We start from the raw sequence: 1153433 nt of genomic DNA, 5'->3' as shown, positions 1-1153433 counted from the left end.
GTGGGTAGCCATTCCCTTCTCCAGGGAATCTTGCTGATCCAGTGACCGAATCTGGGTCTCTCACTTTGCAGGCAGATTCTTCACCATCTGAACCACGAGGGAAGACCCACAATAACCGTATTACCAATTAAAATCGTGATAACTTTTCTCCCTGTCAGATTTATTTCTGTCAAATGATCCAGATAATGGAAAAGATACTCTGTTGATGTAGCAATGTAAGAACTGACACATTCATACACTGCTGGTTGGAGTGCAAAAAACATGTATAACCTCCATGGAAGGGGGTGGGGTTTAGAAATATCTAGCAGCAGTACATCTGCAATTACCCTTTGACACAACAAACCCTCTTCTAAGAATCTTTCACACATATATACTGGCAAAAATAAAAAATGCCATATGCATAAAGATATTAACTATGACACTGTAATAAATAAAACTCAATTTTCTTTTTTGCTTTATTAAAATTTATTTTCTGTAATAAATTATACAGTTTACTCTTGTTTTTGAATAGTGTACACCAAAATTAATTGGAGGAAAATTGCTTTACAATGTTTTATTGGTTTCTGCCATACAACAGCTCAATTTTCTATCAAGAGAGAACTAGAATGTACATCTATGCAATGGAACACTTTGGAGCTATAAAAAGGGGTGAAGAGGATCTTTATAAAATGTTCTAGACTGATCACCAGGATATATTGTTAAGTGAACTAAACAGTGTGTGGGTGTGCACAGTACCAAAGTCAAAACCATAAGACAAGACACCTTAGTTAAGTCTAGCTTCCATCCTTGGCTCTCTCCATCCCATTTCCTCCCTTGACAATAACTAATAACTTCAACAGGTTTTAATTTACTCTTTATTTAAAAGCGATAAGCATATTTGTGTGTGTGTGTGTGTGTGTGTGGTGCTGGTGGAGGTGGTTTAGTCACTCTGTTTGACTCTTGAGACCGCGTGGACTGTAGCCCTCCAGGCCCCTCTCTCCGTGGGATTTCTCAGGCAAGAATACTGAAGTGGGTTGCCATTTCCTTCTCCAGGGGATCTTCCTGACCCAGGGATCAAACCCGAGTCTCTTGCATTGGCAGGTGATTCTTTACCGCTGAGCCATGAGGGCGGCCCAAAACCTAGATACCCAAAACACTATATGCTTCATGATGTGATGTAACAGAAAACTCAGAGTACCTCCTTCAAAGTATTCTTGTCAAATAATTGACCTGAGTCTCATCAAGCCTCTGGAATCAGCTGCCAGTTTGTAAGAGATAAGCAACAGAGCATGTTAGATGATGCCACAAGGATGCAGGCAGCCAAATTCAGAATCTGGGAAACTACAGAAAAAATGTTTCTACAATAAATAAATAGCAAGAAAAAAAGGGGGCAGAGCTTCCCAGGTGGTGCAAGTGTTAAAGAACCTGCCTGCCAATGCAGGAGACGTCAGAGATGCAGGTTCAATCCCTGGGTCAGGAAGATCTCCTGGAGAAGGGCATGGCAACCCACTCCAGTATTCTTGCCTGGAGAATCCCATGGACAGAGGAGCCTGGCAGGTTACAGTCCATAGGGTCACACAGAGTCGAACACGACTAAAGTGACTTAGTATGCACAGAGGGGAAATTAAAAATGCCATAAAATGTAAAATGCCAGTTTGGTGTAGATAGAATTTGTTTAGATCCTGACTTCATTATATCAGCTGGGGGAAAAAAAAAACCCTATTTGTGGACCATCAGAGACATTTGAACACTGGATGTTAGATGATATTAATGCATTACTATTAATGTATGATAATGGTATTGTTCTGTTTTTCAAATAGAGCTTTTATCTCTTAGAGATATATTTGGAAATATTTACAGATGAAGTCATACAGTAATTGGGATTTGCTTTAAAATAATAGATAGCGATTCAGAGGGAATGGGGGAGTGGAAAAGAAAGAAGATTGGTTGTGCACTGATGATGACTGAATCTGGGCCCTGTGTACCTTACAGTTTGTTGTACCATTCTCTCTACTTTATGTAGAATGAAGATGTCCATAATAGAAAGGGGTTTGTTTTTTCTTCTTTTTTTTTTTTCAGCTGCACCTCGAGGATTGCAGGATCCTAATCTCCTGCCCAGGGACTGACCCTTGGCCCTTGCAGTGAAAGCATGGAGTCCTGACCTCTGGACCACCAGGGAATTCCCAGGGTTTTGTTTTCTGTAATTTTTTTTAAGTGAGTTCCAGTAGGATGGGGGCCTTGTATCTTCCTCCTTCTGTATTAGTTTCTCTAACAAAGTACCACAGACTGGGGCTTAAACAACAGAAATGCATTTTCCCACTGTTCTGGAGGCTGGAAGCCCAAGATCAAGGTGCCAGCAGGTTCGGTTCCTTCCAAGGGGCATAAAGGGAGGATCCGTTTAGGCCTCTCCCTGGTTCGTAGAGAGTTGTCTTCTCCCAGCGTCTTCACACCATCTTCCTTTGGTGTCAATGTCTATATCCAAATCTTCCTTTTCTTATAAGCACATCACTCGTGTTGGACTGAGGCCCCCTCTAATGATCTCCTTTAATCACCTCTGTAAAGGAATTTTGACTCTAAACAGGCTCATTCTGAGGCACTGAGAGTTAGAACTGCAGTTTATGAATTGGGTGGGGAGGGCTCAATTAACACTGATTTATCTCCAGTATCCAGTGCCTGGAAAATAGAGGGGCTTTAATAAACATTTTTTCAAAAAATTTTTTTAATTGGAGGATCATTGCTTTGCAATGCTGTGTTGCTTTCTGCCATACAACAGTGTGAATCAGCCATGAGTATACATATGTCCCCTCCCTCTTGAACCTTCCTCCGGTACCCTACCCCACCCCATCTCACAGAGTACCAGGTTGAACTCCCTGTGTCTAATAAGTGTTTTTTTTGTTTTTTTTTTTTAATGAATCAATGACTTTAAAATGGCAGTTGGGCAGCAAGACCCCGGTGCCTGAATTCCCCCCTTTCCCCAAAGTCTTCTTGCTGTAGTTTTAATGATACAGATCCTTTCAATCCAGCCTGGGGGCCTGAGTCTGTTGGGGCACATTTAGCAGGAAAACAATGCAAGCAGCTCAGCATCTGGTTGGGTTTTTGGCCACCACAGTTCTGGCAGGCTCTATCATATGCTCTGATTTGTTGAGAACATGGCTTTAGTAGGAAGCAAGACAGGCAGCTGACAGAACACAGTGTGTGGGGTCTCAAAGCATCAGAGATGACTTGGCAACTACTAAACTAAGACCACAAAGACAGGGAGACAAGACTGTGTACATTGCCCCAGGCAAGGTCCAGCCGGACCTGACAGCTTCCTGCATTCCCCAGACTTGGTGTTTTTCTCCAATCATAATCGCCCACTTAACCTCAAATGAATGAGTACTCAGAACCCATGCCTTCAAAGATGAGGGAGAGACGTGGGCTATTATTAACAGCTGGGAGTTCCGCTGAAGTATTTAAAAGCCAATAAGGTCTCGACTTCAATTCAGCTGTGCACATTAATAGCCAAAATGAAAGGAGAAAATATCTGCAATAAAAATGTACAATAAAATCCTTTCAGTCTCAAATACTTTTATCTACTTAGCTATAGATCCATTTATTCCTTTGAGTTTTGCCTCTGAGGTAAAAGAATAAGAGAAAATTAACCAATTCAAAGTTATTGACTATATGACCTATTTTAAAATTATGTTTAAAGCCTCGACAATTACAGCTATATTAAAGCATTTAGCATAAATGCTGTTTTGCCAGCTGTTTCTTTCCTTTCCTTTTCATTTCTGCCTTGAAAATTTTAAAAAAGCATTTCAATTCTTTAAGATAATTTTTCCCAATTATAAATTCTTTATGTTCACTGAAAAAAATTTTGCAGGCCCAGAACAGCATGAAGAAAATATTTAATCCCACCCTCAGAAAGACCTATAGGCAAACTTTCAGTGTATTTTCTTCCAGCGGTTCGTTTAAACTTTTATTCTCTTAGTCCTATTTTGATTCCAATTTCGCATTATACCAGGTCTTTCTTCCATGCCATTAGAATTTCTTATAAATATCATTTTTAAAAAAATTTTTTTAAATTGGAGGATAATTGCTTACAATGTTGTGTTAGCTTCTGCTGTACAACAACATGAACTTTACTGCTTTATTGAGGTATTTCTTATATTCAACAAGTACGCAAATCAATGTACAGATTGAGGTACTTTGACATGTGTATAGACCCACATAACCATCATCCAGACTTCTATACAAAATATTTCCAACACTTCAGACGGCTCCTTTTTGCCCCCTCCAGTTTCGCCTTTTCTTTTTTTAAAAAAATTGATGTATAGTTGATTTACAGTGTTGTGTTAGTTTCAGGTGTACTGCAGAGAGATTCAGATATATATACATATATATATGTATTCTTCAGATTCAGTTTTGCCTCTTCTTGATCTTGCTATGTAAGTGGAGCCATATCAGAGGTACTCCTTTGTAGCTGACTTCTCTCACTAATTACTAGCTCTATGAGATTTATCCATGTTTCTGACTATTCCAGTAGTTTATTTATTTATTTTTACTGCTGTACAGAATCCCATTGTTTGAAGATATCAACCTTTACTTACTCGTCTTTTTATGGATGGATATCTGTGTTTTTTCCTACTTAGGGTTATTATGAGTAAAGCTGCTATGAACATTCTTGGGCCTGTCTCTTTCTGGACATAAGCACCTGTTTCTCTTGGTTACCCATCCCAGAGTAGAATTTCTACATTCTCTGACAATCGTGTGATTTATCTCTGGCAGATATTGCCTACTATTTGGTAAAGCAATATACCAATTCACCCGCCTACCAACATCATATGAGAGTTCCAGTTTTTTCCATTCTCACCAACACTTGATATGATCAGGCTTTTAAATGTTAGTCATTCTCCTGGGTGGTTTCTCTTTGTGATTTTTACTTGCGTTTCCCTGGTGACTAAGGATTCGAGCACCTTTTCAATTTGGATATCTTTTTTGTGAAGTGCCTATTCAGATATTTTGACTATTTTTCTATTTGTTTGCCTGCTTTTTTCTTATTTATTTGTAGAACTTCTTAATATATTATACAATGGATGCATATGTGCATGCTAAGTAACTTCGGTCGTGTCCAGCTCTTTGCCACCCTATGGACTGTAACCTACCAGACTCCTCATGAGATATTCCAGGCAAGAATACTGGGGTAGGTTGCCATGTCTTCCTCCAAGGGATCTTCACACTCCACAGACTGAACAGGCATCTTCTGTGTGTCCTGCGTTGGTAAATGGGTTCTTTACCACTAGCACCACCTGGGAAACCCTATAAAATGGACCTGAGTCTCCTACTCTACAGTTTCCCTCTCTTCATGGTATTTTTTGATGAATAAGAGTTCTTAATTTTAATGAAGTTCAATATATCCATCTTTTCTGGCTTGAGCTTTTTGTGACTTGGTTAAAAGATCTCTGTCCACAAAAAGATAATGAATATATTCTCATATGACACCATTTTTAATGGCTGCGTATTTCATGAATTCTCCATTTTTCTATTTTTAGATACTTAGTTTTTACCTTATTTTCCACTAATAAGTAAAAGTGTGGATACTTATTGTCTTATGGGAGTCAGCCTCTGCATTAAGTTTTTACATTAATTTTTATAAGAAATATCCAGCAGGTCCCATTTTCATGCCTATTCTGTAGAAGGAGGCGCAGGAGACCCGGGTTCAATCCCTGGATTGGGAAGATCCCATGGAGGAGGGCATGGCAACCCACTCCAGTATTCTTGCCTGGAGAATCCCATGGACAGAGGAGCCTGGCAGGCTACAGTCCACAGGTCAAAAAGAGTCAGACAGGACTGAAGCAACTTAACACACACACAAAGGTTGGAGCATGTTAATACTCCTGGGCACCTGATGAGAAGAACTGACTCACTGGAAAAGACCCTGATGCTGGGAAAGATTGAAGGCAGGAGAAGGGGACAACAGAGGATGAGATGGATGGCATTATTGACTCAACGGACATGAGTTTGAGCAAGCTCTGGAAGTTAGTGATGGACAGGAAAGCCTGGCGTACTGCAGTCCATGGGGTCTCGAAGCGTCAGACAGACTGAGTCACTGAACTGAACTGAATACTCCTGGTAAACAGGGTCTCTCCCACTCTAACCTCACCAGCCGTCCTTGCTGTAGAACACCCTCCTCTAGCATCTTCACAGGGAGAATTTTATATTTTCATATACTGACACTTGTACTTAGGATAATGAATACTCCATTTTTTTTAAAAAAAGGTCTCAATTACTGAAAACTAACTACGGGCCAAGTACTTTATATGCATACTTTATCTCACTTAAAACCCACAATTTTTCTGCAAGGAATGCAGTGGTCTCAGCATTTATAAATGCACAAATAGGATCAGAGAGAGAAATAGGAGTTTGTCCAAAGGCATGTGATTCATTAGAAACACTCAGGGCCCAAAACATCCTCTAATTTCCGTGTGTTTTGGCCCCCACCTGCCAGGTTGGTGGGTGCAGTATGGCTTCTGCTGGCTCCACTCCCAGCCTGTCCCACCCTGCCGCCTTGCTGCGTGCCCCAGGAAGTAGCCTGTGCTGACCCTGGCTCCCTGGGTTCAGCCAACTGGGAGGGGTCAGAATGAGTTTAGAGGGAGGAAGGGAAAGATTGAGTTCTAGGTGTTTTCCCCCAAGTTCCCTCCCTGTGGGTCTTCTCAGCAGGCTGCAGCTCCAGACAGAAAGTCTAAATTCCCATCAAGAGTTCGCTCCTTCAAAGGGAACGCTCCTCCACTGTTGGCGGGAATATAAATAGGTGCAGCCACTATGGAAGACAGTATGCAAGTTCCTTAAAAAACTAAAAATACAGTTACCATATGACCCAATAATTCCACTCCTGGGCATATATCTGGAAAACAACAAAACACTAATTTGAAAAGATATGCACCCCAATGTTCATATCAGCACTGTTCATAGTAGCCAAGACATAGAAGCAACCTAAGTGTCCACTGACAGATGAATGGATAAAGAAGATGTGGTGCATATATTCAATGGAGTATTACTCAGCCATAAAAATAGAATGAAATACATTAAGTCCCCCATATACAAACAGGGTCCATTCCTAAAGTATGTTCATAAGTCCAATTTGTTTGTAAGTCCAGCAAAGTTAGCCTAGATATCCAACTAATACAGTTGGCTCTATACTACTCTTGTTGCGGTTTAGTTGCTAAGTCGTGTCCAGCTCTTTTGAGACTCCACGGACTATATGTAGCCTTCCAGGCTTCTCTGTCCATGGGATTTCCCAGGCAAGAATACTGGAGTGGGTTGCCTTTTCCTTCTCCAGGCGATCTTCTCACCTCAGGGATCGAAGCTGCATCTCCTGCATTGGCAGGTGAATTGTGTACTGTGATAGGTTTACATTACTTTTCATGAAAATAATATACAAAACCCAAACATTTTAGTCATGTCTTTGTGCATAATAATACACAAAAAGCAAACAGAAAATAAAGAAACATTTTTAATATTTAGCACAGTACCTTGAAAAGTACAATAAGTAGTACGGTACAACAGCCGGCATACAGGGGCATCAAGTGAACAGGCAAGAAGAGTTACTGACTGGAGGAGGGAGTGGAGGTGGGAGACGGTAGAGCTGAAGGATTGTCAGCAACAGGAAATGGAATCAAGCCGCATTTTCACTCATGCCTTGCATTGATGCACAGGTTCTGGTTCATTGCTGGATTCAACCCTATCTACCCTCTTGAGAAAATGATCCAGTGATGACTGGGTCATAGCTCTTTTTTTCTCATCATAGGTGACACAGTAGCCCTGGATTGCCTTCTGAATGGCTGCCGCATGCAAACTTCCCTGTACCGTTCTATGTTCGGGTCCCGTGCCTCAAAAACTAACAGTGCCTCCTCGAATGAAGAAAATCCTCCTGCCGTTTCCTGTGTCGTGAGTCTCTTTGGTTCTTCAGTTACTTCTGCTTCCTCTTGTCTCTCTTCCTCCTTTCTCTGGGCCTCTAATCCTTCTTGTCACCTTGCTACACTCTCTCAATTATTTTCATTTTTGTTGCCATTGTTACCTCATGACACTTCTTAGCAGTACCAGATACATCATCAATGCTTTTATGCTCGCTTCTGGACATCCTGGACTTGAAATAAAGAGACTCTGCTATTGGACTCTATACAGTGCTGTATAGTGAGGTTCACAAAAGCGCAATTACTTATAGAGGATGCACTCAGGTAACAATGTACACCAGACATGTGAACTAACTCATGTAATTGGACATGCAAACATATGTTCACCTCTTTGAAAGTTGAAAGATCACAACTTGAAGGTTTGTGTGTAGGGGACTTACTGTAATGCCATTTGCAGTGATATAGGTGGGTCTAGAGATTATTACAATAAGTGAAACAAATCAAAGACATATATCATATGATATCACTTATATGTGGAATCTAAAAAAAGATTTAATTGAACTTACTTACAAAACAGAAATAAACTCACAGACATAGAAAACAAACATGATTACTGAGGGGGGAAAAGTGGGGGAAGGAATAAATTAGGAGACTGGGATTAATATAGACACACTTATCTGTATAAAATAGAGAACCAACAAAGACCAACTGTATAGCACAGGGAACTATACTTAATATTTTATATTAACCTATGAGGGGAAAAGTCTTAAAAAGAGTGTATATATATATATATGAATAACTGAATCACTATACTGTATACTTGAAACTAACACAATATTGTAAATCAACTATACTTAAAAAAAAAAAAAAAAAACAAACCCCAGACACAGAAATAGACTCACAGACATAGAAAACAAATTTATGATTACCAAGGGGGAAGCAGAGGGAGGGGTAAATTGGGAATTTGGGATTAACAGATTCACACTACTATATATAAAATAAACAAGGACCTAATGTATACCAAAGGGACCTATAGTCAACATCTTGTAATAATCTATGATGGAAAGAACCTGAAAAATAATTCTATAACTTAATCACTTTGCTCTACACCTGAAACATTGTATGCTTAGATTTTTTTTTTAAGTTCTCTCCTCCCAGCTATACCACATTCCTTTCATCTCCAGATTCTGATCACAGAGTCCCTTCGGGGGAGTGACTGCACCTGCTGTTTCTAGCTTCAGAGTTCTAGACCATTCTTTGTGATTTAACTGGATTTTCCCCCTGGGACCTTGATTGAAGGATTCACCTTCAATGACAGTAAGATTTACCACATTGAAAAGAATTTGAAAAGGAATAGATGCATATATATTTATAACTGAATCACTTTGCTGTACATCTGAAACTAACAGCACTGTTAATCAACCATGCTCCTAAAGTATTATATCGGTTCTTTATTATTTTGTTTACTGTCTAGAATACAAGCTCCAAGAAGGCAGGATTCTTAACTGTTTATCCCCTGTGCCTTAGAAAGCTTCTAGGATACAGTAGCTGAGAAGAAAATATTTGTTAAATAAATAAATGAACAAACATTAATAATATCAGATTATGAAAAGTTTGTCTAAGTACAAGAATCAAGGAGGAAAGTAACATGAAGGAAAAGAAATACACATAAAATATAAAGCAAAGTAAATTTTTTTCTTCATCAAAAAACAAAATTATGTGAAAAATGGAGGAAATATTTGCAACGTTAAAGGCTGACTATCTGTGATGAAATGACTAGCTTTTGTAAAACACTGAATGAGTGATAGTTGCTCAGTCATGTCTGACTCTTTGCAACCCCATGGACTGTAGCCTGCCAGGCTACTCTGTCGATGGAATTCTCCAGGCAAGATTACTGGAATGAGAAATGTACAAAGATGATGCCCCAAAGAAAAAATATTAATGACCAATAAACATAAAGTGTATAACATCACTATCAGCGACAAAACAAATAACAACAGAAAACACTGTCCCATCAGCTCATGTCTGGCCTTTCCTCAACACATCAATCATTCAAGCTGAACTCTTCTGACAAGTGTTCCTGATCCCATCCACCCCGGGTAAGTGCATGGCTGAGTCTCCTCTCTCCCTGCAGGCGGATGTCTCTACTGGGATGTTGAGTCAAATGGTTATCGTGCAACCTCAGCTCTCCAATGGACTTCAAAAAAGTTGTAAATCTGAAGTTAGCCTATAACCAAAAGTGGGGTCCGGCTGCTTGCCACTCAAAAGCCAATTAAGAGGCCATGTTGGTAGAAAGGAAAGTTTGCTTTATTTTGGATGCCAGCGACTGGGGCTAGGATGGGGAGGGTGGACAGCTGTCCAAAGGCCAACTCCCCTCCACTGACAATTAGTGGGCCAGAGCATTTATAGACAGAGGGAGGGGGCTACATGCAGAAACTGCACATTCATCTCTGACAGTCATCTTGAAATTGGTCATTGACGGTTTGACTGGTGTCATCTTGATTGCTTCAAGTACAGATATCTGCAGTTCCATGATCAGTCTGTTCTCATTTTCTTGAGGCCAATTCTTGGAATTGTGGCAGCTTATGCCATGGCTATAGTCTAGTCATAATGCAGGTAACTTATTCCACCCAGTGAGCATTTCAGTATCTGTAAGACAGCTAACAGGATATGGCTCAGAATATTATCTATTGCTCTTGAGAAGGAACTAAACATCCTTGACTTTGCTTAATGACTACATTTTTATTACGTGGTTTCCTTTGTTTTCCTCTGTTTCTGCATTTTCTCACTTCTCTGATTAAACTTATTCTTTGGTTAAAGTTTTTCCATAGGCAAAAGGTAGGCTGAGGACATGAGGGGCAAGGACCATGGGGTTCTTCTGCATTTCAAGCCTGCCTCCCCTCCTTTTTTGTTTTAAGGATGGGAGTGATGTTGCACCCAGCCCTTTACATCCTGGGTGGAACAAACTGGTTCTTCTGAAAAACTTTTAATTTTGATATACCTTCTAATTTGCAAAAACGTTGCAATTAAGTGACACAGAAAACTATCCTATACTCTAATTCACCCATTTCAAAAAAACATTTTGTCATGTTTGTTTTGTTATTCTCCATCTATTAATATTGGTCTATCTGTTCTGAATCATTTGAGAAGAGGTTATCTGCCTCATACCGCTTTACCTAGTAATATTAATACTTTGGTGTAAAATTCCTAAAAATAATGTTATTTTTCCTATATAACTATGGTACAGTTGTTCAGGAAATTTAACATTGACAAAATATGTTAATCTACAGTACATATCGGAACTCTCCATTGACCTGATAATGTCCTTTACAACAGCCCTTATGGGAGAAGCAAAAAATGGCCTAGGTCTTTTCCCTCTCAATATCTCAAATAAAATCAAAGCTGTAATCTGTGGTGTGTGTGTGTGTATGCGTCTACAGGAAGCAAGGGGAAGGAGGGCGACAAGCCCTGCTTCCTTAGGGCACGAGTGAAAACTCGTTGCCACTGGGAGCAGGGACCCTCCTGTGGGAGGGGAGGATTGTGCGGGGTCCACAACTCACCAGGGGGGGGGGCAGGGAAACTGGGAAGCCCACTCCTCCACCCTAGTTTCAGGGATTTGTTACACACTTAATTGTGAGGCCCAATTAGACCAGCATAGGAAACCTAGAATACACTCTCTCTTTTATACCAACAAATTCTAAATAATAAGTTAGAGCAGACTGGGGCTTCCAGGTGGTTCAGTGGGTAAAAGAATCCATCTGCCAGTGCAGGAGACACAGGAGACACGGGTTCAATCCCTGGGTTGGGAAGATCCCCTGAAGAAGGAAATGGCAACCCACTCCAGTATTCTTGCCTGGAGAACCCCAAGGACAGAGGAACCTGCCGGGCTACAGTCCATGGGGTCGCAAAGAGTCAGACATGACTGAGCATGCACCCATGCACGCTAGAGCAGACTACTGGGAGAGGGACAGGAAAAAAATGAAATGTTTAAACAGACCCTCTTAAATGAGGCAAAACATAAGGGGAAGACCTAAAGTTCAGACTTGAACAGACTTTCCTCTGGTAAACCAACCCATAAACTGAAATGTCCCCTGTTGGAATTTGCAGCTTGTGGTGCAAAATGTAATCGTAGCCCTAGTTCATCTCCAACCCAGTCCAACGCCTATCTACATGGCTTCTCATCACTAAAGCCCTCGCTGAAGGAAAGATACGCCCATTGCCAGGCATAAAAATGATGACCTCAGTCTTTTTGTTCTGTGCAGGATGTCCAGCTTCCAGCAAAAAATTATAAGGCATATTAAAAAGTGTGAAAAAAAAAAACACACTCCCAAGAGACAAAGCAATGATCAGAACCAGACTCAGAAATGACACAGAAGTTGGAACCAATAGGACATTTAAAATAACTCTGATTAATATATGATTAATGGAAAAAGTTGAGAACATGCAAGTTTAAATGAGTAATTTCAGCAGAGAGTTGGAAACTGTAATAAACTGTAAAGAAGAATCAGATAGAAATGCTTGAAAGGAAAAGCAGCAGTAAAAACCAGTAATGGTTTATCAGTAGACTCAACTGCACTGAGGAAATAAGCAGTCCACATGATGATAGGTTACTAGGAATTTCCCAAACTGATATACAAACAGACAAAAAGAGTAGTCAGTAGGGGCTGGGGAGGATCAGAACATTCAAGTACCTGTGGGACATTATCGAACATTCTAGCTTATGCATAATTGGAATTCCAGAATGAAATCAAAGAGACAGAGAATGGGGCAGAAGAAATATATGAAGAAATAATGACTGAGAATTTTCCAAAATTAACAACTAACACTAAATCACAGATTCAAAAAACTAAGCGAACACCAAATTGGATAAATACCCAAACAAAAAGCACACACACATCTCACCACACCACACACACACACACACACACACACACGCACGCACGGCATATCATATTAAAATTACTGAAAACAAAAACAAAGAGAAAATCTTGAAGGCAGTCAGAGAGAAGCATTACAAAGGAAGAAAAATAACAGTTACAGGAGATTTCTGCTCTTTCTTATAAGAAAATAAGAAACAGAGGTGTGATATTGTCAAAGTGCTGAAAGAAAAAGCTTTCAACCCAGAATCCTATATACTCAGCAATAGTATTTTTCAAAAAATAAAAAGAGAAATAAATACTTTCTCAGACAAACCTGAGAAAATTCATTGCTAGCTGATTTAGTCTATAAGAAATATTAAAGAAACTTCTTCAGTCAAAAAAATAGACTGAAACTGGATCTACAGAAACAAATGAGAAGATCTAGAAATGAAGGAAGTAAAATAAAATTATTTTTTCCAAATTTTTAATTGCTTTAAGATACAACTTACTATCTAAAGCAAAATAGTAATTTATTACATGTTTAAAGTATATGTAAAATGTATGACAGTAGCACAAAAAATGGGAAGGAAAAATTGAGAATATATGGTTATAAAGTCATTATATCAATTTTGAAGCACTATATTATTATTCCAAGGTAAATCTTGATTAATTTCATATATATATGTATATAAATGTATACAGTCCACTTTGTGTGTGTGTGTATATATATATATATACATACTTACATGTATATGTGTGTGTATATATATGTATGTATTAGACTATAGGTGGTGGTTATTAGTCACTCAGTCGTGTCTGACTCTGATTCTGTGGATTGTAGCCCACCAGGCTCCTCTGTACATGGATTCTCCAGGCAAGAATACTGGATTGGGTAGCCACTCCCTTCTCCAGGGGATCTTCCTAACCCAGGAATGGAACCCAGGTCTCCCACATTGCAGGCAGATTCTTGACTGTCTGAGCCACCAGGGAAGCCCATTCGTTTCTACAGCGGCTACAAAATGTTTTTAACAAATCTTCTCTATGGAAGAGATAAACTGGAGTCAAAAAAAGTGTTCAAATTACCCCCAGAGAAGGCGGCAGAAAAAGAAGAAAAAGGAAATGATGAACAGTCAGAAAACAGGTCAACTAGCAAAATAGAACTTAACCCAATCACCTTATATCAATAATCACATTGAATATGCTTAGATGGAAAGGTATCAGTTCAGTTCGGTTCAGTTGCTCAGTCATGTCCAACTCTTTGCAACCCCATGGACTGCAGCATGCCAGGCTTCCCTGTCCATCACAAACTCCTGGAGTTTACTCAAACTCATGTCCATTGAGTCAGTGATGCCGTCCAACCATCTCATCCTCTGTCGTCCCCTTCTCCTCCCACCTAAATCTTTCACAGCATCAGGGTCTTTTCCAAGGAGTCAGTTCTTCACATCAGGTGGCCCGAAGTATTGGAGTTTCAGCTTCAGTATCAGTCCTTCCAAAGACTATTCGGGACTGATTTCCTTTAGGATGGACTGGTTGGATCTCCTTGCAGTCCAAGGGACTCTTAAGAGTCTTCTCCAACACCACAGTTCAAAAGCATCAATTCTTCAGTGTTCAGCTTTCTTTATATTCCAGCTCTCACATCCATACATGACCACTGGAAAAACCATAGCTTTGACTAGATGGACGTTTGTTGGCAAAGTAATGTCTGCTTTTTAGTGTGCTGTCTAGATTGGTCATAGCTTTTCTTCCAAGGAGCAAGCATCTTTTAATTTCATGGCTGCAGTGATTTTGGAGCCCCCCAAAATAAAGTCTGTCACTGTTTCCACTGTTTCCCCATCTATTTGCCATGAAGTGATGGGACCAGATGCCGTAATCTCAGTTTTCTGAATGTTAAGTTTTAAGCCAGCTTTTTTACTCTCTTCTTTCACTTTTATCAAGAGGCTCTTTAGTTCTTCTTCACTTTCTGCCATAAGTGTGGTGTCATCTGCATATCTGAGGTTATCATATTTCTCCTGGCAATGTTGATTCCAGCCCAGCATTTCACATGTTGTACTCTTGCCTGGAAAATCCCATGGATGGAGGAGCCTGGTAGGCTGCGGTCCATGGGGTCGCTAAGAGTCGGACATGACTGAGCGACTTCACTTTCACTTTTCACTTTCATGCATTGGAGAAAGAAATGGCAACCCACTCCAGTGTTTTTGCCTGGAGAATCCCAGGGACAGGGGAGCCTGGTGGGCTGCTGTCTATGGGATCACACAGAGTCAGACACGACTGAAGTGATTTAGCAGCAGCAGCACTCTGCTTAGAAGTTAAATGGGGTGACAATATACAGCCTTGACTGTGGAGAGGTATAAAGCTTGTAAACAGTAACCAGAAGGAAGTTGGAGTACCTTTACTAATACCAGATAAAATAGACTTCAGAACAAGAAATAATATTAGGGATAAAAAGAGGTATTACATAATGATAAGAAGGTGACTTATCCAAGCATATGTAAGGATTCTAAATGAATATGGACTGAACCACAAATGTCCAAAGTCCATGAGAGAAACACTGTTAAAGCAGAAACGTGAAGTTGCTCAGTCGTTTCCGACTCTTTGCGACCACATAGACTGCAACCTACCAGGCTCCTCCATCCATGGGATTCTCCAGGCAAGAATACTGGAGTGGGGTTGCCATCTTCTTCTCCAGGGGATCTTCCCGACCCAGGGATCGAACCCAGGTCTCCTGCATTGCAGGCAGATGCTTTGCCCTCTGAGCCACCAGGGAAGCCCTGTTAAAACAGACAGGAAGGGGTCAAGTTCATAAGTGCAGTGGGGACATCAGTTTTCCGTTCTCAGTGATGACAGAGCAAGTGGCCCGAAGATCCATGATGATGAAAAATATCTGAACAACACAACCAACAGCATCATTTTCTCCTAGCTCTCAGCATTATCTTTTTGTAAAATCCACTTCTCTTTTCCTGATTCTTTCTGTGTGACCCCCCCACCAATCTGGAATCGTTTAGATCTTCTTTTCATCTCGCATGCTCTGAGATGTCGCGATAAACTTCCTGAGCTCCTCTTTTCCCTCCTGTTTGTTTTGCCATCTGACTCTCAGATTGAGGGCTCCCTCAAGTATCTGGTGACCTTGAGTGGAAGGCGCTACTGTTGTCTAAGAACTAACCGCAACTTCAGAGACCATGAACTTTATTATGGAGTAGTGGGGCCTTTCTAGGGGTTACTCTCAAAAATTTCTAGAAGTTTCTAGAAGCCTTTCGTTTGGGTCATGCAGACTCTCCAGAAGAGACTCCATCAAGGAAAGAAGAGTTGTGCTGACGAACCCAACCAGGAAATGAACGAAAGGAATGGGGAAAACGGGCAGTCGAGGGATTATTGGAGTCAAAGAACAAGGTGACATGAACGGTGGGGGGTTGAGAATTCCCTTAACCTGAATAAGGTAATAAGAGGTGGGGAAAGTTAGGAGAAAAATTAGGGTAAGAGAGGTATTAAATGTGTGGTCGCCTGTGCTGTGGAGACAGGGCAGAGTGGAGGGTGCGGGTCTCACACTTCAGTGTTCACTGCCTCCTGATTCACCTGTGGCCAGGCCTGCAGGGGACCTCCAGCCACCACTGCGCCCTGCACCCCGACACCCGAGCCCCGGCAGTTCACAGGACCAACCACTGGCTCATGGGGACCAGTGCAAAATGAACATGCATGGTTCAAAATGTAGTCAGAATTTCGTGGGGGAAATGGGGAGATGTTGGTCAAACGGTACAAACTTTCAGTCATAAGATGAGTATGTTGCTGGATCCAAGATACAGCACCGAGACTGCAGTTAACAATACCGAACTGTATTACTTGAGAGTTCCTGTGACAGTAGAGCCTTAACGTTTTCACCATTAGCAACAAGAAAATGGTGATTATGTGAGGGAAAGGATGTGTCAGCTAACCTTCTTATGGTAAGCACTTTGTAATATATAATGTATATATGTTTGTATATATGTTTATCGAGTCATCATATTGCACAGTTTAAACATACACAGCATGTATTAATCGCTGAGTCATGTCTGACTCTTTGCGACCCCATGGACTGTAGCCCACCAGTCTCCTCTGTCCTTGGGATTCTCCAGGCAAGAATACTGGCGTGGATTGCCATCTACTCCTCCAGAGGATCTTCCTGACCCAGGGATCAAACCCATGTCTCCTTCATTGCAGGCAGATTCTTTATCATCTGAGCCATGAGAGAAGCCCCAGCACACAGTGTTGTATCTTAATTATATCTCTATAAAGCTGAAAAGCAAAGTAGCTGTGGTGGGGATAACGAACCAAATCATACAAAGGTTGATGTGGTAATAACATCAAATCTGATCTTTAAACCTTTATATTCAAACTACTGGCAAGAAACACAGTCCCCAAAAGGCCAGGCTTTAAAAAGCATTTAAAACATTCAGGGAAGGAGAAGTCTTTGTGTCTGGACTTAAGGGAGTGAATGAGCATTTTCTTCAAATCCGTTGAGTGAGGGGATTTACTCAACATTCAAAAAAATGAAAAAAAAAAAAAAGAATTTCAACAGAGCACAGCAGACTGTCCACAAGCTGTAGGAACATGAAGCAGGCAAGCCCTTGCGGTACAATTTCTCAAAAAAGTAACCTCCCCTTGCCCATTTGAGGGAAGTGGTGTAGGATGGAGATAATTAAGGGAAGAATCAATCTGGTGGTCCCCCTGGCCTGGAGGCAGCCCGCCACCCCCTCATCCATGGTTTTGAGGTCACCTAAGAGGTGCCTGCTGGGTTTCTGAGAGAGCCCTCCCTCCCCTCAGCAGCCTCTCTCTGACCTTGCTTAAATCAATTCTCCTTCCCCTTTCTGTTAATCTTTTTTAAAAAATGTGTTCAGATTTCTCATCCAATGCTGTCTTTAATATTCTTGTTCCTCATGGGTGGACACATTCCCTACTTGTTTACTATAATTTGGTGGGACTTGAGGGGAAGTAGAGTTCAGTAACTGAGACTGGTCTGCCACATAGGGCCTTGAAAAGAAATCCACAAAGAGGGGATAATAGCAAGCTCAGAAGGGGCTTCTGATAACACGTTGAATCTCTCTGCCAGGCCAGCTCTGAAGCAGGGCTCCTATCCTAGCCCCCAGTCAGCAGTCACGTGACCTGGGCATGTTACTGCTTCTCGTTATGCCTTAGTTTTCTTACCTATGCAACAGGGGTATTGTAATAGTACTGCTGATACTGAAATCTTGGCCTTTCTGCACAGGAGCAGAATTGAGTCTTAGAGACAGAGTTCTGGGTGAAATAGAAAAGAATAGCTCTATTGCTTTGCCAGACAAAGGAAGGCATAGCAGGCTCTTGCCCTCAAAATTGTGTGTCCCCAACCTGAGAGGATTTGATGAGGAGTCTTATAGTAACAGTTCATGGGTGGTGGTTGTTCTTCAGTTGCTCAGTTGTGTCTGACTCTCTGTGACCCCATGGACTGCAGCACGCCAGGTTTCCCTGTCCTTCACCATCTCCTGGAGTTTGCTCAAACTCATATCCATTGAGTTGGTGATATCATCCAACCATCTTGTCTTCTGTCATCCCCTTCTCCTGCCTTCAATCTTTCCCAGCATCAGAGTCTTTTCTAATGAGTGGGCTCTTCGCATCAGGTGGCCAAAGTGTTATAGCTTCAGCCTCAGCATCAGTCCTTCCAATGAATACTCAAGGTTGATGGAGGCTGCTGATAAGAAAAGGATGTAGGCAGGCCCTGCAGTTCTCTAATCTGGTCTCAGATAACCTTGATGATGCTGGATCATGGCATCTGGTTTCATCACTTAATGGCAAATAGATGCAGAAGCAATGGAAACAGTGACAGACTTTATTTTGGGGGGCTCCAAAATCACTGCAGCCATGAAATTAAAAGATGCTTCCTCCTTGGAAGAAAAGCTATGACCAATCTAGACAGCATATTAAAAAGCAGAGACATTACTTTGCCAACAAACGTCCATCTAGTCAAAGCTATGGTTTTTCCAGTAGTCATGTATGGATGTGAGAGCTGGACTGTGAAGAAAGCTGAGCGCCGAAGAATTGATGCTTTTGAACTGTGGTGTTGGAGAAGACTCTTGAGAGTCCCTTGGACTGCAAGGAGATCCAACCAGTCCATCCTAAAGGAGATCAGTCCTGGGTGTTCATTGGAAGGACTAATGCTGAAGCTGAAAGTCCAATACTTTGGCCACCTGATGTGAAGAACTGACTCATTTGAAAAGACCCTGATGCTGGGAAAGATTGAAGGTGGGAGGAGAAGGGGACGACAGAAGATGAGGATTGGGTGGCATCACTGACTCAATGGACATGAGTTTGAATAAACTCTGGAAGTTGGTGATGGACAGGGAAGCCTGGCGTGCTGCAGTCCATGGGGTCACAAAGTTGCTACATGACTGAGCAACTGAACTGAACTCACAGAACCTTGATGAGTTTCTCTAGTTCCTTAAATCTAGCCTCAGGTGCTTTCTTGGCTGCTCCTCCCTTGATTAGAAGTCAAGGAAGTTCATGGAGGCTGGAGTCTGTTCCCTGCAAGCAGAAAATGGGGGACAGAAAGACTTCTGTGCCCTGGAGCCCCACAGGGTGCTGCTTGGTTTTACTACCTCACATGTGTGTGTTACTTGTTCAGTCCAGTCTGACTCTTTGCAATCCCATGGACTGTAGCCCACAAGGCTCCTCTGTCCATGGGATTTCCCAGGCAAGAATACTGGAGTGGCTTGCCATTTCCTACTCCAGGGAATCTTCCAAACCCAGGGATTGAACCCAGGTCTCCCTTATTGCAGGCAGATTCTTTACTGTCTGAGCCACTGGGTTGGAGGACCTCACAGTATTGTTAATATAACAGAATGAATTAGTACCTGAAAGCCCCCCAAAAGTTTATTATTGAGATGAAGAGGGGAAGGTGAGTCCCTCATGGCTGGAGCAGAAGCACCTCTGTAGGGTACTTCCCCCAGAAATGGGAAGAAAATGGGCTTTGAAAAGAGGGGCAAAGGTCTGCTTACAGCTTGGAAACACTTCTCATTTTGCTTTTTGTAGATGCCGATTACTTGGTGTGTGGTCAGGCCACTCAAGGTGGCTGTTCTCTTGGTCTCTGTAAATCGCCTGCCTGACCAATGCCTGCTTCACCTACACTCGACTCACTTGACCGACCTTCCTGCATACTTTCAGCTAGTGACTGTTCTCATCAGAGGGCGGTGAGGGGCAGGACCCTCTGCTGGTTTCTCTGGTGACTAATGACCCCACCTGATGTCAACTCCCCTATAACTGGTTCTCTCCCCTTTCCCCCAGGAGCTGACTGTTGCCATGTCCTGTCTGTCATCCTCCATACATGGTGGGGTGTCTCTGCAAGACCTTGCTCAGACATGTAAGCTCCCCCATCCATTAAACACTGATAACTCCTTTGCTGACTCCAGGCTCTTTTCTTCGGTCTTGAAGCTGGGCAAGCACAGGCCTTGCCGGTCTGCAGGGTGCTGCCCAGCACTTGGTTTACCAGGTTGACCTTGGCCCAGAATGTGGAAGAATAAGCCACATGTCGGACCTGTTTGTGGAACCACCCTCTTCTCTCTCTCCCGCTTCCTTTTGGAGGGTCTAGATCCAACCCCGCCCTCCCAGAAGTCTAGTTAGCGACAAAGCCTGTGGGCAGCTAGGATCCCACTGGTGTAGGGAGCACGTGTGCTGAGCAAGGCTCTTTTGGTTACTAGAGACTGAAACCCAGGTATTCTCAGGTAGCTTAAGAAAGTTTCGGTGGAAGTAAATAATCAATGACGAAGTTGGGTGGGGCAGGCCTCGGAGACAACATCAATGTACTCTCTCTTCGTTCAGATCTCGGCTCTGCCCGTGTGTGACTCATTTTCTCACACTAGCGTGCACACCCGGGGCTGTGGCCCTGAAGCTGTGTGCTTCGGGGTTCCAGCCAGGCAGGTGCTCTACTGTCTTCTCCAAAGTTGTGCTTGTGGCTTTGTGAGGTTATTTAGTGTTCACAGGCCTAGAGGCATGTGCATGCTTGGGAGCTAGGGCTTCATTTTGTAAGATAAAGGCCACATCTGAGAGCGTTCTCATCTCCTCAGAACTTGAGTGACAATAAGCAAAAAGCCAATGACATCAGGAGGGAAAACCAGTGCAGAGCAGAACGCTGTCTGCACAGACCTTTGATCTGAGTCCACCTGGGCTGGTTTTGAAATGAGCTGTGTAACTCACAAGCTTTGGAAAAATGCTGGAGCAGAGGCAATTTTCCCTACTGCACCTGAATAAACAAAGCCTGAGATCACGTCCTTATTTCTCCTTCGTCAAACATCAATCCCCTTTTTAGAAGGGATGCTCATATTTCTAAATTCATATTTTCCATGACCAAAGACCAATTTAATATTATTCTGATGCCACTTGAGAGAAGAGGTAAAATTCCTAGATCATTGGAAGAAATAATATACAGTCCAGAAAGAAAAGAAACTAGAAAATGTAAGATTTTGAGGAAGTGAACGGAAATAAGGCTGGAATCAAAGTATTGTTGACTAGAACAAAAGGCAACAGAGAAGAAAGTGAAGAACCAGGGTAGTGCCCAAGCAACTGAATGAGAAGCTATAAGACCTCCTCAAAAACAAACACAGAATAGATAGGTAGATAATAGATAGACAGATAGATATGAATTAACAGATCCAGGCATGACCAAGGCATCTTCCTAGATGGCACAGAGTTGAGTGAATGTCATCTCAGACCCACTCACAGATGACCACATCGGCTAACCTACAGAAAAACAAGTGGTCCAGCTTAAAAGAGGTCAGAGGGAATTTTCAATATTTGTAAATGATTAGGCAGGACACTGAAGACCTAAGGAATATACATGGTATTATTGTTACTTCTCACAAGCTGTCTATGGGACTTTGGGAGAGAAATTTATTGAGGAAGTGCCAGATGGTATGAGCCCATTTGGCATTCTGGACCTTCACATAAACAGCTGGGATGAGATGTTTCTAACCAGAGGGAAAAGGGAGCCCACAAAGATAGAGAAGAATAGTCTTGCCCAGAGACTAGCTGACCTGCTCAGGAAGATGCTAAAGGAAAGCCTATTAGGTTTTTTGTTCTTTTTTAAGCCTATTAGTTTTTTAAAAAATAAAGAGACACAGTAATAAAGACAATAATGATTCAAAAGTTTACTGGACAGAATAAATCTTAATTTTAAACAATGAAGAGATACAAAAACTTATGCATTTATGAGTAAAGTTTAAACAGTACCTAAAAGGCTTTTATACAAAATATAAATGAGGATGGAGGGAAAGAAAACAAGTATGACATGGAAAGAGGACTAAGCAGGCAAGAGGTTCCCAATGACTCTCATGAGGAAAGTGGTTGAGAAGCAAAATGCTTATGGCCTCAGTTTCCCCAATGTGGAGGAAACGGCCAATAAGGTAAATTCATAATTTTAGTTAACTAAGACTGATATGTTGAAATTCAAAAGTAGAATGTGATGGAAGACCTTACTTTATTAAAAAGAAACATGTATTTACATATCAAGAAAATGTGTAGCAACCTTCATGAAATCAGTGTATTCATCAAGCACGTATTATCTATTAGTAATTAGATATCTATTAGCTATCTAATAGCTAATAGTAGCTATTCTAGATATTGGAATCCAACAGCTGCTCTCAAGAAGCTTATAGTCCATGAGCTCGAATTGCTTTTTGAATTCATCCAGGTATGTGTGCATGTAGCCCGCGAGGCTCCTCTGTCCATGGGATTCTCTAGGCAAGAATACTGGAGTGGGTTGCCATGCTCTCCTCCAGGAGAAGCCCTCATCCAGGTATAAATAATCCCAAATTGTTCTAGTGGGTAAATAACAACGTACCTACAAGAAAGCTATGTTCATTCACTGAACGCTTGAGTTGTAATCAGTCTTTTTGAAAACACACACACAGAAGAGGGAAAGGAGGACACAGAACCAAGGATGATTGCACGGTTAGACAGATGTGTGAGAACGCTATCAGGAAGAACAAAGCCCAAGTGGAGACAGGGCTTGATTTTTTTCCTTCAGTAAACATTATGGAACAACAGCATGCATACCCCAAAGCACAACAATCACAACCATATCACTCATTCATTTTCACAACTGAACACATCCATGTAACCAGCACCCAGATTAAAACATCACCAGAACACAGCCAGCACCTCTAGAAACCTCCTCATGGCTTTTCTAATCATGAAGCACCCCAACCCTCACTCTTGGCTATTTTGAGTGGCTAACTGCTATTTTGACTTCTAACATGATATCTTAGTTTTGCCAAAAATAGTTCACTTTCATAAAACTGCTTTGCTCAGGTATAATCTGAACATATTTAACTGTGAAATTAAACAACACTCAGTCAAGGTACTGAACATTTCTTTCCGTCACTCTTGAAAAGTTCCTTTGTCGCTTGGTAACCCATCCCCCCTACTCCCCGTCGGTAACCTCTGATGTGTTTCTGTCACTATGTTCTTTGCATTTACTAGAATTTTATGCAAATGAGATCCTACAATAAATGGGATCATATATTCTTTTTTTTAACTCGTGTCTTCTTTTACTCAGTGTAATGATTTTCAGATCCATCCATGTTGTTTCATAAGTCCGTGGTTTGTTCTTTTGTTTGCTTGAGTAGCATCTATTGAGTGACTACACCACAATTTGTTTATCCATTCACCAGCTGACAGAAGACATAAGACATTACAGGCTTATGGTTATTACAAATAAAGCTGCACAAAGTTGCTGTGAACATCCATGATCCAGTTTTTGGAGAAACATAAGCTTTCATTCTTCTTAGGCAAATACCTAGGAGTGGAATGGCTGGATCGTACTGTGTGCGTTTCACTCCTTAAGATGCAGGCAAACTGTCTTCCAAAGTGATGTATGAGAAGGCCAGTTGTGTCCCATTCTCACCACTACTTGCTTTATCAGTCTTTTTAAAGCATATATTTATTCATTTAGGCTGCAGTGAATCTTAGCCATAACACGTGGGATCTTCAACCTTCACTGTGGCAGGCAAACTCTTAGTTGCGGCATGTGGGATCTAATTCCTTGATCAGGGATTGAACCCAGGCCCCCTGCATTGGGACTGTGGAGTCTTAGTCACTGGACCACCAGGGAAGTGTCTGTGCTTAGCTGTGCTAAGCATGTCGCTCAGTCGTGTCAGACTCTTTGCGACCCCATGGACTGTATCCCTCCAGGGTCCTGTCCATGGGGATTCTCCAACAAGAATACTGGAGTGGGTTGCCATGCCCTCCTCCAGGAGGGAAGTCCCTACTGTCTGTCTTTTTAAAGTTTAGTTATTCTAGGGGATGTATAGTGGGGTTTCATTGTGGGTTGAGTTTGCATTTTCCTGATGACTAGTGATGTGAACCATCTGCTCATGCCCTTCTTTGCCATTTTAATAAATTCTTTTGTGAATTGTTTGAGTGATTTTTTTTTTAATGCCAAGATCAGTTAAAGGGACTTACACAAATGTTCAGAGGAAGAGAAGAGAGAGTGGACCATAGATGCAGCGTTGCTGGATAATAAGGACAATGCAGACTCTTTAACGTTTATTTTGCTTTAGGCTTCTGTTTCAGGGGAAAATCTGCAGTCTAAAAGGAGGAAAGGCAGGTTGTGTATAGGAAGAAATAGTGGATCCATAAAACAAATTGGAGAGTGAGAGAGAGACCTAGTGGTCCACCAATAATCATCTTCCCCTTCCTTCTTTTGGGCTTCCCCGGTGGCACAGTGGTTAAGAACCCACTGCCAACGCGGAAGACCTGGGTTCGATCCCTGGGTCGGCTAGATCCCCTGGAGAAGGAAATGGCAACCTACTCAGTATTCTTGCCTGGAGAATCCCCATGGACAGAGGAGCCTGGTGGGCAACAGTCCATAGGGTAGCAAAGAGTCAGACACGACTGAGTGGCTAAACACAACCAATGCAGGAGAAACAAGAGACACAGATTTGATCCCTGGGTTAGGAAGATCCCTTGGAGTAGGAAATGGCAACCCACCGCAATATTTTTGCCTGGAAAATTCCATGGACAGAGGAGCCTGGCAGGCTACACTCTATGGGTTTGCAAAGAGTCAGACATTACTGAGCACATACACACATCTTCTTTCTTTAGAATCGCTGAGTATTAGTTAGATATAGAGTGGCCAGCCTCTCTTTTTGCTCAGGTCTGCAGGGATTCCTAGGATGCAGGACTTCCTAGAAAAGACCTTGGTAAACCTAGGGAGGTCCTTGGCCATCAAAAATGAAGATGTCTACTTCCCAGGCTCCTGTTCAGCTAGATGTGGTCATGCAACTAAGTTATGACCAGTGACATAAAGCAAAGATGATGTCTGAACTTACTAAGTATTCACGTTAAAGGAAAGAGCATGCCCTCCCCTCCTTCTTCCCTTTTTGCCTCCCACTGGCTCGAATGAAGATGTGAGAGCAGGAGCAGGCATGCCCATCCTAATCCATGAGATAGAAGCTGCAGGTTAAGAACGCCACAGAAACAGGAGAGAAGGACGAGGAGCCCCTGATTATTATGAAGCTGCCATAACAAACAGAGGTGCCTACTCAGCTTTTATGTAAGACAGAAATAAATTTCGATTTTGCATAAGCTGATATTTCAGACCTCCTTTTAAAGTTTTCTACACATAATACAGTATACAAGAGCTCAACCAGGCAAGCTAAATGATTTAAATGGATATAAATGGAGTTTTTGAAGGACTTCCCTGGTGGTCCAGTGGCTTAAAGTTCATGCTCCCAATGCTGGGGGCCTGGGTTCGATCCCTGGTTGGGGAACGAAGATTGAAGATCCCACGTACTGCAGTTAAGAACCTGTACAACCAAATAAATAATTTTTTTTTTTAATTAAAATCATTTTTTTTTAATCTTCAAAAGAAGGAAGAAGGCCTACACAAACTGCCAACTGGTAAATTTGATGACAGTCTTGGGTAATTTTTCTAGAGTGGATTAATAAAATGATGTTGGTGAGTCACTTAAAAAGGCAACATAGATTGCTAGGCTTGGACATGGTTGCACCAAGAACAAGTCTTGTTAAACTTGTTTTGTTTCACTCTTTCGAGATGTTTATTGTACTGGTAGCTCAGTGAAATATGTGCCTGTAATAAGGCTACTGACAAGAACATACGTGGCATTCATGCAGACTTGTTCTGGATACAACTAGGTGGATTAATAATCAGTTGAACAATCATACCCAAAAGGTATTGAGTAATGTATCAACATCAGTTTGGAAGGAAATTTCAAGAGGTAAGCTTTGATCTAGCTTAATATTTTATCAGTGATTTGGATGACTGGACAGTGAAGTACTCATCCTATTGGCAGATGACAAGAAAAACAGTATATACTAAAGAAGACAGAATCAGAACTAAGAGCTCTTGCTGGCTAGACTGGAAGGATGAAACGAACAAATTGAAGTAATAAATGTGTATTTATATACTCATTTTTTTAAAAAACCAATCCAATAAAAAATGGGGGAGATATGAATTATTATTAAGTGTTTTAGGTGATGGCTCTAAATGAGTCAACAGGGCAAAACTGAGGCAGTCCTGGCTGACTCTGTTAATGGGGTGACAGCATCTGCCAAGGGGGGGATATGGGTCTGTTAGCAATGTTCATAGTGGCAGTTCTCATGCCATGATCTGAAAGATAAATAGAGGCACGGCTTGAAAGAATAGAGGAGACATGAAACTGACCTCAAACATTGGAGGGCTCTCCTGTGGCATCCTAACTGTAGACAGACATGGCCTTGGTCCTTCACTCTGATGTTTACATTTCACGCACATGTATACAACTATCACCCTGCTCCTGACCCTCAAATTGCCAGTCTATTACTGTTGCTTATCCTCACATATTGGTTCATCCTGCTGCTGTCTGCTTTGGGAACGTTGTCTTTCTGACCTGAGACCTTGAAATCAAGGAGACTGGGTAGACACATGAGTGGAGAAACTAAGGGTGAGCAGTGTGAATGGTTATGCCCCAAGAACTTCCCGTTAAAGCAGTGTCTTTTCAGATTGTGAAATGCATCCAGAAGGCAGTTAAAAGCAGTAACTTTTTTTTCTTTTGTGGGGGGATGCTTTGCTGTGTGACCTGTGGGATCTTAGTTCCCCAGCAGAAATTAAACCTGTGCCCTCAGCATGAAAGCATGGAGTCCTAACCACTGGGCTGCCAGCAAATTCCCAAAAGTAACAACTTTTTAATGTGTTCTTTTCTCTGAAGTGTAGAAGTTGCTGTGCTTCTGAGGCTTAATGGGTAATATGGGGCAGTATGATGAACTACATACCTTAAATAACCATCCCAAAGATACAACTAAAACTGCTGAATACAATTTTAAAATACATGTATTTAAAAATGCATTACTGAACTTGCAGAAAAAATGCCTCACAAGCCAAAAATGAAATGAAAGTTAAATCCAGGGAGGGAAGATAGCCCTGATGTTGGCTTTTACCTTGAGACCATCAGCCCAAGTGACCCTGATCTTTCAATAGGTAGTCCTTCAGGATAGGAAAACAGAAGCCAAAATCCAAGGCCTGCCCAAGTGTAGAATCTAAAAGGATATCCTGTGTAATGTTGGGAACCCCCGAGGAACATAGCATTGATAAAATGATAAATTACAAAGAAATCCACCCTAAAAGACAATAAGGAAACATGTTGACTTTGGATTGGGGTAGAGGGAGAAAAGTCTACCTGGTAAGTAGTCAAGTAAGTCCACCTGGTAAAAGTCTGTCTGGGAAGGTGTGTAAGTCTGTCTCAGTCAGCCTCATCTGAGCTTTGTACTGTATTCAACTATCTACAAGGTTCTAAAAAAATCTTAGTCTAAAAAGTTAAAGTAACTTCAGGTACCTAGAGAAGCAAGTCAAATCTTTTGTGAAAACTTGAAGTCAGACCTTAAAGAATTTCCAGATAAAGTTCCAAAGAACAGGAGCTCACTCTCAAGAACTACAGAATATGCAAGAAAACAGGGCAACCCAAGTGAGAGCAGACAGAAGACTCAATCTACAAAAATGTCTATTAAGTGGAAGTATCATATACTAACTATAAAATAAATTTGCTTAATTTGTATATAGAAATAAAAAGGTGAGAGAAATATGACTAGAGAAAAAGAGCAGTAAGAAAAATAACCAAGGATAATTTTAAATGACCAAAAAGAAGTTCTAAAAAATGAAAAATATAATAGTTCCAAGAGCAGGCAAAAGGTCAGTTAAAAAGTAGCTGTTTTATATAACATTATAAGCCAAGTAGATCTAATAGTCATGTGTATAACATTCTATCTAATAACATCAGAATTTAAATTCTTCTCAAGTGCACATGGAACATGCTCCAGAATAGAGCATATTCTAGGGCATAAAACAAGCCTCAATAATAGAAATCAATATTGAAATGATACAAAATATGTTATCTGAACACAGTAGAATGAAATTAGAAGTTAATAACAGAAGAAATTTAGGATACTTATAAATATATTAAAATTAAATAATATATTCCTAAATAACCAATGGGTCAAAGAAGAATTCACAAGAGAAATTAGAAAATACTTTGAGGTGAAAATGAAACACAAACAGAACAGGGCTTAGAGGGAAATTTATACCTGCAAACACCTATATTTAAAAAAAAGAAAGAAAGAAAAATCTCAATCAAGAGCCTAATCTTCTACCTTAAGAAATTAGAAAAAGAAGAGCAAATTAAACCCAAAACAAGCAGAAGGAACAAAATCATAGAAACTAGAGAGAAAATAAATAAAACAAAGAATATAAAACCAAAAGAGAAAAATCGACAAAATGAAAAGGTTTTTTTATTTGAAATATCAAAAAATTGACAAAACATGAGCTAGACTGTCAAACAGAAAAGAGAGAGAAGATTCAAATTACTAAAATTATCTGTGAAAGTGGGGATAGTGTTTCTGATCTTTCAGAAATAAAAAGGATTATAAGGGAATACAATGTTAAATGTTCTATCACTTAAGTCCAAGCATTCAGCAGAACAATAAATCTAGAAAACAATAATAATTTTTAAAAGTCGATAGACTAGATAAAATGAACAAATTACTAAAAAGACACTAGATAAAATGAACAAATTACTAAAAAGACACAAACTATCTTAACTGAGTACAAAAGAAAGAGAAAATCTGAGTAGAACTATAAGAAGTAAAGACATTGAATTATCAGTGAAACAAAAACAAAAAGAAAACAAATAAAACACCAACCAAACAATAACTTGCCAAAACGAAAAATCCAGTCCCACATGACCTCGCTAGTGAATTCTACCATCCTTTAAGAAAGAATTTACACCAATTCTTAATAAACTCTTCCAAAAATTAGAACAGATGGTACACTTCTCAATTCATTCTATGAGGGCAGTGTTACCTTGATACCAAAATTAAGCGAAGACATCACAAGAAAACTACAGACCAAAATCCCTTATGTATTGACTCACATATCCTCAACAAAATACCAGCAAACTGAATTCAACAGCTTATAAAAAGGATTATACACCATGAACAACCGAGATTTTTCATAGGGATGCAAGGTTGGCTTAAGATATGAAAAATAATCAATGTAAAACACTATATTGATAGAATAAAAGACAAAAACCACATAAGCATCTCAACAGAAAATACAAAATTCTTAGAAGGAAACACTGGAGTAAGTCTTTGTGACCTTGGGTTGTATGATTTCTTAGACATGACATGAAAAGCACACACAACAACAGTAAAAGCAGATACATTGGACTTCATCAAAACTTTAAAAAAATGTGCTTCAATGGACACCATCATGAAAGTGAGAAGAAACCTACAGAATGGAAGAAAATGTTTATAAATCAGATATCTGATATGGGACTTATATCTAGAATACGTAAAAATCTCTTACAGCTCAATAATAAAATAATTGCTTTAAAATGGTTTTAAAATTTGGGCAAAGGATTTGACTAGAAATTTCTCAAAAAGAGATACATCAGTAAAAGTATCAGTGAATCTAAACATTGTTAGACTTTCTAGAAGAAATAGAAATATTGTACTATAATCTCTAAACTGTTAGATGGGTAAACATAAGTGACAGGAGAAAAGTAGAATGAATTTTTTAAAAGACAAAAAAAGGACACCAGACACAAAATCAGAAAAATAGGACAAGAAAGTATAAAATGAAAGTAGGACTAGAATCAAATATAATTCTAAATAGAATGAACTCAGTCTTGAATACAAAATTTGCTGCTTACTTTTAAACTCTAGTTATACATCATTTTCAAAAGACATACCTAAAACATGAGACACAGAAAGTTGAAAATTAAAGTGGTCAGCAAAGAGTGGGGCAGGAGAGGACGGATGGTCACATACCAGGCCACGTCCGAGTTCATGGGATGGCTGCCAATTGTGGGTTGTTGGCTTTGCACCGGAAAGAATTCAAGAGTGAGCCACAGTAAAGTGAAAGAAGGTTTATTCAGGGAAGAAACACACTCCATAGACAGAGGGAGGGCGGTCTCGGAAGGCAAGAGGGATAAGGGAGGCCCCTTGGTATGGGGTTGTCAGTTTTTGTAGGGGTGGGTGATTTCACAGGCTAATGAGTGGAAGGAGTGTTCCAGCTACTTTGGGAAAGGGGTGGGGATTTTCGGGAATCAGGCCATCGCCCACTTTTTGACCTTTGTGGTCATGGCCCCTGTGGCGGTGTTGTTTAGCATGTTGATGTGTTACAGTGAGGGTATACTGAGGCTCAAGGGCAAGTGAAAGTCAGTTCATCCACCACCCTGGATCTAGTTGCTTTTAATGGGTTTAATGTCATGTCCTTGGGCTATGTCATTCTTTTAAATGTTTTGTCCCCTTCCTGTCTCAAAAGGACAGGAAAAAAAATATATCCAAAACACAAAAATAGATAGTGTAACTGTTTTAATGTCAGCAAAATTGATGTTAAGGTGAAACTAAAGGACACAGATTTTCTGTCAGTGTAAGCCAGAAATGTCTAAGGGAGCTATAACAAAAGTGGAATGAGTGACTTCTGGAGTCACTGAATTCTCAATACTTTGAGAAATTAAAATCTGAGGTGATGACCTCTTGGTAGATATGTTAGGGAGGACATTATTAATAAAACATCCAGAAAGGTAGGAATTTGATGACCATACAGTTTCTCTGTATGCCAAAATCCTAATATCTTATCTGATTTTTCCCATTGACTTTCAAATTATTTTATTTTCTGATGGCTAGAAGATTTTCTGATTAGTCATGTATCAGAAGGAAGCTCCTTCATTCCTGTCTCATCTCCTTTTTACCTCATCTCTAAAGTAAAAAGTCTCTTGCACATATATGTCTACATAACAGTGTAATTTTTGTGTGTGTTAGGCTCATTGGAAAAGACACTGATACTGGGAAAGAGGACTTCCCTGGTGACTCAGATGGTAAAGAATCCGCCTACAACACAGGAGATCCGCGTTTGATCCCTGAATCAGGAAGATGCCCTGGAGAAGGTAATGGGTCCCCACTCCAGTATTCTTTTCTGGAGAATTCCATGGATAGAGGAGTCTGGCGGGCCACAGTCCATAGGATCACAAAGACTCAATCATGACTGAGTGAAGTGGCTCAGACAGTAAAGGATCCACCTGCAATGTGGGAGACCTGAGTTCAATCCCTGGGTTGAGAAGATCCCATGGAGGAGGGCATGGCAACCCAAACCAGTATTCTTGCCTGGAGAATCCCCATGGACAGAGGAGCCTGGAGGGCTACAGTCCGTGGGGTTGCAAATAGTCGGACATGACTGAGCAACTAAGCATAGCACAGCACAGCACAATCTGTTCCTGCCTCCTCTGCTTTCTTCTGCCTTCTGCTGGGAAAGATGGAAGGCAAAGGGAGAAAGGGGCAGCAGAGGATAAGATGGCTAGATAGTGTCATGGACTCAATGGACATGAATTTGAGCAAATGTCTAGAGATGGTCAAGGACAGAGGAGCCTCGCATGCTGCAGTCCATGGGGTTGCAAAGAATCAGACACGACTTAGCGACCAAGCAACAAGAAGACAAACAGGTACATTGTTCAGGCTTCAACTTCCTCTGCTTCAAGATTTGTCTTCCAGTCATTTGTCTGAAAGGGATGTTGAGAAAACTCCCAAAGGAAAATATTAATGTCTTACCTTGTCTCACTTAGTCAACAACAGTTAGTTGTCTGAGTCACTAACAGATATGCAAAGAAAGATAAACATATCAAAGTCTTCAGAATACGCAACACATTTCGAGGGTGGGGTGGGTGGCAACTGTTTGGCAATAGCATTCAGCTGTTCTTTTGCAATACAGATCTTCAAGTTTTAAACTGCTAGATCAAGATCTATCCTAAAAATCTCAAAAAATTTCTTGGAAGATGTCCGGATCTGGGAGTGGATAGAACCTGTTCTACCTGCTCCACAATCTTCCAGCAGTGGGACCCAGAGAATCCTATTTTTAACAGGCATTTCCAGAGGAGTCTGAATCACACTAAAGATTGAGAAACATGAATTTAAGATATCTCAAGGCTTTAGTATAAAAGAAGTGAGCTCTTTCTCCATGCTTTTAAGTATCTATTTCTTTAACATATTCCTTGATTGTCTTTTTTTTTAAACTGGTGACACAGATTATAAAGACATTTGGAGGTAGTGTTCTCACCTTATTTTGAGGAGAAACCATGTTGGGTCCTTTTTTCCAATCATATTTCATTTATTCTCATCAACTTTAAAAGGAGATCATGTCATTACGCACTGTAATGGCAGGAATCTGGCCTTCATGGTCTAAGTCAGGGGTCCTCCAACTTCTAGGATCTAAAACCTGATTATCTGAGGTGGGGCTGATGTAATAATTATCGAAATAAAATGCACAATAAATGTAATGCATTTGAATCATCCTGAAGCCTTCCCTGCCACCCCGCTTCCTATCTGTGGAAAAATTGTCTTCCACAAAAGCAGTCCCTGGTGCCAACAAGTTGGAGGCCACTGGTCTAAGTGATCTAGGAGTATACCCACAAGAAAAGGAAAGAAACGGTCATGGTTTTGTTTTCTTTGCTGGTATAGATACCTAGGTTAGGGGGTGTGAGTGCTATGATCCTGTAAGAAAGTATAGCAATAGACAAACCAAACCAGCGGGAAGCTCATTGGAAATGTGATCAAGTTGCAGGAGAAGCCAAAAAGAGGGAATAAAAAGAATGCATTTCAACTGTATAGTCATTTACTAAATATTTAAAATATTTAATAATCATTTTTAAATGACAGTAATGGAAGAAGATTAGAAGAAAAGGAAACTTTAGACAGGAAAATAAAAGGTAGCTTTCAGCGAAAGGGGGCAATAGAACAAAGGAATGGCTAACTTTATTTCCTCCTCACAAAGTCACAGAATTTAGTATTTTTACCAGAAGGTGGAAAAATAAATAGCTTTTATTGTACACAGTCTCGTCAAACACAAAATAAATGACTGAATGCAGTTTGGCTTATTTAAGAATCCATTATGTAAGAGTCGTTTAAGATTTATTCCTGACCACAAATGTACTCCTATACATTGAAGCTCTCTGAGAAATAACTGTGTTCCTCTTGTATGTGCCACACATATCTTCAACATTGTTTATCATGTAATAGGATATCAAAAATGCTTGTTGGTTAAATAGTTGACTGCTTTTTGAACAGCACTTATTGTGGACTCACATAATTCTTATGAAATTTGACTGTACTAAATTAAAGAGGAATCTCTGGAAGCTTCTTGAGAGCAAAAACAACTCATTTGCTGAAGGATTCCCTGGTGGCTCAGCTGGTTAAGAATCCACCTGCAATTCAGGAGACCTGGGTTCAATCCCTGGGTTAGGTAGATCCTCTGGAGAAGGGAAAGGCTATCCACTCCAGTATTCTGGTCTGGAGAATTCCATGGACTGCATAGTCCATGGGGTCGCAAAGAGTCGGACATGACTGAGCAACTTTCACTTTACTTTCACATATGGCTTTCAGATTTTTCAGCTTTAAGCTGGAATACAGTAGAACAATGCCTTCAAAATGCTAACAGAAAGCCATTTGGAATGTAGAGTTCTTTATCTAGCCAATTTACCAGTCTGCAAGGCACACTGAAAGAATTCAACGTTTACCTCCCTTTATGGAAAAAAACTCACTTGATTATATATATGCTTTAAGAAAATAAAAATCAAACCTAGCAATCTCAGTTCAGTTCAGTTCAGTCACTCAGTCGTGTCCGACTCTTTTCGACCCCATGCACCGCAGCACGCCAGGCCTCCCTGTCCATCACTAACTCTCGGAGTCCACCCAAACCCATGTCCATTGAGTCTGTGATGCCATCCAACCATCTCATCCTTTGTCTTCCCTGTCTCCTCCTGCCCTCAATCTTCCCAGCATCAGGGTCTTTTACTGGGCATATACCTTGAGAAAGTCATAATTCAAAAAGATACATGTACCCCAGTGTCCATTGCAGCACTATTTACAATAGTCAGGGCATGGAAGCAATGTAAATGTCCATTGACCAATGAATGGATAAGGAAGATGTGGCATGTGTATTTGATGAAATATTACTCAGCCATAAGAAAGAAAGAAATTGGGTCCTTTGTAGTGATGTGGTTGGATCTAGAGTCTGTCATACAGAGTGGAGTAAGTCAGAATGAGAAAAAAAAATCATATATTAATGCATATGTATGGAATCTAGAAAGATAGTAAAGATGAACCTGTTTTCAGGGCAGGAATGGAGATGCAGATGTAGAGAACAGACATGTGGACACAGGGAGGGAAAAGGAGGGCGAGATGAACTGGGAGAGTAGGATTGACATATATATACATATACTGCCATGTGTAAAATAGATAACTAGCGGGAAGCTGCTGTACGCACAGGGAGCTCAGCTCAGCGCTGTGATGACCCAGAGGGCGCGAGGAGGTTCAAGAGGGAAGGGGTATGTGTAGACATGTAGCTGATTCACTTTGTTATATAGCAGAAGGCAGTACAACATTGTAAAGCAATTACATTCCAATTTAAACAAAAAGAAAATCAAAATAAAAAAAGATGAAGATATGGAATCCAAAAAATAATGGCCACAACTCAGAACAGCAATAAAACGAATCCCTAGGCTGTTTGTTGGGCAGCAGGTATAAAGATAATTGTTTCAAAATAAAATAGAAGGCTTTTAACTATTTAACTAGTTATAAGACTTTTCAAACAAACGCATTCAATAAGAAAATGAATTCACTTTAAGAAATAAGTATTATGTTAAAAGTTTCATAAACTTAGTGATAGAGTGAAGGTAATTGTTTCTTCTGTTAACAAGAGAAAAGTAAGGCAAATGGAAGTTTTCTAAAAAAATCTCTATAGCAAAATCACAGCCTATATAAAACAAATGTAACATGATTCTCACTAGCATATGGAGTGTAATGAAAATAAAATTTTCAATCTTGGTTTCTGAAATATTATTTTTGAATCTATACATGTTTAGGAAAAGTGTAAGTGCATTTCCTTCTCCACAGGTCTATCTAGATTTCTTGACTCTACAGAAAATAATATGTACACAATTTTATATTTCAAGCACCTTTTACGGGATTTTAGTTTTTTAAATCAATTTATACACAAAGCATGGAAGATTTACTTATAGTTCCAGAACAGAAGGAAAACGTTATAAACCTCTATAATGTATAAATTATGAGATGTAAAGAGAAGAGGGGATATAAGAGTATAAGGGTGAAAAAAAAAAAAGAGTATAAGGGTGTACATATCCTCATTTTTTTATAATGAAGACTCTTGTGAGACACTTCCCGAAGTTGAGTGATCCAGAAAGCACTTTCTCTTTGTAATTTAAGGTTATAAAGTAAGCTAGTAGAAGAAGTACTTATAACACAACTAACAAAGTATTGAAAAGAGGAGGACAGAGGTGGGGTTAATAGGCCCAAGTCCTAATCTTTGATAAGTGGAAATCAATAAAAACTTGCATGTTTTAGATGTTGTTTCCAAATGTTTGCTTCTTATATGTAGTGGATAATGCATCCACTCTGTCATGCTACCTCACAGGGCATGTATGTTGTTATTCCATCACAAAGTCAACGTCTGACTCTTTATGACCCCATGGACACCAGCACACCAGGCTTCCCTGTCCTTCACTATCTCCCAGAGTTCATTCAGATTCATGTCCACTGAGTCAGTAATGCTAGCTCACCATCTCATCCTCTGTCACCCTCTTCTCCTTTTGCCTTTGAGTTTTGGTGCTGGAGAAGAGTCTTGAGGGTCTCTTGGACTGCAAGGGGATCAAACCAGTCAATCCTAAAGGAAATCAACCCTGAATAATCATTGGAAGGACTGATGTTGAAGGTGAAGCTCCAAAACTTCGGACACCTGATGCGAAGAACTGACTCATTGGAAAAGACCCTGATGCTGGGAAAGATTGAAGGGCATACATAGTTTCTCCTTTACCCCATGAGCTCTGGGTTTGGCCATCTGAATTATTTTGAACAATGCAATGTGGGTGGAAATAATAGTGGTTAGCTCTGAACAGAGGCTTTCAGAAGTAACACGTGTTTCAATTGTTTCTCTTCAGCTATGGCCCTCTGCCATGGGAAAAGCATATCCCAAATAATAACAGACACTCCATTAGCCCAAGGCCCATGACTAACCCAAGCCAAACCAAGTCCAGCATGTTGGGAACCAATGACTTGTGAGATTGCACTAAGTGTTTGTTGTAAATCACTAGTTGAGGATTATTTGTATGACCACAGGATTGATAAACACAATTGTCTAAAGTTGATATATCAAGAATTTGAACTATATTATTTAGAAGTAGGGGAGATTTCCATCAGGAGAGGTGGGGTGGCAATGACAGGAAGGATCAGTTAAAGGCAGTTATCTTTGGGGATGCTGTTGGGTTGAAAGAATTTGAGCCTTTGTTTCATATCTTTCCATCCTATTTGAATTTTTTATCATATGTCTGTACTTTATATATGTATATATTACTTTCATATGTAAAATGTGCAAAGTATAGTGCATACTGTCTAGGAGGTGATATAAACCATAAACACATAAAACATTGTATATACCATATCATGAGTCAGCTAATTTGTGTGGGGGAAAAAATGCTCCAGATGATAGGAATTCAAAAAAAAAGAGAAGATTGACTCTACTGAAGAAATTGTAGAAGGTAAAGAAGATTGCGCTGGAAAAGAATCCTTAGGGATTAAGACAGGTGGAGGAAAGAAGGCCAGGAAAAATAAACAGCATAATAAATCTGGAGAGAGGGAGCAGTGAGCTGGCTGGTGTGACTGCAACAGAGAATACTTATGAGTGAGCTGTGGGCAAGAGGGCTGGGATGGGTGGAAATCAACCACGTTGTGAAGGGCTTGGATGACTTGAGTAATATGTGTGTGGACAGAGCGGTTTTATGAACTTGGTGTTTCAGGAAGACCAACACGGCAGGGCAGTGTAAGACGGATTGTATTCAGAATCCTCAGAGCTAGTAGAAACTATCTCAAGGGTCACTTAGCCAGGTGGTGTGGCATATTGTGAGGGTTTTGCTATTAGTCACAAAGCTTCTCTTACCACATCTTTTGGATCTAAATCTATAAAAGCAGTGCCTCAGTCCTTTACTAAAAATGTGTAAATAATTCTTCAGGTTGACTGGTGCCCTGCAAGACTGGCAAGCTATGACTGGGGGAAAGAAGGGGCCAAGAAAATGCATTTTATAAATTTCTCAAAGCCATTCTTAGCTGGAAAAGACCTGCAGTCTCCTCTTCCACCATGTGCTAGTTACCAAGTTTTTTTTCACTGAGTCTTCCTGAATGTGATCTAACAATACCATGAATTCACATGTGCTAAAACTTGGATTGTTTTACTCCACCTAGCTCTTTTGAACGGTGAATCCATCGTCTCTTCCATTTTTCTTCCTTTCAGATTCATTCCATTTGATTTCAAGTATGATTGCCCACCCAAATCTACTGTCAACTGACTTGCTTCCCTTGCCCTTAATGATTTTTGCTCCTGATAGGCTTTAGCTTCTAACCTGTCTCCTGCTTTCCTTAACCTTAAAAAAAAAAAAAAAAATCATGTTGATGACTTGTCTGATTCTGTTATTTTCAGTGTCTTAGGTTCATTTCTGTCAATGCTTTCTTCACCTTCACTGACCATGTGCCCAAATGGCATATTCTGAGGCTCCTCAGTGCAAGGCCTATTGCACTTGCAGAACCTCCAGCTTCTTCTAACTGGCTGTCTCAGCTTTTCCACTCCTTCATGCTTGCTGACCTCAGACTCCACTGAGTCTATGATCTGGCCGTTCTCAAGATTTCCTCTATTATTTCTCATATGAGATTACAGCCCACGTAAATGTTCAGAGTATGTGTAGAATTCCTAATAAACCAGCAATAAATCTTGTCTTTTCTCTCTGACTCATAAAGGCCTACTGAAATGCAAGAAACTGGGAGTAATTTTTTTTTTTAATAGGAATAATCTGCAATCTGCTCTAGTTTAGGTTTTAAACCTTTATTCTCAACTTCTGGTTCCTATTAGTTTGGTTGGAGTGCATTTCCCACTAAGAACAGGTAAAAGCCCTGGACATTGTATATGAAACAAACAAGAGAAAACTCGGAAAGGCAGAGAGAAAGCAATTGACTAAGGACTTTGGGATCCAAGGAATGACAGGACGGTGAGTTCTCTGAGCTTTTCTGTTGGTTTGTTTTGCCCTGTATGTCTTGGACTGGAGAAGCTGGCAACCCAGGAGCCCGACAGAGCTTTTTTTTTTAAAAAAAAAAAAAACCCTAAGCAATGCCTGCTCTCACTAGCCAGAGGACCAGGAAAGGCGCAATGTATAAAACGTTTACACCAGGAACTACCCTATTCTGACTTCCCTGCTGGCTCAGATGGGAAAGAATCTGCCTGCAATGCAGGAAAGCTGGATTAGATCCCTGGGTTGGGAAGATCTCCTGGAAGAGGGAATGGCTACCCACTCTAGTATTCTGGCTTGGAGAATCCCCATGGACAGAGGAGCCTGACAGGCTACAGTCCATGGGGTCACAGAGAGTTGGACACGACTGAGCAACTTCCACTTCACTTTATTTTAGCCAAAGTCTGCAGCAAAAAAAAAAAAAAGAAAGAAAGAAAGAAAGAAGAGAAAAAGTGACCTCACTCCCGTCTCAGGTAACTAAAGGCTGAACAGAGGGAGTACCACCTTCACCCTAACATTAGAAGGCACCACTCAGGGCCCCTCTACCCACTGCTGGGGTGGTGTTAGAGACCATATGAGGAGCCAACACTTTTACCCCAGACCAACTGACAAGTGACGAGCAAAAACAAACAAAATGACCAAACCTTATGGAAGTGTATTATGCTGTCTAAAACAAAATAATAATTAAAAAAAGGACTTACCTAGTGGTCCAGTGGTTAAGAACCTGCCTTCCAATGCAGGAGACATGGGTTTGATTCCTGGTCAGGGAAATAAGATCCCACGTGTCCCAAGGCAACTAAGTCTGAGTGCCACAACTACTGAGCCCACACACAAGATTCCACATGACATGACTAAGACCAGAAGCAGCCAAATAAATAAATAATAAGAATTTTTTTTTAAAATAGAAGGCTGTGGGCAACATGGAGGGCCCACAGTCCACGCTTAACTGGCAGAGATAAAAAAGAAAAAATCAGTCTCAAACGGCCACATACTGTATAATTCTATTACATAACATCCTTGAATAAAAAAAAATTATAAATGGAAAACAGATTGTGGTTGCCAGGGGTTAGAGGGTGTGGGTGGGGGAGAGATGGGGGTGACTATGAAGGAAAAGTGTGAAGGAGATCTTTGTGGTGATAGAATAGTTCTGTACCTTGATTGTTAGAGAATCTGCACATGTGATAAAATGGCACCGAACCATACACATACATTGTACCAATGCCAATTTTCTGGTTTTGATATTTTGATATTTAAGTATAGTTATGAGTTTATAGCTTTTTAATAAGTTACTGTTATAAGAAGTGACCACTGGGGGGAATGGGTGAAGGGTATGAAGTATGTCTCTGTATGGTTTTTACAACTTCTTATGCATTCATAATTATTTCAAAATAAAAGGTTAAAAAAAGTTATACTCCAATTTTGATACTTATGATAGTCATTAACATTATAATCCAGATTTTTGCAGCTCTCTGCTTTTTGGGGACAATGTTGGGATTTATTGCATTTTCCTGCTTCTTTGAAAGTTACATAGGGCAGGTCATTTGATTTGGCCATTGAAACACATATACAAAAATGACACTGGGAGAAGTGTTAGGAGACCTTGTGCAACTTGCCTTGTGCCCTTCTACTGTCTCTACCAAAGACGAACCATGTGCTGTTCTGGACTCTTCTTCAGCCTGGGCTGATGTCCCCCACCCCCACCGCTACCCGCAAAGGACATGGAGTGCAGGCCGGAAAGGAACTGTGTAAGCTCCCAGCACTTGGGGCTTTTGGATGTAGACATCAATAAACTAACACAACAATTAGTCACCATTACTTGCCCATGCCCCTTACAAATGCTTCAAATGTACTGCTCTTATCACCAGATCCAAAGCAAGGCAACTAACTTCCCCACTGCTTATGATCCCCATTAATCCCCATTAATCCCTGCCTTCACCATGCTGACATATGCTTACTGCCTAACCTTACCCATGATCGCCACCCACTTGGCCACTTCCACTAAGTTTAATGTTTTTGAGGTTCCTCTGTGATGTATGTACCTTCCACGTATGTTCTATGTACCTTTCATTCTGTTTTATTGCTGAATAGCAATCACTGTAAACATATACCACACTTAGTGTATCCATTCACCAGTTGCTGGACATCTAGGCTCTTTCTACCTTTCGGGTATTGCGAACAATGCTCCTATGAAAGTTTATATACAACTTGCTATCTGAACATATTCTCAGGTTTTTTTTTCCACCTAGGAGTGGAATCACTGGGGGCATGTGGTACTCTTAGGTATAATTTTTAAAGAATCTTTTAAATCAACTTCCAAAGTGGCTGCACCATTTCACATACCCATCAGAAATGTAGATCAGGGTTCTAATTTCTCATCTCACCAACACTTGCTATTTTCAGTCTTATTACAGTCATTATAGTGGGTGTGAGGAGCTTTCTCATTGTGGTTCTGATTTGCATTTCCCTAGTGACTAATGATGTTGAACATCTTTTCAGGCTATAGTTGACCATTTAAATATTTTTTTTTGGTAAAATGCCTATTCCATTCTTTTGTCCATTTAAAATTGGATTATTAGTCTTATTGAGTTATAAGAGTTGTTTATATATTCTGAATACAAGTCTTTTAGCAGGTATACAATTTGCAACTCTTTTTTGCCTGAGATGGTTTTTTTTTTCCCCCTTAATACGGTTATTTTTAAAAAAGATACAAACTTCAAAGTGAAGTTTCCTTGTGGTACATTAACAGGCCAATCATGATTCACTTTGTTTCAAAATATTATGTAAGTACTTTTAAAAAGCAACTTTAAACTTTTATTTTAGACTACTTGGAAAATGTAGATAAGCACAAAATAGGATAGTAAAATTCCAGAGACAATCTTCGGTAACATTATTCGCTTCCAGCTTTTGGGTTCTTTCTGTGAACATACCTTTATTTAAAAAATAAAAAGTATAAACATGAGCTTCATCATTCCAACTCTTGGCTGGCAAGCAAGACTTTACAAAAACCTCTGAATGATTCAAGTAGAAAATTTATTATGTCTATGAGTGACAGAGGACCAGCCTGCGTCTTCTCTTAGATTAAGGGACAGCTAGGTACTGGAATTAGTGCCAAGGAAGAGTGGTTCCCAGGGCGGGCACAAGAGGAAGGGCCCCTCTCAGCACCACGCGGGGGACACTGCCCCAGTTACCCGCGTTGCGGGGGGCCGCGGCTGTTCAGTACCCCCCAAGGCCTGGCTGCCTCTTCCGGCTGTGCCGGTTGGGGGCCTCCCCTCTCGCCGCCCACCCTAGGTCCAGAACCTCCTGCATCCCCGGCGCCGGCCTCAGAGCTCAGCACGGCCGGACCGAGGGGCCGCTGACCGTCCTCCCGCTCCAAGTCCTCCGCCGCCGCTCGCGGGTGAGGAGCAGCCCTGGGCTCGATGCGAGGATCTCGTCGGCGCGGTAAGGGCACCGTCCTTTGCTCCCACCCCGCGATCTGCTCGACGTGAAACGGCCCAAGTTGTGCTTCACTTGGGGCGGCGGCGGCGGCCCCTTTGTCCGTGCCCAGGTTCAGGTGGAGACCACCAGCCCGGACGGCACGGCCGAGCCCGTCGCAGCCCCAGCCTCTCGCCCGGGGACCCCTCGCTCCGGGGCTCGGGTTCCGCGCCTCCCCGCGCGTCGGGCCGGCAGGGGGCAGAGGCGCCGAGGAGCCGGAACCTCCAGGGCCCCGAGGGAAGCGCGGCGGCCCCGAGGTGGGCTCGCCGCAGGGGCGGGGGCGGCGCATCCGGGTGAGCGCGCGGCGCCCCCGCCTCCCCCGCGCAGCCGCACCGGCCGCCGCCGCCGCGAGCACGCCGCGCGCGCGGGGAGGACCGCGCCCAAGCGGCCTGCGCGGGTGGCCCTGCGGCCCCGGCCCGCCGCTCTGAGGCGGCCCCGAGCGAGCGGCAGCGGCGGCGGCATGCGGGGCGGCCCGGAGTAGCGCGCCGAGCCCGCGAGGCCCGGCGCGGAGGCGGGGGCGGGCGCGGCGGAGGCGGGGCCCGCGCCGGGCCCGCCCGCCCGCCGGGGGAGCCGCCGGCAGTGGCCGAGAAGGCGGCGCGGCGGACGGCGGCCCGAGAGTAGCGCCCGCGCTGCGGCCCGCGGGACCGCGCCGCGACCGCCGGGGCCGGCCCCGAGGAGCCCCCGCTGCCGCCGCCGCCGCCGCGCGCGGAGCGAGGTGAGTGTCCGCCCGCGCCCGGGCCGTCCCGGAGCCGCGGCCGCTGGCGCGGGGCGGGCGGCGGCGGAGGCGGAGAGGCCCGGCCGCGTCCGCGTCTCCCGTCCCTTTGTGGCCGGCGCGGCCGTGGCCGGGGCGAGGGCGCGCGAGGCGCGGGGTCCGGGTCGGGCACTCGGGGGCTGCTGGACACGCGGCGTCTCTGGTTGGCAGCTGCGGCGAGCAGCGAGTTTCCGTCCTAGTTTGACATTGAGTTGGGACCGTTTTTCTTTAGAAGACGGAAGTTTGTTTTATTGACCAAAAAATACAGCTAAATATGGCTCCTGGTTCGGTCCGGCGGTGTGGTACTTGGAGCCGCGGTGCCAGGCTGACCCTCGCCGGGCCGGCGCGACGGAGGCGGGGAGGACACGCGGGTGGCCGGAGGTGGGGGCTTCCCGGCCCTCTATCCGCGAAGAGGACCCGGCCCTGAATTAGCAAATATCTGTGGATGGGAAGTAGCGGGCTTTAGGTAATGTGGCAGCACTTCCTGGAAGAATGAATGAATGAAATGTCATTTACTCATCCATAATCAATACAATGCCCGTTTAAAGATTTGCCAGGAATTGTGATGATTTGCAATGTCATTGCCTCTCTTACCTGGTCAACCTTGCTACGTGAAGGTCCCCCCTCCTCCGAACTTATGACCTTGGCCTCATTCACAGAGCCACTCAGCTAACCAAGCGGTCTTGGCATTTTCTGGCAAGTGTGGGCAATGGTCAGGGTAGTCTTGGTGATTGTGAAGTATTTCTGGAGGGCAGAGACGATACTTTATGCTTAATATAATGACCTGTAACAATTCTTGTCAAGAACCCTGAGAGGCTGGAGGTGGGGTGGGGGTGTATTTTGTCCTCCTTTCACAAATGAAGAAGTTGAGCCGCTGAGAGATTGTAACTTTCCAGGTCACAAGCTAAAGCAGGAAAGCTGGAATTCACAACATCACATCTGTGTCTAGACCTAGATTGGCTCTTATGGTAGCCACTAACCACATGTGGCTATTTAAATTAATAAAAATTGAAGTTTTGAAAAATCACTAGCCACGTTACAAGTGTTCAGTAGCCACGTGTGACTAGTGGCTACTGTTGAACTTGTCTAAGACCATTTATCCATTCGTGTATTCAGTAAATATTTATTGAGTGCTATCGTGTATAAGGCACAGTTTTAAGTCTTGGGTATACTGTGGTGAATAAGAGGCAAAATGTCCTTGGCTTTATGGAGCTTGCATTTTACTTGATAGTTTGAGGGATGTTTTCCGTGGTACCTTCACTGCTTTGCTAATTCGGTATGGTTTGTGATCCAGCAGCATCTCTGTCATCTAAGAGTTTGGAAGAAATGCCGACTCTCGGGTCACAAACCACGTCAGCTGAATGAGTTTCTGTTAAAGTGATTTAGCAGGTCACAGGTGATCAGGTGATACAGATATCAGATCTCAAGTGATTTAATTTCACACTGAAGGCCTTATTCAGAACACCAGTGATAACTGGGTTTAGCAATTGTCCTGATGGATTGTTTGGTAGGACCCTTAAGCCAACTTTGAAAGGCTTGGGAACACTCATCATTTACATAGATACTTGTTAAATGCCTGGCTTCTGCAGCAGAGAGTCAGCTTTTATGAGAGCAGAGAGGGTGTCTTCCGTTTCTGTGTCTTTTCCAGGCGTATATTCCCAAAGGCTTTACAGTGCCTGGTAAACAGTAGGCACTCAATAAATGCTTGTTGCATATATTAATGAGCCTATTCAGAAGTCAAAACTAGTTAATTCCAAGCAGTTTCAGGCCAAGTAATTTTCAGGGCATCAGGTAAGGGCATAGCACCAGAAGCAAAATGAAGGTGGATCTACATGTAGCTTTTCAGCTCTAAGCCCCTAGCTACCCTGACCTAAGTTTCATTTCCTGATTCACTTGCATGCCCCATCTCTTTCTCTTTTTAATAATATAAAATAGTATTTATAAATCTGAATCTTCATTGTATGTTAATACCATGTATATACGCACATGTGCGTGTGTGTATATATATATATATATATGTGTGTATATATATATGTGTATATATATATATATGTATCTTTTGTTTTTAAACTAAATTCCAGACTGTATTTGGATTTCTCCAGTTTTTCCATTAATGCCCTCTTTCTGTTCCAGGCTCCAGTCCACGGCACCACATTGCATTTAAAGTCATGTCTGCTCAGTCTTTGGTCTGTGGCCGTTTCTCAGTTTTTCTTGTTTTGTGTAACCTTGGTAGCTTGGAGGAGTACGGTCCTGGCTGTCTTCAGTGGACAGCTTTCCATGGACCAGATAGGATCATCAATTCTGGGCAAACCCTCTCATATTCAGGAAAGTAAGGCCATGACAGGAACAGCTCCTACTGGTGTGTTTATGTAATATATGAATCTGTTCTGCTTCTGTAACAACTTGTAACTGTAGTACTCGGTTTTCAGTAGCAGACTCGGGATAGGTTCTTAATTGGTTGAGATTCAAAAGAGTGTTTACAGCATTGCATATGAACCCCTGTTTTTAAATATACTGTTTTTATTTTTATGATGGGTTGAGAACTGGGCTGAGGTGGAGTAAGGAAAAAGGAGGGATGAGCTGAAAGAGGTAGCTGGTCAGAGAGGGACCAAGCTGCATGGAGTAACAGACAATGGAGGAAGGAAGACAGGCAGCTGCGTAGAAGAGGACTGGGAGTGAGCACCTACTGTCTGTTCACTGACTCAGTTCACGTGTACTGGGCAGTTACTGTGTATCAGATCCAGTGCTGCTAGGTACTCAAGATGACGGGTGAGACAGCATTAGATTGTCGTGCAGATAAATACATGATAATTACAGTTTGTGCTGGGTGCTAGAAAGAAAAGGTGAAGGGTGCTGGAGAGACAGGAGGGGGGTGGGTGGAGCTGCCGCTTTTGGTTGGCTCGGTTGGTGAAGAAGTCTTCTTTCAGTAAGTGACATTTGCATCCCTCGCTCTGGCTTTTGGGGGCCTTTCATTGTTACCCCACACTGCTTATTCCATCTTTGTTGTTATTTCACAACGCACACGTGTCCCTTTCTCCATAGGTACTGTGCTTATTTTTAGCTCCGCATCTTTATATGTGATTTCTTCTTCCTAGGGTGTCCCCCTGTCCACTTCCACTTGTGGAAGTGCTGTCTCTTGTTCAAGAATTTGCTCAAATCCCATCTCCTTTATGAAGTCTTTCACTGTTGATCTATGCCTGTGTTTGTCTTGCTGCTTGAGTGTATGGTGCTTGAGGGTAGGCATAGTGTTTTACATATATAACTATGCATCCCCAGTCGACCACAAAGCCAAGGTTGATAAGGGGTTGTTACAAAGGTAGACCTACTCTGAAGTGTTGACATTTGGGTAATGAATGTTAGAGCAGTGAGTGAAGGTCCAGTTTTGGGCTTTTTTAAATTAAACTTGTTTTTATGGGGCATAGTTGCAGATCCACATGCATTTACAAGAAATAATCTGGAAAGATCCCATGTACCCTTTACCCAGTTGCTCCCAGTGGTATCATGTAACGCTGTAGTGCAGTATCAGCCACTAGGACAGTGTCACTGAAGCAGTCAAGATAGAGAACATTTCCACACCGCATGGTTTCTGCATGTGGTTCTTTTATAACCATTCCCTCTTCGCTCCCAGCTCTATCTACTTCTTAAGTCCTGGCAATCACTAATCTGTTCCCCATTTCTATAATTTTGTCATTTCAAAAATGTTTTATACATGGAATCATATAGTAAGTACCTTTTGGAATTCGCCTCTCCCCTTTTCCTCCCAGCATAATTCTCTGGAGACTGAGAGAGGGGCTGTGTATATCAGTAGTTGCTTCTTTTTTATTGCTGAGTACTACTTCATAATGTGGATCTGCTTTTATGGTTCTTATAACCATTTTCCTGTTGAAGGGCCTCTTGTTATTTCCAGTTTGGGCTATTGTAGCAATGTTGGTTGAAAAGACAACATTTTCCTCCATGGAATTGTTTTTTTTTTACTGTAAAAAAAATCAGTTGAGTATATGTGTATGAGTCTGTTTCTAGGTTCTTTATTCTGTTCTATTGATCTGTGTGTTTATCCCTCCTCTAGTATTATAGTCTTGGTTACTATGGGATATAATAAGTCTTAAGTAGGTGTAGAATGATTCCTCCCACTTCAGTCTTCTTTTTCAAAATTGTATTAGCTTTTCATTCCTTTGCCTATCCATATGAGTTGTAGAATAATCTTGTTTATATTTACAAAAAAATCTTATTGGAATTTTGATAGGAATTAGACCTGTATATCATTTGGGGGAAAACTGATGTCTTACCATGTTGTCTCTTCTAATCTATGAATGTGGTATGTCTCTCCATTTATTTAGATCTTTGATTTCTTTAATCAGCATTGTGTAGTTTTGTCTTACAAGTCTATGTTTTGTTAAATTTTGTTGGGTTTTTGTTAGACTTATATATAAGTATTTGTTTTGAGCAACTGCTGTTTAAAATTTTTGGGGATCCATGTGTTCATTGCTAGTATAGAGAAGTATTATTAAAACTTTCTTATGTTGATCTTGTATGCTGCAGCCTTGCCAAACCCATTTATTAGTTTAGGAGTTTTTTGGTAGATTCCTTGAGATTTTCTAAATAGACAACCTTGTCATGTCTACATAGGGACAGTTTTATTTCTTCATTTTCCATCTGTATGCTGTTTATTTCCTCCTCTTATTGATACTGGCTAGAACTTCCAGTACTGTGTTTAAGAAGAATAGTAAGAGAAGACGTCTTTGCCTTGTCCCAGATCTTAGGGAAAAAGCATTCAGTCTTTCACTACGTTTTGGGTCAATCTCAGGCAGTTCGTAGTGACACCATTGGCTGGAAATGACCGAGGGCATTCACCTGGGCCTCCGGTGAGCCCCCACCCAGACTTCTCCCCTTTTGGAGCCAGTGTTGTGTCTGGACTGGCCCTGGTGGTTCTTACCATGATTGTAAGAGATGCCTCAGTGACAGCCATCAGGGAACTTGGAAAAGGAAAGGTTTGTTACTTACAGGACCTGGAGGAGGGTGCCTGGCACGCCTGAGACCTCACAGTGCGATTGTGGGTAGAGAGTGCTGATTGGGCTTCTGCTTTCACTGTGGCTGATGGTGAGGTTCCTGGGGTTGTGGGTTCTCTGTTGGTGAATGTAAAATGTAAGAGCAAGAGTTAGGACACAGGAAGGGAAAAGTAAACTGTCAAATGGTCAGTTACTAATCTACAGAGCTCTCTTGAAAAAACCAAATTTTATGTGTGAGGTGGCCTGGCTCTTTATATTGTATATCTGGCAGTGTGTTTATTCAAGATGGATGTCTTCAGATGCCATCAGAAGCTTAATGCTAGGCATTTATATTGTGTAACCAAAAAAGCTGATTGTTGGGCATTTATGCTACATACTGATTAGTGTTAACTGTAGGGTTTTTGTAGATGCTCTTCATCACGTTGAGGAAGTTCCCTTTTTTTAAAATTTTATTTTTTATTTATTTTATTTATTTATTTTTCATTTGTTTTTATTAGTTGGAGGCTAATTACAATATTGTAGTGGTTTTTGCCATACATTAACATGAATCAGCCATGGATTTACATGTATTCCCCATCCCGATCCCCCCTCCCACCTCCCTCTCCACCCGATCCCTCTGGGTCTTCCCAGTGCACCAGCCCCGAGCACTTGTCTCATGCATCCAACCTGGGCTGGTGATCTGTTTCACCCTTGATAATTCCCTTTTATTCCTGTCTTTCTGAGAGTTTTTATCATGAATGGGTGTTGAATTTCGTTAAGTGCTTTTTGTGCATTGATTTTTATGGTCATGTAATTTTTCTTCTTTAGCCTGTTGATATGATGGATTATTTTGATTGGTTTTTAATTGAGCCAGCCTTGCATTCCTGGGATAAATCCCACTTAGTTTTTTATCTCTTTTATATGTTGTTGAATTCTAGTTACTAATAATTTGTAAAGGACTTTTTGGATTTATGTTCTTGGGGGCTTTTAGCACTATAAATTTTCCTCTAAGCACTGTTTTAGTTGTGTCTCGTGAATTTTGTTATGTTGTGTTTTTTTTGTTTTCTCTCAGTTTAATGAATGTATTTATTTCCCTTGAAACTTCTTTGACCCATGGATTATTTAGAAGTGTGTTGTTTAGCTTCCAGGTGTTTGGAGATCTTACTATTATCTTTCTGGTTTTGGCTTCTACTTTGATCCTTTTGTGGTTGGAGAACAAACTGTATGTTTCAGTTCTTTTAATTTTGTTTTGGTTTGTTTTATGACTCAAAGTATGCTCCATCTTGGTATATGTTCTGTGGACACTTGACTAGAATGTTTTTTCTGCTGTTGGAGTGTTTTATAAGTGTTCATTAGATCCTGTTGGTTAATGGTGTTGAGTTCTTCTGTACCTTCCTGCTTAAGTGTTCTGTCAACTCTTGAGAGAGGGGTACTGAAGTCTCCAACTATATTTTTGGATTTGTCTGTTTCTTTTTTAATTTTTAATGTTGACCATTTTTAAAGTGTGTATTGAATTTGTTGCAATGTTGCTTCTGTTTTATGTTTTGGTCTTTTGGCTCCTAGGGATGTGGGATCTTTGCTCTCTTAACAAGGATTGAACCTGCACCCTCTGCATTGGAAGGTAAAGTCTTAACTGTCGGACTGCCAGGGAAGTCCCTTGTCTGTTTCTCCTTTTCGGTTACATCCGTTTTTAGCTTTACATATTCTGCAGTTCTCTGGTGCACACACATTTAGGGTGGCTGTGTTTTCTTGGTGGCTTTACCCTTTCTGTCACTGCATGATGTCCTTCTCTGTCTCTAGTAATTCTCTTTGCTCCAAATTCTACTTTGATATTAACATAGCCACTACTTTTCTTTTTTCCTTCTTTGATTGCTTTCCTTTTATTGTTTGGATGATATATCCTTTTCCATTCGTTTACTTTCAACCTGCCTAAACTGTTTTGTTTGAATTGTGTCCTGTAGACAGCGTATAGTAGGGTTGTTTTTCTTTAACTGATGTTAGCAATCTTTGTCTTTTTCATTGAGGTATTTAGACCGTTTATATTGAATGTAATTCTTGATGTTAGAACTTAAGTCTGACATTTTAACTTTCTGTTTATTCTCTCCATTTTTTTGATTTTGCTCTGCCCCCAGCTTCCTGTGGATTACTTGAACTTATTGTTTTTTTTTTCCTTTTTAGAATTCCATTTTAATTTGTCTATACTGTTTTTGTGGAGAAGGAAATGGCAACCCATTCCAGTATTCTTGCCTAGGAAATCCCGTAGACAGAGGAGCCTGGTAGGCTACAGTTCATGGAGTCACAAAGAGTCGGACACAGCTGAGCACGTGCACACACACACATACTGTTTTTTTGAGTGTATTTCTTTGTACATTTTTTTAATTAAAAATGTTTTTACTGGTGTATTTTTTCTAAGTATTACATATTTTTCTAAGTATTATATATATGTAGCTAATCATTGTCTACTGGTGTCATCATTGTACCTGTTCAAATGTAGCACGGAACTCATACTTCCCTGTACCTCCCTTTATCCTCCCTCATTTTAATATGATTGTATATATTTCTTCTAAAAACATTTATAAGCACCCTACACACTGTTATAGTTTTTGCTTTTACAAACATAAATGAGTAAACTCAAGGGAAGAAGGGAAGCCTGTTTTTTTATATTTTTGCATATTGTGTTTTTTCCTGATGTCTCAAGATTCCTTCCCTTATTATTTATTTCTTTTTTGAGCACTTCTTTAGCCTTTCTTAAGGGTATGTCTGCTGGTGACAGACTTTCTTAGTTTTTCTTCGTTTGAGGATGACTTGATTTTGCTCTTCATTCCTGAAGGATATTTTCTTTGGGTATAGGACTATGTGTTGTGGTTTTTTTTAATTTTTATTTATTTATTTTTGGCTGTGCTGGGTCTTTGTTGCTGTGTGGGCTTCTCTCTAGTTGCAGAGATCGGGACTACTCTGTAGTTGGGGTGCACGGGCTTCTCATTGTGGTGGCTCCTCTCTGTTGCGGAGCATGGCCTCTAGGGCATGCGGGCTTCAGTGGTTGTGGCACATGGGCTCAGCAGTTTTTCGCTCTAGAGCACAGGCTCAGTAGTTGTGGCACACGGGCTTTAGTTGCTGCACAGCATGTGGGATCTTCCCAGATCAGGATGGAACCTGTGACTCCTGTGTTGGCAGGTGGATTCTTTACCACTGAGCCACCAGGGAAGCCCAGGATTCCGTGTTGGTCTTTTCTTTCAGCACTTAAAAGCTATTGTACCATTTACCTCTGGCTTCTATGGTTTCTTCTTTCCTTTTCTTCTTCTAAATTATAGCCTTTTTTATTCTACTGTTTTCTTGTTTTTGTTTTGTTTGGCTGTACCATGCAGCACGGGATCCTAGCTCCCTGACCAGGGATCGAACCCATGTCCCCTGCACTGGAAGCATGGAGTCTTAACCACTGGACCACCAGGGAAGCTGCATGGCCTCCATGGTTTCTAATGAGAAACCCGCTGTTTGCAGGTTTTTCCTCTGTATTTAAGTTATCATTTATCTCTCACCATCCTCAGGACTTTTTCTTTACTTCTAGTTTTCATTTTAATTGCAGTAAATATTGGTTTGGATTCCTTTGGGTTTATCCTGTTTGCATTCACTCAACTCCCTGAACCTGTAGGTTTATGTCTTTTGCCAAATTCGGTAAGTTTTTGCTATTATTTCTTTTCTTTTTTTAAAAAATATTTATTTGCTTATTTGGCTTTACCAGGTCTTAGTTGCAGCTCTTGGGATCTTAAATCTTGATTGCAGCATGCAGGATCTTTTTTTTTTTTAAGTTGTGGCCTGTGGGATCTAGTTCCCTGACCAGGGATTGAAACCAGGCCCCCTGCATTGGGAGCTCAGAGTTTTAACCACTGGACCACCAGGGAAGTCCAGCCATTATTTGAGTGCTTTTTCAGCCCACTCTCTTCTCTCTCTTCTCAACTCTTAATTACTTAGATGTTAGATCTTTTCTTATGGTCCCACAGGTTCCTAAGGCTGGCACTTCTTCTCTAGTTTCTTTCTACTGTTCAGATTGAGTAATATCTGTTGCTGTATCTTCCAGTTTTGTCCCTTCCATTCTGCTATTGAGTTCATCAGCTTTTTATTTCAGTATTTCTCAGCTCTAAAATTTCCATTTTGTTCTTATTTGTATCTCTTCTTTCTTTGTTGAGGTTATTTATTTGTTTTATTTATTTTAAATTTCAAGCATGCTTGAAATTTCTTATTGAAGCATTTCTGTCATAGCTGCATTATAATCATTCTTAGATAATCCTGCTGTCTCTGTCATTTTAGTGTTGGTGTCTGCTGATGTCTTTTTCATTTAGTTTGAGGTCCTCCTGGCTTTTGGTATTGCGAGTAATTTTTCTTTTCTTTTCTTTTTTTTTTAAATTAAAACCTGGATATTTTCACAATATGGTATGAAATTCTAGATCTTATTTAAGCCTTTGTTTTAGCTGGCTCTTTTTTTTTTTTGATACCTTTCTATCAGGGGTAGGGGTACCATGGGGTGCTGCCTTGTTACTGCTAGGGATAATAGAAGTACAGGCTCCCCACCTGACTCCCCTTGACCTAAGAAGCAGAGTGTTCTGTTATGGCCAGGTGGGGTTAGAGGTCCAGGATTCTCAGGGAACATGGTGTGGAAGGGTGCCTTGTTACCAGCTGACATAGATGAAAGCCTGGGCTCTCTACTTGGCCTTCTCAGCACCACTCCATTGTGGAGGGGTTTGGGGTGCCTCATTACAGCTTGGTGAGTATATGGAAGTCTGAGCTTGTTGTACCTTACCTTTGTTGGCCTGGGTGGGCCACAGTTTTTTCTATGATGTTTGTCTGGAGTAGAGTGATTTTCTTTTTCCCCCTAGAGTTTTCTGTCTTGCCAGGATGTCCCGTTTCTGGTCCTTTGGCTAGAGAGAGCAGGCTTTTGTTGGGTTTGTTTTTTTTTTTTGGTCTGTGCCTGTTAGCATTTCCAGTTGGCCAGCTCCTTCAGCTCCAAGTCCAGGATATATGAGGCAAAGGTAAGACCCAGGGTAGTCACCATTGTGTTGTTCTTCAGGGACTGAGGTTTTGCCTTCTCTCCTCATTTATGAGTTTTATTATGTTTGTTTCTTCCCGGAAGCAAATGTCCCTGACGACCAGTTTTTTTTTTTTTAACATTTTTCCTTTGTTCTGGGCCAGTTCTTTTCTAACATATGTAAAAAATGAATTACAAGAAAAATGAAATAAAAAACGTACACTATATAACTTCCAATTTTGTAGTTTTAGATTCAGTGGATGTAAAATTCTGTAACGTTGCTGTCAGTGTTTCTGAGTCTTTACTCTCAGTCTCTGCACTCACTGCTCGTGGAGTATGTACAAGCAGTTTGCTGTCTAAGGACCACACTGACTTTCATTGCCTAGTGTGTAACTACTTGATTCTTTTTGAAATTAGAAGTCAGTAATCAGTCATTCAGTTCAGGCTCTCCTCTGCCATTTTCCTTGTATTTCTGTAGGGACGTCTTCAATGTGAAACCCTTTTAATCCTTAAGGAGGAGGAATGTTTCAGGGCAGATGTAGCATTAGCAATGAGAGTTCAGAGTGCATCTCTGATTTTATATGTCTTATTTCCCCTTTAACTTTTAGGGTTCTTATAAAATGTCATAAGTTATAGAATAAATTCTTATGCATGTTTATAAGAATCCTTTACAGTCACTATAACTTCCAATGTTACATAGAGAATGTATGATTGTTTTGGGTTCTGTAAAGATGTCTAAGCATAGGTTTCTGGTATGTAGTCTGGTTGACAGCCTTCACTATGGGATAGACACTGAGGGACACTAGATGAAGCCTTCTGGGGAGCCTTGAAGTGAATTGAAAACAGTTCCTTAGGTTTAGATGTCATAGTTTTTGCTGGATTTTTGTGTCCTCGGTAGTTATGACTTCCTTTTTGTTTAAAAAAAAAGTTTTTTTAAAGTATCAGTTATAAAAAGAAGTAGAATTTGCATTTGTTGGTAAAGCCACATGCTAAGTTATTGGATTGGTCTTTGGAAATCGTACATTGCAGTTTATAATTTATTGTTTCTCTTCAGGTTAAAGAGCGAGTGAAAATTTCTAGTAATCTCATTTTTCCGTCTCTTGGGATTAGTGAGTTATCAATAAACATTTTACTAGTATTTACAAGTCCCTGTGCATGGCAGGCGTTGTAGAGGGTTAAGTGAGGTCTGACCGCTTCAGAGAGAACTCCGTATTCTGTTCATAGTCAGGCTGCAGAATTAGTTTAAATTATTATAAACATTTCCATGCAAAGAGAACACATCCTAACGAAATAGGACTGTTGCAGGGAGAGCAGGCATGAGAATTTCAACTTTTACCCAGAATCAGGGGCATAAGAGAACAAAAACAGTTTTGCCACTCAGCATGGAGCAGGGTTGCAAGATGGTCTCTGATGGGAAACTTGGGAGAGGGGTGAGAAAGGGGAGGAACGAAGGCGGTTAATGGTAGACGGGGCGTCTTTGCGCAGAGCTGGAGCCCAACGACAAGCAGCCTCTGGCGCATTTCAGTGCTTGAGCTGTAAGGACGCCCCGGAGAGAAAGGGGCTTGGTAGGAGCTTTAGACTGGAAGTGCTCTGAGCTGGAGGAAGGGGTGCAGTGCTGGCGGCTTACCAGCCAGTGTTGATGAGCTGCTGTTGCGGGCTCTCACCTCACGAGGGGAAGCTTGGGAGTGTCGGGGAACAGCAGGTTGATCGAGATAGACTGGGATGTAGGCTGTTGACAGCTGGAGACGGTGCTCCAAAACACACACAGGACACAATGCTTGGGGCACTGATCAGTGCCAGGCGCTGTTCTAAGTGTTCCATGTATACGAATTCATTTAATCTGTTGTTTTGCCTGTTCCTTAGCTTTCGTTGTAATTCATCTATTAACAGGTCCTGGAGGCTAATGCTTTCACCGGTATCCCATCGTGCAGATGAAGGGCGACGGGACCACAGCCCAGGGGAGCTGGGGAAGCTGGGGTCTGCACTCATCCCTCTTTCCGTGCCTTTACATGGCAGTCTGGCTCCAGGGTTTATGGTCTTAACCACTAAACTCTCAGCAGACCGCCTGGTTAGGATAGTGCAGGCAAGATCGAGAGGCTTCGAATGCCAAGCAGAAGAAGATCACTTATTTGGAAGACAGTAGAGAGCCATTGATTTTGATGGGACTGTTGGCTGACATCCGAATTCAACTTTGATATGTGTGTAATTGGGTGACTTTTATCTTGAGACTCGAGGTAGGACCTGAGGCTAGTGCACCTGTCTAGTTGACCATATGTACGGGAACATATAGGTGAATTTTCAGAGGTGTAATCAGTTTTTCTTGTCAGTGAGTGAAGGAAAGAGAGAAGTTAGTCACTGGAGCTCTAGAAGAATATCATCATTAACAGAAATGCAAAAAGACGGGAAAGTTTGTCTGAGGATAGTTGCTGAGTGTGACTTGGGACACATTCAGCTACAGGTGCCAGAGAGGGACTCCTAAAACCGTCCTGCAGTCATCGTAATTGTGGCGCTTGATCTTGGCAGGAGAGGTCAGTTCTGGAGGTACAGATGAGCGTGAGAAGCATGGAGATGATGAAAACAGGGAGTGGGAGAGAGGGCTGAGAAACGAACCCAAGGGGATGCTTACATTTGGGACTTCAGAGAAGGAAAGGGCCTTTTACATCATCACTGAGCAAATATTTATTGAGTGTCTGCTAAGTGCCAGTTACTGGAAATACGCAGTGAACAAAAAACATGGTCTCTGTGCTTGTTAATCAAAAAGTCTAATGGGGTAGAGAAAAATAAGGATAATTAAGTGAATTATGGGAGTTTTCAAAACTAAATAATGGAGAAATGATGTTCCAGTTGAGATCCAGATGTCAGAAAAGATTTTAGTACAGAGTGGGGGCCAGAGGATTCCAGGTAACAAGAATGGTGTGTGCAGAAGTCAGGCAGCAGAAAAGAACTCACCCTAAGGAACTGAAAGATCAGTGTAGCTGAAGGGCCACTGGTGCAGTGGAAAGAGGTGAGATGCAGAGAGAGAAATCAGTGTGGGGTGATGGGACGAGGGACGTTAATCCCAGTGCTGTGGGAAGGCTTTTAGCAGGAGAGAACTCTGTTTCAGACATTAGGCAGATCACGCCACTGCAGTGGGGAGTGTGGTTTTGAGCAGGAGGCAGGATGGGTGGAAGAGCGGCGTGGAGACCAGTGAGGAGACTTGCAGGAGGCCTGGGCTGCAGTGGTGGCGGTGGGTGTGTGCGAGGCCGAGGACGCGCTAGTGTTTCTCCCAGCAGGCGGCCGGGGCCCTCCCTGGCCTTCCCCTTCATGCTGCTTTTTTCTCTGTCGCGTTATGTATCATGTTGACGTTCAGTTTATCCATCTGTGTTCCCTCTAGACTGTGACTTCCTCCGCAGAGGTAGGGACCTTCCCTTACTGGTCTCTTAAGCACCGGTACTTCACAGCTGAGGAGTGAACGGTAATGCTGAATAAGAAAATTCGCCTGCAAACCTTTGGAGGTGCAGGACTGTGGTTAGGTTTGGATTGAGTTTTTCCCTGAGAGAAACTCTAGGGCTGGCCGGTGGCAGTGTTTTAGGGAGAGTGTGCTCACTGTGGGGTCAGTATGGCACTCAGAGGCGTTTCCAGGTGCCCGGTCACCGGAGGTCGGGAGGCGACACCGAACAAAGTCAGGAGAGCCGTGGGGGCGGCCTTGTGAGAGCGACTGTCCAGCACTCAGGTCCCGGTGCTCTTGGGCGGGAGGACCTGGAGAGCCTCTCTGCGGTTCCAGCAGAGCTGACAGCAGAAATCCTGTTACACCGTGAGAAGTGGTGGCCGCAGGGGGAGCCAGTTCCCCGAGGAAGCGAGAAGGGGAGAGGGGGCGTCGATGGGGGCAGCTGGGTGGGGTGACCTCCAGGGCCGCGGTGGGGGGTGGGTGGCAGAGCCGGTGTGTAAGCAGCGGGGTGGCCTGTGCGAGCAGGGGCCCGCACGGGGCCGGCGGGGCAAGGAAGGAGGCAGCGGCTGCCTCGCGGACCAGGGCGGCCAGCCGGCCAGTCATCAGCTCTAAGGACTTTGCTCTTTGGGTGTGCCCCTCCTTCGGGGCAGAGGGTTCTGTTTTCCCACAGGAGCCAGGAATCCTGATCTTTTTAAGTGAAAAGTCCTGATTTTTCAGTGTTGGCAGTTCATTTTTTTTTTTTTTTAGAATCTTGTTTTATTGGGGAGAGACCAAGCCCTCACCTCTGACAGTTACCTCAGGAGAAGGGGCTGGTGAGTGTGAGAGACAGGAGGAAAGTGTGTGAACAGGGCTTCCGAGGCTGTGGATAGGGAGGAGTCAAGTGTGCCAGAGGAGAGCACGGCCCTTGAGGGTGGGGAGGGCTCTGAGCGGAGCAGAGGGCTGTGAGTCTTGGGAAGAGAGACTGTGGAGTCGGGGCTGGGGCTGCCTGGTGTGGCCAAGGGGGTGTGCACATGTGGGTGTGAGGTGCACACATGGGTGTGATGTGCACACGTGGCCAAGAGTGTATGCACACGTGGCCAGGAGGGTGTGCATATGTGGCCAGGAGGGTATGCACACATGGTCAAGAGAGTGTATACACGTGGCCAAGAGGGGTGTGCACACGTAGCCGGCCGGGCTGGTGAGGTGGGTTTACAGTGGACGTAGTCAGCCTGTTGTCAGGACTTTCTCTGTAATGTTAATATGCTGGAAGTCAAAGCAGAATAAAACAGTGGCGCTGGCCTGGGGTTCGGACTGAAAAGCTGAAAGGTCCAGTGGGTGAGGGGTTTTTGTGTCAGGAGGTGTTATTACCAAGGTTGGATGACTTCTAGGTTGGTAGCTGAGCATGTAGGAAGTGGGATGGGGGAAGAGGAAGTGGCTCAGGGGCAGATGGAGAAGGGCAGATTTGGTGGGGTGAGGAGTGTGTGCGCCAGATGGGCAGAGTGTGGCCGCGTGTGGTCTGTGTCTGGGTTTGGGCTGAAGGATCGTGTAAGGTAGGGGCTTCCCTGGTGTCTCAGGCAGTAAGGAATCTGCCTTCAATGTAGGAGACCGAGGTTCGATCCCTGGGTCGGGAAGATCCCCTGGAGAAGGGAATGGCAACCCACTCCAGTATTCTTGCCTGTGAATTTCATGGACAGTGGAGCCTAGCAGGCTACAGCCCATGGGGTTGCAAAAGAGTTGGACACGACCGAGCACACACACACATCATGTAAGATATCAATAAGTAGGTTGGTGTCAGGCTGTGAGACAGAAGACAGATCACAGGATAGAGGCTGATGAGGAAGACAGTGTTAGAAGGCAACTTGAGTGTTGCAAGCAACAGAAGATGGAGGGGTTGGAAGTGGGTAGTGAATCCAGTGCTGACTCAACCCATTGGGGAAGGTTGGGTGGTGTCTTGAAAATCAGTCTCAAAATAAGGATACTTTGGGGGTGGGGCCTAAATGAAGCAGCAGATTTTGACTAATCCACAGTTCAAGCTTAACAATTACAATACACTATTTTTAATAATATGGCAAATGTCCTATGTAGAATACTCTTATGTATTACAAAAAATGTAATAAAATGACATGTAAGAAGGTTGGGACTGAACCATTTTCTTAGGGCAGACAGGTGGGGCCCACTTGCAATTCACTTTACCCACACCCACAGCAAAGCTTGATTGCCAGCCCTGACCTGTTCTGTTCTCATTTCTTAGCAGCTCCCAGACTTTTGAGAAGTGGCAGTGACTAACCCAGTCAGGCACCTAGAAATCCTTGCCTATATCACTTTCTGCAAGGTCAGGGGCTCAATGAAGGTCTTCAGATTTTCCTTAAACTTCCAGCAGTAGAAGACCTTGTCTGGCTTAGTAACCAGACCATAAGCCTATGGCAACAAGCTGCTGCCTGTTGACTTGGCACCCTCCAAACAAAACTAAACAAAAATGATTATGAATTTAGGGATGCTTTCTTCTCTCCATCTGATGTCCACATGTTCCTGCATAAAGATACTACTGGGAGAGTAAGGAGACTAAAGTTTTTTTTTTTTTTTTTTTTGCATTATTAAGTAATGGGAATTTTTTTTCTTAATAGAAGTTAATGTTTACATAGTAAAATATCCTGACAGTACCAAAAGTTATACAGTGAAAAGTAATTCTTCTGCCCCAGTATTTTTTTTTTCACTTGCAAATGGAAGTCATAGACGTTTCTGGGTCAGACGAAAGTTGCCTTAACTTTCTTTTTGTAAATTAGAATATTACAGAGAGACATAAAGACTAAGCTATAGGGAAAGAAACTCCCAGTTGGATGTGATTTTCAGTAGGCATTTTTTAAAAGTTTAATTTGGGTTGTATTTAGAGAAATGAAAGAAGGTAAGGAGTATATTTTGGAGAGAGAGGGTGCTGTTGAGACCAGGGAAAACAGGAGAGGTTTGGGAGAGAACTTAGGACACAGGATGTTAGATATAGACGTTAAGATAGGTTTTGTCAGAGCAGAAAGCAACACAAAGTCACTTAGGATGGGTTTCTCTGAGCCCTGAGAATTAAAAACTTCTTTTCTCCACAGACTCAAAATGGGAGCTAAAAACAGGAGCCAGATTCAGATTGGGCAGGAAAGTGGAAATAAGAAGACGGATCACAGTAGCCTGGAATCTAGTGATGTAGAGTAGCAGAGTACAAGTAGAATTCCAGGAAAACTTGTTGAGGACTTTACACCTAGAACAACCTAGCTGGATAACTGGCGCTTTTCTCCTCCCTTTGGGTAATCTCTGCCCTCATGCGCCACGGGCTTCCCTGGTGGCTCCGACTACAGGGAATCCACCCGCAGTGCAGGAGACCCGAGCTCGATCCCTGGGTCGGGAAGATCCCCTGGAGAAGGGAATGGCAACCCACTCCAGTACTCTTGCCTGGAGAATCCCATGGACAGAGGAGCCTGGAGGGCTGCAGTCCATGGGGTCACAGAGTCAGACACGACTGAGCGACTAACACTTTCACTCAACTTCACATACTGTTGAGCTATAATAGAGTTTCATTATGAATATGAACCTTTTAAATGCTAAAGTGTGCAGAACTAGGGAAAAAGGTTTCCACCAGAGAAAGAAAGAGGGGGAAGGTCTGCCCCTTTGTATTTTTGTATCGAAATCAGCAGTGAACCTGAGGTAGGCGTATGCTGCTGTAGTCTCAGCAAGATTATATAGGCAGGAAGAGGTAATTCTCCCAAAAGGAAGTTAGGATGGATGCTAAACAGCTAAAAAGAAATGTCTCCTTTTCAATATCAAAAATTTTCATGATTCTTAAAGGGAGCCCTCATAAACAGTTGGTGACAGTGTCAATTGGTGCAGCCACTATGGAAGACAGTTTGGGGGTTCCTCAAAAATTAAGGCTAGAACTACCATATGATCCACCTTCCACTCTTGGGTATTTACCCAAAGAATTAAAACCACTAATTCAAAAAGATATATGCATGCCTACATTCATCGCAGCATTATGTACAATGGCTGAGACATGAAAACAAATTGAGTGCCCATCAGCAGATGGGCAGATAAAGAGTATGTGGTATATAGACAGAATGGACTACTACTCAGCCATGAAGAAGATGGCATCTTGCCATTTGCAGTAACATGGATGGACCTTGAGGGTATTATGCTAAGTGCAATAAGTCAGACTAAATACTGTTTGATTTCACTCATGTGGAATCTAAAAAACAAACAGAAAACCAAAATAAATGAACAAACCAGACAAAACAGACATGTTTATGCAGAGAACAGAGTAGTGGTTACCAGAGGGCAAAATGGATAAAGGAGAGCAACTGTATGGTGACAGATAGAAGCTGAATTTTTGGTGGTGAGCACCCTGTAGGGTATATAGAGGTAGAGATACAATGTTGTACACGTGAAATTTATGTTACAAACCATTGTTACCTCAGAAATGTTTTTGCAGTTCTTCCCATTGTAGTACCTTACTTGTAGGAGACAGATAATAGCTAGAATTTATTTAGTGCTTTGCTCAATACAGTTTATACTGTCTGATATCAGCCCTTCACATGCTGCTTCCTTAATCATCGCAAGAGTCTTGTAATGTGGGTAACCACTTGTGTGAACTTCCCTGATGAAAGGTTCAAGAGCCAGGTATAAACCCAGGTAGTGTGTGCTGCATCGCCTCTGTGCTGTTCAAAAAATTATGAGTTAGTTAATGCTTTTAAATAAAATTGAGTTTTATTAACCTGTGTGTGTGCAGATTTTTAAATGGTGGTACCATGTATCTCTCTCTCTTACACCCAACTTATATAATGTGTTCAGAAAGTTAGTGAGGGAGTTCTTCAACTTCCCAAGGCTTCTCGGCTCTAGATTAGGAATCACTGGCCATGCTTGTGTCGATGTGCAGTTCTCTCCCAGTCATGGCTTCTCGTCTCCCCACTGTGTGACTGTCAGTGGCCCTGAGTAATCTAAGGCAGTCTTGGTAGTCCCACACCCCTTGCTAGCGACTCATTCACAAATAGCCATGTTCCCATTTTAGGCTGAGGAAAGTGTGCAGAGTCTTCTGGGAAAGACTTTTTTCCTTGTACAAGTCACGGGGAAGAGGCCCATCTCTTTCTGTAGGTATTGTCAGATCTGACTATGAGGCTCTGAGCTGCTACAGTGATCTTGTTATCAAACTCGAGGAGGAATCCAGCTCTAGAATGTGGCTGAAAGAATTGCAGAGGAATGGAGCAGGAGTTGTTAGGCTAAGCCAGTCCTGAATTCCACCCTACCCCTGGAATAACAGTTACGTGAGCCAGTAATTTTCCTTACGTTTAAGCAGTTTGAGGTGTCATTTCTGTTCACTTACAGCTAATGGCATCTCGGCAGATGTCATAATGCAGAATTGCAGTGGGAAGAGATAACAAGATTCCTTCTGCTAGATATTCAAAGTAAAACTATTGAGGTACTGTTAAAACAGGCTGGTCTGTTAGCCTGGGAAGGAAGAAATTGCATGAGGTAGAGTCAGAGGACCCGAGTTATAGTTTGTGCTTTGCCCTTAAGTACCTATGTCACGGGCTTCCCTGGTGGCTCAGTGGTAAAGAGTCTGCCTGCAATGCAGGAGATGTGGGTGTGATCCCTGGATTGAGAAGATCCCCTGGAGGAGGGCATGACAACCTACTCCAATATTCTTGCCTGGAGAATGCCATGGACAGAGGAGCCTGGCAGGCTGCAGTCCATGGGGTGGGTCACAAAGAGGCAGACTGAAGCGATTGAGCGTGCATGCACACATGCACGGATATCACAGAACTAAATTTTCCTATCAGCAGTGACAAGAAGGTTGCCCTGAACAAGCTGCCAAGTACTTTTCATCTCAAACATCCTCTATTTTGGGGCCCATGAAAAGTATCTAGTTAAACTTAATTAGGAATTGAGGGTTTTTTTTTTTTAAACAGTGAGCCATCTTAGATTTCTGTCACAGTCTAGGAGCCCCGAGGCACCGTGTTTCTGTGGCTTGTGTGTACATAGCACCGGTAAAGTTTTTAACTGTTTTAAAAACTCTTCCACCCACCCCAACTCTCCAAGGGCTTAAAGCCAGTAGCACTTTTATTTATTTAAAAATTTGTTGGATTTTTTTTTAAGATTCTTCAGATTGTTTGTATCCCCCCCATCATGTCTCTCTCTCTCTCTAACATTTACTGTGGAATATTTCAAATATATGCGCAAGTAGAATAGTATAATGAATTCCCATATATTCATCTTCTCACTTCAGTAATTACCAACATTTTGACAGTCTTAAAGCCGTAGCTTTTTCAGTGCTTATAGTTGGCTCTTCTGGCAGAGATTTTTCTCCCCAGCTAAACTTTGGAGCTAAATTGGGTCTCCCTTGCTTTAAGGTTTCAGTTGTCTGCATTTGTTTGTTTAATACTGTTTCTTTAGCATCAGAAGAAGTTACAGCACTGTGAAAACAAGTCTTTCTGTTAGCAGCTGTGTCCAAACAATTACGACTGTTTAGGCATTTGTATTTGTACACGTCACGGTAGGATGAGTTATGCTGTACTAATGTGCATCCCCCAAATCTCAGTGGCTTATATACTAGTTGGCTGGGGACTCTGCCTTCTCCCCCTCTGGGAGCCAAGCTGGGGGAGCAGTTACTGTCTTGAATGCCGCCAGCACTGTCACAGAAGGAAGAGAGCAGGCAAATTGTGCACTGTCTCTTAAAGCTTCTTTGCGTCATTTTTGTTCACATATCAGGGGCCTGAGCAAGTCATATGGCTAACCTATATTTTAAGGGGATGGAAAATTGCAAACCTACCAGCTGCCTGCCAAGGGAATCAGAAGTATTTAGTGGATAGCACTAAATGATTATCTCAGTATTGAGACAAATAGAAAGTCTCTTCTGCCTTTCAGCTTTGTATGTAACAGCTAACGCTTCAAAACTTGTTTCCTCTCATGGAACAAGTATAGGTCATGATATTAAAATTAACCTCATTGTTTTCTTAGCTCTTGTTTATTTAAAAGCTACTTTCAGACAAGTATTTAGGAAAAGTTCTCAAGAGAGGAAATACCAGTTTTGAGATCAGATCCCTGCCTCTTTCTGGAAGAGACAGGTTTTCCATGTCTCTCAGCTGATACGGTGGGTCAGGGAATGGGCAGGATAATTGCAGCTGCCTCACTTCTCTTCAGAGGAAGACCTTTCCCCATCTTTGCCCCTCATCTTCTAAAAAATAACATTTTGGATTTGAATTCTGACATGGGTAAAATCCTGGTTCAGACCCCTGGAATGTTTCAAGTGGGGCTCAGGATTTTATATCAGATCTCTTTTGTGTATGTCTTTTGCTGTATTCTAACCGTGCCGCATGAGTCCTGTCAGTCATAGTACCGGCCATATTTATATCATCTTATGGTGGAAAGTATGTGATCCCCTCTGGTCACTGCTCCAAGGAGCTCTTGGTTGGTCTTGATTTTATAGCCTTCAGGAATGTGCACCAGACCAAGGCAAGGCAGCCAGGCTTCTATGAGGCCTGGCTTGAAAAGATAAGTGAGACCAGCTAGCTCCTCTCTATTCTGGAGAATTTAACCTCCAAGACTGAGTCTGAGGCTCTGAGCCTGTTACAAAGCCAGGGTAGAGTAGAAAAGAGACTAGATCAATTCTCGCTGCCAAGGGTCTTTGCATTTCTGCTTCTGTCTGTGTACCCAGCTCTCTGGTCACTTCTGTCTTGCATGGCTTGGGAGTCCTGGTTTCCTTGCATATTCTGTAGGATAGAATTAGTTAGGCATATTTGTTCCAAAGACCCAGAACAAGAGTAGCTGGGGCAAGAAAAGCTGTTCTCGCGCATCCAAGTCGGGGCACAGACGGCTCTTGGTGGGCGTGGCAGCTCCGCGGGGCTCTGAGACCTTGGTAGCTCCAGCTCCCTCCTCTGCCTTCCCGGGGTCTCGTCTTCATCCTCGTGGCCGGAGCCGTCACATTCACATTCCACTAAGCAGGATGGAGGAAGAATAGAAGAGGTTGCATGTTGTCGTTGTTCAGCTGCTAAGTTGTGTCCGACCCCATGGACTGCAGCACGCCAGGCTTCCCTGTCCTTCACCATCTCCCGGAGTGTGCGTGATGCTGTCTAACCATCTCATCCTTTGTCGCCCCCTTCTCCTGCCCTCAGCTCTAGTCCTCTTCGGACACCTCAGGAAAGGTGCACAAGACTTCTCATATCAGCTAGAACTTCACTGCAGGGAGACTGGGAAATGTAACCATACTCTAGCCGTCCATGTGCCTTGTAAAAATTGGGGGTTCTGTAACTACAGAGGGCGGCTCAAACAGTGGACCGCTCACGATCTGCTTGGTGTATCTTGAAAGTAAACTCTGTTGCTTAAGCTGTCTTCATGCCTTGATACAAAAGGCATGTAAGTCACCTCTCAGAATGTCCTTTCATTTCATGCCTATTTGTGCCTATTCCACTAATTTAGTTTCAGCTAAACTAAGCAAAGATTCATGTGTCTGTTTACTAAAATGTTCTTTAATCATCATCCCACTTCAAGTACAGTCCTGGGTATTGAGAAAACACAAAAATGAAGTAATACATGACTCCTGCCCTCAAGGAGCTCACAGTTTGGCAGAGAGAGATTAAGTGAATAGTAGCACTGTTGTGTGATAAACGCAGTAATGAAGATCCTTGTTGAAGACAGGAAGTACACTGACTAGGATGGCAGAGAGGACTGCTGGCTGATCATGCCCCTCTTTTCTTCCGTCAAGACACAGGAAGTGAAGGCCGGCGCCCTCGCCCTGAGCGCCAGCCGTGGTCAGGGCACCATTTGTGCAAACGCAGACACTGTTACCTGTAAGAACTTCCCAGTGCTTTCCTGTTAGTCTGCAGAGTAAAAGGTTTCTAAAAGCAAATCCCTGAGTCTATCACAGTGAAGAGCAATATATATGCACAGTTTATAATATACACATATCTGTATGTACAGTGCTTTGTCATATAGCCTTCTCACTACAAACCTCAGTTATCCAGAAATCCAGTTACCTAGTTTTAGCAAAACTAAGATTTCTTTTGGATATTATCTATATGACAGTCTTTGTTACGATGGTGTTTTTGTTTTACTTTAAATCTTCTTGTTTACGTTTAGCCTGCCTCTGTCTGTAGAGGGCTGATCTTTGATCGGAATTAGTGGTACTTTAGGGAGTACACAGAAATCTTAGGTTGAAATGGAATTTTTATACAAAAAAATTCAGATCAGTTAAAGTGCTGTCAGCCTATCAGATGAAGGGGATAACTTGAGATTAATACAGCATTGCTCCTGCAGCCTATTTCATGGGATCTGGAAATGGCAGTTTTTCAGACCTCTTCTCTGAAATGGTGTTTTCCTCTTTGATGATTTTACCTGGAGCCTGTCGTTGCTTTCATTGAACTCTTCTCTGTCTGCTCTGTTAGATTATGTGTTAAGTTTATACGTTGAAAACACTGCTATACATCATAGTTTATTTAGATTAATTATAACTAAATTTTGTTTTAATTCTAATCATAAGTACTGTTGGGACTTTTAAAATTTTTTTCCTCAGAATTACTTTTTAATATGGAAGGTGAAAAAGACAGATATGGTCAGAAGCATTTGGGAGAGAGCAGTGACTAAGAGACAAAGTGAATTAATTTTTTATATTGATTATAATCAGCTGCTTACTCTTTGCTTATATTAATCCCTTAGATTACCTCTTTGAAGGAGTACACTGTAATAATGACATCTCAAATAATACTTAACATTTTTTGTATTTAAAAATGGAATGAGTCCCTACCATTTAAATTATCTTCAATGTACACTTGATTCTTTTTGAAAGAGGTAGAAATTTGTTCTGAAAGTCATTATTCTGAAACTAATAGAGCATAGGTAACTTCAGGTGTTTTTGGTTGTTGTTTGTTGGTTTTTTAATCTTCATTGTGCCTGGAATGGTAGAGGTGTACTTGCATGAAGTCACAGAGTATTAGAATCTAAAGGAATAGCGTGTGTGCCAAGTCCCTTCACTTGTGTCCGGCTCTCTGCAACCTGGTGGACTGTGTAGCCCACCAGGCTCCTCTGTCCATGGGATTCTCCAGGCAGAAATGCTGGAGTGGGTTGCCGTGCCCTCCTCCAGGTGAGCTTCCTGACCCAGAGGTCGAACTTGGGTCTCTTAGTTTTCCTGCATTGACAAGCGGGTCTTTACCACCGGCGCCACCAAGGGATAGCAGTAGTTATATAATGTGAGTGAGTCCAGTGCAAAATGAAAATGCGGGGCCTCTTATTAAAAGCCATGAAGAATTTCAAGACTGTGAAAGAGCGTTTAACCAAATGTGGAGCCCTTCCAAGTGTGGGGCCCCATGTGACTCCACAGGTCACAGGTGTGTGAAGCCTGCCCTGCAAGGAAATATTAGTGTACATTTAGTACCGGCCCCTCCTTTTATAGATGAAAATACATAGCATTTATATGCAATGAGATGCTGATACATTATTACCATATAGCAGGACCAAAACCTCAACCTTTAAAGATTGCCCTTCTGAAGGTTTCTCTAGGCGTATTTAGTCAGTGTAATTTAAAACTGCTACCAGTTATTCGTAGTGGTCATAAAAATAATGACATTGATAGGTGAAATAAATGATTCCAGAGGATTGTATCCTAAATTGTTTCCCAGTTTTCCATCCAGCAAGGTTTCTCTTTTCTTTTTGTCATAGCTTCTGTCCTGCTGCAAATTTTATTAGTTTAGATTTAAATTTCTTTATTCTCCTGGAAATGCCCTGAGAGTTCTAATGAGCCTTGAAAGGCCCCACAGGAAAGGGACTGAAGAGAAGCAGAGGACATTATAACCTACAGTGTAGATAATGAGCCCTTTACAACTGAGAATGTGCCTGTGTCAGTGTGGTGGATATTCCATTGTTGTGGGGCATGTGGAAGAACAGGCAGCATGTGTTTGTTATTTATTTTTATATATTTATTTTATTTATTTGACTGTACCCGGTCTTAGTTGAGGCATACAAACTTTTAGTTGTGGCATGTACGATCTAGTTCCCTGACCAAAGGATTGAATCCCTGTCCCCTGCATTGGGAGCATGAAGTCTTAACCACTGGACTACCAGGGAAGTCTACCAGGGAAGTCCCCAGCATGTGTTAGTTATTGAAAGTCTGCTGTATACATCCCTGTCACTATAGTTTTTTTTTTTTTTTTAAATACTTTTATTAACTAGTAATCAGATGGTTTTGGAGAATCCCTTTAATTATGACTGCTGATGGAAATAAGTGGAAGCAGCTAGCGCTTGAGCATGATGGCTGGTCACATCACTTTAAAACTTAAATGTTGCTCAGATAGCTACTTCAGGGGGCATTTTTTTATTTTTTATTTTTTTATTTTATTTTTTTTAGGGGGCATTTTTATATCTTGTTTCATTAGCTTAGCCAATTTTAAATGAGGTTTTAATAAAACTGACAGACAATATAATGTGAAGTAGACCTGCTTTTCTGGCATTGTAGAACCCATTGGATAGCCAGCTGAAGAGAACTACTAAAAAAGTTCACGAGCAAACAAGCTACAAACTTAGGAGCATGTTGGGGTTAAGGGGTTTGTGATGCAGACAGCTGCCATGTCGTGGGGCCGCCTCTCAGCTCACATAACAGAAATCAGCTCAGTTGATGAGAAACAATAAGACCTAACACCCTTCTAAATTGAATAATTTGGGGGTCATCTTTTACTGTTTTGATTGTGAAGTTGCCCGCTAGAATGCTGAATCCACTTTACTCAACTTTTCGTTTTTGGCTGACTTTTAGTACAGTCTGGTGTCTAACAGGGAGCATTTGCTTAAGCGCTGAGCCAGAAGCCGAGACCCGTGACGAGCATACCAGACATCTCTTGCACATTAGGGTAAAAACAGAATAAGGGAAATGATATGCCTGTTTGAGAGTGTTGCCTTTTACAGAATGGCTCGGAAGTTCATAAAGTGCTTTGCAGGTGAAATTCAGTAATCTGGTGAACATTTTTGGAGTGTGTGTGATGTGTTAGAGTCTGTAAGTGATAGACATAATCCCTGCTGTAGTTAAAGATAAGACTTAAAACTATAGTTAGATTAAAAGTTGGTTCAGTGATGTAGTCACTTTTCTCATAGCTCGGTGAAGCAGACACTGCTCCGCTCCGCGAGTTCAGAAGTGTCTGCCAGGACCCGCAGTCAGAGAGTGGACTTGACGGTCAGACGTACACCTGCGTGATGACGTCAGTAGAGGTGAGGCGCCAGCCGTTCCTCGAGCCCCAGCCGTGTGTCAGCAGGCACCGCCCGGGTCTCAGGAGTACAAACCCGGCCTTCACGGACCTCTGTCCCGAGTGGTGTATGAATCCGGCAGATGGATAGGTAGAGGCCGTTTCAGACAGAGGCTTCAACACCTGTGCAGACGGGGAAGCAGAGAGCATGGCCCTGGCGCCTGGGCGTGGTGGCAGGCAGGGCCCCTGAGGGAGGTGCGGACGGGGGCTGACGCGGGGCGGCTCGTGCCGGGCGCGCCCGGCGCTCCTCCAGGCTCGTCTGTGGCTTCCCGTCTCCTCCTCAGTGGCACTGCCGCGGAAAGCCTTTCCTGGTCACCCGGCAGAGAGGAACTGCCCAGGCCCTTGATAACACAGCACCTGTCCTTTTTATTTATTTTCGGAGCGCTCCTTACTGGCTGACGCTTTTTGTTTATTTTTTATTTATATTCTGTGTCCCGACACTTGGCTCCAGTGAGGGCAGGAGCCGGTCTGTCATGTTTATTGCTGTGTCCCTCGCACCTGGAGTCCAGCATACAGCTGGCATCTGCTGCGTGTTTGTGGAACGAATTTAAGTATGAATGTTTTACTATAAATTTTGGATTTTATTCTGTAGACCAATGGCTCTCAATATTATTGTTCTCTTGACCCCTTTATACCAAAAAATTATTGAAAACTTCAAAGTTTTTGTGTGTGTGTGTGGGTTATGCCTCTTAATATTTATCATATTAAAGATAACTTAGACATTTTTAAAGACATTAATTGGTTTAAAATAGTAAACCCATTACATGTTAATATAAATGTATTAAAAAAATAACTGTCTTTCAAAGCAAAAAATGAGTGAGAAGTGTGAAAGTGTTACATTTGTGCACATCTCATTGTCCAGCTTCTCACAGCCAGATTCTCAGATCTTCTTCCCTATTCAGTCTTTTACAATATCATATGTCCCCTATCCTCTGGACTCCGCTATATACTCGTGGTGGAATGAGAGTGAAAGGCGAATGGTGACTTGATGTTAGTATTCAATTAGTTTTAACCTTGCAGACTTCTTGAAAGGATCTTGAGGACCCCCACCCCAGATGGGGTCTGTGGACTGCTGTCGTTTTAAGATCGGCTGCTGTAGGTGGATGGTTTTGTAACTTTTTAGTAGCAGGAGTGTGTTCTCAAATATCTTCTACCAAGCTTCAATGTATAGATAAAGAGAGCTGTAAGGGTTACTGTATGGGTTATTTGAGTGTACCTCTGTTTCTTTGAAGTGGATCGAGTTGTGTAATATTAACATATCTGTAGGCTGCTTAGTATCCTACTTCACATCAAGAGCAGAGGAAAATGCTCTTAGAATTGTATGTCTAGTAAAAATTAATTGGTGGTATGTGGTGGAAATACTTAATGTTTTTTTTTTTAGTAATAGCTGCCTTGTTTAAGGTTGAAGTCCTCACCTTACTCTAGATCCTTCTTAAAGGATTGTTATTTCTTCTTTCCATTGTTCCTACTACCTTCCAGGATACAGTTCAGTTTGCTTACGTTTTACTGTTTGCTGTCTGTACCTCTCGTCCCACTTAAGGTTTTTGAATGCGTTACTCTTTATTTAGTGGTATATGCCAAGTGTGTAGAACAGTGCATCTGTGTTGGGAGTTAGGTCCCAGGACCCCTGAATTCACTTTCTTTCTCATTCCTTGGCTAAGCTGCTAAATTGGCCAAGGAGTTTAATACTTCCAGAATGGGAACATTGTGTGAGAGAGTGAGCATAGTGTGTTTGCTCTGAACCACTTGGTATCATAGTTAAATTTCAGTGTTTTATTTTATTTTTTCAGTGTTTTATTTAATGGCTGTTAATATAGCATAGCTTACTATGTTTTAGCATGCACTACTAGAATTTTATAAAGGCTGTTTTCCCTAAAATACAACATTATCATTGGTTTGCTTTTATTTAAAAAAAAAAAAAAAGATTAATTGCAACCAGAGACCTTACTTTCTTAGGTTTACTTTTCCAATAATAATAAATTGTACTGATATTTTCAGCAACCTTATAGAAATATGTATGCCGTTAAACATTACCTAACCCAGGTTTTTAAAAAACTAGTTGGTTTCTTTATACATCTAAGAGTAGGTAAAATAAAATTGAATCAAGGCCCAGTATGTAATCAGACAAAGTGAGAAGGTAACATAATCTAATTCTACTTGCCAAATACAGGAGAAATTCTCATGGTTGGGAGAGTGGAGGAGAGGGGCAGCTGTCAAGAAGCCAGCAAGTGCTTGTGAAATTGAAAGTCACTTAGTCGTGTCGGAATCTTTGCGACCCCATGGACTATACAGTGCATGGAATTCTCCAGGCCAGAATCTTGGAGTGGGTAGCCTTTCCCTTCTCCAGGGGATCTTCCCAACCCAGGGATCGAACCCAGCTCCTGCATTGCAGGCAGATTCTTTGCCAGCTGAGCCACAAGGGAAGCCCAAGAATATTGGAATGGGTAGTCTATCCCTTCTCCAGTGGATCTTCCCAACCCAGGAATCGAACCGGGGTCTCCTGTGTTGCAGGCGGATTCTTCACTATCAGAAGCCTAGGCCACTGCTATAAGCAGCATCACCACTAGCTGTCTTTAGTATGCTGCTGTGTTTAAAATGCTATTGTAACTCAGGAGCTTCCCTGTAGTCAGACACAGCTGAGCAACTTTCACTTTGCCTCAGGTAACATTCTCAAGTTAGTCTGTTTTGTTATTATGTGGAACTGTTTCTAGTATTTTTTATCTTGAAGAAAGATTACAGTTTCCTCTAAAGCTTCTCTTTTTACAAGTAAATCCCATCTCTCTGTTTTGTAGGTCCTGTCCTTTGGGAGTTTTCACTGACAAAGTAAAGTGACCATGTTGGAACATTAGTCCATTACCATCATTATTCCCAGTATCATTAAAAAAGAGATCATCCATTGTTTATAATTACAATACAGTGTTTAAATATAAACTCTAGCTTTATTGTCTGCCTTTTAAGAGATGGAAGGGAAGATTGAGGGATACAGAGAAGAGCAATGAAAATAATTACAGGACTGAAAAGTACAGTCTCAGTTTTGTAGTTCAGTGTTTTAAGGTGTGATTTAATTACTGACTCAATATGTGATTCTTATGAAAAGAGAAAAACGTCTTTTTAAAGAGTTATAAGTAGGGCACTTATATTCTATCCATAAAAGACAGAATTAAATATAATTGGGCAAATTGCCTTCTTTATTAGGTTTAACATTCAGAAGAACTGCCTAATTAGTAACAGCAATTGATTCCCTAATTATCTTTAGAAGTATGAAGGATGATTCTCATTTAACCATTCTCTCAGTAAATGTTAAAGTGTCTGTTTTGCTTGGATATCATAAGTTTATTTTTAAGTTTCATTTACTTTAATTTTTTGAATAGGTAGCATAATAACTTGTTAAGTAGCATCTCCAATTATTAATATTAGAGTGTACTGTTAATATTAGAGTGTACCTCTGTTTCTTTGAAGTGGATCGAGTTGTGTAATATTAACATATCTGTAGGCTGCTTAGCATCCTACTTAACATCAGGAGAAGAGGAAAATACTCATTTCTTATAATTGTATGTCTAGTAAAAATTAATTGGTGGTATGTAGTGGAAATACTTAATGTTTTAGTAATAGCTACCTTGTTTAAGGTTGAAGTCCCCACCTTACTCTAGATCCTTCTTAAAGGATTGTTATTTCTTTCAATTGCTCCTACTACCTTCTGGGATACAATTCAGTTTGCTTATGTTTTACTGTTTGCTGTCTGTACATCTCTTCCCACTTACAGTTTTTAAATGCATTAATCTTTATTTAGTGATATATGCCAAGTGTGTAGAACAGTGTTTGGTATGTTTTTGTTAATCAAATGAATCATTTTTCTTTTGGGTTTTAGAAGTAGAGGTACATTTCTTGGCTGGGGGAGGATACTCAGCAACAAACTATTCAAAATGTATAGAGGCTTCCGTTTCTGGCAGTGTGGCAAATTAGACAGTAAAAAAAAAAAAAAAAGTTTCCTCTTAGAAACATTGCAAATACTAGATCAGATATTCAGAGTGCCTTTTAAATGTGTAGATGAACAGACAAGCAAGGAAACTCCTCAGAAGTCAAAAACAAGACATCTTGAATCCAGGGAGGTACGCTAATGGGATTACAGCTGCTGAGCCGGGGTGCTGGTATCTGTAGATCCCTGGAGGCCTGGAGCTTTGGGTTTTCAGGGTGCCCGTGGGGAAACTGTCTAGATAGAGTCTCTGGATCAAGCAAGGTGAGAAGTTAGGTCCAGAGACCCTTGTATAAAGCTGAAATTCTCTAATAGATGTTGGTAGATAAACTAGGAAAAAATTTAAAAACCTGTCGCACAGTGTGTGAGTGGGGACAGTAGATGTGAGATGAGGAGGATTGCCTGTCTGTCTTTCATTGGAAAGGTGAACAGTCCTCCCTGGGAAATGATAACTACACGTCCACTCTTCACCAGGTTTGGGGTTGGAGCTCATGCTACCAGAATGGCACACACACACACAAAAGCCAAGAAATTAGTGAGGAGAGGGGGATAGTTTCTTACTTCACACCACATTTAAAAAAAAAAAAATTCCAGATGGATTAAAAACTTGAGAAAGGCAAAACTTAAGCCTTCAGAGGATGCTTTATGATTTCAGGCTTTCTTAACTAGTTTCCAGAAGCACAGCTGTTGAAGGAAAAGGTTAATAAATTGGGCTGTATTAAAACTAAGATGTTTTGTTTCTTGTTGAAAACAGTGTGTCGGTACTTCCTTAGTGGTCCTGTGGCTAAGCCTCCACAATCCCAATGCAGGGGGCCTGGGTTCAGCCCCTAGTCAGGTAATTGGATCCTACATGCTGCAGCTAAGACCTGGCTCAGCAAATAAATAATAAACTAAAAGAACAGAAAACGGTGTGTAAAGAGAAGTTACAAGTGCACAAATAGAAGTTATTTCTAACACATACAACTGACAAAGACTTTTTTTGTCGCAGTAATATATACGCTCATATGCATATATGTCAGTACACACACATATGTTAATGTGAAAAGATAAATGAGCAATAGAGAGGAAAAGCTTTTCAGAGAAAAAAAATGAATAGCCACTAAATATTTGTCAACAGGGAAATGTAGATTAAAACTACATTGACAAAATTATAAAAGTTGAATAATACCCCGTACACTCCTGTAATGCTCTATGGCCAAGGTCAGCCAACTTTCTATAAAGGGCCAGATAGTATTTTAGGCTTTTCAGGCTGTGCAATCTCTTTTGTAATCGCTCAGCTTTGCTATTGTAGAGCAAAAGCAACCATAAACCATACATAAACAAACAGAATGGGTGTGGCTGTGTTTCCATAAAATTTTATTTATAAAAATAGTAGTTTACCAACCCCTGCTCTGTGGCACCAGAGGTGATGAACTATTAATAAATCAACATGGACAGATCTCACAAGCTGGATTACTAAGATAGCAGAAAAGATACTATCATGTGATTCCATGAATGTACCTTCCAAAGGTGGACATAAAGAATACAGATTTATGGGTTTACCATGTTTACTAGGACTTGACTGATTTTGAGAGAGTCTCTGTTGGCCAAATTATCTACCTTTCTTAGAGCATCAGGATTCTTACCTGTTCGATGATGGGCTTAATGGTTCCTAGCTCTTTGGCTTGTTGGGAGGATTTTGTTGTATCGTGGCCCTGAAAGTGCTTAGCACAAAGTTAAAAGTTCAGTAACTGTGGCTCTGCCTTCATTCTCCTTTTACAACCTAAATTTCCATTAAAAGAAAGGATAACCTTTCTTGCTTTGGGAACTTGAGGTATTTTTTTCATCCAGCCTTGCACTGCATGTGGTTAATGTGGCTGATTTGAAATAGCCTTACCCCGAAGTCCTGAGTAAGGTTTAATTTCTTTTAATTAGCACAGTTTGTGAGACCCTCTGATGTTTTAGTGTCATGTTTAAATCACCAGACTTTGTGTAACTTGCTAAATACATGACAAAAACAGCTTCCAGTGTCACTTAGCCGGCCTCTGTAACATGTAGCATTGTAGGAACTCCTTTCTCAGAGCTCTGTCATCTTTTGCTTTTATGTCCCACTCTCCAGACTCTTCTCTGACCTCTTAGACCTTTCAGTTCTCTAAATGTTGCTCACCCCTGAAACTCATGACATAGCAGCTTCTTCAGCTGAAAAATGATAAAACCCATTCAGACAGTTTTCCCCTCGATCTTTTGTCTGTGGCTTCTGTTCTCTGTAACCTCCTTTCATACCATCAGTATCCTGATCACAGATGTTCATATTAGCTGTCTCCTCCCTAAGGATAATGACGTGGTCTAACTCACCTTTATTTTCCCGTGGTCTGGTTACATGCTTGGCGTATAGTACATAGGTGCTTAGTATATTGAAGTTATGTGAATGAATGTATTCATAACTTGGTTTTGTTCACAAAACACCAGTGTTTTTGATAATTGGCCTGCCAAAGTAGGATTTTAAATCTATTCATAACTCTAAATCAGCTTTTAGCTATCTGAAACAAATTTAAAAGTTGTTTCTTTATATCTCAAAAAATTGTAATGTATTTAAAAGTAGAGGAAATAGTAAAGCGAACCCCTGACACTGGTTTCCATCTTCCAGATTCAGCAAAAGTTAAGATTTGCCACGTGTGCTTCACCTCTCAATTCTTTGTACCACCCTCCTCCCAAGCCCAAGTATCTTTTTTTAAATTAATTTTATTGTAGCATAGTTGATTTAAGATGTTGCATTAGAAACCCAAGTATCTTAAAGCAATAGGAGACATCATGCTGTTTTGCCTCTAACAGTCTTCATAGTGGATCTTTTAAGAGTGAGTATATTTTCACATCTAGCCATAACGCTGTTATTCCTAATAAAATTAACAATAATTTCTTAGTATCATCTGTTACCCAGTCCATAGTCGAATTTCCCCAGTGGTCCCTTAGTGTCCATTTGAGTTGGCTTGTTGATTCATAAGTCAGACAAATCCACACATTACATTTGGTTTTTGTGAAAAAACCCTTCTTAAGAAATAAAGCAATACCTAGTTTTGTTTTTTTTTTATTTATTTATTTTTTTATTTTTTTAATACCTAGTTTTTATTATTTCTCTCTTCCCCCCTTTTTTTTTCTTTATGCTCTCTCAAGATTAGAGTTCTTTATAATAAAACCAAAATCTTTGCAATTTTAGGTAAAGGGTTTATTTCCTTTAAGACTGCTTTGCTGTTCTTTTTTGTTAATCACTGAACATGTACAGGGCAGTACTATCCTCAACAGCACAGCAAAATGCAGACTGAAAGCTGTTAAATTTAACAGTTTCCTGCAGTACCGTTAGGTCTTTTCATTAAGCCTATAAAACTATTTTATCTTCATTAAAAGTTATGCTCTTAGATAATGTTTAAGCGTATCTTAAATATTTTATAGTTATTTTTCTTGAATTTATGATTGTAAGGAGGAAGCTAAATCTAGGCTGTAACATAGTATGTTTGGAAAACTACTTATTGATGAACCTAATTCTTAAGTTCTGACATGGAGAAATAGCATCTGTAGAAAATTTACATTTTGGTTATATTTTTGTCAGTAATAAAGAAAAACGTATAACTGTTCAGTGTGTATAATAAGGAAAGGAGCGATGACTCAAGTGTTTAGAGGTTTTCGCAGAATATAATTTTGAGAATTAAGTGGAACTTAAAAAAATAGTGCAGAAGTAACGTTTTGAGTTCTTGTGAATTAAATAGAGTTATTTCAGGGACTTTTTCAACAGTTTCCTTGTTAACTTTCTATTATATTGTTAAGTGATTAATATCTTAATTGCAATGGTTTTGGGGGTTTCTGAGAGCAAGAGGCAAATCCTGTGTTTACTCCCAAAGAGCTGAAAAAAAAAAATTCCAAGAAAATACACTTGGGGTATTATCTCCTAGTGTGGATCTTAAGTAGCATCAGTGCAGAAGCCATGTGAAACTAGAAGACTAAATTAAGGGAGTGAGGTAGAAAATAGCTTTTCACAGAAACAAAAGGCAAAGGGCCAGAGTTGGATAAAAACAGCAAGAGAAAATTCAGAAACAATATAAGCAACAAAGAGGTTAAGTGGCGGTAGGGAGAAACCAAATTGGGGGGAAAAAATCCCCACAAAACCTGATATACCACATTGCTGTCTGGTTAAGGGGAGAATCTAAAGAGCATGTCTTATAATCTCTGGTGCTTATTGTTGTTTAACCGCCAAGTTGTGTCTGACTGTTTTGAGACCCTATGGACTGTAGCCCACCAGGCTTCTCTGTCCCTGGGATTCTCCAGGCAAGAATACTGGAGTGAGTTGCCATTTTCTTCCCCAGGGGATTTTCCCAACCCAAGAAGAAGCCTGCATTGACAGGTGATTTCTTTACTGCTGAGCCACCAGGGAAACCCTGTAATGTGTGGACCTGGAATATATCTGTGAAGTAGAATTCATGACTAACTGGAATACCATCTTTCTGTAACACAGTAATAGATTAACAAAGGGTTGGTGTTTTGTTTTTGTTTTCCTGTCTTGTTGTAATGGCAACTAAATATTTCAGACCATTATCTTGATCTGATGCCTACCTTCATCCCAGATTTCCATTTTGGTCTGTTGAGCAAATTTAAAACTTTTTCAATCTCAAAAGGTCACTTGAAGTTAACATCCAAGTAATATCAGACTGTTTTAAGTGAAGTAATTCTCAAAAGCCTCTTCATGTTTGCAGTCATAAAAGCCAGATTTCATTTAAGGGTCCTGTTGTCCTTTGATAGTTTTCCCCCCTTCTCTCTTTCCAGATGATTCCATGGTGGAGGAGGAAAAGTGTGGCACTGAACTCTGGGGGGTGCATGGGAGAAGGAAAAATAGGAAAAGGAAATGACAACAGAGATTTCCATTTAGTCTGCAAATGTTTTTGGTTTTTCTCATCCGAAGTCCAGAGCCAAGAGACTGTGGGCTCTTACAGTCTTGTTTGGTATCCAGACTGGCAGGAACAGTGCTGGTGGTAATAGCATAGTGCTGTCTGCATTCTTGGAGTATGGTTGGTTGGCCAGTTTCTAGTGAATTCTTTATCTGCTCTGCTTGGCCACCTCAGCGTATACATGTTGCCTGTGCATTTTGGCTTGATCTGTGGGTCAACATCTGCCTATGGGTGACATTTAAGAATCTCTGTTTTAAAAAAAAAAAAAAAAGAATCTCTGTTTAATATCTGAGAAGTAAAGGACATTTTTTAAATAAAAGATTTTAAACATACGGAAAAGTACAGTAGCAGAAGACAAGGAACAGCCATGAACTCACCTTTTCCCCGTGTCTTATCTTTACATTTTTTGCTATTTGATTCTGTGTCAGTTAATATTAATATTTGGTTTAGCTCCGTTCTTCACGTTTACATTCTGGGCAGTGAAGTCAGTTCCCTCTCAGTACCCATACCCCGCCCAGTGATTTCTGATTAATCCTTGGTGGTGGTTTAGTCACTAAGTCATGTCCGACTCTTGCGATCCCATGGTCTGTAGCCTGCCAGGCTCCTCTGTCCATGGGATTTTCCAGGCGACAATACTGGAGTGAGTTGCCATTTCCTTCTCCAAAATTAATCCTTACTGGCTACCTTAATCTGTGTGGCAGGCCAGGATATGTAAATTGCCAGTCACAGTACAGTAGTTTGAAAAGAGACAAAAGGAAAGCAGATATTCAGGGAACATCTAGCAACTTGCCACAATTTTAGGTCTCTTACCTTTAAAAAAAAGTCCATTGTAGTTGAAGCCCTTCCCTTCTTCCTGAGAATTAACCGTATATGAATGTGTTATATTATTCTCATGCATATTATTTTGTCTTTACATTATATGTTTGTGTCCATGAACAGTGTTTTATTTTAGAATCTTTTAAAACTGTGTATAAGTGGAACATTCTGTGCATATCCTGCAGATTACTTTTTTCCTTCATTCAGCGTTATTTACCAGGTTGATAAACATAGTTCTACTTGAACTGTGTGTAGCATTGTTATAGGGTTCATGTATCCACTTTCCTCTTGATGCATTTTTAGATTACCTTTCTTCCCCATTATAAACAATGCTGCAGTGTTTGTACATGTTTCTCTCTACACCTGTATAAGGGTTTCTTCTGGGTGTGTACCTGGAAGTGGAATTACAGAGTGATAAGATAGTGCTTTTGTCAACTTTACTAGACATTGTCAGATTGCTCTCTGAAATGACTTGTGTCAAATTGCACTTGGAACAATGTTGTATGGTTTGTGCTTTTTGAGTGTTCATTTAAAAATTCTTCTGTAACCAAGGACTTACAGATACTTTGCCTCATTTTTTTTTTAAAGTTTGAGGTAGGAATTTTACTTTTACATGTGGATGAACATTTATAGTCCATCCCTTTCATATATTTGTGGTGCCACCTCTGTCATGTACCATTTGCATACTCAAGGGCATCTGATTCTGGACTTTGTTCTGTTTGATTAATCTTTTAATCTGCCTCTGCCCAGGATCACACCGACTACATTCCTATAGCTTGATTGACATGTAGCAGTCAGAGTTGCATTGCCTTGCTGTTCAAAATTTTTATTGGCCACAAAAAAATCAAAATCTTTTGTGGCTTTGCCCTTCAGTTTGATTTTAGGATCTGCTTTTAAAGTTCTTTGAAAAACTATATTGAGGTTTTTCTTGGAACTGTATTAATTATGTAGATTGATACTGAGATAATTTACTTCTCTAATAAATCTTCCATATGTGAGCATGCTATATCTTCATCTTTTAAAAGGTCTTTCTAAGAAATTTTCTTAGAATTCTTAGATGAATTTTATATGTTTATCTTGAATCCAGCAACCTTGCTAAAAGTTCTCATTAGTTCTAATTGTTTTTATTTTTTTGGATTTTCTGTCATTTCCTTTGTGGTTGCTCTGTTTTTTTCTTTCCAATTCTTAAATCCTTTATTTCTTCTTGTTTTACTGTTCTGAATAGGAATTCCAGTACACTGTTCAGAGGAAAAAGTGATAGAAGGCATTTTTGACCTTTTCTAACTTCATTCAAAGGGAATGCCTCCAACACTTCACCAGTAGATTTAGGGCAGATAACCTTATCAGCTTAACAAAATTCGTTCTTTTTTCTAGTTTCCTACCATTTCTTTGTTTTTGTTTTAAATATCATGCATAGATGCCAGGTTGTATTATTAAGTTTAAAAGGTAAGTCCCTTGCAACCATATAGTTATATTTCCTCCCACCACTATCCTTTGCTTTAATATTGTCTTATACTTCATCTGTATGTTAATAAATTGTACAATATAAAGTTAGAAATTTTTTTTTCATCAACCATCTCTTTTAGGAAATCAAGAGGAAAAATCTAGGCTTTTGTATTTACTGATATTTACCATTGCTGATAGTCTTCATTTCTCTTACAGATCTGAGTTTCCGTCTGGTTTCATTTTCCTTCTGTATTTCGAGAGACGAGGTGTTTTGGCTTTTACTTATCTGAAAATGTCTTTGTTTCATGTAATGAAAATTCATCCATTTTTTCCTCTGTATATGATACTGTCTTTTTTTTTTCTTCCTCTGGTTGGTTTAAGATTTTCTCTGAATCTTTAGTTTTCAGCAGTTTTAATACGATGTGCTCTCGTTGTGATTTTCTTTGTATTTTGCTTAGGGTTAACTGAACTCAGATTCGCAAGTTTCTCTTTTCCACCAGCTGTGGACATTTTCAGTTCTTACTTTTATGTATACTTTTCTGCATATCTTTCTCTGCATAAGTTTCTCAGGTGGAAACTTCATGGTAGGGCTTCCCTGGTGGCACAGTGATAAAGAATCCGCCTGCCAGTGCAGGAGATGCAGGTTTCATTCCTGGGTCAGGAAGATCCCCTGGAGAAGTAAATGGCAACCCACTCCAGTATTCTTGCCTGAAAAATCCCATGGACAGAGGAGCCTGGCAGGCTACAGTTCATGAGGTCGCAGAGTCAGATACGGCTTAGCAACTAAACAGCAGCAGCAGCAAACTTCATGGTAGATGATGGTTCCTGCTGGATGAGAGTTCCTTGCCAGTGTTTGATGTTGTCAGTGTTCTGAGCTTTAGCCATAGGAGTACATCTATAGAGGTATTTTGTTGTTTGAATTGTATTTTACTGGTATATGGAGCATCTCTTCATATGTTTATTTGTCATCTGTACATCTTTGGTAAGGTTGCTTTCACTTTTAACTGCTCTGTAAACTGCTCTGAATCCTTACGTAGCTTTTGTTGAAAAAAATCCAATCTGATAACTTTTAATGAATACAGTTACGCTTTTTATCTTTATTTAAATTACCTATGTGTGGGGATTTATTTCTGCCATTTTGTGCTTTCTCTATTTGTGGGTTTTTTAAATCATTTTAAATTTCCTTCTTGTTTTATTCTAAATTGACTGGTCTTATTATTTCTCTTTTTTTCAGTTTGGTTTTTAATTATACATGCTCTTTTTACTTAATTAGTTGTTATCTTTTAATTTTAAAAATATTAATCGTAAAGGCCTTAAATTAATAAAATATGTCTGCCCTAAACCTAAACACAGCACCCTTAAAATGCTTTCATTTCAGGTACCTTTGTTTCTTCTTACATGCTGTTGCTTTCTGGTATTTTTGTTCTTTTAACCAAATAATTATTAACTTCTTCTGCCATGTGCCAAGTACTATTCCAGGTGCTGTAGTAATAGCATTAAAATAAAGTTTCTGCCCTCGTGAGGCTTACAAGATAATTAATACATATTACATTGTAAATTAGTGTTTGGTGCTAGAATGGAAAGAAAAGCATTAGGACAAAATAAAGAATGACTTAGGAGTGGAGATGTTATTTTGTACATGAGTTTCTGTTGTCCTCAGACATTTTATGAGATTTTTAGAGCTTCAATATGAAAAACTTGATTCCCATGCTGGAGGAACTTGCATTCTAACCAGAAAGTCACAGAAGTTTAGAGAGGTGGGAGCCATCAGCATATGGTGGGTAACGCTTTACCTCTGGTGAATTCCCCAGGGACCTGTGTAGCCTCAGCCTGCAGACATCCAGGGCAGAGGGGGGATAAGCCAGAGAAGACTGCAAAGCTTGTTGAGAAAAGTGGGAGAGCAAGGAATGACCCTGGAACCAAGACAAGCAGAAGTTCGGTTCTATTTACAGTTTGTTCCCCAGATATTAATAATTTAAGAGGCTGAGACATCAGGTAGGATGAATATAAGAAAGGAACTTGTCTTGGTAGTTAGAATACTAGAGTGATTTGATTAAAAAAAAAAAAGTTTCATTGAAGTGAAGCCAGACCACATTGGGTTGAGAATTTGAGAAGTTAGACACAGAAAATGAAGACTTCTTGCACAGAAGGTAGTAAAGGGAACTGTAATATATAATACAGTGAGAGAGTGATAATTTGAAGGGAAGAGGGCAGCATTGTGGAACTCACGGCTTAGATGGATGTTCTGGCAAAAATGTGAAACAAAACTCCCCTTGGAGACTTTGGGGGCTCTATGGCCAGGAGATAAAGTGGGCCTCTGGGCTGGAGGAGGTTTCCTCCTGGATCTGTTACTTGCCAGAAACCCCTCCCCAGAATCTCTAGTTTTTCCATTGCTGATGGTGGTAGTGTATTTCCTTGTATCTGAGTTCGTGGTTAGGAGGAAAGATGTAAATTTTCAGAAACCACAGTGTTCTGTTGTAATGAGTTGACATTTGAATTCAAGAGATAAAATTAAAAACACGGGGCAACATTCCCTGACCATTGCTCTTCAAATGCCTTAGCATGAGAGGACATTATCGTAATGTGCTAACAAGGCTCTTTCTTATATTCTGTCTACTTGAGACATCAAGTAGAATGGGATTTCCCTTTTCTGAACACACAACCGCATCTCCCCATTTTTCTGTTCATTGTCCCTAGAAGTCCCTTGATTTTTCTGCCTCCCTATTTTAACTCATATTGTTTTGTCCACCTGAAATATCCTTTTGCCTTTTCCTAGCTCAGACCAGTTCCCCAGTTGTTCTTCACCATTTTCTCTGCTTGGTGCGCAGTAGCTCCTTGTAACTTGGCACCTGTTGCAGACATAGAAAAGCATGTTGTAAATTGTAAAGTGTCATACAGACTTACTAAGAGTATCTGTCCGTCTGGACTGCAAGCTCATGGAGGGCAGAGCTGAGCCCTTTTCACGTTTATGTACACCAGACTACTCCGTGTTGTGTCTTGTGCATCCTTGTTGTTTATTAAAGTCTGAATGAATTAGGGATATGTGATTCTCTGATAGGCTTAAGGGTTGTTAAGAATGGGCATGTAACACACCAGATTCTATCTTGCAGCTATTACATTTATATTGAAATTCTTCTATGGAATCTCCTTTAAAAGTAGATTCTCTAATTTGGATGCTCCACTGGTTTACATTTCTCTTTTTTCTTCACAGGCTACATAGCTATCTAAATCAATAATTATAGGTTGCATAGTGATGTATTGGCATACTTTTGACTGTAGTATTGCAGAATATCCAGTTAAACAGTCAGAGCTTTATCCCTTTGGTAACAAGAAGTCCAGCCCTATGCAGTTTCAGGATTAGTCTGTTAGTGGCCCCGGGAGACAGTCAGGGTCCCTTTTGCTTTCTGTGTTCTCACCTTGTCACCCTTAGCATGTTGATGGTGACTCCCCTCATGCCCCCAGAATGGCTCCAGCACTTCTTGGCATGTTCTGCACGCAGTATCCAAAGGCAGAATAGTGTCTCCTCCTGCTTCTCTGTGAGGGAGCGTAACTTTTCCTGAATGCGTCCCAACAGATTTCCCCTCAGGTCCTACTGGTCGAGATGTGGTTATTTACACTGGCAACAGGAGTGGAACAGTCACAGTTGGCTGGGACCAGTCAAGAATAGGCAGTCTAGCAGAGAATGATCACTTGAATTCAGTTAGAGGTCTAATGCCATGAAAAGCATGGAGTGGGGGTGGGATATGGAAGAGTGTCTGCCACAGGTACTATCTGTGAGTCCTTGGCCTTCCCACTGGGGAAGTTAATATCCTTGTAGATTTCCAAGAAGAGGAAAGATACTTTTTACAATATTTCCACTGAGCTTGGTGTTGGATCTCAGAAATACTGTATTCATTGACTCACTTATTCACATAGTAAACATTAACTGAACATACATTTTGTGCCAGGTGTGCTCAGCACGGGGGAAGTAGCTGAGTAAGACCTGGTCCTCATCCTCAGGTGGTGGCTGGCACTTAGTTCAGTGGAATAGGGTGGCTGAAGTAAAGTGGGGAGGATAGAGTTATTCTGTAATAAACTGATTTTAGGAAATTTATTTTTCAGCAGGAGATGTGGGACATGTGGATTTGGGATATGAATTCATTTGAAAAGCCACTTTGGGGTAAGTTGATCGCTGGGCGTAAATGACTTCAGGGTTGGACTTCTCGTTACATTGGGATTTGCTCTTAACAGTGGCACAGGTTCAGATTTACCCTGACTGGACTTGATGCCTCATATACATGCCAGAAAGTGAGTGACTTGTACTAAAATCCTAGCATAGTAATTTGAGAAATATAACCATCAAGCATAACCACCTGTGGTACTAATTAATTAGCACATTCACTTCTCATTCGTGAAAGCAATGTGAAGACTAAATGAAGATCAGGTTTAGAAATAGAAAGATAACTTATTATATAGGGTTTAACCTGCTTGTGTTCAACCAGTAATCCTGACGTGTGGACTGGAAAGCACTCATGGAAAGTGCCAGTGTTAGGAAGATGGAGGTTTCAAGTTTGTCTCTGAGCTTCTCTTTGAAGGACTCCAGTTGCATTAGTACAGATGTAAAATATTCCTAATTTTTTTGTTTCATCTAAGAACGAGCCTTCAGAATTACTGTTTAATATTTACTAAGTGTTTACTGTGAGTGTGTTGTGCATTACTGCATTTAATTCAGGGACTGTGACGTGGGTATGTTTTTCTCATTCAAGGAATAAGGAGGCCCAGGTTTATGCAAATAAAGTACAGTTGCTAGGAGCACATTACTGATATTAATATGTTCTGGAATTGAAATGTGAATTTCAGTATTTGGCCTAATACACCGTCACTTCTGTTTTAAAATGCTGATTGTGTTGGCTTTTCCCAAGACCATCCCCAGGTTTAGTGATTGCCTAGGAGGATTCATAGCATTCAGCATATGATCTCTGAATAATAGCTAAGATTTATTACAGCAAAAGGATACAAAGCAGTGTTAGCAAAGGGAAGAAGTGAAATCTGGAGGGAAGCAGTTACTGTCTTCCTAGAGTCCAATCTAGGAATAAGCTTAATTCCTCCAGGTAAGCTTAATTCCTTCAGCAGTGAATTTTAACAACACGTGTTAAGTGTTGTCAACCAGGAAAACTCATTAGACTCAGTGCCAGTGTTTTTATCAGACCTGGTAATGGAGGCACCTTCTGCCTAGCATGTACCAGAATTTCAGGCTCCCAGAAGGAAAAGAGATGTTTTGCATAAATCATATTGTTGTACAGGCAGTTTCAGTACAGTGAGGCCCGCTTATCATTTAAGGTAAGATTTATATCAGTGTAGGAAACTGTCTATCACTCAAGTTCCCAAACACTAGCCAAGGGCTAACATTGCAACCAGACCTTTCTAAAGACAGTAATCTCAGGCCTATGTCTTAGCTTTTATGCTGTACGCTGATTTATTCATTCAGGGATATCGTCCTTATGATCTTGCAGCTTCTGAAAAGGAATGCGAGAAGAGGTATTATGGTGTTGGTTTTGGGGTCCCTGTGACTGCCGGTTAGTTTGATTTGCTGGAAAGACTGCCACAACTCAACATAGTGTTGTACCCACAGCTGCATTTTTATTACAGCCAAAGATACAGTGCAAGAACAGCAGAAAAAAGATACAAACAGGTGAATGTTGGAGAGATCAGGGGTGGACTTCTGAGTCTTCCCTCCGTAAGGATCACAGGAACACGAGTTCCCCTCCAGCTGTGAATGATAGAGACATGTACAAGACGTCTCTGGTCAGAGAAGCACATGAGTGTTATAGCCTAGAGTTCCTGTTGGTAGCCAACTGGTCACATAGGCGTATTCCTGCGATGTGGCCAGCTTTGGCAACTGAGATTTGGGCCCCAGACCAGATACCAGGTGCACGTCATAAATCTTGATGATCTCTTTAAACAATGCTGACAGCCTGGTACATCCTGACTCACCACCTCTAATATCCTTAACAAATAACCGTGAACATTCCAGGAGTTTCTTTCTCAGCATTTGGCCAGGGGTCATTGCCATGGCCCTAGGCATCCCCCTGGGCTTAGCACGGACAGGGTAGAACACACCTGCTGTGTTAACTCTTTCCTCACAGACTTCCACATGAAATAATGTTGCATTTGCTGAATGCAAAATTTAATGTTGATATATTCTGTAGAATATGATACTCCACACTTGAAAAAAATAAATGATAGTAGAAATAGTTGGCAAATTTCACTTAACCTGAAGGGAAGCTTCTAGATTCTTTTCTTTTAGGGATTTATATATAATGGTGACTTTTGGATTTCTCATTTTGTCCACAAACTCTGGTGGCTTAGACAGTAAAGAATCTGCCTGCAATGCAGGAGACCTAGGTTTGAACCCTGGGTTGGGAACATCCCCTAGAGAAGGGAATGGCAACTCACTCTAGTATTCTTGCCTGGAGAATTCCATGGACTGAGGAGCCTGGTGGACTACAGGCAGTGGGGTTGCAAAGAGTCAGACATGACTGAGTGACTAACACTTTCACTTTTCATTTGTACTGTGTACAGGTATATGTTATGTTAAAATATCACAAAATTAACAATATTAATTTTATTAAATTAATTAAAATATTACAAAATTACACATTGACCTTCTCTCTAGGAAAGTCAGCTTCATGAGAGGCTTTTAAACACAGTGGGATTTCTTTTCTTTTTTCGGGGGGGGCGGATTTCTTTTTCTTTTTACTCAGTTTGCAACTTTACAGAAATAGTTTTGCAGAAAGAAAATAACTCATAGCTTAAAAGTTAACTGGTTCCAGGATTTAAAGCCAGTCTTCACCAGTTTATTTATTGCTGTTTGAAAACTGCTTTGTGTTGTGCAAAACAGGAAGACAAAGTAGTTGGGGGAGATTCCATGCTTGAATCTGAGAAGTTCTGAGTTAACAGAATCATACAGCTTCCCTCAATGCAGGGCTTCATAGAACCTTTGGTGCAGTAATATACAGAATGAATCTCTCAGAGCAAATTGAGGAAGTAACATTTCCCTAACTTATTTGATCATGGAATTCCTTTAGTGAGAACTCTGAGGTATGAGTCCTACAAATGGTGTTCTTCAGAACAAAATAGCAGGACGTCGGGAAGCCCTTAAAGGATTTTAGCTAAAGGAGAGAGACAAACAAAACATCTGTAGAAAAAATTTAAAGAAAACCTTGTTGCAGCGAAGTTTAGTATCTTACACTGTCTGATAAAACCTGTTTAGAAACTTCCCTATCTACATGTCTTTTTCCTGCCAGGTTTCCTGAGCTGGTGTTTCTCTTTTGTAATGTGAATGGCATGTCTCTTGCCCTGGTATTTAATAGTGTGATAACAGTTTCCATGGTGTGAATCGTTGCCTTCATGCTCCTAGCATCTACAGTGTCTGACCCGGTATCAAGAACAGAGTTGGCCAAGACTCAGTAAATATCCAGGCAGCATGAAATGATTGGGACTCTAAAATACTGCTTTTTTTTTTTTTTTTTTAAAGGAATAACAATGTAGTAGAGATACTATACATTTATTTTAATAATGTCATTTTGAAGAACATTTTTAGAACTTTTCTTTTGACTTCTTGAATTTAATTCCTCTTCTCATCACCAACTTTTTTTATGACTTCTGTGAATTTTTAATTGGTTTATTTTCTCAGAACAGTAAAATTGTTCCACCATAGACATATAAGCATTTTTAACTACTGGATTTCTTTTGCAATAGATGGAATGTCATTTTAAGTAATTAAATGGTCAGCATAGCTAAGGAAGGCCGGTGGGTCAGAAGTAGCTAAGGCACTCCTCAACTAGTAAGGTGAGAATATTTGCTTTACTGGGTACCAAGAATTGTTGTAAAGCTATAGTTAAGACGCTGTGTGGTGTAGGAATAAGCAGACCAATGGAACAGAATGTAGAACCTCAGAAACATGACTTATGACAAAGTTGACATTGCACACTTGTAGGGCAAGATTAAACTTTCCATAAACAGCACGGAGACAATTGGTTCTCCATATGGAAGAAAATACTATTGAATCTGTACTTACACTGGAAAGGTAAAACTTTAAAACTTGTAGACATTAAAATATTTTTAATGATCTCTAGGTAGAGAAAAACTTTTTAAGACATAGAAAATATGAACTACAAAAGACACCTCTTATTAAGAAGATAAGCTATAAACTGGGAAAAGATACTTGTAGTACATGTAACCGACACGGATTAGAATCCAGACTGTATAAAGATCTTTACAAACTAATAGGAAAAAGGCAAAACAACTTCACCCAATACAATAAACTTCAGTGGGTACATTAGGAAGAGGAAATGGAAATGTCAGAGATGGTGGGGAAACTCAAATTAAATTACACACTTACCAGATTGTCAAAAAATTAAATAGCTTGACATCAATAAGTGTTGCCAAGGACATAACACATCCAGAGGTCTCATTTTGCTTTAGAAATCTGGGAAAGCAAGTTTGCCATATGTTGTCATATTGAAAATATGTGTAGTCTTATGACCTAATATCCCTAGGTATGTACTCTAGATCAGTGTTGTGACAACTCATGAATTAAGAGAGATTTTTAACATCTTTAATTGGTTAAGAAATAATTTCATAATTTATAATTCAAAAATTACATGAGATTAAAATTTAATGTCCATAAATAAGCTTCATTTTATTGGAATACTGTCACATTTACTTGGTTACATATCACGGCTGCTTTTGTGGTACAACCCCAGATTCAGGTGGTTGCCACAGAGATCTTACGTCCCGCAAAGCCTAAAATGTTTACTGTCTGGCCCTTTGCAGAAGTTTGCTGGCCCCTGGCACATGTGTACCAGGAAACATGCTTAAGCCTAGAAATAACCCCATGCCTATTGAGCATGAAAGGGATAAACTATGATTAGCCCCCTAGTGTATGATTACATTACTATAAGCCAGTTGAGTATTACACAGTGGTGAAAAGGAAGTGACTACAACTACATGCAGCCTGAATGGGCTTGAGGAATGTAGTGTTAGAAGAAAAGCAAGCCTCAGATTTTTCCATTTATAAGCAATTCAGTGTCCTTTCAAGTAGCATAGTGTGCCTCATAATGTATAATTGTTCTGACTAGCAGAGAGGAACTTCAGAAGTGGACCAGAGCCTGTGTGACTTTAGGTTTCCTCTGTCTCTGCTCCACTCCCCCCACTTCCACATCCCAGGTGTATGTCAGGAAATCCGTTTAAACTCTCATAAGTGGAAAAGGGGATTATTAGAAGGATTCCTGAGTGGTCACGAAAGCCAAAGAAGAGACAGGGACTCAGTCACTACGGGACCCTCCTCCTCTCATCCTGCATGCCTCTGTTTGGACTCACCCTCTTGGACTACGGGTCGGCTTTCTCTCCACGATGGGCAGTGTAGCTGACTGTAGCACTAGGTTAGCACGGGCTTCCAGCTCTGTGACTCGGGAGGTGAAGGGCTGAGGGCTTGTGGTTGGCCTGGCAGGTCATTTGGCTGTCCTGTGCCCATGGGACTAGGTTTGTTACCAGAAGTCCTTGGGGTAGGGTGGGCAGAGCAAGAGTCAGAATCATGAGCCAGGAAGCCACCTCAGCCTGTGTCTATTTTCTGTCTCTTCTTTAAAGAGTCTTTAAAGTCTTCTTTTAAGACTTCCCTGATGGCTCAGATGGTAAAGTGCCTGCCTACAATGCGGGAGACCTGGGTTCAATCCCTGGGTCGGGAAGATCTCCTGGAGAAGGAAATGGCAACCCACTCTAGTATTCTTGTCTGGAAAATCCCATGGACAGAGGAGCCTGGTGGGCTACAGTCCATGGGGTTGCAAAGAGTCGGACACGACTGAGCAACTTCACCTTCACCTTCAACGTGTAAAACAATATGTGGCATTCTGACACAGCTTTGTGGATATCAGGCCTTTTTTGAAGTGATCATTAAAGCATTTGTTGTCTAAGATATTATACTTGGTGGTTGTGGTGGAAAGAGGTTAAAATGTCTGTTGAGCGTATTAGTTTAATTTTAAAAAAATCTCAGCAGCATTACCACAGAGATCTCTCATGCTACCCCTTTATGGTCATGAACATTTCAGTCTTTTCCTCCTGTAGGGACATTTAAGACATTAAAATATTTGAGTCAAAATAGATGTTACACTTGCTTCAAAACATGATATACCTGGACTTCCCTGGTGGCGTAGTGGGTAAGAATCTGCCTGTCAGTGCAGGGGACACTGGGTTGATCCCTGGTCCAGGAAGATCCCACAAGCCTTGGAGCAGCTCAGCCCGTGCACTGCAGCTAGTGAGCCCACGCCCCTCAGCAAGAGAGGTCCCTGCAGGGAGAAGCCCGGGCGCCGCAGAGTAACCCCGCTCACCCTAGCTGGAGAAAGCCTGCGAAAAGCGACGAAGGCCTAGCGCAGGCAAAAATAAAAATAAATAAATAGTATGAAAAAATTTATTTGGTTCTGTAAAACTATAACCATGTACCCAGAACTCATTCCAAAAGTTCTGAGAATATGTAGGTATAATACAATTACTTAAAAAAGACATGACATACCGCTGATTTATTCTGAATAACTGGGAGGGTACTTAACCCATTGGTAATAGTGTTTAAGGTACTTAAAGAAATAAACAACAGTTATCCTCCTAAAATTTAAATTGTTTCTTTGAAGGGTCCTCACCTCTTCTGTATTTACCTGTTTTTAAGGTTATTGAGGTTCAATTTATTATATACAGTAAAATTCACCCTTTTAAGTGTAGTCGTACCCGTTTGGACAAATGGACACAGTTGTATGACCACCACCACAAGCTGGGAGTAGAGGGTTTCCCATTATCACAAGTTTCTTCACTGTCTTTTGAGGGTAGTCCCCTACTCTTCCAAGCCCCTGGCAACAGCCGATCTGATTTCTGTCTCATAAATGGCATCATATAGTATACAAAATGCAGCCTTTTGTTACTGACCACTTTGACTTAGCATAAGGGTTATGAGATTCATCAGTGCTGTTGCGTGTACATCGAGAGTTCTTTTTGATTGCTGGACTTCTGGGTTGAAGTCTTCACTGTTTAGAGTACCACAATTTGTTTATCCATTCACCAGGTGGTGGACGTGTGGATTGTTTCCAGATTTTGATGGTTATGATTAAGTTGATAGAAAGGTTGTGTACAAGTCTTTGTGTGGACGTATATTATCCTTTCTCTTAAGTAAGATTCTTATGGGAGAAAAACGTTTATTTTCTGGAGAGACTGTACCATTTTGCATTCCACTGGCAGTGTGTTAGTGGTCCAGTTACAGCAGTTCTTGCGAGCATTTGGTAGTTTTCTTTTTTCCTTTAGCTGTTTATATTGGTGCATAGTGGTGTTTCATTGTGTTTTTAATTTGCAGTTCCCTAGTAGGTGGCATTAGCGGCAAAGAATCCATCTGCCAGTGCAGGAGACACAGGAGACATGGGTTTGATCCTTGGTTCAGGAAGATCTCCTGGAGAAGGAAATGGTAACTCGCTCCAGTATTTTTGCCTGGAGAATGCCATGGACAGAGGAGCCTGGTAGGCCACAGTCCCTGGATTGCAGAGTCAGATCTGACTGAGTGCACACACACAATAGCTAACAATGTTGAAAATCTTTTCTTGTACTCATTTATCACCTGAATTGCTGTTCCGCTGAAGTGACAGTTCAAACCTTTCGCCCATTGTTTTGGATTAGGGTTTTTAAACACTGTATTTGGAGAGTTTTTTATGTGGTCTGGGTACAAGTAATTTATCAGATGAATCATTTGTAAATATTTTCTCCCCATATGTGACTTGTTTTTTATTTAACTGTCTTTTGAAGAGCAGGTTTTATTAAGTCCAACTTCCAGTCTTTTTTTTTTTTTTTTTAATGATTTGTGCATTTTATTGTTAGTATCTGAGGAATCTCTTGCCAGTTTCAGAGGTTTTTGCCTCTTTTTTATTCTCCGTTCTCCCTGCACCTCCTGCTTTCTCTGTACTGCTCTCCTTCCAAATACACACACACCCACTGCGTTTCATCTTCAATTTTAGAATCTAATTGTGCTGCCTTGGAAAAATTAAACAGGGATGGGTACAGAGTTATAAAGACTTACATTTAAGTGTTCTGGGCTGTAAGCTTTGAAAGAAATAACAATCAGCAGGCTTCAGAGAACACAGAGCCACATTTGCATCCTGGATATCGCACCAGCAGTTAGACTGCTTGCTTTGCCAGTGACCAAGAGAGGTAGCCTTGCACGTGAAGTGGCTTGAAATACATGGTATATCGGCTTCTCTGGAGAGATCTGCTGTTCCTTGACCCTGTGCATTGTAATCCTTTTGGCCTTGCCCTCACCCCAGTCAGGAGAGTTAGCAGTGGTTGCTCACCACATGTGAGGGACTTGAGGCAGAATCCAACAGGGCACCCCTGTTCTCAGGGTGCAAGTGGGGAGTTTTGGTTTGATGGAAGGAGACCGATAGGCAAGAAATCATAGTCCTCAGAGAGGTGAGCAGAAATCATACTTCACAGTTACAAGTGTCACTTAGTATTTGGGGGGTGCTTTTCAGGTTGCCGGCTAGCCCCTTCGTGAGGTAGGAAAGAACTGTTATCTTTTTCATAGATAAACTCTCTGGTCTGTCCCGGGTTCATGCTGCATAAAGTGCCCTTGTAAGAAGCTCCTGGGCCCCCCTGGTAGCATCCCAGCCCTTCAGAGCATCTGCGCATTGGCTTTCAGTGGGGGGCACCTGTGCCAGGTGTTTCCTCCATCCACCCAAGTGTAGCTGGTTCTTCCGTCTCCCAGGCAGCACTGACACGCGCCTTTGAGCCTTGGTGCCCACGGCTCCATGCGATGACTCCTCATCTGAGGTCCCTGGGACTGCTCCAGTGTGCCCCCAGACGAGTGCCAACGTGCCAGGAGTGTTTCCGGTCTAGCCATCCCAGATTTGGTGACCATTTCTCCAGTCATTTTCTCAAGATGTTGTAATAGATTGGGGTGGGGGTGGGGCACATAGAAACGAAACTTCGGGGAAGTCTATGCAGTTACTGTCAGAGCCAAGTCCAGGCCTCAGATCTCTCGATGCCCTTTTCTTCTATGCTTTCCATGAGTCTGTTTCTGAATAGCTGGTGACTAGCATTTTAGAATGGGATTCAGTGGGACAGAGGGATAAGAATCACTCCAGTTAAACTGCTGTAGTACAGCTACCAGGAGAGCTCATATAAATCCTTGGACCATGGGAACTCAATGGGAGTGTTTGAAATGGACTGGGAATTACTGATTTCTTAAACCCCTGTGGCAGTTAATGGCTTAGCTTTTACTTCAGCATTTAATATAGCAGTTGAATAGAACGCAGTTAAGCCCCATGTGTTTAATGGATATGAAATAGTCGCTCACTGTTTTAATTTGTATTTTCCTAATTGTAGTGAATCAAGCCCATTTTCACTTGTTTATTGGCTCTTCCGGTTTCCTTTCTGCAAAGTGCTTGTTTGTGTCATTTACCCATTTTCCTATTTTATTGTATATATTGATTTGTAGGAGTTATTTGCATGTTTTTGATACTATCAATTTTTATATATTTTACAAGTATTTTTTGAAGTCTGATTTAAAACTTATTCTTCATAGTAAAATTTCATATGAGTATTAAGTTAATCTTTTGATGGTGCTTTAGGTTCTGAATTTTTTAGTTAATCTTTTTTCTTTTTCTGTCTGTAGGTTATGAAAGTGATTTCTGATGAAACTGGATTGGAATAATTTTCATGATCTTTGTATATTTATATATATATATTTTAAAATTTTGCATTTGACTTAAAGTGCCATGAGAAAATTTGCATACTGCAAGGTGGTCCTAGCCACCTCCTTGATTTGGGTACTCTTGGATATGTTCCTGCTGCTTTACTTCAGTGAATGCAACAAATGTGATGAAAAAAAAGAGAGAGGACTTCCTGCTGGGGATGGTGAGTGACATTTTATAATAATGGGCCTGTTTTGATACATATGTTACTTGTTTGTAGTATCTAATTTGGGAACTATAGAATTTTAACATTTCTTTAGATTAATAGTAATCCCAGGCTTTCTATGTATGATGATCATATTTCTATCAGTTCTCTGGTGGGTTCTAATAACAGTATTAAAGTGTCATGTATACAATTGCTAAATTCGAGTGTTCAGTGTTAAAAAGTAGTTAATTTTCTGGAAGTCGTATTACCAAATAATGTAGGGAATCGCATAGCTGGGACTACCAAAACTGCAGAGATTAGTCTAATGTCGAAATGCTGAGTAGAGTGTTAAAATTGCATTATCAGGCATGAGAGAGAATTCTCTGGTCCTCCTATCTCAGTCCTAAGGGAAGAAGTTATTTTAGGTAGATGTGGTCTGGTGAGTTCATTTTGTTAATGCTGTCGATAGCTCCAGTTAGCACTTTTAGGGAGAGCTTATGAAAAGATCAGACTATAAAATCAGTGCTGCATTGAGAACACTGCAGTCTCTGGCGTGGGAAAGAAAGGAGACACCTGAAAAATTCCATTTTAGACTCTGTGTTTAAACCAAAAACCAAATGCCTCCTTTTATTATTTTTAAACAAAATGAAAATGGCTCTGCATTGTGAGTCAGTAATTTAGCTATTCTGGGCCATGCACTGTGTCTGGTTAGTTATAGAATATCTGGCTAAACAATAATTCTGTTTTTAGGAAATATATGTAAATGTTTTATTTGAATATACAGCCATATTTAAGTATCTTACACTTTTATAATGAAGGTACCTGGTCCTTTAAAATTTATAGTCTAAAACTTACTTGCCTACGTACTATAATTTTTATAGATGAGATTATGTAACCAGTTCTGTTTATTTTATGGGAAATTTGCCTAAAATTAGTCTCAGTTGCTAACCCTGAACTTTAGTAATACCTAGGCTAACCCCTAACTTTTTAATTTTTATCTTCCCCATAATTTTTAATAAGATACACTTTTATACAAGGTCAGCCTATCTGTTGACTTTCCTGGTTTCCTTTAAGGCCCTGCTGCTTAGAAAGTTTGTTGTGTGACAGGACCCTGCCTCTTTAACTGGTGTTAGAGCTGTAACTCTGTTGACATTTAAATCGGAGGGCGGGTATTGCTATTCACCATTAAAAAACTAGGATATTTCCAAATGGAACGGATTAACTTTCCCCTCACTCCACCCTAACCAATTGCCATTTATAGTGGGAACTCATGGTGTTCTATCTTAAATGCAAAGGCACAATCATAAGACAGACTGGGACCTCTGTAGTGGGTGAAGACACACTTGGTCTTCACCAATGATTTGTAATGTTCTGAATGTTTTGTAAACTGCTATGTGCTGAGCAGTGAGCTACGTGCCAGTGATACACATTTCAACAGTACAAAATAGTTTCTCCCTTTGGGGAACTCCCAATCCAATAGGAGAGGAAGAATAATAGACAAATAGTGATATGATAGCTTCCCTGACAGCTCATTTGGTAACGAATCCACCTGCAGTGCAGAAGACCCCAGTTCGATTCCTAGGTCGGGAAGAGCCACTGGAGAAGGGATAGGCTGCCCACTCCAGTATTCTTGGTCTTCCCTAGAGGCTCAGCTGGTAAAGAATCCACCTGCAGTGCAGAAGACCCCAGTTCAATCCGTGGGTTGGGAAGATCCCCTGGAGGAGGGAAAGGCTACCCACTCCAGTATTCTGGCCTGGAGAATTCCATGGACTGTATAGTCCATGGGATTGCAAAGAGTCGGACATGACTGAGCAACTTTCAGTGATATGGTAGATAGCACACTAGAGGTGTGTGGGAGGAAGGAACACCGTGAGGCCTCTGAGAAGGTGCTGCAGGGAAGTAACACTCAGGCTAAAGATCAGGGTGCATGGGTGTGTATTAGGTTTGATGGGTGAAGGGAATACATCCCAAGCAAAGGAGAAAAGCATGCATAAGATAAGCACATGAGAGAACAGAGTTGATGGATAGGAAAGCGTGAGGAGAGAGCACAGATGAAGCTGGGAGGTCAGCAAAGACCACATCGCAGAAGGCATTTTATAACATGCCGAGGGTTTTGCACTTCATCCTGCAGGCGAGGCATGCCATCGAAGGATTTTAAAGAAGGGAACAAGTAACCTGATGGGATCCTGACTTTCAGAACAGAGTGGCCACTTGGCTGATGAGAGAGAATGAGACATCTGAGACTGGTTGTGAGACTGCTGGGAAAGTTTGGAGACGTTCTTGGGGCCCACAATAAAATATATCGGAAGTTTGTAGATAGTGGGCTTTACACAGCAGGGAGAGTCACTGAATGTAGGTAATAGGGCAAGTGAATGTAGGTAATAGGGCAAGTGAAATGTCTCCCATGACTCTCAGGTCTCCATCTTTGGGTAAATTGATATGAGGAGGGGCCTCAGAGGCAGAGCAGCTCCAGTGGGAAGGCAGAAGGACGAGTTGTGTTTGGAGCATTTCATGTGGAGGTGCTGGGGGTGGAGGTGCTGGGGGCCGGGGGCTGCGTTCTGCAGCAGCAAGTGGCTGGGGTGGAGCATGGGGGCGGTGCTTTGGGCTCCGGAGAGTGCGGGAGAGACAGGCAGAGTTGGAGAGGATCACGGAGGGTCAGCAAGGGCAGAGAAGGCTTCTGAAAGTCAGAGGCAGCGGAAAAGCCAGAGGAAGTGGGGTCATGGAAATCCAGGAGTGACGGATGTTCGTTCAGGGATTTCACCTGAGATGAAAAAGTGGTTGTGATACGTTTCCTAATGGGATTTCTCGTTACCCTAGAAAGTGCCATTTCAGTACCAGTGGACTTGATATTTACTGGTGTGTACCTTATCCTTTTAGGAAGCTTTGCCACACAGACTACAATAGTTAGAAGAAAGGAATGGAGCAAAAGTTGGTTTTCTGTGTACAGACGTATTTTTTATGTATTCTGAAGAGGTTGAAAATATAAAGGAATGAAGTAATACTTGAAAGAACAAATTCTCAGCAGAGGAGACAGTGGGGTATCAAAACCATAAGAAAAATTTATCCTTGAAGAGGATTCTAAGTTTAGTACGCTTCTGAAAACCACTAGTGACAGGAGCATCAGAGAAAAGGAGTAGCTTTTATGCAAAGTACAGAAGTACAGAGTAAAGGAGATACGGTCTGAGAGTGCAGTGTGGAGCCATGAGAGACAACAGCACCTCCTGACAAAAGGAGAATGAAGGTGGGTGAGGGTTGTCAGCTTAGTGGCCTTGTGAGAGTCGGGTCTCAGTCTGGTGGATGGGACCTCTGTGTTGAGGAAACTTGATATTTACTATGTGGAAATAGCAAGATGGTATTGATGATTGAGAAAGAGGTCAGCAGCGGCAGGATGAGAGAAGGCTGAGCAGTACGATGCCAGGAGGTGAGTTAATAGCTGAAGGGAGAGACTTAATGAGAGGCCTGTGATTCCAGACGGGGCCGTAGAGCATCCATTTTTCAAACTGTGTTTCAAGGGATTGAAGGGAAAGAGTGGGGAAATGACTAAGGGAATGGGGACAATGGCTGCCAAGCAAGAACAGTTTGGAAAATCTGCTCTGACGGGACGTTTCAGTGCAGTGGGCACTAGGAGGTCCCAAATAGTGTAGGAACGCTAAGGTTACTGCTCTCAATATACGGCTACTGAGAAATTGTGGTGCCTGTGAAGAGATCTTTCACTAAAGTAGTTGGGAGAGGGTTGACAGGCAATGGCATCAAGGATATAGACCTTCTTATTGGGATTAGCAGCTACAGTCAGTGACCTGGAAGAATATAAGTCTCTTCTGTTAGAACACATAAGGTCTCCAGGATCTTCATTCTCTGAGGCATTTGAAAAACCAAATTAACAACAAGCAGATATGACACTCTAGAGCAGTTGTCTTAGTATTGTAAGGACCTCCTTTCTGAACTGCTTTGAACAGCTTTACAGCTCCAATTTGGTGAAATTTACCAAATTCTGTTCTTTATACTGTTGTGTGCAATTAAGCAGAATGGATTCATTATCCCCATGATAATGTTCATCAGATTATCCTAGGGTCTTACATGTACTCGCTACTCACCTACATCAGGTACCAGCAGGCCTGTCTGGTGATTACACAGGGTTGATTTTATTCTGTTTTGTTTTATATTCTTGAGCAGTTCTCTCTCATGGTTTTATATTTACTTGTATTTTATACACCAGACTCTCTGAGAATAGGAAAATTCTTCTTTTGCTAGAGAATTAGATAAAATTGCCCTTGGAAAAATAAAATTAGTACAAGTTATGTCTTACAAGTATTTTTGCAACTCCTCTGCCTTGTTGGAATTAACTCATTCAGTTTATGGATTTGGATGTTGCATAGAACATTCAGTATTTTTACAGATACACTTTCAAGTAGGAGTTAATCCTTTGTGCCAGCTCAGTACATGATTTTCAGATTACTAAAATATTGATTATTCCAAGTTTTTACATGCTTATGCTAGAATTACTTCAGTTGTCAAAAATTAGGAAGACTTTGAGAACATATTTTATAGAAGAAACTTTAGATAATTAAAAACTTAAAAATATTGTTAGTAAAAACTTTCAGAAACTATTAACAGACTTTTAGTGTACTTAGAGTTTTATTTGTACACATTACAAGTGAATTGAATATAAAATTGGAATAAGGGTTAAAACAGGTATTGAGGTAGCAGAGAGTTATCAGTGAATTTTGTTATATGCAATAATATTTTGATGTTAAAAAATTAGGTAATTTGCTTTGTTTATATAATACTTATTTTATATAACACTAAGAAAGCAGAAACATTTCAGTTATCATTGTAAGCCAAGTCCCAATTTCAGAGATATTAAAATATGGGAAAAATATTTTGGAGTAAGTGAAATATAGTGCCTAAAAATAGGAAAAATTATAATCGCCTAAGAAAATTGCTTGGGAGAAATGCTTTTAGCTTTTTATCTTCCCAAATGGAAATCATCTAACTTTGAAAAAGTGAAAGTGTTAGTCAGTCAATCATGTCAGACTTTTTGTGACCCCATGAACTGTAGCCCACCAGACTCCTCTGTCCTTGGAATTCTCCAGGTAAGAATACTGGAGTGGGCAGCCATTCCCTTCTCCAGGGGATCTTCCTGACTCAGGGGTCGAATCTGGGTCTCCTGCACTGCAGACAGATTCTTTATGACTGAGCCACCAGGGTTTATTCTACTTCCAAGAGAAAATACAAATTGTAGAAATTTGTAAGATGTGTTAAAGCTAAGGTATGTCATGTGATTTGTATATGTAAATCTCATTTGGCAGCTAATCAGAGTGAACTTGTAGTTTTTTTGATAATTAAATTTTCTAAGAAATGAAACTTCTCTGCTTTGTCATGTAGATGAAGTTTAGCTAAAGTATACAATAAAATGTTAGTATTGTGTTTTCACATAATACTTCAGAACAAGACTTAGTTACCCCCTTGTCAAAGCTGATTTGATTCTTAGAAATGATCTACATATGAAATTTTATGCCAAAGAAAGTATTTTTTCAGTTCAGGAAAATGATAATATCCAAACCCATTTCCATTGCTTTCAAACAAGTTTCACTGATCTCTTTTTTAATTTACATGAAAGACTGATAAGTAGAAAATAAGGAAAGTTAATACTTACTATCTTTTTTGTTAGCTGCTTTTTGCAAGTGTGATAGTCTACGGGGTCGCACGGAGTCAGACACGACTGAAGTGACTTAGCAGCAGCAATAAAAGTATTCATTAACTAGTTGCATTTTATCCTGGCATCTTTGCCAAAGAAAATTAGTTTACTGGTCCCCCTTTAATCCTTTGGGATATTATAATTTCTAAATTCAGGTATTGTGGTGGGTTCTGTAAGCAGTAGTCACAAGACTTTTGATTTATGGTCATTTTAAATGTGGCTCTGAAAACTCACATGTATCAGTAGGTTAAAGTATGTAATGTGGGTATTACACTAGATATTCAGGTTGTTAATAAGTATCAGCTGATCAAATTTGTAAAGTATTGTAGCCAGGAAGATTTTGTATGTTGTACAGTTTTGCCCAATTCTTTAAGACTTCCAGGCTGGAGTTCACTATGATGGGGCAGGATTTTAGTTTTCTGGTTATACAGTCTCTTAGGCTATAAGCAATCAAGTTTATACTTACTAGTCTTACTAGTTCTTACTGTAATTTCTTGAGTGCTCCTTCATACTCCCCCAGTCCTCATGGAAAATTTGAAACATAAACAAAATTAGAGAAAACAGAAAATTGGTCTCCCGTATACCCATCATCTGGAGAAGGGCAAGGCTACCCACTCCAGTATTCTGGCCTGGAGACTTCCATGGACTGTATCACCCATGGGGTCGTAAAGAGTCGGACACGACTGGGCAACTTCCACATACCCAGCATGTCTTCAGCAGCTGTCAATGCAAAGCTAGTCTTGTGGCATAGATACATGGTACCTCTTTCTTCTTGTCCTCCCCACCCTGCTTTGTTGGTTGTTGTTGAAGAAGAAGAAACTGTTTTCTTTTCTCCAGTTTTCCACAGTCAGGATTTGCATTCTGTTAATGTGTTTTTTTTTTTTAAATCATGTCCTCCGTCACCAGTAGTATTTCCTGTGAATTGATAAGTGGGTCCAGGGGCTTGATTACATTCAGAATCTACTCCACCTCACCTTGCCTCAGGCGAAAATATGTTATAGATGGTGTTCTGTATAACTTAATATAATACTCAATTAAAAATTTAAAAACTGAGCAGTGTGAGAATGTTTCCATTTTAACTTTTCTTTAAAGCATCATCTTACACTAAAATAGGGCGCAGGTAACAGAAGGACATTTATAACCAGGGCCACTAGATGTCTCCCACCTACTCTCTATTTGTGCCATGCACAAAAGGTAAGTGTGACTTCCAGAACTCCAGTGCTTTGTACTGACCCCTGAGTGTCCCAATCCCCAAGTCTGTTCATTGCTCTTTATTTTCAGAGACAGGTAAGTAGAAACTGACTGTGAGAGTTTAATAATTTATGGTTTTTTAACTTTTAAAAGTTTATATGAACATTATGTTTCTTTACTTATAGTTTTTATTGTTATTGAAAATTTTTGTCACTGAGAATTTTTTTAAAATTCTTATATTTAAAGAGCTTACTTGGCAAACATTAGATAGGATTTGTTTTTTAAAATTGTATTACAGAGAGTTTATGATTTTTCAAGTTATTTCCTAATATTTTAACTTCCTTCCTGAAATCAGTTTCTAAGCTTCCTAGAATGGGGAACATTCTTATACACCATTTTTTCCTTGATAGTTCTTGAAAACAGATTTTATGTTCTGTTTCTGTTTTATGTTGAAGGCATAGTGAGTGATATTCTGCAGCTCTGGTATGGATAGGTTGCTTTGTACCTGCTCTGGACAGTCGTCCTGTAGGCCAGCTTTGCCGACAAGCGCTGTTCTCAGTCGGGCAAAGCCTGTCCGAAGAGAACTCCTGGTTCTTCTACTACCGTGATGTCGTCAGACATTTCCATCCAGAGACTTTGGGGGGATACCTTAAAAACACACTGCAGGAGAATAAAACTTTCAGCTTAAAAAACAAGTAATGTATAAACAGATAGTTCCATCCCATTCTTACCCTCACCTCATTCTCTATCCGTCCCTTTTAGGTGGGAAGTTTAACACAATTTTTTCAAATTTAATATATTCTAGAACATAAACATAAAAGAACGTTTTTCTTGGAACACTTTTTAATATCTCAAAAGTATATAACTAGGAACAAGATTTGGGATTTGCTGGTCAGAAATATTCTTCTTTTTACTAATACAGCCAGTCCTCCGTATCTGTGGATTATACGGAGGGGTGATTGTGCCACATACCTTTTTATATAAAGGATTTGTACATCTGCAGATTTTGGTATCCACAGGGCGGGGTGACGGGTGTCTTGGAACTAGGCCCTCATGGATACTGAGAAACAACTCTATGTTAAGAGACAACATTACTTCTGATTAGAATTACATTTCTTGATGTTCCACCTTGCATAATGCTTATTATAATGTCTACTATTGTTAATTCTAGGATTCATTGTGATTTATTTTGAATAACACTTGTACTCATGTATTAATTTAACATATAGTTATAAAATGCCTGTTAAACACTGCTAAACTCCACAGAAGGTACATGAATAAACAAAAAACTCCAGCTAATAAAGAAATCATAATCTAGCTAGGTGGGGTGTTATAGGCATGTTTAGCAATCATAATTAGGGAAAGCTGTTGATTAGAGGGACTTTGCTTCTGGCTCAGTGATAGAGAATCTGCCTGCCAATGCAGGAGATGCAGTTTTGATCCCCGGGTCGGGACAATCCCCTGGAGAAGGGAATGGCAACCCACTCCAGTATTCTTGCCTGGGAAATCTCATGGACAGAGGAGCCTGGCAGGCTACAGTCCATGAGGTCAGAAAGAGTCGGACACGACTGAGCGTCTAAACAACAACAACAATTGATTAGAGACATAGAGCCCTGGATGAAATGATGTGGTCAAAAGTAGCAAGCCCTTGAGAGAGATACAGAAAAGCTGCAGGAGAGAAGCTGTCGTAGCTGGGCCTTGGAGGACTAGTGTGGGTTTGGTGTTGCGCAGGTAGAGGTGGGAGGTGCCAAGGGAGGAGGCCAGTGTGAGCAGAGGCACCGACGCAGGTAGGCCTGAGGCACAGAGAGGAGAGCTGGAGGCGCTGCCTGACGGGAGGGTGAGCATCTGGGGGCTGGGAAGCGGAGAGCCCAGCGGGTGGTAGGTTTGGAAACTTAAATTTCCTGTTAAAGAGATTAGACTCCCAGAGACCGTGGGAATAGCACAATGAAGACTGTGCTTTAGAGAAGTTACTGTGGCCACAATATTCGAGATGGGAGTGCCAAGGCCATGCAGTGATTCAAGGGAGTGGTGCATGGTGAGAAGGTCTGGAGTCAGGGCACAGTGTGGAAGCAAGGGACAGGGCAGCCCCTAGGCTGTGTCCCAGATCGGTAGAGGATGGGCTCAGAGGTGGCTCTGGTTGTTGAGGGCATAGTTTAAACATAAAGGTTATTCAATAGAAACATGAATTAATTGCTATAAAATTAATGTTAGTTAAATTTCCTCCTTATTCTTAGTTCTAGAGCCAGTACAAAAGCCTCATGAAGGTCCTGGAGAAATGGGGAAACCAGTCGTCATTCCTAAAGAGGATCAAGAAAAGATGAAAGAGATGTTTAAAATCAATCAGTTCAATTTAATGGCAAGTGAGATGATTGCACTCAACAGATCCCTACCAGATGTTAGGTTAGAAGGGTGAGTACCTGGTGTGGTCCTGATAGTACTGAACATGAATGAAAAGTTGTTCTGAATTCACAGTAAATTGCACTTTAGTGTTGACTATCCTTGAAATGAATGTTACATCGCTGAGTTACTTCTTACCACCACCCCCCACTTAAGAAATAATTAAATGCTGGTAAAATAACATCTTAAGTTCTAGAGATCTTTGGAACCATGTGTTTTAGGCTTTGAAAGATAATTGTTTATCTTGATGGATTTAGTAGGGATTTTAAACCTCATTATTACCAAAGCATTTATATAATCAATTTTATAAAGGATCATTTTAAGTTGTGTGTATCTTAAAACAGTGAAGTATACAGTCATAAGCATACAAATTAGTGAATTGCTACATACATGTTATCCTGTCTAATCATCGTCCAAATCAAATTATAGAACATTTTCCTCTCCTCTAAAAGTTCTCTTATGTTCCTTTCCGATCATACTCCCAACCCCAGGGGCAGCCATTGTTTTGATCTCTAAACATAGATTAGTTTTGTCTTTCTTTGAGCTTTTTATAGATGCATCTATACTGTTTATAGTCTGGTGTCTCTGAGTTCCATATTGTTGTGTATATCAGAAACTTGTTGTTTTCCATTGCAGTGTGGTGGTTGTTATATGAATATACCATAACTTACACACTGATAGATATTTGGGGTGTTTCCACTTTTTCATTATTATGAATAAAGGCTATGGTGATACTTCTGTGAATGTTTTAGGAAGACCTAGGCTCTCATTTCTATTTGGTGTATATATTGGGGAAAGGAATAGGGTATACACTTACGTAGCTTTAGCACATTCTTCTAAGACGGTTGTACCAACTGACACTCCCACCAGCACCTAATGTCCAGCTGTGCCATGTGATACAGGTGTCTGGACTAGAGGACAACAGGCGCTGTTAAGAGCAAGGGAGCTGTCTAGAGAAAGGTGGACAAAGTGAACATTCTAGCTGTGAGACACCCTTAGCCACCTTTCCTTCTATGGTAATGCTTCAGTAATGCCAGCAGCTGAGCTTTATCCCACCAGGCAAGAGATTGGAGGATCTTTTTCAACAGAATTGGACTAGCCCTAGAGAAAAGGAAAACAACTGCAGACACTGACATCAGAGACGCTCCAATTTAATGACGGTAGCCTGATCACTCCAATGAAGAAAACTCATAGTCAGAAAGCCTCACATACTGAGAGCTTACAGTCAGTTTCTTGGCCTTCTATTTTTTTTTTTTTTTTGGCCTTCTATTTTTAATCTTAGATAACCAAGAAATACTAGACATCACAGAAAACTCTCAAACATGGAAAGTGTAGTTCAGAACTTTAAGCAGCTTGGAGGAAGCAAAGACTGACTATTCAGTTAGAATTCCATCACCTCCTAGCTTTGTTCATAGTAATACTTCCTAAGGCCCACTTGACTTCACACTCCAGGATGTCTGGCTGTAGGTGAGTCTCTACACCATTGTGATTATCAGGACCATTAAGTCTTTTTTTGTACCATTCTTCTGTGTATTCTTGCCACCTCTTCTTGATCTTTTCTGCCTCTGTTAGGCCCTATTCCTAACCTTTAAAATTTTGCCCATTTTTGTATGAAGTGTTCTCTTGGTATCTCTGATTTTCTTGAAGAGATGTATAGTCTTTCCCATTTTATTGTTTTCCTTTATTTCTTTGCATTGTTCGCTTAAGAAGGCTGCTTTACTTCTCCTTGCTATTCTTTGGAACTCTGCATTCAGTTGGGTATATCCATTAACTATTTCCTTTGCTTTTCACTTCTCTTCTTTTCTCAGTTGTTGGAAAGGCCTCCTCAGACAGGAGGCTTTCTTGCATTTTGCTTTCTTCTGTTTCTTTTTCCTGGGGGATGATTTTGGTCACCACCTTTTGTATGGTGTTTCAAACCTCCATCCATAGTTCCTCAGGCACTCCTGTGTATCAGGTCTAATCCCTTGCATCTATTTGTCACTTCCACTCTGTAATCATAAGAGATTTGATTTAGGTCATACCTGAATGGCCTAGTGGTTTTCCCTACTTTTCTTCAATTGAAGTTTGAATTTTGCAATAAGGAGCTTATGATCTGAGCTGCAGTCAGCTCCAGGTCTTGTTTTTGCTGACTGTATAGAGCTTCTCCATCATTGGCTGCAAAGATTATAGTCATTCTGATTTCAGCATTGACCATCTGGTGATGTCCATGTGTAGAGTCGTCTCTAGTGTTACCAGGAGAGGGTGTTTGCCATGACCAAGAAGTTCTCTTGGCACAACTCTGTTAGCCTTTGCCCTTCTTCATTTGTACTCCAAACTTCCTTGTTTCTCCAGGTATCTCTTGACTTTCTACTTTTGCATTTCAGTCCCCTATAATGAAAAGGACATCTCTTTTTGCTGTTAGTTCTAGGAGGTCTTGTAGTTGTTCGTAGAACTGTTCAACTTCAGCTTTTTTGGCATTAGTGGTTGAGGTGTAGACTTGGATTACTGTGATGTTGAATGGTTTACCTTGCAGATGAACCAAGATCATTCTCTTGATTTTGAGATTGCACCCAGGTACTGCATTTTGAACTCCTGTTGACTGTGAGGGTTACTCCCATTTCTTCTAAGGGATTGTTGCCCACAGTAGTAGATATAATGGTCATCTGAATTAAATTTTCCATTCCCATCCATTTTAGTTTACTGATTCTTAAATGTCAGTGTTCACTCTTGCCATCTCCTGTTTGTGCACATCCAATTTACCTGATTCATGGACCTAACATTCCGAGTTCCTGTACAGTATTGTTCTTTACAGCATCAGACTTTACTTTCACCACCAGATACATCCACACCTGAGCATTATTTGCACTTTGGCTCAGCCTCTTCACTCTTTCTGGAGCTGTTTCTCTGCTCTTCCCCAGTAGAGTATTGGACACCTACTGACCTGCAGGGATGGTGCCCATCTTCCAGTTTCATATCTTTTTACCTTTTTTTCATCCTGTTGATGGTGTTCTCAAGGCAAGAATGCTGAAGTGGTCTGTCATTCTCTTCTCCAGTGGACCATGTTTTGTCTCCTGCAGAGGCATGAACCCACAGCGGCCTGCCTTCTGGTCAGGAGTGCTGGCGGCAGCAGTCCTGGGAGGCGTGGTGTGCTGACATAAGTCCTCTTGCTGTTAGCGCTATCACAGAGCCTCTGTCTCTGTCACGGAGACTGCAGACTCCAGGACTGGTCCACCTCAGGCCAAACTACTGGGAGGGAGCACAGCCCCATCCATCAGCAGAAAATTGTACTGAAGATTTACTGAGCATGACCCTGCCCACCAGAGCAAGGAGTGTTTTCCCAACAGCGAGTCCCTCCCATCAAGAAGCTTGCACAAGCCTCTTATCCTCATGCATCAGAGAACAGACAGAAAAGCAAGAACTGCAATCCCGTGGCCTCCAGAATGAAAACCACAGTCACAGAAAACTAACCAAAATGATCACATGGATCACAGCCTTGAGTAACTCAATGAAACTGTGAGCCATGTTGTGTAGGGCCACCCAAGACAGTTGGGTCATGGTGGAGAGTTCTGACAAAACATGGTCCACTGGAGAAGGCAATGGAAAACTAGTAATAATTACATAAAAAAGCATCACAAGAAAAAAAAAATTAACTCCAGGGAGTCAATATTGTGAAAATGACTATACTACCAAATGCAGTCTACACATTCAGTGTGATCCCTATCAAATTACCAATGGCATTTTTCACAGAACTGGAACAAAAATTTTGCAGTTCATAATGAAACACAGAAGACCCCAAATAGCCAAAGCAATCTTGAGAAAGAATGTAGCTGGAGAAGTCAACCTTCCTGACTTCAGACTATACCACAAAGCTACAGTCATCAAGACAGTATGGTACTGGCACAAAAATAGAAATATAGACCAATGGAACAAGATAGCCCAGAGATAAACCTACATGCCTATGGGTACCATATTTTTGGAGGCAAGGGGTCAAGGATGTTAGACCAAAGGAGGCAAGACTATTACAGTGGGACAAATATCGCCTCTTCAGTAAGTTGTGCTGGGAAAACTGGGCAGCTACATGTAAAAGAATGAAATAGAGAACTTCCTAACACCATACACAACGATAAACTCAAAATGGATTAGAGACCTAAATGTAAGACCAGAAACTGTAAAACTCTTAGAGGAAAACAGAACACTCTGTGATATAAATCACAGCAGGATCCTCTGTGACCCACCTCATAGAGTAATGGGAATAAAAACAAAAATAAACTAGTGGAATCTAATTAAATTTAAAAGCTTTTGCACAGCAGAGCAAACTATAACAAGGTGAAAAGACAACCTTCAGAATGGGAGAAAATAATAGCAAATGAAACAACTGACAAAGGATTAATTTCCAAAATATACAGGCTGCTCAGACAAGTCAATACCAGAAAAACAACCCAATCAAAAAGTGGGAAAAAGACCTAAATAAACATTTCTCCAAAGAAGACATACAGATGGCTAACAAACACATGAAAACATACTCCAGGGAACATTTTTTAAAAAATTGTTCACAGAATGCAGTCATGGTTTATCATTACATGGAACAGGTTTGAATAAAGTCAGAATAAGGAAACCATTGAATACTGTGCCTATAAAAATTAAACTAAGGGGCTGGAGAGGATCTGTTCATCTAGCAAACTGGTTAAGTGGACATCAATCAAAAGAAGCTTCATTATAAACTTAGATTTTCACAAATTGTACTTTCTGAATAATGTAATAGTTATTGAAGCAAGCTAGGTTTCTCAGGGAAGTCTCAGATTCAGCAATGTTTAAAAGAACCTTAACTATTACTGTTTATAGGAGAGTTGTTTTTGTACTTTAATAATTCCCCTAAATACATCACTGCTATCAATACATTTTATTAAGTGTTTTCTAAAAGTCTTTCGTGTGGTTCTTGAAGATACTTTTATTAATGAGTAATTTTTAATTGTATTATAAGCACTAGTTTTTGCAGAGTGAACAACTTTATGATAGGGAGATCAGTGTTTAAATGATGTGATACTTATGCTTGTACACCAAATTTGCGGCTTAATGAGAACTCTCAGACTTGAAAAACTCTTGCTTTGTGCTGGATTGCTAGTCCAGCTGCTAAAACAGTCTTTCTGGCAACCGTTGGGTCTCTGTGGGACTAGGCTGCTTCCAGGTGGAAGTGGCACAAAATCACTACTACTACTGAAGAGCCTTTTTTTTCCCCTTAAACCTTCTTATTCCATCTGTGTGCTTTTATTCTTTGTTTAAAAACATTCTGAAAAGCTTTTTATTATGGAAATTTTCAAATATATACAAAATAGAGATAATAATGTGAACTCTAATGTATTCATCACCTTGCTTCAATAATTCCTGAAAGTTCTATTGTGTAGCCTCATTTATACCCTCTAAGATGTCCTGCAACAATCTCCATCTCCTGGTATTTACTCTCTGGATGTCTCTTTCTATGTTGTGCCAGGGTTGGTCTGTATGACCGGCAGAACACAGTACAGGTGATGAAGTGTCATCTTCCAGTGTCCTATCTTTCTGCCTTTTCATACTGTTCATGGAATTCTTGTGGCAAGAATATTGGATTGGGTTGCCATTTCCTCCTCCAGTGGACCACATTTTGTTAGAAGTATTCACTATGACCCATCCGTCTTGGGTGGCCCTGCACGGTATGGCTCATAACTTCACTGAGTTATGCAAGCCCCTTTGCCACAAAAAAGCTGTGATCCATGAAGGAGAGGTTATGAAATACACTGTGGTTTCCAGTTTGGTCTTTTATTCTCACTTGGATCATTGACTGGGGTCAGCCAGCTGACATGAGAGGAGTAGTGCTTTGGAAAAGCCCACACGGTTTGTGGATTTGGGGGATCAATCAGGTGAGTGAGATGAGAAGCAGATTCCCCAGTCCCAGACAGAGACATACCATTTGTAAATATTACAGTATTTATCTCTGAAAGATAGGACTCCTAGAATCAGGGAAAAAGAGAAATCATGGTACCATTTTTCATACCTCAAAATATATTAATAGTGAGTGACTCCTTGGTAACCTGAAATACCCAGTTAGTGTTTACATTTCCTAGTTATGTCATATATTTCCCTTTTTAAATAGTGTTTGTATCAGGATTGCAACTGGTAGGTATCTCTCTCAAGTCTTTCTCAGTCTGTAGGTTACCTCTTCTTTTTTACCCTCATGGTTTATTATTTGAAAACCAGGTAAAGTGTCTTATGGGCTTCCCTTGTTGGCTCAGCTTGTAAAGAATCAGCCTGTAATGCAGAAGACCTGGGTTCGATCCCTGGGTTGGGAAGATCCCCTGGAGAAGGGACAGGCTACCCATGCCAGTATTCTGGCTTAGAGAAATTCCACAGACTGTATGGTCCATAGAATCGCAGAGAGTCGGACACGACTGAGTGACTCACTCACTTTCACAGTGTCTTGTGTCCTTCCTGAGCCTGCATTTTGCTAATTGCGTCACTGGTACCATTCATTGTTCCTCTCTTCCCTGTAGATCGATAAGTTAATGGTGTTTTGTACCAATATCCTTGAAGTCGAATGAGTTCTGGCTTATTAGACAGGTCTATTATATGTCCCATTGGGCTTCCCAGGTGGCTCAGTGGTAAAGAATCCTCCTGCCAATGCAGGAGACTTGGGAGATGCCAGTTCAGTCCCTGGGTCGGGAAGATCCCCTGGAGTATGAAGTGGCAACCCACTCCATTGTTACCTGGACAATTCCATGAACAGAGGAGCTTGGAGGGCTGTAGTCCAAAGGGTCTTAAAGAGTCAGAAGCTGCTAAGCATGCAAATGGTATGTCCCATCAGTCTGTGTTCTCTCACTGAAACTGCTATTAGCCAGGCTTTGGACTACTTGCATTGACTCTCTGAGTCCCTTTTATTTTTATCTTTTCTCATCTTTCTGTTTACTTCCAGGGAGAACTCTTAGGCTGTCTTTCAGCTCTTCTTTTGAATTTCTTTTATTTGTTAAATTTTTAATTACTAAGTGCTTGCCATTGTTTTCTGACTTCTTAAAAATATAGACATAAAACCCTGCAATTTACTTTTTTATTCATGGAAATATTTGTGAGATGTTTAGTATAACAATCGCCTTTTCATCTTTTTAGTTTTTAAAGTAATTTTAATTTGGTTTAAAAAATTATCAGTCCCATGTGGCTGCTGGTAAGTGCCTCAGAGAGATTGCTGTAGCCCAGAACAATTGAATCAGGCTTGAATCCAGGGCTTCTGACTTCTTTTTCCCTTCTTTCTCCACCTAATTACTGAAAGTTACTTTTTTTCCCCTCATTTTGTTAACTGTTCCTTCTACTATTAGATAAAATTCTGGAAACAGATCAAAATCTACAGAATTCTGTTTTCTCATTTCAGATAAGGTTCTTTTAGATGATTTTGATGAACTTCTGAAAATTGCTCTGCTTACAATTTTTGAGACCTACAGTTTTGTATTCTTTCAGGTGTTTCCAGTGACTTTGTTATAATTCTGTAAATAGTAGTTCCAAGGCTGATGTATATTTTGTTTCAGTTAAGTAGAATTTTGTAAACAGTATTGTAAACTACTCTTTGTTGTTGTTTTGACTGTGCTGAGTCTTCATTGCAGAGTGGGCTTCTCTGGTTGGGGTGCGTGGGCTCTAGAGCATGCGGGCTTAGTTGCCCCTCGGCATGTGGGATTGGGACTGAACCTGCATCCCCTACTTTGGGAGGCATATTCTTAACCACTGGGCTACCAGTTACCCAAATCTTACTCTTTGTATCTGTATCCTCTTAGAATGTGGTTTTCTACCTGCTTCATGAAATGTAAATTTTTTTGTTTTACAAGTCTAGTGAGTTCCCTGATTTCTTTCTGTTGCCCTAAGACATACATGATATAGTTTTAAAAAAATGTTTTAAAATACTTGAAGTTTTTTTCTTTTGCATTTTCCATTTTTACTCGTGGTCTCCTAATCTTTTTGAATGAAATGGTCTAAAAATTCAGAAAGCTGTAGGAGATAACAAAGCTTTGTACCAACCACTAACTTTATTGAATCTCAATAAGTTGCCATATTCTCTTCATATTTTGTTTTTAGCAGTAAAACTTTACAGCTACATTTGAAACCATTTGTGTATCCCTCCCCAGTTATATTCCATTCTTCCCTAACTATAGGTCTGATTTTTTGCATTTATCACTGCTGCTTGTCTTTCTGTCTACCTACCTACCTAAATAATATATAGTATAGTTTCATAGTTTTAACAAATGCTAGTACAGCATATGTACATATTCTTCTACAACTTTAAAACTGTTTTTGTTTAAGCATTGATTTTGAAATTTGGCCATGTCATTACATGTAATTCTAGGTTATTCATTTTAAGTGCTTTGTAGAAGTCCATTGTGTGAATATGCATCAGTTTACTGATTGTGCTTTTACTTAAGGGTTTATATTTTAAAGTTACAAAGTATCTGTAAATATCCTTTTTAAGCCAACATGTTATTATATCTCTTGTACAGATGTAAAAGTTTTCTCTGGAACAGTGCTTTCCGAATGTAGATTTTGGGACTTCGCTGGTGGTCCAGTGATTAAGACTCAGAGCTTCCAATGTAGGGGGTACAAGTTCAATCCCTGGGTGGGGAGCTGTGATCCCACATACTGTGTGGTACAGCTGAAAAATAAAGCAAATTAAATAAAAAAACCTAAATTGCAGGTCATGACCCTTCAGTTATTAATGGATATGAGATCAATTTAGAAAACCTTAGGCCTTAAGTTTGTTTTTTTTTAAATGATATTTCATACACAATGTGAGTACCTGTTAGCATTTTAATTAGTGAAATAGAAGATAATCAGAGTATGTTTCATGTAATAAGTTTATTTTTCATTAATCATTGTTTCAGAATATATGTTCTGGATTACTGTAAAATATATTTGTTACCATGGATTATGGTCAGTTTCACAGAGATATGAAATAATTGTGCTGAGAGGAATGCACTTTAAATTTCATAGGGTTTTTTAAAAATTGCTCCCACTGTGGTTTCACCAGTTTATGTTTTCCAGCTGCAGTGGATGAGATATTCATGCAGAGTATAGGAGTGGCATGAGTAAGATTAATAGAGGCATGGTCAAGGTGAAGAACTCAAATTCTGATAAAATTCTGATTGTATATTTAAGACAGAGGCTGTCAATGCTGACAGATTGGGTGTGGAGCAAAAGAAAAAAACAGACCTGATGAGCTATCTGAATTATAGTGATAGTTTACATATAGTGATAATTTCTTGCCAAGATGGAAAGAAGAGGAGAGTAGAAATATGGGAATAGAAATCAAGAATTGTTAGCACATATTTATAAAATCCTGGCATTCAGGGGAGAGGTTGCAGCTGGAGTCACTAAAGGAACAAGAGAATTTAAAGACAGTACTGGTTGAGATATCCGGCTATTATCCACCAGGAGTGGATGAGGTGAAAAAGAGGTTAGGGTTCCAGCCGTCAAAGATTGAGAAAAGAAGGAAGATCTAGCAAGAGGCTGAGGAGAGGTGAAATAATGTCTCAAGGAGGAGCTGGCCAACTATGTTAAATCTACTGAGAGGTGAAGTAAGGTGAGACGTCTAAATTGACCAGTGGATTTCAGTGCGTGGAGGTTACTGAACAGAATTGTACCTTTGGAGTAATGGGAATGAAATCATGATTTAAAAGAATGGGGAAACTTTCCATTTTTATATGGCTGGTGGTCTGGACCAACTCTCTAGTTGAGAACATATAGAGAGTTGGGAAAAAATACATAAAAATCATCTGCTTGAAAATGTCTAGAGGTTAGAAGGCAGAGATTAGAAGGTAGTGAAGAATTATAGAGCCAAAATCTGAGAGAAGATAGAAACCCAGAGAAATGAGCTTAGAGTTTGGAGGCTACCTTTACCTAGAGGCATCTACTGTATCTGGAAGATATATTCTGAAAAACTAGAGTGCTTTTGAGAGGAAAGAGAAGATAACAGGAGCAAGAGGGACTTGGGAGGTGCCCATCATGTTCCTATTTCTTCATCTGAGTCATGATTACATGAGCATTTGCTGTGTGATAACTCATTCGCTCTAAATTTATGTTGTTGTTTTTTTTACACTCTGTTATGCTTCACATAAAATCAACATGAGAAAAGAGTGGGAGAAGCTCAGTGGGAGGGGAAGCAGTGGAGACAGCAAGGACAGCAGTCCTTTTGAGGTGTAGCAGTTGGAAAAAGAGAATTGGGGCAGTAAGCTGGGGGGATCATGCAATCAAGGGCATATAGCACAACATGTTTCTATATTGATAGAAATGATCCCATTGAGAGAAGTTTGGGAGAGTTATGGTAAGAGCACTGAACTTTAGATGAGAAGGAATATAATTGGTTTCAGACAGGAACAGGAATAATTCAGACTTTGCCTGTATAACAGGGAAGAGGCTCAATGTTTATGATCACAGAAACCTACAGGATGGTCAGTGTGTTGATGAGGGTATGGAAATCCTCATCTGATGGCATTTTCAGTGAAGTTAGAAACAGAGGTTACGCCTGTGTGTGAGGAGAGTGGGAAAGGTATTGGGACTCTGTGGAGATGAGCAGTTTGAAGGGGTTAACTAGGAACTGTAGTGGGAATACTGGCTATGCCAGGAGCCTACTTAAGGTTTGTGTTTGTAAACTGAAAATGAGACCAGTCACCATGCTCGTATGTTTTCTGTATTAATTCAGCAGCCCCAGTGCAGGTGCAAAATCAGCAGAAATTTGGATTTAGCGAGGATTGGGATAATGCCAAGCTAGTGAAATAGAATAGGGAGAGATACAAAGTGATGATTATAAAAAAAGGGAAAACATGAAGAGGGTAACAGCGAGTGAGAGGATGGAAGGGTCTGGATTGGAGATCCCAATGAAGGACGATAAAGATCTGGGATTATTGGAGTAACTGAGTTGGAATAAGCCTGGATGTTGGGGGAAGGGAGGAGGGCTGGGAGGTGGAAGAGCAATGGTGACCAGAGATTGGGATGCTTAAAATGGAGAGTATCAGTAATGATGTGATCTAAGGGAATAGCATGAAAGTAAGTGGGTGAGATAATGGTGGAGGAGAGCAGAGCATAGCACAGATCTGAGAGGCTAGCTATTGAAAAATCGACTTCGTGGAAACGCGAATGACCAGGAGTATGACGACAAGACTAGTGGCAGAGTTGGTCGGGAACGCGCCAGATGACTGAACAAGGCTGGGCTGGCAGTTTCTGGTAGCAGTGTCTTTAAAGGACCTGAAACTTCTTCAGGAGGAGGGAGAATCATACTCTTGAAACAGCAGTGAGGAACAAGGGAGATATTTACCCCCCACCTCCAGACTCAGTGGTACAGAAGTTGAAAAAGGCCAGCCTTCTTTTGAAAGAACACTCAGGAAACAGTATTCTTGGGGGATATTTTAATTAGTGTAGGATATGGCGGGAATATTCAATGAAGAGACTGTGACTATAAGGAATTTTGCTAATGACAGTAACCATGAATTCCAGAGGACACAGTGGAAAGGCTTACAGATTATGATCTTTAGTTAGCCAGATCACAGTTAGAATTTGGGTAATTCATGATGAACTGGAAAGCTTGGTTTTTTTGTTTTGTTCACAGCATTATCTTAGGTACCTCATGATTTTAAAACATTTTTACTAGATCTGTAATTATATATCTATTCTCATTTTTAATATTGTTTTTCTCTTTTTTCCTTAGGCAGTCTTGTTAGTGGTTTGAAATTTTTAAGTTTTTTAAGAGGAGTAGTTTTTCCTTTTGGCTTATCCGGTTTTAAAAAATTTGTTCTCTATCTTTTCTTCTGTTTTGTGTTTAATCTGTTTTTTCACTTCCTTAATTAAATGCTTAACCTGTTAATTTAAAACATTTTTGTTTTGTAATAAATTCATCAAACACTAAATTTACATCTTTGAATCAAGTCAGTGCATCCTGCTAGTTTTGTGTGTAGTGTGTGCTTGCTAAGTTGCTTCATTTGAGGCCAGCTCTTTCATCCATATTCATTTATAAGTAGTTTGTAGTTTCCATTTGATTTCTGTTTAACCCAGGTTGACTTAGAAGTACATTAAAATTTTTCTGTGTACATTTCCTTTTGCTTTCTGATTTTCTCATTATTTTTTATTATTAATTCCTAGATTAATGATCTGTACATAAAGATGATCTTTTTGAAATGTGATGAAACCTCCTTTGTGATCTAGAAAGTGCAATTTTTTTATGTTGTATTAAAAACTTCCACTGTGATTGTGGATTTGACAGTTTCCCTGGTGGCTCAGATGGTAAAGCGTCTGCCTACAACGCGGGAGACCCAGGTTCGACCCCTGGGTTGGGAAGATCCTCTGGAGAAGGAAATGGCAACCCACTCCAGTACTCTTGCCTGGAAAATCCTATGGACAGAGGAGCGTGGTAGGCTACAGTCCATGGGGTCGCAAAGAGTTGGACACAACTGAGAGACTTCACTTTCTTTTCTTTCTTTCTATATCATTCTATTAGTTTGTTTTTCAAGTTTGTTGCTTTGGATGCATTTAAGACAATTTACTCTGTGTATGTGTGTGTGCTTATGCACATGTATTTTTTAAACTCAGTGTTCACTGTATCTTTATTGACTTTCTTCCTCCTGATTTTGATATTGTCATGTCACTTTTAGTTTAACATTTTCCTGGTGCGTCTTTCTTCTTTTTTTCCTTTTTTATTTATAGCCATCTGTATGATTTTTGTTTTAAGTGTACCTCTACTAAATGGCTGAATTTTGTATTTTTAAATCACTCTAATAATCTTTGATTTTAATAGTTTGATGCATATACATTTATTGTGACTATTGATATATTTAGACTTCTTTAAGGCTGAACCAAATAAAATGGATATTCATTCATTTTTTACTTACAGAAATGACAACTTTATAAAAAGATCAATCTAATAAATCATATTTTGTTTACCATCTTTATTTTTTTCTTTCCTGCAATACTAATTGCTACATTTTCAACTGGTAAAATTTTTAGTATTCATGTTTTTCTGTCTCTTGGTTTGGAAGTTGCACGTTTTATTTTTATTCCTTTAATGGTCAGATCTGGGCCCATTGTAGTCTGTCAAGGTGTAAATTTACCTACGTGCTCAGCGTGTATAGTGTCCCTTTGATCCAAACAATCATGTTATTTTTCACTTTTAGGACATTTCTAGTTGTAATCTCAAATTTTGCTGTGTCACTGTGCCCTCCAGGATATTCTTCTGGAACTGCCCCTGTGCACATACCAGGAACTTCTTAATCTGCACTGTTAGTTTTTCTCACTTTTTGAATTGTATCTAGATGAATTTCTCATGAATGTCTTGATACGGGCAAAGTCTGGGTCTGCTGTTTACTGGCTTTGTGGCTTTGGACAAGTTCCTTGACCTTTCTATACCTCAGATTCCTTATCTGTACGGTCAGGACACTAACAGGGGTTGTTGGAAGACTCTAGTGCTTTGAATACTCACTGGTCTAGGATGCAGAGAAGGCCTCTGTCCAGAGAATGAGCTCTCCATCCCAGTGCAATTCTCAGGAAAAGGCGACTTGAAGTATGCTTTTCCATCTTCACTCTTTTTTACTTTTCACTGTCTGGCTTCTGAAGTGTATTCACAATGCACTGTTAAATGAGAACTGTCAGACTGATAGTTAAGTACCCCTCCATTGAGCTGGACAAAACTGGCCAACAGGTGCTTTTCAGACCAATCCCCCAGAGGCGGAAGAGGAGTAGTGTGGGGCAGTGCCTAGAGATCAGCCTTTTGGCCCCCTTATCTGGATCCAGAAAAGTCTTGCTTGTCTGAGCTGTAGGCTTAACTCCTCGTATAGCTGGAGTGTCAGGTCAGCTTGCAGCAGAACCTTTACCACCTTATAGGATCTCCAAGGACAGATTTTTGAAGGCAACTGTAGCAAAGACGAACATTGTTACAGTGTCAAGAAGAATTCAATAGAATTAACAGTCAAAAAAAACCCATTGTTAATGTGTAATCTTAGGGAAGAACATGAATACAATTTGAAGGCATCTAATTTGGCAATTCCATCCTATATAATTAGTCTCAGATGATTAAGAAATAACAATAATACCACTTATTGAGTGTTTATTATGTAACAGGGGCTATACACATTACCACCCTGGTGGGTAGTATGCCCAGTTTACAGATGGGGTAACTCAGACCAGAAAGAACTTCTTTTAGGGCTCTTTCTTTGTGATTCTAGTGCACACTTCCAGTTTTGGAGTTGCCTTTGAGTGCAGCCTGCCTAATACCAGAGGGAAAAAAAATGGAAAACTCACCACTGGTTGGATGGAACTTCAAATTCCCATCTCCTTTGCCAGTTGACCTTCTACCATCCACATTTCAGTAGTCCCTCAAACAGCTGCTCCATGCATTCTGTCCAGGAGTTACAGTTCCACCCACTGGGAGTAACAGAGTAGAGCGCACTTAATCCATCTTTCCTGGAACCAGAAAATATACCCATTTAAAGTGTATAATGCAGTGATTTAAAGTATTTATTAATAACTGTAGTAAACTTGCAGAGTTATGCTGGTATCACCACTCTTAGAAAGTTTGTTGTTGAGTTGCTCAGTTGTGTCTGACTCTTTGTGACCCCATGGCCTGCTGCACACCTAGGTCCCCTGTCCTTCACTATCTCCCGGATTTTTTCAAACTCATGTCCGTTGAGTCCATGATGCCATCCAACCATCTCATTCTCTGCCACCCCCTTCTCCTCCTGCCTTCAATCTTGCCCAGCACCAGGGTCTTTTCCAATGAGTTGATTCATATCAGGTGGCCACAGTATTGGAACTTCAGCTTCAGCATCAGTCCTTCCAATGAATATTCAGGACTGATTTCCTTTAGGATTGACTAATTTGATCTCCTTGCTGTCCAAGGGACTCTTAAGAATCTTCTCCAGCACCACAGTTTGAAAGCATCAGTTCTTTGGCACTCAGCCTTCTTTATGGTCCAGCTCTCACATCCATACATGACTACTGGAAAAGCCATAGTTTTGACTATACAGACCTTTTTTGGCAAAGTGATGTCTCTGCTTTTTAATATGCTATCTAGGTTTGTCATAGCCTTTCTTCCACGAAGCAAGCTCTTTTAATTTCATGGCTACAGTCACCATCCACAGTGATTTTGGAGCCCAAGAAAATAGTCTGCCACTGTTTCCATTGTTTCCCCATCTATTTGCCATGAAGTGATGGGACCAGATGCCATGATCGTAGTGTTTTGAATGTTGAGTTTTAAGCCAGCTTTTTCACTCTCCTCTTTCACCTTCATCAAGAGGCTCTTTAGTTCCTCTTCATTTTCTATTATTAGGGTGGTGTCATCTGCATATCTGAGGTTATTGATATGTCTCCTGACAATCTTAATTCCAGTTTGAGCTTCCTCTAGCCAGCGTTTCACATGATGTACTCTGCATATAAGTTAAATAAACAGGGTGACAACATACAGCCTTGATGTACTCCTTTCCCAATTTGGAACCAGTCTGTTGTTCCATGTCCAGTTCTAACTGTTGCTTCTTGACCTATGTACAGTTTTCTCAGGAGGCAGGCAAGGTGGTCTGGTAGTCCTGTCTCTTTAAGAATTCTCCACAGTTTGTTGTGATCCACACAAAGGCTTTAGCATAGTCAATGAAGCAGAAGTAGATGTTTTTCTGGAATTCCTGTACTTACTTTTATGATTCAGGAGATGTTGGCAGTTTGATCTCTGCTTCCTCTGGCTTTTCTAAATCCAGCTTGTACATCTGGAAGTTCTAGGTTTACCTGCTGTTGAAACCTATCTTGAAGGATTTTGAGCATTACCTTGCTAGCATGTGAAATGAGCACACAATTGCACTCATTTGGAAAATTTCTGTTCACCCCAAAAAGGTCTCTGGTGTGCGTTTGTAGTCACTCTCCATTCCCACTCTCAGCCCCAGGTTAAAGTTATCACTAATGTGCTCTATTTATGTAGACTTGCCTTATCTGGCCATTTCATATAAACGGAATCACATAATATGAAGTCTTTGTGTCTGGGTTCTTTGACTGAGGATAATGTTTCTGGGGTTCTCCCAATTTGTGGCATGTCTCCTTTGTTCCTTTTTATTGCCCAGTGTTACTCAGCTGTGTGGATGTTACTTCTGTCACCCGCTGATGAACATTTGAATTGTTCCCCTTTTTTGACTATTATGAGTAATGTTACTAAGAACATTTGTATACAGGAGTTTGTGTGTATACATGTTTCTGTTTTTCTTGGGCAAATTCCCAATTGCAGAGTCTTATGATACTCTTTAACTATTTAAGAAATTGGCAAACTATTTTCCAGAGCAGCTGCACCATTTACACTTGCACCAGCAGTGTATGAGGGTTCTAGTTTCTCCACATCCTTACCAATGCTGCTTTTTTACTGTTGTTTTTACTATAGTCATTTTACTGGGTATGAAGTGGTACCTCATTGTGATTTTAATTGGGGTTTCTCTAATGATATTGGGGATCTTTTAATGTACTTATCAGCCATTTTTGTATCTTTAATGAAATGTCTTTTCAAATATGTTGCCCATTGTTAGTTGGATTATTTGATTTCCTGTTGCTGAGTTGCAAGAACTCTTTATATATTCTGGACAAATTATAAATATCAGACATGTGATTTCCAAATATTTTCTTAGTTTGTGGCTTGTGTTTTCCGTTTCTTTAATGGCTTAATGGTACCTTCAGGTACAGAATGTGCTCATTGGCACAGAAAAATTTAATTTTAATGAAATCATATTTATCAGTTGTTTCTTTTACGGATTGTGCTTCTGATGTCACATCACATTTTATGGAACAAGACTGGACTTCTCCCTGCTAAGGTCAGAATCAAGCAAAGGATGCGTGCTCTCCACTTCTTCTCAAAATTGTACTAATCCAAAACTCAGAAGTGCACTGTGGGTACAGGAAGAGAGCCCCAGAAGTAGCCCTCTCTAGTCTGAGATACAAAAAGAGGGTCTCTTAAGGATCGCTTTTTTTAAATCTTCCCTATACTCTCAGCCCCTAGGCAATACTGTCACGGCACACAGCCATGAGAGCACTGGCCAGGGAAGCAACTAAACATCTGAGGAAGGGAAAGCATCTCTTTGATTAGAAGAACTCTGGTCTTCAGAGCATGTGTTGAATTCCCGTTGCTTTTCTTTTTCTGTCTCCCACAGTTTGACCCGAAACACAGATACAGTCTTGGGAAATATGCAGCAGAGAGAGGAAACTAAAGCCTCACTTTCTAGCTATGTTGGAAGACTCAACATAAAAGATGTCAGTTCTCCAGTACAGGGATTCCTTAAAAAACCAGGAATAAAATTACCATATGGCCCAGCAGTCCCACTACTTGGCACATACCTTGAGAAAAGCATAATTCAAAAAGACACATGTACCCCAGTGTTCACTGAAGCACTGTTTACAACAGTCAGGACACGGAAGCAACCTAGATGTCCATTGATAGATGAATGGATGAAAGTTGTGGTACATATGTACAATGGAATATTACTCAGGCATAAAAAGGAATAAATCTGAGTTAGTTCTAGTGAGGTAGATGAACCTGCAGCCTGTTACACAGAGTGAAGTAAGTCAGCATGGACAGTGTCATATATTAATGCATATATATGGAATCTAGAAAAATGGTACTGATGAACTAATTTGCAGGACAGGAATACACAGACACGTAGGACACAGACTCAGAGACTGGTGGACACCGCAGGGGAAGGAGAGAGTGGGAGGAAACTGAGAGAGTGACACTGAAACATATACATTACCATATGTAAAACAGATAGCTAGTGGGAAGTTGATGTATAACATGGAAAGCTCACCCAGTGCTCTGTGACAACCTAGAGAGGTGGGATGGGGTGGGGGATAAGAGAGAGGGGACATATGTATACTTATGGCTGATTCACACTGTTGTATGGCAGAAAGCAACACAACATTGTAAAACAGTCATCCTTCAATTAAAAATAAAAAATTTTTTAAAAAATAGATGCATAGTAGCCCATCAAAAAAAGATGTCAATTCTCCCTCAATAAATGTTCGGTAAAATTCCATTCAGAATCTGAGCAGGGGATTTAAATTTTTATTTGAAAAGGCAAAAGAAATAGAATAACTAAAATAAATTTGAAAATGATGAATAAATTTGGAGGAAATACATTACCCAATTCAAAGACTTTCTATAAAGCTGCAGTAATCCAGTATGATGTTGGCAAAAAGAGATGTATAGATTAGTGGTATAAGATAGAAAGCTCAGAAATAGACCCATATGAAAATGGCTCTTTTTAAATTTTATTTTATTGAAGCATAGTTGATTTACAATGTTGTGTTAGTTTCAGTTGTATAGCAAAGTGATTCAGTTTTATATAAATTATATTTTTCATTACGGTTTATTACTAGACATTGAATATAGTTCCCTGTGGTATACAGTAGGACCTTGTTGTTTGTTTGTTTTATATATAATAGTTTGTATATGCTAATCCCAAACTTCTAATTTACCCCCCTCTCACCCCCTTCGCTCTTTGGTATTTATTTGGCTTATTTTGTGAGTCTGTTTTTATTTTGCAGATATGTTCATCTGTATCATGTTTTAGATTCCACTTATAAGTGATATCATATAGTATTTGTTTTTCTCTTTATGACTTATTTCATTTAGTATGATAATCTCTCAACTTCCCAGGTGGTGCTAGTGGTAGAGACCTGCCTCCTAATGCAGGAGACATAAGAGACACTGGTTCTATCCCTGGGTCAGAAGATTCCCTGGAGGAAGGCATGGCAACCCACTCCAGTATTCTTGCCTGGAGAATCTCATGGACAGAGGAGCTGGGTGGGCTGCAGTCCATAGGGTCACAAAGAGTCAGACATGACTGAAGCAACTTAGCACTCAATGATAATCTCTGGGTCCATCCATGTTGATGCACATGGTATTATTTCACTCTTTTATGGCTGAATAATATTCCATTATATATATTCTTTATCCATTCATCTATTCATAGACACTTAGGTTGCTCCCATATCTTGTGTATGTACTAAGTCACTTCAGTCATGTCCAACTCTTTGCAACCCCATGAACTGTGACCCCCCCAGGCTCCTCTGTCTATGAGATTCTCCAGGCGAGAATACTGGAGTGGGTTGCCATGCCCTCTTCCAGGGAATCTTCCCGACCCAGGGATCCAACCCACATCTCTTGCATCTCCTGCATTGGCAGGAGTGTTCTTTACCATTAGCCCACCTGGGAATCCCTGAGAACCACTGCTCTGTATTTTTCCTTTTAAATAAAGTTGTTAAAAAGACAAAATTCATCTGTAATGCTAGCGGTCCAGAGGAGTGGTCACCTTGGGAACGGGTGCAGTGGGAGCCTCCGTGGAGTTGGTAATGGTCCGTTTCTTCTTCTGGGTGCTGACTCCTTGATGCATTCACTTTGTAGAAACCCATTGAACTGTATACTTACAGTTGTCAACTTGTGTATATATTTCAGTAAAAAGTTAAGACTCCTCTTTTCCCTCTCTTCCAAACCCATACCCTGTTGTTAAGTCTGTGTGTGGTCTTTCTGTTGTGTTTGTTTTTATTTTTTATTTTTGTTTTGTTTGTTTTTAAAGTAGCATAGCCTTCCACTTGCGAGTTTTCATCCCCAAGGATGAAAGGCTCAGTCGGGACACAGTGGAAGAAAACGGCTTCATAACACAGCCTGTGCTCATCCTTAGCTCGATGTCGCCTTCCTCCAAAGGGTTACCTTCCCTCCAGCCCCACAAGGACAGGTGGCCCCTTCAGGGGAGAAGCTTAGCTGGAATGCTGAAAGCCTCTCTGGTTCTCCTTGGGTGCTTTGTGGCTTTTCCAGGTAGAGGGGAGTATATGTGTGTGTGTGTGTGTTTACATGTTTGTGATCACTTATAAAGATTTCCCCATATTTTCTCTGTTTTCTGTTTTGTTTTTAATGAAATCGTGTGGGGTTTTTTTTTTAATAACTTTTATTTATTATTTTATTATTTTGGGGTCTTATTACTTGCTTACTATACACTTATTACTTACTCATTATGCATGGGGTCTTCACTGCTGCATGAGGGCTTTCTCTAGTTGTGATGCGCGAGGCTACTCTTCACCGCAGTAGCCCCTTCACTGCAGTCTGCCCGCAATGCAGACTTTTCACTGTGGTGGCCCCTCTTGTTGCAGAGCACAGGTTCTGGGTGCACAGACTTCAGTAGCTGCAGCACGCAGGCTCAGTAGTTGTGGTCACGGGCCCTAGAGCGTGGGCTCAGTAGTTGTGGCACATGGGCTTAGTTGCTCCGCAGCATGTGGAATCTTCCCAGACCAGGGATGAGACCCATGTCCCTTGCATTGGCAGGCGGCTTCTTACCCACTGTAACACCAGGGAAGTCCTGGGAGAATGTTTGTGAGTTTGTATTTCTCTGAATGATTAAATTCAGTTGTTTGATTTAGGAAATTGTTATCCTTTTTGTCATCTGTTCTTTTGGGTCCTCATACTCACTCTGCTTTCTGATTCTTCCATCCTGCTGTGAATGATTTCCGTTTTAGTCTTCTTTATTTCCAGTGTTCCGTAGCCTGACTTCCTTTCCATACAACTTCAGAATGTAATTCCTTAACCTGTCGTCCTAGTAGTGAATCTGACCTGCAGAGCCGGCCCCTCTGAGTTCTCCACTATCTTCCTGTTGGCTTCCAGGTTGTGCACCCAGCTGGCTCCCCAGCGAGCAGCACTGTTTATACATGGCAGATTTACCTCATCGTCATCTAAGTCTCACTGGAGTTTGTTCTTTTTGTTGTTTCTGTAAGCTAGCTTTCTAGTCACCATGGCTGTACTCTGTTTCCCAATACTCATAAGTAGGATTAGCTTGTGAAACAAGATGACTTATGACTTAAAATGATTCAATTGAGCAATGTTAGAGGTCCTGAAACACATGCCTTGACGTCTGGTTACTTGGTCCTGCTGTCGCCCTCGGGGGGTCTGTTTCTAGTGGCTTCATCTAGCTCACAAGACTGAAAGATGAGACCATGTAGAGCTAGTGTATTGATTCTGTGTGCAGATATTTTGAGTGTGTTTGGTCTTTTCTGATGACTACATTTCTAGACACAGTCTATACTGAACAAGATGTGTGCTGAAATTGCATAGTGGAACAGCAGCATCAAGATTGTGAAACTCACAGTCAGGCCCTGCCACTCCCTCCCTGGGTCTGTCCTTGGCTTCTCATCTGTGAATTGTGGCTCCAAGTACCTCACAAAAATATTAGGAAGCTTCAGTGCCTAGTACCTAGTAGATACTCAGTAAATATTAGTTCACTTCCTTTGTGGAAGGGAATCTTTTGTTTAGATTATTCAACTGTTAGCCTGTAGTGGTTCTGATTTTTTGTCTAATGGGATTCTTGAGACCTGTTCACTTTGGGATTAGTGATATGGCCTTGGTACATTCTCCATTAAAAAGAATCAACAGAAGACATATCAGGAGAGGTGCCTGATTTTAAGAATATGACTAACATCTTTAAAATACTTTCAGTCTAAGCATATATAACTTTAGGTACTGTTTTATTAAATGCAAGATTAACCAAAACCTAAATAAATGAGAAGTTACTGAGAGTTGTACCACTAGAACCAACTGCCTTTATTCCTCTGTCACCCCTCCTAGTCTGGGTTACTTGATTTTGCTGTCTTAACAGTTTTACAAAGGTATTTGCTTTGTTTTCAGGTGTAAAACAAAGGTGTATCCAGATAACCTTCCTACAACCAGTGTGGTGATTGTTTTCCACAATGAGGCTTGGAGCACACTTCTGCGAACTGTCCATAGTGTCATTAATCGCTCACCAAGACACATGCTAGAAGAAATTGTTCTAGTAGATGATGCCAGTGAAAGAGGTAAATTTTACATTTAATGCCAATGATACACTACACCTTTTGTCACTAGTGCTTATAAAACTAGCTGCTATCAATGATAGCTGCTATCAGTTTAACCTAATAATTTTATACAAGCTTCTAATTTATCCTAAAAGTTATTTATGACATTTGGTCTCGTTCACATATGCAAACAATTTACACCCTTGTGAAACTTAAAATATTATGTTAATTAGCATTTAGTTGTGTCACATCTTAATCTTGTTTTAAAAAGAGATAACTGTGTAAAAATTTATGCAAAACAGTGGGGGAGGAAAAAAAAAAACACTTAATTTTGTCAGGATTTTCTCTGTGGGAAGCTCAGCCTGGAGTCGGTGGAGAAAGACTGGCTCTGATTTAGAGCCATGAAGAGAGATTTAGTGCATGGACAGTGGGAAGCATCCCTGCCAGCAGAGCAGAGCCTCAGCTGGGCGAGTCCAAGTTCTCCAGGTTCTTCCGAGGTCTTGCCGTTTTCTCCATTCCCAAGGTCAGGCGTGGTCCATAAAAGGGAGCACAAAAGGGTGATGAAGGGACTTGTGGGAAAGTGGTGTATAGTATGTCTCTGATCTCATGATGAGTCTCTGCAATGGCTGTGGCCCAGACATTCTTCCACGAATCTCAGAATTTTTCACGGGCTTTTTTGTTTTTCACAGCACAGCTGTTTAGGATCATTAGGTCATGTGCTTTCCCCAATATTCCTATATTCACATGAGAAAAATTTGGAGGAAACTACAGAAAATGGCTTTTCCTTCCTTAAGCAGCTTGAAACTTCATGACTCATGTTTTAAACCTTTTTTTGTTGTTATCTTCACCTTTCTTGCTTAATCTTATTGCATATGCTAAGATAGTTTAGTCAAGTATTATACCTTCTCCTTCCTGTGCCCACACTGCTACTAAGTCGCTTCAGTCGTGTCCAACTCTGTGTGACCCCGTGGACCGCAGCCCACCAGGCTCCCCATCCCTGGGATTCTCCAGGCAAGAACACTGGAGTGGGTTGCCATTTCCTTCTCCAATGCATGAAAGTGAAAAGTGAAAGTGAAGTTGCTTAGTTGTGTCCGACTCCCAGCGACCCCATGGACCTTAGCCTACCAGGCTCCCCTGTCCATGGGATTTTCCAGGCAAGAGTACTGGAGTGGGGTGCCATTGCCTTCTCCGTGTGCCCACACTAAACATATACATTTAAGCATGATAAAATTTAATTACTTCCTATCAACTATTGGGACTAATTTGCACATTGATAACAATTTAAATCTTCTTGCTTTGCCAGATTGTAGAGGTAAAAATAAATAAGTTACAGCCTTGCTGTCTCAAGGGCCTTGTAGCTTACTTCCTTAATCTAATCAAGGAGATAGTTTATAGTTTATAATTGCATAAAACATTTAATAATAATATATACTATAATTAATGTCAAAATGGATGAGAGCTGTTATAAATTAAGAATACCACACTTAAATAATTACTATTGACAGTAGACATATAAATTTCACCTGAATAATTGTTAACTAGGAATTAATTAATCCCTCTTATAGAAAATTAACCAAAGTTAATTTAGCAGCGATATATAAAAACATCTCTGTCCTCTGAGTGACTTACTTGTATGTTGAAACTTGTGAAATTAAATGTTCCTCAAGGAGAGATATTTTTCCTCAGATGAAATGATTTGTTTTTACATTTCCCCCTGTTTTCTCTATCATTTTGTTGCAGGCCTGAGAAGGCTGTGTGAAATAGTAAGTTTTTGTGGGATGTAGCCTAATCAGAAAGATCCATGTGTCCACAACATGAAGTGGCAAAGAAAGTCACGTATCCCAGTTATTTTTTCCTCCCTCATGTGGGCCCTTCTGAATCACCGTGGCCTGTGTAAACCTGTAATTGGAAACGTGTGGGCAGGTGTCTGCCTCCCTGCTCCGCTGGGCTCTTAGTCACCAAGCAGGTCTCCAAGTGTCACTGCACAGCCCTCACAAAGAACTTGGTTCTTCTGTATCTTCTTGCCTGGAAAGCCTCAGGGGTTCTGATTGCCACTTCTGATATTTGGGCACCGCTGGGCGTTGTGCTGTTGTGGTCATAGCTGCAGTCTTGCTGCCCAGACTGAGAATGGTCTGACCTTCTTGTTTGGGTGGTAGCTATGGGCCCAGGAACCAGAGCCAGCTCTCTAAGTCTACCCCTTCCTGCTCATGAGGCCCAGCCAAGGCACCATTAATTCTCACCTGGCTGATGAAATAGACTAGTCTCCCCATAAACACTGTCTCCCTGAAGGAAGCTTTTAAACATGCAGACCAGACCACATCACTTGTCTGATGAAAACGTTTCCTCGAAACAAAGACCTACTATATAACGCAGGGAACTATATCAGTATCCTATAATAACCTACAATTGAAATAAATCTGAAAAATAACATGTATATAACTGAATCACATTGCTGTACACCTGAGAACATTGTAAATCAACTATACGTAAAAAAAATCATGCCTCTGAGGCCTACAACTATACTTCAATTAAAAACAAGCTAACAGCTTTCCTCTAAGGCCTGCATGACCTGGTCTTTGCCTGCATCTCCAGTCTCATCTTGTAATTCCCTGCCCACCCTGTCCCCACAGTTCAGCTCAGATGTTTCATCAGAGTCAAGTTACGTTTAGAGAGGCCTTCCTTGACCTCCCAAGACCAGGTCAAGTCCCACTGAACACCTCTCACAACACTGTATACTCCCCAGCACCCCCCAGAGCTTTACCGTTATACACCCCTCCTCCCCAGGCAGGCACTGTAACTCCCATCAGGAAGGACTGTTTGCTCACCATTTTCTCCCCAGTGTCCACAGTGCCTGTTACATAGTAAGCAGTCCAGAATATATTCAGTGAATGAAGGAAAGAGTAATCACAGTCAGTTAATCCTTGTGTTTTCCTCCTCGTCTGCATAGAGTTCCTAACTAGGTTGTGTAGCATGTGTAGTCTGCTCATGGCCTCAGGGTACTGGATTTCACGGTTAACCTGCTGAGACATCAGTAGCTCCATTTATTAAGTATGAAGTAGGTGCTATAATTATCCCTATTTTATTGTTAGAGCAAAATGAGACTTAACCATAAACCTAGGGGTTAACCTCTTAACTACTGTGTACTTCGCATCTGTCATAACTTTACTGTTACAGGGTCTGTAATAAAGATGGAATCTGGATGAATCCCTAGTTCATGTTCAGAGTTATGCAGTTGTCATCTCAAAAGGGTATCTTAAGACTTAGAATTGATACAATGTTCTTAATCTGACATGACTATTGTTTTTCTCATTTTACACAAAAGAAAACAGGTTCTTATTTAAGTAGGGATTAGGAGTCAGGTTTATTAATATTACACTCTAAATTCCTTGCTCTTTCGAATTCTGGCTAAGATATCTCAGTTGTTGCTGGGAGCAGTGAAATTTTCCCTGACCTTTACTCTGCCAGCCTCGCGATGCCTGAGGTAGAGATGCCTTGGGATCTGTTTATAGACTAATAGCTGTAAAGATATCTAATAAATAGGATTCTCCCTTATTTTTAGATGACAACGTATCTTCTAGTCATAATCAATTAACCCCCATGGCTTCATTTTCAAAAACTGAGTTTTGAATAAATAGTTCCTAATCCCCCATCTAGTCCTGAGCACATAATTCTCTGTCAGCTGTTAGGAAGACACCTATTTTGTAGCCATATTGCATGAGAGCCACAAAGATGTCAAATAAAATGCCAAGAAAAGTTGTTGAATAGCAACTTTTTTGAGCTACCAGACCATGCATTTTTTCATTTTAATTACAGACAGGACAGAGTATCATAACTTTCAAAGATACAGGACTCAGAGATTAGATTGCTTTGATTCTGAAGCACTTCAAACTGTCTAATTCTGGAAGGAAGACTTACTGGGAGATGTGTTGTGACACAGTTGCACTTGACTGGTCTAAGGTACTAGAATATAACTCGTACCTCATCACATGAGATTCATCAAACTCTGAACATAAAGCAATTTAAATGTGTATCAAGTCAGGCAATCCACAGTCCTGAAATTTTTCCTTGGTTGTTTCCTTGTAGGATTTCTTGCTGTGGGTAAAAAGATGGGCCTTGAAGTCAGGCAGAGCTGGTTTGACTGTTGGATCTACTCCTTAATAAACTGTATCATCTTGATCAGTTCATTTAATATTCTGAGCCTTAGAATTTCATATCTAAAATAGGTTTAATAACATCTCATAGGGTCATTATGAGGATTAAATGAAATAAAGTCTGTAAAGAGCCTGGCATTATACTAAACAGACTTAAAAGGGTAAAATGTTGCTTTTCATCAGGATTGGCATCACCCTCACCTTTTTACTCAGAATCAAATTATAGCTTTCTGGTTCATAAAATCATGGTTATCAGGTAGGAGTTCTCCCCATATTTTTCAGATAACTCCTTTTAGCTCAGATATTTTAGAAAATGTGTTAGCAGACATGGAAACGATCGGTGTTCTGGTGTAGTGGACATAGAGGCCTTTTTTCTCTTTCACTGTTTTCATAGCCCTGATTATTCCATTGTTGAATCAGTCAGGTCTTACCACTTCCAGTGAGCAAGAACCATTTCACTCCTATTTGTCTTTCCCTTTCCTGTATGTAGGAATCCCTTTGGGTTCCCACATTTAGAATTTACCCCCTTAATATACCCAACCACCCTTATGGAGATCCCATGGGACAGAGGTAGTCATAGGCATCCTGGTAGCTCCATGTCAAGATTTTCCTTCCCTGGAGAGATTGTCTTTGTACTTCTTATATGGGGACAAGTTGGAAAGACACTTGCCCACCATCCATTGCTTCTCTGGCATAACTACCAGAAACTAACCTGATCTGCAACTTCTTCTCTTGGCCTTGAGGAAGTGGATACTTTTCTGCTTTTTCTTTTTTAAATTTATTTATTTGGCTGTACTGGGTTGTAGTCATTACACATGGGATCTTCAGTCTCCCTTACAGCATGCAGGATCCTTAGTTGCAGCTTGTGGGATCTAGTTCCCTGACCAGGGATTGAACCTGGGCCCCCTGCATTGGGAGTGCAAAGTCTCAGCCACTGGACCACCAGGGAAGTCCCCTTGTCTGCTGTTTAAAGTCAGTTATGTACTCTGGAGGCAGGAAATCCTTGACTTAAGGGCACAGCCTTTCTCTGAACTCTCCAGGATAGCTGCTGATTTTCTCTTTAGTTGCTCTTCCCTCTTGAAAGCTCTTTGACTTGGACTAAACTGTCTGTTAAGGTTTCTGTTTGGTCTTGCAGCTACAGCCCAGCATTCTCTTACAGCTTGACCTCATTCCCCACCTTCTGCAAGAAGAACTGCATAGTCAGAGACTATGACAGTCTAAGACAATTCGCTTCTGTCTTTGAAGAAACCACACAGTTTTCTGAACTCTTAACAGCTATTGTGTATTCGTTCCTTCTCTCTATTGAGGTCTGGGTTTAATTCTCTTGAACTACCTTCTTTCTGTTCCTGATCCTTAAGCGTGATTAAAAAAAAATAATAATTGAGCCTGACAGAAAGCTCCTTCAAGAAATGTAGTAACATGCCTTTGACTGAGCCTGAGCCCAGAGACTCTCTCCTAATTCCTCTAACAAAGGAGAGGCAGTTCTGGCACATTCTCTCAGGAAATAAAAAGCCTTCCTGGGTGAACTGGGTTTGTGAGTCAGGGAGCCTCACTCACAGTGCTCAGTAAATACATGTTAAATGAATACTGCAATCCAAAGTTGCTTTCCACCTGGGTAATGCCAGCTCACAGGTTTTTCATGTTATTTTCTTAATTTGTTTTATTCCTTTTCAGACTTTTTAAAAAGACCTCTAGAGAGTTACGTGAAAAAATTAAAAGTACCCGTTCACGTCATTCGAATGGAGCAGCGTTCTGGATTGATCAGAGCTAGGTTAAAAGGCGCTGCTGTGTCTAAAGGCCAAGTGATCACCTTTTTAGATGCTCACTGTGAGTGCACAGTGGGATGGCTGGAACCTCTCTTAGCCAGGATCAAACACGACAGGTAATTTGATGGGATTTATAAATTGTTTTCAGTGCCTTTGTGTTAAACTATGGTAAGTTGCAAAATTCTGTTTCAAAGTAAATATAAAAATATTTTCATCTGAGTTTTCCTTTTAAATACCTATGAAGAGTGCTCGTGCTCAGTTCCTGAGTTGTGTCCAACTCTTGTGACCCCATGGACTAGCCTACCAGGCTCCTGTATGCATGGGATTTTCCAGGCAAGAATACTGGAGTGGGTTCCCATTTCCTTCTCCAAGGGATCTTCCCGGCTCAGGGATCGAACTCTCGTCTCCTGCATTGGCAGGCGGATTGTTTACCACTGAGCCATCTGAGAAGCCCCATGAAGAGTGCTCTAGACTGAATGTGAAGACCACATTCTAAAGCCTGGAAGCACTGTTTGCAGACTGTCTTGTTAGTGAGGCTGGGTTAGGAAACGTGTTGTTAGGATGTTTATTGTCTGCTCTCTTCACTGAACAGGAGCAGAACATATAGACACTTATCTCAGGGGTGGTAGGATAAAAAGCCCTGTACTTGTCCCTGCTCTCTAAGGCTGACACGAGGGTCTGGGCAGGTCATCTCCTCTCTGTCTGCATCTTTACTGAGGCTGTATCTCTCAGCCTGTAGCACAGAGTTAAAGGGAGTGAGGAGATACACGTTGCCCCTGAAATGCTTGATTGTATATGAAAATAAGCACTGTAATCTTGGCTAATACAGGTGGAACATTGGGAGCAGTGCAAGTTCATGGTTGTAGTCTTTCATGATGCAGTTTTCAAAGAATTGCCTACTGCTGGGCTCTGGCTTAGTTCCTAGATATCAGGAAAAAACCTAACTAACTTCATTCTGCAGGACCTAGGTTTGTTGCATTTCTGCTTTGTCATTGCAGTTTGAACCAGAGGCTGGCTGTGTCAGCTTAACATTAAGATTTAGATTTCAGCAGGGTAAACTCTTTTTAGTCAAATTGAGCATGCGTGCATGCTAAGTTGCTTCAGTCATGTCCGATTCTTTGTGACCCTGTGGTCTGTAACCTGCCAGACTCCTCTGTCCATGGGATTCTCCAGGCAAGAATACTGAAGTGGGTTGCTATGCCCTCCTCCAGGGAACCTTCCTGACCCAAGGATTGAACCCAAGTCTCTTATGTCTCCTGCACTGGCAGGCAGGTTCTTTAGTACTAGGGCCGCCTGGGAAGCCCCCAAGTTGAGTTTAGTGGGAGCTTGTCATTGCATCTATTCTGTTTGTAAGCAAATGCTAGACCTACATCTCTCCCCTTTCAAAGATGAACTGCCTGGGCAATGAGAAGATACAGTAGCTTTAGGAAGGAGAACACTGCCTGAAAAAGACATAGGTTTATCTGTAAATTTTTTTCTGTATGTAACAGATGACTGATTCAGGAAGTGTTTTCTTGCGTAAAGACAGTCTGTAACCTTTATGAAGCAGGAGCCTAGACCTTTGGAGAAAGCAGTGTGAAGTGATGACAGAAATATGAAAGGGAAATTGCCTGAAATAACAACCACAACAACTTCCAGTTGGACCGTATGGTAGATGAGGTATCCTGAATAACTTTTCCAACTGAAAAAGCTAAATTCTGGATAAATACAAAACACATTTTTAAGTGCATCACCAGGTTGGCACTAAAGTAAGAAATTTTGCAGCTCTCAGAACGAAATGCATACAAGTAAGTAGTCCAGACACTAAAGCCAGCTTTCACCTACAGGGTTTCCTGCTGAACTTCTTGAAAGACAAACAGATGGGAGGATAGGAGCCAAGGCCAGGGCCCTGCCTACAGTGTGAAGACAAATAGCAAATATCTGCATAAAGCTAGGCTTCTGTTGTTTGTACTTCTGGGTTAGAATGAGAAGTGAATTCTTGCACACTAAAGGCAACCTGGCTGTTTCAACCTTGATATGGGGCGAAGGAGGGAAAACAGATCTCTCTCAAGAATTTGTAAGCAGGATACAGAAAAAGAGGATACCAGTTCAACTTGTTTTATGTGACTAGTATAACCTTGATAAGAAATCAGAAAAGAAGTACATGGAAAATTATTCAAACCCACTGGTGAACCCTAATACGAAAATCTCACACCACCAGCAAGCTGAGTCCAACTGGGATTTATTAATATCATATCAACATATATAAAAAACACAGGGATCCCCAACTTCCTAGTGCCTGATGATCAGAGGTGGATCTGATGTAATAATAATAGAAATAAAGTGCACAATAAATGTAATGCACTTGAATCATCCCAAACTCACACTTCCCCCACTCCATTTTCATGGAAAAATTGTCTTCCATGAAACCAGTCTCTGGTGCCAAAAAAGTGGGGGACCACTGATAATTTATCAGTATATATGTGTATATGTAACATATCATTACTACTTGGTTTAATATTACAAAACCAATTCACAAAGTAGACAATGTTAGCATATTTCTGAAACTGTGATTAAAACCCTGTCATTAAAACTCTATAATCACTTTAGTAGATACAGGAAAAAAATGTTCATTTATGATTAAGATGAGCATTGATTTATGATTTAAAATACTTAGTAAACTATTACAGAATGGAAATTTACAAATTTTAGAAAGGACAGCTAAACACACACATGTTAACTGGCAAACATAACAGAGAAATGTTGAAAGTGTTTTGCACAAGATAAGGATGCCCTGAATTATTCTTATTACTCAGTATTATTAGAAGCCTTAGATTTTGCAATAATACAAGAAATAAATAAATGGTGTAAGAATTGGAAAGGAAAAAAACGAGTGCTATCAATTGCAAATGGTGTGTTTTTTACAAAGAAAAGTAATCTATACACAAAGTAGTAGAGATAATAAGAGTTTAGCAGTGTTGCCAAATATAAAACCACCATAGAAAAGTCAGTTGCTTTCTCCATACCAGCAGGAATAGTTAGAAAATATAATGTAAAAAGAAGAAAAGAAATGATACCATTTATAATAGCAATGGAAATCATAGGCTGTGATTAGGAATATATTTAACAAATGATGCATGAAATTGAAAATGGTTGAAATTCACTGGAAAATAATCTGAGCAGAGAGAAGGATAATGTTACTGGATAGAAAAGTCAATATAAAAATGTCATTTCTCCCCACATTGATCTATAAATTCAATGTGTTTTTAATTGAAATCTCAGCAGAATTTTCTTGGAGGAACTGGCTGATGCTGACATTTATATGGAAATACATATTTTAAAAAAAATAGCTAAAATACCCATGAAAAAGAAGAGTCAAGTACAACTAGGCCTGTCCTACTAGATATCAAGACTTATTTTAAAGCTGTTTAACTGTGGCAGTGATGTATTGATGCAGGGATTAGACTCAGGAAACAGAGCCAGTCCATGTTTATGTGAAAACTTGAATTATGACAGAGCTGGCCCTTGTGATTACAGGAGACAGTGAGATAAGTAGCACTAGGACAGTTGGTCACCCATAAGGAAAATAAGCGAAGTTGGGTACTTGATGCACGAAAACCCAAAATCAGTTTCATGAAGACTAAAGACAAATGTGAAAGGCAAAATATAATTCATTTTGAAGATAATATAGGAGAATATGATTTGGGAGTAAGGAAAGATTTCTTAAATAAGACACCAGTTGGATGGGGAGGATACTCTAAAATGTGGCTCCCAAGGGCTCTGAGAAGGGGCAGTGTTCCTTAGAAAGAGCTATGGTCATGTATGGTTTTTCAGGTGCATAAAAATTGCAGTAACCAAAAGGAAAAAATTTTAGTGTGTATGATCAGACAATTTATATGAAGAAATACAAACTGCAATAAAAAGTACTCATTCTAATAATTAGAAAAGATAAATTTTTTAAACCCAGAGATACTATTTAACATTATTATAATTACACAGTTGTAAGAAAATAGCATCCAAAGTTGATGGCATTATAAGAAAGCTGTATATATATATATATATAAAACATTTTTGGAAAGCAGTAATGAGCAGTGCCACAAAAAATTATTTAATTCACTAGTCTCACTCCTAGAAGTTTACTCTTCAAGCAAAAGTGAAAATATATATATGAACATGATCCCTTAGTTCCTTAACAGCAAAAATCTATAAGAAACACAAATGTCCGAAAGTTTATTTTTTAAGAAAGTTATTAGCTTAAAACTGTTAAATATGTAGTCATTAAAAGTGTTATTTTTTAATACTGTAGAGATATTTGAAGTACTTTTCATGTGGCAAAAAATGTAAAAAGTCTGAATGGAAAATGGGTGGAAGGTTATTTTCAATGGGTTATAAATAAATAGGATAAATGATGCTAGCTCGGTAGGATAGAATGGGGGATTTTTTTCACCATTGTCTTTAACATTATAGAATGCATTTTTATTTTAAAAACACTTAGTATGTACTTGTTACGTAGTTGTTATGACAGACCTCAAAAAGGAAAGTTTTCAAAGATTTTTCATCTGCTTTTATGATTCTAGGAAGACAGTGGTCTGTCCCATCATAGATGTGATCAGTGATGACACTTTTGAGTACATGGCAGGTTCTGACATGACCTACGGCGGGTTCAACTGGAAGCTCAACTTTCGCTGGTATCCCGTTCCCCAAAGAGAAATGGACAGAAGGAAAGGTGATCGGACTCTTCCTGTGAGGTAATTGATTCGTCAAACATTTTCCCCAAAGTGTTACTGGCAGGGGATTGTGAAGCTTCGGGAATCACATTAGAAGGATTTTAAATGTATTTTGAAAAACATGAAGGATTTGTTCACCATATGTGAAGTTAAGAGCCATTTTTCATTTATTTGAAATAATATCATTATTATTTATTTGAAATAATGTCATTATTTCAAAGACGGATTTCTTTTTTAAGTAAAAAAATAAGTTCAAATTTTTCATTTCTATAAATCTAGTGCCTGTGAGAAATGATAGTGACATGCATATGTTCTTTCATTCCTATATGAACAACAGTTTGCAAATCTGTAATTTATGCTTTAATTCAGTCACTAAGGATAATAATATTTAACTTAAACCATCCCTTCAGTAATTTTAAGTGCCAAGATGTGAAAATATTGCCTAAAACTGGGTAATAAAATGTAAGACTTTAAATTCAGACATCTACCATCTGACAAGGTTAGAAAAAACTTGTTTCAAGTATAAAAATAACTAGAATTGACAAAAGTATAAAAGGGATATCCATTGATGCATTTCTGCTTTTTCTTTTGTTCTGTATTTGGTCTTATGTAGATCTTTTTTTTTTTTTCCAGAAAGGGATAAAAAGCTTCATGCTATTGAGGACCTTTAGAGAGAGACCTTGAGCCTTCTGAGCCATCCTAGGATTTATTCTGGTTGCATCAGCTTGTTGCTTCTGTAGTAATTGAGACTTGATTTTTAGCCTTTTTAGCCTTCTCCTCTCCTAGGCTTCCCAGATCTGTCTGCCTTTGAATTGAGTCCAGTTCTGACAGTTGGAGAGAGGTTTCACTAGTTCTGCGCTGTTTGTCCCTAGCCAGTCCAAGTACTCTCCTACTTTCCCAGTAAAGGGACTTTTTCACTCTTTGGCTCACAGTTCAAATCAGCATCTAAACCACGGGTTGCTAAACATTTCATGGATGATAGACTGCTTTGAAAAATCTGATAAAAGCTAGGAGTCTTCCCTAAACTGGGGGGTAGGGCGGTAGGCAGGGATGCCTGTATAAATGCCTGTTTTACATGTATAAACAGACGGGTTTGCATAACAGTTCTAGGAAAATTAGATGCCAAACCTAGGTCAGGAAACCCCTGCACTGAAGGATAATGCTGGGTGTCAGCCTATTTCCTTTGACCCCTAAGATATTAGGCTTTCTCATTCTTTTTTGTCTTCTAAAATCAAAGTTAAGTCCTAACTTCTTGGTGGAAACAACTATTTCTTCTGTAAAAGCAAATGCTACCTCCCTCAGCAGTGCATGGAATGAGAATGTTTCAGGGTTATGTAGGTGACCAGTTCATCCTAAACTATTATCTCCATGTGTCCTCTGTCCCTAGAATTTAATTACGTTCTCCCTAGTTGGAACCCATTTTTCTCCCATACTCACTCTTCAAGTAAACCAGTACTTGGTATTCATTTATTTAACTCCTCCTTTGTTATCATTTCTCTGCTTAATTCAACCTATTCCCACCCACTCTGCATACCTGAGCGATGTTTTGTGGCAGACAATTTACTTGGTCAGGATGATGATCCCCTTAGGAGGAATATATTGATTTTATCCTGTACTTCATCTCCTTCCTTAAAGTTCAGGAAAAGAGCTGCATTGTTAAAAAAAAAAAAAAAAGAAGAGCTGCATTGTTTTCATCCTGTTTAATGGTACATCTTTGCAGTGTTTGCCACCCTTTAAAACCTGGCCTGCTAGAGCTGCTGACGTGAGTCTGGTTGGTTAAAATGGTCAACTGCATTTTTAGTTGCTCGAAACTCTGGAGTGCATGACAGTCAGATGAAGAAGATCACAAGAAATAGCTTCAACTTACGGAGTTTAGGGTGGAAGCTCAGTCAGGACCTGAGGATCAAGAATGGTACTGAAGACAGTAAGAGCCCTTGGGACCAGGCAGGGAAGGGTGTCCAGGCTGGAGCTGTGACAGCGTGACTGGGGTGCAGGTCATATCTGGAAACCAAATAACTCAGCATAAAAACAAAGCCCTTGGGGCCTGTGAAAGTTTCTGAAGAGTGTGAGAATCAACATTTATTCCATAAACAGTTAAAAAGCTACTTTTAAAAACAAAAACTGATAGTAAACTTTAAATTGTTGCAATTAACAGTATAGTATTATGATTGAATTTCAGAACACCTACAATGGCAGGAGGCCTTTTTTCAATAGACAGAGATTACTTTCAGGAAATTGGAACATATGATGCTGGAATGGATATTTGGGGAGGAGAAAACCTAGAAATTTCCTTTAGGGTAAGTTCCCATTGAAAAAAGTAACCTGTATAACCTCAAATATGAATATGCTTTGAATATTTGTGTTCTTTCTAAAGAAAAAATAAAAAGTGAATTTAATATGAGTTTAATCAGACTTCACAGCCTTCAGCCCATAAAAAGTTTGGAGATACTATTAAAGGTTCATTCTAAAGTTTTTTAAGCAAATAATTCAGTTATATTAGTAGTCCACCTGTAAAATTTACACAGGATTCCCCAGTTGTCTTTACTTTCAAAGAAGTAATTCAAACTCTAAAAGTAAATAAAAATAACATGTAGTTCATAAATGCTACTTTGTTCCTTAACTGCCAAAAACATAATTTTACCTTCTTTAATATTCTGTGTTCTTCTGGTTTGAGAATTGTTCTCTCTTATTTAAACCTGGCTACTTTACCAGCTTTCTGTTTTTCAATAAAAAGAAAAAGGCAAAAGAATTCTGAAATTATTCTAAATTAATTTAACCCAGTCAGCCTTAATTCTTATGCATTTCATGTTCACAAAAATCAACTTATTTTTAGAATGATGTGTATTTCTGAAAATAATGAACTTTAGACACATGGCTTATTGGAAACCATAGTGAACTGCACAGAAGTCTAACCCTGCTAGCTCACTGCATTCCTGGTGGATCACCTTGCTCCTTATAAGAGGAGAGGTTTGGACTCCAGAGCATCTTGGAGATCCTATTTGGCTGTATCACTTTATGATCCTGGGAAAACGTCAAAGTAGGCACACTGAGTATTTAACAAAGTCAAGACTTTTCAAAAAGCATTGTAATTGAAAATAGTCTACAGTTAAACAGACTTTTAACTTACAGAAAAATGTATTTTGAAAGGAATAGAAGGATAATTGATTAAGGATGTGAAACCACACTTAATGATCTTCCTTTTACCCCTTTTTTTGTTTTTATGCTCACAAAGACACTAGACTGCTCTCACTGGCCACTGAGTAACTCATGAGTAATCCACAAGTTGAGAGTCCTAGGTTCTGGTTAATGTATAGGTTGTGACACAGGTTTGGAGGACAAACAGATAGGGCTCCGGCTGAACACTCCATGGTCAAAAGTTTTTTGACCATGAACCATATTAATAAATACATTATACATACAACCCATAATGTAAGCATTTCATCAAACAGTATGTCTTGTTACTAAGTGCTGGTTCCAGTTCATCAAATTTGAATTTTATGACCCTTATAAGATTGATGGACTGCAGTTAGAAAAACACTGCTTTGGACCTCACGTCTTTTCTAAATTTAACCTTCAACTTCTGGTTTGATCAGAACCAGAAATTGAGGAGGCACTGACTCTGGGACCATGTAGCAGGAGCTCCACTGCACATACACCCTTGATTCTGTGAAATTCCAGCCATGAAATTCAGTAGATGTGAACAATTTTTTTTTAACTGCCGGTGTTTAAAAGGCGTCTCCTTTGTGGCTGCTTCCAGATTTGGCAGTGTGGAGGAACTTTGGAGATTGTTACTTGCTCACATGTTGGACATGTGTTTCGGAAAGCTACACCCTACACGTTTCCAGGAGGCACGGGGCAGATTATCAATAAAAATAACAGACGACTTGCAGAAGTATGGATGGATGAATTCAAGAATTTCTTCTATATAATTTCTCCAGGTTAGCATTATTTTGCATTAGAAACACAAGACAAACTTTCTTGGTTTGATCCTAATGCATTCTGAGGAGAGGTAAGAAGGGGTGGAAAAGAAGCTTTGAGCAGAGGCAAGACACTTACCTCAGAGGTTGTTGTAAAGAATAAATGAAATTACATATATAGAAAGTGCTTAGCAAAAGCCTGGTACAATATTTACATCACAGGAGACACAAGAGACACAGGTTCGATCCCTGCATCAGGAAGATACCCTGGAGAAGGGAATGGCTTACCCATTCCAGTCTTCTTGCCTGGAGAATCCCATGAATAGAGGAACATGGTGGGCTACAGTCCATAGGGTCACAAAGACTCAGACACAACTGAAGTGACATAGCACGCACAAGGGAACAATAATAATACATGATCCAGTATTGCAGAAATTACTGTTTTAGTCCAGGTACTTTCCATGTTTTTTTTCTTTTTTTTTTTAAACCTAACTGCAACATTTAACATTTACATGAAATGGTCAGGTATTTCAAGGCCAGTGCAAAACCCCGTATCATGCCTCCAGGAGTTTTTCTGTGCTCTTCAGGGTTTTGTGGCAACAGCTGTTCCGTCAGCTATAAATCTGCCTGACATTATGATTCTATCCTCTTCCAGTCACCACGAGACTGTCCGGGGTGGAGGTGGGGTGCACAATTTAGGGAGCTGTGTGAGAAATATCTGACTGGAAACAATTGCTCTGTTTAACATCTGTTTCATATTTGGGCAAAATTGATCTTTGTTTTTGCCTTGGCAAATATTAAAGTTTTGTGATCCCATGTAACTTAACGTTTGTGTGTATTGTTAGTGGCATGTAAACTGTTCTCATGTGAATTTAATTTTCTTTGGAAAACGCATTATTTTCTTGTTTTATACCTTGGGAGGTAGATTTGTGGTATGTCACCAAAATGATATTGCTTTTCCTGTTTGGCTTGTTAGATGCAATATTTAAATAGAAATGTATTGCCTGACAGAACATTAATAATTCAGTGACTTATTTCTTTTACCAGGTGTTACAAAGGTAGATTATGGAGATATATCATCAAGACTTGGTCTAAGGCACAAACTCCAATGCAGACCATTCTCTTGGTACCTAGAGAATATTTATCCTGATTCTCAGATTCCACGTCACTATTTCTCTTTGGGAGAGGTAAAAAAAAAAAAATGTATTCTGTGTGGTTCTCACTGATTTGTAAAAAAAAAAGAATAGAGGTTAAACTTCTAACAAGGGTGTACCTGTATGTTAAAATTACTTAAACTCAAGTATGGGAAAGTCCTTGTTAGTTGATGTAGTCTGCCTCATAACTTGAAGTCTTATTAATTTATCATGTTACATTTTATTAAAATAAGGCTTTACCTCTCACCTTTCACAATTGGACTTTTGTTATATTAGTGTCTTCAACAGACTTATTTTAACAAGCTGGTCCATTTAGTTGAAACCATATATTCCTGAAGGTGATATCCGAGCATTAACTAGACTGAATCAAAGTTTGAGGAACTTCAAAGTAGAATTGTAAAGAACTGACAAGGAAACTTGAAAGACTGTGTATAATCAGTTGTGTTTTTAACACCTGTTTATTTTCCTTTCAGGGCCCAAAATCTCCATTTGGGCTTGTGCGTTAGCATGCCTACTCTAATGATGACTTTAGTCTCTGCTCTTAGAATCCAGCAGCAAATCTTCTTGAAACCTGAAATTATTTATTAATGCTTATAATTAGTCAACACAATTAGCTGTGCTTTTGGAGTTTCGATGCCGATAGTAGAGGATCTGGTTTGAAAGAGGCTTGCCCTTTTACCTTCTGGTGTAATTGCCAGGTGGGCTCAGGGAAGTATTTCCTATGCCCTGTCCTCGCCATGTTCCTAGGATGTCAAGAGCCAGTCTCTCTGCTTCCCAGCCAAAGCTGTGCTGTGTGTAGGAAATCTGAATGGGTCCTTCCCTTAGTTCACGGGTGTGATCAAGTCAGGAGTTCCAGTACTTTCCTAGGGCTGCTGTTAGAACATACCACAAACTGAGTGGCAGAGAACATGAGAATGTATTGTCTCACGGTTCTAAGGACAAGAAATCCGAGATCAGAGTGTGGGCAGGTTTCTGAGGCCTGTGAGGAAGACTCTCTCCCCTGCCTCATTCTAGCTTCTGGTGGTTTGCTGGCAGTCTGTGGTGTTCCAAGGTGTGTAGAAGCATCACCCTGAGTTCTGCCTTCATCTTCACATGGCGTTCTCCTGTGTACACATCTGACTCCAAATCCTCCCTCTTCACTAAGACACCAAATCATACTGGATTAAGGCCTACCCTAATGACCTTATTTTAATTTGACTGCCTCTGTAAAGAACCTGTCTCCAAATGATGTCACATTCTGAGGGTAATGGGGGTTAGGACTCCAACGTGTGAATTTGAGGGGACACAGTTTGGTCTGTAACAGAGACTGAGCTAGGTGGGGCTGGATTGCAGTTGTATAAAGACTTAGTTCACTTCCAGCTCAGGTAGGTTCTTAGGCCTGGTCTTTCAAAGTTTCTGAGTAATCGCACGGAGGGGTCTCTGTCTCCTCAGCCCTGACAGTTTTGCCTTTCTGAGGTTTTGACGTTAGTACTTTAGCCTCTCACCCTTTTCTGTGGGAGGACCAGTTGTTATTTTTTCAAGTCTCTTTCTATCAGGAATTTGTCTCCTAAGCACCAGGAGATGTGGATGGTTTCTGTTTTAATCTATTGAAGTATCATTGATTTACAGTGTTGTGTTAGTTTCTACCATACAGCAGAGTGATTGATACATATATGTATATATACATTATTTTTCGTGTTCTTATCCATTATGGTTTATCACAGGATATTGAATATAGTTCTCTGTGCTCTACAGTTGTTTATCCATTCTATATGTAATAGTTTGCTCTACTGACCCCACAGTCCCAATCCACCCCTCTCCCACACCTTCCCCTCGGCAACCACAAATCTGTTCTGTGTCTGTTTTTGTTGCATAGATAAATTCACTTGTGTCATATTGTAGATCCCACATATAAGTGGTATCATTTGGTGTTTGGCCTGATAATCTCTGCGTCCATCCATGTTACTGCAGATGGCATTACTCCATTCTTTTTTATTCCCCTGTGTATATCTGCCATACCTTCTTTATCTATTCACCTGTGGAAGGACATCTAGGTCACCTCCAGCTCTTAGCTATTGTAAGCAGTGCTGCAGTGAACACTGGGGTGCATGTTTTAAATTACAGTTTTCTCCAGATATGACTAGTAGTGGGATTACAGGATCATACAGCAACTCTGTTTTTAGTTTTTGACGAATCTCCGTACTGTTCTCCATAGTAGCTATACCAGTTTACATTCCCACCACCACCTCTCTAGCACTTGTTATGACTTTTTAATGGTGGTCGTTCTGAGCAGTGTGACGTAGTACCTAGTTGTACTTTTGATTTATATTTCCCTAGTCATTAGTGATATTGAGCATCTTTTCATGTGCCTCTTGGCCATCTGTGTGTCTTTGGAGAACTGTCTGTCTAGGTCTTCTGCACATTTTTTGATTGAGTCGTTAGTTTTTTGATAGTGAGCCACAGGAACTGTTTGTAAATTCTGGAGACTAAATCGTTTGTTGATGGCATCGTGTACAGATATTTTCTCCTATTCTGTGGGTTGTCTTTTGGTTTTGTTTATGGTTTCCTATCTTTAGGTAGGTAGCTGCATTTAAAAAAAAAACAAACCTGTAGTTTGGATGAAAGTTTGGGATGGAGATCTAAAGTTAGGGATTGTCAGTGTATAGGTGGTTTTTAAAATCATAGAACTTGATGAGAGCACCTTGGGGTGAGTGAGTGTAGATGGACAAGAGGGAAAGAATGAGGAATAAGACATTAAGAAACTCCACAATTTAGACATTATAAAGGTGAGAGGGAATCAGCTAAAAAGACTGAGAAGGAGCAGGCTTTGAAATAGGAAGATACCCAGGAGAATGATGTGCCAGTAAGTGAAGGACTTGCATTAAGAAAGAGGACGAGATCAACTGTGTGGAGCACTGCAGAGAAGGAAGACGAGTCCTGAGAACTGGCCACTGGGTCCGTGAGGGAGACACTGTCCGGAAGCGCCTCTCACAGAGTCGGGCGGGTTTCCTTGGAGATGGGGAGGGACGGGATCTCCGATGGCTTCACAGGAGATCAGGAGAAAAAGTGGAGATGAGAAGCGTGGACAGGAAATTGTGCTATAAAGCTGAACAGAGAAGTGAGTGGTAGCCGGAGGGGTCAATGGGGTTAAAGAAGGGCTTTTCTATTTAATTTTACTAAGATGAAACTGTGCTGATGGCAGTGATACAAAGGAGAAAATTTGAAGATGCTAGAAAAGAGCCACTGATGCTGGAGTCACGTGGAGGGGGTTCATGGTGAGCTCTGATGCACAAGTGGGGAGGTGGTTGGGGGAGAAGGCAGTCCTCCACTGCACCAGGAGGGAAGGTAAAGGGGTGGGCCCAAGTCAGGTGAACTGTGGGTTGAGGGCTGGAAGCTGGAACTTTGAGGTGGATGTGAGAGGAAGCTGTCTGGTGACTTGATTCTTCAGCTGAACACAAGATTGTTGGCTGAGAGTGAAGGGGGATTGTTGGTGGTGGCAGTTTGGGGAAAGAGGGGAAGACGTAAAATAGAAAAGGATTAATAGGATACGGTGGAGCAAATAGATCACAGGGGGAGCTGCAGGGCAGTGAGGAGCTGCCTGGTCGCAGCATCTCCAGAGCCAGGGTGAGCATGGACACCTGTGTCTGTCCTTGGTAGTTACCGAGGCTGCTTCAGGGCTGATGTGAGCTCCCTGCCTCTGAACTTTGTTGTGATTTAAGGAAGTCACCTCAAACACACGAGGGGTATGTGGAGCTCCTTGCCTCATTAGTGAGCACCTGCTCCCTTTGCTGTATCCTCATTCCCGTCAAGGAAGGCCCAGTGTGGGTGAGGCCATGGGAAGACTGATAGCAGTTGCTTACCTTTAGAATGGGGCTTCCCAAGTGGCACTGGTGGTAAAGAACCCACCCACCAGTACAGGAGATGTAAGAGACTAGGGTTCGATCCCTGGGCTGGGAAGATCCCCTGGAGGAGGGCATGGCAGCCCACTCCAGTATTCTTGCCTAGAGAATCCCATGGACAGAGGAGCCTGGCAGGCTTCAGTCCATAAGGTGGTAAAGAGTCGGACACGACTGAGGGACTTAGCACAGCACAGCACCTTTAGAATAAAGATTGAGGAGCTTTTTTTTTTCTTTCTTTCTTTGAACCGACCCAGTTTTGGACAACACTTAGGCATTGTTAGGTAGGTCAGAATATAGGCGTATTACAAAGAGCTGCTTGTCTAACCCACAGTAGCTGATTGCCAAGGCAAGCTTGCCCTTTACCTGCCTCTTGCCAGCAGGTTTTGTGTATAAAGAACAGATTTTACCCTCTCTGGCCTGCTTGTTATTGCCTTAGTAACAGCTGGTTTTAAGCACTTATGCCCTTCAAACCAGGCCACGCTGTCCCGGGTGAAGTGCTGCTGTGGGGACTGGGGTTGTTTCCAAGCACCTGCCACAGTGCAGCCAGGGAGCTTGTGCTTGTGATCATAGCTCCTCCTGTGTGAGCCTTCCTTCCCCAGAGACTAGAACTTAGCCCATCAAGGATCACTTGTCATCTTATAAGGGCCCAAGGAAACCTGAAGTCACAGATTTTAGAGCAGAAAGAGAAATCAGAAGGTGTACATTTAGTGTGTCTGGATTCATGAAATCCCGCTCTGTAATTATAACTCTGGTAGGAGCTGAAACTGAATAAATGTGTTTCATTGTGATCTCTAATCATTGTTAATCCAGGAGTTGAACTGTCTAAACAATAGCCACAGAAAGCAAATAAATCCAGTCTTTCACAGTTTAACCAGTCTAAGGACTGACCATTTGCTTTTCCACCCTAAAATTTTCTGAGCATGAACTTTATGTCAAGCACCAGTCTGATGCTTTATGAATATTAACTCATTTTCCCAACACTTTGAGGTAGGTGTTACTATCCCCCACTTTATGGGTACGTCAGTTAAGGCACAGAGAAATTATTTAAGCAACATGGCTCAGGTCACAACCACAAAGTGGAAGAGACAGGGTTTGAAAACAAGCAGTGTGGCTTGAGAGCTTGTGCTCATAACCACTGACACTCATACTCTTTCTCATGTCTAACCAATATTACTCATGAATCTCACGGCAGAGAGTGAAAAAGTCAGTCTAGATTCCTTAGTAGTAGATCCCAAAATACCTTTAATTGCTTACACTGTCCCCCCAATAAGGTGTCAGAATTCTGGAGGAGACTATAGCAGAAACCAAGAAACTGAGGCTCTGATTTCTTGCCTGATTTCATTCACATTCACAATCATCAACTTGTAAGGTAGAAAATAACATTTTAGTGACAGCCGTGTCACTAAGCTAAGGAAGGAAAATCGGTAGCTATTGTGGGCCTACTGGGTGTTGGTTTCTGCTGGGTCTGTTACCTCGCTTACAGGTGAGAAAATGAGATTTTACAGCAACTTCTCCTCCTGATGTCTGATGTCTCTCTAAGGTGCCTGTTAGAAAGGCAAGGGACAGGGGAGGAGAGGTGGATTTTATGGCCAAAAATGTTTGGGAAATGCTGTTCTTTATATCTTATATTCTTCTGTATCTTCAGTCCCCACCCCTACCAGCAGTCTATTAAAAGGCTTTGAGAAGTTGTTCAGTAAAGAAAATCTATTTAAATTTGTTAATCCACTTCAGTCACTCAGTCATGTCTGACTCTCTGCGACCCCATGGACTTCAGCATGCCAGGCTTCCCTATCCATCACCAACTCCCAGAGCTTAAACTCAGGTCCATTGAGTTAGTGATGTTAATCCAGTATTTCCCAAACATACTTGATCACAGAATCCTTTGTTTAATGGCAAGTACTGTTGTGTAAATCATAGTTTTTGGAATCACTCTTAGAATTCTGGCCCGCCAAGGTCACATGGCTAGTAATGAGGCCGAGCCTTGCACGTCCCCCAGCCCTGAGCTCTCATGCCTATCCATCTGCCTCCAGACACCTTGAAAGTGGCCATTGCCCCCTGACTGCGTACCTCAGATACTGTTATGATTTTAAGTGTCAAATTTTGAGTAAACAAGTCTGGTACTTATTTCCATTCCAGTATGAACACTCAAACAAGTATATATCACCACCATTTCTACTTTCCATAGTTCACGGGAAAGCAGGTGATTGGTTACATAGCCTTAAGGCTGTATATAGAATTATAGTGTTGAACATCTAATCCAACATTTCTTTTAAAATGTTTGTCCCTAATTTTTTCTTCTTCCAAAGGCTCCAAAATTAACTCCCACCACACCAGCCTATTAAATGATCTACTGCCTCTTGACATCATAAAGGATAGAACTGTTCCCAAAATTCACCCCTAGTCATCCTGGTTTTTCATGTCCTCAAAAAATCATCTCACACACTCCATAGGTGAGGTGGCCCATATGTATTCCTACAAAGGAGGAGGATATTCCCTGAAAAGTGTCTTCTCTAGCAATCAGCACATGGAAAAACTGCCTGGAGAGCAGCTCAGAGATGCCACTTGTATGTTAAGCCAGACAGAATCCTCTCTGCCCAGAGACCACGCATCACAGCTGCCCTTTTACAGAAGTGCTTTCTCACTGTGCAGTGCTTCTCCCCAGGCTTCCCGTGTGCTCTGGAGCAGAGCCATCAAGCCCCAGCAGAGGACTGACCTCTCAGTCCTTGATCACCCATCTCAGTGGGGCCACTTCTTGCTGGTCAAGGTTCACTGTCACCAAGACAGGTGTTGGGAAGCCGTGGTTTCCAGTCTTTGGAGAACTCTACTTCTCACATCTAGTTAGTAGTTTCCTCGAGGGATGGAGGCTCAGATCTCTTATGCCAGAAAACAATCCAGAATTGTTCTTAGAAATGTATAAAATAGTATAAAATGTTACAGGTAAAACTCATAGAACAATGCCTAGTGCAGAGTAAGTGTACTTTATTTGCTGTAATTGTTAGCAACATCAGTTATGGTAACAGAATCACTAACGTTGATATAGTTACAGAGTAACAGGAAGTCCAGTTACACTTGGGGAGAATTGTACTTTTTAAATTTTGATTCATACTCAGTTTGGTAAAAGGTAAGTGTTTAACCAAAAGATCATTTCATGTGAGAGGGAGAAGTTGACAATAATGTTGGTTCTTCCCTAATCATTTCTGTGACATTTACCACTTGTCTTCAGAAACCTCTACATCTATATTTGAAAGAAAAAAAAAATTGAAGAAAATGTAGGACTGGGGATTGGTAACTTTTTCAACAGTATAAGGAAATAATCAGTTTATATGGATATATGAGATAAAGACTCATCTTGTCAAAATTGGAACTAAATTTTTTGTCACATACGAGAGCCGTGATCATCAAGTATTAATTGACTACCCACTGGGGTGCAGATAGGTGTCTTTCATGCATATTTGTATCTAAATATAAAACCTTTTATAAAATCTACTTATGAGGTAATAGATTTCTGCTTTAAAATAATGGATAAAAAGATGATGTGTATTACGCAGTAAAAGAATTCCTGGAGACTGATGTGATATGTTATACCCAGGAGTCTCCTCAGAGTTAGGAGTGGCAGTGTTATGTTAAAATGTTCAGGTGAAGAAATGTTAGCATTAAGGACTTGAAAAATCCTTTATTTGCTTGAACCGAGTTTGAGGTTTTGATGGAATAGCCAGATGGAGGTGACTGGTGATGAGGCAGCAGTGCAGATTATTACTATTTCTGAGTCCACTCTGTGCTGGACTCCAGAGTAGGTACATGGATGCCCTGTCTCACCCAGCCTCAGCATAGAGCTAACTAGTCACTCTTAGGAGATTGTCCTCAGAGGGTCTGGATTAGGCCCCCTCTTAGGCCAAAGCCCCAGTTCTTATTCTGACCCTCTGGGAATAATAGTTATTCATACTTAGACTATTGTATCTTTATATGAAAAAAAAAAGAATCTGGACTTGTTAGTGCCTTATTAAAATATCAGAATAATATGTAGACAGCACATGTTTATGAAAATAAATGAGTTACTTGTGGTTTTAGCTTTACTGCCATGCTATCTGTCACACACAACTTTCTTTCCATCTACATAGCAAGTAGTTTGTCACACATTTCTCTTCTGGCTTACCTGCTAACGCATGAGAATAGATTTGGGCTTTACGAATGTCTGTTAATTTGCCATATGCTTTTAAACTACAGTGGTTCAGAGGGAAACAAATATCAAGGAACAGTGCTTAAAATATTCTTCCTAATTCTGATGACTGATTCAGCTTTTTACAGTAATTGACAAATATCTAACAGAAGAGTGGTGTTTGCACTGCAGTATGCTTAGGCTTCCCAGTTAAGCCAACTTCTAGATTCTTTGCTTAGAAAATACCCTCCTTAAGTCTCCTAAGAAGTCATCAAAGTAGTTATCAAAAGTACTGCCCTCTTATCATGGAGGCAAACAGTGTCCACAGGGAGTTCAGTTGCTGTAAAATTATTAGGCAAAGTGGAGCTTACTGAGTTAAATACAAATCCCAGAAGAACAGCTTGGGATAAAAGAAATAAGAACTTAAAGGATTTCTCCTTGAAACACAAAAATTATTATACAAATAGTTAAGAGCTTTTTAGACCACAGAATCTTAGGCCATGATGTGTCCCCCCCCCCCCCGCCCCCAACTCATAGACCTTGCCTCAGGAATTAAAGATTTAGTGGGAAGTTTGGATCAGTTTTAATGTGTGTGTAGATCTGTATGTGTCTGTCTAGTGAGCCTCTCTAACTCGTGGTGTTTTCATTATTCATTTTCCCCTAGATACGAAATGTGGAAACAAATCAGTGTCTAGATAACATGGCTAGAAAAGAGAATGAAAAAGTTGGGATTTTTAACTGTCACGGTATGGGAGGTAATCAGGTGAGTATTTTAGTAAAGCTTTAAAGGGATACTTTTTGGATTTGTTTTAATCTTCCCTTTTTGTCTTATGACATCATTCAGGAAGTATTTTCCTACTTCTAAAGAGCAAATAATAAAGACCTTTAGAAGAATGGAGCCTTCAATCTAATGACTGTTTTTAAAATGAAACATTTGTAGACGGCCCTTTGTGAGAACCACATTTACATTGTTGTACATGAGATTTATTTTGCCCTTTTTAGTCAAACAGATGACAGCTCTTGACAATAAACTCAGTGTTTACAGAGAAATTAAGGTCACTTTTTCTTCTCCTTTGCAAAAATAGTGGTGGCTTTTCTGAGTCATTTATTCTCTATTATACTAATAAAAGTTCAAAAAGCATTTATTTTCAATACTTGTTATTTCCCTGCCAGATCCTTGGGCACATAAAACAGTAACTTAATTCGCTGTTAAAGCTTATATGTGCATTTTTGTTTATCAGGTTTTCTCTTACACTGCCAACAAAGAAATTAGAACAGATGACCTTTGCTTGGATGTCTCCAAACTTAATGGCCCAGTCACAATGCTCAAATGCCACCACCTAAAAGGCAACCAGCTTTGGGAGTATGACCCGGTGGTAAGTTGTATTCCAGTTGAAAATAGGAATAAATATAGGAATAAAATTGTGTGTCATAGGGTATACTATATAAACTACTTTATGTCTAAAAGAATGAATTCTTATGGAGCCTGCATACTATAGATCAAATTGTTCTTATACTCCCAAAATTGACAGGAAAAGCAATATAAGTTAACAACAACAAAACACACACACACACGTTATAATCTCTCCAGTAATTAAATTAGGGTTGACTCCAGGCCCTGGGTCCTTGTGTTACTACTCAGCCACTCTTCCCTCTGCATGTCCTCAAGCTTTGCCGTCCAGTGTGGTGGAAGTGGAACAGTAAGTAGCTTATAAAATTACTGATTTAAACATGTACGTTTCATTAGTGAAATTCTCTGGCTCCTGTTTTTCAGTGACTTTATCTTTGCTCTCCTGTGGAGCTGTGCCCCCTCCGCACCACCCGTGTGGTGCTCAGAGAGAGGACTCAGAGCCTCTCCAATAAACCTCCCTTCCTCTCCTCGTGCCCGACTAACCTCCCGGCTGATGCTTGTGCTCTACCATTCTGGAACCGGCACCGGCATCTTCAGGATGTGTTTCTCTGGTTCTTTTTCTTCTGCTTCCAGCACTGGCTTTCTTCTCTTCACATCGGGACAGACTTTTGTTGCTACTTCATTTTCTACATACCATCCTACTCTTCTCTTGTGACGGCGAGTGAATGGCTGACACTCAGGCCTCTGGTTCTTCATCCCTGGCTCCTGCCTTGGCCTGACACTGCAGAAACAGCTCCTGGATGCAAAGCCAGAGCTTTCTCATCTCTTGTCCTTAACTTCTCTATAGCATTTACGACTGCTAAGCAGATACTTTTCTAAATCCTCTTCATGTTGCCTGTAGATGCCCGACTGTTCAGTTTCTTCAAATAGCTTTCTCTCTTCTGCTTGCGTCACTCTGCCGCTTCACCCTACCCCTTAAATGAGATCCAAACCAAGTTTTGACTTTGGCTGCCTTTTCTCCTTATACTATGTCACATACAAATTCTGGTCTACTTTCATGTTTGACCAGCTATCTCTGACCATATCCTGTTCTTTCCTACTTTATATTTAAGGTCATACTGTTCACTCTGCCTGACAGATCCTGCCTGTTCTTGAGGGCCCAGAGTTGACATCACTCCCAGCCAGAAATTAGCTCTGTCTTAATTATAATTGTTTCTGACCCCTGTGATTTTGTGCTTCTCTGTAGTTATTAGGTTGGTGAAAAAGTAATTGCAGTTTCAGACCGTGAATTTTAAATCATTAAAACTAGGCTCAAACACATCTTTTCAATCAAAATAGAAACCATTACAATCAACACATTTTTGCCAATGAGAACTGAGTTTATTGTAGTATAAAAATCCATGCTTCAGGATTCAACAAACTCTTGGAAAGCATTTTCTGCCTCCTGCTGGTTATGGAAGTGTTTTCCCTGCAAAAAGTTGTCCAGATGCTTGAAGAAGTGGTAGTTGGTTGGCGAGAGGTCAGATGAATATGGCGGATGAGGCAAAACTTGGTGGCCAAATTCATTCCACTTTTGAAGCCTTGGTTGTGTGGCGTGTGGCCAGGCGTTGTCATGGGGAACTGGGCCCTTTCTGTTGACCAGCACTGGCTGCAGGTGTTGCAGTTTTCAGTGCATCTCATCATGGGCTGAGCATACTTCTCAGATGTAATGGTTTTGCCAGGATTCAGAAAGCTGTAGTGGATCAGACCGGCAGCAGACCACCAGTCAGTGACCATGACGTTTCTTTGGTGCAGGTTTGGCTTTGGAGTTTCTTCTCGATCTAGCCACTGAGCTGATCATCTCCAGTTGTCATATAAAATACACTTTTCATTGCACTTCCCAATCTGATTGAGAAATGGTTTGTCATTGTTGCATAGAATAAGAAAAAATAACTTTTTCTGATTTGCGGTCAGCTCATGAAGGCACCCCTTATTGAGCTTTTTCACCTTTCCACTTTGCTTCAAATGCCCGACCATAGAATGGTCATCATTTTCTTCAGCAACTTCTCATGTAGTTGTTAACCTTCGATGAGCCTCTCAATTGCTGTTATCAACTTCCGATGGCCGGCCACTGCACTCATCTTCAAGACTGTTGTCTCCTTTGCAAAACTTCTTGAACCATCACTGCGCTGTATGTTCATTAGCAGTTCATGGGCCAGATGCCTTGTTGATGTTGCAAGTTGTCTGTGCTGTTTTACAACCCATTTTGAACTCGTATAAGAAAATTGCCTGAATCTGCTTTTTGTCTAATATCATCTCCCTATTCTAGAATGATATAAAATACACAGCAAGTAATAAGTCATTAGCAAACAAAGCAAGAAATGTGCTTTAAAATGATGTAGAACATAACTTTAAGATTGCATTCTAATAACAGAGTTCAACAATGCAACTGCAGTTAGCTTTGCACGAATCTTAATATTTGTCTCCCAGTCTTTTTCTCCTCTATTAGCAGGATCCTAGAGGATCCTGTAGTATCAAACTACAGTTAATATATATATACACACACACACATACATACATGTATATCTATGTATGAGAAAGTGTGTGTGTGCAGTAGCTCAGTTAATATGACTGTTGGAAATGGACTGAATATTCTGGAGTTTTCCATGGTGCATGCTGTTGCCACTTTGGGTGTAGCTGCTCCAGGTACTGCAGGATATATGGCATCTCTGACTCCAAACAGTAAATATCAGTGGCACCCCACAGTCATTATGAAACCAAAATATTTTTAAAAGCCTCCCAATTGTATATGTTTATTGAAAAGTGACAGTGTATTTAAATAGGTAACAAACCTATTTATAGTAGCATGAACAAATAGTGGGCTTTTTCCTTAAGTCTGGAGGTAAGTGGCTTCTGGTATGGGTTCAGTGACACAGCGCTGTCAGGTAACTGCAGCACTATTCTCGGCCGCTTTCTTGTGGCCCCTAGAAGGCGGCCTCAGTTCACCGTCACTCCCAGTTCAAGGCAAGAAGAAAAGACGACTGGTACGCTGCTCCTTGAATTCCTCTTTATCAGGAAAGCCAAAGCTTTTCCTGGATCCTCGTCTTATGGGCCATAACTTCTCAGAGTGATCCTCCAGCTGCGCGGGAGGCTGGGAAAGCAGGCATTTGCTTTTCCAGTCTTTACGGTAGGATGTAGCTGGGAGACAAGGGTGGGGATGGCTTTTGGCAGACTGTGCATAACCTATATAGTCTACCACAACAGTTTTTTAAAAAGCAAATATTTGATTAGAAATTAAGGTGCTTCAGGTGATTTAGGATACTTTGAAAGAACCAGTTACGAGTGTCAAGTTTTAAAACCCCTGGAGCATCTTGCAAGCACGCTGGGTTTTCCCGGAGGCAGGCTCTACTCTGAGGTCAAGCCTTAGCATTCAGGATGTTTACCAGGGAGCACCCTTTAGATCAACACCTGTGAAAAGGGAGATGGCAGAACTGGGCAGAGGAGGAGTTAGGCTGCAGCGGGGGTCTCACAGTCTGGCTTACTGCACAGGGAGCTCCGGATGGCCGGTCAGCGTTCTGCTGCCTCCAGTCGAAAACAGCACTCTGGAAAAATAAGATATATGTCAGTAATGTATCATCTAAACCTAAAGTTGTGAAATCTTAGATTTCAAAGGAACCCTAGAAATAAAATTCAGGGCCTTGTTTAATACATGTAAATATTGAAGCCCAGAATAGAAATTAATTGCCCAGGGTCACAGAGCAGGTAAACAGTGCTACCAGATCTCAGACAAACCAGGGATTCTTGAACAAGGATTCTGTGCAAAGAATTAATCTTTTATTTAATATCTATTCTTACATCTTTTAAGTCTTGTTTATATTACATATTGCAGAGTTTATGATACTTGGCTCTTTTGCTTTGACTGCTTGTAGCTGTCCTTTCTGGAATGAAAATGTAGATTTTTACCACAGTTACATGAGAGGCAGGGGGCAGCAAATTTTTTATGCAGTGATAACTAGCTATATCCTCCTTTCAGAGGTTACAGTTAGCCCATTGCCTTCATAACCCTTTTTCTGTGCAGATGCTGGTCAGTGCTGGCAGAACTCTGCTGCGTACAGTGACCACAGCCCCCACATGGTCACGAGCCCCAGAACTCTGCCCTGCAGTCAGCAGCCAGGTCTCCTGAAGGGAGGGTAGCCCCCTGAAATTATGGGGATTCTGTCTTAATTTTGAGCAGTTAAATACCCAGCATGGATCGTAACCTCTTTGTTAACGAACTTATTTTAATGACTCTAAATAAGTGAAATAATGCATTTTTTACTTTTATTAATACTAACAATGGGCCTGATGAAGGTGGCCATCCAGAGAAGCTTTGAAGGGCCGGTGGAACGTTTGAGGGGGTTCTTTTTAAAGTGCTCTGTTTTTGTCCTACACACGACCGAAGGCCTTGGCAGCAGTGGTATGCGTGGGGACCTTCGGTGCTTGGGGCTGCCAGACCGTCCACAGCCGCTCAGGACATTATGGAACGTTCCGACAGCGAGTGCCTCTGAGTTGGCCGCACTCTCTGTACACTGTATTAATATTTCCTCATGCCTCGAGAAGTATGTCTCCCCATTTCATCGATAAGGAACCTGGGGCTCAGAGAGGTTTTTGCTTCAGGGCGTGTCGTTGGTTTGTGACAGATCTGGGGTTCACTCCAAAAATGTCTTAACTGCAGAGCCCATCTCCTCAACACATAAACTACACGGCATGTGCATAAAAATAAAACCAGCCACAGCCATGCTGACTCTTGCACGTCCTATTCTGAAGCATTTATAAGGATTAAGTATCTAATCCTTAAGTCGGTGTTGATAGTAAACTGTGACATCTGCGACTGTGCACTGCCCTTTATCAGCTTCTGCTTGGGCCACAATACAGAAGAAGAAATGACTGAAAGCTAAAATAGCTGTGTTGTAGACAGTCACCAGGTTTTGCTTTGTTTGAAGTTCAAATAGGTACAAAAGAGGCCTTGTAAGAAAAACACCAATACAATATATTAATGCATATATATATGGAATTTAGAAAGATGGTAACAATGACAGCCTATATGCAAGACAGCAAGAGAGACACAGATACATAGAACAGACTTTTGGACTCTGTGGGAGAAAGCAAGGGTGGGATGATTTGAGAGAGTAGCACTGAAACATGTCTATTACCATATGTGAAATCGATGACCAGTCCAAGTTCGATGCATGAAACAGGGCACTCAAAGCTGGTGCTCTGGGACCACCCAGAGGGATGGGGTAGGGGGAGGTGGGTTCGGGATGGGGGACACATGTGCACCAAGGCTGATTCATGTCAATGTATGGCAAAAACCACCACAATATTGTAAAGTAATTAGCTTTCCTACATAGTTGCTTTGGAGTTCTTCACCTGACCAGGGCTTGGTATCATATTCATTAGTATGGTCAGTATGTGTCTCTCAATGCCCATCTGTCCTTTTTTATTTTTTTAATTTTCCTAAAAATCAACATGACAGCATCAGGTCTGGAACGCAGACAAGTAGAGAGGAAGATACATAGCAACATCTGTCAGCCACTAATTAAGGACTGTTTTATAAATCTTATGAGTTCAAGTCTTCAGAAAGACCTGAGTTTCCAAGAACTTGAAGTTTGAAATCAGAGTTAATTTGAACAGCCTTCTCATGGGAAAATGAAGCAGTTTTGAAATACCTTTTGGAAAATAGGCTGAGGATCCTAAATTGGGAATCACTAATAAGTTTTTTTTTTTTTTAGGAAATCAAAGCACAAAAAGGGATTTTCTCACAGTATTACAGAGCTTACCACAGAATTGGAACTTAGAATTGAGGTCATCTGATCGCAGCTCTAGCATAACCCACTGTAGTCCGTGCCTCCCCCCAGCGTTGCTGTCTTTACATAGATATATTCCTCCAATGTCTTAAATAATCTGTATTTCATATTGCAAAAACAAAACACTTTTCTACAGAGGAACTTCATAATCACAAAAATACGATGTTGGAGGTGCTTTGGTTTCCGTCTTCCCCTTTCACGTTAAGACTTCCTTTCCTGTCTCTCTCAGAAACTGACCCTGCAGCATGTGAATAGTAACCAGTGCCTGGACAAAGCCACAGACGAGGACAGCCAGGTGCCCAGCATCAGAGACTGCAGTGGGAGCCGGTCCCAGCAGTGGCTTCTTCGAAACGTCACCCTTCCAGAAATATTCTGAGACCAAATTTTCACAAAAGAGGAAAACGTAAGGACTGACTGGGCTACCTCAGCATACATTTCTGCCACATTCTTAAGTAGCAAAAAAAGGAAAAGTGCTTTCCTTCTGCAGGATGTAAGGTTTATCAGCCATTAAAACTTTATAGACTGCCCTCGCTTCCACTAGCTGTGAACCAGCCTTCCTGTCCAAGGACGTGCAACTACGTAGTAGCGAGACTGTGCACACTGATGTTTACAAGATTGAAAGAGTTGTTCATCAAGAGTCATCGTAAAGAATAATCAGACTGAAACAATCTACGAAATGTGCTTTCCAGAGAGCTGCACCTTTTATGGTTTGCTTGCACATCAGTGATTTCCGCTGAATTGTGCTGTCATAATGAAGAGATGTCTAAGATTTTTTCTGATTAGAACTGGTAGCCAGTATATTAAATACTGATATAAAAATAAATGAAAAAGAACTGGAACCAGATTCAGAATTATGAAAACATTTTTACAACAATTTAAAAAGCAAACTATATTAAACAGGGTTTAAAGGAAATTAAAACAGAAATATGAAAAGTACAATTTGTTATAGTATAGTATCAAATTTCTATATAGATTTTATACCTCAGTGGGGAAAAATAACTGATTCCAATGACATTCATTCTATTTTCATCTGTGATAGTCATGGATGTTTTTTTTTTTCCTTGGGGTGCTGAAATTGAGCTGAAAAAAGTGGCTCTTTGAACGTAGTTTTAATTGCTTTCTACAGTTTTTTTTTTTTTTGGTTTGTGGGCTGTTGGAATTGTAATTTTTAATTGCCTTCAAAAAAATGGAGATTTAAAGTGGTGTCTGGTCTCACTGAACAAGTTAGATATCTCAGTTGTTCTTGGGTCAACTGGCTTACAGACTTTCCTCACACACACACACAAATTTCTTATTAGAGTTTCAACTTCCTAACTTGATTCAACTGATTATGCTTACTTAACACCCAAGACTCATACTACTGTACTACAGATTGGTTTTCACAGCAATAAATCTTGTTTTTTGTTTATGATTCCACTCAACAAAAGGCCTGCAGAAGTGATTTATAATTTGGGTATTTGGAGATGATACATTTGATGGTTTTTTGGAAAAATTTTTTCACTCCATATTCAGATGTGCTTCATTGTCAAGTGCATATTTAGATTAGTTTCTTGAATTGTAATGTTGATCTGCTGCTTTTTTTTTTTTTTTTAATAAAATCCGACTGAAAATGTTTAATTGGCATTTTTTAATGAGTTAACCAAAGAAGTGCAGCTATTATACCACATTATTAGGCCTGCATTTCTTCCCTAAAAATTCCACTTAAGGTAAAACGGTTTTCTTGTTCCGATTTTAAATACAAGATAACCTGAGGATCAATTAAAAGTTGAGTATCAATTAAATTAATGTTTTAATCTAATGGAAAGAAAATCTAATTGTAACATTTTTCCTGATATGTGAGGCAATCCATTGGCCAAAATTACGTGTATTTTCCTTCCTGTTTGTAAGATTATATTTAATGATATTCTTTTCTTTATCAGAGACTCTCACTGCAGGCAGTGCTATTTCTTGTGCCTAAGACTGTTTCTGAAAGTTGCATCACTAATGATACTTGCCAAGTTGAGTGTACAAAAGGTCTCTCACACCACATTCAAGTCGACACCAAGCACGCATGGCTGCTGCAGAGTGACGCTGTGGTGCAGAATGCGTGGATTCTGCGCCCGGGAAGTCTGAGACAAAGCAGGTGCTGGGTGGGGTTCTCCCTACTCCATGAGCTGTGTTCATTCTGTCTTTGGTAGGCCTTATGCTTGAATAAACCGGATGTCTAAATTATTTTCATGCTCAGAATTTCAGGATTTTGTACCTAGTGTAGGTTGGTCTTATTTCTTACTGTAAGAAAACTTACCAACAATGTGATTTAAGGTTTTGTTGTGTTTTTTTTAAGAGGGGGATGTGAGTGATTTCATTCATGGGTACTTTTAGAACCTGATAGATAATCCCATTGCCTTTATTTTTCTAATTAAAGAATTCCTAAATACGTTGAAAATATAAAATATTCCTGAATAGTTGTGCCTTACATTGGTTTTATTTGAAGTTAAAAATGTATCCCTGTTGTTTATAGCTATTTGTAGATTAGGCAGTGTGCTACTCACTGTTGTAAATTAAATTGGGAAGAAAGGAATGAATGAAAAAGACGATGAAAAGATTTGATTACTTGACCAGTGAATCATTCATAAATGTGACCGTTAAAGATAATTTGAATCTCACAAATCTGTTCACCCTACTCCAGTCCCAACCCATTTTAATATGTCTTTCTGGTCTAATTGGGATCTTGAAAAATAGTACTTTGTTCACCATTCTGCAAATAAGCAGCAGCATGTAGGCCACGTCCTCATTTCCCTGTGCTACATTCAGTTGAAAAACAAAGGTTCCTCTGTAAAGATTTGGTGCTGTCTCCATTTTTCAAGAACTATACCAAGAAAAAATTTAACTCCAGGATTACATGTTCTTCAAAGGAGAAGGAAATCAGAAAGAAGGTAGTATTCCTGAGGTGGTAACTGTGAAAAAAGGTATACAAAGGGCGAGTCCCTTTTTACTCTGCAAATCGGATGTCTTATGACACTGCTCATGCTGTCCGATTTCTTGAAGTGTGCTTGATAAATCTACCAGAACTAACAGTTTTGCAGGACATGAGGCAACTCAGTTGTACTGTCTATACACTAGCCACAAACAATTGAGAATTAAACTTTAAGTATGCAGTTTATCATCAAAGAAGTCAAATACCTTAAAAGCAATTAACAGATGTACAAGCCTTCTACCCAGAAACTACAATACACTGCTGAGAGAAACTAGACTAGTTTCTACAGAAAACTGTAATCAATATGTTCATAGATTGAAAAACTACATACTGTTAAGATCTCAGTTGGCCACAAATTGATCTATAGAATCAATGAAACTAAAATATGGGGCTTTCTTGTAGAAACTGGCAAATATATATGGAAATGGAATAGACCCAAAAAAGCCAAGAAAATCATGAAGAAGGAAGAAAAAAAGTTGGAAGACTTTATACTACTTGATTGTATAACTTGCTTTAGAGCTACAGAAATTAAGAGAGTGTGATACTAAAGTTAGGAAAATAGATCAGTGGATAGAACCGAGTCTAGAATCCACACACACATAATTACTGACTTTTCAACAAACAAACAATTCAGTAAGTGAGGGGGAGGTGTTTTCATTTAGAGCTGGAATAATGATACCCATAAGATAATGAGAAAACACCAAACACTGATGCTTTCACACAACATACACTTACTCAGAGTGGATCACAGATCTAAATGAATGAGAAGGGTAAAGTAAATCTCCTGGAGGAAAACAGAATATATCCATGACTCTTAGAATAGGCCAATATCTCAGGGCACAAGAGATGTTAACCATAAAAGATAAAAACTGATAAATTTCACCAAAATTATGGTACTTCCCTGGTGGTCCAGTGGTTAGGGCTGTGCTTCCACTGATGGATTTCATCCCTGATCGGGGAAGTAGGATCCTACATGCCACACCGTGTGACCAAAAAAATAAACTTTACCAAAATTAAGCCCCTCTCATCAAGAAGATGCTATTAAAGTGAAAAGGCAAGCTATGGCCAAGGAGAAAATATTTGCAATACATACAAATGACAAAGGATTTGTACACAGGAAAACAACTTTTAAAAGCCATTGCAAAAGCCACACAAGATAAAAATCAGTGACGTGAATACATGCTTCACAGGAGCTGTCCTAATGTACAGTTAGCCCAGGAAAAGAAGCCCAACGTCAGAGAACACAAGACGAAACCAGAAGGAAGCAACGCCGCATGCCTGCTGAGTTGCGAGAACGTGGAGCAACTGTCACCTTGGAAAACAGCTTGCCAGCTCCTCATAAAGGTAAATATATGCTTACTCGCTGACTCCACTTCCACAGATACAACCAAAAGAAACAAAGGCTTGTGCCCATAGTACGATTTGTGCAAGAATATTCTCCTAGTTCCAAACTGGGACCTACCCAAATATCCATCCACACATTAGTGAATAATCAAAATGTATATTTAAGGGCTTTCCTGGTGGCTCAGAGGTTAAAGCAGCAGCAGCCTGCAATGCAGGAGACCCAGGTTTGATCCCTGGGTTGGGGAGATCCCCCGGAGAGGAAAACGGCAACCCTCGCCAGTGTTCTTGCCAGGAGAATTCCATGGGCAGAGGAGCCTGGGGGCTGCGGTCCGTGGGGTCGCAGAGTCGGACACAACTTAACAACTAACATACACTGAGATAGTCTGCAATTTAAAAAAGTAAATTTCTGGTAGATCAGGGATAAGTCTAAAAAATGTTGAACAAAGAACGCTTGACACATTACATTATATCAAGTTCAAGGACAGGCAAAACAAAACTAGGGTGGTAACCTCTGGATGAGCATAGGATGGAAATGAGCATGAGAGAATTTTCTGGAATGATGGAAGTATTCTACAACTTGGTTTACATAATGGTAATATGCATAAATACTCAAAATTTATTGAGCTATATATGTATATGCATTTATTACATGTAAACTAGAAAATATGGAAAATCCCTAAGGTCTGGGGAAAAAATGGGGAGAAAAGGACACATAAACGAGCCACAAATATACTGCTGCATTGAAGGCCTTTCCTCTCCAAGGATGAACTATATTCAGTTCAGTTCAGTCACTCAGTCGTGTCCAACTCTTTGCAACCCCATGAATCGCAGCACGCCAGGCCTCCCTGAACTATATTAGGTTGGTGCAAAAGTAATTGCGGTTTTTGCATTGTTGAAATTTGTCATTTGATATTGGAATACATTCTTAAATAAATGTGGTTGTTATACTTCATTTTAATGCACATTTCCTGGTTTTTTTTTTTTTTTTTTTTGCTAATGACATTACTTGCTGTTTATTTTATATGTATTTTAGACTGTGGAAAGGATGTTAGACAAAAAGCATATTTGAGTTCAAAATGGGCTGTAAAGCAGCAGAGACAACTCACAACATCAACAACACATTTGGCCCTGTATGTAATTCATTAACATTTGCTAATGAATGTACAGTACAGTGGAGGATCAAGAAGTTTCGCAAAGGAGATGATAGCCTTGAAGGTGAGCATAGTGGCCAACCATCAAAAGTTGACGACTGAGAGCAATCATCAAAGCTGATCTTACAACTACATGAGACGTTGCTAAAGAATTCAGGGTTGCCCATTCTGTGGTCATTCAGCATTTGAAGCAAATTTGAAAGGTGAAAAAGTTCAGTAAGTGGGTACCTCATGAGCTGAGTGAAAATAAAGTTGTTTTGAGATATCTTTTATTCTATGCAACAACAATCCATTTCTTAAGCGAATTATGATGTGGACGATAAAAAGTGGATTTTATATGACAGCCAGTGATGGGGCTGAGAAGAAGCTCCAAAGCACTTCCCAAAGCCAAACTTGCACCAAAAAAAGTCATGGTCACTGTTTGGTGGTCTGCTGCCCGTCTGATCCACTATAGCTTTCTGAATCCCAGCGAAACCATTACATCTGAGAAGTACACGCAGCAAATCGAGATGCACTGAAAACTGCATACCTGCAGCTGGCACTGGTCAACAGAAAGGGCCCAATCTCCGTGACAACGCCCAACCACACATCTCACAACTAAGGCTTCAAAAGTTGAACAAATTGGGCTACCAGCTTTTGCCTCATCAGCTATATTCACTTGACCTCTTGCCAACTGACTACCACTTCAAGCATCTTGACAACTTTTTGCAGGGAAAACGCTTCCACAACCAGCAGGATGCAGAAAATGCTTTCCAAGAGTTCGTTGACTCCCGAAGCTCAGATTTTTTTATGGTACAAGAATAAACAAACTTACTTCTCATTGGCAAAAATGTACTGATTGTAATGGTTCCTATTTTGATTAATAAAGGTGTGTTTGAGCCTGGTTACAATGATTCAAAATTTACAGCCCAAAACTGCAATTTTGTTTGCACCAACCTAACAGTTACCAGAGTTTGGGGAGTGGGAGCTTAGGTCTTGAGCCTAAACAAAGCTGGAGAGTTAAAAATCTGCATAAAGCTGAGAAAGTCAGAGGAGTTACATCTACAAGCAAAAGGGTGGGTAAGGAAGTCTGCTGCCTTGTGAAGGAAATCAAAGGGAATTGACTGATTCTGTCCCTTCTTCAAGTGTAAATGGTGAGAAGACAATGCCACCTCTTTACAGAGGCCTGTTTTTACGTAGATCAGCAGTTAATGACAGTCATATTAAGTAGATTTATGGCACTTGCTGGAAATCATTAGAATACAAGTCTTTTTGAAGAAAATCCAATCCCCTACCCTCCCACAAATTATGAAATCATTATCAAAAAGAGGAAATAAGCCTCCAATGTGAATGCTTAAACTTTTTTTTTTGCTGGACCTCCCCTCACAAACACATCAAAATTACAACTACATATAGAGCAACTCCCAGTGAAATCAACCTGGGGACTAACAGAACAGCTCCTTTACAACCAAGGCTGTAAAGAAACACCCCCTCAGAGCCTGGTAAGAAGGAAAGAGAGGCAATCTGGTGGAGACCTGCACCCCTAGTGGGGGACACAGAAGAGGAGGGGGGATCACAGGCTCAGGGATCCTCCCTGGAGAGTGAGGGGTTCCGGTCATATAATAGGCATCCCAGCCCTTAAGTCTGACACCAGGAAGATAAGCCCTTTGAGTTGGTCTGAACACCAGTGGGAGTTACCTGAGGACTACAGGAAAGGGAGATTCCCGTTCTTGAAAGAGCACACACTTGGACTTCTTATCCCTGATCACAGTGTGAAGGCTGCAGATGGAGAACTTCTGGGGTTCTGGTCAGCTTGCAGGGACCATCCCAGCACACCCCCAAGCCCACACTGGGCTCCTGCTGCAGCCCCTCTTCCTCTGGTGTGGCTCTCCACTCAGGCAGAAGCTGCCGTTTGCAGTGAGCATGTGCACACTTGGAGATACCTGGGGTCAGCTCAGACCCCAGCCCTACCCCTGACCAGACTGGAGACAGCCATTGCCGGTGAGCCTTTGGCGCGCACACACAGGCGAGGATGAAGTTAGCTCCAGGACAGAGACAAGCATTGCTGGGGCACGTGTCTTCAGGCACACATGGGAGGGGGCTGAGCCAGCTTAGTGGGTGGCGTCAACCCCTGCTTCCTCTGCCCAGCCTCTCACCAAGGCATGCACACCAGGGCAAGAGTGAAACAATTACAGAAGTGTATCCACAAGTTCTCAGGCATGTCCTAAACTGAGATGAAGACTGCCATCACACCTGGGAGAAACCCATCTCCCTTGGGGCTCCAGCTCCATCCCCTGAGGCCCCAGCCCTGGTCCCAAGAGGGCAGTGACGGCCACTGAGCATCGGAGAAGCCCCAGCTGGCGCCTGGCTCTAGCTCTAGCCCTTCCAAATCCAGTCTCAGCTCCCACCGAACGGGTGGCTGCCAGCACGCCGTGAGCAGAGAGGCAGCTCAGGCTCGACTGAGAACCAGCTCTCTCCCCCAAAGCTACTGGGCACACGCAGACTGCACAGGATGTTCCCATATACACACATCTTCAGGGGACTTCCCTGGTGGCCCAGTGGTTAAGACCTGCGCTCCCAATGCAGGGGGCCGAGGTTTGATCCTGGGTCAAGAACTGGATCCCACGTGCCACAACTAAAAATCCTGCACACCACAACGAAAAATGAAGACCCTTGTGCCACAACTAAGACCTGGTGCAGGCAAATACCCCCCCCCCCAACACACACACACACACATATTTTTAACAAAGAACACACCTTCAAGACCAGGATAGGTAACTGCTTTACCTAATTTCATAGAGACAAGGAAAGTTAAAATAATGATACAGAGGCATGTGTCAAAAAGACACATGCACCCCAGTGTTTATGGCAGCATTATTCACAATAGCCAATTTGTGGAAGCAATCTAAGTATCCATCAACAGATTGATGGATGAAGAAGCTCTGGTGTCTATGCATGAACACACACACCTCGGAATACAACTTGGCCACAAAAGAAATACAATTTTGCCATTTGCAAAAACATGGTTGGACATAGGGCATTACACTTAATGAAAAAGTCAGACAAAAAATGACAAATACTATATGTTATCACTTATAAATGGGCTTCCCAGGTGGCTCAGTGGGTAAAGAATCCACCTGCAATGCAAAAGATGCAGGTTTGATCTCCGAATTGGGAAGATCCCCTAGAAGAGAACATGGCAACCCACTCTAGAATTCTTGCCTAGAGTATCCCATGGACAGAGGAGCCTGGTGGGCTACAGTCCATGGGGTCGCAAAGAGTCAGACACAACTGAATCAAGTAAGCACGCACACACTTATAAATGGAATCTAAAAATGAACAAATCAATGTAATAAAAATAGGCTCACAGATACAGAGAACAAACTAGTGGTTACTGCAGGGGAGAGAAAAGGAGGTAAGGGCAAAAGGGATAAAGAATTAAGATGTACAAAGAACTATTTATAAAAGAAATAAGCTACAAAGATATATTGTACGGCTCAGGGAATACAGTAAAAATTCATAATAACTTTAAATGAAATATAAGCTATAAAAATTCTGGATCACTATGTTGTACACCCAAAACTAAAATAATATGGCAAAATCAACTATATAATTCCATTAAAATGAAATATTAAATGTATCAAATGACATTTTAAATATTTGAAGATGTTTAAGTTTGTAAATGAAACACTCATCATTCAAAAGCCCCTTAAAAAGATTGGTAACGTTTGATCAGTCAGTTCAGTCACTCAGTCATGTTTGACGCTGCAACCCCATGAACTGGAGCATGCCAGGCTTCCCTGTCCATCACCAACTCCCAGAACTGATAGACTTTTGATGGACTTATAAATAGAAAAATAAAAAAAAATAAGCTAAATCTTAAAACTTGAGGAAGAGCTAGATTTTTATAAAATTTATAACTTAAAATATTATTTTTAAAAAATTAGTGGCTTCCAATTGTGTTAATAATAAACTGCATCATCTACAGAAAAGCCTATCACCCTCTTCAACATCATTTTCAGCTTCTTTCCTTTTTGATCACTATGATCCAACCACCCTGTCTTTCAATTTGTCCAACAAACCAAGCTCTTTTTCACATGAAGGCTTTTGCTTTGCTGTGCTTTATTATCCTAAAATATCCTACATCACGCCAGCTATTTTCCATTTATTATTCATATCTTAAGTAAATGCCCCTTCCTTATCAAGCTTTCCAAAACTGACTATGCAATTCCAAATATGCACCCCTTTAATTCACTTAGAATCTTTTCTTTGTCGCTCTTAACAAAATGTTTGATCATTTAATTATCTGGGGATTTACCTTATCTTACCACTAAATGATAACCTGTATCAGTTCAGTTCAGTCGCTCAGTCGTGTCCCACTCTTTGCAACCCCATGGACTGCAGCACGCCAGGCTTCCCTGTCCATCACCAACTCCTGGAGTTTGCTCAAACTCATGTCCATCGAGTCGGTGATGCCATCAATCATCTCATCCTCTGTCGTCCCCTTCTCCTCCCACCTTCAAACTTTCCCAGCATCAGGGTCTTTTCCAATGAGTCAGTTCTTCGCATCAGGTGGCCAAAGTATTGGAGTTCAGCTTCAGCATCAGTCCTTCCAATGAACACCCAGGACTGATCTCCTTTAGGATGGACAGGTTGGATCTCCTTGCAGTCCAAGGGACTCTCAAGAGTCTTCTCCAACACCACAGTTCAGAAGCATCAGTTCTTCGGTGCTCAGCTTTCTTTATAGTCCAACTCTCACATCCATACATGATTACTAGGAAAACCATAGCTTTGACTAGACAGACCTTTGTTGGCAAAGTAATGTCTCTGCTTTTTAATATGCTGTCTAGGTTGGTCATAGCTTTTCTTCCAAAGAGTAAGCGTCTTTTAATTTCATGGCTGCAGTCACCATCTGCAGTGATTTTGGAGCCCAAAAATATAAAGTCCCTCACTGTTTCCATTGTTTCCCCATCTATTTGCCATGAAGTGATGGGACCAGATGCCATGATCTTAGTTTTCTGAATGTTGAGTTTTAAGCCAACTTTTTCACTCTCCTCTTTCAGTTTCATCAAGAGGCTCTTTAGTTTCTCTTCACCTTCTGGGATTGGAATGAAAACTGACCTTTTCCAGTCCTGTCCCCAAACATCATTGATAGCATTTACTGACAAATACAGTGCTTGGAACACAGAGAATAAATATAAACTTGTTGAAGGAGTAAACCAATAATTGCTATAAGGGTGGTGTCATCCGCATATCTGAGGTTATTAATATTTCTCCTGGCAAACTTGATTTCAGCTTGTGCTTCATCCAGCCCAGCATTTCACATTATGTACTCTGCATGTAAGTTAAATAAGCAGGGTGACAATATACAGCCTTGACGTACTCCTTTTCCTATTTGGAACCAATCTGTTGTTCCATGACCAGTTCTAACTGTTGCTTCTTGACCTGCATACAGATTTCTCAGGAGGCAGGTCAGGTGGTCTGGTATTCCCATCTCTTGAAGAATTTTCCAGTTTGTTGTGATACACACAGTCAAAGGCTTTGGCATGGTCAATAAAGCAGAAGTAGATGTTTTTCTAGAACTCTCTTGCTTTTTCAATGATCCAACGGATGTTGGCAATTTGATCTCTGGCTCCTCAACTTTTTCTAAATCCAGCTTGAACATCTGGAAGTTCACAGTTCACGTACTGTTGAAGCCTGGCTTGGAGAATTTTGAGCATTACTTTGTGGCGTGTGAGATGAGTGCAATTGTGCAGTAGTTTGAACATTCTTTGGCATTGCCTTTCTTTGGGATTGGAATGAAAACTGACCTTTTCCAGTCCTGTCCCCAAACATCATTGATAGCATTTACTGACAAATACAGTGCTTGGAACACAGAGAATAAATATATACTTGTTGAAAGAGTAAACCAATAATTGCTATTGTTCTGTAATAAATTTACAATGTGCAGAAAAAATTATTTCCTCTTAGTTCTTCATTATGTGGCACAGTTTAATAAAGAATCTGTTGATTATAAAAATCATATAAGTCATTTAATAAAATGACTTTTTTTTTAAAAGAGGAAAAGTCATGATAATCTATACATGCATTTGATACTTGGAAGGAGGTAAGACAGAGATCAGAGGCTGAGGGAGAAGTTGATTCATGCCTTTCTCCTCACTTCCATTCTTACTGGCAGTCCATGGCTTACAGATGCATCACTCCAATTTCTACCCTCTTCTACACATAGCATCATACTCTGGGTCTCTCCTCTCATAAGGACACAATATATATACTGAACTGAGGGCCCACCCTAACCTAGTTTGACCTCTTAACTAACTACATCTGCAAAGATACTGTTATGGGTTGAGTCATGTCCACCCAAGATATGTTAAACTCTAATCCTCAACACCTCAGAATACAACCTTATTTGGAAACAGTGTCTTTACCAAGGTAATCAAGTTACAATAAGGCTATTAGGGTAGGCCCTAATCCAATATGACTGATGTCCTTCTAGAAATGGGAGACTTGAACAGAGAGAGACACATGGAGGGAAAAGGACGAGAAGACACACAGAACATGCTCTACAAGCCAAGGAGTGCCTCAGGGAAACAGAACCCAGGAGAGACGCAAGAACAGATCACCTCTTACCACCCTCTGAAAGAATCAACTCTGCCAACCCCTTGATTTGGGTTTTTTAGCCTCTAAACTCCAAAACAATAGATTTCTCTCGTTTAAGCCACTCAGTGTGTGGTACGTTAAGAGTTTTTGCTTCTTTGTTTTTGGATGCACCATGAGGTTTGTGGGACCTTAGTTCCCCAACTAGGGATCAAACCAGGGCCCTCGGCATTGACAGACATAACCACTGGACCAGGAATCCACAACATGTGGTAATTTGTTAAGGCAGCTCTAGGAAACCAACACGGACCTTATTTCAAAACTAGGTCCCATTCTGAGGTACTCAGTAGACATTAATTTTGGGAAAACACTATTTAAAATCAGTACATCCACTAAACATTTAAGGAAAGATTAACACCAGTCCTTCACAAACTGTCCATTAAAAGAAGAAGGAGAAACAGCTCAAGTCATTCCATGTGACTAACATTATCCTGATATCAAATCCAGACAAAGACATCACGAGAAAAGGAAAGTGAAAAACCTAAACACCAATATCTACCATGACTGTCAATGAAAATACCAACAAAATACTAGTAAACCAAATTCAGGAGCATATTAAAAGTATTACACACCATGATGAAGTGAGATTTATCCTAGGAACACAAGATTGGTTCAACATATGAAATCCATATAATACACCATATTAAAAAAAAAAAAAGGAAAAAAAATAAAAAGAAAAGAAAAAAGAACAAAAACCACATGGTCAATTTCAATAGATGCAGTAAAGGCATTGGATAAAATCGAACAACCTTTTATGATTAAAAAAAAAAAAAACACTCAACAAACTGGGAATAGAAGGGAACTTCCTCAACATAACAAAGGGCCTCTATGAAAATCCACAGCTAACATGATATTTAACAGTGAAAGACAGGATGACTTCCCCCTAAGATCAGGAAAACAAACAAGGATGTTCGATCTGGCCATGTCTATTCACCATTGTACTGGAGATTCTAGACCAGGCATTTAAGCAAGAAAAAGCACCCAGATTAAAAAAGAAAATTAAAACTATCTTTATTTGCAGATGACATGACCTTGTATACAGAAAACTCTAAGGAGTCCACCAAAAAATATTAGAAATAATGAGTTCAACAAGGTTTCAAGATAAAAGATCAACAGTCAAAAATCAGTTGCATTTCTACACCCTAGCAATGAACCACTCAAAAAGAAAATTAAGAAAACAACTCATTTAAAATGGTATCAAAAAGAAATACTTGAGAATAGATTTAACAGAAAATTACAAGACTTATACACTGAAAACTTTTTAAAGACAAAAACCTAAAAGATGACCTTGCTGCTGATGCTAAGTCGGTTCAGTCGTGTTTGAATCTGTGCAACCCCACAGACAGCAGCCCACCAGGCTCCCCCGTCCCTGGGATTCTTCAGGCAAGAACACTGGAGTGGGTTGCCATTTCCTTCTCCAATGCATGTAAGTGAAAAGTGAAAGTGAAGTCGCTCAGTCGTGTCCGACTCTTAGCGACCCCATGGACTGCAGCCTACCAGGCTCCTCCATCCATGGGATTTTCCAGGCAAGAGTACTGGAGTGGGGTGCCATTGCCTTCTCTGAAAGATGACCTTAAGAAATCACATATTCATGAATCAAAAGACTTAAACTTGTTAAAATGGTGCTATTTCCCAAATTGAGCTACAATTTCAGTAAGTTCTTACCAAAATTCCAGGTTCTTTTTTTTACAGAAAAAAACAAGCTTTTCCTAAAATTCATAAAGAAACTCAGAAGACCCAGAATAACCAAAGTAATCCTGAAAAAAAGGACAAAAGTTGGAATATTAAGCTTCTTGATTTTCAGCCTTTCTGCAAAACTACAGTAATCAAGACAGTGTGAGACTAGCATATGGACAAATAGATCAATGAAACAGAATTGAGACCATTCAGAAAGACTCTTACATATATGGTCAATTGATTTTTCAACAAGAGTGCCAGGAAAATTTAGCAGAAAGAGTAGTTTTTTAAACAAATGGTGGTGGGACAACTGGATATCTACATGCAAATGAAGGAAGTCTGACCAATATATTTAACCATATACAAAAATTAACTCGAATAGATACAAGACCCAATATAACAGCTAAAATTACAATACTCTTAAAAGAAAACATAAGCATAATTTTCATTAATTTGGATTAGGCAATGATCTATTAGGTATGAATTAAAAGCACTATTCCTATAAAAACAAATATAGAAATTGAAATTCATCAAAATAAAAAAGACTTTGTGTTCTCAGGGGCCCCCATCAAGAAAGTAAAAAAACAAACCAGAGAATGGGAAAAATATTGGTCAATCATATATTTGATAAGGGACTTTTATCCAGAATATATGAAAAGCTCTTACAACTCAACAATAAAAAGACAAATAATCACATTAAATAATGGCCAAAGCATTTGTATAGACATTTCTCCAAAAAAGATATAAAAATGGCCAATAAGAATATGAAAAGATGCTCAACATCATTAGCCATCAGGGAAATGCAAATCAAAACTACAACGAAATACCACTTCACACCCACTAGGATGACTATTTTAAAAAGACAATAAGTTCTGCTGAGGATATAGAGAAATCAGAACCTTCATATATTGCTGGCAGAAATGTAAAATGGTGCAGGTACCATGGGAAACATTTGGCAAGTTCCTTAAAAAGTTAAACATAGAATGATCATAAGATGCAGTAATTTTACTCCTAGGTTTATACCCAAGAGAACTGAAAACATGTCTACACAAAAATTTGTTCATAAATGGTCATAGCAGCATTATCCATAACAGCCAAAGAGTGGCAGCAACCCCATGTCCATCAAGGGATAAATGGATGAATAAAATTTATCTCCATACAATGGAATATTATTCACAAAAAAGAATCAACTACTGGAGAGTGACATCAGCAAGACAGTGGACAAGAATCCCACAGGCCCACCTCCCCCCACAAAGACATTGAGTTAACAACAGTATATAGACCAGAGAACCTCTGTGAGAACTCTAGAGACCAACCGAGAAGCTACGGAACCCAGACTACTGTAAAATCAAGAAGAAACTCCAACAAAAGGGATAGGAAAATTCACATTTGATGCACCTGTTCATGCCCCTTCCTTATGTAGCATGGCATAGAGGAAGCTCTTGCTCCTCCTTCAGGATGGAAACAAAAGAGTAGATCGTGTAGCCACTGGGGCTTCCCTGGTGGCTCAGATGGTAAAAAAATTTGCCTGCAGCGCAGGAGACTCAGGTTCAATTCCTGGATTGGGAGGATCCCCTGGAGAAGGGAATGGCTACCCATTCCAGTATTCTTGCCTGGAGAATCCCTTGGACAGAGGAGCCTGGTGGGCTACAGTCCAAGGGGTCACACAGAGTCAGACAGCAGTGAGCGACTAACATTACTACTACTACTGTGTAGCCAATACTCCATCTTGCTTGGGGGCGTCTTGAAGGACTGGTTTCTCTTCTCTGACTCAGAGCATTAACAGGATCAGTACCAAAATCTGGAAGATGCTGAAACTGAAAGCAAGCAACCTATCAGAGCAGCAGTTCTGCATGAAGACACCAAGGGGAGCAAGAGATAAAAACTGAGAGATCAAAAAAAATTAAAAAAAAAACAAAACGGAGAGATCCTAGAAACTACAGCCAGGCTGACTGGTGACGACCTTACCTGTGCAAAGCTAGTGTACAAAGACTGGGAGAGGTGGTTTTTTTCTTCCAAATGCCCAAAACCCAGGGGAAAAAAAAAACTATAAGGTATACAAAGATACGTGAAAATGTGGGCCAGTCAAAGGAACAAAATAAAACTCTAGAAACTAATCCTAAAGAAATGCAGATCTACAAGCTCCCTGACCAAAAAAAAAAAAAAAAGAAATCAAAATAACTGCTATAAAGATACTCCGTGAACTAACAGAAAACACAAACAACTAAATTAGGAAAATGATGAATGAACAAAATGAGAATATTAACAAAAAAGATAGAAACCATTTTTTAAGCAAAAAAATTCTGGAACTGAAAAATACAATAACTGAACTAGAAAATTCAATAGAGGAGTTTGACAGCTGCCTTGACCAAGCAAGCAAGCAAGCATGAAGGCAGTTCGTTTGAAATTATTGAGTCAGAGGAGCAAACAAGAAAAGAAATGAAGAAAACCAAAGAGAGCCTAAGGGACTTGGCGTACATTCTCAGGGGGACCAGGATATACATCAAGGATTCTCAGAAGGATAAGAGAGACAGAAAGGGGCAGAGAGTTTCTTTGAAGAAATAATAGCCAAAAGTTTCCCAAATCTGAGAAGATAGATATTGAAGAAATTCAAAGAACTCCAACTAAAGTAAATCCAAAAAGGACAACATCAAGACACATTACGATCAAACTGTCTAACAGCAGAGACAGAAGATCTTGAAAGCAGTTAGAGGAAAGCAATATATCACATACAAAAGGAGCCTCCATAGGGTTATCAGATTTCTCGGCAGAACATTTGAAGGCCAGAAGGAAGTAGTATGATATATTTCAAGTACCAAAAGAACTCAATCAAGAATACTGAATCTTCAAAATGAAGGCGAAATTAAGACCTTCCCAGATAAATAAAAGCTGAGGAGTTTCATTACCACTAGAACTGATCTATAAGGAATGCTAAAAGAGTCCTTCAAGTTGAAATGAAAAGACAGACAGCGACATGAAACTGTATGAAATTATAAGGCTCTTCAATAAAGCTAAATGCATGAACAAATACAGTAACTTCTAATATTGTAATTTTCACACAAAGAACTTAAATGACAAAAATTTAAATAACCATAAATCTATACTACTAAGTACACAATATTTAAAGATGTAAATTGTGGCATCAGTAATACAAAATGTGTGAGGTAAAGCTATAAAGGAATAGAGGTGAAACTTAAGATGTTATCAGTTTAAAACAGAAAGTCATAATTTTAAGATAGGTTGTTAGAACTGGACATGGAACAACAGGCTGGTTCCAAATAGGAAAAGGAGTACATCAAGGCTGTATATTGTCACCCTGCTTATTTAACTTATATGCAGAGTATATCATGAGAAATGTTGGGCTGGATAAAGCACAAGCTGGAATCAAGATTGCCAGGAGAAATATCAATAACCTCAGATATGCAGATGACACCACCCTTTTGGCAGAAAGTGAAGAACTAAAGAGCCTTTTGATGAAAGTGAAAGAGGAGAGTAAAAAAGTTGGCTTAAAGCTCAACATTTAGAAAACTAAGATCATGGCATCTGGTCCCATCACTTCATGGCAAATAGATGGGGAAACCGTGGAAACAGTGGCTGAGTTTACTTTTCTGGGCTCCAAAATCACTGCAGATAGTGATTGCAGCCATGAAATTAAAAGATGCTTACTCCTTGGAAGGAAAACTATGACCAACCTAGACAGCATATTAAAAAGCAGAGACATTACTTTGCCAACAAAGGTCCATCTAGTCAAAGCTATGGTTTTTCCAGTAGTCATGTATGGATGTGAGAGTTGGACCATAAAGAAGGCTGAGCACCGAAGAATTGATGCTTTTGAACTGCGGTGTTGGAGAAGACTCTTGAGGGTCCCTTGGACAGCAAGGAGATCCAACCAGTCCATCCTAAAGGAGATCAGTCCTGGGTGTTCACTGGAAGGACTGATGTTGAAGCTGAACTCCAATACTTTGGCCACCTGATGCAAAGAGCTGACTCATTTGAAAAGACCCTGATGCTGGGAAAGGTTGAGGGCAGGAAGAGAAGGGGACGATGGAGGATGAGATGAGTGGAGGGCAACACCAACTCAATGGACATGGGTTTGGGTGGACTCCGGGAGTTGGTGATGGATAGGGAGGCCTGGCGTCGGACACGACTGAGCGACTGAACTAAACTGATTCATGTCAATGCTTGGAAGAAACCAACACAATACTGTAAAGCAATTATCCTTCAATTAAAAATAAATAAATTTTAAAAAACTGCTACAAAAGACAAGGAAGGATGTTGAACACTCAAAAAAGGGTGAGTTCACCAAGATTTATCAGATATAAATATTTATGTACCAAACTTCCAAACTCCTAAATAGATGAAGCAAACCTTGATAGAATTGAAGGGAGAAACAGAGAGAAGCGCTCTGCAACTACAGAAAGCCCATGCACAGCAATGAAGACCCAGTGCAGCCAAAAATAAATAAATACATAAAAGAAATGAAAAAGAGGGCATTACAATCACAGGGGGAAAGGATTTTAAGAGACTACTATGAACAATTGTACGCCTAATTGGGTAACCTAGAAGAAAAAAATAAAATCCTAGAAACATGTCACCTGACAAGACTGAATCATGAAGAAACAGAAAATCTTAACAAACCAATAGTGAGTAAAAGGATTGAAGAGGTAATCAAAAGCCTCCCCAAAAGAAAAGCCCAGGACCATCTAGATTCACTGGTGACTTCTACCAAACATTTAAAGAAGTAATACCAGTTCTCCTGAAATGTTTCCCAAAAACTTAGGAGGACGTACACTTCTAAGTTCATTCTATGAGGCTAACATTACTCTGATACCAAAGCCAGATAAAGATACTACAAGAAAGTAAAACTATAGACCAATATCCCAGATAAATATTGATGCAAAAATTCTTAGTAAAATACTAGCAAACATAATTCAATAGAACTTTAAAAGGATTATACACTATGACTAAGTGGGATTTATTCCTGGAATCCTAAAATGACTCAACCTATAAAAATCCAAAGAGAGTAGAAGGAAGAAAATAACGATTGGAGCAGAGATGAACTAGAGAATGGAAAAATAGAAAACATTCAATGAAACAGAACTGGATTTTGTAAAGGGCAATGAAATTAACAAATCCTTAGTGAGATTAATTAAGAAAGAAGAGAAGACTCAAATAACTAATATTAGAAATGAAAGAGAGGGACTTCCCTGGTGATCCAGTGGTTAAGAATCCACCTGCCAATGCACAGGTTCGATCCTTGGTCCAAGAAGATTCTAGATTCCACATCCAGTGGAGCAGCTAAGCCCGTGCACCAAACTACCGAGCCTGTGGATCACAACCACTAAAGCCCACATGCTTCGAGTCCACTCTGCAACAAGAGAAGCCGCCGCAATGAGAGGTCGGTGCACCACAACTAGAATTTACTGCAACATAAGGCCATATACGAAAAGCCCATAGTTGTCATTATGCTTAAGGGTGAAAGACTTGACAGTTTTTCCCGTGAGATCAGGAACAGGCAAAGATATCTGCTCTTACCACTTTTTTTCCCCCCAACATAGTATTGGAAATCTTAGCTAGAGCACTTAGACCTAAAACTCTTAGAAAAAAACAAACAGGAAAAACTGTATAACATTGAACATGGCAATGGTTTCTTGGATATGGCATCAAAAGAACAAACTACAACAACAACAAAGACATAGACGAACAAGGCTACATCAAACTTTAAAATGTTTGTGTGTCAAAGGACAAAATCAACAGAATGAAAGGCCAACTCTGGAATAAGGGGGGTTAATATCCAAAATATATAAAGAACTCCTACAAATCAATCAAAAATAAAATAGCCTAACTAAAACATGGGCACAAATTTTAAGAGATATTTCTCCAAAGAGGATATGCAAACGGCCAACAGGCATATGAAAAGATGCTCAACATCACTAATCATCAGAAAATGCAAATTAAAACCACATTAGATATCACTTCACACCCACTACTATGGGTAATATGAACAAGACAGAAAATAACAAGTGTTGGCAGGGATGTGAAGAAGCTGGAACTTGTGTACTGTTGGTGGGATTGAAAAATTGTGTGACCTTTACCTAAAACAGTATGGAGGTTTCTCAAAACTAAAAATAGAACTACCATGTGATACAGCTGTTTCATTTATGGGTACATATCTAAAAGAAAGCAGAGTCTCAGAAAGACATTTGCACACCCCATGCTTATATAAGCACTATTAGCAATAGCCAAGAGAGAAACAACACAGATGTGAATGGATAAATTAAATGTGAGATAGATAGAGATGTAGACATAATCACACAGTGGATTATTACTCAGCCTCAAAACAGAAGGAAATCCTGACAAGGATGAATCTTGAGTACATTATGCTAAGTGAAATATGCCAGTCACAAAAAGACAAATATTATGTGTTTCCACTTAGAGATATCTAAAGGAGTCAAATTCACTGCAATAGAAAGCAGAATCATGGTTACCAGGGGCTGGAGGAAAGAGAGAAAAGGTTGCTGTTTAATGGGGATTTTCACAGCAATGTGAACATACTTAACACTAAAGTATAGTTAAAATGGTGAAAATGATAAACTTTAAGTGTTTTGTCCCCCCCCACACACAAATGAACGCACCAAATGCTGGGAGTATACAGAACAACAGGAACTCTCATACCCTGAGAGATGAAAATGGTACAGCCACTTGGAAGACAGTCTGGCAGTTTCTTATAAAACTTAACATACTGTTAACACACCATCCAGCAAACATTCTCCATGGTATTTACCCAAAGGATTTAAAAACTTTTGTCCACATAAAACCCCCCACAAGGATGTTTACAATAGCTCTATTCACAATTGTCAAAACTTGGAAGCAACCAAAGGGAATGAATAAACTCTGGTATGTTCAAACAATAGAATGTTACCCTTAAAAAAAAACACATAGTGGAAGCTTAAATGCATATTACTAGGTGAAAAAAAGCCAATCTGAAAAAGCTACCTAATGTAGGATTCCAAATACAATGACATCCTGGAAAATCAAAACTATGGGGACGATAAAAATAGTAGTGGTTGATAGGGAGAGGGTCGGGCAGAGCAGAGTACCCTAAGGGCAGTGAAAATACTATGATATTATAATGATGAATAAATGTCATTATGCATTCGTCCAAGCTCACAGAATATACACCACTAAGACTGAACCCTAAGGTAAACTATGGATTTTGAGTGATTATGGTTTGTCAATGTAGGGTCACCCTTGGTAACAAGTGTATCACTCTGGTGAGTGATGTTGGAGGCTTTGCATGCGTAGGGGAAGGTGGGTATATGGGAAATATCTGTACCCCACCTCAATTCTACTGTGAACCTAAAATACTGCTCTTAAAAGAGATGTCTTTTTAAAAAAGGAATGAAGTACTTCCTAAGGCATGCTACAATATGGATGCACCTTGAAAATATGCAGCATGAGAGAAGCCAGACACAACAGAACACATATTTTATGTGAAGTGTTCAGATTAGGAACCCATAGAGACAGAAAATAAGTTGGCAACACCTTGGGGAAGAGGAAACAAGGAATGACTATGGGTTTCTTTTTGAGATTATAAAAATATTCTGAAATCCGATGGTGGATGTGGCATATACAACACTGTGAAGATACTAAAACCACTGAATTGTTTACTTTAAAAAGTAAATAAGCAAAAAGTCGAAGGGGAAATAAAGACATTTTCAAGTAAATGAAACCTGAGCGCCTCTGCGGCCAAGGGTCCTGCACTATAAGAAATGCTGAAAGAAGTTCTTCATACTGAAAAGGAAACGGCAGCAGGTGGACATTCAGACCTACACCCGGGAGCCAAGAGCAACAGTAATGATGACTACACCCGAGGGCAGCAGGGTGGGGTGGGAACGGCCCTCCGAAGCCGACTCCCGGGTGGTGGGTTGGTTCCTTTGCCATCTTGCTTCTTCACTCTTAGGAACCAGGGACCCCCCGGGTGGCTCTCCCCAGGCAGCGCTCACCATACACTCTGTTATTCAGGTGGTGGAGGGAACCCCAGCAAAGCCCCACCTAAGCAGATGAGCCCAGGGTGCTGGGCTACTGCCCTGCTCCCCTGCAGGCAAGCACCCCAATTCTACCCAAGAGGGACACAGTCAGGAGAGGGAGAGACTGACATCCCTCAAAAGTCACGCCCTTCCTGCCCTCAGACACTGGAGTTGAGCTACTGAAGGTCGCAAGGAAGAAGGGCTGGGTCACACACAGAAACGTCCCTGCAAGCCCGATGGTCTCAGCTCCTGCCTCATGGACCAGAAAGAATCTTCACTTTCTGTCCTCAGCTTTGGGCCTTTGCCAGATTTCAAGACAGCAGGCAATATTGTACTGCATATGCCATCAGAAGAGCGGAGAAGGCGAGGGACACAGTCTCTTCACAACATCTGCATTGCCAACGTGAGAGGGTCAGTTGTGAAAGGAGGCAGTGGTCTTGTGGATAGAGTACAGGCTTTGAGGTCAGAATAACCATAGGTTCGGGCTTCCCAGGTAGCTCAGCTGGAAAAGAATCTGCCTGCGATGCACGAGACCCTGGTTCAATTCCTGGGTGAGGAAGATCCCCTGGAGAAGGGATAGGCTACCCACTCCAGTATTCATGGGCTTCCCTGGTGGCTCAGATGGTAAAAAATCCGCCTGCAATGTGGGAGACCTGGGTTCAATCCCTGGGTTGGCAAGATGCCCTGCAGGAGGACATAGCAACCCACTCCAGTATTCTTGCCTGGAGAATCCCATGGACAGAGGAGCCTGGTGGGCTACAGTGCATGAGGTCACAAAGAGTCGGACACGACTGAGCAACTAAGCCAGCATAGCAATCATAGGTTCAAATTCAAAGTGGGCCACTACAATATTGTAATTAGCCTCCAATTAAAATAAATTAATTTTAAAAAATTCAAAGTGGACCATTTATCAGCTGAGGGACCTTTAGCAAGGCCTTTCATCTCTGTGGGCCTGTCTTGTCATATCTGAACTGCCTGCCTCACTGGGGAATTAAGACACCTTGACAGAGATGGCATTAACAAATGATTTTTCCCTTCTACTATGCTCATTATTTGCTCCTGCTGGGACTGAAGCCTGTGGTGGGGGCAGCTGCACCCAGCCATGTGCCAGACCAGACCAAGGACCCAGTGTACAGGTCAGCTGGAAGAGGATCCAGTCCAGAAGAATGGAAATCTGGTCCTCCTTAACCAATACCTGACTTGATTTGACTCTAGCAAAGAGACATTTAAAACTACAGAAAGTGGGACATTCTTGGTGGTCCAGTGGCTAAGACTCCGCGCTCCCAATGCAGGATCCCTGGGTTTGATCCCTGGCCAGGGAACTAGACCCCACACGCTCCAACTAAGAGTTCGTATGCTGCAACTAAGACCCAGCGCAGCCAAGTCAATATTAATTAAATAAAACTAAAACTGCAAAAAATGAGAAGAAACAAGTCAGTATTTACTCTTTAGCACTTCTACTCGGCCCAGCCCACCTGGCTCTATCCTGCACGCTGAGGGTGTGGCTTCCATAAAAGACTGATCTACAGGCCATAGGCAGCTTTAGGGACAAAGAGCTGGACTTGAAACAGGCAACCAAAAGAGAGACAAGAAAATTCTCAGCCAGTCTCCCTCATGATTGCAGATTCAAAACTCCTAGAGAGAAGATAAACAGAAAGAATTCACCATTATATTAAAAGAAGCATTCATTTCAACTTAGTTGGGATTGTCTCAAAATTTAACCAAGGTTTGAGAGAAAAGCTATGAATGTATTGGACAGTGGATGGCTGATAAAACATTACTAGTAAGCCAAACACTTGTTGCAAAACAAGTGTTTAACATGTTTGGTTTGAAGTACTCTTGTACTTTAACTTAAATGTTTCCAAACCAAAGGCCAAATTTATATTTAACCGATAAAACCCTAGAGACTTTGTTATTTAAATCAAACAAAAGAAGGATGCCTGCTATCACCATTACCACTTAACAGTGTTCCGGAAGTCCTGGCAATACATTAGGACATGAAACAGAAAGGAGGAAGAATGTCATCAAGAACAGCAATTTGTTCTCATGATTTGCAGATGATCGTCATTTGTTAATTCACCAAATATACACTGAGAGTTTCATCTACGTCCCACACCATTCAGGGACTCAATGCAAACTCCCCACCTTCACAGAATTCACAAGAGAAGGGAGGGTGGGAGACAGATGAAAAATCAAGTGAAACAAAATAAAGAATGTGCCTTGAAGAAAACTGAAACAGGTGACCAAGTGACAGGGCAGAAGGAGCCAGCCAACTGCAGGTGGTCAGCTGAGCTCAAAAAGGAGTATTTGACCAAAGCCTGAAAGGTACAGAAGAGCAAGCCAAGGGGCAAGCGGGCAATGGGAGAGGCCCTGGGATAGAAACAAGGTCAGCGGGCTGATTAGCAGGGCAGTGTGGACAGGGGATACTTAGGTGAAGGAAAAAGCCCAAGACAGGCCCCCAAAGCAGGCAATGAGAGGGCTAATTACAGGCAGGCAAGAAGATGACTGCCAAAGATGACCATGTCCTAATCCCTGCAACCTGTGGCTACATTCACTTACTTCGCCAAAGAGAATTAAGTTTGAGGTGGATATAAGGGTGCTCATCAGCTCACCTTGAGATGGGAAAATAATCCTGGATTATCTGGGTGGTCCCACTGCAATCACAAGCCTCCTTCAATGCAAAGGAGGGAGGCAGCAGTCTGTGTTAGAGCGATGTAAGAAAGTCTCAACTGGACATTGCTGGCTTTGAAGATGGAAGGGGGCCATGGGCCAAGAATGCCAGCATCCCCTAGAAGCTAGGAGCAGTGAAAAAAAATTATTCCTGCAAATCTCCAGAAAGGAAAATAGTCCTACCGATACCTTGATTTTAAGCCAGTAAAATCCATTTTTGGACTTCTGGCCTCTAGGAGTATAAGACATCAAATCTGTGCTTTTAAACCACTAGTTTGTGTTGTTATGACATCCATAAGAAACAAACATAATGGTGTATTACACTGTTTTCAAATATTTAATTAGCACTCCATCACTGGAATAAATCCCATTTAGTCATGGTGTAGAATTCTTTTAGAGATTGGTGAATTCTGTTGGCTAATGTCTTGTTAAAAGTTTTTGGAACTTTTACCCATGAGGGATATTGATCTACAGGTTTTCTTTTTGTGTGTGCTATCTGCATAGTTTAAGAGTTCTTTCTATGTTTTTAAGATATTTTTTAAAGTCTTTATTGAATTTGTTACAATATTGCCTATATTGTTTATGTTCTGGTTTTTAAGCTGAGGCATGTGGGATCCCAGCTCCCCAACCAGGGATTGAAACCACACCTCATGGAAGGCAAAGTCTTAACCATAGGACCACCAGGGAAATCCTCTTTCTATATTTTGGATAATAGTCCTTTACTAGATGTGTCTTTTGCAAATATATTCTCCCAGTCTGTGTCTTGTCTTTCCATTTTCTTGATACTATCTTTCACACAGTAGGAGTTTCCAACTTTAATGAAGTCCAACTTATCATTTTTTTCATGGATCATGTCTTTGTTGTTCTATCTAAAAAAGGCACCACAATATCCAAAGTCTATAAACCTATCCAAATGACATAGGTTTTCTCCCATGCTATTTTCTAGGAGGTTTACAGTTTTGCATTTTACATTTAGATCTATGACCCAGGGCTTTCCTGGTGGCTCAGTGGTAAAGAATCTGCTTGCCAATGAAGGAGACACAGGTTCAACCCCTGATCCAGGAGGATCCCACATGCCACAGAGCAACTCAGCCCATGGGCCACAACTATTGAGCTCTATGTTCTAGAACCCGAGAGTCGCAACTACTGAGCCGATGTGCTGTAGTTACCGAAGACCACGCACCCTAGAGCTCAAGCTTCACAACAGAAGAAGCCACAGCAATGAGAAGCCCGTGCAACGCAACTGGAGGGCAACCCCACTCACCACAACTGGAGAAGAGCCCACACAGCAATGAAGACCCAGCATGGCCAAAAATAAACAAGCAAAATTACAAAACAGAACAGATCTATGATCTAAGTTAACTTATGTGACGGGTGTAAGGACTGGGTCCAGGTTCATTTTATTTTGTATGTAGATATCAGTTGTTCTAGCATCAACTATCGGAGAGACTATCTTTGCTCCATTGTGTTGCCTTTGCTACTTTGTCAAAGATTGGTTGATACTTCTGGGGCTCTAATTTTGAATCTATTCTATTCTATTGATCTGTCTGTCTGTCTTTCACCAACATCCCGCTGTCTTATTTACTGTAGCTATACAGTAAGTCTTGAAGTCAGGTGGAATCAGTCCCCTGATACTGTTTTTCTCCTTCAGTTTTGTGCTGGCTGTTCTTAGTCTATTGTCTCTCCATATGAACTTCATAATCAGCTTGTGGATATTCCATAAAATAACTTGCTAGTTTCCCCTGAGGGTAGGTCTTGTTAGGACGATTTCTTGGCATATTTCAAAATGGTTTCTTTCCCCCTTGTGCCAGATGCCCTGAGGTAATTTTTCTCTGATATTTACCGTGGGGATCTGACTGAGCTCCTGAGGGTAAGTTTCACAGTATTGTGGAGGTCCCTCTGTGCCTGGGTGCCCTGGAGTTTTTAACTCTCAGATTTGTCCACCCTGAGCCTCCAGCAATCACAGTTCAGATTTTCCTATCCTATCACCAGTTTCTGCAGTGAATTCTGCTCATGAGTCTACTCCTCTGGTAAGCAGGGGTAAACTGCAACTTCCTGTATGCACCTGACTAGTCAATCTTGGGGCAGTGGTTTGCCCTGTCCTCCTCCTCCTATGGATCCAAGAAGTGTTGATTTTCCAGTCCGTTCAGCTTTTTATACATTGTTAGAATGGATGGTGACTTCCAAGCTCCTTGCATGTGAAACTGGAAACCAGAATTCCATCCTGTAGGTCTTAAACTTCCACTGGTACTTCAGTTCAGTTGAGTCACTCAGTCCTGTCCAACTCTTTGTGACCCCATGGACTGAAGCACGCCAGGCTTCCCTGTCCTTCACTATCTCCTGGAGTTTGCTCAAACTCATGTCCACTGAGTCGATGATGCCCTTCTCAACCATCTCATCCTCTGTCATCCCCTTTTCCTCTTGCCCTAAATCTTTCCCAGCATCAGAGTCTTTTACAGTGAGTCAGTTCTTTACATCAGATGGCCAAAGTACTGGAGCTTCAGCCATCAGTCCTTCCAATGAACACCCAGGACTGATCTCCTTCAGGATGGACTGGTTTGATCTCCTTGCTGTCCAAGGGACTCTCAAGAGTCTTCTCCAACACCACAGTTCAAAAGCATCAATTCTTTGGTGCTCAGCTATGGTCCAACTTTCACATCCATACATGACTACTGGAAAAACCATAGCTTTGACTAGATGGACCTTTGTCAGCAAAGTAATATCTCTGCTTTTCTAGAGTTTTTAATTTCTTATACTTTTTAATGCACTTCTTTGTATAGTATTTTTAAAGCAGTTTGCTCAAGATACTATACTATTTATATTTAAATAACATCAGTCTACTGAGGTCAACATTTTTTCAGTTCAAGTGAAGCATTATGTTTTTTAACACTCATCCTCTTTAATTGTGTCCTGAATGTACACATGAGATTTTTAGATCAGGATTAGATTTCCTATTATTGACCTTACAGAAAATAACAAGCATGTGCTTCTCCCGTATCCACAATGAGAGTCAGGTCAATACGATGAGAGCCAGTTCAAATACGAAGACACACGCACAGTCTACATTATAAGTAAGATACACAGAGGAGTGAATTTTGGCCATTTAACATGCAGAAAGAGCAGCTATCTCTCTCCCTTTCTAAGAGAGTCTCCTCGGAAATGTCTTACTCTAACACTTTGAAGTAAATATCTCAAGGATCCAAATAAGCCCAGTTCTCAACTTTTACAATTTACAAATGTCTGTGTGTCCTGGGTTTCATCCCTTTTGAAATTTCAAAAGCTATTACCTGAAAAAACAATGCTCAAACCTAGATATTTATCCTGAAATGTAACTTTTTTGTTCCTGGGGGGATAAAAGGAGGCTGTTGGATGGAAGCAATTAGCTCTACTATTAAGGAAACAGATGCCTGCAGAGCTAGTTTCTGAGGGATGTGAAAACAAACATTCTCTCTGTTTACTGAATATTAATTTCTGAGTCTCTGGAGTCCAAGACTTTCATAGGAACATTGAGAAATTCATGTGATTTACTTACCAAAAAAAACTTTACCTCCCTTTGATCCCTTTTACTGTTCCCCATTTGCATTTTGATTGTCATAGCTATTTTCTCTAAATATACTGAGAACCACATCAGAAAATGTAATAATTTTTGCTTTAACCACCAAACATAATTTAGAAAACTAAAGAGAAAGAGGAAAATCTACTGTATTTACCCATAGTTTTACTCTTTCTGTTTGCTTTCTTCCTTACTGATGTTCCAAAACACTTATATTCTTTTGGTAACAGCTTTATTGAAATGTAATTCACATAATACAACTTACTCATTGCAAGTATACAATTCACTAGTTTTTAATATATTAACAAAGTTGTGCAACCATCATCACAATTGTAGAATATTTTTATCACTTCAGAAAGAAATTCCAAGTTTTTTAGCCATCACTCCTCGAGTCTTAAGCAACCACTAATCTACTTTTTCTCTCTACAGATTTGCCAATTCTTAAGATATTATATAAATGGAATCTTATACAGTGTTTTCTGATTGACTTCTTTCATTTCGCTTACAGTTTCAAGATTCATCCATGCTGTAACATGTATCAGTACTTCAAGTCCTTTCTATTGCCAAATAATATTTCATTGTGTGGATATACTACATTTGATTTACCCATTCATGAGTTAACAGACATTTGGGTTGTTTCTACTTTTGATTATTATGAATAGTGCAGCTATGAACATTTATGTACAAAATTTTGTGGAACATTTTTCTAGAACTGAAATTGCTGGGTCATACAATAATTCTGTTTATTTTTTTTGAGTGCCTGCCAAACCATTTTTCAAAGCAATTGCACCATTTTACATTGCCACCAGCAATGTATGAGTTTTTCAGTTTCTTGACACCATCAACAATTGCAATTATCTGCCTTTTTTTAATAACAGCCATCCTAGTGAGTGTGAAGTGCTATTTCATGGTGATTTTACTTTGCATTTCTCTGATGACTAATGATATTGACACTCTTTATAGCTGATTATTGGCCCATTGTATATCCTCTTCAGAGAAATGTTTATTCAGATTTTTTGTCCATTTTTAACAGTTTTTTTTTTTTAATGACTAAATTGGAAGAGTTCTTTATATTATAAACACAAGTCCCTTATCAGCTGTATAATTTGAAAATCTTTTCCCATTATATGGGTTATTTTTCACTTTCTTGATAGTATCTTTTGAAGTACAAATGTTTAAAGCTTTGATAAAATCTAATGTATCTATTTTTCTTTGGTCTTTATGCTTTTAGTGTCATGTTTAAGAAACCACTGCTGAGTGATGGGATCAAGATGGCAGAAGAGTAGAAGGTGGAGCTCACCTTCCCCCACAAAAACATTAAAAATACATCTACAAGTGGAACAATTCATACAGAACATCTGCTGAATGCTGGCAGAAGACCTCAGACTTCCAAAAAGGTAAGAAAACATCCAGATAACTGGGTAGGACAAAAGGAAAAAGAAAAAGAAAGGAACCAGGACAGGGCCTGCAGCCCAGGGAGAAAGCAGTGAAGTAGGGAAGGTTCCCACACCCTGGGAAGTCCCCTCTCCAGTGGGGAGATCAACCTGGATGGAAGGGAACATCAGGGCCTAGGAGGGGAGCGTAGCAACTGGTTTATGGAGAGCAACCAGCACACAAGGTTGGCATTTTCCTGGGAAGTTGGCACTGGCCTGCACTCCCCAGACTGAGATGCTCGTCTTTTTGGTGCAGCTAGAAGCTGAAGCTCAGGCTTCAGAGGTCAGAACGAGGGAGAGAACTGGAGACAGCCTGAAGAGGCTGGACGGTTGCAACTGGGGGTGTACTCGGAGGAGGTCTGGGCCTGCCGGAGAGGCAAGGTGCCATTTTGGGGGGCAGTGCATGAGGAGAGGGGTGGGACCACCATAAGAGCTTCTTTCCCCATGAGTGCTCCCAAGCAACAAGACACTGCCTACAGGAGCTCTGGGGGCAGGTGTGAGTTGCCACCGCCCTTGCAGGATCCAGAGGCTGGCCCGGGCCACCCGCACTCCTGCGAGACCCACGAGCAGGCTCCAAGTGCTGCCTCCACTGTCCTGGGAGTGTGTGAGCCACAGCTGCCTATACAAGGCCCGCAAGGAGGCGCCAAGGGCCACGCCTGCTGTCCCGAGGGTATGCAAGGGCCGCCACACCTGCACACCCCAGATGAAGGGAATAACAGCCAGCACACACTGAGGAAAGAGGCAGTAAGTACCCAAACTAAAAGCAGCCCCTTGATTCCAGACGAGACGGTGCAGTAGGAGGACTTGAGCTCACCTCCTCTCAGGAGAACACCAAAATCACAACTAACAACTGAACAAAGACTGGAACCTACCAAAAAAGGTTTTCAAAGGATAAAGAAGAAGCCACAACGAAATGGAAGGAGAGGTGCTTTTGTGACCTAATCAAATCCCATACCCACTGGGTGGGTGACCCACAAACTGGAAAATTATTATATCACAGAGGTTCGCCAAAAGAGTAAGAGTCCTGAGCCCCACACATCAGGCTGCACAGGGGGACTGGCATAGGGAAGAGGAATCTCTAGAACATTTGGCTTTGAAGGCCAGTGGGTTTTGACTGGGGGAAACAGAAACTCCTCTCTTGGGGGTACACACAAGGTTTCATGTATGCTGGGCCCCCACACAAATCCGTAATTCCACAGGATCCTGGGCTGACCTACCTGTGAGTCTTGGAGAGTCTCCTAGGGAGGCAGGGGTCAGCTGTGGCTTACTGGTAGGGGGGAGCCAAGGATACTGGTGGCAGAGGCCGCAGAGAATATTGATTGGTGTGCGATTGCCATTTCGGCATCAAAACCTGGCTCTGGTCAATAGCCTAGCAGCTCCAGTGCTAGAATGCTTCAGACCAAACAACAAGCAAGATAGGAAATACAGCCCCACCCATCATAAACAGGCTTCTTGAGCACCTAGCTATCTCTAAAGGCACTCCTTGACACAGCCCTGCCCACAGGAGGAACAAGACCCAGCTCCAGGGCTGTGTATTATTGTGAGCGAATAAACAGAGAGACGCTAGTAGCCCCCCCCCCAAAAAAAAAAAAGACCCAGCTCCACCCACCAGTGGGCAGGTACCAGTCCTGCCCACCAGAAACCTCACAATCTCCAGTACCAACCTCACCCACCAGGAGGCAGACACCAAGAGCAAGAGAAGCTATGATCCTACAGCCTGTGAAAAGGAGACCACAGAGAAAGGGAAAATGAGACGGCAGAGAAATATGTTCCAGATGAATGAACAAGATAAAAATCCACAAGAACAACTAAGTGAAATGGAGATAGGAAACTTACCTGAAAATGATTTAAAGTAGTAATGGTGAAGATGACCCAAGGTCTCAGGAAAAGAATGGAGGCACAGAGAAGAGACAAGAACTAATAAAGACCTAGAATAACTAACCTTAATAAAGACCTAGAAGAACTAACACACTTACAGAAAAGAACAATAACTGAAATGAAAAATACACTAGAAAGAAGTAAATAACAGGATACATGAGGCAGAAGAACCAATAAGTGAGCTGGAAGACAGAGTGATGGAAATCTCTGCTGTGGAACAAAATAAAGAAAAAAGAATGAGAAGAAATGTCTCAGAGACCTCTGGGACAACATAGAACCCACCAACATTCACATTATAGAGGTTCCAGAAGGAGAAGAGAAACAGCCTGGGAAAATATTTGAAGAGATTATAGCTGGAAACTTCTCTAACATGAGAAGGGAAACACTGACTCAAGTTCAAGAAGCACAGAGTCCCATACAAGATAAACCAAAGGAGTAGAATGAGACACACGTTAATCAAATTGACAAAAATTAAAGACAAAAAAAAAAAATATTAAAAGCAACAAGGAAAAAGGAACAAATAACATACAAGGGAATCCTCGTAGGATTACCAGCTGACTTCTCATCAGAAACTCTGTAGGCCAGAAAGGAGTGGCAAGACATATTTAAAGTGATGAAAGGGAAAAAACCTACAACCAAGAATACTCTACCCAGCACAGCTCTCATTTAGATTTGACAGAGAAGTCAAAAGTCTTAGAAACAAGCAAAAGCCAGGAGAATTCAGTACCACCAAACCAGCTTTACAACAAATGCTAAAGAAACTTCTCTAGGTGGGAAAATAAGGCCACAACTAGAAATAGGAAAACTGTGAATGAAAAAGATCACCAGTAAAGGCAAACATAAAGTAAACGTGGTAGGAAAGCATCCACACACAAATATAATATCAAAACAAGCAATCATGAGAGGAGGAGAGAACAAATACAGATTACTAAAAATGCATTTGAGGGGGCGGTCCTAAGATGGTGGAGGAATAGGACAGGCAGACCACTTTCTCCCCCACAAATTCATGGAAAGAACATTTGAACGCTGAGTAAATTCCACAAAACAACTTCTGAATGCTGGTAGAGGACATCAGGCACCCAGAAAGGCAGCCCATTGTCTTCGAAAGGAGGTAGAAAAAAATATAAAAGATAAAAAGAGAGACAAAAGAGGTAGGGTCGGAGATCCGTCCCAGGAAGTGAGTCTTAAAAAAGAGAGAAGTTTCCAAACACCAGGAAACACTCTCACTGGCACGTCTGTGGTGAGCCTTGGAATCTCAGAGGGCAACATAACCCGGAGGAAAAATAAATAAATAATAAAAACCCACAGATTAGGCGCCTAAGGGCAACTCCCAGCGGAGCAGTGCAGACGCTCGCATCCGCCACTAGCAAGTAGGGGCCAGCCAGGGAGGGCGGGCTGCATTGCTTAGGGTAAGGACCAGGCCTGAATGTCCTGAGGGCAACCTGAGGGAACTAACTTATCCCATGAAAAGCCCTAACCTAAGACACTGCCAGGCCAGCTCACAGAACAAAGGACTGGGCAGAGCTAGCCGGCTGCGGACCGGCCCATCCCCCGCCGGACACAGGCAGGCAGGCCAGGGCAGCCAGAGCCGGGAGGGGGCAATCGCGGCCCCAGAGAGGCACCCGATACCAAACCGCAGGCAGACTTCATTGCTAACCAAGACTTCTTGGGGTTCTGGACGGTGGACATCCGCCGGGAGGGTTGCAGGCAGAGACCAGCTCCCCAGAAGAGACACAGGGCACACCTGAGAAGGCGCGCCTGTTGTACACCCAGAAAAACCAGCGGCGGGGACGGGAGAGGCGATCAGACGCAGCCCCCACCTGGGGGCGACTCCGCAGCCAAGCACCTGGTCACCCGAGCTGTCGGACCTGGGATGGGCGCAAAATGCAGGCCCGAGTCTGCGCCTCTGTGGAGAACCCGAGAACCTGAACGGCTTAGACCTGGGGAGTGCATACAACTCAGGGCCCGCCTCAGACAGCTCCCGGCAGAGCAACCTGGAGCCTGAGCAGTGTAGACCGGGAAAGCACACACACCGTGAGCGGGGCAAACCCAGGGTGGCCGAGACACTGCGAGCGCTCCCCACACACGCCAGTGATGTTTGAGGTGTTCCCCCCTCCCCACAGCGCGGCTGAACAAGTGAGCCTAAAAAAGTGACCGCCACCGCCCCCTTGTGGCAGGGTGGAAATTAGACACTGAAGAGGCCAGCAAACAGAAGCTAGAACAGAGGGAACCGCCTTGGAAGTGACAGGTGCAATAGATTAAAACCCTGTAGCTAGCATCCACTACATAGCAAGGGGCCTAAAGATCTTGAGAAGTATAAGCTGGATCAAGGAATTATCAGAAAATGAACTAACCCCACACTGTCCACAACACCACCAGAGAAAGTCCTAGATATATTTTTACTATTATCATTTTTTTAATTAAAATTTTTTTAATTTTTAAGTCCTCTATTACTCCTTTAATTTTCATTTTTTTTTAATTTTTTTTTAATTTTCATTTTTATAACCTACTATTACTTTGCAAAAAAAAAAAGACCCTATTTTTTAAAGCAAACTTCATATTTTATAATTTTTGTGACTTTTTTTTCTGTAATATTGTATTTTTGAGAATCCAACCTCTACTCTAGATTTTTAATCTTTGCTTTTTGGTATTTGTTATTAATTTCTTACCTTTAAGAACCCAATCTTCAGTACCCATTTTTACTTGGGAGCGAGATTACTGGCTGGATTGTTCTCTCCCCCCTTTGGACTCTCCTTTTACTCCACCAGGTCGCCTCTATCTCCTCCCCCCCCTTCTCTTCTCTACCCAACTCTGTGAATCTCTTTGTGTGTTTTGGGCTGTGGAGAACACCTAGGGAACTTAGGGAACTGATTACTGGCTAGCTTGCTCTCTCCCCTTTTGATTCCCCCCTTTATCCTCCTGGCCACCTCTGTCTCCTTCCTCCCTCTTCTCTGTGTAACTCTGTGAACATCTCTGAGGGATTCAGACTGTGGAGAGCACATAGGGAAGTGATTACTGGCTAGCTTGCTCTCTCCCCTTTTGATTCCCCCTCTTCTCCTCCTGGTCACCTCCATCTCCCTCCTCCCTCTTCTCTTCTCCATGTAACTCTGTGTACATCTCCAGCTGTCCCTCACTGTGGAGAAACTTTTCATCTTCAACCTAGGTGTTTTATCATCAGTGCTGTATAGATGGAGAAGTCTTGAGGCTACTGTAAGAATAAGACTGAAAACCAGAGGCAGGAGGCTTAAGTCCAAATCCTGAGAACACCAGTGAATTCCTGACCCCAGGGAACATTAATCGATTGGAGCTCATCAAACGCCTCCATACCTACAGTGAAACCAATCACCACCCAAGGGCCAACAAGTTCCAGAGCAAGACATACAAGGCAAATTGTCCAGCAACATAGGAACATAGCCCTGAGCTTTAATATACAGGCTGCCCAAAGTCACACCAAACCCATTGACATCTCAAAACTCATTACTGGACACTTCAGTGCACTCCAGAGAGAAGAAATCCAGCTCCACCCACCAGAACACCAACACAAGCTTCCCTAACCAGGAAACCTTGACAAGCCACCCATCCAACCCCACCCACAGTGAGGAACCTCCACAATAAAGAGGAACCACAAACTGCCAGAATACAGAACGGCCACCCCAAACACAGCAATATAAACAAGATGAAAAGGCAGAGAAATAGGAAATTGAAAGAGGAATGGATAAAGAAAATGTGGTATACATACACAATGGACTATTACACAGCCATAAAAAAGAATGAACCAATGTCATTTGCAGCAACATGGATGCACCTAGAGATTATCATCCTAAGAGAAGCTAGAGAAAGACAAATGACGGAAACCACTCATATATGGAGTCTAATTTTAAAAAATGATACAAATGAACTTATTTACAAAACAGAAACAGATTCACAAAAATCAAAACCAAACCTACAGTTACCAGATGGGAAATGTGGAGGAGGGGGGATCAATCAGGCGCTTGGGGCTGACACAGACACACTACTATGTATACACAGATAATCAACAAGGACCTATTGTATAGCACAGCAACTCTGTTCAATATACCACAATCACTTACATGGGGAAAATCCGAAAAAGAATTTGTATGTATATGCATAACTGAATCCCTTTGCCGTACACCTGAAACTAACACAACACTAAACTCCAACAAAATCTTTTTTTTAAAAAAACTAACTAAAAGAAAGAAACCCTTGCCAAATTAAAGGTCACACAGATTTACTCCTACGTTTTCTTCTAAGAGTCTCATAATTGTAGCTCTTTGATTTTTTTGTTAATTTTTGTATAAGATATAAGGTAGGTATTAAGACTCCTCCTTTTATCATTTACTTCTGTTTTAAGAACTTCCTTTAGCCAATCTTTTAGAGTAGTTCTACTGGGAACAGATTCTCTTAGTTTTTTTTTCATCTGAGAATATCTTAATTTACCTTTTATTCCTAATGGATACTTTCAGTGGATATAGAATTTTGGGTTGACAATCCTAGCACTTGAAAAATGTTGTACCACTTCCTCTGGCCTCTGATATTTATTGAGAAATCCATTGTCCTTTGAATTACTTTTCCTTTATGGATATGGGGTCACTTTTCTGTAACTGATAAAGAATTATTTGTCTTTAGCTTGAAGAATTTTTATTATGATATGTTTTGGTTTGTCTTTCTTTGGGCTTATCGTACTGGGGACTTGCTCAGTTTCTTGAATCTGTAGACTATCTTTTTTTTCAAATTTGGGACATTTTCAGCTATAATTTTTTGAAGACCTATTCAACCCTGCACTCTTTCTCATCTTCTGAGGCACCAGTTAAACAAGTGTTTGCTCTGTTTTTATTAATATAATCCACAGGTCCATAAGGGTTTTTTAAATTATTTTTTAATCTGCTTTTCCTCTATTGTTCAGGTTGTATAATTTTTCTATTGTTCTTTTTACTGCTTACATGCTTGTTTACTTTTTAGACAGATGCATAATTTATGATACTGTTTATAACTTAAAATTATATAATTTATATGTATGATATTTATAATTATTATTGTGATTGTTATTTGCCTATAAACCTGATCCCACTTGAGTAATTAATCTCAGTGTTAGATGTGGGCTGCTGTGTCACATCAAATCAGAATCCACCCCCCTCTCACCCTCACATTGTCACTTTTTTCTGCTCAGTCTTAGGACACCAAGTCAAAGCAATTTTGCCACAATCATGTTAACAAGATGACCTCTTGATCTGGTATCTCAAAGCAAGAAGCTAAGTAACGCACAATGCCAACAGACAACGAGTTGACAAGACCTTTGGGTGCTTCCACCCAGACTCTTCAGTACAGAATCTAACTCATGCCACCTCTCAGAGCCACACTGCAGAAAGGAGGAGCCAGGCTTTGTCCCAGAGGAGGTGCAAGGGCAGGATCATGCGATGCTCTGTCAGGGGAAAGAACTTCACACAGGAATACCAGGAGCCTATCACCTTCTAGGATGCCCAGAGACCCAGGGGCCAAAGCCTAGGATACCAGCACCGGCTCCAGGGGCATAAAGCCTATATCTGGAAATCTCAATGTCTGCAGCAACCCAAAATTCTCAAATCAAAAAGTAAGGTATTAAAAAAAAAAAAAAGTAAGGTATGTCAGGTTGGCAGAGGAATTCAGAAGAACTCAACGGGAGCCCACCTGATAAAAAATACCTGGTGTTATCAGCCTTGGCCATCTTCCACCATCCAGTTGCAGCCAATCTCCTTCATCATAGCACAAGCCAGTCCCAAGGGGAAGACGGCCCTCCCTCTCAGAAACCAAGGGCATGCTAATGAGTACACAGGTTACAGCTGGCCCTAAGGCACCTTGGGCTACCCCATCCTGAACGCTCTTATCCAGAAAAAGCTAGGGATTGGTCATTTTAATGCACTTCACACAGTAGGTTTTAGGGGGGAAAAGAAACAAACACGTGCAAACACACACATATAGGCTGGAAAAAAGAATCCCAGGCACTCACCCACATTCTTGGGGCCAGTTGTGGCTGCCAGCAGCTGTGAGATGTCTCGAATTCCTCCCAGGAGATATCACTCCTACTCCTGGAGTCTTTCCTCTGAAGAATAGCCTCAACGTGTTGCTTTCTCGTTGAAAAACCAGCCCAGCAGCCAGCATCCTGCGAGGGGAGAGCGGGTCCCTTCACCCAAGCCCCTCCATCAGGGCATGCTCTGGCGTTTGAACACCACGAAGGTCACACGAGGGCCAAGTGTGGGCCTGGTGAAGGAGGGGTTGCTGGTGGTTGTAAGTGGGGTCCTGAGACCCCAGGCTGGAATGCAGTGAGGTCGGAGGGAGGCTCAGAGAAGGGCAGAGTCCCGCCCAAGGCATCGCTACCTTCGCGGGTCTTTCCGGAGGAAGCCGGATCCGGCAGAATCTCGAGAGATGGAAGTGCCTGCGGGAGGTCCTGGAATGGAAACACCTGGGTGCCCTGCGTGCTGCAGGCCCCTCCTCCTGGACTCCTCCTCACGCCACCTAGCAACCAGACCCCAGTTCTTATCAGCGCTTCATTCCCCCAACTCAGACTCACCGGGCAGGGGTGCCTCGGCCCAGGGCCCTGCCTGGCCCTGGGTGGGTGGCCGACAGCCCCTCTGACTCCAGGCCCACGGCGCTACCCACCCAGGGCGCACTAGGGACTGTCCTCGCCGCCCGCCGTTTGGGGCGCCAAGCCCGGCTCCCCCGGTCAGGGACCTCTTGCCAAGATCTCCGCAGAGATGGGCGCAGAAAGCGGGAAGAACACCATGCCTCCTCCGACCCAGCCCAGGATTCTGCGAGCGCTGCTGCTGGGGGTGTAATGCTGGGAGTGAGGTGGGGGCCCCCGAGGGATATTACAACATTGAAATTAACCTGCAAGTGGATCCAAAATTCTGCCGGGTTGAGGTGGGGGTGAGGGGCAGAGGGAGCTTCTCTCTCCAGCTCCCAAATAACATGAAAAGTTATTTGCATGTCTCTAGACAAGAATCATTTTTGCATTATCAATCATCTACAATTTACAGAGTTAGAAGATAGCACTTTGGCAAGAAAAGAAAAGAAAAAAAGGCCAGAATCAGATAATCCCAAAGTGAAAAATACATTTCCCCTACATCTGAGAACCCCAGCTGAAAGCCCCCAGCAGAATTTGGTTACTCCATAGTGAGGCCCAAGGCTCTGAGTTAACCCTGGAAACCCCAGCCACATCACCCTTCCTGATGAGTGGGAGAGACTCTGGCAGCCCACCCTACCCCCAGCTGCATGCTGCTTGTCAGCCTAACAAGGAATTTGGATTCCAGTGGCGAGGATCCTCAAGACTTTGTAGTAACATCTCTGAATGCCTCCAAACCCACTGGAAATCAGCAACTTATTTTTCCGAAGTCTGTGAAATAATTTGCTTCTAACAGGAATGAATCTGCCAGGGAACACCTGACTTTAATTATGACAGACATTGCAGGTCTTTAGAGCAAATATCTGTCCAAATGACTAGTTGTTGTTCAGTCACTCAGTGTCTGAACTCTTTGTGTCCGAACTCAGTGTCCGACTCTTTGCAACCACATGGACTACAGCATGCCAGGCATCCCTGTCCTTCCCCATCTCCTGGAGCTTGCTCAAACTTCTGTCATTGAGTCAGTGATGCCATCCAAACATCTCATCCTCTGTTATCCCCTTCTCCTCCTGCCTTCACTCTTTCCCAGCATTCTAATGAGTCAGCTCTTCGCAACAGGTGGCCAAAGTATTGGAGTTTCAGCTTCAACATCAGTCCTTCCAATGAACACCCAGGACTGATCTCCTTTAGGATTGGATCTCCTTGAAGTCCAAGAGACTCTCCAGAGTCTTCTCCAACACCACAGTTCAAAAGCATCAATTCTTCGGCGCTCAACTTTCTTTATAGTTCAACTCTCACATCCATACATGACCACTGGAAAAACCGTAGCCTTGACTAGACAGACCTTTGTTGGCAAAGTAATGTCTCTGCTTTTTAATATGCTGTCTAGGTTGGTCATAACTTTCCTTCCAGGGAGTAAGCGTCTTTTAATTTCATGGCTGCAATCACCATCTGCAGTGATTTTGGAGCCCAGAAAAATAAAGTAAGCCACTGTTTCCACTGTTTCCCGATCTATCTGCCATGAAGTGATGGGACCGGATGCCATGATCTTAGTTTTCTGAATGTGAAGCTTTAAGCCAACTTTTTCACTCTCCTCTTTCACTTTCATCAAGAGGCTCTTTAGTTCTTCTTCACTTTCTGCCATAAGGGTGCTGTCATCTGCATATCTGAGGCTATTGATATTTCTCCTGGCAATCTTGATTGCAGCTTGTGCTTTATCCAGCCCAACATTTCTCATGATATACTCTGCATATAAGTTAAATAAGCAGGGTGACAATATACAGCCTTGATGTACTCCTTTTTCTATTTGGAACCAGTCTGTTGTTCCATGTCCAGTTCTAACTGTTGCTTCCTGACCTGCATACAGGTTTCTCAGGAAGCAGGTCAGGTGGTCTGGTATGCCCATCTCTTCCAGAATTTTCCACAGTTTATTGAGATTCACACAGTCAAAGCCTTTGGCATAGTCAGTAAAGCAGAAATAGATGTTTTTCTGGAACTCTCTTGCTTTTTCGATGATCCAGCAGATGTTGGCAATTTGATCTCTGGTTCCTCTGCCTTTTCTGAAACCAGCTTGAACATCTGGAAGTTCACGGTTCACGTATTGCTGAAGCCTGGCTTGGAGAATTTTGAGCATTACTTTACTAGCGTGTGAGATGAGTGCAACTGTGTGGTAGTTTGAGCATTCTTTGGGATTGGAATGAAAACTGACCTTTTCCAGTCCTGTGGCCACTGCTGAGTTTTCCAAATTTGCTGGCATATTGAGTGCAGCACTTTCACAGCATCATCTTTCAAGATTTGAAATAGCTCAACTGGAATTCCATCACCTCCACTAGCTTTGTTCGTAGTGATGCTTCCTAAGGCCCACTTAACTTCACGTTCCAGGATGTCTGGCTCTAGGTGAGTGATCACACCATCATGATTATCTCAGTCGTGAAGATCTTTTTTGTATAGCTCTTCTGTGTATTCTTGCTACCTCTTCATAATATCTTCTGCTTCTTTCAGGTCCTTACCATTTCTGCCCTTTATTGTGCCCATCTTTGCATGAAATGTTCCCCTGGTATCTCTAATTTTCTTGAAGAGATCTCTAGTCTTTGCCATTCTATTGTTTTCCTCTATTTCTTTGCATTGATCACTGAGGAAGGCTTTCTTATCTCTCCTTGCTATTCTTTGGAACTCTGCATTCAAATGGGTATATCTTTCCTTTTCTCCTTTGCTTTTCACTTCCTGTCTTTTCACAGCTATTTGTAAGGCCTCCTCAGACAGCCATTTTGCTTTTTTGCATCTCTTTTCCTTGGGGATGGTCTTGATTCCTGTCTCCTGTACAATGTCATGAACCTCCATCCATAGTTCATCAGGCACTCTGTCTATCAGATCTAGTCCCTTAAATCTATTTCTCACTTCCACTGTATAGTCATAAGGGATTTGATTTAGGTCACACCTGAATGGTCTAGTGGTCTTCTCCACTTTCTTCCATTTTAGTAGGTCCCTATTTAGTTATCTATTTTATATAGAGTAGTGTGTATGTGCCAAATGACTAGAACTGTCTCTAAAATCTCAAGTTGTCAGATTTCTACAGCCCGCCACCTATTTTTAACAATGAGAAGCTAGGAGACAACAGCTTCTGGAGAAGTCAGCCTTTGTGATTTAGCAGGACCTCAGTGAGACAGCCTGGAGAAGGAAATGGCAACCCACTCCAGTACTCTTGCCTGGAAAATTCCATGGACTGAGGAGCCTGGTGGGCTACAGTCCATGGGGTCGCAAAGAGTCAGACACGACTGAGCGACTTCACTTCACTTCACTGAGACAGACGGGGGCTGGGGGCAGACCCCAGGACAGTAGCGAGCGGTCACCTCTCTTCCCAAGTTCCAACACCCACCCCCACACCACCCCCTGTGTCACTGTGTTTCGTCCTCACTCAGCCTGGCTCAGACCCTGTGCTGCACTTCTGAGGAGGGAGGTGCTGAGCCCCCAGGGGCGGCTGGTCCACAGAAACGATGAGCCAGACAGGGCACTGTCCTTCCTGGATCAATACTGCACCTTCCAAAGCAGTGAGAGCTCCTTCAAGGAGAAGATGTGCCCCATAGTTACGACCTAGTCGGTGCCTGGCACACAGTAGGTCCTGGAGAAATGTGTTTAACCATCCCGATGGCATTCACTATACCCTGCTTTTATGGAAATCGGACTCCCCACACCCCTTTTGTCCCTGGGGGAGGAGTTTAGCCTTAGCTTAAAAATGAGCAGCTGATCTAGGCTCCTGGGGAGGCCACGGTAGTTCAGGCTCAGCCCAGCCCTTGCACACACCCCAGGGGACAAGTGCTTAGGGTCCCAGGAGTCAGAGCCTGGCCAGGAGAAGGGTGGCAGGGAAGGACCCAACCCTACAAGGCTAAAATGGAAAAAAGGCCATCAAGGAGTTTCCCAGCCTGGATATCATGGCATCTTAAAAGGTGTTCTGTGGGAAATGGACAGCCCTGTAGGTCTGGGAAACTACAGGTTACACAAACCTAGGTAGGTCTCTTGTGTTTCATGGAGTCTTTCCCACCAGAAGTGACTCCTGCTGAAGATGCAAGATGAAGGTGCCAGATTCTGTGAGCAAAGCGCCCTCTGGGGGAAATGCCTATGGATGTCATAGGGTGGGCTTGTTTAGACCAAATCCCTCAATATTCAAAAAACAAAGATCATGGCATCCGGTCCCACCACTTCATGGCAAATTAGTTCAGTCAGTTCAGTCGCTCAGTCGTGTCCGACACTGTAACCCCACAGACTGCAGCATGCCAGGCCTCGCTGTCCATCACCAACTCCCGGAGTTTTCTCAAACTCACGTCCATTGAGTCAGTGATGCCATCCAACTATCTCATCCTCTGTCGTCCCCTTCTACTCCCGCCTTCAATCTTTCCCAGCATCAGGGTCTCTTCAAAGGAGTCAGTTCTTCACATCAGGAGGCCAAAGTATTGGAGTTTCCGCTTCAGCATCAATCCTTCCAATGAATATTCAAGACTGATTTCCTTTAGGATGAACTGGTTGGATCTCCTTGTTGCCCAAAAGACTCTCAAGAGTTTTCTACAACACCACAGTTCATAAGCATCAACTCTTCGGCACTCAGCTTTCTCTATGGTCCAACTCTCACATCCATACATGACTACTGGAAAAACCAAAGCTTTGACTAGACAGACCTTTGTTGGCAAAGTAATGTCTCGACTTTTTAATACACTGTGTAGGTTGGTCACAACTTTTCTTCCAGGGAGTAGCTTTTAATTTAATGGCTGCAGTCACCACCTGCAGTGATTTTGGAGCCCCCAAAAATAAAGTCTGTCACTGTTCTCACTGTTTCCCCATCTATTTGCCATGAAGTGACGGGACCAGATGCCATGATCAGAGAGACAGAGTGTCTGAAGAACTGTGGACGAAGGTTCGTGACATTGTACAGGAGGCAGGGATCAAGACCATCAATCCCCAAGAAAACAAATGCAAAATGGCAAAATGGTTGTCTCAGGAGGCCTTACAAATAGCTATGAAATGAAGAGAAGCAAAAGGCAAAGGAGAAAAGGAAAGATATAAGCATCTGAATGCAGAGTTCCAAAGAATAGCAAGGAGAGAAAAGAAAGCCTTCCTTAGCAATCAATGCAAAGAAATAGAGGAAAACAACAGAATGGGAAAGACTAGAGATCTCTTCAAGAAAATTAGAGATACCAAGGGAACATTTCATACAAAGATAGGCACAATAAAGGACAGAAATGGTATGAACGTAACAGAAGCAGAAGATATTAAGAAGAGATGGCAAGAATACACAGAACTATACAAAAAAGATCTTCATGACCCAGATAATCACGATGGTGTGATCACTCACCTAGAGCCAGACATCCTGGAATTTGAAGTCAAGTGGGGGCCTTAGGAAGCATCACAGTGAACAAAGCTAGTGGAGGTGATGGAATTCCAGGGGAGCTATTTCAAATCCTAAAAGATGATTCTCTGAAAGTGCTGCAGTCAATATGCCAGCAAATTTGGAAAACTCAGCAGTGGCCGCAGGACTGGAAAAGGTCAGTTTTCATTCCAATCTCAAAGAAAGGCAGTGCCAAAGAATGCTTAAACTACCACACAATTGCACTCATCTCACACGCTAGCAAAGTAGTGCTCAAATTTCTCCAAGCCAGGCTTCAACAGTACGTGAACCATGAACTTCCACATGTTCTATCTGGATTTAGAAAAGGCAGGGGAACCAGAGATCAAATTGTCAATATCTGTTGAATCATCGAAAAAGCAAGAGAATTCCAGAAAAACATCTATTTCTGTTTTATTGACTATGCCAAAGGCTTTGACTGTGTGGATCTCAACAAACTGTGGAAAATTCTGAAAGAGATGGGCATACCAGACCACCTGACCTGCCTCCTGAGAAATCTGTATGCAGGTCAAAAAGCAACAGTTGGAACTGGACATAGAACAGCAGACTGGCTCCAAATAGGAAAAGGAGTACGTCAAGGCTGTATATTGTCACCCTGCTTATTTAACTTACATGCAGAGTACATCTGGATGAAGCACAAGCTGCAATCAAGATTGCCAGGAGAAATATCAATAACCTCAGATATGCAGATGACAGCACCCTTATGGCAGAAAGTGAAGAAGAACTAAAGATGAAAAGATAGAACTAAAAGATGAAAAGAAGAACTAAAGATGAAAGTGAAAGAGGGGAGTGAAAAAGTTGGCTTAAAGCTCCACATTCAGAAAACTAAGATCATGCCATCTGGTCCCATCACTTCATGGCAAACAGATGGGGAAAAAGAGGAAACAGTGTCAGATTTCATTTTCTTGGGCTCCAAAATCACTGTGGATGGTGACTGCAGCCATGAAATTAAAAGACGCTTACTCCTTGGAAGGAAAGTTATGACCAACCTAGACAGCATATTAAAAAGCCGAGACATTACTTTGCCAACAAAGGTCCATCTAGTCAAAGCTATGGTTTTTCCAGTAGTCATGTATGGATGTGAGAGTTGGACCATAAAGAAGGCTGAGCACCAAAGAATTGATGCTTTTGAACTGTGGTGTTGGAGAAGACTCTTGAGGGTCGCTTGGACTGCAAGGAGATCCAACCGGTCAATCCTAAAGGAAGTCAGTCCTGAATATTCATTGGAAGGACAGGTGCTGAAGTTGAAGCTCCAATACTTTGGCCACCTGATGCAAAGAACTGACTGATTGGAAAAGATCTTGATGCTGGGAGAGACTGAGAGCAAGAGAAGAAGGGAGTAACAGAGGATGAGATGGTTGGATGGCCTCACTGACTCAATGGACAGGGGTTTGAGCAAACTCAGGGAGATAGTGAAGGATAGGGAAATCTGGCATGCTGCAGTTCATGGGGTCACTGAGTCGGACACAACCTAATGACTGAACAACAATAAGGACCCTGAGGCTCCAGGGTGGTTGAGAGGCTCATTTAGGGCTCTGCTGAGATGTGAATAGTATTCCCAGGTAGCTCACTGGTAAAGAATCTGCCTAACAATGCAGGAGAAGCAGGTTCAGCCACTGGGTTGGGAAGATCTCCTGGAGGAGGAAATGGCAACCTACTCCAGCATCCTCACCTGGAGAATTTCATGGGGTGGAGAGCTGGGCAGCCTACAGTCCTTTTTGTTTAGTCACTAAGTCATATCTGACTCTTTGTGACCCCATGGACTGGTGCACGCCAGGCTTCCCTGTCCTTCACTGTCTCCCAGAGTTTGCTCAAACTCATGTCCATTGAGTCAGTGATGCCATCCAACCATCTTATCCTCTGCTGCCCCCTTCTCCTCCTGCCCAAATCTTTCCCGGCATCAGGGTCTTTTCTAGTGAGTCAGCTCTTCCCATCAGGTGGCCAAAATATTGGAGCTTCAACTTCAGCATCAGTCCTCCCAGTGAATATTCAGGGTTCATCTCCTTGCAGTCCAAGGGACTCTCAAGAGTCTTCTCCAACACCACAGTTCAAAAGCATCAATTCTTTGGCACTCAGCCTTCTTTATTGTCCAACTCTCACATTCATACATGACTACTGGAAAAACCATAGCCTTAACTAGATGGACCTTTGTCAGCAAAGTGATGTCTGTGGTTTTTAATATGCCATTTAGGTTTGTCATAGTTTTTGTTCCAAGGAGCAAGCGTCATTTAATTTCATGGCGGCAGTCACCATCAGCAGTAATTGTGAATCCCAAGAAAATAAAATCTGCCACTGTTTCCTCTTTTTCCCCATCTATTTGCCATGAAGTGATGGGACCGGATGCCATGATCTTAGTTTTCTGAATGTTGAGTTTTAGGCCAGCTTTTTCACTCTCCTCTTTCACCCTCATCCAGAGGCTCTTCAGTTCCTGTTCACTTCCTGTTGTTAGGGTGGTATCCTCTGCATATCTGAGGTTGTTGACATTTCTCCAGAAATCATGATTCCAGCTTTTGTTTCATCCAGCCTGGTATTTTGCATGATGTTCTCTGCATATAAGTTAAATAAGCAGGGTGACAATATACAGCCTTGATGTACTCCTTTCCCTATTTGGAACCAGTTCGTTTTCCCATGTCCAGTTTTAATCGTTACTTCTTGACTTACATACAAATTTCTCAGGAGGCAGGTCAGGTGGTCTGGTATTCCCATCTCTTTAAGAATTTTCCACGGTTTGTCATGATCCACACAGTCAAAGGCTTTAGCACATTCAATGAAGCAGAAGTAGATGCTTTTCTGGAATTCTCTTGCTTTTTCTATGATCCAGCGGATGTTGATAATTTAATCTCTGGTACCTTTCCCTTTTCTAAATTCAGTTTGTACATCTGAAAGTTCTCAATTCACATACCGTTGAAGCCTCGCTTGTAGGGCTACAGTCCATGGGGTCACAAAGAGTCAGACACGAAGGGTCAGACACAACTGAGCGCCGTTGTCCACAGGAACATCCTCAAATCCAAAAACGAAAAGTGTAGTAGGTAGCTTGTCCAGCAGGTGGCACTGTTATACTAGGAAAAGCCTCTGCATAGTGTGGCTGCCCTTTACAACAGTTTTCTCCACTAGATGGAATTCTGCATTGTTTCTGCTGGACCACCAGGGGTGGTTTAGGGAGGGGAGGATGTAGCCTAGATGTACCTCTAGCACTTCTCTACATGTGGTGACCCCGCGCAGGAGAATCCCCTCCGTCACTCACCCAATGGGAAGGCAGACTAGAACACCTCGGTTCTGACCCTCTGTTCCGTGGCAGGACAACCACAGGACAGTGAATGACCCACAGGACCCCACCCACAAGGCCACTGAAGATTTCATGCCCTCTGCAAACTTCGCCAGGACCCTGTCCTTTGAATTCGGGAGCCTTTTTACTCCAGGAGAACATGGACCCAGGAGTCTCAGCTGCACAGGAGGCAGGGAATACAGTGATGAGAGTCCCTTACCCCAGGACGCCACATTTCCCCTGGCTGGGTGCTCAGGGAACAGACGGGCGGTGGAGCTAGCCCTTCCCACTGGGGGACAGTGGGAGCAGCAGGAAAGGGACAAGGTCAGTTTCCCGTCTCTACTCCTCCAGGGTCTACACCTGAGCTTGCCACTTACTGCTCCCAGCGTCTGGCGCCTGGTGCGTGGGCCCAAGAGTTTCTTTCTTCCTCTGTGCAGGCCACCACCTTCCCACCAGCATCCTCCATCCTTTGTGCTCAACCCAGTGACAAGAAATGGCCCGGGCAAAACAGGGGTCAGGGCTTTGCAGTCTTGGGCGTGCATAGTAAAAGATGCAGGAGAGCAAGGAGCTCAAAGAAAATTGTCTCTCCCCACACTGAAAAAATTATGTGAGGAGATAATGTCAAAAATATATTGGATAACTTAAAATGGGGTACTAAAAATATTTTAAGGGGATTCTCTAGCAGTTCAGTGGTTAAGACTCTGCTTCCATTTGCAAGGGGCAGAGGTTGGCTCCCTGGTCCAGGAACTGAGATCCCACATGCCACCCACACAGCCACAAAAATTTAAGTATCCTAAACAAAGGTAGGCAAGGGGAACCAGAAGAATGAAAAATCGAGGGCACAGATGGAAAACGGAAAGGGGAGGTCTGGATCTATACGTATTAATAATTATGTTAAATGTAAATAAGGTAAACACACCAATTCAAGAAACAGTTTGTCAGAACGGGCTTTTTTAAATTTTTTATTTATTTATTTTTTTTATCTTTTTTTTTTTTTTTTAATTAGTTGGAGGCTAATTACTTCATAACATTTCAGTGGGTTTTGTCATACATTGATATGAATCAGCCATAGATTTACACGTATTCCCCATCCCGATCCCCCCTCCCACCTCCCTCTCCACCCGATTCCTCTGGGTCTTCCCAGTGCACCAGGCCCGAGCACTTGTCTCATGCATCCCACCTGGGCTGGTGATCTGTTTCACCATAGATAGTATACATGCTGTTCTTTTGAAATATCCCACCCTCACATTCTCCCACAGAGTTCAAAAGTCTGTTCTGTATTTCTGTGTCTCTTTTTCTGCTTTGCATATAGGGTTATCGTTACCATCTTTCTAAATTCCATATATATGTGTTAGTATGCTGTAATGTTCTTTATCTTTCTGGCTTACTTCACTCTGTATAAGGGGCTCCAGTTTCATCCATCTCATTAGGACTGATTCAAATGAATTGTTTTTAACGGCTGAGTAATATTCCATGGTGTATATGTACCACAGCTTCCTTATCCATTCATCTTCTGATGGGCATCTAGGTTGCTTCCATGTCCTGACTTTTTTTCTAAATGACCCAAGTACCTGCTATCTACAAGAAACTCTCTTCACATGGGAGCTCAGTCGTGTCTGACTCTGTGGCCCCATGGACTGTAGTCCGCCAGGCTCCTCTGCCCATGGAATTTTTCAGGCAAGAATACTGAAGTGGAGTGCCATTTCCTACTCTGGGGGATCTTTCCGCCTAGGGATCAAACCCATGTCTCTTGTATCTGCTACACTGGCAGGTGGATTCTTTACCACCAGTGCCACCTGGGAAGCCCCTATTATAATACAGGTAGGTTAAAAAGAAAAAGTATAAAAACAAACAAACAAAAAATACCATGGAAACCCCAATGAAGCAAAGAAGGGTAACTATAGTAATATCAAAGTAAACTTCAGAGCAAAGAAATCAGCAGAGCTAAAGAGAGACATTACACATTGTTAGAAGAATCAATCCACCAAGAAGGGAAAACACCTCTAAATGCATAAGCACCTGAGAGTAGAGCTTCCAAGTATATGAAGCAGAAGCTGTCAGAGCAGAAAAGTGCCAGTTCAGTCCAGTTCAGTCCAGTCCAGTCCAGTCCAGTTCAGTCCAGTCCAGTCCAGTCCAGTTCAGTTCAGTCCAGTCCAGTCCAGTCCAGTTCAGTCCAGTCCAGTTCAGTCCAGTCCAGTCCAGTTGCTCAGTCGTGTCTGACTCTGTGACCCCATGAACCGCGGCACGCCAGGCCTCCCTGTCCCTCATCAACTCCCGGAATCCACCCAAACCCATGTCCATCAAGTCAGGGATGCCATCCATCCATCTCATCCTCTGTGGTCGCCTTCTCCTCCTGCCCTCAATCCTTCCCAGCATCAGAATCTTTTCAAATGAGTGGTAGACACATCCACAATTAAACTTGGAAGCTGCAGCACTCTTCTCTGAAAAAAGTGAAAGTGTTAGTCGCTCAGTCCTGTCTGACTCTTTGCGACCCCACGGACTGTAGCCTGTCAGGCTCCTCTGTCCATAGGATTCTCCAGGCAAGAATTCTCTGTCTACTTTTTATGTGTTACATTGAGAAGCACTCTTCTCTGCGTAATATGTTACATAAACAGAGAATTAGCAAGGATAGAACTGAACAAACCATCAATAACTGGAGTTAATTGCTATTGATAGAACACTCCACACAGTCTTTTCAAGCGCACATGGAGCATTTACCAAGACAGACTGTCTTGTGAGTCACAAATCAAACCTCCGCAAATCTAAAAGGATTGAAATCATACAAATTATGCTTTCTGACTATAATGAAATTAAATTAGAAATCAGTAACAGAAAGATAACTAAAAATTTTCCAAACACTGCCAAAGAAACAACACACATAAAAAAGAAATCTCAAAGGAAATGAAATTGAAAATACTTTAATTGAAATTTAAATTAATTAAAATAGAAAATTAAATAATTTAAAATACATTAAAATGAAAGAAAATTAATATATAACATATCAAAATTTGTGGGATGTAGCTAAAGTGGGAGGGGGATTTATTGCCTGAAAGGCTTATATGACAAAATAAGAACTATCTTAAAGTAACCATCTAAGATTCTCCCATAAAAAAATGAGGGAGGGGGTGCAAAGGAGGAAGAGAAAAATAAACCCAAAGTAAGTTGGAGGTGGAAATAATAAGAATCAGTTATTAATGAAACTGAAAATAGATAAGCAGAGAAAAATCAGTGAAACAGAAAGGTGGTTCTTTGAAAGACTAATACAATTGAGGTACCCCTAGTCAGACTGACAAACAGAGAAGACAGAAATTACCAAATCAGGAATGAAAAAGTGAATATAACTCTAAACCTCACAGCTTTTAAAACAATAAAGTTTCTGTGCCAATGAATTTGACAGACTACAGGACATAGGTCAAATCTTCAAAAATCACAAGCTATCCAAACTCACCCACAACATGAAAGATAAGTCAGTCCTATAACAATTTTAAGAACTGAATTTGTAGTTTAAAGCTGTACTTTAAAATCTCCAAGCCCTGTTGTTTTCATTTTCAAATTATTTTCTTTTAATGTAACAGATTTATTGGGATATAATTCACATACCACACAGGTCACCCATTTAAAGTATATAATTCAATAGTTTTTTATATATTTAGAGTTGGGTAACCATCACCACAGGACTCATGCTAAAGCTGAAACTCCAATACTTTGGCCACCTCATGTGAAGAGTTGACTCACTGGAAAAGACCCCGATGCTGGGAGGGATTGGGGGCAGGAGGAGAAGGGGACAACAGAGGGTGAGATGGCTGGATGGCATCACCGACTCGATGGACATGAGTTTGAGTAAACTCTGGGAGTTGGTGATGGACAGGGAGGCCTGGCATACTTTGATTCATGAGGTCGCAAAGAGTCGGACACGACTGAGTGACTGAACTGAACTGAACCATCACCACAATTTTAGAACGCATCAACACATCAAAAAGAAACCCTGAATCCATTAGCAATCACAACAATCACTTCCTATTTCCTCCCAACTCTTCAGCCCTAGGCAACCACCAATGTAATTTCTGTCCTATGGATCTGTCTACAGTGCACATTTCATATGAATGGAGTTATATAGTACATGGTCTTTGTGACTGGTTTCTTTCTCTTATCATATATTCAAGGTTTGTCCATGTTGAAGCATGTGCAAGTTCTTTATTTCTTTTTATGGTCAAACAATCTTCTATTATAAAGATACAACACATTTGATTGATTCATTCATTAGTTGATGGACATGTGGGTTGTTTCCACTTTTTGGCTATTATGAATAACTATAAACACTTGTGTAAAGGTTTTTATGTGGACATACATTTTCATTTCTCTTGGGTATACCCTTAGGAGTGGAATTGCTTGGTCGTATGGTAACTCTAAGCTTACCTTTTTGAGAAACAGTCAGACTTTTCCAGAGTAGCCCTAACATTTAAATTCTCACCAAGAGTGTATGAAAGTGAAAGTCGCTCAGTTGTGTCTGACTCTTTGTGACCCAATGGACTATACAGTCAATGGAACTCTCCAGGCCAGAATACTGGAGTGGGTAGCCTTTTCCTTCTCTAGGGGATCTTCCCAACCCAGGAATCAAACCAGGGTCTCCTTCATTGCAGGCAGATTCTTAACCAACTGAGCTATCAGGGAAGCCCAAGGTTTGGAGCAAAAGAAAGGGTTATTGATCAAAAAGGCACCAACACAGAAGATGGGAGATGTAGGTTTGCCTCGGATCCATCTTACTGACCAACTAGGGTGTTAGGTTTGTAAAGGCAACATTTGGAGTGAGGATTGCAAAGAGTATGACTGTATACTGGCTGACTGGTGATGAGGTAACAGGATGACGTTTCAGGAATCCTATTAATCGTCAGCCTTTCAGGGTCTGGTGTCTAGAGTGTTGTGCTCAGCATGTAGGCACCACCCTCCATCTTAGTTCCTAAAGAATGACACAAAGATCTGTGTCAGATTACGATGTATGCCCTGAGAAGGAACTAAAACTCCATTTTATCACTGAATTATTGTTTCTTGACTGCTTTTCCTTTGTTTCTGAGTTCTTTTACTTTCCTAACTAGTAACTGTTTGAGTCTGTCCTTTGGAATTCAGAGAGGGGCTAGGAGACTAAAGCTTTTTCTACAAACACGAAACGGGGGCACAGCGGGCCTTTGGTGTCCAGGAGGGCCCCGCGGGAGACACAGGTTTCAGGCGCAGTGATGGTCGGTCACCTCCCAGGGGCCCGTGGTCACCATCTGCAGGTGGCTTCCTCTGAGTCAGATGCTGTGCCTGAGTCGCTTTGGGCAGAATCTGATTCAGTTCTTGAGTCCAGGCACCACATCCTCCCACTAAATGGAACACAGAGGTAAGGGTTGGCTCCTTGCAGCAGTGTAATTAGAAGGACGGGGAGGAAACTTCGGGCAGAAGAACCCCCGGAGCCCAGAGCCCTGCCAGGTAGACACTCTACTTGGCTTCTGCACTGCTCAGCCCAGAAGACACAGGGGCAAGTGAGCTGATACTGCTCCCGGAAGAAGCCCCAGATTCCCTGCCCCCCGCACCCAGGGCCTCCTGAGCCCCAGGTAATCACACCAGCTGCTCTGCCATACACCCGCCTTCTTGAGAGAGATTATTTTCTACATTGAAAAAATAACAACACTATGATGAGCAGAGCCTGCTTTGAAAGAAGGGCTGAGAGTGTTTGGAAGATGCATGCCATTAGTCGGTTTTATGGCACATTTGCATTTAAATAGATTCTTTAACTCCTTTTCTGAACTTCACAATAAGATAGCCTTAAAAGTTGCTGACTAACAGGGAGGCGTGTGCTTAATTTTCACTTTAATTTTAGCACCAATACATTGTCTTATCGTAGCCACTCCAGCTCAAATGACACGAATGCAAGTTTTAAATGAGTTTTCCTGTTCTCTTTGGTTAAAAATCCAACAATTCTTGGACCTGTGTTATAGGAAAGATGCTTCTCTAGCAGGCCCGTCTGGTTGGCCCTGCTCTGAGCTCTTCTTAGGAGTTGCCCAGCTGTATCTCCTGCCCTCCGCAGCTTCCCTCGGTGGAAACAAGACCTCCCAGTGGCAGAAAGCTGTGTGCCTTGCAGGAGAGCTCCAGGGAAAAGGGCTCTTAGTGCCAAGAACTTCAGCATCAGCAGTGGTGTATCAGAAATGGTGTGTACCACCTCTCAAGGTCTGATTATTAAATTTTCTGGAAACTTGCAACCTAACCTGGGACTCCTGCAGGCAGATTCTTCATTGTCTGAGCCACCAGGGAAGTCAGTTCTTCCACAGTTATTATTAAAACTTAAATTATGTAAACTTAAAAGTAAACACATTATCCTAAAAATGAAAGTGAAAAATCTCTAAAATTCATTACTGCGTTATTGTTGTATTACCATTGAAACAGAGGGTAGTCATCAGTTAGATGCATCACACCTGAAACCCACCTTCACTCATCAAGCTCTCTCTAGTTAATTTCACAAAACTTTGCACATCCTCCAAGCCTCATGTAACCTCAACAATACAATGTTGGTCTAAGTTGTAATTGCAGAGACTTGGACTCAGCTATGTCCAGTTTGAGCTTGAGCCAGTGAAGACTGGCTAAGACCACTGACCCTTCATCTGGACAGGAGCAAGTGTCAGCTCAATGACTTTTTTAATATATTTGGCTGTGCTGGGTCTTCACTGCTGCACAGGCTTTTCTCTAGTTGCAGCAAGCAGGGGCTATTCTCCAGCTGTGCTGTGAGGACTTCTCATCACAGTGATTTCTCCTGTTGTGGAGAAACCCACGGGCTCTAGGACACATGGGTTTCAGTAGTTGCGGCTCCCAGGCCCTAGAGCACAGCCTCTATTGTGACGCATGGGCTTAGTTGCTCTGCAGCATGTGGGATCTTCTGGATCATGAATAGAACCCATGTCTCCTGCATTGGCAGGCGGATTCTTTACCACTGAGCCACCAGGGAAGCCCCTCAGTGACTTTCTGATGTCAGAGGGCCCCACTTCCACCCCCCGAGTATATGGACTGCACCAATTTCTGAACACGTCCCATGGAGAAGTCTGTAGCTTATTTCACCTGTGCAAAATGACCATTACCTCACCTTTTTCTGGGCTTCCCTTATGGTTCAGCTGGTAAAGAATCCGCCTGCAATGCGGGAGACCTGGGTTCAATCCCTGGGTTGGGAAGATCCCCTGGAGAAGGGAAAGGCTACCCATTCCAGTATTCTGGCCTGGAGAATTCCAAGGGGGTCATAAAGAGTTGGACATGACTGAGCGACTTTCACTTTCACTTCACCTTTTTCTTAGCTCCAGTTAGCTTGCCCCACACTCCCCACATTCAGCTTTATCTCATAAATATCCCAGGCCCCTTACCTGCAGGGAGTCACACTTGAGATCTGTTCTCCAGCCTCCTCACTCGGCTGCCTGGTGAACAAACCTTTTCTCTGCTGTGAACCTCGGTGTCTCAGCATTTGACTTGCTGCACATCCAACCCGCAGATTTCGCCCAGGTAATACCAGCTATGTCCCTGAAGTCATTCACATCCATGATGTTGAAATAAAATGTACATTTTATGGCAAGACAAGAAAAATTTAAACATAACCTTTTGCTCTGTGCATTCAGGCCTCCTCCCTCCCCTCTAGCTTGTGTTGTGTATCTGCATGAACCAGCCCTCCATGGAAGGAGGGGCCTGGCGGGCTTCAGTCTGTGGGGTCACAAAGAGTTGGACATAACTGAGAGACTAACACTTTCACTTTTCACTTTGCTTCTTGATCTTAAGATGTAGATGACTCACTAGTCACCTTGTACTTGCAGCTCTCTGCAAACTGTCAATATATCCCCTGACATACAATTCTTTGTCTCAAAAACCTTATAACTGTGCTTTGACCTCTAATGGGTAGAACACTCCTCGGAGCTTTCTGAAAGACTGTCTTCCGGGTTATAATGTTCAGGTTGGCTTGAATAAAATTTTCCATTTCTTTCTTAGATTGCTTATTGATTGTTTTTTGTTTTTATGGACAGGTGAAAGGACTATATAACGGTGTTTAGTAAGGTTATGCTGGTGCTTGAAATTGGTGGGAGCAAACCCCCACCCCCAACCTTTTTCTTCAAAGAGCTGGTTGCTAACCTGTACCAGCACACCACTGATAACTGCATGACCCAGAGTAAGTATAAGCCTCTTTCCTGTCTTGTTTTTTGGCCTGGGCAGGATGGTGCTGGGAAGACCCCTAGAAGGACAGCTCTCTGCCCTCCTGAGATGGTTGGGACAGTACCCAAGGCCTACACGATGTTTGTATCAATGAGCCCCAGGTAGCAAAGAAAGCAGTGAGCAAGACTGCGAAGAGGTCTGCCCGGCTACCTGCACATGCCCTCCCTCTCTTGGCTCTGAGAAAACCCCCCAAACAGACTTCCCCGGGCCCTCAGGCCCAGCCTGTCCTCTGACCCTGAGGACACCCCAAGGTTCCTGCCTCCCACCTGGATGGCAGGAGTGGCATCTCACTGATTTCTCAGCCTTCAAACCTGCCCCACCTGCCAGACGGTCCCATCATGGGACTCGTGATGCCCCTCCTCTCCTCTAGCAACTATGCTGGCTCCCTACTACCTGCCACAACCCTGGCCAACTCCCCTCTCTGGCTCTCAGGGCCCCAGGCTACTCCCAAAGTCTACCCCCAAACTCATTCTTTAGAATGAGGCTCAGAGAGGGAACAAGGAGCTAACGTCTTTGTGCATGTAAGTTGGTAAGAAAAACAAACAAACAAAGAAACAAACTTCTGCCCATTCCAACATCACCAAGGCAAAGTATCCTTTTATCAAAATGAGAATCATTGAAATTGCTTGGAAGCCAGTTCCGCGAGCTTTCTGCCCCATGGTATATCCTGGGGTTCGAATTTGCTCTCACCTCCTCCTATTCCCTTTCTAAATCCTGCGCCTGGGCAGGGCACGTGAAAGCCAACACTGCTTCTCCTTCCTACTATTTCACTCATGTTCAGTCACCAGGTTGTGTCCAACTCTTTGTGACCCCATGGACTGCAGCCCATCAGGCTCCTCTGTCCATGGGATTTCCCAGGCAAGAACACTGGAGTGGACAGCTATTTTCTTCTCCAGGGAATCTTCTTGACCCAGGGATCAAACCTACTCTCCTGCACTGGATTCTTTACCACTGTGGAACCTGGGAAGCAACTCCTTTCAAACCCAGCTCTCCCACATGGCAGGCAGATTCTTTACCCTTTGAGCCATCAGGGAAGCCCCATTAATACTATATGATACTGTCTAATACTATATGATCTAGCAGTCCCATGCTTGGGCATATATCTGGAGAAAACTGTAATTCAAAAAGATAAAAGCACCCCAATGTTCACTGCATTGATCACCATAACCAAGATGTGGAAGCAACCTAAATGTCCAGCAACAGAAAAATGGATAAAGAAGATGTGGTACATATATACAATGGAATATCACTCAGTCAGAAAAAAGAAGGAAATACTGCCATTTGCAGCAACATGGATGGACCTAGAGATTATCATACTAAATGAAGGAAGTCAAAAGAGAAAGACAAATACCATATGATATCACTTATATGTGGAGTCTAGCAAAAAGAAAAAATATACAAAGGAATTTATTTACAAAACAGAAACAGTCTCACAAATCTTGAAATCAAACTTATAGTTACCAAAGGTGAAATGTGGGAGGAAGTGATAAATTAGGATACTGTGATTAACATATACACATTATTGTATATACAATAGATAACTAATAAAGAGCTACTATGGGCTGGAACAAGATGGCAGAGTAGAAGGATGTGTGCTCATCTTCTTCTTCGGGAACTCCAAAATTACAATTTGCTGCTGAAGAATCATCGACAGGAGAATGTTGGATCCCACCAAAAGAGATACCCCAAATCCAAGGGCAAAGGAGAAGCCCCAGCAAGATGTAAGAAGGGGGAAAATAGCATTAGAATCAAACCCCACAGCAAAACAATGCCCAGTTGTGGGTGTGACTGGTGATGGAAGTAAAGTCCGATGCTGTAAAGAACAATATTGCATAGGAACCTGAAATGTTAGGTCCACGAGTCAAGGTAAATTGGAAGTGGTCAAATAGGAGATGGCAAGAGTGAACATCAACATTTTAGGAATCAGTGAACTAAAATCGACTGGAATGGGTGAATTTAACTCAGATGACCATTATATCTACTACTGTGGGCAAGAATCCCTTAGAAAAAATGGAGTAGCCCTCATAGTCACAAAAGAGTTCAAAATGCAGTACTTGGATGCAATCTCAAAAATGACAGAATGATCTCTGTTCGTTTCCAAGGCAAATCATTCAATATCAGAGCAATCCAAGTCTAAGGCCCATCAAGTAACACTGAAGAAGCTGAAGCTGAATGGCTCTATGAAGACCTACAAGACCTTCTAGAACTAACACCCAAAAAAAGATGTCCTTTTCATTATTGGAGACTAGAATGCAAAAGTAGGAAGTCAAGAGATACCTGGAGTAACAGGCAAATTTGGCCTCGCTGTACAGAATGAAGCAGGACAAAGGCTAACAGAGTTTGGCCAAGAGAACACACTGGTCATAGCAAACACTCTCTTCAACACAAAGAAGACTCCATACATGAACATCACCAGATGGGCAATACTGAAATCAGATTGATTATATTTTTGCAGCCAAAGATGTAGAAGCTCTATGCAGTCAGCAAAAACAGGACTCGGAGGTGACTGTGGCTCAGATCATGAACTTCTTATTGCCAAATTCAGACTTAAGTTGAAGAAAGTACGGAAAACCACTACACCATTCAGTTCAGTTCAGTTCAGTCGCTCAGTTGTGTCCAACTCGTTGTGATCCCATGAATTGCAGCACGCCAGGCCTCCCTGTCCATCACCAACTCCTGGAGTTTACTCAAACTCATGTCCATCGAGTCGGTGATGCCATCCAGCCATCTCATCCTCTGTCGTCCCCTTCTCCTCCTGCCCCCAATCCCTCCCAGCATCAGGGTCTTTTCCAATGAGTCAACTCTTCACATGAGGTAGCCAAAGTATTGGAGTTTCAGCTTCAACATCAGTCCTTCCAATGAACACCCAGGACTGATCTCCTTTAGGATAGACTGGTTGGATCTCCTTGCAGTCCAAGGGATTCTCAAGAGTCTTCTCCAACACCACAGTTCAAAAGCATCCATTTTTCAGTGCTCAGCTTTCTTCACAGTCCAACTCTCACATCCATACATGACCACTGGAAAAACCATAGCCTTGACTAGACAGACCTTTGTTGCTAAAGTAATGTCTCTGCTTTTCAATATGCTATCTAGGTTGGTCATAACTTTCTTTCCAAGGAGTAAGCGTCTTTTAAGAAGAGGTGGCAAGAATACACAGAAGAACTGTACAAAAAAGATCTTCATGACCCAGATAATCACGATGGTGTGATCACTCACCTAGAGCCAGACATCCTGGAATGCAAAGTCAAGTGGGCCTTAGGAAGCATCACTATGAACAAAGTTAGTGGAGGTGATAGAATTCCAGTTGAGCTATTTCAAATCCTGAAAGAGTATGCTGTGAAATTGCTGCACTCAATATGTCAGCAAATATGGAAAACTCAGCAGTGGCCACAGGACTGGAAAAGGTCAGTTTTCATTCCAATCCCAAAGAAAGGCAATCCCAAAGAATGCTCAAACTACCACACAATTGCATTCATCTCACACACTAGTAAAGTAATGCTCAAAATTCTCCAAGCCAGGCTTCAGCAATAGGTGAACCATGAACTTCCAGTTGTTCAAGCTGGTTTTAGAAAAGGTAGAGGAACCAGAGATCAAATTGCCAACATCCGCTGGATCATCGGAAAAGCAAGATAGTTCCAGAAAAACATCTATTTCTGCTTCATTGACTATGCGAAAGCCTTTGACTGTGTGGATCACAATAAAGTGTGGAAAACTCTTCAAGAGATGGGAATACCAGACCACCTGACCTGCCTCTTGAGAAACCTGTATGAAGGTCAGAAAGCAACAGTTAGCACTGGACATGGAACGAGAGACTGGTTCCAAATAGGAAAAGGAGTACGTCAAGGTTATATATTAAGCAGGTGTCACCCTGCTTATTTAACTTATATGCAGAGTACATCATGAGAAACACTGGGCTGGAAGAAGAACGAGCTGGAATCAAGATTGCCAGGAGAAATATCAATAACCTCAGATATGCAGAGGACACTACCCTTATGCCATAAGGTAAAGAGGAACTAAAAAGCCTCTTGATGAAAGTGAAAGAGGAGAGTGAAAAAGTTGGCTTAAAATTCAACACTCAGAAAACTAAGATCATGGCATCTGGTCCCATCACTTCATGGGAAATAGATGGGGAAACAGTGGAAACAGTGGCTGACTTTATTTTTCTGGGCTCCAAAATCACTGTAGATGGTGACTGCAGCCATTAAATTAAAAGACACCATTCAGGTATGACCTAAATCAAATCCCTTACAATTATACAGTGTAAGTGACAAATAGATTTTAGGGATTAGATCTGATAGACGGAGTGCCTGAAGAACTATGGACAGAGGTTCATGACATTGTACAGGAGGCAGTGATCAAGACCATTCCCAAGAAAAAGAAATATAAAAAGGCAAAAATGTTGTCTGAAGAGGCCTTACAAATAGCTGAGAAAAGAAGAGAAGCAAAAGGCAAAGGAGAAAAGGAAAGATACACCCATTTGAATGCAGAGTTCCAAAGAATAGCAAGGAGAGATAAGAAAGCCTTCCTCAGTGATCAATGCAAAGAATTAGAGAAAAACAATAGAGTGGGAAAGACTAGAGATCTCTTCAAGAAAATTAGAGATACCAAGGGAACATTTCATGCAAAGATGGGCTCAATAAAGGACAGAAATGGTATGACCTAACAGAAGCAGAGATATTAAGAAGACTTGGCAAGAATCCACAGAAGAACTATACAAAACAGATCATGACCCAGATAACCATGATAACTCACCTAGAGCCAGACATCCTGGAATGCAAAGTCAAGTGGGCTTTAGGGAAACATCACAATGAACAAAGCTAGTGGAGATGATGGAATTCCTGTTGATTTATTTCAAATCCTAAAAGAAGAGGCTGTGAAAGTGCTGCAGTCAATATGCCAGCAAATTTGGAAAACTCAGCAGTGGCCACAGGACTGGAAAAGGTCAGTTTTCATTCCAATCCCAAAGAGAAGCAATGCCAAAGACTATTCAAACTACTGCACAATTGCACTCATCTCACATGCTAGCAAAGTAATGCTCAAAATTCTCTAAGCCAGTCTTCAACAGTACATGAACTGTGAACTTCCAGATATTCAAGCTGGATTTAGAAAAGGCAGAGAAACCAGAGATCAAATTGCCAACATTCGTAGGACCATCTAAAAAGCAAGAGAATTCCAGGAATATCTAAAGGGATGGGAATACCATCCTGAGGATGGGAATACCATTCCCGAGGAATACCTCGGGAAGCTTACCTGCCTCCCGAGAAATCTGTATGCAGGTCAAGAAGCAACAGTTAGAACTGGACATGGAAAAACAGACTGGTTCCAAATCAGGAAAGGAGTATGTCAAGGTTGTATATTGTCACCCTGTTAACTTACATGCAGAGTACATCGTGCAGAATGCCGGGCTGGATAAAGCACAAGCTGGAATCAAAATTGTCAGGAGAAATATCAATAACCTCAGATATGCAGATGACACCACCCTTATGGCAGAAAGTGAAGAGGAACTAAAATGCCTCTTGATGAAAGTGAAAGAGGAGACTGAAAAAGTTGGCTTAAAACTCAACTTTCAGATAATGAAGATCATAGCATCCAGTCCCATCACTTCACGGCAAATAGATGGGGAAACAATGGAAACAGTGAGAGACTTTCCATTTTGGGGCTCCAAAATCACTGCAGATGGTGACTGCAGCCACGAAATTAAAAGACACTTGCTCATTAGAAGAAAAACTGTGACCAATCTAGACAGCATATGAAAAAGCAGAGACATTACCTTGCCAACAAAGGTCTGTCTAGTCAAGGCTATAGTTTTTCCAGTAGTCACATATGGATGTGAGAGTTGGACTATGAAGAAGGCTGAGCACCAAAGAATTGATGCTTTTGAACTGTGGTATTGGAGAAGATTCTTGAGAGTCCCTTGGACTGCAAGGAGATCCAACCAGTCCACCCTAAAGGAAATCAATCCTGAATATTCATTGGAAAGACTGATGCTGAAGCTGAAACTCCAATACTTTGGACACCTGATGTGAAGAACTGACTCATTGGAAAAGACCCTGATGCTGGGGAAGAGTGAAGACAGGAAGAGAAGGGGACAACAGAGGATGAGATGGTTGGATGGCATGACCAACTCGATGGACATGAGTTTGAGCAAGCTCCAGGAGTTGGTGATGGACAGGGAGGCCTGGCGTGCTGCAGTCCATGGGGTCCCAAAGAGTCAGACATGACTGAGCAACTGAACTAAACTGAACTGATCCGAAGAACTGACTCATTGGAAAAGACTCTGATGCTGTGAGAGATTGAAGGCAGGAGGACAAGGGGATGACAGAGGATGAGATGGTTGGATGGCATCACCAACTCGATGGACATGAGTTTGAGCAAGCTCCAGGAGTTGGTGATGGACAGGGAAGCCTGGTGTGCTGCAGTCCATGGTGTTGCTAAGAATCGGACACGACTGAGCAACGAACTGACTGAAAAAGCTACTATATAGCACAGGGAACTATACTCAGTATTCTGTAATAACCTATATGGGAAAAGAATATGAAAATGAAAAAGAAATACATATATACATATATATGCATAACTGATTAACTTTATTGTCCACCTAAAACTAACACATCATTGTAAATCAACTATGCTGCTGCTGCTGCCAAGTCGCTTCAGTTGTGTCTGACTCTGTGCGACCCCATAGACGGCAGCCCGCCAGGCTCCTCCATCCATGGGATTTTCCAGGCAAGAGTACTGGAGTGGGTTGCCATTGCCTTCTCCGAAATCAACTATACTCCAATTATACTCCAATTTAAAAAACAACAACAACAAAGGGCCGTAAATATACGTGTAACACTATTGTCAAAGATAGTGCAGAGGCAGCAGATTCATAAGCTGCCCCATGTTCCCTGGTGGGACACAAGCCCACGATGCAGGACAACTTCAGAAGCCCTGTGACTCTCCCACCCACACCTCATCCAGGGCATAAAAAGGCCCAAGATCTAGTATGAGGGATCCCCTTCACCTCAAGTATAGAGAGGGGCTCCAGCAGGACACCTAAAGAGCTCTATTCATGTTATCTGTGGTTTGGGGGGCACCATGGATGGATGTGGGGCTTCCCTGGTAGCTCAGCTGGTAAAGAATCTGCCTGAAATGCAGGGGACCCAGTTCAATTCCTGGATCAGGAGGATCCACTGGAAAAGGGATAGGCTACCCACTTCAGTATTCTTAGGTTTCCCTGATGGCTCAAATGGTAAAGAATCCGCCTGCAGTGTGGGAGACGTGGGTTTGGTCCCTGGGTTGGGAAGCTTCCCTGAAAGAGGGAAAGGCTACCCACTCCAGTATTCTTGCCTGGAGAATCCCCATGCACAGAGGAGCCTGGCGGGCTACAGTTCATCGGGCCAAAAAGAGTCAGACACGAATGAGTGACCGAGCATATATATATTAATTAATTAATTTTTGGCTGTGCTGGGTCTTTGCTGTGGGCAATTTTCTGTAGTCACAGTGAGCAAGGGCCCCTCTCTAGTTGTGGTGTGTGTGCTTCTCATTGTGGTGGCTTCTCTTGTTGCAGAAAGGGACTTTAGGGCGCTTGGGCTTAGTTCCCTGCAGCTTGTGGAGTCTTCCCAGACCAGGGATCGAACCCGGGTCCCCTGCATTGGCAGGCGGATTCTTTACCACTGGACCACCAGGGATGTCCTCTGGGTCCTTCTTACGGTTCAGGCCCGTCACGTGTCCTCACTGAGGTACACCTCTCCTGACTAGAGATTTTGCACTCACCAGTCTTCCCTTCTGAAATGCTCTGCCCCAGGTCTCATCCTTCAGGGCTCAGCTTATATTCCTCCTTCTTGGGACCCCCTTCCCTGACTCCTCCTGACCTCCTTCCACTGAGGTTTCTGCCTTCCACCCCCACCCTGTGACCACCACTCTAGCACTCGTTTTCTTCACGGTATTTTGTATTTAGCTTTATATTCATTCCTGTGCTGTGTTGTGCTTAGAGACTCAGTTATGTCCCACTCTTTGCAACCCCATGGACTGTAGCCCGCCCGGCTCCTCGGTCCATGGGGATTCTCGAGGCAAGAATACTGCAGTGGGTAGCCTACCTCTTCTCCAGGGGAACTCCTGATCCAGGAATCAAAGCGGGGTCTTCTGCTTTGCAGGCAGATTCTTTACCAGCTGAACCACCAGGGAAGCCTACATTGATCCAATCAGTAGAACTGAGCGCTGTCCTAGGTGCTGGAGACACAGTCAGGAACAATCCAGGCTCACTCTCTTGCTCAGCTGCTCTCCTACTCCATAAGAGAGAAGAAACTGCATCTATTCAGTGGCCCCCAGGCCCAGCACAGAAAAGGGACACAGTAAGCACTTGTTAGAAGACTTTGTTGTTCCATTAATGGGTCTGTGAAGGAAGTAGGCTTGAACTCATTAAATAGTGTCTTACCTGTAAAGTCTCATAGAAATGAAATACTTGCAAAGCAAATAAACCAATTGGAATACACCAGAAGGTATTTTGGAGCCCAGAGCAAATCTTTTTTGGGAGCAGAGTTCTTTTGTGATGTAAATGATCCATTGCCTCCTCCAAGCTCTGTGTTGTTCTTGAGCTTTCCTCCAGCTTTCTAACCTTCTAAGATTTTAGGTAAAACATGTGTCAGTGAGCATTTTGTGCATTTTTCTGAGGCATTCATATCTTCCACTAGACTCCTGAAGGGCCCATTACTCCAGAAAACTCAGAAGATGTGACTCTGGCTTGTGCTTATTTTTCAGGGCTGTCCTGATGCGCCCTTTCCTGGTGAATCAATTGCCTTGGTAATTGTCTGTCTTTAGAAAACGGATCTTTATTAGCCACAGTTTTCCATCCAGCCATCATTAAAAGAGTCCCCAGTCACATGCACTTGGTGAAGCCCATTATTTCTAAAGCATAAAGGTTCTACACTCTTATTACTAAGATGGAATAATATACATTAAAGAGGCTGAAAGCAACAAGTCTCACAAAAATATGAAAAGCAAGATAAGTTGCTCAAAAGCAGGAGAGCCCTTGGAAATTTCCAGGCAAAGAAAAAAGAATGCTCTCTGTTTCAAGCTGCCTCTGGGTCTCAGAGTGAACTTTAAGATGAAGAATCTCTTCCCCTAAGAACCACATCAAGTTAATGTCAGAGGGAGTTGTTTTAAGTCCCTTAGAGAAAACCCTGAGCTCCAGCTCTTTGCCTCCAGGAGTCTAATTCCACCCCCACCCTCCAGTCTGCCAGCAACTCAGGTGCCACAAGTGGAATTGTTGGCTCGTCCTGGAGCCCACTCCCCACTTGTTACCTGGGTCACCAGAGGGCTCTGTGCATCAAAGGCAGGCCACCCCCCTGCCCTCCAAGGCCAAATCTGACCCAGAGCTGCCACCTGCATTTCCTCCATAAAAGACTCCTTATCTTTCAGAGATACATATGGGAATCTTTATAGAATTCAAAACACTTTGAATTCTGGAATTTGCTTAAAAACAATCATCTGAGGATTGGGGTAAAGATGAACCAGGACTGGCAGATATGGAATTGCCAAAACTGTATGGGAGATATACAGACGTTTATCATTCTATTATTGTTTGATAATATCTATGTAGATATAATTCTATATCTATCATCTATAACGTTTATCTCCATTCACATATGTTTGAAGATTTCCACCCGCCCCCCCCCCAAACAAGACGCCCAGCAAGGTGATTCCTGGCAAATGGAAATGCCTTGTCCATGGATACCAATGGCTCCCTCAAGTGGGTGCAGAGGATTCGGGAGGAGAGACAGCCCTGTACCCCCACACTCGGGCTTCCCTCCTACCTCCCTGCTTGACGATCCTTGTAAGGTTTATGACATTTTCAAAGAGCTTTCTAAAGCTTTCTTCCTGTGTCCATAGGCTTTGAGGAAACTGTTCTGCCATCTTCCTGGCTAGGGGCCTAAGGAGGGTCTGAATAAACTGAGGCATTTTTTTCAAGGTTCAAGAAGGTTATATACTTTAGGAATTTTTATGTTTTCTTTTTGTTTGTTTGTTTCTTCTATATTGTGGAAATCTTCAAACATATGCAAAAGGAGAACTAATAGAATGATAAACGTCTGTATATATCTCCCATACAGTTTTGGCAATTCCATATCTTCCAGTCCTGGTTTATCTTTACCCCAATCCTCAGATGATTGTTTTTAAGCAAATTCCAGAATTCAAAGTGTTTCGCCTATAAATATTCCCATATGTATGTCTGAAAGATAAGGAATCTTTTATGTCGTTATAACCACAACACAATGGCTACATCTAGAAACTTTTGATGATAATTCTCTCATAATATCAAATAAACTGTCAATAGTCATCTTTCCTTGATTGTTTCTGTCAAGGAGGAAGAAAACTTTCCTCTACATGTCTAGATTCTTCTGAATTGGTTGGTCAATTTGTAAGGCACAAAGGTTCTACACTCTATGACTAAGATGGGATAATATCATACATCAAAGAGGCTGAAAGCAACAAGTCTCACAAAAACATGAAAAGCAAGATAAACTAAATTGATGTGAAACAGGAGAAAATAAAAAATTTAATTTTGTACCTATAGGAACCCACATACACAAGAGGGTCAGAGATCCTGTTATCAAACCCAAGTTCATGTGTCTGATGCACAGTGAGGCCAAACGAACCAAAATGTTGGAGTCTGGAGCAGAGAGAGGCTTACTGCAGGGTCAGGCAACGAGAGCAGGCAGTTCATGCTGCAAAGACTCACTCTCGCAGGGCTTTGACCGAAGAGTTTTTATAGCTGAAATCTGGGGGAGGGATGCCGGTGTGGGACTGTCTTCTGATTGGTTGGTGGTGAGGTAACAGGGCGGTGTTTCAGGAATCTCACTCATCAGCGTTTTGGTTCTGACCACTCTGGCATCCACGTGCTTAAGCTCAGTCTGAAGTTACCATCCTCCCCCTGGGTGGGGACCTTCGTTCCTATGGAAGAACTCTGAGATATGTATCCAACGGCTCTGGACCTCCCTTGAGGAGGCGCTCGGACCCTGCTGTGTTGCCACACTACAGTTTCTTGACTGCCTCCCCCTTGTTTCTGCATTCCCTCACTTCCCTATTGGTAACTGACTAAATCTGCCCTTTGGAATTCAAGGAAGGTCTAGGAGGCTGAAACCTTTCTCTGACAAACAAGAAACATGGGACGCAGAAAGGCTTTTGTACCCAGGAGGGCCCCAGAGTGTCCCGCTTCGTTTCAACCACACACACATGAGAGGTTCAGAGACAGGTAAAATGAGGTATGTGCCATCCTGAGCTAAGGAACGGGGCTGCCAGAGACTGGAAGCTCACTCACAGAACAATAAGAGGAGCCTGTGTTTGGTAATTAGATGTTTGCTTGACCATATAGACGGGAACACTTGATAAAATTTCTTGGCTGGTGATGACTCTCTTCTGGGAAAAATCTCCAATTTAAATTCTTCCAGGTGCTTAAGGGAGAGGCAGTAGTTTATTTTGAAGCTGTAGGATCGCGATTGCCTTTAGCTCAAAGGAATCCTCATGCAAAAATGGCATGTTTGGGACAGGTTTGTTCTGAACCCTACATTTCATCATTGGCTTTATGTTTATGGTGTGTTTGTTTAAATCAGAATCCACGTAAGCGCCACACTTCCCTGTTGCTTGATAAAGCGCTGAAGTCTCTTTTAACGTAAAACTTCCCTTCCAACTTTTTTTTTCCACGTAATTTATTTGCTGAAGAATATGCTTCAGGTTTAGACATTCTGTTTTTTGCTTTTTGTCTGTGTTTCCTGTGAGATTTCTGATTTTTCTTTGCTTTGTCTTTTCTGGGAACTAGGTTGGGGGGGGGGTGCATGGTAGTCTTGCTATGATGTCATTAGTCATGTAAGGCCCATTTTAGAGAATCGGCCCTTTCTTTAGCAGGGTCTGGTGCTCCTCCAGCCTCAGTTCCCTGGGGCCCGGTCTCTCCAGGGCACGCAGCCACCCCGGCTGCCTGCAACGGCAGAGACAGATGGGTCTGGTCCTGTTGGTGTTCATCAAAGACCACCAGGAGGACGCTTGTAAGTCAAACAGGGTTGAGTTTAGTGTCTTGTTGAAATGAGACTGACAGGTGGAAAACTGAGGGGGCTCTCTGGAAGAGTGTCAGGAAGAACTTAGATTATGATTTGGACTTGAGATGGGTGATTTGGAAGTGGGCTCAGGGAAGTGCGTTTTGCTCTGGATCACGGGCTGTCTGGACAGAAGGGGTAATCCTGTGATTGTTTCATGAGCCTTACGTGGGCGTCAGGAGGAGGGAAGTGGGACTAGCGCTGTAAACAGTAAAGAAGTTTCAATCACTCTCTGAGCCAGAAGACGAGTCTCTGGAACATTTGCCAGGTCCCGGCTGTTCCTGTTTTTGTTGATGCTCAGGCGTGATTGTTAGATGACCTTGTTAGTCACTTTCTGAGCCACAAGAGGAGTCCTAAAACATTCTTCAGGTCCTGGCTGTTCTTGTTTTTGTTGATGCTCAGGATGGGCTTGTTTTTATCTGCATCTGTCACACCATCCAGCGGCCTTGTCTGCTAGACGTGTCCTAGGAAACTGTCTTTGTTCAACAGGAGAATATCATGGCCTTGTGGTAAGGGCCAGGCCAGCTCCCGGCTGTCAGGGGCCTTTTTGTTCTTCTCTAGTTATAGCTACAACTGTGTTTTCAGCCTCCTGATGCCTCTGCTGTGAGTCTTGCAGGCTCTGGACTGACAAGGCTGGCTTCTCGGTTTGCTCCCTGCCAGCTTGCAGCTTCATGCATTTGCTGGGTCAGTGACCACTCAGAGATTGGATGCTAAATTTTTGTTGCTATGATCTCTTGGCCAATCTCTTTACCTTTTAGGGTTTATGCCTTTTTGTTGTCTCTTTACTGTCTCTAGAGGACCTTGGGGACAGAACAGCAGCGTGTGACTGCACCCCCACAGCGTCTGTAATCGGCAGTCGTGTCAGAATTTTGTCTGGGGCGGGCTTCTGTCTGAGAACTGCTCAGTGAAGTCTTTCTGCACTTAATGAGGGGATGCCTGGTACTTAAGTCCAAAAAACTCCCTCCTTGATAATCTGGGGGAAATGTGTGGGCCACAGGCTGATACTGAGATCAAGAAGGTTCCAATTCCCTCATTTAATGAAAAACTGCATTTTTTCTGCAATTATCCCACTTCATCACCTATTCTGTATCAAGGACTGTGGCACCATGGGGGGACTCATGGATGCCTTTGTTTCCAAAGTGTATTCCCCACAGCTGAGTATCTTTGTTTCTTTAGATCTGCAGCAGTAGAAATGTTTGCTTCTTAGAAACTGTCAAGGTAGTAAATGTACACCATAATAAGAACCTTACATCTCATCTGTGAGAACTGATATTTTTAATTAGCTGGTAGGACAGCTACTTGTCTTCTTTAAGATATAAATTATGAAAGGCCAAGAGGGAAAATGTCTGTTTAATGCAATGACATGCTTATACCATGCATCTCAGCAACTTGGCTTGGCTCTGTGGAGAAATAATGACGATATTACAAAAGAATCATCGCTAGGATATGATCTCAGGGAACCAAGAATGTTCCACCATGGTCATAATCACACATCCCTTTAATACATTAAAGGTGGAGGGAATACCTTTGTTTCTGCTGCTCAAGATGGAAGTTGGAACTGAGGATAGAAAGTCTGATTCCTGTTCTGCAAATCCTCAAACATTTAAAGGGGCTCATGACAGACTTGTCAAGAGGTCAGTGAGGCAGGGACTATGTGAAATGGTCTGTGGTGAAATCCATTTACAACACTCTTTAAAACCTTGCTTTTCTGTATATAATTGTATTTTTAAACAGCTGTATTTGCATGTAGACTGGGATTTGGTATTGGAAGTGAACATAACCTCTGCATAGAATATGAGGTGCTCACTCACTCAGTCGTGTCTGACCCTTTGCGGCTCCGTGGACTATATCCTGCCAGGCTTCTCTGTCCATGGGATTCTCCAGACAAGAATACGGGAGTGGTTGCCACTTCCTACTCCAGGGGATCTTCCCAACCCAGGGACTCAACTCACATCTCTTGTGTCTCCTGCATTGACAGGCAGATTCTTTACCACTACTGGCACCTGGGCAGCCCCATAGAATATGAGGAGGGCATGTTATTAGAAAATGACCAGTGTCATTGACGGCAGGTACGCAAAGAAGGCAGAATGCCAAAGAATTGATACCTTTGAAATCTGGTGTTGGAAAAGACTTCTGAAAGTCTCTTGATCAGCAGGGCGATCAAACCAGTCAATTTTAAGGGAGATCAACCCTGAATATTCACTGGAAGGACTGATGCTGCAGCTCCAGTATTTTGGTCATCTGATGTGAACAGATGACTCATTGGGAACATCCCTGATGCTGGGAAAGATTGAGAGCAGGAGAAGAGGGTGTCAGAGGATGAGGCGGCTGGACAGTATCATCGATGCAATGGGCATGAACTTGGGCAGACTCCGGAAGGTGGTAAAGGCCAGGGAAGCCCGGCGTGTTGCAGTCATGCGACTGCAGAGTCGGACATGACTGAGCGGCTGAACAACAGTTTTGACAACAGCCCCACCTGCCGTGATTTATAGCATGACCCTTGTGTGCCGCATGGTGAACACGTGTCATTTTCACAGCAGCCCCATCTAGGGGGTGAGGAAAGAAGGCTGGAGAGGCTGACAATATTACACAGTCAGGGAACAATGAAGCCTCAGTTCAAACATGGGTCTGACTCAGCTCAGGTCACCTCCTCCAGGAAGCCTTCCCTGACCTCCACACACCCTCCACTATGACACCTGCATTGTACCCTGGGTCCTGCTATGCACCTGCCGCAAAAGCAGACTGGAACTTCCTCATTTATTCCCAGTCCTAGCTCAAAGCAGCTTCTGGATAAATTCATTCGAAACAAGCCTGATGCCAAGCCAGGCATCTTTCCTTTGTGACCAGGCACTGCCACTGCCCAGACCCTGTGCAGCCCTCTGGCTCAGGAGCCTGGGGACCTGGGAGGAGAACTCTGTGAAAGGGGACATCTCTTACATACACAAATAAAGTATGATGTCATTAGCACTGGGGCTGAGTTTTTTTTTTTGCAAAGAACGAGCAAAGGTTGAGAGATGGAAGGCAGACAGGGAGGACCTTCTCTGTGTAGACACCCATTTTGTAACCTAACTCTTGCTGGCAGCTCCCTGCATGGAGGCAAAGGTAGGATGCATCCAGGGAGCCTGTCATGAAAGCCAGAGATCTGGGGAGTTGGAGAAATGAAGGCAGCCCAGGACAGGGGGCCAACAGCCCCAGAGGACTGAGGGGGCAGAAAAAGCCTCATTTTAAACTGAGAACCATATGCATGTCTGAGTTTAAGACACAGGGAGAAAAAGTATTCAAAAGAAGCAGGCTCCTGGGTCTGGCAGGAATACTAGGTAGATTAAGCAGTGGGTAATGATATCAGAAATTGTAGATGAGGCTCTGAACCGGCGCCACCCAGGTTTGGATGCCAGCTATGTCACATTCCAGTGTGACTTGGGCTAGGTATCTATCTGAGCCTCAGTTAAACCCTCTGTAAAATGGGGTGGTGATAGTACACATTTAACTGAGTTGTTTTGAAGATCAAGGTTCATACCCACGAAGAGCTCAGATTTCTCAGCACAGCCACCGTGGGCTGATCACCTGCTCTGTGTTAGCACCGTGCTAAGTCTGTCTCTGCTCAATCACAGGATCCTCTTATTAGCATCATCCCCATTTCACAGATGCAGAAACTAAGGCACAGATTGCCTACTGCCTTCCCCAAGCTCACACAGCTAACAAGCAGCAAAGCAGAGGCTGAATCCAGACAGAGTGGTGCCACAATCCCTCTCCCAGCCACTTGCTGTGCTGTCTCTCAGAAATACTCTTTTGCTAAAGCAATTATCCTTCAATTAAAAAACAAAAAAAAAACACAAAAAACCTCATTATTCTAAACCTTAAAGTCAATCTCATAAAAATCTATGAAATAGGATGATGTAAGTTTAAATAACAGTACATATTTATACTTGGGCTTCCCTGGGGGTTCAATGGTAAAGAATCTGCCAGCCAGGCAGGAGATGTGAGTTTGATCCTTGAGTTGGGAAGATCCTGGAGAAGGGAATGGCTACCCGCTCCAGTGGGGACTTCCCTGGTGGCTCAGCGGTAAAGAACCCACCTGCCAGTGCAGGGGACGTAACAGACTTGGGTTCAATCCCTGGGTCAGGAAGATCCCCTGGAGGAAGAAATGGCAACCCGCTCCAGTATTCTGGCCTGGAGAATCCCTTGGACAGAGGAGCCTGGCAGGCTACAGTTCAAAGGATCACAAAGAATCAGAAGTGATTTAGTGACTAAAACAACAACAACATATTTATATATTATATCCAGCACAGTACCTAAGACAGAGAAGGAAGTTTAAACACTTTTAGTATTAAAAAGGCAACTCTTTCTGTAGGATCAAGCTACCTGTTGTGGGTTGAATTACTTCCCCAAGAAGGATCTGCGGCAAATCTTAACACCTGGGACCTGTTTGTGCTCATTTGGGTGCTCTTTGCTTTCTTCCACATGTGTCTAAATTTGTTAAGAATATTGCACATGGACCAGCATTCAGGTAACTGGGATGAAATGTAGCAAACGAGCAGGTCTTCTGTGATAATACCACATGCAGCCTCAGGTGATGAAAGCAAACCCAGTAAATGAAAATTCCACTTTACACTGAAATGAACCCTTTTCTTTTCAGAAGAGTTGATTAAATTCTGGCTCCATAGTTACCTTTGAAATATTGCTTGCCTCCCCACCCCTCCCCCACGGCCTCTGTCTGCAAGATGGTGGTTAAGGATAGACTTTCTTTGTCATTTCTGTCTGACCAGGAAGTAAGAACCGGTTGGTGATGTGGAAATGGCAGGACCCAGTGGCATGGCCCCTGGAGACAGGGAAGGTTGGGGGTATGGGGCACATGGGGTGTGCCCCCCTAGGCCTGAAGGGACAATTTGAGTCAGCTGGTATAAGCTCAGTAAGAAACTTGTGCTCTGACAAAGAAGTATTAAGCAGTTAAGAGGTAGAAATTTCTACAGCCACGGAAAACCACATCTGAATGTAGGAAGACAGGCTCCAGAACTTACCACTGGATGCGCTTCTGTTAAAGAATGGAAGGATGGCTACCTCTGCTGTATCACAGAGGTTAATTCTAAGCAGGAGCAGGAGGTGGGGAGGATCACAGATGGCGCCTGTTTTAATTTTATTTTGTTCTATGTTCTCTTTGGGCTTTCTGTGTGTTCTGCCACAAACACCTGTGACTTCTGGAATTAGAACAGTTATTTTAAAGAATAAGAGTATTGTGGGAAGGGGAAAGATGGTGTATCTTGCAAGACATCAAGATATGATAGCAGAAAAGTTGCCATAAAGTAATATCACTATTGATGACCAATAAACACATGAAAAGATGTTCAATATTGCTAATAATTAGAGAAATGCAAATCTAAACTACAATGAGGTATCACCTCACACCAGCCAGAATGGCCATTATCAAATATTCTACAAACAGTGAGTGCTGGAAAGGATGTGGAGAAAAGGAAACCCTCATACACTGTTGGTAGGAATGTGAACTGATATACCATTATGGAGAACAGTATGGTGATTCCTTAAAAACTAGGAATAAACCTACCGTATGGGCCAGTAATCCCACTACTGGGCATATACCCTGAGTAAGCCACAAATCTAAAAGACACATGTACCCCAGTGCTCATTGCAGCACTATTTACAATATCCAGAACATGGAAGCAACCTAGATGTGTGTCTAGAGATGAATGGATAAAGAAGATGTGGTACATATACACAATGGAATATTACTCAGCTGTGAAAAAGAACAAATTTGAGTCAGTTCTAGTGAGGTGGTTGAACCCAGAGTCTGTTACACGGAATGAAGTAAGTCAGAAAGGGAAAAACCAAATATCATATACTAACATGTATATTATATGAAATCTAGAAAAACGGTATTGTTGAACGTATTTGCAGGGAAGGAATGGAGATGCAGATATAGAGAATGGACTTGTGGACACAGTGGAGGATGGAGAGAGTGGGACCGATGGAGAAAGTAGCATCGACATATCCACTATCATGTGTGAAATAGCTAGCTGATGAGAAGTTGCTATATACCACAGAGAGCCTAGCCTTGCGGTCTGTGATGACACAGAGGTGGGGATGGGGAGAGGGGAGGGAGGCTCAAGAGGGAGGAATATGTGTATAATTATGGCTGATTTACGTTGTTGTATGCAGAAACAAACTAAACACTGTAAAGCAATTTCCTTCCAATTAAAAAATAAATTTTAAAAATATTTCAAATAAATAAAAAGATCACTATTGGAAGGAAAGCTGCAAGCTGTAAGTTTTTACTGTGAGAAAGTAGTTTGCAACTGATAAATACTGAAACCTTGGAGAATGAGGAATTTGTCAGTATCTCCAGTGTTAGAAATCATAGACAGCACACACCTGGCTCAGAGCCTTGCACTGGCTGTTGCCTCTGTCCCAACACTTTTCCACCAGACTTCTGCCTGGCATCCTTCCTCACTTCTGGCATGACCCTGATGCAGTGTTTCTCAGACCACCCTGTACAGAAAAGCAGCCCCGCACCCCAGCACATGAATATCCCTTCACCAGAATGTCATCCTCCATGACAGCAAGGATAAGGACCTCCCTGGCACCTGAAACAATAGCTATAATAGGCAATCATCATAGTACTCCTTGAATGAATAAAGGAAGTCACTTAGATGTTTCAGGGGTGATACAAATGGCCATGCCAAAGCCTTTGACTGTGGGGATCACAACAAACTGTGGAAAATTCTTAAAGAGATGGGAATACCAGACCACCTTACCTATCTCCTGAGAAATCTGTATGCAGGTTAAGAAGGAACAGTTAGAATTGGACATGCAGACTGGTTCCAAATCAGGAAAGGAGTACGTCAAGGCTATATATTGTCACCCTGCTAATTTAACTTACATGCAGAGTACATCATGCAATACCAGGCTGGATGAAGCACAAGCTGGAATCAAGATTGCCAGGAGAAATATCAATGACCTCAGATATGCAGATGACACCAACCTTATGGAAGAAAGTGAATAAGAACTAAAGAGCCTCTTGATGAAAGTGAAAGAGAAGAGTGAAAAAATTGGCTTAAAACTCAACATTCAGAAAACTAAGATCATGGCATCCAGTCCCGTCACTTCATGGGAAATAGACGGGGAAACAATGGAAACAGTGATAGAGTTCCTTTCTGGGGGTTCCAAAATCACTGCAGATGGTGACTGCAGTCATGAAATTAAAAGATGCTTGCTTCTTTGGAAGAAAAGCTATGACCAACCTAGACAGTATATTAAAAAGCAAAGACATTACTTTGCAAACAAAGGTCCATCTAGTCAAAGCTATGGTTTTTCCAGTAGTCATGTATGGATGTGAGAGTTGGACTATAAAGAAAGCTGAGCGCCAAAGAATTGATCCTTTTGAACTGTGGTATTGGAGAAGACTCTTGAGAGTCCCTTGGACTGCAAGGAGATCCAACCAGTCCATCCTAAAGGAAATCAGTCCTGAATATTCATTGGAAGGACTGATGCTGAAGCTGAAACTCCAACAATTTGGTCACCTGATGTGAAGAATTGACTCATTAAAAAAGACCCTAATGCTGGGAAAGATTGAAGGCAAGAGGAGAAGGGGATGACAGAGGATGAGACGGTTGGATGGGATCACCAACTCGATGGATATGAGTTTGAGCAAGCTCTGCGAGTTGGTGATGGACAGGGAAGTCTGGTGTGCTGCAGTCCATGGAGTCTCAAATAGTTGGACATGACTGAGTGACTGAACTGAACAAGTGTCATTTTCTGGCCTTAGGTCAGGAGACCCAGGTTTCTCTCCTTGGGGGGCTCCTGAGGGTGACATATACATTGACTCACGAAGCAAAGCCATGGCCTTAGCCACAAACTTCAATATATTCAGTTCCTGGTGAGTTTTCCATGAGAAAGGCGTTTAAAGAAATTAGACATGTAAAACATAGACTTTGGCCCTAAAATGCCAACTCCCACTAAAAGGAACCAGGATTCCTTAGAGAAATGGCTGATTTCAGATCTGGGGCCAAAAGTGGATAAGTTGAGCCTGGGCCATCTTATCCTGCTTGAAAACAAATCTCAAAACATCATGACAAACAAAGACCCAAGGGCCAACTTGAAAAGGCTCCTATGGCCCAAATGTGACCGTCTGAATAATGACAATGTTTTAAAAGACATGAAACATATTAAAATCTATGAGTCCATATTAATATTCCAGAAAAACCCTAAAACTAGTTGATCACCTTAGATGATGCACAAACTTGTTATTCTGAAAACCAATAAAGCATGAGAAAGACTTGAGTTTTATCCTGCTTTTCTCTACAGGCTATATTTCAACATAACCAAGAAACAAAATTTATTTCTACAGAAAGCCATTCAAGCTAATAAAGGAAGAAGCAATGAGATAAGTAGAAAATCACCATTTTGCAAATCCCCAGTGAAAAACAGACCTAGGTAGCAATGATTAATGGCTGCTAACCATTCAGTGAAAGTCAATGGAATGTATTTGAATGAATCAGGGTGAAAAACGAAACCTGCAGAGCAATGTGAGTTGATGTCACCAAAAGTGGAGAACCTTGTCTCTTGGGGTGATACAATAGGAAGCACACAGCACCACTAAGAAGTAATTTTGATGGAAAAAAATCCTGAATCTGATCAAGCCCTCAACTCTACTCCTAGGAAAGGAAACGATCAAGGAGAGAGGAACAGGTTAACAGATAGTTCCAGAAAGCAATAAGCCAAATTCAGAAATGTAGAAAATTCTACAGGACAAATGACCCAGTTTCTTCAATAAGCATATAGTTTTAAAAAAGAGAAGGACAGCTGTTAGATTAGAGGAGACTTGGGACAATGCAATCAAATGTGGTATATGGCTCTTAATTGCATCCTGATTTGAAAAAACCAACTACAAATATATGTTTTCAAGATAATCAGGGAAAAGTGAATACAAACCAAGTACTGGATACTATTAATAGTAGGAATTAGTTGGGCTTCCTTGGTGGCTCAGACGGTAAAGAATCTGCCTGCAATGCAGGAGACCTGGGTTTGATCCCTGGGCAGGAAGACCTCCTCAAGAAGGAAATGGCAACCCACACCAGTATTCTTGTCTGGACCATGGACAGAGGCCTTGTGGGTTACAGTCCATGAGGTCGCAAAGGGTCAGACACAACTGAGTGAGTAACACTTTCACTTTTTTCAGGAATTACTTATTTTGTTGAATGTCATATTATGGTTAAAGTTTTTAAGTCATTATGGTTAGAAACATATATTGAAACATTTGCATATAACATAGCCAGCCAAAAAATATAAATGGGAGAGCAATTGGGACAAGAATGCTGAAATGTGGGTCTTTGTGGAAAAAGATGTTGGCCCTTGAAGTTTTATACATGTTTAGCTTCTCATCTACGTGGGAGAGAAGACTGGTTTGCTTCTGTTTAATTTTCAATATATTGTTGACCAATACTTTTGTAAAATACAACAAAAGCAAATTGCCAAAAAAGTTAACTGACACAAAACCAGACATAACAGCATGTAAGTCTAAATTTTTCCTTGGATTCCACATGTATACAATTACATTGAAATAAATACAGTAGGAACAAATATACTATATGGAACATGAAAATAATTTTTTTCAACTCTGGCTGTTTTCCACTGAATGTGTGTATATAAGTGATGAATGTGGAGAACTGCTATTACTTTAATAACTTTTTGTTATTCCATAATCATAACTCATCAGAAAGTTATGAGTGAGAGAGTGATTCCCCATATTAAATGCCTCAGCACACAGTTTGAACAAAAATCATGGACATCAACATTTGACGTTTTTAATGTGACAGTTGAGCCTGCTTCTTGTTTGTTAATTTATCTAACCTCGTTTGGACTGATGGAAACACTACTCACAGATGAAAATGTGCACCGGAAGTTTTCTTTGCTTTGTTGCCATGACACTTCTCTAGAGAAATCAGACTCACAGAGGTGTGAATGGCAGAAGAGTTTGAAGTAATTTCAGCAGACTCAATATATTCATTTCTAACTTGTATCCAAAATGAAGCGAATAATGATGTATTTTCAAGATTCATCTTCAGTTCTCGATCTTGGCCAGCGCTATCAATTTATCCTGTAAAGCTGTACTTCAATTTAAATTATCCGTATCCTTTGATGAAAAAAAATATATTCCAGAACCACAGATTCTTACATGTACATTATCTTTTGGTGGAAAATAAATTTCATAGGCACATGAGTGTACAGTAACAGGCTACCACCTGCATTCCTGATTGTTGTTGAGGCAGGTCATAAAAATTACAGAAATCCTAAATTTGCTTTTGCCTTTTGATTCTTTGTTGTATTCCTTTTTGGGTAAAAGTTTTAAGATCATTAAAAACCTCTAAGGAAAAAATAAATAAAAAATAAAAACCTCTAAGAGATCAGGCAAATCAGCAAATCTGGAGTCTAGTTTACATCATTAAACACTGGCTCAAACTGACTCCTTATCTTACAGAAAAATGATGAATTTGTTCTGCATTATATTCCAAAAGAATTTTCCCCACAACAAACATTGTACCTCAGCATGCAGTAAAAGATTATGTTCCACATCCATACATCACATAAAAGTAGAATGACTTGGACAGCTCAGATGGTAAAGAATCTGCCTGCAATGCAGGAGACCCTGGGTCAGGAAGATCCCTTGTAGAAGGGCATGGCAACCCACTCCACTATTCTTGCCTGGAGAATTCCATGCACAGAGGAGCCTGGTGGGCTAGAGTCCAAGGGATTGCAAAGAGTCAGACGCGACTGAGCGACTAATGCTTTCACTTTAATTTCAGTGTTGACTTACATTATTTTGTTCTTTTTTATGGCTGAGTAGAATTCCGTTATATATATTTACCACATCTTTATCCATTCATCTGTCGATGGACATTTAAGTTGTTTCCATGTTAATGCATCTTGATTTTATGTAATTTACAGATTCTTAATTAATCATTAAATACACTAGTTCACCTGAATTTTTGTTTTGGTAACAAGACTTTATCAATAAAGGAAACAGTGCATTAATTCACAAGCTCCTTAATCCAGGTGACTGCTCTAGAATATTCTTCCATAATTGCAACTGTACTATTAGAACATGCTCTCTTAGACAAAACAAACTTAAAACCACATTTGTTGACAATATATTCTTTCATAATTTTATACAGTTCAGAGCTAGTTGTTTATTGGCAATGAAGTTAAAAAGATCCTTCATATCACCATCATGTTCAAATTGCACACATACTGGAGTTACCACATTAACAAATCTGTACATTATTTACACTACAATGAAAAATTCTTTACTGGCTTTATGTGCTCTATGGGTTGGTTTTCTGTATACGAGGCAGTTCCTCCCTGTCTTAAGCTATGGTCATTGAAACATTGGGGTCAAGTAACATAGGGTTAATAAATCAATCAATTGCTAGCTTCCTAATTAAATTAATAATTTGCTAAATTAAAAATAGACAAGCTTGATTAAAAAATTACAAGTCATAAAAATAAACAAATGATTAAACTTCTCATATTTTTACACTCTTTTAGATTTCAGTTGCCAAATTAAACTGAAAATTGTATGTGTTGCAATGTGGTACATTGGTCACATTGTACACAATTCACCATGTAAGTTTAACAATCCAAACTGTCTATATCCTGCTACTTGAGATGAATTTAATGAGAGGCACTTGGAGGTTGTGGCAAGGTCAAACTGTTATGAAAGTTTCTCAGTGTTTACCCTCAATTTCTGTACCTAATGCCTCATGGATCAGAAACAGACTTTGAACACAAAGGCCCACAGACTATAGTTTGAGTAGCACTACATTATACTTCTCTCTCTATTTTTATGTGTGTATCTGTTTTCTATTACTGTACAACAAACTAATACAAAATTAGTGGCTTAAAACAACACAGATTTACTATCTCAGTTTTTCTGGGTTAGGAGTCTAGGCATATTTAGTTGGGTCCTCTGCTCAGGGTCTCACAAACGACTGTCAAGGTGTCATCTGGGCTGTCTTCCCATCTAGAAGCTGAATTTGGGAAGAATGCACTTCCAAGCCCACTCAGGTTGCTGGCAAATTCAGATCCTTTTGGCTATAGGACTGAGGTTCATGCTCTGATTGGCTGCTGCTCTCCTTAGGCAGTTCACAGGGGGCCTGTTGGCTTTTGTCAAGGCCAGCAGGAGAGAGTCTCTGTTACTTTGCATTTCTTTTAAAGAGCTCATCTGATTAGGTCGTGCCCATTCAGGTAATTCTCTCTTTTCATTAACTAGAAACTTACTTGCTTAAGGCCTTCAGCTACATTTGTAAAATGTATTCATTTTTGCCATATATGAAACCCAATCATGGGCATAACATCCAGGGGTGGAGATCATGAAATTTTCTTAGAATTCTTCCTACAAAGTGTGTTTTTAATTTTCTTAATAATAAATAAAATTATATATAATATAGAGAAAATATATAATGGAATTATATACAGAAAAGAGCCCTAAAGAGTCCACCAAAAAACTGTTAAAATTAATAAACAAGCTCAGTAGAGTTGAAAGATACCAAATCAATATACAAAAATCAGTTGTATTTTTACACAGGAATAATGAACTATCAGAAAAAGACATTAAGAAAGTAATCCCATTTATAATTACATCAAAAAGAATTTTAAAAAGTAAGATTAAATTTAACCAAGGAGATGAAGAATCTGTACACTGAAAACTATCAGACACTGATGAAAGAAACTAAGACATGAATAAATGGAAAAAATATTTTATGCCCATACATTGGACAAATATTAGTTAAAATGTACACACTACCAAAAAGAATCTACAGGTTCAGTGCAAACCCCATCAAAATGTCAATGACATTTTTCACAGAAATAGAACAAACAATCCCTAAGTTTGTAAAAGGCCAGAAAAGACCCCAAATAGTCAAGCATTCTTGAGAAAGAACAAAGAGGCACCACACTTTGTGATATTAAAAAGAAATAAGACCCAAACAGAGTTACTTGTGATAAGACCCTATAAAACCTATAAAAACCTTCCCTTTTATACAACTCCTTGGAGCATCTTTCTATTTACTAGATAGGATGCTGCTCGATTCATGAATCTTTGAAAAAAGTCAATTAGATCTTCAAATTTACCTAGTTGAGTTTTTTAAACATTGATTTCAGACTATATTACAGAGTGATAGTAATGAAAACAGTATGGTATTGGCATAAAAACAGACAAATAGCTCAATGGAGCAGAATAGAAAGCCAAGAAATAAACCCATGTGTGTACAGTCAAGGAATTAAGAACTAAGAATATACAGTGCAGAGAGGATAGTCTCTTTAATAAATGGTATTGAGAAAACCAAAAAGCACATGCAGAAGAATGAAACTAGACCACTATCTTATACCATCTGCAAATCTTAAATTGTTGCTATTTTTCCCAGTAATCTTGATTCCAGCTTGTGATTCATCCAGCCCAGCATTTCACATGATTGTATTCTTCATATAAGTAAAATAAGCAGGGTGACAATATACAGCCTTGTCATATTCCTTTCCCAATTTTGAACCAGTCTGCTGTTCCATGTCCAGTTCTAACTTGCTTCTTGACCTGCATACAGGTTTCTCAGGAGACAGATAAGGTGGTCTGGTATTCCCATCTCTTTAAGAATTTTCCACAGTTTGTAAGTGATTCACACAGTCAAAGGCTTTTGACTGTAATCAATGAAGCAGAATTAGATGTTTTTCTGGAATTCCCTTGCTTTTTCTATGATCTGATAGATGTTGGCAATTTGATCTCCGGTTCTTCTGCCTTTTTTTAAAGCCCAGTACATCTGGAAGTTCTTGGTTCACATACTGCTGAAATCTAGCTTGAAGGATTTTGAGCATAACCTTATTAGCATGTGAAATGAGTGCAACTGTACGGTAGTTTGGACATTCTTCGGCATTGCCCTTCTTTGGGATTGGAATGAACACTGAGCTTTTCCAGTCCTCTTGAGAGGGTAACAGGTAGGAAGGCCAGAGGTCCCTAAGCGGCAGGAGGAAATAAACTGCAAGTGGCAGATGTTTCTTTCCTTCTCTACATAAAATTAAAAGAAGCTTCTTTTAATTCTGTGTTGAGGACACTCGGTCCTGCCTTGAGCTAACCAATGCATTTTTCTTATGGAAATGTTTTTCTTAAGCTATGGTAATGAAACTATGTACTTACTTTGGAATCTTCCTTTCTTCAAAATGGTTCCACCTAAGACTAATGTTTTTTTCTTTTCTCAAACCTTGGGCTGATAATGGCTCAACAAACCAGTATTCATGTCAATTGCTTTATCATAGGGGATGACACACCTCGAGCCATCCTCTCTCAAAAATGTATACTGTGGGAGAGGGGCCTGGTGAAACCCTCAGCCTTGAGGTGTCTCTTATCTGATTAATAGCTTGCAAACAGACATAAAACACCTCACTAAGAACTAGCAAGAGGGCATTCTCTCTGCCTCCTTCTGATGTCTACGTCAGAAGCTTTCTCTATCTCTCTTATACTTAAATAAAATTCTGTTACACAAAAAGCTCCAGTGGTCAAGCCTGGTCTCTGTTCCTGGATCGAAATCCTCGCCTCTGGAGGTCACGAATCCTGGCATAGCACACAGCTTGCAACAGCAACATTTCACTGTGGCCACTGCTGAGTTTCCATATGAGTGACGCACTTTAACAGCATCATCTTTTAGGATATGAAATAGCTCAACTGGAATTCCATCACCTCCACTAGCTTTCTTCATAATAATGCTTCCTAAGGCCCACTTGACTTCACACTCCAGGATGTCTGGCTCTAGGTGAGTGATCACACCATCATGGTTATCCCAGTCACTAAATCTTTTTTGTATAGTTCTTCTGTGTATTCTTGCCACCTCTTCTTAATCTCTTCTGCTTCTGTTAGGTCCATACCATTTCTGTCCTTTATCATGCCCATCTTTGCATGAAATGATCCCTTGATTTCTCCAGTTTTCTTGAAGAGATCTCTAGTCTTTCCCATTCTATTGTTTTCCTCTATTTCAATTTCTTTGCATTGTTCATTGAAGAAGGACTTCTTATCTCTCCTTGCTATTCTTTAGAACTCTGCACTAAGTTGGGTTTATCTTTCCTTTCTTCCTGCCTTTAGATTTCTTTTCTTCCCTCAGCCTTTTGTAAAGCATCCCCAGACAACCACCATACCTTCTTGCATCTCTTTTTCTTTGGGATAGTTTTGGTTACCACCTCCTATACAATGTTATGAACCTCTGTCCATAGTTCTTCAGGCACTCTGTCTATCAAATCTAACCCCTTGAATCTATTCCTTATCTCTACTGTATAATCATAAGGATTTGACTTAGGTCATATCTGAGTGGCCTAATGGTTCTCCCTACTTTCTTCAATTTGAGTCTGAATTTTACAATAAGGAGCTCATGATCTGAGTCGCAGTCAGCTCCAGGTCAGATATGCCAATGATACTACTCTAATGGCAGAAAGTAAAGAAGAATTAAAAGGCATCTTGATGAGAGTGAAAAGTTGGCTAGAAACTCAACATTCAAAAAACTAAGATCATGGCATCCAGTCCATTACTTCATGGCAAATGGATGGGGGAAAAGTGGAAACAGTGACAGATTTTATTTTCTTGGGCTCCAAAATCACTGCAAACAGTGACTGCAGCCATGAAATTAAAAGATGCTTGCTCCTTGGAAGAAGAGCTATGACAAACCTAGACAGCGTATTCAAAAGCAGAGACATCACTTTGCTGAAAAAGGTCCATATAGTCAAATCTGTTTTTCCAGTAACCATGTATGAATGCGACAGCTGGACCATTGAGAGCATCGAAGAATTGATGCTTTCAAATTGTGATGCTGGAGAAGACTCTTGAGAGTCCTTTGGACTATAAGAAGATTAAACCAGCCAATCCTAAAGGAAATCAACCCTGAATGCACTGAAAGGACTGATGCTGAAGCTGAAGCTCCAATACTCTAACTACCTGATGTGAATAGACAACTCATTGGAGAAGACCCTAATGCTGGGAAAGACTGAAGGCCAAAGGAGGAATGAGTGGCAGAGGATGAGAAGGTTAGATAGCATCACCCACTCAACGGACACGAATCTGAGCAAAGTCCAGGAGAAAGTGAAGAATCGAGGAGCCTGGTGCACTGCAACCCTCAGGATCACAAAGAGTCAGACACAACTTAGCAACTGAACAACAATAGATGTTATACCATACACAAAAGCAACTCAAAATTGAATAAGATTTGAACAAAAGACCTGAAACCATAAAACTCCTATATTTTCTTCTAGGGGAGTTAAGCTCTCTGACACTGGTCTTGGCAATGATTTTTTGGATTTAACTCCAAAAGCAAAAATGGACAAATGGGACCACATCAAACTAACCAGCTTCTGCACAGCATAGGAAACTATCAGTAAAATGAAAAAGAAGCCTAGAGAGTAGGAGAAAGTATTTACAAATCAAATATATGATAAAAGTTAATATGCAAAATATAAAGAACTCACACAAACTCAATAGCAAAAAAACACCCAAACCAAACCATTCAATTAAAAATAGGCAGAGGAACTGAATAGACATTTTTTTCTGAAGACACACAAATGGCCAACAGGTACATGAAAAGGTGCTCAACATCATTAATCACCAGAGAAATGCAAATCAAAACCACAAAAAGATATTACCTCACTCCTATTCAAATGGCTATTATAAAAAAGACAAGAGATAACAAATGTTAGTGAAGATGTGGAGAAAAGAGAACAAGAGTTCTCCGTTGGTGGGAATATAAATTGATACAGCCACTATGGAAAACTACCATATGATTTAGTAATCCTACTTGTATGAAAAATGAAAATATCTTAAAAATACGAAAGAGCAGCTCTATAAAAGCAGTAGAACAATAGTGTCACATGACCCTTATTCTCACTCATCACTGTTGGTGTTAGCGAGCCCAGAAACCAGGAGAATGCACAGAGTCTTTGATGTCACTTCTAAGTCTTTTATGGAATGAAATGATTAACACCTGGGGCACGAAGAGGCTGGTGGTGGATTTGCTTCCAGGAGAGCAAGGCTCCTGCAGTCTGTTGGTCAGTGGTTTTGATGCTATTGTATTAGTCACTCAGTTGTATCTGACTCTTTTCAACCCCTTGATCTGTAGCCTGCCAGGCTCTTCTGACCATTGGATTCTCCAGGCAAGAATACTGGAGTGGGTTGCCATTCCCTTCTCCAGAGGATCTTCCTGACATAGGGATCAAACCTGGGTCTCCAGCATTACAGGTGGATTCTTTACCATCTGAGCCACCATGGAAGCCCATGATGCTATTAGGGGGGCTTCCAATTAGAGCCCCAGGGGTCTGTCTTTGTGCTTATCTTGTCAACATTTTTAGCAATAAAATGTTGCAAAAACATTTTATTCCATTTTCTGACAAAACAGAGCTGGGAAGAAGAGATAAAGTGATAGACAACAGAGTGAAGATTTAGAGTTATCTTGGGAGTCAGGAATGTCAAGTTAACACTAAAAAAGATGAATCTGCACAACTCAGTGAAGGTCAGGCTTTACACAGACATCTTCCATGTCACTTGTAAATTATGAGGATGGGAAGACTTGAAAGAATTCCTGTGATAAAAGAGGCCCGATGATCTCAGTCAGTGCCAGACCCAGTGTCAACCAAGAGTCTGACATGGCAGCTAAACAGATGAGTCCAACCTGGGTTTGCAGCAACTCTTTCTGCACAGCCCTCTCTATGGACCACATGTGGGTGTTAACATGTGACAGCCTCTTCACTGGGCTCGCAGTTGCCCAGCCTTCCCTTCCCCTCCTCTCTGGCTGCACAGCCAGCTCCATCATCATAGGTGAGGGGACCACTTCCACATCCCGACACCCTAGCCATCACCAACTCCTCATTGCCTACCAAGTCATGCAGAAAACTTTGGCCTGGAAGGCAAGTGCTCCATGTTTTGGCCAGCTCCTCTTTCCAGCCTCCTTCTCCCCACTCTCTCCTCCATGTTTCAAGTGAACTTGAGATCTTACCATTTTCTGAGGACATTCCAGCTTCTCCCGCCCCCTCGCAGGCTGCCATCTCTCTCCACTGTCTTCCAGCTGCACCTGCTGAAAGTTCCAGCCTTTCCTTCACCTCACCTTACCTCTTCTACTTCAACCCTCAATCTCCCACTCGGGAAACTCCCTGTTTTTGCTCTCCTTTTAAGGATATGTACTCCTATCATGCCTGATGTGTGAGTGTTGGGATTTCTGGGTGGGGCTGTCGTGTGCACCTGATGGAATGAGGCACAGCATCCCAAGAAAATCTGTATTAGGCTTCTCCTCCAAGCTCCTCCTCACCAGGGCTAGGCTGAGAAGTCTCTGCATGAAGAATAATAGCAGAATGAGAATAAAGTGCCAGGATTAAATGTGAACCAATGCTTCTGTTCTACAAAGTAGAACCCCCTAGGAAAACTCAGTAGTAGGCAGATTTGGTTCAAGGTCAAAGTGGGACACTTGCTCTTCCCACATACACAGTGCAGAGAGAAAGGCAGATGGACAGACAGACAGACAGAGATGGAGTGGCTCAAAAGGGCAGAGTCTACTTACCAGAGTGAACACAACGTAGAAATGGTGGATGGTTGGCCTGTCACGAGGCTCCAAGTCTTGCCATGGGGAAGACAGACTGGGCACCACAAATGGGAGGTATCTTTTAAGTCTCAACCACCTGGTCCTCTAGTAAAACAGGTCCCAGTAACTAACCTGGGATCTACCCAACCACAGGCACAACTTTCCCCTTAGAGGGAGACAGGGAGAGCATGGAAAAGAAGCTTGCAGAAAGGTGCAGAATCTTTCTATTCCCAACTGGAAACTACTGGAAGGCTGAGCTATCATCTTACACATTTATGAATGACCTCTCTGTAATAAGCAAAAACCTGACACATGCTACTCAGTAATTTTGTAGAAATGAATTTGTGACTTACATTTTAAAACTGGCTTTGACAAGCTTGAGTCAGCCAAGCGTATGATATACAGAATGGGGAGAAGTAGTCCAAAAAACATATAAGCAAGATTCCAGTCATTTCTAGGGGTGAGAGGGGCTTTTCCTGAATTACAGAAGCAAGACTAAACAAGATCAAATGATTATGGGACTCTACAGGGACCCTATGGCTTAAGCCTCTAGCAACATAAAGAAGATGCTTCCAGCAATCAGACTTCAAATAGAGGAAAGGCTGCCTTGAGAAGCTGCCTGCAATTACAGCAATACAAAGAAGACTCTGGTTCTAAGTCGGGAATTACACTCAGCTTCCCAATTTGAGTCTATGAAACTTACTTCATGTGGGATTTGAGAGGGAGATAAGAGAATGATTTGGCCAAACATTTGAAAAGCAGATTTACATTCTTAAAGTCTCATTACAGAAAAAAAGAAATCCTATTTCTTTTCTCTTTATCCACCCTGCAGAAAATGTGTTTCAAAGACACTTACATCCCCATGTGTTTAATTATGCTATATTATCATTGGGTCTTTGGAGTCGATTATAATCAGTCTCTGGGAATATTGGGGTTTTGCATCATTATGTCGTGAAGTCATTTATATATAGGCTCAAATGAATTAAAATATAAATACTTTTTCTCTAAAAGTTCAAGGTTACCTATGACTTTGAAATTGGTAATTAGCTTTATTTATAGGGACACAGCTGACATTTGACTGAAAAAAAAATGCTGCAATAGGTTTGGCTGTGTACTTCAGTTAAAGAACAGACATTACTTCAGTTTTACTTTTTTCCTAACAAAAGATTTGTTGCAAAATTAACAAATCTAAAGCAGTTCGGGGCACAAATGATAGCCTGTATATGTGTAAATATATGAACTAATAAAAGCTACCATCTGAAGCTCAAGAGAAAGCCAGCATTTGTAATTTTACAATTGGGTGAGCGCTAGTTTAATTAATGTGATGAACTTGTGAATTTAGTCAATTTAATTATAGAGGAAATAACTGCATTTTGTTTATTGCTTACTTGGTGTGATTAAAAATTTACTGGAGAAAAATCATCCATGAAAGTTATTTTAACATTTTTCTGAATGCCTCAGTGACATTTGGTGCAAAACAAAAAACAATGAACCATATCTTGTATGTAATATTCAGTTATGTTTCTTCATCACAAGCCAAGCTAGATTTGGTCAGAATCAGCCTGTTGTAAATCAGCAGCTGCTGTCATAATTCACCAGAACAAAACAAATGGTGGAAAGATTGTTTATTAAATTGAGCCCCTTCTTTATTAGTCATTTGCTACAATTTTATTTTATAGTCTCATTTCATTCTAATGCTTTCTCTGTCATAAAATGCCAATAATTTCTCTTAGTATTTCATATTAATTTGTCAAACCAAGCTCACATAATACCATAAACCTGTCCTGCCAAGATGTGGTGGGGGATGGGGAGGTCAACTCAACATACCAATATCATGGGCCAAGCCATCAAGTTCAATTTCTAAAAGAGGTTATTGTGTACTTTTTAGCACCATCTATGTGACAGGCATCATGCCAGGCTAGTGATTCTGAGTAAACAGCATAGACCAGGCTCCTGGCTTTGGGAACTAACAGTCTGGTGGTGGGGACATTCACATGATGAAGCCATGGTGTAATAAAGCCGAGGAGCCATGGCGAGGAGGAGGAGGAACACCAGGATCACCAGCCTGCCGCCCAAGAAAAGGCACAGCACTGAGCTGTCTTTTCAGACTTCTAGACTTGAGGGTTCTTTACCAGATTTAACTAAACTAAGAGGAACAGAATACATTTAGATCTGCTTTATTTTGAAATGTGAAGTAACATATGTGATGGCTAATTTTATGTGTCAACTGAGCCATGGGATGACCAGATAGTATTAAGTACTATTCTGAATGTGTCGGTGTTTCTGGGTGGGATTACAATTTGAATGAGTAGAAGTAAAGCAGACTGCCCTCCCAGTGTGGGTGGGTCTCATCCAATCCGATTAAGGCCTGGAAGAGAACTCCATCTCTCTCTGAGCTGACACTGGCCTTCTCCTTGGATTTAGATGTGGACTGAAAGTTACACCATCAGCTCTCCTCCTTCAGACTTGGACTGGAACTACTTAGCTTCCATAATCACATAAGCCAATTCCTTACAATAAACCTCTTTACATATATATCCTGCTGGCTCTATTTCCCAGGGAAATTAATACACCATAACACAGTTAACCTATGAATACCCCTTAGTTTCCAGTAGAAATGGTGTAACTCTGCCTCCTTGGAGGGCTTTGCAACTCAAACAAGTTGAACTGATATCCTTTCTTTGACCTAAACTGGGCATACGTGTTAAGTGAAATGTGTCAAATTTTCCCGTTAGGTGAGGACTAATCCATTTCACTCCCAGAGACTCCAAAGCATTCTCCTGTGACTTCCAGCTTCAGAAATGAATACTGTCATCAGAAGAAGACAGAACCAAGGTGGCCTCTAGGACAATGATTCGGAAATGGGATGCTCAGACCACTCAGGGCCCTGTTAAGAGGGTGGATTTGGGGGACCCTTCTGATACCTCTGGGGAACCCTATAGGGGTGACTGAACTCAGGGATCTCCCTGTGGTTGGAGCACAGTTCAGCAAGATCTTAGGACACATCCTGACAGCCATTTTCATCACTACCTTTTACAATTAATTCTAGAAACACATGTTTTCTAAATGCATCATTATTTCATTTTGCATAATATTTTTAAAAGAATTTTCTGCCACTTCCAATCAATCTTAGCTTTTGCAGCCCTGTCAGTTCTCATGGACACCTAACACTTCTTGCTGTCTGCCATGGAATAGTTTCAGGATAGAGATTATTTCCTTTCTTTCTTCTCAGCCCCTACTCAAGGCTTTTTCTGTTTAACTTAAAAACAAAAAACAGAAACTGGTCAAATCTGTATTTTTAGAAAATCTTCTCCTAATTGTATTAGGGCCATAGTTGTTGATTTGGTGACAGAAGAAATTCCTGATTGATTCAATGTGCTATGTCCAGATGTTCTGGCAATAAAATTGTGCCCTTGAAGTGAGAGCCTGGCCCCAGACAGAGTCCTGTGGGAAACCCCTCAATGTGGGAACATACTGCTTCACACTTGGGGGAGGTCCCATGCAATAGAGCCCTTCATGACCCACCGTCCCCCCCTCGTCCCCACTCACTGTCCTTGCCTCCTGGGACAGGTATCCCTGCCTCAGACTGGAGGAGAGAAGGCAGTTTGCAGACTGAGATGTTTAAGCCTTACTATCCAAGTGCCCCAGTAAAATGCATGAATGGGTTGACATGACATTATTACATAAGGTTCACAGCTTAACTTGTCGAGTCTCCTCCTTTTGGCTTCAACCCAAATGCACATCAGCTAATGAATGGATAAATAAAATATGATATACCCATACAGTGAGATATTATTTGGCCAGAAAAAGGAATTGATGAAGCTGAAAACATTACAATAAATGAAAAAAGCCAGTCACAAAATGTACTCAAAGGGCCCTGCAAAATGAAAGCATCAGAGCAACTCTGCAGTGAGGACTCTGGGGAGAGAAACTCTGAAATACAGCTCAGCAATCTGGTTCTGGGCTTCAGCCTTGAAATTTACTAGCTTGATGGCCTTAGTCAAGTTTCAAATTTTTCTAAACTTGAATTTTCTCATCAGTAAAATTAGGATAATAGTGTCGTCATTTGTGAGGACTAACTGAGACTATGTGTTCAGTGCTATGGTAGTTTATTACAGAAATGGGCCCCCAATTACTTCTTCCTGTTTCTCCACCCTTGTGGTATCCTCCCACACTGATTCTTGGATTAGCCATGTGACCTGCTTTGACTGATGGCACATTAGCAAAGATAATTTGAGCAGAGGGGCATATCATGCATTGGGACTTGCCTTTTATACCACACAAATCTACCATGTGAAGATGCCTAAGCTAGCTTGCTAGAGATGTGTGGTTCAGCTGTCAGCCAGCCCAACCACCAGCCATGCGAGTGAAGCCATCTCACACCATCCTATCCCAGTTGCCTGCCAGATGACCACAGCCATACAAGAGACTTCAGATGCAGAAGAATCAGCCAGCTGAACCCAACCCAAATTACTGACCTACATGTCAAAGACCACTAGAAACACACTTGTAGTCAGGCATTTCGAACGCTATAGCAAGAGATAGTGTACACCAGAGGAACTAGGAAGGGGAAGCAGAAGGAGCTTATTATAGGATCTGGGTGTCTGCTAGGTGATTGGGTGTCTGCTGGGTGATTTCATAAAGCACTTAGGGAAGTTGGAGCCAGTTTTTGATCGGGTGCTTTCAGAAAATAGGGCCAGCTTTGTGACTCTTGATAATTTTTTTTTTTTTTTTTGACTCTTGATGATTTTTATCTAGGAGGCAGGAGGATGAAAGTAGGACTACAGTTGTCAGTGGTAACTCATTATCGGCTAGAAGGAGATATTTAATTACTTTTGAGTTGCAGAATGTCCTTGTCTCTGTATAGTTTCAGGCATGATCACAAAATAGTCTTGCTCTATATTATTGCATCATGGTCAAAGAATGGCCTTGTCTGAGTATTGTTTAGATGCTGTGAAAATTATTTATATACATTCAGGCCTACTGCAGCTTCCAGCTGCAAGCTGTTGGGGCCACTCTTTACTTTCCTTATACAGAATCATGGGCAAATAGTTGTCTTAAGCCTCTAAGTTCTGACATGGTTTTAAACCCAGAAATATATAAGTAATAAGGACGGTTCGTAATGCCTAACGTGCATATAACCCCAGATTCCTTCCAGGGTAGAAGACCCTGACTTCATGGGATTCAAGTTGAGGAAGTAAGCAGAATGTGAGGGAGTTAGCCAGGCCCACCTGAGGACAAGGGACAGTGGGGAGCGCAGAGACCCAAGGTGGCCACGTACATGTAGCAGAAAGGGCTGGTTGAACCATCTCCTGTTTGAGCCTGGTGCTGCCTCTTTCATAGGCTGCTTCCCAGTTACAGACCATGATGTTCCATCTTTCCCAGAGTCCACTCCTGGCTGGAGGGGCATCAGGGCAAGGGCAGGTATCCCAGGACTTTTTCTCAGCTAACATCTCTCACAGGCAATGAAAGTCTCTGATGGTCTGTGCACGATCAATCTATTCTGTTCACAGACCTTTCTGTGGGTTCAGCCATCATAAACAATATCGGAACCTACTTTATTTTTGGTAGAAAGATATACCTGCCTTTGCTCTGAGTACAGGAGGTACCGACCCATTTCAGGGACGTGTGACAGGGGAGTCATAATTCTCGGTTATTGTTTCACCTCTTGAATGACCAATAACCCAAGTGAACTCTTCTGCTTTTTGACCAGGTACTTTTAGCTTAATTCACTGCTGGTCAGGCTCTGGCTGTAAATCTCCTGAGGACAGGACATGCTTCTTGCAGTTACATCTTCTCTAGCCAAAACCTTCAGTGAAGTTCAAAGGAGAAAGGAGGACAGTAAATCTTATTTTTCCCTTACAAATTCTCTATAGGTTATTCCCTACTGACAGCTTAAAAATTGACTCAAACTTAACCAACTTCTGGGAAGTAGTCTTTCACTCAGCTACAAGAATGTGTTTTTCCATTCACCCTCAAAGCCAGAGGCAGCCACGTTATCTATGAGAGTCTGTCACAGTTGGTACAGAAATATTCAGATGACTGAAAAGTAGCCATTCTTCCCGACATCAAGGAAAAAAAGAAAGTACCCAGGTGGTGTGAGTGGTAAAGAACCTGCTTGCCCACGCAAGAGACCTAAAAGTCATGGGTTCAACCCCTGGGTCAGGAAGATCCCCTGGAGAAGGAAATGGCAACCCACTCCAGTATTCTTGCCTGGGAAAGCCCAAGGACAGAAGAGCCTGGTGGGCTGCAGTCCATGTGGTTGCAAATGGTCAGACACAACTGAAGTGACATAGCACACACAAATCACCAGTGGGAACACTGGATATCTACGTTGGTTCAGTAGGTTCTTGAAAGAACTTGAGGAGCCCTTTCTTCATTTGAAGCTGTTGTACTGTATTTTATATGAAAATTTCTCATTCAAACCACAGGGGACTTTTGAATTTCAGTGGATACTCCTTTCCTTCCTTCTTACTGTATCAAACCAGTGACGAGCCAAACGTTGGCTAATTGCAGAGCCGGAGCATCAACTCAACCACAAAAACTGAGATCACCCACTCATGGCTGTGCAGTTTGTCAGACAGTGGCAATGTTAAGACAGGAGAAGATTCCATATTCTGAAGCCACTATCACTCAGCAATGATTCCACCCACTTCAACTCATGGTAAAAATCCACTGGCCAAATTCCTGACTCTGTACCCCTCTGGCCATCACTAATAGTTTTGTATCTGAGTGCCATGGTTTATAAAATGTGCTTCCACCCATCTCACAGGATTGCTAGGAACATAAAATGATAAGCACAGGCTCTGTGAAATGTTATAAATTTAATGTTACTCCATGAAGTCTCACCATAATTCTATCACAATAGGATTCATGGCAGCAGCTAAAACACATGCTTCCCACAAATAACAGGAATAGCTTGTGAGTGCCTCAAGGATAAGAATCATTTCACTCATCTGATTATCCACTGTGATCCACATCCCCTGAGGAAACATCTCTAGGACAGGCTTGGAATAGACAGACGGAACACTGAATGAATGGATGGATGGATGGGTGAGTGGGTGGAAGATGAACAGATATGATGGATTATTGAACAGATGCATGCAGGGCCAAGATGATACACAACATGGGCATTTGGGTTGTCAAAACATTAAAATACTTCCACTTTGGTAGGTAAATGTGTCTCCCTGAGCTCTTCAAGTGCTCCCTGTTGTCCTGATTGCCTTGATGCTCCTCCTCCCACAAAGGCCCCAGTCCTTTCCACAACAGCAATTGTAGGGTTATCATCTGGCACAGAATTTCATGCTGATAGGAAATCGAAGTGGTTGATGCCAGAGCCCTCGGTTAATTGTGAAACAGTTCGATCATCCCTCTTGCTTGGATGGATGATCATTTCATTACTGGGCTAGTTTTAAGCTCCAGGACAAGGTTCTTAATAAATCCCATGAATGAGATTTTAATTTGTTGTCAGTATTTCCTAACTCATAAAATTAGAGTCCATCATAACCCGAGGTCCTTTAAGATTTTAAATTTTGTTGTTGAATTCCTTTTCTTCACCACACTCCAAAATTTCTAAATAATGATTTGCTACATGTGGGGTGGGACTTTTCCTCAAGTAGTTATTTATTATATTAACTCACTTTCTTAATAGCTGGGTTTGGGGAATTTCTTATTAATTATTCCCCTCCCCCCAGCTTTGCTGCTGCTGCTGCTGCTAAGTCGCTTCAGTCGTGTCCGACTCTGTGTGACCCCATAGACGGCAGCCCACCAGGCTTCCCCATCCCTGGGATTCTCCAGGCAAGAACACTGAAATGGGTTGCCATTTCCTTCTCCAATGCATGAAAGTGAAAAGTGAAAGTGAAGTCACTCAGTCGCGTCCAACTCTTAGCGACCCCATGGACTGCAGCCTACAAGACCCCTCCATCCATGGGCTATGCCAGGCAAGAGTACTAGAGTGGGTTGCCATTGCCTTCTCCGGCCCCCTAGCTTTATTGAGATATAATTGACATATACCTTTGTATAAGTTTAAGGTATACAGTGTGATGATTTGATACATGCATATATTGCAAATGATTGTCACAATAAAGTTAGTTAGCACCTCCACCATCTCACATGATTACCTTTCATGTGTGCTGTGAGAATATTTAAGATCTATCAGCAACTTTCAAGTATGTAACATAGTATTGTTACTATGGTTACCATGCTAGTACATTAGAGCCCCAAGACTTACTCATCTTCTAACTGGAAGCTTGTATCTTTTGACCATCTCCCATTCTCTCCCACCCCACCTCTGGCAACCACCATTTTTTACTCTCTGTTTCCATGTAAATTACCTTCTTGATAGCATGGATTTGGAGGATTTCTATTCCAAGTAGTTACTTATTATATTAACTCACTTTCTTAATAGCATAGGTTTTGGGGGGAAATGCCTCCTAATTATCATGACCAATGGATCCCTCTGGAATAGTCCTTCATTAAATTCTAGGAGAACTTGTGGCAATTGTACACTGACCTCACCAGGCAGAGCTCACATCATGTTTTGAAAGAAGAGACGTTGGTCTCACACAGACCATGGTCCAGCCTCATTATGCTGGTGCCTTGTTATGTGGCTCTAAGCGCCCCCATGGCCTTCAGCTCCTCCACTGGGGACTGCAGCTTGGAATTCTGGGACAGCTGCCCAGCTGTCTATCACACATGGCTTTGGTGGACTGGAGCCCCCCTCACCCCACTTCACTCAGTTCCCTGCAATAGTCTTTGGGCAGTAATACTCCACACCCTCAACACACACACACACACACACACACACACACACACACACACACACACACACACACACTCTTCCCAGTGATGAGGCATAATCTCCGGAAGCAAGTAATACTCCACACCCTCAACACACACACACACACACACACACACACACACACACACTCTTCCCAGTGATGAGGCATAATCTCCGGAAGCAAAACAGTATAGCAACAGACAGGGGGGATAGTGTTTCCCACAGGTCCCTTCATCACTGTGCTGAGCACCAGCTGAGCCCTTTGGCCCATTCTTCTCTGTCCAGACCATGCCCAGGGCACAAAGGAAGGGGCTCCTTTTCATCCCTTTTCAAACAGCTAAGAGCCCTTATCAAATAGCTGAGAGATTTAGTTTGCAAGTCTGGGGCAGAGCCTTGAAATATAGGTTCTTTCCCTTGGGCCAGAGTGCAGTTCTTAGGAAGGTGACCCCTCTCCCCCTCCCACCTTCCTCAAGAACTCAGAAGCAGAAGGCTCACCCTTCTCAGAGTACTGGTCTCAGGGTTGTAGGGCAGGAAAAGAACTCTCTCAGCCCCATTTTATCTTTGCTTGGTGCATGTCACCTTCTTAAACATGAAGGATGCATCATCTACTATTTGGAAAAGTTTTTCTCAAAGGGAAGTTGATCTCAAAAACATAACATTTAGCATCCAGAATGTGCACTTCACAGCTGGGCCAGGCAATGAAATGGATCAGCCGCGTCTGCATTTTGAAAAGAGAAAAACAGAGTGTCATCCTTCAACAGAGAGTATATGGAAGGATATTTTATAATTAGCTCTACTCCTCTGACACAAAGAATCAAAGAACTGGAATAGCTCAGTTCCCTCCATCCAAGCATCAGGAAAGAAGCCTTGTGGTAATACAGAGAGAGCCACCTTCGACAGTACCTGCCAGATTTTAAGAGGAGACTTTCTTCTTTCAACATAATTCTCCTCTCTCCTACTGCTAGACAACAGGCTGAATTTCCCCTTCAAACATAGCATTTTTTTGTTTGTTTGTTTGTTTGACAAAGTATCACAACTGTAACACGTTAGAAGAAAGAAATAACACAGAGAGGAAAGCCTTCCCTGTTTGCTGAATGCACCAACTACGTGGGTCTCCGGGGTTACAAGGCTGATTTGCATCACACTCCTGCTCTCTTCTCCATCACCCATTCCCTCCCTGCTTCCCTGAGACACTGTGAGACAAAGTCTCCACCCTAGCAGATGGCATTTGCACATTTCCACCCAGGACTCTCCCCTCTGCCCCATCCCCCACCCAGCTCTCGCTGCCAGCGCCTGGTTTGAGGCATTCATGTGTTTCCAGGCAGCTCATGCCCAGTGAACTGAAGCTTTGAGCCATGACCTCACCAGGAAAGACTCGCAGCCTGTCTCCCAGCCAGGATGCTGTCATCTGGGAATAAGAACTATGTTGGCTGCAGATGTTCACCTGACCCTCTTGTGCAAAAGCTGAGGATCTGGGGGAAGGGAGACAGTCCTAACAGTCTGAGTGGTGGGTCTCATTACAGATGCTCAGAGCCTTTCTCATTAATAGATAACTTCTATAATCATAATATGTATAGATTTCAAAAAGAAAGAAATGAGCCTCACTTCCAAGCTGGGCAGAGAGGAACAGAGGAACAAGAGCCTCTTCCTTTGTCTAGGCACTGGTTCCCGAAGCACTTGGTGAGAGTCAGGTCTGCCCACGAAAACAGAAATCCTTCTCGGTCTTTGAAGAGAAGAATTTGATACAGGGAATCAGTTGACGAAGCTACAGGAGTGCAGAGAAATTCAACAGAAAACAGGAGAAAAGCAGAGATTAGCCACAGCAGGAAGCCACAAACATGCCAAGGCCCATGAGACAGTTGCAAGCAGAGGGTGTAAAGAGGGGCTAAAAACCAGGTCTCCTGCAGATGCTGAAACTTCGAGATGGCCCCTTGGGAGCTGGGACCAAAAGGGAGGGGCTGCCGAGCAGAAACTGGAGCTCCCCCCCCCCCAAGGGAAAGTGGCCACTGCTGAGATTTGAGAGCAGAGAGGGAGGGAGGGGGACGAAAGCAATAGGCAATTTCCTCCCCTCCCTCCAGTTTTCTGCCAGGCCTCCCTTGGCAAGCCTACCAGTGGTCACTGGTAAAGAAGCCCATGACATGTAGCTCCCTATGATCAAAATAGGAGCAGAGGAAAAGCTGGGGTGGATTCGAGGCATATTTGGTGCCCAGTCTTTCCTTTTTCACTGACTGAATGACTTGGAAGTTACAGTGTTTATAGTCTTTAGTTACAGACTTGAAAGACCAAGATGAAGACCAAGAGGTTAGATGGTGATCCCACAGTATGAACCAGTGTGCCCTTCTGACACCATCGCACCCTAGGAAGTGAGACAGCAGACAGAGGGGCCCCAGGCTGAGCGGCCGAGCTTGTCTCCCGCAGACACCTCAGGGGAAAGATAAAGGCAGGAGCAAACAGGAGCTGAGCTCTGCTTGAGTGAAAAGATAAGATGAGCACATTTTTCATTCTTGCGGTCAAGGACATCTCCCCAACTAAACATGAGCCAAAAAAAAAAAAAAAAAAAAGAAAGGTTCCTCAAAGGTCAAAAAAGGGAGAAGGCATTGGTTCATAATATGTCCTGCCAACCTCCCAGACACTCTTGTGCTGGAATCCATCTTGGCTAAAAGATGTGTGCCCACACTGGGAGGTCTCTAAGTCAGACCAAGGGTTAGTTGCTCAGTTGTGTCTGCCTCTCTGCAACCCCATGGCTTTCCCTCTGTCCATGGGATTCTCCAGGCAAGAAGATGGAGTGGGTAGCCATTCTCTTCTCCAGGGTATCTTCTCAACCCAGGGATCGAACACAGGTGTCCTGCATTGCAGGCAGATATGGACACTAAGCAAGATGAAGCAAGATGATTGGCTAGAGGGAATCCGGAAAACTGACCCCATATAAACAGTTTAAGCCACCCCCCAAAGCTCGTGACTCTCCCACTTCTGTATCTTTCCACACATACTTTTTTTTTTTTTTTAATAAATGCTTTAGTTGTTTCACTACCTTCTCTTTGCTGAATTCTTTCTTTAAAGAAGACAAGGACCGAGGTCCTGTTTCAAGCCCACTGGCCCTTGTAGTCCAGGAGTTATGATTCCTGGTTTTCACTAGGCAGCCTGGATTTGATACCCAGTCAGGGAACTAAGATCCTGCTTCAAGCAGCCATACCCAGTGGCACCCCCACCAATATTAGGAGGAGGAACAAGAATACGCTCCAAGGTGGGAATGAAAGAAGATCCTACAATGACTCTAGGAGATCCCAGGGTGAAGGCTGAGAGGGTCATAATTAGAGTTTGCTCAGGCTAGACTCCTAAGGATGGATGGGTTCTGGGGCCTATGAGATGGTGTCATGGACAGCAGCAGAAATTTAAACCTTCAAATTCCACTAGAGGATCTGGGCTAGAGGTAGTCCATGTTACAGCCAAGGGAGGGAAATTAGATGGGGGCCTCTAGCTGTGTGAAGGTGATTTTTTTAACCATATCATGGACTTGCATTCGACAATCTATTTGTTATTTGAACCCCTAATGCTTTGCACCATAACGAAATTGTCTTTCCACTTTGTAAGGCTGGTGGCGGTTGTGCTGTTGTGAGCTGAGCTAACCTACTGGTTATGAGTCCAGGTGGACCTGGGCCGGAGTCCAACGCCACAGCCTACAGTCCTGGCTGTGGACCTTATCTGAACATTCAGGTCTCTCCTGGAAGACGGGGCTGCTGACAATGGGGGTGCTGACAAGAGCTGTTGTAAGGACTACGTGAGACGACAACCTTGGCAACAGAACACGTAGCACAGAGCCTGGCTCCCAGAAAGAGCTCAAACAATGGAAGCACTGGTCTGTGGGTAGGAGAACACTCACAGCCTTGCCAGGACCACCCGCCCACAGGCCCCCTGGGTGGGTCAGTGAGGTCACAGCAAAGAACAGGCTCCTTGCACTGCCCTTTCAGCTGGGTGCAGACGGCAAATTGCCTTCCCTGTGGCTCCTTAGTCACAAAAATACAAATCACAGCCTGTCAAGACAATCCCAGAAGCAAATGAGATCAGAAGAATGTATGTTTTCTGGCAAAATTTACTGCTTTCAGATGCCCTTGGAAATCCTGTTATGTCGAAAAAAAGTGAAAGGCCCTCGTAGAGACAGGGAGAATCCAGAAGTAGCTTCTCACTGTCCAGGAGTCTGGGTTGGGCGCCCTGGGGTTTGGGTGGGGTGAAGGAGCATTCAGCACGCCTGTAGTAATGGACAGATCGCTCCAAACATCATGGTGCCCGTCTGTCCTCTGTGGGCAGCAGAGATGCGAGGAAGGCCTCACTGGACTGGAACACAGGGAGGCCAGAGGTGGCTTTACTGCTGGAGTGGGTTTACTACCGGCTACCACGGGGCTCAGAAGGTAAAGGATCTGCTGGGAATTCAGGAGACCCCGGTTCGATCCCTGGGTCAGGAAGATCCCCTGGAAAAGGGCATGACAAACCACTCTAGTATTCTTGCCTGGAGAATTCCATGGACAGAAGAGCCTGGCAGGCTACACTCCATGGGGTCACAGACAGTTGGACACAACGAGTGATTAACACTCACACACACCCCACAAGGCCTGGGGGACCAGCACACAGGAATGGAGGAGACAGGCGATGGGGAAATGGGGCGAGAGAGGCCTGAGCTCCATGGCAAGAGCCAGCGGATGAGTCAGACAAATAACAATACAAGTAACAGGTGTGGGTCAGCCCTTAACTCACCCAAGTGGGTACCCAAGGCAGCCAATAAAATACACAATTTCCTCTAAGCCTCCTCTCAGCATGAATGGCTCCTTGAGGAACCTACTCAGCTTCCAGTAGACTTCTCAGGCATAACTTTAGGACAGGCTTTTATTTCCTTAGAGCAGATTCACACCCCCTCGGTCCTCCCCGCTGTCAAGGGGCAGTCACAATAGCTCTGCGATTCTGTCTATTGTCAAGACAATGGCCGCTCAGAAAAAGAAACTACAGTTCTTGGAGGAAGGAGAAAGAGAGAACAGAGGAAAGAAAGCTCCAGAAACCCCACAGAACTCTGGCCTGGGGGAGCCAGAGCTTCAGCTAACTGGCAGAGGTGGGACCACAAGAGTGTTCTGGAGACAGTAGGTCTGTGTGTCTGCAGGGCTGCACTGGGAGGTATTTCTGTCAGTGAGCCAGCTAATTCACGCTTTATCAGTATTCATTTTGCTGAATTTGGGGGGAAGAATCTGAGCTTCATCTGACTGAATCAACAATCAAACAGTGACCCCCAGGCATTCTCGGTGAGGTGGGACCATGGTGGCTCAGCGGTGGGGGTGGGAGGGGGCGGGAATCTGGGGAACAATCCGTTATGACAGGCCTCACGGGCCAGACTGATTCAGTGAGCGCTGATAAAAATTCTTTGCTTGACCAAACTTTAGTCAGGCTCCTGAACTTTCTCCAAGCCCATCTCTGCACTTCCTTCTAAAATACAGCTTTAGCAAGAGACACCCTCAGTCTCGACATCCGATCAGGTTCCTCATCCCCCTCATTTCCCAGGTGCCATCTGATCACCCTGGCCTGCCTTCAGCAAGAATCCTGTTAGGCTGGTTTAGTCTGGGTCCCCTCTTACCCCTGATATTTCCTCTTAATAATTTTCCAGGCACTGCCTCCCACTCTGCTCTTTGGCTGTAAGTTCCCACTTCTAAGTCAAAGTGTTAGTCACTCAGTCATGTCTGACCCTTTGCAACCCCATGGACTGTAGCCCACCAGCCTCCTCTATCCATGGGATTTCCCAGGCAAGAATACCGGAGTGGATGCCTGGAGAAGGGATTTTCCTGACTCAGGGATTGAAACTGGGTCTCCTGCATTGGAGGCAGATTCTTTACTGCCTGAGCCACTGGGGAAACCCTGAATTCCCACTTGCCTGTGCTGTATTCAGAGTTAAGTCCAGTCTCTTTTCCACTGCAGAATCCCATTCCGGTGGTCCCTATGCCTATCGTCATGCATGTGCGTATCTGCTCAGTCGCTAAGTCATGTCCAGCTCTTTGCAACCCCATGGACTGCAGCCCACCGGACTTCTTTGCCCATGGGATTTCCCAGGCAAGAATACTGGAGGAGGTTGCCATTTCCTTTTCCAGGGGATCTTCCTAACTCAGGGATCAAAGCCATGTGTCCTGCACTGGTAGGCGGATTCTTTACCGCTGATGGAAGCTGTCTATCATCATGGTCCCAAATAACAGTTGCTTCACCATCTTTAACAAATATCATGAAGAATTTTTTTCTTTATCAGGACCACCAGCCTCCCACTCCTACCCCACCTGTAATCACCACCACCCAAACATAAGTATTTCCCTCCCCTCTGGCCACACCTGTGGGTTTGATAGGTGGGCCCCAGCTTGATGCTGCGCTCTCAGATGAAGGCACTTCTCCGTCTCTGCCCCAGCACTTCAGAGTTCTTATAGTGGTGCCACTGCAGTGAACGTGTCTCTGCAAATCAGGGTCTGTCCCTGAAATATCTTCTATACCATACAAACACTAAAGGTGGTAACAGACATACATTAAAATAAAATGTAAACATATGCTTTAACTTATGTGCGAAGTAAAATCGAATGCTTAATATACAAGCTGTCAGGCTTCCCAGGTGGTGCTAGTGGTTTAAAAAAAAAAACACCCTGCCTGCCAGTGTAGGAGACTAAGAGACATAGGTTCGATGCCTGGGTCAGGAAGATCCCCTAGAGGAGGAAATGGCAACCCACTCCAGTATTCCTGCCTGCAGAATCCCGTGGACAGAGGAGCCCGGCCAGCTATAGTCCATAGGGTTGCACAGGGTAGGATACATCTGAAGCCTCTTGGCACTCACAGACGCACACAAGCTGTGGTGAATATTATCCTAGGCAGATTTTTTGCCTAGAACAAACTGGCTGACACTATTCTTTTTTTTTTTTAACTTTAAAGGTAATATATAAAAGCATTTCTTCACTTCTTCCTCATTGCCTTCTTGTCAGTTCAATCTTAAAGCCAACAACTGGGGCCGAGCAAGGTGGGAGGAAGTCATGGTGGCTCAGGGCAGCGTCCGAGAGCCCAGTTGGGGTGGGGAGGATGTCTGGTTGTGAGCACAGCATGGCACGGGTTTTCTGAGCCCAGGTGAGAAGAGGAGGGCGTCAGAGGGAAGTCAGAGGGGGGAGACCAGCTACATACATACATAGATATTAAGGGAAATGGAATTCAGGTCTCTCACTGACAGAAAAGTAAGTTACAAATAAGGGAGAAAAAAATAACATGAATCCTGTGGTGCTGAAATTTATAGTGTCAGCGTGAACTGATTTTGTCATATATATATATGAATAAAGACAGAGAGAAAGATAGATGCAAATGTTTGTATGCACGTACATAAAGGTAGATAAACATATTCCCTAACTCTGGCCACACCTGGAAGCAGTGGCACCCCAAAAGCAATGAGCACACTTAGCTCCCAGATCTCAGCTTTTAAATACCACTCCCTACTGAAGAAACCAGGTCTCTTTAGAGTAATGGCTGATTCCAGAGCTGAGACAGGGAACCTACAAGATGAGTCGGGATATCTGATTGTGCCAGATAGTAGGAAAGTGCTCAAAGAACAATAATACAGTTGTCGTTTAGTCGTGTCTGACTCTCTGCAACCCCATGGACTGTAGCCCACCAGGCTCCTCTGTCCATTGAATTCTCCAGGTAAGAACACTGGAGTGGGCTGCCATTTCCTTCTCCAGGGGAACTTCCCAACCCAGGGATAGAACCCAGGTCTCCTACATTGCAGGCAGAATCTTTACCTCTGAGACATCAAGGCTTCCCTTCAAAGAACAATAAGGATATGTCAAAAGGACTTTGGCTTATAGGCCAAATCTGAGACAATTTAAGCATTAAAATAGATGATAGTTGCTACCAATGCCTATAGTCGAACCAGTTGGTTTTATTACTCATTACAGTGACGGCGAATACACACCATAAGTAACCATGTGTTTGTGCTAAGTCACTTCAGTCGTGTCCGACTCTGTGTGACCCTACGGACTGTAGCCTGCCAGGTTCCTCTGTCCACAGGATTCTCCAGGCAAGAATACTGGAGTGGGTTGCCATTTCCTTCTCCAGGGAATCTTCCCAACCCAGGGATCGAACCCATGTCTCTTATGTCTCCTGCATTGGCAGGCAGGTTCTTTACCACTAGTGCCACCCAGGAAGCCTATAACTAACCATAGGGTTTCTCAATAAGAGGATGTCAGAAGAAATTACTACAGGAGCTAGCTTTTGTTTTGGAGGGCTTGGGAAGTGTCCAAGCACATGGGATTCACTCTGGATCACACACTGTCAGGAAGTGGAGCCGTTTCTATGATTGGTACCTCAACAAATGTTTCCATAGCGAGGGCAGACTAGAGCGGGGATAAGGCTATAATGGTCAAAAAGTAGCAGTCACTTATATGAGCTGGGAGAGAGGGATATTTGGTATTTTCATGGGTTGCATTTTGTTCTTATCTGTGCCTAGATAAAATTTATGAAGTGGCCTTGTTTTGTCCCAATTTGCTATGGTCTCAAACTGGCCTTGCCTGATACTAGTGCTCTGTGATGATTAGTGTCCGACAGAAGAGGATACACAGTCTAGCTGTACGCACCAGGCCAGCTTTACAGTGACACCCGCTGTAACCCTCAGACTAGATCTCAGCACTCAGGAACTCCATTTTCATTCTCAGATATAATGACATAACTTATGGGACAAGATAGGGCTCTATGAATCCATATAGATATTAAGTAACTGATTAATTAACTAAATTAGGATAATGATGAAAATTTTTTTTACAATAATAGACTCTGTTTTAGAGCAGCTTGAGGTTTATAGGAAAACTGAACAGAAAGTTACACAGTTCCCATATATTTCACACACATACACAGAGCTTTCCCTATTCTGAACATCTTGTAATGGTGTGGTACAATTTATAAGGCAATATGACTCATAAACCAGAGTCTATAGCTTAGAGTTCACTCTATGTGTTGTATATTCTATGGACTTTGACAAATATGCAATAAGTGTATCCACCATTACAATATCAAACAGAATAGCCTTACTGCCCTAAAAATCCTGTGTTCCTTCTATTCTTCCCTCTTTTCCTCATTCTGAACCTTGGCAACCACTGGTCTTTTCACTGGCTCCCTAGTTTTGCCTTTTCCAGAATGTCATCTAGTTAGAATCATATAACATATATTCTTCTCAGATTGGCTTCTTTTACTGAGTGATATGAATTTAAGGGGGCTTCCCTGGGTTGGGAAGATTGACTGGAGAAGGAAAACCCACTCCAGTCAAAGTGAAAGTTGCCCAGTCATGTCTGACTCTTTGTGACCCCATGGACTATACAGTCCATGGAATTCTCCAGGCCAGAATACTGAACTGGGTAGCTGTTCCCTTCTCCATGGGATATTCCCAACTGAGAGGTTGAACCCAGGTCTCCCGTATTGCGGGTAGATTCTTTAACAGCTGAGCTACAAGGGAAGCCCAAGAATAGTGGAGTAGGTAGCCTATCCCTTTTCCAGCAGATCTTCCCAACCCAGGAATCAAACCAGGGTCTCCTGCATTGCAGGTGGATTCTTTACCAACTGAGCTATCAGGAAAGCCCACCCACTCCAGTATTCTTGCCTAAAAAACCCATGTGCAAAAGAGTCAGGTGGGCTACAGTCCACAGGGTTGCAAAGAGTAGAGTCAAGTCAGACATGCATTTAAGTTTCCTCTGTGCCTTTTTATGAATTGGTAGCTAATTTATTTCTATTGCTGAATAATATCCCATTGTCAGGATATATCATTTATTTATACTTCACTTCTTAAAGGATATCTTGGTTGCTTCCAATTTTGGGCAATTGTGAATAAAGCTGCTCTAAGTATGGGCAGATTTCTATATGGATATGTTTTCAGCTCATTTGGGTAAATACCAAGGAGTGCAATCACTGGATCATATATATGGTCAGCCTATGTTCAATTTCATAAGAAACTGCCAGACTGTCTTCTAAAGTGGTTGTACCACTTCACATTCCCACTAGCAAAGAATAAGACATGATAATTGCATGTATTGTGATATTCTGGAAGGGATCTTGTAACAGAAAAAGAACATTAGGAAAATACCCAGAGAATCTGACTAAAGTATGGATGCTAATAATGCATCAGTACTGATGCATTTCCAGCTTGTGCTTCTTCCAGCCCAGCGTTTCTCATGATGTACTCTGCACATAAGTTAAATAAGCAGGGTGACAATGTACAGCCTTGACATACTCCTTTTCCTATTTGGAACCAGTCTGTCGTTCCATGTCCAGTTCTAACTGTTGCTTCCTAACCTGCATACAGGTTTCTCAAGAGGCAGGTCAGGTGGTCTGGTATTCCCATCTCTTGAAGAGTTTTCCACACTTTATTGTGATCCACACAGTCAAAGGCTTTGGCAAAGTCAATAAAGCAGAAATAGATGTTTTTCTGGAACTCTCTTGCTTTTTCGATGATCCAGCAGATGTTGGCAATTTGATCTCTGGTTCCTCTGCCTTTTCTAAAACCAGCTTGAACATCTGGAAGTTCATGGTTCACATATTGCTGAAGTCTGGCTTGGAGAATTTTGAGCATTACTTTACTAGCGTGTGACATGAGTGCAATTGTGCGGGAGTTTGAGCATTCTTTGGGATTGCCTTTCTTTAGGATTGGAATGAAAACTGACCTTTTCCAGTCCTGTGGCCACTGCTGAGTTTTCCAAATTTGCTGGCATATTGAGTGCAGCAGTTTCACCGCATCATCTTTCAGGATTTGAAATAGCTCAACTGGAATTCCATCACCTCCACTAGCTTTGTTCGTAGTGATGCTTCCTAAGGCCCATTTGATTTCACATTCTAGGATGTCTGGCTCTATGTGAGTGATCACACCATCATGATTATCTCAGTTGTGAAGATCTTTTTTGTATAGTTCTTCTGTGTATTCTTGCCACCTCTTCTTAATATCTTCTGCTTCTGCTTCTGTTAGGTCCATACCATTTCTGTCATTTATCAGGACAGAAATCAGGTATGCAGATGACACCACCCTTATGGCAGAAAGTGAAGAGGAACTAAAAAGCCTCTTGATAAAAGTGAAAGAGGAGAGTGAAAAAGTTGGCTTAATGCTCAACATTCAGAAAACTAAGATCATGGCATCTGGTCCCATCACTTCATGGGAAATAGACGGGGAAACAGTGGAAACAGTGTCACTCTTTATTTTGGGGGGCTCCAAAATCACTGCAGATGGTGATTGCAGCCATGAAATTAAAAGATGCTCACTCCTTGGAAGGAAAGTTATGACCAACTTAGACAGCATATTAAAAAGGAGAGACATTACTTTGCCAACAAAGGTCTGTATAGTCAAAGCTATGGTTTTTCCAGTGGTCATGTATGGATGTGAGAGTAGGACTGTGAAGAAAGTTGAGCACTGAAGAATTGATGTTTTTGAACTGTGGTGTTGGAGAAGACTCTTGAGAGTCCCTTGGACTTCAAGGAGATCCAACCAGTCCATCCTAAAGGAGATCAGTCCTGGGTGTTCATTGGAAGGACTGATGCTGAAGGTGAAACTCCAATACTTTGGCCACCTCATGCGAAGAGCTGACTCATTGGAAAAGACCCTGATGCTGGGAGGGGTTGGGGGCAGGAGGAGAAGGGGACTACAGAGGATGAGATGGCTGGATGGCATCACCGACTTGATGGACATGAATTTGAGTAAACTCTGGGAGTTGGTGATGGACAGGGAGGCCTGGCGTGCTGTGATTCATGGGGTCGCAAAGAGTCAGACACGACTGAGCAACTGAACTGAACTGACTGATGCATTGGTTGTGACAAATGTATCAGAGTGGTGTAAGATGTTAAAATAGGGAAAACTCAGTACACTGAATTCTTATACTATTTTTGAAAATTTTTTTTGTAAATCTAAAACAGTTCTAAAGTAAAAAGTCTATTTAAATATTTTAAAAGAAATGTCAGAATTATCACCATTTTGCAATACCCCAATGAATGAATACAGGCATTGAGCACCAGTGACTGCCATGATCACAAAAAGAAAGACAACCAGACCTTATGTGTTTTCTGCTGTCGTGCTGAAAGAATTAAACCTGAATCTAGTCCAATTTCTACCTCTGGCTGTCAATTTGTAAGAAATGCAGAAGACAGAGGAACATGTTGCTTTGTACCACAACCAACAGAATTCATTATCACCTATCAACAGTGAAAGAAAACTCCAAAATGAAAAACTAGAAAAGGGAATGTAGCAACACACCAAAAAGAATAATGATAATATTAAAACCCCACCGTCACCAGCTATTTTTAAAGACTAAAAAGAAAGAAGAGGTTTAAAAAAAAAGCGGAGCTAAAATTAATTTAATTTGGAGATGATATAGATGTATCCCTGAAAACACCAATATAATCAACTAAAACTATCAGAAATAAGAGAATTTAGCAAACTAGTTAAAAAACTTAAACAAAATGATTGCTTTCCTACATGCAACAATAATTAGCTAGAAAACATAACAGAACAAAAGATTCTATTTCAAAATGACATGAAACAACAGAAAAGTTGCTAAGATTAAAAATGTGCAGTATGTAGAAGAATTTTAAGCTCTGTTGACAAAACTGAAAGGACAATTAAATAAACTAAATAATTTTTTATGAGATGAGAAAATCTACCATATAAAAGTGTCAATTCCTCCTAATTTTATCTATAAGTTTAATGTGACCTCAATAAAAATAGCATCAGATCAACATCTAAATAATAGGAATTTTAGAAAGAGCAAAGAAAATGGTAGGGGGAAAATTATCAAAGAAAAATACAATTTCTTGAGCAAAGCATTCCAGATTGAAAGGTCCTTTTGAATTCTTAGCACAAAAAATAGAGAGAAACAAGACCTACACTAAATCATATGATTAAGAAATTACAGAACAAAAGCAAATAATAAAAAGGAAACTCAAAAAAAAAAAAGGAAGCTCTTAAAAACTAATGGAGAGGGAGAAAAATAGACTTTAAACAACCCAGGACTCACAGAAACATCAGACCTCTCAGAAACCAACCTTACTGTGCTTTAGAAAACTCACAGTGGAGAAACCCATTCACAGTTCTGAGGAAGAAGAATTTCTATCTTATAATTCATATCCAGCTGAGGTATCACTTACGTCTGGGGGGAAAAAGTGACTCTTTGTTATTGATTTCCTCATTAAAAAAAAACAAAAAACCTATTTATTGTGTAAAAGTTTAAACATATTTAAAAGTAGAGATGACAACAATATAATAAATTCCCATCTACCTAACAACCAGTTTCAATAATGATCAGATCATGGTCAATCTTGCCTCATTGATACCCTAACCACATTTCCCCCTCCTATTCTATCAGTTAGTCACCAGTTGCGTCTGACTTTTTGCGACCCCATCGACTGTAGCCTGCCAGGTTCCTCTGTCCATGAAATTCTCCAGGCAAGAATACTGGAATGGGTTACCATTCCCTTCTCCAGGGGATCTTTCCAACCCAGGGACTGAATCCAGGTCTCCTGCATTGCAGCAGATTCTTTATTATCTGAGCTACCAGGGAAGCTTATCAGTGCGCCTCTCTAAAAGATAAGGACTTCAAAATATAAGAATAACTTACACCTAAAATAAAATTGAACAATATCATCAGAATCCAAAGTTCAAATTTCCAATTGCTTCATAGATGTCATGGACTTTTTAGAAATATGGTTGGTTTAAATCAGGATCCATGTAAGATCCACACATTGTAAACTTTCTTTTAAATATTTTAATCTATTGTTTTCTCCTCTACTTTCTGTACAAATTATTTTCTTGCAAATGCTTTTTTCCCTCTTGAAATTTATTTCTTGAAAAAACTGGTTGTATGACCTGTTTTTTTTATGCTGCCCATGTTCTAGATTCATTTTGCTGACTGCATCTCTATGATGTCAATAATCTCTCCGTCCTCTCTATTTCCTGAATATTGGTGTTGGGGTAGGGTGTAAGTTCCTTGGTTCTGTCTTGCCACAGCGAAGATTTGAAACGGCAGACCAGTGTTACAGCTCAGTTACAGCTCAGTTTTATTCGGCAAGCAAAGGATAGTACACCCTTGAGGCATGAGGGCAGGCCAACCACAAAGGTGAGGCCTTAATCCTTCTTGGCTCCTCTTTTTAAATGTTTTGTCTCCTCCCTCCTCAGGCTCTCTTACATGGAGCCTGCCCCATGTAAATTGTTTCACCCGAGGTTCTCACTCCGGTCCTCGGATTTTCTTTTGTTCCATTTTCACAGGTTTCTGCCTTTCTTTGTCTTTTAGCCACTGCCATTTTGGACTCCTTTTTCCTATTCTAACTACTTAACATTGGTATTTGGACCTAGAGAAGAACAAGGACTTTATTTGACATGCTTTCCCAGGGAACCAATGAAGATGGGTTCCACTGAATATAAAGGTAGACCAAAGACCTGGGATCCAGCTCAGGAGAGAGACAAGGACACTCTTCCAGACGACACAGAGGTGAGTCCTGCTAAGTCTCCAGTGACTGCTGAATAACAGATACAAGGAGCAAAGTCCATGTTAGAGCGGGGAGAACTTGGAGAATATGTCTAAGAACAAAGGGAAACTATAGTTACATGTGATGTGTTTAATCATACTGAAAGCAGACTTTTCATTCCATAGCAGAGTTTAGGACTAGCCATGTAGAAGACTAAGGAGTAGAAAAAAAAAATCAAATATCATTGTGCAAGAAAGGAAATATAAGAACAGCTCACTGCTGGTTCAGCCATGAATAATATTTTAGAGCAGGAAATGGCAACCCACTCCAATATTCTTGCATGGAAAATCCCATGGACAGAGGAGCCTGGAGGGCTACAGTCCATGGGATTGCAAGAGTCAGACATGACTGAGCAGACATGCAATAATGCAAACACTGAATACTGATTTAATTTAAAAGAGCAATAAAACTCTACTGAGAGGAGGAGGGAAGGAAAGAGGCTTCAAGGAGAGTCTGATCTTACATTTGCCAGAAGTGGCCCCTCACAGTACTTATGACTAGAATGAGATAGAATTCAGCAAAGATTTTACTCCTGTTTTTCATTTTCATTGATGTAAGTACTCTTATTCATATCAATAAGTAAATAGGAATGGGAGGAGATTGGTTACAGCAATTCACTCAATGCTCTGAACTCCTTCCGAATTCATATCAAAACTCACAAAGGAATATATCATCAAATAACAAATTTAAAACTTTAAAAAAATTTCCTATGACAGTAATATTCCAAATATTTAAATATTTCTTAAACTTGAACATTTCTGAATTGGATTACGATGATGAATAGTATGTATTTTATCTGAATGACATATCATACTATGCATTATAAATTTTCATAAGCAATTATTAAACATAGAAGAATTAAGACATGCACTTCCAAATGTTATTTTCCATTATTTTCTTTCAGAAAAATTGAAGAAGGCATTATGATCACAGGAAAATTTTTTAAGTTTTTAATTGCAGTTATCATACATATCCTTTGTTACAAAAAAAGGACTTTAAAAAAAAAAAAAGAAGTGTTTGGTGATGAATGAAGCTTAAGTCCTTTATAATAGGATAAAGTTTTTGAGAAAACAGAAAGGAATGGGGATGCTGACTGCTGGGGGCTAGGGGCTGGAGTTTAAATCTGGAGACCAAGGACCTAGGAACTGGGGATTCTGGGAGCTGAAGGTAGAGGATTCAAGGCTGGGGACTGGGGTGCTGGAATAACCCCTTTCTGCACCTGTCTTTCCTACCCAGGACCTCAGGCCTATTTCTTCTCAGTAGTTTTTTTTTTTTTTTTTTAAACAATTCTGGAAAAAAGACATTGTTCTGTTTTTCCTCTATTTCACATCATTTTTTCCCAATATGTTCCTATTCTTCCATTATCCCTTCAAAATGCTGACAGCACTTTCATCATCAGAAGAACCCTCTTGCTCTCCCAATGGGACGTGGGGTAGCCATGCTCTGTGAGGGGGCATTTACACCTGCCTGCCTAGGTGACTCAGACAGTAAAGAATCTGCCTGCAATGCGGGAGACCTGGGTTCGATCCCTGGGTTTGGAAGATCTCCTGGAGGAGGGCATGGCAACCCACTTCAGTATTCCTGCCTGGAAAATCCCCATGGACAGAGGAGCCTGGCAGGCTACAGTCCATGGGGTCGCAAAGAATCGGACACAACTGAGCAACTAAACACAGCATAGCCTAAGACCAAAATGCAAAGAAGCAAGTGTTTTAGGGGCCCAGGGCCATGTGCCTCTTGACAGGCTTCCTCCATCATCCCCAAGGGGCCTCATCAGGGACACCGAGGGCACTAGAGTACCTCACAATCCAGGGTTTCCAAACTTGGTTCTCAGAACCTCAAGGGGAACCTGGAGTCAGCTCCCGTCTCAGATCCAGATGTGCCTGCCTCCTTCCAGAAGGTCACAACGAAATGGAAATATTACAATGCTAGGAAACAGAAATTGGCCCAAGGGTTTTTCCCACCATTTATTTCCTATCTAAACTCAGGACTAACTAAATAGAGTGTATTTTCTAATAATAACTCAATATTAGCAATGTGGCTTTAGCAAAGTATAATCTGTCATTAAATTATTGTTTTGAGTTTTGTTGGTTTTATAGTTGAAATTTTATTTTGGTTTTATATAGCCATGGGCATATGTTACATGTTTACACTTAGTATAAAAATAATTTAAATTCATACACGGGGTCTGTTACCTTTCTTTTTTTTTCTTTGAATGGGGACTGTTCTTTGCTTAAATTTGAAAAACACTGCCTTGGTGTATTATTGTGAGAGATTGCACAGAGCAGCTGTAAAGAGAAAAGGAAAGCCAGACCCTGTTCAGACTTGCTCAGTGTCAAGTCTGTCTCAGAGAGTACAAGCATGTTTGCACGCTCACTCACTTAGTCATGTCTGACTTGTTGTGACCCCCTGGATTATAGCCCATGGGCTCCTCTGTCCATGGGACCTCGCAGGCAAAAATACTGGAGTGGGTTGCCACTTCTCCAGGGGGTCTTCCCGACCCAGGGATCAAACCTGCATCTCCTGCATTGGGAGGGAGATTCTTCACCCCTGTGCCACCTGGGAGGGGCCAAGAAATGGCGTAGGAGGTGCTCCTGGGTCCCTGTGAGTAAGGTGCAGGAGAGTAGTTTGGAGACTATACAAAGGGGTAACTGATCCATTGCCCTGCCGTTCTCGGGGCTTTCAGCTACTACTGACAAAAATCCCAAGTCAGACCCAAAGGGAATGGCCTGGCCTCAGAAATGTCCGGGGCCAGCTGGACACCCTCAGGACCCTTCCCTCTGGTACCCTCCTGCCCTCTGCATCTCAGCTTCATTCTGGTCAACCGCAGGAGGGATGCCCCCACTGAGGGGATGGAGGCAAAGCCCCAATTTGGCATCTTCCCTGCTTGGCAACCTTAACAGAAGAGACTTCTTTCTGCCATTGTCTGTATATCAGGACCAACACACGTGAACAAGCTTGTGCCCAAGGAATGGCCCAAGCCTGAATCCTGTGCCAAGGAGAGGGTTGGCACTATCAAGAGGGGGTGAAGGGGAGACTGATGATCAAAGGCAATAGCTCCATTCTCCTCCAGCCCAGGGTGCCAGCTGGGGAGTACTGTTATAAGCCCTAAGAGCCAGCTATACCAAGCTCTGGCAGAAGGAGTGGTGCCCTGTAGAAGAGATAAAGAAAAATCTATTCTGATGCTTGTTAAAGCAGTGAGGAAGACTTTGTTCAAGACTGCAATAAGAGAGAGAAGGGGAGGGAGGGAGATGGGGCTCCACTCCATAGCCAGCAAATACAGTGGGGATTTCTAGCCAAGAAGCAGGGGAAGGGGCCAGTGGACAGAAAATTACTAAGAGGAGACATCAAGGGTCGGGGGTTCTTGCTAAACATGAGGCAGGAAGTAGATGGGCCCCCTCCAGGGTAAAGTGATTGAAGGTTCGTTCCCTATGGACCAAAACTGCAAAATGAGAACAGCAGGACAATTAAGGGAGGAGACTGGGCCCTGCCCAGACCACATATTTCTCCTTCTGGAAGTCAGGAGATCTTCTCAACCCACACATGTGTAGAAAAGCTCCTTGGAGGTCAAAGGGGAGTGATGTTAACTAACACCAGGCTACCCACAGGCCTCTTCAGTAGAATCCATCTTGCCTAAGAGGTGCGTGCACACACATGGAAGGATCCTGAGAAATACCAAATACAGATTGTGAACCAGGCAAATCAAAAATGATTGGCTAAAGGAAACCCAGAAGAAATGCCCCATAAAAGTAATTCAAACTGCCACGAGGTGACTAAGAAACTCTGAGTCTACACATATGTCTATCTACATGTACTGTACTTTTTTCCTCTTAATAAGCTTTACTTGTTTCCCTATTTTCTGTCTCTGTGGAGACAGAGACAGAAAAAAGAAAAAAGAGAAAAGAATTATCTTTTCTGCAAAGTTGAAGGGACAGGGCCCTTGTCACTGACTCCTGGTTGAGTGGCTATGATCTGGTTCTTCCTTTTTTTTTTTTTTCAGGTTTTTCTTTTTTTCATTTATTTTTATTAGTTGGAGGCTAATTACTTTACAATATTGTAGTGGTTTTTGCCATACATTGACATGAATCAGCCATGGATTTACATGTGTTCCCCATCCTGATCCCCCCTCCCACCTCGCTCCCCATGGATCTGGTTCTTTCACTGCTGTGACCTGGTACCACTCTCTGGCTGGGAACCCAAGCCCTGCTCCAAGCCACTGCAGGCCAAGGCTACCCAAAATCAAACTGAGCTAACAGGATCCTTGCTAAAGGCAGGCCAAGGATTTGGAACATCAAAGGTTGAGGATGGAGAACTTGATCAAATATCAGGTGCAGGGTATTCTCTCTAAACTGACTTAGTGGTGACTCCCAAGGAAGAACTCAGAAGACCAGGGGTTGAGGCCTAGTGAGAAGAGGGCTTACAGGAACCTTAGTAACGTTTGATAAAGGGGACAGAAGGACTGCTTTACTAGGGCTCGGGAACAAGAAGGCCCAGGAGAGATGAGCCTGTGGCCTGCAGGGCTGGAGGCAACAAAAGTTGCAAGGACTGGTTATAAGGACAGCTTCATGCAGGTCCTGGGGCTGCCCTGGGGGTGCGGATGTAGGGGAGAAAAGTAATTTTTCATCTTCCTTTCTAGGTTCTGAGACAGATCCCTCTCTGTAATGAAGGACAGATTAACAAGAGAAAAACAAACTGAAGTTTAATAACATGGATACCAACTGTATAATGGGGGCTACCCAGGAAAACTGGGCAAAACTCCCTGAAATGGCCCAAACCACCACCTTAATATACCATCTTCAGCTACCGACAAAAGAAAGATGTTGGTGGGTAGAAGACAAGTTATGGGAGGTTCCTATGAAAAACACAGCAAACATGGGTAAGATTGTTATGCAGATTTAAGTAACACTGGTAAGAGCTTCTTGTGATTTAGTCTTTCTCTTCCTGATACAGAGAGGGGGACATTCTTACAAATGGAGATTTCCCCCATTAATGTACAAAACAGTACAAACAGTACATTCTACTCTGATTTTCATTAAAAAAAATTTTTTTTAAACACTTCTGGGTGCGCAGGGCTCATGTGGGATCTTAGTTCCCTGACCAGGGATGGAACACAGGTCCCCTGCATTGGAAATGCAGAGTCTCAACCTCTGGGCCACCGGGGAAGTCCTCTACTCTGCTTTTAGAGCTTCTTCTGTATCTGCCTTTTCTCCAAAACAATCAGTTCCCAGTAATCCTTATGCCAAAGAAGCCTATTTGGGAATAGCATATTCTGCTACCCTTCAGGGACCATCTCTAAAAGCATAAACTATTTTAAATCAGTTCAGTTCAGTCGCTCAGTCGTGGCCGACTCTTTGCAACCCCATAAATCACAGCACGCCAGGCCTCCCTGTCCATCACCAACTCCCAGAGTCTGCCCAAACCCATGTTCTTCGAGTCGGTGATGCCATCTAGCCATCTCATCCTCTGTCGTCCCCTTCTCCTCCTGCCCCCAATCCTTCCCAGCATTAGGGTCTTTTCCAATGAGTCAACTCTTCGCATGAGGTGACCAAAGTATTGGAGCTTCAGCTTCAACATCAGTCCTTCCAATGAACACCCAGGACTGATCTCCTTTAGGATGGACTGTCCCTTGCAGTCCAAGGGACTCTCAAGAGTCTTCTTCAACACCACAGTAAAAGCATCAATTTTTCGGCACTCAGCTTTCTTCACCGTCCAACTCTCATATCCATACATGACTACTGGAAAAACCATAGCTTTGACTAGATGGACCTTTGTTGACAAGGTAATGTCTCTGCTTTTCAATATGCTATCTAGGTTGGTCATAACTTTCCTTCCTAGGAGTAAGTGTCTTTTAATTTCATGGCTGCAATCACCATCTGCAGTGATTTTGGAGCCCCCCAAAATAAAGAGTGACACTGTTTCCATTGTTTCCCCATCTATTTGTCATGAAGTGATGGGGCCAGATGCCATGATCTTAGTTTTCTGAATATTGAGCATTAAGCCAACTTTTTCACTCTCCTCCTTCACTTTTATCAAGAGGCTTTTTAGTTCCTCCTCACTTTCTGCCATAAGGGTGGTGTCGTCTGCATATCTGAGGTTATTGATATTTCTCCTGGCAATCTTGATTCCAGCTTGTGCTTCTTCCAGACTGGCGTTTCTCATGATGTAGTCTGCATATAAGTTAAATAAGCAGGGTGACAATATACAGCCTTGACGTACTCCTTTTCCTATTTGGAACCAAAGAATAGCAAGGAGAGATAAAAAAGCCTTCCTCAGCGATCAATGCAAAGAAAAAGAGGAAAACAACAGAATGGGAAAGACTAGAGATCTTGTCAAGAAAATTAGAGATACCAAGGGAATATTTCATGCAGAGATGGGATCGATAAAGGACAGAAATGGTATGGACCTAACAGAAGCAGGAGATATTAAGAAGAGGTGGCAAGAATAAACAGAAGAACTGTACAAAAAAGATCTTCATGACCCAGATAATCATGATGGTGTGATCACTCACCTAGAGCCAGACATCCTGGAATGCAAAGTCAAGTGGGCCTTAGAAAGCATCACTACAAACAAAGCTAGTGGAGGTGATGGAATTCCAGTTGAGCTATTTCAAATCCTGAAAGATGATGCTGTGAAACTGCTGCACTCAATATGCCAGCAAATTTGGAAAACTCAGCAGTGGCCACAGGACTGGAAAAGGTCAGTTTTCATTCCAATCCCAAAGAAAGGCAATCTCAAAGAATTCTCAAACTCCCGCACAATTGCACTCATGTCACACGCTAGTAAAGTGATGCTCAAAATTCTCCAAGCCAGGCTTCAGCAATATGTGAACCATGAACTTCCAGATGTTCAAGCTGGTTTTAGAAAAGGCAGAGGAACCAGAGATCAAATTGCCAACATCCGTGGATCATTGAAAAAGCAAGAGGGTTCCAGAAAAACATCTACTTCTGCTTTATTGACTATGCCAAAGCCTTTGACTGTGTGGATCTCAATAAACTGTGGAAAATTCTTCAAGAGATGGGAATACCAGACCATCTGACCTGTCTCTTGAGAAACCTGTATGCAGGTCAGGAAGCAACAGTTAGAACTGGACATGGAACAACAGACTGGTTCCAAATAGGAACTATTTTAAAGTAAGGGTAAAAGATGACTGCATGCCCTTCCAAACTCTTACGGGATTGTTGCAGGAAGAGGGACCCCTTCCATGGCCCAGAAGTGGGCTCTTGTCTAACCCCTGGAAATGAATTGTCCGAGGAGACCCATGTGCTGACAAAGCAAGAGACTTTATTGGGCAGGGGCGCCCGTGGAGAGCATTAGGGTAAGGGAAGCCAGGAGAACTGCTCTGCCACGCGGCACGCAGCCTCAGGTTTTATGGTAATTGGAGTCAGTTTTGGGTTGTCTAGCCGATCGTTCTAACTCAAGAGTCTTTCCTGGTGGCACATGCATTACTCAGCCAAGATGGATGCCAGCGAGGATTCTGGGAGGTGGTCAGACACGTGTTGTCTCCTTTTGACCTTTTCCAAACTCTTCTAGTTGGTGGTGGCTTATTAGTTCTGTGTTCCTTCCCAGGACCTCCTATTGTAAAATAACTCAGGTAAATGGTTACTATGGTGCTTGGCCAGGAGGGGTGGTTTCAGTCAGCTTGTTCCCCCTAACAGGATCACTGTCTGACAGGCCTAAGGGTCACCTGCTGCTCTAAGAAATGTGACCTGGTTTGTCACACTTCTGGCATTCTGTCATCACACTGGGACATCATATACCCACTGACAGACACCTAATAAATGGTTTCTGCCCGATTTTAGGGTCTTCTTGCTCTGGAGACATCAACTAGTTCTGTACCTAATTCAGCAGTCTCATCTCTGTGTCCTTTCACATGATGTATACACTGGTGTCATTTTAAACCATCTCATTGCTCAGGCAATCGACTGGACCAAGTGTTTGTCAACCAGATTATGCAAATGCTGGAACAAAGCTCTAACAAAGGACAGAGGTCACGCCCAGGACGCTCTGAGCATTCCACTCCAAGAAGTTAAAGCACTGCAGGGGGAGAGGGGCGGGCTGTGGGGATTTTCTAGGTCTCCACGGGTACCAGTCTCAGCAAGGGTGGTTGGGAGCACTCTATTTGCATATCTCACACTTCCTTGGTTTAGAAACTTATTGATTCAAATATGCAAAAAAGCCTGGGGGCAGGGACTGAGTAGGTGTGAACGACAGCCTGATGGCTCTGCTTAGCATCAATTAGCATTTCAAAAAGTGTCAAGTTGCTGGAAGACCTTTTTTTAATTGCTGCTAATCGGAGGTTCTAGAGGGACCCAGGAGCTCTCCCTAGGTGCGAATCCCGTGCTAGTAGAAAGGTATCCGAAAAGAAAATGAGGGGGTGGGTGACATGGGGGATGGGGTGGGGCTGCAGCTCTAAGTAAAAAAGGGCACTTATTTCAGAGGATTTCAAATCCTTCAAACTCAATCCTTGAGTTTTCCATTCAGTGGGGCCTCAGCCCCAGGGTGGCCACTTTCCTTTAACATCTGCGTGGGTAATGCAGAGACAAAGCCAAACACTAAGGGGAAAAAAAAGATGCTTTTCTGTTCCTCTGCTGTCATTTTATTGTGTTCTTTTAAGGGAAATGGAGCCCGTCACCATAACATCACTCCCTTTCCATTACGGAGGATATCTTCCCTTTGAGCAGTCAAGGGTAGGAGGGGGCAGGAGCTGAAGAACTGGATGACTTACCCAGAGTGGAAATAAACAAAGGCTTCCCGAAAGAGAACAGGCAGAGGCTATTTATTCAGAGCTTGCTGTGGCAAGGGAGTCAGTCAGCCACCATCTCTTGGGTTTGGCAGAGACTCAAAGGCAGGCAGGGGAGTGGGAAAGCTTTACAGTGGAAAAACTGGAAGGCTTCAGGTACACTCTAATTGGAGTTTGCCGGCATGGGGAAGCTGGAGGCAGCTAACTAGAAGTGGGGCATCCTGTGGGATTTGTTGGGGGAGCTTATTTGGCTTTTTCGAGTTGGTCCCGAGTGGGAGGGTGGGGGTAGGGTGAGGAGGAGTGGTGATTTCAACATCACAACAGAAAAGGAACCTGCTGTCACTGTGCTAGGGCTGGCCTCGCTGCTGCAGGGGTTGTGGGTCAGAGTTCCATTGGAGTGTTTGGTCTGGCCATTATCTACAAGTATGTTCAGTCTCTCACCAGGGTTGTATTTACCAGAAAAAGTAAGATCAAGCAGAGGAAATGACTTATTCTTGGATCCAGGTAAAAACGCCTGCAAATATGGAGCACAGATGGCAACCAGTTCAGGAACACCTATTATTACACCTGTGACAGTGTTCAGGGAACACTGTTCTCCAAGTCCCGTTGTCACCAGGAAAATGGGCTCCCTAGGTTTGCCAAGGGTGTGAGGAAGTATGACTGCCCCAGTGCCTCACCAGGGATTCCAGCTCAAAAGGTTTCCAGTTGCTTCATTTTGGGGGCCTCTTGATCAACAGCATATCTGGTGGGAAAGCCCTGCTGTGGTCAGAGCCAGGCATGGGCAAGACATCTGCATGGTGAGTCAGGGACAAGGGGTGGGCAACCACGGGGGCATGAACACTGATCCGCTCTGGAAGGTGTCCTGTCCAGGCCAAGAGGGAGGCAAAGCTGGAGGAAGGTCCAGTGATGAAAGAGATCAATCAACAGAAGAAATGAACCAAGGAGAACTCGAAAACCAAAATAACTGCTGTCACCACAGTTCACTAAGTTGGAACGGAATCTATTTTGTACTGAGAGCAACATGATGGCAAACGGAAGATGTGCTCTCAGCAGTGGCTGGTCACAGATGTCCAGAGAGACAGGCTGCCCAAAATGAACCTCGGGTCCTTTATTATCCTCGCTCCAAGTGGAAAAACAGTACTGCTTACACTGAGCTTAAAGCTGGCGTGTTCGGCACAAGTTATCTTTTCTCATTCATCTTCTTCCCCAGAGCCCTTGAGGCTGGGTGCCCAGGCTAGAGAGGAAACCTGAGGTCAATGGAAGCCTTTCCTGGAAACCCTGACCTGGGTGGCTTCTATCTGCTCTTCACCTGAAGGAGACCTGGCCCTTGAGACTACGTGGAAAGAACTTTGGATTTAGAGTCAGGAGTTGACCTCAGTATTGCATGACCCTCATTAAGGCACATAAACTCTCTGTGCTTACTTTAGGAGTTGTCAAAATTAAGGATGTCATCCATGTCTGAGCCAGGTCATACACTCATTCTTTTTATCACAAGGGGATAGAAAGTCAGGCTTCTGGGAGACAGAAGGCAGACCAAGGGTATCTAGCTCTGACTTTCTGTGGAAGGCAAGTCCTACAAAATTCACACATTTTGTAGTTACAGCTTCCTCTGTCTGAATGTGAGAATGTGCAAATGTCTTGGCTTATTTGTCTTTGAGAACAAAACAAACACTTCCCCCACCCCCCGCCCCAAAAGGGCTTCCCTGGTGGCTCAGATGGTAAAGAATCCGCCTGCAGTGTGGGAGACCAGGGTTCAATCCCTGGGTTGGGAAGATCCTCTGGGAGGAGGGCATGGCAACCCACTCCAGCGTTCTTGCCTGAAGAATCCCCATGGACAGAGGAGCCTGGCCAGCTACAGTCCATGGGGTCGTAAAGGGTCAGACACAACTGAGCAAGTAAGCACACCCCACCCCCGCCCCCAAAGAAAACAGAGAGGGCTATAACAGAGGTTGAGTCTCCACCACCTTTCCTGGGAGCAAGGAATCCCACCTTATTTCTATCTCTGTCTTCGAGGCAGAAATTCTAGGTTAAAGGTGACATCTAATCACAATGCTCTTCCCTCCCAAGGGATGCAGTGAGACAAGCATCCCCCAAGTCTTGACTACAAACATTTTTCAACAAGCAAGCATCATTTCAAAACAAAGAGGGGAAACTAACAGGAAATTTGCACAATTGCATGTACTTTTCCTTGCTGCAGATACATAGCACATGTCCTGGAAATGAACGTATCCTCCACTACATAATCACTTAAGAAAAAGACAATGGTTCTATTCTTCCTATCTGCTGTCAATGAGAAAGAAAAATCTCCAGAACCAAAGAAGAGATTTTCTCCAAGCTTTCCCACAATAGTGCCAGAGGTTCTCTATCAGTCAAATGCCGCACCAGCTTGGTCTGCGTTTGTGTTCCAGAGACAGGGCATGACCGAAAAAATAGATCTGATGATGAAAAGAATTCTTCTTTTCCTTGCAGACAAGGGATGTGTGTTGACAGAGAAAAGACAAGGTTCTTGCTTAGGTTTGGAGGAAAGAAGGCCAGGAATAAAAGTGCCAACATATTCTTCTTACCAGAAGTGACACTTTTGATCTTATGGCACAAGGGGCTTGCTGAGGAGGGGAAAGTGTCCAACACAGTCATCGTGGGGTTGAACTTGCAGAGGACAGGGTGGCGGGGTGGGGTTTGAGCAAGCTTCTTATGTCCCCTCAACATTACCCCATCTCTGCCCTGGAGCGCACACAGTCTCCTCAAAGCTGATCCCACTGGTCACAGTCAGAGAGTGAAGGGACTTGCTCATGGTCACTCTGACCCAGAGACTGTGGTCCTGGTTCTTCTGGGTTTGTATCTTAGATGGTTACTCTAGGAAAGAACATTTGGGGACCCATCATTAAAACAGTTCTGGAGACCGCAGAATGCAGAGTTGTCCCCATGTCCCAGAAGCATTTCTAGTGGCCGAGCAAGGTCCTGGCAGGTCAGTGTGGATGGCTGTGTGTGACCAGTGATTTGGAAGAAGGCCAACAGGATCTGAGCATCAGCCCGGAGATGCTGCTGTCAAGTCGGAGGGCCAGCAATGTGGCTGCTATGGAAACATTGATTCCAGAAGCTTTTATCACCACCAACAAATATGATAAGATGAAATTTAATAGGGGCAAATGTGAGGTTCTGTGTGTGAGGTCAACGCAATTTTCTGGGAAAGAAAATTTAAAAATTAACTTCTCTTCCTTACTGTGATTAGAGTCTTGGTGGATTTATGCAGAATATTGGGGCTGACAGGAATGTAAGATATCCTCCAGCCCAACCAGCCACAGTACAGATAAGGACCGGGAAAGACTGTGACCTAAAGAAGACCTGCATTTCAGTGGCGTCCTCAACTCTGATGGAAGCAGTACCATTGTATGCGCATGCGCTTGGGGCCATGTCAGGAGTCAGAACAGAGCAGTGGTCAAGAGTACCAGCTTGGGCTCCAGTTCCAACACACACATGCTGTGAAAATTTGCACAAGAGTGTTAACCTCTCTGTTTCCTCCTCTGAAAATGGGATAAAAAGTCAGTGATAATTCATAGCAAATTTTCAATGTTAAATATTAAATTTAATATTAAAATATTAAATTTTAAATATTAAACTTACATTATCATAAACTTATTAGATTTCTATTATAAATATTAAATTTAATATTAAAATAAATATTAAATTTTAAATATTAAATTTTCAATGTTATTTTAATGCTGTGTTTAGTACTTTCTGGAACTCTTCATGTAAATGAATATAATGAACATACACATACATTTATAAATATATATGTTTACACAAACTATTTAACCTCTCTGTTTTCTCATCTGAAAATGCAGGAAAAAGTCAGCATATATATGCACATATGTATACACATGTGTGTGCATGTGTGTGTGTACAACTCCAAGCCCCTGACTCTGAAAAAAGTCATCTGAAAAATTTAACAGGTTTCAAATAAAAGCAAATTCAACAAGAACAAAGGATGTGACTAGTCTGCTAAACAAGCTAATGACACTCAAGGCTCCATGAGAATTACCAAGAAATGAAACAGCCTTAATCAGGGATTAATCAGACCAGTTTTAAGCCAGTGGTCTCAGCTGGAAATCACAGTGGCTATCAACCAAGCTGACATCTGGATGGTGGGGAATCTGGAAGCCTTGTCCTACAAGGAAAAATGGAGACCACGGGGAGTACTTAGCCAAGAGGACACTTGGTACTGGGGTGGGAGTACTTAGCCAGTGGAACCCTTGGTGCCAGGGATGGGATGTGTTTTAGTATCTAAAGTCTATCACGAGGATGACAGTGATTCAAACAATAAAACCAGGACAACAGATGAAGGTGAAAGGACTGAATAGTGCATCTAGACATAAGGATGGAATTTTTAGCAATCAGAGGTATTCACAAATTCACGGTTTTTCATGCTGCAGACAGTGTGCCTCAGCACCGTGCGTGTGAGCAGTAAGCAGCTGTTATAAGTGGCTCCTGCATTTAGTCCTCGGAAATGGTAACAGTTACCATTATTATCTCTAATTCTTACAATTCTATAGGGTAAAGAATGTTGTCTCCACTTTACAGTTGAGAAAACTGAGGCTCAAAGAGATTGTTGAACAGGTCCAAAGTCATAAATCTAGTAAGAATGAACCAAGATGGACCAAGATGAACCGAGATTCAAATCCAGATCTGCTTCTGAATAGCACATTCATTCCATTATGCCACAACACTGACCTTTCAGTTCCTTTTTTTTCCCGTTTCCACCTATCCACCCTATTTCTACCTGACTGGTCAGAGTTAAATGCAGAGCAACAAATTCCCTTCTGGCTTTATCTACTTGATCAAAGTGGCTTACAATTTTTTGAAAGAACTCCTAGGATCCTTAGAAAGGAAAATGCAAATAAGGAAATATTGGTAAGAGTCAAATGTCTTGAATGTAACCACAAAGACAATGCCTTAATTAGAAGACAAAATATATCCCTTAAAAATGGAAATGAACATATTATAGGTTCAGCTTGGCAATGGCCTCTACCAAGTGAAATGAACATAGTGTCGGGTCTTTTCTCTTTGCACACTACAGATGTTTTCTGCGGGCTGCATGGGGCTCTAACTTCTGACTGGGAGGAGAAGTCAGGACTTGTGCCAATGTCACAGAATTGATCAGGAACAGCATATCAAGGGAAACTCGCAGGTCTTCATGGGATATGAGAACAGAAGCTTCTAAATGATCAATAAGAAAGTCACTTCCACTAAGATCATTATGGAAGGTCTCTTTCCTTCTCATTTTACAAGTGAAAAGATAAGGTCCAGAGGGATAAAGTGATATTCCCCCAAACCCAGAGTAAACTGGTATCAGAATTTGGGAGTAGAACCATGGCCTTGAATTTCCCTGGTGGTCCAGTGGTTGAGAATTCCATCTTCCAATGCAGGAGACACCGGTTTAATCCCTGGTCCAGGGAGATTCCACATGCCACAGGGCAATTAAGCCTGTATGTCACAACCACTAAGCCCACATGCCACAACTACTGAAGTCCACACATCCTAGAGACCAAGATCCACAAAAAGAGAAGCCACCACTCGGAGAAGCCCAAGTACCGCAACTAGAGAGTAGTTCCTGCTCACCACAGCTAGAGAAAGCCCACCGGCTGCAACAAAGACCCAGTGCAGCCCCCCAGATTAATTATTTATTAAAAAAAAAAAGGAAGAACCATGGCCTTTGAACTCTATCAGTGGGAGTGATATTAAAGCTGCTGAGGTCAGGTCCCACTTCAGCATTAGTGGACATATATGGACATATTAAATGCTCTACCGAATAATTTACTGTGCATGCATGATTAAACATTTGCAATACAACTGCTTTTTTATCTGTACTTTTGCCAATATTTCTAGCATTTGCTTTTATAAGAGGTTTGTTAAACTACAAATCACATACCATTTAATTCCATCATTTAAAGTATATACTTCAGTGGTTTTTAGTATAATTCAGAGATGTGCAGACCATGACCACATTAAATTTTGAATATTTTCATTGTCCATATTCTGTACTTCCCTTCAACCTCTCTAGTTCTAGGAAACTACTAATCTACTCTTTTTGTCTTTACAGATTTTCCTGTTCTAGATATTTTGTATAAATGGAATCATGCAGCATGTGGTCTTTTGTCACACTGGCTTCTTTCACTTAGTATAATGTTTTCAAGTTTCATCTATTTGTAGCATGGATCAGTATTCCATTCTTCTTTGATTATATGGATACACTACCTCCTATTTATCTTTCATTAGCTAATGGACATTTGGGTTGTTTCCACTTTTTGGCTATTATGAATAATGCTACTATGAACGTTCACACACAAATTTTTGTGTAGACATATGTTTTCATTTTTCTTGGATATACGCCCAGGAGTAAAAGTGCTAGGTCATATGGTAACCCTATATTTAACTTTCTGAGTAACTGCCAGACTGTTCTTTAAAGCAGCTGCACCATTTTACACTCCCACCAAAGAATGTAAGAGGGTTCCAATTTCTCTACATTCTCACCAACACTTGTAATTGTCTTTCTGATTATAGCTATCCTATTGTGTATGAAATGGTATTTGGTTATGGTTTTGATTTGCATTTTCCAAAGCTACCAGGTTTTTATTTTTATATTTTCAAACTGTATCTCTAGCCATATGATTACTGAATCTTTTTATTGAAATGTAACATATCGATATGAAAAAACTTTATCCTAGACAATGCTTCTTGCCTTATATTCTATTTTGTCTGATGTGACTATTGCTAAGCAAAATTTTTTGTTAACGTTTTCTTGGCATGTATTTTTCTATGTCATTTTGTTTTAAAGAGCCTCATATACAGCACAAGCTGATTTATTTATTTATTGAAACCACTCCGAACTTCAATAGAATGTAGTCCATTCATACTTATTATGATTACTTAAAAGTTCTGCTTTATTCTTTCAAATTTACTATCATTTTTTAACATTTAAAAAAATGTATTTATTAGGCTGCACCGAGTCTTTGTTGTTGTATGTGGGTTTCCTCTAGCTGCAGTGAGCAGGACTACTCTTGGTTGCTATATGCAGGCTTCTCATTGCAGCGGCTTCTCTTATTGTGGAGCACAGGCCTGAGCACACAGGCTTCAGTAGTTGTGGCTCACGGGCTCCAGAGTTCAGGCTCAGTAGTTATGACGCACTCACTGAGTTGCTCAATGGCATGTGGAATCTTCCAGACCAAGGATTGCACCCATGTCCCCTGCATTGGCAGGTGGCTTCTTATCCACCATACCACCAGGGAAGACCCAATTTTTTAATATGTTTTCCTTTCCTGCCTTTTATAAGAGTGATTGAATTTTGCCTATTCCATTTTGTTCTTTTAGCAGTTTTCCTTTAAAACCTAAAGCATGTATTTATACATATATTTCTGTTCATTAGTATCTTTAACTTACCCCCTGAAAGGGAGAAGAAATTTAACAAGCTTCTTTTCCTCTTATTCATCCCTGCTGCCACTCATGTTCCAATTATCTGGAATTGTCAGTTTCATTAATATGAATACTGTGGGTGGTAGTGGTTTAGTCACTAAATCGTGTCTGACTCTTGCAATTCCATGGACTGTAGCCTGCCAGGCTCCTCTGTCCATGGGATTCTCCAGGTGAGAATACTGGAGTGGGTTGCCATTTCCTTCTCCAGAGGATCTTCCCAACCCAGGAATCGAACCTGGGTCTCCTGCATTGCAGGCAGATTCTTCACTGACTAAGCTGTGAGGGAAGCCCATGAATACTGTTAGTAATAACAAATGAAACTAATACTTACGGAATAACTTACTCTATTCCACAATGTATAGGCATAAATTCTTCCAATCTTACCAACATGTTTATGAGATATACACAAGGTTATGTTACTTTCTAAAGATATTTAATGTTACTCCTCAACATTTATTTAAATTTAACAAGTCTCATTGGTTGTTAAAATGGCCATACTACCCAAAGTAATCTACAGATTTAATGCAATCCCTATCATTTTACCCATGACATTTATCACAGAAGAATATTTCACAAATAATCCTAAAATTCATATGGAACCATGAAAGACCCAGAACTGCCAAAGAAATCCTGAAGAAAAAGAACAAAGCAGGAAGCATAACCCTCCCAAACCTCAGACAACACTACATAGCTACAGTAATCAAAATAGCATGGTTTGGCACAAAAACAGACTTTGGATCAAAGGAACATAATAGGCTAGAAATAAAACATACTTAAGGACAATTAATCTTCAACAAAGGAAACAAAAATATAAAACAGGGGAAGACAGTCTCTTTAGCAAGTGGTGTTGAAAAAGCTGGACAACCACATGTAAATCAATGAAGTTAAAATATACCTCCAAACAATACACAAAAATAAACTCAAAATAGCTTAAGACTTAGAAATAAGATATGCCACATAGAACTCCTAGAAGAGAATATAGGCAAAACATTCTCTGACCTAAATCACACCAGTGTGTACTTAGGTCAGTCCTCCAAGGCAATAGGAATAAAAGTAAAAACAAACAAATAGGACCTAACCAAACCTACAAGCTTCTGTACAGTGAAAGAAACCATAACAAAATGAAAAGACAAACTATGGACTAGGAGAAAATATCTGCAGATGATACGACCAACAAGAGCTTAATTCCCAAAATACATAAACAGATCATATAATTCCAATAACAAAAAAACAAACAACCCAATCAAAACCTGGGCAGAAGACCTAAATAGACATTTCTTCAAAGAAGACATACAGGTGACCAATAGGCACCTGAAAAAAATGCTCACTGTCACTAATTATTAGAGAACTGCAAATCAAAACTACAATGAAGTACCACCTCAGACCAGTAAGAATGACCATCATTAAAAAAACTACACATGAAAACATGACAACTCAAAACCTATGGGATGCAGCAAAAGCAGTTCTAAGAGGGAAGTTTACAGCAATAAAATCCTACCTCAAGAAACAAGAAAAACATCAAATAGACAACCTAACTTTACACCTAAAACAACTGGAAAAAGAAGAACTAAAAAAAAAAAACAACAACAACCAAAATTAGTAGAAGGAAAGAAATCATGAAGATCAGAGTAGAAATAAATGAAAAAGAAATGAAAGAAATAATAGTTAAGATTAATAAAACTAAAAGCTGGTTCTTTGAGAGGATAAAAAAAAACTGACAAACCTTTAGCCAGACTCATCAAGAAACAGAGAAAAATCAAATCAGCAAAATTAGAAATGAAAAAGGAGAGATTACAACAGACAATGCAGAAACACAAAGGATTATAAGAGATTGCTATGCACAACTATATGGCAATAAAATGGGTAACCTGGAAGAAATGGACAGATTCTTAGAAAAGTTCAATCTTCCAATCTTCCCAGACTGAACCAGGAAGAAATAGAAATTATGAACAATCCAATTATAAGTACTGAAATTGAAGCTGTGATCAAAAATCTCCTAGAAAACAAAAGCCCATGGCCAGATGGCTTCACAGGAGAATTCTATCAAACATTTAGAGAAAAGCTAATGCCTATCCTACTAAAACACTCTCAAAAAACTGCAGAGGAAGGAATACTTCCAAACTCATTCTACAAGGCCACCATCACCCTGATACTAAAGCCAGACAAAGAAAACTACACAGAAAAAAAAACTACAGGCCAATATCACTGATGAACATAGATGCAAAAATCCTTAACAAAATTTTAGCAAACAGAATTCAGTAACACAATAAAAAGCTCATACACCATGATCAAGTTGGATTTATTCCAGGGATGCAAGGATTCTTCAAAATATGGAAATCAATCAATGTGATATGCCATATTAACACATTGAAAGATAAAAACCATATGATAATCTCAACAGATGCAGAAAAAGCCTTTGACAAAATTCATCACCCATTTATGACTAAAACTATTTTTTTTTTTTAAAAAATGGGCATAGAAGAAACCTACCTCAACATAGTAAAGGCCATATATGATAAACCTACAGCAAACACTATTTTCAATGGTGAAAAACTGAAAACAGTCCCCCTAAGATCAGGGACAAGACAGGGGTGTCCACTTTCACCACTGTTTTTCAACATAGTTCTGCAAGTCCTAGCTACAGCAATCAGAGAAGAAAAAGAAATAAAAGGAATCCAGATCAGAAAAGAAGAAGTAAAGCTCTCACTGTTTGCAGATGACATGATACTGTACAAAGAAAACCCTAAAGATAATATCAGAAAAGTACTAGAGCTAATCAGTGAATTTAGCAAAGTTGTAGGATACAAAATCAATACAAAGAAATCACTTGCACTTCTATGTACTAACAATGAAAAGTCAGAAAGAGAAATTAAGGAATCAATCCCATTCACCATTGCAACAAAAAGAGTTAAATATCCAGGAATAAACTTACCCAAGGAGACAAAAGAACTGTACACAGAAAATTATAAGACACTAATGAAAGAAATAAAAGATGACATAAACAGATGGGGAGATATTCCATGTTCCTGGGTAGGAAGAATCAATATTGTGAAAATTACTATACTACCAAATGCAATCTACAGATTCAATGCAATCCCTATCAAATTACCAATGGCATTTTTCACAGAGCAAGAACAAAAACTTTGACAATTCATATGGAAACAGAAAAGACCCCAAATAGCCAGAGTAGTCTTGAGAAAGAAGAATGGAGCTGGAGGAATCAACCTTCCTGACCTCAGATTATACTACAAAGCTACAGTCATCAAGACAGTATGGTACTGGCACAAAAACAGAAATATAGACAAATGGAACAAGAGAGAAAGCCCATAAATAAACCCATGCACCTCTGGGTACCTTATTTTTGACAAAGGAGGCAAGAATATACAATAGGGCAAAGACAACCTTTTCAATAAATGGTGCTGGGAAAACTGGAAAGTTCCATGTAAAAGAATGAAATTAGAACACTTCCTAACACCATACATAAAGATAAACTCAAAATGGATTAAAGACCTAAATGTAAGACCAGAAACTATAAAACTCTTAGAGGAAAACATAGGCAGAACACTCGATAGCATAAATCAAAGCAAGATCCTCTATGACCCACCTCCTAAAGTAACAGAAATAAAAACAAAAGTAAACAAGTGGGACCTGATTAAACTTAAACACTTTTGCACAGCAAAGGAAACTATAAGCAAGGTGAAAACCCTCAGAATGGGAGAAAATAATAGCAAATGAAACAACTGTCAAAGGATTAATTTCCAAAATATATAAGTAGCTCATACAACTCAATACCAGAAAAACAAACAACCCAATCAAAAAGTGGGAAAAAGACCTAACAGAGATTTCTCCAAAGAAGACATACAGATGGCTAACAAACACATGAAAAGATGCTCAACATCACTCATTATTAGAGAAATACAATCAAAACTACAATGAGACATCACGTCACACCAGTCAGAATGGCCATCATCAAAATGTTAATAAACAATAAATGCTGGAGAGGGTGTGAAGAAAAGGGAACACTCTTGCACTGTTGGTGGGAATGTAAATTGATACAGCTACTATGAAAGATGGTATGGAGATTCCTTAAAAAAAACTAGGAAAAAAACTATGTGACCCAGTAATCCCAACCCTAGGCATATACCCTGAGGAAACTGAAATTGAAAAAGACACAAGTATCCCATTGTTTGTTGCAGCACTATTTACAACAGCTACAACATGGAAGCAACCTAGATGTTCATCGACAGATGAATGGATAAAGAAGCTATGATATATATACACAATGGAATATTACTCAGCCATAAAAAGGAATGCATTTGAGTCAGTTCTAATGAGGTGGATGAACCTAGAGCCTATTATACAGAGTGAAGTAAATCAGAAAGAGAAAGATAAATATTGTATTCTAATACATATATATGGAATCTAGAAAAATGGTACTGAAGAATTTATTTATAGAGCAGCAATGGAGAAACAAGCATAGAGAATAGATTTATGGACATGGGAAGAGGGGAGGAGAGGGTGAAATTTATGGAAAGAGTAACATGGAAACTTACATTACCGTATGTAAAATAGATAGCCAATGGGAATTTGCTGTATGGCTCAGGAAACTCAAACAGGGACTCTGTATCAACCTAAAGGGGTGGGATGGGGAGGGAGATGGGAGGGAGGTTCAAAAGGGAGGGGATACATATATATATACACCTATGGCTGATTCATGTTGAGGTTTGACAGAAAACAACAAAATTCTGTAAAGCAATAATCCTTCAATTAAAAATTAAATTAATTAAAAAGAAAAGTCTATAGAAACAAAAAAAACTGCACAAAATGGCAAAAAAAAAAAAGTTCCAAAAAAACCTCTTTCCTAATTCTAATAAAGTATAAGCGATTTCAAAAAAAAACCCTACAAATAACAAATGCTGGAGAGGGTATGGAGAAAAGGGAACCCTCCTACACTGTGGGTTGCAATGTAAATTGATGCAGTCACCGTGGAAAACAGTATGGAAGTTCTTCAAAAACTAAAAATAGAGTTGCCATATGATCCAGCAATCCCACTCTTGGGCATATACTTAGACAAAACTATAATTTAAAAAGATACATGCAGCCCCCTATTTTCACAGCAGCACTATTTGTGACAGCCACGTATGGAAGCAACCTAAGTGTCTATCAACAGTTAAATGGACAAAGAAGATATAGTGTCTGTGTGTGTGTGTGTATACATACATACACACAATGCAATATTACTGAGTCATAAAAAAGAAGGAAATAATGCTATCTGCAACAATGAATGTAACTAGAGATTATCATACTAAACCTAGAGAGAGAAAAATACCATATGATATCACTTACATGTAGAATCTAAAATACAACAAAATATCTGCAAAACAGAAACAGACTCACAGACATACAGAACAAATTTGTGGTTGCCAAGAGGGAGAGGAATAGGGGAGGGAAGGATTGAGAGCTTGAAACTAGCAGATGCAATCTAGTATATATAGGATAAATAAACAGCAAGGTCCTGCTGTATAGGACATTCAATATCCTGTGATAAACCAGAATAGAAAAGAATGTACATGCATATATATATATATATATATATATATATATACACATATATATTTACATATAACTGAATCACTTTGCTGTATAGTAATGGCAACCCACTCCAATACCCTTGCCTGGAAAATCCCATGGACGGAGGAGCCTGGTAGGCTGCAGTCCATGGGGTCGCTAAGAGTTGGACACGACTGAGCGACTTCACTTTCACTTTTCACTTTCACGCATTGGAGAAGGAAATGGCAACCCACTCCAGTGTTCTTGCCTGGAGAATACCAGGGATGGGGGAGCCTGGTGGGCTGCCGTCTATGGGGTCGCACAGAGTCAGACACGACTGAAGCAACTTAGCAGCAGCAGCAGCAGCTGTATAGTAAAAATTAACACAACATTGCAGATCAACTATGTATTAGTAACATTTTTTAAAAATGAAAAAAAAAGTTTCATTGGCTCCTTTGCTTCTATTTCCTAGCTCTTTCAGATTTTTTTTTTAAACTTATTTATTTTGCTGAAAAAATAACTTGAGTATTTCTTTCTGAGATAGTTTTAGGGTATTTCTTTTCAAATTTTATTTACTTATGGCTGCTCTGAGTCTTGGCTACTGTGTGTGGGCTTTCTCTAGTTGCAGCAAGTGGGGGCTACTCTACCTTATGGTGCTTGGACTTCTCACTGTGGTGGTTTCTCTTGTTTTACAAGATCTAGGTGCACGGACGCAGTAGTTGTGGTACATGGGCTAGGTGCTCCATGGCATGTGGAATCTTCCCAGACCAGGGATCAAACGCATGTCCCCTGCACTGGCAAGCAGATTCTTATCTACTGTACCACCAGGGAAGTCCCTAAGGGTATTTCTTACATGTTAAACTATGTCTCTATTTTTGTTCTCAAAACTTAAAATATTAGCTTGGCTAGATATAAAATTAGATTTAATATTATTTTCTTTCAGAATTTGGTTTTTACTGAGTTAAGCATCCAAGTTGTCTTTGGAAATCCTGAGGCAATTCAGATTCTCATTTCTTTGAAGATATTCTGTTTCTCTCCCTCTTTCTCTCAGCTGTACATAATTCCATTGTGTGGATGTCCTATATTTGTCCAACCAACCTTCTCTACATGGATATCTGAGTTATTTCCAACATTTATAATCACAAACAATGCTACAATCTGTAGCATTTTACAGAAGCATTGTCAAATTATTGAATGTGTATCTTTAGGGTAAATTTACAGAGTGAGACTGCTAGATACAAAGCAAACTCATGTGTAGTTTTGTGAGATATGCAAAATTCCCATTCATAAAGGTGCATGCTTTTGCACTCACACTAGTAATGTATAAGAGTTCCTATTTGTCCACATCATTACAAGCAGTATGTTTTTATATTTTTAAATTTTTGCCAATCTGATAGTATTTGCCAACTAAATAGTAACTCATAGTAGTTTTGCATTCCTCTAATTATGAGTGATTTTTAATATTTTTTTGGTGTGTGAATTGTCTGTTTATACCCTTACTCTATTTTTCTATTGACTTCTTTGACTAACTCTTTACTCTATCTGTAATAAATGTTGCAAATATTTTCTCCCACTTTGTAACTCATTGTTTACTTATAGGTTTTTTATGTTTATACCATGCAAAGTTTTTTTCTTTTTAAATGTAGTTAAATGAATCAATAATTTCTTTTACTATACTATATTTTAAGTGATAGTTAGAAAGTCTTTCCTTATATCCAGGTTATAAATACCCATACTTTCTTCTAATAAGTGCATGGTTTTGTTTTCATCTTTATATACTTGATCTCTTTATGTGCTCAGTCACTCAGCTGTGTCCGACTCTTTGTAACCCCATGGACTGTAGCCTGCCAAACTTCTCCATCCATGGGATTTTCCAGGCAAGAATACTGGAGTGTGTTGCCATTGATCCCTTTATAGCTCATTCTTATTCAGCAAGGGTTCATTGAATATAGAATTCTCTGAGTTCTTGAATGTGTTAAACTCTTCTTCTATAGCCTTGATACTTGAAAGAAAGCTTGGCAAGATATAAAACTTTTGGTTAACATTTTTCTTTCCTTGAATTTCTTATAAGTGCCTTCCTTTTTTTGCTTTGCATGTTGCTCTTGAGAAGTCTGATGCTAGTCTAATTCTCTTGCCCTTGAAAGTCTTTTTGCCTGGAGACCCTGAGGATTTTTTCTTTTTTTTTATCTTTGAAGTCTGATAGTTCACTGTTATTTCTTGGAATCTACCATTCTGGGTGAATTTTCCAAGGTCGCCAGTAGGATTTATCAACATGTAGATTCAGGCCCTTTTTTTCCTAAAATATTATCTTGGATTACAGTTTAAACATTAGTTCTATAATAATGTTTGTTTTTCTACCTGGGGGACTCTATGTCAGATTTGCTTTGCCTGTCTTCTATTTCAACCACTTTCTCCATGATCCCCTTTACATCTTCAGTATCTTATTTTCATTTTCTTGATTGTTTTTCTGCCTGCCTTCAATGACCCATTATTAAATATTCTCCCAAACCACTTCCCACAGAGGATTGTGGTGCAACCTATGGAGATGGCTCTGGCAGAATTTAGGGTAGATTTTTATACTGACAGATTATTGAAGTTTGCTGTGTTTTTCTGTCCATTGCTTATCCTAAAGGTATCTGTTACATGTGGTTTTACTTGTTCTTCTTATTGATCTGCATATTTTTTTGAGGATATATGCAGTGATTTGGATTTATGCATCTGCCATTTTTCTTGGGTCACCTAGAATTTTCAATATCATCTTTTAACTCTTTGAAGAGTTAATTTAAATCCCAGATCTGATATATTAACTATCTGAATCTCCTGTGGGCCTGTTTCTACTGTCCATTGCTTCTCTTATTTTTGGTCATATTGTCTTATTTCTTGTATCCTAATAATTATTTTTAAGCCCTAGACATGTTATATAAAAAAATCAGATATTACTTGAGGCTTGGATGTTGTTATCTTCCTCCAAAGAGGATTTGCTTTTGCTCCTGGTAGGGAGTTAAGAGGGCACTCTCAATTCCAGATCATCTTAATCCAAAAAGAGATTAAGATAATTTGACATGATTTCAGCTGATATGCTGACTGATCTATTTATTGTTTATTCTTACTCCCAGGAGGTAGTTCATGCCAAAGTCTTGGAGTTCAGCAGAATCTTTTTCTGACAGAATCTGAATTCCCATTTTATTCCTTCTAGTTAGTGAGTCTACTGAGCTCCAGGTTCTGCCTTCAAATAAATGTCTCTGCTATTTCGTCCAGCCTTCTGGTTTGGCCTCAGAGGAAGTGCTGGGTGAATCAATCTACTCTGTGCGTGCGTGGTCAGTCGATTCAGTCGTGCCTGCCTCTCTGCAACCCCGTGGACTATAGCCTGCCAGGCTGCTCTGTCCCTGGGATTCTCCAGGCAAGAATACTGGAGTGGGTTGCCATGTCTTCCTCCACAACCTACTCTACCATTGTCAAAATACTTTCTATGGCATTTTCCTTGTTTCTTCAAGGAATCAAATTAAGAAGAATCAAAGTAAGATAAACCTCCAATTACTAGATAAGTAAGTACAGACAAGCAGTGTACAGCACAGTGACACAGTTAAAAGTTGTTAAGAAAATAAATCCCTGGAGATCTCAACACAAGGAAAAAAATTTTATGTGCTCTTTTTATTGTATCTTTATGAGATGATGGATGCTAACTAAATTTATTGAGGTAATCATTTCACAATACATGTAAGTCAAACCATTATTCTGTATACCTGAAATTTCTGCAAGTGATGTATGTCAATTATATCTCAATAAAACTAGAAAAAATATATACTAACAATAAAAAAGAAGCAAAGTAAGACAAATTCTGTGAATTTGTCTATCCTGCCTGTCATTCTTCTCTTGTAAATGAACATAGGACATCAGGAAATCAAGACACTGCTACCAGCTGCAACTGAACACCATCCTTATCCTTCCTCCATTGCATGGACATGGCTGCCCTTTAAAATAGCAAAAGAAAACACACTGATTGCATTAGTTTCCTAGGGTTGCTGTAATAAATTACCACAAACCAGGTAGCTCAAAACAACATTCATTCCCTCTTAGTTATGGAGATAAGAAGTCCAAAATCAAGGTAAATAACAGCAGGGTCACAGTGTCACAAAGGCTCTCGAGGAGAATCCATCCTTGTCTCTTCCAACTTCTGACAGCCTCTGGCAGACCCTGGCTGGGGCAACATCAATTCTATTTCTGCCTTCTTCACATGACCTTCTTCCCTGTATCTCTATAGTCTAATGTTTTTGCCCTTCATCTCCCTTTCCTTTCTCTTCTGAGGACACTGGTCACTGAACATCGAGTCCACTTTAAATTCAGGATGGTCTTCCCTTAAGATTCTGAACATTTGCAAAGACCCTCTTTCCCCATAAGGTCACCCTCACAGGTACCAGGGATTAGGACATACATATATCTTTAGGGGACATAATTCAACCTACGATACTGATCACATCCTATATGGCAACTGCTGTGATGAATCATTTATATGGATTAATCCATTTTTCACTCACAGCAACACTATTGAATAGTTGCTATTCTTTTGCCCATTTACAAATGAAGAAATTAAAATTATGCTAGAAGCTAAGTAGCTTGCTCAAGATTCCACACCTCATGGTTTAAAGATCTGGAATTCAGACCCAGGCAGGCATAAACCCAGATCATGATATTATAACATGTCCCTCAGGCATCAGACTTTGTGGAACTACTAAATCCAAGGGGAAAGGACAGCGGATACCCAGTTCTCATTCTGGAAACCATGGACAAAAGGTTGTAAAAGGGATCAGAGTAGGAGAACTTCTTCCCCATTCCTCCTCCTTTCCTCTATTCTGTCTCCAAACATCTTATGGCTGCTCTTGGTCTCTAGGTCCCAAATAAGGTGTGCTGTCAACTTTAGGGGCCCACACATACTTTTTTTCCATTTATTTTATTGTAATTACTTTACAATATTGCAGTGGTTTTTGCCATACATTGACATGAATCAGTCATGGATTTACATGTGTTCCCCATCCCGATCCCCCCTCCCACCTCCCTCCCCATCCCATCCCTCTGGATCATCCCAGTGCACCAGCCCCAAGCACTTGTCTCATGCATCCAACCTGGACTGGGGATCTGTTTGACACTTCATAATATACATGTTTCGATGCTGTTCTCTCAGATCATCCCACCCTTGCCCTCTCCCATAGAGTCCAAAAGTCTGTTCTATACATCTGGGTCTCTTTTTCTGTCTTGCATATAAGGTTATCATTACCATCTTTCTAAATTCCATATATATGCATTAGTATACTGTATTGGTGTTTATCTTTCTGGCTTACTTCACTCTGTATAATGGGCTCCAGTTTTTTTTTTTTTTTTTTTTTATACAAAGTTCAAATTTTATTTTGATAATATAAAGTTTTATCAAAACTGACCCTTATTCCAACATGTATTTCCTATCACTTCTTTGTGATAGGAAATAGCAGGGTTGAGTAGTTGTGACAGAGATCAGCCAGCATACAAAGCTGGCTCTTTACAGGAAAAGTATGCTGACACCTGCTTTAAAATAAATATCATGATAAAGTTCAGTTGAGGGTACAATCCTTTTGAGATGAAATGTGATACAAGATCTTCAATAATAAGACTTTTTTTTTAAAGTCAGTTTCTGTTTATGAAATAGTGGATCAAACTTCTAAACAGAATAACAAAATTTTCCAACTTGATATAAACTTTGAAGTATCTGCTTACTACAAGAAGGTCTTGATGTTCTCTGCTTTCAACTCATCCAAAAACGCTTTCTTTACATTATGCTGTGGAATGTTAGTAGCTTCACTGGAGGACTTTATAAACCATCCGAAGAGGAAGCCGAGGACGAAGAGGCCGGCGCACAGCACCAGGGCCACCGTGCACAGTCGGCGCGGACGGGGCCAGGCCACCGAGGCCGAGTCGGTTTCGTGAAGCGGGTTCCACATCTTGGCGCGCGGCGGCGGGGCCTCCGGGGACCGTGCGGCGGCCCCGCTGCAGCCTCGTGGGCGGCCTGGGCTCCAGTTTTATCCATCTCATTAGAACTGATTCAAATGTATTCTTTTTAATGGCTGAGTAATATTCCATTGTGTATATGTACCACACATACTTTAGTGGTTGTTGCTTAGACGCTCAGTCATGTCTGACTCTCTGTGACCCCATGGACTGCAGCATGCCAGGCTCCTCTGTCCTTCACCATCTCTGGGAGTTTGCTCAAACTCATGTTCATTGAATTGGTGATGCCATCCAACCATCTCAGACTTGCTTTTATTGTAAAGTGCCAACAGCCACATAATACTGGTCTGTTAAAGCACAGGCTATTTGGAGTATAGCTGGCATGTAAGTCAATGATCCTATAGGAACTTGAGAGCAAACACTGAGGCACATTTGGGCATCGCAGGCAACAGAGGTGGGAGCTGTCGGGTTCTGAGGAAGCAGAGGAGCTGCTGTTCTCTGCTACTCCTTTGTGGGCCACAGTCTCTCCTCTCCCCTCCGTCCATTAGCGACCACCCCCGGCCCCCAACTCCCTCCTGATGCTAGCTCCCTCTTTGGCTTACGTGGTGAAGCCTGCCATGGCCTCACCTCCTCTGTGGCCCCCTACCTAACCCCTGGTTTTTTTTTTTTAGCTCAGGTTATTGGGAAAGAGAGTCTGTGGCCTAGTTCCTCTCCCTACATCATAATGAGAGGGTAACAGGCAGGACGACCAGGGGTCTCCAAACAGAGGAAATAGGCTGCAAGTGTCAGACATTTTTTTATCTCTCCCTTAAACAGGCAGGAGGGAACAAAATCTCTATGGAAATATTTTTCTCTTAAGCTATGTTAATGAAACTATTTATTTGCTTTGGAATTTGCCTTTCTTCAAAACAGTTCCACCTAAGACTAACTTTTTTTTCTTTTCTCAAACCTTGGGCTGATAATAGCTCAACAAACCAGCATTCATATCAATTGATTTATGACTGGGGGATGACACACCTCATGCCATCCTAGCTCAAAAATGCATATTGTGGGAGAGGGGCCTGGTGAAACCCTCAGCCTTGAGGCGTCTCTCTCATCTGATTAATAGCTTCCTAACAGACATAAAGCAGCTTGCTAAAACTAGCGAGGGGGGCACTCTCCATCCCCCTTCTGATGTCTGTGTCAGAAGCTTTCTCTGTCGCTTTTCATACTTTAATAAAACTCTGCTACACAAAAAGCTCTTGAGTAGTGATCAAGCCTGGTCCCTGGTCCCGAAGCTAAATCTTCTTCAGAGATCATGAATCCAACATCAGTAAGCTATCAATATCACACCAGAGTCATGGAGAGTACGTAAACTGGTGGCTTTAAGCTAGGCACCCACTCTGCCGGAGCAGAGGAGGGGCCTATGACGAGGGGTGACATGTCCCACGAGGCCAGCGAGGCAGGTGTCCTTACAGGTGCTATGGGTGTGGGAGTCTTTCCCAGGAAGAGCCCTCTCAGTATATTCACCTCATATGCTCACCCATGCACCACGATGAACACACAACCATATTTCACCCATCGTGATGCTCCCTTCAGGCTGAAGAAAGTGTGGGTGAGGGACTTACACTCCTGCCCTGTGAGTGTCTAAGGACCCCCAACCCGTCACCCATTGCATGTCTGGCCAAAACCGCAGGCTGAGCTGAGTCCCGCCGCCGCACACGTGACAGCCCACCCTGACTGGAGCCCATGAAGGATTCATTCTGGTCCTTGTTGCCAGTTCCTGACCTGTGCATAGTTCTGCATGGAGCTTGTATTATTTTCTGTTTTTGCTGTAACAAATTATCACTGTCTTAGCGGCTTAAAACAATACAAATGTATTATCTTCTTTTTTAAAAAAATTAATTAATTTATTTAGCTGCTCCAGGTTTTAGTTGAGGCATGCAGGATCTTTAGTTGTGGCCCGTGGGATCTAGATCCCTGACCAGGGATTGGATCCAGGCTCCCTGTATTGGGAGCTCAGACTTTTAGTCACTGGACCACAGGGAGGTCCCCAAATGTATTATTTTACAATTCTGAGATTTTGAAGTCTAACACAGCTCTCAGTGGGTCAAAATCAAGGTATTAGCAGGATTCCATTCCTTTCTGAAGACTCTAGAGGGGAATCCATCTCCTTGTTCTTTCCAGCTTCTGGAAGCTGCCCTCACTCACTGGCTTGTGCCCCCTTCCTCCACCTTCAAAGTCAGTAAAAGAGGTCAAATCCTTCTTACATCACTCTCTCTCTCTGCCACTCTCTCCCACTTTTAAGCACCCTTGTGATTATATTAGGCCCACTAGGATAATTCATAATACACTCCAAATTTTAAGGTCAGCAAATTGGCAGCCTTAATTCCATCAACCTTAATTATCCTTTGCTATACAATATAGCATAGTCACAGCTTCCTGGGATGGGAAAGTGCACATCTTTGAGGGGGGAGCATTATTCTGCCTGACACAGAGGTCAACTAACATTTCATTGGGTGCATGCATATGTAGTCACTCAGTCATGTCTGACTCTTTGGGACTCTATGGACCATAGCCCCCCAGGCGCCAACATTTCATAAGGTCCTTTTATATATAAGAAACAGTACTTTGGGCCTCACTGTGCCCCCAAAGTAAGTCAAAATTGAGCAGAGAGGCTATGGACCACTAGATGATATAAACAATACAGAAATATATATACCTTTCCTTCCACAACACACATGCACATACTCGCATGCACAAACACACACACACACACACACATACGAAGCCAGGAATCAGGAATTCAATATACAACTTATCCAGAGCTTAGGGAGGGAAAGTAAAGACCAGCCTTAAGGAGACTGTGTTACCTGGATTATGTGACCTGGAACTTGGTGACTTTAAAAAAATGAGTTTCGGTAGAGCAATTTTGAAGGTAATAAATGGAACGGAGATAGGGATTGAAAAGGAGGCAAGAAAAACCAAGGTCTGGTGGGTAACACTTACAGTCCAGAAGTTTACCAGACTAAGAAAGAAACAGGGCTGTAGCAAGATTCTCTTTGTCCCAATTGTTCCTTTCGACCTTTCCAAGATCACGGCCCCACGACACATGTGACCTGGGAAGGCCACGGGAGGACAGGCTCACTGGAACCGAAGCATGGCAGCGGAAGGCAGCACCCGGCTGCAGGAGCGTCAGGTGACCTCTGACCCTCCCACATGGTAAGGTACCCGATGCTTGCCTTAATCGCTTCTGCAGCAAGGCCCTAAGTTGTGCAGGCATGTGTTAGGGTCCCGTCAGCTGACAGCTGCTCAAAATGAAGAGAATTTAAAGAAGGGACTATTCACAGACAGGAGAGTTAAGGGAACTGAGAAGCACAGAGAAGAACCAAGGGACATAGTGGAGACGCATTAAATCCACAAGCCTCAAAGGGCAATGGGAGGGGGCTGTTACCGTAACCCAATGAGAGCTGCAGCCACGGCAGAGGGTCGGCTTGATGGGAGCCGAGCTGCTGGGCTGGGCCACGGGCAGAGAACAAATATCTCCACCACTTCCCCTTCTCATCCTCTAATCTGCTGCTGGTGCCACCCACTGACCAGTATCATGAGAAGCCAGAGAATAAGATAACACTCAGCGGACACAGCCTATAGACGTTTTCATCGGAACTCAGACTTTGAGGGCACAGAATGGGAGGGAAGGGTGGAGCCAGCAAAATGGAAACAGTGGAAGATTTTATTTTCTTGGGATCCAAAATCACTGCAGACGGTGACTGTTCAGTTCAGTCGCTCAGTCGTGTCCGACTCTTTGCGACCCCACGAACTGCAGCACGCCAGGCCTCCCTGTCCATCACCAACTCCCGGAGGTTACTCAAACTCATGTCCATTGAGTCGGTGATGCCATCCAGCCATCTCATCCTCTGTCGTCCCCTTCTCCTCCTGCCCCCAATCCCTCCCAGCATCAGGGTCCTTTCCAATGAGTCAATTCTTCCCATCAGGTGGCCAAAGTATTGGAGATTTAGCTTCAGCATCAGTCCTTCCAATGAATATTCACGAATGATTTCCTTCAGGATTGACTGGTTGATCTTCTTGCCATCCAAGGGACTCTCAAGAGTATTTTCCAACACCACAGTTCAAAAGCATCAATTCTTTGGTGCTCAGCTTTCTTTTTAGTCCAACTTTCATATCCATACATGACTACTGGAAAAACCATAGCTTTGACTAGACAGACCTTTGTTGGCAAAGTAATGTCTCTGCTTTTTAATATGCTGTCTAGGTTGGTCATAACTTTCCTTCCAAGGAGCAAGCATCTTTTAATTTCATGGCTGTAATCACCATCTGCAGTGATTTTGGAGCCCCCAAAAATAAAGTCTGACACTGTTTCCACTGTCTCCCCATCTATTTGCCATGAAGTGATGGGACCAGATGCCATGATCTTAGCTTTCTGAATGTTGAGTTTTAAGCCAACTTTTTCACTCTCCTCTTTCGCTTTCATCAAGATGCTCTTTAGTTCTTCACTTTCTGCCATAAGAGTGCTGTCATCTGCATATCTGAGGTTATTGATATTTCTCCCGGCAATCTTGATTCCAGCTTGTGCTTCATCCAGTCCAGCATTTCCCACGAGGTACTCCGCATATAAGTTAAATAAGCAGGGTTACAATATACAGCCTTGACATACTCCTTTCCCTATTTGGAACCAGCAGGTTATTCCATGTCCGGTTGTAACTGTTGCTTCTTGACCTGTATACTGATTTCTCAGGAGACAGGAAAGGTGATTTGGTATTCCAGTTTCTTTAAGAATTTTTCAGTTTGTTGTGATCCACACAATCAAAGGCTTTAGCATAGTCAATGAAGCAGAAATAGATGTTTTTCTGGAATTCTCTTCACGGTTCACATACTGTTGAAATGGTGACTGTAGCCACAAAATTAAAAGATGCTTGCTCCTTGGAGGAAAAGATATGACAAACTTAGCATATTAAAAAGCAGAGACATCACTTTGCTGACAAAGGTCAAAGCTATGGTTTTTCCAGTAGTCATGTATGGATGTGAGAGTTGGACCATAAAGAAGGCTGAGCATCAAAGAATTGATACTTTCAAACTATGGAGCTGGAGAAGACTCTTGAGAGTCCCTTGGACAGCAAGGAGATCAAACCAGTCAATCCTAAAGGAAGTCAACCCTGAAAATTCATTGGAAGGACTGATGCTGAAGCTCCAATACTTTGGACACCTGATGGGAAGAGCAAACTCACAGGAAAAGACTCTGATGCTGGGAAAGATTGAAGGCAGGAGGAGAAGGAAGAGAGAGAATGAGATGGTTGGACAGCATCACCGACTCAATGGACATGAATGTGGGCAGACTCCAGGAGATTGTGAGTGACCAAGAGGCCTGAGGTGCTGCAGTCCAAGGGGTTGCAAAGAGTTGGACACAACTTAGTGACTGCTAAGTCGCTGTAACAACAACAGCTGATACACCCTATAGAAGTGGTCAGAAGCCAGCTTTGATGGCACAGAATGGGAGGGGAGGGTGAAGCCAACAAAATACCGGCCCCTACCCACCCTTGGGTTACTCCTATTTCCCATCACTCTAGAAATAAACAGATTTGGCCAAGCTCTTTGCGGGGATGGCACTGCAGAAAGTTTCCATCAGTGACAGTAGAACCCCGGGCTCCAGGAGAGCAGTGGCAGGAAGTTCCAAGAGCAAAGGGAAAGAAAGGCAACAGGAAGGGAGAAAAGGCAGCCTGGTGGAGGTAAGAGAGGAGCCTCGTGGAGGAAGCTCTCAGCTGTCAAATTATCCTCTGCAGAGCTCTGAGCCTTTCTTTAAAACTTGGTGTGCGGAGCCATTTACCCACCTTGAGCTCTTTCCACAGCCCCACATCTGTCGTTATTTTGGAGCTCACAGAGCCATCTATGCTGCTCTTGGGCCCATTCTCGGTGATATTAAAGCACTTTTTAATTGCCACATTTTCTGCTGCAGAGAAAGCCTAATCTGAAGGCAGCTTTAAAACCAACAGCAATCAGCAGAGATCCATCAATTAGCATTTGGTATTAAGCAAGGAGGAACATTTGCCAAGGCGCCAAGGGCCTTTCCACACCCAAACATTCTACCAGGTTCATTCTCTCCTTTTTGAATATTTGGAGCTCTTGACTCCAAATCAGTCCGTCCTGACTGACAGGTTTTCTTGGCGGCCAAAAGAATAACCAATTTTCTCCCATAACTCTTTTCTAACACAAAAGGTGCAGCTCCAACAAAGTTCTTAACTCTGGTACATACATTTTTTTTTAAGGGAAAACTATCTGCTTCAAACCACTCATTATAATTTATTATAACAACACTTCCCTGGAAGCAGGGTCTGTCTATAATTAACTGCTGAGGAGTAGGATGGAGCAACTGTTTACTGAGTTTCAATCGACTTGTTCAGAATTTGTCACCCCCTTGAAACTTAGCTCACAATCAGATTTAAATTCAAAATGTTAAGGAAGCACTGTCAACTTCACACTTTGTCAAGCGCTAAGAGAATATTTCTTAGTACTATCCTCTCTTTTTAAAGACTTTTCTTTAGATTATGCCATTTTCCTCTATTTGAGATAGAAAAAAATTTATCCTAAAATATTGATATACTTCTGTCCTTTCTGTGATGGTGAAATATGACAGTTGGACATGAGAGGTAGTTTCCAAATGCTTTGGTAGTTTCCAAATGGCCACTCCTGCTGGGTTGTGAGAATTTCGATATGTGTAGCTTTACTGGCATTTCTTCAACTGAACATCATAACAAAAAGAACTCTTCTTCATTTTTGTCCCATTGTCCCTGTCCTGAGACTTGTACAGATTCTCAGTTTCCTTCTCTATAAAGTGGGGATGATTAACATATAGTCTACAAAGTTGTTGAGAAGGTTGAATGTAAGCTAAGTGTTTGGCACAGAATTTTGCCTCCAGTAAGCATCTCTTCTATTCTTTGCTAGCCAGGAAAACATGGCAATGACTGAAAAGGATGAGAGAGTATTTTTGCTCATGACCAATCTGAGTCCATGATCAAAATGGTCTGCAAATGAAGTCTCTCACTGAGCCAGGCTTCTGAAATCCTTGATCCTTAAATTCACAACACAGTCACCAGAACTAAATGGTTCTAAATTATGAGTTTCCAGTAGCTAGGGAGACAAACACTTCTCTCAATCACCTCCTATGTAGCTGTTTGTGATTTTCCAAGCATTTGGCACTGTGGACTAAGGTTTTCTTCTAAATGAAGTAAGAGAGTTGGCTCCTAGTCTTCTCTGGTATAAATTCATGGGACTATTCATAAAGTTTGGATCATTCTTGGCAAGGAAAGTTATTCATAATGATATGTTTCATCTATAGTTACTGAGATGTCACTTTGGGCAGCTCATAAAGTTGTTACAGATGAGTTTGAATTTGGTGACATCAAACTATTAGAAGGCCAGCAACAAACATTTCGGATGCATTTCCTTTTTCGGCAGAATGGAATTAATTACTTTGTGAAGATAAAAGCAATGTGTGGTTATTGCAAAACACTGAAAACAAGATAAGTATCATGCAATAATGAGTTAACTCAGCAGGGGACTTTCATGGTGGTTCAACTGCTAAGACTCTGAGATCCCAATGTAGGGGACCCAAGTTCAATCCCTGGGCAGAGAACTAGATTCCGCACACCACAACTGAGTCCACTTGCTGCAACTAAAGATCCCAGCACAGCCAAATTAATTAATTAATTTTTAAAAAGAGTTAACTCAGCAGACTTGGGCTGCTCAAACCCACACATTCTCAAGCTCTTCAGCACTTGCCTTTGGCCCAGTTCTTAGAGTTGGTCTGTTGAGCCTCTGGAGTAGCCTGCCTGATAAGAGTGTCTTGGGCTGAAGCCTTGGGCCATACCAGATCATTTATGCTAACAATGTGATTATGGGATGTGGGGTCTGCATACCTATGTGTCCCATGACACCAAGACTCAGGGATCTTACCCAGTTATGAGCTTCCCTGGTTGGTAACACTGCACATGCATCTTATTTCTGGGAAAATTAAGCACTTTCTGTGTGACTTCACTGGGTGAGAATTCGAGGCTTGTCCTGGTTTTTCCTGGACTCCATCCTGTGCGCTTTTTCCCTTGGCTGATTTTAATATGTATCCTTTTGCTGTAATAAACTGTAACCATGAGTATAACTGCTTTTCTGAGCTCTGTGAATCCTATTAATGAATCATTTAACAATGTATGGTCTTGGGGATCCACAATGAAAATATTAAAAACTTCAAGTTTAAAATTGTAAATAGAGCCAGATATCCTACAGTGTGAAGTCAAGGGGACCTTAGGAAGCATTACTAAAACAAAGCTAGTGGAAGTCATGGAATTCCAGCTGAGCTATTTCAAATCCTGAAAGATGATGCTGTAAATGTGCTGCACTCAACATGCCAGAAAATTTGGAAAACTCAGCAATGGCCACAGGACTAGAAAAGGTCAGTTTTCATTCCAATCCCAAAAAAAGGCAATGCCAAAGAATGTTCAAACTATTGTACAATTTCATTCATCTCACATGCTAGCAAAGTAATGCTCAAAATCCTTCAAGCTAAGCTTCAGCAGTATGTGAACTGAGAACTTACATATGTACACGCTGGATTTAGAAAAGGCAGAGGAATCAGAGACCAAATTGCCTGCATCCACTGGATCATCAAAAAGGCAAGAGAGTTCCAGAAAAACATCTGTTTCATTGACTACACTAAAACCTTTGGTCATGTGGATCACAACAAACTGTGGAAATTCTTAAAGAAATTGGAATACCAGATCACCTTTCCTGTCTCCTGAGAAACCTGTATACCGGTCAAGAAGCAACAGTTAGAACCGAACATGGAATAACTGGCTGATTCAAAATTGGGAAAGGAGTACGTCAAAGCTGTATATTGTCACTCTGCTTATTTAACTTCTATGCAGAGTACATCATGCGAAACGCTGGGCTGGATGAAGCACAAGATGGAATCAAGATTGCCGGGAGAAATATCAATAACCTCAGGTATACAGATGATACCATTCTAATGGCAGAAAGCAAAGAGGAATTAAGAGACTCTTGATGATGGTGGAAGAGGACTGTGAAAAAGCTGGCTTAAAACTTACACTCAAAAACTAAGATCATGGCATCTGATCACATCATTTCATGGCAAATAGATGGGGAAACAATGGAAACAGTGACAGTCTTTATTTTCTTCGGCTCTAAAATCACTGCGTATGGTGACTGCAGCCACGAAATTAAAAGACGCTTGTTCCTTGGAAGGAAAGCTATGACGAACCTAGACAACATATTAAAAAGCGGAAATATCATTTTGCCAACAAAGCTCCATATAGTTAAAGCTATAGTTTTTCCAGGAGTCATGTACAGATGTGAGGTTTGGACCATAAAGAGGGATGAGTGACAAAGAATTGAAGCTTTTGAATTGTGGTGCTGGAGAAGACTCCTGAGAGTTCCTTGGATAACACGGAGATCAAACCAGTCAATCCTAAAGGAAATCAGTCCTGAATATTCATTGGAAGGACTGATGCTGAAGTTGAAGCTCCAATACTTTGACCACCTGATACAAAGAGTTGACTCATTTGAAAAGACCCTGATGCTGTGAAAGATTGAGGGCAGGAGAAGGGGGAAACAGAGGATGAGAGGGTAGGATGGCATCATCAACTCAATGGACATGAGTTTGAGCAAACTCTGGGAGATAATGAAGGACAGGAAAGCCTCGCATGCTGCAGACCATGGGGTCGCAAAGGTCAGACAACAGCAACTGAATGACAACAAAGTTAAAATAATTCATTGTCTTACTTCTTAAGATAATGTTTTCTTAAAAATATGTCTATATACTGTTAGTGGGAATGCAAATTGGTACAGCCACTATGGAGAACAGCATGGAGATGCCTTAAAAAACTGGAAATAGAACTGCCATATGACCCAGCAATCCCACTGCTGGGCATACATACTGAGGAAACCAGAATTGAAAGAGACACATGTATGCCAATGTTCATTGCAGCACTGCTTACAATAGCTAGGACATGGAAGTAACCTAGACGTCCATCAGTAGACAAATGGATAAGGAAGTTGTGCTACATATACACAATGGAATGTTACTCAACTATAAAACAGAACACATTTGAGGTCAGTTCTAATGAGGTGGATGAAACTGCAGCCTATTATACAGAGTGAAGTAAGTCAGAAAGAGAAAGGCCAATACAGTATATTAACACATATATATATGTAATTTAGAAAAATGGTAATGACGATCCTATGTGCAAGGCAGCAGAAGAGACACAGATGTAAAGAACAGACTTTTGGACTTTGTGGGAGAAGGCGAGGGTGGGATGATTTGAGAGAATAGCACTGAAACATGTATATTACCATATGTAAAACAGATGACCAGTGCAAGTTCAGTGCATGAAGCAGGGCACGCAAAGCTGGTGCTCTGGGGCAACCCAGAGGGACGGGGTGGGAGGGAGGTGGGAGGGGTGTTCAGGATGGGGGACACATGTGCACCCGTGGCTGATTCATGTTGATATATGATACAACCATCACAATATTGTAATTATCCTACAGTTAAAATAAATTAACTTAAAAAATAAAAAATTTTAAAAATATGTGTATATATGCATACTTTTTTCTATACATTCCAATATTTTGTTAATGGACAATGGATTATATTACATACTCTGTTTAGTAAACTTTTCTCACATAATACAGAATGGACACATTTCCTTTGCCCTTAAATATAGATATATTATTTGTACAGCATTCTGTTGTATAGAATTTATGGTTAAATTATTTAATTGATCATGCCTGACAGCCATTTGGGTTATCTTCCCTTATATTGGTATTATAAACAATGGTGCAGCAAACATCTTTGTGGATAACTTATTTGCAAGCTTTTCTCATTTGTAATACAAAGACCTGTGATACAAAGATTTAAGAATTATGGTGCGAATCACCTGAAGTGACTAATGAGATGTGTCAGAACAGGTCAAGATTTCAGACCTCTAACCGGAATATTCTTGATATCTAAAATGACTGGAATTAGACTAGAATCTGAAGAGATCCTCTTTCAATAAATTCACGGAAACCTGTGTCTACACCATTTTCAACTACATCCATATGAGCTCCTAGACCCTAAAATAGGCATTCTTTCTTGGTCCTGAGGACTTACTCTACTCTTTCCCAAAATAAGAATAGATATATATTTTCCTAACACCAAGCAGCAACAAGATCAAGAATATCTGACTCTGCAGGATATTTAACTGCTTGACACAATAAAACTTAACAATCTTTAGGTAAAGACAATATAGCCCAGAGGCTTTACAATGGCTCATTTACAATGCTCAGCATTCAGAAAAAATTACTAGAAAATGTGATCTATAATCAAGAGGGAAAACAGTAAGCAGACATATGAATGACTCAGATACTCATATTACCAAATAAGGATCTTAAAAATAACTACTATAAATATGTTAACAAATTAAGAGAAAAATATATACGATAGGTGAACAGATGGCAAATTCTAAAAGAGAAAGAGAAACTCTTAACAAGAACCAAATAATTCTTTATAGAATTTGAAAATGCAATATCTTAATAAAGAATTCATTGGAGAGTTTAGCTGAAGACTGGACACAGAAGAACTGATCAGTGAAACCAAAGATAGGTCAATACAAAGGATCCAAAATGAACTACATACAGACAATAATAATTATAAGAAGCAAGAACATCTGGGGACGCTATCAGTCCAATATATATGTATGGAGGCCCAGAAGAAGACAGAATGGGGAGGAAATATATTTAGAGATAGTAAATGAGATTTTTCAAAAACTAATGAAATATGTCAATCTACATATGAGAATCTAAATGAATCCCAAACAGGATGAGGCACATTATAGTCAAACTTCAGAAAACCAAACAGAAAGATAAACATCTTAAAACAGTCAATGTGGGGAGGGGGGCATATTACATTCAGGGGAACAATATCAATAATGACCAACTTCTCATCAGAAGCTATTGAAACCACTAGACAGTAGAACATTTTCAAAGTGCTAAAAGAAAATATTAGTTGATTTAAAACACTATACCCAGTTAAAATATCCTTCAAAAATGAAAATAAATCAGAGACATCTGTGTGTGTGTGTGTGTGTTTAGTCACTAAGTCGTGTCCAACTCTTTGTGACCCCATGAACTGTATCCCATCAGGGTCCTCTGTCCATGGGATTTTCCAGGCAAGAATTCTGGAGTGGGTTGGCATTTCCTCCTCCAGAGGATCTACCCAACTCAGGGATTGAACTTGCATCTCCTGCATTAGCAGGCAGATTCTTTACCACTGAGTCACCTGGGAAACCCACAGACATTTCGAGGCAAAACTAAAATTTATCCCAACAGAACTGCGCTGTAAAAAAAAAAAAAAAAGAAGCTAAAAGGAAATGATCCTATAAAGACCTAGACCTGTAAGAAGTAGTCCTGGAAATGGTAAAGATACGGGTAAACATAAAAGACTATTTTAAGTGTTTCTCTTTTAAAAACAAAGGAAGACAAGCTTATTCTAAAATGTATATGGAAAAGGAAAGGGCCTAGAAGAACCAGAACAGTTTTGACAAGAAGAATACAGTGGGAGGAATTTTTAAACTTACTATATAGCTACAGTAACCAAGACAGTGTGGTACTGCTAGAGGAATGAACACAGAGATTGATGACACAGAATAAAGAACCCAGAAATAGACTTGTACAAACATGCCCAACATTTTCTGACAGAAGTTGAAGTGCAATTCAATGGAAGAAGGATAGTCTAGTCAGCAAATGCTGCTGGAGCAAATGGCAAAACAAAACAAAAAAATCCTGATCTAAACCTCACACCTAATTACTCATAATGAGCCATAGGCTTAAATGTAAAACTGCAAGATTTTTGGAAGAAAACACAGGAGAAACTCTTTGGAACCTAGTGCTAAATTCAGCATCACTAGTGATTAGTCATGATATCAAAAGTATAATTCCTAAAAGAACATATTAATAAATAAACCTTCATCAAAACTAAAAACTTTTTTGCTCTATGAAAGACCATGAAAAGTGAAAGCTGCTCAGTCGTGTCTGACTCTTTGCAACTCCGTGATATATACAGTCCATGGAATTCTCTAGGTCGGAATACTGGAGTGGGTAGTCTTCCCTTCTCCAGAGGATCTTCCCAACCCAGGGATCAAACCCAGGTCTCCCACATTGCAGGTGAATTCTTTACAAGCTGAGCCACAAGGGAAACCCAAGAATACTAGAGTGAGTAGCCTATCCCTTCTCCAGGAGATCTTCCTGACCCAGGAATTGAACCAGGGTGTCCTGCATTGCAGGTGGATTCTTTACCAACCAAGCTATAAGAGGATGACAAGACAAGCCCCAGACTGGAAGGAAATATTTGCAAACTATGTAAGGACTTGTATCTAGAACATACAAAAAACTCACAAGCCCAACAGTAATAAAGTAAACAATCCAATGAGAAGAATGAGCAAGAGACATTAACAAAAATTTCACTGAAAAGATTTATGGATGGAAAACAAACATTAAAAAGTTGTTTAACATCATTAGCCATTAGAGCAATGCAAATTAAAACCACAATGAAACATCATGACAAATTATTAGGATGACTAAAATAAAAATAATAAGTGCTGTGAGGTTGTGAAGAAACTGGATCTCTCATACATGGCTAGTGGGAATGTGAAATGGGACAATCTGGAAAACGGTTTGGCAATTTCTTATAAAACTAAATATATTCTTATTTTTTGACCCAATACTCACACACTTGGACATTTATTCCAGAGAAATGAAAATTTATGCCCACACAAAAATCAGTATATGAATGTTCCTAACAGTTTTATTCAAAACAGCCAAAATATGGAAATAGCCCAAAAGTCCTTCAGTGGGTATATAGAGAAACAAACTCTGGTGAAATGAAATACTACTCAGCAATAAAAAGGAGTAGACTACTGATAAATGATGCATATTGCTTGGCTCTCAAAGGCATCCTTCTGAGTGGAAAAAGCCAATCTAAAAAGATTACATACTGTATGACCCCATTTATACAACATTCTCAAAATGTCAGTGTTACAGAGACAGAGAACAAATTAATGGTTGCCAGACGATAGAGAATGGAGAGGAGAAGTATGACTATAAAAGGAGTAACACAAGGGAGTTCCTTGGTATTGATGGAGCATTTTTATATCTTGATTATACAGTAACACAAATCTATACGTGTGGTAAAACTGCATAGAAACATACATACACATACATACACACTCATTATTGAAAACTGGTAAAATCTGAAGTAGGCAAAGTTAACAGTATGGCACCAATATCAACTTCCTGGTTTTGATACTGTGTACAGGTAATATGTTACTGCTGAAGGAATACGGGTCAAAGATACACAGGATTCTACTACTTCTGCAACTTCCTGTGAGTCTGTAACTATTTCAAAAGTGAAAGATATTGGAAAACTATTGACTATTTAAAGTAAAAGCAGTAACAATGTATGGAGGGGTTTATAACAAATATATAAATAAAATATACAACAAAAATAGCACTAAATAAGAAATAAAGTTAAATACAGTTGTAAGATTCTTACATTGTTTGTGTAGTGGTATGACTGAATTCAAGATCAATTGTCATAACTTAAGGCTTCATACTATAACCCCTTGAACAGGCACTAAATTAACTATCTGCCAAGAAGTACAGCTAAAATGCAAATAAAAGAGACAAAATGGAACATCAGAATGAACTTGATTAATTCAAGAGAAAGCATGAAACAAGAAACAAAGAACAGATGGGACAAATAGAAAATAGGAACAAAATGGTTAAACCAACCATATGAGTAATTATAGTAACTGTAAATGAACTAGACACTCCAATAGAAGATCATTTGTATTTTTTAATAAAACAGTCAAATATATTTTATAAGATTACACATTTAAATATAAGTAGACACAGGTTGAAGGATACACGCTACTCAAATGCTAATCAGAATAAAGTAGGTGCAGCTATGTTAATAACAAAGTGGACTTCAAGACAAGGATAATCACCAGTGAAAGAGGAATATTTCATAATGATAAAAGGATCAGTTTTACAGGACATGACAATCCTAAATATATGCACCCAACAACAAGTTTTCACATACAAATAGCTAAAACAAAAAATGACGGAACCAAACAAATTCTTCATCTTACTTGGGTATTCAACACTTCTCTCAGTAATCTTTAGGATAAGCAGATAGAAATATTAATAAGCATACAAAAATATGAAAAACACCATCCACAAAGCTTTCTTAATTGACATTTATAGAACACCCCACCTAACAACAGCAGAAAACATATTTTTTTCAAGTGCACATGGAATATTCACCGATACAGACTATTTATCGGCCCTTTAAACAAGTCAATAAATTTCAAGCATTGCAATCATACCAAATATGTTCTCTGACCACAATGGCATTAAACTGGAAGTCAATTTAAGAAAAAAATAAGTCTTCACCTCTACATCAGCAGAGTCTTCCTGTCTCAAATAATCTAGATAATATTGTCTCAGACCCTCATTCTCTATCTATGGAAATATGCTATCCTCTCCTGTGTTAGTCAGGGTCTCCAGAGAAAGAAAAACAGCAGGATGTGTATACATACATACATATATAGAGAGAGAGTTTTTTTTTTTAATTGGCTCATGTGTTTGTAGAGGCTTAATAAATTTCAAATCTGCAGGGTAGATGAGCAAACTGAAGACTGTAGAGCTGTCATTCAACTTCAAACGCAGTCTGCTCAGAGAATTCCTTCTAACTCAAAGGAAGTCAGTCTTTGTTCTAGCAAGTCTTCAAGGAATGGATGAGGCTGACTCACCCTAGGAAGGGTTACTGGTTTACTTGAAGTCCATGCATTTAAATGTTAATCTCATCCAACAAAGACTCTTTCACAGAAACATCTAGAATAATGTTTGACCAAATACCTGGTCACCGCTGCTTAGCCAAGTTGACACATAAACCCAACCACCCTGCCTCTCCCCACCAAGACTTCTTAAATTTATTGAATGATGAGCATGCCTCTCCAAACTAACATCTGTCCTAAATTAATTCAGTTTACAAATCATCAGGCCACCTCACATGTGCCATGAATGTGAAACCCAGCCCCTTCTGCCAAGTTCCAACAAAACCAAGAAACTAACAGAACCGCATTCAGAGGAGGCCTTTGTGGGTGTAACAGACATTAGTGAACACTGGGGGATACAGGCTTCTTCAGCCACGCTAGCAACTTCAGATTGCACAATAAAACCCCCACCATGCGACCCAATCTCTTCGCTCCGTCTTTTCCTGTTCTTCCCACCTTCAAAGAATTGTTCATTTCTAATACAAGGCAATCTAGATATTTCTACTGATTCCTTGATGTCTGCCAAACCACCTTCCATCCCAAGGTATTTTCCTAAATAAACGCATAGCCTGGGAAGAATTCCAGGACCAGCTGAAAACCACCATTTCATCTCAACCTTCTCAGCCACCTGGTTTCCCCTTCAGTTCATTTAAATATAGTCTCTCACTTTATTCCACTGCCCTCCAAATCAGTCAAGAGAAGGAAAAATGCTGAACCTATTACATTTAAAACCTAGTAAGTTCCTTTCAAAATAGGCGGCTTTATGAGCACCATAAGGCCAGCAAAGAAGTGAAGGAATAAACATGATTTGTACCGAGGACTTGGCGGGTGTGGAAGAAACACACCCAGTTGTGGGTGGGGGATTGACTCAGATCTGGCTGAAAGTCACTAATGGTGGGGCGGGGGGGGGGCGGGGCGGGGCAGGTGCACTGCAGAAATGTGACCCACAGACCCCAGTAGTAAAGGCAGGAATCACTCTCTGGACCCCGTGTCCCCAGCTCCAGCCTGTGCTGAGATGGTGAAGGCGCTTGCCTTTGATGCCTCCCACCTCCAGTTGGAGGGTCCTCTGTTGGAGCTTTTTCCCCTATTGAAATTCACCATCAGATTCCATTTCCGTCTCAAGTCCCTGCCATGTTGGAAAGGAATGTAATCAATGAAACCCAGCTGATGCCCGCAATGGTTTAATCTACCACCTTGGAGAAAAATACATTTAAGAAACAACTAAAAAAGCAATGTCTGTTGTCCACCGATGGGAACGCGGGTTTAACGGTGGGCTTTCCCACCAATGTGAGAGACATTACGGGAGAAACTTTCTTGAGGCCCTTCAAGCCTCAGTGTGGTCACCTGAGCTGGGTTGGGGGGCGCTGTGTATGAGGAGCAGAGAGCGGCCTCAAAACCCAGATCGAAGCAGGCCGTGCGCCCCAGGCAACCTGCACGCGGGACCCAACGCGGACTAGGGGTGAACGAAGCCCTGCACGGAGACTGATCGCCGACCGAGAAGGGGTCCGAGCGGGGGCTGCCCCCGGGCCACCCTGTAGAGCGCACACCCACCTTCCTTCCCGCTGCCGAGTCCCGCGCGGGCGGGGAGCAGGCTCTGCTGCGGACCTGCGTCCCTCCGGCTGCAACACAAGACACGAGGGGTCGGAGCAGCGCCCGGGTCCCGTGTTGTAGCCCGAGGTCTCACGCCGTGTCGTGGGGAGCCCGGCCGGCGGGCACCTGCCCCGCTTCCTCTTCCAGGTGGGCCGCCGAGAGTGCCTCTCGCTGGGCATGCAGACGAGCGCGCTGTAAAACACCAGAGGCTGCATCGAGATGGAGCGCTGGGACCGGGCCGTCCTCCGGGGACGTAGGGAAAAAACCCGTGGTCTCCGTGAAAGGCAGCCTGGAGCTGAGGCGTCCGGCTGCGTCCCACGAGCCCCGCGCTCCAGGTGCACATCCAGCTGATGGAAATGCTCCAGGGAGCAGACCGGCTCGCAAATATGTAGCTGTCCGCATGCCTTTTCCTTCCAAAAATGAATTACGGCTATTTACAAGCCACTAATTACAGTTTATTACAACAATACTTCCTAGGAAATGGGTTCTTACTCTAATACTATGATGAGAATTTTATAAATGCCAGACAAGTACAATGAATTGCCCTGAATTATAATAAATATCTGTGCTTTGGGAGTGAGGCAGTAAACACAACATTATTGCTATCCATTTTCAATGGGCCTATCGAGGATTTATTACTTATTTATGGCTTATTTTTATTCAAAAACTCCTACATATCATTTTTATGTGGATTCTTTGTGGTGAGTCATTTCCAGGTTTTCTTACAAAATAAAATGAGGTCTGTCCAGAATTCTTTAAAAAGGGCCCAAGTTCAATTTCCCCAAAGTTGACCTATTGAAATTTCTCCTCCAGACCCCCTGACAGCTAAACTCTTCGCGGAATCATGGATTGACAGGAGAATAAACTGAGGCAATGCTTATTCTACTCCTGCTCCAATAATGCAGACCATCAGCCTTGTTCAAGAAGGCAACAGGCTTTGAACACAGTTTAGACATAAGTAAAACTGCAGAAATTTGATAAGACATGGTTTTCTCTCGATGAAAAACAAGAATTCCACAGATTCACCAATTAGGAGGAAGAGAAATAACAATATTAGGTCCACATTTTACACGGAAACTTAAAACTGAATTGTTGTTTAGTCACTAAGTCATGTCCGACTCTGCAACGCCACGGACTGTAGCCCGCCAGGCTCCTCTGTCCCTGGGATTTCCCAAACAAGAATACTGGAGCAGATTGCCATTTCCTCCCCCAGGGAATCTTCCTGACCCAGGGATCGAACCTGGGTCTCCCACATTGGCAAGCGAATTCTTGCCCACTGAGCTACCTGGGAAGCCCTAAAATTGGATAGTTTTGAAGGGAAAAAAAAAATCCCTTTTCCTGCCTAAAGGACCTAAAAAATTCACAAGGGCTCTTTCAAGTGATCTGAATTCTCACCATTGTCTCTGAGTGTGTGTGCAGGGGCCTCGAAGGCACACATTCCCCAGATAAGTTTTTTCCCCAAACTCCTTTCACTTTTCTGTCCTGTATCTCCTGGAATCATTCACCTTTTAAGACTTTGCTCTGTTCTTGGGGCCCAGGACAGAACCTCTGAGAAAAGAGACCTGTCGGGGGCCCAGGCCTTGCCTGCTGCCGGCTACTGGGAGAAGCTCCCCCACCCCAGACAGTCCAGACACCCCGTGTCAGCCGTGTCCCCCAGCAGCCATGCTCGGGCTAAACTCAGAAGAAATGGAAATTCTATACACGATGATCTGGCTTTTGAAAACCAGCAGAAGTGAGTTTGCGTTAGAGTTCTGTTTTAAGAAAGTGAAGGTTTCCCAGCGCTTATCAGCATGTCTGACTGTGAGCATGTGTGGCAGCCTACGGCGTATTCTGAGAAACTAAGGGACATGGAGGCAGGCCGAGCCCTGAAGGGAAAGCCCCGTGGTGAGGCAGTGGCAAGGGGAGGTCAAATCCCAGCCCTGCCGGACAGCAGCAGGGGGTGAGCCCACTCTGCGTGGGCCCCAAGAAACAGACCTGGAGGCTGCAGCCACGCCCTGCCTGTTCGAAGGATGCTAGGAGAGCTGGTCCCCACGAACCAGCCGGCAAAAGTGTGGGCCAAGCAGAGGCAGAGCCTCAGTCCACAGGAGCCCCTGCGCCTGCCCCCTGGCACATCCTCCAGGTGCCCTGAGCCAGGCCTTCCACCCCCATGAGAAGCCTGTCTCACCCGGGGGCTCAGCTAGAACAGCAGAGGGGCAGGCCACCCTGGTGAGGGGAGATCGGGGACCACCACAGGAGATGGGCCCTGCTGGGCTGGAAGGTGAGTCCGGGCAGGGGGAGCAGGGGAGGTCTGAACGGTGGAGAGGGGCAATGTTGCAGGAAGGTGAAGACAAGAGCAGCCTCCTGTCTCCTCACTGCCTGGCCTTTCCGTCCCCACCCCACCCCTCACGGCCCTGGAGAGAACCATCGTCTCCTCCACGCCCCTGCTGAGATGGGGCTGCCTGGCTTGTCTGTGTCAACGAGAGGTCAGAGTGAAGACAGAACAGGAGTCATAAAAGCTGAGAGAAAAACTCTCAAAACCCCCAGAGCCCACCAGCAGGACGGGGGGGGGGGGGGACCCTCAGAGGATAAAGGAGAAAAGATGCTTGAGTTTGATCAAAGAGCAGCTGTAGCAGGTGGACACTGTTGTGAAAGAGTTAGTCACTCAGTCATGTCTGACTCTTTGCGACCTCATGAACTGTAGCCCACCAGACTCTTCTGTCGGTGGAATGTTCCAAGCAAGACTACTGGAGTGGATCGCCATTCCCTTCTCCAGGGGATCCTCCCAACCCAGGGATCAAACCTGGGTCTCCCGCACTGCAGGTGGGTTCTTTACCATCTGAGCCACCAGGGACGGGGAGACTATCGTAGGTGGAAGGTTAGGGGCCTCCTGAGGACAGTGAAGTCTGGAGTGGAGCAGGACTTGGGGAAACTCGAGCAGAGTTTATGTCCTGCAAGGGGGTCTTGGTGAAGTGCAGCTGGAGTTCAGGGCTGACACGGCTGCTCAGAGCACCCTGGCAGCTTCCCTCCAGGGTAGGGCTGGGATGGGTCAAGCAGGGCAGACTAAGGCCTGCAACAAGAGGGTGGTGGGCAGAACCCCACCCTGCCTGTGCCTCTGGGATGCAGGTCCCTGTGTATCTCCCGGCAGAGGAAGAGTTCAGAACAACCTGCCCAGGAGTGACGGAGGGGAAGTAGAAGGGGAAAGGGGGGCACCAGAGACCAGGGCACGTGAAGTGAGGGTCTGCAATGTCCTGGCTTCCCTGGAACATGGCTCCTGCCCACAGAGCGCCCCCAGCTGGTCACGCAGATGACATAGCATCGTGGACTCGGAGGCGCAGAAGTTCCCATCTGCAGGCTTGGCCCAGGGTCTGACTGACTTCAGGAAGAACCATAGAATCTTAAGGGAGGTGGTGAAGTAAGGGAAGGAAAGACAGGCCAAACAGCACTCCTGGAGTTCTAGAAATCTCTTGAGGACTGGCAAATAAGCAAGAGACGGTGGAGCTACTTGTAAAATGATGAAGTCGGAAATGTTAAAAATGGCCATCATTATGCAGGGACGTGGGCTGCGGCGGGAGCACGGTGAAACAAGGCCCATCCACCTTCCATTATCTGCAGGTTCTACTTGCACTCTATTTTCTTCTATTTATTTTTATACCCCTTTAAAATAAAGCCTCTACATTAAATAGTCACCTTTCATCCATTTGTAATTCTCTCCCTCTGGGGCACCATAAATTTCTTTTATATTATTATCATATTGGAGAACCTAATATATTTTCTCCCCTTGCCTCCAGAGCACAACTCACAGATGCTTCCAGAGCAGGACGAAGACCACACGAGTCTGCTTTATGGCATTTTATAGGATGGGCCCACTGGCGCCTGTTTTGGAAAGAATGCTAATGAGGAAAGAAAGACTGCACCTTGGCTTCTACCTCATTACTAGAGGAAGAAGCACAGCCGTTGAGAAGGGGTATTGAGCTAAAGTAAAAAAAGAAAAGAAGAAGGCTTTTGAATTCTACATTGTGATGCCCTTACTCTGGGACTTCAGACAAGTCACTTAACTTCCTAAACCTCAGTTTCCTTCTCTGCAAAATGGGGCTGTTAAACCTGTCCTGGCCTTTGCATGGGGTCATTTTTACAGGAGGAGTAGGATAGGATCATGTTTGTTACCCCTTAAATCTGAGTGAGCATTAACAATAAAACATTACATTGATGCAAGCCAGTAGTAGAATGATTAGTTAAGGAAATTATGTATTCTTATATATTCATTTTACAAACACTTCGTGAGCTTTTAAGGAAATGGCTACCTACCCCAGTATTCTTGCCTGGAGAGCTCCATGGACAGAGAAGCCTGGTGGGCTGCAGTCTGTGGGGTCACAAAGATTCGGACACGACTGAGAGGCTAACACACTCACTAGTGTGTGCCTGACCCTGTGCTAAGCACCGGCAGTAAGGTGGTGAACCGCGTACCTGTCCAGGCCATTGTGGTCAGGTTGTTATCTGTCTTTAGGGGACAGTAAAGAGGTTAAGAGTGTGGGCTGAGCCAGGGCCTGAGCTTTGGAGCCAGAATGTTCTGGGTTCAAATCCAGCTTACAAGCTGTGTAACCTGGGCAACATTACATAGTCCTTGTGAAAACAAGTTTCTCCATCTTTAAAATCAGGGTGATAGTGCCACATTCACTGGAAGGCCATGACGGGCAGGAGGTGAAATGGCAAAGAACTTGTGCCTGGCACAGAGACCAGGCTTCCCCAGGCCTCCCCATACTCCCGCCTCCCCTTTTCCCGATGCAGTACCTGCTGTTGCTGTCATATGCATCAGCGATGCTGTTTCACTCATGGTGACACGTTTAGACATCACGGCTTACTCCCCACAAAGGGGACCCTCAACGCTGTCCTTGCTGGTGGTCAGTCCAGATCCCACCCAGCAGGGGAACCTCTATTCCCTCCACCTCTGGAAGGAAGAACTTGCTGGTGAGGAAGACAAAGGAGAGGAAGAGGAGTTCGGAGAAGGGGAAGGTCATGGAGGCTGACAGCCACAGACATGACCTGGTTCCTGCACATAGTAGGGCTCAGCATACTCGGCCAAGTGAATGAACCAATAAAGGAATTGATTTGAGCTCGGTCTTTCATAGGAACCACGGTTATAAACATCTGCATTTGTTGTGCTCCTGCTGGGCGCGAGGCACAATCTTAGGGTCCTGACCAACTCTGGCAATAGGTTTGAGACTCACCGACAGGTGTGGGTTACCTTCTGGGGAGATTCAAGGCACATCTCATGAAACTACATAGGATCAGTTCAAAACTGCGAAATGTCAACCTGCAGATAAGATAAATTTAGTACATTAGTTCCAAAAGGTAATAGGGAAGAAACTTTTATATTCTGTTATAAATTAATTACTAAAGGGATATTGCCTATAAGTTTAAATTATACATAATGGCCCATCTCTGGGAAACCTGCCTCCCCAGGTAATGAGCATTAAGCTAAAATACCTTTGCTTAGCTCACAGTAAACAACCTAACCAGACCCACCTGTGAATGACTGCAGGGAGGAGGAAATTAACACACCTCTGGTAGCTGATGGGAGCCAGGAAATATTTGACTGTCCTCCCTCCCCTTTTAGTATAAACGAAGCCTGAATTCTAACTCAGGCAAGATGTTTTTGGGGGGACACAAGTCTATCATCTTCTTGGTTTGCTGGCTTTTCAAATAAAGTCTCTATTCCTTGCCCCAGCAATTTGTCTTTCCCTTTATTGGTCTGTCACGCGGGCAAGCAGTGCAAGGTTGGTCTCAGTAACAAAAACATTGAAGGTGGGGAAGCCGTTTGGGGCAGGAATGCCTTGGAAGCTGGGTTCCCTCCCGATGAAACCTGTACAGTCTTATCAAACATCTGCTTTCCCTATCTGCTGCCCATGACCAAAAATGAGGCCCACCTCCCTCCAGACTGACCTGACATGGTCATTCCAGACTCCCTGAAACTAAAGTTTCACTTCCCCTCTTCAGCCCTTCTACCTGGGCTCCTCTGATGGCGTCCTAGTGGGGTAGAGACTGCTCTCATACATTCTAATTGTCCCCACTAATACTACCTCTACCGGTCCCTCTTCTTCCCGAAGAATAAAGCTTAACTGCTTAGCCCGGCATTTTAAAAGTGCTTTACAATCTGGTCTCTGCCCATCTCCAGCTACTCCCCCATCAGGATTTCATTGTCCAGAGAAACTCACTGCCTCCTTACCGCCAACCCCCACAACTTTGCCCACACCGTGCCCTCCATGGGCATGCCTTTGCCCGTTCCTACCCTATGGCACTGCTCATCCTTCTGGGGCAGCTTGGGAGTGCCTTGTACAAACACATCCCCACGTCTCACCTCCTCAGTCGCTGAGATTGAACTCCATTTTTTCATGGCTAATTCTTTTTTTAATAGTTAATTCTTTTTTATCTTATTTATGTACTTATTTGGGGGTCTTCATTGCTGCCCATGGACTTTCCTCTAGCTGCAGCAGGCGGCGGGTACTCTCTGCTGCGTAGGTTTCTCACAGTGGTGGCTTCTCTCGTTGCAGAGCGTGGGCTGCAGAGCGTGGGCTCAGCAGTTGTGGCATACAGGCCAGCTCAGTTGCCCCTCGGCATGTGGGGACTTCCAGGACCAGGGATCGAACCTGTGTCCCCCGCATTGGCAGGCAGAGTTTAACCCCTGAACCACCAGGGAAGTCACCGAACTGCATCTTTGACACGTCTTTATATGGTAGGACTTTGGAACAATAAATCTTATTTTAAACTCCCAGGTTATAAATTCCATTAGATCAGGAACTGAATCATGTATGGCTTTGTGTACCCTGTGGTCCCTAATAAGGTATCTTGGACACTGAAGGCATGTAATAAATAGTTGTTGGACAAATTAATATTTAATCACTTCATAAAAGTTCCCCTATTTGTCATGGAAATGGTCTTCTTTCTTCCACAGTCACAAAACAATTCAATATCTCAGAAGCTTCTGCTGGTACCGTTTCCTCAAGCACAGTTATGAATAATATGTCTTAAAATGTTGGTGGAAGTGCCTAACGTGAAGATAAGAGGTCTGCTTTCCTGTTGGTGTTAATACTCAGCTGTAATTATCTGTCATAAGAGGCATGAAGAGGTGTGAAGATGAAAGCTTGAAAGGTCGATGTGCCACCTTGAAATCCTGAAAGGGGGAGCAATTATCAGCAGCCCTAAGAGCCCAGGGAGTGGGGGGCACAATTAATCGCGTGTGAGGCCATTTGTTCTGCATGTCATAGAATTCCATCTCCCTCCCCTGTCCCATCCCAACACACAAGCTCAAGCACAGGTGCCCACAGAGTCTGCCTTCTCCCTGCTGGGAAAGAGTCGCCCACGGATGCTCAGGTCTGCGGAAGACAGAAGTGTGCTTGTTCAAGGACCAGAACTCCAAAACACATGAGGGTCCAGGTGGGACCACCCAATCTTCCCAAGCGTGAGCCTCTCAACTTAACTCGACCTTCCATTCATCACTAAGGATCATGATCATGAACATCACTCAGTGTGCTGGGCAGTCGGACTGTGATTTTCTCAGAAGTTCCATGCCTTTTCCTCGCAATTGCGAAAATATTTCGTTTCTGTATCTGCTTTTTGTAATTTTCCAATCTCCCCATGATTGTCACAGTCTCTGTGGTCATTTCACGAGGGGACAGCCTGCAGAAATAACCCTTGTATTTGCTAAGGCCAGGAAACAAGCTGACCAAGCTGGTCAAGGATATGCCTGAGCACGGAAGTGTGCTGTTAAGAAGATTTAAGAACTAATGGTCCCTGTTATATTTATCCCAGAGGATCTCAGGCCTTTTCCGACGTGCACCCTGGCTCCCTAGGAAGCTCAAGTTGTAAGCAAAGGAGCCCCAGTTCTGAAAAAAATGGGGTATCTGTAGCAGTGTGTGTATAATCGCCACTTCGTAATCAACCAGTTAGTTTCAACACAGCAGCATCATTCATCACAGTAAATTAATGGCACTAATTTGAATTTTATTGGTTTTGTAGTTTTTATTATATTCAGTTAGAAATCTGTATATGAGCTTGCATGTTTAACTAGCATTACAATAATACAGTCAACCCTAGGGAGCCAATAAGAATGTTTTTCAGTTCTGCCTTGCAAAATCTTTCTCTGACACTTGGCCTGCTCACCAGGGAGGCTTGTCATTGATTCTGTTCTTGCCAAGATGTTGTTACTTGTGCAAAGTGACTGGCAATAAACATTCATTCCAAAGAAAGCACTGATGATCCACTGGGGAACTAGCTTATAAGGCCATAAAGGGGTCACTCAGATCATCCAGAATGTACTGATACTTGTCTTTTTATTACCATCGAAATACTCACATAATTTTTAATTAAACTTGTTTTGAGATAATTGCAGAGTCACATGAAGTTATAAGAAATAATACCAAGGGCTTCCCAGGTGACTCTGTGGTAAAGAATCCACCTGCCAATGCAGGAGACATGCATTCGATCCCTGGTCCAGGAAGATTCCACGAAGCAACTAGGCTTGTGCACCACAGCTATTTTTGAGCCTGTGCTCTAGAGTCTGGGAGCCACAACTGTGCTGTGCTGCAATTACTAAAGTCCGAGAGCCCTAGAGTCCACGCCCCACAACAAGAGAAGCCACGGCAATGAGAAGCCCCCAGGGCAATGAAGACCCAGCACAGCCAAAAATAAATAAATACAATTATTTTTTAAAACAAGAAAAGAAATAATACCAAGAGACCCCACACATCCCTCACCCAGTTTCCCCAACGGTAACAACATCTCACAAAACTATAATAAGATCACAGCCAGGACACTGACATGGACGACGACTATCACAAAGTACCAATCTGAATCAGATTTCCCCAGTTTAACATGCACTTACTTATTTGCACTTACTTTTGCATATTTTTAGTTCCCTGCAAGTTTATCCCATGAGCAACTTCCGCCACCACAGTCAAGACAAGGACCAGTCCCATCACCACAAGGATCCCTGGAGCTACCCTTTTATAACCACACACATCTCCCCTCTATGCTGTACCCACACCACCCCCAAGCCCCTGGCAACCACAGATCTCTTCTCCATCTCTATAGTTTGGTCAATTTGAGAGTCTTATGTAAATGGAACCATACAGTATGCAGCCTTTTAGGACTGGCTTTTGTACTCAGTATAATTCCCTTAAGCTTCATCCAAAGCAAAGTGTGTATCAAGAGTTTGTTCTTTTCTTTATTGCTGGCTAGGATTCCATGGTATGGATGCAACGCAGTTTGTCTAACCATTCACCTGCTGAAGGACATCTGGTTTGTTTCAAGTTTGGGGGATATTATAAATAAAAGTGCCATGAGCATTCATGTGCAAGTTTTTGTGTGAACATAAATTTTCATTTCTTTGGGATGAAAGAAGTGAGAGTGAAAGTGCCTATAAGTGAGAGTGCCGGATTGTATGGTAATTGCATGTTTAGTTTTATAAGAAACCACCAAAGTTTCCCAGAATTTTTTACCATTTCACCCAACAAAGCATTTTAAAATTCTCCTCAAGGACTTATAGATTTCAGTTTGCAAAACACTCGTTTAGCGACTGACATCAGATAAATAAAATATCAGCAAGGTGTCCTTAAGGATATAAAAAGGGAAATGGCTAGTTCTGGATGAAAAAAAAATTAACTCTTAATTAATTGTTTCTGTTCAGTCACTAACTCACGTCTGACTCTTTGCGACCCCATGGACTACAGCACACCAGGCTTCCCTGTCTACTATCTCCCAGAGTTTGCTCAAACTCATGTTCAGTGATGAACATCAGTGATGCCATCCAACCATCTCATCCTCTGTCACCCTCTTCTCTTCCTGCCCTCAATCTTTCCCAGCATCAGGGTCTTTTCCAATGAGTCGACTCTTTGCATCGGCCAAAGTATTGGAGCTTCAGCTTCAGAATCAGTTCTTCAGTGAAGAGTTAAGGTTGATTTCCTTTAGGGTTGACTGATTTGATCTCCTTGCTGTCCAAGGGACTCTCAATACTGAAAAAAAACTTTAAACTTTCAAGTATAATAGTTTTCTGGCTAACAAACAGTAGAGGCTTAAGTTTTGAGGCAGTGTCCCTTGTTATAGGAAAAACATTCTAAATAGCCTGTTGGCTATTCAAATGTAAAACAAGTACCCCTTGCTCGGGGCTGGAGGACCATCTGCCCAGCACAGGCGTAGTGCCTTCAGCCAACGACACCTCTGAAGCTCCAATTTCAGGACCATTCTCTTGCCAGGTCACTTTGCAGACCCTGGAAACACAGTCACATGTTTCTGTAAATATTTTAAACTAAGATATTCTACCATCATTGCATAAGACCACTGCCTATGTCCACTCCAAAGTCTCCTATGTCATACTCTCCTAGAGGCCAGGTGACAGTGGAATGGCCATGGCATTTGGGAGATCCAGCATGGGAAATAAGGTTGGGGAGGCATTTGGTTTAGAATGTGAAGATAAACTGAAGTCAGATTAGACAGTATGTAGATCAGAATGGAATTTACAATCTAGTTTAAGTGTTTTTGAAAACAGAATGAAGTTGTTAATCAGACTGGTAGAATATTTCCTTTATTATAAGTACTCAGTCATGATCATGTCTTGATTTTAAGGTAAACTTTATCCAGTGTTGTTTTCTCAGACCAGCCTTACAAGGTGGGTATTTTGCTTATTTACCAAATTATGAAAACATGATTCATAGAAGTTGATGAACTTGTTCACACTTACTCAGCAAGTGGTAAAACCCACATGGGAACTTGAGCCTGAATATCTACTTTGTTCCCCACCCCCCCACCATTGTGTCCATGTGTCTTGCCAGTCTTTCTTATTCTTGTAGTTTCTACACTCTATTTAGTTTAGGTGGTCTGCAGTCACTTCCATGTGTAGCTAAGTTACTGCCCTGGCACAAGAATGTTCCCCAGGAAGGGTCTTGCCATCCTCTGGGCGGGCTCCTCGGGCCTGGCCATGAAGGTTGAGGGCCCAGGGCCATATTATAACAAGAATATGTCTTGGGCACCAGCAACAGAACACTGTGGGGAGGAGGATAAACAAGGTTTAAAATATACCAAGCCAGGAGCTGGTCTCTGGAAAATTCCTTGCCTCACCAGATGTGTAGAATTGCAAGCAGAAGATTCAGTTCTCATCAACAGCAATCAGAAGGGCCATTCTCTCCTGTCACGAACAGTCTCCAGACTGAAGTGTAGACAATTATAAACATACCATGTTCTTTTCTTGCTTTTCTAGTAAAACTTTTACCGGAACCTCTGTGTTTATAGGACACAAACCTGTAAATACTCCCAACACTGAGCATGTACGTCTCCATGCAAGTCACACGTTTTCTATATCCCAACGTATCAGATCCCATTGGAAGTATCGGACACATCTTGCCCTGCTCAAGTCTGTCATTCCAGATGCAGTGAATTTTGATCAATCAGGCTCAAGGAAATTATGCTAATGTGAAATTATGCCAAACAGAACATGTTTATCTTTTGATTCCCTCCAGAGAATATGACGGGTGATCAAAGAGCGTGCAGCCAAAAAAAAAAAAAAAGAAGGGAAAACATAGAGATATATCAGGCTGTCAACGAAAATATTAGGTCATTTCCCTGGATTTGGTGCTCTTGAAGGCATTTTTCAGCATTTTGAAATTTGAAGTTTATTGTCCTTTTTTTCTCATCCTCTGTAAATATTTGTTTTTTGTGACTAATTTGCACCCACAAGGAAGGGCTCCTCCCTGAAGACTTTCTCTGGGAGACACATGGCCATTGTCTGGATGGACTCGGGCTGTGAACCATTGCCTGTTATCATCTGAGATATTGGGGTGGTTGTTTTCTGGCTTCCCTGCATTCTAAGTCACTTCAGTCGTGTCCAACTCCTTGCGACCCCGTGGACTGTAGCCCATCAGGCTCCTCTGTTCATGGGATTCTCCAGGCAAGAATACTGGAGTGGGTTGCCATTTCCTTCTCCAGGGGATCTTTCTGACCCAGGGATTGAATCCACGTCTCATTATGTTTCCTGTACTGGTAGGCGAGTTCTTTACTCCTGGGCCACCTGGGACGCCCAAGCAAGCAGTCCTTTGGTGAAGAAAACAGTCCTGAATCCGCCCTCTGCTCACCACTGGAGAGACTGTCCTACAGGCTACTCAGACTCCTGAGGCCCAGCTACCTGGAAGGGCAGACGTTGTACATTTGTTGGATGTCTCTGGAGGCCACCAGGGGACTGTGGGTGAGGGCGGGCTTCCCTCCAGAAAGTGTACCTTCCTTCCTGCTGTCCTGGGGCTGAAGGTAGGGCTTGCGTCAGACCTTAGAGCTGCTTGACAGATCTGGGGTCTGCTCTGTGAGTGCTGGTGATATCCAGAGCACGGCTGGGCAGGGGAGAGGCTGGTCCCTCTGGCAGGGAAGTGAGTGGCCCTGGGAGAGTCCCTGAGGACAGGCCTGGCCCCCTGGGCCCTGCGAGCCACCTCATCCTGGCTGCTTCCCATCCACTGTCCTGGGGCCTCAGGAAGGCCTGGGTGCCCTACCCCACTTCATAAGAGGGTCAGTCTCACACTTGGAGCCATCGCTTTAGGGAGAGCAGCATTTCCTGAGGCCAAGTTTCCCAGAGCAGGAGGCAGGGGCCCAGCGGCATGGTCAGGAGGCTGTGCTGGAAACTGTGGGGGCCCCGCCCCAAGCCCTGGGGGAACCCGGGACACAGCTGGGGATCCTTGGAGAGATCAGCTTACAGGTGATAAGCTCACAGGGCTACACTAGCAGGGCCCTCAAGCGCTTCTCCAAATCCCAGTGCCCAGGCTGCCTCTGGACAAGTCAGGTCAGGGGTAGGACCCTGGAGGGGTGGCCCACAGGCCCTTGCCCAAAGCTCCTCAGGTTATTCCAGTCTCTAGGCAAGACTGGGGCCACTGAGCAATTGGAATTTGGGCATTTAAAAGGAAATGTGAAGAAAAAAAAAGGAAATCTGATCTTATTTTACAGCCATAGCAGGACATTGCATTAGCTGTATATTGTTGTGACTATTAAATTCGTCTATGAGAGTGGTGGGAAAGGTCAGCCACAAGCCACTCTTTATGATACACGAGACGAGGCAGGCTCAGAGGGCTGGACGCTTTGGTCAGGATCATGCAGCAAGTTGGGGGTTGTGGTAGGCAGAATAATGGCTCTGTCTCATTCCACTGCCCCGTCTTGGTCAACCTCCAGAAGCTGCCTTCACTGACATCCCTTCCCTCCACCCCTACCAGCCCCACCTCAGTTCTTAAAGCAGTCCCAGCTGGAAAGGGAAGTGATCAGTCATCCAGCCTCCCTGCCTAGCCCCAGGCTGAGTGGCCTGCACTGACCACTTCATCCCCCAAGTCTCATTCGCTGCCTTTAACACCAGTGACCGTCACCGGCACTCACACATCCTTGCAGATCTGGCCCTCCCACCAGACACCCCATTTGTTCCTGCCCTGGCTCCAACCCAGGAGCCTTGTCCGGTGCTGAAGTCCCACTCCCCCACTCCAGGGGGCCTCTGGACACCAAGTCCATGTAGGCACAGAACCCTCAGTGGCCTCCACAGCTCTCAAGCATTGACCACCCTGGACTCTAGGTCTCAAAACTCTGGTAGCTGTCCTTGTCCGAACCACACCTGAACTGGCCACACCCTCTGGAAAGAGGCTTCCCCACCCAGTAGACCCTCCATCACCTGCCAGGCCTCTGTCACAGCACAGGGCTCAAGCCAGGGCCCTGTGGGACTTTCCACCTGCTCAAGGAATCACCCTGCTTCATCACCAGCTCAGAACTGTGGCAGGAAGGCCAGAGGAATATGGCTTAGGAGGTGGGTGCTTTAATGGGGCTTTACTACTGGATTCATTTCCTATGTTGCTTTAACAAAAGACCACCCAACTGAATGACTTAAAACAGCACAGATTTACTATCTTTCAGTTCTGGAAGTCAGAAGTTTGATATGAGTCTTGTGGGGCTAAAATCACGGTGTTGGCAGAGCTGCAATTCCTCTGAAGGTGATGGGGAGAATTTGTTTCCTTGCCTTTTTCAGTTTCTAGAAGTCACCTGCATTCCTTGGCTCATGGCTGCATCACTCTGACCTCTGCTTGCATGATCACATCTCTCTCTTTGACTCTGGCCCTCTTGCCTCCTGTTACATGGACCCCTGTGATGATACCTGAGTACTCCAGGATTCTCTCTGCATCTCAACATCCTTAACTTAATCACACCTGAAAAACCCTGCTTGCCCTGAAAGGGAGCATCGTCTCAGGTTCTAGGGATGAGGATGTGGACATCTTCAGAGCCATTTTTCTGCTTACCACAATCCCCAACCTGCTGTGTGATCCCAACCAAACCATCCACCTCTCTGAGCTTGCCGCATCTTGTGCATCATAAACCGATTCATGCCTTTTAGCTCTAAAACTATGATTCTATGATCTGGGGCTGAGCAGCTTCCTTTAATGAGATGGGAGCTCAGGTCAGGAGCAGGGTCTCTGTTTAATGGGCAGAATGTGTCCGTGGAAACCAAAGAACACAGTGACAAGACCAAGGTCTACAGCTTCTCAACATGTTTTTGAGCACAAATTCACATGTCTGTGTGCTGAGTGGCTCAATTGTGTCTGACTTTTTGCGACCCCATGGACTGTAGCCTGCCAGGCTCCTCTGTCTATGGGGATTCTCCAGGCAAGAATACTGGAGTGGGTTGCCCTGCCTTTCTCCAGAGGATCTTCCAAACCCAGGGATCCAACCCGGGTCTCCTGCATTGCAGGAGGATTCTCTACCATCTGAGTCACCAAATTCGCCTAGTGATTTAAATTTTGTCCTGAAGAAAGCTGGAGCAACATCTGAAATACTTTTAGGGAATTAAGTTTTCTGCTCTTTTATCTCCCTTTATCTTAAGTAAAGTTATCTCATGAAGCAAAGGTGACTCTATGCTGTTGTACATGGATTTAGATCTGCAAGTTCAGTCTTCGAACATTGTTTCTTTTCCCTTAGGTGCTTTGCTGAGCTCACATAACACGCTGTTATCTCCTGTAGCCACTGCCGTCAGCCAGGCTGGGTGGAACGGCTCTTTTCCCTCCCTCAGTGATATTCAAAGGTCTCAGGCCTTGCCCTTAGCTTAGTCCACTTCTCAGCTTCCAGCATGGCCCCCTCTTCCCTTGTCTGGCCAGGCTCGCTTGGGACTCCAGGGATGGGGAGGCATCTGCTTGGAGCACCCGTTCCCCTCCCTCTGAGTCCTGGGTCTCCACTGGGCAGAGGCGGGGTGTAGAAGAACGGGCTGGACGGAGCTGGACAAGTGGCCTCCCACGTCCGAGGGCTCAAGGTCAACCCTGCTAGCTGCTGATGCCCTCTGAGGGGTCATCCAAGCCCTGGTGTCTTGAGATCTGAGACAGGCTTCCTCAGAGGCCTGCAGGGTGCCCTAAGTATTCCTTCACCTGTGTGCTTAGCAGACTTGCTCCATTCAGACTCTTCCAACCCCACCCCAGCCCTGGCCTCCAGGAGATCCCTCACACCCACATGCCCATATACATATATATATATATGGATCACTTTGCTATACACCAGAAACTGACTCAACATTGTAAATCAACCATACTTCAGTAAAATAAATTGTTTTAAAAAGGAAGGTGACATCTGAGCAAAGTCTTGAACAAGGTGAGGAAGTAGGCCCTGTGAATCTCTTGGGAAAGAACGTGCCCAGTAGATGGACTGATGCCAAGGCCCCGAGGCAGGGGCCTCTGTAGGATTTTCGAAGAAGAGGGAGGAGGCCAGGATGGCAGGAGCAGGGTGAAGAAGGGAGAGCAGCAGGGGTGAGGTGGGAGATGTGAGCGGGTAGTACTAGTGATAAAGGACCATAGGGGCTACCACGAGGTCTTTGGAACTTACTCTGAATTCAAACAAAAGACCCTGGAGGGGCCTGGGGAAAACAGTGACATGATCTGACTTTTCCAGGATCCCTGTGGATAAACAGACTATTGGGAAGCAAGGTCAGAAGCAGGAAGACCAGTTAGGAGGCTGTTGCAGTGACCCAGGCAAGGCATGATGGTGGCTTGCGCCAGCATGGTAGTAGTGCAGATGATGAGAAATGGCTGGATTCATGATGCATCTTGAAGTAGAAGCAATAGAATTTCTTGACCTATTTGATGAGAGAAGTCCGTATTTTTGATGGAAGCAACAGGAAAGATGGAGTTGCTATGGAGGAGGAACAGACTGGATGGTGGGGAAGGAGATCATATTACATGTGGACGTGGCCAGTCTGAGATGCCTGTTAGGCATTCAAGTGGATGTACAGGAAGGCAGTGAATATATATGTCCGGACTCCAGGGGGGAAGTCCAGGTTAGACATATACATTGAAGAGCCTCAGCAGTGATATTTAAAGTTACAAAACATGGAAGAGAATAGAGAGTTTAGAAGTAGGCCCACACAAGTATAGTCAACTGATCTTTGACAAAGCAGCAAAGTCAATTAAGTGGAGAAAGGATAGTCTTTTCAATGAAAACAACTGCTGGAACAATGGAATGTCAAAAATATAAAAAATAAACTTAGATACAGACTTCCTTACACTTTTCACAAAAATTAACTCAAAATGGATTACAGGCCAAAATGCAAAACCACAAAACTTCTAGAAGAAAATATGAGAAAATCTACAGTGACTTTGGGCTTAGTGATGAGCTTTTACATGCAACCCTAAATGCACGATCCATGATAGAAAAACTGATAAGCTGGATTTCATTAAAATAAATCTATAAGTCTGGATAACACCACCAAGTGAGGGAGTGCAAAGAAAAGAAGAGGTCCAAGAACATGGTCCACTGGGCCCTCTCACATTTCTAGCATCTCCACGAACAATTCTCTTGAACGCCCATAGTTTCAGGATGGGAGGGTTAGAGATACAAGTTTGGAAGTCAAGAGCGATAGTATTTAAAGTAGCCACCATCCTGCATGTGATCACCTCAAGAGGGTTCCAGGCCAAGGAGAGAAAAGGAGAAGAAGCAAGCTGTGGGATTCTCCAACACAGATATGCTGGGGATGTGAGGAGCAGCAGCCAACACAGCAGACTGAACAGGAAGGACCAGCGAGGCACATGAAAAGCCAAGTGACAGAGATGTTCCAGGGTCCAGAAGAGAGAACTTCAGGAAGGTGGGGATCAAGGTGCCAAAGCAACTGATAAGCTGCACTGAGAGGCTGAGGGTCAATGATGGCATCAGCCACATAGGGTCACTGGCAACGACACCATGGGCCAGTTTGGTGGAGTGTCACATGCAAAGAAGGACTGCTCAGTTGTGTCTGACTCTTTGTGACCCTGTGGACTATACGATCCATGGAATTCTCCAGACCAGAATACTGGAGTGGGTAGCCTTTCCCTTTTCCAGGGGATCTTCCCAGCCCAAGGATCGAACCCAGGTCTCATGCATTGCAGGTGGATTCTTTACCAGCTGAGCCACAAGGAAAGCCCAAGAACACTGGAGTGGGCAGCCTATCCCTCTCCAGCAGATCTTCCCGACCCAGGAATTGAACTGGAGTCTCCTGCATTGCGGGCAGATTCTTAACCAACTGAGCTACCAGGGAAGCCCAACGTCAGATGCAAAGCCCTGCCCAGAATGAGTTTAAGAGGGAATTGAAGAAAAGGCAGGGATAGCTATCTTAGACAATTCCATTCAATGATTCTCTGAAAAGGAAATCAGAGATGATGGGCAGTACCTGAAGAGGAAGCCAGGTCAAGGGTAGGGGTTTTGTAAATGGAAAGAACTGTGGCAGGTGTGCATCCTGATACAAACGGTGAGGGAAAACTCAACAGCACAGGAGAGAGAGGAGAAAAATGCAGGAGGAAAGAAAGGGTCTGTCAGAGAAAGAGAGGGAGCATCCACACATAGCCACCCGATCCTACAGGACACACGGCGAGATTCGAATGTGGCTGTGATGTTCTAGCTTCCCGATTCTGAGGGGTTCAAACACTGGGCCAATTTCCTCATGAAATCTGCCTTGTAATAGCAGTTCATACTCTGAGAAGCCCCCCAGAATACAAGTTAAATGAATGAATATGAATTTCAGAGAAAAAATGGTAACAAACAAATCTAGGCACGCACCCTACAGTCTCCAGGGCAGCTCTATGATCATCCAGCAACATGAAAGTTTGAACCTTCAAGTCAGCCAGCAATTCACAGCTGATCTTTCACAGAATATCTTCAAAGACAAAAAGCAGTAGGTTATTGCATCTTTTAACACACTAAATTATTATACCTTAAAGTTACTGAATTTTTTTATTTTTCTGAGACTATGAAAAATAGTCAACTGGTCTGTATTTTGCTTCATCCCAAGTGCAGGGCAGATACTGTGTTTGCAAAGCATCCCCTGTTTCATCCGCATATAAAACTGTTCAGACAGAAAGCAGATCAGTGGTTGCCTGGGCCTGGAGGTAAGAATCGGGTGTGAACACAAATGGGCAGGAGGCTTCTTTCTGGGGGGATGATGGATATGTTCTAAAATTAGATCACAGGATATATACAACTCTTTAAGTGTACTAAATACCATTGAATTTTACACTTAAAACAGATATTTTTGTGGCATATAAATGACACCTTGCTAGATTTCTAATTTAAAAAAAAGATATGCAAAAAGCAACAAAAATGTACTGTATATTAGAGGGAACTACAGTATCAATATCATATAATAACCTATAAAGGAAAATAATCTGAAAAATAATACATGTGTATGTTTATATGTATATTTAATTTATGTGTATATTTATAACTGAATCACCTTGATGTGCACTTGAAACATTGTAAGTCAATTATACTTCAATGAAATATATCTGTATATATAAAGAAAAAAATTGTTTTTTAAAGACAGACAAAACTGTTGGTGAGGACTTGGTCCTGTGGGAGGAGGCTAGGAGAGGATGCTTCAACCCTGTAGCTCCCTTCTTGGCAGCCAAACCTTGCCTTCGGTGCTGTTGGATCTGGAAACACCAAAGACATCGATCGAAAGTCAGGGTTCTGTCCAATGCGCAGCCAAGAGCTCCTCAACCAAAGTCTAGCCACAGCGTGTTTGTGTGGTAGTTTAATCTGTAACTACTTGACCAGCAAGCCACAAAGATTCTTTTCAGCTGAAAAAGAGTACAGTGTCTGGTGCTCTTTGGTAAGAAAGAATGGTCCTCAAGACCAAAAGATAGAGTTCACGTAAACCAATTTTTGGCAGTCACTCTGTTCCCATGACATAAAGGTTCCCATTTGCTCCCTTAAGGGTAAGATCAGTGTTTCTATAGGTTTGCTCCTATCTTAGGATCTTTGAATCCTTGTCCCAATCCCCTGCTCAAGAAAGTCCTCTATGTGATGAGACTCCAGCTCTTGGATTACAGGTCATTACTCCAGACGCGAAGCTCAGCAGGCATGCTCCCCTCTGCAAAGTGCTCTAAACCCAAGTAACCCCTCAATTCCTACATCCATGGCTGCCTTTAACAGTATATAGCCTCAGCAACAGTCTGATAAATGGTGCTATTTGGCCAGTAGAGAGCAGATCTGTCTAGGTTTTCTGTGTGGGTTCCGTCTCCTTCTGATTCAAGGCTCTAGGTCTCCTGAGCTGGGAACTGGGCCCAGTCCTGTCTCCATCCATCAGTCTGCCACTGGCCTCTCTCTTTTACCTTTCTTTCACCCTCCCTCTTCACTTACCTGCTCCCTGTGCCCTGATCACCGCCCTTCAGACCATCACTATTCACGCAAATCTTTCTTTCTGTCTGGTCTGAGCAGTTGAAAGCAGACGCTCAAATCCTGGCTCCTTCTCTTGGTCACCGAGCACCTTGGGCAAGTGACTTCGGCCACCTATGTGCCAGTTTCTTTGTCTGTTGTGAGAATGGGCTATACAAGGAAGTGTTTACCAGCACAGTTCTGTACCCGGCAGTCAGCACACAGACATCACTAGCTCTACCTGTGGTCAATGAACGGTCCTGCTGCAATGCCTCTGGGAGAGCTTCAGCTTTCCGGGTGTTTTCCGGTGGTATCATTGTTTGTGGCCCAGGAATTGCCACCTTATTGTCAGAGATCTTCTTTATCTTTTGTGCTATCTCAGAGGTTGCAATTGCTGGGCTGCCAACCCTGAATAACAAACGTGCTTTCTGCAGCTATTTGCACTTATTCCGAGGCAAGCCGGCAAGCCGAGACCAGAGGAGCCTGGGACCTGCCAGGAGTGATGCAGCTGTCCCCATCCCTGCTCGGGCCCCACTCCTTGGCTCTGTCCCTGGACTGAGGAAGCGGCCAACATTTGTCACTGCAAAACCCTTGTCCTCTGTAGGGAGTCATTTTCCCTTCCCAGCCCTAATTCTTTGCCCTTTTAAACCAGAGCTATTATTACTTCTAATTTGCATTGAATGGTCCCTTAGCAACCATTGCACAGTGAATGGGATATCAACTTGCTTCTAATGCTGCTCGATTTACCAAAACCTTAGCTCTACCAGAGTACAACTCAAAATGTGACAAACAGAAACATAAACAGCTGTCACCACATCCACGTACATAAATATCCTCCTTTATAGAACAGCTGCACCGCAGGCAAGTTGAGTAGAAGGCACGTTTTGGATGAATCCCATTTTCCCCTCGCCATCAATAAAAAAAAACCTCATAAATTTATTTACCCTAGAAACATTTTTGGACCCAAAACAGTGCCACTGTTCTTAAGATTTAAAATTATAAGCAATATTTTTTTAGATTTATTTAGTTTTTGGTCATGCTGAGTAGCATGAGGAATCTTAGTTCCACCACCAGGGATCAAACCCATGCCCCCAGATGTGGATGCACAGATAAAGTCTTAACCACTGGACCACCACGGAAGTCCCAACATATGCAATATTAAATAAGATAGATAATTTCATAGTACTTTTTAAAAACACATTAAATGTTTTAATTGAAATATAGTTAATTACAAGGTTGTATTAGTTTCTGGTGTATGGCAAAGAGATTCAGTTATATATACATATTCTTTTTCAGATTCTTTTCCATTATAGTTTATTACAAGATATTGAATTTAGTTCCCAGTGCTATACAGTAGATCCCTGTTGTTTATCTTTTTTATTTACAGTAGTATAGAAAATATACTTGCTATATATTTTACTATATATTGCTAATCCCCAATCCCTAATTTATCCCTCCCCTCCTTTCCATAAGTTTGTTTTCTGTATCTGTGAACCTGTTTCTGTTCTGTAAATAAGTTCATTTGTTACATTTTTTTAGATACCACATATAAGCAATATCATATGATATTTGTCTTCATCTCACACTCCACTTAGTATGACCATCTCTAAGTCCTAAAATACACATTTATTAAGATTCCACCATTTCTAGATAAGATATAAACAGTACTATGCTGGTAAACTAGTTCCCTGGAGGCAAAGAAAGGCTTATTTGTAGTGTCTGCCTATATCCGTGGTGTAAATATTCCCACTATGGCTGATTTCAAGCTATCAGCTGTGGCTCATAAAATGCCCAAATATTTAACAACCACAAAGGTTCTGGCACATCACTGGAAGGCAATGTAAGAGTGTACATAAAATGCATCAAGGAAACATAAGCAAAAGTAGGTGAAAAAGAAGTAATGAAACAAGCATAAGGGAGGAAAACGGAGCCAGGAATTAGTAAACATGAAAATGTATACTATAGAGCCCTAGACACAGGTTGAATACTCACATTTAGCTTTAAGAAACTTCCCACACTGCAAGAAGCTTACCTGATTCACAGTGTCCTTAAGACAAAAATAAGTCTCATGCTGAGAAGTGCCAGTTTCCTGTTCTTCAAGTAGGTCACATTTCTCCTGAGGGTGTCTGTAAAGCAAGGGCTGTGAATGCCCTCATCAACACCAGGGTGAGAGCCCGACCTTGAGACTACAGTCAAGTGAAAGCAATGCTGCAGGATGCTGGGCCCAGTCTGGGTCTGGGGACCAGCATTCCCACATTCCCAGTTTAATCCCTGGCAGGTGGAGCTGTGGGTGTACTCCACAGCCTTTGAGTAATCTTCCAGGCTTCTGCTACAGACCAGACTGTGCTAAGTTTAAAACTCTCCCAGGCAGCTCTCCCTACCCGAAGGTCCTTCTAGAAATTCTAGTACTCACAATATTCTAATGATGAAGCTTCTGCCTCAGGGCCCTGATCAACGAGGCCCTGGGGACTTCCCTGGTGATCCAGTGACTAAGATTCTGTGCTCCCAATGCAGGGGGCCTGGGTTCGATCCCTGGTCAGGGAACTTGATCCCGTATACCACAATTAAAGAGTTTGCATGCCACAACTACAGACCCCACATGGTACAATGAAGACCAAAGATTCTGCATGCCACAAGTAAGACCCAGTGCAGCCAATAAATAAATAATATATAAAATAAATATTAAAGAAACCAAACAAACAAGGCCCTGATTTGGGGCTGGGTTCCAAGAACCCATGGAGAAGGCAATGGCAACCCACTCCAGTACTCTTGCCTGGAAAATCCCATGGATGGAGGAGCATGGTAGGCTACAGTCCATGGGGTCACAGAGAGTCGGACACAACTGAATAACTTCATTTCATTTCACTTCACTTCCAAGAACCGGAGCTTCAACCAAGATTCAGGTCAATTTCCAGCCGAGTTAATCCAGAGCTACCCGCAATACTTGGCACCTTGTCATATGAATGGTTGACCACTCCCTTTGAGAGTGAGGCCTCTATGTGTCTGGTCCCCCAGCCCCAGCCTGCCCTTTCTAGTCCTCCCCTTGTCTTCCTTGGCACCACCCTTGGTAAACTCACATAATTGCCTGCGCACAGCTCCACCAACTGGCTCCATTTGAATGGAGATTTGCCTTTATCATTGACATGGGCCTGCAGCGGTGTTTCTCAAAGCAAGAAACAGTCCTGTTCACTCGCGTCATCACCCGAAACACACTGGATTCAACAAATGGTCTTTTCAAGTTTCTTATTTCTGCTTTTTGAGGTAGAAGTGAAGAAGGTTGAGAGAGGTGTTAAGCAGTTGACAGTAATTACTGAAGGGATGACAGCAACACCTAGAATACACACACCAATCCTGTTATAGAGAGAACCTTGGGCCACCTTGGCCTGGTTTTCCTTGCTGAGGACAAAGCCACCAAGATTTGTACTTCCCTCCAAGCCCCTGGCTTCTCCCAGCAGTGAACAGGTTCTCAGGACATCTGGGTAAAGAAATGGCACAGCTTGTTCCATCCTCCCCCAGCCAATATGCCCATCGCTCTACCCTCAAGTCATTTTACTCTCAAACCCAAAAGCACACACGCATATGCTGCAGCATATGGCCAAGGGAACTCAAAAGTCACAGTGCTTCTCCAGGAAAAGGCCTTTAATGGAGGCCGTTATCTTACCCATAGTCCAGCAATGAAAAAGCTGCTTAATGTAAAGGTAAGTCGCCTATGAGTCAGGGTGTGTGTTTACTTGTGTGTGCACTCACAGCGTTTCTTCTTTTCCATAAATTCTGATAGCCCTCTATGAATCGCTTACTTCAGACATAAATTATAACCAGATACAAGAAAATATAGGAACTAGGAGAGAAAATGGTTATTTCTAAAAAGAAGTGGAATATTCCATGATTAATTAAAAGGAAAATTATCCAGAACCCTTTTGAGCCCTCTTTGCAGAAACATATTAATTCCTCTAAGAATCTTTCTCCTGTAAAGCAATTGGTGGACACATTGAGCCAAGCACCCGTCAGTTCCCAGGGCACATGGAACCCACCGCTCCTTCTCTGATGCACTAAACTTATATCTCAAACCCACTACCAATTGGTTGATGGATCACACAAAACTGCAAGTGTCTGGTAGAGAAATGATATATGCAAGAAATATAATTGCAGCAAGTTTTCCACCTGCCCCATTCTAAAGGCATCTCAAGACAAATTTTTTCTGGAGGCCAGCAAGAGTGAGAGAGTTTTGATAGAACTTACAAGATCTGTCAAGGTACACTCTGGCATTGTTCATCCCAAAGAAATACATGTACGCACAGTTTTATAGTAGCTCCCCTCACAGTAGGTAAATGTCCTTCCCCTGTTCTCTTTTCATTGGCCCTGTCAGATGGAGTAAGCAATAAAGCTCCCTCTCTGTCTTACACTCCACCCCCACCCTACCTTGCAGCTCCTGGGGGCTTTGTTGGGGGATCACATCTACAGGCAGGGTCTGACTAGTCCAGCCCAATTAGAATATCCTCATTCTCTGGTTTAGAAACAGGCTCCCTCAGGGTGTGGCCCAAGCAGAGTAAAGCACAGGGCCTGATCAGAGGCAACCGGCAGCCCATACCCCTGTTGCAGGAAGCCAGCCTTGAGAAAAAGCCAACACAGAGGCGCACAAGCTAGGAGAAATAGCGCCATCAGCAGAACTCTGATCAAATCACACCAGAAATTCAACAAGCACCTGAGTCACAAGACTCAGTGAGTCTCCTCTTAATGCTTGAGCCTGTGCATTAGATGTGATAACCTGCAAAAAATGTCATGTGTCTTCTGAATTATCAAACATTGATAGATAATGTTTCAATAAACTATCAATTATTAAACATTGATAGAATGGAAACTACCACATCCTGTGTAACAGACATTAGAAATCCTGGTTTTGAAAGGTGCTATACTGAGAAAGACCAACCAATCAATAGTGACTGTATATTTTATCTTATTTTATTTTTTTGTGACTGTATATTTTAATGGGGACAATTCTAACAATTCACGCATCACTTTCTACTTACACACTGCTTCTAATAGGATGTGAGTCAGCTTACAATACAAAGACCTATAAGAACAATTAAAACAAGAATTAAATATCCAGGGGAAAATACAGATATATCAGAAAACAGCAATGAAGTATAACTGTTACACTGGAACAAACAATTAAACCCAGAGCATCCTTGCAAACAAAGTAAAAATAAAATAGTAGCTTAATTTTACATAACTCTTACCATCTGAAAAAACTTCACCGTTTGCCAGAAATATGACATTTTTTCCTAGCAGTAAGTAAACTCTAGCGTGGTGGAGTCAATCTGGAAAGTTTAGGCCCCTGAAAAGCTGACATTAGCTGAACCACTTCAGTTTATCTGTCTTTAGAAGGTCAACAAAAGTGTCAACACTAATCTAAATTCTGGCAGTATTAGAATGTTACCAGATTCTGGCAGAGAAAGGTTAATATCAGCACTTGCAAGAAAGTTCAGGGAGTTGCAGGGAATTTTTGAAGAAATTACAACGTGACACCAGCCCGACGGGGGTGCCGCCAACAGCAGCAGGAGGGCACATGGAGGACTTGAGCTCGGAGGCCCATCTGTACCCAGACAAAGGAACATGGCAGTAAGGTGGAGAAGCAGAGGGATGGGAAAGCAGAAGGGAGGCCACGTGGGAGCCTTTGGAGACGCAGTTAAGCTGCAAGACCCTGAGGTATACGGCATGAGACAGAAGGTGTGCTTCGTCGGTTTGTGCTGACACAGGGCTCCACAGTTCCCAAAAAAATATGGAAGCACAGAGAGGCTGTGCTCACCTTGAAAGAGAAAAGGGAACTCTGGACACGATTTAGACTAGCAGACTGTTGTTGGGTAACCACAGCTAATCTTTATTGAGCGCAACATTCCATGAGGTAAAGCATCTTAACAGGAAAGAACAAATCTCACTCCATATTAGATCAGTTTCTTCTACTTTAACTTTATATTCTTATTGCCTTTGCTTGGAGTCAAGAATAGTGTCTATAACCTGAAATATACAGGAGAGCCCATTCTCAAGGCTCTGACCCTTAAGGTCATAAAGGTCATTCAGAGACCTTTCCCATTCATATAGATAAAAAGTTGCAAAACAGTTGCAAAATATTTGTCTTGTTAGAAGTTTACAGGAACATCTGGACCTGAGCTATGAGGACAACTGCAAGAACCAAGGATTCCAACACCAAGAAGGTTGCAATAACCAACCATGACCCTCTCTCATTTTGCCTTTAAAATGCTTTGCTGAAACCTTTCTAGGAGACTGGGGTTCTCTGGGGGCACTAGTCACCCATTCTCCTTGCGTGGCCCTACAGTAAACCTTTCTCTGCTCCAAACGCCTATGTTTCAGTTTTGTTGGCCTCACTCTGTGTTGGGCATACAAACTTGCATTCAGTAACAATACTATTATTATCCCCAAGGGGATAAGAATATCTGATGATGAAAGTGATGTTCAGCTTTTTGACCAAAATCCCAGAGCTAATAAGTGATGGAGTTGGGAATCTGATCTGAGGTCTTTGGGCTGCAAAGACAGCTGCTCACCTCTGGTGAGCATGTCTATTGCATCCATCCCCTCTAACTGGAGCTCCAAGCTGCAGGGGACAGATTCAAGTAAGCTGTGACAAGCCCTCTGGCTTATGCCACACCTTTCCACTTCCCCACACCATCCCACTCTACCCGCAACCCAGAGATGCAAGACAGGGAAGAGACCAGGGAGCTTTCAACCACTGGGCAACAGGAGCCAGTGTAGAAATGCTCTGTGGGCTCTGGCCCTCAGACAGCTCTGAAAGGTACTGAAACAGAACTGAGCCCTCTACGCAGAGAGAGAACTCCCACTCCTCTCTGAATCACTCTCTCCTCTCTCAGAATCACCTCCTAAATTGACTGTCTGCAGCAAAGTCTTTGTCTCAGAATCTGGCTAAACAGCAAACTTAAGCAAGAGAAGGCATCAGAGATTGAAAAGGACAGTGCATCAAATTCTTCGCAGGTCCAGACTCTCACTGTGAGAGCCATTGACCACTGCTCTGCTCAGGAGAGAGAGGTTTCCAGGGATGGATTGGCACAGTGCACAGCCAAAGGCAAAGATTTCAATGGACAAGTATGTCTGACTACACTATATATTTTCTGAAGATTGACTTGTCCATTTCAAAGTGAGTCGTGACAGGAATCATCAGACCATGGAGTCAGTGGACAACGTGAGGTGTTCTCAGATAAATGTATTTCAAAGTACTCTTTCTCTTGGGCAGTTGTACAAGGATGATAAAATGGATCTTTGTAGTGTCACTTGCCAGCTTCCTCAGAAGTGGAGGGCATGCCCCTGATCTGAAGCAGATAAAAAGGGACACATTGACTCTTTTTGCATATTCTAATGCTACGGGCACTCATTTTTAAAAAAAGAAGAAAGAAAGAAAAATGTTGGTGCCTGGGAAGAAAACTAACCTTCTCCAGGTTCTCAAAAGTGTCACATTTTGCAAAGCTTGAACCAAGGCACTGAGAAAGAGACTGGTTCCAAAGAGGAAAAGGAGTACGTCAAGACTGTATATTGTCACCCTGCTTATTTAACTTATATGCAGAGTACATCATGAGAAATGCTGGGCTGGAAGAAGCACAAGCTGGAATCAAGATTGCCAAGAGAAATATCAATAACCTCAGATATGCAGATGACATCACCCTTTATAGCAGAAAGCAAACAAGAACTAAAGAGCCTCATGATAAAAGTGAAAGAGGAAAGTGAAAAAGCTGGCTTAAAACTCAACATTCAAAAAACTAAGATCATGGCATCTGGCCCCATCACTTCATGGCAAATAGATGGGGAAACAATGGAAACAGTGACAGACTTTATTTTGGGGGGCTCCAAAATTACTGCAGATGGTGACTGCAGCCATGAAATTAAAAGACACTTGCTCCATGGAAGAAAAGCTATGACCAATCTAGACAGCATGTTAAAAAGCAGAGACTCTGTTAAAAAGCAGAGTCTACTTTGCGGACAAAGGTCTGACTAGTCCAAACTATGGCTTTTCCAGTAGTCATGTAATGGTGTGAGAGTTGGACTATAAAGAAAGCTGAGCACCAAAGAACTGATGCTTTTGAACTATGGTGTTAGAGAAGACTCTTGAGAGTCCTTTGGACTTCAAGGAGATCCAACCAGTCAATCCTAAAGAAAATCCATCCTAAATATTCATTGGAAGGACTGATGCTAAGCTGAAACTCCAATACTTTGGCCACCTGATGCGAAGAACTGACTCACTGGAAAAGACCCTGATGCTGGGAAAGATTGAAGGCAGGAAGAGAAGGGGAAAACAGAGGAAGAGATGGTTGGATGGCATCACTGACTCAATGGACAGGAGTTTGAGCAAGCTCCAGGAGTTGGTGATGGACAGGGAGGCCTGGTGTGCTGCAGTCCATGAGGTCGCAAAGAGTTGGACACGACTGAACTGAGTTGAACTGGGTGTCTGCAGGAAAAGCTAGAATGCAGTTTGCAGGGCCCCTGCCCCAGCGCCCAGCACAACATGGGTTTGCAGCTGAGAGACCACAGCTTAATGACTGACACAGCACTCCATAAGACTTTCAGCCTCAAAATGCTAAAGCCCCAATTTCTAATATTTCCTGTGCTTGGAATTCAGTGAGGAAAAAAAAAAATATGGAGGAAGTTGCGGAAGACCTGTAGCCTTGTGTATGTCAGCAAAAGTGCACTCAGCTCAGAAGGTGAGCTTTGGATAAAACCTGAAGACTGTGAGAGATGGCTCTCCTGCATATTTTAGCCACTTCAATAGGAGTGAGGTGGGCTGAAGAGATGCGCTGTGGTAGAGGCATAAATAAGAGACAGGGATACCAGCGGAAAATCTAAGGATAATGGCAGAGAAAAAGGAAAAGGTGCAGTTTTCTGGTACTGAAGAAAGTGCTCTTGGGAATTCCCTGGTGGTCCAGAGGTTAGGACTTTGTGCTCTCACTGCCAGGGTCTGGGGTTCAATCCCTGGTTGGGAAACTAAAAAAAAAAAAAAAGTGTTGTTCATTGCAGGGAAAGACTGATTTTGCCTTTTTGAAGAGAACAGGCATATCACATTTTGAAGAGAGCTTTTTGAAGAAAGTAGGCACATTAAATTGCCTCCAGGTATGCAGTCTCACACCTGCGTTTGCTCTTCGGTGAAGAGGCCACGTGGCAAGGAGGCCACTGCTTGGAACTCTTCTAAGCCCACCTGAGCTCCTTCCCAGGGAATTAACAGACAGCAGTTGCCGGGGTCACTCTCCATCTCCTTGAAACAAGACAGTCCATTCAGTTGAGTAAGGAGAGAACATGTGTTGTGTTTCTGGAATGATATCTGTTCAAAGGCACAGAATCCATGGATATAAAGGATTGACTTTGTTAATCTAGGAAGCTCATGTTTAGAGACCCTGGATATCCAAGGTGTTACTGACAGTTGAGAAAAGAAAATCAAATCCTCGGGAAATGACCTCTCTGAGAAGAGTCACACTCAACGGTCAAGCCCTGCTTTTTGACTTTTTGACTCAACGGTCAAGGAGAACGTTTTGAAAACCTCAGGATGGAAGCCAAGGGCCCCTCCATGGAGAGGAAGACCCTACCCAACCTCCCAGCTTCCTTTTCTGGCCTCGTGGTTATACCAGCCTCAGTCTTACTGCCTTCACAAGAAGGGTTCTTGGCCTCTGGGGACAGGTGCCCTGCAAAGCCTTTTCCTATCAAATGATGATAAAGAGGATGTTGAGGCGCAGGACAGGAAAACATGACAAAAGCATGGAATAAATGTACAAGAATGCCCTGAGGGTAAATGGATCATTCACCTCATGAGAAGCCCCCACAGCTCTAAATGCCTATGATTATAGTTCTGAATTCGTTTGTTTTTGTCGGGTTTGACTCCGGCCACTCACTCCTGCGTAGCGTGGATGATTTTCAGGTTCAAAGCGAAAACTCTGCCTTTTATCTTTCTTGTAAGGTTTTTCTAATCTTCACCTGGCATTCATATGCTTCTGGCAACAGACACTTCTATCCCTTGCCTCCTTACAGTTCCATCGTGACTCAACTCAGTAAATTTCAATGCTTTGTGGGAGCTTTAATTAGCTTTGGGGGAAGAAAAGTAATTATAATGTGGTAATAGTCCTTTAAGAAGTCAGATACCTCTAGGATAACTTTCCTCCTTTGAGACCAGAGGCAAAGAACCAAGGAACTTAGAGGTCTCTGGCAATTGATGACGCCCCCTCCCCAGCCCCCAGCAAACTGTATATAAGCCTTTTGTGTATATAGGGGGTGCTTTCAAGAGAGAAGTCAATAGCTTTCACCCAATTCCGAGAGAATTTCCTGACCTCCAAAAGACTGAGAATCCTGAACGTGTCTAAAATCTGTTTCATGAATGAATGGGAGAAAATTAACAAATGAATTAAATGGCTTTTGTTGTCCATTCAACTTCTAACCCCCCCCCCCCACTCACCTTGCACTTCTCCCACTCCCACCCACCTATACACACTTAGCTCCTTTTCCCGTAAGAGCTTATTGTGATTGTTCTGAGCTCGGTCTTTGGGGATCAGCCAGTTCCCTTCAAACCACACATAAGTCAAGGGCTGGCCTGCACACCCACAGTCCCTGGGAGAAATACTCTGGGGAATAATTGACTTCCAGTAACGCAATCCTTAACCTTGTGTACAAAAAGCCCTCGAGCTGTGGGTGAAAAGGTGTTCTCAGAAAAGGACTGTGACTCCTACAGAAAATCAGAGAGAGAACAACAGAGAGGGGTCTTAGGGGCCACTGTCTTAGATGGGGGCTTCCCTGGTGGCTCAGATGGTAAAGAATCTGCCTGCAATGCAGGAGACCGGGTTCGATCCCTGAATTGGGAAGATCCCCTGGAGAAAGGACTGGCAACCCACTCCAGTATTCTTGTCTGGAGAATTCCACGGACAGAGGGGCCTAACAGGCTACAGTCGCCCATGGGATCAGAAACAATCAGACACAACTGGGTGACCGACCACACACACATCTTAGATAGAAGTGAGTAAAAAAACAGGAGGGTGGGGGCGGAGTCCTCTGGCCTGTGGGACGCCTCTCCTCCATGTCCAGGCTGAGCTTCCGAGCAGCAATCCCTACCCGAAGACCGACCCTCATGCCTGATGTTCATGTACAGACACACACTCACAAGCCATCACCTTCACCTAGCGCTTTCTGGGGCCTGTCAGCTCTTGCAGATACTTTTATTCATTCCATCAGCTGGCACTTTCAATTAGGCCCCATGATGTACCAGGCACTATACTAGGCTTTGAGGATCAAAGTTTAGTAAGCATGGAGTCTGAAAAGATGGCCAACCAACAATCACACGGAGGTCATGGTACACCTCATGAGTGCTGGCAATGCATAGCTCAGGGGCACAATCCTGGGAGCCTGGGGACTCGCTTCCCTCTGTTGTCCATTCACCAGCTGAACATGGCCCCTGGAGCTGTGCGTCCAGAAGCCCGAGTGGTGACCCAGGGACACACAGGTAGGTGGCGGTTATTGTTCAGTCGCTCCCTTGTGTCCGACTCTCTGCAACCCTGTGGACTGCAGCACGCCAGGCTTCCCTGTCCTTCACCATCTCCCAGAGTTTGCTCAAATTCATGTCCACTGAGTCAGTGATGCTGTCTAACCATCCCATCTTCTGTCGCCCCCTTCTCCTCCTGTCCTTAATATTTTCTAGAATCAGGGTCTTTTACAGTGAGTTGGCTCTTCACATCAGGTGGCCAAAGTATTGGAGCTTCAGCTTTAGCATCAGTCCTTCCAGTGAATATTCAGGGTTGATTTCCTTTAGGATTGATTGGTTTGATCTGCCTGCAAACCAAGGGACTCTCAAGAATCTTCTCCAGCACCATAATTCAAAAGCATCAATTCTTCAGTGCTCAGGCTTATTTATGATCCAACTCTCACATCCATACATGACTATTGGAAAAACCATAGCTTTGACTATACGGACCTTTTGGAGGAGGTGCTAACGGTGAGCATCACCATCCTACTGTAATAATGGCAACTGCCCAGAGGATGTGATTCTACCCTTTGACACCACAGATTTGGTGTCTGTACTGCCTTCTCTGTTCTAGTCTGTCCTTCTCCAGCCTTTTAAAGGCCACTTTTCTTGGGCTCCAAAATCACTATGCATGCTGACTGCAGCCATGAAATTAAAAGATGCTTGCTCCTTAGAAGAAAAGATATTTCAAACCTAGACAGCATATTAAAAAGCAGAGATTACTTTGCCAACAAAGGTCCATATAGTCAAAGCTATGGTTTTTTCAGGAGTCATGTATGGATGTGAGAGTTGGACCATAAAGAAGGCTGAGTGCTGAAGAATTAATGCTTTTGAACTATGGTGTTGGAGAAGACTTTTGGGAGTCCCTTGGACTAAAGGAAATCAATTCTGAATATTCATTGGAAGGACTGATGCTGAAGCTACAATCCTTTGGCCACCTGATGCAAAGAGCTGACTCTTTAAAAAAGACCCTGATGCTGGGAAAGATTGAAGGCAGGAGGAGAAGGGGACGACAGAGGATGAGATGGTTGAATGGCATCACCGACTCAATGGACATGAGTTTGAGAAAGCTCCAGGAGATGGTGAAGGACAGAAAAGCCTGGCGGGCTGCAGTCCATGGGGTCGCAAAGAGTCAGACACGACAGAGTGACGGAATGACAACAACAACATCAAAGCCTATTAACCAGATGGGCAAAGGATATGAACAACCAACCCACACACCTGTCCTGAGCTACCCAGGGCCACTAATTATAAAAATAATGTAAATTAAAGCAACACCAACAAATGGGTAAATGTTTTACAGACTGACATCCAGCATCGAGGATGTGGGGGAATGCACTTCTTACACATTGCTCGTGGGGGTATAGATTCTTACAATCATTTGGAAAGTTCTCTGGCAATATGCAATAAAATTAGAAATACAAATCACCTTTGACCCAGGAGACCCACTTTGGGGAACTTATCCTACAAGAATGAAAGCGCCAACATTGTTTATAATGGGAAAAAAATAAAACTGGAAACATCCTCAATATCCACAATAAAGAAATGGTGGACTACATTATTATATCTGTACCAATGAATATTGCACAGTCATGAAAAAGAATGTTAAATGTATACATATTTGCCAAGAAATACACCAATGGTAAATTGTTTAGCAGGAAGGGATAAAAGAAAATTATGGAGAAATGTATAGAGAAGAGGCTTATTCTTGAACAAAAATATAGGGTGGAAAACCATATACATTTTCATAAACACACACACATGAACACATTTGAGCAAAGAGAAAGGTGCAGAAGGTTACAAATCAAACTGTTCAGATTAGTCACTGCCAATGGTACAAATTAGAGACAGGGATGATTATTGAGTTTTTCTGAATATATCTCTGCTTTGTAACACTTGGTACAATGGACATGATTTTTTCAGTAGTTAAAAAAATTCTAGTCAAGAAAATGAGAAGACAAGTCACAGAGAGGGAGAAAATATTTGCCAAAGATATTCCCTGGTATAGAACTGTTGAAGAGAACACTCAACAATAAAAAAAATAAACAACCCAATTAAACAATAAGCAAAAGATATGGTCAGATAATTCACCATGGAAGTTACTGAGATGGAAATAAAGCACATGAAATGATGCTCAATGTCATATGTTGTTAGGGAATTGCAAATGGAAACGAGATACCACTACACACTCGTGTTGGCAGCGGTATCGTTTAGTCACTAAGTTGTGTCTAAGTCCTTTCCACCCCATGGACTGTAGCCCGCTAGGCTCCTCTGTCCATGGGATTTCCCAGGCAAGAATACTGGAGTGGGTTTTCATGCCCTTCTCTAGGCAATCTTCATGACCCAGGGATCAAACCTGAGTTTCCTGCGTTGGCAGGCGGATTCTTTACCACTGAGCCACCAGGCAAGCCCACATACTCATCAGAAGGCCAAAATCCAAAACACTGACAATAAGAAATTTTAGCAAGGGTGTGGAGCAATAGGAACTTTCATTCATTGCTGTGGGGATGCAAAGTGGTAGAGACACTTTGGAAGATAGTTTGGCAGTTATTTTATAAAACCAAACATACCCTTACCAAATGATCTAGCACTCCTTGTTATTTTACCCAAATGAGGTGAAGTTTTAAACTGTGCGCTGTTTTGAGTAGCGTGATGAAACCTTATGTCGTCCTGCTCTGTCCTCCTGGGACGTGAACCATCCTTGGACTAGTGTACTCACACTAGTCCTGGGACCAGCCCATCAGTACAGGAGGAAACTTAGCATAAGCTTGATACTATTTGAGGTTTCAGGTATGCACCGGGGGTCTTGGAATGTATCTCCCTCTGATAAGGAAGACTGCTGTATATGACACTGTGGAAAAGGAAAAACTATAAAGACAGTAAAAAGATCAGTAGTGGTCAGGAAATGAAGGGAGGGGGAATGCCTAGGCAGAGGACAGAGGATTTTGGGGACAGGGAAACTATTCTGTATGATACTGTAGTGGCAGATACATATCATTATATATTTATAAAAACCCACGTCATGTACAAAACCAAAAATGAACCTTAATGTAAACTGCAAGCTTCGGATGGTAAGGATGTGTCAATGTAGGTTCATCAGTTGTAGTAAACATGCCACTCTGGTGAGGGCTGCTGATAACGGGGGCGTCAGTGGGAGGAAGAAAGGACAGGGTTATAAGGGAAATTTCTGCACTTTATGCTCAATTTTGCTGTGACTCTAAGACTGCTGTAAAAAGTAAAGTCTAGTAAAAATTGTTTTAACAACACTCTAAAAAGTCTAGTTAAGTATTTAGTTTTAGATACAGCCTATTTGGAAATGCCTGTCATATAGGATTGGTCAGTCGTGGTCCTGACATTCAAGGGGATGCTAGGGAGCAGTTACAAAGAATGAAATGGAGGTATGTATGCTGCAGTAGAAACACACTCCAGGCCTAGAGATAAGAAAAAGATGACAAAACAATCAGCATGACACCATTTGCGTTAAAACAGAAATAAATCACACGTGTGTATGTTTGTTAATACACAGAAAAAATTGCTAATTGGAGAATGAGACTCTTCGTGGATGCCTACCTCTGGTGGGCGGTGGAGGGCGTTATTAGGAGGGAGGTCTTGTACCCTCCTGAGCTGTCTGAACCTTATATGAGTAGATTAGCTTATAAATAAGTTAAAAGCTGTTTTAGGAAGAGCAATTGCTTTCCTTGCCTCATACCAATATACTGCACTAAGGTGTGAATGGATACCCTGCCTAGCGATTATAGAGCCCACGTCAGCTTCAAATTCACGAAATTACTCATCAGTTTCTACGTGTGGTACCACTTGACCCTCAAGTGTTATAAAAAGAAATGTCATAACCTAGTAAAGGTGTGTCTAACTTAAAGAATTATAGTGATACTTACATTTATATAGTGTTTTACAATCTAGGAAGGGCAAAAAGTCCTCTATGAGGAATTCGTCTTTATGGAAGTAATATATAATGCAAGCAGTAATTTTAAAGGTCCATCAGAAGCAGAATGGCAAGCCTGTCCTCACTATAAACAGCTACAAAAAATATCAAAACAGGCATCAACACCCTGCAGCATCCCTGCCCATAGCTATTACATAAGCAATTATGAGAAAATCCACTCTACAATATTTTTAAGACCCTCCCCACATGGAAGATCACAACTTACCTTTGGTTAAGACACAGCTTAAAACAAATTCAAAGTGTGTTTTCAAGAGCACCCAGATGTCACTGTCTTTTTCTCTCAAGCTGCCTTTGTCCCAGGGGGGCAGTCTAAGCCCCACCTGAAAGCTGCACTGGGCGATCACGTGTCACAGAGCACAAAGGAACAAACACCCCACACTTCCAATCTCTCCACTCACCCCCAACAGAGTAAAACCAGGCACAGACAATACATTATGGGGAGACTTTGGGCTAACTTTGGTATATCATTAGATAATGTTCCTCTCAATCCATGATTTTGAAAAAAGTTTTGAAAAAGAAAAGTTTTGAAATTTGAAGTTTTTAAATGTAGTAACAGGATTAAAAATAAATTTTTCAGTGGAAATGATTCTCATTTTATGACAGACATCTATGGGACAGTATTGTTTGATCAATAGCTAACTTTCCAAGATCATCAGTTCCACACAGGGAGCACACAGTAGCTTCTGTAAGTTAAGACACCAGTAATGGCTGCCATTTACTGAGCACACATTACTATTCACATGCACTCTCTCCAATTTTCACAATAACCCTACAAAGCAGGTACCATCAATCCCATTTCACAGATGAGAAAACTGAGGTAGAGCAATAAAGCCTGCTCAGGATCACACAGCCAGAAAAGGGTGCAGCCAGGACTTGATCCAGTTCTTCCAGAACTCAAGGGCCATGGCTGACTGGGTAAGGGAGGAAGGCGTTGGGGGAAGGGATGGGCAGCCAACTCCCAGCACAGCAGGGACTGGGCAGCAGGCTCGCTGGAAGGAGATCTGGTTCAGTCAGGCCTCCTCCCTGAGAACGGGAGCCAGGCAGTCTGCCAGCAGAGGGGAGCGGCCAGCTCGCAAGGTGCACAGAGACGGGGCTGGGGCAGCCTGTCATCACTCAGGACAGAACTTTGGAGCAGAGAAAGAGGGACAAGGCCAAACAGGGGCAGAGCCCACCTGGGTGGTTCAATCCCATTTATGCCAAAGTCCGAGAGTAATGATCCCATAGGACCTTGCTCTTGAGATCCCATCAGTGGCTCTTCTGTCCCAAGCTGCCACCAGGCACCTGGTGACTGTGGACAACTATTCCTTCCCCTCCCCCACGGGGCTAGCCATCCCCTTCCTCTATGATAACAGACTTCTACCATGTTCAAGGCAACCAAGGACCCAACTAATGAACCTCACTTCTTGGCCATCCTGGCATTTGCAGATAGGAGGCCAGCTAATTGTGTTTCCGCACAATTCAGCAGTGATTATTATTTCTCACAATTCTGTGGGTTGGCAGGGCTTAGCTGGGTGGTTCTTGCGTTCCACGTGGTATCTGCTAGAGCTAAGCTGGAGCTGGTACAACTAAGATGGCTTAATGCACATGACTGATACCTCAGCTGGGGTAGACAGAATAACTGGGGACTGGCCGGGCCTCCTTTCAAGTGATTGCTTAGCATTTAGTTGTCTAGTCCAAGCCTCTTTACACAGCAGCTGGATCCCAAGAAACAGTAAAGCCTAGTAAGGCCTTTCAATGCCTTCTATTGGTCAAAGCAAGTAACAGGGCCAACCCTCACACAAGGAGAAAAGAAATAGATTCCACTCCTTGATGGGCAAAGCGACAGGAAACTGAAACCGTTAGTCACTCACTTACGTCCAACTCTTTGGAACCCCATGTACTGTGTGTAGCCGGCCAGGCTCCCCAGTCCATGGAATTTCTCAGGCAAGAATACTGGAGTGGGTTGCCCATTTCCTTCTCCAGGGGATCTTCCTGACCCAGGGATCGGATCTGGGTCTCCTGCATTGCAGGCAGATTCTTTGCCGTCTGGACCACCAGGGAAGCCTGGTGACACGAGCATACAAGAATTATTGGCAGCCATCTTTGTGGATAATATACCACAAAATATAGACAGGCAAGATACTTGTCACTAAATAGTGGAAGTTGTTGAATTTTAGCTACCAGGTGCCGTCTGCCCTTCTCCCTTTCCTCTTTGCTCTTGCCTAGAAGGTGGATGTGACAACAGGAACTTTGGCAGTCATCTTGCAACCACGAGGCAACCTGGAAAATGGGAGCTACACACTGAGGATAACAGAAAGAACGAAGGACATTAAGTCCCTGGTGAGACCAGCAGAGCTGCTGCAACAACCAAAGACTGCCGACTTCCAGAATATTTACACATTAAAAAATAGATAGATCTCTATCTTACCTAAGCAATGATTATTTGGCTTTATCAGTGACACAGGTTCAATGGGAACAGCCAATAGAAGAAATCACAGAGTCCACAACACAATATTTCTTATTTTTTTTAATATAACTAATAACACAAAATCTGATTAATCACTAAATTCCATTTTGGTGGTTTAGTCGCTAAGTTGTGTCCAACTCTTGTGACCCCATGGGCTGTAACCCACCAGGCTCCTCTGTCCATGGGATTCTCCAGGCGAGAATATTGGAGTGGGTTGCCATTTCCTTCTCCAGGGGATCTTCCCGACCCAGAGATTGAACCAGGGTCTCCTGCGCTACAGGCAGATTCTTTACCAACTGAGCTACTAGGGAAGCCCAAATTCCATTTTAGCCATATAAAATATACTCAGGCAAGATTCAAGGTAAAGGTTTAGTGACAAACACTTTGTGCCTCAAAGCTGCTAGACATCACTCACTGGGGCTTATGAGAAAGTGCTAAGAAATTCTTTGATATCAATACTTCCATGTAAACCATGCCTGAGAAAAAGACTTTAATGCTTTTCAGCCAAAACGATGTTTGAGTACCTATCCTGAATTCCTCAACATTTAGAAAGAAATAGTATGTAAAGTTTGAATAGGGTCACCACATCCTCCTCCTCCAAGCCTGCAATTTCAGCCAAACGATCCCTTCGCCAATAATTGGGGTTGATTCATGTTCCCTGTTTCAAATTTTCTTAAATGCCAAGCAAACAGGCAAGTTTTAAAACACAAGATTGGTTTTGTTTTGCTTTTTTTAACAGCTGTGCCTAGGAGGACCCTAGGACTAGTAAATTGAGAAGTGGGAAGGACAGACAGGTATCGCAGGCCTAACTGGGGCACACTGATCAAATCTGCAATAACAAATACAACCCTCAACCCTCAAATACAAGGACAGGGGAAATGGCTGCATTGTAGCATAATACATCTCTTCTGAAAAGTAGCTGAACTTGGCTATGTTATGATTTCACTCATTTTCATGTAGAGCTTGGCAAATGTTTTGTTTGACTTTTTGCATATATTTCAGAGGATTGGAATATTTTAGAATCCTGTCTATTTTAAACTTGTAATTAGCTATCTTAAAAAGAACACATTCTTGAAATATTTTAAAATATAATTAGAGTACTACTGCTGCTACATGCAATATTATTAAGACAGTAATAAAAAATTTTTTATGTTGTTTTGCAACACTTTTAATCTTGAATTCTAATTATTATTTACATGAAAGGCATTTCCAGAGAGTCCTCTTTGAGTGTTCATCGGGGTGTAGAAACACACAGCACCTGGCAGTTTATCTCCTAATCCAATTAAATCTGTACATTTGATTATCTGTCAGAAGAAAACTTGCTGCTGACAAGGCTCACACGTTTCCATTCCTACCATGATAACCAGCGATAACCAGCGAGTTCTTAAGCAAAGACCTCCTTCCTCTGACCCCAATCGTCTGTCCAGGGTCAGGCTCTCAACAGACACATGTCATTCCTGACACACTCCTGCGGCTAACCCGCGAGCCTCACCGAGCTGGGGGGTCCACCCGGCTGTTTCCACGCGGTTCCTTTTCTTGCCTGCCCACACCTTTGCTCTTCTTTCTGCTCTTGGCTTTCCGTCTCCAACCTCTCTCGTTGCCTCAGCACCCTCTGACTTTCAATCTTAAAGACCCCTAAAGTGAGGCTGTTTCCTTTCAGCCGCAGCTCATCACCTGCCCACGCGGTTATTCTGGAGCACAGACCCAGGCTCTACAACTGGTCGCCAAACACACACTTTAGCCAAGGTCCTGGAGGGCAGGGCATGTTTAACGTGCAGCGCTAATAAAATGACCACTCTCTGGTGCCTTTCACACACAGCCTCTCAGGTGCAGAGTTTATTTTTAAGGCTAATACTGTGAATCCACTTGGCAGAAGACTGTCCTTTCCGACCCCCCGACCCCCCGCTCTGCAAGATACAACTGTGCCCAGGCAGGTATCCCGAATCATCAGCCGGCTTCGCTCTCCGTTTCAACCCATTTTGCCTACTGGCTGCTTGAGTCCTACGACCCGACTCCGACCGAGACCCCAGAGTCCCAGGACGTGGGCTCACCTGGTCACCGGCGGACCCGGGCGGACGCTCACCTGGCTCCCTCTCGGACTCGGGGGCGGGCTCACCTGCCCCCCCGCGGAGGGCGCGCGGCCCCACCTGGGTACCCCTCCTGCCCGCGCCGCTGCGGCCGCTCTGGAGCAGGCTTTGCGCCGCTGCAGCCCTGCACGCCGGGCTGAGCGGTCACGGGGAGTTCCAGCCAACTTACTCCGTGTGCCTGGAAAGACAGAGCTGCTGGGAATATGTATACTCGCTTTCGCGGGTCCTCGCCTTTCGAGTGACCGCTCTAGGCCAGTCCCCTCCGAGCACTGACCGAGCTCTCCCCGGCGCTCTTCCCTTCTTTGCCTTTGGTTAAGGAATTAGCCTCGAGGAGCCCGGATCCATCGGAAAAAGGAAACTACTTTTTCCCCCTGCTGGTGACGGAGGGAACTGCACCGATAAACAAGGTTTTCTTCCCTCCTTGTTTAGTCCCAGTCGTGTCCGACTCTGCGACTCCATGGACTGCTGCACTCCAGGCTTCCCCGTCTTTCACTATCTCCCAGAGCTTGCTCAAACTCATGTCCATGAAGTCGGTGATGCCGTCCAACCATCACATCCTCTGTCGTCCTCCTCCTGCCCTCAATCTTTCCCAGCGTCAGGGTCTTTTCCAGTGAGTTGGCTCTCTGCATCAGGTGGCCAAAGTATTGAAGCTTCAGCTTCAGTCCTTCCAGTGAATATTCAGGATTGATTTCCTTTAGGACTGACTGGTTTGATCTCCTCGCTGTTCAAAGGACTCTCAAGAGTCTTCCCCAACATCACAGTTCAAAAGCATCAATTCTTCCACGCTTAGTCACCGGCTTTATGGTCCAATTCTTACATCCATATACATGACTACAGGAAAAACCATGGCTTTGACTCTATGGACCTTTATCAACAAAGTAATGTCTCTGCTTTTTAATATGTTATCTAGTTTGTCATAGCTTTTCTTCTGAGGAGCAAGCATTTTTTAAATATCATGGCTCCAGTCACTGTCCATAGTGATTTTGGAGCTCAAGAAAATCTGTCAGTGTTTCCCCTTTTTCCCCATCTATTTGCCAATGAAGTGATGGGACTGGATGCTGTCATCTTAGTTTTTTGAATGCTGAATTTTAAGCCAGCTTTTTCACTCTTCTTTTCACACTCATCAAGAGGCTCTTTAGCTCCTCTTTGCTTTCTGCCATTAGAGTGGTATTATCTGCTTATCTGTGGTTGTTGATATCTCTCCCGGCAATCATGATTCCAGCTTGTGATTCATCCAGCCCAACATTTCACGTGATGTACTCTGCATAGAAGTTAAATAAACAGGGTGACAATGTACAGCCTTGTCCTACTCCATTCCCAATTTGGAACCAGTTCATTGTTCTGTGCCTGGTTCTGTTACTTCTTGACCTGCATACAGGTTTCTCAGAGGCAGGTAAGGTGCTCTGGTATTTCCATCTCTTTAAGAATTTTCCACAGCTTGTTGTGATCCACACAGTCAAAGGCTTTATTTAGCATAGTCAATGAAGCAGAAGTAGATATTTTACTGGAATTCTCTTGCTTTTTCTATGATCCAATGGATGTTGGCAATTTGATCTCTGGTTCCTCTGCCTTTTGTGAATCCAGCTTGTGCATCTGGAAGTTCTAGATTCAGGTACTGTGTAAGCCTTGCTTGGAGAATTTTGAGCATTAGCTTTGCTAGCTTGTGAAATGGGGCAACTGTGCAGTAGTTTGAACATTCTTTGGCATTGCCTTTCCTTCTATGGGATGGAATGAAGATCATTGTTCTTCCCCAACTCCTACCCCTGCCATATGAAAACTTTTGAAAACTTTCCTTTTTATTAATTTTATTGTATTTTAAGTGCCATATTAAGGGGAGGCAAATAATTTTTGGCCTTCTAACTAATGCAAATAAGAAAAATTAAGATATTCCATGCACTCCTTTTGTGTCCTTTCTTTCTAATGATAGAAAATTACAAACTTAAAAAGATGCAGAAGAGCATAATGAGGTTCTAGTTTTTGGTAATGGTGGATTAATTGTCCTGAAGATAAAATTTCTAAAATCTGAGTGAAAGATTTAAAAAAATTATTTGGAGGCCTTAGGGCTTGACCAAAAGAAAGCAGAAGCTGGAGAGAAGACTACACTTGAAAGATGAATGGAAGTTGTTGAGATTTGTGAGGATGTGAATTTTTAATGAGGGCAAAACACGCAATCCATGAGCAACTCCAGCTAAAGAGTGCTGCAGCCTGACTGGCTTGAAGGAGATACAAAACAGAGTGTGAGGACAGTAGAAGAAATTGGAAGGTTAGGTGGAAATGCAGAAAGGAATTTTGGAGAGGATGAACTCCAAAATATGTGTCATATTAGTTTTCTATTGCTGTCACAACAAATTACCATAAGCTTAGCAACTTAAAAACAACACAGATTTATTATCTTCCAGTTCTGGAGGTCAGATGTCCTGTGCAGGTCTCACTGGACCAAAATCAGTGTACTGACAGGCTGCATTCCTTCCTAGAGGATGTGGGGGAGAATCCACTTCCAGATCATTCAGGTTTCTGACAGAATTAAGTTCCTTGCAGTTGTAGAACTGAGGTTCCTGCCTTGCCGCTGGCTGTAAGCTGAGATCTTTCCCAGTTCCACTGCCACATTCATTGCCTTGAGGCTTCCTTCTTACATCTTCAAAGCCTGAAGCTCCAAATTCAATTCCTTTCACACTCTTCAATCCAGGTGCAGCTGGATTGGGCACACCCAGATTATCCAGGATAATTTTCAAATTTTAAAGTCAGTAAACTTAATCCCATTGGTGAAAGCCCTCTTGCCATAAGTAACATATGGACATGTTCTAGAGATCAGAACATGGACATCTTTCAAGGGGCCATTATGCTGCCTAGGACAGTCTGCCCTCTAATCCTTCAAAGATGGCTCTTCTTAATATCAATAATCACATTAAATATAAATACACTAGGCATGCCAATTAAATGACAGAGATTGTCAGATTGGATTAAAAACTAAAGAAAACAAGACCAAATTGTGTACTCAGACAGTAAAGAGTCTGCCTGCAATTCAGGAGACCCAGGTTTGATCCCTGGGTCAAGAAGATTCCTTGGAGAAGGAAATGGTTACCTACTTCAGAGTGCTTGCCTGAGAAATTCCAAGGACAGAGGAACCTGGCAGGCTACAGTCCTTGGAGTTGCAAAGAGTCGGACATGACTGAGTGATTATCACTTTCACTACCAAAAGAAAAAAAGGACTTTACAAAGAAATAAATTCAAAGTAAAAGGATGGGGCTTCCCTGGTGGCTCAGTGGTCAAGAATTCGCCTACCAATGCAGGAAACATGGGTTTAATCCCTGGTCCAGGAGGATCCCACATGCCTCGGAGCAACAAAGCTCATGTACCACAAGTACTAAGCCTGTGCTCTAGACCCCAGGAGCCACAACTACTGAGCCCCTGTGCTGCAATTATTGAAGCCCAAGCACCCCAGAGCCCATGCTCCACAACAAGAGAAACCACTGCAACGAGAAGCCTGCATACTATAATGAAGAGTAGCCCTTACTTGCCACAACTAGAGAAAGCCCATGCAGAAAACAAACAAACAAACCAATACAGCCAAAAATAAATAAATAAAAGTATATAAAAAAGTAAAAGGACAGAAAGATACACTACGCAAACAGAAAGAATAAGAAATCTGAAGTGGCCAACAAGCATGTGAAAAGATGCTCAATATCCCTAATCATAAGACTTATGAAAGTCAAAATCACAATGAGATGTCATCTCACATCCAGTAGGATGGTCATTACTAAAAAGCAAACAAACACACAAAAACAGACAGTGACAAGTGTTGGTGAACGTGTGGAGAAATTTGAACCTTTGTGCACTGTTGTTGGAACTGTAAAATGGTACGATTATATTGGAAAACAGTATGGAGCTACCACATAAACTAAAACTAGAATTATGATATGATTCAGCAATCCCATTTCTCAGTGTATATCCAAAAGATTTCACAGCAAGATCTCATAGAGAGTGGCGTACCCATGTCCAGTGCAGGATTATTTAAAGTAGTCAAGAGATGAAAACAACCCAAGTGTTCATCAACAGATAAACAGATAAAGAAAACCTGGTGTGGTTTACATGGTGGAATATTATGCAGCATTTGAATCAGTTCTAATGAAGTGGATGAAACTGGAGCCTATTATACAGAGTGAAGTAAGTCAGAAAGAAAAACACCAATACAGTATATTAATGCATATATGTGGAATTTAGAAAGATGGTAATGATGACCCTATATGTGAGACAGCAAAAGAGACAAAGATGTAAAGAGCAGACTTTTGGACTCTGTGGGAGAAGGTGAGGGTGGGATGATTTGAGAGAATAGTATTGAAACATGTATATTACCATATGTGAAATAGATCGCCAGCCCAAGTTCGATGCATGAGACAGGGTGCTCAGGGCTGGTGCACTGGGATGACCCTCAGGGATGGGATCGGGAGGGAGGTGGGAGGGGGGTTCAGGATGGGGGACACATGTACACCTATGGCTGATTCATGTCAATGTATGGCAAAAACCACTACTGTATTGTAAAGTAATTAGCCTCCAATTAAAATAAATAAATTAATAATAAAAAAAGAAAACGTGGTGTGGTTTACATGGTGGAATATTACGCAGCCTTAAAAAAGGAAATCCTGTAACATACTATCACATGGATGAACCCTAAGGACATTAGGCTAACTGAAATAAGCCAGTCACAAGAGGGCAAATACTGTATACTTGCAATCACATAAAATATCTAAAGTAGCCAAAAATCATAGAAACAGAAGGTAGAAAGGTAGTTTCCAACAGCAAAGGAGAAGGGGAAGGGAAATTAGTGTTTAATGTGTGCAAAGTTTCAATTCTGTAAGATGAAACACTTCTAGAGCTCTGTAGCACAATGTGAATATACTTAACATGATTCAATTTAAAAGCTGTTAAGATGATAAATTTAAGGTTATGGGTTTTTTAACCCACCCTTCCAAAAAAAGAAATCAGAAGAATCTATAATATTTGACAAAATAGACTTTAAGACAGAATATTATTATAGATAAAGAGGGAAATTTCATAATAATAGTAAGGTCAATCCAGACAGAGGAAGATGGAAGACAAATAATGTATGATATTACTTATATGTGGAACCTAAAAAATATAGCAAACTTGTGAATGTAACAAAAAAGAAAACAGACTCACAGATATACAGAACTAGTAATAATAATCAGGAAGAGGGAAAGGGGAAGGGTAATACAGGGGAATTAAGGGGTACAAGGGGCTTCCCTCATAGCTCAGTTGGTAAAGAATCTGCCTGCAATGCAGGCGACCCCAGTTTGATTCCTGGGTGGGGAAGATCTGCTGGAGGAGGGATAGGCTACCCACTCCAGTATTCCTGGGCTTCCCTTGCAGCTCAGCTGGTAAAGAATCTGCCTGAAATGTGGGAGACCTGGGTTTGATCCCTAGTTTGGGAAGATCTCCTGGAGAAGGGAAAGGCTACCCATTCCAGTATTCTGCTCTGGAGAATTCCATTGACTGTATAGTGCATGGGGGCGCAAAGAGTCGGACACGACTGAGAGGCTTTCACTTTTCACTTTCACTTTCAAGGGGTACAAACTATTATGTATAAAATAAGCAAAAAAGAGATATTGTACAACACAGGGAATACAGCCAATATTAACTATAAATGGAGTATAACCTTTAAAAATTGCAAATCACTATATTGTATCCCTGTAACTTATATAATGTTGTACCTCAACTACATTTCCATTTTAAAAAGTGGTCTATCCATGAGATCAATAAACAATTATAAGTTTATTTTCCCAAGCCAAACTGTATCCAGCTTAAAGATACTTTTCATTAACAATCACAGTATTTCAAACAGGACATAGGCAGACAATTGCTAACATTATACAACAACTTTCAAACTCCCTTTTGCAGTGGACTACCAAAATCAGAAAGCCACTATAAAACTCAATGAAGTCTTCATCTGATGCTCTGAACAGGGAGAGTTTAGAGTGAGGGTTGACATTTTACATTTAGCTTGTTGTTTAACAACTTTTCCTGACTTTCAGGAAATGGGGATGAAAGTGGCTAAAGTATCAATCTGAGGACCCACAATCTAAAAAAGGAACCACTGCCCTTTCGAGTGATGCCATCTCAGTGGTACCACTGCAAAGTCCAGGCTGCCTGGCGTACCGTTAACCAATTTGGGGAGGGGGTGGGTTCCAATAGGTCTCTGGGTTTAGGGGAGTCAAGTCAATGCTACAAGTGGAGAGGGAGAAGAGGACATAAAAACTAATTTAAATCTTCCACACCACAAGGCCTTTGTACCAAGGTGGCGAATGTGTGTCAACATCAAGGAATTGCTCCTTCCTGGGAACCAAGAGGAAGTCTCCCAAAACTAGATGGGAAAGATTTTTTTTCGCCATGTCAATCCAGCTCCTGTTAGTGACATGTACCCTTCCCCCCAAAAAACCAATGGAGTGTCCTGTGTGCTAAAAACCCAGTTTTTAAAAGAGTAAAACAAAATTCTGCATTTTTATAAAACTTGATTTAAAAAAATAGTATTTCAAGCTGTACAGTCAGCAGAAGTACACAGTTACCAGGAATGCACACACTTTACCCAGCATCTCCAGCACCATCAGCTTTCCATGCCTGATCTATTTGGGCATCTCCATTATCTGCAGGCTTATTCCCATACTAGAATACTGGCAGGATGGCAGAGTAGAAGGACATGTGCTCATCTTCTCCTGTGAGAACTCCAAAATCACAACTTGCTGCTGAACAACTATCGACAGGAGAATGTTCAGTTCAGTTCAGTTCAGTCGCTCAGTCGTGTCCGATTCTTTGCGACCCCATGAATTGCAGCATGCCAGGCCTCCCTGTCCATCACCAACTCCCGGAGTCTACTCAAACCCATGTCCATCGAGTCGGTGATGCCATCCAACCATCTCATCCTCTGTCATCCCCTTCTCCTCCTGCCCCCAATCCCTCCCAGCATCAGGGTCTTTTCCAATGAGTCAACTCTTCGCATGAGGTGGCCAAAGTACTGGAGTTTCAGCTTCAGCATCAGTCCTTCTCCCACCAAAAAAAGATGCCCCACATCCAAGGGCAAAGGAGAAGCCCCAGCAAGATGGTAGGAGGGGAGAAATCGCATTTAGAATCAAACCCCATACCCGCCAGAGATGCTCGGAGGGCTCAACCAAACCTTGTGCGCACCAGGACCTAGAGACCACAGAGACTGAGCCAGAACTGTGTTTGAGTCTCCTGCGGAGGTGCAGGACTGCGGTGTCCTGTTGCAGGGGCAGGGGCTCTGGGGGCAGAGCCCTGGGTCACACAGCCTGTGGCATCAGCCTGCTTGGAGGAGGTCACCATCAACCCCACCATAGAGTCACGGAGCAAACAACCCACAAACTGCAGAACAATTATACCAAAGAAATGATCACACTGTTAAGAAAGTTCTAGGACCCACAACAGATTTCCCAACCTGGGTATCTGGCAGAGGGACTGAGAATCCCCAGGGAATTTGAGTTTGGAGGCCAAGTGGGATTTGATTACAGAACTTCTACAGGACCAGGGAAACAGACTCTGGGAGAGCACAAACAAAACCTTGCGTGCACCAGAACCCAGGAGAAAGGAGCAGTGACCCCACAAGAGACTGACCCAGACCTGCCTGTGAGTGTCCAGGAGTCTCTGGCGGAGGCGTGGGTGAGTGATGACCTGTTGCCTGGTTGGGGGCACTGAGTGCAGCAGTGGGTGCACCAGACTTTTTGAAGGAGGTCGCCATTATCTTCATCACCTCCACCATAGTTTGGCCTCAGGCCAAACAACAGGGAGGGAACAGAGGCCTGCCCATCAACAGAAAATTGGATTAAAGATTTACTGAGCATGGCCCTGCGCATCAGAATAAGACCCGGTATCCCCCACAGTCAGTCTCTCCCATCAGGAAGCGTCCATAAGCCTCTAATCCTTATCCTTCGGAGGGCAGACAGAATGAAAACCACAATCACAGAAAACTAGTCAAACTGATCACATGGACCACAGCCTTGTCTAACTCAATGAAACTATAAGCCATGCCATGTAGGGCCACCCAAGACAGATGGGTCATGGTGAGGAGTTCTGACAAAACATGGTCCACTGGAGAAGGGAATGGCAAACTATTTCAGTATTCTTGCCTTAAGAACCCCATGAACAGTACAAAAAAGGCAAAAAGATATGACACTGCAGCTGGTGTGCTGCAGTCCATGAGGTCACAAAGAGTTGCACACGGCTGAGTGACTGGACTGAACTGAACTGATTCCCATCCTTGCCAGCTTTCCCCTTTTTCACTTTGGGGCCCTTCCTTGCAGGGTTCTTTTTAGGCTTGGGCTCTGGCTTTGGAGGAGCAGGTTTAGCAGATAACCTTGCAGATCTTCTCTGTGGGTCATCCTTCACCTTGGCTTTATCTTCTTTAGCATCCCCTTCAGCCTTTCTCTTGGGCATAGTGGCGATGGCGGCGAGATGTAGGTATTGGACACCAGGATGCAGCGGTGCACAGGCTCTGGTTGGCCCAAGGGTTGCTCTTGCCTGTTCTTCTAATTATGTTTTCATGCACCTAATATCAGAGCTTCAAAATAACCTTAAGCAAAACTAACAGAACTGAAGGGAGAAATAAGCAAACCTACAATCACAGTGAAAGATTTTAAGACTCTGCTCTTGATAATTGATTGAACTAGATACAAAAGCTCAGTAAATATATAGACTATGTTTAAAATGCTATAGTCCAGGGATTGGTGAACTATGGGGTCTATTTGGGTCTATGACCAAATCCCATGAATAAAGTTTTATTGGAAAATAGCTATATCCACTTGTTTATGTACTGTTTATGGCTTTCTATGGCTGTTTTCCTAGAACTGAGTAGATGGAACAGATCCAAATGGCTTGAAAAACCTAAAAATATTTACTACCTAGCCCTTAACAAGAAATTTTGCTAACTTCTTACTTTTCTAGAGTGTTCATGATTGCTTCTTGGAACATTTGTATGATAGATGCTTTAAAGTTGTTTTCAGATCATTCCAACATCTATGTCAATCTCAGTTTTGAAGTTTGTTGATCTTTTTTGCCTTGTGAGTTGAGATTTTCCTGGTTTTTTAATATATCAAGTAATTTTTATTGTCTCCTGGAATATTTTAATATTATGCAATGAGACTTTAGATCTTATTTAAGTTCTGTGAAGAATAGACATATTTTTGTCTTAGGCAAAAGACTTGCTTAGGTTTGGGCTTCAAGTTCACTCTGTCTTCCATGAGTTGTAGTTCAAATGTAAATTCAGTTTTCAAAGCCCTTGCAGTACCATTTGGATAGATCCTGATTATGTACAATTCAGATGTCATCTGGACCCTGGTTGATTGTATATTAGTTCAGTTCTCAAAGTCACAGATACACTGAACAGACCCATGAACACACAGCCCAGTGGTGAACCCAGAATTTCATATACAACTTTCTGGGATTTTCCTATAATATTAAGAAAGAGTGCCTCCTCTCTCCACAATCTCCTCAGTATTTTCCAGTTCCCTATGGTTTCCCTTTTTATTTTATGGCCAGAAAGTGACTTCACTGTGTACTTCTGTGCCTGCTCCCATCTTTGGTCAAGTGGCAGAAGCAATAGGGATTTTGGTCAAGAAGACAGAAGCAAGAGGGATTGGTCAAACTGGGGAGGAATGTTCCCCTTCCTCAGAGTGTTAGCTCCTGCTGGCTCTTGCCATGGCCTTTGCTGTTTTCACCACAGGAAGGCTTCAGGGCTGGGCTCAAGGAAATGGGGAGAAGAAATAAAACATAGACAATTCCACATTTTCTCTCTCTCTGGGTGTTGGGGGTTTCCTGATAATCAGCCAGAACTAAAATGCATCCCTGGAGCTCTCTCTACATGCATCCCAGACTACATCCCAGGCATACATTGAGGCTAATAACTAACAAAGGAACACAAATGGTAAGTTCACATCTAGTGCACTGGTGCTTCAAGCCGTCTTCTCCATTTAGCTGCTACTAGTCTATGGGGTCGCCAAGAGCTGGACATGACTCAGTGACTAAGCATGCACACACATTCCCTTTCCGTCTTCCTATAGGTGCTCTATGCATTCTGTCTAGGTTTATAGTAACATTCAGTGGAGGGACAGAATGGAGTGTGCTTGCTATCGAGCCACAAGAGCAAAGATTAAAGAGAGGATATCATCACAGATTTTACAGACATGAAATTAGACATACTACTTTAAATAGTTTATGCCAATAAGTTTGACAATTTAGATGAAATAGACAAATTGCTGAAGAGAAAACTTACCAAAAGTAACACAAGAGGAAATGGAATCTCTGAATAGCTTTACCTATTTTTTCTTGAAGTATAATTTACTTTCAACATTATATTAGTTTCAGGTGTACAACATAGTGATTCCATATTTTTATGCATTACAAAATGATCACCACTATAAGTCTAATTGCCATCTGTCACCAAAGTAGTCACATATATTACCAACTATATTCCTTACGCTGTGCATCACATGCCCATGATTTATTTATTTTATAACTGGAAGTTTGTATCTCTCTTAGAACCCTTGCCCTATCTCACCCATCTCCCCACTTCTTCCTTCCCGCAACCACTAGTTTCTTCTCTGTAGCTTGAGTCTCTTCTGTTTTATATTTGTTCAATTGTTTTGCTTTATAGATTCCATATAAGTGAAATCATACAGTATTGGCCTTTCTCTGTCTGACATTTCATTTACATAATACCTTCTAGGTCCTTCCAGGTTGTCACAAATGGCAAGATTTCATTCTCTTCATGGCTGAGTAATCTACAGTTCATGGGGCCGCAAAGAGTTGGACACAACTGAGCGACTTTTCACTTCAATGTCCCACTGTGTGTGTGTATATGTCTGTCTGTATGTATATCACATCTTCTTTATCCATTAGTCTATCGACGGATATTTAGTTTGCTTGCATGTCTTGGCTATTGTAAATAATGCTACAGTCAACTTTGGGGTGCATGTATTTTTCCCAATCAATGTTTTTGTTTGCTTTGAATAAAGATCCAGAACTGGAATTGCTGGATCATATAGTTCTCTTTTCAATTTTTTGAGTAAACTCCATATTTTTTCCACAACGGACGTACCAAATCACATTACTACCAACAGTGCACAAGGGTTCCCTTTTCTCCACACCGTTACTTGTTACTTATATTTTTCAGTGGTCATTCTGAGAGGTGTGAGATGATATCTCCTTGTGGTTTTTATTTGCTTTTGCCTAATGACTACTGATTAGTCATCTTTTGAGCATCTTTTCATATGCTGTCTGCTATCTGTATGTCTCCTTCGAAAATATGTCTATTCAGAGCCTCTGCCCATTTTTTAATTAGATTTTTATTGTTGTTGAGTTGTGTGGGGTTTTTAAAAAATATATTTTGGCTATTAGCCCCTTATCAGACATATCATCTGGAAATATTTTTCCCATTAAGTAGGTTGCCATTTTGTTTTGTTGATGGTTTCCTTCATGTGCAAAAGCTTTTCAGTTTGATGTAATCCTATGTGCTTATTTTTGCTTTTGTTGCCATTGCCTGAGGAGACATTTCAAAAAATATTGCTAAGACTGATTTCAAACAGCACACTAGCTATATATTCTTCCAGAAATTTTATGGTTTCAGGACTTATATTTAAGTCTTTAATCTATTTTGATTTTTTTTTTCAGAGGAAGAACCAGTCATTCTGTTAGCACTTGGCTCTCAAATACATTAAATTCAAAGTTGCTTCTATATAAAATGAAGCTCTATGTCTCACTTTGTTTTGTTTTGTTTTGTTGGAGTAGTTGCCTTACAGTGTTATATTAGTTTCTGCTGTACAACGAAGCAAATCAGCCAAATATACACATATATCCCTCCCACTTGGACCTCCCTCCCAACCCCCCCATCTCACCCATCTATCTGTAATCTAGAAAAATGGTATAGATGAACCTATTTGCAGGGCAGGGATAGAGAAGCAGATGTAGAATTAATACAGAAGCAGAATTAATTTTTTATATATGATGAAAGTGGTCTAGTTCCATTCTCCAACATGAAGCTGTCCAGTTTTCCCACACCATTTATTGAAGAGACTATATTTTCTCCATGTTAGATTCTTGTCCCCTGCATTGTAGCTTGCATGCATGCCTGCTAAGTCACTTCAGTCGTGTCCAACTCTTTGCGTTGGCTACATAAGCATGGGTTCATTTCTGGACTCTATTCTATTTCACTGATCTATGCGTCTGTTTTTGTGCCATCCCACATTTTTTTATTACTACAGCTTGGTAGTATAGTTTGAAATCAGGAAGTGTGATACTTGCAGCTTTATTCTTCTTTCTCAAGGTTGCTTTGGCTATTTAGGGTCTGTTTGAGTTATATACAAATTTTAGGATTATTTCATCTAGATCTGTTGAAATATGCTTTTAGTATCTTGATAGGAATTGCACTGCATCTATAGATGGGTTGGGTAGTATGATCATTTTAATAATAGTACTTCCAATGCATGAGTCTCTTATATCTTTCCATCTGTTTGTGTCATCTTCAATTTCTTTCATCAATGTCTTATAGCTTTCTGAGTATATGCGTTTACCACTTTGGGTAGGTATTTTGTTCTTTTTAATACAATTGTAAATTGAATTATTTTTTTAATTTCTCCTTCTGATAGTTCATTATTAGTATAGAAATGTAACAGATTTCTGTATGTTAATTTTGTATGTGGCAACTTTACTGAAGTAATTTATTATTTCTAATAGATTTTGGTGGAGTCTTTAGGGTTTTCTACATATCTTCACCTGCAAACAGTGACAATTTTCTTTCTTCCTATTTGGATGCCTTTCATGTCTTTTTCTTCTATGATTGCTGTGGCTAGCACTTATTAGTTGAATAAAAGTGGCAAGAGTGCACTTCCTTGACTTGATCTGACCTTAGAGGAAATGCTTTCAGTTTTTTACCACTAAGTATGATTGTTCTATGGGTTTGTCATAAATGGCCAACTATTGTGTTGAGATATGGTCCCTCTATACCACTGCAGTGAGAGTTTATCAGAAGTGGGTGTTGAATTTTGTCAAAGGACTTTTCTGCATCTATTGAAATAATCATATGATTTTTATCATTTTGTTAATTGGTGTATCACGTTGATTGATTTGTGGATGTTGAATCATCCTTGCATCATTGGACTAAATCCCACTTGATCATTGTGTATGATTATCTTAGTGTATTATTGAATTCAACTTCCTAATACTTTGTTAAGGATTTCTGCATCTATGTTCACTAGGGATATTGCCCTGTAATTTTCTTTCTTTCTTTTTTTTAGTGTCTCTGTCAGATTTTGGCAATGCTGGCCTTGTGGAATGAGTTCAGAAGTATTCCTTCCTCTTTAATCTCTTGCAGTAGTTTGAGAAAGATAGATGTTGACTCTTCTTTAAACGTTTAGTAGAATCTACCTGTGAAGCCATCTGGTCCTGGACTTTAGTTTGTTGGGAATTTTTTAAACTGCTGATTCAATTTCATTACTAGTAATTGGTCTGTTCAGATTTTCAATTTCTTCCTGATTCAGTCTTGGAAGATTGCATGTTTCTAGGAATTTATTTCTTCTAGGTCCAATTTGTTGGCAGGTGTTCATAGTAGTCTTATGGTTCCTTGGATTTCTGTGATATCAGTTATAATTTCTCCTCTTTCTGTTCTAATTTTATTTATTTAAGGCCTCTCTCTCTCTCTCTCTCTGATAAGTGTGTCTCTAAAAGTTTATCTTTTTAAAAAATCTTTTTCAAAGAACCAGCTCTTGGTTTCATTGTTCTTTTCTATTACTTTTAAAATCTCTACTTCTGATCTTTATTATTTCCTCCATTCTACTAATATGCAGGCTTTATTTGTTCTTTCTTTTCTAGTTCCTTTAGGCGTAAAGTCTGGTTGTTTACTAGAGATTTTTCTTATTTCTTGACATGGGTCTATATCACTAGGAATTTCCCTCTGAGAACTGTTTTTGCTGTGTCCCATAGATCTAAGAAAGTTGTTTCCATTTTCAAAGTATTTTTAAATTTTCCCTTTGATTTCTTCATTGACTCACTGGTTGTTTAGTAGCATGTTATTTAGTCTCCATATCTTTTTTCTTTTAAATGATTTCCAGTCTCATATCATTGTGGTCAGAAAAGATGCTCGATATTATTTCAAGCTTCTTAAATTTGTTGAGACTTGTTTTGTGGCCCAACATGTGTCCTATCCTGGAGAACATTTCATGTACACTTGAATGTGTATTCTGTACTTTGGGGGTGGAATATTCTGTATATTCCATCTTGTTTAATGTATCATTTAAGGACAATTTTCCTTACTGGATGAGTAGATGATCTCTCGATTGATTCAAGTGGGGTGTGAAAGTCCCCTACTATTATTGAATTATTGTCAATTTCTCCTTTTATGTTTGTTAACATCTGCTTTATATATTTAGGTGCTCCTATATTAGGGGCACATATGTTTATGAATACTATATCCCCTTATAGTGATCCCTTTATTATTATATAATGTCCTTCTTTGTCTTTTATTGTAGACTTTACATTAAAGTCTACTTTGTCTGAAATGAGTATTGTTACTCCAACTTTCTGTTCATTTCTATTGGCATGGACTATCTTTTTCCAAGCCCTCACTTTCAGTCTCTCTGTGTCTTTAGATATGAAGAGAGTCTCTTGCAGGCAGCATATAGGTGGGTCTTGTCTTTTTTACCCATTCAGCCATCCTATGTCTTTTGATTGGAGCATTCAGTCCATTTACATTTACAGTGATTATTGATAGGCATGTGCTTATTGCCATCTTGTTAATTATTTTCTGGTAGTTTATATAGCTCTTCTCTGTACTTTTCTTCTCTCAATCTCTTCCTTTGTGGTTTGATGATTTTATTTAGTGTCATTTTTGGATTCCTTTCTCTTTATTCTTGTGTATCTATTAAAGGTTTTTGACTGTGGTTACCTAAATATTGACACACATACAGTGGTTTATATTAAGCTGATAGTCCTTAACTTTCAGTGCATTCTAAAAGCACCGTAAATCTTTACCATCACCACATTTTGTGTTTTTGATGTCTTATTTTACATCTTCAACTTTGAGTACCCCTTAACTACTTATTGTAGTTATAGTTGACTTTATTGCTTTTGTCATTTAACCTTCACACTGGCTTCTTAAGTGGCCAGTCCACTTCCTTTATTGTTTTTTTACCTTTACCAGTGAGATTTTTTTCATTCATATATTTTCTTTTTTCTACTATGGCCTTTTCTTTTTTACTTAAAAAAGGCCCTTTAACAAATTATAGTCTAAAATACAATTTACCAAAATTAATACCAACTTAAAAAAAGATGTAGAGTATCTGAGTAGCTTTATGTTTATTAATGAATTGAATTTATTATCAAAAACTCCCAGAGAAAACCTCAGCATAAGATGATTTCATTAGTAAATTCTGTCAAACATTTAAGGAAGAAATAATATCAATCTTACACAAACTCTTTCAGAACACAAAGGATAAAGGCACAGTTGCCAACTTGTTTTATGAAACCAGCACAACCTTAATGCCAAGGACCTTATATGAATATAAATCAGATTAAACTATACATAAATAAATCATGAAAAACTATGATTTAATCTCAGGACTACAAAGTTTGTTAACAATTCAAAGACAAATCAGTGTAACCCACCATACCACCATATCCAGGTAGTAAAGAAGAAAAGAAAAAGACTGATGCAAAGAAAGCATCAGACAACGTTCAATACCCATTCATTATGGAAAAAATTGTTCAGAACTCTCAGCATATGAGGCACAAAAAAGAATTTGCTTAATTTTATTGCAGGTATCTGTAAAAAATTTACAACTACTAAATTCTTAATAGTAAAACACTATACATATTTTCCCTAATATTGGAAATAAAGTAAGTTTCTCTGCTCTTGCCACTTCTATTGTATTGGAGGTCTTTGCCAGTTCAATAAGGGAAGAAAAATAAACACAAGGCACATAAGTTGAAAAGGAAGAACTGTATATATCCTTATTCTCAGGTGGCATGATCATTTGTACAGAAAAAAACTAAGGAATCAACTACAAAAAACAACCTAGATCTAAATCACGGGTTTAACTCTGTTACTCAAAAACTAATGTGTGAGTTTAACAAAATCATACTAACATACTAACAGCAAATATTGGGAAAGTGAATTTTAAAATAGTCTTATTTACAATACCATCAAAAGTATAAACTATTTGGAACAAATTTCATAAAAGACATGTAAGCCCTATACAGTGAAAACAACTAAACATTGCAAAAATAAATTAAAGACTTAAATAACATGGAGATATAGACTGCATTTATGGATGTAAATTTGGTATTTCTAAGATATTAATTCTCCCCACAATGATCTCCCTACAATTCAATGTAAATAGGCTTCTTTTAGAAACTGGCAGGACAATTCTAAAATGTATATGGAGAAGACAAGGATTTGGAATAGACAAAGCAATCTTGGAAAAGTGGGACAAGTGGGACTGGAGCGCTTACACTACCCGACTTCAAAGGTTCTTACAAAATTATAGAAATTATGACAGTATGGTGAACTTCTCTGGTACGGTGGATAAGAATCTGTCTGCCAATGCAGGGGACATGGGTTCAGTCCCTGGTCTAGGAAGGTCCCACATGCCGCTGAGCAACTTAGCCTGTGTGCCACAACTACTGAGCCTGTCAGCTGCAACTACTGAAGCATGTGCACTTAGAGCCTTTACTCTGCAACAAGAGAAGCCACTTCCACGAGAAGCCCGTGCACCACAACGAAGAGCAGCCCCTGCTCATGGCAGTGAGACAAAGCCCGGGTGCAGCGACAAAGATCCAGCACAGCCAAAAGTTATTAAATAAATACATACATAAATAAAGATAAATAAATAAGCTATGTATTCTATTAAATAAAGAGACAGTTTGATATCTACATAAGGATAGACAAATCCATACAACAGACTAGAATGTCTAGAAATATACCAATAGCTAATGATCAATTGGTTTTGACAAAGGTATTAGATAAAGTCAATGCAGGAAGGCCAGTCTTTACAACAAATGTTGCTGAAACTACCAACACCCCTCCCTCATACTACACAAAAATTAATTTGGGATGGCTCATTGACCTAAATATCAAAATGAAATTGCCAACTGTTTAGAAGAAAATATAGGAGAATATCTTATGATTTGGGACTAGATGAGCAATAACCATACAAGAAAAATAACAAAAATTAACAAATTAGGTTTCATCCAAATTAAAACTTCTGTTCATTAAAAGACACCATTAAGAGAATAGATAGTTAAGATTTTTATTAAGAATATATAATGAACTCATACAATTTGATGACAAAAATGAAGGCAATTTTTCAAATGGGCAAGATCTGAAAAGACACTTCACAATGGTAGTCATACAGATAACCAGTAAGCACGTGAAAAGAGCTCAATGTCATTATTCACCAGTCAAGTGAATACTGAAACCACAGAGATACTACTCTACATCCATGACAATGGTTCAAAAGTTAAAAGACTGATAACACCAAATAATAGCAAAACTGTATAGAACTTTCATACATTCTTGATGAGAATTCAAAATGGTGCAAATACCTTGGAAAAACATTTGGGCCATTTCTTATAAAGTTAAACATGCTGTTTAAAATTCTACTCTTATATATGCAAGAAAAGTGAAAACACTGGTTACAAAAAGACTTGTATAAGAATGTTAATCACAGCTCTGTTTATGATAGACAAAAACTGGAAACAGTCGTATGTCCATCAACAGGTGAATGGATAAACAAAATGTAGTATAACCATAAAAGGAAATATTACCCAGCAAAAAAATCAGTAAAGAAAGTACATACTATTTCTTTCCATTAATGTGAAGTTTTAGAAAGTCATAACTAATCTATGTGAAAGGTGTTTATTATATGATTTGCATGAAATTCTGGAAAGGTAAAATTAAAATACGGTAAGAAGAAGAAGAAGGAGGGGAAGGGAAAGGGGAAGGAGAAGCAGAAGCAAAGTGGTGGCCTCCTTGAGGGGCAACTGACTGAGAAAGATCACTTGGAAGACTGGGGGACTCCTGGGATGCTGGAAATCTTGATAGTCTGCAGTTCATCTTCCAGGGGGCTGGAAATGTTCTATATCTTAATAAGAGTATATTCATTTTTAAGTTGTACATTTAAGATTTGTACATTTCAACATGCCTTTAAAAATGTTTACAATTACTATAATTGAAGGGGGTAGGAAGAGGCAGAGATGGCACAAGAATGCTGAGAGTTGCTGTGTGACGGATGTATGAAGGTTCATTATATTATGGTGATTATTTTGCATATGTTTGAGATTTTTCATAACAAAAAATTTAAATCAATAAATAAACATAACAAACTCACTGCCAACAATTGTCAACTCAAGGTCAATCTATTTTATTTTCAACCTCCTTCAACTTCCTTTCCTTCCAGTATGATTTTGCAGCAAATCCACACTAAGCCCCTGCTCTGTTGCCAGAGTCTGCACTGGGGTCTGCATGAACAGCAACAGAAAGGACAGACCAAGTCCTGCTGTCAAGGCATTCAGCAAGAGGCCAGGTAGCCCATGAATGAATAAGGCAATTTCAGATAGTGAGGTTACTGTGACAATAAAAACTAGCAATGGCAGAGAGTGACGGTGGGTGGTCCAGAAGCAGCTCTTTATTGGGGTGGTCAAAGAACACCTTTCTGAGAGAGTCACATCTGAGCCAAGATTGAATGAGGAGGAAGAGTAGCTGTGGAAAGGATCCTCATTCAAAGTCAAGGGCCTGGGGTGGATCTGAGCAGGCCATGCTAAGTGATAGAGAGAAGGCTGGCATGGCAGGAGCAGTACTGAGTCCCTGGGAGCTCAGCTGGTAAAGAACCCACCAGCAATGCAGGAGACTCCGGTTCGATTCCTGGGTCGGGAAGATACCCTGGAGAAGGGATAGGCTACCCACTCCAGTATTCAAGGGCTTCCCTGGTGGCTCAGATGGTAAAGAATCTGCCTGCAGTGTGGGAGACCGGGGTTCGATCCCTGGGTTGGGAAGATCCCCTGGAGGAGGGCATGGCAACCCACTCCAGTCTTCTTGCCTGGAGAATCCCACAGTCAGAGGAGCCTGGTGGGCTACAGTCCAGGCAGTCGCAAAGAGTCAGACACGACTGAGCACCTAAGCACAGCACACGTGAGACAAGGTGAGGTCTGAGGTGGGGCACTGACCGGCCACGTGGGCCCCGGAGAGGATGCCAGGAGCTTGTGTTCCAAGTGCAATGAGGAGCTTGCAGAGGACGCTCCAGCTCCCCCCAAATGATTTACAGTTTAAGAAGGTCACTTTGCCTGGTGAAGAATGGACTGGGAGAAAGGAAGCAGGAAGAGAATGTTGGGGGCCAAGGTAGGGGTGCAAGCAAAAGAAGAGAGGGTGGCCAAGGTGTGGGGAGAAGTGTGCAGTCCTGGGATTTGTGGAGCGTGGGGAGCCACTCCGGGGGGTGGGAAGAGGAAGCAGGTTCTTGGAGGGGCTGAGAAGGAAGGAGACTGGGCGGGAGGGCAGGTTGTGGGGGAGGGCAAGGGTGCCATCTGGGCCCCATGACGTCTGAGAAGACAAGTTGTGATGCAAGTAAAGGTCCTGCCTGAAGGATCGGGATACAGGAGTGCGGTGCTCAGAGCAGACAGAAGAGGAGCAGCGAAAGAAAGTGCGCTGAGGGCCAGAAGAATGAGTGCACGTGCACATATAGTGCGGATCTCCCCTTCTGCTTTACTGGCTAGTGAAAGAGGTCAAAGGACACCGACCCAGGGGAGGGGTTGTATCCCTGGGTCAGGAAGATCCCCTAGAGAAGGCAATGGCAGCCCACTCCAGTACCCTTGCCTGGAAAATCCTATGGACAGAGGATCCAGAAGGGCTATAGTTCTGGGGTCGCAAAGAGTCAGACACCACTGAGGAACTGAGCACAGAGCGTTAAACAGAGAATCTAGAAGTAGCAGCAACTTTATTTTAAAAAACTCATACAGAGACACTGGCATTTCACCTATGCCATGGGGTTGTGAGGATTACATGAATTCACATAAATAAGATGCTTTAAAAAGTGCCTGGCACATATTCAGGGTTCACTGCATATTTTTTTTAAGTTTCAATTCCAGAAGAAAAAGACTAGCTAGTAAGGAATCTTTGCAAATCTGGGATTTTTGTCCATCTGGAAAAGAATTCAGTTAGATGCTCTACCTCATACTTAAGTGAAAATATATTTCATGTGGATTAAAGATGTACATGGAAGAAATCAAGCTAGAGAAGTATGAGAATAACATTTGGATGAACAGTCAGTTGTCTAGCTTCAGCATAAAGATAAAGGAGGCCTTTTAAAGCTATACAGAAAACCCAGACTCAATCATGAGGAGTCTGATCACATACAAAATCTTGGGGGGCAAAATGCTATAAATCTTCCAAGGATACAAGTTAAGTAAGGAACTGGATCTTGCACGTGCAGATGGCGTCACCTGGAACTTGAGAAAGCTGCACCAGGGTATCAGAGGCCTGACAATAGCCAAGAACAAGCTAAGAGGGGAGAAGTCCAGGAATGTACTCCACATAGCCAGCCAAAAAAGCTTTAAGGTTAAAAACAAAGCAAAACCAGTTACCACTAACCTTAAGAAGATAAACATTGTGAATGACAAAAAAGTTAACAGAGTGAATAAAGCTTTTGTAGATATACAAAAGGAACTGGCAAACTTCTCAAAAGGCTGTTCCTTTGAACCTCTGCAGAAACAACTGATATCTCAGCAGTGTCATGAAAACGTACCAGTTAATGTTGATGAAGCTACAAGATTAATGGCTCACTTGTAATACACCGATGATGCATCAAATTCCCCAAAACAACCAATAAATTTAATCTTCTATACAAGAAAAAAAAGTTAAGTAAGGAAATATTGCATCATAAATGACAAGCAGAGGATGAATTTCACCAAAATACAAAGATGCCCAGAAAATGATAAACAACCCAATGAAGATTTCTTTTCACAAAAGAAAATGCAAACCATCAAGAAATAAGTGAAAAGAGGCTTTATCTTAGTGGTATTTAAGTGAGCTAATGACCTTCGCCTTTTCACTATCCAATTTGACCCAGCTTTCTTAGATATTGATGCTGGGAGTGTGAATTGCTACAACCTTTCTTGGATGATCTAGGAAATTAAAATATGCATAACTTTCCACTCAGTAATTTCTCTTTTAGGAATTCAGACAAAGGAAATAAGAAGCATTAGCATATACAAGATATTTGCTGCTGCACTATTAGAACTAGCAAAGCACTGAAGAAAACTGAATGCTCATTGATAGGAAAATGGTTAAATAAACTATGGTTCATTACATTTTGTCATATTGTCAGCTATTAAAAGCACATGTGAGTGTATATATATATATACACTCTCCAGTATACTGGAGAGATGTGTGTGACTTGTTGTTAAGGAAAAAGGCAAGTAATGTGGTAAAGAACTAATATTCTACTTTTGTTTTTTGTATATGTCTTGTTTTGTTGTTGTTGGGTATGTGGTAATGGTACAACCCACTCCAGTATTCTTGCCTGGAGAATCCCATGGACGGAGGAGCCTGGTGGGCTACAGTCCACGGGGTCGCAAAGAGTCAGTCACGACTGAGAGACTTCACTTCACTTTACAGGCATTCCAGGTGGCGCTAGTGGTAAAGAACCCACCTGCCAATGCAGGAGACATAAAAGAAGCAGTTTCGATCCCTGAGTTAGGAGGGCATGACAACCCACTCCAGTACTCTTGCCTGGAGAATCCCATGGACAGAGGAGCCTGGTGGGCTACAGTCCATAGGGTCACAAAGAGTCAGACATGACTGAAGTGACTTAGCATGCATGCCTGTATTCATACATGTGCTTATGTGTGTAATGGCATAGGAGAAGAGACCCAACTGCCAATGTTGATCATCTCACAGAAATAGGGTGGAAAGGTGGGAAGAGCATATGTAAGAACTTTTCTTCTGAAAAATTAAAATCTGGTGTAAAATAGATACTTTCTCTTTACAAACTTTTGTGTCACGTGACTTCTTTCTGAAAACGTTTTTAAAAACGAAGGATAAATAAGAGTCTAGTAGCCAGAATATACCTGGTCATGGCAGCCCACTGCAGTACTCTTGCCTGTAGAATCCCATAGACAAAAGAGCCTGGTGGGCTACAGTCCATATTGTTGCAAAGAGTGGGCATGATTAGAGCATCTTAGCACACACGCATGCATCCAGAACACATTTTTTAAAACTGTAACAACTCAACAACAAAAGGCAAGCAATCCAGTTAAAAACTGGACAAAGAACTGGAACAGACATTTCTTCAAAGATATACAAATTGCCAACACCACATGAAAAGATGCTTAACATCATTATGCAAATCAAACCCACAAAGAGATGTCACTTCACACGTACTAGGATGATTAGAATTAACAAAACAAAACCAGAAGATGAGTGTTGGTGAAGATGTGGAGTCCTTGTTAAAAATGGAATTACAGTATGACCCAATAATTACACTGCTAGGTATAAATTCAAAAGAATAGAAACTAACACACCTTCAAGTTCACGACAGCAGTATTCACAAAAGCCAAAAAGCCGAAACAGCTCACATGTCCATCAATGGCTTAATAGCTAAAATAGGTGTCAATCCTAAAGGAAATCAATCCTGAACGTTCATTGGAAGGACTGATGCTGAAGTTGCAATATTTTGGCCGCCTGATGTGAACAGCCAGCTAATTGGAAAAGACCTTGATGCTGGGAAAGACTGAAGGTAGGAGGAGAAGGGGATGCGAGAGGATGAGATGGTTGGATGGTAACGACAACTCAATGGACATGAATTTGGGCAAACTGGGAGATGATGAAGGACAGGGAGCCCTGGGGTGCTGCAGTCCATGGGGTCGCAGAGGCGAACACAACTTGGTGACAACATATATACACTACGCAGCTATAAAAAGGAATGAAGTTCTGATATATAATACAAAGTGTATGAATCTCAAAAACACTATACTATATGGAAGACGCCTCACCAGGAAGATCCCATGTATGATTCCATTTACTTGAGGTTGGTGGCTCAGTGGTAAAGAATCTGCCTGCTCATGAAGGAGATATGGGTTCCATCCCTGGAGCGGAAAAATCCCACATGCTGTGAAGCAACCAAGCCCCAGCATCACAATTACTGAGCTCACCTGCCTCACCGACTGAAGCGGGCAGAACCTAGAGCCCATACTTGGCAACAAGAGAAGTCACCGCGATGAGAAGCAAGCGCGTGGGAACTACAGAGTAGCACCTTCCACTTCCCCACTCCCTGCAGCTAGAGGAAAGCGTATGCAGCAATGAAGACCCAGCACAGCGAAAAATAAAACAAATTTTAAAAAGCGTTATCAGCGGTTGCCAGGGGCCGGGAGGGAGGGGACAATGGGGAGTAACTCCTAGTGGCGTATGAGGTTTCCCCTACGCTGATACAAATGTTTCCAAACTAGTAACAATGGTGTTTGTGCAACATTGCAATGGAGCTGGTCACCTTAAAATGGCTAACGAGTTGGGTGAATTTCACTTCAATTAACAACAGAAAATAATAATAATAAAGATAAGCTCCTTAGTGCTCCTGCCAAGAGCAGGCTGGACTGGAGACCCGAAGCATCGCTTCCCCCAGCGGCGCCCTTGTTGGCCGCCGCGGCCCAGGTCAGGACCCGGGCTCCCAAGTCTAGAAGCGACGGTGCTGGAGGCGGGCGCATTCTCAGCTCCCGATGCTGCCAACCCAACCCAGCCTGAGCTGCTTCGCTCAGGCTCCCATGTGATGTGGATCCCCAAACTGAAAAATCTGCCTGCAATTCAGGGGATCCAGGTTCGATCCCTGTGTCGGGAAGACTCCCTGGAGAAGGGAATGGCAATCCATTGTATGGACAGAGGAGCCCGGTGGGCTACCGTCCGTAGTCTCGCAAAGAGTGGGACGCGACTGAGCGCTGAATACTTTCACTTGACTCCCAGCCCGCGGAGGCCAGGCGGGACCCAGGGGCGGGGCCAACGGCGGCGGAAGGGTCGGCCCCCGGACGTCCGCCCGGACGCGGAGGGACCGGAACCCTTCAGCCGAAGGTGCCTGGCTCCGGAGGACGGTCGGATCCGGAGGACGATCGGATCCGGATGTCAAAGTTCGCCGGTTTAGGAAGCCGGCTTCCGGAGTCTCCTTTTTGCTACCGGGTCTCTGCGGCGTGGGCTACCTGCGGGGATGAGGCAGAAGCACTACCTTGAGGCCGCGGCAGGGAAACTACAAGATAGCTGCCCGGGCCAGGCCCGCTACCTCCTGTAAGAGAGAAGGGAAGGGGAGAGGGAGGCGAGCGGCAGGCGGGTGTGTCCCGTCCCTTACGAATGTCTGTCTCTTTTGCAGCTGGGCCTACAGCTCGTCACACGGTAAGGAGGACGCCCGTTGGTTGTGGGTCGGGCTCTGGTGGCCCCGCTCCCTCCCTTCCGCACAAGGAACTAGATGATCTAGAGAAATCTGATCGACCCACAGCCATTATAAACCCCCTCCAGAGGCTTCTCAGTTCCTTTAAAAAAAAATAAAAACGAATGCCTTACCTTGCCTGACCTATTGGCATTTGACACAATTGATCAGTCTACTCGAAATAGTTTCTTCACTTGGCTTCCAGATCATCACCGAGTTCAACTCCTGCCTCTTTAGCCAGTACTTCTTGATCTGCTTTATTGGCGCCTCCTAACTTCCCCACCCTCCAAATGATTGAGTGTCCCAAGACTCAGCCCTATGAACTTCTTTTCTACCTACACCCAATTCCTTGATTACAGTTTTTCATGCGGTCTTACGGGTTTTAAATTCTTCATACTGAGGACTTCCAAACTTATTTTCCAGTTTAGACTACTCCCCTGAATCCTAGACTCATCCAGATGACTTAATTTTTTTTGAATGTCACATTAGGCGAAAACTCGAGCTTTATCCCCCAACACGACAACCCCCCTTCCCCAGTTCTTCCCATTTTAGTAACCAGTAACCCCATCCTTAAGATTCATTCAGCCCCAAAACTTAGGAGCCACTCTTGTCTCATTAACAGCCTTCCTCCCCAGGACAATATGCCAGTAAATCCTGTTGGCTTTAGAATGTATCCAACATCTAGCCACCTCTTTCCACATCCCTCTTACCATCCTGTCCAAGCCATCAGTTTCTCTCCTGGATTATTGCCAACGGCTCCCATGCATCTCTACATTCCAGGCTCAATCCAGCAGTCAGTGTGAGCCTAACAGAAACTAAGTTAGATTCATGTCAGTTCTCTGCTACAAACTCTGAAATGACTGTCTACCTCAGTAAAAGTGAAGATCTTCAATAAGAGTCCACAGATAGACCTATGTCATAGGTCTGCATTACCTCTTTGAGCTGCTCTCCCTTTTTTTTCACTGAACTTCAACCACTGCCAGGCCCCCCTGTTGTGTCATGGCCTTTGCAACTGCCCTTCCAGTACCTGGAAGTCTTACCTCACATACCTGCTTGGATTCCTTCCTCATTTCCTTCTGAAAATGTCACCCGATGAAGCCTTCCCTGGCTTCCCTATTTAAGATAATAGCAGCTCCATCAGCAATCTACATTCTTTCCAGTCTTTTTTTTTCTCCCCAGCACTTAACATTTGGCATTGTGTTCATTGTCTGTCTCCATGAATTGTGCTCTGTTCACCGGTATCTCCCACAACCAGTGCTTGGCCCATAACAGTCTCTCAGTGTGAATGAATTTTACATTTTTCAGAGCTAAGTTCCAAGCATGGTCCTTAGCTTTTCAGTAGTGCTATTCCTAGCACTTAACACAGGACTTAGCCTTAAGTATTTATACAGATGGTGTGCCCACCTTCCTTTTCAGCAACATCACCTTCACACTTCACCTTTCCCTAAATAACCATGCTTGCTTTTTCACTGTACTTGTACCCAAAAGCCCTTTACCAATAATAGATGGCTTTTTCAAATATAGGTAAGAGTTTATAGTCATCTACAATGACCTTTGTCAAGCTTCTTTGATATGTTTCTAGCTAGTCTATATAGAGTTTAATAATTTTCAGGGCATTTTAATCATATTCTGTAACTAGTTCTTACCAGTCTTACCTTCATTTCCCTAGGGCTCCCCAAGAACATGAATTCTATAAAGATAGCAAGTCCTTTACTTCCATATTTATGTCTCCAGCCTAGCATGGCAGATGGTCAGTGAATGCTTTCTTGATTGCATAAAGGGCCTGGGGCAAGTCTGTTGTCCTGTTACCTTGTACTGCAGACAATGCCCAGCTCACAACCACAAAACTGTGCTGATTGTTTAAAAAAGAAAAGTCACAATGTTGTTATTTCATGATAAATGTGTTTGTAAAATTTGTGAGACTTACAGCCTTTTTTTACTTGGTAGCAGTAATGAACAGCATAGCAAAGAGTGGCTCAGTTCAGTCGCTCAGTTGTGTCTGACTCTTTGCAACCCCATGGACTGCAGCATGCCAGGCTTCCCTGGCCATCACCAACTCCCGGAACTAACTCAAACTGATGTCCATCGAGTCAGTGATGCCATCCAATCATCTCATCCTCTGTTGTCCCTTTCTTCTCCTGCCTTCAGTCTTTCTCAGCATCAGGGTCTTTTCCAGTGAGTCAGTTCTTCGCATCAGGTGGCCAAAGTATTGGAGATTCCGCTTCAGTCTTTCCAGTGAATATTCATGATTGATTTCCTTTACGATTGACTGGTTTAATCTCCTTGCAGTCCAAGGGACTCTCAAGAGTCTTCCCCAACACCGCAGTTCACAAGTGTGAATTCTTCGGCGCTCGCTTTCTTTGTAGTCCGACTCTCACATCCATACATGACTACTGGAAACACCAGAGCTTTGACTAGACGGACCTTTGTCGGCAAAGTAATGTCTGCTTTTTAATATGCTGTCTAGGTTGGTCAGATTTTCTTCCAAGGAGCAAGCATCTTTTAATTTCATGGCTGCAGTCACCATCTGCAGTGATTTTGGAGCCTCAAAAAATAAAGTCTGTCACTGTTTTCCCATCTATTTACCATGAAGTGTGATGGGACCGGATGCCATGATCTTAGTTTTCTGAATGTTGAGTTTTAAGCCACCTTTTTCACTCTCTTCTTTCATTAAGAGACTCTTTAGTTCTTGTTTGCTTTCTGCCATAAAGGTGGTGTCATCTGCATAACTGAGGTTATTGATATTTCTCCTGGCAATCTTGATTCCAGCTTGTGCTTTATCCAGCCTGGCATTTCGCATGATGTGAAAAAGGGTGGGGAGTTAACCTATCTGTTGCTAAAAAGAGTGACTCGATAGAACTATAGTGTTTTGTAAAATAAATTATTGCCAATTTATCTTTGTAGATTCTCATATTTTGAATTTTGCTTAAGGAAAATTTGTATTTGCTCATACTAAATAATATACTCTTTTGCATCTATAATATTGATAGTTTGTGGTAACAGAATACTCTGATTTGATGATTTACGGGTTTCACTTGTGTAATTTTAGATGATAAAAGCACTTTTGAAGGAACATGTCCATACTGTTTCCAGTTGCTTGTTCAGGATAAATCTCGAGTGCGCCTCAAACCCAAGCCCAAACTGACACCCAAAATACAGAAACTTCTTAATCGAGAAGCAAGAAATTATACACTCAGTTTTAAAGAAGCAAAAATTCTGAAAAAGTACAAAGACTCCAAAAGTGTGCTGGTAAGATTTCAATTCCATTCTGTATAAGTAAACTAGACTTTTCTTTCACTTACAATAAGGTTAAGAATTAGCCTGAATATAACTCAGAGGTTTGTAGTAGTATATTTAGATTGTCAAAATATATACATAAGATTTTTTTCTAGTGATTACTGTTTCATCAAGATACAGCTTAGTTTTGTTTCTCAGTGTTACCTAAAGCCAAAAATCATGAACTCTGAATGCCCAGATTTTATTGTTGAGCACAATTATTTTCACAAATTTGAGGATTTCTTGAGCTCACCAGTGTGACATCATCTGAACTGCAGTTACCACTAAATATTTTCAGCTAATGGTCCTTTTCTTCAGACACAGTAAAATGTATTAGGTATACACAAGGAAAGAGCATTAAGTACCAGTGTCATTTCTTCAGTCACCCCCCTCTGTGTCAGAGTATGTATTTAAGTTTATGTCCAACAAAGATAAGTGTCTTATGTTCATTCATCAAACGTTTATTGAAATTTTTACCTTATGCCAAACAGTGCTATATATTGGAGATGTAAAGTGGAATAAAACAACCAAATTAAATTACTTATGGTTTACTATGTAGAGACCAGTACTAGATAGACTTTATCTGCATGTTCTGTGTTAACATTTATCAACTATTAAAGTGCCTGGTTATTACCTAGGCACTGTGCTGGGCACGGTGGACACTGTGACAGCTTAGGTCTGGCCTAAGACTAGAGTCAGTAACAACTTGGATTGGAACTGCCATATTTAGGAGTCTACTGTTATTGGACAGGTAAGTGCATTTTCGTAAAGCAACTTAAACCTCTATGAATGCATTTTTACCTGCTCATGAACATCATAGTACTTCTCATAAACTAGTTTGTATTAATTTTGTTGAGGCCTGGGCCAAATCTGGTGCCTTGTGAGTCAGATGTGTAGAAGAAGAGCATTTAGCTGCAAAATGGACCATGTCTTGAACAATGAATCCTGAAAAGAAAGTCAACCTCTATTCTTAATGAAGTGAAGTAGGGTGAGAATTCATATGCCTGGTTTTATAAATTAGACTTGTATTTATATATAGATTCACTAAGGGTCTGACGGAGTCAGTTATTTTCAGTGATATTTTGCCATATTTTATTGGGAAAAGGCTTGGAATTTTTCTGCAAAAAAAAAGACAAAGGATTAATCTCAAAAATATACAAGCCAACTCTTGAAGCTCAATTCCAGAAAAATAAATGACCCAATCAAAAAATGGGCCAAAGAACTAAACAGACATTTCTCCAAAGAAGACATACAGATGGCTAACAAACACATGAAAAGATGCTCAACATCACTCATTATTAGAGAAATGCAAATCAAAACCACAATGAGGTACCATTACACGCCAGTCAGGATGGCTGCTATCCAAAAGTCTACAAGCAATAAATGCTGGAGAGGGTGTGGAGAAAAGGGAACCCTCTTACACTGTTGGTGGGAATGCAAACTAGTACAGCCGCTATGGAAAACAGCATGGAGATTTCTTAAAAAACTGGAAATAGAACTGCCATATGACCCAGCAATCCCACTTCTGGGCATACACACTGAGGAAACCAGATCTGAAAGAGACACGTGCACCCCAATGTTCATCGCAGCACTGTTTATAATAGCCAGGACATGGAAGCAACCTAGATGCCCATCAGCAGGTGAATGGATAAGGAAGCTGTGGTACATATACACCATGGAATATTACTCAGCCGTTAAAAAGAATTCATTTGAATCAGTTCTAATGAGATGGATGAAACTGGAGCCCCTTATACAGAGTGAAGTAAGCCAGAAAGATAGAGAACATTACAGCATACTAACACATATATGTGGAATTTAGAAAGATGGTAATGATAACCCTATATGCAAAACAGAAAAAGAGACACAGAAATACAGAACAGACTTTTGAACTCTGTGGGAGAAGGTGAGGGTGGGATGTTTCAAAAGAACAGCATGTATACTATCTATGGTGAAACAGATCACCAGCCCAGGTGGGATGCATGAGACAAATGCTCGGGCCTGGTGCACTGGGAAGACCCAGAGGAATCGGGTGGAGAGGGAGGTGGGAGGGGGGATCGGGATGGGGAATACATGTAAATCTATGGCTGATTCATATCAATGTATGACAAAACCCACTGAAATGTAAAAAAAAAAAAAAAGTTATAAAATATTGTAAAGATATAAATGCCCAGATATTAAAGGGTGTCTTACATATAAGAATTTAATGAATATACAGTTTATTGGATTAAATTATAAGGAGAAATAAGACTCACTATTTCTTCTTTTTGTGGCAGTTGATTACTTGTAAAACGTGCAACAGAACAGTTAAACATCATGGAAAAAGCAGAAGCTTTCTGTCAGCACTGAAGAGCAATCCTACCACTCCTACGAGTAAACTCAGCCTGAAGACCCCAGAGAGAAAGACTCCAAGTTCTGCAAACCTAAATCACATGTCTGGTTCCAAAGGCAAGAGCCCAGCATTGATTTTCAGGTATCTTAATCCACGCTATATAAATGGCCGTTGTTAACCCCCTGAGTTCTAATTTCTCTGTTTAATAAACACTCCCTGAAACTGCCATAGAGTTGAGGAAGTCATCACTGCACTGACTTCCAGGTGTGTTCCTCTACATCCAGCCTCTCCCTGGGCTCATTCCCAACTGCTCTTAAATATGTCCCCTTCCCACCCCTACACGTCCCCACAGGTAACCACTCAAACCTGCCCATCCTAAGTTTCCTTAATCTATAAATGAACATGCCCTTCTAGATATTCTGACCTGAAATGGTCAGTGTAGTTGACAGTCCTGCTCCCTCTGTCCTGGCCCAGTTAGTCACCAGTTTCTATCCATCCCGCCTCCAAGGTGTTCGCAACTGTCCTCTCCTTTTTCTCCATGCTGCTGCTGTCTGTTCAGATCATTATTCATCCTTTGCCAGGATTACTACAATAATTCCCTGAGTCTTCCTGCTTCTAGTTTCAAACCCTTGTAGTCCAATATTTATTAAAAAACACAGTTCTGATTAGAAAAACACAGTTCTGATTAGAAGCCTTTGGTACCCCACTCTGTGCATAGGGAAGAGACATACTGGCATGGGTTTCCAGCCCCCACTACCTGGCACCGTCTGTCTGCCTGTCACTTGCCTTAATTCATCCTTTGTGCCAGCAGAACAACCAGTCAGGGTTGACTTTCCTGCTCTAAACCTTCATTCTTTGTGGTTTCCCCTATCAGAAACTCAACAGAATAGGGATTTGTGAAATGATGTGAAGTTAACTATGTGACTGGGCACATGTTTTATTTTCAGTAATCCTCAATACTCTATTCATTATGCTGACCAATAAATTTAACTCCAAAGAAACTGTGAAAGGAATGTTTAAACATTTTTGTTACAGAAGAGTTTGGTAGCTTCTTGAAATTAAATAACAAACTCAGCAAAGACTGGATTATTTCTGCTTATTAAAATTGAGGTTTTTATATGAGGATTTGACATTTAAAATTTCAAGTCCAGTTTTCTCTGTATTCCTGATTATTTTGGTGTTTGATATGATAGGAATTCATCGTGAAAGTTTCTACTTATAGGATACATGCAGATAAAAGAAAATTTGGAATATTTAAAATAATTAACTTGCATTTAAACCAGACTGCTTGTTAAGCATACGCAGGAAAGAGAAAGTTATATCATGTTTATCATGGTTGGGCAGTCAGAAAAGAGATGAGATTGACAAACCCCAAATATTGTTTGGGGTTTGAACACAGTTGGAGAGAATGAAGTGGAAGGAGGCATAAATACACACATACCAGATGGGGAATCGTTTATTCAGTGGATATTTATAGAGAGCACCCACTGTGCTTGGTTCTTTTAAAAAGCACTGGAATATATAGTTAGCCATACAAAACATCTGCCCACTAGAGCTCACCTTGTGTAAGGGTGAAAATACAACAGAATGGTACCTGTATGCGTAGGTTGAGATTCTTCACTTTTGAGAAAGGAAATGGTCTTGAGCTATGAACTAAAAAAATGTTTTTGCAGTCCTTGCTTAGAATTGTCATGAATTTTGATGTCAGTCTTACAAGGAACTCAGTCCTAATGAGACTTTGCCTTTAGCTTTGTCTTTCAGGTGTGAAAGAAGCTTCTAGACGTACCCATTATACCTTGTAAATGTTGCCGTTAGCCTGTAGTGAGGAGATTTTTTTTTTTTAACAAAGTGGGAATGACTTTGCTGGGTACAGCTACTGCTCATGTGTGGCCATAATTATTACAGAAGAGTAGAAAATGATTATAATAGTAGGTATCTAGGCTTAGTAGGAAGAACTGTTGTCTGTCTGTATATCTAAGTGTGGCTTTATGTTTCTTTTCAGAACACCTACATCTGGACAGTCAACACCCATTTGTTCCTCAAAGAATGTGAGCAAAACAAAGAAACACTTCTCTCAACTAAAAATGTTGCTTAGTCAGAGTGAATCCAAAAAAAATCCAAAGATGGACTTTAGAAATTTCTTATCTTCTTTGTAAAGGATGGACTATGAAAATAAATGTTTAATGCAATTTCTGAAACTAAAGTTAGAAAAACTGCTTTTTTAAAAACTTGTTTATTCTTAAAATAAATGGAAACTCAGGTCCAAGAGCAAACTTTTCTTGGCATTCTTCAGTGTTTACGGAGAAAATACCTAATTGGAATGAAAAACTGAACCCTGCCTGCTTCACAGGGTGATTGCGAGGATCAAAAATATATGAAAGGTAAGTAGTAAATATAAATATGGACATTGAGTGGTATGATTTTCTCCTCCCTTAAGTTTTCATTATTTATGTCATTTTCTTTCATAAGAAATTGAGACCTTTATAAGAGGTCTACTTACTCCTTTCTAGGTGTCTGTGGCCTTACTGTTAATTCTAAAAAAGTGTAAACTATAATATTTCACTGTAAATGGCATTTCATTTGCTGTGGTGAATACCTACTTTTAGGTCTAAAATTTACATTGGAACATAACACAGTAACAGTTTAGCTATCTTAAGTATTTCCTGGAACATAGATATGCTTTTTTTAAATGATAGGCTAGGATTATATTCAACCTGGGTTTAAAAGCTCTTTAAATAAGTAACTTACTTTATAATCTGTTTCCAAGCCTCTTTGCTACTTAAAAGTTTAAAACTTAAATTTCTTAAGAACACACAGTGAAGAAAGGACAGTCTCTTCAGTAAATGGTACTAGGAAAACTGAAGAGCCACATGGAAGAAAATGAAACTACCACTATCTCACACCATACATAAAAAGTAAAATTAACTCATAGTGAATTAAAGACTTGAATGTTAAGACCTGAAACTATAAAATTCCCAGTAGAAATCATAGGCAGTATGCTCCTAACATCATCATTGCATTATCTTTCTAGATATGTCTCCTCAGGCAAGGGAAAGAAAACCAAAAATAAATGGGATTACATCAAACTAAAAAGCCTCCATACAAAAGGAAACCAATAAAATGAAAACCTGCCGAATGGGAGAAGATATCTGCAAATAATATAGCTGATAAAGTTGATAAACTCATATAACTCAACAACAACAATAAAAATAACCTGTTAAAAAATGGGCAGAGAAGCTGATAGACATGTTTCCAAAGTAGACATACAAATAACCAACAGCCACATGAAAAGATGTTCAACATCACTAATTAGGGAAATATAAATCAAAATCACAATGAAATATCACTTCACACCTGTCAGAACAGCCAGGATCAAAAAAGCCAACAAAGTGTTGGCAAGGATGTGGAGAAAAGGAAACCTTTGTACATACACTGTTAGTAGAAATATTAATTGGTATAGACATTGGAAGACAGATTTCTTCAAAAATTAAGAATAGAGCCATCATAAGATCCAGTTATCCCACTCCTTGCTATTTATCCAGAGAATACAAAGACACAAATCTGAAAAGTTATCTGTACCCCCATGTTCATTGTGGCATTATTTATAATAGCCAATATGGAAACAGCCTAAGTGCTCATCAACAGGTGAAGATTTAAAAAGATGTTACATATATACAGTGGAATACTACTCCACTAAAAAAAAAGATAAAATCTTGCCATTTGCAATAATATGGATGGGTATGGAAGGTATTATGCTAAGTGAAATAAGTCCAGCGGAGAAAGACAAATACCATATGACTTCACTCAAGTGGAATATGAAAAACTAATAAAAACAAATGAACAAACCAAACTGTGACAAACATACAGAAATAGAATACGGTACACCTGAAACTTCATAATGTTATAAATCATTGTTTCCTCAAATAAATAGAGAAAGGAAACAAGTAAAAAATACTTTTCCTCCATTAGAGCTTGGCAAACTGAAAAGTCAAGGTTATGAAAAAGTTGGCTTTGTAGTTACATGAAGGGAAATTACATTAACTAGTGCCAGCATCAAGGAGGGATGGCAACGCCCATCATTCTGGACTTGAACCACAGGCTGCAGAAGTGGGGCCTTCCCTTTGTGTCCACAGCATCCAGTGCAGTATTTTGGTCATGAGAGAGAGTCTACCTTTCTGGCTAACTTCTCACTGGAACAGCTGCTTCTCTTCAGCCCTTCTTGCTTTCCTGTTCCCTTACCTTCTCCCTGGTCACACACTCACAGTGAGCTCTTTGTAGTTCTCAGAACATACTTTCTTGCCAGCCTTGGACTCTGCACAGTTTGAGTCTGCCCTCCTCCAGTCCAACCCCACCCCACTGCATTATGAGGGGCCACTCTGTGATCACAGAGCTGGTGACCCTGTAGTTGCTGTTTCTCATTGTGTCCCTGACTGCCTAAACTTTTTGCAGACCTTGAGGATCTCACTTACTCCTCCAACACATAGCACAAGCTCTGCAAATATTCCTAAGTTACTACACTTAAATTCCTTCACCTACATTTTCCACAGTAGGTCCTTTACAGTCACATGACTGAAAAGTAGGTAAGAAATAGTAAAAATAGGAATTCTTACGTGGGGAGTGGTTCACATTAGGTTAGTTGCAAATCAAGAACACCATGGATTTTTTCTGTTTGGTAGAAGAGTCTGGGCATCTTTATAGTGTGGACAGAAATTGGTAGAAGAAAACAAACCTCTAAATCTTCATAAGCAGTGGTTTCTTAAGTGACACTAAAACACAGGCAAATATATATACAGATAAACTGGACTTGATCACAGGTAAAAACTTGAGTGCATCAAATGGGAACACCATCAAGAAAGTGAAAAGAGAACTTCCTGAGTGATACAGTGGGTAAGAATCTGCCTGCCAATGCAGGGGACACAGGTTCAGTCCTTAGTCTGGGAAGATTCCACATGCCACACAGCAACTAAGCCTGCAAAGCACAACGCCTGAGCCCGAGAGCTCCAATCACAGAAGCGCACTTGCCTGGAGCCTGCGCTCTGCAACAAAGAGCAGCCCGTGCTCACCACCACGAGAGAAAAGCCCACATGCAGCGGCCAAGGCCCAGCACAGCCAAAAATAATTTTTTTTAAAAGTGAAGAGAGGGGACTTCCCTGGTGGTCCAGTGGCTAAGACTCTGAGCTCCCAGTGCAGGAGGCCCAGGTTCGACCCCTGGTCAGGGAGCTAGATCCCACATGCTACAACTAAGACCCAGAGCAGCCAAATAAATAAATAAATAAAATTAGAAAAAAAAAAAAAAGTGGAGAGAACCCACTGAATCAAGAAAATATTAGTATTTGTAAGTCGCATTTATCTGTTAAGAGGCCTGAATCCAGAATTACAGAGAACTCTTGAAACTAATAACAGCAACAAAAACGACAAAGGATCTAGCACACAATTCAACAAAGAAAATAAATGGCTCCAATGAGCACATGAAAAGATCTTCAACATCTTACATCTAACATTAGTCATTATGGAAATGCAAATCAAAACAATGAGATGCCATTTCATACCCACTGGGATAGCTAAAATCACAAAAACAGTACAAGTGTTGGTGAGAATGTGGTGAAATGGGAACTCTCACGCATTGCCCCCAGGACTGTAAAATTGTGTAACCACTTCAGAAGAGTTTGGCGGTTCCTTAAAGTTTAAAGAGTTATCATATGACCCACAATGCTACTGCTAGGTATATATACCCAAGAGGACTGAAAACATGTTTATACAAAATCTTGTATATGAATATTCATAGCAGCATTATTTATAATAGCCCAAAAGTGAAAACTCAAATGTCTATCACGTGTTCAATAATGAATTACTAATGCATACTATAATGTGGATGAAACTTGAAACGTGTTAACTGAAAGAAGCCTAATACAAAAGGCCACATATTGTATCATTTGATTCACATGGAATGCTCAGAATAGGAAAATATACGAGGAATAGATTAATGGTTGCTGAGGGGGAGGGCGGGGGAATGGGGAATGGACTGATAAATGAGAACAGGATCATTTTTCACAGTGATGCAAATATTCTGGAAAGAAAGTGAAAGTTGCACCTGGGGAGAGGGGAGGAGAGGGTGAGATGTATGGAGAGAGTAACCTGGAAACTTACATTACCATATGTAAAAGAGTCAACAGGAATTTGCTATATGGCTCAGGAAACAAACCAGGGGCTCTGTATCAATCTAGAGGGGTGGGATGGAGGGAGATGGGAGGGAGGTTCAGAAGGGAGGGGATACATGTATACCTATGGCTGATTCACATTGAGGTTTGCCAGAGAACAACAAAATTCTGTAAAGCAATTATCCTTCAATAAAATTTTTCTTTTTAAATTTTTAAAAAGAAAGTGAAAAAAGTCAGGTCTGACTCTGCAACCCCATGGACTATACAGTCTATGGAATTCTCCAGGCCAGAATACTGGAGTGGGTATTCCCTTACTCCAGGGGATCTTTCCAACCCAGGGATCGAACCCAGCTCTCCCACATTGCAGGCAGATTCTTTACCAGCTGAGCCACCAGGGAAGCCCAAGAATACTGGATGGAATGGGTAGCCTGTCCTTTCTTCAGGAGATCTTCCCAACTCGGGGAATCTAACCGGGGTCTCCTGCATTGCAGGCAGATTCTCTACCAATGGAGCTACCAGGGAAGCCCCTAAATATTCTGGAGTTAGTAGTAATTATTGGGTAACTTTAAAAACCACCGAATATACTAAAACCCACTGAATTCTACACTTTATTATTATTTTTTTTTATTAGTTGGAGGCTAATTACTTTACAATATTGTAGTGGTTTTTGCCATACATTGACATGAATCAGCCATGGATTTACATGTGTTCCCCATCCCGATCCCCCCTCCCGAATTCTACACTTTAAAAGGGTGATTATAATGTGTAGTTATCTCATTAAAGCTGTTACTTAAAAAATGAAAATAAACATTACCTAAAAATATTACAGTGTATGTTGGCAGCAATGTAAATTGGTGCAGCTAGTATAGAAAAGGATATGTAGCTTCCTAAAAAAACTAGAAACAGAACTACCATATGATCCAGGAATCCCACTCCTGGGTATCTATCTGGAAAAACTGAAAACACTAATTCAAAAAGATTCATGCTCCCCAGTGTTCACTACAGCACTATTTACAATAGCCAAGACATGAAAGCAACCCAAATGCCCATTAAGAGATGACTGGATTAATAAGATACATACATATACATATGTGTATATACATATCTACATACATATATTAATACATACATATACAGATACATATGATGGAACATTAGTTCTAAAAAAGAACGAAAAGATTGCTTGGAGGAGAGCATGGCAACCCACTCCAATATTCTTGCCTGGAGAATCCCATGGACAAAGGAGCCTGCCAGGCTGTACTCCATAGGGTCACACAGAGTCAGACTTAGCACATACACATGCACTGTTATTTGCAGCAATGTGTATGGACCTAGAGAATATTATGCTTCATGAAATGTCAGAGACAAATAATGTATGATATCACATATGCAAAATAAAAAATAATATAAATGAATGTAAAACAAACAGACTTACAGAAAATAAACTTGTGGTTACCAAAGGGGAGAGGAAAAGGGAAAAGGACAAATAAGGGGGATGGGATTAAGACACAACTTACTATATATAAAATAGATAAGGAATAGGATATCACAGGGAATTATACCCATGAATCTTGTAATAACCTATAGTGGAGTGTATCTGCAAAAATACTGAATAACTATGTTTAACATCTGAAACTAACACAATATTGTATATCAAGTATATTTCAATAAAAATTTTTTTTTAATATTACAGTGTAGATTGTTATTTAGTCACTAAGTCGTGTCCAACTCTTTTGCAACCCCATGGACTGTAGCCCACCAGGCTCCTCCATCCATGGGGTCTTCCAGGCAAGAATACTGGAGTGGGTTGCCATTTCCTTCTCCAGGGGATCTTCCTGACCTAGGGATCGAACTTGCATCTCCTGCTTGGCAGGCCAGATTCTCTACACTGTATTCAGATACCCCACACTGGCTGGCAGATCCACCCCCACTGAGCCATGAGGGAAGCCCCTGCTGTGTGCCCTTACAAACAAGCAGTCTACTGGTGAAGACTGTCGTCTCTGTGGTCTCGCCCTACAGAACCAGCCTGTCCTTTACTGACTGTGATCTTTGGCAAATTCTTAATTTCTCTGAGTCTGTTTCATTATTGGTAAAATGAGGATACTACTACTACTTACCTCATAAAGGTGCCGTGAGGACTCCATGAGATGGTACCTAGAAGAGTGGATGGAATATTAAACATGCTCAAGCAATTTGTGCTATTATCATAGTTGATCAAAAAAATTTTAATATGAACAATAAAATGGCTAGATGAATAACAAGATCAAACATTACACTATGGTGGTTGCCCTTTGAACATGTCTCACTAATGATGGATGTAGGCAAATTGTTGTTTTAGTTATATCGACAAAGACCCTCTTGTCTAAACAACTTCTCTGAGCCCCTTTTTGACTAGGCTTCATCCTTGGCCTGCCTAGTCCAGTTCTAGTGAAAATCCTGCTGAGTCAGTTTAGCAAGAATTACCCCACCCTCAACATCTGATATTAGTAATTTTCCACCCACTGACCCTCTCATTTTCTGCTCCCTGGCCATAAATCCCAGCTGCCTATGGCATAGAGTTGAGCCCCAACTTTCTCCCCTATTGCAATAATTTTGATACCTGTAACAAAGGTCCTGAATAAAGTCTTCCTTTCCCTTTTAACAAGTGTCAGATAATTATTTTTTCCTTTAACAGTATCATCACTTGTCTAATAATCTTCAGTCTAAGTTCAGCAAAGCAATGTGGTTTTCTAACAAGTGACAGACTTACTTTGGTGACTGCTATCTTGAGGTGGCATGTAGGTAATGGAGGTTAAGGGAAGTCTGATCTATGCTTAAGGGAAGTCTGATCTATGCATTCATTTCATGAAGTGCAGAAAATCCAAGTGGTTCGGTCTCCAAAGTTATGTCCAAGAGGTCCTTGCAGCCTCAGTTGGGTCTTTCTGTAATGGCTCTATCCACAGTTGCAAATACAAGATTTATACACACAAGCCTCTCTGGAATAATTCCAAAGCATCTTTTACTTTTCTCAAGGACAGAAATTGTAGCAACATGTGTGGAATCAACATATTCTTACATAAACTGGGCATCCCAAAATGTTAGTTGTAAATCTTGGGTACAATTAGCAGTTGTCATTAAAGTTAACAGACAAAAGAGTGGTACACGTGTTCATATAGTTTTTTATATATTCAACCTGTCTTTTCAACCTTGTTTTGATATGAAATACTTAAAACTTATCTTTTCAGACCTATTAGCATTTTAGAGAACATTTTCTTACTAATTTTAATATGCAACTATACACACATACACAGCCAATATATATGTCATTTATACTATTTAAACTATGTCTTTGAATCCTTTCTTAACTTTTAAAAATGTAAAATCACCAGTTGTAGCTTAAAGTGAAAAGTGTTAGTCACTTAGTCATGTCCTACTCTTTGTGACCCCATGGGCTGCAGCCTGCCAGGTTCCTCTGGTCATGGGATTCTCCAGGCAAGAAGACTGTAGTGAGTTGCCATTTCCTTCTCCAGGGGATCTTTTCCACTCAGGGATCAAACCTGGGTCTCCTGCATTGCCAGAAGATTCTTTACCATCTGAGCCACCAGGGAATCCCTTATTATTTTAGTTATCCCAATATTTCATTCTGAATTTGGGTATTAAATATTTGTATTTGGGTTTTTTTTATGCTTCAATATTTTGTAATTAGAGTGTATGGATCTAAATAATTCTCCCTGCAATTACTAGCTAACTGCAGTACCAGCTACTTTTTCTCATATACCCTCACTGGGCTTCCCAGGTGGTGCTAGAGGTAAAAAACCCACCTGCCAATCAAGGAGAGGTAAGAGACAGAGGTGATCCCTGGTTCAGGAAGATCCCCTGAGTAGGGCGTGGCAACTCACTCCAGTATTCTTGCCTGGAAAATCGCATGGACAGAGAAGCCGAGAGGGCTACAGTCCACAGAGTTGCAGAGTTGAACACAACTGAAGCGACTTAGAATGCACGCAAACACCAGGCAGGAGACCTGGTATTTAAACATAACTGTATTTGATTAATAAAAAGAGACTTTTTTAGGTAGGTCTAAAATTTAGCATTTTAATTTTTTGGTCAAAAGCAGGACTATTTAAATGTCTGACTTAGAGGAGTTCCCTTGTGGCCTAGTGCTGCCATGGCCCAAATTTAATCCCTGGTCGAGGAACTGAGATCCTGCAAGTCATATGGCATGGCCAAAAATAAAATCTAATTTGGACTTTTGGGTTTTGGGGAGTTCACACTCCTCCACTAAGATTCCAGTAAGTACTGTGTTATTTCCTCACATCAATTAAGGAAGAATTACATTTCCCTGAGCTTCAAGGATCTCTAAGGTGCAGTATCTTGTCTAGGATAATAGTCCTTATTAGAGATTATGGTCTATCTAAAATATTGCTGGCATACCAATTCTATTCTAAAGAATTTATAAAGTTTCTAACCATAGTCTCATACATGCACATCAAATATGCTAATACTGTCTCTAGGCACTTCCTGGAAAACTACAGTACCTAAATTCTGACAAGAGAAAAACACTTAGACCAGTAAGCCTTTGAAACCTGAGGTTATCAAACCTGGGGAAGTTTCATGATCTTGATAATAATATTATTTACTTTTATCTGGCTTTGCTGGGTCTTCGTTGAGGCTTGGGCTTTTCTCTAGTTGCAAAGAGGGGCTACTCTCTCGTTGCAGTGCTCCTCTTGCTATGGAGCACTGGCTCCAGGGCCTACGGGCTTCAGCAGTTGCAGCACACAGGCTCAGTCGTTGCGGCTCCCAGGCTCCAGAGCACAGGCTCAACAGTTGTGGCGTATGGGGCTAGCTGCTCCATGGCATGTGGGATCTTCCCAGATCAGGGATTGAACTTGTGTCTCCTGCATCAGCAGGTGGATCCTTAACCACGGAGCAACCAGGTATATGTGTATGTGTGTTAGTTGCTCCCGACTCTTTTAGGATCCCGTGGACTGTAGCCCACCAGGCTCCTCTGTCCATGGGATCCTCCAGGCCAGAGTGCTGGAGTGGGCTTCCAGTTCCTCCTCCAGGGGATTTTCCTGCACCCAGGGATCGAACCTGGGACTTCCACACTGCATCACCAGGGAAGCTCCATAACCTCAATTATATATGTAAGCCTTTAAGTAAGCTCTTGTAGGGGAATCATTAACTTCAATAAAAGCAGGAAAATATAGTGCATTCTCATAAATTAGTGCTTAGGTTAAGCTGTGAACAGAACCCTCACTTGAGTGTGTATCTTACAGGTCCATGTCTGAGAGACACAGCCAAAGCTGGGTGACGGATGCTCCTCCCAGGAGGATTCATATATTTTACCTCAGCCAGTACGTAGTTCTCACTGTTGCCTCGAATCCTTTACAGTCAGAAATGGCATTCCTCAAATTATGTAGTTAAACAAACTAGCTACTGCATTTACTGAAGACTAAATCTAACTAGTTAACAGTAAGAACAAGTAGCTCAGTCCTTGGTCTGCAGTCTGACCCTCTCTCCCTATCAAGACAGTCAATCTCAGTCATAATGACGACAGAGTGACAGAAATCAGACTGTACACCATGTTTTGTTTTTATCTGCTAGGATCTTTATTTTACTGGTCCATAGTCTGACAACTGTTGCAAGTGAGTTCAGATAGAGAGTCAAGTTTTATGAAACTAAACGTCATATTCTAACCATTGCATTTCCAACAACATGAGTAGAATAAAAAACGGTGTCACTTTTTGTCACAGAGAAGAGAAACGTGTGTACACACACACACATACATACACACACACACACACGTACAGCTGTGACACGGGGTAGTGGTGAGGAGCAAGGAACAATTCTCAAGACAGCTTGTGTTGTCTGGCCCATGCAGCATGTAGCACGTGCCTGAAATCAGGTTTTCCCTTAAAACCTTACCCTTCTTTCCAATAGACCTACTCTACAGTTAGTCATATTATTCAATATGAGTAACATTTAATGCCTTCAGATTTCCATTGAGCAAAAAGCATGTTTATATACACTATCTCATTTAATTTTCATTTAATCCATCAGTGTTGTTGAAACACAGGTAAAGAACACATTTAAAAAAATCTCTTTGTTTGATCCATGTTGAGTTGACAGAGAGAAAGTCAGATGTCACTCCTCTTTTCTATACAGCTCTCTCCAGGGACTTCCCTGGTGGTCCAGTGGTTAAGAATCTGCCTGCCAGTGCAGGAGACACAGGTTTAACCCCTGGTCCAGGATCTAAGATCCCACATGCTGCAGGGCAACTAAGCCCACGTGCCACAACTACTGAGCCTGCACACTCTAGAGCCCATGCTCTGCAACAAGAGAAGTCACCACAACGAGAAGCATGCACAGCACAGCTGAAGAGAAAAGCCCATGGGCAGCAATGAAGACCCAGCACAGCCAAAAACAAAACTAAAAAAAAAATTTTTAAAAAAAGCTCTAACCTAGATCAATGGATAAAGAAGCTGTGGTACATATATACAATGGAATATTATTCAGCCATAAAAAGGAATGCACTTGAGTCAGTTCTAATGACGTGGAGGAGTGAAGTAAGGCAGAAAGAGAAATATAAACATCGTATACTGACACATATACATGGAATCCAGAAAGATGGCATTGATGAGTTTATTTTCAGGGCAGCAGTGGAGAAACAGACATAAGAACAGACCTAAGGACACGGGGGGAGGGGGGGAGGGAGAGGGTGAGGTGTATGGAGAGAGTGACATGGAAGCTTACAGCACCATATACAAAACAGATGGCCGGTGGGAATTTTCTGTGTGACTCAGGAAACTCAAACAGGGGCTCTGTGGCAAGAAGGGTGAGACGGGGAGGGAGATGGGAAGGAGGTTTGGGAGGGCGGGGACATGGGTGCACCTATGGCTGATTCTTGTTGACGTGTGACAGAAGACAACAAAATTCTGCAAAGCAATTATCCTTCAATTAAAAAATTAAGTGGCCAAAAAGAAAACAAAGTTCTATCCAACTGTTCCCCATAGACATCGAAACCATTCTTTTCTCAGTGTTGTACATTTTTTCATACCACTTGCATAGAACTGACAACATTATAATATAGTCAGTATCTGCTTCCCACATTAGAACTGAGTTCTGTAAGGGCAGAGGTGCAGCTTACTCATGCTTGAATTCTCTCAGCTTCCGGTATGCTAACTACCCCATATTAAAGACTCAACATATTCGTTCAAAAACAACAGAAACTACATTTGCTATATGAAATGGAAAGGAGGTATTTACTTAGACACCATGTGTGCATGTATTTAGTCACTCAGTCATGTCTGACTCTTTGTGACCCCATGGACTAGACCACCAGGCTCCTCTGTCCATGGGATTTCTCAGCCAAGAATACTGGAGTGGGTTGCCATGCCCTTCTCCAGGGGATCTTCCCAACACCATGCACCACTATTAGTTGGGCTCCTGACAGCTTAGGTCAATACAATATTGAAAAGCTGAAATGGGAATTCTGGACTGGGAAACTACGGTTTTCTTGGGAAACTACAAACTCTTGAGACTATCTTCCTCTTACTGGTCACTACAGTTCAGTTGGCACCATCTTTGAAACTGTAAAGGACTCATTAGACTTTTCACCTAAACAGCGAAGAAATGTATTTCAATTCCTGTTTCAACTCCAGTCAACTGGTAATGGCTGCCTGGAGCTCTGATTTTTGAAGACACATTCAGGCTTCATAGAATTAAAGATATTTGCCATAAAAAAGAGGCAGAAACTTATGGGAAGAACGGCATGTATGACATACATGTGTCGTCCCTGCTCTAAAGGAAACAGGGCATGGGTTCAGACAAACTGAATACTTGTAGAGTTCTGTGACAGAACTATTCTCCAGCACGAGGAGAACTGAAGATGACACAGTTTTGACTTCACAGCCCAATTTTGTTGGCTCTTGATGCTATGTCTTTCTAGAAAGTAAGTGCTTAATCTTTTTTATCTGAAGACCTCTGCAAACAACTACTGACAGTTTCATCCTTTAGAAAAGTACAATGTGCAGAAGCATTCTAGGACGACATAAAATCCAAATCACAATTTCATTAAGCAGCATACAATGAAACAAGTCTATATATCCTTAATAGTATATCAATAAATAAGATTTCTAGTACAGTACCAAGAAACTCTACACACTGCTATCATATCCATGTAATGCACTGAGAAATATAACAAAACGGAAACCAAATCAATGTTCATAAACAAAAATGAAGGGCTGCCCTGTCAGTCCAGTGGTTAAGACTCTATGCTCCCACTGAGTGGGGCATGAGTTTGATCCCTGGTTGGGGAACTATTATAATAAAATCCCACAAGCCGTGCAGCATGGTAAAAAAAAAAAAACCTGCAAATATGGAAGAGTAATAAACTGCCAACATCCGCTGGATCATCAGAAAAGCCAGAGAGTTCCAGAAAAACATCTATTTCTGCTTTATTGACCATGCCAAAGCCTTTGGCTGTGTGGATCTCAATAAACTGTGGAAAATTCGGAAAGAGATGGGAATACCAGACCACATGATCTGCCTGTTGAGAAACCTGTATGCAGGTCAGGAAGCAACAGTTAGAACTGGACATGGAACATCAGACTGGTTCCAAATAGGAAAAGGAGTACATCAAGGCTGTATATTGTCACCATGCTTATTTAACTTATGTGCAAAGTACCTCATGAGAAATGCTGGGCTGGAGGAAGCACAAGCTGGAATCAAGATTGCCGGGAGAAATATCAATAACCTCAGATATGCAGATGACACCACCCTTTTGGCAGAAAGTGACGAAGAACTAAAGAGCCTCTTGATGAAAGCGAAAGAGGAGAGTGAAAAAGTTGCCTTAAAGCTCAACATTCAGAAAACTAAGATCATGGCATCTGGTCTCATCATTTCATGGGAAATAGATGGGGAAACAGTGGAAACAGTGGCTGACTTTATTTTTCTGGGCTCCAAAATCACTGCAAATGGTGAATGCAGCCATGAAATTAAAATACACTTACTCCTTGGAAGGAAAGTTATGACCAACCTAGACAGCATATTGAAAAGCAGAGACAAAAAAAAAGAAAAGCAGAGACATTACTTTGTCAACAAAGGTCCATCTAGTGAAGGCTATGGTTTTTCCAGTGGTCAGGTATGGATGTGAGAGTTGGACTATAAAGAAAACTGAGCCCCGAAAAATTGATGCTTTTGAACTGTGGTGTTGGAGAAGACTCTTGAGAGTCCCTTGGACAGCAAGGAGATCCAACCAGTCCATCCTAAAGGGAATCAGTCCTGAATATTCATTGGAAGGACTGATGCTAAAGCTGAAACTCCAATACTTTGGCCACCTGATGCGAAGAAATGACTCATTTGAAAAGACCCTGATACTGGGAAAGATTGAGGGCAGGAGGAGAAGGGGATGACAGAGGATGAGATGGTTGGATGGCATCACCAACTCAATGGACATGAGTTTGGGTGGACTCTGGGAGTTGGTGATGGACAGGGAGGCCTGGCATGCTGGGGTTCATGGGATTGCAAAGAGTCAAGACACAACTGAGAGACTGAACTGAACTGAATATTTTAACCAAATGACGCTTAACACTGACTCTTAACTTTTTATAGTGAAAGAAACTATTTAGAATTTCTGAAATGTCCAGAAACAAGCACTTGGGGAATCTCTTCATTGTATCTAACCTAATTAAAGTATTCAAAGGTAATTATTAAGCTACAAAATATATATCTAGTGAATATTTAAATTCACATATGACTATGATTATATAACATCTGAAAATAAAATTGCTTACCTATTGCCCTGGGTTATTTGAATTACCAACTGTTGGTTACCAATGTAACCAACTGTTACATTATATAATTAAAAGGATTTTTAAATTAATAATATGGAGCTTTTTTAAAAACACTTAGAAAACACTTCTTCTATATTAAAATAATTAAGTTTTCTGTATATTATTTCTAAGTCATTTGTTTTGAAAAGCACACGCCTTAATAAAAAAAGATCTAAGCCATGTTACAAAACCTGGGTAAGAAAAAATTACATTTGAACCAATCAGTTGGCTCCATCATTAGCAGTTCATTTTTTATTGATTCCTGGTGGGAAAATTACACCCAACTAGAAAAAGAGCTTTATGCCACTTATATAGAACTTCATCATAATTGTAACTGCTGGGTTCATCAATGGACATAAAAGCAAGAAAGAAAAAATAACTAGAAAGAAGTTAGTCTTTCTCCTCATGCTTTCTAAGATAGGGAAAGACTAGCAATTCTAACAGGGAGAATGCTGAGCACTAATGACTAGGCTAGGGTGTCACACGCTATCAACTAGATAAAGGTACAAGGAACGGGACATGAAGCATGCCTGAAGTGCTGCAGAGCTCAAAAGTGAAAGTGTTACTTGCTCAGTCCTGTCTGACTCTTTGCAGCCCCCGTGGATTATAGCCTGCCAGGTTTCTCTGTCCATAGAATGCTCCAAGCAAGAATACTGGAGTGGGTTGCCATGCTCTGCTCCAGGGGATCTTCCTGACCCAGGGAGCGAACCCTCGTCTCTTACATGTCCTGCATTGCCAGGTGGGTTCTTTACCACTAGCACCATCTGGGAAGTTCAAACACCAACTCAAAAGAACAATGAAAACTAAATTTCCCTCACTTAAGCACACTCCAGCTGCAGTCTAACAACTCAAATCACAAAACCACAACCAAAACCACAACCGCCTTATGGCAGTTTATCACCAAATTATACACATACCTTAACAATCAAACAGCATTGTGAGCTCTCTGCTAGTAACCTGACCCCATAAAAGTACTACGAGATTTTACAACATAAATATTAAGAGCTGGAAAAAGGAGACACTAAATAGTAATGTGATATTTCAAAAAAGCCATGTATTAATATATGATTTAAACTTCTTAAAATTTCTCATTTAACTTGTATTTCCATAAGTAAACACAAGTTTTATTTAAAACAATAAATATTTCTTTGTATATTTGTAATATGACTTTAAGATGATAAATCTAACTAAACAATGCAACTGAATTTTTCTAAATGTATCTGAATATTAAGCCAATGGCTCTGCATAGCAATTTCCCTTAAATCAAAATTACAATTTTGTAACTTTTCCATGATGCAGAGAATTCAAATGTGAAATACGTTACTTCCGAAATTCACTTCAGTCATTCCATTTTAATCAGTGATCCACTTATAAAAAGGGCAATAAAGGGACTTCCCTGGTGATCCAGTGGTTAAGAATCTGCACTGCAATGTGGGAGATGCAGGTTGGATCCGTGGTTGGGAAGCTAAGACCCCACATGCTGCGGGGCAACTAAGCCCATGAGCCACAGCTTCTGAGTCGGTGCACTCTAGAGCCCGTGTACCACGACAGAGAGACCCCGTGCAGCCCAGAAAAAGGGGCGGGGGGGGGGGAGGAAAACATAGGTTTTCATCTTTGATGGCATCCAGCAAGTTGAAAATAAAATCACAGGGATTTCAGTAACTAAAATGGCTAAACCTGTGGTGGTATGAACGTACAGAGGGCTAATCAGCCTTTTCGATAAGGCAGATGGTGGTCAGACCCCGGACTGCATTACTGTTTCTGCTTCACTCTACCATCCTCAGAAGAAGGACAAGAGATACACTGGACAGAGAAATGAAACAAGAAAATACGGACAGATTTGCCAGGGTGGAGACAGGGGGTTTCCTTAACTGTAGAAATAATGCAGATGAAAAGCATTTCTTGGCTTGTCAGAAAAGCATACTTTTTTACAATTGCTTTTGTCGCACCAAGTCCTTTTATTCCCTCTAAAGCTTTTCCATACTTCACAATAAAGTGTTGAGGTAAGCGGTCGACTGCCTAGAACAGTGGTACACAAAATAAGCCTGGAACTTTAGTGTGCATCAGGACTACCCAGAGGGCTTGTGTAAAAGATACACTGCTGGTCTGCAACCTCAGATTTTCCAATTCAGTAGGTCTGGAGCCTGAGACTTCAGCACTCTAAAGAAGTTCCCAGCTGAGGCTAATATTGCTGGCCTATGGAACCACTGGCTTGGAAGAAATATGGTAGTTTAAAAATAAAAGCACGCTTTGGTCAACTCTAAAGTGTTACCATACTCCATTCCCACTAGACTGTAAACCTTCTGAGAGCAGCCATGCAGTTGAATAATCTCTGTATATCTCAAAAGATTTAACACCACACCTTGAACACAGCAGGCGTTCACTGAAATGTTGTCTCAGACCATCCCTGCCAACAGCTCATTCTAACGCTACTGTGTTGATATGGAAACAAATGCTTAGAAAAAAGCAATTGGAAATCAAAGCAGGGGCTTGCACAGATATGTGCACACTCATGCTTATAGCTGTATTACTCACAAGACTCAAAAGACAGAAGCAATCTCACATGCCGTGCAGCACAGCCAAAAGACAAAAAATAAGTAACAAATACCTCAGGTGGAAGCACAGGGTCCATTGACAAATGAATGGATAAACAAAATTTGGTATATCCATACAATGGAATACTATTGAGCCTTAAGAAGAAAGGAAATTCTGACACATGATACAACATGAATGAACCTAGAGTGGATTATGCTAAATTTAATGAGCCAGGCACAAAAGAATGAATATTTTATAACTCCACTTATATGAGATGCCTGGAGAAGTCAAACTCATAGAGACAGAAAGTAAAATGGCTGCAAGGACTAAGAAGTTCTAGTTTAACGGGTAGAGTTTTAAATGCGGAAGACTTTGAAGATTTTTTTTTTTTCCAATTCAAAAGTTAATATTTTTTCCTCCATAAATAATATGTACTTAATTGTCATGAGGCAGCTATTTGGTTTTCATTAACCACATCTAGGGATACATTCATAGGACTGATTAGATAGTCCAGGTGAAATGGTTATAGAAATAGAGGCAGTGTCATCTCACAAAACTCATTTATATATCAAAATCTATTTTGACATCTGAAGTTTACAAAAAGACTGAATTCTTCAAACTAATCTTGCCTTCTGTAACTCAAGCACTCTTCTCTTGGCAAGAGCAAGCTGAAGCTTATCCATGAAGGTAAAGGTGCTCAATGCTAAACTATTCTTCTAAGCTTAGATTTGGACTGCTTAAGAAACTGATACCCAAGAAATCAGCAAGGTCTTTCTACATTTTTACTATCTTAAGATTAGAACTCTATGAACTCACTCATCAACTATCTTCCTTTTCTATATTATTCTTGGCACTCAACTAAGACTGTTGAAGTCTATTGTACCTTGCATTTTCACATTCTCAAATAAGAACTTAAAATTATAAGATGTGCATAAACATTGTGTAAAATAATTTTGTCATTCAATGTATTTGAAGAGATGAAACTTTTATGCCAGAATTTACACAAGAAGATAAATGTTATGAATCAACCTTCTTTTTAAAGTCAAATGACAGAAAATTCAAGCTCTGTGCATCGTTTTAAGTCTAATGAAAGCATTTCTTAGGCCACTGGTATTGGCAATGTAGAAAATTTTGAATATTGGAGATGGGATTATGAAGGAAAACCTGAAAATTTTAGAGGTCATCTATCTTACAGAAAGTTACTGACCTGTCAAAGCCACTCCCTAAGTGCCAGAAAATGATCTGGCATAAACCAGTCCTGTCAGTACAGGAGGTCACAGTGACATTCGCGTTATTAACACTTGTAGACTTCTACTTTTCCCAAGAACATAAGCAATGTGTTTAATAATTCCCCCTCCCCGAAATCCTTAAACTCAGTATCACAGGCACAGAATGTAAGCAAATCTGGGATGTTCTCCAACAGATAAGCAATAGCACAGCTATGTTATTCTCAAAAATACTGTCTAGATATTCTTTCCTCTAAAATCAAATGCTCAGTGGCCACACTTCTAACAGTCTGCGTTAGCTGACATTAAATGCATTTATTGTGCCACAAATCCATCTAAGCTTCTGTTTAGGTATTTTTTTGTATGTCCAGGAGACAATACCTACTTCAGGTTTATTTAAGGGCACTGACCTATAAAGGACATCAACTCCATATTTAAGGTCTGACCAACTACTGTGGGTTTACTGAAGAAAAACAACAGGAGAAAAAAAGCAGATCACAAGAAACCTCTTTAGGTCAGTTAAAGGCTGTATCTCTAGCTGGGATATTAAAAAAAAAATTAATCTCACCAGCCCATATGCTAAAAGATAATGCCACTAGTAACAATCAACAGCAGGAAAAACAAACCTGCTAACCAACAGCCTACTCATTAGCAAAAAGCAGTTTAACTCACATACTGAGACCAAAGTCTAATACTACCAATTCAAACTGTCCCACCCACCTTCAGCCACCAGCAAGGAAGGAAGGAATATTGCTTAACAGAACAAAATAAGCTTAGTATTTCTTACAAGGATAACAATGGCCCAACTCCTGAGATAATACTCAGAAGGACAAAAGGTGGATTGAAGGCAATGTATAGGGATTAGTATCCCACAAAATCTTTTAAAAACCCAAAGTACCACAAACACACTAAACTTGTCTAAGAGAGAGAACAAGACATTGCTGCTGCTTCTTTTTGTCCTTTGAAATATACAATATTTTGTAGGCTCTGCCTTTCAATGTGAAAGCAGGACATTAAAAAAAAAAAAAACGGAAATTGACACTCAGATTTTTGGGACCATATATACCTTAACTGTGAAACTAAACCGATCTATACCTTCTCCTTCCTACAATCAAACCACCTCACAAAAATAAGAAAACTAAAACAATCCAAACATGATTAATAAGTCCTTAAAAGTTTAACACTTTTAGAGGAAAGGGAAGCAAGTTTTGAAAGGAGGAAAAGTAAGAACAAGGAAGGGGGAAAGTTTTAGAAGAAAGGGGGGAGGGGAATCAATGGGCCTCTCTTTTATTTGGCAACAAGCAAGTGCAAGAAAGTTCATCTGTAGTTTGTTCAGTTGTCTGTCTTTTGCACACCTGCGTTCTGGCCAGAAGGGACTTTGAGGCTTTTCTGCAGCACATGAGCATCGGCGGGCTCTATCCTCTTATAGCAGCTCTTCTTTGTCTCAATAATCTCAAAGCCAAACTTTCTGTAGAAGTCAACTGCAGACTCATTGCTGATCTGGACATGCAGATAGAAGTTGTCAAAAGTGCCATCTTTTTCACAGATGTTTAAGACATGATTTAACATTTTAGTTCCAATTCCTAGCCTTCGGTATGGTGCCACACATCCTAGTGTCATGATGTAAAGTCTCTTCTGATTCTGTGAATGATCCACCCTACAGCACACGGCACCCACTGCGATATCATTGAAATAGGCAAGTTTTGCTAGTTGGCCAACCTCCAGCACATCCTTGTAGAACTTGTCATTGTAGCTGACTGGAAAGACGACCTGGTTTAATCTCTTCAGCTGTTTTATATTGTGTGGTGTCACATCTCCCAGCTCGATCCAGCTACCTTTCATCTTCCCCGCCTGCTGAGGCCGTTGTGACCGCCTATATCAACGCCATTGTCCTCGCCGCCCTGAGCTCTCCGCGCCCTCAGCTCGGGCCACTCAAGCCCACAAGCCGGCCTCCTCGCCTAAGGCCAGGAGCTGAGCGGTGACAGAGGCCGCGAGAGTTTAGCGCGGCCCTGCGTCTTCGGAGGGGGCGGAGGTGCCTCCAGCCGCCGCGCTAGTGCAGCAGCTTCTCCACACGGGGAACTAGCCTCCCGCCCGCCGCCACCAGCCAGACCCGCCGCCGCGCCTTGACCTTTCTGAAGATATTTTAAAGTGGGTGTTCTTTTGAAACATCCCACCCTCACCTTCTCCCACAGAGTTCAAAAGTCTGTTCTGTACTTCTGTGTCTCTTTTTCTGTTTTGCATATAGGCTTATCGTTACCATCTTTCTAAATTCCATATATATGTGTTAGTATGCTGTAATGTTCTTTATCTTTCTGGCTTACTTCACTCTGTATAATGGGCTCCAGTTTCATCCATCTCATTAGGACTGATTCAAATGAATTCTTTTTAACGGCTGAGTAATATTCCATGGTGTATATGTACCACAGCTTCCTTATCCATTCATCTGCTGATGGGCATCTAGGTTGCTTCCATGTCCTGGCTATTATAAACAGTGCTGCATGTATGTATACTATCTACGGTGAAACAGATCACCAGCCCAGGTGGGATGCACGAGACAAGTGCTTGGGCCTGGTGCACTGGGAAGACCCAGAGGAATCGGGTGGAGAGGGAGGTGGGAGGGGGGATCGGGATGGGGAATACGTGTAAATCTATGGCTGATTCATATCAATGTATGACAAAACCCACTGAAATGTTGTGAAGCAATTAGCCTCCAACTAATTAAAAAAAATAAAATAAAAAATTTAAAAAAAAAAAGAAAAAAAAATAATAAAGTGGGTGGTGGTGATGGCTGCACAATAATGTTACTCATCAATGTAATTACGGCCAGAGTACACTTTAAAATGGTGAATTTTATGTTATATTGGACCTCAATGAAAACAACACAAAATAAACTGGGTGTCATAGCTTTTCATAAGCCTCCATTCTTCCCAATGCTTCCAGTTGTTACTTTTTAATTTGAATGTTCACATCATGTTATAACTTCACATTATGCAAAATATGATATGGTGATGGTGAAGCTGCTACACAAACGTATCAACGTAACAGGCAGCATTGTGTGGTGGTTCAGAAGCATAGGCTCATAGTCAAAACTTGGAGCTGGGTCTGAATCCCAGCTTCACCACTTGACTTGTTCAGGGTCTGTATCTTAGCTTCTCCATGGGCTTCCCTGGTAGCTCAGCTGGTAAAGAATCCGCCTGCAATGCAGGAGACCCTGATTCGATTCCTGAGTCAGGAAGATCCACTAGAGAAGGGATAGGCTACGCACTCCAGTATTCTTGGGCTTCCCTTGTGACTCAACTGGTAAAGACGCCTGCAATGCAGGAGACCTGGGTGCGATCCCTGGGTTGGGAAGATCTCCTGGAGAAGGGAACAGCTACCCACTCCAGTATTCTGGCCTGGAGAGAAATTCCATGGCCTGTATAGTCCATGGGGTTGTAAAGAGTCAGACACGACTGAGCAACTTGGACTCAGTTTAGCCTCTCCATAGGTAAAACTGGAGTAATCAGAGCCATCTATCACAAAGTTATGTGACCTGCTTACAGCAGCCCTGGGGCACAGTAAGTAACATATACGTGAGACCTACCATCAGTATGTTATAGACCATAATTTTCTCAGTAGGGCACTGTTTCTCAAAGTGCAGTCAAGAATTACCTGCATCAGAATCATCAGGTAGCTCATTTAAAATGCTGATTTCCAGGTCTATCCCAAATCTTCCAAAACAGAATCTCTGGATAGAGGTTGCCCTGTGTAAAACCTACTGCCGTGAGGCAGAAATAGTTGAATGGCAATGGGAAGCCCCCGAATTCAGATAAAGTGACCAGAGGCCATCCAGGGGTGGGAGCCAGGGGCACTGGCCTAAGGACTAGCCCTCCCAAACTTTCTAGATGGTAAAATCACAGAGAATTCTGATCCAGGAGGTATGTGCCCTTCCTGCAAATGTCCCAAAAGAGACTTATGAAAGGAGTTTAGCAAACAGTGCCCTAGAGATTCGTTAGATTTCTAGTATTTTCCAGTTCTGCTTTAAATGTCGCGAGAGGACCTGTACTCCAGGGAGTTCAAGGTACTATAAGTGAATCTGTTGATTCAAAGGCACTTAGACTGTGCAGCAGGTCATAAAAGCAGATGCAGTTTCATTCTCTGCCCCAAGAACTTGCTACATAATGAACTGTAAAACCCATACTCTTATTATTACTTGGAATTGTCTGGGATTACCTGGAATTTTAAGTCGTCAAGCAAGTCACAGACTTTAAAGCTGGTCTAGAGCAGTGGTTGTCAAACTCAGTGGCATCAGCATCAAATTGTTAGGAATGTAATCAGGCCTTACCCCAGAACCTCTGGGGGTGGAGCCCCACAATCTATAGTTTAATAAGTCCTCCAGGTGCTACTGATGTTTGCTCAAGTTTGGTTCCCACTGACCAAGCAACTAGCATTTTCTTTGGCAGTTTCTCCACCATTGCACTGTGGAATACTTCCAGCACTTTCCCTCCCTCCCAGCCCATCCTCATCTCCCCTCCTCACCCCATATCCACCTGAGCAAATACACAAAAATGATCTGCACATCTCAAAAAGAACGTAAAACTTTATTAAGAACATCTTATATTGTCATCAGATACAACCAAAGAAAAGGGGGTAAAGAAATAGGGAGACTTCATCTTCCCATGTGCTATTGCCACCTCAGAACAGACTCATGTGTGGATGGCTGGAATTACAGATGGCAACAAATGCTCTGCATAAATAAATTCAGTAAGTAACACAATGCTCCCTTCCTATACAGAGAAGAACTGAGTTTACACTTTAAAAAGCTGTGATATAGTGCAACAACTAAGACTGCCACTTAGAAACTTCTTCTTAATAGAATACATAGTGGTTATGTAGCTTTATGTTATTTCATATAAATTTTTTGAATGGAAAATTCAGAAAAGACATTCTAACTTTCCTAATTAATTTGTAGTTTTGAGCTTTCTGAAGATTTCTCAGAACCAGTTCAATAATAATAGATGAGTTGCTCATCTACAATGACAACTGACAACCTGGTTTTATTTTAATTTTGCAAATCAAGATGACCAGGTCATCTCAGCTTTTGCTGATCCTGAAAGAGTTCTTATAGAAAAACCCTGATTCAGAGTGCATGTGAGATGAGGTACCAAAATAGCTGCACCTGGACTGGTTTTCCTAGAAGGGGAGGTTGGCTATTGAGCACAGCTGATTTTCCCAGACTCCCAGGCTCCCCCATGTGGTTCTTTTACTTACTGTATTGACAGAAGGAGCAGAGGGAACACCAGGGAATCTGTTCAAATTGCCACTCCAGACAGCTCTCTGCACTGTTTGTGGAGAAAAGAGTGATGGTATCCATTCAAACCAAATATGCCTACTGCAAATATGGTGACATGCTTTTCTCTTGAGGGGCCAGGCCAAGTTGCACTCAAAATGCATGATTTGCCTCAGGTACACAGTGAAGAAAATGTTCATGATTTAGAATTTGGTATTAGAGAACCCCCAGCTAACCCAGCTAAGTTTCTTGAGAAACTTTCATCCGCCTTTTAGAAAGGAAGGCTATTTACTGCTAAGGCTTACCACATTAACTATCAAGACTTCTAAACCAGACCATATCATTTGTGTTTATGGTCAGTGGATTAACCAACAACTGAAGGCTTGTGAAGACTTGGTCAAAGGGTGAAACTGGGGGTAGGATTCAGGTTGAGTACTATCACTTACCACAAATTGCATCAAGCTCTTTAAAAAAATAATGCATTTTTATCATAAATATTTAGAGCAGATACTGGCATTAAAATCAGTATCTAAGTCAGAAGTCTTTCTTAAATATTTCAACAAACTTCTAGTAGGTTTCAAATCTTCCCAGGAGTACACAGTTTATAAATTAGTATTAAATGGAAAAAAATGTATTTTGAATAAGTCACCACTTTAGTAGATCATAAATAAGGTCAAGATGCTAAAAAATAAGTTAATATACAAGTTTTTGCTTTCACTTTAACAAAGTGGCATACTTTTGTAACAGGTATAACCAGGTTTTAATAATCGTGAATTTGTCACACCCTCCACCCCACGCTGAATCTTTTTCTTACATATCCTACAGCTAGGGACAGAGGTACACAAGACAGAGAGACACCCCAGTGTGTAACGCTGCTTCACACCACTTCCTTAGTGCAGAGTGATGTCACAAATGCTGGTCAGGATCTACTACTCGTAATTTGTCAACCACATTACAAGTTCACTACATTCATGGTTAAGTGGATTCGGTTCCTGGGTGAGCTCTCTGTGGGAGTGTTCGCAGGGAACCTAATTACTACTGTTCCTGTGGGAAAATGTGCCCCGAGTCCCAAAAGCTGACTAAAAACCTTTGGAATATAAGCCATGTATGGGTGGGAACTACTACTATGTGTGTCTGTTTTGCAGAGGCCAAACCGTTAAAAGCACCGTTCTGAAAACTACTGGCTGCTAAAATTAAATATTGGCTTTCTCCTTCACATATAGTAAATTCACTTTAACTATAATTTCTAATACTGAGAAAGAGTGAAGCCATTCAGACTAGTGAGACATAACTGACCTGTGGGATTTAAAAAGCTGTTTTATTGACTAAGATGAATCTTCTTACATCAAAAAGAAAAATGTCTAATATGTAATGAACGAAAAAAAATGTTTATCCTAAGTAATCACTGAGTACAAAATCCACAGCTTAACAGTGTGATTTAAAGAGAAAGCAGGAGAGCATGCAATTGCTCTAACACAGGGTTAGAAATAAAAGGTAAAAGTACATTTGTTTTGGTAATTCTAAATATACAAATATAATATTTACCATATCTACCCTGTAGTGTAGGACTGCTTAATTCCCAAATATACGTAATTCAAAAACCTTAAGGAAACATTAAAAATGTTCCAGGCTACTTTACTGAACATTAATGAATATTGAGTTCATGAGATATTAGAGCTAAAAATACTACTGTTTTTTAAAGTTAAATGGCTAAGAGAATATTAAGGTACCATTATTCTACTCTTCTTTTAATCCCACAGATGGCTTTTTATGTTAAAGGGATCAATTATGTTAACAGGAGCTTGATTTGACAAACAGAGATTCCAGAATCAGAGTTGTTCTCTTGGTACAATGTCAATTTTTTTTTAACATTTCCAAAAGCATTTTCATAGCTATCTACCCAAATAACTCTAAACAGCTTTTAATCAAGGTGTCCCTATATAACACTCCTTTTATCCTACACTGTGGCTGTTGGGATGGAACCCCTGTTGTGGGAAAGTTCTCTAGGTTCTGATCTGACCCTCAAAACAACATCCATGTTTAGTATTAAATGACCAACCCCTGGGGAATAAGCAATCTAAGGTGTTGAGAGGCACAGAACTGATGTTTTGGTTGAGGAGAAGGGTGAAAATCAAGTTGGAACACCTAGTCCCTTCTACAATCAAGTCCTAACTATACCATAATAAAGTCTCAACCAACCTGATTAGTTCTTACCCTTTAGGAATCACATACTATACACTGATTAGATACTGAAGAAAATAAAGAAAAACATTTGAAAATACATGAAGAAATAGAAACATGGAATTTCTCACAAGGCCCTGGATCAAAAAAATTTACAAAAAGATCTTTTGAAAATAATCACTACTTGTGAGCTTAATACACATAAAAGATTCACTTTTAAACTAAGTCATGTTAACTTACCAATAAAATAGTAAACAAACCAACATTTTAAACAATTTTATAAATTACTTGTCATTTCTTTTTGTTAATGTCACTCTCTCAACAATATACAAAAATAACACTACAGCACTATCCACCTAACCTGTCTCCATCTCTTGCAAAGTCCTGGGCCCTGGAAAGAGACTGGTCATCAATCTTCACTGTAGATGTCCCCCGCAAAGGGCAGGTGCATGTGGCTGCCAGTGACATTGGGCAATCGAGATAAGTCCGGCAGGCTCTGGATCCGGGACCTGAGTTCTTTGCGCACCAGGGAAACTCTGGCTAACTTGCGCTTGTATTCCTGTAACATCAAACCACTCTCATTAGCACTGTGGGAGTTCAGAGAAGAGCCATCTAGCTTATCCAGCTAATGCTCTGCAGAAAATATGATAAAGCACTCAGTTTATGCTAAAAAACAAGATTATGTGAGCCTTAGGATCAAGAGAGGGATTTGGGAAATTCTCAAGTAGGGAAACTCATTCTTAGGAAAAACTACAATCTTAAGTTGCTGCCTCACACCTGTAAAAAGAAGACTAACATATAAATATATCAATATTTAACTGAAGCATATAGCGTTCTCAGGTATACTGGGGCAAGGATAAGAAAAAATATATATTTATTTCCACAAGCTTAAACTAAAATTTAGCACTTTTTTGACTATAAATATTGGAAAAAAAAAACCCCACAGGAGTATTATCAGTATCTTTGAGTTTATCTTGAATAGAAACCAGATGTTTCATTATTACATCACAGTTTTTCACATTTATCACTACTTTGAAATTATTAGACGAACTGCTAGTGTTACTTAATATATCAGTAAAGAAGCACATATTACTGTACAAGTTTTATTACTTCAATAACTATTTTACTGTAACTTTTTTCTATTGTAATGTTATGCATTTTATTTTCTACATTTAAAATATTTAACTTGAGAAGGGGTCCAAGGCTTCACAGGATCACCAAAGGATCTCAATGGCACAAAGGAAAAAAAAAAAAAAGGTTAGGAAACCCTGCACACAGTAGCCTAAGGAATCGGACTAGAAACCAATAAAGATCATGTTTGGCTTAAGGGGAACAGGCCATTCTCTGCAGTGGAAATATCTTTTATTAATAACTGAAGTTTTCAGACTTCAACCAGGAGAGAGGAACATTCTTTACTCCATCACCTAGGAGAGGCAGGGTGTGAAGAGGGGAATCAAAAAGTTGATTGTTATTTCCTCCATAAAGACATGAAACTTTTCCTCCCTCTGACCAAGGGTAAGCTCACCAAGACAGAGCAGGTGAGTGAGAAGCTTTCATCTGGGGTAGAAGGCCTATCCACAAGGAGCCCCTTTTTGTTTCTCAACTCTGACAGAATCTCCTAGGAAATTTCTGGAGAAACTCAGAATTCTCAAAAGAACACCAGCCTCATCAACTATCAATTAAATGAGAACCTCCGGAAGCGGGTCCAGAGCTCTTGAATTTTGTAAAATCTCCCCCAAAGGATACTAATACACGAGCCACTTCTCTACAGGTTTTGTCTAAAAGTGAAATCAGGGAAGCTTCTCTGTATTAGAGTCCCCTCTTTTAAAGAGCAGCCATGAATACGCCTCAGGAAAGGAGTCTGTCAGAATTTACTACATCCCAACCGCTCTAAAGCAATGGGGGAAAGGGGATTTCTGAGGCACACTGGGGAAGTGGGCACCCTGGTAGACAAAGCCAAAGAGGCTGAAAGCCGGGCACGTTGTAGGACAGCTGTGGACACATAAGAGGTGTTGATTCTCGCCGTGTCTGCCTGTCCTTGCACTTTTAGTCCATCATGAAGGTCAAGGTTGAGTAAAGGAGTTTAACAGGGATCTAAAACCTCAAGGTCAAGACTTTCCTGTTCCCTTTTCCCCTTTGCCAGTGACACCCTGGCACAGCAGGTAGGTTTCAGGACAGCAGCTCCGAGTGGCTCACAGAAGAGCAGCAAGGTGTTCATTCTAGACACACACTTTTCAGTCCATACACACCTCCACACTTAGCACACTTCCTCAGAATACTCCGGTGGGGGCGGGGGCAAACACAGACCTCCATCTGTCCCATCTGCGTGCATGCTCAGTTGCCTCTGACTCTTTGCGACCCCATGGCAGGCTCCTGTCCATGGGATTTCCCAGCAAGAACACTGGAGTGGGTTGCCATGCCCTCCTCCAGATCTTCCTCACCCATGATAGAACCCATGGCTCCTACGTCTCCTGCGTAGCAGGCAGATTCTTTACCACTGAGCGACCAGGGAAGCCCCATCTGTCCCTGTTTATACTAAATCATTCTTTAATAAATAACACCTAAAGTACTAGAAGGTTAGCACGATAGATTCAGATGCTGTTCAAACATGCACAAAAGTAATTACTCTGCTCCTCTTGAGGCTAGATGTCCTGAGAAGTCTCAAGTGCTTTTAGTGATCATTACTGCCCATCCTAATTTCAAGTTTCTAGCAACCACACAGGCTGTTCTTCAGTTATTATCTTAATCCTTTGATTCAAAGGATCTGTGGCAATTAAACCCTCTACCAACTGGTGACACTGCATACAAAAAACTGGTAAACATAAACAAGAGCTGCCCTTTATTGAATGTCCACTGATACACCAGGCATTAAAAAAAGAACTCATTTCATCCTCTCAGTAATCCTGTGAGAAGACTGATTATCTTTCACAAACAGTAAAAATCATGCCTTCCTCAATTAGGAACAAAAGCAGTAACCAAAAATTTTCTTCTACTGTCAGAATCAGACTTTCCTCTGAAAGACAAAAGATTTAAGAAGTTGTGGTTAACCATCTGATGTTAGCCTGAAGAAAAAACCAGATGAAACCTGATTACCCAATTCTATGATCCAGGCCACAGTTCTAAAGGTCTTAAATTGCCTCACTGGATTCCACAGGCCGGTTTCCTATGGCAACGATGCTTCTAGTAAGAGGTGCGCGTTGTTTCGAAACTGAGGCTCTACCTCAGACGTGGAGGCTGAGAATACTGGGGCACCAATAACTCCTGCCCACCGCCCCCACCCACCCCGAGCCCCTCCATCCCCTCTCCATTCAGGAGGTGGCGGTCTTCACAAGCAGCTGAGAGGAACACAGGCTGGGCACCCCTCCCCTTCACTAGAGCTCAGGTCCTATAGCAGGGGGAGCACTTAAAGAAAAGCCTGCCACTGTCTCCACCCACAGTTCCACAGTCATGACTCAAAGACTTTATAGGAGGAAAGAAACAGGAAATAAAACAATGCCCTCCTGAGGTCAGAACAAATACCTAACACTGACCTCAAAACAAAATCAGTATCTGGAGGCGATTCCTGCACTCCCGTGTTCATCGAAGCATTGTTCACAATAGCCAAGACATGGAAACAACCTAAGTCTCTGCCAACAAATGAATGGATAAAGATGTGGTACATATGTACAATGGAGTACTCAGTCATGAGAATGAAGGAAATTCTGTCATTTGCAACAACCTGGGCAAGCCTAGAGGACACTGTTGTTGTTTATGGTCACTAAGTTGCGTTCGACAGTTTTGTGACCCCATGAACTGTAGTCTGCCAGACTCCTCAGTCCATGGGATTCTCCAGGCAAGAATACTGGAGTGGGTTGTCGTTTCCTTCTCCAGGGGATCTTCCCAACGCAGGGATTGAACCCAAGTCTTCAGCATTGCAGGTGGATTCTTTACCATTGAGTAAAAAAATTAGTCAGACAAAGACAAATACTACATAATCTCACTTACATGTGGACCCTTTAAAAAAGAAAAAAGGGTAGAAGCCTTCAGTTATAAAATGAATATGCTCTGGAGATCTGATGTAGAAATGCTGACTAGAGTCAATAATACTGTGTACACCTGATATCTGCTGAGAGTAGACCTTATGTTCGCATCACCAAAAAGGAGAGAAAAAGTAATGATGTGTAGTGAGGAATATATTAATTAACCTGATTGTTAGTAACCATTTCACAAAGAATACTTACGTCAAATCATCCCACCATACTCTGTAAATATATACAATTTTATGTGACAGTTTCACCTCAATGAAGCTGAAGTTGGGGGCAAAGAAATATCTTTTTATTCTTAGTAAAAAAAAAAAAAAAATTACCCTAAGTATAAAAGGGAAAACACAAACATGGACCCAGCAGGATGCATGCATCAGGGACAATCAAGAGCTTGGGTAGCCTAACCTGATAAGCCCATCAACAGGCAAGGCCACTGCAGGTAAGTCCCTTTTAGTTTTCTCATTCTTTTCTAACTAAACCTGCATTTTGCAAAAACGGCTTTCAAAATATTTATTTTGTATTTTAACCTAAAGAACTTCTTTTTCCTAAAAGAATTTAGCTCTGTTCCAGCAATGAAGAGGATCTGAATTCTAAAGTTAATAAAAAGAGAGAAACTGCTGAAAAGCCAAAGCATTAAAAAATCAGGCCCTTTCCTTTAGTAATAAATACTGAACTGATATATACTGCCTTCACTGCAAAAGTAGTGTTCTATTTTATGTTTTTAAGTCTTTATAATTTTTATTTTTAATTGAAGTATAGTTGATTTATAGTTGTAAACCCTTGTACAACTAAAATAATTAAAATTATATAGAAAATATATAAAAGAATGTATCTATATCATGTTCTTTTTCAGACCCTTTCCCATTACAGGTTATTATAAGATACTGAATACAGTTCCCTCCGCTATCCAGTAGGTCCCTGTCATCTACTTTAGATATAGTCGTCTACATCTGTTCATCTCAAATTCCAGACTGTCTCTTCCAGCCTTTCCCCCTTTGGTCTTTTTTTCTTTTGTTCTCTTCTGTGATTTGTTGACTATCTTCAGTACTTTTTTGGATTACTTCTTGTTTATATCTATTATACATTCTGGGGTTTGCAATTACTCTGAGGTTTTGGTATAGTAGTCTATATAAACACATGTGTTGTAAGTCACTGATCTTTCAATTTCAAACACATTTTAAATACCCTGCCATTTATACTCTCTTCCCCTCTCAGTTACATTTTGCGAACATATTTTACATCTAATTGCTCTGTGTATCCTTTAACTGCATACTGTGGACACAGGTGATTTTTGTGTGTGGGTGACTTCCTTAATCTTTTACCTGTGAGCTTTTTCATCTCTTAGTTTGTTTCTAGTTGCAGCCTTTTCTTTTTCAGTTACAGAAGTTCCTTTAACGTTTTTTGCAAAGCTGGTTTGGTGGTGCTGAATTTTTCTGTTATTTGTCTATAAAAGCTTTTGATTCTCCATCAAATCTGAAGGAGTCTTGTGGGTAAAGTATTCTTGGTTGTAGGCTTTTCCATTTCACTCCCTTCTGGCCTGCAGTTTCTGCTGAAAAATCAGCTGCCATTCTGTGAACCAATGTTTTACCTCATTTCCTGCCAACTGTTTACATGAGTTATTTTATTTCTCCCTTGTTATTCCCCACTCATTCAACAAGGCCTATATTTTTATTCTTAATTTACTTGCCAGATCTCCACCAACACTACCCTCAAACGGCAACCCTCATGTATACTTCAACATCAGTCAATCAGGAGGTGCAATATCTTGTGTGCAGCAAAAGTGGGGGAGAGCTAGGTTGAAATCTGAACCACTAGAAAAGCTTTTCTTTACAGCTAATATTGAGTATCTCATGTTGTGTCCAAATTTTCTCATTTCACACGACCTATTTTAAGACCAATCTTTGCCACAGAAGCTTTTCCTACTGTAGTTTCACACCAGCTATTAATCAAGTTAGTTCTGAACTTAATGTTTTCTGGTTTATACATCCATAACTGGGGAAAACACACCGTGTGTGTCTCTGTATTCCTTATAGGATCCAGCAGAGCACAGGGCATGAACAGGTAGCTTCCCAGTGGATTTTCCTGGAAGTTAAGTCAAAAGATCTGGATACAAGCACTGCTGTGAAAGTGCTGCACTCAATGTGCCAGTAAATTTGGAAAACTCAGCAGTGGCCACAGGACTGGAAAAGGTCAGTTTTCATTTCAATCCCAAAGAAAGACAGTGCCAAAGAATGCTCGAACTACTGCACAATTGCACTCATCTCACATGCTAGCAAATACTCAAAATTCTCCAAGCCAGGCTTCAACAGTACATGAACCAAGAACTTCTAGATGTTCAAGCTGGATATGGAAAAGGCAGAGGAACCAGGAATCAAATTGCCAACATCCGCTGATCACAGAAAAAGCAAGAGAATTCCAGAAAAACATCTACTTCTGCTTCACTGACTATGCTTAAGCTTTTGACTGTGTGGACTACAACAAACTGTGGAAAATTCTTAGAGACTGGAATATCCAGCCACCTCACCTGCCTCCTGAGAAACCTGTTTGCAAGTCAAGAAGCAACAGTTCGAATCGGACATGGAACAACACATTGGTTCCAAATTGGGAAAGGAGTACATCAAGGTTGTATATTGTCACCTTGCTTATTTAACTTATAAGTTATATTTAACATATATTTAACAACATGCGAAATGCCAGGGTGGATGAAGCACAAGCTGAATCACGACTGCCAGGAGAAACATCAATAACCTCAAAAATGCAAATGACACCAGCGTTATTGCAGAAAGCAGAGGAACTGAAGAGCCTCTTGATAAACGTGAAAGAGGAGAGTGAAAAAGCTGGTTTAAAACTCAACGTTCAAAAAACTAAGATCATGGCATCTGGTCCCATGACTTCATGGCAAATAGATGGGGAAACAATGGAAATAGTGGCAGAGTTTGTCTTCTTAGGCTCCAAAATCACTGAGGATGGTGACTGCAGCCATGAAATTAAAAGATGTTTGCTCCTTGGAAGAAAAGCTATGACCAACCTAGACAGCATATTAAGCAGCAGAGACGTTACTTTGCTGACAAAGGTCTGTTTGGTCAAAGTTATGATCTTTCCAGCAGAGAGTTGGACCATAAAAAAGTTGAGCACCAAAGAATTGATGTTTTTGAACTGTGGTGTTGGAGAAGACACTTGAGAGTCCCTTGGACAACGAGGAAATTCAACCAGTCAATCGTAAAGGAAATCAGCCCTGAATATTCATTGGAAAGACTGATGCTGAAGCTGAATCTCCACTACTTTGGCCACCTGATGTAAAGAACAACTCACTGGAAAAGACTCTGATGCTGGGAAAAATTGAAGACAGGAGAAGGGGACGACAGAGGATGAGATGATTGGATGGCATCACAGATTCGATGGACATGAATTTGAGCTGGTGATAGACAAGGAAGCCTGGCGTGTTGCAGTCCATGGGGTCGCTGGGTCAGACACAACTGAGTGACTGAACTGAACTGCTTCCTCCATTCATTACCTATAATCTTAGGCAAGATGCCCTAAGATTATCTAAGCCTCAGTTGCTTCCTTTATACAATATGGGTATCTATTTTATTGGGCTGTGAGGCCTAAATAAGTTAATTTTGGAAGTTTTCAAACTATGAAGTGGCATATGACTGTTGTTTTCATTCTGGGATAGCATCAGAACCATCACGCACTAAGAACAGCCAAGAGAATAAATGTCCTGAAATTTGGAGTTCTTAGTCATTTTAGGGCTGACCCAGATAGTTGTTCTAACATTCCAGTTGCTTAAAATGTCTTCACTATTTCTGAATTTTAATGTATATATAAGGGCTAACTTTTTCTTGCAGATGCCACTAAGAAGTCTGCTCTCTTCTTTCATACGTGACTGACTTAAAAAAAAAAAAACAAAAAAAAAACCTTAGAGAATTTCAACTGTATCCAGGTGAGGACTGTTAGTAGCCAGTAAAGGCTGTGGTCAACAATTTCAAGCATCATGCCTACCATGCTCCAGCCCTTCCTTCCTATCTACTTCCTGAGGCACAACTGCTGCAGCAGCAAAGGAAAACATCAAGTTAGGAAGCCCAGTCCTGATTCTAGTGAGCAAGCTGTGCAGCTTCTCTAGGTATCGAGTCTGAGTGTAATCCAGGTTCCAGAAAACTCTGAACACAGGTTTTGACAAATCATTCTTTCATCTGTGGAATCAATCTTCAGCATCCCCTTCAAGTATAAAATATGATTGGGCCAGATAACAACCAGTTTTAAAAAACATACATACTAGGATATTTTTTTAGTCAAGAAAACATGGACATCCTAGCATGTTGGGGTTATTAAAGACTTTCCCCACAACAGTTACTTCTTAAAGATGGAGACAGTAATATTTCCACATGACATATTATTTCTATAGTATTCTTAGGTGTACCTATGCAAACACCTAGGGAATTGAATTTCTCCCTTTATGACTATATGTATCCTTAGTTGAAATTTGATAGTAACAACATACTTGAGGATTTTGGGTCACAACGAATTAATGTTGAAGGTAGAGCTAATTATCTTCATTCCAAACAGTATCAAGACATCATCTTCAGAACATATTATAAGAACGCCTTAGGCTGATGATAATGCTCACAATCCTGCTCCTTTTACTGTTCTCCTGCAGAACTCTAAATGGCTCTGTTCTTTGATATGTATTTTATTATGTCTTTTGCCTCTCTCTAGATGTTATCAAGTCTTTCTTATATGACTGTCTTCAAATAACTATTTATTAATAGAAGCTCCAATTCTGACTTTTGAGAATCCAACATAATTTACTTCATTTTGCTTTCCCTGGTGTTGGGACTCTTTGCTAGGTTAGAAAGGAAAAGTTAACCAAAGTATTTATATCAATCAAGATTTTTTTAATACCACTTTTTTTTTTTTTTTTGAAACAAGGCCAAGAAATTCCATGGTGTCAGGAAAATTAGTCAAGTCTGTTGTCGTCTCCAGGGAACAGAGCATAAAGCAGGTCAAGATCTCAGTAGTTTGCAGTAACCTGTCATCTAGAAAACAAATACCCAAATTTAGTCTGGTATACAGTCCTGAAAATTTTCAAAACTATAATAATTAAAATATTTTAAAAATATCAAATCCTTTCTATTTTCTTTTCACAGTATCCTACTTGTCTCTGATGGACCCATTTTTCCTTGACCACCTGCAGGAAAGTTCCACCTTTTAGTGGGAAATACTTTAGCATAAATGAATGCTATCTAACATTGTCTTACATCATTCAGCTCCTCTGAGGGCTCACTATCATTTTCTTAAGTATTCTAAAAGCAGGTTTTACTTTAAAGTATCCTTGAAGAACGTAATTCCCACCTGTTAGTAAGTTATAATTCTACTAACACAAAGGCTCATTAGCCTTCTGGATTAACAATATTCAATATTTACTCAGGGACTAAGATTTCTGCAGGGAACCCAATGCCTACCTGGCTATCAGCTGGGTCTTTAAAAAGTCAGTAATGCTAAATTATAATGAGGGTAGATACTGTTACAAATAAGCTTTATACATTTCTAGATTCATCAAGTATGATCTTAATTACAATTTTGATGTGCTTACTAAATGTCAAACACTGTTTTAAGTGGCCCATTTAATCTTCATAGGAAGAGACTACTATTATCCATGCATTACAGGGCTTCGCTGGTGGTTTACCTGGTAAGGAATCTGCCTGCAATGCGGGAGACCTGGGTTGGGAAGATCCCCTGGAGACAGGAACGGCTACCCACTCCAGTATTCTGGCCTGGAGAATTCCATGGACAGTCTAGTCCAAGGGGTGCCAAAGAGTTGGACAGGACTGAGTGACTTTCACTTCCACAGACAATAAAACTAAAGCACAATTGCTGCTGCTGCTGTTTAGCCACTCAGTCGTGTCTGACTCTTTATGACCCCATGGACTGTAGCCTGCCAGGCTCCTCTGTCCATGGGATTTCCCAGGCAAGAATGCTGGAGTGGGTTTCAATTTCCTTCTCCAGGGGAATCTTCCCAACCCAAGGATCAAACCTGCATCTCCTGTTTGGCAGGCAGATTCTCTGCCACTGAGCCACCAGGGAAGTCCAAAGCACAATTAACCACTTGTTAAGAAACTTCCTCTAAAGTCGACAAAGGTTGAAAACTGACAATCTGGCTTCAGAGTCTTCATACTTAACCATTATTCTATCTTACCTCTCATATCTAGAATTGTTACTGGGATGGGTATTCTGAAGAAGTGTTATCCAACTGAAATCTACCTTACATCAAATATAGGATCACCACAATCACAGGACTAACAGGTTCCTAAACCTCAAAACCCAACACATTAAGGAAACAAATTTTGACCTATAATAGGTAGTCTATCCCTTTATTAAAACACCTCTGGAACTTCCAGCAGTGGAGAGGAGATGTCATTTTCTCATGAGTAACAGCATACGGGCTTAAAGATTTTTTAAAAAAAGGTGGGGGTGGGGGGTGGTGGTGACCAATGATAGTAAAAGCAGCAACACAAAGACCCAAGAGAAAAGAAACAAGAAAAGGTAAAGGGCCAGTCCAATCAGCAATGATGACCAACATTTCAGGGAAGTTGAACCTATTGCCAATTATCACTTTTGACACTGGAAGGGGAGCATGAGCCAGAAGCCTACAGGCCACCTCTCTGTTAACTTCAAAATCAAATGGAAGGAATGAATTTAAGGAAGTGAGATGTAACACATTAATTTTTCTACTCATCTTGTACTTACCCTAGGAAGTAGACTTAATCACGCTTTCTTGAAATTTTCATTGTTATCTTTTAGCCTAAATTATTTTCATCTCCTGTGTGCCTTTTAGTCTCACTCCCTAAGAAAATGTTATCCAGTTACTAAAGAATCACACTATCTCAGGGTCATGGAGGTCAGCTAATTTGGTATTTCCCAAATTGGGTGTCCAGTAGGTTTTCCAGTATGTCATGTATGGATGTGAGAGTTGAACTACAAAGAAAGCTGAGCACTGAAGAATTGATGCTTTTGAACTGTGGTGTTGACGAGAAGACTCTTGAGAGTCCCTTGGACTGCAAGGAGATCCAACCAGTCAATCTTAAAGGAAATCTGTCCTGAATATTCAGTGGAAGGACTGATGCTGAAGCTGAATCTCCAATACTTTGGCCACCTGATGCAAAGAACTGACTCACTGGAAAAGACCCTGATGCTGGGAAAGATTAAAGGTGGGAGGAGAAGAGGATGACAGAGGATGAGATGGTTGGATGGCATCACTGATATGATGCACCTGAGTCTGAGTAAGGTCTGGGAGTTGGTGATGGACAGGGAAACATGGCATGCTACAGTCCATGGGGTCACAAAGAGTCGGATACAACTGAGCGACTGAACTGTACTGAAATTGGGTGTCCTGCAGAATATTGCTGCTGCTGCTAAGTCACTTCAGTTGTGTCTGACTCTGTGCGACCCCATAGACGGCAGCCCACGAGGCTGCCCCCTCCCTGGGGTTCTCCAGGCAAGAACACTGGAGTGGGTTGCCATTTCCTTCTCCAATGCATGAAAGTGAAGTGAAAGTGAAGTTGCTCAGTCATGTCCGACTCTTAGCGACCCCACGGACTGCAGCCTAGCAGGCTCCTCCATCCATGGGATTTTTCAGGCAAGAGTACTGGAGTGGGGTGCCATTGCCTTCTCCGGCAGAATATTGCTACACAAGGCTTTTAACAGGCAGGCCATAAACCAGAGATTCTGGGCTGTTCAAGGGCACATATAGCTTCTTTGCGACATCCCTGCTCCCATCTCCAACATGCTCATGTCCAGAATGAAGCTTCAGAAGAGATTCCGGTTTGTAACATTCCTCAAAAACACTGATATACATAACACAGACAAACATCAAAGCCAATATTTCTCTTGTTCTTGTCAATCTCTTCATGACCACCTTCAGCAACAGCCAACATTGCATTCTCTTTCACTTTTAAAGAACAGTTTCACTGGATACAGAATTCTAGGATGGAATTTCTCCCAACACTTTTCACTCCGCTCTTCTTGAGTGGTTCTGCTGTAATTCTTTTCCTACAGGTAAGATTTTTTTTTTCCAACTTTTCCCAAGGTTTTCTCTTTGCAATTCATTTTCTGCAATCTGAATATGACATGAAAATTCAAAGTGTTAGTTGCTCAGTCATGTCCAACTCTTTGCAACCCCATGGACTATACAGTGCATGGAATTTTCCAGGTCAGACCACTGGCGAGGGTAGCCATTTCCTTCTCCAGCAGATCTTCCTGACCCAGGGATCAAACTTGGGTCTCTCAAATTACAGGTAGATTCTTTACTGTCTGAACCACCTGGGAAGCCCCAACACACCTAAGTGCAAACTACATTTTTTTATATCCTGTCAAGTATTTGGCCTCTAAGTTTCCTGGATCAGTTTGATGTCTTGTCATTAATTTTGGAATTTCTTTTGCTTCATTTGTTCTCCTTCTGATATCCCAAGCAAATGTTATGTTACACTTTTCCAAACTGCCCACAATTCTTCCATGTTCTAGGTTTGGTTTTCGTTTTGGAGAAAAGGTTGTTGCTGTTGTTCTATTTTCTTTTTGCATTTAAGTTGGGAAAATCTCTATTGACAGATTCAAGCCCATACATTTTTTTTCCCTCAGCAGTGTCCAGTCTACTGAGGTGATCATCAGAAGCACTCATGTCAGTGTTCATTCCTGGCATTTAAACTTTGTTTTTGATTCTTTAAGCATTTTCACCTCTACTTGCATCTGCTCTTGCATGGTGTCTACTCTTCGTTAGAGTTGTTAACACATTAATCAGTTACATTCCTGAACTGGTGATTCTAAAATTTGTGTCATACAAGAATCTACTTCTGATTTCTTGTTTTGTCTCTTTAGGCTGTTCCTTGCCTTTGGCATGTTTTGCAATTTTTCAAAAGCTGAACATGATTACCAGACAATAAAAAACTGAGGTAAACAAATCTTTATCTTGAGGTTTTACATTGATCTGGCCAGGATTTGGGCTGTATTTAAGGTCTACTGTAGATGTAGACAGCTGAGGCTTTTTGAAACTCATTACTTTTATAGTCCTTTCACATTAGGCCAGGTCTAACTGGAAGAATGGTCTCGTCATTTGGAATATATCCACTAGTCCTAATTCGGCCTTCTTACATAAACCAAACTCTTCTTTCCCAATAGCTTTCAAAGTATCTGAAGACAAGCAGCACGTAAATTATGCCTGTCCTTAAGTCTGATCTCTGATATCCCGACATGTTCAACTGTCCAATGTACTTTGTTTTCATCTCCTTTGCCATCCTGACCCCTGCCTCTGCATACACTGTGCTAATTCCCTTCGCTAATGCAGAATCCAGCCCAAGTTGAATACATAAATCCAGCTGTGGTTTAACAAGCATCCAGTGAAATAGAACTTATTTTTCATATTCTGAACGCTCAGTGTAGCTTAACACTGTTTATGTTACTACAGCTTTATCACCATGCTAACAGCTACATGATGACCCCTGTTTTCTCAAGAAATGATGCCAAGTCAAGTCATACTGATGCAGTTAGCTTAGAGAAGTCTAAATGCAGGAACTGACAGTGGAAATTTTTAAGTGATAATGAAAGCAATGCAAGATTCACAGATTCCCCATTCAATCTGCACTGGTTATGGACCAATGGTTATTAAACTGTGTGTTAGACAGATGTGTATTAGAGGCAGCTTTAACTCAACTAAAGTTGTAAGCAAATCTGGGCAATAAGCATTTTTCAACTTTTGGCCACTCAGAAAATTTAAAAATGACAATGATCTCATATTCTATAATCTGATGTTTCATGAACAAATTTTTTTTTTTTGGCCTTGTCACACAGCATATGCGGTCTTAGTTCCCAGAACAGCGCCCCCTGCAGTGAAAGCACAGTTTTAACCCCAGATGGGAACCAGGGATGTCCCAAACACACTTTTTCTTTAATCAAAGAAAACTGAACATATTTATCTATGGTCCCAAAAGTTAAAAAGTAACTAAAATCTCATTAGGATTTAGAACACAGAATACATTACTATAGCATAATGTATTCAGCATCCAATAAGTTATCAAAAATTTATCAAATTTACTGATAATGATCTGCCTAATATGTGTATTTCACTGTATGTAAAATTATCTCAATTTTAAAATGCACAAAGTATTAATCCTAAAAAACACCCATGAATACTACTTTATGATGGAATAATATCACTGGATATTGAAAGCTTCCAAGAATGAAACTGGCTTTGCTTTGAAACAGTGCCTTTCTTCATAACCTGATCTAAGCATGACCAAATTTGACATGTTTTACAAAGAAATTTTGCTTTAGGACGCAATGCCAGGCAGAGTTCTTTCTGTGAGATGATATTAGTATGAATGACATAAGGTTCTCTTTAAAATTTTGATTTAACTACCTAAGAAGTTCATATTTTACTTCAACAAAAATGATGTGTGCAATGGTATCAAAATTACCAAGACAAATTCTAACATGAATCTTACTTCAAAAAGGAGTGGACAAATAAATTAGAAGGTACAGTTACCAAAAGTACCACTCCCCCAGTAAATCACAATGGTGCACTGAAGGACTGAGCTTGGAGAGGCAGTAAGGACTTGTATTAAACAGATTAACTTCTAGTATTTTTGACAGTAAGTATCTCCCCCAACCAGTATGGTCACACAGACCCAGGACTTCCAATAGATCCACAGCTTACATATCCTACGTGAATAAATGGACCTCTTTCCTAAGGCTTCAGCTGTCTTTTAAATAAAGGAAACAAAAGATACAATAAATGCTAGCCATCTACAATGTTGTTTTAAAAAGTCACTATCACAAACACTTTTTAAAAGATGAGATTGAATATATGCAACTATTTAAAACAAAACAGTGGAGTGAAATACACTGAAATATTAAAAATGAGTTTTCAGAGAGGTTGATATAAACTTTTGAGCTGGAATTTTTTCGGTACTTTCCAAATTTTCTATAATAAACATTAATTGTCTTTATGATGGGAAAGTGTTTTAGGAATAAAAGGCAAGGAAAAAATTTAAACTCTGCATACAAACTTACTCAGAAGTTTCCAACTATAAGATGAAGAATGGAGGGAAAGTCAGAAACACTGAATTTTAGAGTTTAAACAGATCTCATAAATCATTAGGTTTGATATCTGCATTTTGAAGACGAGGGGGAAAAGACGTTTATATTACACAACTTCAAGTTCACACTGTAAGTTCTAAAACCCATAACTCTCCAGTTCATTATTCTAATACAAACTTCATACTCACTGAAGGCTAATCAAGATAAATATCCAAGTTGGATGTAAAGCTGTACATTGAGTATGGCTGTAACTCTTCTAACATTTTTCTAATTATGCTTACAATGATATTTTTATAAGATTTATAATGTGATTTTTATAAGATTAAGAAAATACAATGAAATGTTACAGGAGCTAAGTAGTTTTAATACATTCACTTTAATGTAATTACTTTATTTTTCAAATTCCCTTTGAAGATAGTATTAACTGATACTTCAGTGCTTCAGTGTTCTCATTCATAAAACAGGTATAACAGTATCCAGCTAATACAGTCACAAATAAAGATAGAATCAGTACCTAGAACTGCACCTTCATAAAGAGTAAATGCTAAGTATTAGTTATTATTTTATAATAAAACTATAAACTGTCTCCTTACAATGGCATTTAACTGCAGTACCAGGTTTCAGGTTAGACACTGGTCATTTTTCACCCATATAATGTATGGAAAATGTTTCCTTTATTCAGGATTGGGATATTTCATTCAAGAGGCCAAAGATGTTTGGAAATCTAAATAAAAACCAATAAGCTCTTAGAGGCTGTGAAGACAACCTATTTTCTGACGGATACTAATTAGGGATGGGGCAGGATCTCCATGTGTGTAGGCATTTTCAGTAGTTTACATCACTATGTTGGACTTTTCTGTTAACTATTTCCTAGGGGAAAATTCTTCCCTCTGAATCTGCTGTCTTATAAGGAATGCCTGGTGATTCCAGTGATGTTACTGTCTTTGTGACTAGACTGTTATGTACAACTTACTTGGGTTGTCATTAAAGTGGACAAGATCCAACATGATTATCCCAGTGAATTATTTTCCAGAAGTAGGTGATCTCTATTACTCCTGGGCCTCACCAGCTTGGAGGAAACACTGCCTTTTCCTCTGCTCCAAGCTCCGATACAGACACAAATGCCTCACCGCTGCTACCTGGCCCAGGAAGGGTGGGAGGTGACCTTCCTGCTTCCACTGCAGCACCTTTAGTCACTGTGCTGTTCCAACCTCCTGCTTCCAGATGTTCCACTTCGGAGCTTAGAATAGTTAAGCAAACGCTCCCATCTTGAGGAGGGCACATGCCAAGATGTGGTTTATTTCTTCAATTCCTATCAGTGATCCACCTTCTAAGCAGACTGCCATTTGAGGGAGGAGGGCACCCATAGCATTTCTCTTATTAGAGTGGAGCTATTATATACACCATATTTTATAAATATAACTTCTCCATTTTATCTATCTGTATCTTTTAAGCAATCTTTATCAGTCATCATAAACAGAATTTTCTGTGGCAATGGAAATGTCCTGTATCTGCACTATCCAGCAGAGTACCAAGAGCCACGTGTGTACTAAGCATCTGAAACATGGCTAGTACTGGTAACTTACATTTTATTCAGTTGTAATCAAATATCACTGTGGCTAGTGGCTACTGGGTAGTGCAGCTCCTTATCTCTTTACATTTCACCTCAACTCCATGTGTGTCTCCAATTCATTTTTCTTCCTCAAATTTCATTTCATCCCCCTCTCTTCACTGTCTCTATCTTTATATTTGTGTAATATATATACATATACATCTGTATTATATGATATGATAAAGACAGACTATGCATATATACATATACATCTTTATTATATGATAAAGGCAGACTATGCATATATACATATACATCTTTATTATATGATATGATAAAGACAGACTATGCTAGGTTTTATAATTCCTTTATTATATTTTAATATATATTAACCTTTTTATAAGTTCTAGGAGGTGGGGAAAGCTGCCACTCAATCTAACATCTTTAAAAAAAGAAACCTCTGCCTTTATTTTCTCTACAGAAGACAGTGAAAATCTAAATCAGTCAAGGAAATAATGTGAATATCACACTTTAATTACACCCAAGACTCCTAACAGAATCAATTACATTCCAGACCAACTTCATTTCTGAGACAATTTCATCTCAGATATCATGAAGAACTACCAAAAGGGTGCACACTAGCATTATTGTACCTAATTTTGAAAAAAGGTAGACTCTATAAACAACAGAGAAGTAAGTATGGGGCAGCTAAGTCCAAATCTCAAAAAAAGATTGAATATATTATTTAAAAGAACTTAGGAATCCAGTTGCAATCACTGAGATGCTAAGAATATAACTAGGAACATAAACCCTTGCTTTTTGACAGCTCACACTACAGACATCTTATACTCTTTTTACAGTATCCCTATAAATAAAACATAAATTCACTGGTTAAATGATAAAACAGATATAAACTAGCTAGAAAACCTCCAAGTCTCTGTTTTGGAGCTGAAACTTCTGGGGCATTTACTATATGCTGAGCAGTTTAAGCACCCCACCTCATTTACATCCTGTAGTAATCATATAAAGCAGGTATTAATATTATTTCTATTTTATAGACAAGGAAACTGAGGCAGAGAAAGATCAGATGATTTGCCATATGCCACTCAGCTAGTGAGTAGTGAAGCCAGATTCTTAACTCAGGTAATCCGGTTCCAGAGTCCCTACTCTTCACCACAGAGCTAAAGTGCCTGGCTATGTGTTCACTGATCCAAGACCAAGCTGATTAACTGGGAAAAATGTCTAATCACAGGCATATGTTACTAGCCTAGCCTTATCTCTCAAACACACAAAAATATTTTTATTTGTAATTTAAAATATATCCTTAAGAAATTTGCAGAAGAAACAAAAGCCAAAACAAGAAGTAACAAAAGTAAAGTGTTTTCAAGAAAAACTCTTAGACTGAAACACTGACTCAGTAAGATAATACAGACATATGTATTTTAAAAACTAATTACATAAGAATCTGACAAACAACTCCAAGATTAAGAATGGCTGATGTTAAAAAAAAAAGTCTGAAATAGTCCCAAAATTAGCATGGGCAAAAAAATGCAAGAGCTACATTGTCAAAAATATACTCCACCAAAAAAAAAAACAAAACAAAACACCTCAGAGCTAGAAGAAAGTTTATACGCAGCCAAAAAAGCCCCAAAGTGAAGGGAACGGTCTCTCTCAAAGGAAAGCAGGGTGTTTGCTTTGATATCCCTACTGCATCAGTAACGGAAGCACAGGAAGAGTGGCATGATGCACGGCACTGGCAGCTTTCTGTGGCCACGGAGCAGCCAGAGCTAGAAGGTCCACGGGAAGGACATCGCAACTTCCCAGGACAGCGGGAAGGCAATCGAGGCGTCAGGGACAGTGCGAGGGCAACCGAGGTGTCAGGGGACAGCGGGAAAGAAGTAGAAGCTTCAGAGGACAGCGATCAGGAGGTGACAACAAAAGTAACAGATTCCAAAACAAAGGCCAGAGGCAGAGTTTTAATAAAGGATTTGGACAGTAATTTGAGGTAGAGGATTTATCTGGCAAAAACAGAACTATGTTCAGCAACGTGAAACTGAACATTATTTTTCATACAAAGTTAAAAGCACACTGTATTTCCTTCCTGACCGCTTGCCCAGTCCCCATCTCTTCAAGAGAGAAAAGCTTCATCTAAATTATTTCATCTGACTGATGACTGTCATTTATAACTTTATTGCTACTTCCATCTTGGGTACTCCTTTGGAAAAGGTATATGGATTCATTACATATTCTAATGTATTGTTTATAGATTATAAGATAAAGTCAAGCACGTATCTGCTGATACTTTTTAAGTTGACCTGTCTTTATACTTAGAAATGTCTCTTAATAGTAGGCTTCCCTGGTGGCTCAGATGGTAAAGACTCTACTGCAATGCAGGATCCCTGGGTCGGGAAGATCCCCTGAAGAAGGAAATGGCAACCCACTCCAGTAATCTTGCCTGGAGAATTCCATGAACAGAGGAGCCTAGCAGGCTACAGTTCATGGGGTTGCAAAGAGTGAGGCATGACTGAGCAACTACATCACTCACTATCACTCAAAAAAGCTCTAAATTATTTATGCTAAAATATTTTATTTATTGGAATTAACTTCAACATTCTTTAAAGAATAAAAAAAAAGACATATAATTATTTACTTTGCTTACTGAAGTGATCTTTTCTCAGAGCTCATTACTTTCATCAAACATGTACTTTCAAATACCTATTTATTTGTACAATTCCTAAACCCACAGATTAGGAAAAATAATCTAAAAGTAGAGAGAGAAAATGCTTTAAGCACCAACTGCAAGCAATAAAACATGTACGAAGCTAACCTACAAAGAACACATGTGAAAGTTTCTTAAAAAAGCAGACAGTAGCAGATTAAGCAGTATTTAACATTCACATCAAATAGGTCCAAATACTCCTATGAATTTCACGAAGCTTTATGGGCAGGACTATTTTCCAGTTGTTAGACATTTATAATGCAGATTCTTCTATGTCTCACTTTAACAAGCAACCGGTGCCTGTGGGGACTCCCGGCAGCACAGGGTGGGTCCAAGGACCACCTGACTAAGGGGTTCTGGGTGGCCTGGCTCCTGTGCTGGGGAAACAGAGGCAACGCTCCAGTCACGTCTGGGCCGACTAGGCAAACCCGCAGAACCCTTGGTGCTAACATCTCCTCGGATGCCGATTCCCTGTGCACCTGCCCCAGAGCTGTATCATCTGTGAACTGGCCAACTAAAAGCCAGTATTAAATCTCTTTTTCCAACAGAGATCAATAAAACACTGACAAAACTCTCCACTCCCCCCATTAGAGGACCATGCTGTAAGCAAGAACAAGGACAACAGAAACAGCAACATCACCAAAACCCCACAGGACTATTAAAGGAAAACAACAGAAATGAGGAAGAATGATGAGAAAAGATATACAATGTGGCATAAAGATTCAAGAGAATCAATATATATAATAGGAATTTAAGGAGAAACTATGGTAGCTCAGACGGTAAAGAATCTACCTGTAATGCAGGAGATGCAAGTTCAATCCCCAGGTTGGGACGATCCCCTGGAGGAGGGCATGGCAACCGACTCCAGTATTCCTGCCTGGAGAATCCCAAGGACAGAGGAGCCTGGCGGGGTCCATGGGGTCACAGAGTTGTAACACAACTAAACAACTAACACTTTAATAAAAAATTAACAAAAATAAATGGCAATACACATTTTTCTGATAAAAGGGTACAGCAATGTCAAGCCAAATTAATGAAAGGCCAATATTCTAGATATGTGATAGTCAAAGTGTTAAATGTGTAGGAGAAAAGAAAAAAAATGGTAACTAGGCCAAATGAAAACCCAAGAACTCTACATTCAGCCAAGTACTCATATGTGAGCAGAAAGGAAAGCCACTCACAGACATACCAAGACTTGCACTAATTTTGCTATTCGTCAAGACTTCCACATGTCTGTCCTTTTTTTGACATAGTTGACTGGAATAGCTTTTCAAGTAAATTTTTAAATGACATATGAATAATGTAATAAAATTAAAAAATAAGAAAAATACGATTGTCTACAGACCACTAAAAGGATCTCGGATTCTATAAGTGAAACTGGTCAGTAAAGGGCAAAGAGAAGAGAGGGAGAAAACTAAAAGAGAGCTATTATTTCAAAGTATGCAATTTCAATATCAATAGTAGGTTGTGGTTTTTACCTATAATTCTGGATTTTTGGTATAATCTACATTTTCCCCAGGAATGTATGTGAATGTATACAAACACACACACACACACAAATATATAAACATATAAATGAACAAAAACTTTTGTGAAATTTTCTAAACAAAAGTATGTAATAAATTTCTAGCTACTGTTCAGAAAATGGAGATTACTAGTCTGAAAACCATGTGCTCCCTTAGCATCAGAAACATTATTCAAGCAGAGGCTAGTTAACCTATCTTTTGAGAAGTGTGCTAAAATAATTTCCAGCATTGTGTAAATTAGATGATCTCCAAACCAAACATCAATCTAATACTACAACTATCACTTTTCAAAGAAAAAACTCAATTAAAAAAATGGACAAAGGACTTCTCCAAAGAAGACAAATAAATCACTGACAAGCATACGAAAAGATGACTATTAGGAGAACACAAAGCAAAACCACAATGAGATACCATCTCATGTTCATTAGAATGGCTATTGAGCAACAAAGACAGAAACAACAAATATTGACAAACGATATGGAAAAAGAGAAGCTCTGTACATTGTTGGTAGGAATGCAAAATAGCTGTGGCCATTATAGATGGTATAGTATGGCAATGGCAGTTTCTCAGAAAAATGGAAAACAGAATTACCACATGACTTGGCAATCCCACTGCTGGGTATATACCCAGAAGATGTGAAAGCAGGGACTCAAAAAGATATTTGCTATGAACCCATGTTCACAGCAGCATTATTCACAATAGCCAAAAGGTGGAAGCTGCTCCAGTGTTCACTGATGGATAATTGGGGAAAAAAAGAAAAGTTTATACATATTATAAAGTATTATTCAGCCCTAAGAAAGAAAATGCTTGGACTTCCCTGGTGGTCCAGTGGTTAAGAGACCACCTGCCAATGCAGGGGACAAAGGTTCAACCCCTGGTCTGGGAAGATCCCACATGCTGTGAGACAACTAATTCTGTGCGCCGCAGCTACTGAAGTCCATGTGCCCTAGAGCCTGTGCTCTGCAACAAGAGAAGCCACTGCAATGACAAGCCCCACTCACTGCAACTAGAGAAAGCCCTCAAGCAGCAACGAACACCCAGCGCAGCCAAAAATAAACTCTTTAAAAAAGAAAATTCTGGCATATGTTATAACATGGATGAACCTAGAGAATATAATCCTAAGTGAAATGAAAGTGGTAGTTGTTCAGTCGTTTCCAACTCTGTGCGACCCCATGAACTGGAGCCTGGCAGCCTCTCTGTCCATGGGATCCTCCAGGCAAGAATACTGGAGTGGGCTGCCATGCCCTTCTCCAGGGGATCTTCCCACCCCAGGGATTTAACCTGGGTCTCTTGCACTGCAGGTGAATTCTTTTATCATCTGAGCCACCTGGGAAGCCCCTGCCGTCAAAAAGACAAATATTGCGATTACACTTATATTATATATCCAGTGCAGACTTATTCACAGAGGCAGTTTGTCAGGGGTGGTAGGGAATGGGGAGTTGATTAATGGGTATAGTTTCAGTTCTGCTACATGAAAACAGTTCTGCAGACTGGCTACAAAAGAACATGAATATACCTAACAGTATTGAACTGCACACTTGTAAAAATGGTTAAGATGGTCAACTGTATATTTATCTTACAATTTTTTTAAGTGTAAAAGAAAAAAAACTATACCATTACTTTAACTGCTCCCAGAATTTATCCCACTAAAGATTTTTCTGGGTATTATGCAATTTAAAGGATTTGGTAATAGGGCAAAAGCAAAAAAAAAAAAAACCATTATGTAAAATAATGGCTTCTGGTATTTATTGCCAACTGTCTTTCACAAAGAATGGGTGATACATGAATTTACATCAACAGTGTAAGAGACCCACTCCCATCTCCCCTTGCCATTGCACAGGATGCCATTTCATTTTCTTAAACTTGTAGCTAACTTGAGCATGAAAATCATATCATGTATTACTTTTTCATTTTTCCCCTACTTCTAAGAATTTATGAAACCATGATCACAGATAAGCATATTCTTAAACTGGAAAAAAATAAATGCTAAACAGAAGGCAGGTGGCTAAAGAAATACTTCTTTACAACAGAGTATGATCTAGATATTAAATGAGAATCTCTGGAATCATAGGAAAATATTTACAGTACATATGTAAAAAGGACAATGTATAAAAATGTCATTCATGCTAATGCAATGACTGACCCCATCTTCTAAAACTTGTCAAGGGTTATTTCAAGAGGAATGAGACTTTAGGTGATATCTGTGCTTACCAATAGTTTCTAAACTATGAGGAGCATGTACTACTCATACAATATTTTTTAAAAGACCTAATATTTATTGGCCCCCTCAAGCCAGCTCTCGGAGAAGGCAATGGCACCCCACTCCAGTACTCTTGCCTGGAAAATCCCATGGATGGAGGAGCCTGGTGGGCTGCAATCCATGGGGTCGCCAAGAGTCGGACACAACTGAGCTACTTCACTTTCACTTTTCCCTTTCATGCATTGGAGAAGGAAATGGCAACCCACTCCAGTGTTCTTGCCTGGAGAATCCCAGGGATCGGGGAGCCTGGTGGGTTGCCGTTTATGGGGTTGCACAGAGTCGGACACGACTGAAGCGACTTAGCAGCAGCAGCAAGCTAGCTCTCTAGTTTAATATCCTTTTAGTCAATGCCAGAATCATTTGCACCATGGTTTTCAATCTAATTTATCACTGATTCCTCTTACTCCTCTGACCCAATGAACAAATTATGGTGATTCAATTGTTCCCCATACCTGCCCATTCCTTTATTTTCTCATTTACTATCATCAACTGTAGTTTAGGCCTTCATTACCCACAATATAAAATTTCCAATTAAGTCCTATCTGGTCTCCCTATCGCAAATCTCTTGCCATTCTAATCCACTTGGCAACTACAACCAGGTTTCCAAACACTGCTAATGCTACAAGTCCTCTCTGGCCTCTGAGCTGTTATAACCATCTGCTCAGCCAGCCATCCAGAGCCCATCACAATTTGATCCCAACCTACTTTTCAATCTCATCTCACTCCTAATAATTCTCAGCTGCTACAGTAACAACAAATAATTGTAGCAGCTGTCAGTTATTGAGCACTTTACTATACACAGGGTGCTAATTGCTTTATATGCATAAATTCCATAATCACAATGCTTCTCTTCAAGGGTATTACTGGTATAAGTTCTCTTCCACAAAGGAGTTAACAAGCAGAGAGCAATTAAGAGTTTAGTTCCTCTTTTTACGTAAACGAAGAAACATAGAGGAGGACTGATTTCATTTGTAGCTACAGTTCTTCCACCAGGTAGCACTGTGATGCTTATAAATTCAGCACTTATGGACTGCTGAGTATTACTGTTTGTTATTCATGTTTTCTAATATATCATTAAAGTGTTATTCTACTAAAGACAAAAAGTAAACAGGTAAAATAATTTTAAAATTCCAAAATGGTCTTTCATTCTTTTGTTCAAAATTCTCAGCTGCAGTTCTAGAATCCACAGTCCTTTAACACAAAACCCCTTTTTAAAAAAGTACTGGGCTTATACTAATATGACTTAAAAATTAACTTATTTTCTGCTGAATATAATTTTCTTCAAAAACCTCAAGTATCTTTAATCATTTTGTCAAAGCGTCATTCTTTCTGATTTAATTACAAAAGAAATCACAAATTTAAAATACAAAGATTACATACTGCTTGCAAACTATATTTGTATTAGCATTCATTCCTTCATTCACCATTTGATGGCCAACTATCATTTTACTGACTCAACAAAAACACCTGCCTATTAGGAAAAAAAGTACTGCTCCAAACCCTTAAGGTATGACAATAAACATGAAAAACAAAGTTCTTCCTCTCATGGTACTCACATTCCAGCCACATACAGATATAACTAAGTATATAATAAAGTTTTAAATTTCAAACAGTGGTTTAAGTTCCATGAAGAAAACTTAAAAAAAAAAAAAAAGATAATGTAATACAGTGGGAGGAAGCAATATATCAGCAATGTAATCAGGAGAAGGGTAGGTGGAATTTAATGAGACGGGGGTTCTAAGGAGGTGATACAGGATTGAAAAAAAAAGGAACCAAGTTCCCAGGTGGCGCTCGTGAAGAATCCACCTGCCAATGCAGGTTAGACAAGAGATTCGGGTTTGATCCCTGGGCTGGGAAGATCCCCTGGAGGAGGGCATGGCAAGCCGCTCCAGCATTCTGGCTGGAGAATCCCATGGACGGAGGAGCCTAGCAGGCTGCAGTCCACAGCGTCGCACAGAGTCTGACACAACTGAAGTGACTTAGCACGGAAGTAAAGACCAGGAGACAGCACTGCAGCCACTTTGTTAGCAACTGGCAAAGCAAAAGCCCTGGTGTGAAAACTTGCTTCATCTGCTTAAACTGATGCCTCTGAGACGTTACAAGCTAAGGTTAACAGAGACGCGAGACTAGTCATCTCACTGGCCATGTATGGGGTCTAAATAAGATCCAAAAGTGTAATAGGAAGCATTGGAGAGTTTTACACAGGGGCCTGATGAGACCTGTTTTCTTCTCAAAACACCAATCTAGCTCCTGTGATGCAGAGTTAAGAGAAGGCACAGGAACCTCAGCTGTTAAAACAACAAGAGGCAGCAGACAACAGTGTGGTCTAGCAGGAGTTATGAAACATATATTATTACTTCTATTTAATTAGACACGAAAGGTCTTCCATTTACATAACAAACTGAACTCCACTCCCTCCCCAAAAGTCACTAAAATAATAAAACAAGCTATCAAGGCAGAAACCCAAAAGGAAAAAGGAAGAACCACAGTATATAGATGTCCTGGAAGTTTTAGAAAACAGAAAAAAAATGAAACAAGGGATAATGACCAAGGGTAATATAATTCATCCTGAGGAAGTTTGGACGTTCTGAGGACTCGGAGGCACCAAGCTCCTTGAAATGTAATGGTGAGCCTTGTTTTGACAATGAAGACCAAACAGATAGATCTTTCCATCAATCTGTTAAAACTCATCCCATGGAGCCAGAAGATGAAGGATAAGAAACTAAGCCAAAGACCTGCTCCTGAAGATCCGAATCACACAGATAAGAGGTGAGGCACTGCTCTGAACACAGATGTCCTATGTTAGCTACTGAGCAAATGTGAACCATTTTCTCTAGAGAAAAGCCATGGCCCAGAAGAGAAGACCTATACAGATTAACGATTATCTGAGAATCATCAAAGACACTGACCTAATATAATCTTACTGAAAAGTCTTTAACATGAATCAGCAACTTCATCTTTAGGAATTTATCACAAGAGGTAAGTGAGTAGGGAGTTAATAAAAGAGATGTTCACTGGGAATTCCCTGGAAGTCCAATGGCTAGGACTCAGTGCTTTCATTGCTGAGGGGTCAGGGAACTAAGATCCCACAAGCCTTGCAGTACGGCCAGAAAAAAAAAAATGTTCACTGCAATATTGTTTATAGTATCAAACCAATGGAAATAATCAATCATAAAGAACAGATAGTTATGATATATCCATACACTAAAAAAGAAAATAGTCACATGATAAGATGCATATATCACCTGAAAAGGATAATAGGCAAAATACATGGACCCAATACATAAGGCTAATAAGCCTTTTGCTTATACAGCTTTTCTCCCATGATGAAAACAGCTTACTGGAATAGTTATTAAAAATAATTAAAAGATTACATAATCCTTGAAAAATGGATATATTAACCATAGCAGTTTTAAACTTAAATGATATTTCAGCCTCAAAAAATAATCTAATTAGGACACTAGTAACATTTGCTTCTTTAAAAAAAATTCATATAGCTCCATCTTATTAAGTTAATTTTAAATTTTAATGAAATCAGTATGATTTCAATGGAAAGACAAAGTATAAATAAGTAACTAAAGATTCCATAAGCAGTTCTCCATATTCTTACTACTGTGCCCTTGAATGATTCTTGTAATTTGATAAATCAATAAATAACAATCGAAAAGCTACATGCAAACACCTTTAGCATTTTAAAATCTTTAATTCTGCATCTTCAGTGCTATATATTTAAAATATTCTTATTTCTTATATTGAGAGATATAAGCGTTTCTAATCACTAAATGTTTCAAGCAAAACAAAATTTACCTTTATGCATTTTTAAAAAATGGAAATTAAACTTTCTGGAAAGCAAAAAATTTTATAAAAGCAAGCACTCTTGAAAACGCCAAGTAAATTAAGAAATGTCTACTTAGGAAGATGTCATTTAAAATATTAGTTATAAATAAAGGCAAATACAAATAAGACAGTAAGAGGGAAGAATTCATAAGCACAATAATCATTAGAAAAAATTAGACAAGAAAAATAACAAAAAGTAATAAAAACAAAAATCTACCAAGTAATTAAATGCATGTAAAACAAATATGCCAGTAGAATAGAAAAATGACTACATTCACAAATATACATGTATATACAGAAATAAATATGATCAAAATTATATTTTAAAATATAGCAAAAGGGACATTTACTATCACTTTCAAACAGTTAGTTATATCCCTATATCATATATATCATGAACAAAAAGTCCTCATGGATAAAATTATTAGGGAAAAAAACTACAGGAAACTTGTATAGTATTTTTGTAATTATGAATTGAGAAGGCAATCCTAACTATATTCAAAAAACCTAGAATTTATAAAGGCAAAGACAAATATTAATTTGTCACGGAACTATAAACCTAGAACCAAAGTTAAAGAGATACAGGAAATTTGCAGCAGAAATGAAGTGGCTAACAAATATTTTTAAACGACCAACCTAAGCAAACAAAAAAAAATATTTTTAACCTATCAGATATGCAAAAAAATTGTAATATTTTTATATGATTCATTTTTAAAGTTTTTATTGAATTTGTTACAATATTGCTTCTGTTTTCTGTTTTGGTTTTTTGGCCAGGAGGCATGTGAGATCTTAAGTTTCCCTGACTGGGGAGTGAACACACACCCCCTGCATTGAAGGCATCTGATTTTGCACCAGATAGGCAAAAATTTTAAAGATCACTGACTTCAGTATTGGGTGAGGTTGTGCAGGAAAAGATGCACTCCCACTTCAAGGAGTTGAAAAAAGCAAAATCAACATTTAACCAGTCATTCTTCTTGACCCAGCTATTCTATTCTACTTCTGAGACTCAATCCTACAGATATATACTAGCACAACTAAACAAACCTGCATCAACAGGATGTCCTCTGTAATACTAGCTGTAATGCACAAAACTAATAAAAACACCTCAGTGGGTACAATCTGACACCATGAGGGACAGACTTAAACAAACAATATTCATACCATGAATATTATGTCCTCCTTTTTAAAAATCAGGTAAATCTGAATATACTGATAAAAGACTGCAAAGGATAAACACTATCCTCTCTGACAGCTTTCCCACCCTCACTTCTAAAACTTGGAATTATGATTTGATTTCTCCTTTTAAGAGCCATCAAACCATGATTTCCAATTTTCTATGGAAGTCTACCAATTTAAAATTGATCAAAGTATCATGAGATAAATAGGTATTTTTAAAAAGCCTGTTTTTTATACCAACTGTATCATCAAAAGAAAAGTTACCTGCTTTAATAACCAGCTATAGTTACAAGTCTAAAAAATGACTCATAAATTTTCAAAAATTTTTTAAAACACTTCATGTTTTCATTGATTACAAATGTTTTAATACTGGCTTCCTTAAGAAATATGAAATAGCCAATTCCTGAACCAATACTTTATTTATATTCCTCCTTCTTTTTAAGAGCAATTAAGGACATGTCAATACCTGGTCAATCACACTTAATGTTCAAGGATGCCTGAGAAGTGAAAACTATGTGATGCTATCACAGCTGATATGAGCTGACCTCTCAGTCTCAACTTCAAAGGGCTGCCACCTATTTGGCACAAAACATGTCTAAAAAACTCAAATTATTTTCACATCTTCTGACAGAAGAATCACCTAGTTATAAATGATAATTTACAAAGAGTGCTACAGAATAACTCCCTAGTTTATTAGAAATCTAAGTATTTTTTACTTGTAAGAAACATCTGACACAATTTAGGTGTTTTATGGTAACAAAAATCTAGTCATTCTAAAACACAACAAAAAAGTTCTTAGAACACCTTATTTTGAGAAAAGTGACTATCTCTAAGGAGGGAGGAAACAGAGATAGGGCTTTAGCTGCTGCTATAATCTTACATTGAAGCAAAAACTGGAAGCAAAATTTTCATTCTGGAGGCAGATTGCTTGGGTTCTAAACAATTCACTACCTCTTTATGACCTTGAACAAATTATTTAATCTCCTTCCATTTCCTTTATTTATAAAATTCGTATAATAATGTTTCCTGCTACACAGGATTAAATCAGTTGATATACGTGAAGTGCTCAGAATAGTACCTGACATATGGTAAATTTCACTGCCATTATTATCATCAGCCTCACTACCTGTAATTGTCAATCACGAAATCTGGCTTCCTGGAAGGCACTGGGATAAGAGGAGGTTAGGTCGGATGGTATCTGATCATTTTTCTATACATTTCAAAGATAAATGCTATTTTTGTAACCAGTGATATATAACCAGTTTAAGTGGGAAAGCAGTATGAAGTGGAATAATGAAGTTTCGGTCTTCAATTTTCAAAAACATGAGACAATTCAGGCTTTGGAGTTTGATATTTATTTTTAGCAGGAAGAATATGCTAAGGTTGATGACATCATTAGAAGATACGCCCATGTCCAATACCTGCAACAGAAGCTCAATAGAAGTTAAAGAAACCATACCAAAGACTAAAGACAAAAATTACTCATTACTTACCCTTAATTCTGCTAACAGTAAAACAAGTAACAGTGTGTTTAAGACTGAAGTTCCATCACAAGGTCAAAAACTGGTAAGTTAATTATCAAACTTATTTTTTGGAAAGTTCTATCTGTTCTATGTAAAACTGGGCAGCCTCTCTAAAGGTGAGCGAAATGCCAACAACTATGCTTTGAATGTGTATGTGTGAGCAGAGGAGGGGCAGGCTGAAAAGGGGTAACGCTACACGGTGCTGACAATACCGGTGGGAGAGCTCTGAGGCTGGTACTTAGTCAACTGCGATCACAGTAGAAATGGTAATCGTCTTTGGCACAATTAGAGACTGCTAAAACAAGAACTAAACTCTAATAAATAAAAGCAACTTAACAGATGCAGCATCATAACATACTTAGAAATTTAAAGATAACTGTCTTAAAAGGGATCCAGACATTAGAAATTCTAACTATTATTAGAAAAAGAAATTACTATAGAAGCAAACAATTTTAACAAGAACTAATCAAATTAAAGATTCTGTTAAATAAAATCAAATCTGGTTCATTCTCTACCCCTGACAATGGCTATTCTGCTCAAAGGAAATTTGAGTTTCTTGTTTTAACCCCTGCACCTCTAGACTTCTTGTCAACAGTATCAATCATCATTCAATTTAAAGAAGCAATAACCTTCTACTTAAGGGTGTGTTCAACCCAAGAGTGGAGTAGAAATATGTTAAGATTCAAGAATGGAATAATGAAGTAACCCAAAGACTACCTTTCCTAAGCAAAAATTATAAAATTGCCCAGGAATAGGGAAACTGGGGACTGGCATACCGATAACAGAAAGTCTTTATTTCTTAATTGTATACCCGAAAGACTGCATGTACTCAGAACAGGAATTAAGTCCAAACAATACTTACTGTAGCTAAGACCAGACTTTATACTAACTGCTATTTTCCCATTATTTTTGTTATTGAGGATAAGGGTTTAAACGCATAAGATGAATTACTATTACTGGAATATCACATGAGTAATTTTAAAACACAACCAATTTTTGCTCATTTCAAATCTCTAAATTTTCTTAGGCAGACTGATTTGGTTCAAGTAAAAAACCAATTAATGTAGCTTAATTGGAGTAGCTTACCTGGGCCATTGTCTAAAGGGGTCTATGTTCAAAAAGTCAAAATGTGCAGGAATATTAAGCTATTTTAAAGTTCCTACCAAAAAGAAATTTAATAAACAAACACTAAATAAGGAAAAGGTTACGCACTTCCAATTTATGTTCTTTCTCTGCAAGGGCTTCCTTTTGACAACGAAGAAAATCTGCTAACATTCGAGTGAGCTGCTTCCTATCATCTATTTCAGCCGCCAACCTGCCGTTGTAGTCTGCCAGCAACATACAAGCATCCTCTACCATTTTAGAAAGTCTTTCTCCAGACTCTTTATCTAAGAAAAGCACAGGATAACGAAAGTATTACACAACAAAAACAATGCCATATGCTGTTTCCTTACCCTATCCCCCTGAAAAGTTCAGATCAGACTTGCTTTTCTTACCTGTTATTTTATCTAGAAGGGATACTTCTTGAACTTCAACAGGCAAAGAAGCTATCCTCTGATGAACTGCTGCATCACCAGAAGCTGCATTTTCTAGATCTTGCAATGCTCTAACGAGATCTAGAGTCTAAAAAGTTAATACAACTTTAGAACCAAAATTAGTGAAGTTTAAACAAATATAAAAGACTTAAATTCACTTCATATTCCTTAATCTGACTATCTGACTATTAAAATGATGTGATTCATCTGTAAACCAAATATATACAGTGGTAAGAGGGAAGGCAGGCTATAACTTCAACCTGGAGAATACAAGTTTTATGAATGACATATTCATTATATTATCATTATACTAATACATAAGAAGAATTTTTAGTACTAAATTAGATATTGGGGGGTGGAAAATACAAATCATCATCTATCATAACACAGAAGAGCCCCCTAAATTCTATCTCCCAATGAAGTAACTAAAGCATAAGAGAAATGCACTTCTGGAATATGTATATTCACATATGATACCTTCAATTATTCTATAGTTTGTTACTAAGATCATTAAAATATTACAAAGTTCCATATATCTGGTGACTAATATTTACATAATGCTTAATCAACATTTTAACATCAATATTTTAGTTGCACTGTTTTCATACCAGCTATAATTAGGAGGGATGGGCAAATCTTTGCTGACAATTTCATAATTCATAACATCCCTAAAATTATTCCAAAGAAAACTGAGTAAATTTTCTTTTTCCTAGTCTCCATTCCCATCCACATCCTTTTACTTTTTTCTTTTTTTCAATCTCTAAGCCTAGATTCTGGAACACAAAGAAATTACACACATACATGAAAAGTGTAGGATATTATTAACTCTGTACATATTTAGATGACACTGACAGCCAGTTTTGAATTTTTCTTTAAGCTATCCCCTTACAAAAAATATTATTACTGGGGTCTAGCATACAGCAAATAATCAAACATGATTAGAATTAATGGAACCTAGTAAGAAATATACTATTCCCAGTGTGCTTTTAATTCATTACTATGTTATTAAAATCCAAATATTAAAAAAAAATTATTTTGTTATATTTCCCCACTACAAGGAAAGTGAGCTTAAGAGCAATGACATGACAAGGAAGCTTGTTTCTCATGATACCCCAAATAACTTACATTATTATTATTTTTTAATCAGATTTAGAAAGTTCTAAAATTTTCTGGATTTCTAAGAAACCTGGCTTTATGGTTTTGACAATGTATGCATGCTTTAATTACAAACTACTCTCATTACACCTTCACACTCCTACATGAAGAAAGCAAACTGAAACAACACTAGCCTAGGACTTCCTGAGAGAGGAGAATGAAATGATTAGATCCTACAAAGAGAAATCTTTGCCATTCTGAACCACTGAGAATTAAGCAATACAGCTAACCAGAAAATGGTCATCATAAAATCAAAAGCAATTGCACTGTATACAACAAGAACTAGGAAGAGTCATGTCAGAAACTCCTAGAAGTACAACTTAGGTTACTCTTTCATCAGGGAGAATAGGAAAGGGTCAGACCCTTTAATTAAAACTGGAGTAAAATACTGTTCTTGGAGTGAGTTTCAGTCCAGGTCTCCAAGTCCATGGAGCACTTAAATTCGTATTACTCTAGAGGATACTGATTCCTGCAAACCACGTCTGCTTCCAGACAAAGCTCAGCAGGAACCACAGTCTGGCTCCCATACTGAGTTACGTTCTGTACCGTTTGTAGCCCATGAAGATATTTACCTTGTTTTAAGAGTATGGCTATGTCTTCATTTTCTCCTTTAAAATTCTATCTGTCCCTCCTATATGTTTGAAACATAGAAGGAGGAAGCTTTAAGACTCAATGTCCACATAATTAAGGTAAAAATGTCTTTTTGGAATCATCTGATGGTTAGAAAATGCTATACTGTACCAACCTGGGAGGACATGGAGTATTAAGATAATGATTCTAATTCATCTTATTTTACCATGGAACTACTTGGTTCCATATGGTTACATAGAACTGTATGAATACATACTTGTTAACTCTAACATGCATTTTTAAAAGCACGTTTAAAAAATGTTTAAACATGCACATTTAAAAGCAAAAATACTTAAAAAGATTGTTTATCTCTAGGCACGGAATTTTTAGCATACTTAAACAATAAAATAGTCGTACATTTTATTTAAAAGAAAACTGTTGAAATGGTGGATATCTCACCAGATCTAATCGTACCTGGCAATCAAATACTTTCTATGTGAAATATAATTGCCTAATATACAACACACATTAAACATAAGTGATTAATTGAAAAATAACTTATTCACATAGCTTGTTTCCTGTACCCAGAATTATAATAAGTCAATTTACAGAAACAAAATAGCAAATCAGTAAAGCTTGATGGCTACATGAAATACTAGAAATATAACTCCCTCAACAGAGAAAAACTGCTACCTGTGGTGGTTCACTTGGAGATCCTAGAGAGGAACAGTTTTCATTCTCATCCACCTTTATCTGCTCATACGTTCGCTTCCTAGGCTTCTTGTCACCATCTGAGTTGAAAGAACATTTAAGTTTTAATGAGAGAATGCATTTCAATGAAGAGATAATGATAAAAGATTATATACTTACAAAGAGCTTGCTTAAGTTGTTCTAACACATCGTTTTCATAAACAGACCTTTCTTCCCAAATAGATAGCACTCTTCCAAGGTGCTTCTTACAACTTTCATCAGTTTCACTAAAGAGAAGATAAAAACATTAACAGTAAAATGCACAGTGCCATTGCAAAGATAATGGTGATTTTAAATACAATGGTCACCCATTCCCTGAAAAAAGCTGCCCAAATGTTTACTGAGTTTAAGTGATCAGCAATTCAAGGGTGAAGTGACCAAGACAGACATACTCTCTGCTTCCCTTAAAAAACTTAAGAGACATACTATTAAGAAAAAAATTACAAAAAAATGATGAAAGTGCTAGTACTGGTGACAAGGGGTTATCAAGAAGGTACCTCTAACCTAATGGGGGCTAAACATAAAGCTAAGGAAGACTGCTAATAGGTGATTTTGAAGCTTATTTAACAAATATTTACTGATGAATGTACGATCTCTGACACTGGAGATACAAATGGAGCTTTATGGCAGCTGTTATTTGTAAGAGCCACAAAAGAGAACAGAGTGTTAAAGATGGGTTTAAGAGAGACATGGCCCAATTCAAGAGAGATCAGGAAAGGTATGGGAGGAAGAGTATTTGAGGAAATGATATATTTATTCTGAATTCTAAAGACTGGACACACAGAAGTGGGAAACAGCCCACTCCCAACCACTAACCACCACGTTCACCACTCCCACTGGAGATTGAACTACTATGATCTCTTGCCTGGATTTTTGTAATGGCCTTTCATTGGTTTCCCAGGCTCTACTCCTTCATCCTATTCTCTACTAATGTAAATATCATACTGCTCTCAGTCCTCTAAGAACTAGCAATTATACCAAGGAAAAAAGCAAAGACTTTATTTACCCTGGGCCACAAACTGGGCATGTTGACTTCCCGGCTACCTCTTAGACCACATTTCCTAAATACAAATCTCCTTGCTGATCCTCAAATATGCCCAGCACATGGCTATCTCACCGTGTCTGCCTCGAGTTTTCTCTACTCAGGATCCTTTCCTGCTAGATAGTCAAATGGCCCGTTTCATCCTACCCTTCAGTCTCTGCTCAAACGCTACCTCCTCCAAACTGTCAATCCTTACCTCATGAAATAACTGAGTCATCACACTCTCTAGCTCCTTCCCTGCTTTATGTTTCTTCATAGTACTTATCTCTTTATTTTGTTTACATTTTTAGATATATTCACTTGTATTATTGTGTCATCCACTGAAATTTAAGCTCCACTAGAACAGAACTTTATAGTTCATTTACTACTGTATCCTCACTGACCAGCACAAAGTAGATGGTCAAAAAATATTTTATGGAATTTTTTTAGGAAGAGGCAATAAATTAAAAAAGCCGAAGCCAGAAAGAACTAAAAGTTCAGTTAACTTAAACTACATAAATTAAAGTGTGGGGGGGGGGGGGGGCGATGTGAGGAGGTGGAGAAATGTGAGCAGGAGTCTGAAGTAGACTGGGCCAGGGAGAACACCTGAAGCCTTACTCAGGACTTCAGACCTGATCTCTAGAGAAATGAGAACCACTCAAAGACAAAAGACTGTTATAGTCAGTTCTACAACTATGGCTACAGTTTCCTAGATGGATTACACAATACTGGAGGCTACTGCAACTATACAGAAATGACATTATGGTAACTGGAATGACAGGAAGTCTAAGAACCAAGGGAACCATACGTACTATATGGGATAAAGCGAGTGAAGGAGAAAGGGCAGTGTGACGTATTATAAATCACGATACCACAAAGAGTTCAAGATAACACCTAATTTCTCACAGGGGCATCCGGATAGATGAAGTTGTCATTCATCAAGAAAGTGAACTCAGAGAAGGAGCAAGTTTGACAGGGGGGAAGGATATTGTGAATTCAATAACAGACATAGTTAAGTCTCAGATGTGTGGAAGCATACAACTAGAAATCAACAGGCAACTGGATATACCTACAAGACAAAAGGAAAAACACTGGACTGGAGCAAAGATTATCGGCTTTTAGGGTGTGGATAATAATTAAATATATGAAATGTATGAAATCACCCAGAGGGCTAGTAGAGAATATGACACCAGGAGGCCTTGGACTGAATTCTAAGAAACACCAGCACCTGAAAAGATGGTAAAAGACAGTATCTACGTGCACCCCAATGTTCATCGCAGCACTGTTTATAATAGCCAGGACATGGAAGCAACCAATATGCCCATCAGCAGACGAATGGATAAGGAAGCTGTGGTACATATACACCATGGAATATTACTCAGCCGTTAAAAAGAATTCATTTGAATCAGTTCTAATGAGATGGATGAAACTGGAGCCCATTATACAGACTGAAGTAAGCCAGAAAGATAGAGAACATTACAGCATACTAACACATATATATGGAATTTAGAAAGATGGTAACGATAACCCTATATGCAAAACAGAAAAAGAGACACAGAAGTACAGAACAGACTTTTGGACTCTGTGGGAGAAGGCGAGGGTGGGATGTTTCGAGAGAACAGCATGTATATTATCTATGGTGAAACAGATCACCAGCCCAGGTGGGATGCATGAGACAAGTGCTCGGGCCTGGTGCACTGGGAAGACCCAGACGAATCGGGTGGAGAGGGAGGTGGGAGGGGGGATCGGGATGGGGAATACGTGTAAATCTATGGCTGATTCATATCAATGTATGACAAAACCCACTGAAAAATAAATAAATAAATAAATAAAGGAGAAATTGAAAAAAAATAAAAATTAAAAAAAAAACAGTATCTAAATTGAAGGAAAAATAATATTAATTTAAGAAAGCAACATACAGCAGTGTTTCACACTCTGTAATTCTTTAAAAAAAATGCATCTACTGTGACTAAACTTCAGGGCATGTGGTGAGTATATTTTCATCCTTAAATCATTCATTCAACACAGATCATTCACCACTGAATTCTACAAATTAGACGGATGTAATTGCCTACCCCAATGTTTACCCAGTAATCTACCAAATATTTGCATATAATATCTGGAAATAAGCATTTTAAAAGCACAGACTTATACCTTCAGAAGTTTTCTATAACAAAATTTTCAATAGGCTTGTGATTATTTTAAATATTCTGTATTTACAAAGCACTGAAAAACGTTGTGACATATACCCACACACCAGAAAACGTTGAAAATCATTATACACAATACAACAGAAAGGGTAAGTTTTTCCAGAAATACTAGTTGGAAGATTAATCATTATAAGCACACAAATTTTGAATTCAACACTTATTCATTCTTAATGAACTTCATTCCAATATGGCAGTTGCTTTTGGTCACGAAAGAAACAGGTGAACTCCAAACCCAAACGCCCACCTGAGCAAAACCTTTTCCTTCACACAAGTATTTAACACATTTATAAATGCCATCACTGATAAGTCTTCTTAAATGAAAACTTCAAAGAAATACAGCTTATTTTTTTATTTTAATGTCTTAAGTTTTAGCAAAAGGACATGTTAGACATTTATAACAGATTACCTAGTACCCAAAACAATTATCATACCTGGAAACATGCTTAAAGGCCTCCACTATAACTGGTGCAAAATCTTTTGTAAACTCTGGCCCCTTCCTTTTGCTGTTCTGAATGACATCATTAGCTAGGTAGAGAAAAGTAAGCTTCCTGTTCGGTTTGGCTGGAAAAAAAGAAAAAACTAATTAAAATACTCTCAACTTAACTGAGACAAACTTTCTCAATACCTGAAATTAATCAGTTTGAGAACTACAACTTACTAGCCTTTGTATATTAGGCTCAACCCCAGCTTCTCATTCTACTGCTAAATTCAGCAAGTCAATATTCTTTAAAGGATAACTACTCCACTACTTCTGCTGATCACTCACATGAGAGAAAAAAGAGAACTCATGAGGCAGAGGTAGCCAACAGAATATTCTTACACTTTTACTAAGTCACCTAGACCACTTATCTTTGATTAGTAGTCTCATCATTAGTTACAAATTAACAGTTTTATACACGGAAATTATCACATCTGTGTAAAAACGCATTTCTGTGACTATTCTGTACTAAATTTTATTAAAACTATTAAACACTACATGAAATACAGCCACTTAAAATAAGATGGTGACTGGTCATGTTATTAAAATGGTACCTTAAATCTTAACTGAATTTATGACTATTTTATTGACAATACATATACTGACTTAAAAATCAATCATTAAGTTACTGTGAAACAAAACAACAAAATGTAAGAGAGGTTGAAAGAGGCATCACTTTGATCAATTACAGATTTTTTCACTTACGAAATAAGTATTTGTCAAGCTAACAGAGTAAATGTTAGAGAAACGAAGTGGACAAAGTTTAGATGTTTCCCCTCTTTGGATTACATGGCCTTAAATAACTGATTCATCTTGAAAAAAATATGCCCCTACTCACAATATTCTGTGGGTACGATTATCCTTCTCAAAGAGCAGACAAGATTTCAATAATCTAACCAGAATACATTTTTACTGATTAAATGTTAAATGGCATAAAAGTACTGAATATGACTTAAAATTCATACATACACACGGAAAAATTAGTTGAACACAACCGTTCATACTATGTTCACAGTACAATTTTACTAGAATTGGAACCATTCAAAGTTGTACAGTCATATTCAAAAACAGCATACTTTGTGACATCCACATTACACTGGTGTAGGGGACTTACTCTAAGGACTGATGATCCAGTGTACTATTCACGTGGGTCAGTTTATTGGATTTAAGGCAAATATTTGGGCAGACAGCATTTAGTCCTCAAGATATGAGTATTTAATTTAAAATTTAAGCCAATTTTGAGTTCACATTTTTCTTTTAGAGACTGTAAAGTATTGAGTCACAACTGATCAGACCTCACAAACCTGCAGTGCCCACGGACTGCATAACCTGATTTGCCTGTCTAAAGTTGCAGTCTACCAATTACTGGGCTTTCAAAAGTTGCTGGCACAGAATAAAGATACAGGGAGAGATGGCAATAACAGAGACCAACTTCTGATTCTTCTGGCTCTTGTCTAGTCAGCTAACCCATAGAGTACAACTGATTAACATACCAAGACCCTTGCCTGTGAAGATTATAACAGCAAATTTCCAGTATTCAACCTTATCTTTAAAAAAAAAAAAAAATTCTAACCTTTGCCCACAGAAAACCTCACACAAAGACAAGGCCTTATTTAATCTAAGTATTGAAAGTATTAATCCAAGTATTTGCATTCTTGACATCAAAAAGAATTTAATACTCAAATTAGTTCTTAGCACTTTATATATATATAAAACCTAATTTAATCCAAATAATATAAGGTATCATTATTATCTGCATTTTGCAGTTGAACAAAAATAGACATCAAAAAGGTTATCTGTCCACAGGGAAACAGCCAGGAAGGAAGCAGTCATGATTTGAACCACAGAAGTCCAACTCCAAAGCACTTCCTCATAACATTAACAACTGGACTATGCCTCCCGTCATAAATGAAAGTGGGTATCACTTTTTGAGAAGATTTAATAGCAATTCAACCCAACTGTTTCAGAATGTTAACAGTATTATTCACAACAGCTAAAAGGTGGAAATAATCCAAGTGTCTGTCAACAGATGAATGGATAAGCAAAACGTAGTATATAAACACGAATAAACTACTACTCGGTCTGAAAAAGAAAGAACGTTCTGACACAAGCTACAATGCTCAGATGGTAAAGAATCCACCTGCAATGTGTGAGACCCGGGTTCCATCCCTGAGTTGGGATGATCCCCTGGAGGAAGGCATGGCAACCCACTCCAGAATTCTTGCCTGGAGAATCCCTATGTTAAGTGAAACAAGCCTGCCACAAAAAGACATACACTGTATGACTGCATTTGTATCAGGTACCTAGAATAGTCAAATTCATAGACAAAGTAGAATGGCGGTGGTCAGGGGCTGAGAAGAGGGAGATATGGAGAACTACTGTTTAATGGGGATAGAGTTCCAATTTTATAAGAGGAAAAGATTTCTAGAGATGTATGTTAATGACAGTTGCACAACAGTATAAACATACTTAATATCACTAGAACTTTACACTTAAAAATGATTAAAGTGTTCAATTTTATGTTTATTTTACCACAAAAATTTTAAAGTATATATTTTACAATTTTTTAAATTTGTGAGCTACTAATCTCCTGAAAATAATTCAGAATCATTTTCTGCAATGTATACTAAGGTAAAAATTTACAAGATTTCAACATACATTTCCCAGTATATTCCAAAGGACGAACTCTGTACCAGTAGCACAACTTTACAGTTGTGCTTGGTCCAAATACCAAGACAGTCTTTTCATTTTTTCCCTTGTGGAAATCACATCAAAATATAAGAAATACCTAGAAACTGCCATAAATTATACCCTTCTCCAAATTTTCAGGGGAAAAAAATGTACTGCCATTTAAAATTTTATGTAGAACAAATTATAAACTAGTGGAACAAATTACAATAAGCAATTCCAGAAGAAATCACATTATTTTCAAATAAATTTTTTTATAAATTGTAAATAACAGATCCATAAATTGCTTCTAAAACACACAAAGCTAACAACAAGGACAAACAAGCCATTTCACAATTTCTTAAAGAAACAACTCTATTGGCAACAGAATGTAAGGCTATATAATGGGTCTGACCTAATCATTTCCTATGCTTTTACTGTTCATAGGGCTCCCTGTAAAGACACCAATTTTCCCAATCTTCCATTCAATTTAACTCATGTTTATTTAATATTTGCTGTGTGCCATGCTGGGTTCAGACCAAAAATAATCTTTCCTATTCAATCAGGACTTTGCAACATAAAAACTGGCACAAGATAGGTCATGTGACTACGTTAGTTCTTTTTTTAAAATTCTCTCTCCACTGATAATATGACACCAACACTGAAAGCAACCATAAACTCAGTATTATATCCCAGTTAGTCTACCCTGGAGAAATTCATGGAGAAATCCATGGACTGTATAGTCCAAGGGGTCGCAAAGAGTCAGATACGACTGAGCGACTTTCACCTCACTTCACTTAGTCTGTGTGTGCACGGCTATGTCTGTACCAATGAAGTATAAGCCAAAAAAGGACCAGTCAATATATTGTGAGAAATCATTTTCTTATATCTCACCTCACCAAACAAAACTTTAAGCTCCTGTAGGTACTAAGCACAAAGCTTCCCAGGTGGCACAGTTCAGTTCAGTCGCTCAGTTGTGTCCGACTCTTTGCAAACCCATGGACTGCAGCACGCCAGGATTCCCTGTCCATCACCAACTCCTGGAGTTTGCTCAGACTCCTGTCCATCGAGGCAGTGATGCCATCCAACCATCTCATCCTTTGTTGTCCCTTTCTGCTCCCGCCTTTAGTCTTTCCCAGCATCAGAGTCTTTTCCAATGAGTCAGTTCTTCACATCAGGTGGCCAAAGTATTGGAGTTTCAGCTTCAGCATCAGTCCTTCCAATGAATATTCAGGACTGATTTCCTCTAGGATTGACTGGTTGGATCTCCTTGCAGTCCAAGGGGCTCTCAAGAGTCTTCTCCAACACCACAGTTCAAAAGCATCAATTCTTCGGCGCTTAGCTTTCTTTATAGTCCAACTCTCACATCCATACATGACTACTGGAAACATGACTAGATGGACCTTTGTTTGCAAAGTAATGTCTCTGCTTTCTAATATGCTGCCTAGGTTGATCACAGCTTTTCTTCCAAGGAGCAAGAGTTTTTTGTTTTCATGGCTACAGTCACCTCTGCAATGATTTTGGAGCCCCAAAAAAGAAAATTTCTCACTGTTTCCACTGTTTCCCCATCTATTTGCCATGAAGTGATGGGACCAGATGCCATGACCTTAAGTTTTTTGAATGTTGAGTTTTAAACCAACTTTTTAACTCTCCTCTTTCACTTTCATTAAGAGACTCTTTAGTTCTTCTTCGCTTTCTGCCATAGGGTGGTATCATCTGCGTATCTGAGGTTACTGATATTTCTCCTGGCAATCTTGATTCCAGCTTGTGCTTCATCCAGCCTGGCATTCCCCATAATGCAGGTGGCACAGTGGTAAAGAATTTATGGAGATGCAGGAGACATGGGTTCCATCACTAGGTTGAAAAGATCCCTTGGAGAAGGAAATGGCAACCCACGCCAGTATCCCTACTTGTAAAATCCCAAGGACAGAGGAGCCTGGTGGGCTACAGTCTATGGGGTGCAGAGAGCTGGATGCGACTGAGCATGCACGCACACACACAGGTACCAAGTATAGGTCTTTGTCCAGGGACCTTGTATATGGACAGGTGAAATGAAGTCGCTCAGTTGTGTCTGACTCCTTGCGACCCCACGGACTGACTATAGCCTACCAGGTTCCTCTGTCCATGGGATTTACCAGGCAAGAATACTGGAGTGGGTTGCCATTTCCTTCTCCAGGAGATCTTCCTGACCCAGGGATTGAACCCGGGTCTCCCGCATTGTAGGCACATGTTTTACCATCTGAGCCACCAGGGAAGTTGCCATATGAACAGGTACATCAAAACAAATAATAACAATTATTAAATTCAGAGAGCTAATCCATGAAAACATAGTATTACCTAAAAAGTTGAGCATACACCTCAAAAAAGACAAAGCAAGTTCAGTTCATCACACAAGTAAGAAACAGTTAGTAATTCAGAAAGAGGGCTTTCCTGGTGGCTCAGTGGTAAAGAAGGTGCCTGTCAATGCAGGAGACACAGGTTTGATCCCTGATCCAGGAAGATCCCACAAGCCTCGAAGCAAGTAAGCCTGAGCGCCACAGCTACTAGAGCCTGGGAGCCGCAATTACTACTGGGCCCAAGGGCTGCAGCTACTGAAGCACTGAGCAGGGAGCCCATGCCCTGCAACAAGAGAAGCCACCACAATGAGACGTCCAAGCACAGCACCTACAGAGTAGCCCCGGCTCGCTATTCTGCATAGCAGAGAAAAGCCTGCATAGCAACGAAGACCCAGCACAGCCGATAAAAATAAATTTTAAAAATCATAAAAAAAACCCCACAAACAATTCAAATAGAAGATCCGTTACAAAGCTTCAAAAAGATTAGACCAGGCCATTAAATAAAGAAAAAGAAACAAACCATTCAAAGGATTACAGAAATGACGTCTAGTCTAATTCATAATGAATTCATAATTTAGTTTTACTTCTTCATAATCAGATAGGATAATGGTAAGATCACTACTTATTTTCTTACACTGTTCAGACCACATGCCTACTTGCTTTGATATGATATGGAATATTATAATCTAATTTAATCACTGTGTTCTATGGAGACTGAAATTTACAACCACAGTAGATGATAATGCTGATAAATACAACAAATAGCTAAAAAAAAACCTGTTATCTATAAACATTATGAACTTTCTTTCCAAGAGACATCTTTATATAGAGAAGCAGAAAAAAAAAAAAAATTACACACACATGCATGTGTACATATACACACAAAATAATGAGTTATCAGTGCAATTCTTACAGAAGCAAATAAGAAAACCCATTATCTTGAAACAAAAATCTACTCAAGATTTATTAACTGTTGGACAGCCTCACTTATTTCCGTGATAAACTGATTCACAGACCAGAAAACATGTTCATGTGGATGGCTAAGGTGGTTGTAAGGCAGAAACTACTTTAACTTAGTAATACTCTTTGCCACAGAAAATGAAAAACCAACAGATGATTCTTGAATGGATTCTATCTATCCCAGATGGGACAAAGCGTTCAGTCAGACACAGATGGCTTCTTCTTCACAGGTTAGGTGGGTGAAAAATGGATAGCGCTGGCGTATTCCTGTATCACTGCTAGGATGCCTCAGACTTTTGGTAGCCCATCCCTTGCTTAAAATCCTTCCAAGATTTTCTATTGTTCTCCACATAACATTTTAAATCCTTAATACAACCTAAGGCCCAGAAAGATCTATCTCCACCTCAACATTATTCTTTCTTCAAGCCCAAATTTCCTGGACTCCTACTCTTGCTTTAGACCTCAGTTAAACGGGTTCCTCTGGTTTTTCTCTGACCACCCACCACAAACTGGTGAGGCAGTCCTGATATGCTCTCATGCCACCTCATACTTTTCCTATGGAGCATTTATTCCAACCATTTAACTGTTTTCATTTAACCTAGTGCTTCCCAATTAAATTCCATCGAAAGGAACAATTGTCAGGCTCATCCACCAATCTATGGAATCAAGCCCAGCAGCTAAGTCATAATTTGCTCAACATTTACTAAATCAATAAATTTTGGGCTAAACCTTTATGTCTGTAATTATTGGTTCTATTAACTTAGCTTCTGGTCTTCACCTCACCCAGCAGCTAAAAGGGGAATGCAATTACACTACTCTCAGAAACCTCAACTTCAAATTCAAATTATGAAAAGACAAACTTTCTTACAGATACAGCTACTCCAGTTCAAATATTTTCCTTTCCCCTCTCCTCCATTTTAGAGTTCTCACAAAACATAACCCCACAGAAAAATAAGCAAACAGTGTGAATGGGAAGGTCAAAGAACTACAAATGTTAATCAATTAAAGCCAACTACCACTTTCTACCTATTTGACTGATCAAGACAAAAGTCTGACACTAAAGTTGGCAAGAGTGTGAGTTAAGATTATCCTCTTTAGATACCTTCAAACATGATTAAGATTTCAATTAGTGTGACTTTTTACAAAAATAATTTGGCAATACTTATGAAAAATGTAAATGCACAAATCCCTTAACCCTGCAGATTTCCCTTTTAGGACTTTATCCTATGGGATCTTCTCATAAATGCACAAAAAACCAAGAAGGATAATCACGAAACAACACAAAAGACAGAGTTAGATAAATCATGATATATTCATATAATCCATACTCTATAGCTATTAAAAATTGAGATAGATTTATATACAGATATAGAAAGATATCTAAGACATATTATTGAATTAAACATATCCACACAAGCACACACACAGTAGATTGCTTTACTTTGAGGGAAGATCAAGAAAGACTCTGACGGGGATTCAGAATTACCAAAAAAAAACCTGTCAAAACAGGAAACACATGAGCTATATATTAAATGATGCACATGAGCCACATACTGAATAGGGCTCCTGGGTAGTGTGGACTTGCTGCTCTTCCAAAGCACAAACTTCACCCCAGACCACTATACCACTATAAAAGACAATGCAAACTGGAAAAGATCTACAGAATACATGTCACATTGTTCACGTTATGCATATAGAGAACTGAAACTATAACTTTTTTGGTCTATTAAAAATAATATCTTTAAAATAACACTAAGTTTCTTAAGACCTAGGCACTATTCTAAAAGTTTATTACATATCTCTTTTAATCTTCAAAACAACCCTACAGAGTAATTATCCCCATTTACCAATGAAATAAGTGTTGAAGTAATTAAATGCACTCAGAGAAATGCACTGAAATCAAATCAACACCTACTACAATCCCTAAATAATATTTTATTAACAAAAGCAGGAACTACATAAGATGAGCCTGTAACATCTTGTCATGATAGAAAGTAAGAAACCTACTTTAAAAACTACCAGTTGTAGCCAAAGGACAAAGGCAATGCTCCAGGATACCGCCACTGACCAGAGTATCAAAAAGATGACTCAACGGTCTGAAACATAATCATCTAAAATCTGTAAGTTCATAAAAAATACTTTAAAAAAGTGGTTGCTAAGTAACTGATCTAGTTGACAAAGGGGGGAAAAATGAGCCATTTAGCCTCCTTTTCCTGTGTGAACTGTATTCCAGAGTCAATGGTTGATGAAGGGAAGTTCTTATACACAAATGCTCAAATTTCAGCATGCTCAGAATCACTTAGAGGGCTTGTTAATACGCAGATAACTGGTTCCTACTGACACAGTTTCTGAGATAGGTCTGGACAGGACCAAAGAATTTGCATTTTCAACAAATAGGTGACGCCGATGCTGCAGAGGCCCATGTTTTTCAGAACCACTGTTAGAAAAGAACTCTGGATAATAAACACAGAAAGAATGAAATAATTAAAAATTCATAATTTTGCAACTCCTGATAAAAAATAAAGAGTCTAACCAACTACCATCACAAGCTGCTAAAAGCACTTGGTGAAAGGTGATGGTGCATGTGTGTCTGCGCCCAGTCACATCTGAGCTTTGCGATCCCAAGGACTATAGCCCGCCAGGCTCCTCTGTCCATTGGAAGAATACTGCCATTTCCTCCTCCAGGGGATCTTTCCTACTCAGGGATCGAATCCACATCTCCTGAGTCTCCTGCATTGGCAGGTGGATTCTTTACCACTGCCCCATCTGGAAAGCCTGTGAAAGGTGATAGGGAACTTTATAACAGATTCACAATGATACAAATAAATCCACTGATCAATCTCACTTTTAAACAGAAAACAAACTTGATATTAGATATCTCTTAATGTGATGCAGCAAGAAGTGCATAAAACAGGCAATAAAGTATTCTTTGAAAATGACACCATAGGATGGAATCAGTCAAATGCCTAAGGAGGGAAATTATATAGCCCATCTGATAATCTTAACAAATAAACTGCATGAGAAAATGTGTGGGGGGGGGACCCACAAATTTAAAAGACCTGTTAACCAAATGTCATAAATGGACCTTGTTGGATTCTGTTTTGAACATTTCACTACAAAGAGACATTTTTCAGGGAATCTAGAATACTGAATATGAACTATGTTCAAAAAAATAAAAAAGAATCAACAAAGTTAACTTTCTTAGGTGTGACAGAACTCTTACAATTATATTAAAATTTTAACATAAAGCTTACTTTATCAATTATAAATATATGTAAATGTTCTGAAGTCTAGGTTTTGCTTTAAAAAAAAAAACAGGAAAAAAACTATCAGGGTAGGGAAGATTTAGGGAGATGAAATCAGAAAGATGTAACATTAATAATGCTGAAGCTGGGTGATGGGTTCACTGAAGTTCAAAATCTTATTGTCTCCTACTTCTGTATATAATTTTGTCTATCATAAATAGTTAAAAATCTAAGTAAAGTTGGAGTGTAAAAAGTAAATTCTCCTTTCATCTCCACCCCCTTATCATGAATGAGCTCATTATTATAGTGTGTGTATCCTTTTCACACAACTCTGCCTTTGCAAATACCATATACTCATTCACATGTCCACAGATACCCACATACAGAGGATTTTTTTCTTCAATAAGATCATGCTATACATAATGTTTTGCAGTTTTTTCACACTTCAAGTATCCAAAGCATTTTTGTATTCATAAACAGATCTGTCACCAAATTCTTTAGGAGCCTCGTTCCTTTTAATAACTACTTAATTGATGCTTTTGAACTGTGGTGTTGGAGAAGACTCTCGAGAGCCCCTTGGACTGCAAGGAGATCCAACCAGTCCATCCTAAAGGAAATGAGTCCTGAATACTCATTTGAAGGGCTGATGCTGAAGGTGAAACTCCAATATTTTGGCCACCTGATGCGAAGAACTGACTTCTTTGAAAAGACCCTGATGCTGGGAAAGCTTGAAGGCGGGAGGAGAATGGGATGACAGAGGATGAAATGACTGGATGGCATCATCAATTCGATGGACATGAGTCTGAGCAAGTTCTGGGAGTTGGTGATGGACAGGGAAGCTTGGTGTGCTGCAGTCCATGGGGTAGCAAAGAGTTGGACACGACTGTGTGACTGAACTGTAGTCACGTGATACATGTATATGTTGTTTCAAATCTTTAACATCTTTCATCTTTGTAAACCTGAGCAAGTATGTCTACAGGATAGATTCTAACAGGCAGAGGTGATAGGTTAAAAGGTATGTTGTTTAAATTTTGACAGACACTGTCAGGCTGCCCACCAAAGAGGGCAACTGCGTGTATTCCTACCACATGAAAATGTTCATTTCTCTACATCATCAACATACTACTATTAATATTTAAGGTCTCTGCCAATCCCCCCAGAGTAAAATGATTGTGTTTTTATTTGTAATTCCCTATATACTACTAAAACTCATTTATTTATGTTCCTTCTTTTGTAAATTGCCTATTCACAGCATGTTCCCCATTTTTCTACTGAGCTCTTTTTCTTGTCATAACTCACAAGAGCATCGTATATGTGATGAATATTAGCTTTTTCCTATCTTAGGTAATGCAAATATATTCTCCGAACCTGTTGCTTAAAACCAAAACTTGGTATTTTCTGCATTCAGGTAATTTATAATTTTATGTGGCCAAATCTATTTCCTGTATGACTCATGGCCTATACTGTATTCATGATCCAAAACTAGAAATTATAAATATATATTTTTTCTTATATGACTCTATAGTTGAATCTTTTCAGTGCTGTATCTGTAATTCACCTGAATTAATTTCATATATGATATTAGTCAGGAATCTAAGAATTACTTGTTAATATCCTCTTTGGCCTTCCCAGGTGACGCTAGTGGTAAAAAAATCTGCCTGCCAATGCAGGAGACTTAAGAGATGCAGGTTCTGGGAGGGGGGATCGGGATGGGGAATAAGTGTAAATCTATGGCTGATTCATATCAATGTATGACAAAACCCACTGAAATGTTGTGAAGCAATTAGCCTCCAACTAATAAAAAAATTAAAAAAAAAAAAAAAAAAAAGAGATGCAGGTTCAATCCCTGGGTCAGGAAGATCCCCTGGAGGAGGGCATGGCAACCCACTCCAGTATTCTTGCCCCGAGGATCCCCATGAACAGAGGCAGGCTACAGTCACAGGGTTGTCAAGAGCTGGATACGAATGAAACAACTCAGCACCCAGCACATCCTAGCTCTTAGCCCATGAATTTCAAGTGTCTAATTCACCAAATGCTCACATAAAGTAGGTCTCCTCACAAATCTCTACTCTGTGTCCTCCATATATATTATTATTCCTGTACCAATAACATGCTCCGCTCATTTCAATGTCTTCACAGTCTCCATGGATACCGAGAAGGACATACTATTTCTATTACTGTTTTCCGGTCAAAACTGTCAAAATTCTCAAGACAAAAACTGCCGTGGCTCTTTCTGCACATTCATGTTTTTCAAAGATTTACAGAATTAGAGTTAAATTTCTCATTGACTGTTCTGAAGTTACAGATTAATATGGGGATAATTGACCTCTCTGCAATCAAGTTTACTTAGCAGTTTTACATACTATTGTATTTTAAAACACATACAATAAAGGCATGCTTTAAAGCAATAAAAAGCAAAAGTGCTTGGCATACAGCTACATTAAAATAAACTTGTTAAAAATACTTAACACATAAACCTGAAAATATCCTATAATATCAAAGACAAGAAAACACTGGTAGAAAACAATAGTCTCAGAGTTACAAATGATGTGTCCCAATTCCAATATAAAGACCAATTTGTAGGAGACTTCTGCTTCTGAGAAGATAGAGCAGACATACATTTTTCTAGTCCTCCTCAAAGTAAAACTACAAATCCTGGACATAATAAATAAACCAAACACAGGAAAAAAAAAAAGAAGGTAGACTGGTGAGGGGCCTTGAGAGTTCAACACAAGGTGGGTTCCCAGAGTTTTCATTTTGCCTCAGATATCTCAGATTCAAAGTTGATGAGGCCAGCAACCCAGAAGTCCTAACAGGTGCAGATATAAAAACCCCCAACAGAAGCCTTCTCACTCTAGTCAAAGGAGTAGGAAAAGGGCAGCCTAAAAAGACAGAAAACTTCTAGAAAATAATCTACCTACTCCAACCAAACACACTACAGAAAGGAAAAGAAAACAGAATCAGTGGCCCCACTCACACCCACGCCAGCAAAGCCCGTAACATGGAGCATAACACCTCTCTAGAGCGGTGTCAGAGAAGGCAAAGCAGAGAGCCTGGGCTTCCACCCCACCCAGCAGTAGGGACACACTCCTCACTGGGGTGGAGTCACAGAAGGACTAGTGGAAAGTCAGGACCTCCACCATGGTCCAGCAGTACTGGGCCCACACATTCACTCTTACACGTCTGTGGGAGCAGGGGAAGTCTCACGGGACGCTAAAACCCCCACTCACACACAACAGTAATGAAGAAGACCTCCCTCCCCTGATGGGGTGGTGTCAGAGAAACCCAAGTAAAATAGAAATCGATAAGGTCCAAAGTCTCATAATATAATACCAAAAAAAATCTATGGATCAAGCAAAAAATCCACCAAGCATCAAGATCTCAAACTGAACGAAAAAAGGCAATCAATAGCTGCCAATACAAAGATGACAGAGATTTGAGAATTGATAAAAAATTTTAAGACAGCCATCATATAAATGCTTCAACTAGCATATGCAAATATGCTGAAAATTCAAATTTTCTGGAATAAAGCTGAAGCAGTACTGAGAGAAACTTGCAGTACTAAATGCACATGCCAGAAAAGATGAACAAGTCTAAAGCCAATAATATAAGCTCTTACCTCAAAAAGCTACATTAAGAACAACATAAAAATAAATATATAAAACAAGGAAATAGGGGGAAATAAAAAAAGTAGAAGCAGAAATAAACGAAAGTGACACACAAAAATAAAGCTGCTTCCCCCACCCCAGTTTTTGAGATACAACTGACACAACGCACTATATCATTTAAGGAGTGTACAGCACAATGCTTACATATACTGTGAACGGACTGCCACAATTAAGTTAAAATCTGTCATCTCATATAGATGCAAAAAAAAAAAGAAAAAAAATTAAAAAAAACTTTTTTCTCCTTGTGATGAGACCTCTTGGGCTTTACTTTCTTAACAGAGTCATATATACCATACTAAACTGCTAGTCACTCAATCGTGTCCGAGCCCTTGCCACCCCATGCACTGCAGCCTGCCAGCTCCTCTGTCCATGGAATTCTCCAGGCCAGAATACTGGAGTGGGTAGCCATTCCCTTCTCCAGGAGATCCTCCCAACCCGGGGAGCAAACACGGGTCTCCCACACTGCAGGCGGATGCTTTACCACCTGAGCCACCATACAGCAATGTTAATGACAGCCGTCATTTTGTACATTACATCCCTACTATTTATTTATCTTAAAACTTAGTTTGCACCTTTTGACCATCTTCTACTTCTAGCAACTACAAACCTGATTTCTTTTTCTATGAGTTTGGGTACATGGCCTTTTTTTAAAAAAAAGAAAAAAGAAAGAAAGATTCAACATATGAGATCGTACAGTATTTCTTTCCCTGATTTATTTCAAACAGCATTATGTCTCAAGGTCCATCCACATCGACCCCATGGACTGTAGCACGCCAGGCTTTTCTGTCCATCACCAACTCCCGGAGGCTACTCAAACTCATGTCCATCCAGTCAGTGATGCCATCCAACCATCTCATCCTCTCTTGTCCCCTTCTCCTCCCACCTTCAATCTTTCCCAGCATCAGGGTCTTTTCCAATGAGTCAGTTCTTCACATCAGGTGGCCAAAGTATTGGAGTTTCAGCTTTAGCATCAGTCCTTCCAATGAATATTCAGGACTGACTTCCTCTAGGATTGATTGGTTGGATCTCCTTGCAGTCCAAGGGGCTCTCAAGAGTCTTCTCCAACACCACAGTTCAAAAGCATCAATTCTTCGGCGCTTAGCTTTCTTTATAGTCCAACTCTCACATCCATACATGACTACTGGAAACATGACTAGATGGACCTTTGTTTGCAAAGTAATGTCTCTGCTTTCTAATATGCTGCCTAGGTTAATCACAGCTTTTCTTCCAAGGAGCAAGAGTTTTTTGTTTTCACGGCTACAGTCATCTCTGCAATGATTTTGGAGCCCCAAAAAAGAAAATGTCTCACTGTTTCCACTGTTTCCCCATCTATTTGCCATGAAGTGATGGGACCGGATGCCATGATGTTTGTTTTTTGAATGTTGAATTTTAAACCAACTTTTTCACTCTCCGCTTTCACTTTCATCAAGAGGCTTTTTAGTTCTTCTTCGCTTTCTGCCATAAGGGCGGTGTCATCTGTGTATCTGAGGTTGTTGATATTTCTCCTGGCAATCTTGATTCCAGCTTGTGCTTCATCCAGCCCAGCATTTCGCATGATGTGCTCTGCATATAAGTTAAATGAGCAGGGTGACAATATACAGCCTTTCATATTGAAGTATGTATTTCAATATATTAGCAATAAATATGTGAACAGTAAAATTAAAAATACAATATCCTTTTAAATTGCTCCAAATAATCAATATATTTAAATGTAAGTATAACAAAACACAGGACTTGTGTGCTGAAAGCTATTTGAGAGCTATAAAAAACATCAAAAATGGAGAAATATACTATATTCCTGGATTAGAAGATGTGACATAATTAAGGTGTCAATTCTCCCTAAACTGGATTAATGCAACTCTTATCAAAAACCCTAAGCAAAATAATCTTTATTGATATAGACCAGATTATTCTGAAATCTGTTGAGAAAGGCAAAAGAACCAGAAGAGCTAAAACAATTCTGCAAGGAATCAATCTACCCGATTTCAAGACTTTCACATAGCTAACAGAGTAACAAAGACTACCTGTGGCACTGGTGAAAGGAAACACACATGGATCAATGAACTAGACCAGAGAACACAGAAACAGACTGGCACAAATATGCGACAAAGCAGTATACTTTTGATAAAGTAGCAAAGCAATTCAATAAGGGAAAGATAGTCTGCTTTTTCAACAGAGGATACTAGATCATTTAAACATTGATCTAAATTTTACACCTTATATAAAAATTAGCTCAAAAAGGAATATGGACTTAAATGCAAAACTATAAATATTTTACAACAAAACACACGGGGAAAAAATCTTCGGAAAAACAGGTCTAATCAGAGTTCTTAAACTTGACACTAAAAACATAATTTATAAAGAAAAATTTGATCAACTAGGATTAAACGGGGGTGTGTTGGGATTGAGGTGGATGTAGCTAAGAGGCAACACGAGGGATTGCTCGTGGTGATGGGTATGTTCCATATTTTGACTATATCAATGTCAATACCACAGCTGTGATGTTTTGCAGGATCTATAATATCAGAGATTTTTTTAAAAAACTAGTTGTCTGTGATATTACCATTGGCGAAAGCTGGTAGCAGGTAAGCAGGATCTCTCTGCATTATTTCTTAAAACTGACTGTGAATCTATAATTATAGAAAAATAAACACTATTTTTAAAAATATCATGTTTGGGGGCTAAAAAATGACTACACCAGCACTTCCAGAAGACGGTGGTTAGAAGAAAATCCAGAGTTCACTCTACATTTTTATTTATAGACATTAATATCAATTTCAGTTACTTAACTCCAAAAGAATCTGAAAGCTAGAGCTTTAAAAATGAAAACAATTACTACACTGAATTAGGCACAATGAGCTAAAATAAAATTAATGTGAAGCACTCATGGTCTCTGTTAATCTGAAAACAGCTCTCAAACTTTCTGGTCTCAGAATCCCTTCATGCTCTTATACCCATCAATATGTACCTTATTAAAAATTAAAACAAAGGAATTCTTAACATAATCTTTAAAATTACATGTTAACACAAATAGCATTTGTTTAAGAAATACATTTCTCCCCCAAAACTCTTAAGTGAGTCATACTGTTTTACATTTTTGCAAATCTCCACCTCAACAGAATACAGATGGATTCTCCTGTCACCCTATAGAATATACTACAATACATTGTTTTACTGAAAGTAATGAAAAAAAGCAGACCACACCCAGATAAACTTGGTAAGAGCAAACTGAACAGTTACAGATAGTTGCGGATATTCTTTGAAACTACACCAAAATCCAAAAAGCCATAGTTTTTAAAAAGATTCTAAATTGCAATATGTAATCTAAAAACATATTAGTGAACTTCTAAAACTCTCTTACATTAAAATACTTTAATCTACCATGCTCTTTGAATGGATCTTTGACTTACATATCATTTTGTAAATCACATATTAGTTTCTTGATAAACACTGGTTTGCTTTTATTAGGTAATTATTTTTAAAAATCACATTTGCAAAAGTATCACTACTGACTTCATTGGAAGAGTGTTTAAAAGCACTGAGAATCAGGTGCCAGGCTCAAGATAGCACATTAAGCACATTAAGTTTTCCAAAATTCTAATTTTTGCTTAAAAATTTTCCAAAATTCTAATTTTTGCTTGAAAATTTTATAATAGACAACAAATACTGTCAGTTGTCTTTCTTGATTAAACAGTCATTACAGTCATTTTGAGAAAACATCTGGCAAATATCCATGTTTCAATAATCACAGTTTCTCGCATCAGTTTTTTGAAACAAAATGGTATTCCATGAAAAAAGCAGCTGGTTTAGCTCAGAAAGCAATCACACAGGTGTATTTCCTCCAGAATGTGCAGTATACAGAACTTCATGTATACCTCTCATTTTGTTACACAGATTATTTAAAAGACATGTAATCACATCTAATGTGATTCTCTAGTCACTGAGAGCTTTTCCCCTACAATCCGGAAAAAGAGAAGAATGCTTACTTTCACCACTTTTATTCAACATACTACTGAAGCTTCTAGTGAGAGCAATCAGGCAAGAAAAAGAAATAAGATCCAAATTAGAAGCAAAGAAGTAAAATTATCTCTGTTCATCGATGTTACTTGTTATAAAACCCTAATGAGTCCACAAAAAACTTAGAAATAATAAATGAATTCAGCAAACTTGCAGAATATAAAACATTCAAAAATGAATTGCATTTCTATAAACTAACAATGAACAATAGAAAAAATAAACTAAGAATTCTATTTATAATTTTATCAAAAAAGAATAAAATATTTAGGAATAAATTTAACCAAACAGATATAAGGCTTGTATACTGAAAACCGTAACAAGAAATAAAAGATACAAATAAGCGGAAATATATCTCATTTTCATGGATTGGAAGACTTAATACTACTAAGATAACTGTATTCAAAGCAACCTACAAATTAAATGGAATCCCTGCCAAACTGCCAATGGCATTTTGACAGAAATCAAAAAACCTAACCTAAAATTCGTATAGATTTCCAACTGATCCTAAATAGCCAAAACAATCTTAAAAAAGAAAATTAAAGTTAAAAGACTATTCCCTGATTTCAGTACCTAAGAGAAAACAATAGTAATCAGAATAGTATAGTATAGGCATAAGAACAGACGTACAAACCAAAAGAATAGAATAAAGAGCCCAGAAAGAAACACCTGCATATATAGTCTTCACTAGTCAGTATGGAAATGAAAATTAAACCACAGATACTACTTCACAATCATTAGAATGTCTTTTTTCAAAACAAACAAACAAAAACAGAAAATAATGTGTACTGATGAAGATGTGCAGAAATTGGAATCCTGGTACACTGCAAGTGGGTGGCAATGTAAAATGGCACAGTCAGTGTGGAAAACAGTACAGTTATTCTTCAAAAAACTAAACACAGAATTACCACATGATCTACCAACTTCACTTCTGGGTACATACTCAAAAGAACTAAAGAAGGGACTCACACAGATATCTGTACAATCATGTTCATACCAGTGTTGCTCACAATAGCCCCAAAGTGGAAGCAACCCTAGTGCCATCAATAGATGATTAACTAAAAGCTGGTATATAGATATAAGACTATTATTTAGCTCTTAAAAAGGGAAAAAAGTCTGACACATGCTACAGCATGGATGAACCTTGAAAATAATGTTGTTAAATAAGCCACTCCCAAAAGAATAAATTCCATGATTTCACTTAAATGAGGCAACCCAGAGTGGCCAAATTCATACTCACAGAAGTGAGTGGTTGCCAGAGGGTGGAAGAGAATAGGGAATTACTGTTTAATGGGAATGGAGTTTCAGTTTGGGAAAATGAAAAAAGTTCTGGAGGAGGATGGTGATGACAGTTGCAAAACAGTGTGAATGGACTTAACTGTACAGTTAAAAAATGGTTAAAATGGTAAATTAATATTATGTATATTTTACTAAAAGAGGGGGAAAAAGGTTAAAGTGTTAAATTTTATGTTTCATATATTTTACCATAATGAAAAAAGCCCAAGCACACACACAGACACATGCACACAAGTGTCAAGATTTAATAAAATCAGTAAGCTGAGCTACTGTGATGAGCATAGCCAGGAAAGTGCCATTTTTTAGCCGTGAGCATGCAGTTTGAAAAATACAATGATTACTAGTACAGTCTGGTGCTTCTGCCTTGATTAATGATCAGGCACTACCAGTTTTCACCCACTTTTCCTTTTACCCCATCAAAGAACATACCAACACAGTGAAAAGAGCTGTGTGAGAGAGAATATCTTAGTATTTGAAAATAATTTTTACCTTGTCTCACATGCTTCCTAAAAGGGTGTTGATGATCCACCAAAGGGGACCCAGTGACCACACTTTTAGAACCACTTCTCTAAGAATAGATAAATATGGGAAGAGCAGAACAATATGATAGACTGGAAAAGCTGGAAATTTTTTCCAAGTCTTCCTCAAACAGGTAAATGTTTGTAATTGGAGTTCATTATTAGCCTTAACATGTCAGAAGTTTCTAAAAATATGATGATGGGCACACAACATACACAAGATGTAGTTTGTGAGGACAACGTAAAGATATACAAAAAGGTGTTGAATCATCTTTTTAAATTTTTTAATCTTTTAAATTAATTTTTACTTTATTTATTTTGGCCACACTGTGCAGCTTGTGGGATCTTAGTTCCCCAGTCAGGGATCAAACCTGGACCTTCAACAATGAAAGTGCAGTCTTAACTGCGAGGCTGCTGAGGAACTTCCTATATCTTTTTTGAGTTGAGAGGAAATTCATATAAGTTTAAATTAACAATGTTAAAGTATATAACCCAGGGACATTTATCATACAGTTGTGCAACCATCACCTATACCTAATTCCAAAACACTTTTGTCACCCTCAAAGACAACCTCAGACCCATTCAAGTCATTCATTTCCCATTCCTCTTCTCTCCAGTCTCTGGCAATGACTTTCTCTCTTTGTGGATTCATCTATTCTGGATATTTCATATAAAAAGGAATCCTACAATATGTGACCTTTTGTGCCTGGCTTCTTTCACATCACATGTTTTTGAGGTTCACCCACATTGTACCATGAATTGGCATTTCACTCCTTTTTAAGGCAGAATAGTATTTCTGTGCATGGATATACCACACAAATCTATTCATGCACTAAGGGACAGTCAGGCTGTTTTCACCTTTTGGGTACTGTGAATTGTACTGCTATGAGTATTCTTGTAAAGTATTCGTCTGAATACCTGTTTTCAATTCTTGTGAATACACACCTAGAAGTAAAATTACTGCAAGAGTGTTAGTAAAAGAGGTGGACGGGACTTTCCTGGTGGTCCACTGGTTAGGAATTAACCTTCCAATGCAGGGGCATGAGTTCGATTCCTGGTGGGGGACCTAAGATCCCACATGGCAGGAGGCAGCTAAGCCCGTGAGCCATAACCACCAAGCCTATCGGCTCTAGAGCTCGTCCATCGCCCCGCCCTGCAACAGAAGATGCTGTATGCCTCAACTAAGACTCTATGAGACAAATAAATAAAAGATTAAAAACTAACAAGATGAGGGGTTAGGCAGCAGGGTGGGACAGGACACAAAGTACTGCTAAAACAGTAATAAAAAAAGTTGGAGGTATGAAGCGAGGCATCCAGACAACCTTTAAGTTCTGAGTTTAGGCAACTGGTAGACAGTAATTCTTTTCACTGAAATAGTAAATATAGGAAGAGTAACAGGGAAGTGGGACAAGAGTGGGGAAAGATGATAAATTGTTATATTGTACATGTTAAGTTTGACGTGCTCAAGAAATACCAGTGACATTTAGACTGCTAAAAAGGAAAAAAAAAATTACTGAATCATCAGCAGAGTGATGGCTGAAAACATATTTTAAGGCATCAACTATAAATATATAAAGTGAAATTATTTTTAATCATTAAAAGCTTTCTACATTCTAGTTATAGCATATTAACTGTATTTTTAAAATTCTAAAACAACTGCTGCCATTGTTCAGTCACCAAGTCACGTCAGACTCTTTGTGATCCCATGGACTGCAACACGCCAGGCTCCTTTGTCCTCCACCACGTCCCAGAGATTGCTCAGATTCATATCCATTGAGATGGTGATGCTATCTAACCATCTCATCCTCTCCTCCCCCCTTCTCTTTTTGCCTTCAATCTTGCCCAGCATCAGGGTCTTTTCCAATGAGTCGGCTCTTCGAAACAGGTGGCCAAAGTATGGGAGCTTCAGCTTCAGTCCTTTCAATGAACATTCAGGGTTGATTTCCTTTAGGATTGACTGGTTTGATCTCCTTGCTGTCCATGGAATTCTCAACAATTTTCTCCAGCACCACAATTTGAAAGCATCAATTTTTCGGCATTCAGCCTTCTTTATGGTCCAACTCTCACACCTGTACATAGACTACTGGAAAAACCATAGCTTTGACTATACTGACCTTTACCAGCAAAGTAATGTCTCTGCTTTTTAATACACTGTCTAGGTCTGTTATAGCTTTTCTTCCAAGGAGCAAGCGTCTTTTACTTTTGTGGCTGCAGTCATCATCTACAGTGATTTTGGAGCTCAAGAAAATAAAATCTGCCACTGTTTCCACTTTTCCCCCATCTATTTGCCACAAAGTGATGGGACTGGAAACCATGATCTTCGTTTTTTTGAATGTTGAGTTTTAAGCCAGCTTTTTCACTCTCCTCTTTCAATTTCACCAAGAAGCTCTTTAGTTTCTCTTCACTTTCTGCCGTAAGGGTGGTATCATGTGCCTGTCTGAGGTTACTGATATTTCTCCCCGCAATACTGATTCCAGCTTATGCTTCATCCACCCTGGCATTTCTCATGATGTTCTCTGCATATATGTTAAATGAGCAGGGTGACAATATACAGCCTTGACGTACTCCTTTCTCAATTTTGAACTAGTCCCTTGTTTCATGTCTGGTTCTAATTGTCGCCTCTTGACCTGTAAACATGTTTCTCAGGAGGCAAGTAGGGTGGTCTGGTATTTCCATCTCTTTAGGAATTTTCCAAGGTTGTTGTTATCCACACAGTCAAAGGCTTTAGTGTAGTCAATGAAGCAGAAATAGATGTTTTTCTGGAATTCTCTTGCTTTTTCTATGATCCAAAGGATGTTGGCAATTTGATCTCTGGTTCCTCTGCCTTTTCTAAATTCAGCTTGTACATCTGAAGTTCTCAGTTTATATACTGTTGTTGCAAGCCTGGCTTGAAGAAGTTTGAGCATTACCTTGCTAGCATGTGAAATGAGCGCAATTGTATGGTAGTTTGAACATTCTTTGGCATTGCCCTTCTTTCCAATTGGAATGAAAACTGACATTTTCCAGTCCTGTGACCATGGCTGGGTTTTCCAAATTTGCTGGCATATTGAATGCAGCACTTTCACAGCATTATTTTTTAGGATTTGAAATAGCTCAGCTGGAATTAACACCTCCACTAGCTTTGTTCCTAGTAATGCTTGTAGGGTAGGTTAATTGTATCTCATAGAGCTCTATTTATTTTGGTAATTACATCTCAACAGAGCTGTTACAAAACAACAAAATGGTCACCTCTCTTTTTGGTTACATTGTGTTGTATGTATCAAGGATATCGCTACTTTGTTCTTCTTAAGGGCCCTGGGGTATATCTCTCTGGGGGTTTATCTTTCTTTCAAGGAGACAAAGATAAGCAGACAATAGGGGAAATCGTCATAAGGGCATTTATCATAAGGGCATTTGACACGGCATTTCACCTACTCATTCTTACATTTTGACCAGTACTTTTCCCTACCAATGTCATTTAACCACTTCAAGAAACTAAAAAATGCCAAGCTTAATACAAAATGTTCAACTAATTTTCCTTAGTTTATTTCTTGACATTCCAAATTTGATCAATCCTTTCAAAAATACTTATTCTGCAGAGATAATGTGAGAATTCAAGATATCACAGTAAGATGTCTAAAACAACGCCTGGTACTCAGTTAATTACTGTCATCATCATTATGCTAAAGTTGATAAGCAAAGCTGAAGAGAACAGGGAGGACATAAAGGTTATGTGTGCCCTACAAAGGAACAATCATGTCACAGAAAAGAAACATTTGGCAGAAAATCCCATGTCACACTGAAAAATGCAGCAGCATGATCACCTCCACAATTACCATCATTTCTATCTTCACCATCAACACCCAACACTTCTCTCCCCTAAAGCATCTATTTATATGCCTTTAAATTTTTTCTATACATTTAAACCTATGAAAACATTCCCAAACTCAGCTAACAGAGTATCTTCTTATCATTTTTCCCTGTGCTTCAAAAAATGTTTCAAATATATGTACTATAAGCTACACAGATGTTTTCATTTCCTCCCTCCCTTGTGGTAGCCACTACCTTGGCCTATCCGTCAAGCATGTTTTCAAACTTTCACTATATGGCATGATGGTCTGCACCTTGCTTTCTCAGCTCAACATTTTGTTTGTTTGTTGTTTTTTAATTCAGTCATGTTGCTTCATGTAGATCTAGTTAATTCATGAAAACTATTACTATTGTATGAATGGAAAAATATATTTGTCCATACTCTAATGAGATGCTTACACTGTTTATCTAATTTTATTAACAGGCTACAATAATTTCTTGAGTTTCCAGGATATATTCACAGAACTAGTAGGTCAGAGGACATATGCCTTCAACTTCATTAGAGGTTACCAAGTTCATTTCCTTTTTCATAACTAGAATCAGCAGTCTAAGAGAGTTCTTGTTTCCTGCCCTCCTCACCAATCCTTGGCACTGTCATACATTTTGTGGGGCCACGCTCCCTCAGTTTGCAGGATCTTAAGTTCCCTGACCAGGGATCAAACTCAGTACCCTCCCCCCTTCCCACAGTGAAAGCTTAGGGGCCTAACCACTGGATCATCAGGGAATTCTCTGTCATACTTTTTAACTTTGCAAACCAAAAGGTCTAATGTAGTACTTCATTGATTTATGTCTTCTTGATTAGTAAGATGAGTATCATTTACTGGTCTTTCAGGTTTCTGCTTACGTGAAATGCTTTTAACAGTATGGCCACTTTTCTACTGATCTGTGGTAGTTCTTAAGAATAGTCTGGATAACAATCCTTATGCTCTTATGCTCTTTCTCCCTCCCCTCCAAATATAAACAATATAAAACTGTTGCTGATTTTCATATCTAATAAGGTAGATAAGCAAAGATAATTCCTGCCTTCTCAAAGTTCATAGCTATTATCCAGACATTTATATCTGTGTTTCTCAAACCTTTTTGGCCACTCGCAAGTGAATTCCTCCATGAGGGCCAATACACACACACTTAACACATGAAGTGAAAAACAGGACTCTACATCAGTTTTTTCTAAGGAATTAACAACGGGCAAATACACAAGAAAATCACAGCTTGTCTCCATTCTATATAGACAATTTGGATATGGTATTAATACAACATATGGCTTTCATATGGATCAATACACAAGCATCTGTTTGATTAATAACGGTTTGCTAAAATGCTTAATAAATAATAGCAGGTACATCAAGATGCCTGAAACAACAATTAAGAGTCTACTCTCTTTATCCAGTAAATTAAGAATTAAGGTATAAATCCAGACTAATTTTTTAGATCAAATATTTTAATTTTCAGTCGCACCATCATACAATCAGTTCTCCTGGGTAAATATGCTCTGCAGTAATGAAATGATTCTTCTACATATTTTAGTGACAGCAGACTTCAGCTGGAAAAAAGTTAACTTCATTTACAGAAGCACTATCGAATGCTTTGTAAAATAAAGACAATACCCTAAAGACGTATAATAATAGAGCAAGAAAGTACCTTAGATCACTTAACTAATACATTTTCAGGTGAGACACTTGCAACCCAGAAATTAAGAAATCTCCCTAATCCAGGTCCTCCTAAAATCTACAGTCCTCTAAAATCTACAAATTAGGATTCTTTCCATTACATCATACATCTTCTTATTTTAGACTCCCCCAGTCTAAAAACTCTGATTCCTCTCTTGATTTTACAAGATTGAGTATTGTGTTATAGAAATGAAATTATCTCCCAACCCCATAACAATCTCTTACTTTCTATACTTCCCAATTTTGCCCTTCCCCCTCTGCTCCATTAGATTGTACACAATGAAAAAAAAAACCTGACTGCCTAAATTTCCGACTGTAGTTAGTAGCGGAGTCCTGAGCCCCTGGCTACTGTTTCCACGTTAAACAGTAGCACTAATCCTTTATACCTTATCCAACAACACCTACTAAAGATAGCTTCGCAGGAGGCGCGGTGCACGCCGCTCCTCCTCGCCCGCAGCCCACCGACGCCAGGGAGCCCGGTGCGCCGGGTAGGGGCGGTGCGGGGCACCAGGGGGCTGGGGTCGCTGGGGGAGTGGGGATCCCAAGGAGCGCGGGGAGGGGGATCCCGGAGGCGCCAGAGAACAGTCCGGGGGGCGAGGAGCGGCCGACTCACCTTTCCGCAGCTCCCGCTCCCACACGGTGACGATGGGCCGCGAGTGCTTGCGATGGTGGATGAGCCACAGGGACAAGGTCTGCACGCTCTGCTGCGAGTTGCTCAACTCCGACAGCTTCTTCTCCAGCGCCGCCTCAGAGAAAGCGGACATCCCTCCGACACCGCGTTCGCGCCGTCCCACGCGGTGGGGCTGAGCGGAGGAGCCTTTCGCCGCCCCCGCCGCGGCCTCGCCCCCTCACCCCACCCTTCCCCACGCCCTCACCACCACTGCCGCCACATCCAACACCGGCCGCAAACCAGCAAGATGGCGTCCAGCCGGCAGTGACGTCACGGCTGACCGATGCCCCGCCCCCCGACCAGGCGCGGCCGAGAGGCGGGAACTCCTAGCGGAAGGGGCGGGACCGAGGCTAGTGCTGGAGAGGCGGGGCGGGCCTGGGCGGGAGGCGGGGCGGGCCTGGGCGGGAGGCGGGGCGGGCCTGGGCGGGAGGCGGGGCGGGCCTGGGCGGGAGGCGGGGCGGGCCTGGGCGGGAGGCGGGGCGGGCCTGGGCGGGAGGCGGGGCGGGCCTGGGCGGGAGGCGGGGCGGGCCTGGCCAAGCTCGTCCTGGGAGCTCTCTTTTCCAAGGGGTATTTAAAATCTCTACATAGGTGTTTAAATTTAGTTCAGCCACCTTGGAAGATAATATGGCGTGATATAGTCCATTTTATTATACACGTTTCTTGTGATCCTGAGATTTCTCTAAGTGCTATCAATGCTAGGAAAACACCAGAATGTTTGCCAGGCCTAGAACCTTTCTTCTGGGAGAAACTATGTTCCAAAGGGGTAATTAAAAATCCCTTGAACACCAGGCGTTGTGTGGTCCAGCTCAGTAACAGAGAGGGGTTGGGACTTTAAGTAAATGGCTAAATTATTTGTGGTAGTTCATATTACAGAATACATGCAGTAGTTTAAAAGATTTATAAATCCAGTGGTGGATTGGGTTTTTTTTTTAAGTTGCAAAAGAAAAGATACAGAATAATGTTTCTTTTATAAAAATGTATATTTTGTAAGAATTCATAAGTATGTAAATGCATGGCAAAAAGGTCTAGACAAATACACATTGCATTAATAGTGGTGTAAAGACAGGATAAGAATTGGCACCCTTAAGCTCTGTCTGAATTGTTTTCATCTTTTACAAGAACATATTCATGTATTACTTACAGAATTAAAAACTAATTTCAGAATTCTCATAATTAATTCAGCACATTTTGATATAGCATTTGTCTGAATTATGATACATCACAAAAGAAACAGAAGAGGAGATGCTGTCATATTCTAAATATGAATGCAAAAAAAAATAGGGTATATAAGAAACCACAGGAATGCCTAAGCCATGTTTTGAGAAGCACTGCTTAAGAACTTCCCACCAAGTAGGCATCAAATAGACCTATTTATTTGAAGCAGTGGCTGCAACACATTGTAGATGTATGTTAGTGCTAGTCACTCAGCTGCGTCCAATCTTTGCCACCTCATGGACTTAGCCTGCCAGGCTCCTCTATCCATCGAACTCTGCAGGCAAGAATACTGGAGTTGATAGCCATTCCCCTCCAAGGGATCTTCCAGACCCAGGGATCAAACCCAGGTCTCTTGCATTGCAGGCTGATTCTTTACTGTCTGAGCCACCAGGGAAGCCCGAAGATGTACTAAGTACAATTAAATTGTATGTTTTCAAATGGTTAATTTTATGTTATGTGCATTTTATTTCAGTAAAAAAAAAAAAAAAGAAAGAAACCTAATAGCAATGACTACATTTATTTCACATTCTCCACATTGCAATGGACCCAAAACGGTTATGAGTGCTCTTATGTTTACCAAACTTAGGATAAAAGAAAACTCACAAGCTAAAAAAGTTCAGTCTTAAGTTAAATTTTGAGGGTTTTTTTTACTTAAAATTTATTTATTTTTAATTGAAGTGTAGTTGATTTACCATATTATATTAGTTTCAGATGTACAAAATAGTGACTCAGCATTTTTGTAGATTATACTCTATTAGAAGATGATAGCTATAATTCCTTGCACTCTGTATATGTAAATCATTAATAAGCTTATGTTCAATGGTGTATTTCTCCAGTTAAAGGAAGCATACTGATGTTCGTATACAAAGACATACAGTAACAGGGTACAAAAGATTTCACTTACAAGTTTCCAGATTTAAATGTTCTTGTCAAATGATAACATGTGTAATACATTTTATGAACTGAAAGAGTATAGAGATTTTTTTCAATGCTCTCAGGTTATCACAAATTAATCCTTTATACAATATATTACTCTCCTCTATTCTGATAATAGTACTAAATATAATAAATTAGGGAAAGCTGTTCAATCTTATCACCAAAAGGTATGCATGGCTACTGTCTTCACCAGTCATCTAGCCAGCTTCTATATAATTTTAGACCAGGAGCTTTTAGGTTATGAAGATGATCAGAGAAAATTTCAATAAAAAGGACCTAAGCAAGTGCTGGTATCAAGTTACACGACAGTAAAATTCCAAGGTATTGATCCCTGGGTTCAAGTCTCTCAATTAGAGGGACACAAGCCATCATCAATTCATTGTTCCAGTTGTCTCGTGAAGCATAGTAAACCATCCCAAAACAGTGACTTTTCAAACAATAACAGTCATTTTATTTTAGCTCAAAAACCTGAGGACTTACCAAGGTCAGTTAGCATTTGTGAGGTCACAGTCAGATTGTGGCTAGAGTCACCTCAAAGGATTCTTTGCTCATGTTTGATGCCTGGGCTGGCGAGAGTCAAACCACTGGGAGATGAAGGAGCTAGGGCCCTCAGATCCATCTCTTCTCCTCCCTCCTCTTTTCTTATCTTCTCATCTCCTCCTCTTCTCCTTCTTCCTCTTCCTCTTCTTCACCTCTCTCTCTTCCCCCCTTCCCTCTCTCCCTCCCTCCTTCATCTTCACATGATCTCTCCACCTGGAGACCCCAGAATATGCAGATCTCTTAGACAACTGCAGAAGTCTCCTAGAGTGAGTGCCCCAGGGGCAACTGGAGTCACACAAAGTTGCTCCTATCTTTTCTGTTAGACAACACAGTCAAAGGCCACTCCTATTTATGGGAGTAGGACATAGACTCTTTTTTTTTTTTAATTTTTGACTGTATCACATGGCATGTGAGATCTTAGTTCCCCGACCAAGGATCAAACCTGTGCCCTCTGTGCTGGAAGCACAATAGAGTCCTCCTCTTGATGGAGGGAGCACCAACAACCCACAGACATGTTTCCAAGCATCCCACTGGAAGCTTCCCACTTTTTAACTTCAGCTAGTCCTTGGTGTAATACCTAACGCCTAATGTGATTTTCTTGTCTTTTAGGTAAAACACATAATAAAACTAACTGTTGGGTTTGTATCCACTTTCCTATGAGTGCTATTCAGTCCCCTCTAGTATCTTTTCCTCATGAATCAAACATCAGTTGATTCTGGTTAACTAAATTCAATTTGTTGTTATTTAGTCACTAAGTTGTGTCCAACTCTTTGTGACCCCATGGACTGTAACCCACCAGGCTCTTCTGTCCATGGGATTTCCCAAGCAAGAATACTGGCGTGGGTTGCCATTTCCTTCTCCAGGGAATCTTCCCGACCCAGGGATAGAACTCATGTCTCCTGCATTGACAGGCAGATTCTTTACCACTAAGCCACCAGGGAAGCCTAAATTCAATTAATAACAATTTTTTTTTTGGCCTTACGATGTGGCCTGGGGGAACTTAGTTCCCCCACCAGGGATTGAACCTGTGCTCCCAGCAGTGGAAGCACGCAGTTCCCACCACTGGGCCACCAGGGGATTCCTTACTAACAACTTTTTATATGGCTTACACCACAATAGGCAAGACATTCACAAGTCTAACATCCCTGTCATTTCACACCCAGGAAGGGGATGTTTCTGTCTCCATCAAAGTGGAGGAAAGGGGATGCTATATGTTGCGGTAGAGAAGTAATGGGAAAGGTAAGTGAATGCCACCCAAGTCTTCGAAACTCTTTCAAAATTTCATAAACGTGAGCAGGCAATGATCAAAATAGAGTTGTTCTGGATATAATATTGACCTCTCAATGTAGAATATATATTAGTGTAAAAGAAAAATGTACTTATGTTTCTATGGGCTTCTCCGGAATCTTTAATAATACCAAAATGTTTCAGAAAACAAGAAATAAGGAGGTCAGGTATTTTGACATGTACATGTTCTCCCCATACACATAAATACTGCCATAAAGCCCTTGTCACCTCTGATCCAACAGCTCATCTGCTAAAAAAGGAATATGAAGCTCTGACTTTAGTTCAACAGCAGCTAATGTTCTCTAAACAACCTTCTGATGAATGGGATCTTGACAGTAGATCTGAACTTCAGAGTGAAATATCCTGCAGGCTGACTTTATCTGCCCCTGGTTAAAATAGGGAACTGAGAAAGTAAAAAGATAATCTGAAAGCTGATAGCTAGTGTTACCCTAAAACAATAAAACAACCAGTTATTTTTACCAGCAGAATGAGTTTATTTGGGAACAGCTTGCATGTGTTAAACCACTTCAGTCGTGTCTGACTCCTGGCGACCCTGTCGGGGATCTTCAGGACATACAACTGTGGTATGCCACAAGTAAGCCCAGTAAAACAAGAGAGAAAACTCTTACAGAGAAGGGAAAGTTGGGAGGAGCCGTTAGAACCAGAAGGTCCATTGAAGGAAACAGGAGTTTCAAATACAGTGGCTTTATCATTGGCTGGGCTGTTGTCAGGCAAGGAGGGAAAAACTCCCCTCCTTCTGGTGGCCGTAGTGTGGCTTCTGCTGGAGAGACAGGGTTTCTCTCTTCCTTTGGGGATCCAGTGATAAGTGTGTGAGAGCGCCCTCTTCTGGCCTCCCAACTCCATTTTAGTGTTGTTCAGTCGCTCTGTCGTGTCCCACGCTGGGACCCTCTGGGATGCAGCATGCCAGGCTTCCCTGTTCTTCACCATCTCCAGGAGCTTGATCAAACTCACGTCCACTGAGTCGGCGATGCCATCCAACCATCATCCTCTGTCGTCCCCTTCTCCTCCTGCCCTCAATCTTTCTACTTTAGTGAGATTTACCTTTATTAATTTTCACTCTAGGCTGTAATGTCCTGGAGGAAGAAATGGCAACCCACTCCAGTATTCTTGCCTGGAAAATTCCATGGACAAGAGGAGCCTGGCGGCTGCAGTCCACAGAATCACAAAGAGTCGGACACGACTGAGTGACTGAGCCCACAAGCAGTAATGTTCCTAACAAAACATCAAGTTAGGCCTTATAGGATATAAACAATAACCAGACAAGGCCATTCTGAGACTGTAGTGAAACAAGCCAGGGTCAAGGCCCCCTGAAGCCATGAAAATGGCTAAAATCTTCCTCTTATACCTACATGAATGATTACAGCTTCTTTACCAATGATAGCTCCTGCCCAATCTTAATCCCTTGGCAGTCCAGATAAAAATTACCAAAGATCTACCAAATTGTCCCTGTGTCCTGACAGCACCCAATCCAGGACAGGTTCCTGCTTTCCCTAAAGACTCCTTAGAATCCACCAGCATAAGCTCAGATCTTGTAATAAACTCTTCCCAATTCCTTCTTAATGACACATCCCCACACATCCCTATACATTCCCTGGGGTGGGCTCTTCCTTGCTGCAGCAAGCTAAATGAACCTAATTTTAACTTTAGATGGTTCTTGTGGTCTTCAGCTAGTGAGTGTTGATATGGGATATACATCAGAATTTTAAAAGTGGTTAGCTATATGGGTAAGAAATGGTAATCTCTTCTTTCCAGTGTTTATATTTCAGTATGGTTTGACTTTTTGACCACAAGCATATATTATTTGTATAATGAGAAAAAATAATAAATAGAATAAACAGATTTTGATTGGGGTAGGGGAGGGACCTCCAATGTGTATCCCTTGTCTATAAGAAAAAGGTCATAGTCTTAGCATGGCATGCAAGGCTCTTATGAACTCAGTTCTACCATTCTCAGCAGCCCCATCAGCCACAGCTCCCCTCTCTGTGTTCTTGAGCCCTCAAGCAGTGATAAAACTTTGCTAATTATTTCCCAAATCCTATACAATTCCATTTTCCACTGCTTTATTCATCTATCATGCAAACAATATCCTTCCTGCAAACACCTGGCCTTTCCTTCCCCAAATAAAGAAGCTCCTTTCAAAACTGGTTTGAATTGGGACTTCCCAGGTAGTCCAGTGGCTAAGACTCTGTGCTCCCAGTGCAGGGAACCTGGGATCGATCCCTGGTCAGGGAACTAGATCCCACATGCCTCAACTAAGAGTGCACAGGCTGCAACTAAAAAAAAAAAAAACTCCCATATGCCACAACTAAAGATGCCACAAAGGAAGATGCTACGTGCTGTAACTAAGACCTGGTGCAGACAAATAAATAATAAATATTAAAAAAATAAACAAAATAAAATTGGCTTGACTCAACAGACCAGTGGACAAACAAAATGTAGTATATGCATACAATGTGATAATGTTCAACCATAAAAAGGAGTGAAATTCTGATACATGTTACAACACAGGTGAATTCTGAAAACATGCTGAATGAAATAAGCCCAACCCAAAGGACAAATATTGCATGATTCCAATTATATGAAGTACCTGTGCGTGCACGCTAAGTCACTTCAGTCGTGTCTGACTCTTTGCAGCCCTATGGACTGTAGCCCGCCAGGCTCCTCTGCTGACGGAATTCTCCAGGGAAGAATACTGGAGTGGGTTGCCATGCCCTCCTCCAGGGGATCTTCCCAACCAAGGGATCAAACCAGCATCTCCTGCAGTTCCTGCATGAAAGTGAAGACGCTCAATTGTGTCCGACTCTTTGCAACCCTAAGGACTGTAGCCCACTAGGCTCCCCTGTCCATGGTATTTTCCAGGCAAAAATACTGGGGTGGGTTGCCATTTTCTCCTCCAGGGGATTTTCCTGAACCAGGGATCAAACTCAGGTCTCCCGCATTGCAGGCAGATTCTTTGCCATCTGAATCCCACAGTTCCTGCATAGCAGGCCGATTCTTTACCCCGGAGGCACCAGGGAAGCCCCATAAATAACTAGAACAGGCAAATCCATAGAGACATAAAATAGAATAGAGGCTACAGCAGTTGGGAGGAGGAGAGAATGCACTGCACTGCAGATGTTTGCTTCTTTGTCCGTCTCCACTTCTAGATGGTGAATCCTCAAAGGACCTAGAACAGCTTGGAGCCACTGTCTTGATTCTTCTTGGGAACTCCATAGGGAGAATGCTGGAGGCCAAACAAGAAGGCCAAACAAGCTTTGGGAGATCTTAATAGAGCTTCATACAAATTGAAGGCAATTTGTCCAGGCTTCTAATCAGTGCCTTAGTCATGTCTATAATGTCCTAGCCCATTATATCTCCAGACACAGTTCAGAAGTCAAGTCACTGGAATTCATCTTTCTACTGAGGGCCTCATTTTTTTAAAAGCTTTTATGGTAAGTGGAAACTTGCTCACTCTTTGACTTACCCATTGTCCCAACTTTACCCTCTGAATTCTTATTAAATGAGTCTATTTCACTTTCATGTGACAGCCCTTCTGGTATATGAAGACCATCATTGTATTCACTCATTAAATCATTTTTTAAAATGTATGCTTGAATAAGAAAAAAGCAACCACTGACCTTGGGAACTAGTGTCGTCCTCTCAGCTATGTCTAGGTGGCATCAATCATTGGCCTGGCACTCACTGACAGGCAAGGCATTTTCCTTGATGGACATAGACAATCTCACAGAACACCTACCTCAATCTAGACTGTCCTGTGACCTTGACAGCAGGAGGTGAAACAAAACAAAAACCAGATCCCTTCAATAATCGTATCTAAGCGGCTATAAAAAATAGGGTCACTATGTAAACCACAAAAAAACTGGACATCCCGCCTCTCCCTGTTAGTATAACTGCTGCTGCTTTACCAATTACGGTGTTAGCCTTGCACTGTTCCCTCTATCCTGAAAAAACTCATTCAGATACCCCACCAGGGAGTTATTACAGCTTCCGGGCAGCGTCCAATCCAGAGCAAAGCCCCACTTCCTTGAAACCTCTCCCAAATCCCCAATATACTTACTGCTCTAAGTCCTTGCTAACAACTACAGAGTCGCTCCACAGTTCCTCCTGGTACCCTTTCTCCCACTTTGCAACAGGCCGGCAAACCACCTTGTTTAACTGCCGGTGAGTAACTATGGCCCACCTGGAGGACACTGACATAGCAAACTCCTGATAGGAGCCGGGCCCTAGGGATGGAGCAGTGAATAAATGGACAGGAATCACTGCCCCTCATAGAACTCACACGGAGGTGAAGAGTGAACCATGTATGTAAGTGTCATACGGCATGTTGGGTTGAGTGCCGTGGGGAAAAGTAAACGGGGTCGATGGGGTCGCGGGGGAGTGTTGATGTGAGTTAGAAGTTTTTAAAGGCTTAGCCAGGGAAAGCCTCACTGAGATGACACTTGAAAATCTGAAGGAGGGAGAGCATGAGCCAAGCAGTTATTTCACGATGTGTCAAGGTGAGAGAAGGACAAATGAAATGGTGCTAATAACACAGGAGCATGCCTGGTGTGGCTCAAGAAACAGCAAGGAGGGCTCATATGGCTGGAGTGGGGTGATCAGAGAGGAGAGTCATAGGAGGGGGGCAGAGAGTAAGATGGGGGGGGGAGGGAAGAACAATCACATAGTACTGCGAGGACCTGGGCTTTTACTCTGCAATACGAAGTTCTTGCGAAGTGTTGAACAGAAAAAGGACATGGTCTTATTTACATTTCAATTTAAAAAAGCCAACACTCTAGCTGCCATGTTAAGAAGAGATTGAGGGGGCTGGACCAAGGGGTTAGGACAGACCTGACACAGGTTTCTCCAGCTATCCGAAAGCAGAGTGATCCTATAAAACTTTTTCTAAGCTGAAATGATGGAAGGCGAAAAAGCAATTGCCTTAGGACACATCTTGCCAATGATGGAAAAAATAAATTGCAATAAAGCACAGATGCTCACGCCAACAGTGAAAAGCTCAGGCGCCTTGATGCTGAGGTGCTGAGTGCAGTTCAATTCCCAGGGAAGGAGCTTGGCGGCGCCATTCTCCAGCTTTGGGTGCAGCCTCCATAACCTGCGAGCTGCAAAACAAACACTAAACACTATTTTTGCTTTTCTCCTTTTTTTCATAAAAGTGAAAAATCCTCTTGAGATTTCTTTCAGTTAGTAGGTATTTTCCAAAAAGCAAAGTGGCAAAACTCGAACTTTCTGAAAACCAGGAGAAACCTGTACTTGTGATAATCCAGTGAAGGACGATGGTGAGTGAGACCAGGCCAGAAACACTGAGGGTGAGAAGCTGGCAGATTCTGGCTATATTTGGCAAGTAGAACAGGCCAAATTTACTAAGAAGGCAAGGTTTGAAAGAGAGAAAAGTCAAGGAAGACATTAGGGTTCGCAGCCCGAGCTGAAAGTGGAAGGCTGACCATTGTCATTGACTGTGGGAAGACAGTGGGAGGGCAGGTTCCTTAAGGAGGAAGAAACAGAAATTCATATTAAATTTGCAATTATAAGTGAAGATGTTGGGTAAGCAACTGAATAGCCTACAGTTCAGAGGAGAGGTCTGGGCTGGAGTTACAATTGTGGAGTTTGGTGATATGAAGAAAGAAAGTGAAAGTGGCTCAGTCGTGTCCGACTCTTTGCCATAGTCCATGGAATTCTCTAGGCCAGAAAACTGGAGTGGGTAACCTTTCCAACCTTTCCCTTCTCCAGGGGGTCTTCTCAACCCAGGGATCAAACCCAGATCTCTCCCATTGCAGGCGGACTCTTTACCAGCTAAGCCACAAGAGAAGACCAAGAACACTGAAGTGGGTAGCCTATCCCTTCTTCAGGGGATCCTCCTGACCCAGGAATTGAACTGGGGTCTCCTGCACTGCAGGTGGATTCCTTAATAACTGAGCTATCAGGGAAGCCCTAGTTCAGAGGAGAGGTCTGGGCTGGAGTTACAATTTTGAAGTTTGGTAATATACAGTATTTAAAATCATGGGACTGCATGAACTCACTAACCAATGAGTGCAGACTGACAGAGAAGGTCTCATGGCACTCCTGTGTTTAGAGGTCGGGAAAATGAGAAGAAATAACCTAAAAACAGCCAAAGGATATTAGCCATTGAGATAGGAGGAAAGCAGTAGTGTGGAATCCTGAAATCCAAAGAATGCATTAGAAGAAGGGAATGATCAACTATGTCAAATGCTGCTACTTAGCCAAGATGAGGATGAGAATTGACTAGCAATTCTATGTTTTGTCGACTAGCAAGATTTAGCAATATTTTCCTTTGGTCTTTTCTTTTCAGGAGAAACATTTGATTCTATAATCCCTTTTTAAACAAAAAATCACCTTCTAATGCATGCCATAATTTACCTATGTATCTTATTGTCTGCCTATTCTTCTAGAATGAAAGCTCTATTAGGGGAGGGGTTTTTTGTCTGTTTCAATACTCAATAAAATATTACTTAGACTAGCATCTGATCATAGTTGAAGCTTGGTAAGTATTTGCTGAATGAACGGTTTTCAGATCCATCACTATGTTGGCCTGACATTTATGAACACACCTGTTTGGCAATGTTTCTCTTGAACCATTAGAGTATGTTCTGGTCAAATCCTGAAATACTAGAATGGATCCTCTTTGTTCAAAGCCTGGTGTTTTATGGTGCAGCCTAGCAAGCCCAGTCTGTCTGGCAGGCAATCACCCCGTTCTGTCACGCCTCCCTATTCAGCATTGCAAACTTCCCTGTGAGTTGGAGAAAAAGTCCAAGGCCAGCCAGCCCTGCAGAGCTCAGGACGAGACACATCTCTAATGTGGAATCAGGTATTTCAAAGGAAATGGCAAAAAAGGACATCAGACAACAGATCAGGAAGTCCTTTTTAAGATGGGGTGCCCCGTGAGAACTCCCCCAATGTTTCAGCTTTGGAAACTGACAGGACCTGAAGCCTTTTCTGTGGCATCAAGTGGTGCTGAGACTTATCACACCAGTGAACTTAACTGAGCTTCATTTTCCTTATCTGCAGTATGAAATTAATCAGGTCTATACTGCAGAGTTGTTATGCAGACTGAGAGAATTATGTTCAGGACTACAACAGACCTTAATAAATGCTATTATTCTTTTTTTTTCTCTTTTCGGCTGAGCCATGCAACATATGAGATCTTATTTTCCAGACTGCGGGTTGAACCCTTGCCCCCTGCTTTGGAAGCTCAGAGTCTTAACCACCAGACTGCCAGAGAAGTCTCAATGCTATTATTATTTCATAATTACTTTCCATTTGCTTACTGTTTACAACTAAGATAAAGTGGAAGAGCTTTTTTTTTTTTTTAAATTGTAACTCCATACAGTAAAAAAGGAAAAATACAATATTTGTCCTTTTGTTTCTGGCTTATTTCACTCAGCGTAATGTTTTCAAGGTTCATATAAATTGTAGACAATTTTATTTTTAAATTGCATTTTTTCTTAAGAATGAGAAGTTCTGCAATATGCAATCTCTTATGTGGTAAAAGAGCGGTTTGAATCTTTTTCCATGACCACTCAATTCTCATGTTTTATATATTCCTCCTAAACAAGAACAGAAAATACCTTTATATTAATTCAAATATTTGTGCCCATTAGCAAAACTTATCAGGATAACTTATTAGCAAAGTTATCCTGATATAGATCTTATATAGATATGTTAAATGAAACTGGCTCTTTTTATCTGCACGAAAGGAATAGAGACACAGACATAGAGAACGGACTTGTAGACACAGCGGGAGAAGGAGAGGGTGGGACGAATTGAGAGAGTAGCATTGAAACATATTCATTACCATGTGTAAAACAGATAGCGAGCGGGAAGTTGCTATATAACACAGGGAGCTCAGCCCGGTGCTCTGTGACAACCTAGAGCAGTGGGCTGGTTTGGGGGGTGGGAGGGAGGTTCAGGATGGAGGGGACATATGTGTATTCAGGGTTGATTCACATTGTTATATGGAAGAAACCAACACAATATTATGCAAAGCAATTATCCTGCAATTAAAAATAAATCTTAAAAACTGGTTCTTTAAATTGACACAAAACAAAACAAAACAATTATTGAACACAAGTGGCATCACCTCTAAATTATGGCCATCCTGTTTATAAAACTGGAAGTTGCATTAAAATTCCACAAGGCGGCAGACTGGTTCCATTAAATCAGGTTTACTGCATTGATTTAAATACAATCTAAACAGTCTGTATCGGCATTCCCAAGTTAAAAAAAACTTTCTGAGCCAACACAAGGAATCTATGAAGGCATTTTCTCCCAGAAACAACTTTGCAAATGATGATTAATTTTGTAAATCAGTTCATAAGTCTTTACCATTAAATTAGTTGCAACAGAATCATAGAATTTTACACATAAACTTAAAAATGATTTAACTATATAATTCTTGCCCCGATGCAAATATATTTATTCTTGGCTTAAAAAAACATGGCAGTTCTATTGTACAGCACAGGGAACTGTACTCAGCATTATGTAATAACCTAAGTAGGAAAACAATCTGAAAAAGAATAGATAAATATATAACAGCATTGCTTTGTGTGCATCTGAAATTAACACACTGTAAGTCAACTATACCCCAATATAAAATAAAAATTTTTTAAAGAACCCTTATATTTACCTTTCCTCTTAACAAAATGCCAGTGGAAATTTAAAATTTTACAGTTGCTGTGGAAAATGGTATGGCAGTTCTTTAAAATATTAAACACAGAATTATGATTCAGCAATTCCATTTCTGGGTATATACTCAACAGAACAGAAGCAGATACTCAAATAGATATTTGTTCATAGCAGCATTATTCACAAAAGACAAAATATGGAACCAATACTACATCATTGGACAAATGGCTAAATGCAATGTGGTATATACATACAGTGGATACTATTCACCTTTCAAGAAGAAAGACTCTGACACATGCTTCAACATGGATGAACATTAAAAACATTATACTAAGTGAAATAAGCCAGACTCAAAAAAACAGATATCATATGATTCCATTTATATGGTGTACTTAGAATAGTCAAATACATGGAAACAGATCCAAGGGCTGGGGGTAGGGAAGATAGGGAATTATTCTTTAATGGATACAGAGTTTCAGCATAGGGTGGTGAAAACGCTCTGAAGATGGGCGGTGGTGATATTTCACAACAGTATAAATGTACTTAATGCCAGTGAACTGTCCGCTTAAAAACGGTTGAAGCAGTACCATTTATGTGTTTATATTTTACCACACACAAAAAAGGCATCATAAAATAAAATTCAAGTACAGAAAATTTATCGCGTATGCGCTCATGCTCAGTCGCTCAGTCGCGTCCAGCTCTTCGTGACTCCATAGACTGTAGCTTGTCAGGCTCCTCTACTTATGGGATTTTCCAGTCAAGAATTCTGGAGTGGGTTGCCATTTCCTTCTCCAAGGGATCTTCCCGACCCAGGGATTGAACTCGTATCTCCTGCCATCTCCTGCATTGGCAGGTGGATTCTTTACCACTGAGCCACCTGAGAAGCCCCACAGAAAATTAATAAAGAATACTAAATGGGATGGGACTTCCCTGGGGGTCCAGTGGTTAAGAATCCACACTTCCACTGTAGAGGGGTGCGGGCCCCATTCTCAGTCAGGGAACTAAGATCCCGCATGCTTCACAGTGCAGCCAAAAAAATAAAAATAAAACTCCCCCACCTTACTGTATATACTTCTATAATTGTACATCCACACCCTTGTATAAATAAATAATTTGTACATTGTACAACTAAATTACCAAAAGTTTTACAGGAAAATTTACTTTTTAAGTTTTCATTGGAGTTCTATAAGCTTTAATACATATGTAGATTTGTGTAATAATTGTTAGAATCAGGATACAGACTGGTTCCATCACCTCAAAAAAACTTGCATTACCATTTTATAGTGACACCCTCACCACAACACTAACCCTGGGAAACTGCTGACCTGTTCTCCCTATCCTATTATCTCCTCCAGAATGTCATAGAAATGGAAATATCCAGTATATAACCTCTTGTTATATCTCTTCCACTTAGCACAATGCCTTTGATATTCATGGAAATTGTATATATCAACTGCCCAGTTTTTTTAAAGAGAAAAGTAAAAAGTTTATTGGAAAAGAAAAGTACATGTGGAATGATGCAGGGGTGAACTTCGAGAGGGAACAGGGGCAGTCTTCTGGGTCTTTGTGTTCTTTTTGGCCAACTGTATTGGTTTTTTCGTTTTTTCCCCCATTCCTGAGCATTGCTATTTTGTTCCTTACTGGATAATACTGCATGGAGCAAACACCAGAGTATTATGTATCCATTCAACTGTAGAAGGATATTTGGGTGGTTTCCAGTTTCTGGCAATCCTGTATAGAACTGTTATACAAGTTTTCACGTAAATATAAGTTTTAATTACTCTAGAGTAAACACTCAGAGAGGGACTGCTGGGTCATAATGTAAGTTTACTTTTATAAGTAACTGCCAAAGAGATTTTCACAGTGGGTGTACCTCTTTGCACACCTGCCAGTGTACGCAACTCCCAGATGTTCTACATCCTTGCTGGTAATTGGTATTGTCAGTGTTTTTTATTCTAGCCATTCTAGTAGGTGAGTATCTTATCTTATCTGGTAGGTGAGTATCTTATCATGGTTTGAATTTCCCTAATGGTTAATGATGCTGAACACCTTTCATGTGCTTATTTAAATATCACCACATGTCCTTTTTGGAGATATGTCTGTTCAAGTCTTTTGCCCATTTAAAAAAAGTAGGTTGTTTTATTGGAGTCTGAGTTTTTTATATGTTCTAGATACATGTCCTTAATTGAATGTTATTTGCAAATATTTTTCTTTCAGTCTGTTGAGTCTCTTACATTCTCAATAAAACAAAATTTTTCATTTGATGAAGTTCAAGTTATCAATTTATTCTTTTGTAGACTGTCTAAGAGCTCTTTGCCTAACCCCAGGTCCTGCGGATTATCTCATGTGTTTTTTTCTAAGAGTTTTATGGTCTTGTACTTATGATCTATTATGGGTAAAATTTTGTACAAGTTGTTAGGTTTAGGTAGATGTTCTTTTTTTTCCTGTAATGTTCAATTATCCCTATTCCATTTGTTGGAAACTTCTGAGTTCTCCATTGTGAACAAATAAGTTGGCTATATTTGTGTAGGTCTATTTCTGGACTCTGTTCTACTCCATTCATTCGTATATTTATCTCTTAACCAACACCAGAGTCTTGATTATAGTAGGTTTATAGTTAGCCTTAGTTTTTGAGAAGATGAATGTGATTGACAAACTGTAGTTAGATTGATTAAGAAAGAAAAAAGATGGACTTTACCAATAGTAGGAATGATATCACTCTAGAACTTCTGTTGTTAAGAGGATAAATGAATACTCTGCACAGCTTTATGTCTATAAATGTGGCAACTTACATATAATGGACCAATTTTTTGAAATACATGAATTACCGAAACTCATTAAACATGAAATAGATGGCTTGAATATTCCTTTATCTATTAGAGGAATTGAATAGATAGACTAAAAACCTTCAAAGAAAACTCTAGGCCCCAGATTGTTTCAATGGTGAGTTCTAACAAAAATTTAAAGAAGAAATAATACCAATTCTGTAATTAACCATTTCTAGAAAATAAAAAAAGGAAGAAACACTCCCCTCCTCATTTTATGTAGCCAGCATTCTTCTGACACCAGCATCAGACAAGAACAGTACAAGAAAGCTGCAGACCGATATCCATCATGAACTTAACAGAAACAAAAATCCTCAACAAAATATTTGCATATTGAATCCAGCAATATACACAAAGGATAACACACTGGGCTTCCCTCATAGATTGGTGGCAAAGAATCAGCCTGCCAATGTACCAAGACACCGGTTTGATCCCTGGGTCAAGAAGATCCCACATGCTATGGAGCATCGAAGCCCATGCGCCACAACCATTCAGCCTGTGCTCTAGAGCCCAGGAGCCGCAACTACTGAAGCCCCAACCTCCTCAGAGTCTGTGCCCCACAACAAGAGAAGCCACTGAAAGAAGAAGCTTGTGCATGGCAACTGGAGAAGGGCCCCGGCTCTCTGCAACTAGAGAGAAGTCTGCACGGTAACAAAGACCCAGCACAGCCAAAAATAAACAGTTACATCTAAAAAAAGATAACATATCACGTACCATGAGATTTACCCTAGGTATGCAAGGTTAGTTCATTAATTAAAAATTAATCTACCATACTAAATGTATCAACTGATACCAAAAAAGCTTTTGACAAAATTCAGCATTCATTCATGATAAAAATTCTCAGCAAACTGAGTAGAAGAGAACTTCGTTAAGATGATAAAAAGGCATCTCCGAAAAACTTACAGCTAACACCACACCTAATGGTGAAAAACTGACTGCCTCTCCTGCAAAGATGAGAACAAAGCAAAGATGCCCACTGTCACTGTTCCTATTCAACATCACACAGAAGGTCTTAGCCAGGGACTTCCCTCGTGGTCCAGTGGTTGAGACTCTGTGCTTCCCCCACAGCAGGCACAGGTTCCATCTCTGCTTGGGGAACTAAGATCCTGTACGCTGCACAGCACAGGGGGGAAATAGGGGAGAGTCTTAGCTGATGTGACAGTCATAGTTTAAAAAAAAGAAACCAAAGGCATACTACATAGAAAATGTCAAGCTATCTACAAAAATCTCCTAGAATAAATGAGTTTAGCAAGGTTGTAGGATATACAGTTAACACAGAGAAGTCAATTGTATATCTACATATTAAAAAAGAAATTAAAAATTGAAATTTAAAAAAGAATGATTTATAACGTCAACCCAAGTGGCACTAGTGGTAAGGAACCCACCTGTCAATGCAGGCAACATAAGAGATGTGGATTCAATCCCTGGGTCGGGAAGATCCCCTAGAGGAAATGGCAATCCACTCCAGTATTCTTGCCTGGAGAATCCCTGGACAGATGAACCTGGTGGGCTATAGTCCACAGAGTCACAGACTTGGACACAACTAAAGTGACTTAGCATACAAAACCACAAAAGACTTAATTTCAATAAAATGTTTGCAGAATTTGCAGGCTGAACACTATACACTGATGGAAGAAAACTTCAAAGACTAAATAAATGGAGAGATATACTGTTGCTCAATGATCAAAGACTAAATATGGTGGTCAATTCTTCCCAAAGTCATCTTTAGTTTTAACCGTAATTCTAATGAAAATACAAGCACAATACTTAAAATATTTTTTACAATGTTATGTTCATTTCTGCCATACAATAACAAGGATCAGTCATAATTATACATATATCTCCTCCCTCTTGAGCCAACTTCCCTTTCCCTCATCTCATCCCTCTAGGCCATCAGAGTGCCAGACTGGGCTCCCTGTGTTATATAGCAACTTCTCACCAACTATCCATTTTACACATGGCAGTGTGTGTATACCGATGCTACTTTCTTCATTCATCCCACTCACTCCCTCCCCCAGTGTGTCCACAACCCATCCTCTCCATCTGTGTCTCCATTTCTTCCCTGCAAATAGGTTCATCAATACCATTTTTCTAGATTCCATATGTTTGTGTTAATATATTTTTCTCTGACTTGCTTCACTCTGTGTAACAGGCTCTAGGTTCATCCACATCACCAGAACTGACCCAAACTCATTCTTATTATGGCTGAGTAATAGTCTATTGTATATATATACCATATCTTCTTTATAAAGGTCCGTCTAGTCAAGGCTATGGTTTTTCCAGTAGTCATGTATGGATGTGAGAGTTGGACTATAAAGAAAGCTGAGTGCCGAAGAATTGATGCTTTTGAACTGTGGTGTTGGAGAAGACTCTTGAGAGTCCCTTGGACTGCAAGGAGATCCAACCAGTCCATCCTAAAGGAGATCAGTCCTGGGTGTTCACTGGAGGGACTGATGTTGAAGCTCAAACTCCAATACTTTGGCCACGTGATGTGAAGAGCTGACTCATTGGAAAAGACCCTGAGCTGGGAAAGATTGAGGGCAGGAGGAGAAGGGGACGACAGAAGATGAGAGGTTGGATGGCATCATCGACTCAATAGACATGGGTTTGGGTAGACTCCGGGAGTTGGTGATGGACAGGGAGGTCTGACGTGCTGCGGTTTATGGGGTCGCAAAGAGTCGGACATGACTGAGCGACTGAACTGAACTGATGGATATGGTTGCTTCCATGTCCTGGCTATTGTAAATAGTGTACAATGAGGGTACATGCCAAGCATAATACTTTTGGAGACTGAAAAATTGATTCTAAAATTTACATAGGAAATCAAGGAAATAGAATAGCCTAAACATTTTGGGGAAAAAGGTATGCATACTTGGAGAATCCATGATTTCAAGACTTAACTGATTTCAAGAATTATTATAAGGCTACAGTAATAAAGACAGAATAAAAACTTCAGTAATAGACTCAAACAAATATGGTCCAAAAGCTGTAGTAATAAAAACAGTGTGATGCTGGCTTTAGGATAAATATATAGACCAATGGAACAGAATAGAGAGCCCAGAAATAAACTCTTACAAAATACGGTTTTCAACAAGGGTGTCAAGACTGTTCAGTGGAGGAAAGGACAGCAACAAATGGTGCTGGGAAAACTGGATATCCACATGCAAAAGGATGAAGTTGGACCTTTATGTAACACAGTTAATTCAGAAAAATTAACTCAAAGTGGGTCAAAGAGCTAAAACTATAAAACCATTAGAAGAAAACATAGGGGGAAACCTTCATAATATTGGACATGACAATGATTTAGACATGACACTAAATTAAAGGTACAGGCAACTAAAGAAAAAACAAATTGGACTTCATCAAAATAATTTTTTTGTGTGTGCTGAATGACAGTATGAACAGAGTAAAAAAGCAACTCAGAGTGAGAGAATATATTTGCAAATTGCATTATCTCATAAAAGATTAATATTCTGAATATGTAAAGAATTCCTACAACTTAACAACAAAAACCAAACAACTCAATTTAAAAATGGGCAAAGAAATCTGAGTAGACAATTCTCTAAATAACATATACAAATGTCCAATAAGCACATGAAAAGATGCTCAACACCATTAGACATTAGGGAAATGGAAGTCAAAACCACAATGAGGCATGACTACCAAAAAGCAACAAACAGAAAACAAATACTGGTGAGGTTCCAAAAACTGGAACCCTGGTACTAGTGGGAATGTGGCATCGTGCAGTCACTGTGGAAAACCATATGGCAACTCTTAAAAAACAGACATAGAATTACCATATGATCCGGCAATTTCACTTTTGGGTATATTATATACCCCTCAAAGAACTGAAAGCAGGGAAACAGATATCTGTACTTATGTTCATATTAAGAGTAGGGTACTTGCAATAGCCAAACAGTGGAAACAACTCAAATGTTCACTGATGAGTGAATGGATCAACAAGATGTGCTATATACATATAATGAAATATTACTGAGCCTTAAAGGAGAGAATTTTTGACATATGTTTCAACATGGATGAACCTTGAAGACATTATACTAAGCAAAATAAGCCAGACTCATGTGGGCAAATATTGCATTGTATGACTCCACCTATACGAGGTACCTAGAATAGTCAAGCAGTAAGCAGAGACAGAAAGTAGGGCCATGGTTATCAGGAGCTGGAGGAGGGAAAAAAGGGGAATTATTGTTTAAAGAGTTGAGCTTCCCAGGTGGCGCTAGTGGTAAAGAATCTGTCTGCCAATGCAGGAGACATGAGATGTGGGTTCAATCCCTGGATGGGGAAGAGCCCCTGGAGGGCTTGGCAACCCACTCCAGTATTCTTGCCTGGAGAATTCCATGGACAGAGGAGCCTGGCAGGCTATATATAGTCCATAGGGTCGCAGAGTCTGACACAACTGAAGCAACTTAGCATGCAATGCACATTTCAGTATGGGATGAGGAAAGAATTCTGGAGCTGAATGTGGGTGATGACTTCACAATGTGAACATATGTATGTAAAGCCCCTGAACTGTACTTAAAACTGGTTTAAATAGTGAATTTTATGTCTTTTCCTTTTTTTAAAAAAAGGAAAAAAATTCATGCTAGCTATCAATGACATAGCTATAGAATTGTGGCAGCTTGCTACTTCCTTTAATATTCACTATACTTTGTATGTAAGCATATAAGTTGGGAGTTTCAAGCGCCACTCCATCTTTGGAATAGGAGTTTCTTTTTGGTCTTTATCAGTTCCTCCCTCTCTGAACATCTCCCTTCCTCTCCACTGCTACTCTTTCTTAAACCCTTGACTTCATAGGATGGGGATATTCAAGGAGACAAGTCTCTAGACTTCTCAAATTCTAGTAAGTTTGTTTCTAATATGCTGAAATGCTTTTCTTTAATCCTGAATGAGAATTATATTAAACTTGTATCTTTCCACTTCACTTTGTTAACATGGTTTACTACAGTAATGGGTATTCTGCTTAGGCATCTTTGTATTCCCAGGGCCACCTTACTTGATTGAAACATACACTTCTGAGTTTGATTTGCTGTTTCATTTAGGATTCTTGCAGGAGACGTACGAGACATGGGTCTGATTTCTGGGTTGAGAAGATCCCCTGAAGGAGGGCATGGCAATCCGCTCCAGTATTCTTGCCTGGAGAATCCCATGAACAGAGAAGCCTGGTGAGCTGTGTATGATCCATAATGTTGCAAAGAGTCAGACATGACTGAAGTGACCATGCATTCACTTTTGCTTTCCCTTTTTGTACTATCCTGTGAGGTTTTGTAAAGGTCTGGAATTTTATCCAATTTAGAATCTATAAGTTAGCCTGTTTGTCTTGTGGATTAGGACATAAGACATGAACTTCTGGGACACAACAGACTTTACTGTTGATAGCATAGCAAGCAGCATGAGCAGCATTTGAGACCCTCTTGAGCCTCAGGTCTCATACGAGCCAAGGGAAAGGTCGCAGGTGGATGGTGCACATGCTGAGTTTGTGTGGCACTGAGGAACACTGAGTCTGTGGAAACCATCTCTCCTATACATGGTCTGCTCTTTGTCTTCCCCCTCATCTTGCAAGGTTGTTCACTGAAAACTGGCCCAGACAGAATTTTCAAGGCCTTTCATTCTTGACTTAACTGCAAGAACGTATAGGGAGTATTAAGGTACCAGGCAGATTGCCTTTCCCAGAATGGTTTTATATCAAGTTACATTAATCTCAATTAACATGATGAGTATTCTTTTTTTCTAATTCCATAATCTACTTGGGTAATATGTGTTGCTTGAAGTTTTGGTAAATCTACAGCAAAAGGGTATTTTGAGAGAGGCTTGGGACAACTGTGATGTGGTGGTCATTTTAACAGTTACTGATTTTCAATTTTTTCCTGGAGTGGACATTGATATTTTTTCTAGAAATATTCATAATTAATGATTGTTAATTATGTTAATTATCCAACAATTAATGATTGTTTGGATCTACTACATCTCTATTTATGTCTCCTTCTTTATTCAAGATATTATTTATTTGTACCTTTTCATTTTCTATCAGTCTGTTAAGTGTTTTCCCCCAAACAGCCTTTGGTTCATATTCTAGTTTCTGCATTGTCCTCTGATCTTCAATCTCTCCCACATGGAGCCATGGGAACCATCTCCTTAAATCTTCTATATACTCACTAGTGAGTTCAAACTGGAGTGCAAACTATGGTTGCTATCATCCTGTTTTGTGAGCTGGTCCAGCACACCTTCAATCTTCAAAATTTCTGTGAAAGAAGTAGGTACAAGTCGTCTCCCAAACTCCTGGAGGAACAGTTTCCAGTGTTCAGAATTTCATCTTGCACTGACGCAGCAGTGGCATCAGGGCGGGTCTGTGGTTTTCGGGAGCACAGTAATCATTTAGCCTGAGAAGATTTCCCATTTCATCCTTTCAAGCAATCCAAGTAATTTTCATTAGTCAGACCCCTCTCACTTGGTTTGGGGAACAGAAATGCTGGTCCAAAATTGTCTTTCAGTACACAGCTGTACAGTCTTGCCCAGTTGTTCTTTTTTTTTTTTTTGCCCAGTTGTTCTTGATTCTCCTTAGAATCTAGGGTATCAGTGCTTCTTCTCAAGCTTAAGTTCTGGGGTTTGTTTTTTGTTTGGGGGGGATTTTTAAAGTTAGGGACAGCTTTGAACAAACTGTGGACCAGTATTTTCTGAAGTGTCCTTTGTGATAAAAATGTAAAAAATTGAATAAAGCCACCTAATACAATAATACAAATGAATCGACAAGTATATATAATCTGGGTTATACTTAAGAAAATCAGACATCTCAAATTCATAGAAATAGAAAGTAGAATGGTGGTTACCAGGTGCTATGGGAAGGAAATGAAGAGTTTCAGTTTTGCAAGGTGAAAAAGTTCTGGAAACAAATTGTATAACACTGTGAATATATGTAAAATTATTGAGCTCTATGCTTAAAAATGGCTAAGATGGTAAAAAAAAAAAAAACAGGCAAAGAAATCAGAATATATGATATGAAGCTGACATGGGAATTTATTTTGTAGAAAAGCAACAACTAGAGAATGCCATACAACCCTAGTACATCTAAAGTACTATATATAAAAAGGACAACTGCTCACAACAACAACACTGAAGCACTGAAAGATACCAAATTACTTTCTGAATCCAAGAAGTCAAATTATAATCAGTATTGTTTTAATGTTCTTACATATATTGAAATTCTAATATGCTGACAAGTGGTAAACCAGATAACTAGAACATCCAATAATGTACCTTTGGGTGATATATAACTTGGTGATATCCAAGTCTTTTGACAATACATAAACTTACTCATACTCATCTGGCATATCTCCACACATATTTTAAAATTCTAATTTCCTGGTCAAATGATGTATTTTGCAAATTATTAAATATATTTAGATGCTTTTGCTATACGAAGTTAAATGTACAACTAAATTAGTAAAAAGTGCTGAGGTTTTATTGGAAATTAATACTCTTTGACAAAAATGTTTATGAATGTACTCTGTACTTTAGTAATACTGCCTTTTTTCATTTATGTCTAAATTTCCCCTTCTATTTAATAACCAGTTTTGATTTTTTATACAAAATCTAGAACTTCTTAATTCATATAGATTCTTCTCTTTTTCTGCTTATTTCTTAGTTTAAATTCAGTTTAAGCTTTATTGGTATCTTAAGCTTCATGTGTATTCTTACTCCTAAACACCAGCAGTTCTTCAGAGGTCTAAAATCCAGCATGGGAATCACTATATTAAATTAGTTCTAGAAAAAAAAAAATTAAAGATATTTTCTTCTGAAATATACAGAACATGTCATGCCAAATCTCTTGTTTATACAATAAACTGGTAATATTGGTAAATTGCACATACAGCTTATATTCCCAAAACAGAATAACTTAAATATTAAAACGTACCTTTATGTTACCACCATAACTGACCTTATAAGCATAACAAATGACAATATTCAATACAAAAAAAATCACAAAATCCACTAACCTTAAGTGCTACGGATCACATCGTACGAACTCATCTCCCTATGACCTATTCAAACTACAGACAGCAAACTATAGCTTTAAGCTACTCCAGCATTTAAACCCTAATTAGAAATTTATACGAAACACAATTTTATGTTCAAATATGGAAATAAGCAACATAATTCCAAAACCCAAAAGTATCCCAGCATTCTGTAAAAAGAAATAGCCCCAGCGGCTACATCCATGGTCACTAGCATCATTGTGCAACATCTCAGGTACCTTTAAAACAAACAAACAAAGAGCAACCTTTAAGTTTCCAGAACCATAGATTTTAGAAGAATTTCCAGGACACTGTACTAGCTTTATATGTAGCTGGATATACCATCAGTCAATTTTCTAAAACATGACTCTAGCTAATAATTACATAGCATTTCCTAACAGTTAATTAACAATGATTACTCATGGTCTGCTCAGCAAGTCAAAATTATATTGATCCAGTTTGCTCCACTGTAAAATGGAGAGCTACACTGGTTACCCTGCTTACTGTCTGTATTTGTACATAACATATGGTTCACTCAAAGTTCAGAGATACGGAAATCTTTTAACATATAAAATATAATCTTAGCAGTAAGACTGGCTGAGACTGTTAAGTGGACTTTGGTGACAAAAAGACATAACTCCTTTATCTGATAGTAAGGATCCTTTAAGTGTTCTGATGTATACACAGTTTGCCAACAGTATGTGGCTTGTACTAGGTTTCTCACAAGTCTATGTACAATTTTTTGCCTGATTACTGAAACTCTACTCTCAGAAAGACACAGCAGAAGCGGGTAGATACTTCTGTGTATCCTGATACACATTAGGCAGGACAAAGATGTGCGTGTGAGCAACAATCCAAAAAGATAAACCAGTAAGGACTTATATTTTATATGCTACTTTGTTGAGCACAGAATCTCACTGAAACTACATTTATGCTACTCTTTTGAAAAATGCTGTTTCACTGAACATTTCTATTTCATTGTTAGTCAATTCTGTAATTTGACTTCTTAAAAACTTACCATATCAACCAGAGCAACATACATGAACAAGCCTGCAGTAAGTGCAAATATCCACATAGAAACATTCTCAGCATAATGACCAATGAAAATTCCTGTGGCCATTCCAAGATACGCCAGCATGGCTGACAGGGCATTATAAAGAACAGCCTGCTTAACAGTCATGCCAGCCTTGAGTAAGACAGCAAAGTCACCTTTAACAGAAAACACAAAAAGGCAATTAAAATCATTTAAAAAAATCATTTTTAAGACATATACCCAAAAGACATTCCAGATTTAAGAAATCCTCCAATTTTGTTGAGGAGTGGGGAAAAAAAAGGCAAAATTAAGAATCACCCAGGGTTAACAGAGTTAATCAGTATAAAACACCCTAACAGTTTGAAGAGGAACTAAAAAGCCTCTTGATGAAAGTGAAAGAGGAGAGTGAAAAAGTTGGCTTAAAGCTCAACATTCAGTTGTGAAGTAATTAGCCTCCAACTAATAAAAAATTAAAAAAAAAAAAAAAAAGCTCAACATTCAGAAAATTAAGATCATGGCATCTGGTCCCATCACTTCATGGGAAATAGATGGGCAAACAGTGGAAACAGTGTCAGACTTTATTTTGGGGGGCTCCAAAATCACTGCAGATGGTGATTGCAGCCATGAAATTTAAAGATGCTTACTCCTTGGAAGGAAAATTATGACCAACCTAGATAGCATATTAAAAAGCAGAGACAGTTTTCCAACAAAGGTCTGTCTAATCAAGGCTATGGTTTTTCCGGTGGTCATGTATGGATGTGAGAGTTGGACTGTGAAGGAAGCTGAGCGCTGAAAAATTGATGCTTTTGAACTATGGTGTTGGAAAAGACTCTTGAGAGTCCCTTGGACTGCAAAGAGATCTAACCAGTCCATCCTAAAGGAGATCAGTCCTGGGTGTTCATTGGAAGGCCTGATGTTGAAGCTGAAACTCCAATACTTTGGCTACCTCATGCAAAGAGTTGACTCTTTGGAAAAGACCCTGGTGTTGGGAGGGATTGGGGGCAGGAGGAGAAGGGGACGACGGAGGATGACATGGCTGGATGGCATCACCGACTCGATAGACATGAGTTCGAGTAAACTCCGGGAGGTGGTGATGGACAGGGAGGCCTGGCGTGCTGTGATTCATGGGGTCACAAAGAGTCGGACACGACTGAGTGACTGAACTGAACTGAACTGAACAGTTTTATAAACTAAGATATCTTTTATCCAAAGTTTTTCTTAAGGTTTCTTGTTTGTCAAAGAACAGCAGTACCAAGAATCTACTACTGTGCTCTTACACTGTCTTCAAGGGGCTTTTAACTGACCACAAGCAGGAAGAGGGAGTAGAGAACACACAGGAAATGATCAGCAAATGATTAAAGGCGGCAATATACATTATAATTAAGAGCTGAAGAATTGGGATTGGGAATACATGTAAATCCATGGCTGATTCATATCAATGTATGACAAAACCCACTGGGGGAAAAAAATAAATAAATAAATAAATAAATTAATTAAAAAAAAAAAAATAAGAGCTGAAGAATCTAATGTTCTGGTTATAAAAGAAGAAAAGAAATTAAGATCAAAGTACTTAAGAGAGGCTTCATGAAGCCTGAAGGATCTAGAATGTGAGCACAAATCAGATGTTGAGGATTACAAGCATTGAACAGGAAGGTGGGATGCCTTCTAAATGGCAGAACACACGCCAAGGGACAAAAGTGAAAATGGTGCTACAGGTGTGCAGCCACCCGTAAGAAGAAAAACAGGGACACACACACAGAACCAGGGCAACTCTGGGAAGGCTTTAAGTCCTGGTGACAGAGAAAAAGAATATTCAAAACACAACTCAACAACTTCTCTTTCTTTTTAGTTCCAATGAAATTCTCTTTGTCAAGTTCTCTCTGTTAACGAAAGATGACTCTTTATTTGCCTGTGGTCTTATTCCTATTCTGTGTACAACGAAAGCAGGGCCTCACGTCACCATAGGCTGGTAAAAGAAGGTATCTGGCAGGGGAAGGGGACCAGAGACGGGGCTCAGGGATCTGTTTGGCAACCCAACACAGGCAATTGTGTAATCACAGTTGCAGGGCTAGAATTCGGGCTGGAAACAGACTCGTCCTCAGTAAGAAACAAAGCTAGCTAGAATAGTAGACTTACGAGAAGCCATAAATGAGAAAGCCTGCTGGAAACTATCGTTAGCAAAAGCCAGTGACACTGAGATATGCTATCCACCTAAAAATACCGTTTATAGGGTTCTCTTACCTAATTCATGAGGCAACTCATGACAAAACACTGCAACAGAAGTACTTAAACCACTCGATAAACCTTCAGTAAAAGCAGCACCTGTGTAAAAAAAAAAAAAATCACTGCATTATTTTGTAGGTGTGTATTTTTAAAATTTGTATAGCACATACAATGAGGTAAAAGAAATAAACTATATTCTGGTGGTGAATAAACAGAACTTTCTCAACTGCACTCTGTAACTTTTTCATAACTAATCTTAGATTACATTCAATTAGGCTTAAATTTCCCAAAGGAGCACAAGCAGATATGATTGAGAAGGGAAGGCGGGGCTGTGCCTTAGAGTGATTGAATGATCTTATACAAACCTGAGAAGTAACTGCTACCACATAAAGCACTTATGGAGAAATACAAAACAAACTGATTTAAAAGGTTTATGGGGAAAAAAACCTCAGGAATCAAGAGTACAAATATGTTTCCTAGCCTCAGAGGAATCCACTGTGTAATAAGACTTTTTTACATTTATTCTTTCAATGTCTTGATAAGGGACGGTTAAGATAAATAACTCCCTGCTTTTAAAAGATAACACGTTATACAACTGATTGTTTGTAAAACCATGACTGAGCATTTGCACATCCTTCTGTGTCCCTTAAGTTGTGCATGGTGCAGAGGAGGAAGAGCATGGTTAAAAGGAGGATGTGCATGGTGCAGAGGAGGAAGTGCATGGTGCAGAGGAAGAAGGGCATGGTTAAGAGGAGGAAGGGCATGGTGCAGAGGAGGAAGAGCATGGTGCAGAGGAGGACGTGTATGGAGCAGAGGAGGACGTGCATGATGCAGAGGAAGAAGAGCATGGTGCAGAGGAAGAAGAGCATGGTTAAGAGGAGGAAGTGCATGGTGCAGAGGAAGAAGGGCATGGTGCAGAGGAGGAAGGGCATGGTGCAGAGGAAGAAGGGCATGGTGCAGAGGAGGAAGGGCATGGTGCAGAGGAGGACGTGTACGGTGCAGAGGAGGACGTGCATGATGCAGAGGAAGAAGAGCATGGTGCAGAGGAGGACGTGCATGGTGCAGAGGAGGACGTGCATGGTGCAGAGGAGGAAGTGCATGATGCAGAGGAAGAGCATGGCGCAGAGGAGGAAGGGCATGGTGCAGAGGAGGAAGGGCATGGTGCAGAGGAGGACGTGCACAGTGCAGGGAGCAGGGCCTGGGCTCATCTCAGCTGGGCGACAAAACAACACTGCCTTGTTGGACCTCGCCTGTCTGCTCTGTAATTATTTCCATGGCTCCTTCTAGAATTCTGTCTGTGAGCACACGTGCTCATTCATGTTCGACTATTTGCAACCCTATGGACTATAGTTGACCAGGCTCCTCTGTCCACGGGATTTCCCAGGCAAAATACTGGAGTGGGTTGCCATTCTCTTCTCTAGGGGATCTTCCTGACCCAGGAATTGTCTCTTGCTTCTCCTGCTTTGCAGGTGGATTCTTTACTGCTGTGCTGTGCCACCTGGGAAGCCCCTCCCTTCCTGCACTAAATTACTACAATTCGTAAGTATTCTATTATCTCTCAACTTACAAACTTACAACTTACAAAACTTACAAAAAGTCTATAATTCTTCTTTGGGTAGGGATTAGTAATTTAAACTTTTCAGATAGAGGTTCCTTTAGCATAAAAGAAAAGATGGTGGAAAAGATACTTTCATTTTAACACATACTATTTATGTTGCAGATAAGGGAAAGTAACTTTTGGCAGTTACAATTTAGTTAAAGGGTCAAGCACAATTTCTAGCAGTTTTTCATCTTATCTCACATTTATGGAGTACATCACTGTCAAAGCAGTCAAAGAGATAACATTTTGAAAACCTTGGATGTTAATAGCCTTATCAAACCAACCTACCCTTTGTTAAAATCAGCAGCTTAAAGTGGCATTTTCAGAGATAAACGAACAAGGGCCGAAATGTAGAGACATACCAATTGCGAGGCCATCGCTGAAATTGTGCAGGCCATCTCCCATGATCACCATCCAGGCCAATGTGGCAATGCCAGCGTCTTTCAGCTCCTCCCGAGAGTAGCGCTGGCTGTGGCTGTGGGGGTGGTGGTTCTGGTGGTGGTGGTGATGGAGAATATGATGGTAGTCATGATGGTGGTGGATGAGATCATCAGACTGGCCGAGTGTATCATGGAAATGTGAATGGCATTTATTCTTGCACCCTCTGGGTACATATTCATTGTAAACTTCCTGCGGATGGGCATGAGCTATCATGACCTCCTCTTCTTCCAAGATTGCTGGCTGCTGAGAATCAAAGTGGGAGGGCTCTTGTGAGTCAGCTCGTAAATAGCCTTCAGGTCCTAGGTGTAAACATAAAGGACATTGAGACAAAATCAAATGGCTCTGTTAATGCGCACATTTCAAAATCTCCACTGACAGAGTCAACAAGACTTCAAAGCATGTCAACTCTCTCACATATACCTGGCAGACTAGACTTTAGAGTACTGTTGATGAGAAATATCAGTACGTTTTAGTGAATTTTAGAAGTTAAATGATTTCACTAAGAGTGGATTTTAAATGGTAACCTTCAGTAACCGCCCCAGAGCCTCCCTTAAATTCTTTTGCTTCCCTATGTTTTTGAAGATAGTCTTTTTTCCTGATTATAAAAGAAGCACACACATTTTAGAAAAATATTTCACTGCTGACATTTAAAATATTTTAGAAAAATATTCCAGAAAAATTGGAAATAAAAAACACGCATAATTCTGTCATCTGAGCTCCTCTCTTTCAAAATTCAAGGGAAAGCAAAAGAGGGGAATTCCTTGGTGGTCCAGTGGTTAGGACTCTGCGCTTTCACTGTCAGGGGTCTGGGTTCAATCCCCAGTCAGGGAACTAAGATCCTGCAAACCATGTATTGTAGCCAAACAAAAATTAAAAAGGAAAAGCAGAAGAATGTGAAATACCATCATCACCAAGAAACATTTATCTGTGTAAAGTAAACTGCAACAATAGGTTTTGTTTTGTCTTTTTTATATACCGGCATCAACTTTCCTGGGAGCATTCCTGACACTATGGTCCAATTTTAAAAGTTATTTCCTCTCATCATTATAAATTCCACTGGAAATTCTGAAGATGGAATAGGTGCGGGAAGACAAGTGAGAGTACTTCGCTTGCTCTTTAGAGAAGACCAGCATGCTGGAAACAAAGGGTGGACAGGAAATCTTAGGACTGCCCAGTAGCAACAATAAAGTTGTTCTTCCTCCTCAGTCAGCAACTGAGTGTCTACTCTGGGACAGGCACTAGGACACAGTGTAGTAGGACAAAGTCTCTGCTTTCAGGAAGCTCATGTTCTTGGGGGAGACAGACACTTAACAAGGAAACACAGGTATAAATAAGGTAATTAAGGCACTGGCTGGCATGGGAAGAAAATAGAAAAGGGGAATATGAGGAGAGTGAGTGGGAGACCTCTGTATTGGGATGATCCAGGAAGGCCTCTAAAAAGGAGATGTCTGAGTTGAGATTGAAACAATAGGAGGAATTTATATGAAGACCTGGGAGAAAAGTGCTCCAAGCAGAAGAAACTGAATATTAGCCTCTGAGACAGACCTGGTAAGCTCACAGGATGAAAAGGAGGCTGTGCGGCTGGTCAGAGTGAACCATCGGGGAGAGTTGTCATCATGAGCCATTTGGTTTAAAATTTTAATTTTAACAGAGCCTGTCCAACAAGAAATGCCACTCTAACAAGTTCTAGGAAACACAGTAACACAGTAACTTTATAGTGAAGAAACATGGGAGACACAACCTTAGCCAAGTGATCAAAATTGCCATCACTGCTCTGTGACCAAGCATCGTGGTGGGAGGCAGGTCACGTCACTGAATAGGATGTAATACACTTTGTGCTATTCCTGCCCCAACTGATCAACCGAATGCAAAAACAACAGACAAACTCAAAATGAGGGCCAATAAGAGGCAGCATTTGACCCTGAATTGTACTCTGGATGATTTTTTTTTTCCTTTTGGGGGTTAGGGGAGGCTCAAGAAATTATTAAGACAATTGGAAAAACATGAAAATGGTCTATAGACTAGAAAATGACATTGTATCAGCTTTAATTTCCTGGTGTTGATCACTGACCTGTAATTGCACAAGAGAATGTCCTTTCTCTTAGGAAACAGAACAAGTATTTAGAAGCAAAGAAGCATCACTTGTAACTTACTCTCAAATGGTTTAGAAAACAAAATGAGTAGTATGCATACACAGAGAAAGAGAGAAAGATAAATGTACATAAAATAACTGGGGAATACACGAAGAGGCAGAGGAATTCCTGGAACTTTTCTCTAAGTTTGAATTTACCTCAAAATAAAAAAATTATACAAAGAAGACATATAAATATACATAGAAATAACCAACTCACTGGCAATTAAAAGAACGTATAAGTTTTAAAAAAAGGGGAGGGATTCCCTAGCGGTCTAGTGGTTAGGACTTGGCACTTTCACTACTGGGGCCCAGATTTGATTCCTGGTTGGAAAACTAAGATCCCAGAAGCCTCGTGGCACAGTAAAAAAAAAAAAAAGAAAAAAGACGGGAAGATTAATGGGGGTGGTATATGGTCCCATCTCTTCCAGATAGTCCAAGCTGCCTGCAAATCACAGACCAATGGACTCCCTCTAGCTCTCAGATTTATAAGGACTTACGATCATCTGCATCTACTTTCTCCTCATTTGTTGAAAGTTGAGATTCATACTTGGACAGCTGCTTTTTAATCTCCACATCATCATCATTTTCAGGTTTTTTCTGATTCTGTAACAGCAAGGAAAAGCAATACTTGAAATAAGTGGTTTAGTTATGCATACACCTTCAGTTAAACAGTTGGAAAAAAAAAAAAAGATTTCATAGAAAAAGACAACAAAGTAACAGACTTCAAAAGGAATAAACCCCATCTAAGGGCAAGGCCTGCACTTAACTTCACAGCACCTAGTAGTTTGTTTTAGGCATAAACTGTTCAGAAAAGTAAAGGATTATGCATCAGTAATATGAAAGAAAAATCACACACTCATCTTTCTGCATGTCCATGAAAACAGCACTGCATCCCCTGGGAGCTATTTAGAAACACATGATCTCAGGCCACGCCCCAGAGCAAATGGATTAGAACTTGGATTTTAACTAGGTCTCCAGATGACTCATACACACATTAAAGTTGAGCTCTGCCTCAGGCCATCAATTCAGAACAAGCAAGTCCTCCTGGCAAGTAGTGATCTGCTAACCAACTGCCTGGTTTCCTCCAATGCCTCTTTTGGGCAATGAAACCTCATACTTGCCACACTTCTTATAACTTTAAAATATACTGTGATACTGATATGTATTTGTTACTAAAACTAAAATACTTTTGCTGTCATAAAACACCATTACCAAGTTTTCTCTTTTGAAACAAATCTCTAGTAGTCAGTCTTGAATTTATCACTAGATTTTTACCAACTGAATACCATACTTGAGATACTATCCATATCTCAGAACCCAAGAATGAAGGTCACTGTTAGAACAATGGGGCCTGTGTATTACCGACTTATGTAGAATATTTAAGATAAGGAAAACTGTCACAAAAATAATCACCATCTTATTTGCAGTATCTTTTGAATATGACTCAATCCCCACCATAACTGAGATTTCATTTTTAACTCTAACAATATATAAAATACCTGCACATTTTTAGGTTATAAGAGTTTTTAAAAGGAAGCACATACCAATCTTTATACCTACCCCTGGCATGATGCCTCAAACACAGAAAGTACTTAAATATTTGTGAAAATAAGTGAATTCAGGATACTTTAAATCACTTAATTGATGTTTCATTTCTTGTTGAGCGATGAATATCTCAGTTTTTAACCAACTCTTTCATTTCACAAGTATTAAGAGCCTCTAATGTTTCCTGTGCTGAATCCTGGCAATACATCAATACACCATAAACCAAGATACACATAGTCCTTGTTCCCATGGAGCTTATCATCCACAGGGAGGGAAGTTTTATACAGGTAATGATTACACAATTTTTTTATTGCAATCTTTGATACACTTTACAAAGGACAAACATACAGTACTACAAGAGTGTATAACATGACCTAAATAATTCCCACGACAGGATTTGTTGAGAAAGTGATGTTTATGCCAAGACCTAAAGATGAGCAGGAGTTTGCTGGAGAAGGGTGGGGAGGATTAATCCAGGCAGGGAGATGGCATGTGGGAGGACCCTAAAGCAGAAAGGGAGCAGCCCCTTCTTTAACTGAAAGAAGTGCAAGGTGGGTGGGGTCTGGTAGGTCAGAGACTGTGCGGCTAGAAGCAAGGCCGGGTAGCGGGGAGTCCAGACAGTGCAAACCGTGGACTATGGACTTCATCCTATCATGGACTTCATCCATCATGAAGCTATGGATTTCATCCTATAAGCAATGAGATGTACGAGAGAAGGGATTTTCAGCAGTGGTGTCCAACCTCATCAGACTCATTTAAACAAATCACTCTGCCCCCCTCCCAACTCTGGATTAGAAGAGGATAACAAAATAATGCAGACAGTCCAGTCAGGAGGCAACTGCTGTCAGCCAGGTAAGCCGAGCTTAGACCAGAACAACAGCAAGGAAGATGGAGAGAAACAAATAATTTCACTTCTGGATACACTTAATAAAACTAGGTTGAATATGAGGATTAGGGAGATTCATAGATGATTTTCAGGTTTCCAGCCTAAGCAAGAAACCTGAGAATCCGGTAGAAAGAAAGTCTGAGGTAGAAGCATCATAAGAGCCTAACTACACACCAAGTATGTGATTCAACCCTAATTCAAATAAAGAGATTGACATATATGGATGTCTTAAGGGAAATCCTAGGTAAAATGCTCCATTATAAGACCCTGATGCTGGGAAAGATTGAAGGTGGGATGAGAAGGGGACAACAGAGGATGAGATGGTTGGATAGCATCACTGACTCAATGGATATGAGTCTGAGTAAACTCTGGGAGTTGGTGATGGACAGAGAAGCCTGCTATGCTGCAGTCCATGGGGTTGCAAAGAGTCAGACATGACTGAGCGACTGAACTGACCTGAACTAAACTGATGGGTCTGAAGAGCTATCAATGCTTACCATGTAAGGAGTAGTTTTTTCTTTTTGAGAGAACTAAATGAGATTTCAAACTGTTACATAAGTAACACTAAGATCTGGATGCCCTTGAAAAAAGATAAATGCAGTATTTTCTAAAAAGGAAGAGAACATGAAATGTTTGTGAAACACCTGTGGGAAGTCTTTGCCTAGAAATTATGCTTATTTACTATTTAATGCTTCTTGTGTGTGTGTGCTAAGTTGCTTCAGCTGTGTCCAACTCGGCGACCCTATGGACCGTACTTAGCCTGCCAAGCTCCTCTGTCCATGGGATTCTGTAGGCAAGAACACTGAAGTGAGCTGCCATGCCCGCCTCCAGGAGATCTTCCCAACTCAGGCACCGATCTGAGTCTCTTACATCTTACTTGCACTGGCAGGCAGGTTCTTTACCACTACTGCCACCTGGGAAGCCCTTAATGCTTCTTAAACATTCAACAAATATTTACCAATCCTCTACTGTGTGCCAGACACTATTCGAGGCACTGGAGATATAGCAGTAAAGAAGATGGAGCGGTCCTGGCCCTTAAGAGCTTATATTCTAGCGGAAGTTATCTGAGAACAGAAATTCCAAACTTCGTTAACTACCATCCACAATAATATATATGTAACACAAAGAGTAATATATGGAATGTACTGTAATATCACTGTTGCATTTAAAAACATGCATCAAGACACAAGACTGATTTCACAACTCACAAATAGTTATAACCTAAAGAGTCTGAAAAACATTGATCTGTATTAGACCACAGACAGCCTACCTCTTAAGAGTCCTATGTTACAGCACCAAGTTAATAAACAGCACTCTTTAAAAGGTAAAACTAGAAAATTACACTGAAATTAGAATGGCATTTGAAATAGAAATGCAGTAAAACAAACACACAAACCCCTCCCCTGCAAAAAAACTCCTTAAAATGATTTTTTTTAAGGTGAGAATAATCCCAGAGAATGCAAAAGAGGAGGATATAGCCTCAAAGCCATCCAAGTGAAGCAGCAGGGACAATGGGAACATGGAAGACTTCCTGGATTAAGGAGTCAGCTCTTGTTGCTTCAACTGTCCCTGTAAATTGACATTCAGTAACAGTTCAAAATCTGCAGTTTGAGATTTTAGCGACTATAAAATCCATAAGGGCAAATATTCACAGGATGGAGGAGGCTACTCTGCTCACATGCACTGGGTTCCCAACCTGAGCTCTAAGCTCAGCAAGAATCAACTATGTTAGTTGTCAAGTCTCTTCATGCCAGCTATACCTGCTATTGCAAGCGCACGATTTAATTACATGTTATTCAGACTATGAAATGCCAGTGAGAAGAGTTACTGCCATGAAAATTTAAGTTGAATGCTTCTGAAAGATTCAAAGGCAAGTTGCTAATTATATAAGGCAATCACTGTATAAATCTTTTTAATTTACAAAAAATCTAGATTCGACATTAAAATAGCTTTACAAGTATGTAACCTCTTGCTCAATTTAAGAGAAACCAAAACTGGAAATTTAGAAGAAGTAGCAGGGCTGCAGAGAAAAAAATGATCATTATAGAACTCTGACTCCAAGAACATCTTGGTCAACATCAAATGATCAGAATATGAGCACACAAATATCCAAACGTGTACATGTCATTATTAACAGTCCCCATGAGGACAGTCTTTTGACTGATTTACCCAGTCACATCAGATAGGAAGAGGAAGATAACCACAGGCAACTCCAAAGATATTTTCACCAGATACAGAGCCTATTGTTGAGCTTCATATTATTTCTGGGGGCACTTTGCAAATGGCAAGTCTGAGTGAGTCAGACAGTCTTTCAAACAAAACATAATATTTAGCTACTGAGTAATTTAAAAGCTGTACATACTTACTGTACATAACTCAAAGAGTGTGGGGTAAGTACACACCCGTGAAACCATTGCCACCATCAATGCCTTGTTTGGTTATTTATATAGATATTTACCCTTGCCTGTGACTCTGAAGGGAATACTGAAGACAGAGAAGTCCAGGGTTACTGACTTCCATGAATGCTTCTGGGAGCAAAAAGGTACTGAACCTCCTCACAAATGAAGATCATACACTTTGGAAAAGCTCTGCGAACATTTCAGCTCAAGTGCTGCTCTAAATTAATGTCCAATGCATAGTAAGTACTCAGTACAGTTTTTCTTACCTTTTTCTTCTTATCTTTAAATTGCTTGATCAACGTGAGGACATGTTCAACAAGAAACATGAAATACAAGCCTCCCAGAGCTGTCAGCCCTTTCCATGTAGAATCAAAATAGGTATTTTCTTGCATGTTTTGAGAAGAGAGGTGGCTGAAAAGTGGTCCCCTCTTCATTTCCATTGCTGCTTCTTCATGGCTGTGACTATGGTGATGACTTGCATGAGACTAAAGGCAAAATAATACAGATTTTATAAATTCGTTTCACATGTCAGAAAAACTGGCTAAGATAATTAACATCAAATATGAAACCATTCAGAATTACGCAATTAACGTTCTACTTCAGAATGAGGGGAAGTTTAGGATATTAAAAGTAAAACTACCAACAAGCAGCAGTGACCCAGAGCTAAACATATATGACGCACAATGGCACTTTAGTGGAGTGGATCTACTCAGTGTAGAGACAGACACATTCTCCAATGATCCTCATAACATACAGGTAGAGAGTATTTCCAATGTTCCTCCGTGGCCACAAATAGGTCTCAACAGGCATATAGTGTCCACTGCTCATACCTCCAGTGGAAAAGCCCCACCACTGTTCTCAGGGTGCGTCCAAGAAGCCCAGTCTGGGTAATGGGCCCTGGCCAGTGCCTGAGACCCAGGCACCCTGCCCCAGCGGCCTGCAGCTGCGTGCAGCAGGAACTTGTCACTGTGTGTCAGGGACCCAGGTGAGGTGCACACCAAGGTGAGACTGGGGGTCATGGATACAACCCATGCAAACACTCCTAGAAACTAAATTCCCAGCCTTTTATACATATCAATACAGAGCACAAACTGAAAATATATACACTCACTATATAAATTTATAGATGCATGCATATATATTAGTACTTAATGTTGAATAATAAAACACACTGAAGGTGAAAGTCTCTCAGTCCTGTCCGACTCTCTGCGACCCCATGGACTCTACAGTCCATGGGATTCTCCAGGCCAGAATACTGGAGTGGGTAGCTGTTCTCATCTCCAGGGATCTTCCCAACCCAGGGATTGAACCGGGGTCTCCTGCATTGCAGGTGGAATCTCTACCAACTGAGCCACCAGGGAAGCCCTATAAAACACACTCATGGGATAAATTATTTACTTACATGTGGAAGAAGGTGTAAGAAAGCATCACCACTCAGTGTCCCAACAGCCAAGGCCACAAGGAAACTCAGAAGAAACTTGAAGAACACCCGATTCATGAGCGGCACTAAGATAACGCCCAGCAAAGACAGGAAACTGATGACGGAAATGGCGATGAAGCCACCAACCCAGGCTGTCAGAACGAGACAGAGCAGACGGCAAGGCAAACAACTGATCAACTTTCAGAGTGAGACTGCGGAGCGGCACAAAGTCATCTGTAAAAGCAGGGGCGCTTACACCTGTGACTGATTCATGTTGATGTCTGGCAGAAACCAACACAATACTGTAAAGCAATTATCCTTCAACTAAAAATAAACAAATTTTTTAAAAAGTGGGGCTAAAGAAATACAAACGCAGTGGAACAGAACTGTGGTAAGAGAGCAATAACCAAGAAGCTGGATCAAATGTGACTGAACCCTCTGGGCAAAAGGCATAAACCTAGGAGAACATTCTTCAGAGAGGGTCCACCTAGTCAAAGCTATGGTTTTTCCAGTAGTCGTGTATGGATGTGAGAGTTGGACTAGAAAGATGGCTGACGGCCGAAGAATTGATGCTTTTGAACTGTGGTGTTGGAGAAGACTCTTGAGAGTTCCTTGAACTGCAAGGAGATCAAACTAGTCAATCTTAAAGGAAATCAACCTTGAATATTCATTGGTAGGACTGATGCTGAAGCTCCAATACTTTGGCCACCTGATTTGAAGAACTGACTCACTGGAAAAGACCCTGATGCTAGGAAAGATTGAAGGCAGGAGGAGAAGGGGACAATAGAGGATGAGATGGTTGGATGGCATCACCAACTCGATGGACATGAGTTTGAGCAAGCTCCAGGAGTTGGTGACAGGCAGGGAAGCCTGGCGTGCTGCAGTCCATGGGGTCGCAAAGAGTCGGGCACAACTGAGCAACTGAACTGAACTGAGGGTGAAGGAAGGGGAAGGTATGGTTACTAAGGATGAATTCTCAATCACTTGGGAACTGAGCTTACAGACTCCTCTAACAGTTAAATTATGAGAGAGAAGAGGAAAAAGTTAGGAAAGGAGGGAAGAAAGGAGAAAGGAAAGGAAACTGGGAATCAGTAGTATCCTCAGGAAACAAAGCAATCAATTCTTCATTATAGGTTCTGAGCAACACAACTTACACTATAACAGACTGTATCCTGGTTTCATGTATTAATAAGAACACACTAGGATTAGGCTCCTAAACAACTCTGACCATTCTCTAAACAATGTGACAACATACAAAGCAATCCCAATTTTTACTTTTTCATTTTTATTTTTTTTAGCAATCCCAATTTTTAAACTGGAGGATAATTGCTTTACAATGTTGTGTTGGTTTCTGCTGTACAACAACATCAATCAGTCATAAAGATACACATATCCCCTCCCTCTTGAACCTCTCTTCCACCCCACCTCATCCCACTCCTCTGGGTCCTCACAGAATGCTGGGTTGAGCTCCCTGTGCTATATAGCAGCTTCCTGTGTGTACGTGCTCAGTCACGTCTGACTCTCCAACCTCCTGGACTGTAGCCCTCCAGGCTGCTCTGTCCATGGGATTTTCCCGGCAAGAATACTGGAGTGGGTTGCCATTCACTTCGCCAGAGGCTCTTCCCGACCCAGGGATTGGACCCGAATCTTCTGCATTGGCAGGCGGATTCTTTACCACTGAGCCACCAAGGAAACCCCCAGCAACTTCCCACTAGCTATCTATCTTACATATGGTAAGGTATATGTTTCAATAGAACCCAAACTTTTGGAATGACCTTGACATATCCTGTGGGAGGACCTCAAACAAGCTACTATTTAACGTATTTTCTGGTTTTTATTTTTTTAAGGGTAAAGCTAACATATTTCCTTTCTTCACATCCAAGGCAGAGAACAATTAAGATGATATATTTGAAAAAAAAAAAAGATGATATATCTGGAATTATGCTGAAAAATGAGTAGGATGATGTAAATAGAAGAAAAAGCACAACATAAATACATCTACTGGCAATGATTTTTACCCCAAAAAGGCAATTTTACCTATTTGTAAAGAATAGGTCTTTGGAGGGATTTCAGCTTTCTTTTCACTTGTTGTATGAATCAGACACGATCTAGTATCGATCTGATTGATGATGGCTGGGCAGAGATAGTTGAACTCGGTGGCGTTCAATGGAACCTGGATGCCCATGCCATGAGATGTAAGCAGCTTCGAGGCACTGAAACACTGAAGAAAAAAGAAAACGGTGAAATCTCTGAAAGGCATTCCCGTTAGAGAATCTAAAAAAGCTGCTGACAAAACACCCTTTCCTTACTGAAGCTGCTTCTTTACTTAAGATAAATCAAGATTGACTTTTGCTTTAAGCACTTTGGAATTTGCCTCAAGCTACCTGGAGATACTATATCATAGGGGTGATTTCCCATCTCTTCTGAATATTTCTTCTTGGGAGAAGCAATCACGTCACTAGTCACCTCTGCAGAGAGCCTCAAGAGGAAAAAGTTTGAGGATAAATAGACATTTGCAAGCCTATTAACTCACTGTATAAACCTATTAAGGAAATGAGCTTTAATTTCGAGATGGGTTCATTAGAGATTGAGAAATACGTTGTTTCTGTACTAATGCTATCATACCTGGTCTAAACAAGCCCAAGACATGTTACTCTTCCAGCAATGACGGTACTTGCAAAACTTAGCTCAGTGCTGTGTACATACTTGGCAAAATAACACTTCACAACGAGAGAATATTAAATTCTGTAGATCACTCACTCTGGCAGAGGGCAACACTGGTTAATGAAACAAACCTGCACCAGCATGCAGTTGTTTCAAAAATTTAATTAGATGACAAGCTTAGTTTGAAGAGAATCTCTGCTGGAGAATATAAGCTCCCTCTTCTCACCGAAAAAAAAAAAAACAAAAAACCCAAACAAAAAAACCCACAAAAAAACCACTGGCACTAGCACCTGTTTCTGATCTTCTGAAAAGCTATTTCAAACTCCCACAATTCTTGGCCACTACTACTCCAAACAGATTTTATTACTAGTGTCGCTATGGGAATGACCATTAGTAGGATTATACCAGAATTAGCACAGTCATGTGATGGTCTGAATGAAATACTTAAGTTCTGCCCATTAACGTATACCAACGAATGCCTTGCTGTTGACATCTCTTAGCCAAGGCAAACTGTGTAGAGCCTGGAAGTCTAGCCTCGCAGAAGAAAAACACATGAACTCAGGACCTCACTGCCCAGACTTTTCACTTGTCCAGCATGTCACTCTAGGTAGCAGCTCCAATTTCCCTCACTCTACAAGTCACTGTGATCCCTTTGTCAAGGAGGCAAAGCTGCTCTTGCATTCTCTGGCCCTTTAAAGCACATCTTTCCCTAAAACATGAATTCTAACTCCTGCTCTTTTGATCTTTCATTTTACATTTTTTTTTAATAGTATTCACCTTTAAAGATTTTCTCCCCAAAATAATTTGATACGTTTTAAGTTCTATATTAGAAAATAGCTTCACCAGGCAGCATTATTCTTACTGAAGAACTTACCCCACAAGTTTTTTTTATCAGGAATGTTTTCAACATAGTGGAGACACTTTGAGCTAAGTGTCTTGCTGAGAAAGGAGAAATTCCCCTTTCAATGAACTCGCCATTTTATTTTTAGTTTAGAGAGAATGGCAATGACAGGATAGACAGCAGGCATATTGATTAAAATAACAAGAAACATCTTACCTCCTGAGTATTTTCGCCTGGGCTTCTGGAATACATAAAGTCTTTTCTGGGCTCACTTATTGATTCATTGGTTCTCCTACTAGCCAGTCTGCTTGCTGGGCTCTTTTCTGTGACACTGGGTGGAGTGGAACTGTTCACATCTTTGGGGAGAAGTTTTCCATGTTTTGGAGTTTCTATGGTCTCGAGAAAGTGAGTTTCCTCAGAGACAGCATTATACACAGTTGAGGTCACTTCACTAGCACCAACACCCTCCTTGATTAAAACATTCCTTCTGCCACTGGCATGTTCTGATCGATGAGATCCCTTCCCGTGGCTGTTTCTTGGGTCTTTGCTTGAACCATCAGAGTCATGATCTGGGCAGAGAGTTTTCCGACTAGTTTTACTGGAAGCAGCATGATTATGGTGAGAGTGATGCTCATGGTCAGAGTGATGCTCATGGTCAGAGTGATGCTCATGGTCAGAATGATGCTCATGGTCAGAGTGATGCTCATGGTCATGGTGTATATGAATTCTCTTAATCTTATCTATCCCTATATTCTGAAGCAACTTTTTGAACCCTTCAATTGACAGGGAATTATTTTCTCCATAGCGGTGGAAAAGCTGCTGGAGATGATGCTGCCGTGTGGTAACTGCCAAGTCAACATTAATGCCAGATTCCAAACTTGGAATAATTTTCTCAGTGGTCTGAGGGAAAGCAGTGGCTGGTCCTACTTCATGAAGGGGATTTGTGACTGACAGAGTCAAGGTCAGGATCAAGATCACTGATAAACTCCTCGCCATCGCACCTTCCTACAGAAGACAGAAAACAAAAGGAAAGAAACAACAACCTTGTCTTCACTTCCAAAACACTTTGAATTAAGAAATCTCATGCTGAAAACTGATGTCTAATCAAATAACCAAGTTTAACAGAGTACTATCTACAGTGATCGGTGTAGTGCTAGATACTGTAAAAAACAAACAAAAAACCAAACTGGAGTCCTGGGCTCTATGTCTGCATTGCTGAAACCAGGAAACAACTGGAGAGCAGTTGAGTGCTAAGACTCTGTAATTAGCACTATAAAAGCAATAGAATTTCAGAGACAGGAGGGACCCACGTGGTCACAGCCATATTGGCATTATATCATGTTTCAAACAAGAATTCGAAACAAAAGAACACAAAATCCAAACTACCTCCGTCCACCACGACTACTACCATTTCATAGAACAATCTTTTAACATCAAAAAAAAAAAAAAAGTAAATATGGCAATCAGAATAAGCCACATTTAAAATTTTTTTCTTAAACCATATATAAACCTATTTGAGGCCTTTCTCCCCCAAACCCATTCTTCAGAGGCAACCAATTTGGCCAGTTTCTTGAGAATCCCTCACTCATACTCAGGTACATGTGCGCGTTAATCATACTAGTGGGATCTTTTGTTTTTTAAACTCAACAAATGACATCTTTCCATGTGAGTATATTCAAAGTGATCACATCTTTTTGAAAGACTGCACAGTAACAGTTTTTTAAAGAAATTAAACTTTATTAAAAAACTGTGTTGCTCTTATTTTGCTATCACTCATCCGCATAATACTGCTGGGAACCAAAGAACTATGTTCCAAAGAGGAGTTAGGGATCCAGCTGAACCTTGAAAAAGCAGAATTCAGTTAAGCAGACGAAGTAGTATAGGCCAAAGAAGCAGCTAGACTAATATTTCAGGACCCAGCCAGCAGATGCCCAGCACCACTGATGGGTGGTGATGGTGACCAAATTGGTCTGCCTCCAGTGAAAGTAAGAGGAGGTTGGTCTCCAGAGTGAGATGGCAAGGGCGAGGAGCAATCGAGCTCTACCACCTTCAGCTCTTCTTCCTTGGACCAGCTGGTAATACCTATTTTATACGGAGAGAGAGGAAACCACTCGCATGGATGTATGTGGAAGTGCTCCAAACGCTGTCAGCAGTATTGCACAGCTGCTGCTTATCGTACTGTGAAAAGAGGACGTACGCACTGTCACCAGGCTAGACTCCTAAAAGAACAATCCTTGGGGCCCGAAGTTTTAACCGGCAGAAGAAAACCTTTAAGAAATACACGAGGAGCGAGATGGGTGGGGACAGCCCGGACGAATGGCTCAGGAGCAGCTCCGTGCCTTTCCCAAGGGAGGGAAGGATGCTTAGGGCGGTCCCAGACCCGACGACGGATCTCCTTCCCCGCAAGAACACGTGTGGGGGAGAAAAAAGCGGAAGGAAAGGGCCTTGAGAAAGGGGTGAGCGGGGAAAACGGGAAAGAGCGCGCAAAACTGCCTCGAAGGGCTTTTTATTTTTAAACACCACAGTACTCTCTCGGAAAATTGAGATGAACAGGACAAACCGTTTCCTTATCCCGTTGGACCCCGAAGCCCGCTGTGCACCCAAACTGGGAAGTCCGGCCTCGCCGGCCCCGCGGGGTTCCCCTCTCCGCCCGCCCTTCCTAGACCTGCGGGACTCACCTCTCCGCTGCCTCGCCGACCCCCGGGCCGCTCCCGCGCGCCGGTTCAAGTTCCCGCCGGCGGTGCGGAGCCGACCCTTACTTGTCTCCCTAGAGATCTCTACACAGCAGGGAGGGGCGGCGGTCTCATCGGCCCGGCTGCCCCTCGGTCGGGGTAGCGCCGCGCAGAACCCGGCAAGCCGCGCCCCACGCGCCGCCGTCGCCGCCTCCCGGGAGCAGGAGGACAATTACTAATTAGCGCCGCGCGCAGCACGCTGCCGGGAGCCACCGCCTCCGCCGGCCTCTGCCGCGGGGCATGCGCAGTGCGGCTCCACCCCGTCCCCGGCGGGCGGATCCACGGGTCCGCCTGTTCTCCGAAGCCGCGGGGCTCGAGGGGGGCGGAGACGCGGTCCCGGTGCGCGCGGGGCGCAGAGATTTGCCCGGGGCTCTTTCCTCAGGCTCCTCCGTGCCGCCCGCCTCTCTAAGAGACTCGTTCCTCAACCCCCCACCACCACACCAAGCCAGCCCGGTCTGCCGCTGGGATCCCGGCAGTGAGGGCAGCGGGACGTTTTCTGGGCACACGAGTCCTGGGTCTTTCTGGGGGGTTCTGAGCGCTTCCGGTCGCGTCTGTGTTCCCGGGACGCAGGCCGTTCTTGGGCCACGATCCTCGACACGAGGGCTGGTAGAGGTTACCACACGCACTCTGGGCCGCTTGGGCTGGGGTGGGGGTGGGGGTGGGGCGGGCCCGGCGGAGGCGGGGTCGCCCCCGCCCCGCCCCCGGCCGCCTCGGAAACGCGGTCCGGATAACGCCCGCGGGAAGACGCGGCGGGCAGGCAGTTCCGCTCCGAGGGCGGAAGTGCGTGCCCAGGTTTCGGCCGCTGACCAGACAGCAACATGGTGGCACCAGTGTTGGAGACGTCTCACGTGTTTTGCTGCCCGAACCGGGTGCGGGGAGCCCTGAGCTGGAGCCCCGGGCCCGGAGGGCTTCTGGCCTTCGGCACGTCCTGTTCCGTGGTGCTCTATGACCCTCAGGTGAGAGAAGTGGCCGGACCCGGTCTGCTTCTGGCGCCCCATCTGCTGCGTATGCTCGGGGGCGGACTCTGTAGACGCTGCTCCGGAGCCTGGAGATCCGGTGTGCGGCCGGATCCACTTCGGGAAGGGTGTCTGGGCGGTGGGTCTGGCTCTGGCGCGCGACACTCGCCTCTCGCCAGTCTCCTGCGCTGCGTCAGCCTGGGGTCACCGTGTCCTACAGGTGGCCTGTAAGCCACACATAGAATTTCAAACGGTGACAACCTTTTCTGAAGCATTCTGTGGAACTGTAACACTGTTAAGGAATCAATTTGGGTTTGAAAAGATTTGCATTTAAATGTGGGTTAAAGCCATCTCACAGGTGCCATCTCATTCTTTTAAAATTTAAAGTTTTTGTTTTCTGTTTGCCTTTAGCCAATGAACAATATTATGATAATTTAAGGTAACCAGTGAAGGGATTCAGCCATACATATACATGTATCTGGGGCTATCTCATTTTTGTATTTCCCTAAGTGTTACTTAATAAACTATTGCTGTTTTCAGTTTCAAAGAAATATTTCTTGCAGTTTAGCTTCGGGAGTGGACATTTTAAGGAATATGCCATTAGGGCAAAGGTCCTAGCAGGTGGAGCTCCTAAGCACTTATCCATTCCCAGAACTGCACCCAGATGATTATTTTCTTGGCCTTTTCGCTACCAAACTTCACAAGTGACTAGTTTCTGCATTCTTCCCTGAGTTCATTGTGACCTTGTTCCCATTGGCTGATTTTGGACAATACAGTTAGTGTTGCTTCTCAAAAGACGCCTAAATATAAAAAGTAAAATACTGGGAATTAAAATGCAATGTAGGAAATAGCTTTTTTTTTTTTTTTACTAGTTTATTGCCAAATTCAGACTTAAATTGAAGAAAGTAGGGAAAACCACCAGACCATTCAGGTATAACCTAAATCAAATCCCTTACGATTATACAGTGAAAGTGAGAAATAGAGTCAAGGGATTAGATCTGACAGAGTGCCTGAAGAACTTTGGACGAAGGTTCTTGACATTGTACAGGAGACAGGGATCAAGACCATCCCCAAGAAAAAGAAATGCAAGAAAGCAAAATGGCTGTCTGAGTAGGCCTTACAAATAGCTGTGAAAAGAAGAGAAGTGAAAGACAAAGGAGAAAAGGAAAGATATTCCCATTTGAATGCAGAGTTCCAAAGAATAGCAAAGAGATAAGAAAGCTGTCCTCAGTGATCAGTGCAAAGAAACAGAGGAAACAATAGAATGGGAAAGATTAGAGATTTCTTCAAGAAGAGATAGTAAGGGAACATTTCATGCAAAGATGGACACAATAAAGGACAGAAATAGTGTGGACCTAAGAGAAGCAGAAGATATTAAGAAGAGGTGGCAAGAATACACAGAAGAACTATACAAAAAAGATCTTCATGACCCAGATAATCGTGATGGTGTGATCACTCACCTAGAGCCAGACATCCTGGAATGCCAAATCAAGTGGGTCTTAGGAAGCATCACTATGAACAAAGCTAGTGGAGGTGATGGAATTCCAGTTGAACTATTTCAGATCCTAAAAGGCGATCCTGTGAAAGTGCTGCACTCAATATGCTAGCAAATTTGGGAAATTCAGGCATGGCCATAGGACTGGAAAAGGTCAGTTTTCATTCCAATCCCCAAGAAAGGCAATGCCAAAGAATGTTCAAACTACCACAAAATTGCAGTCATCTCACACGTTAGTAAAGTAATGCTGAAAATTTTAGCCAGGCTTCAACAGTATGTGAACTGTGAACTTCCAGATGTTCAAGCTGAATTTAGAAAAGGCAGAGGAACCAGAGATCAAATTGCCAACATCCACTGGATCATCAAAAAAGCAAGACAGTTCCAGAAACACAGCTATTTCTGCTTTATTGACTATGCCAAGGCCTTTGACTGTGTTGTGTTGTTTGTTTTGTAAACTGTGGAAAATTCTTAAAGAGATGAGAATACCAGACTACCTGACCTGCCTCTTGAGAAATCTGTGTGCAGGTCAGGAAGCAACAGTTAGAACTGGACATGGAACATCAGACTGGTTCCAAATCAGGAAAGGAGTACGTCAAGGCTGTATATTGTCACCCTACTTATTTAACTTCTATGCAGAGTACATCATGAGAAACGCTGGGCTGGATGAAGCACAAACTGGAATCAAGATTGCCGGGAGAAATATCAATAATCTCAGATATGCAGATGATACCACCCTTATGGCAGAAAGTGATGAAGAACTAGAGAGCCTCTTGATGAAAGTGAAAGAGGAGACTGAAAAAGTTGGCTTAAAACTCAACATTCAGAAAACTAAGATCATGGCATCTGGTCCCATCACTTCATGGCAAATGGATGGGGAAACAGTGACGGACTTTATTTTTTTGGGCTGCATAATCACTGTAGATAGTGGCTGCAGCCATGAAGTTAAAAGACGCTTGCTTCTTGGAAGAAAAGCTATGACCAACCTAGACAGCATATTAAGAAGCAGAGATGTTACTTTGCCAACAAAGGTCCGTCTAGTCAAAGCTATGGTGTTTCCAGTAGTCATGTATGGATGTGAGAGTTGGACTATAAAGAAAGCTGAGTGCTGAAGAATTAATGCTTTTGATCTGTGGTGTTGGAGAAGACTCTTGAGAGTCCCTTGGACTGCAAGGAGATCCAACCAGTCCATCCTAAAGGACATTAGTCCTGGGTGTTCACTGGAAGGACTGATTCTGAAACTGAAACTCCAATACTTTGGCCATCTGATGCGAAGAACTGACTCATTGGAAAAGACCCTGATGCTGGGAGGGATTGGGGGCAGGAGGAGAAGGGGACGACAGAGGATGAGATGTTTGGATGGCATCACCGACTCAGTGGACATGAGTTTGAGTAAACTGCGGGAGTTGGTGATGGACACGGAGGCCTGGGGTGTTGCAGTCCATGGGGTCACAAAGAGGTGGGACATGACTGAGCAACTGAACTGAACTGAGTTTATTAATTTTATTAAAAAGTCCATCATCCTAGACATACAGACAGAAGATGAAATGGTTAGATAGCATCACTGACTCAATGAACATGAATCTGAGCATGGTATGGGCTATGGTGGAGGACAGAGGAGCCTGGCAAGCTGCAGTCCATGGGGTTGCAAAGAGTCAGATGGAACTTAGTGACTGAACAACTACGGACACATGACACATAGACGACCCGCTGGCAACTGAAAAGATGCTCAACATCACTAATTAGAGAAATGCAAATCAAAACCTCAGTGAGGTATTACCTCAGACTGGTTAAAATGGCTGTCATCAGAAAGTCTACAAATAATAAATATGGAGAGGGTGTGGAGAAAAGGGGACCCTCCTAGGATGTTGTTGGGAATGTAAACTAGTGCAGCCATATGGAAAACAGTTCAAAGTTCCTTAAAAAACTGAGATTAGAGTTACCATATGAGCCAGCAGTCCCACTCCTGGACATATATCTGGAAAACACAAAAACTGTATTTCAAAAAGTTGCATGTACCACAATGTTCATAGCAACACTGTTTACAACAGTCAAGACATGGAAGCAATTTATATGTCCATCAACACATGAATGGATAAAGAGGATGTGGTGAGATATATATATACGCATACACATACACACAAGGGAATGCAATTGAGCCATGAAAAGCATGAAGTAATACCATTTGCAGCAACATGGATGGACCTACAGATTATCATACTAAGTGAAGTGAGACAGAGAAAGATAAATGCCATATGGTATCACTTACATGTGGAATCTAAAAAATGTTACAAAGGAACTTGTTTACAAAACAGAAGTAGACTCAAAGACAGAAAACAAGCTTACTTTTTTTGCCTAATGGGAATGGGGCAGGGAGGGATAAATTAGGGCTTTGAGATTAACAGATATGTACTACAATATATCTTATAGATAAACAACGAGGACCTATAGTATAGCACAGGGAGCTATGTTCAGTATCTTGCAATAACCTATAATGGAAAAGAATCTGGAAAAGAATAACTGAATCACTTTGCTTTACACCTAAATCATTGTAAATAAGTCATACTTTAAAAGTTCCATCATCCTCCTATCTAATGCAGAGAACTTTGAAATAGTTCTACTCATTTTTCTTGAGCTTGCTTGCCTCCTTCCAGTTTTTGTTTTGTTATTACCATGCACTCTTCAAAAACTTTATTTTATTGAAGTATAGTTGATTTATAATGCTGTGTAAGTTTCTGTGTACAGCAAAATGATTTAGTTATACATATATATAGTAGCTTGCTTTTGCAAATTCCAAACTCTGAATCCATCCATCCTTCACCCTCTACTCCCCTTGACAATGACAAGTCTGTGTCTGTGAATCTGTTTCTGTTTTGAAGATAAGTTCATTTGTGTCATATGTTAGATCCCACATAATGATATTTGTCTTTCTGACTTTACTAGTATGATAACCTCTAAGTTCATCCATGTTGCTTCAAATGGCCTTATTTTATTCTTTTTTTATGGCTGAGTAATATTACCTTGTGTGTTTGTATGTATATCACATTTTCTTTATCCATTCATCTGTTGATAGATATTTAGGTTGCTTCCATTTCTTGACTATTCTAAAGATAATGCTGCTTTGAACATTGGGGTGCATGCATCTTTTGAATTAGAGTTTTCACCTTTCCTGAGTATATTCCCAGTAGTGGAATATCTGGATCATTTGGTAGTTCTATGTTTAGTTTGTTAAGGAACCTTTGTACTGTTTTCCATAGTGGTTGCATCCATTTACATTCCTACCAACAGTGTAGCAGGGTAAACCACTGCTACAACCACTCCCTCTTCAGCATTTGTTACTTGTAGACTTTTTAATGATGGCCTTTCTGACTTGCGTGAGGTGATATCTCATTGTAGTTTTGCTTTCCATTTCTCTAATAATTAGCGATGTTGAGCATCTTTTCACATACCTCTTGGCCATCTGTGTGTCTTCTTTCTAGAAATGTCTAGATCTTCTGCTCATTTTTTGAAAATTTTTGTTGTTGTTTTTGTTATTGAACTGTGTGAGCTATGTGTATATTTTGGAAATTAAGCCCTGGTTGGTCACAACGTTTACAGATGTTTTCTCTCAGTCTGTAGGTTGTCTTTTAGTTTTGTTTATGGTTTCCTTTGCTATGGTATAAAAGCTTATAAGTTTAATTAGATCCCATTTGTTAATTTTGATTCTATTTCTGTTGCTTTGAGAGACTGGTCTAAGAAAACATTGATACAATTTTTGTCAGAGACTGTTTTGCCTATTTTCTCTTCTAGGAGTTTAACAGTGTCATGTCTTATATTTAAGTCTTTAAGCCATTTTATTTTGGGGTTTGATGTGAGGATGTGTTCTGACTTTATTGATTTACATACAGCTGTCCAGCTTTCCTGACACTTCTTGCTGAAGAGACTGTCTTTTCTGCATTGTATATTCTTGCCTCCTTTGTCAAAAATTAATTGACCCTAGGTGTGTGGGCTAATTTCTAGGCTCTCTGTTTTGTTCCATTGATCCATATGTCTATTTTTTGCCAGTGCCATGTTGTTTTGATTACTGTAGCTTTGTAGCATTGTCTGATGTCTGGGAGGGTTATGCTTCTTGCTTTGTTCTTTTCCATGCACTCTTAACTGGCAAGATAAAGCACATAAAACCAAGGGTAAGCTTTACATTGGCCATCAACTAAGACTGTAGAAGCCTATCTTTCTGCAGCTGTCTAATGGATTTGTACCCATCTCTTCTACCACATTTCTATTTTTAATGATAAATTGGTGGCTATCTCAGGGGATTTTAACATCAAGAAAAAAGGTGTATGGATCCTAGAAAGTTTTGTTAAGTATTGTTGGCTGGGTATTTAATTAAATATAGGATTAAATGTGTCAGATGCTAAAGTGAAACTTTGGAGATGATGTTCGTTCAGCAAACTTTTGAGGCTAGCCTTGAACTGAGGGCGATGACTCAAAAATAATGAGTTATGACTCCTGTCCATCAAGGAATTCTCATTCTGGTGAGAAAGACAATGAAATACTTTAGCAGGCTCCGATATTTTTGGCACCAGGGACTGGTTTCATGGAAGACAGTTTTTCCACAGACCAGGGATGGGAGGGTATGTTTTGGAATGATGCAAGGTCATTACATTTATTGTGCAGTTTATTATTATTACATCAGGTCCATCTCAGATCATCAGGCATTAGATCCCAGCAGCTGGCAGCCCCTGCTTTAAATTGTTTCCCAAACTCATATAACCCATATGTGAACTATATTAGCTTATTCACATTTCCCTTTGTATACCTTTTTCTCAGCTGTGAGAGTTCCAGTTGACCTGCAAGCAGGTGTGAAGTCAATGCTCCAGGCAACCGGTAGAGGAAGGGCTGTAAGAGGAGGGCCCAGTAGGCACAGAGTCTCCAGCAGTGGGGGAAGTAGAGAAAGCCCAGGTGTGGAGTGATCTGGTGAAAGCAGCAGTCTGAGGATCTGCAGGCAACCTGGCCATAGGCCCTGAAGGGATCTGATGTCTGAGGACCTTCGTAGTTGTGGCCTAGTGACCTTGTATCGTTAAGGCTGAAGAACCCAACACCAGATCAGCCATGGCATGCTAAGTAAGCCATGGTTTTGCATCCGTCAATCATGCATTCTCTGAATGAAGGGATTTTTCTTTTGGTCAACCAAATTCTTGAATCTGTACAAGCATGGTAAAAGTAGGCCCTGAGACCAGTGAGAACATAGGCTCTTGTCTAGTCTGGGGTTTTGGAGACAGACTCCCTAAATAAGAGAGTAGGGCTGAGTGAATGTGGAGTGGGGAAAAAGGCAAGAATGAATTTTAAAAAGTGAATGGATGACTTAAGCCATGGTTAAGTTTATGAGTTAAGGTGATTCTGTTTGAAGTAATCCTGAACATTTTCTGAAATATGATTTTTATTAATTTATCAGCTCCTCTGTGGGATACATTCCAACATACTAACTGGTGTTTTCTCCTCTAAAGAAAAGGGTTGTTATCACCAACCTGAATGGTCATGCTGCTCGAGTCAATTGCCTCCAGTGGATTTGTAAACAGGATGGTTGTAAGTATCAATCTGACTTCTCTTAGTTTAGCATTACTGTATCTGATATTATGTATTTAGAAAAAGAGAAGAAAACTGACATGCCCAATGAAATATCTGACTTATACTACTTCTGCTTTGTAGCAACTGAAGCATGGATGGCACAGCAGTACTTGGGATGAGGGTAGAGGCAGCCCCTTACTGAGGCGAGAGCCCTGCCATTGCCCATAGCTTTTGATCCAAAGCCTGTGTGCAGGGCTTGTATTGGAGCCCGGACTGGGATTCAGAAAACTCAGCCTGTAGGTAGTCTGTTTCTGCCACAGACAAACAATCGGTTTTTTAGGCAAGGCATTGCATTTTTGTTGACCCTAGTTTGCATCTTAGTAATATACAAAAAGTAAAACTTTGGACTAAATCAGTGAGTGATTCCTGATACCTATGAGGTAAAAATTATTTTCTGAATAATACTAAGAAGTTATTCCTAGTCTTCATTCTGTCCCAAGTATGCAGTGCCATTTTCCAGTGGCTATATAATGTGTGATGTTGCCACAGTTTAAACACAGGAGCAGATATGAAAATTCAGGTGTGTTCTAATAAAGTCAGACTTTAAAGAAGTTTTCTGAAATATTAAACAGTGCCTTTCTTCGTATTAATTTTTTTGTTTTGGAGAATACAGGGTTTCTCCCTATAAAAAAAGTTATGTTCTTGTTATTTGTAAGTGAACTAATATATAAGTATTTTTCAAATTTCTTAGTTTTAATTTCTGTTGTGATTAATACTGGCACATATAGCCTATATAAACAAAAGGTCTTTGGGCTCCTCAAAAAATTTTATGAGTGTCAGTGAGTCCTGATATCAAAACATTTGGAAATTGCTGGACTAGATTATCTCCAGGTGTCTTTCATCTCTGAGATTCCACGACTCCAGAATTTTTATTTAACATTGCTTTTAGATGGGCTTCTAAAATCCTGTGGAAATTCTTCATGTCTTAACTATACCTACTATCGTGTTTTTATGGACTCTGAATTAATTTTATTTTTTGATTTTGCAACTATTTATTGAGAGCATTCTGCTGCTGCTGCTAAGTCGCTTTAGTCATGTCCGACTCTGTGCGACCCCATAAATGGCAGCCCACCAGGCTCTGCCGTCCCTGGGATTCTCCAGGCCAAGAACATTAGAGTGGATTCTGAGCCAGGCCCAAAGGCAGAATTTCCTGAATTAGTGAGACTTGGCTATGGTTTTATCTGTGACATTAAAAAAAAGTTTAATAAGCTATTTATTACAGTTGGTAATGCAAGGTTAGTCACATTAGGTCAGTAAAAACCATTAAATAGTAGAAAGAGTGGCTGTTAGTGCATATATTAAAATACAATTGTAATTATATTAATTGCCACCAAATGACATCAAAGTCTACTTGAATCTCAGTATAGGGATTCCTTTTAAAGTATTAATTTGGGCTTGTATGTTTTATCTTCCCTTTAAAAGTGAGGTTACATAAAATGAATTGCTTGTGTATCACTGAAATCTATTATAGTTATGATTGATTTTCTCAGAATTGGGTTCTATTGCCAGATAATTCAGGTACTCTTTCTAACTCATATATCAGTGACATAAAATTCTAGTGATATTATTTTATATTTTTAAAACATCTGATTCTTATCACATTACTTTCGTGTATCTTAGAGCAATTATCAGAATCATATAGTTAGGTCGGTGGCTTAATTGCCATGACACATGAAGAAATTAAAGGCCAAGATCGCAGCTGGCTGGCAGCAGGGTTAGGATATGAGCCTGGGACTTTTGAGTACAAATCTAATGTGTTTAGATAGTCTGCCAGCTGTTTCACCTATCTAAACATAAACCAGCAGAAATAAATAAACAGAAAATCCAAACCAAAATTAGATTATTTCCCCCTTTTTGATTCTTATTCATTTTCTTCTATCAATAAGAAGTAAATGTTTGAAGGAGCTATTTTGAAATATGTGTTTGATTTCAAAAATATTTCATGTACTTGATAGCACCAGCTAACTGTAATGGCTGGTATATGTTATTTCCACCCAAAGTATTTAGCCTGAGTCTCATAAGGAAACAACCAGACAGATACACATTGAGGGACATTCAGCAAAACAACTGACCCGGACTTGCATTGTAACAAAAGGAGAAACTGGAAAGTTATTCAGGATTAAAGGAGACTTAAAAGATGTGTCAATCAAACGCATAATGTATGGTCCTTAGATTTTTGACTAAAAATGAAGTTACAGAAGACATTACTGGGACAATCTTGGGAAATTTTAATATGTATTATTACATAACATTACTATGTCAGTGTTAACATTCTTGAATGTGATAATTATATGTGGTGGCTCAGTGGGTAAAAGATCCACCTGTCAATGCAGGAAATGCAGGTTCGATCTCTGCATTGGCGAGATAGATCCCCTATTGAAGGAAATGGCAGCCCACCCCAGTATTTATGCCTGGGAAATTCCATGGACAGAGAAGCCTGGTAGGCTACAGTCCATGGGGTTGCAGACAATCTGACACAACTGAACGACTAATCAACAACAATGTAGGAGAATGTTCCTGTTTTTGAGAAGATTAGGGTAAAATATCTTGAGGATCAAAGGTCATCATGCCTCCAACTTATTTTTGAATGGTTTGTCAAAAGCAAAAATGGAGGTGTGTGTAAATGTACATACAGAGAGCAAGATATTAAGCAAATATGGCAAAATCTTAACAGTTGGTGAATACAGGTAAAGGTATGTGAGTTTTGTTTTTTCCATAGCTTTGAAGTTTTTTAAAATAGCTGGGAAAAAAATGTTCACTGAGATACAATTTTTTTTCAGCTCCTTCAACTGAATTAGTTTCTGGAGGATCTGATAATCAAGTGATTCACTGGGAAATAGAGAATAATCAGGTGGGTAGATATGTTTATGGTTATAAGAAATGACTGTCATATCTACATTTATTTTCAATTTTTCCTGTCATTTTTCTTGTGTTCCTCCTTGATGAAGTGCCTCATTCTTGCTTATCAGTAATCCAGATCCTGTATCTTCCATGTCATGGGTCCTGTCCCCTTCCTTCTAATACCTGCTTCCATATTCATAGGCTGTCAGTCATTTCTTTGAATTTCTTATCATTTGAAATAATTTACAAAGTGCTCTTACATGGGCTGTTTTGTTTTCAGTGACCGCAAAAATTCATACTGCTGTGTGCATAGGACAATGGTTGCCTTGTGGATATAGATTTATATAATTTTGCATAATGTTGTTATATGCAGTACTGGGTGTGCATGGACCTCTGTGGATGGACGTTTAGGTTGGTTCTAGTTGGAAGCAGAGATTAAAAATGTGAAGTTGGTGCATCAGATATTTGAACATCTGCCATGCAGAAGATACAAGTGAGGCAGAATCCTATTCATGAGTTGTGCATATATATTGAGGGCAAAATATGCTTAAATAACTACAGATTTGTTTAATAAGTACAAAGGTGGCTCTGTGGGTGAGTGCTTGCACTTGCTGAATCACAACCATGCTGCTGTGAAAGTTCAATAGGGATTTAAGAGGCAGCCCGTGAGTTGAGTCTAATAGTATGAGATGATTTTCTTAGGAAGAATGAAAGGGTTGAGGACTTAAGGTAGGAAAAATGCATGAATCAAAGCTCAAGTAAGAAAGGAGACCATTTGCTCAGAAGTATCCAGTTTCCACCATAGCCTAATATGTCTTAAGGGCAGGGCTTTTCGAGCTCGTTCAGAGAATTATTCATCTTTAAGCTCTGTAAAAAGGAATCTTTGGTCACTGTGGAAAAACTACACATACACTTCTCTTAGAGAATCATTAAGTGTACATGAGCATAGTGAAGGCTCTGAAAAGTTCGACATGGACAGACCTGCTCATCTTTTTTCAACCAGTGTTTCCTTGAAGACTGATTCCCCACCCGCCTTTAAGTCCCTTAGCATCCATTGTAACTTTGAGGAACACAATTTTGGAAATATTTCTCGATACCACAGAGTGGGCAGTAGAAGTGTTACTTTTCTAGTAAGAAGAGGAGGAGACGATCTTGTGAGACTTTGGGTTCAAGAGTTTGTTCTTTATGAACAGGCATTTGGAAGTCATTCAGGATTTCTTGCCTGGAAAAGCCCATGGACAGAGGAGCCTGGTGGGCTTCTGTCCATAGGGTCACGGGAGTCAAACTCGACTTAGCAACTAAACCCACCAGCAGCAGCAGGATTTCTAGGCAGTGGAGTATGTATGTCAAAGGAAAATGAGTCTGACAGGAGTGTGCCAAATTGGGGTAGGAAAAAATATGAAGGAAGAGATATGAAATGTATTTTTGAAGGCAAAATGATTTTGGCATTGACTAGATAGTTGCCAAAGGAGTGGGAAGCTCGTGGGTAGAGAAGTGAGAAATCAAAAACAGTGGGATTCTGTCTCTGGGCCCTGGAAGAAAGATGCTTCTACAAAGCAAAATAGGCAAGTGGGAGGGAAGATGTTGTAAACATTTTACTTGTATTGCTGGCCAGACACCCAGACTTGTCTCCAGAGAAAGGGGCCAGGTTTGGAGGTGGGGATTGTGGAGTCACTTAGACTTGAATGAGAACTGCAAAGGCTTATGTAGCAAAGCAGTTCCTATTTGGACTTATCTTGACAGAGGAATTCAGAGAGAACCACTTGAGCACTCGTTTTTGAGACCTTGAGTTGAGACTTGCAAGACTCTTTCGTCAGGGGTGCTCTAAGCTTCTGTCAGTAGAGAGACTTGCAGGCTAAGTATCTGATGGCAGATAGAGAACTTAGACATGGCCAGAAAGGAGGTTTGAGGCCAAACAGGAAGAGGAGGAAGATGAAAGGCATCAAAGAGGGATGAAGGGAATAAAAGGATTTGGGGGAAGGAGTCACACATTGTAACTTGAGAGGCTTAAAGGTTCCGTCTGGTATGCATTTTCACGCACACAGGTGCTCACTGCATCTTGACTTCTGATAAAAGGAAATAGTTCTAAGCTGGCATAATGAGAGATTTGAGTCTTTGACCAGTGGGCATTGTTTTTTAACAAGCCAGTGAACTTGAGAGATTTGTTTTGTTTGATCTTTTAAGATTCTCTGAGGGTTGAAATAAAATTATGCTTAAAGATGTGAAGTGACATAGAAAACAAATTTATGATTGCCATAGGGGGAAGGGGATGGGGATGGGGTAAAATTAGGAGCCTGGGATTAGCAGATAGAAACTATATAAAATGAATAACACAACAAGGCCCTACTGTATAGCATAGGGATCTTTATTCAAAACCGTAATAGGAAAGGATATGAAAAAGAATATGTATAACACAATGTAACACTGTAAATCAATGATACTTCAGTATAAAATAAAAGATAAAAAACAGGTGTGAAATGAGTTTTTCCACAGATTTAACATTTGGGAGGTAATTATACAGACTCAGATAGCATTACCAACTGAGTGGACATGAATTTGAGCTATCTCCAAGAGATAGTGAAGGATGGGGAAGCCTGGCATACTGCAGTTCCTGGGGTTGCAAAGAGTTGTACATGACTTAGTGACTGAGCAACAATAGTAACAGTAAATTTTAAATACCAGGAAGTATAAAGAAGGAAAAAGACACAAAATTTCCGTGGCTAACATTCTAATGAAGATTGTTCCATATCTCTAGTGTTTAATTGTGTACTAAAGTGATTTTGTTTACTTGAGTTTTAAAAAGTGTTTTTTTAAAGAAAAAAAAGTTTTTTTTTTTTTTCAGAGAAGTCAAAGGTTAATGACTACAGGAAGTTAGTGTACAAAGCCTTATACATAACTATTAATTGCCTTTTTGAGTGGCAGAGTTCTACTTAAGTAATAGGAAAAACAATTGAGATATTTAAGATAACTCTATTTCAGCAGACAACAATTTACAAAACATACCTCTCAAGGAAAGTGGTAAATCTTACATATTTGGAACTCTAAAAATACACAATAACAGAACAACAGAATAACAGAAATGTTACCACAGGGCATAATCTTGCATCACAAGCAGGAAGACTGATAATCAGGTGGGATTTTCCAGTTTTTGCCAGTTCTTTGTTTTGTAGCTCTGCTTGATACATGCAAGTATTATGAGTGGATGCTGAAAAACTTGGTAAAAGTTTGATGGAAAACAGAACATTTACTCAGTTCCAAAACATAATCTCACATATTACCACAGAAAAAATTTTCATAGTGAAAAAACGTGGTTAACACTACCTTTGCTAAAATATCAAAGATAATTTCACTGATAATGGAACAGGCTGACATTGCATGTCTCCTGGTGTGTTACACTGATGTTGTGATGATGTCACAGTGTCAGCCCTGAATCTGTTCATGGGAAGACATCAGACCAATCCTAGAGGAGGAGCAGTCCACAAATCTGGCCTGCAGTCTTCAAAAGTATCAATGTCATGGATTTTTGTTGGCTTAGAATATAAGTCTAAAATTATTTAATCAGTTTCCTATTAATACTTTTTTTTTCCTGTTAATACTTTTAAGTGATTGCAGTTTTCCTGAGGAGTGTATGATAAGTATCCTTTTACATTTGTCTTTTATTATCTGTTAAACTAGTGCTGCTCTCTCAGAGTAGGTTCTTAGATGTGAGATTGCTATGTCAAGGGATGTGCACATTTTGTGTGTTGTTAATATGATCAGACAGACTTCTCACAAGTTTATGTTCTTCTCAGCTTGTTCATGGTCAATCACTAAGTTGTGTCTGACTCTGCAACCCCATGGACTGCGGCACACCAGGCTTCCCTGTCCTTCACTATCTCAGCTTGAGAGGACTGACTTCTGGGTCAGGCATTTTAACAATGCCTTTAATCCTCTGATTCTAGTTAAGTGCAGGTGAAACTGATCATTCTTTTGTTTAACACAGCGTTTTTGTTTTTCTTTGTGATTCAGCTTTTAAAAGCAGTCCCCATCTACGGCCATGAAGGCCCTGTTTATGCTGTGCATGCTGTTTACCAGAGGAGGGCCCCAGACCTTGCACTGCACACACTGATAGTGTCCGCGGCTTCCGATTCTACTGTTCGGATCTGGTCTAAAGAGGGTTCTGAAGGTAGGATTACAGACGTTGTTCCAAACGGGTGAAATAGTAATTATCAAATGAACAGCATCTTAGAAGAGCATCCTCATAATTTTTTCAGTCTTTCAAGCAGTTTTTGAAATGTTATATTTCTAATCTGCATGTTTTTTTCTTTTGCACTTTTCTAGAATTCCTGTTTACCAAACTGTTGATAATGTAAATTCCTTCAAAGCGTTTTCATTTAAGTCTTTTTGTTCTCTGTAACCTTGTTCTCTTGTAACCTTAAAAGCTGACCATTTAAATTCCCATTGTCACTGGGGGCTCAGGATTGACTTCTCTCATCTCCCTGCTGACGTCCAGGGTTCTGATGATGCCACTGGACCTCTCTAGGTGGATAAGCTGAGTTAGTTGTTCATGGTGTGTTTTATTTCTTAGTGACATGCCTTCAGACCTTGAACTTTGGCAATGGATTCGCTCTGGCTCTCTGCTTGTCTTTTTTGCCTAATACTGATGGTGAGTTTCCTGCTAAGTGTATATTAAAAGAGCAACATATTTTTATATCTTCATACAACCAGGACCTAAAAGAAACATATTGGATCTTAATTTTGTGTCTAAATATTTTTAGGAGACAAGTTGAGAGACATGAATAACATACTTTTGTTCTCAGTAGTCAAATGATCTGTGTATAAAACATAAAGTAAAGGGGGTGGCTGTTAGAAATGTCAGTAGTTGTTGAAAATTTAAGTGATTTAATGTGAACTCAAGATTGATACTCCTATTTATCAGATATATGGTCAGTGTAGATGTAATTTGGGAAAATTGCCTACCTCTGCAGAAGGTGGAGGTCTGGGATAAGTTGAGAAAGTACTAGGGATGGCCCCTGTGAGCATTTCTCTCAAGGTGACAGCCCCTTCCCATCGTGCACAGTGACAGTTTGCCTCAGACCACTTAAAATCTCTAAACGAAAAATGTCCTTTTGCTGGGAAGCCCGTCTGTACCTGTCTTTGATTATTCTCCACCGGGATGGTGGCCAGTACACGTCAGACAGTCTTGTGGCTCCTCAGTTGCCTGGAGGACAGAGCTGGTGGGCAGAGGCTGGGCCTGGAAACCTCCAAGCTGTCTTGCCCTCTGCAGTGGGAACTGCAACTCCGTGGTCTCACGTGATGTTCCACTTTCTGCCAGGGCTCCCCTGGAGGAGGAACTGCGCACGTTCTGTTCTGGTTTTCGTTACATAGAATTTCATTTCTTAGCATCTGCATTGAGGCTGAGTGACTGGAGTTTTTTGGCTTTTTTTAAAAATTGATTTAAAGAAAACTAATTTTACAGTCACAACTTTCATAGCTTTTTAACCACATAGTTATATATGTGCTTTTATTTTGTTCTTTAATTATGCCATAGATTTTGTTTTATTATCAAATTATTGAAACATACGGTCTTCAAAGTAACAAACATACCCTTAAATCTTTGTGCAGTAACCAGTATGCTGGGCTCTTAGTCGCTCTCCTGGATTTTTTATTATTCACTTGGGCTAATGATTCCTATTAAGTGTTCTGGCTGACATGGTTAAGTGCTCCCAGCTTGTTTTTACTGCTGAGCTCTTTTTACTGCTCCTTCTATCGTAAATGACACAGAACAGAGGAGAGGATTCTGTTAATAGTCATTCTTTGCCAAGTATCCATTTAATGGAACATTCTAGAATATTCATTTTATTCCTAAAGATGTTTATTGAGTGCTTTCAATTTATTTGTTCAGTGATGTGGGAAATAGAAGTCGAGGCTCTACCTAGAACTTAGGACCCCGCATAGGTGATTGTCATAACATAGGATGGATGTTATGATGTTGTATGATGTTTTATATATATATATATATGATGCTTACAGTGATGCCTCTTTTTCCTCCCAGTGCCAGTATTAGCATGTGGCGACGATGACCGCAAAATTCACTTATTTGTTCAACAAAACAATCAGGTAGTTGTTCATGTTTCTTTAAGAGGCTAGAATTATGTTCTGCTTAATTCCATATCTTAAGACAGACTTTCTAGGTTATAGAATTTGGGGGGTGTTCTAATCTAAGCTGACCAATCCAATAGGAAAATCTTTTTGACAGTCCTCTGTTAAACTGCTTGTCACTCTTTGATCACCAGGTACTCTGCTGCTGCTTTGGCCTCCAAGTCCAGAGTTGTTGTGGAAGACAGGTCGTTAGGTGGGGAAGAAGAGAGGGAAATGTTGTAGTAGTATTTTTTCTTAAGAAATTTAAATGAAGTGTAACATACCTACCGTGAAATACACCCCTAGCAGTGATTATTTATCCTTGTAATCTTTTCCTGTTCTTTGAGTGGTTAAACCAGAGGGAAGTTTCAGAAAGAGGGTTGGTTAACCCTGTGCTCATTTAGTTAGTAGTGAGTGAGTGAAAGTCGCTCAGCCGTGCCCGCTCTTGGTGACCCCATGGACTATACAGTCCATGGAATTCTCCAGATCAGAATACTGGAATGGGTAGCTGTTCCCTTCTCCAGGGAATCTTTCCAACCCAGGGATTAAACCCAGGTCTCCCGCATTGCAGGCGGATTCTTAACAAGCTGAGCCACCAGGACAGCCCAAGAATACTGGAGTGCATAGCCTATCCCTTCTCCAGTGGATCTTCCCGACCCAGGAATCAAACCGGGGTCTCCTGCATTGCAGGTGGATCCTTTACCAGCTGAGCTACCAGGGAATCCCTAGTTAATAATAGAGAGACTTGTTTCTTTGCATTTTATAAGAAAGTTAAAAATCATTGTGTTCAGCCGCCCAGCTTTTTTCTATATTGTATCCACAGCATATGTCATTTTACCTTGTGAACAGTTGGTGTATTTGGGGACTACAGATATTATCTACTCATGACTCCTCAGTTAAAGGATATAGAAGATGAGATTTTTTTCATTCCCAAGTGAATACTCTATCTTACGACTGATCAAATAGGGTTCCCAGTTTTTTTAAAAAAATGCAGGAGGAATGGCTGAGATCAAATGAAGTCACTGATATACATTAAAATATTAAATTCAAAAAAAAAAATTAAATTCTTACATTAAGTCCTGTGATTTTTGTTATCTTCCTAGTTTCAGAAAATGCTTTTTCTCTCTGGACATGAGGATTGGATAAGAGGCGTGGAATGGGCAGCCTTTGGTCAGTATGAAATATTTCTAAAGTACATATAATGCAGACAAGTATGTGTAACTTTCAAAAAAGTAGCCTCTTAACGTTTAACATTTTCTTTGTATGTGACATTTTTCTGTTGGCCCAATTAGAAAAGAGGATACTTATCCTTTGTATTAAGTATTAGTTGCGATGGCAGAGGATGACATAGGATCAGAGGATGACATAGGGTGATCCTTACAAGAGGACACTAGCTATTACATGTGCAGACAGTCTTGAGAAGTTCTTCGTGGAAATTAGTAGATTGTATAGGAATACCAAATATTATGACTATTAGCATTTTATGTGTATTTGTCAATGTCATTGAAAATGAATATAGGTCAAATGAAGGAAAGGGAAGCACAGTCTAATTTTTTCGGGAAATTTAGAAATGTGTGTATTGTAGAAGAAAAACTCATACTTAAATTTAAGAATAGAATGTTCTAAAAATAATAATATCTGTTTTTTTAACCAGGAAGAGATCTTTTCCTAGCAAGCTGTTCGCAAGATTGCCTGATACGCATATGGAAACTGTATATAAAATCAACATCTTTAGAAACTCAGGAAGATGATAATATAAAACTGAAAGAAAATACTTTTACTGTAGAAAATGAAAGTGAGTAATAAGGAAAATATTTAATGCAGTAATTCTTAGATTTCCTAGCTGATTTATTTATCTGTATCACTACACACATATGTGAAGGTTACGTTTTCAGAAGTATCAGATCCCTAGCTGAAACTTACACTATGCATTTTTCCTTTTTTATTTTTATGTGAGAGTAAGTCATTTTTAATATATGAAACTTACTTTTCTAAACCATGTTAGGTTTTTTTAGTTGCTGAAAAGGTTTAGTATTTTGTCAATAAGTTAGTTTGTAAAATTTTATTTAAATTTCAGTTTTAGCATAGGAAGATCTGAAGGAATAATGTGAATTATTCGTACCTTTGTTGGAGGATGTTCATAAGAGACAACTAAATTCGTATATTTGAATGGTATATGTAGTTCTGATTTTCTTACTGTCTGGCATCAGAACAGTACCCCTCCATGGTAGGTTCTGTTGGAATGTTGTATTTAAAGGAGATAATTTTCTACGGATATGAAAATCATAATGTTAATCCTTATTAAACATTGTTCATCCAGAAATACACTTCTTTGTTATTAACTCTTCTTGGTTATAACACCCATTAGAGTTGAGATTTAGTGACAGATTTATGGAGAGAACCAGGAAATACTATAAGTAGCATATTGTTTCCAAATATGAAAACTTCTGTGATATTTTCATTATTTATTTTGTTTAAAAGTTCACAGTACTGATTTGACTTCCTTTATTTTTACATTTATCTTAGGGGTGTTGTCTCTTTTTAGTGGTAGTTTAGACTATTTCACATAATGAGTGAGGATAGCAAAGGAGGCTGGCATGTTTTTTTTTTTTTTTTAATTATAGAAGAAGAGTCACTGTCCCTGAAAATTTAAAATAGAATATATACATTAATTTTTATTTATAGCTAAGTAGGCAAAACATAAAGAAAAATTTATGCATCTTTAGAATTTATATATCTTTTTTCTCCTATAATTTTGAACAAGGGGTAAAGTTAATGAAATTTAGAATTAATGTTTTTTGTTGAATCTAAATCATGTTCTGTTCTTTTTTTTTTTTTTAATGTAATTGTATAACTGAGTTGGTTATGAAAATGTTCCTTTTAAAAAGAGCTTTGTGGGAAGAATCTATTTTTTTTTTTTTTTTTTGGTTGTAGGTATTAAAATAACATTTGCGGTTACTCTGGAGACTGTACTGGCTGGTCATGAAAACTGGGTAAATGCAGTTCATTGGCAGCCTTCATTTTACAAAGGTAGGAAGAAAATCAAACACAAAGCCCTCATTTCAATTAAATCTGACTGATAGAATTTTAAGCCGACCAAATGAAGTAGAGGATATTTTTGAGTGTAATTAGAAATCTCAGGGACTGCCCTTGTGGTCCAGGGGTTAAGAATCTGCCTGCCAGTGCAGGGGACACAGGTTCAATCCCTGGTCTGGAACTAAGTTCCCATATGTCACAGGGCAACTAACCTGTGAACCACAGCTGCTGAGCCCACGTACCCTAGATCCCGTGCTCCGCAACAAGAGAAGCCACTGCAATGAGGAGCCTGTCCACTACAACTCGAGAGAAGCCCCTGCTTGCTGCAACTCGAGAAAGCCCTAGCACAGCAGCGAAGAGCCAGGGTGCCACAATGAAGACCCAGCCCAGCCAAAACAAACAATAAAAAAAAGAAATCTCAAGTATTAGACATTTTCATGTGGGCAAAGTATAATAATACTGTAACCCGTTCAGCTAGCTCTTCAGTTTCATTGAAAGTTGTATTTCAAAGGGAAAAGTAGGATTCCTGCTTTGATGCCAAAACTGCCATATGGCTTTTAACTTTTTATCTTTCAAGTTTTTACCTGGTCCTTGTGGGGTTTAAGAGAAATTAACTTTCAAGTCAACTTCACTTGATCCTTTACCCTTGGAAATACAAAGTTGGTAATACCAAGCTACATCATTTATGACTAAGTAAAGATTTTCCTTCTGTCTTTTGCCCTTAACCTCTGTTTATGGAGTGAAGATTGTGTGCCCGTTCGAGTTGGCACTGAGGTGTAGAGCTGAGCGCGGCAGCCCCGTTTTCTCCTCCCAACCCCTTCCCCAAGACAAGAGTAGAGAGCAGCAGGAATTAATGCTCAGGTAACACCACCCAGCTTTTATTACATTATGTCATATTTGCTGCAGTTGAAAAAAAGATAAATTAGGTATTATAGGACTTCCCTGGTGGTACAGTGGATCAGAATCGCCTGCCAGTGCAGGGGCCCTGGGTTCGATTTCTGGCCTGAAAGGTTCCACATGCTGCAGAGCAGTTGAATCCGTGTGCCCCGACTACTGAGTCCGCGAGCCCCAACTGAGCCCACGCGCTGGAGCCTCCAAAGTCCGTGCGCCTAGAGCTTGTGATGCACAGCCAGAGAAGCCTCCGCAGTGAGAGGCCCTCGCTCCCCTCCTCGCCACAACTAGAGAGAGCCGCGAAGCAACGAAGACCCAGCACAGCCTAAAATCAATGATTAATTAAAGTAAGAGATAAATTAGATACAGCTATTGGGGATCCCTGTGTAGTTTTTCCTGAACCCTTCCCCCTCCATCCTTCCCTTAAGGCTGAATTCAGTGTACATTATTCCCATGCAGTTTTTATCCTTTTATACTGTACATTTATGTAACCATAAACAAAATTGTTTTATACCTGTTAAAACGATATCAATATGCATTTGTGCTTGTACAACCTGCCTTTTTAGCTTAATACAATCAGCTCTATAGTACTGTGATAAATGTATAATACTTTCACACAAATAATAAACCATCTTTAAGAGCACTGTACCTTGAAAAGTACGGTAGTGCAACACAACGGCTGGCATACAGGGGCTGGCATTGAGTGAACAGGCAAGAAGAGTTACTGACTGGAGGAGGGAGAAGAGATGGGACATGGTAGAACTGAAGGGTTGTCAAAAGATGAAGGCCAGGCTGCAGTTTCACTCAACACCTGATGTTGATGGCAAAGGATTGGTTCTTTACTGGATTCAAGTCTATCTAAGCCTGTTGAAGAAATGATCCAGTGATGTCTGGGTAGCAGCTCTTCTTCTCTTGTCATAGATGACAAGGTAGCACTGGATTGCATTCTGAATGGCTGCTGCAGCCTTCGTGTGTCCTGGTCTACGTTCAGGTCCTGTGCCTGAAAAACCAACAGTACCTCCTCAGATAAAATCGTCTTGCCGTTTCCTGTGTCATGAATCTCTTCAGTTCTTCAGTTTCTCTTTCCTCTCTTCTCTCTTCGTCCTTTCTGTGGGCCTCCCAATTCTTCATTGGAGGTCTTCATTAGAAAGTGCCTCGCATCGCACACCAAGAAGTTGAGTGAAGTCGCCCTCTTAAATCTAGCTTGAAATAAAGACACTGTACCCCTGGACCCTACAGAGCTGTGAAGCACACAAAAGCATGACCGCCCATAGAGGATGCACACGGTGACAAACGTGTGCTAGACACGTGAACCAGCTTACATGGCTGGACATGGCGAACACTGCCTCGTGAAAGTGTGCAGTTTGTATTTTTATTTAGAGGACTTAGTGTAGTTTGTTTTTTTTCTTTAGATGGTGTCCTACAACAGCCAATGAGATTGTTGTCTGCCTCAATGGATAAAACCATGATTCTCTGGGCTCCAGATGAAGAGTCAGGAGTTTGGCTAGAACAGGTAAAATGTGAATATTTAAGGAACAGAAAAATGAGTTTATTAAGCAGTAAATCCCAGGTCTGTGTTCCCTTTTGTGTATGTTAAATAGGTAAGAACCTAATCTCTGGAATCAGTGGTTTCTGTTGTGAGAAATTGTTTATGACTTGTTTTCTGTGTATTGTTGAGTAGGTTCGAGTAGGAGAAGTAGGTGGCAATACCCTGGGATTTTATGATTGCCAGTTCAGTGAAGATGGCTCCATGATCATCGCTCATGCTTTCCACGGAGCATTGCACCTTTGGAAACAGAGTGCTACCAACCCAGTAAGGAAAATGCTTTTAAATCATTTCTGATCAAATAGAGTAAATCGTAAGTGAAACCTTGGGAAACAGTGATGTTTTACCTCTAACACTCTTCAGAAACATAGTAGAGGCATTTGAGTTCAGATGACGTCACTTTTTCTGTAGATGTTATTCTGTTGTTATACTAAGTAAGAAACTTATGCTTTTCTAAGAATAAAATTCAACTGTCTAGCATTGTTGCAATATTAAAATTTGCATGTAGTTAAATTTTCTACATAAGTGAAGTTTAAACTGCATAAATTTTAAGCTCTCCCTTAAGCTATATACATTTTGTGATGAGTTTTTCCTAAAATGTTTAATTTCTTTGTCTTCTGCAATATAACATAATTTGATGTTTTCCCTATTGGATAGCTAGGTGCTCCACTGATAATTTGTTGAGTTGTTGAATGACTGACTGACATAAGGGCATTTAGAAGGACCTGTTATTTTATGATGGAATATATTAATGCTCTCAGGGGCTCTTGATATGTGTAATTCTAAATGATCCTGCAAATATTGGGCTTTTCTAGATCTTTCTTACACTTTTTACTCTCTTGGAGAGGGATAATCTTCCTCTAGGTAAGTGTAATAGCTGCTATACAGTATTATTCCAATCTCTTGCTTCCTAATTTGCTTCCGACCTACTTCTCTGGATTTGGGGAAAGGGGATAACACGAACAGTGTTAGGAGCACGTGGATCTTGGCCCCAGAAATTATTAGCTATGTTTCTGAGGACATCACTGAACCTTTGTCTCCAATTCCTCATCTGTAAAATATGGACAGTAATAACACCTACTGAGAGGGATTTTGGAGTTTTGCCAAGAGAACACACTGCTCATAGCAAACACTCTCTTCCAACAACACAAGAGAAGACTCTACACATGGACATCACCAGATGGTCAATACTGAAATCAGATTGATTATATTCCTTGCAGCCAAAGGTGGAGAAGCTCTATACAGTCAGCAGAAACAGGACCGGGAGTGGACTGTGGCTCAGATCATGAACTCCTTATTGCCAAATTCAGACTTAAATTGAAGAAAGTAGGGAAAACAACTAGGCCATTCAGGTATGACCTAAATCAAATCCCTTATGATTATACAGTGGAAGTGACAAATAGATTCAAGGGATTAGATCTGATAGAGTGCCTGAAGAACTATGGATGGAGGTTTGTGACATTGTACAGGAGGCAGTGATCAAGACCATCCCCAAGAAAAAGAAATGCAAAAAGGCAAAATGGTTGTCTGAGGAGGCCTTACAAATAGCTGTGAAAAGAAGAGAAGTGAAAGACAAAGGAGAAAAGGAAAGATATACCCATCTGAATGCAGAGTTCCAAAGAATAGCCAGGAGAGATAAGAAAGCCTTCCTCAGTGATCAGTGCAAAGAAATAGAGGAAAACAATAGAATGGGAAAGACTAGAGATCTCTTCAAGGAAATTAGAGATACCAAGGGAACATTTCATGTGAAGATAGGCACAATAAAGGACAGAAATGGTATGGATGTAACAGAAGCAGAAGATACTAAGAAGAGGTGGCAAGGATACACAGAAGAACTATACAAAAAAGATCTTCACGACCCAGGTAATCACGATGGTATGATCACTCACCTAGAGTCAGACATCCTGGAATGTGAAGTTAAGTGGGCCTTAGGAAGCATCACTAAGAACCAAGCTAGTGGAGGTGATGGAATTCCAGTTGAGCTATTTCAAATCCTAAAAGATGATGCTGCGAAACTGCTGCACTCAATATGCCAGCAAATTTGGAAAACTCAGCAGTGGCCATAGGACTGGAAAAGGTCAGTTTTCATTCCAAACCCAAAGAAAGGCAATCCCAAAGAATGCTCAAACCACCGCACAATTGCACTCATCTCATACACTAGTAAAGTAATGCTCAAAATTCTCCAAGCCAGGCTTCAACAGTACGTGAACCATGAACTTCCAGATGTTCAAGCTGGATTTAGAAAAGGCAGAGGAACCAGAGATCAAATTGCCAACATCCGTTGGATCATTGAAAAAGCAAGAGAGTTCCAGAAAAATATCTATTTCTTCTTTATTGACTATGCCAAAGCCTTTGTGTGAACCACAACAAACTGTGGAAAATTCTTAAAGAGATGGGAGTACCAGACCACCTGACCTGCCTCTTGAGAAATCTGTATGCAGGTCAGCAAGCAACAGTTAGAACTGGACATGGAACAACAGGCTCTTCCAAATCGGGAAAGGAGTACATCAAGGCTGTATATTGTCACACTGCTTATTTAACTTGTATGCAGAGTACATCATGAGAAACGCTGGGCTGGATGAAGCACAAGCTGGAATCAAGATTACTGGGAGAAATATCACTTAACCTCAGATAGGCAGATGACACCACCCTTATGGCAGAAAGTGAAGAACTAAAGAGCCTCTTGATAAAAGTGAAAGAGAAGAGTGAAAAAGTTGGCTTAAAACTCAACATTCAGAAAAGTAAGATCATGGCATCTGGTCCCATCACTTCATGGCAAATAGATGGGGAAACATTGACAGACTTTATTTTCTTGGGCTCCAAAATCACTGCAGATGGTGACTGCAGCCATGAAATTAAAAGACGCTTGCTTCTTGGAAGAAAAGTTATGACCAGCGTAGACAGCTTATTAAAAAGCAGACATTACTTTGCCAACAAAGGTCCCGTCTAGTCAAAGCTATGGTTTTTCCAGTAGTCATATATGGATGTGAGAATTAGACTATAAAGAAAGCTGAGCGCCAAAGAATTGTTGCTTTTGAACTGTGGTGTTGGGGAAGACTCTTGAGAGTCCCTTGGACTGCAAGGAGATCCAACCATTCCATCCTAAAGGAAATCAGTCCTGCATATTCATTGGAAACACTGATGCTGAAACTGAAACTCCAATACTTTGGCCTCCTGATGTGAAGAACTCATTCATTTGAAAAGACCCTGATGCTGGGAAAGATTGAAGGTGGGAGGAGAAGGGGACAACAGAGGATGAGATGGTTGGATGGCATCACCAACTCGAGGGACATGAGTTTGACTAAACTCCGGGAGTTGGCGATGGACAGGGAGGCCTGGCATGCTTCAGTCCATGGAGTCGAAAAGAGTCAGACACGACTGAACAACTGAACTGAACTGAACTGAGAGGGATTTTATGATGCTAAAATGAGGTAATACTTGTACAGTGTGAAAAGCAGGGCCTGACACATATTTGATACTATATATTTTAAATAGATGAAAGAAGTCAGAACATCGAGCAGAACTGAGTCAGCAGAGTCTGAATGTGCATCTAGTAGCTTCACTTCCAAAGTAAAAATTTATGTATCCCGACTGGTGCAATTGATCAGTGTGTGATACTTCTTTAAGTACAGATTCATGAATTTGCTTGACCTTTAGTTTGTGAGCTTTGTAATAGTTGTGTCATATACAAGGATTTGAATTCTCAGTACATGCAGTGATTCACTTTTCTCCTTTGTATCTGCCATTTGGAGTTGACCTTTAAGATTGTTTTTACTATTAAATGAACCAGGGAATCATTATCTATGACACTTTCAAATAAAATTTTTTTAGGATAAATTTAATTTTGTTCTTAAGAACTTCTCTGAGCCATATTTTATCTGGTCTTAGAGGGCCTTCATTTGAAAAAGCATCAGATGAGTAGGGAGGAACTCTTCTACTCAAGCCAGAGGACAGAATTGCACTTACTTTTGCTTATAACTTGATTTCAAATTTATAATAGCGTTTACCAAATAGAGTAATTTTTTTAATAGACTGTATTTTTTAGAGAAATTTTAGATTTACAGAAAAGTTGAGCAGAAAATGGAGCTCCCACTTACCCCTGCCCCCCCAAGCATGCACAGCTGCCTCCACCCTCAGCATCCCACACATTTGTTACAATCAAGGGCAATTTCTAAAAACAGATGCTGCCCTTCAGAACTGTGTTGATAGTCAAAAGTGCTGTACTTTTTTCAAAATCTTTTGGGAACTTCCATTAGTGCTAACTTTAGAGTCAATTTTTATATCACAGAAGAAATTAATAGCATTTCTTTGTTCCAGCCTGTTTATGTTTTTGGCCAGAAAATAATATGGCTTAACCACATTCATCAGAGTTGGCTTTGAATGACCTTTTAGCTATTTATACAGATTTGATTTTTCTTTAAAGTTCAAGTTTTACACCACTTGAGTTGTTCCAAAAGATGCTTGGTGGACATTTTCTGTATTTGATTTCATTATTTGTTTACTGGTTACTGGTGCTGGCTCCCTCAGGAGGTAGACTAACTAGGTTTAATTTAACCTCTGTCCTCTACACCTGCGGCTTTCTACTTAACAGAGAGCTGGTCAGGCATACACTCAGAATCTACAGGCTCGTGTTACCCAGTACTCTTTATTATTTAGTTTGACAAATAAGTACTTGTGTATTATTGATACCTAGTATGTGCCAGTGTTGTGTAAATATAAATTCATCTGACTATCGTAATGACTGTAGGAGCTAGGTAGCTCTTTTTCAGAAGAGTTATTTGAGGCACAGAAAGATTGGGTTATGTCTGGGTTCCAGGAGGCATTCACAAATGACGAATGGAGGGGAGTTCCCCAAGGAAACTGCTTTGAAGGACCCAACACATATTTGAATGTTTAAGTTCAAATCTATTTGACTGGAAAACAGATCCTGTTACTGTGAATTTCTATCTTTTTTACTTAACTTTTCACCTTGTTTGGGAGCCGCGGTCTTTTCCATATCAGACCTGAGGACTGAAGGCATTATCAGACTTAATTTTGAATGAAAATACATTGATTATTTTGATGTATCGTGAGCACTTTCGTTGCAGAAAGAGTGGACTCCAGAGATTGTTATTTCAGGACACTTTGATGGTGTCCAAGACCTAACGTGGGATCCAGAAGGAGAATTTATCATCACTGTTGGTACTGACCAGACAACTCGACTTTTTGCTCCTTGGAAGAGAAAAGATCAGTCACAGGTAAAATATCTTCCTTCTTGACGGATCCACTTGAACATCCCTGAGCTCTTGAAGAGAGGGGCAGCAACATTAGCCATTAGGGAAATGCAAATTAAAATGATGAATGTCACTGCACACCCTCCAGGATATCTGAGGTATAAAATACTGACAGTGGCAAGTGTAGTAGGTTGCAGAGAGACTGGAACTTTCATACATTGCCAATGGGAATGCAAAATGTTATAGTTACCCTGGAAAATACGTTTCTTAAAAACTGAAGCACTCCAAAGAAGACGTACAGATGGCCAGTAGATGTGTGAACAGATGCTCAACACTAACCATCAGGGAAATGCAAATCAGAACCACAATGAGATACTCCCTTTCATCTCTCAGAGTGGCTGTCATCAAATATATAAACAGCTAATGGTGGCAAGGATGTGGAGAAAAGGAGCCCTCCTGCCTTGTTGGTAGGATCGTAAATTGGAGCAGTGCTATAGAAAATGGAGTGGAGTTTCCTCAAAAAATTAAAAATAGAGCTACCCCATGATCTAGGAATTTCATTTCTGGGTATTTATTTAAAGAAAACAAAACACTAATTTGAAAAGACACATCTACCCCCATGTTTATTGAAGCATTATTTACAATATTTACATGTATTTATTTAATGTAATTATTGTAAATATTTACAATAGCCAAGATATGGAAGCAGCTAAGTATCTACTGATAGATGAATAGATAAAGAACACATGGTATATATACAATGGAATATTAGCCATTAAAAAATGAAGTCTTAAATATGTATATAACTGAGTCACTTTCTGTACAGCAGACATTAACACAACCTTTTGAATCAGCTACACTTCAGTGAAATTAAAAAGTAAAAAACAATTTTAAAGAGGAAAATAAAGTCTTGCCATTTATAATAAAATAGATGAATCTAGAGGATACTATGCTAAGTGATACAAGTTAGATGGAGAAAGACAATCGGATGTATATGTGTAACCTAAAAAACAAATGAACAAACAAAGTGAAAACAAACTTATACAAAGAACAAATGAGTGTTTTCCAGAGGTGTGAAGCTGGGCGAAATAGGTGAAGGGATTAAAAGGCACAAACTTTCAGTTATAAATAAGCCACGGGGGTATGATATAGAGCATAAGGAATATGGTCAATAATGTTTTAATAACTTTGTGTAAGGACAGGTGGGTGGTTACTAGATTGATGATGGTGACTGTTTTGTAATGTATGTAAATGTTAAATCACTATGTTGTACACTGTGTTGAAACATAATATTACATATTTCAACTGTATTTCAGTAAAAAACCTAAGCATATGTATATTCTTTATAATTCAAACAATTAAAATGTTAGTTACCAAAATGTGTTTACTTTAGTTCCACAAAGTTCTCTTATACCTTGTAATTTTAGTTTTAATTCATTAGGAAACTCTGTCAGATCTGCAATAAAAGCTAATTTCTAATATCATATAGTGTCACTTAATAGTTGTTGAGCTCAGTTTTTGTTAAAGAAACTTTTCAGTCTTGCCCTAAGCTTTCAAAAACCACAATAAAACTTTACCACTGATAAATCATTGAACTGTGCTATACTACAAAGTATACTCAGTTTCTGATGAAAATTCATGAAACTGACTGTGGGTCAGACTGTGAGTGCTAATGAAATTGACCATTGGCATTTCTGCTTTAGCAGCACTTTGGTAGATTAAAATTAATAGAGAACATTGGGAGCAGTACTATAGTCAAGCAAAAAAGGCAGATGATTTTGGAGTGGTTTTCTGTGACTCTTGGTAATTTGCTACCAATATGTCTCAGTTGTTGTTTACTCAAGATCCTTTAAAAAAAAAAAAAAATCAGTTAATCAGACTTTATCCAAAATGTGAAATTCTGCCCTTTGAAAGACACTGTCAGGAAAATGAAAAGATGAGTCACAAGCTGGGAGAAAATATTTACAAAACACATATCTGATAAAGGATTTTTATCTAGAGTCTATAAAGAAATTTTTAGAACTCAGTAAAAATGAAAACAAACAATCCAGTAAAAAAAGGTGGGGGGATAGTAAATGGGGCAAAAGATATTTCTCTGAAGATGATATATTAATGAAAATAAGAACAGGAAAAGATTTCAGTACCATTAGCTATTAGGGAGTGCACTTTAAAGCTACAGTGAGATCCCATTATACCGCTGTTAGAATGATTAATGTTGAAAGCTGACTTGCACAAGTGCTGATGAGGTGTGGGCAGCTGGATCTTTCTTACACTGCTGGTGGGATTGTAAAATGTATAGGCACTTTGGGAAATAATTTGACAGTTTATTAAAAGTTATACAGTCATCATTCAATTATCATACCCATAGGAAGTGTTTACTCAAGAGAAATAGACGCATATATTCATACAGAGACTTGTACATGAAAGTTTGTGACTGTTTTCTCAGTAAGACAGCTGGAAACAACCCAGATATCTGAGTAGGTGAATGGATCAACAATTTGTGGTATAGCCATACAAAAGGAATACTACTCAGCAAGAAAAAGTATTGAACTGTTGATGAACACAACAACATGGATGAATCTGCCCCATGGTCACATTTCCGTGGCATAATGAATGATTTTGTGTTTGATACTTTGCTTGTTGAAAAGAATTCAGTTTTTGAAATGTGTGATCATTTTTTTTTTTAATCTTTTTTGGCACCCAGGTGACTTGGCATGAAATTGCAAGGCCTCAGATACATGGATATGACCTTAAATGTTTGGCAATGATCAATAGGTTTCAGTTTGTGTCTGGAGCAGATGAAAAAGTTCTTCGAGTATTTTCTGCACCTCGGAATTTTGTGGAAAATTTTTGTGCCATTACGGGTCAGTCACTGAATCGTGTGCTTTGTAATGTGAGTATTCCCCTAAATGTTTTAAGTAGATCTTGCCACTTCATATAACATTTTAAAGAAGTTTTACCTAAGGCTGTAAATGGAGAATATGGGTAGAAAGGAAGTCAAATCATTTTATCATTGGCTTGATAATTTCTGCATATATTCTGCAATAATTTAAATATTAGTATAAGAAATTTTATAACAGATAAGCCCAAGACACTGTAAAGAATTAAAATATTAAGATACAAATACTATGTATGTTCACTGTGTTCGGTAACTGATAAAACACAATGGGTTATATTTTCAAGGAGATTATCATCTCGATGTAGATAAGGGGTAGTGGGTATGGAGCTAATGTACTTACAATTGTTAGATAAAACCAGTTAATTGCTGAATCTTGTGTTGGCTAAAGTAATAGTCATAGAGGGAAGTGTCACTGAGAAAATGGAGCTTCATTAGAATTTTGAAAGGGGTAAGTTTTATTAATGTTCATCTTTACCCTCTTTCTACAAAGGATTTGAGCACTTATAAAAAATATATAGGTTATAAAAATTATCAAGTAACCAGTTTTGAAGGAAGGGAAAGCAAGTAGCCAGGTAGTTGTGTTACACAGAAATGCATGTCATATAGTCCTTTGCAATCCTTAGAGCTGGGTCACAAATTTGCTTCTGAGCTTGAGAAGGGTAAGTACACTTTTAATAGGCAGAAGGAAGGAGAGAAAGAGAGCTGTGGAGTGGTCAGAGCTGCTTGAATGAAAAGTGTTATCAAGGGAAATGGAGAACTGGGGAAAGGTCTCAGAGTGGTACTGACGACGGGTCCTGAACAAAGGAAGTGATGAAATGCGCTTTGTGGGAAAGAGTGATGTGGGAGCAGGATACCTTTGAGCTCAAAGACTTTGAAGGCAGGGATGTTAGCACCAATCTGGGTGAGATTGGAGAAGAAAAGGAGAATCGTTTTAAAGGAAATGTGCAGCTGCGCTTCCTAGAGTGTATCATGGACACCTCTGGCCACAGGCTCTCTTGATTAGGTAAAGAAGAGGAAAGATTCTGTTACATAGTTTCTAATGCTAATGGACAGTAGAACAATATCAAAAGAGGGGCCTGGATTGTGGTCATTAGATGGAGCATGATGGTGGAGGGCTGGTTGGTTTGAGGATCTAACAATTCTAGGGATTGAAATGTGGTGGTGGGATTTCGTGAGAGGTTAGTCCCTGGTATATATTCAGTTCTGTGTCCCAAGATACAGAGATCCTATAGACTGGAAAGCCACTTGCTGCTTTTTAGATTTGTTTGCCATATTAAATATGTAGGAATGCCTCTTTTTTACACTTTTCCATGGTGTTTCATTTTCTTGGTTTCTAAAATAAAGCATCCAGGTAACCAGTGTTGGTGAGTTTAAATTCCCATTGCTCATGTTTGTGTTCAGTTCCAACCCCTGCACTAAAGTTTAGATTTTAAGAAATGCTGTTAGCTTACGGACATGTGCCAATTTTGATGGTTAGTGTTTGTTTCACTTGTAATAACTTAATTGATATGCAGCATATAAACATTATTGTCACTTTAAAGAGTAGTCTGTTATAAAGTTTTAAAATACGCAAAATTTTAGGTATGTTTAATGAAAATACTATGACTGTGGCTTCCTGGGAAACGTATGTTCGCATGAGCATCACCAGGGATGTACCCATGAGACTCTCTTGTAAATAAAGGTTCAAGCCTTCCATTTTCGGCCCACTCTTGGCTAGAAGCCATCACAGCGCTTTCCTTGTCAAACCCTGAAACCCGCTGAACTGCGAGGGTTCAGTGAGCTGGTGGATGAGAGGATACCCAGCTTTATGGGTTTGGTGGGGGCTGGGGCTGGGGCTAGCTGGGACCTGTCCGCTGGACTAGCATTTCATCTCTTGGTTCAGGAAATGGAAGTCTGGGCAGATGCCCTCAGTGTAAGTGGTCTTTACACCACTTCTCAGCACTAATGAGCATAGCATTCCCGCCCCCCCCCCCCCCCACGGTGCCTGAAGTAACAGTATCTTTTAGCATTTAAGACATGTCTCACACTTTTTATTCCAGCAAGATGGTGATCTTCCAGAAGGAGCTACCATCCCTGCTTTGGGATTATCCAATAAAGCTGTCTTTCAGGGTAAGGCTGAGTTCATCTGAATTCGTCTCCAGAATTACTGAACCTATAATGGTACTTACCACCTAGTTACACACTTGTATAACATGTACTAGTGTTCGTTACAGGTGATTTCTCTTTTTATAAATCACAGTACAGGCATCTCTGCTCTCTGTCAGATATTTCATGGTAACTACTCTGTGTACCCTTGCATACCCTGAAATAGGTGCTGCTTTTACAAAGTGTATTTCATGGAGCACTTACAACCCCAGATACTAATGTGGGTTGCCTGAAAAATGTGTTCCATAGTTTATAAAAAGTTTGGGAAATAATCGGTCAAAGGAAAAGGGAGGAATTTTTGTGAGATTGACCACAGCACATATGGAAAATACCAGAGTAGTGGAAATACCCTTGGCTTTGCAATCACGTGAATACAGTTGAATTACCCTCTTTTGATGTGCCACCACTTTCTCACTGGTGGCCTTAACATTGGGATGTGTGTAGGAGACATAAAGATGGGACCATGTTCATGATGTTGATGCTTCTTTTAAACTAGGAGATATGGCTTCTCAGCCTTCTGATGAAGAGGAGCTGTTAAATAGTGCTGGTTTCGAGTATCACCAGGTGGCCTTCCAACCCTCCTTACTTACTGGTAAGAAAAGGCAAAAGTATGGTTTACTAGAATCATTAGTACACATAGTGTGGTATCTGTCACTGCTGACCTAAATACGTGCTTCAGAATTCACTTGCATGAAAATAGGAAAATTAACTGCAACACTGTAAATTTATTATAGAACCTCCCACTGAGGACCATCTGCTGCAAAATACTTTGTGGCCTGAAGTTCAAAAACTGTAAGTTAAACTACACTTAGCTGTTTGGTCTGATTCTATCCTAACTTGTGATATATCCCCCCCCAAAATTTGGTTTTCTCTTTTGCTTTCCTCTTAGCTACATTCCCCCACCCCCAGATCTAAAGATCTCTTGGTTGCCTTCATAAGGGGTGAGAATCAAGTTTTACTTAGGTTTTTATAATGCTGTGTATTATAGTTACTAGATTTATTGGTTTTGATTTTTTAAAGTAGAGAGGCATAGCACCATTTAAAATATGTATATGTATGTGTATATATATATATATATTTTTTTTTTTTTTTTTCCCTACAGTGGTTCCCTATCTGAACCTTTCTGTGGTTTGTTATTAATATTTATTGTACTGACTGGCTAGGGGTTGAAACTTGTATTTAATTTAGAAGTTTGAATAAGTTATATTATTGCTAGGAAGTTAGATTTTTCTCTACTCTCTGCTTTACAGAAATGTTTCTTAAAAGAACTGTGTGTTAGCTAGAGAGATTAATCTTTTCACATTAAAAAATTTTGCAGCATGAGAATAGATACATTTCATAATACAGGGTCATCCATTTTCTCTTTTTGAATTTTAGATATGGACATGGCTATGAAATATTTTGTGTTGCTTGTAGCAATTCAAAGACTCTGCTTGCCTCAGCTTGTAAGGTAGGGAATGTTACTTTTCTATTCTGCTTGGTCATAGGTTATTTAAATCAGGCTCCTGCAAGCTTAGTGATGCAGGCAGAATTCAACATGAAAGGCCACAGGTGCCTGATTTTTCTGAATCTTGCTTTCTCTGCCTCTTTTCCATCTGTCTCTGCAAAAGCTTGCAGTTGCCTTTTAAATCTGTCTCAGCTGCACATTTTTGTTTTTCAGTACTTGGCTTGAGCCGAGTATTCCCCTACTCAAAAGCTATTTAATCAAATATCTGAAAATTAGACCTAAAATGTGATAAAAATTTTTAGTAATGGGAGTCCTGGAGACACAGGGGAAGGCAAAACTCCATGTGCGTTCCATCTGCCCATTTCTCGGGGCCACTCCGGGTGCTGACCTAAGGGAGCCAAGTCCCTTGCCCCATGCCGTGGTGAGGCAGGGGGCAGCCCGCTCAGCGAGCCGCCAGCAGGGGGCTCTGCAGAATTGTACACTTGAGACACTGGCCTGAGAGAATGATCTTGAACTTGCTCTTCAGTATTTATATACTGTGGAGGATTATGTGAAGGATCTGAGACCCACATATTCCTCTGAATTTCCTCAAATTTGTCTACTTGTTTTAAACAAGAAAATACATTTATTTACTTGTTTTAAGCATGATGGTGAGAGCTGCCCACCTGGATGGCCACCTTTGGGTTTCTTTGTTTTTGGTTTTCTTTCTGTATGTTTGTTTTTTATCCGTGCTCTTGCTGTGGCTTCTTGCTGTTTGCCTGTGTTGAGTTGAGGGTCATCCTAAGAAACAGTGTCATGCTTTTTTTCCCCCACCCCTCTGTTTATTGTCCTCTTTGTGAGGGTGGTCCTGAGAATTCTTCTGTCTGTTAATAACAGGGGCCTTTGGGAGGAATAGGGAATAATAGCAATAACAGCTGTGCTTCTATTGAGCAAACTTTTTTGTGTCATAGAGCACTGTTAACCATATAATTATTTTCTCCTTTTCAAGTTGGCTCACTTGTAACAACTATGGGCATTTCTCTTTTAAGCTAACATTCTGTAGCTGTTTTATTTAGGTGTCATGAGTGTACTAAAGGAGAAGAGGGCAGCAGAGGATGAGATGGTTAGATAGCATCACTGACTCAATAGACGTGAACTTGAGCAAACTCTGGGGGATTATGGATGGCAGGGAAGCCTGCTGCAGTCCATGGGATGGCAAAGAGTTGGACACGACTTAGCAAATGAACAGCAACAAAGTACTGTAAATTGCACTTTGAAAGTTGGACAGTTTGATAAATCTTGACATATGTTTACACCTGTGAAATCACCACTACAGTCATGATAATGAAGACACCATCAACCCCCAATCCTGTGCTGTGCTGCGCTTAGTCACTCAGTCATGTCCAACTCTTTGCAACCCCATGGACCGTAGCCCGCCAGGCTCCTCCACAGGGATTCTCCAGGCAGGAGTTCTGGAGAGGGTTTCCATGCCCTTCTCCAGGGGATCTTCCCAACCCAGGGATTGAACCCAGGTCTCCCGCTTTACAGGGAGATTATTTACCAGTATAGTTATAAACTTTGTGTGCAAGTCTTTGCATAGAATATGCTTTCATGTCTCTTGAGCAGATACATATGAGTGGAATTGCTGAGTATGGTAGATATATATTTAAATTTTTAAGAAACTAACAAACTGTTTTCCAAAGTGGTTGTACTACGTTACAGTCCCACTGGCAATGTATGATAGTTTCAGGTGCTCCACACCTTCAACAGTACATGATATTGTCAATGTTTTTAACTTTTACCATTCTGATACTTTCGTAATATCTCACTGTACCTGTAATTTGCATTTCCCTAATGATTAATGCTGTTGAGGAATTTTTCATGCTCTAGTTTTCCATCTGTGTATCTTCTTTGTTGAAGCATCCGTTCAAATCTTTTGCCCAGTTCTCTATTGTATTCTTATTACTGAATTTTGAAAAGTTCTTTGTATACACTGGATACTCCTTTATCAGGTATTTGCTGTGTAGATGATTTTCACCAGTGACTTGCCTTTTCATTTTCTCAGCGGTGTTTTTTCAGAGGGCAGAAGTTTATGTGTTGGTGAGGTCTAATTTATCAACTTTGTTCTGTGTTGAGTTTGTGCTTCTTATGTAGAGTCGAAGTACCTTCACCTGACTCACAGGTCTATGTTATTAAGCATGATGTTTGCTGTGCATTATGACTCTAATTCTTTATCAGGTTGCAAAATCTCACTACAGTTCCTAGTTTGCAGAGTTTTTATCAAGAATGGATGTTAGATTTTGTCAAATATTTTTCTTTGTTGGCATGTCATATGTTTTTTCCCTTTTAATTTATTAAAATGATGAATTACATTGAATGATTTTTCAAATGTTGAACCAGCTTTGCATTCCTGCTCATGATCTATATGTATATACATTTTTTAAAATGATTATTTTTATTGAGGTGTAACTGACATATATAACATTGTATTAGTTTCAGGTGTACGGCATAATGATTCGACTTTTGTTTACATTGGGAAGTGACCCCCCATAGCTAACATCCATCATCATACATAGTTAGAAGAAAAAGTTTTTTCTTGTGCTGAGGACTTTTAAGATCTCAGCAACTTTGAAATATGCAGTGCAGTGTTGATGATAATTGCCATTATGTCCCCCTGACTTAGTTATTTGTAGCTGGACATTTGTACCTTTTGACTCTTCACCCATTTCATCCAGCCCTCAATCCTTGCTTCTGGATAGGTGTTAGCGCTGTTAAGTTTTCCTGTAAGTATTGCTTTTGAGGCATTCTGCAAATTTTGGTATGTTGTGTTTTCATTTTCATTCAGTTAAAAATACTTTCTAATTTCTTCCATCTTTTATTTTTTAACTATAGGTTATTTTGAAATACATTAATTTCAAAAAAAAAAAAAAAGAAATACATTAATTTCCATATACTGAGTATTTTTAAGATATCTTTCTGTTACTGATTTCTAATTTAATTTCATTTTGTTTGAAAAGTAAAGTATAGCTTCTATCATTTGAAATTTAATCTTGGTAAATTTCCATGTTCTATTGAAGAAGGTGGATTCTGTGTCTGTTGGGTGGAGTGTTCTGAAAAATATGACTTATATTGGTTGATAGTATTACTGTCTTTGCTTGTTTGGTTCTTTTGTGAGTGGCATTTTGAAATCTCTCATGACAATTATGAACTTGTCTTTTAATCTTTGCAGTGCATTCAGTTTGTACTCTATGTGTTTTGAAGCTCTGTTGTTAGATCCTAAGCATTTATGATCATTATGTTCTCTTAATTAACTGATTAGTTTATTATTATGAAATGAAACTCTTTATTTCTGATAATAGTTTGTGCTCTGAAATCCACTCTGTCTGATGTTAATATAGCCACTCCAGCTTTCTTTCTTTTTTTGGTCACACTGCGAGGCTTGTACCATCTTATTTCCCTGACCAGGGATTGAACCCATGTCACCTGCATTGAAAGCATGGAGTCCTTACCTTAGATGCCAGGAATTCCCCGGCTTTCTTTTGAGTAGTGCTTGAGTTATGTGTCTTTTTTCATCATTTTACTTTTAAGTTATTTGTTAACTTTTATCTCAAGTGGATTTCTTGGAGGCAGCATATAGTTGGATCTTATGTTTTTCTTGTCCTGATAATCTTTCATTTTAATAGGGGTGTTTATTAGACTATTTGAATTTAATGTAATAATTGATATGATAGATTTACTTTATCATCTTGCCATTTGTTTTCTGTTTAATCCATCTGTTCTTTGATCCATTTTACTTATTTTTGGTGAAATAATTACTTTTTATAATTCCATTTCACTTCTTTCGTTTAGCAGATATAATTCTTTGTTGTGTTATTTTATTGGTTGTTTCACAGTTTATAGTATGTGTCTTTACCACAGTTTAGCATCAAGTAATATTGCACTGTTCATGAGAAAATAAGTATACTTTCATTTCCTCCTACTTTGTGGTTTTTTTTTTTTTTTTTGAAAACACAAAAGGCAAATTTATTTTAAAAAATAGGAAGATACTAAGTCAAAATGGCTAGCAGATGAATACAAATTAAAATCACAAGTTCATTTTAACAATTTTCATTTAGATTGGCAAAGATTAAGTAGGATAATAGCAAGTCATTGAAAATGTGGTGAGAATATAAGCTGAGACAACAATTTTGACATATCTCATAAATCTGAACACTTGCATATCCTGATCAGCAATTCCGCATTATTATACATATCCTCAGATTTCAACTCATTATACTAAGAAACATGCAGAAATATGTTCATTGTAGCAATTTCCGTATTACCAAAAAGGGAAAACGATCTAAATGTCCTTCTATAAAATAATGTATAAATACATCCTGTAATATTCCCCCAATGAGCTATTATATAGAAGTCACAATAAACTGTACCCATATAAAATAATACAAATAAAATTTGGATACATAGTGATGAATGAAAAAACCATTCACAGATTTAAAAACATATGATGCATTTTTATAAACATCAAAAACAAGCATGACTAAACAGTATCTTTGTGCCTGCTGCTGCTGCTGCTAAGTCGCTTTAGTCGTGTCCGACTCTGTGTGACCCCATAGACGGCAGCCCACCAAGCTCCCCGTCCCTGGGATTCTCAAGGCAGGAACACTGGAGTGGGTTGCCATTTCCTTCTCCATGTGGTATTGTTTTTGTACATTTTGCTTCTTTACAGAAATCCCGTGATACTATTATTTTTGCTTTAATAATCAATTATCCCTAAAGAGATTTAAATAATAAAAAAGTTTTTCCATCAGATATAATTTTCCTTCTGCTTGCAGGATATTCTCTAGCATTTTTTGTAATGTAGTTCTGCTGGTTAGGAATTTTTTCAGTTTTTGCTTGCCTGGAAAAATGTATATATGTCTCCTTCATTTTTAAACTGTACTTATGGTAGGTAAAGAATTGTTTGTTTTCTTTTCTGTACTTTAAAAATGTTGTTTTATTTTCTTCTGACTTGCGTTGCTTTGGATGAGAAGTCCAGTGTAATTTTTCTTTGTTACTCAGTAATGGGTTTTTCCCCCTCCATGTGCAGTTTTTTGTTTATCACTGATTTTAAACAATTTGATTATTTTTGGTATAATTTTCTTCCTGTTTCTTGTGCTTGAGTTTTATTGAACTTCTTGGATCTTTTGGTTTATTGTTTTCATCAAATTTGAAGGCCATTAGCTTTTTAAGTATTTTTTCTTTTCATCCTTTTGCAGACCATAGTTACACCTATATTTGGCTGCTTGATGTTGTCATAGGGTTCAGTGATGTTCTTTGGTTTTTTTGTTTTTTCTACTCTGTGATTCTTTTTGTCCCTTAGGGGTAACTCTTCATTGTTGCCAGACATCAAGTATTTTGGAGTGCCATTGTTTCATGTATTTTGTTTGATCTTTTAGTTTTTTTCAGACAAGATAGTAAATCTGGTCCCTGTTACTTCGTATGGACCAGAAGTGAAAGTCTCTTAACTACTAATTACACGGTTAATACAGAAATGTATTTTGTAAAAATACAATACATGCTTGTAAAATTATGTAAAATACATACTTGAAAAAATAATATGGCAGCTCCTCTAAAAATTAAAATAGAACTATACCATATGATCCAGCAATTCTGCTTTTGGATATTTATCCAAAGAAAACAAAAATGATAATTTACAAAGATAAATGTACCCCTATGTTCATTGTAGCTTTATTTGCAATAGACAAGATATGGAAGCAACCAAAGTGTCTGTTGATAAAGGAATGACTAGGAAGGGGTGGGGTGTGTGTGCACTTGAATGTGCAGTATTACCCAGCCATTAAAAAAAGAATGAAATCTTTCCATTTGTGGCACCATGGATAGACCTGGAGGGTTTTATGCTAAGTGAAATAAGTAAATAAGTCAGACAGAGAAAGACAATGATTTCATTTATATGTGGAATCCAAAAAACCAAAACAAATGGACAAACAAAACAGAAGCAGATTCGCTGATACAGGGAACAGACAGGGTGTTTTCGGCGGGGTGGACGGATGATGGAAATAGGGGTATAAGACGTGTAAACTTGCAGTTACACAGTAATTCACAGTTTCAAACTAAGTCACAGGGATGTAAGGTGCACATAGGGAACACAGTCAATAACAAGGTAAAATATTGTATGTTAATTATAATTTTAAAAATTCTGATTCCACTGCCAGTCTCTAATCATTCGTCATTTCAAATCCCAGTCTATCTCTTCTCAGGGGTTACTATCTGGTTATAGAATTTATAGTATCTTCTCAGAATTTGTGGTTTTTATTTATGCAGATACATGAAGAATACTGTAGAAGCAATGTGTTACTTTGAAAAGTGGTTTTGTTTGTTTTTTCCAGTTTATTTCACTCACATTGCTTTATTGTTTCATCTCTGTCCTACAGGCAGCCAAGAAAGAGCATGCCGCTATCATTCTCTGGAACACTGCATCTTGGAAGCAGGTGCAGAATTTAATCTTCCACAGTTTGACTGTCACACAGATGGCCTTCTCTCCTGATGACAAGTTCTTACTAGCTGTTTCCAGAGATCGAACCTGGTCACTGTGGAAGAGGCAGGACACAATCCCACCCGAGTTAGGTAAACAGCTCCTGGCTGGGGAGAGTAGTAGTGAGACGGTTATGTCCATGTACCCACTTTGAGCGGCTGTGGGTAAAGTGAAATGATAGCAGGGTGAAGGCCAGAGTCTGGTTACTGGAAGTCTTTCAGAGTTTTGTGACAATTGAGGAAGATTTGACCTTCCTTGTAAGGATGATAATGTTTTCAAATATCTAAGTTTAAGAAGCATAAAAATCTGTATGAACAAAATTTAGACTTTGCAGATGGTTACAGAATGCCACCTTAAAACCAAATGGATGATATATACTGAGGATTTTATGGGACAGGAATAATGAGTATACAGTTAAATTATCCACCTCTTTTACACTGATAATTTAGACATCCACTTGGCTTCCCTGGTGGCTCAGATGGTAAAGAATCCGCCTGCTATGCAGGAGACCCAGATTTGATCCCTGGGTCAGGAAGATCCCCTGAAGAAGGGAATGGCTACTCACTCCAGTATTCTTGTCTGGAGAATCCCATGGACAGAGCAGCCTGGCAGGCTGCAGACCATGGAGTTATAAAGAGTTGGACATGACCGAGGAACTAATATTTGTGAATAACATGACCCCTGGGCAAGATGTTAACACACCTACCTGCCTTCTAGTTTGGACCTGGCATAAAATGAAAAAACACTGAAAAGGAAAAAAAAGTTTCCTTTGTGTACTTAGAGCAATAGCCTATTATTCTTCCCGTTTCAGTGAGTGGGTAAAATCTAGAGAGTGTTTAAAGTACTTTTGTGTTATTTAATGCTGCTTTTAATTTTTTCATCAATTAAAACCTATATCAATTTGTCTACGATGTTTTCAGTTCTTTGGGTTTTTTATATTTTAGAGAATACCAAGTACTATGACAGATACTGAGCAGTATATGTTAAAACAGACTGATTTCATTTGCAACCAGTGATTTCCTAACATATATACTTTACTTTTTAAAGTTAAAGTGAGGCTAATAACATATCTATATTATAATGTGTTACATCTTTGTGGATTGTTGGCTAATAGATACATTAGTCTTCTCTCGATACACAGTTAGGTCATTTACGTTTTAGTCCCTGTGAGGGCTAGAAGTTAGTTACCCTACACTTAGAATCTTACAAAGGAAAAGATTTTTTTAAGTTTGTTTGTTTGTTTTTTTACATTGTTTAAGGGTGCATTATTTTTTTTTCCATAGCTTAATACACAGATTTGGCTACTTCCTGAGTAAGTTAAATTTCTTGAGGCTTCTTCTGTAGGCATCAACTGAACTTTTAGTTAAGTGTCCAGAAGATGTTTTACATCAGTCACTTCAGTTCAGTTCAGTTCAGTCACTCAGTCGTATCCGACTCTTTGCGACACCATGGATTGAAGCACGCCAGGCCTCCCTGTCCATCACCAACTCCCAAAGCTTACTTAAACTCATGTCCATTGAGTTGGTGATGCCATCTCATCCTTTGTTGTCCCCTTCTCCAGCCTTCAATCTTTCCCAGCATCAGGGTCTTTTCCAACGAGTCAGTTCTTCGCATCAGGTGGCCAAAGTATTGGAGTTTCAGCTTCAGCATCAGTCCTTCCAATGAATATTCAGGACTGATTTCTTTTAGGATGGACTGGCTGGATCTCCTTTCTGTCCAAGGGACTCAAGAGTCTTCTTCAACACCACAGTTCAAAAGCATCAGTTCTTCAGCGCTCAGCTTTCTTTATAGTCCAGCTCTCACATCCATACATTACTACTGGAAAAACCATAGCCTTGACTAGATGGACCTTTGTTGGCAAAATAGTGTCTCTGCTTTTTAATATGCTGTCTAGGTTGGTCATAACTTTCCTTCCAAGAAGCAAGCATCTTTTAATTTCATGGCTGCAGTCACCATCAGCAGTGATTTTGGAGCCCAAGAAAATAAAGTCTGTCACTGTTTCCACTGTTTCCCCATCTGTTTGCCATGAAGTGATGGGACCAGATGCCATGATCCTAGTGTTCTGAATGTTGAGTTTTAAGCCACTTTTTCACTCTTCTCTTTCACTTTCATCAAGAGGCTTTTTAGTTCTTCACTTTCTGTCATAAGGGTGGTGTCATTTGCATATCTGAGCTTTATGACATTTCTTCCTGCAATCTTGACTCCAGCTTGTGCTTCATCCAGTTCAGCGTTTCTCATGATGTACTCTGCATACAAGTTAAATAAGCAGGGTAACAATATACAGCCTTGATGTACTCCTTTCCTGATTTGGAACCAGTCTGTTGTTCCATGTCCAGTTCTAACTGTTGCTTCTTGACCTGCATACAGATTTCTCAAGAGGCAGGTCAAAGTGGTCTGGTATTCCCATCTCTTGAAGAATTTTCCACAGTTTGTTGTAGTCCACACAGTCAAAGGCATGGTCAATAAAGCAGAAATAGATGTTTTTCTGGAACTATCTTGCTTTTTCAATGATCCAGCGGATGTTGGCAATTTGATCTCTGGTTCCTCTGCCTTTTTTAAATCCAGCTTGAACATCTGGAAGTTCATGGTTCATGTACTGTTGAAGCCTGGCTTGGAGAATTTTGAGCATTACTTTACTAGTGTGTGAGATGAGTGCAATTGTGCGGTAGTTTGAGCATTCTTTGGGATTGCCTTTCTTTGGGTTTGGAATGAAAACTTACCTTTTCCAGTCCTGTGGCCACTGCTGAGTTTTCATATTTGCTGACATATTGTGTGCAGCAGTTTCGCAGCATCATCTTTTAGGATTTGAAATAGCTGCCCTGGAATGCCATCGCCTCCATTAGCTTTGTTCTTAGTGATGCTTCCTAAGGCCCACTTAACTTCACATTCCAGGATGTCTGGCTCTAGGTGAGTGATCACACCATTGTGATTATCTGGGTCATGAAGATCTTTTTTGTATAGTTCTTCTGTGTATTCTTGCCGCTTCTTAATATCTTCTGCTTCTGTTAGATCCATATCATTTCTGTCCTTTATTGTGCCCATCTTTGCATGAAAAGGGGTATCTCTAATTTTCTTGAAGAGATCTCTAATCTTTCCCATTCTATTGTTTTTCTCTATTTCTTTGCACGGCGATCACTGAGGAAGGCTTTCTTATTTCTCCTTGCTGTTCTTTGGAACTCTGCATTCAGATGGGTATATCTTTTCTTTTCTCCTTTGCCTTTAGCTTTGCTTCTTTTCATAGCTATTTGTAAGGCCTCCTCATACAACCATTTTGCCTTTTTGCATTTCTTTTTCTTGGGGATGGTCTTGATCACTGCCTCCTGTTCGTACAGTGTCACAAACCTCCATCCATAGTTCTTCAGGCACTCTGTCTATCAGATCTAATCCCTTGAATCTGTTTGTCACTTCCACTGTATAATCGTAAGGGGTTTGACTTAGGTTATACCTGAATGGTCTAGTGGTTTTCTGTACTTTTCTTCAATTTAAGTCTGAATTTGGTGGTAAAGAGTTCACATCAGTCACTAAAGAGTGACTAATCAGTATAATATCATTTCCTACTAGAAAAAAATAAATGTATTCCCATAGTCTTCTGGTGAGGGGTCTGCTCCCTGGCCTTGATCTGTTGTAAAAGACATCCATTTATGTGTATAGATTGATGACTAAATTACATGATTTATATGGCACTTAAACATAACTTTCTAACAAGGAAAAACCAGGTTTCTCCACTTTGAGAGTAGTGCGTAAATGTGTTTCTTTCAGACCCAGTCTTCAGCCTCTTTGCCTTCACTAACAAAGTTACTGCTGTGCACAGCAGGATTATTTGGTCCTGCGATTGGAGTCCAGATGGCAAGTATTTCTTTACTGGAAGTCGGGACAGAAAGGTAATTTTGTTTTAACTTTGTATTTTTTCAAATGTAAGATAATAATATTACAGGTATCTTTGGATTAAAAAAAAAACACATAATCCTAATTTTCTAATATTGTTTTTAAAATCATTTATGTATTCCCTCCTGTATTTTTCATATGCATACATAAAAAGACTTTCTTACTTGTTAAATTCTATAAATACATGTCTCTGTAATATCACCTACAGAGGAGACTCTTCAGACTCATTACTAATATCAGATGGTCCCAGTGGGAGAAAAGTAGTCAATGAAATGGGTTAAGACTATCCATACTTTTCTTTTTCATACTTGTATGAATTTTAAATTCTGTGAATAATTGTTTTACCTTTTCATTCATTGGAGGAGGTGGGGTGTGTGAGTGTGTGTGTCCCAAGCTTTGAAAAAAATCAGGATAAGTGAGCTAGCAATAGGTTTTTGGCCTTGCCTCTTGCCCTTGTTCTCTGGGAAATGTTTGCCTGGCCCTGTCTTTCCTCTAGTGTTGATGCTCTTTAAAACATCCATGGGATCACAGAGTTGTACACAACTGAGCAACTAAACAGCATGGCTATAGAGAGAAGGTGATTAGGTGGATGAGGATGTTGATGGGGTGGGTTGGGGAGTTTGAATGGAAATTTTCATTTCCAATATATCGTTTGTTATTTCTTACTATTAAAAATTCTGTGTGTAACTGTGATTAGAAATAAAAGTTATTTTAAAATGTTAAAAAATATATATATATCCTTTCCTTCTCTGCAGTTGCTGCAGACTAGAGCTAGTCTGAGGCACCTGAGCGTCTCCTTTCCTCTCCTGCCCTCTCAGTCCTAATCGTGGTATTACTGAAGCAGAGGACTGACGGCATGTTACTCAGTGACACGGAAGTGTCGGCCCCTGACACGCTCTCTCAGCCCTTCGCCCCTCTCACTGGCCTATCCGTGTCTCCCCGGCGTTTCTCTGCCTACTCTCTGCAAGCTGCTCAGGCAGCAGGGCTGCTTCCGCCCTCCATGGTCAGGCCCGGCAGCAGACGGCCCAGCTGTGACTCAGAGACAGGTCACGGCTGAAATGGATGAAGCATTGTCCATCAGGCAGTCTCAGGAATGCCTTTCTGCTTGCCTGGGCAGAGTCTTCTGCTCAGAGTGTCTCTTTGGTCCTAAAGTTGCAGCTCTTGTCTGTTTCACTGCCCTCTCCATTTCTTTGTGACCATTCACACCCCTTCAAGGCCTGAGCTTCCAAGAAAGCCTCATTTCTTAGATTAGTATCATCAAGGTTGGGGCCTCCTGAGAGCTGAGCTGATTCTCTGAACCGGGGTGGGGCGTAGAGGAAGAGCCAGGGACTCGGTTGGTTTCATACATTTTAAGGTAATTTCTTGGGAGAAGGCATAGGCACCTTGGTGGACCTAATCTCACTGGATCAGAACTGGTTTCCTGAGTATAAAGAGCAGGCCTCTGAGCAGGGACAGTCGACTTTGGCCCAGCACACTTGGGTAGTTGAGATCTCAGACTTGTATCTCCTACACGGTGGCTTCTCTGTGATGCTTGAAATGCTCAGAAGTCCTGGATCACAAATGAAAATGATGAATTAAAAAATTTCAGAGTGTCACCTATGCCGTTGAAACTCTAACGCATTGCCATTAACAGAAACCTTGCAGAGAGAAAGCGTTACAGAGTTTGATCTGTCTGTGCTAGGTGGTTGTCTGGGGTGAGTGCGACTCCAGCGACGACGCCATCGAGCAGAGCATCGGGCCCTGCTCCTCCGTTCTGGACGTGGGTGGAGCTGTGACCGCCGTCAGCGTCTGCCCGCTGCTTAACCTTTCCCAACGGTCAGTCTTGGTGTGGGGGCCTCATCTCATGTTTCTTTAAGAAGACCACTTAGTCTCTCAGTGTATAGCCCTCTTATACTTTAATCTGTGGGTTCTTTCAGCTTCCAAGTTAACTTTTTTAAAATAATGCTTATGTTTCTCATAAGAATTTCTAGATTGATAGAACTTGATGGTATTTATTTATTTATTTATTTTTTTTTTTTAACTTGATGGTATTTAGAGTGGTGAAATAGAGATGGGGAATGTTGCTCAAAAGTTCTTATTTTACCAAATGGTAGATGGTGATACTTTCTCTGTAACGAGTATCTTTAGTAGCCTGAGGGCCCCACAGCCAGCCAGGGAAGCGCTGGCTAGCGGGCCTTGCCCACCAGGGACAGAGGTAGAACTGTGCACCCTTGATGGAGAGGCGGCTTCTCGAGTGCACAGCAGAGCAGCGCGTGGATCCTGGGTCCAAACAAAGTCCTTTCAGCCAGAGGTAGTCAGGAACCCTGAAGAAATTCATGCTAAATTAATCAGTCTTCACCCTTCTCTTAAAAACAGATACGTGGTTGCAGTAGGATTAGAGTGTGGAAAGATTTGTTTATACTCCTGGAAAAAGACCGATCAAGTTCCAGAAATAAACGACTGGATCCGCTGTGTAGAAACAAGTCAAAGGTATTTCTTTCCTGTTTTTGCTTCCACCAGATCAGATAGACATCGTTGGAGTCTTTAGCAGCAAATCTCATGCCTCATTTGTGTGGAGAAGAATACAAATCCATTCCTGGTGCTTATCTCCAATTAGTACCTCTATGTTTTATGACAGTCTCTTGAAATTGACATTTGTTACTATATTGCACTTATTTTTAAAAAGTTTATTTGACCACATGGCTGGTTTGCCTGATATTATCTTTAGAGATAACACATTGGAGATGAAAATGAATTTCAAAATGATGGGTTTCAGAATGTGACCACAGTAGAATCTTAGGAAAATTTGATTCAGAATGTTGGTGATTTTTTTGGAAATATTATAGACTGTGTTTGGTAGCCAGATCTCATGTTTGAACACTTCAGCTCAGCTCCTGAAATGGAGCAAACCACCAGGTGCCGCTCCCAGCCCTGTGACCCCACTTGGGGCGGAGCGAGGGCTCCGAGCCTTGGGCCTGGGTGCCACCTCTACTGGCTCAGAGCGCCTGCTGCTCACTGCTGCCTCCTCAAACGCCTGCCTGGACAGCAGGGATCACTTGTCAATCAACTTCACCCGTTTATGCATTAGAAACGACAAGACTTGCAAAAAATGTCACACATCATTCTGTTAGTTTTTTTTTTTTTAGGATTCTTCAACATTCGTATGTTTAAACTATCCAAAATATAACTTCAAATACAGTTCCAAACAACAGCACCATGAGAAAGGTCACTGACTTGATGACAAGAGACATGTGTTGTATAAGCTATTTCTTCCAGAGGAGTTTGTCTCCTTATCAGCAAAGCATGTTAATGCTTATGATGATTGTATTTATTTAAGTATATTAAAATGAGATCTGATTTGCCACTGCTTCTCTCATGGCTTCACTCCCACTTCTCTGAGGCTGGGTTTGGCTGTTGAAACAGTTCATGCTGCTGGCTTACCTAAGAGGTAGCCAATGAAATTCCATATTTCAGGCATTTGAAATGTTCTCTCTAGCCGGCCTCCCCTCCCTTCTCTCCCTTCCTTTCACCTTGCCCTGCCCACGGTGCTCACTGCCTCTGCCTGGTGCCCAGACCACTTCCGTGACCTGAAAGTGCGACACTGCCAGGAAGCCCCTTAGAAGGCACGGGCAGGGGGCGTGTACAGAATTTGAATTTCTCATTAAAAAAATTTTTGTGTCATTATGATGACTTTGGATTTGCAAGAATTGATTCCTGACTTACTTTATATTATTTGGATTGCTAACATTACAGTTACCAAATTAGTAGTAATGTTACCTGAAAGACTTAATTTCAATAGCCATTTCTTGAATTCCACTGATCATTAAAGCAAAATTTGACAGAAATGCATTGTCTATTTCTTGCTGTTTTTGGTGGTGTCCTTGGTCGGTAATTAAGATGTTTTCAAGGTTAAAATAAAATTGCTAAACTGTTAGTGATAGCACATCTTGATGTTCAGGTTTTGACTTCCATTTATGTTAACAACACTAATAGGAAGAGCATACTAATTTTATTAATATGAATTGAGCAGCCAGTAAAATGTTTCATAGTCGTAGCATATGTTCATCTCATGATTTCTCTTTGTTTTAGCCAAAGTCATACACTTGCTATCAAAAAATTATGCTGGAAGAATTGTAATGGAAAGACTGAACAGAATGAAGGAGAAGGTGCTGAATGGTTACAGTTTGCAAGCTGTGGTGAAGATCACACTGTGAAGATACACAGAGTCGACAGGTGTGCGCTGTAGTGGGCTTAGTGAATACAAGCGTGTACCCATCAGTGTCTGAAAGTATTCAACGTGTAAATGGACAGCCTTTCTTTACCTCGTACTTGCATCAAGTTTCGTTTTTAAGCCTTATGGCAGTAGTCCTTATATGAGTCTCAGACCCTCTGAAATAAGATGGAAGCTGCAGACTCTTTTCTCAAAATGTTTATATACGCACACACTCTCAGAACCTCACCCTTGCTTTCAGGGATTCAGACCTGCATCTGTGTGTTTCTGATTGAGAGCCTCTGTCCCTGCTTTCTTCATGACCAAATTTGCCTAATTCTGTTATTTTCGTCTTCTGTTTTCATATGCTGCTATTTGGGACATTTTATTATTTACTGCCCTCTTCTGAGGGAGGACCTAAAAAGTAAAGAGATAAAGCCCAGATTTTAACAGTCTTTGTAAATAAACGGACCACACTTTGTGTGGTCTTGACTCCTTCCTCCCAGTGCATACCAGCCATTCTAGGAACTTGGCAGGTGGTTGTGAGTTTGAACTGCAGTCCCTCCCTTCTCCTGTTCCTTTAGGGTTTGACTTAAAGTAGAACATCCCAGCATTTAAACTGACAGATGAAGGGGCTGGAAAGTAGAGTTCCGAATCATCTGAACCTCTGTGAGGTCACGTGGAGGAATCATGAGAGGAAGGATGAAGTCATGAGAGTGAAGGATGTCCCCAGGGGGAGTGAGCAGTAGGAACAGAAGAACATGCCAGAGAGAGTATTGGGTGTGCCCGCGGAGGTTTGGGAAGTGGGCCACCAGAGCTGAACACTCGCTCGGGAACTGGGTGGGGAGAGGTTCAGATGGGGTGGGAGAGCCTGTGAGGCTGGAGGCATCTGACCCCATGGAAACGAGCTGCCTGGCAGACTGCCCCTTAAACGCACACTGTACGTAATAAATGTGCCGGAAGAGGGAGCGGTGGGAGTTTATGCTGTTGTCTAACAGGACATTTTGCTTCCAGAGTTGTTCAGTGATACTTAGTCTAAATGAAAGTTTTTAGAGCAGAACTATCTGCTATTTTTAGTCCAACAGAAATACAGTGTGAGCCACCTATGTACTTTAAATTCTTCTAGTACCCACATAAAGTAAAAAGAGGTGTAATTTATTTTGATGACCCATTTGTTTTAACCCAGTATATCCCAAATAGGATCATTTTAACAGACAATATAAAAAGTTACAGAGATATTTTAGCCTTGTATATGAAATCGTTGTATCCTACAAAGTGCAGTTTACATTTAGAACCCATCTCAGCGTGGACTGACCACATTTCAAGTGTCCACTAGCCACCTTTGGGCTACTGGCTATACCCATATTTGGACAGTGCAGTTCTGAACTACAGAATCTCTATAAATTTGTCTTAGACCTTTAGTGGTGTGTGTGTGTAAGCACACGTGTGTGAGCGTGTATGCACCAAGGCAGTGAGCACCTCAGCGTCTTAACCTCAAACCAGGATGCCCTGAAGTGTGATTTCTCTGCTAATCTGGGGAAGAATCTGGATCTCCCCATTGGCACACAGTAGTTTGTTCAGTTACCTCGCGTGTGGGACTTTAGAGCAGATTCAAGTGTACTTAACAGTCCTTTGGAACCTTCTCCAGCACACCCTAAGTTCTCCTGAAAGCAGCCCTGGCCTTGGGGAGGCCAAGTTCATGGTTACTGTTTTACCAGTTGTAAATAGTTTTCCCAAGTTGTCCTGACGCATCTGTGTCATTCAGTTTCAGTGCGTGCTCCCAGGAGCTTCATACACACACACTGCAATTTTACGATGATGATCTTCTTTTTAAAAATTCTGCACTGCACTGTCTTTGCTAGTCTTTCTCTAGCTGTGCCCCAGCTCCTCGTGGTGCTGGCTTCTGCTGGTGTGGAGCACGGACTCTAGAGCACTGGCTCAGTAGTTGTGACCCACCAGCTTAGTTGCTCTGTGGCTTGTGGGATCTTCCCAGACCAGAGACTGAACCTGTGGCCTGTGCATTGGCAGGCAGATTCTTAACTACTGGACCACCTGGGAAGTCCATGATGGTCTTAATCTGTTCTTCCCAGGGAACACTTTGAACCATACTCTGGTAGTTCATAACATCTAAAGCAAAGGGACAGTCTTGCAGCTTTGCTCTGGAGGAGCTGAAGAGTATTTCAGGATCCCAGACCTACCCATGCCGGTTTGCCCTGATCATTTCATTTCTCTGCCTGATTTACAGCATCAAAGTTCAGATTGATGCCAAGTGCCAGTCTAAGCAGTCTTCTGACCTGCAGGACTTTCCTGGATGGAGGAGAGGTGGTTGGGTTGTGTTCCCGGCAGTGTTTATCTTGGACAACTAAGAGCTAAATCCCTGCCTTCGCAGCAGCCTCGGGGGAAGCAGCTGTGGTTAGTGATTCCAAAGACAGACTGGGACTGGGGGGAGACTGTGCCAATTCAGGGATAAAACAGAAGGACAGAATCATCCTCTCCTAAATGAGAAGTCCTCGCCATGCCAGGAAATCCTGGCGGTCTGTAAGGAAAATGCAAGGCCTTCTTACCCACTCTACAAATCCTGTGTACTTCTCAAGGGAGTCTGGGTGAGGGTTGGAACCCAGAGGTAAGGAATCAGAGTTGTCTTTGAACCCTGGCTCACATTGGCTGTGTCTGGGTAAGCTTTTCTCGTCTCTGTAAGTGGAGATAATGTGTCAGTCTGACCTTGATTCAACTCTGAAAGAAGACGCAAAATATTCTTTGTGGCTTATTGCACGAACAAAGTTTTCTCTCTAAAAAGGAATCTAGGTAGGCAGGCCAGGTTGGGGAGGGAGACTTCGCAACATGATCAGGGTACCCAGGCTCTTTGCCCTCATCCTTGGTGTGTGGCTTCCTCACTCTCCAGGATGGCTGCTTGGCCTCCTGCCATGATCTTTGCATCCCAGCCAGCAGAAAGGAGGAAGGCATAAGAGGCCCCTAACTTTAAGAAAACTTGGAAGTCCACACAAGTTCTGCTTAATCTCTGTGACCTGAATTTTATCTTGTAGCTGTACCTCAAGAGAGGCTGGGAAATGAAATCTTTATTGCAGGTGGTTCTTAGCTGAGAATTGAATTGCTTTATTCTGGAAGAGAGGACAAATGTTAGTCTCATTTCATAAAAAGTAACCACCTTGTGGGGTTGTTTCGAGGATTAAATGAACCAATGCATTAAAAATGATAGTCCGAGGTCTGGATTTAGTAAGACACCAATAATTGTTAACTGTTACAATTAAATAAAGTTCAGTTTGTGTCACCTCCATAGAGCCTTTCAGTTCAGTTCACTTGCTCAGTCATGTCTGACTCTTTGCGACCTCATGAACCGCAGAACGCCGGGGCTTCCTGTCCATCACCAACTCCTGGAGTCCACCCAAACCCAAATCCATTGAGTTGATGCCATCCAGCCATCTCATCCTCTGTCGTCCCCTTCTCCTCCTGCCCTCAATCTTTCCTAGCATCAGGGTCTTTGCAAATGAGTCAGCTCTTCGCATCAAGTGGCTAGAGTACTGGAGTTTCAGCTTCAACATCAGTCCTTCCAATGAACACCCAGGACTGATCTCCTTTAGGATGGACTGGTTGGATCTCCTTGCAGTCCAAGGGACTCTCAAGAGTCTTCTACAACACCACAGTTCAAAAGCATCAATTCTTTGGTGCTCAGATTTCTTTATAGTCCAACTCTCACATCCATACATGACTACTGGAAAGAGCCTTTCCATAGAGCCTTTATTTTCCCTCATTTCAAGGATTCTTTCTCTGAATTCATAGTATTTTATTCTCATTTTCTTTTATGGCCTTGGTTGCTTCCTATCTTTATTAACGTGTATCTTATGTGCCCAGCTCTTTGCGACCCCATGGACTGTACCCACGTGGCTTCTCTGTCCATGGGATTTCCCAGGCACGAATACTGGAGTGGGTTGCCATTCCCTTCCAGGGGATCTTCCTGACCCAGGGATCAAACCTGGGTCTCCTGCATTGCAACTGGATTCTTTACTGTCTGAACCACAAGGGAAGCTCATATATCCTAAGTGGTATAAATTAGATACTTTCTGTGATAAGAAAAGTTTGTCTCAAAAAAGATGCAGGGAATTATTAGCTCATGTAATGGAAAGAAGTCCAGTGGTAGGACAAAGCACAGGGGTGGTCTGACCAGGGCCGTTTTCCTTCCTCTGATTCTCAGCCCTGCCCTCTCCACGTGTCAGTCTGCTGAGGCTGCCCTTCCTCGTGGCTACGAGAGGGATGAGGGCAGCCCCTGAGGTGACAGATTGCCTTGCTCATTCACATCAAAAAGAATAAACCCTTCAGAGTTCTCTGGTGGTCCAGTGGTGAGGCCTCAGAGCTTTCCCTGCCAAGGGTCTGGATTCAGTCCCTGGGTTGGGGAACTAAGATCCTGCAAGATGCGACAAGGCCAAAAAAAAGAATAAACTTTTAAAGATGAAGACCCTGACTTTACTCTGAGTGAGCCTCTGGACGAACCACAGTGGGCAGAGGCAAGCACACCTCTGGCTGGAGCCTGCCCACCTGCTGTAGCAAGAGCGTGAGATCAGCTGTGCTGGGGCTGGAGGCAGAGGCAGCCCCGCTAGGACCACACGGGGCTGTTTTCCGAAGCAGAGTCGGAGGGGCAGTGGGTGCTGGCTAGGTAGTGAAAGCCAAGTGTACAAGCCTATGAAAGCCTGAACATCAGGGCATCTGATTTGTTTTCCATAGCATCTAGCACAGTTTATCTGTCTAGCACCATGTACTGTCAAATAGTTGCTGATTTCGAGAATAGGTTTGATAACACAGCTGACTGGTGGGGGGGGCATTCTCCAGTGTAAGCCACCAGTCAGTAAACGGAGTAATTGGCAGCAAACGCTTTCCCTGCCCTGGTGGCATAAAGAGGGGACAAAGAGCAGGAAGAAGATGACAGCGCAGAGGGGAACAAGAAGGGAGTGGTTTGGCCTTGTTCATTCACTCCTTGAATGAACAGGGAGAAGCCAGGACCCCAGGGAAAGGGCCTCAGGAAGATGCCTGCTGTGGGTCCACCCACCCTTTCGCTCCTGTGGTCTGCCTAGTACTGGGTGGGGTCAAGGGGGTTGTTTTGGACGTGAACTTGGATATAATAGAGCCTTGTTCCCAAACATGGTGATTTTGAGCTGCCCTTTCAGCTTCTATTCACAGAGAAGGTCTCCTGTCACTCCAGGGAAGGGAGCTTCCTGGGGTTTTCTGATCTTTCTTTCCACTGCTCTCAAGTTATTTCTACCAGAGCTTCCACCCTACCAGGCTCTGCTGAGAACCCGCTCCATTGCTGTTTCTCTTACTTCCTGCTGTGCAGGTTCTTTTCTTAAAAATACATATATATATTTAAAATTATATATAAATAAAAATTATATATATATATATTATTTATTTGGCTGCATCAGGTCTTAGTTATGGTTCGAGGGCTCCAGAGTACACGGGCTAAGTAGTTGCAGAGCTGGGGCTCAGCTGCCCTGCAGCATGTTGGGTCTTAGTTCCCTGAACAGGGATTGAACCTGAGTCCCCTGCATTGGAAGGCAGATTCTTAACCACTGGACCACCAGACCCTCTTCTGATTTCTCTGGTACCAGGATATCTAGGTCATTGTTCTCATTGTTGGGGAGGTATGCATTTCACTTCTAGCAGGAAACGCTAATTTCATCATCCAAACCAAATTCAGCCTCCTCTGAAACATCCACCCTCATTTTACCTGTCAGGAAATATGATTCATTGTAATTGGCAGCCTCCAACCTTCTCCACAATCAAGAGGCCTGGGGGGTTTTAGCCAATAGAAAAACCTCTACCTTTCCTCACCATTTAAGACCAGGCCTTTGTAATGGAGCTTCCATCCCCACCCAGACAACGAAAATGATCACTTAGGTCACTGCATAGGCGACCTCACCCAGCAAGTTCAATAGTCTGACTTGTCCTCGTCCTAACTGGCTTTTCAGGCTTCGTCACCACCAAGGTGCTCTGCTCCGGCTCTCCTCCCGTCTCTGATGGTACCTTATCACGCGTCAGTGGGGTGGAGGCAGGTGACTCCTAAATGTCACTGTCCCTGGGACTGTGATTCTTCCCTTGAACACTCCAGAGCTCCTGGGATGACCTGTCCACAGGCCCCTCCCATGAGTTGTGTCTCCAACTGACACTGTCCTTCCTGAGGCTGGGGCCCGAATTTTCGCCTAGACGTCCTGAACTGAGCCCCATCTTCACTCCAATATACCTCGGCCCCTCCTCCCTGCATTCCCCCAGTCTCCTGAGCCAGCCCCCCTCAGTCCCCATCTGTTGCTGAACTCCATCACTTCCGCGCCACCTGGGCCTCAGGTCAGGCCCTCACTGCTCCTGTCGGGCCTCCTGCCTGGCCTCTGGCGGGCAGCGTTGCCTGCAGCCTTCCTGGGTAGGAAGAGCCTCCCCAGGCTTTTCCTCAGCGCTGCCAGGGTCTCAGACACACCTCCTCCCATCCCTCCTGTACCCCAGACAGGCTCCTCGGCGTTGGAGGGTCTGACAGCTCTCTCACCTTCCTCTCCATCCCCTCCCCTCATCTCCACACGGCAGCCTGTGCTCCAGCCTCAACCAAGGTCCTGCTTTGGGAATATTCCGAGCCTTCTGTGCCTCCAGGCCACTGAACACGGAATGCTCCCCGCCTCCCCCTTCTCCAGGACCCTCTGGAGTCCCAGGTGAGGGAGGCGCAACCTTCTGAAGGAAGGCCCCTTCTCTGGCACTCTGCAGAATGGAGGGGTGATCTGGTTGCAGACCCATCTTCACTGTCCTGGGGGCCTCTCAGCCCAGAGGCCGCCTTGTGGACTGTCGTCTTCCCAGTGCCCACCAGGTTCCCAGCAGGGAGCAGCTCCCCAGTGGACACTGAACGACTGTCCCTGCCAGAGCCCATTTTCATCTGCAGTAATTCAGCCTTGGACAGTTGCAAGAGGACCACCCCACCATCCGGCCTGGTCACAGTCATTAGACAGTTCACCTCTTTGGGGCATTTTCTTGCTCAAAAATCTTCAGAATGATATTCCAGTCCCTTGGCCTGACTTACAGCCTTTCAAAACCCAACCCCCAAACCGGCCCTACCTCCTTCCTTGACCTCCACAGTCTCTAACTCTGAGAGGCACTCTGTTGCCAAACGAGCACATGAATGAATACTACACGAATGAAAGTCTTCTGTAGAGTGGAGATCCTCGAGGGCGGAGCCCATCGCCAGGGAATGTGGCCTGAGTACCACTTAGTGGTACTGGATCAGGGACAAAGGCTTAGTGGACTGGATCAGGGACAAAGCCCCACCAAGGAGGAGGGACAGGGCTCCCTCACCTGTCTACCCAATCTGGCTATGAAAGGGAAAGTGTTAGTCGCTCAGTTGTGTCCGACTCTTTGTGACCCTGTGGATGGTAGCCCACCAGACTCTTCTGTCCATGGGATTCTCCAGGCAAGAATACTGGAGTTGGTTGCCATGCCCTTCTCCAGGGGATCTTCCCGCCCAGGGATTGAATCCAGATCTCCTGCCTTGCAGGCAGATTCTTTACTGCCTGAACCACCACACATATTTTTCATGGTTCTTGGTGAGAGAGGGCCATCCAGGGGATCTGAAGAGTCGTTTCACTACCAAGTTCTAAACTTTGGGTCCTGAGGCTAGCTGCCGAGACCTCAGCATGGACCAAACCATTTTCTGAGGTCCCAGGGCCAGCAGTTAGACCAGGGAGGATGAAGCAGTGGCAGGCCTATAGCACAGGAGTTTATTGAATGATGAACATGTGTAAGACATTCACTGGTGGGGACTGGAGGTTCTACTTCAGGCGGGGTAGGAGTGAGCAATCTGATTTCTGACAGTCTCATTCTGGCAGGAGAGGCCCAGAGAATCTTTGTGAAATGCATGTGAAGGTAAGGCGCCCACTCCCGATGTCCCCCTCTGCCCCACCCTCCCTTCTTCACTGTGGCCCAGGTCTCAGGCTTTTTCCTTTGGGGTGCCTTCCCTGGACTCCTGGTTGGAAGTAGCTCCTTTCTGTCCTCCCTCCTGCCGTTCTAACCTGCATTCTGAAGCCAAGCAACAGGGCACTCAGATCCCATTTTCTGAGTCTTGTCCCTACGTGGCTATAGGCACAATATCTTCACATCCTCCGGAGCACACGGGGCCCTGGGCAGAACCGGGAGCTTAAAGATACTTCTTGACTTAAGGGGTAGTTCAGTGGTTTTTAATGATCTTAAGTGTTCTACACTGTACATCAAAGGACACAGTTGACAGAGTGAAAAGGCAACCTACGGAACAGGAGATAACATCACAAATGATGTATCTGATGAAGGGTTAATATCCACACTATATAAACAACTCCTACGACTCAATAAAAAAAAAAAAAAAACCAGCCAATTCAAAAAAGAAGGGGGGCAAAGGATTTGAACAGACAGTTCTCCAAAGATGACATACAAATGGCCAATAAGCACCTGAAAAGATACTCAACGCCACCAATCAGGAGGGAAATGCAAATCAACACCATAGTGAGAGGCCACCTCACACCCAGTAGGATGGCTTTACTATAACAACAACAAAAATCTAACCAAACCAAATAAAACCAGAAAGTAAGGACTGGTGAGAATGTGGAGAAATTGGAACCCTTGTGCACTACTGGTCAGAACGTAAAATGCTGCAGCTTCTATGGAAAACAGTGGTAATTCCTTAAAAATTAAAAATAGCACTACCATATGATCCAGCAATCCCACTTCTGGTTATATATTTGAAAGAACCGGAAGTAGGATCTCAAAGAGATACTCACATACCCATGTTTATAGTATTGTTTATAATAGTCAAGCAGCAGAAGTATTCCAGTTGTCCATCAGTTTGGATGGGTCAAAAAATATGCTACATATGTGTGTTATATGTGTTAAATATGCTATATACCTATGTGTGTGTTAGCTGCTCAGTCGTGTCCAACTCTCTGTGATCCCACGGTCTGTAGCCCACCAGGCTCCCCTATCCATGGGATTCTCCAGGAAAGAATACTGAAGTGGGTTGCCATGCCCTCCTCCAGGGGGTCTTCCTGACCCAAGGATCAAAACTGGGTCTCCCACATTGCAGGTATATACCTATAGTGGAACCTAAACATACACACACACACACACACACACACACATGTGTACACATATGTGTACACATATATATACATATATGCACACACATATATATTGTAAGTATATACCTATAGTGGAACCTAAACCTATATATGGATCACAATAAACTGTGGAAAATTCTGAAAGAGATGGTAATACCAGACCACCTGACCTGCCTCTTGAGAAACCTGTATGCAGGTCAGGAAGCAATGGTTACAACTGGACATGGAACAACAGACTGGTTCCAAATAGGAAAAGGAGTACATCAAGGCTGTATATTGTCACCCTACTTATTTAACTTCTATGCAGAGTACATCATGAGAAACGCTGGGCTGGAAGAAACACAAGCTGGAATCAAGATTGCCAGGAGAAATATCAATAATCTCAGATATGCAGATGGCAGAAAGTGAAGAGGAACTAAAAAGCCTCTTGATGAAAGTGAAAGAGGAGAGTGAAAAAGTTGGCTTAAAGCTCAACATTCAGAAAACTAAGATCATGGCATCTGGTCCCATCACTTCATGGGAAATAGATGGGGAGACAGTGGAAACAGTGTCAGACTTTATTTTGAGGGGCTCCAAAATCACTGCAGATGGTGATTGCAGCCATGAAATTAAAAGACGCTTACTCCTTGGAAGGAAAGTGATGACCAACCTAGATAGCATATTAAAAAGCAGAGACATTAATTTTCCAACAAACAGCTGTCTAGTCAAAGCTATGGTTTTTCCAGTGGTCATGTATGGATGTAAGAGTTGGACTGTGAAGAAAGCTGAGCGCCGAAAAATTGATGCTTTTGAACTATGGTGTTGGAGAAGACTCTTGAGAGTCCCTTGGACTGCAAAGAGATCTAACCAGTCCATCCTAAAGGAGATAAGTCCTGGGTGTTCATTGGAAGGACTGATGCTGAAGTTGAAACTCTAGTACTTTGGCCACCTGATGCGAAGAGCTGACTCATTGGAAAAGACCCTGATGCTGGGAGGGGTTGGGGGCAAGAGGAGAAGTGGACGACAGAGGATGAGATGGTTAGATGGCATCACCGACTCAATGGACATGGGTTTGAGTAAACTCCAGGAGTTGCTGATGGACAGGGAGGCCTGGCGTGCTGCAGTTCATGGGGTCACAGAGTTGGACACGACTGAGCGACTGAACTGAACTGAAACCTATATATATATATATATAGGTATATATATATAGGTATATATATATATAGGTATATAGGTATATATATATAGGTATATATAGGTATATATATATACACACACACATATACACCTATACATGTATACACACATTCATACACATTTATACATATATATATACACACATAGCAGGTATATACCTATAGTGGAACCTAAACCTATATATATGTATACACACATATTTATATACATATATACCTATATACACACATATACACACACACACACACACATATATATATAAGAAGTAAAGTAATCAGATCACCAGCCCAGGTGGGATGCATGAGACAAGTGCTCCGGCCTGGTGCACTGGGAAGACCCAGAGGAATCGGGTGGAGAGGGAGATGGGAGGGGGGATCGGGATGGGGAATAAGTGTAAATCTATGGCTGATTCATATCAATGTATGACAAGACCCACTGAAATGTTGTGAAGTAATTAGCCTCCAACTAATAAAAAAATTAAAAAAAAAAAAAAGAAGTAAAGTAATAAGTGAAGTCGCTCAGTCGTGTCCGACTCTTTGCAACCCCATGGACTATAGCCTACCAGGCTCCTCTGTCCATGGGATTTTCCAGGCAAGAGTACTGGAGTGGGTTGCCATTTCCTTCTCCAGGGGATCTTCCCGACTCAGGGATTGAACCCGGGTCTCCTGCATTGCAGGCAGACGCTTTACCCTCTGAGCCACCAGGGAAGCCTATATATTATTCAGCCTTAAAAAAAAGTGAAGTCACTCAGTCGTGTCTGACTCTTTGTGACCCCATGGACTGTAGACTGCCAGGCTCCTCTGTCCATGGAATTTTCTAGGCAAGAGTCCTGGAGTGGGTTGCCATTTCCTTCTCCAGGGGATCTTCTGGACTCAGGGATTGAACCGGGTTCTACCTGCATTATAAGCAGACACTTTATCGTCTGAGCCACCAGGGAAGATCCTTTAAAAAGGAAATTCTAAACACATTCTACCACATGGACATTATGCTAAGTGAAATAAGCTAGTCACAAAAAGACAAATACTGTTTGATTCCACTCATATGAGGTACTCAGAGTAGCCAAATTTTTATGTACAGAAAGTAGAATGGTGGTTGCCAGAGGCTGGGGGAGGGGGAAGTGGAGTTCTTATTTAATGGGTACAGAACTTGTTTTGCAAGATGAAAGGAATTCTGGAGATTGTTTGCACAGCAGGTGGATGAACTTGATACTATTGAACTGTGCACTTAAAAATGGCTAAGAACGGACTTCCCTGGCAGTCCAGTGGTTAAGGCTCCAAGCTTCCAATGCCGGGGTCGGTTAGATCCCTGGTCAGGGAATTAAGATCCCATATGCCTTGTGACTAAAAATAAAGAAAAAAGGAGCTCTGGCTTCTGAAGAAAAAAAAATTCCTAAGAAGGTAAATTTCATGTTATGTATATTTAACACAATTAAAAAAAATTTTTTTTAAGGAGTTCTGACTTGGCCTATTCAGATTGTTTCCTAGCAACTTTGTCCTAAAGTAGCACCCTTGTGGATTTCAGACTTGTTACGCGGCCACATAACATCTTGAGAAGTACTCCGTCCATTCCCCGTGAAATGACCTAGGCTGTTACTCCTCAGGGTGCAGTTCAAGGACGTTAACGTCAGCATCACCCAGGCTCGTTAGAAACCTAGAACCCATCCCACTCCTTCCAAACTTAATTAGAATCTGCATTTTAATAGATTTCCAGATAATTCTTGCAGGTTAATTCCTGAAAAACTTGTCCTCAAGGAGAAGAAGGGCATTAAAAAGAGGGGTGAGAGGAGCACCACCCCCCACCATTCCACCAACCTAGAGGTAGGGAAACGGAGGCCAAGATGCCCAAGGTTCCTGCTCCAAGCGTGGCTAGAAGGTGTGGCACAGGGAGGTGGGTTGGGTGATGATGCTAAAGAGCAAACTGGGGCACCCATCCATCGATGCATTCATTCCTTCCAGAGTAAGATCCCAGGGATTCTGCTGTGAGTGAGATGAGCCAGAGCAGTGTTTGGGCAGAGTCCACCCAGGCAAGGGCGAGTCTGGGCACCGGCTCTAGTGCTACAGCCTCTGTACCCAATGCCTCCAGCCTGGGCCACAACCACCACCACTTCCACCCCCCTCCCCACCAGGGTCTGTCTCAGATCTGGTACTGGGGGCTCAGTCAGGAGGGCTGGCTCTCACAGGGGGCCACTGGGCAGCAGGAACCTCGGGGGTGCTTTTTATACACACAGAGGCTGGTCCAGGGCGTCTGCTCCACTCATTGTCAGGCATCCCAAGGTGACCGCAGGCCTGGCGGTGGCACAGGCGATGAACTTGTCTCCTGGGCTCCCTTCCCACCACAGCTTGCTTGAGGGCTGGGACAGGAAGGAAGGGGGCAGAGCACAACCATTAAAAGAATGATGAAACTATTGAGAGGAACAGGATGTAACCAAAACTGGTTAGAACCTCCTAGGCCTAAGATGGCAGATGATTTGACCTCCAGCAGACCTTGAGCCTCATACACTCACTCTAGTACATTAGCCTCTGCTAAAGGGCACAGGCACCAGTGCCAACAGCAGTTCCATAAAAAGTCAAGTGGATGCTACCCCAGTTCCTGAAAATCCCTGCCCCTTCTCCAAGACAGTATATTCCTCCTACTCATTAGCCTATGAAATGACCCAGCCCACTAAAAACTTAGCACCCCACACTTTCAGGCACCTCTCCCACCTTCTGAGACAGTCCACACGCTTGTCTATGGATTGTGCCTCTAACTAAACCTTTCATTTTCCTGTGGCTTGCTCTTGAATTCTTATCTGCATAACCTGCCCCGAGGATAGATATGACCATGATCATCCTCTCATGCCCCATTTTTCCTACTACAGAGCCAGTAGTCCATTCCTGGGGCCCCACCGTGGGTCTCCAAGGACCGGAATCTGAGTCCTCACCTTAGCTCCCTCCAGACTTTCCGGCTTCCCACAGTGGGTTCAGCACAGCCCCCGCTTGGTTCTACATCCGCGGCGCCTTCCCTTCCCTGGGCCTCCAGGACTTTTCATTCCATCCTGGGAAGCGGTCCGCACCTGCCCACCCGGCTTCCTCACTCTCTCTTGGCCGGGCAATTCGCGCACGTGGGTGTGACCCGGCCCTCCACTCTCGAGGCAGTGATCCCCTCGGATACAGGGCCCCAGATGGAGTGGAGGAGGAGCTTTTGCTTGGGTTGCACTCGAACTACCCGGTTCCGAACGTGCGCACCTGCCTAGACTTCATTAACCAAACTCTTGGATCCTCAGTGTTTCTCCTCTTTCACCTTTTGCTCAGCCGCATTCTCAGAGACGCCGAGCACACGCCCCACTGGGGAGCCGCAACCCTGGACAACGCCCTGCCAAACGCCCCGCCCCGCACCCTGGAGTTCCTCCGGGGAGAGTGAGGGTCCCCGGCGCTGCGCTGGGCTCGGGCCAGGGAAAGTCGGGCCGGGAGGATCTCCAGGTTCCAGGATTCCCAGCAGCAAAAGCAGTTCATTGCATCTTCCATCCGCCTGTCCGTGGGACCGCAGATACAGGAGAACTTTGCGTTCCCAGGGTCTGGGGGCATCTCCATGGACTGCAATGCAAAGCGGACAACCACGGGCACTGCCTCCCCCGGCCCCCAGGTGGGAAAAGGGCAGAAAGGAGTGAAACTCCGTGAATCAGCTCACCCGGGGCCTGCCCGGCAGGCCCGGAGAGGCGCCGCCCCTCGGCGGGGACGCGGTGCCACTGGCGGGCCAGGAGGCGCGGCCGGGGCGCGGCGGGGCGGAGTCCGCGCGGGCTGGCCCGGGCGCTTCCCGGCCGCTACCAGCCTGGACGGCGCGGCGGGCAGGCCTGGGTCATGGCCGGCGGGGCCGCGCACCCGGGGGCCGAGCTGCTGGCCTTTGCGCGGTTCCTGGACTCGAGCCTGCAGCCTCTCGTCTACGGGTACGGCCCGGGCAGGCTGCGCGAGCTCCGGGCGCGCGAGTTTGGCCGCCTGGCAGGTGAGACCGGCGAGGGGAACCTGTGCGGGGCTGGTAGGGGACAAGAGGTTTCTACAACCAACGTGCGGGGTTGGGGGGAACTTTTGTTCCGGGCGGGAGCGGCGTTACCTCAGTGGCGTCGCATTTTGAATCGAAAGAACTGGAGGGATGTGTCCACGCGCCCTCTTCGTGGACGCGGCTCGCTGAGATCCTACCTGCAACCCCAAGGTTTGCTGCTTCTTGGACCGACGTGATCCTTTGCTACCTGTCTCTGCCCTCCGGGAACAAGACTGAGGATTCTTTTGGCCTTTGCTGGCCAGAGAGACTCCCGGCTCTAAAAGTCCAACTGGAGACAGGGTTGCAAAAATGCAGGAATGTCCGGCAGCTGTGACAGTTCGTCTGCTCGCCCGGGGGCGGGAGCGGCGCTCGAGCGGCCAGCGCGCGGGATGGGGACCGCGACTCTGCGGGCGCGCGAGGTGGGGACCGATGGGCTGCGCTCCAGACTCTGGGTTGCCTCGCAGCAACTTTTCTTTTCGAAGTCTCATTTTTTTTCTCACTCGTGTACGTAAAACTATGCCTCGGAAGTGCAGCTCGGTGGGGGACCTGAAGAATTAGCAAACCGTGCAATTTGGACTTTTAAGTACAGGACGAGCTTGTATATTGGACGTGAGGACCGGGATCACATCGTGCCTTGGAGTTCTGCAAGGCGGAACAGGCAGTTTAAATTGAACAGTCAAGCTCCATGTGGCCCGCGGTCCTCTCAGCCCATTGCTGCAGGGCGGGAGGGGACCACACGCATTGGGTCGGGACTCATCCTTTTGCCCGGGACCTTGTATGAGGGGCTTCGCCAAGCCTTAGAACGGTGTGCTGGTTGAACTGGGAGGTATGAGGGGTAAGGAGCAGGTTGTGGCGCCGGGCACCGGGATTTGAAGTGCACTTATTCTGGGCTTCCCTGATGGCTCAGACGGTAAAGAATCTGTGTGCAATGCAGGAGACGGGAGTTTGATCCCTTGGTGGGGAAGATTCCCTGGAGAAGGGAATGGCTACCTGCTCTGGTATTCTTGCCTGGAGAATTCCATGGACAGAGGAGTCCGGTGGGCTACAGTCCATGGGATTGCAAAGAGCAGGACAGGACTGAACATCTAACATTTTCACTTTCTTTCGCTTTATTCTGTCTTGGTGAACAGTGTCACTTTCCAGCTTGTGACAGAACAGCATCATGATGTATGTTTCATTAATCAGCTCTTTGCGTCATTTTCTCATGTTTCAGAAAGCGATTTTTTTTTTTCCCTCCTTTGGGAGCTTTAAGGGCTGTGGTCCAGTCTGTACTTACCTGGAGAGGCTCCAGGAGGAGACAGGGGCCCTCTGGCCGTCTCTCTTCTCTCCCTGATCTTCCCAGTCCCGCATTCACCTGCTGGAGACAGTTCCCCTTTACCCTCCCAATCTCCCTCTCCTCTGAATTTTTTTGGTTATGGAAACTTTCCACCCACAGATATAGAGACAGCTATAGAATAAACACCCCACAGGTGCAGAGGAAATGAGAAAGGTGTCCCATTCTTTTCAAGCAAATCCCAGAGGCTGTTATTGTTCAGTCTGTAATTATTTCAGCATCCCTCCTCCTTAATCCCCTGATACCCTCCAAGCTGTGATCTCTTACACCCATCATTAGCTGACCCCTCCTCTCAACATCACCTGGGAAAGTAGGAAGTAGGTGTCTCTTTGTTTCATTCTTGTCTCTCAGTGAACAGCATGCTTTTCCCCAGTGTAAAATTTAGCTGTGATAGGATCCCAGGCTAGCCTGAAGTGCCCCTTTAACATCTACTCTGTTTGTGGTACTGTTTTGTGATTATCTGTCTATCTGTCTATCATCTATTTGGTACAATTTCCCAGCATTTCCTCTACATTATGATTGTGGTAGACATTTATGGACTAAACTCACCCTTCCCATCACTGTGAGTCTTGGAAAATATCCCCCCCTTTTTCACATGGAAACAAATGAACCAGCAAGAGGGCAGGGGAAAATAAGCAAACCAAAATAACTTAAGATTCCTCCTCTTCTTCTTTCCCCTGACCCCTATCCACACCCTCTCAAAGTTTTCCTGCAGGTTTGAGAATTTGTCTGGTTAAGTGGTTTGCCCTGGATAATTAAATGCTTAACCTTTAAGTGCTAAAATATTTCCCAACCCATTGAATGGGAACATCCTTGTTTTCTTGAAATGAGCTTGTTGATTCCACAGATGTGGTTCAAGTGGTTCTTAAAGCCTCTGGGTGCTGATTGACGGCCACTCACCTTACGTGGAACCAAGAACTGAAGTTAGAGGAGCCAGAGCGGACCCTGGGATTTGCTTTCTTGAAGACCTAATGCCAGCTAGTTTAGGGGTGTTTTGCCTGTTTCTTCGAATAATAGCAGCGGTGCACTGTAGCTCTCCCTAGTGATGGGTGGACAACAGCCTTTCTTTTGGTGTGGTATCTTTCTATTTCTGAATCTTCAGTAAATGAGAACATTATTTGAAAACTAATGTTTTGGACTAGGTAATACATTTAACATGGTACCAAATTCAAAAGGTGCCAAAAGAGGTTGAAGAATGGCCGGGGAGCCCCCCTCTCACTCCAGCTGCAGCCATCGGGGCCACCCCACAGTCAATTGCTGCCATTTATGTTTTGTATGCCTTTCCAGTGCTTGTCTATATTTACATGTATGTACACATGTTTGTTTTTTTTCCACATGCTTGAGCCATAACGTTTCTTACCACCTGACATAGTTCACATTTATTTATGGTCTTTCTCTGTCACTAGCATACAGCTTCTATTTTGTCTATTGTTATGTTCCCAGCACTTAGAACAGTGCCTGAAACAGTAAGTGCCCCCAAAATATTTCTTGAATATGATAAACTAGGAATAAAAGGAAACTTCATCAACCAGATAAAGACCATCTACCAAAAAACCCATGGCTAACCTCATACTTAGAGGTGAAAGAATGAAAACTTTACCCTTGAGATTAGGAACAAGGCAAGGAAATCTGTTCTTACAACTTCTATTCAATATAGTCCTAGAAGTTCTAGCCAGGAAAATCAGGCAAGAAAATGAAATAAAAGTCATCCAGATTGGAAAGGAAGAAGTAAAACATCTCTACTTGATGAGAGTATAATCTTGTATACAGAAAATCCTAAAAAAAAAAAATCAACATACAAAACAGTTAGAACTAAAAAACAAGTTCAGCAGAGTTGTAGTATAGATCAGCATACAAACATCAGTTCCATTTCTATATAGTATCAATGAACACTATGCTAGTGAAATGAAGAAAACAATTCCCAAAGCCTCAAAAAGAAGAAAATACACAGGAATAAATTTATCAAAAGAAATACAAGACTTATCAAAAGAAATACAAAACTACAAAACATAAAAGAAATAAGAAATAAAAGAAGACCTAAATAAATGGAAAGACATCTTACATTCATGGACTGGAAGACTTAATGCTGTTAAGATGTCACTACTCCTGAAATTGACCCAAGACTCAATGCAATTTCTATCAAAATCCCAGGTATTTTTTTGGACAAGTTGTTCCTAAAATTCATATAGAAATGCAAATGATTCAGAATACCCAAGGCAATCTTGAAAAAGAACAAAGTTGAAGGGTTTACACTTCCATAAAAGGAAAGGTAAGTAAGATTTATATAAAGTTACAATAATTGAGACAGTGTGGTATTGGCATAAAGATAGAAACATAGACCAATGAAGTAGAATTGTGAGTTGAGAAGTAAACCCGTACATTTATGTTCAATTTATTTTCATCGGGATGCCAAGACTATTCAATAGGAGAAAAAACAATATCTTAAAAGGTGTATCCACAGACCAAAGACTGAAGCTGGACCCCTCTTCAACACTGTATTTAAAAATTGACTCAAAATGGATCAAAGACCTAAATATAAGAGCTAAAAGTAGAAAACTCTTAGAAGAAAGCATAAATATAAATCATTAGGACCTTGGATTAGGCAATGGTTTCTTATGACACCAAAATCACAAACAATAAAAATAGACAAATTGTACTTCATCAAAATAAAAAACATTTTTTTTCAACGGATACCATCAAGAAAGTGAAAGAACAGCTAACCAGGGAGAAAACATATGTCCACACAGAAGTTTCTACATACATAATTCATATCAGCATTATTTATAATGGGCAAAAATATAACCAAATACTCATCAGTAGATGAGTAGTTAAACAAAATATGTGGCATGCCATAAAATGGAATACTATTCAGTCATAAAAAAGGAATGAAGTTCTGATACATGCTGCAGTATGGATGCCCCTTGAAACTGTTATGCTAAAGGAAAGAAGCCAGACACAAAAGCCCACATGTTGCACGATTCCATTTATATGGAAAGTCCAGAATAGGTAAATCTATGCTGTGCTGTGCTTAATCACTCAGTCATGTCTGACTCTTTGTGACCCCATGACTATAACCCGCCAGGGGGTTACATTCTAAGGGGATACTCTAGTCAAGAATACTGGAGTGGGTTGCCATGCCCTCCTCCAGGGGATCTTCCTAGCCCAGGGATTGAACCCAGGTCTCCCACATTGCAGGTGGATTCTTTTACCCTTTGAACCTATAGAGGCAGAAAATAGATTGGTGATTGCCAAGGCTAGGGCTGGATTTGGGGATTGAAGTAATGGCTGTGGGGTCTCTTTTTGGGATGAATGAAATGTTCTAAAATTAGATAGTGGCCATGGTTGCACAACTATATGAATACACTAAATTGTAAACTTTAAAAGGACAAATTTTATGGTATGTGAATTAATCTCAGTAAAGCCATTATAAAATAAATGAAAAATGTATTCTGCACAAAGCAAAAATATTTGTTAAGTACGTGAAAGAATGAATGAATCCATTCACATGTATGTTCTTGAAAATATGTCTTGGTGTTTGTTGCATGGCAGTGCTTACAAATTACCAGATGGAAGTATTCAAATTCTTTCTTTTAAATACATAGACAGTGCTGCACTGAATGTCCTCATTGACAGGCCATTTCACAGTTTTGTAAGATAGATTTCAGGAAGATGAATTGCTAGGTGACGGAGAGTTTGCATTTTGAAAGCATAAGTGATACTGCTAAGTTGCTGTTCATAAAGAACTGGTACCAGTTTCCCTCCTACAGCCACGTCCCAGTGGGCCTTTTGCCCATACCTCGCCCACACAGTGAGTTATCCAACCCTTTGATCTGGGGCAGTCTCATTGGTAAGGCTCCGTATCTCTCTGTCATCTAAATTTGCCTGTCTCTATTTAGGGGAGAGACTGGAAAGGTCGCCTCCATTCCCAGGCATCTCTGAAGGCTTCAGAGCTGTTCTAAGGTTGAGGACTGTGGAAGTCACTGTGGGAAAGGAGAATCAGGGCTTGACGGCCACGGAGGCTGCAGGGAAACTCCAGAATGGGGTGTGAGTCACAGCGTGAAATAGCTTTGCCGTCCTGAATCAGGGACGTCTGCTAGGCTCCTCCTCCTCCCCTGTGCGGGCTGCTCCTCCAGGTTCAGAAGAGACCTGGTTCATCAGGAAGGCTCTCAGGGCCCTAAGGGTCGTTAAGTGCTGAAGTGCAGTTCTTCCATTGCTCATGACTTTACTTGGATTAAGAAGCGCACATCGACGAGGGAGGGCTGGGGAGTGGAGAAGGACTGGCAGTTTGAGATTAGCAGATGTAAACTGGCTTCCCAGGTGGTGCTAGCAGTAAGGAACCTGCCTGCCAATGCAGGAGACGTAAGAGACTCGGGTTTGATCCCTGGGTCAGGGAGATCCCCTAGAGGAGGGCACTGCAACCCACTCCAGTACTCTTGCCTGGAGACTCCCGTGGACAGAAGAGCCTGGTGGACTACAGTCCGTAGGGTTGCACAGAGTCAGACAAAACTGAAGCAACTTAGCACTCATGCGCAAACTGTTATATATAGATGGATAAACAGCAAGAGATCAAACCAGTCCATCCTAAAGGAAATCAGTCCTGAATATTCATTGGAAGGACTGGTGCTAAAACTGAAACTCCAATACTCTGGCCACCTGATGTGAAGAACTGACTCATTGGAAAAGACCCTGATGCTGGGAAAGATTGAGGGCAGGAGGAGAAGGGGATGACAGAGGATGAGATGGTTGGATGGCATCACTGACTCAATGGACATGAGTTTGAGCAAGCTCCGGGAGTTCGTGATGAACAAGGAAGCTTGGTGTACTGCAGTCCATGGAGTCGAAAAGAGTCGGACAAGACTGAGAGACTGAACTGAACTGAAACAGCAAGATCCCACTGTATAACACAGGGAACTGTATTCAGTATCATGTGATAAACTCTAATGGAGAAGAATGTGAAAAGAATATTAAAAAAGAAGAAGCACATGTCAAGAGGCTGGGAGAATCAGTGTCCTGTTGTTATGTCTAAACACATCAAATAGGCACTGGCTAGGTTCACACAAAGCAGATCTGGACAAAGTGAGTGAAATACCTCTGAAAATAATTGAAGCTTTATTTTGTATTTTCTTTCAGGAACTGTCTATCTTGACCATGCAGGAACCACGTTGTTCCCCCAGAGCCAGATTACAAGCTTCATGAAAGATCTCATGGAAAACGTTTATGGTAATGAAAAACACAGTATAACTGATTGTTTGCATTGAACTTCAGCCAGCTATTGGACTGGCTAAAAAGTTCATTCGAGTTTTTCTGTTTCACTCTGAATGAACTTTCAGGCCAACCCGATACATTCAACTGATATTCCTATTCCTAATAAAATGTCAGATGGACAGGTGGGAACAGCGCTGAATACACAGCGCTGGGCAAGCCCCTCGTGAGACGGGGTCAGGCAAGCACCTAGGGTCAGTCCCAGAACACATGTGCTGCTGGGTGGGAGGGACTGGTTTAGGGATACACGGGTAACCTCCAGAAGAAGGGGTCGGTGTCAGGAAGGAGGCCTGGGGTACGAAGGTGCTGCGTTTGGTGGTGGGGTGGCCCTGTGGGGCCAGCGCTGTGCAAAGGATGGGACGACGGGAAACATGCATTCATTGACTCCATCAATGTTTATCAAGCCGCCCTGGGGCTGGGAGCATAGCACTGTAATGGGAAAAAGTAAATACATTCCCTGCCTTCATGGACTGCGGTCTAGGAGAGACAAGACCTCAATCAAGTGATTCCAAATAAATGTAAGAAAAGAAAAAGTAAAGTAGTGTAACACAGAAATAAAGTAAATTATTAATGGTGTGAAGAGCTGTGACCCAAAGGCCCCAGTCCCGGGCAGTGGGGGGAGGTGGTCTGTGCAGAGTGACGGTGAATCGGCAGTGTGGCTATCAGGGAAAGCTTCTGCAGGAGGGGACGGATGCTGGAGGAGGAGCAGGAATTCACTCGGAAAAGAGGAGGAGAGGGCATTTCAGGCAGAAGCAGCAGCATGCGCGAGGAGCCTGCAGTGGTGGTTTTAGGAACCAGCCCCCAAACAGGGAGGGGAGGAGAACTGTGGAGAGAACAGAGAGCTGGGTAGGCACGGTATTCAGTTCACTTCTTCCACTTGGTGGGGGTGTGGAATCTACAGAACAGCTCAAAGTACATGGCCCAGAATCTATGCTATAGCCCGTGAGGAGGAACTTGGTTTAATGGCTCAACTATTATTATTTTGTCCTGCTTGACTGTTTTCCTATCTTTCTGCACTTTTTCACTTCTCTGATTAAATATACTCTTTGGAACTCAGGGAAGTCTGGGTCATACAGTATTTTTTTGGCTTAGCTTTTTGAGAAACTGAAGGGGAGGGTATTGGAGGAACACACCGGGAGAGACCCTGGCTAATGACCCCGCAACTTTGTCTTTATAACCTGCCAGGTAACCCTCACAGCCAGAACATCAGCAGCAAGCTCACCCACGACACAGTGGAACACGTGCGCTTCAGGTGAGCAGATTGGGGCGCCCGCCTGCGTGGGTGCCTGTGGGTGGATGGACTTCCTACCAGCTGCCCACATCCTACAGAGGTGCTGAGTTGGTTTTGGGAAGACCATGTTCAGCTAAATGGCCACACATGCACACTGCTAACCACCATGTCAGAGGTCAGGAAGGTGAGCGTGAGCAGGTGCAGAGCAGGGCCCATCACAAGCGCAGGCAGGCGCCTCTGAGGTGTCCAAGCTGTTGTGTGTGGCTCTGGGCTGGTGCCATCATTCCTGGGGGTCAGAGTGACAAGGAGTGACCCTAGTTCCTAAGTCTTGTTTTCGGGGAGAAGAAAAGTGCTTTCTCTGGTTTTTTCCTTTACGTATTTCAGATTTAGACACCTTGTTTTTTCCATTTCTCCCCTCCCTTTTACTAATATTTGCACATAACAAGTTTTGCAAATAATTTAGGTGGTACCTAAAGATACTTGACTCAACACAATTGCAAATTATTTCCTACTTGAAAGTGACACCTTTTGCTATAGGGTTGCCTGTGTTAAAAGCAACATGAAACAAGTTGATGACTTAGAACTTGTTATGACAGAGCCAGACAGTAAACCAAGAAGTGGTGTTTTCAGCTGAGTTTAAGGTAGTTGTGGATTTTGTCTTATCCACTTGGGGGTGGGGATTTGGGAAGCTGGGTAATTTTGCCAGTTTGCATCTCTTTGCCTCTCTTCCCCCAGCTACCTCTGCCCCTGACCTCAGTTCACCATTGTGGCAAAGGCTATCCGTTTTGTTTTTTTTTTTTCTAGCTATTAAGATAGAGAGGGGGCTTCCCTGGTGGCCCAGTGGTAAAGAATCTGCCTACAGTGCAGGAGATGCAGAAGATGTGGGTTTGATCCCTGGGTTGGGAAGAGCCCCTGCAAAGGAAATGGCAATCCACTCCAGTATTCTTGCCTGGAAGCTTCCATAGACAGAGGAGCCTGGTGGGCTACAGTCCATGGGAGTCTCAAAGAGTCAGGCACAGCTGAGTGATTGAGCACTCACTCACACACACACACACACACACACACACACACACACACACGGTAGAGAGATGTCTTATTAAGTAGAAATACAGCTACCTCTGAATATTTAACACTGGATGGAGACCATGGAGTTGCCTGATGCTGTGCTTCTTCCAGGATCCTGGCGCACTTCCACACCTCCCCAGAGGACTACACGGTGATTTTCACCTCCGGGAGCACGGCTGCTCTTAAACTGGTGGCAGAGGCTTTCCCATGGGTGTCCCCCAGCCCAGAGGGCAGCGGCAGCTGCTTCTGTTACCTCACCGACAGCCACACGTCCGTGGTGGGCATGAGGAAGATCACCGCGGCCATGAACGTCACTTCCATCCCAGTCAGACCAGAGGACATGTGGTCAGCGGACAGACAGGACATGGCTGCGGCCGGGGACCCCACTGGGGACCCCGCTGGCCAGCCTCTGCATCTCTTCTGCTACCCAGCTCAGAGTAACTTTTCCGGAACCAGATACCCCCTGTCCTGGATAGGCGAGGTCAAGTCCGGGCGGAGGCGCCCTGCGAGCCGGCCTGGGAAGTGGTTCGTGCTGTTGGACGCGGCCGCCTTCGTGGGCACCTCGCCTCTGGACCTGTCGGTTCACCAGGCCGACTTTGTCCCCCTCTCCTTCTATAAGATCTTTGGCTTCCCTACTGGCCTGGGCGCTCTGCTGGTGAATAACCGTTTGGCTCCTCTGCTGAGGAAAACCTACTTTGGAGGAGGCACTGCCGCTGCGTACCTCGCGGGAGACGACTTCTACGTCCCGAGAGAGTCGGTGGCTGAGAGGTAACCTGGTGATGGGAGTGGATGCTGAGCGTCGGCATGGCTGGGGCCTGGCGCGTGCCCCCTGTAGGACTGTGCAGAGGAGGCAGGTGTTGGCTGGTTCGTCCACACCAGGCCTGTGAAGCCCGTGTGTGGGCCTCTCCACAGCTGTGGGAGAGCAAGGGCCTCCGGGTAAGGGCTGCGAGCGGAAGACATGAAGGCCTTCCAGGGGTAAGAAGGGTTGGCACCAGGCCTTTGCCCAGAGCACCGATATGAAGGGAAGCTACTGAAGCAGTGACTTTTTTTTATTATAATTTTTATTTTTTTCAATGATGAAAGTATGATAACTTGGGGCTTCCCCGGTGGTTCAGTGGCAAAGAAGCTGCCTGCAATGCAGGGGACATGGGTTCAATTCCTGGGTCAGGAAGATTCCCTGGAAAAGGAAATGGCAACCCACTCCAGCATGCTTGCCTGGGAAATGCCACGGACAGACACGATAACACAATAATAAGAGACTTGGATAACACAGAACAAAGTTACATGTAGTTCCACTATCTATTGCAATTATTTTTTTAGGTAGATAAATTAAGATTTTTTTAGTTGGAGTTTCAATATCAAACTCTCAAAAATTAATAGAATGAATATACAGAGAAGTAGAAGGATATAGAAGACCCGAAAAGCACTATGAACCAATTCAACAAGCAGAGCAACCCACTCCAGTATTCTCGCCTGGAGAATCCCTTGGACAGAGGTGCCTGGCATGCTACAGTCCATAGGGTCGCAAAGAGCTGGACACGACTGATGCAACTGAGCATGCAGGTGTATGATTTTTGCATAGCAGTAGGATACAAATTCTATTCAATTCCCATAGACCGTAAACTTGGAGATACTGGAACATATCCAGGGACGTAAAACAAGGTGCTGAAGCAGTGATTTAAGAATTTGGTACCATTTGGCATGAGTGTGCACACGTGTTGACAGCATGGCTGTATTTCAGCAGCTAGAAGCAGCTCAGCTTGCTCTCTGGTCAGCAGGAGGAGTCAGTCAAATGAGAGGCCACCAGATTCAGGAGTGCTGCTAACAGCAGTCTCTGTGAGCACCCCCACCCCAGGGGGTGGTTACCAGGGAAGTTTGAGGGCTTGCAGCTCCTCAAACTTGCAGCCTGGGTTTGGTGATCTATGTGTTTTTCTCAGGGTGCAGGGGCAGGTTGTGTGGGAATCTCCCAAATGGCAATGGCTGGGGCATGAAGATTTAAGGTATGAGAGGGTGGAAATGGCAGTCGATCCAGGGTTCTGCGGGGGCCAACAGCGGGTGGTGGCCAGGTACCATGAGGTGGGGCCAGGACCTGGTCACTGTGCTGGGGCCTGAGAAGGCCACTGGGCCTGAATGGGAAGGGGGTTCAGATCCCCCACAGACCCAGGTCAGACTGGAGGGTCCTGCAGGAAGGGGCATGGCCTCGACAGTAGGGTCATAGCCCAGAGTGTAGGTCCCGGAGCTGGGCTGCTGGGGGGGCGGCTCCTCTGCCCCTAGCTGTGGGAATCGGGGCCTCTGATTTGACCTCTGCCCCTCATGTTTGTCCTGTAAAGTTCATCTCTTAGAGGAAATAATTCTTTAGCACTAACATAGGTGAAGCACCAAAATTGAGTTGGCAACAATACATTATGAAGCTATCCGATGTCTCTCTTATTTAGAACTTCTCCATAGATGGGCAGTTCTAAAAACAGGAATGCTAATGTAAAACCTCTTGAATCCAAGTGTGATAATATAGCATGTAATGTAACCAAGTGAGAAAAAAATGACAGGCACATCATATAAATTAAAGGCAGAACAAAATAACAGCTGAAATTTTGTTAAGCCAATAGGGACACCTGAAGGTGAGGAGGAACAGGGCTGCTCATTACAGGTGGGGCGTGGGTGTGGGTGGGCTGCCTCTTACAGTCTGGGTGAATTGCCTTCTCACAGGTGCTGCACCAAGATTCCCAGATAGCTGAATGTATTTATTTACCATTAGAAGTCTCATTTGGGGAGTTTCCCTGGCGGTCCTCAGGTTAGGACTTGATATTTTCACTCTGGTGGCCCAGGTTCAATCCCTGGTCAAGGGACTAAGATCCTGCAAGCCATGTGGCCAAAAAAAAAAAAAAAAAATTTATTTTTTCCTTCTGAGCCTAGATTAGAGCACACGAGATTTAATACCCAATCCAAATGTTTCTTGAGCATGTACCTGGACCATGCTCTTTTAAAAAATATTTATGTATTTGTTTGCTTGGCTGCACCAGGTCTTAGTTGTGGCATGTGAACTCTTAGTTGCGGCATGTGGAATTTTAGCTTCCTGACCAGGGCTAGAACTCGGATTCCCTGCGTTGGGAGTGTGGAGTCTTAGCCATTGGACCACCAGGGAAGTCCCATATTCTTAACTTTTTCTATTTCATAACCCAATGAAAACAACTTTTGATGGAAACATAAAACCTCCCTTTTCTCCCGAGTCTATTAATTTTTGATCAATAAATACTTATTTACCATTGATCAATTAATAGCTGAAGTCAGTATTGCCTCAGTTCAGTTCAGTTCAGTCGCTCAGTCATGTCCGACTCTTTGTGACCCCATGCATTGCAGCACGCCAGGCCTCCCTGTCCATCACCAACTCCCGGAGTTTACTCAAACTCATGTCCATCAAGTTGGTGATGCCATCCAGTCATCATGTTTAATTTATTACAGACTCATATGGTCAATTAATTATCAATTGATTCATTGTTAATTCTGTATCTTTACTAATTGCCATTTGTTTTATAAGAAAATTCACATTGTGGTAATGATATTTTGAGCAACTCTTATTCCTAGAGTATTAAAATACAAAACACGGTATTTCCATTGAAAGCTTCAACCTGCATAAGGCTGCTGTTTTTCACCACTTCCCTGGTAACTCAGCTGGTAAACAATCTGCCTGCAATGCAGGAGACCCTGGTTCAATCCCTGGGTTGGGAAATCCCTTGGAGAAGGGATAAGCTACCCACTCCAGTGTTCTTGGGCTTTCCTCATGGCTCTGATGGTAAAGAATCTGCCTGCAATGCGGGAGACCTGGGTTCAATCCCTGGGTTGGGAAGATCTCCTGGAGAAGGGAATGGCAACCCACTCCACTATTCTTGCCTGGAGAATTCCATGAACAGAGGAGCCTGGCAGGCCCCAGTCCATGGGATGCTTGCTGGAAACTTCTTACTGTCCCCAGCTCTCCCCTCGATAATACAGCAGCCAGAGGCATCTTATCAAAAGCCAGGCCCCATCCAGTCACTCCTCTGTTCAGAGCCCTCCAGCCACTCCTCTGACTCAGGGTGAAATTCTCTGACTTGCCCTCTGAGTGCTCCCAGACCCACTGATCTTGCTGTTCTGACTCCATCTGCTCAGGGCCTCTGCTGCACCCCCTCCTCGGAATGCTGTTTCCTTCTGAAACTATGAACTTAACGATTTCAAAAATGAGCAGTTTCCCTTGCTCCCTACTTTCACTCTGCCTCTGCTTGAGTGATCTTCCTCGGAGAGGACGTCCCCTGACCGTCTCATCTAAAGCAGCCGCCGGCCCTTCAGTGCACTTGTCGCCCCTGGCTTGCGCTTATTTGGCTTCCCTGTGTGTTTGGCTTCCTTTATTTCAGTGTCCTTAGAAGGATGGAGCCCTGTGAAGGCAGGAATCCTACTTGTCATGTTCACCGCTGTATCTTTAGCAACCAGAACACTGCCTGGCATGCGGTCCATGGACAATAAAGATTTGATGAGGATTTTGTCTAAATGAACCATTAAAAAAATGTAAATATAATGCACAGCTTAATAAAAGGAAGTTTATTGAGAGCCTTCTAATAACTGTGGTCTTGTAGACTTTGGAATGAGGGGCTCTTGTTAAGAACCTGGTGGCTACACAATGGATCTTACTGAATCGATGCCCTGTCAGAGGTGTTATCTCGGGGTCAAGGGCAGCATTGTAGGAGCCACAGCACTTGAGATTTCGTCAAGTCTGAAGTCTTCCGAGGTCATGACTGTATTTCAGGGCCCCTCATCATCACTGCTAGCCCAGCTGACGTAAGCTGCAGAACAGGTCAGAGCCAGAGGTAGCCTGCGTGTCTTGCTGTGACAACCATCTGTCTCAAGGCGGGAGGGGAGACAGTGTATAACGCAGCAGAGGCAAAGTCTCCATAGACCGGAGGCGCAAAGCCCTGATGTCACATAACATGAAATGCACATGGAGGCGTTGGTCACAGCTTGACTTTGTCCCTCTCCCCACGGTTGCAGGTTTGAAGATGGCACCATCTCCTTCCTTGACGTGATAGCACTAAAACATGGATTTGATGCCCTAGAGCGCCTCACAGGTCAGTGGACATCTTTTTTTTTTTTGGCTCTACCGGGTCTTAGTTGCAGCACGTGGGATCTTTAGCATGTTAACGCTTAGTTGAGGCATGCAGGATCTAATTCCCAGACCAGGGATCGAACCCGGGCCCCCTGCATGGGGAGTGTGAAGTCTTAGCCACTGGACCACAGAGAAGTCCCCTCAATGCACATCTCTATCCGTGTGGCGTTTGCTCCTGTTGCCTGTGTCCTTGAAGGGAGCCCTGGCACGGATGGGATCCAGATGAGGAGAGAGTCTGTGTGAGTGACCCGCAGCTCCACACTGATGCAGGCAGAGCTGATTCTGAACAACTTCCAGAAATGATTTTGCGGCAAGAGCGAGAGACTGGACCTTTCTCTCTCTCTCTTTCTTTTTTTTTGGTGGTTAAAAGAATGTTATAAGAATAGAGACTTTCCAAATCCTGAGATTAGTAACCTCATAGAAGCAGAGGAGCCATCCTTGGTCCCTGCACTGGGAATGCTTACAGATCCTGAGAACTTACAAAGCTCTTAATTCACTGGGTCTTCCCACAGGGGAGCTTTGTGATGAGCCCACTTTGCCCACAAAGGAGCTTATACTTAGAGATTAGATGCCTTCCCCGGGGCCGGGGAACCTGGGGGGGCTAGGGTTTAAACCCACGCAATCCTAATGCCTTACCCGAGTCCCCAGATGTGGTCTCTGCCGCTGGCTTTTGCAATGACATGTGCTTTCTTTCCTGACAAGAGCTTGGGGTGTGTGAGCAGGTGGGGGACAGTCCCCATAGTCCGACACACAGATGGATGCCACATCCCATCTTGTGTGGTTGACACAGGGTACAGGCTGGAAGAAGCTCTGCCTGGTGAGCCGGGCCTCCCCCCTCCTGCTATGCTCCAGTCGCTCCTTTCAGAGGCTGAGCTTCTAGGACAGGGCAGCACTGCTTGTCCTGTCCAGATGGGGATGGAGTTGTGCTGAACCAGGGACTCGGCATAGCAGTTAGGCAACCCTTTCTCTCTCTGTCTCTCTCTCTCGTCAAAATAATGTAACCCTTAGGTCCTCAGCCTAATCCCAGCATTGCAAACATACAGGACTTGCGGAAGGGCTGTCCCGACAGTAATGCATGCTGGTGAGTGGGCATCACCCAGACAAAGTGAAGACCGTGAAGACAGACATTGAGAAACAGGCACTTTTTCAAGGAAAGATGCTAACAAGGTGTCCAAACCACAAGGGACAGAGTCTGACAGAGCTGGGGTACCTCTGAAAGCAGATTGACAGTGTCAACTCCGCAATAAGGCAGACCCTGATTTTTCCTTACTTAACTGCTCTTTTTTTTAGAAAAAAATTGTGGTGAACTCTATGTAATATAAATGGCGCCAGTTTAGCCATTTTAAAGTGTGTACAGTTCAGTGGCATTAAGTGTATTCACACTATAGAGCAATCATTACCACTATCCATGTCCAGGATTTCTAATCATCCCAAACTTAAAAAACAGTACCTCCTCAACTTTTCCTCCCCAACCCATCATACCTCTATTCTTCCTGTTTCTATGAATTTGCCTATTTTAGGCACCATACATAAAAGGGATAATACAATATTTGTCCTTTTGTGTCTGGCTTATTTTACTTAGCATAATGTTTTCAGAGTTCATCCGTGGTATAACAAGTATTCTTCGCTGCTTTGTATAGTGTTAAACACTCACAATTTGTATGATTTAAACACTCACAAAAAAAACAGCAAAAAAGAAATGCATTTAAAGACAAAATTATACATTTCTGCAGTCTGTTACAAAAGGGTCTAAATTAGCTGAATGTTTAAGTAACTTTTTTTTTTTTTAAATTTTGAAAAGGAAGATGATAGCAATTTCTATGGAAAAATTCCATAGAAGCAGTAGTGGTAAATTGTCATTCAGTACCAGTGACCTAAACATTTATTGTGTGGGGAGTACCATATTCTGTTTACAAGTACAGTAAATTCCCTGCCTATGAACCTTCAAATTGCAAACTTTCAAAGATTCGAACATGTGTTCTTGTATCTAGTCACCTAAGTTAGTTCACGTGTCTGGTGTATATTTTCATGTGCTTGCATGCTCTACAAGCAGTTGTACCTTTGTGTACTGTACAGTACGGTGTACAGTGTGATGGTACAGTATCTTTACTTCAAGACCAGGATGTCTGGAAACAAGGTTAAAAGCAGCAGTGATGTAGCTGGCATTACTGTACTTTTCAAAGTGCTATACTGTAAGATTAAAAATGTTTTCTTTTTGTGTTTGTTTTTTATGTATTACTTGTGTGAAAAGTATTAAAAACCTACGTAGGTACAGTACTATATAGCCGATCATAGGCTAACTTTGTTGGACTTATGAACAAATTGGACTTACAAATGTACTCCCGGAATGGAACTCATTTGTATGTAGAGGACTCACTGTGTGTAAAATCATCAATATGAGGTCCAAGTTGGCCAGTTATAATGATCTCATCTTCATAGAACCGAGACGGTGAATTTTACATAAAGTTCATGATTCCCTTTCACTTCCACTTACTGCTCTGAGGCGGGATGGAGAACGTCCGGCAGCACACCTTTACCCTGGCTCAGTACACCTACGCGGCCTTGTCCTCCCTGCGGTACCCCAACGGAGCCCCGGTCGTGCAGATTTACACTGACTCTGAGTTCAGCAGCCCAGAGGTGCAGGGTCCGGTCATCAGCTTCAACGTGCTCGATGACAACGGGAACATCGTTGGTTACTCCCAGGTGGGTTTTCTTTTCATCCTGCCAACCTGTGCATATCAGAATCGCTCTTGTCTGCAATTCTGTAGCCCTGAAATTTGAAGACAAGGCCTCTGGGCCCTTGCAATAGTCATGACAAATCCTGTGTACTGTTGGAGAGGCCACTGGTCCCTCCTTAGAGTCTCTGTACTTCCACTGACATGCAATTCTAACAAGCATGGGCTATTTAGTTCTTTAGCCTACTTTATTCAGCCACTGGTAGTCAATTTCAATTAGGAAGAGAGGCTGAGTCTCCGATGGCGGTGGGAGGGGACAGCTGACAGCTTGCCAGCAAGGGAAGACACCCTAACACAGTGTAGACAGAGCAACCTGTCCGAGGTCATTTTGCATACCAACAGCTTGGTGGCCCCACCGTTACATCAGACCGTATTGCAGTGGCACACAAAATCCTGGGCCTCTTACCACCGTTTGTTTACATGTTTCTTGGAACTCATCACTCTTTTTTTATGACAAGTAGAAATGATGTCCTTAGTAGCACAAAAGCCCTTATTTCTGCTGTAGTTCATTACAATAAGTTCAAAGTATTTGGTAGGCTGGTTATAAAACAGTTTCTGCAGATGCACCCTTTGTATGCATTTTCTCAAGAAAACACTGTAGGTAGTGGTTTACAGGTTGGGGACTGCTTGGATCCCTGTGATAGTGAATAAGCTGGTCACTGCCCAGTACATTAAAAAACCTAGAGTCACACTGAACACTCAGACATGGCAGCAGGTGGTCACCAGATGGGCTGTGACAGATTGGGCCTGGGGAGCCCAAGGCCCTTCCCAGAGCCCAGGTTTCTAGAACTGCTGTGAGGAGTGATTTGGTCATCACATCAGTTTGGAAGATGCTGCTTCTCATCCCTTGAAAGCCACTCTTTCTATACACCTATGTTAAATCCAGACTTTCTCAGATGGAATTCATTTCTCAAGGAATTCATTCTTGTCCCTGCTTCTCATGAACTTTCTTTTTTCAATGAAAAAAAAATTTTTTTGGAAGATCCATAAACTTTCTGAGGACAAACTTGAGAACTGTTTTCTGGAAGAAATGTTGGTTCTCACTGGTGTCCAGGGATCAACACTCTACAATCATTAGTTGTCTCTTGGGTGAGTTGATTGTGAAGATATTGGCACCCCCCCACCCCTTACATATATAGCAGCAGAAGCAGCCCAGCGTCATTCAGAAGTAGGCAATTTTAAATGCTTTTGAGGGGTGGTGTAAAATACATTGGGGCCAAAGGTTTACCTTCTCAAATACGTTATTCTGGGTAATTGGTACAATAAGTTTCCTTCTTGAATCTAAAATAAGTGTATTTTTGAGGGGTGTGGAGGAGGGCAGGCCGATGACTCTGAAATGTGCTGTGGCAAGCATAATACAGAACTCAGGTTGGGCTGCTCACCACTTAAAAGTCAGTGAAGCGGGGGCAAGTGTCAGTAGAATGGAAAGCTATTGAGTCAGAAAAGCTGAAATCTAGGGAGATGGTGGACTCATGTCTGAAGACTAACTCCAAAGATTCTGCTCACCCATGACAATTTTTAATGGGAAAAAGGGAAAAAAATCCAAGTTAATCATTAAGGTAAGAGGTCAGGTTCTTTGTCATTTCTCATCGTGTGTAGACCCGCTGATGTCTCCTGATCTTCTTTTGGATACTGTCTTGCCTGCAGGGTCCACCTGCAGATTTGCCAAGGGGAGCTGGGGGTACAGAGCCATTCTTTAACTATGTAATTATTCATTCTTACTCCTTTTAATCCAGAAAAGGGATCAACTGGTTAGGCCAGGCATTGTGTACCTTCAGTAGAGTGTAAGTCAGAAGTTAGGTTAAATGTTACATCATGATCTCATTTTTGTAATTAAAGTCTGAGAAAAACAGAGATGAACAAATAGAAGAGGGACAAAAGAACTGCTTACAAATTCCCACTCTCAGGGATCGTTCCATTTCTGTGGGAATAGGGGCGAAGGTCTCTCTTCTGTAACTGCTCCAAGCTGAGAAAGGGTGTCTGTCTTAGAGTGAAAGGTGTCCACAAGGATCTGAGGCATCTCTTTGCTGGCTTACCTATGTGGGCAGGGCAAGCTACAGTTATTCTAATGCCCACAAAGATATAGATTATTATGAGCAATAGTGTTAATCCCATTCTCTCATCAGACACTGAGTCTGTGACTCTGTTGTCCTACTTGTTGACTGCTCGAGCCTACTCTTTTGTGACTCTTGAAGGCCTGGGAGGTTTCAGTTTTTCTGCAAACAAGAGTCAGGGGACATAGAGGAGCCTTTGTACTTGGGTGGGAGTAGGGCTCAGTTCCAGGCAGAATGGTGGAAGAATCACCTATTTGCCCAGAGAAGCAAAGAGGAAGATCTCCCCAAGGAAAGGGAGCTGCCCATCTTGGTGTCTGCCTGACTTCACTGGAACCCTGAGGTCTCCCACAGGAGTTTCTCCCTTGTGCATCTATAGAGGAAGCTCATTCCATGAATAGAGGTCATAGCTGGGGCATGGCCAGCTGTGTCAGCTCAGGAGAATCCTGGGTTTGCCTGGTCTTTGTCACATGTGGGAATTCCACAGAGATTTGGAGAGTCTTTGGAAATATTACATGGCATCATGGCTGGGTTGGCTGTCTCTTTTTCAGGGGATTTGTGAAGGAATTGAGCCTTCTGTGAGAAGCTTTTGGGTACCTGTTTTTGATATCCAGGCCTCCTCATTTCAGTGATGCCTCATTGGATGACATCACCGACTCAATGGACATGAGTTTGAGCAAGCTCCAGGAGTTGGTGATGGACAGGGAAGCCTGGCATGCTGCAGTCCATGGGGTCGCAGAGAGTCAGACATGACTGAGTGACTGAACTAACACAAGCACCTCCTCATTTCATTTTCTCCTCTGGTGAAAGTCAGTCTACCCAGTGGTCAAGTGGGTGGGTTCAGATTCGGGCTGCCTTGCACTGGCTCTTTGAGCTCGGGTGAGGTAATGTCAGCTCCCCAAGTCTCTGTGAAATGAGGTAAGAATGTACCCTGATGACAGTTTGTCATGAGGATTGAATGAGATACAGTATATAGCTCCTTAGTGTCGTGACTTAGCAGGAGCAGCAGCAGTGTCGGGCTGGCATGAAGCAAGTGCCCCATTGTACGGTGAATACAGCACTCATCCTGACCAGCAGCCAGCTCCTTCACCTGGCTGGGCACTGGCCAAGCCTCTGTGGGATTCCAAAGGTCTCAGGGAGAGAAAAGATGAAGTTGTGATGAGAAAGTAGAATGAAGGGCAACTGTGGCCCAAACAGCCTCTTCCACCCACATGCTCTTCTAGGTGGGGTCCCTGTCTCTTCCCCTTGAACCTCTGCAGTCTGTAATTCACTCATATTCAATAGCACACCTCCAAAGGTGACACTGCTTGGCTTTGGAGGCTAGGCCAGAAAAACCCATGCAGCATCAGCATTGCTCCCTGGGGCATTCACTTTCGGAGCCTCAAGTTACTGTGGAAGGAGGTTTACCCTGAGTGGCCATGCTGTGAGGAAGCCACAAGCAAGCATGTTGGTGACTGTCCTGGTTTGAGCGAGGCCAGATCCATCTTTGAGAAACTGAACCTCGAAGGAATTCCAACCCCAGGCACGTCACTCCCAGCCTTCTAGTCTTGCCAAATGAGATCAGCCATCTCTGGGCCCTTTCTGAATATCTGACCCCCTGTAGCCATGAGCACAAGTCAATGGTTGCTGTTCCATGCCACAATGTCTGGGTGGCTCGTTTTGTGGCTGTGGTAGCTGGAATAGTGAATACACTCTGGGTCAGGGAGAGGGGTGTGCGTGGGAGACTTCTAATTCAGCTTGGCGGGAGCTGGGGTCGGGGAGCTTTCCTAGAGGCTGTCCCTTGAGTGGAGGTCACCTGACCCTGGAGGTGGAGTTGATCAGACCCAGTGGGGCCGCCAGGCCTCAGCACAGAAAGCAGGGAACTCCTGGGTTTCATCAGCAGAAATGGCTTCTTCACACTCTGACAGTCCAGGGTGATGGCTAAAGTGCCGACAATGTGGTCTCCACAAAGGTGTGTGGGAGGCACCACCGTTGTGCCCGCCCAGCAGGGCGGCCAGGCGGACCCTGTGCGTGGTGACCTGTGTCTGCAGACACAGGTTTCTGGCCACCCTGCATGTTCTTCCCAGGAAGGAAAGTTTCAAAGCCTTCCCCAGCTGGGCAAGTTGTGTTTGTTTCCTCAAGTGCAATTAGAGGACTTCTCTGAGTTTAGCCTGAGTCACCAGGGCTAAGGGCCCTCCCTGGGCCCCCAGGCCCTTGGGGGAGTGGAACCCTGGACCCACAAACAGAGGAACTGGCACAAACATCCCTCGTGCCAGCTCACCTTTGAGCCTCGTGAGCAAGAATCACCTGTCCGGCTTCCAGGGGAGAGGAAAAAGACTTGGAACTTCTGGACTGAATTGCAATTCTGTGATTGAACCTAAAGTCTAGGATATTATGAAAAGCACATCGGTAACAGGCAGGGTCAACACAGTGATGTTTGTAGTCTGGGCTGGGAGCCGAGGCAGGGCTCCTATGAGTGGCAGCTCTGCCAAGGCCTGCTCTGGGATCAGGACAGATGGTCCTGGTCTGCCTTGGCTAAGGACACTGAGGAGCTGCCCCACGTCCCAGCCACACTCAGATTTTATTCTTGTGAATATCACTTGAAACCCGTGGGGTCTTTTTTTCAAAAATTAATTCCTTAAAATTCTTTTTTTTAACAAGTGAGATCAAATTGATGTATAACATTGTATTAGTTTTAGGTGTACAATGCAGTAATTCTATATATGTATACATTGGGAAATGATTTCTACAAGTTTAGTTAACATCTATCACCACACATGGTTATAAAAATGTATTTTCTTGTGATGACAACTTTTAAGATTTACTCTGTTAACAACTTTCAAGTATATAATACATTATTGTTAACTATAGTCACCATGCTGTATGTTATATCCCCAAGACTTATTTATCTTATAAGTACAGGTTTGTAGCTTTTGATCACCATCACTTCATCCCACCCTCCCCTGCCCCTGGCAACCACCGATCAGAATTTTGATTTGATTCCACTTGTGTGATCATACAGTATTTGTCTTTGTATGACTTATTTCTTAGCATATTTCATTATGACTGACCAAAATGCCCTCAAGGTCCATCCTTGTCACAAATGGCAGGATTTCCTTTTTTTTATAGCTGAACAATATTTCACTGTGTGTTTATATACATCACATTTTCTTTACCCATTAATCCTTTGATGGATACTTAAATTGTTTTCATGTCTTATCTCTTATAAATACTGCAGTAGACATGGGGGTACAGATCTCTTATCAAGACAGTGATTTCATTTCCTTCAGATAAATACAGCAATTAGTTCTACTTTAAATTTTTTGAAGGATTCCTATACAGTTTTCTATAGTTTCTGTGCCCATTTACATTCCCACCAACAGTGAACCAGAGTTCCCTTTTCTCCATGTTCTCCCCTACTCTTGTTATTTGTTGTCTTTCTGATGATAGCCTTTCTAACAGGTGTGATATTACATGTTAGATACTAGATATTTGAGAGGTGATATCTTATTTTAGTTTTAACTTACATTTCCCTAATAACTAGTGATGTTGAGCATGTTTCATGCACCTTTTGGTATTTGAATGTCTTATTTGGATAAATGTCTATACAGATTTTTGGCTCATTTAAGAAATCAGATTATTTTAAATGTGAGCTCTCAACTTGGAATTTGGTGCAATATTTTTCACTTTTCGCAGTCATATGTCTATTACCCAACTGGATAAGCTTTAATTATCAGTAATATTTTATAAAATGTATTTAGTAAACCCATGATGGATCATAGCACTTTAGAGAAAAATTCCAAGCTCATATTTTCATTTTACTGTTAGGAAAGAGAGACCCAAATATGGACCTGAAACTCTTTTCAGTCCAGGCAGTCAGAGTAAAACTGGACACTCCTAACCCTAGTTCTGTGTCATATTAAACCCATAGGTGGATAAAATGGCCAGCCTTCACAACATCCATGTGCGAACCGGCTGCTTCTGTAACACTGGGGCCTGCCAGAGGCACCTGGGGATAAGCGATGAGATGGTGAAGAAGCATCTTCAGGTTGGTACTGGAGCCGGTGGCCCAAACGCTGGCCAGCCAGACCCAATGCTAGTGCCTAATCTTCTCCAGAGGCTGGACCCGTGTCTGGGGTGGGGGCTGGTCTTCGGGTTCATTTCTCTGAGCCCACCCTGTGAACGTGCAAAGAAAAAAGGGTCAATGAAATTAGAAAATGCTTCAAGATAATGACTCCATGCCAGGCGTTTTTTAGTTTGAGGGCAAAAATTTAAAGGCAGTAGAGGACGTTTTTGTTTTGTTTGTTTGTTTTTTAATTCAGAAGATGACTTTTAACAGGGACAAGCCAGTGTGAAAATGTGCTCATACATGCAGAGGGTCCTTAACTAGTTCAGTCCTGCCAGAGTGAAATCTGCAAGCTAGAAGTTGCTCATCCTCTGGCAGAGCGAGGAGAGGAACTTTTCCAGCGGGCATTCTGCATTACTCAGGTCCCCACCCTTCCGGCCACTTCCCTGAGGTGGGGTTTGTCACTTCAAGGTACATTTTAATTTGAACCATTTCCTAAGCCTAGTTTGAGTGGCAAAAAGCCTTATTTATATCAGAATAGTTTATAAATAGTCTCTTTTGGCTACCGCTAAATAATGAATATATTAGATCCCAACCAACCATGAACTGTGTTCTGCTTAAAAAGAGAGAGGGAGTCTCAAAACACAAATGAATGCAATTCCAGATATGATATCGAACCTGAGGAATGCCATGGACCCATCTCTTCGGGTATCTGACTTGGCTTCAGCTCTGGAGAGGTAGGCCACTGGAGCAGTGACCAATACATGGCAACAGGGCTTGGAGAGGCTTGGGGACTTCTTGCTTTTCTTTCCCCACCTCCCGGCCAGGCCCTTGGTGCTGCCTTTGGCTTTCATTATGGGCTTGGGCCAGTCATTCCCTGGGGCAGCATCTCTGTCTTGCCCTTTTGTCAAAAGGCAGCGGCAAAGGATACAGGCCTCCCTTTGATCCTGAGAGAGTCTAAAAGGCACGGCCAGCAAGCTCTCCTCCCCCTTCAGCCCAGGGTAGACCAAGGAGCTGACCCATCTGTGCTTCTGAAACTTCGGTATGTCTTTTGATGCTGCTATGGGTCAGCGTTGTATATATGGCTCTGGTAAATGCTTTACATGAACAATTGCTTTTAAATTAAAAAAAATTATTTATTTATATTGAAATATAGTTGGTTTACAATGTTGTGTCTTTTAAACTTTTTAATGGCCCCTTGGGATTGGTATAGATCCCCGTTCACAGTGAGCCACATGATATCCAGAGAGGGAGTCCCTTGTGCTTGTGGAACTATGCCTGAGGCACGCAGCTCTTCTTCGTGTTGCAGTTCTTTTTTCCAGTGTTAATTTTACCTTCTATTATCAACAGAAGTTGTTTTACAGAATGGTTTCTGGTCCATCCGTGAGGAATGTTCACTCTGGCTGACTTGTTTCTTTCTCCTAGGCTGGTCACGTCTGCGGAGATGATGTGGACCTCATAGATGGGCAGCCGACGGGCTCTGTGAGGATTTCTTTTGGATACATGTCCACGCTTGAGGATGCCCAGGCCTTCCTCAGGTTCATCATAGCAACCCGACTGCGCCCGTCTCATGGCCAGCCTCTCCCTCTGGCCACCCCCGGGGAGGCTGGAGCCCTGCCAGAAGACAGCGAGGCTCAGGACGCCGTGCCTGCCACCCGGGCCAGAGGCAGCCCCTCACCTCAGGAAGACGCTTCCCCACACTCTGGGGTTTGGAACAACTTGCCCGCCACTGTGGACGCAGAGGGTCTGTGTCTGCCCCTGCTGGAGGCCACCGGAACCCAGCAGACCACTTCAGAGAAAGCTGCTGACGTCCCGGATGGGGACCTCAGGTCACACGTTGTCACCAACCTTTATCTCTACCCGATCAAGTCCTGTGCAGCGTTTGAGGTGAGGGTTTCAATGGCAGCTAAAGAGATTGCTTCTTTTGTGTTTACTGTATAACGTTTTTTGATAAAGCAAAGAAGAAAAGTTCAGGAAGTGAAGGGAAGCATGCAGAAAATCAAAACTTCAGTACCTGCAGCACACAGGCTGAATGGTTGCAATTCCCAGGCTCTGGAGCACAGACTCAGTAGTTGTGACCCATGGGCTTAGTGGCTTTGCAGCATGTGGGATCTTCCCGGACCAGGGATCAAACCCGTGTCCCCCGGGTTGGTAGCAGATTCTTATCCACTGCTCCACCAGAGAAGTCCTCATTCTGCCTTTCTTGGTTTGGGCTGACTTTTGACCATGACTCTGCTTATGGGAATCCCCGGGAGGACCCTGTTTCTGGGTGTGACTACCTAGTTACTGTTGATAGTTATGGATGTAACTTTCATGCAGAAGCATTTTACATAACTTTGGTTCATTTGATCATCAAAACAATAATATGAGGTGCTAGGTAATATCATCCCTATTGTATAGATATGGAGCCTGGGGGCTATTGAGGTTAGGCACTCTGCCCAGGTCATGACCCCCTAATAAATGATAGGGAAAGAATTTGAACCCAGGTCTACTGACTCCTTGGGTCCACGCTTTCCTGAGTCCATCTGCTTAGCTTTCCCTGTGAAGGTGAACTACATAATGTCTGCAAACAAGCTGGCCTGGCAGTCACCCGACCTGGGAGACGGGAGTGCTTGCCTTGGTTGGCCAGCTGGCCCTGACCCCTCCTGCAATGGCTGAACTTCCTATGAGACTATCTTTCTATGATATGTGTGTGTCCCAAGTCCCAGGCAGAGTCCCAACCTCCTGAGCCTCTGGGATCCCAGGCTCCCTAGCTCCTCATTGGATATTCCATGCTGAAGGAGACTGTCCTCCAGTCTGAGACCATGAACAGGCAAGTTCTTCTCCACCCCTGAAAGCAAGCAGGTGAGGAGTGTCAGGACTCTGTTTTCTCAGATGAGTCATGTCCTGTAGAATACCGTGCTGCACACAGAAACACAGCAGGAATCAGTGTCCCGTTTTACAGACGAAGACACGGACTCAGTAAGGTTTCATATCTTGCTAAAAGTCTCCCATCCATCTGCTCATTCAGAAACTATACACTGAGTGCCTACTACCTGCTGGGCCTGCACCTATGGTGCAGTGATGAGCAAAATGGAAATCGTTCCTTCCCTCAGGGAGGGCAGTATCTCAGGAGGAAAACAGACACTTTACAACACACACACACATCTATCTATCTATCTGTCTATCTATCTATCTATCTATCTATCTGTCTGTCTGTTTGTCTGTCTACCTATCATTTATCTGTCTATCCATGCATAGCCATGATTTCACACTGATACCTCTAATTCCAGTCCAACACCACAGGGTTTATTTAGCCATCTTCTGCTCTTGTAAATCCTGTGAGAAACCTGGCTCCCATTGCCCTCAGTGAATACTTATTTGCTCACATCCTTCTGTAACCCAACCTCCAGCTGCAACAGCTGAAAGTTTGCCCTTCACATGCCAACACAGATATGGTGGCTGAAAGCTTGACCCAGACAAAGAGGAAGAAGGAAGGCGGAAGCCAGTAAATTCAATGTTTAGGTGGCAAATCAAAGGATTGAAAATGATAGACATGTTCCGACAAGTGGGTATAAGGAACAGCGACGGGCCTGAGACTTTGCCCTCCTGGCAAGCTCACAACCCAGCCTGCCTCAGTGTCTTGGATGCTGACGACGAGAGACAAGAGTTTCCATGGGGCTTCCCTGGTGGTCCAGAGGTTAAGACTCTGCATTTCCGAAGCGGGGGATGCAGCTTTAGGACTTCACATGCTGGGGGGCGGGGGAAGATGAGATTCCTGGGTCAGAGATAAAAGGCTGTTACTCACAGCCTGCAGGTAGCAAGAGCTTCATGTTTGTGTTGCTTTTCTTTCCCCCCAAGCCCCAAGAAAGGGTCCAGGGGGGTCCTGGTGGATGCTCTACTCATATTTGGGAGCCCCTAACTCAGGAAACCTCTTTCATAATAGGACGCCAGCCAAGCTGTGCAGTCCTCAGTCAGGGAGGAGCTGATACGTTTGTGATACTGGGCTGTGAGCAAACCTTCCCTCTACTCCAGAGAGTTGTAGAGCTGGTCACTATACAAACATCCTTGACAGGAGAGTCTGGAATAGAGGAGAGTTTCTGCTTGTTAAAACAGACATGCAGAAATGAGAGATCTAGGGAGAAATGCTACCCAATAATAGATTGTCTTCTAAAAAGTTATTTGTCATTCAAAACATGTTTTCCAAAAGAAATAGTGACTTAGTGGTGGATTCTGGGCTTAGCCTCTAATATCGCTGAACTCAAGGGCTCTACCAGCAGAAGCAGCCATGGTCTATGGGGAGAGGATGTCTGGTACACAAGACAAGTGAAGGGCAGAGGTAAAGCCATCTGTGGATCATCTGTTATATTCACTTGCTTTACATTTTATACATTGTTTTGTTTTTCACCTAATCCTATGATAACAATGTCCGCTTTATATAATACGTGACAGAGCCAAGGCTCAGGAAGGTGGGAAGTTGTCCAAAGCTGATAACTGAAGGAGGTGAGATCTAAGCCCAGGCTTGTCAGCCCTCGAAGTGCCTACCCCACCCACCCCTCGCTGCACCACATTTTTGCTTCTTGGGTACAGGGCTTCCCTGGCTGAAGGAGCAGTTTCCCTTCACATTTCCCCTCCTTGAGATCTGCTCCCCTTTCACCCCAGGCCTGAAGCTCCTCTCCTTCACTTCCTTCCCCTGAAGCCTCTGTCTTCAACTCAGGTCCCTCCCTCGAGGACCCACCCCAAAGTGCCCCTGATTAAATATTCTTCCCTTTTATCATTACCCCCGGTTGAAGTTTTCAGACTCCTTTGGGTGGTTGACTTGAGTGCTCAGAGGAAAACAGAAGGGTGAAGTTGATTCTTGCACAGTTGTGCAAGAATGCTGGTCTCTCTTTTTTTTCCCCATTTATTTTAATTAGTTGGAGGCTAATTACTTTACAATATTGTAGTGGTTTTTGCCATACATTAACATGAATCAGCCATCCCAATCCCCCCTCCCACCTCCCTCCCCACCCCATCCCTCTGGGTCTTCCCAGTGTACCAGGCCCGAGCACTTGTCTCATGCATCCAACCTGGGCTGGTGATCTGTTTCACTATAGATACTATACATGTTTCGATGCTGTTCTCTCAAAACATCCCACCCTCGCCTTCTCCCACAGAGTCCAAAAGTCTGTTCTGTACATCTGTCTCTTTTTCTGTTTTGCATATAGGGTTATCGTTACCATCTTTCTAAATTCCATATATATGCGTTAGTATACTGTATTGGTCTTTATCTTTTTGGCTTACTTCACTCTATATAATGGGCTCCAGCTTCATCCATCTCATTAGAACTGATTCAAATGAATTCTTTTTAATGGCTGAGTAATATTCCATGGTGTATATGTACCACTGCTTCCTTATCCATTCGTCTGCTGATGGGCATCTAGGTTGCTTCCATGTCCTGGCTATTATAAACAGTGCTGCGATGAACATTGGGGTGCACGTGTCTCTTTCAGATCTGGTTTCCTTGGTGTGTATGCCCAGAAGTGGGATTGCTGGGTCATATGGCAGTTCTATTTCTAGTTTTTTAAGAAATCTCCACACTGTTCTCCATAGCGGCTGTACTACTTTGCGTTCCCACCAACAGTGTAAGAGGGTTCCCTGGTCTCTTAATCATAATACTATTTCAAAAGCAGTGGTTGGTGTGCACCCTTCTTTAACAAACAGCTGGCTCCAGAAGAGCCCTGCTGGGTGGGACTTCTGCACAAACAGTGCTGAAAGTGGTGGGTTTAACCTGTGGACGAAACTGCAAAGACCTGGTCCCACACTATTGGTATCTCATTATTTTTCCCCTAATGTGCTTTTTGTGTTCTGGATCCCATCCAGAACACCACGTTATGTTTAGCTCTCGTGTCTCCTTACGCTTCTCTGGGGATGTACCAGTTTCTTAGGCTTTCCCTGTTTTCAGAACCTTGATTGTTTTAAGGAATCCTGATCAAATATTTGTTAGAATACCCATCAGTTTGTTTTTATCTGATGTCTTTCTGAGGATTAGACTGGGGTTTGGGGTTTTATGGCAGGAGGACCACAGAGATAAAGTTCTCATCGTATCGTGTCAGGGTACATAGTTACCATTGTGGTTTATCACTACTGATAATAACCTGGGTCTCATAGTGTTTGCCAGATTTCTTCACTGTACAGTTCCCCCTCCACCCATTCCCATACTGTATACCCTTTAGAGACAAGTGACTAAGGGTAGCCCACACTTAATGGGTAAGGAGTTACACTCTGCCTTCTTGAGAGGGGGCCATTTACATCAATAATTTGGAATTCTTCTATATAAGAGAGTTGACTTTCCTATTTAATCATTTATTTATATCAGTATGGACTCATGGGTATTTATTTTATATTTTAGAGTATAATCCAATGCTGTGTATATATGTGTTAGTTGCTGTTGTGTCTGAGGCTTTGTGACCCCGTGGACTGTAGCCCGCCAGGCTCCTCTGTCCATGGAATTCTCCAGGAAGGAATACTGGAACAGGTTGCTGTTCCCTTCTCCAGGGGGTCTTCCCGACCCAGGGATTGAACCCTGGTCTCCTGCACTGTCGGCAGATTCTTTTCCAGGGAAGTCACCAGGAAGCCCAATCCAATATTACATTATTATTATTATTATTGTTGTTGTTCAAATGTTTCTGCTTTTTTTCCCCCCATTGGACACGCTTTCAGTTAACTCCTGCATTCCTTTGATGTACCCCCATTATTTTGTTTTTTTGAGCACTTCCTTACTTTTCCAGCACTACAAAGTACTCCTGGCTCATCTTGCATATTTCCTGACCCAGCCCTAGAATAAACCATTTCTCCAAGAAGTCCTGGTTGTTTTTATTGGAGAATGGTACTATGTGCAAGATCTGGGCACTGGGCATAATTTGTATTTTAATTTTGTAGAAATATGAAGAATTGAGGAATATACATATTTTATGCACTTAAAATGGATCAGCTTAGTGACCATTTCAGTGGAGCCACAATTTGTGCAAGAAACACGTCTATATTACCAGGACATGCCTGCCTCAGGCGTCCACCACTGTGGAAGGACACACAGTAGGAGCAGCAGAGACCTGTGCGGAGGGGAGTGGAGCACAGGCTGGGGCAGAGACCTGCTCTCCACGTCCCGGCTAGGCACACCTATTGCCCACTCAAAAAGCACGCTGAAGTGGACAGGATGGAGACTGGATCTGGAGGGTAAATGGAAGGTACCTCGATCCCATAGTCTCCTTTGCACTGTCTTCTTCTTTTTAAACATTCATTCATTTGGCTGCGTCAGGTTGTAGTTGAGGCACACGAGGTCTCTGCTGTGTGATGCGGCATCTTCGGTTGCAGCACATGGGCTTCCCAGGTGGTTCTGGTGGTAAAGAATCTACCTGCCAATGCAGGAGACACAAGAGATGCAGGTTCGATCCCTGCATCGGGAAGATCTCCCGGGGAAGGAAATGTCAACCCACTCCAATGTTCTTGCCTGGGGAATTCTATGGATAGAGGAGCCTGGCGGGTTACAGTCCATGGGGTCTTGAAGAGTTGGACATGACTGAGCACAGACACACAGACTCTCTACTCCTGGCAGGCTCTCAGGCTCAGTAATTGCGGCTCACGGGCATTCTAGTTGCAGCATGAAGGCTCCAGAGTGAGGGCTCAGGAGTTGAGGTTTGAGGACTTAGCCACTCCTAGGCACATAGGATCTTAGTTCCTTGACCAGGGACCGTACCTGCATCTCTTGCATTTCGGGGTGGATTCTTAATCACAAGGCCACCAGGAAAGTCCCTGTCTTCTTTGTTTCCTTCTCTTCCACACTTTCTTCCTTCAAGAGTCTGTGCTGAATTCCTGAAGTCCATCTGCATCTGTGCAGCCCCTGTACAATAAATGAGAAGATCATTTTTGAGGAGCTCTGGCTTAAAATACACTGACTTTTTTTTTTTTTAGGTGACCAGGTGGCCTCTAGGAAGTCAAGGGCTGCTGTATGACCGAAGTTGGATGGTTGTGAATCACAACGGCGTTTGCCTGAGTCAGAAACAGGAGCCCCGGCTCTGCCTGATCCAGCCCTTCATTGACCTGCAGCGGAGGGTCATGGTCATCAAAGCCCAAGGTCTGAAAACGGGGTTCACTTTTACAGAGTGGTTGTCCAGAGTAGCTTTATTCTCATAAAGTAAAACCACGGCTTTTCTTCTACCTAAATATTAAAATAGTCCAAAAGGAAGTGAAATGATGTCTAGAAGAGACAACGGGAAGTTTGTTCCTCTTGTGTTTTTTGTTTTGTGTGTGTGTGGAGGGTATTTCTGGGAAAAGGTAAAGATCTGATAACCCAATCAGAAAGTAAAGAGGTGTCGATTTTGAAATTATATGTTGTCCTTTCACTTACATTAATTTTATTTCCTTCACTCTTCATAGGTTCTGCAAGCTTTAATTCTTCTTTGTGGATTTTTATTAGGAACTGTCTTAACACATATGAATGTAGACCAGCTCTGTCCAGTGGACCCTTATGTGATGATGGAAATGTTCAACATCTTCATTGTGCTGTTTGGTAGCCATCAATCTGATGTGGCCACTGAGTATGTGTAATGGGACTAGCAGGATGCTGGAGCTAAACTTTAAATTTTATTTAATTTTAATTAATTTAAATTATTACATGTAGTGGCTACAGCGTTGGACAGCACAAATGTGAAGAACAACATACTTACATCATCCTGTTTTAACAAACTTAGCATTTGGCCACATTTGCTTCAATTTCTCCTCCTCCTCTCCGTCCTCCTCCCCCTACCTCTCCCCTCTTATTACCCACCGCCTTTCTCCTTTTGCCACATCCTCTTTCTCCTCCTCTTTCTTTTAAGAAATAAAAACATTACAGAATAGATGAAATTCCCTATGTACTTCTCTGTGCTCTCACTCCTTCTTCTGTACCCTGCCTACCATTTACAGAATATTCCAGTTTCCCTCCTAAATTATAGCTATACTTTTGTGATATATCCCATTTCCATATATTCAGTGATTGTGTTTCTTGGCTGTAGGTATTCCATTCTGTTCCACTGGTTTATTTTTTCTTGAACCAATGAGCCAATGTTACTACAAAAACTATATACTGAATCTTAATAACTGATAATCTACTTCTGCTTCATGGACTATGCTAAAGCCTTTGACTGTGTGAATCACAACAAACTTTGGTAAGGTTTTCAAGAGATGGGAATACCAGATCACCTTACCTGCCTCCTGAGACACTTGTATGCAGGTCAAGAAGCAACAGTTAGAACTAGACATGGAACAACAGACAGGTTCAAAATTGGAAAAGGAGTACGTTAAGGCTGTCTATTGTCACCTTGCTTACTTAACTTACATGCAGAGTACATCATGCGAAATGCCAGACTGGATGAAGCTCAAGCTGGAATCAAGATTGCCAGGAGAAATATGGATAACCTTAGATATGCAGATGATACTACCCTAATGGCAGAAAGTGAAGAAGAACTAAAGAGCCTCTTGATGAAAGTGAAAGAGGAGAGCAAAAAAGCTGGCTTAAAACTCAGCATTCAAAAAACTAAGATCATGGCATCTGGTCCCATCATTTCATGACAAATTGATGAAGAAAAATGGAAACAGTGACAGATTTCATTTTCTTGGGCTCCAAAATTACTGCAGATGGTGACTGCAGCCATGAAATTGAAAGATGCTTGCTCCTTGGAAGAAAAGCTGTGACAAATCTAGACAGCATATTAAAAGGCAGAAACATTAGTTTGCTGACAACAGTCCATATAGTCAAAGCTATGGTTTTTCCAGTAGTCATGTACAGGTGTGAGGGTTGGACCATAAAGAAGGATGAGTGCCTAGGAATTGATGCATTTGAACTGTGGTTTTGGGGAAGACTCTTGAGAGTCCCTTGGACAGCAAGGAGATCCAACCAGTCAATCCTAAAGGAAATCAGTCCTGAATATTCACTGGAAATGCTGATGCTGAAGCTAAACTCCAATACTTTGGTGACCTGATGGGAAGAGCCGATTCATTGGAAAAGACCCTGATGCTGGGAAAGATTGAGGGCAGGAGGAGACGGGGATGACAGAGGATGAGATGGTTGGATGGCATCACTGACTCGATGGACATGAGTTTGAGCAAGCTCCAGGAGATGGTAAAAGACAGGGAAGCCTGGTGTGCTGCAGTCTATGGGGTCACAAAGAGTTGGACATGACTGAGAGACTGAAAAACAACAGCAAGAACTGATAGGGCTTGTCCTACCTCATGCTTCCAAATTGTCTTGGCTATTCTTGGCCTTTTGTTCTCTGTATGAATTTTAAAACATGCACGCAATTGTATAGCCACTCCCATAAACGAGATACAAAACAAGAAACAAAGCCCCAGAAAACTCCTTCACGCTATCCCTTTTCAGTCTCTCTTTTCCCCATCCTTAACACCTGGCAGTCAAAGCTCTATCACTATGGCTTTTTTTTTTTAATATACCCTTTAAAAATTATCACTCTTAGTTTTTTTGAGGATGTTATATAAATGTAATCACGTAATCTGTGACTTTTTGATATTGGCTTCTTTCACTCAGCATGATGCCTTTAAGTCCCATTTAAGTTACTGCATGAATCAGTAGTTTATCCTTTTTTATTATTGAGTAGTATTCCATTGTATGGACATTCCAGAGTGTGGTATGCCCTCCTTTTATCTACTGAAGGGCATTTGAGTCATTTCTAGTTTTAAGCAATTATGACTAGAGATGCTTTTATCATTCATGTACAGGTTTTTGGGTGCTCAGAAATTTTCATTTCTTTAGAATAAATACTAGGAGTTGATTGCAGGGTCATATAGTAAGGATAATTTACCTTTAAAAGAAACTTCCAGACCATTTTCTGGAATGTATTGTTTTCATTCCCACCAGTAATGTATGCAAATTCCAGTTGCTCCACATCTGGTCAGTTTTTGTCAGTGTTTTTATTTATTTTAATAGGTGTGTAATGGCATCCCATCATGATTTTAATTTGGTTTCCCTACCGGCTAATGATGTTAAGCATCTTTTGATGTCCTTACTTGCTCTCTATGTGTTCATTTTGACCCGTAGATTACAGAAGTGTGTTTATTTCGATGTATTTGGAGATGTTCTTGTTTTCATTGTTATTGATTTTTAGTTTAATTCCATTAAACTCTCCAAAAGAGAATATTTACTTTGTAGATTTTAAATTCATTAAAATTTGTTAAGTTCTAGCTTATAACCAAGAATGTGTTTTATTGCCTTGAGTGTTCCATATACACTTGAGAGGAATGTGTATTCTGTTGTTGGGTGGAGTGTTCTATACATGTTAGTTATATCCACTTTGTTGATCAGTAATGCTGTTTTTCTATATACCTGCTGACTTTTTATGCACTTGCTACTAGTTCTGTTAATGACTGAAAGAAGAGTGTTGAAGTTCTCAGCTGTGATTGTAGATTTATCTGCTTTCTCCTTAGTTCTGTTAGTTTTTGCTTCACATAGTATTATTGACTTCTTGGTGAGTTGTCCCCTCTTTAAACAATGTTCCTCTTTATATATCATAATTTTTTTTGTTTCAAAGTTTGAAGTGTGAAATTCTTTGTTACAAATCCAGCCATTCATCTCTGTTTTGGTTAGTGTTTGCACAGTATATCATTTTCCACCTTTTTATTTATTTCTTCTAGCCTTACCAATATTTACATAATATTCCACAAAATGTATTCATTTAAACTGTACCATTCAATTATTATTATTCTTGTATATTCACAATCATCACCACAATAAATTTTAGAATGCTTTTTCATCACCCTAAATGAGAAAGCCCATACCCACTAGGAGTCACTCCCCATTCCCGACCTCATTCCCAGTCCTTGGCACTACTAATCTACTTTCTGTCTCTATGGATTTGCCTGTTCTGGATGTTTCATGTAATTGGGATCATACAATATGTGACTGACTTCTTCCACTCAGCATAATGTTTTTAAGGGTCATCATACTGTTGAATAATTAGACATACTTATTTTTGTATCCACTTATCAGGTGATGGATATTTAGATTGTTTCCACTTGTGGTTATTATGAATAATGCTACTATGAACACTTGTGTGTAAATTTTTCAAAATTTACTTATTTTTAATTGAAGGATAATTGCTTTACAGTATTGTGTTGCTTTCTACGAAACATCAACATGAACCTGTATGGTTGGATGGCACTGGTGGGCCACAGAGGAGGTATCCACGGAGAAGGGCCACCACGAATTCTACTCAGGCGTCTTGGCTTCATGCCTTTCCCTGTATTTTTAATAACTCATGAAGGATGAGAAGGCATGCAGAGTGGCAGCATGTCTCAGCTGTTCCAGCCTTTATCAACAATCTTACACTCTTCAGTGGCCTTGGATCAATTTCCTCTAGTCTCTTCCACATATTTTATTCTAAGTTTACATACATATGTTATATGCTCCTTTGTATGTATAATGTGTATAAAAACTTTTTAGAAAAGAATCACTTCCCAGCTCCACTGACGTGGTAACAGATTTTTTTTTTTTTTTTAGTGCTAATGATGATTGATTCAGGAATCCAATTTGATGCTGACTCCTAGGAGCTAGGAGAATTGACACTCTATGCTGACATCCTTTCAGAGCGAGCCTTCATGCTGGCCTGTCTATTTCTAGAAGATCTAGGTAGCTTAGAAAGCAATGACGTCAGGATGTGGAGTCATCCAGAGGGAGAGACATCTTTCAGAGGGAATTTACAGCATCGCAGGGACTATGGATGTGACTGCCCCAGTGCAGGGTCTCCCACGAGAAAGCTGCTCCGTGCACCTGCTGTTGGTGGTGCTAACAGCGATGAAGAGAATCTCTGTGTTAAAAAGAGATTTCTAAGACCCAGCCACTTATTTGATTCAACCAATTGCCCAGCTCATTAATTCTTTTTTTTTTTTTCTTTTGTTGAGCCAGGTATTTACTTTATTTTTTTTATTTTTTATTTTTTTTTCTGTTTTTAAAACCTTTTCACTTTTTTTTTTATTATTATTTTTTTTTTCCAGTGGGTTTTGTCATACATTGATATGAATCAGCCATGGATTTACATGTATTCCCAATCCCGATCCCCCCTCCCACCTCCCTCTCCACCCGATTCCTCTGGGTCTTCCCAGTGCACCAGGCCGGAGCACTTGTCTCATGCATCCCACCTGGGCTGGTGATCTGTTTCACCATAGACAGTATACATGCTGTTCTTTTGAAATATCCCACCCTCACATTCTCCCACAAAGTTCAAAAGTCTGTTCTGTATTTCTGTGTCTCTTTTTCTGTTTTGCATATAGGGTTATCGTTATCACCTTTCTAAATTCCATATATATGTGTTAGTATGCTGTAATGTTCTTTATCTTTCTGGCTTACTTCACTCTGTATAATGGGCTCCATTAATTCTTATATATTTCAGAATAATGGACTTTAAAAACACATCCTTGTTCTTTTTTGCATGATGATAAATTTGTCTCTAACCTTTGTTCATTAGGGATGGAGCCTATAGAGGTGCCTCTTGAGGAGAACAGTGAGCAGGTTCAGATTTGCCAAAGCAAAGTCTGTGCGGACAGGTGAGGCTGTGGCAGGTGAAACTCTCAGGGAAGGGAAGAACGAAACCTCACTTTGTAGACATTCTCTCTGGTGCTTTGAAAGATGCACCTAAGGCCATTTTCATTATATTGAGCACTCATGGTTCCCACTATAAGAAGCCTGAGCTCACGCTATCCAAAAGGCTTTATTAACCAGAAAATGCCAGTCTTCTCAGATGCAGCTACATGAAACCAGGGATAAATAATTGCAGACTCAGATGGTAAAGAATCTGCTTCGTAGTACAAGAGTTGTGAGCTCAATCCCTGGGTCAGGAAGATCCCCTGGAGAAGGGAATGGCAACCCACTCAGTATTCTTCCCTGGAGAATTCCATGGACAAAGGAGCCTGGTGGGCTACAGTCCATTGGGTCTTGAGTTGGATATGACAGAGTGACTAATGCTTTCACTTCCACTTCACTTTCACCCGGAAATGGCTGTATATCTCTCCATGGAAGATTTGCTGTAGTACATTTCCAAAATATTCACCCAAAATTCATTACTCTGATTGAAAATGTGCTTTGATGAGTGTTTAAATCTACACAAGAACTGGCAAGAGGGTGCAGAGTGTGCTCACCCCATGGGCCTCCAGCACGGCCAGGGCCCACAATGCCCAATTGGGTAGAGCACCATCCTCACACTATCACCTTCCCACCTTTCCTAAGCATGTACTTCCAGAGGTGCTAACAGCTTGAGTCCAGTTTGGATGTGTGTAGCTTAAGTGTTTGACATATCCCTTCATGGCTTACTTGTTCACAGTGCAGAAGGAAATGCACTCTGATCAGAACTGTGCATATCATCATTTCCTGAACACAACTGGACCCACTGACTGCTTTACTGTGTTCACTAAAAGCCACTGGCATTTTAAAAGTCTTCTACTAGTATATGAATCACTCATGAACCGTGAAGTTAATAATTTTTGTGTTTGGGGGCTTTAATTGGTTGGGGTATTAGATGGGCTAGGAACCATAAGATTGGGACCCACAATCAGAACATTTGTATTCCACATGTTTTCTGGTTGAGATTAGATTTAGGTAAAAGGAGAGGTAGAAACAGAAATTTCTAAAGCTTTTAATTTGATCTGAAAACTTTGTAAAAGGCACAAACCTCAGGCCTTCCCATGCCTTGGAAATTTCTCTGCAGCTTCCTAAGCACACCTGTCACTATAGGTGTCTATATTGCTGGGGACTTCATTATATTCTATTATATTCTGTTATATTATACTATATAACATTTTGCTATTTCAATTACTTAAAGGAATACTACGTAACGTTCACCATCCATCCTTTTTCTTTTTTGGCAGGGTAAACACATATGATTGTGGAGAAAAAATTTCCAACTGGCTGTCAAAGTTTTTTGGCCGTCCCTATCATTTGATCAAACAAAGTTCAGACTTTCAAAGAAATGCAAAGAAGAAACACGGCAAAGGTATTACACTTTGGATTGCTTCTTAAGGGACAGGAACTTGAACTCACACTTGCAGGCATGAACATCAGTCCACAAAATGGGTTGACAGAGTAATCTGCTCATGAAGTGGGGGTGGTAGGCTTTTGGCAGATAGGTGCCGAGGTGATCCCACAGGTCAGCAGCACCCATGCGTGGTCTTCAGACTGACCCTGAGGAGACTGAGGTGGGCTTGCAGGCTCCGCTCAAGCTCTCTGCCTAAGTCCTGTATGTTTAGAAACATGGGTTAGTTTTTTGTTTTTGTTTTTTAAATAAAAACATCGGTAGCTTGCTAGATCCTAAGAAAATCTGGATTTCTAGTCTTGGTCCTGACACCAAGTGATTGTGAGAGCTTGGCAAATCCTTGAACCTCATGGTGTTGAAATTCTGCAGACCTCAATTACTCAGATTTAAGGGTTTTGACAGTCTTTCCTGCCGTAAGCTGTTGTGAGCATAAAATGAGACTTTAGAGAAGAAAGTACTTTGAGGTCACAGTACCATATGCGAAGAGTGAGCTTTCAAGGTGTCGGTTCCAATGTCGCCTTCTCAGGGGACCCTTGCCTGACTGCCCTCCTGTGAACTAGAGCCCCCTCTTGAACCTCCCAGCTCATTCCCTGTTTTATTTTTCTCTGTGGCTCTTTTTTTTTTTTTTTAAATCTTTTGGTCGTGCCACAGTTCATGTGGGATCTTAGTTCCCTGACCAGAGATTGAACCTTTACCCCTTGGACTGGCAGCGTGAAGTCTTAATCACTGGGTCACCAGGGAGGTCCCTCTGTGTCATGTTTCACATCCTGTAAGGCAAACATTTTACTCGGTTTTCCTGTTTGTGTTCTGCCTTCCCTCTGCTAGATCATAAACTCTGTGAGGGAAGGGTTTTTCTCTGCTTTGTTCAGTGCTTTGTCCTCAGTGTTTAGAGCAGACTAGTAGTTGCTCATGGTAGTTGCTCAGTAAATACTAGATGACTAAATCAACAGACTGGATAGTTGCTACATTCCTGATTTGGGCAGGAATGACCTGGCTTAGTCACTGGCTCTCAGGGAGACTGGCTTGTAAGTCTACACCTGGAATGAGTCTTGGAGGGCTTCAGGGAAGAGGTGAGTTTGGAGTTACATTTTAACAGGAGAGTAGGAATATTCCAGGAAGAGAGAGGCAAGAAGACTGCTGAAGACTACTGGCTGGGCTTGGCATTTCATGGGTTCAGGGAAGGGTTTAAGAGGGTGGGATGTGGGTAGGGGGTTGTTGGGGGTAGAGCTGGGGAGATGAGATGAACGTGTTGCTGAGTCAGAAGCACTATCTTGTGGGTGGTAGACTCATTGAAGAATTCTATGCTGGGGAGTTTCATGATGCTGCTTGTATCAGAAAGACAGCCCTGGTGAGGTGTGGAGGCTGCAATGGAGAGAGAGAAGAAGGAAGCAAAGAGGTCAGACAGGCTCTGACTGTCCTGATGGGAGATGGAACCTGGGCAGGTGAAGGGGGCAGCAGAGTGAATCTGTTGCCTGCTCGATACAAGATCAGGGAGTGTCAGCTTGTGAACATTATACTTCAAGGATGCCATTTATGGTGGTGTGGCCTCTGATGGTCTGGGTCTAGGTCTTTGAACACTTAAATTTTTTAAACTACACTACCCCTTTACATTGTCAGCTAAATTTTTTAAAAGTAGTTTAAGCAGTTGCAAAGGATGTGATTTCCAGCATATTGCATATATACAGGCTTACCTTGGAAATATTGTGGGTTCAGTTTCAGACCACCACAAAAGCAAGTCACACATTTTTTTGGTTTTCCAGTCCATATAAAAGTTATGTTTATGTTCTACCATAATCTATTAAGTATATAATAGCTTTAGGTCTAAAAATCAGTGTACATACCTTAATTAAAAATACTTTAGCCTTCAGCAAGTCATAGTAACATCAAAGATCACATAACTTAGGAACATAGATCATATAGTAACATCACAGATCACTGTAACTAATATAATAATGAGAAAGATTGAAACATTGCGAGAACTACCAAAATGCAACACAGAGACATGAAGTGAGCAAAAGCTGTTGGTGCTGTTGGGAAAACGGTGCAATAAACTTGCTCGATGCAGGGTTGCCACAGACCTTCAATTTATAAAAAGTATAATACCTGCTAGGTACCTGTGAGGTTCGATTAAGGTGGAATTCAATAAAACGAAGTTTGTGCATGCTGTGAGCTAAATTGCTTCAGTTGTGTCCAACTTTTTGCAACCCCATGGACTGTAGGCCGCCAGGCTCCACTGTCCATGGGATTCTCCTGGTGAGAATGTTGGAATGGGTTGCCATGTCATCCTCCAGAGGATCTTCCAGATCCAAGAATTGAACCTGTGTCTCTTTACGTCTGCTGCATTGGCAGGTGGGTTCTTTACCACTAGTGCCGCCTGGGAAACACAAAACAAAGTACACTTGTAGTCATTAAAATGAAAACACGTATTTTGCCCTTTTAAATATAAGCCAGTGGGATCTCATTATCATAATAATTTGATTGTTATGAGTATTCATTAAAAATATGTATATGGACAAACTATTTTTTTTGTTTTTGTTTTTTTTTTTGGCCCCACCTTGAGGCATGCAGGATCTTAGTTCCACAACTAGGGATCTAATCCATACCCTCAGCAGTGGAAGTGTGGATTCTTAGCCAATGGATCAGCACGGAAATCCTGAAAAACTATTTTTAATGTACAGAAATTATCTTTCTTTCCTTTTCCTTCTTCAACTTGGATTGCCATTTCACTTCCTTGATGGAATTTCATCTTAGTGTTATATATTTTAGGTTTGAAAAATCTTTCCTTGGTCACCCTATCATATTTACCTGAAACTAAAATTATATATGAAATGAAATGCATAAAATTTTTTAAAGTTTACGGTGATTGTAGAGTCTCAGTGTTAGGACATTTTTTCCAGGTTGAGTTCTTATCATGATTTGTAGTAATTTAAAAAAAAAATCAACACAGTTGATCAAAGCAATAAAAAGTATATTATAAAATTTGAAAAATAGCTATTAAACATAAAGAGAAAAAATAGTGGAAAATAAATCTCTTAATGAGATGACTGACTGCCCATGATTAATTCCCGTGTCCATGAACTGCTATCATCTATGATTGGAATAGCTGGTGCTGGGTGTTGGTTCTTTTCTGAAGAATCTTATTTAAGTCAATAAAGAGTTGGGGATGGGGAGGTGGGAGGGGGGTTCAGGATGGGGAACACATGTAAATCCATGGCTGATTCATGTCAATGTATGGCAAAAAACACTACAATATTGTAAGGTAATTAGCCTCCAACTAATAAAAATAAATGAAAAAAAAAGAGTTGGGGATGATGGAATTTGGTTAGCGCGCTGTCACTCAGACCTTTCTTCTGAGGCACAGGGATCTAACATCAGATGATCTGATGTTAATGATCTGATCATCATTAAGATCAGATGATCTTAATCATCTGTCACTTGACAGCTTAATTAGTTCCTGCAGTTTTGTGGTTAGCAAAGAATTGGAAGTCATCTGACCTACAGGAGAATCATTCACCCACACCTGAGAGACTTTTATTTTCTCGGCACAGACTCCAGGGCTGTGAATGGGGCTTTTGTTTCTCCACCCAGGAGATTTTTAGCCCCAGGGCCAATATGCCACATGAAAGGTGCGGTCTTTCCCAGTGAAGGGTGAGAAGGGCCTTTTGTGGACACCTCACTGCTCTGATGAGCTGTTCTAGCAAATAAGCCATGGAGGTAAAGAACCTGTAAGCGATTCTCTTGGCACTATCCATTCTTTTGTAATCTGGCATCCACAGGCCTGAATCTGAAACAGCTCCCTAGGTTTTGGTCCAGGCAACACTTTCATATCAACATCTTGTATAATGACAGCTATGGTGCACCCAACAAGCGGCTGATCAAAGCTGGGTGACAGGTTGAGGCAGTTCTGCATGGCTTTGATATTTTCTTCCACTCCTTTTTTTAAAAAAAAAATTTCTGTAGTTTCAAAACTTGTCTTATTTCTATATATCTAAGGTCAATATTGGGCTTCCCTAGTGGCTCAGTGGTAAAGAATCCACCTGCCAATGCAGTGGACGTGGGTTTGATCCCTGGTCCAGGAAGGTCCCCTGAAGAATGAGATGGCAACCCACTCCAGTATTCTTTCCTGGAAAATCCCAGGGACAGAGGAGCCTAGCAGGCTATAGTCCTTGGGGTCATGAAGAGTTGGATGCAACTTAGTGACTGAATAACAGCAAAGTCAATATTACAAACTTTGCCAAGGGCAAAACCCAGCTTTTCCTTAACTAGATTCCCTGACTAGATACAGATCGTCCTGGACCCAGGACCCTCATCAAGGTCCTTCTTCTTCCTTGGGGAAGAGCCCCGCTACTTCCTAGATACAGACTAGATACAGATACAGACTAGATACAGATCGTCCTGGACCCAGGACCCTCATCAAGGTCCTTCTTCTTCCTTGGGGAAGAGCCCCGCTACTTCCCCACAGCTCCATCTCTTCTCGAAATGTTGCCTCCAAGTCTCCTTTGCTAGAACAATTTAACATCAGCATTTTATTATTTTTTTCTAGATTAGTAACAGAATCTTCTAGGAGCTAATTTTCTGTTTGAATTATGCTTAGAACATTTTTATTATTCCCACGGGCACCAATTTTTCCCTTGTAGAAATAATCTGTATTATTTAAAAATGCAAGTCAATAGAAACACAATTCATTTGCATTCCAAGAAAGCAACTCTTCTCTTAAAATTTATTTAATTTAAATTTTTGAATTTAGTATTATTGACATACAACATTATATTAGTTGCAGGTGTATGACACAATTTGATATTTGTATGTATTGCAAAGTGATCATCACAAGTCTAGGTAACATCAGTCACCATACATAGTTACATTTTTTTTTTCTTTTGATGACAACTTTTAAGATTTACTCTCCTAGCAGCTTTCAAATAGGCAATACAGTTTTATTAACTATAGTTGCCACAGTAAACATTACCCTCCCCAAGACTTATATATTTTGTGCTTGGATGTTTGTACCATTTGATCCCCTTCACCCATATCGCCCATCCCACCCTGTGCCTTTGGAAACCACCAATCTGCTCTATGAGCTTGTTTTGTTGTGTTTTGTTAGCTTGTTTTTTGGTGGGTTTTTTGTTGTTGTTTGTTTTTTTTAGATTCCGCCTATAAGTGGGATCATACAGAACTTACCTTTCTCTGACTTATTTCATTTAGCATAATGCCCTTAAGGTCTTTCCATGTTATTGCAAATGGCAAGATTTCATTTTTAATGGCTGAATAATATTCCATTGTGCATGTATACCACATTTTCCTCATGTGTTTACCCATCAGTGGATACAAGTTGTTTCCCTGTCCAGCAGCCCTTCTTTTAAATACTCCATCCTTTTTAGATCAGTCTGCTCGTACAACAGCCGCCCTTTCTCTGGTGAATGAGGCACAATATCTGCTCATAAACAGATCCAGTATTTTGGAACTTCAGCAGCAATTAAGCACAAGGTAAGATTCCTTTACTATTTGCTATTTGCCTTGGGAAAGAATCTACCTGCAATGCAGGAGACCCAGATTCGACCCCTGGGTTGGGAAGATCCTCTGGAGAAGGGAATGGCTACCCACACCAGTATTCTTGCCTGGAGAATTCTGTGTACAGAGAAGCCTGGAAAGTTACAGTCCGTAAGTTCACAAAGATTGGACATGACTGAGTGACTAACACTTTCAGAATAGCAGGCAGGTGTAACCACTCGCCCCTGGGAGTGAGCCAGTTACCTGCCCAGAGAGAAAAATTCTGAGAATCTTGAGTCCAGACCCTTCATTGAGAACCTAAGGTCCACAGAAGTCACAAAACTTTTTGGGCCAGTTTACCTTAATCTTTTAGAGGGTTCTCTTCCAGTGTTCTTCTTGATGCCTTCAAGATGCTTAGTGGAGAATCCCAACTCTTATTGTCTAATCATTTCATTTCTTGACATTTGCTTTAATGAATGGAATTGTCAGCAATTTGACATAGCTGTTTTGCCCACCCTCCCACTGTTCCCTGGCCCCTAGGAGCCTTGTCCTACTTCCACAGTTATTTTGAGTGAAAATAGCAGTTATGCTTTTCCAGTTATAACTGTAGATATCATTTGTATCATCATACAGAACTAGCACCCTTGCCTGCTCACTCCCACCCAGAGATCTCCCAAAGACTCTGGAAAAGTCTGCTCCAGAAAGGGTCTTGGGTGGTTCAAGCCCCCTCACTGTTCCAAAGAGGAAATTGAAATCCCAAGGTAATCAGACCACTGGGACAAAAAGAGCTATTATGTAAGCTATTATGTCAGAGACAGGTGGCTCATTCGTCTACACCCGTCTGTGCCCTGAGCCAGGCTCCTGTGACTCTCACATGCCGTGTGGTCCTCGGCACCTGTGTGCACACACACAAACATGTACAAATGTAGCTTAATAAGAACAACAAAGATGGACTTTCGTAGTAGTTCCTGTTTATGTGTGTGCTCAGTCGCTCAGTTGTGTCTGACTGACCCTTTGTGACTCCTATGGACTGTAGCCCACCAGGCTCCTATGTCTGTGGGATTTTTCAGGCAAGAATACTGGAGTGGGTTGCTATTTCCTACTCCAGGGGATCTTCCTGACCTAGGGATCAAACCCGTGTCTTTTGTGTCTCCTGCATTGGCAGGTGGATTCTTTACCACTGCGTCACATGGGCTTCCCAATTCATGTTTATCATCATCTGCAAAAACAGACAATGGTGTTCCCTTGCTGAGGTCCAGGCTGCCCTGTTTTGGGGGCAGTAACGTGATGCATGGTCCCTGGGTGTTCACTGAGTTTTCCCAGCACTGAGTTACCTTCATTCTTAGGTGCTCAGAGCCCTGGAGGGATCAAGTTTGTGGTTTTTTGGAATTCTTGGTATGGAAGAAGACGTGGCTTGATGCAGCTCTGGTTCCTATCAGCTGGTTTAGTGAAAAGCTGACAAGTGGTGGGGGGTAGGAAGGACAGGTGATCAAAGATAAGAGAAACAGCCTGTGGTTAGTACATGGTGAGCGTCCGTGGTTCTGGTTTCGAATTTGATGGATGCTCTTGTATACATACTGATGCTGATAGCTTTTAGACATAAAACTTTCCCTTTTATAAAGCACAAGGGAGGGTTTATCACCTGGAGGATAAATCCAGAATCAAAGGATATTAGGACTGGGACTTGCTAACCCTCTCCTTTCCCACAGGGACCCTGCGGTTGTCACTGGTCCTGGGAATTACACATAGTGCAAAGCTGGACTTGGTTATTCTGGTCCCTGGCTTCTTCTGGCTGTCCACTGTTTGGAGGGGATTGGGATACAGACACGGACCCATTTCTCTCCCCCAGAGTCTTTCAGTTCTATCTCCAGGCAGACTCCAGTATGCTCAAGGATTTCCCCCGAAACTTAAAAGTTTTATTAATGTACAATGAAGTGCAAAAATCATAAGTACATAGTTCAGTAAATGTTTACAGATGTCTGTATACCCGTGGAGCCACCGCCCAGATCAGGCAGTGAACATTTCTAGTGCACCAGACCCCTTCCTCATGCCCCTCTCAGTCAGCCCCATGGAACATCACCAGTATGGCTTCTTTCACTCTAGAACATGGGTCCCCAACCTCCGGGGTCTAATGCCTGATGATCTGAGGTGGAGCTGATGTAATAATAATAAAGTGCATGATAAATGTAATGCATTTGAATCACCCTGAAGCCATGCCCCCACCAACCCTCATCCAGGAAAAATTGTCTTCCATGCAACCAGTTCCTGGTACCAAAAAGGTTGAACTCAACTTAATGGGCTTATATTGTATGCTTGTCTGCTGAAGTTTTCAGATGCTTTTTCAGTGCTTTTTTACCTTAGGGATGGGATGCATGGAGGTACAGGGAACGTTTTCATGGTACCTGTGGAGAAGGGAAAGGCTACCCACTCCAGTATTCTGGCCTGGAGAATTCCATGGACTGTATAGTCCATCGGGTCGCAAAGAGTCAGACACGACTGAGCGAACTTCATTCATTCATTCATGGTAGTAAACAAAAATTTTAAACAAGAAAATTACATAAATAACATACACCTAGTTAAAACTGCTGGAGAAGGCAATGGCACCCCACTCTATTACCCTTGCCTGGAAAATCCCATGGATGGAGGAGCCTGGTAGGCTGCGGTCCATGAGGTCGCTAAGAGTCGGACACAACTGAGCGACTTCACTTTCACTTTTCACTTCATGCATTGGAGAAGGAAATGGCAACCCACTCCAGTGTCCTTGCCTGGAGAATCCCAGGGACGGGGGAACCTGGTGGGCTGCCGTCTATGGGGCTACACAGAGTCGGACACGACTGAAGCGACTTAGCAGCAGCAGCAGCAGTTAAAACTGCAAACAGGATGGAAGTTAGGAAATAAAGTTTTTTAATTGAGGTGCAGTTGACAGGCAACATTATATTAGTTTCAGGTGTGCCACACGATCCCATATTTGTATATACTGAGAAATGGTCACAATAATTCTAGTTAACATCTGTCACCACACATTGCTGCAAAAATTTTTTCTTGTGATGAGTACTTTTAAGTTTTATTCTCTTAGCACCTTTTAAATATGCAATAAGTGTTTTTTTAGACAATGCAGTTATTATTAACTATAGTTGCCATACTGTACATTACACCCCCATGACTTGCTTATAACTGGAAGTTTGTACCTTTTGACCCCCTTCACCCATTCTGCCCACCCCTCACCTCTGGTAACCACCAATCTGTTCTCCATAGAAAATACATATTAAAACCTCCCATGTATATACTCTATATAGCTTTATGATGGTCTAATATCCAAAAATATCCAAAAAGAGTGTGAGCTCTTGGTACTTTTTAGGTCCTTGGTAGTTAAGCCTGTTGACATTCTTTAAATGCCTTGTCCTGGCTCACCTTGTAGAATTGGTATTTTCTCACAAGTTTATCCACTTGACCCCTGTTCACTGGGTTACCAAAGTTCTTCATCTTGTCAGGAAGGATCGACTCATCCATCACGCTGCCTCTTGTGAGCATCTTCATTGGAGGTGGGACCACATTCCAGGGGAGATCCTGGAGGTCCGACAACAGAGGTGTGTCTTTTAGCCTTGCACTCATGATAAAAGCTTGTTCATCATCTAAGCCTCAGGCCACAGTACCGTTGATGAACTCAGGCATCGAAATGGCAGAAATGTTGACTTACTACATTAGTGCAATTATCCATGCCTCCCCACCTTTTCTCTTTCTGGTGTGTCTTAAATAGCTGTGAGAATGGCAAAGAAGAATTATTCCCAATGAACAATCTCATCTCACGATTCCGTGCCAATATTATTACCAATGGAACAAGGGCTTTTGAAGAAGAGAAATGGGATGAAATTTCAGTTGGTTCCTTGCGTTTCCAGGTAAGTTCTGAGAAGTCCTGTTATCTTTCCTTAAGGGTTGTCAGTGGGTATTGACCTCAACCCTTGGCTGGGATAGTAGCTGGTAGAAGGGAATCCCACCCTTGGGGTTGACTCTTCCCTACAAAATCTCAGTGGGAGGGTATGTGACATCTGCATCCTGGGTCACCCCTTGGAATGATCTATCCATCCTTCCTTCAAGGGGGTGGGTGGCAGTTTCACATGAAGAGAGAATGTACAGGTGATGGAGGTACAGACCTCATCGCTGTATCTAGACTAGCTATTTCTTGGAATGCTTGTGTCTGTGAGAACTTCCTCCTCTTGAAACTTGCTGTCTGGAGCTCCTGGAGGACATCCCAGATACTTTATGGTCCTTCAGTGCCCGGGGCGGCTATACTTCTCACGATCTTGCTTCTGGCCTCACTGGAAGCTGGGGAGGAGCTTGCAGTCAAAGGATGAGGCACCAAGTTGCCCTACCTCCCCAGGCTTTGGGGTCGCCAAACCCGAAGTCTTCAGCTGACATCTACATTCCTCACGAGAGTGGATAAGGCCCCCGAGACCTAAGCCCCGTGGCCTCTCCCATCTCCCCAGGGTCAGCACCCCTCCTCCTCTGCCTGTCGTGCGGACCTTCTCTCCATCCCCTCAACAAGCCAAGATTCCTGCCTCAGGACCTTTGCCCTTGCTGTCCCCTCTGCCTGGCGCACTTCTCCTGCAGCTCCTTCAGGTCTAGCTGAGATGTTACCTCCTTGGGAAGACTATTCCTGACCCACCCGGGGTCACGCTCCACACAGTGTATGCTTATTTTCTCAGAGTGTAGGAGAGTGGGACCAAGTCTGTTTATTCCCCACTGTCCGTCTAGGGCCTGGAACAGTCCTGACCAGAGTCAGTGCACCATGGTTGCTGACAAAATGAATGGCCCGGACAGCTAAGGATGAGCTGGGGACGGAAGGACGGGTCCTCTGCACAGAACATCACTCTAACTTCCAGGAAGGCAGTACACAGTGATTTAACCTCTAAGGGAAGATTTCAGAGTTCTGCAGGTGCTGGGTATGCTGTGCGTGCTCAGTCACTTCAGTCGTGTCTGACTCTTTGCAACCCCATCGACTGTAGCCCGCCAGGGTCCTCTGTCCATGGGATTCTCCAGGCAAGAATACTGGAGTGGGTTACCATGCCCTCCTCCAAGGGATCTTCCCCAGCCAGGGATGGAACCCACGTCTCTTATGTCACCTGCATTGGCAGGTGAGTGCTTTACCGCTGGTGCCGTCTGGGAAGCCCTGCAGGTGGGGGTAGCGATAAACTGCAGGGCACACACACATAGACACGCACACGAATGCCCCAAAGAGCTTTTCTATCCATTTGCCTCTCCAAACTTCCTCTTATGCTGGAAGCTGCTCCCCCTTGAAAAAGCGATCTCTTTTCTCTCCCGCAGACCTCTCTCTGCACCAGCCTTCCTGCCCTTCCCCTCATCTGTCCATCCTGACTTCCTCTTCTTCATTTTCTATTGCTGTGTCCTGGCCATGTAAAAGCGTCTGCTCTGACTTATCCTGCCTGGTCCAGAGTAAACACTAAATGTATGTTAGATGGAGAGAGAGGGAGAAAGAAAGGAAGAAAAGAAGGAAAAGGAAAGAGAAAGAACTACAACTAGACTAGGATCACTCTCAGAAACTTACTTTGTAACACGTAAGTTGTAAGATACTGGGGACATGAGTACAAGAAAGACTTTAAAAAAACCTCTCTCAGATGCTTTGCTTTCTTTAGGTCATGATACTTAATAAACATTAATTAATGAAAGTCAAAATATACATGCCCTTTGACCCAATAAATTTACTTGTAGAAGTATATCCTGTAAAAAGTACTCTTACAAATAGGTGAAGATATATTAAAAATTACTTATTGCAATACTTTATAAATATAAAAATTGGAGAATACCCTAAATATCCATAAGAGGGAGGTTGATTAAATAAATTGGGCTATATCCATACAATGTTGTCCTATGCAGGCATTAAAAATTATCAGCTATAGTTAATATTGTGTCTTTCAAAAAGTAAATGCTAAATGAGGAACCTGGGATTAATGGATACACGATGACATATATAAAATAGGTAAACAACCAGGACCTATTGGATAGCACAGGGAACTATACTCAGAATCTTATAAACTGCAATGGGTTATTTTTTTTTCAGATGACTTTGCTGTATACCCAAAACATCATAAATCAACTATACTTCAGTGATAACAAAATTTTTAAGTAAATGCTTAAGAGATGTTTATTGGTGGTAATACTCAGTGCTGAAGTAGTTACAATGCAAAAAAAATCCAGCACATCTCTTTTGGAAAGCAGTTTCTCACTGGGTATTATCAAGTCATAAGAGCTTTATACGTATTGACTTTATAACCTCATTTTGAGAGATTTAGCCTAAAAGATTCAAACATGAGAGAGTTATGTGAATTAAGACCTTTATGGCAAGATTATTGATCAAGCAAAGCATGAGAAGCCATGCACTTGGCTTCAAAGGAGAAGAGCTGAGTGTATCCACGCACAGGCATGCCAGGCCTTGGTGCAAACTGCAGTGTGTTTCACAGGGGCACCTGTGGTTGCGTGAGCTATTTGCCCAAGTCTCAAGTGATCTGTGGCCATCACAGCAGCACAGGGAGTGTGGCTGGCCATCTCCTCCCAGAAAGCCCTGCCATCAGTGCTCGCCTTCCCTGGAGGAAGCCCCACATCCCCTGATAACCACCTGCGAGCCACGACCACCCTTTTCTTTTTCTATAAAACCCTGCTGCAGTGGTCTGTCAGCTGGCAAACACATGTGGATGATTCCCTAGCGGGCATTGGGAAGAGGTGGCACTCTTGGCTCCTTGCAGTTGGAGTGTTTCTCTGAGAGTCTGAAATTGGCTGTTTACAACCATTCCTCTTGGACCCAGATTCCTCCCTGCAGAGTGGGACAGTCGGGTCAGTTTCATGACAATGCTGTCTTCTCCCTTCCTACCGCCCAGGTTTTGGGACCTTGTAACAGATGTCAGATGATTTGCATCGATCAGCAAACTGGACAACGAAACCAAGATGTTTTCCAAAAGCTTTCTGAGAGGCGAGAGAGAAAGGTAAGCATGATTGCTAAATATGACACCCCATCTTAAGATCCTGATGCATTGTCTACACTGGAATTAATCCTTAATAATGCTGAGTGATTTTTAGAAGTGGGAGAACATTCTAAGGCTGATGGGCTACCATCAAGGTTCAGACTTTGTGACACTATCTTATTTTTCCTTTCCATTCATTTCCTCACTTTAAAAAAAATTGTTTATTTTTAATTGGAGGATAATTGCTTTATAACGTTGTGTTGGTCTTTGCCATACAACAGCATGAATCAGCCTGTAAATAGACATATGTTCCCTCTCTCTCGAATCTCCCTTCTACCTCCTACCCCACCCCACCCATCTAGGTCTCACTTTTTTTTTATTACATATATTTTTGATGCTTTCAAATCTTTTTGAAGAGATAAGGAGTATAGATAAGAAATAGTTACAAAAAAGAAAAGGTAAAAAAAGGGACTTCCCTGGTGGTCCTGGTTCAGACTCTGCACTTCCACTGCAGAGGGCATCGGTTAGATTCCTGGTCATGGTACTAAGATCTGCATGCCATATGGTGTGGCCAAGAGTGGGGGAGAAATAGTAAGTAAAGTAATTCTGCCATCTTGTTTTCTTTGCCACAGAAATCTCACGAAGGAAAAAAAATGCCTTAGAGTGAACAGGATAGCTGCCCAGAAAGATTCAATAAATTTCACTGTAATAAGTTTGTAAGTCATATTCTTGAGGCTAAAATGACTGTTATTATGGAGTTTAGATGATAAAAGCTGACTTTCTAACAGATGATTCATTAGGAAGACTCATTCTGGGCTCGCTCTTTCTGTCAGGACTTTCTCTTTGCAAAGTATTCCAGAAAGCCAAGTAAGCAGTCAGGCTGCATGGAACAATTCTTGAAAATTAATAGAAATAAGGCAAGTGTTTCATCTCTTTCCAGTAACAGCCTGGCAAGTTAACTGATGGTAAAATGTCTGCATTGTTTCTTGTGTTTCTCCAAAGCCAGAGTTTTTGTTTCACAGCCACTGATCGACAGAACTTTCCTTGCAGATGTGCACAGGTGTGGTCTGCAGAGCGGTTGCACTTGAGTGTTACACTAGTGTCTCTCTCTGCACAGGTGCAGCCGGCCTTGTCAGCTGGGGGCATGGGGACCTTGAGTCTGCCCCACACAGGTTGTTAGGAGAGGGGACGGGTGGGCACGAATGCTACTAGACATGGAAGTGGTATTTCTCAGCGTCACTATAATTCTTGTGTGCAAGTCTTTTATTTTCTCAAATTTTGGAATAAATTTAGATTTATAGAAAAACTGCAAAGAAAGTACAGAGAACTCCTATGTATTCCTCACCTACCTGTACACAAATACTAAGGAATTGATTTGGTTCTGGTCCCTAGCCTGGGGCCTGGACCACGGTGCTGGCCAACTGCTATAATCCCAGGAATGAAGAGACCTGGGAGCATGTCTCATATTCTAAAGGGGTGCTCCTGGCTCACTCGCACTGATGGCAAACCTGGAGTAAACTCACACGACTTTTCATTTTGGACCTTCCATCTTTATTCCGGAGAATTTGGAGAACTCAGTGCATATCACACGTTCTTATAGAAAATGCAGAGTTTTGCCCATATTTTCACAAAATGGCTTTTGCATCAGGGAACAGAGCAGAAATCAGCCTGATGGTGGGTCAGAAGCCCAGAGCAGGACAAAGCCCTCCTGTGGGAAACTCAGGGGATACAGGCAGGAAGAAAGAATAGAAGGTCCAGCAATAAAAAGGTGTGGAAGACTATTAGGAAAAAACTCTTCAGAATGAGAATCGGTGGTGTCATGTTTTTTTTTCTTTTAAATTTTTAATTTATTCTTATCTTTGGCTAGGCTGGGTCTTTGTTGCTGCACGTGGGGGCTACTCTGTCGTGCGGCACACAGGCTTCTTGCAGTGCCTTCCCTTGTTGCAGAGTACCAGCTCAGTAGTTGTGGCACATGGGCTTAGTTGCCCGGCAGTACATGGAAGCCTCCTGGGCCGGGGATGGAACCCGTGTCCCCTGCGTTGGCAGGTGGATTCTTTACCCCTGGACCACCAGGGAAGACCAGGGTTCTCCCTGTTTCTCACTGCTTCTACTACATGACGGACAGGACATATCAAGTCCCAGGACCTGTCTTTAAAGACCCGACTTAATTTTAGTGGAACGTTATTATTTGCAAAATTATTTTAACTGTTAAAATAACCTGTCTTCCTGTTGCTGCTGTTTTGTTCACAGGTGAAATTTGGAGTGTACCTGATGCATACGTCTTTGGATTTATCTTCTCCATGTTACCTCTCCGTAGGATCTCAGGTGCTCCCTCTGCTGAAAGAAAACATAGAACACCATGATATACCTGCTACTGAGAAATTTCAGGATGCTATCTCCTAAATTTTTTTCAGTATATTAAAATTTCTCTTTTACCCTCTTCATTCTTTTTTCTTCCAGTTTTATGGAGATATAATTGACATACAGCACTATGTAAGTTTAAGATGTACAGCACAATTACATATATCATGAAATGATTACCACGTAAGTTCAGTGCGCATGTGTTTAGTCATATCTGATTCTTTGTGACCCCATGAACCATAGCCTGCCAGGCTCCTCTGTCCGTGGATTCTCCAGGCAAGAATACTGGAGTGGGTTGCCATTTCCTTCTCCAGGGGATCTTCCCAACCTAGAGATTTGAACCTGGGTCTGTTGCACATTGGCAGGCCGATTCTTTACCACTGCGCCACCTAGGAAGCCCCAAGTTCAGTGAACCATCTTATATAGATATATTGGGCTGGCCAAAAGTTTTGTTCATTTTTTCCACAAGATGGCGCTAGTAGAGCTTAGTTGTTTAGCTTCTTTTGAAACAATTTTATTAGATTAAAATATTGTGACTGCTGTCATATCAGCATGCATTTAAAAAAACATCAAAATTAGTGAATTTTTGTATTGCTATTTTAATATTGAAGATGAAGAAAAGCAACATTCTTGGCATAATATGCTTTATTATTTCAAGAAAGGTAAAAACAACTGAAATACAGAAAAAGATGTGTGCAGTGTGTGGGGAATGTGCTGTGACTGATGGAATGTGTGAAAAGTGGTTTGCAAAGTTTTGAGCTGGAGATTTCTCACTGGACAATATGCCACAGTTGGGTAGACCTGTTGACGTTGATGGTGATCAAATTGAGAAATTAATTGAGAACAAGCACTGTTACACCACATGGTAGATAGCTGACATACTCAAAATACCCAAACCAAGTGTTGAAAATCATTTGCACCACTCGTTATGTTAATTGCTTTGATGTTTCAATTTCACATAAGTTAGGCGAAACAAACCTTCTTGATGGTATTTCCACATGCAATTCTCTACTGAAATGTAAAGAAAAATGTTCTGTTTTGAAAACAAATTGTGACAGGCCATGAAAAGTAGATACTATACAATAATGTGGAACAGAAGAGATCATGGGACAAGTGAAATGAACCACCACCAACCACACCAAAGTCCGGTCTTCTTCCAAAGAAGGTGATGTTGTGTATATGGTGGGGTTGGGAGTTTTCTGTCATGAGCTCCTTCTGGAAAACCAAACAATTGATTCCAACAAGGACTGCTCCTAATTAGACCAACTGAAAGCAGAACTCAACGAATAGCATCTGGAATTAGTCAACAGAAAATGCATAATCTTCCATCAGGATAATGCAAGACCTCATGCTTCTTTGATGACCAGGCAAAAGCTGTTACAGCTAGGCTGGGAAGTTCTGATTCATGTACTGTGTTCACCAGACATTGCCCCTTCGGATTTCCATTTATTCTCTTAATGGAAAAAATTTCCATTCCCTGGAAGACTGTAAAAGGCACCTGGAACAGTTCTTTGCTCAATAAGATAGAAAGTTTTGGGAAGATGGAATTATGAAGTTGCCTGAAAAATGGCCCAAGGTAGTGGAACAAAACGGTGAATGTGTTGTTCAATAAAGTTAGTGGTAAAAATGAAAAATGTGTCTTTTATTTTTACTTAAAAAACTGAAGGAACTTTTTCAGCTAACCCAATAAAATTAAAGAAATGGAAACCAATACAATTTTTCCTTGTGATGAGCACTCTTAGGATTTGCTGTTTTAACAACTTTCCTATATAATATAAAACAGTGTTAATTATATTAATCAAGTTGTACCTTACACCCCTGGGACTTACTTATCTTATAAGTGGAAATTTGTATCTTTTGACTGCTTTTATCCAATTTTCCCACCCACGTCCCACCTCTGGTAACCACAAATTTGATCTCTTTTTCTATGAGTTTATTTTGAAGTGTAATTGACCTGCAACATTATGTTAGTCCCTGGTACACAGCATAGTGATTCAGTATTTCTATTCTTTTCAAAATGATCATCAGGATAAGTCTAGTTACGATATGTCACCATAGAAAGATGTTACATAATTGACTATATTTCCCACACTGTTTCATACCTCTGACATTTATTTTGCAACTAAAAATTTGTGCTTTTTAATTTCCTTCACCAGTTTTCTTTCTCTTGCTCCCCTCCCCTCTGGCAACTACCTGTTCTTTTCTTTGTATCCATGACTTTGTTTAGTTATGTGTACTTATTTGTTTTGCTTTTCAGATTCCACATATAAGTGAATCCATACAGTATTTGTTTATCTCTGTCCAATTTACTTCACAATTAGCATAATATCCTAGGTGCATCCATGTTGTCACAAATGGCAAGATTTCGTTCTTTTTTTTTTTTTAATTTATTGGAGTACAGTTGAATTACCATGTGGTGTTAGTTTCAGGGGTACCGCAAAGTGAGTCAGTTATACACATGTGTACGTCCACTTTAAGATTCTTTTCCCATGCAGGCCTTTACAGAGCATTGAGTAGAGTTGCCTGTGCTTTATACAATGGGCTCCTATCAGTCATCTATAGTAGTCTGTATGTGTCCGTCCCAGTCTCCCAGTTTATCCTCCCCGCCTTATCCCCTGGAAACCATGAGTTTGTTTTCTACGTCCATGACTCTCCTTCTGTTTTGTAAATAACTTCATTTGTATGCATTTTTTAGATTCCATGTGTAAGCGATATTATATGATACTCGTCTGTGTCTGACTGACTTCACTCAGTGTGACCATCTCCAGGTCCATCCATGTTGCTGCAAATGGCATTACTTTGTTCTTTTTTATGTCTGAGTAATATTCTAATGCATATATGCACCTCTTTTTCTGTTTATCTACTGATGGGTGCTTAGGTTACTTCCATATCTTGGCTGTTGTAAATAATGCTACAATGAACACAGAGATGCATATATCTTTTTGAATTAGTGATTTAATTTTCTGTGGATATAAACTCAAGATTAGAATTGCTGGATCATCTATTTTTAATTTTTTGAGGAACGTCTATATTGTTTTTCATAGTGGTTGCACCAGTTGACCTTCCCACTGTTACGTGAACTGGAAGTTGCTCAGTTGTGTCTGACTCTTTGTGACCCCATGGACTATACAGTCCATGGAATTCTCCAGGCCAGAATACTGGAGTGGGTAGCTGTTCCCTTCTCCAGGGGATCTTCCCAACCCAGGGACTGAACCCAGGTCTCCCGTATTGCAGGTGGCTTCTTTACCAGCTGAGCCACAATACCATCCCACTAATAGTACACAAATGCCTTTTCTCTGTACACCCATTAGCACTTGTAATTTGTCGCCTTTTTGATAATAGTTATTCTGACAGATGATTCTGACATCTCATTGCAGTTTTGATTTCCATTTCCCTGATGATTAATGATGTTGAACTTCTTTTCTTTCTTTTTTTTGGGGGGGGGCAGACATTTGTTTCTCAGTTCTGGAAGTTGGGAGTCCAAGATCAAGGTGTCGGCAGATTCAGTGTCTGGTTGGGCCCCTTGTTCTTGTTCACAGCCAGCGTTTCTTCCTGTGTCCTCACTTAGTAGAAGGGGTGAGGGAGCTCTCTGAGATCCCCTTTGTAAGGGCACTAATCCCACTGAAGGGGACTGAGCATCTTTTCATGTGCCTATTGGCCATTTATGTCTTCTTTGGAAAAATGTCTATTCGGGTCCTCTGCCCATTTTTAAATCAAGATTTCTTGTTTGTTTGTTATTTATATTGAGTTGTATGATTCTTTGCATACTTTGGGTAGTAACCCCTTATTGGATATACCATTTGCAAATATCTTCTACCACTCAGTAGATGGCTTTTTGTCTGTTGATGGTTTCCTTCACTGTGTGGAAGGTTTTCAGTTTGACGTAGTCCCGTTGTTTCTCTTTGCTTGTGCTTCCCTTGCCCTGAGAAGACATATCCAAAAATTTTGCTAAGAGTGATGTCCAACTGAGTGCCACTTAGTTTTTCTTCTAGAAGTTTCATGGTTTCCATCTTACATTTAAGTCTTTCATCCATTTTGAGTCTGTCTTTGTGCATGGTGTTAAAGAATAGCCTATTTTGATTCTTTTGCATGTAACTGTCCAGTTTTTTCCAACACTGCTTATTGAAGAGGTTGTCTTCTCCACATTGTATATCTTGCCACCTCCGTCATAGATTGAAAGTGTGCACAAGTCATGTCCAACTCTTTGCGACCCCATGGACTGTAGCCTGCCAGGCTCCTCTGTCCATGGGATTTCCCAGGCAAGAATACTGGTATGGGTGGCCATGCCCTCCTCCAGGGCATCTTCTCGACCCAGGGATCGAACCCACGTCTTTTAAGTCTCCTGCATTGGCAGCCAGGTTCTTTTTCTTTTTTTGGCAGCCAGGTTCTTTACCATTAGCGCCACCTGGGAAGCCTGTGTTAGACATATAATCATTCTTAATTAGTTGACATTTTTAGTGAATCTCACTGGGAATACTTAACCTCCTCCAGTTGGAGGAGGTTGGAGAAGGCAATGGCACCCCACTCCAGTACTCTTGCCTGGGAAATCCCATGGACGGAGGAGCCTGGTAGGTAGCCATGGGATCGCGAAGAGTCAGACACGACTGAGCGACTTCACTTTCACTTTTCACTTTCATGCGCTGGAAAGGGAAATGGCAACCCACTCCAGTGTTCTTGCCTGGATAATCCCAGGGACAGAGGAGCCTGGTGGGCTGCCGTCTATGGGGTCACACAGAGTCGGACACGACTGACATGACTTAGGAGCAGCAGCAGCAGCAGCAGTTGGAGGAGGTTACCTTACTCTTACTTGGCCTTTAGAAAGACAGTTTAGGCTCTCTTCTTGTACTGGGGAAGGTAGTCTGTGCCCAGTGATCTTGAGGAAATGAGAAATGGCCTCCCTCCACTGCATGTACAGAGGAGGCAGGTTTCTCCTCAAGGCTGAGTGTGACTTGTGCCCACCTTTCTTAGGAGAGGTTTGAGCAGGATGTGTTGCTCAAAGTCACAGGCCAGCAACCCTCTTCCTCCTGCTTCCTACCCCTGCCCACCGTTCCTCTCCCCCTTTGATTTGCACTGAGCATTGCTCGCGTGCCTGAAGACATACTCAGTGACTCAGTTGTGTTATGTGAACACCTGTGCTCCTGTCCACAAACCCATCAGACAGGGTTGGTTTATCTACCCAGAGCCTCCAAATGCTAGTGAAACGAGGAACTTTGGAGGTTGAAGGATCCCATCTATGCCACCTCTAATGAGCACTCCTGCTGCCTCCAGTTGAATACGTCCAGTGATGGGAAGCTCACTCCCTAAAAAAGTTACCCAAAACACTGAGTTGCTCAACAGTTCTTTGCCATGTTGAGCTTGTTTCTGCCTCCTGTGATTTCCAGCCATGGGTCTTGCCCTGTCATCAGGAGCTACCCAGGGTGAGTATGTACCCTCCCTCCCCACCCTGCCAAGTCCTTCTGAAGCATGGAGTCCATGTGTGAATCCCAGGTTGCTGGCCAGACCTTTAATACCTTCCACCTATGTTGTTCATTTGTCCCATCACTTCTTTTCCTTAAACCCCTGCCCAGCCCTGCCTACAGCATACTCCTAAAGCTGGTCTTACCTACTGCTCAATTATTTCACATGTCAGTCTCAGGCTTCCCTGCCTAATCTATTCAGAGCTCTTGAGAATAGGAGTCAATTTGTTTCCTTACCTGATTTGTGAGGTTTTGTGTTGCTCCTAGCATAACGTGGGCTTTGAAAGATGAGGAGCACCTCTGGCAAGGCTGTTGAGATGTAGCCTTGTGCGCACCCTCTCATTTGGTGGCAGGATTAATGATAAGAAGTGGCCTCTGACTTGGTAGTTTCTGAAGCTAGTGAACGAAGAGGCAAATGAGGTTAGAAGGTTTTATTATTTCAAAGAATCTGTGAAAAATTCAGCCTCTTTGGAGACCCAGTGATGCCGCACCATGTATCTGGCCCCGTGCTCATCCCCTAACCCACGGGAGAATCATGATCTGACGTGATGGCCTCAACCAGCCCAGTTTCATACGTGAGGAGACTTCCCAGACAGCATGCCACCCAAGCTTGCATACCATCACATATGAGTGGAGCCCAGTAAGAAAGCACGTTTTACAAGAATTTGGTCACGTGTCATCAACATCTTCTCAGGATCAAAGGACAGTTTATTTTGTTCTTGTCTACACCCATGTCACTTTTTGCAGTCAATAATTTTGGGAATGATTTCAGATGTTTTAATGCATGATTGTTTTAAAATTACTTATATTACCGACTGCACATTTATCCATCTCCACCAGACTGTGAGCTCCACAAGGATAGGGCCTGTGTCTATCTGGCTCACCAGTGCATTTCCAGGGTTGGCAGATAAGGGATGCTCAGTAGAATTTGTTAACTGGCTGGGTTTATTAAAGCTGGTCCTGTTTTTATAATAAATCAGTTGATTTTAAGTGTAAATTGTCTTTTGGGTCTAATTTCAATATTTCTCATATGTGGTTTTAGCTAGAAGTGTATTTTGTAGCTTCTGTAGCAATGGTTTCCTATTCAGATTTCTTGGGTATTTATGATTCTGAGTCCTTTCTTTAATTCCCACCTCCTGAACTTCGGCCCTATGTGCTTCTAAAAGAATGTGAAAGTCAAGGGCAATGGCACATCTCTTGAATTTAATTCTAACACCATATCTCAGAAAGTCAATTTGTGTTTTTCATTTGTCCTCAGTATAGGCAACATCGGTGTCTTTCTGGGTGTTCCCTTCATGGTTCTTACAGCTGGGAAAGAGGTTCTCTTCTACATGCTTTAGATTGATTCCTTTGAAGGGGGGTGGTGGTTTAGTCACTGAGTCATGTCCAACTCTTTGTGAACCCATGAACTGTAGCCTGTAAGGCTCCTCTGTCCATGGGATTCTCCAGGCAGGAATACTGGAGTGGGTTGCCATTTCCTTCTCCATTCTCTTCTCCTTCTCTTCATTCAAAATGTGCTGAACAGGTTCCATGGCTACAGAAATGAAAGAAACAAAATGTACATTCAGAGTTCTCACCATAGACAACCCCAAGAAGGGAAGGACAGACCAATACATCGTCCGGTGTGATATGGAATGTTTCAAAAATATGCTATACTCCGAAGCATGCATTTGCTGTTTGGCACTTATTTAAAGGTGTCCAGGAGATGTTCTTTAGTGAGAAAATTCCAGAGGGGTAAAGTACAGTTGAATATTGCCGAATATTCATCTCTGATGTTAGAGGTTGACTTCTAGGCCAAGATGGCCGAGTCTGCATTCCAGGACACACAGCCAAAGAACTCATTTAGAACTAGGCCCTCTACACATTCCATAGACTTATCTATGTGAAAACAGAATAGAACTTTTATAACAGTATTACTAATAGCCAGAGTTGGTAAGGGCCTAAGTGTCCATTAACAGGAGAATGGGAGAAAGGTGATCGTGAAAATGAAGGGATTGGAACACCATGTGGAGAGAGAAAGAAGCACATTTCAGAACATGTGCTCTAAGAGTGCCAACAAATCAAGCAAAGCACTACCATGCATTGCTTTAGGGGACACGCGTGCATGCTAAGTCGCTTCCCCTTGTGTCTGACTGAGACCCCATGGACTGTAGCCTGCCAGGCTCCTCTGTCCATGGGATTCTCCAGGCAAGAATACTGGAGTGGGTTACCATGCCCTTCTTCAGGGGATCTTCCCGATCCAGGGATTGAATCCAGGTCTCCTCCAGCTCCTGCATTGCAGGCAGATTCTTTACTGCTGAGCCACCTGGGAAGCCCTTTAGGGTACATACATCCATAGAATAAGAATAAAGAAATGGATAGGATGATAAGTTACACATTTTAGGGGTGGAGAACTAGAAACAGGGAGGGCACATGGGGCTTTGGCTCTACTGGGAATGTTTTATTCCTTTTAAGTTCTCTTTCTCTTCCTCAAAGAGCACAACATTGATCAAGAGAAGGTGCCCTGCCTGCTGAGGTACCCTATGTGTCCCTGAAACTAAGCCAAAAGCAGGCTCATGAAAGCAGGGACTTGCATGTAGGCTAATAGATTTGCTATGTTGGTAGCAGGTGGTATTATCTGAAACTTATGAATGGAATTTTTAAGAAAGATTTTATGTAATTGTGGTAGGAATGCTTGACGTGGGATCTACCCTCTCAAAGCTCTAAACGCACATACATCATTGACTGTAGGTGCAATGTTGTACAGAGGGTTTCTATTCTTCTTGTTTAACTGGAACTTTATGCCCTCTAATTAGTAACTCCCATTTCCTCCTCCTCCAGTCCCTGGCAATCACCATTCTATTCTTCGATTCTATGAATTTGACTATTTTAGATATCTCGTATTGTTGTTGTTCAGTTGCTAAGTCCTGTCCAACTCTTTGCGACCCCATGGACTGCAGCACGCCAGGCTTCCCTGTCCTTCACCACCTCCCAGAGTTTGCTCAGACCCATGTCCATTGAGTACACGATGCTATCTAACTATCTTGTCCTCTGTCACCCCCTTCTCCTTTTGCCTTCAATCTTTCCCAACATCAGGGTCTTTTCCAATGAGTCAGACATCTCATATAAGTAGAATCATACCTGTGATTGGCATATATTTCATTTAGCATAAATGTCCTCATCCATGTTGTCACTTGTTGCTGAAGTTCCTTCTTTTTTAAGATTAAGGATGAATAGTATTCCATTGGACGTGTGTATCACATTTTCTTCATTCATTCCTCTGTCTGTGGACATGCAGGTTGTTTCTGCATTTTGACAACTGTGCGTGGTGCCGCAATCATGGGAATGCTACTTTCTCTTTGAGGTACTGATTTCAGTTCTTTTGGGTAAATATCTAGAAGTAGGATTGCTGGATCATACGGTTGTTCTATTCTTATGTTTTTGAGGAATCTCCATGCTGTTTTCCAGGGCAGCTACACCATTTTGCATTCCTACCAGTAAGTGTGCAAGGGCTCAGGGGGCTTCCCTGGTGGCCCAATAGCTGAAACTCCCAATGCAAGGGCCCCAGGTTTGAGTCCCTGGTTAGGGAACTAGATCCCACATGCTGCAGAGCTCCCGTGCCACAACTACAGATCCACATGTCACAAGGAAGACGGAAGATCCTGCATGCCTCAACTAAGACCTGGTGCAGCCAAATAAATAAATAATATCTTTTTATAAAGTGTGCAAGGGTTCAAGTTTTTCCAACAAGTTTTTCCGACAAGTTTTCACCATCACGTGTCATCTTTTGTCTTTTTTCATGATAGTGGGTATGAGATATCTCATAGTGAGTTTGATTCACACTTTCCTGATGTTAGAGACATTGACCATTTCTTCATACACCCGCTGGCAATTTGCATGTCTTCTTTGGAGAAATATCTATTCAATCATTTAGTCAATTTTTAAAAAATGGATTATTAGTTAGTGTGTATGTGTACAGCTATTAAGTTGTAGGAGCTCTTTATGTATTTGGAGATTAATCCACTATCAAATATATGGTTTGCAAATATTTTCTCCTATTCAGTAGATTGCCTTTCACCCTGTTGATTGCTTCCTTTGCTCTTTAGAAGTTTTTTAGTTTAATATAGTTCCACTCATTTACTTTTTTGTTGTTTTTGCTTGTGGCTTTGATTTCATAACCGCAAAGTCATTGCTGAGACCAATGTCATGAGGCTTTTCACCTATGCTTTCTTCTAGGAGTTTTATAGTTTCAGGTCTTATGTTTAAGTCCTTAATCCATTTTCAGTTGACTTTTGTGCATGGTGTAAAATCAGGGTCCAGTTTTATTCTTTTGCATGGGATATCCAGTTTTCACAGCATCATTTGTTGAAGAGACTCTCTTTCCCCATTGTGAATTATTAGCATTCTTTCCAAATATCAGTTGAGCATATGCATGGGTTTATTTCTGTGGTCTCTATTCCATTCCATCAGCCCAACATCTGTATTTATGCTAATACCATATTATTTTGATTACTGTAGCTTTATAATATATTTTGAAACAGAAAGTGTGATGCCTCTAGATTTGTTCTACTTTCTCAGGATTGATTTGACTCTTTGTAGTCTTTCATGATTCCATATGAATCATACAATTGTTTTTTTTTTTTAATAAAAAATGTCATTGAAATTTGATAGGGTTTGCATTGGCTCTACAGATTGCTTTGGGTAGTTGGACATCTTAACAGTATTAAATCTTCCAATCCATAAACATGGGATGTCTTTCCATTTTTTGATGTTTTCTTTAATTTCTTTCATCACATTGTACTTTCAGTACTATCTTGAATAGAAGTGACAAAAATAGGCATCCTTGCCTTATTCATCAACTTAGAGGAAAAGCTTCTAGCTTTTCACCTTTGAGCATGATTTTAGCTGTGGGCTTTTTATGTGTTTACTGTGTTGAGTTATTGCCCATCTATTCCTACATGCAAGGGTGTTGAGTCTTGTCAACTACTTTTCTGCATTTATATATATGATTATGTGATTTTCATCCTTTATTCTATTAATGTATCATATTAATTGATTTTCATATGTTGAAGCATTCTTGTATCCAAGGGATAAATCCCACTTGGTCATGGTGTATGATCCTTTTAATGTGCTTTTGGATTTTTTTTTTGCTAGTATTTTGTTGAGGATTTTTTCACCTTTATTCATCAGGGATATTGACCTATAGTTTTCTTGTGGTGTCTCTGTTCAGTTTAGTAAGAGTAATACAGGCATAAAATGAGTTTTGAAGCATTCTTTCCTCTTCATTTTTGGAGCATAGCTTTAAAATGTTAGAATTTACCAGTGAAGCCATCTGATCCTAGGCTTTTCTTTGCTGGAAGATTTTTGATTATTGATTTAATCTCCATACCTATTGTAGGTCTGTTCAGACTTTCTCTTCATGATTTAGTCCTGGTAGGTTGTATGTTACTAACAACTTATCCTTTTAAAAAAGATTATTCAGTTTGTTTGAGTATCATTTTTTTGTTGCTTGCTTTTTTGGTTGTGCCATGCAGCATACAGGATCTTAGTTCCCCAGCCAGGGACTGAACCTGTGGCCCCTACAGTGGAAGCCCAGAGTCTTAAGCACGGGAATGCCAGGGAAATCCTATAATTATTCATAGTAGTCTCTTATGTTCCTTCTTACTTCTGTGTCATCAGTTGTAAAGTCTTTTCTTTCATTTCTGATTTTATGAGCTCTCTCTTTTTTCTTAGTCTAGCTAAAGGTTTGTAAATTTTGTTTATCTTTTCAAAAAACTCAACATTTAGTTTCTGTTGATTTCGCCCATTGTTTTTCTCTTTTCTAGTTCTTACTTCTGTTCTAATCTGTTATTTCTTCCTTCTACTAACTTTGGGTTTAGTTTGTTCCTAGTTCCCTGGGATGTAAAGTTAGGAAAGTCATATTGTTCATTAAAAAACTGCTTTGCTTTTGATACAAGTGAAAACGTTATGGAAATAAACCTTGTTCGTGATCTGCGGTGGGTCCTCTGTACCTTCCATCCCATCGGATGGTAGTCTTGAGAAAGGGAAAAGCCACAGTTCCTACATTCAGTGAGCCCGCTGGTTCCTACCAGGCAATCACCAGACTGTGGTGTTTTGAAGGAGGTCCTGGGACAGGGGAACTCTAGGAGTGAGGAGGTTGGCCCAGGGGAGAAGAAGGGAAAGCCCTGCAGTGATGGCCAGGGCAGCGCCATCTCTTCTGGGTGACAGAAACCTGTCCAAGCTGACGCTGACTGGTTGACTTCCACCCACAAATATCTCGGACCTCCAGCGTCTTCCACAAGGGAGGAGTTGAAAATACCACTTAGGACCATGCCCCAAACTTCAGGTTGTGGTGAGAGAAGTTAAGCCCTGCAAGGTCAGCTGTGCAGTGGGTGGCATTTGCTCTTCAGAGTGACCCTGCCCTGATTAGAAGACGCCATTGGGACCAACTGAGTGCCATCTTTCTCGGGTTCCTTTATTCAGCTGGTGAGCAGCCGAGGAGGGCACAGGCTGCAGGGGTCCAGGGGATCTGAGATCCACTGCTAGAAATGAAAGCCTGTGGGGACTTGAATGGTGTTTTGACTGATGCAAATGGCCCACCTGAGACCCTGGCAGTGGATGAAGGCTTCACCCGGTGGGCAGTGTTCAGAGCACCTGGTCTCCAAGCAAGGCTGAGGCTCTTCTCACTGCAAGGGCAGTTCAGAGAGTAACTGGAAGCAGAAGGAAATCTAGGCTCCAGCTGACAGATAATTTCAGCCTGTCCTTTTCTAAATCTTTTTTCTTTTCTTTTTTTTTTTTTTTTTGGAGTGGGGATACTGATAGAAATAACTTCTATCTATCTCACTTTACAAATCCCCAAATTAAAATCATGGCAAACATCATCCCATATTACTAAGTCACTGAACATTTCTAAACCTTATCTGAAAAGTAAGAAAACCCTCATGAAATTGCTTGACAAAGGGGACAGTTTGTGTGTTTAGCACCGGGCCTGAATAAGCCACGGCTACCGCCTGGTGGCAACATTCGGTAAGTGCAGATTTTGTTCCTTCAAGATGAAAAATAGCTCAGATTGGGTGCTGCTGCTTAGTCGCTCAGTCGTGTCCGACTCTTTGCAACCCCACGGACTGTAGCCCGCCAGGCTTCTTTGTCCATGGGGATTCTCCAGGCAAGAATACTGGAGGGGGTTGCCATGCCCTCCTCCAGGGGATCTTCCCAACCCAGGGATAGAACCCAGGTCTCCCACATTGCAGGTGGGTTCTTTACCGTCTGAGACACCAGGGAAGCTCCAGATTGGGTGACCAGCTCCTAAATAGAAGGAAGGCAAACATTAGGATGCTTCTGACTCCCTGTCTACCTTCCTTAATGGAACAACTCTGATAAATTTTTCTATGTTGATATCAGAGTCCTTTAAAAAGGTGGTTCTTAAAGTTCGTTCTTGAACTATTTCTTGGTCAGAGGGACTGTGAACCTACATTGCATCAACCATTTTTTTGAGGTTCCCTATTTTCCTTAGGATTTTAAAGGATGCAGCTTTGAATTGGTAGTTCTCTTCCTATCTCTCCCTCTCTCCCCAATCCCATTTAATATATAATGCCTTCTGTCGACTATAGATCCAGGTTTTGTGGCCCCGAAGACCGTACAATCTTAAAGTCATCTTGAAGGAAAGGGATACAAAATAAAAATTGGGCACAAAAGCTAGTATTTACTTGCATAGAAGTGTCGGGGCTTAGAAAGAGGTCTGTGCAAGTGAGGGGCCCTGAGCTTGAGCTTTGTTACATTTGCGATGACTCCAGTTTTGCACGGTTTTCTGGTTGCTCTGTTTTCCTGATACAACTAAGTGCCTCTCAAAGATTACTCTGCTTTTCTGCAGTTTATAGAATATACCAGGTTTTATTCACTTTCTAAGATAGACAGCCACTTGCAGACCTTTCCTGATCTTTTCTCTCCCACCCGTGGATGAAAAGTGATGTTCTGTCATCACGCTGAGATAGTGACTCACCCTGAACTCATCACTGCTCCAGCTGGGACCGAGACCTGAGAGGTTGATGAGTATGTGAAATGATGCATGGCTGCAACTGTATTGTAAATAATTAAAACATACTCCTATACTCCTATAACAGACATACAAGTTTCTAGTTTTAAATTTTATAAGTGAGACTGTAGTAAATTTTGCTTTTGAACATGGCTGTTTACATACTTACTTATTCATTTATTTTTGCATTTATTTTTCCTTCTTCCAAATGATTTCCTAGAAACAAGAGTGGGATTCCAGGATAATTGTTAGGTATTGTTAAAATGTTTTTCCAGTAGAAAGTTACTGACTTACAACCGTGGTGTTTCAATACCGCGCTGGCCCAGTCACTTCAGGTTCTCTGAGCTTGTGCTCCTGGATGTAAGAAAAATACACTCCATTTCTTGGTGTAGCTCCTTTTGTTCATGGCAGCAGGCAGAGTCTGGAGAAATGAGCCAGAGGGGCTTCAGGGTCTGAAGAAGGTAGGAGTGTGCCTGGCAGTGAGAGGTGGGGGAGGGTAAGTGAAACTGTGGAATGAATGGAGTGTTCTCAGCCCTCCCCCACCCAGTTCCCAGTGAGACGATGAGGTCCCCTCCCAACATGTGGTATGTGTGTGTGTGTGTATGAGTATGTGTGTTTGTGTGTGCATGACTTCAGTCATGTCTGACTCTTTGAGACCCCATGGACTGTAGCCTGCCAGGCTCCTCTGTCCATGGGATTCTCTAGGCAAGTATGCTGGAGTGGGTTGCCATTTCCTCCTCCAGGGATCTTCCTGACCCAGGGATTGAACTCGTGTCTCTTGCATCCCCCGCCTTGGCGGGCAGGTTCTTTACCACTGCGCCAACATATGCGGGGCCCAAGACAAAAGTTTAAATGGAGGCCCATAAGCATACATTTAAACATATTTTAAGAAGTGAAAGTCACTCAGTCATGTCCGACTCTTTGCGACCCCAGGGACTATACAGTCCATGGCATTCTCCAGGCCAGAATACTGGAGTGGGTAGCTGTTCCCTTCTCCAGGGGATCTTCCCAACCCAGGGATTGAACCCAGGTCTCCCACATTGCAGGCAGATTCTTTACCAGCTGAGTCATAAGGGAAGCCCAAGAATACTGGAGTGGATAGCCTAGCCCTTCTCCAGTGGATCTTCCCAACCCAGGAATCAAACTGGGGTCTCCTGCATTGACTGCAGGTGGATTCTTTACCAAATGAGCTATCAGGGAAAGCCACAAATACATTTAAAATTCATAAATCAAACAAAATGTTAAGTAAAATATGCTCTTCCTACTTTGACAAATACACCTTCATAATGACTTGCAAGGACAGATCTGAGTTGAGGATTCTGACTCCACGGCACTCCACACAGGAAAAGGGCAGCAAGAAGAAAGCTGGCCCAGCCTGCTTACTGCCATGGCCTACACCCTTCCTCCTCCCAGCCCTGAGACACGAACTCCAGAAATGTGGCCCCTGGATCCTGCATGTCCAGACACCACCTACACCCACTGTAAACAGCCACCCCATAGTCTCTTCTTAGGGCTGGGGGGCAGCGGGGGCCACCCGTAGGGGGACCACCCAGGGAAGAGACACATGTGGGCACTGGGTATATGTTCAGGGCCATCTGGGCAAGGGATTCTGTGGTTCCAGGTACCTGGAGACCAGTCTCGAGAGAGCAGCTTGAGCCCCAGGCGTGTATGAACACTTGGTACAACGGACTCCTTGCCCTTCAGGGAGGGGTGGGCAGGCTGAGGCCCTATGATGCATGGAGCCTAAGGCTGGGCCCCGTTGCTCTGGGCTAAGAGGTGTACTGGTACGAACTTCCCTGGATAAAGTAAACTACCCCAGAAAGAGGACCTAAAGATACTCAAGGAAAAAGCCATCTGTCCACAGCTTATCTGCAGTGAAGCCCAACAGGCAAAGTGCCTCAGTTATATACCCCAGAGCTTCCAGTCAGCTTTTAATATGAGTGAACAGCCAAGGATCATGAGTATTTAAGGATAAATTCAACTCTAATAGAAAATGACAGAGAAAGAGAAAGGGGAAAAGAAAAAACTCTCAAAGAACAAAGACATGGTACAATGAAATGAAAAAGTAAAAAAAAAAAAAAAAAAAAAGAAATGAAATCAATAATATAAGGGAAATCCAGAAAACAAGAACAATGTATGGAAAATCAGAAAACAAGAAAGAGTTCTTGAAAATTAAAAATGGGAATGCTGAAATTAAAATTTAGGTGAAGGACTTCCTTAGTGGTCCAGTGGTGAGGACTCCACACTTCCACTGCATGGAGTGTGAGTTCAATCCCTGGTGGGGGAACTAAGGTCCCACATGCTGGGCAGCACACCCAAAATTTAAAAAAAATTTTTTTTCAGCGAAGGAGAAGGAACATATAGTTGAGAAAACTCTCACAAAATGTAGAACAAAATAATCAAAGAGAGGAACAGGGTGGAAAAGTTAAGAAAATTAGAGGGACTGGTTAGTGTCCAATATTCCAAATAAGAGGAGTTTCAGAAAGAGCAAGCAGAGAAAACTGTGGAGAGGAAATTATCAAAGACATGATACAAGAACATTTCCACAAATCAAATAACTGGATCCCTAGGCTAGAAATAGCAGTGGAGTCTCAATATGATGAATGAAAATGAACTCACACCAGGGTAATTTATCAAGCAATTTCAATATACTGGGAATAATGAGAAGGTTCAAAATCCTCCAGAGAGAGGGAAAATAAAAAGTTACATATATTATACAAAGTAGGTAATTGCCAGACCACACATCTTCTCAATGGCAATAATGAAGCAATGCCTCAAACTGAGTGAAAGTCATTTTCAACCTAGAATTGTATATCATGGGTGTTAGACTGTTGCAAAGTCACTAAGACCTCCTGGAATGTGACTTTGCTTCTCCCATCAGGGTGTGCTCAGTCACTCAGCCGTGTCTGACTCTTTGCCATCCCATGGACTGTAGCCCGCCAGGCTCCTCTGTTCATGGGGTTTTCCAGGCAAGAATACTGGAGAGAAGTGTCATTTCCTACTCCAAGAGATCTTCCTGACCCAGGAATCGAATTCATGTCTCTTGCATCTCCTGCATTGGCAGGCAGATTCTTTACCACTAGCGCCACCTGGAGTGCAATCTATTTCTCTACTCTTTTAATCTAGGCTGGCCTTGACTTACTTTGATTAAAAAACAGTGGGGAAAGTGACACAGCCAGCATAAGCTCTGAGCTCAAGGTTCAAGAAACTCTTCAGGTTTTGCTCTTGAACTCTTAGTATGCTACCCTAGGACTGCAAATGGGAAAAAGCCAGGTCTAACTTACCGGATGGAGGAGGAGAGACTCCTCAGCCAAGTCTACAAGTTCATTAGATACATTTTCTATCTTCCCAATTTCTGTGGGCAACTGTTTTCTCAATTGTTTTATTGCTACATAACACATGTAACCATATTCCCAGTTTTCAGTAGTGATTTTTTTTACCACTATTTCTAGGACCTGGCTTCTTCACATGCTAGTTTCAATCCCATATGCCCAGAGGGTGAGAACAGACGCTGTAAGGATTCTTGAAGCCTTAGTTTCAGAAGTCACACAGTGCCACTTTCAACATGCGCTGTCACGGTAAGTCACACAGTGATCCCCATTCAAGGAGTGGGGAAATAGACCCCATATGTTGATGGGGCAAGCGGCAAAGTCACATGGCAAAATGGTGGGAGAAAAAAGGGTGGGAAGGGATGTGGCCAACCTTGCCAACAGCGGTACCACAACCAAGGCAAGTGTGGGGCTGTCTGTGTGCTAGTCACTCAGACATGTCCAACTCTTGGCGACCCCACAGACTGTAGCCTGCCAGGCTCCTCTGTCCATGGGATTCTCCAGGCAAGAATACTGGAGTGGGTTGCCATTTCCTCCTCCAGGGGAACCTTCCTGACCCAGGGATCAAACCCAGATCTCCAGCATTACAGGCAGACACTTTACCATTTGAGCTACCAGAGAATAAAAATTACTTTAGACATGAAAGTTTCAAAAATTTACGTTTTCTCAGAAAGCTACTGGGCCATGTATTTTTTTGAAAAAAAATTGCAAGTGTAAATCAAGAAAGAATATGACATACCATCTGAGAACCAGGGGTTCCCACACAAGAGGGATGTCAAGGAAATCCTGAGCAGGAAAGGCTGGGAGGAGCAGGAGGGTGGAGGACGGCCAGAGGGATGTTTCTGAGAGGCGTGTCCTAGGGGTAAAATATAGCATTGAGAAATTATTTGATATTATTGAAAGAGGCATTTTCAGAGCTGCTGCAGGATATGAGCTCTAACCAGCTGCTCAAGAAAAAAATAAAGAACTGAAAAAAAAATTGAGGCAAATATTAACTTCAGAAAAAACCGAAAAAGGTGTTCAAGAAAGGCCATGTAATCATGTGAACTACGTGGCATAAAAGTGAACAATAATAACACAACCGTCATTTAAAAAGTCATGAGGATTCCCCTGCTGGTGGAATGGATAAGAATCCCCCGGCCAGTGCAGGGGACACAGGTTTGATCCCTGGTCTGGGAAGATTCCATGTGCTATGGAGCAAGTAAGCCCTCCCGCCACAACTACTGAGCCTGTGTGCTGCAACGACTGAAGCCGGTGGGCCTAGAACCTGTGCTCCAAACAAGAGAAGCCACTGCAATAAGAAGCCCGCTCACCACCACAAAGAGCAGCCCCTGCTCGCTGCAACTAGAGAAAGCCCACACAAAGCAACAAAGAGCCAGTGCTGCCAAAAATAAATACATAAAAACCGTTATTGCTGTTTAGTCACTAAGTCATGTTTGACTCTTTCATGACCACATGGACTGTAGCCTGTCAGACTCCTCTGTCCATAGGATTTTCCCGGCAAGAATACTGGAATGGGTTGCCATTTCCTTCTCCAGGGGCTCTTCCTGACCCAGGGAACCCATGTCTCCTGCATTGGAGGCTGATTCTTTATCAATGAGCTACCAGGGAAGCCCAGAATAAACATCAATAATAAAAAAAGACTCTAAAAAAATCACTGAATAAGAATTTAACTAAAATCGTGATGAAACTATATTGGGATGATGGAGAAAGGAAGTCTGTAATGTAGCATGATATAAAGTCAGTATATTCTCTAAAATTAGTTGATCAAAATAGAGCAGTGTCCTTATTATTTAAAAGTGAGTGCCTCTGGGAAGTGAGAAGGGATGTAGGTGGTGATCATGAAACAGGGGGCTGGTATTTTTTGTTATAAATCTTGACCTTATAAACTACAAGAAGTTAAAACAGAATGATTTCAAAAGATACATTGAGAAAAAAAGTTGGCTGTTAATCAGAGGAAAATATTATTGCTAAGAGCAGTTTCAAGTGAGTTGTCAGGGCAGAAATCCTCAAAAGAATTGAGGATGGCCTCTATGATTAAATTTTTTAAAGGTTTCATTTTAGGTGCCAGTCCCTATTTGAAGTTTTAAAATTAAAATTGAATAAGACAAATTCCAATCCTTAAAGTCTTATGGTTTAGAAGAGCAGGCATACCAGTAAGCAAGTATTTTCAATGCAACATGAAAAGAGTTACCATAGCCACAGTAGAAAGTAATTTGAGACCACAAAGGAAAGAGATACCGTCCTTGTTTAGGCGTGGAGTTGGAGATGTCTCCCTAGAAGAGCTGATCTTAGAAATGTGTGTTGGAGGATAAATGGGTTCAGCTGGCTGACTAGATAGGTAAAAGCACTCCAGATTGAGAAGCTCACATGAAAAATCTCAGCAAGTTTCAGTCAGTTCAGTCACTCAGTCCTGTCCGATTCTCTGCAACCCCATGAACTGTAGCACGCCAGGCTTTCCTGTCCATCACCAACTCCCAGAGCTTATTCAAACTCATGTCCATCAAATTGGTGATGCCATTCAACCATCTCATCCTCTGTCATCCCCTTCTCCTCCTGCCTTCAATCTTTCCCAGCATCAGGGTCATTTCAGATGAGTCAGTTCTTCCCATCATGTGGCTAAAGTATTGGAGTTTCAGCTTCAGCATCAGTCCTTCCAATGAATATTCAGGACTAATCTCCTTTAGGATGGACTGGTTGGATCTCCTTGCAGTCCAAGGGACTCTCAAGAGTCTTCTTCAACATCACAGTTCAAAAGTATCTATTCTTCGGCACTCAGCTTTATTTATATGCTCAGCTTTTCTTAACATGCTCAGCTTTCAGCATGTTTGGGAAAGGGTAATAATTCAATGTGGCCAAGATGTGAAGGAGTAAGTCTGGAGTAGTAAACTGGAGCAGATCTTAGACAGTCTTGTGGGTCATGCTAAGGGGTTTGGCATGTAAGGATTTTCCCCTGAGATATGACGCATCTAATATACATCTTTGAAAGATCACTGGCTCCGAGACACTGTGGAAGCTCAAATGTAGGATGCAAGACTGGGGATGGGAGACACATTGGAAGACTAGCATAGGAAGTGAGGGCTAGACAGCAGGAGAGTTGAGAAATATTTCAAAGGCTGATTCAGTGACAGGTCATAGAGACCAATAGGAAGATATAGGACCCAGAGATGTCTCTGATGTTTCACTCATTCATCAGAATCTATGGTCTGACTTTGTGCTAGGCACTCTGCCAGGCACTGGGGGTGGGGGGGTATATAAGGTTGAATACCTCATGGTCCCTGCCCCACATTGGTTTTCAGTTTAGTGGGAACACAGATATATATTAAGAGAAACTGTAGTGATGCTCTATTTTTATGAGGAGAACAGAGCCCAGAGGAAGTGAGAAGAGCTGATGAAGTGGGAGAAGGTGAACTTAGAATGGGTAGAACTAATGAAGCTGAGAGAAGAGAGTTTGAAAAAAGTGTGGTCTATGGTGACAGATGCTGCTGAGAAAGTGGATAGTAAGGCTGAGGTGTCCCCCTAATGAGGCAACGAGGATGGCATTCATGGTCTCAGAATAGCGGGGAGGGCTGTCCATCAGATGTTTTGGGGTGTGGAGCAAAGAGGTGGTGAGGATGCTGAGAAATGAATATAGCTCTTGCTTTCAGAAGCTGATCAGGAAGTGAAGAAGAGATAAGCCACAGAGAGGCAGCCTTCATAAAGATGTAGTTTTTAAGACAAAACACTTGAATATTTATGCTCATCAGGACCAGCTGTATAACTTGTGGATCCCAATGCAGAATGAAAATTCCAGTCCTCTTGTTAAATCGTTATGAATTTAAGGACCACAATAGCAGAGCATGAAACCAGTGCGGGGCTCTTCTAAGAGCTGGGATCTGTGGGCCAGGTCCTGATTCTCAAGGGGCAGGAACCCAGGAAGGCAGGAAGAAGGAGGCTAGATCAGTGACACAAGCTGATCCCAGAAGAGCCAGGAAAGGACCCAGGATCCAGATGGAAGTAGAGCCTTGAGCAAGAAGAAAACCAGGGCTTTGGTCATCTCTTGAGATGGAGGAGACAGATGATGGACATGGAAGATGGAGAGGTGGGGAGCAGAAAGGGGAGGACTTCACCCTGGAGCGAAGATCTTCTTTACTGAATAATCTGTAGGTGAAGTGGCAGAAGCTTGTGGCAGCCTGAGAGGAATGGAGGGCCACGCTGAGCAGTGCAGAGAAACCTGGGGGGAGTGGGTTGGGTCATTAGGCGCGGCTGCTGCCGGCAGCGGATGGGGTGGGAACAACCTGGAGACCTGCTAGATGAGGTCAAGAAAGTGATGCAGCATGGAGGTCACTGATGGGCTGGGATTCATGTAGGGACAGAGGTGAGAAATGGGGCGGCTGGAAAGATTGGAGGCCTCCCTCACTGAGGAGGAAAGAAAATGGTGATGAAAATGGGAGGGTAGGAGGCAGAGGGTCCAAGGGGATGGGATTTTAGCCTCTTCCCAAGAGCTGATGGTGAAGTCCGATGTACTGGCCTGTCTAAAGGACTCGGGCAGAGAGAACTAGTTCTGCAGGCACTAGCAGGTGTCACGGATCATGGTTATTTTAAGAACAGGCGTAAGCCTGCACGTGCGACGGGGAGGGTCCACGGAAACGGAAGGTCACAGGTGCGCGTGAAGAGGCTTAGCGTGGGACGCGGGGTTTCTTCCCCTTGAAGCCAGAAGGGGAGCCACATGTCACAAAATCGCCTTGTTTAGATGCGGATGTTGAGAGCCATTGAGTTTATTCCACGAGACCTGCAGGAGGCACGAGGAGACCCGGGACCTTGGCCATAGCCTGGGGATGGAGGGAACCGGGAGTTCTTATTGGAAACGAAGGGGGTCACCCTCGAGCAGCGAGAAGCCTCGAGGCGCGGTGCAGGCCAAGGCGGGCAGGCTGCAAACCTTCCCTCCAAGTCCCTCTATGCCCGGTGGGTCCCTCGCTCGCCGCGGGCTCCCTGCGCCGGAAGCGCCCCTGCGGCCCCACTAGACCCATTTAGGGCTTTCGAAGACCTCACTGGCCAAGAGGCCGTGAGGATGCAGAGGGTCATCCAGACACTCAGCCCCTGAAGCCTCCAGCTTGGCGCCCTCCTGGTCTTGTTTCTTAAGAATGGCTGCCAGAGATCCCCGGTTCACCCTCCTCCTTCTTAGCTTCCTCCTCCCCGGGGGAAACCTCCCCGGAACCCTGCCCAGGGGTCCAGGTGGCTGCCACTATCCCGCTTGCTTGCTTGCTTGTCGGGGTTGGGGGGGGGGGGGGGGGGGGGGCTTCCTCGCCTCCTGGTGCCCAGCTGGGGCTTTCCGAATCCAGGCAGCAGGAGCCCGGCCGCCGCCGCCTTCATCTGGAAAGAGTTAAGCCTGCTTTCAGATGGATAAGATGCCCGAGGACGGCTGTGCCCCCCCACCCCGCCCCCACACCTCGGTTCCCCGAGCCCAGAGGGGTGCAGCTCGGCCTGGGCGCCCCAGCCGGCGGGGCGCACGTGCTGCCAGGGGCCCAGGCGGCGTCCTCGCTGCGGGGTCTGCCCGCGGAGCGGGCGGTGGGCGGGGGGCTTTCGGCCAGCCCACTCGGCCCAGGGCTGCGGATACTGCGCGAGCCGCTCTCCCTTTCGCGTTCCCGGCGGCGAGTCGCGTGGGTCCCGGCGGGTGCGCGGGGGACGCAGAAGGGGAGGAGCCGGAGAGCCCGGGGAGGAGGGGCCCCGCCGGCCCCGCCCCCGTCCCGCCCCCCGCGGCCGGAGCCCGGGCTGCAGCCAGGCGCGCCGGAGCCTGCGAGCCCGCGAGCCAGCGAGCGGCGGCCGCGGCCTCCCCTGCTTGCGGTGACCCCCGTCGATCCCGGGGCCCGCGCCCCCGCTGGGGCAGGGATGCATCATGGCCACGCTGGCCTGCCGGGTGCAGTTCTTGGACGATACGGACCCTTTCAACAGCACCAACTTCCCCGAGCCCAGCCGGCCGCCGCTGTTCACGTTCCGCGAGGACCTCGCGCTCGGCACCCAGCTGGCCGGGGTCCACCGATTGCTGCGGGCGCCGCACAAGGTACTGCCGGGCGGGCGGGCTGGGCCCCCTGGGCGCAGCTCCTGCTGCGGGGCGCGCCGGGGTCGGGGCCCCGCGGGCGAGCTGAGCTGGGTGCGGCCGGGGGACCAGCGCTCAAGGGCAGACCTCCCCTCTCCCCGTTAGGCAGAGGGGTCCGGGCGCGCGCCGGCTGGCTGGGGATCGCCCGGGCCGGAGGGGAAGACCGCCCAGCGTTCCGGCCCAGAGCGGGGGCGGGCAAGGCCGAACAGGTGCGGCGCCGACCGGAGGCGGGATGCAGAGGGTTCCCCGCGCCGCGCCGTTAGCTTGGCCGGGTGGGCGGGGTGGGCTCGGATGCCGGCAGTCGGTCCCCGCACTCGGGCGGGCGGGCGCCGAGCTGCGCGCGGAAAGAACCCGGGCTCCGGGGACTCTGGTCTTTTTGAGGAGAGCCCCGAGCGACGCCCGGGACAAAACCTTTCCGACCTCTGGGGCCGCTGCAGGCGGCAGCGCGACCCTCGCGATAAAGCACGCTTCCCGGGGACGCCTCTCCTTCCTCCCGCGGGGGCGCCGCGGAGGACGCCGCCCGCGCGCAGCGATCCTGTTCAGAGCAGCCCCCTTTTTCTTAAAAGAAGCAGGTGGTCTTGAGGGGAGCAGTGGCCGTGGGAGGAGGAGCGGGGGCTCAGAGGGGCGGCCCGCGCGCACAAAGCCCGAAATGAGTGTCCCCTGGGAAGAATGGCTTGGGTTTTTTCCTTTTTTTCTGTTTTAACTCTTTGCGGGACAGGCATCTTGCAAAGTATGTGTGTTGCAAAGAGAGCTGGGCACTGAAAGCCAACCATTTAGTTTACCCAGGAGAACCCTTCCTCCCACTTAAATAGAGTGACTGCATCTTGAATTACTTTTCTGGTACTCCCCCCCCCCCCTCCCTTAGGGTTCATATCAAAGCTCGTAGATGATTTATTCTTTGAAGATCAACAACTGATAAATATTTGGAAAAGATAACACTTGGTGACAAAAAGAACAAAACTGGTTTTTAAAAATTCCTTAGGTTTCTGTATGATGTTCACCTGCCTTGGAAGAAGAGAGGGAGGTTGATGTGGAAACCGGTGAACTTTGGCAATGGTGTCTGTTGCTAGTGTATCACGGCTCCCCCTTCCCCTCCCCCAGCCCCCACTACTTAATGAGTAACCTGTCTTCAGGAATGAGGAGTAGGGCAATTCTGTTTCCTTTCTCTGTGTTGGTGCAGGATGGATAGTCCCGGGAACCCCTGTGGCCATGAAAGGTTGGGTTGGGAGATGGGGAGACAGAAAGATGTCTTGTGGATTCAGCTTATCAGGATCACTTTGTCAGTTACTTTAGGAGGTTCTTCTCAATCAATGGATTCAGTTAAAAATCTTTGCAGGGCTTCTTCAGCATCATGGTTATTTCATTCATTATGGTCTCTGATTATAGTGATCCTTTGTTGAGACCGCAGAAGACTCATAATTGTGGCCCTGTGACCTTGAAGTGGTTTCCTTGGATTTCAAACCCGGGGTTGACCTTTCAAGCTGGAAACTGACATACATTTTTATGTTTCCGTGGAAGAGCCCGGTAGCCTGCTCCAGTGTTCCTGGTCTGGTAGGAGATCCCGATGCCCCAGCGTTATGCTGTCCCCCACCCCCACCCCCACCCCCTGGGAAGCCACAGCACAGCTGCTGCACTGGCTCCCAGTGATGACCCTTATGGAATAAATGGAACCTGAAGATGTCCAACAGAGACCCTTGATCCCTTGTCTTGGGGTGCCCGGCCAGCCTCAGTCTCAGAGTCTGTTGCCTGAAGACCCCTGTCATACCGTCAGATGTGTGGCATCATTGTTCGCATCTCAAGCCGACTGAGTGGCTGGTTGTATTAGCCAGGGTTTCTATAAAGCAGAATTCAGGGCATTTCTGTGCCCAGGTGCGATTACTACTGTAAAATGCTGGTTAATTTCCAGCAGGAAATCTGCCAGGTTGAATGATCCATCTGTGATAGACAGAGATAATGAGTTTTGAGTGCTTGGTATGTAGGTGTATGCATGCTCTACTAAGGATGTCAGTGCGGGATCTCATTTCCTATTACATGTATCTGTGAAGTGCAGACTTTTACTGGACCTGTTTGATGGATGAGGAAACTGAGGCTGAGAACAGTTGAGTAACCTAGTTTCTCTGCTAGGAGCGGGGAGCTGATATTGAAACCTGGTCTGTGTGACTTGAGACCCCACTGCTGTTCTGCTCCCTGGACCAGTCGTTTGGCCAACTCTGCATCTGCTCTGGCTTCCGTTCCATTAACTTGGGGAGTTCCCGACTCAGTTTTCTAGGCCAGATACTTTTTGGCCTGGGGCAAGTGAATGTTACTACTAGCTTGAGTAAGAGCACTGAGACAGAATTGCTGACCTGGTAGAGTTCACAGCCAGAGGGGGAAACAAATCGTTACCAACCTGGCTATGAATTAGCTAACAGTGAGGGAGTGGGCATGCCCCTGCCATGGGTCTCCTTGAGCCCAGCCTGGCAGGAAGAGAGTTTCTGCGGCAGGGGACATTCTGGGTGGTGAGAGGGGAGAAGTGTGACTGTGAAACTTCGGAAACTCTTAGCATCCTCAGCCATCTGACCTGGGGGTGCAGACTTTTGCTCGAAGTAGATGGCACACACAGAAAAGCGTGCAGGCCCTGAGTGAGCAGCTGGATGAATTGTCACTAAGTGGACACACCTGTGTGACAAAATCGCTCAGTCGTGTCCGACTCTTTGCGACCCCGTGGACTGTAGCCCACCAGGCTCCTCTGTCCATGGGATTCTCCAGGCAAGAATACTGGAGTGAGTTGCCATTTCCTTCTGCAAAAGACCCTGCAGAGGGTCTTAATTTGTAAAGCTCCCCTAGGGAGTCTCTGTGCTGGGAACCTCTGAACTGGTTTATCCCTCACATCCATCCCAGACCAAACTTGAGCCTATGTATCTTTTCCTAACCTTGGGAAGTATGTATAAATTTATCTCTTGTTTGCTGACTCCATTCGAAATTAGTTGTTCATTTAAACCATTGACTTGGACAGAAACAAAACATTGTTCTTATAATGTTTTATCTTTTTTTTTTTTCCAAGCTGCTAGACTGAAGCTCTCCCCCCCAGCTTTTTATAGTAGTTCCTTGAGGATGGTTAAACAAATGATTAGTCTGATAACAAAAAGGTCAGTATAGAGAACAGGTACCCTATTTTCACTGGGGAGATGTTTATTCTGGTGGTTATATATTTTATCTGGACAATGTGAGGCTTTTTGTTTTCAAGTGCTGCATGAACAGGTGTTTATTTCTGGTTTAGTGCCTTAAAAAGAATTGTAATTATAGGACTTCTAATTTGGAAAAAACTGTGCAGTAGAATTAACAGAATCATGGACCTTTCAAAGCATGAATGTATTTGGATTGATTGGTGCTAAAGGCAAAGACTCTAAGGATTCTTATTTATTTTCGAGAGGCAAACTGAAATTGTAGAATATTACAAAAAAGTGCTAACTAGCGTGTGTGTCAATATGGCAATTATGACCTAGTAATTTAATTCAGGAAATGTTTCCATGGCTGCTGAGGACTAGAAAGTAGAGAATAATAGCTCCCAGGTTCTGGCCACTTGCCTGCGCCAAGCACTGTCCCAGACATGCATCCTCCTGCCAATCCTGAGACCACCCCATGGGTCAGGCACTGTGACGGTTGCATCTCAAAGCCGAAGAGCCTAAGCAAAAAAAAGTCAGTGGGCCATGTGAGTGGGAAGTTCCAGAACTGGCATTTGGCACCAGGTCCAAGCCCTTAATGACTCTACTTTTGTGTCTTGAGTTTCCTCCTTCCAGGCAGCCCGCCCACGTTTCAGAGTTCCATCCTCTCATTGGATTAGCCTGCACGGAGCCCTGTTCATTCCTTTCTCACTGCCTTTGTTTTTGTGGTTCCCTTGCTGCCTCAGCTACACCACCTGTAAGACAGCTGATTGCTGTGAGGATTGGAACCTTGGTCCTCCGCATGTGGGCTGGGTGTCACCTGGGCTCTTAGACATACACTCTCAGGCCTCCCCAGTCCTGCGGAGTCAGAATGTGTGTTTTCCCAAGATGCATCGAAGATTCCTGTGCACACTGCAGTCTGGGCAGCGGGGACTAGAGGTCATTTAGGTCAGGCTCAGTACAGGGCTCAGAGGGTTCTCCATGAGTCCCCTGTTCACACATACCTGTCTTGAGGGTAAAGACCTGGCTGCCCAGTTCTCCAGGGTTCTCCCTGAGGCTGAGCAGCACTAAGGCTAAGCATGCACCGAGTTGATTGATGGGCGTCCGTTTTAGAACACAAATCCACTGGTATTACTGCTCTAATGAATTTCCACCTTAATCCTCTTAAGGGACACATCTGTTTGTTACATTACATTAAGATTTTTTAAAGATGAGGTCATTAGTGAAGTTGGCCAGTGTGTAGTGTCACATAGCATCTTAGGACAAAACTGTTTGAGAGTGCCGTATGAACAGCTATGAGCGTCTCGAAGCAGAGTTGACTCCCAGTCTACCGTAATTAGCTCAGTTGGTTGGAGCTGGGCTATTGAGATCAGGCTCATGGGACTGAACCCTTTATGGGTCAGTTGGCTTTGCGCCATGCACGGCGACAGACTGCATTGGGAACCCAGTTGGATGTCTGGGTGGGGGTGGTCTGGCAGAAATCTTTGGGGGTGAAGGGCTAACATATAAAGGGCTTGCTCTAGGCACTGTTCAGTGAGACTCGGCGTTACAACCCCAATGATCTCACAAGAGTTCGTGCAGACCGACAGTGGTGTCCCCAGTTAACAGATGAGGAAACTGAGGCACAGGGAGCTTAGGCAGGTTGTCTAAGGCCATGCTGCTTTTAAGTGGAGGAGCTGGGATTTAAGGTCAGGTCTTTTTTTACTCCAGAGCCTGTAGCCAACTGTGTCTCATTATTAGAAAACCAGCAGAGCACGTGCTCTCCGTGCTGGGGGAGGGGCGGGGGGAGGGGCTGCCTGTCACAGGCTGTGACTGAAGTCGGTGAGCCCTGCTAAGTCCTTCCAGTGCAGACGCTCTTGGGAGTCTGTGCCTTTTGCCCTCGGAGTCCAACCTGCTTCCCTCTGGAAAACACAGTACCGCCTTTGCCCTCCTCCTCCAGATTCTGAAATGTTCGTCTTTAACGGTGGCAGATTTAAAACTGATTAACACGCTGAGACCAACTCAGGAGCACTCCCAACCCCCAACTCTAGCCTGCTTTCCCCTCCATGGTTTAATTCTCTCTGAAGTGTCCCTGGAACCTTCCCGTCCTCAGATGGAGGACGGTCACCTCTCCTGCAGCCTCCACACTGTGCCACCTGCAGCCGATGCCCCGTTGCCTGTGGCCAGCTCAGGAGTGTCCTGGCTTTAAACCTGCTTTTCTAATCTGAGTAGCTGGTTCCATGGCTGTGGGGCATTTCCAGTCTTGAGTTTGTCAGCATCTGGTCGTTTACCGAGGCAATCAGGCTGCTTTTTGTTTTGTTTTGTTGTTTTAGCTATTTTATTGGGATATGTTTCTGTGCCTTGTTCTGAACTAAGTAAGAAAGAATGGGGGAAATTGTTACAGTGAATGTTAAACCTCACCACAGGGATGTAATCACCAAAATCCAGATTGTGGGAAATTATAGTTTCTCTAACAAATAAATAGTAAAGGAGAAGATGGAGATGGAAGGAAACCTTAGATTAAAAGAGATTTAAGAGATATATCCACCAGTTGCAATGTGTGGCTCTAACTCTAAATTCAAACAAACACATTACAAACAAATATTTGAGACCATTGGGGAAACCTGAATAGTGCCTTCTTGATATTAAAAATTATTATGGATATATGGGTGAGTCATTATACTATTTTCTGTACTTTTTCATATATTTAACTTTTTTTTTTTTTTTTAATAAAAGAGATAAGAAAACTAGGTTATGGGTTCTAAGGTTCCCTTTGGGTTCACAGTCCTTTCATCAAGTGTCACTGTGTGTCCTAAGTGTGTTTGCTATGACTGAGATGGCCAATCAGCAAATTTTTTTATAGTGCCTCTACTGATATTTAAACCCAGTGTTCCCATCCTTGACCCGCTACTGCTCTGTCTGTAGTTTTATTAAATGAAAGCGAAAGGAAAGGAAAGTGAAGTCACTCATATTTACCATAAACTGTTCTACACCTTGGACTTTCAACCCTGGCTTTCTACAGGCTTTCTACAAGGGTTTCAACCCTTGGACTTTCTACACCTGGCTTTCAACCCTGGTGACCCCCGTGAGGGGACTTACGCCTGGGCCTCTGATGTCATCACGCAGGCTGCACGCAGCTGGAGGGATGTGAGCGCCGGACCCGCGGGGAAGCAGACGACTGACCGCCAACTGAGAGGCACAGTCTCCGCTGCCTCCCTGACTTCTATCTTTTCCACAGCTTCAACGGGGGTTTCTGGGCTCCCTGATCCCCTAAGTAGTGCATTCTTGGGCTAACACCCTCCCTCCGCCCCACTGTCTTACAAACCCTAGTTTATAGCAAGTCTTGATGGAGTGAGGTGGACGTTCCCTCCTTGCCTGGGAACCTGGCCATTAACAGGAAACAGTGAAAGGTTAGAGATGGGGTCCGTTCATTGGGTTTTAATGGAGGGAACAGTGTAGGAATCAGGCCGGTGTGACCTGCTAAGGAGGAAAGGGTCAGAGGCCCTTCTCTCCTCCAAACCTCCCTCAGCAGCCCCTGCCATTCAGGGTCACCCAGGCCCTTGAGGGGCTGGCCTGCTGCTCCCTGAGGTCTGGTTGCTTGGTTTGTTTCATGATCTGCTTGTGTCTAGCCCTAGAGCTTGGAACAGTGCCTGGCACATTGTGCATGTAGAGTAAATAGCTGTTGAATGAGTGAATTATCAAAGGCATTAGAGTTGAAGGGGAAAAAAAGGGGTCTCCTCACCCCAGCCGTGTCCACGCAGAAGTCCCTTCTGTGAAGCCTCTGGTCAGACATGTTCTAGCTGCTTCTCCTCGTGTGATAGAGAGCAGTTGGCTCCCTCCCTTCAATGGTGGCCTTTCTCCATTTTAAAAAAATTTATTTATTTTTTAATTGAAAGATAATTGCTTTACAGAATTGGGTTGTTTTCTGACAAACCTCAACATGAATCAGCCATAGGTATATGTATGTTCTCTCTGTCTTGAACCTCTCTCTCATCTCCCTCCCCATCCCACTCCTCTGGTGGTGGTTTAATCACCAAATTGTGTCCTGCTCTTGTGACCCCAAGGACCAGGCTCTTCTGTCCATGGGCTTTCCCAGGCAAGAATATTGGAGTGGGTTGCCATTTCCTTCTCCACTGGATCTTCCCAACCCAGGGATCGAACCAGAGTCTCCTGCATTGCAGGCAGATTATTTACCCTGAGCCACCTGGGAAGCCCCTAGGTTGATGCAGAGTCCCTGTTTGAGTTCCCTGAGACATACAGCAAATTCCCATTGGTTATCTATTTTACATATGGTAATGTAAGTTTCTCCATTTTTGAACTTTATTTGGTAGAATTTATTCTTTATTTGTCCTGATTTTCACCTGAAAGGTGGATCCTCATATCCCCACAGATGGGGATGAAAGTGGATCTGGATCATTAATTGCCTAAGTGAGTCCAGGAGGATGGAAATAGGATGGATAAGGCAAAAGAACCATGACCTCAGGGTTTGGTAAGTAGAGTGACCTGCGACCTGCAGATAGTGCTGGAAGGAGTTATGGAAAGTGTGTATACTTTTCCCAGTGATGACAGAAGTAAAAAGCTGCTTTCTTTTTGTGTTAAAGCTGAGTTGTGTGGATTGTTTTTATTACTCAAATCAATATGTATATCTTGATATGTGTATGTCTGGTACCCTAAGGCATCTTCACACTTGCAGTTCCATTTTGCTGTTTGTGTGGAATCAGGGAGACATTGCTGGGGAGAGGTTCCAGCTAACAAAGCTAGATTCAAGGAGGGAAAGGCCAGGGAGCAAAGAGTCTGTCCTTATGAAACAAACAAACGTCTGTTCCCATCGCAGAATGAGCATGTGTATGTATTTTGAGACCATGGAAAAAAGCACATTGAAGATATAGAAATCACGTTTCTTACCACCCAAAGGGAACTATTCTTAACATTTTCTACCAGAATTAAAATATAGCATTATATCTGCATACTTTCCCAAGTCACTAAATATTCTTGGAGTGTATCATCTTTAATGCATGTACCATGGCCCATATCAGCATTGCTCCCATACTCTGTGAGGGAAAAGTCTCTGTTTTCTTCAATGTTTATTTGTTCTGTTTATTTCTTCAATGTTAAGTCGCTTTAGTTGTGTCTGACTCTTTGAGACCCTATGGACTGTAACCTGCCAGGCTCCTCTGTCTATGGGATTCTCCAGGCAAGAATACTGGAGTGGGTTGTCATGCCCTCTTACAGGGGATTTTCCCACCCAGGGACTGAATCCGTGTCCCTTATGTCTCCTACACTGGCAAGTAGGTTCTTTATTACTAGCGCCACCTGGGAAGTCTTCCTTTTCTGGTAAGGGCACTAATCCCATCAGGGGGTCCTACCCTCATGACCTTATTTAAACCTAATTACTGCCCAAAGCCCCTAATAGCATCACATTGAGGAGTAGGGCCTCAAATATTGCGGAGACACATTCACTTCATGACAGCCAACACGAGTTATAAAATTGTACATATGTAAATATAGGTAAGAAATGTTTAAGATGGAACAAGTAGCTTCCTTCTTCCAGACCTGCTCACTACACCCCTTCTGCGTCTCCCTCTTTGGAAACACCCTGAGAACTGCTTGTCAGCCTCAGGTCCTCTAACCTATCCCGTCCCTTGCTTTCCATTCCCTGGTCATCCGGGCTCTCATCTGGACTCCTGGCTCTGGATACAGGTGCTCTGATCTACCCCCCAACCTGCTTTCTCTGCCGCCGCCTCCTCCTTGCTGGTGGTTCCCCACTGTTATCAGGGTAAAGTCGCAGCTCGTTACAGGACACCCAGGCCTCTCTGGGACCTGGCCTCCTGTCTCCCACTCCCATTGACTGGCCTTCCCTCCCCATCCCTCCTGAGTCCTGGCTGTGCTGAAATGCTTGCAGTTTCACAAAGAGGCTGCCCTGGCTGGTGGTTCAAGCCCATAACTCTCCCCAGTCCGCCCCTCCACCCTCCAGCCTGGAGGAAGACCATGTCTGCGGGTCACCTCTGCTGCCTTTCCCGGCCCCCTCCCCATGTTCCGGGCAGGCTGTGCCCCTCGCCCCCTCCCACCTGTGACGCTCTGGTTCTTCATCCCTTCTCACCATCTCCCCACCAGCTGTAAACCCTCAGTAGTGGAAAGTGCATTTCAACTCCCCACTCAGCTCAGAGTTCCTCAAACAGTGCCTGATACACAATAAGCCCCAATAAAAGAACCAAAGAAGGTTAAGTGAAAAAAGTGCAGGATATATTTATATACATGATGACTCCAACAGGAGGGCCTTCAAGAACCAATATCCTCAAGTCTTTATCAAGTTCCTAATCTCCAAACATGATTTGCATGTTATAATTTCCCTCACAAACTGGTGAGGTATAATCAGCTCTTCAGAGCCTCAAAATCTTATTTTCTGGCCTCTTCCACACCAAGCCCAGGCCATGCTCTGAGGCAGGAAGCCTGGGGTTGGCCAGAGAAGGCCCACCGTCAGTCAGCGCATTTCTTGTTGCGTTGGCAGGGGTGGGTGCGTGCTCCAGGGCCCTCCTGGGTGGGGGTCGTGAGGTCTGCTCCCAGGGGCCAGGCTGGAGGCCTGCAGGGCCGGGGGGGGAGCACTGCCTCACGCCAGTTTTCCTGTTTGTCCCTGAGCCTTCCTGGTTGACTGCTACTGTCCAGGCTGGGCGTGGGGAGGGTGAGGAGAGTTGTGAGCTGGTGTGTGTGTGTCTGGGGTGGGGGGTGGAGGCAGAGGTGGCCGTAGTGAGTGGTGGGAATTCCGAGCAGAGGGTGGATCTGGGAGACTGGAGGGGTGTCCGCAGAGTCCAGCCACCCTTCTCGCCCCCGGGGGAGATTCAGCCCTTTGCCAACCGCGGTGGCTATGGGGAGATTTTATTTCAGGGGATGGCACTCACCTAAGAGGGATCTATTACCTTTTCTCAGGATCAGATCGTAGCTGCAGCCGCCGGAGAGCCTGGCTGGCTTCAGATCGCAGCTTCCATAAATCACCAGCCCCTCTGGTTTCTGCACGACCGGGGAGTTTCTCAGTGGCTGGTGTCCGAGTGCCCCATGCCTGGAGGTGAGGAGGCCCGTCTAGTCCTCCTGGGGTCCCCCATTCAGGTTCAGCAGGGCCGGGTGTCTGGGGGCAGGGAAAAGAGAGCAGCTGGGTACCCTGTCCAGAACAATAGTCACGGATATGAGCGGTTTTTTGTTCCCAGAATTGGGTGCATTTTTGTGGACGGTGATTCATCCCTGAATACGCCAGGAGCAGAACCACGGCGTGTCTGTGCAGTTCGTAAGGCACTGGGACGCAGGCTCGCCTGGCTGGTCCTCACACAGCCCTGCAGGAGGGGGAGATGGGCTATGCAGGCCCTGTCTCCAAGTTGGGAAAACTAAAGTCATGTTGCTTTCAGGACCGACACACAAAGATGGCTAGAGCTCATATACATGTCTTCTGACTTCAGGCTCACTACGGAGTGAACACAACTGGGGGGATATTTCTGCTGAGTTCATAGTCCTCACAGGTAACCACTTGGTGATTATTATTATATGTATATATTTTTGAGAGCTGAGGAGCAGGCGGGGCTGAGTGGGAAGCTTTATTTCTATCGATACCACTGATCCCAGCACATGGTAATTATCTCCTTTATTGTGGTGCTTGGTTGGAGGAATAAGTCAGAAAAGTGAAACAGCCTCTAAAAGCAGCATGTGACTCACGTCTCAGTGTGACGTAGGCAGCCTGGCCTGTAGAAACGTCAGAAGTGGGAAAACTCCGTGTGGACCGCACAGTCCAGAAACCCTCCTGGAGAGAGCGGTGGGGTGTGAGTGGGTGAAAGGAAACGGGAAGGCCGTCCACGCAGGTGAGAAGCAGATGGGAGGCGTGTGGAGATCAGGTGCGGATGGCTCTGGGTGAGTGAGAAGGGCCTGCTAGCTGTGGGCCACAGGCTGGGCTGGTACCGGCTATGAGCACAAGACTGAGAAGTTACTTCCATTCCATGTAGTGGAAACATGAAGGGAAAGAAAGGGAACAGGAGGAAAAACCAGAAATTTGGGAAGGAAATGATTACAGAGAAAAATCGAGGGAAGGGAGAAACAGAGAGTAGGCTGGTCGGGCAGTGACCACAAAGCCACCTTGTGACGAATGCCTGGGAGGATGAAGAACTCGGGGGGACCTGGCCTGGGCCCTGGGCCAGGGTTTCCTAAAGCCCACGGCCACGTCACCACTGATTCCTGGTGGGCTGAGGGGCTCACCAACGAGGCTTCACGTATGACCCTTTCTCCCACCTTCCTCGCTTTCGTGGGTGTCTGCTCAGTGTCAGACTCTGTTGGGGCCAACGCAGGCATCAAAGTGAGTGAAAAAAGGGTGGGAGAAGTGGCTGGGCTCCAGTTCCAGCCCGCTCCCTCTCCTCACACTTTTGAACGTAGCATCTCCCTTCCGGGGCTGTCGTGAACAAAACCAAAAATGGATCCTGCTATTGCGTGTCTCTGGGGACTGCGACTTGGCCTTCGTGGTCTCCAGCCCTACTGCCCCATGGGCCTGGGCAGGCTGTGCCCCCATCCCCGCTCCTTCGTCTCCCCCGCCTCCCCTGCCACCACAGAGACAAAGCAGAACCTTCATCCGCAGCTCCTGCCCCCACTAGCCTGTCTGCCTCTCTCCATGTGCCCCCTCCTTCCGGACAGGGCAGCTGTGTCCCCTCTCCTGGCCGGGCCAGGCCCCTTTCCTCTGGATCTTCGACCCCTGCTTCCCTCTGGGATCCCTTCTTTAGCCTTGCGATGGACTAACACCGCCTTCCTCCAGTATTCCACCCGGCTTCCTGTCTTCTACCTTCACCCCTCCTCCAACCCAAGTGTCTTTCGAGCTTGTCTGAGCCCCTCTGTCTGGCTTCCTCGCCACCAGCCCAGCCACAGCGCCCTTGCCGTGGCATGTGTGGGCTCAGTCGTGTCTGACTCTCTGCGACCTGAAGGACTGTAGCCCGCCTGTCTCCTCTCTCCATGGAATTCTCCTGGCCTGGGTTGTCATTTCCTTCTCCAGGGGATCTTCCCGACCCATAGATTGAACCCAGGTCTCCTGCAGCTCCTACACTGGCAGGTGATTCTTTTACCACTTTCCGCCACCTTGTCACTCATGCCCAGACACCTTCCAGCCTTTATCTTGCTTAATCTCTAAGCAGCACTTGCTGTTCCTGAGCATCTCCTCTGAGGAATGCTCGCTGTCCCAAGTGTGATGGTGAGCGATCCACCTTGCCTGTGTTCTTCAAGCTTTCTGCTCCCTCCTGGCCTCAGCTCTGTCCCAGGACCAGGACTTCTTGTAGTTTATCTCCTTTCCTGGGTGGCTTCCAGGGCTTTCTGACAACCCCTTCGTTGGCATCTGGAACCCCATGCGGTCTCTCTGGTCCTGAGTCCAGCTCCCCAGCTGCCCTGGACAGTTTCTTTTGGGTGTCCTGGAGATGTTGAATGCACACTGTGTCCACGTGGGATTGTGATATCTTCCCCCAGACCCGTCCTGCCTCAGTGAGGAACATCACTGTCCGACCAGCTGCCCAAACCCAGAACCGCCTCCCCCAACCCTGACTCTCATCTCTTAGCCGTCACAGTCTGGTGATTCTGGCACTTCTCTCCCCATTCCATGGATAGTTCTTGGCTATAGAAAGTGCTTAGTAGAGGGTGAAATGGATGAAGAATAGACACGATGGTATATGAGGAAATATCTGTCACATTGCAGTTGTCCATGGCTGTGAACACATCACTCCGAAGCACAGAAGCGCTCTAAAGTTGCTTACAACATTTTTATTATTGCTCATGATTTCCTTGGACCAGGAATTTCGGGGCAACTCTGAGCACTTTTTGCTCAGGGTCTTTCATGAGGCTGCAGTGAGGTGATGGTGGGGCCCAGGACCATCTCAGAGGCTCTTCAGTTTGGTGTCCAAACCAGGAAGATGCAAATAACTGGGAGTTCCTTGGGCATCTCTCTATGTCTCTTTGGTCTCTCTACCAGATATCTTTAGCATGGCTGCTTCCAGATAGCTAGACTTATGTGCCCATTCAGGGCTCTAAAGAGCGAGGACCAGGATCAGGTGATGTTGTATCACTTTTCCTAACCATTACTCTCCTTGCACTGTACTCCTTAGAATTAAGTTGCCAAGCCTGGCCCATGTTCAAGGGCCAGGGAACTAGATACCATTGTTTTCTGGGAGAAGCGTCAAAGAATTTGTGAACTTTTGAAAAAGAAATCTATATACAGTGAAATTCATTTTTATTTTTGATGTTCAGTCCTGTGAATTTTAATATACCTATAGGCTTTTTAATTGAAGTATAATTGACTTATGGTATTTTAGTCATTTCAAGTGTAGAGTATTGTGATTTAGTACATTTTTGGAGGTTATGCACCAGAACAAGTGTGAAGTGAAGTGAAGTCACTCAGTCGTGTCCGACTCTTTGTGACCCCATGGACTGTAGCCTGCCAGGATCCTCAGTCCATGGGATTTTCCAGGTAAGAATACTGGAGCGGGTTGCCATTTCCTTCTCCAGGGGATCTTCCTGACCCAGGGATCGAACCCAGGTCTTCTGCATTGTAGGCAGACGCTTTACCGTCTGAGCTACCAGGGAAGCTAGAACAAGCATAAATTCTTGTAACTACCACAGGATACAGAGCAATTCCAGCAACGTGGAGGATTTCCTAGGCCTTCCCCTTTGTAGTCAGACACCCCCTTACCCCATCCCTGGTAAACAGGGATCGGTTCTCTCCTTATAGCTTTGCTCTTTCCCAGAAAGCCACGCGTAGAAATAAAATCATTTGTATGTAACCTTTAGAGACTGGCTTACCTCACTCTGCACAATACCCCTGTGATCCATCTAAGGTGCATCAGTGGCTCATTCCTTTTTCATGCTGAGTGAGGTTCCATTGTACGGATGAACCAGTTTTGGATCAGTGATAAAGAATCCGCCTGCAATGCGGGAGACCCAGGAGACGCAGGTTCCGTCCCTGGGTTGGGAAGATTCCCTGGTGGAAGGCATGGCAGTCCACTCCAGTATTCTTGCCTGGAGAATCCCATGGACAGAGGAGCCTGGTGGGTACAGTCCACGGGGTCGCAGAGAGTCGGACACGATCGGAGCAACTGAGCACGCATTTACGTTTGTTTATCCTTCCACTTGTTCAAGGGTATCTGTGTGGTTTCCAGGTTTTGGTGGTTACAAACAAAGCTGCTCTATGCATTTGATCTGGAGGCTGATCTCTTTGCTTCTTTAAGTCATACCACCTTTTCTGCTGTACTGATTTGGGTGGAGATTTTATGGGAACATAAATTTTCATTTTGCTAGGATAAATCCCTAGAATTGGGATGACTTTTTGGCAGAGGTTTACCTCGCTCTCTCCTTAGCAGGACTGTCAGGAGGTTTTTACTTCTTGGGCAAATTACCCTTGGTCAGAAGAATTTGTTATTTGAGTCTTTGGACTTCAGAGTATAATTACTTTTGAAAACACTGCCCACAGAAAGGACCATTCATTTAAAAGTCGCTTACAGTTATTCTTTATTTTTAAGGCTTCAAGGCCCTACCGTGGCTGCATCGGGGTGTCCCCCCACCCCCGTCCAGTTCCCCTGAGGGCTGACGTCACCCTGCATTCACGCCACACTCTCATCCTGCAACTCTACGAAGGGGCAATGACCCCATGGAGCACAAATCACCCGAAATTCCGCAGTTGGCAAAATACCATAAATAAATGAAGAGCAGCTTTGGAGAATGTTAGCATATGAAAACTGCACTTTGATCACAGAGTGTAGAGATGAAGTAAGCAGAAATGGGGGCAGGGTAGGCAACTGAGGGTGTGCGTCTCTTCCTCTGAAAGTCAGAGACCAGGCCTGAGGTGAGGGAGGTGGCTGGGAACCATGGGAGGGGTGGCATATTGAAGTTCAGAGGCAATAATATGAAAGATCCAGGTTTTGAATGACTTTGACCTCTTTACCAAGGGAAAGCTCCATGTCCAGAAGGTCGCTAAGATCTCACGATGTCCTTCATCTGAGCTTTCTGGCCACCCCATTTGTGCTTGGCTGGATGAAACTCCCAGCCTGGGAGCCTGCCTGAAATACAGAGCCCGCCTTTTGGCTCCTCTTCCATTCTTCTGCGTTCCCTGGGAATACCTACCTTTCCAAGGGCACTAGAGTATGCAAATTAGGTCAAGGACCTAAAGGGAGGAGTTCTATGTGGTTCTTCAGGTACCTTTAGGAACCGAAGATGTCGCTTTGTGCATCCTTTAGGAAAAGGAAGTTCAGTGTGAAATTCATACCTGACCTATGCAGCAGTCTGTTACTCACCTCGCACAGATATGAGTTCTTGCTCTTTGTCAGGTTCTCTGCAGTGTATCTGGAAGTCAAAGAAGAATAAAGCATGGGCCATGCTGGCAAGAACGCATAGGCCATGATGGCAACAGGCTGGCCTGGTGTCCTAACCGTAGGTACCACTTTACTGCTATGAAAAGTGCATTGAGAGCTCCAGACAGCCAAGTCATGGTGAACTTACACCCGTCGCCTCCTGGGTATAAGTCGGGGACTTAGCTTATGCAGGAAGTTGTGATTTGGCCTTGATTTAGGCAAGTTTCATTAGAGCCCTTTGGTTGTGCCGAGATGTTGAGGACGTCATTAGCATCATAGCTGCCCCCCCTGAGAAATCAGCCCTCCTCTTTCTTCTCCAACCTTGGGACTTTTCCTGGTCTCTGTCCATTTCCTTGGCCACTCAAGAGCTCTGCATTCCAGATTCGGCCTCTAGTGACCAAGTCTTTCTGCTCTAATGCATCTTCCTAATTCCAAGTCTCTTGGTTCCCTTGTTCACTCATTGTGTAGAATCTTTCACCAGGTTCCCTTACAGATGAAAGTGGGGGGCTTCTGCAGAGGGGATGTGGGAGTTAAGGCGGATCTGGGGGCCTTGGGCACATCCCAAGATTCTGAACTTTGCTTGTAGCATTAGAGTTCATGCAGTCTTTGGGTTGGGGGCCCCAGAGATAAAAGCCCAGTGCTTTTTGGGCCCCAGTGCTTTGTGGGTGCTCACATGTGCACCCCATTATTTTCTGCCCCATGCCTACCTGCAGGCTGACTCCCCCCAACCCCCCATACTGTCCCGGGGAACCGGATTGGTGCTCAGCCAGGCAAAGCCCCCATCTCACCTGTCATCAGCCTGACTTTGGGAGAAGCAGGATCTTCTGGTGAGCCACCCCCAAGGCTGTGACCTGCCAGGCTGGCCAGTGGTGGCTGATGAGACCAGGAGTAAGAGCTAATCCTGGGCTGAGGAGCAGGAAGGAAGGGAGGTTCTTTGTGTCTGGGGCTCTGGGGTCTGTAAGCCTCTCTTCTCCCCCGACCCTTCCTTGGAGAGCCGTTGCTTTCATTTCACCATAGTTCCTGCCCAGTCCTTGAATCAGAACAAGCCATTAAGTCAATGCATGCCATTCTGCAAAGTCTAAGCAGTTTAAATTTATCATTCTGGGCAGTGTTTCGTGATTGGAGTTGGCCAAAGCAGGGGGATCCGTGCAGGGCGAGGAGAGGTTTTGCCCCCCTGCACACCCAGGACCCTGTTCTCTTCTGCCTTCTCAAGCAGGTGGAGGGGATTGAGCTCCACCACGTTGAAGTTGTTCCTGGGCAGCAGTGGGATCGCTCTCATTCGACTGCCTGGGTCATGGGGGCTAAAGATCCACCTGACGGGGAGACGCGCAGCTCTGAGGCCTTGTGGAGCTGTCTGTGCACATTCCATGGTGTATTTTGGTCATAATGATCCATCATTGTCGAAGGACCTTAGGTGTCATTATCCTTTTTAATAGTTTCTGATCAGTTTCCACTTCTGAGTTGGCGCTGGTGAGAAAGAACATACCTGCCAATGCAGGAGACATAAAAGACCCAGGTTCAATCTCTGGGTTGGGAAGATCCCCTGGAGAAGGAAATGGCAACCCACTCCAGTATTCTTGCCTGGAGAATCTCATGGACAGAGGAGCCTGGCAGGCTACAGTCCTTTGGTCGCAAAGAGTCGGACACGACTGAACAACGAAGCACAGCACGTAGTTGATTAGCAGTGTTGTGATGCTGATTTTGGTAGCACATATACTAAAACTGGAATGACACAGAGAAGATTAGCCCGGCCCCTGTGCAAGGATAACTCACGAATTCGTGAAGCGTTCCATATTTTTAATATTATCCCCGATACCTGCCACCCTAGTCTTAGTTGGTGGTGGAAGAATGGTCTCAGAACTGTTTGACTCAACTGGCCATTTAGGTTTAATAGTAAAAGCCTGGTTAATGATAACGGTGCATTGTAAAACCTTCAGAAGGAAAGGAGTATGTTTTGTGGAACATTTGTTTTGTGTGTGGCAGTTTTAAGTTATTTGTTTTTAAAATCAGTACTTTAAAATGGAAACAACTTGACTGAAAGTCTGTCACAGAATTTGAGATTCATTTTAAAAAGCTTAGTGAGAAAACAAAAAAAAATATTGTGTTTCAGGTGTACTGCAACGTGATTCAGTTATGCATTTACAAGTATCTATTCTTTTTCAAATTCTTTCCTCTTTTACTGTGTTTCATAATACTGAGCAGAGTTCCCTGTGCTGTATAGTAGGTCCTCAATGGTTATCGATTTTAAATATTGCTTATCCTCATTGCTATGTGTTGTTTTTCCAGAATGTATAAAATTATTGCCTTCCCCTCACTTTAAATCACCTTGGAGAAGGAAATGACAACCTGCTCCAGTATTCTTGCCTGGGAAATTCCATGGATAGAGGAGCCTAGCGGGCTATATACAGTCCATGAGGTAGCAAAGAGTTGGACATAACTAGTTATGCGTGCACACACACACACTTTAAATCAAAGAGCTATGGCCAGTCCCCGGGTCAGGTGCAGGGGTTCATGAGAAGGTGAGGAGAAGCCAGCATCTCTTTGGGGGACCGCCCGGTGCTCAGGAAGTGTGTGTGGTTGGTAACAGGGACCCAGTGTGCGCGTGACTCTTCCCCCTCTTTCTTGCTGTGATGCTAGGTCACTGAGGCAGGGGGGAAGGGCAGAGCCTTCCAAGAGGGTGGCAGCAATTGGGGTAGAAGGAAGACAGCAGGTGTCAGGGCCCAAGGTCAGGTAAGAGGAGGGATGGATGGTGAACATGAAAGAGCAGTGGGTGGCCTGAAACTGCCTACCTTCCAGTCCAGCCCTTGGTGCCCTGAGCCAGGAGAATGGCCAAAGGGACACCCTGCTTCCTCTTGGGAGGATGACAGGGGGCGGGACATCCTTAGGGAATCTCCAGGAGGGCAGTGTATTGTGTCTCTTTTCTTCACTGCTGAATCCCAGGCTGGCCCTCCTTGCAACAAGGTGGGGGATGGACGCGGGGAGTGAGACAAGCAGAGACACGGGAGGAGCTGGGGCGGCCCTGGAGCCTGCAGAGAGGAAAGGACGGGCAGGTTCACGGGGGAGCTGGAAGGTTTGGAGTTGGGCATGTAGAGTTGAGACCTCAGGGTCCAGCCGGCCACCCCCTTGGGTTACGGTTCCTTACCAGCCCGTCTCCCGGAGGCCAGGGCCCCTTCAGGAGACTGTCTCCATCTCCAGTGACTGTAGGGTGCCCTCCTCTGTCCAGCCTTGTCCCCTTGCATTTTCCATCTCATGTTTTATGCTTCAGCAGCCCGGCCGCCTTAGTTCCTCACATTCCTTGCTGTTTCATGCTGGCCTGCCCTTGCTTTGACTTCACCCTGCCCTCTGTCCCGGCCCCCTCCTCCTGGTTGGGTCATCGCCTCCTCCTTACACAGATGGCTCTGGTACAAACTCATTCATTCATTCCACGGACCCTTATCGCTGCCTGCAAAGTGTCAGATGGGACTTCTGGGTGCTGCCACCTGCTCCCACTGCTCCCTCCAGGCCACGTGGGTGCCCCTTGTGAGCGCACCTCCGATCTCTGTTCAGTCCAGCGTAATGATTTTATTTATTTATTTTTTTCAGCATAATGATTTTAAAGCACAGGCCTTGTATCCCACAGACACATGCTTCCTATCTCTCTGTGCTTCAATTTGTATATCTATGAAATGGGAATAATAACACCTTCCTTGGGGAGGGGGCTTCAAGCCTAAAATGAAATTGTCCCTGGAAGGGACTGAGCACAGTGCTTGGCCCACTCAGAGACAGGGAGGAGTCCTGAGGTTGTTTGTCTGTCTTGTAGCATCACAGGGTTGGGATTCCCTGACTGGGTCCCTTTCCTATGGTACCCAGGGGGTGGCTTCGAGAAGGAAATAGGATTTAGCCAAGTCTGGAGTGCAGAGGTGGCATTAGGTGCATGGGAAAGGGGAGAGTAGGTTAGAGGTGTGGAGAGCGAGGAGTGTGAGATGAGTAGAAGCTAACCGATGAAGGGTCTGGGATGCCAGGCCCAAGTTCTGGCCTTGGTAACCAGGATTTGGTCCATCCATAGTGGGTGCTTATGATCAGCCGATTTGGGCTCAAGATCCAAGGCCTTCAGGCAAACTGAGAAAGGCAACCAGTGTATTTGAGTGTCTAGAAAAACATGTAGGATCTTGTGTGACATAAGTGATCATTGAGGGGTAAAAGCATTTGGGGAGTAGTAGTTTCAGCACTTCCAGAATACTCTTCCAAGAGGACCCGGGGCTGGGGGGTGGGCAGGAGGGATTGGAGATGCGTAAGTGGTGGAACCGGGAGGCAGGTCTGCTGCCGGTGGGATCAAGAGCTTCACTTTGCCTGAAACTCTGGGAGTACTTCCTAGGGCTTCCCAGGTGGCACCATGGTAAAGATCCCACCTGCCAATGCAGGAGACCTAAGAGACGTGGGTTTGATCCCTGGGCTGGAGAGATCCCCTGGAGGAGGGCATGGCAACCTACTCCAGTATTCTTGCCTCTGTCCCATGGACAGAGGAGCCTGGTGGGCTACAGTCCATGGGGTCACAAAGAGTTGGCCACTACTGAAGCGACTTAAAATGCAGGCACTGGGGGTGCTAGAATGGGTGGGTAGAGGCATTGTGATATACCTGGGCTGTTCTCCCCCAAGCCAGCAAAGGCTACATTCTATGAGTAATAAAACATGCTAGCTCAAGTCTCCCATTAACAGCAATCTTTTCTCACAGAAGATCCCATCCACTGCAGACTTTTAAAAAGTGTCTTTGCTCATGTTAACTGGAAGAATTTGCTGGTGCACCCCACTGCAGGACTCTGTGTTCTAAATTTTCCTTACCGTCTGCTTCGCTTGCCGCTGCCAACTCCCCGTCTTTTGTGGCCTGGGTGACTGGTGCCTGGAGAAGAGTGTGTTGAGCTGAGTTGAGAGAAGAAAGCTGGTTTGGTTAGAAGAGTCTTATTTTGGATCCTGTGGCCAACGGCCAAAGTAATTTGACGTGCTTAATTTGATATTCCTGGCCGTCCACAACCTGAATTCAGCCCGTCTTTGTCCTGCTCTGCTGTTCCCTGACACATTGATCTACCAGCTGTTTCTTGCCTTTTCAGGCTCCCTCTTTAAATATCCAGAGAAGGAAATGTCAACCCACTCCAGTATTCTTGCCTGGAGAATTCCATGGACAAAGGAGTCTGGCAGGCTACAGTCCATGGGGTCACAAAGAGTCAGATACAACTGAGTGACTGTCACTCACTCACTCACTCACTATTTAAATATCCATAAGGGGAGGTCCCTGGCAGTAAATAGAGAAGTTGATTCTGGGCCTTTGTGTCCTAGTGTGTTTTCCAGACTGTATACATTTGTGAAGTTAAGTTTGGGGAGGCAGGAAAAACTTGCCTTTAGGCAGCTGTACCTGCTTCCTGAGCTGTTCTGATTGAGCTACACTCTGTACCAGTGACTAGCTACTCCTTTCCTCCAAACCTTCCTAGATTGCAGGGGCTGCTCTAACATTTGTTGCAGCCTCCATGAAGTCTTCTCTGCTGAGCCTGGCCAGAAGTAATCATCCTGCTGCTCACCTTCCAAGTGCTGGGTTTCTACCTTTCCCCAGTCTGCTTTCTCTTTAGATTGTGATTTGTTGTTGTTCAGTTGCTAAGTCATGTCCAGCTCTTTGCGACCCCATGGATTGCAGCATGCCAGGCTTTCCAGTCCTTCATCATCTCCCAGAGTTTGCTCAAACTCATGTTCATTGAGTTGGTGATGCCATCCAACCATCTCATCCTCTGGCACCCCCTTCTCCTCCTGTCTCAGTAATTTTGAATTCCTTTTCTCTTGGGAGAGGAGGGATGCTCACTGGCTAGGATCCTGCTTTCATGGATCTCTGTATCCCCTGAAGTGATTGTCACTGCCTCCTTTAACTCCTTTTCAGTCATTTATTTTCTTTTTACTTTTCTTTTCTTCAGATTTATAGGATTAATTTTTAAAAATGAGTTTTCCATCCTGGTTCTAGGTTTCTGGTATGTATTTTAGGAAGTGACTGAAGATGAAATCTGTAAAGATCATTTGCATTTCAAATTTAATTCCTCATGTTACTGTCTAGTCTCTAAGGTCCCCTGGCCAAAAAAACAAAAAAATGATTCTTAACCAGCACCCGGCTGAGAAGCTGAAAGGCTGAGTAGAACTACAGATAGTCTCATGATGCTCAGGAGATAAAAATGACAAATTAAGGGCTTATTACAAAGGTGGAGAGATCCTGGAAATACCTCATGGTTATAAATACCCTGTTGCTTCACTCAGGAACCCTGAAGGACTGTATCCTGGGAGAAATGGCTTACTAAAAATAGGCCAACAGTTATAAAGACTGAAACCCAACCTCAAATTAGCTGACCAGAATAGACCAAGTTTACAAAGATTGAAACCAAACCTTGAATCAGCTCAACCGCTGATTGGATTAAGATAATCTGTTCCTGATCTAGTTGCCTGCCACAAACTAAAGAAAATCATGTAACAACATCTAGCTCCTTTGCAGTTTTAAATACATTTATATAAAACATTCATCATTTAGTTAAAAAAATACCAGGCATATAAACAGGCAGGATCAAGAGAAGAAAAAGATGCTCAAAACAGACCCACAGGTGATACACATGCTGTATCTCTCAGTGATTAATAGATTCAAGAAAGAAAATGACAAGATGGAGATTTTGATCAGAGAACTAGAATCTACTTATATATAAAAAATCAGGTAGAAATCCTAGAACTGAAATAGTCAGTGATACTAAGCATGCTTGTGAGTTAAGTTGCTTCAGTTATGCTTTGACTGTGACCCTGTGGACCGTAGCCCGCCAGGCTCTACTGTCCATGGGGTTCTCCACTGGTGGATTTAAACAGTGGCATAGACTCAGCTGTAGGGAGATTTAGTGATCTCTAATAGAAGACAAGTGAATAGAAATATCCTGCCTAAAACAGGGAGAGAAAAAAAGATGAAAAATAAAGGAAATATCCACCAAAGCTAAATGATACATAATGAAAAGGCCTAACACACATGTAATTGAAATCCCAGGAAAATAATGGAAGAAGCAAAATTCCAGGAGATATTAACAGAATTTTCTGAAAACAATGAAATATACCAAACCACAAACTAAAGGAGTACTGTAAACCCCAAGCAAGAGAATATAAAGAAAAAAGAAATTTGTCAGTAATATTTCTGAAAACCAAAGACAAAAATGAAATCTGAAAGCAGCCCAAGAAAAAAGACATAATTACCTTTGAAGACAGAACAGGAAGACTAAACTGAGCCCTCAACTGTAATGATGGACTCCAGAAGACAAGTATATCTTGGAATACTGTTGAAGTTTTTATATCTAGATTTCCCTCAGAGACAAAGGTGAAAGAAAATCTAGACAAGTAGAGACTGAATTTACTGTTAGCAGATACATCCTAAAAGTACTAAAAGGAGTTCTTCAGAAGGAGGCATATGACCCCAGGTAGAGGTGTGGATATGTAGAAGAGAATGAAAATCAGTGGATAAGGTAAACATATGAGTAAATCTAAATGAACTACTGACTGTACAGATGTCTCATGGGATTAAAGTACATGTAAAAACAAGATATACAACAAGGAACGGTACAAAAGAATGAAGGGGGGTAAATCGAATTAAAGTGTTTTAAAACTCTTATTTTCTGGAGAATGGGAAGGTGTTAGTAAATTATAAGTCAAGGATGTTGTTTACATGATACCCTTAAAATAATAGTAAAATAATATTAATTAACCTAATAGAGAAGGAGATATTTAAAAATACAAGATTAATCTAGAAGAAGTTGAAAATTGAAATAATTGAGAGAAGAAGGGACATTAAACATAAAGGACAAATGGAAAGCAAATAGAACGTAGATTTAAATCCAGATCTATCAGTAATTATATTAAATGAAACTGGACTAAATATTCCAATTAAAACTCTGAAGTTGTGAAATTTAATTTAAAAACATGTAGCAAAATCCTATTAAATGCTACTTGGAAAAAGATGTTAAATATAGAAATATAGGAAAACTGATAGTAAATGAATATAAGAAAAATACACCAAGCCAAAAAGGTGATATTGGAAATGACACAACGTAGACCGTAAGATAGACTTCCCAGGTGGCTCAGGGGTAAGCAATCCACCTGCCAATGCAGGAGATGCAAGTTTCATCCCTGGGTCAGGAAAATGCCCGGAGGAGGAAGTGGCAACCCACTCCAGTATTCTTGCCTGGAGAATTCCATGGACAGAGGAGCCTGTTGGGCAACAGTCCATGGAATTGCAAAGAGTTGGACATGACTTAGTGAGTATGAGACTTTAAGACAGAAAACACTTCTAGTTAAAAAGAGGAGCAATTCATCAGGGAGATACCAGAAAACCTATTTGTTTGCATCTAGTTATAGAATGTATAAAATTGCAAGAAAAAATAGACAAATTTATAATTAGAGTGGGTTTTAGCATACTGTTAGTAACGGATTGTAGAAGCTGACAAAAAAGTCTGTACAGCTATAGAAGATTGGAATCAGTTCAGCCGCTCAGTCGTGGCTGACTCTTTGCAACCCCATAGACTGCAGCATGCCAGGCTTCCCTGTTTGTCACCGACTCCTGGAGCTTACTCAAACTCATGTCCGTTGATTTGGTGATGCCAACCAACCATCTCATCCTGTCATCCCCTTCTCCTCCCGCCTTCAGTCTTTCCCAACATCAGGGTCTTTTCCAGTGAGTCAGTTCTTCCCATCAGGTGGCCAAAGTATTGGAGTTTCAGCTTCAGCATCAGTCCTTCCAACGAATATTCAGGACTGATTTCCTTTAGGATTGACAGGTTGCCTCTTCTTGCAGTCCAAGGGACTTTCAAGAGTCTAACACCGCAGTTCAAAAGCATCAATTCTTTGATGCTCAGCTTTCTTTATAGTTCAACTCTCACATCCACACATGACTACTGGAAAAACCATAGCTATGACTAGATGGACCTTTGTTGGCAAAGTAATGTCTCTGCTTTTCAGTATGCTGTCTAGGTTGGTCATAACTTTTCTTCCAAAGAGCAAGCGTCTTTTAATTTCATGGCTTCAGTCACCATCTACAGTGATTTTGGAGCCCCAAAAAAAGAAAGTCTCTCACTGTTTCCATTGTTTCCCCATCTATTTGCCACGAAGTGATGGGACTGAATGTCATGATCTTAGTTTTCTGAATATTGAGTTTTAAGCCAGCTTTTTCACTCTCTTCTTTCACTTTCGTCAAGAGGCTCTTTAGTTCTTCATCACTTTTTGCCATAAGCGTGGTGTCATCTGCATATCTGAGGTTATTGATATTTCTCCTGGCAATCTTGATTCCAGCTTGTGCTTCATCCAGCTGGGCATTTTGCATGATGTGCTCTGCATAGAAGTTAAATAAGCAGGGTGACAATATACAGCCTTGACGTACTCCTTTCCCAATTTGGAACCAGTCTGTTGTTCCATGTCCAGTTCTAACTGTTGCTTCTTGATCTGCATACAGATTTCTCAGGAGGTAGGTCAGGTGGTCTGGTATTCCCATCCCTTTTAGAATTTTCCATGGTTTGTTGTGATCCACACAGTCAAAGGCTTTGGCGTAGTCAGTAAAGGAGAAGTAGATGTTTTTCTGGAATTCTCTTGCTTTTTCGATGATCCAACAGATGTTGGCAATTTGATCTCTGATTCCTGTACCTTTCCTAAATCCAGCTTGAACATCTGGAAGTTCACGGTTCACATACTGTTGAAGCCTGGCTTAGAGAATTTTGAGCATTACTTGCTAGCATGTGAGATGAGTGCAATTGTCTGGTAGTTTGAACATTCTTTAGCATTGCCTTTCTTTGGGATTGGAATGAAAACTGACCTTTTCCAGTCCTGTGGCCACTGCTGAGTTTTCCAAGATTGGAATACTAATAACCAAAATATCCTAACTGATTATATAGACCACTACACCCAAGGATTGTGGAATACATGTTCTTTACAAGTGTACATGGCACAAAATTTAGTATATTCAGGTCTTAAAGAAATTTATTCTGTAAATTAAACCCTTCCTATAAAGAAATCTCAGTCTCACGTGTCTTTGATAGTGAATTTGCCAAATATTTAGAGAAGTAGGACCAATCTTATACCGAGTCCTCTGGAGAATGGAAAAAGAGTAAAACATTTCCCTGTTCATTTTATGAGACTAGCATAACCTTGTACCCCAGACCTGACAAAGACATTACAAGAAAGAAAAACTGCCTCAGTCAATCTCTTTCATAAGTGAAGATATGAATCTAAGCAAAATATTGGCAAAATAAGTTCAACAGTATATTCAAATGATAGGCTTCCCTGGTGGCTCAATTGGTAATCTACCTGCAATGCAGGATACCTGGGTTCGATCCCTGGGTTAGGAAGCTCCCCTGGAGGATGGCATGGTAGCCCACTCCAGTATTCTTTCCTGGAGAATCCCATGGACAGAGGAGCCTGGCAGGTTACAGTCCATGTGGTGGCAGAGAGTCGACTAAATACACATATTCACTAAGCGACTAAATACACATATTCAAACAAGCAGACAAAGCAGCAAGCTAGATTCAGTCTAGGAATGAAATATTTGGTTTAATATTAAAGTGTATTGTTATTAAATATGCTAACAGGCTGAAAGAGAAAAATAATTTGTTCACAATAACCCGAAAAAGCATTTGATAAAGTCAAATTTGATAAAGCATTTGATAAAGCATTTTGTACCCATTTGTGATAAAAAACAACCTTAGCAAACTTGGATCTCAGTGAACTGCCGATATTGATAAATTATATCATTTAAGAAATAGACCAAACATTATATTTAAAGGTAAAATTTTGAAAGCCCTGAAATTGAGACTGAGATAGGGAATTTAGCTGTAATCACTTCTTTTCAACAAAAATTAGAAAATAAAAATGACAGGAGTCAAATCATCCCATATCTAGGGATACATTTGACCGAAGATATTTAAGACCTCTACTTAGATACGGGAGATATTTAAAAACACTAAATTAAAAAAAAATACTAAATTAAATAGATATAAATGCTCATAAGTTGGAACCTTCAATAGTGTAAAAATGTAATTCCAGTTAAAATCCCAGGAGATTTTTTTGGTAGAATTGCCAGATGGATTCTAAAATTTGTGTGGAAATGCAAAAGGTCAAAAATGTTCAAGATAGTCTTGAAAAGAGGAAAGTTGAAGCATTTACACTACCAGAAATCAAGAATTCTTTTAAAGTTACAGTAAACAAACCATTGTGGTATTGGTGCAAGATTTGATAACTAGACCATTGGAACAACATAGAGCCCAGAAACACGGCCGCACACATGGGTGATGACAGAGGTAATGACGCAGGGTAGTGGGAGGAGTTTGTTCTTTCAGTAAACAGTGCTGGTCTGTGTGCTCAGTCGTGTCCGACTCTTTTGCGACCCCATGGACTGTATGTAGCCCGCCAGGTTCCTCTGTCCATGGGATTCTCCAGGCAAGAAAGCTGGAGTGGGTTGCCATCTCCTTCCCCCAGGGGATCTTCCTGACCCAGGGATTGAATCCGAGTCAATGTATTGACATACAATACCTATGTATTGTAGGTGGATTTTTTATTGCTGAGTCACCAAGGAAGCCTAAACAGTGCTAGGTCCATTAGATACCCACATGGAAATAAATGAATCTTGACCCTTATCTTGCACTGTATCCAAAATTCAGTTCCAGATGGATCACAGATCTAATGGTGAAAGGTAAAACGATACAGCCTTAGAAGATAACAGAAAAATACAGTCACAGCTGTGGGTAGGCAAAGATTTTAGACAAGGTATAAAAAGCACTAGCCATAAAGGGATCAATGTGATAATTTGGAGTGCATTAATGTTAAGATCTTATTCATCAAAAGACATCAATACAAGTGAAAGGGCAAGTCACAAAGTGGGAGAAGATAATTATGCACTCTTTGTGTGAACTGAAGTGAAAGCCGCTCAGTTGTGTTCGACTCTGTGACCCCGTGGACTATACAGTCCATGGAATTCTCCAGGCCAGAATACTGGAGTGGGTAGCCCTTCCCTTCTCCAGGGGATCTTCCAAACCTGGAGATTGATCCCAGGTCTCCCATATTGCAGGCCATAATGCAGGGCCATAAGGGAAGCCCACTCTTTGTGTATGTGTATGTATTTAACAAAGGACTTACATTCAAAATGTATAAAGAGCCTCTACTTTTACTAAATAAGAGAAGACACAATTGAACAGAATAGGCAGAAATTTTAAACAGGCACTTCAAGATGATATCCAAATGGCCAATAGACTTTATTGATCAGGGAAATGTAAATTAAAACTGCATACCCACTAGAAGGGTTGAAATGTAAACGCACAGTTGGCAAAGATGTGGAATCAAAGGAATACTTGCATACTCACTTTTCAGTGCTCTTTTGTAGCTGCAAAGCTGAGTATCTGCGTGCTCTATGATCCAGCAATTCCACTCCTAAACAGAGACCCAAAAGATATGTATACATACATGCCCCGAAAGACATACAGACATATACACACACATACACACATGCATAACAAATGATGTGCATCTATTAATAAATGTCTACAGTAGTAATTTGTGTGATAGCAAAGCAAAGCTGAAATAATGCAAAGTTTATCAATGTGGAATGGATAATTATATTCATACACTAGAATTACTAAAGAGCACTGAAAATATATGGTTATATGTAGTAACGTGGATGAGTCTCATAAACATATAGTAGAGAGAGAGAAGTAAAAGAAGACCCAGGAGAACATTTACTGTAATTTGTATCAAGTTCAATACGGGGAAACTAGTTTATAATTTTATAAGTTAAGATAGCTCTTACCTTTGGTGATAAGGAGGTTTAAGTGGCTGATTGGGGCTCCTGGGGGTACTGGTAATGTTCTCCTTTTTTGAAATCTGAGTGGTGGTTACATGGGTGTGATCCCTGTGAAGATCCATTGATTTGTATACTTTTCTAAATGTGATACTTAAATAATACTGTTAAAAACCTTGTTGAGAAAAGCACAGAGGATAGAAGCAGTTGGCTTTTGCCATTTGAAGACTGGCTGTCTGGAAAGAGTGAGGTGATGATAAACTTCCTGATTTAGGCCCGTCCCTGATCACCGTGAGTGCTTTAGCATCGCGGTCTCTGAAGGGCCTGAGGTCCAGGAAGCAGTGAAGTATCCATCTCTGTGGCTCTTGGTCTCCCTTGGAGACACCGGAGCCCCCTGGGCTTGGCCGTATCCATAATAGATGATGCTGGCAGGTTCGAGCGCAGTGGGCAGGACACAGGAAACCAGAGACTCCTGTTCCTCTCCCCTCCCCTCCCCTCTCCCCACTCCCACCCCCTCCTCTTTTCTTTGCTGCAAAGAGCCGGAATTCTTGCTCAGGAGTCCACACCCACAGATGAAAAAGACAGAAGGATATTTATTTTGAAAAAGGACAGATGTAAATTCATATTTTGTAGACGAGACGCAAGTGCTTAGACTTCAGAATGTTGTTGGAACATCAACCCTGTGGGCAGTAGAGAGGACTGCTTTGAGAAGGCAAGAATTGCATTTTCAGAAGCTGAATGAAAAGATGTGAAAAATTTTATTCAGGGACTGTTATGGACTGAATGCTTTTTGTCCCCCTTCCCCAATTCCTGTATCGAAGCCCCCAACCTCCAATGTAAACGTACTTGGAGGGGGGGACTTCTGCAAAGTAACAGGCTTAGATGAGGACATGCAGGGTGTGCTCTTGATGGGGGTATATATATTTAAGTGCCCTTTTATTTACCTAAAAAGCCCTTATAAGAAGAGGGGCCAGGGGAACTGCTTCTCTCCATACTACACTCCAAGGGAAGCCCATGGACCTCACAGGGTGGCTATTTACAAGTCAGGACAAGGGCCCTCACCAAGACCTGAATCTGTGGGCTCAGTAATCTTGGACTTCCCAGCCTGTGTGAGAAATACACTACTGGTGTTTAAGTCACCAAGTCTACAGTGTTTTGTTATAGCAGCTGGAGCTGACTAAGACAGGGAAATAAAACTTGACTTGGTTTAACACCTCTGATTCCTTCAAGCTGGAGTGGTTGCTGCTTTCCTATGGATTTTATCTGCAGAGTGGGACCTCTGGGACCCACTTTATCTGGGACCACTGGGAAGCCCAGCCTGTTCATCTTTTGTGAGCATGGTAGTCAAGTTGAAATAAAAAAAAATGCCCTTTGTAAGAACTAAAGTTTTCAACCTGGTCCCATCTTGGTATTGAGAAAAGTCAAGGAAAGAAACCAGAAACACTTGAGTTTCTGGGAACAGAAAGTTTCAAATATGCACGCCGGTACCATAGTTAGGTTGATCTCCAAATCAGGGTTTCCCTTTAAAATTTGCTTGTTTTCAGTCTAACCAAATAGGTCATAACGTCTTATTTACTCCTAAAAAAGTGATCACAGAGGAATTTGCTTTTGGGTCTTAATTAGTGCCTCTTCGCCTATGTCAAGTGGGAACTGCAACTTGTTTTCTCCGATTTAACAGACAGTATGTTTAGGTGGTATAGAATTTTCTCCACAGATTTCACACTAATAAGATAGTTTAAACTGCTCTACTTCTTGAGAAAAGAATACTGGCTTGTTTGGTTTGTGAAAAAGTCAAAAGAATGTCAGTGGTTTAGGAAACAGACTTAGCGGGAGCAGGTGGCCAGCTGAGTTGTCTTCACCACACCCACCGTTTCTGTGCGCTGAGTCTGGCATTTTAATCCAGTGATTCAAGAGTCTGCAACGACCAGTTATCTGCACCAGCCAAAAATAGGCACAGAATCTGTTGCTTTGCATGGTATCTCTGCAAAGCGTGTCACGAGGTTTTTTTGAATTGGGAGATTTCCCTGCTAATTTGGGAAGCAGCTGAGGAGACCGACAGAGGTCTCGAGTGTCCCTGGGATCGATGCTGTCCTCCCTAAGGCGGCTCAGGTCTTTCCCCAGTTCCCCAGAGCCTGACTTTTCCCACAGCAGTGCTGAAACCACAGACTGCATCAGCTTTATTTACAAAAAAATTTTTAAATTGTGTTTATCAAAGGTAAGTAAAATCCACTGGGTGCTGGCACAGTGCAATTAAAGTTTTGTGAGGATTAGACATTGCTACATATGTAGCATCTAGATTGTGCTTGGAATAGGGTAAATCCTCAAAAAATGGTTAGTCGCGTAGGTGTGTTGTGTGCTAGCCATGGCTAGATGCTTTACCTACAGAATGTTGACTCCTCACAACAGTTCTGCAAGATACTTATCTACTTCTGCAAGATAAGTAGCTCTGATTTTGGGCTTCCCAGGTGGCACAAGTAGTAAAGAACCTGCCTGCAATGCAGGAGACATAAGAGATGTGGGTTCAATCCCTGGGCTGGGAAGATGCCCTGGAGGAGGGCATGGCAAACCCACTCCAGTACTCTTGCCTGGAGAATCCCATGGACAGAGGAGCCTGGTGGGCTACAGTCCATGGGGTCATAAAGAGTCGGACACGACTGAAGCGACTTAGCAGCAGCAGCAGTTCTTATTTTATTAATTAGGAAGAAGAGCTTCAGAGAAGTTAAGTAATTTATGTAAGGTCACACAGCTGCTGAATGGTGGTGCTGGGGACTGAATCCAAGTCCATCTTCTCTTCCTCCTTCTCCACCACTGCTGTATTCTCTCTAAATCTGTTTCTCAAGTTGGGATCTGGGCTGCCTGGAAAGTTTGTGGAAGTTTTCTTAGGGCGGTTGTCTATGAGTTTATAGTTTGAAAAATATTGCTTTGTGCAAGAGGTCAGCAAGTGTTTTCTTTAAAGAACCAGATAGTAGTTTATGCTTTAGGGGCCATACTCTCTATATTGCAACGACTTAATTCTCTTACTGCTGCTCACAGCATGGGCAATATTTAACCAAATAGGTATGTCTGTGTTTGAATAAAACTTTATTTATGGGGAACTTCCTGATGGTCCAGTGGTTAAGACTCTTCTTCCAATCCAGGGGTTGTGGTTTTGATCCCTGGTCGAGAAACTAAGATCCCATATGCTGCATGGCATGGTGAAAACAGAAATTAAAAAATAAAATAACATCTGGAGAGACTTAAAAAATCCAAACCTTTGTTTATGGACATGGGTGAGTGGCCGGATTGGGCCTGCAGGCTGCTGCTGACCCCTGCTTTATTCCGTGATCCCTTCTGTTTTCTTCAAACCCCTGCAGCTTTGGGTGCTCCAGCTTTTCTGTCTGTCATCTTAGCAGCTTCTACTCTATCTGCTCAGTTGTCAAAATCCCACATTCTACAAAGTCCTGACCTTATGGAACCAACAGCCGGGTGGGGAGACAAATGTATGCCATGTGGTGAAGGGTAAGAAGAAGGCAAGGGGTTAGAGAGTGATGGTGAAACAGAGCCCTACCAGAAGGGAGGCATAAACTACGTGGCTGTCTCAGGTGATGTGTTCCAGACAGAATAGCAAGTGCAAAGGCCCTGAGGCAGCGGTGTGCTTGGCCTGTCTTAGAAACAACCAGGAATCCAGAGGGGCTGGGGTGCAGTGGGTGAGGGCAAGAGTGGTGGGAGAGGGGCCGGCAGGCAGGTGAGAGGCAGTTCACGGAGGGCCTTGGAGGTCATTGCAGGGCTGTATGATGAGTGGCCACTGCAGGGGGGCTTGGTTTGAGCAGCTGAGTGTCATAATCTGACTCATGGAACAAAGGATCCCTTTGAGCTGCTGAGTGGAGAGAGTGTATAGGGTGAGAGGAGGGGGAGGCTGGGAGCCATTTAGAGGAGGATGGTGGGAGAAGCCTATAGATTCTAAATATGACACCAGAGCCAATGATTTTCTGACCGATTGAGTAGGATGTGGGAGGAACAGAAGGGTCAAAGTTGACTTGGGGTCTTGGCCAGAGCGGGTGGAAAGTCAGAAAGTGAAAGTCACTCAGTCGTGTCTGACTGTTTGCACCCCCATGGACTGTATAGTCCATGAAATTCTCCAGGCCAGAACACTGGAGTGGGTAGCTTTTCCCTTCTCTAGGGGATCTTCCCAGCCCAGGAATTGAACCCAGGTCTCCTGCATTGCAGGTGGATTCCTTACCAACTGAGCTATGAGGGACGCCTATGGAAAGTCAGAGCTGCCCTTTGCTGAGAGGGGAGGATTGTGGGAGTAGATTTGCCGGGAAGATGAGATCAGGTGGGATGTGTTGAATTGGGACTGTCAGTTGATAACCAGGTGCAGAAGTCAAGTAGGCAATGAATTTGTGAGTTAGGAGTTTAAACTGGGACTCTACAGAAGAGAATCAGCAGGGGATGGGTGGCCTTCAAAGCCAGGGGTGGGTTGGGATTGCCTAGGGAGTGGGTCAGAGAAAGAGTGGGCTGACCTGGAGGCCATGGCACCCTCCTCCCCCCGCCCTCTGCACCTGCCAATTTCAGGCCTCAAGAAAGTGAAAAGTGAAGTCGCTCAGTCGTGTCTGATTTTTTGCAACCCCATGGAATGTAGCCTACCAGGCTCCTCCCTCCATGGGATTCTCCAGGCAAGAATACTGGAGTGGGTTGCCATTTCCTTCTCCAGGGGATCTTCCCAACTCAGGGATCGAACCCGGGTCTCCTGCATTGCAGGCAGACGCTTTAACCTCTGAGCCACCAGGGAAGCAAGACCTAAAAGCATTTTGAAGACTTTCTTGGCAGTCCAGGAGTTAAGACTCTGTGCTCCCAGTGCAGGGAGCACAGGTTCAGTTCCTGGTTGGGAAAGTAAGATCTTGCATACTGCACAGTGCAACCTAAAAATAAATAAATAAAGGAGTAAATACAATGAATAAACAAAGACATTTTGATAGCTTCCTTTCTCGTCTGTTATCTGTGGAACTACCAGGGCTTCCTGGAGCCCATCACCCACCAGGCCCCTCCCCTCTGAAACCTTTGGAGTGTCTGTGCAGCCTGCAGGAGAGTGTGGGGTACCAGTCTCTCTCCTGTCCTCCCTACACTGATGATCCGCAGTCTGCCTGCGGGCAAAGCCAGTGATGTCTGCTGCTGTCCCTGCTTGTCCTCAACCTGCACGGTTCTTCCCACCTGCAAGCACCACCCCTTTCCCCAACATCATGTCATAAATCTGTGTAGCTGTTGTGCTGAAGACATGAAAGGATTCTAGAGAGATGTCAATCATTGTGTGTGAAGACTGACATCTTTAAAAAGTATTCTCTTGCCGTGATGAAGAAGGTATTGGAGATGTGGTCATGTTTGGGAGACAGAGAGAGAGTGGATAAGTTGAGTTTTAGCCATAAAGGGATGAAGAAGGGCTGAGGCCAGCTGGCATGGTGGTCTTGTCCAAGGGTGAGCAGGTTCCCAGCAAAGCTACGCACCCAGGAGCCACATCCCAACAGGAGAGAGCATCCCAGGGAATAACTTAAGCAGGGCTAACTTAAGAGTAGCTTAACTGGGGCACTGCTAGCCTGCCCCGAGCAGCCTGGGGCTGAGGAAGAGCGGATAGCTTTCTCTTGTTTCTGTCAAGTGACATCAATTGATAATTCCTGCCTGGGGGTGTAGTCAAGGTCAGGTCTCAGAAGAATGAAGACGGTCATTGATTAGTCATGTCTACCGGGAGTCTGTGGGGCTGGGTTTGCTTCAGGACCACCCTGGGTGTTTCTGAACTGACATAGCTGTCCTGGGCACAAGAGCACTGGTTCTCTCCATCCACCCGTGGGGAATCCTGCAGTGTGATCTGGCCACCCATCGAGCTAGACCTGACTGGAAACTAACCAGCGGAAGTGCAAAGTAACCAAACGTATTCACTTTTAAAAAGTCACAGGTTTTCTCCTGGTGCTTTGGAGGTGACCCTTCGCATTGTTGTGGTCTGTGTTTTACATCATGGAGTGAATTACACAGAAGCATCTAAAGAAGTGAAAACAAAGCATCTGGAAGAAAAGTACATCCCAAGTAGCAGGAGATTTCTTTCACCAAAAGGAAATGATGTTTGTGAAAGTATTTCAAGTGCTATAAAGTGCTCTATAAATGTAACGATTTATTATTATGCGCTGCTGGAGGGAAACCAGCTAAGCCATAACACTAACAATTACAGAACAGACTCCTACAATTAAGTTGGAACTTGAAGAGAACCTCTGAGGAAGGGCTTTTCCTGAACTGGATGAGGCCCTTGCTGGTGAGCCCAGGCTGATGGCAGGGACCTGTGTCCCATCGGGGCTTGTGGTCCACCATGGAGAGCAGCAGTCTATCCAGTAGGGATCCAGCCCAGGCAAGGGTGGCCGTTGCCTCCAGTGCTGTGTGAGTTGGCTTCAGATTGGGAGGCAAGCTAGTCACTGAAAATGACTGTCTGCTGGGCAGGCAGACGCCAGAGCTGGCCTGAGCCAACCCCTACCCTCGAGAGGAGATCTTCTCTGCTCCCTCCCAGCCCCTTCCAGGCCCTTCCCCTGCCCTTTCAGTACCGATTACATCAGATCACAAATATTCTTGAGTACTAATTTCTTTATAAGACTCTGCTTCTTCTGATTCCCTCCAAACTGGTGGGAAATCCCTCCAAAACTGGTGTATATCCAGTTTTTTCCTATTTTCTTTCATAAAAGAGTGAAAAATTATGAACAATAAGGTACAAATAATTTTCTCTGCTGGTATTAGATAGAAAGAGGCTATGAAATGTTCACTGTCAGTAAGCATCCAAAAATGTTGAATTGGCGGGTAATTTTTTAAAAAAATTGTAGTTATTTTATTCTTGGCTGTGCTGAGTCTTTGTTGCTGTGAGGGCTTTTCTGTAGTTGCAGTTCAAGGGCTTCTCATTGTGGTGGCCTCTGTTGTTGAGGAGCACAGACTTTAGGGCGTGCAGGATTCAGCAGTTACGGCTCCTGGGCACAGGCTCAATTGTTGGTTGTACACGGACTTAGTTGCTTCGTGACGTGTGGGGTCTGCCTGGATCAGGGATCGAACCGGTGTCTTCTGTGTTGGCAGGGAGATTCTTCACCACTGAGCCACCAGGGAAGCCCTGAACTGGCAGATAATTTAAGAGTCTTCAAGAGGAGGGTTTGAGCCACTCTTCTTGGTTTCTATATGTACTCAACTGACAAAGAAACAGGACTGATTGTCACAAACTGCATTAGAAGTTAGTCTCTCTATAGTCTCTCTATAGGTCCTGCTTGTCGCTCTGAGCACATTGATGTCAGCAGATGACGGATGTGGCATTTGCTGGCCTGGGTGCTTCCCTTATCACCATATGGCTTCTGGAGGGTGCATATCTCCTGTTGTAGTGGTCTGCATCTAGGTAGGAGGGAGAAAACACACAGTGAGTTAAACAGGGGAAGTTTAATACAAAGAGTTACTAAACTCTGGTGAAAGAGTAGCCATAGGATAAATGAAAACTCCTCGTGGTACGTACCCCAGGGCTGAGGGAGAGCAGTCAAGGAAGGACAGACTTGGAAGGGGTTCAGACCTTGTTGGAGAAGGTGTAGTTGACCACACTGGACGGCAGAGAAATTTGCTGGTTTCACTGGTCCTCAGTCCCTGGGCAAACGGGAAGCAGGCCTCTAGGCTTCAGGCAGGGTAGGTGAGTTGCTGTTGTGGGTGTGCCATGGGTGGGGGTACTCCGCGCGGGAGGCTGGAGCACAGGAGTGTGCCTGGAAGGCCACAGTCAGGAGGACCACGGGAGAAGAGGCTGGGGGAGGTAACGAGGGGGCAGAGGGGAAGAGGATGCCAGCATGCACAGGAGGCTGGAGGGCCCGATGTCTGTCCCGGGAGGGCTCTGCAGGGTCTGTGAGGTTGCGGGAGACAGAACCTGCTGGGTGGGGGGAGCCCCCCTGGATGTCCTCACCCCATACCATCAACTGTGTCCCCCTGCAGTCCCTTCCTCCTGCATCGTCCCTCCAGCACCCTCTGCTGAGAAAGGTTAACATCGTGTTGCTATAAAGGAGAAACACTTGAAGGAGTTGCTTTCATTATCGCAGAGTATGTGTTGAAGGGTGAATCTGGAGCTGAGAGGGAAACTCATAAACAACTGACTTCCTTGGCTCCCTTCCCTGTAGCACCTATGGTCCCAGGACATCTGTGAGGAGGGAGGGCACCCCATTCCTCTGAACCACCCTGTTTGCTCCTGAAGATTGGCTCACACAGGGGCTGGCTCGCTGTTGTTCAGTTGCTCAGTCGTGTCTGACTCTTTGTGACCCCATGGACTGCAGCACGCCAGGCTTCCCTGTCCTTCACCATCTCCTGGAGCTTGCTCAAACTCATGTCTATTGAGGCGGTGATGCCATCCAGCCATCTCATCCTCTGTCTTCCCCTTCTCCTCCCGCCTTCAATCTTTCCCAGCATCAGGGTCTTTTCTAATGAGTCAGCTCTTCACATCACGTGGCCATAGTATTGGAGCTTCAACTTCAGCATCAGTCCTTCTAATGAATATTAAGGATTGCTTTCCTTTAAGATTGACTGGTGTTCCACAGTTGATTGGAAGATTGAGTCTTCCCCAACACCACTATTCAAAAGCATCAATTCTTTGGCACTCAGCCTATGGCCCAACTCTCATATCCATACATGACTACTGGAAAAACCATAGCTTTGACCTTTGTTGGCAAAGTAATGTCTCTGCTTTTTAATACATGTCTAGGTTGGTCACAGCTTTTCTTCCAAGGAACCAGCGTCTTCTAATTTCGTGGCTGCGGTTACCATCCACAGTGATTATATAGACTGCAGTTTCTCTGCTGGCAGCTGGGGGAGTGAGGACAATGATGGGGAAGGACCGTGACCCTCATAGGCTGCTGCACAGCTTGAGGCGAAAGGATGTGTGTGTGTCAGAGACTAAGCTGCCACAGGCCAGCACCCCTGCCTGCCAAAGGGTGTGGTTTAAGACTTTAACTTGACCTTGTGGTTGCTGCTGCTGCTGCTAAGTCGCTTCAGTTGTGTCCGACTCTGTGCGACCCCATAGACGGCAGCCCATGAGGCTCCCCCGTCCCTGGGATTCTACAGGCATGAACACTGGAGTGGGTTGCCATTTCCTTCTCCAATGCAGGAAGGTGAAAAGTGAAAATGAAGATGCTCAGTCGTGTCTGACTCTTAGCAACCCCATGGACTGCAGCCTACCAGGCTCCTCCGTCCATGGGATTTTCCAGGCAAGAGTACTGGAGTGGGGTGCCATTGCCTTCTTCGGACCTTGTGGTTGGGGCAGTGGCATCTCTGATGGCTCACAGAGGGTACCTCCCTCTCTCTCTTTCTCTCTCCAAGCTAACTGGAGGGGCAGAACGCTTGAAAGATGTGTGTTTCTGCAGTCCTGGACCGCTGCTCCCATCATAGCTTGGCAGTTCCTAGTTCCTGGTTTCTTTATTGCTGCAGGTCAGGCAAGAGGGCAGGTTCCCTGCCTGTCGCAGTGAGGGCTGGATCCAACTCTTGGCCCGTGGAGTAAGGGATCAGGTTTAAGTCTGGAAGGGCCCCAGCTCCTGGAGATCCTGACTTCATTGATCTGAGCTGGACCTCGACATCATGATGCTTTCACAGCACCACCAGCTCTGCGCTGTGGTTTGAAAGCCCAGCCAAGGGGAGGACCCCTGGTTTGAGTCAGTCTCCACTCCCCGGGCTCATGCGCTCCTCCTTTTACTTGTTTGTGCATCACTCAGCTGTCGCCTGGGGGCATCCTGAAGGCAGAGCTTTGTCATCGTCTGGTGTATCTGTCCCCGACTCCGTCCCTGGCCGGTGGCAGCCCCTGCCTGACTCAGTCTGCACTGACCAGCCCTTGGTTCCCTGACATCGGTGGAGTTGCCGGTGCCCCCAGGTTTATCTCAGACTCAGCCCCAGAAGCTCACTGTCTCCCCTGTGAGTGAGGAGGTCTGACTTTTCTAGACTTTCTCAGGATCTGAAGGAGGAACTGAGGGTCCTGGAGAGGATGGCCGTGAGGCCCATCACAGCCACTGGCTGACTTTGTCTCGGAACACTTGACCTGCTGCCTGTAGCGGTGGGCGTCTGTCAACTCAAATCCTTCTCCATGTTGTTTACAGACTGAAAGGATTCCATGTAGCTCCCACTTAATTGGAGGGGATGGATTCAAACCATAGTAGAGCCACCCAGAGGAATGCATGATACTACCCTTTTGGGTTTATAACCATTCCTGCCTTGGCATGCTCTACCAGGAGGTGTCCTGGCCATTTCCAGATGTGAACAGTCCCTCTCTTGGACAATCCAGTTGTCCCTCCTGGAATATAGTGGGGATGGGAGTGGGACCTCCTTTGTCCCTGTCTAACAAACCCCATTGGAGCAGCTCTCAAAGTGTGGTTCCTGGGCAGCAGCTTCAGTATCACTGGGGTATTTGTTAGAAGTGCAAATCCCATCCCCTCACTGATCCTGGAACTTTGGGGGTGCAGCCCACAATCTCTGTTTTAAGAAGCCCCCAGATGATTGATACATGCTCATGTCTAGGAACTGCTGCCTTACCTAATAGACTGGATGCCTTAGCACACTGCAAGTGCGGCATGTACTTTTCTCCTCTTTCTTTTTGACTTCCGAGACTTTGCCCCTACACATCCCTCTGTTCTTCACGAGTGCCTTTTGAAATCACATCCATGTTCCTGGCCAGAGTCAGGAGTCACTTTATTCATGAAGCCTTACCTGATTCCCCTTTTCCAACAGGTGTGTGCTCACCGCCCTGAGCACCCCTCCCCATTGCCTGTGGTCCCCTCCTGGCAATACTAGCATCACTGGGCCCTCCTTGTATTGTTTTTGTTCAGTTGCTAAGTTGTGTCCAACTCTTTGTGACCCTGTGAACTAGAGCATGCCAGATTCTCTACTATCCCCTGTAGTTTGCTCAAGTTCATGTCCACTAGAGCATGCCAGATTCTCTACTATCCCCTGTAGTTTGCTCAAGTTCATGTCCATTGACTTGGTGATGCTATCTTACCATCTCATCCTTTGCCACCCTCTTCTCCTTTTGCCTTCTGTCTTTCCCAGCATCAGAGCCTTTTCCAATGAGTCAGCTCTTTGCATCAGGTTGCCAAAGTACTGGAGCCTCAGTATCAGTCCTTCCGATGAATATTCAGGGCTGATTTCCTTTAGGATTGACTGGTTTGATCTGCTTGCTGTCCAGTGGACTCTTAAGAGTCTTCTCCAGCTCCACAGTTCAAAAGCATCAATTCTTCGGTGCTTAGACTTCTTTATGGTCCAACTCTCACACATGTATATGTCAAAGTCATAGCTTTGACTATACCCACGATAAAGGGCCGTCCTCAGAAATGCAGAATCCCAGCCTGCCCCACTGATTGAGTCAGAATCTGCATTTCATAAGATCTGCAGGTGATTCCTATCTATTTTAAAGGCTAGGAAGCACCTTTTAGACCACCCTGAGTGTACTAAAAGAAAATTTTTTTTTTACTGATTACATTTTAATGATACTTATTCATTAGGAAAATAAATGGGATAAAGAAAAGCCCAGAAATTGACGCTGCCATGAGCAGACTTTCAGGGGTCAGTGTTAACAGCCCATCTTTGTTCTAGGAGGGACTGTATTCAGATGACCTTTAGAGACAGGAGCCACGCTTTAAACGACAGCTAACACTATGTCTTGCATAAACCAGCTGTTCAGTAACTTAAAAAACAGGGAATTCAAGAATTCTCTACTAGTATAAAGGGCTTCCCAGGTGGTAAAGAATCCATCTGCCAATGAAGGAGATACAAGAGAAACACGGGTTCTATCCCTGGGTCCAAAAGATCCCTTGGAGAGGGAAATGACAACCCACTCCAGTATTCTTGCCTGGAGAATTCCATGGATGGAGGAGCCTGGCGGGCTACAGTCCATGGGGTCACAAGAGTCAGACACGACTCAGAGACTGAGCATGCACACATATAAAGGTATTGTCTCCATCCCAGAAGTTGGAGTCCTCAGCCTACTAAAGAGGTAGATGAAGGCTATTTCTGTCGGAGGATTTCATGGCTGTTAAATTCTGGTGCAGTGACCAGAGTATCTCAGTCTGAATCCTGAGGATGTGAAGCTTGGTGAAAGCGCTGCAGGCTGCTCTCAGGCATGGTCAGGATCTCTGTTCCAGGAACCCACTTTCTGACCTACCCTGAGGACTGGAACTGATAAGGTGGTTGTAGGTTTTACTGGAATTCTCCAGTGAATGTGGCGGGGTTTGGGGAGAGGGGGAATTATCCTGCCTGCCACTCTGGCTCAGAGCCTCGGGGCTAATTTAATCAGTCCTGTAAGGGGCCGGGCAGCTGGGGAGAGGCTTTCTGAAGCACTCCAGGGCCACCTTCAGCCCGTTCAGCACGCCTAGCTGCCTGCCCTTGTCTTTCTGTAGCTGTGGCCTGTCCCCACCCCTGTTGGCCTTGGGAGCAGCTGTGAGCCTGTGGGACCCGATCTGGGCTGTGGGTACACATGGGAGTCACCCAGCAGATAAAGCTCTGACCTTGGAGTCCTCATGCCCAGATTCTAGACCTATGCAGCATTTCTCAGCTCTGAGCTCTTTGTCACCTTTGCTTGAGCCGTCTCTTCCTCAAGAAGAGTCAGAGATGGCTGCCTCAGAGTGGGAGGTGGGGTGGGGGTGCCCCATGTGTTCCGTGGGAATGTCGCTGCATGCATCACTCTTCCCAGCCACCAGATGGGCAGAAATGTGGGTGCTCCTTGCCAACCTCTGCTGCTAGCTGGCTCTAAAGGGTCAGTGCAGGGAGAGTGTGAACGGTTCCTGCTCACTTGGTCATTCCCCTTCATGAGGGCGCATGAGGGTGTGTGAGAAGCAGGTATGTCTGTGCGCGTGATGACGGTCTGGGCCCCTCGCTGCAAGAACAGCACCTGGGTTGATGGCAGCCTCATTACAGGACGCGGGGTGCGTTCAGACACATTGGGACTGCTGTGTCAGCCTGGCCAGGGCGTTTCTCTCGAACATCTGGGAGCAATCACTTTCTGCCTGACCGAACTGCGTGGTGGCCCCAAGCAACTCCACATTTAGGTGAATTGCAAAAACAAGCAGGCAGTCATGCTCACGAATGCATCTCCGTGCAAATGGCAGATGCAAATAGTTTTCCAGAAACACCTGCATCCTTTTACCTGGAGTGCCCAAGCGGAAAGGGACCCCAGCCAAGTCCTGCCATAGGCGTGCCACTGCTTGCGTTGGAAGCTGCTGCAACCACCTTGGGGACCTGAAAACTGTTTTTATTTTGACTTTTTAAAAAAGCCAACATTGGAGTATGCTTTTTAGTTGTGAAATATCTCTAGACCCCTGACGATGACTGAAGATTGATCCGAATCTCACAGGCAGTAGTCTCTGAATTCACAATTTCACAGTGGAGTTTCACTCAGCAGATTATATGCTATGTTTAAAATTTTCATTGATTCCCAAACTTGATCATCAACCATCTTAGACTGAAACATTTTTAAATTGAAGGTCCAATTCTCCGGGCTTTCAAATGAGCTCAGAACATACCTAGGGTCAGTCATGTGATGATAAATTCTGTTTTTGGTTCCAGAAATGCATTTTCCTGCCTGATGAATGGGGTCTCCGAAGACTCCAGACCTAATTTCTGTGATAGCCCTGCTCCTACCTGCAGGGTATAATGGGAATGAATAATTTCAGAAGAGCTGACAACTTTTTTTCTTCAAACATGTATCAAACATCAATTAAAGATGACAATATGGGGGGTTTTTCAGGGAATACTTACTTGGAGCATGTGGCATCACAAATGGAAGTTTCCTGCCTTTGCTGTCACTGGCATGTGGCTCTTTGGAAGGTCATCCTTCAATGCCTGGGAGCCCCAGGAGAGATCTGAGAGATGTGTGGTCTTCTGCTCAGGAGCAAGGACAGTGGTTTTATTTTTTTTCCAATTAAAAATGGACAAGTTGTAATTTAGAAAAAACATGGATGCTTGTGGATTTTTAAATTGGATTTAGAAAGCTGTGGTGAAGAGTACAGGGACCAGTATTTAACCACCCCTCTCACCAGCCCTGTGCTTTGTCATACCAGGTGTGGAGAGGCGTTGCCGCTGAGCAGGGCTCTCCTAACCGGGGAATCAGGCATCTCGATGGGGCCCTCTGTTTGCTATGGCAACAGGCAGTGGGGCAGTAGATGTTGACTTGGGTACCTGGGTTGCTGAGGATCTTACATGCTTAGTTGTTCAGTCGTGTCTGAGTCTTTGCAACCCCATGGACTGTAGCCCGCCAGGCTCCTCTGTCCATGCGGATTCTCCAGGCAAGATTACTGGAGTGGGTTGCCATGCCCTCCTCCAGGGCATCTTCCCAACCCAGGGATTGAACATGGGTGTCCTGCATGGCAGACAGATTCTTTACCATCTGAGCCACCGGGGAAGCCCACTAAGGGCTGATGGCACAAACATCAGTGAGGTCCTAAAGCAGAGTGTTTGGTTGAGGGGTTTCAGCTGATCACTAAACTAGGGCTGTCTGGTTACCTTGTTAATGAGTTACTAAGGGAATGGAGCGAAATACCCTGCTGATTTCATGCTGCTGATTTTTAAATCCTCTGTTTACTCAGAAGAACATTGGTGCTATGTATGGTTGAAAGTAAGTGAAAAAATTGGACATTAAATCCTAGAGTGTTTTGAGGATAAAGGACCTTTGAGTTACCTGAGCCAGGGTCCAGATGAGTAATGGAAACAAGCCAGGTGGGCAGGTGATGTCATGTCTGACTCTTTGCGACCCCATGGAGTGTAGCCAGGCTTCCCTGACCTTCACTGTCTCCTGGAGTTTGCTCAAACGCATGTCCATTGAGTTGATGATGCCACCCAGCCATCTCATCCTCTGTTGCCCCCTTCTCCTCCTGCCCTCAATAGCACTGCCCAAATAAAGGGTGGGCACTGCTTCAGCCTGGCCTCTCTGGGCCTAGAAGAGATGGCCCTGGGTTTCCAGATCCTCCCATTTTTAAAGAGATGCTGGAAATCTGAATTTTATGTAAATTTCTTTTAACTATTGGCAACTAAACATAGATATTTTAAAATGCCACGTGGGCAAAATGAGCACAGCAGGAGCTGCAATTTGCACTCTGATGTCCCGTCTGCCTTGTCAGATGCTGTTACTATAACCGGCCCGCCGCATGTTCCACTGCTGGTTTGGTGGCAGCCTGCGGCGTGGAGGCCCAGCCTCTTGTGTCTGAGGCTGATATTCTGGTCTCCCCAAGGCCGATTTCTGGGGACGCTCTGGAGTGACTAGGGTGTTCTGGCTCTCCTGGCTAGCAGGCAGCTCACCCTCTAGTGTTCTTGGAAGCTCTTCCTAGAAGTCCACAGTCGTGGCCAGCTGGACTTCCCTGAGGCGTGGCTTCTGCTCCTGGGTGTTCATATCATACATGCCAGGGGGAGCTGGGTTCTTGGCCAGTTTGTGTGTTTTCCTAGGATACCAGTCAGTAGACCTTCCCTGGGGCGTCGGCTTAATCCCCGCACACTTGGGCTTCAAGACATACTTTGCCAGCATGAGAAACAGTTCACACAAATACGGCAGAGCGTGAGGGAGGCTCTGGAGACTGGATGAAGAGGGAAAAGTTCCAAAGAGATTGGGACCACTGCCCCTCCCCCAGCCCCCTTGCAATTTCTCCTCTTGGTCCTCAGCCTAATCTGAGCCATCTGTCCTCCCCCAGGGGAGCTGAAGTTAGGTATTGTTGGCACCTTTATTTAGAGTGGACCCCAGGCCCCTGTATCAGATCACCTGCCGATGGTAGATATAAGTGTCCTGAGCCGTGCTCACCCAGACCCTCAGAATTAGAATATAGGGGTGTCACCTGGGAAGCTCCTTACAGACAGCTCCCTGGAAGGTTAGTGTGCACACAGCAGCGTAAGAACCACTGTTCTAGGGATGGCGGAGTCACTGGGCAGTAGGGCCCTGTGATTCCAAGTCATGTTCTATAGGCCCTACCAGGCAGGGATGTGAGCAGACCAGAGGAGCTGGTTCAGAGTCAACTAGCCGGTTCTGGCTCACAACCTAGAACCCAGGAGTCAGCGTTGAGTGGTGGCCCCAGGACTGGTCTCATGGGTATGTGACAATGTTGTCACACAGAGCTCTGCACTTGGGATTTAATGCTCTGTAGCCACAGTTTTGATATTCTTACCTTTACTATTGATTTTGTGCCTTTTATTTTTTTATTTTTTTTTTATTTTTTATTTTTTTTTGATTTTTTTTTGATTTTGTGCCTTTTAAAAAATTTAATAGAATCAATAATTTTTAATACTTCAGTAAAGGCATTGTTTTGTGTAGCTGACACTTTTATTACTGTGAGTGCACAGGGGTGAGGAATACAATGACTAGTAGACTTAGGTGTCTCTGTCTTGATTCTTGCTAAAGTTCCAGTGGTTTTCCCCAATACCAGTGCAAAAGTCAGTTCAGTTAAGAGGCTATAATATGAAGGTAGTTTTGACCTGGTGGATTCCTGAAATAGTCTGAGTCCTCCCGGGAGTCTTCAGGCCATGCTTTGGGAACCACACTGGTCAGTCTTGAACATACTCCTTTTTTTAGTTCCTTCACATATAATACTTCTATGTGGGACAACGGAGCATGCTCTGGGGTCTTGGCGCCTCTGCGCACGCGCATTTTTGCCGGCCTCGGCCTGCGTTTCTCAGACCTGGTCTCTGATTCAGGCTGTTTTGTCTGCTCGCGCCACCCGGTGACTTCTGTCCTGTGCCCAAGTAGGCGCGTGGGGGCAGGTGGGCATGTGCCCACGTGCTGAGTGGTGCCGGTGGGCTGTGGGGTGGGTGAGGGTCTACACAAGTCCTGTGAGAGTATCTCTGAGCTCGAGGCAGTGCAGTCGTAACGTGCAGGTTTAAATGCCTCTCTGGGCTTAGAGGAACCTTCCCCTGGCTTTGCTCTGGTCCCTCCGGCTGATCCTCTTCAGTCCTCTCTTCTTTGATGCAGTCACTGAATGTTGGAATTGCAGAGGGCTTTATGCATATCTTTCCTCCGAATTGGATATTCTGTTGTAGGTAAGTCTCAGGAGCCAGGCGGTCTGAGTTGAGTTGCTACTAATTGTGATGATTGTGGCAAGTTGTTTGATCAATTACGGTTTTTTTTTGTGTGTGTGTGTGTGAGTTTTACATTAATTATAAGATGAAAATAATAATAGTACCTTCCTCATAACTTGTGTGAGGATTAAATAATTAATGTTAATTCATGTCAAGTGAATAGTAAATGTTTTCAGCTATTAAATAGATGTTTGGGATTATGTTACCCAATACAAGTTCGTGTGCTCAACACACAGTGGTGGTGTAGTCACTAAGTCATGTCTGACTCTTGTGACTCCAGGAACTGTAGCTTGCCAGGTTTCTCTGGTCATGGGATTTCCCAGTCAAGAATACTGGAGTGGTTGCCATTTCCTTCTCCAGGGCATCTTCCGAACCCAGGGACCGATCTCCTGCATTTCAGGTGGATTCTTTACTGATGAGCTACCAGGGGAGCTTCTCAACACACAGTGAGGCCAAACAAATTGAAACTTTGGAGTTTGTAGCAGAGGAACGTTTATCTCAGGGCTGAGCAAGAATGGATGGCTCATGTTCAAAAGACCCTGAACTCTCTCAAGAATTTTGGCAAAGCATATTTAAAGGCCAAGTGAGGGAGGGACATCCCAGGATATGTGATCAGCTGGTGCACAGTTCTCTGGTTGATGTTGAGATAGCAGTGTGGTTGGCATCAATCCTTAGGTGTTGGAAGGTCTGGGGGCTGTGTGCTCATGGTCATCAGGTAGTTAATTTCTTTCATTTGGTGGTGGTTTTTAACATCTGAAAAAGTCATGAAATATGCATGAGATAATATTTTCTGGGGACTTCAGAGAGGAGCTACAGCAGAGGATATGGGGCAGGGATCTGTCCAGGGGAGGCCTCCTAGGGTCTTGCTCAGTTATACATCTGGCTATAAGGGACTAGCTTGTAGCAGACCAATACTCCTACCGAGAACAACCTTATAAGGTAAACAGAGGACCAAAACCCATCTGTTTGAAGGCACTAGAGAACTCCAAAGGCGCCAGGACTTGGGAGGCCAAGATTCGAGAGAGGAGAGAAATTTATTGAGGTCATACTCACTAAGTCTGATATTCTTAGTTCTTTTTACTGTGATGCATGTACCAGTTCATCAGTAGCAGGTGCAGAGACTCTGAAGGAAGCAGATAGTGACTGTGAGGAGGCTGGAAAGTTAGGTAAAGTTACTATTCATAATGCTGGGGAGAGAAAAACAGAGTAGAAGAAGTGTTAACTGAAATCAGGCAAGGCATACAGAGACTGAAACCCAGTTTTGAGTGAGCTCAGTCCTTAATTGGATTACTATGATCTACTCCTACGGCTACCAGAAGCTGAGGAAGCTATCGCTCAGAACCTTGAGGTGTTTTTTTTTTTTTAAATAAATAATGATTGTATTCAATAAAATGTACCTGGTATATCCAGAGACATGATCAAGGGGAGGGGGGAACCACAGAAATGTCTGTAAGTGTTCTAGATACTAGAGTTACTAGATGCGATCTCTAAAACATGAGAAATACATTCAAGAAATGAGGCAAGATGGTGAATTTAAACAAAGCAAAACAAGAATGGTGTGTGTGTATGTATATGTGTGTGTGTATGTATATATACACACACACATACACATATATATACATATATATACACACACACACACACACACACATATATATATGGAAGCAAATGAAAGTTGTAGAATGAAAAATACAGAAATTAAAAATAGGGACTTCTCTGGTGGTCCATTGGTTGGGAATCTGCCTGCCAGTGCAGGGGATGCAGGTTCAGTTTCTGGTCTGGGAGGATTCTGAATCCGTCAGAGCAACTGGTCCCATGTACCACAGCTACTGAAGCCTGCATGCCTAGAGTCTGTGCTCTGCAACAAGAGAAGCGACCAAAATGAGAAGCCTGTGCACCACAACTAGAGAAAGCAACAGAGACCCAGTACAGCCAAATAGATCAATAATAAATAAATAACCCCCCCAAATTAATAGAGTGGGTGGTTCAACTAAAGATTAGACACAGATGAAGAGAATATTAAAGATGTGAAATATAGATCAGTAGAAGATATTAAGATGTATGGAGCACAAAAAACAGAAAATGCAGAAAAGAGCATGATAAGCAGGTGGATCACGGTCTAAAATATGTGTTGGAGTCCTCGAATGAGTGAAAAAGGAGAATGGGGCAGAAGGAATATTTGAAGAGATAATGGCCAGTATTTTCTCAAATTAACAAATGACGTCAGCCACAACTTCAAGAAGTGCTATAAATTCCAGACAGGATAAATACAAGGCAAACTACACATAAGCACTTCACAGTAAAACTGTTGTAAATTAAAGACAAAGAAAATATTAAATGAAGCCTGAGAAAAAGAGATTATCTTCAAAAGAAAAACAGTAAAACCAGCATCTGATGTTTCATGTGAAATGATGTAAGCTAGAAGACAGTGAAGTTAATAGTTTGTGACTGCAGGTATATTTAGTTTTATTGTGTTTTGCAGATACTGTGGTTTTTTTTTTTTTAAATTGAAGTTTTTTGGCAACCTGGCTTTGTCATGGTGGTTAATGTTTTTTATTAATAGCAATAAAATATTTTTTAAATGTACATTTTTTCAGATATAATGCTTTTGCATACTTAATAGACTGCAATATAGTATAACTTTTAAAAATTTTTATTTATTTTTAATTAGAGGATAATTGCTTTACAATAGTGTGTTGGTTTTTGCCATACCTCAATATGAATCGGCCATAGGTATACATATGTCCCCTCCCTCTTGAACCTCCCTCCCATAAGAAACCAAAAAATTCATGTGACTCACTTTATTGCAGTGGTCTGGAACATAGCCTGCAATATCTCCAAGGTAACCTGTACTTCACGCAAATAACTGCTAATTTAGAATTCTGTTGCCTGCAAAGATATCCTTTAAAGTAAAGGTGGTATGATACCAAAAGCACAAACAACAAAAGAAAAAAATAGGTTAATTGTACTTGATCAAAATTGAAAGCTTTTGAAAGGACACCACTGAGAAAGTGAAAAGGCAACTCATAAATTGGGAGAATATTTTGCAAACCATGTAGCCAATAAAGGACTTGTATGTATAATATATAAGGGATACTTACAACCTGATAACAAAAAAGACAATCCAAATTAAAAATGGGCCATGAATTTATATAGTCATTTCTCAGTAGAAGATATGCAAATGACCTATAAATATATAAAAAGATGCTCGAAATCATTCGTCATCAGGGAAATGTAAACAGAAACCATGAAATACCATCTCACGTTCATTAAGATGGCTATCATCAAAAAGAAAACAAGTGCTGGTAAAGTTTGGAGAAATTGGAACCCTCGTGCATTGCTGGTGGGAATGTAAAATGGTGTAGCTGCTTTGGAAATCAGTCTGCCGGTTTCTTAAAATACTACTCATAGAGATGTTTTGTGACTCAGCAGTTCTACTCCTAGATACACTCCCAAGAGAAATGAAAGTATATGTCTATATAAAAACTTGTACACAAATATTCATAGTAGTTTTGTTCATAATAGCCCCAAAGTGGAAACAACCCAGTGTCCATCACCTGTTAAATGGATAAATCAAATGTGGTGTATCTGTGTAATAGAATATTATTTAGCAATAACGGGAGTGAGGTGCTGATAAATGCTGTAGTAAGGAAGAAATTTGACACCTTTGTACTAAGTAGTGGAAGCAGCTAGTCACAAAAGACTATTGTGTGATTCCATTTATATGAAATGTCTAGAAAGGTAAATCTGTAGAGACAGGAAGTAGATTCATGGTTTCTGGGTATAGAGCGGGTGTGTTTGCAGGAATGAGAAGTTACTACTAATGGACAATTGTGATTTCTTTTTGGGATGATGGAAATGTTTTAAAATTGATTGTAGTAATGGATGGACAAATCTGTGAATATACAAGCCAAGGAATTGTATACTCTTAAGTAGGTGAATTATATGGTTTGTGAATTATATCTCAGTACAGGTATTACAAAAAAAAAAAATGAAATAGAGGTGTTTCTAGAAAATAGGAACTGAGGAAATTTGTTGCCAGTAGACTTTCACTTAAAAACTGCTAAATAGACTTCTTCAGGCAGAAGGAAATAATCACAGATAGAAGCACGGAAACCCAGGAAGGAATGAAGGGCAAGAGACCAAAGTGAAAATGTGGTTGAATTTAAATGAACATTGACTGCCAGACAATACTATGTCATAGAGTCCAAAATACATCTCTCATTATGTTGAAAGGTGTATACCATATTAAAATGGTCTAGGGCCCTTACATTTTCTGGTAAGTGATAACTCTCATTCATAGTAGGTTCTGCTGAGTTAGGAAGCCAGATTATTTAGAGGATAAATTACTGAAAGAATTAATAAAAGAATATATAGCTAGGAATAAGAATAATAATAAGAAGGAAATATGAAATAGTAGATAATAGTGCTTTAAACTAAAAGATGCTAAGAAAGGCAGAAAAAGTAAACTAGAACATGTAGGTCAAATACTAAATATGTAGATTGGAACCTAGAGAATATCAGTCACTTTAGGTTAACAGACTTTTAAAAAATGCTTTTATTAAAAAAACTAAGATTGTTGGATTGGATAAAAGCTGTTATCTTCTTACAGGAGGTACATATCAAATATATGGGTACCAAATGTTGTAAGTAAAAGACTGGAAGAAGATAAACTGTGCAACTCTAACCCAAAGAAACTGGTATGACCATCCTAGTAACAGACGCCAGAATCTGTAAGGCAAGAAGTGTTACTAAAGATAAGGGGGCATCTCATGGTGCTAAAAGACTAGGAAATAATATTTTCACTAGTAAGTCTAAATCAAATATTGACATAAGGGAAAAATAGAAAAATTTGCAGTTGTGGTGGGAAATTAATATACCTCTCTATAGAATAAGCATATGAAGAGCAATAAAGATAGAGGAGATTTGAGAAGCTCATTTAACAAGCACTGCAGTTGTTGAGTACACATCCTTCGTGCTTACCTTGGGCCATAAAATAAGTTTCAATAAATTTCAAGGTTCTAGCATATAGCACTGGGAACTTACTCAATATCCTGTGATAAACCATAATGGAAAAACAGAAGAAAAGACTATATATATGTATAACTGAGTCACTTTACAGGAGAAATTAAACACAACATTGTAAATCAACTATAGTTTGATAAACTTGAAAAATCAAAGAATGGAAATCATACAGAATGTATTTCTGGCCATAGTGAAATTAAACTAGAAATAAACAGTAACAAAGATGCTAGAAAACTCCAAAATACTTGGGAATTATGTAATACACCCTCCTAAATAGCCTGTGGGTCAAAGAAGAAATCCCAGTGGAGTTGAGAAAATATTTTGGATTTAAGATAATGAAAATACAGCATATTGGATCTTGTGGTCTGTAGTTAAACCTTACTTAGAGGAAAATTATTGTCTTAAATGCACATGATTGAGAGGAAGAAAGACTGAAAATCTTCACATTTTATACATTAGAAAAAACCCAACTTATTAAACCCAAAAATACTGAAGGAAGGAAATAGCAAAGATAAGAGAAATTAATGAGATAGAAAACAGACTTAAAATAATGGAAAAGCAATTGGTTCCTTGAAAAGACTAATAAGTGAATAAAAGAACTGTATTAGAGGAAAAATGGGAAAACACAAATTACCACTATTAGGAACAAAAAGGGGGACCCCTTACAGAACCTCCAGCCACAAAGAACTAGCTGTTACCTTAGGTTCACTCGTGCATGTGTGAGCTTTCAACCACCATGTTTTTATTCATGCCCAAATCCCCAAATCCATTTCTCTACTCAGCTCCTCCACTTGTTTTGGACATAACACCAATTTTATCCTATCCCCCTGCCCCCAACAGTTTTTTGTATCATGTTTCCCGTGTTAGTAAATAGTAGCACCGTGTATTAATTTGCTCAAGCGAGACACCCTGTGGGATCCCTCCACATCTGATGAGTCGCTGAGTCGTTCTCACGTCTCCTCCTTCCCTTCCCCTCTTTTGCTGTATCACTCCTCTCTCTCCTTTTCTGTTTCTACTGCTTCCACTGTTGTCCAAGCCGCCTTCAAATTGTCCGCCATCCTTTCAGTGGCCTCTCATTTATCTTCCCCCTTCTGTCCTCATATTGCAAAAGTGATCCTGCATGCATCTGTTTTCAACCAATTTCGCAGCTTTTTGTTGCCTTAGAATCAAATCTAAAATCTACTATGGCCACTAAGTCTTCCCCTCCGGAGCCCTGGGCCTGCTTTCTTTTAGTATCCCTACTACTCAACCTCCTCTGTGTCAGGGCTTTTATATCCATTGTACTTCAGCTCCCTCATCCCTCCAGTGAAAGTAAGAGCAGAAACAGCAAAGTTACTGCTAACTCCTTGTTCTCCTCTTTTCCCTGTTTGGTGTTTGGGCCCCCACATAGCCGTGAATGCCCGCTGGAATCCGGCTTGTCATACAAGGACATACCGCAGTGCCAGGCCAGAGAAGGAGCACAGGAAAGGATTATTCATCTGAATGAGTGAATGATAATAGATCAATAATAACACTGAAACTTGCTACTGATAACTGTTTTTCAACTTGACTGAATGGGAGACACATGTACACCCATAGCTGATTCATGTCAATGTATGGCAAAAACCACTACACTATTGTAAAGTAGTTAGCCTCCAATTAAAAAAAAAAAAAAAAGAAACAAAATGAAAAAACCCAAGTGAATATAGCCTGGCCTTTTTAAGGGAGAAGTTTAATGGATTTTGGTTATTTATTTAATGATAGAAAGGTCCCTTAATATCATACAAATATTTGCCATATTATCACGCTTGCTCAATTTAAGCTCTTAATGGCAGAAACCTTGCCTTTGTCTGTCTTCTAGAATTTGGCAGAAGCCCTTCCTTTGGTTGGTGAGCTGTGCAATTTTGTTGACTTAAGTAGAAGTCTGGGGCTTGATTTGGAAGCTGCCTAAATCAATATCAGGATGTTGCTTCTCTCACTGAGGTTGCTGGCCACAAATAACATAACTTACTAAAGGTTTCTGAGGAAGTAAAATCCAACCGCTCTCAAAGTAAATACATTCATCTTATTTCATAACCCATATATGCTTGATCTTCAAAAATATTCTTGTACTTAACCCTAAAACATTTATGAAGTACCCACAATATATTTGTTGTTCTGAAGTGGCTAAATGGGCCCCTAGAGATTTAGAAATTTAAATATGATTTGTTGGGGTTAACCAACAGGCCTGATTTCTTCTGATATCAATGTGAGTCAGTTTCCTTTGGTCTTTCTCTTAAAGAAAACTGACCCAGTGTTCCTTTTATTTTTAAATTATGTTCAAATCACAGCTTTATGTGAAACTATGCATTTGTTGTTGTTGTTGTTGTGAGATGTGTTATGCATTTGAAGGGAATGAACGTGGAAAGTCCGTGTAGTTTGAAGGATGGTGAAATGAGCGCCGTGTCCTCACTCCCCGTCTTAGGAGGTGGCAGGGGGTGGCCCTGCGGCGTGTGCGCTCGTCCCTTGGCCGTGGCCCTCAAGGGATGGGGGCAGCCAAAGCCCACAAAGGCTTGACCGGCCGAGCCAGGATTCTGTGAAGGTTTTATGAAGAATTGTGAAAGGGACATGCGGCCTTGCTTGTTGGAAAGCTGTCCTTCCTGATGGTTTTGCTTGTCATCCGAGTTTCTAGTCTCTGCTGCCTTTAGAAGGAACCACAAAGTTGAGGGAAGCCGGAAGCTTCATGACTGCCTGGCCGCCGGAGCCGCAGTGGAGGGGGAAACTGTAGCTGTCTCAGAGCTGACCTGCTGCGATGCCTGCCTGCCTGCTGCTCTGACGGACGGATGAGCCTGGAGTGGGGGGCCCAGGGCGCCCACAGTGGACCCGGCCCTGGAGCGAGACGGGCCCACAGCAGGGCTTCACTTCTGAGCCGGGAGCAGGCCCAGCGCCGTCAGATGGGCCCTGGGCTGGCCGTTGCCATTTTGAACGTCTTCATCATTTTTTCTGTTCGAATGTGCATTTTGTACGACGTGATGAGGGCACGGGCTCAGAGGGCCTGGGATCGCAGCTCCTGCAGGGTTTCACCTCCTGCCGCCTCCGCGCCTTCCTGGGGGGACAGTGCAGCTGGCTGCGCCCCCACTCGCTGGGGCGCCGGGCCGTTCCTCCCAGCAGCTGCTGCTGTCTCCTGTCCTCTGTCCTTGGTCCCTGGTGGGGGCTTGGCCTCCAGGAGGGGCAGGGCCGGGCATGTACGTGCCGTGGTGGCTGAGGACCGGGCATGGGGCTGGCGGTCCTGCCTTGAGCCAGCGATGTCACGGTGTGTTCAGCGGGCACCTTGGTGGGCGAGCCTCTTACCCACCTCAGAGCCAGCCACTGAGCACTCTTGAGTCTGAGGCCGCAATCCCTGGGGGCCCACCTGCTGTGGATGGAGGTGACAGGCTAGGAAGAGATTGGCTGAAAGCAACAAGCATGAAATGTGGTCCCACCCCAGTGGGTCTGCTGGGCAGTTCTGCTTTGGGCCAGTCTGCCGCGTCATGGCTGGCCCTCTCCTGGGTCGGTCATCAGCTAGCGGCTCACTCGGAGCCTTGGGGAACCAGATTGGCCCTGCTCAGCGTGTGGCAGTTGGCAGGCTGTTGTTGGCAGGGGCAGTGGGAGCAACCAGGTACCCTGAAGTCGGGGAACACGGGCTGCTTAGGGTGGTGGCCGCGTTCCAAGGGCAACAAGAGAGGCCAGCCATAGTGAGCAGGTGTCTCTGAAGTCTCTGCCATGTGACATTCGCCACCACGTTGGCCAAAGCAAGACCCAGGCCAGCCCAGAGTCCAGGAACCAAGAAGGAATCCACCTCTTGATGGAAGGAGCTGCAAAAATGTGGATGCAGGGATGGGAGGAACCTCTGAAATGACATCAGCAAATGACATTTATTTGGATTTTTTCTTTTAAAAATCAGCACGTATTTTCCCACTTCTGAACTCTTACCAAAATTAGCTTAAGATTAGACCTCATGTATTTTTTATAGAACAGTTCTGTGCAAATCTATTTCAGAGTTCCCCAGAACTTTATTGCCTAGACTAAGGATTCCTTTAGACCTGCTGCCAAACCCAGATAATCATTAAACCACCCCAGTAACACGCCACTTCACCGGATTAAGGAAAGAAAAGAAGGTATAAGTTGAGATGTGACGTCAGCCTCGTTTTAGGTATTTTTTCCTCCCCAGGACGGTGAGCCTGCCTTTTCCAGTTTTGAATGCCCTGTCTTTGTAGGAACTGTCAGGAGAAGGCGGGTGACCTCGTGCAGGTGGTCTGCAAAGATGGGAGGGCTTGTCTTATGTCTCCGGGGCTCCGGGCCCCATTTTAACGGTTTGTTTTGGCCCAAAGGAGTGGCACAGAATTCCAGAGTGTTTGGAAGGGTCCCTCGTGTGGCTCTGTGACTGACCCCCTCCCCAGCACCCCAGCCCCACCAGATTCCTGGTCCCCTGCCACTCACCTTCCCCAACCGCTGTCCTGAGATCACCCTGTGCTGCTGTCTTCCCACCGGCCTTCTGGCTCCGTCTTGTGTCCTGAAATGCCCAGCAGTGTCCTGGCCACCAAACCCAGAGCCAGGAAAGGAGTGCGGGGGCCACGCTGCCAGGGGATCAGGGTTGACATGAAAATCGCTGGAGTCAGGAAATTCCCGGGCCCTTCCATCATTTGGGAAGACATTTGACCTGAGAGGCCCGGGGTGGGGGGATCAGGTTCCCTTCATGTCAGGAGGAATTGAGGTTCCTGTCAGGAACTGGCCTGGCAGGGAGGCGTCTGGGTGCTCTTCTCTCTGAGCAGAGTCCGAATGGTTCTGTCTGACCCTTTCTAATAACTCGATTGGAGTTAAGCGCCACTTGCTGCCTGTTCGCCTCGTTATCGCGTTCTCTCGTAACTGTTAACTTAGTTATCCCTGACAAGACTGAAGCCTGTATTTGGTGTGCCTATCAATTTGTTTGTAACTGAAGCTGAACCCCAAAGTACTGAGGGGGTTTTACTGTTCGTGGGTCAGTCCAGCCCAGTAGCTGTGTATTCCTCCTGCTTGGCTCCCGTGATGGTTTACAAATTAATCGTGCGTCTGGGGTGTGGTGATGGTGGGGCTCATGTCATGGAACGCAGTGGCCAGCGTGTGCGGATTCATTTGGCATCTTCACAGGCTGCCTGAGTTGCGGGACATGCACACATGCCCCAGCTTGCTAAGGGGAGCAAGCTGACCTTGCCCCCTTCCTATAGCCCTACTGTAAGCCCCACTTTCAAGGGACTAAAGGGTACAGAGTCATCATTTCTGTTTTAGTTGAAGGACTTGCACAAATCGCCCAGGTGTTAATTATGGAGGCAGGGTCATGACACCTGGCTTAGGAAGTCAGGCAGCCTTTCTGCTGGAAGGGAGGTGTCCTGTCTGACAGAGGATGCTTGAGTCTCAGGGGCTGTGGCTGCTAATTACAACGGAAGGAATACAACTGAAGGTGAACTTCCACACATTTTGACAGTTGGTTTAAGTGGCTTTTCATTCTCTTCTGTGTTCTATTAATGTGTCATACTTGCTTGACAAAATGATCTTTGAGGAAAGGAAGCCCATATGTATTCCTTGGTGCCCAGCCCATGGGTAACATATAATTTTGTTAAAATTGAACCATGGAAATGGCAGTAGCTACTGATGCTCTGAATGTGAGGAGCGGAATCATGAGAACAAGCAGTTCTGCTAAGGTTTTGGGATTCTGTGGTTGGGAGGCTGGGGTGGCAGCGGGTGGGGGTGGCCCTGTTGTGATTTGGGGCTGCTGGGAGCATGAGGAGGCAGGTACCTGGTGGGTCAGGGTGAGCGGTGGGGCCAACCAGGTATTCACCCCAGCTGCTGCGAAATAAAATCAGGAGGCATGGGGTGGAGACGATGCGGAAAATAACCATGGTTGCCAGTAAGAATGGTGGCTCAGATGGTAAAGAATCTGCCTGCAATGCAGGAGACCTGGGTTTGATCCCTGGGTTGGGAAGATCCCCTGGAGAGGAAAATGGCAACCCACTCCAGTAATCCCATGGACAGAGGGACCTGGTTGGGGGTAGGGTGCTATAGTCCATGGTGTCACAAAGAATTGGACACGACTGAGCGACTAACACTTTTTCATATCTGCTGGCCCCCAGTGATCCACATCTGCTCCAGCTAAGGAGGAAAGCACAGGACTGGGGGAAGGGTGAGGACCGAAAGCCTAGGACAGGGTGGCTCAGCCTTCGTCTGCTGCCTGCTAGTGTCCCCTTGAGGTGCCTCAAGTTGAGGCACCTGGGAGGGCCAGAAGCAGCATGTGCTGAAGCTGGTCTGGGTGGTTCGAGAGGGAATTTTGTTCAATGCAGCCATCATGCAAAATTAAATTATCCTGTATCAGTATTCAATGAATAAAAGCTATTAGTATATCAGAAGCAAAGGTAAAAATATTCAAATATATACACATAAGTATATACTATATATAGGCATAACTGAATCCCTTTGCTTTACACCTGGAACTGATAATATTGTGAGCCAACACTACCTCAAAAAAGTACTCAAAACATGTTACTTTCTAATTGTTTCATTGCATTGGGAGGTTACTTTCATCTCCTGAGTCAGTATGATAAAAATACTATATGCTGGTGAGCTGCAGTGTATCTCTTTTTAGCTCCACACTCAGTGACTTCACACTGGTAGCTTGAAACTGGCCATGGTGGGAATATTTGTACCACATATGCGTGCACGTCTTGCCTCTCTATACAACAGAGCAGTACTTCCTCTCTGACTCGGTTCTCTCTGTCTGGCTTTGAGTGTGGACCATAGCCTCCGAATGCCTTCAACCCCCTTGAGGGGGAACCAGAAACTCTATCCAAAAGCTTCCTTCTTTGGACTCGAACATTTCCAAGGATGGAGGCAAAAGAAATGATCATAGCTTAAAGGGCTTTTGGTCTTCCCAGGTCGCTCAGTGGTAAAGAATCCATCTGCCAACGCAGGAGATGCAGGTTCAGTCCCTGAGTCGGGAGGATCCTCTGGAGGAGGAAATGGCAACCCACTCCAGTCTTCTTGCCTGGAAAATCCCATGGACAGAGGAGCCTGGCGGGCTACAGTCCCTGGGGTCTCAAAGAGTCAGACATTCCTTAGTGACTGAGCATGCAAAGGGCTTTCAGTTTCCTTGTCTTCTAGTCTGTTGATGATATGTGGGATTAAAAATGAGCAGAAGTGTTGATACTGTCAACAGAATGGACCACAAAAGCTTTATTAGTTGAAAATGCCAGTAGGAATTAAAAGAAAGAATGAGCTGCAGTGATTACAGCTCTACGTACACAAGGACCAGTGAACATGGTAACGGGTTCCTTGTCTAATTAAAATTTCCACCTAAGAATGATAAAGTCTGATTTTAGTTCACAGGAGACTCGAACCCAGGAGACTCCTGCAGGAAATCCTCTGCTTCCATAGGCAGGGAAGCCAGCTCCCTGGGTGTCCCCCCCCAAAGCTTAAGCAAACCTCCCCTGAGTGTTCCCCCCAAACCCTGGGTGCACCTCCCCTGAGCGTTCCCCCCACCATCGCCCCCTGCAACCTGGGCACATCCCCTGAGTGTTCCCCCCACCATCCCCACCTCCGCACCCTGGGCACACCTCCCCTGAGTGTTCCCCCCACCATCGCCCCCTGCAACCTGGGCACATCCCCTGAGTGTTACCCCCACCATCCCCACCTCCGCACCCTGGGCGCACCTCCCCTGAGTGTTCCCCCCACCATCGCCCCCTGCAACCTGGGCACATCCCCTGAGTGTTCCCCCCACCATTCCCACCTCCACACCCTGGGCACACCTCCCCTGAGTGTTCCCCCCAAACCCTGGGCGCACCTCCCCTGAGTGTTTCCCCCACCATCGCCCCCTGCAACCTGGACACATCCCCTGAGTGTTCCCCCCACACCCTGGGTGCACCTCTGACACCAGAGTACAGTGAGTTTGACCCGTCGGGTCCCAGCTTTCTCAGATCAGGTTGCCCATCTGTAAAGTGCCAGTCAAGAATGTTGACCCTCACCAGCATGCCTTTAATAGTTTGTTATTAGAGAAATAAAACAAGTGAATCAAATAGGATTAACCCCTTCAAATGATTTAACTATTTCTTACAAATAACAAAGAACAAATTCCTTTCATTCTGTAGAGGATAACCAGAAACGTGGAGCTGTGGGGGTCTCTGTAAGAATTAGCAGCTTGGTATAGATGCTGATTCTGGACGAGTTGACGGTCTTTATTTCTCTTGTTCAGGATAATAAAGCTTTTCCATCAAAGGAGACTAATTCCTTGTTTGAAATCTCACTTATAGCAGGAGGATTAGCAGGCCTTTACCTAGATGTTTTGAAGTAGCCACGTATTTGCCTCCACTTCTCTCTAGTCTCCTGGCATTTTGGAATAAGAGCTTTAACTCATCAAGTGGATGAATAATAGGAGCCACCCTTACAGCCTGAGAAATGAAGCATGAGGTTATATACTTGGACTTTCTCATAATGTTCATCTTTGGTTAAAATTACTTTCCTGTGTTTTTAAGTGTATGGATTATTCTAAATGTCATGTCATGCTGGCTAATTGAAACAGCCTCAGAGTCTTAATGACTTACTAGAGCAAAGGCTCATGTCTTGCACTTGTCACTGTCCAGGATGGGTCAGTGGGGGCTGGGCAGCAAAATGCTGTCTTCCATGCAGTGATTCGGGGACCTAAGCTGCTGCTGTCTGGGGTCTGCTGGTTTCCAGACTTGGGAATCCTCTCTGGCTCCTCTATATTTGGCCACAGGCATGAGAAGAAAGGTGTACGGTTGGGTAGGAGTGTTTTGGCCAGGCCTGTTGGGATTCTTCCCTTTCACTGATATTCCAGTGGTCAGTACTCAGTTACCCAGCAACAGCACAACTATAAACCTGGGATATATGGTCTCTGTCCCCAGGAGGAAAAGGGAATGGAGTTGGCAAGCTTGCAGCATTACCTTGGCCAGACCAGAATACTCAGATCACCAAAGCTGCATTTTAAGAGTGTATTTTCAAGTCTTCAGAAGGTCTCTGGCCGTAGAGCAGATGCAGAGCATAGTGGTCAAGAGCATGACCTCAGTTCAGATTCCCTGAATTCAAATCCCACCTCCATCACTTATCAGATATGACAAGTGTCCTAGTCTGTCTCGGTGACTCAGCTTTCTCATTGTGAAATGGGGATAACAAAGAAAATGACTAGAGTTTGTGTGAGAATGAGATGATGTAATATATGTAAAATGCTTAGAGTTATGAATGGATATAATTAACAACATGTAAGTGTTTGTTAATGGGCTTCCCAGGTGGCTCAGTAGTAAAGAATCTGCTTGCTAATGCAGGAGATGCAGGTTTGATTCTTGGGTCAGGGAAGATCCCCTGGAGAAGGAAATGGCAGTCCATTCCAGTATTCTTGCCTGGGAAATTGTGTAGACAGAAGGAGCCTGCGGACTATAGTCCACGGGGTTGCAGAGAGTTGGACACAACTTGTCTTCTGAACAGTGACAACAACAACAAGTATTTGTTAAATAAATTTTCTAGAAATGAGACTAGTAATAAAGAGACCTATTGTCCTTTTTGGTGAGTTGTCCGTTCCAGTGTTCTTGCCTGGAGAGTTCTGTGGACGGTGGAGCATGGTGGGCTGCCGTTTCTGGGGTCACACAGAGTCGGACACAACTGAAGCGACTTAGCAGCAGCAGCAGCAAATATATTGCCATTCAGATGAAGAATGGTTCTTTTTGTTGTAAAAATGTTTGTTGAGCAACTATTAATTATAATGGGCCAAACCTGACTATAGAATCTGAGCAAGTGGGTTTGTCACTGAGTCAAAGGAAACAGCATGTTTTCTCCACCAACTTTTCCTTTTAAACTCTGTGTCTCTCAATCCATGGTCCCATCGGCATCTTAGTTTCCACTCTCCAAATCCATGGCTTCTTCTGGGTCCCTGAGAGTGAAAGGTGACATTGGCCCAGTGCCTCTCCTCCCCTGGCCACGTCTTATGGGTCCTGTCAAGGTCATTCACGTAGTGGGTATGATTTCTGTCTACCTGTTAGGCAGTTTGCTTCCAATCTGTTTATATGATATACAATATGTATATATGTGCTACCTCTTCTGTTAGGATCCAGATTTGGGGATAATGCATGATTTTATTTATTTATTTTTTAATTGATTTATTTTAAAATTCTGATTGATCGATTTGGCTGTGCCGGGTCTTAGTTGTGACATGTGGGATCTTTAGTTGTGGCACATGGGATCTAGTTCCCTGACCAGGGATCAAACCCCGGCCCACTGCATTGGGAGCATGGAGTCTTAGCCTCTGGACCACCAGGGAAGTTCCAGGTAATGGTTGATTTTGGAAAACACAGGAGGGCAACAGGAAGTGATTTCTGGGTTCCAGCCCCCACCGCAGGAGCAGGCTGGCTTAACAGGCTCTTTCTCTTGCAGCTGGACGACTGCACCCTGCAGCTCTCCCACAATGGGACTTACCTGGACTTGGAGGCCACGCTGGCCGAGCAACGGGACGAGTTAGAAGGCTTCCAGGATGACGCTGGGTAAGACTGAATGCTGTCCCTGCCAGCTGGTCCCGACCCTCCACGAAGTGGGGCTTCACTGAGGCCTTCAAATATTTTGGAGAAATCACCATAGCTTTCACCTTGTCTCACTCACAGTCACACAAAAGGACTCACTCACCAGGAGTAACTGCAGACCCTTTGAATTTGAGTAGCTCTTCTTGCTAAGACTATTCAGGGGTTGGAGAATTTCTGGTGTAGTTTAATTAAGCATGTGATATTTACATTCAAAGTTTCTTTTTAAACCAAATGTAGTTAAATCAATATTTTACAGATTTTAGTGGATTGACAACTATTTTATACATTGTTTTTAATGGTAACTACTGGATATTTAGTTTTTTGGCAGATGCCCCTTTAGATCATTTTATACTGTATCATCTTTTGAACTCATTACAGTGGAAAAAATAATTATTAATTATGTTAGTTAATATCAAGTTACTTTTAGCCTGTATCTAGAATTGCTTAGTATTTCTGATTGCTGTGAGTTTGAATAAAGCAATTCATATAAAAAATCAGAAAAATGTACAGAAAGCAAAGCCACTGTAGGAATATACCCATACAATTAGCCATTCCTATATTTATTAGATTATTTTTTCAAGTGATTGTTTTCTTCTCTTCCAGATTTTCTTAACTTTTCGCATCAAAATGATTTTTAACTCCCAGAAGAGCCGAGAGTAAAGCATTGACATTTTCCAAATAACCCTTTACCCAGCTTCCCATGATGCTAACATATTACATAACCAGTGCAAATTTGCCCAAACCAAGACATTAATATTTGTAAAATACTATTATGTATTTATTCAGTTATTGAAATACACTTTGGATGGGGCCCCCTGCCTCCCTTTCTACTCCTCATTCATCCAGAACCAAGTCTGTCTCTGATTTTATCACCTTCCTCCTTACAAACCTTCAGAGGCTCCCTCTTTCTTTCCAAATAATGCCCAGCCATCTTTGTCTGCTATTCAGAGATCTCTTCAAAAATTCTTTTGAGGCTGCCTTTCCCGAGTTAAAAATATATCGCAGTCAAATGAATATTATCTGAGGCTCAAAAAATGAGGAAAAATGGGAACCTTCTTGGTGTTGCTTTCCTACCTGACACCAGAATATATTGATGACTTCCTGGGTTTCCTCTGCTTTAGTACCTATCACAAATTATGGTCCTTTCTCCATTAATGGTCCCCTTAATTATCCCTCTTCTCTGCTGCTAAAATTCTACTAGGTCAGAACTGGGCCTGCCTGAGTATCCAGCCTAGCATTTTCTCAACACATTAGAGGCACTTAGTGTACACTAGGAGCCAGGTGAACAGAGGAGCCCAGAATGGGTTCCTGAGTGTCACGCACTTGAGCACCAAGGTCAGGGTCCTTGGTAGGAACCCAGTCAAGTTCTCTGAGGATGCCCTTCCTGTCTCCTGAGTGTATTCATAAACCATGAAAGACCTGGGAAATGCCTTAGGCTATGCACACATGAGGGGTATCTCTACTAAGTCGCATCAAATTCTACTCATCATCATTTTAAAAAATTACATTGTTAAGACTGAAAGATTTGAGGAAATTCCTTTGCTATCATTTTTTACCAAGTGTTTGACAATAACATCCTTTTATTTAAGATGTCAGCATTAGGTTGCATGACAGTCAAATGGGATCACTTCATGTTTCATTGATCAAATAGATCTCAGGAGTGTTATGAGTAGATCATTGCCAGTTTGAACAATGTCCCTAGTGGTGTTATGCTTAAAGACCATGACCTGTCTGATATTTTTTTTTTTTTTCTTGTCAAAACATGACTAGTTTGGAGATGACAGCTTGGAAAAAAGTGTTAATGTATTAGCTAACAGTATCAAGAGTTAAGAGTGGGGAAGAAAATAACCTTATGGAGCACCTGACATGCCAACCACTGTGTTAGGTACCTTATTCATGGCATGTTTGTTTACTGGTTCATTCCCTTAATAGGCACAAACATGGGATTAGATTTTCTGATCTCCATGTTTCATTTGAAACAACTGAGGGTCAGGAGTTAAATTACATGTCCAGGGAGGCAGAGCTGGTAGAAGGTGGAGCAACGTTTGACTGTAGGTGTGACTGGTTCCAAGTCCGTGCTCCTCTGCCATCCCAGGAGCTCCTGGGATGTACATATCAGGTTCTCCTGAGGGTGTACACTGGCACCCGAGGGGATGTATGGTTGGTTCATGGAAGGGCTTCCTCAGTTCCAGGCTAATTTACTGTCTGTAGCTGGAGCAACGGCTACTGCAGGGGGGCTCCATCCCCTGGCCCTGAGGCTACAGCTCATACCGTAAACATGGTGTCCAGATGCCAGTTTCTTTGCAGCCATGCCTAGAGAGCCAGGGAGCCTGCTGCAAGCCCCAGAACAGATCCTGGGGCTAACCTCACTTGGTTCCCTTCTGAGCCGTCACCTGACCATGGCTCTGTCTGACAGGGGCAGCCTTGACCACATTTCTGCACCCTCATGGCATGGGGTGCTGGGGAAACAAGTTATGGAAGGCAGGACTCACGACGTGGGAAACTGCAGACACTGGGGAGGGAGGAGGTGGCCCAGAGGATGTCGGGTAGCCGCACGTTTGACTGCTGGGTCCCAAACCCACCTCGGAATGGGGTTTCTATCTGAAATAGTCTGCATTTGTGGAATTCAGCCTTTGTCCTCCGGAACACATCCAGGATGACTTTCCTGTTTATCTGGAAGAGTGTGAGGAAGCCACCTCTCCTGGTCTCTGGTCAGCAGAGCCCCTGGGCCTGGCCTGGGCTGCAGAAGACAGGCCAGGATGGTGCTGTCCTGGCATTGCTGGGTCACTCTGGTGATCCCTGGGTCCTGAGCACTTCTGTGAGCACTGGTGGCCTGTGATGAGTTACTGGGCACTGGCTGGAAGCAGCCTGACGGTGGAGGCTTCCTGCACAGGAGGGAGGTATCTGGGTGCATCTGCAGGGAATGCTTGCACTGAGTGGCCCTCCTGGGTCTTGTCTTAGAGGCTTTGGCATTTGGCAGAGTCTGTGTGCCTGAGAGCTCATGCCTCCCTCGAACAGGAGTTAAAATATAATTTCCTCCTGGTTAAGAATTGCCCTTGTGAAGCGTGAAAAGGGCAAATGAAACCATTCTGTTTCTTGATTTTTTTTTGTTAAATTATAGGAAAATACCTGCTCACGCTGTGGCCACTTAATGAAGATGGGTGGCAGGGTGTGTGGAGATGGTGGTGGTGTCGGCTGAGTGTGTTCAGAGTCAGTTTTTCTTGCTGGAGGAGCTGGTTTCTTTGTTCTTGTCCGTTACCCTGCTCTTTTCTGCCAGGACTAAAATTTAACTTACCCCTTGTTTATAATGATCACTCAGACTATATAGCTAGTTGGAGAAGAGGAGAAAGACCTTCAAAAGTACAAGGACAAAGCAATTATCATGCTAGCAGAGTAAAGCCAGGTCTGTTTATTGCCTTCCAAAGCCAGTGAAGTGAGCAGACACAGCAGGGGGCAGTGGAAACCGAAGCCCCTGGGTTATTATTCCCGACCCTGCCATTGTGCAAGGTGGGGCAAGTCACTCTACCTCTGATGGGAGTTTATAATAAACTCAGGACAATGTTACCCAGTCCCATTTCCCTCCTTGTATCAGCAGCGACCCCAGCAGAGGGTCGCTGAGGAGAGCGTAAAGAGCAGCAGTGCGCAGTAGTTAGGGGCGTGAGCTTTGCAGCTAACCTCAGGGCTGTGTGACTATGGGAATGTTACTTTACCTCTCTGAACCTCGGTTTCCTTGTAAGTGGGGAAATCATAATATAACCATCATACCGCTTCCTTGGGTTGTTGTGAGGTAAAATATGATGATGTATCTAAAACATTAAGCTGGTTCCCAGCATGTAAGACAAACCCAAAGCTAGCAGCTTTAGCTATAATTACCGTCATAGTTTGAGATCATGCACTGATACGGGAGTCATTGGGTTTTAGGACGGGATGGGGTCTGTGCAGAGCACTCATGGGGAGAGCTCATTTTTTTAGTTAAGAAAACTGAGGCTGGAGCCTTTCGCGTGGGGCAGAGGTGGCCCAGATTCTGCCTCCCCCAGCTCCCCAGCCCTGGACCTTGTTGCTTAGTCCTACCCTCCCTGCCTCTGATAGGAAAGGCACATAGGGGCTGTCACAAAGAAGTGGGGTTGGAGGTTAGTCCTGAAGGCCAGAGGGTGTGCTTTGCCAAGGTAGCGAGGGCCACAGGTCGGGGTGTGGTAGACCTGTGAGTGGCCCTGAGAAGCACCGGGCTTCAGGGACTCTGGGAGGACCTGCGTGGTTGTTGAGCACGTCCCCAGGTGCTCCTGACCTGGAGGAACCCTGGACACTCACCTCTGCTTCGGCTGGACTCCCCTGAGGCCTTCGCTGGAGGGTCGGCGCTGAGACAGCGCTTCTCTCTCTCGGCTTCCCCACCCTGCCAGCCCCACTCCTGTGCCCACCCCACTGTGGGGGTGGGGAGGCCAGATGAGATGAGACCCTGTGGAGTGGGGGTGGGGAGAGCACAGTGTGAGCCTCAGAAATGAAGGATGGGGGTGGGAAGGGCTGTGAGGAAGCCCGTTCGCAGGAGCAGGTGGGCCCCCACCCCACCCTGCCAGCCCCCATGATTGGGGAGTGCAGAGGAGTTTGGGAAGAGCTCTGGTTTGACTCTTAGACACCCAACTTCTCAGCCTGCAGCACGTGAGCCCAAAGATCCATGTGTAGGTAGCAGGGGTCCAGGAACCCCTGAGATTTCTTACAGTTTGTTTGGGTATGCAGGGTTTGGGGGTGGAGAGGGGTTTCATAGGATGCTCAAAGAATTCTTTACTTTCCAAAATGTCAAGTTGGAAGGAATAAGAAGCTGTTTTCCCTCCTTACTGTAAAAGTTAACCTGTGACATCTCTGTCAAGGTTTCCTTGGCATCTGGACCTGGTAGAAAGGGAAATCACTAAAATACATTTTAAACCCAAATCTAAAAACCTACTGAACTCAAAAAACCAAACCACAAACAAAAAACTTTAACAAAAGAGAGATTCTGGTTAAAGGTGTGGGTGGGACGCAGTAAAGGGTTTCCCCCGACTTTTCCTCTTAAGCCGGGAGTATAGGTATGTTGTTGTCTGAGGCTCTCTTGGCAAACCACCAAAGAATTAAGGGTCTCCCATCTTCTCAGTGCAAGGCTCAGACTGCAGGCTATCAGCCCTGCTCTGGTTACGGGTGGGTGGCTTCAGTCCTGAGCTGAGCAGGGCAGCCCAGAGGGCCCTGCACACCGGCTTTGGGTCAGTGCTAGAGCAGAGCCTCCAATCACCCTGGGAGAAAGTCACTTAGAAGTGCTCGGGCAAGACAAATGAGCTTCCGTGCTGAGAAGACAGTGGAACTGGCATGGCTGTAAGTTCCCTTGAATGCCAAACTGTACGATAGAACAAACATGGTGACAGGTAGGAGTCAGGAGTCCAGGTGGGTGCTGGGCTTTCTGGTGTGGGCTGGACTCAGAAGAAAACTGACCTGCAAAGGGGGAGCCCTCCCAGAACCCCTCCAATAACAGAGCAGGGAAGCTGCAGTCAGCGTGGCCCACTGTGAGGGGGGAAGGCAGTGAACCTAATGGGTCTGAACCTGGTGGCCAAGGAAGGCAGGTGGACTGGGGCCTGGGCCAGCAAAAGAATCTGTAGATATGATGCTAGTCGAGGGAGGGAAACAGGAGAAGAAAACGGATACCTGCCATTAGGTGGATGGTATACAGATGGTGGACTACTTAGAGAATTAGGGTGGTTATGGGGGGCAATTTGGGGAGGGGGAGAAGAGGTTTATACATGTTAATCTGGGATTATGTCAAGCCACCCTTAAGTTGCAAGGTGGCCAGGTGAGAAATATTGGCCTGGGACTCAGGTGAGGAACATCAAGGCCCAGAGAGATTGGGGGTGATCTCTTGGAGTTGAAAACCAAAACCTTCTCTAAAAATTGAAGTCTATTAAAAAAATTAACATTTAATTACTTTTATTTTTGAGGGTAGCAGCACCATGTGGCATGTGGAATCTTAATTCCCCAGCTGGAGATCAAACCCGTGCCCTGTGCAGTGGAAGCACGGGGTCTTAACTGCTGGACCACTGGGAAGTCCCAAATCTGTTTCTTAAAAAGTGGATAATTAAGCCATTTCAAGGGTAATAAATTGATTACAAGATGCTCTTAGGAACCCAGGCTTCTTTTATCTTTCTGCTCTGCCATCCTGACGATGTAGCTTTCATCTTTCATCATAGTTACAATATGGCTCTCCCACCAGCATCACATCAAGCCAGCAAGTTGTATGTTGAATAGGGTACAGTTTTCCATGATGTAAACAAGAGATTCCAAATTATGGCAGGTTGTCTATAAAGGTAAAAATTTCTTTCCTGTGTAAGAGTCCAACTATAGGTAGTCTTTCTTGGGACTGGTAGAACAGTCATTCATCTTCAAAATGAGAATTCCATCTCTGTATCTAAAGTTGTTGCTTCAGCTTTTCCCTTTTCATCCTTATCCTAGCTTCCAGAAAGATGGAAATGGACAGAAGGAGTGCATGTCCATTCTGTGGGCACATAGCTTTCACTTTCATGGCATCGGCCAAAGCTTAGGATCATGATCATAAATTGTGGGCTTCAGTCAATTCAGTTCAGTTCAGTCGTGTCTGACTCTGTGACCATATGGACTGTAGCATGCCAGGCTTCCCTGTCTGTCACTAACTCTCAGAGCCTACTCAAACTCATGTCCATCGAGTCAGTGATGCGATCCAACCATCTCATCCTCTGTCATCCCCTTCTCCTCCTGCCTTCAATCTTTCCCAGCATCAGGGTCTTTTCCAGTGAGTCAGTTCTTCACATCAGGTGGCCAAAGTATTGGAGTTTCAGCTTCAGCATCAGTCCTTCCAATGAATATTCAGGACTGATTTCCTTTAGGATGGACTGGTTGGATCTCCTTTCAGTCCAAGAGACTCTCAAGAGTCTTCTCCAACACCACAGTTCAAAAGCATCTTCGGCGCTCAGCTTTCTTCATGGTCCAACTCTCACATCCATACATGACTACTGGAAAAACCATAGCTTTGACTAGATGAACCTTTGTTGGCAAAGTAATGTCTCTGCTTTTTAATATGCTGCCTAGGTTGGTCATAGCTTTTCTTCCAGGGAGCAAGCGTCTTTTAATTTCATGACTGCAGTCACCATCTGCAGTGATTTTGGAGCCCAAAACATGATTTTCTTTTTTTGAATGTTGAGTTTTAAGCTAGCTTTTTCACTCTCCTCTTTCACTTTCATCAAGAGGCTTGTTAGTTCCTCTTCACTTTCTGCCATAAAGGGGTATCATTCTACATATTTGAGGTTATTGATATTTCTCCTGGCAATCTTGATTCCAGCTTGAGCTTCATCCAGCCTGGAATTTCACATGATGTACTCTGCAAATAAGTTAAATAAGCAGGGTGACAGTATACAGCCTTGATGTACTCCTTTTCCTATATTTGGAACCAGTCTGTTGTTCCATGTCCAGTTCTAACTATTGCTTTTTGACCTGCATACAGATGTCTCAGGAGGCAGGTCAGGTGGTCTGGTATTCCCATCTCTTGAAGAATTTTCCACAGTTTGTTGTGATCCACATAGTCAAAGGCTTTGGCATAGTCAATAAGGCAGAAGTAGATGTTTTCCTGGAATTCTCTTGCTTTTACAGTGATCCAACAGATGTTGGCAATTTGATCTCTGATTCCTGTACCTTTTCTAAATCCAGCTTGAACATCTGGAAGTTCACAGTTCATGTACTGTTGAGGCCTGCCTTGGAGAATTTTGAGCATTTATTGGAGAAGGAAATGGCAACCCACTCCAGTACTCTTGCCTGGAAAACCCCATGGACGGAGACGCCTGGTGGGCTACAGTCCATGGAGTCGCAAAGAGTCGGACACAACTGAGTGACTTCACTTTCTTCTTTCTTTGCTAGCATGTGAGATGAGTACAATTGTGCGGTAGTTTGAGCATAGTTTGGCATTGCCTTTCTTTGGGATTGGAATGAAAACTGGCCTTTTCCAGTCCTGTGGCCACTGCTGAGTTTTCCAAATTTGCTGGCAAATTAGATGTTACCAAAGCGTAATATCATCCTATGTTGCAGACAAGGAAGCTGAGCCTCATAAAGGCTAAGTAGCTTGTCCAGGATCACACAGCTGGCTTCAGAGTTTATTCTTTTCACCTCTGCTGTCTCCTAGGGGAGACCAGAATGTATCTGGAGATGAATGCAGTGACAACCAGCTCTCTTGGACTTTGAGCTTCCGAGCAAATTAATCTTCCCTAGTACTACTCTTTATAACTCACTGATGACTGTGTTAAACCCTTCTTCATCCCCCAGACTGAGCCCTGGCTGAGTCTCAGAGGTTCAGAAGCTTCCTAAGAGGAAGCTTATCCTGGGGCAACTGCTGGGGGACCCTTGTCTCTGCTTCTGCTGCATTGTCCAACGTGTGTTTTCTACTCTTGACTGAAATCATAACTTAGTTCAGTGGAGGAATAGCTGGAAGCATTGACTCTGTTGTTGACCACAAGAAAAAGTCTTCATGTCTTTGGCTCCATGCCACTCAAGAAAATAATGTAAGCACTTGTTCTTACATTGCAAAGACTTTATAAGTTTTCTTACAAAAATATTTTCTTGAGAGACAGGTATAGGACGGAAACACACAGGTTTCTGCGAGACTTATTTGGTTAAACCAGATCTTCTTCCCAAGGCCATAGACATTATTGCAGAAGCTCATGTATTCTGAGAAAGCAGGACGTTTGGGGAAGTTCCTTCAGCGATAGTGCCATCATGACCCTGGCACGTGTGCCTTGGCTGAGGTCTCCTCCAACTGAATGTCTGTTTTAGTTCTCTCATCACTTGGGTGGCATTGGCCTTGGGTGTGGGCAGCTGATTGGCGTGGCTGCTCCCTGAGGCCTGTGATGTTTCTCTGGCAGTAGCTGTGCTGATAGGAATGGAATCTGAATCTCCCTGGGGAGCTTTAGGTCAAGTTAAACTGCCTCTGCCTCTTGGTCACCAGATCCTCATAATTGATGCACTCCCATTTCACTCTCCTGCAAACAGGCAAACTTGGAAGGAGAGGCAGCTACAATACTGATCCAATTAGCCTGTATCAGCGAGAAAAAGACCATTAAAGTGCTTATGATGAACAGGCATTGACAGGCTCTCACTGAGTTTAGGTTTTGGAACGTGGAAGCTTCATGAAGGCAGATACCAGAGTTTGTATTAATTAGGGTTTTCCAGAGAAACAGAACTAGTAAGATATGCCTATCCATCTAGTCTAATCTAGCTGGTCTGTCTAGAGAGATTTATTTCAAGTAATTGGCTCACACCATTTTGATGACTGGCAAGTTGAAATTTGTAGAGTGGGCCAGCAGGCTGGAAATTCAGGTAAGAATTGAGGTTGCAATCTTGAGTCCAGAATATGCATGGCGGGCTCATGGGCAGGATTTATATGTTGCTGTCTTGAGACAGACAGTCCTTTGTGGATCTGGTACAGAGTCCAGCACACACTAGTCACCAGTGAACATGTGTGGAGTAAGGGAATGGATGAGGGCACACCCAGCTGGGAGGCAGCATCAGGGAGGTGGGAGGCGTACAGACTCTGGGGTCAGGCTGCCTGGGTTGGGTTCGAGGTCTGTCACATTCTATGTGACATCAGCTATGTTGCATAACTCTTCTGGGCCACAATTTCCTGACTTTCGAAATGGCAATCATATTACCTACTTCATAGGAGTTTTCTGAAGACTAAATCTGTATAAAGTAGTTGGAACCTCATCTGGCACTTGATAAGCATTCCACAAATGTTAACAACTATTATGATGATTATTTGTTGAACCCAGACTGACATAGTATCCCACTGGGGAGAGGGAAAAGCATACCCATGATTATTTAATTTTCCTCTGAAAATTGAGCTGCGAAATAGAAGACAAGGGCATATTTACTAGAACAATGGGGATAAACTGATTATTTTTAAATGGATGAAATGATTATTTCTCTAAAAGAAGCTAAATGAATCAGCCAAAAGATTTTTAGAGTCAATAATAGCAGCAAGATGGCATATGTAAAAGAAATGCATAACAATCAGCATTACCCAATTACAAAATACAGTGGTGGAAGGAGGGAATCTACCAAATGTAAGAGACCTTTTGATGGATGTTGTCTATACATTGATATTTGATGTAGATAAAGAAAACATGGACATCTTATAATTCTTGAATTCTTAGGATTAACCTTATTTGGTCCTGTTTTATTATATTCATGTATTTTATATTTTGGTTTGCCAGTTTTTTTAAAAAAGATATTTCCGTCTTAATTTTTTGTGTCCTTTTCTGTTAGATTTTAATATTGAGGTTAAACCAGTTCTTTAGAAAACCTGGGACACTTTTTATCCTTAATAAACGCTGGGGAAGGTTCTGAGTGGGGCACTTGTGCAGCAGATGGCAGGATGATGCGAATGATGTGGAGTCAGGCTCTCTGCTGTCAGCCCAGATCTGTTTCCGTCAGTCACATGACTTTATGCAGGTTATGTTATTACTACTAATTTTTTATGTAATTACTACTAATAATTTTTTATGTAATTACTACTAATAATTACTACTAAGTTTTGCTTCTCTGTCTGCAAAATGGGCACAGCGGTGGTACTCACTCCAAAGGTGGGAGAAAGTCGGGGTGGGGGGAGATGAAGGACAATGTCTGTGGACCTGGGTGCACTCACCACCCCCAGGCCTCTGCCTTGGCAGCCTCTCTCCTTTGCCATGGGATCTCCTGGGATCTGGCCCCTCATCCCCCGTTGAGGGCCTTTAGTCTCAAATTCCACTCAGATTTTTTCCATCATTGGATTCTGTGCAAAGGGGCAGACAGGGGAGGGGGTGGCAGTATTGACAGAGGATTTATAAGTGATAAAGACAAGTTAAAAATATATGGGCCTTTTTTATTCTATGCTCTCTTAAATTCCCCTCGGGTTTAACTTTACCAATCTAATTGCCTGTTTTCTCAATATACGAGCACAGAAAAGATGGCACCTCCATAATGGTGGGCTAGTGGCTTCCTCAGAAAGACTGTCCTAGTTCTTATACAGGTGCCTGGATCCCTTGTGACCATGGGACTGGAGAATTCTGTGGGAAAACTGAAACACCTCCTCCAAATGAACCTTTGCAGTTGTCTGAAGATAAAAGTATGGGCTCTCAATGGGCCCTTCTGAACTTCTCCAGAACTCCTGAGGAATTCTGAACTGTTTTCTCCTGCCGTCCTGTGCTTCCTCCTCTCTGGGCATCTCAAGCATGGATTTTGTCTATCGTTCATTTATTTTTGACTTATAACTGCTGGTAACATGAGTTACAAAAAATCTTGCAGGTTAGAGAACTTTGGGTTCGCCGTTTCCAATAGTTAGGGTCTGGCCTCTTTGAGGGGCTCACTGGTTGCTGCTCCCAGCTCTGCCCCATCTCAGCTCTGGGGAGACTGCGTGACTGGTGACTGCTGTTCCCATCCCACCTGTCCTGATAGTTCACGCAAAAGGCTGTTCAGCAACTCAGTTCAACGCACTTAATGGGATCTTCCTCCCTAGTATGGTCGACCATAGGAGTGGAAGGAGTGTCATCACTAGGAATGTCTAGAGAAATGTAAATAAAATGAGCTGGGAAAGGAATATGTTCCAGATGAAGGGTCAAGATAAACTCCCAGAAGAACAATTAAAATGAAATGGAAATAAGCAATGTACAAGAGAAAAGAGTTCAGGGTAATGGTTGTAAAGGTGATTCAAGAACTCAGGGAACCAATGGACGCACAGAGTGAGATGTTACAAGAAGTTTTTAACAGAGAGTTAGAAAATATAAAGAACAATCAAGTAGAGTTGAAGAATACAATAATTTTAGTAAAAAAAAGAAAAACTAGAAGGAATAAATAGCAGAATAAGTGAAGCAGAAGAATGAATTGGTGAGCTGGAAGACAGAATGGTGGAAATCACTGCCAGAGAACAGAATAATGGATTAAAAGAAATGAAGACAGTCTCAGAGACCTCTGGGAAAATAACAGATGCACCAACATTTGCATTATAGGGGTCTCAGAAGGAGAAGAGGAAGGGCCTGAGAAAATATTTGATTAGATAATAGCTGACATCAGAAGGGAAACAGTCACCCAAGTCCAGAAAGCACAGAGTCCCAGGCAGGATAAACCCAAGGAGGAAGATGCTGAGACACAGAGTAATCAAGTGGACAAAAGTTAAAGACAAGGAAAACTATTAAAAGCAATAAGTAACATCCATGGCAATCTCCATATGGCTGTCAGCTGACTTTTCAGCAGAAACTCTGTAAGCCAGAAGGGAGTGGCATGATGAGAAGGAAAAACCTACAAACAAGAATACTCTACCTAGCAAGGCTCTTTTCAGATTTGACGGAGAAATCAAAAGCTTTACTGACAAGCAAAAGCTCAAAGAACTCAACATCATCAAAGCAGCTTTAAAACAAATGCAAATTGAGAGAGTAGCATTGAAACATATACATTACCATATATAAAATAGATAGCCAGTGGGAATTTGTTGTATGATTCATGGAGCTCAAATGTGATGCTCTGTGATAACCTGGAGCAGTGGAATGGGGTAGGAGGTGGGAGGACGTTCAAGAGGGTGGGGACATAAGTATGCATGCGTGCGTGCTAAGTCACTTCAGTCGTGTCTGGCTCTTCGTGACCCTATGGACTATAGCCCACCAGGTTCCTCTGTCCTCTTTCTGACCCAGGGATCGAACTCACATCTCCTGTGGCTCCTGCATTGCAGACAGTTTCTTTACCACTGAGCTACCTGGGAAGCCTGGACATATGTATACCTATGGCTGATTCATGTTGATGTATGACAGAAACCAACACAATATTGTGAAATAATTTCCCTCCAATTAAAAATAAAGCATAAAAACAAATGCTAAAGGAAGTTCTCTAGGTGGAAAAGAAAAAGCTATAACTAGAAACAAGAAAATTACAAAATGGGAAAGCGTACCTGTAAAGGACTGTTAAGAGAGAAAAGGATTTTTTTGTGCATGAAGAAGATAGTTTTGAAGAAGTCTGTGTTTATAGGAATCTCAAACTTGTCTTTGAAGATGGGTCAAGTGTGTATTTGTAAACTCAAGACTGGTACCTTGCACATAGCAGAAGCGAAAAGGAGGGACTCGTGGGCATTTGAAGGGACTGTGAATGCAGACTCTGCCTACGAGGAGCTGCCGGATAGAGGCTGCTCCATATTTTTGTAGGACCATGTGAGTGGTTTTCTTTTCTCCTTTAAAAGAATTTTAAAAAGTTTTTTTTTTTGAAACCATGCTTTCCCCTCTTATCTGGTCTCAAGAATAAAACATATGATCTGGTACTATAATTCCTGTGACTTCATATTTATAATATCATGTGCCCTGGCGAGATTCATGTCCCCTTGTCTTCCAGAGCAACCACAAAGCCAGGAAACGGGAAAGCCCTGTGAGACTCTGTTATACACGGAGCCCTGAGGGAGAGGGGAGAGCGTGGCCTGCAGAGTGATGGGGAGGGAACTCAGCTACTGAGACACCAAACTGATTACCCGCTCCTGTGATGGTTCCTGGCTCTGTTTAATCTGGCTTCCCTCTTTTTTCCCAAAGCTCAAAGTGTTTTCTACACCAGGAAGACAGAACTCATGTGCTCCCCATATATCTTCTCTTATGTGCTCTGGGCTTTGGTTTTCCTCTATAAGAGTGGGCTGAGCCTTTGTGGGAGGAGAACGGGGGGTGGGGGCATCCTATATCTTCCTCTATAAGAAATGAAGTGAAAAGGAAGCAAAGGTGAGACAAGGTGCGGTGTAAATTGGCATCCTAATGACAAGTAGCCTACATGCTCTCTTTGCTGGACCCCATCTTCCTGTTGGAGCAATAGAGAAAAGCGGTGTCTTGAATTGTCACACAGCAAAACAGTTCTTTCTGATTGCCCCACTAAGTGTGTCCTTCTGTATATCTGAAAACATGTAAAAGTAGCCATGGGAATGATCAAGCAGATTTGTGCTGTTATATTCCAGGGATTTCACTTGATGGGCACAGATTTTAAAAACTTCCCAACATGGTCAGGCATGAGTACATGTGACTCTGTGGAGCAGATCAGGTTTGGCAATGAAATGCCTGTGCCGGTCTAATAGAGTCAAACTTCATTGTTTTATTTTCTGTAAAGTCCTGTGACATCACAGTATTTCAGGATAGATAGTTATTCAGTGTGGGTTTCTGCTTATCTGGGGCCTCCCCAGGTGGGCGTGTCCACACCATCAGGTTGATTGACAGCAGGTAGGGTCACCTTGCCAACCCCTCTGATGCCAATGAATGTTTTGTCTCCTGTCTCCATTAGGCGGGGCAAGAAGCATAGCATCATCCTAAGGACACAGCTGTCCGTGAGGGTCCATGCCTGCATCGGTGAGTGACATCTGCAGAAGGGGGTGCTTGCCATCTGCCCTCGGCGATTACACTTGTGATGATTGATGCCACTTCTGGGAATAAAATGCAGTATTCACTCTTATGCTATCTATGCTTGGGTTAGTCCCTAGCACAGATGGTTAGAGTTTTTAGGGAAGCAGTTTCTGGCAGTTGTTTTTGTAAGCTACCTCTTTCATTCTGGCTTTCTTTGCTGTTTGGCTGGTGAGTAGAGCTGGAGGTAAGATGGATCGTTGATGAGATTCTTTCTGGCGATGTGGGCAGAGATGAGGTTCTTCATGGGGCTGTGCCAGGGTGAACCTCCAGCCAGATGAAGTGACCTTCATGTGCCTCCTAGTGACTCTCTGCAGCCCCCTGGCCTGTGGTCTCAGGCGATTGAAAGGGAAATCAGGTCAGTACAGGACGGACCACACGTGAATGCTCAGCAGTCGATGTTGAGCAGATTATTTGTGGTTCAAATGGCCTGCCTGTGGTCACATAAGAAACCTCACCGGCGCCCATTCCTGCAGCCATTGATTTTCCCGGACCCACTGGTTTCTCCACTGTATGCGTGGGCTGGATGGCAATGAGAGCGATAATTTATGTTAAGTAGACAGACTCCATGGGGAGGTTTCCTCCTGGCCTTGGGCCAAGTTGAGGCAAGTATGTAACATAAAAAGAAAAAGAAAGGACCTAAATTTCACCTTATGCATAGAAGTTTTCCACATCTGAGTCATTTTACATTTATTTAATATGTGTCATGTCTTAATTCAGGCCTCTAATTAGGAGTGCATCAGTCATCCTGCTGAGGCCCAGTCTACATCTGGAGTGTGGTGTGCATGGGTGCAGTGGAAGGAACCATTTCCAGTCCCGCCTCCTCCTCCCTGCTTTCCTGTTGGAGACCCAGGGATGGGGTGAGGGAGCAGCTGACGTGGAGGGGAATCTCTGTAATTCTGTTTCATTTGGGGATAAGTGGGTGAGGCTATGAGTGTCTTGAGGAACAACCTTTGTCTGACCCTGTGGTTGATGAGTAATTGTGCAGCAGACACAAAAACCTCAGGAGCTGGAGGGTCTGTGTGTCGGGAGGGTGCATGATCTTGTTGGAAATGAAGTGAGAGAAATCTGTGGGATCTTCAGCACTGACCCTGCTTTTCAACTGCCTGTAGCACTGAGTGACCTTAAAATATGCACAGGCACTTGGTTGTATTTAATCATTTACTTCCTTGATTACCTGCTTTATGGTTTTTCCAATTATTTTATGTGTGTAAATCATGCCTACCTGTAGAAAAGTCTTGTGATCTATGACTTTGGATAAACTCCCTTCTGACCCTTGTCCTGAATCTAGAACAAAGCCAGGTGCATACAGCGGGCTGAATACAACAAATATTGGATACTGGTTGAAATATAGAAGATATCCAGTCAAATTTGGGACATGAGTGTGAACTGGTATTTCCTAGGAAGAGTAAGGCACCGGAAAGCAGATTTACATTAAAACAGGCTAGATCAAAGTCCTAATGACCTAACTTGTTTTAAGAAAATTTACTTATCTGCAGTATACACTTAAAATGTTTCAAATACAGGATTTTTCTATCTAGCTGGCTTCCATGTTACTGACTCACTGCATTAACTGATATATTGTTCCATAGTCCCCAGTGATACATGTAAGCACACATCTCATCCCCATGGCAACTGAACCCCAGCAGCCAGTCCAGCCTAGCCTGCTGTCTCCCCAGGTCTTCCTGCTCAAAGGGTAGAACTCAGTGTTGACAGGGTCAGTGTGTTTGTTCCCAAACCTGTTTATGCCAATTGTACTTGCTATTAGAATTATGTAATTAAATGGAATATGAACACTTTATAAACTGATTAAGTATGAGCATACAAAGTCACTGCTTTGAGTATGTTGAAAAAGATTCAAAATTCCTTACTATAAAAGCATTTCTAGTCAATGTGAGTGGGTTGTGATAACCATAAAAGGTGTAGTGTTATGAAAATCCAGAAGGATTCTGGTCTTTGTAAGTATCTTCAGTACTTGCTCCACTTCAAAGACACCAAGATTGGGCATCAGAGACTGTATTATGTGAGTGGCTCATGAAAGAAAGTCCATGGGGAGTCCCACTAGACCTTTATTCAAAGAACATGGCCCTAAATGATGGGCAGGTGCATCTCCTGAGCAGTGTGCCTGGCAACCAACTGTGTCTCATCCCAGAGGAAGTGACAGTCAGTCACCATGGCTGCAAGTCTTAAGGTGCACATGTGTCATTTTTAAAAGACTTTCTGCTTTAATCGCTTTTCACCATTAATTACCTCAGGCCTGAGTATATTAAATGAGAAGATTTGACTGTGTGAATTAACATCAATACCCAAGAAGGCAAAGTTTCTTCTTTGTTTTAAAAAACCTTCTTTGTCCTTTTGTTTCCTATTATTGACAAGGTGTGAAATAGATTTAATAGCGCAATACTAAGTATTATCCTTTGGTTTATGTTTATACAAAGGAATGAATGCATCCTATGTGTGGTGTACCAACTGCCATTGTGACATAGTTTTTCCCTTTCCAAATGGAAATATTAGGTGAGATTTCTCTGGGATTAAAAAAAAAAACAACCAACCCTGGAACAATCTTCAGTTGAAATGGCAAAGGGAAACTTGACAGAGGGAAAAAACCTTTTTCACATCAGTTAGTTGAATCCCTGTTCTTTTTCAAGATCACTTCCCCTCTTCCCCATCTAAGAAATGGTTGAATGATTACAGGCATGGGACAGTGACTGCTGTCAGCCTAGCACCATATGCAGCTCCCCCAAAAACTTTCCTTCCCACCGCACGATTGGATTGGAAGGATCCAGTATCCCTGTAGGCTAATGGGCTTAAAATGCTGTCAAGTGAATATCTCTGAAGTTGTGTTTTCTTCACCCTAATTCTCTCCTCCTTCACCTCTGTTTTTGCTAAGTATAGGAATGTTTAGAATCCAGGACTGCTTGTTGATGAATTGGAGGGAATATGCCTTTGGAATTCTCCAGTGATAACGTTGAAACTCTGTACCCATTGGCATGAGAGTGGAGTGGAGCCTTCATGATTAGCGACCGAGCAAACCTCATGAGAAATGAAAGCCACGGGGCACTGCTGTGATGGTCCCAGCCAGAAGCTGAGTCAGGGGTCTTTGCTGATAGCACAGCAGGAAGCTGGAGTGAGTTTTTGGTACATAGAGAGACCCCATGCTCTTTGTACCTCTGGACTCCTCTCCACTGTATTACTTTGCACATTTTTAGTATGATCGCTTGATATAACATAAAGTAGCAAACACCATATGCCTTTGCCCTCGCCTTCTTCTAGTTTCAATCCCTCAAAAAGATAGTGGTCAAATTGTGGAGATGAAATTAACAGATACAAAGTTAAAAAAATCTATGACAGGCATGTGAGGTCTGCATTTAATGAGGTTAGCTAGAGACAAAAACTTTTCTGGTCCCAGCAAGTGATCCTGTTGCCAGAAGCCAGAAAAATGTTCAGAGGGCCAACTGGCCCTGATGACTAAATCTCATCTTGAAGAGAAAAGGAGTGGAAGAATTGTGGGACAAGGAATGGAATTGAGACTTAAGAAAAGTAAGGTTTGAAGTCATAAGGATCCTAAAGTTAGTATCTGCAAGTCTTCTACGGGCTGTCTTTGAAGGCATTGTGTTTGACTTCAAACCTCTGCTTCAGTTTTCTGAAGCAAACCCTGTCTTCTCATCTAGCAAGTAAACCCTGTCGATTGAGTCTCTGGGAGCCATAGGGCTGACACTTTCAAGTATCCAGCATAGAGTTAAACAAAAGGATAAAAAATTGGCTGAAGATTCCAAAGTGCCATTTATGCTTGTAGTCGGGAGGAACAACCCATATGAAGGGTCTTTAGACCTTTTAGAGTGTGTTTCACCAAACCTCTGAGATGACAAAAGCTGCCTGTGAGAGAGAGGTGAGGTTGACAGAAGCTGGCAAGGTGGCAGAAGTGATCAAGCTCTCCATGAGCTTAGTTTCATCTCTCATTAAAGGTCAAATCACAAGGATAAAGCCAGTTTATTTATTTGTTTATTTCGGCTGTACTGGGTATTCACTGTTGCATGGGCTTTTTCTCTAGTTGCGAGCGGTGGCTTCTCTTGTTGCAGAGCATGGGCTCTGGAGCACAGACTCAGTAGTTTCGGAGCAAAGGCTTAGTTACTCCCTGGCCTGTTGGGATCTTCCTGGACCAGGGATCAAACCTGTGTCTCCTGCATTGGCAGGTGAATTATTTACCACTGAGCTACCAGGGAAACCCACAAGGATACAAAAACAACATAGGGAAAGGCTGTTTCATCCACTGATGCAGAAGAGTAATTTTTCAGCAACTGAAACATCAGCAGAAGAAAGCACCAGAATATTTGTAGAGCGTTTTCCTCTCCTGAGCTGTGCAGTGCAGCTGCATGCTTTGCGTTACTCTGTTACAGCAGAGAGCTAAGTTATAGTGGAGCGTTTCTTCAAGAAGAACCTTCTAGAGCAAAAGTGACTGCAGTGATTCAGCTCACGTGCCAACAGATGGAGAGGCAGTGGCTCCCTGGGGCACGGTATTGAGAAGGATCCCGAGGCTGGGTGCAGTCTTCTTGGGAGGGATCCTGTCTCAGTGCTGGCTTTCACTGGTGGTGATGGAGGTGGTGTGTAAGTGTGTGGTGTGGGGCTCTTGATGAGGTATAGACTTGGTCCAGTGTCTGAACCCCTTCTGGTTACAGGGTAGAGAGCCCTGGGTTTCCTCTGCAGAGAGTGGGGATGGAGCTGTGACCCACGAGCGCTGCCAGCGCCAACTCCTCCCTTTCTCAGGTTCTTTCTTCTTACACCTGTTAGTGTGAGCAAGAGGGCTTGGCTTCGAAATCCTGACTCTCCCTTTGCAGAAGGAGACTTCCAGATTTGTTTTAGATTTCCTCCCTTTTATAATAAGTCTGTGACCTATTTTCGCCCAGAGTTCTGCTCTCTAGGTAAAGACAAGCTCTCTGGATTAACCAGATTAAACACTTCTTATCATCTGTTTCCTATTAATCTGTCTCAGCTCCCAGATGACAGATCTCACGAAATGTCCATGTGTCTAGAAGGACATTGGATCTGGGCTGGGGAAGATCAACTTGTTGGCTCTCTTCACTCTCTCTGGGGGCTGCCTGCCTCTAAGATGCCTTATGGTCAAACAGTGATCGACAGATATGCCCCCCACCACCACTCAAAAATAAAAAGGAAGAAGCGATATGTGAAGGAGGTGAAACATACCACCAGGTTGTTAAACAACACATCTGTCATAAGAGGATATAGATCACAAAGGATTTGTTGCCCAAAATTGAAACAACAACTGGAGATTAAAGAATTGTTCTACCACCTTCAGACACACGAGTAAACATAAATGTGGGGGTGAATAAAGAAAAGGAGACACAAACCTATGAGAGAACACAAGAACCTTCCAGATGCAGCTGGATACTCAGGTCAGCTACGGAAATTAAGAGGCATCCAGAAAGGAAATATGGATGTGGGCAAATGTGAATTTAAGCCCAGGCAAGAAAAGCAGGTGTATCAGGGTCTCTTATGGCAGCTGTTTCATCTTTGTGCTCTCCACTGCTGTCCCAGGATTTTTCCATATTTAAATGATTAATTCATTGCCTCTGTAGGACTGTGTTACCTCTCCTCTCTAGGATCTCTGGATGTTGAATGATGGAATTTAAATATTGCCTTAGAACCATTACCTTCTGTTTGTTTGCCTTGTCCTAGTGAAATTCTTCCCTGGTGGTTCAGAGGGTAAAGAATCCGCCTGCAGTGAGGGAGTCCTGGGTTCGATCCCTGGGTTGGGAAGATCCCCTGGAGGGTATGGCAACCCACTCCAGTGTTCTTGCCTGGAGAGTCCCCATGGACAGAGGAGCCTGGCGGACTGAAGTCCATGGGGCCTCAAAAGAGTCAGACACGAATGAGTTACTAAGCACAGTAGAGTGAAATTCTAGCCAGTGACAACAAAAAATTGACACTGAAGAATGTAGTCGTATTGGTGGAGACACCTGTAGCAGATGTTACAAGTTCAAACCATGTGCTGGCAGTTAGACTCCAAATTTGCTGTCCAGTAGAACCTTACTTCTATCCAGAAAACAACTCCTGGTAAGGAAATCACTGTGCTTTTGATTTCTTCAAGACCGATCTTTCTATAAATGCTTTCCACTCCCAGGTCTGACCTGATGGTGGAGTGTAATGCAAGCTCTAGTGCCTGGCTCTTGGCACCAGTGTCTGTCCCCATGAAGAGACAACCTCATTTTTATCATACATCAATAAGGCTGTATGTCAGAGAACAAACACTTTGTCTCCGATTTCTAGAGACATTGATATCCAGAGGACTTAGGAGCTGAAAAGGATGGATGGCTTGCAAAGGTCCTGCTGCATGGGGATTCTCCAAGGATTGGGTGAACACTTGTGTACTTTTCAGGTCTTGCTGAGAGACCTGAAGACAACAGATTTCTAGGGAAGGGGATTCTTTGAGCATTTCACCAATTTCTTTTGTGTTAGAAATACCAATGGGAAGTATTTTAACTTGTAAAAAAAAGAACTTGCAAAACATTAGTAGTTCAGCAAAATATGTAGCCAGTTTAAGTTTTAATTTGAAGGGGAGAAAAAGATGTTGGAGGATTTATTGTAAGTGCTATTGGTCTCAAGTTCACATAATAGAGTAATAGTGACAGAATAGCTTGCTCCTTGGGAAAAAAAAGTTGTGACAAACCTAGACAGCATATTAAAAAGCAAAGATGAAAAACAAAACAAAACAACAACAACAACAAAAAAGCAAAGATGTTACTTTGCTGACAAAGGTCCGTCTAGTACAAGCTATGGTTTTTTCAGTAGTCATGTATGGATGTAAGAGTTGGATCATAAAGAAAGCTGTGCACCGAAGAATTGATGCTTTTGAACCGTGGTGTTGGAGAAGACTCTTTGAGAGTCCCTTGGACTGCAAGGAGATTCAATCAGTCAATCCTAAAGGAAATCAGTCCTGAATATTCATTGGAAGGACTGATGCTGAAGCTCCAATACTTTGGCTACCTCATGCGAAGAGCTGACTCATTGGAAAAGACCCTGATGCTGGAAAAGATTGAAGGCAGGAGGAGAAGGGGATGACAGAGGATGAGATGGTTGGATGACATCACTGGCTCGATGGACATGAGTTTGAGCAAGCTCCAGGGGTAGGTGATGGACAGGGAAGCCTGGCATGCTGCAGTCCACGGGGTTGCAAAGAGTCGGACGTGACTGACCAACTGAAGTGAACTGAGCAGAGTAGAAGATGAAAAAAGCTTATGTAATTAAAATCTTGTTATCATCACTGAAAAGAAGAACAGCTTCTGTTGTTAATTACACCCAGAGGTGACATGCTTTATCTGTATCCTAATAACTGTACTGTGATGGTGTAGACAGGAAGGGAGTCCACTTTACAAGAACATGGGGCAGTCTTTGTGGGAGGAGGTGTGATGCTAGGTGTGCATTCAATACTTCAGTCACTTCCTAGTCTCTAAAAAAGGCTCCACTTTGGATTTAGTGGTGAACTTAATAACAATCTTAAAATTAGATAATGCAGCTACAAGTATTTCAAAAGTTGTAAAATGCTACAAAGAAGATTAGTTTGAGAAGAACTCTACTAAACTGGAGCTTGTTTGTTGTTCAGTCGCCCAGTTGTGTCTGACTCTTTGTGACCCCATGGACTACAGCACGCCAGGCCTCTTTCTGTCTGTCACCATCTCCCCAAGTTTGCCCAAGTTCATGTCCATTGCATCGATGATGCCATCCAGCCATCTCATCCTCTGATGCCCTCTTCTTCTTCCCTCAATCTTTCCCAGCATCAGGGACTTTTCCAGTGAGTTGGCTGTTTGGATCAGATGACAAAAATACTGGAGCTTCAGCTTTAGCATCAGTCCTTCCAGTGAATATTCAGGGTTGGATTTCCCTTAAGATTGACTGGTTTGATCTCCTTGCGGTCCAGGGGATTCTCAGAAGTCTTCTCCAGGACCACAGTTTTCATCAGTTCTTTGGAACTTATTTACCTTGGCCATTTAAAAAAGGCCATGTGAACCATGTTCACTGGATGACACTTTTGCAGTATTTCTCTTCTCACCCATGTTGCATGGACCTTCTCTGCCCCTCCTGAGCCTTGGGAGGGGCTGAGAAGAGTGGACATTTTCTCAAGACCACATGCCTGGGATGGAGAGGGAATAAGTCTTGATGCTGTCTATTCCCTGACTGGGGGTCTTTGCCCTGGCCTGATACTTCTCTTTTTAGGCTATTTTATGTAACCTCCAGGCTTCCCTGGTGGCTCAGTGGTAAAGAATCCACCTGCCAATGTAGGAGACCCAGGTTCTATCCCCTGGGTCGGGAAGATCCCCTGAAGAAGGAAATGGCAACCCACTCCAGTACTCTTGTCTGGAGAATCCCAGGGCCAGAGGAACCTGGCAGGTTACAGTCCATGGGGTCACAGAGTCAGCACGACTGAGCGACTAAACAACAACAACAATATAATCTTTAGCTCAATCTTCATATGTGACTGCAGACCAATGCAACCCTTCTGGTTTAAAAAGTCTGAGAAGTGCTGCTGAAACATCTAATATAACATTTTTCCCAAACGAAGTTTTGCCAGGCTTAGAAGATGGTCTTTCAGCTGAGTTCCCCAAGTGTGGTTCACAGATTGCCTTAGGGGAAAGGAAACAGCTGAGATAAATGGATTTCACCCTTCAAGAGCTGACCGTGTTTAGCAATGCAGTTACAATCCTTTCCTCTGGGTTGAGCTGCCAACTCCTTTAGATGGAACTGGAGCTTCTGAGTCCCTTCCTGGCTCCATCTTGACCACTGGACATGTGGCCCCTCATTTTGGGCTTCGTGTTAGGACATTTCTGGGAACTATTGCCTCTGGCTTTAGGAGCTATCCAGAAGGAACAGCAGGGTTCTAGGCAGGAAGCTGTTGAGTCCTCCTGCTCCTGGATTGGAGATTGGTTCATACCTGAGGAGATCTATGATATAGGGGTTCTGTCCCAGGTAGCCACGAGCTGTTGAAGCTAGCTTCTTGAAGGTGGACTGTTTTGTATCCAGCCTACAAAACAAAGCAGACCTCAGCTTATTTATTGAGTAAATAAAGCCTCTTGTGATACTATGGTTTCTATTAAGAATGTGTATTTGATCTTCATCCTATTTCTGGCATAGAACTCCTAAAACCCTTGGAATTTCTTAAGTGGTAAGAGCAACAAAGATATTTTTTGTTATGTTAACATGGTGACTTTTGTACCCCACGTAGGGGTGGGAGCTGGTTGCCGATGTTGATAGTGTGTGCTTAGTAGTGTCCAACTCTCTGCGACCCCATGGACTATAACCTGCCAGGTGCCTCTGTCCATGGAGTTCTCCAGGCAAGAACACTGGAGTGGATAGTTATTTCCTTCTCCAGGGGATCTTCCCAACCTTGGAGATCAGGGTTCCAACCTGATTGAACCTGGGTCTCCTGCATTGCAGGGGCATTCTTTACCATTTGAGCCACCAGGGAATCCCCACCATGTGATTAGAGGTTTGGAACTTTCCAGTTTACCCTCTGACCTTCAGGGAGATGAGAAGGGCTAGACAGAGGTTGGATGAATCACCAACGGCCAATGATTTAATCAGTTATGACCCTGTAATGAAGCCTCTATTAAAATCCCCTAAAGTATAGGTTTCAGAGAGCCTCTGGGTTGGTGAACACACAGGGATTCAGGGAGAGTGGCATCTGGAGAGGACACAGAAGATCCTCACTCTTGCCCTTGACTTTGCCTGTTGCATTTCTTCCATGTGGCTGTTCTTGATTTATATCCTTCTATAATGAACTGGTGACCTAGTGAGTAAAATGTTTAAGTCCTGTGACCTGCTCTAACAAATTAATCAAGCCCAAGGAGGGGTTCATTGGAACTTCTGATCTATTGCTGGTTGATCAGAAGCACGGGTGAAAACTTGGGATTGGCTTCTGAAGTGGGGTGGGGGCCTTCTTGTGGGACGACTTATGGGACAGCTACTGCACTATGTAGATAGTGTCAGCATCGAGGTGAATGGTAGCACACCCAGCTGGTGGGCTGAGGATGGCTTGTTGGTGTGGGGAAGCCTAGACACACACACACACACACACACACACACACACACACACACACACACACACACACACACACACACACACACACACACACACACACACACACACACACACACACACACACACACACACACACACACACACACACACACGAATTGGGTCCAGGAACTCAAAAGAACCACTGAAAAGGTTGTAGAACTGACATGTATTTAATTCGTTTACTTTCAGAAATGAATTTCTTTGGTATTTTCTCAGAAAAAGAATAAAAGGCAGTAAACAGAATGTGGAAGAAAGTAGAAAGTAACAGCTGCGCAAGTGGGCAGAGTATCCTTTAAAGAGTGTTTCCAGGAGGACTCTCAGTTCTGGAGGTCTCATGTGAAGCTGGAAGTGCATAGCCTCTGGTCGCTCATGGCCTGGGTGCCAGGCAGAGTGATGTGAGTGGAGTCTGGGGGCCACTGTCTGCCTCTGCCCTGGGTGGTCTGGGTCCCACATGGAGCTGTGACCTTTAAATCTGTGTCCTGAGGTTGGAGGTAAGATGGCGGTGATTTGGGCTAACACCCTGACATAAGACTGCTCTTCAGAACAGAGCCTGGGTCATTTCTTTTGGGGAAAGGGGTGAGATGCTCTTGGCCCCAAATGTAGCAAGTTGATGATAGACCACTGAAGAACACATGAAGAAGATGGTGAAGCATCATGAAGGGTGATTGTGGATCTTTCTGGGGCTGGTGATGGAGTGTGCCCCAGTGGGATGCTGATTCTAATTGTTCCAAGCAGGGATGGCCAAGACCTGGTGGTTGACCTGTGCAGGTGACATGTAATGACTTTTGAGAGCCTTCTAGCCCCACTGTCTCCTCCTCTTTGGGAGGATACTTCCTGTGGGCACAGTGTGTGCCCTGGATGTCGCCTAGGGATGGATGGAAGGAGCGCAGGGATTTAGGTCTGAAGATTTTGTCTGAAAGCCGAGTCAGAGTCATTATGAATCACACTGCTCTCCCTGCCACGCACCTTAGTCCAGGGGAGGAGGACCAACACTGGCTTCACCTGGGGCGTTTTGGGAGTGGACGCTGCATGTGAGTCATCCCCAGGCCCCGTCAGCTGCTGTGTTGAGCACCTGCTCCTTGCAGGGTGCTTAACACAGGTTATTCCATTTATCCTCCTGACACATTAATTATCTTTACAGAAGAAGAAAGAGATTCAGAGAGGTTTGCTCGCTCGCCCAGGGACAGAGAGCTGAACTGCAGAGCTGATTCACATCTGTATCTGTCAACTGTTAACTGGAAAAGTCCTGTTGTGTTACTTTTTACGAAGTTTTCCTTTTAGACAAGCAGAAAGGGAAATTTCCACCGCATTTCCTTCCCACCAGACCCTGAGCAAAGTACTATTTACTTTAGTCCTCACAACAGCCTCTGAGGGGAGGGGATTACTGTTCCCATTTAACAGAGGAGGAGACTGAGGCACTTGTGGTCTGCTTGCTTGGCTGAGGTCTCGACGGGAGTACGTGGCAGAGCTGAGATACTCATGTGGGTCTTCCTGACTCCAAGGCCTGAACTTGCATTGGCTGGCCTTTAGCACTGATGACCATGCTCCAGGCATCTGCTGAGCCTTCGAGAGAACACAGAGTCTAGAACCAGACCTGCCCTGAGGAGCTGTGTGACCTTTGGCAAATAACCTCATCTCTGAGCCTCAATGTCTTCATTTATCAAGAGGGGATATTAATGATATCTCTTTAAAGTATTGTTATGAGGATTAAATAAATATTTCATTGGTGCTGGATCCAGGTTTTAGAAACAGTTTATATTGAGTATTGATTTATGGGCTCAAAGAACCGGTATGTACTTTAGAATCAGACAAATTGGGGTTTAAATGTAGCCCTGAATCTTTGTGTCCATGAGCAAGTTACCCAACCCTTTTAGGTCTGTCTGCTCATATATGACAGTGAGGACAAGTGGGTCCTGACGCCTCCCTGCTGGTACTGATGTAAATATTCTTGGAGATGGTGTCCGTACAGATCCAAGCATGGTGCCTGGCATGTGTTACTTGGGGGCAAATGGTGAATATTATCGTCGTTGTGACAAAGTTTGTATTTTGTTGCTTTACAGCTTGTTAGAGCACAGTTGAAATGTGATTATCCAGTAGTTCTTAAAGGAAATTACCTGTAAAGTGATTTATTCATAAGTAGAAGTGACTTGTAGGAAATCCATGTCTTCTCTCCAACTCTTGAAGGACCTTATTCAGAACTGAATCTCAAGATTGTATGAGATGATAAACTGCAACAATAAACTGTAGAACTCTTATTTAAATATGAATGCAGCTAATACCCAACTAATCTGGTCAGGAAGCAACAGTTAGAACTGGACATGGAACAACAAACTAGTTCAAAATTGGGAAAGGAGAACATCAAGGCTGAATATTGTCACCTTGCTTATTTAACTTCTATGCAGAATACATCATGCAAAATGCCATGCTGGATGAAGCACAAGCTGGAATCAAGATTGCCGGGAGAAATATCAATAACCTCAGATATTCAAATGACACCACCCTTATAGCAGAAGGCAAAGAGGAACTAAAGAGCCTCTTGATGAAAGTAAAAGGGGAGATTGAAAAAGTTGGCTTAAAACTCAGCATTCAGAAAACTAAGATCTTGGCATCTAGTCCCATCACTTCATGGCAAATAGATGGGGAAACAATGGAAACAGAGACTTTATTTTTTGGGGCTCCAAAATCACTACAGATGGTGACTGTAGCCATGAAATTAAAAGACACTTGCTCCTTGGAAGAAAAGCTATGAAAAACCTACACAGCATAATAAAAAGCAGAGACATCACTTTGACGACAAAGGTCTATCTAGTCAAAATTATGGTTTTTCCAGTAGTCATGTATGGATGTCAGAGTTGGACCATAAAGAAAGCTGAGTGCTGAAGAATTGGTGCTTATGAATTGTGGTGTTGGAGAAGACTCTTGAGAGTCCCTTGGACTGCAAGGAGATCCAACCAGTCCATCTTAAAGGAAATTGGTCCTAAGGATTGGAAGGACTGATGCTGAAGCTGAAGCTCCAATACTTTGGCTACCTGATGCAAAGAACCAACTTATTGGAAAAGACCCTGATGCTGGGAAAGATTGAAGGCAGGAGGAGAAGGGGTCGACAGAGGATGAGATGGTTGGATGGCATCACTGACTCAGTGGACATGAGTTTGAGCACACTCCGGGAGTTGATGATGGACAGGGGGAGTTTGCATGCTGCAGTCCATGGGTTCTCTAAGAGTTGGACACAACTGAGTGACTGAACTGGACTGAATGTATTTACAGTATGTTTTACTTGCTGCCCTTTGCTGATTGGCAGACAGATTTGAAACTATAGGTCGGTAAATTTCTGTTAACATTCTCTTTGGTATTACACAGTGGATCTGGTCATCCCAAGACCTGAAGGGCCATTCTGAGTTCCTGGTTTCTGTTTAGCTAGTGACATTGGGGTCATTATTGTGGTTCTCTTCTTTTCAGTTATACTGGTTTTGATACATTTTAGAATGCTCCAGCGGAGAAGGCAATGGCACCCCACTCCAGTACTCTTGACTGGAAAATCCCATGGATGGAGGAGCCTGGTAGGCTGCGGTCCATGGGATCGCTAAGAGTTGGACACGACTGAGCAACTTCACTTTCACTTTTCACTTTCACATATTGGAGAAGGAAATGGCAACCCACTCCAGTGTTCTTGCCTGGAGAATCCCAGGGACGGGGGAGCCTGGTGGGCTGCCGTCTATGGGATCACAGAGTTGGACACGACTGAAGTGACTTAGCAGCAGTAGCAGCAGCAGCAGCAGCAGCAGAATGCTCCATATTTGGAAAGCATTGAACAACATGTTTACTGAACAACTCTCATCTTCACTGAAATGAAGTGGATTTTGTGTTAGTGAAAGGCAGCCTCCTTCCCCGATCCTTTGTGTTCCAAGACCGTGTTCTCCAGAGAGGACTGCTGAAATGGAGGATAATGCTTCTCAGAAATCAAATAAGACAAGTATATGAAAAGGAATAAAAACACGGAGTGCTAGTTACTTTGTATTCATAATTTTAGGGTTGAAAAATTATGCTCTGAACACTGTAAAAGTAGTAAAAAAAAAAAAATTCCAAGTTGATATTTAGAAAATGTTCAAATAGATAAGCTGTTCCAATGGTACCTAAAAATACAATCAATATCTTTGTTTACAACAGCTATGCTGTTGTTGTTCAGCTGCTCAGTCGTGTTCATATCTGCGATCCCAGGGGCTGCAGCATGCCAGGCTTCCCTCTCCTTTACCATCTCCTGGAGTTTGCTGCCCTCTTCTCCTTTTGCCTTCAGTCTTTCCCAGCATCAGGGTCTTTTCCAATGAGCCAGCTCTTTTCATCAGGTGGCCAAAGTATTAGAGCTTCAGCTTCAGCATCAGTCCTTCCATTGAATATTCAGGACTGATTTCAGCAACTATACTAATGATGGTAAACTCACCACACATATAACAGTAATATTGTCAGTTGACTTAGTATCCTGGGGATTTTAAAAAATGACTTGTTTGGCTCAGGGTACCTTAGAAAGCTGCCCCATGATGTCACGCTCTGGCCCTGTGGCCCCTCATCAGAGTCCCTGGACATGGGGCTTGGGTGCTGGAGTTGGTGACGGTGAAGTCAGTGGCTGAGGATGGGCGGACCAGGTCCTATCCCCTTCACCAGGCACTGGCTCCAAGGACTCCAAGGCCACCAGGAGGAAGCAGTGCAGAGTGCCATGCAGTGCTTTGCACTTCATCAGAAAGCCATAAAAACAATTACCAGCCGATTATGGACTCTGAAAAGGAGCTCGCAAAGCTGCCTGGCTAGCAACTGCCAAGGCCGGGTGAGTCACTGATGCAATTTGGTGTAGATTTTTTTTTTTCTTTCATGGAAGGTAGTGAAATCTTGAAGAAAAGTGTGTCCATTGAGATGGCCTCCCAGGATGCCTGGAACAGCTCAGGCCAGGCAATTTGAGGTCAACATGCTGGTATGTACCCACTACAGATATCTGGATGGTGGGACTCAGGGGCAGCTTAGCCTTGGGGTTCTACTTGTAGCCCTGCCTTTCTTTGACTCTCCTCCAGGGTTTGGGATTCAGTCCTTTCCACTGTCTGACTTGAGGCCCTGTCTTTGTCAGGATTCTCTGGTGGCTCCAGGCTGTGGCTTCTGGCTTGGGGGGCTTGTGGAATTTGGGGTTCTCACTCCTGGGCATGACAAGAGACTGCTGACCTGGGCCTTGTGAGGAGGACTTGTGTTGTTACCTCCAAAGGAGGTTGTGTCTAGATTCCAAGATTATATATTTAAAACATACTGGTTTTTATTTCGTAGAATCCTCCTCTGGCATCTCTTCATTTTTCTTAAACAAATGGCTTAGAAGACAAAATAAGAAAAAAAAAAATCAGGTGTCGTGGACAGGGCCTGCTCAGGTCTGGGGACCCAGACTGTGGTTGAGGGTATTGATCTCTGTTCAGGGGTGTCCTAATTGAGGAGAACTGGAGGACCAGGGTGGAGCCATGGGAGGCAGGATTCTGATGCTGCTACCAGCATTGTCAGGCAGCCAGACCCGGGACTTGGCACTGACTTCTCCAAAAATGGAGACCCTTGTGTTTCCCTTCAGAGCTGCTGAAAGGACTGGTGAGCCGGGAGTCTGTCTTCGGTCAAAAATCTGACACCTGGCAGCCCTGCGGGATTTCCATGAGCTGGAGCTTTGTTGTTGCTATTGTTGAGATTCAGCAGTAACTTATGAGTAGGCTTGAAAATGTACTCTCATTTATATTCCTGTGATGTGAGAGATATCCAGCTTTCCACCTGACTTAGAAAATAGCTCATCAACGTTTATGGAATGAATGCCTCCTGGGTGTCACCATCATGTCAAGTGCTGTAAAGGAAATGAATCGGTACATAGTAAATGTAGTACAAATAGGAAGCAATTTTTATTAAAGTATAGTTGATTTACAACTTTATGTTAGTTTCTGGTGTATAGCAAAGTGATTCATATATATATATATGTATACATATATAAACTTTTTCAGTTTCTTTTCCATTACAGTTTGTTATAAGATATTGAATATAGTTCCCTGTACTATACAGTAGGACCTTGTTGTTTATCTGTTTTGTATATAATAGTTGATATCTGCTAATCAAAAACTTCTAATTTATCCCTCCCCCTCTTCCTCTTTGGTAACCATAAATTTGTTTTCTATGTCTGTGACTGTTTTTGTTTTGAAAATAAGTTCATTTATATCATTTTTGGATTCCACAATGTAAGTGATATCACATGGTGTTTGTCTTTCTCTGTCTGACTTTGCTTAGTATGATAATCTCTAGGTTCATCCATATTGCTACAAAGGGCATTATTTTATTCTTTTTTAATGGCTGAGGGATATTCATATGTATATATATATATTTATACCACATCTTCTTTATTTATTCATTTGTTGATGGATATTTAGGTTGCTTCCATGTCTTGGCTATTGTAAATAGTGCTCCTATGAACATTGAGGTGAATGTATCATTTTGAATTAGTTTGCATCTTTTCCAGATATATGGCCAGTAGTGGGATTGCTGGGTCATATGGTAGCTCCGCTTTTAGTTTTTTAAGGAACCTCCATACTATTCTTCATAGTTACTGGATCAATTTACGTTCCCACTAACAATGTTAGGAGGGCTCCCTTTTCTCCATACCCTCTCCAGTATTTGTTATTTGTAGACTTTTTGTGATGACCGTTCTGACTGGCATATGGTCATACCTCATGGTAGCTTTGATTTGCATTTCTATAGTGCTTAGCAATGTTGAGCATCTTTTCATGTGTCTGCTGGCCATCTCTATGTCTTGGAGATTCGTCTGTTTAGATATTCTGCCCATTTTTTTTCTGTCTATATTTTGATTGGGTTTTGTTGTTGTTATTGAGTTCAACCAGCTGTTTGTTTACTTTGGAAATTAAGCCCTTGTTGGTCACATCATTTGCAAATATTTTCTCCCAGTCTGTGTGTTATCTTTTCCTTTTCTCTATGGTTTCCTTTGCTGTGCAAAATCCTCTAAATTTAGTTAGGTCCCATTTGTTCATTTTTGTTTTTATTTCTGTTGTCTTAGGAGACTGACCTAAGGAAACATTGGTACTACTTAAATCAGAGAATGTTTTGCCTATGTTCTCTTTTAGGAGTTTTATGGTGTAATGTCTTATATTTAAGTCTGAAAGCCATTTTGAGCTTATTTTTGTGTATGATGTGAGGGTGTGTTCTAACTAACTGATTTACATGCAGCTGTCCAGCTTTCCCAACACCACTTGCTGAAGAGACCATCTTTTCTCCATTGTATATTCTTGCCTCCTTTATCATAGATCAATTGACCGGGGTATGTGGGTTTATTTCTGGGCTCTCTATTCAGTTCTATTGATCTGATGTCTGTTTTGTGCCAATACCACATTGTTTTGATTACTGTGCCTTAGTAGTATTGTCTGAAGTCAGGGAGCAGTTCCCTTTACTCTTGTTTCTAACTGGAAGGTATGTGTTTGAAGTTTCCAACTCTGCCCTAAGCTCTGGATCTGCTGTTGAGATGTGTGCCGTGTCCACTGAAGACCTGAACTTCATCCATGCCTGTCCCCCATCCCTCACTGGAAGGGTTCCAGCCTGCCCATCACATGTCCCTGGTGCTTTTTGCGTGGGAGTTTCACCGTTCACCTCTCAATTCTCCAGGTGTGTGATCTGTCCATGTCCTGTTTCCCAGGGCAGGGATGGAGGACCTTCCTCTCCCTGAGGGCAGAGAGGTAAAGCGGCCTTATAGGAGGAAGGAGTTTGGGGTTTCTAGAAGCCAATCATAGAACTGCTTTGCGCCTCAGTTTTCCCACGTGAACTTGGGGACCTAGTTCGTATAAATACTGGAAAATTCTCTGTATACATAGAAGACGTGTTCTGAGGGAGTCTTTTTAATAGTTTGGTTACACTGGTCTCTCTCTTAAATCTTTTGTCTTTTTATTGTGTTTTTCTCTAAGAATATTTGTTCATAAAATTTTAACTATACCCTCCATTTCTCTCCTCTTGATTTCTGTAGCATACCATGTCTTTCTGACTTTTCCTTGATTCTTAAACTAGATACAAGGCCCAAGCTAAGCAAAGAAAACCAAACAAAACATCTGGAGCCCCTGCGTGCCTCCCTCCGTCCGCTGTCTCTTAGAGAGAAACAGAAAATGGACACAGTGTGTTCTTGAGTCTGTCGCTCAGCTCCTGAAAGGCCCAGGAGGTCAGAGTCGGGCAGGCGGCCCTCCATTTATGCATTTTTCCTAGTGCACCCGATATCATCTGATCTTGGAAGCTAAGCAGCATGGGGTCTGGTTAGTACTTGGATGTGAGACCGCCTGGGAATACTGGGTGCTGTAGGCTTTTTGCCTCCCCTCTCTCTCTTGGGATTCTCTGGTGGCTCAGACGGTGAAGAGTCTGCCTGCAATGAGGGAGATCTGGCTTCGATCCCTGGGTCGGGAAGATCCCCTGGAGAAGGAAATAGCAACCCACTCCAGTATCCTTGCGCGGAAAATCCCATGGATGGAGGAATCTGGCGGGCTACAGTCCATAGGGTCGCCAAGAGTTGGACATGACTGAGCAACTTCACTCTCATTCCTTAGGAGGGCAGCACTCCTAGACTCAAGAATGGAAGGAATCACCTCCTTATTCCAGGTAACTTACCTAGTTATTGTCACTGTCCTTTCCCAGAGGACTGTGTGTTAAAAGCATGCTGCCTGTACAGATAATCCTTAGGATGATGTGACATGGATTTTCACTCTCCTCGGATGTGACTACATCACAGGGAGTCCTGAGTCCTACTCTTCCTACTTCCAGAGAGAGCAGGGACTTCTACTCAGCATCCCAGGAGGACACTGTGGCCGCCCCTTCCGCTTCACTCCTGTGCAAGGAGAGATGGTGGGTCTGGGAGAAGGCAGTGAGCAGGTGAGGCTCAGCTCTTCTCCTCTTCGTGTGTCCTGTTTTGAGGACCCTCCAGGTCTTGGCTTTGCCATGGGCCAGCAGCCTGTCCCTCTGGTGGGCCAGGGGTCACCTCCTGGGCTGCTCGGGATACCCTCTGGCCCTAGGGGCGAGGCCAGCTCTCTCCTGAGCTGCATCAGTGGTCCAGCCCTGTTGGTCTGCCTGGCATGCCTCATTTCCCACGTGCTTCTGACTTTAGGAGGGCGAGACCCTGTTAGCCCCACAGAGAAGATCTCTGCAGACTGGACTCCGGAGTTGGGGATGTGGGTCCTTTTAGCTCTAACCCTTCTCCTGAAGGCAGGCAGGGCGCTGCCTCGTCAGGCAACTTAGAGAGATGCGCCATGTGCTCGGAAGACGGGGGTGGCATGTCCAGAGTCGAGATGACAGGCAGCTGCTCTTGCCCGTCTCCCCTTGGCCGGGATGGCGGCTCAGGGCAGGCTGTCTGCGCCGGGCTAAATTAAAACTGGAGATGCCCGGAGCTTTGTTCTTTTTAAGGCTGCAGTATTTGAGGTGAAAGAGAGGGAGTGAGTCTAAAATAAAGCGTGACTCTGTCGGGGGCGTGTGCTCACTGTTGTCGATAGGGGAGGTGGAACCTGTTCCAGGGCTGGGGTCCTGCTCAGTGGGCACCATGGCCACTGTGCCCAGGACTGCCTGCTTTGATTTTGGGGGAGCACATTCCAGACCTTTGATATTTTCTGTTAACACTTGTCCAAATACTGTAACAAAAGCAATATAGCACATCGCACTCTGGCCTCTGCAGCCTGGTGTACCAAGGTGTGAACAAGAGGTGGTTTTGAGGTGAGTGCACCTGTGGCAAACTTGCTTGCGAGAGTGACTACGTCGTGAGTGACTACGTCATGAGTGGCTGACGTAGCAGGGCACGTGTGTTTGCCATGACAGTGGTTCTGTCTCCTCTGACGTGACTCTCCACTCAGAACATTTGGAGGGGGAAGAAGGAATTACTAAACTAGTAAACCCTGGGATCTAGAGTAATCATGTAATAGAGTTTATGGAGAGATTGCACGATTTGGGGGGAAATGACAACTGGAATACAGAGACTAGTCACCAGTCGTTCATGGATGAGACCAACTTGGAAAGATCAAGAGTCCACTTCTGTGGACAGGGAATGGCGTTGCCTTAGCTTTCTTGCTTCTTGCCCGTGAAGTGAAGTGTGAGTGTTAGCGGCTCCGTCCTGTCTGACTCTTTGCGACCCATGGACTGTAGCCCGCCAGGCTCCTCTGTCCATGGGCCTTCCCAGGTGTGAGTACTGGAGTGAGTTGCCATTTCCTTCCCTCCACACCCCGACTCCACCACTAGAAAGCTGCGTGACTTCTCTCTGCCTCTTTTCTCTCCTGTTGAGCGAGACAGTCACCGGGGGGGTTGGGGGTTGAGTTGACCCACGTGATGTTTAGAACCCCATCAAGCACACGGCGGGTGCTCTGTAAGCACAGTGAGCAGATGTGGGCAGTCTCCCAGCACAGTGCTCCGCAAGGCGCACGGTGGTCTCCAGCCCTGGGGATAATAAGGGAGGGGCGTCTGGGACCCCAGTGAGAGTCCAGCTGCCTTTTCTTCCCCATCCCTCTGGAGTTTCCTGAAGTACTGATGAGAGATGAGGGCCACAGCTGAGGTGTCTGCTCAAAATGCTTGCCCTGAGCAGGGGTCGGAGGAAGGGAGCTCCCCGCCTTCCCAGACCCTGAGCCCCCGGCTGCTGCTTCCCCCGTCCCTCCCCTCTGGAGCCAGCCACGCTGTGCAGCCAGGGCGAAACTTTTCCTGGAACCAGGCGGGTTGCATCTCTCCCTCCTCTGTCCGGCTTTGTCTGCATTTCATGCTCTGGCAGCTCATTTGTACCTCACCGTGAAGCCTATTCTTTCTCTTTCAGCTACTGTAATGGCAGACGGGCAGGGCGGTTTTAATGAATTACTGTTTTCTTTTGGAGACGACGCTTTCATTATAAATATAATCACGGACTCATAGCCTTCTGGTCCTTACATATCATTTGCCAGTTAGGATAATAGACTAAAAATGTCCCTGGAAGAGTGACGGGGACAAAGGTCAGCCTGTAACTCAGCCCTGGGTGCTGGCAAAATGAGGTGCCTTGCCAACTGGAAGCAGCATAGATCCAGTCTGCCCACCACATGCATGTGCTGAGAGGTCCGAAAATATTCCTGACCTTTGAGAAAGAGAGATTAAAATTAGTAGGCAGCAATGTGGCGGCCGGCTCCTAGACTTTGCGATGTGGTCATGCTGGAGTGTCTGCCATGCCCACCACATGCTTCTGGGACGGCTGCAGGGCAGAAGGCCATGCTGCTGGATATTAGAGTTGAATAATGCAACGTAATGTCGAAAGCATTTAGGATGGATCTGGCGACTAATGTGATGTTTCCATCCGTTCCTATAGAGGCCTTGGTCTTGCAGGCACTTTTTCTCTCATTGTTTTATTCCCTCTCCTCCTCGGTAGTGTTGACATTTGGAGCCAGAGACTTATTTATCATGGGTCCTCCTGTGCATTTTACGATGTTTACTGGTATCCCTTACCTCTACATGGCTTCCCAGGTGGCTCAACTGGTAAAGAACCAACGCAGGAGCCACAGGAGACATGGGTTCAATCTCTGGTTCAGGAAGATCCCCTGAAGAAGGAAATGGCAACCCACTCCAGTATTCTTGCCTGGAAAATTCCATGGACAGTGGAACTTGGTGGCTATAGTCCATGGTGTCACAGAGTCAGACATGATCAGCACATACGCTTGCATACGTGTGCACACGCACACACTGACTTCTGTACACTAGATTCCAGTAGCAACTCCCCTAGTTGTAACAGCAGGAAATTCCTGCAGATGTTGCCAGATCGGGGCAGAATTGGCCCCAGTTGAGAACCACTGCTCAGGAGCTGCCCCCAGGAGGGCCACCGAGGGACTCATGAGCTGCAGTCATGCCTATGTTGAGAGGAGTCTGATTAGACTGATTCACACCAGGACAGTTGGTGATGGGTTCCCTCAGGAAGCCAGTAATCAGGAGCCCCAGCTGTGTACCTAGTACTGTGTTAGCCAGAGGATGCAAAGTTGAGTGAAAGTGACCCTTGCTGTCTAAGAAGCTTCAGAAAATGGGTCTTTTGATGGGGCCATGAGTCTTCCCCTTAAATTGTACTAAATGGGCTTGTTCCTCACTCCTAACTGGGTTGATGTGATTTCCCCACCCTCACCATTGTGAATATCTGGTTCTGTTGGTATCCCACAGGAGGGCAGAAAGCTAATCCATCTGGACCCACAGGGCTGGGGTCTACAGACAGACTGGCCATAGGAAAAGTCTTGGGAGGTGACAGGTTTGATCAACGCCTGGAAGGGTTTAAGGAGGTGACGTGGAAGGGTTGAAGGAGCCCCTGGAGAAAAGACACACAGTTGGGCATGAGGAGGAGCAGCGTAAATCTGGGAGGAGAGAGAATACTACCTACCTGGACTGAAGACCAAGGCATTAAACGATGTGGGTGTGTGTGGTGGGTATGAAATATCAGGTTTTCTGAGCTGTTGACTGGGGGGGATGCTACCTGCTTCATGGGTTCATTGTTTCAAACATGGTGATAACAGTTTAAACATTGTGCTGCCCACACAAATAATAATTAATAATTAAAAATAATTTAATTTAATTAATTAAAATTAATAAAGAGTATTAATAAAGTCTTTGGGTACTTACACCGTCTTACAAAAAGACAATGAGATTTTTACTAAGTAGAACATAAGGGAATTACTGAAATCAGATTTTGAGCTGGGGAGTAACATGATGGGAATGGGATTTGTGGAAGAATATTCTGGAAATCACTTTGCTGACAAAGGTCCATATAGTCAAAGCTATGGTTTTTCCAGTAGTCATGTATGAATGTGAGAGTTGGACCATAAGGAAGGCTGAGTGCTGAAGAATTGATGCTGTGGTGCTGGAGAAGACTCTTGAGAGTTCCTTGGTCAGCAAGGAGATCAAACCAGTCAATCCTAAAGGAAATCAACCCTAAATATTCACTGGAAAGACTGATGCTGAAGCTGAAGCTCCAATGCTTTGGCCACCTAGTGCAAAAAGTCCCTGATGCTGGGAAAGATTGAGAGCAGGAGGAGAAGGGGATGACAGAAGATGAGATGGTTGGATGGTATCATTGACTCAATGGACATGAGTTTGAGCAAACTCTGGGAGATAGTGAAGGACAGGGAAGCCTGGTGTGCTGCAGTTCATGGGGTCACAAAGAGTCGGACACAACTTGTGACTGAACAACAATAGTAATTCTGGAAATGGTACATAGGATGAATTGGATGGGGAGGAGCCAAGAGGTCAGGGTGGAGGCGAGGAGGCTGGTATTGCTGACTAGCTTCCCCCACTACCAGAGCACTGGAGAGGGGCTTGATGGTGGAGGGGAGCCCCAGGGTTATAGCTGTGTGTGAACTGTGATTGGAGGAAGCAGTGGTTGGCCTTGATTCCATGATTTACTGGTTATAGTTAGACTTTATCCTGTTTCCCAAAATGATTGGAAGTTGTGTAGAGTATTAAAATGACAGAAAACAGTGTGTTAAACAAATATGGATCATGACAGATTATAAGCACCCAAGAGATAGAATGATCCCAGGCATCTGGGGTGGGTTAGTTACTGCAGCTGTTATTAAACCTCCTGCTGGTTTAGTTGTGAAGGGAGACCACTGCCATTGAACCTTGATGTTTCTCTTTTTTCAGTGTATCCCTCTGAGATAGTCTGGAGGGAGCAAAGACCCTGGCGCTGGGAAAGATTGAGGGCAGGAGGAGAAGGGGACGACAGAGGATGAGATGGTTGGATGGCATCACCGACTCGATGGACATGGGTTTGGGTGGACTCCGGGAGTTGGTGATGGACAGGGAGGCCTGGCGTGCTGCGTTTCATGGGGTCACAAAGAGTTGGACATGACTGAGCGACTGAACTGAACTGGAGGGAGAAGCTGTATTTTGGCTCTAATTTATTTAGATCCTCATAGTGATACAAAGGCACAGATATTTTAAAACAGGTTTACAGGTTTTATTATGCTCAAATCTTATTAAAGATTTATAAATACCCAAATCTTATTAAAATGGGCATTTCTTATATTGAGCCTCCTTGAAAAAATGGAAGCCCCTTTAAAATTCCTTCCTCGTTGATATCTGAGTGATGTCATTTCTGTTTTTAACTATACCCTTTCTGTGGCTCAGCTGGTGCCCATGGAGCATGGCAGATCTTGGTTCTGGTTTCTTCCAGGGCCCCTAAGGGTTGTGGGGCATATTATACTGGTGCACAGATGTTTTTCAGTGACATATGTGTGGGCTGAATTCTGCCGTCAAGGCTTACATTTTGGTTTGAAGAGACTGGAGCAGGGCTCGGAAAAGCCTAGGAAGAAAGTGACCACATGTGACCAGTTGTCCATCCGTCTCCAGCATGGGCTGTGGCAGGTGACTTTTATCAGGTGAGAGTTACTGCCTCTCTGGGCAGAGACAGAGCCCTGATGGCTGGCTTGGGGTTTTGATGAAGAGGAATCTTTGTTTTTTCCCAGCTGTTAAAACCTGCTTCTGTCTTTTAATTGGTTCGTATTTATAAATTATGTTTTCCTGGAATTGTTAACTGTTCTTCATCTGTACAGGGTCTTTTGCATTTAATGCAGTTGACTTGATTTAGCAATTAAACTGTAATTTTATCCTTTTGAATACAGCAGTTTGAAAATTAGAAGGCATAAATGACAAAGAGCGAACAATCCCTTCCCATCCCTGCCGGTCACCCTGTTTTGGCCTGTCAGTGTCCTCAGCTTCTTATGCATCTTTCCAAGGATGGTCTAAGTCTGAATGAGCAAGTATGAACACACCTACACATGCACGTGTAGTCCTTGGCTGTGTAGTGATACAGCCATTTATTTAACTGGCCCTTTCCAAATCCATGCACTGATAGTGAATTGTTGAATGAGAGGACCCATAGACTTTGAATGGCTATCTGAAAGCAGTTCAAACAATGTTCTTTATGAGTATTTTTGCAGACCTTTATGAGTATTTTGCAGAGAGAAAGCGAATCAGGGGATCACCAGCAATTTCCAACCCTGCACAATGGGAGGACAACTAAGCCTAAAAGAAATACAGGACCTGGGAGGAGCGACTGGACTGATTTGTGGAGACAGTCTGTGCATTCAGTTTTGGGCATGTTGAGACTAGAATAAGGACCAGATCTCTTACTTAGAAAGAAAGGTACTAGAGGCATGTGAGAGAGGAGAACTGGGTTATGGGTGTAGGGTTGCTTCTGATGCTGAACTCAGACACAGGGGTGGATAGAATAGCCCATGTTTACCCATTTACTTTAAGTCACATTCCCGGAAGGGTCAGAATAACAATACTTAGCAATAGAGAATTAAGGTTCTGTCTTTACATTTGCTCTCTTCATTTTTTTTAGTTCCCTGTCTACACTGTCAAAGTGTTCAGCTCCGCTCTTCATTTCAGCCCTCATTTCCTCTTAGTTCTATCAGTACCTTCATGTTTGGAGGTCACTGTCAATCCTTATGAGCCTGGTGGGCTATATAGTCCATGGGGTCGAAAAGAGTCAGACACACCTGAGGTCAGCACAGAGAGAGAGAGAGATCAGTCCTTATATTCATACCTTTCTAGTTATCTTGTGTGTCTGCAGCTCATTCTCCAGTTAGGAAGTCTTTGAGGTCACAACTGTTTTCATGATAATTCTGAGACATTATTTGCCCTGTTTTCAGCTACTCTCTTTCTCTCACAAGTGCACAGTAGAGTTATCCAGAAGTTATGTGACTTGTGATGTCACAGCAGTTTAAATGCATTAGCAGACAGGTGAGTCTGGCTGTTTCGTATTTGGAGAGACCATAAAGAGATTTACAAAAATGAAAACCAGGCTACTCTTCTCTAAACTATGTCGGTTTACGAAGACAGTTATTTTTCCTAAAATATGTTGTTTATGTTAGCATATAGTGGGTTTGTTGTTTGACTACATAAAACATTAAAATTTCTCTGTTTTATAAAAGGTAAATTATGTGGCTATCACCCATGTAAACAAAGCTCCTTGGTCTCTTTTGAAAAGTGTGAGGAGTTGGAGATAAACTTGAGGACCCTCATTCTAGTAGATTTTTTTTGGGAGAAGCTTCAGGGTTTTGCACATTGTTAAGTTTATTGGTACATTTATACTTAAATTGTTGGCTCTACATGATGTCGTCGGCTCATATTTTCTTTCCTTGTTACTCTCTCCTGCCAAAGTGTTGCTTTTGAAAACTGAAGACCATCCACTTTTGGTTCCTTTATTTGTCACTGTTTATGCTAAGACTCCCAAAGGATTTTTTTTTCCTTCTGTGAAGTTCAGTAATTAGACTGTGTCTTGGAGTAGGTCGTTCTGAGCTTGTGTTCTCAGGTAGAGTGTGCTCTTTTAGTGTGTATTTTCAAATACATATGCTTTTTATTTTGAGGAAAGTTTTCTTGTATATTAGCTTTTGATATTGGTTCTGTTCTCTTGTTTTGCTTGTCTTCTTCAGGGACTCCTGTTCTCTCTGTGCTAGAGCTTCTTTGTCTGCCTGTCATCATTTGCTTTCTTTTGAATCATTTTCTTCTTTTAGAATTAAAAGAAAGCACTCATTTGGAACTTCCCTCATGGTCTAGTTGCCGATCCTCTGTGATCCCAAGGCAGGGCGCCCAGGTTCAATCCCTAGTCCGGGAATTAGATCTCACATGCCACAACTAAGAGTTCATATACCTCAATGAAGATCCTGCATGCTGCATCTAAGACCTGATAAGTGAATAAGTATTAAAAAAATTCCTATTTAACTTTTTTACATACCAAAGATCATCTGTTGTATTTTTTTACTCTTGTGTTTCTTCCAGTTTAATAAGCATATCTGAATATTAGTGATTTTCTTTTCTTTAACGTACCTGAATTCTGTAATTCTATTTCTGTGTTCCCAATTCTGATTTATATTGTTCTTTCTTGTCTTATGTCATTTCTCTACATTTTTTTATCCCATTTTTAAAAAGAAGTACAAAGGTTACAGATTTGATTTGTTCTTTAGATATGTCTTTCTGGCATGCTATTCTTGTCTATAAAAATGTTATTCAGCTCCTCATTCACTTTTCCCCTGTAATAACTCTGTGTGCAATTTGACCTTTATACTTCTTTGTTGTTCATGTGAAATTAGTTTTCCTGAACTTTTAGAAGGAGGCTTGGTTCAGAGTTGTTTTTCTGACTTCACAGAAAAGCCTATTTTAGTACAGTGTTCAGAAATATGACTGGTTGCATTCTGAGATTTCTGGGCTCTCTTTCTGTCTCTCCTTTTTAATTGAATCATCACTTTCCTTTGTACTGTTGCTTTTATCTTGCTCAATTTTGATTCCACTCCCAGCAGTTACTCTATCCTGGAAGGATGTCCCTGGGACCAGTGTTAAGAGTTCACAGGGACTAGACTGCTCCAGTCTCAGAGTCCAGCAGTGGGCTCATGACTTGCCTTGGGTTGGATTGGTCAATACCCCGCTCAGTTCCAGCTGCTATTCTCATATCAGCCTGCCATATTTTCCAGTGAATACCTGTTAGCTATTTTGGGTTCTTCTGATCTCACGTCTGTCAGGTGCCTCATCACTTTCCTCTATTTTCTGCTGAACAGATGACAACACCACAATACCACGCAGTTGGTGGTTTGTCCTCATCCACCTGTGTTTTAGTGTTTGTGGAATTTTTTTCTCACCTAGTTGTACTTGACATTTGTCATTTGACTGTTAAGGCTGTTTTTGAGGTTTTTGTTTTGTTATCTGGTTGATTTTTTTTTTAAAGATAGTACTTAGAAAATTAAAAATATTTTGAGATAATTATAGATTTACATGCTGTTATAAGCATGTTATGGTTACATTCTGTTATAGCATACACAGAGAACCCATTTCTCTATTTTTATGTGGGCATGCCTCTGTCACTGCCTCCATCTTCATGGAATCCTCTCTTTATTGGTAATTTTTTAAAAAATTCCTTAAAGTTATTATTTAAAATTCATTTTACCACTGTATAACCAACCCCCCAAAACAATAGTGAATGGTTTAAAGATAGTGGATTCCTTTCCTATTGTATAAAAGAATTCTGAATGTTGCATTCCAGAGCTAGCTAGTATCACAAGTCCAAAGTCATCAGGGACATGGTTCTCTCTCTCTTGATGTTCAGGCACTCTTGGCACATCCCTTCCTGTCCAAGATAACTGCCTGAGCTCTAGTCATCACTTCTGTATTCCAGACAGCAGGGAGAAGGGAGTGTGAAGAGACTTTCTAGAAGTTTCTGCCTACTTTAGATTGGCCTGAATTTAGTTTTGTGACTACAGATAGCTGCTAAGGAGTCATGGAAATGAATTCTTTTAGCTGATTGCAGGGCCACCCTAAGTAAAACTGGGGTTCTTTTCCTAAGAAAGAACGGGTGAGTGAATATTGAGGTAGGCAACTCGGAAACGAATAGAATTTTCCTTCAGTGAGCTTGAGCACAAGCTTACAGAGAGTGAATAAATATGTTAGAAGTAAAAAGGACATTTTGAGTGTGATTTTAATCTTGACATCTTTTTCTTATTAAATTTATGCTGTTTTGCAAATTAAAACAATTCAGTGCTATGAATCGAACTTTCTGCACAAATCTCAGGATGCTGATGGAATCAGAGTCGGCAGAGATCTTTCATTTCTTGGGAGCAGTGCTGGGAAAGGGGAGACGGCTCCCCTGTCTGCCTTTCTGGCAGTACTTCCTAAGTCACTGTCTTTTAAGTGTGGTAACAAGCCGACTCCTGCGAACATCCAAGCTGTGATGACTGTGGATTTAAAGGGTTCCTTGGCTTCCTAACTTTGTCTATTTAGATTGGTAAGCATCCATTTAGCCTTTGAAACGTAAGTACCATGGGGAGAAGTGTGGGATGACTTTTCCATTTTCATACTGAAGCTGGGATGTCCTCATGGGATTTTTTGCAGTTCCCTGATGTACTGGAGACAAAGAATTAGACAGAATACAAGTCTGATGTTGGGTTGGGGGAAGTTGTATTGGGCTCACTCTTGTATGAAGTGTGACAAGCCACACATGGTCTCTGGTGACAGTGAGGAGGCTCACCTTCTCATTGCCATCGTGTGTGTGTTGGCTGTTGTGGATAATGCTACTGTGAACATTGGTGCACATATATCACTTTAGGATCCTGCTGTCTATTGTTCTGGTTATATATTCATAAGTGTTGTTACTGGGTTCTGCATGTGTGCGTGCTCGGTCATGTCTGACTCTTTGCAACCCCATGGACTGCAGCTTGCCGGGCTGCTCTGTCCATGGAATTTTCCAGGCAAGAACACTGGAATGGGTTGCCATTTCCTCCTCCATGGGATCTTCCCAATCCAGGGATTGAACCCGTGTCTCTTGCATCCCCTACATCGGCAGGCAGATTCTTTACCACTGAGCCACCTGGGAAAACCCTGCTGGATCATATGGTACTTTTACTTTTAATTTCTTGAGGAAACACCATATTAGTTTCCATCGTGGCTGCACCATTTGACATTCTCACCAACAATGCATGAAGTTTTGATTTCTCTATATTCTTGCCAACAATTGTTATTTTTGATTTTGGTTTGACAGCAGCAGCTCCAAGGGGTATGAGGTGATATCTCATGGTGGTTTTGATTTGAATTTTTACCATTAACTTTTTGAATCCTTACTTTCCCTATCTTCAAATGGAGAAATCCTAGGCTATTCTTTATATGTTGAATGGGCATTTGTTTTGGAGTCAGATTTCCACGTGGTCAATGTGCTGCCACATGGGCTAAAAGAAGCTTCCTCTGCGCTTCATGGAGTTGTGTGTTCAACTCTTGCAGTAAAACTGTTACCTCATTATAGTTGTGGTCCGGAGCCATATGAGTTTTACAAAAAGAAAGTAAAATGGAATCACAGAGGCTAAAGTTAATTGCCTTTTAGTAAAATCTTTGGATGCATAAGAGACTTTTTTTTTGTTTCTTATTTTACATTTGAAGAAGATCTTGTCATTGCTTGTTTCAAAATTACTTGCTGTTTTTCAAAAGGTTAAAAATTAAAATTCTGCTTAATTGGGAGAGGTGCTAAGCTTTGAATACTGTAATTACTCATATTAGAGCTGCATTGTAATAACTAAGGTCCCGCTAACATTTTAGCTGGTGGTGGGGGTGGGGAGGTGGTTCAGGCTCTTCAGCAGCAAGACTTTGGTCAGAAACACTCAGAATCTTCAAGAAAAAATTTGGCGTTTTTTCCCCTTAAGTAGACCACTTACCTTTAATAAAATAATATATCTTGGCTCTCAGTTTCTGCATTATTTCAGCTGTTTGTCATTTTCCCTTGTGCCTCATCTTTCTTGCTCTTTCCCTTCCCTTATTCAGAACCTCAGGATTTTGAAATACCACCCTCCACTTCAGGTCATGCTTGTTTGCAAGCTGGTTTCAAGTCACACATGTTTGCAAGCAAGTTATTGTCTGTTTCTCCCTTTAATCACTGCTTTTTAAAAAAAATTTGTGGTAAAATATACCCCCGTCAAATTAGCCATCTTGGCCATTTTGTAAGTGTACAGTTCAGTGGTATTAAATTATTCACATTGTTGTGCAACCTTACCACCATCCATCCTCAGAATGAATCTCATCTTGCAAATCTGAAACCCCAGACACATGAAACAGCAACTCTCCATTTCTTCCTCCCCCTGGTCCCTGGTAACCACCCTTATACTTTCTGTCTTCATAAATTTGATGACTCAGGTTCCTCATAAAAGTGGAATCATACAAAGAAGAGATAGAGACACTGTTCGCGCCCACTTCCCTTCTAAACAGGAGGGAGAATTTTCTTTTTTTCAATCTGGTTGGTTGCTCTCTGTCTCCCCCAGCCCCTGTTCTTCAGTGGAGACCCCCGAACCTTGCCGTACAAAGTGTCGTCTCTAGACTGGCAGCGTCGGTGCCCCGTGGTTAGGAAGCACCATCTCAGGCCCCACCCAGATCGCTGGGTGAATGGTGAGCACTTTCAAGGTGGAGACGTGCCGCCCTGGTTGATTTTGAGAGGGAGGCATCTGTGAGACCCGGGCCTGCAGGCTGGGGAAGCGACGGGCATGGGGGGTAGTCTTCTCACCCAGTCTGTCCACAGAGATGAGAACAGCCCCAGCCCTGGGACAGTGGGGATGACTGGGGGTGGGGGGCAGTGGAGGGCTCACCCATGTGGCCAGGAGGTGGGTGCCTACAGCCATCTCCGTTGAGATGGAGGTCTTCTTTTTTCTCCATGGACAGTGGAGGAGAGGACCTAGCTTAGAAGCAGGTGGTCAGAGAAGAAAAGGGGATGTGCGGACGTTTTAGGGAGGAAAGCCTGGGAAGGGGGTGGGGGCCGCAAGCTTCTGTCTCTATGTCTCAGTTGTGAAGGTGGCAGTTTGGCTGGCCTCTTGTTCTGGCAGGACCACTGGGTGACTCTTCATTCCAGACGTCAGCCTCTGAGTACTAGTTACAGAAAAGAAATGTTTCAGATAACGTGATGCATGGTCGTTCTCACCCGCCAGGAACATCTGAAGAAGGAGCAGGCAGTTGACTTCAAGAGAGCGCGGGCTCAGGATCTGGATGCCAGGTTCCTGCCCATTGCCTACTGCTATGTGACTTTGGTTGGGTTACTGCGTCTCTCAGATCCCCGGTTTCCTAGTCTGTAAAATAAGCACAACTACATCCTGTACTCTCTGGGCTTTTGTGAGGATCAGATGTGAACAAGTAAATAAAAGGGCTGGAAGCCTGCAAACTCTTTGCTTCCTCTGGCCTCAGGTTTCATGGGTGAGGCTTCTGTGTAGGAAACCTCACCTGGGGTGCACCTCCGGTTGGCAATAGTTGGCTCAACCAACCGGAATGCCCATCTTGCCAGTTTATTGATTTGGAAATATGTTAGCCACCCAGGAGATGATGCCGGCAGGGGTGTGGCTGGCTCCTCTCTTGCCTCACAGGTCGGCAGGCTGGGAGCTGGGGTGCAGACAGGTATGAGGGGGGAGGTTGGTTGGCTGTGTGACTCAGGTATTTGATGGTGTCAGGTGGGGGAGCCCAGTGTGACCGGCCTCTCACAGGGACTGGAGGCTGTGGGTCAGGACAGGTTTCCCTCAGTGCTGCTGCTGGCGGGATTGTGAAGATTTTTACACTAGCACCTCACACATTTAGGTACCTATGTGCGACTTTTTGTGAGTTTATTGAGATGTAAATCAAACATTCTGTAAAACTTTAGGAAGTGCCTTCCTTTAGAAAGCATTCAGAATTCTCCCTGGCTTTATCCTGTGTTCACAGATTTGTACAACCATCACTACTATCTAATTCCAGAACTTTTTCATTAATCCTCTAGAGAAACATTGTACCCAACAGCAGTTCCCTCCAAGAAGCTCTGTTACTCTTCATTCCCCGCTCCACGTCCTTGGCAACCAGTAGTCTTCTTGTCTCTAAGATTTGCCTTTTCTGGAAATTTCATACGTGCATGTGCTCAGTAGCTCAGTCATGTCTGACTATTTGTGACCCTATGGACTGTAGCCCGCCGGGCTCCTCTGTCCATGGTATTCTCCAGGCAGGTAAGAATACTGGAGTGGGTTGCTGTTTCCTTCTCCAGGAGATCCTCCTGACCCAGGGATCAAACACCCGTCTCCTGCGTCTCTTACATTGCTGGCAGATTCTTTATTACTGAGCCACCTGGGAAGTTTGGAAATTTCGTATAAATGGAGTCATATGCTGTGTGGCCTCTGTGTCTGGTTTCTTCCATTTAGCATGGTGTTTTCAAGCTTCATGGCTTCTCTTGTGGCTCAGATAGTAAAGAGTCTGCCTGCAATGCAGGAGACCTGGGTTCGGTCCCTGGGTCAGGAAGAGCCCCTGGAGAAGGAAATGGCAACCCACTCTGGTACTCTTGCCTGGAAAATCCCATGGATGGAGGAGCTTGGCAGGCTACAGTCCATGGGGTTGCAAAGAGTCGGACATGACCAAGAGACTTCACTTTCACTTTTCACGCTTCATCTTCACTGTAGTATGGATCAGTTCTTGATTCCTTTGTGTGGATGAACACTGTTCCATTGTATGGACTTAGCACGTTTTGCTTATCTATTTCTCAGTTGATGGACATCTGAGTTGTTTCCACCTTTTTAGCTATTAGGACTAAATGCTATTGTGAATATTCATGTACACTGTTTAGGTGAACATACATAAGTTTTTCAGTTCTCTTGCATATCTACATTCTTTTAACATTCATTAAAAAATCTGTTGATTTCTTTAGGTGGGAATCTTTTGCACAAGGTGCTTTTGAAGTTGTGATTGATCATTTTAGCCCTGAGAAGAGAAGATGGCATGGAGCAGGGGCCTCTGGGGCAGGCACAGGGTAGGAGAGAAGAACCGAGTTGGCAGGCTTGGCCTTTTTAGGTTTTCATAGCAGAAAACCTGACAGAGCTCCAGGGGCGAGAAAGCCAGCCGCCTCTTGCTCTTCCTTTCATCGTGGCAGCCAGGAGGCCTTCCTGAGTAAAGAGCCATAAACTGTGATGACTGCAGGGGACCTGAGTGCTCCTCTTGATCAATATCCAGGTATCCTGGTTAGTATCTCAATGTGTACGTGAAAGTACCCCAGGGAGGAAGGATGACTTGTCCACAGTCTCACAGTTGGCAACCAGCAGGGCCGGGACTAGAGCCCACTCTTCTGTGACTTCGATCCATCATCTTTCCCTGACATTCACAGCCTCTCCTTTGAGGTGACACTGTGGGAGCCCTTTGAAGCTTGGTCCTTTATGTCTGAAAGGGAAATGGCTTTGTGCAGAGCAGAATTTCATCTCTCTCTGAATTTTAAGGCCTTAACAAGTATGTTCCACTTTTCAGAGTATCCAAACTAGAACCACAGTGAGTTTTCATCAGCTGTAGAAAACCCACCGTTTACACACGGCAGCCTCTTTTGTTTCACATCTGCCAAGAGGAGCGTTGGCCAGGCCTGAAGCTGTGGCCAACGGTGACGCAAGTCAGAAACTCCAGCTGGCCAGGGGGTAGGAAAGTTCTCCTTGGTTAGACTTTGCTAAGTCATGACAATGAAGTGAAAAATCTGTGAGCAGAGTTTCGTGGGGAAGGGGCTATGGTGGTGCGGGATGCAGGTTCCTGGGCTCCTCAGGAACTGCTGGGTGATCCCCTCCAAGGCCAGAGCTGGAGTGGGCCCCGGGGCCCCTGGAAAGCTCTGGGCAGGTGGAGGGAGCCGGGAGCTGTCTCTGGGGCTTCCGTTGTCTTCTCTCCTCTGGGGGCTGTCCAGGGCTGTGTTCTGTCCTCCACAGCCTGTCTGCAGCCCTCCCTTTGGAAAGAGACAGGCTGAATAGGTTGGACATTGCTGAAGGTGACAGGTACCCCAAGGCGTGCCTGTGTAGAAAGGATTGTGATTAATTGACAACCCCCCCTGATTCTCTTCCTGCCTTAGAAAAAGATGTCTCAGGGGACTTCCCAGGCAGTCCGGTAGTTAAGACTTCATCTTCCAACGCAGGGGCTGCAGGTTCCATCAGGGAGGTGAGATCCCACATGCCTCAGGCCAGAAACCCAGAATGTAAACAACAGAAGGAAGAGCATCACAAATTTAATAAAGACTTTAAAAGTGGTCCACATCAAAAAAAATAAAGATGTCTCAGATCATCTCCAAGGTGAGTGCCACATCCTCCTTTGGTGCTGCTTACTGAGTTTGGAACGTTAGAAGCCCACACGTGTGCCGGGGCAGTTTTACAGATTCATTCTCTCACAGTGGAATTTATCATTCAGGGGTCTTACCATTCATCTTTATAATAAAAGTTATGCTCCAGAGTTTTCACACTTAGTTATTACAAAAAACACTGGAGAGTTTAGTGAAAAACACAAACTAAAATGTCATAAGAAGATATTAGCAAAATACAGATTTCTTTTTTTTTTAATTCAACAAAAGGATTTTTTCCTTATTCTTTATTTTTGTTATTTTTTTTAACACCTAAACATTTTGTATTGGGGTATAGCTTAAAAACAATGTTGTGGTAGTTTTAAGTGAAGAGCAAAGGGACTCAGCAATACATATGCATGTATCCATTCTCCCCCAAGCCCCCTCCCATCCAGGCTGGCACAGAACATTGAACAGAGTTCCCTGTGCTAGGCAGTAGGTCCTTGTTGGTTATCCATTTTAAATATAGCAGTGTTTACATATCCACCCCGAAATCCCTAACTGTCCCTTCCCCCAGCAACCATGAGCTCATTCTCTAAGTCTGTGAGTCTCTTTCTGTAACAAGCTACAGATTTCATTAGAGTAATTTACTTTGTGAATTGTTCTGGAGTTTTCCCAGCACCTGTCAGTCAAAGACACTTCAATTTCCCGTAGGAATAGTGGTCACTGGGTTGGGATGTCCGAGCAATTTCCAAACAGAAATAGTGTCTGGACCGCTCTGCAGCCCAGTGGGGTTTGACTTCCTGGGGGTGAGGCCTGGGCAGTGTGTCCTTTAAAAGTTTCCCCAGGTGATTCTCAAGGGTGCTCACTCACACCCCAGAGCCCTTGGGGTTATGGTAGCTGAGCCCTTGCTCTGCGTTCCGCCTGCATGAAGTGCTCGGCTTGTGGATCACATTTCTGCCTCATTAGCAGGGAGGTTTCATTGTCCCCTCCATGCAGTCAGCTTCCCAGGTAAGTAGCTTCAGGCCCCCCACCTCCAGGCTGTCCCTTGGAAGTCTGGGCAGTGATGGCCCATCCTGGGCCTCCCCTGCCTCCTGAGCTGTCCTGCCTCTTACTGAGCCCCCTGGAGAGCAGCCCCTGCTCAGGCAGGTGCTGAGGGCCGTCTGCCGAGGGTGTTGGTGACACAGCTCCTGGAACACAGGCAGCAGCTCTGGGGCTGGCGATGGTCCGTGGCCCGGGCCTCTTGCTGCTCTGTGACCGCACTTAACCTCCCCAGGTCTCCACTCCCTCGTCTGTAAGTGAGGGATCGTAGTGCCTGCCTTATAGGGTGGCTGGGATAATTAAATGAGATAGATGCATGAAGACTTGGCAAGCTGCTGATGCAAGGGTTGTGTATCATGTGGCCCTTCCCCACCTGGCCCCAGATGCCTGCAGACCCGGGCACATGGATTTGGTAGGTCTGGGCGGGGCCTGAGATGCTACTTCTCTGCCAGGTTTCTAGGTGAGGCCAAGACCTGAGTTGTCAGCTCCTGGGATTCTCGTGCACCCATCGCAGTGGCTAGGAGGGTGCCGATGGTGTGACCCCAGGGCGAGCTGAGTCCTTACATGTCCACAGTGCTGTCCTGCCAATTCTCAGAGCTGAGGGTGCCATCCTTGCTATTCTAATTGTGTTGCTATCAGTGCTTCTAGCTTTTGTGTAGAATTTTTTTCAGTCCTTCCAGTTACTAATCATTCAGTTCATTTCAGTCACTCAGTTGTGTCCAACTCTGCGACCTCATGGACTGCAGCATGCCAGGCCTCCGCATCTATCACCAACTCCTGGAGCTTACTCAGACTCATGTCCATGGAGTCAGTGATGACATCCAACCATCTCATCCTCTGTCGTCCCCTTGTCCGCCTGCCTTCAATCTTTCCCAGCATCAGGGTCTTTTCAAATGAGTCAGTTCTTCGCATCGGGTGGCCAAAGTATTAGAGCTTCAGCTTTAGCATCAGTCCTTCCAATGAATATTCAGGACTGATTTCCTTTAGGATTGACTGGTTTGATCTCCTTGCTGTCCAAGGGACTCTCAAGAGTCTTCTTCAATACCACAGTTCAAAAGCATCTTTGGCGCTCAACTTTCTTTATGGTTCAACTTTCACATCCATATACGACTACTGGAAAAAGCATAGCTTTGACTAAGCAGACCTTTGTTGGCAAAGTAATGTCTCTGCTTTTTAATATGCTGTCTAGATTGGTCATAACTTTTCTTCCAAGGAGCAAGCATCTTTTAATTTCATGGCTACAGTCACCATCTGCAATGATTTTGGAGCCCAAGAAAATAAGATCTCTCACTATTTCCATTGTTTCCCCATCTATTTGCCATGAAGTGATGGGACCAGAGGACATGATCTTAGTTTTTCGAATGTTGAGAAAACTAATCACTACATATAAGGAATTATATATTAATACTGTGATGTCAAATTAATGCACTATTGAATGATGATGCATTGATGCACTGTTTAATTTTCCTGCTTTTATGAAGTCATTGCTGTTTTATTTCCCTTCTCCAGGGAATCTTTCCGACCCAGGGATAGAACCCAGGTCTCCTGCGTTGCAGATGGATTCTTTACTGTCTGAGCCACCAGGGAAGCCCTCTTTTATTTCTTATTTTTTTTTTAACATATCAGATTCCAGCAAGTAGAGCAAGAAATGGACATGATGTTGGAAGTTAAGGCTTCATTCCTGGTGCTGCCGTTTAGTAGCTCTTCCCCCAGCCCTTTATGTGTGCATCTGTGAAACGGGTTGAATAGTACCCACTGAACTGAGTTGTTAATGGCAATGATCTGGAGGCTCAGATTCCACCGTTCTGTCTCGTTATATTTTAAGGCAAAAAGTCTTAATTTGCAGAAGAATTTAGTTCAAAAATAAAAACATGTTTTTAAAGCTCTGGAGATGTTCCTCTCTCTTGCCCTGTCTGCTTTGTTTGGTGGTGGTGGTTGGAGGGGGTTGTTATGCTAGGAGCAAAATTGATTGCATGAAATGCAGTGATTACAGGATACAATTTAAATTGTAAAGTTTTATTTGTTTTGCCTACACGAATGTGACATCTTTTGAATAAATAAAATGCAGGTAAAAATAAGAGAATCAAAACCCCAAGAGAAATAAAGCTCAGGACCAGTATTTCTAGAACTCGGGAGGAGCAAAGAATACATCTGCATAAGGTTCCCAAGGAACCAGCTCTGAGGACATTTTAGATGACTGTGAATGTGTCAAAATATAGAACAGATGTGCTTCCTGTCTGCATGGAGGAATAACTCCTGCTTGTGACTGTAAGGTTCATGATGCTGGGAACTGCATAATAATTATTTTCCCTCTTCTCCCTCCTTGTTGGTTAAATGAAGCGAGGCAGTTTCTATTTAAAACATGGTGCTACGTGTCGTATTTTCCTGTGGGCTCCAGAAGCTGAAGTAACTGATCAGGAATCTGTGCACAGCGTTGCTAACTAAGCACATAGTAGGTTCTTCATAATGGTCACATCGCAGATTTCAGGAGTGGGGACTTTGATCAGTGCTAAGTTATATTGCGAGCTTCCCCGGTGGCTCAGTGGTAAAGAATCTGCCTGCCAATGTAGGAGGCGTGGGTTTGATCCCTGAATCAGAAAGATTCCCTGGAGAAGGAAATGGCAACCCACTCCAGTGTTCGTGTCTGGAGAATTCCATGGACAGAGGAGCCTGGCGGGCTAGATATAGTCCATGGGGTCGCAAAGAGTTGGACATGACTTAGGGATGAAACAACAAGTTCACATTGTGGCCTCTTGGCTGGTTTTTAAAGCAAGACGGCACCTGCAAACACATTTAGAGGCAATGAGAGATGAGTGCTGGCTGCCGTGGCGTGTTCACGGGCTGGTGCTGGGTCCCAGGTCTGCTGTACGCAGCCGTTAGCAGCTTTCCCGCTGTATGTGGACTCACTGACTTATGTACTGGGTATGTGGTGTGCCCCAGAAATGTGTGTTTAGGCTCTCAGAAGGACAGCTCACAGGCCCACCAGTCCCCCTCCCTTGTTTATTATTTTCATGTTTTTGAGAGCTAAATATTACACTTTTGCAAGAGTTTTCTGAATTTCAGAGAATCTCTCTGTGCACTTGAAAACACAGGTTTGGACACATGTGGGGATGAGAGTGGTGGGACCTCTGACGTAGCATCAGGAGTGGGTGGTGGTGAGAGAAGGATTCAGATTCCTCTTACACATGATGTGCTGGGAGGAGGGATGGTCTGATTAGCAAATTCTGTTTTTGAAAGTTGTCTCCCATCTAGTCTACCAGTCCTTCTCCTTGTGGAATGAGTGAGTTTGATCTGATTGTCTTTTACCTGAAATCAGCTGCCCACTGGGACTGAGTGCTCTTATTTTTGGAGTGTTATTAGGGACTTTTGGAGTTCATAATGCATATTCTGGCTGGTAGCTCAAGAGTCAGAATAGCCTATAAATCACTTTCCTGGGTTCATAAAGAGGAAGGGCGGTTGGAGGAGGTTGTATGTTAATGGTGGTCCCCAATGGGCCCTCAGGGGGTGTGATCAGACCACCCTCGGGTTCTCATCACCCACACATCCACCGACCCCACCCACCTGTAAACATGTAAACATCCCTGCTGAGGGATGAGGTCATGTATGAGTTCAGGGCTTTGCACGCAGAGGCCCTCAGGGGCACTGATCTGAGTGAAATGTGTGGTCTGACTGCATCACATATAAGGATGCTCTGCCGTCCTCTGCTTTCCCTGCCCCTCTCTAGCTACCCTTCATCTTCCTCCTCCTAGGAATGTCCTTGTTCCCCTTCCCCGATCGTGCAGGAGCATGGTCCAGAGTCACCTGTGGTGGTTTTAAACATTTATTTATTTATTTTTGACTGTGCTGGGTCTTCATTGCTGTGTGGGCTTTTCTCTAATTGCAGCAAGCGGGAGCTACTCTCTAGTTGTGGTGCACAGGCTTCTCATTGCGGTGACTTCTCTTGTTGAGGAGCTTGGGCTCTAGGGCGATGGGCTTCAGTAGTTTTTGTTGCACGGGCTTAGTTGTTCCTCAGCATGTGGGATCTCCCCAGATCAGGGATGGATCCCATGTCTCCTGCATTGGCATGTGGATTCTTTACCGCTGAGCCACCAGGAAAGCCCTTTAGAGGTTTTTTAAAAAGCAGATGGAGGCAGACCCAAGCTGCTTTTGTAAGGCTTTCTGGGTGATTCCAGTGTTCAGCCAAATTAAGAATTACTACTTTACAGATTCTCCTTCTGCTCCAAGTCTCCACTAGTTCATTGATCCTCCCTAATTTGCATTCCATCAGTAGTGTTCTCCCTGTTGTCTGAGCTCGTGAGTGATAATGATGTGTTAATAGTAACGGCCCTGATGCTCTGGTCGCACATCGGGACTGTGTTAGGAGCCTCACGCTCATTATTTCAGTCTAATTCAAGTCTAACAGGCTTGCAAAAAAGTAGGTGTTGTCATCTTCATCTTACAGATAAGAAAACTGAGGCTCAAAAAGATTCATGGACTGCTAAAGTCAGACACAGCTTTTTCTTTTTTTTTTTTTCAGACACAGCTTTTAAGTGGGAGAGCAAGAATTTGAATTGAGGTCTACTGGAATCCAAAGCCATGTCCTCTCCATAAGTTAGGCTACATCACTAAACTCGGCTTTGAGCTTTGCAGACACCCGACACTAATTCATATCCAATGAAGAGTAGGAGTCAGAGTGGCCTTTGCAGTCAGATGGCCTGGATTTGAATCCTGGCTCTGCTGCTTGTTGGCTGGGAGCTTGAACATCCTACCTACCTTCTGTCCCTCAGTGTCCTCATCTGTGAAATGGTGATAATAATAGTACTTTCCTTGTTGGGTTGTTGCATGCTGAATGGAGGCTGGTACATGATCCATGATTGTCAAATGTTTTTTTAGAATTGAAGTGTAGTTGATCTACAATGTGGTGTCTATTTCAGGTGTACAACAAAGTACAGCAAAGTGAATGTTATGCATACATATATATCCACCCTTTTTAAAGATTCTTTTCATTATAGATTGTTACAAGGTAATTGAGTATAGTTCCCTGTGCTATACAGTTGGTCCTTGTTTATCTATTTTATATATAGTAGTGTGTATCTGTTAATCCCTAACTCCTAACTTACCCCTTTGGTATAAATTTACTCCCTTACTCTTTGGTAACCTGAGTCTGTGAGTCTATTTCTGTTTTGTAAATAATTCATTTGTGTCATTTTTTTTTAAGATTCCACATTTAAGTGATATCTTGTGATATTTGTCTCTGTCTGACTTCACTTAGGTCAAATATATATTTTTTTAAGCAGCACAGTCCTTTCTTTATATATCTTATGAGTGAAGCAGGTGTAGGGCAGGTGATGGTGAGGCTGGGTGAGGATGAGGCCTGGGCTGCTCACGTTCCTGTGGAGAGGGGCCCCTGCAACCCTGAGGACCGCCTTTTGTAGAGCCCCTGAGGGTTACCCTTCTCCAGGGTAATTCTCTGTCCTGTCCATTTACTAACCTTTAAAATCAATGACAGCAAATTTACTTGTTTATTATTATGGTCAGCTGTGGTGGCTCAGTCACTCAGTCGTGTCCGACCCTCTGTGACCTCATGGACTGTAGTCCGCCAGGCTCCTCTGTCCATGGGATTTTGTAGCAAGAATCCTGGAGTGGGTTGCCATTTCCTTCTCCAATGGTCAGCAGCAGAGGAAAAGCCAAAGCTGAGTGGTGTGCAGAAATTGGGCCATATGCATGTGGAATCTTAAAGATGGTCCTGGTCACTAAGGAGAATGTCCACCTTAGCCTGGTGATACTCTGTCTCCGTTGGCAGGATGTGCAGGGCAGGGTGCGCCCTGTGGGTGGTTCTATCTGCCCAAAGAAGGGTGTCTGAGAAAGAGCGAGCCTCGTGCTTCTAGGTGGGAGTGGTGTGGGCAGGGCTCACAGGTGTTACAGGGCAGCTGAGAGTTGCTGAGAACGAGGAGTGAAGGGCATGGAGGGCACCGGGGAAGGGAGCTCTGTTGGCACCGAGTGGGAAGATGCCTTCCAGAGACTTCTTGGCAGACAGGGACCTCATCAGGGAATGATCGGAGCTCAAGAACAGCACACGTTGGCTCACACCCGCGACATCGTGCCGGCAGTTACCTGGAGCGAGGGCTGGATTGCCAGGGATGAGCACCAGCACGGCCAAGGGGTTGTCAGGAAGCAGCCAAGGGTAGAGATATAGGGATCTGGCCGGGGCTGGGGGCTGTCCATGATGAGGAAGACAGAAGCTGTCCAGACCCCAGGAGCCAAGCCCCCAGTGTGTGGTGGGTTGTGGTTTTGGGAAAGGCAGGCCTCATGACCCTGCTGTTAAAGGGACTCACTAATGGGCTAAGTAAAGAGACTGAGGCAAGGGGTCACAGTGTGGGTAGGTTGACCCGGTCATTGTTATTGCTGGGAGGGGCTCCTAGGACTCTGCTCACTGCTCCTGCTGGGGAGCCAGGCCAGAGACGCAGTGACTGAGTCCGGGGACACAGCCAGTTAAAAGCAGGGCCGTGGTCCAGTGCTTCTTACAGAGCTGAGCCTTGCTGCCTGGAGAATTCCTTCCTTTCCTGGGAGAAGACACCAGAACTGGCATCCTCCTGCGGCCGTGGGGAACCTTGGGAGGAACTCTTCCTCGAGTTTGGCCAAGGGGTCAGCTTACCACCTCTAGCCCGTGCTTTCCAGGGTGCAGAGGAATGAAGTCTGAAGCATGCAGGCATGACATCCTAGACAGGAGAACTGATGTCAACACAGGAGACTGCAAACCTCTTCATCCGCCTCATTGGCATCACGCCTGCTCCTCTCCTTCCACACTGGTTGGCCCCAGTTGTCTTGCACTGTTCAACGCAGAGCTTGCTCGTCCAGCAGACCTTTTGCATTTCATCTGTCTTTCTGTGTACCCCACATGTGTGTTCCCAGGGACGCCTGTATGTTATCCTGGATTTGCCTTCCCTTCTCCTGGGCTCAATGCTCCTTGTCTCTCAGCTGTGTGCTCTTGGTGCCAAGCACTGCGTCCATTTCAGGGCCCAGGATGCAGTAGGTGCTCAATAAATGTTGATTGAGTGATTGATTAAAGATGATGCAGTTTGTAGCCAGTCTCCAGCAAGTTCTATACAGACTTCTGGCTGCTAGGAAAAAAACCACAACTTGGATATTTGTCCCAGAGCTCTGCTGGTGCGGTGGGGCTGTTCCAACAGCTGTGGAGGCAGCCTGAGGAAGAGGCATCACTCTTCCACTCTGAGTGGAAGTGACTTGGTGGTAGATTGTCCTACTCACACTCAAACTTCAGAGCAAAGTGTCCTCTCTGCCCAGAAGGCTTCTGTCCGTTCCACTCATTGCTGATGGAGAAAGCAGTCAGAGCAGCAGTGCTCGTGAGAAAGGGCTTGATCAGAGGGAAGGGAAGGGACGGTACCCAGGAGCCCCACCCGCACCCCGGCCACAGTGCTGTGAACCTACCCTAAGTATAGCCTCTTACATCCTTTTTTATTTCTTTTTTTTTTTAAAAGAGAGGCTCAGATCACCAGCCCAGGTTGGATGCATGAGACAAGTGCTCGGGCCTGGTGCACTGGGAAGACCCAGAGGGATCGGGTAGAGAGGGAGGTGGGAGGGGGGATCGGGATGGGGAATACATGTAAATCCATGGCTGATTCGTGTCATTGTATGACAAAAACCACTACAATATTGTAAAGTAATCAGCCTCCAACTAATAAAAATAAATGAAAAAAATAAATAAAAATAAAAGAGAGGCGTATAATGAATAGTAACCCGCATACTACACAATTCACTCAAAGTATGCGATTCAGTAGTCATTAGGATGACAGATTGTGCAACCACAATTTTAGGACATTTCATCTCCCTAAAAAGAAACTTCATATCCATTAGCAGTCCCCCTCCGTGCCCCACTCCCCTCCCCAGTCCTGGCAACCTCTAACCTCCTTTCTGTCTCAGTCGATTTGCCTGTTCTAGTGACTTCATTATAAATACATACACGGAGTATGTGGTCTTTCCTATCTGGCTTCTCTCACTTAGCATAATGCTTTCAAAGTTTACTCAGCACTTCATTCCTTGCTGTGGCTGAGTAATTTTCCATTGTATAGATATACTATTAATACATCTTGTTTGTTCATCAGCTGATGGACATTTGAGCTGTTTTGACTTTTTGGCTCTTATAAATAATGCTGCTGTGAACATTCGTGTGCAGGCTTTTGTGCGGTCATGTGTTTTCATTTCTCTTGGGTAGATATATCTAGACAGGAATTATTAGATCATGTGATAAGTCCATGTTTAACATTTTAAGGAACTGCAAAACTGTTTTCTGAAGCAGCTGTATCATTTTACTTTCCCACCAGGAATGTAGGAGGGTTTCAGTTTTTCCACATTCTTGTTAGCATTTGCTGTTGTCTGTCTCGAGTTATTGTCATTTTAGTGGGTGATTTTGATTAGTATTTCCCTTGTGATTAATCATGCCAAGCATCTCTTTAAGTGCTTATTGGACATGATTGTTTTTGAAGAAAAGTTTTTCAAATCCTTGGTTATTAAAGAATTGAGTATTTGGCTTTTTAATAATTGTGTTGTAAGAATTCTTTGTATATCCTGGATATAAGTCCTTTATCAGATATGATTTACAAGAATTTTCTCCCTCTCTATGGATTGCCTTTTCACTTTCTTGCTATTGTGCATTTAAGTACAACTTTTCATATTTTGATGATGTCCTGAATTTACTTTATTTCCTCCCCAGTGATTTTGGTATCATGTGTAAGATTTCATTGCCTAACTGAAACTCATAAAGGTTTATGAGGAAAACCTACCTCTACCCCTGACATTTAGGTCTTTGATTCATTTTTGAGTTAGTCTTTGTACAATATATGGTGTGAGGCAGGGGTTCAGCTTAACTTATCGATATCCAGTTATAACACCATTTGTTGAAAAGAATGTCCTCATACATTTTTTTGAATGTCAGTACTTTGGTTTATTTATTTCTGATCAGAGGATAATTGCCTTATAATATTGTATTAGTTTCTGCTCTACAACAGTATCAATCAGTCACATGTATACATATATCCCTCCCTGCTGACCCTCCCTCCTATCGTCCTCCCCCATCCCACCCCTGTAGGACATCACAGAGCCCCAAGCTGAGCTCCCTGTGTTATAGAGCAGCTTCCCACTAGCTATCTGTTTTACACGTGGTAGTGTATATATCTGTATATATGTCAGTGCTACTCTTTCACATGTTTTTTAATGAATTAATAAATATGTTTTAAATTTCACTTCTCAAGTGCTTTTGATAGCATGGGATCTGTTATAAAGGAAGTTATTAAATTAACTCATTAAACCTATATGCAGGTCAGGAAGCAGCAGTTAGAACTGGACATGGAACAATTGACTGGTTCAAAATTGGGAAAGGAGTATGACAAGGCTATATATTGTCACCCTGCTTATTTAACTTACATGTGGAGTACATCATGTGAAATGCCAGGCTGGATGAATCACAAGCTAGAATCATAATTACATGAGAAATATCAACAACCTCAGATACACAGGTAATATTACTCTAAGGGCAGAAAGTGAAGAGGAACAAAAGAGCCTCTTGATGAGGGTGAAAGAAGAGAGTGAAAAAGTTGGCTTAAAACTCAACATTCAAAAAATTAAGATCATGGCATCCAGTTCCATCACTTCATGGGAAATAGAAGGAGAAAAAGTGGAAACAGTGATAGATTTTATTTTCTTGGGCTCCAAAATCACTGCAGATGGTGACTGCAGCCATAAAATTAAAAGATGCTTGTTTCTTGGAAGGAAAGCTATGGAAAACCTAGACAGCATATTACAAAGCAGAGACATTAATTTGCCAACAAAGGTCTGTCTAGTCAAAGCTACAGTTTTTCCAGTAGTCATATATGGATATGAGTGCTGGACCATAAGGCTGAGCACCAAAGAATTGATGCTTTTGAACTGTGGTATTGGAGAAGACTCCTGAGAGTCCCTTGGATCGCAAGGAGATCAACCAGTCCATCCTAAAGGAAATCAGTCCTCAATATTCATTGGAAGGACTGATGCTGAAGTTTTGATACTTTGGCCACCTGATGCAGAGTCTACTCATTGGAAAAGACCCTGATGCTGAGAAGAATTGAAGGCAAAAGATGAGATTGCAGAGGATGAGATGGTTAGATAGAATAACCAACTCAATGGGCATGAGTTTGAGCAAGCTCTGGGAGATAGTGGAGGACAGAGGAACCTGGCATGCTGCTGTCTATGGGGTCTCAAGAGTCAGACATGACTTAGCAACTGAACAACAACTCACCAAAGGGTAACATTTACTTATTATTATGTGATTCTGAGTGAGGGAATCAATTGATTTCATATTTCTCTATATTTGAAACTAAGCTGAAGGATATTTAGTCACAGAATTCTAGTTCTTAAAACACACCAGGGTCTTGCCTTCTTGTTCTTATCTTTCAGTGTTTTTTTCATTTTATTTACTGTTTGTTTCCTGTATTTACTTTTTTGTTTTTAGTTTTTTATGGTATGATATAGAGTGCCTACAATTAAAATGTTTGGAGCATAAAATAGAGCAGTTACCCCTGTGGATTTATCTTCATAATGTGGGCTGAGTGGTCCTGTAGAATGCTGCAGGTATTAGTTTTTAGAAGGAGAAATGAACCAAGATTTTGGTTCCTCTTCTCAAAATGAGAGCACTCTTATTTCAGTGCTATTTGGTACTCTTGTGCCTCTGATTCTAAAACACAACCCCCATATTGGGCCTGGGAGGTTGGCCTGCTTGCTGACTCTTTCCCTTTGAGTAACCCCTGCTCCATTGGCCTCTCCACTTCAGCCCCCATCCACACACTCTTAAAGCAGAGACTGCCCTGATGGGCCATCTGCAGGGTGATGAATGGATCATTGGAGCTGTGGAGAAGGATTTGAGCCCTTTGTATAAAGCGTGCTCTGGGCTTGCCTAATTATAACCAGGACAGTCCTGCCACCCCCCTGCCCCCACTTCATGTGGGTGGCAAGGGGGTATTGTTAATAGTACTCAGAGCCACTGCCTTAGGGGGGATGGTTGGAGAGGGGACAGAAAAGCTGTTCAAATCCAGTGCCCTTTCTTTAGCACTTTCAGAACAGCTGTGATGAGGAAGTCTGTACAAGGGCTTTTGTGTGTGTGTTCACACACTCATTTGAAGAGCAATGCAAGATGAAGCTACTTACCAAGAAAAGAAAGACTAGTTCTAGTATTTAAAATTAAACTCAAATTTATAGAAATGTGGATCAATCTAAGGGGAAAGGGTGATACCATTCTTAAAAAAGAAAACAGAAATGTTGCTTAAACTCAGGGTGATTGACAGGTGACAAAGAGTAAAATCAGACTTATTCTTAAGCAGCTGGAAAGGTATTGATATGTCTTAGAAAACTATCATGATGTTTGCTCCATGTGAAAGTCAGTGTAATTCTGGAGAGGTGTTGTCCAGGTGAATTTATTCCCACTAAAGCAAAACTTAAGGTAGAGAGAAGAATTTTCTTCAAAAATATTTTTTTGAAAGTCAGAATATCTTTTGCTGTAGTCATTTGAGACTTTCTGTTTTGATTAGGGAAAAAAAAATCACTATTGTATAACATTAAGATAAACTGATAAATTTATGTGATTATGTAACTATTCCTCATGTAATATCATTATATCAAGACTGGTCAACAGAAAAATAATAGAACTCTTTATCACCAAAACTGTGATTTAATAGAAAAACCTATAATCACTTTTTAAAATCCAGGTGCATATCAGAAGTGTTTTGAAATTTTTTGAAAAACACAAATGCCCAGGTATTGCTTTTTTTTCCACCAGAGCTCCAGATATGTTTCTAATGAGCAGTCATGTTTGAAAACACCTGGACTATATGATGATCTTTTACTTTTATCTAGTTTGTTTCACTTTTTTTTTGTTTGTTTTTATTTTTTTTTTGTTTCACTTTTTATGTATCGTATATAGTGCTCCCATTTCTTTTATGTTTTCATTTCTCCATCTCTTTTTTTCTGATGTTCTTTCTCAAGCCTTTATCAAGCATAGTAGAACAGCTTTTGTGTGTGTATATATATATACACACACATATATGTATAATGTATATAATTTAGAAAACTTAATGAATTTTTGCCTAGCTAAAAAACTTATGACATTTTGATTCCACTTGTTTTACTTAGTATGAACAGAATGCTAGATTTCTAATTAAAAAATAGATATGCAAGAAGCAACAGAAGTTTACTGTATAGCACAGGGAACTATAGTCAATACCTTGTAATAACCTATAATGGAAAATAATTTCAAAAATGATATATGTGTATATGTATAACTGAATCACCTTGCTGTGCCTGAAACATTGTAAGTCATCTATACTTCAATAAAATATATATATTAGGGAAAAAAATATTGGTGAAGTTCAAAAGTTTGTGAAAAGAGTATAAAGAGTGAATATGTAAAAGAGAAAGAATGATATGAACATTTTCTTATCTGCTTGGTGGCACATCTCCATGGAATATGTGTCCCAGACACCTCACTGGTGAGGGGTCCCTGGAGCCTGACTGGCCCACTGTCTATGTGGGCGTGCGGTGAACCTTGTTCAGTGAGGAACACGATGGATGAACCCGTGACAGGCAGGGCCAGAGCCAGAGGCCTGCACCTCTCCTGGAAACACAGTCACAGAACTCAGACACTCTAGTTTTCAGCAGTCTTCATCAGAAACTTCTCAAAAAGGTCGACTCTTTTCTTATTTTCTAAGGTAAGTGAAAAGTTGTTGCCAGGTTGTGTTTGAAGAAGACCGCCTTAAGATAAGGTGTGTTGTGAATGAGTCCCTGGCGACGTTCTTCCTGCCCAGAGGGAGCATGCTGACATCCCAGTGATGCACACGTTCGGATCCACCCCTGGAACGTGTGCTCAGAGCCCCGTAAGACGGGGCCCTCTCCAGAAGCTTCCTTCATGTCTCCCGTAATGAAACCAGTAGGAAGTGTGGCACATTCTAACTGGGACCCTTGGAACATGGCTCCAGGTTTTCCATGGACTGCGCTCTGAGGCCAGGTCTGCTGACCGGAGCCTCAAACCCTTGCGCGGCAGGCCTGGGGTGACCAGAGCTGCTCTCCTTGTGGATGGCAAGTTGCTTGTGGACTCAAGATTGACGGTCCCACACCAGCCCTTCTTTTGTCAGTCGTCACCACACCCATAACGTTGGGTGGCTAGATTTATATATTTTATCCATGGCCAAAATATATGCTTCCTTCTCCAGAACTCACCACATCCTACATATAATTAAATTTTTTTGCTGTGGTAAAATACATAGAACATAAAATTTACCATTTTAACCATTTGAAGTGTACAATTCAGAAGCATTAGTTGCATTCAAAATGTTGGACCACCGCCACTGCTATTTCCAAAACTTTTTCATCTTTCCAAGCAGAAACTCTGTTAACCATTAAGCAATACCTTCCCATTCCCCCCTCTCTCCAACCCCTGGAGCCTCTGATCTTCTTTTTTGTCTCTATGAACTTGCCTGTATCATTTTAAGATTTAATTTTTTAAGAAGATTTATTTATTTTACTTTGTGCTGGATTTTCATTGCTGCGTGCAGGCTTTCTCTGGTTGCGGCGAGTGGGGTCTACGGTTAGTGCTCAGACTTTTCATTGCAGTGTCTTCTCATGATGCAGAGCCTCGGCTCTAGGCACATGGGCTTCAATAGTTGCAGCATGTGGGCTCAGTAGGTGTAACTTGTGGGCTCTAGAGCCACGGACTCAATAGTTGTGTTGCACTGGGCTTAGTTGCTCTGCAGCATGTGGGATCCTCCCGGACCAGGGATCAAACCAGCGTCCTTTGCATTGCAAGGGAGATTCTTAACACCTGGACCACCAGGGAAGCCCAAGTTTTATTTTGTAAAAACCGTTTAAAACTGTTCTTAGAAGCAAAGTCTACAGAAGAGTTCAAAGTTTCGATAGAGTCCTTCGGGTTTTACAATTTTCAGCGGAGCACGTTGAAACCAACAGGTCTGCCACCCCTTGCTCGTCGTTGCTGGGAGAGATGAACAGAACATGGCAGGAGGGTGACCGGGTCCTTGGGGCGCTTTCATAGATCACACACGGGAGTAGCTGCATGGAGGTCCACAGTCACAGCAGCTGCGCCTGGCAGCCTTCATGAGTGAGTCATTCCTGTTTGAAGACCAGGAAGGTACTTTTCATTGAGAATTGCCATCGAAGTTTTGACCTCAAAACGTCCATCTCTTTCTGTTACTCTCTTCTGTCTTCTGGAGAGTGCAAAGGACACTTTGTAAGGGAAGATCATGCATGACTAAACATCATTATATTTAGCAGAGTGAGTTTCAGAGCCGTAGGTAGCAGCAGGGCTAAGGACACCCTGGGACAGTGTGAGGGGAGCCCCTCCTTACCTGAAGCCGCCCACCACTCGCCCACCCGTGTCGTCTCCTCCCCAGCCAGTCCCTGGTGCCAGCCGTGTGCTGGGCTAGGGGAGGAGCCGGGGGCCCAGCTGGCTGCCTGTGATGATAACAACGAGGGTAACAGTGCAGCCCCTTCCACACCCCCACTCCTTGGGCACATTCTAGGGGATGGGCCTGGGTGGGGTTCTCGAGCTTTCTCTTGAACTTGTGCAGCACCCGCCCCCCCCAGAGAGGTGGGTTTAGCATGGGAAGAGGGACGCTCCCAGAGGTCAAGTTGCAGCTTTCAGGCCAGCCCTTGACTAGTGGTCACAGCACTGGGCTCCCAGGGCTGTGTTAGGGGACTGCCTGATCCCTGGCCAGTGCAGTCCCACCCTGAGCTGTGGAGCGGCTGGGGCAGGGTGCCCACTCCAGGCCACTCCTCTGGCCATGACACAGACACCTGGGTAGCCAAGGGACCTGGCCATCTGGAGAGAGGGTGGGGGCCCGGGGAGCGGGGAGTGCAGGGGAGGGGTGTCGGGGGTCTCCACCTCTGGGCCTCCTGGCGGGAGACCGTCACAGGGTTTCAGGGAGATACAGGGCCTCCGCTGAGTGCACCTTTGTCATTGTGAACAGCACAGGTGGGGGTGGGGACAGGCCCTGATGGCCAGAGCAATCAGAGAAGAGAGTCAGCTCTTGAAATTGTGTGTTAGTACTGATTCACTTTGCACAGAGGAAAGGCCCCCACGTGGCACTTGCTCATGCTTATTTTGCAGTTGATCCTTGAACAACTCGGGGGCTGGGGTGCCAGTCCTTTGCTTAGTCAAAAACCTGAGTATAACTTACAGTCAGTCCTCTGTATCCTTGGTTCCTTTGTGTCCGAGATGGTTCTGCCTCAGTGGATTCAACCCACTGTGGATCGTGTACTGCTGTAGGATTTACTTTTGGCAAAAGCCTACATATAAGTGGACCTTCACAGTTCAAACTTGTGAAGTTCAAGGGGCAGTTATATTTCTGTCAGCTTTATGACCTTATTTCCTAGTTCACAACACGTCAGCAAAATCAAGTCAGGAGGGAAAAGTGAGGCTCCTTTGATACACATGCCTAACAGCTAAAGTGGAGGGTAGGATGAGAATCAATTTCAGCGAGTGAAAGGGGAAGAAGAGATTAAGATGAAGAAAAGTTGAGCTTTACACATCCTCTTGGTGTGTAAGGATTTATTCAAACATTGTTTACAACTTAAACCATTCAGTCTGTTACTGAGGACAAACGGTTCCTTTTAGGCTTCATTTCATTTGCACTGTTTTATCCAGGCAATAAATATTTAATTGGTTGATGTTTTAAAAGTTTACCAGGCTGTGGTATATTTAGCATAAGCCCGAGTAACCTTGTAAGTCATTTCCAATAGGATTAAAATGATCAGCATGCTTCCTAAGTCCTAAAAGAAATGCGAAGCTCTGGGGCACATTCAGTTGTACGTTCTTAATTTCAGATGGATGTTCATGCTCCACCAAAAAGTTTTTTTAAGACTGCATATAAGGCTGGTCTTTTTCTTTCCCTGGGGATGTCCCAGCGTCCCCACAGGAGGAGAAGGATCTGGTCTCTTTGAAGTTTGGTCCAACCAGACGATCATCAGGGAATCTTCTATGTTGTTTTACTTGTGAATCAGCTGGAAATAAATTTGCCTTTCAGACAGATCTCAAACACATAAATGTCTGAGTGTCATAGGTATAGGTGTCATTTCATAACCATCTGTCATTCCTCTGAAATATGAAAAGGTGGGTTGGACATCGCTTAGGAAGTGTGGCGAGTCCTTGGCTTCTGTCCTGAACATCCTTGTCTACATCACTGCTCACCCGCCGCAGGTGACCAAGTGAGCCATAATCTACTCATTACTGCAGCCTCCTTCCAAAACTGTTTGGTTAATAACACTCATTTTGTCTGATCTCTAATGTCTGCATGTTAAGAACATATATTTTTATTTGTCACGTTGTTCCCATGAGCCCTATCTCTCCATTCTGGTTGCTACTGCCATGATTTGGGGTTCTTGACATCTCTCTCTTGGAGACTGTGGCCCTCTCCCTGGGATCCCTGTCCTCCACTGGGATTCTCTGCCAGCCCTTCATGCATTCTGCAGGGTGATGTCCCCAAAATGCAGACCTGACCAGGACATTCTGCGGCTTAAAGCCTTTCCAGGCCTTTCCTTGCCTTCAGGCCACTTCTGTGCCCCAGACACAGGGGCTCGTCTTCCTGCCAACCAGGGTCCTCTCTCCCCTCCTCTGCCTGCGACGGCCACCCCACCTCCTGTCTCCTGTACTGCCTGGGTTTCTCATTGCTGTCAAGAAGCAGTTCAAGATGGAAGAGGTCTACTTCTTTAATTCTATTTCAGTTTTCCCCTGTTGGGTGAGAGATACTGGAGGAACCAGAATATATATACACATGCCTTTATCTCATTAGATTATATACCTTAGAAACCTCTTTCCTGAATGATGTGCTTTGTCTTTTACTGCTGTTGTGTATATTTCTGAGCCAGCAAGGGATTGTCATGAGAGGAAGAAGACAAATATGAAATGTGCAGTGATGGTCCCTCCCCAGAAATTTGGAGAAATATAAAGTCACTCAGCAAATGAGCTACCTTAGAGAAGATTATAATGTTGGCCTTATCTTCTTTTACCAACTTTCTGCTTCCCTGACATTCACCTAATCAACTACTATTAATTGTCTTGGAAAATTTTTTTTGTTAGTTTACACAGCTTTTTAAGAAAATGAACAATTGCCACCACACTGAAAAAAGTTAGGCTAAAAAATGTTACTCTTAACAAAAAGAGATGAGCATTGGGCATATTAACACATATAATTCTATGTATTATAAGATGCAATCATATTCTTTGGTTTTTCTGCCAAAAATGAGACTTGTTGGTTTTCACCTTAGCGATTCACTGACACTTTGGAGGTGGGTTGCCATTTGGAATTTGGAAATGCTGCACCTTCAATCCATTTAGACAAATATCCCCATTTCTGATTAGGCCCAGAGTGGTGGGGGCTCTCCCAGAATTGAGATGTTCACAGCAGCTCCACAATTTCTTGGATTCTGAAAAGGGATTTCACAGAGATTAGCATTCAGAATGTTTGTCTAAGTCCAAGTAAAAGACTTTTGGGGTAGAAAGATTGAATAAAGTGCTTTATCCTCTGCTACATTTTTTCCCCCCTCTTTTCTTTAGAAAGCAGCCCTGTTGCTTTTGTAACAGTTTAAAAATATTCCACCTGAGTTTGGATGCTTTGTACTCCAGAACTAGATGGTTTGGGAGTATTACCATGGACCCGAGTTGACAGAGAGTTTAGGTTTATGATGCAGAAAGCATTCAGGGAAGGCATGTGACATGTTTACTTCTGCTGCCTGGCTCTTAAGGGGTGACACGAGTCAGGACCCCTTTGTCAGAACCCACATGCTCTTCCTTAGTGGGAATTTGACTGTGATAAAGAGGCCTGAAACAGCGGAGGGAATTCTCAGCGTCAGAGGGAGAAGAAGGGTAGGAAAGTGTAGGGCTGGAAAAAGAACTTATCATGTTAAAATTACGGTTTATTCGTTATAAAATAGGTCTGGCCATAAACATATTAAATTCTTGCCAGTATCTAGTTCAAGGAAAATGTTGTGAAATAGCACTGCATGCAGTAAAGAAAATTTTAAAACAATTATCATTTGCTGTCTTCTCTGTAGTCAGCCGGACTTTGGAACCTGGCTCCCGGGCTGTGCAGTCGTCAGGAGCTTGTACTTTTTCCTCTGTGATTCTGGCTGCGCTCTATTGTTGACCGACTCCCCTTCGGTTCAAGTGGAGGCCTCCTGGGCAGCTGGTGGCCAGGGCAGCTGTGGTGGCCCGAGTCAAGTGCGCCCCTCCCATGGATGCGGCTCCCAATTTAGCTGCGGGGTTTGCGCATAGCATGCCACAGCCCAGCAATCTGAGCTCTTGCTTTCTGTTTAAAAAGGCAGATGCTTCACACATGTTTGCCCGAATTGACATAAACCATGGAAGGAAGGAATGCCGATGCGCCTTCGTTACCCCGTGGCAGCTTGTTACTTGTAATTTTTTAGGTTTCCTGTAAGATCACATGCCGAGGGCAAAGCAGCGCTTGTGCTCCTGCTGGGTTGGGAGTCTCGCTGTTTTAAGTGCCTGAGTGATGGGTGGACGGGGCGTCTGTAGACAACCAGTGAGTGAGTCTGATGGACCTCAGGGATGAGGGGGCTTCCTGGGCCCGCGTTGTCGCAGGTGGCCGGGGAGGAACACAGCTGAGGGGAGGAGGGTGCCTTCTGTCTGGTCTTTCTTTCGGTATCAAGAAGAGCAGATGCTCGAATCACGGAATTAGCCTGCCTGGGGCGGGTTTGCTCTGGAGCACAGACTACTGGGAAGGCCTAAAAATAAGACCGAGAAAGTGTTGCCCCTTTTCTTGAAGACGACGTCGGCCTACATGACTTGGGAGGTGTCAGACGGCTCCCGACTGACCCTTGTGCCAAGTGACACTCAGCTGTCTCGGTCTCTTCCGGGCTCAGCTCTGCCCGAGGTTGATCCTGTAGAGGCTGGGAAGGGAGGATGGAACCCTGGGCATGTCTCACAGTGGTCCTGGCTTTATTCTCGTCCGACCGCACCGCCTCGGTCCTCCACGGCAGTACCAGGCCCACGTCAGCCCTGAATTAACTGATGGTGCGTACTTGAAAGCTGACAGGCCACATTTTGGGGGTGCCTCTGGCCATCACGTACAATCAGGGGTCATGCAGACTGAACCTTACAGCTTGTGTATGCCTCGTGGACCAGCTGCAAACACTTAGGAGATGTTGTGTGCCCACCTTGAATTGCATCTTCTGCTTACCACCTGGACAGGTTGCCCCCTCCAGTGTGATCTCACACTTATCAGTGCCCCTCTGCCCACCCCAGGTAGAGACTGGTACCTGTGTGCACCCCCCCAGAAGGGCATCCCAGAGGGATCTAGAGTGAGTTTGGGAGCGGATCCATTAAATAAACAAGCTGTTTATTTAAGCGGGTCTGTTAAATAAGACAAGTTTTACCTGTGGCTGGCCCTCGTGAGCGCAGGACAGCTGGTTTTATAATAAGACTTCAGCTAACCACAGTTAGAGTTAAATACTCTCACCCCCACACTTCAGGTTTATTAAACACAGCGTTGGCCTAAAAGTAAGAACCAGCTTCTGGGAACGGGTCAGGCTGGAGCCCTAGAATTTGGCTAGTGTCCTTTAGCTTATCTGTGATTAGCTGAGATGCTTGATAAATTCTTTTCCCGTTCCAGCAGCTTTATGACCGTCGGGGTCTGGCTGTCTGGTGCGGCAGTTCGGGACAGTACGTAGTTGGCGTGGTGTAAATAGTAAGTGGGGACATGTCTTGCCAGCCTGTTGTTTCAGCTGATGACTTCAGTCATGCTGGAGTTTTGATGTTTATCACTGTCTCTTTCACCCCCACCCTTTTCTTACCCAAAAGACAAATGGTGAGGTTAAATATGGCCATGACTCAGCCATGGCTCAGCCCAAGCCCAGTAGTAGCCATGAGGAGAGACAGAGTCACCATCACAGGTTCTGTTGGAGCTGGCATGCAGGCCTTTCAGCGGTCTCGGTTTTCACTGAGGTTTAATAGCTTATTATCAGAACTTATTCTGGCAATCATCTAATAAAGTATGCCTTAGCATGTTTCAAAAACTAAAATAATTTTTTAAAATGAAAGTGCAGATTATTTGATTTGCCAAGTGACATTAACGTGTGAGGAAGTACACATAATTGAACTAAATCTAACTTTTTTTGCTTAGGTAACAAAAGTGAGATGCTTTTGAATTTTCAAATACTTAGGCAAGCAGTATATGATGAGGAAGTTGGATAGCTTCTTTTGTGAGACTTTTGTCATTTTAATAAAGTTACTTGGCCCTGAAAACTTAAGTTCAGTTGAGCAAAGAGTTTGTGGCATGAATACTGCAAGGATCTTAAAGTTTGCAACCTAAAGGAAGACTGCAATTGTGTACAATTAATTTGTTGTATGGGTTAAATTTTAGAATGGAGAACAGAAGTACAGTGGTGACTGGCTTAAATGTCTTCTCCCTTGAAAAAGTGTTTCAGAGCAGTAGAGGTGATAGGTACTGCTGAACGCGTGAATGCGGGTCTGAGTCCAGTGGGGTTGCCGGCAGATCTTCTGGAATATTCCAGAATCAGTAGTCAACAAGAGGACAGTGGTAATGTGCAACCTCGATATCCAGCCAGAGCTGCCATGAAATTTGGTGGTCATTTGGGGTCACATGCCAGTTCCAGGGGTCAACAGGGCCATGCTGGTTTCTGGGGGGGCTGGTGGGCAGCACCTGTGCAGATGAGCAGTCTGTAATGGGGAGAAGGGAGGGAGCATGCTACCTGAAGAAGGAGAACTCTGAGGGGTCAGCATAGGAATCAGTAGGGAGACTGCGGCCAGGATGGAGCCAGGATGAGAAGAGCAGGGCTCTCATGGATCCCAGGGGTAGGGTTATAGACCAGGGGTGGCGTTTCAGCAAGGTGAAAGAAAGTGAGTGTTAGTCACTCAGTCATGTCCGACCTTTGTAACCCACATGGACTGTAGCCCACCAGGCTCCTCTGTCCAAGGAATTCTCCAGACAAGCGTACTGGAGTGGGTAGTCATTCCCTTTTTCAGGGGATCTTCCTGACCCAGGGATCGAACCTGAGTCTCCTGCTTTGCAGGCAGATTCTTTACCATCTGAGCCACCTGGGGAAGCTCTTTAACAAGGTGTATCATTTTTATTTTAATTTTTAAAAGTTCTTTGCTGCTAAGTCACTTCAGTCATGTCCGACTCCGTGTGATCCCACAGACGGCAGCCCACCAGGCTCCCCCGTCCCTGGGATTCTCCAGGCAAGAACGCGAGAGTGGGTTGCCATTTACTTCTCCAATGTGTGAAAGTGAAAAGTGAAAGTGAAGTTGCTCAGTCGTGTCCGACTCTTAGCGACCCCATGGACTGCAGCCTACCAGGCTCCTCCATCCATGGGATTTTCAAGGCAAGAGTACTGGAGTGGGGTGCCATTGCCTTCTCCGTAAAAAAGTTCTATAATTAAACTCTAAATTTAACTTTTTGGGGAAAAGTGGCACATCCACATACCTACACCTTTGAAAGGTATAGAATGATATATAGTAAAATGTTTACCTTTACCCTTTTACCCTAGCCATGTTCCCCGTTCCCACTCCCAAAGTTCATGTAATCACTTTGGGATTTACCATCACATGTAACAGTGTTATTAATTCCTTGTGTTTTTATGTGTGAAGAGAAATATATAATTTATCCCCCCTTTTAAAATAAAAAGGTAATATATTATGTGCACTTTTTATTCACTTAGTATTTCTTGAGGGTCTCACCATATTAGTAAGTAGCTTCCTATTTATTTTTGACAGCTCTATAATATTCCAATACATGTCTGTAGGAACTTTTTTTTAGTCCATTTCCTATTAATGAATAGTTGATTTGTTGCCTGTTCTTGGCCATTAGAAACAGTGCTGCAGTCAATAACTGTATATGTGCCATTTTGAACATGTGCAGGTTTATCTGTGGGATAAACTCCAGAAGATGGGGATTCAATGTGGGTTAAATGACGGTTGCACTTATAATTTTGACATATTTTGCCCAGTTGTTTTCCACAGGACTTGTTCTTTTTTTCCACCAGCAATTTGAGGTTGGTCAGTTCAAATGTGTTGGAATACCTCTTCAGGCATCAAATGGTGATGCAGAGAGCAGGTCTGAAAGCACCATCAGGAATGTGACAGCCATGCTTCCCAGCAGTGCAGGGAACCCACTGTCCTGGTGTTGTGTAAGACAGCCCCCCAGACAGCAGTGCTTGTAACTCCTGCCCACTGGTGCGCTGGCGTGTGACTGGCCTGGGTTGCAGTTCACCCTCCAGGCTGCCCAGGGCGGGTATCTTGTTTTAATCCCCCAGCAGCAGCTCTGGCTGAAAAAGCCTTCTGAGAAACAAAGAGAATCCAATTCATATTAGAAAATCTAGTGTCCCTGAGTAAGCCCTTGGTGAATTAGATCTGATTAAATTAAACACTGATGGAAGCTTTTAGCAGACATGTAGGAAGGACGCATCAGGAAGATGAGGAATCAGCTTATATTTTTTAAAATATTTTTAACATTGAGCTGAGAAGAATAAACATTGCCACCATTTTAACATGAGACACGAAACTGTCAAGCTGGGGTTGGGATGTTAGGAAGTACAGCCCAGGGAGCCTTCCTGGGTCTCCCATTGCCCTAGCTTCTCTGCCATTCCCGGCCCCCACCTCCAGGCCTCTGCCCACTTCTTCACCTCCTGAAACTTTGTGTTGTGTCCAAATCCCCGTTCTGCTATGAATTTTAAAATTTAATGAACTTTTTTCCAGTAATAAGAGCAGTTCACATTGATGGTAGAAAATTTACAATATTTATGACTCAAAGCCGTGATTACAGTTTTGGAATTTGTTAGAGATTACATTGAGATAGAAAGAAGGAATAAGCAGCCATGGGAACGGAGGTTGGAAATGGGGATGAGTTCAATTTGGGTGAAATTCTCAAAGTATGTGGAACAGCTGGAACCATCCCATCACATTTTTGACCACTGGGAAAGTATAAAGAAAAGGCATCCTAAATAGCATTTTGCCAGGGTGAATCGTGATGAGAATCCCCGAACACACAATGAGAATTAGAAAGATGGTGGATGCTAAGAATGTGTTCTGGGTCACTGATCACACAGAGGGGCAGTTTTGGAAATAGTCTTGCTCTCTTTTCAATTGAATCATATTGCTTGGTAATAGCAACAGCAGACACTTCTTGGAGACAATACCAACAGTGAGGTTGGTACCTAGGTGAGTAGAGCATGAGGAATTGTGGGGGATCAGTTGCTAGACTTCTTTAGATGGTGGGTTCCCCATCCATTGACTTGGTGTTTTGGACGTGCCTTCTACATCAAAAGCAGCCCACACATCCAAAGAGACAGAAAGTATAGATACTGGTGTGAAAGAAGGAACTAGCATATATTCATTGCTTACTTCATTCTAAGCAACGGTCCAAATGCTTTTTATACACTGTAATAGTAACTAATGATTTTGGATCTGGACTTTGTGGTAAGTGCTTTTATTTGTTCTCATTTTCATCTTTATAATACCCCCAGACTGGTTCTCTTTTTATCTTCTTTTTCCATAAAACTTAAAGAATGTGCACAAAGACACCCAGTTAGTAAGCGGCTTTGTTTAGTCCTCATCCACCAAGCAGTGTGTGGGGAATTATGTTTAAGAATGAGGGCACATAGTGAGAAAGTAGCTCAGTTAGGATTTGAACTCGAATCTGTCTTCGCAGGCTTTGCTCTTTCCCATTATAAATAAGGCATAAGTTGAGGTCTGTTTCTAGAAAAAATGTGGGAGGAGATTTGAGACAGAAATGCTGAGGTTCCTGCAGAACTTAATAAAAATACATGTGTTCTTCAAATCATGGAGATCTTAGAAGAAAAACAATTATCAAGTTGCCAGAATGTACAAAGACATTTTAAATATGAGACAAGGATGATTATGTTGCCAGCAGAGGGATTCTTTGCAAAACCATATCTGATCCTGTCTCTCTTCACCAAAAAATAATCCTTCCTGGTTCCCATTGTCTGCAGAGTGTGAGTCTTGGCACATCTGTTGCTGTGGTGAGTCTCCTGCCATCTCCCTGGGCAATTCACACAAGCACTTCTGTCTCCGGGCCTGAATACTCTCTGTGTTTTCATATAATGATGCAGTCAATGCTCTCCTCGCTTCCCAAAGCTACCTCTCCTGTCTTTCTTGCAAAATCTAGTTCAGTCTTAATACTTTGGGGCAGGCTTCTTCAGATCCCTCAGGCAAAATATAGTTGTTTCATTTTGTTACCCAGATGTTTGCTGTTCTTACTCTCATGAGTTCAGTACACTGGTTTGCCACCATTGGGAGAGTCTACAAGTCATTCAAAGATCGTCATGGTTTGAGGTTCTTTTCTCCACCAGGAGCATAATGCTCCTGGCGCCTGACTCAGAGTCTGGGACACTCAGTCAGTGTTTGTAAAATGGGTAGGCAGATGGATGGATGAATGAATGGATAAAATGTTTGAATCATCCCATAAAAAAATATGATACATGGTTAATACCTTATTCTAAGTTAGAAAGTATTGCAGCCACAGTCACTGCACAATGAATGTAATTACTGATATTTTCATTGTTTCTGAAAAGTAATCATTCTCAGATATTAGGATGCAAAATGGACTTTGAAGGAAAGGTGTTGTAGCTATGTATCTCCCAGTGGGTCACAGTCAGGAAGTGTTAAAACTTTGCATGTTTGCTTTCCCGCTTCTCTAAAACCTACTCTTCCTTCTTGGTCTGAGATGAGCTCTCGATGAAGATTTCCCTGCTCACCTGCCCCAGACCCTTTTGACCAGCCTCTTCAGGGAGCATCTATAGCTGTGGCTGTCAGTTATTCTGAAGTTCATTTCCAAGGTGTATATCATGACTTTATTTTTCATTAATTCTGCCTTGGGTTACTATTGATTCCCCAACCAGATGGTATTATTTAGGGGGTCCTACCCCCTAAATCACATTTGTCCTTTCCCCCCACCCCTCAGCATGTCTGTGGTGGTAAGCATGTTTGTGTAGTAAGCATGAAGGACATTTTTGTTGAGTCTGTCACTATCTTACTTTGTCTTGGCAAGTTGAAAAATGCCCTTTCATACTTGTGAGGAACAGAGCCCTGCTCAGGTCTGCTTCAGCAGAGGGGATTTGCTATGAAGATGTAGGGGTGTCTCATGCGACAGACGAGGAGGAAGAGCAGGGAGCTTGTGGAAGAGGGTGTGGAAGTGGGGTGTCCTTGGCTACCAGGTCTGTCTGCCTGTCTTGTTGGATGACCTCTTGTCCCTCCTCTTCCTGGGGCCAGTGACCCACCGTAGTTTCCTCTGTTGACCGGACCTGTTTGCTCTTTGATGTGGCAACAGAATGAGCACTCAAGGGACCATCCTACACTTTCTGACATTTAATAAAATTTTTTTCACACTTTCTTTTTTTATTTTTAGGAGGAGGAACATTACTGGTTCCTTTAGGTCAAGTGGTCTTCCCTGCTCCTGTCAGCTGTGGCCAGATAGATGGGGTCACTGGGTGTCAACATTTTTCAAGCAAGGTAGTGAGAATACATTGTCCAAAGATGGTGTGTGGGCTGACTTTTCTAGTGAAATTTAAAATATGTTCCAGCAGGAGTCAGTTGAAGTGAAAATGTTAAATTAATTAAGGGACCAAGTGCTAACATTGGGCTTGCCCGGTGGCTCAGCGATAAAGAATCTGCCAGCAACGCCAGAGATTCAGGAGACATGGTTTTGATCCCTGGTCGGGAAGATCCCCTGGAGGAGGGCATGGCAACCCACTCTAGTATTCTTGCCTGGAGAACCCATGGACAGAGGAGCGTCGTGGGCTACAGTGCATGGGGTTGCAAAGAGTCAGACACGACTGAAGTAACTGATCACGCATGCACATGCCAGCACTGCTTGGAATAAAGAGACATACTGTGCAGGTACATGAAGCTTTATCCTAGGAAGAGGCGCCTCGTGAAGGGTTTTGAGGTCCAATTAGAAACTGGAGATTGTTTTTCCCAGAAGCCCCTGCCACCAGGAACTCTGAGGAAGCCGCATGGCAGGCCGCAGCTGGGGTGTCACGGAGGTGGCTTCCTCTGTTGTCAGAAGCAGTGCTGTGAGGCACAGGCTTCTTAGGGTGTTGTGTGCACCTGTAGTGTCTGTTTAGGGGAGGGGGTGGGAGTGACACCTTGTACAGTATTAATTGCTATCAGTCTGAAGGGATTAGCAAACTTCAGTGGGAAATCAAAGCTGAAAAACTAGATGGACTTATACCTAATGAGATTCAGAGTCCCGGCCAAAGCAGGTGACGAAAATACCCAGTTCTGTATGGCAGACCCGAGCAGGAGCCCTGCAGGAGGCACTTCTTACAAGCCACCCAAAGATTGCAGCTGCGCCTCCATGTTTATTGCCTTTGTCCCTTGAAGCTGGCCTCGGGTACATCTGTTACAGAGGCAGCTCATTCCTTTGCTATGGGGAAGGAGAATGACTTTAAAGAATGTCTCTCCGCTTTTTGCCTGTTAACACGGATTAAGGAGTTCTTAGGGCTGGAGAAATAATTAGGAGTCAACTCTGAAAAGGAGTCAGAGGCTTTGACTGGAGACAAACTCCATGCAGGGCAGGAAGGGGCGTGTACAGTAGAGCTGAGGGTGGAGCTGCAGGAAGAAAGGAGGGGCTTCTTAGGGGAGAAGCCTCTCCCGTCCCCTGGAGCATCCTGGAGATAGCTTGTCATCACCAGCACTGAGGGGTGGGGTGGGGGGGGTACCTTGTTGCTTAGCAACACCAAAAGTAGAGGAGCAGCCATCTGAAGAGCTGACCTGGTGGCAGACCTGAGCGTCTTCCTCTGGGGCTTGTTCGCGTGACAGAGCAGAGCCTGACCGGACCTCGAAGCCCCCAAAGAGCTCAGAGGCAAGTGGGTGCTGTTGCCTCATGCAGGCCTCAGCCTCGGGCTTGTCTCCAGAGACCTTGAGATTCTGGGTACGAAGCTGAAAGACCTCAGAACACAGGAGAAACTTTTATCTCTTTTTACTGTTGGAGGATCTTGACTTGAAAGAAAACAAAGATATGGGACTTTGACAGCACCTTGCTGTACTCTAAATTATAGGTTATTTCATTGTACCTGATTTCCAATTGCCAGAAGAGTAGGGTTGGGCAAATCAGCCAGTGTTAAAAGTGGAAAATAAGCAATGTTAAAATGGTTACTTTATTTTTTATTATTTTTTTATTACCAGTATAATATTTTCATTTGTTTATTTATTTTATTTATTTTTATTAGTTGGAGCCTAATTACTTTACAATATTGTAGTGGGTTTTGCCATACATTGACATGAATCAGCCATGGATTTACATGTGTTCCCCATCCCGATCCCCTCTCCCGCCTCCCTCTCCATCCCATCCCTCTGGGTCTTCCCAGTGTACCAGCCCTGAGTACTTGTCTCATGCATCCAACCTGGGCTGGTGATCTGTTTCACCCTTGATAGTATACTTGTTTCAATGCTCTTCTCTCTGAACATCCCACCCTCGCCTTCTCCCACAGAGTCCAAAAGTCTGTTCTGTACATCTGTGTCTCTTTTTCTGTTTTGCATATAGGGTTATCATTACCATCTTTTCAAAATTCCATATGTATGCGTTAGTATACTGTATTGGTCTTTATCTTTCTGGCTTACTTGACTCTGTATAATGGGCTCCAGTTTCATCCATCTCATTAGAACTGATTCAAATGAATTCTTTTTAATGGTTGAGTAATATTCCATAGTGTATATGTAACCACAGCTTCCTTAAAATGGTTATTTTAATCATAGAAGCTTGACAGTAATCTCTAGTGAAGTCTATTCTACCCAGTACATGGTTGATAATCAGTCGTTTCTTTTTTTTAATTAAATCAAAAAAGTGAAAACTTGGGGCAAGTTGCTAAGCGTATTGTTAGAATTTCTAAATGCCTACAGAATTACTAGGAACCAATGTCATGGGTTAGCTAAGAGTGAATGGAAGTGACTTTGGGCTGTTAGATCTTATTTTAGGAATACACTTGATAGGGCTTCTTATAATATCCTAGTGGGTTAGATGTTAGATGAACTCACCATTTATTTAAAAACAATCTGGTTGGTGTTTTTTGTTTTTGTTTTGAGCCATCAGAAAGGGACAGGCAGATTCACTGGATGTCATAAGGCTGTCATATCTTCACCTGAAAAAATACTAGTGTTCTATATCTGGAGAGCTTACTCAAAATGGTTGAAAGTGACAGGAAGCTGATAGGAGTACCTAATGTTTTATGACAAAGTTGAGATGTTGATAGGTTGGAATCAACAAAAAAAGTGAAACATAATTGAAATAAATGTCCTGCCTCTTGGGTAAAATTTTATTATGTGAGTATAGAAAGATACTGAGAAAATAGCATTTTTATAAAAGATGACCAATGTGCTTTGTTGTTGTTGTTTGGTCACTAAGTCATGTCCAACCCTTTGAGACCCCATGGACTGCAGCAGGCCAGGCTTCCCTGTCCTTCACTATCTCCTGTAGTTTGCTCAGATTCATGTCCTTTGAGTCAGTGATGCTATCTAGCCATTTCATCCTGTATACTTTAGTTGACTACATTTTACAAAAAATAAAGCTATATAGGATGAGATGGTCTGTAAAGCTTTATATTCTTTCAAAGGGATATGTAGACTCTGGCTGCAGTGATCTGTAAGCCACATCTTAGGGGAGCCTCTGACTATTTGAAGGGTGTCCTGAACAGCATGCAGGAGAATTTGGGGGCAGCCAGAGGGCTGAGGGAGGCCTGGCCTTGAAACCTGGCGGGGTTGTGAAGAGCATCTTCCTGATTTTCATGATTGTCTTGGGGAAGGAGCAGGCTTGTTCTGGGCAGCTCCCCTGGGCAGCACTACTTCTGTGGGGAGAGGTGGACGTATTGGGCTCAGGTTTGAGCAAGCCTGTTGGCTGGGTTAGGATGCATTTTCAGTGTGTGGAAAGTAGAATTTCGTGCCCTCTGAGGTCCCTTCCAAATCTTAAATGCTGCAGTCCTGGACACTCTGCATTTTGTTTTAGTTTCAGAGTCAATGGCATATGGTTTAGAGATGAGTTTATGATTATAATTTGGGTTGTGTAATACTATAGAAGGAAACTGTGATCGTTGTGCGTGCTCAGTTGTGTCCGACTTGTCCGACCCTGTGGATTATAGCCCGCCAGGCTCCTCCGTCCATGGAATTTTCCAGGCAAGAATACTGGCATGGGTTGCCATTCCCTCCTCCAGGGGATCTTCCCGACCCAAGGATCGAACTCAAGTCTCCTTCATTGGCAGGCGGATTCTTTTAGCCCTATATAGGACTGTCCTTTAAGTGGGAAGTTCCCAGAGAAGCAAGAGAAACCGGGACTGTTTTGCAGAGCTCAAATTTTGTTGAATGTCACTGTGATGATAAAACAAACTTGTTACGTGAACGATGTGCAGTCCCTGGAGGGAGTATATGGGGGAACATATCACCAGAATTTGTTTTGCATTTAGTCACTGAAGGTTGACTCCATCTGAGGAAATCTGAAGATTAAAAAAAAAAAATCCTGTTTTCCTCTGGTGATTCTTTTTGAGCATTTCCGCCTTCCAGTAATCATAGCTTTGTTTTACCAAGAAAGCTCTGCCTCGAGGGGAGCTGTGATTTTCAGAGCGGTTATTACAGCTGGCACGAGCGGCCAAGGCCTGCCAGGACCGTGGTCGTCCTGGAGATTTTCTTCAGAAACAGACCCTGATTGCTCTTTATTTTTGCTCCTGTTGTTTTACTCTAATTTGTAATTTAAAGTCCACTCCACAGAGAGTCCACAGAGCGCCAGCTGGATACTGGTTTAAAGACTTTGCTTTCTTTCTCTAGTTTTTAAATTTCAAAGAGGACTGTTGATTTTGGTGGTTGCTGTTTCGAAATCGGTGAGATGTATCGTCCTTAACTTCCATGGATGGGAAGGTTGAAAACAAAATCACCAGCTTCAGATTTATCTTAAAGGTCTTTTCCTAGAAAAGCGGGTAGGTCTGCCCCGGCCAACTTCATCTTCCATCGATGGGGGGAAGGAACCATGGGCTTTCTGAAATTAGTCCTCTGATTGCAAGTTGTCATCTCAGGAGACCCGGGAGTGTGCCATGTGCCCTGCTATGCTGGTCCTTCTCTGGACGTGTCAGGGTCACACGTGGAAGGGAGGAAGGCAGTCTGGTGGGGCCGACCAAGACAGTACTGGGACTCACGGGTTGTGGTCAACCGCAGAGGGCAGTAAATGGCACCTTCTTGCTGCTTTTGAAAAGCAGATGCTTAACCTCCTATATAATAATGCTGTGCCTTGACTTTTGCTCAGTGTTCCTTATCATATGTTTGGACTGTGTTGTTTGGAGGGCATGGCTTTTCTTTTTGGTACTATGATTCTCTGCCTTTGCAGTTTAGGTTAAACCCTTGTCTTTCTGTTTTCCCTTCCTGTTAATTGTTCAAATGTCTTACGCTCATTGACTCTTGAACAAAATCACTCATATAATCCAGAATTAATAGAACACCATAAAGTCTTCTTAAACTGCTTTTGCTTTGGGCGTGTAGTCCTTTAGGAAAGCAGTTAGGCAACATGTACTTACATGTATTACTTTTATTATTATTAGGAAAGATCTTTACAAATTTATTCTCTTTGTCCCAGTAATTTCTGGGAATCAATCATAAGAAAATCTTATGAAATACAAGACATAAACATAAAGAATTATTTATAAGAATGAATTCTAATAAGTATTGTACATTGTTACCTAAATTTTTTTCCTTATGATTTTTTGGTGTAATTTTTCACTTATTCCATCAGTAGATATGGTTTGTACAATGTACATTAGTTTCATTTCAGAAAATAAAAAAAATTCAAATTATGAAAAAAATAAGTATTGTCAACAAACTGTATGTCTAATAGTTGCGAGATAGGTGTTGTTTCTTCTTTCTAATTATTTGCATTTTCAGCCTCTTTTAAAAATGTGTTCATTTGATTTGTTCCAGCAGCTAGTGGGTCACATCTTGTATGGGTGAGAGGCTAGACTAAATGAGATTTAAATTACTTTGCTTGAGTAGCTAGTGTAATGGAAAAAATACTTGGCTTAGGATATTTCATAGTTGTTGATTGTGTACCCTGGGCTTCTGTTCCTGGAAGATAATAGATGAGATATCTTGAAAACCCTGCTCTCACAGGCCACTTAGCACTGCTGTCTGTAAAACATTGAGTATCCTTTTAAGTGTATGGCAGAGATGACAAGAAACCACAGGAAATCACCAGTGTTCAAAATTCTTTTCATCAGTGAGAGCTATGTGAGCTGATACCAGAGCAGCCTTGTGAAAATGGGCCAGTTTTGGTGACTGCAGAGCACCTAGGAGGCTGTGGAGATAGGAGATGAGACCTTAGGTTTTTGGAGGGTGAGGATTCCTGTTTACAGTTAGACTCCTCAGGACCACATGCTCGGTGAAAGAATGGCCAGGGAAAATATGCCCACCAGACTAGGGAGATTAGTAGGAGGTTTACCACCTATAGCTTGAGAGAGGAGTGGTAGGATTTGTAATCTCAGGTGTACCCTCACTTGGGTTTGGGGTTTAAATGACATTACTTGTGTAAGAATCCTTAATCTGATTAATTAGGTTAAGAGGGGTCCCAAAGTGGAGATGCTTTTCTTGAGGGACACTGTACTCAGGCTACATGGGATTCCCACGTATCAAGTATTTCTGAAGATGGACTCACAATCCCAAATTAAAGACCCCCAAGGGAACCATCTAGCACACCTAAAGCTTAGTACACATGGCCTGAAGCTTAGTACACATGAGTATTTCATTTAAATACTCAGTAGACAAGTTAAGCATTGGATTAATAAAATTGAAGAAGAACTTGTATAATAGAAGATGGATGAGAAAAATTTACTGAAATTGTGTGGAGCTGCATACTTCACTTAGGATACGTATTGAGAGTTTTGGAAGAACAGCGAAACCAGGGCCAAAAAGATAATGTGTGCATTTTATTACTAAAAGTTAACAAGTAATGTCTAACATCATATAACTTTAATATGTAGTTGAATGTTTCCAAACATATTTTGTATTATTTTATGAGACTGACAAATTGGGTGAGACTAGTAATTGCTGCTATTTTGAGCACTTGCCGTGTGTAAAGCCTTTTTTTCATGCTTTCCATTCCATGAGGAGGTGTGGGGGCTCTCTGCTGTTTCTGCCTGTCTCTTTTCCCACTTTCCCTGGTAGTGGCACTTGCTACCGCTTTGGGGGACCATCCTTCTCTAAGGATGTGGGGGGAGGTCCTGGTGGAGGCTTGCCTGTGAATCAGGTTACTTCAGATATCCCTGGCTCTGGGTCCCCAGTGGACAACTCTCTTCTTGGAATCCTGATCATGAGGTAAGGGCCACAAGGATGAAGCTGATTCAGTTCAACAGCAGAGTCCTCTGAAAAGACTGCTTATAATTTGTTGCCCACATCCCCAGGGCTACTCTACTTCTGGCCCTTCCCAAGGCCAAGCCATTAGCTTTTCTTTGGATTCTGAGAGCTACTCTTATACTATTAATGCATTTTTCTTTTTCTTTTTTCTTTTTTTTTTATGGTAAGTATTATTAATTTTTAATGTGTAAAGATTTTTTTAAATATATATATTTAAAATAAAAAATTGACTTGATTTAAATAAAAATAGTAATAGTCATACAGGTGGTAAGCAAAAATGGCAAGAATTGCAAGCATGGACTGAGCTACTGAACTAAACTGAGAGGAAGAGGTGTAATGAATAAATGGGGTGAACTGTATGGTGATGGATGATAACTAGACTTGTGATCAGCATCCACACTCCTTCCATGAGAGTTGATTCTTTTTTAAAGCCAGTTACTCTCTTGCTTCAGTTCGGTTCAATTCAGTTGCTCAGTTGTGTCTGACTCTTTGTGACCCCATGGACTGCAGCACGCCAGGCTTCCCTGTCCATCACCAACTCTCGGTGCTTGCTCAAACTCATGTCCATTGAGTCGGTGATGCCATCCAACCGTCTCATCCTCTGTCGTCCCCTTCTCCTCCTGCCTTCAGTCGTTGCCAGCATCAGGGTCTTTTCAAATGAGTCAGTTCTTTGCATCAGGTGGCCAAAGTGCTGGAGTTTCAGCTTCAGTATCAGTCCTTCCAATGAATATTCAGGATTGATTTCCTTTAGCATGTATAGGTTGGATCTCCTCGCAGTCCAAGGGACTCAAGAGTCTTCTCCAACAGCACAGTTCAAAAGCACCAATTCTTCGGTGCTCAGCTTTCTTTATAGTCCAACTCTCACATCTATACACGACTACTGGAAAAGCCATAGCTTTGACTAGACAGACCTTTGTTGGCAAAGTAATGTCTCTGCTTTTTAATATTCTGTCTAGGTTGGTCATAGCTTTTCTTCCAAAGAGTGAGCAAGGAGCAAGAGACTCTCTTGCTTACAGTCATAGAAACTTAACTGATTTAGTAGGTATTTAACATCTCTGTCTTTTAGATACTAAAAATGGGATGTAGAAAAATCACATTATTTCCCACAGCCCATAGGATCAGTAAGGGCTAGAGGCTGAGTTTGAAGCCAGATCTGGTCTGTTCTAGATGCTCCTGTTGCCTCGTTTCCTTGTAGCCTCCCTCCAAAGTAGCTCTTCTGTCCATTGAGACAGATCATTTCCAGGTCACATATGCTTTCCTTCCATGACAATATCTCCATATACTTGCATGTCTTTGGGACGGAAACTTGTCAAAAGTTAGTGCTATGTACAAATAAGTTTTACTTTTGGATTCCCCCTTTATTAGTTTTCTCTCATTGCATAGTAAATTACCACAGACTTAGGCCTCAACACAATACTTCCTGTTAACAACTTATTTCTAACATTTAAATTAGCAACTTACCCCAGTTTTGCTTACCTGGGGGGCTCAGGGTCTCACTAGGCTGAAATAAAAGTTCACCCAGGCCGTGTTCTCATCTGAGGCTCAGGTTCTTCTCCCAAGCTCACTGGTTGTTGGCGGGATTCAAGTCCTTGAGGTTGGAGGACTGAGGTCCTCGGCGTCTACAGGCTGCCTGCCCTTTCCCTATCATGTGATTCCCTCTTCAACCCATTAGTGGCAGTTGCTAATTGAAGATCAACAGAAAAGCTCCTCTGCTGATTTTTATCTCTTACCTCCATACCCTTTATTAAAGGGCTCACTTGATTAGGTCCCCACCCCTTGCCCCGCTCCAGGAAATCTCCCCTTTGATGAACTCAAACTGATAGGGGACTAATAACATCTACAAAATGCTGCCATCTTTGCTATACAGTGTATCTAACCATGGGAGTGATAGCCTATCACAGTCTCTGGTCTCACCCACATTTATGGGAAGAGGATTATACAGAGTTTGTGTACCACGGAAGGGAATCTTGGGACCATCTCAGAATTCTGTCCACTACAGTCCTCTGAACACTGGCCTCAAAGAACTTAGAACTGCACAGGATTAGCAACATTTTTTTCTTACATTCCTCTCCCCCTCAGGGCTTCCCTTGTGGTTCAGCTGGTAAAGAATCCACTTGCAATGTGGGAGACCTGGGTTCGATCCCTGGATTGGGAAGATCCCCTGGAGAAGGGAAAAGCTACCCACTCCAGTGTTCTGGCCTGGAGAATTCCATGGACTGTATAGTCCATGGTGTTGCAAAGAATCAGACACAACTGAGCAACTTTCACTTCACTTCACTTTCCTCCTCAAGTTCACTCATTAGTACTTTATTATTAATTCACCAAGCTCTCTGTGGGAGTGTGCTCTATTACTACTTTTACCGTAAGTGAAGAGGTTAGAAAATTTGCTCAGTCTTAAAGTAGGTTGTAATTTTCTGAATCTAGAATATTCTGAGCGTGGGATTTAGGCAGGTAGATAAAGTCCATAGATTACTGCTAGTTTGTGAACTGTTTAACAGTTCACAGTGAGTTAAATATAGGACCTAAGAGTAAGCATTTAGAAACATTTATAAAAATTCAACATTATTAGAGTATCCAAGAAAGGGATCAATAGCCAAATAGTGTTGGCCAGAGTATAGGAGAGGTTGGATGTTGTTGGACTCATGTGGCATATGAGGCATGCATCAGTCATGTGTAACATTGAACCATGCTACAAGGAGTGATTTTATTTTTAATCAACTGTATTGAGTTATACCTTTCATTTCAGAAAAACTCACCTATAGAAGTGACAATTTGATAAGTTTTGACAAGTGTACCACATCCATATAATGACCACTAGCACAAGCAAGGTATAGAACATGGCTGTGTTCTTAGAAGGGCTGCCTTGGTGGCTCAATGGCAGAGAATCTGTCCGCAATGCAGGAGATGCAAGTTCAGTCCCTGGGTTGGGAAGATCTGCTTGTGGAGGAAATGGCAACTCACTCCAGTATTCTTCCTTGGGAGAATCCCTTGGACAGAGGAGCCTGGTGGGCTACAGTCTATGGGATCTCAAAGAGTCAGACACAACTGAGTGACTGAGCATGAACTTCTAAAAAGCTCTCTTTTGCCCCTTCTCAATCATTCTAGGCTTTCTCCCCTTTCTTGCTCCTTCCCTTCCAGCCGCTGGTAATCACAACTGCACATCTGTCACTGTGGATTGAACCTGTCTTTTCTAGAGCTTCACAAAAATGGAATTACTTATTCACTATGTGCTTTTTCTTTTTTTTGGTCTGGCTTCTTTTATTCACCACAATGATTTTAAGATCCATTTATGTTGTTGCTGTGTTATTGATAGTATATTACATTTTATTGCTGATGACTCAGCCATTGTGTAGACATACCACAGTTTAACTATTTGTCAAATGTCAAGTATTTATTGACACTTGTGTTTCTAATTTTGGCCATTATGAGTAACACTGCTGTGAACATATATGTACCAGCTATATATATTTTTCATTTTTCTTGTATAAATACCTAGAAATGGAATTTGAGTAATATGGTAAGTGTATGTTTTATTTAATAGGAAACTGACCAAATTTTTTTCCAAAATGATTATGCCATTTTACATTAATACCAGTAGTGCATGAGAATTCCAGTTGCTCCTTAACCAGGCCAACACTTGGTATTCCAGTTTTTTAAGTATTAGTCATTCTAATAGGCTTGTCATTGTATTTCATCTGGGATTTGGTTTGTTTTTCTCTGATGACAAATAGTGATGAACTTCATTTCACATGCTTATTGGCCATCCAAATATCTTCTTTGTGAAGTATCTGCCCAAAACCTTTGCCCGTTCTTTTTTATTGGATTGCTTGTCTTCTTTGAGTTATGAGTTCTTCATGTGTTCAGTTTTTTATAGCTTAATATTGTTAGCTGAATGTTATTTGTCAGTAAAATTATGTTAATTATTCTTAACCTTAATTTAATACTGGCAAAACAAATGTCACTGGACTTTTTTTGTTTTTGTTGTTGAGAAAAGTCTCCTTTTCTGTGTGAACAGTAGCAGTAAACTAAAAGGTGACAGTGGAAGTCATTTGAAAGCAAAAGATTTGATATTAGTTTTAGTTGACAGTACTAACCTTCATACATTCAGTTCGGTTTTGTAGCCATAATTAAACAAATAAGCTACCAAACACAGTGTGTTATTTTCTGAGAAAGTACTGGCTGATGAAGAGATCAGACCATTAATTCTTAAAAAGCATTTTCGGATAAACCAAAGAAATATAGTGAAAAACAGAAAGAATTCTTTGAAAGAAAGTATTTAATTAAAAGAGCTGACAGATGCAAGTGTTCACTATTTCATATGTCAGCATGAGTATTCTGTAGTCTTATTGTTAAAGAACAGTTTGATTTGCTAGGAATAAAAAGGCAATATATCTTTGTCCACACAGTGATGAAGGACTGCATCAAGGATGCTCATGTGGGAATGTTCAGTGACTCTATGGCCAAGAAAATGGCTCAGTACCACTTTCTAGTGATGTATTCAGAAGCTGGCTAATGATACAGAAAGCCAATGCACAGAATAAATAGTAGAGAATTTTTCACTATAGTTTACTAATTGGCAATTCTAGTAAATGTGTAATTTGAACATGATGTCATTATAGGAAGAATTCTTTTTAGTTTCATTGCTGATAAACGCAACTAATTCTGAACTACTATATAAAACCATGAAAAATTACAGTCAACAAGTTTAGTTTGAAATTTGAGTTTTGTGTAAGGGAGCGTGTCCTGACAGCATAGAAGAATATTCTAGAGCAGCCACATGGTTTAAGAAGCTTGCTTATGGTGTAAATCACTCTACTCCCCCTCCACTGAGAAAGCCATGGTTCAGAAGAATGTCATCTCAACAGTGTGCTTAGTGATGATATAAAAATTGTAAATATGCAAAGGCATTAAAGATTATCCTCCTTTATGTGACACTAATTATCCTCCCATAATATGGGTGCTAATTATTACAAACTGTTACTGCATCCTGAGGTATTATGGTTGTCTATGGAAAAAACATCTCTGGAACATGAACTGTGAAATAAGCTGTAGTATTTTTTGAAGACAGGAAACCAGTTTGCTCTCAATTTTTAAAGAATAGGAGTTAGCTAGACTTGCTTAGTTGTTTGATATCTTAGGCATTAAAACTTCCATGCAACAAAGGAATGCAACATATTTTTATTAATAAATGGCAGATAAGATCAAAAGACAGAAACAAAAGCTATGTGTTTAGAAGAACAGAGTTTGCAGATTGCTAGTTTATGTTCCATGACCATGCCTGGTGTCCACTGCCTGACACTTCCCAGCCACTAGTAGCTACAGCTATTACTGAAGCAGGTAATGATCTTGATGTTGCATCTCTAGGAAACATTATCACTGAATACTAAATGATTTTATCGAGCATTTTGAGTTTTATTTTCTATCCAAAAAGCCAGGCTTGTGAAATTTATGGATCTCATTTCTTCTTACTTCATCAAAAGATAATTTAACTTTAACAGTAACTATCCAGGATAGATTGGGAAATTGGCAACTACTGAAGGATTGAAGATGCATTTGAAAACATGGCATCATCTGCTTTCATTTTGTAAAAAAGTTAAAAATTAATGTTCTGAACTTGTCAAAGTTGTGCTAAAGTCTTTTCACCCATTTTCATCAACATGCCTCTGCAAGATTGGTTTTTACAATGTGATGGGTGTTACTAAAACAAAACAGGAAACAACTTATCTATACATTATCCCCTGAGAATAGCTTTGTAGATCCATCCTAGAATAGATAAGTTAACAAGCAAAAACTAGAGTAGTTTTTCCCATCTAAAGACTTTAAATACTGATAATACATAGCTTTTATTCACTGTATGTGTATTAGGTTTTAATGTGGTAAATCAATTTCACTTGCAACTTTTTGTGCTACAACAAAGTTGTGAGAGTAATTGTGACTTAATTGTATGCTTTCTTTTGTATGCTATTTTGTGTAATTCTTTTCGTTTTTCTGAATTATGTTTTTTCAGCTTATAATAAGACAGGATTTTGTGTATTAAGTCTAATGATAATGGTATGAATTCGTATGTCCTTTACTGGTCATTCATTTTTGTTATAAATAGTTTACCAAGGCATTGGTCAACAGTGGATTGGAAATTACAAGCTGACAAACGAATCCTTCAACCTGGGTAGTTTGAGAAGCACAAAAATGAATGTTTGGTTTCTCCTTGGGAGCATTTATTTTCAGTGGCATCTCCCCTGGTCTGCCCTCTGCCTCCTACCTCTGCCGAGGTGGCTTGTAGGGTCCCTGGACCAGTTTAGTAGCACTTTTCACCACAGGGCTAGAGGGAACCTTGGTGAATGCCTTAAGTAGCTCCACAAAGAACGTTTGACCATAGAAGGCGTTATCCAGAAATAACTTAGGCTTATTTGCTTAGGTTTACCAAGCAGACCAGCATGGTGGGTGTTGTCAGCAACGGCTGCTGCTTTGGCTCTGAGGACACGCCAGCACCCCAGCCCTCTGTCTGCATTTCCTCACTGATGCCATCAGACAGGAAATGTGCTTTCAGGTTCAGCAGCTTGGTACTTGCAAATGCAGAGACCTTTTTTCATGTGTCCTCTCTTTCTCCCAAGTCTTGGAGGCTGTTTGCCATCTGTGATTTTTAAATCCTCCTCTCCCACTGGCTTCGCTGGCAACAGGCTGCCCTGCTTTTTCCCTTTTCTTTTTTTCTCCTCTTTCTTTCTGGCAGCTTCTCCGAGTCCTTTTCCAGCTCCTGGTGTGACACCCCCTTCGGCCCTTTCCTCTGGTCTCACTCTGTCCGCTCTCCTCCAGCTGTGACTTCAGGAGCATTTCTGCCTAGCTCCTCCCCTCTGACCTGGATCTCTGTCAGTTCCCGAGATGTCATGTCTCACAGCCCCTTGGAGTATTGACCAATCAGTAGATCTCTTCTGACATGGACAATTTTAAAGTGTTTATTGAATTTGTTACAATCTTGCTTCTGGAGGAGGAAATGGCAACCCACTCCCATACTCTTGCCTGAAAAATCCCATGGACAGAGGAGCCTGTCCATGGGGTCTCAAAGAGTCTCCATGATTGAGTGACTGAGCATGCACAATATCGCTTCTGTGTTATGTTTGGCTTTTTTAGCCGTGAGGCATGGGGGATCTTAGCTCCCCAATCAGGGATCGAACCCGCACCTCCTGCATTGGAAGGCAAACTAAACCTTCCAAATCTTAACCAAAATCTTACCAAACCTAAACCAAATCTTAACCACTAAATCACCAGGGAAGTCCCTTTAGCAGATCTCTTATCTGATGATGGTCCCCAACCCTGAGGCCCGGGCAGCTCCCTCATCCTGCCCACTTGCCCGGGCGTGGAGACGGTGTCTGGTGTCCACTGCCTGAAACCTCCCAGCCTCGCTCTCCCCACTCCGTCCTTGGCCTGCCTTGGCTCAGGCCCTCACTCTCATCTGCTCCCCATTGCTGCCTCCTGGCTCTTTCCTCCAGCTTCTTCTCCACTCAGGGATCCAAGTTTTCTCTTTGAAAAACAGTTCTGATTCTGGTCTGACCTCTCTGTGGGTGCGGGGTGAGGTCCAGACCCTTTGCAGCCTGGCCCGAACATGTCTGGGTTCACCTTGGATGACTCTGTTTACCTTGAACACCAAGTCATGCTGAACAGTCAGGTGCTGATGCAGGCCATTTAGGATCTGTGTTATCTGCAGCACAACAAAGTTAGTGTATTAACATCTCACAGAAACTGTGGGCAAGAGAGAATGTGAAAGTGTCAGCCAGGAGAGGATGCCAAATGGGAAGCAATAGTATAGCACCTTACTGACGAAAGTTGTGTAAAAGGCCCTTGAGGGTTTTTTTTACTCAAGGGGACTCTTTCATTGTGTTGTTCAGTCGCTCAATCGTGTCTGAATCTTTGTGACCCCATGGACTGCAGCACTCGAGGCTTCCCTGCCCCTCACCATCTCCCAAAGTCTGCTCAAACTCATTTCCATTGAGTCAGTGATGCTGTCTAACCACCTCATCCTCTGTTGTCCCCTTTTCCTCCCACCCGCAGTCTTTCCCAGCATCAGGAGCTTTTCCAGTGAATTGGCTCTTCCCGTCAGGTGGCCAAAATATTGGAGCTTCAGCATCAGTCTTTCCAGTGAATATTCAGGGTTGATTTCCTTTAGGATTGATTGGTTTGATCTCCTTGCAGTCCAAGGGACTCTCAAGAGTCTTCTCCAACACCACAGTTTGAAAGCATCTGTTCTTCAGTGCTCAACTTTCTTTATGGTCCAACTCTTGCATCTATACTTGACTACTGGAAAAACTATAACTTTGACTATATGGACCTTCATCGACAAAGTAATGTCACTGTATTTAGAGTATACTTTTTCTAAAGATTTTCATCGATCTATCCATAACCCTGGACCCTATGGCTTCCTTCTCAAAGGATCTTCAGTTTTCCAGCTGTGGATTTCCTCTCTCCAGGGCTGCAGAAGGGCAGCGGCATCACTAGCTCACCTGGCTGTCTCTCCTGCTGGCCCTTGTAGGTGCCTTGTCACATCTTTGGATCTGCCCCAGATACAGCGGAGAAGTCAATGAATGTCTGAGGAATGAGGAAATGAATCCCCCTGCGTCCTAGGGCTGAATCAGTGCTTCTCATACCTTAATGTGCGTGTGACTCTCCTGGGGATCTTGTTAAAAGGCAGATGATGTTTCAGTAGGTGTGTGTGTGTGGGGGGGGGGGGGGGACCAAGGTTCTTTGTCTCTTGCAAGCGCCCAGGTGATGCTGATGTTGTTGGTCCAGACCCCATGCTTTGAAGAGCTAAGGATTGAACCCCTCACCTTGGATAAATGTAGGGGCCATTCAGCCAGCCACCTGCCATGAGGACAGGCAGCTGTCACCGTCTGTAGTAGGAGCAGGCTCCAGGGTATTTCAGGAAGCCTTTCTGCGTCCGCCTGGGGGAAAGCCTTTTCTTCCTGACGGAGGATGTGGTTACTCGCCTGCTTCCCTATTTGAGGAGCCCCGTGGAAGGGTTGCACGCACGTGGGATGGAAGGGATGTAAAGCACTGTCCCAGGTGGGCGCTCTGACCAGCCGACTCTTGAGTCTCCATCTGGAAAATGCCAGCTCCAGTGGAGGATGTCCTCAGCCTTCCTGGTGCTCCTATTCTGCCCCAAGAGCCCGAGAGCCACCAGTGTGTCCCCCTGCCCCCCACCAAGAATACAGAGATTATCTTGACAGGATTGGCTGAGGCTGAGTTCCAAAATTTTTGTTAATGAACCTAAGCACCTTTATGGTCGAAAAAAATCCAATCCATAATAAAGTCTATTAATATCTCCCCACATATCCACATAGTTCACATACTTGTCATTTTTAAATGGCTCAGTAGTTACATTCCCTCAGGTTGTCTGGCTAAGGCCATGTGTAGCCATTCCCTTGAGGCTGCTGTTGGCTCTTCTCCAGGTTTTTTTTCCCTTGAATTTTAAGCAGAGGGGTTGTGACTGTCTGCTGAATTTATCCCCATCCTCCCCAACCTCCATTATTGCCTTGGGTAAGCTTTTACAATTTATAGCTCACATGGTCAGGTCGTCTAGTTATATGATCTTATGGCCCTGCTATACTTTTGCTTTTTTGATGATGTTTTCCCCAATTGTAATTACATAATTATTTGCATGGTGATGTGTTTCAAGTCAGTCTACCACTGGATTCTCAGTTCCAAAGGCCAGCCTTCCTGCATCTTCATCATCGCAGTGTTCTGACCACCTGGAACATGGCTGGGGAGCAAGTAAGTTACGTTAAGAAGCTCGGGCTTTGTGGCTGGACTGCAGGCATGTCAGGCGTGCCTCACGCAGCTGCACCAGCCTGCTGGCGTGTGTCAGGTAGCCTCCGTGGACCAAGCATCCTGTCAGATGCTGTGTGCTTAGTCGCTCAGTGGTGTCTGACTCTTTGCGACCCCATGACTGTAGCCTGCCAGACTCTGTCAGATGCTGGAGATATACCAAAGGATGTGCGTGGACCCTGCCTTCAGGTAGCTCACATCCAGCTGGGAGAGAGGGAAGGAAAATGGGCAATTGCACTTCATTGTTTGAAGTGCCAGCAAGTGTGGAAGCACAGGGTTCTTTGGAGACACAGAGAAGGAGGACCAGACTGAGGCTGAGGTCTAAAGGAAGTCAGCCTGGTGACAGGGAGGTCTGAATTGGAGTCTAGAAGGCTTCACCACATGTCTGACAGCCTTGTTTGGGGCTCATAGCTGCTGTAGTGGGCAGAGCCCTGGCTGGCAAGATCCTTCTAGGCGTTGTGTTTCCTGGTGCATCTTTAATTTGATTTTTAAGGTCATTATAGAGATGGCACATTGGGAAACCACATATTATAGGGGAAGCCTCGCTCATACATCTGGGCTCTGCAGTTGCCTTTATGTGCCCTAGTTATGGACAGCACAGTTCTGCACTCTCTCTCCCATCACATTTGAGATGAGGTTCCTGCCTGTGGACAAAATGTACCTACTCATTGAGTTGCAGGCCTTCCCAGACAGCTAAGTGGTAAAGAATCTGTCCGCTAATCAGGAGACGCAGGTTTGATCCCTGGGAAGAACCCCCGGAGAAGGAAATGGCAACCCATTCCAGTATTCTTGTCTGGAAAATCCCGTGGACAGAGGAGCCTGGCGGGCTACAGTCCTTGGGGTTGCAAGAGTTGGACACGACTTAGCAAATAAACAACAACGTAGAGTTGTGGACTCACTGAATTTTTGTTGTTGTTGTTGGACTCACTGAATTTGTGTGGTCACAGTAGAAGGGACCTTGGTCAACTAGCAGGGACATGTTGCATCTTGGGAGATAAAGTGTTTCCCACCCAACCCCCACTCCCATTCCCCCCTCCCCCATCAGAAAGGCCAAGTCAGATTCCGCTAAGCGAGGATTTTTCACTTGAGTTCGTGAAGTCAGTGAGTAAAGCTGAGGAACAGAATAATAAATTACTGATTACAGAGTGTTTCCTCAATGAGTCATGGTGTGTGAGTGTCATTATTTTTCACAATTTAGAAATGTCATTGCCAGCAACTGGAATACTCAGAAACTTTCAGACACGGGACGTCACATGTGTTCTTGAGACGCCCCCTCCCTGCTCCCATTTCCCCCACAGCCCCTTCCTTTTTGTTCTGTTTTATGTAATATGTTTGCAGGACTCTGGTTCAAACATTCCTCTGAACATGTGGCATTTTTCAAGCAGGTAGTCCATGGAGGCCATCAGCTTTTTTTCTTTGCCTTGAAGGTATATTCATGATGATATGTTTATCATACACACAACTGTATGTCCACATGTAGCTCAAAAGTAGTGGGTTTTGTTCCTTAGCTCTTTATAAATGGATTTCCTCTACTAGATTTTTTTCATCACGTGACTTTCTTATGTTGGCATGTGACATTCTGACATTGATATGCGTATTTTCCTTTCAGTCTGTTTCTTTGTCCCATCTCATGTGGTTGCACAGGAAAAACGCAGCCAACTTCCCAAGAAATGAGAATTTGGTGGAAAATTTTGTCTTTCTATTTTAACTTTTCATTTGAAATAATTGCAGATCTCCTCCTCACCCCCAAATTGCATAAATAGTACCTAGAAATATAGACTTTCTGTATGGGCTTCACCCCCCTCCCCCAGATATTATATCATCTGATAAACCACGGTACAGACATCAAAACCAGGAAATTGTTATTGCTGTGGTTCCATTGGGCTTCCCCAGCGGCTCGGCAGTAAAGAACGCATCTGCCAGTGAGGAGAAGTGAGTTGGCCCCCTGGGTCGGGAAGATCTCCTGGAGAGTAAAATGGTACCCCACTCCAGCATTCATGCCTGGGAAATCCCATAAGAGGAGCCTGGCTGGCTACAGTCCATGGGGTTGCAAAGAGTCGGGCATTACTGAGTGACTAAACAGGAGCAAAGATGCACTGGTCAAATTTTTGTTGGTTGTCCCACTATTGTCTTTCTTTTTTTTTCAGTTCTAGGGTCCAATTTGGCATCCAATCCAGGATCTTGCATCTCATTTTAGTTGGCACATCTCCTTAGTATCTCCTGGTTTGTGATCATTCCTCATTCTCTTTCTTTCACAACCTTGACCCTTTGGAAGAGCACTGGCCAGTTATTTGGTAGACTGTCCCTCAAAATGGATGTGTTTGATGTTTCCTCATGATGGAATTTAAGCTATACATTTTTGACAAAAGTACCACAGAAAAGTTGTGTCCATTTCAGTTCATCCTAGGAGGCGGGACGTGATACTGATAGGTTCCATTGCTGCTGATGGTAGCTTTGGTCCCTTGGGTGAGGTGCTCTCTGTAAGCATTCTCCACTAAAAAGTTACTCTTTCCCCCTTTGCAATTAATGAACGTCTTGTCAGGAAATGCTTTGAGATCATATAAAGGTCCTGTATCCTGTGTCTTATCAATCATGCTTTCAAATCCCTTGAAAATTCTTGACTGTGACGATCTTAACGATATTCGCCAAATGGTAATTTTCTATTTCTGTCATCCCAAATGCATGTATGCGTCAGAATTCTTCTATAAGAAACAGCTTCCCTCTTCTATGTATTTATTCATTTACTTGTTAGTATCATATGGACTCAGGGATATTTGGTTTTATTCCATTACTATCATCATTTATTTTGTGGCTCAAATTGTCCCAGATTTGACTATTTGGAGATCTTTCGAGTTGACTGCTGTGTCCTTTAGATCCTTTAACTAGCCCTACATCATGTTTTTTTTTCTGCTTTTTAATTTCTGGTATCTTGAAATATTTTATGCTCATTTTATACTTGCCCTGCCCAGTCCTGGAAGCAGCTATTTCTCCAAAGAGTTCTATTTCTTTAGTGGAGAATAGCATTTAGAAGCCAAGATCTTAGAAGTTAGATATACTCATTCTACATTGGTTTTATATCTTCTCAGAGCACAGAACTAGAAAATATGCTTGTATATACACATGTACTTCCTTGTCTTTATCTGTATATCTATATATGTGTAAAAATCTTTGAATTTGTCTGAAAAACTGACTCTTAAGTTACCTTGTTGTTGTTCAGTTGCTAAGTCATGTCTGACTCTTTGTGACCCCATGGACTCTAGCGTGTCAGACTTCCCTGTCCTTCATGCTCGCCCGGAGTCTGCTCAAACTCATATCCATTGAGTCAGTGATGTCATCCAGCCATCTCATCCTCCAAACTGCCTACACGGTGCTTATTCTTGTCTTTTTTCCATTTATTATTTATATCTCTTTTCTCCATCAAAGAGACACCTGGATCCTGTTAGCCACAATATGTTTACTTATTTACTCAACCTTAAAAGGAACAGGAATAAAGTACAGTAGTTACCAAATTGTTAACTCATGTGGCTCTGGGGAAAAAGTTACTGTCAGGCTAAAGATTTATACTCTGGTATCTAATCAAGAAGTTACCTATTTTCCAGTTACTTAAGTTACTCCTTTTCTTCCCCCACCCCCTCATGTGATTTTATTATTCATTTGTGGTACAGTTTGATTCATTTACTGCTTTTTGTACTCCATTTTGGGCTCCTTTCATATCTTGGTTGATTTTAGTTGTTTATTTTTGACTGTGTCAGAAACATAAGCAAGATTTTAAAAATCAAAACAGTTAAAAAAGTCTTGCTTAGGAAATGTTACTTCCTCCTTATCCTTTTTCAATTTCACATTTCCCCCTCTTTCCACCTTGTTCCCACCCACACCCTGTAGGTAGCCAACTCCTTAGTTTCTTTCTCATATTGTATTTCTTGTTGTGCAAATGAGCAGATACATGAATATTTTCTTATCTCCTCTTTCTTATACAAAGGTAGCATGCTATAGATACTCTTTTGCACTTTGCTTTTTTTTGCCTAACAGAATGTCCTGCAAATCACTTCATATCAGTTCATAGAGATCTTCCTCAATTCTTCTTAGAAGCTGTGTTAGATTCCATTTTATGGATATACCATAGTTTTTTCATCGATTCTCTTGTGTGTAAGCATTGTCAGTTGTTTTCAGTGTGTTTCGATTACAAATGGTGCTGCAATAAATAGCCTTATACATATGTATTTTCACGTTGTGGGAGGTGTACTGTCAGGGTAAATGCCTGGAAATAAAAGATAAGTCAAAAGATAAAAGTGCCTCTACAGTAGAGATACTGCCAAATTCATCTGCAAAATTCTGGTTGGAGAATTTGAATAGGACAAGCTTAGCAAACTGTGTTTGCCAAAGGTGGTGGCTGTGATGGCATTCACTGGTTGTAGAGATGGGCATGAGTGGTTCCCTTGGAGGGTGGGGAGCTTGACTCATTGCCCTGTCCCTCCTCCTGGCTTCTAGGGCAATAAGATAGTGTAGTGGAAAGAGAATGGAGGCCAGCTGGGAATTTAGATAATCCGTGCTTTTCCAAGCTACCTGGGGGCCATATGAGATACTTGTCGTGGTGGTGAATGAAATGATCTCTTAGGGAAAGAGCATGGAGTGGAGTGGAGGAGTGAGAGGTGGGTTAAAAACTTCTGGGTTTGAGTCCTGCCTTGAATTGTAGTGGTATAGATTCCTAAGCAGGCTTTTAACTTCCCTGGACAATTAGAATAATAAATACCGATGTATGGAAAGTGCATTTCACGGTGTCTGGTAGGGTTGATATGGTTGGCCTGAGGAGTCAGTAAATCATCAATGGAGTCCACACAGTGAACATTACTTCCCAATCCTGTCCAATTTATTTGCAGTAAGAAGGGAGATTCTAAATCATTCTGCTGACTGACCATGGGGCTGTGTTTAAAAATCTCTGTAAAAATAAGCTTTGTTTTACTTCAGTCTTTGACAGACTGGCTAAGGGCGTGATTATGAAAGTCTGGGCCTCTGCCTCATCTCAGCTTTCCTCTTTCCAGTTGAGGATGTCTGGCTGGTGAGTTCCAGGCGTCTCCAGGTGGTACCACCAAGGCTGGATCTACTTAGCCACAGCAATTGTGGTTGTAGTCTCCTGGATCTTAATACAAGTCACGTTGAAAATAACAAAGTCACGCATTTCTTGTAAGTCAATGAATGAAGAGTTCTTGACCCCCTTGCAGGGTTTTCCAGGCTCTCCAGTGTTTTTTTGTTGTTGTTGCATTAAAAGCTGTGAAGCCTTCCTCCAGGCTTCTGCTGATACCGACACCCTGAATCCTGTACTGGGTGAGGCTTCAAGGACAGGAATGTGTTGCTAGGACAACAGATATTAAAGGGTTTTTACATTGCTGAAGAATCATCAACAGTTAATTCTGCTGCAAATCCAGGACCGATCCTTGTGGGTAAGCCACAGAAAAGCAGACTTCAAAATGCGGTGTTGTCACCCATGACTTGGGGACCCAGAGCTCTGGGGACCTTGTCTGTCTACCTGCAGCACCGAGGGGTCCTCGAGGTTCTCAGAATGATGGATCCTTGTTAGTGGCAGCCTGAAATCACCAGCAACTCGAGAAGCCAGCAACAGCCAAACTCTCTCTTAACAGCTTTAGACTTCACGTATTGATTTCTCCTACTCAGCAGCATCGGCCTCTGTGGGCATTTTTCTTTTCCAGCATGCTGTCTCCTCAGCACCCGAGTCTGCTGTCCGGCAAGGTCAGGGGGATAATTCCTTGCTGGCACATTTTGCCTCACTTTAATCCACATGTCCCAGATTGAACCCTTTTTGAATGGAAAGGCTTTGTAAGTCCATAAGGATCTGCACGTAAGCAGAGAAAATTGAGGGAGGTGCCCCAGTTGGGGAGGTTATGAATTCACATCTTGTGCAAGGTCACAGTCCCGACGGAAAGCCGCTCATGTGCAATGCCAGTCCATACACAAGCTCAATTCACGCTTTTGTTGCTTCCCCACCCTTAGTATAAACTGTTGCTCTGATAGATTTTAACATAGCTGTCTCCCGCCACAAGTGTGATTACTGAAAGGTGAACTGTTTTATGAACTGCAGACCATGGCGTCCCGAAGAGGCGGACACGACGGAGCAACTGAACTGAACTGTTTTACTCCTCTGTTACCCTACTGGATACCTGTCCTTTAGGCTTCATCGATAAAAGCTTATCCAAATGAGTAAGAGAGCCGCTGATTGTGGCGGAGGAGAGGAGATGAAAGCCTGCCTGCTCCTTCCCTTGCCGGGGAGGCGGAGTGCATGGCTGAAAGTCCATGGACCCTTGTCTTCTCCGTGCCTGATCACCTAAAAGGCATTTTGACACAGTACCCCATGGCAGCTCCTTGGCATTTGGGTTTGAGCTGAATTTCTGTCAAAGCCCACAGTGTCTTAACGATGGAGTATGCATACTTAGATTTGTGTTCCTCAGACCCGAAGTTCAGGGTGGCCCCGGGGCAGCACCTTAGCTGGCTGCCTTTACCAAAGTGTTGTTGAGATCTTTTCTTGTTATCTTAGCTTTATTTTTAGAAACTCTTTCCGACTGTGTCTTTCCTTTCTAGGAGGATTAATAAAATGCATGATCAATGATGGATAAAATGCAGTAATACTTCATCTCCCAGACCTTTGGGTGAGAATGATGTTCAGGATGGGGCATGCTGGCCCTGTGGATTAACCCGTGTCACTGCGGATCCCGGGTGTGAGCACATGTTGGAGGGGCCCAAGTCAGAGGGTCTCTCATGATGCCATCATCTGCATGCCTTTGTGCTCGGCGGCCTGGGGACATGATATCTGACTTGGCCTTGGTGTATGATGACAGTGTCAGGGCATCGTCAGCCTGACCTGGCCCAACTTGATAGGTTTAATTTTTTTCCACTTGAGCAGGTCTTTTCCTATAGGGCAGTGGGGCTGGTGTGGACTGTGGAGGCTAAGGCTTCATGTAGTGTGGACCACATGCATCTCTTTGCCTTCAGTGTGGCCGTCAAAATGACTGATGGGCATGAGACGGGGGGTGGACAGCTCCAGCCTCAGGAAAACGTCCACAATATGGCAAAAACTAGCTGTTGTCCCCTGATGGCTATTGCAACATTATTTATCATGAAACATTATTTATCATTATTTATCATGAAACTCTGAGAGCAACCTTTTTGTTCAATTGCAACAGGATAAGTTTAAGCACACTATTGACTTGATGGAATATCCTGCAGTTATTAACCTCAATTTTAGCTTAGCAACCTGGAACAGGGTTGTTAAATAGAAGCAGGTTTTGGACTTGATTTAGAAACATGTTCAATGCATGTCTGGTTAAGAAGCTGGTGCCGTCGGTCTCTTTGGAGGAGGGGAACCTGGCAGCTGCAGGGACAGGATAGGGAAGAGGTGTTGTGCCTTTTGACTTTTACACCATGTGAATGTTTTCCAAAATAAATAACAAAGAAGAGAGGAATGTGTATAAATTGAAAGGAAATACAGCAAAAGGAGGATAGTAGTTGTGTTAATAGTGCTTAGTTGCTTAGTCGTATCTGACTCTGTGACCCCATGGACTGTAGCCCCCCAGACTCCTCTGTCCATGGGATTCTCCAGGCAAGAATACTGGAGTGGGTTGCCATGCCCTCCTCCAGGGAATCTTCCTGACCCAGGGATTGAACTTAGGTTTCTGCTTTACAGGCAGATTCTTTACCATCTAAGGCACCAGGGAAGCCCATAGTTGTGTTAGGTGGTGCCATAAAGGGTGTTTTCATTTTATTAATACTCTAGACATCTTAAAATAAGAAATAATGATGACAATTATAATTATTATTATTATTGTGAATTTAAAAAGCAAATGTGAAATATATGTGGCAAGAAGAATTTCCCTGAAGTGGCTCAATGTTGGAGAAAGTAGAGAGTCCCCTCTGGATGCCATGCGTTGCTGCATGCAGGATAGGGTAGGAGTCCTGTCATGTAGTACAGAGCAACCGCAGGTATGTGACAGTGATTTGATTGGAAGCTTGGGTTGAATTTTTAATTTGTTTCAGAGGCACACATTTATTATAATAATGAAGACCAGTATTTAATCATAATCCAGCCCTCTTCTGCAGAGCCCTGGGGAGCCCTGCCTACATCTCCCTCCTCGTTAACATGCCTCTGCCCCTGGCTGGCCCTTGTTGAGGCCTGAAGGTGGATAGTGGTGAACCCTACCTTTCCCCACGTGGCTCCCTGGAGCTGGGCTGGCCTGGCTGCCCTGCCTACCCCCGCATAAGGGAGTGCTTTTGCTAGACAGCCTCCTGTCTGCTCAGGCGCAGGCCAGGGACAGGACCTCAGATCCCTGTCCCTCCTCCCCCTCTTGCTGGGCCCAGTAAAGCTCCAGGCAGAGTGTGCGGGCTGACTCAGGCTGGGGTACCTGGCAAGGGGCCCTCTGGCTCTCCCTGGGGCCTCCCATAGCTGGTCTTGCATTTGGGAAATCTGCTGGGTGCCTTGCCTTGCTGGGCTCCCAGCCTCTTTGGGGTTTCACCCCCACTTAACCTGCTTGCCCCCCCTGTGACCAAACATGAGGCTTTTATCTGTTCTTCTTTACTAAACCCAAGGCTCTCTGTTCGCGCTTCCCACCCCAGCTAGCCCCGCTTCAGAACAGCCATTTCTTTCTTTTTAATATTTATTTGACCGTGTCAGGCCTTAATTGTGGCACACAGCATCTTCCATCATGGCATGCAGGTTTCTCTCTAGTTGTGGGGCGCACACTCAGTCATTGCCCCATGGCGCATAGGATCTTAGTTACCAGGGACTGAACCTGTGTCCCCTACATAGGAAGGCGGATTCTTCACCACTGGACCACCAGGGAAGCCCTGACAGCCTTTTCTCAGTGTTTTCTTTTCTGGGAGTGATGGGAAGGACTCCCTTACCCTGAGGCCTCATGGGGGTGTTTGCATTTAAAAGATTCTTGAAGAGTTCAGGGTTTTAATCAAAGCAATTAATCCCTAATGGTAGAATTGCAGGCTGCATTGCAGGGACATGCTGACCCTCAAATCACTTGGAAACTGCCCACATTTTCTGTGTTTAAAAGCAGTTCTGTCACTGGGCTTGATTGCTAGATAACTGAAAGGAAATGATGCATATATATTTAAAATATTTATTGTGTTTTTTAAGATAAAACATAGAAGGAAGGCACAGCATATTAAGTATATAGCTTGAATAATTTTTGCTCTCTGTGCTCAGTCGTGTCCGACTTTTTGCAGCTCCAGGGGCTGTAGCCTGCCAGGCTCCTCTGCACATGGAATTTTCCAGGCAAGAGTACTGAAGTGGGGTGCCATTTCCTACACCAGGGGATCTTCCCGACCCAGGGATCGAACCTGAGTCTCTTGTGTCTCCTGCATTGGCAGGCAGATTGTTTACCACTAGTGCCACCTGGGAACTTTCAGTACTATTTAATTCTTGGTTTTCTTTACATGTTCACTTTACGTTCATACTGTATATGCCATTGTCATCCTGATAATATAGGTGTAGGGTAGAGACTCTTATGGTACCTGCCTGGTGTCTCAGAGCCAGGAAGTGGGATTGGAACCCAAGTCTGTCTGACCCCAGAACTTCAGTCACTGTGTTAACTGTCTCCCTCACTCTTACTCCCTTCTTCCCCAACATTTTCACCAGAATTATACTACAGGAGATAAATACATTATAAAATAGCAACAAAATGTAAAGTCTAAAAAAAAAACAACCATAGCATTTTATGCTTGGTTAGAATTCTTGGAATTTTAAAAACATTTCTTTCCTTGTGTTCTGATATACACAATAGTTTGTTCAGCAAGTCGTTCATCAAACATAGATCTTAAAATACAAATTATTTAGAGAAAAATGCTTTCTAAGTTCAGTTTGATTATTGATTCATTTCTGAATAGGTGCCCAGGGTAGGAAACATTAATAAACACCAAATTATGGTTATAATTAATAAAACACCACGATTATGGTTATAATCATGATGGAAATAACCATATGACCATATTCTGGTTTGGGGAAATTTTGGAAGTCATGTTTTTTATTATAGTTTGATAAAGGGAAAGAAATCCACATTTGATGAGCAGCCAGTGATAAATCTAGGAGAGAATTATTGGGAGAGGGCAGGCAACCAGGGTGCTCCCCCGGAGGGATGGAGAGGACTGGGGCCTGAGCTAAGATCATCTGTGGTGTCTTGAGGTGAAGTGTATAAATTAAGGGGGTGTTTGGGCTAATATTCATAATTAGTATTTTTAAAGGAAATTCACTGTATTAGAGACTATTTAGAAAACATGCATTTATTTTAAAAATTGAAAAAATTAACTTCAGGGCTTCCCAGGTGGTGCTAGTGGTGAGGAACCCACCTGCCAATGCAGAAGACTTAAGAGAGGCAGGTGCAATCCCTGGGTCAGGAAGATCCCCTGGAGAAGGGAATGGCAGCCCACACCAGTATTCTTGTCTGGAAAATCCCACGGACAGAGGAGCCTGGCAGGCACAGTCCACAGTGTCGCAGAGTCGGACATGACTGAAGCGAGTTAGCACACATGTGAAACAACTACTTAATGGGCAATGAACCAGAAAAGCCGAACCTGGTTCCAGTCTGGGATCTCACAGAAGAACAATCAATCACTTTCATTCACTGACTGGTACCAACTATGATAGTCTTTTCATTTAGTTTCCTTTTTACAAGCTAAGCATATCCATGTTTACATTATGAATTTTCTTAGCAAACCACTTTCATTTCTTTCGTGATTCCAAGAGGGGATTTGATTCCAAATCACTTGAAAAACAAAGGGTTTATAACCTTGTTCTGACATCCCAAATTAATCTAAGGCATATCTCGTGGTCCTGTGATGGTCAGCATGAACTGAAATATGATGGGTACAGGAAAGAGAAAGCCAGTTTATACATCATGTTAAAACATGTAGCCAAGGTCGCGGATCTCAGAGCTGGTGACTGTGTCCCCTCAGGAAGTCAGCACTCAGCGGGGCCTGTCTTGCAGAGAGGTCATGGTAAAGAGAGGATTTGGCAGCTGAAAGTCATTTCAACAGAGCTGAAATTGGTTTTTTACTTTCTTCAGAGTGATTACAAATCCCTCCCATCCCTCCCTCCTTCTTCCCATGTCTGTCCAAACTCACAGCTGCTAGGATGGAAGAGCCAGAAATCTTGCCCTTCTTCCCACCGGCAACCATGGCGTCGCCATCTTTCTCTGTTACTCTTTGGTGCTGTGGGAAGTAGATGGACTTAGTCAGTCTGCTCATTCCTCAGACATCTGCCTCCTTTCTCCTCTCCTTTCCTCTCGTCTCTGAGTCCTGGGGGCTGCACACCACATTCAGAAAGCTGCCTGGCAGGAGCTGAGTCCTCCCCAGGGCAGAGTGCAGATTTTCTGTGGGGGTGGGATGAGGGGAAACAGGGGAGAAGGGCCAGATTGCTCACAGTTACTGACTAGCGGTTCTGCACCATCCACCTATAGGACTTGTTTGTCAGAGATGTCATGTCTCCAAAATTAATTAGACTGGGTCAGACTGAAATTTGCATTCTCAGGCCACCTCAGTGGCTCGGCCCACCCCTGGCCTTGGTGTCAGCCCCCTTTCAGCCTCAAACCAGCCTGCTCTCCAAGTTCCTTTCTTTCCTGCCTGAGATTCAGTCTCCCAGATTCGCCCCTGTAAACGTGTCTTTAGCCCCTCCCCAATCAGCAGCCTCATTTGCCTGCGACTTCCTTTGAGCCAGGCTGGGTTGTGGATCCGCTCGCCCCCCTGAAAGTGACTGGTCAGGATGGTGACCTGTGAATGCAACTCATTGTCATCAGGGCTTATGAGAATGAAGAGAGTGCCTGCTGGCGTTCTTTGTGCCACAGATGTTGAGAACATTAAGGTTTTAACCTTAAAAGCACCTCATGAGCCTCTTCAGTGCTTGTGGCCCTTTTCAGAGCTGCAGGATCAAACAGAAGTTTTCCTTGGAGAATTAAGGAAGAGTCCACCTACAAAGCAGGCCTGTCTGACTTGGAATTTACCATGTGCTGTCAGTGTGGATCAAGAAGAGAAGCCCAAAGAATTTGAAAAGTGAAAAGAAAACATCTTAACATTTACAGATTATTATTTCTTGTTTTTGTAATAAGAGCATTTAACATGAGATCAACCGTTTTAACAGATTTTTAAGTGTACAATACAGTAATATTAACTGTAAGGCACAGCATTGTACAGCACATCTCTAGAATTCATCTTGCGTAACTGAGAGTTCGTGCTTACTGATTAGTAACTCCCCATTTCCCCTCCCCACAGCCTCTGGCACCCACCGTTCTACTCTCTGCTTCTGTAAATCGGACTATGTTAGATACCTCATGTAAGTGGAATCATACAGTATTTGTTCTTCTCTGACTGGCTTGCTTTGCTTAGCATAATATCCCCCGGGTTCATCTATGTTGTTGCATGTTTTAGATTTCTCATTTTAAGGCTGAACTCTGTTATATATCACATCTTTTTTATCCATTCATCTCTTGATGGACACTTGGGATTGTTTCAATAGTTGTAGAAACAACTGTTCTTGTTTCTGTTGTGAATAGCGCTGCAGTGAACATGGGATTGCAGATACCTGTCCAAGATTCTTCATTGAATTCTTTCAGATAAATACCCAACATGGAATTGCTGGATAAAAATGGTGCATCTGCTATGGAAAACAGTAGAGAGGTTCCTTGAGAAACTAAGAGTGCAGGCTAAGTACTTTTAGCACAGTTCTTGGTCAAGCTTAACTGGTGTTGCCCTGAGGATGTAATCATTTTCCATTAGCTTTTTGTATCAGATCAGATGCCATAGAGACATCAGGATCAAGGAATCAGCTTAATGCATCTCTGGGTATAAAAATACCTTTCATTGGTAAAGGTTTTCCTCTACAAGAGGATTTGATACCTGACAGCATAAGGTGGGTCAGGTGAGAACTGAGGAGAAGAGTCTTGGAGGAGAGTCAGCTCTGTGACCCAGAAGGGAAGGGAGGAGCTCAATCTTCAGAATCATCCTGTGAACCCCAACCACATTGCCTGCCCCACCCATGCACTCAACTCTGGCATTGGGGGTGCTCCCCCTGATCCTCACATGGGACCGCTTTAAAAAAAATTATTTCTTTATTTATATGTGGCTGCACTGGGTCTTGGTTGCCGTGTGCGGACCTTCCCGAGTTGTGGCGAGCAGGGGCTAACCTTTGCTGTGGTGCATGGTCTTCTCATTGCGGCAGCTTCTCTTTTGCAGAGCACGGGTTCTAGAGCGTGGACTCAGCAGTTGTGGTGCGCAGGCTTAGTTGCTCCATGGCACGTGGGATCTTCCTGGGCCAGGGATTGAACCCCTGCCCCCTGCATTGGCACATGGATTCTCAACCACTGGACCCCCAGGGAAGCCCCACATGGGGTCTCTTAAAGAGGCTTTAGACCCAGGCTTTGCTTTCATGGAGCATATATCCCTGAGAGGACTTGAGTGTCACATATATGTGGTGGTGGTGGTGTTCAGTCACTCAGTCGTGTCTGACTCTTTGCGGCCCCATGAACTGCAACATGCCTGACTTCCCTGTCCTTCACTATCTTCCAGAGTTTGCTCAAGCTCATGTCCGTTGAGTTGGTGATGCCAGCCAACCATCTCATCCTCAGTCGCCTCCTTTTCCTCCTGCCTTCAGTCTTTCCCAGCATCAGGGTCTTTTCCAGTGAGTCGACTCTTCGCATCAGGTAGCCAAAGTATTGGAGCTTCAGCTTCAGCATCAGTCCTTCCAATGAATATTCAGGGTTGATTTTCTTTAGGATGGACTGGTTTCATCCCCTTGTCTAAGGGACTGTCAAGAGTCTTCTCCATACCACAGTTTGAAGGCACCAATTCTTTGGCGCTCAGTCTTCTTTACTGTCCAACTCTCACATCCGTACATGACTACTGGAAAAACCATCACTTTGACTGTAAGGATCTTTGTCAGCAAAGTGATGTCTCTGCTTTTAAATACTCTGTCTAGGTTTGTCATAGCTTTTCTGTCAAGGAGCAAGAGTCTTTTAATTTTGTGGCTGCAGTCATCAAATTGCTCACAACCTTGAAGTGGGGTCCAGATGCAGGGTGCGATCCTGGGGCTGGAGCTGGGAGCCAAGGGATGCCAGGACACAGGGCATCCTCCTCATTTTTCTGTTATGAGTTTATCCCTGAATTCTGATAAAGCTCAGAAGAAAGTTTCTCAGTCTGTTTGGATATACCAGAAATTCCACCAGTTCAATTTTTTCTTGACTTTATCCACCTGGAGCCTGTCCCTCCAGCCTGCCTCTTCTGCCTCCACAATCCCCTACCCGCTTGGTCCTCTGACAGGGGACAGAGTCGGTATCCTGGTTCCTTGGCCTGGAAGAGGGTATCCCCACATTGAACTGTTCTTTTACTACTTTGAACCCATCCTCCCTCTTTCAGCTCCAGCCAGCACCTAGCTTTCCATATCATGAAGTGACCCACTTCGTTTTATTTATTATTTTAAAAAATTTATTTATAAATTTATTTTAAAAAATTTATTATTTAACTAGGTCTTTGTGGCTTTGCGTGGGCTTCCTCTAGTTGCAGCAAGGGGGGGCTACTTTTTGTTGCAGTGCAAGGGCTCTAGGACGTGTGGATTTCAGTAGTTGCTGTGCATAAGCTTAGTTGCTCCGGGGCAAGTGGAATCTTCCTGGACCAGGGATCAAACCTGGGTTCTCTGCATTGGCAGATGAACTCCTATCCTTTGTGCCGCGAGGGAAGTTCCAAGTGACCCATTCTTTTTTCTTCTTTTTTTTGCTGCACGGCAGGTGGGATCTGTTTCCTGACCAAGAATTGAACCAATGCCCCTGACTTGGAAGCGTGGAATCTTAACCACTGGACCACGTAGGGAAGTCCCTGACCCACTTCTTACTTCCCCCACTTAGGCTTCGGCTTTCTATAGTCTGCAAGTTCAGAACACATGCCCGTTTATCTCTGATTTTCAAACCTTCCAAAGTCAGATCCACTTTTTATAGAGCAAAGGCAAAAACCCATAAGGAAAAAGAAAACTGGAGAGGAAATGACAGCAGAACAGGTGTGTCAGGAGTATTTTTGAAACCAGACTGCACGTGTTCAAGCTGCTGGATTTAGCTGGAGGTCCCTTCAGTTTCTTATTGATTCCCCAGGATAAGCCTTGAAGTGACTGTTCCAGAACCTTCTACCCTGCAGAACGTCTCCCACAGTCTTCTCTCCCTGCTTCTGGCATGGAGCCAACCCAAGGTGCTACTTTACATCCAGCCTTATCAGCATTGGCCCTAGGAGGAGCCTGTTGTCAAGAATTGTTTGAATTTGGAAACAAAAGTTGTTAGGGAGGTATCTTGGGATTGCGTGAGGAGAATGAGAAGGGAGAAGAATCTTGAGGGTTTCACTGTAGATCCTTTGTTTTGATCATATTTATATAATGATGAGGCTTCCCAGGTGGCACTAGTGGTAAAGAACCCACCTGCCAAAGCAGGAGATGTAAGAGACTCGGGTTTGATCCCTGGGTCAGAAAGATCCCCTGGAGGAGGAAAATGGCAACCCACTCCAGTATTCTTGCCTGGAGAATCCCATGGACAGAGGAGCCTGGTGGGCTGTGGTCCATAAGGCTGCAAAGAGTCTGACATGATTGAAGTAGCTTAGTATGCATGCATATAATGATAATGTGTCTATCATAATTCTTTTAGGGTAGAAAACTTTTACACATGTCCCCGTACTCTGGAACTTCCCTCCCACCTCCTTCCCCATCCCACCCCTCTAGGTTGTTACAGAGCCCTGGTTTGAGTTCCTTGAATCACACAGCAGATTCCGTTTGGCTATTTATTTTACATCTGGTAATGTAAGTTTCCATGTTACTCAGTCCATACATCAGGGTGGAAAACTTTTAAAATAAAATTTTATTAAAAGAGATTTGTTTTACACTTGGACAGGTGCTGGCAGTATTTTTTGAACTTCCTTCTTTTTCAAAGTTGTCTAGGGATCACAGGGAAATGTATTTAATATGGAAAAGAGCCAGAGAATTAAAAAAATATATGTCAAGCATGCTATGAGTCCTGCCTTGCTCAGGCTCTGTGTTGGGTCAGCAGGTATTGGAGTGAACATTTCAGTGTTTATTGCACACACTGTGATCCTGGCTTCAGCTGCCAAGGGGGGCAAAGGTAGAAACAGATGGGGCTGCCTGTGGCCTTCTGCGGGAGAGGAGCAGACCCATCTCTTTCCGTCCATGGTTTGGTTCTGTCCTCCCCTCGCCTCCTAGTGTCTCTTCACAGCTGGGACCACCTGCCAGAGCTGAGTGGCTCCTGGACGCGGCATCCCAATGCAGAAACTCTGCATCTATAAATTCCACCAACTCCTCGCGCATCCCGGGTATGCACTGGTGTTTGGATCCGCCACCCCCAGGGCCTGTACTTTTCTGGTGTTTTCCAGACCTCCTGCAGAGTTAATGGGGCTCTGTTCCTGCTGAACTCCTTTTGTCCGGAGCAGTGAACAGTGACAGGTGAGTCCAGCTCCCTCCGCAAGTGCGGTTATCATTAACCATGGGCCTCAAACAGACCCTTTAGCTATGCATGATTTTCCATCTCTGTGACCTCTGATGGTCTGTGCTGCATCAACTTCTGACAGCGACTGGAAGCAGTTTTCTGAGAAATGTGGAAGGCTGCCCAGAGGACTGGGGTTCAAGTGCAGACTTTATCAGCTGCACCAGCGCAGCAGGTCTTAGGTTAGGTATACTGATGGCTTTCTTTCTTGAAAGAGGGGACAAAGGGTAGTTGATTGTAATGCATTAGAAGGTATCTTGAAAATAGCTGCTCATCTCTTGTCAAAACAAACGTGTGTTCTTACGTCACAGGTAGGGACTCAATAGGAGGAGAAAGCTGCAGCCATTGTCGAGTCTATAGTCCTCAAGCTGCTCATTGAGGTCTTTCCTTAGGGGTGGCTGGAAAGGATAGGATTTAGAAAAGGCAGAGGAACCAGAGATCAAATTGCCAACATCCGCTGGATCATCGAAAAAGCAAGAGAGTTCCAGAAAATCATCTACTTCTGCTTTGTTGACTACTACAAAGCCTTTGACTGTGTGGATCACAACAAACTGTGGAAAATTCTTAGAGATGGGAATACCAGACCACTTGACCTGGATCCTGAGAAATCTGTATGCAGGTCAAAAAGCAACAGTTAGAACTGGACATGGAACAACAGACTGGTTCCAAATCAGGAAAGGAGTACATCAAGGCTGTATATTGTCACCCTGCTTATTTAACTTCTAGGCAGAGTACATCATGGGAAATGCTGGGCTGGATGAAGTACAAGCTAGAATCAAGATTGCCGGGAGAAATATTAGTAACTTCTGATATGCAGATGATACCACGCTTATGGCAGAAAGTGAAGAAGAACTAAAGAGCCTCTTGATGAAAGTGAAAGAGGAGTGAAAAAGTTGGCTTAAAACTCAACATTCAGAAAACTAAGATCATGGCATCTGGTCCCATCACTTCATGGCAAATAGATGAGGAAACAGTGACAGACTATTTTGGGGGGCTCCAAAATCACTGCAGATGGTGACTGCAGCCATGAAATTAAAAGACACTTGCTTCTTGGAAGAAAAGCTATGACCAACCTAGGCAGTATATTAAAAAGCAGAGACATGACTTTGCCAACAATGGTCCGTCTAATCAAGGCTATGGTTTTTCCAGTAGTCATGTATGGATGTAAGAGTTGGACTATAGAGAAAACTGGGCACCAAAAAATTGATGCTTTTGAACTGTGGTGTTGAAGACTCTTGAGAATCCCTTGGACAGCACAGAGATCCAACCAGTTCATCCTAAAGGAAATCAGTCCTGAATGTTCATTGCAAGGACTGATGCTGAAGCTGAAACTCCAATATTTTGACCACCTGATGGGAAGAACTGACTCATTGGAAAAGGCCCTGATGCTGGGAAAGATTGAAGGCACGAGGCAAAGGGGACGACAGAGGATGAGATGGTTGGATGGCATCACCGACTTGATGAACATGAGTTTGGGTAAACTCCAGGAATTGCTGATGGACAGGGAAGCCTGATGGGCTACAGTCCATGGGGTCACAAAGAGTTGGATGTGGCTGAGTGACTGAACTGAAACTGAACTGAAAGGAGAAGAAATAGAAAAATGTGAGAGAGGTTAGATGGTGCATGGAGCTCCAGGTTATATCCAACCCGTGAGGAAGTGGGAAGTGAATCAAGGGGTCAGGGGAAAGAAGTTTTATGGGAGCAGCCTCCAAGATGCATGCGACTTGGGTGAGAGAGACAGGTGAAGAAAACCTTGAGGATGTATGGCTGTGTGTTGATGCCTAGTTAAGAGATTTCAATATGGATTTAGAAAACCGTTGAAGATTCATTTGATGTTGGGTTTCATTTAATTTTTTTTAATGAATGCAAGTCATGCTGGGCACAGCTGTGGCAGTTACTCATCTTGGTCTGGGTCCTCCTGTGATGGGTCATCGTGTGGACTTCCTGGTAAAAGTTGTAGTCCTCAGCCTTGGTGGGTTATCCTTTTCAGATGTGGTAGAAAACTCTGTAGTAAGTACAAGCTCCTGAACAGAGCATGTGGTTTTTGCAAGAATTTTGGCTTACATTCAAAGACTAATCGTGTCTGAACCCAGCAGTAAAAAGGCGGAGTATTCAAAAAGAAAAAGAAAGAGACAGCTTTTGTAATTTGACTTTATTGGTAAAATTGGTAGAGCTGAAACTGATTCCGTGGAGTTGGACAGGCTTGCTTGATGGGATGAGGATAAAGAAAACCACAGTGGCTGCTGCAGCAGGTGAACGCTGATGTGTCTGCTCTTGAACTGTTTTTTTCTTTGAGTCAGTTCCTGCTCTTTGTTTTTGGCAGGGTAGGGGAGAATTCTAAGTAAAAAATTTTAAATTGAAGTGTGGTTGATTTACAATGTTTTATTAATTTCTGTTGTACGGTAAAGTGACTCAGTTTTATATATATCTATCTATATGTAGATAGATATATATAATTCTTTTTCATATTCTTTTCCATTATGGCTTATCCCAGAATATTGAATATAGTTGCCTGTGCTATACAGTAGGACCTTGTTGTCCATCCGTTCTATATGTAGCAGTTGGAGTCTATTAACCCCATATTCCCTGTCTATCCCCACCCCCCCCACCCCCACTTGGAAACCTCAAGTCTGTTCTCTATATCATATTTTAGATTCCACATATAAGTGATATCATATGGTGTTTGACTTTCTCTTTCTGACTTATTTCACTTAGTATGATAATCTCTAGCCGCATCCTTGTTGTCACAAATGGCATTATTTCATTCTTTTTTATGGCTGAGTAGCATCTTGTTGCATGTGTTTACATCTTCTTCACCCACTCATCTGTCGATGGACATTTGGGTTGTTTCCATGTCTTGACTGTTGTGAACAGTGCCAGTTCCTGCTCTTGCTTGATTTCTCTGAGAGAGCTCTCCAGAGCCTTGTACAGTTAACTTAGTAAAAGGCTTTTGTTTCTGCTTCACCATGGGCCATGTAGCGAGCAAAGATCTAAGGAGTCAAATGCCAGACTCATAGTCCATCGTGTTTTATTTCATTAACATCTTGAATGTTCTTAATATTCAGCCAACACGTAAGGTCCTGAGCTTATTGAAGAGTAAGTCCTGGAGTTCCCAAGAAGAATGTTTGAGAATACTGAAAAAGAGGAAAGGGGGAGCAGGAGGAGTGGATGGGCACCTTCACATCCTCTAATGCCCCTCTTCCCACTCTCTGGGTCAAAGGGCGCTATGTCTGGGAGATGGGATTAAAGCAGTTGTGTGTGTGGTGTGAATAATTGAATGACACATTCTCTCTCAGGCTATTTGGAGGCTCGAAGGAAACATACAGGCTCACAAGAATGACACTTTGGTTGGTGGAATGAGGAAGAAAGATGGACATGGAGACTTAGTAGTTAGGTTGAGCAGTGGTGGCAAGGAGGGTGGTCTTGGGACCCCTTCTGGCTGTCGTTTCAGGTGGCCTTTTTACCCCTTGCTCCTCCGTAAATCCCTAAGGACTGAAATAAAAGAGGACTGAACAGTTTTTCAAATATATTTTTTGGTGGCCTGTAGCTTTGAACCACCCACCCCTGGTCACCTTTACGTAGCTGTCTGTATACCAGGTGATGCTGCAGAGAAGACAGAAAAACTGAATCGAGACTGGGAGTGTCTCTGAATTAAAATAGTTCCTGCCTCGACTGAGGGCCTCCTTCCTGCATCCATTGGCCTGGTGACGTTTTGCTGCCCTGAGGGGAGGTGGGACAGTCCTCAAGCCTTTTTACAAAACATATTCTTTCATCCTTGTTTGGTAGAAAGTCAGGCTCCCACCAGGCTCCCACCATTGCCCTCCCAGCCCCTCCCCTGCTCCCACCATGAACTCTCCAAATGACTCCATTGAACCATATGGATGACTTGGCCAAACTGGTTTTCACGAGTCCTTCTTACCTCCCCTTCCTTCCTGTAATCGTCAAATATATTTTAGTGCTTTCTAACCTTAAAAAAATCAATCTCTATGGAGCGTGACCTGTTTTTGAGCTGCATTATTTTATCTACTTGTATCCCTGATCACCTGGTCCAGGTAGTTGTCAGATTTCTCCTCTCAGTTAAAGTCTTTCTTCCGTTTCCAAAATGGCCTCTTTAGAAGAAAGTCACTACATGTAGCCCAGTTCAAGGGGTGGGGAGGTGTGCTCCATCTATTGGTCTATTCTTCCCCTTTATTTATTCATTCTTTTATTTATATCAGGACAGACCTGTGAAGATTTATTTTATATTTTATATTATAATCCAGTACTACTTTTGAGCAGGAGTCTTGTAAGCCACACATTGTTTTGCATGTGGGAGATTTGAATATAATCATTGTGTTCTATGCAGTGGAGCCTGGAGGTCATTTTCCCAGGAGGCCTTGCTCTGAGCTGCTTCCTGAACAGGCCCAGCGGCCTGTGTGACCCTCAGCATGGACGATGAGCTCTAGCCCCTAAGCTGTGTGCAGTGGTCCATGGGAACCAGCGATCAGAGGGCCCACTGGGGGCAGCGGCACATGCCCCACGTGACCATGCAGCTGTTGATTTGAGCCTCATTGCCCTTTGCTTGCTGTCTAACCTTGGACAAGTCACGAAACCTCTCTGAACATCAGTGTCTAACAGGTTGGATGAGGACATGAAGACCGGTGTCAAGGTTGTCATGGGAGGTGAATCAAGAGGGGCCTGTCCAGTGCCTGACGTGGGGAGGTCGATGGTTCAGTCCCCTGCTTGCCCCTGTTCCGCCTCCTCTCCTGCTGACCAGGGAGAGTGAGGTCTGCCCGGAGTTTGGTGGGGCCCCCTCGGTCAGGGCAGAGGAGCGCTACTGGAAGTGGAGGTGGGGCTGAGACCTTCAGGAGGCGCTGGGGACTGAGAGGGTGGGACAGAAGGGTGTGGCAGGGGCCTCCCTGCAGAGTTAGGAGGGTAGGCTTGGGTGGTGTCTTTCTCCAGGTCCTCGGACCCATGCCCTGGGGCCGGCTGCCCTTTTCCACCACTACCCTCTGCTTCCGAGCAGGACTTCTCTCCTCTGGGGCACGGCATCTTTTCACCAGCCTCTCTCTTCACTCGTTCCTGGAGGGAGAAGTGATTGTTAAACCGCCAGTGTGGCAGGCACACACATGAAGAAGAAAAGCATTTCCCTGTCCCCTTCTCTTCTTTTTCCATGAGATTCTTGCTGAGAGAATAAAGCCTTTAACACTCCGCCAAGGTTGGGTGAACCTGAACTTGAACTCAGGCTGGTCTCATTTCAAAGCCTTTGTATTTACACACTTCACCCTCACGGGTTGACAATGACTTGGCTCATGAGTCGAAGCTTGCCCGGCACTGGAACCTCAATTAGAGGTATTTGAGGACTTACAGCATCTCAGAAGGCTCGAGGATTACCTGCTTCTGCTTCTCATTGCTTCTAAATTCGCTTTTGTGGACTAGCCTGGGATCTCATCCAACAGAGGCAACGTTGCTTTCATAGGGAAATTTCTTTTTAATTTCAAGTAAACTAACTTACCAATAAGTTCTTGGAACCTAGGTAGTTCGCCTTGCAGACTTGGGGTTCTGCCTGTCTGTTGTGTAAGAAGCAGCAGGATTCCAGCAAGGAACGGGAGATGTAGTGGAAAGAGCACTGTTCTGGGAATTGGAAGACCTCTGCCTTAGTCATGGGTCTGTCACAAATAACAGGGAACCTGAGCCAGTCCCTTCTGAGCTTGAGATTTCCAATTTTTTTTCAATAAGATCAAGGTGGCCTAAGAGATCTAGAAGATCTCTTTTAGATCTAAGAACTTAGGGTCCACTGTAGAGTGATGTGCAGAAATGGAAGCATTTGTAGTAATTAGTTTAGACAGACCTGTTTTATTAAAGTTACTTTATTAAAGTTACTTATTAAAGTTACCTGTTTTTACTTATTAAATCCCATGTGCCCCAGTAGGATTGCTCACTGGTCAGATGCTGGAGAAAAAGAAGATTAACCTTCTGTGGCTTTGGTGGAGCAGTTTGAGTACAAGCAGGAAGGTTTCCTTTCATTGAATTCTCTGGTCTTTGCTGTATTACATGGGCCAAAGTAACCTATATATGATTCCTTCTGATTATCTGTTACTGACCCTGGTAGGTTCCCAGTAGATTAAAGACAACAACAAATATCTGTCCACTATAAGGCAACCCATTTCAGCTCTGGTTTGCATGATTTCTGGTTTTTATTATTAAGATTGACAACTTTGTTAATGGGAGTTTTTATTTCCAGAGATTAACTGATTTTTATCTCCAGAGCTAAACCATTTCAGCAAAATCCAAATTAGTTAGATGGCTGTCCTTGGTTTCCATGATCTCCATACAGTCAGGACTGAATACTTGAGAATTTTTTTCAGATAACCTTGCAGTCTCTGACAAGCTTTTAATCCAAGTGTCAGTTTACTTACAGAAAACATAAATATTCTCAGTGCTTTCTTGTTGTGTGTAGGCTTAGGAGACACTGGAAGTTGGGGAAATTAAAATCAAGCAATTTCTTAGAAGTGCTAAATAGATGGGGAGATTAACAATACAATTATCATCTTTAATTTTTTTCTTTATTTGGGTATCTGTTTACTATAAAAATACTCAGAGACATAAAATCCATTCAGAAAAATAAGTTCTTAAGCTAAAAGGAAATCCGTAATGTTGATGGAAATGTTCCCACAATGATAGAGCAGGTAATGTTTGCAATGAGATTGAACAGGAGAAAGCAACTGACTCTAATTGTGTTTAATCAGAAGAGCCTTCTGTTTTCAATAGCTGGCATTTGGCTGGGGCCGTATCTGTGGCCAGGTTGATAATTCTGTTGGGAAACACGCCACTGTACTTGAGTTTTCAGATGAGTGTGTCGATATTGACGTGTTGAAGAAATGAACTGCGTGCCTCTCTGATAAAAGATATCTGGGGAAAGGATTAGTAAAGAACAAGTCCGTTACAGAGCAATAAACATTCCTTTCATTAATAACATTCGAATGGTTCCTGAGGACATTTTGCCGCCCTTAAAGTTCTTCCAGGAAAGGCTGTGAATGGCAGCAGCACGTACACCGCTGTTAGGAGATGATGCAGCCAGGCGGACCCCTGGGTCCTGGTGGGGGCTTGACATGTGCTGCGTGCATGATGCTGCGGTGCAGCCTGGGCCCCCGCACCCAGGATGCTCTGGCCAGGCCGGACTGGCTCCTGCAGAGTGAGTCAGGCCCAGTCGGGGAAACTTGGGTCAAGAAGATAAGTTTCCATCAACTCCCAGAGACATTGCATTTATTTTCCTTTGGAGACTGCCAGTGTGATAACTCGCAGTGGAAAGGATGTGTGTGCAAGTGGAGAAAGAGAATTCCAGAGATGCAGCGTCAGGAAGGGAGGTGTGGATGGGCCTCCAGCGGAGGGGCCAGGCCCGGGAGGAGGCGTGGACGGGGAGAGAGGCCCCAAGGAGTAGGTGGTGGTGGTTTGGCTTCAATGGAAGCAAGAACAAAGGCTCTTAGCCCTCTTCTTTGTCTCTCTTCCCCTCCCTCTTCCTTCTTTCTCTGGTAGCATAGGGCCTGAGCATACACAGGATAGCTGCCCTTCAGTATCTGCCTGTCCGTCTGTCCACTGGTCTCTCTCTCTCATACCCACACACACACACACACACACACACAAACTACCATGGGATGCTTAAGACTTTTAAAATAAAAGTAAGGCAGAAATATAGAATAAAAATAGTGTGGCACTTATAGGCATAAAATAGATAAATATCCATAAAATGGATATCTGAGAGGATTTCATGCAGTGATATTGGCGGCCACCTTCCTGTCACTGAGGGTCCAGAAGTGACCTGGGATAGCCAGAGGCCTAGGCTGACAGGGGTGAGACTGTGGCCTGGGCTTGCTTCTACAGAACACTGAGGTGGGAGCCAAGCATCTGCACAGCCTTTGTGGAGGTCCTTCTGGTTTATTATTCCAGCCCTGACACGATCACCCAGGGATGCTGTAAAAGGTTCTGGGTTCCTCAAATATCTGTTGGCGACTGACCATGCACCCAGTGATTTAAACCAAAGATCCCCAAGTAACCTACTTATTTTAAGGGAAACACCTATTGTTTGATACTGGATTCCCAGAATGGTGTTTTAAGAATGATTCCGAGGTTGTGCCTGGGCTTGGTGGGTTCAGTTAAGTAGTACCTGCCATGAGGTCAGTTGGAGAGATAGGTATTTCTTTTCCTTCTCTAATCTAAATCCTTCTATATCATATTAAACTTAGATTTTCCTCCCTCTCTTCTCCACACACTGGTGCATTTTACCTGCATGGACCGTGATTGGCTCTGACCTCAATTTTGAAGCATAAAATTAGAGCAGGACCTCAGAGTAGATGATGCTTGTCAGTTGCTTGTAGACCGTCTTGCTCTCTCACTGTCTTGTACACCGTTGTTCCCACCTTCTCCCCATCTCCCAGTGTGTACAGATCTTACACGATGCTGACAATGCTGAGGGAACGGAGACTCATCACCTCTCCTTCCGAGCGCTACCCTGCCCCGGCTGAGTCACTTCAGTGCATGTTCTCCAAGGAAGAGTAGACCCCTGGGCCACCCCGCAGGCACTTGGTTACTCTAAATGGGTGAATTTGCCCCTCAACTCAGATGAGTTGTCTGGGCCTGGCCACCTGGTCTTCCCAGACCCCATCCCCTCCTGCTGACCAGCAGACCCAGTTCTTTAAAGAAGGTGGAGAAGACACTGCGTTGTAGGGGAGGGATGAGGAGGAGATGGGTCCCGTTTCCCAACCTCTCCTGGCACCTCCCACCTTCACCTTTGTCCTCGGAGACAGAAGCATCCTCCTTGCTTATGGTCTTGCTCCTCTGGTGGTCTGGTCATCCCGAGAGACTGCTGACACTCCGCCAAAGGGTTCTTCTTCCTGGGTGGTTGGAAGGTCGTTGTGGAAACAAGGTCATCTGCACATAAAGCTGGAAATGCCCTTTCTGGTGTACCCTGTGGTCCTGAGAGAGGACCGCCTGTGCTGGCGAGGAGGCAGCAGCCCTTCCTGGGGCCGCCCCGTGGAGCTCTCTACCCTGGGGACACCTTCTTCCTTCTGACTCAGTCATGAGGTGGTCCAGCCCGGCCCCCACAGGGCAGAGGCCCAGGGCAGAGGCTTCAGGCTCCTCAGCATATTACTGGGTCCCCTGACTTGCCTCTTCTCATATAAATAGTGTTTATTTATAAAACTGAGAAAACCTTCCTCACCAGACTCGGAACACTCGCCACACTGTCCGCATCCTAGGGGGCGCCGTGCTGGCCTCTGTGTGGAACGAATGGCCTCCCTGCCCCGCCTATTTATCTTTCAACCCTCACAAGAGATGGGTGCTTTGGGCAGGGGGTGGGAAGCGGGGGTAGAGTCGGGATGGAGGGGCATGGACATGACACCAGGCATCGTCCAGAGCACAGGTGACCACGCTGCAGACTGGCGGCGATGGAGACATTTGTTAAACCCAAAGGGCAAGAAGCCGCGACAGATTTGTGCTGTTTGAAGGCAGAGAGGAGGCCTGGCCCCTGACCCTGGATTCAGCTGGACAGTCAGGGTGGACCCCGGCCTCCTGCAGCCCCCTCATCGCGCCCCCCCCCCCCCAACTCTCCACTGGCAGGAAGACAGATGCTCCTGTGTGAAGCTTCTGGGTGTGGGAGGAACAACAACCAGAGAAGCAACAAACAGGAGTAACAGCCAGAGAAGCAGCACACATTGGCCTCCGACTGCCGACCCAGGGACGGCCATGCCCATCCCCGTGGGGCCCCGGTCTGGCTGGATTGTCTCTGATGTGACTCCCACCATGTGGACCCTGTAGCACCGGAGCTCCATGGGTGGCGGGACCTCTGCCCCCATCCGGATGATGCGGCTGGGAGGCCCAGGAACAGGGAGGACAGGGATCTGGAGGGGAACGAGGTACTAAGAATAGCCAGCGAGACTCAGTGATAAGGGCCTGGATGGTTGGGGACGTCAGTTGGGGACAGGGGAGGCGGAGGTGGTGGGGGAAGAACAGGGAGATAAGATAGGGCCTGCGACACAAGAATGCACAGCTGGGGCTCTGGAAACGGCTGGAGGGGGCCTAGTGTTGACAGGGTGCCCCAGCGGCCGTGGGTGACGGAGCTGCCCAGGGGCCTCCCGGGTGTGCCCTGAGGATGGGAGTCGGGGCGAGGAAGGGCGAGCCGGCGCTGAGCCGCTGTGCATCTCAGAGGCAGCCAGAGTGTAGCGGCTGAATGTAGTGCCCTCCCCTGCCAGCCTCCATTCACGATACTTTCTGAGGGAGGAATCTGTGGCTCGGAGGTGGGAAGGGACCGCTTCAAAGTTGGGGGCAGAACCTAGTCCAATCCCAGCCCTTCCAGCTCCTCCCACCTCCAGGCCAGGCCCTCCTGTGGCTGAGACTGACCCTCTACTCTGGGGGCACAGGGCACCCCAGGTGGGGCCAGCAAGGGTGTGGGCATTACTCATCGCACAGATGAACCCTGGGCACCTTCTCACCACAGGTCTGGGCATTATCACTGGGGGTGTAATGGGAAATACAGCAGACAAGGCCTGTGCCTCCCTGGAACTTGGGGAAGATGTGCTTAGTTGCTCAGTCATGACCGATTCTTTGTCACCCCTGTGGACTGTAGCCCACCAGGGTCCTCTGTCCATGGCATTTTCCAGGCAAGAATACTGGAGTGGGTTGCCATTTCCTACTCCAGCGGATCTTCCCAACCCAGGGATCAAACCCAGGTCTTCTGCATTGCAGGCAGATTCTTTACTGCCTGAGTCACCAGACGGTAAATAAACAAATGATGCTGCTGGCTTCAGATGACACCAGACAGGAAGCTGAGCCATGCGGGCCTGGAACTGTTCCTGCTTCTGGACTTTGACATTGTTGTACTTGGGGGTGTTTACTCTTAGAACTGGGACCACTTGGATGCTCCCTGAGAACTGGGGTGAAATTTTCTGTTTTATGTTTGTCCCTGTGTCTCTCCCCAGCCCCCACCCCAGGTCCAGAGCTGCACACAGTGAGTACTGACCCTCTTGAGGTTGGATAACTGTTCACTTGTCTTTGTGAAACTTGAGACGTTTCTCCCGGGATTAGGTCCTGTGGATTTGGGTGCAGATTAAGGGGTGTCATACTCAGAGCTGACACATTGAGTGCAGCACTTTAACAGCATCATCCTTTAGGATTTTATGATGTGTGATTTGACTGTGTGGATCATAGCAAACTGTGGAAAAGTCTTAAAGAGACGGGAATACCAAACCACCTTACCTGCCTCCTGAGAAAGTGTATGCAGGTCAAGAAGAAACAGAACTGGACATGAAACAAGGGACTGGTTCAAAACTGGGAAAGGAGTATGCCAAGGCTGTATATTGTCACCCTAGTTATTTAACTTATGTGCAGAGTACATCATGTGAAATGCTGGGCTGGATGAATCACAAGCTGGAATCAAGATTTCCAGGAGAAATATCAGCAACCTCAGATATGCAGATGACACCACTCTTAAGGCAGAAAGCAAAGAGGAACTAACTAAAGAGCCTCTTGATGAAGGTGAAAGAGCAGGGTGAAAAAACTGATTTAAAACTCAATATTCAAAAAACTAAGATCATGGCATCCAGTCATCACTTCATGGCAAATGTGTGGGGAAAAAGTGGAAACAGTGATAGATCTTCTCTTCTTGAGCTCCAGAATCACTGTGGACAGTGACTACGGCCATGAAATTAAAAGATGCTTCCTTCTTAGAAGGAAAACTATGACAAACCTAGCCATTGTATTAAAAAGCAGAGACGTCCATCACTTTACGACAAAGATCCATTTAGTCAAAGCTATGGCTTTTCTAGTAGTCATGTACGGATGTGAGAGTTGGACCATAAAGAAGGTTGAGTGCTGAAGAATTGATGCTTTTGAACTGTGGTTTCGGAGAAAACTCTTGAGTATCCCTTGGACTGCAAGGAGATCAGCTAGTCAATCCTTAAGAATATCGACCCTGAATTTTCATTGGAAGAACTGATGCTGAAGCTCCGACACTTTGGCCACCTGATGTGAAGAACTGACTCATTGGAATAGATCCTGATGCTGGGATAGATTGAGGACAGGAGGAGAAGGGAATGACAGAGGATGAGATGGTTGGATGGCATCACTGACTCGATGGACATGAGTTTGAGCAAACTCAGGGAGATAGTGAAGGACAGAGAAGTCTGGTGTGCTGCAGTCCATGGGGTCACAAAGAGTTAGGCACAACTTAGTGACTGAACAACAATGGAACTTAGAACTCTGGGCCTTGATGGCCGAGCTGGCTGACAGCGGTGCAGATAGCTCTCTCCCGGCTGCTGCAGTTGGGGCTGGGCCTTGGATCCAGAGCATTGGTCCCTCCCTTGGCCTCACGTTCTGCAGGATGGCTGAGCTCCCCTCAAGGGGTCCACCCCCTTGTCCTTCAGCCGGGGGTGTGCCAAGAGTCATGTTTAGGGCACAAAACCCAAGCTACTTCAAGAGCTCCGAGAAATCACACCCTTCCCACTCAGTGATTGCCGCCCCATAGGCCGCTGATGCAGCCTGAAAATAACTTGGCAGGAATGTCAGGCTCCACAAGGTGTTGGACGGCCTCGTTGTGTTGGGTTGGATGGTGCTCCCACCAGCTTTCAGGGGCGTTCGAGTGTTTCAGAGTCTGGGATCCAGCAAGCCCTGGGAGAAGCTTTTGGAGTGGCAGTGGCTCTCCGAGGATGCTCCAGGGCACTGTGGCTAAGCAGAATGAGCATTATTATTTCCACAAATCAAGCCATTTTCATGCACATTTCCCCTGGTGTCTTGATCTGTGTAATTATGGAAAGTGTATGTGTGGGAAGGCATCTTTGGAAAATGCGTCCCTGCTCTTTGTCAAGAGGCTGACCTAAAAGTGTAGGCAAATGGTTCATGAGGCGATTCTGTAGTGGAGAACTGGCAGGCGTTCCAGATGGTAGGAGAGCGTGGGGCCTGCTTTCTGTTGCTTTGTTCCTCTGGACTCTGAAGAGGTCAGATGCAGATGAAGATCAATGCACAAAGAAGAGAGATGAACATGGGCAGCAGTGGGCCTATCCTTTTTGATAAAAACTTTTTTTTATTTGTTTTTGGCTGATTGGGTCTCTGTTGCTGCAGAGGCTTTTCTGTAGCTGTGGAGATCGGGGGCTCCTCTCTATTTGCGGTGCACGGGTTTCTCACTGTAGTGGCTCCTCCTGTTTCGGAGCATGGGCTCAGTAGTTGTGGCTCCTGGGCTCTAGGCCACAGGCCCAATAGTTGTGGCGTACAGTCTTAGCTCCCCCACGGCACGCGGGATCTTCCTAGATCAGGGATTGAACCTGTGTTTCCTGCGCTGGCAGCGAATTCTTTACCACTGAGCTACCAGGGAAGCCCTGATATATGCTTTTAAAGTTGGGAGACCCCCGGATGGGGTTTCTGTTCTGCCCCTGAGCAGGAACTGCACCCTTCACCACTATCTCATCATTGCTTAACAGGCGCCCAGCACAGAGTAGATGCTCAGTAAGTATCAGTGATGTGACTGAACGTCCATAGTCTCCCTGGCCTCCGTTTCTTCAGGCATAACAGGAAGGAACTGGATTAGCTCAGAGATGGTCATGTTCATCATTCAAGTTGTGACAGTTGTCCTATAGGACAGGAGAGCTTTACTGAGAGGTTTCTGAGGCTCAGATTTGGCATGTAAGTAGCAGGGTACACACTTTCTAATGGGACTTTCTCCCATCCTGGGCTTTCTATAACCTGTGTGGTTCTATAATGACATACCATTAATACATTTAAAATTGATGAGATGTAACCAGCATAGCGCTCGATGATGTGTACAGACCCTGGATCCATTGGCTGACTTTGCATGTTCCCTGGTGAGAGAAGCACCTTGTCCCCTGGCGATGAAACCCCACAAAGTCAGCCAGGTTCCCGCTCGGCTCTGGAATGTAAGGCAGAGTGTCAAAGCCCCTGGACCCTGATGTTCCCAGTGGCGGTAGGGGTGACAAGGCCAAGGTCAGTGGGTTGGAAGTGAAGTCACAGGTGAAGAGCTGTCAGGTGGCAAGCGTTTAGTGAGTGGTGAGTAGCTGGCAGCTCTGTCCCTGGACTGGTGACACCTTCCGACAGAGAGGCCGTGGCATCTGGCATGACAGCCTGCTTCACCTCTCTGAGTGGGGCCCGGGGGCTTTCAGTCTTGGCTCTGGAGGCCCACTAGTGTTTCCTTGTGGCTCAGATACTGCTTCATCAGGGCTTCCCTGGTGACTCAGTGGTAAAGAATTCGCCTGCCAATACAGGGGACATGGGTTCGATCCCTGGTCCGGGAAGATCCCACATGCTGCAGAGCAGCTAAGCCTGTGAGCCACAACAGGAGAAGCCACCGTAATGAGAAGCCTTTGCACTGTGCATCACATCTAGAGAGTAGCTCCCGCTCACTGCATCTAGAGAAAAGCTCATGCAGCCACGAAGACCCAGTACAGCCCCAAAGCAAAAAGAAATACATAAAAAAATGTAAAAAAGATATGGCAGCATCCCAGAGGTAACAGTGCTAACACATTTCCCCCATAAAATGAAAGGGCAAAGGAAGCGTTCTCTTTTGAGTAGATGGATTTGAGAAGGTGAGGATGCTGTTCCTGGTCCTCTGTGTCGCCCCAGGAGGAGGAGGAACACCAGCCCATGCTGTGTGGATGTTGTCAGGAGTGTCAGGAGCTGTGAAAGCCCTGCTGCCTCCTTGGGAACCCGCAGTCTCACACCCAAGCTCCAGCGCTTGCTCCCGCCTGCGCGGAGCTGGCTTGCATCCTGCTTCTTGATGCATGCTCTCGGGGTTTCCTGGGGTTGCACCTTCTTCCCAAAGGCTGCAGGGTTGCTTGGGGCAGAAACCACCCTTTCTACGTCCCTCGGTGCCCCTGTGTCTGCAGGGTGAGTGGTTGTCACCAGCTGCCCTGTGCAAATAGCCCCTGGTCTCCTCCTGTGCACTGGCCTCCATCAGAACAAAGAGTGGTCCATGTCATTAGTATGGAAACAATGATATATTCAGTGCTTCTCCAAGTAAAGGCTCCTTTTGTCCAGACTGCTGACTTTGAAAAGTTCTTCTTGAGGTTTTGCTGTAGGAAGTTAGAATCACCAGCGCAGAGACAGTCAAAGAACCTCCTCATTGGGAAAATGACACTGTTTAAAGGGAGCTGGTTTTCTGCAACTCCCATAGTTGCTTGTCCTTTCATCTACAGTGTAAGGGGTATTTTCTTTACAGTACCTGGAAAGGTTATTTGTTTTAGGGACTTAGCTTCCAGAGTACAGTTTTTATTTTTCCATCCCAGGGAGTTTTCCATGAATGAGATGATATGAATGATGATATCCATAGCTTTTGTGGGTAGTAACAAAATAGCTGTGAATGAGTCCAAATCAGGTAAAGAAACAGTTGCTGTTTTCAGTCATTTTAGTACCAGGATTCTCGGGACCTCAGCAAATGTTGAGAGGATAAAACTGTCAAAATCAGGTGATGTTGCTTGGTGGGTGGGTGGGTGGGGGCGGCAGAAAGGAAGTCCTAAACAAAAATGAAGACAGTGTTAAGTGCCAGTCCCATTTCTCTGTAGGGTATGTTTTGTTGCAATCTTAAACATACAAATTATGTGGTCTATGTGATTCCCAGCAGAGATGCAACTGTTATGAACTTCAAAGCTCAAATTAGTGTCTGGTTGTGTTTTCAACTACCCTGCTGAGGGCTTTGTGTGAGTGAGTTTGGGGTTGCTGGTGTTAATATAATGGCAGCCAGCCAGCTTCACTGCCACCCTACGTGGGTTGCTCTTACATCATCCCCATGTTATGGATGAAAAAAAGCTATTTAACTTGTCCAAGGTCCCATATTCAGTAAGTGAAGGAACAGGGATACACGATAGTTTTCATCCTTTTAAAATGTACCGTCCAATGGGTTTTGGTAAATCCACAAACTTACGCAACCATCAGCAGTATCTAATTCCAGAACAATTCCATCACCCCAGAAGGAAACCTTATAGCCATTAGCAGTCACTCCCCATTCTGTCTTCCCCTCTTCTGCCCTATCTAACACTAATCTGCTTTCTGTCTCTATGCATTTGCCTATTCTGGGCAGTTCACATAAGAGAATCTCATACTATTGGGTCTTTTGTGACTGTGACTGGCTGCTTTCACTTAGCACAATATTTTTGAGTTTCATCTGTGTATCAGATTATTTTTTATTACCTCATTATTTTTTATTGCTGCTAGCCCCATGTGTGTATACCACATTTTATTTATCCATTCATCAGTAGGTGGACATTTTGCATTATATTTGCTTTTTGGCTATTCTAAACAACACTGCTATGAACACTGTGTGAGCAAAAGGAGCTAGAATTTGAACCTATCTCTTAGCAACTCTGTTGTCTGCATGCGATTGCCACTAATACTTTGCATCTGCTCCAACGAAAAAACGGGATTTTATGATAGGCAGAGTGCTTAGGGATTTGTTTTCAAATCTGAATCAGCTTCCTTCATCTGTAGGCAGGACACCAACTCAGTGAAATGTAATGAAGTACTCTAACCTTGGATTTCACTGGAGGCTCAGTGGTAAAGAATCCACCTGCTAGTCCAGGAGATGTGGGTTCACCCCGTGGGTCAGGAAGATCCCCTGGAGGAGGAAATGGCAACCCCCTCCAGTGTTCTAGCCTGGGAAACCCTATGGACAAAGGAGCCTGGAAGGCTGCAGTCCATGGGGTCGCAGAGTTGGACACAACTTAGGACTAAACAGCAGCAGCTCTAACCTTGTCCACTCCCAGTGTGGTCTGTGGGCCAGCAGGCCCAGCTTCTTCTGGGAGCGTGTTAGAAACGCAGAATCAAAGATCTCGCCCAGACCTGCTCAATCATAACCTGCATTTCTACACAATCCCTGAATAATACTTAAGCTCATTAAATTGTGAGAAGCTCTACTGAGTCACTCGGCTCTGATTTCCTAATTTCTAGTCTAGGGTTTTGTTTTGTTTTGTTTTTCTCTTCTGTGTTACCTCTGGGCATTTTCCGAGTGCATTGCTATTCTATAAAATATCTAATAACTTCCTCACTGACTCAAAGTGAGATATGGAGAAACCAGTATCCTCTCTGCATTGACTCAATGGAGTAGATAAAACTAAAAGGAAGATATTTTAGCATCACTCTTCATCATTTTCAGAGTGTGTTGCTAGTCTATCTTGGGCCAGCAGTGTCTAACCTCCCTCTGTAGAATTTCCACTCCCCCTGGAATGTATCAATGGCTCTGATAATACCTTGGTTAAGAAAACTCTTTACTTCAGAATATATTTTTTTGAGCATCTTCAGATATTAATAATGCTTGTGTATCAGGGTTCTCTAGAGAGACTATGCCAAAGCCTTTGTATGGATCACAGTAAACTGTGGAAAATTCTGAAAGAGGTGGGAGTACCAGACCACTTGACCTGCCTCTTAAGAAACCTGTATGCAGGTCAGGAAGCAACAGTTAAAACTGGACATGGAACAACAGACTGGTTCCAAATAGGAAAAGGAGTACATCAAGGTTGTATATTGTCACCCTGCTTATTTAACTTCTATGCAGAGTACATCATGAGAAACACTGGGCTGGAGGAAGCACAAACTGGAATCAAGATTGCTGAAGGATATATCAATAATCTCAGATATGCAGATGACACCACCCTTATGGCAGAAAGTGAAGAAGAACTAAAGAGCCTGTTGATGAAAGTGAAAGAGGAGAGTGAAAAAGTTGGCTTAAAGCTCAGCATTCAGAAAATTAAGATCATGGCATCTGGTCCCATCACTTCATGACAAATAGATGGGGAAACAGTGGAAACAGTGGCTGACTTTATTTTTCTGGGCTCCAAAATCACTATTGATGGTGACTGCAGCCATGAAATTAAAAGACACTTGCTCCTTGGAAGGAAAGTTATGACCAACCTAGACAGCATATTAAAAAGCAGAGACATGACTTTGCCAACAAAGGTCTGTCTAGTCAAGGCTATGGTTTTTCCAGTAGTCAGGTATGGATGTGAGAGTTGGACTGTAAAGAAAGCTGAGTGCTTAAGAATTGATGCTTTTGAACTATGGTGTTGGAGAAGACTCTTGAGAGTCCCTTGGACTGCAAGGAGATCCAACCAGTCCATCCTAAAGGAGATCAGTCCTGGGTGTTCATTGGAAGGACTGATGCTGAAGCTGAAACTACAATACTTTGGCCACTGATGTGAAGAGCTGACTCATTTGAAAAGACTGTGATGATGGGAAAGATTGAGGGCAGGAGGAGAAGGGGATGAGAGAGGATGAGATGGTCAGATGGCATCACCAACTTGAGGGACATGGATTTGGGTGGACTCCTGGAGTTGGTGATGGACAGGGAGGCCTGGCATGCTGTGGTTCATGGGGTCGCAAAGAGTCAGACATGACTGAGCGACTGAACTGAACTGAGACAAAACCAACAGGATACATATATGGAAGAACAGATTTATTATATCAATAGGAATTGGCTCACACAATTACAGAGGCCAAGAAGTCCCACTGTCTGCCATCTGCAAACTGAAGAACCAGGAAAGTTGTGATGTAGTTCAGTCTGAGTCTAAGGTCCAAAAACCAGAAGTGCTGATATCTGAGGGAAGGAGAAGATGGATATTCCAGCTCAAGCATAAAAAATAAAGCAAATGTGCTCTGTTTCCACTATTTTGTTCTATCCCAAGTCCTGAGGATTGATGATTCCACCTGAGTTGGTGAGGGTGATCTTTACTGATTCTACCAGTTCAAATGCTAATCTCTTCTGGTAACACCCTCAACGACACAGCCAGAAATAACAGTTTACCAGTTACCTGGGTATCCCTTAACTCAAATTGACATGGAAAGTTGACCATCACAACTTTGAACCCATTTTTAGAAACAAATCTGATCCCAATATTGTAGATCCCATATCCCATCCATATGTTATGGTCAGAGGGCAGTGACATCCAAGTTCTCTACTGAATTTTTAGTTCCTTTACTTCTGAATTTCTTCTTCTATTTTCCCTAACAGTTGAAGATAGAGTTTAGGAAGCCACACTTTTTCCTAATATTTAGGCAATAGAGAACAATTAGAAGACCTTGGAAAGGACTTCGAGACCCCTAAAGAGACATCTTGCTTTTTTGGTTGATCTTGTAAAACAGGAATGAGTGTTTCCAGAAGACACACCTATTGGTTTGTTTTACTGACTCCAGTATGTCCACGAGTGCATGGTTTTCCTTTGTTTTGTCTCATAAAGTAGCTCAGGACCTATAGAAAGGACTCATTGATAGTGATGGGGATGTGAGCTGAGAGGAAGGGAATTAGGATTGAGACATCAATATTATGTCCACAGGTTTTGGCAAATACCTTAAAGAAAATTCTTGTCCTATTCTATCCACCATTTGGGCCGTGCCCTTATAAGTAGGATGCTGAGTATTTTGAGTAGGAGGCAGACTGCAAACTGAAGGCTGGAGCTGTTTCCTTGCAGCTGACAGCCTGACACTCCCTAGAAGCTGAGGAGGGCTCAGAGGGACTGAAATCCAAGAAGTCAGTGCCTGAGGAGAGTGGGCCGAGAATGGGGATAGAGGTCGGGGGAGCCCTGGGACTGTCAGGGAAGAACCTTGAGCTGGCTGAGGTCTGGGTAGCTTGGTTCCGTGGCCTCTGCCTCTGACCTGGCCTGAGCCCTCTCCTGGCCCCAAGTGGACCTCTAAGGCCTCTGGCAGGTTGGTCCCCTGGACTTTGGAAAGTGTGACCAGTTTCTCTTCAAGTTGAGACCTGAGCTGCAGGCCATTCTTGGCTGGTTTGGGGCTCAGCTCAGTCTTCAGGGTTTTTTAAGGAGGTTGAATATCCTCAGGCTCTAAAGAGCACGGGGTTCTGAAATGTTCCCTGGGTGGAGGTCTTCTGGCATTTCATATCTTCTGCATTTTTTGAAATGTCAGGGTCTTATGTGCTATGGCCACAGATCATGAAAACTGTGTGTGTTGGTAGGGAAGGGCCTACTGAGATTTACTGGAGAAAAAATTATTAATCAAAAACAGCAGTTACTGGAGTTAATGTGTGACCCAGGAATTCTACCTGTAGTTTAACTTTACCCAAGAGTTAAAAACGTATGCCCCCACAAAAACTTATACACAGATATTCATAAGAGCACTATTCGCAAGAGCCAAAAGGTGGAAACAACCCACACCTGCATCAGCTGATGAATGGATAAACAAATGTGGCATATCCGTCCATATACAGGAAGATTATTCAACCATAAAAAGTATTGGTATACTGGTATGTGCTATAATGCTTCCATGCTGGCTCATTGGTAATGAATATGCCTGCCAATGTAAGAGACAGGAGTTGGACCCCTGGGTCGAAAGATCCCCTGGAGAGGGAAATGGCAAGCCACTCCAGTGTTCTTGCCTGGGAAATTCCATGGACAGAGGAGCCTGGCGGGGTCCATGGGGTCACAAAGACTCAGACACGACTTAGTGACTGTGTACTCAAGCATGCACATGCTATAACATTGAAAACATTAGTATAAGTGAAGGAAGCCAAATATAAAAGTCCACATATCATGTAATTCCTTTAATAGGAATTTATCAGGATAGGAAAATTCATAAAATAAAAGGATTAGTGGTTGCTTAGGGCTAGGGGCAGTGGTGACTACAGAGGGACTGCTAATAGGTGTGGGGGTTCTTTTTAGAGTGATGAAAAAATATAGATAGTGGGATGGTTGCCCAACTTTGTAATTATACTAAAAATTATTTAATTGTACAGTTTAAAGGGTGAATTTTATGGTACATGAAGTATATCTCAATGAAAGAAAGTGAAAGTGAAATTGCTCAGTCGTGCCCGACTCTTTGCGACCCCATGGACTGTAACCCACCAGGCTCCTCCGTCCATGGGATTTTCCAGGCAAGAATACTGGAGTGGGTTCTATTTCCTTCTCCAGGAGATCTTCCCGACCCAGGGATTGAACCTGGATAAAACAAGCGAAAAGCCAAGGTTAACACCTTGTACTTAGAGAATAGAAAGTCTTGGGACCATTTCTTTATTCTCTAATTTAATCTGTAAAGGGTTTTTGCTTGCAGGGTGGATGGGAGTTGGTTGCTTTCATGGCAGTGCTTCCCTCATCCCTTGGCTTCTAAGTGGTTCATCCTCTCTCTTGCCCATGTGTGGTTGTGCCTCCATTTTTGACGGGCCTGGGTGCTCACGTGCATCTTGGTGCTGCTCCTGGACTAAGCTATGTGCAAGCATGGTGCCTGTAGGACCCTGGCAGCTCAGCCGGCTAGCATTCTCAGCCACCCTGTGGTCTCTGCAGGGACCCAGCTGTGGCGTGCAGAGGGCTGTGGCTGATACTCTTCATTGGCTGTCATAGAGGATGTTTTAAAAAGTCAAGCAGTTTAAATCTCAGAGGGAGATGAAGAAGCACAAAGGAAATACTCAAGGGGAATTGAGAATTCTGATGGGAAGGACCTGCTGCTGAAATAAAGATTGACAAGCTGATTTCTGAGAAGCTTTCCCTGACATAACTCGGAGTACCAGTTATTATAAACACTGCTTAGTTTAAATAATGTTACTCTATTCATTTAACAAATCTGGAAGACTGTATGCTAAAGTCTGTAAGGGTGGGATTCTAGGAGACTTTTACTTCACATATGGATATTTAATTATAGTGTTTTATTATTTTTCTGAATAATAACAGCATTTTCCCCAGTGGGAATGTATTACTTTTGTAGTCAGAGAAAATAAACACATTAAAAAATAAAAAAATAATAATGGCCTGGATAATATTATCTAGAACCTGTGAGTTAAAGCATGTGCTTGTCAGAACTTACAATTCACTAGGTTTGTTAGGGAAGACATGAGCCAAAGATTGGTCTAGAGAGATGTATTTTTAAAAGCATTTCACTAATATAGTGATACCCGGTTTACAAAGTTTGTGCCCTCACTCACTCATTCAGTCTGTCCATCAACCCATCAATCCTTTATTGAGTCCTGTCACTGTCGCAGTGCTGAGTAAGCCCAAGGATGCTGAGGTACCCTGGCCATGATGCGTGATCTCCGAGAGTACAGGGGTTTGCTGAGTGAAACATGTGCTGTCTCCCTGGGTCCTGCTGTCAGGAGGACTGACAAGGGCCTGAAAGCCAGGCTCATCCCTGCCAGGTTGGGGAAGGTGATGCCATCAGATGGGCAGGAAGGAATCTCTGTCTTGTTTCTGTGGATGCCCCTGTTGGCCATGGGGTTCCAGACTATGGGATGAAGCCCATTTCTCCACCCAGGGCAGAGGGCAGGCAGAGCAGCAAGCCTGAGAGAGGAAAGAGCCCGGCCGTGTGAATGAGGGAGGGGTTCATGCTGTAGCTTCCTTCACTGTAAACTGGGCTCAGCTTTGAGAGTGAGCAGAGCCCACGAAACTGCAGTCATCCTTGGAGGGATCCTAGGAAGCAGTCACCTTTCTAAGGGATGGACTGAGGGAACCTTGACCCTGTGGGAGGTCTGGGAATGGCAAGATTGTGCTTAGTCGCTCAGTCATGTCCAAGTCTTTGCTGCCCCATGGACTGTAGCCCGCCAGGCTCCTCTGTCTGTGGGGATTCTCCAGGCAAGAACTGGAGTGGGTTGCCAGGCTCTCCTTCAGGGCATCTTCCCAACCCAGGGATGGAACCCGGGTCTCCCGCATTGCAGGCAGAATCTTTACCATCTGAGTCAATGGGGAAGCCCATGAATACTGGAGTGGGTAGCTTATCCCTTCTCCAGGGCATCTTCCTGACCCAGGAATCAACCTGGGGTCTCCTGCACTGTGGGCAGATTCTTTACCTTTTGAGCCACCAGGGAAGCCAAAGAATACTGGAGAGGGCAGCCTATCCCTTCTCCAGCAGATCTTCCCGACCCAGGAATCAAACCAGTGTCTTCTGCACTGCAGATGGACTCTTTACCAGTTGAGCTACCAGGGAAGCCCATGGCAAGATTGGTGGGGGCTTCTTGTTTTTTCTCCTGGTGCCCCTTCCAGTTTCTCTCTTCCTGAATCCTATTTTCACTGAATCTCCCCGTTGCTTGGTCCTGGTTGTCAAAATATTGAAATATATCATGTTTTATTACTTGCTGTATTAACTGAGCACACATGCATGCAATAATTGAATAATTGGAAGGCTTTTATTCTTAATTAAAAATACAGATGTGTCATATGTTTTCTGCTTTTTCCCTCTGAAAAATTCCTCATTACAGGAAAGAAATCAATTTTTCCCTCACCATTGTGTTTGTTTTTATGGGTTAATGACCTTTAGGTGGAAAAAACAAAGACTTATAAGGACTTTGGGACCAGAATAAGTGATTTGATTATAACAAGGTGATATCTAAATTCCCTGGGTGTCCAGATCAAGGTTGTATGACTTTTCTCCTGACTGAGCCTCTGAACTGAGGAGGTAGTGAAGCTTGGATGTTTTATGAATCACTGGCAGCCAGACGGGACACAGTAGAGGCCAAGTCACTGATGGGGTGTGAAAGAATGAGCTAGGGGGCAGCGGAGGCCCCCCCTGAGTGGACCCGTTTCCCACAGCTCTGAGATCTAGGGGTGTATGGGAAGCGGGTGTGGACTGGGAGATTTGGGCTACCTGTCTAGAGTGATGGTGGGGATGCCTGGGAGCAGCAGTTTCTTAACGATGGCATGGTGGCATTTTGTGCCTGCTGTGCCCTCTTTTGTAAGCCATCTTCAGATGAAAGCACCACTCTCCAAGATGCTGCTTCAGGCCAGGTCTCTGATTCTTGCCCCCTGTCGCTAGGAAAGGGCTGCAGAGTACTTGTCACTTTTATGTCTAAGTCAGATCTTAAGCCAGCTTGAGTCACTGAATCTCCACGATCAAAGGCAGCCATTTCACATCTTTTAGCCACTTCAAAGCAAGTTGTGGAAAAAATTAGGAATCTGGAAGCAAATTGAATTATACATCAAAGAAAAACAATCTCCTGACCTTTTTCCCTTCCAAAACCAACTGTTCCTAAGCATAAAGATCCAGGCGGGATGCTGCCGATTCCACGTTGGGGGTGGGGTGGGGTGGGGTGGGTGGGTGCAGGGGATGGAGGTTCAGTTAAACCAAAGGGCTTGTGGAACACTTTCTTGACAAGGAGCGTTCTTGGAGCCGCCGGATGTGGGAGAAACACAGGGTGAGGGTTTTGTCAGGAAAGTACTCATGGTTAGTTGGGGAAGCAAGAATGGCACACAGCACAATTTCTGTGCCGGGGTCGTAATTCAGCGGTGAATTGGGTGATGCAGTGTGAAGTGTGGTGATGGATTTCACAGCCGGGCTGTCGAGTTTGGTGACAGGACGAAGAGGGGCTCTGGGAGAAGGAGAGGACGGACTGGACCGTGGGGTGTGTGTGTGAGAGAGGTCAGCCCCATCTTCTCAGTTGAGGTGGGAAAGAGGGGCCGTTGCAGGGGGGGAGCGGCCCCAAGAAAGATGAGTCCCTGAGGCTAGACATGATGTCAAAGATAAACGAAGCCAGACACTGGTTCAAGAGGCGAGGGCAGATTTTAATCAGTAATAGGCATAATAGGGGGAAGAGGCCAGTGTGAACTGAACCCAACTTTGATTTGTAGGGAGGTGACTGGTCTGTTTGAGCAGAGTGAGGGGCTAGGGAGGGGCCTCAAGGGGAAATGTTATAAAAAGCTGGAAGGGAGGTTGGTCCATGTGAAGCCCATCTGGGTTTTCAAACTGGCCCTTCTTCAAGTTAGGCTCCCTCCCTCCTGCCGAGGCTGGAGACAGAGCCCTATCTCCAGGTGTTGGCTGGAGCAAATAGTAAATTCCTTTTGGCAGCCCTGAGTTTTCTCAGGCAGGCACTTTAACAGGGGTGTGAGCCATCCTAGGGATGTGGCCTTGAGCTGTTAGAAACTGTGCTAGTGTTTGTTCAAGTCTTTACAGGCCAAGGTTGACGGGCCTGGCCAGGAGGAGGGCTCAGAGGAGCCCAGGGTTCAGTCAAGGTGAAAACCTCCATCGGGAGACATTTGATGTGAAGAGGCAGGAAATGGAGTTAATGATAGTTTTCAAAGTGGGGACAAATTCCTGGCATGGATATTAAAGGAGATTAGATTGGCTTTGAGTATTAATCACTTTTCATTGACTCTTAGAGCCACAAATAACCAAAGCGATCATTAAATTTTAAAGCCTTTTATTTACGGAGACTGTCTTGGGGATCTAAGAAATCAAGTAATTTTTATCCAGTGATATGAAAATAGTCAAGGCATGCATATATTCCCAGCCCTCTGTGTGTGCGTTGATTACCAGGAAGGTATTAGATGCCGTGCTGGGTATTGTGGGAGGTAAAAGATCAGTCCTTATCCCTGGGAGCTCTGGGATGCTTACCATCCAATGGAAAGGCCCACGTGTGGAGAGTTGGCAGCACATGTAGAGACGATCGGGTCTTCTGCCAGGAAGTGAGGGCAGAGGCAGGAGAGTCCCTGGACAGTCCGGAAAGACAAATGCCCTTGGCATTCTAAAGCTGAATGGATGCAGGGATGCTGTGGTCCAACAAACTCACTTCATGGTCTTGACGCATGGATTTGGACCAACAGACAGCAGAGAAGAGGCTCTGGGAAGGGCAGAGGGAGACCCCAGGATGTGTTTGAGGATGCAGAGTCTATTCCAGTGTCAGTGAATGGGCAGGGGTTGTTTTTTTTTTATAATAAACTTTTATGTATTTATTTATATTTGGCTGCCCTAGGTCTTCATTGCTGCACTGGCTTTTCTCTAGTTGCTTTTCTCTGGCTGCAGAGAGTGGGAGCTGCTCTCTAGCTGTGATGGGTGGGCTTCTCATTGCAGTGGCTTCTCTTGGGCACGTGGGCTTCAGGGGTTGCAGCTTGCAGGCTCTAGAGCCCAGGCTCAGTAGTTGTGGTGCTTGGGTTTAGTTGCTCCACAACAAATGGGATCTTCCCAGACCAGGGGTTGAACCCGTGTCTCCCACACTGGCAGGCAGATTCTTTACCAACTGAGCCACCAGGGAAGCCCTGGGCAGGGATTATTGAACAGAAGTTTCTGAAAGGTGAGCAGTAATTGGTCGCCTGCAAGACTGGTGTATTCATGAAGGATAGAAAGGTTTTTAATGTGACTTTTCTTGGTCTACCTGTCACCTTAATGTTAACAGACTACCTTAATCCAGGCCATTGTTACCTCATTTTTCGATGGATGGAGCATCTTCTTAACAGATATCCCTCCTTCCTTTGTATCAAGTCCCTTGGATCCCTCCAAATGGTTTTCCTCATTGAATGTAGTCAGAGGGACCTCTGGGTTGCGTCTCTCTTCTCTGTTTAAAACTTCTCAGTGGCTTTCAGTAACATTTATCTTCCCTTGTCCTTAATGTCGTCCATTGGTCCCACTGTGATACTCCTGATACCCTCACACTTGTAACTCTTGCCTTCCCAACCCCTCCACTCCTTCAGACCACTAATGCTTTGCTTCTGTGATCTTCTAGACTAGGACTTGAGAGTATTATCCTCTATTAGTATTAATAATCTATTATTCTCTAGTATTAGAGAATATTATTCTCTATTTCTTCTTTTCTACTTTTCTACTTAGAAGATATCAAAGGGAGAATTCTAATTATAGCTTATATTGCATATATAAAGATTAGGTTTAATGGATTTTGTCAACTTCAGATAGTCAGTGAAGCTCATTGCCAGCATTTTTAGTATCTTTTCATGTCCTGTGTGCACCACCCCCATCTTGATCTTGGTGGCCATTCCTTGTATCTTCCTTGTGTTCAGTTGTTTGTATGGGTGGCAGATGTCATGAGTGATTTCTGTCTTACAGAGATGGGAGTGAGCTGTATATATAGTATAATCTCAAGAAAACTAAAAATTATGCCTTAAATACCCCAATTTTAAAGCAGTTCATCTGATTTTGGTGTAAGTCTTTCTAACAGATACTCTGTTTTTCCTTGTTTATACCTTTGTCTGTTAAATAAAGAATTCTGAACCTGTTCACTGTTTAACACATTCTTTGTCATTACATGAACTTCAAATCCTTTCTGGTCCTTTTTGTCTAGTGAATAGTTTTCCAGATTTACTCGTTTCCTTCATATTTGTTAAGTTTGTAGCCACTTTTGTTGGTACTGTCATGAAGTTTATAGCTCCTGAGAATTTCTCACATTTTAATCTGCTTTCATTTGTCCCAGTAGCAGCATTTTAAGGAATATTCAGTTGACCACATCATAAAAGGTTATTTTCAAAATATATAATTTTTGGAATGTATTTGATGAAAATTAGCATTCATTTTTCTTAGACATATATTCTTAACTTTTTTTACAGTGTTGAATGACAGGATTAGATATTTATTTATTTGTAGAAAGTTTAAATCAGGAGGGAATGCCTGAGATCATAGGACCAGATGCATAAATGTAAGATGCGTGATCCCCCACCTTTCCACTCCTGCCTGCCCCTCAGTCCACTGCCCAGTTAGGCAGTGCTGGTGCCCCCACTTCCTTCTCCTGACTCCCCAACATGGCTCTTCCCAGCTGTAGCTGCAGGGGGCTAAGTCAGAAGCAAATTAACCATTCCTAAAACCAGTCATGCAGAATTAGCTGTTAAAACCATCACATTGAATGAGATTGCTAAAACTTCATGAAATAATGAAGACAAACAAGTAAATTCTGCAAGTTGGGTTTAGGCAAATGAACGTTCTGCAAATTGGCCCACTTCCGTGTGGTGGCACCTGGATGGCCCAATGAAAGATGGTTTTCCTCCGAGCCTTGGGCAGTGCTGAGAGCCAGGTGCCGTTTCTTCCCGCGTGCTGCTCCAGACACCCCTAGGTCCCCAAGCCATACCTCACTTTGTGTACTGCTTCTGGTTTGCTATGTTCCAACAGCAGGTTACCACGCACAGGAGAGCCACAAACGAAGTTTGATTTAATTCTGTAGAGAAGTATTTGCATACATGCATGGAGATGTTATTTGTCCAGTGTCCATCAAAGGTTTCCATCATGCAAAATTGAGGGGAGCTGAAATGTCTGCTCAGGAGAGTGGATGCAAACTTAATCCTGGTCCTTTTATTTGAGGAACATGCAGCAGGGCGCTTTTGCCTCTGGCTTCAAGGACATCATCATTGTTGACAACTATTTTAGTTATTCAGAGGTCTTCTCTGCTTGTTTAGCTTTTCTAAATAAAAAGACTTTATTCTAACAGTTTTAGAGTTTTCAGACTCTAGAAAAGTGGGAGAGTGACTTCAATCATTTTACTCACTCTTGTATACAACATCTAATATAAATTGTAGCAGGCAAACAGCATTTGATCCCTAATTTATATCTTGGTAGCAGCCAGGTTCAGTAGGCTAGACTAACTGCAATGTTAGAGAATGATTTGTGTTTCATATATATAGGCAGGCATTAGTAATAATCTCATTAAGCACCATGAATTGCCCCCAGGTACTTACTCTGCTTCTTTGTGACTCTATGGACTGTAGCCCCCCAGGGTCCTCTGTGGGATTTCCTAGGTAAGACTACTGGAGTGGGTTGCCATTTCCTCCTCCAGGGGAATCTTCCTCACCCAGGGATCAAACCCCTGTCTCCTGCACTGATAGGTGGATTCTTTATCACTGTGCCGCCTGGGAAGATCCCAGCAAAATGCTCCTATCTCTCATGTCCTGAGTCCTTCCTTCCTCGTGGCATCAGGAGAGTATCCAGACTTCTCTGGAAACTCAAGCCACTTGTAATAGTTTTCCTGTGCTGTGCTGGGGTAGAGGCATTGGTAGTCTTTTTGCTTTTGAAAAGCATAATTTCTTTTTCTTCTTTTCTTAAAGCTTCTAAGGTGTTATTCTGCTGGTATTGGAAATGAACCTTCATTTCCTTCAGCTCTTTTCTTTCAGTGGAAGAGAAAAGCAACAGGACTTGAAGGAAGAGGGGAGTGGGGAAAATCATTGCTGCTTTCTGTGTTTGCTCTCTGCATCTCTTTTCTTAGTAAATTGCCTCAGGAATTTCTGCAGTCAGCTCTAATCTGCTCTTGAAAGACCTCTATTGGACCAAACTCTTCAAGTGAGCCAAAACTCTCTCTAAGACTACAGGGTTTGGGAGGAGACAATGAAAATAAAGGGGGTATTAACATGTGGCCCTTCTATTAAGACTGTGAAATTTCCTTAAGTTGTAAATGTGGCTGGGAAAAAGGGGGAAAACTCCACTTTTGGGGGAGGCAGCACTTACCATCTTCTCCTCTTCCCTCTCTTTTTTCTTTCTTCCCTTCCCACCTAAGTTGGTTGCAGCAGAGAGTGGTTTTTTTTTTTTTTTTTTTTTGGTCTTGGTAATTTTGCCTGTTTTTATTATTTTTAAATTAATCTTTATTGGAGTATAGTTGATTTAAAATGTTGTGTTTCTGCTTTACAGCAAAGTGAATTAGTTAAATAGTTAAAATATATATATATATCTCTCCACTCAGTTTTAGGTTCTATTCTCATATAAGTCATTACAGAGTATTGAGTAGAGTTCCTTGTGCTAAGCAGTGGGTTGTTATTAATTATCTGTTTTATATATAAGAGAGTGTATGTGTCAATCCCAACCTCCCTTTCCCCTTTGGTAACCATAGATTTGTTTTCTGTATGGCAGCAGAGAGCTTTTTATACATTTCTGAAAACGGGCATTTTGTGTTCTACTGGTACCATGGACAGATACCAAAAAAAAATTTTTGTCTCCTCTCGGTATTTTGAATTAGCATCTTACTTCAAAATAAACATAAAATGCAAATGACAAAAATTTGACTTTTATTATCACTTCCAAAGTCAGTTAAACATGGCAATTTTGGAAATAGGTTGAACACATCTTTATATAAAACACCAAAGACAAAGGTATTTTTTATCTGACAGCTGGTGTTTTCAAAAGTTGTTCTCTCCCCTCCTACCCACTAAGGAAAATGTCCTTTTGCTACCACATCAGAAGCAGTGTTTCTGAACTTGTGATTTCTGCCATTAATTTAGTTGAAATGAATTCATGTTTCCTTAATTCCTAACAAGGGTGTGAAGCAAGCTTGTGACTATTTTATGCCCAGACCTGGGTTGGATTTCGTAAGGAATTAGGCAGAAGGTGGGTGGGTGTGTGCGACACTTTATCTGTCTTAAAGATCGTGAAAGTTATTCCTAGCTCTCAGAAATTATAAAAAAGAAGGGGGCGGAAACAGATCAAACCCTCTATTCATAGGATAAGAGGAAGAGGAGGGAGGGAGGAAACTTTCATTCACTTCACAGAAATGTATTCTGTATTGTTATGTGCCAGCCACTGTTTAAGGTCCTGGGGCCACAGCAATGCATAAATTAGACAGAAGTCCCCGATCTCTATGAACCTTCCACTGCAGTGAGAGTGGGAGAGAGATAGATGATACACAGGGTAAAAAAGTAAAATATAGAGTGTGACAGTGATCAATGGTATGAGAAGAAAGAAAGGCATGGGGTTCTGAAATGTGTGTATTTGACTGCATGTTGGATATTTTAAAATAGGGAGCCAGGGGAGCTCTCAACCAGAAGGCGATGTTTTCAAGGGAATGGCAGGCTTGTAAAAGGGAAGCAGGGTGAGCAGCTCTGAGGCCCCTGCATAACCCAGCTGAGGGGTGACTGCTTCAGGCCAGAGGGGTGGCAGGTCAGGGGTAAGAAAGGTTGGATGAGGAATTCCTTGCTAGATCAGAGTAGCGGGTATGGGAGAGAGAAACAGGAAGCCTGGCCTCAGGGTTCTACCTGAGCCTCTGACACAGACCCTGTGGTCCCTTCTCTGTGACCTCTGCAGCTGTCACAGAGGGTTTTCAGTTTGTGCTGTTTTATAAGTGAGTGTTTGTCACTCAGTCGTGTCCGACTCTTTGCAATCCCTGAACTATAGCCCGCCAGGATGCTGTCCATGGGGTTCTCCAGGCAAGACTGCTGGAGTGGGTAGCCATGCCCTTTTATACCTGGTGTAACTGCTTCCACATTAGGTAACACACTCCCTGAAGTCAATCTAGTTCCTTTTTGTCTTTCTTTCACTCCTCCGAGAGTCCAGTAAATGTTTGTTGACTTGAACTGAATGGTTTGTTCCAGGATCAGTGCTTTAGAAACACAAACCATTTTTGAATACCTACCCGGTGTAGAATGCATGACTCAAAATGTCAGTCATGATGGAATCTTCCGTGAGCCAACTAGGCGCGCTCATGCACTCTGAACGCCAGAAGGAGAGGCGGGGCCTTGTTCCCACTGCGCCCCCGAGGCTCACTGCCCTGACTCTAGAGCCACCCAGGTGACCTGCTTTGGTTGGGGGTGGGGGTGGTTTGGAAGAATCTGGGATTTTACTGGGTGGTGTGTTCTCTGGTTAGGAGGCCAGTCACTCAAAATGACCCAGGGTTTTTAGTATGTCCCGAATCCAGGACAAGCCAATAAGGCAGTATGGCGGCTGGAGGGGCAAGAGCAGTCTGAGGAGGGGGGCACTTCCGGCCATGAGGAGGGGCATTTCCGGCTATGAGGAGGGGGCACTTCCGGCCATGAGGAGGGGGCACTTCTGGCCATGACCTGGCTCATCTTGCTGCTCCACTCAGCACAGCCATCCCGTGTTGCTGAGCCAACTGGGTGAGGAGAGCGGTAGTCACCTCACACCTGCCCTCTTCTCTTCCTGGCTGGTCAGCCTTGTGTGTTTTGCTCTAGTTTAATCCGTTTATTGAATGTGAGAATCACAGATGTGTCAGGAGAGTCCACGCCCCACTGGCCCCTTTTGTTTCATTACCAGTGAAAGGGCTTCCCAGGTGGCACTGGTGGTCAGGAGCCCTCCTGCCAGTGCAGAAGACGTAAGAGACCTGGGTTTGATCTCTGAGTCAGGAAGATCCCTGGAGAAGGACATGGCAACCCACTCCAGTGTTCTTGACTGGAGAATTTTCATGGACAGAGGAGCCTGGCGGGCTACAGTCCACAGGGTCACAAAAAGTTGGACACGACTGAAGTGACTAAGCACTGCATAGCACACCAGGTGAAAAAAGTCATAATTCGTGCTAGTAAAATGCATCTCCAAGTATTTTCACAGGAGCGAGTGGGTTCTGTGTTACCCCTGTTTTTGATAAAGGGCTGGCTCAGAGGTGATCTGTGGGGAAATGGTGGACTGCCTTTCTTAGTGACATCTTGATTACCGTACATTTCACTGTTGGGCAAGCACTGAATCGTCTGTGATGCTGGTTACTGGGCTCTGAGGAGCAGGTTTTGGAGCAGAGGCTCTCGTGGTAGCCACCCTCGGTGCGGCCTTCAGATTCTAACTTCCCATCCCTGGAGGAGGGAGCTTTCCTAGCAATCCAGGCATTGACCTGGCCCAAGGTCAGTGCTTTTCCCAGCGTGGTCCTGGACCCTCTGAGTCTGGTGGAACTTCGGGCCGCCCCAGATGGACCAACTCCAGGTCTCCGTTCTGCTAGCTCCCAGGTGATTTCTCTGCACATTCAAGCATGAGAAAATCAAGGGAACCAGGCGTTAGCTGGTCTGTTTTAAAATAAATCACATCGTGACAATCCCACCTGTGGCTCCTTCTCCATCATGAAAGTTCCTCTCCTCCAGACAACCACGCCTCTCATTGCTTCCCTTTTGTTGCTGATCCTCAAAACTTTTGTCTCTTCATGAGTCTCTTAAATTCAACACACGCTGCCTCCAAAAACGTGCAACCAGTTTCCAATGATTTGCTTTGCTCTCGAACTGGGTGTGACTGTACCCGCCTGCCCCTCCCATGCCATGTGTGGGCCTGGCTAGAGGGGGAAGCTTAGCTCTTTAAATTCTGACTTGACTCAATGTAGCTGCTAAAAATCCTTCCCCGTCTTAGGGCCAACTTGGTTTCTACATCCTGTAAATACAGGTATGAACGGGTGGAATGAGGCTAAAATTGTCTCAGGTCCCAGTGAGAATCCAAAAAAACAAGGCTCATAATTTTTAGCCTGGGAGAAAAATGAAACAAAACCCCCGCTTCCTTGAAGGGCAAAGCAAGGGTTTGGGCACTCGGTTTTGTTCTAATGGCACCTTCGTCCGCAGTCAGTGTTTGAGGGAGCCTCTGAGTGTGCTATAATGACGGGTGTTCAGTCTCTTTCCTGAGGACGGAACTCCAGCCCCCCAGGGGGTGTGGTGAAGGCTGGGGCCCTGCTGTCCGACCACAGAGATTACTGAGGACAGTTTCCATGCCTGTGGCTCCGATCTGTGTGGAGGCGGGGCAGAGCCCAAGGGAGACTGTCCGGGGGGCAGCGAAGACAGCCACCCCTGCCGGCCTCCCAGTCCTGGTTCTGTGGGCACAGCCTTGTAGCTGGAGTGGCTGCCTAGAGAGTGGTTCACATGGAGGGCGTGGCAGAGCCAGCCCTGTACCCTGTTATCCCGCACTCCCGTTTTTACTCCTGGAAATACCTTCTGAGATTGGAAAGGGGTGGGAGTCACTGTCTGAGTCTGAGGGGAGTGTGTGTGGAGCCTGTGCATTAGGGCAGGTGGGTGGTACATCACCTGTAGAAAGGTGCTTTAAGCCCGACTCCCTTCCCCATTGTTGTCACCTGTAGTCATAAGCTGAACGCTTGCCCTGCTGAAATAACCAATCTGCAGTAGGTCTGCCCGGATTCATGGTGACTTGACAACTGTATTGTGATGTTGGAAGGGCACGCCCTTGCTGGCGTTTCCTTCTCAGTGTCCTGTAGTGGTGACTTAAAAAAATTTAATTTTATTTATTATTACTTTTGTTGGGTGCATGGGGTCTTTGTTATGGCACATGGGCTTGGTAATTGTAACCCGAGGGCTTAGTTGCCCAGCGGCATGTGGGCTCTTAGTTCCCTGACCAGGGATTGAACCTGTGTCCCTACCTTGCAAGGCAGATTTTTAACCACTGGATCCCCACCAGTGACTCTCTTTCTAAAGCCTCCCTTGGCCCAGAGCCCGGTGCCGCTGGATGGTGGACGTAGTGAGGGTGAGCTCGCACCCAGGAAGCCCAGCGTGGCCCGCGGTTTCCTCTTCAGCTGCTCCTCGCCCTCCCTCCTTGAAAATCCAGTGCTTTCCCTTGAAGGAAACCAGGTGAATCAGGTGGCCCCCCACGTGGAACTGTTTCTCCGGAGGCTGAGGCCCTGGAGGAGTAGGGAGGTCAGAGTCAGCCGGATCTGGGGAGCGGGCCTTCTGGGCTGGGGTTGGGAGCGGGGCAGGCGAGGCTGGAGCCCTTTAACTGGCTGACACGTGGCACCACCGTGGCAGGTCACCAAGTAGACTGAGTGAGCCTGAAGTGGCCCCAGCCTGGTACATACTGTAGGGACATAGTGTTGGCTGGGTGAATGCTATTCACCTGAGTAAGCAACTCATTTTCCCAGAGTTTACCTGCCCTCCTCTCTGTCCGGTGTCACCATACAGCTCCTTATTCCGTGGGAGGACTTAAAACTCGATCAGTAGCTGAAGGTATCTAACTGTGAGTCTCTGTCTCCCTTTAGATTCGAAGCTCCTCATGGTAGCACTGTATTGTGCTCATCTTTTTTTTTTCCTTTTAAAAGGAAGATTTTATTATTTATTTATCTGGCCACACCACACGGCATGTGGGATCTTAGTTCCCTGACTGTGGATCGAACTCGTGCCCTCTGAAATGGAAGTGTGGAATATTAACCACTGGACCCCCAGGGTTGTCCCATATGTCCATCTGTGAGGCCAGGATGCAGTGCTTCTCCCCTAAAGTGCCTGCTTGTAAGTGATTGTTCAGAGTCACAAGCCCCCTTCCCTGTGAGGTGTCACTGTCAGTTCAGTCGTTCAGTCATGTCCGACTCTCTGTGATCCCGTGGACTACAGCACGCCAGGCTTCTCTGTCCATCACTAACTCCCGGAGCTTACTCAAACTCATGTCCATTGAGTTGGTGATGCCATCCAACCATCTCATCCTCTGTTGTCCCCTTCTTCTCTGCCCTCAATCTTTCCCAGCATCAGGGTCGTTTCCAAGGAGTCAGTTCTTCGCATCAGGTGGCCAAAATGTAGGAGTTTCAGCATCAGCATCAGTCCTTCCAATGAATATTCAGGACTAATTTCCTTTAGGATTGACTGGTTGGATGTCCTTGCAGTCCAAGGGACTCTCAAGAGTCTTCTTCAACACCACAGTTCAAAAGCATCAACTCTTCGGCGCTCAGCTTTCTTTATAGTCCAACTCTCCCATCCATACATGACTGCTTTGATTGCGGGTGTCACTGTACAGCTCCCTATGCCATGGGAGGACTTACAACCAGGCCAACAGCTGATTTCATTAGGACATGTGTATCAATGTCATTAGGACATTAATGTCCTTATTATCAAGTCTAGAAATACCGATTCCACTGAGAGGTCCAACCGTAGTTGTTCTGGTCCTCTTCTCTCTGATGGAGTCTGCCAGAAGCTGAATCCACATTGTTTCCTGTGTTCTCCAGGGTGCTGGGCTTAGCTAGCTTTTACCGTGAAGCGGACAAGAGCAGTCACTCTCGGCTTGTTTCATCTTTTCACTGCACAACTGCTTGCTCAGCCCTCCTCAGCACAGGACTTGGAAATAAACCCAGAGGGAGAGTCAGGAGGTCAGGGAGGATAAGGAGGCAGCTTGTCCTTTTGATATGTAGAAACGTTTGGTTCAGATATGTTGATATGTAGAAACATTTGGTTCAGGAGTTTGCTCCACATGACAAAACCGGTATTTAAGGTTTGCTGTGCTTAATTGTAAAAATAACAACATGATTTTCCTTTTACTGTGGTCCCTCCTCCCTCTTGGTTAGTGAATAAACTCTGAGAACAGTCGTTTTAAAAACCATTTTCTCTGCTGCAGTTTTGTTGCATGCTATGATACTCACTGTAGACTAACGGCCGTTTCCGTCTTGAAGAATACTTGCAGAGCCTGGCCCCATGGGGTGGGTCAGGTGAATGCCTGAGTTTTGCCGTCTTGGTTCCATGACATGATTGATGCCAGGTTGTTCCCTTTTGACCCCAACTAATGATCCTTATCTTCTCCCCAAGGGTTAGACAGTTACTTCTTTTTCTCCAAGTGTTTAGGGCAGGGATGGGGAACATTTTCCCCGTCAAGAGCCATTGACCCCAGGAAGGAAGAGACCATTTCTTCGCAGGAGTGACGGTGCCTTGGAGAGGCACCCCCGGGGCCCAGCTGGGCCTGTCTGAGCTCAGGCGACCTTCTCAGCAAGAAGGAGCTGACAGATGACAGGAGCTGCCTTGCTAGCTTGGGGTCAAAGGCCTGACTATTCACTCTGGAGGGTCTTGGGTGTGTTCTAGAAACGTATTGAAGCCTTTGGGGCTGGCAAGAGAAGGAAAAGTCATCTTTATTGGGCAGTAAAATGTGCCAGGTGCTTTGCCAATATTATCGCATTCTTTAGCACGTTGCTTTAGAATGTTGGAATGTATGTTTTTTAATCCTGTTTTGCTGATAAGAAAACCAAGGCACAGAGAGGAATTTCTTTCAAAATGCTAACATCAATTTAGGAGCCTGAGTGGCGGCAAGATCCAGGGCCATGATGGAATGGTGCAGATGCCACCTACAGACCAGAGCAGTACATGGTGCGGGGCGAGGGTCCTGTCAGCTGGTCATGCGGGGGAGGACAGCAGAAGTGGACACAGAGTCCCCAGTAGTGGGCACGAGAGAAGCTGGGGGACCACTGGAGGCAGGTTCTGTGAGCTGAGTCTGGGGATAACGGAGTGTTTCACCACGGCCAAGACTAGGACAGTCCTGGCTGTGGTCAGTGCCCAGGTAAGAGGCTGAGTAGTTTCACTGTGTGTTCTCAGGAGCTGTTTGGGGTTGGGGTGTGTGGCTTGGAGCCATTGTACTGAGATGGTTCTCTTCTCTTAAATTGCTCCCCCTGGAGAGTAAAGCCACGTTGGGCCTCATGCCCCATTGAGAGGGTTGGTCTCCCGTGCACATGGCCACAGGCTCTGGATGCTTCCAGAAGCTCAGATAGAGAATGCACTGGTTTGATCAGGAAGCTTCTTTTCCATTTGTGCCCGGTCAGGGGCTGGTGAGAAGGGCTGAACTGCGGGCAGTGACTGCCATCATGCTGTGGCCAGGTCAGGGGTGGGACCCCCCCGGCAGTGCAGTTTCTGTGTTGTTGTGAAAACAGAACCAGAAAGAGAAATATATGTCATTTTTTTGGGGGGGGGGAAGCATGCGTTTAAACGTTTCCACTTAATTCTGAAATTAAGAAAGGGAATGATAAAAGCTCATAAATTATTCTGAGTTCTGCAGAATCCTAATCTGGGGAGAAGAGAGGAAAGGAAGCAGGAGCTGTGAGGGGAGGAGACGGGAAAGTCAGGAGGGCAGGGGCCAAGCCAGTGCAGGAGAGACAGGCGTGGAGATGGAGGGAGCGGAAGAGATCTGAAGTGAAGGGTGCCCATCACCTGTTTTTCACACCATTGGTTGCCACAGGGTGTTTTTGCTGCTTTTCAGATGCTAATGATCTGATTACCCCGGGTCAGCAGCCTTTTTTGCAGGTGGTGTCAAAGTGCGGACCCTCTGGGCCCCAGCCTGGGTCCTGAGGGCTGGACCAGTGACCACAGGGATGGATGGTGCCTGAGGGCCCTTCTCTCTCTCCACCATTCTTTGATCCCGGGGAAAAACAAAGGCGTGTTTTGAACAGAATTCCTATTCATTAAGTGGCTGGCACTAGCTGACCCCAGCCTTTTTGCCTCTGAGAAGGATCACTTTTGTTTAAGAAGAGATGTGAGCGGATTGGACGGAAGTGCCCTTCGCTGGGGCCCAAAGCTAGCTGGTGCCCTCCGTTCAGCGGGAAAAATCGGTTCCTATGAAGAGATTCAGAACTCAGAGCTCTGCCTGGACCGCCTTCCTCAGTGAAGGTGAGGAGGGTGGGGGCAGGGTTCCCAAGGTCGCAGGCAGAAAGAACATGGACCTGGGTGGGGCTCGGCAGGGGGTGATGACAGATGAGCAACCGTAATTCCAAGTCTGGTGCAGTGTTTCGGTCGACAGCTCCTTGGAGGCTGCTCGCCTCTTGCAGGGGGGGCCTCCCATGTTCCTTGCTAGCACCGTGCCTGTGTGCCCCCGTCTGCTGTTGACACGTTGTCTTTGTCACTGACTGAAACCTTCATGAAGCCAGGCTGTGTCTCATGCATCTCTCTTACTCCCCATCCTGGCATGGCACTTGGAGCCAGTGATCATTTGAAGGAAGGGAAGCCTGCTGAGCGCTGCAGGGATGCCCAGGGTCCTGAAAGTTCTCTGTGTCCTGCTCTTCAGAAGTCAGGGAAGGCTACAAATCTGAGCTAAAACCGTATACACAAATATGCCTGGAACTTCTCTGTAGATGGTCTTTTAGGGACCCATGGTTAACAGATCCTGGTCTTAGGCAGTAGAGGGTGTGCATCTGTCCATGAGCCCTGTATCCCGAGCCCAGTCCCTTGCCAGACTGTCATGGATGCAAGTTGGTTCTCGAGCAGGGAGATCACATAAGTGCATGTGGAGAGAGACCAGTAATGCTTTGTGGCAAATATGCTGAGTCTCAGGCCTGCCCCCACATGTGTACAGAGGAGTTACACAAAGCAGTGCCCTTCATAAACTCCAGGCTTATGGCCCTTCACTTCATGTGGTTCACCTTTGATATTTTCTGATAGACACCATTTTGGTGGGAGGGCAGTTCTAATGTTACAGAAAAGATTGAGCAAAAAGTCCAGAGTTCCCGTATGCCCTTCCAACCTCCCCCAGTTCCCCCTGTTAGCAATATCTTGCATGAATGTGGTACACTGTTATAATTGATGAACAAGTATTGTTTTTCATCATTATACATTAAAATTTTATGCGTTATACATTTAAAAGTTTTATATTGGAATATAGTTGATTAACATTGTTGTATGGCTTTCAGATGTGCAGAAATTGATGCATTTTTATTGACTCTAAAAATTGTAGTTTGTAGTTTATCAGGGTTCATTCTTTGTGCTGTCTGTTCTGTGGGTTTAGACAAATTTGTAATGAGATGTCGCCACCATTACAGTACCATGTAAAATAGTTTCACTGTCCTAAACATCCCCCATGCTCGACCTAGTCGTTCTTCTCTCTTTCCCTCCGAGTCCCTGGCAACCACTGATCTTTTTGCTGTTGCCATGGTTCTGCCTTTTCCAGACTGTCAGATTGTAGGAATCATACAGCGTGCAGCCTTTTCAGATTGGCTTCTTTCACTTAGTAACATGTGTTTAAGGTTCTGCCACGCCTTTTTGTGACTTGACAGCTCATTTCTTTTTACCACTGAACAGTACTCCATTATCTGATGTATTGCATTTTGTTATCCAGTCACCAGTGAAAGGACACTGAGGTTGTTTCCAAGTTTTGAAAATTATGATCATAGATATGCTTTTTGTGTCTTAGGAAGTGTGGCCACAGGGGTGTGGCAAACTGGGTCTGTATCTTTGGGGACTGGGCTCATTCACAGAAGGTGAGACTAGCATCTCCTTAGGTTCTAACCTGTAAAGCTGTAACCAGGCCAGGTGTTGGGGGCATTAGGAGTCTGGATGGTTAGGGTTCCTCCTGGGTTTTGTTCTAGCCCCCTTAGTCAGTTTGGTCAATTAATTAATCACTTATTTACTGAGGTGTTAGGTCCTGGGGATATACAAGTAAGTTATTCATGGACCCTGATATCAGAATGCCCACAGTTTAGTGTGGGGACAGAATTGCAAAAGAATCCTTTCTGTTGGGAATATTTAAACAAACACTGACTGAATAATTAAGGACAATGGCTGATTCACAGAGTTAAAAGGCACCGCCATCATCAGAACTCATTCCAGCTCGAGTGATAGGTGTGACGATAGGGATGAATACTGTTGGGGGATGGGGAGGTGAGGGAGGTGTCTGCAGGAGGAAGTGACCTGATACACAGGGAGGGGAGAGGTGGAAGAAACCAGGAAACCCTATTCCAGGCTGGAGCGTGAGGCTTCTTCTGATCCTCAATGAACCCCAAATACTCATGGATGTCTCAGGGGGTCCTGTTCAAGGCAGGGGCACTGCTCGCTGGCAGTGAATGACCAGGCTCCTCCAAGGCTCTGGCTTTTCCACCAGCCCCGTCGGCCAGGCTGGAAATCTGCACGTCCCCGTGCTTTGTCTCTCAAGTCAACCCCTCCTTCTCATCCTGAGGTCATATCTTGGTTGCATGGTTCCAGCGTTCTCTTATCTGGTTTTCCTGCTCCTGCTCCGTTCAAATTATCTGCCCTTATTGGCCAGACTGGAAAAAAAACCCTGTCTCACTGGCTTCCTTCTCGCCTGAGAGACAAGAAGCTGAAACTCCAGGGCACAGCAGCTGGGCCCCCCACCCCACTCCGGTGTGGACACTCTGGGTGTCGTCAGCCTGATGCTGTCCCTGCACGACCAGCCCACGCGCTGGCCCCACTGAAGTGCCGTCCACTTTGAACTCACTTCCGTCCTCAGCCATCCAGGCTGCATGCTGCTCTTCGCCTCCTCACGCTCCCCCTTTGCTCAGCCCTTCTCACACTGGTTGGTTTTCACTCGAGCCTCTGAAGTCTGTTCCACGTCACCACGGCTGAATCTCCATCTGCAGCCCCAGCTTCACAGGGTTTTCCACTCCTTTCTCCGTGGCCCCTTCGTATTGCCGTGTCCTTCTCACATGGCAGGGGCTTTGTCTGGGACAAGCCTGTACCCCCCAGTCGGCCATCAGCTCTCATGAGACTGTCTTTATTTCCCTCTGTCACCCGAGTGCTCAGCATACTCCCTGCTTAGTGGATAATGAAAGACTGTTAAAAAGATGATGTTATAAATACATAAAGGGAGATTGCACTCTAAGTGATCTAAGGATTAAAGAGGTCATCTTAAGCAGCCTTGCCTCGTTGGGTCTTGGGACCTTCTCATCATTCACGTTTAGCCTCTTCCACCCTCAGGCTGAGGGGGCTGCCCCTTGGCCAGCTGGGGAGCCCCCTCATTCATCCCACTCACCATCATCACCACGGGCACTTGTCTCGGTTGATCCCCAGAACAGAAGCCCTTGCTTTTATATGTGTGTGTTTTCTCCTGTATTTACTTGCTGACAGGAGTGTCTTGGTTAGGGTGTGAGTGAGTTTTAGTGGCCCAGTTGTTTATTGTATAAACAGAACGTAAGGCTATCTCCATTTCTACTAGGCATCTTCTGTTACTCCTCCGCACTTCTGAGAGCCTGTTATCCCAGCGCTGGGGACAGCCTTGATATCACTTCTCTGGCTTTGGTTCCTTCACCTGTGAAATGAGGATGTTGGATTAGATCAAGAATTCTTACCTCTGGACCGTAGGATCCCCTGACGGCCTGTAGGAAGCTTCTGTGTACCCATACTCTCCGAAACTGTATTAACATTTTGTGTGTCTGAACATCTTTTTATAACTTGGGTATGACTTTCAGATGAGTCTGAGACTCCCAATCACTGGAAAAAATGGTTTCCAAAATCTGACCCAGCAGTTTTTTTTTTTTTTTTAACTGAAAAATAGTTTCTACGGTGTCACTTTTTTTTCCCCTTTAAAATATCGTCATGGTAACCGAGTATCAGTTTCAGGCTGAGAGGGGTTATTCTTCCCAGTCACTGGTGTATCATGTGGCACTTTTGGATTCAGGGGAAGAATTTCCAGGGTAGAATTTCTTTGACTCACTCGGTGTTGACAGTAACTTGGTCTGTGGGCTTCCCCAGCTGGGGAACAGAAGCATAGCCTGGGCTTGGCCACTGACCTTCAGATTGTCGTTTGTCACGTTTTGCCAGTTCTGAGTGGGGAGTCTGATGTCACAGCTACATCCAGGCAAAGCAGAGGCTCAATTCTCATTGCCACATCTGAAAATTCATGACGGTCGCGGTTCTCTGTAGCTGGTGCAAACAGATTTTTAAATATAGACGTGGCATTTTGCCAATGAATAAATCTCCTGTCTACATGTGATGTCTTTCATAGCAGCCCAAGGATAGAAAGAGGGTTACTGTCTTTCCATATAGAGGAAGGACCCCTAGGTCTTGATCCCAGTTCCCCATGGAGTGCTTGGTGACTGAGTTTGCCTCTTGATGAGATAAGAGTGTGCTATAATTGTTAAAGTCAGTGAGTTTTATGGGCCTGAAAACATGATATCCTGGATGTATCTCTCACTCGCCTACTTCCCTAGACTTACCCACAGATGCCTGGGGTTCTTCCCCTCCATATTCTTTCATCAACATAACCAGTTTTTTATCTGGCTTCACTGGTGGCTCAGATGGTAAAGAATCTCCTGCAATGCAGGAGACGAGGGTTCGATCCCTAGGTCAGGAAGATACCCTGGAGAAGGGAATGGCTACCCACTCCAGTATTCTTGCCTGGAGAATTCTATGGACAGGGGAGCCTGGCAGGCTACAGTCCATGGGGTCGCAGAGAGACGGACAACGCTGAACGACTAGCACTTGGCTTCACCAGTTTGTTATGCTGGTTCCTTGTCATGTTTTGGCCTTTGCCCCCATGCTGAGGTTTTCTTCATTGTGCTCTTGCCAGAGCAGGCAGCATAGGACCTCTGTGGCCGTGCTTTTCAGCACTGAGACTTTCGAGCCACACAGGTTTCCTTTCCAAAGACAGAAGGTCTCTGATGGCCTTTGATTAATTTGCCCTCAACTCATTATTGTAAGCTAGTTTAGCGTATAATGCAGTAATTACATCTCTTAAAGGAACATATTTCATTTTAAACAGTGAGAATCGTGGAGAGAAAAGACAGGAGGGCTTATAAGACTTTAACAAATGGTGTTCTGATTACACCTCCTTTCCCCGCCACCTACCGTAGGCTCCCAATTGCCCTTTACTGAAAGGTGAATGCCTGCCCCCCAGGCAGATTCTGCCTGGAATGGCGGAGGGGGAAGAATAAATGCACCTGGGCTGTGCTTCACCTGAAAAATAATGAAACGATGTATAATCACCCCCTCCTACAGCTTCTCCCCAGCTGCTGGGCCTAAAGCCCCCCTCCCTCCAGGGGGCCTCTCTGAGCCAGAACTGCAGGCCACCCCTTTCTGTGCTGGCGGGAGGGGCCTTTGCACACTTCCTACCTGGCAGTGTCAGAGTTTTGGGAGAATGGACAACCTTGGGGAATACAGGCTGATCCCAGCCCTACATTTTACACATGAGGGTTCTACTTTGGGTTTGACTGTTGTGTGCTCTTGAGGTTTGTTAGGAAGGGTCCCACATTTTACTACTTAGACCCCAGTCTCCCCGCTCCCACCCCCCCACCAGGCACCTTTTCCCCTGATGCTCTGACTTAGGACTCTCAAATTGAGTTTCTGTGGTAAGAACCATATTTTTCCTTACAGCCCCCACCACCCAGTGGGAGGGGAGTTACACCACTCTTGCCGGCCTCTGTTCACAACCCAGGTGGACAAGGAGGAGAAAGGAGCATCTCTGAGCTCCTGGGAGACAGGTGAAGGTCACATACAGGTCGAGGCTGTGAGGCTCCCCTCTTGCTGGATTCAGGTGGGCTCCGCCATCCCTCCCTGTGCTCAGCATTTGGGGTCTTTTTTTCTTTTGCATCACCTGATATGCAGGCAGTGTGCACACGTGGAATTCCCTCCCTTGGGACTTGGGATCCATGAGGACTACACAGTGTATCAAGTATGGGTGGAGGGTCAGAGGACCTCTAAGCTCTGCTCCATCATCCACAAACTGAAGCCAAGGGTGCATTTGCACCCACATACACAAACCCAGAGACATGCATGTGAGAGCTACATAGAGCAGAGCCTGCCGTCATTGATGGCAGACCGGGGACGCACCAAGGTTATCAGTCATCCTCACTGAGGAAGCTTTGGCTTCACCGTGTAACCCGAGACTGAGCGTCACACCTGAATACACAGGCTAGAAGTAGGACTTCTTGATGTTCAGTAGGCCCGCATCCAGGAAGCACATCAAGCACACCCTTGGGAAGCTGGCAGGCCATCCTCTGTTCCTGGGCGAGCCCTTCACCCTCTAGTCTTGGCTGAAGAGGAGGCCAGCACAGCCATGGTGAGTCTGACTTTGTGTATGATGAGGCCTGGGTGCAACATAAAAGGAACACCCGGTTCCTTGAACTCAGAGTGTCCCGCAGCATTTAAAGCTCCAAACCACACCACCCATGGCCTGGCTGGCCCAGCAGCACAGAAGCCAGGACCTGGACTGGGGAGAAGGACTGCTTCTCCTTTGGCCTGTGTGGGCCTCTCGGGCCCATCAAAGGGCATCAGCAGTCTTTGGTTTGGGTGCGATGTCTGATCTGGGAAAACGTCTGCTGGCTCCTCTTCTACCAGGAGGAATTGTACCTTTTCATAAAATGACAAATTGTCATTTATGAACATCCTTGGTCCCTGATCCTTCCTCACCTCTAGGTAAACAGTGGTGTCTCCTAAAGTATATGTTCATCAACAGAACAATCAGGTAGGGCAGAGGGGCTGTTTGGTACCATGCGTTTTTTAAGATAGATGGCAATTTTGAGTTTCAGTTAAGTACTGTTTATTTTATACCACAATGTTGGTTCTTTCTAGAGAGGTAATATCAATTGCCTTTTCAAAAAAAAGTATCAGTACTCTAGAGTAATATTTCTTTGAATGAGTATTTGGTCATTTAAATTTCGAACACAAGGATGGTGATTCCAGTGTTGTTCTCATATGATTTGGGGGCCAACTCATGACATTTATTAAAATGTCTACTACCTAGAACAAGGAAAGGTTTGCAGTACTTTGGGAGAGGGTGTCTTTGGTCATAAAAATGAAATTTTGCTCCCTATCATTTTTATTAAAGATTTAAAAATTAAAAGAAAAAGCTACAATTTAACAGACACTGGGTGGAAGGATTTCTGAGGTATACCTCACCTAGGACTTTATAGCTAGAGTTAAAAAACAAAGTATTTCAAAGGATATTTCAGCCGAAATATATAATATAAATAAAGTTAGTTGCTCTTTTGAGCTTTGATTTTAAAAACTAAAACATTAAAATTTACAACTTGCTCGCAGAAGTCTGTGTGATAATTTTCTCACATTAAAGACAGAATTATTATTTGGAAACCATGTTATTTTTTTTCAGCTTTGTTTGAAATGTTTGTGCCTAGTCATGTCTGACTCTTTGTGATCCCAGGGACTGTAGCCCGCCAGCCTCCTCTGTCCATGGACTTTTCCAGGCAAGACTACTGGAGCAGGTTGTCATTTCCTACTCCAAGGGATTTTCCCAACTCGGGGATCGAACCTGCATCTCCTGTCAGCAGGCAGATTCTTTACCAGTGAGCCATCTAGGAAGCCCTCTTGTTTGGAATAGATAACTATTTAAATAAAGTGTATAACTAATTTTTAAAAAGTTAGAGACAATTGGAATGAAAATTGTTTACTCCTTGAATAGAAATTAATGTTTGTTTTAATTAAGACAACTGGCAAAAAAAAAAAAAAAAGGACAGGGAGAGATTTTTGGCACCACTCAAGGATTTCTTTGGCATTTGTTCAAGGATGTTTCTCATCAAAGGGTGAGGCCTCCCTGAGGTCTTCTGTCCTGGTGTCACAGAGAAGTTATTTGTGATGTCCTGGAGGTTAAAAACACAGAGAATGCATACCAATTAAAAGATAGATTGGATAAAAACAAGTTTCAACTGTATCTACAAGGAATTCTACATAGACAGGTTAGAAAGAAAAGGATGGGGAAAAGATAGATAGACCATGCAAACACTAACCAAACACTCATCATTTAAGTATCAGAAAAATAGACTTTAAAAAGGAATATTTTCGAGGAGGAAGAGAAACATTACATGGTGCGTGCATACGTGTGTGCTCAGTAGCTCAGTCATGTCTGACTCTTTGTGACCCTGTGGACTGTAGCCCACCAAGCTCCTCTGTCCATGGGACTTCCTAGGCAAGAATGCTTGAGTAGGTTCCCATTTCCTCCTCCAGGGGATCTTCCTGACCCAGGGATCAAACGTGTGTCTCTTGCATCTCCTGCATTGGCAGGTATATACTTTACCACTGTGCCACCTGGGTGACTGATTACGTGGTGATAGATGGTCTATTAACCTAAAATCCATAGCCTTTCTAATTGTGAGTATACTCAACAGTTGAACTTCAAAGGACCTAAAGCAGAGGCTCATAAAACTGAAAGAAGAAATAGACAAATCTAGTATAATAGAGATTTCAATACTCCTCTCACAGTAAAATATAGAACAAATAAACAGAAAATTAATTAAGAGAAGACCTGAGCAGTACTATCATTCAACTTGACCTAGTGATTATTTGTGGAATGATTCCACCAATAGCAGCAGAATACACATTCTTTTCATGTGTCCATGAGACAATCATCAGGATAAACCATATTCTGGGTCAGAAAATAAACCTTAATAAATTATAAATATTTGATATCATAACAAAGTATATGTTTTTACCATATAGAAATTGAAATTGGTAACAGATATCTGGAAAATCCCCAAATGGTTTGAAGCTAAGCAGTAGCATAGCTCCTAAATAAACCAGAGATTAACATCAACAACAAAAACTCCACAGGTTTAAGTTGTTCCCTTTTGAAATGAATGAAATGTTCACAACCATTCAATTTTGAATGGAAAGAAAAGAAAAACAATATATGTAAATTTTCAGAATGCTGCTGAAGTAGTGCATAGACAGAAATTTATAGCATTAAATACTTACATTCAATAAGAAGAAAGTCCTCAAATCATTTAAGTTTTCACCATAAAAAAATAGAGCAAATGAGCAAATTAAGCCAAAGTAATCAATAAAATAGAAATCAGAAAAGCAATGAAAAATGGAATGAAAAAAACGGAATGAAATTAAAAGCTGATTCTTTGAAAAGATCAATAAAATCTATACTCTTATAGCCTGATTGACCAAGCATGAAAGAAAAGGGACAGATCACCCATATCAGGGATAAAAGAGAGGCTGCAATAGTCAGTAAATGGATAAGGGAGTATCATGATAAACAGCTTTATATTGTTGAATGATATTGAATAATCCATAGTTTAAAACCTTTTATTAAAGGGAACTCCAGGTGCAGGTAGCTTCATTGGAGAATTCTGCCAAACATTTAAAGAATGAATAATACCAAGTCTACACAAATTTATTCTTGAAGATGAGAGAACACTCCTAATTCATGAGGTTGGCATCATCTCAATGTCAACAACATCACAAGAAATGAAAACTGTAGATTAATGTTCCCCGTGAATATGAATGTAAAAATCCTCAACAAAACATTGTAATTCTCAACTGAATTTTTTTTTCTATTAAGACTTACTCCCTATTTGAACCTTCCTACTCTGTTGGTAGGAATGTAAATTGGTGCAGCCACGATGAAGAACAACATGGAGTTTCCTCAAAAAACTAAAAATAGTTGCCAGATCCAACAGTCCTACTCCTGGGCATATATCTGGACAAAACTACAATTCAAAAAGGTACACACACCCTTCATGTTTATAGCAAGAACATTTATAGTCGCCAAGACATGGAAACAACCATTGACAGATGAATAGATAAAGATGTGGTACATATATTCAGTGAAATATTACTCAGCCATAAAGAAACAATGAAATAATGTCATTTGCAGTAACATGGATGGACCTAGAGATTATCATACTAAGCAAAATAAGAAAGAGAAAAACAAATACTATATGATATCACTTATATGTGGAGTCTAAAATACGATAGGAACTTATCTATGAAACAGATTCACAGACACAGAGAACAGACTTGTGTTGCCAAGGGAGAGGGATGGTGTGGGAGGTTTGGATTGGGAGTTAGGGACTAGCAGATGCAAAGTGTTACATATAGAATGGATAAACAACAAGGTCCTGTTGTATAGCACAGGGAACTATATTTAATATCCTGTAATAAAACATAATGGAAAAGAATATGGAAAAAAAAAAAACAGAATCACTTTTCTATACACCAGAATGTAACATAACATTGTAAATCAACTATAGTTCAAAAAACTACTTAATCTTCATTTTAAAAACTGGTTATTTTGATTATAGCTGCTGCTGCTGCTGCTAAGTTGCTTCAGTCGTGTCCGACTCTTAGCGATCCCATGGACTGCAGCCCACCAGGCTCCTCCATCCGTGGGATTTTCCAGGCGGGAATACTGGAGTGGGCTGCCATTGCCTTCTCCGTTGATTACAGCACCAAGTGCTAAAACCTTAGCAGCCAGAACACAGCAAACCATAATCTTCATTTACATGAATTGGAAGCCATGACAGATCACTGGTAAATAAAGGAGACTCTAACTGGGGTATTGTGAATCTATGAAAGGTATGTTTCTGCCCATCGTTTGGTGTTACATAAGCAAGAAAGTCTAATGCAAGCCTTATTATGTTGTAAAGAGGTACCTGGAATTGAATCTCTCCTCTACTGATGCCCTTCCTGGACAAGAGAAATCTGCCCTTGTTCTTCCAGGTATATTAGCCCCATGCTTGCATTTGAGAACTTTATTCTTATTAGAAGTGGTATTGGCTAAAAACAAAGTCTATCCCTCTAAGATTTCAGGTTCTGGTATGTTAGCTGTAGAAAGTGGAGGAAGAGTGATCTCCCAGGGACCTGGCTTCTACTACAAGGCGGACGCAGTTCACTCTATTTATTCAGTTCGGTTCAGTTCAGTTGCTCACTTGTGTATGACTGTTTGCGACCCCATGGACTGTAGCACGCCAGGCTTCCCGGTCCATCACCAACTCCTGGAGCTTACTCAAACTCATCTCCATCGAGTTGGTGATGCTATCCAACCATTTCATCCTCTCTCATCCCCTTCTCCTCCTGCCTTCAATCTTCCCCAGCTTCAGGGTCTTTTCCAATGAGTCAGTTCTTCACATCAGGTGGCCAAAGTACTAAACGCGGTTGCCCCTCCTACTGTCTTGCTGGGGCTTCTCCTTTGCCCTTGGGCATGGGGTATCTTTTTTTGGTGGGATCCAACATTCTCCTATTGACGGTTTGTTCAGCAGCAAGTTGTAATTTTGGAGTTTCTGCAGAAGATGAGCACATATCCTTCTACTCCGCCATCTCTATTTATTACCATGTCTTTTGAGGCCACACATATATTAATACTTTAGAGGTCAACTGTGAGTCATTGGGCCTCATTTTTTAGGGTCCGTGATGAATTAGATGTTTAGTTTGGGGATGGTTGATTCCTTTGGAGTCTTCCCAGCTCCTTGTGTTCAGGAAGACAAGGAGTGATTCTCTCTCAATTGAAACACTGCGTAATTATCAAGTGACTGGGGATTGCGTATTGTATTTACAGGTGGGGAGCTGCATGATGGGCAAATACTAGGAGGCCCTGGGGTCAGACCCCACAGAATCCTGCCTCTGCCCCTTAAGCTGTGTGTGTAGGTTGTGAGTCTGGAGGAGACTGGCCTGCCCCAGGAGGTGAGAGAACAGGGAGTCTGCTGCACGATGAGTTGGTATGTGTGTGTGTGTGTGTGGGGGGGCAGGCCTGTGTGACCAAGGGATTGGCAGGCCATGGAAAGGATTTGGGGTTTGTTACTCAGTGCCGTGGGCAGCCACTGAAGGGTTTGAATGGGGGCAGGGATGTTTTCAGGTGATTGTTTTCACCCTGTCCTTCTAGCCTTGGTCTGGAGGATGTGTGAGAAGAGGGGAAGTGGGCAGGGTGTCCATAGGAAGGCCTTCGAGGAAGCTATTGCCATTCAGAGGCTGAGCCAGGCCCATGCTCCATCATTTTAAGTCTCTCTCAGATGGGAACCTTCCATCACCTCAGATGGGGCACTTCTAGAGCCACAGTACAAAGGGGCATGTCCTTCTCACAACCAGACTTCTGCTAAGTCATCTAGATCTGTGCACTTCATCCCCTTCCATTCACACGAAAGAAGAACATGGCTCTGCCCATCACCTCCCCCCATAGGCTGGCGTTGAAGCCCAAGGTTGCTGACCATGCAGGTGACATTACTTTGAAATCTATAATTCTAAGTATTTTAAGTAATTCTGCTCCATCATATCAGTGATGGATTTAACACACAAAACCATCTTCCTCTAGATCTACTATTATCTGTTCCCCCTTTTTGGATAATGAATCCAAGGTTTAGAAAGGTAACATACTTCACCCAAATCACACACCAGGTTGAAATGCAGGCCCTTGGATTGCTTAGTCTTTGCTTTGAGTTCATTCTTCACTACTGTATCCTCAGTCCCTAGAACAGCGTCTGGCAGGTGCTCAGTAAATGTGTGCTGGATAGTTTATATTGGGGCGCTCTGACACACAGTGTTAGGAACCCAACCCCAGGCACCTGAGCTACCTGGGAAGCCGAGCGGAATCCACTCCTGGGAGTCTGCATGCACCAGAAGAAGTGGACGCTCCCTGCATTCTCCATGCCTTCAGCACATTCTGGTGCTGCCCCACTGACCAGTGAGGACTTGGGGCATACCCATCTGCCCCTTCTGCTCACATTGACCTCTGGAGGATCGGTCCTGGGTCAGGCTCCCCTCCTCGTGCATGAGGCCTGGTACCTGTTACATATGACTGGTTATAGAATTCAACCTGAGTATCGAGCACCAGAATATTGACAGGGGCTCCTGCGTCTGCCTTGCTCCAGGCCAGGACCCATCTTCGAACCCATCTCATATGAGGGAGAGTCCAGGTACAGGCAGAGCTGAGACTAGGTCCCTGCTGGAAGGGCCGGCACCAGGTGGGGGCCAGTCAGTCCTTAGAGACACCGTGCTGCTCTTGGTTCTCTTGAGGTGAGCCTCAGATCCCAGGGAAAAGGAAGCAGTTTGAAGCCTCCTGAGCCCAACTGTGGAGAGCATGGTGATGCAAGCCTGTGAGACGAGGAAGCAGGAAACAGGAGGATGAGTTCCGTTTTGGCTGTGTTAATTTTCCTGATAGAGTTGGCTATCAAGTATCAAGTCTGTGGTGGTGGTTTAATTGCTAATTCGCGTCTGACTCTTGGGACCCCATGGACTGTAGCCCACCAGGCTCCTCTGTCCGTGGGATTTTTTCAGGCAAAAATACTGGAGTGGCTTGCCATTGCTTTCTCCAGGGTATCTTCCTGACCCAGGGATCGAAACTGGGTCTCCTGCATTGGCAGGCAGATTCTTTACCAACTGAATCACTATGTCTGTAAACAGCTGGAAATGGAGCTCTGACGAGAGGGAGGTGAGGGCTGAGGGTGCAGATCAGGGCACTTCCCCACACTCACAATCCCCTCTTCCTGCCTCCTGTAATGGCTGGACTGTTCTTTGCACCATTAGAGGTGGGGCTGCATCCTGAATGAAATGAATTTGTTTTACTCACCTTTCCAGCGGAAGTTCTGTAATTGCTCACACCCTGTCTCTGTTTTTACCATCTGTTGAGTGAGTTTAATGAATTTTATATGGTGTGTTCTTTATTTCAGAAAAACTATACAACTCCACTGGACGAGATTTAAGAAGGGCCCTCTTCTCCCTGAAGCAGATATTTCAGGTAAAAAAAAAAAGGGTACTGTCAGGTTCTGTTTTTGCATTGCTGTGGGATTGGATGCAGACAAGTTTATGCCTTTTACTGATTACAAAAAGAGAAACGCTTTAGAGTACAAAGTAAATTTCGGTCAAAATATCAGTTAAGAGTATTTTGACCATATCGAATATTTCAAACAATAGGAAGTAAAGAAAACATCATCAGAATCACAATATCTTTCCATGTTTACTTCAGATTTAAAAAAAATACCTACTAAGATGTAATTGAAGTCTTCTGATCTGCTGCATACTGGCCACCCTCTTGGGGTCTCTTCTCTACTGAATGTCAGATATAGTGTTTACCATGCAAATGCACATTTCTATACTAATGGTGAATATTCGTCCACAACATGTGACATTCTTTTGTGTCAATTGTATGTGCATGCTATCATGCAGCATGTATCCTGATGCAGTTTACTTGGTGAGAACGAGATCAGTGTGGGCATGACCCAGGTAGCTGTGAGTGTCCACTGTGTGAAGGAAGCACAGTTTGTCTTGTTCATCGTCTGCTGGTGGACATTTGGGTTCCTCTCCAGGGTTCTGCTGTTATAAACCATGCTGCTAGGGACACGCCCCCTAGCATGCATGTGTAGGCATCTCTGTTAGGTTCCATCTTATCCTTTGCCCCAAACTTTCCCTCTGCTTCTCCCCTGGGCAAGTCACGAGCTTAGTGAAGAGGGTTGGGACTGGGGTGCAGGCAAACTCCAAGCTGTCACCCACAGGAGACTTTAGGGGAGAGAGACAGAGAGCCAGGTATGAGAGTGAGGCCGCTGTGCCAGGGCAGGGTCAGGAAAGGCAGGATGAACTTCGTGGAGAAGATGGCATTTGCACTGAGCTCGTGTCTGCATAGGTTCAGCGTTCTTGCTCTCACCCTATTAGACTCTAGGGTGTAGTCAGTCCATTTCTCTTTAGTTCCCATCTCCTTCACATCCTTAAAGAATTTTCTGTCAGTGATAGCTCCAGCCTGAGTGACCGTCTCCTTCATGGATGTTTCCTGTCTCAGGGGGATTGGCAGAAAGGCAGGCCAACAGGCCATCCCGCCTGCATGTTCTTGTCCCATTTTAAAACCTGTTCAACCGTGCACACCCTCATCTTTTTCCCAGAGCAGAACCCTTCTCAGTGACAGTATTTTTGGAGACGAGTCCTCATGTCTCATCTTCCCACACTACAGGTGTGACCCTGAGTCACCGTTGTCCCTTTAGATCGCACATCTCAGAAGTGCCTTGAGGTTTGGGGTCATCCTTGGTTCAGGCCGTTTCTTCTGGGAGAGTTGTAACAGCTGTTGTGGACACTGTTCGGTCCTCCACGACTCAGTCCATCCTCCAGCTTCCACCAGAGGGGGCTCACGAAGTCCTTCTCACGCTGGTTCCGTGTAGCCTTATGGGTTACATCTGAATCTCTCAGGACAACACTGAGGCCCTCTGGCCCTGGCCTCTGCAGCTCACCTCCCTGTCCTTTGCTGCAGGGACATCTCACTGTGATTGTGTTCTGGGAACAAGCCATGCCCTTTCTCTTCTGTTCCTTCGCCCCCGGACCTATTGCTTCTATCCCAGGATGGTTCCTCCCCACATCCCCTCCCCATGTCCCTCAGTTTCCCACCCCGTGTCTCCTCTTGCCAGGGATTCTCTGGATGAACCCTCACTCCAGTCAAGGGCTCTCCAAATACCTCTATTGCTGTGCTTACCTCTGGAACAGAGCTTGAGATACTCCAGGGTGCTTGTCTGAGTCCAGTTACCTGTGAGCTCCCTGGAGTCCATCACTGGCTCTTTGGAGCCTCATGCAGTGGCTGGTGCTACTGAAGCAATAGATGAACAGACCGGGTGATTGGAATACTCTTCTCAAGGGTGTCTGTCTTCAGTCTTTCCTCTCTTTTATTTGAGTAAATGCTTCGCTAATTACTTGTCCCCAAGTTTCACTTCCCATGTATTTATCAGTGTCTCCTTGCTTTGTTTTTTTCAATTTCAGTAAGCTTTTTTCTCCCCCCAAACTTATTTACTTTTAATCGAAGGAAAATTGCTTCACAATATTGTGTTGGCCTCTGCCACACATCAACATGACTCAGCCATAGGTATACATGTGTCCCCTCCCTCTTTAACTTCCCTCCTATCTCCCACCCCTTCCCACCTCTCTAGGTTGTTACAGAGCCCTGGGTTGAGTTCCCTGGGTCATATAGCAAATTCCTATCAACTGAACAAAACAGAACTTACTTTACCCTCTGTTACATCCTTCTCTCGAACTCAGATTCCTGACAGCAGCTGGGCTGGGCTCGTACTGTACTGCCGGAAGTCCACACTCATGACACTCCACACCCTCACCCGTATCACCCTTCAGCCTGCCTGCTGTTTCCATTGTTCAGCTTTTCCATTGTTCGCCTCACTGAGTATCCAGTTGGTGGCAGAACCACACAGAGAAGTGCTCTTCCAAGTGACTTTGAAACATTACAGTTTGTGTACTCTGGGTGGAATATACTCTTAGAAGATAAAGAACCACACATACACATGCAGATCAACTGTTTATAATAATCATTTTGCTGGTAGTAGTGTTAATATTGCTATTCTGATACTGCAGTTTGTGTGTTTTCTAATTTTGTTATTCTTAAGAGTTCTTAAGGATTAGGGTTCTTAGTGTGTGGAAGAAAGTTGATAGAAAGATAAAACAGTTAAGTTAAGAAAAGCCTGGATTTCTGAATTTAATTGGAAGTATTGAAATGAACCCATGGTGTTTATTATCCTAACAAACTTGCAAAACATATTTCTAGCACTAAGTTTATTGAAAAGTACTAGAAGCAATGATCAACCCTTTAGCAAAAACCACCACTAGCATAGAGACTGTGGTCTTAAAATACTGAAAGGAACCAGAGTTCCTTGGAGAAATAGCTGACTTCAAGTCTGGCCTAGGAAATAGGTAAAATAAACTTGGAACATATTATTATAGATAGCAAAGAAGCCATCAAATATGACTAGGATTATTGCCAAAGGAACTTGGGAGCATGTTGAAGGGTCTCCCATTGGCTGGCTGAAGATGGACAATATAAGCATCAACAAGCATGATAATTACATTGGATTGAAGCACATCAGCTTAATCTGCATTTATGAGTTCATAATAATACTAAAGAATAACAATGAATTGGTCACCAATGGAAGAAAGATGTTGGTGAACCAGCCGTTTATTTTGAAAAATGGGTAAAATTCTAAAATCACACATTTATCTTACTTATTCCTATATGAGCTTTAGGATAATCAAATAGTAGTTGAGGGAAGGTATGCTTATAAAAATATTCTAGCTATTTAGTAAGAAGGAGTGATATAGTTAGAGTATCACTTAGAACATCAGAGTTTTGCAACCCTGAATGAATTAATGGATCTAGGTATGGAGCTTCAAGACCTGCTGATGCAATGGAAATGAGATGCAACCAGCTATTATGTACCTTCTCATGGAAACTCACACTGCCATTGAGGATGCAGTCACACCAACAGATTCAACCCTGGATGTGTCTGATCCTACATCTCTATGCAGTAAACAATTTACAGATGATCTAAGACATAGGCACATGTTAAACCACACTACAAGTAATCAACACAACCCAGAATACAGGCTACTCTGAAGGACAAATGATCTAGCTTCTTCAACACACCGATTACAAGGGAAAAAAAGAGGTGATTTAAAAGACATTTTAAAGTTGTATCAACTAATTGCCACATGTGGATCTTATTTCAATCCTACTACAAAATGTCAAAAAAAAAAAAACCCTGTAATTTTGAGACAGTTGAAATTGGTCATTGTCCAGTTGAAACTGGACATTTGATAATATTAAGAAAGTATTCATTTTTATGTTGAGTACATAATTTTTTTATGGTGATTACATAATTTTAAAAAGCGTTCCTATACTCTGGAGGTACATATTAGAATATTTATGGATTAAATCATGTGACATCTTGGATTTGCTTCAAATGAATATGGCAGCAGACAGGGTGGGGTGATAGATGGAACAGGATTGATGTGAATTGATTGGCACCTGGCTCCCTAACTTGTTCTGTCTTCTTTTGTATGTTTCAAGTTTTCCATGGTGAAAAAGTTAAAAGATAAATTGAACACATGGCGATCTAGTTTCATACCCCCTCACCATGTTTGTTCTATAGTGTTGTCTGTCTGAATTCTCAAGGATACTGTTTCCACCTTCTACTCAGCAGACACGTATTTTTGAACAGCCTTTGTTGGCATTATGTAGGCAAGGATGAAGACATTTGCTCCCAGAAGTTTAATCTGTTTGGAAGACCACAGACCTGTCCATCAAATAGCTCCATCCCACAGGGGTCTTGGGTGGATTCCACAGCCAGCAAGCTGTCTGGAGTTTAGATCACCTTCTCCCACACCCAAGTGTCTGCATCTCTATCATATCTTAGGTTTCTTTGATGTGTGGAAGTTCCTTTTGGAACTCCAGTTTAAAGGGTGTAAAAACACAGCCATTGGTCATTTGGATTGAGTTGAATATTTCTTGATTAACAGGTGTCAAAAAAATTATCACAGGTTAAAGTGTGGCCATTAATCTGAAATTCAAGGATGATCTCTTATTAGTTACTGTTAATATGTTGATTTCATTGGAGTTGGAAAGCAGTGTTTCAAAAATCATTTATTAACGCCCATATACTTTAAGGTATGTGTTCAAAATCTTGTATATTGCCAATTTGGAAGATATTTTCTACATTTATTATCAGTATATTTTAATTTCCTAAATGCCTTATCTGCATATGTGCATCAATTTAAGTTAGGGTTCCGGATTATTTTTGTAAACACTGCCCAGTGTCTTTTTCCAAGAACCTTTGCCAGACAGTCATCTCTCTGCTATATTAATATTAGTGATTAGCTTGAGTGGTTTCTTGAGAGCTTGTTCTCACTTTTTCACCATGAAGTCATGTGTGAATCTAGTTTTAGTTAAAGTAATAAACATTTGTTACATGCTTGGAAAAACTTTCTGACTAGACATGAGCTCATCTAAATGTTCGCTTTTCACATATGCTGGTGGAAAAGAATATGGATGAAGGGAGAATTATTTTTATTTCCTTCATACATACGAGTGTAAAGTGATTTTCCAAAAATCATGATATTGTCCCATTTTCTCTTGCTTCCAAAGCCATGATTATCTTCAAGCCTGAGTTAACACAGCTGTCTTTCATTACCGTCAGGGCACGGCCATGTTCACCCCTCCCCCCAGTGCCCTCTGAATGTTAAGAGTGTGTTTTTGGTTCAAAGGGAGTAGCTGCCTGGCCTGCCACCTCCTCCCCACCCCCACCCCCTTTGCTCAAGTCCTCCATCCGTATAACTGGAAAATGCCATAAAATCAAAATGAGAGGCTGCTTTCAACATGGAGACAGGAGAGTTATGCCAGTGTGTCTAAATTATTTTTTTCTTTTTTGGAGATAGACCATGGTTGCTGACCGTTCCTATAATAATAACCTTTCATTATTCTATTAAACTTTCTACTACTTACATCACTGAGGTTTTTCATTTTTGCTCTGTTGTTATAATTGAAGATGAATGTATCCTAGCTGCATTTGAGACAAGGCAGGGTCCAATCAAGGAAATCTCCTCCCAAAACAGTAGTGGAAAAGTTTGTCTCATAGGGCTCTATCGAACTTGGTACTCCAGGCAAGGAGCTGGCTGGGCCATAATTAGGTCATCTTGGCCAAAGTTTTGCCACTCCTGAGTCTTCATCTGTGAAGGGAAGGCAGGATTAGATGAGTGATTCTTGAACTGGTCGCCCTTTAGGATGGATTTCCTTGGGAATTTAATGTCAGAGCCTGGACCCCACCCTAGAAATTCTGGTTAAACCCTTCTGGGCGGGGGCTATGTCCTGTTCCTTTTTAAAGCTCCATCGATGATCCTGATGTGAGGGAGTAAGGGGTGAGAAGATGACCCTGAGCACCTCTGAATCCCCACAGAGCTTATTAAGCACTGGTTGCCGGGCCCCACAGTGGAGCTTCCTGACCAGTAAGTCAGGGTGGAGCTGGGTACTTTGCATTTCTAACCAGTTTCCAGCTGATGCTCAGGTGCCTATGGCTCCGGAGACCTGTCTTTGAGAACCACCCTATTAGATGACTCCAGTGGTTCCTTCCAGGTCCTGCTTTCTGTGATTAGACTGCAGACCGACCGCAGTGGGGGACAGTGTGGCTGCTCCAGACACAAGGCCGATTCTCTATTCTGCCTCCTCGCTTGTCCTGTGAGCAGCACAACTTGGAAGGTGGAGAAACTACTCCCTTACTTTCTCAGATGCTGTTTGCAAGACCCTCGTAACCTTCCTTAGGAACTGTCCTTTGAAACACACGGGTGGCTTTGAATCCTTCACAGGATGGTCTGTACTGAAACCCAATGTTTCCTGTGTTGAAACCCAGCAGGTTTCAGTGACCAGTCCCTAGGGACCTGTGGGGGCCTGGAGCCTGGTGATTTCTGAAGAATGAAAAACAGATCACTATAAATATTCCTGACAGTCAGGGGATTCATTTGCTTTATCTTTATTAGCTTGCCCAGAAGGCAATAATTGGTCTTTGGCAAACAATGATGTGAAGACTGGTTGTAAAATTCCTCTGGCAATAGTTAAGATGCTTCATTTGAATAGAGCCGAACAATCTTCAGAGGTCAGTCTGGAGTCAGAGGCTTGTACGTAGTTTTCACTGCACAGCCTGGATGGAGGATGGACTGGGACAGTATTTGAAGTTTCTCTCTCTCTCTCTCTTTTTTTCTTTCCCTGTTTCCTGCCAGGATGACAAGGATTTGGTGCATGAATTTGTAGTGGCTGAAGGTCTGACGTGTTTGATCAAGGTGGGAGCTGAGGCAGATCAGAACTATCAGAACTACATTCTGAGGGGTAAGTTACGCTGGATGGTTGGTACCCAGCCCCTCCAAGAACTTCAATACTGAGAGCTTTTTAAAAAGACTTGGATTACCAGGTAAGGTGATGAAGACATCTTGTAGCAAAAGATGACACCTTCATCAGGTTTTATCAGTTCTCATAACTTAAATTAGAGACCGAGTTCATTTTACTGACTTTACGTGAAATCTCTTCCTAGTCGTTGAGAAAAGAGAGCATTCTGCACACTAGGTTCTTTATATTCTCTTTTACTTAGTGAGGAAAGGGACACACCAGGTGGCTTGGAAAAGGCCTGCATTGCAGCACAAAGCCCCCTAAAATCAACAAAGCCAGTTATTACCTGGGAAAAATACCATCTACAACTTGGATTATCACTGGGAGTACCTGTCAGAAGCACGCATTCCTCATCAGGTCTGGGCCGGGCCCAGAATCTGCATTTTACAGAAGGATGCTGAAAACTACTTCTGTAATTTCGTTTTTTTTTAACAAAGTGGTGCATGTGTGGTGTTTGAAGCACTGATTACTCTTCTAGTTCATCAAGTGAATGCTCTTTTCAGAGTTAAAGTATCTTTGTGTATCTTCATGTAAATAATTTTCTTTGCTTCCATAACGTCTGTGAATAGGCAGGGCAGGCATTATTAGGTTGCATCGTGTGACATAGCTATTATCAGCAGTATTAACTTAGCAGAGAAAAAATTTAATGCAGTTCAGTATTGTCTCCATTTTGCAGTTGAAAAATCTGACTCAAAGAGGTTGAACACTTGCCTAAAAAATTCACTTCTTCTAGTGTGAAGTGGACCACGGGCCATATCCAGGCACTGGGGCACATCATGGCTGATTGGGGTCCTGTTTCCCCTTCTGCACCTATGCCTGTAACTACACAACTCTGTGTTCCTATAAGAAAGAAAAAGACCGTCCTTTCTTTTCCTTGGATGAAGGCAAAATACACAAAATGTGATTTAATAGCAAATGTCCTTGGTTAGAGTTGAATGAGGCGCGCACAGTGAAACAGTCTCCTGCAGTTTCCTGTTGTGTTTTAACTGTGAGAAGGTTTCTTATGTTCTGAGTTGTGACCCAGCTCCTGGAACTCTCTGGATCCTTCCCCGTTTTCTCTGCTTCTGGAGAGCCACGGCAACAACGGCAGAAGCCAAAGGGAAAACTGAGCACTCGTTAAAAAAATTTTAACAATGTATTGTCATAAAAAAATTTTAAGGATGTATTGTCATGTCAGTGTTAATTATTTCTGTTCATTTTGATAAATGCCACGTGTGTGTGTGAGAGAGGATATCTCAGCCTCAGTTTCTCTGCTCCATGTGTTTGTGAGGCTGGCGAGGCACCTCCTTCTGTCCACCTTCTATCTTTTCCTGGAAGTGTGGAAGAGTCTCACTTCAAACTGTTGGTAGAAATGCTTTATGGATGAATTTTATGATTTCTGATCTCAATGTCATTAAATCATTTATATGGAAGCTTTTACGGTATGTGTAGACAAATTAACCATAGACTTTGTCCTGCAAATGCAGCAGTCCTTCTGTGTCTGAAAAGATGTATAAAAGCCTTGATGCTCATCCTCATATTTCCATCTACACTGGCCCAACACCTGGAAGAGGGCATGGCACAGAAATAAGGAGCATTTCCTCTGGGTTATTTTCCAGGTTACTTATACTGTGGATGCTCCTAAGTTGAACCACGTGGAAAGAAGTATACCTAAAATTGCCTAATTCTGAATACTGGGTCCAAATTGACAGTGTTTTTTTGTTGTTGTTATTGTTGTCATGTTTAAAGTGTACATCATTTTCACTTAAAAAGAAAGTCTTCCCCAAAGGATGCTGGCATGAATACACAGACCTCCACACACCTCTTTAGAACCAATAACCATCTACATGTTTATGCTTCTGACCCTTACCTAGGAGTGTATATATGCATTTTTATAGAGCCATCATCAGTATAAGCATGTCCATTCATCGGCCTCCAAGGCTGGAGGGAGTGGGGTGGTTCTGCCTGCTATGGTCAGCGCCCTCTTATCAGGAAGGTAAAGTTCTTGTCAGGAGTCCCCCACAGAGCTCCCATGGATTAGAACTGGGTTGCACGGCCACCTATAGCTGCAAGAGAGGCTGGCACGGTGGGTGCTTGGCTTCCAGGACTCTGAGGGGAGTCAGGCAGCAAGAGAGAAGGGATTGGCTTTGTGTCTGCAGGTTGCTCGTGTCTGCCACATGGAGGGAGTAAGGAAGGAAAAACTCAGCCCAGCTGAGAAAGCCTTCTGATAAACAGTCCAGCGGTGGCCTGGTTGGAGATAGAGAGGCACCTGTCTGTCAGTGAGGGCATCATGATACAGGGACAGCGTAAGCTCAGTGACTGTGCAAGGTCCCAAGTAGTGAATTGTGTCCATGGTACTTGCAGGTGATCAAAGATGGTGTTGACCTGGAATCCTTCAGCTGGGCTCTCCACCCAGTGTACACTTATCATTAAGCTTGTGGTGGCTTGTTGATCTATAGTATCCTTATCTGCACTGGAAAGACACTAAAAGCCATCACCCAATGCTTGCAAATCAGAACTCCCAGGCACAGCCAGGGGAGAGCCCTGCCAACCACCTGCTACTTCTCTGTCCTGGAAGGAAATGCCACTGAGGTAGGACCCTCATATAACAGCACTGCCTAATCCGTGAGCAGACCCCAGGTCTGCATTGCCACCACCGAGATCTTGCCTTCTGATTTTGATTTTCCAGTGGTGTCTGTTTATTGGAGGCCAGACGGCCACCATCTGTTACCTGGGAAACGAGTGAGTGGCCCCTCACATTCAGGTTACTACAAGATGTCCTGCTTTCCATGCAGCTAAGGGGCCTTTGCACACTTCCACTGAGTCTCAGAGAACTTGGGGTAAGCAGGGCACTGGGTGCACACGTTAGCATGTCTGGACACATCTGACTGAAGCCCATGCCAAGAAAGTGCATTTCTGAGGGATGTAAAGGACAGATTTCTTAGGCTGTGACTTTTGTGCTTTGATACAAGGAAGCTATCATTTTCCCCAGCCCACGTGTTGAGTCATCCCTTCCTGACCTTGAAGACATGTGGGCTTTTCTAGGTTGTGATCGACTGCCAGCAGCCACCAGACAATTGCAATCAAGGATAGCCTTTGAATTGCCTCTTTGTCCAACCTCATTTTAGCCAAATTACCTTGGGTGAAGGGTGGTAAAGCCAGATGCAGACCAAGAGATAGAAACTGGGAAGAGGTTTCCAGTTTGGTCATTCACCGTCCCCCGGGGAGAACATGTCATGCTGCCCTGGGCCCCTCGGGAGAAGCACAGCAGAGGGCGAAGGCTGGCACCTCTATTGCGTTGTCCACAGAAGGTGGGGTGAGCAGGATTAGGGTTTGCACTGTGTCGGTGGGTCCCGGAGTTCAGGGGCCGTGAGGACAAAAGTGTCCAAGGCCCGCATGACAGGTGGTTGGGGGTGTGGACTTGAGCTGCTGGAGAGGGGGACTGACTGACCTCTAACAAGAGCCTCCAAACTGAGCCCAGACGTCATCTGGAAACTCTCTCACAAGCCATAAGGTGGACCAGTTGTCCCTGTGCTGTGGGGGCGTGTGCCCTTCACAAAATTTCCTCAGGAGCCCCTGTGTGACCGTGTATAATGCCCCCAGATCCAAAGGAAACAGGAGTGTTTGGAGGACCCAGTCCCTTTCACATCTGCTTTTAGGATCTTAATTTATATTTATTTTTGCACTCAGACCTCTGTCAGCTCTCTTTTTTTTTTTTTGAGTATCTGTTGCCCTGAGTTGAGGGTGTATCTGCTAAGACGTAAAGACAGGTTTTGACTTACGGTGTAGCTTCGTACTCTCCAAAAATGTGAGCCGGCTGCTGGGAAGAGGTCTTAAAGGCACAACATGCAGAAATAATATTTATCTGACTTACTATTCTTGAATGGTTATACCTAGTGATCTACAGGGTTTGTGTCTGTGTCTGTGAGAGAGAGAGAGAGAGAGAGAGCTTGCCCATACTTAATATATATCTACTAAGGAATTTTGAATCTCACAATTATTCTTGTTGAAGTAAGACCTTGAGAGCTACATTCCTGGGAACTTAAACTTTCCATGCACAGGCTGAGCATTCACAATAGGCCATGTCAGGCCCTGGGGATGTGCTGATAAAACCAAGATACAGCCAGGTCCTGGAGAAGCTCCCCAGAGGTGCTGCCTGTGACCCGCTTTATATGTTATATCGCAGATGTCTTACATGTCTAGAAATTGCATACAGGTGATTTGCTTTGGTGAGGAAAGAAAAAGATACATAGGATCAGTAAGACCAGCTGCCTTTTCTGGCTGTCCCTCAAAAGAAGCTGCCTCTTAAAGGCTAGTTTTAAGTGGAGAAATTTAATCATTTTTCCTAAAGCAAAATACCAATTAATTCTTAAGTATTCTACTTCTAAATTCTAATGACTAAAATACCTAGTCATTATCAGAGCTGGTTAAGACCTTAAACTCCTTTAAACTCAGCCTTTGCATTTTGGGAGAAAACTGCAGATAACTGTGTTTGCTCCTAAATTAAAAAAAAAGAAAAGAAGTTGAAGTATAACTGCTTTACAATGTTGTGTTACTTTCCTCTGTACAACACAGTGGATCAGCTACATTTCTTTAAATGTGTTAATGATTGTCGACATTTAAAAATTGAGAGATTTGACATTAAAAAAAAATCCAGATTTCTGGTGTCTTTGGAAAAACTGAACCAGAGAATTTCAGTGCCTTGCCAGATGTCACTTAACTAATGGAGGGAAATGCCTTGTGTATAAGGGGATCTCTTAATGAGGATCAGGACTTGTGGTCAGACAGCTTTGGTCAGGATCTATATCACCAGGAACCAGGCAGTAGTACAAAAGGATCAAATGGTAACCAAATGATGATGAAACCAACATTCTCCATCCCAGGAAAACTTTAATGTTTATCTTTTGACATTTCAAAGCCAAGGAGGAGAGTGGAGGTTGGGTTCAAGCTAGATGAGGGAGGGTAGAGAAGGGCCCAGACTGGCACCCAGGTGGACAGATGAGAACAGAAGGGGGGAGCTGCTCACTTCCTGAGCCAAAGTCCATTCCTTGGCTGCCTTGCTTTCTACCCGCCAGCCGGGCCTGACTCTCCTCCACCCCTTACCCTAGTCCTGAGGTGCACCCAACTGTCAGGGAGGAAACTTCCTCTTTCTTACCTCTTGCTGAGTCAGGACGTCAGGGATTAATCATGGCAGCCACATGGCCAGTTGTGTGGATGACCCAACAGCACATGTCGTGGTAGTCTTTGTCACAGCCCCCTGCGGAGAGGGGAGCTGAAATCAGGGTCAAGGACAGAATCCTCCATTTGATGTTTTTCCTCTTATTCTGTCAGTGTGGTGGGGGCTGTTCCCAGTAGAAAGTCATGTTGGCCATCACAAGTTAGCAGCCCATGGGGCCAACTTGACCCTGCAGAGATGAGAGTCTCAGGGCATCAAGGTGAGTGGAATAAAGGTAGCCCGACATGGCACAGCTGACAAGAAAACCTTGTCAACACTGATATGTAGATTTAAAAAAAAAATGGAAATAGAGTTAAAAAAAATTTTTTTTATCTCCTAGTTTGTGAAGACACAATTGTCTGAAAAGCAAACAGCATAAAAAGGAAAAATGTAAAAATCACCCACAGTCCCATAAAACAAAGACCGTTTTCTACGCACCCATGTACATGCCTGTGTTGTATGTGCCTTTTACAAAAATAAAGTGACCTGTCCACATGTTGTCAGCCACGACTCCTGGAAGGGAACGGTGGACCTTGGTGGCTGGCTTTGTGACATCTCCTAATGTTCTCAGTCACTCAGTCGTGTCTCTTTGCGACCCCATGGACTGCAGCCCACCAGGCTCCTCTGTCCATGGACTTCTCCAGGCAAGAATACTGGAGGGGGTTGCCGTTTCCTACTCCAGACATCTCCTAGTCCTTCGCACTATTCTTTAACTTCTTTAAACTGCTTCTCCCTCACCTAAAGAGATAATACCTTTTTTATAGGAATGGTGTCAAGGTTAAAGAGCTCATTGTTGCTGTTTAGTCGATAAGTTGTATCTGATTCTTTTGTGTCCCCATGGACTGTAGTCTGCCAGGCTCCTCTGTCCATAGGGATTCCCAGGCAAGAGTACTGTAGTGGGTCACCATTTCTTACTCCAGGGGGTGTTCCCTACCCAGGGATTGAACTCGTGTCTCCTGCACTGGCAGGTGGATTCTTTACCACTGAGCCACCAGGGAATCCTAAAGAGCTCATAGAAAGATCTAAATAAAGGCGTGAATTGTAGGTATGACAGTTGTTATCAGTAGTAATATTATTAATGCAGTAATCATCTGCTATGGGCTGAATTATGTACCTCTCAAATTCATGTTGAAGTCACACCCCTCAATACTTCAGAATGTGACTGTATGTGAAGACAGGTGGTTAAGTTAAAAAGAGATCACTGGGCCCTGATCCAGTATGACTACTGTCCTTAGAAGAAGAAGAGATTAAGTCACAGACCTGTTGGGGGGAAATGATGTGAAGACACAGGGAGAAGAGAGCCAAGGAGAGAGACCTCAAGAGAAACCAACTCTGTAGACACTCTGAACTTGGATGTTCTCCAAACTCTGAGCAGTAAATATCTGTTGCTCAAAACCCAGAGCCTGTGGTATTTGTCACAGCAGCTCAAGTGACTGATACATTGCCCTTGCAAGAGACCCTGGGAGTTATTGGGTAGTACCTAGGGTGAAAGTCCTGGGGATGGAGTTGTTGGGTTCGGAGCATGTGCGTCTCTGTCTTGTTTGGGGTTGAATAATTGCCCTCTGGAGTGGATAAGTGAATTTATGCTTCCATCCATGGTCTCCATTCTGTGCGTTTACTCCAGGCTGGGGGTGTTCATTCTTTGTAATCTTTGACATTCCTGGTGATTGCGTGTGTGCATACTAAATCCCTTCAGTCCTGTCCAACTCTTTGCGACGCTATGAACTGTAGCCTGCCAGGCTCCTCTGTCCGTGGGATTCTTTAGGGAAGAATACTGGAGTGGGTTGCCATGCCCTCCTCCAGGGGAATCTTCCTAACCCTGGGATCAAAACTGCATCTCTTGTGTTGGCTGGTGGGTTCTTTACCACTAGCGCCACCTGGGAAGCCTGTCATTGTACAGAAGTGTCATTCCTTTTTTTTTTTTTTTTTAATTTTAATGTATTTATTTTAATTGGAGGCTAATTACTTTACAATATAGTAGTGGTTTTTGCCATACATTGACATGAATCCACCATGGGTGTACATGTGTTCCCCATCCTGAACCCCCCTCCCACATCCCTCCCATCCCATCCCTCAGGGTCATCCCAGTGCACCAGCCCTGAGCACTGTCTCATGTATTGACCCTGGACTGGCAATCTGTTTCACATATGATAATATACATGTTTCAATGCTATTCTCTCAAATCATCCCACCCTCGCCTTCTCCCACAGAGTCTGAAGGACTGTTCTATACATCTATGTCTCTTTTGCTGTCTCGCATATAGGGTTATCGTTACCATCTTTCTAAATTCCATATATATGCGTTAGTGTACTGTATTGGTGTTTTTCTAGAAGTGTCATTCCTGATGATTAGGGCACACTTACTCCTACAGACCAGTTTTATAGTCATTTTTATAAAGTAGTTTGTAGTTTTTGGTTGTCATTGTGTTAAATTTGTCCATAAATTTCAGAATAATTGATATCCTTATTTAAAAATTCAGAACTATTGCCTACATGCTCTTTCATGGCCCAGAACAAATCCTTTGCAAGAATATTTTCTCCATCTAACTCTTGTGTGCCATGTCGGTTTCCTTCTCATTTGTTACAGAGCTTTCTGCATATCTCCCCAGGTGTTTTTGTATTTATTTTTTCTTGCTTATTCATTTTTGAGTTGGGTTTGATATTGACCACATGAAAGGATGAGAGGGTTCTCTTGGGTCTTTTTCCTGTTTATATTGTAAACTTGGCATGGGAGTGTCATCTAAGAAAGTTCTGTCTTGCCCTCCTTGGAGGTGTTTTGCTTCAGTTGGGGAACACTGTGTCTTGGGGCCTGGATTCCTCAGTTGTGGCAACTGCTTGGCTAAGACTGGCTCATGAGTGAGATACCTCTTCCCTGAGGGAGTGTTAGCTTCCTCTTCTTTTGTCTTTGCATGTTGGAAATTCTCCCTTTGAGGACTTAAATGAGCATCATGCCTGCTGGAGACTTGGTCTATCAGTTCTGGGTGCTCACCAGCTGTGGTATGTGGGTTGGGCATGGCTGGAGAAGCCGGGCCACTCATAGCTGTGGGATGTGGCCTCCACATTTTGTTTTTATTCTCATTTTCTTCCCTGCTGTAGTTTTTGAAACCTCTGCTTTTGGTGTCTTGGTGCCCTGGTGTATCTCAGCTTGGCCTGACATTTCTGTTCACACGCTTGGCATGCTGTTGGGGACATGGCCTCTGGGTTGAACCAGTCACAGACCTGCCTTGGGCTTTGGTCAGGACAGGAAAGTCATAGCCTGCCCTTCTTGGGGGAGGGAGGCTGAGTCATTCTTGCTGCTGCTATTGGTTTGTGGTGACAGAGGGTTGCCCTTGAGTGGTCTGAGTGTCCCTTCTGTGATGTCTCTTGCCACCCCTTCCATCCTCACCCTCCGTCAGGCCGCTTGCATCCTTCTTAAAAAAAAACTGGGTCAGAGGATATCAAGAGTTGCACTTATGTCTTTCCTTTTCTAGCCCGTCCAGGCACAGGGGCCAAAAGTGGATTCATGCTGAGGCCCTTTGGGTCGTTCCCGTGGCCCATGCGATGATGCGATATTGTGGACTTGTACAGGTTTTCTCCATGACTTTCTCCCAGGAGAAGGAGCTGGTTGCTGGAATCGCCACTCCCCACAGGCCTGCTGCAGTCTCTGGTGTATTTAGATGGAGTCCTCAGGGGCCGTAGTGTGTGGTGGGCTACCCCGAGTCTCGGGGCTCGTGGAACCTCTTCTGCACTTGGTTTCTCATTGGTTATTTGGGTCGATTGAAAGGAAGGGGGCTTGGAGGCTTCTCATTGTGCTGCCATCTTTCTGGAGATGTGAACACGTCAGAATCATCATCGCTTGTGCTCTGTGTCCTGGCAGACCCTCAGTCTGCAGGGCTGCACGCAGGAGCATGGTAGGTCGAGTGGGTGAGGGAGCAAGGGAAGGCCAGAACCGGGTCCTGACCTTTGATGGGGCACAGTGCCCTGTGTTTTTCCTCTGAGTTCTCAGGTGAGAGAGGCAGGTCCTGGGATGGACCGCAGGTAAGACAGGCAACTCGCATGACCTGAGCCCTTCACCACCTTGGGCAGCAAGCAGGATGTTTACCTTCAATATCCAGTTCTAAGTGGGCACTTCCAACTTTAAACACAATCTTGGTTTTCCCCTTCACCCTCTTACAGGGTATTTTTTTCCTTATAGTTAGACAGTGCTTGTTTCTTGGTTAACTTCACCTTAGAAAAGATAAAGCTTTTCTTTCAAGTTTTAGTTTTTCTGAAGTAAAAACCAATGATTATAATTCTGTTGAATGTAGCAGGAATTAAGTAGTAATAGAAACATTCCATAAGATAGTCTTTGTAAAGCAATGTACGACTAGGTCTCCCTGGCCAACATTATCCCAAACCTGGAGCATCGTTATATCAAGATCACGTGAAACTGCTGATCTGTGACCATTTTTACCCGAGACAAGGCAGAGCTGAATGGTTTAACTTAATATTATCATAATTCATTCTTAGGCTGATAAGATGCTTATTTACAATTCACCTTGCATTTTACATGGGCTTACCTGGTGGCTCAGACAGTAAAGAGTATGCCTGCAATGTAGGAGACCCAGGTTCAATCCTTGGGTCAGGAAGATCCCCTGGAGAAGGAAATGGCAACTCACTCCAGTATTCTTGCCTGGAGAACCCCATGGACAGAGGAGCCTGGCGGGTTACAGTCCATGGGGTTGCAAAGAACTGGACTCGACTGAGAGACTTCACTCACTTTGCATTTTATATAGAATACAAGCCCTCTGGAAATTCAGGCCAGTTTATAGACCAAAAAAAAAAAAAAAAAGAAAGAATGAAAGAAAAACCATTCTCCCCCTAGAAAAGAAACCCTTGCTATTTTGTGCAGTCATGCCTCCAAGCACTTCAACCCCTCACAGTCTCAGCCAAAGAGATTTCTCCAGAATTTCCATCTCCATTAGCAGCCCCCATCTTCTTCTTTTATCTGAGATGAGAAGGAAGAAAGTAAAACAGAGTTATTTGGCCTTTCCTATGTGTGGAATTTTCCACAACTAAATCTCGTTGCTCTGTGTTCTTCAGGAATTTTTCCACTTTATTTACACCAAAGATGTGTCTCCTCACTCTGTCCTTCTCTCCTTATTCAGTGGAGTTTTCCAGAGGAACTGCTGACAGAGTGTACTTTGAATCACAATTGTTATTTCCTTGGCTATAACCTTATCTTTTACATAGTCTTTATAGGGCTTATACTTACAAATCCAGGCTTATGATAAAACAGAATGTCTTAAGCAAACTTTAAACCTAGCCTCAAACATGGATTAAAGTTATTTTCCTGGCTGGGATTTACTGGGGAAATGTCAGTTTCTGTATTCATAGATTCTTGCCTTTTAGAGTTTTGAGGGCTCTTGGCAGATTGAGTCACTACCCTGCAGGACACCACTCTCTTCTGAGACTGACTTCCCTTGCCATTGAGATGCACAAGGTCCCCAGCCCGGTCCCTCTGCAGAGCCTCAGACCTGCAAAGCCAGCAGTGTCCTGGGTGTCCCACATGTGCCACGTCCAAACCCCAACCCAACAGCTTCACCCCCCAGGCCAGCACTCCCATGGCTCTGTTCAGAGTATGGATGAAGAGCACAGTTACTTTTCGTATTCAGGTACTACGTGGGGGCCTCCCAGACCCCTCACTCTCAACCCCTCTTTGTCATCATTAACTACCAGATTTGGGCTTCCCTGGTAGTTTAAATGGTAAAGAATCTGCCTGCAATGCAGGGACTCAGGTTCGATCCCTGAGTCAGGAAGATTCCTTGATGAAGGAAAAGGCAAACCACTCCAGTATTCTTGCCTGGAGAATCTCATGGACAGAGGAGCCTGGCGGGCTACAGTTCATGGGGTCACAAAGAGTCGGAACATGACTGAGCAAGTAAGCACACACTGTTCACCCCCTTTCAAGTCTTTGCACCTCTTTTTATCCCCACTGTTAGTTTCTGAGATCAGACCATCATTTTTTCTGTCTGGATCTACTCTCCCAATGCCATAACTAGCCTCTCTGTTTTCAACCCTGTCTCCTGTGGTCCATTTTGCCCCCTGTTGCCTGATTGACCTTCTGCAGTGCCCAGCTGGTCTCCTTGGTTCTCCTCAGGTGAAGGCCTGGCCCTCCCCTGTAGGTAGCACCCACCTTGGTCCTGCTGTGATGTCCCTGTTCAGCCCTCTCCCTGGCTTCAGCATCACCCCTGCTCAGCTGATTTACATCTTATCCTTTGCTACCTGCTCATTCTCAGGATGAGGCTCAGATACAGTGTTCTGCAGGAGACCTTCCCTTGCCCCTCTCATATTTTAGTGCTCTCTGCTTACCCTGGTCTTCACACTTACCTCGCTAATAATAAATATTTGTTCAGCATAGATTATGGGCCAGAGACCCCAGGCTAATCCCCTGCACCATACTTGTTTTTGTGTCAGTTTCCATCCTTGATGCCAGGCTCATTTTAGGAGCTCAGTGAAAGATAAATGATAGAATGTCTGCAGGGAAAAGAACTCATGACTCCTGAGGAAGCTGCTGGTTTGTACTAAGAATTTGGCAGGGGCTGGACTTGCTAACCTGAAGTCTTAGCTCACCATATCTTCTTGTTTTGGAAGTACTATAGCACACATTGATTGTTTTTGGTTACTTAGAAAAAAGCTAAATTATTGAATTTTTCTTTTTGAAAAGCTTACTAGTTCAGTTCATCAATATATTGTATGTCTTACCCTTTTTTTAAACTATTTTCATTATTGAAGTATAGTTAATTTACAATGTGTTGATTTCAGGTATACAACAAAGTGATTCAGTTATATGTGTGTGTGTGTGTTCTTTTTTACATTCAGTGTATGTCTTGACTTTAAATTTGTCATGATTTCTGCAGATAAATGGTATACTTTATAACTGGTTTTGGATCTCAGGGAGTTATTTACTTGCCACCAAAACAAATATGCTCTGAGTTCCTTGGTGTCTGGAACTCATTGACTTTGTGGTCCCAGCTCCAGCCTGCTCTTTGGTGTCATGTAGATCTTCAACTGATATTTGATGGAAGGAAAATAAATAAATGAGTGAGTGAAAGGGGATTCCCCAGAGTCATGACACAGAGCTCTGTCTTGTTCTTACTCAGTATTTTCTGAGTGATTGTGGCTAATCATGGGTGATCAGAAGACTGTACAGTGTGGGGACAGCCACATGCTAAATGATGAAGTGCGATCTGGAGGGTTTTCACTTGGTTGGTTTCTGGTACCCTTGCCATGTCAACCGCGTTATCCCTTGCTTCCTTTCCTCTGTGTCTGCTTTCTCCAGCTCCTTAAAGCTGGGCTCTGCCAAAACCACTCCTGTGCTAGGCTGGTCTGACTCATTTCTGGAGTCAGTTCCCACAGGCAGAGCAATGCTCTGTGGCCCCCACCTCACACACTTGTCTCTGCCCCCAGTGCCTTCCTGGCTCCAGGGTTCCCTGAAACACCACAAGGGCACTTGATTGTCCCAGGATTAGAGCCCTACTCCTTTCTCTCCCAGGTAGCCCTGTCCTTGATGGAGCTTGAGCCTGCAAGAGTTTAAGGAGGGAATAAGTTTAGATAGTTTGGTAAGTAAGGGGTTGTTTGTGGAGAAAGGGACAGAGTTGTTTGTTGCTTTTAGAGGCAGAGTAGGAGCAATGAGTAGGAGTTACAGGAAAGTGGCTTTTGACTGAAGACGAGCTCCTAAAAGAGAGTTGGAAAGCGAGTTGATTTCTCTTGCCAATGTAAACTGATCGTTGGTGACTTTCTGGAGCATTCTGTTGAGGATTCGGAAGCCACATCCAGCATCAGCAGGAAAGTGAGCCACGACGGGTTAGTGATGTCTGTCAACAGCCCGAGCGGTGGGAGTGAGAGCCGGAGGACCAAACATGGCCTTTGCTTCTCCTGGGGAAGTAGTAGGCATTTTCAGAATGTTTACTGAGCTGATTTCAGACAGGTGTGTGGGACAATTAGGCTTCCAACCACAGAACAGACTACTTTGCAATGGGAATGTTCCAAAAGAGCCTGGGGTTGAGGACCTGTTAGGGCCACTAGGATTGGGGTAGGGTGCTACTGGGTGACCTTGTAAATTCCTCCCAGCTCTGAGATTCTATGATTCTTAGGGTGCTACTGGGTGACCTCATAGATTCCTCCCAGCTCTGAGGTTCTGTGATTCTAAGTAAAACAGAAAAAGCAGAAGGGATGAATGCAGAGCCATTTGATTCTGCCTCTTTTATGTGTTATGTATTAGTTGTCATTAGGATTCCCAGGCTACTACCGAGCCTATATTGTCCTTTTTCAGAAAGTTTCAAAGAAGCCCATCTGGTTGCATGGCATGGAGTCCAGCCAAGTTATGGAAAAGATAAACTGTGCTTAGCCATTTCAGGGTCAGTGTTCATAATGATCTGCAAGAGTCTGAAGGGTTATTAGTGAGTTTGTATCCAGGAGTTCATCTGTTCATGGTGAGGTCAGGAGCACAGGAGCCAGTGGGCACTTGTTCTTTCTCCAGAGCCTTAGGACTGGGGGCACAGAGGGCTCGCAGCAACACCGTGGGTTTGGACTCATTGCTTAAACAAGGCAGGACCGGAGGAGTGGATTGGGAGCTATGAAAAGAGGCCCACAGACACAGCCATTTTCTGGGCTTTCTTCTTGACTTCCCTGCTGTCTCTCCACACCAGCATCCCCCTGATCCAAATAGTTTCTCTCCCTCTCTGCCCCTTGCTGCCTCACACTGTTCTTTCCAGATCCTCTTCCTATCTTTCCCAGCATCTCCAGGTCTTAATTAGAGGGCTGCGAAAACGCTGATTTCCCCCAAAAGGCTGATCTTCCCCGATTCTAGATTTCATTGTTCTTTGTCAGTTTATGACCCTAGTTGGTCTGTGGTTGCAGGCCTCAGTAAATGAAGATGGGCTGGTTCATTCATTCATCAGTGAGTGTGACCTGGCGGCCTTACCTGAGTCAGTCACTTTGGGGTCTGACTATGGAGAAACAGAGAACAATACAAATAAGTACTGTAATTTGTCCTGTATTAAGTTATGCAGTTAAGTCCAAGAATAAAGTGCGAAGGGAGAGTAATCTTAACTTTAGTAGGGAAGGCAAATGGCATACTGTGGTCAAGGAGGAATCTGATATGGCCCAAACGATTCCATTCCCCTGGTTGACATCCTATATCATCCTTTCTCCTTGAGTGTGGACAAGATCTGCGATTATGATGGATGTGTGAGTATCACAGAACCACGATTAGGTTGCATTATGTGGTAAAGGAGAAAGGGTTTTACAGATGCAATTGCGGTCCCAAATCAGTTGAGTTCAAATTGGTTAAAAGGGAGGTCGTTCGGGGAGGGACACACTCTTCTGCTGACCTTGAGAAAGTGAGTTGCCTTGAGTTCTTCGGCCGCAATGAAGCTGATGCCGCCAACAACCACAGAAGCTTGGCAGGGGCTCCCCAGCCTCAGAGGGGACCACAACCCCAGCTGCCACCTTGATTGCAGCTTTGAGACACCCTCAGCAGAGGACCCAATTAAGCTCCGCCTGGACTTCTGCCCCATGGAAATGGTGAGATAATAAATATGTGTTGTTTTAGGCTAAGTTTGTGGTACTTTGTTATACAGCAATAGGAGGTGAATACATTTAGCTGCAAACAGTCTCCACACAAAGCCATCTGGATGAGCTGAAATTGGTGTAAAATACCAGATGACCTCACAGAAGGCAGAGATCTTGGGCGATGGTCAGTGGAGGGCATCATGAGGACAGTGAATTTGTCTTTTCTTCTTGGGCCCTACAGGCAACCACGTGCCTGCCACCCATTCCAGCCGAGTTCCCCGGGGGTCCCTGCCGCTGCTGGCGTCATCCTCTCTCGCTGTCTCCTGGGACCCCTCCCTCAGGTGGCAGTTGCTCCTTTGGACCTCTCTGATGTCGGTGGAGCCCCTGCAGTGACAGGGCTTTGTGCTGCACACGAATGAGCAAGTAAAGGAAAAAGCGATCCAGAAGAAGGTTCAGTATTTCCAGTATGCCTGTGTCAGGAGAAGATGTGGTGATCTGAAAAAGATTGGGCTGAGTTTTAGGAAGCAAAGGGAAGTTGATAATTAGTGCCATGGGTCTTCTTGCCCATGAACTTGAGATGGGTGACCAGGCTCCGGGAACAAGGACTCTGGGACAGGTCTGCAGAGATGGTTTTTGCTCGTCTTCCTCTGCCTCCCCCAGCTGATTCCTTCACATGTTCATGCATCTAGCACATGCCCTGTGCAGGGAGCTGTGGTGGGACGGGGAGAGCTCCAGCCGAGACCCCACACCGCAAGGGATTTGGCAGTGGCCTGAGGATAGGAACCATCAATGAGGGTGGATATCCACAAAAACAGTGTATTAAGTTGGGTTTTGGATGAAAATCCTGAAATCCTGTTTTCTTCTGTCAACTTTGCTTGTATCAACATTATGTTTCCAAAAGTGGTTGCTGCATTAAGTACTTCAATCCTATAGCATCCATTTCAAAGATACATGAAACTGTTTCTCAGTTATTCTTTGCTCAGTCATTCAAGATGTTTGCTTTTCATAATTCAGCTTTTCTTTTTTAAAAAAGAATCAGCTTAATGTATCATGTTTCATGGGAATTTCATAAAAGATGAAATGTGGTTCTTGAATCAATTATTCATTCTCATGTAGGCAAAACACAGCATAGAGGTTTCTAGGCATTATCAGGCTTGGAAATAAAGGAAATATGTAATTTTATGGTTTTGTTTCTAAATTCCATCTGGATTACAGAATCCCTCTGATATCAGTTGAAGTCCTAATATGAATGGTGCTTGGAACCAAGAATGGCTGATTTTTTTGTAAATTACAGTTGAGATAACAGGGACCTTCTAGATTTCTTAAGAAGCACAGCTTGTTCCCAGCCTGCCTGGACTGATCCTGAGGGTGGAATCAGTGGGTGATGCTCCTTGGTGTCTGTGGATGGCTCCTGGGAGCGTGATCCCACCTGAGACCTTCTCGACTGTTCCCCCAGGATCCTGTGCCCAGTCAGAATTGAGCAAGCTGGTTGCTGTTGGACTCTTTATGCCAGGAGGCAGAGCCATATTGTCATTTGACTCATCTGGTCTAAATTAGCTTTTCTGATGAGTCATGCAGTGAGAGACGAGTATAATTTCTCATAAAAAGGATTTCTCTAGAAGGTGTAGCAGGTACCCTGTGAGTATTCCTCTCATCTGCCAAACCTTGTATTAAGTTGGGTTTTGGATGAAAATCCTGAAATCCTGTTTTCTTCTCTCAACTTTTCTTGTATCAACATTATGTTTCCAAAAGTGGTTGATGCATTTTAAGTACTTCAATCCTATAGCGTCCATTTCAAAGATAGATGAAACTGTTTCTCAGTTATTCTTTGCTCAGTCATTCAAGATGTTTGCTTTTCATAATTCAGCTCTTCTTCTTTAAAAAAGAATCAGCTTAATGTATCATGGTGGATGCCTTGAACAACAGCTGGTGCTTCTTTGCCCATAGTCTTTGGAGGCTTGTTGGCCGTAGGACGCTGCAGGAGGTCATGCTTTGGGGCTGCTTCTCTCCATGCTGCCAACAACAAGGGTGGTGAGTATTCAAGAGCTTCCTGTGCCTGCCATCTCTGCCAGCCTCCAGGTATCCTGCCATCTAAGGGTGTCTCCTGAAAGTCACCCTTATGAGCCTGTGGGCCAGCCATGGGGCCCGTTCCCTTGCTTGGCTGATGGCTGCGAAAGTGAAAAGGTAGATATTTATATTGCCAAGGGGCTAATATGGCATCCACTCTGGCTCTGTGTGGGGAGGTACATGAGGCTGAGCTGCGTGCAAGTGTCTAAGTATATCGTGTACCTGACCTCTTCCTTCTTCTCCTCAGCTTAATGCAGGGTTTCTCTTTCCTCTTTGTGATACCTTTGCCCTTCCAGTGATGCCTTCTTTGGGTCCTCCTTAAAGCCCTTGGGGATGCCTTCCCACAATACAGAGTATTCATAACCATTTATCCTCTTGTCCTTCTCCCCAACTAGGTGAAGTCCTCCTTGTGGACCAGACATTCTTTTTTTTGAACATTTAATTTTGTATTAGGGTATAGTGGACTAACGATGTTGTGATAGTTTCAGGTGAACGGCGAAGGGACTCAGCCATACATATACATGTATCCACTCTCCCTTAAACCCTGCTCCTATCCATGCTGCCTCATAACACCAAACAGAGCTCCATGTGCTACACAATAGGTCCTTGTTGGTTATCCATTTTAAATATAGCAGTGTGTACATGACCTTCCCAAACTCCCTCACCGCCCCTTCCCCTCCAGCAAACATAAGATCATTTTCTAAGACTGTGAGTCTGGACCAGACATTCTTATTTGTGTCTGAACCCTCTGTGTCCCACTCTGAGCAAGCAGCTCAAAAAGGGCAAGGTACTTGCTTGTGTGTATCTGTGTGTGCGCGCTCAGTCATGTCCAACTCTTTTGCAACCCCATGGACAGAGGAACCTGCCAGGCTCCTCTGTTCATGGGATTTCCCAGGCAAGAATACTGGAGTGAGCTGCCATTTCCTCCTCCAGGGATCTTTCTGACCCGGGGATCAAAGCCACATCTCTTGCATCTCTTCCATTGCAGGTGGGTTCTTTACCACTGAGCCACCTGGGAAGGTACTTGCTAGACTTTTCAATAAAGGAGTCAACCAGTGACTGATGTCTAAGGGTTCTCAGGGGGAGAACAAACCTGTGCAATGAAGATAAGACAGAGATGTCTTAGAATCAAAAGTTGAAAAAAACAGAAAGAATCAAAAGACATGAATGTGATTATAACCAAAGCCATGTCCATGCACCCCTGGGCAGTTAGGTGGAACCTCGACATTCTTGACTTGTGCCATGGAGGCTGCCATGTTAGATGATGGGAACCTGAAAGAACAAGCCCTGTCCTGGGCATCAGGAATGCTTTGCTGGGAAGGGAGTGTTCTCTCTTTCTGATCAGAGCCCTGTGTTTCTCAAGAATGAAGTCTGGCTTTCCACTGTGTGCGCCTCTTTTACCCATGCAGAGGGCACAGCAGAGAGAAGCAGAAGGCAGTTGCAAAGCAGTGCAGGTTCAGTTCGTGTGGAGCCTGCACGCACATGCACTCAAGTCGTGTTGGACTCTGTTGATGGTATGGGGTCTTCCAGGCCCCTCTGTCCATGGGATTCTCCAGGCAAGAATACTGAAGTGAGTGGGTTGCCATTTCCTCCTCCATTGTGGAGCCTGGGCCACCTGCAAAACTCAGCCAAAGGCCACCGGCTTTCTTTTTTAGCAGGACTTCTCAGGGTATTGAAAGAGAACGTGGTTGATTTGTTGCACTCGCCCTGGAAGGTTTTGGGTGCTGAACGCGTGAGTTGACTTCACTGCATAGCTTCTGCTCTTTCAGAAACCGGAGCTTGTGCACATGACCTCAGCTGTCTCCAGCCCGGCTTCCGTGCCAGTGCGTGTGCAGCATCATGTTCACTCTGCTTCTTGCACCCTCACAACGATGCTCATGGATTGGTTCTGCACGTCACAGGTAGCTCCTCTTAACCTCCAGGGAGGATCTGACCTTCAGCAAATGTCATCATCATTTGCTCTAAAGAGGGTGTCTGGAGACAGATCTCTTAGTTGCAGTTTTGTAAATAGACGTGACCATGGGTGATACTCAGGCCAACTCTGGCTGTTGATTCTGAATATCTTGTTGCTCGAAAGTTCCTGTGTTTGTTCTGGAAAGGCGGCGGCATTCAAGGACAGAGGGGTTTAAATGCGAATTCCTTATCAGACAGATAGAATTTGACATGCGATTTTTTCTGTTCTTTTTCTGTTTAGCCGGATGCTCCTATTATACAGTGAGGCAGTGGCCATATCTTTTTCCAGTATTTTCATGGCTAAGATTTGGGAGTGGTTTACTTCAGCTGCTTTATATTTCCAGGGGGAGAGAGCCTTCATTGAGTAAGTGCTTTCAATCCATCTTAAGTTCTGATCTTTTTCTTTTTAGTACAAGAAACTAAAGAGACATAGGATTTTGGAGAATATGTTCATATCACATGTATAAAAGAGGTAATAAGGCTGAGGCAGTCTAAAGTCTGAAAAGCCATGTAATTTGGAATGGAAGCCTATTGCCCAGCATTGGCAGTCAGGCATCTGTAAAGGTTCCTGGCAGGGCTGTGTAGCAGCAGGCTCTATGAGGTTTAGGCTGGATTCTGGGATCATCGCCTTTGACCTCAAGAACCTCTGCTTCTTGAGAGACACCAGCCTCCCTGGGTGGGAGGTTTGGTCCCATGGTGGTGAGTGGCCTTCCATGTCTGCCCTCTTACCTACCAAAGGCAGAAAGGGAGAGGGTATGGCCAGTAGGGGAGAGGACAGATGGCTTGGGATCAGGAAGATGGAATATATTTAAGTTTAACATAAAAGAATATGCACTCATTTATTAATTACTTCTCTTATCAGTCTTAAATGTAATTATTTTGAAATATATCAAGCAGGTAAAGGCATAAGGGGTAATAAAAATGAACTTGTGTTCATCTATCACTCAGTTTAAGAAATGTCACCAGTATGTGATGTGGCCTTTCCTGGCCACTGCATAAAATAGCACCACCTCCAGCTTGCTCTTCTTGCTTCATGCTTCTCTACAGGGCACCACACAGTCTGTCCTACAGCCTGTGTTACTGGGAGGTGCTTTCTTTTCTCTGTCCCCCCAACAAGAGCGGGGGCTTCATCCATTTGGTCAATCAAGTGTCCCGCATGCCTAGACCATCTTCAGCACAGAGTCTCATGCTGTGAGTGCTTGAAAGACGAGTAAGCACATGATGTGAGACTCTTAACAAGCTGTGAGCCTGCCCCTCGCCTGTCTGTTTCACTGCCGGGTGGTGGTCCGTTGTTGGAGTACATGGCCACTATCAGCTTCCCAGTTGGTCCACAGTTAGGCGGTGTCCCATTTTCTGGAATTGTAATCAATGCTGAGAGAGGTTGAAGGCCAAAGGAAAAGGAGGTGACAGAGGATGGGATGGTGTGATGGCATCACTGACTCAATGGACATGGATCTGAACAAACTCCGAGGAATAGTGAGGACAGGGAAGCCTGGAGGGCTGCAGTCCATGGGGTCAACTTAGCGACTGAACAACAACAATCAGTGCTACCCCACACATTCTCCTAGTGTTTCCTTGTGCATAGGTGTGAGTTCCTCCAGGGTGTACACGGAGGAGTCGGAGTGCTGGGCCAGGGGGCCTTCACATTAATATGTAATGTGTTCTGTGTTTTCACACAGCTGTGTGAACCGCTGTGAAGGAACCCAGGCATCTCGCATCCACGCTGTTGCTTCCCGGCTTTTATTGTGAGTCTCGTCCTCCCCGAGGCCCCGGTGGTGAGAGACCATGTGGCTGCCGTGGCTGCCGAGCCTCGTTCTGGAGTCTTGGGGCTGGGAGAGACTTTTTCTTGGCTTCTTTCCCCCGGCCCCTGGGGCCTGGCCCCTGTCACGGTGCTGCCGACTTCAGTGTTCCAGCCAGGGGCCGGTCTGCTGGGACGAGGGGCCTTAGAAGCTGCCGGGTCAGCCCTTCTCATCGCACCATAGAGGAAATGCGTTCTGAAGGGCAGAGGTGACTTGGCCATGGCCTTGCTTCCCTGGTAGCTCAGCAGGTAAAGAATCCACCTGCAATGCAGGAGACCCTCGTTCGATTCCTGGGTGAGGAAGATCTGCTGCAGAAGGGATAGGCTTACCCACTCCAGTTTTCTTGGGCTTCCCTGGTGGCTCAGCTGGTTAAGAATCTGCCTGCAATGCAGGAGACCTGGGTTTGATCCCTGGGTTGGGAAGATCCCCTGGAGAAGGGAACAGCTACCCACTCCAGTATTCTGGCCTGGAGAATCCCATGGACTGTGTAGTCCGTGGGGTCGCAAAGAGTCGGACATGACTGAGTGGCTTTTACACTTCACACACTTCTCACTTGGAGCTGCAAGTGTTACAGACCGAGGTGCTTCCCAAAACGCTCACGACAGCCCCGACAAGGATGGGCACAAGCAGCCTCTGTGTGCCTCCCTTGCACTTTCCACATCTGTGCACCGGCCTCCGATGAGCATGTGGCCCGTTGCACATAGCCACCCCATGCTCCTCCCCTTGGTGATGCTTTTCTCGATGGTGACCTTGCTGCGACAGTCTGTCCCTTAGCTTTCCCCTCTTGTTTCAGGGCTCATAGCCACTCTGGTTATTGGGACCCTTCCCCCTTCCTGTGTTCTCAACAACTAGCCCCCACTCCTTCTTGGTCTCTCAAAAGCATTTCTTGTGTCATTGGGAGGGGCAGGGTGTCTCCAGGACACCTCTGGTTACATGAATTCCTTGGTTTAAAAGGAACCTCCTTGATATTTAAGAATTGTGTCTTCAAAAGCAAACATATGGCTCAGTGGAACAGAAGAGGGAGCCCAGATATAAACTCACACACCTATTTGTTATTGAGTTGTATGAGCTGCTTGTATATTTTGGATATTAACCCCTTGTCAGTCACATCATATGTAAATATTTTCTCCCATACAGTAGGTTGTGTTTTCACGTTGTTGATGATTTCCTTTACCATACAAAAGCTTTCAAGTTTGGTTACATCTTATTTGTTTATTTTTGCTTTTATTTCCATTGGTCTAGGAGACCAGTGTCAATTAACCTATGACAAAGGAGGCAAGACTATACGATGGAGGAAAGACAGTCTCTTCAGTAAATGTTGTGGGTAAAATTGGACAGACTACATGTAAATGAACAAAATTAGAATATCCTTTAACATCACATACACAAATAAACTCCAAATGGATTAAAAACCTAAATATAAGACCATATATTGTAAAACTTCTAGAGGAAAAAATAGGCAGAATACTTTTAAGCATAAATTGCAGAAGTAATTTTTTATTCATATCCTAGACCAGTGGAAGTAAAAGCAAGAATAAATAAGTGGGATGTAATCAAACTTGAAAGCTTTTGTACAGCAAAGGAAATCATCAACAAAGTGAAAATGCAATCCACTGAATGGCAGAAAATATTTGAAATGATATGGCTGACAAGGGGTTAATATCCAAATACACAGTCATCTCATACAACTCAGTAACAAAAAACAACTCAATCAAAACATGTGCAGAAGACCTAGGCATTTCTTCAGAGAAGACATCCAGATGGCCAGTAGGCACATGAAAAGATGGTCAAGATCACTAAGTATTAGAGAAATGCAAATCAGAACCACAGTGAGGTATCACCTCACTCTGATCAGAATGGCCTATAAGAAGCCTATAAGTAATAAGTGCTGAAGAGGGTGTGGAGAAAAGAGAAGCCTTGTACACGACTGGAGGGAATGTAAACTGGTGCAGCTACTATGGAAAACAGCATGGAATTTCCTTAAAAAGAAAAACAAAAAACTAGAAATAGAACTACAGTATGATCCAGGAATTCCACTCCTGCGTATGTATCCAGAAAAAACAATTAACTCTATTTCAAAAAGATAACATGCACACCATGTTCAAATAGCAGCACTATTAACTATAGCCAAGACATGGAAACAGTCCAAGTGCCCATCAATAGATGATAGGCTTAAGAAGATATAAGATACACACACAGAGGAATATTACTCAGCCATAAAAGGGTGAAATAATGCCATTTGCAGCTACATGGAAAGACCTAGAGATTATTAGAGTGAGTGAAATAAGACAGACAAAGATAAATACTGTGTGTTATCACTTATATGTAGAATCTAAAAAATGATACGAATGAATCTATATTCAAAATAGAAACAGACTCACAAACATAGAAAGCAAGCTTATGGTTACCAAAGGAGGGAGAGAGAGGGGTAGGGTTCAATTTTGGAGTATGGGATTAACAGATATCAACTACTACATGTTAAATAGATTAAAAAAAAACCAGGATTCACTGTATAGTACAGGGAACTATAGTCAATATCTTTTAATACTCTACAGTGGAAGATATTTTGAAAATATATATAACTGGAAAGAAAAATCCAAAAACAAAACAAAACAAAAACTGTGCCTTGAATGTCCTGCTGATGCAGCAAAACTTCGAGAAACAGGTTGTATCTAATGTGAGTCAGAAAAATGTCTCCAAAATGGGACTCTCGGGGTTGGTTGGCTCTTGATCCAGCTCCTCTCCCACCCTCGGCTGTCTATCCATTCAGGCACATGTCTCAAGCCAGAGTTGTGGCCCCAGCCTGGCTCCTCCGGGTTCTCCCGTGTGTGCCCCGGAGTCTGTCGCCCTGCGGGGTACCTCTGCCCTCCCTTTCGCCTTTCCTCAGGGCTTGCACTTTCTCTTTGACGTCGGACTGTCTTTGCCCATCTCCCTCTGCTCTTATACCAACCCTTGACCTTGTCGCCTGCCTACTTCTATTCCCCAGCTCTGGAGAAATCTCCCTACCTTTTGGCTTTTATGACATCAGTGAAGGAAAACCCTGAGTTCCTCCCATGCCCAGACTGTGCCCCTACACGTGCACTCTACATCCCTGGAATTTGGGCATAGCTGTCTGGAGCTACCCAGGAGCCCTGGGTATTTAATCTCATGCCCACGTGCCCCAGGGGCCAGAGGAATAGGGAAGGGTTGTTGCGACCTCATGGACTGTAGCCCTCCAGGCTTCCCTGTCCCTCACTCTCTCCCGGAGTTTGCCCAAGCTCATGTCCATTGAATCAGTGATGCCATCCGGCCATCTCATCATTGGTCACTCCCTTCTCCTCCTGCCCTCAATCTTGCCCAGCGTCAGGGTCTTTGAATATAAGAGAGAGGCAGGATAGTTGTGTTTTAAGTTAAAGCGTGGGGTACAGTTGTGTTGCTAGTTGTAGACAAGATGAAGGATGCTGGTCTGTTGCCTCATGCCAGTCAGGCTGCCATGGGTCCAAGAGTGATGCGTCCTCGTCAGCCAGGGGGCAGTTCTCTGGAACAAAAGGCAGACCAAGTTCTGTAGTGGGGTGCAGGGGTAAGGATGGTGCGGAAAAATGTCAAACTTAAGGGAGCTGTGTGATGTGGGGCTTCTAGGTCAGGTGGCACTGTGGTGATTGAGGCCATTTCCAGACATTTCTCCAGAGCCTGCAGAGCACTGGGCCTAGAGATGAAGAAATAAGATGAAGCCCCCATGCCCCCCATGCTCTCTGGCCGGGGAGGCAGAGATGTCAGAAGCTGGCCACCTCGTCCCCATGCGTCAGGCCTGAAACCACAGAATCCCTCCAGTGTAGTGGGCCCCAGGTGACAACCCTCCCAGCTGGGGGTGAGGAGGGGGAGCAGGGAAGAGGGGTAACAGAGTCTGGAGGGGCATGACTGACATGCGGGAAGGAAGGCACGAGTGATGGCATGATGCCTGCCTCGAGCTTCTGGCAGCTTCCATCCTGGGGGGGCAGAGTAGGAGTGAGGAGCACTGAGGTCGGGGTGCAGCGGGCCCCGGGGTGTGCGGGTGTTGGGTGTCCTGTAGAGGGTGCAGCAGGGGGCAGGGTGGTCAGCAGGGGTGAGGGGGCCCGGTCAAGGTTTGTTCCGCAGGTTGCCTTGGGACTGGAGGACAGGAGAGAGTGTGTGGGGGTCGAGAGAGGTGGGGTGGTCCTGACCGCAGCCCTGGGGTGAGGTCCCGGCAGCTGCTTCCCCTGGAGGAGGTGGAAGTCTGGTGTTTGAGGGAGAGGATACATCAGGTAACCATAGGTTCCCTCTGTAGTCAAAGGCGACATTGCTCAGCAAGGCTGGGAGGGCCGCAGGGGGAGCCGTTTAAGGGTGTGTTGGAGCTGGAGTGCTGGTGGACGTGTAGGTGGAAATGTCAGCCGTTGGGTGTCTGGGTCTAAAACTCAAGCGGGAGGCTGAAACAAGCCCTTCAGGTTTGGGCAGCACCCGTGTTACCCCGGGGGAAGGGGCGGAGAGGCGTGGGCCTCGAGGACAGCTCTGGGCCTGCCAGCCGGGGCTCTCGGCCTTCATGTCCTGAGGGTTGACGGGGTTGTGGGGTCACTGGTTAAGCTGGAGGCCGGCTGGAGTCATCACGGGGCCCGAGGGTGAGCAGGCTTGGGGAGTGCAATGCTCTAGAGCGAAGCAGCAGCTTGGGGCCTCCAGCAGGCAGGGGGCGCGGGGAGGGGAGGAAGCAGGAACTGTGAGGGAGCACACTGTACTGGTCAGAGAGGCAGGAGGCCCATTGAGTGGTCCCAGCAACCCCGGGACCCTGCACTCTGAGCACTGCAGGTCACAGGCGAGGTGGGAATCTGGGGCTTCATCAGTGGAAACCACGAGAACTTCGCCGGACCTTAGAAGGAGGGTGGGTCACTCACAGAAGCTGTGTAGAAAGCTTTTAGCACCAGGAACTCAGAATTCTCAAAGGCTTACTTTCTTCCTCTGTAAGTGAGCTATGATGCGTGTCTCCTATAGGTTCCTGTAGGGTTGAGTGAATACAGGGGGGATGGACTCAGATTCTCCCAGCATGCTGAGAGCTGCAGAGATGCTCGGTCTACTCCTGGCCCTTTGGCCAGGGGTGGAGACTGGACTGGGTCCTACAGGCCAGACTGCCTCCTGGAGATGGAGCCTCGTCTATGCAGAGCCCGTGCAGAGTGCTGTCTTCTGAGTGGGCTGTTAGCTGTGCCATGGCGTGAGCTCAGGGATGCAAGCTGCTGGTCCACGCCCAGTGGCTCCTGAGAAGGTCTGAGGGCCTTGGTGGTGGTCTCGTGGTGCGCTTTGCATGGTGAAGAAGAGGGGCTGAGTGATCAGCGGGCTGAGTGATCAGTGGGTAGTTCTTATCACTTCATGCTAGCCATGAGGTCACCTGGAAGATGGCTTAACGTCTTAGTTATTGAGGAAACCATAGCACAACCTGGCCTGCCCTCCAGGCTTGCAGGCAAATTGTAAGGTAAGAAAACCTGACAGCCAAGTGTCCCTGAGGGTATATGTGTGTGTGCATGTGTGTATGTGTGTGTAGAGGACAAGAGTTGGGAAGGGGAAAACTCAGTAGTGTGATCTGATGTCTAAATATATATTCCTGAGAAATACCATTCCCATTAGTGTGAGAATGCCAGCATTATAGGGGCACCTGGGATGATTTTGCATCCTTGGCTAGTGGGCTTGCTAGTTCCAGTGAAAAGAGACTGCTCACCTCTAGAATGGGCCTCGTCCTGATTTTGGACATTTTTGACTAACAAAAGTCATTTTTTTCTGAAGTCTGCACCATTGTAACATCCTCCTCTTGGCCCGGGATGTCGGATGCACAGCGGCTCTGATCCCCCTCCCAGTGACAGCCCTTCAGATGTCCGGTGACAAGTGTCACCTTCCCTGCCTCCTCTGCCCCAGGGCTCAGGAGACAGAGACCGGCAGCTAAGTCAGGGCGTGGTCTTCCCGTCTGGCCAGGGTGGTGGTGGTTGTTGTTGTCCAGTCGCTCAGTCGTGTCCGACTCTTTGCGACCCCATGGACTGCAGCACGCCAGGCTTCCCTGTTTCCTGGAGGCTACTCAAACTCATGTCCCTTGAGTCGGTGATGCCATCCAACCATCTCATCCTCTGTTGTCCCCTTCTCCTCCCGCCTTCAATCTTTCCCAGAATCAGGGTCTTTTCAAATGAGTCAACTCTTTGCATCAGGTGGCCAAAGTATTGGAGCTTCAGCATCAGTCCTTCTAATGAATATTCAGAACTGATTTCCTTTAAGATGGACTGCTTGGATCTCCTTTCAGCCCAAGGGCCTCTCAAGAGTCTTCTCCAACACAGCAGTTCAAAAGCATCAATTCTTTGGCATTCAGCCTTCTTTATAGTCCAGTTCTCACATCCATACATGACTACTGGAAAAACCATAGCTTTGACTAGACAGACCTTTCTCAGTGAAGTAATGGCCCTGGTTAGCGCTGTGCTGTTCCTCCGTGGTGAGGAGGGATGGCGGCTGCTCATGGCCAGCTGTGCCTGGGGAGGGTGGATACAGGGTGGATACAGGTGAAGTGGAGGAAGGACGTTCCAGCCGCTGGGCCTGGGAGGGGCCGTTCCCCACCCCAGGTGACTCTCTGAGGTAGAATTTGATTAGTGTGGCTCAAAGGTCCAGCATCTACCTATCTAATCGATTGCCCTGGGTTGTTATTGTGGATCAATACCTTCAAAAGATGTCGGGCAGCTGAGTCTGGCCTCCTCATTTCCTCTTTCCCCTGTTTTTCAAAGCTGTGCTGAGCTGAGTGGCTCCCAAGACCCCCTTCCCTACCCTCTCCCAGCTCACACAAAAGAGGGCTTGTTTTCCTGGTGCTAACTTGCAAACCCTGGGTCGAGCTTTTTCCTTGACTGTATAAATGTACTGTCCTTAGAAGGCCACTCAAAACACTCAGGACCATCTGTGAAAATTGACCTCTGCTGTGGGGGTGAAACGGGGCACAGAGGCCCTACTGGGCCACTTTGATGTCTTTATCATGTTTTTCTTCTTGTGTTTCTTGTCCCATTTGTTCCTTCAAACTCTCCACCCCCCTGCTACCCTAGGAAACCCACTTTTTCAAATTAAAAAAAAAAAAGTGTCACAAACAAGCTTAGCATCACCAGAACAGTGTTACCTGTGAGTGAATATGCAGGACTCAATAGATTGGTCAGTGGCTTAAAGTGAAAGTGCAGTTTTTACTCTCCAAGAGCAAAAATTACATGTTCTCACCTGACAGCTTCAACCAGATTAGAAGATTCAGATGGTCCCTGGTGAGGGGTGCTCACGCTGCTTGCCCAGGGTGGTGATCTACTTACCCACTGCCTGCTGCCTGTCCCTCCCCACGTTTGCCCCTCTGCCTCCCCACCCCCCGCCCGCCCCTGTTCCTTCCTAGTTGCTTCAGGGAGAAGTAAAGGGTTAATCTGAGGTCTGAACACATGAAGATCTTGAAAAATAAAAAGCTGGGTCAATGAGGGACACATTTATCAGGAACCCCTTTAATCGGGCCCCATGTTACTTTCCTTTCCCTGAAAACAGAAGGCTCTTGGAGGGAAGAAGTCTGCGTTAGAGGATAGTTTAAAACAGTTGTGCCTGTCACATTTAAGTTATAGCTACAGAGGCAAATTGGGTGCTGCTAAGTTGTACTTTAATGAACAGGTCATTATGTAGACACATGTTTAGTTTGTCTGGCAGCTTTAACAACATATCAGGGATTCACTTTTTGGCCATTTTATTTACATGATTAATTTATGCCAGAGGTTACTTTTCTGTTAAGGGCCAGAAAGTAAATATTTTAGGCATTTTGGACCAAGAGCAAAACTGAGAATAGTGAGTAGTTACTTCTATGATAGGAGAGAAAGTGAATTTGCACATTCTTTTTATTAAGTGAGTTCAAAATATAGTAATGATTGAGTACAATGTTTTTATAACTCAGATTTACTAATGATACAAATGGAATTCAAGTGGAAAGAAATAACATATCACTTAATTGAGGCTCAAAATTAGTGTTGCTTATTGTCAAATTGATCCCCAGTGTTTATCTGTGAAAAACAATTCTTAGCTGTACAAAACAGCTGGTGAACCAGGTTTGGCCCGTGAATGGCGGTTTGTCAAGCCCTGGTTTATACAAATGCTTTGCTTAGAAAATTGGTCATCCCCCAACAGATAGGACCAAGATAACTGTCTGTCTGGTCTTATAAAATACAGATTTCTGTAAGCATAATGGCCTCTGCCTATTTGAGAACTTTGTGACACTTTGATTTTAAACAACGTGCTCTGGATGTTGGTGCAGTTTTATAGAGAAGTCTCGGTGACTTCCTGTCATTAACAAACACGCATTCGAGGCAGTCTGTGTGTGTCCCATTGTGCTGGCCTAGGCCTTTTATAGTCGGCTGTAAGCGGGGATCCCTCACTGAGCTTGTCCTACTACGTATGCAGGTGTTTTCCCCATCCAGGCCACCTGTCTGAGAGGCTGCCCTGAGCACAGGCTCCCTGCTGGAGCAGAGGGGCGGGAGCAGCTTCCTGGTGAGGATCAAAGCAGGGAGGAGGAGGTGGAGGCCCTGTTCCCACACTCCTGTCGGCTCTCACCGCAGGGAGGCTCCTCACACCAGGCCAGTCCCCACCCTGACTCTGCTAGCAATCCTGGCCCCATGCAAATGCCCAGGTGATATGCCCTTTACCCCTTAGTTCAATTAAAATACTGTTAGTTTTCAAACAGAAACTTTTCTAGAAATACCAATTGAAAAAGGAAAGAAAAACATAAGTGGAAAAAGATAAAGTCATTGGGTCAGAGTAAAGCTTGATCAAAACATTCTAACCTGAGTGAAATCTGACGTGGCCTTGGTTTCCCCTAAGTGGAGGGACCCCTCCCCACTTGCCCTGACTTATTTTGCAGCCAAGGCCTCTGCTTGTACCACTGCTGTATCCGATCAAGCCCCCAGGCTGCTGCTTGCCTGTGGGGTGGTCCCACTGGCCCATTTACTCTGCAGACACAACACTCGCCCCCGCAGCATCACCTTTGCACTTCAGGGTAGGGGCTCCAGCCTGGGAGACTCCCCATCATTGACACTTGCTGTGGAGGAGGCCCCAAGTCCTCCAGCTTTCTGGGCCTCCCCATCTGTCATCATCACATCAGGCCGCTGCTCTGGGTTCCTCTGCTCCCAGCGTGGGTTCCTCCTGACCTTTCTCTCAGGGAGATGTTCTCAGATGGGGACCTGGGACCATCATCCGTTTTTGATGATAGGTGCCCCCCACCCCCACCCAGGGAATCAGTGGAGACCACATGGGTAATCTGGACCATCACCCCTCCCTAGGGACAATGAGGTGCCCTTCCTCCTCCTTGCTGGGTGATGTCAGAGCAGGCCACGGGGACAGTCAGGACTTTTACTGCAGCTCAGCTGAAACAAGGGCAAGAAGGTTACCAGAGACAAAGAAGGATGTTACCTAGAGATGGAAAGATCAGTCTACCAAGGAGGCATAGCAGTTGAAGTGTGTATGCACAAAACAGTGGAGCTGTAACACATGTGAGGCCAAAACTGATAGAACTGAAGGGGAAAATAGACAAACCCATGCTTGTAGCTTGAGACTCCAATACCTCTCTCTCAACAAAAGTTAGACAGAAAGGGCTGTAGAATACTTCAATAACGCCATCAAACATTTCCAGAACAGTCCAGCCAATGAGAGCAAAATACATAATCTTTTCAAAGGTTCATGGAATAGATACCGAGATGGGCTATATACTAATAAGTTTGAAAAGACTGAGATCATATTCTCAAATCACAGTGGAATTAAACTAGAAATCAATGACAGATAACAGGAACATTTCCAAAGCCCAGGAAACTAATGGTACCTTTTTAGATAATCCATGAATCGAAGGGGAATCCTCAAGGGAAATTTAAAAACAACATATGTTGAATTGTATGAAAATGAAAAACAACATATCAAAACATATAGTAAAAGCACCACTGAGAGGGAAATTTATAGTGCTAGATATTTGCATTAGAAAATAAGAACAGTCTCAAATGAATAATCTCAGTTTCCACTTCCAGAAACTTGAGACAGAGGAAAATAAACAAACCCAAAATAAGCAGAAGGAAGAAAATAATCAAGGACAGGAACCAGTGAGATTAAAAAGAGAAAATAGAGAAAATCGATGAAACAAAACATTGGTTATTTGACAAGATCAATAAAATTGATAAATCTCTAGCAGGAAAGATAAAAGAGATAAATTACTAATATCATGAATGAAAGAAAGGATGTCCTGACAGACCCTGCAGACATTAAGTGGATAATAAGTGAACACTGCAAATGACTCTATACACACAAACTTGACACCTTCAGTGAAATGGAGCAATTGTTCTTCTCAGTAGGTGAAAGGTTAAACCAACTGATAGGCCCTACCATGGAATGCTGCTCAGCAATAAAAGTAATGACTACTGGCACACACAACCTGGATAGATCTCCAGGGTGTTATTCTGACTGTAGAAAGCCAGTCCCCAAGGTCACATCCTGTCTTACATTCTGTTTATGTAACGTTCTTGAAACAGCGCTCCTATTGATATGAGAAGCAGGGGTTGCCGGGGCTTAGAGACGGTGGTAGTGGCTTGGGGGGAGGTGAGTGTGGCTGTGAAGGGGTAGCACGTGGAGGATCTCGGTAGTGATGGAGTAGCTCTTGATCTTGACTGTAGTGGTGGTTACACAGATCTGCACATGTGACCAAATGACACGGAGCTATCCATACACACCAGTGCTCATACCAGTTGTGAAGTTCTTGGTTTTGACACTGGACTATTGCAGTGTGAGATGTAACCTTTGGAGGGAACTGCTGAAGAGTGCCTGGGACCTCTCAGTACTAATTGTGCATTTTCTTGTGTGTTTTTAAAAAGATTTAGGAGCCTTTTGTTTTTTTAAGGTGGCTTTGTTGATTTATTTTTGACTGTGCTGGGTCTTCGCTGCTGCCAGGGTTTTTCTCTAGTTGTGGAGAGCAGGGGCTGCTCTCAGCTGCGGTGCACAGGCTTCTATTGCAGTGGCTTCTCTTATTGCAGAGCACGGGCTCTAGGGTGCCTGGGCCTCAGTAATTGCGGCTCCCGGGCTCCAGAGCACAGGCTCAGCAGTGCTCCGGCTTAGCTGCTCTGCAGCACATGTGTCTTCCTGGATCAGGGATTGAACCTGTGTCTCCCGCGTTGACAGGTGGATTGTTTACCACGGAGCCACCAGGGAAGCCCCTTTCCTGTGTATTTTTATTTCGAAATAAAAGTTGAAAGAGGATCAAGGCATCATCAGTCTTTTAGCTGCTATAAAACCAGGACCCTGTCCCCAGCAAAAAATAACCACAGTTAGCATCATCTTCGTTAATGGATTTGTTGTCTGATGAAGGGACATCAGAGTCTTCACGCTGACCCTTCCAATTTGACCCAGCTTGAGTCCTTTGTGCACTTTGGGTTGGGCTGGCTGGAATTCGGGGCATGGGGTAGTTGAAGGAACCTGGGAAAGATTTGCCAGGGAGGGCAGGCAATACTGTAATTATTTGAATAGTTCAAATTTGCTATGTGTAGGCCCTGAGGCCAAAACCGGGGCCAGTGGATGGAAAGTATCCAGAGTGAAATTGGGCCTCAGGGTAAGGGAATCTGGTCACTGTCCAGGGAGGGAAACAGACTACAGCTTTCCTGTTGCCAAACCAGCTTGGAGTGGTGAGCGGAGACTTACAGGTGTCCACCAGGGATGCCATTGAAGTGGTGACTGCCATGGTAACAACGGGGCCTATGTGGCACCTTTCGGTGGTACACCACGGCCGCTCGTCAAGTTGTGATGAAAGAAACGCCGTCACCAGGTGAGTGGAATGAGGGGTGACGAAACCTTCAAGTGGACCATTTATCAGTCTTCACTGTTTTGAGAAAATTAAAACCAAAGCTTAATTTTCTGGGATTATTTTTGGTCCCATTAGAATACTGGGCTTCCCTGGTGGCTCAGATGGTAAAGAATCTACCTGCCATGCAGGAGACCTGGGTCCAATCCCTGGATCAGGAAGATCCCCTGGAGAAGGAAATGGCAACCTTCTCCAATATTCTTGCCTGGAGAATTCCATGGACAGAGGAGCCCAGTGGGCTACAGTCCATAGGGTCACAAAGAGTCAAACACAGCTAACACTTTCTATCTTCATCAGTTATCCATCTTTGTTATTTTGAGAAAATTAAAGTCTGACTTTCTGGGATTGTTTTTGGTCCCATTAGACCTCTAGTTTCAGAGTAGGAATGACTCGGGTCTTGAGGTGGATTTGAGGGGGATGTGCTCATTAAAGTCACCAGAAGGGAGAACAAGAGCAGTAAAGAATCAGGATGTGAGCAATGCGGGGAGAGGCCTGGTTCTGATGCAGCGATGGGGGTGCAGGTCCACACATCCCCTCAAAGTCTCGGACTCAAACAAATAGAGACCCTGCAGAACGTTCTCTGCTGCCTCTGGCTTCATGTAGCCTGCATTGAAGCACCAGTCCCTCTCATTATGTTGTGCCAACAGGCATGCTCTCCTGATCAAAGCAGATTCCTCGATGACACACAGAACTGCGGGTGTGGGGTGGAGTTGCCGTGAAGTGTTAGGCAGGTTTTTAGGGCCTTTAAGAAAGGAGGACATTCTGCATCTCGAGGATGTCCGATTGGGCCAGGTTCCAGTTAAGGCAGAGATTGTTCGCTTAAATTGTTTGCTCATTTATACTTCTATACATGCATTATAGTTTCCATCAACAGTTCCTCTTCTTAGAATGGCTCTCAGAAGTGTGGTGGCTAAAAGTGTAGGTAGTTGATAGAAAAAGAGCCCTACAAACGAAGATCATTCATTGCCTTGCCAGGCACCCTGCTGAATTTGAGGTCACCTGAGCTAGAGCTTTCATAGACAATCGGAAGGTGGGCTGGGGCAGAAGGGTGCTCATGGCTCCAATTGTAACTTAGAGATGTTGGGGTTTTGCTGACTAAAGGTGGTTGCATTTGGCGTAACATAATTGACAGCGCTGCTGTATTCAGGCCTGTTCTTGTATGACCAAATTCTCTTTACTGAGTGGTATTCCCTGGTGGCTAAGATGGTAAAGAATCTGCCTGCAATGTGGGACACCTGGGTTCAATCCCTGGGCCAGAAAGATCCCCTGGAGAAGGAAATGGCTACCCATTCTCCAAGTATTTTTACCTGGAGAATTCCATGGACAGAGGAGTCTGCTGAGCTATAGTCTGTGGGGTCGCAAAGAGTTGGACACCACTGAGTGACTTTCACTCACTCACTCAGCCAAAGGTGTAGTGATTCCCTGCTGGCTCAGTGGTAAAGAACCCCCCTGCCAATGCAGGAGATGCAGGTTAAAAGAGAGGAATTAATTTCTAAGTTGCATTTGGCACCATGAGCACCCTTCTGCTCAAGCTCACCTTCCAGGTCTAGCTCAGGTGACCTCAAATTCAGTAGGGTGCCTGGCAAGGCAATGAATGATCTTCATTTGTAGGGGGCTCTTTTTCTATCAAACCCCCTGCATATGGCTGATGTAGATTCGATTGCTGGGTCAGGAGAAGGAAATGGGAACCCACTCCAGTATTCTTGCCTGGGAAACCTTGTGGACAGAGGAGCCTGGTGGGCTTGTGTCTGACTCTGGCATGCACGAACAATGGCTTTATGCGAGCGTGAGGGGGAGGGTGGGATGGAAGAGTGTAGAAAGAGGAAGGGGAGTTGTTCATATAAAGTGAGAACAGGAAGGGCTGGTTGGCTAGAAAACAGTTTCCAGGGGAAGAACTGGAGGTAGCCCATCCTAAGGCCAGCCCTGTGGTCACTCCATGTGGCATCTGTTTCCAGGCTCTGGTTGGTGGGACAGAAGACACTTAACCCCATTCCCATTCCCTCAGTCTCTATTTTCCATAACCTTCTTCTCCAGGCTGACTTGTCCTCACCAACAGGGAGTATTTGGTTCTGTTCTGTTTCTTTTCCCATTTAATGTCATTTTTCAAAGGGAGATTATGAGAAGAAATGTTGATATAAGTTTATTTATTTATTTTTTTGCTTTCAATTTTAGCAGCCAGAAATCTAAAGCAAGGTATGGATATATATGTATGGGATTCCAAATAGAGTGAGAAGTTAGTTAGGTAAAATGTAGAATGTAGAACTAGCCCCAGGACATTAGGATAACAGCAAAGTTGTTACATGGTTGAGGGTCTGAGTCCATAGTTCCTAAAATATTTGTAAAGTTTAACCTTTTTAAAGTTGGCATTTAACCTAATGTGTCTCTTTGTCAGACAGAGTTAGAATTGAACCTCAAATTGAACTGAGCTAAGTCTCCAAGTCATCCCCTTTGAGAATTCTGAGAAATTAGTGCCCTCTCTTTTAAGTACTTAGAGATCTTCAGATACCAATACTCTATGCTTTTAAAGTGCCTTTTGCTTGTATACTAGCTTGAGGGGAAGGTAGAAGTTACATGCCAACATCTGAAGCTCCCAGGAAATACCCCTTGCCAGTCCAGTCCTCACCAGCCCCACATCAAAGCTGTTTAACAAATGGGAACTTGGATTCCAGTTTATAACACTGGAATTAAAAGGTTGACATACTGAGGACAGAGCTATTATAAGGCGGATGATTTTAATGGGTTTCCCCATAGCTCTTTGTAGAGCTAGTACTATCCTTGTGTTTTTATGATGACAGATGCCTTGTGAAATTAGATCAGAACTGGAGCTCAAAGAGGAAGTACAGCCCCTCGTGATCTCCACAGTTATTGCGTTTTCATCTCATGGATGTCGAGGTGGATAGAGCTGGAGGCACTTTTATCTGTTTCACAGGTTGCATTCTCCTTAATTTATTTTTATTCTTAAAGATTTAAAAATTAGCCTCAGATTTTGGTAAATTCTAAGAAAAATAATGGGCAACCATTTTAACTAATATTTTCTAAAACTGAAAACAAAGAAATTAAAGGAAAGGCCACTCAGTTGCATTGTGTATACTATATTCTTGGCTTTGGTGTTTATTCTTCCACCTGGTAAATATACATGATACGCTCTGAATTTTCATCTTCTTCCAAGAATCAACTTGCTGAAAAGACATTATGTTGGAAAAAATCCACTTTGTCTTAAAACACTTTTTCCCCCATTTTCAAAATTTTGATCTGTTTTTCTCCAAAAAAATTTTGGCATATTTAGAAAACAAGAATTTAAACTTGAGATTTGTAAAATCTTTGTAAAATAGATGAATTTGTAAGTTGTCAAAAGTGGTTGATAAAGCTTCAAAGTTACTAGGGGCATCTATCTGTATTGCTGAGGGACATGTTATTATATTTTGAAAACATTTAGTACATCTGGAAGCACAAAAAAGTGAAGAAGGGGATTCATTCCCTGCACTGGTGATTTTAATGCATGAACTTGGCAGGGCCACGGTGCCCAGATATGTGGTCAAATATCATTCTGGGTGTTTCTATGAGGGATTTTAGGATGAGATTCACATTTAAGTGAGTGGATGTTGAGTAATGCCAACTGCCCTCCACTATGATTATGTGGCTGAGCCTTATCTGAGCAGTTGAAAACCTGGATAGAATGAAAGACCATCCTTCTACCAGCAGGAGGGAGCAGGCTTTGGATTTGAACTGTAACATTGGCTCTGCTGGGATCTCCAGGCTGCCAGCCCACCCTGCAGGTGTAGGATTTGCCAACTTCAGTAAGCCAGTCACTTAAAATAAGTCTCTATATGTATGTACACAGATGGGTGTACTAGTGGTAAAGAGTCCACCTGCAATGCAGGAGACATAAGGGACAAGGGTTCGATCCCTGGGTTGGGAAGATTCCCTGGAGGCAGGCACCACTCCAGTATTCCTGCCTGGAGAATCCCATGGACAGCGGAGGCTGCCAGGCTACAGTCCGTAGGGTCAAAAAGAGTCAGACATGACTGAAGGTGACTTAGCACGCACTAATGGATACACATATACATACATATTTGTGTGTGTGTGTGTGTATAAAATATATTGGGTTGGCCAAAATATTCATTCAGATTTTCTGTAACATCTTACAGAAAAACCTGAATTAACATTTTGGCCAACCTAATATACATGTGTGTGCATATCAGTTCAGTTCAGTTGCTCAGTCGTGTCCGACTCTTTGCAACCCTATGAACTGCAGCACGCCAGCCCTTCCTGTCAATCACCAACTCCCAAAGTCCACCCAAACCCATTGAGTCGATGATGCCATCCAACCATCTTATCCTCTGTTGTCCCCTTCTCCTCCTGCCCTCAATCTTCCCAGCATCAGGGGCTCTTCAAATGAGTCAGCTCTTCGCATCAGGTGGCCAAAGTATTGGAGTTTCAGCTTCCACATCAGTCCTTCCAGTGAACACCCAGGACTGATCTCCTTTAGGATGGACTGGTTGGATCTCCTTGCAGTCCAAGGGACTCTCAAGAGTCTTCTCCAACACCACAGTTCAAAAGCATCAATTCTTCTGCACTCAGCTTTCTTTATAGTCCAACTCTCACATCCATACATGACCACTGGAAAAACCATAGCCTTGACCAGACAGACCTTTGTTGATAAAGTAATGTCTCTGCTTTTTAATATGCTGTCTAGGTTGGTCATAACCTTCCTTCCAAGGAGTAAGTGTCTTTTAATTTCATGGCTGCAATCACCATCTGCAGTGATTTTGGAGCCCCCAAAAATAAAGTCTGTCACTGTTTCCACTGTTTCCCCATCTATTTGCCATGAAGTGATGGGACCAGATGCCATGATCTTACTTTTCTGAATGTTGAGCTTTAAGCCAACTTTTTCACTTTCATCAAGAGGCTCTTTAGTGTGCATATACATATATGCATATTTTATGTATATTTATCCTCCATTGGTTCTGTTTCTCAGGAGAACCCTGACAAAACTCTCTCCTTTGGAAAAATCCAACAGCAGAGGAATCTGGTTATCATAAATTTAACTGCCTGGGATTTTCCTTGAGAGCCTGGTGGGACCAAGGGATCAGGTACCCTTCCTGCCTGTGTCCAGAGAGGACAGCTCAGGGTACTTGGGGAAGAGGAGCCCATTGAGTCAAGAAGGAACTCTGATCTTTCTACCCTTGATGAGCAAGAGAGAAGGTTCTTAAAGTTTCTAGATGCTGAAAAGCTTTCAAAGCCAAGTTGGGCTAAGGTTCTGAAGGCCTCAGAGCCCTGCCGCCCACCAGGAACTCTTGGTGGAAGGGAAGGAGCAGGCCCAGTGTGTTGACATTAAAGTGTGGTCCATGTGAGTGCTGTGGAGAAAGGCACTAAAATGTCACAAAGTGCTTATTCTCCCGAGTTTGTTCTCAGTCCACTTTAAGTGTTTGGTAATATGGCCAGCAGTTAGTGTTTCAAAGGGCATTCTTCTTCTTAAAATAAAAGTGTTTAGGGATAAAGAACACACTTCTAATCTCTTGCAGTTATCTCTGTGATGGGGGCTGGACACTTTATGACTAAAACCCAGATGAATCGTCCAGGACATGGGAAGGGGTTTGAATATAGTTGTAGCTAAATCTTCATGCCAAATGTATAATTCTTTTTAAAGTCCTTTTATCGTCTTCTGGCACATAGTACATGTTCATGAAGTACGTCATGTGGGTGAGAAATTCTCTGGTTGTTCCCGGGAGAGGTAGATCGCATCTTTATTTCTGTAGTTCGGTCTTTAACTCTCAGAGCAGACTGGATATTACCCTTGAAGGAAAGCTCCTGACCAGACTCTCACCTAAGGAGAAGAGGTGGGCTGTGGACTCAGTGCTGGAGGCTGGCACAGGCTCCCTGACCAGCACCCCCCAACACACACACACACACACGTACACACACACACACACACACTCGTATGTTCTTTACAGCAGAGCTACACTCGGCCCACTCGGGAGTCGTTCATGAGGAAGGTCATTCATCACGTGCCCATCACATGTTGACTTTCCTTTTTACTTCTCCTTGTTTGTTCCCCCACCTAATTGCACCCAGTCTGTGGGTAAATGCTTTATGAGCTGGGGCCAAAGCCCAGGCCTCCTCTCCACCTGATGAATCAGGTTGTGTCTGGAGTCAGCTCTTACTGTGAGGTGCCGGGGCACCTGACTCATTCGGAGGCTGCCGGCTGCCGACGCTGCGGTGTCGGTCACGGTCACAGCACCCAGCTGCCCCAGAGCCTCTGGACTTGCAAAAGTTTTAGTGACCTGAGAAGCTGGCCAGAGATCGAAAAGAGCAGAGGAGAGCCAACCAGGGTTGTGGGGCAGTAAATACGTGTTGGAGGAAAACCTAAAAACCAGGTGAGTGTTGGCGGACGAGTCGGGGCTTGGCAGCCCAGTGCCGCTCCCTGCTTTCCTGCCGAACCTCCTTCCTCAGTGGTTTTGCTTTGAACAGAACGAGGGGTACTTTTCTAGCTCAAACTCTAAACAGAGAACATACGCAGATGTGTTTATCTTTAAAAAATGATAAATAGCCGATCTTCGGAAGCTGGGGTTTCTTAAAGTGCTGGGCAGATAACTTCAACTTTCTCAACCTGGTTTTCTCATCTCTAAAGTTAGGATGATAATATTATCTACCTGTGTTGTCATGCGAATTCAAGGAAGTGATGCTTGTAGCTTCTTCTCAGTGTTGGAGGTACTAGGATGGTATTGTTGTTGGAAATTCAGGCTGTTACTTGAAGCTTTGGATTTTAATGTTGATCCATATTCAGCCCCGTTTCACTCCTCTCTCCCTTGGCTTTGGTCAACAGAAACTCATTCTGTGCCCAGTGAGCCAGGAGCAGGGCATACAGTGGTGAACAAGGCAGATGTGGTCCTGTCTCATGGAACTTCCCAATCTGGTCAAGGCGGTAGACAGGAGTGTGTAAAGGGTATACATACTAATGATGGGGTGAAGAGAGAGAAAGTGGGACTTGGCGTGGAGGGAAGCAGGTGTGAGGTGGGCAGACATTGTTTTATGTAGGATGACATTTTCTGAATCCTCAGCAACCAGCCCTGCTGCTGATACCATGTCAGCTCAGAGGTGTTTATCATGAAATGTTTTGAAGTTTGGGAAACAGTGTCTGTACCTCTGTGTATATGATTATGTGTGTGTGTGTGATGTAGGTATATGTGTGTGTTCTTGTGTGTGTGTGGAGAAGGTGCCTTTTCCTTGGTGTGTACTGTGTTTTATCTTTATGAAGACATTGTTGAGATAAGAGGAATTCTGCAGAATTTAGCAGAATTTATGTACAAAGTAGAGGATTTGGAAGATGCTAGTGTTTGTTTCTCCTTCAAGTAGTGATTGAACAGAACTACCGAATTGTTACTTCTTTGACGTGTGGAAATGGGTAAAAGATAATATGTGTCTCTGTCTGTTTTTTTGTTTGTTTGTTTGTTTGTTTTGTTTTTTAAATCTGCTACTTTAGTACCAAAAAAATGCTGTTTAAAACAAATTTTATGCTCCTACAACCATCGGAAAGGCAGGGTACAGGTACCTTGTGAGCTGTGTGTGTGAGTGGCTCGGTCGTGTCCAACTCTTTGCGACCCCATGGTTTGTAACTTGCCAGACTCTTCTGTTTATGCGATTCTCCAGGCAAGAATACTGGGGTGGGTAGCCATTCCCTTCTCCATGGGATCTTCCTGACCCAGGGATCGAACCTGGGTCTCCTTCATTGCAGGCAGATTCTTTACTGCTGAGCCACCAGAGAAGCCCGCCTTGTGAGGTACCTCCTCACAAAGGGCTATCTTGAGCTCCTGTTTCCGGGAAGGACCCCTCATGTGTGCTGTGGGCTTGCCTTTTGGAATGTAACCAGTGTGAAATCTATGCGTCTCACATCTCTGTGTGTGTGTGTGTGTGTGTGTGTGTGTGTGTGTGTGATGGCAGATTTTTCTTCCTGGAGAATAAGTGCTGGGGCTGAATGTCCTAAAGCCCTCTTCTGTAGGTGCACAGGAAGAAGAAATCCCACTCAGACTGCATTTCCTGAGGCCGTCACTCCGCCGGGCTTCCTTTTCCTGTGTTTCTGGTAATCCTCCACTACAGATTGGACTTGCTTCCCGCCCCCAGGATGTACTTACCACTAAGGTTCTTCGGGGCAATTTGGGTGCTTTTATTCCACATCGTGTATTCCTCAGCAGTGTTCTGTTTCTTTGCACCAGCTCCTGTTCTTATGCTTCCTAAGTTTTGCTATTTCATTGGAAAAAAAAAAATTGACCTTGGGCAGCCTAAAAGCAGCTTTGACCTGACAGAGAAACTGACCTGGGCAGCCTTTAAGCACCTTTGTGTGTGATGGCTGGCGAGTTTCAGCTTTGGGGCATCAACAGGGAACGGTCATCCTAGGAGCCTAGTGGTTTTTCAGATGCTGGTCTATTGTTTTCTTCAGGGGCTGTGGCATTAATGAGCAACACTGGGAAGTTCCCCGAGTTCCCTCTCCAGCAGCCGGAAGGGAGGAGGCAGGCTGGAATGGTCATCAAAGAGAGAGCAGTTTCTTCTCTCTCCAGCTGTAGCGTGTTTTTTTGTTTGTTTTTTGCTTGTTTGTTCAATTTTTAAAAATTGGGGTATAGTTGCTTTACCGAGTTGTACTGGTTCCTGCTGTACAACGAAGTATGTTGTTTTTTAACTCGGGCTTTAGGACCTCAAGTACATCGAGAGGGATGGGTGTATTAGCTATTCACCCGCATCCCTACCTCACGCAGTGCATTTTCGTGTGATATTCATCAGTGCCATTGGGGCACCAGTTTGCATGGCATGAAGAAGTTAGCAATGACCTTGGGTGCTTACTTACTGCTTGCCTTTGAATCTTAAATGCTGGCTCCTTCAAGCCTCTCCCTCTTATTTCTTTCATGGGGAAATCAGTACAGAAACTCAAAACGAGAAATATGCTAGGACCATAAGGTCAGTGCTGCCCAGGACGGACAGACTCTTGACTGAAGTGTGGACTTCAGAGCTGATTGTCCCTGCCCTGAACCAGTCTCCTGGGGAGAGCATAACCCCAAAGCCCGGACCGTGCAGGTACACAGTGACACTGAGGAGCAAGGCATCCCTGAGGGGCCAGCGGATACAGGAGAGTATGGGCAGGGAGGCCCAGGCCCTCAGCAGCTCAGGGCTGTCCATCCCGCAGGTGAAGTTCAAGGTCTAGTGCACCGTCTGGGGGGGAGAGCCCTGCCGCTCTCCACCGCCATTGTTTCAAAGCACAACAGCCAAGACTTACAGAACAACCAAAGGTAGAAAAGAGTGCCTATTGTTTATTCCTTACTTTGAGGAAGATTTGTGCCATGCTAAGCCATCTGATTTTAAAATCCAGGACAAAGACCTTGAACATTTATCTCCACAGGTAAATAAGACAAAAAGAGAGAGAGAAAGAACACGGGATGGTGAAACCCTTGAGAAAGGCAGAGAGGGAAGGGACATTTGTGGGAGCTGGTATCACTTGCTTGTAGCTCTGTACATTCCGTGACCTTTTTTCCTGTGGTGTGGGGCCAGTTCCTTCGTGAAGTAGGTAATTTTGAACTTAGGCTTTGGAGCAAAGAAAAAAAAGGATTAAAGTGGAGGAGTGAAATTGGGGTTTGAAGAGTGTTTAAAACAAAAGGTTGTTCATTCACTGAGCTGAAGTGACTGTATCTGTTTTGTACTTTCAGTTTTACAGACTATTCCTTTGTCTATTTCATCGGGTGCAACTATTAGTATTTCAAAACTGCTCTTGAGGTCAGAGGGGCATATAATAACCTATGCATGCTTACAGTCTACAATTTGATATGTTTTGACATAGGTATACACAGGTGAAACCACAACTACAATAAAGAGAGGGAAGGTTATCCATCACCCCAAAATGTTTTCCTTGCCCCCTTATAGTGCTTCTCATCCCCAATCCCACCCAGCCCTTTCCCAGGCAGTGAGCTACTTTCTGTCACCATAGATTGCTTTGTATTTTCTCAGATAAGTTGAATCATATAGTATGCATTCTCTTATTGTCTGGCTTCACTGGTGCACCATAATTATTTTGAAATTCACCCATGTTGTATGTTATTGATACTCATTCCTGTTTATTGCCAAGTGGCATTCCATTGTATGGACATACCACATCTGTTTATGTATTCACATGTTCATGGACATTTGGGTGTTTCCAGTTTTAGACATTTGTGTTCCAGTTTTAACAGTTTCAGAATAAAACTATTATGAACATTTCTGTACAAATGTTTTTGTAGACATAGCTTTAATTTCTCTGTGAAAGTGTTAGTTGCTCAGTTATGTCCAACTCTTTGTGACTCCATGGACTGTAGCCCACCAGGCTCTTCTGTCCATGGAATCCTCCAGTCAAGAATACTGGAGTGGGTTGCCGTGCCCTTCTGCAGGGGATCTTTCTGACCTAGGGATCAAACCCAGGTCTCTTGCACTGCGGGCAAATTCTTTACTGTTTGAGCTACCTCAGTAAGTGGCTTACGGTTCAGATGGTAAAGAGTCTGCCTGCAATGCAGGAGACCTGAGTTCAATCTCTGGGTCAGGAAGAGCCCCTGGAGAAGTGAATGGCTACCCACTCTAGTATTCTTGCCTGGAGAATTCCATGGACAGAGAAGTCTGGCATGCTACAGTCCATGGAGGTGGTTTGAACTTACATTTGTCCAATGACAAATAATGTTGAGCATCTTTTCTAGTGCTTATTTACCATCTATCTATCTTTTTTGGGTGAAATGTTTGTTCACATCTTTTGCCAGTTTTTAAATGGAATTGTCGGTTCCTGATTATTTAATATTTATTTCAGTTTTTTTAGTTTTGAGAGTTCTTTATGGGTTACAGATGCAAGTCCTTAATTTATTTGCAGATGTTTCCCCTAGTCAATAACTCGTCTTTTCATTTTCTTAATGGTTAATGTCTCCTTTCAAAGAGGAGACATTTTCAATTTCAAAGAAGTTTAATTTATCAGGTTTTTTTTTTTTTTCTTTCATGATATGTACATTTAGTTCCATATCTAAGAAATCTTGACCTAACTCAAGGTCACAAAGATTTACTCCCATGTTTGCCTCTAGGTTTATAGTTTCGGATTGTAAATTTATATCCATGTCTTATTTTTGAGTTAATCTTTGTACATGGTATAAGTCAGGGTTCTTTTTTTTCTCCCCTATGTATAAACACCTGTTCTAGTACAATTAGTTGGGAGAAAACCCAGCAATTATGTTTTCTCTATTGAATTATCTCCAAATTTTTGTTAAAAATCAGTTGCCCATATATATGTGAATCTATTTCTGGACTGTAAATTGTTTTCCATTAATTGGTCTTTTTTAAATTTTCTAGGTTTTTAAAATTTATGTATTATCTACATATATCATTATATTATTAATAGTTTCAGGTGTACAATGTTATTATTTGATATTTGTGTATAGTGCAAAGTGATCCCCACAGTGTCTAGTTAATACCTATCGGCATCATAGTTACAAAATTTAATTCTTAAGAGAGAACTTTTAAGATAAACTCTTTTAGGAATTTTCACATATACAATACAATATTTATCTATCTAGGTGCCAGTACCACACTGTCTTTATTACTGTAGTTTTATAAATCTTCGAGTCAGGTAGCATAAGTCTTCCAGTTTTGTTCTTCACTTTTGAGGGCTTCCCAGGTGGCACTAGTGGTAAAGAACCTGCCTGCCAGTGCAGGAGATGCAAGAGATGTGGGGTCAATCCCTGGGTCAGGAAGATCCGCTGGAGGAGGGCATGGGCAACCCATTCTAGTAGTCTTACCTGGAGAATCCCATGGACAGAGGGGCCTGGCGGGTTGCAAAGAGTCAAACAGGACTGAAGCGACTTAGCACGGACAGCACAGCTGAGTCTTCCAGTTTTGTTCCTCCCTTTTGAAGGACCTGTATTAAACCTTTTACATTTCCATGTGAATTCTAGATTTGGCCTGTCACTTTCTAGAACAGAAATCCTGCTTAGATTTTGATTAGGAATGCACTGAATCTTTAAATCAATTTGGGAGGAATTGACATCTGCAAAATATTGAGTTTTCTAATCCATGAGCATGGTGTGTCTCTTTTTTTAGGTCATTAATATCAGCAGTATTTTGTAGTTTTCAGTGTATAGGTATTACATACTTTAAATGATGTTTATCCCTAAGCATTTTATATTTTTGATGTATTTTTTAAAATGTCAACTTCTAATTTTTCATTGGTACTACATAGACACACAGCTGAATTTTGTGTATTGATCTAGTTTTCTGCAATCCTGTTAAGGTCACTTTGCTTATTTGTTCTGCTAGCTTTTTTGTGAATCCCGTAGCATGGTATTTTTACCTAGATAATCATGTTGTTTGTGAATAATGACAGTTTAACTTTTTCCTTTCCAATCTAAATTGCTTGATTTTTTAATTTTTTTTAATTTAAATTAGTTATTTATTTTACTTTACAACATTGTATTGGTTTTGCCATACATTGGCTTGAATAAATTTTTTCTTATTGCACTGGCTGTATAAGGTTGAATAACGTTGAATGGAAGTGATGAGTGGACATTCTTGTTCCCCATCTTGGTAGAAAAGCATTCAGTCTTTTGCCATGCAGTATGATGTTATCTGTAGGTTTTTTGTAGATATCCTTTATCAGGTTGAGGAAGTTCCCTTATATTCCTTGTTTGCTGAGAGTTTGTATCAGAAAAGTACATTAGATTTTGTTAAATGATTCTTCTCCATGTATGGTGATTATCTTTTTTGCTGTTGATATTATGAGTTACATTGATTCATTTTTAAATTGTCCAACAAACTTGGATAAACTCTACTTGGTCGTGATGTATTTTTAATATAAATTGTTTGGTTTAATTTGCTAAAATTTTTTATTATTGTTCATGAGAACTATATTCATATGAGATAGTGGTCTATAGTTTCTTTTCCTCTGATGCCTTTGTTTTGTTACCATGATAATGATGGTTTCATCAGGTAAGTTAAGGAAATTTGCTCCCCTTCATTTTCTGGAAGAGTTTGTATAGAATTGGCATTTTTCATTCTTAAATGTTTGTTAGAATTCACCAGTATATCCATCTGGGTCTGGAGATCTCTTTCTGGGGAAAAAAAATCAACAAATTCTATCTCTTTAGTAGATGTTGGACTATTCAAGTTACTTCTTTGTTCTTGCATAAGGTTTTGTTAGTTTATATTTTTAAGGGGATTTGTCATTTCATTTATCAGTTTTTTTGGCATAAAGTTGTTCTATTACCATTATCATTTTCACATCTGCAGAGTCAGAAGTGTTGTCGTCTGTCTCCTCTTTGGTGCTGTGATTTGTGTCCTCTCTTTCTCCCTCCTCCCTCCCTCTCTCTCCCTCCCTTTCTCTGTATCTCTCCTTTCCGATTGGCCTGGTTACAGGTATATCAATGTTATTGACTTTTTCAAAGAACTAGATAGGTTTCTTTATTGTTTTTTTTTTATCATTTCATTGATTTCTCCTCTCATCTTTATTAGTACCTGTTTTATGTTTACTATGGGCTTAACTAACCCTTCTTTTTCTCATTTCTGAAGGTGAAAGCTGAGGTCCTTGATTTGAGACCTTTATTCTTTATAATATAGACATTTAGTGGTAGAAATTTCCCTCTAAGTCCTGCTGGTTAGCGGCATCACATACATTTTGACATATCACTTTCATTTCATTCATTTTAGAATACTTTGTCATTTTCTTTTTGACTTATTCTTTAACCCTTGGGTTACTTTGAACTATGTTGTTTATTATATAAATATTTGGGAATTTTCTGGAGATCTTTCTGTTATTCATTAATTGTTTTGTGGTCAGAGAATATTCTTTCTATGACTTGAATCCTTTAAGTTTATTGAGGCTATTTGTATAGGTTAAAATCTGGTTAGTCCTTGGGACCTGAGTAGAATGTGTATGCTATTGTTGTTGGGTAGAATATTCTATAAATGTCAATTAGGTCAAGTTGATGGATAGTTTTATTCCAGTCTTTTACTGATTTTCTGTCTACTTATTCTATAGAATACTGGGAGAGTAGTGTTGGAGTTTCCAACTGTAATTCTGAGTTTTTCTGTTTTTTTTTCTTTCAGTTCTGTAAATTTTTGCTTCAGATACTTTGAACCTCTGTTGTTATGTGCGTAAACATTTAGAATTGTTATTAAATTGACCCCTTTGTTCTGAAGTGACATTCTTCATCCCTGGCAATATTCATTTATCTTAAATCTGTCTTGTCTGATAATAACATTAGCATGGTTTATCTTTTTTCCCATCCTTTCACTTTTAGCTTATTTTGTCTTTGTAGGAAAAGTTTGTTTTTTTTTTTTTTTTTTTTGAAAAGTTTGTTTTTTGTAGGAAGTACTTTGGTACTTTTCCTCTGTGTTCCAATTGGGGTAGTTTCTATTGCCATGTCAACTTCACCAATCTTTTCTCCTTCCTTATTTAATCTGCCATGAATCAACATCTGATGTAATTTTCATCTTGGAGGTTGTGTTTCTCATCTAGAAGTTAAGTTTGCTCTTTAATATTTCTCATGTCCATAGTTAACTTTTGATTATACAGAATACTGTTGTAATACCCATTTTAATGTTCTTGTCTGATAATTATACTATCTATGTTAGTTCTATTTTAGTTTTGGTTGATTTTCTCCAAACTCAGAACATATTTTCCTGCTTCTTTGAATGCTTCGTAATTTTTGTTTTTATTGAATTCCAGACTGAACTTTATCTCATTGCATGCTGATATTTTTCTATTCTTAAGAAATTTGTTTTGGGATAGTTTTAATTTATTCTGGGACGGTTAAGTTATTTGGAAACAATTTGATCCTTCTGGGTTTTGCTTTTAGGATTAGTTAGGTGATATCAGAGAAGCATTTAGTATAGGGCTTATTATTTGCCATGACTAAGACAAGATCCTTCTGAGTACTATCCCCAATTTTCCATGAATTATGAGATTCTAGTCTGGCTGGTGAGAGTAGCCCAATATGAGTACTTCTGATTGTTTGGGTGCCTCTTTCCCTGGTCTCAGGTCTTTCCCTTGCATGTACTGATGAGTACTCTGCTGAATACTCAGAGGGATCCTCTGTAGATTTCCAGATTCTCCTCTGGGCTACACACTCATATTTGACTCTGTGAATTCTCCTTACCTTGCTCCCCCTGGTCTCCCAACTTAGCATCTGATGACTCCCTAGCTCTGCCTAGGGTCCTTTTCCCCGTGTCATGCCTGGGAATTTTCTCAAAGCAGTAAGGCAGCGTTTTGTACATCTTAGGCGGAAGAGGAAAGATGATGCATATTCCTTAATCTTGGCCAGAACAAAAGTTTTGCAGCCATTAATATTTCAAATGTGTTGACAGTATATAATGATTCACAAAAAATGATCAAAGTTTTTATGAAAATCCTGTCTCTGGGTACATATCTTAGTAGTAGTAGTATAGTGTCCGACTCTCTGCGACCCCGTGGACTGTAGCCCACCAGGCTCCTCTGTCCATGGGATTCTCCAGGCAAGAATACTGGAGTGGGTTGCCATTTCCTACTCCAGGGTACATATCTTAAGTAACTCTAAAAATTAAAGTGATACTGTGCACATAAAAATATTCTATACAGCATTATTTGTGATGGGGAGTTAGAAGAAATCTAAGAAAAGGAGAGTGGTTAAAATTACGGCATATCTATGCACTGTAATATTAGGGGTTATTTTAAATGATAATTCCAAAGATTTTCAATGTTAAAAATGCTTAATATTTAATATTAAATTCATTAATGATATGGTAATTAATAGACCATGGTATACCATCATTTGTTGTTGTTTTTCATCAGTAAAACCTCGTAAAACATTCATCTGGATAAAGACTCAAAGAGAATGCACCTAATGACTGCATTTTAGGGAGACTGAATAGATTTAAAGAATGTATTCATCATTGTCCTGGAATCCATCAATTTGGAATTAATTTGGGAATTATTCTTTTAAATTTATCACAAAGTATTTGAAGTATAAAAAGATATAAAGAAAAAGAAGATAGCTGTGGACACACTATTAACCTTAAAAAAATCAAAATTAACAGTGTCATTGATGCTGCCTTGCATGGCACCCAGAAGTTGTCTTTCTTCCCCTCCTGTCCTGACTGCTACCCATATTAATCTCTCATCCTTTTACAGTCCTGTGTATATGTTTGCAAACTTCTTATATATGTATCATGTTGTTGTTCTGTGATTTAACAAGATTAAGACTCATCCTGGTGTATTTATTTTTGTCATAGAGTGGCATATTTGTGTATGGATACACAGTTTCACAAGTCATCTCCTAATGATGGACATTTAAGTTGCCTCAATTATTCAGTATTACAAACACTGACGTTATTAAAATTCTTACATGTATCTCCTTGTGCACGTGTGTGAGAATTTCTCTAGGTTAGAACATGTTAGTGTGACAGAAGTTACAGATTTGTGAGGCTGACAATTATGTTTGATGGAGCTGGGTTTCACAACCTTTCTCGTTTTACCTGTTCTTGGGAAGAAAGGTTGCTTTACATCTCCAGATGTTCCCCCTTTAGCACTTTGCTTGGACAGAACACATTTGTGTTTTCTTTTTTAATAATTTTGTTGCTTGTATTTTATTCATTTATTTTTATTGGGGTCTAGTTGCTTTACTATGTTGTATTAGTTTCTGCTCTACAATGAAGTGAATTAGTTGTGTGTATTCATTTATTCCCGTCTTCTTGAATCTCCCTTTCACCTGCCCCTCCAATCCCATCCATCTAGGTCACCACAGAGCACCAACCTGAGCTCCCTGTGCTATATGGCAGGTTGATTTTTAAATCTTTTCTCTTTTTTCATTTATTTTCAGGAGAGGCAGTGCTGTTTTGCATGTGGGATCGTAGTTCCCTGACCAGGGATTGAACCCATGCTGCCTACATTGAAAGCATGTAGTCTTAACTACTGAACCACCAGGGAAGTCCCAAACACACTCATGTTTTAAACTGAGCTGCACAGTGAGTTTTCCTCCTTGTGTAAGGTTGGTGCTCCCTGAAGAGGTGTATGTTCCGGTTTTCGTCCCTGTCTTATTCTGAGCTCCTGTCTCCAACTTGCTTCCTCTGAAGACCTCTTTCCTCTGAGCAGTCCCTGGCTTCCCTATCCTCCATCAGAAGTCAAAGAGAGCTGTTCATGGGAGTGACTAAGGGCCACAGAAATGATCAGGTGTCCCTTCTTTATATATTAGTAGAAGCATATGCAGTGTTTGTCTGGCCTGAAGCTTATATGAGTTGGGGTATAAAAGTGAAGATTTTAGAATGAGAAGATGAGTCACAACAAATTACAGATTATTAAAGGCTGACAGATACGATGGACATCTCAAAACCTAGAAAAAATCTTAATATTTTTATTACTCATCTCACTAACATGTGTCTATAATACAGTTTTCCCTGCGTTTTTGGACTGTTTTCTAACCTCTTAATACTGCAGTGATGTTTATCACATTTTCTATAGAGAAAGCAAGGAAAATAATTCAGTCTTTGTTCTGATGTGATCAATTAGAATTTGTTTTATATTATTACTAGTTTAGAGTGAGGATCAGCAGACTTTTTCTGTAAAGGATCAGATGATAAATATTTCAGGGCTTGGGAGCCCCATGGCCCGTGTAGCAACTTATCAACTCTGTCTTTCTGTGCACAAGCAGTCCTGCTCAGCATGTCAATGAATGGATGTGGCTGTATCCCAACAAAACTTTGTTAATAAAAACAGGCAATGGAGAGGATTTGGTCAATGGGCTGTAATTTGTTGGACCATAGTGTTGCCAACCCTTGTTTTAGACTGTTTCTTTCATCTTCACAGGTCATTTATGTTAATCTCTTGGAAATGTCTGGGATATTTGCAAATGGGGGATCCTCCATTAGTGTTCTTTCATGTAGGAGCTGTAGGAATTGGAAGTATATGCCACAGACAAGCTTCCAGCTCTTTCCATCCCAAGTGCTGGTTTTCCTCCCATCCTATACTTGAGGGTCCCTCACACTAAGGTCACATTCATGTTGCAGTCTGAGCTCTGGGCCTGCCTCTAGGGTCACACAGTCCTCTGAGTTGCCACACTGGCAGCAGGAATGTTTTAAGGAACCATTCCTTCATCGGGACAACCAGCCAAAATCTAACTGTACATGGAAGAAGCGGTAAACCATGTAGATACATCCCACTAAACCCCTACTTCACTTCCCTGAGCTAGATCTTCCAAATGCTCATGATGGTTCTACCACCTGCCATCTGAGAAAGTGTGGTGGAGGGAACCAGCATGGATAGAGACTGTGGTCTTAAGTGATGACGTTAAAGTGCCTTCCTTTTGCAAGTCACATGAAAATATGAGGCCATCAGAACACATGGCTAGGGCTCTTCCTGAGGTCTGGGAAGAGTGAGGGCCTCTGGTACTAGTAACCCCTGTCCCCAGCATAGGTTACATTAACCTCCTAGCAGATGGATCCTTGAACCTTACTTTTCTTTGTGGAAAGGAAGCATGTAAGCTGGGAAGAGGCATAATTTCCAAGGCCTGTTCCTTCTGGGGCCCTTGAAATGATAGCCCAAATGCAGCAGACTTCTTCCCCTGCTCTTGAGTCTGTCTGAGTTTCGGGGAAGTGACATGTGTCAGTGTGTCCTTGGGCACCAGGAGGGAGTGTGTCGCATCTTGGCCTGATAGCTGGCGTGAAGAGGGATACACATTGCTGAAATTCTTCTCTGACTTCAAAACACTGCCTGCTGCTGCTCCTGTCTGCCCCTGGTACTTCAGGCTGGGCTTTGCATGTCCCCAGCTAGAGCCCATTCGCCTGTAAGCTGACCTTGAGGCCAGAGCTCCCCCTAGGAGGGAGTTGCAGGGCCCTTGTAAGAGTGTGGAGGGTGCTGGCACATAGAATCTGCTGATGGAAATCGTGGCAGGCAACTGTATATATTCTGATCTTCCTCTTATTTCACTTGGAAAGGCATGACCAGTACTTACTCAAGCTTACAAGAGCCAAATATGTATTGTCATCTCTCACTTGGTGAGAGATGCAGCCCCCTGAGAAACATCACCATCTCATTTTTTCGGAGGAAGAGTTTGAAGCATCAGAGGTCAAATCGCTTATACAGAGTTGCTTGTTTGATAAGAGGTGATGCTGCCTGGCCTCAGACCCAAGTTTCCTGGCTTCTGGACCCAGACTCGTGACCGCTTCCCTGGCCTACCCCGTGCTTCTCTTCTTCCAAGGCTGATGTGGAGCGAGGGGTCCAAGCATTCGCCATTCCTGACAGCTCTGTCCATTTGGATGAGGAGAATCCAGCCAAATGGGCCTAGCAGGGTGCCTGGCGCTTAGCAGATGCTTGTGGCTGCTGGCATGAATGAATGCATTTGTCAGTCCTGGGAAAGGCCAAGAGAGTTTGGGCCAAACGGAGGGCAGCGCCTCGCACAGATTGCCGTACAATGTGCTGCTAAGACGAGCGTGAGTCCTGCAGCAAAGCTGTATACTAGTCTTCAATGAAAACTTTTCATAGTTTTTTTTTTACCTTAAATTTATTTATTTTTTAATTGAAGGATAGTTGCTTTACAGAATTGTGTTGGTTTCTGCCACACATCAACATGAATCAGCCATTTTTTTCTTTCTTTTTTCAGTTGTAAAGAGCAAATGGGTTGCTTATGTTGTGTTGAAAGAGAATCTTTAATTGTAGGATATAAAGCAGTGTTTGTCAGTTTTTTTTTTAAATGATCACCTTCCTCGGGAGCCTTTTAATATGCATCTTGTCCTTAATTACCCTCATTCAACCCCCATGAAGTTTTAATGCCCAAGACTATGTATCTGTTATGTACTATGTCCCTGTAGAGGAGCATAAACTATTTGAATATATATGGAAGGTATTTTTGCCCCTAAGAACCAATTTTCTTCTTCTCACCCCTGTTGAGAATGCATGGTCTAAAGTGTTTATTCAGTTTTAGTAGCTGGTGACTTGTGAAATGCTCATATATTTATAGAAATGAAAACAAAGTACTTGCCAATGACAGCCCGTAATGACCATTAGCATGGCAAAACAATCAGCTCTAATGAACATGTGATTACAGCTGCCAGGAAATAGCTATTAAATGAATGCGAGTCTAATGTGCTGGCCGCAGAGACGGGATGGGTGGTGGCGAAGTCCATGGACGCGTAGCCTGGTGGCCTCATCAGCTCCACAGAGGCTGCACTAGTTTTAAACCTGCTTGTGCTCAGGGAAGCGCCCAGTACTGTTGGAGCTCACACTCAGCTCCGGAGACATCGAATTAGTTGCTTTTGGGATTTCCTGCTGTGGACATCAGGCCATTGGTTTTTAGTCAAGTAGTGTTTTGATAAGATTTTATTTTTACTTATGGTAGTAAGATATATATATGGTATAATTTACCATTATTACTATTTTAATTGTACAGTTCAGTGACATTAATTACCTTTGCAAGCCTGCACTAACATCGCCACTATCTCCTAAACTTTTTCATCACCCCAAACAAAATCTGTACCCATTAAGTGGTAACTCCTCATTCTCTCCTCCCCCACCCCCTTTTCTTGTCTCTGTGAATTTGCTTGTTCTAGACATTTCATGTAAATACAGTCATCCAATATGTGTCCTTTTGTGACTGGCTAATTACACTTGGTATGAATTTTTTCAAGGTTCACTCATGTGTCTGATAGGATTGTTAAATGTGCCTCTGTAAAATGCATTCACACATACTTCAGTTTTTTGGAATGAAGATAATAGAGTGGACATGAACAACCAACGGAGAGATTTATTATTTACTTTTCTCATATTAAAGGAAGTTCATTATTTTTCTTCTCTGCCTTTCTTTGAATGTCACCAACTTGACAGGTATGAATGAGTCACAATAGGAAGGTTTCTAATTCTTTGACTATTAAGCATATTTTGGTTTTGTTCTAGATCATAAAATACACATAAAATAATATCATAAAATACATTTGGCAAGCTCGTAATACTTCTAAAGAATTCAGGCTTGGCATGAACTGTGGAAAATATTGTCAATAAGCCTGCAGGCACTAAAAAAAAAAAAAAAATCGGACTAGTACAAGAGGACACCCTTGACTGATTCCTGATATTAAGGAGAAAACATTGAGTTTTTTCATCAAATACAATGTTAGTTGTAAGTTCTCTTTTTTCCATAGCGTTTTCCTATAAAGTCTAGAAAGCTTCCCTCTGTTCTTAATTTGCTGAAATTTTTCCTATGGCTGAATGTTGGGTTTCGTCAGATGCTTTACCTCCATCAGTTGCCGTGATCACCTAATTTCTCTTCTATAGACAATTGATATGATATACTACATTGAGTTTTGCATATTGAACCAGCCCTGGGTTCTTGAAATAAACCCCCCTTTGTTATGGAGCATACATTTAAAAATATATATCAAAGCAAAAAAAAAAATAGTTTGGTTTTGGGACTTCCCTGGTGATCCAGTGGCTAAGACACTGCCTTCCCAGTTTCGATCCCTGGTCAGGGAACTAGATCCTACATACTGCAACTAAATACATTGCATGCCACAGGCTCAGCCAAATAAATAAATATTAAAAAAAATAATTCAGGTTTAACTAAGTTGTAGGCAAGTGACTACTACATAGGATCCACATTTTTAAAAAGTTCTTGAAATTCCACTGTAGAGGTTCACAATAAGGTAATTGAATCCTCTGGGAAGAAGGGAAGGGATTGTCATATTTAAAAACATAATTTTTTTGTATTACATAATGCTGTGATTTTAAAATAATGTTTACAAGTGAAAATTTAGACTTGTACCTATCAAACAGGCACCTGTGTAAAGCTTGGCAAACATGAGGAGGCCCTGGAGCCATTTCTAGCAATTTGGAGCTTGGGGGGGAAACAGGCTGGGCTGGTGCTCATTTCACATGCTAGCAAGGTCATGCTCAAAATCCTTCAAGCCAGGCTTCAACAGTATGTGAACCGAGAACTTCCAGATGTACAAGCTAGGTTTAGAAAAGGCAGAGGAACCAGAGGTCACATTGCCATCTGTTGGATCATCAAAAATGCAAGAGTTCCAGAAAAACATCTACTTCTGCTTCATTGACTATGCTAAAGCCTTTGGCTATATGGATCACAACAAACTGAAAAATTCTTAAAGAGATGGGAATACCAGACCATCTTACCCATCTCCTGAGAAACCCGTATGCAGGTCAAGAAGCAACAGAACCATACACAGAACAACAGACTGGTTTGGAATTGGGAAAGGAGTATGGCAAGGCTGTATGTCGTCACCCTGCTAATTTAACTTCTATGCAGAGTACATCATTGAAATGTCGGGCTGGATGAATCATAACCTGGAATCAAGATTGCCGGGAGAAATATCGACAGCCTCAGATATGCAGATAATACGACTCTAATGGCAGAAAGCAAAGAGGAACTAAGGAGCCTCTTAATGAGAAGAGTGAAAAAGCTGGCTTAAAACTCAAATTCATAAACCTAAGATCATGGCATCTGGTCCCATCACTTCATGGCAAAAGAAGGGGAAAAACTTGAAACAGTGACACATTTCTCTTCTTGGGCTCGAAAATCACTGTGGACGGTGACTGCAGCCATGTAATTAAAAGACACTTGTTCCTTGGAAGGAAAGTTATGACAAACCTAGGCAGTGTATTAAAAAGCAGAGACATCAATTTGCTGACAAAGGTCCATATACTCAGAGCTATGGGTTTTCCAATAGTCATGTACAGATGTGAAAGTTGGATCATAAAGAAGGCTGAGGGCCAAAGGTTGACGCTTTTTGAATTGTGGTGCTGGAGAAGACTCTTGAGAGTCTTTTGGACAGCAAGGAGATCAAAGCAGTCAATCCTAAAGGAAATCAACCCTGAATATTCTTTGGAAGAACTGATGCTGAAACTGAAGCTTCAATAACTTTGGCCACCTGATAAGAAGCGCTGACTCATTGGAAAAGACCCTGATGTTGGGAAAGATTGAGGGCAAGAGGAGAAGGGGGTGGCAGAGGATGAGATGATTGGATGGCATCATCAACTCGATGGACAGGAGTTTGAGTAAACTCCAGGAGATAGTGAAAGATAGGGAAGCCTGGCCTGCTGCAGTCCGTGGGGTCCCAAAGAGTCGGACGTGACTGAGTGACTGAATACAGCAGAGCTGGACTGGTGGGAACCAGCACCACATACCTGGTACCCGTCATCACTGCCCCAGTGGAGATCATGGAAAGTGGTCATCAGGATGTGGGAACATTATTTTTCCTGTTTGCCTTTGAGTTTGATTAGAAGCAGATGCTGATAGATAGTGCGGTGAGAGCCCTGCCTAACTAACTAACTAACTAACTAACTAACTAACTGACACTGGCCTCAGGTCGTGGTTTGGTTTAGCAGTGACCAGGGGTTCATATCTCCTGCCTATGCAGGGGAATCACTTGTGGATGATTTTGACAAAAACAGATGCCAATTAAATCAGATGTGGGACTGGAGAGGTTAGTGCACATTTGCGTGCTAAATCGCTTCAGTCATGCCCGACTCTCTGCAACTCCATGGACTGTATCTCGCCAGGCTCCTCTGTCTATGGGATTCTCCAGGCAAGAATACTGGACTGGGTTGCCATTCCCTCCTCCAGGGGGTCTTCCCCACCCAGGGATTGAACATATCTTATGTCTCCTGCATTGGCGTGCGGGTTCTTTATCACTGGTGCCACCTGCGAAGCCCAGAGGGCATGGACAGCTGTGGTTAAGGATTCTGAGGCAGTGACTTTTCCCTGAGAACCCTGAGTAGGTCAGTGTCTTGGATGATGGTCACCAAGAAAATCACAGGATTTAGGTCCTTTTCAAGGGGCAGGGAGGGGACACCCAGGAAGGAGTAAGCACCCTGTAGGGGGGCCTGCAGCAAATCCCATCCAGATGCAGATTCTCTAGCAGTTGGTAGAATTTTAGTAAGCGAAGGAGTTTGATAAGGTAGGTTTTTCTGGAAGTTAAAATTCTAAACATGTTGAAATTGTAAATAGAAATGCAGACTTAATATACTGAAAAATACTTCAATTGGTTTAGGTAGTGCTCCACAGTAAACTGTTTCAATGGGGTCTCATCTGGGATTCCAGAACTGCAAGTATTAATATAAAGATCTATTAGAAGAGTGCCTCCTAGTGCCAGATACGTAGTATTACATCCCCGTGGGGACTTGAATGTTTCAGAAATGTAGGATTGTGGAGCTGGAGGGCTTTAGAGGGCTTCAGGATGAATCCTGTATCTCCCAGATTATGGACTTAAAGCCCAGAGAGATTAACTAGCATAATGGCATCAACAAGAACTGCCTGACCATCACCATGTGTATACATAATCCCATTTCATCCTGACAACATAGAGTCCAGCTGGGATGGTTCTTCCAGTTTACAGATGTGTAAACTGAGGCCCAGGAGGCTGGGTAGCTTGTACTTTTTTGAGATCTAGGGAATGGTGGAGGCAGCATGAAGGCCGACTTCTCCCTGGGTCCAAGCCCGGTGAGTTGTTCTTGATGCTGCGCTGCCCTGAAAGAGGAAATGAGCAGAAGCATGGGAGGTACCTTTTCTTTTCTCCTGCCAGGGAGCTCTTCTGTCTCCTTGAAGCTCAGTATGTCCCCTCCTTTACGGTCTGGCTCTGTTGTCCTCCTCCAGGAAACCTCTAATTACTCAGGCTCACACCAACCCTGCCCTTCTCTGAATTCGGGTGTTTTATGAGCTCTGTCCCACCCCGCTTGGGCTTAATTGCTCTCTCCAATCTTCATGCCTCTTGCCTCTGTCACAGAGGCTCATACAGGAAAGCCATGCACGAGGGGATGTCCCGTGCGTAATGCCTCCTGCCTGTCCCCTCCCTAGGGCAGGGGAGGAGCTGCTTCTCCCGGGGTCCACCAAGGGAGCCCTTGCTACTGACGCACGGTGCTGCCCCAGGTCCCTGTGGGAACAGCAGGGTTAGAGTGAGCCCATGAGGTGAGCAGGATGGCCCGGTCACTGCTGAACCTGTGGAGTCCACTTCTGGTTCATTTCATCTCTGGCTTGGAGGTGTCTTGGGAAGGCCGTGTGCTTCCACTGGTATTTCATTGGATATAAGTCCTGGAGATCATTATAGAACAGATGATTAAAATGGCTGTTTTTCTTTTCATGGAGAAGTTAGGAGTCTGCCAACATTGTTTAGAAGCTCAGAACCTGCTAATACAGTAAACCTGTCTTCATTCCTTTGGTTCGTCCTTATCTAAAAAATGGAAGAATGTGGAATGAGAGAGACTGAGCAGAGAAATACTTGAGGCCACGGAGGCCCAGCAGTAATAAGACTCCCTTCATGGAGGCTTACTTTGAAACCTTCAGCAGGGGGATCTGGAATTTAAACTTTGATGCTGATGGGCAGGTAAAGGAATGGGGCAGAACAACATCCTATATGTGGCATTAGATGGGAAACGAGGATGCAGAGTTTTGTTACATGATGTCCTGGTGGGAAGGTCCAGCAGGAAGGACAGACAGAAAATCCTGTTTTAAGGGCCCTGCATGGAGGAGCCTCTCTCTTTGGAGAGTTACAGTTGTGGCTTATAAGTGTTAAGAGAGGCCCTTAGGCTTGATGTACTTTAAAATTTATCTTAGGGACCTTTTTTTTAGGAAACGGGCATTCAAGGGTAGAGAGAGGTTAGTCAGTTTTTCCAAGAACGCTTTTGAAAATTTGCATTGCAAATACTGCTAAATGTCAGCAGGGGACTCAAAACTTTGACACCTTGTTGGAGCTCTTGGTGCTGATTAAATTCTTGTCTCCCGTCTAGAATTGGCAGCTTATTCTCCTTAATTTTCATGCAGTAATCAGTGCTGAAAGACTGTTTCTTTGACAGTTGCCCTTGGGGAAAACTGGGCCTGGGCTTGTTATTTAGAGCGGACAGGACGGGGGAAGAGGATAGTAACAAGGCAGACGCCAAGGTCTCCACTTAGTTCCAAGAATGTCAACCTTATCAACCTCTCTTCAATATTTACTGTGCATTTTGGTGCTTAATGGAAATTGGGGATTGGCAAATCCATTTCAGAGTTAAGAAGAGTAAAATTTAATGGTCTGATTAAAATAAGTTGAAATCACTTTTTAAGATGAATTAGCTCTTCCCAGGAGATAAGGTTTTAGTGATGGGCATGGTTTTTTCCTTTCTGAAGATAACCTTAAGAACTCTCATGGCAGATAGCCAGAACCACTGTGTTCTGGTTTAAGAAAGTATCATCCATGATCTTGTGCTTCCAAGGCCTCTGGGGGGACAGGGAGTAGTGAATATACCCAACCACACAGCAACATCCATCTTTACTCCCAATGGGCAAGTCACAGATCACCCTCTTCCAAAAAAAAAAAAAAAATCCCCAAACAAGAAAACCAACTCTGGTGACCACTCATAATGGTTTGCAGCAGAAAGCTGTCTTTATGGGTAAGGTCATTTTTCTTTAATTTTTCATATGTCCAGTCTGTTATTTTCTGTACTTTTAGTTGAAATAAATAGGCATTATTTGCAATCACATTTTCAAGTGGTAAAATCTCTTATCCAATGGAATGGCTGTAGAATAGATATTCCTTCCTACTGCTTTGTCAAATGAAAATCAAATCAAGAATGGGAAAATGCAGTTGAGGAGGTCTAGGGAGCTAAAGTCTAGGCATGATAACTGTGGTTAACAATACTGTGTTGAATTATGAAAATTTGCTGAGAGAGTAGAGTTGTGTTCTTTCAGCATGCACACAAATAGTAACTATGTCAGGAGGTTGTATGTGAATTAGCTTGACTTCATGATCATTTCATTGTGTATGTGTATCACATCATCATGATATATACCTTAAATATTAACATTTTTTATTTAAAAATATAATTTTAAAAGTTCAGGAAAAGAGAATGATAAAGTAAAGGGTACACAACATAAATAATTACTGGAGCTATGTAAAATGTCTATGGGTAAACAAGAGTTACTTGCACTGTTTCTGCAACTTTTTTGTTATTTTGAAATTATATCAAAATTAAAAGTTACCCCAAGATGCAAAAAATAAGTAGTAGGGAGGTGATGCACAAAGGTACCTTGAAATACTCAGAGAAATCTTTTGTTTCATGGTGGAACTCTAGAGTCGAATATGCAAGTGGATGCTTAATTTACAAATAAAAGCTTTGTCCAGGACATTAAAAAGGGCTAGTTTATAGTCAAGTGTGTGATATGCCTACAGTTATTTCAGTGCTTTTTTAAAAAACCCAACCACATTACGTTAAAAAATCCTTTGGCCTAAACTGTATAATTCCCTTAAGAAGGTCATGCATTTCTGGAATCTCCGAGCCAATTTACAGAGTACGTGTGACCTATAATTTCACTGTAATATCGAAGGAAAGAATGGATGAGGGGCTCATTAAAAGACTACTCAGGGCAGCAGTGTTTAAGAGCTCTTTGTTTAAAAAGTCAGATGACTCTGCCAGGAAGGAATTATCTTTCAGCTTCTTCCATGGCATTTCTGGCATCTTTGGTCAAAGGAGAGGGCATGAACAAGCAGGCAAATAACTGATGGGGGATTGTTTCGTTGGGGTTGTTGTCTCTGATGTATAAGAAGTTCTTTTTAAAAAACAATTCAAAAATTATATCTTTAAAAAAAAATTAGCTCTGGTTTTTGGAATTAATATATATTTTATATTTAAGAACTTCTTTTCTTAAAAGCAAGACACATGTAACTAATTCAAGTTTGATAGTCTTAGGATTGAAGCCCTTCACGGGGGCAGAAGGTTCAGACGTAAAGGAGCCCAGATGGGTGGACAGGAAGTTGAAAGGTGGGTGAGAGGCTGGGGATGGAAGGGACCTTGGGCCTTGTCCCCAGGCGGAGGGAGCCAGGTGGTCCTCCAGCTTCAGTTGATTTAGTTAATGGTTTGGAAGATTCAATGGCAGCATCTTTCATGGATTAGAAAGAGTACAATCAAGGTAGGTGGACCAGCTGGGTCATCAGTTGCTGTAATCCCAGTGGAAGCTGAACCTGAGGCAGTGATGGAGGGAGGGAAAGGTAAATTTGAGGCCTGTTTTAGAGGAAAAAGGAGGGAATTAGAGGAATCACTGGAGGTGAAGGATAACAGAAGGGCAGGAGTTTGGAATAATAGATTCCAAACTTTTGTGGCTGAGATCTATAGGAGAAAATTCATATTTATATAAAATAGAACAAAAATAGAAACAGCCCTTACCTGAAATGAAGTGCACTCTGTTTTCTATTCTGATTTGTTTATTGAAAAAATCCGTTGCTGGTCTGGACTCACTAAGTTGGTTTCATAACCCACCAGTGGTGTTTGAAAATACAAGTGTGCAGTGAGCTCCAGTGTCTAGCCTGGGTGACTGGGTGCTTTTAACAGCCCGCCTTTGGGACCTACTGCAGTAGACTGGCTGGCCGTGTCAAGTGTGAAGGGGGAAGCAGTTAAAACCCGCCAGTCCTTCCAGCAAAATATCCAGGAGTTATCTATGGCCTGTGTTAGGGTTCCTTTTAGAAGATCCTTTAACTGAAAGGCTTCCAGCTTTAAAAAAGAAAGGAAAATAATAAGGAAAGAAGGAAAATAAAAATGGAGGAAGGGAGAAGAGGAGAAAGGAAGAGAGAAAAAGGATTGAAAACCATGTGGTTAGACTATTGAGGCAAACTTCTGAGTGGACCCTGACATAGGACTTTACTCCAGGCCATCCCTGTGTTGCTGTTGAGTTGTATTCTAAAAGCAGAGCTAGGAGGAGTTCTGCATGAAATGGCAAAGCATAGAAGAACCTCTCTCTCCTGTTAAACGTGACTGTTTGTTGTTGTTTAATCACTAAGTCGTGTCCGACTCATTTGAACCTCGTGGAGTGTAGCTTGCAGTCTCCTCTGTCCATGGGATTCTCCAGGCAAGAATACTGGAGTGGGTTGCCATTTCCTTCTCCAGGGTATCTTCCCGACCCAGGGATCGAACCTGCGTATCCTGCATTGGCAGGTGGATTCTTTACCACTGAGCCACCAGGGAAAAATGCATAAAGCAACTATTCGAGGATCTTTTTTTTTTTTTTTTTTTTCTATTCGAGGATCTTGAAGAGTAAATGGTAGTGGACAAATTGGGAAGGAAGATTAGAATTTGAAGATAGTGCTGTGATAGTGCTTTTAACATTTTTCTTCTAGTATTTCCTGATCTGGACTCAGATCAGCTCTGAATCCAAAGTGGCCGTTGATGTTTTCAGAGAGAGTTCTAGAAGCAGCTTTCTACTTCTGGCTTGAAGTAGGATGAAAAGGGACTCTAGACACTAAAGACTGCAAAAGTCCCCCATGTTTCTTAGTCTTTTCTCTGTTATCTTGAACTCCTGCCCACAGATAATCCCATGGTGAGAACAGCTGTGATAATAATGAGAGACCAGCAGGAGCCTGCAGGCACCTACAACTTTGAGGCATAAACTTCTGCTTTTACTGAGAGGAGCTGTAGTCACAAGATTGTTGGGGTGAATTCCATTTGTGTTTTTCCCTGTTTTCCCACTGCTTGGCCCCAGATGTGGGCACAGTCACAAAAAGTATGTGGCAGAGCAAGATAAATAATGGCCCCACTCTCTGATTGAAAGACTAAGAAAGGGAGCCCCAGGGAACCTAAAAGTATCAGGGAGATAATGGAAAAAGAGGAAAGAGACCTACAAAATTTTTCATGAGCCCCTGGGCTCACCATAAACTACATGCATGAATCTGACCCTAAACAGCATCCCAAAGACTTTGAGAGCTGAACAACAAGATAGACCACTGCCTGCTGCCCAGTGGCTTCCAGACTCGCCATTGGGTGTTTGGCATGCAGGGCCAATCCAGATGGCACAACCCAGGCTTTGAAAACTGGACTGGCATTGGAACCACAGCTCAGAAACGTCAGGTCAAAACAAGTGGCTTAAAGGGAACAAGGTTAATTGCCTGCTTAAACAAAAATGTCAACCTTTTCTGGAATATTTAAACAAAATTCAGCCATCATTTTCAGGGTATCCAGGATATAAGCCAAAATTAGCTGACATACAATAAAGTAGAAAAATTCCAGCTTGTGTAGGAAAAGACAAATCCGTTGACCCCAGTGCCAAGAAGACATTGGTAGTGAATTTGTCAATTGCTTTAAAGAAGCTAATATAAAAAAAAGGAAGTAAGAGTGAATACTGTTGAAGTGAATAGAAAGAAAGTCTCAGAAAATAAATATAAAATTTAAAGAAGAATCATTTTCTAAATGGAAAATTTAGAAATTAAAAATTAATTAATATAAAAATCTCACTAGATGGACTAATTCCAATTAGATTGGAAATGATGGGGTTTAGTTCAGATGTACCATTAATTATATTAAATGTAACTGGCCTAATCACAGTGATTGAGAGACCAAGATTATCAGACTGGATACAGAAATAAGCCCCAACTAAATGCTCCCTATAAGAAACCCACCTTAATTATAATGCTTTAGTTAGTTTAGAAGCAAAAGGATACAGGAATAAGTATCATACAGACACTAACAAAGAAAAAAAGCTAAATTAACATTAGAGAAAGTAGACTCCAGAGTAAAGAAAATAGCAACAAATAAAGAAAGACATTATAAAAGAATTGATTCACCCAGAAGTGGAAAACCTGTATAGCTTCAAAATACATGAAGCAAAAGCTGAGAGAAATGAAATACAATATGGAAAAATCCTCAGTTGTAGTTGAAGACTTCAGTATTCCTCTTTTAGTAATCAACAGAACTGGTAGACTGGAAATCAGCAAAGCTATAGTGGAACTAAATAACACCACCAACCAACTGGTTCTAATAGACATTTTTAGAGCATTCTACCCAACTATAGTAGAATACATATTCTTCTGAAGTGCATAAAAACATTTACAAAGATCATTTCCAGGATCATAAAAATAACAAATTTACAAGACTTGAAAGCATCTATTTTCTGACCATAATGAAATCAAACTAAATCAGTTATAGAAGGATAACAGGAATATCTCCAAATGTTTGGAAATGAAACAACAAACTTTTAAATAATCACATGTAGAAGAGAAATTTTCAAGTAGAAATTAGAAAATAGCTTGAACTAAATGAAAACAAAAATATAAATTAAAATTTGTGGGATGCAATTGAAACAGTGCATGGAAGGAAATTTATAGAATTACATATTTCTATAAGAAGAAAAGAAAATAATCCATGATATAAACATTTTCGTTAAGAAACTAGAACATAAAAGGAAAAATAAACCCAAGTAAGTAGAAGGAAATAAATGATAAATATAAGGGTAAAAACTAATGAAATTGAAAACAGAAATAACAGGGCTGGACTATTGAAAAGCTGGACTTTCCAGATGGCACTATTGTAAGGACTCGCTTACTGATGCAGGAGATGTAAGAGACTCAAGTTCAGTCCCTGGGTTGGGAAGATCCCCTGGAGGAATGCATGGCAACCCACTTCAGTCTTCTTGCCTGGAGAATCTCTTGGACAGAGGAACCTGGCAGGCTATGGTACACAGGGTTGCAGAATCAGACACGACGGAAGTGACTTAGCACGCACACATGCTGGGGAAAGCTAATTCTTTGAAAAGCGATAAGAACAAATAAGCAATAATGACAAAGAAAAAGAAGACACTCATTGCCAACATCCATAATGATAGAGGGGCTATCATGACGGACTCCACAGACTTTAAATAACTAATAAGAGGATACTATGACCAACTGTAAGTAAATAAAATTGATACTTAGATGAAATGAGCCAATTCCTTAAAAATCACAGACTACCAAAATTCACCCAAGATGAAATAGATAACCTGACTAGCCTTATTACTGTAACAGTTATTGTCTGTGACTATTAAAGAAATTTGATTTGAGGTTAGCAGTCTTCTGAAAATGGATTGTCCAGGCTCAGATGGTTTCCTGCTAATTCTGCCAAACATTTGAAGACAAAATAAAACCAATTTTATATAATCTCTTCCAAAAACAGAAGAAGAGGAAATGCTTCCTGACTCATTTTATAAGACCAACATTACTATGCTGCAAAACTGGACAGAGACAGGATACTACAGACCACTGTTTCATGAACAAAGATGCTAAAATCCTCAGCAAAATATCAATGAATCAAATTCAGCAGTATATAAAAAGAATAATGCACCATGGCCAAGAGGGAATGCAAGGCTAGTTCAATATTTTAAATTCACTCTGTAACCCATCGCATTATCAGTCTGAAGAAAAGCCATTTGATAATATCAGCTGATACAGAAAAAGCATTTGACAAAATTCAGCATCGATTTATGATTAAAAACTCTCTTAACAAACTAGACACTGGGAGGCTCTTTGCCTTGATAGAGGGCATTGTACAAAAACCTATAGTTAACATCATAATTAATGATGAAAGACTACATTCTTTCTCTTTAATATTGAGAAAAGGTAGTTGTCCACTCCAACCACCACTATTGAATATTCATACTTAACCAATGCAATAAGGCAAGGAGGAATAAAGGGAAGTGGGCTGCAGGGGATATAGATTGAGAAGGAAGAAATAAAATTGCTCTAGGTCACAGACATCATTATTATCTATATAGAAAACCTCAGTCTGCAGAAACATAATCCTGCAAATCCCTAGAATTAATGTTTAACAAAGTTACAGAATACAAAGTCAAAACAAGAAAAATTATTTTTATTCTAATGCTGAACCTCCAATACTTTGGCCACCTGATGCGAAGAACTGACTCATTGGAAAAAACCTTGATGCTGGGCAAGATTGAAGGCAGGAGGAGAAGGGGACGACAGAGGATGAGATGGTTGGATGGCATCACTGACTCAACGGACATGAGTTTGAGTAAGCTCTGGGAGTTGGTGATAGACAGGGAGGCCTGGCATGCTGCAGTCCATGGGGTCGCAGAGAGTCAGACATGACTGAGCGCCTGAACTGAACTAATAATAAATAGAAATGCAGAAAGTTAAAAAATATATCCAATAGCTCCAAAAAATATGAAATACAAATTTAGCAAAAATCAATATACAGAATCTCTAGTTAAAAACTACAAATACCAATGAAAACAGAGAAGATCTACACGATGACATAATAGGATCGTGGGATGCAAGATTGAATATAGTAAAGATGTCGTTCTTCCAAAATTTATCTGTAGATTTAATGCATTTCCCATAATATTAGGTTGGTGCAAAAGTAATTGCAGGGTTTGCATTACTGAAGTTTGCTGTTTGATATTGGAATATATTCTGAATAAATGTGGTTATGTTATACATCACTTTAATGCACACTTCTCACTCTATGGTTTTTTACTAATGACTTATTACTTGCTGTTTATTTTATATTTATTTTAGACTATGGAAATGATGTTAGGCAAAAAGCAAATTCAAGCTATTTTCTTGCTGGAGTTCAAAATGGGTTGTAAAGCAGTGGAGACAACTTACATCAATAAAGCAGTCAAGACAACTTGCAGCATCGATAAAACATTGGGCTTACCAGGCAACTCAGTGGTAAAGAATCTGCCTGTCAATACAGGAGATGCAGGAGACTCGAGTTTGATCCCTGGGTCAGGAAGATCCCCTGGAGAAGGGAATGGCAACCCACTCCACGATTCTTGCCTGGAGAATCCCATGGACAGAGGAGCCTGGTGGGTACAGTCTGTGGGGTCACAAAGAGTCAGACACGACTGAGCAGCAGCAGCATCCTATCGAATAGTCAGAATATGGTGTGAGACCCATGGAATATCTGTGTGAAAAAAGAATATCCATCTAAACCACACAATTTCTAAAAAAAATTATCTCAAAATGGATCATATATCTAAATATTAAAAAAAATTTTTTTTAGAAAATAAACTAATCGTGACTTTGTTTGGGCAGAGGGCTCTCCACACTTTGTGTCTTAAGAGTCTTTCATCATGTGCTTCTGTTCAGTAGATAATTGATGTGTGACCTCAGTGACATCCTTGATATGACTAACACTTATTGAGCACTGACTCTGACGAAGACTCTGATCTAACTCAGTCCCCACAGCGCCTCTGCAGAATAGGTACTACAGTCTTACTATCTCACTTTTGAGATGAGGGAACAGAAGCACAGAAAGTTAATAAAAATGCCTCGAGAAAATTCCAAGAGCAGTGTAACAACAAATGGCCTGGTCTCTCTTTTCAGACCTGTGCTGTCATTACGCATCATCACCACTCTGTTCTGACACGCTGATACTCCTCATCCTTCTTCTAAATGGAAACCTGTAATTTTTGTGGCTCCTGTGACCCAGATCATCTACTTTTCCTGTCTTTTTTCCCCCTCCCGTGTGAGTTTTATTCACAGGCCCTCATCCAGGCTGGTGTTTTTCTGCTTTTCGAAGCGTAGTATGATTTTAACCCACTTAAATCTATTTAGCGCCATCTTGTGTCTGCATTGGGTTTTGCAGGAAGGAGCTCGTTGGTTTCAGGGTGGGCTCTGATGCGGGGAGATCTAACTTGAAAGCTTTTGCTTCTCACAATATTCTGACAAACTAGTGTGATCAGGAAATTGATTCCATTAGATGTGGACTTTCTGGTGGCTTTCTTCCTCCAACGTGGGCAGTTAATAGAACCTTGAAGGGAAACAGATCATGGAGAAAAAACTTACAGAAATTCTCACTTTGACTCACTTTCCGTAGCGATGCCCTGGCTTACTGGGCTTTCTGCAATACCAGAGGCCCTGAGAAGTCGGTGGGGAGACTTTACTCCATGGCTTTTCAGCCTTGGGAGGGGGAAGGGCCCCCCCAAGGGATGCACCTTCCAGAGACTATAAACAGTTTCCATCGTCTCCCCCGTGCCATTGCTTTGGAAGATGCTAAAGTCTGCGTTAGTTGCTCAGTCGTGTCTGACTCTTTGCAACCCTATGGACTGTACCCCAACAGGCTCCTCTGTCCATGGAATTCTCCAGGCAAGAATACAGGAGTGGATAGCCTATCCTTTTTCCAGGGGATCTTCCTGACCCAGGGATCAAACCCCGGTCTCCTGCATTGCAGGCAGATTCTTTACCATCTGAGCCACCAGGGAAGCCTAGCATCTGAATTTGCTTCTCCAACAGTGGAACTTGAGTGGGAAAAGGACAGTGATGCAAACTCCTCTTCCCTGGAGGTTTGCCAGTTTGTTTTGGAAGGGAGAGGAGGAAAGAAAAAGCAAAAGGAAAAAATGGGGCAGGATGTGCTGAATTCTCAGAACTCTTCCATGAAGTGGGAGCTTTATCTTACTGAAGGAGGGAGGGGTATGCTGAGAGGGGTAAAAAAATTCCAAAAACCAGGAAAAGCACTTAACACTTTGCATTATACAGTCTTATTTAGTTCCTTTTTATGTATCTGTTTGTTTTCCAGTTAGAGAAGTAATAGGTACTTGTAATGAAAAACAAGGAAGACAAAAAAGTAGAAGAAAATATATCCAAAGAACATCTATCATGTCATAATGCTTAATATATCATGGGGTTTCCTTTCCTTCAATGCTTGAAGATCTTAGTACTTTTTGAATTATATAATGTTTCTCATTTTCTACTTTTTAACTATTTTATCAGAAATAGCTCACAAGTTAGGACATAGGTTTGGTAAATTACTCTGTGGTGTTCTAGTGGATTTTATATATGTGGATGTGTGGATTTTAGTTGATGTTTTGATGTTATAGATGACACTTCAGTGCATATTTTTGCTTCATTCTCTTTCCTCCCTTAACTTAGGGTTATTTCCTTAGGATAGTTTGTTGAAATCACATTGGCTGAGGAAGAGCTTCGAGAGGACTTTCAGGCTCTGAGTAGAGACACAGAGGAGTCACCTGTCCTGGCTAGAGGTGGACTCAGCCGCTTGGTAGTGATGGAGCTTGGGAGCACTTTTCAGAGCCTCAGTTTTTCCTCTGTCAGGTGGGGGTAGTAATACCTCCTATACAGCCTGGCTCCCGTGTTAATAACACATATAAAGTCCCCTCAAATCTTGAGACATGGTAGACACTAAATGGTAACTATAGAAACTATTTTTAAAACAATTACAGCACTAGATAGATTACAGGACTTGTACCAGGAATGCAGGAAGTTAGTTATTTAACCTCTGCAGCAGTTGATACCTAACCATTTCTTTTAAAAATGTCTTTGATAATTTAAATAAAAATGCTACCTCATTATTGTTTTATTTTGCATTTTTATTATAGTAAGAATGAACAACTTTACTATTGTAAACCAGTTTGTCTTCTCTCTTGTGTTGTTCACTCACTAAGTCATGCCCAACTCTTTGCAATCCCATGGACTGCAACATGCCCCACTTCCCTGTCCCTCACCATGTCCCAAAGTTTTCTCAAACTCATGTCCATTGAGTCGGTGATGCCATCCAACCATCTCATCCTCTGTCACCTCCTTCTCCTTTTGCCCTCAATTTTTCCCAGCATCAGGGTCTTTTCCAATGAGTTGGCTCTTCACATCAGGTGGCCAAAGTATTGGAGCATCAGCTTCATCTTCCGTACATCCAATGAATTTTCAGGGTTGATTGCCTTTAGGATTGACTGGTTTGAATTTGGCTTTTTTATATTGGCATTTAGTATTTTCTTATCAACTTTTAAAATAAATAATTTAAACCTTTATCGTATTTTCTGTCATGTGTCCATTTATTTAGCATTACATTTTTATGTCAAAGTTTGATTTCCTTTGTGTATTACATACTTTTTCTCATCAAGATGAGAATGTGGTTGTGACTGTGATCTCTTCATTATAAATTTTGTAAATGAATTTTTATTGGTCTGTGATATTTCTTGCAAATAATAACAATTTTATGTATTAATTTCTAACCATCCTACCTTTTATTATTATTCATGTCTTGTTAAATTTGCCTGAAACTCTCTAGCATGGTATTAAATAATCACAGGATTAATGGGCATCATTTTAAAATTACTTTTTATTTTAACAGGAATATCTCTAATATTTCACCACCAAATAGAATATGAATCTGGTATTTCCAAAAATATACTGTTTATTGTGTCAAGGATATATTCAATTAGTTGCTTAAAATTTTGAGTTTTTACATATATAAGAACGTACTTTTTCTCAGAATGATTATGGGATTTTGTTATCTATTTATTGGATAAAATAATAATAAATTTTCTGACATAACACATATATTTGTATGTTTGGAATTAGTGGATACTCACATTTTATGTTTTATTTACTGTTTTCAGTCAACACCATTTCATCTGAACTGTTTCCTACAACCTGCATATAAAGCTGTATGTGTGTAAAGCATAAAAGAAAGAATATAGGAAAAATATATCAACATGTTAAGAATAATTATAAATTATGAGATTATGAATTATTTTCATTTCACACCTCTTACTTTAAGTTTTCTAAAATGAGATATTTTACTATTACCAGGAAAAAAGGGTTGCCAAAAGTGTCAATGCCATACCAATTAATTATGACTGAAATGAGATTTAGCAGGTCAGATGTAATTCAGTGAAGCCTATTTATTTAGAGTATATAACCTTTGTTTATTGATTTTCTAGACACCAAATTATTTTGAAACTAAGAGAACTGAAAAAATTGAGTTAGTATTTGTTTAAAAAGTGTAATAATATATTTTTTATGGATAATGACAATATTTGGTGACTGTATTGTCCTTAACTAAGAATTTATTTGGTAATGACAATTTTTTTCATAATATCTGACATTTTAAAACCCAAAAATCTTTAGAAAGGATTACAAATAATACTTAAATACATATTTATCTCCTATCTAAGGATTCAAATAAACTTAGGATGGTTCCATAGCATCTGGGACCAGCCTGACCACAGGCTGGGGCACTGGACAGGTTGCTTTGAGAACCTCCTTCTGTAACTGGAGGCCACGACCCAGACACCATCTCATCCATATCTGTGTCCCATCTGGGACTTCACCCAGATATAGAAACAGAAAACATGCATTTATACATCAAGGCACAGAGAAGCAACAGTCACTGGATTTGGTGCCTTAATTGCATCTTCCAGATACCAGGAATAGCCTTTGTTTCTTCTTGAGAGGTCCACACTTTCTGCAATGAGATTTTGCTAATTTCAGAGCTCAGGAATCAAATCAGAAGATCAAATCTTCAGATTTGATCATTAACATACAGTGTACTTAAAGTGTGAGAATCTCACTTGACATTATGATCATTGGAGATGTTATTTACATATAAAACCATAACATCTCCTTGCTTCTTTTTCTCTTCTCTTTAGCTTTGGGCCAGATTATGTTGTACGTGGATGGGATGAATGGAGTAATAAACCACAATGAAACCATTCAGTGGCTGTACACTCTCATTGGGTCCAAGGTAAGAGATTATGGTTGAACATTTTATTTGGTTTGTATGTCATACACCTCTCTTTTTGTTATGCTCTCTGGGATGGTTTTGCAAAAAGAAGTCCTATTTAGCTCTGTTCCAGCCCTGTCAGAGTACAATCAAGGACTATGATTTTATAGATTAAAAAAATACCCAAACTGCACAGAACTTATTAATTTTTAATGCATTTTAGTTATTTTCTTTTAAGCTCTTTTTTGTTTTTTTTTAATTTTTGGCTGCCCGTGCAGCGTATGGGGTCTTAGTTCCCCAAGCAGGGATGAAACCTGTGTACCTGGCAGTGGAAGTGTCTTAACCACTGATACTAGCAGGGAAGCCCCTTCTTTTAATTTTTAATCAAATACTTTTGGCACCTTTGGTTTTTAACATTTAATTAAAACATTAGGCAATGGGTAGAGCATTAATCTTGCCAGTGGTAAAGCCAACGAGTGCGTGCTCAGTCGTGTCCGACTCTTTGACCCCATAGACTGTAGCCTGCCAGGCTCCTCTGTTTATGGAATTTTCCAGGCATGAAGACTGGAGTGGGTTGCCATTCATCTTACCTAATGTATTTCATGTTTAATACGGTCAGTTACTTAAGTATGTGTATGTTGCATATATGTACATGCATATTCCTGTATGTATAGATGAAAGAATTTGAGTCTGCCTTTCAACTCTGCCATCAATTATAAAAGCGACCAGCATTTACTCACAATTCACCCAGGCACCATAATAAGTGCTTTTCCGGTATTATTGCCTTTAATCTACATGAGGCTACTGTAAGGTAAATAATGTCCCGACTTTGTAGTTGAGGAACTCGTGCTTGATTCTGAGGGTCTCTCTAGTTTCCCCCACGGATCTTGGGGATCCGTGTCTGTCTGGTAGTGCCTTGTCTGTGAGTCCTCAGTCCCTGGGGCCACGGCCCCGAGGAGGAAGATCCGCCTTGACACTTGAAGATCTGCCATGACACTCGAAGACCCACCATGACACTCAAAGATCCGCCATGACACTCGAGGGGTGTTGGAAGCTGAGGGAGCCTCTAGCATCACGCTCTCTAGATTCTCAGGTGGGGCCATGAAGGATCTGGCTGGAAGGCAGAGTTGGAGGAAGTCAGAAGGGATCCCGTCTTGAGCAGAAGCCAGGGAATCCAGGCTGGAGTGTGGTCAGCCTGTGGGGTGAGGCAGCATGGTGGACATCACGGTGATGAGAGTAGGCAGCAGGGTCAAGTGGGGAGAGTGTTGGGGGCCTGGGTGGGGAATTTCAACCTGATTTAGACATGTTGCAGAGTCAGCACAGCTTCCTGGGGGTCCCTGCAGAACCCGTGGTCATCCCAGGCTTCCCCATCCCTATGTTCCCTGCCACCCTCACAGTGGCGAGCCTGCCAAGGCTGGTGGGCACCAGCCCTGGGCTCTCGGGCAGAGTCACAGTCCTTGGTATGTGATACCCACTGGGTCCCAGGTCTTTGGTTGACCCTCACATCTTCTGCTCAATTTTCCTTTTCCCAGTATTATTGTTAATAGAGTCTCTTCTCCCATATTATAATAGAAACAGTTATGGTTTTTCTTAGAAGACCGAAAATCTTTTCTTCTCCTCTTTTTTTCTTCCTCGTCCTTCTCCTCTTCTTCTTTTTAAACATTTGGCTCTGTTTTCTTTGGGAAATGGATATGCCTTTATTTACAAAGTGCTTTAGGTGACCTTGCAAGCTGAGTGGCATGATTGGCCTACTGGGTTGATTTTGCAGGCTGAGGGAAGATATGTATCTCATATCCTGCTTCAGTGTTTTCTGATTTTTCCTCCCTTCTGCTCAGTCTCCTTAACCTTCATGTTCATTGGGAAACTTCTCCCTCCCCTGGGCTCTCTGCAGGGTCTCGAGGACCCCAAAAGCTAGGGAGATGGGAGATTTTGCAATGAAAGCTGACTTTATTATGGTCATAATAAAATGCCGACAACCAACCCTATTTAGAAACAGGAATAAAACCTAGCAGCTACCCTTGTTACTGGAAAATTGACCACCTTTTAGCTCATGACCAGGAAGGAGTAGAGGAAGGGTAAGATCCTGGTGGAGGGAGTGGGAGGGGAAAAAATGATGGGAAAGGCATGGAGAAGAGGAGAGAGGGAGAAACGGATGAGGGGAGAGACCAGGACCAGGAAGAAAAACAGGAGAGGAGAAAAAGGAAATGGGCCTAATGAAGTGGCTCCATCTGCTCAGTAGATGGGAGGAAGACTCACAGCCTTCAGTGTTGCAGTAGTACCCTGTCGATTTTTCTTTGGCATCATTTTGCAAGGAAAATAAACACTGGGAAAGGAATATATGGGACATCTTTATTGACTTCTAAGTAACATGGGGAAATCATGAAATTCAAAGCCCTCAGGAATGAGATGTAGGACTTATGTTTCCCCTCTTCTTTCCCTGTGCAGCACACACGGTGTTTGGGATCCTGGGCATCTCTCTGAGGCAAGGCATTTCCCTCCCCCGCCCAGGCACTCGGGGCATCAACATTAATGGTCACTGCTGGATCCTTCTTCCATCTTTCATTTTCCCTACAATGGTCTCCAGCTGCTGTGTTCAACACCAGACCAGGCATTATGCGGAAGAGAAAATAGAGCCAAGGCTCAGCCTAAGCCTTGGGGCTGTTGGTGTTGTTAGGGGACTGTGGGGCTGCTCGGAGCCTGTGTCCACTCTGTAATGAAAGAGGAAGGTCTCAGCTGACCCTGCGGGGAGTGCTCAGTTTCAGGCTACTGGCTGAAAGTCAATAGGGGCAGCAGCCACCAAGTGCAGTTCTAATGAGATCACTTCTTTACAAAACCAAAATGGTGACCTTAACACTCCCCCCCACCCCCATGACTGGGGAACGAGATCTCTGCCAGGAAGAACAGGTGAACCAACATGAAACCCCAAGTTTTAAGAAGGAAGCCTCAGCCTCTCCTTTAATATACTGCTTGGGCGATATGGCCACAGAGGTTTTCCTGATTAAAATTAAATTAAGAAATAAGGAAAGCCAGGGGTCCCAGGTTTTTCTTTTGACTAAGATTTCTCAGAACCTGAAGGACAGGAACCCTGAGGTTCTGTTGTTTGTGCCTTAAACAGGCACAGAGTTGATGATGGAATCTGGGGTTAGAGAACCCTTGCCATTCTGTTCTCATAATTCTTCATTTTCCTTCCATGAAAGGCAACAAGTTGTGTCTGCCAGCAGGCCATTATGCAATATTTACAGGTATTCGAGTCTCATAACCAGAGGAAGAAATGATCCATTTGCAGCCAAATAATTACATTTTAAAAGAAAGAAAAGGTGTTTTTCAATAATATGTTTCATTCTGTTTACAAAAATCCATCTTTAAACTTCCCAGTCAGAGGTAAGAAGCAGATGCTGTCCTCATGACTTTTCACACAATATGGATTTTTTTCCCTCTTCAATATATCTGGAAGTCTCATTAACTGGGGTAAGGTGATTCGGCTTGTACAATATAACCTTTCGTTATTATCATAAAGAGAGTCTGTTTTTCTTTATCTGTATGGATCGCCTTCTGGCCATGGGGGAGGCCCCAGTAGCCCTTAACCTTCTTGTAGGTTTCATGACCTCCTGATATTGTCATGAAACCTGCCCTTTCTCTGTTGCTCTCGCTGCATTTTTCTCTCGGCCCCATTGCAGCTCATTCTTCCAGCTGTGCCCCAAATTGCTGGTCATAGATCTCCAGACTTATTTTGTGCTGTGTGGGGTTGGCCCTGCGCCCTGACTCCCATGTGGCACAGCTGCTAAACCTGAGTCAAGGGGAGCTCTGGCCACAAGCCCCTTTCACACACACACACACACACACACACACACACACACACACACACACACACACACACACACACACACACACACACACACACACACACACACACACACACACACACACACACACACACACACACACACACACACACACACACACACACACACACACACACACACACACACACACACACACACTCTCTCTCTCTCTCTCTCTCTCTCTTATACACCTTAGAGAGCCATGCTCCCCACTCCCACAACAAATACACACACGCACACTGGGGATGTGGCTCAAAGTTTCTTGTTAGGACAGTAAGATGATGAGAAGTAACATTGGGTGTGTAGGATGGAGGTGGTAGGGGAAGAAATTGACAGGGATAGGGAGCTTGGGGCCTAGCATGCTATCAAAGCCCTGAGATAGTGAGACCTGGCTAAGAATTGCAGCAGAAATTGATGAAAATCTGGAGACATTTTGCAGAATAGCTTCCTTGGACTTGATTTCTGCATGTAGAAAAACAGCTTGAAGAATGAAAGCGAGGGTCATAGTTTTGAACCTGGGCAGCTATGACTAGGGCATTGCCTCCAGCAGAGGCAGTGGTGGTGGTGGTGCTTAGTCGCTCAGTCGTGTCCTACTCTTTGTGACCCCATGGACTGTAGCTTGCCAGGCTTCTCTGTCAATGGGATTTTCCTGGTAGGAATACTGGAGTGGATTGCCATTTTCTCCTCCAGGGGATCTTCCTGATCCAGGGATCGAACCTCAGTCTCCCACATTGCAGGTGAATTCTTAACCTTTGAGCCACAGGGAATTCCCCTAGCAAGAAGAGAAAATTTGGCAGTTGGGCTTCAATAGCTGGAAAGCTTTGGCATACTGGGTAAGATGAAGGCAGTGTCCCCCAGGAGAGCTAAACAGGTGTATCCATGGTGCCAGGAAGTGCTGGCTGGTTGTGAAGTAGAGGAGGTTTCGTCAACCTTTTGGTCATGGTCATTGGCAGTCACTGCCAGTGTGATCCACTCAGATGACCCACAGTGGGTGTGATCTGAAGTGCTTTTTCATTTTTAATTTTTTTTGTTAATTGTTTTGAGATAATTGTATGCTCACATATAATTGTTAGAAATAATACATAGAGATCCTGTGTAATCTTTACCCAGTTCTCTCCAAAGATAACATCCTCCAATACTGTACTATAGTATCACAAATCAGGCAGTTGAGATTTTGGTACAGTCAAGAGACAGAATGTATCCATAACTAACAGGAGCCCCAATATCACTTCCCTCCTATTCCCAACTCAACCTAAATCTCTGGCAACCATTAATCTGTTCTTCATTTCTATACTTTGGTGATTTCAACAAAGTTATATGAATGGTAGGGGCCACGGCATGTAACCTTTTGGAGTTAACTTTTTTCCCTCAGCATAATTATCTGGAGATTCATTGAAGTGGTTTTTGAGTAATGTAATATCAAATAGAATTCTAGCTTTGGAGAGATGGCAAAGTCTTGTTCAAGATGTTCTGACATTCACCAGCCACATTCCTGATACTTCAGCTGAGCAAGTGCCATTTCCCTCAAACGGCCATTACTGGACACTGGAACTGTGGGAAAGCCTTACTTGTGGGGACCCACCTCCACCTCTCTGTTGTTAACCAAATGCCTTGCACTGCTTTCTGGAATAACACACACTCACTTCCCCATGGAAATACTCTTAAAGTATTTAAAGACAGATATCATGCCATCCTGACTCATTGGAAAAGACCCTGATGCTGGGAAAGACTGAAGGCAGGAGGAGAAGGGGACAGAGGATGAAATGGCTGGATGGCATCACCAACTTGATGGACATGAGTTTGAGTAAACTCTGGGAGTTGGTGATAGACAAGGAGGCCTGGCCTGCTGCAGTCCATGGGGTTGCAAAGAGTCGGACATGACTGAGTGACTGAACTGAACTGATTATGCCATCCTGTCCAAGTTAAATTCGATGGTTTCCACAGACAGTCCTTGGGGATGTAGTTTGCAGTTCCTCATCATGTGAGTTAGCAGTTTCTCTGTCCATCCAGTACAAAGGATCTTGCTATGGTAAAATCCCAGAATACAGCGTCACCCTTCTACAGACCCCACCACTGCATTCAGCGGCAGCCCTGGGTGTTAGCTCCAATCAAACTAATAATTCACTAAACCTCCCAGGTTTTGTTTTGTTTTTTACTCATCCGCATTTGCCAGTTCCTTCCATTCTGCATCTCTGTGATTGTTTAACACCTAAATGCAGAGCTTTGATTTTTTTCCCATTGATTTCAGGCCAGAGTTCCAACCTCAAGGTCATATTCACTTAGGAAAGGAAAGCTTTAGGCTTTAAATGCTTTTTACTTCTAGCATTTCCATTTGATTCTTACAGTTTCCCTTCGCTGAAATTTGTCATCTGTTTGTGCGTGGTGTTTACCCTTTCCATTCGTCTTTAACATATTAATCATTGTGAATTTTATAGTTCTAATATTGCATCAAATCTATGGATGTCTTTGTTTCTTGTCAGCAGGGGTGGGGAATTGGGCCTTTTTTATACATCTTGTAATTTTTGATTGAAAGCTTGGTATGTATAGGACAGTATAGGCTAAGGTAGGTAGTGTTTATGCCTATAAATGGGCAGGTCTCTAATACTAAGCAATTAGAGTAGAGAGGTTTTCAGTTTTCTCTCAAGTGGAGCAGGGCTTGGATTTTGTTGTTGCTGTAATATCTTCCTTTACCACCTGTTTCCAAATTCTATTAAGTAATTGTGCTTTAGGTGAGAACTGGCTTGCTAGAGAGTTTTTCTCAATGTTCCCTTTTCACGTGAGCTTTAAACATTTTCTACACATCTAAGTCTCAGAGGGAGGTCAATCTCCATGCCCCTGCCCCTCGCCAAGTGGAACCTTCTGTGGCCTGGTGCTTCCAGGACTGGACTTTCTCTATTGCCTTTGTTTCCCACATTGGTCTTCAACAAGGCCAGTGTGCCTGGGTCTTGAGATGGGACTGTCTCAGTGGTCTTGTCCCTCCCTCAGTGGTAGGAGGACTCTAAAAGGTCTCTTCTGAGGATGGGCTCCTGCCCCTGTCCCAGCAGTACAGAGTCTTATTCTTTTCCATTCTCCTACACTACCTTTGCTTCAGGGGCAACAAGATTTGCTACCCTTCCCTGCTGCTTACGGCTTTTGTATCACAGAGGAGAAGACTCGGGATGTGGTTTCCTGCCTATCCAGGTGGTCTGTGGCTGCTCCCTTCCTCCTGTGGGGTGTTTGCTGTTGTTCTGGTTATCTGGGCTGTGCATCCCCCAACCTGTGCTGTGGGAGACTTTCGTAGGTCTCAATCCCTGCCTCAATCTTCCTCATGGTGCCATGGAAGTCCTTGGAGAGTAGTGTGAATGGATGCTAAGTTCCTTTGTGTCTGTAGTTCCCAGAGCTTCCACACTCTCATGACAGTCTACTCCTGACTGTTTGTTAAAACTGTGATATGAGTTTTACTTACTGCTCAGTATGGTGGCTCCCATCCTCCTTCTCCACTCTACCTTAGATGGGCCATTGCTGTGTCCTTCCTTTTCTTAGTGGAAGGAAACTGTCCCTTTTTAGATTTCATGCTACTTGGTTGCTGTGAAATCCTGGCTCTCTAATGGGTTCAATAAAAGTTGATTTTAATGATTATTTGGCCTTTTCTTACTGTTAGATTTGGAGCAACAGTCTTTGCCACTTTTTAAGTAGAAGTTAGAGCTTCAATTTTGTATATTTAAAAACACATTAAATAAAATTCCATGAGATCTACCCAGTTCAGTTCAGTTCAGTTCAGTTGCTCTGTTGTGTCTGACTCTTTGAGGCCCTATGAACTGCAGCACGCCAGGCCTCCCTGCGCATCACCAACTCCCGGAGTTTACTCAAACTATGTCTATTGAATCGGTGATGCCATCCAACCATCTCATCCTCTGTTGTCCCCCTCTCCTTCTGCCTTCAATCTTTCCCAGCGTCAGGGTCTTTTCAAATGAGTCAGTTCTTCGCATCAGGTGGCCAAAGTATTGGAGTTTCAGCTTCAGCATCAGTCCTTCCAATTAATATTCAGGACTGATTTGCTTTAGGATGGACTGGTTGGATCTCCTTGCTGTCCAAGGGATTCTCAAGGGTCTTCTCCAACACCACAGTTCAATGAATTCTATCAGATTTTTATGTTTAACCTTTCTAACTTATTTGAATTAATCTGTATTTTGTTAATAGAAGTTTGGATTAAAACTAATTTCCTGATGCAGTTAGAGATAACTGATTGAAGAAAAAACAGCTTAAGTTTATTGGTATAGTATGAAATCTTGATATTAAAAAATAGCCTTTTAAAACTTTTACTGATTTTTTATGATTGTAAGAGTAATATATTCTCTTTATACCAAACTTTAGAAATACAAAATTAAAGTAAAAATCACCAGAAGTGCTATTACATAAAGATTTTTAAACTTTGTACATTTCCTTGTAATTTTCCTACAATATTTTCCTGTATTATTGTAGTATTTAAAAAACCTAACATTTAATGCCTGTGTAATTAATATTAGGCATATGAATGTACTGTAATTCATTTGATATTTCTCAGACTGTAAACAGAGAAGGCAATGGCAACCCACTCCAGTACTCTTGCCTGGAAAATCCCATGGACGGAGGAGCCTGGTAGGCTGCAGTCTATGGGGTCACTAGGAATTGGACATGACTGAGTGACTTCACTTTCACTTTTCACTTTCATGCATTGGAGAAAAAAATGGCAACCCACTCCAGTATTCTTGCCTGGAGAATCCCAGGGATGGGGGAGCCTGGTGGGCTGCCGTCTGTGGGGTCGCACAGAGTCGGACACGACTGAAGCGACTTAGCAGCAGCAGCAGCAGATTGTAAAATCAAATTATTTCTGATTATATGCTATATTTAAAGAGCTTCTTTGTTTTTTGATGAAAGCATATTTAGTGAATGAGGTTGTGTTTGAATTTTTTCCGTGTTTAGCAGTATTTCATTAGGTAAGGTTTTTTTAAATCCCATGAGTTTTTTTTAATTTTTAAAAATGTATTTATTGATTTATTTTTGGCTGTGTTGGGTCTTTGTTGCTGTGCATGGGCTTTCTCTAGTCGTGGTGAGCAGGGGGTACTCTTCACTGTGGTGTGAGGGTTTTTCATTGCAGTGGCTTCTCGTTGCAGAGCACGGGGACCTCGGGCACGCAGGCTCAGGAGTTGTGGCACCCGGGCTTGGTGCTTCATGACATGTGGAATCTTCCCAGACCAGGGATCAAACCGGTGTCCCCTACATTGGCAGGCAGATTCTTAAACTCTTGACCACCATGGACGCCCCCAAGTTTTAATGCAGGTTCAATTTGGGGCTTCCCTGATAGCTCAGTTGGTAAAGAATCCACCTGCAATGTGGGAGACCCAGGTTCGATTCCTGGATCAGGAAGATCCGCTGGAGAAGGGAGAGGCTACCCACTCCAGTTTTCTTGGACTTTCCTGTGGTTCAGCTGGTAAAGAATCTGTCCGCAATGCGGGAGACCTGGGTTTGATCCCTGGGTTGGGAAGATCCCCTGGAGAAGGGAAAGGCTACCCACTCCAGTATTCTGGCCTAGAGAATTCCATGAACTGTATAGGCCGTGGAGTCACAAAGAGTCGGACATGACCGAGTGACTTTCACTTACTCCAGTAATATTTGTGTCAGAGAGATATTGTGGGTACAGAGAGCCACCCTTCCCTTTCTACTGGTTATTTGGCTCTGTATACCCGTAAATCCCTGAGGAAGAAATAGCAACCCACTCGTGTATTCTTACCTGGAGAATCTCATGGACAGAGGAGCTTGGAGGGCTACAGTCCATGGGGTCAGAAAGAGTCGGACATGATTGAGTGACTGAGCACATAGGCACACACCCAGAAAACTAATTCTCACTGATTTGATCTCTTGGATATCCCTATAATCTCAGTGGAAGGAAAAGAAAAAAAAAAGAAATTTTACTAGACATTTTGGGAAGAATTTACTAGTCATTGAAAACCAGAGGTTGGAGTCAGACCTTAAAGGAGCCAGCAGGCTGAGGGGACCCCAAGATCCAGCATGGGTCCCCAGCCACAGGGCTGGAACAGCATTTTCTTTCATTCTGCTCCGAGATGATTAGCTTCAGGGAGCTGATTTGTGGCAGGAACCACAACTCTCCAAAGGCTTATTGATAAACCAGAACTGCAGCTTACAAATTTACATAGTCAAGATCCCTTATGAATGTAAATGGGAGGAAACAGGAATGAGGTGGGACTCTGACCCTTCTGCCCTTTTGGGGCATGTGGCCAAGCACTTGCAGCTGTCTTCCAGCTTCTGGGAAATGGGTGGCTCTAATGTGGAAGAACATCTGGGATGATGTAAAAGCTTCACTGTAGCTGATATGCTGTTCCTCAGACAGAGATGTTCTAGGAGAGTTGGGTGGACAGGACGACTGAAAAAAGCATAAGCTTCCAGGAGACCCCTGGGAGCAGCCCTACCAGCTCAGGCCATCCTTTGCCAGCACTGCTGACCCCCATCCCTGCAGCCTCTCTCTACCTGCCAGTACTCATCTGCCAGCCCTTCTCCATGCACTCTAAGGAGATGCCAGCTGACCGCCACACTCTGGCTAACAGCACTTTCACCATTCCTGAGCTTGGCAGTTGTCCACTGTCATGTTTCCAGGGCTGGTTATTTACATAAGAAAGTTCTTTAACTTTGATTATTGCTCAGAGAAGGATATGTGTCACATTTCCCCATGGCTTATATTTTTGCACCAGAGGGAAAGCTGGGGTTCCTTATAGTATGGTAGAAATCAGATTAGCCTTGGTTTTCTTTGACTCCCTCTAGAAATTAGCTGTGTGACCAATCACAGAGCTTTCTGGACCAGGAGGTTTTGTATTTGAAGCTGGGGATAGCAGTCATGGGAAAAGTACCCACTCTGGTTGATTTCCCCCCTTCATTTTGCAGGTACTATCGAGGTGTTCCCTGAGGCGGTATTTTAGTGCAGGGTTTCGGTAGTGCTTATATAACAACAGTGGATTTATGTTACCTGTTATCAGCTAACTCTTCATAGTTACATTGAGGAATCTATCCCAAAGGAAATTTAGCAAAGTGGATGTTTTTTTGGTCTTGTTCACTTTTAGTCATTATTCTTTACAAAAACTTCCAGGTAAGCCCCAGTACTTTATCTCAATAGAAGAACATGTTCTTTTACAGCATTATTTACTACTTTGACGTTTATTTGAATTATTTTTGAATTTTTATTTTTGTTGTTTAGTTGCTAAATTGTGTCCACCTCTTTGCAACCCCATGGACTATAGCATGCCAGGCTCCTCTGTCCTCCACTATCTCCTGGAGCTTGCTCAAACTCATGTCCATTGAGTTGGTGATACCATCCAACCATCTCAACCTCTGCTGCTGCCTCCTCCTTTTGCCTTCCATCCTTCCCAGTATCAGGGTCTTTATTTTTGAATAGTCTTCTGTATTTGGCATTCTGCAAGATTTCCTGCGACTAAATAGTAAAAATTTGAGGGTTTCCCAGCCCCACAGTTGGCTACTTCATTAATCACCAAATTGGTTCCTTTTCTGCAAATTGCATTGGGTCATACATGGGTTGGCCATTAGGCCCTGTAGCCATATCACATGGGTTTGGTGCGGGTGACTTCCTGTCCTGGCAGGTGAGCCAACTTTGGGGTCTGCACCCCTCCCCCCCCAGACGCCTGAAAGCCTTGGCTCAGATTTTTAGCCTCAGGGAGTATATTTTGGCCTGTACTTTATTTCTGATAAGATCAACCTCATTCTTATGATGACAGCACAAAAGGGGAGAGATTTGGACCCCAAGATATCTGATAACCAGTTACAATGGCTTTGGGGCCCATTCTGAGCTTTTTGCTTAGGAATTTTGAGCTTGAGTATATGTCTTTGGAGTAAAGCATTTAAGAGAAATTTGATAAATATCTTAAGTCACTTGAATTTTGTTGTTGTTCTTGTTAAAATATTTAGTATATTCTTAGTTCTGGTTAGCTTGTAAACTGTGTGGCAAAGCTTTGCGAATCAAGTTACCCTCCAATTTCTAATTCAGTTTTAATAACCAGCATCCACTTCTATAACGTACTTATGCTGTTTTTTTAAGTGGAAATGAAACAGATAGAATGAAGCACGTCTTTCAAACCCCCTTTATAATTTAAATCCCGAGGTTTGGAAATTGTTTTCTTTCTATGGTTGCTGAATTTTTAGAAGAGTAGGAATTTGGAGACTTGGGGGAATACTTTGATTTCTACTTAATAAGCAACGTATTTGACCTGCTAGGTGAAGTTCTTGGTCTTCTCTAAGTACCATAAAACGTGAAGGGAGTTCCAGTTTGCTTTTGTATCTGTTTATTTCAGGCTGTGCTGGGTCTTTGTTGCTGTGCGGGCTTTTCTCTGGTTGTGACGAGCTGGGGCTCCTCTCCAGCTGTGGTGCACCCGCTTCTCGTTGCGGTGGCTTTGTTTGTTGCGGAGCGTGGGCTCTATGGCACTCAAGCTTCAGTAGCTGTGGATCCCAGCTCTAGAGTACAGGCTCAATAGTGTGGCTCATGGGCTTAGTTGCCCCCCAGGCATATGAGATCTTCCTGGATTAGGGATTGAACCTTTGTCTCCTGGATTCCCAGGCAGTTTCTTTACCACTGAGCCACCAGGGAAGCCCTCTAGTTTGCCTTTAAGAGCAGAATTATTGAGGAACTGCCTCTTACTCCTTTTCCATAACAACTGGTGGTTACATTTTATCTAAACCCTAGACAACCAGGTTCTGTACAGGCTGACTCCACGCCCTCCTTGTGGGTTGTTGACCTGGAAAGTTAAACAACAGCAACAACAAAGCCAGCAAGCCCTGTGCACACCATCGTCCTACTAGTCCCCGCCTCCCTGACGCGGAGGTGACACTGCAGTCCTGGGCTGTCCGTGGGGCCTCTCTGGTCTTCGGAAGCCTCACGCCCCCTGCTTTATGCTGTGTAGGATCAGAGAGGAACAGCTGCCGTGGAGAGTAAGGCTCACACTGATGAGAAGCACAGTTCACCGCTGGCTGTGTGTTCCTGTCCTCATGTGACGGGGTTGTCTCAGATTCCTGTTCTATACTGTGATTTAGCGGCATGTTTAAAGCAACATAAAACATAATTTATTATGATGGACAGCACTAAAATAGAGTACCAGTTTTTCCTAGAATGTAATTATAGTTGATCCTTGAATTATGCAGAGGTTAGAGACCCAGACCCTCCCAGGAGTTGAAAAATGGTGTATAAATTAAAGTCAACTCTCCGTATCTGCGGTTCTTCCATATCCGCAGTGCTGTACCCGTGGTTCCGCACCCATGGATTCAAGTAGCCGCGGATCATGTAGTACCATAATATTTACTTTTGAAAAAGAAAGAAAACTTCCTATGAGTGGACCTGCACAGTTCAAACCCATGTTATTCAAGGGTTGACTGTATATAAAAGTAGGTAATATGTAGCCCAAAGGCTGAATGTAGACCCTCCCCTCCATGTGGTTCCTCCAAACCCTAAATTAAATGGGCTTATTTGTATAAGCAGGAACCTGAAGGCTGTCACACCGCCCTTTGGGTCCCTGGGAGCCCAGAAGGCTGGCTAGATCAGATCTGAGCCTGTCCGACCACCTCTCCCCAGTGTAAGGGCCTGGCTCTGGGACGTAGCTCTCCGTCCTCAGTAGCCTGACTCTGACAGCCCCTGGCACAGGTAATGCTCTCAGCCATGTCACGTGGAGGTGTTCTGTGTCCTGTCTCCAAAGCAGGATGACTGTCTCCTTAAAGGCAAGGCTACAGCTTCCTGACCCCCCCCCTCCACCCCCCAGGGACCCTCAATGGGTGCTGGGCATCTGGAAGGCACTCAGGACGTTGAAAGAAGAATCAGAGCATCTTGGGATTGGGAAGGACCTTAGATAGCTCGGCCAGCTCATCCCCATCCAGGTTCTGAATTGCTTCTGCAATATCCTTAACAAGGGCCACTCAGACCCTCTGATGTGGGGAATCTACATCCCTCAGCGTCTGGTTGGTCTCAGAACCACTGCTTCTGAGACTGACTCCGTGTTGCCCTGGTTACTGTTTTGTGACCAGTTGCTTTATCTTCTCAAGTGGTTCATGCTCCATAAGAATGAGAATCAGTTCTTAGTGATTGCCCCCAGTGCTAGACAGATAGGCAGAATTTTGAGCCTGTAAGTTATTTGTGATGAAACCGCCCCTTAGAACATGAAGGAGCACCAGGCAGAGATGAAATGTCATTGGAGGGTCACTGCCACAGCCCTTTGAGAAGCCTCCAGTGTCTGAGCCTTGCAGTGGTGTGTGTGCTGGCATCCATGCCGCGTGTTCCCCACCCCTCATGCATGGTCCTTGCTCCCGCTGCCACGGTGGGCCTGCCTCTCCTGGTCCATCACTGGCCTCTCGTTGACCTCTTCTCAGCAGATCAGGAAGCTCAGTGGCCACTCCTGCTAGAATGTGTCTTAGAGTAAGTACAGCAGATATTTAAGAGCTCTGAGATGATGAGCAGCGTGTTTGGACTTGGAGGAATAGCTGTGTGGCCTCCATTGTGGCTGTTCCAAGGTTTTAGGGGGTTTTGATAGCATTCCAGATACTTGAGGGCATCAAATTAAGTGAATTCTGGAAAATGAGCATTTGGTGTAGAAATCTTTTGAAGTCAGGAATTCTTATTACTTTCAAGTCAGTACAGCAATGCTAATGAGGTATTTCAGAAGAGGAGCTCCGCTGGTTGTGTTTTGATGATTAGTTGGGACATGCTAGCAATTAGTACTGTTCATTTCCATTAAATTAATGTGCTAATGCACTCTTTTTTCTAAAGTAGTTTAACTATATAATATGTTTGTGATTAATTTTACATAGTAAAGCTTCCAAACGCACATAAACATCAACTTAGACCGAGTAGAGGCCAAATTCACAGAAGCCTAAAATCTTGAATCAGAATAGTTTAGGGATTTTTTAAAAATAAAATTACAGCAGCAAAAGATCTCTAAGCAGAGCCTTCATAGCAAAGGAGAAGACGACGTGAACAGGCGTGTTGAGACTAATAGGGAAAGAAGGCTTCCCGAGAAAACAGTGGTTTCTTGCTTAGAGAACCTTGTAAGGGAGAGTGGGTCCTTGGGTACCCTGTCAGCCAAGGCCCCGTGACCACAGAGATGCCCAGGAGGGAGCCCAGATGAGACCAGCTGATGGGGCCATGGGCTGGGCAGCAGCCAGGTTCTTTCCCACGAAGGCACCGAGGAGGCTTAAGCCACATAATAATAGTCCACCCACCGAGGAGGGCGCCAAGCCTGGGCTTGCTGGGTTGTTTTATTTACTTGAAGACATTTTTTCTGCTCTACATGTACCAAGATAGCACAGTTGATTGTGCCATGCCTTCCTCTCCTACCCCCCACCTTGTAGTTGCGGAGAAAAACACTCTGGAATTTAGTCTGTACCCAGTTAGGGAGAACAGAGAATGTGGGACGCGGGTGACAAAAGGTGAATGTGCTCTAGAGAGTTCAGAGCCCTCACCAGAACTCAGGTCCCATTTGATAAGGATGTCACAGGGCGGACAGATGGAAGCCCAAGGCGCTGCTTGTCCTGAGTGCACTTGCGGGGTTGGGGCCCAGCCCTGCTGAGGACTGGAGGGGCGTCGGGGGTCGGAGCGGGCTGAGGAGACTGGCTCCACACACATTAGTGGTTGGGTTTGCAAGCCAAGCCTTGGTGAAGAGGGCACTCCAGCCTGCCCTTCGTGTGCAGTACTGACCCTGCAGCCCCTTGGAGGCAGAGGCGGTTTCTGCTGTGTCAGAAAAAACAGCATCTCCGCCACCAGGTGGCTTCTGCTCTGGGGCTTCCCTGGTGGCTCAGCTGGTAAAGAATCTACCTGACATGCAGGAGACCCTGATTCACTCCTGGGTCAGGAAGATCCCCTGGGGAAGGGACCCACTGCTCTAGACAGGCGTGACGTGTATCAGGTGAGTGAACGTGTATGTAACAGTTTCAGGTCACGAAAAAGGACGTGAATAAAACAGAACAGATTGACGTGAGTGACCAAGGGGCTCCTTTAGATGAAGTTGTCAGAAAGGTTATTTCCCATGAGGGGAATCTCTCAGACCTGGAAGATAAGGAAAGGCCAGTCCTGTGGTGACTGGTGAGGGAATAGCCAATGAGAAAACTCTTGAGTCAGGCACAAGCTTCAGTATGTGAAAAACACACTGCCACGTGACTAAAGAGAGGTGGCTGATGGGAGTGCCCCGGGCAGAAGGGGAGTGACAGGGGATGAGGACGGAGAGCTTGGTAGTGACATAAAGCTCTCAGGGTTGGACGCCACCCTGAATGTGATGCAGAGCCAGTGGAGGGTTGAGAGTGCCAGGGTCACTCCGGCTGAAGTTTAGAGAAAGGGCTTCAAGGTGACAAGCCCAGAAGTACTGAGGAGGCTCTCACGGTGGTCTCAGGTGGACAGGGAGAGGGAGCTGTGGGCAGAGTCAGGGCAGGGACAGCCCTGATGGTTAGAGTCATTGTGAAATTGGGAGGGAGGAGGGCAGGGTGGCTCCCATTTGCAGTGAGTGAATGGTGGGGCCTTGTCCTGAGGTGTGGACTTGTGGAAGGAACACGCTGGAAGTAGTGGGTGGGACAGGATGAGCACAAGTGCAAATTGAGAGAGTCCTCTTTGGGCTACATTGAACTCGAGGGCCCATAAGAGTGGCGAGGTCAGGTGCCAGGTCTGAAGGGCATTGAGTCATAAATGGGATTTACAGTTAAGGGCCTGGATGAACTCATCTGGACAGAGTGTGTGGCAAGGGAGCAGGATGGGGGAGTGAACTCTGAGGCCTCCCCACACCTGGAGGTTGAGCTTCTTAGAAGGAGTCAGCTAGTGTAGCCCCCTAGGGAGGAGACTGTGGTCAGCCATGTCATGAGGAAATTGCTTCTGGAGGGAGCAGTTGATTGTCATGTGCTGCTGAGAGTTGAGCTAAAATGAGCCTAGAAGAGTAACCACTGGACACCATGGGAAGTGAAAGTGTTAGTCACTCAGTCGTGTCTGACTCTTTGTGACCCCATGAGCCTGTCAGGCTCTGCTGTCCGTGGAATTCTCCAGGTAAGAATACTGGAGTGGGTTGCCATTTCCTTCTCCAGGGGATCTTCCTGACCCAGGGATTGAACCCAGGTCTCCTGCATTGCAGGCAGATTCTTTACCGTCTGAGCCACCAGGGAAGCCTGGACAACATGGAGGCCATCAGCAACCTTGACAAGAGTAATTTAATCTGCGCCGTGGAGATAGAAGCCCTGTCAGATTGGGTTGAGGAGTCCATGGGAAATGGAGAAGGGGAATCAGGGAGTGTGACAACTCTTTGGAGCGATTTTCTTATAAAGGGGAGCTGGAAACCATGGTGCTGGCTGGAGAGAGCTATGGCGTCGAGGAAAAGCCAGCTGGTTTACTAGGGGAGATGACAGAAGACAAGGGGTGAGAGGGGGAGGTGGGGTCGTAAATTTGGAGAAATGACTTGGGGTGGGTGATGGTTTCACCCTGTCCCCCCGGCGTGTGCAGGGCTCCACATCCCCCCCTAAAGTGCACACCTGGCCATGCAGGAGTCCCTGGGCCTGCAGAGCTGGTGGAGTGCCTAGAGCCGGTTCTCCGCAGTCACGGAGAGCGAATATGGGCTGATTGGCTGCTCCTTGGGTCATTCATTCATTCCACGAGCAAACACCTCTGAGCCCGCTCTGGCCCAGGTGTGGTTCCGGCCCTGCAGACCCCATGCACAGCAGCCTGTCTCCACAGGAGAGTGCTTTCTGCCCATGGGATAGGGGTGGGAGCTGGGGGGCACTGGCCAGCCACCTGCTGGAGGCCCCCCGCCCCGAGGAGCAGCCCTGAGGCAGATATGCTGTTTCCTCGAAGGGGGATTTGAACCTGTTTCCAGGAGGAAGGTGGTGTGTGATTTCTTTGAGAAGGAGGAAGTGGGGTGCAGGAAAGGAGACATGAGTCAAGGTTGCAGCGGCAAAGCCTGTGGGGAGGGGTGGGGGGCTGAGCTGGAAGCCCCAGGCTGCCACAGCCCACCCCCGGCGGCTGAGTGAGTTAGGGATCAGGGGCGGCTGCATTTCTCCAGGTAAGTGACCTTCAGTCCCCATGAAGAGGGGCCCTGGGCCTGAGTGAGGCTCATCATGAGTGTGGTACTCTGGGCCCAGGACTGTGGGGGTGAGGACCCAGATGGCCTTCCCTGTGCAGTTTTAAGAACCTGGACTTGGTTCAAGCGTCCTGTTGCAGCCTCAGACAAGTCATTTAGCTTGCCATGCCTGCTTCTTCATCAGAAAAAAAATGAGATTTGATTGCTGTACGTCATAATGATCTAGTCTGGTTAGAATGAAGTTACCAACCCAGCAACCGCCACCTCCTGTATTGACAGACAACCTGTGTGAGCCCTGGGGCCAAAGACCTTGGGTTCAAATTCTGGTTCCGTTTCTAGCTGTGGGATCTTGAGTTGGAGACTCTGGGCCTCAGTTTACTTATCCATGCAATGGGGTTAATACTGACACCTGCGTTCTGAGGTGTCCAGTGACGGAACCTGTATAATTGCTGAGAAGAGTGGCTGGGTGCCAGCTGCTGTCAGGACGAAGCCTGCAGACGTCCCCGCTGTATCTGCACCTGCACAATGGTTGTGTCTTGTCTCCGCAGTTCCGCCTGGTGGTGAAGACAGCCCTGAAGCTGCTGCTGGTCTTTGTGGAATACTCGGAGTCCAATGCACCTCTCCTGATTCAGGCCATCTCTGCCGTGGACACAAAAAGGGGTGAGTGATCCCTACCTGCTATGTCATCCAAGTAAAAGTGTCTCATATAAGATTTCCACTTTTTGTTTCCATGTTCAAAGCAGAATTAAGAAGGAACAGAATTTCCTTTGTGTGGACTCTGACATCAGGAAACAAATGTTTCAGGATGCATATGTATAAAGATTAGGTGAAGGAGGGAACAGTGAAAGAAAAGCACCCCTGACCCAGGCAGGACAGGTCAGACTCCAGCTTATCTTTATGCTCTGTCTTCAACCCCCACAACTGAACACACAGAACCAGCTTGTTCTCCTCTTTTCCCATCCTGTCGGGGTCACTTTGGCTCCTTCCTCTCTTCCCCTCCCTCCCACCTGCTTTATTGGCTCTCACCCCACAGTGTTCCTTGAACATTCTTGCATCTTCTTCACCATCTCTCACCAGGTATCCTTTGCCTCCCTGAAATGCTACCTGCCTCTCTGTTATTGGAGGATTCTTCTAAAGCACAAATTTGGTCACATCATTTTCCATCTGAAACCTGCCAGTGGCTTCCCAGTGCCCACAGGGTTAGGACTGACCCTTCAGCATCCAGTCCCTGTTTAACCGCCACCCCCACCTCCCACCCAGCCTGCACCAGGCCCACCCTACCTTGGATCAGATGAGCATATTCTTTCAAAGCCCCGTGTGCCCCTCATCTCTGCTGTGTTGTTATCATTGCCCATTCTCTCAGGAGTGTGTGTCCTGCTAGACGGTGGGGTGCCTGTCGGCTCTGGGTGTCCCGGCACCTGGCTTACCCATAGCAGGAAGGCCTACTGCCGGCCGGCACACCTGATGACAAATGAGCTTTGGATTTGGTTTATGGCATGACATGCTGTGTCTCCTTTAATATTGTGAAGTCTGATTCTGAAGTGGGTTTTTGTTTTGTTTTATTCTTTTAAACAGCTTCCCTGGTAGCTTGGATGGTAAAGAATCTGCCTGCAATGCAGGAGACCAGTGTTCAATCCCTGGGTCAGAAAGATCCCCTAGAGAAGGGCATGGCAACCCACTCCAGTATTCTTGCCTGGAGAATCCCATGGACAGAGGAGCCTGGTGGGCTACAGTCCATGCAGTTGCAAAGAGTCGGAGATGACTGAGTGACTAACAAATAGGTTTTGTTCCTCAGTAGGACATTTTTATTAATATTTTCATCCCCACAAAGACTCTAACAAGAACAAAAACTTGTTAACATTAATTATTTTCTTTTTATAATGGAAATACTCTGTAGAAAATTTGGAAAAAACAGTGTAAAGAAGACCATAAAAATTTACCTGTAGTCTCACCAGATAGACAGAATCGCTGTTAACATGTTGGTGTATGGTTGTATGTATGTATGGACACACATGTTTATGTACAAGTCAGCTCAGGGACAACTGACGAAAAGAAATGAGAGGCCTATGTAGCCTTCTCTGATTCAAACCACTTGTGTCTCTGACTCAGTGTTGTTCAGAGACCCACATTCAGGACTGAATGCAAAGATAAAAGAAAGCAGCTTCCTAGTTGCTGTGAAAGTTTGAATATAAGTTAATGAAAGTCATCCAGGACCATGAACTGGGCTTCTGCACATTTCCCACACACTCACAGGCAGATGTCAGTCCCCAGCATGGTGGAGTGCAGGAGGGAGGCAACTCCAGGCCTGCGTGTGCATGTACCGCAGAGACAGTCCTAGTGTGTGATCAGGGGCTGTGAGTCTGGAAGGCTGATGGCAGATTGGGGCAGGTTTTTCTGCCCAGGCTTGTTGCCATCTGAAACATGAGCATGAAGACCCTCACGGCCTAAAGCACATCACGGGGACCCCTTGAGGATCCTAATGAAGGCTCCCAATGACTCAGAAGCCAGGGTGGGCTTTCCCAAGGCCAGTCCAGGGCTGAGGGTCAAAGGTGGATGTTTGGGAAGAGAGTGAAGCTGATCCTTTCATTCCTCCTTGGAAGAAGATTCATGCTGTATTCTCCAACTCTTTGAGTTACTTTAGGATAACTAGCAGATTCTTCATTTTCCTATCCTAAATTTCAGGTAACCCTTGGGCCCTTGTCATGTGGGCCGTGTTAAAGCAGACAACCTTCTTATGACCTTGAGGTTCTCACTTGACTTCACTGGTTTGGGAGCTCAGAGCGTCCTTCCTCATGTATATCTCATGGAGAGACCATTTGGGGTAAAGGAGTGATCCTGAAAGCAGCCAACCCCAAAGTATCCACCTGCAGGCCCAGCTGTACACTCAGCTGTACTCTCTCCCCCAAGACAAAGCGATGGCCGCTCTTTCCCAATTTGTAAAAATAAAGTCATAACAGTGAATGGATTGTTTTCTCAACCTCATGGTTTTCCAATGAAATTTCTTAGGCTTTTGGCAAGTATTGTCATCTGGCTGCTACTGAGCACTAGCAGCTGAGAACAAAAAGGATCAACACTGATGGAAAAACTCAGCCATAGCTTATCATGTGTGGTTCAGTCGCATATTTGTCTATGACATGTGTGGTCTTGGCCATGACATTATAACACATATATATAACACCATCCTATATTACTGCTAGTAAAACTGTTCCTGAACTTTGTGCTGGAATTGCACACATAAATATGTCATGCTGTTCTGCGGAGGGAAGCATGACTTGCAGGTGTGTTTCCACCTGGCAGGTTGAGAAGCTGCTCTCCAGTCCCTCTGGACTGGAGCAAGCGAGTAGGTAGACATGCCAGAGGTGACCAAGGGCCAGCTGAGTACGTCCATTTCTACACAAGTTTATAAATCCACCATAAATGTGACTCCTCAAGGTGGTTTTGGACTCATTCTTTTGGAGGCTAGGGTGGAGAATGGGCATGTTAATGTGCATACCTTTTTAGTAGAAAGGAATTCTTTTGGGTGATGAGAAATGGTAGGTTTAAAGAATCAGCAAGGAAAGTCAACAAGTGAGCCACAAGTTCTCAGAAATTACTAGCAAATGAAGTTGTCCAAGAACAAATTCCTCTGATTGCTGTATAAACAGCGCATCCCACACATGGGTTAATGGGAAAGGTTCATTGGTGAGCATGGATGGACAGATTGCTGTTCTGCCAACAGTGGGCCAGTTAGGGAGCAGCAATAAAAGCTGAGGGATTTAGGTGTATCATAGGGACTAGTAAATATGTATGAATTAATGAAAAGTAAAAGGGCCCCATTTGATCGTGGCAGTTGGCACTTCGGCTCAGGTGCTAGAATGAAACCATGGATTTGAGTTAGTCTCTAAGGCATGGCTCAGGGTCATACCTGTCTGTGCAGACTGCTGGCACGTCTTCTCCTTTGCATGTGTCTTCAAGTCACTTTCCCTTCCTAGTGGACAGGGCCAGGCAGGAAGAGAGAATGGCAGTAAGCAGTCACGGAAGCCCATGGGAAGGTTTTGCTTTGTCATTCTGCCATCATCAAAGACTTCTTCACTCTAGTGATTAGCAGGAAACTGGTCGAGAACCCCCTGCTCCCCTGGGCAGGGTGCCCCTCCCTCTGACTGTTTGGGTTTCCCTCCCAGACAGAGGGTGGGGGTAAGTGACCAGATGGGGTACCTTATTTTGAAATTTCAGTCATAAATCTTGAGTCCTGCTAATTTGGGTTCAGCACTGCTTTTGAAGGGGTGCAATTTTTCATTTGAATGTGAGGTGATGAGATATGACATAATTTTTAAACATGTGTCTCACACATGATTAACGGGGTTGGGGAGGTGGGTGGAGAATCCAGACATCCTTTCCAGCCATCTTGTCTCTGACTTCTGCTCAAGGGTACGTTGCTCTGTGAAGACTGCACAGAGCATGGCGGAGGTCAGAGTGCACAGAACTCAAGCTGTTTCCATGGTTATCTGGAGCAGAAGCGTATTCGTTAAGTGTTCATCTGTCACAGTGAAAGACATGGAACACAGCTCTGGGACCTTGTGTTTGAGTGTTAGACCAACTTGCATACAAGGCGTCATGCAAAATATTTTATTTTCTTTGGGGTTTAATACAGAGACTTGGAAGAGAGTAAGAGGACAGGAGTATTGAGCAGTTTATCCTGTGCTTACTAATTCTGGGTTGAGAGCAGGGTGATGTGGTTTGCTGGGAGGAGGGGGCCTGGCCAGGAAGCCTGCAGGGCAGGCCTGGGGGGCAGCATGGGCGTCCCCTGCCCACCACCTCCTCTCAGTGACAGCTACTGCTGGCCAAGTGCCTGTCACACAACAGACACCGTTCTAAGTGTTTTTCAAAATTCATTTGTTTAACAAATATTTAGGGCTTCCCTGTGGCTCAGAGGGTAAAGCGTCTGTCTGCAATGCAGGAGACCTGGGTTTGATTCCTGGGTTGGGAAGATCCCCTGGAGAAGGAAATGGCAACCCACTCCAGTACCCTTGCCTGGAAAATCCCATGGACAGAGAAGCTTGGTAGACTGCAGTCCATGGGGTCGCAAAGAAATATTTAAATGCCAATCATGTGCCTTCGAACTTCAGAGAGAAACCAGGCTGTCATAGATCCTATACTCACTCCAGTGCTGGAGGTGGAGTTGGAGAGAGATGGACAGTGATGATGAAGGAAGTGACCATCTCCTGATGTTCTGCATCAGCACTCAGGAGGGGCAACAAAGCACCTTATCTCTGGGACACCTCACAGTCAGCCGCTAGGGTAGATGTTATCTCACCAGTTCACATGCCTCCCCCGAGCCTCTGTTCATTCCACTACTCTGTTCAACTTTGTTCTCTGTTATGTGAAGGGGGAAGGTCGTGTGGTTTATGGTCTAACACAGGGCCACCCCCTACCCACACATGTTATTTGCTCAGTCATGTCCAACTCTGTGACCCCATGGACTGTAACCTCTGTCCATGGGATTCTCCAGGCAAGAATACTGGAGTGGGTGGCCGTTGCCTTCTCCAGGGGATCTTCCTGAGTCAGGGGTTGAACCTGGGTCTTCTGCATTGCAGACAGATTCCTTACCATCTGAGCCACCAGGGAAGCCCCAGGGAAAGTGTTAGTTGCTACCCACACATACACACACGAAACCCCATATGGAGCAGTGAAGGTGTGGATGGAGGGGGGCACTGAACTGGACCATTTAGTTCTGACAGACGGGCTCCTGGGACAGCTACAACTGCTGGTGCTTGATGAAGGCCAGTTGGAGCCCTGACAAGGTATTTGTGTTGAACTAGAAGGTGTCCTCACCTTACCCTTCATTCTTCTAAAAATTTCCTATTTTCTGGTCCCCAAACAGTCAAAGGATAGTGAACATGTATCCCCATAGTGTCTGATTACATGCAAATTTCCAGACTCAAGAAATCCTTAAATGATAAAAAGGGAATCAGATATTATAACTGAAGAACACTTTTTGTGTATATCTTTTTTAAACTTTTTTATTTATTTTGGCTGTGCTGGACCTTCATTGCTGTGTGGGCTTTTCTCTAGTGACGGGGAGTGGGGCTACTCTCTAGTTGTGGTGCATGGGCTTCTCATTGAGGTGGCTTTTCTTGTTGGGGAGCATGGGTTCTAGGACGTGAGGGCTTCAGTACTTGCGGCACATAGACTCAGTAGTTGTGGTTCCTGGGCTTAGTTGCTCTGTGGCCTGTGGGATCTTTCCAGACCAGGGATCAAGTCAAATCCATGTCTCCTGCATTGGCAGGTGGATTCTTTACCACTGAGTCACCAGAGGAGCCCCGAATATGTTTTTTATTAAATGAAGCCCCTGTTTGAGTGCTTTCATTATAATGGATAAAGTGGTGCATAGATACGTGTGTCTGCATAAGAGAGAGAAAGAGACAGGGGATAGACCATTCACCTCTCTCTCTCTGGGGTGCTTGCCATTGCTTCCTTCCTCTCCTTCCACAGGCCCCATTTGACATCTTTGGCTCCAAATTAAGCAACCAAGAAGCATTTTGGGGCCTCTGAGTCCCACTGGGAATTATTTGCATCAGTGCTGTCTTTCTTAGACAGGCTTTTCTTTACCCATGTAGAACTCATGTTTTCATGTTTTGTACTGAGGTTGGGTGTGTGAGTGACAGAAGTTGCCCTTTCATAAGCACAAGCAGAGGCATTTAGAACACTTGAACTACCCTTAGACAATGAGACCTACTGACCACATTGATTATCTTGAGGACAGAAATGGTTACTTCGCTGGGCTATGAAGAAGAGGTGTGGACGTCAAGATAATTTGATGATAAATATCAGCAAGAAGATAATTCAGCAGTTAGCACTCAAAGGATCGTGCTTTTGTGTTCAGAGTAACAAAGGGTCATAGAAGCTTAGTCATAGATTTCTAGTTTGGACTAACTGAGCAACTAGCCCAAAAGAAAAGGCATTTTTTTCCCTTGCTGAGATCACCAACAGACCTGTACATGAAATTTTATCTGTGTGTTTCATGTAGTACAGTAGGTGCCTCATCCTTTTTAAATTCTCCTGTCCTGTCTCCTTACTGTGTGCAGTGAACTCTCTGGTTCTTTAAAAACTACCCCAGTTTAAACCCACCCTGTGCCCTCTCAGAGATCCCCATTCACTAGTCAGCAGACATTTTATTGAGCACCTACTATGTGCCGGGCACTCTGCCAAGGGCAGAGAGACAAGACAGATGCCATCACTTCCCTGGGGGAGCTTTTGTTCACAAGACCAGGAAATCAGCTCTGACATAACCCATCCAAGAATCAGCATTTGAAACCCCACTGGTTTCAGGTTATTTCCGAATTTACTTTTATCAGCAAAAATAGGCAATATCCCTTTGAGATCTTTATAGGGAAACCAGGAAAGAGCTGCGTGTTCCACACCACCTTGCCAAGGGCAAGGCAGCACTTCACCGCAGATGTTTATCCCCAGTGTAGGAAATCATGTCAGGGTGTGTGTCCCCTTTGTGGCCTTGGCCTTGGCTCGGTGATCCTGAACATGCAGGGTTTTCCTGCCCTCCCTGGAGCCGTGGGACAACCTCCATGAGCTTCCACCGCCAGTCTCACTGAGGAGTCACTTCTTGCACCAAACCCTCCTCAACCATCTCACTTCAAAAGACAGACCTCCCTTGTTGAGTGACAGGCGTGGCTAAGCGCTTTGCCTTCTAATTGCTTTTACCCTGTGCTGACATGTGTTCTGTGTTTGTGCCTGACTGTTCCGTTTGACTGTAGACCTTTTGAGGACCACCTTCTAGAGACCCAATTCCTTGTACCTGGTTGATGCCTAAATAGTATTTGTGACTTGATAGAATAGAGATAATATACTTCTGTTCTGGAAATGTTTGCTAGACGGACGTTTCACTGTTACTGTTTTGAGTCCTTTGCTTGAGTGACTGTAAAGCTCTCCTGAATCCTCTTTCCTTGCAGGAGATGGACACACACAGAGAGTACTTCCAGAACATTTCCATACTCGGAGAGTAAAATGCATGGTCTATAAAAGCTGCATATAATTGGATTTTTTAAACAATTGCCTATTTAGTATAAAGGGGACTTTTCAAGCAAACTAATAGGCATCCTACATGAGGAATATACATTTTCAAGTAGACAAGGATGACACAGCATATCATCACCTCGTTGGAAGGATGTACAGAGTCATGCTTTGAAATTTGGTGAAAGGCATTACTGTCATTGGGTGATGAGTCTGGATAAACTGTGATGTGAGTTGGATAAGGAGTCCTGAATTGCTGTTTCTCATGATTTTTGCTTTATTCATAGGAGTCACACCCTGGTCCAATATCATGGAAATCCTGGAGGAGAAGGATGGGGTCGACACAGAATTGCTGGTTTACGCTATGACTTTAGTGAACAAGGTTGGTTGATGTTTGTTGTGGGTTGAATTATGTCTCCCGCAAAAGACATTGAAGTCCTGACCCCAGAGCCAGTGAATGTGATCTTATTTGGAAATGGGATTTTTGCAGATGAGGTCATTAGGGTGGGTCCTAATCCAGTAGGACTGGTGACCTTATAAGAAGAGGAAGGAAGAGACACACAGAGGGGAGACAGCGTACACACTCGTCCATGAGGAAGGCGGCCTTTGAAGGCAGCACTGGAGGTTGTAGTGATGCATCTGCCAGCCGAGGACCACCAAGGATGCTGAGGATTGCCAGCAGCCAGCCCCAGATGAGGCAAGGAAGGGCCCTCCCCTAGGGCCTTCAGGGGTAGCACGGCCCAGCCGATACCTTTTTTATCTTTCCAAAACCAGGCTTTTCATTTTTGAAGGTCTGCCATGTTTCTGGTGGGTGCTGATGGTCACCTTTCACACTTGCGCCAGGTTGTCTGTGCAGCCAGCGAACAGTGTGGCCATCAGCAGACCAGGCCAGAGAGGTCCCCTGGGGCGGCTCTGTCCGGCTGCTGGTCCTGAAAGCTTCTTGCTCCAGTTCATCTGCAGTGACCTTGCCCTCCAACTCCCAGATCTTCGTGCTGAGCCTGCCGCAGCACCAAGGCAGAACAGCCAGGACTGAAGCACGGGGCTTTAATGATGTTCCCTCCGTCTAGCCCGTGAAGGTGCTTGCCTTCATCGAGGTCCCACAACATGGCTCAGCCAACCTTACCCCCAGAAGCACAGAGGGATCCATCTGGAGAGACAGTCAGTGTTCAGACAGTGTCTGTGGCCCATGTAATTGGTCTTCAGCTTACAGTTTACCAAGTTTCATACCTAATTTCAGTCATTGTAAGCCACTAAGTTTGTGGTACTTTGTTATGGCAGCCCAAGGGAACTAGTACATGTGAAAACCTAAAATTTGCCCTCTGAAGAAGCCCACACCATGTACACCCCCCATGCTGGTGGCTAGAACACGCTTCAGCATGCCTCTTCATTAGAGGAGACCCTTCATACACACGCATGGTGTGTGTGCCTGTGGGCTGGTGTTCATACATGTGAAGGCCCGAGTTGTCTGCAAAGTTTCTAGACTTTAGTTTTTCTAATGAAACCAGAAAGAGGGTAGCAAGACTTTTATGGCTACTTTTCCTATCAAGATGTCCCCTTAACATTTTTCCTTAAGAATGTAGATGAACAAGTTTTACTCATTTTTTTCCACTTAGCTGACCAGGGACAGCCCACTCTCAGGACTGGGGTTCCCTCGGTGTCCTGGCCCTTCCTTATTAATAACTGAGGGAAGGTGGGATGGTTATCTTCACCCCAAACCCCAGACAGCACATCAGCCACCCTAAGGCCCTGCCTTTATACTTCCCAGGGTGCCAGGTACAAGCTTAAGGACCAACTGCAGTGATGGTTAGTTCTTCAGAAAGGACTGAGAATCTCTTCCTGAAATACGTTTGGAGAAATATGAACTGAGAAATATGAATTGGTAGAAAGCAAAGTAATTATGAGAAGTAATTCTGCTAGATATCAAGATATTGTGTAAACTTGAGGGATTAAAACAACGTGGTCCTGACTTTTTCCTTGGCAGATGGCTGAAGCAGAGAGGCTGGAAACAGACCTCAATGTACATGCAATGCACCCTGTAATTGAAATCCATAGGGGATGGTCAGCGTCGTTTATGACAGAGAGAGGTTTTGCTAAGTGGAAATAAACGAAAACATGCTTTGACTGTACAGCAAAATAAATTTCTGAAAGATTGAAAAGTTCAATGTAACACACCAGACTGTATAAAAAGAAGAAACAGAGGTGAAGATCAATTGGTCTCTTGTCAGTGAAGGTTCGTCTAATAATATAACCAGTCAAAAATATTCCAAAGAAAAGGACTTAAATACTTCACTGTATTAAACTATAAAAGGTCATATTTACAAGATGAAAACCACCAATAAAAACTAAAGGCAAGTGGCAAACTTGGAATTCGTTTCCAAAAATTGGGCAGAAAAGGGTACAATCCTAAATCCATTAGGTTGGCACAAAAATTCATTCGGATTATTCCTTAAGCTGGTCTGGAAAACACAAACAAACTTTTTGGCCAACCCAGTAGTAGGACCCCAGTCGACAAATGAATGACATTAACCCTACTAAGCTTGAAAGAAATATGTAGTTAAACAGCAAGCCATTTTCTCCAGGTTACATGGGCAGTGATTGCTTTTTAATGAAATGCCAGTTGTTGATGAGGTCATGGGAAATTTCCTACAGTCCTGGTGGGAAATGGACACCCCTTTTCTGGTTGATAATCCTAAGAATTTGTTTTTGATTTTCAAATCTCTTTGTGAGTTGATTTAGAATGAAATTTGAAAGCAATTTTCTGTTGGTTTTTTAAAATGAAGGTCATCTATTTCCTGTCATTTTCAGTCACTGACCTTGTACTGGAAAACACTGAATACAGCAAAAAAAAAAAAAAAAATTGCATTTCACTCTTGGGCGGTGTGTTCACTTAGTGGTGGAGGCCTTGCTTGGTTCAGTAATGACCCCGGCGGCAGCCATGTGACTTGAGCTTCTGCTGCCAATCGCTGGCCAGGACCCAGTGCGTGTCGCTCTCCTTGGCACCACATGGCCTCCAGCATCCAGGAATTCCTCGCTTACTCTTTCTCTTCTGGCGGTTCCATCCCATATTTGTTAGTCCTGGCCCAAGGGAAGGTTCCAAGGACACGATTCCAGGTGCCATCCTTTCCTCAGAAAGACCAGCAGGCACCCATACTGGGTTTGTTTGTTTTTGCTGAATTTTAGTCACATTGATCATTCCAGTGAGTAACGTCCTCTGAGACCCGAAACATCATCATGCGTTGACGTGCTAATGTGGGTCTGGAAAAAATGCTGAAATTGGGGAAATTGTATTGCTTTTCTAACTTTTCTTTCAACAAAATGGAAGAGGGCCTAACAATATGGAACTCAAAACATTAACATTTTTATGACAAAATAAGGGTACAAAATCCTAGCCTGCTCAGGGCTCTGAGACTGAAGTCTAGTCCCTTGGTTAAACAGACACATTAATGAGGGGTTTCCAAGATCCGGACTAATCTCCCCTGAATTCTTCCCCTCCCCTCCATGTCATCACTAGATTGAGCGAGCATCGGGAACGAACCGTTTCTCACCCTGCAAGCTGAAGTTGTGTGCTGTCCTGTCCCAATCCAGCTGCAGTTCTCTCAGTGGGCCTCCCCCACTTTGGGAGCTCAGATATTGATCACCTTGTAGAATCAGATGAGGCAGGTGGGGACATAAATAACAAGAGGTGTCACTGTGGGGCTGGCTTGGAGCGTTTAGGGAAGGTGACACCAGGGAGCCCTGAGGAGGGAAGTTATTCTAGTGGAGCCCAGGGGGGTGAGTAACCTGATGGGATTCACACTGAGTGTTTGTTTTTAGATTTGACTATGTGGCTTTTTAAGTTATCATACAGTAAAATTAACTCTTTTCTTTGGGTATTTATCTGTGGAAGGTCTAAAACATATAAAGTCATGGATAACCTTCACAATTAGCATATAGAACAGCTCCATGTCTCCCCAAAAATCTCACACTCATGTTATCTTTTTATAGTGCCATCCTGACCCCCTACTCATGTCCCTGACAACCACAGATTTATTCTCTAGCACTGCAGTTCTATTATTTCCAAAGTGGGACCCATACAGGGTGTAACTGTTTGAGGCTGACTTCCCTCACTCAGCACAGTGCCTTAGAGATTCATCTGTGTCACTAGGTGTATTAATAGTTCGCTCCTCTTCACTGCTGCGTCATGTTCCGTTGTGTAAATACACCACCATTTGTTATCTCATCATCCACTGAAGGAAATTTGGGTGTCCACAGCTTTTGACTTTCACAAATGCTCCTGCTGCAGTGAATACTTGTGTATAGGCTTTCGCTACCCTGGTTTTAACCCTCAAGAAGAATTTGATGGAATAAGTGAAAACCCAGGGAAAGGAAAAGAGAATGTTTGCTAAGACAGAGATTTCTCCTTTGAGAGGGGCTGTAAAGATTTACTTGTCACAAATCCTGGCAAGGCAAGGTCTGAGAGAAACCAGGGAAGGGGGTCCCTAGTGTTGTCTGAGAGTGGAGGTGTCAAGAGACATTTGCTCACAGAGTTTTCTGGAGTGGCTGCCACCATTGCCAGAAGTAGGCACGTTGGCCATGAGTGTCAGGGTAGACATCGGAAGACAGGGCCCAGGAGGGGTGAGAGCATGGCAGAGTTTGTGGAACATGTTAGAGAATCCGCTGAAAATAGGCGAGTGTGTGTTTTTGGGCTGCACAGCCCCCTCCCTGTGCGGACAGAGAGACAAGCCATCTTTGATTGTGGTCGGAGGCCAGCTCCCCTACGGCCACACGTGAGAGGGGGTGGCATCTGGATGTCCTCAAGCCTGCATTTTCACCGATAGATGACATGATCACTTCTCAATACCCTCAGTTCTGCGCCTCTTACTGAGCAAGGACTCCCTGAGTCTGGTTCTATGGATCTAATGGTTTAATTTTTTAACAGTAATCCCCCTACTACCCCATCATGGTCAGGCTTGCAAAGGCAATGGGGATTAGTTCTAGGAATTTAACCCCCTGGAATGAAAGAATCTCGATTGACTCTCTGCAGGGAAGAAAAGGGAAGAAGAAAGGAGGGGACCTGGATGCTGAGGAGACAGCAGAGGCCTCTCTCTGTGCCCATCCTACCCCCGCCCCCACCCTGCACTACTGTGTAGAAAGTTTGGGACCTAACACTGTCAGCTCACCTGTGATGGGCAGTCAGCAGTTAGTCAGGGCACCTCTGGTCATTAGCCCTGCCCTGGCCTTTATGTCACCATTTCCCTCTTTCTCATCTTTTATTTATTTACTATTTATTTGGCTTATTTGGGCGCTTCCTTGTTGGCTCAAACAGTAAAGAATCTGCCTGCTATGCAGAAAACCTGGGTTTGATCCCTGAGTTGGGAAGATTCCCCTGGAGAAGGGAATGGCAACCCACTCCAGTATTCTTACCTGGAGAATTCCATTTACAGAGGAGCCTGGTGGGATACAGTCTGTGGAGTCGCAAAGAGTCGGACACGACTGAGTAATTAACACTTGCTCGCTTGCTCATTTATTTGGCAGTGCTGTGTCATCTTTGCCGTGTGCAGGCTTCTCTTCTGTGGCACACGGCTTATTTGCACTGCAGCATGTGGGATCTTCCTTCCCAACCAGGGATCAAACCCTCATCTCCTGCATTGGAAGGTGGATTGGTAACCACTGGACAACCAGGGAGGTTCCTCCCTCCCTTCATCTTTTAACAAGTTCTAGAGTTTTCAGTAAAAGAAAAGATGGACTTGTTCTGATGAGAAGGTTCTTTGGATGGGTATGTACTTTTTAGGTTAGGTCAGTGGACTGCTGTCTGCTAACCCAGTGGCGACTGCCTTGCCTGGCACCTGCAGACACCCACATATGCTTGCACACTTGGTCACTTTGGTGTGAGCACCTGTTTATTTATCACAGCTCCTGACTGGTTCACAGCCTTCCATTCATGTCCTTGCTGGGGCTCCTGATGGATTAAGCTGTTGCATTGCAGCTATTTTTCTTTAGTTTCTGTTCTCAATGGCAGTGAGCTGTATCCTCTTCATTCAGTATAGAAGGGAAATAGCCATTACTTGGGTTAGGAGCAGAGATATTTCTTTCCAATATTAATAACCTCAAAATAGAAGTGTTAAAAGAAGTTGGTACCATGAGATGATCCTTAAGAAAATATTGGTCTTTTTCCTTTCAAGGCAAGTCACCATGTTTAGAATAATTTTGAAATGCAATAATAGTGAAATAAACAGGGAATGAAGCTCTGTGTCTGAAATTCGAAGCCAGAGCAGTTTGTTTAGAAGGCACAAAGACTGGAATAGCAGGTCTGAGCACAGGGTTTTATTAGTCATTATTTAGTAACTTCCTGCTACCTCCCCACCCTCATCCCCCTCATTTATAAGATAAGGGGCTTTGAGTTAATCACCCCAAGGGTACTTCCAGCTCTAAGCAGAGGCCTGATCTGAAGATCATCCTTCTTTTAGGAGGAATGGGGTAGAGAGGAAAGTGGGAGGGGGTTCAGGATGGAGGGGACACGTGTATACCTATGGCTGATTCATATTGATGTATGGCAAAAACCATCACAATATTGTAAAGTAATTATCCACCAATAAAAGTAAATAAATACATTTTTAAAAAAAGAAGCAGAATCCAAAGAGAAGTTGACTTTTTCTATCCTGGGTTATCTTTTTGTCTCTTGGTTGCCACTTTGAAATTTCTCACATTGCCGTAAATATCTTAGACCAAGGGGAAGGCCTACAGAACCGAAAGAAAAGGGAATCATTAAATTGTTCTAACTCTAGCTGTTGGTAGATCAATGTTAACGGGAGTTTCTAGTATGTTAGTTTCCAATTGCCATGTAACAAATTATCACAAATTTAGCAGCTTGGAATATCACAGACTTCCATCTCACAGTTTCCATGGGGGTGGGGCCCAGGCACTGCCCCACTGAACCCTCTGCTGAGTCTCCCAAGGCTGCAGTCAAGGTGTCAACCAGGGCTGGCGTCTCGTCTGGAGCTTGGATTTCCCTTCCAAGCCTCTGTGGTTGTTGGCAGAGCTCACTTCCTTGCAGCTGTGGGACTCATGGCAGCTTGCAGCTTCTTCTGGGCCAACAGGATAATGTCTTTTCTGGTCTCTCTGCTCAGAAAAGGCCTAACCCTCTTTTAATGGCTCACCTGATTAGGTGAGGCCCACCTGGCTACTCTCCCCTTTTTCAGACTTAACTGATTTGGGACCTTAATGACCTTTCACCTTTGCCCTATCATGTCATGTCACCTAATCATGAGAGTGGGGGATTATACAGCACCTGTACCCCAGGTGTTGGGATCTTGGGGTTCAGTCTGCTTACCACACTAAAGAAGCTTTTTTCTCCAATGAACTTGTCATCTGTCTTGCTTTGCTCCAGTTGTTATACTTGTGGCCACTGGCTACCATGCAAAAAATGTCCCGTGACAGTCCCCTAAGACACTGTGTCCTGTTCTTCATTCAGACCTTGTCCGGTTTGCCTGACCAAGACACCTTCTACGACGTGGTGGACTGCCTGGAGGAGCTGGGCATTGCAGCCGTGTCCCAGCGGCACTTGACCAAGAAAGGGACTGACCTGGACTTGGTGGAGCAGTTGAACATCTATGAGGTAAGAGGATATGCCTTTTAAGGGCCTTGTACAGCTCAGACACATCAAAGGCTGAGATAAACGTCCTCTAGACCAGTGGTTCTGCATGCAGTGTGGCAGCATTCGCAACACCTCGGAGCTGCCAAAATGCAAGTTCTCAGGCCCCACCTAAAACCTGCTGAAGCAGAAACTCGGAGGCTGGGCCCAGATCTGTGTTGTATGACCCTCCAGGTAATTCTGAGGACACTCCAGTGTGAGAATCCCTTATCTAGGAGAAATTTGGTAGCTTGCTTGCTTATTGATTGAGTGATTGCTATTTTAAAGAACATTCATTCTTGAGGAGGAGAGAGAGTGAGAGAGAGGCATGGAAAGCATGTTTCCTATCCTGCTGGTAGAACTTCTGGCAGGCTCTACATACTTTGTAAGAGTCCAGTGCGGAATGAAAATGTGGGAAAAATGCTATTTGAGATACTAAACTTTTCACTTTCTTCTGCCTTGTCTCTTGCCTCATCATGGTATTTAAAAATTTTTTTTTTAATTATTTTTTTTATTTTTGGCAACTCTGAAAAGTGAAAAAGTGAAAGTTGTGTCCAACTCTTTGTGACCCCATGGACTATACAGTCCATGGAATTCTCCAGGCCAGAATACTGGAATGGGTAGCCTTTCCCTTCTCCAGGGGATCTTCCCAACCCAGAGATTGAACCCAGGTCTCCCGCATTGCAGGCAGTTTCTTTACCAGCTGGGCCACAAGGGAAGACCATGAATACTGGGGTGGGTAGCCTATCCCTTTTCCAGCAGATCTCTGGGTCTTTGTTAATGCATGCAGGCCCTTCCTCTCTAGTTGCAGCAAGCAAGGGCTACTCTCTAGTTGTGGTGCTCGGGCTTCTCATAGTGATAGAAAGCTTCTCTGATTGTGGAACATGGGCTCTAGGGCATCTGGGCATCAGTAGTTGTGACTCACAGGCTCTAGAGTGTGGGTAGTTGTTGTGGTGCCTGGGGTTAGTTGCCCCGTGACATGTGGAATCTTTCCGGACCAGGGATCAAACTCCTGTCCACTGGCAGGTGAATTCTCAACCACTGGACTACCAGAGAAGTCCCTGTGGTGTTTTTTTGTTTCTTTGTTTTTTGTTTTCCTTTCGCTACAAGTATGTACTCTTTGGAGAATATTTGGAAAATACCAGAAAATGTAAGATAAAGAAATCACCCATAATTTTATTTACTAACTGTGGTTAACATATTAGTCTGTTTTTCTAGCCTTTTTTGTGTATGTATAGACTATCAACTCCAGAGAATGCCACCCCACTCCAGTACTCTTGCCTGGAAAAATCCCATGGATGGAGGAGCCTGGTAGGCTGCAGTCCATGGGGTCACAAAAGAGTCAGACAAAACTTAGTGGCTAAGCAAGAACAACATTAACTATGGGGACAGTACTCTGTATACAGTGTTGTGTACTGAATTTTTATTAGTAAATATGTTTGAACCATTTTGTCATTGAATCATCTTCAAGAATTTTGTTTTATTAGAAACATAATATCCTGTTTGTATGCAAGTACCATAATACATATAATCAGTTTCTCTTTGTTCGGATTTAGATGACTTCCAAGGTTTTGCAATTATAAATGCTGCTATGATGAACAGCTTTGTTCATAAATCTGTGTGCACATAAAGCTGACGTCCTAGGAGAGGTATTTCCCAGCTAAATGGCTCCACTGTAATCTTCGCTGGGTAGAAGTGGAGAGACTGACATGTAACTTACTACTTCCTAAAAGTTACTCTCACAAGTGACAAGCAGAATTATCTTTGTAGGATCTTAGGAGAAATCAGAGGAAACTGAGTCAGAGAGTCTGCGGTCAGAGCGCAAAGCTCCCCACGGCCAGCCAGCTCTCTGTGCTCCTGCTTAGGGCACCCTCTCCTCCAACGAAGCCTCACTTAGTCACCCAGTTATCTGCTCACACTTTCATGTTTCATTATCAGTGAGTGATGGAGGGGTATAGAAGACAGGATAACATAGGGGTATGGTAAGAATACTAAAGATGGAGAAAGAAGGGAATAGACAACTGGCTTACAGGACTGTAGAAGACAGACTTTCCCCAATACAGACACCTCCCTTCCTCACCCCCTTAACTCCTGTTCAGAAGCCCAATCTCTGCTCAACCAGGGGCTTGTATGATTATAGCTTGAGATTCTGTGTGGTCAAAAGGAATGATTATGTGTCCGACAGCTGGGGCCAGCAGAGTTAAAGCGTCAGGATCCTTCTTAAGTTTTTCAAAGAGGCTGCTTGTGTCTTCTGATTCAACTCTGGTGAATAGCTGAGTCACTTTCATGTCTGAAGATTCAGCTGGCTCAAGGACACATACTACTTGTTGAAGGGAGAAAATCAAGTCGTGCTGAATAATACCACTCACAGCATAATTGACACCTACAGTGCACTGTGGCTGAGACTTCTCAGTGTTTTGTATGATAGTTGCTTGAGTTTCAATCCAGACATATCCACCATATACCAGAAGACAGCATCATACAGGTGAATTTCCCACCAGTGAACCAACTGGGAGAGAACTTTGAAAAGTATGCTGGATCCCTCCCCCAGGAGACTACTTTCGGCTTCAGGGCACGCTTATTTTCCAGGCTGCCTTCCTCTCAAGCTTCCTCCCCGTCTTCCTCTTTCCATTCATGCCAGTATTTCAAAAGGTGTTCTGGGTCCACCATCTTTCTTTGGTCAAATGGCATCTGCTTAATATTTTAGCATTAAGTGCATATCATTCACAAATGTAGATTATATGTGTCACTCAAAGAACAACAAAGCAGACACCCGTTGCGATAGTTAACTTTATGTATCAGCTTTACTGGGCCACAGACTGCCCAGATATTTGATCAGACATCATCGTGTGTCAGTGCAGTGTGTATCCTTAACCTTCTGGGTGAGGTTAACATTCACACTGATAGACTGAGTAAAGACGATTGCCCTCCTCCCTGTTGGCAGGCCTCATCCAACTTGTTGAAGGCCTGAATAGAACAAAAGGCTGAGCAAGAGAGAATTCACTCTCTGCTGACGGAAATGAGCTGGGACGTAGGTTACCTCTTACCTTTGACCTCCAGCTGGAACTGACACCATTGGCTCCCTTGGTTTCCAGGGCTTTGGGCCATAGATCTTGGGACTTCTCGGTTGCCATAATCATGTCAGCCCATTCCTTATATTAAATCTCCATATATATTTGATTTATTTTGTTTCTCTTGAAAATTCTGACTAATACACTTGTGTTTAAGAGCAAGAATATTACCAGTAACTCAGAAGTGTCCTCAGTGGCCCTTCCTGGTGTCATTCAACTAACTCCCAGCACCATTCTCTTGCCTTTTTTTTTTTTAATGGTTTTGTCTGAAAATAGCTATTCTGAGCTAACACAAATGATCATATTATCAAGTAAGAATTGACCATCTGAGATCTTGCTGTCTATAGCAGAGCTATACTAATCTACCTAGGCTACTACTTTCCAGAATACACAGGTGCAGGGATGCAGGGAGAGATCTGGGTCATCCCTTGTGACTCCTAGGTCTTTTTCTTATGCATCAGGCGTGGGCTTTCTGACCCAGAATAATAGACAGGGTTTCCAAGTGCGATTTCCAAGTCACCTTGCCCTGCGAGTAATATTCAGTTATGAAGCATCCCTATTACACAGCCCAGAGTGTCATGGCTTATCAATCCATAAATTCTGTGTTCACTTAGTATAGGGGATCCTTAGCCAATCCTGGCCTGCTAAAGACATTCCAGAAACAAGAACTCTCATTTTAGGAAATGTCATCAGGCTGTTTATTAGATAGTCTAGTTATTAGCATATTTACAAAAGATTAGTTGGGGTCATTGACTTCTTTCTTTCCCTAGAAACATCACTCCTATGAAAGGGGTGGAGGGATTGCAGACCAGCTGCTTTAACTCCTTCCTCCCTGTCTGTATCCCTAAACAACACATGGCTTAATTTTGTCTTTTTATAAATGGGACCATACCACATGTGCCTTCCTACAGTTTCTCTTTGGCTTGATTTTGAGACCTGCCCATGTTGCTATGTGGAGTTCTAGTTTGCTCATTTTCACTGCTGATGAATATATCCCAGTTTATTTATCTGCTCTTCGCTTGGGTGTTGGCTAGCTACAGTTTTGTTGCCATGACAATGCTACCATGAGCGTTCTTGTCCTTTTTTCTTTGTGTGTGTATATGCATGTGCAATACTTACTATGTTTGGGTATCAATTCTGTTCTTGCTTTGTAAAAATATTTAGAAGCTTTTCTTTTTTCTTTCTGCCTTTGTCTCTGGTCTTTGATTATCTGATAGAGCTCCCTTGGGAAATTGTGTGGGCTTGTAATGATGATGATGGAGTGGCAGAAGAGGAGTGTGTGTGTGTGTGTGTGTGTGTGTGTGTGTGTGTTGGAGGCAAGAGATCTTTGGTAACTATGCTTTATTCTATGGATATTGGTTTATGTAAACTTCCTATCTTTATTGGTATTGGCTTTTACAAATCATGTTTTCCTAGGAAATATCCATTTCATCTGGATTTTTTAAGTGATTACTAAAGAGATATGTAAATAGTCTCTTATGAATGTTTCTAATTTCCTTTCCTTGAGAAGTTATTTTCCTTTGTTAATTTTTGTGGTTGTAATTTCTCCCCCTTTTTCCTCTAGGTTAACTAGTGGTTTGTCTATTTTGTTGTTGTTAATTTTGACTTATATATGATTTTCAGTGCTCTTCTGTTTTGTAACTCAAAACATTTTTATCTTTATGATTTCCTTCTTAAATTTTCTTTCAATTTACTTTGTTGTCCTTTTTAGATTTTAGAGTTGTTTATCTGATTCATTTCTTTTTATCTTTTAATCATCTTCTCCTTCCTGGAATATAACCCACTTGGTCATGATGTGTGTTTTTTGTAATGTGCTTTTGGAATTCTGTTTGATACTGATTTGCTTAGAGTTTTAGACAAATAGTCATAAGTAGAGCTGGCCTCCATCCTCATCCTTCCCCCAGCTTTCCCTCTCTTCTCTTTTTGTATGCCATCCCTATCAACTTGGGCATCACTGTTATGCTCACATCATAAAAGAGTGGTGCTAGTGGTCATGAGACCAGTCTTGTACATTGCTGCTATACAATGCATTGCTGGTGGCTATGTCTATGGGTGTCTCCAGGGCACCTCTTGGACTGTTCCTCATCAGTGTCCCTCCTGGCTCTTCTCTGTCTCTTCCTTTTCAGTGTTGGGGTTCTTCATCAGACCTCCCCTCTCAGTCTAGGCAGCCTGAGCTGTGACTCACCCAGTGAGTTCAGCAGCTTTGGCTGCAGCTGATACCTTGACCTGAGCTGTCTGCAAGGTTCATGGCTGCCTGCCCCTCTGCCTGCTTGTCTTTTTGCATTATGTTCGTTTATTCGTTGAAGGTATGTCATGCACTCTGAACATTCAGAGACAGAAGATCTGTCCCTGTTCCAAGGAACTTTCATTCTGTAGTCTCAGACAAGCAGAGGGCTGATTTCCCAGCAGCTATATTTGATGGCACAGAGGGGCATGGAAAGTGTCAGAGGAGCTCAGATTATGTCAGACAGGGCCACCTAAAAGCTGCATATGACATGACCCAGCCCTCACAAAACCCTATATTCCGCCCCCCCATGACAAAAACAAAATTCCTGCACAGTCTGTTCGTTTCTCCACCTCTGCAAAGAACAGTCTCCCAGGTTACAAACCTGGAGCTGTCTTGGACCTCCTTCTCTCTCTGCCCGTCCTCATACTTGGAGGTCTGATGGCTGAAGACTGCAATTTCTTCTCCATTCCCCTAGCTCAGGTCCTTGTTGTCTCTTACCTGGATTATTGCTATAATCTCATTCCTTTGTTCACCTGTGAGTCCGTTCACTGAACAGAACTTCACAAGCACTGATTATGTACCCAGCGCTATTCTAGGCCACGGGACTCAGCAGCAAACTAGACAGACAAGGCCAGTGCCCTGAGGGGATGCACCGTCTCATGGGGTGCAGACAGTGACCCATACGTGAGTAAGCTGATACCCTGAGGCTGCTGGCATGTCTGTGAAGAAGAGAGACTGGGTGAGCTGAAGGTGAGACACTGAGTGGATGGGCCCCCACCCCCGGCCTGAGGAGGTGGCCTAAAGCAGGATAGTGACAGAGTGGGGCGCAGTGGAGGCTCTGCCTGGTGTGAAAGGAGGCGTGGTGAGGGGCAGCGCCTGGGGAGGATGGCACCTGCAGGACTGTGTCCCCAGGGGCTTCTCGGCTTACTCCCCCTTCCTCACTCCCTGCAGCTGAAAACAAGGGGTCCTCCTCAATGACAGGTCTCACTACAACGTTCCTCCACTTAGGAAAATAAACAAGAGTGAATGAATGAATGAATGAACAAAAAACCTTAAAAACTTTTTCACACCCCGTGGGTGAAGCTGGAATGCCTTGAGTTAGTTCAAGAGCCAACACCATCTGTGACCTTCGAGCTGCCGTGGCCTTGTCTCCGGCAATTCCTAAGATGTTGCTGAAGTTTCAGCCACACTCCACTCCTCTTGTTTCCTGAACGTGGAAGGCAGGTCACCACGGAGCTTCCCTTCCGTTCTCCTTGCTTTGCCTGGACTGTTCTTCCTTCCTGTTCTCAGGTTGGCGGACTCCTTCTTCCCCTGAAGGAGTCACCTCAGATGTCCCCTTTTCCGCATGGCCTCCTTGGCAAGATACAGGAGTCCCGGGCTTGTTGCCTGCGCTTTGTTTATAACCCAGGAGGGAGTGCTTGCCTGTGTTCACACCTCACACTGAACAGTCCTCAGGATGCACTTGCCTGTTGGTTTGCCTTTGTCATCTGTGTCTCTCCTGTCTAACCTCTGTGTTCAGCAGTGCCTTTGTCCAGAGTAGAAGTTAAGTACTTGAGTGAAGGTCTCTTTTAAATATCACTAATAGATGCTGGGCTGAAGGAAGGGCATGATTTAATCAGAAATCAGCCACCTTAAAGGGAAGATGCCTTGGGTAATCACTCAAGGTGAAAACTGAATGCTTGGGTACCAGATAGAGTTAGGATTTTTATTCTTATCTAAAAATTAATGCACTTTTAAAAGTGTTTGGTGCCATAGGACAACTAAGTTGTGGGGGCAGTGAGGAGCCTTATAAGCAGTACCGATATTTTCCTCACAATAGATTATAAATGTTTTCAAGCCATTGCAGAGAACTCTGTTGGGCTTCTAGAATTCTTCTAAATAGTGGAGAATGTCTGATGACCATACATCCTGGACTTTCTGGGGATAGTCCCAATTGCAATTAATTCCATTTTAGAAAGGTGATTTAATCCATGTTTAATTAAATTCATTTGAATTTTTATAGTTCCAAATGATTCTTTCAAATACATAATTTCACAAATCAAAACCAAAAATCTTTTTGGATTGTGTTCTCACTTTTGATGCTGAAAATGTGATCCTTGTAATGGGAAAGGCATCTTAGAGCTGAAGACTTTGGGGGTGAGGGGGTGATTGTTACTGTTAGGAATAATTAATAGGTCCAATCTTTTCAAATCCTTCCTTGTCAAAGGTGATTTTTAAAATGTGTATCAGTTAGCTCTTGCTGCATAACAAATATGCCAAAAAGAGTGGTCTTAAAACAGCAGAATATGCTCATCATTCTGGGGGTCAGAAATTTTGGCCTGGTTCAGCTGAGAGATTCTCATAGAGCTGCAGCTATCTGATGACTTAACTGGGACTGAATGCTCTAAGGTGGCCTTATTCACCTGGTTTGACCTTTAGTGGTGGCTGTTGGCTGGCTATTTGTCATCAGCAGGCTAGCACATACTTCTTCACATGCATTTCAGAAGGGAAGGTCTCAGATGCAAACACTTTTCAAGTGTCTATGTCTTCTGATGTCATGTTGGCCAAAACAAGTCACGTAGAAAATTGTAGACTCAGTGTAGGAGGGGACTACACAAAGATAAGTGAACAGCGAGGCATGATTCCCTGAGGCCCAGTACCATAATCATCTGCCACAACCTGTTCAACCTAATAGAGAATTATCAGCATAGTTCCTTCTTGAAATGGCAGCACTGGCATCCATTTCACCTAAAAGCTGAATCAAGTTGTATAGGTGTGCATTAAAAAGAAAGTGTGGGAGAGCAATTTGGAAAATGATTAGATCTGCTATGTAAATATGGTTGCCTGTCATGGAGGTTAGTAGTAGTATAACAACATAATCTCAAAGAACTGTTAATAGCTTTTGGCCCTCACTAAGAATGTTCAGATTGTTGAATGTTTGATGATATTAAGAAATTATTTTAAGCAGGACAGTGGTATGGTGGTTATGGTTTTTAAAAATCCTTATCTTCTAGGGATATATACGGATATATTAATGGATAAAATTATATGATCTGGGACTTAATCTCAAAAAAACCTGGCTATGGGGTCAAGGGCAGGGAGTAAATGAGACAAGATTGGCCAGGGTTGATAATTGTTGAACTATCATAGGTGATGACACAAAAGTCTTTGTACTCTTCTCCATACTTTGCATTTGTTTGGAAATCTCCACTAATTTTAAAAAGAATGTTTAGATCAGTTAGTGAGCTCAGAGATAGGTAGAAGTTGTCCCAGATGCCACCTTAGTTTGCTCTTCCCTGCTTTCTTGGTAGGATGGGGTAGGGTGTGCAAGCAGTCAGTGCTGGATTCCTCACCTGGGTTTTAGAGACTGTTCTACATTTGATTAAAAGAGTCAGAAGGTATCTGATGAGGGGCTCAGTAGCAAAACACCCCATCATTTGGGTGAGATTAGAAATTGTTTAGGACACGGTTGATCTCACTTTGGGTCCAGGGTAGGACACCACACTTGTGGTTAATTAGATCTGACACCACAGATTCTGAATAAGTCTCTTGGTAAGTGCTGTTCTCTCTCTAGGTCTTTTCCAGAACTTACTGATCTTAACTGTAATTTGTAGTGCTCCCTAGAACCTAAAGAAACTGGAACTGCTACCATAGCCCTGGACATGAAAGCAGGTCTCTTTCCCTGTCATCAGTGGACACTAGTGATTCTAAGATTCTTCATGTAAAATCAAAACTGGGAGTGAAGACCAGCCCCAAATTTCATGTTACAGCTTTCCTGTCTGCCAAGCCTGAGGCTGCCATTGTATCTCCTGGGATTGTGATTCCCACTTACCCCTACCCCCATGCATCCTTTTCTTTGTTTAAGAAGATGGATATTTTGTTTAGGATTGGAGCTTTACACAGCTCTCATTGAATTCCATTTTATGGTATCACGTTGATAATTTTTCAGTACTTTTCATTTAAACAATGATTGTCTCATCTTCCTTGAGAAAAGGCAGTTGAAGTAGATTTCACTTTGTGCACATGCCATGTGCCTCTCTGAAAGCACTGTGAGTGGAATGCTATTTGATCTTTGCATCTCTGAGGTTAGACAAGGAATTAGAACTATCTGAACTCTACTTTATCCCCTAACCTTATCATTCCAAATATGTGCTTAATTAGAAGCAGAATCAATATTTCAGGTCAGAATGAGTTCAAGTGGTCTAGAATTTTTATATCTAAAAATGAAGAAAAAATAATTGGCTAGTAATATTTTAAAGCACTGTGCTTGACTAGGTATATAATCATTGTCAAACTTTCCCCAGAGAATACCATTTACAGTGTTAAAGTTGAGGTGATAAAAGTGATTAATCAAACACATAATTTCTTTCCCAGTTCTTGCAGTTATACTGCAGAACACCCTTACCCCAGGAAACAGACTTTCCAGTGAGATTTTGTAACAGTACAGCTTTTTCTGAACTTTTATCCATTCTTACCTCAAACCTCCCCAGATTATGTCTGCCTAGTAAATTCTAGGGGAACAGAGCAGTCAAAATATTATTAGATTGTCCTCATCTATCTGGGAGTTTGTTATAAAATGTATCTGGCTTGTAGATGGAAGAGTTTTCACTAAATCAGTCTTGTCTAAAAGCTAGAGCTGGAGACAACTGCAGATGGAGCAGATCCAGGGAGGCTTCACTCCTGGGAAACAGGCCGTGCATTTCAGGTGTTCATCCTTGTAAACCGGATGAGAGGGGCCAGCCTGGCCTTGACTCGGCCAAGCTTACCATGCTGTGTGAACACATTTGGCATCAACACTTTGGACATGGGAAACCACTGACTTTGCAATAGCCAGGTTGTCTGTAGATAGGCGATGCCAAAACCAATAGCATGGTTAGCCATTTGGGTCTTTATATTATTTCTCCATTCTCTCACTTTTCAGGACCAGGTTGTGAAATGTGACCAGGAGCACCCCTAAGGTTGGAAAATAGGCACCTCTGGGGACATGGGACTGTGTGGGTCTTTGGGCGTCAAGTCAGAGAGACTGTTGGACTTGCTTGGGCCTGGCCCACCCGGCTGTTAGGTGGCCTGCCCAGGCAGTTCTGTGTGACGTAAGAATCTGTGGGTGTTCCAGGCCCTGGGTTGGAACGATCCCCTGGAGAAGAGAATGGCTACCCACTCCAGTATTCTTGCCTGGAGAATTCCATGGACAGAGGAGCCTGGCGGGCTACAGTTCATGGGGTCACAGAGTTGGACGTGACTGAGTGACTAAGTTTCCCTTTTCACTAGGCCCCTTCATCTGAGGGCACAGGCTGGGGAAGAATTGTCACATTTATTGAGTACCAGCCACAGGGTAGGCCCTACCCCAGCTGCTTTACATGCATTATGTAAGTTATTCTTACCACAGACCTGCAAATGCAATCCTGTTGGCCTCATTTGGTGAGCGAGAGACTCTTGAGCAAGCAATTTGCTGCAGATGATGCCTGGTCTGTTAGCCACACAGAGGTATAGTCAATGACAGCTCCTCGGCTGTGTAGGTTTTGAGAAGGGAGGCATACACATAATTGAAGAAACTGGAGAAAAGATAGGTATAGTCCACAGTTGGAAAGGGTGAGCTCCTGTGAGGAGGAGGTATGCACAGAAACAGTGGGCGTTGATGTCAGAAGACCTATGGAGTAGGATCCAGGATGGAGGAGATGAACAGACGGCAGAGCTGAGTCTTTGGCCAGGCCTCACCCAACTGGGGGCAGGACGAAAAAATCCCTGGGAAGAGGGCAGGGGTGTGAGGTGTGGGGCCAGTTGGCTCCGGTATCTGTTGGGTTGGCCCAAAAGTTTATTCTGAGTTTTCTGTAAGAGCGTATGGAAAAATCCGAACGAACTTTTTGGCCTACCCATATTTGAACGCCAAAGTGGCCAAGTGTGAGTGCTTTTAAGAGGAAGTTTTCTAAAAATCCTAAATTCTAGAGATCCAATCTATTTCTGGTCTATATTTTTGTGATCACAGGTGCAAGCAGGCTCCACACCCACCCGAGGCCAGGCTTGGGGGGTCCCCTCCACCCCCATGCGTGGGGGGGTCTCAGATCAGGCCTCTCAAATGACCTGCAGGTGAGGCTGTTCGTCTTACCTGGAGTTCGTGGTTCCTGCCTCTCTCCTTGCTGCTCTCTGAGCAGCCTCCCTGGGAAGCGAGCTGGGGGTCAGGACCTCCAGGGCTTCCTGTGACGGGGTTTCAGGAGACACTCCACCTCCTGGGCCAGAGAACACCAAGTGGGGGGCAGTTCATGAGAAGGAGAAATGGCCTCTAAAGGGCAGTCCTGGGGTGAAGAGCCCATCTAACTACAAAATAGTTCTCAGATCTTCTCGTGACATCAGTTGACCTTCTCGGATCCATCTGGGAAGATTCGCAGTGGCGAGCATCTTTCGGTTTGGAGGCTGCGCTTTGGGAGGTGCATGGTTGTGATGACCTCGGGGAGAAGCCCCTGCTGCAGGACGGGAAAGGACGGAGTTCAGTGCCCTTTGGGGTGGGACTGTGAGAGGCCTGACCTTGCTCTGTGCACTCTCTGCTTTTCCAGGTGGCACTCCGGCTGGAGGACGAGGACGAGACGGCAGAGCCGCCCCCCAGCGGCTGCCGCGACCGCAGGCGGGCCAGTGTGTGCTCGGGAGGCACGGGCAGTGAGCCCCGGGGCCTGGACCGCAGGCGGAGCCGCAGGCACTCCGTGCAGAACATCAAGAGCCCCCTGTCGCCCCCGTCCAGCCCCTGCCCCCTGTCGGCTCCCGACTTCAAGCCCAGTCAAGTGCGAGATCTCCGGGAAAAGTAAGCATTAACCCAGCCTTGGGGAGGGGCGCAAGGACCCCTAAAAGGGGAAAGGAGGCCCAACCCCACAGGTGTCCTTGACCATCCCAGCCTTTCCTATTCCCTGCCTCTTCTCTACCTTTAAGCCATCATCCACAGTTACCCCAAAACTTCCCAAGGCACGGTGGCCCTGGTGATGCACTCAGACTTGATCTAACTCCCTAAACTCATCTTCACCTACTTGTGTTTTTATATTATTTATATTATTAGCGTCTCAGTTAATGTCTGTGTAGAAAGCTATGCTTTATCAACTAGAAAAGAATCCAAAACACAAAACTTTGGTCTAGAAATAAATGGTATGCCACCACACCAGTGTGAGATTGTTAGAACCTGAGGTACTCATGATAATACATAGTTGAGGTTAAGTAGAACAAATATGTACTTTCACATAATTTCAGTAAACACTAATGCTGTCATTTATTCAGTTAGTCATATAGCATACATTTTTCTGAAGTGCATCTTATAGGCCAGGACTGTTTGCAACCATGAAGACATATGAATGGAAATAGTATGATCTCCATTTCTGTGAACCTCCTATCAGGACTGAGAGAAAGTAAGAAAGAAGAAAGGACATTAAAAAGAAACAGAAAGATTGACAATCCCATGAGAAATTATGTATGTCCAAAATACAAAGTTTGACAAGATCTCTAGGATCTCAGAAGTAGTTCCATAACACAGAGGTCCAGCTGAAGGATGGCTGTGCAGTTCTGGGGTCTGGGTCCAATTCTATCTTCCCAAATGGAAGCCCTCAGTTCACTAGGATGGTGGACCTCCGTGGACCAGTCTGTGCCAGACAGCTCCACCGGGGCTGACTGATACACTCGTTGCCAGTGATCCTCTTCTGCTGCTGGTGGAAATCCTGCTTGCATTATTTGGCTGGAGCATTTTCTCCCATTGTGGGGACCTACCTGAGAGCTACATGTAGGTCAGGAGGCTGCATGATGAAGAACTGAACTCAGAATAGGTGGGATGACCTTAAGACAGTGATTCAGATATGTCCCTTCCTCTCTGTCCCTAAGGGAACACCTGTCCGCACTCTACTAAGAATTGACTTGAGCAGTCTGGTACCCATGGGATCCTGGAACATGAACCAGCCCACACCATTGGGTGCCTCCTATTGCAGGAGAAGGAGGGCATCGATTTGAGAATGATGTGGAAAGAAAATTGAAACTTCTGAGCAGAATGAGAAATGGGAACATTTACTGTGAAATTGCATGTTGTGATCTAAGATCTTTGAGAAACTCAGGCAGTTCTCACAGGGTCCTGAAACTCCCTGTAGTGCTGTTTCTACTGGTTAGAGAAATGAGTATGGAGAGAGTTGGGCAAAGTGGACTGAAAAATCTATTTATGATCACCAAGGATGCTGAAGGTGGGAGTTATGAGGCTTTGGCGGTAGCACTTGGTATATGGTGCTCTGCCTGCTTTGTGTCATGTTTGTTCCTGTTCTCTTTCTTGTCGTTACACTTTTAAAGATTCCTGAACTGTGACTTGGGTGACCACGCCTTGATGGACCGCTTGGGCACAGTCCACAGTTTTGAGGCTCTGGCCTTGGTGGGATCTGGAATAGGACACTCTTTCTGAGTGCTCCTGCCTTAGTGTTTCAAATAGGACTGATTTTTCATTTTAATGAAATGATTAATGTAAGCTTCATAGCATTTGCTTAAGAAAATCCACTTTCCAGTTTATAAAGAAAGATCATGGTTTTAAGATTGATGATGACGAAGTGGCTTCATCTCTGAAGTCTGTTGGAGGGATTTTGCCCTGTGGCCACAAAATCACAGCATGATTTTGGCAGAGATGGGAGTAGGAGAGAGGAAGAGGGTGACGAGAAGCAAATCGGGAAACAGTCCCTGCATGCATAGCTTAGTCACCTGCTCAGCATCTGTGCCTCAAATGTCACCTTCATCGAGAAGTTCATTGTGTTTGATTGCCCGTGGACCTTGAAAGACACAGACCCATACCTGACCTAGACTACTTTTCGTCTGTGTGATCATTCTGGCTCTGCTTACTGCTAACTTGTAACAACATGCCTGCATGCATCACACATGAAGAATTGTAGGCCGGATTGGTTAACTCTGTGTCCCAAATAATGCCAACACTCTTGAAAAGAAGGTAGAACTATGTTACAGATTAGAGATTCATGTTGTCCTCAAATGTATCTATATCTAGCACTCTGTACTCAGATGCTTCTTTTATGTAGCTTGAATTGTATTCTCCTGATGATCCTCTCTAGGGTCCAGGCAGGACAAGAATCATTATCCTCACATTACAAATGAGAAAGCAATCACGGGCTTGGTGCCTTGTGACAAATCTTAGAACCAGGGGACTGAGCCTTGAGTTAAATCTAAGTTTTTGACCTTTGCCTCTTAATGCCCCAGTCATATGCTTCCCACCCGCCACTCCTAAGCATAATGATTGAGTGAGATTTGCACTTCTGGACTTTTTTAGACAAGAAATTTGATTTACATACCATGCAGGTATATTTTTATTCAGGTTCATATGAAAATTCAGAGTCGAACAGGAGAGAATCCCAGAGTCTTCTTATAGACCTAGGCCTGCTAGGCTATGAGCTTTACAAAGGCCTAATAAGGCTTGAAACTCACCTTGCTTTGGTTTCCGAAGAAGTAGAACTCCACAGTGAGCACTCACCAAATAAGGTATGTGTTTATTGTTCATCTGCCACCTAAAAGTACTTTTTGTGATTGTGTGTGCCATAGTTTCACCTTTGCAATTAAATTTACAGATTTGATTGGAAAGAAAAAAAAAGTTGGTGCATTCATTTTTTTTTTTTTTTTACCAAGAAGTTTATTTTTAACATCCAATCATCAAAAGAGCCAGTGTCTCTGATTTAAATTGTAATCATAGTTAATGTTAGGACTAAAAAGTTTTCAGGGTTGTCTAGCCCACAGCAGAAGCCCATTCTATGCCCTCAGCCTCAGACATTCTCCTCTCTGAGGCACCCCATTCTGCCCTCGAACTTCTCAGCTCCTTAGGAAAGCCCCCTGGTCTAAATTTGCTCCATAATGTGGTAGCTTTATTATTGCTTAGAATTTCACTATATGGATAAAATTTCCCTGAAATGTTTCCCTATTCATCCCGGTGCTCACCACTGTCAGCACGCGTGAGGTCCTCTTCCTGTTCTGTGTGACCACCTTTCTGAGAATGAACATGGCCTGGGACTTAATATGTAAACTTGAAATTTCATCCTGTTGACTTCCACACAACATTCCAACCCGCGGAGGTAATTTTGAGCTTCATTTAGTCACTCCTGTTAGCAGTTGTGCCTTCCAGCTTTCAGCCGTGTGTATATTTGAATACACATGGACGAGTGACCTGGCGGGTAGTGGATGCTGACAGCAGCTTGGTGCAGACGACTCCCATGTGCCTCGAAGTCAAGTGTTGGAAACATTCTCTGTCAAGGGCCAGATAATAAATATGTTAAGTTTTACAGGCCAGTCTTTGTTGCAACTACGCAATTAAATTCTCCCTTTGTAGCATGAAAGCCGCCACAGACAGCAGGTAAGCAAGTGAGCATGGCTGCCTTCCAGTGAGACTTTATTTATGGACACTGAGATTTGAGTTTTACATGTTATAAAATATTTAGATTTTTTTCCCCCAACCATTAAAAAAAGTGAAAATCATTCTGACAGACTGTACCCAACCAGGTGGTGGGCCACATTTGGCTCACAGGCTTGCCAACCCCTGTTCTAATGGGCTGGGTTTCTTGAGGGAAGTTGATGGGGAATGGCAGAGATGACAGAGAGGAGTATGTGGCAGACAGAAGCACCCATCATGCCCTAGGAGAGGACTGTTAGGAAACAGCGTCCTTAAGTCCAGGGTTATAGCTAGGAATATTCCGTGAAGACGTGGAGGCTGTTTGCTGATGGACGCTCATGAGTTGTCAGTGGATTATTGACGGGGTTGGAGAAAGCAGAGGTGAGTCAGATGAGGGGACGTACAGAGCCAGTGGGGAGGAGGGCGTGTGGTGATGACTCCAGGAAAGGTTGGGCTGCGCGGGGAGGGGGACTGGAATCAGTCCCAGTGGTGCCAAGAGGAGTCGTCTTCAACCTGCTGTCTGTTGGACAGTCTATGAAGGTGGTAGTCCCCTCCCCATTTGACAGATGAGGAAACTGAGGCACAGATTGGTTAAAAAACTTGCCCCAGATCTCACAGGTTTGGTAAGTGGCCTAGTTGAGTTTGCCTGCACTCAGTCAAACTAGTCTCTGAATCTACAGAACATGTTCTGTGGTGACAAGCTTTTTCTCTTTTGAGGATGAATTAGAGAAAGCAAAAAATCTGTCAGAACAAATGTCCCCTGGAACTTGGTCATCCTACTAAGCTGTGTTGCTTATAGTCACTGTTAAGAGTCTGATCGTGAGATAATCATAGTGGTTTGCTTGTTTTTCTCATAAATTGGCACTGGAGACAGTTGCTAACGAGGAGTTCTGAAAGTGTTCAGAGTAATATCTGCCAACACCGGAACAGCCTTCCCAGCTAATCATAGCTAGCCAGCGATAATCTTGGTGAGGGGAGCAGGAAGGAAGGTATAGAGAGCAAAAGTTCATGGTTCACAGGAAGCCACCGTTAACTGTCCATTATTGGAGGCTTAGCTGTCCTCACGTCTGGGGGGATCATACTTGATGTGCACCAATTAGTGGCCCAGCGGGTGGTGGGAAGAAGGGAGCCAAGCCTTGAGGCTGAGCCTTCAGGGTGGGAGCTGGAGGGAGGTATTCAGAGAGGGTGTGGCTTTCTGTTTTCCTGTGGGAGTAGAAAAGAGTATTGACACCTTTCCACCAGTTACAGGAACCAGTGGACAGATGGGAGAGCCTCACTATGAAATGGTGCAGGGTGGTGAAGCGACCTTTCTGCATTTTGACAGACAGGAGGCATATTTGGATGCCGAGTTCCAAGGCAGTGCTGCGAACTCCAGTCGGTCTCATGACTTGTACACAGAGCTTCACTGCCAAGGCTTATAGATTCCACTCCCTTGTTAGCTGCAGGATCTGCAGCAGAAATAGTCCTGTCTTTCTTGGAAGTAGTTGGCAATGAACAATCAATTCGGAAGCAGGAAAACCTATTACATAACCAGTAGTGTTACAGAGTCCAAGCTTGCCATAATAGCCCAATAAATTGAGAGACAGGGTGTTGGGGTAAGGAATCGTGACTTACTGGGAAGGCCAGCAGACAGAGAAGCCGGTGGACTGGTGTCTCAAAGAGCCTTCTTACCGGAGTTAGAATTCAGGCTGCTTTCATACTAAAAGGGGGGAGGGTGTGACTGGTCGTTGCTGACTTCTTGGTGCTGACCAGATGGAGGGGATGTGATAATCCTCTTACAGCTGTCCACTTAGGTCTGGTCATGATGTTGCTGGAAACCTCCAACAAGGCAAATGTTATTCTCTCTTCTGCAATGCTTTATGTCTGTGTGAATGAAAATTTGTTATACCTTTAACGTATAACCTCCCAAGCTTGGGAGGCAAAGCTTTGTGAATGGACTACCCTGTATGTTTCAGGTGATAGACAGCATTCTTTTACAAAAGGTATGGAGCCTGCATAGTTAGGCACAGGCAACCGAGCCCAAAGGTTAGAGCTAAAGGACTAGATTCTATACGCAGTCGGGTTTGTTCTCTGTTACAGTAGATGTTGCATAATTGGTGTTAACCTACAAAACTTATGGCTCGGATGACCTCAGTCCTGGCTCCTGGGGAACGTTTGGCCAAGTGCAGTATAGGAGCAGCCACTGAGGTTATTGAGGGCACAGACATGACCTTCTCAGCTACAGTCCTCACTTCCTCCCCAGGCTTGGCCTCAGTCTCCCCCACTGTACACTCAAGGTGATGATGCCTCCTTAATAGAATGGCAGGTGAGTCAGGAGAGGCAGTGCAAATGTGTGATTAGCCCAGTGTTATTCCAGTCACTACGTGCCCTGGAGCTTTCCCGGATATTGTTCTATTAAAGAAGGTAATTGTTAAATAAGTATGGATAGGAATGGACGAGAAGATTCTGTGAACTGGCTTGAACATGCTAGAGGATTTCACAACTAGCTTAACAACCACTGGTACCATGAGCAGCAAGTAGCTACTTGGGTAGGTTTATCTGATGATAATGATTTGCTAATGAGATTCACCAGCAAGGGATGTGACCTCTGAAGGTAGGTGTGATTAGAATACAGCCAGTGATTCCAATTTACCATTTAATCTCCAGGAAGCCCTTTGTGGTCTCTTGAGTATTGAACGGCAAAGGGTGTTCAAAGTGTGTTCAGCAAAGGAGGGAACATGGCTTGGGTGGGAGGGTGGGAGAGAGGCAAAGGGGCATGAACTTGGAACTGAGAGAACCTGCACCAAGAAAGGGCAGAAGCAAAAGGTATGAGGGAGTGGTTACTTTGCAAAGCTTCCTTCTGATTTCTGTGACAGCACTTCTGGTTTCTCAGAAGGTTCACTGTGACCAGATTACATATTTCTTTGGAGGTTTGAACTTTGCTGCATTAAATTTGGGGATTATTTTAGATTGTGATTTCTAGATTTTCTAGATTATAGATTTCTAGATTCTGAAGACAACAGCAAAACCGTAAAAATGAACAGAACTACTGATGAGTTTTAAGTGAAGAAGTGAGAGCGAGGTAGTGTTTCAGCCAGACCCCTCTGGGAACAGCCCAGAGGCTGCATGAGAGGAGAGCAGACACAAACAGGGAACTAGGGGGGCCCTGGAGAGGGATGGAGGGGCCCGACAGGAAGAAGGGGAAGTAGCAGAAGGTGATGAGGTATAGGATGGATATCACTTGTAGGAAGGTGAGTGGCGGGTATGGTGGGAAAGAAGAAAGGGTTTGGGGGTGATCCCCAGACAACCAGTAACTTAGGGTCATGGGATGGCTCAGACCACCAAGTAAGCTGTGGGCATTTTCAGTTTGAGGCGTCTGGGTCACAAGTAGAACTTCCCGTAGGCAGTTGGATAGGCATGAACTGAAACTCACGTACATCTAGGTGAGGGTTGAAGCCTGGGCTTTGACCTGCCCCCTCCCCCCACCAACTCCCCGTAACCCAGGGAAAGCAAACCATATGAGTAGAGAAGTGAAAGGATAAAGTGTAGAGTTGTCATTTCATGGAAGTCTGAAACTGAGAAGGTGACTTACTTCCCGAGTCAATGAACCTTGACCTTGGTCGTCTTCAAATGAGAATGCTTCTCAAGCCAGAGTAGCCTTATTTGGTGTGATGTTGCAGGAAGGGGCAAGCCTTTTGCTATGGGGGTGGTGAACACATCTCAAAGAAAAGGAAAGATTCTTATTTCTAGTTAAGTCTTTGGCTTGCTTCGAGAATTTTCTTCTTTTGGTGTCAAGCTGGCTTGCCCTTGACCTGTGCAAACGCCCCATTTCCTATAGTATACACATTCCCATCCATGTCCTGACTGTTCACAGCCCTTTCTGGTAGAGTTGCCCGTTCACACAGGTATGGGAGTGGGGGAGACCTTCTGTAGAGCAAGCATCTCTCTCTTTAAATCCCGGACAATTCCAGGATCCCTTTGGATATGGAGCAGGGGCTTTCTAATGATTACTAAGCTGAGCTGATTAAATCCTGTTGTGGGAGGAGGAATGAGCGTATCTTTGACAGGAGTCTGTGGAGGGAGCCTGGTAGTAAGTCTTTTGAATGAGCAGGGAAATATGAAATCATGAAAATGTAGGCTGAGGAGGGCAGATCTGGCATGGCAAAAAAAAAAAAAAAAAGGAGTGTAGAATGGGCAGAGATGATGCTGGGGAAGCATTTTGCAAAGAGCTCCTGGGGAATGAACTCTGGAAACTGATAAGGAGAGATCCAAAGAAAGGGAGACCTGGCCTAATGTTATTTTTATCTCACACATGTGCTCAGTGAGCTGACAGTGGTCACAGGAACATCATATTCATGTTGAGAAAACACTGATTTCTAAGGCAATTAATGTTGAGCTTTCTGAGCCTGATGAGAATGAACAAGGGCCATCGTTGTGGTCCAGGTTGGTCTATGTCAGGGCGTCACTGATTCTCCTAATGGTGGAATGGAGTCTCAGTGTCATGGGCAAAGGGTCAGAGCTGGTAGACACCTTTACACCTGAATACATGAAAAGAATCTGAAAGAAGGAAAGATTCATGCTTCTTCCAGTCCCTAAAGGGAAGAGGCATTTATTTCCAGCCTTAAAGAAACGATCACTCTGAAACCTCTGAAGCACTCTGCCAAGCCTGTGCTTGGCATCCTTGCTGTTTCTAAAAGGTCACAGAGAATTCCAGTCTACCTTCATCCTAGTTTCTGTTCTGCTCTCTCAGGCCTCCAAGAGACATTTAAGGCAATTAGATGGTATCTCTGGCTTGGAATAAAGTTTTTTCTAAAGCATAAAATCAAAGCACCCACAAAAGAAAGTAGTGAAGCACCCCACAGTCTGTAGTTTTCACTGGATTGATTCGTTCTACTCCTGAATAAGCCTGCAACTAGGCTACTAATTGTGTTTTTTCTACTGATATTTATGCTGTGCAGACTGGAATTCTATTATATTCAACTTCTCCATGTTTTCAGCAAAAATAATGTGCTGGATCCATTAGTATTTTATTCTAAAGCAAAATAGCAAAATAATGGCTTATGCATTAGGTTTCTGGTTGGTTGGCCAGTTACTAGGTATATTCAGTATCCATGGCCTGTGTTTAATGCTCCTTCTAAACTCTGAGTGTTACAGGGATAATAAATATTTTCCTGTCTAACTTTGGGTTCTCACTATGGAAACATCAGAGCAACAGCAGAGCTTAGATGCCTTTTCATTCTCTTGGCTGGCAAAAAATCTTTTGAGGGAAGTGTCTTCTTTTTTGGTGGATAACAAACCTCTGTTTTTGAATGAAATCACTGCTCCAGTTGGTTGGAGATATGTCTTAAATGATTAAGATCACTAATTGGAAAATTTTAAATCTCTTCTTGGGGCCTTGGTAGCCTAGAAACAGCCTTGAAGTGAACAGAAAGTGTGAGTCATTGGGAGGCTAAGTTCAAACTCCAGTTGAAGTGTTTGCTGAGGGATGCAGATGGAGCCCAAGGGGGCACTTTGTCTGACATAAATTTAACACACTGTTTCTTTTTCTGTTTGTTTTTAAAATGTAAAGTTTAATTTTTTATTGTGGTTATATATATATATATATATAAAACTTGAAATTTACCATTTTAATCATTGTTAATTTTACAAATTAGTGGCAATAATCACATTCACAGTAACACACTATTTCCATGAAATACTTTTTCATCTAATTAATATGTCATATGCATCTTGTAGAACTAAATGGGGCATTTAAAATGCCTGCATCTTATCTAAACCTTAGTACAGAGCTTTCTAACGAGTTGCCACAAATGATCACACCTGTGTCAAGACACTGATTTTTTTTTTTTTTTTTTTCCCCTCAAGGCAACCAGGCAGGTCCAGGGTGACGGGGGCACTGGGCAGGTCTCCGGTCCCTTAGTCTGGTGGCTGTGTTGTAGGTGGTCATGTCTGAGCCCTGTGCAAGGAGGACCAAGAAGCCCTGTCCAAGGCTTAGGTGGAAACATGCAGTGATGCAGGAGCCATGAAACCCATTTGAGTTCATGGCATCAGCAGTTCCTCCTGGCAGGTTGTGTGATCTCGCCCTCTTTGGACCTCGACTTTCTTATCTGCAACAGGCGGAGATCTCCAAGTCATCTCCCCAGTTCTTGCCACTCTGTCTGTTGACCATCCAGAGCAAGTGTCTCCATGCTGAGCACCATGTGAGGTTCGCAGGGCCAAAGATCTCCAGCAGGCAGTGAGTACTCAGACTGGCTGTCCTTGTGGACCGGGTCCGCTAGAGAAACAGAGGAGGAGTAACTCCAGGCAGAGAGAAGGGCTCCTTCAAGGACCCCCAGCTGAAATGCCCATGGAGTTGGGTGGATAGCTCAATAGACTGATTAAAACTAGGGTGAGGAAGTTGATGAAAGGAGAGTGGGAGATGAAGTTGATGAGATGATGGGAATATTTGCTGGGCAAGTTGGACTTTACCCTCAGGTTAGTGTATACACGTTGGAGCAGGAGAGGTTCATGTGCAAAGTCCCATCTTGTCTTCTGGTCATTTCCTACTTGGCCAACAGCACTGCAGAAGTTTTTCTCATTTGAATACTTCCTGGTGCAGTTGATGTCTTTCTCCCCCACAGACATGTAAACTTTAAGGGTGAGAACCTCTATTAACCACTGTATCCCAGCATCTTGCACATAGTAAATGCTCAATAAATAATTGTTGGGTAAGTGGAAAGAGAACTCTTGCCCCGTAGTTACACTTCTTTACTTTTAAAAAATGTTTGTATTGTTACTTATCATGGGAAATCTCTGTACCATCTGCCCAATTTTGCTCTGAAAATCAAACAGCTCTAAAAAATCTGTTTAAAAAATTCTAATTGTTCAGAATTGAATTAATCATAATCATGGTACATTGGCATCATTGGCCCATGTGTGGCCCTCTCCTAGTTTATTTTATGTAAGATTTACTTATTAATATAAAGAATATCCATGAGACTACAGTCCAGCTAGAAACCCAGGGCATTACCCTTAACTTACTATAAACTTCCAACTTTCAAATCTCTGGACCTGGGTAACCAGCACTCTTAAATATTGCTTAACAATGTCTTATGGGTTTATTGTTGTTTTTACTAGTATCAGTTATGCACATATATATTATATATAAAACAATAGTATGTTGTATAATTTTGCCTTTTTGAACTTTATAAAAAGTGTTATCATATTGTAGCATCTCTTTGCAGTTGTTTTCTTCAGTCCACATTATGCTTTCAGTGTTCATCCATATTGCCACGTGATGCCGAAGTCTTCCGTTTCCTCTGTTTGTAACATACCAAAATATCTCTACTGTTTTTCCCATTGGGGAGCATTTGTGTTGTTTACATTTTTGTCAGTTACAAACAATACTGCTGAGAATATTCTCAGACTCACATCGTCTGCACATTCTTTGGCTTCCCCAGGGTTTCTCAGTCTTGGTACTGTTAACATTTTGAACCGAATATGTATTTGCTGTGTAGGGCTGCCTCGTGCCTTGTAGGATGCAGCATCTAAGCCTAAATGTCTCCCAACATCAAAACGTGTCCCTTGGAGGACAGAATTACCTGGTTCAGAAGCACTGCCCTAGGCTATAGCAGTCTGCTCCTAGGTGATGCGAATCACACTTATAATATGAATTGTCGACCTTGACATGATAGTGCCAGTTACTTTGCCAGAGTGGTTACACCAACACACATTCTTATCGACAGTGTATGAGAGCCAGGTGATCCGTATGCTCTTCAGTGCTTGGTATTATCTTCACACTTCTTCATTTTGCCAAGCAGATAAAAAATGTTATCTCATTGCAGTTCTGATTGATTTATATTAAACTCTGGGTTTCAGATATCACTTCATACAAATTTATTGGCCATGATCATGTATTTTGCTCACTTTTACAGTTGTATTTTTATTGTTTTTTAAAAACTATTTTTTCATATTCTTGATATGAACTGTGTGTTAGTCGCTCAGTCGTGTCCAACTCTCTCGATCCTCTGGACTGTAGCCTGCCCGGCTCCTCTGTCCATGAAATTCTCCTGGCATGAATACTGGAGTGGATTGCCTGCTCTGAATGTGTTGCTTTAGCTCTTCCACTTCCTGATTGCTTTGGTCTTAGAATATGCTTTAATGCTGTTTTAAATGTGTTGTATTTTTAAAACATCTCTGCAATATCCATTTTCCTTTCTGTTTGTTTTTTGAAGTCTGAGGAACATGACAGCAGCCTGAGACCCCAGTTCGGGGAAATTGCTTTGGCTTTGAAGGAAACTGTGCCCTGCAGAATTGGTCAGTCTGTGGGCCGGTTGCTTTTCTCATGTGAAGAGGGTGGACTCCAGTCTGGGACTGTGTGTGGTAAAAAGGAAACCATCTGATGGGTGCAGAACAAGCTTGTGCCCTTGAGTAACTCCTCATCAATTGCAAACAAGCAAAATACCCCTAGAGTTATTTGAAAGCCAGAGGCCAAAGACCCAGAATGCCTTAGTACAGTATAAACAAAATTAAATTATATTTTAAGAGAAAATTCAAATAAAATCAAAATTGTCTGATCTGTTTCTTCAGTCTTAAGTATTATCTGCATAAAACATCATTCTTTTTGACTAATTCCACTAGGATGAAACTAAATAAAATCAAGCATAGAAAATCTGGTGCCCTTCAAGAGGGCATTTCCTTCTCCATGGGTTTGTATTGTTGGGCACAGCCAGCACTTTGACCAGAGGACTTCTTGGACGTGGGTTTCCTGAATGAGTCATTGTGCTGCCTGTCCTTGGTCCTGCTCTGCCACTCATGATAGTAAAGCTGTAATATGTACAAGTCACTGGGAGATTTATTGCAGGATCAGAAGATGTTGAGCCCAAAGAGGAAACAGGTTGGGATGTAGATCAGAATTGCTGACAAGGAGATCAAGCCAGTCCATCCTAAAGGAAATCAAGCCTGAATATTCACTGGAAGGACTGCTGCTGAAGCTGAAGCTCCAGTATTTTGACCACCTGATGCAAAAAGCTGACTCATTGCAAAAGACCCTGATGCTGGGGAAGATTGAAGACAGGAGGAGAAGGGGACAACAGAGGATGAGGTGGTTGGATGGCATCACTGACTCAATGGACACGAGTTTAAGCAAGCTCCAGGAGGTGGTGAAGGACAGGGAAGCCTGGCATGCTGCAGTCCATGGGGTCGCAGAATTGGACACGACTAAGTGACTGAACAACAACAATACATCTTTAGGACAGCTACATGCAAGAGAGAAGGATTAAAAATACATGGTTTGCACAGGTGGAAATTATAAAAGGGAAGGTGTTGCTATCCGCCACTGGTTGGGAATGCTTTGCAGAGTACTGTGACCTCTTCCTTAGTGAATCAAGTCGAGTTCTGAGTGTCCATTAGTGGGGGATGGTAGAGATTTCCTAAGAAGGCCTCAAAGTCAGTGATGATGATGACAGAGCTAGTAGCTAAAGCAAATTGATTAGCTCACTATATACCACTCCTTTTCAAAATGCCTTACATGTTAACCCAGTCCTTCTAGAAGGCAGGTACCATTGATAGCCTAAATTGGGATGAGAACAGTGGGGCCCAAGGTCACAAACTGGTAAGTTATGGAGCTGGTGTATAATACAACCTAGGCAGCTTGGCTCTGAACCTCTCCAGCTGCAGAAGACTTTGCTTATAAACGACTGCAGCACCTGGGGGAGCAAATGAAATCAAGTTATTTTGAAGGGCGGTGCTCCATGTTTTGTGTTTAAGAGGAGAGGCCTGTTGGTTGGCAGGGTAGAGATTCATGGGTTCTGGGCAGACCGAAGTAATAACATTTGCAAATTCCTCATCTAGCTGAGGGAAGGTGGCCTCTGGCTGAAGGTTGAGGGTACAGGTTTTAACTTGGCTGTCGTTAGAGCAGAGAAGGACTGTGGTTTGTGAGGGTGGACTGTACCCGACTCAGAAGGACAGATGAGGTGTGCTCACTTGGGGCTTGTGGCGTTACAGGAGAAGTCCTGTCTTCACTGTCTTACTGACCTCGTTTCTGACAGAGACAGCCCTCGATCCAGGTATGAGACATATGACCATGGGATTGAACTTATGCTTCTCTCTTCCTTTCCTGCCACATGTAGTCAGTCACTAAGTTCAGCCGTGTCTGTTTTAAGCTTTTTGGATCCATCTCTTTTTCTTTAACCTCACTGCTGTCGCCCTCTTTGCCCTACCTCTTTATGAGACTTGCATAACCTGATCAGCACATTTTAAGAAAGAGGAATTATTGATCAACCTATTCCCAGGAGATATGTGTAAAAAATTCTTAATAGTTTGTAATCAATGATACTTCAGTTAAAAAATTCTTAATAAAATATTAACAAATAGAACCAAGATGTTTATATTAAAAAAAAGGGTAACATAACAAAGTGGGATTTATTCCTGGTATGCAAGGTTGGTTTCACATTTTAAAAAGCAGTGTAATTCATTGCATTTACAGAGAAAAAGGGGAAAATCATATGATTATCTTGGTGAATGGAAAGAAAGCATTTGATAGACTTCAGCACTCATATATGGCAAAAATTCTTAGTAAACAAGGAAAATTCTTTGATAAAGAATGCTTACAAAAAATACATGACAAAGCTCATATTTCCTCCTGATATATGAGACAATGATAGGGTGGTTAGTATCATCACTTCAATGTAATATTGCAGTTCCTAGCCAGTGTAATAAGGAAAAAAAAAAAAAAGGAAAAGCATAAGAATTGGAGCAAATTAAATACAACTATCTTTCTGGGCATCCCAGGTGGCGCTAGTGGTAAAGAACCCACCTGCCAGTGCAGGAGACATGAGACGTGGGTTCAATCCCTGGGTCAGGGAGACGCCCTGGAGGAGAAAATGGTGCCTCACTCCAGTATTCTTACCCGGAGAATCCCATGGACAGAAGAGCAGGCTACAGTCCATGGGGTTGCAAAAAGTCAGACACAACTTAGCAATTGAGAAACAACAACAGTAGAATTAAGTTTTATATTTAGAAATAAATTTAGAAGAAAATATATAATACCCATACTGAAAATTTCAAGCTTTAAAAGAAATTAAAGGATATTGGAATAAAGTTTGATGTAAATAAAGGATATACCATAATCATGGATTGGAAGACTCAATATGTAAAGTTGTCAGTTCTTCTCCAAATTTGTGTGTAAATTCAATACACTCCTAATTAGTAGTCCATCAAAAGTTTTGTGGGAAGTGACAAGCTGAGTCAAAAGTTTTATGAAAGTATAAAGGGCCAAGGACTTAAATGTTGAGTGTCAAGATCTATCATAAAACTATTGTAGTTCAGATAGTGTTCAAAGATTCTCTCAAAGGTATAAAAATTGATTAATGGTGAGAAAAAGTCCAGAAACTCACAGATACATACCTGATTCATGATAAAGATGATACTAACTTGAAGAAAATACGGCCTTTTTACTAAATGGTTCTGGGCCAATTGTCTGTCTATGTAGGCAAAGAAAAAAAAAGTATCTGAACCCTATCTCATATGATGTGCAAAATAAATTATGGATAAACATCAAATATAAATATGAAAGGTCATATAATAAAGCTTTTAGAGAGACAAAGAAGAGACTACCTTTAAGACTTTGGTGTAAGGAAAGAAAATTTTAGAACAGGACAAAAAAACACTAACCATCAAAGGTTAGTGTAGATCACAAAAAACTGTGGAAAATTCTTCAAGAGATGGGACTACCAGACCACCTTATTGCCTCCTGAGAGATTTGTATGCAGGTCAAGAAGCAATAGTTAGAACTGGACATGGAACAACAAACTGATTCCAAATTGGCAAAGGAGTACGTCAAGGCTGTATATTGTCAGCCTGTTTATTTAACTTATATGCAGAGTACATCATGAAAAATGCTGGGCTGGATGAAGCACAAGCTGGAATCAAGATTGCCGGGAGAAATATCAATAACCTCAGATGTGCAGATGACAGCACCTTTATGGCAGAAAATGAAGAGGAACTGAAGAACCTCTTGATGAAAGTGAGAGAGGAGAGTGAAAAAATTGACTTAAAACTCAACATTCAGAAAACCGAGATCATGCCATCTGGTCCCATCACTTCATGGCAAATAGATGGGGAAACAATGAAATTAGTGACAGACTTTATTTTCTTGGGCTCCAAAATCACTGCAGATGGTGACTGCAGCCATGAAATTAAAAGACACTTACTCCTTGGAAGAAAAGCTATGACAAACCTAGACAGCATATTAAAAAGCAGAGACATTATTTTGCCAACAAAGGTCCATATAGTCAAAGCTATGGTTTTTCCAGTCATGTATGGATGTGAGAGTTGGACTATAAAGAAAGCTGAGCACTGAAGAATTGATGGTTTTGAAGTGTAGTGTGGAGAAGACTCTTGAGAGTCCCTTGGACTGCAAGGAGATAAAACCAGTCAATCCTAAAGGAAATCATTCCTGAATATTCATTGGAAGGACTGATGCTGAAGCTGAAACTCCAATATTTTGGCCACCTGATGCGAAGAACTGATTCATTGGAAAAGACTCTGATGCTGGAAAAGATTAAAGATGGGAGGAGAAGGGGATGACAGGGATGAGATGGTTGGATGGCATCACCAACTCGATGGACATGAGTTTGAGCAAGTTCCGGGAGTTGGTGAGGGACAGGGAAGCCTTGCATGCTGCAGTCCATTGGGTCACAAAGAGTTAGACACGAACTTTGTGACTGAAAACAGTTCCGTTCAGTCACTCTGAACACAGTCACTCTGAACGGAACTGTTTAAAGGAAAAAATGATAAATGGGGTCCTGTTAAGATTAAGAACTTACATTTATTAAAAGATACCATAAAGTGAATGCAAAGACAACCTACAGGTTTTTAAGGCAGAGTACTTAGATGCTTCAAAAAAAGGGTATCTAAATAGGCACTAAAAGTATAATAATGTGTCCAACTTCATTGGTCATCAGGGAAAGCGAACTAAAGCTACAGTGAGACCTTACCCTCAGATTAGATGGCAAAATGAAATAGGCAAAACTATCAAATCTTGGCAAGGATGTGGGGACAACCAGAGTGCTCATAGACTATTTATAGCAATGTAAATTCATCCATTTATTTAAAAAATTGTTTGACAGTTTCTAATAAAGTTGTACTTAAGCATATCTTATGACCAAAAACACTAAAAAAAAATCTACGACAGTATCCATAACAGCCCTATGCAAAATAACCCCAAACTGAAAAGTACCTGGTTAGCATCAACAGTAGAACGGATAACTAAATTATAGTGTATTCATGTGAGAGAATGGTATACAGCCACGAGAAAGAATGATCTTTAAGTACATGTAGCCGTATAGGTGATTCTCACAAGTGTAATGTTGAACAAAAGAATCTGGATACAGTATAATTCCTTTAGATGGAGAAGAAAATCAGGCAAGGTTGACCTGTGCTATTTGAGGTAGACGAGGGGAGCAATTAAACAGGAGCATTGAAGGAATGCTGATTACATGGATGCATCTATTTTGTGAAACCTCAGTCATTCGTGTGTTTATCTGTGTATATTTTATATTTCCGTAAAAAGTAAAAACCATGACTAAAAGACAAGTGGGGCAAAAGAGTTAAAGATCTTGGCAAAATGATGGGTGCAGTGAGAACGGTCAGTTCATGAGGACTGAGGGCAAGAAGGAACTGGTGGAGGACAATCTTCCTCTAGGAAAGAGAGGCGGATACTGAGGTTGCAGAAGAGTTACGGTGGGAGGAGAGAAATGAGAGATTTGGAGGAGAGGGGCTTGTGGTTGGGGAGAAGGGGTGCAGGTGTGGAAGTTTGCATGTAGGTTTTCCGAAGTGGGCTAGTTCAGTGTGATAGTGAGGTCCAACACGTCAGGGCTGAAGTGAACAAAGATGGAGGTCATTGGAGTCCAGTCATTTCAGTCCCTTTGGCAAGGAATTAAGAAGCCCTCAGGGTATTGGAAAATCAATCAGTTATCAAAGTCTGTCTTTGTGTAGCTGCAGGAACAAAACTCAAGTTAAACTATCTTAAGTGCAAATGAGAAGTTATTGTCTTCTGTTAGTGAAGCTTCAGAAGTATTTTAGATCCAAGTATTAAAACTGTCACGGGGACTGCTTTCTTCTCTCTCTCCCCATCCCCCTTCCCATCTCTCTGTCTCCAACTCTGCTGATCTTGGACCATCATCAGCAACAGACAGCCCTCCTCCACTCAACTTAGGCTGTCCTTGTACCTTCTTGTCCCTGAAGGCACCAGGAGAAATCTCACGGGTGGCCTGGATGGAATCCACCTAGGCCATGTGTTAACCCTTGAAATGGGGGGGAATCAGGCCCCCGCCCCCAGACACATTGACTGAGAAGGAGGGAGTAACATGCAGAAACCACCTGCCCGCCTGGAGGTTGGTGCTGGACGTGAGGACTGCTCCCTGCTGGCCCAGGGCAGCCCAGAGCACAGCCACTGCACCTTCCGTGTGCAGGAGGAGAACCTCCTGGGAGGCCTGCCCAAGGCCAGAAGTGGCTCTGAGTCCATGTGGTGGGGGGATGAGGGGAGCCGGATGGGCATATGCAGCGCAGTCTCATCCAGCCAACTCAACGCAGAAATTTGTCTTGGGCCAGGTGATTGCATCTCCGACCCACACTTAAATTTCTCCATCTCAGAACTGTCTCCTCCTAACAGATTAAGTGTGCTCTTTTCATTTCAGCCAGCTGGAGGTTTGTTGTTGTTTTTGGCTTCATCTTCCTGTTTGTCTGTAATGCTTATCTCGCTTTTCCATCTTGTCTCTGTGTGCATTTCTCTTTTCCTGGCCTTGTCTCAGGGTTGAGGAGGAGGAGGAGGAGGAGGAGGAGCAGCCAATCACGGAGCCCAATTCAGAGGAAGAGAGAGAGGACGATGCCCCCTGTCAGGGCAAGGACAGGTACCGAGGGCTGGACCCTCCCGGGCTCCCACTGAAAGCCTGGAGGCTCCTTCCTGGTGGAGAGTTTGCAGCATCCTTCCGTAGCCTCCTCCCTTCCTCACTGGCTCCCTCCCTCACTGGTTCCCTCACACAGAGCCCCAGAGTGACTAGCTTCCTAGAAATATAACTGAGCACGTTTTCCCTAGAGGACTGCATTTTTACTCAAACACTGCCTCCCTCACCACGCTTTATGGAAGACACACCCAGCTGCTCTCCTCCCCACTGTGCCCTCCCTGAGTGCTTGGGCTCAGTCACATTGGCAATAACTAATGAGACGCTCAGAAAATTTTAACCCTTTCTGCCCTGTAGGAAGAATAATTCCATGTGTCCCCTTCTTCTTGCTAATTTTACCAGTATAATATTATCTAAAATATGTGGATGACTGCTATGGTAATAATGCACTTTGATTTGTATCCAAATGGACAGGACCACTTTTTACCCCCATACAGCACAGAAAAAAAAAAAAAATCCCAGCATTTATTTTCATGCCCAGAATGACTCTCAGAGCTATGCAGCCCTTTGGGGGTTTTCTATCCTCTACTCACCTCTCCAAGGTGCATCCTTTCTGTCTTCAAACGATGTTAACAGAAAGGCACCTTGCAGATACTTGTGAATTTGGTGGGTATTTCCCCCCAGATGAGGTCTGTATGAAACATAAAAGTTGATCATGGGTAATTTCATTTTCTGATATTCAAAAATAATTCTATAATCAGTTCCTTCACTTGATTGATTACACTGCACTTTGATATTTTTGCTGTTAGTTTTTCCACAAATAAGCAAAGTCAGAAGGGTAAAATCTTTCTTTTACCAATTTCAAAGTTAATGGGATTCTTTGCTGCTGTGACCCCCTTCTCCAGGTCACCAACGCACGTAAAAGTTCTCAGGCCCATTGGATGCACTGGAATGTCCATGGCTTTCTGGGGCCATGGACTCCTCTCTGAACTGCTTCTCCACTTGGGAAATGTCCAGGAAGAAGCCAGCAGGATGTAGAGATGGAAAAGGAATGACCACTAGGTGTCCACAGACAGTGAGGTGCACATTCAGGAGTGAGGGGGAGAAAGGTGGGCATTAACCAGGGCACCCCCTCCCTGGCCTGTGCTGAGTGCCAGGCTCGGGGGTAGTGACTTTAGTTAGGGATGCTCTGGGAAAGAGGAGGTTCAAATGATAGTCCCACCTTAGGCTGAGAATGAGCCACAGAAAGTTATGTGTACTCTCAACAAATACACCCGTGTGGTCCCCACGTGCTTAAGTGTACATGGTATGACCTCCACCCACACAAGCCCTTCACCCTTAGGGACTGAAACAGTTCAGTAGCACCCCCAGACCAGATGGAAGAATCTGGCTGGAAAGAGCAGCCTCTAAAGGCGTCCTTACTACCATTGCCGCCTTTACACGGGATGGTTGTTGACACAGATAGACGGCGGTTTATCCTACCCCGGCAGTGTCTTTGATGGCATGACTGGTGCTGTAGGGCATCTTCAAAACAGATTAAACTTTTCTGTTTTAGGAAGCAGAGGGTGTGCACACGAAACCCCAGGGTTTGATCTCGGCCAGGGTGTTCATTAACATGGATGTGATGTTACTTGCTCCCTGGTGTCAAGCTACTAGACTTCAAAGTGGTGGGAAAGGTTCCGCTTCCTACTGTGGGCTGGTGTCGTCCATTGCTTCCTCGTCCTGCTGGCTGTTTCCCTGGATGCTTGCCATGTGTACCCGCCGTGTGTGTGTACCATCGTATGTACCCCCTGTGCCAGGCCTGCCCTGAGCACCTCAGTGTGGTCTCATCCCATTCTCCCTCTGAGCCAGGAGAACCAGTATATCCCTGCTCTTATACACAGATGGAGCTCCGAATTTGAGGTAGGAAAGAAAAAAAAAAATCATAGCTCATGTTCCATTTCCAAATGGGCATGGCCGGGAGTCAAGTTCTCTGGGAAAGGGACTATGGTTTTGAAAACTGCAGAATTTAAGGTAGATTCTCCAGTGGGCTTCACTGGTGGCTCAGAGGGTAAAGAATCCACCCATAATGGGGGAGACCTGGGTTCGATTCCTGGGTTGGGAAGATCCCCTGGAGGAGGGCATGGCAGCCCACTCTGGTATTCTTGCCTGGAGAATCCTCATGGACAGAGGAGCCTGGTGGGCTAAGGTCCATGGGGTCGCAAAAAGTCGGATACAACTGAGCGACTAAGGACAGCACAGGACTCCAGTGACAGAGGTGGGCATCAAGATATCGAAGTGTTTTCAATCCAGCCCTGAAGGTGGGAGTCTCCATGACTTCTGTCTCCACGGACTTCTGTCCGTGGCAGAGTCAGGCCTGCCTGCAGGGGTCTAGATGTCTAGGGTTTAGTGGTAGAGGAGACCCCGGGGAAATGTGCCCGTGAACCAGGCAAAATGTGTCTTCACTCTGCCAGCCCCTCATTTCCAGTTCTTTGCATGTCCTGCTGGCATCGTTTCTCCTCCTCCACACTTGCTCTCAGGAAAGGATCCACAAGCCCTAACTCCTAAATTTGGAGCTTGCGGTATACTGCATCCTCAAGTCTGGGCTTTTTAGGAGGAGGGCAGATCCCCTGTTGAGCAAGACAAAGAAATGAAGTTCAAATTATGGAAATTCTGGTGCCAACACAACTTCACCCTTGGGGGGTGAAGAGGGGAGGTGCAGAAGAGCCTTTGAGGCCCCATGAGATCCTCTCACAAAGGCCCCTCTTTGCCCGGAGGCCAGGTTGGTTTGACCTCCCAGATTGGCCAGCCCAGGGCGTCAGGATTATTGGGAAAAGTGGGGTTTCCGGCTTCTATGCCACAGGTCAAGAAACACCGCCGGATTCTGAAGCCGGCGGCCCCGACGGTAATGAGTTTTTACACGTCCTTTCCCCCTTTCCTAACCTTGGCTCCCTCTCTCCCCAATCTCTCTTCCTCCCCTTTCTCCTCCTCTCCTCCTGCTCTCCTCCCGGCTGCTGCAGCAGCGAGGCCCAACCTGCCTCGGAGCAGGTCGCCACCGGAAAGGATGCAGCCCTCGCCGCTGCCTCGCCGGAGAAGCCGCTGCCGGCCAGCGCTGCGGCGGGGACCCCCTCGGACAGAGGGTCCTCGGGGCCCGCGCTGCGGCCGCCTCCCAGCCCCACCCCGGCCGCTCGGCCGCCCTCCACTGCACCCGCTCCCCCGAAGGCATCACCCAGCAGAGAGAAGCTGCCCTACGTGCCCCACAGCCCCTTCCACCTCTTCTCCTATGACTTTGAGGATTCGCCCTTGTCCACCAAGGAGAAGGAAGCCGAGTCCCACCAGGAAAGCAGGTAGATCCGGCCCCCGCGGTGGCCTGTGTGAGGCTGACCCCGGGGAAGGTGACCTGGGCGTGTTAACCGCATCCTCCTGCTTGTCTTGCACTGTGTTTGTGTGAATTTGGGTCAGATCAGAGGGCAGCAGTTGTGTAAAGTCCCTGACCACTCACTAATTACAGCATGCAGGCAAACTATGGTCTTCCCAGGGGGGCGCTAGTGGTAAAGAACCCACCTGCCAATGCAGGAGATGTAAGAGACTCCGCTTCCATCCCTGGGTGAGGAAGATCCCCTGGCAGAGGGCATAGCAACCCACTCCAGTATTCTTGCCTGGGAAATCCCAGGGACAGAGGAGCCTGGTGGGCTAGAGTCGATAGGGTCACAAAGAGTCAGACAAGACTAAGCGACTTAGCGCACACAGAAGAAAATCCTGTCTGTGCCAATTGAGGAGCTCTTGGGTTCTATTGCCATTACTAAAAATGGATTTATGAAGTTCAGGTTTATAAACATAAGCATGATGTCAGAATCTAAAGCACGCCCCCCCACCTCCCCAAGCCCATCTCTCTTGATCTGCAGAATGCAGCGAGGGGCTTCGCCAACTTTCCAGGCAGCCTTTTGAGTGAGTTTTCCTTCCTTTCACAGTTCCTCTGATTCTCTCCATCTGAGCACGTATTCTGCCTCCGAGCCTTACAACTTCCGGTCTTTCTCTTCTAATAGGTGGGTGTCTTTTCTTTATCTCCTTTCTCTTTTTCGTAGCTTTCAGTTTTTATTCTCATGTATATGATTTTCTTTCAGACACTGCTCATAACTTCCTGTGAGATGGCAAACAGTTGCAGTTTTGAATCACTTCCTGGGCATTAATTTAATTATGTTTTAAAATTTTGATTGAAGTCCAGTTGACTTACAGTGTGTTAATTTCTTCTCTACAGCAAAGTGACTCAGTTATACATATATTTTTTTCATATTCTTTTTCACTATTTTTTGTCACAGAATGTTGAATATAGTTCCTTGTGCTATAGTGTAGCACTTGTTTATCCATCCCGTATATAATAGCTTGCCTCTGCTAACCCCAGACTCCCAATCTAGTCCTCTCTTCCCCCTCCCTGGGAAACTGCAAGTCTGTTCTCTATATCTGTGAGTCTGTTTTTGCTTCATAGATATGTTGATTTGTATCGTATTTTAGATTCCCTATGTATTATTAAGTGATACGGTATTTGTTTTTCTGACTCACTTCACTTAGTATGATAATCTCTAGGTCCATCTATGTTGCTGCAGATAGTATTATTTTGTTCTCTTTTATGACTGATATTCCATTGTATATATTGATATATATCTAACTCACATCTTCTTTATCCATTCATATGTTGATGAACATATAGGTTGTTTCCATGTCTTGGCTAATATAATTGCATTATTTACATTTGGATGCTTCAGTGATTCCTGTGCCAATGGGAGATGAGGCTGAGGGAAGGAGGTGTGCAAATCAAAAATGCTCAGGCAATTTTCAGGTGTTTGCCAGCTTACCTATGTGCCTGTTCTTCACTGATGCCTGGATCAGGACCTCTCTGCAGAGCAGAGAATGGGGAGCAGAGAGTTTGAATATTTTAAACAATCAAATTGTCCAAGATCAGTAATAAAAATCAGTATTAACTGGTGGTCCATGTATATTCAGTGAGGAAATGGAGGCACAGAGTGGTTTGGTAAGTGGAGATGCCTTACTCAGCCAGAATGGCTTTGTAATACTGTCGGGAGTATGTGACCTCCTGTTTGAACACCTCCAAACAGCAAGTTCTCTACCAGTCTCTTTTAGGTCTAAAATTCTGAGTTACTGTGATCTTTCACACAATTTTCATGAAATGCATCTAGCATAGCTCTTATGTCCCTTGATAATAGTATCTGTGTACAAGTGATGAGCCACATGTTTGACTGGAAGAAAGATATTCTGGCAAACCTCATCTTCCCCAGCAGGATAGTGTTAGCCCAGGATGGTGATGGGCTCACAGGCCCTGACGGGGCTTTCTTGGTCCCAGGTCCCTCCCACGTGGCCCCAGGCTTCAGTACCCCTCACGGTCCTGGGGGAGTGAGAACAATAGAAACATGGAACTGGCCCAAACAGATATACACATAAATTGAGAAAAGCAGTCTCATGCTTGTGAGGCTTCCCAGGTGGCTCAGTGGTAGAGAATCTGTGTGCCAATGCAGGAGACGCAGGAGATGTGAATTCGATTCCTGGGTCAGGAAGATCCCCTGGAGGAGGGCAAGGCAATCCACTCCAGTGTTCTTGCCTGAAGAATCCCATGGACAGAGGAGCCAGGCTGGCTACAGTTCATGGGGTTGCAGAGGCAGACACAGCTGAGCACACATGCACACTTGTGAATGAGGATCAGCTTGGATTTAGCTGGGGAGAGTTTATAATTTTTAAATTATTTGACAGGAATTTGAATACCATATAAATATTGTTTGTACCCATTAATTTTCTGATGTTCATTCACTGTGGTTGTCCCAGGTCAATATGGGTACAGATTTGACTGCTCAGTAGTGGACTGCAGTTGCATGGGCTATAATAGAAACCAAGCAGTTAGTCATTAAAACGAATTTTTTAAAAACAAAAACAAAAAACTCTGTGCAGTGAATTCAGTTAGTTTAGTTGAAATTGAGACGCAGAATTGGACAGACCACGAGGTAGTCGAATTAATTGTTCAACCATTAGAGAAACTAAAGGAGGGGAAATGACTCTATGCTTGTTTTATTTCCATAATGTTTTTGAGACATAATTTTAGTAAAGTAACACTGGTAAAGCATTCTCCGGGATGCCTACTTTTGGTCTGGAAGGGGGATGGTTTTAGATGCTTGTGTAGAATAACAAGCTCAATGTCCAGACAGCTGGGTGATGGCAGGTCTGAAGCCAGAGCAAGGGGCCTGTCTCCCGGAGGATCCTGGGGTCTTGGGCAGCTTCCTTCCCTCCTGAGCAGGGCCCACTGCCTGCTGCTTCTCTCCTCTTTCCTGCTGGGCTTTTTCTCCCTTCTCTGCTGTTTCCTTTCTTTCATATCATCTTATTCTTTGCTTTTCTGTCTTCTCTGTGGCCTATGAATAAAAGAGGGACCCTCTTTTATTTTAATTTTTTTATTGAGGTGTAATTGACATAATGGGCTTCCCTGGGACTCCATGGTAAAGAATTTGCCTGCCAAGGCAGGAGACACAGGAGACATGGGTACAATCCCTGGGTCAGGAAGATCCCCTGGAGAAGGAAATGGCAACTCACTCCAGTATTCTTGCCTGATAGATCCCATGGACAGAGGAGCCTGGCAGGCTACAGTCCATGGAGTCACAAGAGTCATACACAATTTAGCCACTAAACCACCACCACCACTTGAGAAATCAAGGCAACACTCACTTAGAGAAGAAGCAGTTAGCCTGCTGGACAGGCAGTGGGTTGGGACTTTTAAGAGATGAGAAGATGAATGCCCAGAAACCAAGTGCCATGAAAATGGTGTGTTAACAGGGGAGGCTGACGGGGTAGCTTTGTGAGTCCCCATCTGCCTGCTGGGGTGCCTGGTACTGAGCACAAGCTGACACATGATAGTGAAAAGACAAACAAGAAGCTGACACGGCAGACACAGCAGACTTAGCAACACAGGACAGACTGGGGGTAATAGGAGTATTTTAGGTTCTATTATAATGTAGTAATTCATTAGGGAAATCTGAAATTTTACTTCTGTACTCCGCTTTTTGAAATAGGTGATCTTTATGCTTTCTTCTACACATTATTTTTTACCTTTGAGGATTTATTTTTACAATTATAATCAAACTTACTATATAATATTATAAACTGATGTTGCCTGTGGTATGTGTGCATGTATATACATAAACACACTATGAACATTTGCCATGTTTTCACTTATAAATTGGCAGTCATTTTTAATGGTTGCATAACATTCCATCAATGAGTGTTACATCATACTTTCTTATCCTCACTCTGTTACCTAGTTGGGTAGTTTCCAGTTTTTTGCCATGATCTCAGTGAGGCGCCAGTGAGAATCTTCCTGTGTAATGCTTTTAGTATATAAATCACTGTAAGTAAGGTTATGTTAACTTCCCCAAAAGTAGACTTATTTGATCAATGGATATCCCTATTTTGAGATCAAATGGCTTCCGAGAATGGTTAGTACTGATTCTGTTGGTGGGAACTTGTACTGGATTCACTGTGTATGGGAAGGTCTTTGTGCACTTTCATCATAGTAACCCTTGGAGTCCCACACACTCCAGCAGTGTGTCCTAACCAATTTAGAAGAAAGAGTCAGCCCTGCCTTGTTGCTGAGTAGGTTGTGAGACAAAGCTCTGCTGATGATAGCTGAATACAGCTTAGCTAAAGAACAGCTATTCTGAAAAAACAAGAGAGCCCTAGACTTTAACAAATCCTGAAACTTGTCAGGGTTGACTGGGAGTTGATGAAAGCTCATTGAAAGTTAATGGCTGTCATTTTGGTTCTGAGGACGTGTTGGGTGAAAGTGTTGGATATGTGCACCTCTAAGTGGCGGGCCAGCCTAGAGGGTCTGGAGACAGTTGCTCCTTGATTGCTGGGCATGCAACAAGACTATGGCATCTAGTAGATGAAATTGATTCAGAAACACCTAAAGGAGAATTTTTTAGTAAGGTGTTTCCTTAGTCAGTTGTCTGATGTTTTCTGCAGACCTGTGATGGAATTAACACTAATTGTGCCACCACCAGGCTTCCCCGGTGGCTCAGCGGTAAGGAATCCACCTGTGGTGCAGGAGACACAGGTTTGGTCCTGGAAGCAAGAAAAATCTTCATGATTCGATTCAAAGCAATTTGGATTCTATTTATGTTAGCAACTAGTGTTAATGTACACTTAGAAAGGAAACATGAGGATTTTGTTTAAGCCCTTTGTCATAACCCGCTACTTAGCATTTTTTGGACTTTGGGAAGCTTCTCTAATAAGAAATAATAAAAATGAAGAAGTTAGTAAGTTTCTTTAAGTTAGGGTGATCGCTAACAGTGCTACCTTTTCTAGGTAGCACTTTTCCAGTGCTAATTTTTCTTGTAAAAATTAAGAGAGTTTGCCGAGTGTTGATCATCTAGTGACCTGTACTCATTTCTCTGTCCCTTCCTGCCCCCAACCTAACCCTCTGTACTCTTCAGATACAGCAGCTTTGGCAACAACTCCCATCACTCCTCGAGGCCTTCGTCTGGATCCAGTGTGCCCACCACCCCCACGTCATCACTCTCACCCCCACAGGAGGCCAGGCCGGAAAGGTGGGTTGTATGTACTGATCGCTTCCTTGTCCTCCAGCGAAGGGAATCAGTTTAAGAGTGCCCAGAGGGAATTTGGGATGGAAATGTACACACTACTGTATTTAAAATGGATAACCAACAAGGACCCACTGTATAGCACAGGGGCCTCTGCTGCATGTTATCTGGATGGGAGGGAAGTTTGGAGGAGAATGGACACATGTATATGTATGACTGTGTCCCTTCACTGTTCACTTGAAACTATCACAACATTATTTGTTCATCAGCTATATCCCATTACAAAATAAAAACTTTTTTAAAAAAAAAGAGTGCCCAAAAGAAAAGTATAAATAAAAAGAATAATCTGAAATATTTCCCTTGATGGAGTATAGTCCAAAGGTAAGACTATTTTCTCTTTCACACTGTACTATATAACTATTTTATTAGAGGTGGTAGTTTATTGTTAATACTGTCTTACCTCTCAACATACTAAAGATAGGCATGCCAATTTGTTCTAAAATATTTAAATGTGAATGTTTTGATTCACCCCTTAAAAAGTGTTCTAGATTTTGTGTTAACCCTGCAATTTGTTATACACATCTGTTTTCGCCTTTGAATGATTCATTCTATGTAAATCAGGAGGTAGTGGGCCCTTTAAGGTGTTGTTTTATTAATCTAGGACCTACCAGAAAACAAATGAATTATATGGGTCCGTGGATGGAATTTAACTTGGCAAGAGTGTTAATTAGACCACCAGAAAGGAACTTATTATTACTCCTAGAAGCAAGGGATTGCACAAGGATGTGTTTACAAGGGAAAGGTAAGGCCTGTAATTTCAGAACAATTAAAAACAGCTTCCCTTATATGGCAAGAGTGCCGACTTAGAGAAAACTGGCTAGGGTTCCAGTTCACTCACTGGGAAGTTATTTAATCCCTGAGGGTACGTGCCAATTATGTCAACCCTTACCTTAGAGGGTGGTTTTCTGAGCAGATGATCAAGTACACTTGAACCCCACTGTGTGGGTCCAGTGGGAAGTGACAGTGTACGATGATGCGACATAATGTCCAGCAGCTTGTGATTGACCAGAAATTCAGATATGAGCAATTCACAGAGGTCATTTGCCTCTAATCCCAAATTTAAAACAAACTCTACCTGAATTCCATATTTGCATGGTCTCCAGTATATTCTGAAGGGTGTTTTGCTGACTGGAGATTTTGGAAGAAGGGGGTTGCCCTGCTGCACACCACCTTTAATTTCTAAAATTGTACCTAAACCCCCTGGTGTCACACTCCCAGGTGGCACGGTCCAGTGTGGTCGTGAGTTGGTCACACCTGGGCTCGGCTTGGTCCTGGTCATAAGGTAACAAATGGATTGCCACAAAATCTCTGCCTTTCACCCTAGGGCACTTGTTCTGGGGTTCAGCTGAGGTCTCTTGTGCTCCTAGAGAGGTCACCCAGAAAGAGAACCTTTGTCCTTTGAGATGTGAGATTTGAGGCTAAAGTGAGGACTATTAGAATCTGACTTGATATTGCATCACTCCTCTCACACCTGCTAGGTCGCCAGCTCCTTAGGAGCAAGGAAGCAGGCTCCATTCTTTGCTATAGTTCCTGGGGCTAGGCTGTGGAAGAGTCAAGGTGAATGCCAGTTGAAGGATCCAGGTGAATTATCCACTCACTGTGGACAATTTGGAGGTTTCTAAGGTTGAGAAATTGGAAGGACAGGAGGTCCACGAGTTTCCCAAGACTTCGCCTTCGGGGGAACGTTGTTCCCAGGTCCAAATGGGGAAACCCAGGTCCCGTTTGAGCTGGAAGGTCCAGGAGCTCAGGACCCTGAAGGACTCCTGTCTGTGCCTCTTTCCTGCTGGGGCTAGCTGAGTGTCCCCTGAGGGGCTGGGCAGATTTAGCAGGGCAGGGAGAAGAGGAGCTGGATCCCAGAAACCTTTGAGTGCCCTGGAGGAGGCTGGACTTCATCCCAAGGCCCTGGGCTGTTAGGGTTCTGAAACAGCTGGTGCCGTGCACGAATTGGTCCACAGGGCTGCTGGAGCCACGGGGGCAAAGCTGCAGGGCCCAGGGCCCCTCGAAGCTGCCTCTAAGTCAGAGAGGGGTGACCCTGCCCGGGAGCGGCAGACGCCTCGGGGCTGGAAAGGAGCAGCGCGTTTGTGCAGACTTGGCTGCCACTGGGAGGTGGACACAGGGGAGCTTGCGGATGTTAGAAACAAGGAACTGAGATGGAAGGTGTAGAACAAGAAGCAGAGCGAGGATGGAGATGTCCATCTTGGGGTGCACACGGCCTGAGGAGTGTGTCTGACACCCCGGGAGGTGCTCCGGTGCTGGTGGGGTGAGGACTTCGTGGTCCTCAGTTTGAAGAAAGCACTGGGTTGAAATCCCTCGGAGGGAGCCTGCACGCTGAGACCCCGTCACTGGGTAGCAGCCGAGGCAGGGACGCCTCCTGTTCGGAGCTGCCTCTTCACCCATGTGCACTCCTGCCATAGGAAGTACATTATATCACTGATTCTACCAGCGAGGAAAGCTTCAAAGGGTTTCTTACTCCCTTTCCATTTGCATGATTTTTTTTTCAACCATCACCATCTGTGACTGAAACATCAGATGTGCCATTCCATTAAGGCCAGAAAGCCACCAGGCCCGGCCGTATCACCACTTTCTACTCTCACTTTGCCAGCTTATGTTTTGTGAGTATAAAAACCAGTAAAAACAAGAAAGGCCTTAACTCTAGATCATATTCGTATCTCACCAGCCTAGCATATTATGTCAGTTGTATTTATAATATTTATTTTTATAGTTTGATTTTTTCTTTTTTTTCTCTTCCAATAACTGGATTCTTTAGATGTCATTGTAATCTATTTTTATATTTACAAATATGTTCTGTCTTATTAAGATACCGGATTGTTTTGACCGAGGTATATACTTTAGGAGGGTTTGTAAGATTTATCCTTAAGATGTTTTATGTACCCCTAATTATTGAAACTGGAGAAGACAATGGCACCCCACTCCAGTACTCTTGCCTGGAAAATCCCATGGACGGAGGAGCCTGGTAGGCTGCAGTCCATGGGGTCGTGAAGAGTCGGACATGACTGAGCGACTTCACTTTCACTTTTCACTTTTATGCATTGGAGCAGGAAATGGCAACCCAATCCAGTGTTCTTGCCTGGAGAATCCCAGGGATGGGGTTGCACAGAGTCGGACACGACTGAAGTGACTTAGCAGTAGCAGTAGCAATTATTGAAACTCCAAAGAAAAACTCTTAGAAAAAACATTGCGCTCTTATGAACAATTGCGTTTTTGCAATGAGAACCCACGTGTTCTGTCAGAACACTCTGGACTAATAAGCAACATGACAAGACCCCATGCATTACTGGGGAGTTCTAGAAACCCTTTTCCTTGATTTGGAAACAAGATTCACTTCCCTGAAGTCCTTAGGAAAATCACGCCAACTAAAACACCCCTTCAGGCAGGTCAGCCCGCTTTGGGACTACAACTGGGCATTATCGTGAGTTTAGAGTTTTCATATTTTCCCAAGCATATTAGTGTGTTAGATGTTAATAAAGCTTGGAATGATAAATTGACCTAGAAAGGAAGAGCTGAAGAAACAATATACAAATTAAGTCAAGCAGGGGTATTAAAATGAACCCTTCTCCACATCCCCTGTTACGGCTTTGTTTACAGGGCTCTTTTAGAAACAGTGCAGCATTAACTTTCATGAAATTGCAGTTTGAGTTGTACCAAAACAAAACAAAATAAGAAGACCAGAACCATTTGCAGAAGCCCTCAGGGATACAAGATGCAACTGTTTAGTGAAAGCAGACTCTGAAAATGCTTCAATTTTGAAAATGTGCTTTTTGAGTGGAAACATTCTAAATATTTTCTTTTAAAAAGAAAACAAAATTACAAGAGTATTTGAACCATTCATCTTCAAGTATTCAAATAAAACAAACAGGCAGACAATCATCGCAGCGCGGTCACTTTGTGGCTGTGGCCTGAGCGCATCCTCTCTGCATCCCTACCGCGACATCCCCCTCTGGTGGGCCTTTTCAGCAGTGGCAGCTGCACGCTTGTTCGCTCCTTCGGTGTTGTGACCGCAGCTGCTAAGGGAATTCAAGGGAACAGTGAGGCCGGTGCTGGGGGTTGAAGGTGCCTTGAGGCAGATCAGTCTTTGTGCTGGGGCTGGGGAGTGCGTGCTCTGGGAATGAGGCCCCTGTGCTGTGAGCTGGGGGTGGGTGGTCATGAGCAAGTGAAGATGCTGAGAGCTCAGTGGGTGCACCTTGGAGATTTTAGGAGGCCAGGGAGGGCTCCTCTGTAGGCCTGCCAGTATGTGCCTTAAGCACCGAGTCTGCCCTCTTTCCGCCTTACATTAGTGCTATTGTCTGCTGCAAATGCCAGTCACCTGCCTGTTTTACACACTCGTGTCAGGAGTCCTTAATATACGTATGTGCCGTTCTGAGTCACTTCAGCGTGTCCAACTCTTTGCAACCCCGTGGACTGTAGCCTGCCAGGCTCCTCTGTCCATGGGATTCTCCAGGCGAGAATATTGGAGTGGATTGCCATGCCCTCCTTCAGGGGATCTTCCTGACCCAGGGATTGAACCTGCATCTCTTACGTCTTCTGCATTGGCAGGTGGATTCTTTACCACTAGCACCAAGGCCCTAATATATGTTTACATATAGCAAAGCAATTATACTCATTAAGTGTACATATACACATGTAACAAAATGCTTCCCAGGCAGCACAGTGGTAAAGAATCTGTCTGCTGATGCAGGAGATGTGGGTTCGATCCCTGGGCCAAGAAGATCCCCTGGAAAAGGAAATGGCAACCTACTTCAGCATTATTGCCTGGGAAATCCCATGGACAGAGGAGCCTGGTGGGCTACAGTCCATGGGGTCACAAAGAGTTGGACACAAAATAAAAATCAAAGCTTAATTGTTAAAAAAAAAAAAAGAGTGCTTGTAAGTTTGGGAATTGTTTACCTTGTATAGTCATCCCAGCAGAGTTTTTTTTTACTTTCTGGAAGACTGTAAGCATAGATATTAACAGTAATACTTCCTTTAGAGATAAAATGGATAGTAAGGGATAAATAAAAATTTAAAGTTGCAGCTTTAAATTTTGTGTATTATTGTTTATATGGGCCTTTGGTGTATGTAGTAGCATTTGAAAGGTGTGAAGGGGTGCACAGGTTGAAGGTGAACCTTCTTCCTACCCCGTTATCCTCCCCCAAAGCAAGGGCACCTTGCAATTCCTTATGTGTACTTCCAGAGATATTTTATGTTAATATCAGCATATATGTGTTTAATGTAGGTTTACACAAATAGTAACACACTATACAAACTACTCTGCATTCAGCTTTTTTTACTTAAAAATTCATCTTGGTTCTCTTTCCATTTTGTTGTTGTTCAGTCACTAACTCATGTCTGACTCTTCACAACCCCATGGACTGCAACATGCCAGGCTTCTCTGTCCTCCACTGTCTCCCAGTTTGCTCAAAGTCACAGCCATTGAGTTGGTCATGCTATATAACCATCTCATCTTCTGCCGCCCTCTTCTCCTTTTGCATTCAGTCTTTCCTAGCATCAGGGACTTTTCCAGTCAGTCAGCTCTTCACATCCAGTGGCCGAAGTATTGTAGCTTGAGCTTCAGCGTCAGTCCTTTCAATGAATACTCAGGGTTGATTTCCTTTAGAATTGGCTGGTTTGATTTCTTTGCACTCCATGGAGTCCCATGGACTCAAAGGTCTTCTCTAGTACCACAATTTGAAAGTGTCAATTTTTCGGCCCGCAGCCTTCTTCATGGCCCAGCTCTCACATGACTACTGGAATAACAGACACTTTGACTATACATACTTTTGCTGGCAAAATCATGTCTCTGCTTTTGAATGTCTCTTTACAGCTGCCCCATTCTTTTTAATACTTTGTTCTCTGGGTGCTGTTTCATATACCCAATCATGTAATGATGGGCCCTAATGATACTGCAGTGTGATTCTTATCTGTGTGTCATTTTGCACTTGTGTGATTATCTCTAGGACAAATGCCTAGAAATAGATTTAGTAAGTCAAGTTTTTGTATCTTTACAGTTTTGATTGATTTTTGCCCAGTTGCTCTTAGTGAAGATTGTACCAGTTTTGGTTCTCAACTACAATGTGTAAAAGGCCTTGTGTTCCCAACACCTCTGCCAGAGAGGCACCTTTCAAGTTTTCAACTTGCTCTCCAAACAGTGAAGAGTTGTATGTCATTAAAATTTAAATTTGTGTTTCTTGTTATGAATGAGCATGATTTCATATGTAAAGGCACCCTTCCTTTCCTGTGAACTTGTGCTTCGTGATCACTGAGTTCTTTTTCTCACTGAGGTGTCCAGGTTCTTTATAAACTCTAGTAGGTGTGCCTATTACTTTCCTCAGTCATTGGTCTTTTTACAACATTTGTGTGTAGAACAATTTAAATTTTGGAATCACATTTATTAATCTTTTCTGTCTTCTGGGTTTTGTGTTCCCTGTGAGGACAGCTTTTTCTCCTATGGTGGAGGTGGTTTTGTCGCTAAGTCATGTCCGACTCTTGCGACTCCATGGACTGCAGCCGGCTAGGCTCCTCTGTCCATGGGATTTCCCAGGCAAGAATATTGGAGTGTGTTGCCATTTCCTTCTCCAGGGGATCTTCCTGACCCAGGGATCAAACCTGTGTCTCCTGCATTGCAGGCAGATTCTTTACCAACTGAGCCTCCAGGCAAGTCCCTTTTTCTCCCCATGGGTTTTTCTAATCGTTGGATTGTTCGCCAAATGGTATTCAGACAAGTGAAAAAATTGTAGCTACAATTTTCTCCCATGGTTTCTTCTAATATTTTTGTAGCTACAATTTTTACATGGAAATATTTTTTCTACCCAGAAAGTTATTTTGGCATATGGTGTGAGGCAGAGGTCAAAGTTACATTTTTTCACTTGTTTGAATACCATTTAGTGAACAGTCCTTCGTTTCCCTGTCGGTTTGTTGTATACCAACAGCAATGCAGGCTTGACTCTGTGTCTGTTCAAGCTGCTTCCATAGGAGCGTCTCCCATATCCTCCGGTGCCCACCTTCTCAGATGGATCAAGCATTTGAGGCTATCAGAAGCCCTTTTTCTTTCCCAGTCTTTGGAATATGACTATATCATGTGCTACCTTGAAACAGTCCTGTTTTTGTAGTCTGCTGCTGTGGGGTTTTGTATGATGATTGCCAGCACTGGAATAAGGAGCACAGGGATATTTGGGGAAGCTGGGACCACGCGGTTAGGATGCGGGTGGGAGCCTGACATGCTGAGCCTAAGCGCTGACTTGGAGGATCTCACTTCCTGTGACCCCTAGAATACCTGTCCCCACCACTGATGCAGTAACTCCTCCCCCTGGATGAAGGTCTCCTTTTCCATGCATTGCCTGCCTACTTTCAGTTACTTTGGCTCTTGTAGGTCTCAGCTGCTTGCAGGCCCGTCAAGCCTTGCCCTGAGTATCACTGGCTGGTACCCGTGTCTCCCTCGTCCTGATTTCCTCCTCCACGTGGACTGCTCTGTATGGGTGTCTGGGTGCTTCTGCCTTCCTGTTCTAGTCTGCTTTGGCCTTTTATTATTTCTTGCCTTTGCTAGTATCTACATATGCCTTGAGGTTCTACTTGTCTGGTTTTCAAATCACTGCTTTTTCTGAATATATGATCCGTGTGTTTTTCTGGATCCCAGACACTTGCTGGCCATGTTCCATCTCTTGGTCTACACAGTACTTTTCCAAAAATTGTGTCAGTAGAGTTAAGAGCTCCACTGTCCGATGGGCTTTAGTTAAATTTTTATTTTTAATTTAAATTGATCAAAGTAGATGAAAAAATATCACTGAAAAAAAATCTTGAATAGCACTTAAATGGAATAAAAGGCATCGCCTTTCTTTGTGATCACAGTTGATGGCATAGAGCCCACAACGGCCAACAGCAGAAAAAGACACCAACACAGACAGATTCCCTGCCATTCAAACCAAGAGGCGGCGAAGCTGTGTGCGTCTTGTGCCGTGCACCAAGCAGGCCTCCTATTCGCCTGCTGCTAGGTCCTGGTAGCAGTCTTGTTACAAACAAGGAGTTCCTGTAAGGCATAATGTGGCCTTGATTAAGTAATTGTATTACAGCCAAAGTGCCTGAGAGCAGAGTCACCGGTCCGTTAACAGAGGGAGTTTGCAGTAGGGTCTGGCTTCCTGGTGGCTTCATCAGTGACTGTGGGCATTAGGGGACCTGGGTTCTGTGTCAGCCCACATGAGTTTTGGATCTGACTCCTTCTCACCACTCCTACCACCATAGATTTAGCCCAGGATCTGTGTCATGCCTGGACTAGGTATTGCAGTGATGTATGTCTCCTACACTTTCTGAAATACAGATCTGAGCAAGTGACATTTCCTTCTCAGCAACCTTAAGTGCCTCCCACCACTTATCAGCAAGGCTCACCTGAGTAACATCGTCTCTAGGATCTCTCAAGTTTGGGTCCCACATATGCCTTGCAGCTTTGGCAGCCATCAGCATGCCCATCCTCACTGTAACTTCAACCCCACGGAAATGCTGCCAGGCTCTCCCAAGGCCCCCTTCTTTCATATTTGCTCTGTCCTCTAACCAGCCTCCTCCTCTGTTCATTCAGTCACTTCCTTCTCATCCTCCAAGACCCAAGTAGGTGACATCTGTCTGTAAAACTCCTCTGACTTCCTCAGGCAGAATGAATTGTGACAATTCTTATGGGTTCATGCACCTCAGTTTTAGCTCTCAGCCCTTTGAATCATTATGCCTTCATCCTTTTGTTTCTGAAATGGGGTTCACAAATGTACCGTGGTCTGCAGTAGTGAACCTGGGTTTCACAAAGCCATGGCATAAAGATGGCTCCCCTTCCTAGACTGGGCATTTGATTAAAGAGTCAGGGAAAATCTTTGAGATAAGCAGGACTGGAGAGTCCACATGCATGTAAATTGTAAAGATAAAAGTGTGTGTTTTTGCATGGAAGCACTTTCTGCTTGTCCCATGTTCTGCATCCCATGTCTGCATGTCCCAACAGCCTTCTGACTGCTTCGCTACTGAGTGGCAGCCATCTATACATCTCTACGGTGTGAGATCCCCCTTTCCTCACTGTCTTTCTCCCACCTCTTTGTCAAATAACCAGGAGAACAAATGCATGAGCAGTGTTAACCGCTTATCTTGTTTCCTTCCTTTGGAAAGTGAGATTAGAGTCAATTTTTAAATTTTTATTTTATTTTTTTTGGCTTGCAAGATCTTAGTTCCCTGACCAGGGATCAAACCCTGGCCTCTAGCAGTAAGAATGCTAGGTCCTGACCACTGGACTGTCAGGGAATTCCTGGGAATAGACATTTTTATTCATGTATTTATTGATATTTTTAAATTAGACAATCCTATCACCCTTGTTTACTTAATGAGTGTCTATAGCAACCTTCCTACATGGTGTAGCTCAGTTGGTAAAGAAACTGCCTGCAATGCAGGAGACCCATGTTGGATTCCTGGGTCAGGAAGATCGCCTGGCGAAGGGAATGGCAACCCACTCCAGTATTCTTGCCTGGAGAATCCCATGGACAGAAGAGTCTGGGAGGCTACAGTCCACGGGGTCACAAGAGTTGGACACGGCTGAGCGACTAAACCATCACCATCACCATAGCAACCTTAAAAAGTATTGATATATATTGTACTTCTGTTGGGAAGCGAGAACATTCACTTGTGTGGAAGAGAGTTAGGTGAGATCTGTAACACACAAGTGCAGTTATCAGTCATCAAAATAGTACAGATTGAGTAGCTCTACGCATAGAGCTGTAGACACTTAGTTTCCCTGCTATCAGCTGAGCCCTGAACCACCTTTCCTGCTGGTGCGCCCTCTCCTAGTGGGACAGCCCCCGACAGCCGGGTCTCCAGTTGTCATTGGCTACAGTGGTTTTGCACTGGCATCGTGCATAGATCACAGAGTGAAAATGGGTAGGAAGGATAGGAAAGAATTCTCCTTCAGAAAATGTATTTCGGGGTCCCTGATCCCATTTCCCCTCTTCCCACAAAGCTAGGCCATGAGTGAGTAAGTTTTACTATTTTAGTGGAAGAGACTGGGTTTCTAAGTTGATTTTGGAAAGTGTGTGTGTGCGCACACATATATAGATAGAAATATAGATCAGTATCTAGATAGCAATAGAAACACACACACTCCTTCCTACCTTTTTTTCACTCTCTAGTCTTTGTACAGTGCTAGCGCAAAACCATGGGAGCCAGTGATGGCTGGAAACCTGTTTGGGCCTGTGAACGCACACCCCCCCACGCCCCCCCCCACATACTCTATATATTCATCCATTTCATTCAGCAAGTATTTATTGGGTGCTTAGAATGTGCCGTGTATGCTGACCTGGGAGTCCAACATTGAATGAGACCCTGTCCCTGGCTTCATTGAGCTTATACCCTGGTGGCAGAAACAGAAGATGAGCAAATGGTCAGCAAATAAATATTGTGAAGGAAATGAACTTTTATTGAGGAAGTGGAGAAAGAGAGGCCATCAGGGTGGGAACCCCAGCACGGGTCCTGCATCCTCGTAACGGACACCTCTGGTAAGAGGTCTGGGAAACTGTCACCAGTACAAGACAAATCACACCCTGTCGCCCTCCCCTGAGAGGGGAGAGTGTAGGAGGGAAGGTGACGAGGGAGATAAGAAAAAAAAAAAAAAGAAAATAGAGTGATTGCACATCTTTCTTCAAGTCGTGATCCTGAAGATCTGCAAGAGTTAGGAGATTGTGTTTGGAAGATATGTCTTCAGAGGAGAGGCGAGCATGACAATGAGGGTGGGGGTGGGTGGCAAGGGGGTAAGTTGGCCTGGAGTGGAGACGAAGGGAGAAGACCAAGAGGATGGGCCTCACTTCAAGACAGCATGGCCTGGAAACTGGGACCTGGGAGGGGCTTGTGCAGTCAGTGCTTTTGGAAGCTGCCAGGAGAATGTGTTAATTATGAAGCCAAATATAGGTGGATGTATGACGGAAAAGGACTGACCTCCTTCTGGCTAGAGGACTCACTTGGTCTTAGACGGGAGGGTGGGAAGTAAGACAGAAGGGGCAAGAACTGCTGCATTCCTGGGCTTGGGGCCTGCAGAAAGGGCAGGTGGACAGGACAGAGCATGACGCCAGCCAGGCCGGGAGGATGGCATCATCCTTTGTGTGTGAACCAGCACAGTCCGTGAGACCGCACATGGGACCAGTCTCCACGCGGCTTCGGGAGCTGTGCTGGTCCCTCCTGTGACCGGGAAGCTCAGACCTGCACGGAAGTGCTGTGTGTCCGGCTGGGGAGGAGAAAGTGGAAGGAAGCTTTAAAACCACATCCCCATCTTCAGTGACAGCATCCTCAGGGTTGTAGCAGTGTTGATGAAGAAAAGTTATCTGTTTCTTAGGGCTGCCTTGAACTTGCTCATTTCATCATGAAAGCCGGGATATGGCCCTGAAGGTGTGAAGAAAGTTCTGATGTTTCCTTGTTTCAGGGCAAGCAAAATGCCTTTTATAGCTGGGCACATCCCAGAGTTTCCTCTTGTCCATGATCATTAGACTGGGTAACCCCAGTTTAATAAGCAGGTTGTGACGACAGTCTCACCATTGCAGGAAACCATACTGCATCATTGAATTGACATTTTATTATTATTATTGACCTCTAAGTCTTCATATTAAATCACCTACTTGTGAATTAGTGATAGTTTCAAGTATCAATTTGTGAGGTTAGTTTGGGTTTTGTTAATATTTAACCAGAGATTATGATTTATTTTTGATATAAGCAATGTAATATGTAAGATATAATAACTTTATATAAGATATATTAGATGCTATATTGTTATATAAGATATATAACATTGATATAATAAATGTAATATATAAGATTTGCTTCTTGTATGAAAAGATTTTACTCAACTCAAACTTACCAAGGAGCATTTATTTTAAAACAGCGTTTGCAGTATGATTGACGTACAGAAAATTGCACATAAGTTTTGACATATGTTTGGCCAGTGAAGCTATTACCACAATTGAGATAATGTTCAAATTTATTACTCTAAAGCATTTTCTCACACCCTTTTGTGATTATGGCTGCCCTTCTCTATCCCCAAGCAACTACAGATGGCTTTCTGTCTTTATAGATTAGTTTGCATTTCTAAGAATTCCATATAAATGTCATCATGCTTTAAGAACCCTTGGAGAGGGGTTGACTTTTTTCAGTTAGTGTAATTGTTTTGAGACTCCTCTGTTTTGTTGCATGTTTCAGTAGTTAAGAACTTTTTATTGCTGAGTAGTACTCAATTGGATGATTGTACCACAATTTATGTTTACCTCTTGATTGACACTTGGGTTCTTTTCAGTTTGAGCTATGAATTGTTGTTGCACAGTTGCTAAGTCATGTCCAAATCTTTGCGAACCCTGTGGACTACAGCACGCCCTATCTCCTGGAGCTTGCTCATACTCATGTTCACATGAGTCAGTGATGCCATCCAAATATCATCCTCTGTCACCCGCTTCTCCTCTTGCCATCAGTCTTTCCCAGCATCAGGGTCTTTTCCAGTGAGTCGGCTCTTTGCATCAGGTGGCCAAGGTACATTGGAGGTAGAGAAGTACAGGTTGACAGGTTTTTTTCTTTCAGTGATTTAAAGATGTTTCTCTACTTTCTAGCTTTTATTGTTTCTGACAAATATTCTGTAATAGTTTTTGTACCTCTGCATGCAATATTTCATTTTTCCTCTGGCTGCTTTTAAGATCCTCTCTTTATCATTGGTTTTAAAATTTTGATTTTGATATGCCTTAGTGTAGTTTTCTTCATTTTAAATTTTTTTTTATGTGCTTGAGTTTTGTTGAGATTCTTGGATCTATGGGTTGTAATTTTATCAAAATGGGCAATTTTTCAGTGCTTATTTCTTTAAATTTGGGGGTACTTTTCACCTCTCCTTTCTTTTGATAACTTCAATTGCACATATATTGAGCAACTTGAAGCTTTACCAAAGTTTATTAGTGCTCTTGATTTTTTCAGTCTTTTTTCTCATTGTTCATTTTGAATAGTTTCTGTTTCTATGCAAGTTCATTATTTTTTCCTCAAGTGTCAAGCGCCTTTTCAGCTGGATTTTTAAAAAATTGAAGCATAATTGACATACAGCATTATATCAGTTTCAGGTGTACAACATAGTGGTTCAACATTTGTACACATTGCAAAAGGGTTAAGATCAAAAGTCTACTTATGATCTGTCACTTTCAAATATGAAGTACAGCATTATTGATGATAGTTATATTCCCATGACTTATTTATTTTATATTTGGAAGTTTTTAATCTCTTAATACCCTTCACCTATTTTGTCTAACTCCTCACCCTCCTTCTCTGGCAACCACCAATGTTATGAGCTTATTTAGTGTGTTCATTTGTTTTGTTATTTTTTTTTTAAGATTCTAAAAATGAATGAAATTATATGATATCTGTCTTTCTGTATCTTATTTCATAGTGTTCTTCTGTGTTATCACAAAAGCAAGATTTTATTCTTTTTGTGACTGAATAATATTCCATTGTGTAATACACACGACATATCCTTTATCCATTCATCCATCAGTGAACATTTTGATTTCTACATCTTGCCTATTGTAAATAATGATGCAATGAACATAGAGATGCATATGTCTTTTCAAAGTAGTCTTTTTGTTTTCTTTGGGTAAATATCTAGAAATGTAAGTTTTGGATCATATGGTGGTTCTGTTTTTAGTTTTTTGGAGGAACATCCATATTCTTTTTCATAATGGCTGCAACAACTTATATTTTACCAACAGTGAATAAGGGTTCCCTTTTATTCACATTCTTGACAACACTTGTTATTTCCTATCCTTTTGATAAGTCTTTCTGACAGGTGTGAAATAATGTCTAACTGATGATTAGTGATATTGAGCATCCTTTCATGTGCCTGTGGGCCATCTTTATGTCTTTTTTGGAAAAAGTCTACTAGATCACCAGAAATGAGCTCTTTTTTATACCTTTCATGTCTTAACATGTTAATAGTTTGTTTAACTTCTTGTATCTATGACCTATAGTCATAATAACTTTTAATGTTTTAGTCTTCTAGTTCTACTATCTGTGTCATTTCTGAATTGTTTTCAGTTGATTGATTTTATTTCCTCTTTGTGAGTTATTTCTTAATAGATGCCACACCTTGTAAATTATCTCTCTCTCTCTCTCTCTTTTTTTGGATTCCTATAAACATTCTTCAGCTTTGTTCTACGGTATAGTTGATTCAGAAAGTTTGGTTCTTGCAGGCCTTGTGTTTTTAGCTATATTAGGCAGGACCCGAGCTATGTTTAATCCAGTATTTTACCACTGTTGAGGCAATGACCTTCTTACAACTTTAACTCATGCCACCTGACTCTTTGGCTTCTGCTTCTTCCTAGTGTCTCGGATGGTAAAGAATCTGCCTGCAATATGGGACACCCCACTCCAATATTCTTGCCTGGAGAATTCCATGGACAGAGGAGCCTGGTGGGCTATATATAGTCTATGGTGTTGCAAGGAGTCAGACAGGACTGAGTGACTAACACTTTCACTTCCTCCCAACTACATATTCATTTCCTACCTTCCATTTCCAAGTCCTGGGCACATGACTATGATTAGCTTGGCCTTCTACACCAGAAGCCTCAAACACCACTAGACAGCTTGCCTTTGGATGAACTGCATTTGGGGAGGAGCCCACCAATTCACTCAGCTGTTGCCAGGGGCACAGGGTCCTATGCATAAGACATTATCTCAGCAGGTCATCATCCTGTGTTTTCCCTTAGAGAATGGGCTGAGCATGTAGACCCATGGAGACTAGTGTGTACAGTTGTATCTGACTTGTTATTCAGCATCTAATTCATTCATTAGGTGACTCATCATGCATCTCTTCTAAGTGTCAGGAGACAAGGACAAATGAGCAAACAGGATCCGGCCTAGAAATTTAGACTGCAGGAGGAAATATAATAACATATGTGGAAATGATGAAGACCAAATTTAAGGTAGTCATTTTTAGGAAAGAAATGGAAAAAAAAATTTTAAACTGATGCATGTACTGTGGCAAGTACTGCACAAATGGTATTTTACTAAGTACCCGTGGTGTGGGGAGGGGAGGAATATAGGTCAATATTAGGGCTCCAGCCTGACAGGCCTGTTTAAAAAGCTCAGCTCTGCTACATCCTGGACTTCTCTGTGCCTCTATTTTCTCATCTACAAAGGAGATAATAATAGAACTTAGTACAAGAAGTTGTACTGATTAAAAAAGCCATTTTGTGCAAAATAATTGGCACACTGTGTTGTCTCCATAAATGTTCACTCTGATTACAAACCATATTTCAGTGCAGTCGAGTTCCTACTCCAGACATCCCAAAAAGGGAGGCCTGAACCAGATGGGATTTCTGGGGTAGTTCCTAGAGTCTTTTGCGGCCAAGATTAAATATTGCAATTCCTCTTGCTCAGAGTATATCATCCGCTCCCTTGCAAAACCTCTCTGGCCTCCGGCCACCTGCATACTTGTGTGGCTTCGCTTGGTTGCAGCTTCCTTGGGTGTAACTTAGATGACTTCAGCTTCCCAGGTGCCTTCCTGGTGGCATGCAGTCCTCATCACAGACCCCGCTCGGAGCCATGACAGAAAGGTTCAGATCAAACCCACAGCCCACTGTAGCCCCTCACGCTGAGAACTGCCAGTGTCGTATTCCAGATCTGGCCTTGGAGACCACAGCTCAGACCTTCCTCTGTGTTTGTAGGTTTTCCACTCCCAACATAAAGTGATGTCTGTTGAGTGCCTACTGTGACCCAGATGCTGTTCTAAGCAGGCTCCTACATATACTCTCACATAATATGGAGTATTATTATCTCCATTTTACAAGCAGGTAAACTGAGGCTCAGAGAGGTTAACTGACTGGCCATACTCAGATTTTCTCAATCTAAAGCCCTGCATTTAATGCCTTTACACCACAGCTGGTCCCCAGACTGGCCAAAATTAAACAGTGCAACAACTTCCAATCACTGTAGGTGTTTTCTTGAAAGATTTCATTTGAAAGGTAAAAATCTGTTAAGGATGCCTTTATAAAGAAAAAAATTCACCATACTAGCTTGAATTTTGGTATTTGGATATATTTCTTTTTAGCAATGATTTGAGATATTCCCTTTGTGTGGTTTGAATGCTTTCTAGCATTGATATTCTAGGTGAGCTTATTTCCAGAAACAGGATTTACAGGGCCAGAGTTCATACTCTCACATATTGGGCATATCTAGATAGAGGGATACCTAGGGAAATTTAATTTGTTAATATTATATGTGTAACTCTTGGTTCCTAGTATGACCAAAATGGCTTCTGTGCATCTGGGACAGATAAGCTCACAGGGCCCTTTGATCGTCCCTTCCAGCTTCAGGGGTCTGTGTTAGGGCATCCAAGAGAATGGGTCTTGAGTTATAGAAGGCACTGTGCTTCACTTTAGGAGAAGAGGAACCAGTCTTCACTGCTTTGCCTTAGCATCTCACATCTTCCTTCTGAAAGGAAAGATCCTCCATGTGTTAACACTGCCTGGTGGTACGTTCACATGTACTCTGGCCTCAGACCCAACATGAGGTCTTTCTTTGCAGGGTCTCAGTAGACAGGGGATCACCTGCATTTCCCTTCCTTAGAGGTGCCCGGGGAAGAAATGACCGCATCCACTCAACAAGATGGAACCCTTTTTATTTTCTGAAGTTCTAATACTGTTCTAATTTTAAACAAGCTCCAATGTTCTCATCTGAAACAAGGAAATGATGTTAACGAATGATATAGAGAAGCTTCACTGTGAACTCATTAGTATAGCCACTAATGACCCATTATTAAGTTACCATGCATGAAGTTTTTCCTGGAACAAGCTGATATATTTAGATGAACAAATTAAAGTCAGAAGTGCAAGGGGAAATGGCAAGGTTCTTATTTAATTCCTTACCCAAGAACTTCTCTCTCCTCTCTCTGAAAAGAGAACTCAAAACCGGAAGCTGCTGGTCCTTACAGAGACCACCACACAGGGCAGGCTGAGAGCTGAGCTATTAACAGAATCAGATTCACCTAAAATAATAGTCCTGTATAGTGCATGCATGCTAAATTACTTCGATCTTGTCCGACTCTGTGCGACCCTATGGACTGTAGCTCACCAGGCTCCTCTGTCCATGGCATTCTCCAGGCAAGAATAATGGAGTGGGTTGCCATGCACTCCTCCAGGGAATCTCCCAACCCAGGAATTGAACCCACATCTCTTACGTCTAACCTGCTTTGGCAGGCCGGTTCTTTACCATTAGAGTCATCTGGGAAGCCCCAGTCCTACATGTAGGGTGCCTTATTTTTTGTTTAATTTTTTGTTTTCAAATTCTATGATTGCACATAACTTTTAATGTTCAGCTTGCTTGGGGATTCAGAGATCCTTGGGCTTCCCTCGTAGCTCAGATGGTAAAGAACCCACCTGTAATGTGGGAAAGCTGGGTTCGATCCTTAGGTCGAGGAGATCCCCTGGAGGAGAGCATGGCAACCCACTCCAGTATTCTTGCCTGGAGAATCCCCATGGACATAAGAGCCTGCTGGGCTACAGTCCATGGGGTTGCAAAGAGTCGGACACGACTGAGAAACCAAGCAGAGCACATTTTCATGTATGCTTTCATATTTTTTTAATTATGCATGAATCCCTAAATAGTGTGTGGTTTTGCTTTACATGTATTTAAACTTCATAAAAATAACATTCTCTTCATGTTCTTCAAATTACTTGTCACTGTCAATATACTATGCTTTTAAGAATCATCCAAATTAGTCTATATCACTCTATTTCATTCATTTCTTCAGGTGTGGAGTATTCCTTTGTATAAATACGCTGTAATTTTATGTCATTTTTCTATTTGTTGATATTTATGCTATTTCAAGTTATTAGCTGTTAGCAGTACAAAGCAGTGTAATATATTCTACTCTTGTACATGTCTGTCATCTTTATACATGCAAAGGTGTAAAGGTGTACTCTGTAGTATAAACCTAGAAGTGGGTTTTCTGGATTGTAGGATAAACACATCTCCAGATGTATTAAGTGTTTCTCTGAAAGGATTTGCTCAACTTACATTCTCAGATGCAATCTATGGGAGTTCTTGTCTTGTTTTATGTCCGTGTGTAGTGTACTCAGGCATGAATTTTTGCCAGTCTGCAACCTGAACGGTGTGAAATAATATCTCACTATGGGTTTAGCTTGCATTTCCCCTCCCTGAATCCTAGTGAAGATGAGTATCGTTCATGTATTTATTGGCGATTTAATTTTCCTCTTCAATAAAATCCCCACTGTCTCTTGCTCATTTTACCTTTGCCTATTTTTCCAGTGGGTAGTTTGTCTTTTTCATATGGATTCAAAGGAGTTCTCTTTGTATTGCTTACTAATATTTTGTGGTTTGTATGTGTTATAATTAGCTTCTCCCAGGCTGTGGCTTCTCTTTATTCTTATGTAGTCTTTCAATGTATATAAATTTTAAAATGTAACGTACACATGTACTAAAATTTCCCTTTTTGACTGCCCTTTTGGATTTCTGGCCTGAAAAAATTCTTTTCTATCCTAATATCTAGATGTTGTAAAGTTTTGCTTTTTACATGTTTCACTTAAACTTCTCAGAATTTATTTTTGTGTTTGGTATGAGGAGGGCTGCTGTATTTTTGTCTTACACAGTTAACAGTTGTCTCAGCACCATTTGTTAAATAGTCCATTTTTTGGTTTGTTTGTTTAGTCACTAAGTCCTGTCCGACTCTTTCGCGACCCCATGGACTGTAGCCTGCTCCTCTATCCATGGGATTTCCCAAGCAAGAATACTGGAGTAGGTTGCCGTTTCTTTCTCCAGGGGATCTTCCCCACCCAGGGATTGAACCTGTGTCTCCTGCATTGGCAGGCGGATTCTTTACCACTGAGCCACAGGGGAAGCCCAGATAATCCATTATGTTCCTACTAATATGTAATGACATGTCTATCATGAATCAAGATGCCATTTGTGTATGAATCTGTCATTCTATGTCTCTGTACTTGCACCAAGACCACATTCACAATTAACCACTGTGGTTTTAGAATGGGCTTGATACCTAGTGGGGCCAGTGATCCACTTTGTTCTTATTCAAAGTTGTCTTGGTCATCCTTGGATCTCAGTTCTTCCATAAACATTTTGGAGCCACCTTGTAATGTTCCGAAGAGCTGACTCTTTAGAAAAGACCCTGATGCTGGGAAAGATCAAGGGCGGAAGGAGAAGGGGACGACAGAGGATGAGATGGTTGGATGGCATTACCGACTCAATGGACATGAGTTTGGGTCAAGTCTGGGAGTTGGTGATGGACAGGGAGGCCTGGAGTGCTGTGGTTCCTGGGGTCACAAAGAGTCGGACATGACTGAGCGACTGAACTGAACTGAACTGTAATGTTCCATGAAAAATCCTTTTGGAATGTTGAATGAAATTGATTTGAAATTGTATAAGTTGAAAAAGAATTGGCATCTTGACTATATTGAATCTTTCTATATGTGAATGTGATATAGTTGTCATTTATTTAGGTCTTTTACTAAGACTTTATGTCTTTTCTATAATGAAGTAATTTGTAGTTACCATGTGGTTAACTTAATAATTGTTGCTGATATATGAAAATACAATTACTATTTGCACATTTCACACTGAGAAACCTTGTTGGGCTCTTATTAATTCTAATAACTTGTAGGGTTTTTGGATTTTCTAAATAGATCATATGATCTGCAAATGATGACACTGTATTTCTTTCCCTTCCTTATGCTTTTATTTGTTTATCTTATCTTAGTGTACTGGCTAAGACTACCAGAATAATGTCAAATACAAGCAATTATAGGGGTCTCCTTCTATCATTTCTAATATTAAACTTAAATGTTTCAACATTAAGAATGATGCTTACCATAGTTAAAAAAATTTGTTTTTACTGAATACCCATTGTCACGTTTAGAAAATTTTCTTATGTTTCTAAGAATAATGAGTTAATTCCATTCTGTTTTCCAAATTGTTGAGTTGACCACTCATTATGCTTTAGAAACATCATAAAATTTTTAATATATAGTCTTTTCATATATAGTCTTTTGATATATAGTCTTGATATAATACTCCTTGAATGTTTTTCTAATTTTCTGTATATTTCTTCTTTTGATTAATTAGAAACATTTAAAACCTTTATATGGATTTTTCAAGTGTATCTTCTTGTTATTTTTAACTCAGTTGTATTGTAGTTAGGAAGATAGCGCACATGAAAACCAACCCTTGTCATTCACTCATTAGCTTGAACTTTGTCCCAGGATTGACTGTCAGTTTTTAAATAGTTTCTGTGTATTTGAAAAGATTATGTTTTCTTTAATTTGGGGCACCAGGTTATATATATATATATTTTTCATCTGCTAGGTAAAATTTATTAATCAGGTTAAACAAGTCTACTTCATTCATAACAGTTTCTCTCAGTTACTGTGTGAGAGGCATAGGAAACCCGTCCACCTGATTGTGAATTAGATTTGGCTGCATATAACAGAAAGATAAATACAAGATAGTAGCTTAAAGAAGATAGAAGTTATATAAGACATAACTTTGTTTATATGAATGATAGAATTCTCTCTATGCCTAAGGATCCAAGTTGACATATTAGATGCCTAGTGAGCCCAGACTGTAGGTGTTACTGAGCTTAGATCCGACTCCTCACTGCTCAGAAATCAATACTCAAGATTCAAGTGCCAGTAGAAACAGAAAGGTTTCTTTAATCAGAAAGCCAGCATCCTGAGGAGAAATGGACTCATGTCCCCAAATCAACTCCAAACATTTTTCTCAGCCATGAAAATTGTTACAGGGAAAAGGGGGAAATAATCTCACTTAATCATTGAGATATGTGCATGCTCAGTCACTTCAGTTGTGTCTGACTCTTTGTGACCCCATGGGCTGTTGCCTGCCAGGCTCCTCAGTCCATGGGATTCTCCAGGCAAGAATACTGGAGTGGGTTGCCATGTCCTTATCTAGGGGATTTTCCCAAGCCAGGGATCAAACCCACATCTCCTGCACTGCAGGCAGATTTCTTTACTGACTGAGCTAGCAGGGAAGCCTTAATCATTGAGACAGAGGTGCAGATTCATTGCCATCTCCCATTGCATGCAAGCTTGTCAACTCCTTGTGATCTCTCTTTAGATGCTATCTTGTTCTCACAATTTTTCATAGGATTACTGACAGGGAGACTGGGGAAAAGATCGAGTCATCTGCTAGTTACTTATTCTTCATTTTTACTTCTTTGATCTAAAGAAGAAACCAACAGGAAGCAAGATACTGTGTGATCAAAAGGTTTGAAAGGTGTGCTTGGGCCAGAAATGAGTAGAGCTTGGGGTGCCTGGTTTAAAGTTAGTTATAATATAGTTTTGCTCAAGTGACAAAAAAAAAGGGGGCCTCCTGCAGAGAGCTTTCTCCTGCTGAAAGCTGCTTACAGAGGGTTTGGTTACTCCCTCTCCATAGCAACTGGGGATGATGGTTTCTTCCCTCTCTTTCTCCTCCCACCTCTGATGGATTGCCAGAGGTGACTCACCTTTTCTCGGGAAAACAGCTGTAGGACTTACGGCAGAATGTGTGTGCTGCAATAGTCACATCTTTCTCCTGTGCTGAGGGACCTTGTGTTCCCCACGAGGCAGGCATATTCATCAAATTCAAGTAGGCTATCACCCAAGCTATATATCAGAAATATTTGTGTCTTAGTTTAGATGTTTTCCCGATAAACAAAGGTCCAGTTGTCTGTAACAGATTTTATTATTCCCCAGAGGTCCAACAGACTCTCCTTCCCGGCTAACCTTCTTTATTTTTAATATAGTTACCTAATTTTGCCTTCTTCCACCCGTTCTCCTAGCTTAACATTTTCTGTGGTTCTCCTCTGTTTCTTCAGTAAGGCCTTCACATAGCTGACCATCCCCATCACAGCATCTTCAGTGAACAGTCCAGATTATTTGTGTGGCATCATCAAGAATCAAGTGCTGTCCTTTGAACAAGCTGCTTGTTCATGGACACTTCTTGATATGGGATGAAATTTCCTTAATTCCATTCAGATTTCAGACCATTGACATTTTTTTTTCTCCTTATCTGTCATCCCAATACCTTGTTTTAAGATGATACAATTATTTGGGGAAGTATATTGAGAAACTGGTGTATGGCAAAATATTTTTAGTACACGTAAAGGAGAAAACAGTTTTAGGCTGAATGTTTCTTCCAGGTCATCAGAGTCTTATCAGAAACCAATTTTAAAATGCACATGTGTGTATGGAGAGAGAGAATATATATTTATATTTTAAGCATATTCCTGGAATACTTTTTGATAATAATAGCACTCATTATTGATGACTGCTTATATGCCAAGCCTGCTGCTTGGTATTTTATATGCATTATCGCCTTTTTGTCCTCTGGGCACATAAAGCAAATTACTTATCTCCATTTACAGATGATGATCTTGAAACAGAAGACCTGAGACACTCAGTAATTTCCCCCATCCATTACCTAGGTACTGGCAGACCCTCAGTTCTAACCAAGGCTGACTGATTCCCACATTAGTACTTTTAATCACTGGACAAGCCACTCAAACATTGACTCATTGTATCTTTAGGTCATCACTGAGTGGTCTTCTCACGTCATCCTTTAGGCAGCACCAAGAGTCCTTGGCAGCAGAGAGAGAGAGGCGGCGACAGGAGAGGGAGGAAAGGTTGCAGCGAATAGAACGAGAGGAAAGAAACAAATTCAGGTAAGATGGATTTTAAAAAATTTTTAATGAACTAAAATTAAAGCGCATGCCTTCACTGTTGCATATGGTTAATACTGGTATTAAAGGATTAGGGATTAATATGCTTGCTTCTGATGCTGCCTCTGTTTTCAAGAAGAGCAAGCCTGAAACAGGCTTGATCTGGTTTGTTGTGGCCTGTCTTCCTTTAACCTATGGCAGGAAGCAGAGCCAGCCAGCCTGATTCAATTAAGGCCTGTGTGTTCTTGGGGCCTTCATTATCTAAAATGGTTTTATCCAGGCCTTCCTGAAGGCAGAGGACCTAATTGGCTTAATTTGACATTTTCCCCTGAAGCTACTCATGTTTTATTCATATTCTATTGGACACCTAAAAGAAAATGCTTTTCCACTTTCTGGTTTCTTACTCCTTGTAGCAATATTTCATATTTTTTTAGGCAATAGTATTTCCTCCTATGGGGGAGAAGAAGGCATTGTATTGATTAGTCCCAGGCCATTGTCCCCGCTGGTCCCTTTGGTCTCTGTCCAGCTCTAAAGATGTGTTCTTGGGTGGCCCACTCCAGCTTCTGTGTCTTGGCCTGTCTGCTCTGCTGAATCCAGGATCTCTCCTCTTCTCCTTGAGTCAGATCAGCCTTTCCCCCCATCCTCCTGATCAACATCCTAACACTCCTCTGTGGGTTCATGCTGTGGAGTTCTTTTTAAAATGCTGAACACTTGGTTCATCTTTTCTTACACCTTTCATTCCTCCTACTCTTCCTTTGGTCCCTTGTCTTTCCCCTCCTTCCCTCTTGCCTTCTCATCTCCTTCCTCCGCCCTCCTTCATCTTCCCATTCATCTCTCCCATAGTTTCTACACTCTTTTTTCTTCTTATCTCTCTCCCATCTCCACTTCCTGTTTCTTCCGTTTACTTTTTTGGGAAACAGTCTTCGCTCAATTACTCCCAGCGAAATCTACAAAGGATGTAAAGCATTGTCAATGAGGATTTACAAGTTCAATAATGTTTTTTCTTTTTCCCAGCAGCCAGAAAGAGTATAGACTCCTCTGTTTGTGGGATTTTCCAGGCAAGAATACTGGAGTGGGTTGCCATTTCCTCCTCCAGGGGATCTTCCTGACCCAGGAATCAAACCTGCATCTCTTATGTTCCCTGCATTGGCAGGCAGGTTCTTTAGCACTAGTGCCACGTGGAAAGCCTGTATATAATCATAGAAATGAGCAGAGCTGTGAATTTGCCTTAACCATAACTCACTACTATATGAAAACAAGTATCCCAAGTCTGGTGGTAAAAAACTAATCCCAACTTTTGTAAGATGGGGATTAACAAGCTGCATGAAGTAAAGCAACATCATTCAGTTCAGTTCAGTTGCTCAGTTGTGTCTGACTCTTTGCACCCCATGAACCGCAGCATGCCAGGCCTCCCTGTCGATCACCAACTCCCAGAGTCCACCCAAACCCATGTCCATCGAGTTAGTGATGCCATCCAACCATCTCATCCTCTGTCGTCCACTTCTCCTCCTGCCCTCAATCTTTCCCAGCATCAGGATCTTTTCAAATGAGTCAGCTCTTCACAATAGGTGGCCAGAGTATTGGAGTTTCAGCTTCAACATCAGCTTCAACTCTCAAGAGTCTTCTCCAACACCATAGTTCAAAAGCATCAATTCTTAAGCACTCAGCTTTCTTTATAGTCCCAACTCTCACATCCATACATGACCACTGGAAAAACCATAGCCTTGACTAGACAGACCTTTGTTGACAAAGTAATGTCTCTGCTTTTTAATATGCTGTCTAGGTTGGTCATAACTTTCCTTCCAAGGAGTAAGTGGCTTTTAATTTCATGGCTTCAATCACCATCTGCAGTAATTTTGGAGCCCCCCAAAATAAAGTCAGCCACTGTTTCCACTCTTTCCCCATCTCTTTGCCATGAAGTGATGGGACCGGATGCCATGATCTTAGTTTTCTGAATGTTGAGCTTTAAGCCAGCTTTTTCACTCTTCTCTTTCACTTTCATCAAGAGGCTCTTTAGTTCCTCTTCACTTTCTTCCGTAAGGGTGGTGTCATCTGCATATCTGAGGTTATTGATATTTCTCCCAGCAATCTTGATTCCAGCCTGTGCTTCCTCCAGACCAGCGTTTCTTGTGATGTACTCTGCATATAAGTTAAATAAGCAGGGTAACAATATACAGCCTTGACATACTCCTTTTCCTATTTGGAACCAGTCTGTTGTTCCATGTCCAGTTCTAACTGTTGCTTCCTGACCTGTATACAGGTTTCTTATCTCTTTCAGAATTTTCCACAGTTTATTGTAACCCACATAGTCAAAGGCTTTGGCATAGTCAACAAAGCAGAAATAGATATTTTTCTGGAACTCTCTTGCTTTTTCGATGATCCAGTGGATGTTGGCAATTTGATCTCTGGTTCCTCTGCCTTTTCTAAAACCAGCTTGAACATCTGGAAGTTCACAGTTCATGTATTGCTGAAGCCTGTCTTAGAGAATTCACACCATAATTGTATGGTGTATCTTGAGCTGTCAGATTTCTACGAAATGATACATGGAAAGGCCAGACCTGTATGCACCATTTCTCATGAGGTAGCTCTGGAAGTTGTCACTTTTGGAAAGACCAATTTGTAAAACCACTGGAACAGGTTAAATGCTTCATGATTCAGGGCTTTCTGAGAGATCCATATATTTCACCACCAAATAGCAGCAGAGCATCTGACTGAGACACATGGAAAATTCAGAGATTAGCGTACACATTTAAGATTTTGATTGAAAAGCTCTTAAAACAAGGTACCAGTTCTGGGAAAGATGAAATCAGTATGCTCCCTCTTGTCTCTTCTATGCCATCACTCAATGCAGCCATCAGTCATGGACAGATCTAAAGCACGGAGCTCTGAAAACTCTGAACTGGAAAAGGGAGCAGGTGAATTGGGGATGGAGACTAGCATTCAAAGTTCCCCCAAAACCAGGGAGAGGTCACCATTTTCCCCTCCAATATCACATGGCATGACTCAAAATCATCCCCAAACCCGGAAGCACATACCAGGTGTGAACTGAAAGAGCTCTGAGAGAACGCCTCTTTCTCTGGACTGTTGTTGTTCAGTCACTAAGTCATGTCCTACTCTTTACCAACCATTAACTGCAGAACACCAGGCTTCCCTCCTTCACTGTGAACCAGAGTTTGCTCAAACTCATGTCTGTTGAGTTGGTGATGTCGTTCAAACATCTCATCTTCTGTCACCCCTTCTCCTGCCCTCAATCTTTCCCAGCGTCATGATCTTTCCCAATAAGTTGACTCTTCGCATCAGGTGGCCAAAATTTTGGAGCTTCAGAATCAGTCCTTCCAATGAGGAGCAGCAAAAGGAATTCCTGAGGGTTGGAGAGTTGAGAAGTCTCCTGTTTAATCTTATTTTTTTCTTTGCACCTCTCCCAGCCTCCAAGCAATATGGTTACAGAAGCTCAGTGATGACATTAGTGTCCAGGCAGGTGCCTAAAACTCAGGGAGGGAACCCTTCCTATGCTCAGAAGAGCGTGATGCAAGAAAACTTTTTTTCTCTGGGTCTCCTCCTGCTGCATTGCCCTGTATGCAGATGGAGGTACTGAAAGTCTGTAGCAGAGCAGGGAAAGTGAAGCCCAAGTTTTTTTGCCTAGAGGACCAAGAAGGGAGACCTAAGGAGTCCAGAAAATGATGGGAAAGTTACAAAAAGCAGAGAGGTCAAGAGAGCAATCCAGAGGTCATCTCTAGTTTGTGCACATGTGACTCAGAACCTAAACAGGATACCACAAACTTTGAAAATTAAGTTCAGAGTGGAACACACTTAGGAACACACTTAGGTATCAGACTGGCCACTGGATGGTGCATATAAGGACCTGATATGAATAGCATTAAAAATATTTGAGAACTGATCTAATACTGGAACCAGTATCAGAAGGCAATCAGAGCTTACAGGCTGAGCCTAACTTGCTTCATTGCCTGCTAAAGAAAAACAGTCAAGATTCTTCATAGAATTTAAATAAGGCTCAGAGTCTCATTGCAAAATATTTAAAATATACAGAATGTAATCCAAAACAATTTGTCATAGGAATCCAGGAAAAAAAAATCTTCAAAGGGAAAAGAGAATCAAAATATGCTGACCACAAAAGGACATAGATATTGTCATTATCAGACAAAGACTTTAAAGCAGCTGTTATAAACATGTTCTAAGATGAAAAGGCAAATACTTTTGAAACAAATGAAAAGTCTCTGCAAAGAGATGGAAAATATAAAGAAGAAGCAAATGGAAATACATATAGAAGCAGAAAATACAATAACCAAAATAAAAAAGGCTTTGAATGGTTTTAGCAGCAGAATAGAAATGAGAGAAAAGTGAGTGAATTTGAAGATGAAAGAACAGAAATTATCCAATCTGAAAGACAAAATGAAATATTGAAAAAAAAAAAGAACAGTGCCTCATGCACCCGTAAAATAATACATCTAGCATTTGTGTCTTTGAAGTCCCGGAAGAATAGGACAGGAGTACATTGTAATATGTATTCAGCCCATATATTGGTAGTGTAAGAATTAGACCTGGGCAACCTCATCTTCAGAGACCATGCTCATAACTAACTGTTCACTATTTTCTCTTGGTCACCAAACAATCTCACTCATCATTTAAGAGCATAGTGAGATCTTGGCAAAATAAGCCTGTCTAGAAAGGAATGCTGATTATCAGTACAGACCACACAGAACTACTGATTATGATGACTTCAGTTCTATCCTGAAAATCTGAGGATGTGAATGAAAAGAAATTCAAAGAAGGAAATAGGAAAAGCTTTATAGAATCATGCCTGGGATTAGCCATATGGCTGACCCTCTATCAGCCACCTCATTGATATAAGTTATTCATGTTCCTTGTGCTGTTTTCTTTGCAAAGCATTCTTATCTGTTGTTATTTTTGTTGAATATTATCTTAATTTTCCCGGGTTATGGGAAATGTTATTTCTAGTGTGGTAAGTGATGAGAATGGATATTTATAAATTATAACAAATTTGTGCCTTTGTGGCTTTTTCTCCCCGCTCCTAACCTGATTTAGTTGCTCTTACTATCCCTTTATATCCAATTATCAGTGCACAGAGGGGTAGAGTATTTAAGCTACCTTATGAGGTCCAGTGTAGAAAACTGTGATGTCAGAGTTCTCCAGGAAAATAAAGAGTTTATTGAGAAGGGACTGACCACCCAGCCTTAAACTTAGATTCAACTTGGAACCTCAGCAGGAGGAACAAACAAGCATTAAAATTAGACAGATTTGGGCATATTATGGATAAAGACAAGAGAGAATGCACAAAAGCTTCCAGTGATCTCTGCTTAGAAACTGACATGTGAGGGATTCAGAAGAAGAATCTTGGGCTGTGGAAGGAATATCTAAACTGTAGAGTGCAGTACAAAATGGCCAAGACACTTCGGCCCACTCAGATTTAAATCTTGAGATGAATGTTGGGAAGTTACCAGAGCTTGGTTGTGTGGTACTCACCTCTGAATACTGTTGCTTGCTTGTCATTGCCATATCTTATTGATGAATTGGTTTACCTTTTAAAAATCTTTTTGTCTCACCACCCTTCCCCATATACTTAAAGTCTTCTTTCTGAAGAGTAGTTAGAGTTCTGAGTGAATCCAGTAATCCCATGTTTTCATCTCTGTGATTTTATAGAAGAATTTGGTAGTTTTAAAGTGTAGCTTTTATGTTTATTTTTAAAAAATTTAAAAATAACCACTTTGCATTTCTGAGATGATAGTAGGCTTTCATGATATACTCTGTTAATAATTTCTTGGCAATTTTATGAGTCTCTGATTTTGTTGTTTTCCTTCCCCATTTTGTTTCTTTTGCATACTTCCATTAGCCGAGAGTATTTAGACAAAAGAGAAGAACAAAGACAAGCAAGAGAAGAAAGGTTTGTATATCTTTTCTTTTCCATTGTAACCAAATGGCACGTGACTTTTCACTCTTAACCAAGCATGCAGAGGAGACTTTGTTAGTCAAAATACAATAGCTTCACCTGAGACCTAAGACCTTGGGGAGCTGGCATTTTGCAGAATAGAGTGTCCTGGTTATCTCAGTTTTCCAAGAAAGCACAGATTAATTATTTAGTGCCATCATGGTGTGAGATATATGTGTCTGTTCCTCCAAAACTCTTCTCCAAATAAACATATAGTTTAATGTGGCATATATATATTAAATTTCTTTTTACGACCACTGTTGAGCCTGAGTTAGGTGTCCCTCCTGTGTGTTTCCAAGTCATTTGTTCAGCATTTCTTCAACAAATATTTGAGCCCACAGACTATGCCAGGCACTGGCTAGGGTGCTAAACCTCCCAAGATTCTCCCTGGAGGTGCCTGACCACTTAGCCATCCCTTTACTGAACTGTACTCAGTTCCTGGATGGCAGGAACCATACGTGATTTTCCTCGGCGTCCCAGTGCCTGCCATGGGGCTTGCAGGTAGCAGACACTTAGGAAGAATGTATTGAATAAATGAGGCTTCCCTGGTAGCTCAGTGGTAAAGAATCTGCCTGCAATGCAGGAGACATCGGCTTGATCCCTGGGTTGGGAAGATCCCACGGAGAAGGAAATGGCAACCCGCTTCAGTATTCTTGCCTAGAGAATCCCAGGCTTCTAGACAGAGGAGCCTGGTGGGCTATAGTCCATGGGGTTGCAAAGAGTCAGACGTGACTTAGCAACTAACCAACAATGAACAGTTGAATAAAGGAGCAAAAGAACCAACAGCTTTAAAATATTTAAGCTGTAAACCAGTTTGTTCATTTCAATGGCAACATACTTTGGATCCCTTTAAACCATATCAAGTTAATATATTCAGTGTCTGGTAAACTTAGATAAGCAAAGGAAATTGTTTTTGGAAGTAGACCAGCAACAGGCAAGTTTACACCCTAGCACTGTCCAGCTGTACAGTTGTGAGAGCTGGACCGTAAAGAAAGCAGAGTGCCAAAGAATTGATGCCTTTGAACTGTGGTGCTGGAGAAGACTCCTGAGAGTCCTTTGGACAGCAGTAAAATCAAACCAGTCAATCGTAAGGGAAATCAACCCTGAATAGTCATTGGGAGGACTGATGCTGAAGCTGAAACTCCAGTATGTTGGTCATCTAATGCAAACAGCTGGTTCATTGAAAAGTCCCTGATGCTGGGAAAGATTGAGGGCAGAAGGAGAAGAGGGCGTCAGAGGGTGAGGTGGCTGGATGGCATCACTGATGCAATGGACACGAACTTGGGCAAACTTTGGGAGATGGTGAGGGACAGGGAGGCCTGGCTTGCTACAGTCCATGGGTCACAAAGAGTCGGACCCAACGGTGCGATTGAACAGCTGTCCAGCCTGCAGTTCCTCCCTTCACCACCAGGTGGGGGTTACTGCGCGGAGAGACTGGAAAGGCTGGGTTCATACCAGAGTCAGTCCGGAACCAATCAGTCTCTGAACTATGCCAATAAAAAGTGGAATTGTGCTAATTTTTTTTAGACACCATCAGCTAAATAGATCAGGACAGTCTGAGACAGGGAATAGTGGAGACTGTCTGTGTTCAATTTAAAAATTAGATGCTTACGTCAGCCTCATAAACAAAACTATGGCATTACTTTAATTCCAGTATTCTATTAGATTATTGCCATCCTGATAACTAGTTGTGGCCAGCAAATTTATAGTGAAAGATGCTGGTAAAGAAACAAAGAAAGTCTAGTAAGTACCTGCTTTTTGTTTTTTGTTACACTGGAGGACATGACATATATCCTGGTTTAAGAAATCAAATTTTGGCACTTCCTTGACAGTCCAGTGGTTAAGACTTCACCTTCTAATGCAGGAGGTATGGGTTCAACCCTTCATCAGGGAGCTAGGATCCCACATGCCTCATGACCAAGAGAACAGAACATAAAACAAAAGCAATATTATAACAAATTCAATAAAGACTAAAAAATATGGTCCACATTAAAAAAAATCTTAAAAAAAAAAAAAAGAAATCAAGTTGTATTTTTTATCTTCTCCCCTGGACTCTGAACTTTTTTGAGCTTTTGGACAACTTGACAGTCATGTTGTGTCTGTACAGGCAGGACTTTAAAGCCCCTGGAGAGAAGATCAGGTACCGTGTGTGTCAAGGTCTGAGCTGGCTCAGACTGGAATCTAGTTTTTTCCAAATTGCTGAGGGCTGCCTCTTTCTGCGTGTTATTTACTACTCTTTCTCCCAAAGTAGAGCATCACTTATCTGGAAAACTCGTGCAGAAGAGGTTTCTACTCCTCTTCTCTGGCCTCTGCTGTCTCCCCCACACCACCCGCCACCCTGGGTCTTCTTAGCTGATGCAGGAGAGGGTTCTCCATGGCCCCACATGGGATTCTTTCCGTACAGCCTGCATCTCTGTTTATCTGAGATTTGGGGAAGCAGTCAAGTGTTTTCCTTTGATTTGGACCAGTCACTTTTCCTGGTTAGTCGGCTGCTTGAATTACCTGGTAAAGATGGACGTGAGGGAGATATACTTTCATCCTTTATTGGAAAGCAGTTGGGAGTTCCTGGTAAGCCAGGAAAAGATAAGATTTCCAAGTTATAATGGAATTTGGAAATGGATGGGAAAACTAATGGTGATCAGAGGTGGAAAGAGACATGGAAGAGAACTCCATCTGTTAACTCTTCAAGGTGGAGCCAGGCATGTTTATTTGGTCCCATGACTCTTAACCCTAATGTGAAGACTCAGAAAAGACAGCCAGACGCTCAACAGAGAGGTTTTGAGGTTCATATCACCTAGCATAACGAGATGAATGTTGTTTTGCTATTTTGAGGGGTAATGGCCATGCATACAAATTTGGTTTAATTTTTAATTTTAAAATTTCATGTCATCCCATTCCGTAATTTTAGGTAAGCTGTTTTATTGATAATGATGCAGATCCAGAGTAAGTCTCTGTTAGGTCTATTTCTAATTTTTTGTAAGTAGTGTAAGAAAGTCTCTGTCTGATATTGATTGACTTGATGTTCATGAATGATTCTTTTTTTAGGGGTGATAAGGGATGAGATCCAGGCTGGGAATCATTGGGTTGGGGTGGGGGTTGGGGTGAGAGTGGTCTGAGGGAGGTGGCAGGACTTGCAGAGGAGGTGCCTTACGGGAAGCAGAGGTTCTGGGGACAGACTGCAAAGGGGACGGCTGGGACTGGGTGACAATTTGGGAAATTATGCATAAAAGTGATCCCGAAGCAGTAAGAGTGGATTCTGAACATGGTCTGAGGACAGACTAGAAGTTAGAGGGAGCCAGGTTTTGGTTTAAGGGAGAATTTCAAGCACTTGGGTGGCAGGAAGAGTCAGAATAAGTAGGTATAGTGAAAAGTCACGCAGGGTTTCTGTTGGACCCTGTGTAAAGAACCTAACTTATGCCCCCTGCATGGCAGTGACACCAGCCTGCCACCCACAGCCCTGGTGGGCATTGCTGCTGCCGCCGCTAAGTCGTTTCAGTCATGTCTGACTCTGTGCAGCCCCACAGACAGCAGCCCACCAGGCTCCACCATCCCTGGGATTCTCCAGGCAAGAACACTAGAGTGGGTTGCCATTTCCTCCTCCAATGCATGAAAGGGAAAAGTGAAAGTGAAGTCGCTCAGTCGTGTCTGGCTCTTTGCGACCCCATGGACTGCAGCCTACCAAGCTCCTCCGTCCATGGGATTTTCCAGGCAAGAGTACTGGAGTGGGGTGCCATTGCCTTCTCCGGGTGGGCATTGAGCTCATCACAAAGTCTGTTTCTCTAATTCTTACTGGACTATGAGTGCCACAAAGGTGCGTGTTTTCTTATTTATTATTAAATCTCTAGTGCCTACTGGAGATTTAAAAATTTAGATTTGAGCAAGCTCTGGGAGTTTGCGATGGACAGGGAAGCCTGCTGTGCTGCAGTCCCTGGGGTCGCAAAGACTCGGACATGACTGAGCAACTGAACTGAGTGCTTTTAGTTTTTAGCACATGACAGGCACTCAACAGAATATTTAATAAATAATGAAAAGATTAATGAATTAGATATGGACAGAGGCAGGATAATGAGACTGTTTCAATGAGGGTAGGCAAAATGAAAAGTATTTTGAGTTGGGGGGCATAGTCTGTTGATAGAAAACCCAGTACTTTGTTCCTAGGAGGCTACGTCAGAGTCTGTTGATTGGAGGTGGTGTTGCTAGGCAGCTGAGACGTGACCATCATCAAATGGGCTGGCGGGCTCCTAGGATCGAGCACCACTTAGATCACTGTCTCAGGGAAGGTCGGGATAGAGGTCCAGCTTCCTCCCCAGGTTTTGCCAGAGGTGTCCATGGGGCAGGAGAGGTTGCTGAGCTTGAAGGTCTCCATGCTGGGTAGCCTGGCGCTCCCCGAGCACGCCCATCACCACTCCGCCCATCACGGGAACACAGAAACATAGCGGCTCTTGACACTTGGGCCTCCCCACTTCTGCCATTTTTTAATGCTAATTGTGGAAAAGTATACATAACGTATAACTTACTATTTTAATCGTTTTTAAGTGGATAATCCAGTAGTGTTAAATACATTCACATTTTTGTGCAACCAGCCTCCAGAACTCTTTGTCTATAGAATTTACCCCTTAACCCTTAATCCTGCCGTTTTTGTCTGTCATGTATACATCCTAGGAACAAGTCAGATTAAACCCCTGACTCTTCCCCTCCGCCCCTCTCAGGGATCCTCAAGGGTGACATCAGTGAGCCGAGAGGTGCACAGGAATAGTCTTTGAGAAGTCTACCCAGACCCTGGACCCCTGGGGTCCCCCCTGAAAATGGGGTGAACCCTTTGGCTGCCAGCACATACCTGCCAGCCTGGCTGCCAGCACATACCTGCCAGCCTGGCTGCCCACAGGGAGCAGACCAGAGAGGCCAGGGTACAGCTGGCTGAGATGGAGGCTGGTGATGGGTTGTCCTCCTGGCCTGAAGCCTTCTGTGTGGGGCTTCGTTACTTCTCTCCCTGATTTTGCTAGAGCATCACTTCCCTCCTCTAGGATCCCCATCTCTGGGACATGTCCAGACCCTCTTGTTTGCCCTGGATTCCTCCTGCCCCCTGCCCTTGTCGCAGAAGGCTTGGACTCCACATGGGGACACCTGTGCCCGCGGTGTGATCTCCTCCTGGCCTCCCAGCCTTCCTGGCCTTCCATTTGCCCCCGGACCTTTTATAATAAAATACAGGCCCCAACACTTGCCCTCAAGACCACTGTCTTCCACCATTCCTGTCACTTCCACCACCTGGTAGTTTTTTTTTTGGGCCCATCTACATTAACTTCAGACATATCTCCTTTTGGTACCTTTCCTACTTTTTGAGAGATGACGTTGTTGGCAAGGAAAGTCCAGAGTTTCTAAAGCTTTCTTTCTGGGTCAAGTTTCACCCTGTTAACCATGAGGCAGACATTTGTAAATGCAGATCCACTTCATGCGTTTTACCAGAGAGTCACCAGGAAAGTAAACTCACTCCCCAAGAAAGTGAAATTGGGTGGCCCTGCCCTCTGGCGCCCTGGGCCACAGGGAGACGAGAACAGGTGGGCTGCTCCTGGTGGGTTCTTTGCCTGCTTCCCTTCAGCCCATGAATGCACAGCGCCCAGGGAAAGAACTGAGGATGGTAATCTTCCTGTTCTCAAAAAGTCCTATTATCTGCTTGTTGAAAACAGACATACACATGTGAAAAGATGACTAAATATGCCAGGCAGTAAATGTAAAATGCCATCTGAGTTGAATGGGTTACATATCCAACATGAGTTCAGAGGCAAGGGCAAGATCACTTCCAGCTGTGGTGGTCAAGACAGGCCCCCCTGGGGGAGATGCGCGTGCGAGCCCGTCCCGGGGCCTGGCGGGGAGAGCTGTGATGACTGCAGACCTGGGAGCCACGCCCCCTGAAGGATGGATGAAGAAATGTGTGCTTTCTAAAGGCATTCTTTTCAAAGGTTCAATTTGTGTGCTCTGCCTTTCTTATCCAGCTGAAGTAAGAGTGCCGTGTATGCAATGTCTGGGTGGGGGCTACAGGGTCTAGGGCCGGGGGCTTGCCCTTGGGGAGTAACTGAAGCAGTGAATTCGGATGGATGTGAGTGAGGGTCTGGAATAAGCATTTGCAAAGTTTTGTTGTGGGTATGATAGTCAAAAGAGGTTTCCCACGTGGCGCTAGTGATAAAGAACCTGCCTGCCAGTACAGGAGACATTGGAGACGTGGGTTTGATCCCTAGGTCGGGAAGATTCCCTGAAGTTGGGCATGGCAACCCACTCCAGTATTCTTGCCTGGAGAATCCCGTGGACGGAGGAGTCTGGTGGGCTAGAGTCCATAGGGTTGCAAAAGAGTTGGACACCACTGAAGCGACTTAGCATGCACACACATGATAGTCAAAAACCTGCTACAGCTGAGTTCATGAATTTATTCCTGAACAAATAATGGCGGGTAAAATTAGCAGACATCTGGAAGAGGCACATATTTCAGAGTTATTTTGGTCTGATCTATAAAGCGCTCTATGAGGAATATGATTGGTAGCTGGTCTTAATAAACAGTTAGTGGGTTCTGCCTGCCTGAAATGCAAAACAGATGTATCTTTGTTCTTTTAAACTGACTTTGATGAATAAACTATATGTGACGTCAGGGCCAAGCTATTGGATGTCTGAGTCCTACTCAGAAATATTTTAGAATATAAAAAACTTTCCATGGTCGACACCGAGAGAACAAAGTGAATTCCAGTCACATTGCTGCTAGCATTGAAGCAGGTTCAGAAATCCGGGGAGGGCTTCATCCAACAACCTTTTGGTATTTTGGGGCATTGTTCCTCTCTGCTGCACCAGGGCACCCTCCCCTTTCACAGCTGTGAGCTCTGAGGGTGTGTGGTTTTCAGCTGTCACTGTTGGGGCTTTTTGATGGTCATTACTGCTGTTTGGCTTGTTTGCACAAATGTTTCCTAAAAGAGCAAACTAGGATTCTGCAGCAGTGATCTGGTATCTGGAGACTGTGATGTTACCACTTCCCCCAATTTGTTTGGTTATGAATGATGCAGGATTTTTAATCATTAGCATCTTGGCGTTGCTGGGTGTTTTTGGCAGACGGGCCCTCCAGCCAGCCCTGCGCTGTGCTGTGTGCATCAGGAAACCAGCTCAGTCTGCAGGTGTTTCATCCATAAACAAGCACCAGCCACGGGCTCCTCTTTCTTTTTACGGAAACCCTTTGGAATTTAACTTTCAGATACAAATACTTGGAGCAGTTGGCAGCTGAGGCGCATGAGAAGGAACTGAGAAGTCGGAGTGCGAGCCGGGGCAGAGCTGACCTCTTCTTGGACCTGACCTCACCGGCAGCCCCCGCCTCCCCCGCCCCCCTGGGTCGTAGCCCTTCATCTCTAGACTCGCAGGAGGTTCCCACGGTATCATCCTCCTCCCCGGGAACGCCTCAGCATCCCCAAGGTGAGTGAAGGGAGAGTAGAGGGGAACTGATGGGGTAATTAACATCAGACAGGCTTCTGGGCAGCAGGAACCATCCCAACATGCAAACTCATACTGAGAGGCAGCTAATGGGAAGCTTCGGGGGTGGCTGTGACCTGAGCTGTCACTAATAACAAGGGGTTTGCAGAGCCACTTACTCCAGCAAAATTATTTATAAAGCTTGTCAGTGTATGATCACTGGAAAGGGAGAATGCCAAAACTAAGGCTCACTTTGACACTTAATCCTAGTTCACAGGATAATAAGCTAGGATTAATTTATTCCTCTGTCATTTGCATGTTCTTTATTTATTGGATCTGCCCAATAGGGTGACCCCTTTTAAGTGCTCCTCCGGTAGGAATTGTCGGTTTGGTTTAAGTTACACTGATAAAGGATAAAATTAATCAGAGCAAACAAAGAAACATGGACCTCATGCAAACAGAAGTAAAATATTGAAGAAGAAATAAAAAGAAGATCGTAAAGATGACTGGCCTGTGGTATGGGGGTGGGGGTAGATGCTTGTGTTAGATGCAGACAGACAGGCTCTCCCTGGAGAAATTGTCTGTCGTCTTAGCTTTATTTGGAGAAAAACAGTGCCATCGTACACTGCAGCCTTGGAGCATCAGCAGTTTTCCTGATGGCTCTGCAAATTGTGGGTCCGTTTTCTTTCACGTTGTCAGAGAGGATGGTTCTCAGGTACAGGCGCCTAACGCTGCGTGTTGACTAACCCTGCAGCCAGCACTGTTTGGTTTAATCGAGTGTTATGGCTTGCAGCCTGCTGTAGGCTTAGCCAACTGAAGACAACGGAGACACTAAACTTTTAACTCTAGGAGGGTTGACTAAATATGGCGTAAAGTCTAATTTAAACAAGGCAGGACTCCATGACCTCAGCAGAACTGGCTGTAACTGAACCATCTTGTCTGTCCAGTTCTTTGCTGGCTCTCTGAGCCTCGGGACTCAATCTCCTGGAGCAGGCTGGTTCCGTCCCAGCTCCCCATCATGTCCTGTTACTCCTGGTCCCAGAACCATGGAAGATTGTCCTGGGCAGATGGCTCAGTCCTAGATGAGTAATTTCGGTCTTAAAATGTTAAGACTCCGGGAATCAGGAAAACAGATTTCTCTGTAACAGCAGTGTGCTTTCCAAACTCGGCCTGATATCACTGTTCTATCTAAATGGTGGTATTTCCAGAGGCCATATAAAAAATACTCCCCCTGCAAGCTGTGGTTCAGGACTTAATCTGGGTACTTTTAACTCTAAGAGTTGTTATCTCTAGCACTTTACAGAAGGATTTTGTCCAAACTATGATGTACAGAATGGCCCCAAGCTAAGAAGGAATTGTCAGTATATATAAATACTGTTTGTCCTCGAGATTTTTAATCTATTTGATGTCTGTGGCAAAACCAAGACAGTTCCCCAAGTATTTTGTCCAGTGTCAGTCAAACTTGAAGCCATCCTATCCAATTAAAAAGAGAGTATTTTAAACTTTACTCAGAACACAGGAAATATTTTGTATGTACATAATAAGCATTTGTGGAAAGTTATTTCAGTATGCTTTCAGAAAGATAAATAGCAAATGTAATTTTCCTCTTCAGAGAAGGGGTAAACAGAGACTAAGAAAATGTTTGACTGAAATCACACCCTAAGTGGTTATCTACATCAGAAAAAGGAATATTGGACTTGAATTTAGACACAGTTACAAATGAACAAAATAGCATTGGTGTTTCCTTTTTCCTTAGGGACAGGGGAGAAGCAGCGGCTCTTATAGAGTCTAGAAACACTTCCATCATATATTAAGTTATTGTCATCCATCAAATCAGTTGGAACCATCAAAGTATTCTAACATCCTTGTCCTAGTACATAACCAAGTTATTCAACTGGAAATTCTAAGTGTAGAAGAAGAAAGGCTCTAAGAGGATGCTCTCAAGAGAACTGATGAAGCATCTTTCTGATTTGGAGCCTTTGGACCAGAACACAAAGTAAATGTGACATAAAGGTTTTTCTCAGCCTGGTCTGTTACCATTCTTGGAAGCATTCTAGCTCCCGGTCAATGGTCTCATCTTTCCACCAGGTCCCCATCTTCAAATGCTCAGAGTAATTTTTTGCTGATCCCTAATATTTAGAATATTCCAACAGCTGGGAGAAGTATAAAATATATAATCACACATCCAGATGTTTGTCCTGCACCAAACACCTGGCACACGGTCCAAACGTGCCAGGGGTTGACTCGCTTTTTCATTCTTTATCCTTGTGGGGTCATGTGCTAATAATTCATTTCACATTTCTGTAGCACTTAGCTGCTTCCTTCCAAATGCTGCTCTTTAATCCTTTGTGGTACATCTCAGTAAGGAAGGGAGATGCTCTTATCCATACTTCACGGAGGCTCGGATAGATGGGGATGTGCTTCAGATCTTGCTGGTGCCATGCTGGGAGTAAAAATCACTGTTTTCGCTCCCAACCCAGCCATTCATTGTGTCATGCTATTTGTGGTGATGCTCCCAAGAATCCCATGCCATCCCCTCGCTGACCCTCTCCCCAGTATCTATCAAAATTGTGGCCTACATTTCAGAATTATATTTACAAAAAAAAAGGAACAGCAAATATTTATCCCTGAATTATATATACCTTAGGGTTAAAGGTCACTTTGTGAGTTCTTACTTGAATTCTGGAGAACTTTTGATAACAGAATATGTGAAAACATTAAAGCTTTCTCTCCCTTTTCCCTTACAAAAAATATTTACGAGAGGGAAGAGTTAATGGTAAAATACCTGTAGCATTATGTGGCGTCTAGTGAGATCTTTCAGCCAAAAACCTTCCCAGCTAAATCTGCTGTAACTTTTGTGTAAATCATGCCACTACTCCTACCATCAAGTCATTGTGTGCGTCAATTATTTTTCCATCTGGCCCTCTTGTGGCTCATAGCAGGTGTTTGTCCCAGTGGTGCCTAAAACTGGTGTGATCTGAATTTTTTTCCTTTGGGTAAAACTGCCAGGTCCAAACCCATTCATGTGCTCTCATTTGCGCTGTGCTCTCATTAATGGAGACAGTGAGCCTCCAGTTTAGGTAACCGAGGAAGGACCTCTCTCTTCATCCATTGCTTTAATTGTTTTTTAAAATTTTATTTATTTATTGGCTGCACTGGGTCTTCACTGCTGCAGAGATGGCTTTCTTTAGTTGCGCAGAGGGGGCGCTTCTCTTCGTTGCAATGCAAGGGCTTCTCACTGCAGTGCTTCTTTTGTGGTGGAGCACAGGCTCTAGGGCCCAGGGCTTCAGTAGTTGTGGTTCCCAGGCTTCAAAGCACAGGCTCCGTAGTCGTGGTACACAGGCCCAGTTTTTCCAAGGCATATGGGATCTTCCCTGGGCCAGGGTTTGAACCTGTGTCCCCTGCATTGGTAGGCGGAGTCTTATCCCCTGGACCACCAGGGAAGTCCCATTGCTTTAATTATGCTTTCCTTATTTTCACTGAGCCCTCATGGTATCCGTCAGAATATCTATCCAATAAATGTATTTCCTGTTATTTTAAAGCATTCACAGATGACTCTGGAAACAAATAAGTTTTTCTCACTAGGTAGAGAAAAGGTGCAGTGTTCTTTTGGAATGGAGTTTTTCGATGTGGCTTTAAGGAAATTACTCTGAGGATTGAAAACAATGATAATCTAGGAACTCCCTGGCAGTCCAGTGTTTAGGACTCTGCACTTTACTTCCAAGGGCCCGGGGCTCAATCCCTGTTTGGAGAACTAAGATCCTGCAAGCCACTTAATATGGTCAAAAAAAAGGATAATCTATGGGCCCACAGTGAAGTCAATGCAGCAAGGTAAACTATTATGCCAGTGGGTGTCAGATCTAGGTAACCTATTTCATGGAAACAAAGTGGAGAAAATCGCTGATCTCGAAACCAGGTATTGACGGTGGTCCCTGCAGGATGTCTCAGGGTTGAACTTCCTTCCTTGGAGGCTAGAATTGTGTTCTTCCTAGGCTCCCTGGCTCAAATACCTGAGTCCCTCCTGAGGTTAAATGAGAGAAATGACCATTTCCTAGGAGATGGAAGATGCTGTCAAGAGTTGATAAGGTGATTCACTCATTAATATAGCCATGAAAACACAATAATGGCTAGATTATATTTCTTATTTTGAGCTCGGTACCCTTTATATTCCACACAGAGCTAGCATGTTAGAGATGCATTTAGAAATTTATCATACTCTATTAATTCTATGTCAAGGAAAAATATGTTCAACAGTGTGATTTTTTTTCTTCCTGTAATTGATTCCTACATATATTCAAATTTCTTACTCTTTGGCGCTGGAGTAATAAAATGTGGCTTATGTGGTCATGGCCTATTCACCAGCACTCAGCTGGAGGCACTTACAGAAATTATGGGCATGGTAAACTAATATTTTCTCTAAGCCAAGAATAGAACCTAGGTCTCCCACCTTGCAGGCGGATTCTTTACCAGCTGAGCCACCAGGGAAGCCCAAGAATACTGGAGTGGGCAGCCTATCCTTTCTTCAGGGGAACTTCCTGACCCAGGAATAGAACCAGGGTCTCCTGCATTGCAGGTGGATTCTTTACCGGTTGAGCTATCTGGGAAGCCCCTAAGCATTTACGGTACTGGTGAATATGATAATTCTTCTAGTCTCCTGATCTTCAAACCTGTAAATAAAATATAGACATACAGTAATGGCATGAAATGTTTGATTTGTTTCAGTGAGGCATCATTTTTCATCATTTTCATTCATCATGGCTGTTGTCATCGTTACCAGTCACTGACTGAGCATCTTTGTTACCTTCATTGGGTAACATGTTTTCAGTGTTCTTCAGGCAAAAAGGTGCTCTCCTAGGTGACCCTGTCCGCAGGGTAGAGATCAGAAACATCTGGCATCCTGTTTCCAGCTGGCACAGAAGTGATGGAATATTATCCATCATCAGCCTAATGCATGCTGGTTCTCTTGCATAAAGCTTCTGGACACCTCCAGTTCAGGATTTCGTGAGTTGGCAGGAAACTAGATTCCTGGTGGTTCTGTGACTCAGGGCTGCCCCACCTCACCTGACTGCTGCTACTTAATGCCATTTGATCAATGAGACAGAATCTCTCCGGGACTCAACCCAAGGGCAAGGCCAGGGCCCTGCCTGCTATGCCTGCTGGGGAACTTTCGGGAGCCTTTGTGAATCACGGGAGTTTTCTGCTTGCCATTTCTCTGTTTCTAAAAAAAGGAACAGACAATACTTTCCCATTTTTCCTCTTACAGAGAATGACAGTTGCCTGCAGTGTGTCTTCTTGTACCATTTTATAAAACATTAAATAGTCCTGAGTTTTTTTGAAGCAAAGTATAAATCCTGCTGAAGTTTACTTAAGTAAAGATAAGGCACAGAGTGGCACTGGGACCTTTGTTAAAGCAGGATATTATATGAGTGCCATGATCATTTCATAGATGACAAATAGGCGTCAACATCTGCCAAAGGTCTGAGACTTCACCCTACTTAAAAGCTAGTAAGTTAGCCCGCCATGATCTCATGGATGTTGGCAGAAGACACGAAACTCCTGGGTCAGAAACAAAGGACTTTATTACTCACAGCGATAGTAGTAGCCAAGATATCAGCATTTGTGCCATTTCTGCAAGTCCCAGTTTCCACAAGGTGATGTGAATAAGCCCACGTGACACCTGCACACACACTGAGTGGAACCCTGAGTTTAAGGACCTCAAGTCTTTATTGGGCAGGAAGCTCATCTTCCCTTTGTCCCAGAGGGAGGCGTGAACTTGCTCACAGTGGGCAATAAACCAAGCAGTGGTTGGCTCCAGAGGGAGACCGTCTCAGTCTTACAAGGCTGTTTTCTATGCATACCTCCTTAGTAGGATGGTCCAGAATCAAGGCTATGGGTGGCTTTGCTTGTAAGACTCCAGAAATGAGAGACCCATGGAGACTTGTTTCTAAGGTTGGGGTTATAGTGATTTTTAACCAACCTTTATCATCAAATTTTCATTCTAAAAACTGTTTAATGTAAACAAAAAAATCCAAGTTTGAAACAGCTGTTGGCTTGTTTGCTCTTATTTGACAAGAAGAAGGAGTATCAGGAGCTGTAAAACCCAGTCTGGAGCAGGTGCTGTGTGTGTCTGGAGGTGCTCCAGGGCATCCGGAGAGACAGGAGTGCCTTTCATCCCAGGGGAAAGCCTTGGGTAAGTGTTTCCAGGCACAGTCAGAAGGCCTCCCCGGGTTGGGGGCTGGGGAGCTTCTTCAGTCAGTGTGATACAGCAAAGAAGAATAACTCTCAGGTTTCTTCTCATATCCTTATCTGTGCTCAGGACCTCGCTCTCTCCTCTGCCATCTCCACCTCCCCTATTTTCCCCCCAGCGCCCCTCCTTCCCCATACCCCTGCCTTCCCCCACCCACTCCCACAAGGCATTTGTACAAAATGATACAACACCAGCAGTGAGGCAGGATAATCAAACTCTGGTTTTCCAGTCCCTATAAAAGGATGCTTTTTCAAGACATTTTTGAGTTCCACAAATCTTTAGAGCTTTCCAAAGCTGTGATATCTTCTAAAGAAGCCACCTCCACCAGATACATTGGGAAGTTCCAGTAGCTTTTTGTTGACTTTCTAGGTTAAGCAACTCTGTCTGTTTCTTCTAGAACTCTCTAGACTCGAACGTGTGATTGGGCTTTCATGTCATTGTCGTCTTCTGTCTTTGTGTTTTCATTGTCTTGTCTCAACCTTTGTCCTCATTTTGTTTCGATCTCCTTACCAACTCTTCTTATAGCTGCCCCCTAAGTGTCAGATTTTTCCAGTATTCCTTCTCCAGCAACCCCCTGTGTTCACGCCACACCTCTTGTACCTTCACATGCCCATCTGTGATTTTTCGCAACCTACTGAGTGCTGAAATCCACCATGTCTGCCTCTCCAGCTGTGGCCTTCCTGAGCTCAGGACTCATGTGTCCAACCTCCTTAGACATCACCATCTGAATACTCCTTAGACTCTTCAGACTTACCAAATACCGGTCAGGGGCATTTTGATGGGAGGTGTCCCTCATCTCTCCCCCATAAAACTAGCAAATCTGCTCATACCTCCTAGTCCTTGTCTGGTTAAGACCATTTCTCTTGGCCTCCTTATTTAAGTTGGAAGCAAATAGGTAACTTTGACTTCTCCCTTAATGCTTACCCCCACATCCAGTCAGTCACCAAATGTCGATGTGCTCTTTCCCCTCAAATCAGCCCTCTCCCTTGTCTCCCCATCATCAGTGCCTCAGTCCCAATTTAACCATCTCTGATCTGGACCATTTCTGTAGCTTCTACTATGCCTCACCTCCCCAGGTTCTTCTTATAGCCCAACCCCCTCCCCCCAAAAGAAATCATGTCTATAGCATGATTTTAAAACCCGCTAGTGACTCTCCATCATCTACAACATGAAGTTAAGACCTTGGGTGGCACTCAAGATTCTTGGGTATCCAGTCCCTACAGTGAGTCTCTTACCACCATAACCACCTCTACATGTTATACTCCATCAGGAACAAACCACCCTCATGGTGGAAAGGTGTCTTGTTCTCTCTCTCTGTGTTTTTCTCTTGAGCCATTCTTGAATCTCATGTCTCTCTTGTGGTTTAAACAGCTTGCTGCACCCAGTGTGACTTAAGAGTTCAAGGACCTGTAGTTGGTGAGAACGTGGCCCATGACTGTCAGCCCAGGACTTCTTACAGCGTTCCACTGAAGTGCAGTGAAAACCGGATTGTCGGAACTCTGAGGGCGGGTGTGGGATCTACAAGGTGGTATCTTCCAACAGGACGTTTGAAAGTAATTTTGAACATATATGGATTTCATCTTAAGAGGTGTTTTAGGCCCGAGCCTGTTTGAAAACTCTGGCTCTAATTTTGAGGACAAAGCTGGGCTGTATTTTAAAGGCATACAAATTCTTTAGACCAGTGATTCGGTATTTTGCAGGTAATATGTGTCTTTTTTGGAATAAGCTGAAGTGGACTGAGTTTGGGCCCATCCTAATGAACCTGTTCCTACAGAGCAATGATTCTCAGCCAGGAGTGATTTTTGCTCTCAGGGGACATTTGGTAGTGTCTGGAGATATTTTTGGTTGTCATAATTGGGGAGGAGCTGATATTGGTCTCCAGTGGGAAGAAGCCAGGAATGCTGCTGAATATCTGACAATGCATATGACGATAGGCTGCAGCCCCCCGCCCCACAACAAAGACATATCTGACCCCAAATATCCAGAGTACTGAGTCTGAGAAATCCTGCTCCAGAGTAAATCTGAGTGAACAGCTTAGAAAGAATTGGCCCAACACCAAAGGCAAAATCTAAAGAATTTTCAAAGTTGTGAGCATTTTCTCTTGGGACCTTTTTCACATTTATATGATTAAACCACAAGTTTAAAGTCCATGGTGTTAGTTATTAGCTCTGAACTGAGGAGGTCCCTGGAATCTACACCATTTGGAGCAGCTATTATAGAACTGGCTGGCCCAAGCCTCAGTTTCATAAGACCTGCCAGAAAGCCAAGTCCTGGCAAAGTCATCGAGACACCAACACAGACTGAAATCAATTGAAGCCACCCAAAGACTTATTAAATTCAGATCTTTCTACCAGCCGTTTATCTCTTCAAAGAGAAATTGCATGACAGGGGATTCCAGTTGGACACTCTGGACTCAGCTGTCAGGGACATTGATGAAAGCAGAGCTGGAACGTTCGTGCCCACTTTTTGTTTTGTTTTTTTCAGGAATGGTTATGTACTTGTCTTTTATGGCTTAAGTCACCCACCACACAGTGTAACATCATGATTAACAGCCCAGGCTTTTCAATCAGGCCGATCCAAGGTCAAACCCCAGCTCCACTCGTCAGTAAGGTTATGTTGGAAGTAGGTGACGCATGCTCAAAGGGCCCACGGGCAGGCCGTGAAGGGACCTTGTGCAGAGGTGCAGAGTGGGACCTTCAGCGCGCACAGAAGTGCCCAGAGACAAGCAGCAGTGGGGAACTGCCAACACCGTTTCTGCCTCCAGGTCTGGAAAAACTAAAGGGGACAGCTCGAACTGGGTAAGAGCCGTAGCCTTGGGAAGGGAGCCCTGAGGACAGAAATGCTGGCCTGACATCTTCTGCCCAACTGGCCCCTCATAAAGAGCAGGGACATAAACACGCCAGCCTCTCCTTCTTCCTGCCTTTGCAGGTGCCTCCCAAGGCTGACCCATCTGAAAGAGAGGGAAAGCAAACGCAGGAGCTGCTCACTACAGAGGCCGGCCTCCCGGGGCACAAAGCAGGACAGAGAATGGGTCTTGGAGCAGGCCAAGAATATCCAGCATGCTGTGTGGCCCTGGATGAGTTACTTAACCTCTCTGAACACCATTCCTCATTTTTCACATGGGGACATTAATCTTCATGTCGTTGGTAAGAGAAGTAAATAGGGTGACATGCCCCTGTTTCCTGGGACAGCACCTATGTGTCAAAGGCACTCTGTAGACGGTAACTTTTGTTTTTAATTCACTTAAGGCCAAGCAGAGCCTGAGGTCAGGTAAGATCAGATGAGAAATTAGTGCGGGGCAAAGAACTAGCTAGCCTGAGTTGATGTCTGCCCTAGCTGACTTGAAACAGGGATGAGCTGCCTGAAATCCTCAAGAGCTACTTGTTCCTCTTCTCTTGCCCAGTTTTGTGATCTGGTTCAAGGACATCTCGGTCATTAGATAGGGCACCCTTTTCTCTTCTCTCAACAGACACAGTTAGGTTTTCCCTCTTCCCCTGTGGTTCTCAGGTTGATGGTTTTCATCCTGGCTCCCAGCCTCTCTGCTGTAACATCTGTTTCCTTTGGATAAAGACTCCCTTTTAGTGGTCGTGCTCAGTTATGAGTCCTTCCCCACAGGCTGGCAGCAACCCAGTTCCTTGTTACTTCTTCTGAGTATACTGTAGATCTCTGCCTTCCTATTGTATCTTCCATATTCTATAAATTATGCTGTGTGTGTGTGTGTGTGTGACTCAGTTGTGTCCAATTCTTTGTGACCCCGTGGACTATAGCCCACCAGGTTCCTCTGTCCATGGGATTCTCCAGGCAAGAATACTGGAGTGGGTTGCCATTCCATGCTCCAGGGGATCTTCCAGACCCAGGGATCGAACCCAGGTCTCCTGCATTGCAGGTGAATTCTTTACCACCTGAGCCAGCAGGGAAGCCCACGTTATCCCCTACCATATCTCTTTCTGAGGTTTAACTGTTTGGCTGAGTCGGGTCTTTGTTGCAGCACACAGGATCTTCGCTGTGGCATGTGGGCTTAGATGCTCCACAGCATGTTGGGTTTTAGTTCCCTGACCAGGGATCGAACATGCATCTCTTGCATTGGAAGGTAGATTCTTAACCTCTGGACTGCCAGGGAAATCCCCCATATCTCTTCAGACGGTTTAATTGTTTTTCTTTCTCCTCCCTTCTACTACCCCACCTCCAAACTTAAAATTTAAAGTTCTCTGAATCAGGTCAGTGCAGGTTCCGGCCAAATACATTTTTCTGGCCTTTGCTAAGCGTGTCCTCGCGATGCCAAGATCCCATCAGTCTGCTGTCTCAGGATGTGGTCCAGGAAGACAGATCCCAGTTCTGGACGCCTTCTGTGTTGCCAAGCGTTTCTTGCCATGTCCTCATTTCATTTCCAAGCTTGCACCCACCGCGGGGAGAAGGGTTGTCTGGCACCTGGACCTGAGCCTTCGCTGTTCCCTCCCACCCTCGCTTTCTGAGAACAGTGAGAGACCCCTCCCCACAGAGCGGTTGGGGGTTTAGTAGACAGTTTGTGCTCAGGCCGCTGGCCTGCAATACCCCCACGTGCCTTGGATGCGAACACACTGCCCTCCCCCCCGCAGGGGATCCCTTGCCCGTGTGTTCTTCCAATGATGCCCTTAATGCGTTTTCTTCTCCTCTTGAGCCCCGCTGGCTGGCATTTACCTCTTTCTCCTCAGCCTCTTTGTCTGCAGGGTTTTCTTCCTGAAAGTTCACCCAACACTGACCAGGAGCCTCCCCCTGAAGCTACTGGCCCATCTCAGCTGTCCCCGTGGGAACTGTGGTTTGTCTGTGATGTGGGTATACTCAGGAGTTCTCTTGGGTCAAGTGGAACATGGCCCGTCTCTTCCTAAGCACCCATCACCCCACGCAGTGTGAAGTCCCAGGTCCCTAACTCACCTTCGAGGCTTGTTGCCCCAGCGCCTGACCCCAGACATCTTTCATTCCTCCTGCTTGCCCCGTGATCTTGGTCTCTGCACATGCTTCTCCCTCTGCCCAGAACTTTCATGCCCAGTTGTCCCTCTTTAGTTCCTTTCCACCCTTGAAGACCGTGCTTATGTACCATTTTAGCTCAGGGTCTTAGGACCCTTCCCAGGCTTTGCCAGAAACCCTTGCCAGACCCTCCCAGGGCACCATGCCTTTGCTCTTAGAATATCCATCACATTTATAAATATTTTTCTATTGTGTCTGGTGGGAACCGAGGGGCTGGGGTTTTCCCTGTGTCCTCTGACAGTGGGGTTTGCCCACCTTTGCTGTACGGAACTCATGGGTGTTGTGTGGGATCTCTTAGCATCTCTGAAACCTCCGTGACAACAAGAGCTGGGTCTGTAGTGCTGGGTCTGTGTGATGCGTCCTGTGCTTCTCACCACGGACACCATTGTTGGGTGTCCCTGAAACGTTGTGAGCAATTTTCATCCCTCGGTATTGGCAAATGCCTTTGCTCTCTGACAACTTTCCCTGCAGGCCTGCGTTGTCCTCCTGTTTCCTGGGGACTCAGCCAGTGTGGATGGTACTTCCCCCCAGTGTGCTCGGAGAGCAGCTGGCGTGGCTTGGGGCGGTGACTCCAAAGGAACAGCTGTGTGTTTATGGAGGGGACTGTTGGTGATAGCTGCTGCTGCTAAGTCGCTTCAGTCGTGTCCGACTCTGTGCGACCCCATAGACGGCAGCCCACTAGCCTCCTCTGTCGCTGGGATTCTCCAGGCAAGAACCCTGGAGCGGGTTGCCATTTCCTTCTACAATGCATGAAAGTGAAAAGTGAAAGTGAAGTTGCTCAGTCGTGTCCGACTCTTAGCGACCCCATGGACTGCAGCCTACCAGGCTCCTCCGTCCATGGGATTTTCCAGGCAAGACCGCTGGAGTGTGTTGCCATTGCCTTCTCCATTGGTGATAAAGGTGCAGACAAAGGGAAAGCGAAGGGGAGCAGAAATGTTGTGGAATTCAGTGTCTAGTTTTGGGGTGTTTCCTAAGTGTCCATGAGAACTTTCTGAGCAGGTACTGGTCCCAAGACCACACTGGGGGCCCTTGGATGTGAAAGGAAGGCAGAGTCTTGGCCCCCAGGTTACTTGTGCCTCGTTGTTCCTGGGCTTGATTAATGCAGCTTGAAGAGGGACATCTTGTTCATCTGTGCATTTTGTCCAGGGACTTCTTACTCGTTTCCCAGGCCCCTCACTTGGCTGCCTGGCCCCATACCACCATGACCCTGCTGATGGGATTTTACATCCTGTTGCCAGCCCAGTGGTGAGCCCTCTGAAAGCAGGGGTGTGTGTTGTGTCCTGGACACACCTGTCCCCTGGTGTATTCTGTGCAGAAGGGGTCAGGAGTGAGCAGCCCAGATGTGTTCTCGCTGTCCCCTCCCTTCTCCGTCTTTGGGGGTTTGGCTTGACTGGACTATGTATGAATGTTCTTTAATTGGTTCATCACTAGAACAGCGTCACACACCGCAGATTTGCAGTGAGGCCTTATGGACACTGAGCCTGCGTTCTGGTCAGGATATAATTTTGGAGACCATGGTCTCCCCAGCAGTGATGAAAGAGAGCACCCCAACAGTCAGATCACACATTTAAATGTCCACTGCAGGAAGTAAGGCCTGAGCAGAGCGGGATGAAATTACACTGTTTATTCCCCAGAGCGTGTGGCTTTCTAGAGCTTGCATGTCCCTTGCCTCACTTGTCCCTGAAGTCCCTGGCTGATCAGGAGCCAGAGCCACTGCTTAAAATGGAAGGATGCATGACAGTGCAGCGTGTGTAGGCTGGAGCCAAACAGCCGTCAAATGACGGATCCTTCCCACTTTGTCTGCCAGTCTCCTGGGGATGGGGAGCAGACACAGGCTGATGGCAACCAACTGCAGCCGTCTCCCCGTCAGTGATAGAGCCCCACGGAGGCACCCTCGCCAGTTTTTGCCATATGCTCACCAATTAAAACTTAAGCACGCCACATGCTAGGCTGTTGGAAACACATTTTCATTTTGATGTGGCTATTCTGAAGTAAATGTGTGTAAGAACATATGCTCTCTGTCAACCCAACGATGGCACTGCTGTTGCTAAAACTATGCTTTTGCTGTGCTGGTAAAATGAGGGGAGTTGGGTATCTCTTTGCTCAGTACTCTATTATCAGATGAAAAGGCAGGTACCGTACAGAGTCCTTCAACAACAAAGGGAATTTTTCTCAAAGGTCTGTTCACTCTCTCCCTGTGCCCAGCTCAGTTTTTGCTTTTAAGGAAAAATACTCGACGTCCTGATTGTTGGGCACACGGGTTCATAGTTGTGTGCCCGTTACTGTCTTCCTGCTGCTGCCAGCCAATGCGTCTCAGGCTGGAAACTGCTGTCACATGACCTGACAGGGCTTCCAAAACCAGCCCTCTTGGGGACACCCCGGAGGGACACCCAACAGACTGCAGAGGACCTATGCCACCTCGCCCTCATCTCCTCCATTCTCCCCAGGAAGCTGGTGCCTGTCCTAGGCTGGAGTCCCCAGCAGAAGACTTGCCATGTGTCATCAAGCCCGGGGAGGGGGTGGTGGGCAGAAGTCCCTTCGTGCTGTACATCCAGTTCCCACCTCAAGGGCCCTGGGGCAGTTTTGGGAAGAAGATCACTTCCCTGGGGTGGCTGGAAGTTACCCAGCACATAAGGAGAGGCTGGCATCTCATCTCTCTACTGCCTCCCTCTCCAGTTCCCAGATTCATTCTCTGGGGAATACAGCCTGAGAGCAGATGAGGGGTGGGGGTTCTGGACCCAGTGAGGCCTGGCAGAATTGCTGGGATGCTGAAGGGCAGCTGGACCCCCTGCCCAGCAAGGCCTGAGCTTTGCTCTTGCATAGTAATGCCTCTGCCTGGGCTGCTGGGGGGCTGCGCTGGGCACCCCATTCCAGACATCCCTGCTCACCTGAGCTGGCAGGCTGTCCCCACAAAGAGAGAGCCCCCTTCCCCTGTCATCTGCCTGTTCTCAGGTGTCTGGGCAGGCCGCTCACACTTCTCCCATGCACAGATCCTGCCTGAATCTCTGTATTGCTTCGAGCAATGTGTGTGTAGACTTAGAACACGTGTTGGTGGTAGGTACTGCCAGGATTCCAGCCGTGTGACGCCGCCCAGCCCTCAGGAGTGACGCCTCCTCACCTGGCCTTCACGGAAGACTTTTTTTTTTATTCCCAATCATTTTGCTGTCCATCCATAGCTCACAGCTGAGAGGGTTCCTCAGTAAAAACATGCACATGGCAGGCTGTGTCATTTCCCGGCTTCTAGGGGATGACGTCCATGGAACCTGAGCCACAGATCTCCAGCTTTGACGGTTTACGAAGAGTTCTTTGCCTATGGGTGATTCTTATAGATAGCTTTCAAGTGTATGGGCTAACGTCCCATTGAAAGTGAAAAAGTAAAAGTGTCAGTTGCTCAGTCTTGTCCGACTCTTTGTAAGCCCATGGACTGTAGCCCACCAGGCTCCTCTGTCCATGGAATTCTCCAGGTGAGAATACTACAGTGGGTAGCCATTCCCTTATCCAGGGGATCTTCCTAAACCAGGAATCAAACCCACATTTCCTGCATTTCAGTCAGATTCTTTCCTGTTTGAGCCAGGGAAGCAAGCATCACATTTTGAGCAGACATAATTCAAGCAAAGGGTGACAGACCTCACTGGTTTAGTCACTGATGAAAGCTCTGACTGGGACTCCCCTGGCGGTCCAATAGTTAAGACTAAATGCTCCCTCTGCAGGGACGTGGGTTCTATCCCTAATCAGGGAACTAAGACCCCACATGCCACACAGCTCAGCCAAAAAAAAGTAAAATTACCCAATGAGTATTTATTTATGTCAACTAGATGTATTTTTTATCAACTGATAACTTAAAAGAAAATCAGACTGCTTTTGCTAATCAGCTTGATTCACCATGAACTTATTTCCTCTTTCCCTGAAGAGCTTCCCTGGTAGCTCAGATGGTAAAGCGTCTGTCTGCAAAGCAGGAGACCCAGGTTCGATCCCTGAGTTGGAAAGATCCTTTGGAGAAGGAAATGGCAACCCACTACAGTATTCTTGCCTGGAAAATCCCATGGAATGAGGATCCTGGTGGGCTACAGCCCATGGGGTCACAAAGAGTCGGACATGACTGAGCAACTTCACTTCACTTCACTTCACTTCCCTGAAGAAGCAAAAGGATCATGTATCAGTCTGCTATTGCTGTGTAACAAATTACCACAAACATAGCTGTTCAAAACAGCACTTGTTTATTATCTTATGGTTCCCATGGGTCAGAAACCCAGCCTGGCTAACTGGGTTCTTGGCCGGGGATGTCTGAAGGTTATGGTTAAGGCTGTGGCTGGTGGGGCTCTTATTGGGAGGCCCCGGGAAGAGTCCACTTCCAGGGTCTTTCAGTTGTTGGCAGAATTCAGTTCCTTGTGCTTGCAGGACTGAGGTCCCTGTTCCTTGTTGGCTATTGGCCAGAAATCATTCTCAGCTTCTAGAGGCCAGCACATTCCTTGCCACGTGGGCCTTTCCATCTTTAAAGCCAGCACGGGTGGGACAAATACTTCGTGTGCTTCTGATCTCTCTGACATCCTTTTCTGGTGTTAATGAGAAAACACTCTGCTTCTAAAAGGCTCACCAGGTTGGATCAGGCCCACCTGAGCGATCTCTGTATTGTAAGGTTGAGTGACTTGAGGCATGAATGCCAGCCGCTATCCCCTTGCCCGCAGCGTTTGACTGAATGACCAGGCGACGGGAGTCTCAGGGCCACTTTTGAATTCTACCTGCCGCAGATGGCCCCAAGAGATGAGCCTCACGTCTGGTCTCCCTTTCGCTCGACGTTGCCTAGACATTCCCGTCCTCACTGTGATCTCCGCTGTTGTCTCCCCCAGCCAGCGCCGGGGAGCCTGGGCCTGAACCGGAGGCAGACGTGGAGGCAGAGGTGGGGCAGGTGGCCGATGAGGCCGGCCAGGAGCTAGCCCCTGCCGGCGCGGGAGCAGAGAGCGAGGTGGAGCGGGCCCTGGAGCCGGAGCACGAGGAGCGAGCCTCCCTGAGCGAGAAGGAGCGGCAGAATGAGGCGGTGAACGAGCGTGACAACTGCTCGGCCTCCAGCGTCTCGTCCTCCAGCAGCACGTTGGAGAGGGAGGACAAGGAGGACAAGCTCTCCCGGGACAAGGGCACGGGTAAGGAAGACCCCGCCCAGGGCACGGCACAGGGCACCTAGCTCACTGGTCTCTGAGTTGACCTGCTGGCCAAGCTTGCTCCCCAGATGGTGCCCCGTGTCTGGAGGAGGGTGCATGTCCGCACTCAGCCAGCCAGCAGCTTCCTGCCCCCCAGATGGGCTCCCTCCCTCTGACATGCAGATGCACCACCCATTTACAGCTGGCAAAGGGCCATCAGGGACTTCTCCTGAGGAATGAGCCCCAGCAGAGAAATTCCTCAGCTTCCTTCTAACTGTTAAATTGTGAACAGTAAGTGGGGCTGTCTTCTGGTTTAAATTTAGAGACACATCGTGTTGTTATCTGCTCCCTTGAAAGAGTTAATTTTGCAGTGAAGTATGTTGAACTATTGCGACTAAACACTTCAGACCAGAGCAACTTTGGTAAAAATGAATTGTATGAGTACTTTTAAAAAGGGCCAGTTCATAGCGTGCTGAGGTCAGTTTGATGGGCTCGGCTGGAATGTACATAATTTAGGTAATTTTCTACAGTCTACTCAGGACCACTGTTTTCTTCCATATTAAGTATGTGCATTTTCTTATAGAATCATACCTTTTTGGTGTTATGGATGATAGTCATTCAGTTTCACCTGTTTGATGGTGACTTTATGTTTAGGGACCAAATGGAATGTTAGTTCTCCTTAGGGACTCGGGGAGGGTGCCACAGAGGGTTCTAGAAATTTTAAGTGATTCAAATTATCATTTGAATTATTTTTTAAATTTTTAATTAGAGGAGAATTGCTTTACAATGTTGTGATGGTTTCTACCATACAACAATGTGAATCAGCCATAGGTATACATATGTCCCCTCCCACCTCCATCATTTGAATTATGATTCATGAGTGACACCATGGAGTTGGTGTTCCATCTCATGACTTGTGTGTGGTGTCAGGAAGCTACCTCTCTCAACAGACATTCCTCACCTGTGGAGACATGTCTTGTGGGGCAGCCTTCATTAAGTTACACAGTGACACAGATTCAAGGACCCTACATCTCAGGCCCGGAAGGCAGCATGAAGGCTCCACAAGGGACTGCCAATCAGTGGCATGACCCATGCATGATGTGTTAGTTCACAGATTAAGAATACAGTCTCCCTGAAGCCTGGACAAGTGAACAAAGATTGAATGAATGAATGAAGCCACAATTCATTCAGGAGACCTGTCAACCAGTGGCTTAGTCTAATATTTCAGTTTTCACAATTATATAATTATATTTAATTCTATACATACATCTAGTCTCAATGAAAAGGGAAAGGCTTTGAAGACTTTGTTTATGTCTTAGGAATCATTGCATTGAAAATCTTGTGTCTGGTTGAATACATGGGTGCTAAAAGGATTACATATATTGATACTAAATTTCTTTCAAAGTCAGATTATAGTTATACTGTCAGATTTTACTTGCTGTTATTCACATTTAATGTAATTTTGGCCACAGTACAGAGTGTCGGGTAAGTCTTGTTGATCAGTTTGACCTTAAATCATGTTTTATTGCATTATGAGTAGCTTTAAGGATTATTCCTCATAACTAGGTTTAGCAAGCCTAAAACATATCAACAAGTTGGTTAGTAAAAATAAGCCAGGGCAAAGAACTTTCTTGGATCAGATTGCCCAATATCCTTCCAAATAAGGACAACTTTCCAAAAATGGAGACTCTACTCCCAGTGAAGAACCATTGACTTCCTACCAAAAGCTGGTGGTGTCCAGGAATTGGAGCTTTGCAGTGGCTTTTCTACTTCAGCCTGGTGCTGTTAAGAGGTGTAACCATGTTTATTTGTTGTAGCTTATTGGTTCCTAAAATATCCCACTGCTCACAGGCACCATCAGCAACCATGGAATCAGGGAAGCTTTGTCCTCATAGTTCTTGCTTTTCAGAATCTTCTCAACTAAATCACAAAGGCAATCAAAGTGATTCCCAATCTTTTTTCTAATGGTTGTAGCTATTAGTTGAGGATGAACTTGTAGAGCTTGAAAGAGATTCAACTTATTGAAAGTGTGTGGTTTTATTTTTCTTTGTTTTCAGTGTGGCACTCCCTGGCATTAGAATGAGAGACTTTATCGTAGCATAGATTACACTTTATTGTATGGAGAAGGAAATGGCAACCCACTCCAGTACTCTTGCCTGGAAAATCTCATGGACGGAGGAGCTTGGTAGGCTACAGTCCATGAGGTTGCAAAGGGTCAGACAGTTGTAGTTACTTCCAGAATCATCTTTTGTCTCTACTTGAATGCAGTAAGGATGGGGTTGTATGTCTTGTTTATTGTGAGTCCTTACTTCCTAGCTGGGGACCCAGAACATAATAGGGGCTCATAAAACCACTGATGAATGAAGAAGTATCAGGCTAAGATGGAGAAGCCCCATTACTCCCAGTTCCTCCCTCTTACAACTAAAATAAAGCCCTGGATATAATAGAACAGCTAATCACAGAAGGACGCTGAAAGGTGAAAAGGAGGCAGGCTGCCTAGGAGTCTTTTGACTTGAACGACACAGCAGTGAAGCTTCAAGGAAAGCTGATTCCCTTAACCAAAGGATTGGGAAAGGCAATGCCTAACAGAACAGAAAATCTGTGCTGCTCTTAATAAGTGCCCTATCCTAAACAAGGTCTAATGGAAACTATGGCACTGTCACACCTCTCCTCCAATCCAGTGGTTTCAGTAAGACGGAAGAGGAGGTAGTCTTCTGTACACACCCATATGGAAATGGGAGTGATGGTTCTCCAGTTCCCTCCCCTCCCTCAACCCTGTAGTGTCAACGGGACCCAAGGGAACCCGTCTTCTGTCGCCTGTCCAGTAGAAGCAGATTGCACTCCATTCCCCTGCTGGGATACTGTTGGCCTAATGGGGAGTTTATAGTCTATCCCCTGCAGGAAGAAGCAAGTGGATCTCAATTCTTCCAACAGGGTCGAGTCAGTGGGGTCCTGTGGGGATCTGAGCCTTCACCTGGACCGCAGTAGGACCACACTTAATGAGGACCTGGCGGAAAGACTGATAGCCTTCTCTCTCTTCCCATGGCCACTCTCCTTGTCCTCAGTGCCAGTGAGGTCCCAGGGGGAGCTAAGCCTCCATCCCCACCCAGCATTAACAAGGTGGAATGATGTGGTTGAAGGTGGGACTCGACATTGGTGGGGACTGATGGAAAACTGAGCCTTCACTTCACTTGGAGACAGTGTGCCAATGGGAGTCAGTGCTTCACGTCCACTGGGAAGATGCTTCTGGGGTCAAGGGGCTTCAGCCCATCTACACTGAGGGAGTGAGTCAGCCCTCTTCCTGGTGACAGTGGGACCCAGCAGGGAGCTGAACATATACCTGCACCAAGACCTATAAGCTACACCCTGAAAGAGTGACTATCTGCTAAAAGAGAAGGTTAAATATGATCCAAACTCTATCGCATAATACCTAGCACATCCAGGATATAATAAAAAATCACTCATCATGTCAAGAAGCAGGGCACTGACATCTTGAATGGAAAAACACCATCCAGAGATGCCATTATTATGGTGACTGCTTCAAAACCTTTGACAGGTGCTGGGATGATCTGTCAAAAGTTTAAAAGCAGTCACCATAATAATGCTTTAGAGAACAGTTACAAACTCTCAGGAAATACATTAAAAAAGTCTTAGCAAAGAAATTTTCAAAAAAGAACGAAGGGAAAATTATACAACTGGAAAATACAAGCTGAAATAAAGTATTTGACATACTTTATAGTTGATTGGAAACAATAAAGGAAATAGTCAGTGTATTTGAAAACAGATCAGTGGAAATTACCAAATCTGAATAGGAGAGGAAAAATAGACTAAAAATGAAAGGAGCCTCAGGGACCTATGGGACTATGTCAGTAAAACTGACATTCATTTCATCTAAGTCTAAGAAGAGGAGAGAGAGTGCAGTGTGGAAAAATGTTTGAGGAAATAATGGCTGAGATTTTCCCAAGTTTTGCAAAAGGCGTAAGTCTACAGATTTAAGCTGAGCAAATCCTAACAAGGATAAACCCAAAGAAATCGACACCAAGACAAATGATAATCAAACTTATGATAACTAAAAGCCAAATAATAATTTTTTAAGACAGAAAGAAATGATGTGATACCTATAGAAGAGGATATATATAGTTCAGAGGATAGTGGATTTCTTGTCTGGATCACCAAGGCCTGCAGAAAGGGAGACAGCATCTGTCAAGTTCTGAAAGACCATAACTGTCAACGATGAATTACATGTACAGTAAAAGTGGCCTTTAACAATGCAGGGGAAATAAAAACATTCTCAGTAAAGAACAACCAAGAGCATTTGTCATTAGCGACCACCCCTTGAAGAATGGCTAAAGTAAGTTCTCTGAACAAAAAGGAAATGATGATAGAAGATGACTTGGGACTCCAGCAAGAACAGAACAACAGAATGGGTAAAAAAAAATAGGGGTAAATAAAAATGCTGTATTTTTACTCACGAGCTTCTTAAATCATATTCGATGGTTGAAGCAAAATTGCATGTGCTATATGGAGTACAGCATATGTAGAGGAAATACTTAAGACAACTGTATTTTTAAAAGTGGGCGGGTAAAGGGATATAAGTGGAAGTAAGGTTTCTGCACTTCAAAGTAGTAAAACATCAATTTGTTTTTGTTTAGTCTCTAAGGTGTGTCCAACTCTTTACCACTCCATGGTCTGGCCCACCAGGCTCCTCTGTCCATGGGACTTGCCAGGCAAGAATATTGGAGTGGGTTGCCGTTTCCTTCTCTAGGGGATCTCCAGGGCTCAAAACTGCATCTCCTACATTAACAGGTGAATTCTTTACCACTGAGACACCAGGGAAGCCCAATACCAATAGACTAAAGAAGTGAGTGTGTATACTGTAATACCTAAAGCAACTACTAGGAAAATTACATGAAGCAATGAACTCAAAACCACAATAAATAAGTCACATTGAAATTCTAAAAAATGTTCAGGCAATCCACCCAAGACCAAGAAAGGAGGAACAGACACTGAAACAAGGATCAAACAAAACAAATAAAACAGCACACTTAAGTCCTAACATATCGAGTGAAAGACAGAGATTTGAAGAGTGGATAAAAACACCAGTCAACTACGTGCTATCTATACAACACTCATATCAAATGTAATGACACAGGCAGATGGAAAGTTAAAAGCCGGGAAAAGATGTCATGCCAACATCAAACAAAGAAAAGCCGTATTAATGACTGTATTAATATCAGATGAAGTACACTTCAGAAAAAAGGAAATCTCTAGGGAGAAAGAAGCACCCTACATAATGATTTTATAAAAGACATGAATGAATGAAGAAAGGAAACTTGAAAGCCGGCATTTAAGATGTTACCTGATTATGCTCTTTGCCCTGTTGCCAAAATAAGAAATTGCCAACATTTCCCAATCAATGGAGAGAGTGAGGCGGTCTGTTGAGAGAGACTCAGTCACTTTATCTGCCACAGCTTCCTGGCTTCAAAGCAGTCTCCCTATTTACGGGACTGTTTGAGCAGCTGTAGTGATTTTCCCATCATGTCCTCAAATGCCACCTCCTGTCTCTTTGATGGTGGTTATCGTCAAAATGTATTTTGTTTGTGAAGCCAATCTCCAAGAGGACCCAAGACCTCCTTGTTCTGGTGTTAGGCGCTTGGTGAGCTTAGGCCACTGTTGAGCAGAGCATAGAGGACAAAACTACAGTGGAAAAATCAGAGCACTTGGGGGCCTTTGGGCTTCCCCAGTAAATGCCTCCTCAAAGGTGAAGGCACAGCCACAGAGACCAGTGTCCTCCCCCAGCCTGTTTGATCCAGCTCTTTGGAAGACAAAAAGCTCATGCTGCTCACGTCCTCGGCCTAGGTCTCCTGCCCCCTCCCCAGATGAGCAGCCACAGAGGCCCTTGGGTATCTGATGGGACTCACAGCCTGAAATGCCCACTGCACAGCCCTGCTGGACCTCAGGAAGCAAACTCAGAGGAATGACATCCCTGACCATTATCCATTCATCCACTCATCCTAGATGCTGGGGATACAACAGGGAACAAAACAGACCCAAACCCCTGCTCTTGTAGAGTTTACATTCCGAGGAAGAACACAATTTAACAAATAATTATAATCGTTCCAATAATGGGACAAAAGCAGCAATAAACTCAAAGAGAAAAGTGTGTGGAAGATCAGACAGTAAGACATGCTCGGGTAGAAAAAAAAGCAGGAAAAGATCATCAGCTGTGGGTGAGAGGGAGTTGTCCACAATTTTAAATAAGGTGGTCGGGGAAGATTTCACTGGAAAGATTTCACTATTTGAGCTAAAACCGAAAGGAAGTTGAGAAGCAAATTGTGTGATTAACTGGGTTTGCCCCAGCAGAGGCAAAGGTCCTGAGGCTGGATCACGTCACGCCTGGTGAGTTCTAGGAACGTCAGATCAGTGCTATTGCTGAAGAGGTTCGTGTGTGTGTATCTGGGGTGGCGGCAGTGGTGGAGGTGGTGGTAGGAGAGGGAGAAAAAAAAATTCAGGTGGGATCACACATGGATTGTGAACACTGACAGGTCACTGGCTTTTTGTCTCGGTGAAATGTGGCACCGTTGGAAGACTTAGAGCAGAAAGATAAGTTGGACATTGCAACACATCACGTGGCTCTGGGGTTGAGAACTCACTGTAGAAGGACAAGCGTGGACGCTGAGATCAGCTGGATGCTCCCCTGTTGGCAAGCAACCTCGCTAGTTCAGACTGGTGTTGTGGCAGGAGTAGTGATGAGAAAAGTGATTGGATTCTGGATGCAACGTGAAGATTTAACTAATAGGACTCTGCTGTGTGGGATGAAAGAACAGGATAAAAGTCAAGGATGACTCTGAGGCTTTTGGAATTGGCAGCAATTACATTGGATGGATGAAGGATGGGTGAAGTGGCTGCAACTGAAACCAGAAATGACTGCAGGAGAAGCGGGTTGGGTGAGTGGGTGGGACTGAGGAAGAAGATGGCATTTAAAGGCCTTGAGACTGGATGAGATGAAGGCTAGGAAAGGGAGTGTAGATGGAGAGAAGAGGTCCACAGACACTTAAAGGTTAAAGATAAGGAGGAACCAACACAGGAGACTGAGAAGGAGCAGCCAAAGAGAAGGCAGCAAGCCAGGTGAGTACAGTGTCCGGGAGGCCAAGTGGAGGATGTAAGTCAAGGATGAGGGGGTGACCTCTGCGTCTAGTGAGACAGGAAGGTCATAGGTCACCCAGAAAGGAGCATCTCTGAAATAGAGCAAAAACTTCATTAAACTGGGTTCAAGAGAGAATAAAGAGAGAAATTGGAAACAGCAAAACAACTCTTATACAATGCTTTATTTTTTGTTTGTTTTTTTAAACTTTTTATTTTGTATTGGGGTATAGCTGATTAACATTATGGTAGTTTCAGGTGAACCTCAAAGGGACTCAGCCATACATACACATGTATCCATTCTCCCCCAAACTCCCCTCCCATCCAGGCTGGCAGGTAAGTTTGAGTAGAGTTCCATGTGTTCTACAGTAGGTCCTTGTTGGTTATCCATTTTGAATATAGCAGTGTGTGTATGACTTTCCCAAACTTCCTAACTCTCCCTCCCCACCCCAGCTTTACTTTAAAAGAAAGGAGAAAATTTGGATTATAGCTGGAGGGATAAGTAGAATCAAGTGAGATTTTTTGTTTTCATTTAACAGGTAAAATTGTACTGTGTTTATATACCAGTAGGAAAACCTAGTGGGAGGAGCATGGGAGATGCAGGATGGAGAATCACTGGAGTGGATGAGTCCCACCAAGAGGACAGGTGATCAGTAGTCACAGGACAGACGTGGTCAGCGTTTAGGTGCAGGTGGGTGAGTAGAGGCAGAATGGAGGCCCTGGAAGAGCTCCGACTTTGTCTATTAAGTTTTTGAAACAGAAAGCAAGGCGAGGCTTGCAGAGGATGAGTTGAGTATGGAAGCCTAGAGGAAAGAGGAGGCGTCTGGAAAGCCATCTAGGAGAGGTCATGGATGGAGCTGCCAGGCAGCATTAAGGGTCTGCTGAAGACTGGTGGCCGTATGACCAGTGGTATGGTCTGTGCATTTCTCCAGACAGTTTGGCTTCACTGGTGTGGAGGTGGAGTAGGGGGAAAAAGGAGTGATTCTACAGCCTTTCCAGTACCTGCCGTGGGTGAGGGGGCATTTCCTTGCCTCTCTGTGTGTAGTTAGGGCAGTTGCCCTGAGTGGGTCCTGACCAGCTATCATGGGTGAGCAGAAAAGACGAGAACATTTTTTCCCATGAGCCTAGGCCAGGGCCACAAGCTGTGTCACACCTATGAGAGTATTGGGTCCCTAGAGTGAGCCATCGGCCCTTTGACACAGCATCTCTTTCTGATCAAGAGCATCTTGTCAACCACGACCACCTTCCTCTTCTATTGCTTTATTTCTGGGTCTTCCTGATTCCTCCTGTGTGAAATGCCCACATGTTGCCTGCTTGGTTCTCTCATGGCATTGAGACCGCTGTGATGTCCTCATTTTTTTCTCCTGTGTACTTTCAGGTTTGTGGTCCGCGGGTGTTCAGGATGCCGGTGTAAATGAGCAGTGTGGCGACATCCTCACCAGCAAACGGTTCATGCTGGACATGCTGTATGCCCATAACAGAAAGCCCGCGGATGACGAGGAGAAGGGGGAGGGTGAGGCCGCGAGGACCGCACAGGGGGCGGAGGCGGTAGCCAGCCTGGCCAGCCGGATATCCACCCTGCAGGCCAGTTCCCTGGCCCAGGATGAGAGTGTCAAGAGGGTGGACGTTGGCTGTCTGGACAACCGGGGCAGTGTGAAAGCCTTCGCGGAGAAATTCAACAGTGGGGACCTAGGGAGGGGATCCATCTCCCCTGACGCGGAGCCCAATGACAAGGTCACAGAGAAGGCCTCGGCTCAGCCCAAGACAGAATCCGACTACATCTGGGACCAGCTCATGGCCAATCCCAGGGAGCTCAGAATCCAGGACATGGATTTCACTGACCTGGGCGAGGAGGATGACATTGACGTCCTGGACGTGGACTTGGGTCACCGAGAGGCCCCAGGGCCGCCTCCCCCGCCCCCGCCCACCTTTCTGGGTCTGCCACCCCCACCCCCTCCGCCCCTGCTGGACGGCGTGCCTCCCCCTCCAGTCCCCGGTAATTTATTGGCTCCCCCTCCAGTATTCAATGCTCCTCAGGGCTTAGGGTGGCCCCAGGTACCCAGGGGTCAGCCAGCATTCACCAAGAAAAAGAAGACCATCCGTCTGTTCTGGAATGAAGTCCGGCCTTTTGAGTGGCCGTGTAAGAACAATGGCCGCTGCAGAGAATTCCTGTGGTCGAAACTGGAACCCATTAAGGTGGACACCTCCAAGCTGGAGCACCTGTTTGAGTCTAAATCGAAGGAACTGTCCGTCTCCAAGGTATCGCTTGCCTCCAGCATGCCTCTTCATTTGCTGCGTTACTTACAGATGTTAGGTAGAATGGAGAGTTTTGTTATACATAAAATGCCCTTTGTGTTGCTCTTAGTAATTGCTTAAAAAGGCAGTTGGTATAAAAATCTGACTTTTCATCCAGTACCCTGTGTCACACATTAGGTGTGAGCTAAATGAGTAAGGGACCTTTTGTTGCTAACAAAGCTAGCAACTTATTAACACCGATAGGCAAGTAGCTTTCCAAGAACCTAATAACCTAGAGGAATAAAAAAAAACGATGTTTACCCAGGGATTGTTGGCATAGCCTGACGGCAAATGATGACATTCTCTAGAGGAAAGTAGACTTGCTAATTTATCAAACACACTGAATTCATTCTGTGACTGTGTTTATTCATGCTCACATTTGTTGTTTATGGTTGATAGTGGTTTAAACCTCAGCTGTAAGACAGTAAGCTATGGGACATTTCTTCAGTTAATCCCCTGGCTGAGTCAGCTTGCTACCACTATCTGGATGCTTCTATGCAGTCATATAGTTAGCATCCTGTAAACGTTATACGTGTATCTAGATTTCTTATTTCTCATAGATGTTTGAGAACCCTGAGGGCATTGCTGGTGTAGTGTCTTTAAGAGAGATGTTCCATCTACTTTTATAAATGAAGACCTTTGTATATGAAGTTATTAGGCATCAAAGGTAAATTCATGACTAAGGAGCACTGCTGAAAAGGCGCGTGATACTGGATCACAGATTTTATTTCTGATGATTCACTGCATTATCAGGGTCTCCTTTACATATCTTAAAGAACTGGTCTAAAAAAATAACTCTTGAGATCCTGGGTATATTTCCGTTTTAAAACAGGTTTAAGACTGCCTTCTCAGGGCCCTGGAGCAAGAGAGAACACTTTATAAAGGCTAGTTTAGAGTAAACATGCCACAATTTACTATCGCGAATTAATTTCGGCTCCGTGGGTTGCTCCGTTTAGCATCATTTTGGGTGAGTATAAACTGAGTTGGGCTCCTTGATCTGCCAGCCGGGCTCCGATTTGGAGTCAAAGTGTGTGCAGTTTCCTCAGGCAGGAGTATCCTTTCAAGAAGGACCTGAGGATGGAGTTTGTGCCTGTCACCATGTGTGATACTGGTGATGTGTGATGCTGAAAGGCTAGGTCGGGAGCTCTAAAAGGTTAACTTCCAGTTAAAACCTGTACTGGGGCCGGGGGTGGGGCGGGAGAGATGGGTCTGAAACTACCTGCTGCTCTTCCCGAGTTGGCCTTTACCCTCGAGTTGATGTCTGCCCAGTTCCAGCAAGGATGTGAATCTGAACCATTTCCAGCCCCACCCCATCCCCAAGTCAGAATTCCAGCTTTTTCCTGTTTATGAATCCAGCTGCCAAGATTCAAAATAGAAAGCCATGCCAGCCAGTCCTGTCCCCCAGCTGGAAGTAGAACCCTCTTGTTCTCTCTAGAAAACAGTGCCACGGGAGGTGATATTGCTCTCGGTGTCTCTGTGTCCTGACTTCCAGGACTGGTCACGTGTGGTGATGAGCCACCCTTATGGCCCCTTCCGCTCTTACTGTCAGACCTGCCATTTGGGAGAAGGCTGGCCTGGCGTGGTTAAAAGAGCAGTTGGATCACCCAGGACGTGCCCTCGCTCCCACTGATCTGGTTGGCATGCCTCCTTCATCCCACTCCTTCCCACGTGAGCCCCTCTGGCTGCCTGGACCCTCCAGGCTTATCCTGGTTGCTCCTTAGCCTCAGAGGTTGCCGGCTCTTGACTTGGGGTTAAGGGGTTGAGGAATTAAAGAGTCCCAGTTGACAATGAAGGCACTTCTGACTTCATTTTTTATGAAAGAAATGGCAAAGTGAAAAGCTTCCTTGAGAAGACCCCGAACGGGTTCACCTCCCCCACTTCTTCTCTTGGCTCCACTGTGGTCAGTGATGGGAACCTGGTTGGCGCGCTCTCAGTGGCCCAGAGTTCAGTTCTTTCTTGAAGTAAGTGGTGACCTCTTGAAAACCTGTATTGCCCAGCTACAAAGGCTCACCTAGTTTTTATAAAGTGAGAGTGTAAGAGGGAAGTAGCATGTTGAAAAATTTACCTGATCCCAGAATGTCCTGCAATGGGACCCAGGAGCCCATTTTTGGGAGGCGGGGGGCAGCTAGGAAATGTGAGCAGAGACTAATTTGCAAATGTTACAAATGGCGAGGACGCAGATTGGAGAGTTGAATCTGTTATGTGGGCTAGTACAGCTATAACCAATTTCATGTTTGTTTCTAATTCTTGACTATGATGTTCATAAAACTTAGCTGTAAATAGCTACTTCCACATTCTGGCTCATGAGAAGTTTTTCATTAAGAACAATAGAGTGCATCGAAAATAAAATATGCTTCACAGGGCAGCACAGAGCAAAGGGAATCAGTTGTACTTTCCATCAGAAAACTTAGACCAGACCAGTGTTGTGGGGCATGGTGGTGACCATCTGAGTCATCCCCTAGGGACTCGTGTGCCAGATCCAAGGCTGGGGTGACCACCTCATGGCGATGATAAGAACAGACAGATGTGCTTTGTGATTTCCTTTCCAAATAGTGTCTAGAACTGGATCTACTTTTCTCTTTTGGCAGGCAATATACATACATACATATATATGTATATACTTACATATACATATGGGCTTCCATGGTGGCCCAAACAGTAAAAAATCTGCCTGTAGTGCAGGAGATGTGGGTCTGATCCCTGGGTGGTAAAGATTCCCTGGAAAAGGGAATGGTTACCCACTCCAGTATTCTTTTTTTTTTTTTCATTAATCAATAAATGTTTATTGAGCACCTACTGAATGTTAGAATCTACATGTTCTGAGGATACAGTTCTTTTTATTTTTCCATTTATTTTTATTAGTTGAAGGCTAATTACCTTACAATATTGTAGTGGTTTTTGCCATACACTGACATGAATTTACATGTATTCCCCATCCCGATCCCCCCTCCCACCTCCCTCTCCACCCGATCCCTCTGGGTCTTCCCAGTGCACCAACCCTGAGCACTTGTCTCATGCATCCAACCTGGGCTGGTGATCTGTTTCACCCTTGATAGTATACTTGTTTCAATGCTCTTCTCTCTGAACATCCCACCCTCGCCTTCTCCCACAGAGTCTAAAAGTCTGTTCTGTACATCTGTGTCTCTTTTTCTGTTTTGCATATAGGGTTATCATTACCATCTTTTTAAATTCCATATATATGCGTTAGTATACTGTATTGGTCTTTATCTTTCTGGCTTACTTCACTCTGTATAATGGGCTCCAGCTTCATCCATCTCATTAGGACTGATTCAAATGAATTCTTTTTAATGGCTGAGTAATATTCCATTGTGTGTATGTACCATAGCTTTCTTATCCGTTCGTCTGCTGATGGGCATCTAGGTTGCTTCCATGTCCTGGCTATTATAAACAGTGCTGCAATGAACATTGGGGTGCATGTGTCTCTTTCAGATCTGGTTTCCTCGGTGTGTATGCCCAGGAGTGGGATTGCTGGGTCGTATGGCAGTTCTATTTCCAGTTTTTTTAAGAAATCTCCACACTGTTCTCCACAGCGGCTGTACTAGTTTGCATTCCCACCAACAATGTAAGAGGGTTCCCTTTTCTCCACACCCTCTCCAGCATTTATTGCTTGTAGACTTTTGGATAGCAGCCATTCTGACTGGTGTGTAATGGTACCTCACTGAGGTTTTGATTTGCATTTCTCTGATAATGCCACTCCAGTATTCTTATCTGGAGACTATATGTATAGCTTTTTAATAAGGTAGCTTTAATTATGTGTTGCGGAGAAAGACAGAAATTTTGTGCTACATTTCATCACATTGTGTTTTTGCTGTTGGTCTAAGATGTGGAGAATGTCATAATACATGGTTAAAATGACCCCAGAGTTGGGTGTGAGGGCAGAAAACCCCTGGGGATGGGGAATTACCCTCCATGGTTTTGACATCATCCCGAGAAGCCCCAGGAAGTGGCCTTCCAAGCTGTATACCTCTAGGGCAGCCGAGTCCCTGTTCCTTCCAAAGGGCAGCTTTTACGTCCCCAGATCCAGACAGACCGCGGAAGGTGTGGAGCAGAAGAGGGGCCCAGAAGGAAGAAGGGACCTGGCTTCACCTTTGGGGACTCTTGGCTGTCTTATTCACCTGGGTTCGTTGCTTTACTGTGGGGAGGGGCCACTGGAATGGATTTGGAGACATTTGTTTGACTTTATTTACCTTGAAGTTTTGAACCATTTCATAAACTATTAGTAGTGACTTTTTAAGAAAATCCAGAGATGATTTATTTCGTCTGGGGTAAGCCCCAGCCTGAGTTGTTTTGAAAGGCTCCCCCGGGACTCAACCAAAGCTATGAACCATTGATTTAAAGTGAAAAATACAGCACCAGTGAGGGGGGCATTGCTCCCACCATCATTCTCCATGTTGACTTCACCCCTCCCCCACCCCTGTTTTATTCTCCAGAGAAGAGAAGAATATTTTCCTATCCTTTATGCAAATTCAGGTCATAAGGGAATGTTATTTTGTTTAACAGCACACTCAGAAAACCTGAATTCTGCCTGGAAATTCCAAGCCCAACTTTGGGACTTCATTGGGGTGATCACACACTGTAGTGTATCCAGGATGGTCCCCATGTATACTGGAGGTCCCAGGGGAATTATTAAGGTCATTCTCTTCACCTCTCAAAAGTCTCTCAGCTAGGGTACTGGATAAACTGCAATAACATTGGAAATATAACTGTTTGACAGTTGGCCTCTGCTGTAAAAACTCAAAGAGGCAATGTGGGAAATTAACATTTTTTTTTCTAAATTTAACAATAAGCAAGCCTGTTCTGGCCAGTTCCACAGAAATGTTATTCCTAACTAAACATTTTTCAGCTTTATTTAGGCTTCCCTGACAGCTCAGTTGGTAAAGAATCTACCTGCAATGCAGGAGACCCCAGTTCAATTTCTGGGTCGGGAAGATCCCCTGGAGAAGGGATAGGCTGCCCACTCCAGTATTCTTGGACTTCCCTGGTGGCTCAGCTGGTAAAGAATCCGCCTGCAATGCGGGAGACCTGGATTCGATCCCTGGGTTGGAAAGATCCCCTGGAAAAGGGAATGGCTACCCACTCCAGTATTCTGGCCTGGAGAATTCCATGGACTATGTAGTCCATGGGGTCTCAAAGAGTCGGACACGATTGAGCGATGTTCACTTTCATACTCTCTTTTGTGGCTTTTTTGCTGTTGTTCTGTCTTTTGTCTTCATGCTTTCCCACGTATATCTCCCTCATTACGGAACTTGGGAAAATTTCAAAGCAGTCACATCGTTATGACATCTGTATTGTGGCATCACTGTCATGGACGCTTTCTCAGCGGACAGTTTTGAAAATATCCTGTGGCGTCACCCTTTTGGCAGCTAGAGGGGAGCGAGGAGGAATGATTTCCCATTTCTAGAACTCGTGCCTCGCTGAGCTGGCCCTGGGGTCTGTGACAGTGATGCTGACAAGCACTTTGAGAGGTCGGTCGCCTTTCATGGAAATACTCTCAAACTTAGCAGTATTCTCCAAGACTCTGAGTTCTCTTAATAAATCATGTCCTTAGCCCAGTTTCTATTTTCAGTCACTGCGCCCTCTGGGATGATAAGTTCTGTGTGCTGAATATCCACTTTTTAAAACTGCATCCTTTACTGCTAGTAAAATTGCTCTTTAAAAACTCAAAGCGGTGATTCTCCATGGCAGCATTTCAGAAAACTTTGGAAGGCAAGCCCTGTCCACCTGCCTGGACTGCAAGCCTCCACGATCTTTGCCCAAGCTCTCCTCCCTACTCTACTTGCTTCATCCTCTCCCCCAGTGTGGAAGTTTGTGCCTTCACGGTGGCCCTTCTCTGGACCTTAGTCGTCTTTTTATCATGGCATGTCGTGGCAGAAGCCCAGGGGCTATGCACAGAGATGGAGCAGGGTTTTGTGTTTATTTCCAAGGACCACACCCATGATCTCGCTGCATGGGGTTAGCGATGGTGCAACGTATGCGGTGTCTTCAGGAGCCCACTGTGGTCCACCCCAGAGCCTCACAGAGCTCATTAACCCCCAAGTGTGGAAGGATGCTTTCTCAGTCACTGACAGCTCAGTTCCCAGGGCTGAGATGACCCTGGCGTCTGTTGGGCACCTCAGACTCCTTTTAGCATCGGTGAAAACTTCCTGCATTGTCTGTAGCTGTGGGGACATTATCCCACATCATTCATGAAAGTGACAAGATCAGACCTTGCTGCATCTTTGAATGGCAGGGGGCTGGGCAGGGGGATCCCTGTTTTTATATCCTAAGAAATGTTCTCTGATCCCTGCCTTTCATTTCCTATTTTTAAATTGTGTTGTTCTTTCTGAAAGAACAACTTTTTACTCACCCAACAATCCTGTCTCAAGCCTTAAGACTTTTTGCAAGTCTAAACTGGTGACTCTGGTCACACTCACATCTTTTAGACATCCGTGCCCCTGTGCCCACCCCTGATCAAGGAAGTCAGGACCTCTGAGATGGAACCCAGGCATCACTGTTGTTTAAAAATGCCCTGGGGATTCTCTTGTATCCCCCAAATTGTAAAGCACTGGCCTAAATAAATTACATTTCCTGGTTTTCCTTCAGAAAATGTCAGTAGGTTGATCAGACATGTTTCCTCCTCAGATAAATGATGTTGAGTTTCTCCCAGTCGGAGGTGGTAAGTTAATGTTTGCCCATTCTGCCCTCAGCCATGGAGGCAGCCAGGTCTCCTGGCCAAGAAGGAGACTGTCCTGTTCTTTTCTCCAGAATGCCCCTTTCCATTAGTCCTGGAGTCCAGTCTTTGGACTCAGAGGGAATTTAGTATGTGGCAATAACAGCAATTTTCTCCTCCTCGAAAACAGAAAGCAAGACATCCACTACCATCTCCTCTGCAAGGAGACCTTCAGAAGCACTCCAGATAACTCACTCACTAGATCTGCTTCTCACTCGGGGACTCCATATTCCTGGGGGTCTGTGCAGACTCTTGTGAGCACCCATGAGTTCATTTCAGGGAGCCCTGGGGGAGTTGCCCATGTCCCTGGGAAGCAGCCCTGGAGGCTAAATTGAGAACCAAGTCCCTGCACTGTCCCCTGGGGCTATCACTATTGGGGTGGGGACACTGCTCTGATCTGACACTCACGTGTACCTAGGTGCCTTTCATCAGTAAATGTAGTACATGCACTAGTTATGAAAAATGTGCATTGATAAACCATGTATTTTTAAAATGTAATGTCATTAGGTTAAAAATGATTTTTTAAAAAAGAGCCAATAGTGTAAAGAGCAAAAACACTATTTTCCAGGTATTGGCCTAAGTACTTTACATGTATCCATACCAATAATACTATTCTTTTTTTAAAAATTTTATTTATTCATTTATTTATGACCACGCTGGGTCTGCATTGCTTTGCTCGGGCTTTTGCTAGTTGCGGTGAGTAGGGTCCGCTCTTTGTTGCCTGGCTTCTCTTGTGGAACACAGGCCCTAGGTGCATGGACTTCAGTAGTTGTGGCTCACAAGCTTAGTTATTGCACGGCATGTAGGATCTTCCCGGACCAGGGATTGAACCCATGTCCCCTACATTGGCAGGCAGGCAGATTCTTTTACACCGCACCACCAGGGAAGTCTCAGTAATACTATTCTAATAGTCCTAGCAGACACTTCTGTCATGCTTGCCAGAGGCTGAGTGTTTCTCTCACTGATTTACATCCGTTGTCTTATTTCATCCTTCTAACAAATCCTGCGAGATTGGGTCCCAGATTGAACAGGAGGCACAGAGTGGGCAGTGACTTGCCCAGGCCGCCAGGCTGGGAATGGGTCAGACCCCAATTGACCCATCTGAGTGATTTGCTGCTCTGGATATTTTCAGTTACCCTTCAGAGCTCCTGTGATCCCCAGATTGCATTTTGTTTTGGCTACTTTCAAGTTCATGCTCTGGACACTTCTTCATTCTCTTCCCTTAGGGATTTTTAAAAATCTTGCCATTTTTTGAAAAAGACTCTTTCTCCTCAATGGTCTGTGTGCTTTGCTACTGCAGTTTCAAATTTCATTTGGTCTGTGATTTTGAGCAAGTCGGTGAACTTCTCTGAGCCTGTTTTTGATTAGGGGTGGGGTGTTGTGGAGAAACCAGGCCTGAGCCTGTATGCCTGACCTCCTAGGGTTGTTGAGTAGACCCAGGGCAACAGGGGAGAATGTACTTTTGTGCTGTGCTAACAGGTCTTCATATGCTATTGATTTTCTTATCCTTTGTCTCATGTGACTTTCCTGAGATTCCAGTGTGAGATTTTAAATAGCCTCTAAGTTTAAGGACTACTATTTAGCATCAAAGTCTTCCTTTCCACCTTTTCCTAACTGCTGCCTGAATGCTCACCCTTCTGTTTTCCAAAACTGAATGATTATGAGGGGAAGTGATGGTCTTACCCTCAGGATATTGAACAAAATCAGGTTGTGGTCACACATGGTGGTACCCTACCCCCGTAACCATTCAGAATCAAGTTTGGCACTTTACTTAGAAATTCTGAAAGACTTGTTCCTGGAAGCAACACTTTGTTGCATCCAAAAACCTGACGTGCTTGTCTCTTCTCTTTGAGGCCTCTGGTCATCCGTCTCAGCATCGGGATTGGTGTGGCCCCACAGTCCCCCGAGTGGACCTGAATATATGGTTTAACCATTCTAGAAAATCTTCCTGTTGTATGTGACTTTCTGCCCCTTGGAGTGGCTGAGTTTGCAGGGCCCAACCTCTTGGACTTGCTTGGTTTTAGAAAGCCCACTCCAACCCAGGGAGCTGACCACCAAGTGAATCTGGGCTCTACCGGGGCTGCAGAGAGAAGTCCCAGCCCTCATCCCAAGCCCTGGCAGTTAGCAATCCATGCTTAAATGGAGAATCCCCTCTGTGCTTCTCAGAAATTCTGTGACTCTTGTGGCCTTGGGTGCTGCCTGTTTGAAGCATCCTCTTGGAGGGGCTCACTTCTGCTTCCTGAAACTGGACCCTCAGCCCTCTTGAACAGCTTGGGGGAAAGGAGCTGAACTGCCTCGGTGAACTCCTTCCTGGCCCTTCTCTCTAAGAGGTCTCTGCTAGCCTTGACAGCATCTCTTTCCATAGAGGGTGACCTCCGTTTCTCCCCGTTTTGGCTGTTACATCCTCTCCCCCCTCCCTGCAGTCCTCTTGGCCAAGTCAAGAACAAACAAAACCCTACATTCCGTCCAAGCCTGAAGCATTTCTCCAGAGACAGTATTTCTGGGAGGGCAGCTCCTGGCATGTTGGAGTCTCCCTGAGAGTTGCTACTTTGAAGGAAGTTCTGGGTGTCGCCACCTCGTTCGGCTCAGAAGTTCAGCTTCACTAGGCTTTCTGGGAGCAAACCAGAGCCTGACCTCCTCCCAGAGTGCCCCCTGGCCCTTCAAGGAGCAAGTTCCTCTTTTACCTTGAGTACTTCTGGACTCAAGTACTGGGGGCAGTTGCATGTCTAGAGACATCCCCACCCTGGTTTCCCCACTCTAACTTACGGTAACTCTTTAGCTGGGCAGCTATCTCGCCCGAGAGACAGTTGTTCCAATTTTCATGTTCAGCACCCTCAAGTCCTGCATCCTGCACCTGGGACCCGACCCACAGCTACTCCATCAACATCCTTTTCTCCCTGTGAGTTCTTGAGCCCTGAGGGCACAGGTTTGGCTGATTGACCGTCTATCAAAGAACTGAGGGAGATACCCTTATTTCCTGTTGCCCCAGGATTGACCATTGCTTTCAGTGGCATCCTGGCCCCCTACATTTTTTGTTGGTCTTCATGAAAAATGTCCTCACTCAAGGAGTAGCCACCTAATAGTCACTCAGGAAATACTATTTAAGGAAATGAGATCTACAGTTGAAAAAAGGCAAAAAATATAATAAATAAGGGAAGATACCCTGCCAACCAACAAGAGACAGTTGAAGGACTGAGTTTGCTTTTCAGCCTCGTCTCCTGCCTTTGCCAGGGTTTGTCATGGATCATCACTGATAATGTCTTGGGACTCCAAAATCAGCAAAAGGGTCTCATGAGGTGTGGCATAACCTCACCATGATGACCCTTGGCCATTCTCACACAAGCCTGTATTCTTGCTTTCTGCTGTCTTTTTTTTTTTTTTTAAAGGAGAAAGATCTCAGTCAATCCAGTCTGTTATGATGTTAACCTACCATACTTGTTGTTTTTACTTAAAAGTTACTTTGGTTCCGTATTAGAATCAGGCTTTCATAATGGATTGTGGCTTATGGTCTTGCTGTCTTGTTGGAATGCCCTGGATCATTGTATAGACAGCTTTCTCTGTCCTATTATTCTATTCTATATTATCAATATAGCTGTTTAGTGCCAATGCCACACATTAATTATATCAGTTTTATAATAAGTTTTTATGGCTGGTTGGGTAGATATTATATATATATATATATATCTACTTATGGATCTTTTTACACATATATTCTTTCATAGTAACTTTAGAATATTTTAAAATTCCAAAAACATCTTCTTGGAATTTGACTAGCATCATCTTAAATATATGTGCTGTGCTGTGCTTAGTCACTCAGTCATGTCTGACTCTTTGTGACCTCATGGACTATAGCCCGCAGGCCCCTCTGTCCATGGGGATTCTCCAGGCAAGAATACTGGATTGGGTTGCTGTGCCCTCCTCCATGGGATCTCCCAACCCAGGGATCGAACCCAGGTCTCGTGCATTGCAGGTGGTTCTTTACCTGCATATATAATAAATATATGTTATTTGTGTATACATTTTATGAGGCGAGATAATGAACATCCTTTTAACACTGAGACTTCTTATTCAGGAACATGATGTTTCTTGTTTGCCCACATCTTCTTTTATTACTCTCAAGAAAATGTTGTCACTTCCTTCAAGTAGGTCCTGTATTGATATTTCCAGAGGTTTGGAGTTTTCTTTTCTTTTTTAATTAATTTATTTTTGTTGAAGGATGATTGCGTTACAGAATTTTGCTGTTTTCTGTCAAACCTCAACAAGAATCAGCCATAGGTGTACATATATCCCCTCCCTCCTGACCCACCCTCTCATCTCCCTCCCACCCCACCCCTCTAGGTTGATAACAGAGCCCCTGTTTGAGTTTCCTAGCGCTACAGCAAATTCCCATTGGCTGTCTATTTTACATATGGTAATGTAAGTTTCCATGTCACTGTCCATACATCTCACCCCCTCCTCCCCATGTCCATAAGTCTTGGCTGTGCTGGGTTTTGATGCTGTGCGGGCTCGTCTCTAGTTGTGGGGCACAGGCTTCTCCCTGTGGTGGCTTCTCTTGTCGAGGAGCATGGGCTCTAGGGAGAGCAGGCTTTACTAGTTGCGGCTCACAGGCTCTAGAGCGTGGGCTCCGTAGTGTGGCTCATGGGCTTAGTTGCTCTGAGGCATGTGGGATCTTCCTGGATCAGGGATCGAACCCGTGTCTCCTGCAGGTGGATTCTTTACCACTGAGCCACCAGGGAAGTCTGGTCTGGGGGTTTTGTTTCCTTGTTTGCATGTTGTTTTTCAGGATGTGTCTGGTCTTGTGTAAAATAACAAATCAACTTTCTGATCTCCTGCCTAGAAGTATCACCTCCTGTCATCCTCCCAACCCTGTTCCACCTTTACTGCATCACATCTTAGCCCTTCCTTTCCAGAAGCCTTTAGAAGGTCATTTAACCTTTCCTAACCTCCTTCACAAGGGACCCTGTCTTATATGCTTTATCTCCTCTTTTCATCATTTACCAATTTCCCATTTTTCTCATTTCAAACAATGGACAGTCACAGACTCTCCGATCAAAGAAGTACAATAAGAAAGCAAGTCTCTGAGAAGGACTCTTGGCAAGAATTAAGATGGTTGGGTTTGGGGTGAGAAGAGGATGGAAGCAGGAAGCCCATGGTGGCTGCCCTGGGAGGCCGGCGCCAGGGGTCAGGCTTGGGATGGAGGTAGCGGGAAGGAAGGCCAGGGCCCGAGAGACTTTATGGAACAGGATGGCTGACAGCTGCTCAGACATAGGACCAAGTAAAGGACATGGTGAAGGTCACTCTTGCTGATCTGGAGCTTGGAGGATTGAAATGGATCAGAATTGATAACGGCTAATCCCTAGATACCAACATGTGCTCCCGGGCACAGAGCACTTTGGCTTGTTCTTGCAGATGCTACTCTGGGTTGTTGTGAGGGGAGGAGACAGTTGGGCAAGCCTACATGACCCACCCCTCATCTCGGGCAGAGCGGCTGCCAAGGCACTTGAGGGGTCAGTGGCATCCAGCGGAGTCTGTTTCAGTTATGAAGAAGAGCATTTAAAATACCCACTTGTATAAAATCCAGAGAGTTAATAATTCAGCTTCAGATATGACTAATTCTTATTCCTTCCTTCTCAAAGTGGGTGGATGTGCTCTGAAAACATGTCGTCTGTAGAAACAGCTTCCCCATTATCTCAGGATGCCCAGAGGCTGGCTTCTTCTCGACTTATGAGAGCAGAGGGTGTCCATTGATGTGAACTGAGTTCTGCTGAGAATGAGGAAAAGGACATGTCAGGCTTAGAGCCACCCCCTGGGTCTGTCCTGAGTGCTTGCTGTAGGTGGACACTGGCTGAGGGGGGCAGGCTGAAATCTGAGCGGTCCTTCTCTTTCAAGGATTTGCCGTGGGACTGTGTCTCCCTCGGGATGGGCATCTTGCTCTCATTTGCACAAAGGCAGCAGTGGGGCTGGGCCTGCTCAGGCATCTCTGCAGACTCTGTGGATGGGGTATAAGGGTTAATGATTCCTAGGGAATCCTTGCCTTTCTGTCAATGCCTCCTGTGCTGGAACCTGGCTCTGGGTCGGTGCCTCTTCCATGCCAGGTCCTAGGCTTCTGTCTTCCGTGCTGCCATCCATGAGGCTTCATTCCGTACACTCACGAGATGCCTCACTGCTGCCCCTCCAGGCCTCATGTTCACATTCTAGGCAGGAAGATGGAGGAAAGGCAAAAGGCATGGCTCACGGGTCCAGCGCTTTTGAATCAGGAAAACAGAAACCCAAACTGCCAGCCTTAGCTGCAAGGGATCCAGCGAGGTGGTTGATTTCACTAACATATTACCAGCCTGAAAGAAATCCAGGCCCTGTTGGTGAGCAGAGAAGAGGGACTAAATGTTGGGCAGGCCTCCTGCAGTGCCTGGAGGAGTGGGCACCCCGCCACCCCAAGGTGGGCACACAGGTCATCACATCCCTCTTCATTCCCTTCTTCAGCATTTTGTCAAACCTTTTCTCATGCCTTCTTAGCATTCCAACAAAGTAATATTTTTTTTAATAATTTTATTTTTATTTGTTTATTTTTGGCTGTGCCAGGTCTTTGTTGCTGCACAGGCTTTTCTCTAGTTGCTGTGAGTGGAGACCACAGTCTAGTTGCAGTGCGTGGGCTTCTCGTTGCGGTGACTTCTCTTGTTGCGGAGCACAAGCTCTGGGTGCGCAGGCCTCAGTAGTTGTGGCTTGCAGATTCTGGAGCATGGGCTTAGTAGCTGTGGCTCACAGGCTTACTTGCTCCATGGCATGTGAGGTCTTCCTGGACCAGGGATTGAACCCATGTCTCCTGCATTGGCAGGTGGACTCTTAACCACCAGACCACCAGGGAAACCCCCAAATAATATTTTAAAGTAGATTTCAGCTACATTTCAGGAGCTCCTGATAAGCTTATTGGCTTAAACATATAGAAGACAAGCTTGCCCTGCAGAGTAGGGGTGCATTTATGCCACGTGTCCCTGGGAGCCCACAGTTCCAAGCCCATGACACACCCACAGGAATTGTTCCTCCTGGCCACCAGGCGCCCAAATGGCTGGGATGCTTTCAGTTATTTTCTTCATGAAGAAGTTGTAATTTATTCCCAAATGCATGTGTAAGGACCTAAAATAGAATGTTAGCAATTGAGCTTGGAAGGGCTCAGTAGGACTTAAGGGGCCGCAGCCAGTTTCTCCTTGCCAGCTCCCAGCCTCTAGTGGTGCAGCAGTCGCTCAGCTATACCAGGCCCAGCCTGGTTCCTTTCTTCAGAGGAGAGGCTCAGGCCTCAGTGCAGGAGACCAACTGGCGTCAGCTGCTTGGCTGAGACCCACCTGCAAGAGGGGTTCTGAGCAGCTGACTCATGGAGTCCCCTGATGTGGCCCTGGCAACTTCCAGCTTCATCCCTGGCAGTTCCCTGGAACTATTCAAAGGCCCTTCTCCTCTCCTCATCGGCTCCCCCAGCCCCAGGCTAGTCCTAGACAGTCTTTAGGGTCCAGCTCATGAGACAGCTTCTCCAGACCCTCACCCCCTCCATTACCAGGTGAGTTGTTCCCGCGAAGCTGGGCCCCTCACTCAGGGAGCTCACCCTTCAGCGTGCTGCACGGTCTCACCCATCCTCGTCAGCCCAGGCTTGTTTCATGAATCAGAATCATCAACCTCCAGGCCTGGGGGCCCCAAGGGAGGCTGTGCAGCACAGGGAGCTTGCTGACCGGCCCCCTTCCACCTGTCCCCGTTTCCAGCTGCCTTTGATTTCCTGAGAGCTGAAGGGGAAAGTTGGGGACCTTGTCATCATAGCTCTGGGCAGAGGAGAGCACTGGCTCAGCACCTTACACCCTTCCTGGCTTCTGGCCGTGTGCCAGCCCTGGGCTGGCCACAGGGGCTGCCCTGAGGATGCCCGGGACAGCAGGGGGCATGGCCCCCTCCTTGGCCTCTTTGCCAGTTCATCCCATACTCCTCTTTGCCCACCCAGCGGGCCGCATCCAGATGTATGAATGTGGCAGAGAGTGCTCAGGTGTCAGGGCGGAATGCCGAGAGGAGCCCTGGAGATGCAGAGGGCTGACCCACCAGCGATGCCGGGTTCCCCCCTGGCTCCCATCTCCTTGGCGTGTGGACCAGCTTTCTCCATCTCTGGGCATGCACCACATGCTCCAGGGCCAACCAAGGCACATTCCAACACCTCGCAGCCCACAGGAAGGGAACTCAGAAAGGTCTGAATCCTGTTTCCACTGCTTCTATGGAAAAAAACAGGGTGTTTCTTCTTCTTTTTTTTTTTCCTTGCAAAATATCACATTTTTCCCAATTGAAGGAAAATCAATTTTATTTTGTAATGTGTCTGACTCGAGAAGTTCCATGGCCGCCCCCCTCTTGGCAGCTTCTCGGGGCTAATCCCTGATCTCTGCAGTGCTGAGCGGTAGCCAGTCCCTCCCTGAGCTGAACCCGGGCCATTTGTTTTCACCTCTAAATAAGTCGTGAGTTTGCTTTTAATAGAGGACTGAAGATGAGGCATTAATCTTGGATTCTCCTTATTTTATCACAAGAAAACGGCTGCAGATGGAAAAAAGCAGGAGATCATTGTCCTGGACTCCAAGAGGAGCAATGCTATTAATATTGGCCTGACGGTCCTGCCCCCTCCAAGAACGATTAAGATAGCCATTTTGAATTTTGATGAATATGCCTTAAACAAAGAAGGGATTGAGGTAAGAGGAGCTCGACAGAGCGTTATTTATGTTCTGTTGCATTACTGTCCAATATGACTTTCTTTCTCCACAGGGTGGCTTGCCACTTTTTTGTCTCTGCCAGACTCTGAATAGTGTCATAATTCTCACATCCTTTTTTTAACTTCTGGGGGTGGGGCAAGAAACCCCACTTTGCTTATTGGGAAGTTCAGGTTTATTCATTAACTTCCTTCTGACCACATTCCACCTGCCTCGACGTGGAAGAAGAGCTTGACAGCCTCCACGGGGCACTGGAATGCCTTCTTTCACATTGCTTCAAACCAAATACGTTTCATGAACAGTCTTAAAAGTAGGCTTGTCTGTGCACGCTCACCTCCGTGTCAATGGCTTTGTTTGTCTCTCGGCGCCCATTGCGGTGTGTAGAGATGGGTTTCACTTGATCAGCTGGGGAACCCAAGCCAACTGAGTCTGCAGCATCTGTTGGCCTGAGTGGCACAAGTGGAGAGAAGTTGGCGTCCTGGCTGTGACTGTGTGACCGGTGGGCGCCCCCGCTGGAGCCGCAGCTCCCCTGCTCTGCCAGGGTCCAGCACCCTCCGCTGTGGGCTGGTGCCCATTTGTGGGAAGTTCAATCTCCTCTTCTAATAATAGAGAGTGAGTGAGTGGAGCCAATGGCTTGGCCCACAGAGTCCTCCAGGGGTGTGACCGGCCTGGGGACCCACTGGGTAGAATGGGGAATCTCAGGACACTGCTTCGTGACATTCGTGGCACCCACGCTGCCTCCTGTTGGCACGGAGCCCTGGATTCCTTGAAAGCATCTCCGTACTGGAGGTTCCCGCATACCCAGTCTCATTTGAAAGACTCGAGAGTGAAGGAAGCCAGTGAAGCCTGGCTGCAGTGAGGGAGAGGGGCTTCGGCAGGAGAGTCGGAAGTGAGGAAGGGCTGGGGGGCTGTGCCGGCCGCACCCCCAGGCCTGAGTGTGAGAGGGGGTGGTGGGCGCCATGGAGCAAAGTGGTGCCTGAACCCAGGTGGGCAGGCATGCCTTGTGCTTTGGAAAGCAGAGGCCTCCACAGCACAAGCTGTGTTCCTAGAGGTTTGTACTGATTGAGTACAGATTTCAAGATCCATGCTACCCAGAACCTTGGAATGTGACCTTATTTGGAAGTTGGGTCTGTGCAGGTGTGATCAAGCTAAGATAAGGTCATCCTGGATTAGGGTGAGCCCTGCTCCCCTGGCTGATAGCCTTCTAAGAAGAGAGAAGTTTGGACACAGACACAGCGCGGAAGGCCATGTGTACACAGAGGACACCCAGAGGGGAACGCCCGTGGGATGATGGAGGCAGAAACTGGAGGGATGTGTTTACAAGACAAGGAACCCCGAGAAGTGCCTGCAACTTCTAGAAGGGAGGAAGAGGAAAGGAAAGATCCTCCCCTTGAGTCTTCAGAAAGAGCATCGTCCTGCGGACACCTTGATGTTAGACTTCTAATCTCTCAGGCTGTGAGGGAACACATTCCCATGGTTTGAAGCCCCCCCAGTTTGCGATGCTTGGTTATAGCAAACCTAGGAAACCAGCTAAGGCCTGAGCAGTTCTGCCTTAGAAGCGCCCACACGGCCGGTGCCAGGAGCAGGTGTGACGAGGGACGTGCACTGGCCGCTGGCTGGAGGGAGAGTGGGGCCCGAGCCCTGGAGTCAGGCCAGGCAGCACAGGCAGGGAGCGAGGGCACGTGGCAGACGCGGGAGGGGGTCCAAAGGAGACAGCAAGCAAATACAGAGGGGGACACCGAGGCAGCTGCCAGACAGTGGGAAAGGAGGGGGCAGGGCTGGCCTCAATATGGGGCAGCCTCACCCTGGGGCCCCCAGAGCAACCAGGGAGAAAGGAGTTTGTGTCCGTCAGGCAGGTGGGGGCTGCCAGTCGGCTCAAACCAAGTGCAAAGTGTCTCTCACACAAGTCAGATGACATGGTAGGTGCTCGTGCATGATTTGGCCATCCTGTTTACTTCACAGGATCTTTGAAAGATTGCAGAAGCTTCAGATTCATACATAGAGAGGCTTCAAATGCAGCCAGAGGCAGCTTGATTGAAGGAAAAAATGACAACCTTCCCTTTTAAAAATATTTCCCCTTCTTGCCATGAGAACTTGAAAGTCCATCAAAAGAGACGGATTCCTTTGGTTTTGCCTTTGTTCTGTCCCGAAATGTCAGTCTCCCTGGGTAGGGGAAGTTTCAGATACAATAGGTTACTCAGACTTTAGAATGAATCAAATTACTTTTTCCTTTTCTGACTGGTTTCCAGCTGAGCATCTTTTTGCGCCAGGAAGGAATGATGATAGGAAAGTAATGATGACAAATAGAGGAGCAGCAGCACATTAATAAACTAGACTTTCACGGGTTTCCTCCTCCGGGCCAGATACCAAGTAGGGTCTGCTCACAGAGGCTCATCAGAACCTTACGAGGTGCATACTATTATGTTCCTCATCTTAAAGTTGAAGAGGGTGCATCCCAAAGTTAATCTGTCTGTGCCCAAGCCCACAAGCCAGTAAGAGGTCAAACTGAAATGTGGTTTATAGAGCCTGAGCCTGGAGTGCAATCCACGGGCCAGCCCTGGGGGTGGCTGGCCCAGCTGGGCTCTCTGGGTCTGGACTCACCCACGGAAAAGAACAAGAGGGAATCCGAAAGGGGAGTGAGGAGACACATGGGACACTGCAGTCTGCATCACAGTGCTGCCTACAGTTTTCCTCCAGGAGTAGCTGGTGTATGAAATGGTGTACGGTGAACAGATATGGCCACGGAACACACTGCCTAGCCCTTCCTGAGAGTTTGCTGTGTCATGAGGCTTCGGTAGATCATCATTTCAGTGCAGTTCAGTTCAGTCGCTCAGTCGTGTCCGACTCTTTGTGACCCCATGGACTGCAGTGCACCAGGCCTCCCTGTCCATCACCAACTCCCAGAGCTTACTCAAACTCATGTCCATTGAGTCGGTGATGCCATCCAACCATCTCATCCTCTGTGGTCCCCTTCTCCTCCTGCCTTCAATCTTTCCTAGCATCAGGGTCTTTTCCAATGAGTCAGTTCTTCACATCAGGTAGCCAAAGTATTGGAGTTTCAGCTTTAGCATCAGTCCTTCCACTGAATATTCAGGACTGATTTGCTTTAGGATAGACTGGTTGGATCTTGCTCTCCAAGGGACTCTCAAGAATCTTCTCCAACACCACAGTTCAAAAGCATCAGTTCTTTGGCACTCACCTTTTTTTATAATCCAACTCTCACATCCATACATGACTACTGGAAAAACCATAGCTTTGACTAGACAGACCTTGTTTGGCAAAGTAATGTCTCTGCTTTTTAGTAGATCATATATAGTCATAAAGATGGAGTTACACATTTTTGTCACAGTTTTCATTGGAAGCAGGATTTCTCAGTTGTGGCTCTATTGCCATTCTGGGCTGGACAGTTCTTTATTGTGGGAGCTGCCCTGTGGGTTGGAGGGTGTTCACAGCATCCCTGGCCTCTGCCCATATGATGCCATAGCACTGCCCCAGTGGTGACAACCAAGAGTGTTTCTTAGACTGTGTCAACATACTGTGGAGGCAGAATCACCCTGACTGAAAACCCCTTCTCTGAAGCTGCCTGAGTGAATGCAGAGAGAGTGTGTATTTTCAATGCTTGTCGGTTGTAGCTGAAAAGAGTCCAGCAGAAACCACTCCTCGTGGGGAACCTGTAACCCAGGCCCTCCCGTCGTTACCTGCTGCCTGTGACCACTGATCTAGAGGCCCGCGGGGGCAGAGATGGTGTCCATTCTGCACAGAGCCGCTCTCCCAGAGCTTATTGTCCAGCCTTGTTCAGAAGTTAAATCAGGGCTGAGAAGAGATGGAAGTCATGTCCTTACAGATCTTTACTAATATGATTTCCAGCTTATACCCAAGTGGCCTTTTGCTAAACCATCTGCTCTGTAGCATGGCACCATGGTCTAATGGGGCTGCATGAAACCTCTGTATACCCAGACATGATTAGGATGTATTCACTGACGTGTTGCTTGGCAACTCCATGTTCTATATCTGACTCATGAAAACCCACAGGAGTAGTTACCTAACTTCATTAAGAAAGTCATTCTTCATAAGATTATTAAATTTTAGACTATGATTGGGGCCCATCCCTAAGTTGCATTAATGATATTTTCCCATGTAAAATGTCCCTGAGGTATCATACTTTGCTGACAAAGATTCATCTAGTCAAAGCTGTGGTTTTTCCAGTAGTCATGTATGGATGTGAGAGTTGGACCATAAAGAAAGATGAGCGCCAAAGAATTAATGCTTTTGAATTGTGGTGTTGGATAAGACTCTTAAGAGTCCCTTGGACAGCAAGGAGATCCAATCAGTCCATCCTAAAGGAGATCAGTCCTGAATATTCATTGGAAAGACTGATGCTGAAGCTGAAGCTCCAATACTTTGGCCACCTGATGCAAAGAACTGACTCATTGGAAAAGACCCTGATGCTAGGAAAGATTGAAGGCAGGAGGAGAAGGGGACGAGAGAGGATGAGATGGTTAGATGGCATCACTGACTCAATGGGCATGAGTTTGAGTAAGCCCCAAGAATTGGTGATGGAAGCCTGGTATGCTGCAGTCCATAGGGTCACAAAGAGTTGGACAAGACTCATCGACTGAACTGAAGGAGGGTTTTCTTTTTTTCTTGCTCTTTTCATTTTTGTAGCATCTGTGTCCACTCAGAGGGTTAACACAATTGAATGGTCCCAAACGACATTTAACTTGATACTGCTTGGCTGCCAGGCCAGTCAGCATCCTAAAACAGACATTCCCTTTGGCTGCCTGTACAAAACTGCAGCATCTTTGCAAGCAGTTTGAGTTGGAGAACTCCGTCTGTGGGTCCCTGAGTGAGAGCCAGGAACACACAGTTGAACCTGAGTGCAGGAGCCAGTCAGTGGGGTCTGCAGGCCCAGGAACCAGGATGTCCTGGTGACTGGCACCTTAGCCACACTGGTAGTTTGTGGAAGTACCATGAACACGGAGGTGGTGCTGGAAAGTAGGAGGAGCCCCTGGGTGGGTCTCCAGCTCTGCCTCAGTTAATCCAGCTTGACTTCAGGCACCACATCTTCATCTTCAAATTTGCTGCATAATTCTTCCTTACCTGCCTCACCAAGCAGTCACAAGAACGAAAGAAGATAACATCGAAAGAGAACCTTGAGAGGTTAACCTTTAACCTTGAGAAGTTTTTTTGTTGTTTTTTTTTAATTCTCTATGAGACTCCGTGCATGATGGAAAGCCATTATCTCATGGGATGGCAAGTTGCAAACCATCCAGCCTTGGCCATAACAGCTCCAACTTTTTGCTGTTAGATACTTATCCAGAGTCATAGCCAGGTTTCTGTTCAGAATTCACAAGGCATGATGATTACTTATTGTGGTCTCATCTGCAGGTGAATGAGATAGCCAAACCCCAGAATATTTGGGTCCATAAAAAATAAGGCTTAGGCATTTTTCTCTGAAATATGATTTTCCGATACAAAAGCAAGCATACTTAAAGCAGTGCTAGAGAAACACTGTCTGGGGGAAAGCAAAAAACCGCCGAGATTATTATGTCATGGTCTTGTTTGATGTTTTTCTCCTTGTGCAACCAGATGATCATCACAGGGTCATCAGTAAATCTACTGACGTGGTAAAGAGCAGATTAAAGGTATTCTCATTCTGTTATCATCTGCTCATGGAAAAATGGGGGCCATCACCTTATATAAGGTAGCTTTGACCTGCTGTCCCCCTGTCTTATGACTATTTTTATTGTCAGTGATGTGTAAAAAAAAAAAAGTAAAATTAACTGGCAGATGGCAACCTCATAAATCTTCAACAGTGAACAAATGGTTTAAATTAGTCAGAGAAGTGAAAAACAAAAGTAAGAGTGTTTGATTACTTTCCCAAAGGAAAAAGGCAACAAAAGTCATCACATGAAAATGCCTTCTGAAGAAGGGGGAAAGTGTTGACAACTTTGGGTTTTGGAATCCTTGTACATGCTTAAAACAATTTGAACATTAAGAAAATTAGAATACAAATTCTTCATTGAGTTTCCCTTTTGAAAACTAGTTTAAATGCTGAGTGTTTTGAAATAAGTGGCATCTGCTTGGATTATTTTGGTCTTTTTGAAGTGTCATCTGTATGGGCAGGTGAGATCAATAGCATCAGTCTGCGGGTCGGCAATGGGCTGAGCATCTCCCCAGTGCGCCATTCCTCCCACTTAATCTGCGTCTGGGGCATGATAGAGAGGATGTTGGAAAAAGAAGTACCTAGAGCTCACGACCTGTGAACTCACTCTGACCCCACCCCAGATACATCTTCAATACAGTTTGTTGTCACTGGCTTCTGATAGCCTCCTGAGGCTGCCCTCTCTGATAACACTCATGAGCCCAGGACAACTACTATTCCACCTACATATATCTTGAGGCATGATTGTGTAAATATCTGCACGTTTGCTGATTATGATGTCGTGTCCAGTCTTTTATGTTATTCTTAATTTTTTGAATTAATATGGAGTAAAATTGACTTCATGTGGATCACAACAAACTGGAAAATTCTGAAAGAGATAGGAATAGCAGACCACCTGACCTGCCTCCTGACAAGTCTGTGTGCAAGTCAGGAAGCCAATTAGAACTGGACATGGAACAACAGACTAGTTCCGAATTGGCAAAGGAGTACATCAAGGCTATATATTGTCACCCTGATTATTTAACTTATATGCAGAGTACATCATGAGAAATGCTGGACTGGATGAAGCACAAGCTGGAATCAAGATTGCCGGGAGAAATATCACTAACCTCAGATATGCAAATAACACCACCCTATGGCAGAAAGTGAAGAAGAACTAAAGAGCCTGTTGATGAAAGTGGAAGAGGAGAGTGAAAAGCTGGCTTAAAACTCAACATTCAGAAAACTAAGATCATGGCATGTGGTCCCATCACTTTATGGCAAATAGATGGGGAAATAATGGAAACAGTAAGAGACTTTATTTTGGGGGGCTCAAAAAATCACTGCTGATGGTGATGGCTGCCATGAAATTAAAAGATGCTTGCTCCTTGGAAGAAAAGTTGTGACCAACCTAGGCAGCATATTAAAAAGCAGAGACATTACTTTGCCAACAATGGTCCATCTAGTCAAAGCTATGGTTTTTCCAGTGGTCATGTATGGATATGAGAGTTGGACTCTAAAGAAAGTTGAGTGCCGGAGAACTGATGCTTTTGAACTGTGGTGTTGGAGAAGGCTCTTGAGAGTCCCTTGGAGAGCAAAGAGATCCAACCAGTCCATCCTAAAGGAAATCAGTCCTGAATATTCATTGGAAGGACTGATGCTGAAGCTGAAACTCCAATACTTTGGCCACCTGATGTGAAGAACTGACTCATTGGAAAAGACCCTGATGCTGGGAAAGATTGAAGACAGGAGGAGACGGGGATGTCAGAGGATGAGATGGTTGGATGGCATCATCGACTCAATGGACATGAATTTGACCAAGCTCCAGGAGTTGGTGATGGACAGGGAAGCCTGGCGTGCTGCAGTCCATGGGGTCATAAAGTCGGACACAACTGAGTCACTGAACTGAACTGAAAATTGACTTTAGGGGAGTCCAGATCTATTGAGTCTTAGTGCTTAGTGGCTCAGTCGTGTCCAACTCTTTGCACCTCCAGCAACTGTAGTCTGCTCAGCTTCTCTGTCCATGAGATTTTCCAGGCAAGAATGCTGGGGTGGGTAGCCATTCCCTTCTCCAGGTGAATCTTCCCGACCCAGGGATTGAATCCAGTTCTTCTGCATTGCAGGCAGATTCTTTACCATCTGAGCCACCAGGGAAGCTCAGTTTAAAACATATAAATTCCTGCAATGACCAGTGTAGTCAAGCTTCAGAACAGACCCATCTGCTGAAAAAGCTCTTGTGCTGTCTCTTTCTAGTCATACCCTTAACCCACCTAGCCCCTGATAACCAAGAATCTGTACTCATCACTATGGTTTTGTCTTTTCAAGAATGTTACATACATGGAGTCATATAGTGAGTAACCTTTAGAGAATGACTTCTTCCACTCAGCATGATTAATGCCTTTGAGATTCATCCAAATTGCAGTTTGTATCTACAGTTGATCCCTTTTTGTTGCTGAGTATCATGAGTAGGGATGTACCACTGACTCTTCATCTATTTGCCCATTGAAGAATATTTAGCTTCATCCAGTTGCTGGCAGTTATGAATAGAACTACTACAAATACTCAAGTACAAGTTTTAGTGTGATTTTTAGTTTGATTTTTCCAGGGTAAATGCAAATGGAATTGCTGGGTCATATGATAGCTCTGTGTTTAATCTTTTGAGGAACTGTAATTTGTCTTTTCATTCTCTTAACAGTGTCTTTCACAGAGAAAAAAGTGTTTAATTTGAATGAAGGTTAATTTATCAACCCATTCTTTTTTGGTATCATGTCTTGGAGTTCACTGTGTAACCTGAATCACAAAGGTTTTCTCCTGTGTTTCCTTCAAAAAGTTTTGTAGTGTTACCTTTATTTTGATATCTGTGATCCCTTTTGAGTTAACTTATCTAGAAGATAGTGTTATCTAGAAATTAATTTATCTAGTTAACTAGAAGTTATCTAGTTTTCTGGAGGTTAACTTATCTAGAAGGGCTTCCCTGGTGGCTCCAATGGTAAAGAATCTGCCTGCAATATAGGAGACCTGAGTTTGATCTCTGGGTCAAATAGACCTCCTGGAGGAGGAAATGGCTACCTACTCTGGTATTCTTGCCTTGGGAGTTCCATAGACGGAGGAGCCTAGTGGCCTCATCCATGGGATTGCAGAGAGTCAGACATGACTGAGCAGCTCACAGTTTACCTAGAAGCTAGGCTTCAGTTGAGGTTCACTTTCTGCATATGGATTCCAGTTGGTCCAGCGCAGTTTGTTGAAAGCACTGTCATTTGTCTATTGACAGCCTTCACACCTTTGTCAGCATCCCTGGGCCGCATCTGCGTGGGCTATTTCTGGATGCCCTGTTTGGTCCCGTTGATCTATGTATCTAACCTGCACTGCAGCCCATGCTACACTGTCTTAATGCTGCAGCTTTGTGGTAGGTCTTTGTGACTCCTTCAAGGGTATCCTTTTTCAGAATTATTTTGGATTGACTATTTTGGTCCTCTGCCTTGCCATATAGTTTTTAAAAGCAGCATATCTATATCCACACAAAAAAAATCATACTGTTTTGATTAGAATGAGTTATATTTATGTATCAGTTTTGGGAAGACTAACATCTTGACTATGTTGAGTCTCTCAGTCTCTGAACACCGTTTATCCCCTGTTTATTTAGTTCATCTTTGATTGCTTCCATCAGCATTTCTACTTTCCACAGGCAGATCCCACACATACTTTGTTAGATTCATCCCTGAGTATTTCATTGTAAACAGTGTTTTTAAAAAAATTTAGTTTGTAATTGCTCCTTAGTAATGTACAGAAATAAAATGAATTTTTTTTTGTATATTGACCTTGTATCATGCAACATTGTTTACTCACTAAGTTGTTTTGTTGATCCCTCAAAGTTTTATATGTGGACAATTATGCCATCTGTGATGGGGACAGTTTTTATCTTTTCCTTTCCAATCTGTATGTATTTTTAAAATTTTATGTACCTTGATATGATTTCTACACAATGTTAAATAAGTGTGGTGAGAGTGGACACCTTGTTTTGTTCCACATCTTAGAAGGAAAGCATTCTCCCTGTCACCATTAAGTATGAAATGAGTTGTGGGATTAATGTCACCTGTCAAGTGGGAAAAATTTCTTCTATTGTAGGTTGCTGAGTTTTGGGTTATGAATAGAAATTGAATTTTATCAAAATTTCTTTGCATCAATTGAAATGACTGTGTGAATTTTCTTGTTCACACTGTTAATCTGGTAGATTAATTGCATTGATTGATTTTGTTTCATATTGAGCCAACCTTGAGATTATTTTAAAATATATTGCTATATAAAATATAGCAATTGATTTATATATCTTAAAATATTGGAATTTAGTTGTATACTCTAAAATATTTTGTTAAGGATTTTTTACATCTGGTTCATCAGGATATTGGTCTGGAGTTTTCTTGTATTATCTTTGTTGAGTTTTTTTTATCAGACTCATTCTAATCTCATAAAAAGAATTTGAGAATTGTTCCATCATCTATTTGAGTTCAAGCCACAGATTCTGACCTACCATCTGCAGACTATGGTCCCAGTTTCAGCTCAGTTTTCAAAGTCCAGTTAAGGTCTCAAAGCCTCTGACATGCAGTTGAAGGTCAGATTCACACATGAGCAGTTCAGGGAGAAGCTCAGAAGTTCTGAAACAACTTTGTGCCCTTGCTTGGCAGGCTCTTCATTTTTCATGACCTCCCCATTGCTTTCCGGTTTTCTGGGGCCTTCCTTTTTAGTAAAGCTGGGACTTTAGCTACCTCATTTTGCCATGCACTTGCTATCACTGTGCCCATGTCTGGGGCTAAGCCAAGCGAGGGGAGAGAAGAAAAGCAACAGGCGTTGGCCCCACCTCTTGGGGCCACAGCTCCACTGATTGGAGAGGAAGTTTCCCTTCATGTGAGTTTTTGGACCTGCCAACCCTGCTGCCACCACTCGGAGACCCTTTCCCACACCAGGAGAAAGAACTTGAAGGCTGCCCTGGAGCTGTCTGTCTGCCCCTGATACACTCTTCCAGACTTTGAGCTGCCTGATCCCAGGTTGGGGAATACCAGAGGGAGAATGGTCAACTCCTTACCAGTTCAGTTGAACTTTTAGTTCTGATCTTTTTTCCCTCTGTCCACCTGCTACTGTTGATTTTTTTTTTTTAAGTCTTCAAATAGCTGCTGCCTGCCTACTGTCCAGGGTGTGTAGTTGCGTTCTGTGGGACAGTACATCTCTCCGAGAACTGGAACTCCTTCCCACACCTTATCCAGAGGTTTGCCATTGTTGAGCAGTAACTAAAGCTGCTTAGAATTAATGAATTAATGTAAATTACTGAAAAGTATGGTGCAGTGTGTATTTCTTTGCTTTGATATTCTCATTTGTTAAATGAGAGAAAAATAATGACACCTTCTCTTTAATAATGTTGTATGTGCAGCGTCACATGATGGGAATTTTGACCTTCATTAAAAATGTAATCACTAAGGAATTTGAACTTATAAGACTCATAATCCTTATGACACCTGTTTGTTTCCTCTGTTTTCCAAAATTGACTTTTAGCAGAAACAAATAGAAGCAGAAAGTGATACTCTTTCCATTAGTAGGTAAGTATTGCGCTTTGTAAGGACCATCATCGTTTTTTCCTTAATTAGACCTGAGTTTGATGTTAAAATGTTGTAATTTCTATATAAAACTTGAAATACATTTGAAATATTTAAAACAATTAAAATTATAGTATGACCTGTAGTACAAAAGTTAACCTGAGTTCTTTGGAAATGATTTATTTTTGTAAGATCCGAAATTAATCCATGAGAAGAAGCATATGTTCTTAACATGTTTCACTTTATTTCTTAAGGAACAGGGAGCTGTTCTCTAATCTTTTATTGTTTCACCTTTCTCTTGTCTCCCATCCCTTTCTTGCCTAGAATGGTCTTCATGTACAAGACTCAGGAAATTTGGGAAAGTTGCTTATGAAACTGGAGATTTAAAGAGAGAGAGACGGAATGTTAAAACCATTGCATGTGAATTTAGATGCTACGTAGGGCTTCTCTTCTAGAAAGTTTATTTGTATGTAGCGCCTATTTATGATGAGAGCCCTGACAACAGAATCTCTCTCCTACCTGGCTGGAAATTTACCCTATGAATTTGGAAATGTCACAGGGTCCATCACTAAGAGTATACGATAATCTTTCCATCTGTCCAGAAAATTCTAACCATGATTCCCACTGAAGAGGAGAAGCAGAAGATTCAGGAAGCACAGCTGGCCAACCCTGAGGTGCCCCTGGGCAGCGCAGAGCAGTTCCTCCTGACCCTCTCCTCCATCAGCGAGCTCTCGGCACGGCTCCACCTCTGGGCATTCAAAATGGATTATGAAACTACAGAAAAGGTAAGTGCTTAGGAAGCAAGGCAGCCAGTCTTATGTCCCCAGGGTTGAGAAAGTCCATTTTTTTAGTGGTGAACGTAATGAAGTGTTATTCCTGGACAGGGTTTGAAGGGTGAGTTGATGGTGATGGGGTCGTGTCTACATTGAGTGTCAAGCAGACTACCAGTGAGGGGTTATTCTAACCAACTAATAAAAATAAATGGAAAAAATAAATAAATAAAATAAAAATCAGCTAAGCATGGTAAACAAATAAATAAATAAATAAAGTGTCTGCCTGACACCAGCCTCTGATACTTGACTGGTTAAAAAACAACAACTGTTAAATGTTTTTCTGACTCTATATGCTCAATGTAGAAAATGTAGACAATACAGAAAAGCACAATATGGATAGTGACTTGTAATCCTTTTATCTGATGATGGTCACCTCACTGCCATTGACTGTGGTAATTAGCAGGTCATGGGGTTCCTTTGAGAGAGGCTCTCAGTAGAAAACCTGAGATGGACAGATTGCAAGAGGTTGAAAGGAGAGTAGAAGGAAAGGGACTTTGATAGTGAAGGCAGGGAAGACTCATCTCAAATAGAAAGTAGAAGAAGGAGGTGTTCCCTCTGGTCTGGCATGAGGTATTTTTGCAGACTGAGCAGAAGGAATCAATGGAGAGAACAAGGGAGGGATGGACGGTGAGCTGGAGGTGACCTTGAGTGAGAAGTGCCCTGGGGAAGGTGGAGAGGCTGTGTGATCTTCCTCTTTCTGTAAAGGACAGAGCATGTTCCTTACTGAGGGCCACACAGGTAGCAGTGGGCTTAGGGTGTTTCAGGAGAAACTGCTGTGTTTGACTTCATTCCAGAATTGGACAAGGATGAAGTCTAGGGGGACTAAGGTAACTTGGTTGCAAAACCCGTCAGCATGTTCAGGTGATTTTCTGTAGCAAAGTGAGGTAACTTCATGGAGAAAACAGGTCATCGAGTCAGTCTTGGCTGGGGACTGGTAGGGCCTGCTGAGCAGAAGTAAGGCTGCAATGAATGAAGTCCAAGCTGCTGGCTTTGGGGTCCATGCTCGGGGAGAGCCTCAGTGAATACACTGAGGTGGGGGGCTGTTATGAAACAGTAGGACAGAGGGAAGGAGAGACTGAGGCCATGAGGTTATAGGACAGGCTACATGTCTGAGAGAGTGGGAGTTAGGAAGGTGGTGGGAGTCATGAGGACTGTGGTCTTCTAGAAAGTAACCCAGGCCAAGAGGTGGCCAGCCACAGGGTGCCTAGAGGGGATGTTAGGAGACCTGGGCCCTGGGACAGTGATGCCAGTTTCCAGCGTCACCTGCCTGGGAGACAAAGAGGAAGACTGTGGTTCAGATGCTGAAGGAACATGTGAAGGATGAGTTCTGTAGGCATCAACCATAGTCAGGAGAGAACTTGGGAGACGGGCAGAAAAAGGGGAAGACACCTAGCCAAGCTCCTGTGGGCCACAGGGACCCACCTAGTCTCCACTGAAGTGACTCTGGGGCCAGACTTTCTCCTGTCACCTTTCTGCTCTTTTCCATACCTGAAAGCTTGTGCCAATCACATGGGATTGCCTTATACTGGGAGGACTCCACTGGTTATGACCTTGTACAAAAATGTGAAAGAACAAAGTAAAGCCAAAGTGTACACTCTATCACCTTCTAATTTTTTTTTAATTGAAAGGAAGTGGCAGAACCACTTTTGGACCTGAAGGAAGGAATAGACCAGTTGGAGAACAATAAAACCTTGGGCTTTATCCTGTCTACTCTCTTAGCCATTGGGAACTTTCTAAATGGAACTAATGTAAGTCTCCCCATCCTTTTCCTTCTACCTCCCTGGTCACAGAATCCCCGCCCTTCCCTTGCTGGTGGATCACTGATCTTCCAAGGCACGGTTGAACAGTTTTCACTGGTGGTGTTTTTTGGTGAAAATTTAGAGGTTTTGTCCTTAAAATATCAGGGCTTATTTATTCAAGCCTGTATCTTGCTACAAATAAGAAAATGTAAAAAAATAAGCACATTATTCCTTAGGAAGCTTGGCTCCTGTCACAGTTGACTTTGGAAATATTTTCTTCTACAGTTTTTTTCTTTTTCTTTTTCTCCCTGAGCTTATCACTTAAATATTTGTACTCATACACATTATAAACACACTTAAACAAAAAACCGGCCTGTCTTTAGCCAGGAAGTAGAAAATCCCCAGCAGGGAAGGGTTTAGGAAGTTGTGGCTGCATACATGGCAGGAACCCCACGCCCAGCACCCTGATTTAGCAGCAGAGCCCTGGCCCATGGCTGACGGCCATGATCAGGAAGGGCTGGAGGCTCATTTCTCTATCAGGGTGGCTGGTGCTTGTGTGGTCTGCTAAGGCTGTTGGATCATGTGGCCTGAGATGCTTCAGTCCCAAAGGAACTAAATATTGGGCTCCTCCAAGAGGGTGTTAATTCTAACCATTTGTACCTTTCGACAAGCCTGCATAACACTTGTTCTCCACATCCTCTCCAGCACTTATTGTTTGTAAATTTTTTTGATGAGGGCAAACACAGAGAACAGCAAGGGAAGAAGAGGGTGGGACAAATAGAGAGAATAGCTTTTAAACATATACATTGCCATATGTAAAATGGATATCTAGTGGGAAGTGGCTATATAACACAGGGAGCTCAAGTTGGTTGCTCTGTGACGACCTAGAGGGGTGGGATGGGGTGCGGGGGTGGGAGGGCGGTTCAGAGGGAGGGGCATATGTCTACTTAAGGCTGATTCACATTGTTGTATGGCAGAAACCAAAACAACATTGTAAAGCAATTATCCTCCAACTAAAAACAGAAAAAAAAACCTTGTTCTTCCATTCTTTTATGTTATGTTCCCCAAATAGGCCAAAGCGTTTGAGTTAAGCTACCTCGAGAAGGTTCCAGAAGTCAAAGACACGGTGCACAAGCAGTCACTTCTCCACCACGTGTGCACCATGGTGGTGGAAAACTTCCCGGACAGCTCGGATCTGTACTCGGAGATTGGGGCCGTCACCAGGTCAGCCAAGGTATGTGCGGGGCACGGAGGAGCGGGCAGGCCCCTCTCCCCCAGAGCTGGGGGTTTGCACCCGCCATCTCTGCAGAGCGCAGGCTCTGTGAAGTGAAATGCCCCTGTGCTGCTTGCAGCCCCTGCTCTAGAGTTTGTGAATAAAACTCGTCTCCTGCCGTTTCTGATTGACTTTGGAGATCATTTTCCCATCTCTGGTTCTCTGTCAGATTCTTTCCTGCTGAGGTATGTGAGGCAAGCCTGCCGTTCCCAGTCAGTCCTAACCCCACATCCCCTGGTCAGCTGCCATACTCACCAGGCTGGCTTCTCCAGAGCAGAGAAACCACCCGGCTGGTTTTAGGTGACAAAAATGTCCAAAAGATGCAATTTGGCTCCCCCTGAAACTTCCATAGGGCCCTGCAGTGAGGTGTGGAGCCAGGAAACTAAGGGTATGCCTGGCCCCCTGCCCCCTCACAGACTGGCCATGCCTGTGATCTTACACCGAGGGAGGTTTTATGGGGCTGTAAACAGTGTATAGCATTGGCCCCTTAGCTGCAGTCTCTTAAGCTTGCTGCTGCTGCTGCTGCTGCTGCTAAGTCGCTTCAGTCGTGTCTGACACTGTGCGACCCCCTAGACGGCAGCCCACCAGGCTCCCCTGTCCCTGGGATTCTCCAGGCAAGAACACTAGAGTGGGTTGCCATTTCCTTCTCCAATGCATGAAAGTGAAAAGTGAAAGTGAAGTCATATCCGACTCTTAGCGACCCCATGGACTGCAGCCCACCAGGTTAAAATCTTCATGAACTTTGGTTTAGTCGTGAGAGCTGGACAGCCAGCTGCCCCCGCTGCAGGAGCACCATTGCAGCCAAATAACCACAGAGGGATCCCAAACACAGCAGAGCCGGGAGACGTGAGGGTCTTGGAAGCAAGAGGGAACTCACGGGGAGGGCCGTCAGTAGGACATAGGAGCCAGGCCCGTGTGGGAAAACTCCCAGAAATACAACCCGGCCGAACTGCGTTTAGCTCTGGGACTCACTGGAGTCTAGTATGGTTGTAGGAGGGCTTCCCAGGTGGCTCAGTGGGTGAAGAATCTGCCTGCAATATAGGAGACACTAGACATGTATGTGAGTTCAATCCCAGCATCAAGAGGATCTCCTGGAGAAGGAAATGGCAACCCACTCCAGTGTTCTTGCTTGGAGAGTCCCATGGACAGAGGAGCCTGGTGGGCCACAGTCCATGGGGTCACAAAGAGTCGGACATGACTGAAGCGTCAGCATGCACACATGATCGTAGGAGAGGCTGTGGTGGGCAGGAAGGGGGAAAGGCTTTGCTAAGTTCCCCTTCAGGGAGCTCTCCTCTCTCTGTCTTCCCCAACAGAGCTGGGTCTTGGGGACCTGCTGCCTGGGACCCTCCTTCACCTTCCTCTAGCTGGCAGCTGCCAGATGCAGTGAGCAGGGGGCCCTGAGCCAGCATGATGGGTGGTCCTGCCTTGAAGCAAAAACAGGCTTGACCAGCAGTCCTGCAACTCTGAGAGTAGACAAGACTTTTCTATTTCATAGGCACTCTTACCATATTTACTCTGTGCCAAGCCCTGTTCTGAAGTCTTTAGAAATATTACTTTACTATTCTAACCAAGGCAAAAAGCCCCTCTGAATGTCCCAACAGGAGTCTTCTGGTTGCTGCTCTTACGTCCGCCCATGAACACCTTCTCAGAAGACAGTTTGTTAGGAGTAATTCTTGAGATGAAGTCTTCCTGGCCTCTGGATCCCCATTTCATGAATAAGTCATCTTTTTACATCTAGTCCTTTGTTCTTTCCAGGGCCTTCTACTGGGTGGACTCTGCTTGTGCTGGCCCTGGCTTAGGGCCCATGAACCAGGCTTGTCCCCCCGTTTCAGGCCTTTCCTTGTTTAAAACCTGACTACACAAGCCAGAACTGTGGGTTGCTTCTCCCTGCTAACCTTGGCAGTTATGAAGGATGACTATTGAAGTCAATAGTCTTGTGACTTCAAACAGGACGCCAAGAGGGCCCCTACCACCACTTGTTAGCTTTTACTCTCGACGTTGGGAGACATTGAGGGGCACCTTCTGTGTAGACAGGTATACAACCTACATCAGGGATTCCCCAGCCACATTCATTCCATCCCCTGGTGTGTTACTTTGGGGGTCATCATTGCAACCCCCCAAGGAGCAGGTAACGCTAGTGTCTAGAGGAAAACTTTGTCCCACCAGGAGTTGGGGGGAAGTGAGTGGAGGTGGGCACAGCTCTGGCTGCTCCTAGAGAGGCTGAGGTGGGGCGGGGTACCTCACAGGCTTGTGCAGTGCTGACAAGTCAGGTTAGCTTTCAAAGAGAAAGAGTGACAAGTGGTCACTGACCTGACCCCACAGCTCCAGAAGTGAAGACAGGTGACCGTGCAGGCTCTCCCTTGTATTAGTTATCTACAGCTGTGTAACAAATAACCCCAAAAGCTAATGGCTTAGGATAATGTATTAGTTTCTTAGGGTTGTTGTGACAAAGCATCACAAACTAGGTGACTTAGAAAAACAGAAATAATTTGTCCCACCCTTCTGGAGGCCAGAAATCTGAGATCAAGTTGTTGGCAGGGTTAAGTTCCTCTTGAAAGAGAAATTTGTGCCCTATCTCCCTCCTGGCTTCTGATGGTTTGTGGAAATCACCCCAGCCTCTTCCTTCACCTTCACATGATGTTCTCCTTGTGTGTCTGCATCCAGATTTCCACTTCTTGTAAGGATACCAGTCATATTGGACTAGGGGTCCACCCTACTCCAGTGTGACCTCATCCTAATTCAGTTAATTACATCTGTAATGACCCTATTTCCTAATCAAGTCACATTCTGATATACTGGGGCTTGGGACTTCAACATATGAATCTTGGTGTGACACATTTCAACCCATAATAGACAGGAAGAAACATTTCATGAATGGTTCTGTCTCAGATTCTCTTCTGGAGTTTCAGTCAACATTTCAGCTGAGGCTGCCATCATCTGAAAGCTCAACTGGGGCCGGAGAAGTTCTCCCCATGGTGGTTCACCCCCCTGCTGGTTCTTAGAGAGGAGACTCAGTTCCCTCCTACGTGGGCCTCACTCATCCTTGAGTGTCCTCATGACATAGCAGATGGTCTTTCCCAAAGTATGTGATCTGGGATAGAGCACATAGAGCTCCATGCAGATGCTCATCCCTTTTGATGACCCAGCTTTTACCTCTCTTCATTAGGACCAAGTCACTAAAGCTGGCTCACATTCAAAGGGAAGGATTGTTGGCTTTACATTTTGAAGGCGTGAGTGTCTCAGAATTCAGCACTCTGTGTGTTTTCCCCATACCGTCCCTTCTGCAGCCCCGGATGTTGTCCCTGAGTTGCCCTGCCCCAGCCCAGACTCACGTGATAAGATCTGACTGCCTCACAGCACAGCTCTCTGTTCTCTTACACACAGAAAGGGACCCATGTGGGGCTCTTGTCAGGAGAGGGTTTCCTGGAGATGACCCTGCTTGCAACAGAAGGCCAGGCCAGCTCTCTCCCCAGGGCGGAATATTTTAGGGACAAACCTAGGCTTTTAAGACCTGATGGTTACGAACTTAGACTCTGGAGCCAGAGGTATTTGGGTTCAAATCCCAGCTCCACCACCTCCCAGCTGTGTGGCCTCCCGAAAGTTCCTTAACATTTCTGTGCAAGAGTTTCTCCCCCAGGAAGTGGGGCCAGTGATAGGATCTGAGGCCATGAAGTAGTGTGAAGACTCAGATCACGGTGGTGCCATCAGCGCAGCAGGCAGCCAGCTGAGGCAGCCCTGCAGCTCTTCCTCAAAAGATGCTGCATTAATCTCCCTCTTCAAACACCTTTTGGTCAGAGGCTCCCCACCTGCTTTCCACTGGCAGTGAGGCTGCTTTCCCTGCCTTTAAAGGCTCACACTGCAGTCTCTTCCTTGAAAACTCTCTCTCATGTCGTGGAGTCCATTTACCCACTCTGTGCCCACTGCAGTGCTGGACAGGCATCACCTGTTAGACCAAGGACTCAGTACATTCTGAGCTGAATGGAAGTTATTAAATTTATTAAAGTGATTAAAAATATTGTGGCTCAAAGTCGCCGCCAGGTGCAAATGATTAGACAGGTTACAACTGGCTTCAAAACTCCTAGACTTCTTCGATAGTACGTGTTGATCCCAGGTCATCTGGATCCCTTTCTAGACTTACTCTTTGAACTAGTCAGTCCTTCTTTTCTAAGGCTGCATTTCTTTTTCTTTCAGTAACATATCAGATTTTTTTTTTAGCTCCACTGTATCATAGGAAAATGTCGCCTTCTCTAATCTGGATCCCAAATGTCTTTGTTTTCAGGCAAATGATTTTTCTCAATGTCCCACACCCCCGAGTGCTTACCTGAGTCCCCAGCCTCTGCCTGAACTTGCTTTCTGTTTTTGGCACCCGTAGCACCCAAGAAATTCATGACATGTGGTGTCTTGCCTGACCCCCTGGACATCCCCTTTGCTCAGCACATCTTTATCCTGTCTCGTGACACATCTTCTCACAGGGTCAGCCTTTCTTGACTTGGCCTCCTCCATTATCTATCTCAGGGTGAGGCTGGAGGCCTGAGGTCACTCCAGCCAGTCCTTTTGGGCACTCGCCTCCAGGCCCTGCTCTCGTGAGCACAGTCACAGCATCTGAGCAATGGCAGCTCACCTCGCCACAGTTTCTCTTTCTCCTCCTGACCCTCATTTGCTGGTCCCTCGTCCTTTCCCTCCATCTCTCAGTCTCCATCCACCTCTGTCGCCTCCCTTTAGCTCACTGGTCTATCTAGTTCTCCCTCCCCCTTCCTAGTCTTCTCAGTGTCTTTCCTCTCTCTCACCTCTCCCTCCATTAAGTATCCTTCAGTGTATTTACTTCATGGATAACTCTCTGGTTCCCATAATTTTTAGACTAGAAATTCCATCAAAACATTCCTTTAGAAAGCCTCATCTCAGTTCACTTCAGTCAATACAAAGTGGTCCCACTTCCCCGAAGAGCAGAGTGAATGCTCTATCACATCTGTTCTGTGCACACATGGTTTGCATCTGCTAACAGATGGGGGTGGACCACACACTCTGACTCTCACCCAGACACCGAGGCCTGGTGGGTCGTGTACACCCTCAGAGCTCCGTGGTCACTTGTCTGTACAATGTGCCTCCTGGGAAACAGCAAGCAGGTCTCTTTCTGCATTGATCTTTGTCTTCCTCCTACCTTGGGGTGGGGGGGTGTGGGGGGGGTGGGGGGTGGGGACTGGCATGCACTAGCTTCTCCCTGAGTGTTGTTTGAATGAGGGAATGAATGGATAAATAATTTGTCACACAGTGTAAAAATGATCATGGTGAAGAGAAGCTGGCTGCCCCTTAACTGGCCCCAACATATTAAGACCATCCATGTCTGAGTTTGGTGAATTCCTCCAACCTCAAGTGAAATATCTAAAGAATAAGAGAGCTCTGAAAAATTTTATGAGACATCTGCTCAGTTCATCTTGTACTAGGGTTCATTGATATCATGTTTTAATTTACAGTTCCCAAAGACTTTCTTAAGATTTCTTTCCAAATATGGCAAAAAAAAAAAAATGACACTTGTGTTGAGTTCATTTGGAGAAGTTTTATCACTAAATAATGTGATGTAGAGATAATGACAAATACACATGTGGATAATTTTTAGGCCATAAATGTGTTTGTATTTCAAGATGTAAATTGGGTTCTGATGTTTGTTTCTTCCCGGAGGCAGTTCGGTTTCCTGGGTCAGGTGGATGTCCGGTTATTTCAGCACATTTGTAATGTTCTCTCTCTGATTTTCAGGTTGACTTTGATCAACTTCAGGATAATTTATGTCAGATGGAGAGACGATGCAAAGCTTCATGGGATCACCTCAAGGCAATTGCAAAACATGAAATGAAACCAGTTTTAAAACAGCGAATGTCAGAGTTCCTAAAAGACTGTGCAGAGCGAATTATAATTTTAAAAATTGTCCACAGAAGAATAATTAACAGGTGAGTGAGTTGAGGAGTTCATGCAAATATCAGTAAAATGGCATGCTGAAAATATTCTGCAAAACAGGATGTACATATACAAACATTATACTGAATATTCTTGGTTCATAGCATTGTACCTTTGATGGACAGTCCACTTAATTTTTCTTAAACACACACATGGCAGTAATGCCACTGAATCTTGGAAGAAATCTCAGAGATAATATCATCCAAAAGTCCTACTCGATCAGGAATTGGATCTGTAAGATCTCTGGCAAATTGGCCCCTGCGTCTCTGCACCTAGTTGAGCAATTCTGCCTATAGAGAGTACAAAGCCTTGCAAGACAGCTTGACTTGTTAGGAAAAGTCCCTTCTTCATGTCGTCCACAGTCACCTTCTGAGACCTTTCACTCCTGGATTCTCAGATGGCTGCTCTGTATTGAGCCTGCCTGGAGGCGGCCCACACCCCACAATGGGCATCATCCTCTGCACCAGCCTTCCTCAGAGTCCCAGGGTCCACGAGGCCCCGGGGAGACACAGCGGTGACGTGGCAGGCCTTGCTTCCTACAGGGAGGCTGGCGAGGGTCTAGGGCGGCTCCACGGCGGTCCAGAGCTGTCTTTCCTGTAAGTGGTAGCAGCATCGGGACGGGGTGTCCCAGCTCCCCAGGTCAGGCCATTTCCTACCAGGCACCCCCCACTTCGTTCTCCTTTGTCTCGTCGCAGAACGTGGCTGGAGGTCCCTCACGCTGGCCTCTGGAGTCTGAGTGCTCTGTCCTGGGCCTCGCCCCGTGGTGACCAGATGTGCAGGCCTGCAGGCCGTGGTTTCCATGGAGCAGGTGCTCTGCCAATAGACCTATTGAAACAGGCCTCACTGCAGCTCTGTGAAGGCAGGCCTCCCTCGGGGCGTCTAAACTGCAGGCCTTCCCCAGAGACCTGCACTTCAAGTTCACTCCCACTCCTGTGCTTGAGTACTTTATTACTGTCTCCAACAAATATGTGGCATGTTCACTTACCCTTGTACATTTCACATTTTAAAAAATCTTTTCTCTTTTCCTTCCCTCCCTTCTCTGTCTTTCCTTCTTTCCCTCCTTCATAGGCACCCACACTGAATTTTTAAAAACCTCCTTTTCCTGTCTGCCTGTGAACCCTCTCCCAGTGTGTATCATGTGCTGTTTGGGTAATCATACATCCTGGGCCTTGATCCAGGCTTTTTTGGTGGGCAGGGGTAGTCTCTAAGTGTTAGACCGGACAAGAACAGGAGACAGAATCTTCCCTCCAGGTTGACAACTATCTGTTACTCAGTACTTTTGGAATTTAGTTGTTCGCTGTAAGTCTCTCTCCCTGGACTTCATCTGGACCTCACAGCTGCCCTCCGGGTAGGAGGGTCTTATCAGAGGTTTTGTCAGATTTCTTACTGAAAGCAAAGTACACTCTGCTTTTAACATGGTTAAAGAGGGGAGGCAGAGAATGTAAGCGGCTTTGGCCCTCCATGCTTTGTGTGATACAAGCAATTTCCAACTTAAAATGACTCAAATAAACAAATAGTTTCCATTTGGAATGTCAGGAAACTGGAGCAGTTTTATGAAAGTCTTGTAAAGCTATTATGCCTGGTCACAGTAACCATCTTATCCCAGAAAGTTTAAAACTCTGTTTTGCTGATACATCTGTTCCCTAAGCTATTGTGTATGTCTGTGTGTTTATGTGTGTGTGTGTATGTATATATATACATGTGTGAATATATATATATTGCATGTGCAAAATGTATATAATGCATATAACATTTGCTCTGATTGCGTATTCTTCCTGGTAAGCTGGTTGCCCAGCTGTTGCTTGCTCTTGTGTGACCTGGATCCCAGAGGCTCATTATTGGACACCCATTTGGCCTCCCCCTCTTTTCTAGCTCCCATGGAGCTAATGGGGCAGGTGCTTCCACCTCCCTTTCCTGTCTGATGACACTCCCCCACCCCCACTTAGTGACTCCAATGGCCCCTTTTAATAAAGGGGCAGAAAGAAGAACTTAGGCAGTTCTCTTAAGGCAAAACCTGACTTTCAAACCGTTGCCTAAGAACATCTTGTTCGGGAGGTCTGAATCTACAGACTAACCTGCCCTTTTTGCTGTTGCAGTGACAGGCATCCCCAGATCTGTGGGTGTGCAAACCCCTGGCCAAGTCCCAGAGTCACTGGCTACAGTTACACCACAGCAGGCCCTGCAGAGGGGGCCAGGTGAGAGCTGGGAGGAAGGCTTTCCTGGGAGGCCTGGAGAGCCACAGCATTCTCTGGGGAAAGGCAGGTGGAAAACAAGTGAACACCCACGCTGGCTTCCCGGTGCCCCCAAATCCACCCCTCCCCCCCCTCAGCCAGACACCCCACTCATGGACACACGTGAGGGAAAGGGTGGATGGTGGAAATGGTCAGAGATGCTTGGCTTGTGCCTCGGGACACTGATGAGAGCAACTAGTGCCTCCGTAACCTTTAGACTTTCTTGCCATGTGTTCTGAAAGTTACAAACTTAACAAAAATCCCTCAAACCACTGTGATGGCTCAAGGGGGAGGGGATGTATGTGCACATAGAACTGATTCATACAGTTTACAACAGAAGCTAACACAACACTGAAAAGCAGTTATACTCCAGTTAAAAAAAAATTCCCTCAAATGTTTTATTCCCTTAAAGATACACCCATTTTGCTCTTCTGTAGGAAGGCCACAGTCTTTCCTCTCAAACGGACATCTGAGTCTTTTTTTCAAGTATGCGATGTACTTACTTCTCTGTTTGCACAGTGTATATTTGAATCATATCTCCAATTTATATGTTAAGATTGGATCCCCTCTAGATAAAAATAATGTTCTAAAAAGTGGAGGATAAGGAAGCTTGGGTTGTATTTATGTATGAAAGAGGACTCAGCTGTGGTCTGATTGGTTCTCCCTTGATTCATCTTACATATATTTGTATATTATAGTATCCTATCCTAATGCATATAACATCATGTCATATCTCCAGGGAACAATGTCAGGTAGTAATAAGAGCCAGGAAGAAAAATTAAAGAGTATAAAGGATACAGGGAGTGGCCAGGAGGTCCTGTTCTACGTGGGTGGTTGCAGGAGGCTTCTCTGAGGAGGTGGTATTCGGGCAGAAACTTGAGGGATAAGAGAGAGCAATCCAGGCTGCTGTGTGTGGCAGGGATTCTCTGGGCTTAGGGAAGAACTGGCCCCGGATGCTTTGTCAGGGCCTGTGGTCCTCCCTGTGGAGTGGCCGCCTGCCCCTCCTCACAGGCGCTGCAAACTCTCAGCTGTGTCCCCCGAGGGTCCCCTACACACCACATGGGGGGCCTGAGGTGGGCTTGTGCCAAGAATCACGAGGCGTCAAGTGTGACTGGCGTCCTAGGCAGTGAGGTCAGAGAGGTCGTGGGGCCGGTTTTGAGTGAGACACCACATCTTGTTTATTCATCTGTTGATGGACACTTGGATTGTTTCCACTTTGGGGCTGTTATGAATAGTGCTGTCATGGGATTTGTGTAGGTTTTGTGTGGACCCATAGTTTCATTCCTTTTGAGTAAATGTGTAGGAATGAAGGGGCTTCCCAGGTGGCGCTAGTGGTAAAAAACCCTCCTGCCAATGCAGGAGACTTAAGAGACGTGGATTTGATCACTGGGTCAGGAAGATCCCCTGGAGGAGGGCACGGCAACCCACTCCAGTGTTCTTGCCTGGAGAATCCTGTGGACAGAGGAGCCTGGTGGGCTACGGTCCATGGGGTCGCAAAGAGTTGGACACAAGGAAGTGACTTAGCATGCACGCATAGGAATGAAACTGCTAGGGCACAGAGTGACTCTGTATTTAACTCTCTAGGAACTCTGTCTTTCCACCACGGCTGAACTGTTTTGTGTTCCCACCACTACTGTGTGAGGTTTCCTGTTTCTGTGCATCCTCACCAACACTTGTGATTGTCTGTCTTTTTTATTATAGCCATCATAGTGAGTATGAAGTGGTGTCTCAGTGTGGTTTTGATTTGCATCCCCCTATGACTAATGGTGTTAAGCAGCTTTTCATGTACTTATTGACTATTTGCCAATAATCTTTTTGGAAATGTCTACTCAGATCTTTTGTTAATTTTTTATTTGTCTTTTTAGTGTTGAGTTGTAAGATTTATCTATATATTCTGGACATAGATCCCTATTAGACATGATTCGCAAATATTTTCTCCATTCTTTGGGTTGTCTTTTCAATCTTGAGAGTATCCTTTGAAGTTTCTAATTTTGATGGAGTCGTTTATCTATTTTTTTTTTCCTTTGGGTGCCTACGCCTTTGGTATCATATCTAAGAACTCATTTTCTCATACAAAGTCATGAATTTTTATACTTTGTTTCTTCTTAGTTTTATGGTTTTAACTAGCATTTTTGGTTGTAAATAGCAGTTTTCTATCCCTTTCTAATTTTATGTTGTATGCTTTCCTTTAGTATTCTTCACAGATAGAATAATCTACTGTCTCTCATTTGAAAAACATACCAACCCCCTATTAAACTGTACAAATTAGAGTGATCAAAAATATTTTTTCTACAATTAGTGATATCAATTATACATACTGTTTGTTGTATACAAAAATTTTCTTTTGTCTCCTGGTAACTTCTCTCTCATTTCCTGAATAACTAAAGATTAGACACATCTTTGCTCATTTTTCTTTTCTAAAAGTTTTAAGTAAATAGAATCCAATAACTTAATTTATATACTAAATAGCTGAAATAAATTTTATTTGCTTATAAACATCTTTTTACAAATCATTAATTAGCATGTTATTCAAAATATGTTCCTGTCAATTCCATCTATTCATTTAAGTCCCCTAAAATTGCTAAGCAGCATTTCTTTACCCCTGCTCAGTTTTCATATGAGCTAGAAAACATGCAATACTTTTCTTAAAAGTGAAAGTGAAAGTTGCTTAGTTGTGTCTGACTCTTTGCGACCCCAGGGACTATACAGTCCATGGAATTCTCCAGGCCAGAATACTGGAGTGGGTAGCCTTTCCCTTCTCCAGGGCCTCTTCCCAACCCAGCGATTGAACCTAGGTTCATCAAAACCACCGCATTGCAGGTGGATTCTTTACTAGCTGAGCCACCAGGGAAGCGCTTTCTTAGAATAGTACTTTATCATTTTTCTTATAAAAGTTTTACACACCAATTTAAAAAAAATTAAAACACAGATAAACAAGTAGGAAAAAGTACTTAATCTCCTGAAAATGCACCACCTGCATCAGTGAGAAAGTTAGTTGAACTTAACTTCTGGTTACATTTTCACTCTTTCAGTTCAGTTCAGTTCAGTCTGTCAGTCGTGTCCGACTCTTCGTGACCCCATGGACTGCAGCACGCCAGGCCTCCCTGTCCATTACCAACTCCCAGAGTTTACTCAAACTCATGTCCATTGAGTCAGTAATGCCATCCAACCATCTCATCCTCTGCCGTCCCCTTCTCTTCCCGCCTTCAATCTTTCCCAGCATCAGGGTCTTTTCCAGTGAGTCAGTTCTTCACGTCAGATAGCCAAAGTATTGGAGCTTCAGCTTCAGCATCAGTCCTTCCAATGAATATTCAGGACTGATTTCCTTGAGGATTGACTGGTTTGATTTCCTTGCGGTCCAAGGGACTCTCAAGAGTCTTCTCCAACACCACAGTTCAAAAGCACCAATTCTTTGGCGCTCAGCTTTCTTTATAGTCCAACTCTCACATCCATACATGACTACTGGAAAAAACCATAGCTTTGACCAGATGGACCTTTGTTTCACTCTTTAACCTCAAAGAACCCCAAGAACAAAGAACAATGTCTTTGGGTGATTGGGTTTTATTTATTTATTTTTTAACCGAAAGTCTGCAGACAGCTGATTTTTGTGTCTTAAACCTGAAGTCCTTGCCACCATTGTTTCTTCATGGCAGGTTCCATTCCTTTCTTCTCTTTATGGGCCACCCACCGTATGCAATTCGGGAAGTGAACATAAACAAGTTCTGCAGGATCATCAGTGAGTTTGCACTGGAGTACCGTACCACCAGGGAGAGAGTTTTGCAGCAGAAACAGAAACGGGCCAACCACAGAGAGAGAAACAAGACCCGGGGGAAGATGATCACTGATGTAAGTTTCATGAAGTCGGTTTCTTTATGTCATTTATTCTGAATGTCTGATCAACCATAGAACCTCTCCACAGTTTAGAGGCTGCACTTTTCTCTTCCTGTGACAGTGAAAAAAATGTTCCTCTTTTAAAAGGTGCTCTTAAACTGTCCCTCTACCACTTCGCTGAAAACCTGAAATATAATGAACTTCAAACTAGGATGTAAATTAAGGAGGGGTGGCTGGTGGAGGAACTTTAACCTACTACACAAGTAATTAGCTTGGTGGGCTGTGTGATGCTAATGACGTTGAATACTTGATTCCATCTTCAACCCTTGTGAAGTGGCTAGAATTGAAAGAGGAGACGAAAAAGTCTAAAAGATGACACTTAACCATAGGAAGACAAAGGTTCTGATTTGGGAATTGATTCAGGATTTTAATAATTGTGATACTATTAGCTAATCAATCAGTTGACACCTGGACCACCCATTCTAGGCATTTGAATGGAGAAATAACTGATGTGGTTGCTCAAAGACATAATCTTATGGGCTCTTGGCAGTCTCTTGAGTTAGAAAACAAGAGAGGAGAGCCCAGAGGCCAGTGAATTTAGCAGGAGTCTCTGATGGCTCCTTGGGGAGCCCTGCACACTTGCATGCCTCCCCAGCCCCTGGGCTTGTCCTCCATCTCTTCCACCTCAGCACCGAGCCCACACGCACCGTGGGTGCTGCGTGGAGGGCAAAGCCCTGTGTGAAGACGCCAGAGACAGAGACACGTAATTATGGTGCCTCTTTCTGCTGGGCCTTTGTGAAATTTGTGCTCAGTAACTGCAGTTGTGTCCAATTCTTCGTGACCTCGTGGACTGTAGCTTGCTAGGATCTACCCCTCTTTATATCGCTCTGAGAAGCAAAGTGCCTCTTAGATCCAGGGACCAGAATAGGTGAAGGATTAAGACACAGAGAGTGACCTCATCGTGGGGGTTGCAAGCCTCTGCTAAACCCAAGTCAGGCAGGTTTCTCTGGGGAGGAATAAGATCAGTGAAGACAACCTCACTGAGGCGGCCTTCTGTGCCCACGGTGATCAGTCATCTTGTAAGACAATATAATAGCAAATATGATTGCTAGCCACATTCCTGAGGGGTGTGACCTTCTCAGATGAATTATCTTAGAAATTGTGTTTCAATTTTAAGGCATTTTGAAGGAGAACCAGAGACTAGTCTCCTTACCATTCACCCTACCCTTGATCCTTGTTTCCTTGGAATTTGCTGAAACCTTAGGCAGTGCCCAGATCACATTTCTGCAGAAAGGACCCTTTCTACAGATTGTTCTGAAGACCAATGCCATCCGCTGAGTCTGCTATCTCCTCTCGTAAAATCTGGGTTCACTTGGATCTTCAGCTTCCTGGAAAGACAGGGACTCAGGAAGCAGACTGAACCCACTTGGGCAAACTGTGGCCCACATTTCATTCCAAAGTATTATTTTTAAAAGTTTAAAAAGGGAAGTAGTTAGGTTTGTGGCCGTGAGACACACTGGATTGTGAAAAATACAAACTCAATGTGCTTATAATTATGAAAACACATCAGAATTTCTTGCCAAATTCTTGAGTTTTTTTTTTTTTACAGATCCCACTAATTTTTAAATTGTGTCCTTTTCTGAAAATATTCAGTCCTCCTATTTATAAACAGGGGTAAATGTTTCTAGAGTTGGATTCAAAAATACTTAAATTCGCATTGAAATCTGGACAGCGCAGGTTTCTTCAGGGTTCGTCCTCAAGGTGGCCCTTGTTTTTGATGGGGCGAGTGACACCATTCATGTAGAAAGATTGCCATCTGCTGGAAGATTAGGATATTGTCACTCAAAGCAAAGTATACAGCTTCAGGTTTTTCCAGTTCTCAGTTAAGCACCCATTGTGTACCCACCAAGGCACAGGGCTCCTAGGAAGATGTGAGTACAGTAGCAGACAAACTTGTACCCCAAGGGTGTCATGATCCGGGTAGAAAACGACCCATATGCACAACTGAAAACAAAAGCAGGCAATAGAGAGTCGCAGAGCCCCTGAGCGTCAGAGCTGGAAGTGGTTTTTAGAGAAAACTGTGGGAAGTCATTCTTAATATAGATGCTGAATAATGAGGATGGAAGTGGTTGCAATTAGACAGAGAGGACTTTAGGAAAACCATCATTTTATGAGGCACAGAGAAGTCTGGGTAAAATCTGAAGACCCTGCATGCACAGTCAGCCCCATACCTACTCTCACATGCCTCTCCCCCCTCTTTTTTCTCTATTTCTGAATGTGCAGACGGCCTCCTTTCTAACTCTCCAGGAGTCCTGCCATGTAAGGGTCAGTGAGAACTTAACTCACGCCTTTTTCCTTGTGTCCTAAACTAGTTCCAGGCAATACAGTGCATAGACAAGACAGCATAAGGCAAGTGTGGCCCTTTCTGCCTTCATCACACCCTAGACGGGCAGTGAGAGCGTAGGCTGTCCATCCCAGGACTCTTAGAGCCCTGCTGAGGGCCATGGTCCTCCTGGGTGAGATCTTTAATCTTCCCCAACCCCAGCTTCCTCTTCTGTGAAAAACAAATGCTAGTGACTGGGGCGTGTTGAGAGAGTTAGAGGTAAGCACGTGTGCTAATCACTGGGACAATGCCAACTATCTGGTTAAATTAAAGAAGCTCTAAGATTAAAAAAAAAAAAAAAGTCATCACTCATCACAAGGCTGATTGCCTGGAGGCAGTGTAGAACTGGAAGCATTTTGTCATTTTGGCTCCCAAAAGTTTAGTCAGTTCTGAAAAACCTGCGTCTGATTTGCCATCCTGGCTTGTAACCTCAGTGGAAACACAAGTTAAATTGAGGGTGTGTTTGATTTAGAATTAAGAAATTGACATGACTTTCACCCTCAATTTACTTTTTGAAAAGGAGTATTTTATTTGGTTACTTAAAGCAGTTTGGCTGGTGATAATTAAAAGAATGGTGTGTCCGTTCAGACAGCCTCCACGAGGGACAGGTAAGATTTTAAAAATCGTTTGATGTTTCTGAGGAAAGAGTCAGGGGACCCGTCCTGTCCAGGCAGTGGTCTCCCTTGTCCTGAGTGGCCTGTGTGTAGGCGGGTTCAGGGGGACCCAGACCTGGCAGCCTGGGCAAGGAGAGGCTCAGCACTCGGAGTGAGAGGAGGGGGCGCAGTGGACAGACGGACACAGGCGGAGGGAAGTCCTGAAGGCTGGCAGGCGGTGGTGGGTTCCCTGGGACATGGCCAGCCCAGTGACCGGGCACAGAGGTCTTTAATGGTCAGGGGACCAGGTGAACCAGTTATTGTCCTCCAAGGCAGCCTCAGGAAATTGGCCTGACCTTGGTCAGGACTGGTCTTGGGGCTCTCAGAGAGAGTGTCCAGACAGGAGGGCTATGCAGGCAGGACTCAGCAACTCACATCAAGAAGGGTGTGCCCTGGGTGCGGTGGCTGAGTCCTTTTGCTGGGATTTGATGTGGCACTGCCATGATCTCATCTTTGCTGACTTCTGTGCCTTCTGAGAATCCCTTCTGTCTTTCCCATCCTGTCCTGTCCTCTCGAGTAGACTGACGAAGAAGACGAAGTTGAGGTAGGATGTTTATAAACATGGAGAATGCCACGCGTGACCCTCCCGAGTGTGCCATAGAATCTAACCTGACGTGAGCAGCATGACGCGCCAGCCCTGTTCAGCGCATTAAACCTCGCATGACTGTCTCCTGCTGGGTTTCCGTGTGATCACTAACCTCCTTACATGGGTTCTCGTCGTGGTGTGTGTCCCAGGGACTGACTGAAGGGAAACTGCATTTTCCTAGCTGTCCCGGTGTCCCAGGCCCTGTGAAGGGTGGCAGGGTTGGCGAATCTCTTCCTCCTGCTGGACAGGTGGACAAGGGGTGGGATGGGTGGTGGCTCCTTCCCCGGCCCCTGGTGCGGATGCCAGAACCAGAGGCCAGGGCAGGGCTGCCCAGACTGAGGATGAGGAAGGAGCCACGCAGATGGTACGAGCCCCAGCTGTGTCCTGGGCTCCAGCACCAGGGCTGAGACGGTGGGTAAAAAGAGGAAGCCGGGGATGGATGGAGCTGCTCTTTCAAGTGTTATTCTAACTGTCTTTTGATTTTTCATCCAGATGTTTGGCTTTGTGTGCATATGGCCCGAAACTATAGCATACCTCTTGTAAAACATATATGCTTTGTTCAGCCTAGAATTAGAGAATCTCATCATGGGAGTGTAATGCTTGTGAAAACAACTGAATTTTTGACACAACGAGAAGTGAGTGTTGCCAGACTCCATTTCAGCATGAATTTCTGGGCCATGTTCTGACCTGGGCCCTGAATCAAACTCTTTTGGGGCCTTTGGCAAATCACTCCATCTTGGACGGCCTCAGTTTCCTTCTCTGTAAAGCGAGGGGGACAAGATTCTGCACCTGAATCCCACTTTTAAAATTCTACCATAATAAGTGATCCATACGAACGCTTTAACTGCTTTCTGGCACCACATTTGAAAAAATAAATCGCACTGTATCTGATTAACAGGCATGTTTCAACACTCACATCCAGCCTTTGGTGTTAGAAGCAGATTTGGTTTCTGAGTTCTTCCCAGAGTTGCAGTCCATCATTCCTTGCCAGCTTCCAGATTCTAGGGAATCTGCAGTGAGCCGGGAGACAGACTACAGTAGAGGGATGGGTGTGGTCCTTCCGGGACCAAGGCTTTTCTTTCTGATAAGAGAACTTGCCCCCCATGCAGCCGTCTGTCATCAGTTCATTGACGCTCTCACTGACTGCGGTCACTAACGTGTCTGCCAAATGCACATAAACCAGAAAAGAGAGCGACAGAGAAGACTTTCCTCAGCTGGAGGTTTGCTGAGCTTGAGTTCATTTTTGGGGAGTCACCTCATGCCGTAACCCCCTTGCTCTTGCAGTCTGGCAAGTTCTCCGGCGGTTCCCCGGCGCCCCCAAGCCAGCCACAGGGCCTGAGCTACGCGGAGGATGCTGCTGAGCATGAGAACATGAAGGCTGTGCTGAAGACCTCATCCCCCGCCGTGGAGGACGCCACCCCGGCGCTGGGCGTCCGCACCCGCAGCCGCGCAAGCCGAGGTAACGCCGTCTTCCGGGGTCCCCCCACAGGGTAGAGGTGACTGTGTGTCTGTCTGGGAAGTGGACGGTCCACTCCCCGGGGCTCTCTATACTGACGTCATCATTCACTCACACCTTTGTGACCTGCCTTCATAGCTTCATTTCGAAAACAAGCAACCTTCCCCAAAGCACAACTTAGTTCACACAGGAGGCCTGAGTACTGTGAATGAACCTTGTGGGTTAAAGCCAAGATCAGCAGGACTTCCCTGGTGGTCCTGTGGCTAAGACTCTGCGCTCCCAATGCAAGGGGCCTGGTTCAATCCCTGGTCAGGGAACTAGATCCCATGTGTCACAACGAAGAGTTCACAGCCAAATAAAGATAAATATTTTTTTAAAAAAACAACCAGAGATCAGCAAACTATGTCCTCCAAACCACAGTGAGCTGGCCATTTACTCTTGTAAGTCAGGTATTAGTGGAACACAGTCACCCTTGTGTTTATGTGTGCTGTTTATGATGCTTTTGCACAGCGGGGCAAGGTCGAGGGGCTGCGACAGAGACTGCAGAGACCATGGAACCTAATGTTTTTCCTCTCAGGCAGGGTACAGAACAAGGTTGCTGACCCTTGAATTAAAATGCTATCCCTTTTTGCCTTTTAAATCCTTGGAACAGAGAGGAAACTAAGCTTCAAGATGGTAAAGACAGATAAGAGTTTCCAAGTTTGTTTCATAACTTGGAAAGGATTTTTAATCTGAATTAAGAATTAAGATGCATTTTGCATCTAAGAGTGCTTACCTGTGTTTCCCTGGTCTGGGCTGATGCCACGTTCACCTTCCTAAGTTTCCTCTCTGCCTGCAGGATCCAGCCCATGCTATTCATGTGATATGTTGAGGTCCCCTGGGGTCTGGTCCCCTCCGGGCCCCCACATACTTGGTTTTCACTTGGTCCCACATGGTGTGCATCACCCTACTCTGCACATCCTGTGTCTCCCTGAGGGCCCATCATGGCTCATGCTGTCCTCTCTCCTCTGCCTGTCCTGTCACCACCAGAGTCTACCTCCTCCATGCTCTCCACCTCACCATGAACTCCTGAGACCCCAGGTTAGGTCTCAGGAACTTACAAACTTTATAACTAAAGAGGATGAACCCCTGGAGGACGGACTTTCTCCTCTTGGTGTTTGCTTAGCACATACTGTGCACACAAATTAGAAGCCATGTATTTATTGCCCAAATTGAAATGCTTTAGAGTGTAAAAGTGGAAACAGTGACAAACCTGATTTTCTTGGGCTCCAAAAATCACTGCAGACATTGACTGCAGTCACGAAATTAAAAGATTCTTGCTCCTTGGAAGAAAAGCTATGACAAACCTAGACAGCGTATTAAAAAGCAGAGACATCACTTTGCCGACAAAAGTCCATATAAGTGAAAGCCATGGTTTTTCCAGTAGTCATGTACAGATGTGAGAGTTGGACCATGAAGAAGGCTGAGTGCCAAAAAATTGATGCTTTCAAATTGTGATGCTGGAAGAGATTCTTGAGAGTCCCTTGGACTGCAAGGAGATCCAACCAGTCCATCCTAAAGGAAATCAGTCCTGAATATTCATTGGAAGGACTGATGCTGAAGCTGAAACTCCAATACTTTGGCCACCTGATGAGAAGAACTGACTCATTGGAAAAGACCCTGATGCTGGGAAAGGTTGAAGGCGGGAGGAGAAGGGGACGACAGAGGATGAGATGGTTGGATGGCATCACTGACTCGATGGACATGAGTTTGAGGAAGCTTCTGGAGTTGGTGATGGACAGGAAGGCCTGGCGTGCTGCAGTCTGTGGGGTGTCGCAAAGAGCTGGACACAACTGAGCGACTGAACTGAACTGACAGTGTCCCTAAATCTAGTTCCTTCTCCCCTTCTTAATGCTGGATGTTTCTCAGGGCTTTTTCTTTGATAGGCGGCTAAGAATATGCCGGAAGAAGGGATGCCTGTCTCCGCCCTTCCCCACTGTTATCCTGACTGAGACACAGATGGTAAATAGAGCAGTCAGCCCTTGTGCTACAATCTTAATCCCAGACTTTACCCCAGACACATGCAGGTGTTACTGTTCACATTCAAGGATCAGAGATTAGGTTCTCTGCGATTTGGTCTTTCTGAACCCTCTGATTTTCAGATAGTGTTGGACGGAGAATTAGGAAAAGAAAATAACTTATTATTTGGCAAAGCACAGGCAGCCTTTTGGTGAGCAAAAGCAGATAGATGCGACTGTGACAGACCACAGTCCTGAGTACTTGGTGTGGGACATTCTGATTGTCTGATTTTTCACATGGGAAGAAAGGTGCCCTCTTCTTGGCCAGTGCTGGCTATAAAAGTCCTCCATTTCTCAGATCAATTAAGCAGTGACAGGAGAGAAAGAGTGTGTAAACAAGACAGAACATAAGAGGAGAGAAAAAAGTTGGAGAGATCAGAAGGTGAAGAAAATAATATCATTAAATGCTGAGCAGTAGAGACTGTCAGTCTAGACAAAGCATAAAGCAAGGATAAGAATAAAACAGCTTTGCACTGTTGGGTGTGAGGTTGGGAATCATTGGCTCCCACAAGGCGTAGGGCATCCTATGCATGAGTCTGTCTGTGCCCCAGCAGCTGCTGTAGGCTTTGTCTCCTAGGCTAACCGTGGCCACCAGGAGAGCAAAGGCAGCATGAGCACCTGCACCATAGTGACCCCAGCCATCAGGAGTCGAACTGCTGTGCCTTCGTGGACGCAAGCTGGTGCAATTAAAGCCACCCTGGGAGGTGGAGTCCAATGTCGCTGTGCTGTGTGCTTACTCACTTAGTCGTGTCTAACTCTCTGCAGCCCTGTGGACTGTAGCCCGCCAGTTTCCCCTGTCCATGGGGATTCTCCAGGCAAGAATACTGGAGTGGGTTGCCATGCCCTCCTCCAGGGTATCTCCCAACCTAGGGATCAAACCCAGGTCTCTTTCTAATGGAACATAATTGTTGTTGTTGTTCAGTCACTTAAGTCATGTCCAATTCTTAGCCACCCCATGGACTGAAGCACGCCAGGCTTCCCTGTCCTTCACCATCTCCAGGAGTTTGCGCAAACTTATGTCCGTGGAATCAGTGATGCCATCCAACCATCTTGTCTTCTGTTGTCCCTTCTTTTGCCTTCAGTCTTTCCCAGGATCAGGGACTTTTGTAATGAGTCAGCTCTTTGCATCAGGTGGCCAAAGTATTGGAACTTCAGCTTCAGCATCAGTCCTTCCAATGAATATTCAGGGTTGATTTCCTTTAGGATTGACTGGTTTGATCTCCTTGCAATGGAACATAAATGGGTTGTGCTAATTTTAAAAGAGAAAACCCTTCCATAGTGGAAAGGACAGAAAGAAAAAGATATTGCTAGCTTTGTGCAATGTGGGTTCATTTTCACTAACTGATAAAAAGGATTAGAAAGGAAAGTGGTTCAGTCTCTCTGCACTTGCGGAGACTTCTGCTTCCAGGTGGCATGTCACAGGGAGTAGCAAGTCACTACTCCTGCTACTGTAAACCATAAACTTTAATAAAATAACAAGAACTTCCCTTCAGGATACATCAGAGAACTGTGAAAGGAGAGAGAACTAGACAAATTAGAATTCTAGGTGAGCTGAGGGCACCTCTCTGAGAGCATTCACCTAGTCTGGGCCCAGGCTGAGAGTTAGATTTGCTGTGAGCAGAGTAACTTTAATAGTGAAGAGAAGCCAGCAGAACTTGCAGTAGTCATGTGAGCTGGCATAAGAGGATGGAGCTAGAGAAGCTTCAAATGCAGACGATTTTCTTCATGGGATATTTGCCAAGGACTGGGGCAACATGAGGAGGTGGGGAGGAGGAGGCTGTGTCAGAAAGGCTGTAGAAATTTTCCTACAGTCTTTAAGTTCTGAGGACACAAAGATAATTTAGAGTAAGCACCTTCAACAAATGCATCAGATAGTTAAAGACAGAGATGGACTGATTCTCAATGAAAACTGCTATTTGGCCCCAATCCTGCTGAGTCCTCCCAGGAGGTTCAGTGGTAAAGAACCCACCTGCTAATGCAAGAGACACGGGTTTGATCCCTGGGTCGGGAAGGTCCCCTTGAGAAGAAAATGGCAACCCACTTCAGTATTCTTGCCTGGGAAATGCTATGGACAAAAGGAGCCTGGTGGGCTATAGTCCATGGGGTCACAGAAGAGCAACTAACACAATAAGAACTGCTCAGTCCTTCACTATGTCTGCTTAACAGAAAGGGCAAAGACGAGGGGGAAATGACACTGACTTCAGCCTCTGCATTCCTTTCTACTCAAAGTACAGTACATAGTCAACATTAAGAGCCAGGAAAACATGAAAATGTGACCAAGAAGAAGAAAAGTAGACTAGAGCAGCAGATCGACAGGTGATCCAGATGTTGAAATTTGCAGTCAAATTTAGCCATTTATAGTTGTTTTTTAAAAAAAAGGAAAATAGAGACAGATTGATCAAAAGGCTGAAATTTATTTAAAAGAATCAACTGGAAATTCTAGAACTGAAAAGAAAAGTATCTGATATGATTAACAAATATGATGGGTTTAACAGCAGAGTGGTACCAGCAAAAGAGGTTGGTGAGTCCAAACAAAATAGGTTAATAGAAAATATACAAACTGAACCATGGTGAGAAAGAATGAATGAAACAAAATGTAAGAGATTGGTGTAGTGAAATGAAGTAAAAATCCCTCAATCGTGTCTGACTGTTTGCGACCCCGTGGACTATAGCCTGCCAGGCTCCTCTGTCCATGGAATTCTGCAGATCAGAATACTAGAGTGGGTAGCCATTCCCTTCTCTAGGGAATCTTCCCAACCCAGGTATCTAACCCAGATCTCCTGCATTGCAGGAAGATTCTTTACCATAAGAGATAGGTGGGACACAGCCAAATGGTCTAACATATGTGTAACTGGAGTATCAGAAAGAAAAAATGGTAAGAAGTAATAATTGAAGAAATAATGGGTGAGAATTTTCCAAAGGCTCATGATAGATAGCAATCCACATAGTTTAGAGAGGTGGCAAGTCCAAGGAGGGGCTTCCCTGGTGGTCCAGTTGTTAAAGATCCACCTTCCAATGCAGGGGACGTGGGTTAGATACCTGGTCGAGGAACTGAGATCCCACCTGCCTCGGAGCAGCTGAGCCCTTGCACCACAACTGGGGGAGCCCGTGTGCCGCAAATACGGAGCCCCGTGCTTTAGAGCCCATGCTGTGCAACAGAAGTCAGCATGCCAGAAAGCAAGGACAGATATTTAAAGAGAAAAACAACAAATCCAAGGAGAGGAAATACTAAGAAAACCCTACCTAGGCATACCACAGACAAACTGCCAAAACCCAAAGATACAGATAACATCTTTAAAACAGCCAGAGAGAGAAGAGGGTACTCTCTGAGGAGCAACAGTAAGAATGATAACTCACTATTAACCGAAACTATGGAAGTCAAAAGAAAGTGGAATGGCATCTTTAAAACTGCCAAAGAAAAGAAGAAGTTTCTAACCTGTTAGAAATCTATACCCAGGGAAACTCTTTTAGAAATGAAGGTAGATGTTTATTACAGTAATATAATATCTATTTGGATATAATTATTTTCATTTTAGACTATTTCTTTGTTAGATTTTTAAGGGAAAAATTAGTTGCAGTGTTGTCTTTCAGACTACAATTTGCCTATTTTTTAAAAAAATGAAGTCCAAATAAAATGACATGGTACTATCATGGTCTGTAATGTTTTATCTGCTCCACCATCTCTCTCTCAGTTTGCATATATTATATATAATAAGTTACACAGACATCTCAGTATATATCAATGTCTTTCTAGCACCTGGGAGACCCTGGGGAGCCTCCTTGGAGTCTAAGGTATGGTCAGTGTTCTCCTGTGGCTGTATGTATGTGCACAAGTCCCAGAAAGGGAAGCATGTACACAGCCAAGAATGGAACAGGCTTCAGTGGTAACTGGGCAGTGAGGAAAGTAACCAAGGGGAGAGGGGATAAAGAAGCAGAACCAAAACTGAGGTCATGAGAAGATGATAGCATCACAAAACTGAGTCTGACGGTCCTGGACAGATGGCCAGATACTCCTTGTGGGCATCTCCTGACATGTCACAGTGCAAGCAAATCCCCAAGAATGTGTAAGATGGATGTATAGGTAATTCTCAGTGGAAAGATCAGATGATTCCTTCATTTCTGGCTCGTTTTAGGAGCCAGTTATATTATATTATGAGCGAAGACAATTGCCTGAGCTTTGTGTTTTGGGAAGGGCAGCTTGGCATTTCAAAATGGGGCACAGAATTTTAAATCAATAGAGTAAAGGGAAAACAGGAAAGTGCTGGGTAAAATGCAATTGTTCTGTTGATGGCTTTGTTGTGCGGAAGGCTGTGGTTCAGAGGCTCTGCCGAGCCCAGTCTGAGAGCTCTGCTGCTGCAAGGCCTCTTGCCTTCTATTAGAACACCTAGACAAGCCTGACAATGCAGGCAAATTCAGCAATTTCAAAAATTCATTTCTGAGAAGAACATATTTTTAGAGGGTTTTATGATGCTGAAAACACTAACCTTCTGATGGAAACAAGTAGATCAATTGCCATTAGGTATAAGCAGGAAAAGTTAAAATGTCCTGATTTTCTATATCCAAATGTTGTAAGTATGCTCCTACTCATAAAACAAAGCAATTTTTTAAAATGACCCACAACAAAAGCCTTGTTAGAAGAAAACATCATTGTCCTATGGCCTCTGTCCTCGAATACATGCAAGTGGTCAAACACGGCAATCCTGATTCTTGTTTGCCAAGTATGAATTTTTAATGTATTTAATTTAGTCATCTGAATTTTACTAGCAGAAATTATGACTAAATTATAGTATATTGCATATTTGCTGTCTATAAAATGTACAGTCTGTTGAGCTGTGATCAACTATTCCCTACAATTTCTGTTAATATCCAAACACCAAAGTTTTGAAAAATTAGTATAGAACTCAAAATTTAAGATAAGTGTTTACTAACATATTTTCCCTGTAGTTTGAGAAAAGCTGACTATTCTTCAGCTTTAGCTGGACCTTGGTCAAGTTCAGGGTACCTGTGTTCCACAAACACAGAGTCTGAGAACACTCACTTGAGAAAATTCACAATTTTGAGCACATTGTACATCTTTTTTCCTACAGAAGCATATTTCCCATCTTAGAGAAGAGATTTCACAGAGAAGTTGATCAGTCACAAAGTTCATTTTTGATGAATCAAAATAGCATTCATTTCTAAGTGTTTAATATGATTTGAGAACCCATGTTTTTGTGGTACTTTCTTCTTGCTGGTCTAGAGGCAGGTGCTTTCATGTCAGACTTGGACTGTCTTAACAAATAGCTATAAACAAATTTTTTTCTGGTCAGGAAGCAGATGAATGTACCAAAGAAAATGTTGTTTTGGGACTTCCTTGATAGTTAAAGAAGTTGGTTAAGACTCTGCCCTCCCAATTCAGGGAGCCCGGGTTCGATCCCTGGTCAGAAAACTAGATCTCGCATGTTGCAACTATGGCCTGGTGCAGCCAAATAAATTTTGTGAAAGTAAACAATGTGTGTTCCCTTCACTTTCCTAATGGAAGAGGGCAATCCTGTTATGATTTTTAAAGGCTAGGTAATCCAAAGATGAACCATATGTTACAAAATCCATTGACTTTTATTTAACTGAATGAGCAGCTAGGGTTAGTTGACATACACTAGGCACATACAACCAGAGATAGACAGCTGAAACGTAGCAAATGTCTCAGGACATTTCTGGAGCGCATCACTGGGTGTCTGCGATGTGCAGGGCGCCATGTAGCATCGGGAGTCTACCCCGCCCCCACCCCCGCCATGACTACAGGACCTGGCAGGTGGAGACATGTCCAGAACAGTGAGAGGTGGGGTCACAGCTGTGTGACAGAGGAGTGCGACATAATGTGCCGCTGGCATGATTCCTGGGAGGCCAGAGCCCCGAGGGTGATGGTCCCAGGTCACTGCGTTGCCCCTGCGGTGGGGACAGGTCAGCTCCCCGGTCCGCCAGGCTCCGCCCTGACCCTGGCTCCGCTGGGCTCTATTTCCTGATGGGCTTCGCTGCCGCTGTGCTGTGCTCTCCTTCTCTCTGAGTACCTCGTGCTCTCTGGTTGTCTGATTCTTCAGGATCCGCTAGTTCCTGGACCATGGGCATGGATGACTCGCCTAACGTCACGGACGATGCAGCTGATGAGATCATGGACCGCATCGTCAAGTCAGCCACCCAAGTGCCCAGCCAGCGAGTGGTGCCGCGGGAGAGGAAGCGCTCCCGCGCCAACCGGAAGTCTCGTGAGTGCCTCGGAGTCGGGATGCGGGACTCGGGCTCCTGGGAGCAGCCTCCTGGCGCTCTATGACCCGGGAGGGCGGGGACTCAGCGGTGGGATTTAGTGAATGGTCCCTGGTGCCCGGAGGGCCCACCTGTGGTCTTTGACGAAAGGGTTTTGTGCTGGAGCGTCAGCACTGGCCATTGAGGAAGGAGGTGTGCTGCAGCCGCCTGTCCACCGTGGTTGCCATGTCTGGTCAGGCCTCCCCTGGTTCACACGTTGTCCCCGGGAAGGTCTGAAAGGCCTTCGATGACCTTGGTGTGCAGGGATGGATACAGTGGGCCAGTTGCCAAGTACTGCCCTGAGTGCTTTGCTGCGGCCATATTTCTGCCCCTCGCCCAGCATCAGGGGGGCACTTTCTGGGCTGGAGACTGTTCCCCAGTGGTTCACTGCTGCCCGTGAATGTGCTGAAGATGAGCCCAGAGGTGGCAAGTGATTTTACAGGCATTGCTGCTGCTGCTGCGTCGCTTCAGTCGTGTCCGACTCTGTGCGACCCCATAGACGGCAGCCCACCAGGCTCCCATGAACAGAGGAGCCTGGTGGGCTGCCGTCTATAAGGATGGTTAAAATCGTTCATTTTAGCCTAGGTTGATCAGGCTTTTTAAAAAATTTCCTACCAAATAGAGGATATTTCCTGCTCCCTTTTACCTGCTCCCACTGGCTGAATGACAGGTGTGGAGACGCCTCTGTGGGCACCAGGCTGAGTCTCACAGGGACGGCTCACTTCGAGAAGCAGGTTCCCTGAATCCTTTGACATGGCCATGGCCCTCCTGTGTTTCAGAAGAGAGCTCACCCCCAAAGCCTTGGCCTGCTGCCGGTCACTCAAGAGACAGCTTGAGTCTCCACCAGCTCAGCCTCCAGGAATGCTGACTGGGACAGGGATTTCTGATGTTTCGTAAAAAGGATTCCTGGTCACCTCCCCTTGTCTTGGCTCCCAGAGTGAAAAGAGAGTGACCTTCAGGAGGCAAGAGTTCAGTAAGAACTCAAACTCAGAGCCTCCCCATGCAGTGCCTCCCTGCACTCACCGGGGGTGGCTGCGTTTTGGGATGCATGCTGTGGACGCCCTGGTTCTGTTTGAACCATTGTCATGTGTGTTTCCAGGGTAAATAACTCTAAACCGAATTGCCACAGGCTCTCAGACCCTGCCCCTTTCATATCATTGCGTTTAGATTCTAGTGGACATTTTCCCCAGAAAAGTAAGTGCCACTCAACACCGCTTGCAGGGAGAGGCAGAGACTCGCAAACTACAGAACTCGGGGGGTTGGGGCTGTGGTTCTCAGTGAGTGAGACAGGAGGCTGGTTTTTGCCACGCTCCTAGAGGAGGTCCATCCTGCTGGTACACGCTTCGAGTACCTTCTTGAACTGTGGCTCTCAACCGTGGGCGCACATTAGAACTTCCTGCAGAGCTTTAAAAATGCCAGGTGTCTGGGCTGGACTCAAGCCGACCTCCGGAGAGCCTGTGCGGTGGGGTCCTCCCCGTGCCCCCGGGTGATTGGTGACACTAGAAGGACTCTCGCTCCACTTTGTGTGGCTTCTGCCACACTCCCTCCATTTTTAAAATAGAAACCTATCATTCAGGGGGACTTTTTACGTCTTTAAGAATCTGTTTGTGGACTCCAGCATCGCTGTCTTTATGTTTTCCAACATTCCGTTGTTTCCTGGTGCTGCTTTGCCATCCTCCTGGTGCTCCCATGTAAAATCTTGACTAGGGGCTTGCTACTTAAAGTTGTTCCTCAGACAACGTGAGCATCTCCTGGAGGCTGGTTAGAAACACATGTTCACAGGGGCCTCTCCAGGGCAGCTGATTCAGAACCTGCATTTAACAGGATCCCCGGGGGACCCGAGCACAGTAAGGCAGAGGTGGCACTGGGCCATTCCGAGGCCAAGACTGGAATCACAGGGTCCCCAGATGTGCACATCTTGGGGGGCAGGCTCTTCTCCAGAAGCTCACCCTCACTGTCTCCTCACTGTGTGCTCCAGGCCAGGCCTGCACGTGCCTTTTTCTGAAGAGTGTGAAATAGCATTCTTTATGTTTTAACTTAATTTTTCTCTGCACACAGGGAAGGTCTAGCCTCTTGTGGTTTGCATCTCTTCTGCTTTGTATGGCTTGTCTACATCATTTGCATATTTTTCTCTTGTTGTTTGCATAATCAGAAATCTTTTTCTTAAATAGCGCTTTTTTTTTTAAATGAAACTTATGAAAGGCTTTTGGGGTCTTAAGTAGATTATGTTCAGTATTTGTCCTTTATTGAAAGTGAAAGTCGCTCAGTCGTGTCTGACTCTTTGTGACCCCATTGACCAGGCTCCTCTGTCCATGGAATTCTCCAGGTCAGAACGCTGGATTGGGTTGCCATTCCCTTCTCCAGGGAATCTTCCCAACCCAGGGATCGAACCCAGGTCTTCCACATTGCAGGCAGATTCTTTACCGTCCGAGCCACCAAGGAAGCCCTTGTCCTTTATTACCTTCCTCTTATTTACTTTACTAAACCAGTAACCAAATGGAAGAAACCATGCATCAGTGGGCAGTGGGCAACCTCAGTGCAAGGGTCTCCATTGGGAAGAGCTAGGGAAAGCACGCTGGGGGAAGTCGGACCACAGGAGAGGAGTACACAAAGGATGCCAGGCCAGGGATTGCCCTCCAGAAGATGGGCAGGCTTGGGCCAGGGATCTCAGAGAAGGAGACTGCATGAGGCAGGGGCCTGACCAGTCCCTGGAGGCCCAGGCTATGTCTTCCTCCTATACGTTGTATGTCTGTGTTGGCAAAGAGTGTTGGCCCTGCCCTCTGGCCAGATTCTTAGAGAGACACATAATGTCACTGGGAACAATAACACAGTCATAATTAATTTTCCTCTTCAGTCTGGCCAGAGAGATATTTTGCCTGTTTTTGTGGTTGACATAAAATAATTTCCTGTGGTATCGTTTCCATTCCAATCTTATGCAAAACAGCCCTATATTCTTTTTATTTAGCCAAACATATTTTGTCCTGTGATGCAGTTGCTACAACAAATATAGCTCTGCATGTATGTAAGTGTTTATCTGTAACAGGTTTCGTTTATTAGTGATGGCACCATCCACAGAAATTTGAGATGGGGAAGTTACTCTGATTTCTATTATAAAGGGATGTAAACTCCAGCTTTTCACAAGAAGTTAAAGGAACGAGAAAAAACCAATTTGCAAAATCGACATGAAGTTCTGGTTGGGGCCTCACCCTGGAACAATGCTGCATCGGATTTGATTGTTTAATGGTGGCAATGAGGCAAGTGGATAAATGAATAACTAACATATTTGGGCTATAACTCATTTAGCTAAAGACAATAACAGTCCAGCTGTTGCAGGAAACCAAACTGAATCCAGCCCATAACCTAGAAATTTATGACCTGCAAGCCACTCGAGACTCCTCATGTATACTTAAACTTCTGCTTTCATGTTTGGTGCTGGTGGCCAGGCTTACCCCCACCAAGAGTCCTGCTTAAAGCCTGTAATATGCAGCCAGTTGGGATACGCCCAGAGCACCGTAATGAATTCCCAGGTTCCCAGGCTCTGTTCTGCTGTTTTCCCATCTGGAACCATCAGGGTCTCAATAAGTAAAATGTTTTGAATTGTCCAGTTGATGTCTAGCCTGTAAAATGTCAACACAAATGCACCTCATATGCTCCCCAAGAATCTAGCCAAGGCTCTTGAATCAGCTGGTGGAGGTGGTCGAAGAGAGCATTCTCCAAGCCCTTTGTTTTCTTCTTATTTTGGTTTTTCTTTTCATCATATTGGGGCAGGTATCCATCTGGTCAAAAAGTTCATTTGGGTTTTTTCCATTACATCTTATGAAAAAGTCCGAATGAACTTTTTGACCAGCCCCATACTGTGTCCGGGCAGGAAATGGCAACCCACTCCAGTATTCTTGCCTGGAAAATTTCATGGACAGAGGTGCCTAGTGGGCTACAGTCCATGGGGTCGCAAAGAGACTTGACTGAGCACACACACGCGCGCGCACACACACACACTTTGTCCCCGGGCTATTTGTTCTCTTCGGCCTCCCGAATGTTGGTCTTCCCTAGAAAACCTTAAAGCTGACAGGCATCTGAGGTCTCCTTCCCACTGTGATTCTGCGGGACAGGCTCGGGGTCTGGGGAAGAAAAGGGCCCTTCTGTTCTTTGCTCTGGGACCCATCTTCGGATGAGAGTCTCTGCCCCGCTGGCTGTCTGCATGTCGCCATTAGCCTGGCCTGTCACAGAGCAGAGGGGACACTAGGGACTCGCGGTTTGTCTTTTACTCTTTCCCAGAGGAGCCCAGGCCTTGTCCCACTGAGAGAGGCTGGATGCCCCCTCTCCTGCTGTTTTTCTCCAAGGAGGAGTCTGGGCCCCACCTGTAATGTGACCATGGATTTTTGGGCTCAGGGCTATGTTTCTATAAAAATGCGATCACTTTGATGTGACCTACAAGGAATCCAACAGTGTCTTAGGAATATAAACTAGGTTCTTTACAAGAACGATGTTTCAGTGTGAGGGGCCAGAAGTCTGATTCTAGGAGCTGCTGGGAAAGGAACATTGAACTCTGACTTGATTTCATGACTGGACTCTCATCTCACCTCTTACAAAGCTTCACCCTTCCTCTTGAAGGGTATGTGACGTGTTCATGTTGATTCAGTATAACAAAGATCTTCTTTTACGACATATTGAGGGGTGTTGCCATGCTACCTGTTACAGAATTCCATGGAGGAGGAGGCTGAACAAATCTGAAAAATTATTGACCCTGTTTTAGGGAAAATGGTAGCGATGCCTCACAAAATATTAGATTGAGTGCTGGATCTGATCAGTTCTCAGGTGAATTGTAATTTTCCAAGGTGGTATTTGAAAATGTCCAGAAATATTCCCACTAATCCCATTAAGAAAAATGTCCCTGCATGTTATTTACATAGTTCTTCCCTCCTTACAAATTTTATATTCTTTTATAGGGCTAACAATGGAAAGAGCCAGAGGCTTTAAAATAAATGCTGTTAGAATACAGTAGAGTAAGTTGTTAGTAAAAGGACCAGAGTTTCTCAAACTTTTGTCTTCTCAACATCATTACTGTTTACTCAGAGCCTAAATATACTTCCAGCTCATTAAAGTTGGACTGATTGCCCCTCTGAAGACAGCTAAGGGCACCCACCCATGTACACAGGCCAGGGCACAAAAAGATAAATAGAATCAGTCCAAGAGGGAGCCCAAAGTCTCCTAAACCTGGTGGCCAGTCAGTGCCTTTTAGAGAGCCGGTATGTAAGGGACGGGCCTTTGGGGAGAATTGCCACCCCCATCAGCGCCCCCTCCCGGCTACAGGAGTAGAGTGGCCAGAGAGAACGGAGCTGACAGCAGCTCACTGGTTCACGGGGGCCAACTCTAAACCTATGGTGGGTTTCCAGCCCTTTGCACTGGAAAAGGAAGATGGGGAAGTGAGGAAGGTATTTGTAGCCTGGCTCTTCATTGGGAGGGTCTGGGAGGCAGGGCTGGACGGACACAGGAAAGAGGCTTTGGAGGAGTTTGCCAGGGGTAAGCTGGGAGGCATAGTTAGAGCCTGGGGACTGGGGAGTGAGGCGGTGCTTTCAGAACAGACCCCAAATCATCTGAGCCCTGGAGGCAGGTCCAAAACAGGGTGTACAGGCCCCACACACAAGCCCACGAGAGCGGAAGCAGCCCCTTGCTCTGGAGTGACTGGGACTCTGGTGTAACGGAAAGCTCAAGCCTTGGAGTTAAAGAGGCAAAGCAGAGCTTGGACGTATTTCCCTGTGCTGAATGGCTCTCTGGCTGTGTTTTCAGACCCATCACCCTCCAAAATTGCCAACTAGCGTGTTGAAAAAGGAGGCTGGCTTCTGTGTCCTTCACCGCATCTGTCTGAATGGCAGGCACCCTTTTGCCCGGAGTGGAGGTTCAAAGAGAAGGGAGGATCCGTGAAAGAGAGGAATCTGAGAATTTGTCTTTCCTTCGTCAGAGAGCTATTCTGGGAACAAAGCAGAGGGTTCTCGGAAGGGGGCTGCGGAAAGTGCCAAGCACCTTACTGACAGGAGGTGACAGTGGTTCATCGTCTTTGCTGCCAAGTTCAGATGGAATCCATCTCCATGCTTGAGAATCTGCACAGTCATAACACAGAGGGGACTGGCTCCCATTTAAATGGCTTGGCTTCACTGGGCCTGTCTTCTTCCAGCCAGCGAGGGCGGTCATGCCAGCCTCCCGGGACGGTTGTGAGGGTTAAGTGAGCCACCTGTGGTGGGGTCTCACCATCCCCCTTCCCTTCACGCTGGTGTCCCAGGGCCCTGGTAGGAACACGAAGCTGCCTGTAGATAGATGTGTAAGGGCTGCCGTGCGGAAGTCACCCAGGAGCTTGTGCACAGAAGACACGCCCACCTCGTTATCACTTTGCTACCATCACTCACATCACTCCCTGCACACCACTGTCCACCTCACTTGGTCTGCTGTAACTCGTGGACAAGACCCATCTTGGCCCTCTCTTTTTACCCCCGGGACTCTGGTACAGTGGCTTGCCCCTGTACACAGAAGCTGGGTTGTCAGCACTGTGTGTGTCTAGTACTGTTGTGACATCTCGGATAAGCACTAAGGAGCTGGGCTTCATCTGCAAAGGGTGAAGGCAGTTCTGTCCTGCTCAGGACTTTCAACAATGCTGAGAACTCCGATCCCAGAAAACCATGGAGAGAACTGTTTGACTTCTTTGCTCCCTGGCCAGACTCCACCCTCTCTCCCCGCTGTCCTCCCCCACTGCATGACTCATAAAAGGCAGTCTGCTTTTGCATTTTCACTGATTGCTTTCTGTTCAGTGCCTACCTAGGGACCAAAGAGATGGTGGAGGAGCACTGGATGAGAACATAGCTGCAGATCTAGGAGGGAAGTGGGGTAGGGACTCTGCACAGCCATGACCGTGGCCAGACCAGTGGTTGTAGAAAGTGCCTGATACCATAAACGTTGGGCCTCCCAACAGTGGCTAAGTGGTAAAGAATCTGCCTGCCAATGTAGGAGGCAAGGGTTCGATCCCTGATCTGGGAAGATCTCCTGGAGAAGGAAATGGCAACCCACTCTAGTATTCTTGCTTGGGAATTCTAGTGGACAGGGGAGCCTGGCGGGCTACAGTCCATTGGGTCGCAAAGAGTTGGACACAACTTAGTAACTGAACAACAACAGTAATGACCGTAAGTGTTGCTAAGAGCCATCTCAGCATGAGTGAACTTAATTCTCGGTCAGGCCTGTCGCCACAAAGGCCATCACCTTTCTGAGCAGCTTCGCTGTGTCTTAGTCAGATGGCAATGACTTAAGTCAGGGATATGCACCTTCCAGGAGACCAGTCTTCCTGTCCGGGGTACGTATGACTGCAGCAAGGACTGTCTGATTCTCATTCCATTTAGGCTGCCACAGATCAGCTGCTTCACTCTCAGCCGTAAATGTTTCTCCTGACTCAGACAATTGCCCCCATGCGGGGATTGGACCCCTGCTTCAGTTCCCCCACCCGCTGAGGGCAGGTCCAGCCCTACTAACACTCCTGTTTTCCCCCTAGTTCCTTCGTCCTTGCATGGTTCTCTATATTCTTTCCCGCTGGTCAGGTACTCCTGTCCGCTCTCCGCTGGTGTTCTGCATGCACGTCTGTGTCTGAAGGTGTATTCCTGATGTATCCGTGGAGAGAGACGTACTCCACGTCCACCTACTCCTCCACCTTCCTCTTCCTAAGTCAGGGATCTGAATCTCCCAGGTCAGGATGCACTGCGGGGGTCTCTCCCAGAGACACTGGTTCTTGGTGCCCCAGGCTGAGTCTATGAAGTCGAGTTTAAATCATCCAGCTTTGGGAACCTTGGCCCCTTGCTGTTGTCATTCCAAGTTTTTTTTTTTTTTTTTTTTTTTTTTAGCTTTTTATTTTGAAAGAATTTTAAGACTTAACAAAAAAGTTACGCTTACTTCAAAAGTAATCTCAGAGAGTTGCCTTCTATCCTTCACCCAGCTCCCCCCAGTGTTAACACCCTGCACACTGTAGGATAATGTGTCAAAAAATTAACTATTAACTCAACTGCCGTCTTGACTCAGATTTCACCAGTTTCCCACTAATGCCCTTTTCTGATCCGTGATCCTACTTCGAGTTCCATGTTGGATTGTCATCATGTCTTCTCAAGTCTTCTCTGATCTGTGGCAGACATTCATGACCTTGACACTTTCGAAAAGTACCGGCCAGTTATTTTGTAGAAAGCTGTCAATTTAGGAAACCTTGTGTTTAATAGACAGGATTTTGTGTGAAAAAAAGATGGAGGGCAAAAGTAAGGAAATTAACCTAAAAGGTTAAATAACTGACATTGACCAAAAAAAAAAAAAAGCCAAAACCCACAAAAATGCCACAGAATGTCTAGCATTGAATTACTAAGAATGACACACAGCTCCTGGTATTTAAGTCCAAAGGGGCAGGACTGGACCCATCATTTTTCTCCCTCAGCAGACAGGTCCCTCCAGGAACAAGGGCTGCATAAACGAACAGCTCTGATAGCAGCTGGGCCAGTTACTTCCCAATGCCAAGACGCAAACATGTAGGACATCTTCAAGCTCTGATGTGAATTCCTGTCATCCTAGACATGCTGTTCTCAGGATACTCATCAGAACAGTGTTTAGGATCTTAGGGATTACAAACAACAACAACAGCTAATTTCCAGATCACTTGGCATTATATGACAAAAAATGGAAAAAAAAAATCTGTCAGTGATTCAGAGGTGAAAGAGCACACATGTGGCTTTCTGTCACGTGGAAGCAAAACTCGGTCCGTTTGCCATCAGAATGAAAGATGGTCGGTGCATGGGCTGCCAGGCTTGTCAGGGCACAGCTGTCTCCAGGGTGGGCTCTGGTTCGAACGTCTTGGCCCGAATCCTTCTCTCCCACTCTCCGTGTGCGCGGGGGCCAGGGTCTCTGTCTCTCCATGCCACTGTTGCTCATGTCCTGTCCTCATCTCATAGGGTTTCCACACAATTGGGATGAAATAATCCATGGTAGTGCTCAGGAAACGGCAACCACAATCGTCATTCTTCTCAGATTCAACTTAACAGTCACCTGGGAGCACTTTGGAGGATTAAACAAAATTTTTTTCAATTCAAGGGTTGCAGGGGGAGGCGGGGAAGAAAAGAGAAAACAAACTTAGGATTTTTCCATGAGCCCCAGACCCCCCTGTGCCGCATGTTGACCGCAGAGGTGCCCCGGGTCGGATCCCAGGGCTGGCGTTCTGGGAGCTGTCACAAGTGCCTGGGGCGTCGAGTGGCTGCTGGTGCCAGCAGAGTGACCCGGGCCGTCTATGGAAGGGCTGCGGGGCAGACAAGGATAAACATTTCCACGGTCTGTTCTCTGTTAAGCAGCTGCGGGGAGGGGAGGCAGTCGCATGTGACAGGCCAGGGAGCTCCAAGGCAGCCGGAGCGTTCAAGCAGGCAGCAGGAGGGGGAGGCAGTGGAAAGGGGCCCAGACGTTATCTTATCAGATGGAAGCCAGCCCCCCCACTCCCCCGCCTTCCTCCTTGTTCGCCAGCACTTGAGACGTGCTATTTGAGAATGCCCTGTTTGATGGGAGGCTAGTTTCTGCTGTGTGAGTCCCATATTCTGCTGATCCCCTCCTTCTCATACGTCCCCAGCCCTTCTTTGCTTTCTGGAAATTTTCTGCGTGAGAGTCACGCCCTGTGCCCTTCCTCTCACTCCACGTCCCCATCAGCTCCTGGCCTCCTTGAGATGACACTTGACTCGAGGTGGAGGCTCCTGTAACCTGTTGAATGAATGAGTGAACTTGACAAGCAGGTAGACAGACACTGTAAGGGTCCTTTCCCTGTAGGACTTGAATTGGGGTACCAGGCTGATTTCAATTACCTGCATTTCACATCTACTTTCCACTGGTAAGGTGAATTAACTTTGAGTTTTTTAGCAAAGTGTTCAAATTCTTAAGGTCCTCTTTAGGATATATTTCTGGGAGAATTTATCTGAATTGTCAGGAACGCCTACATAAAGTAGGATTCCATAAATGGGGCAAATTTTTCTTTGAATCCCTACCTTTCAGGGACTCATCTGGCAAGCAGAGGGACATTTACTTACACTGGCTTTTTGCCACAGCAGAGAAAAGCCTGGACTGGAGGGGTCTCAGGGGTCTATGGCATTAAAACATAGGAGTAGACCATGAGGTTGAGGGCAGCAAGGCTGGTACAGCACCATTAAGCTTTATTCTGTTCTCTGGGCTGCTCCCGGATCAGCTGGCCCAAGGCCCATATCTATTAGGAGAGTAGGGCCTGTTCTATAAGGTGCCAGGGTCCTTACTCAAATATTTACATGAACTGAGCACTCTAATTATAGGGCTAACATGTGAACAGAGGTGATAGAGGCCTCTTTCAATGCCCACCAGCTCGTGTGGTCACTGGGCCAAGCGTGTAATCCACGAAGGTGCAGAGCTGTGCAGAGCAGTGGTCACTAGCCGTGCCACCTCCTGTTGCCAAGGAAATGTGAGGTGCCCTCATAGTGCAGCGTGGACTTCTTCAGACAGAAGCTTATATCTTGGATAAGAGGTCTCAGCCGTCCTTGTCAAGAATGAGAAATATTTCATTTTGTTTTCTGCCACTAAAATTATTATCTTTCTTTAACAAACCCTTGAAGGAGTGTTTAAAGAACATAAAGGGTATTACAAAGTAGTATTTTTATTGCTGCCCCATAGAACAAATTCCATTACTCAGTTACATGCAGTCTGCCTCCAGCCAAGGCTCCGGAGCCAAGCATTTTGTCTGGATGAGTTAGATACTCAGTCTGGAGCCCAGGACGTCTGGGCTTGGGGGAGGGTGAGATGGTGCAGGAGCAGCTGTGGCCAGGGGGCTCTGGGGCCCTGCTGGGCTTGGAAATGCAGTGGTGTGTGCGGTGGCCTGATCTGAGGGTACCCTTCACTGCAGAACTTTGTGCTGCTATTAAAAACCCTAAGTGTATCCATTCTTTGAGTTAAAGAGCTGAGCAAACAATAGGTTCTCCATGAAGTATCTGTTGACTGACTGATGGATTAGGTGTTGGCCCCTGTCCAAAGTAAGACTTCCCTGCTGGCTCAGATGGTAAAGAATCTGCTTGCAGTTCAGGAGACCCAGGTTTGATCCCTGGGTGGGGAAGGTCCCCCTGGAGAAGGGAATGCTCATGCACTCCAGTATTCTTGCCTGGAGAATCCCATGGATAGAGGAGCCTGGTGGGCTACAGTTCATGGGGTCGCAAAGAGTTGGACACAACTTAGCGACTAACACTTCCCCTTTCCTGTCCAAAGTGCTGATTCCTGGGAGAGAAAAAAATGTTCATTAGTTGGTATTAGCCACTGTTTGTTCTACCAGAGAGAGACCTGACTCTTTCAGGCCCTTTGTCCATGGGCTAAGTGGGCTTTTGCCCAGGGAGGCATCGTTATGGGAGTTGTCTGCAGACACTCGAGGTGGGGACCTCTCCCCTGTGGAGGCCTCAGAGAACATAGGCCCCCTTGTCATAGAGGGAATGTGGGGAATTAGATCTGGCAAGGAAAGTGAGAAAACAGTAAGGGTGAGCTTTACTTTCTCTGCATTCTGATCAAAGGCTTTCCCTGGTGATCTCAGGGACTCTCTAGTTGATTGATGATTTAGAGTAGATGGGAGATCTATGACATATCGCTTCTGAAAATAGAACAGATATCCCAAACTCAGTATGACTTCCATACAGAGTAGGCCAAATACAATTTATCAATTCAGGAAAATGTAATTAGGAAACTTTTCAAATGAAAAGACCAGTCTGGGAAGGGCCAGCTGCCTCATCCTTCAACCTTATCCTGCCTCTGCTTTGACATTGAAACTGATCACACTAAACAATGGAAAAGCCATAATGTCAGGCAAACATAAGCCAATTCTCAGTCGGTTAAATATGAGTGTTCCTCTGACCGCCAGTTGTAAACCTCAGGGCGGGAGGTCACTGGGCCTTCTTGAGCCATGTGTGTCTCACAGAGACCATCCAGCAAGTCCACTCAGAGGTTTGGCTGTTTGCTCAGTGGTTCTCCTCTGTAGAGGCTCTTTGATGAGTTGAAACTGAGACCACGGCGCTCTTGGGGGGCTCATCCTGACGACTCCCCCCTTGTGCCAGGTTCTGTTAATACCTTGCTGGGGGGCCTCTGCAGAGGTTCGTCCCTGCAGATTTGCGGGATCATCTCACCTCACTTGCATCCGCGGAACGTGTGTTTTCCTGTACTCTGGAATTCCTCACCAGCTCTGATCTGCTCCTTGTGCTGGGAAAGGCTGCGCTCCCAGCAGGCCACCTGCATCTTGTAGTTCGCACCCTTTCTCAGACAGCTCTTGAGGGTGGGCCTCTCTCTGCCCCACCCCACCACGCGGTCCCCTCTCTGCCCAACTCTCCAGGGCGGTGCCTGGGTCATCTCCAGGGCAGCCTCTGGCAGCCCCTAGATTTTTTTCCTGCCCTGAAAACAGCCAGTCAGCCGGGGCTCTTCAGCAGGGGTAGGGTGGGGCCGGGGGTCGTGAGCACTGTGACTGCTCGGGGAAGGGGCCTGGCTGCTAACCCTGCCCTCTCTTCTCGCCCCTTCGTCTCTGGCCCCGGCAGTGCGGAGGACCCTGAAGAGCGGCCTGACTCCGGAAGAAGCGCGGGCGCTGGGCCTGGTGGGCACCTCGGAGCTGCAGCTGTGACCCCCACGGTGCCCTCAGAAGCCTGTCTGCGCCGAGTGTGAGCTCCTGCTGGGGGGGAGCCCCTCCAGTGGGAGGTGCAGAGGCTCTGACGCCTGAAGCTTCTGAAGGGGGGGCGTGTGTGTCTAGAGGTCACTGCCCGGCTTGTGACACGGACTCCGGCGTCCCCTTCTTGTTCTTTCTTCATCGTGTCCGCTGTGTGTCTCTTTTTTCCTTGGCACCTGGCTTAGTAGTTCCAAAGCGTGACGCCTTTTCTGTGCCAGGAGCAGCCCCTTTTCGGGAGCAGGGCACTTCCGTCACAGTTACCATGGTCATGATGCAGTTTGGTTAGGTTCACAGACTGGGTCCCTCCACAACACCAAAACATGCAGATGTCCACTCCAAAACTGTACACAGAGGAAAGCACAGATTGTTTACTGGTTGTGGATTTTAGATGTATTATTAATAAATGTTTATACAAATTCATAAATGTACACCCTGTTTCAAATACTAAATAAACAGAGTTTAATGCCGTAACTGGAAACCTTTATTCTCCTGCGTAGAACCTTAAATAGCTCCATAGGCTCGGCTCCTTCTGGATCCACAAAACGTCTTCTCAGGTTTGTGAGAAGGACCCTGGCTCCATATGGCCTCCAAGCCCTTTGGATTTTCTTTTGTTTGTTAATTGAGTGAAAAATGCTGACGTGTGCTCTTTGTAACTCCAGATTAATTAGGCATGGTCTTCCTGGCAGTACAAGTTAGCAATAACCTCCCATGTATCACCTTACCCGCATGCTTTGTTTTTGCTCCTTTGTGATGCTGAAGCAAAAACTAGCGTTTAAAAAATCTAAATTCTGCAACTCACTCACAGGCCTTTGATGTTAAAATTCATTTTCTCAAAGAATTTACAAAGTCACCAAAAGAAAAATGAAAAGTTGAAGCTTTGTCTGCAGAGAACTTCAGAATGAGAAGTACTGTCCTTGGCGCTCAAGCACAGCCATCAGAAGCTCAGGCGTCTAGAGGGGAAGATGCTTGAGGTGCTCTCAACCACAGAGCCACTCTGAGGGGCCTGACTCCTCCACAGAGATCCTCAGCCCCTCACAGGGCGCATGGCTC

The 1153433-nt window shown here is 43.1% G+C and overlaps 10 protein-coding genes and 4 non-coding genes across 27 annotated transcripts; 9 read left to right on the top strand and 5 right to left on the bottom strand.

The window, feature by feature from the left end:
• The first annotated feature begins 41756 nt into the window (after positions 1-41756).
• Positions 41757-157713, top strand: GALNT1 (polypeptide N-acetylgalactosaminyltransferase 1). Of its 4 annotated transcripts, none has more exons than XM_043889651.1 (13): positions 42509-42523; positions 83474-83531; positions 93054-93295; positions 102401-102575; positions 124222-124388; positions 130193-130400; positions 134841-135011; positions 137170-137287; positions 138748-138928; positions 139955-140094; positions 148760-148858; positions 149337-149471; positions 155501-157713. In XM_043889651.1, exons 3-13 carry the CDS (start codon positions 93157-93159, stop codon positions 155645-155647), a joined length of 1680 nt encoding a protein of 559 aa, XP_043745586.1. In that variant the 5' UTR covers positions 42509-42523; positions 83474-83531; positions 93054-93156; the 3' UTR covers positions 155648-157713. The 4 variants fall into 4 exon arrangements, with proteins under 4 accessions (XP_043745587.1, XP_043745588.1, XP_043745586.1 ...); XM_043889654.1 differs by lacking the exon at positions 42509-42523 and having other exon boundaries at positions 155501-155674; positions 157191-157713; XM_043889652.1 differs by lacking the exons at positions 42509-42523; positions 83474-83531 and adding an exon at positions 41757-41775.
• On the top strand, positions 114804-114875 carry TRNAC-ACA. The gene has a single exon. It is a non-coding gene; the product is annotated as a tRNA-Cys (tRNA).
• On the bottom strand, positions 129395-129467 carry TRNAG-CCC. Its single transcript has one exon. It is a non-coding gene; the product is annotated as a tRNA-Gly (tRNA).
• Positions 157714-308768: 151055 nt separating the features above from the next.
• Positions 308769-357384, bottom strand: LOC122684741. Its single transcript, XM_043889051.1, has 5 exons — positions 357213-357384; positions 351484-351616; positions 348889-349230; positions 314493-314561; positions 308769-309463 (listed from the first exon to the last, which is right to left on the bottom strand). Exons 1-5 carry the CDS (start codon positions 357382-357384, stop codon positions 309022-309024), a joined length of 1158 nt encoding a protein of 385 aa, XP_043744986.1. The 3' UTR covers positions 308769-309021.
• A 7-nt stretch (positions 357385-357391) lies between these two features.
• Positions 357392-369857, top strand: LOC122684740 (ribosomal biogenesis factor-like). The gene is made up of 2 exons (XM_043889049.1): positions 357392-357404; positions 369420-369857. Exons 1-2 carry the CDS (start codon positions 357392-357394, stop codon positions 369773-369775), a joined length of 369 nt encoding a protein of 122 aa, XP_043744984.1. The 3' UTR covers positions 369776-369857.
• A 3204-nt stretch (positions 369858-373061) lies between these two features.
• On the top strand, positions 373062-381272 carry C27H18orf21 (chromosome 27 C18orf21 homolog). The gene is made up of 5 exons (XM_043889731.1): positions 373062-373255; positions 373338-373360; positions 376444-376643; positions 378944-379140; positions 381002-381272. The coding sequence occupies exons 1-5, from the start codon at positions 373179-373181 to the stop codon at positions 381153-381155; spliced, it is 651 nt and encodes a 216-aa protein (XP_043745666.1). The 5' UTR covers positions 373062-373178; the 3' UTR covers positions 381156-381272.
• Positions 381273-398452: 17180 nt separating this feature from the next.
• Positions 398453-400874, bottom strand: LOC122685059 (N-alpha-acetyltransferase 50-like). The gene has a single exon (XM_043889732.1). It carries the CDS (start codon positions 400570-400572, stop codon positions 400063-400065), a length of 510 nt encoding a protein of 169 aa, XP_043745667.1. The 5' UTR covers positions 400573-400874; the 3' UTR covers positions 398453-400062.
• A 2417-nt stretch (positions 400875-403291) lies between these two features.
• On the bottom strand, positions 403292-468744 carry RPRD1A (regulation of nuclear pre-mRNA domain containing 1A). 3 transcript variants are annotated; one of them, XM_043889729.1, is made up of 7 exons: positions 468439-468739; positions 443556-443685; positions 440014-440120; positions 439837-439934; positions 437380-437506; positions 437096-437271; positions 403292-406739 (listed from the first exon to the last, which is right to left on the bottom strand). In XM_043889729.1, the coding sequence occupies exons 1-7, from the start codon at positions 468587-468589 to the stop codon at positions 406590-406592; spliced, it is 939 nt and encodes a 312-aa protein (XP_043745664.1). In that variant the 5' UTR covers positions 468590-468739; the 3' UTR covers positions 403292-406589. The 3 variants fall into 3 exon arrangements, with proteins under 3 accessions (XP_043745664.1, XP_043745665.1, XP_043745663.1); XM_043889730.1 differs by lacking the exon at positions 403292-406739 and adding an exon at positions 415077-415238 and having other exon boundaries at positions 468439-468726; XM_043889728.1 differs by lacking the exon at positions 403292-406739 and adding an exon at positions 433917-435781 and having other exon boundaries at positions 468439-468744.
• A 22219-nt stretch (positions 468745-490963) lies between these two features.
• On the bottom strand, positions 490964-512510 carry SLC39A6 (solute carrier family 39 member 6). The gene is made up of 10 exons (XM_043888764.1): positions 511851-512510; positions 509389-510177; positions 507705-507888; positions 505650-505819; positions 504514-504732; positions 499915-500020; positions 497205-497582; positions 495261-495341; positions 493005-493195; positions 490964-492225 (listed from the first exon to the last, which is right to left on the bottom strand). The coding sequence occupies exons 2-10, from the start codon at positions 510166-510168 to the stop codon at positions 492073-492075; spliced, it is 2262 nt and encodes a 753-aa protein (XP_043744699.1). The 5' UTR covers positions 510169-510177; positions 511851-512510; the 3' UTR covers positions 490964-492072.
• On the top strand, positions 498042-498114 carry TRNAE-UUC. The gene has a single exon. It is a non-coding gene; the product is annotated as a tRNA-Glu (tRNA).
• Positions 512511-512638: 128 nt separating the features above from the next.
• ELP2 (elongator acetyltransferase complex subunit 2) lies at positions 512639-563977 on the top strand. Its single transcript, XM_043888763.1, has 22 exons — positions 512639-512860; positions 519839-519917; positions 522740-522810; positions 526809-526965; positions 527368-527445; positions 528835-528899; positions 530024-530090; positions 530575-530715; positions 531855-531950; positions 534260-534360; positions 534529-534660; positions 539481-539630; positions 542311-542499; positions 544545-544614; positions 545147-545242; positions 545385-545442; positions 546028-546100; positions 552508-552700; positions 556368-556489; positions 558175-558308; positions 558849-558962; positions 560562-563977. The coding sequence occupies exons 1-22, from the start codon at positions 512723-512725 to the stop codon at positions 560716-560718; spliced, it is 2481 nt and encodes an 826-aa protein (XP_043744698.1). The 5' UTR covers positions 512639-512722; the 3' UTR covers positions 560719-563977.
• Positions 563978-574699: 10722 nt separating this feature from the next.
• On the top strand, positions 574700-627788 carry MOCOS (molybdenum cofactor sulfurase). The gene is made up of 15 exons (XM_043889504.1): positions 574700-574964; positions 581464-581553; positions 582781-582847; positions 584003-584659; positions 588908-588984; positions 591526-591725; positions 597719-597835; positions 599279-599740; positions 605783-605945; positions 611326-611404; positions 612722-612846; positions 618264-618369; positions 622130-622268; positions 625263-625367; positions 627597-627788. The coding sequence occupies exons 1-15, from the start codon at positions 574823-574825 to the stop codon at positions 627747-627749; spliced, it is 2682 nt and encodes an 893-aa protein (XP_043745439.1). The 5' UTR covers positions 574700-574822; the 3' UTR covers positions 627750-627788.
• A 22446-nt stretch (positions 627789-650234) lies between these two features.
• FHOD3 (formin homology 2 domain containing 3) lies at positions 650235-1152854 on the top strand. Of its 9 annotated transcripts, none has more exons than XM_043888938.1 (29): positions 650257-650543; positions 711335-711441; positions 725782-725846; positions 871500-871567; positions 878356-878461; positions 949045-949139; positions 967578-967689; positions 975321-975415; positions 982484-982627; positions 994468-994709; positions 1013075-1013173; positions 1016167-1016490; positions 1017115-1017189; positions 1021633-1021746; positions 1044377-1044511; positions 1050378-1050428; positions 1057702-1057916; positions 1074012-1074302; positions 1082821-1083701; positions 1099011-1099169; positions 1111019-1111201; positions 1112878-1112997; positions 1114061-1114222; positions 1120013-1120203; positions 1126095-1126287; positions 1129829-1129852; positions 1131179-1131353; positions 1139485-1139646; positions 1152259-1152854. In XM_043888938.1, the coding sequence occupies exons 1-29, from the start codon at positions 650379-650381 to the stop codon at positions 1152339-1152341; spliced, it is 4836 nt and encodes a 1611-aa protein (XP_043744873.1). In that variant the 5' UTR covers positions 650257-650378; the 3' UTR covers positions 1152342-1152854. The 9 variants fall into 9 exon arrangements, with proteins under 9 accessions (XP_043744881.1, XP_043744873.1, XP_043744875.1 ...); XM_043888940.1 differs by having other exon boundaries at positions 1016164-1016490; positions 1044413-1044511; XM_043888937.1 differs by having other exon boundaries at positions 1016164-1016490.
• LOC122685065 lies at positions 667741-667847 on the top strand. Its single transcript, XR_006338239.1, has one exon. It is a non-coding gene; the product is annotated as a U6 spliceosomal RNA (small nuclear RNA).
• Positions 1152855-1153433: the final 579 nt, after the last annotated feature.

This window comes from Cervus elaphus, chromosome 27 (genome assembly GCF_910594005.1).
Source record: "Cervus elaphus chromosome 27, mCerEla1.1, whole genome shotgun sequence".
Taxonomy (NCBI): domain Eukaryota; kingdom Metazoa; phylum Chordata; class Mammalia; order Artiodactyla; family Cervidae; genus Cervus; species Cervus elaphus.
Note: the sequence above shows the minus strand (reverse complement) of the source record. Positions and strands in the feature narration are given on the sequence as shown.

Excerpts from the sequence above, each read along its gene's own strand:
- MOCOS (XM_043889504.1), top strand. The coding sequence starts at position 574,823 with ATGGCCGGCGGGGCCGCGCACCCGGGGGCCGAGCTGCTGGCCTTTGCG. Across the intron at positions 574,965-581,463 it reads CGAGTTTGGCCGCCTGGCAG|GAACTGTCTATCTTGACCAT; the intron begins GTGAGACCGGCG and ends ATTTTCTTTCAG. Across the intron at positions 611,405-612,721 it reads AGCAAAGTCTGTGCGGACAG|GGTAAACACATATGATTGTG; the intron begins GTGAGGCTGTGG and ends CTTTTTTGGCAG.
- GALNT1 (XM_043889652.1), top strand. The coding sequence starts at position 93,157 with ATGAGAAAATTTGCATACTGCAAGGTGGTCCTAGCCACCTCCTTGATT. Across the intron at positions 138,929-139,954 it reads CTTCTATATAATTTCTCCAG|GTGTTACAAAGGTAGATTAT; the intron begins GTTAGCATTATT and ends TTCTTTTACCAG. Across the intron at positions 148,859-149,336 it reads ACGGTATGGGAGGTAATCAG|GTTTTCTCTTACACTGCCAA; the intron begins GTGAGTATTTTA and ends TTTGTTTATCAG.
- LOC122685059 (XM_043889732.1), bottom strand. The coding sequence starts at position 400,572 with ATGAAAGGTAGCTGGATCGAGCTGGGAGATGTGACACCACACAATATA.
- FHOD3 (XM_043888937.1), top strand. The coding sequence starts at position 650,379 with ATGGCCACGCTGGCCTGCCGGGTGCAGTTCTTGGACGATACGGACCCT. Across the intron at positions 878,462-949,044 it reads TCAGAACTACATTCTGAGGG|CTTTGGGCCAGATTATGTTG; the intron begins GTAAGTTACGCT and ends TCTTCTCTTTAG. Across the intron at positions 1,131,354-1,139,484 it reads CCGCAGCCGCGCAAGCCGAG|GATCCGCTAGTTCCTGGACC; the intron begins GTAACGCCGTCT and ends CTGATTCTTCAG.
- RPRD1A (XM_043889728.1), bottom strand. The coding sequence starts at position 468,589 with ATGTCCGCTTTCTCTGAGGCGGCGCTGGAGAAGAAGCTGTCGGAGTTG. Across the intron at positions 437,272-437,379 it reads CCTTCTAGATAAAATAACAG|ATAAAGAGTCTGGAGAAAGA; the intron begins GTAAGAAAAGCA and ends TGCTTTTCTTAG. Across the intron at positions 435,782-437,095 it reads AGAAAGAACATAAATTGGAA|GTATTGGACATGGGCGTATC; the intron begins GTGCGTAACCTT and ends CTTCTGTTGCAG.
- C27H18orf21 (XM_043889731.1), top strand. The coding sequence starts at position 373,179 with ATGAGGCAGAAGCACTACCTTGAGGCCGCGGCAGGGAAACTACAAGAT. Across the intron at positions 373,361-376,443 it reads GGCCTACAGCTCGTCACACG|ATGATAAAAGCACTTTTGAA; the intron begins GTAAGGAGGACG and ends GTGTAATTTTAG. Across the intron at positions 379,141-381,001 it reads AGCCCAGCATTGATTTTCAG|AACACCTACATCTGGACAGT; the intron begins GTATCTTAATCC and ends GTTTCTTTTCAG.
- SLC39A6 (XM_043888764.1), bottom strand. The coding sequence starts at position 510,168 with ATGGCGAGGAGTTTATCAGTGATCTTGATCCTGACCTTGACTCTGTCA. Across the intron at positions 507,889-509,388 it reads CAGGCGAAAATACTCAGGAG|TGTTTCAGTGCCTCGAAGCT; the intron begins GTAAGATGTTTC and ends TTTTTTCTTCAG. Across the intron at positions 500,021-504,513 it reads TTAAAGATAAGAAGAAAAAG|AATCAGAAAAAACCTGAAAA; the intron begins GTAAGAAAAACT and ends TTGCTGTTACAG.
- ELP2 (XM_043888763.1), top strand. The coding sequence starts at position 512,723 with ATGGTGGCACCAGTGTTGGAGACGTCTCACGTGTTTTGCTGCCCGAAC. Across the intron at positions 534,361-534,528 it reads CAGGAGTTTGGCTAGAACAG|GTTCGAGTAGGAGAAGTAGG; the intron begins GTAAAATGTGAA and ends ATTGTTGAGTAG. Across the intron at positions 552,701-556,367 it reads CACAATCCCACCCGAGTTAG|ACCCAGTCTTCAGCCTCTTT; the intron begins GTAAACAGCTCC and ends TGTTTCTTTCAG.
- LOC122684741 (XM_043889051.1), bottom strand. The coding sequence starts at position 357,384 with ATGCCCAAGAGAAAGGCTGAAGGGGATGCTAAAGAAGATAAAGCCAAG. Across the intron at positions 314,562-348,888 it reads CCGGGTCCGCCGGTGACCAG|GTTGACATTTCGCAGTTTTG; the intron begins GTGAGCCCACGT and ends TCTTATCTGCAG. Across the intron at positions 309,464-314,492 it reads GCCTTGAATCTCCCCAGAAG|CGCGCTCGTCTGCATGCCCA; the intron begins GTAACCCACACC and ends GGTGTTTTACAG.